This window comes from Idiotropiscis lumnitzeri, chromosome 1 (genome assembly GCF_059441095.1).
Source record: "Idiotropiscis lumnitzeri isolate Australia: NSW breed Sydney's pygmy pipehorse chromosome 1, RoL_Ilum_1.0, whole genome shotgun sequence".
Lineage (NCBI taxonomy): Eukaryota > Metazoa > Chordata > Actinopteri > Syngnathiformes > Syngnathidae > Idiotropiscis > Idiotropiscis lumnitzeri.
Window position 1 is genome coordinate 1,674,693 of NC_142391.1, and position 990,827 is coordinate 2,665,519.

At 42.4% G+C, this 990,827-nt stretch overlaps 47 protein-coding genes, 4 long non-coding RNA genes, 25 other non-coding genes and 1 pseudogene across 138 annotated transcripts in view; 48 read left to right on the top strand and 29 right to left on the bottom strand.

Annotated features, from left to right (window-relative positions):
* Nucleotides 1–4,590: 4,590 nt before the first annotated feature.
* Nucleotides 4,591–77,610, bottom strand: gfra4a (GDNF family receptor alpha 4a). The gene is made up of 8 exons (XM_088309992.1): nt 77,122–77,610; nt 20,618–20,899; nt 18,579–18,659; nt 12,075–12,414; nt 10,317–10,426; nt 9,079–9,213; nt 7,741–7,901; nt 4,591–5,952 (listed from the first exon to the last, which is right to left on the bottom strand). The coding sequence occupies exons 1-8, from the start codon at nt 77,186–77,188 to the stop codon at nt 5,809–5,811; spliced, it is 1,320 nt and encodes a 439-aa protein (XP_088166118.1). The 5' UTR covers nt 77,189–77,610; the 3' UTR covers nt 4,591–5,808.
* Nucleotides 77,611–86,477: 8,867 nt separating this feature from the next.
* LOC148342590 (uncharacterized) lies at nt 86,478–123,737 on the bottom strand. The gene is made up of 3 exons (XR_015845867.1): nt 123,464–123,737; nt 118,972–119,004; nt 86,478–87,355 (listed from the first exon to the last, which is right to left on the bottom strand). It is a non-coding gene; the product is annotated as an uncharacterized LOC148342590 (long non-coding RNA).
* A 544-nt stretch (nt 123,738–124,281) lies between these two features.
* ap5s1 (adaptor related protein complex 5 subunit sigma 1) lies at nt 124,282–126,755 on the bottom strand. The gene is made up of 3 exons (XM_088309998.1): nt 126,441–126,755; nt 125,231–125,522; nt 124,282–124,687 (listed from the first exon to the last, which is right to left on the bottom strand). Exons 1-3 carry the CDS (start codon nt 126,620–126,622, stop codon nt 124,559–124,561), a joined length of 603 nt encoding a protein of 200 aa, XP_088166124.1. The 5' UTR covers nt 126,623–126,755; the 3' UTR covers nt 124,282–124,558.
* A 3,213-nt stretch (nt 126,756–129,968) lies between these two features.
* cdc25b (cell division cycle 25B) lies at nt 129,969–145,238 on the bottom strand. Of its 2 annotated transcripts, XM_088310017.1 has the most exons (16): nt 145,121–145,238; nt 138,938–139,126; nt 138,773–138,855; nt 138,514–138,565; nt 136,013–136,051; nt 135,867–135,900; nt 135,018–135,155; nt 134,827–134,946; nt 134,146–134,274; nt 133,985–134,062; nt 133,158–133,343; nt 132,958–133,062; nt 132,808–132,870; nt 132,337–132,435; nt 131,179–131,424; nt 129,969–130,604 (listed from the first exon to the last, which is right to left on the bottom strand). In XM_088310017.1, exons 2-16 carry the CDS (start codon nt 138,961–138,963, stop codon nt 130,464–130,466), a joined length of 1,539 nt encoding a protein of 512 aa, XP_088166143.1. In that variant the 5' UTR covers nt 138,964–139,126; nt 145,121–145,238; the 3' UTR covers nt 129,969–130,463. The 2 variants fall into 2 exon arrangements, with proteins under 2 accessions (XP_088166143.1, XP_088166134.1); XM_088310008.1 differs by lacking the exon at nt 145,121–145,238 and having other exon boundaries at nt 138,938–139,476.
* Nucleotides 145,239–153,860: 8,622 nt separating this feature from the next.
* Nucleotides 153,861–155,656, top strand: noto (notochord homeobox). Its single transcript, XM_088305740.1, has 3 exons — nt 153,861–154,158; nt 154,240–154,418; nt 155,450–155,656. Exons 1-3 carry the CDS (start codon nt 153,870–153,872, stop codon nt 155,654–155,656), a joined length of 675 nt encoding a protein of 224 aa, XP_088161866.1. The 5' UTR covers nt 153,861–153,869.
* An 8,379-nt stretch (nt 155,657–164,035) lies between these two features.
* On the top strand, nt 164,036–169,014 carry emx1 (empty spiracles homeobox 1). The gene is made up of 3 exons (XM_088310029.1): nt 164,036–164,598; nt 165,816–166,000; nt 168,639–169,014. Exons 1-3 carry the CDS (start codon nt 164,154–164,156, stop codon nt 168,804–168,806), a joined length of 798 nt encoding a protein of 265 aa, XP_088166155.1. The 5' UTR covers nt 164,036–164,153; the 3' UTR covers nt 168,807–169,014.
* A 4,491-nt stretch (nt 169,015–173,505) lies between these two features.
* Nucleotides 173,506–187,281, bottom strand: LOC148342595 (uncharacterized). Of its 2 annotated transcripts, none has more exons than XR_015846758.1 (4): nt 187,165–187,281; nt 185,074–185,144; nt 179,101–179,212; nt 173,506–174,000 (listed from the first exon to the last, which is right to left on the bottom strand). It is a non-coding gene; the product is annotated as an uncharacterized LOC148342595 (long non-coding RNA). The 2 variants fall into 2 exon arrangements; XR_015846757.1 differs by lacking the exon at nt 173,506–174,000 and adding an exon at nt 178,084–178,216.
* A 3,211-nt stretch (nt 187,282–190,492) lies between these two features.
* Nucleotides 190,493–207,469, bottom strand: rab11fip5a (RAB11 family interacting protein 5a (class I)). 14 transcript variants are annotated; one of them, XM_088310065.1, is made up of 10 exons: nt 202,141–202,190; nt 201,991–202,058; nt 201,021–201,070; nt 200,453–200,542; nt 200,181–200,258; nt 198,998–199,518; nt 198,361–198,805; nt 194,292–197,732; nt 192,232–192,343; nt 190,493–191,927 (listed from the first exon to the last, which is right to left on the bottom strand). In XM_088310065.1, the coding sequence occupies exons 6-10, from the start codon at nt 199,419–199,421 to the stop codon at nt 191,670–191,672; spliced, it is 4,680 nt and encodes a 1,559-aa protein (XP_088166191.1). In that variant the 5' UTR covers nt 199,422–199,518; nt 200,181–200,258; nt 200,453–200,542; nt 201,021–201,070; nt 201,991–202,058; nt 202,141–202,190; the 3' UTR covers nt 190,493–191,669. The 14 variants fall into 14 exon arrangements, with proteins under 14 accessions (XP_088166191.1, XP_088166246.1, XP_088166236.1 ...); XM_088310120.1 differs by lacking the exons at nt 201,991–202,058; nt 202,141–202,190 and adding an exon at nt 201,682–201,910 and having other exon boundaries at nt 198,998–199,374; nt 199,461–199,518; nt 200,211–200,258; XM_088310110.1 differs by lacking the exons at nt 201,991–202,058; nt 202,141–202,190 and adding an exon at nt 201,682–201,910 and having other exon boundaries at nt 198,998–199,374; nt 199,461–199,518.
* A 19,027-nt stretch (nt 207,470–226,496) lies between these two features.
* On the top strand, nt 226,497–229,065 carry LOC148342597 (G protein-coupled receptor 151). Its single transcript, XM_088305699.1, has one exon. The coding sequence runs from the start codon at nt 226,597–226,599 to the stop codon at nt 227,737–227,739; it is 1,143 nt and encodes a 380-aa protein (XP_088161825.1). The 5' UTR covers nt 226,497–226,596; the 3' UTR covers nt 227,740–229,065.
* A 6,483-nt stretch (nt 229,066–235,548) lies between these two features.
* mavs (mitochondrial antiviral signaling protein) lies at nt 235,549–243,707 on the top strand. Of its 2 annotated transcripts, XM_088310126.1 has the most exons (7): nt 235,622–235,664; nt 236,238–236,266; nt 236,354–236,413; nt 237,842–237,964; nt 239,463–239,643; nt 241,103–241,668; nt 241,798–243,707. In XM_088310126.1, the coding sequence occupies exons 4-7, from the start codon at nt 237,842–237,844 to the stop codon at nt 242,263–242,265; spliced, it is 1,338 nt and encodes a 445-aa protein (XP_088166252.1). In that variant the 5' UTR covers nt 235,622–235,664; nt 236,238–236,266; nt 236,354–236,413; the 3' UTR covers nt 242,266–243,707. The 2 variants fall into 2 exon arrangements, with proteins under 2 accessions (XP_088166251.1, XP_088166252.1); XM_088310125.1 differs by lacking the exons at nt 236,238–236,266; nt 236,354–236,413 and having other exon boundaries at nt 235,549–235,664.
* Nucleotides 243,708–244,036: 329 nt separating this feature from the next.
* Nucleotides 244,037–251,466, top strand: pank2 (pantothenate kinase 2). 2 transcript variants are annotated; one of them, XM_088310128.1, is made up of 8 exons: nt 244,037–244,170; nt 244,297–244,495; nt 246,245–246,597; nt 247,462–247,715; nt 248,357–248,533; nt 249,297–249,420; nt 250,400–250,525; nt 250,597–251,466. In XM_088310128.1, exons 2-8 carry the CDS (start codon nt 244,366–244,368, stop codon nt 250,645–250,647), a joined length of 1,215 nt encoding a protein of 404 aa, XP_088166254.1. In that variant the 5' UTR covers nt 244,037–244,170; nt 244,297–244,365; the 3' UTR covers nt 250,648–251,466. The 2 variants fall into 2 exon arrangements, with proteins under 2 accessions (XP_088166254.1, XP_088166253.1); XM_088310127.1 differs by having other exon boundaries at nt 244,039–244,495.
* A 518-nt stretch (nt 251,467–251,984) lies between these two features.
* On the top strand, nt 251,985–267,957 carry loxl3b (lysyl oxidase-like 3b). Of its 9 annotated transcripts, none has more exons than XM_088310129.1 (17): nt 251,985–252,525; nt 255,321–255,650; nt 256,452–256,615; nt 257,015–257,232; nt 259,054–259,134; nt 259,780–259,836; nt 260,574–260,784; nt 261,252–261,432; nt 262,421–262,575; nt 263,663–263,833; nt 265,738–265,897; nt 266,033–266,276; nt 266,361–266,476; nt 266,686–266,822; nt 267,074–267,185; nt 267,286–267,316; nt 267,802–267,957. In XM_088310129.1, exons 2-17 carry the CDS (start codon nt 255,323–255,325, stop codon nt 267,953–267,955), a joined length of 2,520 nt encoding a protein of 839 aa, XP_088166255.1. In that variant the 5' UTR covers nt 251,985–252,525; nt 255,321–255,322; the 3' UTR covers nt 267,956–267,957. The 9 variants fall into 9 exon arrangements, with proteins under 9 accessions (XP_088166255.1, XP_088166256.1, XP_088166263.1 ...); XM_088310130.1 differs by lacking the exon at nt 263,663–263,833 and adding an exon at nt 264,709–264,864; XM_088310137.1 differs by lacking the exon at nt 267,802–267,957 and adding an exon at nt 264,709–264,864 and having other exon boundaries at nt 267,286–267,714.
* A 940-nt stretch (nt 267,958–268,897) lies between these two features.
* mrps26 (mitochondrial ribosomal protein S26) lies at nt 268,898–271,694 on the bottom strand. Its single transcript, XM_088310138.1, has 4 exons — nt 271,333–271,694; nt 270,194–270,340; nt 269,287–269,410; nt 268,898–269,206 (listed from the first exon to the last, which is right to left on the bottom strand). Exons 1-4 carry the CDS (start codon nt 271,536–271,538, stop codon nt 269,075–269,077), a joined length of 609 nt encoding a protein of 202 aa, XP_088166264.1. The 5' UTR covers nt 271,539–271,694; the 3' UTR covers nt 268,898–269,074.
* A 1,173-nt stretch (nt 271,695–272,867) lies between these two features.
* neff2 (neuronal intermediate filament family member 2) lies at nt 272,868–275,475 on the bottom strand. Its single transcript, XM_088305822.1, has 4 exons — nt 274,776–275,475; nt 273,498–273,875; nt 273,170–273,294; nt 272,868–272,952 (listed from the first exon to the last, which is right to left on the bottom strand). The coding sequence occupies exons 1-4, from the start codon at nt 275,346–275,348 to the stop codon at nt 272,868–272,870; spliced, it is 1,161 nt and encodes a 386-aa protein (XP_088161948.1). The 5' UTR covers nt 275,349–275,475.
* Nucleotides 275,476–276,532: 1,057 nt separating this feature from the next.
* Nucleotides 276,533–278,782, bottom strand: LOC148342603 (nanos homolog 1 pseudogene; annotated as a pseudogene).
* A 16,549-nt stretch (nt 278,783–295,331) lies between these two features.
* On the top strand, nt 295,332–311,774 carry alms1 (ALMS1 centrosome and basal body associated protein). 4 transcript variants are annotated; one of them, XM_088310140.1, is made up of 20 exons: nt 295,332–295,418; nt 296,399–296,545; nt 296,635–296,755; nt 296,891–297,291; nt 298,856–299,034; nt 299,535–299,697; nt 300,530–301,126; nt 301,272–301,387; nt 302,066–302,328; nt 302,402–303,120; nt 303,739–303,897; nt 303,993–304,228; nt 305,025–305,291; nt 305,612–305,702; nt 306,450–306,605; nt 307,006–307,211; nt 307,611–307,704; nt 308,503–308,566; nt 308,641–308,740; nt 309,513–311,773. In XM_088310140.1, exons 2-20 carry the CDS (start codon nt 296,434–296,436, stop codon nt 309,606–309,608), a joined length of 4,140 nt encoding a protein of 1,379 aa, XP_088166266.1. In that variant the 5' UTR covers nt 295,332–295,418; nt 296,399–296,433; the 3' UTR covers nt 309,609–311,773. The 4 variants fall into 4 exon arrangements, with proteins under 4 accessions (XP_088166266.1, XP_088166268.1, XP_088166265.1 ...); XM_088310142.1 differs by having other exon boundaries at nt 295,340–295,418; nt 296,396–296,545; nt 309,022–311,774; XM_088310139.1 differs by having other exon boundaries at nt 295,340–295,418; nt 296,396–296,545.
* On the bottom strand, nt 309,193–336,676 carry LOC148342605 (dynactin subunit 1-like). Of its 7 annotated transcripts, XR_015846070.1 has the most exons (30): nt 336,482–336,676; nt 330,451–330,705; nt 330,006–330,084; nt 329,831–329,862; nt 328,941–328,961; nt 324,329–324,349; nt 322,971–323,147; nt 321,612–321,809; nt 321,337–321,541; nt 321,189–321,267; nt 320,246–320,405; nt 319,556–319,660; nt 319,032–319,223; nt 318,800–318,919; nt 317,689–317,841; nt 317,414–317,574; nt 316,328–316,496; nt 316,072–316,140; nt 315,780–315,992; nt 315,229–315,390; nt 314,361–314,492; nt 314,150–314,278; nt 313,586–313,728; nt 313,374–313,516; nt 311,283–311,392; nt 311,036–311,216; nt 310,420–310,493; nt 310,252–310,341; nt 309,674–309,868; nt 309,193–309,590 (listed from the first exon to the last, which is right to left on the bottom strand). XR_015846070.1 is itself a non-coding variant. In XM_088310143.1 (29 exons), exons 2-29 carry the CDS (start codon nt 330,685–330,687, stop codon nt 309,728–309,730), a joined length of 3,696 nt encoding a protein of 1,231 aa, XP_088166269.1. In that variant the 5' UTR covers nt 330,688–330,705; nt 336,482–336,676; the 3' UTR covers nt 309,193–309,727. The 7 variants fall into 7 exon arrangements, 6 of the variants coding, with proteins under 6 accessions (XP_088166269.1, XP_088166270.1, XP_088166271.1 ...); XM_088310143.1 differs by having other exon boundaries at nt 309,193–309,868; XM_088310144.1 differs by lacking the exon at nt 328,941–328,961 and having other exon boundaries at nt 309,193–309,868; nt 336,482–336,675.
* An 11,848-nt stretch (nt 336,677–348,524) lies between these two features.
* Nucleotides 348,525–348,606, top strand: trnas-gcu (transfer RNA serine (anticodon GCU)). Its single transcript has one exon. It is a non-coding gene; the product is annotated as a tRNA-Ser (tRNA).
* Nucleotides 348,607–351,036: 2,430 nt separating this feature from the next.
* Nucleotides 351,037–351,118, top strand: trnas-gcu (transfer RNA serine (anticodon GCU)). The gene has a single exon. It is a non-coding gene; the product is annotated as a tRNA-Ser (tRNA).
* A 440-nt stretch (nt 351,119–351,558) lies between these two features.
* On the top strand, nt 351,559–351,640 carry trnas-gcu (transfer RNA serine (anticodon GCU)). The gene has a single exon. It is a non-coding gene; the product is annotated as a tRNA-Ser (tRNA).
* Nucleotides 351,641–351,971: 331 nt separating this feature from the next.
* trnas-gcu (transfer RNA serine (anticodon GCU)) lies at nt 351,972–352,053 on the top strand. Its single transcript has one exon. It is a non-coding gene; the product is annotated as a tRNA-Ser (tRNA).
* A 440-nt stretch (nt 352,054–352,493) lies between these two features.
* On the top strand, nt 352,494–352,575 carry trnas-gcu (transfer RNA serine (anticodon GCU)). The gene has a single exon. It is a non-coding gene; the product is annotated as a tRNA-Ser (tRNA).
* A 774-nt stretch (nt 352,576–353,349) lies between these two features.
* trnas-gcu (transfer RNA serine (anticodon GCU)) lies at nt 353,350–353,431 on the top strand. The gene has a single exon. It is a non-coding gene; the product is annotated as a tRNA-Ser (tRNA).
* Nucleotides 353,432–353,871: 440 nt separating this feature from the next.
* trnas-gcu (transfer RNA serine (anticodon GCU)) lies at nt 353,872–353,953 on the top strand. Its single transcript has one exon. It is a non-coding gene; the product is annotated as a tRNA-Ser (tRNA).
* A 344-nt stretch (nt 353,954–354,297) lies between these two features.
* Nucleotides 354,298–354,380, top strand: trnas-gcu (transfer RNA serine (anticodon GCU)). Its single transcript has one exon. It is a non-coding gene; the product is annotated as a tRNA-Ser (tRNA).
* A 1,175-nt stretch (nt 354,381–355,555) lies between these two features.
* Nucleotides 355,556–355,637, top strand: trnas-gcu (transfer RNA serine (anticodon GCU)). The gene has a single exon. It is a non-coding gene; the product is annotated as a tRNA-Ser (tRNA).
* A 308-nt stretch (nt 355,638–355,945) lies between these two features.
* trnas-gcu (transfer RNA serine (anticodon GCU)) lies at nt 355,946–356,027 on the top strand. The gene has a single exon. It is a non-coding gene; the product is annotated as a tRNA-Ser (tRNA).
* A 440-nt stretch (nt 356,028–356,467) lies between these two features.
* Nucleotides 356,468–356,549, top strand: trnas-gcu (transfer RNA serine (anticodon GCU)). Its single transcript has one exon. It is a non-coding gene; the product is annotated as a tRNA-Ser (tRNA).
* A 272-nt stretch (nt 356,550–356,821) lies between these two features.
* Nucleotides 356,822–356,903, top strand: trnas-gcu (transfer RNA serine (anticodon GCU)). Its single transcript has one exon. It is a non-coding gene; the product is annotated as a tRNA-Ser (tRNA).
* A 334-nt stretch (nt 356,904–357,237) lies between these two features.
* trnas-gcu (transfer RNA serine (anticodon GCU)) lies at nt 357,238–357,319 on the top strand. The gene has a single exon. It is a non-coding gene; the product is annotated as a tRNA-Ser (tRNA).
* Nucleotides 357,320–357,641: 322 nt separating this feature from the next.
* Nucleotides 357,642–357,723, top strand: trnas-gcu (transfer RNA serine (anticodon GCU)). Its single transcript has one exon. It is a non-coding gene; the product is annotated as a tRNA-Ser (tRNA).
* Nucleotides 357,724–358,057: 334 nt separating this feature from the next.
* On the top strand, nt 358,058–358,139 carry trnas-gcu (transfer RNA serine (anticodon GCU)). The gene has a single exon. It is a non-coding gene; the product is annotated as a tRNA-Ser (tRNA).
* Nucleotides 358,140–358,579: 440 nt separating this feature from the next.
* Nucleotides 358,580–358,661, top strand: trnas-gcu (transfer RNA serine (anticodon GCU)). The gene has a single exon. It is a non-coding gene; the product is annotated as a tRNA-Ser (tRNA).
* A 320-nt stretch (nt 358,662–358,981) lies between these two features.
* trnas-gcu (transfer RNA serine (anticodon GCU)) lies at nt 358,982–359,063 on the top strand. Its single transcript has one exon. It is a non-coding gene; the product is annotated as a tRNA-Ser (tRNA).
* A 334-nt stretch (nt 359,064–359,397) lies between these two features.
* On the top strand, nt 359,398–359,479 carry trnas-gcu (transfer RNA serine (anticodon GCU)). The gene has a single exon. It is a non-coding gene; the product is annotated as a tRNA-Ser (tRNA).
* Nucleotides 359,480–359,919: 440 nt separating this feature from the next.
* trnas-gcu (transfer RNA serine (anticodon GCU)) lies at nt 359,920–360,001 on the top strand. Its single transcript has one exon. It is a non-coding gene; the product is annotated as a tRNA-Ser (tRNA).
* A 320-nt stretch (nt 360,002–360,321) lies between these two features.
* Nucleotides 360,322–360,403, top strand: trnas-gcu (transfer RNA serine (anticodon GCU)). The gene has a single exon. It is a non-coding gene; the product is annotated as a tRNA-Ser (tRNA).
* Nucleotides 360,404–360,747: 344 nt separating this feature from the next.
* Nucleotides 360,748–360,829, top strand: trnas-gcu (transfer RNA serine (anticodon GCU)). Its single transcript has one exon. It is a non-coding gene; the product is annotated as a tRNA-Ser (tRNA).
* Nucleotides 360,830–361,160: 331 nt separating this feature from the next.
* trnas-gcu (transfer RNA serine (anticodon GCU)) lies at nt 361,161–361,242 on the top strand. Its single transcript has one exon. It is a non-coding gene; the product is annotated as a tRNA-Ser (tRNA).
* A 318-nt stretch (nt 361,243–361,560) lies between these two features.
* Nucleotides 361,561–361,642, top strand: trnas-gcu (transfer RNA serine (anticodon GCU)). Its single transcript has one exon. It is a non-coding gene; the product is annotated as a tRNA-Ser (tRNA).
* A 327-nt stretch (nt 361,643–361,969) lies between these two features.
* On the top strand, nt 361,970–362,051 carry trnas-gcu (transfer RNA serine (anticodon GCU)). The gene has a single exon. It is a non-coding gene; the product is annotated as a tRNA-Ser (tRNA).
* Nucleotides 362,052–362,609: 558 nt separating this feature from the next.
* LOC148342630 (otoferlin-like) lies at nt 362,610–397,020 on the bottom strand. Its single transcript, XM_088303718.1, has 42 exons — nt 396,998–397,020; nt 394,522–394,592; nt 394,315–394,441; nt 393,087–393,141; nt 392,537–392,668; nt 391,800–391,862; nt 391,505–391,589; nt 391,168–391,327; nt 390,898–391,084; nt 389,550–389,736; nt 388,527–388,750; nt 387,183–387,291; nt 386,549–386,726; nt 385,577–385,697; nt 385,381–385,481; nt 385,199–385,289; nt 383,421–383,537; nt 382,674–382,826; nt 381,883–382,072; nt 381,363–381,487; nt 380,342–380,476; nt 377,822–377,983; nt 376,510–376,629; nt 375,835–375,996; nt 375,251–375,413; nt 374,903–374,976; nt 374,386–374,412; nt 374,154–374,285; nt 373,989–374,064; nt 371,918–372,036; nt 371,704–371,841; nt 370,153–370,278; nt 369,808–369,935; nt 369,570–369,740; nt 368,607–368,767; nt 368,382–368,524; nt 368,228–368,316; nt 366,772–366,870; nt 366,406–366,647; nt 365,282–365,460; nt 364,036–364,136; nt 362,610–362,870 (listed from the first exon to the last, which is right to left on the bottom strand). Exons 2-42 carry the CDS (start codon nt 394,565–394,567, stop codon nt 362,690–362,692), a joined length of 5,379 nt encoding a protein of 1,792 aa, XP_088159844.1. The 5' UTR covers nt 394,568–394,592; nt 396,998–397,020; the 3' UTR covers nt 362,610–362,689.
* On the top strand, nt 363,069–363,156 carry trnas-gcu (transfer RNA serine (anticodon GCU)). The gene has a single exon. It is a non-coding gene; the product is annotated as a tRNA-Ser (tRNA).
* A 3,349-nt stretch (nt 397,021–400,369) lies between the features above and the next one.
* On the top strand, nt 400,370–410,798 carry LOC148342632 (uncharacterized). Of its 3 annotated transcripts, XM_088310151.1 has the most exons (14): nt 400,373–400,743; nt 402,719–402,793; nt 402,892–403,055; nt 404,754–404,853; nt 404,980–405,096; nt 405,297–405,697; nt 405,892–406,016; nt 406,090–406,289; nt 406,575–406,740; nt 406,806–406,974; nt 407,450–407,554; nt 408,516–408,566; nt 408,657–408,867; nt 410,247–410,798. In XM_088310151.1, exons 1-14 carry the CDS (start codon nt 400,659–400,661, stop codon nt 410,255–410,257), a joined length of 1,980 nt encoding a protein of 659 aa, XP_088166277.1. In that variant the 5' UTR covers nt 400,373–400,658; the 3' UTR covers nt 410,258–410,798. The 3 variants fall into 3 exon arrangements, with proteins under 3 accessions (XP_088166278.1, XP_088166276.1, XP_088166277.1); XM_088310152.1 differs by lacking the exon at nt 410,247–410,798 and having other exon boundaries at nt 400,370–400,743; nt 405,321–405,697; nt 408,657–408,881; XM_088310150.1 differs by lacking the exon at nt 410,247–410,798 and having other exon boundaries at nt 400,372–400,743; nt 408,657–408,881.
* Nucleotides 410,799–411,223: 425 nt separating this feature from the next.
* ahi1 (Abelson helper integration site 1) lies at nt 411,224–429,076 on the top strand. Its single transcript, XM_088310149.1, has 24 exons — nt 411,224–411,705; nt 412,380–412,486; nt 412,909–413,309; nt 413,397–413,467; nt 413,902–414,088; nt 414,591–414,783; nt 415,219–415,314; nt 415,935–416,120; nt 416,405–416,563; nt 417,565–417,697; nt 417,786–417,909; nt 419,376–419,605; nt 420,065–420,168; nt 420,873–420,991; nt 422,958–423,229; nt 423,502–423,665; nt 423,752–423,785; nt 424,804–424,832; nt 425,089–425,181; nt 425,859–425,903; nt 425,989–426,151; nt 426,705–426,766; nt 427,343–427,431; nt 428,483–429,076. Exons 1-24 carry the CDS (start codon nt 411,696–411,698, stop codon nt 428,667–428,669), a joined length of 3,258 nt encoding a protein of 1,085 aa, XP_088166275.1. The 5' UTR covers nt 411,224–411,695; the 3' UTR covers nt 428,670–429,076.
* A 310-nt stretch (nt 429,077–429,386) lies between these two features.
* On the bottom strand, nt 429,387–439,152 carry slc18b1 (solute carrier family 18 member B1). Its single transcript, XM_088310153.1, has 13 exons — nt 438,937–439,152; nt 437,805–437,929; nt 435,335–435,430; nt 435,134–435,207; nt 434,292–434,439; nt 433,023–433,179; nt 432,157–432,395; nt 432,000–432,091; nt 430,644–430,739; nt 430,491–430,565; nt 430,071–430,164; nt 429,940–429,989; nt 429,387–429,666 (listed from the first exon to the last, which is right to left on the bottom strand). The coding sequence occupies exons 1-13, from the start codon at nt 438,977–438,979 to the stop codon at nt 429,612–429,614; spliced, it is 1,344 nt and encodes a 447-aa protein (XP_088166279.1). The 5' UTR covers nt 438,980–439,152; the 3' UTR covers nt 429,387–429,611.
* A 354-nt stretch (nt 439,153–439,506) lies between these two features.
* Nucleotides 439,507–458,557, bottom strand: tulp4b (TUB like protein 4b). Its single transcript, XM_088310154.1, has 16 exons — nt 458,459–458,557; nt 457,747–457,951; nt 456,860–457,129; nt 455,827–455,955; nt 454,552–454,713; nt 452,411–452,591; nt 452,142–452,249; nt 451,355–451,512; nt 450,667–450,891; nt 449,707–449,941; nt 447,450–447,573; nt 446,378–446,522; nt 445,399–445,492; nt 444,931–445,074; nt 441,557–444,732; nt 439,507–441,065 (listed from the first exon to the last, which is right to left on the bottom strand). The coding sequence occupies exons 2-16, from the start codon at nt 457,762–457,764 to the stop codon at nt 440,949–440,951; spliced, it is 5,286 nt and encodes a 1,761-aa protein (XP_088166280.1). The 5' UTR covers nt 457,765–457,951; nt 458,459–458,557; the 3' UTR covers nt 439,507–440,948.
* A 1,032-nt stretch (nt 458,558–459,589) lies between these two features.
* myct1b (myc target 1b) lies at nt 459,590–462,226 on the bottom strand. The gene is made up of 2 exons (XM_088306769.1): nt 461,740–462,226; nt 459,590–460,431 (listed from the first exon to the last, which is right to left on the bottom strand). The coding sequence occupies exons 1-2, from the start codon at nt 461,792–461,794 to the stop codon at nt 459,947–459,949; spliced, it is 540 nt and encodes a 179-aa protein (XP_088162895.1). The 5' UTR covers nt 461,795–462,226; the 3' UTR covers nt 459,590–459,946.
* Nucleotides 462,227–464,779: 2,553 nt separating this feature from the next.
* Nucleotides 464,780–468,493, bottom strand: LOC148342637 (uncharacterized). Its single transcript, XM_088306529.1, has 9 exons — nt 468,039–468,493; nt 467,045–467,190; nt 466,864–466,976; nt 466,575–466,722; nt 466,058–466,153; nt 465,889–465,981; nt 465,628–465,719; nt 465,385–465,559; nt 464,780–465,174 (listed from the first exon to the last, which is right to left on the bottom strand). Exons 1-9 carry the CDS (start codon nt 468,094–468,096, stop codon nt 465,019–465,021), a joined length of 1,077 nt encoding a protein of 358 aa, XP_088162655.1. The 5' UTR covers nt 468,097–468,493; the 3' UTR covers nt 464,780–465,018.
* Nucleotides 468,494–469,225: 732 nt separating this feature from the next.
* On the bottom strand, nt 469,226–474,858 carry LOC148342638 (uncharacterized). Its single transcript, XM_088306013.1, has 7 exons — nt 474,820–474,858; nt 473,263–473,436; nt 472,647–472,784; nt 472,477–472,563; nt 472,105–472,196; nt 471,848–472,037; nt 469,226–469,538 (listed from the first exon to the last, which is right to left on the bottom strand). Exons 1-7 carry the CDS (start codon nt 474,856–474,858, stop codon nt 469,386–469,388), a joined length of 873 nt encoding a protein of 290 aa, XP_088162139.1. The 3' UTR covers nt 469,226–469,385.
* A 10,925-nt stretch (nt 474,859–485,783) lies between these two features.
* syne1b (spectrin repeat containing, nuclear envelope 1b) lies at nt 485,784–610,013 on the top strand. 6 transcript variants are annotated; one of them, XM_088310156.1, is made up of 146 exons: nt 485,784–486,130; nt 488,599–488,660; nt 492,199–492,294; nt 492,777–492,860; nt 495,396–495,488; nt 496,004–496,170; nt 497,368–497,564; nt 497,734–497,843; nt 499,270–499,320; nt 499,442–499,474; nt 500,097–500,204; nt 500,273–500,410; nt 501,284–501,448; nt 501,663–501,775; nt 501,854–502,022; nt 502,095–502,191; nt 504,553–504,755; nt 505,567–505,731; nt 507,606–507,758; nt 507,829–507,972; nt 509,863–510,030; nt 510,095–510,253; nt 510,335–510,499; nt 511,189–511,323; nt 511,407–511,565; nt 511,655–511,863; nt 513,249–513,357; nt 513,447–513,611; nt 514,357–514,524; nt 514,605–514,781; nt 514,855–514,995; nt 516,281–516,441; nt 516,529–516,679; nt 517,121–517,348; nt 517,462–517,560; nt 518,342–518,529; nt 519,270–519,393; nt 519,492–519,658; nt 520,547–520,700; nt 521,450–522,075; nt 523,024–523,203; nt 524,069–524,219; nt 524,286–524,444; nt 525,260–525,442; nt 526,191–526,292; nt 526,615–526,818; nt 526,879–527,086; nt 527,147–527,259; nt 527,347–527,552; nt 528,249–528,398; nt 538,357–538,648; nt 539,388–539,560; nt 540,562–540,871; nt 541,795–541,959; nt 542,245–542,601; nt 542,905–543,041; nt 543,836–544,013; nt 544,284–544,466; nt 544,545–544,688; nt 545,577–545,732; nt 546,106–546,270; nt 550,190–550,362; nt 550,494–550,647; nt 551,136–551,279; nt 552,679–552,843; nt 553,094–553,411; nt 553,475–553,630; nt 554,694–554,864; nt 555,858–556,184; nt 557,285–557,437; nt 557,523–557,690; nt 557,999–558,175; nt 558,260–558,406; nt 558,865–558,990; nt 559,081–559,257; nt 560,265–560,530; nt 560,786–562,946; nt 563,498–563,835; nt 564,031–564,175; nt 565,065–565,283; nt 565,356–565,624; nt 566,251–566,416; nt 567,572–567,727; nt 567,814–567,966; nt 568,093–568,275; nt 568,924–569,061; nt 569,330–569,515; nt 570,238–570,360; nt 570,442–570,624; nt 571,251–571,394; nt 571,483–571,629; nt 572,792–572,932; nt 573,176–573,289; nt 573,374–573,535; nt 574,202–574,405; nt 575,101–575,268; nt 576,449–576,640; nt 577,472–577,603; nt 577,676–577,776; nt 578,415–578,568; nt 578,629–578,742; nt 579,076–579,234; nt 579,437–579,646; nt 579,991–580,092; nt 580,153–580,272; nt 580,341–580,541; nt 580,728–580,901; nt 580,969–581,100; nt 581,741–581,937; nt 583,124–583,256; nt 583,343–583,525; nt 583,764–583,913; nt 584,515–584,691; nt 584,774–584,929; nt 585,015–585,170; nt 585,244–585,414; nt 585,483–585,616; nt 585,938–586,142; nt 586,292–586,474; nt 586,838–586,984; nt 587,062–587,216; nt 587,457–587,604; nt 587,692–587,786; nt 588,066–588,300; nt 589,098–589,292; nt 590,137–590,262; nt 590,345–590,500; nt 591,211–591,369; nt 591,739–591,905; nt 592,531–592,693; nt 593,580–593,767; nt 593,868–594,018; nt 594,717–594,899; nt 595,158–595,295; nt 595,437–595,628; nt 596,376–596,721; nt 598,036–598,104; nt 598,664–598,755; nt 599,537–599,663; nt 599,970–600,181; nt 601,005–601,205; nt 601,713–601,841; nt 602,508–602,720; nt 603,860–603,955; nt 605,801–605,859; nt 608,959–610,013. In XM_088310156.1, the coding sequence occupies exons 1-146, from the start codon at nt 486,055–486,057 to the stop codon at nt 609,194–609,196; spliced, it is 26,331 nt and encodes an 8,776-aa protein (XP_088166282.1). In that variant the 5' UTR covers nt 485,784–486,054; the 3' UTR covers nt 609,197–610,013. The 6 variants fall into 6 exon arrangements, with proteins under 6 accessions (XP_088166282.1, XP_088166286.1, XP_088166284.1 ...); XM_088310160.1 differs by lacking the exon at nt 545,577–545,732; XM_088310158.1 differs by lacking the exons at nt 499,270–499,320; nt 499,442–499,474.
* Nucleotides 610,014–611,203: 1,190 nt separating this feature from the next.
* On the top strand, nt 611,204–618,339 carry rmnd1 (required for meiotic nuclear division 1 homolog). 4 transcript variants are annotated; one of them, XM_088310165.1, is made up of 12 exons: nt 611,204–611,476; nt 612,473–612,801; nt 612,883–612,988; nt 614,150–614,225; nt 614,378–614,417; nt 614,575–614,675; nt 614,756–614,862; nt 615,231–615,295; nt 615,418–615,494; nt 616,363–616,483; nt 616,558–616,674; nt 617,529–617,690. In XM_088310165.1, the coding sequence occupies exons 2-12, from the start codon at nt 612,583–612,585 to the stop codon at nt 617,673–617,675; spliced, it is 1,176 nt and encodes a 391-aa protein (XP_088166291.1). In that variant the 5' UTR covers nt 611,204–611,476; nt 612,473–612,582; the 3' UTR covers nt 617,676–617,690. The 4 variants fall into 4 exon arrangements, with proteins under 4 accessions (XP_088166291.1, XP_088166288.1, XP_088166289.1 ...); XM_088310162.1 differs by having other exon boundaries at nt 611,206–611,476; nt 612,343–612,801; XM_088310163.1 differs by lacking the exon at nt 617,529–617,690 and adding an exon at nt 617,787–618,339 and having other exon boundaries at nt 611,210–611,476; nt 612,343–612,801.
* Nucleotides 618,340–619,430: 1,091 nt separating this feature from the next.
* Nucleotides 619,431–638,650, bottom strand: akap12a (A-kinase anchoring protein 12a). Its single transcript, XM_088306090.1, is given in 5 exon segments — nt 619,431–619,480; nt 619,812–630,662; nt 630,758–630,848; nt 632,684–632,847; nt 638,507–638,650. Coding segments are annotated over 4 exon segments (11,088 nt in total). The 5' UTR covers nt 632,780–632,847; nt 638,507–638,650.
* A 375-nt stretch (nt 638,651–639,025) lies between these two features.
* dcaf10 (DDB1 and CUL4 associated factor 10) lies at nt 639,026–650,080 on the top strand. 4 transcript variants are annotated; one of them, XM_088310168.1, is made up of 8 exons: nt 639,026–639,725; nt 641,181–641,294; nt 641,465–641,662; nt 643,411–643,613; nt 643,704–643,781; nt 644,716–644,864; nt 646,077–646,456; nt 647,959–650,080. In XM_088310168.1, exons 1-7 carry the CDS (start codon nt 639,274–639,276, stop codon nt 646,446–646,448), a joined length of 1,566 nt encoding a protein of 521 aa, XP_088166294.1. In that variant the 5' UTR covers nt 639,026–639,273; the 3' UTR covers nt 646,449–646,456; nt 647,959–650,080. The 4 variants fall into 4 exon arrangements, 3 of the variants coding, with proteins under 3 accessions (XP_088166294.1, XP_088166293.1, XP_088166292.1); XR_015846071.1 differs by having other exon boundaries at nt 639,027–639,725; nt 646,077–646,791; XM_088310167.1 differs by having other exon boundaries at nt 639,027–639,725; nt 646,584–650,080.
* Nucleotides 650,081–650,486: 406 nt separating this feature from the next.
* Nucleotides 650,487–662,950, bottom strand: cpxm1a (carboxypeptidase X (M14 family), member 1a). Its single transcript, XM_088310169.1, has 13 exons — nt 662,677–662,950; nt 659,227–659,336; nt 657,308–657,447; nt 657,113–657,197; nt 656,021–656,171; nt 655,834–655,922; nt 655,635–655,758; nt 655,302–655,498; nt 655,059–655,238; nt 654,397–654,691; nt 652,565–652,704; nt 652,353–652,455; nt 650,487–652,273 (listed from the first exon to the last, which is right to left on the bottom strand). Exons 1-13 carry the CDS (start codon nt 662,933–662,935, stop codon nt 651,939–651,941), a joined length of 2,208 nt encoding a protein of 735 aa, XP_088166295.1. The 5' UTR covers nt 662,936–662,950; the 3' UTR covers nt 650,487–651,938.
* A 3,065-nt stretch (nt 662,951–666,015) lies between these two features.
* Nucleotides 666,016–676,737, top strand: LOC148342644 (RING finger protein 145). 2 transcript variants are annotated; one of them, XM_088310170.1, is made up of 11 exons: nt 666,016–666,222; nt 666,376–666,656; nt 667,172–667,280; nt 668,648–668,739; nt 669,594–669,820; nt 670,467–670,645; nt 671,648–671,791; nt 671,963–672,145; nt 673,112–673,259; nt 674,897–675,253; nt 675,979–676,737. In XM_088310170.1, the coding sequence occupies exons 2-11, from the start codon at nt 666,485–666,487 to the stop codon at nt 676,252–676,254; spliced, it is 1,887 nt and encodes a 628-aa protein (XP_088166296.1). In that variant the 5' UTR covers nt 666,016–666,222; nt 666,376–666,484; the 3' UTR covers nt 676,255–676,737. The 2 variants fall into 2 exon arrangements, with proteins under 2 accessions (XP_088166296.1, XP_088166297.1); XM_088310171.1 differs by having other exon boundaries at nt 670,467–670,549.
* Nucleotides 676,738–677,994: 1,257 nt separating this feature from the next.
* LOC148342645 (ubiquitin-conjugating enzyme E2 D3-like) lies at nt 677,995–685,743 on the top strand. Its single transcript, XM_088310172.1, has 7 exons — nt 677,995–678,458; nt 681,398–681,461; nt 681,567–681,598; nt 681,716–681,793; nt 682,087–682,192; nt 682,287–682,380; nt 684,993–685,743. The coding sequence occupies exons 1-7, from the start codon at nt 678,435–678,437 to the stop codon at nt 685,036–685,038; spliced, it is 444 nt and encodes a 147-aa protein (XP_088166298.1). The 5' UTR covers nt 677,995–678,434; the 3' UTR covers nt 685,039–685,743.
* A 1,206-nt stretch (nt 685,744–686,949) lies between these two features.
* Nucleotides 686,950–698,227, top strand: manba (mannosidase, beta A, lysosomal). Of its 2 annotated transcripts, XR_015846073.1 has the most exons (18): nt 686,950–687,340; nt 687,566–687,660; nt 687,930–688,035; nt 688,118–688,291; nt 688,621–688,744; nt 689,546–689,715; nt 689,771–689,884; nt 690,795–690,946; nt 691,972–692,089; nt 692,161–692,247; nt 693,408–693,575; nt 693,775–693,993; nt 694,817–694,981; nt 695,170–695,314; nt 695,389–695,534; nt 695,955–696,215; nt 696,432–696,712; nt 698,087–698,227. XR_015846073.1 is itself a non-coding variant. In XM_088310174.1 (17 exons), the coding sequence occupies exons 1-17, from the start codon at nt 687,143–687,145 to the stop codon at nt 696,660–696,662; spliced, it is 2,673 nt and encodes an 890-aa protein (XP_088166300.1). In that variant the 5' UTR covers nt 686,950–687,142; the 3' UTR covers nt 696,663–697,432. The 2 variants fall into 2 exon arrangements, 1 of the variants encoding a protein (XP_088166300.1); XM_088310174.1 differs by lacking the exon at nt 698,087–698,227 and having other exon boundaries at nt 696,432–697,432.
* On the top strand, nt 696,651–707,147 carry slc39a8 (solute carrier family 39 member 8). The gene is made up of 9 exons (XM_088310188.1): nt 696,651–696,712; nt 698,087–698,345; nt 699,309–699,483; nt 700,538–700,707; nt 700,781–700,903; nt 701,466–701,630; nt 704,625–704,823; nt 704,970–705,154; nt 706,279–707,147. The coding sequence occupies exons 2-9, from the start codon at nt 698,115–698,117 to the stop codon at nt 706,423–706,425; spliced, it is 1,395 nt and encodes a 464-aa protein (XP_088166314.1). The 5' UTR covers nt 696,651–696,712; nt 698,087–698,114; the 3' UTR covers nt 706,426–707,147.
* Nucleotides 707,148–707,386: 239 nt separating this feature from the next.
* On the top strand, nt 707,387–710,452 carry nat8 (N-acetyltransferase 8). Its single transcript, XM_088305367.1, has 3 exons — nt 707,387–707,503; nt 708,604–708,892; nt 709,513–710,452. The coding sequence occupies exons 2-3, from the start codon at nt 708,616–708,618 to the stop codon at nt 709,890–709,892; spliced, it is 657 nt and encodes a 218-aa protein (XP_088161493.1). The 5' UTR covers nt 707,387–707,503; nt 708,604–708,615; the 3' UTR covers nt 709,893–710,452.
* Nucleotides 710,453–711,210: 758 nt separating this feature from the next.
* Nucleotides 711,211–714,658, top strand: LOC148342649 (putative N-acetyltransferase camello). Of its 2 annotated transcripts, none has more exons than XM_088305701.1 (3): nt 711,211–711,295; nt 712,147–712,435; nt 713,304–714,658. In XM_088305701.1, the coding sequence occupies exons 1-3, from the start codon at nt 711,263–711,265 to the stop codon at nt 713,699–713,701; spliced, it is 720 nt and encodes a 239-aa protein (XP_088161827.1). In that variant the 5' UTR covers nt 711,211–711,262; the 3' UTR covers nt 713,702–714,658. The 2 variants fall into 2 exon arrangements, with proteins under 2 accessions (XP_088161827.1, XP_088161828.1); XM_088305702.1 differs by lacking the exon at nt 711,211–711,295 and adding an exon at nt 711,350–711,593.
* LOC148342650 (uncharacterized) lies at nt 714,046–718,137 on the top strand. Its single transcript, XM_088306101.1, has 10 exons — nt 714,046–714,100; nt 714,656–714,717; nt 715,744–715,923; nt 715,992–716,104; nt 716,240–716,387; nt 716,772–716,867; nt 716,944–717,036; nt 717,196–717,287; nt 717,356–717,536; nt 717,776–718,137. Exons 1-10 carry the CDS (start codon nt 714,046–714,048, stop codon nt 717,929–717,931), a joined length of 1,176 nt encoding a protein of 391 aa, XP_088162227.1. The 3' UTR covers nt 717,932–718,137.
* Nucleotides 718,138–718,376: 239 nt separating this feature from the next.
* mapre3a (microtubule-associated protein, RP/EB family, member 3a) lies at nt 718,377–726,533 on the bottom strand. The gene is made up of 7 exons (XM_088310201.1): nt 726,376–726,533; nt 724,672–724,799; nt 722,805–722,950; nt 722,576–722,732; nt 721,161–721,303; nt 720,855–721,007; nt 718,377–719,890 (listed from the first exon to the last, which is right to left on the bottom strand). Exons 1-7 carry the CDS (start codon nt 726,531–726,533, stop codon nt 719,822–719,824), a joined length of 954 nt encoding a protein of 317 aa, XP_088166327.1. The 3' UTR covers nt 718,377–719,821.
* A 1,155-nt stretch (nt 726,534–727,688) lies between these two features.
* On the bottom strand, nt 727,689–740,366 carry dpysl5a (dihydropyrimidinase like 5a). 4 transcript variants are annotated; one of them, XR_015846077.1, is made up of 13 exons: nt 738,571–738,864; nt 736,082–736,240; nt 735,468–735,647; nt 735,283–735,351; nt 734,917–734,961; nt 734,750–734,825; nt 733,754–733,910; nt 732,410–732,551; nt 732,192–732,334; nt 731,904–732,111; nt 730,207–730,375; nt 729,980–730,145; nt 727,689–728,471 (listed from the first exon to the last, which is right to left on the bottom strand). XR_015846077.1 is itself a non-coding variant. In XM_088310252.1 (13 exons), exons 2-13 carry the CDS (start codon nt 738,829–738,831, stop codon nt 730,060–730,062), a joined length of 1,695 nt encoding a protein of 564 aa, XP_088166378.1. In that variant the 5' UTR covers nt 738,832–738,841; nt 740,326–740,366; the 3' UTR covers nt 728,494–730,059. The 4 variants fall into 4 exon arrangements, 3 of the variants coding, with proteins under 3 accessions (XP_088166378.1, XP_088166371.1, XP_088166357.1); XM_088310252.1 differs by lacking the exon at nt 727,689–728,471 and adding an exon at nt 740,326–740,366 and having other exon boundaries at nt 728,494–730,145; nt 738,571–738,841; XM_088310245.1 differs by lacking the exon at nt 727,689–728,471 and adding an exon at nt 740,220–740,362 and having other exon boundaries at nt 728,494–730,145; nt 738,571–738,841.
* A 1,717-nt stretch (nt 740,367–742,083) lies between these two features.
* Nucleotides 742,084–778,322, bottom strand: LOC148342653 (DNA (cytosine-5)-methyltransferase 3A-like). 2 transcript variants are annotated; one of them, XM_088310218.1, is made up of 23 exons: nt 778,144–778,322; nt 776,385–776,554; nt 774,220–774,321; nt 772,299–772,614; nt 768,882–768,928; nt 767,178–767,324; nt 758,493–758,786; nt 756,474–756,632; nt 756,272–756,379; nt 756,029–756,185; nt 755,791–755,943; nt 755,198–755,242; nt 755,055–755,134; nt 754,854–754,966; nt 751,628–751,811; nt 749,995–750,079; nt 749,776–749,921; nt 749,477–749,567; nt 749,241–749,389; nt 748,318–748,403; nt 747,644–747,713; nt 747,449–747,567; nt 742,084–746,239 (listed from the first exon to the last, which is right to left on the bottom strand). In XM_088310218.1, exons 2-23 carry the CDS (start codon nt 776,442–776,444, stop codon nt 746,098–746,100), a joined length of 2,853 nt encoding a protein of 950 aa, XP_088166344.1. In that variant the 5' UTR covers nt 776,445–776,554; nt 778,144–778,322; the 3' UTR covers nt 742,084–746,097. The 2 variants fall into 2 exon arrangements, with proteins under 2 accessions (XP_088166344.1, XP_088166337.1); XM_088310211.1 differs by having other exon boundaries at nt 748,303–748,403; nt 778,144–778,321.
* Nucleotides 778,323–779,399: 1,077 nt separating this feature from the next.
* Nucleotides 779,400–803,125, bottom strand: dtnbb (dystrobrevin, beta b). 2 transcript variants are annotated; one of them, XM_088310341.1, is made up of 19 exons: nt 802,748–803,125; nt 801,518–801,566; nt 800,220–800,287; nt 800,040–800,120; nt 799,734–799,947; nt 798,588–798,673; nt 797,427–797,581; nt 796,787–796,892; nt 796,138–796,304; nt 795,867–795,991; nt 787,020–787,110; nt 786,285–786,373; nt 785,865–785,978; nt 785,512–785,608; nt 785,372–785,392; nt 784,129–784,288; nt 783,546–783,635; nt 783,374–783,427; nt 779,400–782,242 (listed from the first exon to the last, which is right to left on the bottom strand). In XM_088310341.1, exons 3-19 carry the CDS (start codon nt 800,284–800,286, stop codon nt 782,217–782,219), a joined length of 1,743 nt encoding a protein of 580 aa, XP_088166467.1. In that variant the 5' UTR covers nt 800,287; nt 801,518–801,566; nt 802,748–803,125; the 3' UTR covers nt 779,400–782,216. The 2 variants fall into 2 exon arrangements, with proteins under 2 accessions (XP_088166467.1, XP_088166476.1); XM_088310350.1 differs by having other exon boundaries at nt 796,787–796,889; nt 802,748–803,124.
* Nucleotides 797,472–800,308, top strand: LOC148342655 (uncharacterized). Its single transcript, XR_015846087.1, has 4 exons — nt 797,472–797,588; nt 798,580–798,701; nt 798,890–798,935; nt 799,723–800,308. It is a non-coding gene; the product is annotated as an uncharacterized LOC148342655 (long non-coding RNA).
* A 775-nt stretch (nt 803,126–803,900) lies between the features above and the next one.
* asxl2 (ASXL transcriptional regulator 2) lies at nt 803,901–818,850 on the bottom strand. Of its 3 annotated transcripts, none has more exons than XM_088310281.1 (12): nt 818,488–818,850; nt 816,820–816,902; nt 815,398–815,506; nt 815,196–815,328; nt 814,278–814,396; nt 812,448–812,568; nt 812,307–812,366; nt 812,031–812,191; nt 811,868–811,964; nt 811,678–811,783; nt 810,192–810,840; nt 803,901–808,244 (listed from the first exon to the last, which is right to left on the bottom strand). In XM_088310281.1, exons 1-12 carry the CDS (start codon nt 818,545–818,547, stop codon nt 806,703–806,705), a joined length of 3,240 nt encoding a protein of 1,079 aa, XP_088166407.1. In that variant the 5' UTR covers nt 818,548–818,850; the 3' UTR covers nt 803,901–806,702. The 3 variants fall into 3 exon arrangements, with proteins under 3 accessions (XP_088166407.1, XP_088166398.1, XP_088166390.1); XM_088310272.1 differs by having other exon boundaries at nt 815,196–815,331; XM_088310264.1 differs by having other exon boundaries at nt 811,868–812,191; nt 815,196–815,331.
* On the top strand, nt 817,278–820,407 carry LOC148342657 (uncharacterized). Its single transcript, XR_015846085.1, has 3 exons — nt 817,278–817,646; nt 819,308–819,457; nt 820,126–820,407. It is a non-coding gene; the product is annotated as an uncharacterized LOC148342657 (long non-coding RNA).
* kif3cb (kinesin family member 3Cb) lies at nt 818,971–825,792 on the bottom strand. 2 transcript variants are annotated; one of them, XM_088310318.1, is made up of 9 exons: nt 825,125–825,792; nt 823,871–824,700; nt 823,007–823,108; nt 822,810–822,932; nt 822,150–822,268; nt 821,901–822,017; nt 820,601–820,715; nt 820,151–820,329; nt 818,971–819,523 (listed from the first exon to the last, which is right to left on the bottom strand). In XM_088310318.1, exons 1-9 carry the CDS (start codon nt 825,597–825,599, stop codon nt 819,379–819,381), a joined length of 2,205 nt encoding a protein of 734 aa, XP_088166444.1. In that variant the 5' UTR covers nt 825,600–825,792; the 3' UTR covers nt 818,971–819,378. The 2 variants fall into 2 exon arrangements, with proteins under 2 accessions (XP_088166444.1, XP_088166454.1); XM_088310328.1 differs by having other exon boundaries at nt 818,971–819,531.
* An 820-nt stretch (nt 825,793–826,612) lies between these two features.
* Nucleotides 826,613–835,780, bottom strand: hadhab (hydroxyacyl-CoA dehydrogenase trifunctional multienzyme complex subunit alpha b). Its single transcript, XM_088310305.1, has 20 exons — nt 835,616–835,780; nt 835,064–835,105; nt 834,675–834,745; nt 834,229–834,362; nt 833,709–833,847; nt 833,516–833,635; nt 833,306–833,408; nt 832,394–832,516; nt 832,210–832,328; nt 832,069–832,125; nt 830,933–831,042; nt 830,725–830,859; nt 830,246–830,417; nt 829,626–829,712; nt 829,396–829,536; nt 829,257–829,325; nt 828,261–828,456; nt 827,487–827,601; nt 827,255–827,400; nt 826,613–827,049 (listed from the first exon to the last, which is right to left on the bottom strand). Exons 1-20 carry the CDS (start codon nt 835,680–835,682, stop codon nt 826,904–826,906), a joined length of 2,292 nt encoding a protein of 763 aa, XP_088166431.1. The 5' UTR covers nt 835,683–835,780; the 3' UTR covers nt 826,613–826,903.
* Nucleotides 835,781–836,790: 1,010 nt separating this feature from the next.
* rps6ka5 (ribosomal protein S6 kinase A5) lies at nt 836,791–861,689 on the top strand. Its single transcript, XM_088310292.1, has 17 exons — nt 836,791–837,113; nt 841,475–841,546; nt 841,638–841,856; nt 843,203–843,318; nt 843,399–843,500; nt 844,289–844,372; nt 844,477–844,580; nt 844,668–844,818; nt 845,153–845,314; nt 848,723–848,848; nt 850,850–850,983; nt 851,074–851,167; nt 851,844–852,014; nt 852,343–852,534; nt 853,062–853,221; nt 854,204–854,367; nt 855,303–861,689. Exons 1-17 carry the CDS (start codon nt 837,044–837,046, stop codon nt 855,612–855,614), a joined length of 2,433 nt encoding a protein of 810 aa, XP_088166418.1. The 5' UTR covers nt 836,791–837,043; the 3' UTR covers nt 855,615–861,689.
* Nucleotides 861,690–895,674: 33,985 nt separating this feature from the next.
* On the bottom strand, nt 895,675–901,312 carry mbip (MAP3K12 binding inhibitory protein 1). 4 transcript variants are annotated; one of them, XM_088304085.1, is made up of 9 exons: nt 901,083–901,312; nt 900,080–900,196; nt 899,451–899,639; nt 898,858–898,954; nt 898,568–898,633; nt 897,758–897,913; nt 897,235–897,329; nt 896,078–896,116; nt 895,675–895,999 (listed from the first exon to the last, which is right to left on the bottom strand). In XM_088304085.1, exons 1-9 carry the CDS (start codon nt 901,209–901,211, stop codon nt 895,892–895,894), a joined length of 996 nt encoding a protein of 331 aa, XP_088160211.1. In that variant the 5' UTR covers nt 901,212–901,312; the 3' UTR covers nt 895,675–895,891. The 4 variants fall into 4 exon arrangements, with proteins under 4 accessions (XP_088160211.1, XP_088160202.1, XP_088160191.1 ...); XM_088304076.1 differs by having other exon boundaries at nt 897,235–897,332; XM_088304065.1 differs by having other exon boundaries at nt 898,568–898,636.
* A 15,332-nt stretch (nt 901,313–916,644) lies between these two features.
* Nucleotides 916,645–921,362, bottom strand: nkx2-1 (NK2 homeobox 1). The gene is made up of 2 exons (XM_088304743.1): nt 920,724–921,362; nt 916,645–917,748 (listed from the first exon to the last, which is right to left on the bottom strand). Exons 1-2 carry the CDS (start codon nt 921,223–921,225, stop codon nt 916,982–916,984), a joined length of 1,269 nt encoding a protein of 422 aa, XP_088160869.1. The 5' UTR covers nt 921,226–921,362; the 3' UTR covers nt 916,645–916,981.
* A 5,952-nt stretch (nt 921,363–927,314) lies between these two features.
* Nucleotides 927,315–951,538, bottom strand: nkx2-9 (NK2 homeobox 9). The gene is given in 6 exon segments (XM_088306279.1): nt 927,315–927,925; nt 929,197–929,366; nt 950,139–950,188; nt 950,191–950,404; nt 951,061–951,184; nt 951,502–951,538. Coding segments are annotated over 6 exon segments (1,206 nt in total).
* On the top strand, nt 938,544–948,477 carry pax9 (paired box 9). The gene is made up of 3 exons (XM_088303790.1): nt 938,544–938,687; nt 941,280–941,921; nt 947,001–948,477. The coding sequence occupies exons 1-3, from the start codon at nt 938,684–938,686 to the stop codon at nt 947,183–947,185; spliced, it is 831 nt and encodes a 276-aa protein (XP_088159916.1). The 5' UTR covers nt 938,544–938,683; the 3' UTR covers nt 947,186–948,477.
* Nucleotides 951,539–952,416: 878 nt separating the features above from the next.
* Nucleotides 952,417–990,827, bottom strand: part of slc25a21 (solute carrier family 25 member 21) — an 82,932-nt gene continuing 44,521 nt past the window's right edge. For both annotated transcript variants that reach the window (XM_088292334.1, XM_088292376.1), the window contains 9 exons: nt 983,713–983,761; nt 968,664–968,747; nt 964,880–964,946; nt 964,024–964,083; nt 960,705–960,812; nt 960,456–960,620; nt 956,598–956,779; nt 953,401–953,453; nt 952,417–953,326 (listed from right to left, as the gene is read on the bottom strand). In XM_088292334.1, the coding sequence (XP_088148460.1) occupies nt 953,265–953,326; nt 953,401–953,453; nt 956,598–956,779; nt 960,456–960,620; nt 960,705–960,812; nt 964,024–964,083; nt 964,880–964,946; nt 968,664–968,747; nt 983,713–983,761 (830 nt within the window). In that variant the 3' untranslated portion in view covers nt 952,417–953,264. The remainder of the gene's footprint in view (nt 953,327–953,400; nt 953,454–956,597; nt 956,780–960,455; nt 960,621–960,704; nt 960,813–964,023; nt 964,084–964,879; nt 964,947–968,663; nt 968,748–983,712; nt 983,762–990,827) is intronic.

A 990,827-nucleotide genomic window follows, 5' to 3' on the forward strand; every position in this document is an offset into this window, starting at 1 on the left:
AACAAACAATTCTGTCCATTTGCGACTTAAAGTTCTCTTTTTTTTTTTTTTTTTTTTTTTTTTTTTTTTTTAAGTTTTTCAAATTTGCTTAGCTAAGTTTTGCTTTTTTTAAACGTTGACAATATATGTGAGGGAAAAGTCCAAAAATTATTTGGAACAATTATACACAAGTAATCATAACATTAAAAATGTAATTTTCACTTTTTTTTTAAAAATTTTTTTAACGACTGTATTTCACACCCGCTTTCAAAAATTTGATATAAATTTTCCCTGTTGGCGATCCCTTTCTAAGAATGACAATTACCATTTTTACCCGAATGGAAATTGGAGCGCGCTCAAAGTTTTGCGAGTTTTTCCCCTCTGGACTTTCTTTAATTCTCTTTGTTTTACTGTTTTGCATTTGTTATCAAATTTGACGCACACATATTTGTCCGAGGTCCCTTTCCGCAAAAATAAGTGACTGATTTTGTGCTCCAATGAAAAATGGAGCCTTTCTGCTCTCTGCTGAATTATGTGAAGACGTTTTATGTAGTTTTGTTGTTTACATCAAAAGGCATTTTTTTTTATTTCAATCCTAGCTTCTGCATCATGGTTGAATTTCCAAAGTTGTGCAAGGAAATGCGTATGTCAAAGTTGCTAACGTCACGTCCTGTCGGCTCCTGGGTCAGCACGAACATTTCATTTTTTTTTTTTTTTGTAACGCATGATGTCCGTTGTCAAGAAAAGGCCACGTTAGGAGGAGCGCAAATTGAAGATGCTTCCAAAGGAGAGTGGAAAAAAAAGGGACAATTCTTTTTTTTTTTTTTTTTTTTTTTTTGGGTAATTGAACTTTCAAAAGTGTTTTCTTTCCTTGTACAGCAAATACTCAACGACTTGTGATCATGTTGACTTTTTTCGTGGAAAACACTGGCCGCGTTCTTTGCTCTCTGTCGTCTAAAATATAAACGCGTATTTAAACGGTAACACACTGGTTGAAGCGGCTGCACAACGTCGCCCCCTTTTGGTTGGTCGTCATCTAGCGGCATTAAAACGTACTCGTTTGTTCATATGTATAATTAAGAAGTTTTGTACATACTGGGAAAGTATTGTGAATGACATTTTGTTGAATGCTTTTAAACACCAAGAGTAATTTCTGCTCCTTTAAAAAAAAAAAAAATAACGTCATGATTAGTGTTTAGGAATTAATTAGCATTTTTTGTAAATAAAGACGAGCGAGCGAGCTAAACTAAGTTCCGCTGCTTTGCTAATGTTGTAAAAGTGAACTAGAGAGCTTGTAATTTACTGATTGTACATAAAGAAGATGCAAGACGCGATGTTTTGGACCGATTACATGTGAAAATAAAAAGCGAGAAATATGCTTTTTCTTTGTCTTTATTGAATGAAACGCAAATGCCAATTTAACCCTTCGTGTACGAAAGCGTTGAATCTCAGACACCTTGTTCGGTGCTAATCTCAATATTAATTTGAAAAAAAATAAAGGAATAGGACTCATGCATAATTTAGGGTTAAATTACAAATGCTAAAAGTAAACCACTTTTTTGGAAATTCAAAATGTATAAAAAATGAATTCTGAATGAAATTACTGTTACAGGTTATTTCAAATATACTTTAAAAATTAAAGTGTAATTGTAAATACATCCTGAGGTAAACTACGAAATGTTTGAAGTCTGGTTTACAAATATTTATTAGAAAAATATTAAATATAAAAACTATGTTTAAAATAAATTACAAATGTTAAAAAAAAAAACACTGAAATAAATTTGGACTAATTAAGATTGGAGAGGCAACTTTTTTTTCTATGAGTCAAAATCTACATTTTTTTAAATTTTTTTTAACATTTTGTCATAGTTATGGATGGTTTGTTTCCGCAATGTGGATTTTTATTTTTTTTTCCCCCTGAAATGTAATCGCTCTAAATATTAAATCCATTTTGCGCAAGCGTTTACAGGTCAAATGCAAGAACAAAAAAATGGAAATATCTCAGACCTACGGAGCCCGCCAGGGGACATCGGGAAAATATTTAAGATTGCGTTATAATGCATTACTTTGCAATAAATTGCAATAGTTAAGGCAAAAAAAAAAAAAAAAAATAACGCAATACTATTGCATTATAATGTAATACTCATTGCAATATAACGCAATTAGTTTTCCTTTTCTATTGTGTTATATTGCAATGTTGTTTTACGAGGGAAAGACGTACACTTCCGGGTCCTCGACTTGTACAGTGGCGATGTCGGGAGCATGGATGCCGGTGTTGTGCCAAAGTACTTACCCCCCCCCCAAAAAATCTGTTTGGCCAAAGAAGTTTTGCAATCAATGAAGCGACTATAATGAATTTCAGTGATCGAACACAATAAAAAAGGGAGAGGATAAGTGAAGTGGGCGATCATGTTTTCAGATTGATCAAATTGAAGTGGGAAGACACACACAGGTGGTCTCCTGGTAGAGAACATAAAATGATATTCCAATTGACAGCCGCGTCAAGAGGAGCAAAAGAAAAACAAAATAGTCACTTGCGTTATGCGTCGGACTCGAGATGCATTCAAAGACATCCATCTACGTCTTGAAAGCATCAAACATCTACACAACTCAAAACGAAATGGATGTGATGGCAGGCGGTAACCTCACTGGTGATCAAACAGGTGAAGCCCAACAATCGAAGGACTAACTGTGCATTACTGAGATCATTTTGAGGAACTGCAGCATCCCTCTTTCTTAGGCAAAGTTACCAGGGGATGCTGATTCTGGCCTTATTTTCTCCCGAGGGCGCTAACGGTAGTGATCGTCACAGCTGTTTACATCTCACACCAGTCATCATGAAGTGCTTCGAGAGGCTGGTTCTCCAGCACATCAGGGACTGCCTTCCTCCCACTCTGGACTTCTACCAGTTTGCATACCGGGCTAACAGATCCACTGAGGACGCCATCGACGCTGCTCTGCACGTTGTGCTGGGCCACCTGGAACGACAGCAGAGCTATGCAAGAATGCTCTTTGTGGACTACAGCTCGGCATTCAACACGATCATCCCGGACATCCTCGTCGCCAAACTGGACACTCTCGGCCTCCCTGCCCTCACACGCATCTGGATTAAGGACTTTCTGACCAACAGACCCCAGACTGTGTTGCTCGGCCCCTACACGTCCTCCACCCTCATGCTGAGCACCGGTTCCCCCCAAGGATGCGTGCTGAGCCCTCTCCTGTACGCCCTCTACACCTACGACTGCAGCCCGGCCCACGGCAACAACACCATCGTCAAGTTTGCTGACGACACGACAGTGGTCGGTCTGATCTCGGAAGGTGACGAGACAGCCTACAGAGAGGAGGTAAAGAGACTGACAACTTGGTGCAAGGACAACAGACTGCACCTTAACTCTGCTAAAACAAAGGAGATTGTCGTCGACTTCAGGAGGAACAAGACGGTGCCGCCCCCCCTCTGCATCGAAGGCGTGTGTGTGGAGAGGGTCCACACGTTCAAGTTCCTGGGAGTACAGATCTCCGATGACCTTTCTTGGACTCACTACACCACAGGAGTGGTAAAGAAGGTCCGCCAACGTCTGCACTTCCTGAGAGTCCTCAGGAAATTCAACCTGGACAGGAAGCTGCTGCTGGCCTTCTACCACTCGTCCATCGAGAGCCTGCTGACGTACTGTGTCTCCACCTGGTACGGCGGCTGCACTGAGGCGGACAGAGTGAGGCTCCAGAGGACAGTCAAAACAGCGCAAAGGATTATTGGCTGCCCTCTCCCCTCGCTGTCGGACATCCACACCGCCCGGTGCCTCAGAAGGGCTCTCAACATCGTCAAAGACGACACCCACCCAAACTCACACCTGTTCGACCTGATGCCCTCTGGCAGGCGCTACAGGTGCATCAAATCAAGGACCAATAGACTGAGAAAGTTTCTTTCTCCATTCTAAACTCTAACTATTCTCTTATTTATCTAATTGATATATTTATCTGAATTCTTGTTGTATTGCACTGGAGAGGGGAGCCCTCTAATCTCGTTGCACACTTGAGTACAATGACAATAAAGGGATTTCTAATTCTGATTCTGGCAGGTGCTGCCAGAATAAGTACCCCCCCCCCCTCCAATCACACATTCTAGGATCATTTAGAGTAAGTGTAGCAAATTTGAGCAGGATCCCTTGTTTCTAAGCTAAGTTACGAGGGGTAAGCAACCCAGAAGTGGAATCTCTCGTTCCATCACAAATGATTTGCATTATTTTTCAATTAAAAAAAAAAATCATTGCAATATAACGCAAAGCTATTGCGTTATAACGCAATCTTAAATATTTTCCCCATGTCCCCTGGCGGCCTGACCTGATGTGCTAGAAAAAAAAAAAAATTAAGTCAGCATCAAAAATACATGAAAGGACAAAGCCATCGGCGATGAAAATTGACGAGTGTCATAAGTCAATTCAAATTTAAAATCTTCATGAATAAAGAATTTAGAGTAAAATGTTGGATCAATTACAAATATTTTTTATATGTTACAAATAAATCCTGAATTAAATTCCAAAGACTATCATAAAAATAATTTGCATATATGAAGTGCCAAAAAGATTGTTGGACATTTGATTGATTTCTTTTTTTTTATTGAGTGAAAGTGTTGAACAACACAAGAGCGCAAGAGTTCTTTTCTTGGAGCGTCAGTCCCCTGGTTGTCACGGCAACCTCCACTCTCCTCCTCTTCTTTCAAACCGGCAGCAGCAAAGTTTGTCTGAATGTTGCAAAACCAAAAGACAATCAGGTGACAAAAAGTGCGGCCCACTCCCAAAGTCTTTCGTCGCCACTCGCGTGCGGCCATTTTGTGACGCTCGTTGACGAGCTCGTCATCGTCGTCTCGGAAGCTTCCCAGAGTGGCTCCAGTGGCGTTTTATTTATTTTTTGTTTCGTTGTTTCTCGAATGTCCTGGTCAATTTCCATAAAGTTTGCAATAAATGTTTACATTTCCATGTGAATTTCAACTCAGGAATTTTTGAAATCTTCTAAATTGGAAATTTTCCGTGGGAATTAAGTAAGAATTGACGGCAGTTGATGATGTCATTCGGGCATATAGGAACTCGAACGGTACTTTTCCATGCAAAATGGATTCTTCTCCTTGCCCGCATGCGAGGGCGTCGCTGGACCGTAATGGCTCCATTTTCTTTATTTTTTTTAACATAAGTAGCATTGTCGCTTAAGTTCACTGCTCACTCAAAGTGTGATTTGCAACCCAAAGCAAAAAAAAATACAAATAAAAAAAGTCTCAAGCGAGCGCTTGTCACTTGCCTGCATGAAATCTGGTTGCTTTCTCATTTTTGTCAATTCTTGTTCAATTCCCATGGAAAGTTTCCATCGTTGCAAATTTTGCAACACAAAGCGCTGTTGTGCTTCGGTGGTTTAAATCAAGACGTCTTTAGAAAAAAAAATTGTTTTTTTTTTTTTACACGTGAGGAAGAAGGAAGGCTGAATAGCCAAGAACACCCCAAAAAAAAAAAAAAAATCCGTAGCATCCACACAATCACAAACTCTTTTTTTCCATTGTCCGTTAAAAAGTGTCCACAAAAGGTTGCGGTAATTTCATATATTTTTTTTTTTTTCCGCAACACAACAATAACGACGATACAATGTGAGCGGTTAGCGTCGAGTGCTAACCGGCGTCAATTATCTTTCCACGACAACAACAAAAATAATTTCCGATACGAGTTTCTTCCGTTGACCGTCCTCAGCGTGTCACATGGTAAAGCGGGAAATGTTGAGGCGCACTTCCTGGTTGTGCAAAGTTCACCGTGGCAGGCGGCGAGTCGAGGCGAGGCCATGCGCCGCCCCCTAGTGGCAACCGAGGAGACGCGACGTCATCAGCAGCCAGCAGAGGGCGAGCGGGAGCGCCGGCTGACGCGGGAGCGCGGCGCCGTTGCGCTCCGACAGGTCGGGCGACGCCGGCGTGGAGTCGCCCCAAAGTTGACCGTTGACCTTCAAGCGACAGACGCAAGGTCACACTTCAACTCACGTTTTTATTGAACAAATATGGACAGTTTTTCTTTTGATGTATCTTTGCAATTTTATGCTGTGCTTGTGCGCTATTTTTCATATTCTAAAAAACAATTCATTTAATATTGTATTTTTTCTCAAGAGATTTCTATTTTCATCTAAATTTCCCGTTTCTAAATACAAAACACGTGCAATCTTTTTGCATTTTTTTTCCTCTTTTGTTGTTTATTTTATTTTGCGGTTTGCAATCCGACATTGGAAAAATAGAATATTCAATGAAAATAATACTTGAAAGCACAATTAAACAAAAATACATTTCAATAAATGGAAAGGTAATGAAAAGAATGTAAACATACAAAGATATTAATAATCTAATAATATTATTTTTCCTCACTATTCTAGAATGTTTTTCTTCATTTTTGTAGATATTTTTTCACGTTTGTATATTTTCCTTGTAATAATTTCCTATTTTCATTGTATGTCTTTCCACCATTATACTCATCACATATTTTTTGAATTTCTTTCTCAGATATTTCTTATTACAAATGTTTTGATATTTCTAATTTGCCGTTTTCAATTTAATGTAAGACTTTTGTATATATATATAATATTTTTCCATCTAATATTTTGATATATTTTGTGACATTTTTAATGCCTTGCAATCAAGGATTTTTTATTTTTGGAATCCAAATGTTGGCGCAAGACGCCATTTTGTGTGCATGCTGCTCTGTTAAGCGCTGCGAGTCGCAACACTTGCAGTTTGCGAGTTTTTGCTTTTCAAATACGCTACTGCGACTATTGAGCTCGTTTTTTTTTGTGGGTTTGAGGTGACACAAATGTATAAAAAAAAAAAAAAGACAAGACAAATTGTGAGCTGAACGGAGCACAATGAGGCAAACATGCAAATTGAGAGATTTGTTTTTGTGCGGAAGCGAGCCAGTGGCCCATTTGTGCCGCGCAGACACGTTTGTTTATTTTTAGCTCAAGCTGCTCCTGTTTCACATCCAACAACTTGTCGTTTAGGACAACAACAACAAAAAGTCTGCAGTTTTTTTATTTTTTTGGCGTTTGTTTCCGTTGTCGACACTTTCAAATAAAGCCGTTGTCATTGCAAATTGATATCACACGGTTTTCTTTGTATTTTGATTTTTTCCAAATGTATTTTTTCACTCTTCTGCTTTTGTTTGCGTTGTTTCTGTACTATTTTTCAAATACAATTTTGGATTCGTAGTCGTGTTTGTGTATTTGTTTCTAATCTATTTTAAATAATTTCTCAATGTTTTTTTTGTTTAGTCCAATATGATTGCATTTTTAATACATTTTTGGGTCAATTTTTGCTTTTTCTTTTCCTGACATTTTTTGTCCAACATATTATACATATTTTTTACTGTTCTATTTTATTTTGTACAATATTTTGAATTTGTTTTAATTTTTTTTGCATTTATATTTATATATATATATATTTTTTTTAATAATGTTTCTACTTTTTCTCAAATATTTGAGAACATTTTTTTCCTATTCATTTGGTTGTAATATTCTTGTGCACCATTTTGTATTACTTTCAAAAATATTTTTGTTGTTTCATTTTTTTCTTTGCATTTATCTTCTCTTTTGTAAGTATTTTTGAACGTGCACTACTCTGTATTTATGTATGTAATATGTTATGTCTTTCTGCGACTGTTGCTACCGTTTTCCTCGCCGCGCTGAGTCTCACGCAACGCACGCACGGCGACACGCTTTCGGGCGGACAACGGTGCCGTTTTCACCAACCTGAGTGGGAATGGGGGCTCTCAGGATGCTCTGCGCCGTTTCCACGGAAACGTCCGGAGCGCCAGTGGCCCGGGGGGCGTCGGTGCCGTCGGCGGCCGGGCTGGGGACGGCGCCGACCGTTTTCACGTGGGAGCTGTTGCCGAAAGCCAGCATGGCCTTCTCTGAAAACCACAAGACAGGTTTTTGGTTTCAGGAGTCGATTCGTGCGACGTGAAAACGTCTTCCCGTCATGTTCCGGTTTGCAGGTGCATGAATGAGCAACATGTTCCTGTTCTGAAAAAGCACGCAGGCCATTTCGTGCTCAAAAAAATGAATAATGGCGGCAAAATGACGCGATGTTGGAGCGGCATGGTCATCGTTTCCACCTTCATCATCGTCATCGTCATCAAAGAAGCCCACTTGGGGCTCAACTTTAACGTGGAACTTCACAGATGAAAAATGTCCTGAACAAATGGAAACCGCTTCATTTAAGTCAAACTTATTTATAACTTTCATACACTGCGAGATTTAACAACAATGGACAAAAATGCAGGCAAAAAACTAAATCTAATGTGTAGAGGTCAAAAAATAAAAGTCCAGAAGAATGTTCCATGCAGAAAGTTGGATAAAAAAAATAAATGATTTTTTTAATAATTTCTACAATTAATCGAAATTCAATTACGATTTTTACACAACGATTACAAAATTGGCATAAACATAAAAAAATGATAATTATATACAATATCCAAAACATACAAATTTTACAACGTCTAATATTATAATGAGTGTTCTTGTCTCCAAAAATCTGTCCTCCGCCTTTTCCGGGTTGCCATCAAGGCAAACAGCTGACATCGGAAAAAAAAAAAAAAAAAAAAAGAGGACGGCAGAGGGTTGAAGAGCACATGATCAATTAGTGGTGTTGCCGGGGGTAACGAGTTACTTGAAGCTAATTGGCCGCCATCGAAGTCACTTGAATGAAAAGGCGCTCAAGTGGCCCGAGTGGCGCCAACGTTTGCGTCGCGTTCGTCAGGAAGGCGCCATGGAACGTCTCGCGAGGTCACCACAAATTTGCCGCTTCACGTTCATGACGCCTTTAGCGCATCCGAGTGTCGACTAATTATTTTATATTTGCATATTTTTCTGACCTTTGTCTGCTTTATACGTTGTTTTTTTGTTTTTTTTAAATTCCTGTCAGCATTTTTGTATTTCAATTTTTTTCTCAGATTTTTTTTCATGAAGAAATTTTTTCATGCCTCACAGAATGTTTTTTTTTTTTGTCTTTTTAAAGCCAGATCCTTCCCAAATGTTATGCTGAAAAAGGAAACACGTGAAGACGCCGCCATGCGCATCGTTACTTACGGAGGCAGACGTTGTCGTGGAAGAAGGCCAGAAAGTTGGCACACTGCTCCCGCTGGTGGCCGCCGGTACTGCAGGAGCACCACGGTCCCACGTTGGACGTGGAGTTGTCAAGGTAGTTGGGAGTAATCGTGCTGCCTGGCGGGGGGGCGACAAACAACCCATGACGGACGTTTGAAACACGAAAGGACACACTCGATTATTATCGAAACCTCATCAGTCCGCGATCCTCGGCGACGGCTCATTATTCCCGACAAGTTGCGCCGCCTTGCGTGTGTTTTACTGACTCGGCGTTCTTTGATCCGTCTTTTGTTTGACGGATCGATGCGAACGCGCCGGCGCTTCTCTCCCTCTCGCGCGGAAAGCTTCTGCCTCGTCGAGCTCCGATCAGAAAGCTTTGAGAAGTCAAGACGACTCTGCGACACGTCTCGCGTTTCTTCCCCACAAAAAAGTGACGTTTGCCAAATGTTTGGACGCCGTCGACCTTCACCTTTAGAATTTTCCATTGTTCTAGAGAGCTCGACGCCGGCAATTTTTAGGAATAAGGCTGGAGGACCAGGAAGTGACCGGCAAAAAAAGGGTCAAGTGCCCAAACGCTGCCGTCGAAATTTTGGGGCGTTTCAGTCGAGTTTTATCTGAGGAAGAGCAGAAGATTTCGATTTGCGATTTGGTTCAGTGAGCTGATGATCCCTTTTCTTATTTTTCCTTCTCCCCACCAAAGCGAATGTGCGTGCGCTGGCACACATTCCAAAGATTTTGCCGCAATTCCAATTTCCTTCTTTCATCTTCTTCCGATTTGTTTTGACTTTCTAACAGGGGGGGGGGCGTGTTTATCTTGTCTTGTTTTGAATAGAAATGATATTCTCTTTTGATTATTTGACATCTCACCTGGACCCCCCCCCCCCCCCCCCCCCAAAAAAAACCAACTAAATAAATAAATGAAAATTTGTATTTGAGCAGAGAGCGAGAGCCTGGAAAGGTGAAAGGACCACCAAACGTTTGAAGATCCCCCCAAAAAAAACTAAAAATCGCTGCAACACACTGACGGCTTCTTTTTGTTGATACGACAACGCGTTGCTTGAAAAAATGTTTTTTCTTTTTTTTTTTCCAGAGGTTTCAAACTAAGATTCGAATTTGGGGTTATTCGTTCCAAAATGGGTCTTCCGAGTCTGCGTTTGAATCTGCAAAAAAGCCCACGGCTGACTCTGACGTAACGCGTTCGTTTGCGTCGTCGCTCTTACCGATGAGGCCGGTGTACGCCAGCAGACACGCCGCGTGGTTGTCCTGCTTGCACCCGCTGGCGCTCTCACGCCGCGGCTGGCAGTCGTACTGGAACTGAGCCCAGCGGGACCTGAGGCCACAAAAAAAACAAAACCACGTCTTCATCATCATGGCGCCAGACGACGATGCTCCGCGTGACATTTCCGAGCCGATGGCCTCGCTGTCATGTTTTGCGCAAATGAATTTCTGTGTGTGGATGGATTAAACGTTGTCCGCATTGCCGTGCGGAGCAAAAGGCTTGCTTCAAACTTCAATCGCTGTCTTTTCATCGGACAGTTTTTTTTTTTTTTTGGTGGTTCCACTCATGACAGATGTCTACCAATTTTCACGTTGCTCAATCCAACTGACTTTGGGGGCTTGGATTTTTTTTTAAGTTAGCCGTTACTTCTGTGCCAACTAAAATGGTCTTTCCAAGCGTCACTTCTTGAGTTTTTATTTTTTTTTTTTTGTGCGTCTACCAAATTTTTTGTTGCTAATTCATCGCAACCTTTTGGGCGGAATTATTTTTGTTCAATTCTAGACGGCTCTACTTGGCTAAAACGACCACCTGAAACCAAAACGGCGCATTTTATTTTGTTTTGAGGGTCGACTCACGATCGCCACGTCAACCAAATTTCCCGTAATTTTATCAAACGGCCTGCGAGTCGCAAGTGGCAATGTGATGAATTGTAATGTTAGCACGTTGCGATCCGAACTTTTTGTAATTCCGATTTAGCTTTACCGCCGACGTCTGGCTCGCTCGGCACTCTCGAGGCGAAATCTTCGGCGATGACGACCGTCACGCAGGCGACGATGACGTGCGGCTTATTAAGCCGTGTTAATAAGTGCAAATGCGGAACGAATCGCCACGGCTGATGAATTAAATCCGAGCCGACCTTTTCTTCTATTGCGACCGTCTGCGCGAACGCTTTGAACCGGGCCAAAAAAAACCATGGATTAGATTTCTTTCCGACCTTAATATGCAAATTGCAAATCGTCAATCTCATTTCTAGCTTGTAAAAACACAATTAATTACAACGGCGTCATTTGATGCCAGCGACTAACACAAATTTTAGTAAATTACTGCCGAAAAGTGCTTAAGTGATAAAATTGTTAAAAAAGAATGTGAAGAAAACAAAATGGCGGACGTCTAAAACTTTTTTTGGGGCGTCTCCTCATGTGTATCGCTTTTTTTCTTTTTAAAAAAAAAATTGTAGCTTGACGCAAAAAATGGGTATATCGTCTTGGAGACTTTTTTTTGGTGGCTCAACTCATGACAGACAAGCCTACCAAATTTCCAAGCTAGCCAAACTGGCTAGCGGGAGTGAATTTCGTGCATGGTCGAAAAAAGGCAAAATTATGACTTCAAACTAAGATGGCCGACATTCCGAGACTTTTCACGCGTCTGAGACTTTTTTTGTGGGTCTACTCATGACAGATAGGTTGACCAAATTTCATGTGACAGATTTTTCTTGTTTAGTGCAATACAGTTGGAACGAGGCAAAATGGCCGCTTCAAATTAAAACAGTTGACTTGAGCCGTTTTAAAAAAAATATTTTTTGTGGGTCTACTCATGACAGACATGTTGACCAAATTTCAACGACAAAGTTGTGCCTGGAGCAGATTTTTCCTGTTGTTGTTGTGAAACACTTCAGATTAGTAAGGAGGTATCAAATTAAAATGGCTGACGGGAGCCTTTTTTTTTTTTTTGTGGGTCTCCGCATGACCGACACGTTTACCTGCAGACGTAGTCGGCTTTGCAGACCCTGAGCTGGGCCAGGCAGCCGGGCTTGTCCTTGTCCTCGTAGGAGCACGTCGGCACCACCGTCTGGCGGCGGCGCTCGGCGCAGGCCGTGTCGCTGCACGGGCAGAAGAGCAGCTCGTGCGTGTAGTCGGGCGGCACGCGGTCGAAGAACTTGCGCAGCGCCTTGTTGCACTTGGGCCGGTTGCACGGACCCGAGCGGGCCGACGGCTGGATGCAGGACGACACGTACTCGGTGCGCAGCTTCTGGCACGTCTCGTCGATGTTGCAGGCCTTGGCGGCGTCCAGGCAGCGGTTGACCGTCGTCACTTCCGATTCTGGAACGGAGACGCGATCGACGGGTTAGCGACACCGTCTCGCGGCGCACAGGTCGTTGTTTTTGGAATACGTTTGAACCGTTCCGGCCTCGACCCTCCAGCCTTATTCAGAAAAAATGTCGGACCCCGACTCCAAGGTCGCTGGGGTGCGCGAACGATTCAATGAATGATTCTTTGCAACGATTCTTTTTGTTGAACTGATTCGAATGATTCAGTTGCCGAACTTTTTGTCCATCACGAAGACCATCGGGATGCACGCGACCGTCGTGATGTGACGCAAATTGGATTTTGGATGGATGGATGAGTGAAACGGCATTTTCCCCAAATTGTGGTCTAGACAAGTGATAGACCGCTTACGGGCCGGTGCCGATATTTGTCATTTTGCCGATTATCGGCATCTGCTTTTATTTTCTTAACTTTCGAGGCCGATAAATGAAAAGCTGGTTTATTTTGCTTCGATGAGGCCCACTTTCTCGCTCTCTCTGCTGTGCTGGTGGCCCCGCCCGCAGCAGCATCTGATTGGTCCCTTGCGCAGTGGGTAGCAGCCAATCTGCAGTAAGCTGCCTGTTTGCTTTTTCACCCCGAGTCACACGCACCACGACAGACTTTGCCGAAATGTTCAGAAATGTCAGGTCAGTCGACCACAACCGGCAACGAATCGAAAACGATTTGCCTTCGTGAACTTTTCAAGAAAAGTTTGTTTTCATTGAACTGTGAGCTTTAACGTCTCATAAGTCACAAAAGTTGTGAAGTCAACATACGACAAGTTTTGGAGATTTTAGTTTTCTACATTTTGACACCATTTATCCTTTTTATTTTTTCAACCAACTGAATATTGGCTTGAACTAGCGGTGATCGGACTTCGATGACGACTAATCATCGGTATCGGCCTTGAAAAAAAAAAAAATGCGTATGGGTCTATAACGAGCGAGCGTTCAATTTGTCCGCAATGCTTCCCCACAAAAAGACGCAAATTCCCCAAAGCAAACACGAGCTTGGCCGATCTGTCTACAATGTTTCAAATTTGCTTGCGAGCGGCCCAAATGATCGGGCAGAGTCCGCTTCTGAGGGGAGCGAAACCAAAACGACGACAGCGGAGAAGGTTTTTTTTTTGTTTTTTTTTATCCGTCGAGAGTCGTCCGTCAAATCCCAGCCAATGTTTAGCAATGACTTGCTGCAGATGTTGTTGACTCGCCACTCTTCACCTTCTGCATGCAAAAAAAAAAAGGAGCCAACATGTTGATTCGACATAATGGTCGCGGCCGACCATGAATAGAACATGAAAAGTGCGTAAATGTTGCATGCGCGAGCGACTTCTAACGGCTGAAGATTTCATTTTTCATTCTGCCGGGTTAATGCAGAGCGAAAAGCGTCTCTTCCCTCGCTCTCGGTCCGAGCGACATGGAGGCTCACGTGCCGCGTGCTACGATGATGGCGCGCTCATTTTTGAGACCTTTGCACCAAATGGGCCACTCGTGTTCCGCCGGCTGCCGACGTGCGCCTCAAAACGTCGACAAACAGCTCCAGGAATATCGCCGGAGCCGTCACGACCAGCAATGTTAAAAGTTTGCACGCGTTAACGCGTTGAAACGTATCTCGCGGCAACTCGATTTTGATCACGTTTTTCAATTTTGTGACGGCAACACTTTTGAATTTTTTTTTGTTGTTTTTTTGGGATATTGGGGTTGGTTTGGTTAAAAATGACGTTAGCGATGATTAGGCTAAGAAAATGCGAAATAAATCATCTGTACGCATTATAGGCAATCGGCCGCATCGCAATCCTAAAAGGTGAAATTTGAAAATGGATCTTAAAATCAGTCCAAGATGTGCAGCAATAAAAATGAAAAATGCACATTTTTCTTACGTGATATCATTTACATCATTTTTTGAATATACTGAAATTCATCTTTTCTCTCACAATTTATTTTTTATTCTGGTCCCTAATTGGCCTTGAATTCAATCAATATATACAAAATAAAATAATAAATAATAAAATATCATTTTCATATTTGCTTAAATATAAATTATACTCAAGGAATGGAAAACGTAAAAACTTTGAACCAAATCAAAATGGATGTATTCCCAAAAACAAATTGTTAAAAGGTTTTTAGACCGTAGCTTGAATATTTATAAATCGGTACAATTCGTATTTTTAGGACTAAAAGTGAAAATCTTTCAAACTGTCACGTTCAAAGTTGAAAAAAAAATAAAATTCTCCTTGACAAATCACATATTTGTACAGAAAATAAACAATAAAAAAGTGAAAACTCTCTTTTGTATGGTGAAAAAAAAAAGAAAAAAACCCTCCGATTATCGTAATCAGGTGTGCATCTCGCCACCAAAAACGATTTGATACGTGACATGCGAAACGATTCCAGGACGGTTTCGATTCGGTCCAAATCGGTGGCATTCCGATTCCGATTCGCTGTGACTCAATTCCGGAGTTTATTCTGCAACAAATTTTTGGTTGTCATTTTGCATACATTTAAACTTGTGCGGACCAAAACAATTTCCTTCCAAAAAAAGCCGATTGCATACGTATCTCGACAGATTTCCAAGTGCAACGATGCGCTTTTAAATCCAGAAAGGATTTTTTTCCGTTTCAAACCATTTTTTTGTTGACATAATGAAAAACGAAGTCTCCATTTCTGCCCGCTCTCAAAAGGAGTGCGTCTGAGTGACGTGATCTGGTCTCCGCCTGCGTGCCCTGCGCCGCCCCGACGCGGCCGCTAACGAGTCAACGTGGCTAGCCCGCGTTAGGCTGCCCGGCAACGCCATCCCATCATCATTCGCCCCAAGTGACCTACTCGTCGATCCGGCCACGATGGCGGATCGCGCCGCTCATTAGTGTGGAAAGCGCCCGCGGCCGCCTCCACTGCCACGGCGCCGGCCGGCCAAGCGGCGGCGGCGGCAGTCGGGCCTCTCTCCGAGCTGTCGTATAAAATATGGATGGACCCCGGAGAGCGAGCTAACAACCCGTCGCGCGGCATCAGTTATTCCCCCCGACTTGGCAGAGGAGGAGTCGATTGCGATTGACAAAGTGAGGACATGAGACGCTCGTCGCCAACTTCCTTCACTGAGACGACGTTTTTGTGTTTTTTTTTTTTTGGTTTTGTTTGTTTCGGCCTCTTACCGTTTCTTACAGTCGGGAATAACTTTGAAAAGTCAGAGTGAGATGAATTTCATTGTGACGCTCACAATTTTTAGGGGGGGAGCTTTGTCATTCAGGTCTGGCAGCAACACCGGTGTCAAACTCGAGGCCCGGGGGCCAGATCTGGCCCGCCGGGTCTTTTTTTGCGGCCCGCCAAAGCAACTTCCATGATTCTCGTTAAAATCTAAAACTTTTCTTGTCCAAAGTTATGATTTGAGCAAAACTTTTAACCGGGATTTAAAAGCAGGGCTGACTTCACTTCTGTTGGCAGCGTTTGTCAATCAATCGATCCAATTTGAGTTCGATAGCACTTTGAAATGCAACTTCAAGTGCGACGTGCAGCATAACAACGAAATGCAGCTTCACCTTGTTTACTTTGAACTCTGGGCTCCACTAATGGACCCAAGTCGGCACATCTGGCGTTTTTGTCAATCAGCATTTCTTGAAAGTATTCAGGAGCCAAATCGTTCAGCCATTTGTCGACCAGTAGCAGAATTTAGAATTCGGATCTCCAGTTGACTGGGAGCCAACGGGAGTGACGTTTTTAATGTGGTCCGAATCCGAGCTGCCACCTTCTGATTGAGCGGTGAGCAGCTCCGTGATGGGAGTCCAGTCACAAGAGCGCTACAAAAACCAAGAGTCGACTGGAGATAAAAGCATGGATACCTTTTTGACCCGTGAAGAGTGTACCACACACACACAAAAATTTCCTTTCAAAAACCTCGAAATTGATCTCATCAGCCAATTTTCAAAATTGTCATTTTGGAAGAATCAATTTTCAAATTCTTTTCGGGGTGAGCTTTCCATTTTTTATGACATCGGGAAGTGTCCCAACCGGCTCTGCTTCCAACGGGGGTCGTGAAGCCGCATCTTTATTTGAGCAGCAAATTCGTTTTGATTTCTTTTCCAATGGTTGAACAATAAGAGGCCTGCGTAAGGCTAATCATTTCATATCGACGTGCCACGGCTGCCCTTTTGCTCAACATCCCATCGCTCTTTCATAAGCAAGCCGCCTCGCACCGGCTTTGAGTTCCACTCTCACGTTGCGAGCTTACGCAAAAATAATGGCGCGGACTATGAGCTTTCTTGGAAAATGGGGGATTTTGTGCTCAGCATTCCCGCCCGCCCACATCGAGGGACATAAGTAGAGGTCAGACATTTAAAAAAAATATATATATATATCATGATGGCGTGATAAAACTGCGATTTCGTCAAGTTGACGACGGAAACGGCGTAGGCGTGAGTCGTTGGCGCCGTCGCCTTCTCAACATATTTCCACGCAACGTTCCGTCTTGGCTTTACGAGAATTCATCGCTCACGCTAATGTCGCTTAGCGCTGTTCCGCACCAAAGACGCATTTAACGCCCCATTAGGCTAATTAGCAAAAATTGTCATCGGTGAAGTGGCGGCTCTTGACGACACGCTTGTCTTCACTCCACCGAAGGCACGGCACCCCTAAAACGAAACATCTTCGGGCAGCAAAAAGATCCGAGAGCGTTCCTTCCGGTGATGCGTCCTCGCTTGGAATTGAACAGAACGGAACAGAACCTTGAACAACGTTCATCAACAACGAACCGATCCAATGAATTCCTATCTCCGCAAAAGACGATTTGAAACATTTGTCGATAGGATGTAACGATTCGATTCGATAGATGATTCAATTTGATGTTGCGGCTGACAAATCATGTTGATTGATATGCAACAACTTGTAAAAGCTCACGAAACTTTTCAAGTTAATTCGATTTGAGGAAACAGAAAATCGGCAGCAACCTCGATTCACGCCGATTTACAGCTGGTGTGCATCTCTCGTTGAAGACGATTCGATTCGGATCTCCATACATGCGGCGCGACGATTTTTAAGTGTAACGATTCGATTCGATTCGACTCATCAAACCAAACAGACTTTCCGATCATTTTTTTTTGCGCTGCACGCCTACAACCGACTAATTGTTTAAAGCCAACTTCAAATGTTGTAATTGCTCCATTTAAAGCCACTCAGCAGTAAATAATCTCCCATTTCGATCTTTTGTGTTTAATTAAAACGAGGCATTTCAATTTTGATAATGATCAACCTTTTGGGCGATTTTCTAACATGTCATTTTCTGACCAACCAGTCATTGAAACACAAACAATATATGGGGAAACGTAATCATCAATTCAGTCTATTGTGAAAATAATCGTTCTTTGCATCCATAGCGCCGATAACCTGCAAGTGACATCATTGAACCCGAAGCAACCTCCGAACATTAATCAGCACGCAAGAAGAAGCTCTCTCTATCAAAAACCTAAGGAGTACAAAATCACGCCCGCTCGTGATAGAAATAAATATGGAATTTGTGGTTTGGTGAATCATTAAACAGTAGCAAATAAAACACAGGATAATCGGTTAATAAATCGTCATTGCGGAAATTTGTATTTTGCAAAAGATGTTTGAAGCCGATTACACGATTAATTGAGAAAAAAAAAATCGATCGGGCCATCAATTCTAAAAACACACAAGACTGGAAAATGTGTGCACATGAGAAGACTTTTGGCGGCGTTGAAATTTTCCGATTTACTGAGAACGCAAACAGTTCATTAGAAAAGAGACGGTGACTTTTTGGTTGGATTTCAGGATTATTAATTCGTCCAATTACATTTTGGTGCCTTCAAAAGTGTTGTGAATTTCCACAACCGGTTTGGATGTGAACACTCCCAAATGAAAGCGAATCGATTCGATCCGGTCAAATTTGCTGCGAGGTAAAAAGACGAGAATCGTGTCCGTGTCACAATTTTTTTTGCAGCTGGCTGTCTGTGGCCTCGTCATACGCAAACATGTTTTTTTTTTTTTTTTGCTTCTTCCTCGGACTTGGTGAAGAGCTAATTAGTCGGAGCCTGAAAGGGGTGGCAAGTGTGGCCTGCAGCTGCCACACACACACACACACACACACACACACCCCTGCAGAGTGTGTGTGTTTTTTTCTTTGTTAATAAATGATGACACCCGAGGCGTCAGTGTGGCGTGAAAACTCACCGGCGGCGATGGAGGCCAAGCGAACGTAGTCGGAGCCCCTCTCCTCGGGCTCGTACGGGAAGTCCTCCACCAGGCTCAGGCCTGCGAAAAATAAAGAAATAAATCAAAACAAATAATAGAAAAAAATAAAAAGGCCGTCTGTTACGTCGCTATGGCAACACGATGGCAAGCGGCGACTCTTAAGCGCAAACGCGTCCACTAATGAAAAACATGCGGGAGAGCGTGAAGGAATCAAACACTCAAGTTCATTCGGCACAACTCACATCAAGTCCAATTTGAAGCCCTAAATCTTGGTTTCAAACCCGAACCCGGAAACACGAACACTCGACCCTAACCGGAATTTGAAATGTCGAAAGCTAAACTTTCGCTGCAGTCATTCATTTGAATTTCGAAACGTTCACCCTCATTTCAAATCCCAATTCTGTCTTCAACTCCCAATTTGAAACTTCCGGCACTAATTTGAAACCTGAACTCTTGTTTGAAATCCGAAACCAAACTCGTTTGAAATGTCAATTTGAAAGCAAACCCTAATTTGAAACCCCAATCTCATCATTTGAGCTCGTAAAACAGACTTGAAATGCAAAATCATAACCATGGCTCGGAACGGGAACCCTTGTTTGAAAACCCCAACTTGAAAGCCTCACCTTTTCTCCCACCCCGAATTCAAATCAGGATTTGAAAGCCTGGGAGGCTTAACATTCCTCCCCCGCATCGCAAACCAGCCATGAAATGGACGGTAGATTGTTGTCACGTAAAGGACTCAGCCACTACTTGCCATCAAATCCTCCAAGTCCTTAAATGCTGCTATTGGCCTTCGTTTGCTCCACTTGAGGAGTTCACATCTCATCTTTTCAGCAAATTTATGCTAGTCGGATGTGACAAACCTCAAGCGACCTATCTCATCGTTTCGCTCATCAGCTCACCGCAAAAAGCAAAGCGCGGAAATGTGAAACGCTCGTATTGGTGTGGTGGGAAAAAAAAAATGTTCACGCATCCTGTAGAGAGTTGAACGTTTGATAAATGCGAGCGCGCCGTCACTGTGGGTCGGAACATCACGAATAATCGCCTGACTTCCTCCCTCCTCCTCTTTCGGCCATTTTCACCGCGACAATCTTTTCTTTTTTTTTTTTCACTCCCCCCCCCCAAAAAAAAAAACGGCATGCAGCCACCCACCCTCGGCGCCGGCCGTTTGAGGAAATTTCTTTCGGCCGTCAGCAGAAAATGAACAATTATTGATTAATCCCGGCTTCTTAAAAGTGGGCTTTTCCACAATTCACGTTTTATGGCCCAAAAAAATAAAAGAAAGGAAGCAACAAAGCTGGAAACAATTACACATTAATGGAGGGGGCGGCGGTTGAGGGGGGGGGGCGCCCGAGGCTCTCGTGAAAACGTCTTGGAAAATCCACAGCCCTGAGGAAGCCGCCTCGGTTGGCTTCTCACTTTTTGCTACTCGGCGCCCGCCAGATGCGGTGAGCACGTCCCGCTAACGCGCAAACGCCGACATTGAAACGGAAATTGCGACGAACAAATGACTAAACAAGCGCCAAACCAACGTTGCTGAGCAACAGAAACAAGTGACGCAAACTAAGCCAGCGACCCGAACGAAGGACCGAGAAGTGGAGTCAATTGAATTGGAATTAAAGGACGTGCAGTTGAGTTCAATTCAATTCCGGGAAACGTCAGCTCGGAAATGTTTTGGGCAGACTTAAATGAAGCACGGCATTCTGGGAAACGGACGACTGCTCAACCATCAAATCCAATTGAATTTTGCATCTTGAATTTCTTTCAATTTCAATTCCACTTCCTGCAATTGAAATTTCCTTTTCGACTTCAATTCAAACTCAAGACCTGATTTGTGTTCAATTTAGAATTTCGTACGGCGACGTGACAAAAACACGCGACATAAATAAGCGACGTAAAGAGCATGATAATTGAGCGACAAAATCGAGTGACAAAAGTGACAAACATAAACGAAGGACATAAAGCCGAGACAAATGAGCGAGCTGGCCAAACGCGTGACGCACGTCTTTTGGACTGACCGTGCAGGACGGCCTGCTGCAGGCTCCAGTAGATGCTGAGGCAGTTCTTCTCCTTCTTCATGCCTCGCTTGCACTGGCAGCCGTGCAGGGGCGTGGCCATGAGGGCCGTCATGGCGTTCTCGCACTGGTTGCGGGCGCCGGGGCCCAGCTTGACGCTGCCGTCTCCGGCCACGCACTGGCGCAGGGTGCGCAGGCGCGGGCTGCACGCGTCGTCCCCGGAGCAGGCGTCGCCCGCGCTCAGGCAGTCCCGGCCGCCCTCGGCCAGCGACGCGCCCGCCGGTCCTGCAAACAAAGCGCGGCGTGAGTCGTCGATGGCAACGGCGTTCCTCGTTCCACGACGGTTGGCGAATCCCAAGAAGAAAACCTTAGCCTTCCTTGGCTTCGCTCACTCATTTCAAGCCCTACCCCACCCAAGTCTGATACCGTAACCCGAGCTCGGATAGCAAATCTAGAATTTAAAGTCCGAAATTTGAAACCCTAACCGTGGCTTGATATCTTACCACTGGCTTCAAGCACTCGTTTGAAATGCTTTTTCCAAAGCCTAACTTGGCTTCAATTTCTAATTTCATCTTTATATCCAAAATGGGAACTGGACTTCCGTTTGAAAGCCTAATTTGAAACCGAAACCATTCACGATCGCTTTCACGTTAAAGTGGAATATTTCTGAAGATTCCATTCCATATGCTGCGGCTCCTTTCGAGGGGGTACGGCACGGATGGCGATACGTTTTCAAGTGGATGGATCTTTTCAATCCAAAACGATTTTTTTCCGATTCAAATCGAATAATCATCGTTTGATAGCCTAAGCCCGTTTTTGGAATCCGAAATTTGAAACCCTATCCTCCCCGGCTTGCGACCAAAAAGCAAATGTTCCAAATCTCCAAGCTTGCCGGCATGGCCCCACATCAAATCAAATCCCCGTGACGTCATCGGCGTGACAGCAACAACGAGACGAGCCCCCCCCCGAGCTTTCCCGACGGCGGCGAACAAGCGAGCGCGAGCGTCCGTGATGGATGAAGTGAATCAGAAGGCAAACAAAGCCAAAGCGGCCGACGGCGGCCTTCCCGCCGCGGCATCGCCGCTCGTCCCGTCTCGTCTCGTCTCGTCTCGTCACGCGCAACCCGCCCTTTTCGTTTCCACGCGCGGCGCCGCCGCCGCCCAAGGGAAACGCGGCTCTATTATTCATGAATCGCAAGCCTCGTCACGCGCCATCCATCAGGCGCCGCTGACGGGATGACTGGGCTCGGATGCGATGCGACCATTCATCCCGCCCCGCCACGCGTTCCAAACCACTCGCTCGTGTTTGGGCGCCAGTCAAAACAAAGTGTCGGCTTTCCTCGACGGGCCCACGGACGCGATTTGATACACGCACGCGACACTCGCGCAAGGTCGCGATGGAGCTCGATCATCTCGAGAATCACCATCCATCCATCGATCAAAAGATTTCAAACTCGTCATGTCATCGTCCGCAAAAAGCGCCAAGCCTATTTTGACAAAAGTGTGTTTTCAATCGGAAGGAAACAAAAGTACAAAATGGGTACGCCGATTAATCGGATCAACTCATCGATCAAATTACACGCTAATTATTTGGGAAAATGAAATAGTCCAATTACTCCGAATTTCTTTGTCAACAGGAAATCATTTCAGGTTTTTGTAGTCCTGCATTAAAGCAGATTTGAGATTATTTTGGGGTGGAATCAACGTCAAATATTTGCTTTTAAAAAGTAAATTGTCAATTTTAAATGTCCTGTTTTATAGTATATTTATTTACTTTAAGTAGAATAATAAATAAAATGGCTATTACATTTTTTTTTTAAATCTACTAAAATATACAACTATAAATATAACTCATCAATGAATCCACAAAATAATTGACAGATTAATGGATTATTAAAATTATTGTGAGTTGCAGCCTTAGTACAAAGTCAAAAAGAGAAAGCCGGAAAATGTAGCTAATCTCAATATAAAACTATTGCTTTGACGCCATCATGGTGTCAAAAAAAAAATAAATAAATATGATCAGCCTCGTTTTGGACAGGTCATCACACCTTCTCGGAGAAAATTGATGCTTTGCGGCCATCTTGTGATATCACGCTCAGTGACAATCTTGTGTCAGAAAGTCAACGGCAACAAATTCCGCCCGCTCGCAGTGGCGCTCGAAGCTTTCATTGACAAATACGTGAAATCTCCGAGCGGCCGCCTCACAACGCACGTGTCGAGGCTCTCGCGACACTTTGAACAGAAAGAAAGACGTCGCTACGATTGGCCGCGATTGACTGTGACCACTCCCACAGCGGCGCAGCCTCCCGCTCATATTTTTTTTATTTTTTTTTGGACAAAAATAAACACCGCTTGGTCGACGATTGATGACACTGCCCCGTGAAAATGATCTAACCTTCATTTGGGTGCCATTTTTTTTCCCGTCGTGATCACATGATCTGTATTTCTATTAAAGTAGAGAGAGTGAGAACTCTTTCCACGTGTGCGCTTTCATAACACACAAGTTAAATTGGCGTATTGACTCCCCCAAGCGTCTCCGGGCTCGGTTAAGTCGCAAAGGCGCTGCTGCATTCAAAAATCATGAGTTGATTGCAAAACAAACGGAATTCAGTCAACTTGCTGATCTTATTAGTCAAATTAAATAAAAAAAAAAAAAAAGCTCAAGAGTCAGAATGATGTGAATGCTTTTAGTATTCTGTGTGGTCATTGAACGACCTTGAAGCCGACGACGTTTATGATGTTTTTGGTGACAATGATTGAGCTTGAAGGTTTTTTTTTAAATGTCATATTTTTATAATTCATAATATCCAATTCTTCTTTCTTCCGTCGCCATTCATCATTTCTTGGCTTTTAACCTGAGGTTGGAAAACTTTGAGCAAACTTGCAAAAAAAAAAGATGGTTTTGCCTTTGCGGACAAATAACGAAACACAAACCGCGGCCGTGATCCACTGACGCTCGAGTCTTTCATAATTTACCATTGGCCATCTGTCTCGTGTACGTGGTTCCAACTTGCTGGCAATTAGACGGAAAAATCTGGAGGAGTCGTCTGCTCCCTGGAAATGTCCAGAATGACCCTCAAATTGTTGCTTGCAAGCAAAATGTCAGACTTCAGGTGTGGCTTCCCGAGACTTTTTTTTTTTTGGTGGGTCTCGCCATGACAGAAAACTTCCGTGCGGCAAAGCCCAACTCCCTTTGGGGGGTTGAAATCAATTTTGAAGGAGCCCAGAAATGGACCAAATCAAAGCGAACATTGAAAACAAATGGAAGAGCTTTGGGGACTGAATTCAAATTTCTAAACGGCAAAAATGGCCGACTTCTTGTGACATTTGTGCATTACTTTGAGATTTTTTTTTTTTGTAGGTCAACTCATGAGTCGCTAAGTAAAGCTATCTTTGGGGATGGAATTTAAAAACCGTTCGACGGGACACTAATGGAAAGCAAAATGTCAGATTTGCGGTGCCTTTTTGGTCATGACTGACTTCTTGAGACTTTTTTTTTTTGTGGGTCCACTCATGATAGACATTCGAAGCAAATGTTGTTAAGTCAAACTGGCGTCAATGGGCTAAATTGAAAAATAATCGAATGGGACTCAGAGAAAAAAAATGACGGATTGTCTGACTTTTATGAAATGGCTTCTTGAGACTTTTTGGTGGGTCTCCTCGTAATAAACACGCCGACCAAATTTCCTGTTGCTGATTCAAACTGGCGTTGGAGGCAGAATTAAAAGAGAGTTCTAAAGGGTGTCCCCGAGCCAAAATGTCTGCTTTACATCAAAATGGCTGACTTTTCCCAGAGACTTTTTTTGTGGGTCTGCTCATGATGGACATTCCCACCAAATTTCACGTTGCCAAGTCATTACGTTTGGCCTGCAAACAACGCTAAAGAAAAGAGGGCTTCCTTGGGGCCTTCATTAAGCGTCTCTCTTTGAAGCGGCGCGACGTGAAGGTTGCCACTCAAGGTGTTACCGCTCGCAATCGGGCGCCGGGCCGCCGTTTTCGCACCTCGCGCTCTCCGCGGAACCATTAAAAGCCGTTTAGCAAGATTTGCACCCTACACCCAAGGAGCACTTTTTTTTTTTTGCGTCTCCAAGCCCACTCTGGCGGGTCCTTTGAGCGCCACCTTTCACGCCCCCGTCGACCACCCACGTCGTTCCCGCCACCTGCAGCGGAAAAACAATTGCGGCAAAGTACGGGAAGAGGAGAAAAAAAAAAACCGCTGCAGGGTTGCGGTGGCGTGTCGCGTTTGCGATGTAAATGAGTTTGGCCGAGTGAGGAAGACGCGCGCGGTTTTCATTGCGGTAAATTCTCTGCTTTGCATGCGAAACGAGTGACACGATGTCACCTTGCAAATGCTTTGCATGGAATAATCATATTTGTGAAGGTCGGAGTAAACGGCGTGCGGGGGAATTGTTTTGGCACGCCGACCGACCAACTCTCGCTTGACTGGCTCAAGCTTTCTCGCACATCTTCTTTTCTGGTCTGCCTGCATTTTTATTTTTTATTGTCGGCTGAACGGCAGATTAGCAGCCCACTCCATCGCCTTCCCGGCAGGCATCCGGCGACGGACGCTTTTCTTACCGTCGCGCTTTTGTGGGAGACTTGCCCCCCCCCCCCGAAATCATCGCATCACCCGGAACATTTCAGCGAAGACTCGAGAGACGTGAACATGTACAAAAAAACGCCAGCGCATTGTAACGCTTCTTCCACATCAGTGAGGCGCGACATCACAAATTAATCGTGGAGACGATAGAAAACGTTTGTCGTATATCGTTTCTATCGCAATATTCTGGATATTTCTTATTGCAATGTTACTTGAAGCGTTAGTTTTTTTTTTTTTTCCATTTCCTGAAAAGTGCTTGTACCACCAGATATTTTAGATGCTATTTATATGGCCACTGGATATTTGGGTTTTATTTAATTTTTATTGATCTTCAATAAAATATTTGTAAAATATATATTTTATGAATGAATGCAGAAAAGAAAATTGTCTTTCATTTCATGTCATTCTCAGGAAAAATAAGTCGATTCCGATAGCGCTCATCATTTCGATCAGCTGCACTTTCGCAATTTTAGAGCTCCTGATGAACGATTATTTTAATAATCGATTAATTTGTCGATTATTTTCTTTGATTAACTCATGAATCATTCAAAAAAAAAAAAACATTCTATCCAAATTTCCACAGAAAATGAGGGGGTGGGGGGCGGTCCCAAAGTCATCTCGGATAATTACCTGACCTTGATATACGTATATATATATTTTTTATTTTTACATTTTTCAGAAAACATTTTTGTCAATTCATTTTCAGGGTTCATCAGAAATGTTTTGAAATTTCAATTGATTTCGGTGTTGCAGAACGTCGTGCACCAGAAGGAAAGTCAAACATTTGTTTGAGAATTGTACTTTACTTTACGTTATAGCGCAATAGTTTGTGACCCTTTTTTTTTTTCTCTCAACCCTCTCAACAAATGCTTCATATATTTGAAAAAAAGAAAATAAAACAAATGAAAACTAACAAACTTTCTCGAAATGCCAATTAACATTTTGAACTAAACAATGAAAAATGATAACTGGTGAGCACAGCAGGTACTAAAAAACGGACACCAGTACAAGGCTATGCTTTAATTACATCTTAAAAAAAAATTCAATTTTTTTAATAGCTTTGGTAGCAGTAAGTTAACGACTGATGCAATTCTGATGTTCCGATGTTGAGTTTACGCCACAAAGACACGACATTTTCCTGCGTCAGCGTCACGGTCTGATCGGGGGGGGGGCCGATTTTAGGAATTGTGACAAGCCGTTTGGCGAAGGGGGAGGGGCTGCCGCCGCCGTCAGCTTCGCATGCATTTGCATTTCCTTATTAGCGTGCACGCGCCGTGCACTTTTTAAACCAAGATGACTCAGCGGCTCTGCGCTGTGCCGTTGCGTTGCGGTTGCCATGGAGATGCGCGCACATGCACTAATGGAAAAACACTGTTGGGACCCTGAAGACTTCTTTGGACTGGAACAAACACATTCCTCGATGACTTCCAGGTAGTCCTTCGCCAAGCTCTTTTGTTGTTGTTGTTGTTTCCCAGCACTTTTCAGGACGAGTGTGACTCGAGGTGACTTTGCAACAATTCCGTTTCAACACTCACTTGTATCGCAAATGCGGACAAATGGAAATGCAAATGAATCCATTCCAGTCGCAGAAACTCACCCAAAACATTTTTTTTGTTTGCTCATCAAACAGCTGCAGATCATTCAGAAGTCTGCAGCTCGAGTTATGACCAGTCCGAAAGGCATCAACACTGGCTCCCAGTCTGACAAAAAGTGCACGGAGCTCCCAGGCCCGGCGGCATATTTTATAGTTCATTGAAAACAAACATTCTCTTGAGTAAGTTTACGACGGCAAATAGTTTGCGATCAGCGGCGAGTTGTAGTGGACTGAGGTTTCTTCAAATTTCGGCCAAGTCTGTTGCCTTACTTCTACCTCTGCTCACGGGACCTCTCCCGTAGTGCGTGTGACTTGAGGTGAAAAAGCAAACAGGCAGCTTACTGCTGATCGGCTGCTACAAGGAACCAATCAGATCGTACTGTGGGCGGGACAATCAGCTTCTGCAGGCAGGACCACCAGCACAGCAAAGAGAGAGAAGTGCGCTGCAGCGAGACAAAATAAAGTAGCGTTTCATTTATCGGCATTGAAAGTAAAAAAAAAATAAAAGATGGTAGATGCTGATAATCGGTAAAATGACAAATATCGGCCTCGATAATCGGCCCGGCTGATAATCGGTCTATCACTAGTCTGTCAATACTTTTAAATGTAGCGCCGTGCCGTGGTTGAAATGAAATTGCATGATAATGACAGATATTTTTTTTTTTGGGGGGGTGAGGTGGGGGGGGTGAAGGGAGTAAACGTGACCCGGGAGCCATGAAGAAGCGCTTATATGGCGCTGAATAATGCAAGCGCTGATTAAAAAGTGATAAGCGCGCTGTGCATTAATACGTCCTTATTACGAGGAGCTCATTCATTATTCCAACAATGTCATCTCGCTGACGCGTTCACAAGTCGAAGGAGAAGTTGGGGAACTTGAAGTCTTTCATCAGCTTGTATGCGCTTGAAATTGGATTCGCATGCTGACCATATTTTCCATCGGACTGACATAAACACGAACCGACTCGTGATGGCAAACAAACACAATACATTTGGATGAAGAGCCACATGCTGCTTCAGCCAGTTTTTTGACTCGACGTTTGGAGGTGGAGCCAACATAAAAACCAGAGAGGTGTCGATGACGCTTTTGCTCAACAATGAATCAAACAAATATTTCATAAATTTATATGTAGTTGTTTTGTTTTTTTCATTATTATTTCTTCATTGTATGTTATTTTACGATCAATTTACAGATTATTTTTTTAGTTTTTAGGGGAGAACAAAAAATAAAATCATAAATTCTTATTTCTTCATTGATTTAATTATGGCATTAAAATAAATTAAGCCATTATTTAATGCAAAAATTGTTATGGTTGTATGTGAAGTGGTTTCTTTTCATTTTTTTTTTTAAATCATTTCTTCTCATTTTTAATTGCACAGTATCACTCCAAAATATTTTCATGATAATTGTTTCATCAATTACTTCATGAATTACAGTTTAAAAAAAAAGTTTTTACATGCGTGAACTTATTTCATTTGCCCAGTAATTCTTACTTTATAATTTAAATGAAATCAATTAACTGTCATTTAAAGAGCTTTTATTAATGAATCAACAAAGATTTTTTGAATTTTGTTTCGACTTTTACTTTTATTTCATTACATGAACAAAATTCCCAATTCTTGCTTTAATGCTCCGTTCGTTGATTATTCAGTAAGTGTAAAAAATGTTTTTAAAAAAATGAACAAAGGTGAGAAAAGTGAAGGAATTGTTCTTTTTGTTGACTTCATCTTCCCTGCAGCAGTAAAACGTTGAGCGCAATTGCGTTTGCGTGCCTGTTTCAATGCGCTTCTTTGAGCGTTTTTGTTTTTTGGGTTTTTTTTCTCCCGACGGCATCGCGGTGTCAGCGTCTATTTGCGGCACAGCGGTAAGCCCCGCTTCTGACAGACTACAAAACATTTTTGGGATTATTTTGGTAAATAATCGCATTGAGTTGATCTCAGGTTACGCTCTTGCCTTGAGAAAGTGGGAAAATGTTTTTTGAGTTTGGGTATAGGGGTTTTAAATAAATAAATAAATAAATATATATATGTTTGTGTATGTTTATTTATAAGTTTAGATTTTTTTATAACCACGGGTCGAACTGTGGCCATCATAAATATGTTTGCATGTGAGATGTTTTCATCTAATGTGTCCCATTTGATCCAATCCAATTTGAATTATTTGGTGCATTTCACAGCGGCTGAAGTTGTGACAAAGCGCTTTCCATGACGCACAATATATTCTTTCATTGTTATCGTACGCTAAAATCTACGAAAAAGGCAAAAAAACACAAGTTTGTTTTGTTTTGCAAAATGGGTCAAGTTTCTGGCCACTCTGTCAATCGTATTTATTTGGGCTGAACGATTTATCGTTTTGGGACCGAAATTGTGATCTGAGACAAAGCGATTTCGAGATCGTCAAAGTTGCGCGTTTTTTGTTGTTGTTTTTTTTTTTTTAAGGGCTCTTGTGCCCCACACTCACGAAGCAGAGCGAGTCACGCTAACCACCAAAAAAGATTTTCATCATCCAGCTTGATCTCTATTCATAAGCCTTTCCTGAAATTTTGTTCAGAGTTTTTTTGCCATCAAACTGTGTTCCTCCGTTTCATCAACATCGGAGGAGAAAAAGTACACGCTTCATCATTTAGCCTGTCGATGTGCCGTTTAACATTTCCATTTGCCGTCTTTAGCTTGTCACATTTCCCGTGAAAATTGATTTTTTTTTCCCTCAGGTCAACAAAGTCAGCAATTAAAATAGTGACAAGGTGGGCCTTCGAAGCCGGAGGGGGTGCAGCCGACAATTAGCGGGGTTCAAAGTTTTCGATGGGTGCGCACGCTAACCTTGACACAGGCTAACAGATAAAACCTCGGTAACGCCACATCATTAGCGCGTTATCGCGATGCCGCGGCACAGACATCTACACCGCATTAATTAGCGATTAGCAGCTAATTAACGGCGGTGGTTGGCAAGAGATAAAAAAATTGACTTTGATGTCGCAAACACTGCCTCTGGCCAATGTTTGATTGTGACGTGGGCAGACAGATTCCTCGATGCCGCGCCGGTTTTTAGGTTTACCTCGGCTTCGTATGATGACGACGATGATGATGATCCTGCGTTTTTGACAGATTCACTCATGACCAAATTCATCAGACACCAAAGGCTCAAACTTTTTTTTTTTTTTACCTCTGTGAAGCAGTTTTGTGAATCAGTGACTCCATTTGAGGAGCAATTTTGAAATTTTGTGGCGCAAGTTATGATTTATTGACTTTTTTAAAATCAGGATGTGTTCCCCTCCTGTCCTGTAAGTGGCAGTAATGAGCGTTACAAAATGGCTGCCAGCGCTCATGCACATCTTAAGAATAACTAGGACTGCAACTCATCATTATTTTTGATAAATTGATTAATATATATATATATATATATATATATATATTTTTTTTTTTTACATTTCCATCTCTTTATTCAAAAACTGGACAGGATTTGAAATTTTACAAAAATCAGTCTGGCTTCAAGGAGGACTAATAAAATCAAGCAATTATTTTGTTGAGGATGAAATTCCAAGAATTTGGATACTTTTAAGCGAAACAATGTCTCCAAATAGTTTTTGATGAATTTGATAATTGATTGATCAATTAATTATCGCAACTGTCAAAATAACTTCCAATCTCAAGTTGCTGGCCTACTTGGCCCTGATGCAAGCAGACCGTAACAGCCTTACAATTACATTTAAAAAAATTCTTCAATGATGTTTTCCTGGAAGCGGAGCTAATGTACGTTACAAAATGGCTGCCACGCATCATTTTTGGTCTTTTTTTCCAAATATACTACATTTGGGATTTTGGGGGGGTTGGAATCTCTACTCCATGTTTCACCTATTGTTTTTTTGTGCTCTGGTCAAAGCCATGTCTAATATAAACATAATGCTTTAGCGCCGACCATTATTGAAGTGTGGGCAAGAACTCCAACGAGTCATGCCATCGCCTTGTCTAATCGAAAGAAAGTGCTTTGCTGCCATCATGAGGCATTTATAGGCAATTACAAATTCAAATTTGGGCTGGCTACAAACACACACACGTACACACACAGAGAAAAAAAATGCCAAGATGTGAACACAAAACTTTCAAATGAATTGAAACACTTTGTTTCCGGCTGTTCTGTCCATTGTTGGGGTCATTTTGGGCCGGGTTCTGCGTCGCCACATTTTGAATCCGTTTCACTGGCAGGTCTCGCCTTTGCAGCCGGAGGCGTCGTTTTAACGAGCGAGGGGAGGGCGCCGGCGGCGGCGCCGGTGAGGTGGGGGGGCAGCGTTGGGCAAGCTGAGCCAAAACGGCCCCAGCAGAGGAAGATGGACTCGGACACAAACGACCGCGCTCCGTTGTCAGAAGCAATCGGCGGATTCGTCTGCAGATTTGTGGGCTTCGAACACCAAGAGGGGGGTAAAAAAAAAAAAAAAAAAGCTCCTCTGCGTGTCCGAGCATACTGAAGGCGTCTGTGTCTGCCTTTTTGTTGTCCGAATTGAAAAAAATAAATAAATAAATAAAATATTCAAGTAATGTTGGAATAAACACGCACACCCGCCAAAATGGTCTCCAAAAAGCTTCAAATAGACTTGGCGACGTTTGTGCCTGCACGATAGCCGACCAGCGCACTCAAATGGAAATGTAGCCATGGTGCAGCAGCATGTGGCTCATTTTTCCACCACGTGCATCACTCTCAAGAACGAAAATGAATAAATCCCAATTTGGTGTAGCAGCATCCCAATCGTTGTATGTTTGCCACCACCATGTGGCTCAATCTTCGGAAAATTTTTCAACAGCAGCTCCTGCGTTAGTCCTGACAGCCATATTAGCCAATCAGAAGCCCTCCGCCTTTGCCAAGGCCAGACAATCATTCAGTCGCACTCAGTTTGGTTAACATTCTATTTTTTTTTCATTTAAGTCAGGAAACATTCCCCTCCAGTCCTCACGGTGGCGCTAACACGCAACAGAAACTGGGCACAGAGGAGCCAAACCGGTTTCAAATAAAACTTTTCCAGTGGACTTTGATGTTGCATAAAATGTTACAACGTCGCCCTGTAAGCTAAGGCGTGCTCGCACAGTGTGGTGAAAAAGTTAGCAAATCACGAGCTTGAAGGAAGTCATTGATGGAAAAGACACAACGACAAGTAGAAAGCCACTCAGTGAATGCCAGACAATCTGATTGATGCATTTCCTTCAAAAAAAAAAAAAAACTACTGGTAGACAAAATCTTAGCCAATCAGAAGCCAGAAGAAAGCCTTTTCCGGAAAAGCCACACTCACCGAGGCTGACCGCCTGACTTCCTCTCGATGGTGGAAATGCGCATTACATAAATATCTTAAATATCTTCAAACTGCTACACACGACATTTCCCCCCCCCATCTGCTTGGATTGCAGAATCAAAGCAAGTAGAAAATACGAACGCTGGTTTGTTAGCATACGTGTCTTATTGAAAGCAAATGAAATGTTTCCCCTTGAAGGCAAGCACTTTGAATATACTTGAAAACACAGCAAAGAGAGAAGGCGAGGAAGTGTGTGTGTGTGTGTGTGTGTGTGTGTGGAACATAAGCCTGGGGCTGAATCGCTCCCCTTGCAGCTCTTCATAATCATCCAGCCTGTTGCCAGTAAATATTGTATAAGAGTTTTTCACAATTTATTCTCACAGTTTGCCGTAAAGCAAACTTTGCTGCCCACAATGCACCGTTTGTCTTCGTTAGCCACCAGCTAGCCACCTGCACTCCCCACAGCCGCTGTCTGGTTTTTTTTTGTGCTAATTACTTGACTGGATAAAAAAAAAAAAAAAAGTTTTTCTCCCACACATCACCACTCAAGGCACAATCTTAACTCCAGTGGGAAAACTAACTGAATAAATTAATTGAATTTACAGTTTTTACAACTTGTAAACTTGTAAGCCCCGCCCATTCAGTCCGATAGGCTAAATAGTGAGCGCGTATGCGTCTAAAATACATAATATACCTACGGTAAAGGCAACGGTAAACAAAAGTCTTAACAAAAGATTTATACTCATGAGCTTACCGAAAATCAAACTTTGCCGCCCACACGTGGCGCTTGTTTTGCTAGCCACCTGCTAGCGGCACGACCCACATTCTTCCACCTGTTTCGTGCTAATTACTGTGCATAAACTGAACAAAAAAATGCCTTTTTTCACACTCATACATATTTACTCAGGACGCAATCTTGACTAGAGTGAAAAACTAACCGAATAAACGAATTACTGTCCATATCCTTATTTTCGACACACTTTTATTTTTGCGCCATGTACAGCACTTTGTATACGATGATTGTCTTATCATGCTCTAGAAATAAAGTTTCGTTGAGTTGAGTTGCGAAACGCAAACTTGACACAAGACTTATATTCACAAGTTGCGGGCCGTGCATTTCATACGTAGGCTTTCAGCGAAGTCGTACATAGTCCGACTTGAATAAATCCCCCTCATATTGCCATCATTTATGACAACACGGCTGGCCAAATAAAATACAGAAAGACACTTACCCAGTACTGAGTGAGTGTTGTACGACCTAGCTTCTCTTGAAAGGTCCGTCTTAAAAATGGCCTCGCAAGTGTATCTGCAATTAAATCCACACGTTTCCCTCCTTCGGCCATTGTGGATTGAAAAAACAAGAATAGATTTTAGATTTTCAAACGGTCGCCAGTTACGACTTTCGGGCGAGTTGATTCCACGTAGCGAGTGAGCATCCAAACACTAAACACGTTCATTACATTCAACAAAGCTTACTATCAGTAAGTCGCGATCTGATTGGCTATCGCAACTGTTTAGCAACTCTAAAAGCCTCCGTGAGACACAGAACAGACGCCCGCACGATTGTAGGTGAAGGCCTCGGACGAATAGTGCGTGCCGCTGGTATTATGAAATCTGCCTGGCAACACGAGCTCTGTGAATTCTGATTGAATAAAAACTCTCACCTAAAAATACAACACCGGGATATAATATGACATCAATGTGAAGAATATGATCATGATTTCTTGATTATGTTAGGCCAACAGAGAAGGGCTTGACCGCCCACCACTGATATTCACAAGTTTACCGACACAAGTTAGCCAACAGCGAGCCACCTGCTAGCTGCATTACCCACATTCTCTACCGCTTTTGTGCTGATTACCGATCAAAAATTAAATTAAAAAAAAATGTAATTTTTCACTCACACATATTTGCTCAAGCCGCATTCTTAACAAGAGTGGAAAAACTCACCTAATAAACGAATTAACTCGAAGTCTCTATGCTCAAAAAGTCACTTGGGCGCGTTTGAACCTTCACTCGCTCCTTCGCTCCAATTTGTTGACACGTATTCAAACATGACACTGATTCGCCGATAACAGTGATTGACACGTGTTTAGCCAATAAACAAGCAGAACACCGACACGAGCTGTTCAAAGACCACTCGAGCGTGGGAAAGCTTAATGTCCTGTGAAAAAGTTTGTACGTTGCGCCGCAGTCTTGTTTTTATAATAGTCACGGCGTATAGTTTAATAGAAGAGTGTATATTGTACAGAAAGGAATTCCATTAACAAGCGTGATTTATCCAATAAACATAACACTAGCGTGAGGCATTCAGAGTCATTCCAGCGTGGGAAATATGACCACATAAAAAAATAAAAATATGTTTGTTTATAGCGGTGCAAAATGGACCATCATTTAATATAACAGTTTATATTCCCATTTTAACCGAAAGGAAATGTATTTATGTTGTATTTTTTCCAAGCGAAGTCGACGTTTTAAAGGCAACGGTGCAGCAAACTCGCAGCCGCAGTAGACAAATGATGTTTATGCCCTGACAGGACAATTGCTCTTTTGCCGTTTTTTGTACCACAAGAAAAACAAAAAACAAATTCAGTGTATGAACCCGAATTTCAGCAAGAGAAACTTGAACGTGCGATGCATCTGCTGCCGTGGAACCAAATGATGCCACAGAGGTTCGCGGGGGTGACAAATGTTTTCAATTTATGGCGAGAAAGAGGGTCAGAGCAGCCCAGATTCTTCATCAGAGCTTATCTATGAGGTTGGAGGGGGAAAACCCATAGAAATTTATATATTAAAAAACACTATTTAAAGTTTGCAAAGTCAAGGTTGTTGAGGTTTACAAAGCTGAATTTTTTTTCTCCCCCCCCCCTGCATTGCTTTGGTCAAACAAACCTCAAGAGGTCTACTTATGTGGCCTTGCAGTGTCCAAATCAAAGAGCCGCCAGCCCGTGCGTAAGTGAATGTGGTTTGTGTGTCATCACAATTTCTTTTCTTTTTTTTTATTGTGTGACCAGCGCTGATGAAATATTGAGCAGGTGGGGGAATTGTCTCTCTGCTTCCGCTGGAGAGAAGACCGTATGTGTCATCTGTGGGCAAGCGTTAATTTCACGTCGAAGTAGAACGGGAGGTTCTCCACGCAAGTCGTCGTTTGGCCCAATTATGCGCCTCAGAATGACGTCTGCGGGGAATACGAGCTGAGACGGGAAGCCGCAGAGAGGGGCTCTTATGACCACGCCATGTCGCTTTCTACCGAGCAGAATTTGGGCCGCACTGAAAAGACAAAACAAAAAAAAAGAAATTTGGAGAAATAAAATCGGAATTTTACTAAAGTTGTATAAGTTGGACAGTAATTTTTTTTTTTCAAATTAATTTCCCCCTCAATTACGAGATGCCAGTTTTGGTTAATTTTGTATTATTTAATGACTAAACTAAACTAAATAGTTCATTTTGTGATGATTGGAAGTTTTTAATCTGATCAGGTGGCCATGCCATGCGGGATGCCACAAGGGTCCCTCCTTGGACCCCTTTTGTATATTTTACCTTCGGGTCAAATACTTCCCAATGCCAATGTTGGTTATCATGCCTATGCAGATGACACACATCTCGATTGATCTGCGCCCACACATGAGAACGGTTCAACAGACGTGCTGTGTCACCGTCTAAAGCAAATCAATAACGGGATAAACAAAAATGTCCATCAACTAAACCAAAAAAAATATTAAAAGTTGTTTTTTGGCAATGAAGAAACTAGGCCTGCTCTTCGTAAACACTTGGGGTCATTTTCTTTAAAAAAAACAAAAAAACAACATAAAACAAGTCTGCAATTTTGGTGTGCTGACTTTCAGCAGTCCTATCATATCACTGAAAAAGCCTTTTAGCAACTGAAAGGAAAAACGTCACCATGCTTTTATCGTCAGTAGACTTGATTGTTGTAATTGGGACATTTTCCCATTTTTTTGTAAACACGGTATATAAGTAACCTCATCAACAAGTGGCATTTAAACAGGGGTGTGTAGACTTTTCAAATCCACTGTATAGTTGAAGAAAATGCACTTTTTCTCATGTCAGTTTGAGGAAAACCGTCAATACATTTGGGCTCAAAAAATTCGAATGTCATGAGGATTTTTTTTTTTAAATAAATGGATTTGCTTGACAAACAACATTTCTTTCCACAATCACATTCGTGCAAGTTGTTTTGCTCTCGCCTTGCACGACCCGAACCAATCAAACATCGCCTTGTGTTTGTCCCTCCACATGCCAACAACACTTCTTTTTTTTTTTTTTCCCCTTCTCCTCTGCAGCATCGATTATTTCAGCCACTTGTGCAGCCTGTAAAAGACAGCACCGGAATGTTATCACTTGACTGCGGATGAAATATTGATTAGGGGGGAAAAGCTGCGTGCACGTAACACGGCAACAAAACAAGCCCAGCAAGAAAAACAAAGCAAAAAAATAAATAAATAAATAAGAGAAGCGCTTCATGAGGCACGTAACATCCAGTGAAAGCTGAAAGAGCGTCCCGTGAACCATCCTGCCCGCCAGAACAAAAACAAACTTTGCACACTTCAAACGAGGCGACGCAATCGTGCCAGATTGATTTTAGACCGATTCATCGAAAAAAAAAAGGGTTGTAGATTTTTCTCTCTCGTCAATTGAAACAAAAAACGTCAGTTATGTGACATTTAGGTTTCAAATGAGGGTTTCATAGTCCTGTTAGGGTTTCAAATTAGGGTTGTAAACGACAGTTTGGACTTTCAAAGTAGGGTTTCACATTTGAGTGAGTTTCCAATTAGGGTTTCAAATTAGGGTGTTAAACTAGGGATCGAGTTTCAAAGTAGGGTTGGAAACGACAGTTTTAATTTTCAAAGAGGGGTTTCATACTAGGGTTAGGGTTTCAAACTACAGTAACGGTTTCCAATTAGGTTTTCAAATTAGAGTTAGGACTTCAAAGTAGGGTTTTAAACTAGCGTTACAGTGACGGTTTCAAATTAGGGTTAGGGTTTATATTTGACTAAATTTGCAGCTGGTTGGCAAGTCATTTTGTGATTTTTTTTATTTTAAATGTTTACCTTTTTAATTTATTTTGTATTTATTTTCCCATTTTTAATTGTTTAAAAATTGCATACAACCGTAATTGTATTTTTTTTGCATTTGTTTACTTTTGTTTCTTTGATTGAATTGTTTTTTTTTTCATTTTGGTTATCTTTAATCCGTAATGGACATTTGATTTTAAAAAAAAGTTGACAAATTATTTGAATTGACTTTATTTAATCGATGAATGAATTTTTTAATTGAAAATTATTTCAATTAAAAGGAACATTTTTCTTTTTTGTTTTAGTTTATTTTTTTTCACAGAATTTTTTTTCATTTGGGCTACCTTCCTTATTTAAATTCTTCGCACTCGACTGGTTATCATTTTCAAAACGAGCATTTTTTTTTGCCAAGCCAACAGTTTATTTTCAAGGCATGCAAGCAAAAAAAGTGAGGGGGGGGGTAAAAAACAAAAAAAAAGAAGGTAGCCGTGGATGTCAAAGTGTTCTCACAGCAACTTTGATGAATCAAGTCAATTATTCATTAAGCTGCTGCGTCACCTCCACTTGTGGCGGAATACTAATCGGCATCGCGGAGCGTCGCCTGGCATGAACTCTTATCTTATTTTAACCCGCCGCTCGCTGTACGCGCTCTGCCAAGCCTTCCAAGATTTCACGCCACCTTGGACGCAGCAAATTTCTCAGCTGGGGCGGGGGCGGGGGCCGAGGGGGGGGGGGGGGGGGTCGGCGCAGGTCATTTCAAGCCGCCCGGCGTCCCTCGCGTCTTTAATTACAAACACTTATTAGGAGTAAACAAGTTGAAAGGAAAAAAAAAAGAAATGATGACAAACGATAATGTTTTGTCACATTAAAGCTATTAATTATCTTCTTTTTTTCCTTTTTAATGACAGCGCTCTTGGTAATAATTCCCTAAATACTGGAAACCACGGACAGAAAATGAATGAGTTCAAGTCGATATCTCAGCTTTCACGTAAGGGAATTGTCACTTTCACTGTTTTGTTGCTGTGATGGTTTGTATGTCCATTGGCGAGCGGGAGTAGGCGTCCGGTTGTCCACTAGGTGGCGACCACGCGCATCCACCTCGGTGGGGGACATTCCGAGGCGCTCATCCTCGCGGCCACAAAGACATTTTTTTATTTTTATTTTGAGCAACATTTGTCTTTGAGAAGGACGGGTAGCATAACAAACGATGGGACTCGTCATTGCCGCGCCAAACTGAAGTGAACTGTCAAACTAAAAGTACAATGAAGAGAACGGCACGTGCATTTAAAACAACCGCACCGGTTTGGACCAGGAAATGTGCTAGCTTAATGCTGACACGCAACGCAAAACATCCTAGCGATGCTAACCATGTTATAACACCTCAAGCTACGGATATTTGAACACAAACGGTGCAGCAACATGCAACGGAGGGGATTATAAGAATGCACTCAGGCATATATTCTTTATCCGACGGCGCACAGAGGAGCAGCCATCATCTCCAAATATGTTCATGTCTGCTTTATATACCGATAATTCATTTTTAGATATAACGTCAAGCTGCTCTTAGCTTGTTTATGAAAATGTTAAAGCTACGAACATCAATTGCGATTTTTTTTTTTTTTTTTTTGCTTGTGAAGCTCCAAATCTGTGACACGGACGCTCCATGGACTTAGCCTCCTGATTTGTTTCGATTTCCTCGTTGAACGCTAACTTCAGATGTAATCTACAGGGCAGCCTTCAAATATGACCGAATATTTCAGCGTCAATAATTCACAACCTGACTTTTTTTTTTTTTGTTGGGGAAAAACTCATTCCTGAAGCGGCAAAGGTTTGCGCACATTTGTACGATGTTGCATTTTTTCTTGGGGCCATCAAATTTTGAACACGTTAAAAAATTTGACAAAAAAACCCAAAAAGAAACGTCTTTGCGATCTTGAACGAGCACTGACGACGAACAAGATTCGGATGGTGCGCGCCGCTTGCGATACGACCTTCAAAGTGAAGCAAGCAAATTATTGCAAACGCTCTGAAGATAAAATAAAGTTGCAAACGATCCTTTCAGTTTAACCTGAAACTTTGAAACCATTTTTCAAGGTTGCGATGAACTCAGATTTGGGCGCTAACACAAAGAAATACGTACAAATTTTCAGTTGCACTGAAAGAATTATTTCAACGAAAATATTCGGTGCGACGGATGACTTGAAATCTTCCAATGTTTCATTTCTGTTCCGAGTGTACCCAAAAGTTCCAATCTTCATGTGAATCAGCAGCCGTCAGTCTTCACGGCGCACTCCCACAAAGAGCGAGCGGTGCGCCGACGTGCGAGCTAAACGTGTTTGTCAGGCGCTAAGCGCTTTTCACAGCGGCTGCCAATTCTGGAGGTGTTCTCCACTTCACCGAGACGCTCAATCAGGAAGCTCGTCAACGCCGCCGGTCGCCGTTCAGCCGAGGACGACGGCGCCCCCCCGGCCAGCCGCTCGCGTCACGTTTTACGGCCCGACCCGATGATCCGATTATTGAGCCGTGAGTCAGCGCTACGTGACGACGTTATTAAAGGACACGACACGCTCAGTAAAACAGGAAAGCGATGAAGCCGATCAATCGGCTGCCCTCCGTGCAGACGAGCGACAATCCAGAGGAAAATTGCGCCCGGCGGCGCAGAAGGTGGAGCGACCTTTGAACTCTGATTCCCATGGACCCATTTGTGGGAAGGAAAAATCAATAGTTGTGTGGAAACAAGAATGACGCTGGGTTCAAAGATGGATGACAATTGGCAAATTGCACACGGTGATGCGGTTTGAGATTGGTTCTGGAAATGGAGTGGGATCAAATTTCATGGAATGGAAATGCAGCGGAACAGAAATAAACTTCACTTAGGATTTACACACTCTGTCCAAAATACATTAAAAAAAAATCTAATTAAAAAAAAAAAATTTTGATTTTTGCTGCTATCAAACGGACTAATATTAACTCATTCACTTGTAGGCCAGGTGAAAAGAATGCAGTTTTTGACGTCTATATCCGTCAATGGCAGTGAATGAGTTAATTAGCTAGCCGATGATTTGTTCAGGCCCCAAAAATATATCGAGTGAAGACCAGAGGTACTGATAACTTCTTTTTCTTCCGTCCTGATAGCAAAAAGAGCGACCAGTTGCATACACGCTCCTCAAATTGCAAATTTGCTCCAATTATTTGTGGGTAAATCTCACCCTTGTTGCGCAAGCTAGCTTGTCTCGCCACATTTCTGACCTCCAATCATACGGTACTAAATTACAGCTTTAAAAAAAAAAAAAAAAAAACTTTTAAATGTTACACTCCCACAACGAGATCATAAAATCCTCTTTTTGTAAAAACGTCGACTGGGATGACGCCACACCGAAAGTCCCACCCGAGGCCCCGCCCCCTATGATGTCACAACTGATTGACCAATGGGCGGGATTTAGGGGAGGGGCTTAGGGCGGCACCTTTGACGATGTCATGCCAAAAATAACGTCACAGGGAACGGGACTTCCGGTGTGACATCAAGGATAGCGGTGCTCGAGGACCGCAATTACCTCGCCGTGATTTTGACTCACATCTCACCTAATTAGTCGAAGCTAAGCGTAAAACGACTCGGGGGCGACCCTCGGGGGCAAGCCCGTGCCAAAACGTCGCAAATGAAACATCTCGGAACGTTCGTTCCTACCTGGCAGGCTGGAAGCGTCGCAGCTGACATTTTGATGTTCGCGCGTGATCCCGCCGCTCGCCGGCGCTTTAATGCAACAATCGATGAGCGGCTTAATCACTCGCACTCTAATTTGTTTGTCGCCATCGATCGGCGCGGCCGTCCGTCTCGCTTTGCGGCGGCCGTCAATCGCGAGAGGCGAGCGACCCGCTGACGTTATTACACAGCTGTCAAATGTTACTACCGGAGGGATATTAACGACCACTCAAACGGCGACCAATCATCTGGCGTTCAAAGCGAATGGATTTGGCGTGCCAACGTGGCGGGTTAGCGGTCGAGATTCGTCAGAAAAGGGAAACAGCGACGACGACTTCAGTTTTGGTCGTTGTTGGGCTCAGGGAAAGAGTCAAAAATAGTTCGAGAAAACGATTTCAATATGGAATATAATCTTACCCGTGTTTTATGACCTTTGACTTGATTTTTTTTTCTCGATCGTAAATATCGGAAGAAAAAAATATTTAAAAAATTCTCCCCAAAAACATTTTTTTTAATTTAAATTATTTTCACAAGATTACTAGATTTTTCTCCCCCCCAAATTTTTTTTTTTGCCTCAAATAAGTACAGCCTAATTGTGGTATTTTAATTTTATCATTGTTTTCTCGTACAAATTTAACTTCATTCATTGGTAAATATTTTTTTCACCAACAATATTAGTTTGAAATATGGCTTTACTCAGCTACTATATAAAAAAAAAATCATGACTGTTTTTTTGAAAGCATATTCTTCATTAAAATGACATGACTTTATGGTCTTAGCGTCTTAAAAAAACAACTTTAGTAACTTTATTCTTTCAAAACCTATTCATGATTACCAAACATAGTTTGTTTCCTCAAAACATTTTTAGTATAGCAATATCTTTTTTTAAAATTGTATAATCACTTTCTTTCCAAAACATAAAAAAAAGATTCCTCCCCGAAAATGTGTTTATTTCCATCTTTCCGCAAAGAAATACACATTTTAAAAAAATAGCACAAATTCCAATTACTCCCGCCCCCTAAAAGGAGCTTATTAACTTGAAGACGTATGACTCTTTGTCCAACATTTTTTTTTTCTTGAGCTATGACGGCGCCGTGAGGAACAATAATCACACGTGTAATAAGTCCCACAAGAGTCCATTTTTCTCAATGACAGCTCAAGCGGCGTGAAAATGCCGCCTCAGCACTGGGAACCCCCCAGGCCATAATATACGCTCCTTGCCAACAGACGTTTATTTCCTCTCGCACCTCAGTGCATATATTTGCGCTCCACGTGGCCGCCAGCGCGCCAACTTGAAGATAATCGCTCCCAACATCGGCAGCGTTTGAAAAGTCTCACGCGGCTCGTGGAAAGAAACCAACCGAGCGACCGACTGACGAACGCCATCCATCAACTCGCTGAGGCGACAAAGCCCACTTTCATTTCATCCACGTCAAACGTTGGCCTCCTCCAGTGGTGGGCCGTCAAGGCCTTCTTGCTGGCCTAACATCATCAAGAAATCACCATCATATTCTTCACATTGACGTCAGATCATATTCGAGTGTTGAATTTTTAGGTGGGAGTTTTTTATCCAATCAGAATTCAGCGAGCTTGTGTTGCCAGGCAGATTTCACGATACCAGTAGCACGCACTATTTGTCGAATCGTTTGGACATCTGTTCTGTCAGAATTCGGGGGTTTTACCGTTGATAGACAGTTGCGATAGCCAATCAGATCGCGAGTTAGTTCCAGTGAGCCTTCTCGCTGGCCTTACATTGAAGGTGATGAACGCGCTTTGTGATTGGTTACTCACTCAGCACACCCGAAAATCTAAAATCTATTCTTGCTTTTATAAACCACAATGGCCGAAGGAGGGAATTTTATTGCAGATACACTTGCGAGGACATTTTCAAGACGGTTTAACAATTGAGCGGTAACGGAATGCGTTTTTTTTTTCACTTTCTCTTCCTTACGTTCCATTCTGCTCGCTAGCTAATATGTTTCATTCATATTCATTTACCGGAAAAAAAATGTGGAGAAACTCAAAGAGCAAAATCACGGCTAGCCCGATGGAGCTGAATCCGTTTTGTGAGAACGCTACGTTTCAAACGACGATCCCCCAACGTGACGTTTAACGTTCATAACGTTTCATGTCACGATATTTCCTTCTTTCAAACAAGTTTCCTTTCCTTCGTTACCTCCGATACACTATTTTCTTCCCGTGTACGGCTAACTAACGTATCGTCGCTATATTGCGATATCGTCCCAAATCAGACGCCAGAATGATCGTATGGTCAGCAAATTTGTGACTTCGCACTTGTCGTTTTGTCTTCTCATCTTTTTTCCTTTCTCAGTTCCCATCGCTTCGCAGTTTCCCTCCAGTACGTCGACGATTGCGATGTATTGCGATAAGGTGAGCGGCTGAAATCTACGACAAAAATGATAACCCGGTCAGCTCAGCTGCAATTTGGAAGTTCGTGTTCATTATCAACCACATTTTTGCCCCTTCGCTGACAGAAATCATTGAAATCACTTTGTCGTCCTGTTTTGTGAATAACGATGTTCGTCTTTAAATCGGATTCCTCAATGAAATGAAAAAAAAAAAAAATTGAATGGCCAGATTGAAATCATCTTTAATTGCTGCCCAAATGGCGCGACCGTGATCACATATTCGCAAGAAATCTGGCGCACTTGTCCGCTGCCTTTCCAGCAATTTCTCGTCACTTGTTTGTTCTTCCTTTCTGACAGTAAAAATAAGAAAGTGTCAGCGCACGAAAAATGAAAAAAAAAAAAGCTTGTTTTTCTCTGAGCCTCCAGGCAGAATTCTGATGTTGAACTTGCACTGATTGTCCTCCTTCTTCTTTTTTTTTTCAATTATGCAGACTCTAGCAGGGAATTAGAGTGGTAATCTGGTTCTAATCCCCAAACAAACACATCGATGACCTCCATTTCCAGCCCGGCTCTGCGCCGCCGACTCCTTTCAGCGCCGCTGCTTTCCTTCAGAAGCACTTTCATTCTGCTTCAATGTTTTTTTTTTTTTTAATACTTGGAATTTGTTCCACCTGCTGCTGCTGCGAGTGTTTCACTCAAAGACACCTTTCAGAGCAAGTAGGAAATAACACCAAAAAATGCCCTCAATGACTATTTATGAACACAAAATAGCGCCTTGATTTTTGGAGGAGGAGGAAAATGTTTGGAGATGAGATTGTGAAGCGCAAACGCACGGAACGCAGAAGGCCACGTTGAAATTGGGAGCACGCGCAGAATTTTTCAAGAAAAGAAAAAAAAAAAGATGAAATTGCATAACGTACAATTTTTTTGAATCTGTCATAATATAACAAATTCTCTCGATCCGGATACAGAAAATTGTGAGACGAGACGGCGGAGGTCATCCAAGCGGGAATGACGAGTTGCTGACACGGCGAGAAGCGTCCGGACGAGCTAACGCGCTAACGAGGTCCGACACGCGTCGCAATGCTGACGCCGTCGTCCGAGACGTCACGCAGGCAACTTGCCTCGTCATGATCATGTGACACTGCCGAGATTCATGAGTGAGCAAAACCAGCTCGTCACATGACGCGGCCATAAAGACAAACGCTTCCTCCACATTTGGTCTGATTGCGACCAAACTCGCCCCGAGACGGATGACGCCGTTTTGAGTTTTCGCCGTTGCATGCGGACGAAGCTTTGGGGTGAAATTTTGATGGCTCACAATTAGCTCACGAGCAAACTTTGACCCCAAAGCCACTTTTACTTGGCGTCGTGAAATTTGGAAGGTGTAAATGTCATAAGAAGGTCCCACAAAAAAGTCTCAAAAAGGACACAGGAAGTCTGGAATTCATTTTGTTGGCAAGGTTCCTTTAGAATGAAACATTTCTTCAGATTTTTTTTAATCAGCCCACAAACAGAGTTAAATTTAGCAGAAAGAAATTTCGTAGGCGTGTCTATCAGGAGTAGACCCACAAAAAACATTGAAAAATCCAATATTTGGGTTTGATGTGATCATTTTTGATCTGTGAGCCCCCGCCCCCAAGGTTGTTTTAGTTTAGCTCCTGAAGCCATTTTCAATTCGCAAAATCAAATTTGGTCTTTCGTGAGAAGAGCCACAAAAAGTCTGAAAAATGCCTGCCCGAAAAGATTCGGTAAGTCAAACCTTTTGGTTTGTAACGGTCATTTTTGCTCAGTGGGTCCCGACAGATTTTGCAACGTGAAATTTGATGAGTGAACCCACAAAATTTTTTGGGGAAAACTCGTGCTGGTTTATGAACAATCGTCATTTTGGCTCTTTAATGACCTTCCAAATTATTTTGGGGAAATTCAGTCCCTGAATCCAGTTTGACGTCGCAACATGAAATTTGGTCGACAAACCTTTCAAAAGTAACTCCACAAAATATTCTCAAGAACACATTCCCCAAAAGACGCAGGATGTTGGCCATTTCTTTTGGTAGCAGTCATTTTGGATTTGGATTTGAAATTCGGCCCCTGAGGCCACGTTCTTGGACTTTGAAATATGAACTTTGGAGGAGAAATCGTTCATGCGTAGACCCACAAAAAAAAAAAAGTCTCAAACACCCATACCAAAAAAAAAAGAAGACACCATCAGTCTTCCGTTTTTTAGTGATGCAGATGTTTTAGGATGATTTTCCCCAATTGCAGGCGTCCTCTAGATTTCTTCCGACTTCCTTTAACAGCTCTGAAAACTCCCGAGCCCTCGAGTCCGCTTGATGTCCAGTTCGAGTGGATCGCTCGCACAACGCGGCGTCAAACTGCGTGTCAGGGGTCACAGTGTACTCGACAAGCAGCCGGCGGCCTGAAGACTTAACCTTCTTTTTCGAGCACCTTGCAGGAACAAGAACGTGGGTGCGCGAGGTGAGTGGGCGCCCGGCGGCTCGGCTCGCTCCGCTCCAATTAAGACTTCGGGTCCTCTGCAGTCCTGGAAAGTGTTTCTTCTTTTCCAAAGTTGCGTACGTTGAGGGCAGGGATTCCCACTTTGTGGGGTGCACACGAGCCCTCGACGGGGTGCGAAACAACAATTTCGTGTTTACATTATGTTTCTCAAGAGCGTTTTTAAATATCAAAGAATAAAGATTCAAATGAACGCCAGGGATTCTCAAAGGGCGGGATGCACGCGCACCCTCCACGAGAGACGAACTGTGCAATGGCATTTTCGTCGAACCATTAAGACTTTTTCACAGGTTTTTTTTTTTCTGGTAAAACAATGCAATCGAAACTCGGAACTCCCAAATTGGTGTGAGTGCACCCCTGGGGGGGTGCACAAGATTAAAAGTGAAATGGTAGAATGGTATAATTACACATTTACATTCTGTTTTCCCCAAGAAGTTTTTTTTTCCCCCTCAATAAAACAACAACATTCAAACCGGAGACTCCAAAACTGTGATGCGCGCACCCCCAAGGGGGTGTGCAATATTTAAAACAACAGTACAACTGTTCCGTAATTGCAATTTGTTTTTCCACTTTTTATTCATTTATTTTTGCCAATAAAATTAATTTTGATATGCGCACCCTTGGGGGTGCGAAAGATGATAATGACACGTTTATATTATTTAGATTGAGTCGATGCCATACGATAAACAGTCGAACGCTTTCTTTGTAAAGATGTTTAGCAGTTCTCTCGAAAATGTTGGTATTCCTTTTTATTATTTATTTGAAAGGAAAAATTTGCGCCACGTTGGCGATCCAAAAAGTGCAAATCTGCAAAAGTTCAAGCTCATTTACAATCGCGGTCCTTTGGCCGGTGACATAAAACAGACAAGACATATCCCCAAACAAATCTCGGAATTCACTTCACAGCGTTTTTAAACATGACATTTTCAAGCCGGCCTTTTCAAACTTTTTTTTACGGCGCGTAAGGCGGAAAGTGGGTGCGCCTCAGTTGTTAAGCGCGTATCTCTAGGCTGTGTGCTTAACATGAAATAATAAACAAGCTCAATAAAATATCAGTCAAGTCACCCTGGGCTGGGATGGGTGGAGAAAAAAAAAAAAACGCAACATGTGCGAGGTGCTTGGATTTCGAAGTCAGAAATTATTCATCAGTGCCAAGCGACCGCGGAGAAAACTCTCGAAACATCACTTTTTTTGGGAGGGGGGACTTGAAAGTATCCCCCAAACATCTGCGCTTTAATCCTGCATGACCGCGCATATTAGCATTCTACCGTCGGCTTACAAGGTGCGAGTGTGTGTGTACGCGTGAATTTTGGATTTTTTTTTTTTTTTGCAGACGGTGCACCCCGCACGCCCGCCCCGTCGGTGCGCCGCTGAGTGCCTGAGTGCTGACAGCTCGTCCTCCGCAAGGAGCTGCCACCTTCTCAGGCGCTTCAACTCAATGTTCAAGCACGTCCGTCACACCGTGGATACTTGTGGACTGCGCCAAAAATAAAAAAAAACCCAAACAAACAAACAAAAAAAAAAAACAAGTCAGCCTCGTTTTCACTCTTCCCAAATGGAATCCGGAAACGTGGAAAGTAACAGTTTTGACAGAAAAGCTGTCATGTTGCGGCTGTGATGGTGCGTTGACCTGCGTTAAAATCCTTTGAAGCCAACAATCAGCATTCCAACCGATTTCCATTTCCACCTTTTTACTTCTGTTTCAAACAAACTCGTAGTGATGGAGCGACACGCTTTTTTTCAGGGCCGATACCGATACCGATTTTTACACCTCACGGGGGCCGCTAACCGATATTTCAAGCCGATATTCATTGGTTGAGTGTCAAAATTTAAAAACTCCATTTAAATGTCTTTAAGCATGTTATTAAACAACGTTAGCGATTTATATGTTAAAGCTTCGTAAGAATTTTAGCGTTTACTATGGAAAATAGTTTCCGATGAGTTGTGAGTTGGCTGACATTCAAGTTTCATCTGGTAAGTGGGTGTGACTCGGGGTGAAAAAGCAAACAGGCAACTTACTGATGATTGGCTGCTACCCACTGCACAAGGAACCAATCAGATGGTGCTGTGGGCGGGCCAATCTGCTTCTGCAGGCAGGGCCACCAGCACATCAAAGCGAGAGAAGTGCTACAGTGGGCCAAAATAAATTCATTTAGCAGCCTTGAAAGTTATTAAAAAGGCCGATGCCGATTATTGGCAAAATGTCAGATAGCCTGGCCGATAATCGGTCCATCGCTACTTAATAGCTAAACAGATGTGAACCCAAAGACAAAAAAAAAGGCAATGCTCTCGATTTACCAGCCAATCTACGTTCCGACCCTCACCTCTCGTGACCCAAATGAGTTTCCCCCGCCGGGTGTCCGGGCTCTCCCTTTGGGACAAAGTGAGAAGCTCGGCCATCCGGGAGGGACTCAATCGAGCCGCCGCCCGAGCCAGTTGAGGTGGCTCGGGCATCGGCTCAGGACGCCTCCCTGGTGAGGTGTTCCGGGCATGTCGCACCGGCAGGAGGCCCCGAGGACCACTTGCTGTTATTTTTTTGTTAGTATCAGCGCAAAAAGTTTTATTTTATTTTTTTATTAAAGTTACATGTGGCCTAAAAATGTATTTATTTTTTACAGCTAGAAACACGCCGCATAAAAATCAGCGGCTGTCGCGTAGTACAAGTGGTTCCTTCTTTTCCCGAGTTGTTATTGTTGAGCTCATTTTTAACTCATTCAATCCATAAGACATACGTATACCTTTTCAAAAATGTGGTCCTTGCCTCCCAGAGACGTATTTATACGTCTTTTTTTTTCTCCGTCATAGCTGTGTGTTTTTATAACGTTAGAACAGAATATTCTGTTGGCCTCGCAAAATCAGTCCAAATGCAGAAACGCTGGGATTGAGGGGTTTCCTCTAGTGAAAATGGCGGGGATTAATCAATTGCAGCGCCGTCACTAAACCGATTCCAACACAATCAAAAAAAAAAACCATGTGACTCAATCAGGGCAGGTGCGCGATAGCCTTTGGAACAACGTCATTTCAAAATCGGCCACCGTGCGGGCGCTCAGTTTTCGAGACCCGATTTCGCCCCCGCGACTTTTTAAATGCCACGTCTTGACGGACAAGAAGGCACGCCAGCACACAATTGAAGCCTTTCTTCTTCCCGTTATGATGAACATTCCTTAGCCCATTTTGAGCTTCACAGCAACGCCGTCGCTAAACGGATTCCAACGCAATCAAAGATGAAAATGCGCGGCTTAGCCAGGGCGTGCGTTCCATCGCGTTCCAACAGAAATAAAAATCCTTTGATGTAACGATAACGCGAGTATGTTCCGTTGGAGCTCGTTCGATGAACACCGGCTTGCGTTCTTGAATAGCGGCGCCATCACTCAACGGATTCAAACACAATTAAGTTGCAAAATGTGCAGCGTTAGCAGAACGTCCTTTTCATTTTTCTCTGTTCATCTTTTTTTTTTTCCTTTGAAGTTTGCAAAACACAAGTCGCTCATTTTCCCCAAGAGAATACCCAATTTCATTCTCAACAGCGGCAATTTCGGTGCATTCACACAACAAAATGAGTCGCTACATCAAGACACGCGAGTGCGATTGTTTTTCATTTTTATCAGTTCAAATGCACCAAAAAAAAAAAAAAAACATTGATGTTGTGCATGTTCCCCAGAATTGAATATGTCAGATTCCGAGTCGTATGCCACCCTAAAAATGATTTCCCGCCGCAGCTTTTCTTCCCACCAGACACAAATGTAATGACGGCGCATACAAAGCGACTCGGTTGCAGCCGTGCCGTAAATGCGCGTAAAATCCGACGTTTAGCTTTTCCGCCAGGCGGGCAAGGGCACATTGCCGGCGCTTTTATCGGCATGCGCTTGCACACATCTATTACTGTATTAGCGCCTGCGTGCTTGGAAAGCCAGCTCCCGGCCTAGCCGGAGTCCTCCACGGGGGAGAGAAGAGGAAGCCGGCGCGTAGCTGCTCAGCATGCGCCTCAGCAGCGTCGGGATTTATCGACGGCAAAAGATGTGCGAGCGGAGCAGAAGGCCGGGTCGAGTGCACGTCCTCCGACGGGCCGCCGGCTCTCGTGAGGGTTCCGCTTCAATCGCGCCGGTGAATAATGCAGACTGGCTTCAGAGGTGGGCGCACCGGGAAAAGGCCTTGAGCCGGACGCTTTGCATTCAAAGCGCCGCGTCCGTGAGCAGATGTCAGCCGGGAAGACGGCGAGAATGACAAAGAGCGAACCTTGCGATTGCGCTCGGATGGCTAACGACTACTGGGAATAGATCGTTACGTATATCCTCATTAAAGCCGTACCCGCAAACACACTCCAAGGACAAACATATTCTTCTGGTTGTCTTTTTTTTTTTTTTTTTGCTCTTAATAACGGGCACGTAAACAGATTCCAGATGAACTAAGGACAAAAATCTTCTATTTACTTTTCAAAGGCCAAACATTTCAAAGATCTTCTTGGGGTCGTTTTCACTTATTGTGGACAAAAACATGCGAGGACGGCTAAACGTGACAGGCCGTGATTGCCGTGTACGCCCACCCCTTGGTTTGGAAGTGGCGGGCCGTGAATTTCACTTCAGTGAAGTCCGACTTGGATAAAACCCCCTCATATTACAGTCATTTATGACACCGCGGCTGGAGAAATAATAGACAGAAACACTCTGACGACCTCGCTCCTTCTTGAACGTTCCGTCTTGAAAATGGCCTCGCAAGCGCATCTGCAATTAAATCCGCACTTTTCTCTGCTTCGGCCATTGTGGTTTAAAAAAGCAAGAATATATTTTAGATTTTCCAACGGTCGCCAGTGACGACTTCCGGTGTGTTGATTCCGCGTAGCGAGTGAGAATCCAATCACAAAACGCGTTCATCACCAGCGAGAAGGCCTTACTGTCATCAACGCGTGATCTGATTGGCTATCGCAACTGCCTATCAACTCTGAACGCTCTAGGAGTGACGCCCGCTTGATTTTATCTCGAGGCCTCAGACGAATTATGCGTGCTACTGGTATTGTGAAATCTGCCTGGCAACAGGAGCTCGCTGAATTCTGATTGGATAAAAACTCTCAGATAAAAATACAACACGAGGATATAACGTGACATCAATGTGAAGAATATGATCGTGATTTCTTGATTTTGCAGCAGAGAAGGCCTTGGAGGCCTTGACCGCTCACCACTGCTATTGAATGATACGGCGGATTGCTTGCCTACAGATGGAAATTTGTCTTTTCTTCTTCTTTTTCTCTCGCTAGGTGACCCGAATAGGAAAAACAAAACAAAGGTCCACCGGCAGGCAGGCCATGAGTGAAGCGCATCAGTGCCGTCATTCTTCCTCATTCAACGGCACATTATTTTATTTTTTATTAAGCGCTGCAGCGTCGGCTTTGTTTGATACAAAGCAAGCGAAACGGAAAAAGAAAAAAAAAAATTTGCATGGCATCTCAAACAAATAGCTTCCACGAGCTAAAATAAGTTTGCTTTAATAAACAAACAAGTGTAACCAAAACGCTTTAAGCATAGAGAATTTTTGCACTAGGTCAGGCGTGGGCAAACTACGGCCCGGGGGCCAACATGCGGCCCGTTAAACGTTTTAATCCGGCCCACCAAACTTGAAAAAAATAAATAAATAAAAAACGTTGTTCATGTTTTATTTTCTAAATAATTTGGTGTGTCAAAGAGAGATATTTTGTTGTCATGCTTTTGTTCACTTTCATTTAAAATTAAATGTATTTTTCTCTCCGATGATATGAGGTGACCAAAACACTCCTGGTCCGGCCCCTGTGTCAAATTTTAGAACCCATTGTGGCCCACCAATCTAAAAGTTTGCACACCCCTGCTCTGGGTTATAAGGTGCATTACCGAACATTAATTCATTTACTGCCATTGACGGCTAAAGACGTCAAAGATCCATTTTTATTTATTTATCTTTTTACTCTGCTGGACGTGAATGAGTTAAGAGGAGCAAACCACTCCAGTCAACCTCTTCCAATCGACATCCATCCCGATTCTAAGACACAGGATCGATTTTTGAGGATTTTCAGTGCGCCTTATAATCCCAAAAATACGGTAAACATTTTCATTTGACCAAAAAGGGTCAAAATTGAGCATATGAATAAATTTGACGTCCTCGCCAGATTGTATTCAATCCTCATCTCATTATTGGTTTTTAATATCTTTGATTACATATTTCAGAACAGCATATTCACTTAACGGGGTCGAACCCAGCAAAACAATAATGTGCAGCTTGTTTGGGAGCAATTATTATTATTATTATTTATTTTTTTGGTTGCTTCTGAAATATTGCATTCGGCGAGGCATCGCTGTGAGATCAGAACAATTACAAAAAGGTCAACTCCAATCGTTCTGTCATCACACGATTGTTATTAACCGGCATTATTGTCTTTTCAAGCGTTTTCACACACAATTCCAGAGGGAATTCGTGTTTTTCTGATCCTTGTTGGAAGTGGGATGACAATTTCTTTTCACGCGTAACAGCTCAATGGAATCCGACTCATTCAAAGAACAAAATGCGCAGCTCGTTTAGGAACGACGCGCCATCGTTTTTTTACTTGTCCTTTCCAAATTAGTCGACTCGCTCTGCAAGTAGACCAACAAGCAATCATTATTCCGTCGGTTACGTGTACACCGGCCGCTTATTTTTTCCCCGGCAGGAAAATCCCCCCGCATGGATATCGACGGACGTCGAGAGCCCACATGGGGACGGACGTTGATCTAATCTTCACACTCTAATTGAAGCGGCAAGGGCAGTTTTGAGCGGCGACATCGTATTCGGGCGGGTCGGAACGCCGCAGGGGAGCAAGCTGGCGACACCAAAGCGGGGCTTCCTGTGAGTTCACTTGATCCGTAAAGATTAGCGCACAGGCCACCGCGGCGGTCTCGCTTTGATGCTAACTCCCCGGGAAAGGTAATCACCTGGGAAAAGGTTCCAATTATCTCCAGGGAGCACACATGGCTACACACTTCACCAGAGGCTCCAATCTCGCTTTAACGGTCCAACTCTGATCGGGAAGTTCATTGACGAATGCCGAGAGGAAATATTTGAGGATTACGATGATAGGCGGTGATGTAGGCTATTAACCAGTGTTAGCCTAGTCAATTAATCTCCACAGCTCAGCGTTTGCATATAAAATTTGGAGGGACCACTTTTTCTAGCGTTTCTGTTCCTGACAATTCTTAACAATTATTAGTGAATGATGCCAGTCCAGATGAATTGAATGTACTTTTTTTTGGCGTCTATAGCCGTCAATGGCAGTGAGTGAGTAAAGTCATTCACTTCCAGCCGAGTAAAAAAAAAAACAAAAAAAGGATCTTTGACGTCTTTAGTCGTCAATGGCAGTGAGTGAGTTAAGTGGGATCGGTTCCCACTCCATGGCCGTCTCTGTGTGACGGGCTAGCGACCAGTTCAGGGTGAAGTCCGCCTTTCACCCAAAGTCATCTGGGATAGGCTGCCGTGGCTCTGTTGAAGATGACACATGACACTTAGGGACGTGTCATCTGTGCCATTTCTTTTACGAATTATTATTTTTATGATCGACGCACTTAACGACTCACAATACCAAGTCAAGTGATAACACCTCGCTAACTACAAGGTGCGGTGAACAACAACCAAAAAAATAAAAGACGACTAAACTACACAAACATACAGTGAACAATACAGCTAATAACTTCACGCTAAGAGCAAATAAATGCTTATTTGAGCTAACTTCCTGCAGCTAGCATAAAAAAATATATATTTTGCAAACTAACGATTCATTTCGAGCAAACAACAAAGAAATTTGTAGTAACTAACACAGTCTCCATAGCGACTAACATTTAGTTAACAAGGAAAGTATAGCTAAAAAACTAAAATACCTGGCTAACAATTTCACGTTGACAACCAGTCTAGCTAACGACTAATGAATGCCTAACTTGTTGGCAAGATTTACGAATGTCCAGCAGACAGATGGCATCTAAATCGAACATCTCCAAGTCAGCAAAGAACAAAACAAATGGCTGGTTTACAGACGTTTGCGATTACTCGTCCAAGCCCAAATATTGGTCCTTTACGAAATATTCGACTCGGACTGAACAAAATAAAAATCGAAAGTCAAGTGAACAGAGACAATATATTGTGTCACTGTCGTCGTTTCACCTTGACACGCTATGCTAGCAAAACAACCGTTAGCATGTTCGCATTTGATCCGTTCCCACTGCTAGCATGTTAGCATAAATATATCAGTAGGCTCCAGCACTAAGTCACTCACTCCTTGATTAATGTTAAGTGTCCAGGCTAGTTTTTTTTTTTTTTTTTACTTTTTCTGTGTCAGTCAAAGTGGAGACACGTTGGCCAGCTAGAAAAGGGAAATCGATACAAAAGGAAACCCTCTAGAACGCCCATATACAGAAACGCTTTCTGGCCAGTGAACAGGCTTCATTTGCATCGTATGAATGCGATGATCATATGGCGCGCGATTTTTAACGAGCAGGACAGCTGCTGGGACTAACGCGCCGTGTCCGCTGTGTTGTTTTTCTACTCGATTGGATTCAAATCGAAACGTCAGATGACCTCAAGTCAAGCGGAAGGAGCACGGAGCTCCACGTCGGATTAAAATCAAAGACGTCCCTTTTGCGGACCGGAAGATGATGATTTGGCAATCTTCAAACAAGACTTATGGGCAGGAATACAAATGGCGTTCGTATTTCTCCCTGAATTACATTCATCCGAATAAGACTTTGAATCACCATGATTGAGGTCGTTGCTAGACGTCTCGATACGCTGCGAATAACCGATATGATTCACTCCAATCGCTAAAAACAAATCGCTGTCAAGCTAGCAACAAATATCTACCAATACGATTCACTCTAATTCTGTTTCACTCACACATTAAGCGAAGCACAAACACTTAGCAACTAACACGGCGCTACGAACAAACATCTAGCTAACATCGAAGGAATAGCTAACATCATATCGCTGACAACCAACACCGAGCTAACAGCGCACAGCTAGCGATATAATCCACTTTAATTCCAGTTCCCTCCAATCATGATTTACGTCAACTGCAATCGTTTAACAACCGCTGAAAAGGTGCCGTCTCACAACGTAGCACAACTGCTCCAAAATCGGTTTCGTCACGGCTACATTTTACATAAGAGCCTGACGGGAAACGAAGCGGCAGTCGAAGCCGTGTGCTCCCGCGGCTGGGATGATACATGATGATACCCGATGATGCGTGTTATCCGGACAAATCATTACAAGTGCGCACGGCATCGCCCGGTACAGAAGAGGATGGGCAAGCGTCCTTCCTCCTCCATGGAGAAGCGTTAATGGAAAAGAAACAAAAGAAATGTTCCCCCGCGGCGGCACTAAACTAAACTAAACGCTGCGATGAGACTTGAAAGCTGGCCGTGAATCACGTCAACTTCCTTTCACGGCGATCATCATTTTTGAAGAGCCTTCATGATTGGATGACAACCAACGCAGCACAACGATAAACAACAGTACAAACAACAATAAACCTTGGACGTTGTGGAGGAAAGTCTATTCACGTAATCAAAAATGGCTTTAATAACCTAATGCCAAGCTCACAATATATTGCGAACGACTAAAAACGAGCATTGCGCAAACGACTAAACTGAAGCAAACGACAAATATCCCGGTGAAAACTCATATCACAAACTCCTAACTCACAACTAATGTCTAGCTATGAACTAAAAAGTAGCTAACCTTTCATTTCTTGTTAAAAGCTAATTTGTAGCAAACAACTCGCTAACACCTGACATATACATGAGCTAACATTGAGCGCAGCACAAACAATAAAAGTCCAACTAACAACTACCAACCAAGTAATATCTAGCTAATAATTAATTACTAATGTACAGCAAAAGGTAAAACATTTAACAGATGAAATCTATCTGAAAACCACCTTATGGCAAAAACCAACAAGAGTTTAACCAACCAGTAATTTCTGGCTAGTGGCGACCAACAAAACGTCTAACCAATAACAAACAACTAACGTCTCGTTAAGGACAAACGCATACGGCGAACAAGGAACCGTTAACGAACATGTGAAAAGCAATGACAACCTTACAACAAACACCAAGCAAGCAAACCACTAACGACGGGCTAACAATTAGGACCGCAAATGAACCAAAGAGACCAAGCTGTTAATGAATTACTAATATCTAACCAATAATTCATGTTTAGCTAACTATTAATATCTAGCGAACAAATAATATCATGCTGAAAATTAACACCAAATTAATATCTAGCTAACAACGACAATCTAGCTAACAAATAACAACTAAGACCTAGCTAACAACTAACATCACATGCAGCCAACAATTAATGTCAAGCTAAGCACTAACTTGTAGCTAACAAGCTAACATGCGGAGAGCGCTGCCAGGGTAGCCACAACTTTGGGTCCGATGTGGCTCATTAGTGTTGCTCAAGGAAGGAGCCGCAGTCCCGCCTGCTAGCTAAAATGCACTGAACCTTGAGCATCCTCATCAAGGTGATCCCATCCACTGGAATCCACCCAACCCCCCCTCACTGGTAGCACACTTAATAATCCTCCTTTACCATGAGGCCATGTACTGTGAAATGAAAAGGAGGCGCGGTTACGCTAGCAGCCCTCGCTTAGTGTTGGCGTGTAGACTATCCATCATGCTGTCAACACATTTACTACCTGGACCGAGTGGTCTTGACCTGGATAGCAAGATGCGAGTTTACACTGAGAGATATTACTATATTAAGGTTACTTTGCTAACCAAACACTGATTCCTTGTGCTAACTACTTATTAGCAACTGTTAGCCACATGTAAATAATTAGTGCCGCGTTCGTAGTTAGGCCTCGTCTTACCTAATCTTTTGTTGTTAGTTAAACGTATATTTGTTGTTAGCAAATGGTTAGAGGTTAGCCAGATGATGTCTGTTAGTTATGTCACGGAAGCTAGCTGAAACGATAGTGACGTAATCGCGAAATAAATACATTTAAGATCAACCAAAATAGCCAAAGAGGAAAAAAAAAACTCACACCCAAACAATAAGAGCGCACTTGGCATTTGTGGACACGATAACAAGGCCGCAGGTGTTATCTGGACTTTAATTCATTGTTAGCTTGAGCTCAGTTGCTGTTAGCTCGATGTTAGTTTCTTGCGTTTGTTACAATTTGGGAGTCTGTCTCTGAAACTTTAGTGACCAAGTTTAGTTTGTTTAACTTCAGTTTCTGCACGTGTCAGTGCGCCTTTCGATCAAGTCGTCAGTGTTTTTTTGTTTTGTTTTTTCCTTCTTTTTCTCTGTTCTGTGATTGTCTGGCGGACGGGGAGCGACGGGCGACAGCGACCGTTCGGGACGTCGGTGGCCCACTTTCTGTTCGGGAGTGATGAATCTGCTTGGCGCTACGTTGGCATGCTACGCTACGTGAGCCATGAAAAATCTGTGTGAGTGTCATTCCCGTCCGTCCGTCTGTCTGTCGTCTCTCGTCTATCATTTCCCATCTGGTGCTGCCTTCCCGCTTCCCTCATCAACATGCCAGACTGATTATTTTTATTCTCTGCCTTCGGGTGTTTTTGTCTGCAACTCCACAACAAAACAAAAACAAAAAAAAAAGAAACGAAAAGAACAAAAACAAGTGGATATAAACAGGTCACCGGGAGATCCATTTGCCGTTATTTGAAACAAAACTAAAAGTATTCTCGACGGGGCAACGGAAAGTGTCGGCTTTGTCACCAATGTGCTGCGTCTGGAGAGATGATTATTTGCGTTTTTCTACCGGACGGGAAAATCTATTTCAGTCAGGGACAAAGGACGATTATTTTTATGAAAATGGAAGGAGGGACGATGATGTAAGCGTATTCAGGTCGTGGACGGAGGATGGAACAGCAAAGTAAGCTAAAGTGCTCATCACTGCTAGATGTTAGCCTTTAACTGACCTTTCTTATAGAACTGTCCAGGGGTGCAACTACCTACTTTCTGGGGGGTATGCATCTTCATAACAGGCGCCCCCCCCAAAAAAATAATAAATAAATAAATAAAATAATAAGAATAAATAATTCATTTTGAATATTTAGCCTATAAATTAAAAAAATGGGGGCAGGTCACACTTTTCTTCCAAACTTTGATTGAAGGTTTCTTTGAGCCCTATGTTGCTCTTCTACTCCACTGACGTCACAAATGACCAAGTGTCTTTGAAGCACTTTGAAAAGTTGCTTTTCATGCTCGCATCATCTTTCTCCCTCTCCCTGTTTCTTTTTCGCTCTCGTGTCCCTGAGCACTTTGTATTTTGCTTCCCCATCTTGATCATCACCACACATTGGAATTGGAAACACTGGCCGCTCGCGTTCTCCAGGCGGGGGGGCGAGCCTCTCAAAGTGTTCAACAAACAGCTGTTGAATCCATGAAATGATTTCCTTCCCAAATGCCGCATACTGCTGCAACTGTCTCCCAGAACCCGAGCGTCCGAAAATGTGACCATTCTTGAAAAACTAAACCATTTCTTGAAGAAATTGAAAAAAATGTCCAAATGCGTTTTGGTGGAACGACACTTGTTTTTCTGGAGTGGAATCATTGGATATTTGTCTGGAAGAAAAAGATTTTTTTTTTTTTTTTTTACCAAACTCTGAAGTCCAAAACGCTTGTTTTAAAAGATTCAATCTGCAAAGTGCAATTTGAATTCAGTTTGTTCGTCGTCGGACTGGCTGGGCCTTGGCAGACAATTTCATCTTTTTTCAAGACCGATGTTGTGTGTGATTCTTTTCTTTTTGGATCCCACTAAAGCACAGAAGTGAACACAGTGGACACGTTTTGCTGGGCAGAAACCTCTTACCCCCCAAAAGCTCCTTTTTCAGGAGACCCCCGCCCCCCCAATTGCACACCCTTCCGTGACCGTGACTTTGATGAAGAGCCTATTTCTTGTTTTTTTTGTTTGCCCCCCCCTCTCTCTTTTCTGCTGACGTAAGAGGAGCTTTCGTGCTTTCTGACCACCGTCGTCTTTGATGCGCATCACAAAGTCGTTTGGCCAAAGAGGGAGGAGAGGCGAGCGGCGGTCCCAGACACTCAGACGCAAGTCCTCACCGAGAGCAGAAGCGCCCAAGAAGCTCCCGATTCTTTGCCGACTCCCCAAGCGACGAGATGAACGCCAACGTTTGGTTGGGCCTCCTGATGGCCCTCGCCATGTGCGATGCAAGTAAGTAACACGCGTGCACTTTTCCAACGTGATGGCGGCGGTCGCAGCGGAAAGCCACCGCGGGAGCTCGAGCTCGAGCCTATTGACAAGTGGCAGACAAAGAGTCAAAAGGAGCCAGAAAAGAAGCGAGTGCTTCTTGTTGACTTTTATTGTTTTACAATTTATTTATGTTAATTTAAATTATATTATCTCTATGACTCAACAAGAAATATTGGTGGCATTTATGTCATTAATTTAGACATTAATAGTCTGGCGTTGCATTTCACAAACCACGTTGTCGCTCATTGCAAGCTTCCATTTTGACTTTTTTATTTGCCGTTAGCTAGAGGTAAGTTAATACTTGGTGATGAGCTAAACGTTAGCTAGACTTTAGTTGTTTGTTTTTAGCACAATATTAGCTGTTAGCTACATGTTTGTAGGTAGTTAGCTCATAGCTACACATTACGTGTTAGCTAGCCTGACATCGAGATGACAAAAGTTTAAAATGTTTTTTTTTGAGGCGACAATTAAGTCAAACGTGGTCTTTTGTCGCCGTCAAACGTCATTGCGTGTTTGTGCTAGTTAATCATGAAAGATAGGTCCTCAGGTCCTCAAAGAGAACACCTTTGTAGTTTTTAATCAGAAAAGACAAGTCCTCACGGGAAAACGCTTTTGTTGTCTGATTTATTTTTTTTTTCTCCGCCTAAGAGGCCGTCAGACCTCCCAGCTGCGGCGAGGACGCCGAGCAATCTGTCGCCATCATCGTCTTCATCATCATGTTGAAAAAAGACGAGAAAAAAAAGCAATTAAGTGGAGTCAAGTTTGCTTGCGTTACACATTTAACGAGATCCCGTTAAGACCTTTTTTTATTGGCGGAGACATTTTCATTTTTATTTTTACTTTTTTTTTTTTTTTTTTTTTTTACAGTCAGCGGCACACATCATTCATTATCATGGGGCTTTTGTTATCGTTAGTCTCTTAATTAACTTTGTCTATCATCTACCTTACCATTAAATTTAGCTAAAAAAAAACAACTAATGTCAAGCTGATTGATGAATAACTTGCTCGCAATCAATCAAGAACAAATGTTGGGCGTACAAGTAACAAGTCGACCAACGTCAAACAAAAAACTCACAATTTACACAGAACCAACCAAAAATCTCTCACAAACAACGAACATTTCCATTGCCTCTCACTCTCTTTGGAACATCCTCTCGCTTAATATTACGGCCAGAGCTGGACACTTGACCCTTTTTTGACGGTCAGTCCCCCGCAATCAAGGCACCGTTCCGGCCTCGACACTCCAGCCTTATTCATAAAAAAAAAAAAAAAAAAACTGTACAAAATCCAGCTAATCACGAGCCAACAGCTAACATCTAGCTAACTAGGAACATAGAATGCATATAATGGATAATAAACAACTATCTGAATAACAGAAAATGTCTAGCTAGCTAGTTAAAAACTAACCTGTTGCTAATTACTGATATTTACGCTAAAAATCAACACATTTACTAGCGAATGTCGAGCTAACAGACAACAGACATCTGACAAACAGCTAAAGACGAGCTAACAGCGCATGTCTAGCTGTATGTTAATTGTTAATTAATTATTATAGAATAGCTACATGATTTGTCAGACACTTGTTGGTCCGTTAGCCATGAAGCGTTAGTTAGCGAGATGTTACTTGGCAGCTGCTTGGCAGTTATTTGTTAGCGAGACGCTAGTCTGTCCCTTGGTGTTAAAATGTTGTTAAAATAGGGAGGATCACGTTTGCTTTAGCATCTTAAGCTTTTAACGTGCTCGTAGTAAATGATGTGATATTTACAATCTTTGCGACGCTAAGCTAAGGTAGCCTGCTTCAAAGGCCTCAAAGCAGCCTCACAACAAACAGATAAAAACATTTCTGACTCTTTGAACTCTGTGTGTGTATGTGCGCGTGCGTGCGCCCGTGCGTGCGAATAAGCGGCGCCGGGACTTCAAAGGCGCTACTCGGTGGCTAACGCACTTAAGGCGGAGATTTAGTCACGTTACAGCAAAGTGAAAGCGGCAAAGTGTCGACGCGGAGGGTTTCTCGGCGTCGCTGGCATTGGCGTCGTCTGGGGGGTTTGACGCGTGTCATGCTCTGCCAGGTAAATATGCAAATGAGTGCCTTCCATTGGCCGGGATTACTCACGCAAAGCTTTGCGGCTTGATCCCTGTCAACTTCTTTAAAACGTTTCGGAAAATAAATCGCTCACGCAATTGTACAAGCTCAGCTGCATTTCTTATAGTTCAATGAAAACAAACATCTCTTTAAAGTTTACTACGGCAAATATTTTCTATTAGTCGAGAGTTGTAGTCGACTGACATTTATTCAAATTTCAGCAGTCTGTTGTAGCGCGTGTGACTTGAGATGAAAAAGCAAACAGGCAGCTGACTGACTGGCTGCAACCCACTGTAAAAGAAACCAATCAGATGCGGCTGTGGGACGGGACAATCTGCTTCTGCAGGCAGGGCCACCAGCACCCCAGAGAGAGAGAGAGAAGTGTGCTGCAGCAAGCCAAAATAAACCATCTTTTAATTTATCAGCCTTGAAAGTTATTAAAAAGGCCGATGCTGATTATCGGCAAAATGCCAAATATCGGCGCCGATAATCGGCCCGGCCGATAAACGGTCTGTCACTCCTACTGACCGCCCAGAAATGTAAATGTAAAGTCAATTCCAAATATGTTGCTCCGGTACAGCACGAGAGCAATAATCATTCTTGTAATAATGTCAATGATATTTTAATTAAATAATTTACAATATTAGTCAAAACAGACGTGAAGCAGCGTGAAAGTGTGATATGGCCATCTGCTGAGTACAAACATCACAAAACCACACACACACACACACACACAAGCAGAAATTGTTTGTGTGGTGATTATCGCGAAGCGATTGCAACCGGTCTCTTGGGGTCAAAAAGTTGGATTGATGGACTAGTAGGCGGATGGATGAATGGTCGGTAGGTAGATGGATGTGTAGGCCGGCGAATGTGTGACATCGTCGACGAGAATGTGAAAACGACGAGTGACCGATTGAGAGTGAGAAGTGTTTGCCGTTCAAATGTGAAAAGCTCGTCGAGGGAGAGAAAAGCTCTTTGGCTTCCATTCGGAGAACTTCCCGCTGCTTCGGCTCAGCCGCCGCCTCCCCGCTCGCTCACTAACTCACCTCCCTCCATCTCCCCAGAGGAGTCGGAGGTGGAATGTAGCAGGCGAGGATGTGAAGGAGTGAGATCTTTTCACCTTGAAAAGACATCTTGATCAATGTTTCATTGTCATCTCTGCGCCGCCGCAGAATTGCTGCAGAACAAAACCTGCTCAGGAGGCACTGCAGCTGTTCGACACCAAAGGAACGCAGACTTTTTAGTCACACGTCCGCAATAAACCGCAAAGGATGTTGGAGTGGGCGGGTAGGTCGGTACACAGATAGTTGGGTCGATGGGTTGGTAGGTACACTCGCAAAAGATTTGGTCCCCCCAAATACAATTTGAGTAAAAACTGAACCAAGCCACTACTTGGGTCGATTTGAGCTCACTTTCTGGATAATTTGACATAAAAAAACGGGTTTTTGGAGTGATTGAGTCGGTGGATTTTTAAAGTGCCGGTAGATCGGTTGGTCAATCGTTAAATATGGAGTTGTATATATACAGGATTGGTAGGGAAACGTACACAGTAGATAGGCAGGTTGGATAGGTGGGTAGATTGATAGAAGGCTAGGGGGATGAGTAGTTGGGCAAATTTTTTGCAAAGTTGTTGGCAGGCATTTTAGATGTAGTCTTAGTTTTATTTTTTTTATTTAGTTTTAGGCAAAAATGCTTATTAGTTTTTGTCAGATTTAGTCATTCCTATTTGTGATAGTTTCAGTCTAGTTTTAGTCGGCAAAAACTCGAAGAAATTTTAGTCGGTTTTTGGCAAAAAAAAAAAAAATTTTAGTCTAGTTTTTGTAAATTTATTAGACCAAAACTCAAAAAGGTTTGAGACCGTTTTAGTTCAAAATCGGAAAACAAGGTTTCCGATCAATCGCAAAGACTTGATTTGTATTTATTTTTGAAAGTATACAGGGACAGTACATATTGATCAAACAGTTTCTCGCAAATATGACAGATTATAGCCAATCGCTAATTTGCATCTGTTGTCCCTGTGTTGTCCCGGTTCTGATGGACTAGTAAGGATGAAGCATTTCAAACAGATATCGTAATCAATGCTCATTGCTCCAAAATAAGCCGAGAATCAAAACTTTTATTTGGCAACTGTTGTGGCTTTATTTCGCTTAAAGCAACCTCAAATAAAAACGTTTTAACAACTTTGACTTGAAGTAGACTTGTTCCATAGTACAGGAGCAGAAGTACAAACTTATGACTTGTTTACTTGTACCAGCCCGAGGTTATCAGAGATGATGTTCCGTCAATGGAACGAGACGAAAGACCGCAGACATATTGGCGCCAGATCACGACGTGTGACGGTGCGTGCACGGCGCATGCGCCCTGCGTGCTGTCCCGGTGGTGGGCGGGCCCAAACCAAAGACAGGTCGCGTTTCAAAGACAGATGACGTGTACAACAGGAAGGGATGTGGTCCATTTTGAGCGTCTGACGAACCACTCGCTAACAATTTCCTCCCGTCTCATATACGTCACGTCACGTTTTCGCCATCAAATAACTTCGTTTAGCTCGCCATCGTCTCGTTATGATCATGAAGAAAAAGGGGCGTTAAGAAAATATTTCGTCATCGTTGATGAAAAAAAACACTGGTTGGTAGATTAGCAGGGAGTCAGGTAAGAGGATGGATTAAGACATGAGACGGTAGATGGGTCAACGTGGGTAGATGGGAAGGTACGTGGATGGGTTGGTTGAAGGATGAATGGGTCAGAGGTTCGATGGAGGTTAGACTAGGCAGGTCGGGAAGAAGGTCGGTGACATGTTGGATCAAGAGGTCGCTAGATGGTAGCATCTGTAGCGAAATAGACAAATGGGCATGAGCGAGCTACATGGTCACCTGGTTTTCAATAAACGGCGCCGTGTCGCAGTTTTAGGTATCGCACACCTTTTGTAATTGTTCAGCGCATCTCAACCCAGCAGGCCATCGGAATACATCTTGACATGTGCAGAGCATGCACTAAACGCAAATGCATGCTAAAAAAAAACAAAAAAAACAAGCGGGATTCAGACATGAATAATTAAGGTTGTTGATCTTGTGAAGATTTCCCAGCTGGTTCGATACGTCATTTATTTTTGCCGGCGTTTTGTCTGCTCCACGTCAGCAACAACCACAATTCCGCCAGGGCTAATTACGGTGATGGCCGGGAACCGGCCCACACAAGACGGGATATTAAAACCGCAACGGTGGCGCATTATATGGCCGACAAAAAGGTGACGCTTCATTGCTTTTTATGACGCCATATAGACACGGGCCATTACTTAGCCGGAATTAGCGCATGCCGCTGCTTCAAAAGCATCTGCCTCTCGGCGGTTGGATAGATAGGTAGTTGTGGAGATGGGTAGGGCGAGAGACGTGATTCGATGGGTTGGTGGGTAGTTGGATCGACTGATAGGAAGGTAATTGAATAGATGGTAGGTAATTGGTTAGATGGGTAGAGAGGGAAGGAGAGTTGAAAAGGTAGGTAGAAGGGTCGACTGATAGGCAAGTCGGTCGCTGGCTACCGTATCTGGCTAGGTAATTGGATCAAAAGATAGGCATGATAGGTAATCCTTTTTTTTTTTTAACTTGGCTGGCAGTGATTAAGGGACGCAGGTGAATTGATGGGTAGGGCTCTTTGATAGCCGGTAGATGGTTAATGTGACCTCTTCGCGTGCATTGTTGTCTGTTCAAAAGCATCCATCCTTTTGCACGAATCTAATTTCGGACATTTTATCCCCCCTCAAGCTCACAAAGGTTTTTTTTTAAACATTTTTTCCTCCCGCAGGTTTATGGCTCACGGGCTCGCTAACGAGAGACAAACGCGTCAGCCCAGCAAGCGACGGACGAGGCGCGCTAAACTGAGCGTGCCGGCGCCTCGACGGGCCTGACTGGCGGGATTTAGGAGGCAATCTCGGTGGGACGCCGCCCGAAGAGTGCGGGAATTGCGGAGCGTGGTCAGGGTCCACCTTGGACAAGGTGAGCCGCGTACGTCTTGATTTGTGCACGCGCTCGGGGGATAGATCAAAGCGGCTTTGACGGGCTGCGTGAAAGGGGCAACACGGCTGCCGTTCTCTCAGCCCTCTAATTCCACCTCGGATGCTGTCGAATTCCACTTCCAAGCCCCATTCCGTGTCCTTTGACACGATATAGTGACATGGGAACAACAACAACAACGGCAACGGCGGGCCACGGTGATGTTGTCGCATTTATACTTTTATAGCACTCACAGAAATACCGATAAAGGGTTTTAAAAGTTGGAAACTGGCATCTTCGCGCATTGACTGCTGGCCGACTTCAAAGCGGAATTCCAAAGAATTTAGAGTACTCTTTCAGTCATTGGAAATATAGTTTAGGACAGTCATTTCAAACTAAAAGAAGGCGAGGAGGAGAGAGAAGGCTCGCTGTTTTCAATTCATGATCTGATTGGCTATCGCAACTGTCTATCAACTCTGAAAGTCCCTTTGAGACACAGAACAGACGCCTACATGATTTTATCTGAAGGCCTCGGACGAATAGTGCGTGCGACTGGTATTGTGAAATCTGCCTGGCAACACAAGCTTGCTGAATTCTGATTGGATAAAAACTCTCGCCTAAAAATACGACACTCGGATATAACATGACACCAATGTGAAGAATATGATCATGATTTCTTGATTGTGTTAGGGCAGCAGAGAAGGCCTTGAAGGTCTTGACCGCCCACCACCGGTGTGTGCGGCGATGCGGCTCTGCTCCCCTCGCACTAATTTCCGCATGCAACCTTTGTTCTAAAGCAAACAGCAGCTCATGCTAGAACTGTTTTCTTGTGTATTGCCTGACGCGTTGGTCTCCGGCACTACTTTTTTGGGGTTTTTGAAACATCGAAGTGGAGCAGTGCACGCTCAGAGGATATTTCCAAACACATCCATGATTGGGGAATTGGAATTTTTAGTGGCGAGTTTCAGCTCTTCTGTTCTTGGTTTATGCTTTTGTAATATAAAGTCCCCCCAAAAATGAAATTTATACTCCAGAATGACTTTTAGTATGAAAAATACGGTACTAAATATCCCCCCCCCCCCGCCAGAAAAGCTTTTTCTGATCTTTGGTCATCATCCGTAGGACACGTTGAGTTCACCAAAAACACCAGTTTGTGACCAAAAAGCAAACACGAGCAGCCTTGACATTTCTCTGCCTCATAATCTCCTTGACAAATTTTGATCTTCAACTCAAAAACTGTGCTGATCGCAAATCTTTAATGGTGTCCGTTCGTCTTGAGGGTTTTGCAGAAGATTGAATTCCCAAGAGCCTCTTCCACACGTACTTCACCAACATCTTCCTGGGTGGTCGCAAACGATTGGATTGCAGTCGACGAACATAAACGTTGACAACAGTGATGGAAATTTCATTCATTTGAGCAAAGTGAAACTTTGTAAATGTCGCTATCTCGTTGGTGGAGCAGCCTCACCAATTTTATCGTCACCTTCTGCAGGCCCCCCCCGCTTCAACTCAGTGTGAAAGGGTCTGGATGGAGTCTCGGAGGCTTTGATTCAATCTGCTGCTTAAAAGATTGGAGTTTGTTCTGGTTGCTGATCGAGCTAAAAAAATAAAAAATAAATAAATAATTCACAGCTGCTTGAAAAGGCGCGATCGATGCCTGGCGGACCACCCTAAACTTCCTCGTCTCTCTTTCGGGACCGCTGTCGTTTGCTACGGATCACCGGGCGGACCGCAGACGCCATCAAAGCGCCGCGTGAAAAGCTCCTGATAGCGCTCTCGGGGAACGCATACTTCAGAGGAAGCCGGGGAAAGCCAAGGGTCGACTTCGATGCGCATTCCGCGTTCTTTAACTTTGGTGACGAGGGAGGAAAAAACACGGAATTAGGATGCAGAATTCAACGCCTTCTTAAAGAATACTGTCGGGCCACGGGAAGCGTTGACAGGCTGCGTGAAAGGGGATACGATGAATCGTCCCGCCTCTGAAACCACCTCAGTGATCTGGAAATTCACGGCTCAACTTCCATGTCAGTACCTAAAACACAGATGGAAAAAAAAAAAAAGCAGGCTTGACGGGCTGTGTAAAAGGGGCTGCTGAGCTACGTTGTGCCTCTGTTACTACCTCAGAATCCGCAAAATTGGAGTGGTGACTTAATCCCCCAATTCATGTCCCTTCATAAAAAAAAAGGTACACAGAATAATTCTTAAATTAAACAGCCCTTACTGGCGGTGTGAAAGCCAACATGACTACCTTACATGGCAGGATATTTGCGGGTCAACTGAGGACAAGCGGTTCAGATAATGGATGGATGGACTTCACACTTCGAAAATCAGCCTCTGATACTTTGAAAATCAGGACAGGTCGACTTGAAAAGTCATTTCACACATAATGACACAGAGGAGGAAAAATAAAACATCTCTCACAGGCGGTGTGAAAGGGGCTTTTCAGCTACATGTTGCCTCTGTTATTACCTCTAAAACCTGTGACATTTACGTTGATTTCAGGACCTTTCATGAAAAAAATTGTGCTGCAGGACAATTCTTGAAAAAAATAGAGCTTTGACCAACAGCGTGAAAGGGGATACAAATCCACCTTCAGTCCCGTGTTCCAACCTCGAATGCCAGGAAATTCACGGCGATTGTTGAATTCAAACCTTGCGCCTTCTTACTCCTTTCACACTTCAATACATCAGGACATTCGGTCGACTTGAACCCCCATTTTGAGTCCTTTCACACAGAATAATGAGACAAAAGGTCCAAATAAGAGGCGTGAAAAGGGTTCTACAAATACATCACCCCTCTGTTACTACCTCAGAATCAAGGAAATGTGCATGATGAGTCCAACCCCATTCTGTGTCCTTTCACGCAGCAGTGTGGGGGGACAGCTTTTACGGGCTGCGTGAAAGGCTAAATGGATTCCGTTGGACTTGATGTTGTGCTGCGCTTTTAATTTGTCTTACAGAGCAGCATTAATTGGCTGCTCACAAAAGAAACACCGTCACCGTTCTGCGCGTCGGCTCAATGAGGCATCCGAGTCAATATTACCGTCAAGCGTCCGTGCCTCTCTGCGAGAAAGCGTCTGGCCGCAGTCGCTCGACGCATTGACCCGCACGTCAACGGGCGGCCGTTGAAGAAGATCAAGGTGGTGCCCGAGGAGATTTTAATTGGACTTTATGTCTTCTACAATTGTGTTTACATGCATTTTTTTCCCCCCAACTAAGCCTTGTTAGCGAGAAAGGGGATAATCTCTCCGCGTTGTTGAGAACGTTCCGCCTGTTTAATGAATTGAATGTCAGATAAACAGAAGCGGAAAGTTCAGGTGTCACACGCCGCTTGACTGCATAGCCAATGTCGGCGCGCTAATAACGCTTGTCGCACGCCTTTGAATTCAAGCTCAAGAAGAAGCGCGGCGGTGGGACAAAAAAAGAGCTCGGCGCCGAGGATTTAGAGGCTTAGCGAAAAGGGAGATGATCCGACCGGTTCCGGTACGAAGGGGTTGCGTCTCCCCCGTCTTAGCGCTGGCTTAAGTGAAGAGACGCCAAAATCACCGTATCGTATTACATCACGCCGTGTACCGCCGTCCGGGTTTGTGTTATGCGTGCGTTAAAGGCATGGGTGGGGGAAGCCATCGTACCAAAATGAATGGACCTCAGATATTTCCCTGAGGAACGCCATCCCAAGTTGTGCCCGACAAAAGGTACTGATTAGAAAATAAGAGGTTGATGTCGACATTTTGAGATGGGACGGCGGCACCGGAGCCCCTTTCACACAGCCCGTTGGAGACGTTTTTCGCACGCTTTTCCAATGTGTGAAAAAGGATACGTAATGAGGGTTGAAGTCGACCCGCTTACTCCTTGGCGTTGGAGGTATTATCAGAGGCGGGATAGCAGCTGTGAAGCTCGTTTGCTGATCTTCTGTGGAAAAGAACATGGAATGCGGCTTTGAAAAAAAAAAAAAAAAAATTCAAATTGAAGCGTTTTTTTTTTTTTTTTTACCCATGTGTCCTTATTCAACATGAACGGACGCAGAATGTCAACCGTTTACAACAGCCCCATTCGTTGGCGGTGCCTTTCACGCAGAATGGTGACGAAAGCCAGTTAAAAGAAATAAATCAATAAAAAAAAAATTTAAAATTAAAATTGGGAAATTCTTGACTGTACATTACCCCCCCCCCATTCCATGTCCTTTCACACATTTTAGCAACACAGGAAAAAGACAGAGAGAAAATTTTTGGCTTTCCTCATGGAGATTAATGAATTCTCTGTTCCGCAATCTCAGAAATCGGCTAATTCAAGGGTCAAATTAAAAACCGGATTGCGTCGAAAGAGTGGAATAAAATGTGAGTACGATCTCACAAGTCTTCGAGTTTGCTTGTTTTGTGTCGCCCCCCTTTTTGTTTCCCCTCTCTCGATTCGTCTTTTTTCCAATTCTTTTTTTTCCACTCTGTTGAAGTTAAATTCAAAGGGAAAAAAAGTCAAACGATCAAATGTTCTGCCTGAAATTCATATTATTTATTTTCCATCATATTTTTTTTATTAATTCTCTGATTAATTGGTTATTGGAATTTTATTTCTGCCAAATATCGGCCGAAAAAAAGGGGGGGGGTGACATGTCCGATCACGGTCCTGCCTCTTAAATTCAGCTGCATCTCCATTTTTTTTTTTTTTTTGCTACTAGATGCGTCACTCAACTGGTGATCAGCGGCTGAGGCGAGATCAAAGCGAATTATATTTTTTTCACCCCGAGCGCAATTGACAAACACGAGTGAGAAGACGCCAGGCTGCAAGACGACGGCAACGAACGGCGATAACGGAGAGCGTTGACACGCTTGGACTCCCGCCAGCCAGCCAAGTTGCACCGAGGTGACACGCTGATAGCACCCGCTGAATTAATGAGCAACTATCGTGACGGTAACCCATCCTTCCATGGCGCATAGATCGAGAAAAGACCAAGTGAGGGATTTGTTGCGCAAGAATGACGTTTATCCCTGAGAGGGATGCCAGGAAAGGAGCGGGAAAACATCAAAAGGCGGAACGCTGAATAGGATTTGCAGCCAGAACGCAATATGACACAAATGACAAGAAGTGAGGAGTTAAATCCTGCCAATGTGGGAAAGCACATTTCCCTCCAGTCGCTTTGCCGTGTGAAAGGACACAAAATGGGGGTTGAAGTTGACCTCCAAATTTTTATGGCTTTGGAGGTAGTAAGCAAAGGCAGGATGGCAACTTCACACGTCAAGGCCTTTTTTCTCCAGTTTTGCGTAAACGGTTGTGACGCAAAATGGGAGGGTGAAGTTGGCCTGCAAATCTACCAACTACCTTTCACACAGCGTGTCAAAGCAAGTTGATTCCCCCTGTGTCGCTGTTTTATGTGAGAGTTCTGAAACAAAATGGGAGGGCGAGGTTGACCTGCAGATTTACCGGCTTCAGCGGTAATATCCGAGGTATCACAGAAGTGGAATCGTGACTGTTTTAGCCCCTTTCACACAGTTGGGCAATACAAGTTTCTTAGCCCGTGTCGCTGTTTTGTGTGAGCGTTCTGAAACAAAAATGAAGGTTGAAGTTGACCTGCAGATTTACCGGCTTCAGCGGTAGTATCCGAGGTATCACAGAAGTATAATCCTGACTGTAGCCCCTTTCACACAGCCCGTCAAAGCTTTTTTTTTTCATCTTTCGTGTCACTATTCTTCGTGGACAAACATGAGATCGGGAGTTAAGGCCAAACAAATTGACTGGATCTGGAGGTAGTATCAGAAGTGTAATAGGACTTAAATGTAAATGGCAGTTGTGTAGCCCCTTTCACGCAGCCTGCGAGAACTATTTTTGGGTCTTTTCCCTGTTTTGTGTGTGGCCAATTTGAAGCTGTCCTGGGCAGCAGGATGGCTTTTCTGTCACCCCTTTCACTCCGGCACTCGGCCCGCTGAGATCCGCACCTGGAATGAACGAGCACTTGACCTGATTCCAGACTCTTCCTGCGCGCGGAGGTGGAACATGTTCAAGGTCTGAGTAGGACACCTCGCACTGGCCTCGCATCTCAAAGAAAACCCATTTCAACGCGGCCTGGCCTAAATAGAACCAAAATAGATTTGTTCCCACTTCCAACCTCCTTACGTTTAAAGAAGTCATATTGCGGTGGGAGTGGAGGTTAGCGTCGCAATTTAAAACGGCTCCCGAGTGTTTTCGGAAAAACTCAGAAAGTCTTTTTTGAAACTACGCAAAGGATTAAGAATTAAAGCTCACTTTTTTTTTGATGCAATGACAGTATTTGCATACAAATAATTTGGTCTGTGGTCGCCCAGCAAGTGTGAAATTAAAACAACCAAGTTAATCTTTTCTTTTGATCATCTGCCCATTTCTGAAAATGTATCTCGGAAGCGAGCCCTCGTCATTTTCTATCATTCCAATATAAAAAATAATCATGAATTAATTGTCTGAGCATCCGGAGCCACTTTCAAGACATTGCAATTTTGTTTTCAGTTAGGTTTTTTGTTTTTTCCATTTTCTTAGAAAATAAATATTCATTTTAGTCCAGTCCTCCCGCCACATGGTCGCATAATTAATTTTTTTAATAACAACCCAGAAAGCTTATTTATCAAAGTCTTTGAGAGCAAAAGTAACTAAACTAACTCACTAAAAGTAATATAAAAAAAAAAGAACACAAACCTCATTTTAATTTTATTTCGCTCGATTTCGTTCACTATAATAACCATGACGCATTCGTTAGCTTAAGCTAACAGGGTTAGCGTATTCATCCCCCAATTTACTTCATTTGTTGCACTTTTGGGGGGGATGGTGTCGTATTCGAGACAACCGGAAAAAAAAAAACACACATCCTGCATTTGGAATGGGGGGGGGGAAATGAAGTAACGTCAACCAGAGTGCGACAGTTTTGTCTCATGCAAATGAGCCACTGCTCTCCCCGCCTTCTAGAACAAGAACCGTGAGCCTCCTAGAAAAAACAAAAAAAAGCACAGATTGAATTTTCACTTTTGGTGGCAGCACTTCATCACACAAACGACCGATTCATGACACAATTTCGGTCGCACGGCCCGCCCGCCACACATCGAGCGACCCGGCCAAAACCAACTGAGCCGTCTCGGACTGTGCGTGCTTCGGCCAACACCGCCGACGTCACAACCGACCAAATAGGCACATCAACGTCCAATCACGGAGGCGGCACTTCCTCAACAAACGAATTTCGTCAATGAGTGCCACGGAGGCATTTTCTAACGACCGCGACGATTTTTTCCCGCCGACACGACACCAGCTTTTATGGCTCTGCTGAGAAGAATACTTTTTGAGTCTGGTTGCTATGAGACACCGGACGTTGGAAGTCGCAGTCGACCGAGGACCTTGAAGCCTCGCCAGTCACTTTCATTCACACACACAAAGTTCCCGCGCGTGTACTTAATTGCAACCTTTTCGGCATCTCACAATGAGCCGGCAGCCTTTTCACCGCAAAGTTAAATGCGGGGCTCTGCCAGTAAATGCCGTATCCTTTCGCAAGGGCAGCCTCATTCTCGCACCGACGTAATTGTCCTTGGATAAAAGCCGGTGGAAAATGACAGCGTTTTAACATAATAAGCAGTGGGGGAAAAAAAAAAAAACATTTAAAAAGAAAATCCTGCGTCGCCGTCGTCGCCGGTGCGCTTTGATTCACTCACACTGCCGAGCGTGTTTATCTTCATCGTGGGCCGCTACTTTGCATGTCATTGCCGACGTTCTTTTTCGCTTTACCTTAAGAGAGTTGCCTTGACGGAACCAGATAGCGACGCACAGCGCAACTCGCCAGACCGAAATAAGATTTCCATGTCAAAGATTTGACTTTTAAAAAGTGACTCATTATGTAAGAGGTAAAAAAAAAAAAATTGAATACAAAGCGAGACGACAAGGTTGCAAAATTTAGCAAATGTGCTAATTGTTCATGAATGAATGTGCGTGTTTCATTGTCATCTTTTTGAAAAAGCTTGCATGAGTAGACCCACAAAAAAAAAAAAAAATCCTCAAAAGGCGCAGAAAGTCTGCCATTTTGACATCCTAGCTCACTTCGGATGTATTTTTTTATTTTGTTTTTTTAATTCAGGCCTTGACTTAGCGCAGTGCTTCTCAGTTATTTTCCGTTACCTCCCCCCCCTCGCAAGAAGAAAACAATTTGTGCCCCCCCCCCACACCACCCACTCTCCGTCACAACTGTAAATTACAAAACAGCATCGCACCACGCCCCCCCTAGTGAAATATTGGAAGCATGTCTACAATGGGTAGAGCCACAAAAATGTTTTTTCTTTTTTTTTTTTTTAAAAAGCCATGTCTGAAAAGACACAAGAAGTCTGCCATTTTGCTTCAGTAGGACCATTTAATTAAAACAAAAAAAAAATGATCTTGAGGAGACCCATCAATGGTAATAAATGAGTTAATAGTCAGTAAGCCAGTTTGGTTTAAAAGGGCCAAGACAAGCTAGTCTGATGGCGACACAATTTGATAATTGGCTCACACTTTATATAATAAGCACACACTAATAAGCATTAGCTAAGCATTTGCAAATACTGAAGTCATCGTTGATGAAAGCATGATTCTGACATGAATGATTATATTTTGTAATTTAAGTGCATATAGGACGTAAATAGTGCTCACTTTAGATGAGCTCACGCAAAACACTTCATGATTGAATGCTAAGCGCCAAAATGTGTGTTAATAACACATTTACTACGTTGTTATAAAACATCAACGAACACTCTCACCAACATGTCTGATCAGTTGTTGTACGAGTGCATGCGTGCATATCGAAACAGTTTGCGTTCGCGTTCCAAATGAGCTTACAAACTACGAATTGTCCCTAAAGGACTGATTGCTAAATGATGACATAATCTAGTCATGTTGAACCTGCCAATTATAACGAGTGAAAATGCAATCATGAAGCATAATATGGATGATCTTATTCATGAGTCAACTGTTTAGGAATTCTGCTTATTAAAAAGTGTTACCAAAACTTCTTATCGCGTACCAGACAGAACGGTAACTTCAAATTGCAAACAAAAAAAGGTTTCGGGTGTGTGTGTTTTGATTCTTTTTTTTTTTTTTTTTTAAATTCATCCCTCAAAGCCAACGTCACAAAGCTAAGAAGACCCAAGAAGTCATGCTCGGTCTGCCATTTTGCTTTAAAGGAGCAATTTGCGGGTCACTTTGCACGTTTTCAGGTGCCCCTTCCAACTCGTCCTCGACGTTTGGCTCCAGATGTAGCGACGGTGAGATTCCGCAGACACACGAGAGCGATGATTGATGATTGCTAGCTCAGACCAGCTTTTCTCTTTGACCTTTTTCAGACTCTCGACATTTCGACGTCATGATTGCTACACGTCAATGCCGTCGGAGCCGCGAACCTGCTGAGATGAATCGATCGCGAAGGTCCCCAAACGGTTTAACACACCGGCCCTTTCTGCCGCCAATTTGGAAAACTTTTCATTGCCAACAAATCAATGAGTTGTGAACGTCAACCGGGACACTCCTGTTGTCTTCGGAGACCGACATTTTTACTCTCGGCACGTTTTGGATCGCATAAGAGGATAACGAGTCCACTTATGCCCAACAGAACAAGTGCGGATTGATTTATGACCCCCTTTCACCATCGGTGAAAAAAGATCCAAATAATACCACCCCCTGCACAAAAAGTAGTGAAAATGTAAACAGAAAAATCATGAAGACTAGCCGAAGCAGGTGATGATTTGATTTATGACCACCTTGTCAAATCAACTCCTAAATATTCAAGGGTCGATTGTTGCATGACCCCCCCAATAAAATTTCCAAAGATCAAAAATACAGTCTTGGTCTTTGCCCCGCCCCCCCCAAAAAGCAGTAAAACATTCAACTGAAAAAAATGTGGCCAACCTTAATCAGTTATGTTTTGATTGATTTATGACCACTTTGCCAAATCAACTCCCAAAGATTAAAGGATAAATTGTTTTGTGACCGCCCAATAAAACATCCAAAGATTAAAAGGGAGAAGATGATCTATGGCCCTTATATGAAAAACATACATTTGGATATGACATCAATATCATATATCGCTTTCACGTTGGTCATCATTACCTTCGACCAGTGTGCCGTGCTACAAAAGTGTTACTGTGAGAGATCGTTCAGGTGTGATGCCGCCAATTGTCCAATGTCAATTATTTTGATGACATTTTTTTGGTTTTTCTTGTTGCAAAATTTTTTTTTTATTGACCTACGCCGACCACAGATGGGATAAGCTTATTTTTTTCAACTAGATGACATAAGGTACAGAATTAAACGGTGTATTCACTTTTTCATAAATCGTTTTGCTAAGTGGTGTGCCTGCCGTGAACTTTTTCGGACAAGAAATGCGTGTCTTGGTTCAATAAAAGGTTAAGAAATTCTACCTGAGTCAGCATCGTGCAAATCCATTCAGGACTGCTTCCAAAACAACTACCAAAGATCAAAGGACAGATTGGTTTATGACCCCCAAGAATACATTTTTCAAAAAGTTCAATCTCAATTGTTTTACTCTCTACTTTAATGTCAATTACTTTCTGACATAAGAGCACTCATTAGCCAACACGGGAACGTGCCAAGTGATTTAGGACCCCTCCCCAATACAAAGGCCAATGATCACAAGACCGATTGTGGCAATTGAACCTTGAAAATCAAAAGGACAGATGGATCTATGACCCAAACATCAATCCAAAGAGGAAAGGCCTAAATAATACACCACATCTGGATCGTTCTCTTTGACACGTGAAATCCTTACCCTCAAGACGAAGGGGCTGACAGATTTAAGACATCCATCCGAATACAACAGCCGGCGATCAAAGCAAAGAGCGATTTATGACCAAAATAACGGCGTCAAAAATCAAAGCCAGAAAAATAACCGACATCAAGATGTTCCATTTTGACACAAGCGGAAACGGTTGCCAAATCGTGCAACACACGTGCACTTATCCGGCAACGCGTGCGCACGCCTACGTAAACGCGACACTCGGGTGCCAAGGGGCCTGCCAACGTGAACGTGCATGTGCACACGCACATGAGGAGTTGTGTGTCTTCATCGTGCAAACACTCGCGCCTTGTTGCACATGGAACTGGTGTGTTTTCAAAACATGCACACACACACACAAACAAACGCACACACACTTACGACTAATGTCAGCATCTTAGTGACCGTTTTTAAGTCTATAGGTGTTTGTGTTTTCTTCATAGTGCCTTTTACGTGCCTAAAACTCAACACACACACACACACACACACACCCCTATATATATGCATACACGTATACATTATTCAATCATGTGCACGTGTTTTCCGAACTACTGCGTGTCTTTTGATGCAAACAAATGAAGCAAATACAACACACACGCACACAACACACAAGCGTGTATTGTTGTACATGTAAATAGCATTGTATGTTTTATGTGGCATCTTAACGCTGCAAAACTGCACACGCACGCATCACACGTATCATTGTCCCCATACAAACACACACATACAATAAGTGTATGTAACTTGCGTGTCTCTTGGTACGGACACACACACACACTTTGAACTGCAAAAGTGCTTACGTGCACATAGCAAAGAGACACACACGCATACGCCACATCTCAGTCTCTGTTGGATTTGTGCATGGGGGTGTGCGTGTGCGTGTGTTGAAGGGTCAGGCGTGAGCGTGTGTTTCACTGATTGTGAGTGCATGCTTCTCTGTGTGTATTGTATATATATATATATATATATAAATATATAAATGTGCGTGTTTGTGTCTTAGTGTGTGTGTAACCGTAGTAGCGCGTGTCCCGTGTCTTGATGACACACACACGCACACGCACACGCACGCATACCATTTCTCAGCATTCGCGTTGGACGCGAGTGTACGCGCACGTTTTCACGTGTTGGCTGCCAACAAACGGCGCACACACCACGCGTGTACTTCGCGGCAGACGCACGCGCCTCCGCGCTGCAAAGGTGCGAGCGCGCACCAAATCCTCAACTTGTGCGTCAAGTGCGGTCCGCGTGCAACTTTCACCCAGCAAACACTCAACGTGACCTCTCCGCGAATTTTTTTTCCTTTATTCATTTCTTTCTTTATTTGCGTTTTCTTTTCTGTTTTTGTCTCTTTTTCGCAAACTTACCGAGCAGGGCGAGGAGGAGCTGCAGGGGTCCGAGGAAGAGGAGGAGGAGCAGGAGGAGGAGGTCCATGGTGGTCTGCGCGGAGCGGTGTGGAGCTAAAAACCGGCGGCGGAGGTAAATCCACACAAGTGCAACAACAACGGCAGCAGCGGCGGCGGGAGGAGGAGGAGGAGGACAGGAGCCGCGGAGGAAGGGAACATCGTGGGGATTTCAACTAACTTTGGACGAGGGATAAAAACATAACCCCCCCTCAAAAAAAACAAAAATTAAAAATCGCACAAAACAAAACAAACAAAAAGCCACAAGCGTGAAGTGATTTTCTTCAGCATTCGTGGAAATTCCTTCCTCTGCTTTCCCCGCCACCTGCTTGCGCCGCTCCGCGTGGAAAACTGCGGATGATTCAGTGGCGCGCGCGAGCCTGTGCGCGCCCCCGCCGCTCCTCCTCCACGCGCACACGCGGCTTCGCTTTTTGCGGGCTGGATGGACGCACGGACGCTCCGACGGCCCGGTCGCAGAATGCAATCTGAGTGCAATCGATAGTCTATTTGTGTTTGATGGCGTCATAAAAGCAGCCGAGGCGGCGCGAGGGATGGATGAGCGGTCAAGACAAGGAGATTTGGGACAAAACGTTATTTACAAGGAAAAGGGAATTTTTTTTTTTTTTTTTTTTAAATACGACGAGCATGGCAGGTGCATTTGCTTGCCATTTTCCATCGCATTCCCCAAACATGATCTGCCGAAGCAGGCATTTTTTTAGGGGGAGGAATAACTAAGTCATTTTCAAAGGGGTAGGGTTTTGAGATAAGGTTTTGACGACAAGACTTGGCCTGGTTTAGGGTTTCATGTTAGCCTTTGTAGCCAAGGGTAGGGTTTCGAGAAAGGGTAAGGTTTGAGGGGTCTCACATTAGGGTCATAAACCTGGGCTGGGGTTTCAAGCCTGGATTAAGGTTTTAAGTCCTGGTTAGGCTTTAAAAATGACAGTTTCGAGCAACGGTTAGGGTTTCAGACCCAGGTAGGAGTTTCAAAACTGGGTTAATCGTTGCAAGTGATGGTTGTGGCTTCAAATTATGGTTTCAAGAGCAAATCAAAACAAGGTTAAGGTTTCAAATTAGGGTTTTAAGTGATGGTTAGGCTTTGAAATGACAGTTTCAAACCCACTTGAGAAAGTCAAGACCGTGTTAAGCTTTCAAATTCGGGTTTGAATTGATAAGGTTTTAAAAAAAAGAATAGAGTTTCAAGCAATGGTTGGGGTTTCAAGCAAGGGGTGAAAGTTTTAAACCCGGAGTTAAGGTTTCAAATTTGGGTTTCAAGTGACGGTCAGGCTTTGAAAGTTAGAGTTTCAAATCCAGGGGAGTGTTTGAAACCTGGCTTAGGCTTTCAAATGAGGGTTTCAAGTGATGGTTTGGTTTTTCAAAACACAATTTCAAGCACTGGTTGGGTTTCAAATGAGTCTTCCAAGAGCAGAGTCTCAAGTGAGCCAGTTTTGTGTCTGTTGCTCTCCTTCCTTCTTTTTCAAACTTTGTACTGCGCATTAGCGCCACCCGCAGGCCTGGAGCTGATGTGTCGGCTCGCATTCGGGTGCCGTTGTTTGTTTTTTTTTTGTTTTTTTTTATACGAGCCTCGCGGGCGTCGTGTGTCTGATTGCTCACGTTAGCTCTCCCGGCGGGCTCGCAACCACGTCTGCTTTCTTCGGTCATTTTCATGCGGGGAGGGGCGCGGGGGGCACGGGGGGGAAATGTCACGGCATCGAGCGGGAAACAACGATTTGGTGCTGAGATGATGAAGCCTGACGTTGTCCAATGACATTTCCCGGCTGACAGGACGCATCATCATCATTGCGCATCAATCTTGATCCTTGCCACCGGTAATACATTTTTCAAATGTATGCTTTCAACTCAGGGTTAGGGTTGAAATTAGGGCTTCAAGTCAGGTTAAGGTTTCAAGCCATGAATGGGGTTTCAAATTTGAGTTTGAAAACACAAATTGTGTTTCAAAACAGGATTGAGGATTAAAATCAGGGTTTCAAAACGGGATTTTTTTTTCAGGTTAAGGCTTCAAGCCTGGGTTTGGGCTTCTAGTGAGGGTTCCAATTAGCATGAGTGCCACGTTTCGAATGTCAAGTAAGGGTTAAGGTTGGAATCCTTGTTTCAAGGCGGAGTTAGGGTTTCAGGTTGTGGTTTCAAGCCTTGATTTGGGCTTCAAATTAGGGTTTCAAGCCTCAGATTATCTCAGAGTTAGAAAACAAAAAAAATTCAAGTCATGATTAAGTTTCAAATTAGGGTTTCATGCCTCTGTCAGGGTTTCAAGTTTGGCTTTTAAGCCTGGCTTTGGGATTCAAATTGGGTTTCAAGAGAGGGTTCAGGTTTCAAATGTGGGTCTCGAGCCAAGAACCAGTTTTCAAGTCCGACCTGGGTTAGGGTTTTAATTTGGTTTTGAGCCAAGGGCTGGGTTTCAGGTCAGGTTTATGATTTCCAGATTGGTCCTGGGTGTCAAATTAGCTTTTCAAGAAGGAGTTTGCATTTTGAATTGGGATTTGAAGCCGGGGTTGGGTTTGCAGTCAAGGCGAGGTCTTTAAGCCCGGTTCAAGATTCAAAGTGGGCTATGATGACAAGAATTTGGGTTTGGAAGTCAGGGTTTGGCTTTCAGGTCTGGGTAGTAGGGTTTCCAGCGAGCATCCAGGTTTCAAATTAGGGTTTTGAGTGTGGTTTCAGCTTGCAGCACGGATTAAGGTTCCAAGATTGTGTTTGAAGGCGTTGGACTCCCGCCTAGCCGGCCTGTCGTTGAGAAAATGCCCCAATCCCAAGCGCTGAAAGACGACCGGTCCCGAAGCAAAGCGACAAGCGGGGATGGCGTGACTCAGACGCTGAATTATTGATGGCAACAAAAGGAATACAGCGGCGCCACCGCCGCTTTTTTTTGTACAAGCAGCAGTCACAGAGAGAAAAAAAAAAACAAAACAGTCCAACGGAACAAACGGACAGACGTCGTCGGCTCGAAATCAGTGAGACAAGTTTGTTCAGTTTTTGTTTTCGGGCTACGCTACAGAAACACAGCAGAGTAGGGTTTCAAATCACAGTTAGGGTTTCAAATGTGGTTTTCTGATGACGGTTAAGGTTTTAAATTTGGGTTTCACGTCTAAGTTGGGGTTTCAAGTCACACTTTTGGCTTCGAGTCTGGCTTTCAAATTAGGGTTTGAAGTCAGAGTTAGGGCTTTAAGTCTGGTTTGGGGTTTCAAAGTAAGGTTTTAAGTCGCAGTAAGGGCTTCAAGTCTGAGAAGGTTTCACATTCAGGTTTTGAGCAAAGGTTAGGGTTTCAAGAATGGGATAGGGTTTCAAAGTCAGGTTTTCGTATCGGGTTAGGCTTCCAAACTAAGGGTCAGGGATTTAAGTTCGGGTTTCAAGACAATGTTAGGGTTTTAAGGCAGGCTTAGAGTTGGTAAATCATCACTCCACGGTGTGACAACTTGGCAGCAGCTCCATTCAAAGCTCCAAACTGACTTGTCATGTTTTATTTTGCAAACATCTGACAGACTTGGCACATGAGGCGTGCGGTGGGGTTGCAAGGATGGTGGCGGAGTGGCGGGCGCCAGACATGACGCACACACCGGCGGTGTAAATGGAAAGTGTCAGCGCTGGCAAACGCAGCGACAAGCGTCTGAGCGCAAGAAACTGCTGAGCCAGCGACTGCCGTCCGCACTCGCAGGACGGGTACGGTCTTCGGAGGAAGTCGTCTGAATGGCCGAGACGACGCCAGACGAGTTTTGATGCCTTTGTGGAAAATGCGATCACGGCCGGAATGAGACTTTGGTTCGAGTTTGGGTTTCACTTTAATGCAGCCATGACGACACTAACGAAAAAGAGTTTCTTCGCGGAGGATCAAGAAGATATGCTGGTGACTATTCTTGAATTGTCTTTCTACATGTGTGGCTGAATCGCTCATTTTAAAAGCGCCTGACTGATATGCTGATTCCGATATTTCTCCGAATAAAATTCAGGTAATTCATGAACTCATTTACTGCCATTGACGGCTAAAAACGTCAGAGATATGTTCGTGAATGAGTTAATCGGGCAATTCTTTTAAAGAGTAAACAATAAATAATATAACTTCATTTTTGGTGGCCTTAAAACTTAAAAAAAAAGAAAAAAAAAAAGATATACGATAAGGATCCTCTGAAATCGTAATCGTTTTTTTACTTTAAAATGAATATCATCGAGAGAAGCAGCAAATTTATTCATTTTTTTTTTTTAAGTTGCTGATTTGCAAAGAACTACCGACCGATTAATCGGTCAGATCCGAGTTAGCAAACTGCCACCTTTGTTAGCCTATCAATGGAGTTTCCCATTATGTGTTAGCATGATGCTAGCAGAAGTGTAGGCAGCAAACTACTTCGCAGGTGTACCTAATATTTTGATGGCTGCATCCAAACGTATTTCGCATGTGTTGCGGATCATTATTTAAAGCACATCTCCGCGTTAATTCCTCACACGTGACCCTTCGTCGTCTCTTGCCTCGTTCGTTCGTCACGTTGCAAAAAAGAGAGAGAAAAAAAAGTTCCTTGGCAGAAATGAAAAAAAAAAAAAGCAGAATGGCAGCCTAATAAATGGAATAATCAGCGAGCTGACAGCTGTCAAGAGAACATCGCGTGAAGCGGCGGACTCCTGACGCCCCCCCCCAACCCACAGCTATCCGTTTTTTTTTTTTCCTCCTTCCTCATTAGCGCACCGCCGCCGCCTCTGCCGTGCTACGACACATTTATTATTCAGCATCTTTGTGGCCTATTTACAGTGCCCGAGCGGCACACTTTCGCCAAAGTGGCGTCTTTATATGTTAGCTTTGCGCCGGCTTCAAGCGGAATTTGCTCCACGGACAGCTTTTTGGTCTAATTAAAGCTTTCCTTTCCTCGGTCAGGACCTCATTGCGTTTTGCACACGTGCGAGGCTAGCCGTGCATCGCTGGGATGAGTTTGCCTTTGAAAGACTTGGGGGAATTTTCAAATTGCCCCAAAAAAATGGCAGCTTCAAGAAATAAAAAAAAAAAAATTGTGTTTTTTTTGTTTTTTTTCCCAAGTGTGACTTTTCTGCGAGTCGACGAATGATAGACGAGCAAAAGTCAAACTTGCATTGGGGGCTGAATTTTGCAAAAAAATGTGGATGCAAATACATGTTTTAAGAGGAGTTCTTCTCGACGGACAGACAGATTTTATTTTGTGCAATCGCGAAATGAAATTGATTAGATTTTTAAAAAACAATTTTTCTTCAAAATTTCAAGTTTTTGTCTTTAAAAGACCCCCTAAACTGGTCACTTCATATCACAATAGTCGGCTTTCTGCGTCTTTTCGGGCATGGCTTCTTGAGACTTTTTTGTGCGTCAACTCATTATAGGCACGCCCACCAAATTTGGCTGAATTTTTCAAAAATGACGGCAAAAAAAAAAACAAAATGGCCGGCTTTCTGTGTCTTTTAGGACATGCATTCTTGAGACTTTTTTGTGAATCTACTTATCATGGAGATGTCCACCAAATTTTATCTTGCCAATTCAAACTGGTTTTGAGGGCTGAATTTTCTAAAATGAAAACCAAAAGTTGTAACGACATGTTTATGACAATGTCCAATGAGTTGAGTCAACTTTTGTCATAAAACACTTTTTTTTTAATGTAAAAAAATGTGATCATTTCCACCTTCTATGATTAACTGCTCTGTGTGTGTGTGTGTGTGTGTCATTGTGCGTGTGCGTGCACGTGTGTGTTGCCTGGGTAAATAACAAGCAAGGAGATTAGCGCCGCTGCCGTTTGCATGGCATCCAATTCAAAGGGAAATTCGCCTGCTAAGCGGCTGATTTGAAAAATACTAAATTTGTTCAACAAATGAATCCCGAAATTGAATTTTGAGGCAGGTGGGCGGGCGGTCAAAGACGCTCGCGCTGAGCCGCCGGATAAAAGCTTCGCCGAGCACGTGGGAGCAGATTAGCGGCATTGTGTGGAGTCCAAATGAAAAGTTGCCAGTGGCGCAGGTGTGCCAACTCCAATGCACCACTCATAATACTTCTCAATTAAATTTGCAAGCGGCGAGGAACGGGCCTTCGCACCCCCCCCCCCTTCTTTTTTTTTTCCCCAGAGCCAATCCTCAAAATCATCATGAAACTCCGAGGCGGTGTTCCACCCGAATTAAAGCTTGGAAAGCTTGGAAATCTGTCAAGGATAACAAAGTCTGAATGGGGCTAATTTGGGCCAATGGCCTGTTAGAAGTTTTTCAAAGTAAGAGCGCTGAAATATGTGCGGCCACACATGGCATGACGGCGTGTAAATGGAATCTTCCTTTTCAACCATGTCTAGATTTGGGGGCGGAGCTAAGATGAGCTCGTTGGTAGAAGGTATGTTGTCGGGGGGGCCAAAAAGCGATCTTCAGGGCGGGCTCGCCCATTGGGCCATATTTGCAGATGCTGAGAAGCGCCAGGGGACTCCAGGGGGCGCCAAAACGGGATTAGGGGGGAGGGGGGGGGGACAATGAATTATCACTTTGAATACACATGAGAATATATTAACTTTTGAGCATGGAAAAGATGCAAAGCAGATTGTAATCCGAAAAATGAATTCCAAATAAGACGCAGCCGATCCTCGTCCCAACAATCTGCGGCCCTCTTTTGGCTGATTGCGTTCTCTGACAAGACTTGAAGGCGACGGCTAATCAGCAAATCAACGTTTGGATATTGAAATAATTTGTTGCGATTAACGGCGCTAAATATTGACATTTACATCTGACAGGCTGACGTTTTTTTTTCCTGCTATTAATTGTTAAAGGCGAGTTCCCTTTTCACTTTATATGGCAGGTTAAGTTTGTTCAAATCATCAAAAGCATGTTAATAAAATGGATATATTCATTAATATTGCACGTGCATTAAAGACAATATATCAGTTGTGTTTTTCTTTGTGTACCACATAATCATCAACAAAGGGGGTGCGCCATTAAGGAATCTTGCCGAGGGCACCAGATTGGTTTTGTCAACTGCGCTCTTGTGAATCCTCTTTGAGATTTTGGTGATTGAGGGCTATGAAATTAATTGGACTTTTTTTTTTTTTTAATTGGCTCTCGCACCCCATTTTCATGCCGAGTCCCCAAAATGATCAATTAACATCATGTGGGGTTGGCACGATCAAATATTTTTAGAAGCGATTAATCGAATAATTAGATAAGCATTATTTGCCGGTTACTGTTAGGAACTGAGTATTGTCATTTGGTAATGTTTTGTCATTAGTCAAAATACGAGTCGGATCTTTTGCTCCCCCCCAAAAAAAATTTATTAAAAAAAAAAAAAAGAAATGGCACCTCCAACCCAAAATGTCTGACATCTGTCCAGGTTTGGGTTCTTTTGGATTTTTTTTTTTTTTGTGTGTTAATCAGTAAAACGGGTGTTAGCGGCTATTTTTTTTTTTTCAAATATCCCAGGAGCTCTTGCAGCCTTTTTTTTTATTTATTTTTTTTTTTAATTGTTTTTCTTTTTAATGGAAAATCTTCAAACTCATCATTTGAGTCCACCTCCACGCTCGGCTGCTTAGGCGAGAAAGATTGGCAATTCTTTGTCGCTCATAAGAAAGCTGCTTTTGATTGATAATTTTCATGGCATTGGCCCAAAAAAAAAAAAAAAAAAGGACGTCAAGTTCTTCACGTGGAAATGTAATGAAAACAGGAAATTGTTTCCGCTGTCAAAATGTGTTTGGCGGCACAATCGGCCATCATCTCCAAATCACAGCAAATGGATTACACGTTGGAGCGTTTCCTGCAAGTCACGTCAACATCATCGCAAACACCTGCAAAGTCGTCAACATTTTTTTTTTTTCAAGTTTGTATTCGCTAGTTGCTTGGCTGTCTCATTTTTGGTTTCGACTGTGAGCTGAAAGAGATCGTCGGAACTTTTAGCCGCCTCGCGACCAAATTACACGCACAAGGGCCGATTCGTGGGCCGGACCAAAATCCACCTCCGACCTCGCTGAGTCGAGCCCCGCCCCAAAAATGGGCCTTGAGACGGACTGCCCAGCTCTGATGACCTCAAATGATGACGCAATGAAGACCCCCACCAGAAAAATGTCACTGCTTGAAAAATCGACAGCCACCACCACCCTCCGACAAAAAACAAAAAACAAGCGGCATGAAGCAAGGAGTGACGCTGGCAGCCAATCGCCTTTGCACCCGTTTGCCGACGCTTCCGAGGGTCGGGCTGCGTTCTCAAAGGTGATTGAGTTTTCAGTGCTATTCCCGATCTGTCATTTTTAATTTTCCCCCCGTCCGCGCCGGAGCGGAAAGGAGTCCCTGAAGGATGTGACGCCGGCGTAATTATTTCTCTCTCACTAATTAGAAAAGCGTCCGAGTGACAGTTAATTGAATAAACCTGCGTTCTGCCGCAAGAAGCGCAGCTGCTTGGAACGCGACACAAAGTTTGCTTCGACTGTTTTCGTTTGAGCTCCTCCCCCAAAAACAAAACGAAAGTTTGAGAAAACACTTTCAAAAAATTTTGATTTATTTATTTATTTTTTTCTAAAAAAAAAGTCGACTCTTTGATCCATGAACGTGATCGGTTTACCCAGCGAATGATCCCGTTCCCAAATAAAAGCGCAATTGACCGGGTGGTAAAAAAAAAAAAAAATTTTAAAAATCAAGATTTGAAGATTTTTGCTGCCGTCAAAGTTGGCTTTCCCAATTTTCACAACGAAGAAAGAAGAGTTGCACTAAAAACGTGACCGACTTTATTGAAACGAACATTGTTGCCATTTATATCAATAATAATTTCGATTTTAAAGTTATCGACATTTTTAAGAGTGCTTTAGCCTCCCCCAAAACAAAAGTTGTGTTTTTTTTTGTTTTGTTTTTAGGAGGCGGTCCGGTTTGGTGCAAGTTAGCAACTGTTGCTCTTGAGCGGGTCGTCTTCAACCCTGTTCCTCGATTGTCCTGCCTGTTTTTTCAACTCTCGCTGCTGCTACGCGTCGATTAGAATCACGAGATCCAGATGATTTTTAAAAAATTTTTTTTTTGCGCAACCACTCCACGAAATAAAACGGAGTCAATTCAACCATTTTTCACTGCACGTGATTGATCAATCAAGCGAGCGACAACCTGCCGACGGCGATCCTGTGCATCCGACAAAATTCAGTGCAGCTCTGCTTACCCTTTGGCTCGAACACGACGTTCGACTGGCGAGCGCAGCGGTCCCACTCAAAAAAGGGCTCGGGATCAACTCAGCAAATTGGAGAGCGGTTCGCTCGCAGATGCATTTTCCCAAAAAAAAAAACAACAACAAAAAAAATGAAGGCAGCTCACCGAAGATTTACTTGGTTGTTTAATTTCACACTGGTTGGGCAGGCCTTGCACGCCGTTCAAAAATCCAGATCAAAAGTCGACTTTTTTCAGGTTGAACAAAACCAAACAAATGAGGTCAGAGCCTCTTAGGGTCGATTTTTATTTATTTATTTTTCTTGCAGTCCAAAAATTGCCGTCTAAATTGTCCGTCTGATGTGTTGCGAGACGGATTCAAGGAAAAAAAAATTGACGGTCTGCTGATCACTCCAGTCACGTTACGTCACAAGCGCGGTTATGGCGTCTTTTGAAATCATTTTGACGGAGAGAAAATTACAATCTGCGCCATTTGAACTCCACGCAACCTTTTCACGCCCTTGCATCAAAGAGTCCTTATGGATTTTTTTTTTTTTTTTCTCATCCTCGACATGTGACAGCTTCATCTACATAAGCGCGATGCCTGTTGGGGGTGGGGGATGAATTAAAAAAAAAAGTTCTACCCGACCTATAATAGTTGCTTCGAACCAAATATGGGAGACTTGCTGTGGCTTTTCAGGCTCGGCCTTCAGAGGCTTTTTTTTTTTTTTTTTCTACTTGTCATCGACAAATTGACGTGGCTAAAGTGAAGCCCTTCCGTTCCCAGCAGCATTTCAAAACCGTAATCCATGCCGTTGTCCCATCTAGTCCAGATTACTGTAATGCACTTAATTTTGGAGTCAGCCAGCCTTCCCTCAAGCGCCTCCAACTGGTCCAAAATTCTGCCGCTCGGAAGACGGATCACATCACCCCCATCTTGGCCTCGCTTCCCTGACTCCCGGTGCACTTTCGAGTTTGCTTCAAGATACTTCCGTTGGTCTCGAAATCTTGAACTGGCCTCGCCTCGTGGACCTCTCGGAACTCTGCCCGCTGCATCAAGTCTGTGGACCAATGGTGTTGGAGGCGGCTTGGAGGGCTGAATTTAGAAAAAAAAAAAATCAATAAAAATCTGCCAGGTTGAATTTGGCCAATTTTCTTTTTTTTTTTAGGTCATGCCATTTATTTCACAGGAAGGAAGACGCCCTTAGTCGTCATAACCAACAGACAAATGTCAGGTGTTATTTTCCACCTGCTCTATCCTGTGATTATCAAGCCACAGAGCAGATCCCCGACACCGGCGTGACCTCTACGTACGATCGGCGGCCATGTTTAACGCCGCTCCGCTTGCGCGGTTTTATGAGCTCGGTTGTTATTGGCTCCAAAAATAGACGTTTGGCCGTGATGGACGGCAAAGCGTCGGCTTTACTGCACGTAATGGAGCTCGGTTTATTGTCAGCAAAGTGACGCTGCGAATTGGCGCTATCAGCACAACGCTAATGGTGGCCGTCAAAGCCGTCATCTTCCTGCTGAAGGCAAAAATATAGCTTGGCTGAGCAAGGTGAAAGTCGGTCGGCGTATTTATCGGAAGAAGAAACGCAAACAAGTCGACTGTGACACGGGAAGTCGGACATTTTGGTTTGAAGTGACTATTTTGGCACGATTGCGCCCTGGAGAAGCAAAAGCAAAAAAAAAACAAAAAAAAAATGTGTGCGTGCTCGAGTAGACCCACAAAAAAGACTTCAGAAGCCATGTCTGGAAAAAAACCCTTAAAAAAACACAAAGTCGTCCATTTGGCTTTGAAGTGAGCATTTTGGCCAAGTAGCACCCACGAGAATTGAAAAATTCAGCCGCCAAAGCCAATTTTGAATTTTGAATCATAAGCAGACCCACAAAAAAAGTCTCAAGGAGAAAAGTCTGCCATTTTGGTTTCAAGTGGCCATTTTGTCAAAGTCACACTATTTTGCGATTCCTTTAAAAGTTTTGCTGAGCAACATAAAATCGGGCAGAAATGTCTTTCATGACGTGGCCCACAAAAAAAGTCTCAAAGAAGCCATGCCTGAAAAGACGTTTCAGTTTGAAATTTTGTCTTCAGAATGCTTTTTAAAATTCATTGACCCCTGTAAAATGTGCTCGGCATGTCAATCAGGAGAAGACCCACAAAAAAAGTCCCATGGATAAAAGTCTGCCATTTTGGTTTCAAGTGGCCATTTTTGTCAAAGCCGCACTTTTTTACAATTCATTTAAAAGCTACGTCCCCAAAGCCAGTTTTGATTAGCAATGTAAAATTTGGTAAATATGTCTTTCATGACGGGGCCCACAAAAAAAGTCTCAAAGAAGCCATGCCTGAATAGACGTTTCCGTTTGAAATTTTGTCTTCAGAATGCTTTTTAAAATTCATTGACCCCTGTAAAATGTGCTAGGCATGTCAATCAGGAGAAGACCCACAAAAAAAGTCCCATGGATAAAAGTCTGCCATTTTGGTTTCAAGTGGCCATTTTTGTCAAAGCCGCACTTTTTTACAATTCATTTAAAAGCTACGTCCCCAAAGCCAGTTTTGATTAGCAATGTAAAATTTGGTAAATATGTCTTTCATGACGGGGCCCACAAAAAAAAAATAATAATAATCAACAGCTAATCGACCGTTTTCATTTCAAATGGCCATTTTGTCTTCAGAATGCTTTTTAAAATTCAGCCGCCAAAGGCAGTTTCATTGATCCCTGTAAAATGTGCCAGGCATGTCAATCAGGAGAAGATCCACAAAAAAAAAATAAAAATGTCTCAAGAATCCCAACCTGCGGAGCTCAGCCATTTTAGTCTTTAGTTTCTTCGGGAATGCCTGCAATGCATTCTGGGTTGTGTTAGGCTACGCTTTGGAGTATTACATCCTAATATACACTTTTGATGATTTGTTCCCAATATAAAGTGAGCGTGTGTCGTAGAAGAGAAGGAATGACCCAAATGTTCCTGAAAAGCAGACAAGATGAGTTTCCTCCCGGACCTTCTGAAGCAGAGGCTGTAAAGAACGTAAAGAAAGCGCTCGCTCTCCACCCGGAGGACAGCTTCCTCACTCCCGACGTCATTCCGACCGCCATCCATCAGCTCAAGGTTCTCCGGCGCTCGTCTCTTCTTCCTCGTCCTCGTCCTGCGCCGAATTTATCATTCTCAGATAAAGCCCAAGCTGGCTGGCTTTCGCTCGGGGCTCAGGAATTTATGGCCGCAGAGGCCCCCGCCACGACAACGCTGACGACGACAGCGACAACGCCGCAATCTGTCGTGCCGCCGCTATCCGTTCCGATGCCGCCAACGTCGTTCACGTCCGTGACAAATGACTCCCCCCCCCCATGAGAGATGTCCGCCGCATCGCTAAACTGCTCCTCTGCGGACCTTTACTGTCAGCAAGCCTTCCATTGATTTTGAATTGGAAGTCCAGCAAGATGGCGATTGATTTTGAATTTGAATTCATTCATCATCACAAGGCTGAAATTGTCACAAAAGTGAAATGATCCTACAAAATGTTTAAGAGCAGTTTTTTTTTTTTCAACGTCAAGGACTTTTTCATTTGGAAGTATTTTCAAGCAAGATGTCAATCAATTTTGAATTGGACGCGAGAAAGTGTTTGATGTCATTCAGTCAAGAGAAGAAATGAGTCACGTAACGAGACGCGTCAAGTGGTCGCTGGTAAATTTTCTGCGAATGATTTTGGATTTTTACCTTTCGGCGAAAAACATGTTTCATGAGAACAAAGTTGTCATTTTTTGCAATACTCAGGTTTGATTTTTTTTTTTAGAAATATTTTGGAATTTTACAATACAAACGTTTTTTTTTTAATTATCCAAGTTAATTCAAAATAGTTAACTTTTACAAGAAAGAAATACATTAATAAGGGAAATAAAATGCTGTAATTTTACAAGATAAAAAGCATTTTTAAAAAATATCCAAATTTCACAGGAAATAAAGATGAAATTAAGTGACAGAAGATAGTATTTTTTTTCAAAATAAATTTGAGAAAGAAAAAAAAATCCTACATTGATGACAAAAAATATTTTGCAAGACTGAATTCACTAGAAAATTTGTTTTATTTTTATTTTAATTTGTGGGAAAAAATATTTTATGAGTCATCATTTAACAAGACTTAAGTTGTTTACTCAAAAGTTGAATTTAATAAATTGTTAAAGACTTTAACACAAATAAACTTGTATACTAACTAGAAAAAAAAAACAAAAAAAATTTATTTAATGAGAATAAAATGCCAGCTTTACAAGATTGTTTTTTTTTGTGTTTTTTTTGGACGACTAAGAAAAGTAAACTTTACCAAAAATTGAAGTTTTAATTTCGCAAGAAACACACGCACAACTCAAAACACAAAAAAAGTTCTTAGCAAATATTTCAACTTCAAGAGAGCCCAAAAAAATCTTTGCCATTTGCAGGACAGCCAGCCCCCGAAGCCCAAAAAAGGGAAGACCCGTCGGGCCCGCAGACGAGCCGGCGGACAAAATGATGAACGCGGGCGGGAGGAAAACGAGTACGAGGCCAAAAGCCAAGACGGCTTTGCTAAGCTTGTCGGCTAACGAGCGGAAATCTCAAAAGTGAGGAATTTAATTGGATGAGATGAACGCCTCGTTAGCGCCCTAAGTGCTTGCGATTGGATCCTAAAAAGAAAAAGTCGCCCTGCACTTTCCGGACGACGATTCGGGAAGGGCTTCAAAATGAAAATCATCAAACTGAAATTATTATGCAACAAAAATCAAAGTGACGTCATGTCAAAAATAGTTCCAACTTTTACAAAATGCTTTTACACAAATAGTCAACATTTTACAAGAAAAAAATGTTTACCCGGGGGGAAAAATGTCATTTCAGAAGAAATAAATCTTAATATCGCGATAATATTGTTGTAATATATATTTTAAAAAAAAAGACAACTTGATAAGTATCTCGATATTTGCAATATTCAATTGGCTTCGATTCCGATTTGATTCAAAATGGTGCAGGTTTTTTTTATTTTTGTATTTATCAATTTTCTTCCTTTCCGATTTGATTCAAAATGGTGCAGGTTTTTTTTATTTTTGTATTTAACTTAACTTTCCGAGCCCTAATTTTAGTAAAACATTTCTTCCCGTCCCAAAATTTCAGTGACGTCTGCGATGAGAGTTTAACTTTCAAGTGTTGCTGATGATGTCGTTGGGCAAAGTAACGGCGCGCGCGTTTGTCACGGCGCGCCGCCCGTAAATCGCGAGGCAGCGCCCGATCTTTATCATCCAGATGCTCTTGAACGCCTCTCCTTCAATACGACGCCGTCCGTCTAATAGAGCCGCCGGGCTATTACCTGCGCTGCCGCGCTATCGATCCTCTGCGATGCTATAAAACAAAACAAAAAAAAAAAGGACTCGCATAACACGAGAAGCTTTGCGGATTTTTTTTAGTCCCTCCTTCGGCTTTTTAAAAACGTTGTCGGGGGAATAAACCAAATCGGCGGGGACAAAAAGCGCGGAATGTTGCGATAAATCTGAAGGCAACACGGAGGCGACCTTCAGACGATTCGGCTCGTCGTTGGCTTCGAGTCAATTCAGTTTGTCGCATTTTGGTTGGGTTCGTCGTGGCATGTTTCGGTCTTTGCGGTACACTTCGGTTTCTCATAGTGCGGTTCGCTTTGGTTGGTTTAAAAAAGCAAAAATCTATTTTAGATTTTCGAACGGTCGGCAGTTACGACTTTCAGGTGTGTTGAGTATCCAATCACAAGACGCGTTCTTACTGTCTTCAACTCGCGATCTGATTGGCAATCGCAACGGTCTATCAACTGTAAACAGACAGAACAGACGCCCGCTTGATTTTATTGGAAGGCCTCGGACAAATAGTGCGTACTACTGGTAGTGTGAAATCTGCCTGCCAACACGAGCTAGCTGAATTCTGATTGGATAAAAACTCTCACCTAGGATATAATATGACATCAATGTGAAGAATATGATTGCGATTTCTTGATTATGTTAGGCCAGCAGGGAAGACCTTGCAGGCCTTGACCACCCACCAATGTCTTACCAGTACAGTTCAGTTGGTCGTGATGCGGTTTAGTTCCTCATGTTATGTTGGCTTGGGCACATATATGGTTGAGTTTGGCTTTGGAAGGTTCGGTTCTTCATAGTCGGGTTTGATTTGTGGTGGTACAATTCGGTTCATCTTGGTTTGCTCCGGTTTGTCCTGTCCCAGCTGCGTTTGCTGACATGGTACGGTTACGGTTTGGGTCTGTCGTGGTACCGTGCGGTTCATTGGGGTGCAGTTGGGTTGGTCGTGGTACCGTTGCGGTTCAGGTCCTCATGGCATGGTTGGGATGGGCGGAGTACCATTTTGTTTCTTTGTGATATGTTCATGAGGTTTGTCTTGCTCTGTCCTGGTCCGGGTGGGTTCATTTTGGTACGGTTCCGTTTGATCAGAATATATTTGAGTTCGACCAGGTCCGATTGGGGTCGTCGCGTTCTGGTTGGATTTGGCGTCGTGCTGTCGGGTTTGTCGTGTTGTGGTTGAGTTTGTCGTTTTGATTCATTGCTTTCATCATCGTCCAGTTTTTTGTTTTTGTCCCATTGCTGTTGACTTGCCAAGACGCTCAGCTGGCGTGTCACGCTGTTTTTTTTTTTTTTGTGGTCGAGTGAGCGTTTTGAAGGATGCCGGCGTATGAAAGCGGACCCTGGGACCGTGATGACATTCAGCAACGTCGCTCTCTAACATACGCTCCACGAAGACGTCCATGCATCATTCATGAAGCGAGCGGTCGCCTGCTTCCAATCGCACAATTACAACACATTAGCGTCACAATCTGCCGCTTTGCGTCTCCTGATTGGTCGCACGCTCAGCGAATGGACGACGCTTGAAACGCGCACATTGACGCTTAAACTGAGTTTGATTGACTCAAAAGAGTCAAAACGGAAGTGGGATTCTTCCAGAATGAAAGACGGCTCAACTTATGCTGACACCAGAAACGGACGACTTTCCTTGGACCGGTTCAGTTTGTTGTGATTCGGCTCCGTTAATTGTCGTAGCGTTTGCTTTGGTCTGGTTTGTTTTGCGGGATAAGGTTCAGTTCGTCGTGGTTCCGATTGGGTCTGCGCTGATTTTTTGGGGGAGCGGTTTTGATGAGATATTTTGGGCCGCTTTTGCTAAATTGTCTGTTTTTCCAAACTGAATCTGACGGCAACTTTTTGTGGCAAAGGGCCCAATATTGAGTCAGGGTCTACGGGAGTGGAGATTTTGCGACTTTGAGCCACAAACATTCTCAAATTCCAACTCATTTAGTCGCAGAAATTTTGCGAGGCCAACAAAATAATGTGTTAAAATAATAATGCTATAAAAACATGGAGCTAGGACGCAAAAAAAAAAAAAAAAAAAAGGTTAAGACGTATAAATACGTCTTTGGGAGGCAGGGACTACATTTTTTAAAACGTATGTCTTATGGATTGAATGAGTTAAAATGTAGCTAAAAAGACGACAGTTTTAGGTCGAAAGACGTTGATTTTGATGAAGAGGAACGGCTCGGACGCTTGACGGTTTTCCGGCGGGTTCTCTGCACGTTTCTGGCGGAGAATGAGCGGCTGCGAGCGCTCACGTTGCGCGAGTCCGTTGTATAAATGATGAAGCAGAGTTATTGTCTTTGAACAGGCTCTCGTCGCCCGAGGGAACGGCTTCGCTACAGCAGGAATGAAAGGAAACGGGACCGTTGCAAATTATAACGTGTAAACTTTGGCGTGGAAATGTGATTAAAGGCGAGCGGAATTCCTGTCAACCGGAGGTAACAGAATTCCACAAGGGAGCTAAACACGGATGAACATAAGCAACATTCATGCTTAGAACACCGAGAGTCCCGTCAAGGCAAAGGAAACAGGAAGTAGAACCCTACCACAATAAAACCAGTAAACAGCGCAAAAAAAAAAAATGCTGAAATTGACAAAGTCTACCGCTCACAATTTTCACAGGAAATGCAAATCAACATGATTTGCTCCCAAAAAGCGGCTCGATGTCATCAGTGGAACAAAACAGGAAGTAGAACCCGACCGCAATAAGTGATGCAGTCAAAGAAGATCCAAATCACTTTCAACACAAAGTGTGAAAATAATTTGACGGAACAAGAATGAGCCGCATGCTGCTTCACCGCGAGTGTCTGAGGAGCACCGCAGCGCCGGCGTCGCCATGGTGACGCTGCCTGCCGCGCCAAGACAAAACGGCGGCGTCTTGGCGTACTTGCGCTTTCCATCACTTTGACTGCTCCAGCCCGTTTGGCATCAGTCGTCTGTCGTCCTCGCCGCGAGATCCGACAGCTGCGCGGACAACGAGGCGCTCTAAAAATAGCTCCGAATGGGCCGCAGATACGTACGCTGTAAATGTGTGGGAGTGACGCACCATTGATGGCAATTACACAGGAGAGAAGCTCAGCACTACTATGTTGGAACCTACTACATGAGTGCACTACTACACACACTGAACTACTACCTTGCTACACTAATGCACAACTACACTCTTGCAATCCTACATTAGTGTACAGCTACACTACTGCATGACGACGTCATTTCCATACTGCACTACTACACTAATCACGTCCACACTTGTGCCATACATTAATACTGTGTCACTACATACTCCACTGCAACTATATTCCGTCATTACTACACGACTATATTTTTGCGCTACTGTAATATTAAAGTGCAGCATGACTACCTTACTACTCTACCGGATTCCAGAACAGAACTACTAGACTGCACTATTGTGTGACTACATTATTGGTCAAGCTCATGATTGAACGTTTGCATTCTCGCACTACTGCATTACACCGCTGGAGTACTACACAATACTGCAATACGTTTGCAACACTACATGACTAAACGGCTGCACTACTACATTCTTGATCTGCAGCACTACTGCATTGCAAAACAATTAAACTACTTCACTACTACATGACCATATTATTCGACGAGTGTAGGACTGAGCCTTTGCACTACTACACTTCTGGATTACACCTTTGCACTACTACTGTGCTAGAATATTATAGTCTTACGTGACACTACTACTGCACTGCTTCATTGGATTGCTACATGACTGAACTTTTGTATTACATCACTACATTACATATTAGGTTGCACTACTATATGACTCGTGTTGCACTACTACACTACTCCACTAATATACAGCTACATTATTTGAGTGGCCTACTACACGGCTGAAGTTTTGCATTATGGCACTACAAAACGACACGGTTGCACTACTATACCATAGAACTGCAGCACTACTGCACTACTATCTGACTCAACTGCAGCACGACTACATTACTACACGACTGAATGGTGCAATTGCCGATATTCCACCACAGCACTAGTGCACTAAATGGCAATAAAGGACAACTTTAATCCTATTTGGAGTCATTAGTGTTCCCTAAACTTTGGATTGGCGCCAAAGTTATTTAAGTCGCATTAAAAAAACAAAAAGTAGGCCACACGCGCGTTATCATATTCAGCGTGCCTTGATGTCGTTGTTCGGCGCCGCGCGCAAACGAAAAGAGACCCGACGGCAGACGATTGACAGCACACTTTGGACGAACATCACTCGTGTTGACAGACGAGCGGCCAAACGAATGCGCAAAATCACGTAGCGTTCACGTGGCCTGCTGGGTTTCGTTCAATGGAACTACTACACCATCATTATTGATTTTTGCTATTATGGAAGAAATGACACTAGTATGTTACACCGCGACACTAGTACACATCCTTGCTACACTGGATGACTAGACTAGTACACTGGCCCACTAAAATACACGATGACACCATTGCACTATAGTAGATTACTACACTAGTAAACAGCTCCAAGTACACTAGATTACTTCACTAGCGCGTAGATCCAATCTTAAATGACGACAGCACAGTGTTACCACACTACAAGACTCGTGCATCGCTATGCGGCGCTAAAAGACTCCCCCTAATTCATTGCACTACTAGACTAGATGACTTCACTAGCGTATCGCTCCACTAAACTAAATGACGACGCTAGTGAGTTGCTCCACTACAGCAAATGAATACACTAGCGCATCGCTACAAGCGGACTAGACGAGCGCACTAGTGTGCGGCGCCACGACAGGGGGCCCGAGCGTCATCTAATTAGGTTCCGGTCGATATATCGCGCAAGCGACAGACTCCGCTGGGCCTTTCCCGGGATGGAGGAAGAAAGGAAAAGGAAGGATCGTGTCGGCCGGGGAACGCGGCGCTCTGGCTTCTTCTCTTCAAATCTCTCCTGCAGGCGTCTAATTGCCTCCAGCAAACAGACGGAACGAGGCAAGATGACGCAAAAAGGACGAGGGATGAGGAAGAACGTCTTTGAGCCGTCAAGGGTTTCACCGCTGCAGGACAAAACGACAAGAGCAGCAAAACTCTGCACTGCTACATGACTTCAGGGCAATATCACTCAACTAGCGCGCGGCTAAACGATCACATGATTACATTGCAGCACTACTACGGCGCGACAATATTCTTGAAGTGTCGTGCGACGACAACAGCGAACTGCTCCGTTCTTAATTGAAGTCGGTCCCACGCTAATCTCATCAACAACACCGCCCCCCCACCCATCCTTAGGGGGGCGCCACCTCCACTGCCCACGCCGCTTGTGCTCGTTGGTGCCGCTCACCGCAGCTTCGCGCGAGCGTGTTTGCTCCCCCCGAGCCCCCCCCCCCCCTTCGCCCCCCCACAAACGGTCTAATTGTTTGTTTTGCTCCATCATTAATTTCCATCCACTTGATCAAGCCCTCGCCTCCTTACGAGACTTCTTTTCCCAGCGGTGGGGATTTCACAAGCTACACTAGCTATTTATCTATCCATGTCATAAAGTTCTCTTGAAAAAAAAAAATAATAATAAAATTAAAAAAAAAAAAAAGGGGTACAAGAATGAAGTATCTTTTAAGTTTTTGTTTTCCTCGAGAAGAAGGCAGATTTTGATTTTTTTCAAGAATAAAAGCCATTTTCCTTGAAAACAGACGTCTTTTCTTTATCTAATTTGTATTCAAATGAACAACATTCACACAAAGGTGGATGTTGCTCGTGCACAAAAAAAAAAAAAAAAAAAAACAATTTCAGACTAGATTTTAGAAGATTCGCAGTGGCCGTCACTTTCAAACTCAGAATTCCTTCTTGCAGACAAATTGAAATCCTTCCGAGAGATGCCACGAGATCCAGAATTAGTTCTCGTAGTCACTTGCACGGTCGATGCAGATTGGCTTTTACGAGCGACACAAAACTCTTTTTAGGGAAAAAAAAAATAAATAAATTAAAAAAGTTATATAAGCCATGTTGAAAAAAAATGTGTTTACCGCATGTCCAGAATGTTTTTTACTGCGAATGCACATAAAGCTACAGAAACAGAATCTTAAAAACAGTGCCTTTTAACACAGCAACCACTTTGCTCATTAAAACAGAGAAAAAAAAAATGGAGATTCATTTAGCGTATTTTCTCAACTATGGAGGTGAACGAAAAATCCACAGAAAAGCCGCACCGTTGTATTAGCCGCATGGTTCAAAATCCAGGAAAAAAGTAGCGGCTCATAGTCCGGAAAATACGGTACTCCAGAATTCACTTTACACATAATTTCATTTTTTGACGTGCTCACAGGGCCAGAAATCCATTTTCAGTGTCACTTATGGACCAAGATTTTCTGAGTCTGAATTTGTCCTTATGCGAGCTTCCCACCAAAGCGTTGAATTGAGCAAGCAGAGAAAATTCGCCCTTTCGGCGTGGTTAAAAAAAAAATAAAATAAAATACATTCTTCGCGTGTCACGTCGTGGCAGCCAATCACGTTAGCTTTACAACACGGCCAGCTAAAAAAAAAAAAAAGTGACCAGTGAGCGAGGAGCTTGGCGTACCTCGTATGCTTTAACTCTCTTTTTTTTTTTGTTGACAGCGTTTGAACATTACCAAGAAGGTAAGATTGTTTCCATTAGCTTTAGCACAGTGTCGGCCACTTGAACGCGATGTCGAAGCCGTTTCGTTTATTGTTTGCTAGCGTAAACGCTGTGGTCGGCGCAAACCGAAGCCCCTCCCCCTGGTTCCGTGAGCGCGAAAGAGCGGTGAAACGCCAGCGAATTAAGCCAAAGCGCAACGTGCGAACGTCGCATTTGAGTCTCGAGAGCCGCAAAAACTTCATGGACTTGCAGGAACTCGCAAAGCCAGAATCGTTTCTTGCAGACGCTTTGGGTTCCGAGATTTCTTCAGAAAGTCGCTTGTAGAGCCAGAACTCCTACTTGGAGACAATTATAAAAAAAAATTAAAAAAATAAGAATAATAATAAAAGAATTCAGAATTCATTCACGTCGTCACAGAGAAATCCCAAATTCCTTCGTGTAGATGTTAAATAATCGGAATTGTTAAAACAGATCCCGAATTCGTCCTTTGCATCCATTTCAGCTATCAGCCGTCAGCTCCAACCACAGCTTTCGGATGGACATGCATGCGACAAGAGGACACCAAAGTGCCTTTGGACGGGTTCAGAGGTCACCAGGAAAGCAAGCGCTCGGGGGCGACTGGCTAAGCAAAGAGCGTCGAGCGCTTCGCTAACGGCGGGGCCTTTCATCACGGCGGCGGCGGCAGCAGCAGCCATGTCACATAATGCATGCTAATCAAGTCTCCGCGCTAATCCCGCAAGCTCGCTAAAGCGACGCTCGTCAGCATCCCGCGCACGGGGCTCTTGGCGGCGCTAATGACGACCCCCTCGAAGGTACTCGTGTTCCTTGCGTGTGCGCGTCGTGTTCTTGCTCCACTTTTTCATCATGCCAACCTTAGATATTTTAGTAAGTAACCGTTATTTCTTTACTTTTAAATGTTTTTTTAAGTTTTCTCTTAAATGTCTACTTGAGTTTTTTCTGCTTTGCTTTTGTTGTTCACAGTTGTTTGTAAATGCCTGCAGGTGTTGTGTCTTTGCGTGTGTGAAGCACATTGAGTTGTCTAGTGCATGAAATGTGCTACAGAAATAAAACTGCCTTGCCTTACAAAAAAAGAATTCCCGGATCTATACGAGGGCTGCACGATATTGGGAAAAAAATGACATTGCGATCTTTGGGGAGGCTGCGATGTACATTGCGATATCGATACTAGAAAAAAATGTCACCAGATGACAGCAAGATGGTCTGTGTCGTCTCAACAATGTAGATCCTAGTGGAGAGTGCTGCTTTTAGGAAACAAACCAAAAGTTTCCGTGTTCTAAAAAAACAAAACAAAAAAAAAACGCATGTCCTACGATGTGACTGTGGCGCATGCGTACATCGCAATCGTGATGTTCAAACGACATATCGTTCAGGCCTAATCTATACGTAGCTAAGAAGGAATTCTGGAACTTTAAGCGTTGACTAGAATGACTTTTGGATCTGGAATTGTGGATTGAAAAGGGAATTTGAGATTCGTGTTTGAAAGAAATAATTTTGTGATCTCTCTCTGTACAATTCAGGATAAATACTGTAAGTGTGTTAAAAAAAGGGGTTCTGACCCCCCCATTCAGTTCTATTTGAAAAGACATACAGTAAATATTCGCTAGAACGGAATCAGATTTGCGAGGTCCAATTTTTCCGTATAACTTTTTTTTAAATTTTGAGCTTTTTCCTCCACTCAGGCTCTCTCTACCTTTACCTCCCCTCCCTCACCACACAAGACGGCATCGCTCAGCTGACGTCGTGCAACTTTTGAAGGCCGCGGGACGCTTCGAATGCCTCCATGCCCATAGGTGGCGCTATTGAGCTAGCCTTCTCTCTCGTTAGCGGGAGTTTTTTTTTTAGCGTAACAACAGTTAAAGCGTTCCAGGACACGTTCGTTTACGCCGCTGTACTTCGTCCGTCAAGCCGCAAGCAATTTCCTCTGAGCAGGTAAACTGTACTAAAATCGTACTGAGCCACAATCGATTTGTTTTTTTTTACTTTGCTTCGTCGGACGCTTTTCGCTCTCTCTTCCACGGTCATGACCGTTCTTCTTCGTTCGGATGCCATCATCTAGAGACGACAAATCTCATGCCAAAGAAGTCGTTTATATGTCGCCGTTTTGGATCCGATCTTGGTCCAAGTTTGTCCGTTGTATGGAGCGGGAACTTCTTGAGTTTGCGCCACTGCGAGCGTCGCTATGGCTTCCGAGGAATCCATCGATAATGAAATATGGTCGCAGAAATTTTAATGCGTACGTTTTTTTTTTCCGGGTGAGGGAATTCCCGTCGGACAGAGGTCCGTAGGTGGGAATACTTGCTGTATATGTCGTGGACTTCCGTTTGCGATTGGCTGGGAAGGCTTAAGCGACAGAATGGAGAGATGTGAGGTGATTTGTCGTCATGTTTACTGACCACCTCGAAAATGAGATGGATCGAGGAACAAGTTCGGGATCTTTTAGCGTCAGCCAGAAGAAAGTTCTGGATCGCTAAAAGATAACAAAAGACATTCTAGAACCATGAATTCTACTGAATGTGAGCAATGAAGAAATTCAAAGATCTCGAAGGATCTCCGAGAAAGAATTTTGTCTCAAGTGCTGCGAGGCCTTGAAGCAAAGTCGCTGGCTGCAGATGAATGCGGCGCTTTTTTTTTTTTTTTTTCTTTTTCCCTCCCGTTGTTGTAAACGTCCTCATTAGGACTCGACTCAAGATGCTGACAAGTCGGCTGAACTCTCCACCAACCAACTCGGCGGCTTAACTCCTTTTTAGACGCTTCGAACACTGAACAGCGCTTAAAAGGGAAGTAAAACAAACCCAAGTTGAGACGCAGAAATGTTTAATGACGAAGCCGAGCTATCGGATAGGCACCCGAGGCGTCGATCTAACCCCGCCACCTCTCTTCCCTTCACCGTTATCGCACGGCGGCCATGTCGAGCCGAGCGAAAAAAAGCTTTTCCATTAAAACAAAGACCCCGCTGACACCTCGAGGGAGGAGCGACGCCGACGAGCTGGGAGAGTCGCTTCCAAAGCCATTAAATAAGCGCCGAACGCTCCCGTGGGCCGCTATCGATCACCAAGAGGAGTCGCCGTAGTTGACAATGAAAAGTTGGAAAGAAGTGCACCGCGGCCGCTATTTTCATCGGCGGACATCATTTGAATTGGAACGTTCCGGATGATTCTCGATTCGGATTCTTTTCAAGCTGCTCCGTATTTTTTTTCTTTTAAGTGGAGCATAAAGTACATCAGCCGCGCACAGTCAATGACCTTCTACACTTTATTTTACGACTGGGAATCGCCACATTACGGAGACCAGCTGTGAGCATATTTAGCAAGCCAATCAGAAAAAGGTTATCATGATAAAAATGATCATTTATTATCTCGATTCTGACACTTTTCAAGCATTTGAGTCAAATATCTCTGGAGCACATTTCCATGCGTGTTCCAGAAATTTCAACGGAGACCAGTCAAGTAGCAAGGTGCAACGAGGGAGCATCTCCAGAGCGCCTCGTCCGCCGCCGCCGCCTCCTTCCATACTTGAGCCGATGGCCACACACCACTTGGCAACAAGCAAGCTGCTTTTTGGGACGAATCGCAAGGGAATCTGGCGTGTGCGCCAAGAGGTATTTATTGCTCTCGCTGCCTCTTTTTACACCACTCTCCTCGTCTTGTCCAACTGAGCGTGCGAGCACTCCTCCTCCCGCCTCGCGTCTCGCGTCTCCAGAGTGTTCCTCCGCTAATGGAAAACAACTCGGAGGCGGGAGTCGCTCGTCATCGCCTTGCCAAAAAGTTTCCTCCGACGAGCCTCCAGTTGATTTGTTTCCCATTTTAAAATGTTGTAACGGGCTGCGTGAGACATCAACCTTGCATGTTTTGGGTTTTTTTTCACTCTCAATGTGTTCCCGGCGGAAATCATCACTTTCAGACAGCATTTTTTTTCTTTTTTTTTCACATTTAACAAGTCAAACGTTAAACATGCAGAGAGTAGGCAATGTATTATACAGCGGGGCGAAACACAATCCACTCCAGGATGCCGGTTTATCTCCAATTTGTCCTCATGGAAATGGGAACAATCCCTTCCTGGGCAGCCAAGTTGGAAAAAAAGTTAACTACTGATGAAGATCTCTTAATTGTCTACGAGAAGGAATTCTGGCTTTGTAATGAAAAAGGAATTCAGGATGTGACCATAAAACATCATTCTGGTTCGATGAATGTATAAAAGAAGGAATTCCAGATCTCTGAGTGTCTGCAGAAATGAATTCTAAATGTATGCGAGACTAGAAGAAGAAATTCTGTATCTCTAGCAGTCTGATATATAAATGGCAATGAATAAACCACAAAGAAACCTGGGTCAAAACCTGACTGCAAGAACAACATTTTGGATCCAAAGGTATTTAGAAGAAGGAATTCTCCATCGACGATGAGTGACGTCAAGGAGGACTTCTGGACCTGCGAGGGTTCTGGATGTCTCCGGTGATGACTAAAAAGTCATTCCAAATCTCTGATCGTCTACAACGGGGAATTCTACTTCTACAAAAGAGCACAAGAAGAAATTCTGGAACTTTTAGGATCGATACGAAAGGAATTCCGGATCGATCTGTGTCAACAAGAGAGAACTTTGGGTCTCAAAATAATTACAGGAAGGAATTCTAGAATTTGGAGTTTGTTGACAAAGTTTGATTCGGAGTCGACAAGAAGTCAATCCGGATCTCCGAGTGTACTCCAGAAGGGATTCTTGCTGTAGAAGAAGGAATTCTGGCTCCAATAAGTGTCAACATGAGGAAATTCCAAATCTCAAGGTCGACAAGAAGACGTAATTTGTGACTAGCGTTAGCATTAGCAAGTTAGCTCAGGTGAAGCCGCTCTCCAAAGGTCCCCGCATTGATCTCTTTCTGGAATTTGTGTTTGCCACGTTCGTTGCGAGTCGTCCCTTTGGAGCCGCTTGTGAAACCTCAACGGCCCTTCGTGAAGCCATCCCAAAATAACACAAGTCCCGTACACAACTTTGACATCAGCTCACGACACTGAGGACCCTCCTGCTTGCTTACACAAGTGGATTCACATTCCAGCTGCCGATGCGTTTCTACTTCCACTTCCGACACCACGAGCAAATGTGTTCGCGTCTACCCGCACGCTGCTTATATAAGCTTAGACTTTCATCGGGTAGCTGACACAATCGTGCCGAGCTAAATGCATTGCACAGAAGGACGGCACACTCTTGAAGAGAAAAAGAAAAAAAAATCCAGAGGAAAGACGGAACATTGCTTTGTAAATATTCAATAAATCATTCATTTCCCCGCAGAGATTATTAATATGTTCCATCGATCAAAAGGCAATCAAATAAAATGTCGAATGCGAAATAAGAAATGTACGGGATCTTACATCTAAGAAAGCAACAAAAAAAAAAATTGAAAAATAGAAAAATAGATAAAGACATTAAAACACTTTTTTAAAGAAAATAAAAAATATAATTTTTTTCATTCTTAATTTCCCAAAATGAACTATTACAGTCCACGTAAAAAGAAAATAAATTAAAATGAAATTGATAAAACCAACGCAAACCAAATTTTTTGTCAGATGATAAATCGCGTTTTCGATCAGTCGCATTTTGGGGCAATTTAAAAAAAAAATTATTTATTTATTTATTTATTTTTTGTGACAATAACCGAGGCCGAGAACAGTAAAGCTCACATTCGCAGCAAAATCAACGTCGCTCTTCTTTTTCCATTTTTTCTTCTGCTTTCCTGGAGCGCTTGCCAAATATATTTGGTGCGTTCCCGCCGTCGCTAATGAGAGAAGAAATTGAAGTAGTCATCATGGCAACCAACGTGACGTACTTAGCATGCAGCTTCCACCACAACAAGGATTTACTGTATTATTTACAGCACTAAAAGCCTCAAATAAGCGACCAGGATTCTACCGGTGGCCAAAATTGAACGCCGGATTCTAGTTTTGCCATTTTAAAATAAGAACAAAAAACGTTTTTTATGGTTGGAAGCGGACGTGCCGTCAATGTGATGAGGCGTGCGTTGAAAAATACGCTCCAAGCACGCACTGCTTCACTCTGACCGTTCGGAAATTCAGAGCGATGTTGGTTGGTCGGAGTGCCTAAAATAAAAAAAAGAGCGCCAGAGCGCTACCCAGTCACGGAAATAAAATCAATTACTACGACATTTACTTTTGAAATAAAATTCAAGAGGCTCCAGCACGCCTGCGATCCTCGTCCCGCATCGATCCCTAAAAATAAAATGTCAACTAAAAAAAAGGTATAAATCTACTGTAAAAAATAATTAAATTAAATATTTACTTAATTTGCCTTTCGCCATGAATGAAGCAAGTCGAGCTCTCAAAATAAAATGTAGAAAAAAAAAAAAATGAACAAAATTACATGAAGTCATTGATTTATCTCATAGGACTCATTGGGCTTTAATAATGAAACGGAAAAAAAAAACATTTAATTACATTTCAATTAAAATGAATTAATTTGTTGTTACTGAAGCCGGCAAAAATGCTGTGGAAAAAAAAAAAACTTTTTTTTGTTGTTGTTGTTTTACATCATTACGAAGAGAAAAATGACACCCCAAACAGTAAGCATGACTGCCACGTGATCCACGAAGACACCTCAACCACAAACTCAACACAAGTGGCTCTCCGTGTTGCTCTGATTACTAATCCAGCCGGCCGAGGCCTGATAATTACGACATTGCCGTGACAAAGGTCACGTCAATGCGCACCATCAAGTGCCAGCAAACACACGGACGCGCACACACGCGATACACACACACACACACACACACGTGCGATACCTCCCCCGGGCATTCTCGGCTCAACACGGACGCCAAATTAGAGAAGAGCCCACGGCAGCAATTCCCGTAAATATTGACTGGCTTTCAAAGCGTCCCCGGGGAAGCGTTGCATTAAGTCGCCTTCAGCTAACAACGCCAGCCGCGGTCGATACGCGGCGGTCGCTAAGCTAACTGCTAGCCCCCCGCCCCCGGAGGGCTCCTCTGGATGCGAGGTGTCGTTAATCTAATTAGCAGTCGCGGGAAGGTAAACGACGGGGAATTTCTCCGGAGGAACATTTCCCTTTTTATAGGCTGGCGAGTAGCAAATGAATAGCCGTCGCGGGAAATCTGGCGTCGGAATCCACCCGGCACGGTGGCGTCACGCCATCCGGTGCGGCTAATTAAAGAGGGATTTTCTTGTGTCGTTAGCCAATTAGCCGCTAACGCTTCAGGTGAGCAGCAGGTCAATAAAGAGTCGTTTCTGACCCGATTTGCTGAGGGTGTCATTTGATTGGTTCACGCCTTACTGCTTGTTCAGCAATCCAAAATATCACCATCGGCGCAAATTATTAACTGCGATTTGCATTTTCTTTGGCTTTTCTCGCCACTGAAAAGATGGAGCAAGGCTTTTCAACGGGATAACAGAAGTGGCAAACATACAAACTCCCGTAGCAGCTAACACGGTTAGCTGATGCTAAGCTGCCTCACAAAATTCAATGCGGCTCAGTTTACCTTTTGCCTCGACATGATATTTCACAGTGTCGTCTTGCCTTCACTTAAAAATGGAGAGGTTTTTGCTCAATGTCATTGGCTGACAAACTCCAGTGTGGGCGTGGTTATTGTTTGTAAATTTTCTTTCTGGCTGCTAAATTCATTTGACCCACACTTTGCTCTCCACTTGGACAGCGTCCAAGTTGCTCGCCTAGTCACAACACCCTAGCCCCACCCCGGTTGTCATGGTAACAAAAATTGCACTTGCCATTGACCCCGCAGTATATAAATACATGCACTTCTGAGCCATTAATTCAAATTTTGGGCACCTCAACCTTATATACGACATAATTAAAAGTGATGGGAAAGTTTTCCGTGAGCGGTCTCGACTTTTGTGCACTTCGATTGACAGATGAAACCACCGGTCATTCCTTATTTAGGCCTCGCTCTGTGCTTTTGAACTAAACTTGAAGGTGGGAGGTGTTGGTCATTCAACACAAGCTTGGCCCAAGACGTTCATCCGCGTAGCGCGTTCAAAGGCACCAAATTGCTCTATTCATCGGCCGTTTTTCACACTTTGGAGTTGTGTCTATTCACCGTAATTATTCCGCGCTGCCACTTTGCCGCCACTCGTCTCGCCACTCTGTGGGTGTAATGGCTCCGCCAAACAACACGGCGCCCGTCGGCCTGCCAAAGTCGCAATATGCCGTCGTGGTGTTTTGGAACGCGCCGGTGTTTTGCTTGATCAATCCTGGCAAAGCAGGGGAAGCACCAAGAGGCGTCTTTCTGGCTTTGAATCGCAAAAGAGCCTCAAAAGGGCGTCGCTGGCCCACACAGTTCACCGAGATCAACGACATAAGCTGATCGGCACCGCCAAATTGAGCAAGGACCGACTGTCAAAACCCAGTTGGAAGAAAATAAAGAATAAACTTTGAGAAGGAATCGATGCCAAGAGGGCAACATTTATGAGATGATATGATGATGTAAAATAGCGCAGAGTCCTCGCAGCAACAGCCTTTACTTCTCTCACCTAGTGGTGGGAAAATGAAGCTTCAAATCTGCTTCATGAACCAGTTGTCGTATTTTTGGAGTCCTCTAGATGGCACTGTCTGTTCAACATTGGGCTGAATTGCCATTTTTTTTTCAACCCTTTATTTAAAGCAACAGTGCCATCTAGAGGACTCGAAAATACAGCAGCTGGTTCATGAAACAAATTTGAAGCTTCATTTTCCCATCACGACCCTCACAGTGCCCTCTTGGAGGAGAAGCGGCAGGAAAACAGGCCAAAATCCAGACAATAAGTCTCAAGTTCATTTAAGGGAGAGAAGAAGTTGTGTTGGGCGGTGGTCCTTAACCACCAGGTCGCGGACCGGAACCGAGCCATGGCGGGCTGCACATTTGAAAGAAAACTTGCATCGTTCCAGTTTCATATAAATATTCTGTTTGGAAAATTCACCGTCTTCTTTCCATCACCTCCATTTATGATGGACTCTTGACGCACATCAAGATGCTAATTGTCGCATTACGCTAATAGGAAACCCACAAGCTAGCAAGAGGAGTTAAAAAAAACAGACCACGTACGAAGCGCGGAAAAAAAGGGTGAAAAGCAGTTCTTCTGACCAGCACGGCCACCACATGAGTTCAGTTACTTGAGACTGGGAGTGCATCAAAAATCTTGGGCGATGAGCCACATGCTGCTTCACCAACCAACGACAAACGCGCAAACGGCAGGCTGCCGAAAAGGGAGGACGCAATTGTCTTTTCATTCTGGTACGTTCCAATGAGAGGCAATTGACCAATCAACAGGCAGTTGCGTTCCGTGCCAGTGAGGGGCAAAATTTGTTGATCACAATTGTCAAATAACAAAAAACGGACAAATGGTCACAAGCGACGGTGCCAAACGACCTGCCGTCAGGTCGACATTTGACGCCCGCTTGTCGAGGAACATTATCTTGACCGGAACAAAATAGTTCTATTATCAGGATAAAACAGAGCTTGGGGGAGGTCGGTGGCTGGCCAAAGGGGAAGTAATGAGTTCTTTCATGGCAGCGTGAGCTTAAAGAAACATTTAATTAGAACGTTTTATATATTTATTTTTTCTTTTCACCGCGAAAGACGCCTCGAAAGACACGCAATCAATGATCCCGATGAGGCGGGTGGGGGGAAAAAAATAATTAGCCGCCCACGTCGTCAAGCGTCCCCGCCGAGGAAAGACAAGGAGGCGCTAATGATTTGCATATTCCCAACGCGCTGACAGCGGCCCTGCCAAATTTCACTGGATGGTGGCGTGTGGGCGGCAGGTGCTCGCTGCTGTGACAGTCGACTCAATAAATTACTCATAATGATTCACAGATGACATTTTTTTTTTTAAAAGCAAAAGTGGGGGGGACAAAAAAAAAAAAAACATCTTTTAACACATTACAGGTCCTCACGTGTCGAATAAACGAGCGCACGTGTTAGCACGAAATGAGGAAAAACGGCATCCATCTGCAACTTGAATTATCATAATTCTACATTTTTTGTTGCCGTCGTCCTCACGTCTTTTTATCGGCTAGCTTGATGGCGACGAGGCCAACTGTAGTATGTAAATTCAAAGAGTTGTATAAAGCGTCGTTTATAAATGTGGCCACCATCGAGAGAACATATCAAATGAGAACAAAGTCACTTTTTTTTTTCAAAGCCAACACCCTCAAAATAATTTAGCCTCATTAAGCTAAACTCAACCAAAATAATAATTAAAAAAACTTGGGCGAGCTAAACAAAAGACAAAAGTGAGCTAAGATGAACTACAAGGATACGATTTTTACTTTTATAGTTGATAGACCGTTGCGATATCCATTCAGATCACGAGTCGATGACGGTAAGGCCTTCTCGCTGGCCTTGCGTTGAAGGTGATGAACGCGTCTTGTGATTGGATAATCACTCGTGAGCGGAATCAACACACCCGGAAGTCGTAACTGGCAACCGTTCGAAAATCAAAAATATATTCTTGCTTTTTTTAAACCACAACGGCCAAAGGAGGGAATTTAATTGCAGATACACTTGCAAGGACATTTTCAAGACGGACCTTTCAAGACAAGCTACATCGTCCAACACTCACTCAGTACTGTGTAAGTGTCTCTCTGTATTTTATTTCTTCAGTCGTGGTGTCAGAAATGATGGAAATATGTGGCGGATTTATTCAGGTGGGACTAAGTAGGACTTCACTGAAGGCCTACGTATGAAATGCACGGCCCGACACTGGTTAAAGTAAGACCACTAAGAAAAGCCAAGATAAAGTTTGGTGAACTTGCCAACGAGATAGCATAAGAAAAACTTTACGAAAACAAACTGAGTTGAAATCAGGAAAGATAGGCTAACAATTTAATTTTTCTATAAATAATAAACAATAGGCTAAAGTAAGATAATATAGAAACGCAAAGACAAGTAAAGAAAGGTTCAACTTAAAGAACAAGCTAGCTAAGACAGATTTTGTTGAACAAAAGCAAAACGAGGCTAAGCTACCGTCAGATCGTCTCAAACCAGATAGGTTAAGATAAACTAAGGTAATGGTTCACAACCTCTCCTTTTGGACGTAAGAATATTTTAGGCCGTGCATGTCTCAAATGCGCGCACATCTCCGAACAGTTAGGCTAAGGTAGGCGGGAAAAGAGAAAAAAAGCGACAACTCTCGGCGATTCTCAACTAAGTTAAATGAAGATAAACAAGGCTAATCTGTGAGCTACACAAGCGGTGAAGATGAAGTAGCATTAAGGCGAGCCGAATGTTAGCATTGCTCCAGCGGGCCCTAAAGCAGAGTTACACGTGGAGGCAGAGGAACTTCTTTATTTATCGCCTACATAAAAGCCAGAGAGGCGTGAAAGGTAATACGGGTGCGGGATGGATGACGGGGAGCCGGATAAAGCACACATGGCACCACCGCCACCGCCACCGCCGCCGCCGTGCCATTCACGCCAATTTCACACCCCTTCGTTAAGCTACAAAAGCGCCCTCTCGCCTGCCGCTTTCACACTAATGCAATCTGCCTCCACCAATTTTACAGCGCAAAAAAAAAAGAAGCGGGAAAAGAAAAAAAGTCCCTGCTGAGCAGCTGATAGTGAGCATGCTCGTATGATGAGTGAGTTCAAACAAGGTTAGCCAATTTGAGGAGCTGCTGACAACACTTGACTAACAAGATTAAAGTCTAAAGATGAAAGATGGAAGCTAAATAATGACAAAGTAGGATAAACCAAACTAGATGAGAAAAAGCTAAGAAATTAGCATAGCAGGGCTCAAGCCTAGGATAAGCTAGCATAAAATAAAAAAAGCTAAAATAGGCTAAAACTGCTGTTAAGGTACAAACAGCTCGGCTAAAACTAAGCAAAGATAGACATAGCTAAGATGACGAGGACTGGCAAACATATCTCAGATAGGTATCGAAGATATCATTCGCTAAATTAGAAAAGAAAATCGAGGCAAAAATCAGACCAACTCAGGTGGGCTAAAATATGCTAATCTCAAATGGATGCACTGTCGTAAGATTTGAAAAGCTTGACGCACCAGAGTTTAGGAATCCCGGAGTAGAATTGGAATCTTTTGGTTGCCTTATATGGCAAAGCTAAGCTAGTAGTACATCGTGATGTTACCATGGTGAGTAAAAGCGAAGCCGTCTCGCACCAAGGGGCCGTTGCCACCGTGAGACCGATTGAACAAAAGCTGTTGGCTCTCCTGTGGGAGATTTGCAACATGCCCGTCAACAGGCTCGTAGCCGCTAAAGGCGCTAACCTGAAACCTCAGCGCTAAGCGTTTTTCTTATGCCATTGTCAGTGGCGTTCGAGTCTTCCGAGGTGCAGCGTGGGATCGCTCTGTCGTCCTCGCTGGCGGGATTAGCGTCAGCTCCCGTAACACCCTTGGCGAGGAGCGCAGAACCTGCCGTGTCGGAAGCGTCCCCGACGACCATTTGACGTTGAGTGGAAAGGTGCACTGCCAAATTCATCGTTTGTACGGATTAAGAACGGCCCAACAGGCACACGGGGCTAAAAATGCTCATGGCGGCTGGGCCAAATACGGGTTTAAAACCCTCATTTGAAACCCAAAGTCGTGTTGAAAACCAGAGCCCAGTCTTGAAACGCCACTGTGAAGCCAAACCTCACTCACAAATTCGACTTGAAAACCGTACCCCCGTCTTGAAAGCTCGCAGTCCATCAAGTCAATGAAGTCGAATTGAAAACGTAGTCAAAGACAAACTGTCAATTTTGGGTTTCATTTGTTTAAAAAAAATCCAAAACCGGCACACCCGGTATACAAGTCTTGTGTGCGATTGCGCCGCCGCCGCATCTTGTCGGCGATTTGGCGGCGTGCCGAGCGTCAGGAGGAGGCCTGCTGATGTGACGACTGGAGCGCGGCCACCTTTTGCGTCTTCTGTCTGCTGCTGTCCTCCTCCGTACGGTTCCGCTTTGATCAGATGTGCGCGCGCACACGCACACACATGCACGCACATGCACACACATGATGTTCGCACGAACACGTGTGTCGAAAGGGTTGAGAAATCTTTTGACATGATACAAGTTTGGTTTTTTTGGACCGCTTTATCACACACTTAATTCATTCTCATCTTTTTGAAACCACAATCCAGTCTTAAGACCGTACTTGAAACCCAAACCCAAATTTGAAAACCCTAACCATGGATTGCAAGCCTTCGTTGAAACGCTAACTCAGGCTTCAGAATCAACTTTGGTCGAGTCGAAGCCTTAATTTGAAACCCAACCCCGTCTTAAAAAACTAAATTTGAAACCCAAACTTGAAACCAAACTGTGACTTTAAATCCTAATTTGAAACACCAAGAAAAGTTTGAAACCAAAGCACAGACTTGAAACCCTAAAAGTCCCCAACCAAGACTTCAAATCCTACTTTGAAACCCTGACTTAAAACCTTCATTTGAAACCCACATTTTCGTTAGAAATGCAAACATAAGCTTGAAACACTAAATTGGAAGACGTCAAATCCTAATTTAAAAGCCTAACCCTGACTTGAAACCTCAATTTGAAGCCCAAAATTGTACTTTCTTGAAGCCTTAACTTTTAGCCCTAATTTGAAACCCTTTAGACTTTATGCAAATTGTTTATTTTTAGTCTCCATGACTGCAGATTTAAGCCCTACCCATCAAGCTCATCTTCACCTTAAATGTCTTTGCTGCGCACACACACGTCTTAAAGAGGCTAAGCTCCTGCACTTCACACAGCTGCTTATCCTCCTGCCGTGTCTCTTCACACCTGTCTGTCTGTCTGTCTATAAGTCTGTCAGTTTGCACCCAAGTGGGCGGCCATGTTTGTCCACACGTGAGAAAGAAACACACAAACAACCGCGCCAATGCAGCGCTGATCCACTTCCTGCAGTGTGCATGCCAGGCCACTAGTGGGCGGAAGAGGGCGTGACTCCGCCCTAATTCCTCCCATGTGGCACATGAAGGAACAACGGACTTGACATCAAACAGCTGGGTTAGCATGCTAGCCTGCTAGCCTGCTAGCGCGTCAGCATGTGAAATCTTTTGCTTGGACGTGTCAAAGTGTTCGCTATTAAGATTACAAGGAGGAAACACTCATGTGAAACCCAACCATGACTGGAAACCCTACTTTGGAACTCTAAACCTTACTTAAAAGCCTATTTCTAGCTTGAAGTTTTGAAACCCTATCCCTTGTTTGAAACCCTAACTGTGACTTGGAAACCTCATTTGAAAGTGAAAACCTCTAAGCGTGACTTGAACCCCTGACCAATGCCTGTGCTTAGAACCCAACCTTTGAAACCATAACCCTGTCTTGCAAACCTAACCTAAATCTGTCTTGAAACCTTAACCCTGACTTGGAGCACCCATTTAAAGCAGATTTTTTTTTGAAACCCTACCCGGAGTTTGAAAGTCTTCATTCATTCATTTGACTCCCTAACCCTCGGGCCCACGTCTGCTTTGCGTCGCTTTGTGAACGTTGACCTCCTTTTTAGCGATGGCGCTTCTCTACCGTGCGGCGCTCGATTTCCAAGGTGATAAATGTTTAAAAGCTGGTCTTGTTTGCAAAACGTCTTCGTTTACATCAACGACATCATAAACCTCCGCCGGCAGATTATGAATAACGACGCCGCTCCAGCAGCCCGAACGCCGTATTGTTCCCTCGGCCATTCAATCATTCATCAGCGGAAAATAAGCAACGGGGAAGAAAATGTTTGATTGTGCGCGCCTGGCAGCTTAAAAGGAGAACAGGTGGATCAACATCAAACGCTTCCTGTAGCGCGTATTGAAATGTTTGCAGAAAGCGTCTTTAACAAAGTCACTGCTTTCTGCTAAAAAATAAATAAATGCTTCTGTAAGCACTATTTTTGTCCAAATGAGGACGCAAGTGCTTGGATTCTGAAGGCTAACCTTTGATTAGCAATTAGCGGCTAGGTCGGAAATAACATCTTGGCGAGTTTGGCGTTTTTTGAACTTCCTGTGTGTTTTCTGGAATGGCTTCTTTCCGAGGTTTTTTGTGGCTCGACTCATAGATCTGCATACCAAATTTGACGTTGTTCAATAAAACTGGATTTTAGCGTTCCAAAATTTTGGAGGGTGCTACCAACCAAACATGCGCCCTTTCAAGCAAACTTCCTGTTTCTTTTCAGCCAGGAGAATTTTTTTTTTTTTTTTTGTGGCTCTACTCATGATTGACGAGCCTACCAAAATTTCTTGAAACTGGCCTCAGGGGTTGAATTATGCTAAAAGGATTTTTCTCAAGGCAAAATAGCAGCGTTCCTGTCCAACTGTAGAGGCGGAAGAGATGAAATCTAAAATAGCGACGGGAAGAAATCAATGCCATTGAGTCCAAAAGGGAGATTGGGCGAGATTAAGTGGGGATTTTTTTTTTTTTTTTTTTTTAGGCGTAATGTTGCCTCATGCAGAAGCTTCGCCCCAGCAGGGAGGCTCGTTGGTCTCTACCTGCCGAGTGTGACGCAACGCAGCCCCCGAGTGGAGTAAGGCGCTAAAAGTGCCAACTACATAAAGAAATGGAAGTCCAGATGAGGAGACGGCCTCCACACGCGTGTTTCTTGGGCCGCTCAGTTTGCACACGTCAATATTAACATTTCATACGCGCTCCGCATTATCAATTTGGAATCGTTGAGAGGGGAAAAAAAAGAAAAGAAAAAGTGGACGTGGAACGAAAGCAAGCCCGAGTCAACTTTGAAAGCGTAAACCCGCCAAAGTTTGAAAGCTCGGACACGGCAACCCTGACTTGAAACCAAAGATAAAGATGTCCTTTATTAGTCCCACAATGGGGAAATTTGAATTTTTTTTTTTTTTTTTTTTAAAGATAAAGACAAAAAGCAATACCCAAACACTTCCGTAAAAACAACCTTGGCTTAAAACCTGACTTGAGACCAACTTTGAAATCCAAAACCAGACTTGAAACCAAAAAAAAAAAAAATTGCTTGAAACCCAAAGAATGAATTTAAACCCGACTTTTAAAGCACAACAGTGACTTGAAAGGCAAACTTTTGTCGAAGCACACGCTGGCTTGAGAGCCACATTTGAAACCCGAACCTGACTTCAAAACCTTCTCGAGCTTGGCTTGAAGCCCCATTTTGAAACCCCAACCCTCGGTTGAAACCCGAATTTCAAAACCTTAAACCTGAACAAAAACCCTACATTGAAAAGACAACCGTGGCTTGAAACCCGACTTTCAAACCCTACCCGTTGCTTTAAAGCCGACATTCACACCCTAACCCTGGCTTGAAACCAGACTTTACAACCAAATCTTTTGTTCTCAACCTAAACCGGTTTCGAAACCCTACTCTTGAATTCTAACCTTGGCTTAAAACGCTAACCCTACTTCAAAACTTTCTTGAAGCTTTGCTTAAAACCCTATCTCGAAACCCCAACCACGCTTAAAAAAAAAAATAACTTGAAGCGCCGCTAACCCTGGCTGGAAACTTGGCTTTGAAAGTGCAACCCTGGCTTGACACCCTACTTTGCAACCATAACTCCGACTTGAAACAGCCCCAACTCTGCTTGAAACCCTACTCCAAAAACCTGAAAGTCGACTTTGAAACCATAACCCTGGCTTGAAACCTGACGATTAAACCCTCGCCCAGTGTTGAAACCTTACTTTGAAGCCCTAACTTTACCTTAAAACCCACATTTGAAACTCTAGTGACTACTTAAATACCTTTTTTTGGAAAGAATAACTCTGGCTTGAAACCCTACTTAAGCTTTGTCTGAAACCTTCATTCCCCACCCTTCTGCAACAAATATTTGCAGCCGCATTCTATATTTAGGTCCTTGTACGAGTATGCTCAGATTCCTCACTAGTAGGACAACTCTGGAATCCTAGATGGACGACAAAGTGCACTAGTGGACAACTGCATGCTACTAGTGCCATAACTGGCATTGTTAGGATGCCAAAGTCGACTTGGTGAGGCGCAGAAATGGCAGACAGTGGTGGAAGGAAAAAGAACGTTTCTAATAAGACACACTCGTTCTACTAGTGCGCTGAATTGTCTCACTAGTAGCCAAGGTGGCTTTGGCAAAAACTCTCCAACAGCGTAACACAAAGCAAAAAAACGGCAACGAGGAAAAATGACACACTTGAAAGCAAACGACAAGCCCCCGGCGGAGGCGTTCTGCCGCGCGAGGCCCGAAGGCGTTCTCGCACGCGGCGTGCTTTTGCCTCGGCGGGCCAAACAGCAAACATATTTGGCCCGTGGCCACTTTGCGCCGTGATTTACAAAGACCCTCGCGTATGCGCTGTACGCGCTACCTGCTCATTATTTCCGCCTCCCACGTTCGCTCGACATGACAGCTTTCCCACGCCGACAAGACGGCGGCACAATAGGCCGACCGAGGTAACGACTTGCGCTTTTTTGTCGCCGTTGCGCTTTATGCACTTGTTTGTTCTCGTTCACGGCACGCCGTCAATCACACTTACTCGCTGTAAAATCCATTTCTCTCCAGTTTCTTCAGATCTAAGTGGTTGGTTTCCACATTTCTGCAAGTTGAGGTTTCTCTTTTAGAAACTCGGCCGCCATACTCGGGGGCCAAACGGGCAGACTTTTTTTTTTGTGGGTTTAGTCAAGAAAGAAACACTGACCAAATTTTGTATACTCACGATAGTCATGCCTACCAAATTTCGTGCAGCTAATTAAAACTAGTTTGAGGGGCTGAGTTAAAAAAAAAAAAATGGCCGACTTCCTGAGTCTTTTTGGGCAAGACTTCCTGAGAGAGTTTTGTGGCACTTTTCATGATACACATGCCTACCAAATTTCATGTTACTGAGTACAGAGACCAGAGAGTACTCATTTCCAGCCACGAAATCACGAAGGATTTGAGGAGAAATTCTACGAAACAGTTGAACACAATGTGATGCGAAATTTGCCCACTTCAAAGGAAAACGTCGGACTTCCCATGCCTGTTCGGGAACATGTTTTTTGTGCGACTTGCGTAAGAAATTGGTTGACGGACACGATTGAGTTTGCTATCCAATTAGGTTGAGAGGCCATGAAATGGCGAGCGGAGGAGGAGGAGGCGGAGGCTCTTATGTGAAGAGGCCCACAAGGACTTTGCAAAGGCGGACGATGCTTCGCTTTGACGTCCGGCCAATCGAGCGACGACGCGCAGCTGATTCCCGTCCGCACGGGATGGAAGTTCAGCCATGCGCTCTGAGCGACGCGGGCATCCATGCGCGGCGCAACGCTCCACCGTTGCCCTCCCAGAAATGTCAGAGGAGAGATCGATGTTTTCAAGCAAATGTTTCAGCAAGCGGCGTTGAGGGAGATTGCTAAGGCTGATAAAATATTGGGGAAGGAATACTGTAATGGCGCTGCAGAAACTATAAAAAGTACTCCAAAAAAAAAAACACTTCTTAAAAAACAAGAGTACAGTACTGAAACATTCAATACAACACAACCGTACTGAAAACAAGTTTGAAGCCAAAGAAACAAAAGGCACATTTAATTCAGAGATTCTTTCACGCACCACTAGAGGGAGCTCTCGTAGCGTACTTTGAGAAGGACTGCTGTGGCGCTCTCGTGATCACTAACGTTACTCGAGTACATTTGCCATCCCATGACAACAACACACAAAGGCGTGTTTGATTTTTTTTTTTTTTTTATGGTTTTGTCGCTTGGCCTCCCTAAAATACGTCGACGTTTACACAGTACACGCGTGCATTTCAAAATGGCAAAATGAACGGAAGTACGGTTGGTCCTCACGAAACATTTTCAGGTTCGGAACACTCTGCATTGAATTGAAGTCAATATTTTTAAATATTGTTCAAATAATTATTGTTTTGACTTGGAAAACGTACATTTCTTAAGATTTTTGGGGGGGGGACAAAAATCTCGTCAAGGAAAAACTGATTTTTACTTTATGAGCAGCACTGTGGCGGTTTTTTAAAGTGCTCTTTTAATAAATGTAAGCATGTCTCTCTGTTCCAAAAATATTTTGAATTTTGAATTATTTTAATGAAAAAATGTGAAATGTACATTTAATTTTTTTTTATTTAAACATTTTTCAATATAATGAATAATTTTATTGAAAAACATGTTATTAAATTTTTAAGTGATGCGCATTGAACTCATTTTATTTGTTTAACACGCAAAACTTTTTTTTTTTAGTTTTACAATAAAAAGATTTTTACATTTGAATGACGCATTTTTTCCCCTCAACATTTGACTGATTTTTGCTCTTAAATATGAGTTGACTCTCAATGTCACCAGAACTGGACATCCTCGACCTGTTGGCAAGCACGACGATCCGTGCCAGCCACCACCACCAACAAACAACAAAACGATTGCCAGAGACATAATCAGGCAGACTCCACAAGAGCAAAAATCTGCCAATAATCAAAAATAACCCCCCTCAAAAATTGTTGACAAAGCGGGAAATACTGCCACAAAAAAAAGGATTGGCAAAAAAACAAAACAAAACAAAAAAAACAAAGACACGCAGTTTGTATTTTCTGGCCTTAACAAATAATTTTCTTTTCAATAATTTAATTATTTTGTATTATTCTATAAATGTGATTTTTTTAACAAATATAATCTGTCAACACAGCATCTTAAATTCATGAGAAAAAAAATCTTAATTGGTAATTAAATCGTAAATTAATTTGAAATAAAACAAAGGAAACAAAATGTCTCTGCTTTTCATGAAGCAAGAGGAAGGGTTAAAAAAAAATATTTCATCTTCACATATATACATCGAGCAATATAAATAATTTGCATGCGTCTTTTTAATGAGGTAACGAAGAAAATACTATGACTCAAACCGACAAAAAAAAAATATTTACATTGATGAAAACCTCCATGGCATTCATTTAAAAAAAAAAAAAAGTTTCATATTTTGTCCTATGCGAGATTTTCTACATGCTCCGAGGCCACTCAGGTTTATTATGTAAATGGCGTACTAGCATGTTCGCCAAGTGCGCAAACTGAACCTGAAATGCATTTCATTTTATGAGCCGAATAAGTAATTGTTGTGGAGCGTGCTGACATGTAATTAGTGAGGAAGCGTCGTATACGCTCATTTGATGTACGGCCTGCAGGGCCGACCCCCCCCCCCCCCCCCCCCCCCCCAATGCCCATTCACAACCGCCGCTCGCCCCCCTCCCACCCCTCGGCTAGCTCGCCGGGGGGGATTGGGCACCTAAATGAATAAAACATGGCGCCCGTTTCATTTGGAAAGCCGCCGTAATGAGGCACTTTTGCACCCGCATTTCTCTTGCCACTCCGGAGGAAATAGGGGGGGGGGGGGCGTGGCGTGCGGTGAAAAGCGGCGACTTGATGTGCTAAAGGCAGCAGAAAGGCCGCAAATTGAGCGAAAGATCATTGGAAAGTTTGTCTGTTTTTTTTTTGTTTTTTTTTACACAACAAGCAAATGCTTTGCGCTCCACTGAGGCGCGTCGTAATGAAGCGTGCTAATCGCGTCATGGCGCGTTGCCACATTTTGGAGGAGGGGGGGCGGGGGGGGGGGGACCCAAAAGCATTTAACGTAACTAAGCAGCACAATGTCTCAAGTTTACTGACTTTTAGGGATAAGCATCGCGCGAATGAAAGATGATTCAACATGAGTCGATTATTTCATGCGGACGGATTCGATTCAGTTTGATTCAAAGGGATTCCGATCCGATTCGATTCGGCTCCGTTCAAGAGGGTGTGATGCAAATAATTCAGAAACATTACTTCTTATTCACATCCACTTACCGTCATTTCTGGAAAGCCAAAAGAGCAACATAGACTAGCTGTGTTGAAATGCGCGATATAAATAAAGTTGGATTGTAGAAAAACTCATTTGGACTTACCTTAGCCGCTTCGGACGAAGAGCACTTTCATTTCTGCAAGCATCAGAACAGGGTTACGGTTACTTCAAGTCAGACAATGACGAGGTGTGGGGAAGTCATTCGTCAACGCGGCATCACGGATGATGGTGGCACATCCAAACTAAAATGATTACGCAACAGCAAACCGGAGAAGATTGAAGAAACATAATTGACACAAAACATGCCTTTTCAATGCTATTCACGCCTCCTGAGTGCCACCAAGCATGCGGGCAGCATATTATCCTGGAACTTTCCTCAGACTCGTGTCGCCGCACCAGGAAAATTTTACAGATTTATTGCACTTTATTGCTTTGCTCAAATGAAACGCAGCTTAAAATGCTTATTTTGGCTCTCAAATGCTTCTTCACACCTCGAGCGCATGCAAGAGAGCGGGAAAGCAGAGAGCAGATTTCATTCTATACACGCGGTACTGAAAGGGGGAGACAAAAACCCACTTCCAGCTCTGCTTGCTTTTTTAAAATTCTATCCATCCTGCTATCGATCCATCTAGATATATATTTTTTTAATATATAATATGTATTGTACATGTATTTTATATTGTATATGTTCAAAGGAAACATGAAAAATGTGTAACATTTTCTTCTTTTATTAGTTATTGTTTACGTTTTGTATTGTAATTTTGATGGAATCTTTTTTTTTAACATTTTTGTTAAAACTACATAAAGGCTACTCATGTGGTCCTTGGGGGCCACGTCGGTGACCCCTGCGCTCGAACTGCCACAAATTGAGCGGGCTTTTTTTTTTTTTTAAACAAACAAACACTTTGAACTCTACTGATGCGGTTTGTAATGAAGCATGCTAATCGCGTAATAGCTCGTCACGGCATTCAACGTTTTGGAGAGAAGACAACATCAGTTAATTAAGCGGCACAATGTTTCTATTTGCCGCTGCTGTCGTTGGAGACGTTCACAACCTCCAGACGCATTCAGACTGCAAATGTCGAACTATATTCAAGCAAACTCAGTCGACATTCTTTTTAATGAGGTAAAAAAAAATATCACACTTTACTGTAGTTCTCTCTCTCTCTCTCTCTCTCTCTCTCTCTCTCTCTCTCTCTCTCTCTCTCTCTCTCTCTCTCTCTCTCTCTCTCTCTCTCTCTCTCTCTCTCTCTCTCTCTCTCTCTCTCTCTCTCTCTCTCTCTCTCTCTCTCTCTCTCTCTCTCTCTCTCTCTCTCTCTCTCTCTCTCTCTCTCTCTCTCTCTCTCTCTCTCTCTCTCTCTCTCTCTCTCTCTCTCTCTCTCTCTCCCCTCCCTCCCTCTCTCTCTTTCTCTCTCTCCCTCTCTCCCTCTCTCTCTTTCTCTCTCTCCCTCTCTCCCTCTCTCCCTCCCTCCCTCCCTCTCCCTCTCTCTCTCTCTCTCCCTCCCTCCCTCCCTCTCTCTCTCTTTCTCTCTCCCCCTCTCTCTCTCCCTCTCCCTCCCTCCAAATAAAATTGCAAACATTTACTATATTTAAATTACTTTTTTTTAAAAACATCACACCAGGGCTGATGGCTAATTTGCACCTTTTGTGTGTACACAGTGTGCTTTTTACGTGGCGGACTGTAATCATTCCTCAGTTCACAAGCAAAGCAGACAGGGAGGTTAGCGGTCATTAAACTTCACTTTAACCAGCAGCCAACCATAAAGCGGCCATATGCAAATTTACTGGGTGTGGGGGTTTGAGGTTGTAAGAGTTTACAACCAGTACTGAGATTATGACCACGCATTTGACCGTAAAACAGCCATCAGATATATTCGCTGCCTTAGACTGTCCATGTGCAGCCGTAAAGTAAAGGTATTTGTAAAACCTTTACATACTGCTGGCTTGTAACATTTTTAACAAGTAAAATAGCACTCTAAAAGCATATTATGTATGCACAGGAGTTTTATTTGACTTGAAAAGTCAGATAAAGGATAAAAAAAGAAGGTGAATTGGTTGCTTCCTGTCCTCCACATGAGGTGGCGAATCAATTTGAAACGAGTAGGTTGAGGGGAAATTAAAAGTCGTCTTGGTTTTATTGATAAAAAGCAACAGCAGGAAATCTAATTGAAGGGAAGACGAGAAATAAATGGATTTAAATTCTAAATGTAAAACCGTTAGAGACGCTAAACAGACAACTCCAGGTTATTCTCGGAAATCCTGCACCGTGAAATTTGAAGTTTCATTTTTAAAGACACACAACAAAGTCAGTTCAGCGCCACGAAAACATGGTTGATGTCTCGTGTTAGCATTAGCATCGCCGCTTGTGTTGTGATCTGCAATTGGGAAGCAATGTTTGCCTACAAAACAAATCAGAAAAGTTTTGTTGGCATTAGCATTTCAAGGTCATTAGCTTAGCGTCTTTAGATGCTAAAGTGGCTTGTTGCAAGTTGCTTCACGTCTTCGTCATTGTCATGGTAACCGGGATCTAGTTTTACAGTACAGAGTTATCCGCGGCAAATGTTCGAAATAAGTGACATTAACATTTAGCCACTCATTAGCTTAGCTTCTTTTCTTGTGATCACGTCTTTGTCGCTAAAGAAAAGCCACATCATCTAGTATGAAGTAGAAAAGTATCTCTGTCGTTAACCTGCTTTTGACGACCTTAACATTGGACTGCATTTCTGTTAGCTTGGTCAATAATTTAGCGAAGATCTTAGCTTCTTTAGCTTAATTGCTGATTTAGCATTAGCAATCCTGATGTCATTATTTAGTTTCGGGGTGTTTTTATGGCACTTTTAAAACAACATTTATGTCAATCCATAACGTGAGACACAAGTGTCCTGTTGGCATTTTCATTTCGCACGCAATAGCTTGAGTTCCTTTTATCTTTCATTCCTAATCAATTTGTTGTTACCACTGAGGCTTGAAAATAAATTCTGCCCTGGAACAAAAAGAAAGCAAACGAAAGAATTGACACTCAATAGAACAATTTTTTTTTTTTTTTTTAGTTTGTATAGTTTGTTCTGCATCACTACTTCCTGGTTGATGAGGGTTGTTGCTGGTAAATATAGTGTAGCGGTAACCACTGACTCAGTGCTCTTTTATTTAATCCCTCTTATCTTTTGGGGAAATGTGTGAAATTGTAAGCGTTGCATTGAAATTCACACATTGTCCCAGCAGCACTGAGCCTCGGCGCATTTTACAATAGCCGTCTAATGAGGCGGGAGAAGAAGAAATATTATGTTGGAAAAAAGACCTTAAAGTTATTCAATGCGCAGCCTCCGCATTTAAAGATTTTTTGGTGTGTTTAGAACTTCAGGATGATGGGATGGAGATGGGATAATAAGCCATAAACAAGAGCTCAGTTTAGCGCGCGTCCATGGAAGCCGGATGAAATGAAGATCACTTAGCATTAGCATCAGTGCTCATATAATGGTTCAGAGTCGTGGGGCATGCTTGAACAAACAATCAGTTTAGTTTGGTTTGTTTCAGGATAAGATTTGCTCTTTTAGAATTTGTGTTTTTGGTGTTCTACGATACACACTCATTCAGTTAGCGTTAGCATTTAGCACATCATGGTTTAGCTTCTGTATCTCGCGAGTACTGTGTATCTTATGTTGACATTTCAGTGTGGACTACTTAACACAACTAAAAAAAAAAATTCCACCACATGACGCGATATTTTCCAACCATTCCAAGCAAAATATAAAAATACAGGTTAGTTCTGTTAGCATTTCTCACACAATAGTTCAACATTTCATGAGTTTGTATAATGAAGGCTTAATGATGGTCACAGTTTGAAGGATAATTTCTATTTCCAATATCTCCTATGGGGAAAATTGTGTCTAAATGCGCACATCTCAAGCAACTCCTGCCAGGTCGATTTCTCCTTTCCGGGCCGGTTTTGACGGGCGTGTGTGATTTTAATCTCCACTTGACACCCGCTCATCCGTTTAATCCAAACAGCTGTTGGCGAGCAAACAACAACTTCCTGCGCCGCGCGCCATTAATTGGACGTAATTAGAAAACGCGCACGCTGAAAAACAAACCGCGCCGATGTTTGTTTTCCATGTCTGGAAGCCTTTTTTTTAAGCAGCCAGATTTTATTTTATTTTTATCTTGCAATAGCTGTCAACCCTCAAACTGAAATGAATGGCGACATAGTGCCCTCCAGAGGCGAAGGCCTGAACTGTTGTTTCTGAATAGATTCTTTCCAAATCCATGTTTTGTGTGACAAGTCCTTTGATTTCAGATTGTTCCTGAACGCAATATCAACCTAGCAGGCCAGATTGACAGATAACTTTATTTAAATTGACATTCGGAACAATCAAATGCTACGTTGTGAGGTACAATGGAATTGTGGGAAGGAGTCGTCCGTAAGAACCGACTGTCATTTAAATTTATTTTATTTTCATGGCCTGAAAACACCCACTATAATTCACAAGTATTGTTTTGCATGTTTTTCACGACATGAGCATTTCCAGTACAGTACCATTTTTTCTAAATAAATATCAAACCACTTGAGTTGTTTGAAAAGTTTGGTCTCAGCTTACCTCGCTGGTGATAATGACGTTCAGATGATCGGAGGAAAAGCAGCTCGGATAATACATGGATGGGTTGTATGTTTGAGAACATCCAATTGCGAGACGTGTTCAAGTATTTCATGACAAGAAGTTGCTCCAGAAAACAAAGGTAGATAAGAACACATTCGTTTTGAGACGCGTGCCCACGACGATGCTAAGCTAATGCTTTCCATTGCCTTTAGCGGGACTGTCGCCACTACCAACATGGCAACTACGAAGGCGTGTTTGTTAATCTTCCCCGCCCCAAATTTTAATTTTTTTTTTGCAAGAAAATAATTTAAATTTACATACAGACACGAAGAATTTAACTATAGGGTTAGTGTCCAAACTATTGCATGGGGGCTATTAGCGGCCCGTCATCCATTTTTAAAAAAAAATATTTTTAAAAAATGGGCATTGGTGGGGGTTGTAGTTGATTGCATTGGAAGTGTAGCAGACACAAATACATTTCCAACCTCAATGTTAACAGAATTTCGCTTCATAAAATCACGCAGAATAAAGAGAACTAATTTCTGCCACTTTACGATTTGTGAACACTTCAAATGAATGTCAAGGGTCAATGTCAGCTGATTACAGATTGCTCGTTTTGTTTCTGAATGTGAAGATGGGATTCAGCTTCTGCTCGGGAGAGGCGAAGTAAATGTATTCAAATTAAGCTTTTGACCTCATCACCTTTAACCGAAAACTTTGACGTAGCAGTTTTTCAGAACTTAATGAAGCCAGGATAAATGTTAGCTTGATTGGTTTCACCATCTTTGATAAGTTAAAGTCAAAAAGGGATGAAAATGTAATTTTTCATCAAATGTCGATTTTATTTATTTATTAACAATTCTTAATTTAAAAAGGTTGGGTTTTTGAACACACAAAATATATTTTGATGATCACAGTCAAAAGTGAGACCCCACAGGTCTCACAGTTTGTCTTCTATCCTTTAGTGCCCGAGCAAAATTTTTCCTGTTCTCCTGCTCGGCCACTCCACATGGAAGACATTTAGCCACGCGTGGCTAACTGCTAGCTTGGTGGTAGGAATGTCATGGTAACAGTCCAACATTTGTCCATTGGAGGTCACTTGTTCATGTAGACGGCCAAGTCTTTCTCCAGACTCTGAGCAAAGCGGTGGTTGAGGAAGACGAGTTGGCCGTGAGGAAGAAGCCGACTCAATATGACGTCCACACGGCTGCTCTTCAACAGCACCTGGGGAAAATAAATAAATACATATATAAATACATAAATATACATATAAATACATATATATATATATAAATACATATATATATATATATATAAATATATATATATATAAATATACATATATATATATAAATACATATATATATATAAATACATATATATATATATATAAATACATATATATATATAAATATACATATATATATATTAATACACATATATATATATATATAAATACACACATATATATATAAATACACACATATATATATATTAATACACATATATATATATAAATACACACATATATATATAAATACACACATATATATATATATAAATACACACATATATATATATATATATAAATACACACACATATACACACACACATATATATATATATATATATATATATATATATATATATATATATATATATATGCAACGTTTGCTAATTTAAAATTACAATAGCTATACAAGTGATTCATTCATATCCATACACACTTATAATCCACAAAGTAGGCCGCGAGGCTTCCCCCTCACCTCGCTGCCCTGTCCCAGCATGTGCAGGTCCTCCAGGCAGTGCCTGGCGAGGTTCCGGAGCGTTCCCTCGGCAAGCAGCAGGTTCTCGTGGGGCTCGCACAGCATCACGAAAGACAAACAGTTGACAGCCAACCAGAGCGCGCTGACCTCCTGCCAGAAGGGGTCGCCAGAGCGCAGCCTCAACACGCCGCTGTCAGCCTCCTGCAGGGCCAGCGCCTCCTCGCCAGGCAGAGGATCCGCTGGGGGGCGACCCGAGAGCTCCCGACGCAGCGAGACAGCACTTTGGACCTGCCTTTCGGTCCAGACCACACAAAATGACACAATCATCGTAATTAATTAACAGCCGGTTAGTACATTGTAAAATATCACAGGGGGAATAATAATAGTAATAATAATAATCACTGCCAAGAAGGATTTAGTCCATGTCATATTTTTTATCTTTTTTTTTGTTGCCTTTTGTCCTGCTGGTATCGACAGCCCCAAAGAGTACCAGATACCTTAAAGGAAAGCCAGTATAAGCCCAACAAGAATACTTGATACACACCCATTGCTAAAGATAATACTCATAAAAATAATCTAGAAAAATGTGGGGGAAATTACTTCATGAATGAATGCAATACATATATGATTTGTTTTCATATAAATAGACACAAAACATAGTAAACAATGTGTTGATTAAGAATAACATTATTATTATTATACTCATTAATCCAAAATATATTACATTTAAATTATGCCATTGCATTACTAAAACATATACAAAAATATGAGAAATAAAAAATATTTTAACAAATGGAATACATTAGAATAATAATATATAAGGAATAGCATATTGAATATATATTAATTTAAAAGAAAAAATTATAAAATAAAGTACATAAAAACATACATGTATTTACATTTAAATAAAAATGGCTAAAGATAAAAAAATAATAAAAATACATTAATAATATATTGAATTAAAAAAATCTAATAAAATTGGGAAGTGAAAAAATACAATAATTGTATTTAAAAATAAGTCAATAATAATTAGTGATAATAACATGACTAAAAATAATTTTTAAAAGAGCAGCGCTGGAAGGATTCAGGATTTCCAGAAATTTTGACCTGACGTCCACTGCGTAAGAGCCAAGTGATGACGTCACGACTTCTGACGTCCATTTGGTTCTGGTCTGGTTCTGGTGGACCAACTCAAGAAGAACCAACGTACCGGGCCACCACAGCGAGCTTCTCGGCCGACAACAGTCGCCTCTCTTGGGCATTCAGCTGCCGCTGGCCGCCCTTGAAGAGCGCCTCGTCCGGTCCGAAGACGCGGGAGAAGAGCACCCTGCTCTCCCCGGGAGAGAGCGCCGCAATCGGGCACACGGTGTGGATCACAAAGGCGACTACCATGATGACGACAACATTTCAAGCAACACTAAAGAGGACGGAAAGTGCTCTTGTTGTCTAGCGAGGCGGGTTTGATCACATGACCGACTGTCGTATTCTGGCGTTTTCTGTCGTTACAACCACCAGAAGGCCGTCGCGGATCACATGACCAACTGAAGTAGTCTGCAGCTTTGTGTCGTTAAAGACACCAGAGGGCGCTCGCGTATCAAATGACCATTCGACGTTCCGCGCTTAATTTTAAAATAAAATGGAAAACGAAAAAAATTAAATTCAATTATATTCTCCATTCTTCAATAACAAAAATAATAGGCGGGATATGTTGTTAAAATATATAGTTATTTTTTTAAATGATAAAACGAAGAATAACAGTCAAGATATTATCAAAAATCAAGTGAAAAAGTATTAAAATAAACAAGATCAAATATATACACAAATACACTTTACAATTCATGCAAAGAAACACTTCCAGCTTCTCCACGGTTTATTTAATACACATTCATTAATAATCATCATCATAATAATAACAATAATAATGAAATATAAAAAACAGGTATAATAGAATGAATAAAACTAAAGTAAATTGAATGAACAGTTCAAGCATCTTGTCATGGTTTAAACTGGATCCATTTTCCCATGAGACCTGGCCGCAAAAATGTTCATCTTGACAATTTGCTCATACATGTAAAAAATACAAATAAACATTGTGGGATTATTAGATAGCATTGAATTGATTCACTTTTTTGGGAAAAGAATAAAAGTACATTGATTACAATTGCTTGTCGTTTTCAGTTGTCCTGTTGCTTCCACTGTAAATAATCAAAATTCAACATTGACACAAAGAGGAAAAAACAAAAACAAGACATCAATATGGGTTCAGTTCTACAAGTATGAATAAAAGTGCCAGACGTTAATACACATCAGATTATTTAAGTTGCAACATCGTATCAAGAGGAGCTGACTTTTGACCTTCTTGGAGTGCTCGTAGGCCTTGGCAAGAACTTGTGTTGTCAGTTTCTCATTTGCTTCCAGAACGCGTGTGCTTGTGCAGCTGCCGTTCGAGCACACCGAGGGGGTTCTTGTTGCGAGCGTCGGCAAAGAGAAAGCACACGCTGCGACATTCCCTTCGCCGTGTGGTCGACCTCTTGATCCAGCCAACAGAAGTCGATTATGTGCGTTTCCGTCTGTCGATGTCCCTCAGCTTGACGTTTTCTCACAGCTGTCGTCAAACAAAACTAAGTTCAAATGAGCACAATATTAGGACTACATAAAGTGAACCAAGCGACTGTTTTTTTTTTTTTTTTTCAACAAAAAAGAAAAAATACTTGCCAAGGAAGCTAATATAAGTTTCAAGGCTTGAGCTCTATTCTTTTTCCTTTCTGGAACTTTGGCTTGGATTCCCAACGTCGGTGTCATATGTGTCCTGAAGCTCTTTTTCCAAAGTGTCACGAGCACATGACTTTCTATGTGACATCACATTTGAAAGAGTCATGAATGTCATTAAAAAGCTGTGTGACATGGACTGCGTGTCATTTTTTTGCACGCACACGTCATTTTTTCAAAAATTCTTTTAAAAAATAAACTAATGAAATGAACCTGTATAAAAACAATAGCAGATAGATAGAAAATATTCCAAATAATTTGGCAAGAGAGCCATTTTTTTTCATAATCCCCGGCCAAGGTATACCATTTAAATTATTTATTGTATTTGTTTTTTTTTTAATATATTCATTATGTCCCGATGACAACTTTGTGTTCATTGGATTTTATGTCTTTATGAAACTTGTTTTTTTTTTATTCTTTTTTTGATTGTACACTGTTACATACCAAAATCGCCTAGAGGGGAAATAAAGATTTTTTATTTTTTTTCATTTAAATGCTGAAGGTTATCAATTACGTTGGGGTTAAGCAATTTTATCATAATCCTGTCCAAACCTTCAGAAAAGAAATAGATTACATAAATGTGTATTTAAACATACAGTATAAAAACAAGTATACTACAAAAATAAGTCATAAATATTTTTTTCCACAATCCTGCCAACATCCTTGTGGGTTTTGCGCAAGCAACACAATTTCACTTACAGGTTGTGCTATTTTATTGAATTTATTTTTCAAAAGCACTCAGTGTGTTTAAAATTGGCGCCAGAAATCTTCCTCATTCCAAGCGTGGGAAGAGCAAATCTCGTGAGGGGGGAGGGGGGGGGTGGAGTTGTTGTGAACGCTTACAACAAGCATCCCCTTGCTCACATGTTGACTCCACGTGACTTCCTGCTGAACTCTGGCACCCGATGTGGAATGTTTGTGTGTGCGCACGTGCACGTGCCTTGGCAGAGGCCGCGCCCAAGGCCACTTTGAGAGGGAGAATTTGAATGCGAGGCCCGTTTTGAAGCGGGCGCGCCAAAAGCGAGACACAAAAGTGCTGACGGTCACGCTGGTGCGCCTGAGTCATTGGGTGTGTGTGTGTGGGGGGGGGGGGGTGAAGTCCTGCAAACACTCCTTAGAAAAAAGTTTATGCTTCCAAGAAAAAAAGAAGGTGCCTTAATGTTGTACTCGATGGCAGGGTAAATTTTGTTTAACATAAAGGCCCCATGAAAAATGGTTGTTCACCCACCCTAAAAGGACAATCTTAGATGGTTGCATTGAATGTATTATCATTTTTCCCCGCATGAACTTAATTTCCAAGTGTTTTTTTTTTCCTTCCTGTTAGGCTTCTTCACCTTAGCCAAGACAATCGAAATAGACAAGCCATTTTTGTCAAGTCCTCAACTGCCAGTACTTGCCACCAATTCCTGCAGTTCATTTTGTCAGCCACTTGTCAACCTGTCCCCTACCACTTTTCATCCAGTTTGGATGGACGTCCAGTTGTTGGTTGTCGCCACTGCGACATATTTTCTCCACTTGATGACGGCTCTCGTCACTGAGTTTTGTAGTTTATTGAATGCCTTGGAAATTATTTTGCAGCCTTCTCCAGAGATCTTTCAATCATGACATTCCTCGGATGCTGTGGCAACAAAAATGCCAGGAAAAGCCTACTAGAATAGTTGAACTTTGGGGTTAATTCGAGGCACTTGAAATGGCGGCAGGTGCGCGCTGGCACTGCATTTAACATGAGCACGAATGCATTTGGCAAATCAGTAACTAGTGTGCACACTTACACAACCGCATTTTCTTTATTTAAATTGAGCCTTACTAGTTCAGGTCATAATGCTAGATTACTATTTATCATGGTCCTTTTTTTTTTTTTTTTTTTTAACTGTACATCTCACGTGTGTCGACTTTTTATACACCGCCCCACAGAGTTTGGGGTACTCACAATCACAATGAAAAACAAAAGATGCGACACACACAGGAGTTTAAACTCTCACTGATCTTTAATGAGAGATGTGCGCCAAAACTGGCAGCACTCGCTCAACAAAAACGCACATTTGGGCAACAACACGCACGCAAATCGCTCACGCTTTCTTTCACACTCGTTCACAAACGTTTTTGTGGTCCTGCAGGACGTCACCAATCTCACTGCAAGTCTTCTTTGGTGTCTTTGGCACCGTGAGAATAGGAAAATGATCGTTAAAAAAAGAACAATGGCAATGAAGATGTGGTTCACGGGGTCAAAGGGGAAGTCAATTTGTAAAAAAAAAAAAAAAAAAATTATAGGCAGCGTGGAAAGGGGGAGGGGAAAAAAAAAAAAAAAAAGCACCTACTCCCAAATTGTAAGCATTTAAGTACTGAGACATTTTTAAAGTGAACATTGGCAGTGATGGCAGGAACTTGGCCCAGAGAGGTTGGAAAATGTGGCCCTTGAACAAAAAGTGGCCTGATTCAAGGGGCTGTGGGCAGCAGGGGGCGCTCACAGCTTTTTGAGGCGGCTGTACATGCCCCGCTTGCTGCGCTCGCCGGCCCAAGAGCGACTCTTCAGGCGACAGTTCCTCAGGTCCTCGCGGAAGTCCTCGTCCATCATGGTCCGGTATGACTCGGGCTCGCATTGCATCTGCGCCGGACCAAGAAGACACGGGTAATTTTGGGGAACGCACTTGAATTGTCCAAATCCTCGAAATTTAAGTCTTTCAACAGCATAATTTGTTGGTGCATTTGAATAATAATAATTTGAAATAATATCCTCTATTTGAATAAAAAGAATAACACATTTATACCACGTTTCAGGTTCTTACTTTAGGGCTGTGGTCTTAACAAGGTGAACACAGACAGCATTAACTTGTTTTAGGGCAGCAACTAAGAATTGTTGAGTAGTTTTTGAGACACATCAAAAGCCAGCGGGTCCTTTTAGTTACCGTAAGTTGAGTTTTGATGCAATATATTTGTGCACATTTTTTGACGAACAAAACTGTTGGGAAAATGAGCTGGCCCCAGAATTGACCCCTGAGGGACACCTTTTTTAACAGGTAATAGAACAGAACATATGACTGTTTTACAATACTTTGTCCTTTAATATTTGTTGAACTTCACAGTTTTTCTGTTATAAAATAAAAAAATACGGACAATGTATTTTTCGCAATTTTTTTTTTCTTGAGGATGAATGTTTGAATTTCATCAGCTGGGTGTACCTGGAAGAGGGGGAAGAACTCCTTGTAACCTCCCTTGAGCACGTAGAGTTCCGGGTAGTGGAGTTTGGGGTAATCGTTCATGGAGCGATCCCGCTCACGCACGAAGCGGCACATGCGCGGCCCGCGCTCCGACGAGAACTCGCAGTGGAACATCACAATAACACGTTTGTCCGGACACGACGCCACCACCGGTGTCTGCAGCAGGAAGTCCTCAACCTCATCTTCCAGGTAGAGATTCAGGGCACCCTGATGGCACAAAAAAAATATATATTGAAACACAGATATATACTCCACATTAATGAATAAATGTGTTTCGGTTACAAAATCTTTAGGGGGAAAATTAATCAATGCAAAAAATAGCATTTAATTTGGCCATTTATTCAGAAGTACAATGCCTGTTCTTCCAATTTACATGAACAAATGAGAAAAACTATAAAACTGCTAAAAGAATACTTTTTGTCACCTTAATTTAGGTTTTTCAGCTAAAGTGCACTTATTACTAAACAATCTATTTGTTCATTTCTTACATTTTGCGAAAAAAAAAAAAAAATTTGACAAACTTCATGTCAAGTAATTTTTTTTCATTCCTGATTAGTTACCGTATTTTGCCGACAATAAGCCGCTACTTTTTCCCCTGATTTTGAACCATGCGGCTAATACAACGGTGCACATTTTCTGTGGATTTTTCTTTCACAGCTTGGGTGCTCTCTATAGTTCAGAAAATACACTCAATAAATCTTGATTTTTTTTTTTCTCTCTTGGGTCTGTTTTGTTTTAATTAGCAAAGTTGTTGCCGTGTTAAAAGGCACATCTTTAACAATCTGTTGAAGAACTTTGATGTGCATTCACAGTACAAAATTGTTCTGTGCAAGCAATAAACAACTCATTTTTTTCCAACATAGATAAAAAAAAACTGCAGCTTTTAGCCTGGTGTGGCTTGTATATGTCCAAAAAGAGTTGCTGTGGTTTATGTACAGGTGCGTCTTATAGTCCGGAAAATGCGGTAATTGTTTAGTGGAAGTTGTCATTTCCTTAGAGTACTGGTTTAAGTCCAAATCAATAGATCATGGCTTTTATTCATAACTATTAAATCATTTGACATTTTGAATAGCCGATCGACGAATGATGACATTGCCTGCTGGGTCGGCGGTCGCTCACCTTGATGTGTCCGCCGTCATACTCGTAAGGGTAGCGGCAGTCGATGATGATGACTCGCTCCACCAGGTGACTGAACTCGCCCTTCATTGCCGCGACCACCTGCCCAACACGCAACAAAATGCTCACTTGACATTTTAGCACCTTCAGCAATGCGGGAAGGACTCTTAACTTCCCTTCTTAAACTTTTCTTTGTCGCAAGAAGATCATTTGGTCGCAAACGTCCGAAAAGAGGCTACCAAATAAAAGATAAGTAAACATGGTCGGCTGTCTAAACGAAAAAAATTAAACCGTACAAGTGCAAATTGGTGCCATTCCAAAATATTTACTATCACCATCCGAGGTGCCAATAGGAAAATACGTCAACGGTAGAAAGTAACGAGCGCATGACGGAATTGAGCAACGGTGGCACCTCATCTTTTGGTGTTGCTTATTTCCCAAGCCCCTTTGAACTGCGCGGCCACACAAGCGTACCGTTTCTCCTGTGACGTATTTCAGGTCCTGATGCTTTCCGTCCACCGTGGGCAGGGCGTAAGGCTAAAAAGCGTCAAGAAGAATAACTGGAGTTACATTTCTAATTCAGTGGCACGCAATCAGGTTCTGGCTCGGTTGAGTGTTGCTCACTTTGCTAAAGTCGCCAATAAGTTCTGCGGTGCCATCGTTCTTGTCGAGAACTTTGTCAATCTCCATCTGACAGAAGGACTTGGACCTCTGAAGCTGCATGCAAGCCTGAAGACGGCAGCAGAAAAAGAAAAGCGGCAGCATACGGTTAGAGTCAATCAAACAACGGCGGCGCCGTCTTGACCGTCGGCATCTAAACTGACCATCTTAGGGGAGCGGACGTCCTCCGTGCTGACTTCAGATCGCGCCAGACTACGACGCCGCTTGACCTGCACGGGTGTGCTGTCGTCTCTGGAGCAGTCGGGACGTTTGGCGCAGGGGCGAGACACGGGTGGACTGGGCATAGACGGGGAGCGGAAAAGGCTGCGAGGCCGCCAGCGGACCACAGGCTGAAGAACAACAAGATGACAAGCGTCATTCTTATGAGCAACAAGATGAAGTTGTAAAGTCACAAAACATCTGAAGCAAGCTGCTATAGACAATGAAACGAAACCCAATTGTGTCGTGGATGAATGAGTCGAGGAAGTACACTTGGCTGTTTCAGAAAAGAAAACGGTTGCTTCCTAAACGAGCGGTGGTCAAAACTCAAAGTTAACATACAAATGTAGTCTGCCGCCTTGATGGGCCGCCAAAAAAGTACAAGTAAAGCGAGTCGTTTAACGCCAAAACAGGCTATCAAGCAGAATGCGATCAAACCTAAATGGGCTGACACAGAAAATGAAAGTAAAATGAGATTTTTTATTTCTAAACATGCTACCATTGAGAATGATAGCAAACGGGATTCCATTCCGCCAACAGGCTGCCACACAGCGAGTTTTGCAGCCTGCTGAAACGGGTTACCAGAGAAAACTATACTAAAAAGTGGTTTGCTTCCAAAAGGAGGCACTTTAGAAAATTCAAGTAAGAAAGATTTAGTCATGTGACACTTAAACATAGAAAATTCACTTTCATAGGATGCTGCCACCGAAAATCTTAGTTCACGTAGAAACCAATAAATACATGAAAGGACTAGTGTCCATTAGGGACTTACTGAATCTTCTCCAAAGCCGTCAGCCACTAGGGGCGCTGTGAGCAAGTTTGCCATCCCCTGAGGTATGTCATCGGTGTCCTATGAGAAGAAGAAAAGGCGAGTCAGCGCATCGGTGACGGGTTCGGATGCCGTTGGGTTTTATAAAGGAAACACGGCTCCACCTCCATGTTGTCGTCCAGCACGTCCAGGAAGCCGTCGTCCTCATCGTTGAGTGGCGTGAGGGAGGAACATTGAAGGAACAACGGGCTGTCGTCGCTAAACTGCGGCTGCAGCACGGATGGAGGCGACATCTGCGACACCGCAACGTTCAAAAGTGTCAGTGAAGGTAACAAGTTTGCTGCCTCAACGGGCAGCCACAGATGAGAAAATTAAATTGTTACCTCTAAAAATTAAAGCAAACACTTTGCATTTTAAAATTAAACAGTGGTTTCCTGCCCAGAAATTGAAAGTAAACGGTTGGCCTGAAGTAGATGCCACAGAAATTGGATAAAATGTGTGAAGAAACTGTTTGAGGCTGCAAAAAAATTAATTCTTCCTCAATGGGCTGCTACAGAAAATGTAAGTGTGCCATAGTTTTCTCCTCATGACTCAACAGGCCGCCATTAAAAAATAAAATGACAGCTCAGTGGTTTTGCTGCCTTGATGTGATGCCACAGAAAATGAAATTGCTACCTGAAAGGGTTGCACCTGCTAGGCTGCCTCAACGGGCTGCCACAGAAACTAAGAGTATACAGTATCTTTTTGTCTTGATGGCACCACAGAAAATAAAAACCATCTGGTTGTTGAGTGATTTTTGTTTTGAGAGTGTCAGGAACGACAAGTGGTGCTTCCCGCGTACATACCATGAGGGCCGGCGCCGAGTTGGGGCGCTGAGCGAAAGCATCTTTCAGGGGGACACTGTCGATGGAGCGCAATCGGGACCGAGCTACGGGCTGGGTGGGCTTCTTGAACTCAAAGCACTCCTGCGGACAAACCAACGTCAGCATAATCACTTGAAAAGACGAGCAATCGACGTCCATGGGCACAGACCGACCTTGGGGATGTTCTCCTTGTTGTCCCATGGAGATGCGGAGGAGGAGTCGACACAGACAGGCTGCTGGCCAAAGACGCCATAGCGGTTTGCATCCGGTTCCGATCCCTTCAGGGGCGGACTGAAGCAAAGGAGCTGAAGCTAAAAAAAATAAAATAAAAAAAAAGACATAACGACGAGATGCCGCCAGGAAAAATAAAGTAAACCACTTGCTGCCCAAACGGGCTGCCACAGAAAATGAAGTAAACCAGTTTTGGACTAAATTAGATGTGATCGAAAACGAGAGCACACAGTAGCGGCCATACAAAATAGCAGTTCTTAGCCTAAACCAGGTGCTGCATAAAAGTCTAAAAATGTGCCTAAACGGGAGGCCACCCAAAAAAATGCAATAGATGGTGCAAAGCAATTTGAACACATTTACCGACGAGGGAGAATCTAATTAAGGCCCAACTCGTTTCCTGCCTAAATGGGTTGCCATTTACTGTAAAATGAAAGTAAAGTCACAGTTTGCTACGATATAAAATGGAAGAAATTACAGAAGGACCCGGCAGATTTAATTGGACTTTATTAGCTTTTTTTTTTTTATTAGAAAAATTTAATGAAATTCACACACACCCAAAAAAACAGGAAAAATTGGGCTGATTTTGTTAATATTCTCTCATAAAGTTAAATACCAAAAGAAAAAGTCCTGTGAAACTCCCGCCAAAAAAAATTAAATAAAAGTATTGTTAAGTGACCCAAAAAATAAGTTAATTATTTTTGCTCTCTCACTTTTTTTTTTTTTAATTGTCTATTGAATTTTTTTTCAGCAACATATCAGAATCCAATGCTAAAGTATGTGGACCCACTTACCGGTAAGGAGTTGTTTCGCCGGATGGGCATTTTCCTGTGAGGTACGAGGCAAGCAGATGAAGGCGTGAAAATGCGTTTGCAAGCAGGCAGATGTGACGAGGCGAAAGCAAACAAGCTGCGGACTGAAAAGGAAAATGTCGACTTACTCGTGGACTCGACTGGACTGCTGAATGGCCTTTTCGAACCTGGCGACACACAAAAAGTCACTTCAACACAACCATTTGCAAATTTGGTTTTGATCTAATTACGTTTGCATTTAATCTTGGAGATGTGCTCGTTTTTAAACCGAGATTAGTTTTCATTTGAGACACATTTGAATTGAATCATTAAACTCAAGCGTTTTATTGTCCCATATTTAAACCAAGTATTAATGATTGACCTGGGCTGAAAGTTTTTGTTTTTTTTAAAGTTCCATTGCGATAATTCAAAACACTTTATTAGTTTACATTTTGAATCCTCTAGGCCACTCCTCCCAGCTGTCACGAGGCAAATTGTACTAATTAATTTCTTGTCCTTGTTCAGCAACGTGTTCTATTGTTTTGTCACAAGACATTTCTTAAACTGGCTGCTATTTTGTTGTTCAAAGTTGTTCGAGTCAAAGAGAAGATTTTTTTGGGGACAATCTACACAACTCTGGGAAATAGCTGTGATTCCCAAATTTGCTATTCGCCGTGTTTTAATGAGGCGCAAAATGCTAATTTTGACTCCAATGCGAAATGGAAATACACTCCCTTGTAAATTGTGTATCGGAACAGCCGTTCTTTGCATTTTTTTTTTTTTGTGCCGAAAACATTTGGCGTCAAAGGGTGAATGGGTGTCAAAATTTGGAGAACCACTGAATCATAAAACACCCCTGTTATAATTGGGGGGGAGGCGAGACGGGCGACTGATCGGGGGACGAAGGGGGAGTGTGTGTCAGGGAGCACCTGCGTGCTAAAGCATGATGGTGGAAGGGCCTCTTCAGCAGACGTGGGATAATCCACCAGATGCCTGCCACGACCGTGGAGTGAGGGCTTCTTTTGTTTGTCAGTCATGGGGGAGCGTGCCCCATTCAATGTACAAGCCACTGGTTGGGGGGGTGGGGTGCCCTCATTTCTACAACCTCCCGTTTTGTTCCTCCTCCGCCTCCCATCGAAATAACAGTCCTTAGGAAGAGTGCGCTAAGGGCTGGAGGGGGTGTGCTGGGGTATCATTACCCCCACCCCCGTCACGCACACGCTTGCAACCTGCAGAACTCTGAGCAACCCAACAGCTGGAAGGGAGCTCAAAAGCAGACTCGGTGACCAACTGCTGCCGTAAAGGAACTCCCAGGTGGCAGCACATTGGCCACCCAAGGTGATGACCTAGCGCGACATTTTTTCATGGTCAAATCTCAAATTGACCACACTTTGGGATTTGGAACTGAGCATCACTCGCATTTCTAGGACAGCTGCTTTTAATCGGGGGAGGGGGGGGGGCTAACTTGACCAAACCTTCCAGCTAACCTCATACGGCGTTTTTCATTGTGAATCCCCAAAATGATCAAAAATTGCTGTCAAACAATTCAATTAAATACATAAATCCTCGCCCAAATTTTTTTTTATCTAAAATCAAAATTCACCCAACCTGCTTAAAACCTAAAATGTATTTATTTATTTAAATACTGGTAATTAAACAACGACTGCCGTTTATTTGGTTTTGTTTGTGCTAAATAATGGCGACTAGTTCGACTCTTTGCTGCAGCAGCTTCAGGTTCATCGTCAATTACAGATTAGCCATACTACGTCTGCAAAAGGTTACTTTCCTGACAGATTAAACTGATTCATAAAATGGACCGATTCGGTTGCTGGTTTGGTAGATAAAGAGTCTGAAAACAGGCAAAAATCCTGAACACAGTTTCACAAAAAAAGCAGATGTTTGCAAATGTCTTTTTTTGTTGGGGGGGTGCAAAGTTAATCATTCTACTTTTATGTTTGGGGTCTGAAATTCAGAGGATTTGGACAACAATGACTAAATGAGTAATTGCTAGTCAATTAATTCTACAAAAGATTAGTTGTCAATTAATCGCAACATCTCCAGACTCATTAAATCAAATTCCACAGTAGAGGTTTGTCAAAGCTCCGGAATTTAGCCAAAATGTCTACTTTATACCGAACGGCCATATTCCTGATCAATTTCAGGAATGCGTCAGGAGACTTTTTATGTGCGTTCTGTCATGTCCACCAAATGTCCTCAAAATTGGTAAAACTGCTGTCGGGGCACACAATATTTCGCTAAGGGCTTACAGAGTTTTTGGGGTGAGGTTGGGCTTTTAAATGTTAAATTTTGGGGGATTTTTCAGGTATGCTAAAAGGGAAAAAACTCAGCTTCAGCTGTTGTAAAACGTGCTATAGAAATAAAAATGGATTGGATCAGAAAAAAAGATTGCAATTCTACAAGGACCTTAAAACAGAATGGAAGCCAGAAGAACGTCAATTTTAGGGATTTGAAAAACAATTTGTGTTAATGGACAACGGTAGACAATCGAATCGAATCTATTATAAACTAGTGGACTCGGCTGTTGAGGTTGTAGGAAGGGGGCAATGGGGGTCGAAGTTGGAGTGGATGAGCGGTCATGGGAAAGAAGCGGGGGAAAGCTGATTGATTCCAACAGACGGCTTTTACGTACGAGTCCTCCATTTCCAGGACATCGACGGGACTGGGGAAATCCATGCCGAGACCTGCGGAACCAGAGTTAAACCAATAAGCGTAATCAAGATTTTTTTTCCCTTTATTTTCTAACATTTCCACAAGTGATAGTGAGGAAAATATGCCACAAAATTTTAAGAAACACAATTAAATGTTAAAGAGGGCATTTCTCATCCAAAACAAAAACTGTGGGCGCTTCAGACATCATTTGAGCACATCAAAGCCTGTGTGGAACTCACCAGCATCGGAGGAGACATCCGAAGCGATGGAGCACACTTTCTCCAGGCGCGCATGCGTGCTCCTCTTTGGTGTATCACATTGACTGTGGGCGACCAAATAATCGATATCAACAACACGCCTCGGAGTTACTTGTACGTTTCGGAACGAAATTAAAGTCACACTACCTCCCGAGTCCTACTAATTTGTTCATGTCCAGCGCTAGGTTGGTGACAGGCGAGTGAATCGCCGTTGGTACCGGCGAGAAGAGAGTCCTGCTGTGGGTCTTCTTGTGGCTCACGTCCGGCGGAGGTAACGAGGAAACGCCGGGGATGTCGTCGGGCCTGCTCCTCGCACCGGCGCCGACGGGACGAACGCTGCCCAAAAATGCATCCATATTGTTGTTTGTCTCCAATTAAGTCGACTCCTCAAGATAACCGACGGGATGTTGTTTTTTTTTGGAATGTGGTGTCGCTAGTTAGCAAGGTTACCCGCGTTGTAAGCTAACCCACAAGCTAATCATTTAGCCGCGCGCTAAAAGCTACGGAAACATGTCCAAATATGAAATGGAAGCAGATGACTTCTAAAGGGGGTGACTAAGTGGAAAAAGTCTGCCCTGCGATGGTGCTAAAGAGGCATGGTTGTTGCGTGTCAGAGCGCGGCGGCACCGGACGTCTCCAGTCTGACAGCCTCAGCTTTTTGGGAGAGAAAGACTGAACGTATCCTTATTTACGTTCAAAATAGACTCCGCGGAGCGGCATCCCACCAGCCAATCGGCGGCGGCGTTTCGTCTAACAATCCAATCAGAGCGGAGAACGACATCATGACGAAGGTCTTTAAAATTGTATCGTTTTTTTTGTACTTCCTCTTTTTTCTCGCTGCTGTTTTCTTTTGTATTCTACAGTTGTCATTGTATTACTACGCGATGATAAAATGATAAAAAACAACACTTAAGTAATGTTAAATAATGTTTATTATCGGTCTCGAATTCCATTGGAGGAAGTAAAGTAAAAAAATCCCTTAATAATAAAATGCCTTCTTCAAAGCCATTTTTATTGCCATGTAAAATCCCCGAATTACAAAATGGGCTCTCAAAAACAAACAAAAAAAACACTAATGTGACATTTAACTAAAGTTTGGGACACAAATTGGAGCACACTTGTACTCTTAATGTGTGTTTCTTTGATTACAACAAAGAAACGGGCAAAAATTAATTAACATATGATGTATCAGGCCTAGTAAGATAAAAAAAAATAACAATACAGGATCGATCTTCTTTCATATTCATTGACATTGCATATTGACAAAAAAAACCACCACAATTATGTGCTCAGATGACACCTGAGAATAAACTGAGAAAATGCTTTTACACCACAATCACACGTTTCAATGTATCGCCCTCGCTAGGTTAAAAAAGACCTCCATTTTGGATCCAAACATGCTAGTTCACCTTCCACTCGACAGGCTTCGTCCACATATGCGAATGCATTGCGTGGCTGACTGAATGTACCGCGTGCAAATGAGCTTTAATGAACTTCCCCAGGACATGTACGAGCTCCCGAAGGCTCCACACCCCACTTCTGAAAGGACGGGACAAAAGGCGGCAGAGGACACTGGCGCGGCACGCATCCCCCCCTCGAATAAAAGCGCCTCCTGACGCATCCTCCTTCCCACCACGCACTCCCCACAGTTCCTACGGAGGCCGCACAAACACCCTTTTTTTTTTTTTTTATCATTGCAGCTCTTGACTGTTTATTGTAAAGCCTTACGCAAAGAGGAGCAATGAAATCTCCATTTGGGCGGCTTAACATAGTCAGAAATTCCGCAAACTTTGCAAAAGCAATTATCCCACTATACGAACATCACAACTTGTTGTTTTGGCAACAACATGAATGGGGTCCGTTTACGCAGCTTATCTGGAAAAAGTGATTATTTGGGAAAGCCGATTGCGTTATCAGGAAAACTGATCCGTCTCCGTGGAAACCAGGACACTTGTTTTAAACTTGATTTGTTAGCAGTCAGCCTAGCCTTTTGTTCTGCAAAGGTTCCTTTTCGGATTGGTAAAAATAATTGTTAGTAATATATCGAGAATTGCAGTTTGAGTCCCGAGGGCCAAAAATGTGTGCGACCTTTAAAGCTAATTGCTAATCGTATTAGCATTGTCCATTCCACATCCACTGTCGCTTTTTTTTTTGTCATTTCGTGGTCAATAAATAATGAAATCCAAAACTTTATCTAACAGGAAAGAAAAATTATAAACTATTAAAGTAAAATAAATCATTCTTAAACTTCGACATTAAAATTTAGAACAGCTGATAACTCCTTCGCTCCAGCTTTGCGCTATCTTATGCTAATCCCGCATTAGCTATGACATGAACCTCAACTGGTAGCTAATTCGTGTGGTGATCCAAATGTGGAGAAATAATGTAACCGTCAATGAGTTTTGTAACGCGCCGCCTGTGATGTAAATGAGCTAAATTGTGTCGCGGGCGCAGTGGCTGCTCTGTGCTAATGACCTGCCTGACCTCATGTCAATGTAAATGCCACACACACACACACACACACCCACACACACACACACACACACACACAGTTGTTGTGGAAAGATAAGACAAATGCAAAACGCTGGGCCGAGTATGCACTTTACCGCTCATCAAGTGCCTTTCCGCACCCTTGACACGCCTGTCACTTCCCACCATTTCCTTTCCACACAGACACGCATACAGTCGCAAATACAGGACATGAGAAAGAAATATTATATATGGCGATGTGAGTGTGAACCAAAGGCAGCAAGAAAAGCAGCACAGCTACAAACCACACTTATGTGAATAAATAGCACAGATGCACAGTTCAGGTGATCAAAAGAATTGGAACATGGGACTGATGCATATTTCTAGTTGCTCGGGTCTGTTGCTTAAACATTATTATTATTATTATTACATTAAACATGGAGAGAGGAATGATCTGCTTCTCATCTCAACACAAAAGCTCATGTGTGAAGCATTTTGGCGGGAATGTCTACTTCTGGCTACTTCTGGAACAGGCTCACTGGACTTTAATGATGATGAAGCAACAGAATCAATTCTGAAGTCCACAGAATCATCTGGTCTGACAATTTTCTGAAAATTGCATGCAAACCAATCAGGAGAAGCTTCATCATGCAACAAGACAATGACCCAAAACGTACTTTCAACGCAATCCAAGGATTAGACTGGCCAAGTCATTCACCGGATCTGAACCCAATAGAGTATGCATTTCAACTTCTGAATCGAAGACGGAAGGGAAAAACTTCAAGAAACAAACAACACCTGAAAGCAGACACAAAAAAATGGCCCGGAAAAATATTTCACATGAAGAATGCAACTCTCTGGTGAAGTCAATGAGGGGAGGGGGGGGGGATCAAATTGTTGATCTTGTCGTCCCATTACTCTATGGAGATTAAATGTGAAATAAATAGCATCAGGACGAGTAAGCAGCGTTCTAAGTCTTGCTTGCCACAAATGGCACCTTGGGAACCCGTTGCCATGACAACAGATAATGCACCAAGGTAAAGAATGCGTGGTGAACAACATACCCTCCACACCCCACACGCCGCCTCCCCAGCCAGTCGCATGGACCCCCTCCCTGACCACCCCGACCACCGGCCTGGTATCCAGCAGACTATTGTCCTCCTTTGTGCCCCCCGCCCACCCACCATCAAAGTGGCAATGCGGACTCTCCAGTCAAACCTCTAACTGGCCCCGCCCCCAACATACATACTCTTAAACGCACACACGCACTTCCAGGCTGAGAGCGAGGAAGACGCCAACATCTGCTCCCGGCAGATGGACACCGGTCGGGGGAGAGACGACAGAGGGACAGCTTGGAATTGTGGAGGACAAAAGTGAGGAGGAGATGAAGACATGAGGAGGAAGAGACAAAACGGCGGCGTGAAGGGAAGGATCAAGCCGTTTCCTTCAACAAATGGCTACAAAAGTCAAAGTTGAATTGAATGTCACACCTAAGGGAAATTTCAAGTGTCCAATCGACCTGCCGTGCATGTTTTTGGAATGTGGGTGGAAACCGGAGTACCCGGACAAAAGCCACGCATGCACGGGGAGAACATGCAAACTCCACCCTGGAAAGCCGGAGCCGGAATCGAACCCACGACCTCTGCACTGTGAGGCCATCGTGCTAACCCGTCGTCCACCGTGCCACAGATGACAAAACATAAGTCATATTAAAAAAAGAAGTTTGAATATAGAAAGCACATTTCCACGTCTTAATTGTAAAAGCTACTTCAATTATTTTAAATCTTTAAAGAAATTGCAATTTCCAGGGGAGGAAAAAAAATGGATTCCACAACACTATATAGTCGCGACACAAACGTGGAGTACAAGATAGTGATGGGTTTTTCATCTTTTTAAATTTTTTTTTTCTTATAAGGTCAAGTCAATAAGAGATGCAAAAGAAAAAGTAAAAAGAAAAAAAAAATAGGGTAAAAAAAAATATAGTTCGGAGAGTAATTGAAATTCTTCTTGACGTAATATAATAAATTAATTAAATTATTTTAAAATTGGAAAAATATATTACAAATATATAATAAGAATAAAATAATATATAAATATGTTTCAAAATGACATCATATGGACACACACTCAACATCAACTCAACATATGAGGCGTGTCGATTCAAGATCGCTATCGATTTGGCAACACGCGACACTAAAGCACGCATGCAAGAAGGCGCCAACTGACAAACGCGACGTCACCATCAGCTCCGCGTTGGCATTCACTTTAGGACGGAAATTCAGTATCAGCTTGAAAGATTCAGCATTCAAGAATTTGGCCCAAATGTTCCTGGGCCTCCTGGAAGGACTTCCTTCTCTCTATCTGTGTCTTCTTTTGGCTCTGATAAATTACCTTCGACTACATTTGGACAAAAGCTAATCTGGTCGCCACTAAAGTTCCAGGCAGAGTTAGAAGAGTTCTTTCCCGGAATATTTAGCTTTTGCTACACGTACTTCCTGAGACGAAGAAATTCCTCTCAGAAATGTTCAGACTAATGTTCGCCAACGTCTCGGAATTAACATAGGATTGATTTATCTTTTCTTTTTTTTTACAGTGGAGTTTGGGAGTCCCCGTGGTTGAAACAAGCCATAAAACATTTCCATCTAAAGTACCCGACACTTGTAATATTTGGTATGTGTGTCTTTTGTCACTGATGAAAGTCAACTAAACATTACTCCTTGCACTAACAAAACCGCTGGCCTGCTGTGTCTTTGGGTGACTATTAATAAGTGTGTGCGTGTGTGTTGGCACACATGTTAAGTATTGCACGTGGAGCGGCTGGCCGCCCATCTGTCAGTCGTCTCGCTTGCGGGGGATCAGACAGAGGGAGTTATTAATCATAGATGAGGTCAGCGATTAAAAGTTAATATATTCAACAGTTATCAAAGGTAACCTTATTAAAATGAACTCCAGCAGATCTCACACACACACACAGGGCGTGATTTCTTTGTTAATGAGGATTAATTGGGCGTAACGTTGACCTTCCAAACAGCAATGGAAGTGGATACCGGCCCAAATGTGTGACTACAGGAGAACAACTACAAAAATGCGGAATCTTTTGCAACTTGTTTTGTTGGCTAATGAAACGAGACGACAAAAATAACGACAAATATGATGGATGGGGGCGGTACGATGGCCTCACAGTGAGAGACAGCATCGGTCGTGGGTTCAATCCCGGCAATTGGCTGGCAACCAGTTCATGATGCCCCCCCCCTACTGCCCGAAGATAGCTGGGATAGTTTCCAGCACCTCCCCCCCCACCGGGAGGAGAAGCGGTATAGATAATGGATGGATGGCTGATGGATGGATTTGCTTCAGTCGTGACGGCAAGCACAGTCTTTTGTTATATTAGGGTACCACCTGGAGGTCACGTATGGAACTGTATACCAAAGTCTATTTTGTACCACGGGAAGGAAGTACAAAAAAATGTATGCTTTGCAAACCTAGGTTGCTAGCATGTAACAGAAGCTACAGGGACTATAGTGAAAAAAAATGGTGGAATCTCTGCCACTTGTTTTGCTACCTTATTAGAGCGATAAAGACAGAACTACAAAAAATGTCTCTTTTTTTCCTGTGACAAGCAAAGTTCACGGTCTTTGTTCACAATAGAACTACAAATATGTGGGAACAGTGGCCACTTGGTGGGGTTAAGAAGCTGTTTGTAAAGGTACATGGCAAAGTGTGCAAATTACACTGCATACTACACTAAATATGAGACAAAAAAACGACAAAATAATGATCTGACTGCCACTTTCTTCTCTATCTTAAAAAGTTGCTCTTATGTATGACGTCGTCTGCAGGCCAAGTGCCCCCTCGTGTTACCTTCCTCGATCAGACTTGTGCCAGTTTTCTCAGCTCCAAACCATGGCGAGAGCGAACTGACTGGAGTCAGCGTGGTGGATACGACACAGACGAAGAGGCGTCAATTCGCTTGACAAACTGGTTTCTTTTATTGTCATCTATACTTTTTCCTTTTACATGCAACACACATTTCTCTTCCGGGTCTCTCCTCCCGCCACCAACACACGTCACACGCCACATTACTGTCCCAGGCTAAAGACTGTAACACTTGTTATCAGATGTAGAACTACAAAGATGGCTCACAAACCACTTTGTCCCAACCCCAATACGACACCCTTACGGTCCTCATGAAAAGCTTACGAAAATTGCATAATTAGGACAGTATCTTTTGCGTCTTACGCCGCTACGTCATCAAACATGACGGCACCAGTTGTTGTTTTGTGAAGATTATTGTACCGCCATCTACAGGGAAGGCAATAAAACTGCACGTTAATTTATACAGTTCTTTGAACTGCTCAATGAAGAACTACAAATATGGTGGAAAACCTGGCTTAGTTTGTTGCTCAGGTTTGAGTCGTTCGTACTGTGGCGCCCTCCAGTGTACATATTTTAGATGACACGCAACTGAAGGGACATTTACATACATCTAATTAGCCAAAACAATATTATTAGAGTAACATTATTTTACATTAGACTGTAACTAATGTTTTTTTGCTTACATTTAAAAATTAGAACTTTAGAAAGTGTTAAGGGAAACATGATCTTGCTTATGTGAAAATGGTCAAATAAAGGAATTCAACAAAATGTTATTGGTTGCTGTTCCAATCTTGTCCAGAAGATGTCAGCAGAGGCCGGAGATGCTGCTGTCTGCCTGTGTGGTCCTTGTTTGAAGTTCTCGCTCTATTGCAATGCAATCAAGTGCAGTGACGGGTTGCGTGCGTGTCCGTGTGAGAGGGGAAGTGGTCTGCGTGTGTGTGTGCTCATGATGGAGTCCATTATGAGGCGCAAAGTGTCCTCAAGTCTTTGTTTTGATGCTTTGATGTGCTCTTTACAATTTACATGGATGCATACAATGCACATCACTGTAAACCGCTGTTGCCATGGAAACATTAAAGGATTTTATACATTTGACTATAAAGGATTTTATATGATTGACTACAAATTACATGTATTCAGTTTAATGCAAGAAAGATATTTGCTGAACACAAAAAGGAGCATCAACCTTTTTTTAAACACCATTTTGGCCACTAGCATACTTTTGGACATAGTATTTGAAAGATTTATTTATGTTTATTTATTATTTTTGAATTGTAATATATTCACAAAATACTGAAAACTTCCTTTTATTTTAAAATGTTGCATTAGATTTTTTATTGAATACATTATGGAAAATTTTAAGGGACATTATTGGCATCTAATCAATTTTGGAACACATTTGTAATTTATACTTTTTTTGCATGTGATAATACTTACTGCTTTTTTTATTTATAAAGTTATTTTATTTTTTTATTTTTTCATAAACTTTCCCCAAATTCTCAAAACTTGCTTTTACTTTACAATGCAAAAAAGTTATGTAGTATTTTAAGGGCTATTTTAAATCCGAATAAATTTTGGTAATATATCTGAAACGGGTTATACGATTTTCATACTTAAAATTATGGTTTTTATTTAAAAAAAACAAAAAAAACTAAGCTCAAGATGTGCTTTCACTGGGAAATTCTGGGTACTTTTCCAAAGAATTTAAGCGATTTTTAAGTGACGTCATACAATTTATAATACATTACAGAGGGAAATACATTTTTCACGTTAATCTTGATATTTCATTTTAATAATTTAAACAAATTCTCAAAACTTAATTTGAGCTCGGAATTATGCGTCATTTTAAGAGGAATTTTAAGGGAGGATTAAAATTGCATACAATTGTTAATACTGTTGTAAAATAACATAAAGGGGGATTGCATGGGAGCTATTTCATCCTTCTTTTCAATACATTTGCATACATTTTTAAATAAATTGCATTGATTTCTTAATTATGTGGCATTTTGTGAACAATTTTCAGGGATGATTATGAATTTAACCTATATTAGTTTCAGGCCGTAACAATAAAATGTGTTTAATGGTTTTGTCATTATTTTCCCATAAACTGCCTGAGGCAGTGCGTGCCAGACAGAGAGCGAGTGCGTGTGGGGGTGTGCGTGCGCGCTGTGGAGTGGAAGTGTAGAAGTTCAATAAGCAAACAGAGAATGTGAAGAAGTGAGAGGAAATGATGGTGCGACGGTGCGTGGAGTGAGTGACCGTAGGCCATATCCGTCCTGGCCCGGCCCGGCCCGGCCCAACCCGAGGTCCCTGAATGCAACGTGGCCTCATGTGAGCGAGCGAGCAGGCACTTTACGGACAATGACACCCACAGGAAGTGTAAACACGGGTCAAGTGTTAAAGTCCAACCCGCCAATTCTCACCTCCATTAGAGGGGGGTGTCTGCATCGGCACCCGTATCAACACCACCACTTCACAGACCCTCCCTCCCAAAACCTCCACCTGGGACGAAAGGGCCACAAATGATATACTCTTGTTCAATGCAAGGACAAGAACACCATGGATTTAACCCCTCATTGCATGAGTAAATCAGATAAATAATTAGCATTTTGCGGTAAATGAAGTTAAAATGCTCCACTTAAGTAGATACAAATGAATGACGTTAAAGTGCTGAATGAATCAGCCAATCTCATGAGTTACGTGAAAACAGGTCTCGTGATGGAGCTAACATGCTAAATGAAGATAGATCGAAACGGTAATTGATACGAAGCTAATGTTTGGCGTGAAAAGTCGGCGTATTCGCATTACAAGATGCTCATTTAAAAGAAATACAGCGGACAAAGCTAACATGCAAAAGTGAAATATTTTTCTAGGCTAAATTCAAATCGATGCAGTACGGCCAAACGCTAACATCGTTAGGTGGCGATATATAGAATAGTCAAATGAAAACATGTCATACACAAAGTTAACGTGCGGGGGCGGGGAAATGCTGTGGAAGAATTCAAATAGCGTATTATAGCTAACATGCTAAATTGAAGTATACGGTATGTAGTAGATCAAGCTAACATTATAGTAAAACAGACGCGGGGCAGAGCTAACGATGGAGGAGTACTCAAGAAACAGTAGCAATAAAAATTGATTCCGTAGATGATGCTAACATGCTAAATGACTATTCAAAGAGTAGACCAAGCTAAATTGCTAAATTAAAATCCAATTGCATATCAATGAAAACAGATGCTACCGATGAAGCGAAGATGTTAATGAAGTAGGAAATGCTAACGTGCCAAATGATGATGAAGCTAACTGGCTAAATGACAATGGAGAGCGTAGTACGCCGAGCTAACGTTGCGTCTAAATGGAGGCCTATTCACAGTGCGTGACGCTAACTTGTTAAATGAAAAGTGGATACGAATCTGATCAATGTATCGACAAAATATTGATATTGTGATAATGGCCGACGCGATATGCATAGCGCAGGCATTCATTTTTTCTGGAATTTTATATTTTTATCTGAATTTGATGCAAACTTAAATGTGCATTGCCATCCAATAGTCTGATATAATCTCAGAGAATTTGCCAAGAACACATTTTGCCGCATGAAAAAAAAAAAGATTTATTTAATTAGATCTAAAACAAATGGGAATATCGGGTACAGATGGACATTTCCGATCAGAAACCAATCGCCCTTGGCTCCCAAACCTTCGTCACGCCTAACATAGCATAGCTAAAAAAGACAAATTCAAATGCTGTATGCTGCTGTCGATGAAGCGAAACACAAGCGAGCGCGGTTGACGTGTTCTAAATGAAAAACACGTCATCAGACATCCAGAATACACACGCGAGTTCCTGGAACGTTTCCGGAGAAGTTTAATCCCTCATTAAGTGCATAATGAAGCCAGCGCTACTCCGGTGGCCCTGAGGGTCCTCGGAGGGGCCCCTCGATGGGCTCGTACAGTAGCGGGTGTCGATGCTAATGGATTCTGGCTAATGGCTGCCACACGTGCAAATGCAAAGCACGCAACGTCAGCATAGCCGACACGCAACGGACGCATCAACATGCACCATCGTCAGTGCTCTTCGCACGTGACGACTCATATTTTCATTTTGTTAATTTTTATTTTGTTTTTTTTTATCAAACAGCACCTCAATCCAAAGCGGTTGCTAATATATTGGCATCGGCAAAATATTCCAACCGATAACTGCCACGAAGGTTCGCACGATCATTTGGGAAATGAAGTGTTAGTATTGTGAGCGTGCAGCTGTACCTAATGTTGTGTCCATGTTGAGATGTGTATTGCAGGCGAGACGGAGCGTAACTGGCCTGGCCTGGCCTGCCGTTCGCACTCAAAATATCAACGTCAAGTCATCATGAATTCAGAATTGGTTTTGGAAACAAATGCACTGGATTGAAGATAATTACAGATGAGAGACAATATCGTACTGAATTGCGGCGGTATGGCATGAAAGTGTTTTTCACGAATTTGACCGATTTTTTTGTGGCTAAAATGGTGGCTAGTGACGCACCTTGACATTTGGCATGAGTTGCGACTGTATAAGAACTTGAGCATGTTCATTTACATCAGAAGCATGAGAGTGCCTCGTTGTCAGCCACGAGTGCACAAAGATGGAAGAAGTTTCACGAAAAAAAAAGTGGGATTTGACAACCAGAACAGTGGGTTTCGAATAGTATAGTGGCATGGACGCTTTAGAGTGCCTCGTTGTCAGCCATGAGTGCATGCATGTCAGCCAACGGACGACATAAGGCGGAGACGGATGGAAAATATTTTTTTCCCAAAAATCCAAGTTGATAGCGAGCATGCGGGCAGGGGCTTCTTGCTGGCGCGGTCGAGTTAGAGCGCCTCATTGTTAGCTACGAGTGCACACACATCATACGGAGAGAGATGGCTTTCATTGCTCTGAAAATCTTTAAGCAAAAGAACTTCTTCTTCTGTACTTTTGCCACATGCAGTTGCGTGTGGATGTGTGCGAGAGGAACGCAGAGTGCGTGTCAAAAGCGTCAGCGGGGTGACAACAACGGCAGGCTAATAATGGCGATGACGGGGTTTCTCCAGGCTTTTGTTCCCCTCAAGCAAGTGCGGACTCTAATTTCATACGGTCAAAATCGCGCCACACGAGTATCGCTTTAACTTTTTCACATTGTTGAACCCGCACACAGAGAAAATATTCCAAACAAAAAAAGACTCTTCCTGCATCAACAACACGTAGGCTCGTTGGACACTTCATTAGGTACACCGGCACCATCCAGAGCCGGGAACCAGCTGATCTCTACCAGCCAATCAGTGAAGAGATGATGATGTTATGATGGAGGAATTAATGAATAATAAAATAGGACAGTAAATAGAGATAACATGAAACAAAATTATAATAAAGTAAAAATAAATAACTGAAGCTACGATAACTCCAAAAATAAAGTAGATCAAATTAAAAAATATCTCATAACGTTATACCATTGTTAAGAATATAATGTTGAATTATTGAAAATAATAATAATATAAAATAACAGACACAAATCTAATGAAATGAAGACAAACTAAATAAAATATTTAAAAATGAAAGAAAATATACTGGTAGTCATCATTTTTAGTTGGTTGTTGAAAAATAAAAAAAAAGTTGAAAAGAACTGAAAAAAATTGTATTGAAAAAATACAAAGTACATAAATATTTTCATTCAAATGAATAATACATTTCAGTTTTTACAGGACTTTACAAGGTTTAGTCACATAATTAAAATGAACATGAATCATTTTATACTACGGTTATGTAAACTATATTGAATCAACTATTTAAAAAAAAATAGCCTACTCCGATTTGTTTTGAGAGCAAGTTATTATGCAACTCTGACCTCTTAATTGCATCATTGCCTGCCTTGCCTTTGTGGATGCTTTGCACATGATTGACGTGCACGCGACGGCGTCGGAAACGTCGCTGATGACTTTTCAAGCTCATTCGTGTACGATGGCCCATTAGCGTGACGTCATGCTGCCCTCACTCACTCACCCACTCATTCATTCATGCCTTTGAATGGGACGAGTGTATTCCTTGTCTGGCTCCAATACACATCCGACCTTCCGACACCCTTCATCAAATCCTCCGCTGCTTTTGTCATCAACTAAAAAGTGCGCGTATCTTTTTGCAAATCAAACTTGTACTAATGCCCCCCCCATTTTTTTTTTTTTTTTTAATTCGAAGCATTTGGCTGCAAGGGTGGTCCCTGCACAATAGTGTGTTTACCTGCTTAATGAGACGTCGGAGTGTCACCCAGACGAGCAGAGCAAACAGCGCGGGGAGGGTGCATGCGCACATTGCGCACTCGTCCAAAGAGGAGCCGCCATGTTTGCAGAGCTGCACTTGAAAGGGCGAGGCCGCCTCGCCTCGCCTCGCCTCTCCTCGCCTGCAGCTGCAGCAGCAGCACCTCGGTGAGCAAAGCAAAGCAAAGAGATCACAAGGCGCAATTAGGAGCGCAATCGCCCTGAACTGCAAACACGGCTGCACTAAAGGACGCTCAAAACGCAAATACGGTCGTGCAATAATGAGGGGGGGTACCCAAATAAGAGTGAAAGTGCAGAGGATCAAACGGAAAGACTTTGGCGAGTTAACACAAATCAGAGCGGGAATCCTTAGAATAAAGTTGAAAAAAAATAGCGCACCATACTTTGCATTGACTTGAACAAAATGGAAATACTTTTTTTTTTGTGAATGAATGCAGTCATTAAGATGGACATACTACGTTGCAGTGCTCTAAATGACGTTGGGTTTTACAATCCATTGTAAAACTGCAGTGGCTTGACACGAAAGGCAAAAGAACTCCGTGAATAACTGACGCTTTTTATAATTGCCATAAAAACGTTTTTCCTTGAACCTGAAAAAAAAAATAAACATGAGAACGGGTTTAAAAAAAACACGAATGATCAGGGGTTCAAATACAACAAAAAAATGGGAGAGCCCACCCCTAAAAAAATAAATGAATAAATCGGAACCCACCAATGCTTGACCGCTAATATGTGGAGGTCCACTTTGCTGTGAAACATTTAATTAAAATAATATTGACAACAAAGCAAAACTACAATATAGAAAAAAATTAAGTTGTACGACTGCAAAAATTAAATGTATATGTATAAAGTCACCTTTTGCGGAACCTTTACAAACCACAATTCATAAAAAATATATTTTTATATTATATATTTATCATTATCATGAGATGTTCCTAAGTAAAGTTTTAATAATGAAAACCTGTGCCATAGAGAGGGAAAAAAGACGAAGCCAAAAGCAAAAAAATAAATCTAGAAAAATGTACTTGTGTCTCTTAATTTAATTAAAATGTAAAAAAATGTAACTGGATGGGGTAAATTATTGATTGCCAAAACTATACTGTGGAATAATGCAATCAATAGAAACTAAAGTGCTGAGATTTAAATCATAATGTGTTCAAATCCTGCAATTAATTAAAACAAATCCAATAAATAAAAAAGACCGCAGCATTGCAATGCACAAAATTCGAAGAATGGAAATAACACGGCATATATTTTGCGATATTTAATTAAACATTCTAAAATTGCTTCTGTGCAGCGCAATAATTAAAACGACTGAAAATGCAATCAGGAAATAAAAATACGGAGATGAGAGATAAAATGTGTCTCATGTGAAGAGAATAAAACTTTTTTTAATCTCATTTTTGTTTGACTGTAATATAAGTGTTTTGCGGACTCGAGCTGACAATTTAAATGAAATGCAAAGCACAGGTGATCAACTTGACCCAAAAAGACTTACAAATATGTCCTCATAATAATGTGCAAATAAATGCATTGAAGATAAGCCAGTCAAATGAAATACATGACACTTTTTTTTATAGCAGAGAGGGAGGAGGGGTCAGGCTGCAATTTTGCTCCTCTAATGACTTTCGCACTTTTCTCCGTGTAATGCAAAATGGGCACCCCACCGCCCCCCTCCAACTCAATTGCAACAAATACCATATTTCATTGGCTACCCTGTAAACGGTAACACTGTGCATTGAGGTTGAAGCCTCGACTGATTATGTCGGGTGGAGGGAAAAAAAACAACAGAAAAACATCAGTTGGCAAATCTGACGCCTCCATTAAGCGACACCCCGGCTGCAAAACGTCACACTTTTGCTTTGCCGCCCCCCCCCCCCCCCCCCTCCGACATTGTTCTCATGAAAGGCCGTAATGGAGTGTTTGTGCATTACTTCATTGCTCCGATGACGACTCCTTAAACGGCACAAGATGTAATGAGAAAAATAAAAAATAAATAATCAATTCCGTGCTCGCTCGCACGGTCACGCCGGCTGCAGCTGCCCTGCGCGGGCTTCATGATGCTGATTTGCCTCGAATCAGCTCATTTGGCAACATCAAGGCTTTCCCAGCAGTTGTGATTACGCTCACACTCAAGATCCATGCAGGAATTTGTAGGCCGACTAATTCTGGCTGGGAGTCAGCGACCCCCAACCCCCTCGTCTTCAAAAGAATCCCCCCTCCTCAAAGGGTGAGGATGTTTGACAATCGCAGCTTGTACTAGTCCACCAATTAATTGGATACGTTGTCGGCATGCTGGCTCCTCTCATCTTGTGCTTGGGGAGACAAAAGCCCGGCTGGGGGGGAAGTGGTGGGCTTGTTGACACCTCCGCGTCCGGCCGGGTATAAAAGAAGGAGGTGTTCAGGGCCCACCGTTGGCCTCGCACCTTCTTCTTGTGGCAAGGATGCAGATCCCGAGCAGCAGACCCACGGCAGCTTTTGGCGGATATTCGCTGCGCAATTACGCGCCGGCGCAGCCGCCCTCGTCCAAGTCGTTCACCATCGACGCGCTGCTCGCCAAGCCGGACGAGCGCAGTTCGGAGCGGCTCTCCTACCCGGCCGCACTGCCCCTCGCCACCGGGGTGACCTACGCGCCCTGCCCGTATAACGTGCTGCCCGCCGGCTACTCCGCCGTCTACTGCTGCCCGCCGTTTACCTACCAGGCGTCCTGTCGCGGTGCCTTTTACGCGCAAGGTATTTTTTTTTTTTTAGTTTTAACTTTCAAGTGATTTCCATCTCACCTCGTCTGACGTTTTCATACGAATTGTTTTGCAGCGGCGTCGATGCCCAAGGTGCACGCGTTGAAAGCCAAGGGTGGCAAGTCCAAGCGCATGCGCACCAGCTTCACCAGCGAGCAGCTGTCCCGTTTGGAGAAGGAGTTCGCCCGGCAGCAGTACATGGTCGGGTCCGAAAGGTTTCTGCTCGCTTCCGCCCTGCAGCTCACCGAAGCACAGGTCAGCAACTGCACGACACAAATAAATGCGCATAATGTAACGCTAGAGGGCGATACTAAATGGGGGGCGAATAGGGGGGGGGGCACTTTCACCAAGGACTAACTGCAGGTTCAAGCATCACAATTTCTGCTGTAGATACAAATCAATAGGATTCTTTTTGCACCTGTGGTAAAATAATAATTTTGCAAGACAAAAAGTAGAATTGAATAGACGGCGCGTCAAAATGCGTTTCAGTTGATATTACGTGGGAAAAAAAAGATTAAACATAAACAGGTTGAAATATGCATCAAGGTTGCCATTAAAAAGGGGGGGGGTCAAATCAAGTCACTTTCAGTCGGTGCTGACGTCATACAGTGTCTTTGATACTGTAGAAGTTGGAAACAATCTGAGACACTCGGTAAGTAGTTTCATGCAAAACTGAAATTCAAAGTCGAAAGGTTTCGTCTTTGTTTACATATTAAGAGATAAAACATGATGTGTTTATGTCTTTGATATTGAGTGGGTAAAAACAATAAAGTGACTTTCAGTACGTAGCTAAATGAGCAATTATCCAAACTCATTCCGTGAGAAACAAAGTGTTCTTTTGATTTGAAAGAGAAACACTTGATTAGCCTCTTTTCTTCTTTCAGGTGTCTTTGATATTGAAACACTTTGAAAAGGTAGTCGTAGTAAACTGCAATTTCCAGCACTCAAAAATTATTTTTCCCCTTTTTTTTTCATATTTACATATTAGTGTTCAAAACACAAAATGCTTCGATAGCATTTTTGACGTGACAGTTCGTCTTTGATATGAAGAAAAAAACACTTAATACAAAGTGACATTCGGTGAGTTACCCGCTAAATAGCAATTTTAATGACTCAAAATTATTCTTGTACACAAAGGAAAAAAATCTTTAAATGTTAATAAAAAAAATTTTTTTTTTTTTTTTAAATCTAGCTTTGGCAAACTATTGAGAAGAGTAAATAGCTCCAAATGTGGCCGCGGGACGTCGAACGCGCCTCCGACCGTCTTGCGGTGTTTTGTTTTCCAGGTGAAAGTGTGGTTCCAGAACCGTCGCATCAAGTGGCGCAAGCAGAGTCTGGAGCAGCAGCAGGCCAAGTTAGCCAAACTGGGCCTGGCCACCGCCACCCCGCCCAAAAGCCCCGGATCTCAGGGCCACGCCGACGAAGACCAAGAAGAGTTCTCCGATTCGGACGTAGACGTGGACGTGTCCGATGACGCCCCCGAGCCCTCCTGAGAAAGAAGAGAAGAAGCCCCCCCCCCCTCAGGAAAGACTCGTGTACATCCCCACCATGAATAGATGACAGCCTATGAATATTTAATAGATGTATAGTTTTATATTTAATTTTTCTACATGCATTGCTCTTTGACTATTGTTCTTTTTGTATATTTGAATTCAGAACATTCAGAAATATATTTTATGGAATGAACTGCACTGCTTTGTCTGACTTCCTTTACAGAAAGAATCCCGACACAATTTTTTTTCCAACAGTTTCTCACAAAGGCCAATATGGGGACCACGAGGTGGCAGCGCGCTTTTGCTGGACACTTTCTGTAACTTGAAAGAAGCTGAAAGAAAAAAGTGCAGAAAGCATTTCAGCTAGATTTTGCTGAAAGTTCTTAAATGTCACAATCTTCAATTTTGCTTTTGAAGCCTAAAGACAGCAACGGTTGTAGGTTCATTTTATAATTTACTGCTCCTCTCTGGGCATGATTAAATTGTCGTAAGTTTTTGGGGTTTGTTTTCTAACGACAGTGGCAACTTGCTCGTCCTTACGAGTGAGCGTCAAATATGCCGGCCCGAGAGTGGAGTGAAAAATAAAAAGAGTCCCGAGTCATCAATGCACTTTGAGCTGTTTTTTTTTTGAACGGGACTAAGAGAAATGAAAACACTCACAAGGAGCGTGGCGGAGATGCAAACATTCCAGTAATCGGATGGCCAAACGTGGCATTTTCCTTCATTAAAAATTATTTCATGGATTAAAAGCATTTGGCTGACAAAAGAAATAAAAATTCATCCTCATTTGTCTGCGAGCAGTCAAATGTTCGTCTCAAATAAAGTGAACCGGGGCGGACGTAAACGGCAAACTGGTCTCGGGCCTCCCGCGGGCAACCGGAGACACATCAGCCGCATGTGCCGGGATAAGACGCGCGAGGACGGAGTCCATCAGAGCGGCTAATTGGCGACGCTGGAGCACAGACGACGGAGCACAAAGACGACACGCTGGGAAGGTTTCCGTGTCGCTAATCTGCACCGAGGAGCTCTTAAGAGTCCCGAACAGAAGAAAGACTCACCTCAAGGATCAAGAGGGATTGTTTGGGGCTCTGGGCTTAGGCAAACATGACTACAAACACTTTGACCACATCACACCACAATGGGAGCACGCAGGGCACCATCCTCGATACACTCGATTTATTTTAAGCGTGACTTAAACAGGATGATATCATTTGACACAACTTGTGGCAAAATGTCATTTCCGTATGACTGACAAAATGACTTGCACTGCGACTGACAGGCCATCTATTTATGGGCAATTCAACAAAGTTACGCTAATGTGAAAATTGACTTTCCCTCCTTTTCATTGAAGAAATAAGAGATTACGGAACTAATTGTTTCTTGTGTTGTCTGCAACCATCAATAGATATGTCAAAAAATACTCAGCAAATTGTTTTGGAGCAAACAACTTGCTTGCTTTGTTGTGCTAACTCAAATTCTTGCCATAAATGTCAATAATAGAAATTTTCAAGTTGTTCCAATTTAGATGACTTTTAGCCACCTCAAAATAGAAGTCAGTTTTTTTTTAGTCTAAACTAGTGGCAACTATCAAACTATTGCTTTCACTAAAGAAGAGGATGTCAGCGAATCAAGTTGAATGAAAAGTAGCGAAGCAGATCTCTGCGGTGAATGTGATCTGATTTGCGCGTGAACCCGCAAAAGCAGCACGATGAGATGACGCCCGCTATCTCAGCGTCCAGCGTAATCCCATTGAGGGAGGACGAGGGGCGGCGGAGGCCTGGGAAAAACTGGAGGCGATGAAGAGGATTTGGGGAGGGGGTTGGGAAAAGGTTGTCATGATCTCAATTAGCAAAGGGCAACGGCTGGAAAGCAACACCGGGGGGGCTGCCGGCTGCTTCAAATTGAGACTCTCTTGCCATTGCTTGCGTGACTTGTGTCACGAGTCTTCAAAATCTGGTCATGTTGTCAGAATTACGATGTGCGTTTAAAGGTGATAGCAATCGCTCGAAAAATAAGGAGGAACATAGGCTAATTTGACTTGAAAACTGTAAAAATTCTTCTTCCGTTAGACAAATAAAACATCAGTGACAACTGTCAGTATGACGTTGTGGATGCTGCGAAAGAAGCCAAAAAGACAAATGAGATATTCCTTTGTCATGCTCACTGATCTGAGCTCGCATGCACGACGCTAACATTTGGACATCTTGAATGTTTTTACCAGACTTTTTCCCCAGTCGTCTTGTCTTAATCAAAGTATTAGCAACAGCTGTCAGTTTGACGAAAGCACCCTAAAACAGCCAAATGAGTTTCAACGTTGACGTACTTGCTGAGAGGAGCTCTTGGATATCTTGTCTTCACTTTTTCAGCTTGTCAATGATTATTTTAGTGTTGAATCAAAATAAAACTTTTGATTTTACTTTGGAACGATTTGACCTATTTTCTATCATGTTACGGACCAAACTAGTAATTGAAACATGAATATTTATGTCTTAGTTCCGTTGACGAACCTGCTGAGCTGAACTGCTTTGAAAAAGCATATTGGTGGTCCATGTGTACCTAATGAAGTGGCCATTGACAGGGCTTAAATGCAGCAAAATGATTCGATTAAAATGCATTACAAATAATTTAAGTTATTGAATAAGTCTTGAAAACAAAAGTGGAATACAATTTAAGTGTACTTAAGTCAGTCCATTTGTTAAAAGAAAAACGTAATCCACTGTAATATAAAACCCAGTTGAAACATTTAATTTGGTCATCTTTTTTTTACGTACCACTGGAGGGAGCCCTCGTACCACTTTAAGAATTTCCAATAGTTAAGAAGAAGAACAAGACATGCTGTGGGGGCGGGGGGGACCTGTGGGCTCCAAGATGGAGGTCGCGCATCAAGAGTGGAGGCGAGAAGAAGGTGTGAAAGTTCTCATGCGTCGTCAAAATGGCGCTTAGCATATTTTATATGGCGCACTTCATCTAATAGTCATTAGCTTTCATTACCGCGTTTGAAGTGGAAGCAGACTCTTTTGTGAGTCTACACAATGGCCGAACACGTACGGACTAAGCCTCCTATGGGGAGGGGGCGGAGACACGGGGGGCGGGGACACGCCACTTCCTCGCCGCATTCAGACTGCCAGCCAATCAGCGCGCGCAGGGAAACGGTACCAATAAAGTGGCTACAAAGAGTGAGTATATAGTCGAATGACTTCTTTAGGCAGACAAATCAAGTATATTGGCGCAAAATAATAAAATTGACTAAGGAATCATTTCAGGTAGGCACGCAATATAGAACATTTGATTTAAATGTTGTACTTGAATTCTCTAAGCCTGAAACTGCTGTACAAAATAATTTTAACAAATATTTAAGTAGAATTATTTGTCTATATTGGGAGAAATGTCAAAGTTCCTCAAAAATGACATATGGAAGTCGGTGATAGATCAAGACTAGTTATTTTGAAACATCATTTGTAGTCATCTAAAGGATTCAAAATTTAAAGCTTGTAGCAAACCACTGAACACAACACGTTTGTTTTTACTTTAATCATTTTAATGACATTTATGCTAACCATTTTCAAATTGTTTATTATAGTAGAACATTTTTATTTTAATCAAGTAAAATGTAAAAAATGAAGGCACAGCACAAGTCTTCTTTAAATTTGTGAAAAAAAAGCATTGATATAATGATATTTAAGGGCGGCGCAGTGACTGGTTAGCATGTCTGCAGGTGGAGTGTCCGATCCCAGATCAATTTGCACGTTCCCCTCCGGGAACATAGCATGGTAGGTAATTGAACACTCCAACTTGTCACTAGGACGATTGGCTGGCAAGCAGTTCTGGGTGTACCCCGCCCACTGCGCGAAGAGGAATGGGAAGGGATCCAGCACACCCGCGACCCTCGTGAGGAGAAGCCGTACAGATAATGGATGGATATTTAAATTTGCGTACACATTGATACACCAATAAACAGAAAATCCACATTTTCAGAAGGCATTCTGTGACTTTGAGAATTTGAATATTACTATATATTTACAATTGTATTATTAAAAAAAAAGAATATATACATATATATATATATATATTTATATATGAAGTAACGCTAAATCAAGAAAAATCTTGTACATGTTAAACTTGCTATAGATTGATAGATAGTGAGAACTTGTTATAATGGAAATAACTGTTACATTTTGAACAATAGGCTGAAAAACCTTCATATTTTTGCCATTCTCAAATTTACTGTTGAGTGGTTGCACAAGTGATCAATGTTCTGAATTGAATGTATTTCGCAGGAAATTTGTTTAATAAGCCGAGTGGTGGTTGATGGGCGGTGTGTGTGTGTGTGTGTGTGTGTGTGTCGCAGGTTGTCGCGCAGGTGCCACAAACGCAGCGACGTGCTACTTTTGCCATGTGCACGGTTATCGTGACAGGGGTGAATTTGCGCGAGTCGTTAAGTGGCGCACTAAATTAGCATTGGCGCTCACATTAGTGCTGAGCACACAAACATAATGTGCCAATTAGTTTTATTTGAAGGAAGGAGCCATCTCATCCATCCCTTCATCACACATTCCATCACATCAACATAATGCTCTCTTGGGGAACTTTTGCGTCCATTGCAATTATTTCATTGCAGCTCTTCCGAAATAAAAAAATAGTGCTTGATAGTCACGGTATTGAGACAGTTTGTTATTCTTGACTAAACAGTCAATTGGAAGAGATTAAAAACATGTCGCGAGTATCGTGACAAGCTTGTGTGACGTGTGACGTGTGAGTGCGCATGCGTAAAAGAAGAGAGGTTTGGATGTGTTCGAGTGGCGGATGAGGAAAGAGACAAGTGTAAAGGAAAAGTTGGGAGCATTCAAAATAAAGCGAGGCTACAGGTACACCACAGTCTCCCTCCTGGCGTGCTATTCTTGATATATCTTGAGGGCTCCGCCTTACGACGACGTGCGCCGACCGCGATCCCAGGGCAACTCCGGCCTCGGAGACGGATCTCCCTGCCTCCCCCGACTTCGTTCAAGAGAGTCGAAGCAGGAACGGACAACAATGTGATATGTAATTAATCTGGAATACGTGACTGTTAGTCACGTTTTAATAACTTCAGCCATGACAGTTAATTCTACAAAGTACAGAACGGCAAAAAAACAAAGCTGTTGTAACTAAGTTTGACCAACAGATGGCAGCATAAACCCAGAAAACAGATGCGCAATTCCGAATGTCTTGTTTTTTATTCTTATTGGCAGGAATGTTCTTGGAGAGAGCTTTTCAAAGACTTTATATTAAGTGCCAGCTGGGAAAAAAATGAAATAAATACTGATCTCTGCATGTACTACCATCATGACCAACTTTAAATTGGAGTGGCATTGTAAACGAGAAAGAAGTTTCGTTCCCAAAAAGCACACTCAATATTCGTGTAAACCTGAACTTAAATACAGGGAAAGTGTATTTGGAATGTACACAAGTAAAAGTGAAAAATATTCCTAAATAACGATCTTCAAAAGATTCAATGCAAGCGTATTGTAGACTACTTAATTTTTTTAACGCAAGTGCACCACAAGAGGGAGTCCTCGAAGCACAGTTGGAGAATCACTTTTCTAGAAATAGTTGATGCGGCCAGAAGTAATACAATTTTAAATTTAGTTTTGGCACAACATTCATATACACATCATAATTTTATACCACACTCTGTATACGTTTGTATAAATTAATTATTTTTTAACTAGTAGTTTTGTATTTTTTTCTCAATTATCTTTATGTGTTTGTTTTTCTCGTGTTGTTGGAATGGACCTGTGTCTAATAAAGTTTGATAACTTATATTGTGCTTTATGTATTAACATCACTCCACCGTCCCAATCTTCACTCAAATGCATATTGGTACTACAAATACGTAATGTTATGTAACAAATGTAACACAAACAAACCATTTGTGATCTTGACTTTTTTGAGAAACGTCCAAAAGTTTCCTTTGCAAGTTCATTTTCTCACCACAGGAGGGAGTGTTCGCTCTCAGTTATCTCACACACGCGCCAACCGACCCAAAATAAATCACAGTTTAGAAACCCCCTGATTAACTTGTTTTAATTTCTGTATTACTTATGTATTGGTTTAAAACAAGAACATTTTGTTACATATTTGTTGAAATTAAGAGTGCGCAGATTTTAATGGGACAGTTCTTGAATATAAATCATTTTAAGAGCTCCCAACACTTATTTACATATAACAGACAGATGACAGTTAACTATTAAAATTTGATTAAAGCAACTTGATGTCGATCAGTAGCGAAAGAGTAAACGATATATATATATATATATATATTTTTTTTTTTTAAACGCCAAACAGGTAGCAGGTGCGTGGGACACGTTCGTTAACACCTTTGTTCATTTCTTTACCACTATATATTAATAACGTTCACACACGTTATTATATTATGCGTCTGGAAGGTGTCAAATACATTCTTAGCCTTCTCTTTAGTCTGCAAGCTTCAATTGGGATTAATACCGCATTGTGACTATGCATTTATTATTTAAAGACTTCTGTTCGTGTTTAAATGGCGTCAACGTATGTTTGGTTTTGTCTGTTTTGATTCTGAATGTCGTTAATTGTTTTGAAAATGATTATAGGCGTTGGGTCTTTGGGTGTGTGAAGCACACTGAGTTGCCTCGCGTACTTTGAAATGTACGGCATAAATAAAGCTGCTTTGCCATACCTTTACATTCGATTTCATTGTGTAAACCCGTGTTTTGCAAAAGATACACGACTGTAGAGTGCTATTTTTCTTTATAAAACTAGTTTACATTTTTATCCCGTTTTTGTGCGGCAGTAACGGATCAAGGTCAAAGACGAATATGCTGATCCACGCTTCCGAAGTCACTAACATTATGGATTACTGCTCATTTGTGGCCATTAAAAAAATAAAGAAAAGAAAATTCAAAACGCACATTTCCACTGATAAATGAAGCCCCCTCAGCTCGATAAGTTAGTCAGAATATGAGGAACAGCGTTTGACCGTGTCAATCAAGAGTATCTTTGGTTACATTGTTTATAACGCGAGATGTACCTAATAAAGTGACCATCCAGAAGAGGATCTGTGGTGCAGGTTGTTTCCTGTCGCACACGCGCACGCACACACACGCGCGCACAAACATTTTAACTTTAACTTGCAGCGGAGATGCGCATGAGCGCGCGTGCATGCCTGCAGGCTGTTCTGGATCAAAAACGCTTTTCGTTCGAAAAAAAAAGGAAGAAAATGAGGTGAGTTCAATGACAAAAGGCTTCATTCCTGCAAAGTTGCAACTCCTAACGAAGTTTCGCTCGCCTCCTGTTGACGTCACTAGTGGAAATTAAATCTGATGGTGTGGCGCGTTTAGGAGCCTTTCAAGGTCTAAACGCCTCATCAACAACTTGTTTGACGCTAATCATTTTCTATTGCAACTCGCAGCACATTCCCAAGTCAATCATTAATCAGCACTCGTGCATTTTTTTCCTTCATTCCCACTTTTGTTTCCACGACCTGAAACCTCGTGATAGAGGACGAATTGTTTTTCCCCTTAGCTTGCAGAGAACTTTAACATTGTGGTTAAATTTAATAATAGAAACAAATTAAATACACCCAATTATTTTTTTAAACGTTATTTTCAACAGAATTCGAGGGAAAGTCTATTTTTTGAGTAACGTTGACAAAAATGATTACGGGCATTATTTGTATTGCCATTTGGTCTTCATTGGTTGAGGAGGAAAATGACGAAATAAAAATTTTAAAAATGAACGCAATTGAAACAGCTTGAAAAATATTTTACTGTTTATAATTAAAATTGAAAAAGCAACACGAGCCAATATCACAAAAGATAAATGGGACGAAATAAAATTTATTTAAACCAGTCGACTCTAATGCGAGGGAAATTTCACAAGGGGAAAAATACATTGGTTAAAAAAAAGAGCCATACATCCAAATGATAAAATATGTATTGTTGTGGCTGCAGATGAATAAAAACAATCACTCGTTTACTTGCGAAAATCAAAACGCAAGGCTGAGATCAAGTAAAGAAACAAACTGCCCTCTCCGTAAATTTAATGGACTGCATTACGGGACGCTTGTGAAAGAGGAAAATGCGACATTTAAGATCATTTGGAAGCGTCTTTGGAAGCCGATATGAAGTGGAAATTTCACTGTACAAAAAGAGCTTCTGGACTTGGTTGACATGCGCTGCGGTCCAATCAGCGTCCGCGCAGAAGGGTGATGGGGTGGTGGTAACAACCCAACACGCACACACGCGCGCGCACACACACACGCGCGCACGCTCTCACTTGTGCAGCCTTGCGTATAGAAGAAAGCTTTGGCGTCAAGGAGGACTTGCGGCACTGTTGACTTTTCAAGCAACATCTCCAGGCTCCACACCAACAGAAAAGTCGGACATGCAGCCCTAAACATTTAGCAGGGAGAAAAAACCCCCACAAACAAAACAAAACAAACCAAACAAAAAAAAAAAAGAAAAAAGACATTTGTTGTCCGGAGATGTTCGCGCCGGCTGGGAAGCGCTGCTTCACTATCGAGTCTCTGGTGGCCAAGGAGAACCCGCTGGCCGACGAGCCCATCCGCCCCACGGCGCTCAGCTACGCCGTCCCCGCCGCAGACGCCCTGATGGGCGGCTACCAGGCGGCCGCAGCTCCCGGGGGGGCGGCGGCAGCGGCGGCCGCTGCGGCAGTGGCCCGCTCGCTGTACCCGAACCCGGCCGAGCTGGTGTTCCCCGAGTCGGTGAGCCACCCGTCGTTGGCCGTGGGCGCCCATTCGCACTCCCACCCCCACCCCCACCATCACCACCACCACCACCACCACCACCAACATCAGAACCAGCACCTGCAACACCACGCGCATTTCTTCGGCTCCGCGCAACATCGAGACCCGCTCAACTTTTATCCCTGGGTGCTGCGCAACCGCTTCTTTGGACACAGGTTTCAAGGTAATTTCGCTCTTTGTGGATGAATATCACTGAGATCAATATAGATTGTTATTTAAACCAACACAAGAATGAATGAATAACCGATGCTTTTAGTCAATAAATGCAAAAAATAAACATGCAGAACGTTTCATAATCGTTCAGCGACTTTACACCTATTATGCGACTTTGGCTTTAAAAATGCATGATGATATTTTCAATAAATATATATCAACATCAAATAACCCCTGTGATTGAATTTAAATTATATAGTTGTCATCATTGACTGATTGTTGTCATCATAGGATTAAATACACTGCAGATTCCAAATAGAAGAATAAATCTAATACAAATAATACAAACCTAGTGTTAATCATAATGGATTGATATTTTTGAAATTTTAATGCAGGTCTTCAACGTGGGGGTGCATGCTTTTTTTGCTGCAATATCACGAACAACACACACTCAATGAGAATTGCATTCTCTTAATTGTTAAATAAGCACAAAAACGTACTTATTTATTCTTGAATAATAATCATACTCGATGTAAATATTTAAACTATGAGCAGGCACAATTTATTTTTTTAATGAGCAAATAACGCACATACATGACCTCTTGTGTTTAACAATAAAACAAAGAATAAAAACGGTCACATTGAGTTGAAAACAAATTGTACTAATTAAATTTTTAAACAGCGATATAGTGATCGCGTCTGTTTTATTACTCGGCATGCGCTAAGCACTTCTTTAAAAGTAGATTACAGTAAATGTCCATACAGTATTAAATGACATCCACAATACCAACACAAAATGTAAGTCATTATTATTATTAACTAAAAATATGTTTTACAGATAACGTAATTGATTTTGTTTTTGCTTTCGCATCTTCTGTGTGCTTTTTATATTGAATAAAATTTTACTCGGTCCACATCAGAAAACAATAAACGGAGAAAGAGATTTTAGTAAAAAAAGCAGCCTGGTTGTCTGTCATTTAGGCGAGACAATGTTGCTTAAATCGATTATATTTACAACTGTACGGGAAAAAATAGCCCAAAATATATTCGTTTTGATCTTCGGTTCGAAGTATAAAGAGACAGACTGACAGTTGCCGACAACTCACCTGCTCGGCGAGTCGGAACCACAATGGCGGTCCAGTTTCATCCTTGCGACGCTTCATCAGAAAGGCGGAAACGAGCCGTGATGGCGATCCGTGACAGGTGTGTGTCGTCCCTAACCGGCAGGTCACGACGTGTCCCAGGACAGCCTGCTCCTCCATGGCCCGTTCGCACGGAAGCCCAAGAGGATTCGAACCGCCTTCTCGCCGTCCCAGCTGCTGCGCCTGGAGCGGGCCTTCGAGAAGAACCATTACGTGGTGGGCGCCGAACGGAAGCAACTGGCCGGCAGCCTCAGTCTGTCCGAGACGCAGGTGACAAATATGGCCGCTATTCGCACTCTTTTTTTGGGGGACGAACATTCGACAAAGCTTGTGCTTCTGAAATATCGCGACAGTTGGGAAAATCGCGCCGCTTTTACCGGAAATAAGTGCCGTTTAGAGGCATTTTAGGATGGGCTGGCCGATGACAACAATTTAAGGAATAACTTATTTTTAATAACTTTGTGGGTAAAGGATTCTCTTTATTTGGACACATAGATACTTTGCTCATTCTATGAGGCAAATTCTCTTTCAATGAAATTCTATTGTCACAGCTGAAATACAGACGGTGTGACATTAATAATATATGAACAAACCAACAAAGTGCAAATAAATACAAAAGCAAACTGATAATTTAAATGTAAATCTAAGTTAAACATGAAGAATATTGTTTTCCCTCAAAATAAATATTTAATGGTCAACTATTAATTTAACAGTACATTTTCTGTTGTGGTGGTTGTTGTAGCATTTTGACATGGTTAGCCAAAATATGGCTCACGGACTACACGTGGCACGCTATGTCCCGGAATCCGGCCCACCAAGCATTATTGCAATTATCTAATCAAATAATTGTTTTTATTAATTTTAAACACTCAAAACTCTCAGTAAAATAATCACATTTTCATTTCATGCTTTAAATTTTATGAACTAATTGTTTGTTGAAAAAAACAAAATACAAAAAGAGAATGGACTATTCTTTTCTCATTAACGTTTTTCTCATCAATGATTAACTTGGCTCATCAGGCTGTTCAAAATGTTTTTTTTTCTTTTGCCAATCCTTGGTTTGAGAAGTAGCTAAAATATTTATCTCCTTAGATGTGACTCTTCAAATTGGAATTATCTCGTAATTAGAACCACAGCAAGATTCCAGGCACGTCTTAATAAATCACATAATCATTTGCTCAACGTCTGTAAATGAGTCCTTGCCAAAATGTGACTAACCTCCAAAAAGCCGTGCAAATGCTATCACAAAAAAAAAAAACTGGAAATATTGAACAAAACCCAGTAAATTATGTAGCTATCATGTCATGTAATCAAAGCAAAATTTATCGACCGGGCTTTTATTACTAGTCATAATGACGGCGTTTACACTCTCGCTCTTGCCGTTTTGACAAGTCCAAAATAGCGTGTGGCATATTTAACGCTGTTATTGGATGAAGATGTGCGTGTTATTGATGCTGCGTGGGTGTCAATTATGTCTAATGGGCAATAAAAAGACACCTGGTAAGCCAGCGGTATTGTGCGCCTGAAAGGAGACTTGAAGATTAAGCACCGCTTGCTTCACGATGTCAATGTCATATTATTGCCCTCAAGAATAACAACTGGAATAAAGAGTCATGCCATTCAACGGAAAAAGATTCATTGCAGTTATGATTGGAATATAAAGTCTCTCTTTTTTTCCCTTTTTAGAAAAGAGAGTTTTAGCATGTTTTAGTTTTTTAATTAGTCCCGTTTCAAGGTCATGCGTGACTACTCGGGAAGCTTGTTTTCGAACAGCGGGAGAAGATTTTTGACGATACTGGAAAAGGTCTTAATGAATGCAAATGATCTGGCGAGTAGGTGACAAAAAAAGGAACAGATGTAATAATGTTTAAATTGAAACATTAAAAAAGTGCAAGCAGGCCTCCATGTGAATGTTCTGATAGAATCTGATATGTGGTCACTTCACAATGTTGTGTGGAGTCAACCGTGTCATGGTCACTCCACAATCTTGTGTGCATTCATGTTTACGTTCCACAAGACTCTGATTATATGGTCGCTCCAAATTGTTGTGTGGAGTCGACTGAGAGATCTGGTTTCTCCACAATGTTGGGTGAATCAATTGAGACATTAAAGTAGACAGACAGATGTTCGCTCCAGAATGTTCCGGTAGACGCTGACATATGGTCACTCCACAATGTTATGTTGCGGTAGAGTGGCATGGTTGCTCCACAATGTTATGTGGATTAGGTTCTGATATCTGGGCGCTCTACGATGTTGTGTGGAGTAGACTCTGTCATGTGGTCGCCCCACAATATTGTATGCATACAGGATCCAGTAGAGCCTGACTTGTTGTCACTCCAAAATGTTGGAGTAGACTGTGACACGTGGTTGCACCGCAATGTAGTGTGCATTACATTAGAGTCGACAATGTTGTGTGCAGTACTCTCGAATGTAGCCTCTTCACAATGTTGTGTGGAGTATAGTTGACATGGTCGCTCCACAATGTTGTGTGAATCCCTGCACTGTAAGTTCCAGTAGCCCCTGACATGTAGTCACTCCAAAATGTTGTGTGGAAAACATTGCCATGTGGTTACTCCACAATGTTTTAAGCATTTTTGTTTGTTCCTTTAGATGCTGACATACACAATAGTTGCTCCAAGGTGCTGTATGGAGCATGCTGATGTATGTTCACTCCATAATGTTGTTGCTGTCCATGTTGACATCCCAGGAGACTGCGGTGTGTAGGTCATAGTGTTGTGGTTACCGCTCAATGTTGTGTGCCTTCATGTTTTTGTTCCAGTAGACCTCCAACATGTGGTTGCTCCACACTGTTGCGTGGACTAGATTTCCACATTGTGACTCCACAATATTGTTTCCACGGTAACTTTGCACTTTGTCTAACTGAAGTGTGTGGCTCGTGTGTGCACAGGTGAAGGTGTGGTTCCAGAACCGTCGGACCAAGTACAAGCGCCAGAAGTTGGAGGAGGACGGCCCGGATGCCCAGCAGAAGAAGAAGGGCAACCACCACATCAACAGGTGGCGCATGGCCACCAAGCAGACGAGCTCCGAGGACATTGACGTCACCTCAGAGGACTAAAAGTTAACAAAAGAAACCAAAACACTGCTGCCTCATGAGGACCAACAACACTATTTATTATGTAATATGATTAAGTATCCATAGACATACTGGGAGCAAACAAGACTGTGTGTGGACCGGGCCGAGACGGACGCCCCCGGCCCTCCCCCTGACCCCACCCTGTTGTTCTCATGCTGTCCGTTCATTAAACTGCTGTGTCGGTCAACAATCTTGGTTTACTTTTCTCGCCAGGTATAGCATCTAAAGAGTCGGGTGCGTCATCCCATAAAATAAATGCCTCCATCAAATAGATGCCTTACTTTCTCAGTTTGAAGACGTAATTGTGCACATGCGTAGAAAGACTTATTTGCTGAGTCCAATGAAATCATGGCGCTAAGCAAAACAGCAGCACCAATCCAAGCGGTCGCGTTTTGTAGATAAGTCCCGTTACGAAACGTTGACGGCGAAAATGATTTCAGTGGACGCTCCTTGTTGATATATTGAAGTGGACTCTGACATAAGGTTGCTTCTTGTTTGTGAAGTAGATTCTGACGTGGTCGGTGCACAAGCCGGCGTGACTTAGACTGACGTAGTCTTTCTAAAATGCTGTGAGAATTTGGGCTGAACGATTTTCGCAAAAAATTATATTGCGGCACCCGGGGAATTTTGACATTTGCAAACATGACAGAAAATGCCATTATAGAATTAAAAACAAAAAAAGCTATTATTGTCATAATGCAAGGACCGTTTTCCGTTCTACTAAATTGCTAATGTAGCCGTCGTTTTATTTTTCGTCTCGAAACGTATTGATGGAAGTACAACATTTCCGTTCATAGCTTTCGTTAAAAGTCGACCATACATCGAAGCATTTCAAGTATTTTCGTATTTCACTTTAGCGATTCCGCACCTCGTTCGCTTCCTCGTTTAAAACGCTACTTGTTAGTGGGGTCGTTTATTTGTCAGCACGGAGGAGACGATCCGCATCACAGAGCTCGTTGCTGCTGTGCACGGACTTTTTTTCGGACCAATAAAGTCTGCACTGCTGCAGCACAAGATAGCTTGGCACCTAGCATTTGAGCAGCAGCGAAATAAATAACTTCCGCGACGACGGGCGACGTTTTTTTTTTTTTTTTTTTTTCATAAATCAGTACGGCCCTGGTTAGTGGGAGCCATAGATTGTGACATGAAATCGCTTCACAACGTTGTGTGGAATTGAATTTGACATGTGACAGCTCCACAATGTTTTGAGTTATAGACACTAACGTGTGGTCTCCCCGCAGTGTTGTGTAGCGTGGTCACTCCGTAGACAAAATATCGTGTTCATGTTCAAGCAGACTCTGACGCATGGTCGCTCCACAATGTTGTGAGGAGCAAATTTTAACATGTGCTCACTCCGCAAGATACTGCGCGTCCATGTTTGCATTCCGGTTGCCTGCGTGTGATCACTCCGCGTTCACGTTCCAGAAGATTTAGAGCAGGCGTGGGCAAACTACGGCCCGGGGGCCACATGCGGCCCGTTGAATGTTTTAATCCGGCCCGCCAAACTTGAAAAAAAAAATTTAAATGAATAAACCTTGTTAATGTTTTATTTTCTAAATATTGTGCTTTTTCAAAGACATATATATTGTTGTAATGCTTTTGTTCAATTTCATTTCAAATTAAATTCCCAAAACACTGTATCCATCTCCTCCTGGTCCGGCCCCTCTGTCAAATTTTAGAACCCATTGTGGCCTGCCAATCAAAAAGTTTGCCCACCCCTGATCTAGATGCTCCACAATGTTGCCATTTTTTTAACCACATTTTTTCATAATATTTTGATTTAAACTCCATTTTCCCTTGACATAAACTGTAATACGTGATTAACCTTGTTCAATATAAGCCCACATAAAGGTCTCGCTCCCAAGCACAAAACACCCCCGAGCGACGATCATCGCAGTTTGCTCTCCTCCCACACGTCAAGGTACGACGTCTGAGCACTTCTAGGGCCTCTTGAACAAATTGACATGAGAAGACAAAACAGCGCAAACGTGCCAGGAAGTCGGTCGCCTTCTGCGGTTTGTTGTCGGGAAGCGCAGATTTACACAAACGTGTTAGGAATGTGGCCAGGCAGTTGCGCAGGTGTCAGGTGCGCTCGCCGAGTCGCGACGAATACAAATAAAACAGACGGAGAGGGAAAGTAGCCGGCCATTGTGCGGCAGAGGCCTCAGTAATCACCTGTCAAAGGAAACGGAAGGAATCTGTCGCTAATGACCGCGAGGCTTTAGCGATGAGCCGTGATGTCTGACCTTGATGTTTTGTTTTGTAAACCAAGAGGAGCGAGGGCAAGGGGTGGGGGGTTTAAAATCTCTCCGTTTTTGGACAAAGAGCACAAAATGTGTGTTGTGAAGGACTGTTTTGGTTTTCTGGACTTCCAACTTGTTTGTACGCTGGTGCGCGCACACGCACGCGCACACGCACACGCACGAACTGAAGTTTCATCAGCTCGATAAATAACATTGCAGGTGATTTTGTGCACTCACGAGCAACTTGTAGAAGACATGTAAAAGACGGATTGTAACTAGATGCTGGGCTTCTTCACATTTAAAATTGGCCTCATCCGCAAATTGGATCTTGACGACAAGTTGAATTCAGAAAGGTGGATTTAATCCAATGCAGCCCAACTTTCGGGCGGAAACCTCCTCTCTATTATGATCAAGTCCCATTATTTGACAAATCGATACGACTGGTCTGTCCACATGTCGTCTGTTATTTGTACGCATAATTACCAATTCAAGGTGTTGAAAATAGCCTGAGAACAAATCTATTAACACTCTTGAATGCTCCACAGTCTGAGGAGTGTCTGAAAACTTTGCCTCTTCCTTCACTTTGCGGGAGCGCCGTGACAATATGTCAAGTCAAGAAATTTCATGTGTCAACAAGCGCTGCATAATCTGGATGACAATCGTGATCATTTCAATCAGGTGTGTTGGAGCGGGGAGACATAAAACCTCAGGTGGCCCACCTCTGATCTAGAAAATGAATATAATCCTGGAGGGGAATGTCATTTGTAGATGTGGACCTAATCCTGAAAGTGAATCTCATCTAAAGTGTCTTATCTAGATGGGAGATCTCTCCTGAGGTCTGATATCGTATGAGGATCCATACCCGATAGGATCTCTTTCGAAAGATGCGTCTCTTCTAGAAGACATTTCATGAAGTCGGTGGGCGGAGGATCAGATTTATTGTCCGTCTCGATTGTGCTTTGTATTTCAATTAGAAGGTGGTTTAACGAGGAAGAAGGTGTCGCTTCAAAGACCCCATCTTGAAGGTTGATCTCATCTCCAAGATGCTGGTAATCAAAGGAGGGTCTCGTTTAGATGTTAAATTGAATCTTTGGTCTTATTGTTGAGGATCGAGAAGGTTATCAAGAGGACATCCCTCTCGGTCTCGACGACATTTGATCTCAAGGATCGAGAAGGTGGCTCTCATCGAGAGGGGAACCCCCTCATGTACGGCAGTATGAGGACTCAATCTGATCTCATCCCCATCCCATCTTGTCTGCATTGTGGATATTGTCTAAGGTAGAGCTCCAAGTGTCTCATGTAGAAGCTCCAACACGTTTAGGGGGATGGATCGGACCCAGAAGGGGATTTCTTCTCAGGTGAATCTCATCTTTTAAATCACCTTGAGTTTAAAGTCCATTCGAAATGAAGCTCTGGCGACGTGTTGAGACTCAAACAACATGTCTGTCATCAGAGAGGACATTTGGGCATGGGAATCCTCTGTGAAAAACAAGTTTGCGTGTGTCAGCAGATGACAGACACCTTGACGAAAAGGTGGAGAAAGCGAATGGACTGTCTTCTTGCTACATCATTAGCTCAACGCGCTAAAGAGCAGATGTTATTTCCTTCCTCCGCGTCACCAAACACCACCTCGTGCCATAAACGTCACGTCACATCAGTCACACGACAATAAGTGCAATTAACGACAAATCGGATTATTGCCTGTATAAAAATAATGAGAATTACGCGCTAAACATCAAAGTAAAACTCTAAATTGGCGAATTGCTTCTACGACTACATATGAAGTATAAACTTTCCTGATTCAATATGGTTGTACTAATATTTAGAGTCGCCCGGGTAGCTGAATAAGGAAGGTACATTTACATTTTGACACCGCACACCAATGCCGCATGTGGCATCTTGCTTAATATCGCCACGGAAACCGTACAAACACTGCCGTTGACGGTGGAGGATGTCAGGTAGCGTACGTGAAAATGAAGTGCAAGCGCCGTGAAAGCAGCACTCGAATATTTATTGTCACTTGCATCGTGTCATGCTGAGCATTGTTCCTAATATAGTGGCACTGACTTCCAAGTGCCATTTGGCTTTGTGAGGCCGGTCAAAATTGGAATCATGCGCGCAAGTAAAGTGGAACAAAAGCTTGATTTTTTTTTTAATTTGAAGTCAACAGTCGTGAGTCAAAAGCAAATCCTGACAATCAACATGCACGCTTGACTCAAATAATGCTATTCTCAAATTAGCTCGTTCAACAAAATGGTAACATTAAGCTCGTAGTTCAAGCGATGCTCTCTAAGTGAGGTCAAGTTACAAGTGAGAAAGGAAGTGTTTTTGTGTGTGTGCGTCCAAAGTGGCAAATTAAAGCAAATACATTTTTAGATTTGAATGAAGCCAACCAAAATGCTAATGCTATGCTACTAGAACTTTCAATACCCGTCAAATAATATATTGATTGCTACGTAACCAAAAAGCTAACATGATGCTACTAAACAGACTTTATTATTAGCCAGTTATCCATATGGCCATTTAATTCCCACAAACGTCAACAAGGAGACCTATTTCACTGTAAGCAACGGACTTGTATTACCCATAAAAATTTTGTAGTGAGCGCCATAACCAAAATTGGGGGAATTTGTCCAAATTCAAAAGGCACAACTTTGTCTGCTCCAAGGTAAACACTGCACTTGCATTACATGTAAAACATCACCAATTACACGACACGTAAGCCACAGCGCTGAGCAAGCTAAGCTAACGGAGCTCTGACCTCCAGAATAATCGTAAATGTAGAGACAGAATTGTCTCCATCAATGTGCTGTGCTGATCAGCATGCTACCTTTCGCTTCGCATCCGTGATTTCCTTTCCGGAACAGTCACTTACAGGTGTTTGTTGTGCGTCAACCTATCGCCATGGCGATTCAAGTCCAACTGGCACTGACCTGAAAGAAGAAGACAAGGGCAAGACGTGAAAGTGTAACCCAACAAACTGTGAGGATTTTAGACATTTTTCAAAGTGACGCTAATGTGCAAAAAAAAAAAGAAAAGAGCCAATTTGGCACATTAAAAAAATGGGAGTGGAGCTTTGCTAATAGTTGCAGCAGATGGCAGAACCTAAGGTGTGAAGTGGGGAAGTGGGACAATTGTGTAGGTGGGGGATAGGGAGAGCATTCAGGTGCCTTTCAATTTGTTTTTTTTTTCTTTTTTGCGGGGAGTCTGCGACAAAGCGAAAACCAGGCTCCTCCATCGGAACGGAAGGCGTCTATTCGGCACATATGTCTGGACTTGGCCGCCATATGGCAGCGGGAGCTATTTCCAGACATAATTAAAACCTTCGGCAACAAGAGAATCGTCATTTGTGTCATTTGGCGATGGCAAAAGATGGCGGCAGAACACAAGCGACAAAACACGCAATAGCCCTTCACGAATAGGCAACGTAAGCCACAAAGCCAGCAGAGCAATAAAGACGATTCATTTAATTAACGCCGTCGTGCCATCGCGAGAAAATGTGATTTACTAGCGAGTTTGTTTCTGCCTTCACCACCTTTTGTGGTCTTGATGATGTTACAGAAGGTAAACATGCTAGCTTTCGGCAAAAAAAAAAAAAATCAACATTTTAACTTGTTCCAAAAAGGGAAAACCAGAAAAACGTGAAGTTAAAGGAGATTCTGTATTGAAGTGAAAATAAGCGTAAAATGGCCGCCTCAACGCAAAAGGGAAGACTTGCTGTATATTTCCGTGGGGATTCTCGAGACTTTTTCAACGTGTTTTTTAATGAATTCACAAATTAAATCTGGCTAGACGGGCCAGCAAAATTTTATGTTGCTAAGTGACACTCGCATTGGGGGCTGAATTGGAACTGAAGCAAACCTTGTGCGCTCCTGAGCAAAAATATGGCTGCTCGGGACTTTTTTGGGCGATGGGAGGCGACATTGTTCAGTGGTAGAGTGGTCGTCTCCCAACCCAGAGGTTGTGGGTTTGACTAAGTCGACCAAAGTGCCCTTGAGCAAGAATACTGACCCGCAAGTTGTTTGCGGTGCTCTGCGCCATCAGGGCTTTTGATTGCCGACACCTGATAGACGCGCCTCCCAAATTTCATGTTGCTCAGTCAAACTGGCTCTGGGGACTGATTTAAAAAAGAAAAAAAAAAATCCAGTGATTTATGAGAATGGCAAAGCCACAGAAACAGCGACTGAGAGCATGTTATCAGACTAAATATTCACTTTGAGACTAGCACAGCCTTCGAAAAAAAAAAAAATCTCCAAATGTGATTTTTTTTTTACATCTCTAATGATAATACTCCTCCTCTGACATGCGATGACTGCAAACGCAGCAAGAGCTCCCGTGAAGGCGCTCGCTCCGTTGCTCTCGCATTTGTTCGCCTAACGAGGAAGAGCTGCTGCCTAATGAGGAAGCTCATTAACAAGTCGGGCTGCCTTGTCTTAATTAGGCTGCGCAAAAAGAGCTTGAGAGGAGGCGGCGTCACAAAGGGTCAATGGCAGCGAGTGGATGTGGTTGTTCAAAGATGCACGACTTGATTGATTACATTGCCGGTGGCGTGTTTCATTGTAGGATGAACGCATATCGCGTGCTTGCATTGGCAACGTTCAGCACGTTCGTTCGCTAATGCTAGCTACCGTGCTAGCTGGAGTTTAAATTGAGCATGCGCAGGAATTGATTATTGAATTATGTTGGACTACTCATCAAAAGGTGTCGCTGAGTCCACTTTCTGCCTCTTCGTGTTGATTGTTTTCCAATTCATTAAATATAAAGACAAATTGATAACTAGCAACAAAATGTTAGCATGCTTAACAGTGCTTTGGACCAGTGATTTTCAACTCGTGGGTCGCGAGCCAAAAATGGGTCACGGACGGGAAGTAAAATGCTACAGTGGGTCCTCAGTTTACGGTGGTACTGACAAAATAGGAATGTATAATAAAAAATTTAAAAAAAAAACATTCAACATATCGTATTTACAAATTGTCTTTTCGTAATCAATGGACTTTCCGGAACGCCATATAAACGTAGTGTTGTTTCGTTCAGATTTTGCCTAAAAATGCATACCTGGTCAAGGTTTATCGGTTCTAACCAAACTAAGTTCAGCAAAACCGTTGCAATAGTCCGGTCATCTCGAATTGGAAGTTCACGAGCTCGAAATGTATAACTTAAACGTATTAAGTTCAGTTTTGGTCATAATTTGATTCTACCGAAGGTCATATAAACATCTTGATTTGCTGTGTTTAGTTTTTGTTCAAAATGTTGAGTTTTGTTTGATGGACTCACTTTGCAGACTTTGCTCTCAGCAATGTGATCCATCACTGAGGGGGGGGGGCAGGGGGGCTCTCGTACGACCATCTTGTCCTCGCTCTATTGAACACCAGTGAGGGTGAGCTGACATTGAGCCGAGTAGCTGCAAACCTTCCCACCACTGCCCCACCCCCCTTTTTCCCTCGGCAGTCAAGAATCCCAAACACACCTGGGTTAGAGGACTAACACTTGACAGGCCTTCACAAAGATGGCCGCATTCCTGTCCCGACGAGCCAGCTGGAAGCAGGGCCTCGTTTTCCGGCACATGACGGAGCGGAGTACCGCAATCGACATTGAGATCAATCTGGTGCCGATGAACACCAAGCATCAGTTGAAACCACTTTTTGAGGTTCCCGTCGGTTGAGACACCCTCCGTCAGTTTTCAGGAACGCCGGACAGCGCCGGCGTTTGTAAAACTGAGCGCATGCGATCACACTCGGCATATTTGACGATTTCACAAATGAGCGAAGGCTTTATTTCACGTGCCGTCTGAAACCAATCCAAAGCTCGTGGCTCAAACTTTGGCTTGTACGCAACCATTGCCGAGTTATGTTTCATTAAAATGCCGTGCGTACAATTCTTCATATAGCAACTTAGATCGCTGTGATTGCCTGGTAGGTTGATTGAACCGACACACAGATGATATCATAAAAATGGTAAAAAAGTTTGCAAAATAGGAAATTTGTAAGACCAATGGTATGATTAGATTTTTTTGGAGCGTTTTGACAAATTAGCAATACGTCGCTCAGTTAGAATATTGTCGCTTTGAGTCTGATGTGGCATTAAATTCTGTGTTGGCCACTTAATGGACACCGGCAAAGGCGTAACGATGGCACAAATGCCACCAGATAATGAGATGGCATTTGCCGTGGCATAGAAATTAGTTCCCGGAAAACGAAAATTGTTTTCAGCATAACAGGACAGCAGAAGTGACCTTCACGTCACCCTCCTCCAGTTTTTGCGCCTCAAGAACTACCTCAAAAGCCAGCCGACTTTGACCTGTGTCAGTACTTTACACCTTGATTAAAAAAAAAAAAAAAAACTTCTTACCGTATTTTCCGGACTATAAGCCGCTATTTTTTTCCTTGTTTTTTTTAACCATGCGGCTAATACTGCGGTGCGGCTTTTCTGTGGATTTTTTTTTTCACCGGTAGGGGGCGCTCTATAGTTCAGAAAGTACGCTAAATAAATCTTCACTTTTTGTTTCTCTTGGGTCTGTTCTGTTTGAATTAGCCAAGTTGTTGTCGTGTTAAAAGGGACTGTTTTAACAATCTGTTGATGCACCTTTATGTGCATTCACAGTACAAAATCGTTCTGTACAAGTAATAAACAACTCGTTTTTTTCAACATAGAAAACTGCGGTTTATAGCTTGTATATATATATAAAAAAAAAAACTTTTTCAAAAAGAGTTGCTGCGGCGTGCGCCTTATAGTCCGTACGATGCGGTGATTAGTCAGTAGCCCCTTTTACACGTATGGATTTTCCCTGTATTTCTGTATAATACGCACCATAGAAAGTCAAACTGGATTTTTTTACCTTTGGAAGTTGTATAAGAGCTAAAGAATATCCCTCAATGCCGGCACATATTTGCATCGGGTCTGTACTTAAAAGATGTGACTGCATGAACGTGCACACAGTAAGGGTCATTTTCCCCATTTATTGGGTTATCTGGAAGGCAAAAGCGGATATGCCGTTATCAACTGTCGTACCCGGTATTTGGAATCTCGCAGTACCTACGCTGGCACTAATATCTCAATAATGTTCTTCCGTTGTTGTGTTTTTCTTCAAGACACAGGTGGATAAATTCCAGATCGACCATCATCTCTGTAATGCCCAATTTTGCGGAATCTCTGTGTGAAAAAGAACAGAATAACATGCTTGAAGTCCAACCAAGTATTACTAAATTTAGGTGGTCGTATCAGAAGTGGAACAGAGACAGTAAGCGGAAATTTTGCCGGAATATTTGTGCGAAAGACGCTTAATTGTGTGTCTAAGAATCGTAATCCATTCATGTGAACGCTGCAATCATTTGGAATTATTTGTAACCTGTGGCGTATTTTTTTTCTCGATGCTCATTGTCATGCGCACGTTTGAAATGGCGTCAAACAGTCATGTGTGGTATTCACTTCGGAATGGCCGTGGGTCACAATTCCAACAAACGGCAAATTAATCACGCAAAGCTAGCTGGCGCCTCGGCCTGCGGTCGAGCTCTTTATCGTCTAATTGATTGACAGGCCAGCGCTTGATTAGGTTATTACAAATAAATATCGCCCTAAGTAAGCAAACAAACAAAATCCAAACGCCACTTTGCCTGCGCTCCATCCAATTAGCTTTTTTTAATTACCTATTATGCCGAGGCGCACGGCAAAACGACAACAATGCGCAAAGGCAAATCGGCAAAACGAGGCCCTGACATAGACGCCACTTTAGGGGTAATTACCCAATTTGTTTGCGGCAGCAGAGTTCTAACGAGCAGCCAATTACCGCAGAGTAAGGCTGCGCTGCCGTGCAAACCGGTTGATTTAATTAGATCAACCGCATGCTAAGGCGCGGGGAAGCAGGCAAACAATTTAATTACCAGCCGGCGGCCCCGGGGCATCGTGGGACGAGGGCTATGTGTACCCGCGAGGGCCGATGCTGCAGAAACAAATCAAACACAAAGGAGACTCCGTGCGCGTGCGCGTGCGTGTGCGTGTAAGGGGATTGACATGAAATTTGCTGGCTTTTGACGTACCATCGGAAGTCCCTTTTACTCCTGCCAAATGGGCACGTCAAACGTAAAAGCTGATGCCAGGAATCCGGAAACCGATGAGGTTGACTACGACCACCTCATTCTTCATCGGTACCTTACACACAGGGTGAGAAAAAAAAGGATGGTCAGTGTGTAAGGGGTTAACTAAACAAAGCGATGCCTCCCTGTTTCCTCAAAGGAAAATTTGTGCAACACAGAATCCTGTTGCATTCAATGAACGTCTCTGATTTGAATTTTGTGTAAAATGCGTGAAAGAATAACTCAAATCTGTCGGACCTGAATTTTGTGGGTCTTTGTGTGAAGGATAAATTCAAAGTGAATTTGGTCAGGATTTTTGCATGAACGATGTTGGAGTTTTTAACTTTAAATGTACCAAAAGTTTACCAAAATAGTTCAAATTAATTATCTGACTCCATTAATGGTTAACCAAACACAACCTCCATTCTTCCAACAATTATGCGCGCTCGTTTTGAGAGAAAGATGACCAGGATGCCGGCAACTTCACACGGGAGTGGATTTATTCTTAACAGGAGATCTAATACAAAGTCTGAGAGGCCCGGTTACAGCAACCAACAGGAAAAAAACAACGCCCCCCCTAAGTTGCCCAGGATCATTTATACATTACAGCAAACAAAGCCAAGACTTCCTACTCTTCCCCTATTGGCTATGTGTCATCTGCAGTTAACTTTAGCTTTCTCTTAGTGGACGTCTTCTGCCCGCAAGGTGACGTGTCGGCTCATCCCACGGTGCGCGCCATGGCAGTTGTTTGTGCGCTCCACTGCCGATGAACCACTGGTTCTGTTATTCTGCTCTCACGGTCGACCGTGTGACCATCTCACACAACAACAGACGGGTGGCCTTGATCGAAGTCCGGGACCCTTCGCGTCTGCACACTCAGTTCTCCGACGTGCGGCTCATCCTGCACAAAATATCTGCCACCCATGCATTTCACACAGCCTGGCCTGACCTTTTCTCATGCATTGATTTAAAGCCCAATCAGTATATATCTTTATTGCATTAAACTGAATACATGTCACTTGTAGTCAAGCTTATAAAATCCTTTAACGAGAACGAGAACAAGACTAAAATGCTGTGGATCTGTGTGAAAGATGAATTGAAGTCGTTGCTTCTGACTTGAATCTGCGAGGATTTCTGCAAGAAACAGAAATTTAAGTATGAGCCATTGACACCAAATTCGTGTCTGACTTGAATTTTGGGTTTCTCTGTGTGAAACAAAGAAAATTCCAAGTCTGAAGTCAAATCTGTGGGTTTTTTGCACAAAAGAGAACTTCAAGCCACGGACTAAAATTTTGAGACGTGTGTTAACGAGAAATTGAAGTCCATTCCTTTGACTTGAATTTGGTGGGGTCTCTGCGAGGAACAGAAATTGAAATTTAAGCTTCTGACTTGAATTTTGTGGAATCTCCCCATGAAAAGAAATTCCAATGATTCCGGGATCACTTTGTGCACCATAAACTCAAATCTCTGACTTGACATTTGTGGGATTTGTGCAGTAAAGAACTTCTTGTCTCATCAAAAGAAAAAATGAAATATTTGTCCCTGACTTTGATTTTGCGTGATTCTCAGCATGAAAGGCAAATTCAGGTCTATGACTCGAATTTTGTGGCGTTTCTGCGCCAAATAGAAATTCCAACCTATTCCTAACATGAATTTTGTCCTCCGTTGTGATAGAGAAATAAAATTATACGACTCACTCTCAAATTCTTTTCACTTGTCATTTCTTTGTTGAGATCCTACAAAAAGGCGGCAAAAGGTCATTCTGTGTTGACCTCTTGTTCGGTGCTAACGCGCTAATCGGCATCTCAGAGCGCACTCGGCACTGAAACCAAAATACTCCGACTTGGGGCCGGCGCAAGCTTCCGTCACACGGCGGGAGACGGATCTTAATCAGCGACCAGTGGAGCGTGACCTTTTCCTGGTCTGAGACAGCCTGACGTTGCCCCCGCGGGGCGGCGACGCTTCCCGCCCTTTCTGTTGGAGCACATTACCAGCTCTCAGATCCACAATAAGCGCCACAGCAAGACACCGCCAGTGTCACCGAAAGGTGATAAAAAGACAAAGAAATAGCAAAATACGCACACAGAATTCTTCTTTAGACTTGATCGGTTTTGGTGTGTCGGGAGTGAAACTTCACACCGCCGTCATGACATTGAGCTAGCCTTACACACGAGCACCGTCCGGCTTTTGTACTGGCTGAATTCCAAAAGTCAGAAAATTGGGGTGGGGGGGACCTCACGCTTTGCTCTGATTGGGTCGCCGTTCTTCCTTATTTGTTTTGGAAAGCAGCTTTCCTCTGATTGGTTGTGGGCATCTCGAGGCTTTCAAGTCTCTGGATCCGGTGAACTCCAACAGGCAGAATTGTGGAGGACGACGGTGCACTCTGAGGTGGCCAAAGCGGGTCCTCGGTGGATTTTTTCCCCCGACGTCTACCTCCACATGCAACCAAGAAAATCAATCTGCACATTTATTTACCTTGGATGCTGACAGCGTGACACAGTTGCAATTCCCACCAATTTATTTTCACCAAACACAAATGTTGTTACTGTTACCATCAAATATTTTTTAGTACACCCACTATCGAATAATCGAGTATTTGGATAAAATGTATTTTTTGCTCGGTGAAAGAACATTTACAAATACCCAAGAGCAAAGAAAAATGAAAAATGGGATTCTATGACGTCCAAATTTTAGGAGTGCTTTTGCTGGCTAAAACAGCAGCCTGATTTGCTCAACATTGATCCGGTAAGAACTCCAACTTTGTCAGGCTGTCACCATCAAAGTTAAATGTGTAAATTCAGCTTTTGAAAAGTACTTTGACGGCACTTGGAGCTAGCTAGCAAAGCAATTACCGTATTTTCACGACCATCGAGTGCACCGCATCAGAAGGCGCAGTCTATTTCTGTATTGAACACACATACGGCGCAGGCATGGTAAAATATACGCTACCATAAAACATACGCTCGCGCGCATGCACGCTAAAACGTACGAAAGCCTGCATGCTAGCAAATGCGGGAGCAAAGTATTCAACACGCCGGGCAGGTTCCCTCCCGTCGTTGTCAGTCAGTTTCGTCGCCGTGCGGCTGCTCAGTAAGGATGGCAGCTTTTGCGAAAACTCGAGCGACATAACGAGCGGACACGTTAGCCGAAGCAGCCACAATCCATCCACAAATTGTGGCGTAACTCACCCGACGCTGCCTCGCAGTCTTAGCAAAGCCGTGTACGCCGGCTGTCATCCAACGCCCGCAACTTGGCTTTGAATGCCCTCCCCCCCTTTAACATCCGATGATGTCCTCAGTCACGTCCGCCTTTCCTCTCTGTAAGCGGCGTGTTGGCAGGAAATGCTCGAAAATGTCCGACCTTTACGTATGCCTTATGGTCGTGCAAATACGGTACTTGATATTTGTTGATTAATTGGATGATCAATTAGCAGTCGATTAATACATGAATTTTGACACTTGTAATTCCGTTTATTTCTGGCTCAACGAACGCATCATTCTTCAGAGTAGCGCGTTTTGACGAGTGCTGGAACATTTTGTTCCCACGGAATAGGCCGGGTGAAAGAGGATAACGACTCAAGTAAAAATTTCACGCACCCTATAATAGTCTCGCTCTTCTGTAAAAATGGCACCAAATTGGTGGTTCTCCAACTTCATTTTCTGCCTTTGGAGTTTGAGAGCCGTACCAGAGGCGGGATGCAGCCCGTGTGCCAGGTTGTTGAAGTTTAGCACCCAACCCACTCTAACCCATCCAGCCTATCGAGTCACTAAAACCTTTCACACCGCCCGGCTGGTTTGGCTTTTCATTGTTTTCGGACTAACTTGGCAGGTGTCAAGCTCAAAGCCAGCTAATAAGTCGTCCTTTAGCGACTGCCTTCGGGGTTTCACGGCAGCGACAGGAACAATGGCGGGGGCACTGGCAGGGGGCGTAACCGCAAGCCGGGACTCGGGAAGGGGTCAGGAGGGCTCCAATTAAAGGTCTGGTGAGGAACTCCTGCCCGCCTGGCATTGGCATCTTCTCAAAGAAAGCACTTTTTGTGCTTTGTTAAGCAAAAAAAAAAAGCTGACGAGAGCTTTCTCTCGTGTTTTTTTTTTTTTGCACTAAATGGGCTGTCTTGATTTAATTTGAGTCCAGTTGACTTTCCACACAGTGCGAGTGTTGTCCCTTCCGTCATGTTAATGATGCGTGTAGGTCATGTTGGACTCCCGCAGGCGTAACCCAATGAGAGGTGGTGCGTTCGGTGCGCTTCCGGTTTCCCGGCACGCCTCACATTTGCATCGCTTGAATGGTGAAGCAGAGCAGCTTTTGCTCGACACCAATTAACGTGGTCAGAGCGCTTGTTTATCGGAGCTGCTCACCAATTGCTGATGCGGCACATCAATGAGAACGTCAGGTTCATTTAGTCAAGCCTGGATTGAAAACAGACTTTCAAACCCTCAGTTTAAACCACAACCTGTTTGAAACCCAAACCCGCATTTGAAACTCTAACCTTGACTTTTGAAAACCTGATCTTGGAAGCATGGAACCCTGACCCTCGTTTGAAACCCTACTTTGAAAGCCTTACCGTGGCTTAAATCATTGAGTTGGAACCAAAACCTTTTCTTCAATCTTCAATCTTGTTTGCATCCCACAAGTTTGTGGTAACTCAGGTTTAAAAAACTATTTGTAAACTCTAACTTGAATCCCTGACCCCGGTCTGAAACTCTAATTTGAAACGCTTACCAAGACTTGACAAGTTTTAAACCCGAATTTGAAACACTATTGTGAAACGTTAACTTCAAAACAGGAATGCAGGCTTATTCAAAATATTAACCTGAAGCCAAAATCATGGCTGAACCTCTAATTTGAAACCCTAACTCAGCCTTGACACCCTAAACAGAGTTTGAAACACTAAAGCACTTTTTAAATCCTAACTTGAAAACCAACTTATGGCTTTCAATTTTGTCTAAAACCTTAACCTTGGCTTAAAACACTACTTTCAAACCCTAACAGCTCACATACAACACTGACCTTGGCTTCAAGTCATTTTTGAAACCCTAACATGAAACCCGATCCCTTGTTTGAAACCCAAACCCTAATTTGAAACCCGACTTTAAAACCCTGACCACTGACTTCAAACCCTTGCCCCTGCCAATTCACTATTTGAAATCCTACTTTAAAACCCTTAACAATGTTTGAAAACCAAACCAAGCTTCAAACCCTACTTTGAAACCCTAACAAGACATGAAACCCTACTTTCTTAAAACCCTAACCCTGGCTTTGAGTCCTTTTTGAAACCCCAACTCTTAACTCGAAAAGCTACTTTGGAATCCGAACTTAAAAACCTAACCACTGCTTAACAGCAAGACCACTGCGGAATCCTTATTTGAAACCCGTCTTGAAACTTTACTTTTAAACTCTAATGCTGGCTAGAAACCCGAATTTGATATCTTCATTTAAAACCTTAACTGTATTCATAAGAATGATGGCCTCAGGATTATTGAGTACATACAATAAAACAGGAAAAGTGTTTTGTTGTTTTTTTTCCTCAGTGAATTTGTGTTCACTGATGACGTGCAAAGATGTTCTTTTATTTGGATTTGTTCTCTTTGGGACAGCCAAAGAAGCTCCACACACGTCGTTGGGGCGAGCGTGTGCAAGCTTGGCCTGCCGGCCGCTCTGGCGAGGTGACAAATGAGTTTCCTAAAAGGTGATGAGCGCCACTCGACGGCGCCGCTGCGGCAAAAATACGAGCGCCCGCCGTCCAATTTGCACTAATTAGTTTGACATCAGGTTGCGAGAGCGCCGTAGTCCCTGGCCGCCCCAACCCCCTCCCCCCCCCCCGGCCCCTTTCTGCACTCGTCATTAGGAACAAGTCCAGGCGAGACCCGGCCCAGCGGGGTGCACCGGCTCTTTGTGTGTGTGTGTGCGTGTGTGCGTGTATTTGTGTGCCCACACCTCATCATGCCACGATTACTGTCAGTGCAGAGCCCCCGCAGCAGCACTCGGTCGCACCATTCGTCACAGCCCTGAAATGACCACCACACAAACTGGAAAATGAGCAAACCGAATCGGGCCGCAACCAACGATTACTTGAATATTCCATTATATACATTTTTTTTTTTAAGGAATTAGGTCAAAAATAAAAAAAATATTAATTTGCATCCACTTTATTAAAAAAACAGAACATTATTACAAATTGACAGTGAAGAAAATGCATGAACATAAATTGATTATGATTCAGTCACTGGTTTGGTCCGTAACCTAACATGTCAGAAAATAGGCAAAAATGTTGATCACTGTTTAAGTAAAATCAGAGGTTTGCTAATAATCTTATTTTGAAACAAAAACAAAGATGAACACCGTTTTTTTTTTTGTTGTTGTTTTTTTTAATTCAGAGATGCATGTTACGGAGGGTCCCAATAAATATTTTGCACTGGTTCCTGCCCTATTTTTTTTAGAGAAGCTGAAATTTGGAGCATTTGGACGATTTGAAGTAAAAAAAAAAAAAAAAAAAAGCTCTCTCATGATTAAAGGATTACATCAAAATAGATTTGGATTCATTTAATAGTGGATTAGTTCTCAATTAACAGGAGAATAAGGAGTGCTACATACACAATACAACACTCTAATTTTTTGTCAAATGTTTTCTTTATTTTTCATTTTACCCCTTTTATTTCCCAACTATTTTTATCATACATTTTTAAGAGTTTTGGGTTTGAAAAAAATGTGGATTTCAAATTTTTTTTTTTATTGCAATTGCCGTCAATTATATACACATTTAAAAAAAAAAATCAGATCAGGTCAAAAGCATGATCACAAGAACGACATTATGGTTGAGCAGTCAACTGTTATACTGTAATTGTAGTTTGGACTAAAACTTGCTCGGTAGTCATTCACTAAACACGTGGCCAGCGCACATATTAAATAAAATTTCTTTACCTGAGCTCACGATTATCAATGAATTTAATACTTGCAATGAGTAGGTGCGTAGAAAAAACACAAAGTCTAAAGTTGTCTAAACTAGCAGGTCCAAAGGACGCCATATTATATATTTATAAATAATAACTAAATGGATATGTTTCCAAAATATTTTTTGCTGAGCTTGACCACAAACAGGGTGTACTGTAGAGTTCCTTTCATGAGGTATTAAATTAACTGTGCGATACATCTCAAATAAACGTCATCATTTGAGTTCCAGCCGTCAGTCAGTCAGTCATCATATAATATCATCATCATCTTAGTGGCAGCCAGATGTTTCCACACAGCAGGTGGCGCCTGCTCATTAGTGCCTCTGACAAACTGTTTCTTGTCAGGAACCCAAATCAGCTCTCACCATTTGCAATTAAAGTCCATAATGACGGTGCCAGCAACGTCCCTCAAATCATGATTATTATTATTAATAACACAGCATAAGGAATCATTTCGGAGCGCCAAGCCGCCGCCACCCGTCCCTAACTTGAGTTTAATTGCAGCAACTGCTAATTTGGATGGAAATCTGTTCTGTGACATATGGATGTGTTGGGAAAAAAAATATGCTGGGTCATCCCTTTGAGTTTTAAAGGCCCCGATTAGCAGGACAAATCCAATTAATACTTCTAATAATGTATTCATCTTGTTTACCAGATAAAATTATACATATGGTTGGAATAATTCCATGCGGATTCAATTAAAACATAATTCTGTGGCGTCTGGACTTTAATTCCTAGTTTATTCAAGATCTTAAGATTGTAATTATCTTTTCTAATAGTAAGACAGTAAAACTTTTGGTTGTGAGGGGAAAAAAAGAGGAACAGGGACCAGAGAGGGTTTTTTTTAATAACTTACCCCCAAACACTGATCTCAAAACCTACGTCCCTGTTAGGTAATCTGCCCAGTGATTATTTATTTGAGATCAAAGCAAGTAATTTTACACGTTTTGTCAAGCTATAAAAACAGTAACAAAAACAAAAGACGCAACTTGATATGAGAATAGTCCTTCATTAGGCTAAATACGACTGCTATTGTGCTATCTATTATGCTATCGAAAATTTCATTGTCAAATATTACCTGCTCGAAATGGCACGTGTCACAGCAGGAAGGTCGGATATTTCCGCTTCTGTTTTTATCAAATGTTTGTTGAATATGATGAAACATGCATTTTCGGAAGACTTTAGCTTGAACAGATTTTCCTTTTTTTGCTAATGAGTGGCGGGCTCACCTTGAGTTCAGTACCCGATGTGCATTATGGGTATGTAGTTCTTCAAACAAACTGTCATTGCACTCGTTTTGAACAGCGGGGCTTTTGACTAAATTTCCTAGGAAATTGCAATATTAGGCTAGTTCCAATGACACCTATAGTTGAACATTACGGCAAATTGTTGTCATGTTTAATAAGTACGACTTTTACTGCCGAGGTGCTTTGTGGGTATTGTAGTTCTCCAACCAGATTGACCATTGTTCCCAGTGGGTTTGCAGGTTTCCGACGTTTACCAAGAAAGGTGAATACTGTTATTGGTGATTTTCAGTGACAACTGGTTTAATACTATGTCAATCTATTCTATATTTTAAAAAAAACTTTTTTTAAATGACGACCCTGTTTAGAAACACTTTCCCTTAATATTTTTACAGGTTACACTGCCTACAAAATAGCGAGTTGCATTATAGGTATTGTAGTTCTTACATTTGGCAATTCCCAATGCTATGATTTATTAGGGACATATAAATTAGTTTCCTGGGATTAAATGAGGAGTTATGTTTAAAAAAACGGGTAGGAAGAATTATTTAGCCCTTCTGTGATTTTTTTTGTCGTAACTTGTGTGGTTGTGATTTCGCTTGAGAACTAAGCATCCAGTAATAAATAAAGAATGACAAAAGACACAGCACAGAGAAAGATTTCGAGGCCAACATACATTGAAGAAGAAACACTAAATATTCTTTATTAAATATACAAAATTGTGTGAGACAGAATTGCATCATCACGGCTTGTAAACGTTCCTTTTTTGTCATGCCAGGCCTGGAGAGGCCCGCACGTCCGCGACAAAATACATTCGGCTCAATAAAAAGCTTTCAAAATGGAAGACATGGTATAACAGTGCATCTGGAAAGTATTTAAAGCGTGTCACATATTTTTCCACATTTTGTTATGTAATCGCCTTATTCCCAAACAGTGCAAATAAATGTTACCCAACTTGAATTTCGAATCTCGACCTGAATATGGCAGTGAATCGACACTCCCCACAAGTATCACAGAGCTTCAGTTTTTGAATTTAAAATAATAATCATAATTGGGATTCATGATGTAACGAGAGGCTAACAATTAGTAAACAATTTGTCGAACAGAAAAGAGGGTCAGATAATGGATTGATGGATGTTTTTTGTTTTTTTTTGATTAATTGATTCATCTTTTCAAAAATTTCCATGACTTTATTCAAAAACGGAATTATTTCAAATTGACAGCACAGTAAATGCATAAATTGATTAGTATTCACCTATGGGTTTTGGTCCACAACATGTCAGGAAAAAATACTCAATGTAAAAGCAGATGTCAAATTCCCTATTTTGATTGAACACAAAAATTATAAATCTGCTTTCAGGGAGGATGCTAAAAATCTGAGAATATTTACTGCAAAATACCACGGATTTGGACATCTCAAAAGGGTTAGTCAATTATCAAAATAGTCAATTAGTTGTCAATTTCTCAATTAATTGAAAAAAGTAAAGTGCTGCAAAATACCTCCCCGATGCACTGCAAGTATTTGTTTGTCGTTAAGTGCAGAGTCACGTGTACTGTAATTCTACTCGTGGCGATCGCGACGTCAAAGCGCAAGTGCCATGCGGTATACGTCGCCTACTACCGCTGGCAGGAGTCACAATGAGATGATCGGAGTGCGAAAACGCCCCGCGGAAAATGTTCTTACGCTATCGTTGTGCAGTCAGCTAAACCAGTGGTTCTCAAACTCATTAGCGGAAGTGCTCCATTTAAAAACAACAACAACAACAAAAAACATTCATAGAAAACAAAAACTAAGCCGCATTTGGCATTACGCTGTATGCTTAAATGTGTTACGTAGAGATGCTGAGACGCCGCAGTGGGCGTGACCACAGTTAGCGACACTCGCATTAGCCAGTTAGCATTGCGTCTCGCGTGCCCACATAACAAAAATAAAAAAAAACAAGGTTACACAAACGACAAAAAAAAAAAAGAAATTAAAAAGGGACAGAAAGAAGCATTCAATCGCTGGCTAAGAACACTTTTTGAACACTGTGAGCTAGCATATCTTAGCATAGCATCAGCTAACTGAGTAATTACAGTGGCAAGTTCTTGTATTGGTGCGCGACAAGTGAGAACTTGTGGAAAAACAAACAATGAAATCATGAATCCAACCATACTTACAGACTTTTTGGTTACACATTTTTTTTATTTAATACAGAGCCACTTTTCAAGTGCGAAATTGAGATGTATAAACTAAGCTAACAATGCTATTTTTGGAGCCATGTCCTTCTTCAAACAGCCGAGTGGGCGTGCTAATTAGCTTCAATTGGCACATGGGACACTTATGACGGAGCGCCGTGAATTCTGCCTAGCAACAAACCATTAATAACAATTGAACGACTTTAGCGAGCGCCTCTGCTAACAAGCGACTAAGGAACGTTGGGGCCACACCGAAAAGAAAAACAAAAACAAAAATCTCAAATGTTTTGTTGTTTTCAATTTTAATGATGACTTTTTCCAACAATAAAGCTGTACACTGATGAGAAAAAAAAGTCACGGGCGGCCCAAATGTGTAACATTATTTAATAATGTTATTTTTTATTTTACGTCTTCAAACAAATCACATGTAACTTTGATTGCAAATAAAATCGAAAATAAAAAAAATAAAAAAATAATAATTTCTCAAGTATTTAGCCCATTTAAGTCGCCAGTGCCCCTCCAAAAAAAAATGAAGTTTAAGATGTCAATTTTTATTGCCTTCAGTTGTGTCGTCTTCTACACACCGCTGTAAAAAATGTCCTGCAGTTTGTGACATGTTTCTCAACATCGTCAAGGACAATACCCACCCAAACTCACACCTGTTCGACCTGTTGCCCTCTGGCAGGCGCTACAGATGCATCAAATCAAGGACCAATAGACTGAGAAACAGTTTCTTTCCGAGAGCCATCTCCATACTGAACTCTCACACACACACGAGACCACCCTAACCTCGCAAAACAGCATTGTGATGTGTTTCTATATGCCCTATTCAGTACTGAATTCCATTGCACTGTCTTCTTTATTTATCTAATTTATATATTTGTCTGTATTATTGTTGTATTGCACTGGAGAGGGGAGCCCTCTAATCTCGTTGCACACTTGAGTACAATGACAATAAAGGGATTTCTATTTCTATTCTGTGATGAAAGTGACAAAAAAAGGACGGAGATTCTGCATTTGTTCTTATTTGTGTTCATAACAAGCAAGGTGAGGCAAAAGGACGTCGTTCCACGTCAGCATCCAACAACATGGGTGCTCACATTCCCACCATCTTAAAAGCAACCACACTTGGCGGGTGAGCTGAAAGCAACCTGAGGTCTAGCTAGAACATTCGTAACACGTCAGCGTCTCATGTCTGCAGTGGTTCTCAAACCGGCAGGGACGGGGGGGAAAATGATTAGGTTGAGTCATTTCGAAAAGGGCAACAATCAAAACAAACACTGAACCCATCAATCCTCCCACTTAGTTTGGTTCGGAGAGAAAAAAAAACAAAAAAAAACGCATGATGATAGTAAGAGTCAGATTTTTGGGGGAATAAAATGCATATTTTATATTTCCAAGAAGACAGTCCTATTTTTTTAAATAAATGTCATTTCCAGAATAGGAGGTGTACCATGAAGAGGGGAAAAAAAGTTGCAGTTTTGGAATTAAATTAAATAAAAATGTGACGGTCGTGGCTCATTAAATTTTGACTTTAATATCACAATATTAGTTTTCCTGCCCAAAATATGGAATAAATATGATAATATGACACAACTTTTTCCTTGTATATAGATAGGTAACATTCCTATGCGGATTGTGCAGTGTTCCAATAAAAGTCAACTTGAAACATGGGACATGACACCATTCAAGTAACCATACCGCTGGTATTTTTGATATATAAAATTTAATTTCATGCATGGACAAATCATTGTGAACAAAATCTTTTTTTGGATGCAATGATGATTCCACAATGTGTCAGACTGCCGCAGTATCGCGCCAACTTCTTCCGAGGAGGACATACTCAATATCAGGTTTTTTTTTTTTTACACCACCAGAACTCGATACAGAAAAATAAGGCTCGATACCAATACCCGCTATATTTGCCCTTCCCTGCTTATACCATTCGATAAGTATCTCGATACATGGGGTGTGGTTAGGTTCAAGGAAGGTACATTTTCAAGTGTAACGATTCCATTTGTTTCAATCAAATCCGAAAAATGTCTCGATCCCTGGACGCCGAAGGTTTGAGAACCCCTGCAAAACGCTCGTATCAAAAGGGGACAGCATAGCGGTGAAAAGATTAAAAAAGCTTTTTGGGCTATCCAAGCCTCATTTGCCGTCATTTGAGCCTGGATCGCACCTGCAGGAGGGTGGGCTTCTGCTCCATGATGCGCACCAGAAGCGTGTCAATGTAGTCCTCCAGGTCCCGGACCTGCGGCTTCAGCCTGCACAGCTCCACCTCCCGCTTGGCCAGCAGGGCCCGCTGCTGCTGAAACGCCGCCTTCTGGCACTCCAGCTCCGCCTCGCGCCGCACAAGCAGACCAATCAGCTCGCTGTGGGTTAGGTGGTAGTACGAGCCGGCGCCCTCCGTCAGGATCTGGGGTCACAAGGTGGAGAAAACTCATTTCCCCCCCCCTCAAAAGCTCAGCACACAACACCTCATGATGAGCTTGTAAAAAAAACTAAATAAAAATTTTGCTAATTTATAAAAAGCTCTTTTTTGTTTTGGAGTATGTTGACAGATTTTCCTAGATGAAGATAGATTCTTAGATCAATATCGCGTTCTATGATTTACTTTTTACATTTTACAAAACGCAGCCATTTCTCCCGGAAATCTGAGAAAATCAGCTTTCTGCGAAAAAAACGCACAGCATATTTGCAAAAAAGACTTTAAATTTGACCTTCTCGCCGGTCTGGCTGCTCCTGCCAGGGTGGATGCTGGACTTGATTTTCTCCAGGACCGAGCGACTTTCAGCCGGTGGGGCGCTGTTCAGGGGCCGCACCGGGTGGGGACTGCAAGGGAACGCCACAAGGTTAAGTGTTAAAACGAGATGGGATCGTATGTTGTAGTGTGCATGCCAGGCCAGGAGTTGGCGATGTCCTCCATTTTCATGACACAGGAACAATAATCGAATGATCAAAGAAAAGATTTTGTTCATGCATTTGATCCTTTTTTTTTGTTTGTTTTTGTTTTTTTTAGCATTTTGAAGATTTGTTTGTGAATTTTTTTGTAGAAATCTGTAAAGGTTTTGTACATTTTTTTACTTTCAAAAAAATGTTTGGTCAGAATGTAAAAATTGTGAACATTTTGTACGTTTGAGATAAATTGTGGAGATTTCAACCACATTTTTAGAATTTTCTTGAATATTGAGTGGAAACTTAAGTGGATTTTCGAAAAATGTTTTAGAAAATGTACATTTTAAATGATTGAACTTATTACAATGTATACTCATGCAAATCATAATTTAAGACTGATGTCTGAATTTTTGTAATGTTTTTTGTTGGAGTAAAAAAAAAAAAAGTAAAATTTTTCTGAAAATTACATGAAAGCGTTAACAGTGTTTTTCTTTTCCCCAAAAACATTTTATCTATGAATATGTCAATTTAACTCTCTTGAAAGTAACATTAGCGTAGATGTCCATTTTTCAAATCAATCATCTCAAATATCAAACTTGTTATTTTGAGCAACAGAAGTGCATAAACAAAGTTGTCACGATATTACCAACTTTGCATTTGTATTTTTTTTTTTTTTTTTGCTGCAGGTACAATACAGAGGTCCAGGGGGAATACTGACCGCTCCACCAGCTACTCCGTGAACAATTAAATTAGAGTGCATGTCAGCCTCAGACATCGTGGCAAGACATTTGTTTTGCCAGTACGTCAAACTGATTATCAATGCAGCATGAAAAAATATACTAGTGCAATCTAAGCATTAGACCACCAATTATGATTTTTTTTTAATTTTATCATTTCACCCCCCCCCCCCCCAAAAAAAATGTAATTAATTAATTAATTTAAAAAAAGACATTTTGTCTCACTTTTCAATTCAAAAAAGTAAACTTGACCATCTCATTTGGTGCACGGAATGACTGCCAAAACTCTTTGGAAAAATAAGGGACAATATATGTGTGACACTTTTTAGGCTTTATCTAATACTCAGTAGCAAATATGCTGTACGGATGTAAAACAAGACATCGCATGCACTGCGTCGACTCTTTCCAATGACGACCTACATTTCGAATTCTTCCACTTGTGTATTTTGCAGATTTTTTTTCGTTACATATTGTGCAATCAGGATGACACCAGACAGTTTTATCTTCCGCAATCTTAGAACGGTCATCAGGAGAAGGAGGTCAGGCAGGTCCACCTCCTCAAAGCGGTGAAAATGAAAAGTTAAATGAGACCCAAGTCGTTTTAATTGCATGCATTTATGCAAAACAAGTGGAAAGGTGTGAAGAAGTGTGTTATTGCCCCGGGTTGAAAAGGAAACGCTATCGGTGACACAACAACACCTTTTTGGGGGTAGGGGGGGCAGAAAAAAGTGTGAGAACAGGTCCTGTGAGGAGGGGGGATAGTGTGTTTGCATGTGTGTGCGCGTAAGGCACAATGGGAAGGAGTGGAGGTGGGGAGAGGGGTTGTGTTAGGAATCGGAGGGCAAAATAATAACTGCTAATTGGCCCGAGGCAGTGTTTCCCCTCCCATTACCACGGAGACAGGACACACACACACACAAGACACCCACAGAGGAAGTCCCGGCAGGATTAGTGTGTGTGTTAACTGAGAGATAAAAAAACGAGAGGGTCACACCACCACCACCACCACCACCACCAAGAGGATCCCCTTCGGAGTCGACGGCTCAAAGAAAGAAGCAGGTGGAAGCTGCTGAAAGGGCCAGAAAAGTCTGGAAAACTGGAAGGAAGGGGGAAAAATGCGGTACCCCCACCTGAACGAGCAACCTCACCTGAGCTCCTGACGGGTGGCGTGCTGCTGCAAGCATTCCTGTGCCTCCTGTATGGCGGGCGGCGGCGAGGCATCCGAAAGGGAGGAAAGGAAAGAGGGGAAGCAACTACTTTGACGGGTTAGTGGCGGGGCGGAGACTGTCGAAAGGGGGGGAGAGGCAGGGGGTGTGGATAATGCCTGAGGGGTGTAGGATTCGTTCCAAAAGGACAGCGGAGGGGTCTTGTCCAAGTCGAACCCAAACGTGTTCACAGACTGGGTGCGATGCAGTGTCGGGTGTTGTGGTGGCGAGTGCGTCACAATCACGTTATCAAGAAACTCATCGGGCTTCAAGTCTGTTGGAGTTTCAGGGGGAGCTTGAGAACGCTCGTGGTCACCTCCAGTTGAACCTGTATCTAGTCTGTCCTTCATCACTTGAGTCAACCAGTCGGTAATGTGTGTGTTAACGGTTGATCCACTACGGCTCAGTGACGCACCGGTGCCTTCCGGAAACTCTCCAACCTTCCCAAAGAAGGTGGAGTTTTCTGAGCCTCGCCTCTCATTGGGCTTGGATATGCCATAACGATTTTGAGATAAGAGGCATGAAGGAACGCTCCTTGTTCTCTGGAATATTTTAGGAAGTCGTGGTGGAGTGTTTTTCACAAACATGTCATCGAAAGCACTGAGCTGATCGCCACTGACAGGCTTCGTATTTGAGTCTGTTGACGTCGCGGGGAGAACTTGAGAACTCCCATTATCCCCTGCGATGAAACTTGACTCGCACGTTTCTGTGAAAGCTGGTTTAGGAGCATCTGGTCTGTCCTCTGTCACCAGAGACAACCAGTCAGCTTGTTTTTTTGAGTCATTGGGAGAATCGTCTGGAATCATTGACCCGCTGGCGGTATTCAGAATCTCTCCTAGCTCCCCACTGTCGGGCGGGATCTTAGAGACGTCAGGTGGTATGGAAATGCCGTAATGGTACTGCAAGTTGCCGTCAAGGCTTTGGAGAAAGCTCCAAGTGCTCTGGGATATTTTAGGGAGTTCTCGAGAAGATTTGTTCACAAACACGTCATCAAGAACGGTGGACTGATTGCCCTCAACGGCATGAGGATACAAGTCCGGAGGAGTCACTGGGAGGAATTGAGAGCTCCCATGATTACTTGTTATGAAGCCCAAATCACACAGATCTGTGAAATCTGGCTCACTAGTCTGTTGTCTGTTCTCTGTCACCAGAGGAAACGAGTCATCCTGGTTATTTGGTCCACTGGTAGAACCCCCAGGGCTCACTGAAGTACCGGTGGGTACCGGAATCTCTCCTAGCTCTCCATAGAAGCTGGATTTCTCTGACCCAATCCTCTCAGTGGGCTCGGGTACACCGTTATTTTTTGGGGGGTACTGCAAGTTGCTGTCGAGGCTTTGGAGAAAGGTGGTCTGGGATATTTCGGGTAGTTGTGGTGAAGGGTTTTTTGAAAACACATCACTAAGATCAGTGGACTGATCGTCGCCAGCAGGCTTCTGATACGAGTCCATATGAATCTCAGGGAGAACTTGAGAATTACCTTCATTCGCTGCTGCGAAACCTTGCTCAAAACAGTCTGGTATGTCTGCTATTACCAGTGACAACCCGTCATTTTGGTTGTTTGGACCTTCGGTAGAAACATTTCGTCCTACTGAAACACCAGCAAATTCCGAAATCTCTCCTGGATCCGCAAAGAAGTTAGATTTCTCTGAGTCGAGTGTCTCAGATGCCTCATATATGCTGTACTGGTTTTTGGGGGACTGCGAGTTGTCATTGAGGCTTTGGAAAAAACTCGCAGCACTCTGGGATATATTAGGGAGTTGTGGTGTAGGGTTTTTTACCAACTCTGGATCAACAGCTGTGAATTCATTGCCCTCATCAGGATTCAGAAACAAGTCTGCTGCAGGGAGAACTTGAGGACTCCCGTCATCCCTTGCTGTACAACTAGGTTCACCGTTATCTGGTCTGTTTTCCGGCATCAAGGCCAACCGGTCACATTGGTTGTTTGGTCCATCTGTACTCACTGAAGCAACGACAGCTTCCAGAGTCTGTCCTAGCTCCCCGCAGAAGGTTGAGTTTTCGGAGTGGAACATCTCAGTAGGCTTGGAAATCCCAGAACATTCTGAGGGCTGTAGAGAGCAGCAATTGTGGTCGAACTGTGAGTCGGCGGTCACATAGATGCTCTGATGAAAGCTGTGGGTACACTGGTCAAGATCTCCAAAATTCCTGGAGGGTACAGGAGACTCCCAGGCATCCTCCAACACTTCCGGGTCATCAAAAGACAAGTAATCGCCTGTGCCTGGGGAGGAGGTGTGGATGTGCAGGGGTGGTTGTCCACTGAATTCATCTTGATGTACCCCATCAGTGTTGTTGTCAATGTGCTGAGAGAAGTTGGACTCTAGCTGTGGGTTGGGGTTGTCTGGCATCTGTATGTCTGCAGCTTCTAAACATATCATTGTTGCGGTAGACTTGGTCAGTGGTGGTGTGAGGACTGATCCCTCTGAATCCCAGCATTCAGAATTTACCGTCTGAATCATAGTTTGTTGGGTTGCTTCAGTCAAAAGCTCTTCTGTAGGGCTAGAACCCTTCTGATTGATAGCAGTTTTTGACAAGATCTCCAAGGCTGGAACGACTCTCTCAAAATTCTGGGCCTCAGTTTCATCCAAAGAACACGCTGAGAACTTGTCCGATACCGAATATGAAGATAAACAGGAGGGGAAATCATCTTCAACTGAACTACCGATACCCGATGAACCAGCTGCATCTGGGAAACAGGGATGCATTTTAGTGGCGCTGTTAACTTGATGCCATACAGGGTGAGGGTGCGATTCTGAAGAGACAGTGGAAGTGCTAAAGAGTTCGTCGCATTCCTCATAGCTTGGATCCTCCGGGATTGGGTCCAGATAGTGCAGGTGGCTGCAGTTCTCCATGTAGTTGTTCAATGTGACACCTTTGTTATTCAGGGAATCATTCCTTTCAACACTGTCACGCTCCCTCTGATGGGTGATGGCTAAGCTGTCAGATGTTTGGTCTTTCGGCCCTTGCAGCCTGCAAGCGGCAAACTCATCAAACGAATTGTCCCACTCTGTCTCAGGTTGCGGTTCCTCAGCAGATGTAAAGGGGTTTGAAGACTTCTTGCTTAGAGTTATCGTCTTGCCCATAAAAGTTGTAGGTGAAACTCTGGCCAAGTTATTGACATGGTCTTCGGTAGTTTGAGTGTCCCAAGTCTGTGTGACCGGATGGCTCGCCTTTGGAAAGAGTTTCTCTATGGGCGGCCGGGAACTGGAAAGAAAGGGCAAAGGGGGCGGCGAGTCATCATGGAAAGAGTCGCGCAAGAGGAAAGGGTTGCTGGGTGACGTGGGTGGTGAGGGACAGAAGGGGTTAGAATAGTGCAGCGGGTCAAGAGTTGGTTCAGTGGTGGGGTCTACTTTAGGGAGGGCCAGCGGGCTGTGGAAGGAAGCGAACACAGTCCTCTGAATTAGTGCAGGTGGTTCACACTGAACTGTACTGAAGGCCTCGCAAAGGGTTTTGCCCATACACTCAATCGGATCTATCGTAAATACAGTGGAGAATCGTCAGAGCGTAATTTCTACATATTGTTTCAGTGTAATCAGAATTCTATCTCTTTGTGCTGCCGTGTCAATCTAACGTGCCCAGGGTCTTCAGAATCCACAGAGCTTGAAATTTAAAGTATATTAGCAATGGGATTGTTTCAGATCAGATTTCAAATTCATCCTCACAGCGCTGACGTCAGCAGTTTTCTCTCTTCTGGTTGGGCAAAATAAAACCTGTTGCAGTCCACTTAGATCAAAACACATCATGATACAATACAAAATCATAGGCATCCCTCATGAGTGGAATGTATTTTATGTTTCTGTTATGTTATATAAATACTGATTGTTAAGTATTCCAGATGATGCACATGGAACAAGGTGTTGTTATTTGATAGTACTGGGGTGTTCTAAAATTGGGACATGATAGTGGTGGAATTTGGATTTGGATTAAGCCAGATAAATGCCTTTGGCTTAGGTAAAAAAATGCATGGCCCACAACTGGTATAGTCTGAGAAACTCACCTAGGTTTACTGTGCGACTCTTTGGACCCAAACCATCCTTTGTGTTTGCCCTCAGTGCCAGAGTCTTGTTCGACCTCCTCGCCCTTATCTTCTCTGCCCAGCACAGGACAGTTTTTCTCCATGGCCGCTGCGATGGCAGCACTCTCCTCCTCGCCGGCCTTATCAAAAGACCACCGTCGTCCATCGCCCACGGTGCCGTGCAAGAGGTCGGCGGAGGACGGCGGGTGAAGGTTCTGCAACGAGATGGAGAGAGGCAAAGCCTTCTGCAGGTGGCCCAGGCCAAAAGAACTTTCCGGGTCTGTCGAGGCCTGATCCGGGGGCTGCAGTTTGTGCATTCCGTTGACGCCGGCGGGGATCTGAGGCACGGCGATGGTGATTTCATTGATCTCATCACTAAAGTCACAGTGCAGGGGGGACAACTTGGGTGATGTGTCTGCTATGTGCTCTAAAGAGATGACAAGAGACAAACAAGGTCATGAGGAAACACTAGACGCAGTTAGTGGAATACAAAACTTTTTTTTTTTTTACAAATTTTGACTGCATCATTAGCGCCAAGTTAGATAAAGCAAAACTCCACTATTCCTGGGCGTATGTTAGCTCTGCGTTATTGAATGTATATTTTCTGTGTTTATGTCACCTGGGCTGTCGGCGGTCAGGTTGCTGCTGTTGCTGGGCGAGTTGGAGAGGTCGGAAACCACCACGCTAATGCCGGCCGTCGGACTAAGACTGCCCCCGCGCGACGACGATTCGCTGCTCTCGGAGCCCAACGACGTACTGGAACGCGTATCCGATGACTTCCTCAGCTTGCCTCGCAGGAAGAAGGTCCTCATCTTACTGCGCCTCACCTCGCCACCCTCGTCGTCCTCGTAGTCCTCCTCGCCGCCCCCGTCGCTGGGCAGACGTTGGCGCATCAGGCACAGCGGGCCGGTTCCCCCGGGTAAGGTTGCACCAGGTGCCAAGGTGGAGTCGTCCTCACTGGATCGCCTCTTGCCCCTCATGCGCTCCTTCAGCTTACTGAAAGTGGAAGCGCCCCCTTTGTCCTTCATGACCAGGTCGTACATGCTAGCCGTCAGGTTGTTGCGTGTGAACTGGACACTGACTTGAATGTCGCCTCGCTCTTTCTCCTTCTTGCCGGTCTTGGAGTTGAGTCTGTACCACCTGGACACACGCACATACACGCACACACACACACACAAATGGCATTACAGCGACATCAACATTTGAAAATTCGGGTTTTTGCTGATTTTAAGGGGTAATCTACACTTTACGATTGGCTGAAAAAACTTTTTGGGGCTCAGGCAAAAGCAATAAAAAGTATGACTTTGGCGCCATCTTATGGAACAGCTAACATCTGCTCCACGCTCCTTGTGAGTGTTTTCATTTTGTATTGGTGTATTTGAGTGTTGAGCCTGTTCAAGAAACAGCTGAAAGTGTAGCTATGAATGAGGCACTCTTTTTTTTTTTTTTTAAACGACACTTCACTTTAATAGCAGCGGTTCATTTGAAGTTCATGCATGAGGAGAATTTTGGCTCCTAACTCAAAGCAAAAAAAACAACAACGAAGCGACGTCTCGTAAGGTGAAAAACTTGCAAGTCATGCACTGTAAATCACAATTGCCTTTAGCTTCTCTGCTACCGTTCTCAAGGAGCCTAACTTTAAAGTGGGTCACTGGCTGAAAGGAATGAGTGTATTGTTGGTTTGAATGGAGTTAACCCAGCCGAGAAGAGCCCAAGTGTATGTGTGTCGAGCAAGACATCCCATAATAGCAAACCACACGCCTTGTAAGAAATAACAATGAAGCGAAGCAACCATAACTCACAGGATGAAAAGTGTTATCTGGAACACATACACAAATTTGGTGGACTTGCACTCCGTAGTTATTCACAAAGTCGGCCACCTTGTGTAAGAGAAATAAACAGAATGCATCAAAATTATCCACATGGTAAAAAAAAAAAAAAAGTCAAACACAAGTGCGTAATGCAAACGTGTCAAACGTGACTTTTTGCAGGTTATTCATGATAACCACCACAAAACAAATAAACGACTAGAAAAAAGACAGTTTGTAAAAATTGATGCAGAGGAGAAACGTACACGCCAGGAATGAATCCACAAGCCAAGATGTTCAGAGTTTCAACTGGTTCACATATGCGCGCTTGTTCCTTTCCTCGTGCCAGCTGCCACCTTGCACAATAGAAATAAACGCAGTGCGAACAATGCCGTATGATTAGTGTGTGCTTGAGTTTGGTGCGCAAGAACAAGAAATATCGCAGTAGAAGGACCAGAGTGAGATGGCGACTCACAGGAAACACAAAGAAAGGACTGAGTGAAAGTCCCTTCGTCTGTGAGGACAAAAAAAAAAAAAAGAAAAACAAGAAACGAAACCAAGAGCTGGTACTTTTTTTTTTGGTTTAGTTTTCTTTTCTGTTTTTTTTTTTTTCCTCACCTCAACCACAGAAGAAAACAAAGCTCCAAACATGTCCGCAACTCTCTGCCACCATTTACATCTCGATAAAAAGAGCGGTCAGATATTTGTAGTATTACATCAACGAGGAAAAATATGAAAACAAAACTGTGAAAAAAAATATATAAAACATAACAACACGTCAACATAAAAACAACAACACCAAAAAGTAGAAAATAAACGTAAATAAATACATACCGCAGTAAAAGATGACTTTTTTTGTGAAAACCACATCAGAAGATTGCCATCTCCAAAAGAAATCAGCAACAAGCAGACAAGTTACGTTATGCTATAAATTTTGTATTGTGGTTGTATTTGACTTGCTTACTAAAATATTTTCATAATAGACAGAGCTAAAAAGCAAAGAAACAAACAAAAATATAAACACAACAGTCAACTTCTTGATCTAAGATGAGTTCCCTTCTCCTGCTAACATTGAAAAATGCTTTCAAAATGGCCACGAAGATCAAATAAAAGTAGAAAAAAGAGTGAGTGAAATACACTTTGTTGACTTGCTTACAGATTTGGTGATAAAAACGGCGGCAAAAACTGAAAAATGGTTAGCTGTTAGCAAGTTCAGATAGCAAGCTAACACAAGCTAGCAGCTAATATCTAGAACACAGCACACACACACACACACACTTTAGCGTGGATTAAATTGAAATGATCTAGCAAACAATTAGCATATGACATTAAATTTAAAGGGGAAGTCAAGCACAAAACAAGAAAATATTATATGCCGGCCCACAAATCAAAGCATGAAATTCTGATCAATGTGTTTGTGGAATATGAGATAAGCAGTAAAATCCAACCCCGTTTTTGTCCATCGTTCCGACTTCACACAATGAATCAAGCATACCTTGCTAATTATCTCCATGTTTGCAAGTTAACACGCTACAATTCCAAACCCGAGAGAGGCGCAGACGAACAGAAGCTTAACCATTAGCTGGAGCTTCCACGCCAGAGAAAAAGCTAATGTTTTGCACGCTAGCAAATGCCAAACCACGTCGCTTACCAGAGTTGACTAACAGGTTAGCACACTTTGATCGACAGCGCTTGCTATCGCGCGTTTAGTACACACCTACCTACATCCGACTAGTCCGTTTGCATGTGGTATTTGGCTTTAAAGAAGTTAGTGTGCTAACGTTTCGCTTTTAACACAACATACCTCCCACCATATTCTTGCGTGTCTTGATGAAATAAGCGATGTCATAACATTTTCTATTCCGCATTTATCTGTTCACAAGACAAGTTACATTAGTAGCACCTTGAAAGGACTAACGTCAAAGAAAATACTGAAAAAGTACGTAATAAGTACCAGTCGGGGGGAGTTATGCTGTCCTAACGATGACCTCCATTTCAGCACCTTGCACTCACTGACACACACATACACACACACACACACACCCACACACACGCAGTTAAGCACGCCAGAGAAAACAATTATCTGCTCTGAGGTGGAGTCTCGCACGCAAATTGGAATGCAGACACTTTTCGTAGCCGAGCAACAACAACCGACACCTTGTAGCGCAAACTGGAAGACTACAATTTGAACTTTAACACGAACTTAACACATACCCAACTCTGTGTTAACCTTACGGAACAATTTAAAATCGAACCCTAAACAACAATCCCATAACGCCAACCCTAACCTGACCCCCTAAATCAACCCTAAACAGAACCCCCCAGCCCAGTCCATCGAAATTTCTCGCACTAACTCCAACCTTGGGCCTCACCCTACCTGAGACTAGACCCACAATCACCACTAATCCTAATTCCTTAATCCAATGCTTCTCAATTATTTTCTGTTACGCCCCCCCCCCCCTCAGCAAGAAGAAAGCAACTCGCACCTCCACCCCACCACCCACTCACCACCGCAACCATAAAAAATAGCATTTTCTTTGCAAAACAAAGAGAGCTGCGCGCAATGGGCAAGGAGAGCGCCACTGCCAACTACTGGAGTGAATGTGCAATTACACTTTATTGTAGTACGGCAGGGGAAAAAAAACATGTTCCCCAGGATCACACGGGCCCCTCTCAGCATCATCGTTTGTCAGTTTTTAGATTGATTTCAAACATTCAATAAGGTTAAAAAAAAAACTCTCACGAGCAACAGATTTGCGTCATTATTTAAGTCGTTTTTATTTTCCTATATTTAACTGCGGTAGTAATTTGAGTCGTTTCAATAATATTAGATTTAATCTTTGAGAATAAAACCTTGTTTTTTGATCAACCTGCTACAGGTCGTCTTGGTGACTGCGTTTTAATGTCAGTCAGGGAGCTAATCACAACCGAACCCAACCCTAACCTTTACCGTACACTAATTTTTTTTTTTTTTTTGGTACACCCAAGTGAATAAAAATAAAATAGTAAATCAGCGAGCCTCAACGGAGGCATGAAAAGCAGCAGTAGTGTTATATTTTTTTCTTTATATGTGAGAGTTGTTCAAGCTAGAACAGTACTGTGCGAGGCGTGGACTCAAGTTTCCCCTCCAACAATAGAAGCACGGTAACTCCCCTCAGCCAAGGTGGAGTTCACATTCCTAACACAGCGGCCAACTCGGCCGCCTACTTCCTTGTCCTTCCAACAAGCATTCAGAATGACATTACATTTATTTCCAATAGCTGTGTGCTAACTGTACAACGAGCTAACACTTTCACCTTCATGCAAAAGATGTTGCAGGAAACTCATGCATCAGAGCTAACATTAGCATCGAGCATTTTTTTTAAAGGAAAGAAAAAAAATCCCAAAAAATGCCCCAACAATGATGAAGTTACAATGTAGGTCGACTGTTGTCTGCTAACGTTGAATGCTAACAAAATGGCCGGCAAGCTCAAGGCCAAAATTAGTTTGAAATGTTATCTTACAAATGACAACATCAGCTGGTTCAGATGATAGCAAACAAAAACAGGAGTTAGCTGAAGTTTACTGAATTCTCATTTTGTGGCTAAACCTTAAAAACATTCATTTTCAAGGGTAATAGATCTTGGCTGTCCCTCTGTCGATAGCATGTGATGTTTCATTTAAGTACGCATCATTAGCATTGTCAAAAATGGCGTTGTTAGCATTATTTTACTATTAGCATCAACATCCGCCTACAGCAGAATGATGACCCTTTTCATGACTTCTTGTGACGACGGGCAACAGTTTGAACCGCTCACTTCATGATTTAACACACGGTGGGAACGCCAACAACCGCTAGCATTCACTCGAGGCGAGAAGCTAATGTTTACCACGCATCTGATGTCCCATTTTACTGATGAGGGAAAAACTAGTCAAATGGTACGGAGGCCCTCTGGTGCCAGAGTATGAGAAAAAAATATTTTTTACTAATCTATACCCACAGTTTATTAATCTGTTACCACAGTTTACGGTCATATATATGACGGAACCCTCGCGATTTGCTAAACTGTGGGTACGGATTAGTAATCTGAGGGAGCAGATTATCAAAAAATATTTTTTCCTCATACCCTGGCACCAGAGGGGCTCCGTCAAATGGTGAATTAAAAATACTTTCAAATATATTTGATGAAGAAAATGGCGACATAGGATTAGCCATTACCAGGTTTTGATTGTAGTTAACACAATCAGACATTTTGAGCATTATTCAGTTAAATTTTGGTTGCTAGCGCATAATTGAGTTTTTTTCAGGCCTTTCCATCGTTAGCATGTGACGTTTATCTTAAATTAGCACGTTTCTTCTTGGCTTTTTATAAAACGACATTAAAAAGCAAATTACTCTGCTGCTAGATTTGATTTAGCATGAGCATTCCTTAGCACACTGATTGCAGAAATGCTTGCAGAAAAGCACCATTGAGCGTAGCGTCTAAAAAAAAAGAAAAAAAGTGCAGCACATAGAAAAGGTGCAGTTTACTGCACCACTTTGCCCACGTACTAACGCACAAGATAGCTTGCCATGCCGGAGGCGTCTTCTGTGAGCCTTTTGTTGACTTTTTTTTTTTTTTGGGAACAGCAAATCTGCTTCCCCATCTCTCAAAAACAGGAAGTCACAAGCCCCTCCATGTCCCACGATAGATACTTCTAGAAGCTGATAAACTGATAAAGTTCACTAGTGGAATGACCAGAAGTCAGAGTCTCCGCCACACAACATCGTAGAGCCACCATATATCAGAATCAAATCCATACAACATTGTGGAGTCCGAGTTCAAACATTTATGCACACAACATGGTGGAATATCATAAGTCAGAGTCTATACTCTATAGAACATTATGGAGCACATAAAACATTGTAGACGACCACATTTATTTCTTTTTGTGGAGCGACTGCTGCTCAGAGTCTACTGAAATGCTTAAATCGCGGTTGAACAACAGAATACTCCCCATAAAAATGGAAACATAGATGCACACAACATTGTGGAGCAACCACGCGTCAGATTCTGCTGGGAACATGGAGTCAAACAACATTGTGGAGGTGTGAATTCCAACTTCATTGGAACCAAAATGCAATTCTTGCAATAAACAAATTTGCTTACTCACCTTTCGGTGACCTCTAACAAAATGACGCCACCACCCACCAGATTTACCGACCCTAGCAAAATTCGCAGAGCAGGTCTGTCGCGACGGGACGCACAGAAAACCCTCAAGGACCCATGACCTAAACTGAACAGGAAGTCTGACATTTCAGTTTTCGGAAAATTACGGCTTATATAATTAAATTTGAAAACGTGTCAAAAGGCAAAGAGGAAGAAAAATTCATAATTGATCTAAACCAAAAGGGAGCCTCACAAGGCCCCAAAACACATCACAACAAGATGCCCAAAAAGTCTCAAAAACCCACGTCCAAAATTGAAAAGGAAGTCATCCATTTTGTTTTCTAAACTAACTAGGAAGTGGCCAGTAAAATGACCCCTGGGGAGTCCCATTTTGATTTCCTAGGACGTGGTCAGGCTTTAGATTGTCTCGCATAAGCAGCAAAGATTTCACATTTGAATCAAAGTAAAATATAACTTAACGTATGTCACTTTTCTGATGTTTTAACAAAATTAATGCCAAAACAATAACCCGCCCCGACCCTAGCGACTAGTTTCACTGATCAACGTCTAACTAGGCATCAAAAAGACGCGCCTAAAATTGAACAGAAGTTTGTTATTTTGTTTGTGGGACATAAATGAACTGAGCAGGCAGTGGAGCAGCAAATGGGCCCCTGCGCTGTGGAATGTTGCTGTTAAGGTTCCAAAATGTTTTAAACTATGAGAGCAACAATAAATTCCAATTTGACTGAAAACAAAATGTAACATCTAAAGTAAGTGTACCCGTTTAGTTGCTTTTTGGGGAGACAAACCAGATCAGAGACGATCAGAATATTGGAAAACAAATTACCCCTCACTAGTTTCACCGAATGAAGTAAAATTCAGGTCCGTCATGACAGGATGTATAAAAAAAAAAAAAGTCTCATAAATCCATCAAGCAAATTAATCAGAAAGTTGGCCATTTTCTTTCTTGAACATTCTGGCCAACAAGCTCGCAGGCCACAAAATGGCCCCTGGACCTAACTTTGAACACCCCCTGCTATTCGGCGACTTCGGTCAACTTCCTTATTTCAATAAGATGTTCAAGCGATCTTTTCGGAATGATATTTCATGGCTGAGCGCCATGATGGGACATGTAAACAAATACAACGGACTGGACATGGGAGGGACCTCTGCAAAGGCCTCAAGCTTTTTTCTTTTTACTCGGTGTGTGCTAAACACTGTGCTAAAAAAAAAGCTTGTAGTCAAGAGGGACCACCAAACTATTAGATAATCCCTGGAATTGGGACAGGGGACTCAGCCATAATCAAGCTGGGGAAACAGTAAACACAACAGCATACACATCAACAAAAACAAACGAGTATGAGTTCTAGAAAATTCTAGACGGTACAAGAATTAGAATTGTGTGTGCGTGTGCGTGTGAGGATGGGTGGAGGTGGTGAGGGTGTGTCGATGCAGCAGCAATATGTTGACATCCCGAAACGTGGATGAGGAGACCCGTGATGCGTTCACAGAAAGTGGGAGAAAACATCATCACACATACGTACTGATTTTTCACGCCGCGGCTCTCATGGAAGAGCTTCCGCAGCTGGATGAGCGCCTGGCCCAGAAACACGTCGAGCCCGATAACCGCGCGGTGCATGACTGTGAGGACCAGTTCGGGGCCGCTGTCCATCTCCAGGACGCCGGGCTGCAGCTCGAAGCAGCACTCCTCGCGCCACTCGGGCTCGGTGGTCTTCTCCGCCACGCACGTCGAGTACTTCTCCTTGGCCAGCTGGATGACCACGTACACGTCGCTGGTGCCGTGCTTGCCCTTGCCCCGCAGAGCCCTGCCCCGGAGCACCGTCACCTGGACGTGTGTGGGCACCCATGACTGCTCCATGTCCGCCCCTCCCCTCCTCTCCTCGTCCCGGCGTGTGTGGAGCCTGGTGGAGGTGGCTGGCGTGTCCCCCACCTCCACCACCACCGACTCCGACTCCTCCTCCCCTTCTTTCACATCCGCCGTGTACGATGCTGCTCGCGTGGTCCGGCGGTTCTTCTTCTTCCGCGGTTTATGCTGCTTCTCTGCCGCCGGGCCGGCTGAGGAGTGGGCCTCTCTGCGGGCAGCGACGTCACGCCTTCCCCATCCGCCTTCATCATCATCATCATCATCATCCTCCTCCCCAATTCGATGCTCCACTTCCGGGTCCTGCAGCAGCACGTGCACCCTAATCTGGACACTTCATTGGGTACAATGCTAAACAGCTGCAGCAACAACATAAATAATGATAATAAATAAAAACGCATAAATAATCATATTTAATTTATGGGAACCTTTTTGGTTAAAAAATAAACATTTTTGTCTGTCTGTCTCTGTGACTTGACAATACAATATTGTTTTTGATTACGCCATATGGAACGCTTTGTTACGGCTGCAGCAGTTGTGAAATGCTCCGTATAAATAAAGTTGTAATGTAAGATAAAACTTTATTTATATAGTGCATTTCACAACCGCTGGAGCTGTAACAAAGCACTCCATATATGGTGTAATATAAATTAGCATTAAATTAGAACACAAATTAAAACACATAAACACATATACAACAGATACCAGAAAAACAGCAGAATGGCGACAGTCTCATGTTGAGTCAAAAGCTAAAAAATAACAAAAATGTCTTCAAATAAGTTTTAAAAGAAGAGGCTTGCAAACATTCAATGGACGCTCATTCCGGTGAGAGAAGGACCGACAACAGAAATAATAATAATATTAATATTCCCTTTATTAGTCCCACAATGGGGAAATTCGAGATTCGAACCCAGGCCTCCTGGGGAGACTGGGTCCTGAACGCGGCGCCTTAGACCACTCGGCCATCCTGGCGATCCGCAACATTTGGTCCACAGACCTGAGGCAGCGGGCTGGTGCGTTTTTTGTTCCCTCTAATGAAATTTTATATTTCAAATATCTTGGGGGCAGTGTGGCTCAGCGGTAGAGTTTCCCCACCTAGTGGTTGTGGGTTCGATCCCCAGCCATTATGACCATGTTCAATTAGCCTTCTGCAAGATACCAAATCCACATTTTCACCTGTGTCATCAGTACGTAGTCGCAAGATCAGTGTGAAGCACTTTGAGTGCCTTAATAGGTGGAAAAGCGTTATAGAAGTTATTCATGTTTAAAAAAAAAAATAATGCCAGTAATGATTTGGTAATGGGCTAAACAAGTAGGAAAGTGATGAGGGTAACAACCAGTGGTGGGCGGTCAAGGCCTTTAAGGCCTTCTCTACTAGCCTAACAGAATCAAGAAATCATGATTATATTCTTCACAATGATGTCATATTATATCCTCGTGTTCAATTTTTAGGTTAGAGTTTTTATCCTATCAGAATTCAGCTAGCTCCCGTTGCCAGGCAGATTTCATAATACCAGTAGCATTGTGGGAGTCATAAACGTTATCTTATTTTATCTTGTGTTTGTTGCGGTTTTTTTGGGCAATCTTGAAAATTCTGTGATTTTGACAAAGCATCTGTTGATTATTAAACTGATAAAAGATCAAAGTTATTTTAGACCGTGTTTGGTGAAGTCGGGCTGTGCAATTAATCACAATTCAATTACGATTATTATGCTCAACAATTACAAAATTGGTTCTTTGATTGTTCACTTAAGACATGACAAGAAATGTTGAAGGATGTTGCATTAGCTAACATCCTGGCTCATTTCTGGAACTCGTCAGCGGTTTACCAGTTGCGGCTTTTGTCTGAAAGTATTTTACTGCGTCAAAGCGAGAAAATCTTTTGATTTGGACTGGCACTGACATCAGCAGGTGAAGTGTTGAAGACCATATTGTTGACATTTTCCAACCTGTTTGTCCCGTCGCTTCGCTCTGTCGACGCCCACATGTTAGCTCAAGTGTGTCGACAGGAAACGGCATGGTTGGGGGGGGGCAGTGTAGGTGAGAGTGGCGGGGATACACGGTGGGTATTTTGACAGAACCACTTGAGATGTTCCATTTAGGTGACGACAGTCAACTCAACAATTGAAATTCTTCATGTTGAGTATGAATAGAAATAAAAACAATTGATTAGTTTCAGCCCCCCCCCCAAAAAAAAACAAAACAATGTGGTTTTTATGAGGAAAAAATGACACGCAATAATATTGTATTTTATAAAATGTTTTTTTTTTTACTTCAATTTAATGATCATTGTGCCGCTCCGCTGGTGTGAGAAACTTGGCCACTAGGGGGCAGTGTAACACAATAAAGAGTATTAACTATTTTGCGGCCACAAAATAGCATTCTGTTATGTTTATGTATATTGTGGCAGTAATGATAAAAATAATAATTAATTAAATAAAAGTGTCACTTCCAGAACTCGTCATCAATCTGTCCGCAGCGGTCACAAAATGAAAAAATAAACACGTAACAGTGAACTGGCGGGGAGTTAATTGAAGTTAAATGAGATTTGGAAGTAAATGAAATAAAATGAGTTTTGGTGCGAGACGAGAAACCGCAGCAGTGGTGGCAGTTTACGAGAATTAAAAAAAAAAAAAAAAACATCTGACCTTTCCCGGTCTGAAATGAAATCACACAGCAACCTTGTGAGAATAATTGCGGCAATTCTGACTGATGAAATTTGGTTTCAAGTGAAGGGAAATGTGGTGAACTCGTGGATAGCACGTGTGCCTTGCAGTTCTTGTGTTCTGGGTTCAAATCTCAGCTCAGGCCTTCCTGCGCACTCGGATTCCTGTGACGTCATTTATGATGTGCGGCTGAGCTGCAGGCAAAAAACGACGAGCGCGCTCATTTGAAAACGCTGATTAGCAGCATTTTAGCAGCATTGTTTACGTAGGAATGGACGTGAAAAACGGTCAAATGAGCGAGCATGGAAGTAAACAAACTGTCCACGACCAGAAATATTACTTTAAACACTCTAACTAACAGGGATGATATTTACCCATCCCTACGATGGATGATTTAACAGGACTGCCCTGCGTGCGATAGACATTAACACTTACCTAATAGAAAAAGTGAGTGTTTACATGAAAGATAAAGTGAAGACTCATAAATCATTATTAGTCTCTGTAGTCAGAGACTTTTAATGATTTATAAGCCTTCACTGAATCTGCATCGTTACACGCTATCGCCTGGACGCAACTGAAACATACAGTTGACGTTAGCGGTTAGCATTAGCGCATGTATGAATATAAAAAGAACCCCTCCTCCAAATAATGTCTAACTCACTCATTTCAGCCACAACAAAGTCTCGCACATTTCATCTTCCAGTAAATTTCATGATAGTAGACGTTATGTTAAATCCAGTTCAATCCTGTTCCTCGAGGGCCGGTTCTTGAAACTCTCAATCTAGCAGGTAGGTCATTTTATGGCCCTGAGAAATTTCCCTGGATCTCAATTCGGGATAAGAGTTCCTTCGCAACCATCCGTTCTCCAAAAGTTGCAAGTTCTGTCTTAAATTCTCGGAGTGGAAATGAGCCATTAGACACGTCAGTCGGTGTTGACCCGTTGACTTGTCAGGAGAGACTTGAGTGGACTAAAGAGGCCCCGAGACTGGCTAAAGTGTCTCCTTTGACAAACTAATCTGCCTCATTAGCAACTTCATCCCGTCCAATCAGCCGGACGATGCACAGATTCCGACAGCGACGGGCAAGCGCTCAGAGGCCTGGCTTGGCTTCTATTCCGGGAGGCCGGCTGTCAATCATCCCCTCATCGCGACGCCGATCTGCATGGCGCAGCTGTTACGTAACCGCTGGTAATCCCCATGTACACGTACACGCACACACACACACACACAGCGATGAAGACAATGAGAGAGAGCAGCTGCTACACGCACACGCGCGCGCACAGCGCCAAGAGAAACAGACATAGGAGTGCAGAGTGCAAATGGCCTACTTAGAGTTTAAAGTGGCTAATTTGAAAGCTAATCAGGGCTCACTTTCTCACCCCTGACGCTCGTAATGAAACGCTCCTGTCCTCAGTACGTCCTGAGACAGCTGCAAAGGGTGGCCCACCAAAAAATAAATAAATAAATAAATAAACAAAACACACACATTGTTTAGTAAGAGAGAGAGAAAATCTAGAAGAAATGCAAAGAAGAGTTTTTCTCAAGCTTTTTACAGAAAAAAAAATCACGTCATCATGACCAACATTGAATACAAAAGCGTACTTTGTCAAAGTGTTAAAAAAAGAAGTGTTATTCTTGTAGATTATATAAAATATCATTGTAAATCACTGTATTATTTTGTGCCGGTTACACATTAACTCTGCGCTAAGACAATAAAATAAATAAAATTCAAGCCAAATAATGATTGGATAAAAATGAATTGCACATCAAAGTTCACAAATATTGTATCAAAATGTTGGAAATCACACAAAATAAATGCACCTAAAAATTAAATACACATAAACTGTATATAACAATTGTACTGTATTGGATTAAAATATGCATTTAAGTCACTGTAACATTGTGATTGATTTAATTCATTGATTAAAACTTTTTTTAAAAAATCCTCACCTGAAATTCTTTTGAAAGTTCAACTCTTGAAGCCATTTTCATTTAGCAAATTGAAATTTGACAGGTAATTCTATCATGAGTACGTGCACAAAAAAAAGTCTCATGAAGTCATTTTTGAAAAGACGCAGAAAGTCTGCGAGTTTCGTCTGAAGCGGCCATTTTGTCTCATTTCCACCCCGAAGAAGTTAAAACAAAATTCAAAATGAAACCCACGATACCTCAAAAGTTGGCCGTATCGATTGGCAAACCGTTTCCTCGTCTAGATTTTAGGGCAATATTTCAACCTGAAATTTTATAAATCTTTCATTCGTAGACACACAAAAATGTTTTGGGAAGCCATAGTTGTTAAGACACAGGAAATTTGCTAGTTTGTTTTGAAGATGCCATTTTGTCTTCGTCGCGTCGTCTAGAATTTTTAAAATACCGGTACTCCGAAAAACATTTTAACTGAACATGAAATTTTGTAGATATGTCGATCCTGAATAGACCCACAAAAAAGTGTCTCAGGCTTCCTGAGAAACTGGAAGTCTGCTATTTTTTTTTAAGAAGTCAGTACTGAGAACCAGTTTGAAATTTGGTAGACTTGTCAATCATGAGTAACTGACCCACAAAAAAAAAGTCTCAACATCTCATGCCTGACAAAATACAGGAAGTCTGCCATTTTGGTTGAAGTAGCCATTGCAAGGTGATATATATATTTTTTTTTTGCCATTTCCAGATGTCCTTCAAAAGAGTGGTTGTCCTGGAGATTTTGTCCGATTGCTATCAAATTTGAACCTCATATGCTCCACAATTCTACTTTCTAACTCAGGTTTGTCATTGCGGTTGTCGTCATGGCGACATTTCCTGCTTCATTTTAAGATGTCAAGACGCTGATCCTTCTTTGGTGTCATGAAAACATAAATGTATAATATAGCGTCTTCGATGGCTTAGATGGAGCAAGCAGCTGCCTCACTGGTCTTACTGGTCTTATTGGTCTTGCTGGGCGCCACGTGTAAATATTTAGGCTGCGGCGACAAGATCAAGTATCTCGTGGGGTTCATAAAGCACATAAAGAACAGGTGTTTTTTGTTGTTGTTGGGTTTTTTTGTCAATTGAGCCTTTTATATCTATTGAATTTGCACGGGAAATGACAATAAAAAAAAAACATTAACAGTGCATATCAAAAGCGACATTATTGTCGCATGTGATAAAATGGCTCCCACCAGCCAATTAAATGGCAATAATTGGGCCGGTGATCAGGAGGAAAGGCTGGAGGACTTTTATTCCCGCGTGTGCGCCTGTGTGTGTGCGTGTGCGCGCATGTGTGTGCGTGTATGCGCGTGTGTGTACGTGTGCGCGTTATCGAAGTAGAGGAGATTAACTCAGCGCCACAAGCCACAGAGGAGCGGCAGCATAGCAATAATCACCTGCTGCATTCAGGTGCCGGCAGGAAAAATGGAATTTGTGATACCATCGAACGGACTCCATCGACCTTTACGCAAGGGTACAGAGAACGACGTGCGCTCTTGTTTAAAACACACTTAATCACACGCACACACACACACACGCGCACTTGCACACACACCCCCACACACACACACACTATATATATATATATATATATATATATTAGATATAAAAATAGCAAGTTTGGTTGGATTATTAGTTGTACTTGATTCAGTCCAATCAAAACTATAGCCCATGATAAGTCACAATATTTGATTCAGTGTATTGATGCGGCATCTTACATTACGTCATGAAATCGATATTTGATGAAACAGAATACATCCCGAAATTGATATTTTCTCCAGTCATATTATAACTATAGCCTACGATGTGTCACAAAATTGGTTGATATTTATATTGATCCGGTCATATGAATGCTGTAAACTTTGGGTTCAATATATCGGTAATTGATCCAGTTATAATCATACTGTAACTTACAATATCTGATACTGTAGGTGCTGATATAAATATTCAATTCAGGTAGGTATAGGTATCACGATATCCGTAATTTATCAATTTCTGATCTAGTCAGATCAATATTCTAGTCTCTGATATCAATATTTGTACCGATTATACCGCTCACGATGTTGATACTTAATGGAGTCATATTGATACTGCAGCTGCTTATATTGATATTTGATCCGGTCATATCGTTGCCATAACCTCTGGAATTCCGTTCCCGTCTCATCAAAATGACCCGCGATGTGACCCTTGGCAAAAGGCACGTTTCCGAGTGGCACCTGAAGGCAGCAGCGGCGGCCTGTGTAATGGCGCCAGGCCACTGAGGCCAGCTCTGTGCACTGGAACAGCTGTGGCGGCTGGACGTGTTTGTGTTGTCGGAGTCATGCCTCAGTGTCTCATGTGTCTCATGTCTCGTTTGCTTTAGCAGCTGTGCAGAAGACCAAGAAGGAGCTTGGGCCTTTGTCAGGAGTCTTAAACGCGCTTTGTCTGCTTTACTTTTTAATTAGCTGCTAAACGGCGGCCCGGGGACCTCCGGCCAGCTGTCAATCACTCGTCAAGCACCCACCCCCCGAAAAAAAAAGAAAAGAGAAACAACAACAACAACAACAACAAAAAATGATTAGGTGTATTAACTGTGTGTTTGTCGCCACCTGTTGGTGGTAGACTGCATCTTTGTCTGTGTTAGACAGGACCGAATGAAATGCAATGCTTCATAATACATATTATAAATTCATGAACATAAATTAAATGATTGAATGATGGCTCAACTGTAGTAAAGCGCATCATAATTTATTGATAATTTATAGCCAAATGAGTGATCGATGAATGCATCTGATTTAGTGAAATACATTTGATGTCGTTCAACTTCAAATGAAAATGCTTCATTTTGGGGCCTGTGTGTGCATCCATTTATTGCATGTGATAATATTATCTTTATGATATTATATTCTTTGTGTATATTATTATATATATTATATGAAGTGAAAGAATATTATTAAGATGTTAAATCAGTATTGTAAATCTGGATACGGTCACGACAAAACAAAAACGAAATCCAGTACAAATTGCCTATATTCAATTTTAAAAACATTATTTTTTGGGGGGGCTAAATTAAAATCATTAATTGTATTTTTTTTAATTGAATATGTCTTTTTTAAGCTCTCCACAGTTAAAATATAGTTGCACGATGCAGAATTTGAACAGAGAGAAAACACTTTATTCATAAAGTTAAATAATGAATGAATCGATTGTAGTTGCTAATTTTATGGTCTATTTTTTTATTTTAACATATTCCGTTTTTTTATGCATACAAAAACCATTTGTTATTCATTGAAATAATGTATATTTTTGTATTTAGTTTGAAAAAAAGCATTTTTTCTTCAAATAATTACAAAAATAAAGTAATTGCAATTATTCATATTTTTGCAATTGGATTTCAGTTTTATTGGATTTCATTTCCGACGGCTTTGTGCAATTTTGAGTTCTTAGTTCACGTAAGTGAGCGAGGAAGTGGAAAAAGCAAAAGAAATGTCAAAATTGAATGTTAAGCTTGAAGCCGTGTTGAATATGAAATGAAGACCTGCTGCTTTGTCCTCCAGGACACTTCCTCTGTGCCCCCCCCCCTCACACACTCAAGCAGGATCAGCTTTACCTCCTCCCAAAAGCTTATCCTCCTCTATGCCCAAACAACCCCTTCATGCTCCATTTTGGAGGAGGTCGAGAGGTCAAAATATTAGGAACAGCTCCCAGTGTGACGCCGCGATGCATTTGGACACTTACTGTCTGCTTTGCAGTTTTGAGGCCCATTTCGAGATTGTGGACCTCATGGGATGGCCGGTTGAATGGAACGCGTGATCGCTGATGTGCAATGTAGGTGCCAGTGAGTGAGGTCAACACGTTTTCATCTGTGCAACTCTTATCTTAAATATAGACAAATCTCGTGCGTACGTGCACAATACATCCTCGTAACATATTTGGGATTTTCTTTTTCAACACGTTTGAATGATTTACTATTCTAACGCATCAACAAAGGGTTGTCGGCAAACAAATGAAAAAAAACGCATCATGTGATCATCTCCCACCCTTGCCCCCCCCCCGTGAAAAGGAAGGACTCTTTTGCATCAAAATGACCATTCAAGGACAGCACAAAACTTCCGGACGGGAAACCAACATTAAGTGGAAGAATTTGTTTAGATTTTTTTTTCTCCACAGGAATAAACTCACTCAGGAGGCACGGTGGTCGACGGGTTAGCATGATGGCCTCACAGCGCAGAGGTCATGGGTTCAACTCTGGCCTTCCTGTGTGGCGTTTATACAACAACTCACATTGTTGTATAAGCACAACTAAGACATGTCTGCCATCTAGCGGTGATTGGTGATATTACAACTACAGTTTTTTTTTTTCCTCAATATTTTTTCATCATTTGACCCCGCCCATCGACCCTGGGAAATGGTCTCGTGGCTGTTTTATTATTTATTTACTTATTTTAAAAAGGGTTTTTTGGGTTTAAATTAAAAAAAAATTCCCCTCCAAAAATTTCGAGTTCGGTGTATTTATTCTGGATCCTTCTTTCTGTTTGAATTTGTCTCTCACAGCTCTATCTATTCTCCATCTGTCTATAATACCTTGTCGTTTTATTAGGTACACCGAGGGGCCACTCGATTAGGTCCACGTGCGACATGACCAATGAAGACATAAACGGCGTGCACTCCGGGAGGTGATGACAGAGTTAATACAGCGCAACAAAAGCGAGGACCCCCGCCTCCCGATAACCCCCTCAAACCAGCAGCCTCCTTTGGTCCTTTGATGTCCCCCAGGGACACGTGAGGGAGGGGGGCGGGGGGTCGCGGGAGTCCGCCGGTAAGCCCTCCCGTAATTGAGTGTTTGTGGTTGCCCGGGCAGAGATCATTTCCCACGAGAGTTTTCTCTCCTGCTGCTTGAATAAAGTGAGGATTTGCCGGGACCCCCACTTTGTCGTTGACGCCCCGTACAACGGTGAACTCTGTGGCGCTCGGCAAACACGCCGTTACAATTGTTGCGTTTAGAAAAGCGCAACGCACACAAAAGGTTTTTTTGGGCTTTTTAAATAGGCGACGTTATGAATACGGACGCTGAAATTGAGATTCATTCAAATTTTTTTCAAGTCGGAGCTTGCAAATGGAGTGGTTGAGTTATGTATTCTTGTGTTGGCAAAATTTTTTTTCTTTACGTGAAATTTCTTTACATTTATATTTTAGTCTTTTAAAAATTGCATAGAATCTTTTTTCTGGAAAAACAACCCAATTCTCCTTAAGTTACGTTCTATCCAGCAAATTATACAACAAGGAAGAAGGAGTTTATGTTTTTTTGTCATGAACAAAACATTTTTGTTCTCGTACATTTGCAACATTTGTCTCATTATATTCCGGTCAAATCGTGATTTCGTCGCCTCCCCGAAAAAATCTCCGAAGATTACAACTCAGTGAAAATTTTATTCTTGATGATTGTTTTGATGTTGGAAAAAGAAAAAATCCTGTATTGTTATAGATTTCGGTGTCTCAAAAAAATTGTCGTAAGAATCTGACATATTTTGTGAAAAAAATTATTTACAACAATTATGATATTTTTCGGATTTCATGATGTGACTTTTTCTCAAAAAGTAAAAAAAAAAAAACTAAAAAAAACACAGGACTTGATTCGAGAAAGATTGCCTTAAAAATGCCTTTTTATGCACTACGCGTTTTCTCGTAAAATTCCATTTTCTTCCAAATATGTACAACCTTATTCCCTGAGACAATTATCTTTTAGGGTTTCGAAAAGACCACAATAAAGCTATCGCTAACATGCTAACATTAGCTGTCTTTGCTAATTTATGGGCTCATGCTTCGCTGAACATTTGCTTGCTTTGTTTGCATCCCGGCTTCATCCTTTTCGCTTGCACGTCAGGCTAAACCGCTCGACAAACACAAAGCGTCTTAACATTGTTAGCGTTGCTAGCGAGCGACTTTCTTCTTCGAATCCAGACGTGCTGCTAGCCGTCACGGTCAACTGTGGCCCTCCTGGGGATTAGCAGGGCAGCGTTTGCTCTCCGGGGACCCGTACGACCTTCAACCTAAGGCCGCACGGCGACCCGCGGTCAAAGTGACACGCTATCGATACACCAGCGCCAAACTGTAGCGTTTGGTCACGTTCCTCCTCGGCTGTTATTTACACTTGTGGCGAGTCCAAGTATCTCATTTGCATTTTAATGGACCTTTCTTGTTGGGGTAAAAAAAAAAAAATGGACTCGTTGTACACACACAGTCACAATCTTATGGGTCTCGAAAAGCGTGATTTTAAATTGTAAATCTTGCTAGAATAAAATCTGATTAAGATAAATTATCTTAAATATATACTTTTTTTTAAAAACCATCAAACTAAGAGAATGAAGTTGTTGCTTTTTACAATTTTTTTTTTCTCAGTGGTTGTCATCTTGCACAAATAAAATGTAATTTTCTTTTTGCATGAACAAAGCTGCGTTTTATTCCCAAGAAAAATATTGTAATCTTTGCGAACAAAGTCATATTTTTCAAGAAAAATGTCAGAATCTGGAAAATTATTTAAAGTACTTTTTAATGTTAGCGGAATAGTTTTTTTTTTTCATGAAAATCACAACTTTAGGAGAATAATGTACTGTGGGCCGAATAGCACAGTTGTCTATGTTGTATTTAAAGATTTTCAAAAACCAAAAAACACCCCAAAAAAACCCAAAAATTTTTTCGGTAGTAGTTGAACATATTTGAAAAACAAGAATTTTTTTTTTCTTCACTTTTTTGGGGTCACAGTAAGGTAAAAAATAGGCATAGGTAATTATGCTACTAGGATAAGGATTTATTTATTTATTTATTTATTTATTTTTAAAAAACATAATTTTGTAGATTTTTCAAGAAAAACATAATCTAAAATGAGGTTGTACCCTGCACAGGACACTCGCCACAACTTTGCTTTCAGAAGAAATCCAAATGTTTCGAGAAAACGGCCATGTATTTTTCAAGTAACAATGTGTTTTTGTGTGTTTTTGTGTGCGGGTGTGTGTGTGAGTGTAAATTTGAGATACACACACACTCACAAACTGATTAAAGTCTTATTGCACACAATAAGAAGTCAAATGTTTTTGATTTATGGGCTTTCAGCAGCGCAAGAAAAGATGTTTATTCACACACACACCCTCACACACACACACACACACACTGGAATATAATCTACATGTGCATCAAGCCGTGTGCATAATGAAAACGCTATCTTGATGCTGGCCCGAGGCTGACGCTCCCGCCCGGAAAAAAACAGGAGGTAGCAAGCGGCCACTTGACGTCACGTGACCGGCGGGAAAAAATAAAATCGTCCAAAAAATCTCCCGGGAAAGCGGCGGCACGGCCAAAGCCCCAAATGGGAACAATAAGCACAATTGTCAAGCCATTAAAATAAAGGCCAGCTTTGAGCAGATAAGAGGCACGCGGCCTTGCCTCCATCTATTTAACATTCATTGGATTGAATAATCCCGCTTTATTATCGTCAATAGTCTGCATATTTACCCTCAATATGCTAATTTATGCTAGCTGCCAGCGTTGCGCGCTTTAATAAGTTTTTTTTTTCCCCGTACCTGCTCCAACTTTTCCCCCCTTTATTGTTTTTTTTTTGTGAGGCCCCGCGGCCCCGCCAGTTACATTTCAATCAAGAGCGTCATTGGAAAGTCATTACGGCAAACTAGGCGCCGGTAATTGGGGCGGCGTTCTGCATAGTGGCGCCCCCGCAGGCCGGGGGGCCAAATGACGGCGCGAGCTCTTATCTCGCTGGCTTTTTAAAAGGGCAAATAATAGACAATTTATCCTTCATCTGCTCCGGGAAATAAGAACGAGTTCAATGTCGGAAAAAGAGCGAACGGTACGTGAGCGACTTGCGGCGCACGCGCCAGTGACAAATCCCCCTCCGTCCCCCCACCACAATAAAAAAAAAAAAACATCCACCAAGAAATAGCACCTATTTCTTCAAAATATCAAAGGACAAGAAAGTATCATGAGGTGAAAATGTCATCACTATAAAAAAAAAAAAAACGTTTGTAATCGAGTTTTACAAGAATAAAAATCGTAATCTAGTGAGATTGCATCATCTACTTGGGGGAGAAGAAAAAAAACGTTTACCAAATTTTAAAAATACCTTTTTTTTTAAAGTTGTAATCTTTCAATTTTTCAAGAAAAATTTAGGAGGATAAAAAGTAATAATGAGAGATTCTTGTACATTGAAAATAAATAAATAAATAAATAAATGAAACAAAGGCATATAATAATAAAAATAAAAAATATCTTTATAATATAAAGTCAGGTTTTTTTTTGTTATTGGTGAGAAAAAAAGTTGCAAGCTTCAGAGATCACATGATACATTTGAATGGGTACGCGGTAAAGACTTTTATTTAGCAGATTTTCTTTTTTTTTAAATCATAATCTTACGCTCCCAGAGTTTTGTTTTGTTTGTTGTCTTTGTTTGTTTTTTAAGAACAATGTAAATAGTGTTCACACTTTTCAAGAAAGTAGTTGAAACCTTACAAGAGGATGTGATACTTTTAGGTGGTGGAAAAACGTATTTCCTAAATTTTGGTCTTTTTAACTGAAATGCGTAGAAAGTAACGTATACTCAATATTTGTGTCTCGAACGACCACTAGGTGGCGTTGAAGACAACCCTTTCAAGTCTCAGCCAGGTTTTACGTAGCAATATTAGCATATTTCGCTAAAGTGCTCAACAGAACTTTTGTGATCTTTGACGTCATCGTAAAGGTAAGAACGACGTACGCAAATGCCGACGTCGCACGACCGCTGCCGTTGCGGCTAATCTTTCCAATGACGCTGACCGCTCGCCCGGTGGTCGCCGACCTCTCTGAAAGCCGCCAGGTCGAGGCGGCCGCCGGCTCCCATTCGCCGTCGGGATTAAAGGCGCCGCGGAGCCGTCGCCGCCCCGTTTGGCATTCAGAAGGCGAGCCGGCGCTTTTTGTTTGCGTTGGGATCAATCGATGAGGCGCGTTGACAAATAAGCCGGACAACGAATGCGCGCGGACGGATGCCTTTGAGTTTGACACCGTGACATCTTCCATGCCTTTGGCGTTGACTCCCGCTGGCGTTGCCGCCGCCGTGGACGCTACATTACATACGGCGTGTTGACAAATGTCAATTTTATTTCCTCACTACTACAAAACACAACCACAATATCGTCGAGCGGGACTCGAGATAGGGACTGAGTCTAATTGCTTTTAAGTGACTTTTAATCTAAATAAAAAAAAAATAATAATAATAATAGTCAAATATGATATTATGAAAAACATAATACAGGGCTGGAGATGTTTTCTTCACAAATATTTATTTTCTCTGATTTATTCACACTTTGCATAGCTCAATAAATCTTGTGCCAGATGTCACGCGCACCTGTGACGCATATTCTGACCGACAGGAAGGTTAAATTAATGTTCCAAGTCCACCATAATCTTCAAATGACATCACAAAGTCATTTAAGATGTACATTTTATTTCTAAAAGTCATGCAGAGCCACAGGTTGCAGATCCCTGCGCGGATGGTTTAAGACAGAAATAACTAGAGCTGCAATTAACGATTATTCTAATCATCCATTCATCTGTTGATTATGTTGCTGATTAATCAGTGATCTGATTTGAACAAAAAAAGTTTTAATTTCCAGTTTGGTGATCATCAGTCCGCTTTCATGGAGGACGACAGATATCTGAGAATATTTCAACGGTCGCTACTCTGGCCCTAACAAAGTCGCTGAGCGATGAATCGATCATCAAAATAATTCTCCATGAATTCAGTACGAGTTTTCGGGTATCGGATTTATCGTAACGCATTCACCAGCCCAAATTATAAAGAATGTAAAAATAAATGCTGTGTATCATAAATTCAGGCATTGATCGTACTGCGCAAGGGGGAAGCATGACTGCCTAACTAATTTTTCTAACAATGACTAACTACCGAGTACTTTTCACAGAGAATAAGGATGCATGTGAGTATCGTTATATTGTCTGTCTACATGTGTTGTGCTCAAATTTCTGTTTCTAGTTTCATTGGTCTTTCTATTGTGTTAGCTGTATTGTGTTAGCATTAAGCTAGTAGACTTTTGGAAGGCAGAATGGAATAATACGTACTCTAAAGGTTACAAAAAAACTGAAAGAGAGATAAAAAGTATGACTTCATCCTGAACTGAGTGCCAGAGTCATACACTGCCGGTCATGCGTGATGAGAATTCGATTGTGTGTGAAAGTGACAACAAATTTCTTTTTACTTTTATTTTTGAAACTTTGGTCAATTCTGCCCCCTACAGGCGCAAAATGCCTACGACTGTTTTGTGGCCAATCAAATAGAGAAATAATTATCTGCTGCTCTCTAGTGGTTATGTCATGATATCACTGAGCATTTCTCAAACAAACAGCAAAAAACAATAGTTATTGCATGAATGTTTTTTTCAAAAACATTATATAATTGTATAATTCAAAATCCAATTAGAAATTACAACTTTTTGTAAAATCGCATGATCTTTTTAAATAATTTAGTAATCTCTAAAATTATAATATAATGTATTTTTTACATTTATATTTTTCTTTAATTATTTAATAATTAATTAATGTAATTGCTATATTTAACTAAATAATTTGTTATATTGGACTGCAGAGGGGAGCTCTCCAATCTCGTTGTACACTTTGTATGATGACAATGAAGGGCATTCTGATTCTGATCAATTCGTTGTAAACATATTAAACAATAACATTTAAAAACCAAAATACAGACTTACCATTGTAATGATCTATTGTATATTGAATAAATAATAAATAAAATTGAAATGAAAAAATTACATCGTTATAAAGTAAAATCCCCAAAAGATTTAAACAAAGCAAACAACAAAACAAAGAATTGTAGGCACAAAATACAATTGGAATGTTACGTGTTGTTGTGTTAATGTAATTTTATGTTAAATGTTCTGTAAAGTGCCTTCTTACAGCTGCAGCTGTAAAGATGTTGTCTTAATCAAGATTGTCGAATAAAAGAAAAAGAAATATTCATGCTACTTTACAATACATTACAATGAAATATAAAAACTATATTCTAAGGTTATGATAGTAAAACATTTTCAACTAAGCCTAATGTCATGTATTTACTAAATGTGATTTTATCTTCTGAAATTTAACGACACGAAACTCCATCAAAATGTTCCCTCGAAGTGCAAGCTTGTCAATCAACATTACTGACAGTCTACCACACGAGGGCGCTGTTGATTACAATTCAGGTTAGTTTTACTAGCCTGGTTCGCAACCCCACCAAGCCTCGTCAATATTGAACAGGCAATCAATCCATCAAACAATCAATCAATCAATCAATCATCAAAACCTTCCCAAGTAGGCATTCAAAAGTCTCTTTTAGGTGCAACGTCCCTGTTAGTGTTTGGCCATCTTTTCAAAAGTGGCGTAACATTTCATAATGTTCAAATTGCCTGGCAGCAGCTTTTGTCGTTTGTTTAATTTTGATTAAAAAATCAAAAGCAGCACACCCCCTCCGTCGTTCCCCCCACGAGGCTGCCATGAATTATTTGCTGTTTTGCAGGCAGGAGGGGAGTTTGCCCTTTCGTTAAAGGCGCCCGCTCATTTAGCTCTTTGCGTGATGCCTGACAGAAAAAAAAAATAGACAATGATGGAGCTCAGGAATTCGTCACGCATGCATTCATTTTCAAGTATAAATACATATTTTTATAAAAATCCCTTTCATCCATTTCCTCTAGATGTGGTTGTCGTGGTAACCGGCGAGTCTGGAGTAAAACAATTTCGACCCACGCAGCCTCGCGATTCAGCACCTGCGGATTCGCTCATTCGAAGATTTTTTTCACAATATTTTAAAAAGGTTTTTGGGGAGTCATTGCTGAGTTGAGTTCCTCTCCCATTTCTATCCAGTTTAACTGTGAAAAGTTTTTTGGGGAAAAAATTTGGGATTTTAAAAATGTGTGTCGTAAATTCCCCCCAATGCATTTCAATGGGCGTTAATCATACGTGGAAGAAGAGTGTGAGTGTTGATTCCATCAGTGGGAAAAATAGGGGTGCTCATCCCATTCACTGGTGAAAAGTGTGGGTAGTGAACACTTACTTTGGGAATAAAATGAGAATTCACTCTGACACGGTAAAAGTGTGGGTACCAAAGTCAGACATATTTTTTTTTTTACATATATTGAATGTTGCTTTTCATTGTCATAAAGAGCTTTTGTGTTTAAACAAACAAAAAATGCTTGAATGTCCCAAAGGTAACGAAAGTACTGAGTGCACTTCTCCGTCTGGACGTCCAAAGGCTACATTACGACTTTCTTTCATTTATTTATTTATATCTTTATTGTGTGTCCCACATTTATCCTTTTGTTGTTCAGCCCGAGGGCGGCCGTGGGAGAAAGAGGGAGGAGGCGAGGAAATACGGAGGCGAGGCGGCGAAGACGGACAGACAATCCCGCCTCCAGAATAGCTACACGGGCACTTGCTTCCTGTTGCCGGGCAAAATTGGATAATATGAAACCTCATCAAAAGTGTGGGTGTGGAAACTTTAGAAGTATGGGTTGTTCCCAACGCTGGAAAAAATATATTGGTGTTAATTCATTACTATCAAAACTTTTCATGATGGGTGTTCGCATCCTTTAACACAGAAAAGTGTTGAAAGCCTTTCACCAAGAAAAGTGTGGGTGTTCTCCCTTTTGGCTGCCAATGCCATGGGTGTTCATCACAGTACTAGAGAAAACGTGGGAGTTGAACTCTTTGACTGGTAACAGTGTTTGTGTTGAAACTTTTTAAAGTGTGGAAGTTCAACCCTTTCCATGAAAAAAGTGTGGGTAATGTGGGTAGTGTGGTACATGTTTGGTTGTGGAATCCTTTAACAGGGAGAAGTAAAGATGTTGGATGTTTTAAAAATGCGGGTGTTTAACCCTTTCAGCCGGACAAATGTGGGTGTTTAACCTTTTTCTAAGTGTGGGTCTTGAAAGTTCTGGTGTTTAAGTCTTTGACCGGGACAAGTGTGGGTGGTGAATCTGTTCAACTGGAATAATAAGGGTGTTGAAGCCCGCCAATTGGAAAAGTGAGGGTAATGATCCTTTCACCTGTAAAAAAAAATGGATGTTGAACCTTTGTTCCAATTGTGGGTGTTGACCTCTTTGACTGAGAAATGGCTCTTGAACCCTGTCAAGGAAGGTTTTGGGTGTTGAACCTTTTTACCTGGAAAAATACGGGTGTTGAACCTTTTTACCTGGAAAAATACGGGTGTTGAACTTTTTCAATGTTGGTGTTGCACCCTATCAATTGGGGTGTGGGTGTCCATAAACTAGCACTTGTTGCTTCCCTTTGACCAGGAAATATTTGGGTTTTAAACCTTTTCAAAATCTCTGTTTGGAACCCTGTGACAGTGAATAGTGTGTGTGTTCAACCATTTAATCTGGGGAAATGTGTGGGTGTTGCAAGCTTTTTTTTTTTTTTTTTTCTTTTACTTTCTTTTTTCCAATAAGCTTCAAGTATTGGTTACCAATGCGGGTGTGGTGGGTCACCCCTCTCCCCAGGCCCCCCCTCACCTCCGCACTCGCCTCGCCATCCTCCTCTATCACGCCACTTAAGCGCCCGACGTGGTTGCCTAGCAACCAACCCTCTCCGTTGAGGTGACAGCATTTGAGTGGGCGCCCCCTCACCTCTCCGTGCTGTCCCGGCGCACCCGCACGCGCACCCCAGATGCTCTTTGAGTAAACACCTCTCCGTGTGCGGTCGGTAACCGTGGCAACAGTCCTTCCGACAGCTGCTCCATACGCAACCTTGATGCTGACGCTTGGAAGACTGCAAATATCTTCAGCGAAATGTCGCAGTTGAGCGTCTGTGGTTTTGATTTGACCCTTCAACTTAATCAAACTGTTTACTTCAACTCAAATGATCAAATTGAAAACGCAGGAATAGGTAACGCAGCGTCATAGTTTTGAAATGTTGACATTTGTGTTTCGGGATTCATCAAATTCACCCACACGTTTACGGCTTAAACGGTTCAAGGCCCACACTTTTCCCGGAAAAAGGGTTTAACAGAGCATCCACATTTCCTGGTTAAAATGTTTAACACCCACACTTTTGCCAGTAAAAGGGTTTAACCATACACCCACATTTTTCCCAGTTATTGGGTTTAACACCAACACTTTTACGGGTGCACCTTGAAGCCGAAGTGGTTTATTTTACAGGTGAAAGTCTCCAACACCCACACCTTTGCCATCAAACATCCACATTTACCCAGTGAAAGCCACACCTTTACCTGCTTGAAGGGTTCACGACGCGATTTAACCGATGAAAGGGATCAACACCCACACTTTGTTGTTATCCAAACACACACGCTTATGTTGTTGCTGCATGGCATCAACACCCACATATTTCCGGGTGTAAGAGTTTGCCACTTCAATTTTTACCAGTGAAAAAGTTCAACATCCACTCTTTTGCCATTGCTGGCATTCGCTTCTCAGTGAACTGGAGGGACATCCACACTTTTTTCATGACTATGTGTGTTGCGCCACCACATGTGTTTAACTTGATTTTGTTGCTGGATAAAAGGTATGCGCCTAGACGGTCGTCTTGTGTGACGTCAGGACCTGTCCGCCCACCAGTAGTGGCGCATGCGCTCACCAGCATGAAAATGGCGTCACGCTGCGGCGCGCTCCCATTCGGGCTCCAGCGCGCCATGACGTCACGCCGTCATAAAATAGTCCAAGTTGGCCCGCCTCACCTCATACGCGCGCTCGAACCCACTCGGCGTCCTCCTCCGAACCTCCGCAAGAAATGGATTCCGATCCCAACGGGACTTTGGTGGACTTCACGGGAGGCGTCCAGCTCCTCGACGGCGAGGACATCCGGACAGCCGTGCCGGCGTTGCTCGTCGGCGTGTGCGTGTCGGGCGCCGCGGGCAACCTCCTGGTGCTGCTGGTCTTGGCGCGCGACTTCCGCACGGGTCGAGGCTCTGAGGCCAAAGCTCTGCTCGCCTCGGTGGTCGCCACGGACGCGCTCCTCCTGGTCATGTGCGCTCCCGTGCGCGCGCTCGCCGCCTACAAGCAAGCCTGGGTGCTCGGCCACTTCGTGTGCGCCACCGCCGACTGGTTCCAGCACTCGTGCCTGGTGGCCAAGACGCTGCTCCTTGCGGTCAGCACCCGGGCCAAGCACACCCCGGAGCCCGCCGTTCCCGCCGGCGGGGGGGCCACCCCCGCGGCCGCGCATCGCAGCTGGATCCTCTGGGCCGTGGCGTTCGTGTGGCTGGTGTCCATGATGTTCCCCATCCCGCAGATGCTGTTCGCGGCGGTGCAGCCGCGCGGCGCGCATCACGTGTGCGTATCCCAGATGCCGGCGTGCGCGTCCCACTTCATGGCCGTCTTCTACAAGATCTACCCCACGGCCACCTACGTGGTCCCGGTGCTCTTCACCGTGGCCTTCTACACCAAGAGCCTCCACCGGGCGCTCAATTACGCGCCGAGCCCGCGCCGCCAGAGCAAGGTGACGCTGGTGCTGCTGTGTCTGAGCAGCACGCTGGGGCTCATGCTGCTGCCCGAGTGGGGCACCTTCACCTGGGTCCGGCTGGGCTACCACAAGCCACCCGCGGGGGTTCTCCTGTGCGCCCAGGTGCTGGTATACGCGTGCAGCGCGCTCTCGCCACTGCTGCTCGTCACCATGTACGACGACGTGCGCCGCGGCTTGGTGGCTCTCTGCATGGCGGCCGCCTGCCGCGGGGCCAAGGCGCCCGGGGCCCCAAAGACGACCGAAGGCAACGGAGCCGAGCTGGGCGGCGCAGTGGCCAACGAGGAGAAGACCTTCCCCGACGTGGAGCACTTTTGGACAGGGCGCCGGAACACGCAGGTGGAGGAGGAGCAGGACCCCATCCCTTGGGAGAAAGAAGAGAAAATGCTCTCATGTGATTTGAAGATTTCGGCTTGATTTGAATGGAGGAAGTCACGTCCTGCCGCTGCTTTCACATTATGGAAACCTCGGAAAAGGGGGGGGGGCACATCTCGATCATCAACTGCAAAAAAATGATATCTTGTCACGTTCAATATAGAGATACATTTTTGAAAAAGTAGGCTATAACGTTCAGTTTTGTGAAAGTCTTAAACATTTGTTAAATTTGGGGATTTTACAAAAAATATACATTTTTTTTCTTTTATTTTATAATGTTTGCTATTCTTTTGTTTTGGTTTTCAATGAAAATTTGTGATTTTTATTTTTCACCTTGATTTAAAATATTGTGTCATTTTGTAGCATTAAATATACTTCATTAAATTTTTATTTAAGCAAGAAAATAGTGCACGTGATAGTGTGGAACAGTCGTCATCAAAATGATGTCGAGTTTAATTCATTAGAATTGAAAAAAAAAGGCGTTTTCTATGGCCCATAATCACAAGAAAGTCTCAAAGGGATTCGCATGCCCACAGTTGATGATATGAACACGACATCGTCTGATCTGACTGCATTTCGTACAAAGCAGGTGGACAAAAGTCCAAATTCGTGCAACTTGAAGCGACTGAAAGGCTCAACGCGGATGATAAACAAAACATGATCATCTATATGGACTCAGTCATCCCATCTAAATCCGAGGTAACCGAGATTAGCTCACCTTTTAATCGCAGATAAAAACACAATCCAATCTTTTTTTTTTTTTCCGATATGGAAACATATCACATCTCCTCATTGCTTTCGTCGCTAATCTCGCCGGTCAAAATCCTGCAGCCGCGATGACGTAACGAGAACGAGGCAGCTGTTACCCGTTCAATGCGCGCTCCTTTTTTTTTTTTTTTTATTCGAGCGATTTTTACACCATAGTTGTAACCTCACGTCAAGTTTTGTCATATTCTTGCCAATCAAAATGTAACATGCTTTCGGTGTCAAAGTCATTTTTCTTGCGCGCTGCATCGTAGTTTTGGTTATGACAGTGAACCCATATCAATCATCATCTTCAAATTATGACATTTACACAACAAACTGATGGATATCTAGTTTTTCAAATCAGAATCCAAGAAGGTGCTGTTTATTCCACGACAGTTCAATCCATTCTAAACATTCTTGCCATATTTTAATGTTTTTTAAAATTGAAGACAATTTGCAATTTTGGTACTTTAACAAGCAACGTGATGTCGAAAATGATATGGCGGGCCGGATCTGGCCCCCGGGCCTTGCGTTTGACACCCGGTGTATAGAGTGTAAAAAAACCTGTATTCTTATTCTTGTGAAAAAAATTTTCATGCCGCAAAGTGTGCTAGAAATTGTTTGGATTTTAGATAATAATGTATAGAAATAGGTCCAATTTAACGTTGGAAAATGAAAAAAAAAAAAACGTGTTGAATAAAAAGCTGAAAAGATGAAAATGAAAGTCTTTGAGTCGTTATTTGCTTTCACGGAATCAAATTTGCCACTTTTAGTGCGATGCAAAATAATTTGGCTCGCTGACGCATGGTAAAAACTTTCAAAGTATGAAATAAAAATTCCTTTACGTGTCCCGTGACCATATTTGGCACCTTAGATTATATGCAGGATTATTTGGCTAATTAAAATCCATATTAAAAAAAAAAAGGCGAATCCAAGTGTCGAGAAAATCTGGTGATTTGACACTTGATAAACCCTTTAAAAGTACAAAAATACAAGTGTTGGTTTAATGACCAGCCAGGGAACCATATTTACAAATTTCAGTTATAAGAGGGAGTATTGACACATGAAAACTCTCCAAAAAAAATATGAAAAATTGATTTATTACATGGAACGGGTTCAATCGCAGTCAGGGAGTCATGTTTGGAAACTTTTGGACTATTTGGCCAAGTGACACATGGTAGAACAGTTAAACGCAGAAAATAGTGGTGAGCGGTCAAGGCCTTCAAAGCCTTCTCTGCTGCCTAACATAATCAAGAAATCATGATCATATTCTTCACATTGATGTCATATTATATCCCAGAGTTGTATTTTTTGGTGAGATTTTTTATCCAATCAGAATTCCGCTAGCTCGTATTGCCAGGCAGATTTTACAATACCGGTAGCACACACGATTCGTCCGAGGCCTTCAGATAAAATCGTGCGAGCGTCTGTTCTGTGTCTCACGGGGGCTTTTACGTTGCCTATCGCAACTGTCTTTCAATCGTTAAACCGCACGATTGTATCTGAAGGCCTCGGACGAATCGTGTGTGCTACTGGTATTATGAAATCTGCCTGGCAACACAAGCTATCGAAATTCTGATTGGATCAAAACTCTCACCTAAAAATACGACACTAGGATATAAGAAGACATCAATGTGAAGAATATGATCGTGATTTCTGGATTATGTCCGGCCAGCAAGAAGGCCTTGACCGTCCACCAATGGTGAAAAGTCAGCAAAGGTATTAAAAATAATACTAATTGTGTAAATGTGCAGTTTCATGCAAATATTTTTGGGGAAAAATGAATTTGACATGTTCTTGGTGTGATCACGTGCTCGGCTGGAACGTCCTTTTGGTCACTGAAGTTTCGTACGGCAGTATTTGCCTCGTTGACACTTGACACACGGAAAACTGTTTTGAAAATGACAGTTCCATTGATGAAAAAGACATTTTAAGGGTGAACTCGCAGTCATGGATCATTTTAGTATTACGCTAAAGTATTTGACTTCTTGACACTCGGTAAATGGATGCAAAACAATCCAAAGGAGGCTTTTGCAAGTGTTCTTAAAGGGTTAACGTGTAAAAAGTGGGTCAGCATGGCGTCTTCCCACCGCTAACCTTTCTTGGGCTGTGAAAGCGAGAGAACAAAACCAGCTTTTGGTGCTCTTGTGTGTTTGTCAGCCGAGTGTTGAGCCCCGTGGCTGCGACGTGGCGGCTTTGACATTTTCCGAGTCCCGAGTGAAAAGAAAGGTTACAGGTGGAGGAGGAAGACGGAATTAATGACCCAAAAAAAAAATAAAAATCTTCCTGAAAAGCTCATGACCGCGATTGTGTGGCGACACATCATTTATTCATTGACAGTATGGACGGTTGCCGCGAGCGTCGGCCCTCGGGGGCGCTGCCTTGTCGCTTAATTCTTCTCTCTAGTTTCACATCATCAGCCGTTTGTGGTTAAAAAAAAAAAATTCAATAGTTGGAACAAAAGAATGATTTCATAATACATGCTCGGATGTGGTGTGTGGCTACTTGATATATGGTAAGCGGCAAAAGTGAAAAATGTGATTTTACCAGTGGTGAGTGGTCAAGGCCTGCAACAGATTCTCTGTTGACCAAACATCATCAAGAAATCACGATCATATTCTTCGCATTGATGTCTTATTATATTCTAGTGTTGAATTTTTCGGTTAGAGTTTTTATCCAATCAGAAATCAGCTTGCTTGTGTTGCTAGGCAGATTTCACAATACCAGTAGCACGCACGATTCGTCCGAGGCCTTCCAATAAAATCGTGCGGGCGTCTGTTCTGTCTGTTTACAGTTGAGAGACCGTTGCGATAGCCAATCAGATCGCGAGTTGATGACAGTAAGGCCTTCTCGCTGGCCTCACGTTGAAAGTGACGGACGCGTTTTGTGATTGGAGGGGGCAGGGCTAAGCGGAATCAACACACCTGAAGGTCGTCACTGGCGACCGTTCGAAAATCTAAAATATAGTCTTGTTTTTTTTTACCACAATGGCCGAAGGAGGGAATTTAATTGCAGATACACTTGCGAGGCCATTTTCAAGACGGACCTTTCAAGAAAAGCTACGTCGTCCAACACTCACTCATTAGCGGGTAGTGTCTTTCTGTATTTTATCTGTCCAGCCATGATGTCATAAATGTCAGTATTACGGGGGGGGGGGGGGATTGATTTAAGTCGGACTTCACTGAAGGCCGAAAAATGAAATGCACGGCCCGCCACTGGTAAAAGCCAATTTGTAAAATATCCGATTTTACAAATGTTCAAGTCTTTACATATGTTGGGTTAGTGCTTAAAGTTGATGCTTCACAAATGAGAAACTGTTAGAAATGTGAAACGTGATCTTTGAGTGGTTATATTTGCTTGGCAAACCAACCCACAGAGAAGCATAAATGGTACCTGAAGTGTTCGTAGTACGCAAGTTTTTACGCTGGACTATTTGGCCGGTTGACACATGATAAAACAGTTCAAAGTAGAACAAGGACATGCTTTTAGAAATCGAGGGCATCATTAAAATGCAAAATGGCAGCCCCCCGTTTTTTTTTTTTAACCGTTGTTCACGCTGCGCTAATGTGGACATTAGTTCATCTGCTGGGGCAGGTCAAAGGTCACGCTACCTGAGCTAATGTATAGCTCGGGATGCTACTAAGCTACAATGCCGCGTCCCTTCCGCTTCGCGTGCTAACAAAACCACGCTGGCTGGCCGCCATGAATGAAAAACGTGCCTTTGGGGGGGAAAGCTAAGCTAAGCTACCGCGTATGACATCTTTACATTAGCTGATGAGTTGCTATTTTAGTGGCGTCTCTGAGGCGGCGGGTGCGGGGGGGTGGGGATTATTAGCCTTAGCCGCGTGTCGTCTTTTTCGAGCTGAAGGAAGAGTTGAAAAGTTTTTTTAAAAAAAGAACAAAAACGTATGCAAAAAAAATAAAAGTTAGATTTGTTTTCCCCTATTTTCAATTATTTTTTTATTTAAATAATTTATATATAGAATTTATTTATTTTATTAATTTTCAAATTATTTTTAGGAAGTTATGAAAATACATTTTTATTTTTCAAGAAACACGTTGGAATAATATGACAACGATGAAAAAAAAAATTCTTACAGGCATATGAAAAGTTATCATCATTTTCCATGAAAACATTTAACAAGAATAAAATTGTGATTTTAAAGACAAACATCAAGGTCCAAATAAAGAATCATCCTTTTACTCTGACATTTTACTCCCCCCCACCCCATTTTTTCGAGAAAAACATTGACATCTTGCGAGAATAAAGTCGTATTCTTTCTATATGGCGCATCCAACTCTCAAATTGCTTATTTTTTCAGAGACAAACTTATTCCGACAGGAATAATAATAAAAATTTTAAAAAAAATCCCCAGAAAATTTGCGTAATTATCGGAGAAAAGCTTCATCATATTTTTTTGGAGGGCAGGGAGGAAAATGTTGCAACCCAAATAAAACCGAGCAAGCAACCTTCATCCAAATGTTGGAATTTCCATGAAGGCATTTTGAGGCCAAAGTACAGCGAACGACCACCGTCCACTTTTTGTGGCGACATCGCCGCTGCTTTGTGCTTTTTTTTTTTTTGGCTTCCATCTCACTCAAGCGTGACGGACACGTCGTCGCCCCGAGCTTGCAGCGTCTTCACTTATTTTCCTGTTTTTATTTTTTTTTTAAACCAGGACATGACCACAAATGTTTGCTGTTTGTCCTGGAAGCAGCTTTGAAGAATCTGGGTCAAGGTACCTTCCATGTTCCATCAAAACCTCCACTTTTACGGACCACCATTTTTTTTTTTCAGTCCCACGTCTGACGCCACTTCTCTCTGTTGACTTCTGACACCATTTATCTCCGGAATAGCACACTCAACACTTCTGACTTTTGATCTAAGGACACTTTAGAAACACACTAAGAAGAACCCGTAGACTCAAAAGATGTCTTCATGGTTAATATCCCACTTCTGACGTCAATTTTCTTCATAAATTTCATTTCTGACACCGCCAGTCCGAGGAGTAGCATCCTCAACTGGCATTTAAAAGGTTGGAAACACAGACCACAGAGGCCATATCACGTACGCCGCACTCGTGACAATAGTTCAACGCCCCACTTCTGACACCGAGTTTTCTGAGTACACTTCTGACACTCTTTGTCTGAGGAGCAGTACCGTGAACCAGGATTCAAACTGTTAAAAAAAACATGGATACTGACTATGTGTACACTACAGGAATGATAAAAGTTGATCATCCCACTTCTGACACCAACTTTTTCTGAGCACATTTCGGATGCAATTTTTTTAAGAACACTTTTGGTGTTTGTCAATGGACACTCGTGACGATCTGAGGAGTAATACCTTCAAGATCTATGCCTGCATAGTTAACCATCCCACTTCTGACACCGTTTTCCCACAATACACTTCTGACACAATTTGTTTAGCACTTCTGGCCCTTGTCTGAGGTCACTCCAGACAGTCTTTGGTGAAGAAGTGCCTGGAGACTCAAAAGATAAGTTCATGGTTTACCATCCCACTTCTAACACCAATTTACAGAGTACAATTCTGACACCGTTATTCTGAAGTGTACAGGTGGTACCCACAACGACGATTCAAACCAGGCTCCGTTAGGTTGAAGAAGATGGACAATGAGCATGGTATCCAGATAGTGTACACAACTTAGTGACAACGGTTCAACATCCCACTTCTGAAACCAGATTTTCAAAGGATGCTTCTAACAAGGTTTAAGGAGTCGTACCTACAAAGTGGATTTGACTGTGAGTTCATCAGGGTCCAAAAAATGATATGCTCTCCATTGCAGGAAGATCATGTTCACAAGCGTAATGATAATGGTTTACTGTGCCACTTCTGACATCATCCACTTCAGAGTGGAACTGGGAATGTTCACACTTTTGGAAATTCTCAAAATTGATCCCAAGCATCAAATTTAAAAAAAATGACAGCCACTTGGCAAGGAAAAATACACTAATTGGAATCCGCTTCCTAAAGGGCACATGTCATCATCATCATCATCATCATCATCATCATCAGTGATATTTACATTGCACCACTCATCTTTGATCCTGCCGAAAATGTCAATCATGGATCTGATTAAAGGGCTTGAACGCTCACAATGCCTTTGACACACCTAACAAAACGAAAGTACGGAGATAGCCCCCTCCGGTGGTTATAAAGGGAACTGCAGACATTAAGGGTGTACGACTGTACGTACTATATTTCATTTTTGACTGCCATCCTTATTTAGCGTATTTTATTAAAAATGTCAATACATACATGATGCAATGACATTTAATTTATTTGTGCTTATTTTTGTGAGTAAGCAATTCAGATTTTCAAACATGGAACTCATCCATATATTTCTGTAGTTTATTTATTATTTAAATGCATATAAATGTAATGGGTATTATTTTTAAACGTATTTACTTCATTTGTTTCAATTAATTTACTCTAAAAGTCAAGTCATTTTTCAAAATAATGAGGGCATAATATATATTGTATTCATAATTAATACGGTTAATATTTTCACACCAACATATTTAATATTTTTTATATTTCATATTTATCTTGTTTTAATTTGGTCATTATAAAAGGTTGAGATCTTTTTCAACATATTACATGCATAATTGTTTGTGTATTTTATTTAATATTTTGTTTATAATATAATACAATATAATGTAACTAATAGAGCTTATGTTTTAAATGTAGTTGATGTAATATGTTATTTAGTTGTAATATGAGAATGATGGTTAATCTAATCTAACATACCTGGGCCATTGTTGTTATATATATATATATATATATATATATACATATATATATATATATATATATATATATATACATACATATGCACAACATATTAATGTTTAACTGCGTTTTTTATAGTGTGTCTCGTCCTTGGCCGTGTGCGCGGATTATTTTGACGGGATTAGAAACAGATGTAAAGCAAAAATCGAGATCAAATCTAATCCTAAAGGCAGAGCAATGACATCGGATTAGGAGCCTTCAAGCCGCGCCCCCTATACCACCCCCCTCCCCTCGCTGGTTGGTCCTCAAATAGATTGACGGCTGCTTCGTCCAATGAAAAGGAGTAAAGGGTGGCACGGGGGCAGATGTGCGTGGAAAGGAGCAGCGAGTGTGCGGCTCGCTTTCAGTACAGGATTTGGTCTTCAGGTGACACTCGCCGAGCACGAGCAACCCACGCACGCCAAAGGTGAGTTTGGAACACTTTATTGATCGACTTTAAACGTCGTTTGCGGCTCGTTGCGTCGAAGAAGTGACGTTATATTGCCGCGACGGCAGCAGTTGTAGCTATGGCGTCAACGGCTCCATTTTGACCTAAAAACTCGTGAAAAAATCGACAAGTATGATCAAAATTGCTTTTAAGGGTGTTTGCTCACACTTTAGTATCAGTTTGAGTCACTAATGTGCTGTAAAAGAGGAAGAGGTTCTCAGTGCTGGGTTATAAGGATCTACCCTGTCAATACGATTTTTGTATTGTGTTTTTTTTAAAATAAGAATTACAATTAGTAAAGTTTCAGAGTGACATAAAAATGATAATATCGCACGATGCGTCATTGGAATATTACACAGAGGTCAACCGTTGCCCTTGTGTCAAGGAGTTGCCACTTCGTTGCGCGCGTGTACGTGTTTGTGTGTGCGCGCTCGCGTTTGCGCGTGGGTGTGTGTGCGTGTGGGCGTGTGCTTCCTTGTTAATCTGCAAGCTGTCATGCCAGCGCACGCACGCACACAAATCTTTTTACACAATGCTCTTGCCTAATTTTAGTGTGGTGACACCTGAGCACCCGAAGCCAGGTGAGTTGAGGCAATCCAGTCGCGTTCAGGTCCCAAAATGACAGCAAAATTTTGGTGACATTTCCAAATGTTTTGTGCAAACAAAAGGAAGTGGACACACAACAAAGAGGGGGTCAGAAGCGTGTGACTTTCCATACGGAGCTAAAGGTGATTAAATGAGTGACATATTTGATTTTTTTTTTTCCTACTAGTTTGACCTTGTATTGTGCCAAAGTCCTTTTTTTATGTGGGTTTCAGTTTCTTCCTCTACGTGCTCACTTTCACTTTCACTTTCACATTACTCCAAAAGTCAAAAGTGAGGGGGTGAATCCCCAACACCAAGCGTCATTTTCTTGGCGATGTATTCTTTTTTGGGGGTAAATCCGAAGGAAGCGGAAGATGAACGTCAGCGCCTTGGAACAAAATGTCATTATTGTTGTGTGGCAATACTGTTGTAACATTGCAGCAGTTTCTTGAGAGGCTGTTTGGTTTGGACTCAAGTGGGCACACGATAGTCATATAATCCAGAAAAAACTTTCATTTCAATTGTGACCAAATGTCTATCTACCGTTTAATAGTCAAGGTTGCACTTTTCGGGGTTAAAAGATAAAGATAAAGATAAAGTCCTTTATTAGTCCCACAATGGGGAAATTTGAGATGGAGAAAATTGAGAACCCAAATTGGGTGAACTAGCTAACCGATCACTGGGCCCAAAAGGGACTAAATCTTTTTTTTTTTTTTTTGGGGACCCTGAACCTTGGGTGAAGATTTTTGATCCATCAAGAACTACTGACAAGTTAAAGCAACAAAGAAAATGAGCTGTGGTTGAAAATAATTTAGATTTGAATCAGAAGTCATTTGGCCCTGTCAGGGTTGTCCCACGTAACTCTCCGAAATGATGAGCAGCTTCTTCAACCCAATCTTTTGGGTCAAGGTCATTAGCTCATCTTTGGGTGAAAGTAACGCAATCTGCTCCAAATGCAAAACTATCGAGCAAGTGGGTGAGCAAAACAACCCAGCATTTTTTTTTAGCGCGCGCAAATAGATGTGATACAAAACACTGTTTTGAGACCTTCTGTCATTCAGGTATCCAGATATGTTAAACGTTATAAAAACTGAAATAAAAGTCACATATAATGTATGGGGTAAACAAAAAACAATTTAGGACAGAGACCCAATTCCCCGTCTGAAAATAATGTAAATATAAATAATCATTTATATTGATTAGCCAATTGTTTATTCAAATGGATTAAGAACAAACTAATTTATGTAAAATAATTTTAGAGTAAATCTATTCATTCATCTCATACCTTTATGATTATAATAAATGTAATTAGTTATAATAAAATAATTATTTGATGTAAATGTTTACTTTTTTTTACATTTTACAACTATTTGTGTATTTTATTATTTCAATTAAATAAATAAATAGAAAGTTTGCAGTATTACACAAGCGTAAAAAGAAGTTCACCACAGCTAATGGAAAAACGGTTCCTTGAGTTTGAATACTTTCCATGTTTTGTCCATGTTCTTTGAACAATATTGCTGAATCCGGAGGGAAACAATTGTACATTTGTCCCTGTGTTTTCTTTCCAGATGTCGTTTGCTAGCGACAAGCTGTACAACGGCTACCTGCGCACCAACATGCCCACCATCGTCACCAAGGTCAAAGTGCGACAGATTATGGTCCACTTGCCGTGTCTGACCGATTACGACCGGGTGAGAACCTTGTGTGCTGTACCCCGTGCCTTTTCAACAAACATACATTTTTTTTTACACTTGCAGTGACTTGGAAAAGTAAAATAACCTTGGGTAAGACGTAGAGCTGCGCGATATTGGAAAAAACTGACATTGCGATTTTTGGGGAGGCTGCGATGTTCATTGCGATATTGAAACCAGCAAAATTTTCAGCAGATGACTCAAATAGATCTGTTTGGGAAGACTTTATACAGCACTGGGATGGCCACTTGATAGAAATACGTGCACCACGGCATTTTATACCTTTTGTCGAGCGTGCGGATCATTTTTTTAAACCTCCCGTGAAAAGTTCTTGCTTTCGTGATTTGTCGATGCTGTTTGAGCTTCTTATCATAAGGTTTTATTATAAAGGTGTCTGTCATTGTTTTTTGAGTAGATGGTTTTACATCGGGTCCCACGAATGAGTCTGAACTGGTTGTAAAGGGGCTCCTAATAGCGATTCAAATGGTCGGACAGGTTTGTTGTATGACCTCGTGTTGCAGCGACAACGGCGAGGCACTGTCGGCAGAGAGTTTTTTGTGTGTTGTATATTCCTTTTTATGGCCGAAATAATTCCATATTTCGGATAATGACTTTCTTTTGGGGACCAAATCTCCTGCCGCCGTCGTCTCTTCCATGTCGCCTGTTTGTGTTTTCAGAGCGCACAGAATGGAGCGGGTGGGGGCGTGGCCAGTGACTGGCAGGAGGGAAGGGGTGATCGAGACAGGCTTTGTAGAGCATACAGTAGCTTGCTGTTTCTACGAAGCTAAACAAATTTTGCATGCTCTAAGGAGAAAAAAAAAAAAGACAAAACATCGCACGTCCTACGATGTGACAATCGCGATTTTCAAACCGCATATTGTGCAGCCCTTGTAAGAAGCCACATGCTGCTTCACAAAGTCTGAAGACATTCTCAGATTAAATGGCGACAACCGGACTGGAAATTTACCGGAGCAACAAAAAAACTTCAGTGTTTAGTACATTAGCAAGCTGCAACATGACTTGGTGAAGCAGCATGTGGCTCATAACCAAGGCTCTTTCTGTATTCTCTGTTCCGACTGTATCAACAATTTATATATATATATATATATATGTATGTATATGTATATATATATATATATGTGTGTGTGTATATGTATATATATAGTGTGTGTATATGTATATATAGTGTTTGTATATGTGTGTTATAAAAAAATGTTTGATTGCCATTATTTGTCTTATATGGCCGATTAATCCATCAAGCCCCACCCACGGTTATTTTATCAACAATTGTATGTTTATCCTTACTTACATACTTACTCACTAACATAGGTGCCTCGATGTTGCGTCAGCGGGCTGCTCTATGATTCAATGCTGTTTTTAGACTTGGTGTAGCCGCATGTAGCTCATTACCCAAGATTCTTCTCGTACGTTCCGTTCCAAGTCCGTGTGTGGAGAAGCAAACCAATTAGATTTTTTGTCATGTGACATGCGCTGGCAGGAGACCATTGAGGCCAAGCGGGAGATGTGCGGCAACTTCAACGGCATGGTGCTGCTGCTGGACTGCTTGAAGAGGCGGGAGAGCTGGCCCGAGCACTTCATCCGAGCTCTGGAGATGTGCGAGCACGGCACCATCGCCGCCGAGATACGGGTGGAATATGACAAGCTCAAAGGCGCCAGCAGTAAGCGCCGTTTAACTTGCTGGATTTTTTCTCGTCGGTCCGTTGCCGTTGCTCAACGTGGTCGGCATCGATAACTGCCGAGAGGCGCGAGTGCATAATTTATGGAGACACTCACTACATAGCACGTGTTCCTGTCAAGGTTATTATCGTTAACGAAAACTAACAAAATAACAGATGAAAACAGATGTTTGAGAATGTTGTCAACTTTACTTAATTACAAACTACTTAGTGACCTTTTTTTAATCATGCACTTGACATATACTATATAAAAAGGATAACAAAACTAATACTAAAACTACTAAAAACAAAACTTATGCATGGGTAGAGGAATCGCCGCAATTTGTGCGTAGTGAAGATTTGTAGTCGTAGAAACGAGAGTTGTAATCAGTAAACATTTCGTCTTCACAATTTTGTTTCGTACTCACAAAAAAAAAAAAGAATAAATCAAACCCTCTCAACTCTGATTCGCAGTCACAGGGAAATAATTACGGGTACGCGTCTTACATTTGCTGATACGGATCGTTTAATTGCGCATTTGCCTTTTTGACAGCGATCTTACTCCATACTAAGTAAGGTTGTGGTTGTCATCACGTTAAATATAAAATGCGTACGTTGCGCTTAACTTTATTGTTATTTACTTTGTGGATTATGTACAGAATTTATTCCCATTGTCGAGGTGATGGTGATCGTGTAGAACTGTCAAGAGAAGCTTTTGTAATGAGACACAAGTGAACATATTGTCCAGTCACAAATTGATGTCGTTGTTTATAACGCCATTTAAATCGATACGTTTGTGTTGCATTCTGTACATGAGGCGATCTTGTGCAGGAATTGATTAATTTCGTGGATTGCTTCCAGTTTTTTATTTAAATCATGCGAAATGTGTATAATTAATTATTGTCAAGCGGAACAACATTGTATTATTTATGTGACGTATACATCGCACCCACGTGCCCATGCTTGATTTAAAAAAAAAAAAAAAAAAACACAGATTATTTCTCTGTATTTATTTCCACTATGCAAGTTGGTACATAATTGTTAATCACTGTCAAGACCAGGGGTGGGCAAACTTTTGGATTGGCGGGCCACAATGGGTTCTAAAATTTGACAGAAGGGCCGGACCAGGAGCGGAGGGATGGCGTGTTTTGGTGTCCTCACCGAATCGGAGAAAAACAAATACATTTAATTTTAAATGAATTGTCTGTGGAAAAAAACCCACAGTATTTAGAAAATAAAACATGAACAAGGTTTATTCACTACATTTTTTTTCAACTTCGGTGGGCCAGATTAAAACATTTAACGGGCCGCATGTGGCCCACGGGCCGTAGTTTGCCCACCCCTGGTCAAGACTGTTACAAAGAATACTCTGATGTGTAACTTGCGATCATGTGTGACACCCCCCCCCCCCACACACACACTTTATGGATTCATTAGTTTTTGTTTCTCATTGTTTGTGTAGATTCTACCCCCAGCTCTCCTCCAACCACCACGGTGATGGCTCGCATCCATCCAAGTCCGTCCGCCCCTCACCTCCCCGGGCTTGAGACCTGCCACCCCAGCCAGTCTGCCGCTTCTCCGCCCTCCTCTCCTCAAGCCGACCCTCAACCGGAGCACCAAACTCCAGCGCCCGCTCCCCCGCCTGCGTCCGAAGCGCTGACCACCTCCGCCACTGAGACGTCATCCCCGCCCTCGCCTCCGCAAGGAGCGGAGCGACCCGATCGGGAACGCCCAGAACCAGAGGAAAGCTCTCGCTCCGACATTGAGGGTGGTCAACTGATCCCTGAAGAGAATTCGTTCAGTTGTGACGTGCCGCCTGAACCCCCCCAGGCTGCGGAATCGTGCGAGGCAGACGCGTGCGATGCCATTGAAAGCCCGCCGGAAAGCACCGTCGATTTGGATGTGACGGACGCTCCCGCGGCCCTCGAAAAGCCTCCTGTGCAGGAAACTGCCCCGTCTGTGGAGAAACTCACTCCCGCCGATGTTATCCCGCCGCCTGAAGATATTTCGGAAGCTCCGGCTACACAGGTGAGAAGATCAAGGCCCTTTCACACGGCGTTTTTCGGACCAGACGGATACTTAGAATCCTTTTAACATGCAGCAAGTGGTGACCATATTTTAATTCACGTTCTTCATTACGTCTTTTTCAACTTTCAGATCGTCGTGGAGAACTGTACGGTGACAGGGAGTGCACCTGCAAGCCCCGTCTTGCCCGTCTTGCCCGACGCGTCCTCAGTGGTCCTGAGCACCCCCGGCACGCTCACCAGCATCCTGCCGCAAGAGGATCCGAACACCAACGCCGTCGAATCCGGATCGTCGGAAGAGCCGTATTCTGGGGACACCGAGCGTTTGCAAATAAGCAAGGATGAGGAGGATGAGGTGCAGGTGAACGTGATGCATGTCTCCCAGCAAGCGTCCGTGCTGAACCTGGACGGACAGCGCGTGGTCAACGGTGACGCCACCAAAGAAGTCGCTAGCGTCCAGGACCCCGCCTCGATGACTTTGTGCCCCGAGCCCGAGAAGCCGGCCCCTCGCCGCGCACTGGCTGCCAACGCCAAACTCATGGTGACGGCGCTTGGAGTGGGCGCCTGCGCGCTGTTGGTGGCGTGGAAGTTTAAGCATTGAGGAGACGGGTTTTAGCTTGAAGGTTATTTCCCAGCCACTTTCAGAGCCTTTTGAATTTGAAGTCTCACTGCAAGTCACCAGACAAAAAAAAAAATTGTACATCGAAATAATGATGTTTTTTGTCTTAAATTATGCACAGATTTACTCATTCGATGTGAAATTCTGTTCCTGTTTAGTCAAACGCAAACCTTTTGAGCTTTCCGGCATGAGTCGGGCCTTCCCCTCTTGTTAATTCGATCTGTTATGTGGATCGACACGCGACACAAAATCGGGCAAGGCAGTGACTTAGTGGACAACACAGACGCTGAGCCTCGCTAGCTTGCTAGCATGTTAGCCCGTACGCCGGCGTCAGCGTCCTCACTCCATTTTGGGTCGTGTGTGGTTCCACAGAACCGAGACACTTAAGCGAACTTGAACTGGTTATTCAACAGTTATTCAGTGTGTTGCTCACGATGCAGACGACCGAGCGAGCACATTAGTTCGGACACCAACGTATTCGTGACATTTGCGGGGCATGTTTTCAGCTTCATTCCGCGGACGCACGAACATCGTCCGACAACTTCTTAACCATTTATTCATTGAAATTTGAGACGCTTGTTAACACTATTCTCTGTGGTGTGTTAGATTTGTAAGATATTTTATTTTCCCTTGACAGGGACTTGAAGTGAAGTTGCATCATTTGCTGCAGCACACCTGATGAGCTCTCACGGCACAATGGTTGTGAATCGCCACTTTAAGGAGACCGTAGTACAGGTGCCTTATCTGTCTGGAAGGATGTTATGGTTTTTAGGCTAAATGCTAGCAAACATGTCGAGTCAGCACTTTGTAGATACTATTTTTATATTTATTTGAACATACGTTATTGTACTAAGCTGGATACTCTCAATAGGTACCTTAAGAGCATACTGTGTTGTCATTTCGATGCCATGTTTTAATGGAATGATTAGAATTTTTCTTTGTTTTTAATAATGGCAGCATTTTTAAACATCACTGTATGGGGTGGGAAAGCGTGCGATTAAAGGCCGCACTTTGCGAACAATATGAGATTGGGGGGAAAAAAAGTTCATGTTTGTATTTTAAATATTTACAGTTTGTTAATGTGGAAGTAAAAATTCATATATATTTTTTTCATTTTAACGTCTGAAAGAAATGGTCTGTTTCAGGGTAATATTTTTAAAAAAAAAATATTAAGCCTCATTTTTAAAGGGCATTCCTGATTGTCATTGTCACAACTGTTGCTGTCAAGAAAATCTTTTTTTCCTTCCTGGCTGCCGTACAAGTGTAAAAAGAAGCAGCAAAAATGTGAACACTGTGATAGTACCAGTGCTGCTTACTGGTGAATATGTGTATAATAAATAGTGTCCCGTTTTGAAGCAAGTACTTTGTACATAATAATGTGTGTGTATATAGGGCCTAGAATAATAAATTTGTAACCCCAAAACTTCATGTCGATTGTCATGTTTTCATTTGTCAATTGACTATTTTATTCATTAAGTTTTTTTTAATCCATTTTATTTAAGCAGCAAATTACAAAAAAAGCAAATGAAATGTTTTGAATGACGTACCTCTCACTTGCAGTTTCTTTATACAACATGAAAAATTAAAATTGCAAACGTGTGGGTAATATTTAGTTGTATGACCATTTTTCATAATATATAGAATTCAATAAATAAAATCTTTTGACCGCGACCCTCGTGAGGGTGAGCGGATGGACTCTACTATAGTAACGAAAGGCGTGTCTTTGGAAATGTTTCGAGTTGTGATTGGGTTCTGACCCGTCACTCATCTGTTGACCACGCCCACACCACAAAGAACGGCACAAGAAAAACGACAAGTTAATTTAGCTAGTTACGCGAGGAATTAGCCTCTTCATCTTCGGCTTTTTTGTTTTGTCCCCACCTAAACGTCAGTAACCCCCCCCCCTACCCCCCGTTACCAATAACAACCGCATCTATGTCGTAAACTGACCCACTCTCCGTCTCATTTCTTTCTTCCTATTTTTTTTTAATGGCGACCAACGGTTACCACCAGCGCGACGATGACAGCGCGGACGACGAGGACGAAACGCCCACGAAGAAGCAGCCGCGCTCCGACAAAGACATGAGCGGCTCAGGGTGTCATCTCCGGAGCGAAGCCGACAAGGAGGCGGCGGCCGGAGCTCCGTCGCCCCGCCGCGCCTCCAATGCGACGCCGAGGCTTCGCAGCGACTCCGTAAAGAAGAGCAGGCCGCGTAAGTGTGACGCTGTCGTGCCCTTAAAATCGTTTGTGGGTTTATTTTTATTTATAATTTACTGGGAAGAAGACTTTTATAATATTTGTACAAAATGGTAGTCGTTATTGTTTTTTGTTTTTTTAATCTTTGAAGAGTTCGACACATTAATGAATGAAGGGAAAATGTCAGCATACATACGCGGTCTTTGATGCAAGCATTAATGGCTGACATTGGCGTTACAAAGGTAATATTTGCGTTATGAAGTAGTTACTGTTTTGCAACAACATGGCGTTGGTGGTACACAAGGTTCCCCTGATGGTGATGATGAATGATGAGGATCACACTAAGGGGTGTGTGGATGAAGCGGCATGCCATCATGTGGTCCCCATCATCATCATCATCATCATCATCATCATCATCATCATCATCATCATCAAAAGCGGCCGCAGCAGCATCTGATGACATATTTTCCCTCCAAAATGCTGCGGGATACTTCATACGGAACAACCTTTTCAAATTCGAATCAGTTCCAAAAATTAATTGTTTACATGTGGTTGTACGTTTTTGGCACAATAAATGCCGCTTGTAGCGAACCCAGCCAGACAATGGTGAAGCGTACTGATGTTCCACAGAGTCTTTTATTCCTTTTGTTGTCTTGATTTCATTGTGGAAACACCGTAAGAGCTACAGTGTAAAACAAACCATAATAAACATAAATGAGAGCTCTCAACGGCATGCAATCAAATCCATGTAACTACTTTGGCCATACGTGAGAAAATAAAGTTACAACAAAAACCCGCGATACTACAAAATTGACAAATGGACGCTATTGTCAGAGTGACAGCAGTTAATTATGTCATGAAACACCTGTGCATGGGTAAATCACGGCCAACGAAATAACGATGAAACAAAACAACAATTAAATACCTTGTTCCCATTCCAGCCAGGTGCTTGCAGCCTTAGAAAGTTTCCGTTAGATTGCGTAAAACTGATTTCTTGATCGGCAATGTCAAGATCGTTAAACTTTTCCTTCTCCTTTTCCTTCCTTTCCTTTCCTTTCCTTTCCTTTCCTTTGGAAATGCCCCCTTAAATAGCGTAATGTTAATGTATACTTCCTGCTCATACCGGAAGCGCACCAAACTAAAAGCATATAGTGTCCAAATTATAACTTCAAAATAAAGTATCAAACAAATGCACTTGTGAGTTCGTTACACCGCTAATTAATATTGCTGTTTTTTTTCCTCGATCCCATATTAAAATGTACAACTCTGCTGACAATTGTTAGCACTTTTTGTTCATGTCTGCAAACATAGTTAAGCGCAAGGCAGTATTCCTTTGAGATCATGAATTTGAAACTGTTTATATGAAGACTTTGGACTTAACAATAAGTGGCGGTGCTTGACTTTTTTCCTCGGGGAGGGATGGGCTGGCCAAAGCTATCTCGGGAGGTCCGCAAAACAAAAACTCTTCTCAACAATCAACGTGGTTTTTTTTTTTGTCTATTGTATAATACCGAATACAATTGCGTACACACTCACATGCACACACATTCATGCACACACACATACAGCTAAAAAAAACATTGGAAACACGAGTGGCAAATATACAGATAAAACATATTTCAATAGCGACAATGTAAATAATGAATACAAATATTTGTAATAATAATAATAAGATACATTAAAGTGTCATTTGTGTGTTGCGCTTTCACCACAGCTGCAGTGCCATCAGAAACTCACCTTCTGGATGTTTTCATTTGAAACGTAGCATTCCCGTGGTTCGGCATGGACATCGGCGGCACGCTGGTCAAGCTGGTGTACTTCGAGCCGCGCGACATCACAGCAGAGGAGGAGCAGGAGGAGGTGGAGAACCTGAAGAGCATCCGCCGCTACCTGACATCCAACACGGCCTACGGCACCACGGGCATCCGCGACGTGCACCTGGAGCTGCGCGAGCTGACGCTGTGCGGCCGCACGGGCAACCTGCACTTCATCCGCTTCCCCACGCACGACCTGCCCGCGTTCCTGCAGATGGGCCGAAACAAGCACTTCTCTAGCCTGCACACCAGCCTCTGCGCCACTGGCGGCGGCGCCTACAAATTTGAAGCCGACTTCCGCACGGTGCGTTTGCCTTGACAACCTTGCAGCACCATTTAGGTTTCGCGCTAGGCCAACACTGAAAACATTCAATAAAAACAACATTTACATATAGATTGTGTTATTTGTTTTTTAATTCTGCTTAAAATTCTGCTATGAATTACACTGAATTCAATTGCAATTTTTAGTTGAATAATTTTGAACATTTTATTTATAATATCGGCAATGTAAATCTATATATAGGATATAAAATTGTAAGTTGTGACAATTAGCAAAAAATACATTGAGCATGCTTATTTTGCTGCAAGAAAAGTATTTCTTTCATTAGATATTAAAAATCTCAATTCCTTTGCAATAATGTCATTATCGCAATATCCAACACTCATCGTGTAGCCCGTTTTATTTATTAGTTTTACTAAAGATTAATTACTGTATACATAAAAATAGTAAATCGATGCATCAACATCATGTAAATGTTTTAAAATATTGAATTAAGATGAAAAAAATTACATAATGCAAATTAATTTATAGAATGTATATTTTTCTAGATTTCTTTTACTTTTGTCACATTATGTGTTTATTATATATAAACAATTCTTAACAGGAGCATACAATTTGAATGTATATAATAATAAAGATATGAAATTGAGATAAAAAGATTGTTCAGATTATACAAGTAAAGATGTATGTATTTATATTAAAAATACAGTTTTTAATCCTGATTTTTAAGTATTTTGGAACATCAATTCCACAATTTTCTATGAAGAAAATTTTCTTAAAGTTAACTAATAATTGATAACGTAACTATAATAATAATATTCTATTTACTAAAACTCAAATGGCATCTAAGATCTGCTGACGTCACATGATCTCTTTGCACCAATCCAGACAGCCGACCTGCAGCTGCACAAGCTGGACGAGCTGGACTGCCTGATCCGCGGCGTGCTGTACATCGACGCGGTGGTCCCCAGGGGCCCGTCCGAGTGCTACTACTTTGAGAACCCGGCCGAGCCGGAACACTGCGTGCAGCGGCCGTACGCGCTGGAGAACCCCTACCCGCTGCTGCTGGTCAACATTGGCTCCGGCGTCAGCATCCTTGCCGTCTACTCGGAGAACAACTACAAGCGCGTCACCGGAACCAGGTGCTTTGTCCCTTGCCATTAAAAAAAATAAAAATAAAAACATCAAAAGTCATTCAACAGATTTTGCAAAAAATAAGGCCTCAAATGGTGTTAAAAAGCATTAAAGATTATCTTCATCCGCAATCATTCAATTTAAACACCATTTATAGGCCTTCAGTTAGTCACTGCTTAGTTTATCAGTTTGACTTGAAATAACTTCATAAATTACTATGAAAATACCACCCAATCGGTATTAAACGTATTTGTCCACTTTATGTTCCGTCGAATTAGTAGATTGTAGGATTGAAATTGATAGAAAGATTGTACATTTAGAACAGATAAAACGTGTCATTAATTGCGAGTTAACAAAATCATCATGATTCATAATGATTCGAAATTTTAACCGACTGACAGCCATGTATACGCATGTATGTTTGTGTGCGGGGGTCGGTGTATATGAGGTAGGCGTGGACATTATATTTGTTTTAACTCATTCACTGCCAGCCGAGTTAAAAAAAAAAAAAAAAAAGATCTTTGACGTCCATAGCCGTCAATGGTAGTAAATGAGCTAAATGGCATTAAAAACCATTCGATTAGATTTACTGATCCCCGCATGAACCCTGTTTTATGTACAAAGCTGTAACGGCGGTGTGAATTTCCAGCCTGGGCGGCGGGACGTTCCTGGGCCTGTGCTGCCTGCTGACGGGCTGCTCCACCTTCGAGGAGGCTCTGGAAATGGCCTCGCAGGGGGAAAGCACCCGCGTGGACAAACTGGTCCGGGACATCTACGGAGGCGACTACGACCGCTTCGGACTGCCAGGCTGGGCTGTGGCTTCCAGGTGCGCAATTGGTCCTTCATCCAATATTTTATCTGGAAGTTTTGATCACGATAGGATTGCGACACGACGACAAACGATGAGCTTCGAGAGTTGCGTGCGAAAGGAAAAGTGTCTCGAAACACATTAAGCAGAAAAAAATATATATTTTTTTTAATTTCTTTTTTAAAATTATATATGTAATATTATGACTTTTCCTTGAAATATTACAACTTTCAAAAGTACCACGGTTCTGTTGACTTTTATTTGAAAAAGACAACTTAAAGATTCAGAGGTGACAATTTGTAATAGAAAAAAAAAATGTTAACGAAAATTTGGGACTTTAAAAAAATTTTCATTGTTCATATATTTAGATCCCGAAAATTTAAAAATGAGTACTTGCCTTTCCTATTAGCCTCACTTAAATATACAATGAAAAAAAACATTTTATTTCTCCGTAAGACTGTATGTAATGTGACATTTTTCCTTGAGATAATACTTGTCACATGGTAATTTTTTAGTCCCAAAAAATGTTAATAGTTTGACTTTTTGTTGTCACTCAAAGAAAAAAAAATTTCAATCAGAAAAATACTGTCAAATTGTGATGTTATCTTGGAAGTCTGTTGGAAAAGCATCTTTATTCTGCTAGTATGTCATTTTATTGTTACACGTCAACCTTAAAATAAACTGCTTTCTTCTTGTAATATTTTGAGTTTTTATGCTTCCACACAAACAAGTGATTTCCTCTAAAGCATTTCCCCCTTTTTTTTTTGGGTGGCTTCAATAGTTTTGGCAACATGATGTCCAAAGACAAACGTGAGTCGGTGTCCAAGGAAGACCTGGCGAGGGCCACGCTGGTCACCATCACCAACAACATCGGCTCCATCACGCGCATGTGCGCGCTCAACGAGGTGAGTCGAGACGCGAAACGGCACCCGGCGCTGCGGAAAGGTGTCCTGCGTGCCTTCAGCCTCTTTACGGTGCTGCCTTGTGACGTCTTGATCAAGCAGCATTGTACAGGGCTATGAAGGCGCCAGGTTCGACAGCTTCCAACGACTGACCACGTGTTCCGATTCGGAGTCTGATGTCGCCCACTAAATAGGGCCCTAAATTTGGCTTTTGTAGACTTGTATGTTTATCTCTTTTTTTTTTAATCATAAAAACACTCCTACAGAATTTTTTTTGTTGTATCATAAAAATACCACTTTTTTTTCTCATTGTGACTTTTCATCGAGAATTTTTTTTTCCGCACAGAGTAGCAACTTTATTCTCAAATTATTGTCACGTCTTGATTAATTTTTGCCACACTGTGACTTATTTCCTAAAAAAAAAGAAAAAAGAAAATATGATTCCTTTTGAAATGGTTTGGAAGAAAATAGACATTTATTCTTGAAATATGTCTTGGAAAAAAAGAAAACTTTGTTTTCATGATAATGTGACTTTTAAAAAAATGTAATGACATTCTTGCAGTACTGCAACGCTGTATAATTTAATATTGCAACTATATTGTTGTAATATTCCATCATTATTTAATAATATTGTTGCTTAAAAAACTGATTTAACACTTATAATAATGTATTTTTTTTATTAAATAAAATGCACCTTTATTATGTAGATAATGCCACTCCTTTTTGGAAATTATAAGACTAGAAAAAAAATTATTTCATAGAAAAACTACTCATGTCCAAAAGTCATAAGTCAAAGTATTAGTGTTTTTTTCCATCGCCCCCAAAATAATTGAATTTGTTGTAATTACTGTTTGTCTTTGGAAGACACGCATTGCATTTAAAAGGAGCTTTTGAAATTCCTTTGATTTGCTCCTTTGACGACCTCACGACGAGACTAAAAGCCAACAATTGTGCTTTCCCGACCTCTCGCCAACCATCCAAGAACATCGAGCGTGTGGTTTTTGTGGGCAACTTCCTGCGCGTCAACACGCTTTCCATGAAGCTGCTGGCCTACGCCATGGACTACTGGTCCAAAGGTCAACTCAAAGCGCTCTTCTTGCGCCACGAGGTGAACAAAAACAGAAACAAAATACAAATTCTTGAGGTTTGCGCTATCTTGAACCTTTTTGTTCTTTCTAGGGTTACTTTGGAGCCGTCGGCGCTCTGTTGGAACTTCTGCATCCGTCCTGAAGCAGCCAAAAGAAGAAAAAAAACAAAACATGGACAACGTCAAGCTGCTGCAAAGCAAACCAAAATGTTGCACTTTAGAATCTTTACAATTGAGGATCATGACGCTCCATCTCTGCTTTCACGACGACAATCACCACGTTGGCTTAAAATCGCTGCAAAAGTAGCCCCGATTTCGGGTCCGTTGAAAAAATGAATTTGGTTTCAGGTGTTAAGTCTAAAACAACCCCGCCCAACAAGAAAACAAAACGAAACACAAAAGCAATCACTGCAAGGCCACATATGTAAATTAGACTGCCGTAGTTCCTCGATGTCTGAAAGTTGTCACTCGCTACTATTTTTTGCAACAGATAAGATCTGTTGCTAAGCATTCCAGTGATCGCTCCACATTGTTGTGTGACGCCTCCATCAAAGTCGTAACTGTAATTATCTCAGTAATCGCTGCATGGAGTCATCTATATCCATGTTGGTGGTTCCTGTCTTACCGCTTAGTCACTATTGTTGACCCAGTTGACTGCTAAGGCCGTTTTCTGACTGTTGCGAACCGGAACAGCAGCCGATACAACGTTGGACCCCTCTACTTGGATTCGTTTTTGGTGAGGGCAACAACACGTACCATTTTGTGGACATGTGTGGTCCCGTAAAAAAAAAATTATAATAATAAATTGAAGTGCCTGCTATGTGACAATCGCTTTTATTTACTGTGACTTTGGAGAGTTTAAAAAAAAAAAAAAAGCTCGCTTTGGTAGAGAAGGAAGTGTTTTACGTTTCAGGCTTCTCGCTGAATTGTGATCATTCCCTAATAAATAACTTTATTACTTTGCTCGTGTTTTTCTTCAATCTGAAAATAATCTGAGTGTTTAAAAATGTATCCTTTGAGATGTTGTCATCCTATGAGATTTTTTTTTTTTTAAGAAAATCAAAAGAGTCGCTGAAGTTGTCATTTTGTATTTTCTCTTTCCACTCTCAAAAATGAAAAAATATATCAAAAACATACCGCTATCTAAAACTATATTCTTGAAAACAAACTTTTTGTCAAAATAAACAATTTCATTCTTGTAATACTCGAAAATTTGCAACTACATACCTGGGAGAAAAAATTCGACACATGTTTCATCTTTAAAAAAAAAAGTGTTTTGGTAGCATAATGACACTTTGGGAAAAACGCGAAAAATATGATCTGCAAAAGAATTGTGAGATGATGACTTTCGTTCTCTAAAATGTGCTTTTTCTGTCTTTAAAAAAATATATTTTAATGTTGTTGAATATGTATCATCTTTCGGTACTCGAATGAAAGCCTGGCGTCAGGCTCGGAGCTACGTCACAGCATATTTTTTTTAATTCAAGGAAGTCAATTCAAGCATTTACTACGAGCAGCATTTTAGCACGTTATTAAATAACGTCCTAGTCATGTGTCCGCTGAACGGGTGTCACGTGATCAAATTTAGGTAACGTTACCTTTTTTTTTTTTTGGCCATTACGCAAGCGCCAAACAGCCGTGAAAGAGTCCATGTGTGTGCGTCCCAGGAATTAGACCCAGCCCTCCTCGTCGTTTTCCTCCTCTTTGTCTTGCTCCTCTTCGACCTCCGCCAGGCTGTACAGTTGGCAATTTGAAGACACCACCACGAAGACGACGACGTCCTTCCAACACACTTTCGAACTGTTCACCGTTATCCCCCACCACCAACAACAACAACAACAACCGCACCAGCAATTAGACGGATCCAAGTGTGAAGGACTGAAGGGTCACGTGAGGGTCCCCCCTCCGCCCCTTCCCCCCCCCCCCCCCCCCCCACCACCACTTTTTTGGGACTTTTTTTTCCCTGCCAGGAAAACAAAAGCAGTGGAACCGTTAAACGCTCGTCACTCGGCATCAATAAGGTAAGCCCGCACATCCACTACAGATGATGCTACTTTACATGCACAATTTTGCAAACAAAACTGACATGCTGAGTAACTTCTTATCGTAGACTGTACTGTGTGTTGGAATGTGTTGTGTCTTGTTTAGATAAAACACAAGCGATAAAGTGTCACTTTGCGTGTGTGCCACCGGGCATCCCTCGGCAAAATTTTCAGGAAGATGTCAAGTTGAAAAAGTTGGATTCTTATTGAAGGGCTGTCTTGAAAGTAACGCGGCTTCATTTTTGGAGGAATAAATGCTTGAGCACGTGAAAAGAAATATATCCTAATAATCAGACCCTATTTTATATAGAAAAATGCAGCTTTGTTCATTTAAAAAAAAAAAAAGCTAACTTTCATAAAAATAAGGTTGCATCTGAAAAATTCATGGCAAAAAGAAATTGCAAAACTGTTACTCTGGATTGTATGACTCAAATATACAATACATGGAAAACAACTATTCTCATTCTCTCAAAATGACGAAGAAAACAGGACTATTCCATTAAAAAGGTAAAAAAAGAAGTCATCTCTAGAATTTATTCTTGTCGAATTGCCTTTTTATTTTCAAATAGATGGACTTGAGAAGCACGACTCAAATTTGACTTCATGTTTTACTCTGAAAAACTTTATTCTTTTCATATAAGTATAATAAAAATATGTAAGCTGATGACTTTTTTTTTTATTGGGACTGCTGTAACAACCTTGACTAGACTTGGAGAACAATCGTGTGGATTAGAGCGACGATTACCAGTGCCAAATGAAGACCGTGTTCAGAGGACTTCAAAGTGAAAATTCCACCTCCATGGCATCCATTTTCGGAGCCGCTTTTTCCTCACAAGTGTCGCGGGCTTGCTGCAGCCAATCCCAGCTGGCTATGGGGCTTAAGGCGGGGAATACCCTGAACCGCTTGCCTGCCAATCGCCGATCTCTTAAAAATGAAAATATGTCTCGTCGTTTGAACACGCCACAGAAAAGTGTTGTTGACTTTCATTTTTAAGACAAGAAATTCGATCTGCTTCATTTCATTGGGTCGTTGCAGAGCTTTACACCTTGCCACAACGAGGCGCTCTAAAGCGGCCACGCCAATTCGACGCCTCCATCCACACACGAGCTTTCACGTTGAGAGTTGTTGGAAAAAAAAAAAGTTTAATCCTTACTCTTCCACCTTACTCTGCGCACAGTTGCGACTGACAACGAGGCACTCTAACACACATTGGCTGTCACATGCGACTTTATGGACATAGCTAGCTAGTTAACAGCGCATGGCAGTTGTGCAGGATGACCACTGATGCAAACAAAGGCCATTGACGAGTATAGAAGCCAAAAAAAGTACATTCATTTGAACTGGGCTGCCAGCGGGTGAGTTAAGTCCCGCCCGCATAGTGCTCAACCTTTTGTATATTTTTTTAGAAATTCTCTATCATGTCGTTGGAAACCAATCTGAATTGACTTGACCGGATCTTTCTGAATGATGAGCACAGCTCCCATGATGCATTGCTACTTTAGCCACGCTGCAAACCAGTCGGAGAGGTTTCCTTTTGGCTTCTGGAAAGTATTCCCTCCCTCATCCTGACCCAGACGGTCCGCACGCACGCACACTCATACGCGCACACGTGCGAAATGTTCCCACTGTGATGTTGAGTCAGGCTGTTGGTCGGAGCTGCAGAAGACGTGCAGCTGCCGTGCGGTCAATGAGGTCAGCAACCTCTGGCATGAATGCGGGCAAGCGAGCAAACACGCTGCACCAATCGCTTATTTTAGCGCACGAGGTGTGATCAGGGTAGGGGGAAAAAAAAGCTATGTGAGTTTTTTTTAAATGAGGACATTTTTAATTTGTTATAAAGAGAGAAAAGTCATCATTTGAGGTGGAGCTTTGAAATTCACTTATTAAAATGTGACTTGGTTTCATTGTTATAGTTCCACTTTAATTTTTTTTTCATTAAAAAAAATATCTATATACAAAAACTCAAACTTCAAAGTAGTAAAATTTTGTCAATTGTCTAAAAGATAAAAATAGAAAGTTAAGTTTTTATTGAGGAAAAAATCTATTATCATATTTATTATAAATTTATTTATTTATTTATTTTTCACCCAAAAATGTCTCCTAATGGGAAAAAGTCTCCGTCATGTTTTGAAACGAAAGCCTCCCCGTCTGGTGGTCTCTGTACAAACACAACACACTGCTGGATTTGTGCGGCCCCCCTGCCGCGACCCCCCCCACCTTACACACACAGAAAGTCGTCAATAGCACGTTTATGTAGCGTATAACAGGTCTCCAACGACGATCATTCCATTTCCTGTTCCACAAGTTTTTCCAAAGACATACAAGCTACTCTCTTGAAATAGTGTTGCCCAAATAATGTTTTAATATTTGTGGGAAACACAAAAACAAATAATTATATGGAACAAACAAAAAGAGCCCAGTTGCTTTTATTCCACTATTGCGGATTATCATGAAAAGGATGACTGAGAATGTTAAGAAGAAAAGCAAGAACAGACATTTGGTTGTAACTACTGAGACGACATTGTGCTACGTTTGTTAGCCCGTCGATGGCATTTGTCATTATGTGTTAGCATTAAGCTAGCGGACTTTGGTAGAACCAAGTTTTTGGCTTTGGTATGTTTTGTGTCATTATTTTTGACGGGAAACTTCACTTCGCGGCGAGATGGCTCGTAACTTGACAAACTCATAAATTGGGGCCCGCAAAAGTCAAGGTAGCATTGCGTTGGATTGCAACGTGTAAAATTGATTCGAGTCTAATTTGTTGGCTGTGTAGGCATGAGAATGTCGGCGTGGGCTGGCAGGCGTCACGTGTCCTTCCTCTTCTTCCTTGCCCTGTGCTCGCCCCGCTGCCTCGCCCAGACGCCAGCGCCGCCCACCACCCTTCGCCCGTCGCCGTCCCCGTCCTCGGGGAGACTGAAGGTCCGACTGGCGGGATTCCCGCGCAAGCACAACGAGGGCCGCGTGGAGCTCTTTTACAAGGGCGAGTGGGGCACCATATGCGACGACGACTTCTCCATCACCAACGCCAACGTGCTGTGTCGACAGCTGGGATTCGTCGAAGCCACCGGATGGACGCACAGCGCCAAATATGGAAAAGGGCAAGGTAGGATGTGCCCCTCCGGCGCTCCTTCTCCACTAGAAGCAACTGTACGCTAATTGTGTATTTATCTTCTTGTGTATGGCGAAGCTCGAGTCCATACGAGGATTGTCAAGTCTACCTAGCAACAAGTGACAATTGTAATCTGAGCCATTAAACTTGGCTCTCTGAAAAACTATTTAAATTCACAATTATTTCATTCTGAGTCAAGAAGCTGAAATATTGTGATTGAGCCTCATGAATTCTGCCTAGCAACGAGCGGCGACTCTGTGAAGCGGCCAAGAAGATAATTGGCGCAATTGTGCTTGCTAGCTAAAATGTAATTACGCTCACCCGCAAAGTATGTAGCATTTTACTTTGGAAACAACAACAAAAAAAAAACAATATTTCCCTTCCTGACAGCAAGCAGCTGTCCTACTCATTGACATATGAAGTAAAAAATGAACTGAAAATTGAATCTCACTTGAATGTCAAGTTGTTTGATAGTTTTTCATTGACCTGTGGAGCAGTCAAGAATAAGCATCATGACGCCTGCCGACCAACAAGTGGTCATTTAAATTTGGGATTTGGACAGGAAATTGTAGGCGCTAAAATCGTACTTAGAACATTTGTCGCTAACCTACAGAATAAAAAATACAAATAATTCAGGGCAGTTCTCTTGAAGCCCAATTAAATCTGCCTAGCAACAAGGTTCCTGATTTCTTATTTTTTTTTTCCCGAAGAGCCCAAAAGGATATTTTAGGCCAGTTACGCGGGAATCCCTCGAAGTGTGGCTAGCAAGCAACAATTGTTGTAATTCGGTTAAAGGCAAGATCTGGCTGGACAACGTGCAGTGCGGCGGCGGCGAGCAAAGCATCGGCGCGTGCAAATCTCGCGGCTGGGGCAACAGCGACTGCACTCACGACGAGGATGCCGGCGTGGTGTGCAAAGACGAGAGGATTCCGGGATTCGTGGACGCCAACGTCATCGAGGTGGGTCCGCTCGGATGAAGTCTCAAAACTACTATATATTATATATACAATATATATTTTTTATTTATGTATTTTATATATAGTATTTCTATATGTATTTATTTATTTATTTTATAGATACTATATATTTTATTTTTTATCTTTACTTTTTCCCTTTTTTCTTTCACCTTGAGTATTACTTTGATCTTTTCTATTTATTTTTTTATTTTTTTTGTCTCCCTTTATGCTCACTTTAATATCTTCAACTTTTTTACATTTACAATTATCACCTTTTACGTGTTCTTTTCCCATGATCTCTTCTCTCAATTTTACCTTCACCATTAATGACCATGACTTTTCCCTTTACTTTTTGTATTCCTTTGCTGTTATTTATTTCTCAATTGATTGATCTTTGCGCAGGCTCACGTGGACGAGAACAAGCTGGAGGAGGTGCGTCTGCGCGCGGTGGTGGCGGCGGCCAAGAAGCGTCTGCCCATCGCCGAGGGCGTCCTGGAAGTCAAGTACAAGGACGGCTGGGCGCAAGTGTGCGACGCCGGCTGGACGGTGAAGAACACGCGTGTGGTCTGCGGCATGCTGGGATTCCCTCAAGAGAGGAAGTACAACAAGAACTTCTACAGGTCAGTGACGCACCACCAGAATAATCGCTTATTGAAAAATGTGTGATTTTTGTGATGAATGATGAATTTGGGAGTCGTACCATTTTTGAGCGTTTTTGTGTTGTTTGACCGCTGTAGTGAGAACGATTACGACCAGAGTTGTAATGGGAGCACAAAAAAGAAAAACGAAAAACCGGAGCTTAGAATATTTCCTCAAGTTCCTTAATGGGAGTTGCAGCAGACTCAGAGTTGGTCTCCCATGAGGATATTTGTCCTTCACATTCCATGAGGGCTGGAAGGGGAAAAAAAGGCTTTTATTTAAAAACGCGCGTGTGTGTGCGTGTTGTGCAGGCGTCTGGCAGGAGCTCAAGGAGATGTGTGTGTGTGTGTGTGTGTGTTGTCAGGTGTGTGTGAAGCCTTCGCAGGAACCAACCACATCGCGTGCCTCGGCTACTGTACATCCTGTTTAACGAAAGTTTGGTCACCAGGCGCTTCTGGTGACCTCGTTAATGTCGTACTGGACCCATTTGCCGGTTCAGTTTAAAAAAAAAAAAAAAAAATTCAAGAAACGGAATTGAATTTTATTTTTAGTTTTACTTCACCTTGTATGATTACTTTTACATTTTAACTTTTTTTTTTTACTACTTTTCTGTCCTTTTACCATTAACTTATTTGGTCTGTACCGGCACAAGAATGACTTTTACCCTTCAATATTACTTTTACTGTAACATTAACTTCTACCGTTACCATTATATTGTAGATTTTTTAACTATTTTATGCTTTACTGTTATACAAGATTTATTTAGCGTATTTTCCGAACTGTGGAGCGCCCCCTAGCGGTGAAAGAAAAAGTAATAGAAAACCTGCACCGCTGTATTAGCCGCATAGTTCAAAATCGAGCAAAAAAGTAGCGGCTTATCGTCTGGAAAATACGGTACCTTTATCTGGAACATTTATTGTTCGATTTAACGTCACTTTTTTAACCTACATTTTTTTGTTTTGTCATTAGCAATGCCTTCACCTTGATTATTTTTCTTTTTATTTCTTATATCTGTGGCAGCAGCAGCAGCTTTTTCCTTTTTGAACCTCCGATTGTCAACATTGCAAATTTCTCGGACAATTGTTCCATGTCACGGAGAAAATGGATAGGAAAGTAGTAACCGTTTGTGTCGAGGAAGTGATGCACCGTGGCTTAGAGACAAACTCACAAAGTGAAGCGGAGCCAAGTTTAACCAGGGTTGTTAGTGGAAATTACGGAGCGTTTGAGCTTCATTTGCCTGTACATACGCACACCTGATGCTTTTTTTTTTTAATCTATTGTTTTGATTGGCGGGAATTTTAAAAAGCAAAGCTGAATGATGCGTACATCACAAATTGTGTCTTAAAATTGTTAAAAATGGGAAAGCCTGTGTTGCCATGGCAACATTGCGTCACATCAAACGTGAGTTTTGCAGCTGCCAGCTGATGTATTGGTACTTTTGTTGGAATTGTATCAGATGGGAAGTGGACGAAAAACAAAAGTTTGTGACCAAGCCAAAGAAGTTGGGTGCTGAATGCGAAATGTTTGGAATGTCTGCATACTTCCGTTTGACCTCAATTTACGCTGGCGACTTGTGGAATGTCCGCGTCTCTATTCCTCCACGATGACCCCCGTCGTCCCACTGCAAGGAACGTACGCTCTTTGAAACAAAAGCCATGAGAAAAAGCACACTGGACTAAATGCACGCTGTAAGAAATGTAATCCGCTGTAAGAAATGTGAACGTTAACAAAATGTGCTGCAAGACCGTCCGAAGCCGCCGCTGAAATAAATGTGACCGCATGTGGCCGTGTGGTGGTTGCAGACGTTTGAGAAAGCGCGCCGCCGAAAGGGTCGCCAGGTCAAAGGTGAACGTGCCGGCCGGTGCCAGGTACTCCGTCGCCGGGTGAGAAAACATGCCCGCCGCCCCGCCCACATGCGGCCGCGTTATGTTGTTCTTCATAGAGTAGCGATTAACACTTTCCACTAGATTGAGGCGCCATTAACCTTTTTTTTCCACGTTTGTCACGTGCGGCATGTTCATGACGCCTATGATTGGCATTTGAAGTTGACTTTTTTTTTTTTTATGGGATAGAAGAAGTCAACCTCTTGTGTGTGTGTGTGTGTGTGTGTTTGGCGAGTGCTGGAAATACGTTTGCATGCACGAAATGCTTTGTGGCAGCTTCTTCAACAACGTATCGTCTGATTCCAAAACTCGCAAATTTGTCCCTCTCTGCCGACTTTATGGACAATAAGTGGAAAAGATGTGCAAAGTCGCATGAGACTGGAATTCAATTGAAGTTTCATTTTTCTAGTGGGCTTGTTGAAGAACCCTCCAATGTTCTGCTGGTAGTTCGTTGTAGTCGAAAAATATTAAAAAAAAAAAAAAAAAAGTTATTAAAGGTGTGTCACTTTCAACAAACCAAGGCCAGAAACTGAAAAAAAAAAATTATTCTCCAGTCACGTAAGGTTAGCCGACGTGTTTAAAGTGACACATTTGTTTTGAAATGTGGGCTAAAATTGTGGAGTCTAACCCGTGTTTACCTTGCAGGCAGACAGCTAAAGCTAACGCTAACGCTAAGTCTAAACAGAGCAGCCCCGGCACAAGGTAACGTGAGCGCTAACCGTGATGTGGCGGCGACAAATTGTTTGAACATGCATTAGGCGACGATGTGTGGTTTTTTTTTTAAGTCATGGTTAAAACCAGTGGCGGGCCGTGCATTTCACACGTCGCCCTTCAGTGAAGTCCTACTTAGTCCGAATTGGATAATCCCCCCCCCCCCCCACCAAGACCTTACTGTAATCAACTTGCGATCTGATTGGCTATCGCAACTGTCGATCAACGGTAAAAGCCCCCTTGAGACACAGAACAGACGCCGCCTGCACGATTGTAAGTGAAGGCCTCGGACGAATAGTGCGTGCTACTGGGATCGTGAAATCTGCCTGGCAACACGAGCTTGCTGAATTCTGATTGGATAAAAACTCCCACTAAAAATACTACACTTGGATATACGACATCAATGTGAAGAATATGATCAGGATTTCTTGATGATGTTAGGCCGGCAGAGAAGGCCTTGAAGGCCTTGACCGCTCACCACTGGTAAAAACTGACCAATGGGGAAAATACTTTCTAAAAATGAGTAATGGGAAGAACTGACTCATCTTAAAAATAGGCCAATGGTAAAATTTGACTAAACTAAACTTTCTCATTGTAAAATAAAAATAATTTAAAAAACACAAAAGTATTGAATAATAGTAAAAAAAAAAAAAAAAAAAAAAAGATTTATGGTCCGAAATCACTCATAAAATGGACTCAAGTTGACATTGTGTCTTGCGTGCTCGCAGGTTGTTTTTGGAACGCCAGAAAAATGTGTTCCGCGTTCACTCGGTGGCGTGCACGGGCACGGAGGTGCACCTGGGCGCGTGCCCCATGGAGTTCAACGGGCCCAACGGCACAGCGTCGTGCCGCGGCGGCTCCCCTGTCGTGGTCAGCTGCATGCCGGGGCCTCTCTTCGCGCAGCAGCACCCCGGACTCAAGAAGAAACCCAAAACTTCGGTCAGTGCCTCGTTGCTCGTTTACGTTCTAGCAATGTTGTCGTCGCTCCACAGTGTTGCTTGGCTCCATCTTTAAGTTCCGGTAAATTTTGACATGTGGCCACTCCGCAATGTTGTTGTGTGATTTCGTGTGTCCGTCTTTTTGTTCCAGTCGACTCTGGAAATCTGCCCGCTCCACAATCTTGTGTGTGTCCATGGAGTTTCCTTTTTTTGTAAGCAGAGTCTGACATGTGGTTACTCCACAATCTTGTGTGTCCATGTTTTCCATTAGACTCGTGTGTGTGTGTGTGTGTTCGCTCTACAATGTTGCGGCTGCTCCGCAATGTCGCATGCCTCCATGTTTATTTTCCAATAAACATTGACGTGGTCGCTGCAGAATGTTGTTCATGTGATGGTTCCACCACATTGTGGTCGCTCCTTAATGTTGTGGTCCTGCCTGTTTTTTTTTTTTTTTTTTCTCTTTTCCAGAGCACGGTGAGGCTGAAGGGCGGGGCCCGGCTGGGCGAGGGCCGCGTGGAGGTGCTGAAGGGCGGCGAATGGGGCAGCGTGTGCGACGACCGCTGGAACCTCCAGTCGGCCAGCGTGGTGTGCAGGGAGCTCGGCTTCGGCAGCGCCAAGGAGGCCCTGACGGGGGGGCGCATGGGCCAAGGTGGGGCGCCCAAACGCTCGCCTTTGCAGACTTTGGTTGACCCCTGAGATGTCAACTTTGAACTCTGAACTCACGGACCTCATTTCTCTCTGGAAGTTTTTTTTTTTTCGAGCCAGTGAAGGAATGCTGTCTTGCACAAGTTCCATTTGACGATTCTGTGCATGCTGAGAGACGAGGATTCACATGTCGATAATATGAATGAAGGAATTCCGCCAACTCTGTCATTTCCATCATCCCATGAAGAGATTGCTCCCAAACCCCCAATTTCTTTTTTCAGGGAATCTTGGGGGGGAAAAAAAACAGGCATTTTAAACGAGACATCCCTAACCTTTAATCCATCCCACATTTGAAAATGTCTCAAATTTTTGCTTTCCATGGCATCAAAGAAGAACGCGCGCATTCCCAAATTCAAATGGTGAGACTTTTTGGTTACAATTTGAGAAATCTGAGAAACCTGCACTTTTTTTTTTTTTTTTTTTAGCGTTCAATCCTTCTGTCCAAAACCAACAAATCCATATTTTGGAGGCCAATGCTGATATGTCAGAATAAAATCCTGATACCCGATTAATCGTCTAATTAATAAAAAAAAAATCTAATAAATAAAAGAACTTATTTTGGCTCCATTAATTCCCATAACCTCTTGAAACTTGTCCGAAGTTGTAATGTGTCGTTGTTTTTAAAAAGACAAAGCTAATATCGGCCCAGTGATTAATCAGTGTGTGAAAGTGATCCGAATTCCATCATGGGAAGCCTAAATTTTGCAGGATTTCCGCACTGGAAAGTCAATTAAGGGATTTCCCCCCCCCCCCAATTCCACTCTGAGAGTTCTTTTTTGGGTACAATTCGTCATTTTCTTCAAATCATGGAGAACATTTTTTGTTTTCCTCAAAAATATGATGTTTGCTCATACTTTCCCAGAATAGACTTTTTTGCTTAGTGCCTGTGAATGTTCCGTAAACTGCATTTTTTTTGTTTTGTTTTTTCCCAGGGGTGGGTCCCGTCTACATGAACGAGGTGAAGTGCTCGGGCCACGAGCGGTCCATCTGGAACTGCCCGTTCAAGAACATCACGTCGGAGGACTGCCAGCACACGGAGGACGCCGCCGTGCGCTGCAACGTTCCCTACACGGGCCTGGAGAACTCGGTCAGAGCGCCAGCAAGTTTAGTCACATGATGCGTGTGCAGATCTTATGATTGGTCACGCAGGGGAAATTTTTTTTTGCGACTAATATTTGATGATGATGTCATGCTGGGACATCGTCATGCTAATTTAGTGCCTATTTTACTAACGTGATCACAAAAACTAAAAAAATAATTTGAGATGAACTTTTATACTAATGCAGTACATGTGTGGTCACTCCACAGTGTTGTGTTTACACTCCAGTCGACTCTGGAACGCGCCACAATTTTGCGGCTGCTCTATCGCGATGCTTCTTTTCACATTGACTGACCAATCGATTATAAAATGCGGCCGTTCCACAATGTTGTGTGCATTGACGCGCATGCTTCAGTAGACTGGAACATTCACTTAACAATAATAGCCTGGAGTAAACTAACTTGTGGTGGCTCGACAATGTCGTGTCAGGTGTGTGTGTTCGGGTCGATTCCGATGTGGTCACTCCACAGTGTTGCTGCTGTTCAAGTTGATCTTCCGAGATGCATGTGGTGACTCACTCCGCAGTGTTTTATGCGTCCTTGCTTTTAAGCTCCAGTAGTCTTGATATTGTGTCGAATAGCCTCTGGCGCGGTTGCTCCATCATTGTTTGATTTACAGTAGACTCTTGACCTGTGCTCCTTCCACAATGTTGGTGGCCTTGTTTATGTTGCTCTCAATGTTGATGAGAACTCTTCACATGTTGCGCACATCCACGTTTCAGTTTTAGTTCACTTTCACATGTGGACACTCCACAACGTTGTTGGCATCCATGTTTTTGGCGCTGTAGCTGTTAAAGTGATCACGTCACAATGTTGCGGTCGCTCCACAGTGTTGTGCGAGTCCATGTTTTTAAGTTCTTGACACGTGGTTGCTTTACTATGTTGTGCAAATTTAAAATAAGTCTTGATCGCAGTGAGGAGGCTTCAACGTGGACTATTTCCAGCTTGAACCAGCCGATTTTGTCCATGTAAATGCTAACAAAGGTTCCAGTGGGACTAAAAAAAAGGTTAAAGAGGTTTTGGTTCTTATCCCGCCGGACCTTTTGTTCTAACCCTCGCTGGGCGCCGCCACGCAGATCCGACTCGGAGGGGGGCGCACTCGCAACGAGGGGCGCGTGGAGGTCCTGGGCGTGGACGTCAACGGCACGGAAGGATGGGGTCTGATCTGTGGCGAGTCCTGGACCACCAAGGAGGCCATAGTGGCCTGCAGGCAGCTAGGCCTGGGCTATGCTAACCAGGCTAACCAAGTAGGTCGCTAACGGCTGATGTAGCTCGCCTCTAATAATATACTGTCGCCTTCAAAATGAAACTCCTCTCGTGTCCCAAACAAACGGCATCTGCCGTCCGTGGTGATGTCATTGTTTGTTGCAAGGCGACACAAGTAATTGTGACTCCAAGCAATTTTTTTGCATTTTAATTTATGGATGTTTTTTTGTTTTTTTTAATTATTTATTTATTTATTTTTAGTTGTTTTTTTTCTTCTTGAAGTGTGACAGTATATTATAACTAACGACTTTTCTTTGTGGCATGCAAAGAAAAGCATCCTGACTCGGCCACACACAGAGTTCCCGATCCAAGCGCTGACATCATCCCACCTCCGCAAAAAAAAAAAAAAACTGACGCACTAACTGGAACGCCTGGCGCACAGCACACGTTTTCCACCGCCTGAAACCAAAATGTGTCATCTGAGTTTGGATTTGAATTGTAGCGCTAACTCTCCTTTTTTTTTTTTAATCCATTAAAATATTCCAAAAAATCGACAAGTAAAAAAAAATAAAAAATTACCCACTAACAATCAAAGTGAAGCAAACATTCAGCATCTAAAAAAAGTACATGTAAATGTTCAATTTCAAATTCAGTCTCAGATGACCCAAAAGCAATCAAACCTTTGTCAGTCCGCCCAATTTCCAGCCAATCAAGTTCACGTTCCATCGGTCGTGTGGCAATGAAATTATAATCGTGAGTAGACTTGAAAAAACAAAATGCAATGAATTAGATTTTTTTTAACGTGGAGGTTTTCAGGATGCTAACAGTTATTAGAATTAGCAATTAGCATGAGCATGAGTGAGTCAGGGACAGCAAGTGCTTGTGAGTGACTCCCAGCAGGGCTTGTGGTCCGCAGATCCGGCTAGTGGGCGGCCGCAGCGCCTACGAGGGCCGGGTGGAGGTCCGGGTGGCCTCCAGGTGGGGTACGGTGTGCAGCGCAGGCTGGAGCACCGGGGAGGCCATGGTGGCGTGCAGGCAGCTCGGCCTGGGCTACTCCATGCACGCCATCACCGTAAGTGCCGCGGCTCCCTTTCAAAATAAGACCATTGCCCGCCGGCCTTCACCATAAAAGCGTCAATCTTATTTTGGGAGTTTAACCAGCCCAAGTCAAGTCAAGTCGCGCATATTCCTAAAAAAAAAACATTTTTGTGTTTATTGTTTTGTTAATTTGGTGTACTTTTATCTTTCGTATTGATTGTAAATAACACAATGAAAAATATGCGTGACAAATTTATTTGTATATTTGATGTGATTTAAATGGATTCATAGTGAATAATTGGTTTATTTAATAATAAAATATTGACATGACAAATGTTGCGTATACTTGTCAAATTGTCTTAAATTAAAAAAAGATATTGTAAATAATGCAAAATTGGAAGAAAAACATACATTAAACCCATAAATATTTTTTTTTACCATTTTTATTTAGTGGTTAATTTATTTTTCGTCAAATAAAAACTAAAATCCACCTGCATTGAATTGAATCTTATTTTGTTGTTAACTGTAAATAATAAAATAAGAAATATTTGTGAAATAAAATTCTTTACATGATCTCATTTTGGTTTTGTTATTGCAAATAATGTTTATTCTAAATAAGGTTAAAAAACAGTAGAAAAAAATTATTTAGATTTTTAAAGGATTTGTGTTTGTAAATAAAGTAATAAAGGTCCTAAAATTGAAATGTTTTTTTTCAACTAAAAATGGTTTAATTTAGTTATCGTCAACTATATAAAATAGGAATATAAAAATAAATGTTTAACGTACTGCTTATTGACACTTTTGTATACATTTTATAAAATCACTTATTTGTTCATTCTAATGAAGTTAGGCGTGTGTCTTCGATGCTCTGATTGGTTGGCTGCTCTGTGTTTGCCCCGCCCCCAAGGAAACATGGTACTGGGACAGCAGCAACGTGACCGAGATGATTTTGAGCGGCGTCAAGTGCACCGGAAACGAGATGTCGCTGATGCAGTGCCAGCGACACAAGACGCTCAGTTGCCAGAAGGCCGCCGCCAAATTTGCCGCCGGCGTTATCTGCTCGGAGAGTGAGTTGATAGTTTTTTTTGGGGGGGGGAAATTGAAAACAAGATTCCAATCCAAGTGTAATTTTACTGTTCAGAGTGTGGCTTCTGATGCGACTTCTTAGTCTTATTAAAAGATGTTTTCCACTCGCGGCACAGCGGCGTCCGATCTGGTCCTGAACGCGACGCTGGTGCAGCAATCGGTCTACATCGAGGACCGCCCCCTGCACATGCTCTACTGCGCCGCCGAGGAGGACTGCCTGTCCAAGACGGCTGCTAAGGCCAACTGGCCGTACGGTCACCGCCGCCTGCTGCGCTTTTCCTCGCAGATCCACAACATCGGACGCGCCGACTTCAAGCCCAAAGCTGGACGCCACTCGTGGGTGTGGCATGCTTGTCACGGGTAAAAAAACAAAAATCAAAAGTGGATTTTCAGTGCTACCTTGACTTCAATTTTTTCTTGATCGCATAAAACCTCTTTTCTCAGTCATTACCACAGTATGGACATTTTCACGCACTACGATCTTCTGAACGCCAACGGAACCAAAGTAGCCGAAGGACACAAAGCCAGTTTCTGTCTGGAGGACTCAGACTGCCAGGAAGGTGCGCAGAAACTTTTCATGCCAGTAAAACGTTGCGATCAAAGTTCATAAATGTGAAAGCGATTTCAGTGGAATGTGTGCCACAATGGACAACCAAAGCAATCAAGTTCGCACAATAATTGGCATCAAACCTTCCAACAATTTAAAAGAATATTTTTCCCACGAGCGGAGCGGTCGCGAGCATCTTAATGAAGTGTCCGATGCGTGCAGGTGTTTCCAAGCGTTACGAGTGCGCCAACTTTGGCGACCAGGGCATCACGGTAGGCTGCTGGGACATGTACCGCCACGACATCGACTGCCAGTGGATCGACATCACGGACGTCAAACCCGGAAATTACATCATGCAGGTATGAGCGCACACCTGCCTCTGATTGGGGACAATTTGCGACAATGCCCGTGTCAGAGTCTCAAGTGGCTGCTTCAAACCAAAATGGCCGCCGTGCTGTTCAGTTTTGGGCACATCCTTGAGACTTTTTTTGTGCGTCCTGTTATGATTGACGTGCATGCCCGCAGCTGCTTACTTGACGGATCAAAAATCCCATCAGGTGTTGCAAAAATGACAAATGACTTGGGTTTTATTTCCTGGTCCGGCCCACAGGTGGTGATAAACCCAAACTTGGAAGTGGCCGAGAGCGACTTCACCAACAACGCCATGAAGTGCAACTGCAAGTACGACGGCCATCGGATCTGGTTCCACAACTGCCACGTTGGTAAGCCACACCCAAAACAAAACAAAAAATAAATAAAAAAATAACGTGTCAAATGCGATGGTGAAAAAGTCTTCATTTTGTGACTTGCTCAAACCCGCAGGCGACGCCTTCAGCGAGGAAGAGGAGCGAAGGTTCGAGAAGTACCCGGGACAGTTGAACAACCAGATTTCTTAATCCTAAAAAGCGACGGAAGGACGGAGACGTAGCGCCGGACATTTTGTGCCGTGACCGTCATTTTTTTTTTTTTTTGCCGCCCGGTGTGGAAGTTTCCACTTTGAAAATCGGTTTTAGGGCAGAATTTTTACAAATTGTTTTTTCTTCTTGTGAATGTATTTATTACCTGTTAAAAGGTGCTCTAAAGATTCCCAAGATTTTTTTAAGAGGTGCTACGCTGTGTTTTGTTTTTTTAGGATTTTACGACAAAGGATTGGACAAAAATAAATAAATAAATGACATGATGCCGTATGCACTCTGATGTAATCTCACCTGCTGCACTCAATTAAATGAGATCATAATCTCGTGTTTTCAAGGTCCGCGTTCTTAACGTGGAGCTTCTGCTGGTCCGTTTGATGTGACTTGACTGACTTTACTAAAAGTCTCGCCTGCCGTTTTACAGCGTCCGCAACCCGGCAACAGGATCGACATCTCCTGACTCGACTTTACGCGATTGGTCCAAAAATCGCCGCCCAACCTTTTTCATTAAAGGCAAGCTTCTGCTTTTTGGGAGTAACTGCGGGAAAACACACAACTGGAAATGCGTCATAAAATGAAGCAACAGGTAAACAAACAAATTTTACTCTTCAAGAACTTTCTACTTGACATATATTTTCAAGTGTTTTTATTTGTATCTTCCATTTTTATTATTTTCTTTTAAGTGAGTCGGCAGCAGTGAGCTGGTGCCCAAGCGCCCTCGATTGCATAGCGGCAACTCGTGTGCACGTGCGACATGACCTTTGTCTGGGTTTTTGGAGGCTCGTTCACGACGGTCGATCTTGGCTGGCGTGTGTCGCTCACATGCGTGCAGAGTTTATTTCAATCGACTTAAGAAGCGCTTGGCCGTTAACTTGTTACTGCAATCCCATTAAGCCTCATGTTGCAAAGGCGAGGATCGTTGTGTAGCTCACTAGCGCCCTCTTTGTCGGTTGTTTTTTTTTTTTTCCAGTCAGTAAATTTATGTGGAATAATTGATATGACTTACAAAAGCAAGGTAAATGTATAGTTCATATTTTTAATATTTAAATTATTTTTTTCTGAATGCAAATTGTATTTTTTTTAAATGCTCTAATGGAGAAAAAAAAATGTTTTTTATTTAAAAATACCTCAAATTTAGACTACTTCAAAACACCAGAATTAAAGCAAATATAGGAATTAAATTTTATTTCAAATTGTCAAATAAATTTGCCATTTAGTTATTTTTGATTTTTTACATTACAAATAAAAAACAAATGTAAAGTAAAAAATAAACAAGAACACAAATGCATGCAAATGGTAAATTAAGGCAAATATATTTACTCAAATTTATTTGAACAGATAAAAATACATGTATGTAAATTAAGGCAAACACTTTTTTTAAATGTTAATGAATTTTGGAAAATAATATTTTTACAACATAAAATGCCATCCTTCAGCTTTGACTTTGCTGCGCCCCATCTGGCCGAAGACCATAATTGCGTCACTCCTTTTGAACTTCCGAACTAACACACTCGATTCAGTTGCGTGCACGTAAATTTATTGGCGTTACATTGAAAATGACAATCAGAACGTGAAAAATAAAAGCCAGCCATCAAGAAATGACGGGAGAAGATCTTTTCACGGATAGTCCTCGGATTGCTGCAAGTGAGCATCTTGTTTGATGGCCAACGATTTTCTCGGTTATTTGTCCGAAGTTGTCACTGCAACACCGTCTGTTTAACCACTCGGCCCTCCTTGTCCACAGCAAAGTTGTAATTCTTGGGGTTGTCCAGCGCTTCCTCGATGCGTTGGTCCAAGTTGTCTAATGTGATGAAGTTCTTTGCGTCCTCCTACGAACAAAAAAAACAAAACAAATGTTTGACCAATCTCAAAGATGTCCTTTTTTTTTCTTTTAGATGAAAAAGTGTACCTGCAACTGCAAAATTTCCTCCTCTTTCTGCCTGAGAAAATCTTGCTGTTGCTGTTGTCGCTGGAGGGCCTCTTCTAGCTTCTTGCGTTCCGCCTCTTCCATTTCCTTCTGAATCCGCACAATTCTGGAAAAAACACAAATGAGCTCCGGAAATTTGAGAATGGCACGGTTGTCGTGTCTAAACGTCTTTCAACCTCATTTTTGCCTGTTAGATTTTGGAGGATTTTTTCTTTTGAGTGGCACCCAAACTTACTTACAGTGAATATAAAAAGTCTTAATGGGGAAAAAAAAGTCATTTTATCAGCCAATATTACACCTTTTCAAATTAATCACAATTTACTGGATTGTTGCCAATTAAACGCAGATGAAGTCTTACATAAGATCAATAACGATAAAAAAAAATCCTATATTTTACTACAGCAGTAGAAATTTATTTAGTGAAAAACGAACTAGACTGTGACGTACAAAGATGTCTGCAATCAACTCCAAATACTTCAAGTGTCAGCGGTGTTGCACAGTGTAAATGTTCAATAAGAAAAATATTGCAGTATGATTTGCTAATTTGTTCAAGATTTTTTTTGTCGTAGATTTGATTTTTTTTTTTTACAGAAAAGTTAAATATTTGCAAAAATACATTTTTTCAGTCTTATTTTTTCGCCATTTTTCAGAGGTAATTTTCCAAAGACTTTTTTTGGCATGTACGTATTATACGGAAAATGAAATTTTGTGTGTGTTTAATTAATGACAGCAATTGAATGGTTAAAATCTTGGAAAAAAATTCAATGTGACCATTTTGATGAGGGCTGATCAATCAAATAATAAACCAAAAAGAATCACATTGCTGTCTGGTGGTTTTACAGCTAATCAAGATTTTTTTCAATGCGTCTGGTGTTTGCACGTGGCTGACCGAAGTTGCAGCAGGCGCAGGTTTTCTTGGCGGTTCAAGTCCATGAGGTTGCGGTGCTCCTCGGCCTCCTGCCGCGCTCGCTCCTCCGCCATGGAGCCCGTCTCCTTCTCGTATTTCCTCCGCAGCACCTCCTCCTTGAACTCCACACTGAAATGAACACCACAAACATTGGAAGCGGTCGGCTGTGTCAAAGGTACCTTCAGACTTTAACAAATGTCACTGGACAATGTATTTTAAAAAATTATATTTTTAAAAAATGCACGTGGACAATGAGGCCAATATATCCAGCTTTATTTTAACCCGTCCCCCGTTGTGTTTGTTCCTTAACAATATTCATGGGTCTAATGTTTGATAAAATAAAAAAAAACGCAATGCAGTGTTTTAATATCATAAAATGAAAACGTAAAAAAAAATGTGGCCAGCTGCCACTTCAACTTCAATTATTGTTTCACTCTAGATTTTACAAATGGGTCAATTTTATCCACGACATAACACGAGGTTTAAGGAAACATGTAAATGACGGATTTTTTTAACATTTAAAAATAACAAAACCAAAAAAATATTTTACAGTAAATAACGTTAGGCACGTTTTATTTTGTTTTATAAAAACGTAAACAGATTTTTATTTTAAAATGATAAAAAAATTCGTACATTTTAAATTTTAGAATTAAAAATAAGTAAGTTAATACCACCATGAATAGTCACAGTCATTTAAAACTTGTGAATCAAGGCAAATATATTAAATTAAAAAAAACATGTAAATTACGGCTTGAGTAATTTCTTTCGTGTAACATTAAAACGTAATTAAAACTTTCAAAATGTATAATGTACAACTAAAACCAATGTAAATGAAGGCAAGTATACAGTATATTTTGTTAGAAAAATATAAGAAACGTGTCAATTCAGGAGTATCGATTTAAAAAAAAATGCATATATGTTTTTTATTTTCAAATCAAATGGTAAATTGGGCCAGGTGTCATTATACTAAATGATGAATATCATTATACGTGATTCAAATACAACATTAAGGATTAATGTTGTTAATTTAGTTCGCTTAGCATTTAGCATTAGCATTAGCATGACCTCATGCTGTCCAAATAAAAACAAGTGAGTGTGATGTGTCGAGCGTGGAGGAGTACCGCAGCGCCCTCATGATGAGCTTGTAGTCGCCGTATCTCTCCCGCAGCACGACCATCTCCACCGGGTCTACCGGCGGAGGCACTTTGATTCGCCCCAGTTTCGACTTGGCCACTGGGTCGGTGCGCGATTTGCGTCCGCGTTGCGCCTCCACCAGCGCGGAACGCCCGGGCGCCAGCAGTTGGACTGCCCGCGCGCTTCGGAACATTGCCAGGTCGCCTGTCGGGCTTGTCGGTCGCTTGAAGCGGCTGGTTGAAAGTTGAACAACCCCAAATATGTCACATTGGTGAAGATTCAGCGTCCGCAGGTGGCCGCCATCTTTGCGTGTGTCCTCTGACCAGGAAGCGATCCGAAGGCGGAAAGACTTTTCTTGGACACTTCATCGCCATCTAGTGGCTGCGGTGAGTTTTGCATTAGAAGTCAGTGACAACGATTCCCGGCTATGTCTTTCATTTACAGTAGATAGCGCTGGTAATGCAACATCGTGTAATCCTCATGACTCGTGAGGAGAAGAATCGCCCTTGTCGCTAAAGAAGACTGGTTTGAATTTTGCCAAACTAACACGGCTGGCAAATTAAGAAAAGGAAAAACCGCAAATGTCAGCAGAGCCCTCCTTCCAAAGTCTATTTCGCGTTTGTTCTTTATGCGTTTGTTGTGTCTTATTTATCTGAGTGTGTTTTATTGTGTTTTAGCCCCCTCTACTGGTAGAAAGTTCATGCAGCAGCTGAACCGAAAATAACTTCCTTTACGTACCGTGTCAACTGTATATAATATTAGGTTGTATATTGTGCTCTAACGTTGCAACTGAGTTTAGGTTTTATATCACATACTGCAAATCCAATATTGTGTTATTGATTATTGAACTGTGTGGTTGGGACTTTTTAATGTATCAGTATGCATATTTGACATTTTATATTGTACTGCATGCAATGCATCCCTGGCACAGCTCATCATCATCGTCATCGTCATCGTCATCGTCATCATCGTCGTCATCGTCATCTCCAGATCAGAAAGTCTACACAATCAGACTCACGCGATCTTATTTCTTTATTGGACTTGTTGCTCGTGGTTTCATTTAGTTTCCATTCAGTTTCATGTTTGAGCTTAGCTAAACAATTAAGACTTGCTAATGAATAGAAGACGCCAGCGACGATTAGGCTTCCTCTGCATTTACTTATTTTTTTCGTCTCTTGATGTTAATGTGGGCGTAAATGCAGAAGAAGATGTAAATAAATAGTTTAGGGTCACCGGCTCGACGACTACTACATAATTCTTAAAGTCCAAGCAGCATTTGTGGCCTTTTACAAACACTTGCTCAAGTGTTTGTGCAAAGTTTGTTGCTTGCACTTTAACAATAACGATGCTTCATGCAGTTCTGCCATTTTGTATTCTTTTCTTTTTTTGCCTTTGAAGTCAGAATGTGTGGAGAAGAAGGGGGACTTGTGTTGGAACTCTTGCTTGCTTTTTAACGCGAGGGCGCGTCCATCTTGACGTGGATGACAATTTGGTGACGGCTTGTAAACATGACGAGGATGTTTTAATGCTGTGGTTGGGTGTTCAGTGTACGGCGGCGGGCAAGGTAGGGATCCGACAGCCGCAGCTCTTCGCTTTCTAGAAGCTTCCTAAAATAAAAACAACAACATTTCAAGCCTCGGGATAACTTTTTTTCTTTGCGGAACAGGTTCATGACTTCATTTGAGGGACAACTTTCTAATTTTGAGGAGTAATGAGGATGAAGCGCGGATTTAATACTAAAAAAAAAAAAAATCAACATTATAATGGATGAACAATACAATAACATAAAATAGAGAAGCACTGGTTTGGGTGAAAGCGTGTCACCTGTACGCAGAAATTTCGATGTCCAGCGCCATCTTGACATTGAGCAGGTCTTGGTATTCTCTCATGTAGCGCGCCATCTCCTGCTTGGCGTCGTTTATGTCTCGCTCCAGTTGATTGATCCGCATCTGGGAACGGAATGCGAACCATTTGGATCGATTTACTAAGGGAGAATTTGTTACGTTCGAATGCCAATCCAATTTAAATGTGCAGCTCTGGGAATTTACAAGGTTCCCATTTTGACTGTACGGAGCTGGATTCTCTCCAAAAAGTCCCGTGAATCGTACGAGACATTTGTGGGAACTTTGTGTGTAAAGGCTTGAAAGTTCACCTGGTACTTGTCCACCTCGTTGGCCTGCGTCTCCTCCAGCTCTCCCAGCTGCTTGCCGAGCGCTTCAACGATGTTTCTGAGCGCCTCGATGTCAGAGGATCGGGCCAGGAGCATCCTGCGATACTCGGAGGTCTCCTCGCGGATGGCACGTGCCGCCCGGCGGTTCCGGCCGTCCGCGTCCGCCACCACGGCGCACTTGCTCCTGTACCAGTCCTCAGCGACTTGCGTGTTCTCTCCAGCCAGCCGCTCGTACTGCACGCGGATGTCCCGTAGCGCCTCCCCCAGGTGGGGCCGCGCCGCCGCCCTTGGCACCTCCTCCACGCTGATGTTGGCCACCTCCAACTGGGCTTGCAGCTCCACGTGCTCCTCCGCAAAGACCTGACAAATGACACGCTCGCTGTAACTAACCATATTCATATTTTTGGAACAGCAGTAGTGAATTTATTTTCATTTGAAATTTGCATGAATAAGTGCTACTTACGGTTTTAGCTATGGGCTTTTATTTTGAAGGCCAACTTCCTGTTTATGGGAGTTTACACGTAAGGTAACTTAACGAAGAGTACGGCCAAGAGTTTCGTATCGATCCTCAGAAAAACGGACGTTTCTTTTTCTAGCACCCCCACTGAAGAGGCAAAAGGTGTGTAAATGATTCATCTACGTATTTTGTGTTTGTAAATATTGCGAAATATGTTAGCTCATTGTTTGCGTGTGTTTTTAAATGTGTTTAGCTCTTACGGTGATTAAGTTTGAAGGTTACACGGTTATGGATAAATGCTGCTCAAAAAATATATCGCGAAATCATCAGTCTCATCCTTGATGATGAATAAATTTCACGACAACACAGACACGTTTACACATCGGAAACTGATAGGTTGTGAAGCTCGGGAGAAATAACATCGAAGGTCCGGAAAGAGGAAACAGTTCTGACTCTCGTCGTTAAGGTGTCTGATGGTCAGGACCAAATTGACCCTGAGTATGTTCCGTCTTTTGTGATATCAGAGGTGGGATGGAATTTTTAGAGATCAGAATCCGAATCAAAAGTGTGTTAAGACACAAACGGAATTTGTCACTATGAACTCTGCTGACGCTGCCATTTTTCAGGATTTTTGGAATTTTCCGCTTATGGAATTGTAACAGAGATGAGGTGGCTAGCTGAAAACCCGGAAAGACCACCTGACACTTCTCACTGTGTTTTGCAGCATGTTCTGAAGTTCTGTACAAAAATCTTCTGGATCTACAGCCAAAATAAGTAAACAAAAAAAAAAAAAAGCAACAAACATTTTTGAGGAAGACCATCTCGTCGCAAAGGGACGTGACGGTGGTTTGGGCGTCCAGGTAGCAGAGTGCCGCCCGTCCCGCCTCCTCCCGGGCCTGCATCAGCGCCTCCTGGGCGTCCTCCCGCTGCCGGACCGCCTCGTCGCAGCGTTCCGTCACACGCTCATGAACCTTCTTCAGGTAGTCGCGCTCCGCCTCCATCTGCGTTTTCTCTCGGCTTTCCGATTCCATCTCAACCCTCAAAGTGCGCGCCGCCTCCTCGTAAAGCCCGCTCAGGCGCGACGTCTGGCTCTTTCGCCCTCGCAGCGCCTCCAGCTCGGCCAGCAGCGCCCGGTTATGGAGCTCCAGGAGTCGAACCTTCTCGATGTAGCCTGCGAAGCGGTCGTTGAGGTCCACCAGCTGCTCCTTCTCCAGCAGCCGCGAGCTGAGGACGCCAGCCCGGGTCGGAGATACGGACGCCTCCATGAGCCTCCTGTGGGACTCCGGAGCTGCAGGTGAGGAGCAGGATGGGGATGATTTCAAGCGGGAACCTCTGAAGTCGTCCCAAGGTCGACGGCAGAAGACGGAGGAGCTCATGGTGATGTTTTTTTCTTTATGGGAGTGAAATGGATGTTTTCAGAAGAAGTCCCCCTCGTCCTGCACACCATGGGTGAGCATGAGCGAGCGTTTGTGCACTGCACCAGCTCGGGGATGCTGCAGAACACAGACTTTAAATAGACACGCACACACACACACACACACACGAGTGATGTCACCAGCCATTCGACCAATCGCTGACTGTTGCAGTGAAGTACACGCTCTCTCCTCAGTGCAAGCGTGCTAGCAAAGAACAGACAGTACTGTGCAGTATAAAGCCTTTTTTTTTTTTTTTTTTAACAAATGATTGGAATAGCAGCACGGTTGGTGTTGCGATGCTGAGGGGGGCGCGTGTGACCATGGGTAACGTGCTTTTTCCCGTCGTAACGCAAGAAAGTGTAATTGCACATCCACTCCAGTAGTTGGCAGTGGAGCTCTCCTTGCCCATTGTGCACTGTGAGTATGAACTCGATGGTGTCGGTTTGTTTTGCAATGAAAATGATAGTATTTATAGTTGCGACGGTGAGTGGGTGGTGGTGGGGCGTGAATTGTTTACTTCTTGCTCGGGAGTGGGGGGGGGACACGGGGGACATAACGTAAAATAATTGAGAAGCGGTCAATTAGTGCAAAGTGTGACGAAGACTGTTTAATTCAAAGTTGTAACGCAGCAAACATTCCCTTTTTGGGAAGAAAATGCGGAATAATGAAGGACGGCCATTTTTATGCTCTATATAATGATATTTTATAAATGTATTTATTTTAACATATTGATTTAACAGTTATAAAATGGACTAAATTCATACTGTAATGTCAAATTTGTAGCTTTTTTTGCACATATTGTAAGACTTTTTAAAATTTTGGTGATTTTTTTTCTCCTTTTAAATGTCTAAACAATACTTCTGCGCACACTGCCCCTTGATTTTTTTTTAAAGAAACAAACATGGCAGGTATGCTTAAAGTTGAATTACAAATGAATGAAAACACTTAAGCATGTTACGAGTCAACAATTTACTCTTTCTCCTGCCAGTCATCACTCATTTCAATCACTAGGTGGCGCCCTATCACTGCATGTAATGTGAGTATTTGTGACGTCATTGGGCTGCTCTCCCAGTAAAATGCAAACATTTATAATTATTTTTTATTTTTTTTATTCAGAGTTTATGTACAATGAAAGTCCCCCCCTGCCTCCCACTTCGGTAAAAAATAAGTACATCAAAACATTTTCTTTTAACACAGAGAAGCTTTGGAATGTTGCTCTTTGAAACATTTACAAGATCCATTGGAGCAGATTTCGGAAACAATGTGTCAACTGCATTGTCACGTCTACATTCGGCCATTTTTACATTCGATGATGCAAAAGACTGAAAAAGTCAATATGCTGCATATAAGACATCCAAGAGGCTACATACATGAGCAGGTGTTGCTTTGGTACAAAACTCATCCCTAAAAGAAGAATATAGTCGTGGAGATGAAAAGTGTGGGTTGTGAGACGTTCATCTCCCCTACCAGGAGAGCTGCACATGTATCATTATGTCATCATTGATCTATACAGTGCTTTGGTTTGTTATCAAATCTCTGTCCGGAATGTCCGCAGTGAAGAGACCAAAAACGTGACAGACAGAACACGTGTCAGCCTTTCAAGTCAATGAGGCCATCTTAATAGCTATCGCAAAAACAAAAGAAATCAGCACCACCCGACACTGTGCTTTGGATGTCTAAACATGTTGAGTGACATTTTCTATGTCATGTTTACATGTGACATCTGATTCGAATCTGGTTTGACACGATAGCTTCTGTCTCTTGTTGTAAAATTGGACTCAGATATTTTTTTTCTCTTTTAAATCATCTGAACATGTTTTATCCAAATCGAGTCCAAACATGCAATTCATAACATCTCTGGATAAAAATCAGTTTAATGTTGCAACTAATGACCCTGGGTGCGCATCACAAATGTGTTTAAATTGGATTATATATATATATATATATATATTTAATATTTGGTGTAAACATACAAATTGGATCAAATCTGGATTAAATTTGGTTTGATGTCACAATAGAGTTTCCACATTGTACAGTGTTTTTTTTTCAATTCTACAAAATCTGACAATTTTTAACATTAATCTCTTACAAACCTTATACACATTTTACATTTACATTTGTTATGAATCCACAATCTAGATCAAATCTTGATTAAACTTTGTTTGACATTACTGTGAACACCACACACTTTGCTCAAACTGGATGGAACATGTGACAGATATGAGATCATACCCTTGTATAAATATATAAGAGGGTAGATGATTATTTTTGCATCTTGTTTCTCATAAAATAATTAAACATTTAGAATCCGTCTGAATGTGTATTCATCAGATCTGGATTAAATTTAGTTTGACATTTCAGCATACGCCACCTTCAAAGTGGGCATCATCTCATGTATAAAATGAATTTAACATTCTGTCTATCGTCACCAATCTGAAACATTTCATTTACATTCAGTCTAAATGGGCAATCTGGATCAAATCCGAATTAAACGTCATTTTTGGTCAAAATCGAATAACAAATTACAGGCATTATATTTGACCCTATTTTGTGAATTTTTAACCCCCCTGTAAGAAGAAAGAAACAAACAAAAACAAAAACAAACAAAAAACTTGGTTGCATGTTTTCATCCTCGGCGGCGGTCCTCGTCAAATTGAGGAGAAGAGTTTGAGCCTCTTGCCGGGTGCTCTGCTTCCTTTGGCTTGCAGCAGCATCCTGTGGCCCGCGGGCGGCTCCCTGGCGGAGAGCGGACAGTACTTGATGGTGTGCGCGTTGTCCCCGTTGGCGCTGCACAGCGGGCACGTGTACGCCCGCAAGATGGGGCACAGCACCCGGCCGTCCGCCGTCTTCAGAATGTGCGTGCCGTACACCTCCTGCGGGGCGCCGTTATTCCGGCAAAACACGCACACCCTGGGCTCGGCCTTGCCGCCCGGAGCCTGCTTGCGTCCGCGCTCCGCCACCTCCGGACACACCGAGGAGGCGCTCCCCGCGTAGCCGGCCGCTTCGTCTCTGTCACCGGGCGGCCGCTGGCGGAGCAGCGAGAAGCGTTCCCGGAGCTCGAACGGCGAGTCGTCCAAGCCCAGCGTGGCTTTCAGCGACTCCGTTATGGAGTTGGGGCCGCTGCACGCCGGGCTCCGAATCCGGTTCGGGGCCACGAGGGTGGACAAGCCCAGGTAGTCGTTCCAGAAATTGAAGGTGTAGTCGTACGGAGACAAGGAGCGGCGCGCCACCAAATCCATCGCGCGGGCGAAAGTGTCAGCATGGGCGGCTTGAAATGCGGGAGGTTCGCCTCTTCTTCTTTTCCGTTTCTGTGTCTTCTTGCGATTATTTGTGGTTCCTCCTGCTGCAAGAGCTGGTTCCAGTGTGCGGGACAGTCAACGTGCAGGCGCGGTTAAGTGTCTGTCATTCGCGGAGTGAAGGGGGCGTGGTTTTGGAGAAGACGCGCCACAGTCAGCGCCCCCCCCCCAAATGAACATTTACTCTTTTACAGAGTCTTCCGTGCTTATGGTTAATCAATATAATAATTCATCAGGAGATGCTTGCACCAGATAGTCCAAAAACATAAAACATTCGCAAACCCACATTTGAGTGCACAACACAGACTCATAAAGTATTCAAAATAAAATTGCATTGCATTCCAGACCAATGTAAGTGACACACGGTTCAATTTTTTCGGTTCCATTTCTGATTGTAGAAATAATCTTAGCGCGATATGTCGTAATTTTTGAGAGTTGAACTAAATGGACTAAACCGCTCGCATGTACAAAGTGCATGGCCCTCGCACCCTTGGCCTCTCAAACAAAGTTTCCTCTTAGACGGTGAATTTACAGTGAGTGAATGTAAAGTGATGACCCCCCCCTCTCCCCTCCCCCCTTCCATGCACCTGCTGTGCCCCCCCCAAACCGCCCCACCACCTCCCTTTCTACCCCATTGTTTCCACCTCTCCACAGTAGGCCGCTCATTAATATGCATTAAACCCGCGTGCGCGTGATGCTTCCACGTGTGCGCGCGCGCGCGCGCGTGTCATTAGCCAGTAAAACAGTCAGTCACACAAATGACTTGAGCTTGATAAGCAACTTGACTGTGAGCACAAAGACTGTGATGCACATCATTTGCACACGTTTGATGAGACACTGAATTATTCCTCACTGTGAGTGTCAATTGAGGGGGGGGGGCTTTGGGGGGGGGGAGTATATGTAATTAAGCTTTGAAAGAGAAGACCAGAATGATGCCTTTTTCAGTTCATTTAGAAAAGATTCACTCGCCTCACCCAACAACACTTTGAAGGCAACAATATAAATGTGTGACGCATGTGCCAGCTGAACACAAGACCCCCCCCCCCCCCCTCATGCCCCCTCCCCCCCTCCCTGCATCAATTGCATAAAGTGCATAATGTGTCATTTTAGCTTGGACGTCCCCAGACACATGGAGGGTGGGGGGGGGGTTGCTTGAGAGTCAGGGGGGTGTAGTGGTGGTGGTGTGGGTGTGGGTGTGTGTGTGGGGGGGGCGGCTGTGATCCCTCACCTCTGACCACCCCTTGAACGCCCTCCCCACCACCCACAGGGAATATGCAAGTGCGTCTATCAACGGTTGCTCCATCTGCACATCCCAAATTGGGGACCCAGACGGGTGTGGGTGTCCCCAGCGGCAGCATCGGCGAGCCGCCAACAAGCCAAGGTCAACGGGGGGAATTGAGGAGGGGCGGGCGCACATCAAGTGCTTTGTCACCAGCTATTACTTAACCCTCATTTTGCTCTCTCTCAACACCCCCCCTCCCCCTTTTATCTTTTTTAAACACCCGCATCCTCCTGATGACATTGGAGGTAGGCGGGGGGTTGGGGAGGGGGGGGGGGGGCAACAAAGGGAAAATGGGAATCAATTTCTACAGGCCTGCTTTAAAAAAGCAGACTGCATGCTGGAATATTAATAACGTGAAGGTCTTCGTTTGTGCTCAAGAGTCACGTTGGCGATTTGGAAAAAATGAAGATACGGTTAAATAAATGTTAAAATACGTCAATATAATTTATTATTTTTCATAGACAAAATTTTGAGCTTGAGCCCTAAAATGCATTGAGAACGCGAAAAGGATCAAGTTTCATATTTGTGATTCAAACACCTGAAAAATAAGTAGCGAGGTTTGAGACTTTTTTTTTTTTTACTCAACGATTGAGGTCTCACCAATACCGATACCAAGTTATCGATACCACTGCTAATTGTGATTTGTCAAATTTCCGTGAAACCAATGATTTAAACATTTTAAACAAAGACCTTTCGTTTAGTTCCGACAAAAAGCAAAGCATTCACTCTGCAATGGAGAATCCAATCGCAAAAATAAACAACTAACTCTGAATTTGATGCAACCAAAATTGCAGATAAAATTCGTAAAAAATTTGATAAAAATTAGCTTCAGTTCAAAATAAATGAAGAACATTTTTTTTCCCTGAATGCCCCAAAAAAATGCAGGTAGCAACATCTCCATGACTCACGTCAAGTTTGCGTCGTCACCTGTTGCCGGGCAGAGTTCAACAGGCTGTATCGTAACAACCCCGCAGGATAAAGTGTGAAATTTAAAAATTCAGAAGCTCGTCGACCTCCCAAAAAAACGCTTCTGAGATCATAGCGGGAAGTGTCGAGGAGGCTTTAGCAAGTTTTACAGCAACACCCCCCCCCCTGCAGCGAGGCCACCTTTGTTGGGTTAACTAACAGCACTTCCCACCAAAGAACGCCAATCCTTTTTTAATGACATCTTTGGACAAAATCCACCGACGTGCTAAATGCCTTGAAGGGCCGCCGGGGGCCCGCTTTGAAAGCCGGCGACGGGTCGAGTCCACTTTGGGCCGTTTAAGACCACTAACACCAAAAGTGGACGTTGCCCGTTTTGGATGGAGTGTTAAACGAGAAGGAGAACTGCGTGAGGATGTCGGAGACTTTGAGCTTCGCGAGCTGCTTTTTGTGATCCGAACATCGACTGTTAAGATCTGCCGTGTTATTGAGCTGTTTTTTTGCGAGCGAAACAGAGAGGTTCGATTGAATTACGAGAAGCATGTCGTGAGCTGTCTTTTTGAGCTGCCTTTTGTGGACGAATCATAGACCGCAAGCTGAGCTGACTTACGGAGTTGCTTTATGTCAGTGCTTCTCAATTATTTTCTGTCACGCCCCCTCCTAGCGAGAAGAAAACAATTCGCGCCCCCCCCCCACCACCCTGTCTCCGCCGCAACTCTAAATTATAGCATTTTCGTTGCAAAACAAACCTACACCATAAAATTAATACTCGCTGCGCACAATGGACAAGGAGAGCGCCATTGCCAACTACTGGAGTGGAGGTGCAATTACACTTTCTTGTAGTACGGCTGACTGATTTCAAGAAAAAAATGAATTGCAATTTTTCTGGCTGAAATTTAGATTTTTTTTGTAATTTAAAAAAAAAAAAAAGATTCATTCTTGCGGTTTGTTACCTCACAGGGAGCACAGACGGGAGCCCGCTCGGGCAGTCGAGGCGCCAGATTGGCCGGTCTCAGCCTGGCGGCTCGAGTTACTGACGGCCGAGACGACAGTCGGCTGCCGTACGTTGGGGAATACCCGCGATGGCTCGCTCTTACTCGTCATGCTGTGGTGGACTTGCTTTCAATTGCGGTCGCTCGCCAGGGAAAAGGCCACCAATGGGAATGGAGCCCAAAACTCATATTGGTGATTTGAAGAGCTTCGTGTTGTGAGCCAACTTAGCTCTACACTGAAGGCTCCATTTTTTTGTGGAGCACATTCAAACAAGCTGGAGAAACGAGGGCTGTTGAAAACCAAACGTGCCAAATGTCCGACGGCTGCGCCGCCTTCCTTCTGAAGTGGACTTTAAAGAATGCGGACGACCATCTGGACCGCGATCCGCTTTCAGCTCTCGTGGCCGATCGGCTTCTGTGGATGTCGTCAACAATCGGAGAGGTCGCAACGGCATTTTTTATTTGGTCAGCAGCTTTTTGTGACCAAATGACTTTTGGTTGAAATCTTACGTGACTTGTGCGATGTGTTGGATTGCGTCTGTTTGCAAAGTTGGAACCCCAAAGTGACGATGTCGACATTCACCCGCGTTTCCGAGCTGCTTTTTATCAACAAACAATTTTGTTTTTAAATGTTGCGTTACAGTTGTGGTGCATTTCACAGCATCTGTTTGTGATGTTTGACAAGAAGGAGCGCTGAGGGACCAACAAACCAACGTTGGGCAGCTTTTTGTGAGCAAAACATATTTCATGTGGCCTTTTTGTGGACAAATGACTTTTTAAAAAAAAAAAAAAATCGGGAACCAAGTTGAAGCTGAAGAATGCAATCGAGCACGTTTTTGTGGACAAAAAATGAATGATTTTTGTGAACGCTAGACTTTTGCATCCAATCTCGCGTGACTGGTGCAGCGCACTCGCAACGTTTGAGAGTCGACTTGCCGAGTCGCTTTTTGTGAACAGCTCAAAAAATTGCGGCGACGGATGGACAAATCGTGTTGTAATGAAAAAGTCAAAGGCTTGCGATTGGCCGCGCCCTCGGTCACGCTTTTTGCCCCGAAACTGACGGCATATTTGTGACCTCATTTCCCAAGGTCACATTTTAGACTCTTCTGTCATTTCCATCTTCATTTCAAATTCACGACTTTCTCTCTTTTTTTTTTTTAGCATTTTTTTAATATCTACACGGTGGCGAGACCGTGAGGATCACCCGAAGACAAACTTGCACCGATTCTTTCCTCTCTCCTTTTGCGTCCCCTGGCAAGCATTTCCCACTCTTTTGTTGGCCAGGATCCGGGTTGCCACGGCGACCAAACCATTTCTCATCTAAATATTCCCGAGTTATTATCTATGCTAATGAAATGCCGCATGCACACATTGGCCATTATGTGGCTTCATGAAACTATTGTCTGTTATTAGATGCCAGGCGCTTTATTTCCCCTTTCAGCTTGTGCGTTGACTTTGTGACCCACCCACACACACACACACTCACACACACACACACACAAAGAGTGTCCAGTTGCTGAGCGCAGCCGTGCTATGCTGCTCATGTGTTTGATTGCACTAATTGGCCTGCCTCACGACGGCTTTGTGCTGCCTGGCAGAAACCAAAGAGGAGGATTTCCAATACAGTGGAGCCTTGACTAATCGGTTGCAGCTGCCCCCCCAAAAAACACCACCAAAACTTTTTTTTAAAATCATTTTTCATTAGAAAATAACATTCAAGTGTTGTATTTTATGAAATAAATAAATATAAATAGCAGAGCATAATTAGAGACAACAGAGTATAGGCGTTATTATTTTTTTTATTGTGGCTGTGTCAGTAAAATTTGCAATTTTTTTTTGCAGGGCATAAAACGATATGCCTGTGAGTTCTTTTGTTTGTTTTCAACTGTCCGTTGCCTAAAGGGTTTTATCACGACTACGACATTGATGCTATTTGTTACCTTGCGTATATCGTTTTGCATTCTGTGTTAGCATGAAGCTAATGGTCTCTCCAAAAGCAATTTTGTGGTTCATAAAAAAAAAAAAAAAAAAAAAACATGATTTATTTATTTTTTTATTTTTCCATTTTTTTATTTATTGATTTTTTTACTTTGGTATTTATTGTTTTATTTTTTTTACTTCTCAATTTTTTAATTTAATTTTTTTAATTTTTAATTTTTTACAATATTTTATTGCAGACAATGAACGAGAATCTAAATAAATAAATTTAATTTGTGAAGTTTAATGACAAGCCCAAAGTCCCTGTGTGTGTTTCGCTGTTCGAACATATTTAAGATGCCTCCTTTTTTCCTTTATTCCTGGTAATTTACAATTTACTTTCTATTATGACACACTTTCAATTTGACTTAATCTATTTCATGAAAGAAGAATTCCCTCCTCCTTTGATCACATAATCATGACATACACCATCACCGCTAGCTACTAAGTTGCTAGCAGCTAAAGAGCTAGCATCTCGCCACATAAAGTAAAAAAAAAATCGATCAAATGATGGCATGTAACTCGAAAAAACTCACCAGTTTGGCCAGTTGTAACTCAAATGACTTTTATTCTAATATTTCATACCCTAAATATATGCAAGCCCAAAACACTTGATTCCCATTTCTATATCATCTCCAAACATGAAAAATAACAATCCCCAGCATGACATTTGGACGACAACACTACACAACACTAAGCAGCATTGTTCTCTAATAGAATATTTGTGACTTTACAAGGAAGAATAAAAGAAAGCTCCACCAAGCAGATAAACTGAAAAAAAAAAAAAAAGAAAAGCGCATGTGCAGTTAATATGTGCAGATTGGTGGCTTTGAGCCAGTCGACATCGCATGAGGCGCTCATGTCACCGACGCTTATCTCCACGTCCGCCTCCGAACGGCTGAATAAAACATGAAATTATGTCATGCAAATGGAGGCTTCATCATTTCCTCGCCTGCCTGGCGGTTGTGCACCGCGGGGACCGACCAAAGCAGTGGGGGGACTCCCCCCAAGCAGGGATGGAGACAAAACCACAAAGGATCCGTCAAAAAAAAAATATAAAAAAATCTTAAAAAGTGAAGCCCTGTGAATTTTTTTTTACAATGCTTTACTTTATGTAAAAATTTATTACATTTATTTTTTGGAATGTTTTCATTAAAATTTGACACAAAGCTATGAAAGCCGCACCAGAAATAAAACGTCAATATCACACTATGACGTAATCAATTTTGTTTCACATTTTAGCATGATCATTTTCACGGCAGAATTTGACTCATTTGATGTCATAATGTTTTTTTTTAAATATAAGTTAAGCGTTATAATTTGAGAAATTTCACATTTTCATGAGATATTTTTACAAAAGTTTAACATTATAATTTGAGGAATTTCACATTTTGAGCTACATTTTGCATCGTAATGTAATTAATCTTCACAATTTTCACACATTAAATCTCACCTTTTGATGTGGTAAGTTTCACAATTTCACGTGCTCACCCTGATCATTTTGGCATTCGGCAAAGCAAATCACGTGTCCAGTTTTAAGTCCAATTCTAAACCCAAGCGCCAACTACTGGCCTGGCATACACATTACAACGTTTGTCCAAATTTTTACTTGAATCTTTTGGACAAGGGTTTGCGCTTTTGCCGTTTGTTCTGGAGTAGTGGACGTAGACGTTGTTTCAACATCCAATCATTGAAGCACACATCACGTAAAATCGCCACCTACTGGTCTGGCATGCATAAAAATTGCATAAAAGAAAAAAAACGACACACATCCGCAAAACTGAAATGACATTTCTTCTTTTTGGTTGATTAAAAAAAAAAAAACTTTCGTCGGATTTCCATTGGCACTTTAATTTGAGATGACTTTCCGTGTCATTAAAACAGACATCGCCAACTACTGGCCTGGCATGTTCATTACAGCCTTTTGCTACATTTATTCATTTCAATTTCGCTTGTTTTGACAATATATCATCAAAACCTTTAAAAAAAAAAAAAAAAAACACGCACACAAAAAAAGCCCTTTGGCGATGTAAAACTGTTGTCGAGCTTTTGTGAATGCCGTTAATTGCCCCCAAAGATGTCGGCAGATGAAAGCCCCCGGTCTCTTCACGCCACTTCAAAAGCAAATCAATGATCTTTTTTTTTTTTTTCCTTTTTACATCAAGAAACTCCGATCTCTCCGCCTCGCTTTTTTTTGTGCCGCTTAATCTTCAGATAGGCTTGCTTTATTCTCTCCTTTGTCCACTTTGTGTCGGGCTTTTGACACTCAGAGGATTAAAGGGCTGCAGCGGAAATGATTGTTTGTGCTTTTCTTCCGGCCTGCCATTGTAGAGGTTTTCGTCTTCCGCCTTGAGCGAGAGAAGAATATAAAAAGCAACAGAAAGTCGCATTACGGGTAGCTGGCGATGCCATCTTTAGATCTTGAGGAGGATTCAAAATTCATGTCCCAATATTTATGGACCCGATTGTATATAGCCCGCAAACAAACAATTGCAAAATTCAAGTGATGGCAACGTTTTTTTCTTCTTCTTTTTTTTGGAAGGAGTTTCTCAGGCGAACTGCGACATTAAAAAACTCTTTTGCATCAAGAAGATGAACTCCGTGTGAACCTGAACATTGCGGACATGTTGTCCATATTTAATCTGATCTGATTGTTTGGCTTAGCTTGCTCACAAAGAGGGTTTAAAAATAAATAGGCAGATAAGTGGAAACAACTCAAGTACAATAAGCCAGAAAACAAAACAAACGAGCAGCAACATGGATCAGGATTTTTTTTTTTCAAATTCGTGTAGTTTTCCATCTTTTTGCATACTTCCAAATAGATTTGTTTAAATTTTTAAACTTTATTTTCACATTTATTTAATATATATTGGTCTAATATTTTTGTTTTTTTGTATAATTTTCTAATATTTTTCTGCTACTTTTGTCATTGATATATTTTTTCCTAATAAAAATAAACAAAATAAATGTCTTATGATTGTGTATATTTCCATCAGATATGTTTTGTTTCCAAATATTGCAGTATTATATTTTTATTCTTATAATTTTCATTTAATATGAATACTTTTTGTCATAATTGTATTTTTTTTCAAACATTTTTACATAAATTTAAAAAAATCTTCCAACTTGTTTGTTTTTACATTTAGTATTTTTGTACATTCCCTTATTCATACACTAAAGATTTATTAACTTTTTTGTGATGATGGGATTTATGACAATATTTATGTGATATTCTGATATTGATTTCCTCCTGTTGCTGCGCTGCGTGAAAAGGGTGTGAAGTCGAACATTTTTCAGCTTTGGAGGTTAGTAGACTTTCCCACTGCTTGTCCGTGCTGACTTTTTCCCCCATGTCAATTTTCTGCAGAAAAGGTTCGAAGATGAAAAACGTTGAAGTTGACTTTGCAAATTACTGTAAATAGGACGATGACGTCTGTACCAGTGGCGCTTGGCCAATAGAGGGCGCTCGAGTGAGACAAACCGTGGTCACAATATGACTTTCCATGAAACAAAAAAATGCAGTAAAAATATATCTAATATAAAAAAAACTTCCAAGTTCTGTTCCGAGTGTTGATCAAAGAATGTCAAGTTTCTCTGCGTCTTGCTTTTACGGCGTTGTGAAATGAACACGGTAATTGTCACTGTAAGAAATTGACCTTCACCTTCCAACGAGCATGTGGCGATGGCGCAAAACTCAATTAGGGGATTGATTGCTTGGCTTTCAATGTCCTCGATGGCATCAAAAGCGGACGGATGACTGGTCACCTCATCTTTTGTTCAGAAAGCGATCGACTCCGCCAATCAGCTGTGGCCTTTTTTTTTTTTAAATGCGCCCCCCTTTTCTCGCATGATGGCTCTTAACAATGTCTTGAAAATAATGCGATTGAGTGTCTTGTGAAATATTTGTCTGAACGTGTCCTTTTGCGTCGCCAATCAAAACCACGCTAATGCTAATGCTAAAGCTATCGAGTACATTAATTGATTACTAAAAGCAAATAAGCTGCAAATTTCTGGAGGATGTTTTGTTCAAAGGCTTCCACATTTTCCTAATATGTTTTTAATTTTTCACATTTGTACTTTTTACTCAAACCAGTGAATTTTTCATGTAAATTGTTTGTGTTCATGAATTATTTTTGTTTTATTTTCTAATTATTTCAGGGATTTTCTGTCCATTATTTTTGTATCCTTTCTCTAATTTTTAAAGTCTAACATTTGGTATTCTTTTGTCGTGTTTTTGTCCTTTTATTGTAATTTTTTAAATCTATTTTCATTCATTCTTTAAATTGGTGTATTTTTCATTTAATATTTTCTCATACTTTTGAACTTTTTGAACATTTTGAAGTTTAAGGTTTGTGAAAAAGGTTTACATTCCATCCAATTTATTTTAATTTCAATATTATTTTTTTTTCTCATGGAATTTTTTTTAATTAAAAAAAAATATTTTAAAGGGGAAATTTGCTGTTTTTTTGTTGTTGTTTGTTTGTTTGTTGTTTTTTTAAAAGAAATTACAGCACCAGAGGACAAGCAACTGACCAGAAACTGAAAGCTGAAAAATGATCAAAGTAGCCACGATTATCATGATGTGTGAGCGAAACGTATGATTTTGACAAACTCTGTGTTGCCAACACACAGAAGTCTTTCCCATCGTAAATACTGAACGTTAAACATTTTTTTAGGAGACCAAATGCGAAGCAGAACATTGAGGAAAGATTCACACGCCACACACCACAGGATAATCGCTTAGGATCATTTTTCAGGCATACCTAATGATTGGGCCTTTGATCAGAAGTGGGGAAAAATGCCCAAAAGAGGTCCGATAAATCACTCAATTGTAAAGATCAAGGAGGAAAAATCCCTCTTATCACACTGCACACCACACGGTAATTGCTCGGGATGATCAGATGTTTCTAAAAGATAACTGACTGACTTTGAATGCAAGAAAGTGAAAAGGTTCTAATTAGGCTCGATTATAGCATTTTCCTGGATTGTTAAATCTGGATTGTTTCAATTTCCATTCGAGTAATCCCTTGTTTATCATTGGAGTTACGTTTTGTGCCATCCTCGCCATATATGAAATCCGTGAAATAACCACAAAGTATTTATGGTGTCGATTTTAAAGTTTCATGCTTCGCCTTCATGGTCATCAACCAATACAGTTTAAGCATGTGCAGTGCCGTTATTATTTTTCTCCACTCATCTGCATATTCGACAAGGTAACAACTGTGACTTGCGTGTATGCCTTTAAAAGGCGGGGCTACTCTTTTGAGCGACGTGGATGTGAACGTAATTATGTGCCTGATTTCCAAGCTATTGCATTAGCCGCTGTGGTGTAACGTGATAGTGGATCAGATGAGGCTTCCAGACAGCTTTCGATTTATATATATCCTTTACATTTGTTGAATAAAACCATTGAAAGAACACCAGCGGCTGATTTCATCCTCCAAAGTACCTAAGTGGTTTTAGGCTAGTCTATTCAATTAGCGTACGCCGTTTACGTCAACAGGAACATTCAGTTGCACAACTGTGCTGTACACGTAAAAAAAAGGACGTGCATTGTGCTTGCAATAAGTGAAACACAATATCGCGGCGGATGACTGTATTTCCGGTGAGGTGTTGTTTTAGCAGCAATCCGGTATGTTTTGGTGTTAGCTAAAAGATTATTTTCTCCCTTTGCCAGGTTTCCTTCCCGCTAAAATAATTGGACTGCTATCATTTCATTCTCCTGTCAGCTCGTATTTGAAATAATAGCAAAACAGTTGTCCCGACATTGTAAATCTTCTCATTGTTGAAAGAATGGAAGTTGAGGGGAAAAAACTGCCATCAAGACACCAAGGGCTGAAAAAGTGCTGTTGTGGCGGACATTAGGACCATGCCTCTCACCCAGCAGGCATCCCGTTTGGGGGCGTATCCATGTGAATGTTTGTTGGCGCGAATTTGTTATTGTGCGTGATTCTGTTGTTGGCAGTCTTGGAATAAAGACGTGTTCACAGTCAGTCGTGTGTGCTCCTTTTAACTGCCACATTGGTGACCCCGACGCTGAGTATGTTTCAAGTCGTAGATGAAGAGGTGTCTTCCTCGGCCATGCCGCCCCAACTCCCTCATCTTGCAGCCGTCACCGCTACCGTGAGGCTACCGGAGTTCTGGCAGAGCGATCCGGCTTCGTGGTTCCAGCATGTGGAAGCGCTTTTCCACCTTCGTGGAATCACCTCCGATGACCCGAAGTACTACATGGTCGTGGCGTCCCTCGACCAACTGACTACACGTCGTGTTATGCAGCTATTGCGAGCACCTCCACATGGCGGGAAATACGACGCGCTCAAACAGCTTCTGCTGAGGAGGTTCTGTTTGTCGGACTCAGAGAGGGCAGATAGGCTCCTTTCCCTGCCCGGTTTGGGCGATGGCACGGCAGTGGATCTCATGGACAATATGCTGTCGCTCTTGGGTTCGGATGAGGGCGGTTTTATTTTCCCGCACATTTTCCTGCGACAGCTACCATCTCCGGTGCGCGCAGTGTTGGCTAACTCCGCTTGTCTGGCGACCGGCGATCATCGAGGTTTGGCTGAGGAAGCGGATCGAGTTCTGCTGGCTACGAGACGGTTCGCCGTGCAAAGTGTGGCGGCCGATTCCACCCTTGGGACGACACCAGACGTGGATCCGTCAACGGTGGCCGCGGTGGTCGTTCAAAAGCGTCGTGGGAAGGTTCTCTGTTTCTTCCATCAGCGGTTTGGCGCCAGGGCTCGGCGTTGTGTTCCCCCCTGCACCTACGAAGCTCCGGGAAACTCCAACGCCGGCGTTCAGTAGTGGCTGTGGGCGCCGGCAAAGAGAGCGAGCTGCTTTTCCTCACAGACTCGTCCTCTGGACGACGTTTCCTGGTGGACTGCGGGTCGCAAGTCAGCCTGCTTACACCCTCCGCCGTGGACAAGGCGGGCGGCGTTTGCGGACCACCCCTGTGTGCGGCTAACGGCTCGCCCATCATCAGCTTTGGTTCCAGGTCGGTGACTCTGTGCTTCCATGGACGTGATTTCCAGTGGAACTTTCTTGTTGCCGCAATCACGGTTCCCATTATCGGCGCGGATTTTCTGTGTGCACATGGACTGCTCGTTGATGTCGCAAACCGCCGTTTGATTGACGCTGTTTCTTTTGCTACTTTTCCGTGTGAGGCTGGGGGACTCGGGCCATTAACGCATGCGAATTATTTGGCATCGGGTGACATTTATCAGCGCCTGCTGACAGACTTTCCCTCCCTAACGACTCCAGCCTTTTCCACCGCATGCACTAAACACGGGGTGGAGCATTTCATACCCACGGTCGGCCCGCCTGTTTTTGCTCGCGCGCGTCGCCTTGACGCGGCCAAATTGGCGATAGCAAAAGGGGAGTTTGCTACAATGGAGCGTTTGGGGATTGTGAGGCGTTCTAACAGTCCGTGGGCCTCGCCTTTACACATGGTGCCTAAAAGGGATGGTTCCTGGCGGCCTTGTGGTGATTTTCGTCGCCTTAACAATGTGACTACGCATGACCGTTACCCCATTCCACACATTCAAGACTTTTCCACCCGTTTGGCGGGCACCACCATTTTTTCAAAAGTGGACTTGGTCCGTGGTTACCACCAGGTGCCTGTGCAGGCGGAAGATGTGCCCAAAACCGCGGTGATAACCCCGTTCGGTCTTTTTGAATTCTTGCGCATGCCTTTTGGACTGAAGGGGGCAGCACAGACTTTTCAAAGATTGATGGACTCTGTGTTGCGCAACCTCGACTTTGTGTTTGTTTATCTTGACGATATTCTGGTGGCCAGTCCTTCACCAGAGGAACATCTGTCGCACTTAACAGAGGTTTTCAAGCGTCTTGATTCGCATGGTCTGATCGTTAACCCGGCGAAATGTCAATTTGGTCTGGCTGAGATTGATTTCTTAGGCCACCGGATTTCAGCACAGGGCGCGGTCCCCTTGCCCGCCAAGGTGAAGGCAGTGGTGGATTTCCCCCGCCCGGCCTCAATTAAGGCGCTGCAGGAGTTTTTGGGCATGGTTAATTTTTATAACCGGTTTCTCCCGCGTGCGGCCCACCTCCTGCATCCTCTTTACAATGCCTTGAAAAATAAGAAAGCTAATGATACTGTCGAGTGGTCTGCACGGCGGGAACAGGCTTTTCAACAAACTAAGGACGCCCTGGCGAGTGCGACTCTCCTGGTCCACCCGATTGCGACTGCGCAAGTTGCCTTAACTACAGATGCTTCTGATATAGCTGTTGGGGCAGTGGTTGAGCAGCTCGTGGCAAATGTGTGGCAGCCTCTTGCGTTTTTCAGTCGTAAGCTGCGGGATAACGAACGCAAGTATAGTGTTTTCGACCGAGAGTTGTTGGCTTTGTACCTTGCGACGCGCCACTTTCGCTTCCTTCTTGAAGGACGCCGTTTCACGGCTTACGTGGATCATAAGCCACTTACGTTTGCGATGTCAAAGGTTACTGAACCATGGTCGGCCCGTCAGCAGCGGCACTTGGCGGCCGTTTCAGAGTTTACGACGGACGTTCGGCACGTGGCCGGTAAGTGTAACCCTGTGGCTGATTGTTTATCGCGCGCGATCGTGTGTCCAGTCCAGCTCGGGGTTGATTTTTCGGAAATGGCTGCCGACCAGTCCGTTGATCCTGACATCCGCAACCTCAAGGCAGTGAGTACGGCTCTTAAGCTTGAGGAGGTGGTGTTGCGGGGCGGTCGCACTGCTCTCCTCTGCGATGTGTCCACGGGCCGCCCTCGTCCTGTAGTTCCGTTGGAATGGCGTCGCCGGATTTTTGATTCGATCCACTCCCTTTCACACCCTGGCGTCCGTGCATCGGTCAAGCTGGTTGGGGCAAAGTTTGTCTGGCCCGGGCTTCGTAAGGACGTCAGGATGTGGGCAGCGGCCTGTGTAGCATGTCAGCGTGCCAAAGTCCACCGACACACCAGGTCGAGCCTTGAACCTTTTCCGATTCCGGCCAGGAGGTTCGACCATGTGCATGTGGACTTGGTAGGTCCCCTTCCCCCTTCGCAAGGTTTTACTCACCTACTCACTATGGTGGACCGGACGACTAGGTGGCCAGAGGCGGTTCCTCTGTCCTCCACGACCTCGGTGGATATAGCCCGTGCGTTTCTGTCATCCTGGGTCGCGCGTTTCGGCACGCCGTCCGATATCACCTCGGACAGGGGCCCCCAGTTTGTATCTGAGCTCTGGTCAGCCTTGGCAGTATCGTTGGGTGTGCGCGTGCACCGCACTACTGCCTACCATCCGCAGGCTAACGGTTTGTGCAAACGTTTTCACCGGTCACTTAAAGCTGCGCTGCGAGCTGCGTTATCGGACGGTAACTGGGTCGACCGTCTGCCATGGATTTTGCTCGGCTTACGTTCAGCGCCGAAGGAGGATCTTAACGCCGCTCCTGCTGAGTTGGTGCTCGGTCAGCCGCTTCGCGTACCTGGTGAATTTCTGCCAGACGGTTTGGACGCTCCGCCCTTTTCCTTTTTGTCGGGGGGGCCCCTGAGCCCTGCACCGGTTCACCACTGTGTTCCCAAGGTATTCGTGCCGTCCGCGCTTATGTCAGCCCGTTTTGTTTTTGTGCGCCACGATGCCCACCGCTCACCCTTGCAGCCACCGTATGACGGCCCGTTTAGGGTGCTGGAGCACGGCGATAAGAGTTTTGTGCTTGATATGGGTGGGCGAAGGGAGTGCGTCTCCGTAGATAGGCTAAAACCAGCTCATTTGGTTGCAGGCGATGTGCTGTTGCCGGCCCACGTCCCTCGCCGCGGTCGCCCTCCAAAGTCCGCGCCCTCACTTCCGCGCGACGACGTTGTGTGTCGTGCTCCCGCTCCTGTCTCGCCTGACCCCCCTACCCACCGGGTTTCAACTGCACCACTAAAGGATGGCCTGCGTAGTCGTTGTGGCAGGCCGGTGAAGCCCCCTGTGAGGTTTTCATTCTGAGCGACCTTCTGGGTGTTCGAGGGGGGGCTGTGTGGCGGACATTAGGACCATGCCTCTCACCCAGCAGGCATCCCGTTTGGGGGCGTATCCATGTGAATGTTTGTTGGCGCGAATTTGTTATTGTGCGTGATTCTGTTGTTGGCAGTCTTGGAATAAAGACGTGTTCAGTCAGTCGTGTGTGCTCCTTTTAACTGCCACACTGTAATTCTTTTTTTTTAAGGCACAGCAGGGCAAAATAATGTCACCATTAATCACTGATTTACGACAGGAGACACTTGAAATAAAATCTCACAGCTTTCAAAATGGTGTACTTCCTGCACTGAAGTAATGTGCTTCCTCCAATGCAGATAATTGCACAGCAACAGTCACTATTTGAGGCATTCCACCTGTGAAAATTGCTTTTACGTTACATACATTTTGGCATATTCACTGTATGTTTAGGAATTTACCAATTCATAAGAAAACACCCTCTAATTTATAACTAAAAAATGCACAATTCTTAATTGAAATTGTAATGGTCTGGAATAGTAATTAACACGTTCCCAGACCCCCCCCCCAAATAAAAGTGATTAATTTTTAATTTTCAACAAAAAAATAAACCATTAAAAATTGTATTTTAAAATATTTACAGTAATGTTTCTACCCATTTTAAGTTACTTTTCAAAATATTTTCATCAAGTATTATCATCATATTTAAAACATGTAAACGCACGCACACTAAGCCTGTTATTGCTTAGATTATTACTGAAAACCTTTCATTAAAAAAAATTGTCTGTTTGTTTTTTCGTTTGTTTGTTTTTCGGGGCGGGGGGTTCAGTAATTAACTTTTGAACTGAAAAATTCCAAATGAAAAGCGTAATGCTATTAGGACGCTATTACAACAATTACTGTTGTGCCATGCGTCGTATAAATAAAGTTGTATTTTATTGTATTGTATTACAGTACTTTTTTAGTTCTCGACGATTTTCCCCAAATAGTATGCTTTGCTTCTTTACTAGAGAAAAGTGACATATGAGCCTTTTCTCAAAGAAAAGTAATGTTTTATTCTGACATGAATGAGTGGATGAACAATTGAAGACATGAACAACACTTGGGAGAGGCTGCTCCCTGGAGGCGCTTGCTTGACAATTAACTGAAAAGTCAGTCAAACATAAACATTTATATCTTCTGATAATATTCTATTTAAAATTAAAATGCAAACTATTACATTTTATTTTAATCAAATTGTTTTCTTTATTTTATTCGAACACGTTTGAGCAACTGCGCCGAGATACGCATGCGCTTAATTGATTGTTCGCCGTCAGTAGAAAAAAAGAGAGAAGCTCCCTACTGCCATCTGTCGCTGTGGAGTATAATAAACGCACCTTTGAATAACGTTTTGGATCGAAAACAACAACAAAATAGCTTTGATAAATTAGAATTACCGTAGTACAGGAATGGTTTATATTAATTAAATAGAGGTTAGCATTTATTATCTTTTAATCTACTTGCAAATCTCCGTAGCAACGCTGCTTGGATACTGACAAGCGAAGCCAGGAAGCGCGCGCACAGTGGCGGAAATACAAACCACAACAACAACAGAAATAAAAATCAGCGCAAAAGTTGTCTGCTGCTTAAAGGTATTTTTTGATTTGTTTTCAAATTAACTTTAATTTACTTAATTTGGACACTGTCGTCTCCTCTCGCGTTGTTTGCGCTACCGAGCTGCATTTAACCGGGCCACTTTATTTGGCGGGCGAGCAGCGAAGCTTTGTTGCTAGCCTCACCGCGTTAGCTCGATAAGTGACACGTTTCGAGGGCTCCAAAATCACATTTGATGACACAAAGTCATCACTCAAGAGGAGATATTGCCATCGCAGTCATCAGCCGTCTTGGACGCTCGTTCCGCCAGTTAGTCGGCAGAGGCAACTTGTTGCTCTTTTGCCTGAGTTGCGCGTGGCTTATTTTAGAAAAGTGTTTTTAGTCACTTCATGCTTCATTTGGGCGTTTTTGCCTCACTTTTCTGTACTGATGAAAAGCCGCGACGTCAGCTGCAGGTCGTCGTATGCACACGGATCGTATCGTTAGTGAACAAATCCTGGTAGTTGTTTGACATAAAGAAATAGCGAATCACCGTGAAAGACAACAGTCATTCTGGAAGGACGTTCGGAATAATTTCATTCATGCCAATTGTGAGATTCTGGACAAATAAATTGCAGTCATTTGAATAGGAAATCTCTCCGGACGCACCGACAATTGCGTCATTGCTGTCGCATAATATCAACGTCATTTTGGGGGGCACAATTTTTAAAATGAGCTTTTCTCGTATTTGACAGGCCACGATTATTCAATGTTATTACGTAGTACCCATACCTCAACTAAATACAGTACAATATAACTTTATTTATATAGCGTATCTCGCATGTTTACCCTTAAGAATATACTTTTATATTTCAATATATTTGAATCCAAATAACGTTATTCACATTTCCCCAGTTCCTCACACATTTGTTCCTTAATACTCCTTTAATATCACCACGTTATTTCCTCTGTGCAACAATAGTTAATTGTTGTATTTATAAATACACCACCATTTCCGTTTGCGGTTGTTTCCCAGCAGGGTGTGAGTCTGCCGAGTTGTCGGACGATGAGGACATGAGTGTGCCTTTTGGAACAACAGCCAGCAAAGTGGACGGAGTGGGACGTTTCCAGCATGGTTCTCACAAGAATGGCAAAGTGACGACCGGTATTCTGCATTCGCAGCTCCGTAGGAAACCTTTTTATAGTTTTCATGTGTTCCATTATAGTTTGTGGGAATTATATTAAATGAGCTGATGTTTTCCCGACATTGCTCAGAATTCCAGGACAGCGCTTTGTCTCCGGTGTTTGCTCTGTTGTCTGCGAACACCGCCGAAGCAGCCGGTGTGGCAGAATATTCCCTATTCCAAAAGAGCGACACAGAATTTCTGCCTTTAAGGTAAAAAAACAAAACAAAACAAAACAAGCAAGATTCAGCCATGTTGATTAATTACATAATCATGACCATAATCGCTATACTCGAGAATGATAAATCATTATTGTCACTATTTCTGTTTGTGTTTTGTTTTTCTAGAGCAAATCTCGACTTTTCTGCGGGACACGAGTCTGATGAGGGCTCCTTATCTCAACACCCTCTCGCCCAGGAGACCATGGCCTCCGAGGGCGAGAGCACTCTAACGCCGCGGGAAGTGGACGTCAGTCGCATCAACTGCGGTTCTCGCAGCACGCAACCCGACGCCTCCAGCGAGCTGTTGTACCGAGAGCTGCTGTCTGAGAGCAACAAGTCCACTCCGAAAATGTCCGAAGGCAGGACGAGCGTCCCGGAATCCGAGCGTGACGCCACTCAGCAGTCCTACTTGGGTTTCCTGCCACACTCCCAGTCCACGCCGGGAGTTCTGAAGCTCCCGGCCAAGTCAGCCGTTGACTCTGGGAGGCTCTCCGTCATCCCCTCCAGCGACGAGAATTCCCAACAAGGTTAGCTTACGTCTGCATTTAAAACATTTTATTTTTTTATTTGTTTTAGTTTTGACTTCATTTTTCTCGTATTTAGTTTCAGTTTTAGCTTTTGGGATGAAACGATTAAACAAAAAAAAAAAAATCTTTTCCTCAAAGTAAAATAATTTTTGGCCCAAATACTCATTTAAAAGAAAATACTCCATGGCTTCAGCTTTAGTTATTTAATTATTTTAAGGTCTGACTTTATGGAATTTTTTTAAGCAGGTGTCGATTCCAATATTTGGCAGAATAAAATTTCAATAACTGATTTATAATGTGATTCAATGTAAAAGTATTTATAAAAAATCAGATGACTTCTCTTCTCGGTCCGCCGATAATAAACTAAATTAAATAAATAAAATACATTGGCTGTGTTACAATACTTTGTCCTGTCGTAGTCGTCCAACTTTACAACAGAGAGATGAATATCAGATTTCTTTTTTGGGGGGGGGGGTGGCTGAGATATTTGAATGTAATTATTTCTGTCGTATGGTGTAATATGCAAATGTGTAAAAAATGTATACAGTGAAACCCCGCTACTTCGCGGTTCACCTTTCGCGGGTTCAGTGCTTCGCGGGTCTAAAAAAAAAATCTTCAAAAATTAAAAACTTGCCCGGGCACGATCGGGGTTCTCCATTCGCTCCGCTCCGCGGAGGCATTGTAGTTTCGCTGAGCGGCACGACGGGGCGCTGGAGCGGTTAGACGGCCGGCGTGCGCCGAAGAAGAGCGTGGGCGAAGAAGAGAGTGGACGAAGAAGAGCACGTTCCCCCGGGCAAGATCGGGGGCGACGTTTCGCGCGGTTCGGACCGTACCAGAGATCCGGCCGGCGTGCGCAGCAGTTAAGCAGAAGAGGAGCACCTCTTCCGCCCGGGCACGAGCGGAGCGCGAGGCTGTCAGTTATGAATGAATAAATAAATAAATGAGGAATGCCACCTTTCATTTCACAGGGCACACCGGACGGCGTACCAGCAGGTAAAAGTCGAAGTAATTAAATAAATACAAAAAGAAGTAATTGAATAAATACAAAAATAATGGCTGGGGAATAAAAAAATAATAAGTTTTAATAATAATTTGTTTTTTTTGTTATAACATGAATTTCACTCTCTCTCTCTCTACCCGTATTCTATATGGTGTACTGTATACCTGTATAGGTTTTTTTTAAGCATTTTTGAAGGGGCGCCGCTACTTCGCGGATTTTCTAGTTTTCGCGGGTGGTCTCGGTCCCCATTAACCGCGATAACCGGGGTTTCACTGCATCTTTAAAAAAATTGGCCGATTTCAAGAGAAGTAATATTGGCCTTTTAAATCATCCGGCCAATAAATTGGTTTTTAATATGGGGTATTTGTCAGGTGTAAGATTAGAAGAAGGCTCCAATAGGAACATTGAACCTCTCAAATATTCATGGTTCAGCATTCACCTGTTTATTTATTCATTTATTTCTTAACCATCCATCATTCGTCATTTTTCTCCAAAAAAAACAAAAACAAAACCTCACAACTCGGTTTCAGCGAATTATTTGTCCTGTTTGAATTTCCATTTCAGTTCCTGATGCCGACCCCATCGGCGACATGTCGCTGGATTCGGACGCCACGGCCAATTGCAAGTTGGGAGCATCCTCTTCTGTCATCAGTTTGGAGGTTGATGACGACGCCCCCTACTGGAGCTCCCAGCCTACTACGCCGTCCAAACGGGCAGACCTCAATATCGAAGACAGGATTCCAGTACGTGTCAACCAAAAAACGCTGTTCTCGTCTATATTTTTCTGGAGTCAGCAAGCTATCTGGTGGGAGGAAAAGGGGCTGAGCCTGACTGCAAATTGCAAATAGAACACAAAAAGTATTTTGTCAAAACCAATTTCTTAATGCACACTATTGAAGGTTGTTTGAAATGAGATAGACATAATATTGTAAAGTAGCCTCAACCAAACGAAAGACACACTCCGGATTGGCCCAAGAGTAGACGGGAGACGGGCTCATTTGCATATGCGTGCCGTAATTCTTGATCTTTGACAAAAGCATTTCAGTCAGGACGATTTTTAACACGCATGGAAACTGTTTAAAAAAAAAAGTGTTGAAAATTCCACATTTACAAGGACTCAAAGGAAAATCGCAAAACGGAAGGCCATGAGAAGGCGTGACATTATTTTCAAGGCATTAAAGTAAAAAAAACATCAAAGCACCTCGGCAAGTCTTTGACATGTGCTCTGTTTGTCTTTGCTTAGTTGTATCTGCAAAACCTCGGCATTGACCAGTCGCCCGCCGACATCTTGACCCCATTCGCGCCCAGGGGACCAATCAGAGAGCCGGAATTCTCACCCACTGATCTCAGCACGATCAAGGATTCTGTGGAAGGGACTCCGATGAAGAGTGTGTCGTTATCAGAAGGTAAAGAACGTTATTGCCTCCATTTTGTGACGCCAAACCAAAATATACGACGACACGCCTTACAAAACGATGACACACGCCACAAGGACGCCGGTTCCGCCAACCTGTTGTGTTTTGACGTCTGAACTGGAATGGAGGAGTAATTAGGCTAAAATGATTATTGCCAAATGCAATGGAATTCAACGCATAGAGTACTGCCATAAAAAAAGTTTTAACACTATATTTAGTTGAAACCCTGAAATTTGCCGGAACTCAAGTCCAGGCCGGCTCACAAATGGCGAAAATCCACATATAATTGTCGCCCACTGAAATTTATTTTTTGATTAAACGGCTGATTAAAATCACTAATTGCTTTTCTTTCTTTCTTTTTTAAATCGGTGAAAAGATAAAAAAACAAAAAAAAAAAAAATCCCAATCGGTCGGGCCCAGCTAGAAAGTTACATTTGTTTCAAGACAATCCAAAACCCACACCAGTCACATGATTGTTAACAGATTTATTTATTTATTTTTTAAATACAAAAATAAAAATATAACATAGACTGCGGGCCTCGTGATTTTTAGCTTGATATCATTTCTTGAGGTTCAAATTTAAAATGACTCCACACGTGGGATGAAAACGGCAAAATCACTTCGGTCGCGCTTCTGACAGCTTGCTTTTGTCACCATTTTTTTTGTTGTTTGGTCAAATAAGCTTCCATTTATATGGAGAGCGCCCCCCGCTGGACAGGAGGTGAAGCCGAATGGATTTGAAGTTGGGGAAAAGAATATTGTGTTGATGAATCGAAATTTTGTCATTCTTGATCCTTAATAAATTGTCGTGGTTTAATTCCAGCTGGCAGCTCTCCTAAAGTCGACCTTTCGGACTCCAGTGCGTTGTCACCTTTCAGCCAGGACGGTCCTCGGTTAGCCGCGTCGCTGCCGGGACAGACTGCGACATCATCATCGTCGACGTCGTTTATCGACAGCCACCAGCTGGCCCCTGGCTCACATCAAGACCCCCGTCACTCTCGCCGCAATCGCCGCTCGAGTGACGCTTCAGGTCCTCGAGCTCGCTCCTCTCTGTTCGTGGTCCCATCGGCGGAAGAAGGCCCCTCCTGCCCGGGCAGCGTGAGCTCGTCAGCGGCGCCCACCGACGCGCCGCCCGTCGTCCGAATCCGGGACACGCATTCGCCTCGACGGGCCGAGCCCGAAGGCTGCAGCGCCGCCCCTCAGTCGCCGCTCGCCGTCGCACCGTCGGCAGCTCTGGACGACCAGGACGCCGCCGCCTCGCTTCCCGCGGGTGCGCCCGACGTGCCGGATGACCCGGACGATCCATCGGTCATGAGTGACGACAGCTGTCAGAGTTCGCTGACCGTCAGGGTGGCCAAGCTGCTGCGAGACGACTCCCCGGCCGCCAGCGTCTCGGACCAGGAGGACCCGAATCGCAAAAGTGAGACCTTTCATCTGCTGTCGCAACTTTACAAGAGCAGAGTTTGTCAAAATTGTAAACCTTTGCTGCTCTGATTAGAAATGTCAAAATGGAAGACTGAGAGTCTTCTCATGAAAGTCACAACGAAAAGCCGTTTGCCTTGCAGAGCAGTTCATCCTGAAACTGTCGGAAGGCCGTTTTGACACGCTGGAGTTGGACAAGGAGGATCGGCGACGCATCGAAGAGATCAAGGCGGCGATGCTCTCCAACAACTTTGTGACGGTGAGGACTTATATGCGGTTGCCATGGTTACCAAACGCTGCAATTTGACCATCGGGCGTGCACACACATTCAAATGGTGTGGCCCTTAAAAAAAAAAAAAAGTTTTAGTTAAAATAGTGTTAGTGCTCATTTGAAGGAATGGCAACTTCCTGCGCAATTTCAAGCCAAAGTTGTTGAGAATTTTTTTTTTTTTTGAAATACTCACACTTTGTACTTATCAAGTACAAATCCAGTTTTTTTCCTCCAAATATCAAAACAGTTAATTCTCCAGAAAAAGGGTTTGTAATTGCTCTTAGATGGCAGCAGAGAACTAAAAAAAGAACATGCTTCTCGAATACACACAAACCTGAACCCATGTGACATAAAGTTGGAAATTATTCAACACAAAGAAAAAAAAAATGGATTTGATCACATGAGGCTCATTAGTAGTTTTAGCTCGCATACGAAATTCCGCAGGAGCACAAACGTGGCAAACGAAAGCAACGAAGACTCACTTTTGGCATTTACACGTCTCAAATGTTTTCATTTAATGCTCTCGATGAATTGGAATGATTTAACCGGACTTTTGTGTTGATATGCGTTGTAATGTTTGAGAGTGTCGCGTTCTAAACTTTGCAGTGCGCCCCAACGCATCGTTCCTTCGTTCTTCATGACATCATCACCTTGCGGCCCCTTTAGAGCGAGAGCAGCACAGACACGGAGAGCACGGCGGCATCCAGCGTGGCGGCGGCATCGGCGGCGCCGCCCATTTCGGACGTGGCGGCCGCGTGGACGCCTGTCCCTCCGGAAGATGAGCACGTCCGCGTGGAGACTCGCGCGCGGGAGATCGCCGGCGCCGACGTCAAGGCGCACACGTCCATCACCATCGCCGCCCGGAAGCGACCCGCTGCCGCTTCCCCTCTGGGTCCCGAGCCCCTCCCGCAGGCCCAGCTGGACACCGGGTTGGTTCGCAAATGGAATATTTTCATCAAATAATTTTTGATACATCCACTTTGGTTGGAATCCCGTGAACAGGAAGTCATCGTTGGCGGAAGAGTCAAGCGCGATTGTGATTGAAGCCGAGTCAAGCGGCGACTTGGAGGAGCGGGACGGCGCCAAGGAGACGTCCCCCCAGCGCCACGTCGCCGAGGAAACCACCATCCCGTTCGCTCACGTGTCACGCGCCCACCTCACCCTCTCGCCAAGACCCCCCGATCCTGCTTCCCGTGCCGCCTCCTCCTCCTCCTCCTCCTCCTCCTCCTCATTGGCGCCCCCCGGTGGCAAGTTTGTCCCGCTGCGGCGCTCCTCGCCCGCCGTCAGCAGCACGGATGAAGGCGTCGCCCTGTCCGGCCCCCCGCCCAAGTGGGACGAACGCGCCCACGCGACATCTGCTCTGCCTCCTCCACCTCCTCCTCATCTTCATCATCTTCATCATCAGTCCATCACAGGCAACGCGATGAGGAGCTACACACCTGAAACACCAGGTAGGAGCGCCATTGTCGTCCATTTTTTAATTATTTCAGAATATATACCACGACGTGAAATGAATGGATCGTTCCAAAAAAATCCTCTGGACGGCTTGGCTTGTGTTTTTGTTTTCCCAGAGCGGGACGAGTGCGTCCCGCGTGCATCGCCGGCGCCGGCGCCAGCGCTGCGTCCGTACAAGCCTCGCGGCGCCAACGAGCTCTTCTTCATTCCTCACGTGGAAGCCGACGCGTCGTCCTCGTGCACCACCATGGAGAGCTCGCACACGGGTAAGCTGACGCACGCCCGCACGGGGCGTTCCGGTTTGCGGCCAACAAATTGTTCAAGATTCGCTTTGCTCCCTTTGCTTCATGAACATGGAAAATGAATAAACGAAGCTTATCCATCAATTCTAATTAATTAAAAATATCTTTTCATTTGAAATTCATCACTTTTATCTAGTTGACATGAATTTATTTGTTTGGAATCAAATTAATTATAAAATAATTTTCACCTGAAAACAATCCATTGCAATCTTGTAACCATTTTTACTTCGTCATTTTCTGAGCTAATTAGTCAATTGAATTCTTGTAAATTTTTGTAATTTGTTTCCTGGCAAGCTAATTATGAATAACCAATAATTATAATGAAAACATTCAAAACTCAGATGAGTGATTTTAAAACTTTTCATTTAAATTATGGAAGTTTTTTTTTTTTTTTTTTTTTTTTTAAAACCTGATCTGAGTTGGCCCATCTGGCTGCTCAAAAAGGAAAAAAAAAAAAAGATCCAAAGTTTGCGTTTGGCAGCTGCCACTTTGTAACAGACACTGCTTCATAATTGATGTGGGTGGAAGGACGAAGCTCCGCCTCCTCCCCCTCGAGCGTCACCTCTGCATTGTCGCCGGCAGGTTTGGACGACGCCGTGCCGCCGCTGTTTAGCGCCGACGTTCTGGGCCGGCACGACCCGGGCCTGGACCGCGGCGTCACCATCAAGCATACCGAAGGCATCTACAGCAAGAGGCGGGGCCAGGCGCGCTCCACCGCGCAACCGCCGCCGCCGCATTCAGGTCACGCCGTCGACATCTTCCCTTCGCAGCAAAGAAGAACCAATTGCCGACTTTGTGTACGACGCTAATCCGTCAGTGTGTGTTTGCGCTGTCAGGTGGTGCTCTGGCGTCAGAGAAACGATTTCCTGATGAGAGCCACCACAAAGCCGCCACGATAGAGCGCTTCAGAGTAGGAGGCGGAGCTACACGCGCAATGGACCAACTGCCACTCACGGCCACAAACAGGGAGGCGTGGCTACTGGAGCAGCTGCAGCGTCTGTCCGATCTCATCCTCACCACCAGCGGCGCCGACGTGCCGCCCGCTCGCACGTTTTACAACAGCGAGACTCAGGTGACGCCGGCGTTTTAGGTGCCAACGCATCGTTTCAGGAAATGAAATCAGATTCTTGAGAATTGAGTTTTCTTCCTCTTTTTTTTTTTATTTTTTTATAAAAAAATAAATAAGATTGTGTTCAGGTTGATAGAATTTGTTCCGGAGAAGTCAGTCAAGTTTTTTTTTTTTAGACGTGAAAATGAAGTTGATTTTATTTGAGTTGCAGCGTTACAATTATAAACAGTCAGTATTCATTTCTGGAAAAAAATATTGAATGAGAATTTTGCAAAAATAAGATTTTCTCTGCTGAAATGTAATAATAAAAAATAGCATTTTTTAAAATTATTTTTTTATTTTTTGGGGTTTTTGGTTTTGATGAATATATTTTTTCCCCTGAAGAAAAAAAAACGTTACTTTATTTTTTTCTCGTACTATTACAATTTTCTTCTCTATTCACTTTATTCTCTTATTTAATTGAAAATAATAATCATACTTTTCATCTCTGAATATTAATACTTGATTTCCCATAAAAATCAAAATAGGGAAATATTCTCATCACAAGATTACCGTAAAGAATTAATTTTACTCTTTATTGTCATAACAAAAATATTTTTGCATTAGAGTTTTATAATAATTTCAAATTGTTTTCCTTGAAAAAAATGCAACTTTGTCCTTGAACATTTGTGTTTTCCCTGATCTTCTCTTTTTTTTTTCCTACTTTAGAGATTGCAATTCAATTTTTGTTGTCTAAATTGTTGTCGTTTCCCTTGTCGTGCTGACACCTTTTCTTTTTCCTCTCGCTTTTTGTCGGCAGGCGTGGCCGCGGCGGGCGCACGACATGTGCGTTCTTTGTCCGGCCGACCGGGAAGAGTCCAGCACCACCACGTCCACGCTGGACACGGACCGCCTCATCAGAGCCTTCGGCGCCCACCGCATTCAAAGCGCCAAGACCCCCAAAAGCGACAAGACCTCCACCCGCCTCCACAAACTCTACAACCATGTGGCCAAACAGCGGGAGCAGTGGGAGGGGCGTGGCTTCAACACCACGCACTCAGAAACCACCGGCACAGAGGCCTCAAACGTACCTTTACTATTTGCTTGAAATAAAAAAAAAATATATAGAAAGTTTCATCTATCAGAAGTTTGAAAATTTAGAATTTTTTTTTTTAAATAATATTTTTTATTTTTTATTTAATATTTATATTTCTGAGAATGTCACATTGTCATAAAATTGCATTTTTATATACCACTTTTAAAAAAAAAATATATATATATATATTTTTTAAAAATATAACATGACTTAGCATTTTTCCGGTGTCCTACTAATACTCGTTGGTAGCAAAGGTTTGCTGTGACTTGAGTGAAATTGTGTTGGCGTGACGTGTTTCTGCCTTTGGCAAGGTGACCGGCGAGTCGTCGTCGACGGGCTCGTACGCCAAGACGCCGGTGTACAGAACCTCCAAGAAGCCCGTCAGCAGAGTCATCCAAGCAGGCAAGCAAAAAAAAAAAATGCTTTCATCAGTCATACTCATGTTTTTTTTTTTCTTGTCTCAAATTGAGGCACACATGTAAGCCACGCCTCCTCCGGCTCAGGTGAAAGTTTTTGGGGGGTGATTTAGCTACACACGTGGTGTCGTTTTTTTAATGTTCTCTTTTTCTAAAAACACGTATAATCCTGAAATAGAAAGTAAAAATATCTGAGCTGTCAATTGAATTAAAATTAATAATAAAAAAAAAGTTATTTAGGGATGGAATTATTACTGTTTTCAGACAGATTGCATCATTTAAAAAAATATTGATTTTTAACAAGATGTTTTCTACAAAAAAAGTAAATCCATATTCATTTAAAAAAATTTTTTTTAGATGAAAATACATTTGGAAAAAAATGTTGATTTTATTCTTGGAGGATTGCAATTTTTTTTCTCTCTCGCAATATCGCAACTCTTTTCTTTATTTTTTTTTCTTCCTAAATGTGTGCAAATATGTGTTTGTATTTCATTTGTCTTTTCCTCGTCAATCATGGGCACGGCAAGATAAAAAAAAAAAGGTCACACCAGTTCAAGGGTGACTTTTAACTGTGACACAGCGCCACCGTATCATAGTGGTGTAATAACGCAATTGCAAATGAGATCATTCGACCTCCGTGGCCCAGAAAAACGGTGGAAGTCGCTGCCTCCAGATTTTCTGTGCAGCAAACATGCTGGTATGGAACGTTCTCCTTTTCATTTTTTCCTCTTAGGTGATGTTGAGGTGGTGTGCAATGCGACTCGCCTTCGCACACGTGACGTGGGAACCATGTTCCCGCCGCCGGGACGAGCGCGGAGGAGCTCGCAAAAAGCTCACGTGACTTCCCTCAAGCACAAGAAGACTCGAACGCCGCCGAAGCTGCCCAAAGGTACGCTTCGCTCTGCATCTGGAGTCAGGCTTTCATTTTTTTTGCCTTTATCTTGATTCATCATTATCAACCAAAAAAATTTTTTTTGCATAAAACTTTTTTTCACAATTAAGATTTTTTTTTCCCCAGGAAAGAATTTTAATTTTTTTTAAGTCTCAATCTTGATAAATATTTTTTGCAGAAAGACAATTCTAGGACACGGGTTCTTCAATTTTTTTTTTTCTGAACAGCATGAAATTGTGGGGGCGTTTCCTATTCATTTTTGTTAAAAATTAATACATTTAAAGAAAATCTTACTTAAAAAGAATAAAGCAGACAGCATTTTTAAAAAAAAGTTGTGTATGTTTTAAAAACAAAAGTTACTTGTTTGCGATGACATCATCATTGTGGGACGTTTCAGCGGTGTGTTGGTTCATCCCGCTGGACGATTCGTCCAAGGAGAACCGTCCCGAGAAGGAGGACGAGCTGGAGGCGGCGCAACCCGGGCCGAGTACGGTTTGGTACGACGGCGCGGCCAAAACGGCAAGAGAGCCTCTGAGAGCGCGGCAACAACTTGACGATGACGCCGCGTCCTCCAAAAGTTGCCACCAAGTCACTTCTCTGCAGGTTCCACTTCAAATTCACGTGTTCGGAAGCATGGAAGAAAAAAAATTCCTCCGGCCTGACCACCCTTCTGAAAATGGAACATTTTTTTGTCCTCTGCTGTCAAGTTCATGACACTAAAGCACAAAATATTGGAAAACAGTCATGTTCTGCTTTTAATTCATAACTTCGATGTTGAAAGTGTTAAGGCTCGACCCATAAAAATTTTATTCATTACATATTTTGGTAATTAATCAAAAATTTTTATCTAACAAATATCGCCCCAAAAAAAAAAAATCATGGGTCGACGCATACTTGGAACGAATGCGGAAATGTTGAAAGTTGCAAAGTGCTGGATTGCTTTGGGCATGTTGACGGAAAACTTGTTGTTGTTGTGTGTTTTGTTTGTGGCGCCCCCCGCAGGAAGCTTTGGCCAGGCGACGGCCCGATTTCATCTCGGATTCACATGAACGCGTTCAAATCTTGAGGTGGCGAAAGCTAAACGCAGCACGACCAGGTCTCCACATCACGTCACTCATTTGTACCCAAAGAATGTTTCTCTTTATTTCTTTACTTTTTTATGCTTATAAACCTTACTCCCAAAATTGAAACCATAATTTGAAACACTAACCCTAGTTTGAAAATGTAGTTTGGAACGCAACTCAACTTATTTTGAAACGCTAACCCTCATTTGAAACCCTATTTTGAAACCGTAACTCTCTGAAACCCTCGTCCTCGTTCGAAACTCTTCACACTTAATCCGAGATTAAAACCCGAACCCTAGTTTGAAGCCCTGACCGTAGTTCAAAACTCTTCTTTGAAACACTAACCCTGATTTGAAACCCTGACCCTAAATTGAAACCCTAACCTTATTTTTAAAACACATACTTAAAAAATATACAACTTTTTTTTCAAACATTTCCAACTGCACTCATTGTTTTATTTTTTTCCATTTTTTTAACTCATTTTAACGTTTGCATATTTTGCATGATAACTCAAATTCAAGTTTTTAACCGAATTTTCACCTTTTTTGTTTCATGCATTTGAACTATTTTTACAGTTTTAAACTAAATTAAACCATTGTATTTTTCTAGGTTGGGGACTTTTTCAAATGTTTTTTTCCAACTATTTAATTTTTTTTTTTAATTTAATTATCTTTTGATCCAAAGTGACATTTTTATTCAAACAAAACACGCTTTTGTTGCAAACTTCAAATTTACATGGAAAAAAAACGTGCTTTGCTTATTGTTGTGTAACCAAAGAATTTTTGTGTTTTTGGGTGTCAATAAGTGTCATTTTGGTGTTTTGTGTGCAGTTGCAGTCAGCGGGATGCCGAGGCGGGCGGTGCCCAGGAAGGAAATGATGCAACGCACCAAACTGTCCGAAAATTTCCCGACATGCATTTGTTTTGTTGTTTCCTCCTTGATTTTGACAAAAGTGTTTTGTGGTTCAGGTTGTACGAAGGACTTCCGGAAGTTCTCCGCAAGTTGGAGGTGGAGCGAAGGGACACGCAACTACGATTAAACCGACTCAACCTGCAGATCTTCAACAAGGTAGAGAAACAAACATCCAAATTTCTCACCCCCCCCCCAAAAAAAAAAAAATACCCCATTTGTGACTTTTCTTGTATGCAGGAATAACTTTTTTTTTTTTTACTATTGAGAAAAAATGTTTTTCTTATCAGAAACAAATCTTTCTCATACATTTTTTTTAAATGTATTGTCCTCTCACCACCCATTAAAAAAAGTAATCAAAAATATGTATTTCACATGATCAAAATGTGACAAATATTAAGCCCTGAAAAATAAATTCTCATCCAAAAATGTTTTTCTAGAGAATCACCAAACGTCGCCTGGAGAACCGTAAGGCTGTCCAACATGAAAACCTTTGGGGATTTTGACTAGCGGATTTAAAAAAAAAAAAAGAAACCGCATCACTTATGACACAGATGTCATTTTTTAAAAGTTTTCTAATGTTTATAATAAAATATTTCACAAAGAAATGCTGAGGGTTGGCAAGCCACACTTTATTGATCAGTGTCTCGCATGAATGCACTACACGCAGACAAAAAAGGCAACATAGAAAACAAATAAAAGAAAAAAAATACCATTTTATTGGTTACAGCTAAAAACAAAATGTCATTTTGGAGCTGCCACACAAGAAGGCTAAAGTCGAGATCCAAACTCGGACCTGCGAGGCAGAAATTAATTTCATTTTTTTTTTTCCCCCAACAAAGTGCAAAATGCATGAGGACGTCCACTTGGTTGCCTTTCTGTGACTCCTCCAATCTGTCTGTTGTCGACACACTTTGCCTCCGTTATGCAGCTCGCGGGACGTTCTCACGGGGGAGTGGCGGCTGAGCTTTGTCATCGACAAGGTCACAACAGAAGACTCACAGAAAGGCTGTTGGAGAAACAGTAACTGGATGTTTTGTCACTCAGATGTGCAAACGTAAAAAATTATAAAATAAGGTCAAAGCAACGCACACAAAAAGCCAATTGGAGCACATGCCACGAAGCCAAGAAAGATGAAGAGGAGGCTCAGTTGCGCAAGAGAAGGCTGTGGACATGGTGGAGTTGACTTTGCGTCAGAAGCACACGATGGACCTGCTCCTGACCCCGAGGACACGGAACCATCAGCCGGCCCACCAGCACGCACGAGCCCGCGTTCTCCTCCTTGGCCTGAGACACACGCGGCAACATTCAGCGCACGCGGATGCTTTTCTCAATGAGTGAAGTTCACAACTAAAGATTGATTTTGGCTTTTACATTTTTTTTTTTTTTTTAAATACAAACTTTGTGCTTCTGAACAAATTAAAAATATTCTTGCTCAAAATATTTTTTGGGGGGAAAAATATTGACCTCACAATTTTTAAGAAATATTTTCATCTTGGAAATTTTTTTTTTTTCTGGAAACAGATGAAAAAAAAAAAAATCGAACCTTGTTGATGTTAGTTTTTTGTGTTCATCCCGAATTTATGTCCTCTAATAACTGATTTGAGCAATTTTGAAGGTCATTTAATTTCTGCATGTGATGTTGATGAACGACGACAAGGCCGACTGACCTTGACGAAGGAGGCGGAGGGAAAAGTGGCAAAGTCGGACGACACCCGGGCGCCCGGCTGCTGCTTGACCACGTGTTCGGCCACCTCGCCCTGGCACCAAAGCGCAACATGAGTGTGTGTGTGTGTGTGTGTGTGTGTGTGCGCGCACATTTGCTCGCGCGCACTCACCTTGAGTCTGTCGAGCGTATCTCGCAGCGACTGCAGGCGAGCCGTCTGCTCCAGAAGCTGAGCGCTCGGCGTCACTGCAACCGTCAACACTCGGCATTTGACTCGCAGCTCATCCAAAACATTTGTCAGTTGAACGACATTGAAATTAAAATGGAAGCTAGAAGAATTATGTCATAACTGAGCTTCATACAAACAGAAAATTGTGCCACTGGAACTATAACGTAATATGAGACTGGTTGTTCTGACATTTTTTTTTTTTAGTCCAGGAAATGTTTTTGTTTTTGTTACTTCAAAAATGCATTTTTCTGGAATATGGTATAATTTAAAAATCTGTATCTCACAAAAAATAATAAATGAATTAGTAATTTTTTTGTTATTTCCAAAATATTTCGTTTGTTACGTTGAGAGAATTAAGTTTTTGAAAACAAATTGGAATCCTTTTGAGTTTTTGTTTTTAATAAAGTTTCAAACTTAAAGTAAACTACATTTAAAATCATTTTTTCAAGATTTTTATACTCAAAAGTGGCGGAAAAAATTAATTTATATAAAATAAACTAAATCTCGTTCTTTCAAAAATGGCTCATTTCGTTTTAAATACCGTAATCACGTGACTTACCGGGACATTTCCCGGTGATGTCGACCACTTTGACGTTGGCGCTCATCTGCAGCAGCGTCTCCAGCAGCTGGTCCGTCTTCCTGTAGAGGGCGCCGGAGAGCGGCGCATGCCCATCTCTGGACGGCATCTTGGTGACGTGCAGCGGGGGCAGCGCTGCCAGCTGGCTGCGCATCTTCTCCGCCTGCGGGGATTTGGGGCGTCGGAGATCAGATCGATCGCCTTTTTGCGCCACATGACTGCGGCTTACCTTCAGCCAGTTGTTTTGGTTCTTCAGCTGCTTGATGCAAAGTCGCTGAGCTTCCAGCTGACGCGTCAGCAGCGGCGAGTCCACCACCTGGAAGCCTGCGCCCAGGCTTGCTGCGAAGGCACGGCACAGCGTCAACACGCACACGTCAGTAACAATAATTTCCAGTTTATTAAAAAAAAAAAAAAAAAACTAATATTTAGACTTTTCAAATGAATGCATACATCGTAAGAGCTTGGGGAAAAACAACAACCAAGAAGTTATTTTAAATACTTTTTCACATAATTGACAAAATACGAATTTTTCCTGAAGAATTTGGCTCTTCAAACATGATTTTTCAGAATTTTTTTTTTTTTTATTTCTCGTAAAAAATATTTTTTCCGCCACTTTTGAGTAGAAAAATCTTGAAAAAATTATTTCAAATGTATTTTACTTTAAGTTTTAAACTTTCTTAAAAACAAAAAGTCGAAGGATTCCAATTGGTTTTCAAAAACTTCATTCTCTCAATGTAACAAACTAAATCCTCTGGAAATAAAAAAAAATTACTAATTCATTTATTAATTTTTTGTGAGAAAACGCAATGGGGAAAAAGATGACAAAAAAAAGGAATACTGTATGTGATTTGGCAATCAGTCTTTTTTTTCTATATTTTTTTGTTTTATTTTATTTTTTCCTCAAAGTGGTCACTGTGGGTTAGGATCATCAATGCCAACATTAACAAAAGCTCATATGAAGAAAAATAATCTTTGGACGTGCAAAATATATATTTTTCAAACATTTGCATGCAGATTTAGAGGCCGGTACCTTTTTGTTCCTCTGCACATTAAGCATGTCAGTCGAGAGATTAAAAAAAGGGACAAACACTTGATTAAAAACTGAACTCAAAATTCCAATTAGGAAGAAATATTACAAATTTTGCAAAATGACTCATGCGATGTTTCTTAAGACATTTCTTAAAGTGATGTATTTTTTTCATTTTCCAGAAAAGAAACGACTTGAAAAATTGCAACCGTTTTCTGCCAAAATAAAACTTTCAAAATAAAATAATTGGATTCTTTTTCTTTCTGGATAACTTCAAGAAAATGTGAAAAATCTGACCCAAAAATAAAAAAATCTAAAAAATGGTGAAATCAATTTGACTCGACTTATTTAGTTTTAAAAAAACTTGAAAAATTTTTTTTATCGAAAAAGTTTTGCACAGGGGGAAAAACAAATATTTTTCTGTGAAAAATCCATCTTTTCCCCTCAAGAAAGTGTTTTTTTTTCTGAATGTGAGTGGTGATACACAACACGAATAAGATCAATAAAGAGCTCAAATGCCACTAGAAAAAAAATTAAAAAAAAGAAATGAATGAGCGTGCAAAAGCCAAGCAGATGGCATGCACGTGTTTGCATACTGCTACCTTTTTGCTCGTCTGCACGTTTTGCGGGATTGGGGGAAAAAAGGGGACAAACAATTGGCATGAAAAATTGAACGCAACCCTTCAGACAAAGTGAAATATTGGCCATTTGCCAAAATATCATCATCCTCATACAGCAAGAACAAAAACAAACATTTTTGTTTTCTTTAACTCAAGAAAAAAAGCGGACTTAAACCTCGTAAGAGCAACTTTTCTAGATTTTTCTTTTCTGGGGAACAAAACTCAATACGACGGCAAAAATGTTTTCTCAGAACTTAAATTTTTATTTTCATTTTCTGCGTTTAAAAAAAGATTTTGTTCTCATACTATGCATACTTTTTCTTTTCAGATTGCAACTTGATTCGCCCATGGCTTTTTTTCTTCTTAAAGAATTGATTTCTTTCCTAAAAACAACAAAATTATATTTGAGTATTATGATTGAATTGTTTCTTTTCTTCAAATTTTTTCCCTCACCAAAAAAATGCACCTTTACTCTTAAAGTACGCTAATGTTTTCTTGACAAAATAATCGCTTTAATACAAATTTCTTTTGTAGATTTTCTAGATTTCAAAAATGCAGTCTGTTGCTTGTGGATGAGTGTGAGTTTTTTTTTTTTTTTCATTTTTACATGCTCTCCTGACCAATATGATTTGAGTTTTTTTTTTTTTTAATTTGTTGTCCGTTGCGCGGTCACCTGGGATCCCAGGCGGGCCGCCGCCCCTCGGGCCGTCGCCGGCCATCTTGGCCTGTCCGCCGACTCGCTGCTTGAGCTCCGCCTTCTCCGCCTCCAGCTGGTCGATGTCGGCCTGCAGGGCGTCCATCGTCTCCTCAAAGTCCCTGATCAGGGACGGCATGGAGATGGTGCGTGAGCGCGGGCCGAGTTCGCCAGGCGCCAAGTCAACTCACTTCTCTTTCTTCTTGAGGAGGTTGTGAGCTTCGTCCAGCCGAGTTTGGATCTTCTCCACGCGCTCGTCGGCATCTTTGGACGAACTGTCCAGCTTCTTCTCCAGCAGGCTCAGCCGCACGTTGGCCTCGCTTAATTCTTCGCCCTGAAAAAGACGAGACGTTCCTTGAGTGGCAGATGGTAAAACGCTGGATGAGCACAATTAAAAAAAAGTTAGATGAGATGAAAGAAAATTCTTGCCATAAAAAACTATTTTCAAGAACAAAAATGTGATTTTTTTTTTTTTTGTCTAGATTTTTTTTTTAAATGAATGTTTTTTTTTTAATTTCAGGGAAAAAAAAATTTTTTTCCACAGGAAAACATTTTGTGTAAAAGGTTTCATGTCTTGGTCATTTTTTTTGTTTTTGTTTTGTGACATGACTTTTTTTTCCTAGAGAAAAAAGGTTATCAGAAAAGTTTTCTTTCTCAAAAAAATGTTATTTTTCATGAAAAAAAGTTCAATTCTTTTCCACCAAAAAAAAAATATGTAATTTTGTTCATGAAAAAAAAGCCCAAAATTTCAGAACCTTAATCCTGAGCGACTTCTTGAGCTCCTTGATGACCGTCTCCCTGTCCTCCAGCTTCATTCCCAAACCTTCCGCATCCGTCATTTCCGCACGCAGAGCAGCCGCTCGCAGCTCCACGGGAGGCGCAACCTTTTTAACAGAAAAAAAAAAAAAAAGCAATAGAAAAAGTGGCACTGCGCATCAAACGAAGCGTCCGGAGGCGTCAAGTCACCTTGGGGTGAGGCCGTTCGGCGTCGTACTCTCCTTCCTGCATGGCGGTGGCCATCTTGTTCATGGTCGCTATGACGACGCAGCACGACTGGCGCAGACACTCGAACGGGTTCGCGCCCGGATGCCCGTAAATCTGAACAACAACCACATTGCAGTGTTAGCCTCCGATCGGCCGATACCGATTTCGATCACGTGGCTTGGCCGCACATTTTGCAATTTTAGAGCTGCTCACTAGATTTATTTATCTATTTTTTAATGACAAAGTCATTAATCAACAGATTAATGTCAGATTGATCACTACATTATACCATATTTATTTTGAAAATAATATTAATTATGAGGAAAAAGTATCAGAACAAAGAAAAATTCTTTCGGGAGAAAAAGGTTGACAATTGAGGAAAAAGTCAAATGCCGTGTAAAAAAAAAAAGAAAAAGAATAAATCAATTAAATTTTTATTCTTCAATGAGAAGCAATATTTAATAATAATAAACAAGTTGTAAAATTAGAACAAAGTCAATATTTAAACTTTGTTTTGTTTTTTTATTATAATACTAAAAGAAAAAAATAAATCATAAAAACATTCAAAAATTCTTCATACTGAGGGGGAAAAAGTTGTAAATGAGAAAAAAATGGGGGGATTATATTTTTTAAATACAAGATTTCTTAATTTACAAGAAAAATTTTATGATGATGGAAAAGTTAAAAGTTCATGGCAAAAATTCATAATATTTTGAGAATGTTGCGCAGATAAAAGTTGTATCATCCAAAAAAAAATATTTTGATTGAGGAAAAAAAAATGTTATTGTCTTCAATGGCCAATCATTGGAGAAAATTGTTGGCGTGATGAAATTCTGAAACATTTTGTGACCTGCTCTGCGGCCTTGAAGGCCACGTCCTCCAGCTTGACGGCCGCCAGCCCCTCCTGCTCGCCCAGAGGCGACATCATCTGAGCGCCGGCCGCCGCCACCTCCTGCAGCAGCGCCACCGCCCACGTCAGCTGCTTGCGGCACTCGCGCAGCGTTTCCGACACCTGCACACACACACACGTTGCAAATGGTGGCCTGAAAAACACGCCTACACGATTTTATCTGAAGGCCTCGGACGAATAGTGCGTGCTACCGGTATTATGAAATCTGCCTGGCAACACAAGCTTGCTGAATTCTGATTGGATAAAATCTCAGCTAAAAATAAAACACTAGGATATAACATGACATCAATGTGAAGAATATGATCATGATTTCTTGATGATGTGAGGCCAGCAGAGAAGGCCTTAAAGGCCTTGACCGCCCGCCACTGATATTTATTCAATTCATCTTTCAAATGACATTTTTTTCACCCACCCCCCCCCACCTCACCCGAAAAAAACAGCAGTACTTTATTCAAGAAGAATTTTTACAGGTGAAGGTTCTGTCGGCTCACCTGCTGGCCAAAGTCGAGCGCCGACGGGATGCCGGGCGCGTCCGTGCCGGGCATGCGTCGGCGAATCTTCTTGCAGAACTGCCGCACGTCGCCGCAAGACGTTTCCAGGTCCTTGAGCAGCACGGCCAGCTGGGCCTTCTCCTGGCCGGCGTGCATGAAGGCCCGCAGGCGGCCCACCTCCACCCACATGCAGTCCAGCGCGCTCTGCGTGAACTTCGGCACAACAACGCGTTAGCGGCGGTGCAACAAACCTTTTTTTTTTTTTTTTTTTTTTTTTTTCAGGGGGGCTCACTCTGATGTGGTCGGCCAGCTGCATGGTGCAATCTTCGTCCTGTTCTGACAGATGGATGCTGTACAGTTGCTGGAAGGAGACCATTACAAGAAAATAATTATTTTGCATTTGTAAAAGTTTTCCTGCTAATATAGCCCCAAAAAAATAATTTAGAGTCATCATTTTAGGTAAAAGTCATCATATTAGAAAATGTTGAAAACAGTCCCATTTGTAAAATAATTTCAGAAAAGTGCTGCGATGGCTGCGTTTTGGTCACCTGGTAGTACTTGATGGCCTTGGTGAGCGCTTCCACGTTGACCGTCTCGTCCAGCTGGTCCTTGTGCAGCAGCTCGATGAGGAAGTCCAGCGAGCGCTCGTGGACGCTCATCTCCGGGTACAGAGCGCCGATCTTCTTGTACACGTCCACGCCGCACTCGCACAGCGCTCTGGACCACACGCACAAATAGGACATTCGTTTTCAGCTGATAGTGAAGCAGAGAACTGTTGGAAGTCATAAAAAAAAAAAGCTTTCGGATTACAAGGCCCATCGGGTTAGAAAATGCATTTTCGGCACATGAAGGCAAACAAAGCAGTACAGAAAAAAAAGGTCAAGCTTTATTCAATTTTAATTTGACATAAGGCAAACCAGATTTTAAGACACACTGTCAAAAAAAACAAAAAACATTTTATGTGCGCCTTGCAGTGAAAAAAATACGTAGCCCCGCCTCCCAAAAAAGTTATGATTTATAATAATAATATATAATATAAAAAAAAAATAAAAATAAAAAAATCTAAACTAATTTTTGCGTTGAAAAAATAATTCAGAATATCACATTTTTTGATTTGCTCAACACAATTTTGTAATAACAGAACAAAGTAATTTTTTGTTTGTTTTGTAAAGTCAAACTATCATATGGATCCTGTCAGAATTTAAGAATTGTTTTTAAAAAAATCTGTTTCAAGATGAAAAAAAAAAAAAAAAAGAAATTTTTTTTTTAAAAATGTTTACAACGAAAAAAATACTCAAGTGAATTGATAATTTTAGGAAAAAGTTAACAGTGAGAAAAGCATCACAATTAAAAATGTTTTAAGTGTAATGATACCACAGATGAAGTTTTCATTTTTAAGGGAGGGGAATTATCATGTTGCGAGAAAGTCATCATAACATGAAATAAATTGAAAAAAAAGATAAAAGAAAAGAAAACAAAATTCAGATATACTTTTGTCCCAAATGATGATTTGACAAAAAAAACGACACTTTCTCCAAATCTTTCCAGACAGCAGAAAGTGTTTTTTTTTTTTTTCTTGACACTAGCACACATTTCTCAGTTTGAGCGAGCAGGCAGAAAAGCGTGCAACGTACCGTTCATATTTGTGGAGTGTGGCCTGCAGGAGGCTCAGCGAGTACACGAGACCGCCGGCGAAACTCAGCCGCTCGCCCGCCGACCCCCGCAGGCCCGTTCGTTCCGCGCTATTCTCCTTCAGATCAAACTTCTCCTGCGCTTGTTTGCTGATCAGCTCCGCCTACACGCACACACACACACAGACACACAAATCAAGTGGACTGGACTTGACTCTGAACGTCGGCTGGAAAGTTCCGGCAAGGCCCCGCCCCCCCAACAAGTGCGGGCGACGGACCTTGCAGACGAGTCGGGGGATGAGCAGCAGCACCAGGATGCAGTCGTGGTCGCCGCCGTGGCGCAGGAACGACTCGGGCATGAACGCGGTGAGCAGGGAAATGTGCCTGTTGGCCTGAGTCACTTCCGTCTTCCTCAGCTCCATCTCCATGGCCTAAACGCGCACACACACAATTTACGTCAAAGACCGAAAAATTTGGACGGCGTCGCATTGTATCGAAATCATACTAGCTCCTCGTTTTTATATTGCATCGTGTCATGTAGCTTAACGGCATTGAGGACACGATAATGGACTCAAGTATCTTTGATTGTATTTAGGCATGACGTGATGAGGATTTTGCAGGGTGGCAGCCAGTTTAAAAAAAAAAATTTAAAAAAAATCGCAGATCCAAAGAATCAATTTAATTTGTTTATTGGCCGTACAGTTGACCTCCACAATTAGTGAGGGATGGGAGCCGGCGCCAAAATGCGCAAACTGGGGCAAAAAATAATTAGCGTACTTTTCGCAACCTGTATAAAACAAACGAAACAAAATAAATCAATCAATAAATAAAACAATATACAATCCGCATCAGGCTATAAGCCGCCGTTTTCTAAGTTGAAAAAAATCAGTTGTTGACTGCATGTCTAGAATGATTTTGTACCATGAATGCACATAAAGGTACATCAACAGATTGTTAAAACAGTGCCTGTTGCCACGGCAACAACTTTGCTGATTAAAACAGAAAAAAAAAAAAAATCGAGATGTATTTAGCGTATTTTCTGAACTATAGAGCGCCCCCTGCTGGTGAAAGAAAAATCCACAGAAAAGCCACACCGTTGGATTAGCCGCACGGTTCAAAATCGAGGAAAAAAATAGCGGATTATAGTGCAGAAAATACGGTAAACCCTAAGAATGATCCCAAAACCACGAAGAATCCAACGCACGGAAAAGTGTCTCCTGGTGATTGGTGTCAGACTGTCGGAACGTAAATCACAGAAAAAGCGCCTCTGAAGTTTCTGTTGCTAAAAGCCGGCAGGAAATGGTGACGATGTTTCCTTAAAACTCATTTGCTGCCATTTTCAACTTCAGAGGAAATGTCAAAGTTTACTTAGCAGGTTGCGACAGCGACCTTGGCGTGTGCCTTTGTCTCGGCAAACTTGATCTTGAAGTCAAACATCTCGGCGGGCGGCTGCTGCTGCTGAAGCTCGGCCGAGGCTTCCTGCTGGCTGGTCAGCTCTCGGTTGACTTCCTGTCAGCGCCCGCCAAAAGGACCAATCAGGATTCGGCGCCAGAGATGGGTGGAAGCGCGTCACATATTTTGCAAGTCGCGAGCGTGAAAGAGTGGCGGAAGGGGCCGCTACCTGCAGCCGAGCGGTGAGCTGGCGGTACTTGTTGATGGTCTGCTGGTAGTCGGCCACCGTCTCCTGCGCCGCCTCCACACGCTTGTCGGCCTCTCGCACTCGGGTGCCGCTCAGGTCCAGCATCTCCCTCAGCTCCAGCTCCGTCTCGCGGGCGTTCTCCTGCAGCTCGTCGTTCATCTCGTTGATGGCCTCCTGCAAAACGCAATCAAATGAGATGACGAAAAAAAAAAATGGACATTTTTATTGACTTCACACGTTTTGCTTTTTTTTTTAGGTTGATTTGAAATTTATTTAGGCTCTGTTGGTTTTATGACAGCTGGACTTCAGTCGGGTCTTCTTAAGGTCTGCAAATAAACTCAAACGCAATAAAAACTAAACTAAGCATAGTTTAAAAAAGTAATATGAATGAGCAAACTAACACAAAAAGGAGTCCTAAAACTAAATCTAATAAAAAATCCTAACGTGTGAAAGACCAGAAGCGAGCGAAATTAAAAAGCAGATTTGTGGCAAGCGCAAGCACTCACCAGGTCGGTGACGGTCTCCCTCAGCTCCCGGACTTTCTCCTCCAGATCCAAGTTCCTCTCCGTCAGGGTCTCCACCATCTCCTCGGCCCCCAAAGCTGCATCCACCTGATTATCGAAACAAATAAATACATTAAAAAAAATAAAATTCTCATATTTCCCTTGGGAAAAAAAAGACAATATTACCTCAGATTTTTTTTAAAACCATCCCCACCCCCTACAACAAACAAAGTAAGAAAGCAAATAAATAAATAGGACTTTGTTGGCATATTAAATTACAAATGTTTCACAGTGGATGATCAAATAAGCAAGCGCAAAAAATAAATAAATAAAAAAAATAAAAGGAGCAAAAATAAACACAATATTTTGGGATTTCTTCCCCTGAAAATAACAAACAACAATAACACATGAAGATTTTTTCAAAACATTGGGAGGAAAAAATTTTTTAAAAAATCAGAGAATGCAGAGGTCAAAAGGAAAGATTTTCTGAATAGCGCCAGAAAGTCGAGGCCGGAGGACGGGGACTGACCGGCAAAAAAGGGTCAAGTGCCCGGCTGTGGCTAAACATCAATAGAAATGCTGATTTTCTTCATCTCTGTCACCCAGGGATTTTTTTTCCCCCTCACCTGTTTTGCCAAAATGACTTGGCAATTCCGCTATTAGGCTAACGCGTGTCACTTTCACGAGCCGGACCTGCTCTTTCAGCTCGTCGACGGTCTTCTCAGCTGCCGACATTTCTTCTTGCAGCTTCTCCTTGTGCCCCCTCAACGTGTCCAGCTCCACGTTCTTCTTCTCCATTTGCTTCTGCAACTTCACGTGTTCCTGCTTCTCCGACGCCGACAGATCCCGCATCCTGAAGTCCGGGAGAAATTAGTGAGTCGCGCTGAACCAATGTGGATTTGCTGATTAAGAATAATAAATGAATAAATTAAAAAAAAGAAAAAAAAAAAAGGACTAAAATTACTCATTTTTGGACCCCTTAAGATTTGAATTTCATGGAGGCACGGAAAGATTAACGATTTACTGTGGTTTTAAAAAGTTTTTAAAAGAATAAATAAATAAAAAATAGCACCTGCGGGTACTAGTTAGCCCCAAGGACAACACGAGTAGTCAGCAGGTCTGTTCTAAAAATAGCTCACCAGTGATGAGACTCTGTGACTTTAAAAGTGAAAACATTATTCATTTAAATTTTTCATGTTTTTTTATGTACCAAATACTCGATATTCGGTTTAAAAATAAAATAAATTGTGGTCAATTGGGGGGATAAAAAGCAGTTTATATTTACTATAAATATTTCCAAAAATTTCAAGCGAAACATTTGTCTGCTTGACAGGACTTTTTGCTTTCGTATTTGATCAAATTTATTATATGGACAAATAAAATATCGGCTTATCAGTTATTAGCGGTCAAGCTCAGTTTTATGATTGCGGCAATTTCATTTTTTATTTTTTTTTTTAAGCAAAATAGGTAGCCTCTTCGAAGAATACGGTCGTATTATTTGATTTTTTTTTTCACAGATATAAAGAAACTCAAGAATCTTCAAACTATGAAGTCTATTTTTGGAGAAAAGGGAAAGGAGTCTCATTCTTCTTCTTCAAAGAACTTGAGAGCATGAAGGAGGTGGCATCATACGCACCTGACCAGAGCTTCCTTCAATCTGCCGTTTTGCTCCTCCAGCTGTTTGACGTGATAACTGGACGCGGCGCCGTCAGAACCTGACGCACAAAACAAGATTTATTTTTTTTTTTTAATTCCCTTCCACGTCGGAGCGTTCTTCACCACACCTTTCTCCTCGATCTCGTGCTTGAGGATCTCCAAGTCCATGGTGAGCTCCTCCACCTTCTCCTTCATGGAGTCCACCTCCAGCTGCAGCGACTCGGCGCGTTCCTCCGCCATCTCCTTGTCCAGCGTGGCCATCTCGATGGCGTCGGCCGTGTCCGACATCTCCTCCATGTAGTGCTCCTTGGCCTCCAGGGCTTCCTTGGCCTCCTGCCAGCAGACGCGTGGCGTCAACGTCACGTGCATTTGCACGCCCCCCCCCCCCTCTCTCCCCTCATACCCGTTTGGCCTCCTTGAGTTGCTTCTGCAGCTCGGCCTGCTGCTCCTGCATCTTGCTCCGCCACTCCTGCAGCTGCTCCAGCTGGATTTTGTGCTTCTCCAGCTCCTTCAGCTTGGCCTTGTCCTCGGTGCGCTTCACCTTCAGCGTCTCCAGCTTCTCCTCCAGGTCCTTCACCTGAGCGCGCAGAGCCTCCTCCTCCTGGAACACGACGACAGGTGAGAATGGCGCATTTTGCAACACGCTTCACACCAGAGTAAAAAAAAAAAAAAAAGTTCAAGAGGATCATTTTCTCAAGCCGAGTCAAACTCTAATCAACTTCAATTTGACATGCAGACGCACCCAATTAAAAAGCGCACTGTCGATTTTTGAGAACATTGAAAGGATTTTAATAAGTATGCCTTAAAGTCAGAAAAATATGGTCATAAAAATTTGGGGATATTAAAAGTTCAAAAGACATGATAATGTTAAAAGCAAACGCACGCATGATGCTTGAAAGTGAATTGAAAAGCAAGAGTGCATTCTTTTCTTATCTTTTTTTTCATGATCTTTGTCATCTTCTTTCCATTTTGATGATCACATGCACAATTTCATCGACATTAAATATAATAAAGAATTGAATCGAAATGTTCCCGGCACTCAACACTGGAAATAATTTCATATTAAATTATGAATTAGTTGAGTCCATTTTAAAATAGAAAAAAAAAACTTCTGATCAACTTTGCATCATTTCATGTTGACAAAATGTTGAAATCGACGTCCAATGTATGTAAATAAGAGATTGATTTTGAAGATTTAGCTGTAAATCAACCACTTTTATTTATTTTTCTTGCAATATGATCTATTTTCGATGCTGTTTTTTTTCCCACAAAATTTGAACTCATTCGCTGCCCGCCCAATTAAAACGAGTTGAAAAGCGCCTTTTATGGTTTTTAAAGCTTAAACCAAAGTACAGCACATGATGATGTCATTATGAATAAAATCAAATATATTCTTGTTTTTTTAGCATGCATCAGCAGCCATGCTAAGGTACAAAAAAAAAAAAATGGATTCATGTTCAGACAATGAACACAATCATGCGAGTCAATTTGGCCGAATGCGAAAAGACTATTTTTAGCAGTCACACCTTTGATGGGATGTTAAAACTAACAGACAACATGTTCCGGTGCGAACGCACTTGTGTTGCCATGGTGATTTCTTCCTGGAGTGTGGGGGAGGGGAGTTGGGGTGAAATATCAATGAGGCGGAGGGTGACTTAAACTTCGGTCCCGATTCCCCGCCAACGGGAGGACGCGGGCGGTTTACTTTTGTCATACGATCCAAATCTCAGTTTCCGTGAGGTTTCAAGCGTGTCATCCAAACCTTGCTGGGCACGGGCGGCGGAGGATTCCCGGGCGAGTGCAGGGTGGGGATGACCGGGGCGGCCAGCGGCGTCTGGGCGGGCGTGCCGGCCTCGCTGCTGCTCATTTCGCCGGCCGACGCCGAGGCCGAGCCGGACGCCGGAGCCTTCGCCCCGGAGCTCGTGGGACGGCTCGGCTGCTGCAGGAAGAACACGACAAAACCAAAGTTAGCGTTCCGAGGCCAGGATTGAAATGCGTTTCAATGACATCTTAACATTTGCGTGAGAACGACTCACTCCAAAATGGTTTTTACAAACTATGTCGTCATTTTTTTGGAATCAACAAGATGATTGGTATGAATGTTAAAATAATTTAAAAAGATATGACTATTCATTTCCTTAAACAGTAACCTCTGGCAAATTTGCTGTTCACTCTTTACCTATTTGTGTTATTATTATTAACAGTTATTAATAAATATTAATTAATAATATTATATATATGATATGATATATATGAATTAATTATTAACTATTTTATTTACTCAACAACATTTGTGGAAAATTAACGGTTCTCTGCGTATTAACAGAAGATACCACAAGATGGCACCAAAGCCAAGTTTATAGGAAAGTAGTAATTAGTATGACCAAATGGCCAAACTGTTCATGAGCTTTGATTATCTTGGCGACAGAATTTTCTCGACTTTGCTTTCAAATGTTTTCAGCTCGTTAGTAAATGCTTTTACTTTACCTTTGCGTATGAAATGTGGGACGTAAATAAAGCAGCCTTGCCTTCCGGTGAAGGTCATCCACGTCTTTCAAGTGCATCAAATAATCGATAAACCATTTATTTACAACTATTATAAACAATTAGAAACCTTTCGATAGAGGCTTCATTATTTGTGGAATGTCGCCAGATAGCAGAGATGACTGTAAATTAGTTTTTTTAATTGAATTAATTCAATATTGACAATTATTAGGAATTATTATAAATAATAAACACAAGAACAGTATTTCCCTATATGTTAACTTTTTCCCAAATCACATCAACAAATAACATGGATTAGCTTTCTGTTTGAAAAAAATCAAAGTGGGCACTTAAACATATACGTTTTCGAAAACGTAGTCCCCGCCTCCCAAAGACGTATTTATACGTCTTAGCCTTTTTTTTTTTTTTTTTTGCACCGTTATTCCGTGTTTTTATAGCATTAGAACACAATATTCTGTTGGCCGAGCAAAATCAGTTAAAATCCAGAAAAACACTGGAATTGAGTTATTTCCTCTAGTGAAAATTTCTTGAATGAAATGAGTGAAGCACAAACGTTGATAATAAAGCAAAGTCGTTTGGAAATGGGAAGCCCTGACAAGCTGCAAGAGGGCTCACCTTGGGCCTTCTGGCTGTGGTCTGAAGAGGAAGAAGACGCAGGAGGAGGACGAGACGAGACGAGACGAGACAAGGCGGGAAGGGAAGGGAAGGGAAGGGCAAGGAAACAAACAGGCAGGGTTAGTAATCGAAGGCAAGGCATTCAAGCCACTCTCGCGTCCGACAGCTTTGCAAGAACGGAAAACCAAACAACGCCACCCGTCCAGCACCCAACGGCAAGAACACCGGGACCTAAAACGCAAGGTCTTTTTTGGGGCGCTCAAATCACAACCGAACCACGACCCAATTTGTTTGGCACGGCACCACAGTTGGATGACCGTGTCCGTACTGGACCAAAGTGGGGAAAATAAAGAACTTTTTTTTTTTCTCACCAACCCACTCAATATTTTAGCTGAGCCGCAGACTCAGTGATTGTGAGGTCAAACATAAAGTTGACCCAATGTCCGGATGGATCACGAAGCGCATGTTCAGCTTTAAGAAGCAAAAAAAAAAAAAAAAAAAAAGGAAACGTGGTGGCCGTGCTTGCTTGTTGATCGGCTCTGCTAAGGTCACGTCGCATCAATCGGTTCTGCTGGAGCATCTGAAACGACGTGACTGGCGCCGGCACCGCCGCCGCCGGTGAGCTGAATGACTGCATTGTGCGGTCCAGTTGGCCGGGAACACAACAGAACCACAACAGAAGCCTGGCACGACACGGAAAACCTCAACCAGATACTTTCTTTTGATACAAGTTAGTCTCCACTTCACCGCTCTTTGCATTTAGGGCGTATTTTAAATTTTTTGGGGGCCGGAAAACAAAAAGAACACCAGCCAATTAATTTAAACGACATGCATAAAATGTTTCTCCCAAAGAATTTTAATTTAATTTGAAGGATTTTTGCTTTTTGCGGAGCGGTCTTGTCAACTGTAAACTACATTGTTTAAAAATAAATAAATAAATAAATCCCTTTTGGTTCCCAGCATGCATTTAATTAACGACATTGGAACGACAAAATCCTTGTCGTGTGTTTTTCGCGCTCACCACTAGGTGTCACATTTAACACATTTAGGTTTGATTCGTGTCGTGCAATATTTTGAACAAACTGTGACTTTAAATTGTGTGAACCAGTGAGCTGGCATTGCTCGCCTGTAAGCATTGATTGTAGAATTGAACATTTCTTTGAAATCGTAGGTCTTATCGACAAATATTATATTTTAGGAAACAAGGTATACATTTATGTGTAACGTGCGCAACTGCTGTAAATGGTTCCAGCACATTTTGGCCGATGTTTGAAGGACCAGAATCGTGCGAATAATCGGTCGGGGCCCCTCGTATTTGCCGTTTTGTTGGGACAAAGTCACGATGCACGTCCGAAAAGCCTGGCAGGAAACCACCAAACTAAGATGTGCCAAAAGTGTTGTATTCTGAAATTGTATTTTTTTAGCTCAACACGCTCGATTTTTTTGTATTGGTTGGCAACTGGAGCACAAACAGGTTCATTGTACTTTCTGCCATTAACTCATTCACGACCAGCCAAGTAAAAAAAAAAAAAAAAAAAAAATTGACGTCTATAGTCGTCAATGGCAACAGCAATTAAAAGTGCTTCCGGTCACTAAATGTCCCTGGCGTAGATAGATGAGCTTATTTATTTATATATGTCATAAGGTGGGATAATTTTCTGTGGCACAATCGAGCACGATGAGAAAAACTTTTGAATCAAATCAATTCAACTGAGTTAGCGGAAGTCCATTTAGCTGCTCCAAGAACATCTTTTTATTTTATTTTTTTTAATTTTTATTTTATTATGCGGACTAATCTCCAAAACGCATGAAAACTTTCTTCATCTCACCGACGTGCTCTCCTTTCATCCGTCGCGTTGGATGCTTTATTGGATTACAGCGAGACCATTCAGCGGAATTTAGCCCGACCGAACGCCGCTGCCAAATAAGAGCTGACAGCTTCTTAAGCACAAACATTGTGCCCGGCACACAACGACCAACGTGACCCCCGGAAAAAAAAAAGTCAGCATGACAAAGCAGGGGGAATAAAAAAAAGAACGAAAAAAAAAAGGGGGCGATAGCGGCGGAAATAGGAAAACCAGATGAGCGGCGAGCAAGCGTCAAGACGGCGGTCAGTACCTTTCGAGGAGCCGGCGTCTGCCTCATCATATTTGCAAGAGAGAGTGGACGCACACAGAGACGGACAGACGGGAAGAGACGATGCGTTCAGGACGGACAGACAGAAAAAGGCGGGCGGGTCGGCGAGCTGCAGCGGTGCAAATGGCCGCGGCGGTGTTTCCCGACGCCTCCCGTCCTCGTCCTCTCCTAATCCCGCCGCCTCACCAGCATTCTGACATCTCGCCACCTCCCCTCCGATAACCTTACGCCCTCCCACCCCCCGCCCCCTCCGACCAGCGTTCTCATCCAATGCCCTGCTCCCGCATTACATCACCGCGCGTGCCTTCAGCCCTCCCCGCCTTTTCAGCCACTCATCGCCACGGCGACCACACCAGCAGGGGGGGGGGAGTGCTCTGTTAACCGCTCAGGGTGGGATCGCGATGCAAACAGACAATGTATAAAAAAACGCAGGAGTGAGCATAGAGCAGAGAAATGAGCGGCGACATCACAGATGCGAGCCTCCCCTCGTCTCCTAGCAACGCCAATGCACCCCATCAATGGCTGAAGCGACAAGTGATGTTAAGTGCTTGAGGCTGGGAAATGTAGCGAAAAAAAAAAAAAAAAGTCTGATTAATGTGATCTGACAGACATTCTAATAATATTTGCCCACATCAGAAGTCTCTGAGAAAAAGTAAAAATGTTCAGAGATATGACCTGATTTTTTTTTTTGTCACGCCTTATTTTATTGAAATGGTAAAAATACTTGAATATTAAATGCGAGACTACTCTTTGTTTTTTTTGTTTTTTTTTTAACCGTTATAAAATATTGCAGAAAATAAAGAAACTTTGAAGGTTACAAGGTAACTTTTTTGGAGTTGAAAGTCACTTTTCTTTATTTAATAGTTTTTTTTTTTAAATATAAAAAAAAAAAAAAAAACTACGTGCTACAGAGAACTGATGAACAGAATTGTTTCGTTAATTTTGAAAACATTAGGTGAGGACAAGTACTGATATCAGGTATCGGATCCGTAGTTGATACCAGAATTATGTCAATGTATCGATACTCGCGTCAGCGGCCGATACCGGCACCCGCGGCTCCTTGTGGCCGTTTTATGATCAGAAAGTACGAACTGTAATTTATAAGATCAAAACATGTGATACAATTTTCAGGAAAATTCCTAGATTAGGATGAACCGGACTTTCTTTAGAATAATCATTGTTTTTTTTTTGAGAGGGGAGAAATTTTAGGGATTAAGTACCGGTGGTATCGATACTTGGTATTGATATCGGTGACGTATCGTCTGGAAAAAAAATAAGCGGTACAGAGCATCCCTAAAAAACACCATATTGGTGATTTATTTGACAAATGAATACTATAATTGTGGAAGGGAAGTACAAATGGTTCAAATCTGTTCGATATTGACACTAAATAAACGAATAGACGACATCAAATCACGGAGCTTTTTGTCTTCTTTCGTGCGAACGGAATTCGGCAGTCCTGCGTTATTTCTCGCTTGGCTTGACAAAGTCAGCACGCAAGCTTTGCCAAGTGGTCTCGATGACTTCTTGTCATCCTTGCTGTGATTTATCCTGCTCGGGGAAACTTGATATGCTCTGAGTGCAGCGCTCGTCTGCTGGCGGGAAGTTGTTTAATATTTCAACAAAACACATTTTCCCGCAGCTGAGCTGTAATGGAGTCGCATACACAATTGTCGTGACTCGGCATATTTTGTTCCGCCTTGTCACACTTGAGTACAATGACAATAAAGGGATTTCTAATTCTTTGGTCTTGTGTCGCCCCCACTCTACAATCTTCCATTCATTTTAATTGGGGAGGATGATTTGAGATGAGAGCGTGCCACGGAATGAATTCAACTCCTATTTCAAGGCACCTATATATTTTTTGCATTCATTTTGGCTCTTTTTTTTTCTTTAAAATAAGTCATATAATATCATTTTTTAAAATTTATATATATTATGAAATCATGTCAATTGCTGCACTGTAAAAAGATCTAGAAATATTTGCAAAATAAACAATTTCACTGACATTTCATGTTTTTATGACTCGTATGAAATGATTGGCTATTTAGCTCGAATCAAATGAATCATAAAAATGAGCATGAAATATCTTGAAATAAAATCCATATTTTAAGTACGCTCACCCACAATATATTATCAACACTGCTTTACCGACTGATATCATTATATTATCCACGTATCGCGATATCAGCCGATTAAAACCGTATCGTCTGCTCTACGACACAACAAGCTGCGGCCAAAAAGCCCCCAAAAAATAAAAGCAAACAGAAAAGCTAACAAACAAAGTCAACCGCAAGGCAGGCCAGAGCTGAGAGCATGGTCACGTGACAGGAAGCGGCGGGCGCGGCCTCTTTCTGTCATTCGGATGAGAGTGGTGCGGACAAAAGCGGGTGGCGAGCGGCCGTTTTCGGCGCCGCGGTTGCCACAGTTACCGCGGCGGTTAAGACGCAGCCGTGAGGCCGGGGAAACGTCGCACCTTTTTGGCCTTGACTCCTCGCTGCGTAGCGGAAGGAAATAAGAGGAAGCAAGGAAGGAAGGAAGGAAGAAAGGAGTATGAGGGGTTAAAGTCAAGATGATCAGGGGGATGTTGGAGGAAATGGGGAGGGAACAGACAACCTTCACGTCTGCATCTGGCACAAGCGAGCATCTCGCTGCTAGTTGAGAGAAAAATTCATGTGTTGGATTGACATTTTAAAAAAACATGGACATTTGTTGCACACGTTAAAAAGATGTTCCACCAGCATGAATATCGCTAAAGTTAAATGTCCATAGTTTTTCTTTTTATGTAAATCCAGCAGACTTTTCTAAGTACAGTTGCTTGTCTTTTCCATGAATGCAAACATGAGCCTTAAACGTCAAGAAATGTAATCATGTCTGGTTAAAGCTAAAATGTCGCCCTCTGCTGGCGGGATTAACTCCCTACAATGTACCGTCATCATTTGCCAATGAGTCTTCCAAATACAACTTTGTTGTCCATCGACTTCTTTTGGACACAGTTCATGGTGACCAAACATAATGTACCAATAAATGAAAAGTTACATTTTACTCAGCCCAGGCAAGAAAAAAAAATGGTTGATTTAGTTCACTGGGTTTACTTTGGATCGCAAAGTGTGTCAGCAGCAAATTTTATAATACATTTAAGGACTGTACATATTGTGGTCGGTGATACAATTTGAGTATATTTCTCATAAAATATCTTAAAACGGTGGCTTTCTCAATTAGTCATCTCACCTCAAATATACAGATACCATTCACCCACCGAGCCGTCCCAATCACAATTGAAAAAAAAAAAAAGATCCAATTGTCCTCTGGAACATTTTGGTAATGATGAACATGGTTTGAGTCAATATTTTAGATATGACTCACCAGTTTGGTGGACTTGGATGCGTCCAGGATGTCTGTGGGGATAGAAAGAGGAACACGGATGTTGAAGATCCTGGTGCTAACAATAAAGCTATAAAAAAAAAAAAAAAAAGGAGAAGACCAGGTGGCCCGTCGTGTCATAAAAAAGGAGGTCAAAATGGCAGCCGGAAAGTGTTACCTCGCTTGGGCACCTTGGTGGCGTTGGCCTCGGGCGTCTCTGGAGACGTGGTGTCGGCGCCGTCGTCAACTAGTTGGATCTGAAACAAAAAAAAAGGAAACCATCAATCCGTTTTCAAACTTTTTAATGAATGAACGGCTGCGGAAACAACAACAAAAAAAAGAACATTTAATTATATTTATTGAATTCAATGGAGGTTTTTTTCAAATTCAAACTTAGTAAAAAAAAAAAGTAACACTTTTTATTCACTTTTAGAAAACTAAAAAAAAAAGATTTCCTCTAAAATAAAATGTAATTACAAAATCATAAAATATTTAATAAGACAAAAAAAAATGCAATACATTTAATTGCATAAAAAAACAACAAAGTGCAAAATTGTAAATGTTTAAAAAAAATAAAAACTCAAAGGACAATTTGTGATTTTTCATTTAAAAGTCACTCATACCTGCGACTGTCTGACAAAAATGCCGTGTCCGTCCTCGCAGGTGAAGTAGCGCTTGCCCTGCACGGTGCCGTTGTTCTTGCCCTTGGCCTCGTCCAGGATGACACCCACCCACTTGCCAGAGGCGAAGAGGGTGGCGCCGATGTAGGCCACCGTGCCGTGCTGGCCCTTGCCGATGACCTCCACCAAGGAGCCCACCTTGGGGGGCCGCCCGCCGCCGCTGCCGCCGTCCGAGCTCATCCTGGCACTGCCAGCCGTCTGTGTGGGGGTCGTAGCAGACACAATTTGTGGTTAGGTGCTTTGCCAAGAGGCAAGGTTGTCATGGCAGCCATGTTATTTCCAAAGTTGTTTTTTTTTATTCAGAATTTGCTGTGGTAAGAGCAGCATTACAGCTGTATTACTTCAACGCGTTTCATCTTTGAAGGTGAAGCAAACTCTTTGGAACGCGACGCCGTTCTACGCCTATATTATACCGTTTGTATTGGTGATAAACGATATGCCTTTTTTTTCAGGGCCGATACAGATTAGTAGTAGTCATGGGGGCCGATTACCGATATTTGAAGCCGATATTCATCGGTTGAAAAAAAGGAACCAATCAGATGGTGCTGTGGGCGTGCCAATCTGCTTCTGCGGGCAGGGCCACCAGCACAGCAGAGCGAGAGAGAGAGAGAGAGAGAGGGAGAGGTGTGCTGCAGCGAGCCAGAATAAACCAGCTTTTAATTTATGGACCTTGAACGTTAAAAAAAAGAGAGAAAAAAAAAGGCAGACGCCGATAATTGGCAAAATGCCAAATATCGGCCCGATAATCGGCCTGACCAATATTCGGTCCATCTCTAATTTGTATGTGATGTTGATCTTGTTGTGGTCTAGGATTTATTTATTTTTTTTACATTGAGACTAGACATGGTCTGATATTAGATTCTGACGGTTAGAGAACGGAAATAAAAAAAATTAAAGCACTTTTCTTTTCTTTTTTTTACAGAACCGTGCCTTGGGTACGGAAACTAATGTAAAGACGCTACCTATGCGATGCTACGCTATGATGTAAAGTGCCGAGGATGACACATGTGCTCTGAACAGGAGGCTACTCCACCCTCAGCGAGAGAAATGTAGACCACCGGTCGGATCACACGGGACCACATGCAGATGCTCGCGTTACGAACGGTGACGTCGCCCAATCGGGAAATGAGAGCGCTGGTGACTCAGCAGTTTATTCTTACACTCCCGCCTCTGACGCTCCTTCAAATGCAAGCAGGCCCTCTGCTGCTGCACAATAAAAACACAAGGTTGACAACCGAGATATCCGGAAAATAGTCCAACATTAATTTCTTTCATTAATTTACTCAGAATTCTACCAAAGATACAATATGAAAAATGAAGCGGAATGAAATTTTTGCTAATCTATGAATAAAAAAAATAAATAAAAAAATCATTGTCCATAAGAATTCAAAATACGTGCTCGATGCAATTCTCAAGGCTTCACTTGTGCAGACTTTTCACAATACTGCATCGCGAGGACTGTTAAGCGCAACATGCGCCACATCCTTGTTGAGAAAGAGCCATTGCTAAACTTCAGCTTGAGGTTAAATCCACATCACAAAAAAAAAAACATACAAAGCATAATGAACATTTTGTCGGGCGTCAATCCCTCCGGGAATGTTAATGACGATTAAAACCACGGCGGTTAGTAGATGGCTAAGCATAAGCCCGTAGACAAACATGAGGAAAAGTATCGTTTGGTACTTCCCCACCTGAAGCATACGGGCTAGGTCGTACAGACACACGATTTATGTTATGTGCTCCCTCTTACGAGTACCAGTCAAGGGGAAGCAGCAGCGTTGTTTGACGGAGGACTGGCTGACTCCAAAATAAAGCGCATGAAAGTAATCCAGCAGAGATGTGACGTTTCAAAATGCTGTTGCGAAAGTTGAAACTTCACCTTGGCCAGCTGCCAAAGATGAAAAAGGCTGGTCCAATTCAAAATACTGACCAGTTTAAGACTCAAGTTTTGAGACCGTTGGATTGAGTTAAGGAGTCAGGGGGCGCAAGTCAGCAGGATGAGAAATACAAAAGGCCACTGGGACCAAACGCCATTAATCGAAGTTCAAGAATTTCAGTGCCATCCGGGTCTTGATTTTCTCCAGATGAGAAAAGTGGCCGCAGTGAGAAAGCATCAGTGGGACATAGATCTGACAGTCATCCGCAAAGTGGGGAAAGGAAATCCCACGTTACCTTGAGATGGAAGCCAAAGGGAGCCTATACGATGAAAAAAAAGCAGAGGCCACGAAATTGAACCCTGTGGAACGCCATACGGCAATGGAGCAATCAGAGCAACCAAGGCTAACACAAAAGGTCCGGTCAGCCAAATAGGATCCAAATCACTCTCACCCTACCACTGATGCCCACCTGGTGCAGCAAACAAGCCAACAAAATACCGTCATCCGCCGCAGTTCAATCCAACAAAACCAGACCCACAGCCTTGAGTGTCATTTGCCAGGACCATGTCACTAAAACTTGTAAGAGGGCTGGAAACCTGACTGGAAGACCTCCATGAAGTTATGATCATTCAAGAAAGATTTTCACTGAATGTGCAGCACTTCTTCCACCATTTTTTCCCGGTCTAAAATTTGACAGCAGCTCTTGATCAAGACGAGGTTTCTCGAAAAAAAAAAAAAAAAGGAGATGGAAGTTACTGTGTTGTGTTTATACAAAATAAAACACACCTCAGCGTCCGGAGCACCTGAGTTCAAAGCGGAAGAAAGAGTGGGCACCGCTGTCGACAATTGTCACACACTCACCCGGCTCAACGTGCTCCTCCTGGTTTGTGACATGTCCCCCCCCCCCTCACCCGAGTTCACGACTCCTCCGTGAACACAAAAATGGTTACGAGGCGGCGAGCACGCCAGCGGCACTTGTTCACACTTTACGCCTCCGATGTAAATGCAGAGGCTGGAAGCAGACTAAGCGCATCAACGTGCGTGTTGTGTGCTCGATGAAAGAGAGAAAGGGAGGGTCGGAGGCTCTACAAAAAGGCGCTGGGTCCTAAAGCCGACACATTCGCACGGCACGTACAAGTGTTTGGAGTTAAAAGGCGAGTTGACTGACTCTTCATGGGAATTCAGTCATTTATGGAACGTGAGTTCATGATGGCGTACGTGTTCGATGGATGGTACCTGTCGACGTTTTGAGTTCCTCGTCGCCATCCTGTGGCTTCTATTGGCAATTACAAGCTTTTGAACGGTGGGAGTGGCAATTCTTGGAGCGTCAGAATCACTGATTAATCGGAACAGATGAACAAATTATCAAACAATATTTGCCGCCGTAAACCACATACAGTGTTACTTTGACTTTCAATTTCTTTCCCAAGTGGTGTGGCGCTCGCTGCCGCCATCTAGTGTTGATGTATGGGAAGCTCACAGGTGCCTTAAATTTTGGCTTGCAACACGGAAAAAAAATTATGAATCAACAGTGAGGGCTTGTAACTTGTAAAACTCGTAAACGGGTGCACTCGCACGCCAAGGTACCACTATACAGACGTTTCCGGGTTTACGTCACAGAACCTCGTCAGTCCCAACTACTACCCGGTCTCGGACACGTCGACTTGGTCCGCACTTGAAACGACCGTGTAAACAGGAACGACAAATAATTGCACTTGCAGCAGATAAATGTCAGCAAACACGTGTTGGGTACTGCGGCTCGATCCAGTCCGAGGAGAAAATGCTGACGTGATGCGCACCAAACGGTAAACAAAAAGCCAGACAAAACCAGGATTAACTTGACTGCACGCCTCGGCCTTTTTGTTGCTTTTGTGCGGTCATCCCTCTGTTTTCCAGGAAGGGCAAAATGTGCCGTCGCAGGCGGCTGAGTCACGGCTCGATCAATTTAGCACAATCATGTAAAGAGCCGCCATTTTGGATTCAGCGACAACGAAGGGCTCCTGTGCAACTTTCGATTGGTTCCTCGATTAATGGGCCACGCCGCTCTTTAATGCGGCCCGTCGAGCATTTACATGAGCAAGAGTCCTGGAAGAGTTTTTCTTTTCCCTAAAATTGCTCAACTGAAATTAACTCATTGACTACCAGCCGAGTTAAAAAAAAAATGGATCTTTGACGACTTTAGCCGTCAATGGCAATAAATGATTTAATGTATTCATTTCATTTAGTTTTTTTTCTTTTATTATTTTACCTCATTAAATACAAATTTTCTTGAGGGAAAGGGACCACGGATAATTGACGCTAACTATAAATGCATTACAAAATTATAGAATTCTATATTTTTGAGCAGCAGTGATAAAACAACAATAAGCATTTTTGCTAAAAAGGTTCTGCAAAAAAAAAAAGAATTTAAAATGCCAATTAATTTACAATATCTAAACTATTTTAAATTTATTGACTCATCTCGTATTTTTTTATTCCCTTCTTACTCAAGAATTGATTTATTCATTCTTAACAATAAAATAAAAAATACACGTTAGTAAATAACCGCTTGTTGATTACGCGTTTCACTGTCTATACAGCCAATCGATTTCAATTTCTTCCTCAAAAAACTGGGCCCTGCTTCTGCAAATTGAAGCCGCTCGCCTGGTTCGCAACGCCCGAGTTATCATGGCAATGAAATCCACAGTCAGCATTTTGGCCCAGCAGGATATGGGGACGGGACCACAACTGCTTGTTTGCATGAACACAAAAAATGGGGAGTGGAAAGTGTGCTATAATTATTTATTTGTGGGGAATTAAAAAAAAACACATCTGGGAATTTATTTAAATGCATGACATGAGTACCACTGACTTATTTCCACAATTTTTCATTGGGATATTTTTGTGATCACAACATGCAGGTCCATTCCTCCCTCCCTTTCAGAAAAATTAGCAGTGGCTTGTGAAAAAAGTGTTTCCACCGTCTTTTTAGATTTAATGTACAATGGAATCTCCTCGGTGGGATTTTCAATTAGCTGAATTTCAAGCAGTAGTTTGATGTTTATACCACATACGCCAGGATAACTCCTTTTTGGCCGCCCAAAAAGTGTTGATAGCGAGCTGGAATATTTATATCGACCTAATCGACCAATTTTGAGGGTTTTGTGGGACATGCAGATGAATTTATATCCAATTTGTACGTTGCCAAAGAACATAATAAGTGGCTAAAATTTGTGTCACTGAACCTTGAATGGGGGTGTCACCGAGGCCCTCCGGAGATCAGAGATGGCTTTTACGGCACACGTAGTCGTCCCCTATGCTTATCTCGCCTTAAAACGCTTCTCTTTGCTCTTACTAGTCCCTAAAGAGCAGCACAGATAATCGGTCACAAGCCATTTCCTCTCATTGTAACAATGGAGAACATTTTCTGCCTGCTTTTTGAAGCCTTTAAAATGTTATAACTTCCTTAATTCTCAACCTATTGACAACATTTAAGAATCGTTTTGTTCCTTTATTCCATCTGTTCACGGTGACAGTGGTCTTGTTGGAAATAAGATTTAAATTTTGTTACGTCCTTACGTAACATGTCTTCGGTTATGCATAATTCAAGTCATTCCTGACAGTCTGAAAGTGACATTTGGCGCCATCTTGTGGTTGTAAATTGCACATGACACAGAAAAAAGCATCCAATTGGGGATACACTGGTCACAATTAAAGAGTCATTTCATAACGAGAGTACAAAAACGTAAAGAAGTGTCAGTGCATTTAAACATGATTAAAACCAGCCTCACTAATGGAACCTAATATACATTTTTCTTTTGTCAATCGGCAAGACCGGAATCTAACACTTAGTGGCGCTAATACGATAAAAAAAATAACAACTTGTGAGGTTTTTGTGCGTGATTTTTATCATTCTTGAATGCATCGAACGCGTGTTTTGGCATTGACAGAGGCAGACACTCCCTCGGCTAAAGTTAGCCTCTGTTAGCTTGCCCATGAAAACCACGCACACACTTTCGCACACTAACACACACACAACATGAGTCCCAAACGGCTCGCGGTGCGTCTTACGAGGCCACATTTGTCTTCTACACACGGAGACAATTTGCGAAGCCTACCTGCTTTTACCCGAAAATGTCGCGAGCTGCTCGGCTTGGGCCACTCGCGTCCATCCGCGGAGGAGACCGCACCGGTGACGGACCGACACCGACACCGGCTGACTGAGGTGAGGTGTCCGAGCAGGTGCCTGCCTGCCCGGCCGCCTGCCTGACCGCAGCCGCCGCCTGCCACTGCCAGACTCGCAAGATCCAAATGTGGCTTGATGCTTTTTAAATTAAGGAAAGGGGAAAAAAAATCATGTTTGGAAGGATGATTGAAGGGGTGGTATTCAGTAAGGAGACGAGGACAGTGTGAAAGGAGGGAGGAATGTTTGACAAGGGAGGAAGGGGAGAAACTAAATTGGATGAAAGAAAGACGAGCGGAAGAAAAGAGGCAAAGAGGAATAAAAGCAGGAAGGAAGGATGGAAGGGAGGAAACAAAAGGCTTAAAGCGTTTTGTTTGCTGTACTAGAATAATGTGTAATTGCGTGTCCATTACAGTAGGTGGCAGTGGCGCTCTGAAGAAGCAGAGGGGAAAAAAATTACAGTAAAGTTACTCAATTGTAGTTCCTTTTTTTTTCATTTTCAATGTTACAAATTAAGATTGTGTTTTGCAGAGGAGTACTTACTGCAATTTTAGAGACTAAATTCCTGAAACTGTAAATTGAGGAGCACTGCGTTCAAACAATTCTGCAAAGAGCAGGTCCAGATTCCTTCCACGTAATGTGTAACAATCCATCACCGGTTATTCAAGTGTGATTTGATTGTCGCTGACATTTGTTTTTTTTCTGTGAATTTCATTTTTGGGCTAAAAGACGCTTTGGTCACAATAAGCTGCGAACAAGGCATGAAAGACAACATTCTTTTGTAATGTGGTTTTACTAGACTAAAATGGAGAAACAAGTTAAATAGACATTTATAAAATGGAGAAATGAATATTAAATCTCAGTAGCTGCTGTGTTAAATAAATACGGCAATAGTAATTTTATATAAAAGTCATACAGTAGGTGACAGGTGTGATCAGTGTTCATTGGAGTAAAATAAATTGTTAGAATACAGTAGCATTTAGCATTTACATTAACATATAATGCTCAATATCTATGGATTGTATGGTATACGCTAGCGATAGACCGACATGCTTTTTTTTCAAGGCCGATACCAATGCCAATTATTAGAAGTCATGGAGGCCGATAACCGATATTTGAAGCCGATATGTTAAAAGCAGGGATAAAATGGTGTCTAATTTTTGAAAAACAGCAACTCCAAAACTTGATTTAGTTTAATTGACTTTAAGCACATGTTTATTAAACAACTTTAGCGATTTACAACATGTTAAAGCTATTTTAAATGTTAGAAAATAGACAACTATGTTTTAAAAGCCGAACAAAAAGTGCAAGGAGCTCCCAGGCTCAGCTGCATTTATTAGAGTTCAATAAAAACAAACATTTAAAGTTGACTATCGCCAATAGTTTTCAGTTAGTTGTGAGTTGCAGGCGGCATTTATTAAAATTTTGGCAAAGTCAGTTGTAGTGCGTGTGACTCGAGGTGAAAAAGCAAACAGGCAGCTTACTGCTGATTGGTTGCTACCCACTACATCAAGGAACCAATCAGATGCTGCTTTGGGCGGGACAATCTGCTTCTGCACGCAGGGCCACCAGCACAGCAGAGAGAGAGGCTGTAGCAAGCCAAAATAAATCAGCTTTTAATTTATCGGCCTTGAAAGTTAAAAAAAAAAAAAAAAAGCAGATACCGATAATCGGCAAAATTACAAATATCGGCCCCGATAATCGGCCTGGGCGATAATCGGTCTCTCACTAGTATATATGCATAATGATATCCAGACAGGAAATGGCGCGTCTGATGTTGACGTGATTTTGCATTTGCTTGCCATCTGTCAGAGTCCCGTCTTCACCCGCACGCACATGCGTGATCACATCCAAGTCGACTCGGTACTTGTAGTCCAGATGGACGCTCACGTAGAAAGAGTTCGCATCCCACCAGATTATCATCTGAACCACAACAAGACATTTTCAACCAGTAAACGCACATCAACCTGCTCAGCAAGAGTTCTCCGTGCTGCCCCGAAAAGAAACATTCATATTGTTGTCACGGAGGTAATTCATGTACCTCAAAGAACTTCCCAGGTGCAAAGGCGAAGAACTCCAGCTGGCGCTCCTTCTTGACCCAGCAGCCAGACAGGCAGGAGTTGTGCACAAATACGTTGACATCTCCCGAGAAATTGAAGCGGAGGCCCAGACTCAGCACAATGTCGCGGTCGTCGCACAGTCCGACTCGTAAACTGCAGCACGGAAGCAAAAACATGTCATGGGAGCAGAAGCCATGATTTGCGGAGGATGTGGCCTCATCGCATTTTGGGGTTAGACTTGACTCACCCTTTGATAGTGATGCGGCTGCCCACCCTGACAGCTCCAAACAGCTTCGCGACTCGAACGTTGAGAATTGCGGGTGAATGCTGAAGAGCTGCCTCAGAAGAGAAATTCTGTGGAAGTTTAAGAGCAAATGAGGCCAAGACTGTCGGGTGTCCTGATTCATTCCGTGACGCCTCGTTTTGTAATCACTCTATGGACTAGAATATTCATGTACTGTTGGATGTGGGCCTTTAAGAGGTGTGGCCGAGCAAGTGATGTCATGAACTGGTGTCAGATTGGCCTAGAAGGCAATTACCACACAGGTTTGACAGCATTCACACACAAAACATGAGACACAACACGTCAGCGTTCACATTATCAGCAGAACACGACTGGCGACTGGCCACGGTCACACTGTCCTCTGGTGTCTGAGTTAAAAAAAAACAAAACAACTAAATACACAACGTCACATGACTTTTGGTCAGTGTCAGAGGCGACCACTCACAGTCACGACCTTTCCCATGACAGCCATCTTGGTGACTAGCGTAGCCAGTTCTTCAGTCTTGTCCAACACTTTAGTGCGGTTTGGCACCACCACCTGAAACCGAAGTGTGATTAGCTTAGCATCGGCTATCGCTCGTGATTAGCTTAGCATCGGCTATCGCTCGCGATTAGCTTAGCATCGGCTATCGCTCGCGATTAGCTTAGCATCGGCTATCGCTCGCGATTAGTTTAGCATCGGCTATCGCTCGTGATTAGCGTAGCATCGGCTATCGCTCGCGATTAGCTTAGCATCGGCTATCGCTCGCGATAAGCTTAGCATGGGCTATCGCTTGTGGTTAGCCAAGCATCGGCTATCGATTGTGATTAGCTTAGCATCGGCAATAGCGTTTGGTTAGCCAAGCATCAGCTATCGCTAAGTGTGCACATTGTTCAAAGTCATGGGCAGAATTTTTCAAAACATTGTCTGATTTTTTTTTTTAAAACGTGACTCATGACTGGTGGCAACAATCTCGTTCATTTTATTATTTTTCTTGAAGAATGCTACTGACCATGGACTCGCGTTTGCACGTGTCGTACAGCATGGTGGAGTCAAAGTCGTAGTCGAACCAGAGACCCCCCCATCTTTGGTCACCATGGCAACACAGTTTGCACCGTACTTGCCGTTGCCATAGTTGTTCGACTGCTTGTCCCCCCCAGTTCCTGATACACAAAAAAAGCGCTTTTCACTCTTATGATGTCATCTTTTTTGCCCTTTGAAATCTACCTAGTAACAAACAGGAAGAGCAATCTGACCAATTCTGTTCCATTTGCGTGCTTTCGTACTGCCACTTACGCCAACGAATCATTGAAAAGACTTCCATCAGTCCACTTCCACTGTCCCTCCGTCTCCTCGTCCGTCAGGCCCAGCCAGGCCTTGTCCTGTTTCAATGTTGTCTTCAGCCATTCCTACAAGAAATCATACAACACACAACTAAATAGTAGACATGGATGAGATGGAGGTGGGATCATGTGACCTTCTCGTCGTCGTCCACAACGCTGGTCAGGTTGCTGTCGTGTGACAAACAGGAGACATTCGCCTCCTTCCATGTCTTGGCGTCTGCGGAGATGTAGTAACACTTGTCGTCGCGCTCCAGCCAGTCTGTCGGACACTCACACTGGCCTGGAAAGAAAACCAGCAAAAACAACAAACTTGACCAAAACTAGTATGCTAAACCTCTCCAAAACGGCAGAAAAGTCTTGTGGTCATTTGCTCAGTTGTTTATTTATAGCAAATATTCTTTTAATCATTTATTTCAATATTTTTTCGGTATTTAGTTCGTAATTATTTTTTCTGTTGATTGCACTTTGAATGATTTGAATAATCACTAATTTCATTATTTATTCAATTTTGGCCATCTTGTTTCCTTTTGACATTTCATCTGCCATTGTGTTTGATGTGAAAAGGAGTATGAGGGCTGATCCTGGATTAATTTCCTTGGCTTTGCTAATTATGGCCGGGATGGCCCAGTGGTCTAAGGCGCCGCGTTCAGGACCCAGTCTCCCCAGGAGGCCTGGGTTCGAATCTCGAATTTTAATTAATGGCATGCCAGGATGGCCGAGTGGTCTAAGGCGCCGCGTTCAGGACCCAGTCTCCCCAGGAGGCCTGGGTTCGAATCTCGAATTTCCCCATTGTGGGACTAATAAAGGCATTATTATTATTATTATTATTATAAAATTGTGACTTTCGAAGCCCCTGGAGGTGCCTTGGAGCTTCATTTATGATCCGAAAGTGCACATTACCAGACATAAATAAATAAATAAAATACTGAGGGGGCGGGGTTTGGACGTGTAGGCCTTTTTCGATTGTTGAATCAGTCAATTCTGATGTATTGTCACCATGTCAATGATTAAATCTATGAAAGATTTTTCATGCCTTTAACTTTTTACGAGCCTCCTCCCCAATTTTTTTTTTTTCACCAACCACAAAAAAATATTGAAATAAAATTATGCTTTATTGCGAAGCAAAAATTCTGAAAATCTTAATAAATCTCACCACGACTCAGGACGACACCCAGCAAAAGGAGGAGTAACTCTTTGGATTGATTGATCATCTCGGCGGATTTATTGATTTTGCGCAGTTCGACGGGAACGTTCGGCAATGAATGAAATGCTGCAAAACGCCCAAAAACTAGAACGAGGCTGTCACTAAAGACTTCGATCTGGCGTATCATCTTTTTTTTTGACAAAGGGTGCAATAAATGCATCCTGATAACGTCTACACGTTTTCATACTCGACCATTGCCAATATTCCATTCGCAATCATTAAACAATGATTGGGCCGACAGCATCAGAAGAATTTCAATTTCACAATCCCGCGTTTAAGTGAACCGATGTCTACGAATACGCGTTTGAAATTCTAATAAATAAAAATAAACCAAAATAATCAATTAAATAAATAACAGGGACGGCACGACGGTCTCACAGTTCAGAGATTACGGGTTCGAATCCAGCTCCGGCTTTCCTGTGTGGAGTTTGCGTGTAGTCCCCGCGTCTGCGTGGATTTTCTCCTGGTGTTCCGGTTTCCTCTCACATTCCAAAAAACACGCATGGTCGGTTAATGGGACACTCTATAAACTAAATTGTCCCTAGATGTGAGTGTGAGCGTGATTGTTTTTTCGTTGACGTCACCCTACAAGTTCGGGGTTTGCCCCGCCTACTGCCCATGAGAAAAATTCAAATTAAAAAATATATATCTAGCTCAACTGTTTGCTACTGTAGAGCAGGTTGTTGTAAACTAAAGGAAGTGCAAATCAAACAATCAGTGTCAGATCTTCCTTTACGTTTGCAGCTCAAATTGCTGCTACATGACAAAAAGAAAGTGTGACGTATACAACTAAACATATCGGATGTGGTATATACACCAGAGCTGACTAAAAAAACAACCAAAAAACAAACAAGTATGAACCCGCTAAAAAATGTTGGGTTGTTTCACCCAATCTTTCCAAATATACTGCCATTCACACTTTCAACATTGTTGTAATATCATTCATGTCCACGTGGAGGCAGTATTGTCACATAATCACACGTAGTCGCTACAATGTCGAAATGTGGATCTAAATAATAAAAAGAGCGTGTATTTATTCATCCGTCACGATCAAGAATATGATAGTGATTCTGGATATATGTCGTTGTCATTGTTTATCGATGCTAAAATTGCGACTTTAGAAGCTCATATCGATGCCTTGGATCTCCGTCAATGAGACTGAAGCACACGTTAACACGCTTTTTTTTTTAAACTGCTTTGTCGAATTGGTCAGTTATGAAGGATTGGATTTGATTTTTGCAAGCACTTCCAATTCGTATAGTTTTCGCTCGTTTCGTTCTCGCCAGATCGCCTTGACGCTCGCTCCTGTTTGACTTCTGTGTTTTCGTGTTCCTCCTCCAGCCGTCCAGCGCCCGTCCGAGCCCGGGCCCCCGCTGCCCACCTCCGAGTTCCGGATCACCGTCTGCGCCTTGCCCGCTCCGACCCTGCCTGCCTACTGCTTCCCGCTCCTGCCGCCTCGTCTGCGTCTCTTCTCAATAAAACCTCTTCACCTCACCCCGGTTGCTCTTGGGTCCTGTTTTCACTCCACACGGTTCACTGAACCACCACAGAATAATCCGGCCTCAACAATGGACCCAGCGACCCCGGATCCCCTCAAGGAGGCTCTTTCCCTCCAAGGAAGACAGCTAGGGCGCCATGAGAGGATGTTGCAAGAGTTCATGGACTCCGTCCAGGCACTCCACCACCAACTCACGCACCTCTTCAACCAGGTTAGCTCTCTCGCTTCCTCCTCCGACCCCCCCGGGGGCTCTCCCCCGGTCCCCCCTACTCCCGCGACGCTCCCTCCGGGCAGCAGGGAACCTCATGTCCCCACGCCGGAGCCCTTCTCCGGGGACTTAGGCTCGTGCAGCCATTTCCTCCTCAGTACCTCGCTGGTCTTCGACCTGCAACCCCTCAGTTACCCTTCCGACCGAGCCAGGATTGCCTACATGGTAAATCTGCTCCGCGGCCGCGCCGCGAAATGGGCCACGGCCTTGTGGGAAGCTTCGTCGCCGGCGATGTCCTCCTACCCCGAGTTTTGCCGAGAGCTGCGGCGCGTTTTCGATCACCCCGTCAAGGGACGCGAGGCGACCCGGAAGCTGCTCGCTCTCCGGCAAGGCTCCCGATCCGCAGCTGAGTTTTCTATAGAGTTCCGCATCTTGGCTCACGAGAGCGGATGGAACGAGCCCGCTCTCCGCGAAGTTTTTCTCAACGGGTTGACCGACCCCTTAAGGACGAGCTGGCCGTTCGCGACGAGACCTCCACCCTCGAGGAACTAATCGCACTCGCCATCAAGATCGACAACCGGCTACGAGAACGGCAGGCCGACCGGTCGCGGAGGACGGCCAGGCCAGCCGCACGTTCCGCCGTGCCCCTCGCCGAAGCCAGCCCGCCCAGTCCGGCCCAGCTTCCCACCGGTCCGGAGGAGCCCATGCAATTGGGAAGAACACGTCTGGACGCCCAGGAACGTCAGAGACGCCTCGCCAACCAGCTTTGCCTCTACTGTGGCAACTCCGGACATTACCTCGCTACCTGTCCTGTCAAGCCAAAAGACCAGGCTCGTCGTTGACCAAGAGCCCAACGGCGAGCCTTATCGCGTCGGCTACTGGCTCTTCCCCTCGTATGTCGATCCCCGCATGAATCCTGTGGCAACACCAGTCCCACCCAGTCTCCGTACTGGTCGACTCCGGAGCAGATGGAAGTTTCATGGACCTAGCCCTGGCTCGTCGATTAGGGATTTCCTTGGAACCTCTCCCTTCCCCCCGGCGAGTGGTGGCGCTGGATGGCCACCTCATTGCCCAGGTTTTCCAGCAGACCACCCCCCTGACCCTCATCGTCTCAGGCAACCACCGGGAGTCCATCCAGCTGCTTCTCATTAATTCACCCCAAGTTCCCCTGGTGCTGGGGTTTCCGTGGCTCCAGACGCACAATCCTACCATCGACTGGAGGAGATGTTCCGTCTCGGGTTGGAGCGAGCTCTGCCACTCGCAGTGTCTGCGGACCCGGCTCCTTCGTCTCCGTCCCCCGCTCCTACTCCCCCCGACCTTTCCTCGGTGCCCTCCAACTACCATGACCTCGCCCAGGTTTTCAGCAAGGACCTCGCCCGCACCCTTCCTCCCCATCGACCCTACGACTGCGCCATCGACCTTCTCCCTGGGGCTCCCCTTCCCAACAGCCGTTTGTATAACATCTCCCGTCCGGAAAAAGAAGCTATGGAGACGTACATCCGTGACTCTCTTGCCGTTGGTCTCATTCGGCCCTCCTCCTCTCCCCTGGGAGCTGGCTTCTTCTTCGTGAAGAAGGACTCCTCGCTTCGCCCCTGCATCGACTTCAAGGCCCTGAACCAAATAACTGTGAAGAACAAGACCTCACTTCCTCTGATCGACCCCTCCTTCGAGCCCCTATGCGAAGCCCAGATCTTCTCAAAGCTGGACCTAAGAAATGCCTACCACCTGGTCCGAATTCGAGAGGGCGATGAGTGGAAGACGGCGTTCAACACCCCCCTTGGCCACTTCGAGTACCTCGTAATGCCATTCGGTATCACGAACGTACCGGCGGTCTTCCAAGCCCTCATGACCGATATTTTCCTAGACATGCTGAACCGCTTCGTGTTCATCTACCTGGATGACATTCTCATTTTCTCCCGTTCACTCCTAGATCACCGTCGACACGTCCGCTTGGTACTTCAGCGCCTCCTCGAGAACCGCCTGTTTGTCAAGCCCGAGAAGTGCGAATTCCATGTCCCCTCGGTGCATTTCTTGGGATACATCATCGCCCAGGGCCAACTCCAGCCAGACCCCGCCAAGATCCAGGCGGTGGTGGAGTGGCCCATGCCCACTACCCGCAAGGAGCTTCAGCGCTTCCTGGGCTTTGCCAATTTCTACCGCCGCTTTATCCGCAACTATAGCAAAGTAGCTAGCCCTCTCACCGCGCTCACCTCCACCTCCACCCCCTTCCAGTGGACCCCGGCGGCGTCCCGAGCTTTCGATCTTCTCAAGGAGGCCTTCACCAGTGCTCCGGTACTCAAACACCCCGATCCCTCTCAACAATTCATTGTCGAGGTGGACGCTTCTGACACCGGAGCGGGGGCCGTCCTCTCTCAACGGGATTCCGAATCACAGAAGGTTCACCCCGTGCCTTCTTCTCCCGACGCCTGTCTCCAGCTGAGAGGAACTACGACGTTGGAAATCGCGAACTGCTGGCGGTAGTGTGGGCCCTCCAGGAATGGCGTCATTAGCTGGAGGGCACCTCGATTCCCTTTCTGGTTTGGACAGATCACAAGAACCTCGCCTACCTGCAGTCCGCCAAACGGTTGAACCCTCGCCAGGCTCGCTGGTCCCTCTTCCTGAGCCGTTTCAACTTCACCCTCTCCTTTCGACCCGGCTCAAACAACGGCAAGGCTGATGCCCTCTCCCGCATGTTTTCGTCTCCCGCCAGTCCAGACACACCGGAACCCATCTTGCCGCCCTCATGCCTCCTGGGAGCGGCCGCCTGGGAGATCGAGCAGACGGTGAGAGAGGCTCAGCGTAAGCAACCCGACCCTCGGCCGGGTCCCTCCGACCGTCTGTATGTCCCCGACGCCGTCCGGTCCCAGGTTCTCCAGTGGGGGCACTCGTCCTCGCTCACATGCCATCCGGGCGTTACTCGCACCCTCCGGTTCATCCAAGAACATTTCTGGTGGTCCAGCATGGCCAAGGACACCCGCGAGTTCCTGCTGGCATGCTCGTGGGAAGGCTTCCCACACCGCCCCGGCGGGTCACCGCCGTCCTCTGCCTATCCCGAGCCGTCCCTGGTCCCACATCGCCGTGGATTTTGTCACGGGTCTCCCCCCATCCGATGGACATACCGTCATACTCACGATCATCGACCGCTTCTCCAAGTGTGTGCACTACGTTCCCCTTTCCAAGTTACCCACCGCCCTGGATACGGCAACTACTTACTCAGCACGTCTTCCGACTCCATGGCATCCCGTTAGACATAGTATCCGACAGAGGTCCCCAGTTCTCGTCCCAGGTCTGGAGAGAATTTTGCAGGGCGGTGGGCGCCACGGCCAGTCTCTCCTCCGGATACCATCCTCAGACCAACGGGCAGACCGAGCGGGCCAACCAAGACCTGGAAGCGGCGCTGCGGTGCGTGGTGGCCCGTAACCCGGTGTCATGGAGCGAGGCCCTGCCCTGGATCGAGTACGCCCACAACTCCCTCTCCTGCGCCACTACAGGTATGTCCCCCTTCATGGCCTGCCTCGGTTATCAACCCCCCTTATTTGGGGAACAGGAGCATGCCGTGGCGGTTCCCTCCGTCGAGGAGCACCTCCGTCGGGTCAAGGGAGTCTGGGCCGAGGTGGAGGCTTCTCTCACCCGTTCGGCGCAGCGGACCAAGCGCCTGGCCGACCGCCATCGGTCCCCGGCTCCGGACTACAAGCCCGGCCAGATGGTCTGGCTCTCGTCCCGCGACCTTCCGCTTCAAACAGACTCATGTAAGCTGTCTCCCCGATTCATTGGTCCCTTCCCCATCACTAAAGTAATTAACCCGTGCTCCGTCAGACTCAAACTTCCGGACTCGCTAAAGATCCATCCCACGTTTCACGTCTCTCTCCTCAAGCCTGTTTCTACCAGCCCTCTGAGCCCTCCGACCGTCTCCCCTCCACCCCCCCGGATGATAGACGATCACCCTGCCTTCACGGTGTCCAAGGTGTTGGACATGAGGCCCCGGGGTAGAGGCTTCCAATACTTGGTAGACTGGGAGGGTTATGGCCCAGAGGAGAACTCCTGGATCTCTCGCAAGCTCTTCCTTGATGACTCCCCGATCAAAAACTTCTAAGCTGCACACCCGGACAAGCCGGGTAGGACGCCAGGTGGCGTCCGTTGAGGGGGGGGTACTGTGGTGGTTCGGGTTTGGGGGGAGCCTGGCGAGTTATTGTTGTTTTCAGGTCTCCGGCGGTTTCCATCCAGGCACGCCCCCGGCTTGAGAAGGCGTCGGCTTCTGCGCACCTGCTGCCCATCAGCGGCAATCAACACCTGTATAAGACCCAGCGTCGCCAGGAGCCAGACGCCGGATTATCCCGTGACCTAACGTGGTATTGTCTCATGTCTTCGCTCGTTTTGTTCTCGCCAGATCGCCTTGACGCTCGCTCCTGTTTGACTTCTGTGTTTTCGTGTTCCTCCTCCAGCCGTCTAGCGACCGTCCGAGCCCGGGCCCCTGCTGCCCACCTCCGAGTTCCGGATCACCGTCTGCGCCTTGCCCGCTCCGACCCTGCCTGCCTGCCACTTCCCGCTCCTGCCGCCTCGTCTGCGTCTCTTCTCAATAAAACCTCTTCACCTCACCCCGGTTGCTCTTGGGTCCTGTTTTCCCTCCACACGGTTCACTGAACCACCACAGAATACTGTCATTTTCAAGAATTTGCCCATCATGCTGCTCAAAATTGTGGAACGAATCTGAACATTTCAATAGCAGAAACACATTTTCAAGCATGTTTGATTTATTCACAAATTTTAAATATACAATATTATTTGATCTTGTCGCATACAAACAACATGAGAAAAACACTTGTTGAAGTGATAACATCCATTTTGGACCCATGCCAAACAATTGAAAGATGCAAAACATGATGGAAAGAACACCACATTTCAAACCAAATGTCCAAATGTCCAACTAAATCATGTCACAAATGGCATGTGATTTTTGCTCAGAAAAACAAAACGTTCATCAAAAAAAAAAAAAAAAAGCCCAACACCAATTGTCATAATAATGAGGAAGTCAAGCTCCTAACATTTTCTTCACCATGTAACCAGGCATGTTGTAGAGGAAGAGTGCCAAGATGGCCAAAACTAGCAGAACACAGACGATCTTGATGGTGAGCCAGCGGTATTGGTCGCACACGAGATGCTTGGCCGCCTTTAGGGGGATCAAGAACCACAGGAGGGCGATGTCGGGTCGGCTGGGGACACACAGGTAAACATTCTAAACGTTTAATAGAAGACAACCTGAAGACAATGAAGTGTAATCGCATCCCCTAAATACAGTTCACATACCGGAGCGTCACATAGCTTAGCGCCAAGAACCACATCTGATACCGTATCATAAATTGTACTGTCACTGATCATGAGGTCAATGGTTTCCTGCACCCCTGGACGAGGTGACCGAGTGGTTAAGGTGATGGACTGCTAATCCATTGTGCTCTGCACGCTTGGGTTCGAATGCCATCCTTGTCGATATTTAGTTTTAGATTATCATTTAATATGATATACTGTTAATATAGTATCAACATGTTCTGTGTTGGACCATAGACTATGTCATACACCACTTTCGCACCTTATGACCCAATTGTAACATATTTTCTCAAATAAATCGTGTTTTAACCAAGTCCTGTCCTCCTTTCTAGCGTCTTTACAGTTGCGAGCATCCCAAGTGGTGGGACAGTCCTAATATTTCCCAACAATGTCCGAAGCGGAAGCACCGGATGAGGTGACCGAGTATTTTAGGTGATGGATTGCTAAACCATTGTGCTCTGCACTCATGGGTTCGAGTCCCATCTTTGTCGGTGTTTAGCTTTAAATTATCCTCTATTAACAGGTACAGTTAATAATAGTATCAACGTGTACTGTGATGCTTCATAAGGTATGTCATACACCAGTTTTGCAAGTAACCAAGTCCTAACAGTTCCTAACAACAATGAGTTCCTAAAAGTTTCGAACAATGTTCAAACAGTTTCTAACGTCCAAAAAGTTCCTAACAAATGTTCAACCACTCTGGTCCAGTTCCTAACCGAGTCCTAACAGTTCCTAACAATTTCCAAAACAGTCAGTCAGGAGTTAATCTTAAATTATTGCAAAATAACAGGTGTAGTTTATTAAGTATCAACATATATGGATGGCTATGCGATCCATCCATTTTCGGCCGCTTATCCGGGGTCGGGTCACGAAAGCAGAAGTTTCAGCAGGGGCACCCAGACATCTCTCTCCCCAGCCACATCTTCCAGCTGTGTCGGAGGGATCCCCAGGCGAGACGGGAGACAGTCTCTCCCCGATGGCCTAGCTTCTCAACCTATCTCTAAGGCAGAGCCCGGAGACCCTGCAGATAAAACTCACCTCGGCCGCTTCTATCCGAGACCTTGTTCTTTCGGTCACGACCCACAGCTCGTAACCATAGGTTAGAGTAGGAACGTAGATCGAACGGTAAATCGAGAGCTTCGCCTTTTGGCTCAGCTCCCTCTTCATTACGATAGACCGATCACAGGTCCGCATCACAGCGGAGGCTGCCCCGACCCGTCTGTCGATCTTTCACTCCATCCTCCCCTCACTCGTGAACAAGACCCAAGATAACTGAACTCCTCCACTTGGGGAAAGATCTCGTCCCCAACCAGGAGAGGGCACTCCACCCTTTTTCCAACAGAGGACCATGGTCTCAGATTTAGAGGCGCGGATCTTCATTCCAACCACTTCACACTCGGTTGTGAACCGCTCCAGTGAGAGTTGAACACTTGAAGAAGCCAACAGTACCACATCATCTGCAAAAAGTAGAGATGCAAACCGGACCCCCTTATTGCCTCGACTGCGCCTGGAAGTTCTGTCCTTGAAAGTTATATGAACAGAATCAGTGACAAAGGGCAGCCTTGGCGGACTCCAACCCTCACTGGAAACAAATCTGACTTCCGGCAATCCGGAAAAAACTCTGACATGGGGAGTAGTACAAATTCGATAGTCGAACTGCGGCCTAGGGTGTCCTCGTGCCAAGTGCGAAAATGGACACCCTAATGTTTGAACATGGTGTCTGTTATGGACAATCCATGACGAGCACAGAAGTCCAGTAACAGAACACCACTCGGGTTCAGAGCCTCACATACCTAATCAAAAATTGTATTGTAACTGATCATGAGGTCAGTGGTTTCCTATAGGACTGGACGAGGTGACCGAATGGTTAAGGTGATAGACTGCTAAACCATCAAACTCTGCACTCATGGGTTCGCATCCCCTCCTCGTCGGGGTTGAGCTTCTGATTTCTGGCTATTAACAGGTACAATAAATACACTATCAACGTGTACTGTGATCTATTGTTGACTATGGCTTGCACCAATTTTGCAAGTAAGTCCTAACAATTCTAAATTCCTAACAACGTTGAGTTCCTTACGTTATAACAGTTCCTAACAATATTCAGTAGTGCCAAGCGGAGTACTCACACTTCGTAACAACGTCAGTTGAAGTGGGGCAAGATCTGGTGACAGAGTGGTTAAGGTTCTGGGCTGCTAATCCATAGTGCTCTGTATTCATGGGTTCGCGTAACATCTTTGTCAGTGGTTATCTTTAAATTGTCCTCTATATTAACAAGTCAATATAGTTAATATAGTATCAACATCTACTATGATGCATCATAGAGTATGTCATACACCAGTTTAGCAAGTAACCAAGTCCGAACAGTTCCTAATTCTCAACAGTTCCTAAAAACATTGAGTTCATAACAGTTCCTCAAAATGTCGAAGCAGTTTATAGTTCTGTTCCTCACAGAGTCCTAACAGCTCCTAACAACGTCGCGTTCCTAAAAATTTTCTAACAATTTGTAATGTCCAGTTCCTAACCAGTTCCTAAATTCACTCGTTCCAAACCGGTTCCTAACAGTTCCTAACAACGTCCGAAGGAGTAGGACAAGACGAGGTGACCGAGTAGTTAAGGTGATGGACTGCTAATCCATTGTGCTCTGCATGCGTGTGTTCGAATCCCACCCTCGTCGGTGTTAAGCTTTTGATTTCCGTCTAATACCAGGTACAATTAATATAGTATCAATGTGTACTGTGTTGCATCATAGAGTATGTCATACACCTGTATTGCCATGAATCAAGTCCGAACAGTTCCTAACAACATTGACTTCGTAACATTCTAACAGTTTCTAACAATGTTCAACCACTCCTGTCCGGTTCCTAAGCGAGTCCTTACAGATCCGAACAACGTCCAAAGCGGTGGGACAGGACGAGAGTATGTCATGCACCAGTTTCGCAAGTAACCAAGTCCTAACAGTTCCTAACAATGTTCAGTTTGTAACGTCCAACCAGTTCCTAACGTTCACTCCATAGTTCCAAACTGAGTCCAAACAGTTCCTAACTATATTCAGTTTGTAGTCCAGTTTCTAACCGAGCCCTAACAGTTAGCAACAACGTCCGCAACAGAGGGACAGACGAGGTGACCGAGTGGTTAAGGTGATGGACTGCTAATCCATTGTGCTCTGCATGCATGGGTTCGAATCCCATCCTCGTCGGTGTTTAGCTTTAGATTTCCTGCTTCTAAGAGGTTCAAATAATATTATCAACATGTACTATGATGCATTATAGAGTATGTCGTACACCAGTTTAGCAAGTAACCAAGTCCGAACAGTTCAGAATTCTCAACAGTTCCTAAAAACATTGAGTTCCTAACATTTCCTGACAATGTCCAAGCAGTTTGTAGTTCTGTTCCTAACCAAGTCCGAACAGCTAACAACGTCGCGTTCCTAACAATTTACAAACAATTTGTAATGTCGAGTTCCTAACCAGTTCCTAAATTCACTCGTTCCAAACCGGTTCCTAACAACGTCCGACGGAGTAGGACAAGACGAGGTGACCGAGTAGTTAAGGTGATGGACTGCTAATCCATTGTGCTCTGCGCGCGTGGGTTCGAATCCCACCCTCGTCGGTGTTTCGCTTCTGATTTCCGTCTAATGCCAGGTACAATTAATATAGTATCAATGTGTACTGTAATGCATCGTAGAGTATGTCATACACCTGTATTGGCTGGAATCAAGTCCAAACAGTTCCTAACAACATTCATTTCCTCACGTTCTAACAGTTTCTAACAATGTCCAACCACTCCTGTCCGGTTCCGAAGCAAGTCCTAACAGTTCCTAACAACGTCCAAAGCGATGGGACAGGACGAGAGTATGTCATTCACCAGTTTCACAAGTAACCAAGTCCAAACAGTTTCGAACAATGTTCAGTTTGTAACGTCCAACCAGTTCCTAACGTTCACTCCATAGATCCAAACTGAGTCCAAACAGTTCCAAACAATTTTCAGTTTGTAGTCCAGTTCCTAACCGAGCCCTAACAGTTTGCAACAACGTCGACAACAGAGGGACAGACGAGGTGACCGAGTGGTTAAGGTGATGGACTGCTAAGCCATTGTGCTCTCCACGCATGGGTTCGAATCCCATCCGCGTCGGTGTTTAGCTTTAGATTTCCTGCTTCTTAGAGGTTCAAATAATATTATCAACATGTACACACATGTATGTCATACACCAGTTTAGCAAGTAACCAAGTCCGAACAGTTCTTAATTCTCAACAGTTCCTGAAAACATTGAGTTCCTAACAGTTCCTTACAATGTCCAAGCAGTTTGTAGTTCTGTTCCTAACCAAGTCCAAACAGCTCCTAACAACGTCGCGTTCCTAACATTTCCAAACAATTTTCAAACAAATTGTAATGTCCAGTTCCGAAACAGTTCCTAAATTCACTCCGGAGTTCCAAACCGGTTCCTAACAGTTCCTAACAACGTCCGAAGGTGTAGGACAAGATGAGTTGACCGAGTAGTGAAGGTGGTGGACTGCTAATCTATTGTGCTCTGCTCGCATGGGTTCGAATCCTATCCTAGTCTGTGTTTAGCTTTAGATTTCCTGCTTCTAACAGGTACAAATAATATTATCAACATGTACAATGATGCATCAAAGAGTATGTCATACACCGGTTTCGCAAGTAACCAAGTCCGAACAGTTCCTAATTCTCAACAGTTCCTAAAAACATTGAGTTCCAAACAGTTCCTCACAATGTCTAAGCAGTTTATAGTTCTGTTCCTCACCGAGTCCTAACAGCTCCTAACAACGTCGCGTTCCTAAAAATTTTCAAACAATTTGTAATGTCCAGTTCCTAACCAGTTCCTAAATTCACTCGTTCCAAACCGGTTCCTAACAGTTCCTAACAACGTCCGACGGAGTAGGACAAGACGAGGTGACCGAGTGGTTAAGGTGATGGACTGCTAATCCATTGTGCTCTGCACGCATGGGTTCGAGTCCCATCCTCGTCGGTGTTTAGCTTTTGATTTCCGTCTAATACCAGGTACAATTAATATAGTATCAATGTGTACTGTGTTGCATCATAGAGTATGTCATACACCTGTATTGCCATGAATCAAGTCCGAACAGTTCCTAACAACATTGATTTCCTAACGTTCTAACAGTTTCTAACAATGTTCAACAACTCCTGTCCGGTTCCTCAGCGAGTCCTAACAGTTCCTAACAACGTCCTAAGCGGTGGGACAGGACGAGAGTATGTAATGCACCAGTTTCGCAAGTAACCAAGTCCTAACAGTTCCTAACAATGTTCAGTTTGTAACGTCCAACCAGTTCCTAACGTTCACTCCATAGATCCAAACTTAGTCCAAACAGTTCCTAACAATATTCAGTTTGTAGTCCAGTTCCTAACCGAGCCCTAACAGTTTGCAACAACGTCCACAACAGCGGGACAGACGAGGTGACCGAGTGGTTAAGGTGATGGACTGCTAATCCATTGTGCTCTGCACACATGGGTTCGAATCCCATCCTCGTCGGTGTTTAGCTTTAGATTTCCTGCTTCTAAGAGGTTCAAATAATATTATCAACATGTACTATGATGCATTATAGAGTATGTCGTACACCAGTTTAGCAAGTAACCAAGTCCGAACAGTTCCTAATTCTCAACAGTTCCTAAAAACATTGAGTTCCTAACATTTCCTGACAATGTCCAAGCAGTTTGTAGTTCTGTTCCTAACCAAGTCCGAACAGCTCCTAACAACGTCGCGTTCCTAACAATTTTCAAACAATTTGTAATGTCGAGTTCCTAACCAGTTCCTCAATTCACTCGTTCCAAACCGGTTCCTAACAGTTCCTAACAACGTCCGACGGAGTAGGACAAGACGAGGTGACCGAGTGGTTAAGGTGATGGACTGCTAATCCATTGTGCTCTGCACGCATGGGTTTCGAGTCCCATCCTCGTCAGTGTTTAGCTTTAGATTTCCTGCTTCTAACAGGTACAAATAATATTATCAACATGTACTATGATGCATTATAGAGTATGTCATACACCAGTTTAGCAAGTAACCAAGTCCGAACAGTTCCTAATTCTCAACAGTTCCTGAAAACATTGAGTTCCTAACAGTTCCTGACAATGTCCAAGCAGTTTGTAGTTCTGTTCCTAACCAAGTCCGAACAGCTCCTAACAACGTCGCGTTCCTAACAGTTCCAAACAATTTTCAAACAATTTGTAATGTCCAGTTCCTAAATTCACTCCGGAGTTCCAAACCGGTTCCTAACAGTTCCTAAACACGTCCGAAGAAGTAGGACAAGATGAGGTGACCGAGTAGTTAAGGTGATGGACTGCTATTCCATTGTACTCTGCACGCATGGGTTCGAATCCTGTAATAGTCGGTGTTTAGCTTTAGATTTCCTGCTTCTAACAGGTACAAATAATATTATCAACATGTACAATGATGCATCATAGAGTATGTCATACACCGGTTTCGCAAGTAACCAAGTCCGAACAGTTCCTAATTCTCAACAGTTCCTAAAAACATTGAGTTCCTAACAGTTCCTCACAATGTCTAAGCAGTTTATAGTTCTGTTCCTCACCGAGTCCTAACAGCTCCTAACAACGTCGCGTTCCTAACAATTTTCAAACAATTTGTAATGTCCAGTTCCTAACCAGTCCCTAAATTCACTCGTTCCAAACCGGTTCCTAACAGTTCCTAACAACGTCCGAAGGAGAAGGACAAGACGAGGTGACCGAGTAGTTAAGGTCATGGACTGCTAATCCATTGTCCTCTCCACGCATAGGTTCGAATCCTATCCTAGTCTGTGTTTAGCTTTAGATTTCCTGCTTCTAACAGGTACAAATAATATTATCAACATGTACTATGATGCATTATAGAGTATGTCATACACCAGTTTAGCAAGTAACCAAGTCCGAACAGTTCCTAATTCTCAACAGTTCCTAAAAACATTGAGTCCCTAACAGTTCCACACAATGTCTAAGCAGTTTATAGTTCTGTTCCTAACCAAGTCCGAACAGCTCCTCACAACGTCGCGTTCCTAACAGTTCCAAACAATTTTCAGTTTGTAGTCCAGTTCCTAACCGAGCCCTAACAGTTTGCAACAACATCCGCAACAGAGGGACAGACGAGGTGACCGAGTGGTTAAGGTGATGGACTGCTAATCCATTGTGCTCTGCACGCATGGGTTCGAATCCCATCCTCGTCGGTGTTTAGCTTTAGATTTCCTGCTTCTTAGAGGTTCAAATAATATTATCAACATGTACACACATGTATGTCATACACCAGTTTAGCAAGTAACCAAGTCCGAACAGTTCAGAATTCTCAACGGTTCCTAAAAACATTGAGTTCCTAACATTTCCTGACAATGTCCAAGCAGTTTGTAGCTCCTTACAACGTCGCGTTCCTAACAATTTTCAAGCAATTTGTAATGTCGAGTTCCTAACCAGTTCCTAAATTCACTCGTTCCAAACCGGTTCCTAACAGTTCCTAACAACGTCCGACGGAGTGGGACAAGACGAGGTGACCGAGTAGTTAAGGTGATGGACTGCTAATCCGTTGTGCTCTGCACGCGTGGGTTCGAATCCCACCCTCGTCGGTGTTTAGCTTCTGATTTCCGTCTAATGCCAGGTACACTTAATATAGTATCAATGTGTACTGTGATGCATCGTAGAGTATGTCATACACCTGTATTGCCTGGAATCAAGTCCGAACAGTTACTAACAACATTGATTTCCTAACATTCTAACAGTTTCTAACAATGTTTAACAACTCCTGTCCGGTTCCTAAGCGAGTCCTAACATTTCCTAACAACGTCCAAAGCGGTGGGACAGGACGAGAGTATGTAATGCACCAGTTTCGCAAGTAACCAAGTCCTAACAGTTCCTAACAATGTTCAGTTTGTAACGTCTAACCAGTTCCTAACGTTCACTCCATAGATCCAAACTGAGTCCAAACAGTTCCTAACAATATTCAGTTTGTAGTCCAGTTCCTAACCGAGCCCTAACAGTTTGCAACAACGTCCACAACAGAGGTACAGACGAGGTGACCGAGTGGTTAAGGTGATGGACAGCTAATCCATTGTGCTGTGCACACATGGGTTCGAATCCCATCCTCGTCGGTGTTTAGCTTTAGATTTCCTGCTTCTAAGAGGTTCAAATAATATTATCAACATGTACTATGATGCATTATAGAGTATGTCGTACACCAGTTTAGCAAGTAACCAAGTCCGAACAGTTCCTAACAATGTTCAGTTTGTAACGTCCAACCAGTTCCTAACGTTCACTCCATAGTTCCAAACTGAGTCCAAACAGTTCCTAACTATATTCAGTTTGTAGTCCAGTTTCTAACCGAGCCCTAACAGTTAGCAACAACGTCCGCAACAGAGGGACAGACGAGGTGACCGAGTGGTTAAGGTGATGGACTGCTAATCCATTGTGCTCTGCACGCATGGGTTCGAATCCCATCCTCGTCGGTGTTTAGCTATAGATTTCCTGCTTCTAAGAGGTTCAAATAATATTATCAACATGTACTATGATGCATTATAGAGTATGTCGTACACCAGTTTAGCAAGTAACCAAGTCCGAACAGTTCAGAATTCTCAACAGTTCCTAAAAACATTGAGTTCCTAACATTTCCTGACAATGTCCAAGCAGTTTGTAGTTCTGTTCCTAACCAAGTCCGAACAGCTACTAACAACGTCGCGTTCCTAACAATTTACAAACAATTTGTAATGTCGAGTTCCTAACCAGTTCCTAAATTCACTCGTTCCAAACCGGTTCCTAACAACGTCCGACGGAGTAGGACAAGACGAGGTGACCGAGTAGTTAAGGTGATGGACTGCTAATCCATTGTGCTCTGCACGCGTGGGTTCGAATCCCACCCTCGTCGGTGTTTAGCTTCTGATTTCCGTCTAATGCCAGGTACAATTAATATAGTATCAATGTTTACTATGATGCATTATAGAGTATGTCATACACCAGTTTAGCAAGTAACCAAGTCCGAACAGTTCCTAATTCTCAACACTTCCTAAAAACATTGAGTCCCTAACAGTTCCACACAATGTCTATGCAGTTTATAGTTCTGTTCCTAACCAAGTCCGAACAGCTCCTCACAACGTCGCGTTCCTAACAGTTCCAAACAATTTTCAGTTTGTAGTCCAGTTCCTAACCGAGCCCTAACAGTTTGCAACAACATCCGCAACAGAGGGACAGACGAGGTGACCGAGTGGTTAAGGTGATGGACTGCTAATCCATTGTGCTCTGCACGCATGGGTTCGAATCCCATCCTCGTCGGTGTTTAGCTTTAGATTTCCTGCTTCTTAGAGGTTCAAATAATATTATCAACATGTACACACATGTATGTCATACACCAGTTTAGCAAGTAACCAAGTCCGAACAGTTCAGAATTCTCAACGGTTCCTAAAAACATTGAGTTCCTAACATTTCCTGACAATGTCCAAGCAGTTTGTAGTTCTGTTCCGAACCAAGTCCGAACAGCTCCTTACAACGTCGCGTTCCTAACAATTTTCAAGCAATTTGTAATGTCGAGTTCCTAACCAGTTCCTAAATTCACTCGTTCCAAACCGGTTCCTAACAGTTCCTAACAACGTCGGACGGAGTGGGACAAGACGAGGTGACCGAGTAGTTAAGGTGATGGACTGCTAATCCGTTGTGCTCTGCACGCGCGGGTTCGAATCCCACCCTCGTCGGTGTTTAGCTTCTGATTTCCGTCTAATGCCAGGTACAATTAATATAGTATCAATGTGTACTGTGATGCATCGTAGAGTATGTCATACACCTGTATTACCTGGAATCAAGTCCGAACAGTTCCTAACAACATTGATTTCCTAACGTTCTAACAGTTTCTAACAATGTTCAACAACTCCTGTCCGGTTCCTCAGCGAGTCCTAACAGTTCCTAACAACGTCCAAAGCGGTGGGACAGGACGAGAGTATGTCATGCACCAGTTTCGCAAGTAACCAAGTCCTAACAGTTCCTAACAATGTTCAGTTTGTAACGTCTAACCAGTTCCTAACGTTCACTCCATAGATCCAAACTGAGTCCAAACAGTTCCTAACAATATTCAGTTTGTAGTCCAGTTCCTAACCGAGCCCTAACAGTTTGCAACAACGTCCACAACAGAGGTACAGACGAGGTGACCGAGTGGTTAAGGTGATGGACTGCTAATCCATTGTGCTGTGCACACATGGGTTCGAATCCCATCCTCGTCGGTGTTTAGCTTTAGATTTCCTGCTTCTAAGAGGTTCAAATAATATTATCAACATGTACTATGATGCATTATAGAGTATGTCATACACCAGTTTAGCAAGTAACCAAGTCCGAACAGTTCCTAATTCTCAACACTTCCTAAAAACATTGAGTCCCTAACAGTTCCACACAATGTCTATGCAGTTTATAGTTCTGTTCCTAACCAAGTCCGAACAGCTCCTCACAACGTCGCGTTCCTAACAGTTCCAAACAATTTTCAGTTTGTAGTCCAGTTCCTAACCGAGCCCTAACAGTTTGCAACAACATCCGCAACAGAGGGACAGACGAGGTGACCGAGTGGTTAAGGTGATGGACTGCTAATCCATTGTGCTCTGCACGCATGGGTTCGAATCCCATCCTCGTCGGTGTTTAGCTTTAGATTTCCTGCTTCTTAGAGGTTCAAATAATATTATCAACATGTACACACATGTATGTCATACACCAGTTTAGCAAGTAACCAAGTCCGAACAGTTCAGAATTCTCAACGGTTCCTAAAAACATTGAGTTCCTAACATTTCCTGACAATGTCCAAGCAGTTTGTAGTTCTGTTCCGAACCAAGTCCGAACAGCTCCTTACAACGTCGCGTTCCTAACAATTTTCAAGCAATTTGTAATGTCGAGTTCCTAACCAGTTCCTAAATTCACTCGTTCCAAACCGGTTCCTAACAGTTCCTAACAACGTCGGACGGAGTGGGACAAGACGAGGTGACCGAGTAGTTAAGGTGATGGACTGCTAATCCGTTGTGCTCTGCACGCGCGGGTTCGAATCCCACCCTCGTCGGTGTTTAGCTTCTGATTTCCGTCTAATGCCAGGTACAATTAATATAGTATCAATGTGTACTGTGATGCATCGTAGAGTATGTCATACACCTGTATTACCTGGAATCAAGTCCGAACAGTTCCTAACAACATTGATTTCCTAACGTTCTAACAGTTTCTAACAATGTTCAACAACTCCTGTCCGGTTCCTCAGCGAGTCCTAACAGTTCCTAACAACGTCCAAAGCGGTGGGACAGGACGAGAGTATGTCATGCACCAGTTTCGCAAGTAACCAAGTCCTAACAGTTCCTAACAATGTTCAGTTTGTAACGTCTAACCAGTTCCTAACGTTCACTCCATAGATCCAAACTGAGTCCAAACAGTTCCTAACAATATTCAGTTTGTAGTCCAGTTCCTAACCGAGCCCTAACAGTTTGCAACAACGTCCACAACAGAGGTACAGACGAGGTGACCGAGTGGTTAAGGTGATGGACTGCTAATCCATTGTGCTGTGCACACATGGGTTCGAATCCCATCCTCGTCGGTGTTTAGCTTTAGATTTCCTGCTTCTAAGAGGTTCAAATAATATTATCAACATGTACTATGATGCATTATAGAGTATGTCATACACCAGTTTAGCAAGTAACCAAGTCCGAACAGTTCCTAATTCTCAACAGTTCCTAAAAACATTGAGTTCCTAACAGTTCCACACAATGTCTATGCAGTTTATAGTTCTGTTCCTAACCAAGTCCGAACAGCTCCTCACAACGTCGCGTTCCTAACAGTTCCAAACAATTTTCAGTTTGTAGTCCAGTTCCTAACCGAGCCCTAACAGTTTGCAACAACATCCGCAACAGAGGGACAGACGAGGTGACCGAGTGGTTAAGGTGATGGACTGCTAATCCATTGTGCTCTGCACGCATGGGTTCGAATCCCATCCTCGTCGGTGTTTAGCTTTAGATTTCCTGCTTCTTAGAGGTTCAAATAATATTATCAACATGTACTATGATGCATTATAGAGTATGTCGTACACCAGTTTAGCAAGTAACCAAGTCCGAACAGTTCTTAATTCTCAACAGTTCCTAAAAACATTGAGTTCCTAACATTTCCTGACAATGTCCAAGCAGTTTGTAGTTCTGTTCCTAACCAAGTCCGAACAGCTCCTAACAACGTCGCGTTCCTAACAATTTTCAAACAATTTGTAATGTCGAGTTCCTAACCAGTTCCTAAATTCACTCGTTCCAAACCGGTTCCTAACAGTTCCTAACAACGTCCGACGGAGTAGGACAAGACGAGGTGACCGAGTGGTTAAGGTGATGGACTGCTAATCCATTGTGCTCTGCACGCATGGGTTCGAGTCCCATCCTCGTCGGTGTTTAGCTTTAGATTTCCTGCTTCTAACAGGTACAAATAATATTATCAACATGTACTATGATGCATTATAGAGTATGTCATACACCAGTTTAGCAAGTAACCAAGTCCGAACAGTTCCTGAAAACATTGAGTTCCTAACATTTCCTGACAATGTCCAAGCAGTTTGTAGTTCTGTTCCTATCCAAGTCCGAACAGCTCCGAACAACATTGCGTTCCTAAAAATTTTCAAACAATTTGTAATGTCCAGTTCCTAAACAGTTCCTAAATTCACTCCGGAGTTCCAAACCGGTTCCTAACAGTTCCTAAAAACGTCCGAAGCAGTAGGACAAGATGAGGTGACCGAGTGGTTAAGGTGATGGACTGCTAATCCATTGTGCTGTGCACACATGGGTTCGAATCCCATCCTCGTCAGTGTTTAGCTTTAGATTTCCTGCTTCTCAGGTTCAAATAATATTATCAACATGTACTATGATGCATTATAGAGTATGTCATACACCAGTTTAGCAAGTAACCAAGTCCGAACAGTTCCTAATTCTCAACAGTTCCTAAAAACATTGAGCTCCTAACAGTTCCACACAATGTCTAAGCAGTTTATAGTTCTGTTCCTAACCAAGTCCGAACAGCTCCTAACAACGTCGCGTTCCTAACAGTTCCAAACAATTTTCAGTTTGTAGTCCAGTTCCTAACCGAGCCCTAACAGTTTGCAACAACATCCACAACAGAGGGACAGACGAGGTTACCGAGTGGTTAAGGTGCTGGACTGCTAATCCATTGTGCTCTGCACGCATGTGTTCGAATCCCATCCTCGTCGGTGTTTAGCTTTAGATTTCCTGCTTCTTAGAGGTTCAAATAATATTATCAACATGTACTATGATACATCCCAGAGTATGTCATACACCAGTTTAGCAAGTAACCAAGTCCGAACAGTTCCTGAAAACATTGAGTTCCTAACAGTTCCTGACAATGTCCAAGCAGTTTGTAGTTCTGTTCCTAACCAAGTCCGAACAGCTCCTAACAACGTTGCGTTCCTAACAATTTTCAAACAATTTGTAATGTCGAGTTCCTAACCAGTTCCTAAATTCACTCGTTCCAAACCGGTTCCTAACAGTTCCTAACAACGTCCGACGGAGTAGGACAAGACGAGGTGACCGAGTGGTTAAGGTGATGGACTGCTAATCCATTGTGCTCTGCACGCATGGGTTCGAGTCCCATCCTCGTCGGTGTTTAGCTTTAGATTTCCTGCTTCTAACAGGTACAAATAATATTATCAACATGTACTATGATGCATTATAGAGTATGTCATACACCAGTTTAGCAAGTAACCAAGTCCGAACAGTTCCTGAAAACATTGAGTTCCTAACAGTTCCTGACAATGTCCAAGCAGTTTGTAGTTCTGTTCCTAACCAAGTCCGAACAGCTCCGAACAACGTTGCGTTCCTAAAAATTTTCAAACAATTTGTAATGTCCAGTTCCTAAACAGTTCCTAAATTCACTCCGGAGTTCCAAACCGGTTCCTAACAGTTCCTAAAAACGTCCGAAGCAGTAGGACAAGATGAGGTGACCGAGTAGTTAAGGTGATGGACTGCTACTCCATTGTGCTCTGCACGCATGGGTTTGAAACCCATCCCCGGCGGTATTTAGCTTTCGTTTATCATCTAATAAGATATTAAAACACATCGCTTGATATCATACCGTATCGTATCATGTTGTTTTCGAATTCACGGGACATAGTAATAAAGGGGTTAAGAAAGACTGAGAGAGGAAGGGTGGGGTGAAAGAGGCAGCGAGCGGCCAACGGGTTATCGTGAAAACTGCCGGAACCTTCTCTCTCTTTTTTTTTTTTCTTTCCCCGAGGTTGTCAGGCTCCCAGCATTTTCTTGACCATGTAACCCGGCATGCTATAGAGGAAAATGGCCAGCAGGGCCAGCATCAGGAGAGCCGTGACAATCTTGATGGCCAGCCACTTGTACTGCGTGCACACCAAGTGTTTAACGGCTTTGAAGGGAGTGAGGAACCACAGAAGGCTGGTGTCGGGACGGCGGCAGGAACATAAAACACACATCGCATTGTGTCATGTCACATTGTCACCAACTGGATTGCATGTTGTGTCGGATCAAGTTGCGTATAATCAGTCAGCATTGTAATATACATAGGAAGGTTTTTTATTTTTTATTTTGTTCCACCAGTTTTGATTCATACACTACTGCATAGTTTACGACTTCATACATGCATTTTGGGACAAGGTGTCCTTCACCGAGTGGTTAAGGTGATGGACTGCTAATCCATTGTGCTCTGCACGTGTGGGTTCGAATCCCATCCTTGTCGTCTATTTTTTGGCAGTAGATAGAGATATCTTAGATAGGAGGGCTGAGTTCTCAAAGTCAAGGACTGCTTTCGGTGTATTGCTCCTCTCGTAGCATGTTACAAGAAGCTGCACCATAGCAAAACACTATCGTATTTGCATCCATGGTGGGCGGTCAAGGCCTGAGAGGCCTTGTCTGATGGCCTAACATCATCAAGAAATCCTGATCATAGTCTTCACATTGATGTCTTGTTATATCCTAGTGTTGTGTTTTTTGTGAGTTTTTATCCAATCAGAATTCAGCTTGCTTGTGTTGCTAGGCAGATTTCACAATAACAGTAGCCCGCACTATTCGTCCGGGCGTCTGTTCCTTGTCTCAAGGTGCCTTTTACAGTTGGTAGACAGTTGCGATAGCCAATCAGATCACGAATTGAAGACAGTGAGCTTTCACGCTGGCCTTACATTGAAGGTGATGAACGCGTTTTGTGATTGGATGCTCACTCGTGAGGGGGCAGCGCTATGCGGAATCAACACACCCCCCCGTTGTCACTTTGCATTGTGTGGTTCATCGAAGGAAATAAATTGACCATTTTTTTATGCAGCTTTAAAGTTCATCCTGGGAATTTGGACTTCTTATGAACATGTGGATTTGATGGTAGACTGATTATTTTTACTTTTTGCGTTGTTTATTTCACCGTGGACCAGGAGCAGCTTGTGGAAGCTTCATACCGATCCTGATGATTTGAATCAGGAGTCCTGGAGGAGGGGAAACGTCTAAAACCTGCAGGTTAGGAGCCCTCCAAGGACCAGAGTTTGACACATTTGTGCTCTCGACACTTTTGAGTTGCCAGACGAGACCGTGACGGCTTATTCTGGGACAGAAATTAGAAGTTTCTTCATACTTGGGTTTCTCCAGAGGTTCAGGCTCGTTGCGTCCTTCGCCGGCCGGGCATTTCTCCGCCTCTTCACCAGTCAGAAGGTGTAGCTCTGCCTCAACTTTGCCCTGGCACCACAAACACAAAATATGGCGCATGTTAATACGAATTGCAACAAACGGGAAGCAAACACTTGGACGCGCCAATGAATTTAAAACACTGAGCACTCATTGACTCGAGTGAACAGAGTCACCACAAAAAAATTTCAAAGTGAACAGACTCAGTCGACTCAGTTGAATCGGGTGACTTATTCAAATGATTTCGATGGATTCTATCAAAAGACTGGAAACGTCGCAGAATTGGAGGATTTTGGGACACTGCGCTCAGCCGTGTTGTTTTTGGCAGGCATTTTAGATTTTGATTTAGTCTTTTGGACAAAAATGCTTAGTTTTCGCTACATTTACCATATTTTCCAGACTATAAGGCGCACCTGCACATAAGCCGCAGCAACTTTTTGGGGGAGAAACGACAAACAAAAAAAATATATAGGTTGCAGTTTTCCATGTTGAAAATATTAGTTTACTGCTTTTACAGAACGATTTTGTACTGAGAATGCACATAAAAGTACCTAAAGAGATTGTTAAAACCTTGCCTTTTAACACAGCAACAACTTATCAAAACAGAACAGACCCAAGAGCGAAAAAAAAATCCAGATTTATTTAGCGTATTATCTGATCTATAGAGCGCCCCTACTGGTGAAAAAAAAATCCACAGAAAAGCGGCACCATTGTATTAGCCGCATTGTTCAAAATCCAGGAAAAAAGTAGCGGCTTATAGTCCGTAAAATAGGGTAGTCATTCCGATTCGTGATAGTTTTTGTCTAGTTTTACTCGATGAAAACTCAAATAAGTCTTTGTATAGTTTCGAACGTCAACGAAAATTCACGTACGTCACGCCATGTTTTCGTCATCAAAGAACCTCGTTTAGCTCGTCAATGTCTCGTTATCGTCATGAAAAAAAAAAGGGGCGTTAACGAAATATTTTCGCCATCCCCATCGGTTCCGGTGAATCGCCCCAAGACTCCCCAAAAACCGAATCAGAGGATTTGGGGCACTGACTGGAGTCAAGAGGATTTCCTGGTAACAACGACAGAATCGGTCGAGTCGCAAACACAACAAACTCACGTGAATCGAGTGACGGACTCGCATTAACAGATTTAATGAGATGATTTTTGCGGGACACAAGATTGGTGATGTCGCAGCTGTCAACCTACCGTGAGTTCAAACTCGTCGTCCTCGTTGCGAGCCACGAAAGGCCACCATCCTTTGATCCGCTTCTGCTTGAAGATGGACACGGTGGGCATGTCGGCCTCGTTGGTCACCATCTCGATGGTGCACTGCTTGGCCGTCTTTGCGCCGCGCGGGAAACGGTTCAGGTCCAGCTCCATCGCACCTGTTAGCACGTGAACGAGCTGTGGGCTTGACGCCGCAGAAAATATTTTCTTTCTCCCTTCCATCAATTTTTTCCTTTACTTCCTTCCTTATTATCGCATTTACACTTTTCTTGCTTTTTTTTTTTTAATTTCCTTCCTCCGATACCATTTCTGTCTGCTTTTCTTTTGCTCTTTTCTCCAATTGGTTTTTCTTTCTCTTCCCCCCCTCCTGTTTACTTTTTCCCTTCATTCTTTTCTGTCCCCCCTTCTTGCTTTTCTTTGCTATCTCGTTTCATTTCTTCCTGATTTTCTTTTGTGCTTCTTTTGCTTGTTTCATTTCTTCCTTCCTTCCTTTCGCTTCTTCTTTACTTATTAACTCATTTAATCCCAGAAATTTTCACGAGAGGAAACCCCTCAATTCCAGCGTTTTTTGGGATTTTGACGGATTTTGCGAGGCCAACAGAATATTGTGTTCTAATATAAAAACACGGAGCTGTGACGTAAAAAAAAAAAGGCTAAGACGTATAAATACGTCTTTGGGAGGCGGTTCAGTTGCTTTCTTATTTGGTCCTCCCTTTTGCTCCCTTCTTTCCTTTGAATTGCATCTTTCAATTTTTCATTCCTTCTGTCCAACCTGCTGTCACTTGCTTGCTTTCCTCTTCCCTTCTTTCATTTCATCTTTCTTTTCTTCCTTCCTCACTTTCCTAACATATTCAATTTGCCCAACTAAAGTATAAAGCAATATACTTTATGGATTTATTTTTATTTTTACTTTGTCAAAAATATAAAAATTGGCAAACAATAAAATTAGTAATTTAGTGTTTTTTTTCTTACTGTAAATTTCTTTTCAACTGTCAAATTGTAGAATGAATTCAAAATGATATTGAAGTGGGCAATTATAAAAAAAAAAAAAAGTATTTGAGTGGGGAAGCACATTTTTGGTTGACTGACGGTTCTGAAATTACCTAGGAAGTCGTCGGCAGAGAAGTGGTCAGCGTCCCACACTTGCAGGTTGAGGCGGGCCGGGATCTTGTACTCGGTCTCGTCCCAGGCGAACATGGACTCCTTCTTGGAGATGACGATCTTCTCCTCGGCCATCAGGTAGTCGAAGGGGTAGATGAAGCGCCAGTTGAAGTTGCCCTCGCCGGTGATGGAGTGGTAGTGGACGTCCGTGTCCTGCTTGTCCTCCTGTTGCCCCTTGAGCCATCTGGAGCAGGACACAAATTGAAATTCAAAAAATAAATCCAATCCCCCCCCCAAAAAAAAATCCCAAAAAAGAAAAAAAAACAAGGTGATGCATTTGGGGCTAAAAACCAAGGTGTTAGTTTTACCCTCGGACAAATATGTCGCTGGATTTCTCTCCGGTGAAGATGTCATCGTCCTCCAGGACCACTTCATCCGTGTTCCAAATGATGACCCGCAGCTCAAACCTAAAGTGGACGCAAAAAATAATCCTTTCAAAAGCCAAGTCAGGTAATGTCAGAAGTTGTTTTTTTTTAATTGATTTATACTTTTAACTCATTTACTACCATTGACGACTAAAGACGTCAAAGACCAATTTTATTTTTTTTTTTACTCGGCTGGTGTGAGGATATGTCATCAATTTTGTGTATTTATAATCATGTTTTATACACTATTTGTATCAGTAATAATTGTATACACAAAGACACTCATTTTATTGCTTTAGCACACACACGCACAGCTGGAACACATGCACATACTTCCTTTTTCTCTTAGTTTAGTTAAACTGACCTTCGCAGTCATGATTGACGATTTCCTGCCTGCTGGAGTCTCTGATAATTAGGTTAGCCTGGGACAGACCACCATTGCTCACTGGGGCCTGTCTCCTGGTGTTTAGTTTTTATGCTTTACTGCCTCCCTAAGACAGTCGCCCTTTTTTTGTTTGCTTTAAGTTGTTAATAAAAGACCTGAGCGTACGAGCGATAGACAGAGAGAAGTGTGCGAGGCTGAGTGGGCAAGATGCCTGTTCCGGTCTCTCTCTCTCTCTCTCTCTCCCATCCGCGGGTGGTAAAACAAAACTTTGCTTGATTGCTTCTGTTTTTCAGCCATCATTATTTAGTAAATAATTCCCAGTGTAAAAAGGCGTCAGGGCATGTTAAACCTGACAGCTGGTAGTGGATGAGTTAATTATGAGTTTGAGTTAATAAACTAAATAAATCTTAAATGTTCTATACAAATCAATTATATTGTAAATTGTGTAAGTATTTTTTGAATCTATAATTTAGTAGATTCAGAAAAATTAATAGATTATATCTGCAGGATTATTTCCCAAATTATTTTTTTAATTTTGTTTTTATTATTGAAAAGCCCGTTACATATTCAATTGTAAAAGGAAAAAAAGAGTTACAATTTTTTATTGCTTTTCCATTTTGTGCCAAAAAAAATTAATAAAAACAGGCTAACTATCGGAGGAGCAGAGGAACCTCTCACATCGCTATAGTTCTACAAAGAAAAATGTACACGTTTAAATTAAACAAAGTCACTTGGTATAGGCTTGACATATTCGGTCCACTTGGACCATGTGAAGTAGAATACGTCCAATTGTAGCTTAAGAGCAAAAGAAATCTTCTCCATGGTGAAAATCTCCTTATCCACATCAATCCAGTCATCCATTGTCGGTCTCTTTCCCCAAATTAATTAAGGAAGTGAACAAAGATGAATTTTAAGAAAATGTTAAGCTCAAATAATGCACCTCTACTTTTGATCATTTAAATGTTGGGTGGGCATTACAAAATACATGGAAAAAAAAGTATGTTTGTTCCATACTTTTTGGGTTTCCTGGGCGCGATGTCCAAGGCGGGACCAGGTGCTGTCATGTCCTTGGGGAACATGTCCACCCACATCTCAATTCTGCCCTGTGGATGCAAAATTGAGCACAAAATGTATTGATTTTCAAAACGTGAGATGACTCATCGTTTACTTGTTCGATTCCCGGTTTGTCCGGGTGCAGGAGCGGCCTGGTCTCCACGTGCTCCGGCACCAATTTGCAGCCCGCCCGCGGGATTTCCTCCCAGTGCTTGAGCACCGTCAGCGCCAGGTGCTCATTGGTCTGCTTCTTGAGACCTGACCGCAATCATGTTTTTCTTCATTTCCGCAAAATAAACAAGCGCGGCACAAAAAAAAAAAAAAAAAAAAAGCTTTTTACCGTTTTCATCCTCGATCTCGGTGGACGCCATGAAGACGCGGTTCTCCACTTTGACCCGCCCACTCGGCCCGTAGTGAGGTCCCTCCAATTTGCCGTCCTTGCACAACTTAGCCAGGATCTGGGTGGGCTTCATGGGGTCCCTCCAGATGTTGTAACCGTGGCTACGGAGCACAAACACAAAGGGCGGTATTTTCGTGGCCAGCGCAAGTTTGGCGTGAGGCACAGTGTAAATCTTCGCGGGGCGGCTCGTATTTTGGGCAGTGGGATGATTTAAAAAAAAAAAAAAATCAAATAAGACAATAAGAACAATGCGTTGGATGTATCGAATGAACCAAAATCATGTGACACGACTGGTACGAGTGTTGGACGACCTAGCTTCTCATGAAAGGTCCGTTTTGAAAATGGCCTGGCAAGTGTATCTGCAATTAAATTCCCTCCTTCGGCCATTGTAGTTTAAAAAAACAAGAATATATTTTACATTTTCGAACGGTCGCCAGTTTCAACTTCCGGGTGTGTTGATTCCGCATAGCGCCGCCCCCTCACGAGTGAGTAGCCAATCACAAGCAGCGCTGATCACCTTCAACGTAAGGCCAGCGAGAAGGCCTTACTGTCATCAACTCGTGATCTGCTTGGCTATCGCAATGGCTATCAACTGTAAAAGACAGAACAGACACCCGCACGATTTTATGGGAGGGCCTCGGACGAATAATGCGTGCTACTGGTGTTGTGAAATCTGCCCGGCAACACGAGCAAGCTGAGATCTGATTGGATAAAAACTCTCACCTAAAAATTTAACACTAGGATAGAAAATGATCCTGATTTCTTGATGATGTTAGGCCATCAGAGAAGGCCTTGAAGGCCTTTCACCGCCCACCAATGTCGAGTGGCAAGAATGAAGCAAAATGGCAGCGACGTATGCCATCAATGATTTGCGCCACTTGTGCGGGTGGCCACATTGCTTACTTAGCGTAGCTGGCCGTGACGCCGCATGTGGCCCGGTGCTTGCTGTAGAAGCGGTTCTCCAGGTCCAGCTTGGTCTCGCCGATCAGGTCGTCAGTTCCCACCAGGTCCCAGTCGTAGATGGACACGGTGAGGGTGGAGTCCATGGGGAACGTGGCCTCGATGTCGAAGGATCTTGCAGGACGAAAAAGTGAGTGACACAAAAATTATGTTTTCCAAGTGGCGCACTTTTTGTCCTTACTTTCCAAATAGCGGATTGAGCTGCTTGGAGATGTAGTTCTCCTTATCCTTCACTTCATTCTTTCCCAGTTTGATGGCGATGTACGGATCGGCTTTGCCGTTGATGTCTGCCGGATGAAGATCGGTCGCCTGCCACCAGAGAGTGAGAATTTTTTTTATTTGACATCCCATTGGAGTTTATGTGAAATTTATTTTGGCATTACTGTCTGGAAGAAACTGTTTTTTGTTTGAGAATTTAAAAACAAATTAAAACTAATGCTAAAACTAATAGAAAATGAAATAAAACTAACCTCAGGACACATAGACAACATTTTGATTGGCCAAACTCCGGTGGATGTTGCCTTACCCTGATGATGTAAACCCGCACCAGGACGTTGATGGGATCATTGTGCGGAATATTCTGGAACATCCCCATGTTGGAGTCAAAGTCTCGGGGCAGCTCGTCCGACACTTTGTACATGCACAGCGAGCCCTGTTGTGAAATCAAAATGAAAAATCATTTGTAATGCTTTTCAGAATTCTCAAAGCATTCCAACAAACACGCAGTCACAACTTTCGGGACAATTTATTATATCTGCAACAATCCAATTTTGTACTATTGAGACTTTATTCTTGCAATGACAACTTTTTACATTAGTTTCATAAAAGTATGACTTTTTTATTGTATAATTGCCACGTCATTTTAGGACTTGATTCTCAGGTTTTATTTGGCTGATTTCACAGAATGTTACAACCTTTTTACCATGAGATTGCCACTTTTTCTTGAACACTTTTCAAGTACCGTATTTTCCAGACTATAAGCCGCAGCAACTCTTTTTGGGGGGAAAAAAAATTTAAAATTAAAAAAAATAAAATAAATTTAAAAAATAAATATATATATATATATATATATATATATATATATATATATATATATACATATATATCTATATTCATATAATCTATATTCATATATATCAATCAATCAGTGGTAACTTAAATACAGTGTTTCGTTCTAAAACGTGCTAAAGACAACTAATATGGCACAATATTTGCAAAGTATGCAAATTATTTTTTAAGTAAATCAAACTGAGTGAAGTGAGTTAAAATGTTTTGAATTAATCACCTGAGTTAATGCTTTAATTTTGACAGCCCATATATATATATATATATACACACACACACACGCAGTTTTCCATGATAAAAAAATGAGATGTTATACAGAACGATTTTGTACTGTGAATGCACATAAAGCTGCATAAACAGATTCTTAAAAACAGTGCCTTTTAACGCAGCAACAACTTTGCTCATTTAAACCGAACAAACGCAAGAGAAAAAAAAAATCGCGATTCATTTAGCGTATTTTCGGAACATTAGAGCACCCCCTACTGGTGAAAGAAAACTCCACAGAAAAGCCGTACCGTTGTATTAGCCGCATGGTTCAACATCCAGGAAAAAAAGTAGCGGCTTGTAGTCCGGAAAAGACGGTATGTTGACAGTTTCTCGTAATATTTTAAGGCTCTTTTGTCGACTACTGTTGGGTCCTTTCCCCCTTTATTACTTTTTTTTTCAGTTGCAATTTTTTTTCCATAATTACAACCTCATTTATTTGATAAGCAAAGACAACGTTTCTTATAAATATAAAAAGAGACTTTTTAACTTGAATGTACTCTTGCCTCTCCTAACATTGTATTTATTTTCAACATTACAACTTGTTTTTTGTGCGATATTGCATCCTGTCTTTTGCAGCTCAACTCCTGATTTTTTTTTTTTGTTTTTGTTAATTATAATGGAAGAATTTTAATCTTATAAGGGTAATTTGTTGCCTCTCTTATTTGTCAAGTTCAAGGTATTGTCAACCCCCCCCCCCCACACGCACACGCACACACACACAGGAATTATTTCCAAATTGTCTTACTTTGAATTTGCCAACAATCCTGTCTTCATCCGAGCCGTTCTGGTCATCGTCGTCGCCGCCTTTTCCCCTGAAGAGGTTGAAACTGTGCAGCCAGTCCTCAAAGTTGTCAAACTCACTCTCCAGCTCTTTCGGGTACACCTTGTGAGACAATTAAAAGACTTTGGAAAAAAAAAAAAACAATGGTGGGTTCAACGACACGTTGACGGGTGCCTACTTTGAGCTCGTCCAGTTTTGGCTTTTTCTTCTCTGCCGGGTCGACGGTCGCCTTCTTCTTGTCCTTCTTCCCTTTGCCCCTCTTGCTGCCTTTTACGGGGAAGTCATCAGGTTTGATGTCTGAGTTAGCCGTGAAGATGAGGAGAAAGGGATAAGGAGGGTGTCGGGGAGGAGGTAAAAAGGGAGCACAGCACTCGAGACATGAATTCCAACATGAAAGTTGTCGGCGACTGCTCAGTGTGTAGAAACAAGCCGACTAGAGTAGCGCGGGTAAACAATTCATCCCCTCCTGTTTATAAAGCACACAGAGGAACCACCAAAGTCAAGTTTGGGATTATTTTTTTCACGGCAATTTTTTTTTAGGTGGAGTTCATCGAGCCTTGTGATTCACACAAAATGGCCGCCTCTAAACCAAAATGGCCGACTGTTTAATTTCATTGCGACTTTTTTGGGATGATGTGTGCGCTGAGATTACATCTGTTTACAAGGGTGTGCTGCAGGGTTCTGTGCTAGGTCCCCTTTTTTTATTTATGTGAATAATCTTGGTCAAAATGTGGCAAATTTCATCTTCATGCAGCTAACATTGTGTACTGCTGTTGTACATCTCTTGTACAAGTGGTTAAAAATTTGCAAAATACTTTTGTTGTCATTTCAAAACACTGATGTGAAAATTGTTTTAAAAATATACGGGTTTTTTTTGTTGTTTTTTTTTTCCAGATCTATTATCCAGTTCTTTGAATCCCTTCAAATTCAAAGTGCATGAAATGTGACTTGTGAAGTTAAAACTGGGTTTTTCTTTAAGTGTTTTTTTTTTCAGGACTCCTAAATTTTTTCTACCAAATTTTGGAGGTTCAACTATATTTCCCAAAATGAAGCATGACACAATTTTGCTAACGGACAACTTTCATGGCGGCATATGGTTGCGTGCATTTCGGGGGCCACATGCGTGAGATTTGGATTCATGTCAGCGTCCCGACACACGATGCATTGTGGGTGTCTGGCACAGGCTCTTGCTACTGAAACAAGTTAGACAAGGTTAGTGAGACGACATTGACCGACCAGGCAAATCCGACGTTGCCTATAAATTTACGATACAACAAAAATTGTGGTTTCATAAAGTCAACATCAAAGTGACAAAAATGGGTGGATCGTAAAAGTTACAATAAAACAAATTTTCCAAGGCAAACAAGAAGATCAAAAATCTGACTTTATTTTCACAACTACTTTTTTATGTTAATTTTACGGCTTTACTCTTACTTTGTCTCCAAATTTTTTTTTTGCATTAATTTGACTTTTTTTCTTGTAAAATCTTGTGAATCCTTTTTCACATTAATGTGCAATTTTATTCTTATAAAATTGTTGTTTTAATATTTTACCTTTATTGTACTAATATTATGATCACTTTAATATACTTAATATTAGTCTCGTGAGATTTTATATTTTTTAAATATTTTTTTGCAACTTGAGTCTTGAAATTACAACTTTGACTATTGGAATATTAGACCTATTTTTTCTTATACGCTCAAAAATCATCTGCCGTTTAATATTGTTTACTTTATGATGCTAAAAAGTGACCAAAAACAGCTGAAAATGAAAGAGTAGAATTTGACGAAAAAAGTAAATAATGTAGGAAATAATAATAATAATAAAAATAATGACAAAAATATTAAAACACTGTTAAAATCCTTTCCTTGCCATTTTGTCTTTATTCTCGTTTTTTATTTGCTATTTTATACACGTAATATTTTGTATTGTATATCATTTTAAATTTTTTTCTTTGAAATTGTCTTATTTTTTTCTTTTTTTAATTGTATTTTTGTAATGTTACAACTTTTTTCCCTGAATAGAACTGACTTTTTAACTGTAAAATGACGGCTTTTCAAGTGGATTATTTTTAGTTGTAGTACAGTAATTTTGTCAATAGGTGGCGCTGTTACTCCATGCTGTGACTTTATGTAGATCGAAGACGCCTCTTTGTCTTTTGCTCTGCTGTATGCCGCTGGTTGTTGCGCACTTCAATAATAAAAGGCTCACGCTACAAATTCAATATATTTTTTTTTCAAATTCTGTACCTCCACCATCTGCTGCCAAGTCTGCGTCTTCTTTGTCTTCTGAATCCGACAGCGCCCCCTCTTGAACTTTTAGCGCCTTAGAAGAATGAAGACTGACTAAAGGCCTGAAATGGCACTACTGTGTCACAAATAAAATAATAAATATCAAGTGAGACTGCACCGCACCTCTGCCAGGGTCTCAATGGAGGCAAAATATTTGGACCACCAGTCGAGCATGCTCTCATCCAGGCCATCGTCTTCCAATTCGTCGCCCTTCTTCCTCTTCTTCTTCCTCCCTTTTACATCCTTGTCGTCGTCCTTTTGGTGCAGGAAAATGGAACAGTTAGATGCATTTTGCATCCGTGTATTTCCATATTTAACGTGCAAGCCAAAATGTAATGGCAGCAACTTGACTTACCTCAACCTTCACCACGGCGTCAGAGCACTACAAAAAAGACGGAACATTATTCCTGGTCATGATTGAATATTATTTTACAGGGCCTTCACGTGACTGTCTTCATTTTAATTTCATTCTTGGACTCTGACTTTCATCTAAACTATGTCTATGACTTCTTTCTCATAATATTCCAAATGTCGCAATAGTTTAAATATTTTTGGAAAACGGCGACATTCATTCTTTGAACAGTTTATACGCAACTGTCGGAAAAACAAATTTTTCATAATTTGAAATGAATTCTCAGAGAATGATGACGTTTAAATGCTGAATTGAAAAATTTAAGTTTCACCCAAAAATCTTTTACGGATGACTCATCTTGTCATATTTCAACTTCATACTCTGAGTATGATCATTTTCGAATGGCGATTGATTGTTTGTATTGTGTCAACTTTACTATCAGAAATGACCTCTGACCTCTCTTAACATTTCAACTTGATTAATTTTTCTCCCAAAAAAAAAAAAAAGTTTGAATACTTACTGAATCTAATTTGACCACTGTGTCCACCTTCCTAAAATTGGCCTCGGGTTCCATGTTGACCACAATGATTTCCTCTGAAAGACAAAAAAACGGCGCTATTTATTCCATTATATCTGCCGGATTTAGACAAGCAGGATGTCACTGAAAATGTGAACTGTCTGACTTGATCCTGTTCCTGTACGATTGCTGCAAAAAGCCAAGTGGGCGTAGCTATGATTTCATCAGTCTCTGGAGCAATATGAAATCTGCCTAGCAACAAGTGACGGCGCTATATTACTGGTCCAGAAATGGGAGCAATTCCACGTATTTATTTTCCCGCGCCTGCCGGCTGGCTGGCTCCAATTGTACCTGAAGTGGCCCAGTTGTTGGCCTGCTTGTCGGAGGGCCTGTAGATGAACTTCCTGAGACTGGTTACGGCGTTGGAGCCCACCAGGGTGTAGCGGCCAAACGCCCTGCAGTCCACCACGCGAATGTTGAGAGGCGGGTGAAGCAGCTCGTTCTCGGGCAAATCCTGAAAGACACACAAATCAATATTAATTTATGCGTTTATTCAAATTTATACCCGTCAATTGGTACTCATTTGATGAAATGACTTTGAATTTGTAATACTTTGCATGCAGATTATGCAGAGCAACTCTTTAATGTTTTGCACATTAAACATTACATTATTTAATTATTACAGCGCCATCATATGTTTGGCTTGGAGCTTTAATTTTGACTTTATTCTTTTCATATTTCAACCTCCCTTAACATTATTCTCTAATATGACTAATGTAGATTCATGACAATATTTCAATTTATTATTTTTTTTTTTCACGTCGCTTCTTGTTATAAGTGAAATTTATTTCCTGATCTTTCTATAATCCATCCTGACCTAATTTAGGACATCTGAACTTTTGGGACATTTGGAATATTTCAGGACAAGAACGTACGACTTCAAAGCACTTGACGAGCGTGCTGAAGTTGGGGTTCTTCTTGTAGTTGGGAATGAGGGCCGACTGGACGCCCTTGCCGGCGCATTCCACGTCCACGCGGGGTCGGTCCACCTGAGCCAGGTTGACCCTTTTCAGGTCCCTCAAACCCCAGAACAAGACCTGCCGGGGCAAAGGGAAATTCGTTACATTGGTCACTTCGATTCAGTCATGCAGTCAATAAAAGAGAAAGAGACCAAGTCGCCTGCCACTCAAAGGGAAAGAACGCGGACGCCGCTGATTTAAATATTTACAATTGCTTCGAAATTGGGACCTTGATTTGTTGCCCAACTTATATTTTTTCATTTGTGGCTTTTTCGAGTTACCAGCTGTCGCTTCGTGTTGCGAGCATAATTTTGACCTAACGTGCGAACTTCAATGCCCCGCCACTAGTGGGCAGCAACAAACCTAACAACATCCAGCAACATGAAGTTTGCTTTAAATTATGACTTTTCTCTCAACGTCGATCATGTAAAAGGAATTTTTTTTCGTAGTATTACATGTTTATTCACCTTTTCGCTTTTTTTTTTTTTTTTTTTTTAGTAATATTACACCTGTATGCCACTAACATTGTGACTTTCAAGCCTTTTAAGATACTCGTGAAAATGGTCTAATTTAACAAAGCATTGTTATTACCTCAATTCTGTACTTGCTGAGAACAGGTCTGATTCCCATGGGAACGGGCAGCAGTGGGCCACGGTCCAAATCTGCAGGACCGTCGATAGGCGGAAGGTCAGCTTTGCCATTTGGACCAATCTGACCATAATAATAAAAAAAATAAATAAAAAAATAAAGTTAAGACATTCACAGTCTGGGGTGGAGTGCAGTCACAGCTGCCTACAGCCTCTCCAACCACCACCTAACATTCACACGCCAGTGTGAGTGGCACGCAAATTTTTTTTTTGTTCATTTTAACTTTGAAACATGGCAGAAAAGCTGCATATATCTATATATATATATATATATATATATATATATATATATATATATATATTCCTGCAAAATAAAAAAATGCAGTCACAGATAAAAAAAGGGACAAAAAAAGGCACTCCATTTTTTTTTTTTTACACTTAGCATTATTTCAAAAGATGTTTTCATTCTACAGTGAGCAAATGCAGTGGTGAGCGGTCAGGCCTTCAAGGCCTTCTCTGCTGGCCTAACATAATCAAGAAATCAAATTTTTATGATAATTGATAATTTAATTTATATATATATATATATATATATATATATATATAATTCATGTCATTATGTTGTGTTTTTCTGGGTGAGATTTTTTTTGTCCAATCAGAATTCAGCTATCTTGTGTTGCTAGGCAGATTTCATAATATAGCGGCACAGTCGTTTTTGCTGATCTTTCAGATTTTTAGCGGCGCGCGTCTGTGCTGTGTATGTCAACGTTTCTCACAGTTGATTGACAGTTGCGATAGCCAATCAGATCACAAGTTGGTGACAGTAAGGCCTTCTCGCTGGCCTTACGTTCATTTTGTGATCGGGCAGCGCTATGGGGAATCAACACACCAGAAAGTCGGAACTGGCGACCGTTGGAAAATCCAAAATATATTCTTGCTTTTTTTAAACCACCAAAGGTGGGAAAGGTGCGGATTTAATTGCAGATACGCTCGCGAGGCCATTTTCAAGACGGACCTTCCAAGAGACGCTCTTTCGTGAGTCGAAGTGGTGCAACACTCAATGCGTGTCTCTCCCTATATTATTTGTCCAACCACGGTGTCATAAATTCTATTATCAGGGGGGATTCGTTGAAATCGGACGAAGTCGGACTTTACTGAAGGTGGGAAACGCACAACCCGCCACTGAGAAAATGTATGTACAATAGACTTGTGGACAATGCATACTTTTTGAACAAAATGCAACTCAATTCTTACGAGAACACTTTTTGTGATGACATTCAACAGATTTTTGGGGATGCATTCAGTTCCTGACTGACCTGCAGCAGCTCGAAGGCAGCCAGCATCTCTCCAGCCATGCCGTTCCCACGGTAGATCTGGTAGTATTCCAGTTGAGGGGGGAAGCGCGGCGGACCGTAGTGCTCCTCGGCCATCTTCACCACCGGCTTGGCAAAAGTTCTGCCCATGAAGTCCGCTTTACCCTGAGAGAACCAGTCAAAGATTTCAATCATATTATCTTAGGCAAGAAACAAAAAAGTCTCAAGCCCGAAAAGACGCAGGAAGGAATCATTTTGGTCATTTCCAGGGATCCTTCAAAGGTGAACCAATTGTAGAGAATTTGGTCCAATTGCTGCCCAATTTGAAGATGTGGTCCTCAAGCGCAGGTCTGCGGCCTGGTACTGAGCTTTTTTATTTTCTTTTTTTTGCAGTGCATAAATGTCCCGATTTGGTAATGTGCATCAGCAACCATGCAAGCTGTCCCTAGCGGGAAAAAAAGCGACTGAACTAGAGAGACAACTGACACTGTGACTTGTCGTTTGTTCAGTATTGCACAAGAATTATTTAAAAATTGACTGGGCATCATAAAATTTGGTCGACATGTCTGGCCCACCAAAAACAGAAAAGCCATTTTAGGGACAACCCTTTGAATCACCATCGGTTCACTAATGCACGCGACATTTATTTGAAAAGTCAGCCCCCAAAGCCAGTTTGACCGAGCAACAAGAAATGGCGTCGGCATGTCTGTCACGAGTAGACCCACAAAAAAAGTCTCAACAATTCATGACTGAAAATAGACAGAAAGTCTGCCATTTTGGTTCTAACACTGTGACTCGCTATTGCAGGCGTGGGCAAACTACGGCCCGGGGGCCACATGCGGCCCATTAAACATAATAATCCGTCCCGGACTTGAAAAACTTGAAAAAACTTGAAGAAAACTTGAGAAAAACTTGAAAAAATGTAAATGAAATGTATTTACCAAAATTTGCTCCTGGTCCGGCCCCTCTGTCGAATTTTAGAACCCATTGTGGCCCGCCAATCAAAAGGTTTGCCCACCCCTGCCCTATTGGGTCAGTGGGTTTATTACAAAATTCAGTCCCTGAACCCCGTTGAAATTAACAACGTGTCATTTGGCATTTGGCGGGCATGTCCAAAAAGAAATCTCCGGAAGCCATGCCTGAAACGACACAGTGGGCTCTTCCATTTTGGTTTGAAGCAGCCCCATTCGGCTCATTTTAGCCATTTCCAGGTTCAAAATCCCCCTTTGGAGTTTGTGAACCTCAGTTATACGGCAGATGCGCAACACAAATTTGCAAGAATTTAAAGTTGTTATCGCAGGTGGGCGGAAATTCGACTTTGATGACTCGCCACAGCACAAGAAAACTCGTAAGGTCTGACTTTGATGAAAGCAAAGTATTGAAAACATGGCTCGTGAGGCGCATGTTTCCAGGCGGATTGTTCAGAGCAAATCAATAAAAAACATGAAAGAGGGGGGTGGGGGGTTGCAGGTTAAAAAAAAAAAATAACCAGTGTACTGCAAAACAGTTGAAGCGATGCCTCCACTTGTGTGATTATCTCTCTTGCAGTTAGTGGTTATAAGGATTGTCATTGGAAGAAAAACAAAAAAAACCCACAAAATTCCCTCAAAGGAATGCAACAGGCACAAGTGGGTCGAGGACTGTTTTGTCACTTGGTGTGCGCTTCTTATTCCTCTTGCATGCCTTTTGTCAAATTACACATTTAATTCTGTGTCACGACATCCAGACGTCTCACACTCTACTTATCCAACATTGTCGTCCGAAACAATCGGAAAGCAAATGTAAAAAGCAGCAGTCAGCAAAAATGCAAATGCTTGGCTCATGTGACGTCGAGACAACGCAACTGGAAGCATGACATCATCACGACATCATCAACAGCTACAAATGAAAACATGACACTTCATTGAGGTAGACACGTGATCAGAATAACATGATTTTTTTATTACAATTTTAATTGTTTTTTTTTTTGTATTTCTAATTTGAATTTTGCTTTCACTCTAGTTTTTCTTTTTCATTACTTTATTATTTTTTTTTTTTAGTTTTTAATTTTCAACAACAAAAACAACAAAATCATTCAAATAACTTAAATAAAATCAAAACAAACCCCCACACACACAAAGACAAAATACAATTAATCTAATTCCGGACCAATTTTGTTAAAAGACGATTCAAATACAATTCAAAATCAAAATACATATAAAAGAAAATACATGAAAATGAAAACAATAAAACAGAAACTGAAATGCAAATGAAACTGATGTGCTGCCATAATTGAAAGAAAATTATTTTGTAAATTATTCAGCGACAATAGAGGGTTAAAATATTAGAAACGGCGCTTCAAGTGCGGCGCCTCACCCGACAAAATCAACTCAACGTCGTAGCTATTAAGCTTCTCGATATTCCGAGCAGTTGAGGGAGAAAAAAAAAAAGTCCTCTTTGTCAATGAACCCAGATCAAATCTTGCAGGTGTACCTAATGAAGCGTCTGTAAATGTTGTTGGGAAAGAAAAGGAGCAAGTCTCACCACTGTGTCTTGATCGTAGAGCTCGATGACGATAATGGGAGGGTCGTCTCGCAGCTCGCTGGCCTCGCCGAACAACTCCACGTTCTCGAAGAGCAGCAGCTGATCCCACGTCGGGCACAGCGTCTCCGGCAGCACCTGCGCCAAACATCCACAACGAGCGCATAAAAAAAAAAAGAAAAAAGTTACAATGGATTCAACATTTTTGGAATCCAGTAGAGTACGTTCAATTATCCTGGCACATTTTTTATTTTTGCTTCTGTAAAATACATTGTAATTGAATTATTATTTGATTGGAGTACAAAGGACCTCAGTCGACTTTGATCGCAAGGGAGAGAAAATGCAAATCGGAACAGAATTTGTGGTACGCCGCTTTAGTCTCATTTGGACAGTGGTGTGCGGTCAAGGCCTCTGCTGGCCTAACATCATCAAGAAATCATGATCAAATTCTTCACATTGATGTCATATTATATCCTAGTGTTGTATTTGTGGGTTTTTTGTGAGTTTCTATCCAATCAGAATTCAGCTAGCTCCTGTTGCCAGGCAGATTTCATAATATTATTCTGTGTGTGCGTGTGTGTGACGGGTGTTTACAGTTGATAGATAGTTGCAATCGCCAATCAGATCGCAAGTTGATGACAGTAAGGCCTTCTCGCTGGCCTTACGCTGAAGGTGAAGAACGCGACTTGTGATTGGATACTCACTTGTGAAGGGGCAGCGCTAAGCGGAATCAACACACCCGGAAGTCGTCACTGGCGACCGTTCAAATATCTTAAATATATTTTTGCTTTTTTTAAACCACAATGGCCGAAGGAGGGAAAAGTGTGGATTTAATTGCAGATACGCTTGCGAGGCCATTTTCAAGAGGCGAGGACGTCCAACATTCACTCAGTATTGTGTAAGTGTCTTTCTGCATACTATTTGTCCAAGCCGTGGTGTCATAAATGATTGTATTATTTAAGTCCAACTTCACTGAAGGCTGACGTGTGAAATGAACGGCCCGCCACTGCATTGTGGCGCTCACCTCAGTGACTTGGCTTTGTGTGGAGAAGAAGACGCGTGCAAAGGGATCCGACAATCCGGTGCTGTCGGCAGCAAAGAGGCTGCGGGCTTGATACATGTGCACCCTCAGCTGGAAGATTTGCTTCACTGTACACACACACACACACACAAAAAAGAAAATCTTGATATTCTGTAAAATTCATCTTCAAACATTTTTCATTGAAAAATAGTGCGATATTTTGCCACACTGAAAAATCATTCACAAATTTAAGCAAAAACAAAATTTTCATGAAACTTCTTTTGATGTCTTGGCAAAGAATTTTTTTCTAGATATTCTCATTCATCCCGGTCATTTCTTCGTCAGGCTTGATGAAGCCTTCTCAGACGAAAAACGTCTTCGAAGACAGAGCAGTCCAGTTGCGATGGAAATTTCAGGCTTTCAAAATAAGAGACAGTTAACGACCCTATAAAGTCAGACTTCAAAAACGTGAACCATTCCCACGCCTCAACAACGAGGCGCTCTAAATGTGGACGCGTCTTACTCATGTATGTGAGGCTGATGGGCGGCGAGAGGGGCAAGCCGGGCCCTTTGACGAGCCGATTCTCCTCGAATCCGTTAGGAAGTCCGCACAGATAGTCTTTACGTTGACGGTTCAGACCCAGCCACAAATAAATCTCAATCTTAGACTGCACGGTCCAGCCCGCAGGGCCGAAACCTCGCTTACCGGGGATCTTGAAGGAGACAAGCACATATTTTAAAAAAATAAAATAAAATAAAATAGGTCAAATGAAATGCAGCCAGTACACAATACTTAATTAAATGATGCAATAAAAATGATAAGTTTCATAAGCTATTTAGAATTTGAAATACAATTTTTAAAGTAGATTTAAATGAACAATTATTTATTCAAACAATATTTGAAAAAGCGTTCATAAAATACATATTTTGACTTTATTATTAGCAAAAAATCGATCCAGTAGGAATTATTTAATGATTTTCTGAAAAGAAAAAAAAAATACTACGGTTATATTTTGGATGTATAAGAGAAGGCAATTAATAAAAAATTAAATCTCAAATGACTATTTTAATTGAGCAAATAATGAATAATATAAAAAAAATAATGTTGACTGCGTATGTCACATTCTTCATTTTACCAGAATTATTTCATCTTTCTCAAATAAGTCATTCGGTGAAATAAATAAATGCTAAATACAATTTTAATATTCTATTATTTCATTATTTACATTTTTCAACAATCTTAATTAATATTTAATTTTCCTTGAACGTCGGTGTGCGTCGGTCGGTGTGTGTGTGCGTGCGTGTGTCGCGCACCCGCAGGAAGATGGTTTTGACTTTGCCGCAGTCCTTCCCTCGTTCTTCGTCCATGCCGGAGTACAAGATGTCCTTGGAGGGAACGCGGGCGTACGCGATGCGCTTGCCATTGCTGATCATCCAGATGAAAACATCTGGAACGCTGTGTTGCGGCTGCCGGGACGCATCACACCATCAATTGTCAACGACATTCTCTTGACTCCCACGATCAACGTGTGGACACAAATTTGCGTTTGATATGCGGCGGACTACATTTGCCATATACTCGGATAACTATTTGTCATTATTTCAGACGTGGATATTTTATCTGTTAACTCATTTACTGCCATTGACGGCCATTTTTTTCTCTGCTGATAGTGAATGATTCAACGAGATCTGGCACACACCCCCGTCTCATTTAAAGTGCCTCTGAATAACCCAAAAGAAAGTACAAGTGTTCTAGTAGGCTTTTCTTTACATTTTTTTTGTTGTTGCTGGACTGCTGTTTAGAACTGTTCAGCAATCCTTCCACCTTGACTGTGGCCCCAGTTCCAGTTGAAACAAAGTTTCAGTTACTTTTTACTTGCATTCATTGCACTATATAAGTATCAAATATATAATATATAAGTATAAAAAAAAAGGATGAAAAAATCCTGGGTCATAAGTAACAAAATGGTGGAAAAGGTTTTGAACGGATCTCGATCAGAAAAAGCTGTCATTCGAAAAAGAGTGTGTTGTTGTTTTTTGTGTAAGCGACATGCGTCTTACTTCATCTGCCAGGAATCGGAGCTTTTGGAGGAAGAGCTGCGTCAGCTTGACCTTCTCTCGCACCGTGCTCTTCTTCACCTGAGAGCGCATGGCTTTGGCCTGCTGGCCGACGGCCTCCTGCCATGGCAAACGTTGATCGTTAACTCGGCTTCCTCCTTTGCTACACGCCAAATGTGACACACTGTGTGTTTAATCGTTCACAAAGTAACGTATTTTTACGGCCAAAAGACGCGCTGTATCAAAAGGCGCAGCACCAGTTGAGGGTGCTATTTCTGTATTTAATACTTATACTGGGCGCGATACAATTTTAATTGAATGTAATTAAATCGATTTTCAAAATAAAACTATGAACAAAAATATGAACCGAGATTATATTCAACTATCTAAATTTAAATGATACTTACTGCTGCGTTAAACTTAAATGTCAGAACCCAATAATAATGTATTTAATACTTATACTGGGCGCGACGCACTACGAGGCACATGCTAGCTCGCGCATGCTAGCTCGCGCATGCTAGCTCGCGCATGCTAGCTCGCGCATGCTAGCTCGCGCATGCTAGCTCGCGCATGCTAGCTCGCGCATGCTAGCTCGCGCATGCTAGCTCGCGCATGCTAGCTCGCGCATGCTAGCTCGCGCATGCTAGCTCGCGCATGCTAGCTCCCTCATGCTAGCTCGCGCACAAAACATGTATCTCTCATGCCATTCATATCCCCAAACAAAATAAAAAACATATTCACATAATGTTTTTGTCACAGTCAATTTGAAGCATCGATGTATCACACTTTGGCCAGGATGGTGTGCTATCATTCTCTCTGAAATACCCCAAGGGGTTCAGGCCCAACGGTCGAGAGAGTTGCTCAGTCTTATATAATAGGCGTGTCAGGCAAGACAAATGCGCCTCGTTAGTTTTGGTGAAGATTTGGGACTTTAAAGTGCGCCTTATGGTCGTGAAAATACAGTACATGTATTTGTATTTTAGTTTTCCAGATGGCCGCCTCATAGGTCTGAGTTGGAATTTCAGTTTGGGTCTGGGTGGGTTTTTAAATTTCATTTCATTTAGTTCCGTTCCATTCCGTTCAGTTCAGTGGCATGTAACGGAATCTAAATTCAAATAGTTATGACGTTCAATTCAATTGCATTTGAATGTGATTTACTTCTTTTAAATTCAATTTGAATCCAAATTCAAATTACAGTTAGATTGAAATCAATTTCATGATTTAAATATAATTTGCGATCAACATTCATTTTAAATAAAAAAAATCAATCTGAATTGCAGTTAATTACCGTTTCATAAATTATATTTCAATATACCCCGAATAAGTTTTAGAGAACAAATGGATGCATAAAATTGATCCAAATTAAAATTTCAATCAAGCAAGACTTCAGTTCAAATGTGAGTCAATTTCAATTCTCACAATAAAATACAATTTTAATTTAATGTAATTAAATCGATTTTCAATATAAAACTATGAACAAGAATATGAACCGAGATTATATTCAACTAACTAAATTTAAATGATACTTACTGCTGCGTTAAACTTAAACGTCAGAACCCAATATATTTATATATATATATTTCCATTCCAATTCAATTAAATGACTTCAATTCAACTGAAATGATTCCAAAATGAAATTAAAATTGAATACAATGAAATTCTTATTATAATGTGACTTTATAAAGACAGCCCAATTCAGGTCATATTTCAGATGTCAAATTGAAAATGAAAGCAAAATGAAATCAAATTAAATGGAACAGAATGGAATAAAAGTCCAGTACCACTTCAGCCATGCACAGCTTCAGCCGTTCCCTGTCCAGTTTGGTTTTGCCCGACAGGTTCTGGTCCGTGTTCGCCAGCACCAGAAACTGACTAAATGGACAAAAGTCTGCATTGAACTCGGACGTTCTGATTTTATTTTATTTTTTTTTAATAAATGTGCCGATTTTGCGTGTGTCCGGACCTGCATCTCTGGCCGAGCTCTTCCAAGACGCCCCTCAGCCTGCGCTCGGGATAGGCCTTTTCTGTCTTGATGATCTCTTGCACGTCGTTCAGACCTTCCTCCTGCGCGAAAAAAAAAAAAAATCAATAAGAAAATACCAGCGTGTCAAAGCGTCTCTTTTGATCGTTCGCCAAGCGTAGCAAACGGCGCCGCTTGCCAGTTTGTGGGCGATGTTGTCGATGATGTTGGCGTTGTACAGCCGCCGCCTCTGGTCCTGCCACCAACTCTTGATGTAAATGCACGGCTTGCGCTCAAAGTACGGCAGGTGGAAGTAGTTGCTGGAAGGAAAAGGGTAGGGTATCAAAGGAGGGTTTTTCCAGTCAAGGGTAGAAATCGAATTAGGGATTCAAGACAGGGTTACGGTTTCAAATTAGGGAGCTAGGAGTTGGTGTTTCACGCTAATGTTGACGTTTGGAATTGGGGTGTCAAGTGAGTTTCAAACAAAGGTTTTTAGACAAGATTAAGGATTTGAAATTAGGGCTTTGAGCCTGTGGTAGGGTTGCAAGCGTACATTAGAGTGTCAAACAAAGGTTAGGGTTTAAATTTATGGTTAAGGATTTTAATTTCGCCTTTTGGTCGAGGTTTTCAAATGAAGGTTTCAAGTCTTGATTAGGGTTTTAAATTAAGGTTTCAAATAAAGGTAGAGGTTTATGATCATGGTTCTGAGGCTGTGGTAGGGTTTCAAGCCTACAATAGAAATTCAAGCAATGGTTAAGGCTTAGGGTTTCAAGCTTGTGGAAGGATTTCAGGGTTTTAAATAAGGGTTAGGGAGCGAATTAGGGCTTTGAGTCTCTGGTAGGGTTTTCGAGCCGACATTAGTTTCAGAAAGGTTTAGGGTTTCAAACCACGGTTAGGAGTTCAAATTTGGGTTTCAAGTCGATGCTACGGTTCGAAGCTCAGGTTAGGGCTTGAAATTTTTAGGGTTCCAAGAGTTTCAAGCCAGGTTTGCAGTTCCTAATTAGGTCGGGTTAGGGTTTCAAATGAGTTTTTAAGATAAGTTTAGGTTTTTGAGCAAAGGTTGGGATTTCAAATGAGGGTTTCAAGGCAAGATTAGGGTCACAAGCAAAGTTTAGGGTTTTAAACGAGGCTTTTAAGCGCGAGTGTAGTGGAATGGTTCTTTGCTGCCGACCGGTCAGTGACGACGGGTTTCATGGGCGGAGTGGTCGCCACGGACGCCAGGTCGCCGTCGTCGTCCATCTCGTCCTCGCTGGAGTCGCGGATGAGTTCCGTCTCCTCCTCGCCGTCGGCTTTCTTATTCCCTCGCGATTTGGGCTGGTTGGCGCCGTCCAGCTCGTCGCCATAGTAACCTGAGAAGCGGCAATTGAATTGAATCGGCTTTTCTAGCGGAAAGTTGAAAATTTCACGCACTGAACTTTCGATTAGTGAGAATAGGAATCGACTAAAAGATTTTTTAAAAATATTAATTGCATTTTAAAACTCATCGATGCAAATGTAGTGCTTGAAATAAGGACAAAGAATTTCATTTTAAAATTGCACAAATTGTGCAGTGGGACACTTTTGGGTCATCAACAACAACATTTCTCTTTGACTCATTTGGTGCAATCTGGTTTTCGCCAGAAATAGAGGAGGCACTGCAGGAGGTCTATTTATTATATTATCATTATTAGCATTATTTCTAACTTCGGGTTTTGCTGTTTTATGTTCATTTTATGTTTTATGTATGACAAGCACTTTGCTTCAGCTGCAGGTGTTTTTTTTTTTTTAAAGCGCAACATGAAAAATAAAATGGACTGAACCAGTACCTATGGTGACCTCAAAGTTGATGGGTTTGTCGCCAATCTTCCTGTCAATCATGGTGGCCTCCAGGAAGGAACCAAAGAGGAAGAATTCCTCAATCTTGCCCGTCGCATTCTGTCAAACAAACAAAACAAAACAAACAAAACAAAACAAGCGCTTTTCATCAGACTGCAAACCATCTCGCGGTCCTGAATGACATCAGCCCAGTTGGTGAGAAACGGTTCCGCCTATTTTTTTTCCAACCGCTGATTCCTACCGTATTCTTTTTTTCTTGCTGGAAGGCAAATCTATTCGTTCATTTGATAGATTCAATGTTGAACACAATATCCTGTGGGTCTGGAAAAAGTCAAAATTATGGGCTGATATTTGTGCCACTAGAAATGGAATTTGAATATTATCGATTTGAATTGCTACACATGAATATTTGAATGGGAAATATTTGAAAATTGGAAAATGGTTAATTCTTGATTTACATAAATTGTATATTTATTGTTTAATTTGAATCTGAATTTTTCCATCTGAAGTTGTTTTTTTTGTAATTATATCCCAATAAACATGAAAATGAATTTAAGACTGTAAAATGTGTTTTTAATTCCTAAAAAAAAAATTCAAATGCTGCAAATGCTCACATTCATTTCACCGATTAAAAATGAAAACCTCAGTGACATTCATACGGGAACTTTGGGGTGCCTCTAGAATGAGCAATGGATTCCAGGTACGTCGAGCTCCTCGTCGGTCAATCAGCCCCTTCGTTATGACGGGTCTAAACCACGCCATTGATATTGGCAGCCGCCATCCTCAGACGTTACTTTGATTGTGCTTTTGCAGTACCGAAAGAGACCACTGGAGGGCGCCAAAGCGACGGGCACTTGCAAGGCTGGTTGCTCATTTTTTCACCATAAATTTCTCTGGCGTATCTTATATTTTATGTATATCTTATATTCCGTGCGATGGCGGCTGGCAATACTAAGGACGCAAATGCTGTAAAATGGCTGGCAGTGAATGAATTTTAAAAAAGAAAAGCAACAAAAAAAAAGCACATATTTGTACAAAACGTTACAAGATATAATAAAAGAGAATGTAAAGAAATCAATTGATTTTAGAGTATTACTACTGTACATGTGCTAGTAGTTGGGTGTTCGGGTGAGTGTCTTTAAGGGGTGTGGCCAAGTAAGTGATGTCAGGAGCTGGAGCTGCTGCTCCTTGTAAGTGTTCTCATTTTGATTTCGAGTGTTTGACTGCTTGTTCCGTTCAATAAAGAAGTTATATCGGTGTCTGGGGCTCTCCTTGCCCACAAGCGAGGGCATCACCGTGCTTCAATTGCAAAAACAATTTTTTAAAAAACGCACCTCTGAGATGTTGGGGATGCACTCCAGCTGCACCTCGGTGGAGCTGGAGGTGTCGGGCGAGGAGGGGTCCAGGATCTCCACCGACAGGCTGATGAGGAGGCGTGCCCTGAAGGACACTCCCTCGCCCAGACCCTCGTTCAGCTCCTGGTACTCGTCCATCAGCGTGTAGGTGCGCGTGGAGCCGTACATGTTGACCCAGGCGGGGCCCAACGTGGGCAGGAAGCCTGGAAGCAGGTCAAAAATGCAGTGTTAAAGGTTAGAAAGTAGGGTTTCAAGTCAGGGGAAGGGTTTGAAATTTCAAGCAAAGGGTTAGGGTTACAAATGAGGGACTCATGCGGGAGATCGGGTTTCAAACTGGGTTTTCAAATGGGAGGGTAAGGCTTTAAATACTGAGTTAGGCTTTCAAATTAGGGTTCCGAGCAAAGATTAGATCAAACAAAGATTAGGGTTTCCAATGAGGATTTGAAGCGAGAGCGAGGGTTTCAAGTTAGACTTGCAAGCTTGAGTTGGAGCGTCAAGTTAGGGATTCAAGTCTGGGTTAAGGTTTCAAGCAAAGGTTAGGTTTTGAAATTAGGGTTTCAAGGTAAGGGTAGGTTTCCAAAATGAATATTTCAAGACAAAATTAGAAGTTTGGGTTTCAAGTCAGGATCAGGGTATCATATTAAAGTTTCAAATCAAGGTTCCAAGCAAAAGTTAGGGTTCCAAATTATGTTTCTTGACTCCAGGTATGAAGATGAGTTTAGGGTTTTAAATTAAGGTTTCAAGTCAATGTTCCAAAATTAACGTTTGAAGTCAGAGTTAGGAATTCAAGATTGAGTATCAAATTAAGGTTTTTAGAAAAGGTTAGTATTTCAAAGGGTGTCAAATCAATGTTCGGGTTTCAGATTACGGTTTCAAACAAATGTCATGGCTTTAAGCCAGGGTTTAGGTTTCCATCAATCTTTGGGGTTTCAAATGAGGGAAGAAATGATTGACGCCGGTGACACTTTGGAGTTGCCAAAGCGCCTTCTTGGCAGGGCTCACCTTTGTCCCCGTCGTTGGAGATCTTCCTCAAATCCAGGAAGTGCGTCCCCATGGCCACGTCGTTCACTTTGTCCGAATCTCGGATTTGGACTTTCATGCGCTTGCACAGCGGCGGGAACATCTCGGTGAACACGATCTGTTCGTTCCAGATGGGCTCGTAGCAGCTTTTCTGAACCGTCGTCTTACCCTGGGAACACACTTGGCTTTATTTTTTGGCTTTCAGTCAAATGGAAATGTGTCCGGCTGCCTGGTGTGGCATAATGTGTCATGTGATGATGCCATTGTGGTAGGGTTTCAAGTGACGGTTAGGGTTTCAAGCCAGGGGTAGGGTTTTTCTGGTTAAAGTTTGGGTTTTCAAAGAAAGGTTAGGTTAATAGGGTTTCAATTAAGGGGTTTCAGCCTTAAAACAGGTGTGGGCAAAATACGGCCCGGGGGCCACATGCGGCCCATATAATGTTTTAATCCAGCCCGTTTAATCCAGCACTTGAAAAAAATGAAATGAATAAACCTTGTTCATGATTTATTTTCGAAATACTGAGGTGTGTCAAAGACAGATATTTTTTTGTTATGCTTTTGTTCATGATCATTTAAAATTAAATGGGGTTTTTTTCGCCAATAAAAAAATTTGCCCACCCCTACCTGAAGATATAACAAAGTTTTTTTGGGAGTAAAAAATGACAGACTTTTTTTTTCTTAAAAACACACATTTTTAATCCTCAAACATACAATTCCAGAAATAATAATAAATGAAGTGGAGTATTGTTTTAGATAAACAGTTCAAAACTATCGAACTTTTTCTCTTCTAAAACGTTTCTTCAAAATAAACAGGAAAAATGTAAAAACAATTGAGCTGTTTTTTTTTGTGGGTTGGCGGAGGGGCAAAAATATATAACTTTTTTTCCTAAAAAAAAAAAAAATTAAAAAAACTCCATAGCTTTGCTTTTTCCCTCTCAAAAATTGCTTTCTTTAAAAAAAAATCATACATGTTTCTTTTTTTAATTACTATAATTAAAATATAAAAACAAAACTTCTCCAAATTGAAACTTTCCTCTGTGAGCGGAACTTAATGATGACATGAAATTGCATTGGGCTTCCTCTACAATCGATCACAATTTATTTTTGATTTTTTTTTTTGTACTATGAAGCAATAGCTGAAGAGTTTGTATCAATCTATTGTTTGTAAAAAAATATTCTTTTAATCATCTGATTTTGTTGTCTTTGCTTTACGCTTTTATCCAGCTGTTCTGTTGTGAATGCTTTTGATACCGAGCGAAGCACATTGAATTCGAAGTGTGCTGTATCAATAAAACGTTCTTTTAATGACATGGGACAGGAGTTCACTTGGTACCTTCTGCCCGGCAAACTGCACTTGCACGTAAGGGTCCACCAGGTCTTTATTCTCCCCGATGAAGGCCTTCTTGACGTTGGCCATGATGCTGGTGTTCATCCTGGGCAGCCCCTCGGCCCTGTACACCTTCAGGTAGTAGCGGGCCCACTGGCGCTCCGCAGGGACCCCCTCCGGGATCAGCAGGTTGCTGGGGAAAATAAAAACACACACGACATCATCAGTCGGAACGCGGCGTGGAAATTCTGTCCGGAGTTGATTTGATGAGCTTACCCCTCGATGTCGTCCTCGTCCGACTCGCTGGCTTTGTGCGGGGTCTTGATGGTGTCCCCCTTGGCCACCACGGCCACGTCGCACTTGACGTAACCTTTGCACCCAGCCGTGATGTCGTCCGGGTCGGACAACAGGGCCCATTTGTGGTTAAACTGATGGTCTAAAAGAGGAACGAGGAAGACAAAAATAATTGCTGTGGCGCCATCTTGTGGCAGCTTAAGGTCAAGAGACTGCTGGATGTTGAAGTGAGAAAAGGAGCGGAGTCATTTAGTCAACAAAAAATAGGCATAAGAATTGAAATATCAATACGCAAATTATTTTGCCTTCATTGAATCACCTGGTTGGGAGTAAATGGTGCCAACGTCCATTTTAAATGTCCCCACCAGTGTTCCGCTTCGGAGGAGGTTTTTGGAGTGAATGACCTGTTGGAGATGATACAATTAAAACACTTTCATACTTCACCCCCAAAAAAAGCCCCCCAAAAAATAATAAATAAATAATAATAAATAAATTTTATATATATATATATATATATATATATATATATATATATATATATATATATATATATATATATATATATATATATATATATATATATAAATATAAAGAGAGAGAGAGAGAGCACTTACAGACAACTTGACAATCTTGTCAAACATCACATCCGGAGGGACGTGGAAGTCAAAGACAAAATACTAGAAAATGAAAATCAAAATGTTAGCATAGAAAGTTGTGTATTCATTTTGTGACGATATAGTTATTTATTTATCGTGAAGCGATCGCAAGCCATTTTTATGTTCAGATTTGTGTTGTTTTAACACATATTTTATATATTGACTAATTAAAAACTTGTTGACATGCAAACGCCACTCAAGAAGGTTGGAACTCAGAATCGAACCCTGCACCTGCAACTGCGAGGCGGACGTGCTAACCAGTCGTCCACCATTCCGACCGGTATTTATTCATCGTTTTTGTTTTATATAAATATATATATATATAATATTTCAATGAATATATTTAATTTACTAACAAATATAGATAAATATATTTATCTATTGTACTATGTTCTATTTTGTTGTCGTATTCATTTTTATGCCAGGGCAGGACAAATTTTTGACGTTTTTGTTCATTTGGTAGACGAGGCATTCCGGGGACTAACGACGTTTTGTATTACACTCCCCCCTGCGAATCTTCTAATTTGTTTGTAAAAAGTAGATACAATTTTAAACTCACATCTAAAAAAAAGTAAGAAAAATAAATGAAAAGTTATTCCTCCCAAAAAGTTTTTTTTAACATGTGACCAATGTATTTAATTCATATATATATAAAAACAATATAATAAAACAGCTGATCTTGTTAAGGGACTGGCCTCGTTGTAATAGGGACAGTTGGTCGACTCCTTCATGGATGTGTACTTCTTCTCTTCCCCGATCTCCACGCACACCATGGGGTCCATGTTGAGACCCACCAGCTGCCGGGCCTCAATCACCGTCACGCTCACCTGCAATCAAACACAAAGTAAGACGAAACGCATTTGTTAATTATTATTAATTGAAAAAAAAAGAACTGTAATCTAAGGCTGGGCTTTTAATTCATTTAATCAACTCAAACAGTGTTGTCCAAACTACAGCCTGCGGTCCATTTGCGGCCCGCCATCCATTTTTCAGTGGCCTGCAACATTTACTCTTAATGACATTTGACACCACCCACAGGGCTAGTTAAAAAAAATTAAAAAAATAGATGGCGCAATTCTTAATAAATACTGTACAACAGTAAAAATTTTTGCCACAATCAAAAAAACAATATTTCTTCAAATTACTGGTGAATAAAGATAATTGAATTTTTTCTTTGCACAAAAAAAATAAATACAAATATTTTATCACTATACTGTCTAGCCCATAAATGATGCCTCGTCTTACTTGGTAATCCACAGGCCGTCCTGTACTGGGCTCCATCTTGATGTCAGGTTTGGACCTGTGTGTCATTGAGCTCAGTCAATAAAACAATTCATCAAGTCCATTTTACGTTTATTTGCATTTACTTGAGTATATTTGGGTTTCACAGCTAACCCTTTTCCCAAATTTTACCAGAGAGTTGCATTTCATCCCCGGGATGGGACGGATGCCCATTTTTGGGGCGGAGAACAGAGGACGAGAACTTTTTAAAAAAGGATGGACCATGCAAGGCTGGAAGTTTTGCACTCGTAGCAGAATGAAGTCTTGTAACGTTACTGTCTCTCGCTCTTTCTCTCCTTTCTCCCGCTTTCTCCTCCAGCATGCTTCGCGGCACTGAGGAGTGTGAATAGCATTTAACTCATTCAATCCATGAGATACACAGTCCCCGCCTCCCAAAGACGTATTTATACGTCTTAGACCTTTTTTTTTTTTTTTTTTGGCGTCATAGCTCCGTGTTTTTATAGCATTAGAAGACAATATTCTGCTGGCCTCGCAAAATCAGTCAAAATCCAGAAAAACGCTGGAATTGAGGGGTTTCCACTAGTGAACATTTCTGGGATTAAATTAGTTTATGCATGTTTTGTGTCAAATATAGGTCTTCAATTTTCATTTTATTGTTTCATTATTTGCAAGTATGCTATTCAGTTTGCTGTTGTGCAATCCTTTTGGTTTTGATGTGACACCGTGATCGGTACGGCGGCTGCACTGAGGCAGACAGAGTGAGGCTCCAGAGGAGCGCAAAACAGCGCCGAGGATTTTTGGCTGCCCTCTCCCCTCCCTGTCGGACATCGACACCACCCGGTGCTTCAGCAGAGCTCACAAGATCCCAAAGTTGCCCTCTGGTAGGCGCTACAGGTGCATCAAGACAAAGACTAACAGAAAACAGTTTCTTCCGAGAGCCACCTCCATGCTGAACTCTCGCACACAACGAACGTTACCTTGCAGAACTTCTTTATTTAATTTCATATTTATTTTCCATTGAATTATTTCATCTTTAATTCATCAAACTGATATATGTAATGAAATTATTGTTATATTGCAGTGGAGAGGGGAGCTCTCCAATCTCGTTAACAATAAAGGCAAAATAGGCTAAAGTGCTCATCTATAAATTTTATGATTAACTATATTTAAAATGTCCCAATCGTTCAGAAATGGCCAGTATGGACCCAGAAGGTTAAACGTGCGGTCGGACCTCTTGTTGGACACATTGGTGGTGACGGCGGTGACCGAGGCCAGCGAGATGGTGTCCGGGTCGAAGCGTCCACCCATGAATGTGGCCTGGCGCTCCAGGTTCTGTGTCTCCAGGATAGCCGGCTCGTCTAAACAAAAGCAACAACATGGAGTCGGGGCCAACGATTCAGGTTTTACAGCTGTCATTTTCATTGTCATTGGTCCATACCTCCATTCTTGTCCTGCTTGTGTCCACGGTGCTTCCCGCGCTTCATAATTGAAACACTGCACTTTACCTGGCTTTGAGAGGAATAACATTTTTAAAAACCCGAAGTAGACCCCTGGGGTACCCCTTTTCAAACCTGAATATTAGATCAAATAAACGAGATCAGAATACCGCCTTCGAATGAGGCATTGGATTCCACAAGGAATCTTGGACCGTGTAGTACAGGAAGTACTTGTACGCGCGCCATCTCGCGAAACTCACCGAAGCGAGACTCACTTGCGGCGAGTGAAATGATTACCGTATTTTCCGGACAATAAGCCGCTACTATTTTTCTAGATTTTGAACTGTGTGGCTAGTACAAGGGTGCGGCTTTACTGTGGATTTTTCTTTCACCAGTAGGGGGCGCTCTATAGTTTAGAAAATACGCTAAATAAATCTGGATTTATTTTTCTTGGGTCTGTTCTGTTTTAATTCGCAAAGTTGTTGCCGTGTTAAAAGGCACGGTTTTAACAATCTGTTTCTGTATCTTTATGTACATCACAGTACAAAATCGTTCTGTACATGCGGTAAACAACTAATTTTTTTCATCATAGAAAACTGCCTGGTGCGGCTTGTATATCTTTTTTTTTTCAAAAATAGTTGCTGCGGCTTATATGCGGGTGCGTCTTATCGGCCAGAAAATTTGGTGTCTTGTGTTTACCTCATTCACTAGCTGCAGAGTAAATAAAATGAATCTTTGACGTCTTTAACCATTTTTGGAGTTGCCCCAGACCTTGACCTGTCGTGCGTATCTCAAAGACTGCTCTCATTCTCATCATTACTTGCTAGGAGATGTATTTTGTTGAGATGGAAAGACCCTACTCCACCTTCTCAAGGGCACTGGTTAAGGGACATAATGCAATGTATGGACTTGGAAAAAATACGATTCACGGTCCGAGGCACCGAAAATGGATTCCACAAGGCGAGGCGTCCCTTCCTGACGAAACTTACCATGGCTGTTTATGTGTAGACCTGTCATCTTATTTTATTTTATATTATTATTATCATTATTTTTTTCTTCTTTTTTTTTTACTTTTTATATTTTTTTTTATGATTGCATAGTCTATGAGTTATGGCTCACTTGGGGCGTGTGTTATTTTGTTGCATTTTACCTTTACTTTATTTGAGTATTTTATGTAAAATTTACCGTGTGTGCGTGTATGTGTGTGTGTGAGTTTGCTGTCAGTTTTTTTTTTTTTCTTCTTTTTGTTAAAATAGCAGAAATGGATAAGTATACTTGACTGATTGGGTTTTTTGTCATTGCGGTTTAGAAAAGTAATGAAAAAGACATTTGAAATAAGAAAATTGCGTCAAAATGTCCGTGCGTGGCCGTTTAAATCGGGATATTGAAATGCGATATTTAAACGGGTTCTTACGAACGTTTCAGAAACATGAATTCTGACTTGAACCAGAATACTGTTTGCATGTAAACATACTGAGTGATTCTCAACGTGTGATAAGTGCACCACATGTGGTCGTGAGTTATACATGACAAAGGAATGAAACCAGTGGGACGAATAGATGCCACTGACTATTGTCATATTGCCTGTCGACATGTATTGCGTCACCATTTGTGTTTAAATCGATGTTGCTCAAAGCGTTATACCGCTGTGGCTGTTTCGAGAGCCTGCCTCTGCATTAGCATTAAGCTAGCTGACATTCAATGTGATATGCTTGCTTTCACTCCAGAAGGTGTAACTCTCTGTTTTGTGTTTGATTTGGCAGAAAACTCAAACAATAGTCAATTTGAAGACTTGTACAATATCTGATAAACTACCGTCCGTGTCACGCATCCCTGTCAGTGTCTATGTCCGATTTTTGTCTCGCCAAGTTTAGTCAAGTCGTTGTGTTTTGTTGGTCACCGTTGTTTTGCACTTTTTCATATTTTTGTTTTTTCCGAGTTCCTTCTTTGTCTTTTTGATTTTGTCAATTCAGTACCCTTTTAGTTTTCCCCTGCATCGCTTCTCTGCTTTTTTTGGGTTCTCCTCTTCCTCAAACTCCACGCTGGCCCCCCTGAGACCTCAAGATATTACTTGGAAAAAACAAAACAAAAAAAAAAAACATTTAAAAACCTTCGACAGTCAATATAATAGCAATCGGGGATGCCCGCTATTCAAAGTCTCCATTTGGAAACCCGTTCTAGACAAATGCCATTGTCAGGTTGCCGCGCCCTGCTCCGGCCATGAAAAGGCCTTTTAATTATTCAAATGAGTTAATGTGATCATTATAGAGGATACATTTCACATGCATTGTGGAAAAAAAAACCAAAAAAAAAAAAAACAATGACACAATCTAATAATGGACGCTATAAATTTATACACACTTTGCAGACATGTTTACGTTATGAAATGACATGAATAGAAGTAAATTCAGAAATAAAACAGCGTAATCGACCGTCACTCGACATGCGTTATGAGTCAAACGTGTGGACGATACATACCAGCTAATGCAGTGACGCTTTGCCTCCACTGAGATTCCGTTCCAATACTTAAGCGTTCCCCTAGAATGAAGTAAAAAGAAATCAAGTAATAAAATAAAGTCTACATGAAGATTTTGGACGTTTTTGACACAAGGCAATCGGCAATACGAATGAGCTAGGCAAGCGGTCTCGGCGAGATGTGATCCGAGCACGATGAATAGTGCATGAGTGCCGAACTCGACACTTGTAACTATAACTTGGAGCTGCCGAGTGACCAATCGGCACGCACCCCGCACACAAAAGGCGACCTGACAAATAAGAAATAAAATGATGAATATTATGATCATCGATAAATACAAGGAGGGCTCCAGAATTTGTTATTTTTATTTTTTTATACTAGGAGCACAGAGGCCCCTAGCATGAAAGTGTAGGAAATTTAGGAGCGAACATGAATCACAAATTGACACGTCAAGTAAACATTCACATTTCTACTCATTTTCACGACATTCCAGATGAATGCAGCAAAGGATTGTCAGCAACAAAAATATTCAAGAATCAAAAATCAATTAAGTAATTGCTCATACGAGCGAGGAGATGGAAAAAAAAGAATTTTAGGTGCAGTCTGGAGCCCTGGACGAGTAAATAAATGAGTGATTATAGAAATAAGAAATGTTATGTGTGAAATAACATTTTCAAATGAATATTACAAATATTACATCTGACATCGTGTATGTTATTGCTCACAATGCTACATATAAAAATATAACAAAAAGGGAAAAAGGTACGGATTAAATTGTCATAAACACACATACCCATCCATTACAATAAACATTTATTCATATTTATTCAACATTTACATACACTTATGGATGCTCTCAAATTTTAGGGAGGTCAACTAAAGTCACAGCGCTTTTATTTTATTTATTTTATTTATTTTATTTATTTTATTTATTTTATTTATTTTATTTATTTTATTTAATTTATTTAATTTATTTAATTTATTTATTTTTAAATCTTCAACATAGTTTTTAAAAGGGAAAAATACACAATTGCACACAAAAAAAAGAACGTTTGAAAAGTCAGATTAAAGTGTAAAAAGAAAAATGGATGTAACGAGTTACACAAGGGATCCCAAAGTTCAAAACCGGCCTGGGTCCAAGTCATCATCTCATCAATTACACATACACGTCGAGTCTTAAGTTGCTGGTGTCCAGTGAAACATCAGTCAATTATTCACACGTTACACTCACAGCCAGCCAGTCTGTCACTCACTGCCTCACGAAAACATAATTGTTATTATTATTGTCATTTTCACACCGAGCATTTATCAATTGCTCCTGGACATGCAATTATCATATTGAAACGTTGTTATCATCTTCATGTTTATCGACACGCTGCTGGCTTGTGACGCTTCCAGTTGAGCGTCCACACTGTTGAGGGATTGTGCTCTTAATTACTTTGCTCAATGGCGCTCAGCAGTGAAGGCAGCTGTCGACAAAGGCTTCCCTGGAAGCATAGGGCAGGTTACAGGACATTACATGAGCGTGTTTACTGCCATTGACGGCTAAAGACGTCTAAGATCCTTTTTTGTTTTTTTGTTTTTTTTTTCACTCGGCTGGTTGTGAATGAGTTAAGAATAATGCCTGGGTGACAATATGACTTGTCCCAGAATTATAAGGTGTTAAAAGTCGACATTTCACTTGATGGCCGAATTCAATTGTGAAAAAAATACAATTCAATTAAAAATTTAAAAATTAAATGCACTGCTTAAAATGAAGTTGTCTGGTGATCCCCCCGTAAATCAGCTGGAATCGGCTCCAGCTCAACCGCCACCTTCATGACGTTAAAAATAGATGATGAATTACTTAAACTACAATAAATTAAATTACTTAAGTACAAAGATGGAATGTTTTGTTACTTTCCACAATTTTTTTCAACTCATCTCTCATGGTTGGAAGGAAGTCTTCATGACTCAATTCCAAGTGTGCAATCTTACCATAAATCCACGGCTGCCTAATTTGCGATTCGGCGTACGCCACATGACCGCCACGGTGTCAGGTGTCCTCATGACACCATTTCAAAAACAGGACAAGTGCAGCTGACCTGAGGTGAACACAACCCAGGATGGATTTGGACAAATCTGTGTTAGGGAAAAAAAAAAGCCACTTGATTAGGTACGCTTGCACGATCCAATCGAATATTGTGGCCAACTTTAAATACAGAGCAGCACAGTGGAGTAGTGGTTAAGCACATGAAGATGCTCAATTGGTCAGTTTGTTATGTGCCCTGTGATTGGCTGGCGACCGGTCCAGGGTGTTCCTTGCCTCTCGCCAAATGTCAGCTGGGATAGGTTGCAGCTCCACCGCGACCCGAAAGAGGATCAGCGCAATGGAAAATAAGGGATGGCTGAAGTAAAGAATAATTTCCAGGTCAATAATAATAATTTTATGTTGAATTAAAAATAAATAATTAAATGAACTAAACACATGGAAAATAATGTGGGATATTTTTCTAAAGAAAAAGAAACATTGAAATAATATTTATTAATATTATACAATAATAATAAATGTAACAACTCAATTCAAATGAAATTAATTACTACCATTTCTCTTTATATCTTTTATAGCTCTTTTTTTATGTGATTTAGAATGACTGAATAAAATGAATGTAATTATTAGAAACAATTTGAATAATAACAAAGTGTAAGGGTGGCACGGTGCACGACTGGTTAGCATGACGCCCTCACAGTGCAGAGGTCTTGGGTTCGATTCCGGCTCCGGCTTCCCTGTGGGGGAGTTTGCATGTTCTCCCCGTGCGTGCGCGGGTTTTCTCCGGGTACTCCGGTTTGCTCCCACGTTCCAAAATCAAAAAAAAAACATGCATGACAGGTTGATTGGACACTCTAAATTGCCCCTCGGTATGAGTGTGAGCGCGGATGGTTGTTTGTCTCTGTGTGCCCTGCGATTGGCTGGAAACCCGTTCAGGGTGTCCCCCTGCCGACTGCCCGAAGACGGCTGGGATAGGCTCCAGCAACCCCCCCCCCTCTCCCGTGAGGACAAGCAGTACAGATAATGGATAATAAAGGGTGAGCAGGGAAAGGCTGCAACTACTCATAATCCTTAACTTAAATATTTACAATTTTTAAATGAGGAGTTCAACGTATGCTAAAAAGTCAAATAATAAAAAATTATCGATTCTTGTATCGGATCAAATCAGAGGACGAGTATTTAAATCCACCCTCCACGAATCATGGGTCAAAACAACTACAACAACATCTTTCTGCCTCGTCAGCTGAGCAGATGACGTCATTGAATCAAATCTGTGTTGTCATGGTAACGCCCATGAAGATGTAGACGAGGGGAAACACTGCATCCCCGTGGCCACTTCCGCCCTTCTCAGTTATTAAAGTGACACAGCCTCTTTTTTTTTTTTTTTCCACCACCCCACCACCCTCTTTCGTCCTCACTGTGTGAAAGTAAAGCAGAGCAGCACACCGGGGAGGAGGAAGGCCTTTTAATAGCCGCGGTACAACTCGCAAGTGGAAGAAGAGGAGCTCTGTTTGGCCCGCTGATGGCTGAGCAGCTGATACAGCGGGGCAGCGTCGGACCCCCAGGCTTCTTCAAATAGAAATTGAAAGGAGGAGGAAGAAGAGGAGGAGTGCGGATCTGGAGCCAGCGTCGGTATGCGAGACTCCATAGCCAGCATGCCTGCGCAGAAGAGCATCACTTCTGCGTGGCAGGGTCCGCCGAGGAGGACCACGCGAGAAGGTGAGTCCAAACAAGATTCAAACTGGGCTCATTTTTCACTGGCTTCAAATGGATATGATAGCGGTGGTGGCCGGAGTCTTTTTTTTTTTTTTTTTGCACAGGACTATACTTGGATGGATGCATGACGCTCCATCACGGGAGCTACCCTTCGTGATGACAACAGCGCAGTAAATAACACCAGGCGGGTGCTAGACCACCTCAAGCGAGGCGGTCATGTGAATCCATGCCACTTTCAAAAGATGCTGTATTCTGTTCGAATCTCTTTTGGGAAGATTGAACAGTGGAGTTAGGATTAGTCCCCTGACTCGGAGTTAATCCCTCGATTTAGGTTCAGATTTAGGCCGCTGACTGGGTTTAGGTTTGGGTAAATCAGATGATTTAGGTTGAGAACAGAGGTGTCACTCGTGGATGAGTGTCAGGGCTCGAGACTAACTTTTTTCATTTGTTGCGCTGGTGCATCCAACCGTTTTGCACAAAAAGTTAAAAGTGCGCAAATTTTTCACTGCATCACATTCAATACCATAGTTTTATCGGTTCACTTTAGTTTTTTTGGGGGGTAACAAAATTACTCGCTTTTTTAGGCAATGTTAAATGGTAAATGATTAATGATTATGCCAAAACTAATGTACTTTTTGCCTTTTATACTCATCAATGGCAGTGAATGAGTTAACTACCGTATTTTTCGGACGATAAGCTGCTACTATTCTTACTCGAGTTTGAACCATGCGGCTAATACAACGCAGCGGCTTTTCTGTGGATTTTTATTTCACCAGTAGGGGGAGCTCAATAGTTCAGAAAATACGCTAAATAAATCTCGATTTCTCTTGGGTCTGTTCTGTTTTAATTAGAAAAGTTGTTGCCGTGTTAAAAGGCACAGTTTTAACAATCTGTTTATGTACCTTTAAGGACATTTACAGTACAAAATTGTTCTGTAATTGTAGTAAAAAACTTTTTTTTCAACATAGGAAGCTGCGGCTTATAGTCAGGTGGGGCTGGTATGTCACTTTTTTGTGCGGCGGTTTATATCCGCGCGCGCCTTATAGTCCAGAAAATACCGTCGCGGTGCGAAGGTTATTTATTTTAATCGCAATTCTACAAGGCTGCGAACTTACTCAAAAGTGTTTGATTTCCTCTGCGGCAGAGTGTTGTCGATGAATTTTGAAACTTAACATTGAAGATGTTATCTTATCATCAGCAGCGCTTAGGATTCTATTTCGGATGCACATAAGTCACTAACCTTGGCCCATGCCAAGAACGCATTTTATTTTACCGACAACTATAATTACACCTGCTCACATTGAAAGAAAATGTACAGAATTTTTAGTTACAGGCTCGTCTCAGACTGAGATTTTAGAAAGAGCGTGAATTTTACAGGATCACTATTTCCAAGACAACGGGATTCTTTAGCTTCTGATTTTAGGTTTGACTACTGATTTAGTTTTGAGGTTGGACTCCTGGATTAGATGCAGGCTAAGGCTTTAAGGATTTAGTTCCTTGATTTAGTGTTTAGGATAGTCATCCGCATTAGATGTCGGGTTGGACCCCTGACTTTGGCTAAGGACAAGTCCCCTGGTTTCGGGTAAGGCTTGGACACCTGATTTAGGCAGTGGTGGGCGCCTTGAAGGCCTTCAAAGAAAAAAAAAAATCATATTCTTCACAATGATGTCATATTATTAGAGTTGTAGTGTTAGGTGAGAGTTTTTATTCAATCAGAATTCCGCTAGCTCGTGTTGCCAGGCAGGTTTCACAATATCAGTAGCACGCACTATTCGTCCGAGGACTTCAGATTGAATCGTGCGGGCGTCTGTTTTGCGTCTCAAGGAAGCCTTTACAGTTGATAGGCAGTTGCGATAGCCAATCAGATCACAAGTTCGTTACAGTGAGCCTTCTCGCTGACCTTAAGTTGAAGGTGATGGACGCGTCTTGTGATTGGATACTCACTCTCATGAAAATGTCACTTTATCTTTCACTATAGCGACGAGTGGAACAAATGTGGACGAGAGACTTAAAGCCGCTCGGGAAAGGAGAGAGGAGCAGCAGAGGTTACTTGGTACGTGGCTGGTTACTTCAAATGACCCCTTGTATGTACTACGGCGAGAAAATGCGTGACTCCATTTCTTCATTTCATTTTATGGTTCCCAAATGAAGCCTCACGGGTGCACAGCAGGTACGAGCGAGAGCAACGGGCCAAGCTTCACTATGAGCAGCAGCTACACGAGCGCCAGAAGAAGCTTCATGAGCAAAAAGTCAAGGAGGACAGGAGGCGCGCTGCCGTGGAGGAGAAGCGACAGCAGCATCTCAAGGAGGAGAAAGTGAGTTCTTTCAAAGCGAGTGAAGTCACATGTGCAAGTCAGAAGTCTCCATTGACTTTTGTGCTTCAAGCAAGTCCTAAGTTACCGTGGCAATGAGTTAGCGACTTGAGCGGAGTGACGGTCCCAGTCACTCTCAAGGAAGACCAGTCAAGTCATGACTCGAGTTAAACGAGTCTTGAAGTGAAGTCACGCAGACTAGCTTAGCTATGGCATACGATTATTGTCACAGTAGCTGCCTAGCACTTCATAGGGGTACTTGCGTTATTTGCTCACAAAACGATTCCCTGTATTAAGGTATGTCGGTCTTCTCAATGAAAAGTACAGTTCCTGGATTGTGACGTTACCATAGCGTCTCTGTCATTTTCGGTTTTACAGCGCTGTAGCGTCATAGATATCTCTTTGAGTTGTAATGTTGCCATTCTCCAGTTCCCATTTTTGTCATAAACAGAATTCTAGAGTCCAAGAGGTTAGATGTCATTTATCGTAGGATGAGGGTAGTTGTTAGAGTAAAACCCGAATTTTAGGGTTATAGACTCCTGATTAGGGTTGTTTATTGGTCTGGTTTAGGGCAAAGGTTCAGGTTAAACTCATCATTTAGGGTTGGACCCCAGATTAGCGAGGGAGATAAGGTTGAGGGTTAAGTTAAGGCCTCTACACACCAATCCGACGTCGGCCGTTGAGGCCAACTGTCGCGTCAGCCTAGAAGTCGGCGCGTCGGATGGGAAAATGACAGAAGAACACATCGCGAAAGCCGACGGAGACGTCAATTACTCTGGACCTTCTGTGCAGGCGTGAGAAGTAAAACGCCTCCATGCCATCGGCAGCGATAATCACTGGGCAGCCTTTCACGGTGATGTCCAATATCGGCGGCCTTTCTTGAATGACCGTGATTAACTTGTCTTTGTCCTCTTCTGTCCAGCCAGCCATTATGTTCATAGAAGAGATGTGAAAAATGAGTGACGTTGATTCGGTTCTCGAGGAATAGCTTCAAGTATCACCGTTTGTCCGCTTTTGTCACTTCTTGTTCTTGTCCAGTGCACTGATTCGCTGGCTGAGAACCGATCATAGTTATCATTTGTCGCGACAGCCCGTCCCGATTCTACATCAGCCGAACACGCCCCCCCAAATGCCCTAACAACGGCTCTGACTTTATATCTGACGCGCGACAACAAACAGATACCAACTTTCCAACGGTCCACGTCGGATTGGTGTGTGTAGGCCTTCAGGGTTCAAGTCTTGATTTTATGGTTAGAATGGGCCATTAGGAATGAACGCTGGATTTATGTTCAGGGGATCGAGTTAAAGTAAAGACTAAACGCACGATTTTTTATTTAGGGGTAGAGGCTGGTTACAGCAAGTGGACAGCTTTATTAAAACCATATAAGGCATTGTACAGATACAATCAGGCTAATTTACATTCATTATTAATCGTACGTTCCAATTACCCACGTGCACTCCGCACACAATAACTGAAAATCTGTGAGTGGCATTTTTTTCATAGGATTTATGGTACTTTAAACACATCATACATTGTAAGAGAGAGCAAGAGTAATGAAGAACTAAAAAAAATATTCGTTAAACTGCAAAATAAATCGACAGTACAGCGGGCCCACAAAGCGTGAACTCTGATATGGTATGGCAATACTGTACATACGCTTCATACTACATGTTGGTGACCATCTTTTTTTCAAATATAAGGAGCGAAATGAATCTGCTGTGCGCCGGACCCAGGAAAAGAGCCAAAGAGCCCAACAAAACTTCAGCCAAAACGTGAGAGGCAGGAAGCCCGCTAAAAACGGTAACACAGAAATCCAATATTGTGTGTCTGTGTGTTCTTGTGGGTTCAAACTTTCTATTCTGATGTGGCTTAACTTTTCCTGGCACGTCTGATCTTAAACTCCACGCTGCTCCATCTACACATTAGCTCCACGTCACATAGTGCTCAGCACATGGGAGAAGAACCTGGTGAGTCGCCTGCTAACACCCACAAGCTCTTATCTGGCCCGGAGTAAGAGTGCTGTTGGTCAGTCGGGAGAAGAAGGTACTGACCCCGAGCTGGATGCAATGCATCATGCGAATGGCTTTCTAAAAGAAAAAAAAAACTAACTTCTTCTGTGCTTTTTGATGGCTAATGCTTTTCCTCTCTCGCTCTCCTCACGCACATTCCCATTCTGTCCACTCTTTTTCCTTCTAACAATCCCTGCACATTCCCGACGGTAATGCCAATGAACGCCGGCTCAGTTGTTCATATTTGTCGCCGTGCAGTTTCGTTTTACTCCACGACCAGTAGCAGCCCAAGCAGTACTCCGCAGAATCTCCAGGACCACAGATCCCAGATTCAGAGGCCCCAAAAGCAGAGAGCCCAAGACCAGAAACCCCAGATTCATAAAACCCCAAATCAAAGATCCCAGATTCAGAAACCCCAGATCCAGAATCTCCAAAACAAGAGACCACAGGTCCAGAAACCACAGATCCAGAGACCACAAATCCAGAAACTCCAAGTCCAGAGACTCCAGACCCAGAAACCCCAGATCCAGAAACCGCAGATCCAGAGAACCCAGAACCCAAGACCCCAGAGCCAGAGGCCACCACCACATCTGAGTCCCAGCCACACCCAGAGAAGAGGCACCAGCGGTGTACAGGTGACACTTTGATTCAAACTACCACTTTTGATGAAGAGAATTCAGATAGACACATACAGACAGACAGACCGAGAGACAGATAGATGTTGAGTGTCACAAGGACTTAACAGGATTAGAAACAGTATGTTATCCCGTTATTAGTATATGTGTAGGTATATCAGTCTTTTCATATTTTATTCCTGTTTTTGGTTTAGCCCAAAGTGACGACATTACACAACACTGACAAGAGGACTCCAAACATCGGTCCACCAGCTCGTTCGCCTCGAAACAAAAACGCTGCAGCTAAAACGAGCAGAACATCGTCACCCTCTCCAGAACGGTAGGTGAATACAAATCATGCAATGCGACGACAATGTGAAACATCTTTCAATCTCCCTTGGATGGGCTCACAGGAGATCAAGCCGACGGCACTCCATCTCTCTCCAACTGGACCTCGAGTCGGTTCCAGAGGAGGACGTTCCAATTTGTGACTCTGTCCTGTCACCTGGCAACTCGAGGCCTGCCAGGGTCTCCACCGAAGACAAGATGGGGGATTCGCCTGAGACTCCGAGCTCCCAGCTGGAAGTTGAGAGCAGAACTGCGGGAGATGGCAGTGAGTTCCAACAAGCCACTTGGATCTTGAATAGGATGCGATGATGATAGAGTTTGTGTTCCTTCACGAGGTGGCTCTAAGATATTTCCAAATGAATAAATGCAGAATTTTTAATTAAATAGGTTTAGTCATTGGAGTTAAGGTTGATGTTAGTTAATCCCCTGATTTAGCGTTAAAATGCTAACCCTAGAAGGATTGGACCCCTGATTATGCTTGTGAACCTCAGACCAGGACTAGACGTGATGATGATGATGATGATGATGACAGTTTGTTTTTCCTCACTAGGTCCCTCCATGATGCTTTCTCCTCCACCCGAAGCCCTACACAGGCCCTCGAATGGTACAACCGACCCAGAAGAGGCCTCTCGCTCGCTGGCCGAGAGGAGGCGAGAGGCTCGGATACTCAGGGAGCTGGAGGAGCAGGAGAGGTTGGCAGAGGATGAAGCTGAAAGGTAGGCACTGAACTGGAACCACAGCCCAAGACTCAAGATTCATTTCCCCTGGTCTTCACGTGCAGGCGCAGTCACGAGGAGCTGGAGCACCGCAGGGCCAAGAAGCGAGCCCGGCAACAGGCTGAAACCGAGCGTCTAATTGCAGAAAAGCAAAGACACGAGGAAGAGGAGCATAGGCGGGCGGAGGAGGAGAGAGCTCAGGCCATGCGTGAAGCGGCTCTTCTGCACAAGCAGGTGGGCGGCACAAACATAGCCAGAAGCCATCCCAGAAGATAATCGAACTCTAACCGTTAAACCTAAAACAGGCCTAGATCAACAAGCCTATTGTGGGTCCAACAATCACCCTAAAATCAAGGCGTTGGCACAAAATCAGGGTTCTCTTACCTCTAAAGTCCAATGTTAACTTGAACTGTACACCCAAATCCTGAACCAAGGGGCTAACCTTAACCTCCCATATTCCAAAAAACATGCATGGTAGGTTGATTGAACACTCTGAATTGTCCCTAGGTGTGAGTGTAGGGACCTAGGGACAATTTAGAGTGTCCAATCAACCTACCATGCATGTTTTTTGGAATGTGGGAGGTCGCAGCCGTGCTGAAGCCTATTCCAGCTATTTGGGGACTTGCTTGAAACTTTAAGGTTACTTTCCATGACTTGCACATATGTGACAAACTCCCACCTGATTAAAACCAAACTATGACAAATGCAGAGAGAGGAGGAACAAGCCAGAGAACGGGAGAAAGCGGCCCAGGTGCAGAAGGAGCGTGAGCTGCTCACACAGAAAGAGGAAGCAGAACGGCAAGTTAGGAAAAAGGTAATTATTTTTTCAATCTCAAGAACAACTCACAATAACATTCTTACCCGTACCTCGGTACAATTTAGACACTTCAATTTATATAAGGCGCACTTTAAAGTCCCATATATTCTCCAAAGTAGACACAAAACACGGCCCAAAGTACACCACTCACATCTCTCTAACCAACCATCTGATTGGCTGAGTCTGAAGGACTCCCAGAATGCATTGCGGTACTCTTTTTGTGTTGTTTTTATTTCTTTTTGGGATATGAATGGCATGAGAGATGCACGTTTGTGTTAATTGTATTTCTGTGTTCCATGTTTGCTTGTTTGCTGTTCAGTGATTTTGGTTTTGATTTAAAACCCTGACTGTAAGGAGTGTGGTGAAAGGTAAACATCCTTCCCCTGACATTGTTCTTGTGCTGTGTTTTCATGAATACCACTACAGCACCTGTGGGAAAGCCATTGACAAAGCTACCGTTTTCTAAACGAGAGCTAGCATGCGTGAGTTAGCATGCTTGAGCTAACATGAATGAGCTAGCATGCGCGCAGTGTATGTGTTAAGCACAGAAATAGCACAAACGTCTGGCGGCGCCCATTGATAGGTGTGGGCGTGTCTTTTGTCTGTGAAAATATGCTACCCAAGCAACTTGTTTTTGGAATGTAGGCGGATGCCCAAGTACCTGGAGAAAACACAAGCAAGCATGAGGAGAACAGTCATTGTTGCTTTGATTGTTATTAACATTGCTGGTAGTTGTGGTCGTACAAAAAAATGGATCCAAATGCATGTGTCATGTGTCTTGGCAGTTGGAGGTTCAACACCTTTGCACTACCTGAACCTGGCAACCTTTGGTTCCTAAGCAAAGTCCTTACTGTCTGAGCTACACACGTTAATCATGAAAGCCTTCTGTCTTGACAAAGAACTTGAATGTTACTCCAAATGCAACCTTATGATATTTAAAGCTCTTTGGGCCCTGCAGCGACTGGAGGAGATCATGAGGAGAACCAGAAGAACAATTTCTCCTGACACGGTGAGACTTGCTCAGAAGGGTCTTGTGACCCACACAAACATTGCAGCTCGTTGTCTCAAACCGCCTTGTTACTTTTACTTGTAACCGCAGAAATCAGGGACGGTGAGCATCTTACCGAAGGAGAACAATGAGCCTCCTGTGCAGGATGTCGTCAAACTGCCGACGGGTTCCAGGCCCTCGCAAACGGTCATGGATGACAAGGACGCCAATGATGAAATGGTGCCTGTGGTGGCCTTCAAAGAGCGCAGGTCCCTCCGGACTCTCACAGGTCTGGAAGACATACAGACGCATCAACGTGCAGGTGAGACCACGTGAGAAGATCCAAAGATGAAAATGTTTTTTTTTTCTGGCCTTCACTTGTGTGTGTGTGTTTGGGTTTAACCCCTGAGCCAAAATCCAACCCTTTCCCTCTAAACTGAATCTCCTAAACACTTAACCCCAATCCTACACCCAAACCATAGTTCTGAACCTAACCCCTAAACCTTGGTTCCAACCAAAACAGAACTAAATAGTTAATTAACAAAAAACAGTGGCGGGTCGTGCATTTCATCCTTAAGTGAGGTCCTATTTAATCCGGCTTGAATAAATCCCCCTCATGTTACCATCATTTATGACACCACAGCTGGAGAAATAATACACAGAAAGACACTTACGCACTACTGAGCAAGTGTTGGACGGCCAAGCTTCTCTTGAAAAATCCGACTTGAAAATGGCGTCGCAAGTGTATCTGCAATTAAATCCACACTTTTCCCTCCTTCGGCCATTGTGGTTTAAAAAAATCAAGAATATATTTCAGATGTTTGAACGGTCGCCCGTTACAACTTTCTGTTGTGTTAATTCCACATAGTGCTGCCCCTCATGAGTGAGTATCCAATCACAAGACGCGTTCATCACTTTCAACGTGAGGCCAGCGAGAAGGCCTTACTGTCATCAACTCGTGATCTGATTGGCTATCGCAACTGTCTTTCATCAGTTAGAGTGCCCTTGAGACACAGAACAGACGCCCGCACGATTGCATCTGAAGGCCTCGGATGAATAGTGCGTGCTCCCGGTATTGTGACTCCTGCCTGGCAACACGAGCTCGCTGAATTCTGATTAGATAAAAACCCTCACCAAAAAATAAAACACTAGGATATAATATGACATCAATGTGAAGAATATAATCATGATTTCTTCATTATGTTTGGCCAGCAGAGAAGGCCTTGAAGGCCTCGACCACCCGCCACTGACAAAAATTAAGGCCTAACCATCACTCTAACCTCGAAACACAACTCCCTAACCACAAGACTAGCTCCCTAACCCTTAACTTAATCCCACATCCTCTAATCTTTACAAGAAGGCAAAACCTAACCATTGACCTAGACTGTAATTCTTACTCTGAAGCCTAAACCTAACTTCACAGTGTTTAAACATTTCCAAAACACCAAACCTAACAGTTGACCTTGACTCGAAACCTAACTCCTAAACCTAAATTTAACCCCAAAATCTTAACCCATGACTACAACACCAAATTTATCCTGAACACAATTTTAAACCTAATGACTAAAACTAACGCACTGATACATGCAATCCAAGTGAGTTTAAATCCCCAAGAAACATGCGTCTCTGTGAGGTGATTAATTATGGATTTCCTCATTCATTGCTGGTTCTGTTTTTATCTCCCTGGCTGTTTATTCTCAGAGGTCATTTGAGCGGCAACATCTCAGACGAGCACGGGAGCCAGCACTTTTCCTGTGAGAACTGCGATAACGACCATCTTCTTCTATGTGCGGTTTCAAGAAAAAATGTCCTGAAGGCATCAATTCATCACAGCAGGTTTATCAATTAATTGTGTCTGCCCCCCCCCCACCCCCCAAGAATTCACATCAAGTTGTGAACACTCACTGTCGTCTTCTTTGTATTTACAATCACACCACACTTTTTGGAATTTGTTGCTGTAGAAGTGCTTCTTGCGCAGAACATACAATCCTGTCTGTAGTATGCACAAACACATATTTACAAGCTGCTAAAGAACCTAAAGTAGTTCCCAAAGAATTTGCTTTTTTAAGTGTTGTATGATGTATTTTTGCACAAATGGCAGTGGCTTTGCTAAATAATAATAATATATGCAATCTTTATCAAGGTGACCCATGGTATTTTATTCTTGTTACATGAAAGCGTATAAAACAAATCAACATCTAATGGTTACGTTTTTATCATTTGTTAGCAAACAGATTCAAATCAACTGTAAGAGTTATTCTATTTGTTTACGTCTTTGTTGACTGTAAATTATATTAAATTCACTAAATGTCTGCCTCTATTGTTTGTCATGTGAATATTGCCACTTATTTGCTATCTTCAACCTTCAAATAAAAAAAAAATGAAGCTGGTAAATACAGTTACCATCCAAACCTAAATAGTGACTGTAGCCAAAAATTAGGAGTTAAATGGTCAAAAAAGCATTACTAAACACTTTGAAACAGACACCCGTGTGTCTTTTTCAAGTCATTGTTATATAAATACCTGTTCGGTAGCGTTTTAAAACCTCATGATGGTATCCTTCGCTTGTGTCGTTAGACTTGTAGTTACAGTTCTTGTCCTTCTGAGGGCGGTAGCACAGAGAATGAGACGAAGAGGAGTGAAAAAAAACAAGACGAGGAAGAAGAAAACGAACGCGTCGCTCCCGCAGCCAAGTCAACGCTGGAGTGTTTTGTTCTTGATGTCGCGATACTTTTGGCCGAAGAATTCACACGCAGATGAGGCAAAGTAGCGGAAAGTCACGCCGATAAAACAAATACTCAGTGCTGTCGGGGTGCGAAAAGCGGAACGACCCCCTTCGAATGTTGTATTTTGGTGACCGTGGAAGGTGTTGTTAATGCACAGATTGGTTACACTCAACCCAACAACCACTGACGGGCAGTTATACGCGCGCGGGCTTTCCTTCCTTACGTAATTTGCCGTGGTTATATTAATGTTAATATTCATAATTTATTTCTAACCGGCTTTGGACGTCTGCTGGGTCAGTTCACCGGGAGGTCGTTTTGAGCGCCAAAAGGGACAAGCTTTTGACCTTTCGTATGATGTCACTCCCGGCAAAGCTGAGCTAACGTTAGCACGCTAACGTAGCTAGCTAAATGACAGACTTCGGTGATGCCTGCAGGTAAGTTAATTATTTTTATTTTATTTTATTTATTTTTTGGGTGTGGACGGGCTTCCCAAAATGACTTTAATTTCCAAGCGTAAACGCAGCGTCTCTCCACACGCTTCATAACTTTACGTCATAGTGACGTCACGCCCGCTTCCGAGTGGCCAAAGCTTTCGCATTCTCGATGGCGCCACTTGTAAACTCTTCCATGGACGTGACAACTTTTTTTTGGGAACCAATGTTATAGATCGAATAAGGAAACAAAACTTCAAATTTTGTCAATATGTTAAGAATTAAGGTAGTTATCACGTTTGAAAGACTTCGTTTCCAATTCAAAACAATGGCATGACCTATGACCGAGTGTTTTGAAGTGGTATGCGGCTACAAAGAGAAGTATTTTGAGTCTAAATAAGCATAGGAAATTGCTGTGTGTGCCGTAAAAGACATCTCTGCAGTCTTTATGTTTGTTGTACTCTGTCATAAATTTTTTACAGTGTCAGAAATTCAAATTCAGATTTTTGAAAGCATACATTCAAGTGTTATACTCACATTTTAGAGAGCTGAAGCCATATTAACATGGTAGATTGAGTCTGTTGCCTAGTAACCTAATAAAATGTAAAGTGAGCGTAATCTGGAGTCACTCTGCGACTCGGATCATTTAGACGCGGCCTTTTCCTTTCACATTACAGGTGAGAATGCCTGGACAGAGACCCAGGATGGATTGGATGAGACATTTGAAAAGCCAAATAAGAAAAAGTCCAAGAAGAAAAACACAGATAACAATGAGAGCATTGTGGTAAGGCATTTTCCTTGCATATTTGTCTGTTGTTGGCTCGTCAAACGGAACGGTTCGCATTCTATGCAGTGGAAACATACTGGTCGACTTCCAGTAGCGGTCATACAAGAGTTAAAAGAAGTTGACCTTAAAATGGTAAAAACAACAAAACAGTTGAGTGTTGAACTTTGATAATGAGTGACAGTGTTTAGTCTACAAGCATTCGTCATCTTGTAGAATCTATAGGCAATTATATGCATTTTGGGGTCAACTATTCACTATTCCAGGCAGCAAAAGCAAAAAGCAAAACACTTGGATCCCATTAACTGAGATCTAGCAAAATTTAGTGAAGTATTTACTGTCAGCACAAAAGTTTTCTTCCCCGGACTTTTGCTGTGTTTTCCCTTCAAAAATGCTTCTCAAATGATTTTCCTCCTCTCCAGCTTCAGACTTTCAAGAACCTCCGTCTGAAGAAGGGCGGGGAGTCCGATGACGACGCCGGGCCCCAACAACGCAACGGCAATGAGTGTGAAACAGCCCCAAACGTCAGCAATGAAGATGACACGCCGCCATCGAAAGCCAAGCGGAAGACTAAGAGGGAGCTTCCAGGCCGGCCTTTGCCCGACAAAGCCGCCGGCTCGGAAACCGATGGCGTACAGAGGGAAGCGAGCCGCGGGAGTAAGAAGGGCAAACATAAAGATGACGACAAGGATGGCGAGGAGCTTCTGCGGGAGTACCAGCAGCAGATTGTGCCAGAAGGTGAAGAGACTCACGGCAGTGAGGACCTAGTGAAGAAGAAAAAGAAGAAGAAACTGAAATCAGCCGCCCCGGAGTCGAATGTTGGGTGAGTTTCAATTGTCTGACTTTGATACATTTTGCTCTTTTCATATTTCATATGAACACTTTGATTGATTGGACTTCTGTCCATCAGCGATCATGACCAGGACGGTGAAATGGAAAGTGACTCCAAGGAGAGGAAGAAGAAAAAGAAGAAAAAGTCAAGTAAATAATTCATTTTATATTATGCACTGTTTGACATTCCCGCTCCGCAGCCACTTCGTCCAGCTCTTCCTGTTGGAATCCCAAGGCGTTCCCAGGCCGAGCCGGAACAAATCAGCAGGGAGGCGTCTTTAGGAGGCATCCTGGTCAAGTGCACCATTTAAATCTTTATAGGCAAAGACAATATTGATGTCGGGAGCAATATAAGCACCGAACCTACCAAAAGAAAGAGTGTTCTCTCTCTCTCTCGCTCTCTCTCCCTCTCTCTTTCTCTCTCTCGCTCCCGCTCTCGCTCTCTGTCTCTCTCTCTCTCTCTCTCAATTAGAAAAAAAAATGTTTCTTGTTTGGCTTTCCATGAACTATGTCACTTTTTCTCACGATCGCGACGCACACTTTATTTTGGCCACAGCTGACATAGTTTTGACCGATCTTTTCAGCGTCAGAAGAAGGAAACGCCGATGATGTGCCAAAGAAGCCGGGCGGCGATGAAAGTGGCGGCCTGGTGTTGGGTGTGTATGTGCACCGAACAGATGGCCTCAAGACAGACCTGCGCATCTCACATCCCATGGTGAAGGTCCACGTGGTGGATGCCGTGACGGGTCAGTACGTCAAGAAGGAAGACAGGTAAGAAAGGGTCCTATTTAAGGTACACACGGGAAGTATTCACAGAGCTTCTCTTTCTACACATTTCACAGCCTTTTTTCAAAATGGAACACGGTACCATGTGTTCCATTTTTTTTGCCGCCATAAAATTCTACGCACAACACAACATTGTTGATTCACCGCAACAAAATATTGCGCTCTCAAGCGCCATCAGTTTTGGATGGTAAAATAATTAAAAAATAAATAAATAAATAAAAATACAACTAATTAACAAAATAATATAAATGTTTCTTTTAAAAAATGAAAGCGAAATACATGAGCTTGCAAGAATGCCCTTTGTGCAACTGAGCTCAATTTTGCGCTTCATGGCAAAGGCTGTGATTTTTCATTTTTTAATTTTCTAATAAATTGTCCCCAAAAAGAAAATCCAAATTTCACGCCATTTTTACAATTGTGTTGCATGTAATATTCTGACCTGCACTGTATATCAAGACGGATATGTTCCACAATATTTTTCCTTCAGCCATCGTCCCGTTTCATCGTTTTACGAGCAAGACACCGTGGACCACATCCTTCCCATCATGACGCAACCCTTCGACTTCAAGAAGAACAAGTCAGTCGTCCCCGAGTGGAAGGAGCAAATCATCTTCAACGAGCCCTTTGTGCACTTTGTCGGGCGGGACCCAGAGAGCCCTAAAGTTGTCCTCTTCTTTGAGGTGACCCACACACAAAATGCTCCAGCATGTAAAACTCAGAGCCGTGGATAATTGGTTGTCTTCCTTCATTTCTTTCTTCCTTTCTTCTGTCCTTCCTTCCTTCCTTTCTTCTGTCCTTCCTTCCTTTCTTTCTTCTGTCCTTCCTTCCTTTCTTCCTTCCTTCCTTCCTCTCTTCCTTCTTTCCTTCCTTCCTTCCTTTCTTTCTTTCTTCTGTCCTTCCTTCCTTCCTTCCTTCCTTTCTTCTGTCCTTCCTTCATTCCTTCCTTCCTTTCTTCTGTCCTTCCTTCATTCCTTCCTTCCATCCTTCCTTTCTTCTGTCCTTCCTTCCTTTCTTCTTTCCTTCCTTCCTCTATTCCTTCTTTCCTTCTGTCCTTCCTTACCCCCTTCCTTTCTTCTGTCCTTCCTTCCTTCCATCCTCTCTATCTTCCTTCCAAGATCCTGGACTTTCTCAGCATGGAAGAAGCCAAAGCCAACGTTGATGTTGAGATCAATGAGCGAGGGTTCCGAAAGATTGCATGGGCCTTCCTGAAGGTATTTTCTTCAATCCTAGTTGCTCTTTAAAGGAGACTTGTTATGGAATATATCGATAAATCAATTTGAGCTATTTGCACACATTATTTCTTGAGTGATCTCCTGCGCGTGAGTCAGCAGGATTTTAACAGCGCACCATTCAACTGCGGGTATTACGTTTTTGAGCGCTGATCATTGTTAGTGTCTACCGTGCTTCCAATAGGCGCATGACGGCCGTTGTTCATTAATCATCAATTTTCGGCATATGATTGGTCATTTGTTTTGTTTTTTTTTTACGTTGAAGATCTTTGTATCAATGTAGTTAAGCTATTCAAGGGTTATGATTAATTATTTAAAATATTTTTTCGCTTGAGTGCTCATGCCCAGGTGCCAAGCGCTCCAAAATTGAAACAATGGAGCATCACGACGTTCAACAATCTGAATTTATTCATAGCACACTGCACAAAGAATTTGATTTAAGGCGAGTTTTTTTTCCTCACACTCCTGGAACACCCAAATCTGGCCATTAAATAAATAATTTGTGCACACATGAGTTTAATTGTTCCAAAAATTTGCATACGTCTCCTTTTACTTATACATTTAACCCCTTGTTTTTTTTGTTTTATTTTTTTAAACTTCAGCCAGTCGGCGCCAATGATATGCTGAACACCGGCAGCAAAATCCGCCTGCAGCTCTACTGCCCGCCCACTTCGGCCAAGAGGCAGCCTCACACCATAGAGGTGGTGGAGTGGTGGCGCCGTTACCCTCGCGTTAAATACGCATCCACCCTCTACGTCACGGTGAAAGGCATCAGACTACCTCAGCACGTAAGTAAGAAGACAAATAGGTTTGTGTCAGCCATTTATGGAAAAATGAACACATCCCTCAAATGACGGTGGTGCGTTTAAGTAGGTCTCCCGATCACAAACATGCTCAACCCAGACGAAACTAAGGTCCTACCCAACATACAAATTCCCTTTCACCAAAAGTAATGCGCATAGATGATTAAGCAGTCGTATGTGTAATTTATTTTTAGTGTGGCAGTTAGAAATGGATCCAAATTGAAGGTCTAAGCACACCAAATGTGGTCATTGTTTTGAAATCCATTCAGGTGGATCCAAGCGTGCGTTCCATGATGGCGCTGCAGGAGGAGCGAGGGAGCACCTCCTACAGCGAGCTGCAAGATGACGCCACCAAGAGGATGATGTCCCCGCCACACGCCGAAGGGAAGAGCACCCCAGCATTAAAGTGGAGCAGAATTCCCGGCCAGGTCAATGTCAATAATGCAGTGGAGTCTTGCAATTTGTGGGGGGTTAACATGAGTGATAGACCGAAATGCTTTTTTTCAGGGTCGATACAAATTAGTAGTAGTCATGGAGGTCGATAACCGCTACATCAAGCTGATATTCATTGGTTAAAAAAAGGGGTAAACGGTGTCAAAATTTTGAAAAATAGAAACGCCAAAACTTGACGTAGTTTAAATGTCTTTGAGCACATGTTTATTAAGCAACTGATTTACAACATGTGAAAGATTTTTTTTTAGAAAATAGAAAACTCCATTTCAAAAGTCTAACAAAAAGTGCACTATGCTCCCAGGCTGAGCTGCATTTCTCATTGTTCAATGAAAGCAAACATCTCTTTAAAGTTTACTACGGAAAATAGTTTTCTATTAGTTGTGAGTTGTAGTAGACCGTAGTCCGTTGTAGTGCGTGTGACTCGTGGTGAAAAAGCAAACAGGCAACTCACTGCTGATTGGTTGCTACCTATTGCACAAAGAAACAATCAGATGGTGCTGTGGGCTGGCCAATTGGCTTCTGCAGGCAGGGCCACCAGCACAGCAGCGAGAGGGAGAAGGGAGCTGCAGCGAGACAAAATAAACCATCTTTTAATTTATCGCCCTTGAAAGTTAAAAAAAAAAAAGTAGATGCCCTGATAATCTATCACTAGTTAACGTAGAGACCAACTCCCAAAGAAAATATCAAATATTTTCAAATATTAAGGAATTCAATTTTTAAGTCAATTTGCCATCGTACAACTGCATGTTTTCATCGAAAAACCAAAATTTGTCTCTGTGACCCCAAACATTTCATTAGAAATGTTCGCTTTAGATGGAGCAAGACGTTTGGGCGCCACCTTAGGACACTTTACAAAGAGCATACTTTATACTGAGAAATTACAGACTCGAAAATTGCCGTTGATTGTTTCTAAAAAAAAATAATAATAAAAAAAATGTTGGGGTGTCCAGGATTAATTCCAGGCTTTCTTTTGAAGGTGTGTCGGATTCCCAACAAACCCGTACTGGCCTTCCGTGGCGGTCAAATGGGCTGCTTGACGGTGCTCTTCTCTCACGCCGGGACGCTTCTCGCCACTGCGTGTGCCGACAGAGATTTGTTCCCTGTTGTAGGTGAGTGACATGCCGTGCAAAAAAAAATAAATCTCATCTACATTTACGTTAATCTTCACTCATATAATAAATGTCATTTATGTTTCAGTGTTTGAGATTCCCTCTGGGAAGGCCTTGGCTGCCTTCAGCGGCCATCTTAAGATCGTCTACGAACTCTGCTGGTCCGCCGACGACAGACGTCTTTTGTCAATCTCGTCCGACGGAACTGTCAGGTACGATGCTCACGCTTAACTTACTTGTGTGAGCAATAGTTGAGGCGGGCATTCTTTTAATAGGATACATCCTATTAAGACGCACTGTCACCATTTGAGGAAATGATTGATTTATCATTTGAGGTGAGGAGTTTTTATCAATTGGAGAGACGGCTACCATATAAGGAAATTTTATGAATTTGGTTAAGGTTTTTTTTTTTTTTTGTTTTTGTTTTTGTTAAATCAGATGACGCTTTGGGGCATGGCATCTATTGGTACTAGAGAATGAATTCCACTATTTGAGGAACGGTGGTTGACGCCTTTCAAGAAATGAAAGCCCAGCGTCTGTAAGAAGGGTTGTCACTATTTGAGGAAATTAGTTATTTGTGATGAGGTGTTTGTTTTTTTAAATGAGCAGACACACCCGGCTGGCTTAGCGTCCATTAGAAAGGTCACTATTTGAGGAAGATAGTTTTTAAAAGCAAGGTGTTTTGTTTTTTTTTGCGCCAGTGGAGCACGCACCTCTCAATTAATTGAAGCAGTGCTTCCATTGAGGAACGGTGACTATTTCAGAAAATATATTATTGGAGGTGAGGTGTTTTTTCCAACTGGATGAATGATTTGGACTATTTGAGGAATTTTATATACATATTTTTTTTAACGTGAGGGTTTGTTTGTTCAAGTGAAGGGCACACCAGCAATTAATCGAAGCATTACATCTATTTGAGGAATGACTACTGTTTGGGAAAATGTCTTGTTATTTGAGATGAGGTGTCTGGTTTTTTTTTTCAAATGGACGACATCGCCACCAACTATTAAATGAAACCATAGACATGATGACTAGTGATAGATTGATGTGCTTTTTTTCAGGGCTGATACAATACCGATTATTAGTAGTCATGGAGGCCGATAACCGATATTTATTAACCAACTTTAGTGACTTGCAACCTATTAAAGCCTTTTTAGAAATTAGAAAATAGACAACTTAGTTTTAAAAGTCTAACAAAAAGTGCACTGAGCTGCCAGGCTCAGCTGCATGTCTTCTAGTTCAATGTAAACAAACATCTCTTTAAAGTTTACTACGGCAAATAGTTTTTTATTAGTTGTGAATTGTAGTAGACTGACATTTATGAACATTTCGGCAAAGTCTGTTTCCCTTCCTTCCTATGCTTGCGGGACCTCTCCCGTATATGCGTGTGACTCGAGGTGAAAAAGCAAACAGGCAGCTTACTGCCGATTGGCTGCTACAAGGAACAATCTGCTTCTGCTGGCAGGGCCACGAGCACAGTAGAGAGAGAGAGAGAGAGAGATGTGTATGCTGCAGCAAGCCAAAAAAAAACAGCATTTAATTTATCGGCCTTTAAAGTTTAAAACACAAGGCCAATGCCGATAATCGGCAAAATGCCAAATATCGGCACAGCTGATAATCGGTCGATCACTAATGATGATCCAATAATACCGCATGGCTCTGTCACCTGATTTTGCAGGGAGTGGGATGTGGAGCAGTTCCTCCCGACCGCACGGAAGGTTCTTCCGCACCCATCGTTCGTGTACTCGGCCCGGTACCACCCGGCGGCGCAACATCTGGTGATCAGCGGCGGCTACGACTGCGTGGTCCGAGCATGGAGGCTCGATGTTGAAGACGTCAACGGCCAGCTCCTGCGCGAGTTTGAGGCCCACGGCAGTTTCATCAACACCATCTGCTTTGACGCGGAAGGTAGAGAACATTTTACCATAACGTCATTTGTACTTCCGGGTGGCAAAACCTTAGGACAGGGATGTGTGACTTAAATGATGGAGGGGGGCAGTGCTACTTAGGGGCCACGTGGGACTCCTTAATTCCTAGAACCCCCTCGCTCACCCCCCCTCCCCCCAAAAAAAAAGCACATCAGGGGGCGCAGTGTATCTATAAATTGAAAAAAAAATAATTTGTGTGTGCGTTGTGTGTATTCCACTACAGTGTCCACTACATGTTTGTAAAATCTTGGGGGAAAAAATGTGGATATATTCGGGGCGCAACACATTTTTGTCATCTTTCCACTTGAGGTCGTCAGTCACTTTTCTCCCGCCCGGAAGTAACTTGACGTCTTTTGTTTACAAACATTACAAAATGGTCTGTTGGATTCGATGTGATCGGTTTGGATCATGAACGATGTTGGTGTTTGCAAAACGTCAGGACAGAGGATGTTTTCGGCGGACAACACTGGAAGTGTCATCATGTGGAAGACTTCCGTAAGCGACGACGAGCAGCAGCCTTGGCGTCACTGGTGTGTGGAGAAGGTAAGAGACATGCTTTTAGGCCAGCCAGGGCTGGGCGATGAGGCGTTCACCCAAAATCTTATTTCTGATTTTCATTTTTTTTCCCCTCTTTGCATATAGAAACAAACAAACAAAATAATATTGACATTATAAACAAGTTTTGCTTTTTTCTTTCTCTTCTCAGCTTGATTTTCTACTGATACAAAAGAAGCTTTGAAATCTCTTTTTTTTTTTTCAGAATGTGTTTTTTTCTGCATTAATTTCCTTTCCAGAGAAATGATGAATGCATTTTTTTTTTTCGGCTCATGGGAAAAAAAATAAGCGCTTCCTCTTGGAAAAACAATTGTTTTTGTCAAAGCATGTATTTAAAAAAAAAAGATTTCATGAACATAAAATGAGCCATTAAACAGCATAACTCGACTGGTCCATTTATTTATCTCTTGCTGTCTTTTTCTTTTTTCACGTAGCATCGTAGGCAAGGCGACTTTGGCATAATATTCGGAAGCACATACCTTGGGTCAAGATAACAAATAAATGGGCGCAAGGCTTCTCCTATCTTGTCATGCAGAAATTTCATCTGCACTTCATGTAGACTTGTACTTAAAGACGAGTTATGAACTATAGAGCGAGATTAAAAAAGAGAAAAAAAAAGAATCGCCTCGCCCTGACTAGCGCACACGTCAATCCTCGCTACGCTCAAAACGCATCATGTGGTCGTCTTCCAGATTCACACGGAGGCAGACCTCCAGGGGATCCCCATCAACATGCTGCAGGTGCATCCAAACGGGCGCTGCCTCCTCATTCATGCCAAAGACAACACGCTCAGGAACTTGGATCTGAGAATGTAAGACTGAAGTTAACCATTTGGATTTAACACTCTTTGTCACACAACAGTAAAAAGATCATAAACTGCAGTGGGGGGATGGCCGCGCAAACAAATGTGCTTGAATTACAATTCATAATCCTCCAAAACTGATGTTCCCTACCACTTTTTTTAGGCCGAGACCAGTCCGAGTACTCAATGGGGTGCGGATGGCCTGGACTGGCTTTCAAATAGACTGGCCGCTCTGGAAAATACACACTTAAAATTCACGATTCACCCTGGTACTAACAAAGACCTTATGAGTAATCTGTCTCAATTTTAGATGAAGTGATTTCAAATGCATGAAATTCTAAATAACTCGTGGCAGGGTGCTCTTAACTGTAAGAATACTTGATGTGTATTTGGGGAAGCCTTTATTTGTATCAAATTATTTTTATAGTTCATTAATTGGAAATGTCGAGGCTATGGTTATATTATTTTTCAAACGTAATACATACGTAATACTATACATAGAATACTGTATATTATTTAAAAAAAAAAATCCTCCGTACAGAAAAGTTTTTACCACTTTGATTGGTGATTTGGCAAACAAACAAAAAGCAAAGGAAATATTTTTAATTGTACAAAAAAGACACATTTCTCCCCCATGTTAAAATTGTTATTTCGAAAAGAAAATCTGATAATTAGGAATGTTTGATGTAGGGCTGTAACGATAACTCGATATCGATATGTATCGCGATAGTTGTGTGAGTGATATCAATAGAAAATGTTATTGATAAATAATCGATCAAAAAAAAAACATCAGGGCAGATTCTACCGATCACGGCCCAAATCGTCACAAACTCCCTCCCATTTAGGAAATAGAACCTGAGACTTACGCATCCGCCGCTGAGCTAGCGTGACTCAAAACAAACAAACAAACAAAACGGCCGACTTGACGAAACGTCCCTCAGTTCCACCACACGGGAGCTCTGGAGAAGAGAGGCAGGCTTGCTTTATAGTTAAGCCGATAACAAGCACCCTCCTTGGACACGCACGGGGCCAAACGGCCCGTAGCTCCAGCACACAAGAGCTCTGTCGCAAGGGAGGCGGCGTGCGTTATACATTTTAAAATAAAATAAAACTCATCGGAATTCAGCCCTTTTCCCTTTTTGATTTTCAAAAGTTAAAAAAAAATATCAATAATAATAATAATTTGATATATCGATATCAACCGACATGACATACATGCGTCACGATATAGTTTTCAGCCATATCGCCCATCCCTAGTTTGATGCCACTACTCAATTGAGCAGTCACTAATACGACACTAAAAGCTGATATCATTATTACCGTATTTTCCGGACTATAAACTACGCTACTTTTTTCCTCGATTTTGAACCATGCAGCTAATACAACGGTGCGGCTTTTCTGTGGATTTTTCTTTCACCGGTAGGGTGCGCTCTATAGTTCAGAAAATACTCTATATAAATCTTGATTTATTTATTGAGTTTTTTTTTTTTTCTTGGGTCTGTTCTGTTTTGATTTATAAAGTTGTTGCCGTGTTAAAAGGCACTGTTTTAACAATCTGTTGATGTAATTAACCTAATGTAGCTATTTCTTTTCCATATTTTCCATTCTTCTAATTTCTACTTCATGATCATAAAACGGCCACAAGTTGAGTACCGATACCTCGAAGAAAGGCTGGTATCGACAGTGATAACAATACCTGGTATCGGGATTGGCCCATCCCTAATAATCAAACAATAACCACATAACAAATAGGAATCCTTTCGTACAGTATAAACAGAGAATAGAAAAAAAATAGCCTTAGTATTTATTAAACAACATACTCAAGTAAGTCACTCCAGTGTTATCGTCACTGTTGTAGTGTCGATGTTTGCGTATAAATTCCTATGCGGCCTACTTGGGCAGCCATCTTGTCAGGACCCTCTGCGACTCGCTCGAACCCTAACCGTGATACGTTTTTTTTTTTTTCACGTCTTAGTATGACAATGAAAAAGTACACGGGAGCCACCAACCAGCGCGAGAGGATCAACAGCACCTTCACGCCGTGCGGCAGCTTTATCGTCTCCGGCAGCGAGGACGGAATGGCGTACGTTTGGAACGCCGAATCCGGCGACCAGGTGGCGGTGTATTCGCAACTTTGCTACAGCTCGGCCTTGTGCGGGGTGTCTTTCCATCCTCACGAAAACATGGTGGCCTTCTGCGCCTTTGGGGAGAGCCAGCCCGTGCAACTTTACCTGCATGACCGCAAAGGTACAACCGGCTCCTCTGGCCTTCAAAAACTCACGCATTTAAAAAAAACAACAAAAAAAAAACACTGTAATAGAAAGAAATGTTTTTCTCTTTGCGGCTAATGTGAAAGTGGTTCAACGTAAGTACAATAATTCAAGAATTAACATTTTAAAATGTTCAACAATCGATTAGTCGCCCAGCCCAACTCAGGCTGCTACTTTTGTTTCTCCACAATCACAGTCACTCAATTTTTTTTTTTTTTTTTTTTTTTTTTATTTATTTTTTTTTTACAGTGGCCCAATTGGACGTGCTCGGCATGAAGGAGTTTCGGCCGGCGGCAAACAGGCCCGAGCCGCTTCACAGCATGCCGGCCTCCCTCTCCATGGACCAGTTGAATCAGGCTACCAGGCTGGCGTTGAAAATGCAACGAGTCAAAGAGCAAATGGATTCCGTCCTTGTAAATATCCAGAACAACCCCGTTTTAGATTTTGTAATACATAATTTAACTATGCGGGGTTTTTTTCTTTTTTTTTTTTTTTGAAGGATCCACATCGCACATCTTCATCTTTTGAACCAGGTATTGCTTTCTTTGCTGGTTCTCAAAACCAGACCCTTCAATGTCTTAATGCAATTATGTCGCATCATTCGGAAAAGCGTGGACAGCCCAACCAGTCAAGTGAGCCAATTGCCAGAGGCGGCCATTTGCAATCCGTCTGTGAGTTCTCGTCAGTATTTGAGGCCAATCGGTGTCGAGAACGAACTTACCGGTACCACGTGCAGGTGTCGCACTCCTGACACACAAACAAATTAAACAGAAAAAAAAAAATCAGTGTTGTATAATTTTCAGTCCCGCTGCCCTCAATTGTTTTTTCTTCAAAAATCACCACACTCTGCGTGTGTGTGTTTCTTTAATTTTCTTTTCTTTATTTGGCCGCGCGCCTGCGTGTGCCGTACAAAATATGTTGTTGACGCCCATTGGCCGTCGCTGAGAAAGGACGGACTGGGCCCAAGTGGGTCGGCCTGAAATATTGACTGGAACCAAGTGACGGACTGACGATGCCCACCTCTGCCAATTTGTCCTCCCTACCTCAGCTTTGAGACTTTTAAAAAGCGCTTACTGTATATGTTGGCCTAAATCTGCCATGCCCGCATCAATCCAATTCTTTTTTGGAGCAAAGAGTGTACGACATGATTGAAGTCCTGTTTTTGTTTTTTTGGGGGGGGGAGATTATAGTACCGCAGTATTTAAAAAAAACTTTAAAAAATTGGGAGATGAAATAAAATAATAAAAATAGTCATCTTTTCTACAATAAAAGGTTACATGAATAAAGTAGACTTTATTTGTTTAATTGATTTGATAAAATATAACTTTTTGATCATATAACTCTTTGCTTTGATTTGAAAATCTTTAAATGACCATTTAATTTACACGTGAGAATATTACTGAATTCTGACAGGATTAGGACTTTTTACCTCGACAAAATGTTCTTGAAAAGGTTCAACTTTTTTTTTTTTATCATGGTATTATTTTCAATACTCAAATACTTTTGTTTATTCTAACAATTAAAATTTTTCATTTCGTCTCTCTGCGACAGGAAGGAGCCTGTTTTCAGACGTCAGCACGGTACATATTTTCATTTTGACTTCATCACCTCTGCCAGTCCATTCTGAAGGCTACGACATGCCGTCACTCACTGGCCACTTCATTAGGCACACCCAATTTTTATGAGGCTGCACAGTTGTGATTGACACCGTCAATTTTATTCATTTAACAATGTGGTTTTAGTAGCTGGTATGAGATTAAAATCCCTGCTCTCAATGAAGGTCAAGTACGTTATTTACAATTTCCGTGGAACTAACGCCTCCCTTTCACCCTTTAGATCAAATCCAACGCCTCGCTTCCGCCTCTCTTGGGCGGTTTCAGTCCAATCGGGCTCCATCGAAAGGGAACGTCGTCATCCCGACTTCAGACGGTGAGGACGGCATCTCATACATTTGAAAGGAAACAGATTTTGACCAATCGTGGATGTGTCTGGTAGCTAACAGTTAAAACAGTTGCAACATGTCTGCGGTATGCTTCGTTTTCATGCAGTGTTGTTTTTGGCAGGCCTTTTAGATTTGCCGTATTTTCCGGACTATAAGCCGCTACTTGTTTCCTCGATTTTGAACCATGTGGCTAACACAACCGTGCGAATTTTCGGTGGCTTTTTCTTTCACCACTAGGGTCGCTCTATAGTTCGGGAAATACGCGAAATAAATCATCATCAAAGAACCACGTTTAGCTCGTCATCGTCTCGTCATTGTCATGGAAAAAAAGGGGCGTTATCGAAATCGAAATTATGCCCACCACTCGCTCCTCTGTTGTGCGATCAGCAATACTCCTACGCTAATCTGATTTTCCAACAACATGAGGCTTGGAAATGTAGAATCTTTGCCAAGTCATGGGTGCAGAAACTCTGTTTGGGTTGGTTATTATGTAAATTAGCCGGCCTGTTATGTCAAATTTTGGTGAAATTCAGAACGGCTTGCCCATGCATTGAGAAATTGGCAGACCACTGCGGTTATATCTTGTATTTCCATACAACAATTAAAAAATGTATTTTACATAATGTCCTGCATACTTAGCTGCTTAATATTTGTCATTCCACAGTCTCTTCCAAAATATGAGCCCTCGGTGGACTCGTCACAACAGGTGGTAAGCGTCCACTGTGACTTGTGCTAATAGTGCAAAATGACTTTTGTTCAGTGGTGATTCCCTGCCATGAGCGTCTCTCTCGCAGGTGGTGTCGCTGTACGACTACAAAGCCAACCGCTTGGACGAGCTGACGTTGCGGCGCGGCGACGTCATCCGCGTGCTGTATAAGGATAACGACAGCTGGTGGTTCGGGAGCCTGGCGGACGGGCAGCAGGGCTACTTTCTCGTCGCCTACGTCACCGATCCGAGTACGTCGTCAACCGTGAACCCGTTGATTGCGTGTGACGTCTCGCGTACTGACCGCACACCGCGGCCACATTCAAAAAAATCCGTCCGCATCCTTTAAACACATTTAAACTTACTAACGCACACTTTGTCAAGTATTATGAGCATCTATTCTCACTCACTCACTCTTAAAGTTTCAAATAACATGCCACATGTGCTCGCTTCAAGCAGTCTGTCACACCCAGTTGAGGTTTACTGTAAAATTCACGCATAAAACAAGACAAATATTGGATATAAGCACCAAAATGGCAATCAAACCGTTTGATTGTGTCTGATAAAAGCCTGTTAGCCTAGTGCTGGCATATAAAATGAAACACTATTGATGGGCTGTTGGGCGGGGTTAAAGTTGAATTTAAAAATATATTTCCATCAATTGTGGGTGGATGTGGAACATGTCCTCGCAAAAAAAAAAAATAATAATAAATGACGCTATTAGATGGCATTGTAAGAATAAAATGGTCTTGTTCTATGAAATGCGTTTTCATGGTGACGTGCTGAGCTGTTTTGCGCTCGTAGGAGACTCTGGCGAAGAGGCGGCGGTGGCAGACGCGGCCGTGGAGAGGACGACACCAACCAGGGTGAGTTGATTTCACAGTGCGTTTGTCACCATGTTCCATTTATGTTGAATCCTTTCTCAGACAGCCTCTGCGATCTTCGCGGTGTCCTTGTAAAAGTCAAACAGCGGCGTCGCGAAAAGAAAAGCCACAAGATGGCAGCTCTTGATAGCAGATGACAGCAATCATTTAGTGAATGCTCATATTGTATTTTAAAAATAGTTTCTTAGAGGTATGGTGTGATGATTATGACACAGACACAAAGGTAACTTCCGCAGAGTCCGTTTATTGTAGTGGTTGATTAACTTCTTTAGTCGTCAACTCGCCCGGTCAACAACGTAAGGAACATTGACATGATAGGGTGCAGCGACACTCAACGTCCACACGGTGGTAGTGCAACACCACTTGTGGTGTTCTATACTATTTCTAGTTGCGCGAATGAAGTGTAAAATGCTAACGGCTTTTTTTTTGGGGGGGGGGCGCATTTCTGTGTTTAGTTTAAAAGGTCTGACTTTTTCCTCCACAAAATAAAGGTTTTAATTAACCTTTCAAAATGGCACTTAACCATTAATAAATATGTCATCCCGTGCTATTCCCAAGATTTCAACTGCAATTACTCCTTCCGGGGAACTTCGGTTTCTCTCTGAGCCCACCCTAACCGACACCGAGCCAGAGTTGATGGAAGCCAAGTAAGTACCATATTGTTTTTGAAGTGATCCTTCTTTTGTCCTCATGATTCGAAACACCTCTCAGTTGTGATGCAATGCAGTTGGAACACCAACGCAAACCGATATAATAAAAACTCAAGACAGTGAGACCTTACTATTAGGAGCCAAGCAAAAATTTGTGAAGAATGTTCATACCTGACTTATTTTACATATTGCTGAAGTGACTGCCCAACGCCGCCAACCTGAGCACTGCGCAACCGGTTCATTACAATGGCAAAATGTCCGAAAACCATGATGCATTCTCGCCAAAATTCATGTGGGCTTGTATGTGCTAGTCATAGGCTAAAACAAAACTCGCAGTTTTTTTTTTTTTTAATTTTGTCCACGTCGTAAGATTGCCTGTCACTTTCGTGAACATTACGTCACTTATTGTACAAAAAACAAATGTGTCCGGTTGTCACCAAATTTATGTGTACGTGTAAATGTCAATCGTAGTCTGAAAATATTAGAACGCAACTCAGAATACTGTTGATCAGGGGTGTGCAAACTTTTTGATTGGCGGGCCACAATGGGTTCTAAAATTTGACAGAGTGGCCGGACTAGGAGCAGATGGATGGAGTGTTTTGCTAACCTCACGTTATCTGAGAAAAAATATAGTTAATTTTAATAAAGTGAATAAAAGCATTTCAACAAAATATCTGTCTTTGACACGCCACAGTATTTAGAAAATAAAACATAAACAAGGTTTATTCATTTAATTTTTGTTCCAAGTTCGGAGGGCCAGATTAAAACGTTTAACGGACCACATGTGGCCCCCGGGCCGTAGTTTTCCCACGCATGCTTTAGATTATATTCGCGTCCAATGCACTATTAACGCTGAAGACATTAAAAGCAATTGACAGTTAAATGTTCTGCCTGTAATTTGTTTTTGTTTGCTTTTTTTTTTTTTTGCAATTAATCACCCATTTAATCGGTTACCAGAATTTTATTCTGCCAAATGTCAAAATCGGCCTAAAAAAAAAATCCATCCGGGTCGAGCCCTATTCATGAATACATTTTTCTCTTGGTGCAGAAAGAAAAAGAAAGTGAAAAAGAACGTGAAAAGGCTTCCACCACCACCACTCCCTGCGTCATCACAGGCTACGTTTTCCGACCCGGACGTCGGAACCGAGTCGGCCGACACAGTCCGACCCGCTCGTCGGCCACTTCCGAAAAGACCGACCAAGAAGCCCAGCGTTGCTGTGCGACTCGACCCATGACGGTACTTTTTTCTCGTTTTTTTTTTCTCGAGCAGACAATCACTTTTTTTCTATTCTTTTTGTAGAAAATGTCAACTATCTTGACGTTATTTATTATAGCGGCTGAATTTCTGGACTGTGGCACCTCCAAAGTGCAACACAATGCATTGTTCAGATTTCAAAATTATTTTCCCCTCCATATGAAATAATAATTTCACGCAACTTTGAATTTCCAACTTCAGACGTTAACCCAGTGTGTAGTTCAACTAAAATTGGTCTATTCTTACCCTCTGCTAATTAAACGGTCAATGATGTTTACGCTAGCTGTTAGCCACATGCTATCGAGGTTAGCGTATACTTGATAAAAATAATATAAATAAATCAATATGATTGATTAGAAATTCATTATTTTCTACTGAGCGGCTAGAGCATACTTTGCTATGTGGCAGGAAGTTTTATTTCCTGTTCTATGGTTATCAGCGCTTGAGCTACGACAGGAAATCACACGGGATGTTTTTGAAATTTCCTCGCACTACTTTGGATGCTGCACTCTACAAATGTATTACTTATACATTTCACGGCCAAAGAATTCTGACAAAAATGTGTTATATTAGAGTTTTTTTTTATACAATATTAAACTTTTTACCATCATTTGAGTTGCCTTTGTTATCTTTTACAGTGCATCCGATAACCAATACTTTTTTGATGCGCTGTACATTAAAGTACAACGGAGCCGGCTGACTGTTTGGCATTTACATATGTACAATATTCATTTATTCAGAGGAAGGGGAAAAAAAAACTTCCCGGGATGCATAGCCTTGAAATTGGTCATAACAAATGTGTCCCGACAAGTACAGAAGAATTGAAAATGTAGTGTGATGTGACATTCATCTGCTAACAAACAGGTGGTAACCCCATTTCACACATGTTGGGAATACATCTTGTGAAATACTGTTAAGGATTTTATTCGTCCAAGAGTGGAACTCTTTCATCCATTTGTTGCCTTTTGTCGGGAAGCCTAAAAAAAAAAAAAAAACAGAGTTTTAATTGATGTGGGTTAAACGCAATTGACAGTATGTCCTATTTCAAAAATGATTTCTGGAAGGGCGCAAAAGGGAAAAAACGAAGAAATGAAAGGTGGAAGGAAGGAAACATGGTATAAAAGGAGGGAGGAAACCGGGACGAAATAAGGGAGGGAGGAAGGAAAGATGGAACGAAGGCTGGAAGGATGGTCTGAGACGGAGGAGCGGCTTCTGGACAAGTCTTCGTAATGTTGACGCGTGTTGTTTACCTTTGCAACCTTGCCGGATGCGAGGCGTAATAGAGCGCCAACAGGAAAGCCTGAAGACACGTGACAGCACATTTATTTGTTTAAAAAAAAAAAAATGTAAACAAATTAAAGGTTACGCGGATCAAACTTACTCCCAGGAAGGCCAGACCTCCTTGGATGGCGGCTGCCCACTCGAAGTTGAGCTGCTGTGTGATGATGCCGCCCATGGTAGGCCCATAAAACATCCTGGAAACGGGGCATTTTTAAAAAAAAAAAATTTTTTTTACACCAGGACATTTTCGATCAGACCCGACTAGTGAGCTTGCTAAACAGGCATTTATGTACATTAAAGCCGAGCAAATGTTGTGGATTTGAACTAAAGTCAGAATTTGTGTTGTAGTCTGACATCACTTTTTTGTCCAACTAATTTCCTGGCTAAACAGGCTGCTGTATAAAATTGAAACTTTATGAAGTTTGCAATCATTTTTAAAGTCGGACATCAAACTTTGTGTAGTTGCTGCGTCCCCACGACAGATTCCGCCGCACCTCGCATGACTGATTTCCCGACTCACCCTGTCGACCAAACGGCACCGAACAACCCCGACACCATTCCGAGAGTGCTCAGTCCCTCCTCGAAACCGTTGTCGCTGCACGAGAGAAGAAGGAACCAGGCGATAAAACGACAATCCCTCTTGAGCTCTGAAAATGACCCCCCAGGCACTCACTAGGCGCACTTGATGACCTCTGGGAATATGGGGATGGCGGTCATGGCCAGGGAAAAGCCGATTACGCCCAACATAACAACCAGCAGCCAGAGTTGCCTGGGAATGTAGATTGATTGTTCAGTTCACACATTTACGCTTGGGTGAGTAATACAGAAAGCTGCATTGAAGAGGAAATCAAAGTTTGAAAACCAGAAGGTTAAAATGTTGCATGCCAATAAATAATCAAATGAGACTATTGTAAAGTTTGCACAGTGAGTACAAATAAAAGACTAAAAGAAAACTTTAAAGTTTCTAAAGAAAAAAAAAAAAGTGCCGTTATTTTTGTTTAACGCTAACTTGTTTTCATAACCTCCGACCCAAAACAGCTTTTTTTGCATAATCTTTTTTGGCCTCATTTGTGGAGGTTTTTGTTTGGTATGCTAATCAGATGCAGCTTTTCGAGGAGGTCCAATCACAGTTGTCGTCATCAGTGCTAGTAAAGCCTTTTTTTTCTTCTTTTAATATCATATCCAAGACGAGCTCTAAATGTTCTCAATCAAAAGCCATTTATCAGTTGAGGTGACTTAATCAAATTTTTTTTTGTGATCCAATACCTCAACAACACATTGCAATGAAAAAAAAAAAAAAAAGGCTCATCCAAACGGTCTTAATTTTGTCAAAATGTGTCTGAAAATAACATCCCAACATGATAATGTTTTATGTGGCTGGAAGTCAGCAGTGATTCAAATCAAGTCAACAAATAACAAATGATCGGATCGGGACGACTATCGTAATATTTGTACAGTTGGTGCAAACAATTGACTAATAAAGAAAACATGACACGTATTGTATTTTTTTTTTTGTCTAACAATAATTTGTTTTCATAATTTAAGAACCGAAAGCGGTCATGTGGATTTTTGCCTAATCTTGTTTAGCAGCGGCTCTTAAACTCCTTTAACCTCTTTTGTGACGTTTCCCTATTTTGACACCATTCGCTAAGATTCATTGTGCTATTTTTTTTTTAAACAAAAATTTTCAAAGACAAGTTCAATTTTGACATCAAAAGTCAAATTTATCAAATTCTTTTTCATCCCCGCTAGGAAAACGAGCATTTTCATGACTTGGTTGCGGGAATTACACACGCTTGCTCGTGGGATGTTGAAGACAACCGCGGTGCATCTTCGGAGTACGATTACGGTGATGCACTTTATTTTGGAGTCAGCCAGCCCTCCATTAAACGTCTCCAGTAGGCTCAAATTGCCGCTGCTCGCCTCCTAACTGGAGAACATTAAACGGCGCGCATAACTTTGATTCTGGCTACACTTTCTGCGTTTGAATTTTGGAATTAGTTTTTAGTTTCATTTAGTTGTAAAATACCTCGGTATGTTCAGGAAAGGGACGGGCCCCAGCAACAGAAAGCCGGCCGCCGTGGCCGCGCCTCCGATCACCATGAACCAGCTCCTGGACGCCTAAAAAGGGAGTGATGGATGCTTAGAAAGAAGACTCATGAGAAAAGACGGCTTTTAATACTCACGGGGTATTTATCTGTGAAGAAGCCCATCAGTGGGGAGCCCAGCGAGTACGGGAAGGACAGACCCAGCATGATCAGGCCCACGTAGCCGGTGGACAATTGGAACTGTTCCACGGCGTACAGGGACAACGTGGCGTCCAGGAAGCCCAGACCCGAGCTCAGGGTGAAGATGACGTAGCAGAGCAGGACGATTTTCAGGTTTTTGAGAAGTCTCAAGAAGGAGCTTTTCGAGGAAGCGGCGTCTGAGAAGAAGTGGCAAGCAGTTATGAGTCCCTATGGATCAGACCCAACAAGTTTGCTGGCTAAGCAGGTTGCGGTCAGAAGAAATGAATTTGAATCGATCATGTGCATTGCTCACATTTGTTTCATCATCCATGCTTTCCTACCACGGCTTGCCAGCTGATCAGACCTGACTCGTTTGCTGGCTAGATAGGCTGCTGTTTCAATTGAAGCCTTCTAACGTTAATGAGCGTGTGGATTTCTCACACCGTGGCGTCAATCCTTGCTTTTCACCATGGATTCCTTACTAATCAGACCCGACGTGTTTGCTGGCTAAATGGGATGCAATGAAAGCTTTTTCGGGTTTCGCCAATCATATGGATTTTCAACAATCGCAGGTGTGACTTTGTGCATTGTTGTCGCTTCGCTCCCATCATAGATTCCCGATTGATCAGACCCAATTATTTTGCTGGCTAAACAGGCTGCTGGATCAATTGACGCCTTAAGCATTTTGACAATCGGGTGCATTTTCAACTTTCTTAAATCTAACCTTGTCGCCTCGCCGCCCCTGCATCCGTATTGATCAGACCCGACTAGTTTGCCGGCTAAACTCGAGACCAATGTAAATGGGATCAGCTGAAGTGTTATACCGACGGAGGGAAGGATGTAGATGTTGAGCGGCACCATAATCAACAGGAAGCAGCCGAGCACCATGAAGGGAACCTCGTAGCCAAAGGACTGGTAGAACCAGCCTCCCACCGGCGGTCCCAAGATGAGGCCCAGGCCCGTAAACACTTCCAAACTTCCCTGCAAGGAAAAGAGCGACATCCGACATTCGCGCTCTAACGGCAGGAAGACCAAAGAGTTCAAAAGTGTGTCAGGAATAAATTAGACAGAGGAGTTTGTTAAACGCTAATGTAAAGTAGTTTTTTGTTTTGGCAGGATAAGATCAACCATTTAAGTAAAATGTTGTTGTCATGATTATTGTGTTATTGTATGATTCCGTAATTTACAATAAATTCAACATTTAATACTAAATAAAAATGTACAAATAAGAAAATAATTTGCGCCTCCCCCTCCGACCAGCACCCACTCTCCGCCACAACTTTAAATATCATTTCCGTTGCAAAACAAACCTACAGCATAGAAACAATACTCGCTGCGCGCAGTGGGAAAGGAGAGCGCCACTGCCAACTACTGGAGTGGAGGCGCAATTACACTTTGTTGTAGTTCGGTGGAAGAAAGGCTTTTTCCCCCGGGGCACACACAGCATCGCCCCCTCCCACTATTTGAGAAGTACTGTACTAATATCTAATAATTTACAACAATATAACCAATAACGAAAAATTATTTTGTAAATTTATTTTGAAAAATTGTATTTTAAAATGAAGTGTATACATAATTGTTTATTTTATGAACATGCCATTTGTTGACAGTAAACAACATCATTCTTGGCAAAATTAGAGCCTGGTGAATTTTGGTGATAACCAAAACCTTTTTCAACGCTCTAATGTCTAACATTGTTGTGTCGCCGCTGCTTTCACATCATCTATTCCCAAATTAATTACACCTGACGAGCTGACGCTGGACTTTGTTACGTACTTGCTGCGACTGAACAGACCCAACGAGTTTGCCGCCTAACTGGACTGCTGCTGCATTTGAAGCCAGTCGTACAAATTTTTCTGATCGTGTGCCGTTTTAACGCTCCTAAGCTCCAACTTCGCGGCGTAACAGATTCCCTATTGATCAGACCCGAGCGGTGAGCGCCTCACGCAGCAATGCTGACATGCTTCCACTCGCAAGTGTTTCCCGAGGCTGCAGCCGACGGGGAATGCGACGGCAGCTCTGAAACGTTAGCGCTCGTGATCGCGCGGTGTCAACAACATGCCGGACGAAGACAAAGGCTCGTCCACACTCACCAAAACAGTCGCCACATTGTTTGGGAATACTTTAGCCGAGAGGGCAAAAGACGAGGTCATGGCGGCGGCGAAGCCAACCGCGTCCACCGACCGCACGATGATGCACAAGGCGATGAAAACGGGACCGGCGGGAGCTCGGTCCAGCAGCCTGCCGAGACAAATCAATACCAGTTCTTTAGGACAGTGGTTCTCAACCTGAGCTCTGGGGTCCACCAAAGGTCTGCGCGCAGCAATCTGGGTGACGACAAAACTATTTGGACTCAATTGAGTGATATCGTTCAAACAAAAATATACAGTGACATATCTTTAGCAATGCTTTTTAGCAAGCACATTATTTATTTTATTGATTTGGTAACCAATTAAAAAAAAAAGATTTTAGCAATTATGCAACCCGGCTAACGATATTAAAACAAAAGCAAAGGGTTCTCAAACCATTGTAGCACGACTGTCTTGGAAAAATACAAGTCTCGTAATAATACGACTGTGTATCCCAAAATTTTTTTTAAATACAGCTTAACTCATTCACTACAAGCCAAGTAAAAAAAAAATGGATCTTTGACGTCTTTAGCCGTCAATGGTAGTAAATGAGTTCATTCTGAATTTTTTTTTTTTTTTTTTTAACTCACAACTTAATTCTCATAAGATTACGATGATTTTTTGGGGGAGTTTTATTTCTCATGATTCAGATTTTTAAATCCTTGAAAAGAAATACTTAATTTTTGTAAGATTACGACTTTTTATGCCGACAAAATTTTTTGTCTTTTTTTTTTGACCCCCTCCCCGGCACCCACAATTTTGAGAATCCCCGTTTTAAATCAATATGAAATCCTGACGATTGTCACCCGAAGAGAATGGTGCAGCCTGACGACACAAACAATCCCATGATGAGCATCATTTTTGCGCCGATTTGAACGATCTGATGGAGAGAGAAAAAAAAAACAAAACATGAAGATGCATTCAGTACACATGTCCTGAATGTGCATCCAATCCTACACGTTACATGCATGCGAGGGGGAGAAAAAAAAAAAACATGTTGTGCTTACATATCGACCCAGGATCAACGAGCCAATTAAATTGCTCACAGCGTAGCAGCCGAATATGACGCCGACAAGCGTCTGAGATGCGCCTTTCTTTTCTGCCTGGACACAAACAAACATTCATTCCACAGCAGAATTTAATTTCAATCTAAAAATTATGTATAGTGTGAGCGCATTCTCCAATCGTCGTTTTATGAATTTGAATTTAGCAAAGCTACACAGCAAATTAAAGTTGGGATAATTCATCCGATTAAAATCCACATCGCAACGTAGCAAAATGCAAATTTCAGAACGCAAAGAAAAAAACTGCTCAATGTCAGTAGGTGGCTTCATTTGGAATACATATTTTAGTTATTCATTTATTTTATTGTGCCTAGATAGGTGCAGACCACATTGTTTCATGAAATGTTTATTTGCATGACTGTTGTAATCTGATTTAATGATTTTTGCACCACACTTGTTTAATAAAATTTTAATCGAATTTTTAGCTGCATCCAAGCAGATAAATCGTATTAAGTGATTTATTTGCCATTATTTTAACATAAAACTAACGCATAATCTATAATACAGATTTATTTATAGCTCTTAACACGTTAAAAAAAAAAAAGCACATGATAAGTGGGCTTGAAAAAAATAATTGCATGTTAATTCACAATTGCAGTGCTGGGGGGGGCGGAATACATCAAATGAATCGCAATTTGATTATTTTCTGAAATCATTCAACCCGATACCGTATTCTACCAAATTTCTAAATCCGGATCCAGACTCTTGGGCCGCGACTACATGATGCTAATTGTTAGCCAGTCTGTGGCGTTTTCCATTATGTGTTAGCATTAAGCTAGCAGGGGCAAAGTTATTTTCATTGCACAACATAATTCTTTTTGCTTTCATTTTAGAGTATCTTTTTTTTTTTTTCATTTGAATACAAACGCAGGGCGCTGACAGAACTCTGTTAATCAATAATCTTATTACAGGCCCTCGACTGACATGACTGACACACAGACGTATCCATTTCACGGTAGCCCCAAGTGACCCGCCACGCTTTGCTGTCCAGCCAGGAGAATAAAAGAGCGATTCACAGGAGGAGGTTTTATGATGCGTCTCACATGTTTATAAATTGCCCCGCCGAGCACGAGTACACCATTACTTGATTGCAAGGTCATCTTTGGTATCTAATCCACATTTATAGTGTGTGAGTGACGCACGTCCTGCGCATGGTCTTGCCACGGCGGCCAATCACGGCTCTCGGGCTTTATTTTGTGGAATTTTCTCCAGCTGATTAGCTTAGCCCTCGCTTGCTTGGCACCACCGAGCGCAGAAAGAAGCGGACGCTGGGTGTTTTATTCCTTTTGATCACGGGTGTCAAACTCAAGGCCCGGGGGGCCATATCTGGCCCACGACCTCATTTTATGCGGCCCGCGAAGGGCAAATTATGTGCGTCAACTTCTTGTTTCGAGCGCATTTTCTTCACTTTTAACATATTCAACAGATATGAGAGTTTGCCATTTATTTGTTGACAATCCTCCCCATTGAAAACAAATTGAAAAATTGTTGAACAAACAATTACCGACTAGCTTTTGATTTGCAAATAATTTGTTGTGTGTATGTGATAACGTAAGGTGATCATACATTTGTGAGTTTACAGTCATGAAGGACCACTGAGGGAAACCAGAACCACGTTATGGCCACGTCCACAAAAATGAGTTTGACACCCCTGCTTTAGATAATTGCTTTGTTGGACATAATAAATAACAACAACATTTGCAATAATTTCATAAATGCATATATTTGTGATTAAATAATTGGTTAATTAATTATATATAAATCTGAAAATGTCAATACAATAACTTCATTTTAATACAGTATTTGTCTTTTTTTTTTTTTCAAATATGACGGGGTTCAAAACGGCTCTCAATCATGATATGGAAAAGCCGAAGGGTGTCAAATGTTCCCAATTTTATGAATATAAAAATCCTAAATAATGTTTCTTTCGTGTACCTCGTTGCTCTTCTCTCGGGGCTCACACTGCCCCCCCCCCCAAAGATAATTCATTTGAAAACACAACGGTTTGCTTCCTCAGAACACACTTCTATTATCACCAAAAATAATCAGAATTTTAGTAGAATTTTTGGTACACTTGGATATCAAGTCAAGCAAAGCTGTCTTGTAGGAATTAGCTCTCTATGGGGTTGGGGTTTGGGGAATCAAGAGATCCTTTCTGTTGTTAGATTAGGCCTCTTAATAGTTAGATCGGTGCCTCGAGCGAGGCCACTGTCTCGCTGTGACGCTTCCTCCTGGCTCGGCATCCGCTTATCTACGACACCCAGGGTACGCATTATAGTTGATTTCGGTTAAGGCCGCCGATCAAGATTAGAAGATGCCAAGCCAGGAGGACCGCTCGCAGCGACACCACGGCCTAGCTCAAGTCACCGGCCTCATTTCTAAGAGGCCTTAGCTAACAATGTGCAAAATTTACCTCAATTGGGAAAAAGGGTCCCAGTATGGAGTAGCAGATCATGGAGCTGAAGTTGACAGACGCCATTGATATCAAGGTGAGGGTCTGCTGCTTTGTCATCCTTGCCGGAGGCTCCCTCGATTCCTCTTTTTTTTCAAAGAATATTTTCAAAGTTATGCTTGTATACTGTATTAGGGCTGCACAATTATGTTCCTTGAATAAACAATCAGGAAAATCATATTTCAGTATTTCAAATGGACCAAGTGCTAACCCAATAAATATGTCAGTATTTTGTTTAATGCCACTCGCCGTGAATTCCATCCATGTCAAAACAAAGGATGCTGATCCCTTCCGAGGTATAACTCCGCAACTCCGATTTTTGTTCGACTTTCTTCTCTCGCCATGACTCATTAGGGTGCACTTATTTGTTATTTAGACGCCTCAAGCATCCGTTTTCCCCCTGGTGGTTGGCTGACTACTGGCTGAGAAAGTGCTTGATTAGTTATGCTGCAGAGCAAAGCTATGAGAATTTGATCGTTTGTGCAGGACTAGCATATCATGTCATCATAAAATATACAACTTGTAAATATGACTTGTTATTCTTGTAATGTTCCAAATGTTCACAAAAATACCCAACTTATTTCTCAACGACTTTATTCTTGTAATATTGTGACTTTAATCTTGGCCTTTATCGTTGTGTGATGTACAATTTAAAAATCTGTGATACATTCAAACTTGTAAAATGTGATCCGTGATATGGCTTGGAATGACCTGAAATTTCTTGGGCCTGACCACAAAAACAGTGAGTAGGTGAGTTTTTTTTGCTGTTTGGTTTTTTTTTTCAGTGAATACCAGACCATAGGTTTGAAACAAAAATTGGCGAATATGCAAATTTGGAATTGTTATACTGCGTTATTCCTCTAATATAATAACGTTCTTTTATTATTATTATCCCCTTGAAAATAGACTTTTTAGTTCTTGCAATACAACAACTTGAATCTTTTGTCAGAATTCCAAACTGTGGACAATCATTGACACTGATGTTTTTGTACTGAACATGAAAATGCCGAACAGGAAAACCGGATTGGATCTTCAAACTCAAATCGTGTGCGTGTTGCCACTTATTAAATTTTCTTCAGAAAAAGTAGCCAACCTGGTAGTTGAATGTCCGCGTCATCTTCGGGCTGCATTTTCATTCTTTAGTGAGCGATTTCCAGTGGGTTGGTGTCGGGACTGATGCGATATTCAAAGAAGCGAAACAAAAGGAACTTGGTCCGACATTACCGAACACGCACGTAATTTCACACGCCCAAATTCACCTTCGCGTGTTTTACTTCTACTTCCGGAGTTAAGACGGAACAGACACAGCGGCTGCTTCCGGGAGAGTCTTCAAATTAAAAGCGTTGTTGCGATTTGAGATTAAACGTGTCATTTACACGGTGGTTACAATTCACATCTTTTGGGCTGACAGTCGTAAATTGTATTTTATTTTTCTTCTTTTATTAATAATTTAATGACCCAAAAAAATAATGAAGTTAAATTCATTGCAGAAATTACAAAGAAAAACATTTTGTCGAAAATACTTAATTCCTGAACATAAAAGCAAACATATAAGCATTTCCCTTTTGGAATGGAAGGTTTGGAACGCTCCATTTCGATTTGGAAATTAAATAAGACAAAGTGGTACGTGAATTGTTTGGAATAAATCTTTTTACTTTTTTATTTGTAGTTGTCTCATCTATGGGTCCATGTCAAATGTAAATCTATGGTCATGTCTCATATTTGCTTTTTTTTTTTTTTTTTTAACACAAATTAAGAGATGAACAAAAACTTACATTATATCATAAATCAATATTGCAGATCACAGTCACAGAAAACGCTATAGAGCAGTTTGACATTCAACGGAACTGTTTAGAGATGACGAACACATTAGTTTCTTTGTACATTAGCACCCGATCAAACAGTTTAATGATTATCTGATGTTGAATCCTATTGCAATGTTCCCATGCTGACATAATCAATAAACCTTTATCAATGCAAAAGTATAAACGTATGACTCAAAACTGTACAGTGTTCCCCCACGTATTTGTCTATTTGCAGATTAATTATTTGTATTTTTTTTTTGTCTAAAAGAAAAGTGCTTTGCCGCCATTGTGTGCCATCTATAGTCATTATGAACCTTTGGGGGGTGGGGGGGCAAAGGTTACAAGGGGGAACACTGTACTGAAAAAAAAAATACTGCAGCATGTGATCTTATTTTGCGGTTGGTAGCACAAAATTAGCACTGACTGACACATTCAAATTGAATATTTCAAGTAGCGTCACAAACACCCCGCCTAAAATGACAACACAAAGCAGCTTCTTGGTTTTGGACTTTTTTTTTTTTTTTTTTTTACATGAATGGTTAGAAATTATTCAAATTAAAGCGGTGACAATTTTTTTTACATGGAATAATGAAAAAACAATTTAAAAAACCTTGGCAATATAACGCCTCGGATACATGCATTCGGTTGGGGCTTATTTGTGCTAAAAAAAATTTTTTAAATGTGTTGAATTTACTCCGTTTTATTTGGTCAATTGGTTTCACAAAATAAAATCATCAGGGGCCAGATAATTGCTTTTAAGTGGGCTTTACAGCTACTTAATTCCATCAAGATACACACGCTTTAAAAAAAAATATATATATATTTGAGCATGTTCAGGCCCCCCAAAAAACGAATCATTACAATTTCCTCATTCCGCTAATGAGACCATTTCATAGAAGTAATATGGATAAAAAAAAAATATGCAAACTCTTACTCTTGTTAATACATTCGTCATAGTGTGTGTGGACAATGGTTAAACACCAAAAAAAATGTACTTCATATATTTGCAATCTTGATAAATCTTCACAGTCTTTCGAAAGATCCCCAAAACCATGTCATTGCATCTCCGTGAGGAATTTGTAATAACTCTTGATAATTCCACTTTATTCGAATTCCATACAGAAAGTGCGCTTAGTTCAAATGTAGCTTATTCGTGGGAGGCTCTTTTTGAAAGAATATCTCAAACATTCATCCGACTGGGCCAAAGTGCTCATGTCATAAGTGTGAGAATGTGACATGGCGATAAATGGCCCAAAGAGCTTCGTGATCGATACTTTGTGCATGAGAACGCGCAAACGTTTCACTTCAGCCGTTGAGTCACGTTGGCCAAGGCCACGGCAAACGCCTGCACCGCCGAGAAGGGATACTGGAAATCCAGGATGTAGGCGTTCCCGTCAATGCGTCCGAACTGCATCACCTAAATTAATTTTTTTATTTTAAGAACAAGAATTATCAGGATGGAAATAAATAAGCAAATGACACCACCTGTAAACGTTTACAACTTTCAAAATAAATCGGGTCAAGCATGTGGCTCTTCTGTGAAATCTTCCACAAATATACTTTTCAAAACAGCTGACCTAGTTGGCAGCACAATGATTTAGTGGTTAGCGGACTCCCACAAAGTCTGGAGATCCAAGTTTGAATCTCCATTCTCCTTGTACTCCTGCTTTCCTCAAATCGCCAAAATTTGCATGTGAGGTTCGTTGAAGACTCTTCACACTCAGATTCATACCTCTGGTAGAATTCGAGTCTTCAGTTAACCTCACATGGACGTTTGGAATATGGAAGGAAAGCGGAATACCCTCGTACCCGGTCAAGGGAGAATAAAACCTGGATCTCTGGACCATGAGGCGGAGGTGTAAAAAAAATATTCTAGCCGCTATGACTTGCATCCATCCATGAAATTACCTGTCGGCCATCCAGCTCAATCTGAAAGTTTTTAGCCGATTCCTGCGTGACCCGTCCTCCAAAGTCCAGCTGGTAGACCTGCGTGGCTTCGTTCCACAGAGGCTGCTTGTTGGCCATCACATAGACGAATCCCTGACTGCCCAAACTGCGGTCCTCACGTTCATTGGCCTTGCGGCACTTGATCTCCTCCAGCTCATTGGCCATGCGAAGGCTACGCTTGTTCTTCCAGCTCTTCTTGCCGCTCTGGTTCTGGTTCATCAGTTCGTCACCGCTAATAAAAAGCTCCGGCTCACTCTCCGAGCTGTCCTGGAATTCGTTGGCAGCACGGCTCATCTTCTTGGTTCTGTTGAGTTGCTCTCGGGGTCCCTTGGGCTTCTTCTTTTCTCTGCCGCCCAGGCGTGGGCTGGCGATCAGAGAGTTGAAATCCGACAGCGTGCGGCCATCCTTTCGAGTCACCGAGGACATGTTGGCCTCCTCGGCTCGGCTGTCCAGTCTCTTGCGGCTTTTTTTGTTGAACCGATCCGACTCCTGCGTCACAGGGCTTTCGTTGAGAGATGATGGCTCAGGAAAGCTGGTGCCAGACTCTGCCAGATCCTCTGTGGCGCATTTAGAGGCCGGTAGCTCCGAGGGTGGTGGTGGAGGAGGCAGAGGGGGTGGCGGAGGTGGTGCCGTTGGAGGGGGTGGCGAAAGAATGGGCTTCTCTAATATCTGATGAGTTTTGGTTGGAAGAGGTGGTGCGGGAGGGTCCTGCATGGGTGGCGGACAGGGGTATGGGTTCCAGGGATGCAGGTTGACAGCGTGCAGTTGAAGCCCAGCGCAGGAGCTGGCCCCGGGGTACATGGGGGGCAGGGTGCAGCAGGCCAAGTTTGCCAGACTTGTGGCGTACCCTGTTGATAAAACCAAATTGGAGTCCTGCTGAGCAAACGGAACAGGAAGAACCACGTCGCTTGGAGCGCATTGCGGTGGGGGGTTCTGTAAGGTGTGCATGGGCGGTCTACTATGGCCCACAGCAGGAGGGAAGGGAGAGAGTGATATCTGGTAGCCTGATGGCAGCGTGAGGGTGCTCGTGCCGGGATTGGACGGTGTCTTAGCTGTAAGGACGAACGGTAGCCGCGTCACATCCAAGTGCTGGGCCTGGCCGAGGATGAGAGGCGGGGGTTTGTGAGGGGGCGGCGGGGGAGCCAGGATTGTTTGCTCTGGGGCAAGCCAGAATTCTTCCGCGCCAGAGGCGTCCCACTGGTAAGGCGGAGGACGTTTTGCTGTGAGGCCGACGTCACCGAGGGTCATCTGCCGGACGGATTTGTCCAGGTGACAGTGTTGGCTCAGTGTCTCATCCTCTGTGAAAGCGGAATTGACGTACACGGTTCTGTCCCGGCTGGTGTCCATGGAACCAAGGAGACTATAGGATGACTGGGAGGCACTTTTCGAGTGCACAATGATTGTGCTATGGTGTGCTCCTTTGCCTGGGGGGAAGTCTTGCCTGACCACTGTGCCACCCGCAATCCCGCTACTGGATGTCCCACCGCCGCTAACGCTAACACTGGTGCTACTGCTGTTGCTGCTGCACTGCGTGCACGTGTACAATGCTGTGGGCAACCTCTGTTGGTAGCTCAAACCCAACGCGCTATTCATCTTGGCCTTGGTGGGAAGCGTCCTGGAGCTGTCCATCATGGCAGGAACTTTGAGTGTCATATCGCGGCGGTCGCGGCGCAGAGTGGCATGAATCAGACTGTTTTCCAATCTCTGTGGTGGAGGCGCAAGGGTAGCTGGGAGTTGATTGGCCGGATCAGGATAAGGGGGAGGGTCGCCGCTCGGTATAGAGTACCGTGGGACTGACAGACGGCTGAGTGTTGCCGAGCTGTAGGGAAGGTTAATTTTTTTATTCTCCGAGGAGGTTACCTTCAACGTGGCCGAGCCGTGGGCAGTGTATGCATTTTGGTTGCGGATGAGGCGCCTTCGGGGCCGGCAGACTTCCTCCACATTACCGCTGCTGTCGAACGTCGTGATCCTTTCATACCCTAGAGGCGTCGGGTACTGTAGGGTCACGGGCTGAAGCAAAAAGTCGTCTTTCTTCAGGCACGCGTCCGGAGCCAGGATGCTGGGGCTGTCGCAGTTTGTGACCAGTGTTTGGGCTGTCGCTTCCGCTGTGGCCGCCGCAGATGCCACCGTACCCGGGTACGGAGGAGGAGGATTCACCCTCCTCACCTGAATCTCCACAGATCCACCATCTCTGGTACTAAAGGAAGGGGGTAAAGTCCGGGGCAGGCTTGGCTTCAGCATGTGCTCTCGATCCAGTCTGGGCTCGGTGGTGGGCGGTGGAGGAAGTGGAGGCAGGAGGTGTATCTGCTGTAGGGAAATGGTGGGGTAGCCGGTGGGTGCCGGGGGCAGCGTCATTTGCATCTTCAGCTGCTGCTGCATTTGCTGATGCTGCCTCTGCATTTGTTGGTGCTGCTGCTGGATCTGCTGGTGCTGCTGCTGGAGCTGCTGCTGTTGCTGTCTCATCTCCTGAATCTGCTGGCGGATCTGCTGCTGCTGTTGCTGCATCTGCTGCTGCTGCTGTTGCATTTGTTCGTGCTGCATCTGCATTTGTTGCTGCTGCTGCTGGATCTGTTGCTGCTGCTGAAACTGGTGGGCCCCTGCCACCGGCGGGGGGTTCTGTGGCATCTGTTGGTGCTGCTGGACCTGGTGCTGCTGCTGGTGAAGCTGCTGAAGATGATGGCGTTGCTGCTGCTGGATCTGCGGCGGTTGCTGCTGCTGCCTGGATTGCAGCGGCTGTTGCCGAGGTGGCTGCGCCCGAGGCTGGGGCGGGAGATGGTGAGGCGGTGGTGGAGGAGGGAGCGTACCGGGGAGAAGCGGACCCATCTCCAGCCTGTTGAAGATGACCTGTCCGGGGTTTGGGTATCTGGCCGGAACAGGATACGGTGCGGCAACCGGTGGGTCTTGGCTGTGGTCGGAAGCTGGGACGGAGACAGATGCGACTGCCGCTGCGGCCGCCGCCGCTGCTGCATTGGTCGTGGGGTTGGTGAGAACATCAAGCTGAATGTTCTGATTGGCCAGGAGAGACTGAACCAGGCCGATGCTCTGAGTGGGTGACATGGCCTGAGCTGGGCTGTGGATAGGAGCGATGGGAATGTTGACGGTGCAAGGCGGGTTGTCTCCCGACGATGAGCCCATCACTTCACAGGGGGAGAAGACTGTTAGCGTAAGTGACCAAATACAAGAACTTTGCTTCTCTCATGAATTTTTACGAGTTGAATCAATACTTTTTCACACAAGTATCTACTGTACTTCTACTTAAGTTCAGAGTGTGAGTTCTTTTGCCATCTCTGCTCTTAGCACATCGAAGAGATATCAGGTGTTGATACGTGATAAACCTGGCAAGTCATCCTCGTCCTCGCTAAACACGTTGGGGTTGAACACGGGCAGGCTCATGAAGTCATGCGATATCTTGCGCACCTCCGGCAGGTAAATGGTCATCTGTCGCGGTTGCAAATGAAGCAAACTTGTCTTGTAGATGACTGAAACACACAAACGCGTCAACACTTGATCACGTTGGCTAACTCGTTGATTCAGCCATATTGTGCGAAGTCGCTCGATAGCCACGCTATGCGCTAAGTCCCATTTGCTGTTTTTTTTGGGGGGGGGGATGGTCATACAACTGCCGTGTGCTCTCTACTCCGTTAACAAGTATAGCAAAGTTGAACGTCTGGGTACGAATCATAATTTGCACTTTTCCAACTGTCACTGTTGCACTTGCCTGCTCCGCTCAGTTCCTAAAAGAAGACCGACTAAAGTCCTGGTTCGATCAAAGCTTTAAGGAAAAGGTCTTTTGCAATACGTACCTGCACCGAGATTGGCGGGCAAGAACGAAGCCAGTCCCACAATTTTGAACTTGGTCCCCCAGATGTTGGATGTGACCTGAGCCAAGTAATTGTGCTGCAGGGCACAGTGTTAGAAGACAATCTTTAAAAAGAAAATTAAAAAGAAATAACAATAAATAATGCTAAATATCCTGTACAAGGAGACCTCGGTTCACGACAGTCCTGACGGTCTTTGAGGTCACAAATAGTGTGAAATGAATTGTAAAAATATATAGTCACTCTCAATTGTTTTTTTTCCTGAGACTGTTTTATAGTTCTGACCTATGGCACGTACAAATTTGGAAACAAAGACACCGGATCAAAAAACTGTGCCAAAACATCAGAGGGGGTAAGACGTGGACGGTTTCTGGCTGGTCAAGTCAATCTCAGCCATTTTACATGCTTAAGAGGAGACTTGAGCGGAAAGTACCGCCCCTAAAACAGTCCGAACACATAGTGAACCATTTCCTCGGCCGAATACTGGTATTGTGAAATCTGCCTGGCAACGCGAGCTCGGTGAATTCTGATTGGATAAAAACTCTCACTTAAAAATACAAGACTAGGATACAATATGGCATCAATGTGAAGAATATGATTGTGATCTCTTGGTTTTGTTTGGCCAGCAGTGAAGGCCTTGCAGGCCTTGCCCGCCCACCACTGCCTCATAGTGTGTCGCATGTAGCTTCCATACGCCTACAATGGGTGTTGTATGTAGCCTAGTCACTCTCAGACTCAAACCCAATAGAGCATGCATTTTTACCTGTTAAAAAAGACTGATGGGAAAAATAAATCCCCTCAGATACTTTTCTCTATAATTTTGGTTTCCTAAAAATGTGTTGTTTCTTAATAGAGTCGTGCCTATTCAGGACAGAACTCAGTCATGAACTGAAGCCCCCGCCGCCCCCCAAAAATAACGATTTGCCGTGGTGTGCAATGTGCGGCCAGTTAGCGTGTGTGGTACCTCGGTGAGTCCGTCCATGGAAAACTCCCGGCGCGTCAGGCTGGGGGATCGAACCGGAGGCTTCCTGGATGGTAACCGTGGTGACCGCTGGCCCTCGTGGTGGGCGCGGGACAGTTTAGGAGATTTGCGTGTTTCCAAGTTCATTCTAAAGAGCAAAAATTATGCCACTTTGCCATCAAAACTTGTTACTCGCTCTGGGGTTTGCGACGTTGGTGAAGAGCAAGGATTTGCAACTCTTGAAAGAAAATAATAACACTTGAGTATTAAGCCAGATTCATAATAAATGGCTTAGAAATGAGATGATTTGAGGTAGGAAATAACACAAATATACGCAGATAAGTGTGATTTTCAGGTGATTTTTTTTTTTTTTTGGCGCCGTCAACGTTCTCTTTTCTGCTGTTAGTTTAACACAAGGATTTGTTCATTTTGTGCCTTTCGCGTTGCTGCAAGTCCGGTCCTCGTCGGCTACTATCCCGCATGTTTTAGATGTGTCCCTCCTCCAACACGCCTAACTCAAAATGATCAGCTCATCAGAAAGCTCAGCAGAAGCCTGATGACGATCCTGATTAGGCCTGCACGACATGCCGTATGAACATCGCGATTGCGATGTGCGCATGCGCAATAGTCACATCGTAGGACGTGCGATGTTCCTTTTTTTGGGGGCGGGGGGGACACAGAAACTTTTGTTTTGTTTCATAAAAGTAGCACGCTACACGATGCTCTACGAAAATTTTTCTAGTTTCAATATCGCAATGTACATCGCCGCCTCCCCAAAAATCGCAATGTCAGTTTTTTCCAATATCGTGCAGCCCCAATCCTGATCATTTGAATCAAGTCAGTTTTCCTATAAATGTTAGCATTGTCAAACTAGCGGAGCTTACATAAGGTCGAATTGCTGTTTGTCTATTTATTTTTATTTTTTTATAAGAGTAATGTTGCAAGCTGAGTTTGAAATGGCATTCTGATCATTGTTTGAGGTTTCTTTATGGTTCAAACTATTAACATAGGCCATTGTAAATAATTTGGGGGCGGGGTTACAGCGCATGAATGTGTGCTTGGTCGTTAGGCTCACCTGTTTCCCCGCGAGAACTTGGGCGACTTCTTGCCAACCCATTCGTCGCTCAGCTCCACGTCGCTGGAGTCGGAGCAGTTGCAGCTGTCGGCGTACGAGATCATTGGGTTGACGCACACCTCCTCTAAAGGGGGAACACCAGAACACGGGTGAGGTGAGGGTGAGGTGGAGGGGGGGCTAAGGCAGCGCAAGGTCAGTGACAAGAACTGTGAAGAGAAGAACGTGCTTAGCCTTTCAAACGCTGAGCCACACCATTTTTTATTCTTTCGCTTTGGTTGCGCCGAGCTGACAATTCAAAGTGTTCACTCGGCCTTGCTTTGGCATGCTGTACGGTTGCCGGGCAACCAGGCGCGACCGCGTCACATTCCTTATTATTTGTACTTGGCACGAAGTGAGATTTAATCTGAATATTATATTATATATATGTTATTTTATATTATATTCTATGTTCTCGCTCTCTCATTTTTTAACTTATTAATTGCAAAAAAAAACTGTAATTATTGCGATTAATCGCATTTTCTCTATGACTATTTTTTGTGAAGTATTTACTCAAATAATATATTGTAATTACTATAAAATAACCCAATATGAAGTGTATTTTAAATCAAAAACTGTTCTAATAGTTTTCTTTGATCCTTGAATACGATCTAAATGGAGACATCTTTACAGGTATTTTTCTTCGAAACAATTCTCAAAACTGGAGCGCATTTAGTTGTAAGCGGCACACTCCAGCAGTGTGGCTTTGCAAGGCCCAGCAGTAACTTACGCAGGGTGTTTGGTTTTGAGACGATGCGCTAAAAATGGGCAGCTAATATGGTACAATGAATTTGGCTTTGCAAGATATGCAATTGCATTGCATTTTTGAAATCAATAAAACTGAGTTTAAATATTTAATCGTGGGAATTTTAAAAAAATTAATCTTAAGTAAATATTTTAATTTTGACAGCCCTAATATATATATATTTATTAATAATAATAATAAATTTAAAATAATAAAGTTATTAATTGCCCTGCGTGTTAAATCATAAATGAACTGGGTAATCGGTTTTTTTTGGGGGGGGGGACAGCTAAGTTAATTTCCCTTACCACACCCAAGTCTGATTCGCTCCAGGCCTGTTCAATCAAGAAATCACTTCAACAGTCGTCAGTTTGACAAAATGTAGTCGTCCAAAAGATCTCAAAAAGTTGCGACCAAATGTCACGATTCAAGGAAATTCAAGAACAGGGGGAAATCCGAAAAGGGGTGACAAAGCCATTTTCGAAAGCTTTAGTGCTCTCGCACGCCAAAGTGAGAAATATTCTCCTCAAACGGAAAAAAAAAAAACAGTGGTGAACCTTCCCAGGTGTTGCCGGCACAACACAAAACCCCTTTTTTTTTTTTTTTATTTGGACATAGCTTATTTTTTTTATGTACCATCATAATACCAATTTTTGTATTTATTTATTTTAAAAAAATCAAAAAGGTTTGTCTGGTGGATTATTCATTTGTCCTCACTTTTTGGGTTGCATGAATAACCCATAAAGTTGGGTCTGTCCCTTTTTGACCCAATTTGGGTTATTTTATTTTTGACCCAACTTCTTTTAGTGTGAAGCATGTTATGTTAAAAACAAGCCAAATATGACCCTTCACTACTTGGGTCAATATGATCCAATTTTGGGGGATTTCTTGTACAAAACAAACAAAAAAAAAGTCTGGTCAAATTGGCCCAAGTCGCAGTCTGTCCGTTTTTGACCCATAATTGGGTTATTTTTTTATTTTTTTTACCCAAATGGTTTTCAAGTGTCGGAAGTGTGTGTCATGTTACATCTGCACATCGTGCTATGATTATTTCATTCTTCTAAACCAGGCGTGGGCAAACTATGGCCCAGGGGCCACAGGCGGCCCGTTTAAATGTTTTAATCCGGCCCGCCGAACTTGAAAAAATTTAAATGAATAAACCTTGTTAATGTTTTATTTTCGAAATACTGTGGTTTTTCAAAGACATATATTGTTGCCATGCTTTTGTTCACCTTCATTTCAAATTAAATTATTTTATTTTCTCCGATGAGGTGAGGTTACCAAAACACTCCATCCATCTGCTCCTGGTCTGGCCCCTCTGCCAAATTTTAGAACCCATTGTGGCCCGCCAATCCAAAAGTTTGCCCACCCCTGTTCTAAACAAATCCAACACAAGTAGTGAATTTGAAATCATTTCAACTTCTGAAAAAGCAAAGATAGTCACTCCAATGTGCTTTTAGTGACGTGCACCCAACTCACCCGCTTTGCTGTCAGTTTTGGGATCCATGATGACAAACTCGGGCCTCAATTTGCTGATGCGCCGGCCTTTCAGGATGGGCACCAGCCCTCCCAGATACTCCAGGTAGAGCGTGTAGCACGGGCCGCCCGCCTCAGGGGTGTCCTCCGCCCGCTTCATGGTGCAGTGCAGCCGCTCGTTGCCCGTCGTGGGGTAGCTGACAAAATCTCGGATGTTGTTGGGGTCCGGAATCGGGGGCTACGGCAAAAAACACGACATGAGCCGCCAATCAAGAAATCAGGATCATATTCTTCACATATGTCATATTATATCCTAGTGTTTTATTTTTAGTTCGTTTTTATCCAATCAGAATTCAGCGAGGTCGTGTTGCCAGGCAGATTTCATGATTCCGGCCAGTAGCATGCACTATTCGTCCGAGTCCTTCAGATGAAATCGTGCAGGCGTCTGTTCTGTGTCTCAAGGGGGCTTTTACAGTTGACAGACAGTTGCGATAGCCAATCAGATCGCGAGTTGATGACAGTAAGGCCTTCTTGCTGGCCTTACATGGAAGGTGATGAACGCGTCTTGTGATTGGATACTCACTCGTGAGGGGGCAGCGCTATGCGGAATCAACACAACAGAAAGTCGTAACGGGTGACCGTTTGAAAATCTAAAATATAATCTGGATTTTTTATTAAACCACAATGGCCGAAGGAGGGAAAAGTGTGGATTTAATTGCAGATACACTTGCGAGGCCATTTTCAAGAAGGACCTTTCGAGAGAAGCGAGCTCGTCCAACACTCACTCAGTAGTGCATGAGTGTCTTTCTGTATATTATTTCTCATAAATGATGGTAATAAAAGGGCAGTTTATTCAAATCGGACTAAGTAGGACTTCACTGTAAAATGCACGGCCCGCCGCTGTGAGCCACATACATGGCCAAAGTGCAATGTCCTCATTGTGCGGTTGTCAGGCACAGGTACCTTGATGGTGGGGATGAAGGCGGTGGTGACGTAAGAGCAGAGCAGCGAGGGCATGTTGAGCTTGCCCACGTCCTTCTCCTCCCGTAAGGCGCTGGCGATGCCTTGTTGGCACAGCAGCTGTAGGCTGGCCACGCGGTGCTCCACGCGCACCACGTACAGGGCGGGACCGCATGCCAGAAACAGGCGCGAGTCCCGGTGGCCCCAGCAGATGGTGGTGATGGGCCTCTGAAACCAAAGAAGCATTTCAGATCACTGCCAATATCCCCTCATGTCACTTATAGAGTTGAGAGAGGGGGAGGGGAGAGAGAGAGAGAGATAGCTCGAGTCATCTTTTACGATATCGTGCGTGGGCGTGCTTAAAAAGACACATCCAGCCTCATTAAAGTGGTCATGTTATAACTTGCGTCTGTTCAGCACTGTGTTTGAAACCAAAATGTGCCAACCAGTCACTGAATTCTAAACAAATCATGTTAGCCAGTTGAAATCTATCACAAAAATAATTTGCAGTCATAGTTTGAATAAACTGGAAGTCCTACAATTTCCTTTGCGTTCAGCTACAGTTCCGCTCCCGACCAGTAGGTGCTGCTGTTTTGATTAGCCCCACTTTTTAGTGTCGGCGTACAAATCATGTCGTCCGAAAAAAAAGAAACTAGCTAGCTAAAAGGAAGTACTTTCCCAACTTTGGTACCTGCGCAGGCGTTTCCAAAGTGTAGATGTGCTCCCCTTGCACGTTGTAGAACTTAACCAGAGCGTTCCGGGTGGCGCCGGCTTCGGACGGTTGCCCGTGTCTCTCCATCCCGGCCACCGCCAGGAGGTCGCCCTGGGAGCACCACTGCGCCTCCACGTCTAGAAACGACGGAAGAAACAAACTCTTGCAACCAGTCCTATGTGAAATATTGAGTGAAAGTTATCACAGTGCTTCCTTTTTTCCACATTTTATGTTCCAGCCTTACTACAAAATTGATTCAAAATACATTTTTCCTACACGATCACGATTAAACGAATAAAATATGGTGAGATGAACAATGTGGGGGGGAAATGTCTTTCTGCATTCAAAGGAATGAAAGTGCAAAGGAAATTGCGATTGACGACCAAAGACTTCGAAGAGACATTTTCAAAAAAGGAGTGGCAAAGAAGAAAACGTTTAAATTGTTCACATTACATTTATACGAGTTAATCAAACAGAATGTAAGGGATGATTTAATGCTTCAATTCAATTCGTCGTGCTGTTCCCACGTTGGCCACCAGGTGGCAGTACAACACAAATTAAGACAATCAGCACACATGCGTCAAACTGCTGCTTATTGGGAAGTGAGTTGAGGGGGAGTAAAAAAAAAAAAAGAAACGGGCCAAACAACAGCTTGTATTTCAAAGGTCCCACTATATTTTGGAATAAGGTCGGAAAGACACAAGTTGTGGAAAAAGTGAGTTCGCCTCAAATGCTTTGATTCCGTCGAGCTCCAATGTGGTCGCACCTTTCAAACCAGAACGAATGACGGCGGGGGACAGGTCGTCGTAGTTGCTCATCAAGCTGATTTCTCCCGATAAGAAGGTGACCGTCAACAAAGGTTTGACTCGCCGCACTAAACACAACATCAAGCCACACTCAACGTTAATCATTCCGCTAGCAAAACGCGACCGCTGCATGATTACAAATACAATCGCTTTACATAAATACAACTTAGAATGAAGCCACATGCTGCTTCACTAAGTCGACCGACGTCAAGCGCTAAGGGTGGGTTACCTAAAGGCAGGAAGTTGTCGTCGGAATCGGTATCGCTCTCGGTGCTGTCCTCCACCAGGAAGTCGGGGCAGTTCCAGGACATGCCCACGATGCCGTCGGATTCGTGCAGAAGCACGTGCGCCAGCATGCGGCCGTGGCAGTCCATCACGATCACCTGGCCGTCGGCCGTTCCGAACAACACCTGAAACGCGTCTCCGAGGTTGGCAATAGAATATATAATAATTGTTTGATGCAAAAATGTCTGCCATGAAACGTGAGGCAGGTCAAGTTGCCGAGTACAGTGAACCCTCGCTACTTCGCGCTTCACGTTTCGCGGCTTCAGTGCTTCGCGGGTCTAAAAAATATTCGGGGGCATTGTAGTTTCGCCGAGCGGCACGAGGGGCCGCTGGAGCGGTTAGATGGCCGAAGAGGAGAGTGGAAGAAGAAGAGAGTATACGAAGAAGAGCAAGTTCCCCCAGACACGATTGGTGGCGACGTTTCGCGCGGTTCGGACCGTACCAGAGCTCCGGCCGGCGCGCGTGGCAGTTAAGCTGTAGAGGAGCACCTTCCCCGGGCACGGGCGGTGTCAAGCGGCCCCTAAGTTTAACCGAATGGAAGCTCCGCAGGAGGAGGGCGGGCGTGTGTCACAGTAAGCCGAAGAGGAGCACCTTCCCCGGGCACGGGCGGGGCGCGAGGCTGTCAGTTATGAATGAATAAATAAATAAATGAAGAATGCCACCTTTCATTTCACTGTCATGATCCGTGCCTGTCATGCCGCGTGTGTTTTTGTTTTTTCAGCTGTGTGGGTGTTCCTCCAGTGATCGTCTCGCGCCATGCCGTCAGCTGCTGCGAGACGCGCTGATTACACTGACTATATTGTGATTATAATAAATATTTTTGTATCACCACCTTTTTTCCCGTGTCTGCGTTTGGAGAGTCCTGCTCAATCCTCCAGCTCTGCTGGAGGGTCATAACATTCACAGGGCATACCGGACGGCGTACCAGCAGGTAAAAGTCGAAGTAATTAAATAAATACAAAAAGAAGTAATTGAATAAATACGAAAATAATGGCTGGGGAATAAAAAAATAAGTTTTAATAATAATTTTTTTTTTTTGTTATAACATGAATTTCACTCTCTCTCTCTCTACCCATATATATATATATATATATATATATATATATATATATATTTTCGTCCGAAATATATATATATATATATATATATATAATTATTATTATTTTTTTTTTAAGCACTTTTGAAGGTTCGCCGCTACTTCGCGGATTTTCAGTTTTCGCGGGTGGTCTCGGTCCCCATTAACCGCGATAACCGAGGGTTCACGGTATTCGATAGGCTAATTTGAAATAATTTTCAATCAATTTGTTAGCGACGACCTTCGTTATCAATAACATTCATTTACGTGAAGACGCTGATCGTGTTAATTATTTCTCACAATAATTACAAAACCAATAGTATCTAAAACTGTCTATAAAAATAAATACAAATATGCACATTATTTCTATAAATCGCTACCATTCTTTGCACGCACTTTTAATCGATGACTTGTATCACATTTCTAGAAAATCGCAATGTCCCATCACTGGTGAGTTATTTTTAGAAGCGCCCGCAGGCTATTGGTGGTTCTTTGGAGCTACCTGGTGCCCACGGACACCACGTTGGTGAACTTATATATTCAATCAGAGTTCACCCCTCTCACACATAATATATGAGAGCGTTGGAGTAGTACTGTGTGCCTGTGAGAGCATTTCTGTCATATGTGTGGTTTCGGTAGTAGTGTGAGAGGGCATTTTCTGAAGTGGTCTGTGTGAGCGCATTTTGGTAAAATGTGAGAGGGCTTCCAGAAGTAGTGTGAGAGTGTTTCAATAGTAGTGTTTATGTGTGAGAGCATTTTGAGTCGGATGCATGTGAGCGTTTCATTAATAGTGTCAGCTTGACAGCATTTCAGTCGCAGCATGTATGTGTGAGAGCGTTTTAGATGTGTGTGTGAAAAAGCATTTCAGTGTGTGTTTGCCGGAGAGAGAGCTCTTCAATTTTTGTGAGATACTCGCAAAAGTGCACGTGGGACTATTCCAGTCGTTTAGTGAGAGCGCAGTAGAAGTCGTATGTGGGAGAGCATTTCAGTCACGTTTGCGTTGTGTGTACCTGCTGGTCGTCGGGCGTCCAGATGCCACACGTGATCTTGCTCTCCAGGTTGATCTCCGAGGACCAGTGCCGCTGGCCGCTGACCGAGCCCACCAGCACGAAACCGTCGCGATAGGCGATGAGAGCCTGAGTGCCGTCGTGGGACCACGTGAAGTCGCTCACCTGCGGCACACGTCGCAACGGTCGCGAGTGACGTTGCAATGTGAGACAAAAAGTTGACGCTTGGTTCGAAGCGGAATTGACGTTTTGTCAACATTGATGAGGTCAGTCACGGAACAAAATGGTTTTGTCGAATTTGACTTTTGATGGATGTAGTGGAAGTGGAATATTCAACCAAAAAGATTTTGTCAATATTGTTGATGAGGGTGGAAAAATATTAAAAGTGTAAGTGGAATATCGGATAGAAAAGTTGACACACTCTGACCTCTAGTCAACTTTTCTGTTGAAAGTGGACCAGACTAGAAACTTTCCTCATAGCGGTGGAACTTTTGTGTCTGGACCCAAAAGGGGTTGTGTAGGAATCTATATATTTTTTTTGGTATTTGCATTGAAATTTGAATATCGCACCAAAGAATTGACACGTGGTTATGTAGGAATTGACTTTAGTCAACATTCATGGTGGAAGTGGACCAGACTACAAAATTGCCCCATAGCGGTAGAACTTTTGTTTGGAGCAAAAAGTTCAGAAAGGGGTTGGGTAGGAATTGATTTATTTTTATTTATTTTATTTTTTTTGCATTGAAATTAGAGTATCTCACCAAAGAGTTGACACATGGTTATGTAGGAATTGACTTTAGTCAACATTCATGGTGAAAGTGGACCAGAGTAGAAAGTTGGCCCGTAGTGGTGGAACTTTGGTTTGGAGCAAAAAGTTCAGAAAGGGTTGGGCAGGAATTGATTTTTTTTTTTTCAATATTTGCATTGAAATTAGAGTACCGTACCAACGAATTGACTCATGGTTACACAGAAATTGACTATAGTCAACATTCATGGTGGAAGTGGACCAGATGAGAAAGCTGACCCATGGCGGTGGAACTTTTGCTTGAAAAAAGGATTGCGTAGGAACTGATCTTTTGTGTCATTTGCATTGAAATTAGAGTACCGCACCAAACGAGTTGCACGTGCTTACGTAGGAATTGATTTTAGTCAACATTCATGGTGGGAAGTGTCGGCCTGAAGCAAAAATATTGACCTTGTGTCAACAGACTAGAAAGTTGCACGCATTCTCGCTCTCTGGTTCAAGTTGACGCCACGCTCAACGGCAAAAAGACTTACTTGGGCTCCTCTGTCGTTGACCAGCTCCACTGACCATCTTCCCTCGTATTGAATCCACACGAAAATTCCTCCTTCCATGTCACACGTGGCCAACTTCTGGAACGGTTCGTTCCAGCGCACCAGCACAACCTGCGACACAAATGTCGCACACGTCGACTTTTTGCTTGTGAGCTACATGCTATTTAGGTTAGCATCTGCTTGCTCCAATCAGTGGATGAGATGATGTCATTTCCCGGTCCCGGGTTTGGTACCCTTTTCCCGTTCTATGGTTATTGACACGCGTTTCGTCGGTGGCATGACTGGAACCTTTTTGTTCATTTCCTGCGCTATGGTTAGCGTCACACTTTTTCATCATTTGGTACCGCACGAGCTCGCTGAATTCTGATTGGATAAAAACTCCCACCTAAAAATTCGACACTCGGGTATAATATGACATCAATGTGACGAATCTGATCATGATTTCTTGATTCTGTTAGGCCAGCAGAGAAGCTTTTGCAGGCCTTGACCGCCCACCACTGCTGGTTGTTCATTTGGTCGCCTTCTGTTCCTGTTCTATGGTTATCACACTTTTCCATCACTTTTATGGTTATTTTCATTTTCTTTTTCATTCGGTACTAATCTTTTGCATTCATGTTCTATGGTGAGCATCAATTTTGTTCTTTTTGCTGCCGTTTTGTTGCTATGGTACCCACTTGTTCAGTTTTTTGAATTTTTTTTAGCCTTCCTGTTCATTTATAATTTTTGTGTTCCATTTGGTACTCTTTTGCTCATTTGGTGCCCCCTCTTTGGTTTCGTCCATTTGATTTCATTCGCTACCCTTACGTTCTATGTCCTAGTCTATGGTTATCGTCGCACTTTGCCTGTTTTCCATCGCTCGTTCGCTGCGATGCCTTTTTATTCATTTCTTATGATTGTCATGTCACACTCGTCATCGTCGCTGGCGCTAGCCTATTTGGTGCCCTTGTCAAATGGAACACGTCATTCGGTAGCGTTTGGCATTCATGGTAAGGCGTCGAGCGGCCGTCCTTTGTACCTCGCTGTTGTGTCCCCTGAGATTGAAGTTGATCCTCTGCGGCGTGCTCCTGTCCCGACGGCAGTGGCTGGAGGTGAAGGTGACGCCCACCACGCCGCGGCCGTTGCCCGTGGCCAGCCATCCCTCCTCGTAGTAGCGCCGGCGGCACACGGGCTTGTCCTTCTCGCTCTTGGGCACGCGGCCCTTCCACGACAGGCACAGGATGTTGGAGTCGCTGCACAGGATGGGACCGTGTTCCACGGCCGCCAACATCCCTACTGAGTGGCCGGGCTGCACGGAGACACGTCGCCCGAATGCGGGTTAAGGCCAGCCTCACTGGACACTTCATTAGGTACACGCTACAATTGGCTCCAAAATTGAGCGTCCCAGGTAGGGAGTCGAGTTTAGGGTGTGAAATTGGGGTTTGAAGTTACGGTATGCCACTCAAAATAGGGGGTCGGGGTTTCAAACAGTGGTTAGAATTTCAATTTGAGGGGGAAGCCTTGGTCAGGGTTTCAAGTTTGTTTCAAACTGGTGTTAGGGTTTCAAATCACGGCTTCAAGCAATGGGTCGGGTTTGAAGACAATGTCTGTGATGTCAAACTCGGATTAGGTTTTCAAAGGAGGCTTTCGTACAGTGGTTCTGGTTTGGATTTAGTCTTTGAAGCCAAATTTGGGGTTTCTAGACAAGGGTTAAGATTTCAATTGAGCTTTGAAGTCCAGGGTAGGGTTTCAAATGAGGATTTCAAATAAAGCTTAGTTTCAAATGAGGGTGTTAAACAAGGGCCACGGATTCAAATCCTAATTTGAAACCCGATGCGGATTTTAGTTGTTTTCTTTTGGGGGGGGGCTTCAATTTGCCCGACTATGCGGCGACGATGCTCGCAGAATAAGGTGCCAATCACGTACCTCATCGCTTGTGGACATGTTGAGTCAAAAAGCCTCCGCGGAAGGCGTCCATGTTTCCATTCAGATGAAAAGCCCTCGAGGTGGACGCTGACGGGCGATCTGCTGCCTTTCGCGCTTTCTTTCCACTCTTAACTTGGTCACTCACGGGGCTTGGTGACCATTCAGCTCCGAGTTTGACGCCACTGGCCCATCCCCGATCTCGCTCCTGTTGCAATGGATACTTATTTTCAGATCAAGGGGGTTCAAACAAAACCCCAAAAAAAATCAATCCGGCCCTGAGGATAATGAATAATCATCATTCCGCATCATCAACCTTGAGTCGCATTTTTTTTTTTTTTTTTTAACAATGTCTTTATATAAATGTGTCTCTATGCAACCGCAACCCCGCATTGACAGAATTGGCCCGTCTCCATGCCGACTATTCTTTTTATTTTATTTATTTTTTTGTCTCCATGCCGACTAACAGAGCCTGTGCATCCCCATTCTGACATCGTCACACCGCTGAATGAATGCCTCACATGCAGATGATCAGTTTCTCCACCTCATACATGCAGCAACATATATCATGGGATTGCATTCATGTTTTGAGTGAGTGAGGGTGAAAAACAGCGGCATACGCTTACGCAGCAAAAAAAAAAGAAAAGACGAGCGCCTTTTAGGTTCAATAAAGGAAAAATCATTTTAAGGACAAGCTCGATGCATTCGTACGTACCGGTGGTACTGGTGATGCTGGTCCAGGTGCTGGCTGGCTGCAGCGAGCTTGTCGCTTTGCAGTCGCTGCACCCCCCGCCCCCCCCGCCCCGCCCCGCCCCCCCCGCCCCGCCCCGCCCCTTCCGTTTGCGCACTTTCGATGGGAGGGGGCGAGGGTGAGGGGTTTTGGGGTCGTTGTGCCATCAGGCAGGTTGATTCGACGCGTACAGTGCTCGCCGAATTGAAAGTCGGCCTTAGTTGAGTCTAGAGGTGTTGAGAAAATTCGGCTGGGGGGCTTGTAGGGCCGGCTTTACGTGGTTAAATCTAATTTTATCACATTTTTAATGGGAGTTCGGTTTACGGAAGGAGAAAGAGATTCTTTTTTTCCCACCAAACTAGCAACCTCTGATGGATAGAAATTTTAAAGCAAAGACAGCCAAAGTATCCCACTGGACTGGATAAGTTCACTTTTTTTTCATATAGTTTTGGACTATTTCAGTGCTGTTATCCAGAGTCTCAATTTTTTGTTGTTGATCCCGATATTGACTGACTTCACTGTCAACTTGACAAAATGGAGGAACTCAAGTTTTGTCAGTGGTGAGCGATCAAGGCCAAGGTCTCTCCGTCGCTTGCTCGCTCTTTCTCAATTATTCTTCACATTGATGTCATAATATATCCCAGTGTTGTATTTTTAGATGACTTTTTATCCAATCAGACATCAGCTAGCTCCCGTTGCCAGGCAGATTTCATGCTACCAGTAGCACGCACTATTCTTTCCGAGGCCTTCAGAAACAATCGTGCGGGCATCTGTTCTGTCAAAATCATGAGTGTGTAAGTGTGTCTGTATATCGTTTCTCCAGCTGCAGTGCCATAAATATTGGTGTTATGAGGGGGATTTATTCTTGTCGGACTAAGTACGGCTTCACAAGAGGCCTCGGTATGAATGCACTTATCTATCCAGTGTATATTAAACTTAAAAATATGCTTGTGAAATGGTGAAAACTATGCCGGTCATGAATTTGTATTTTTATTTTTTTTTTGTAGGACGGTCCAAATCAAACATAAAGAGGTTAGCGGGTACTAATAAGAATACTCGTCCCCTTCTCTGTGGAACATTTATTAAAGATAACTTGTTGGTGTTAGATCAGCTTTGAATACATTTAAAAAAAAACAACAACAAATTCATCATTTGTTAACAGACAGGATTTTCTTTGCCCCGTTCAAAACCGATCAGCAAAATCCAGTATTTGCGTGCATGAAACGTGGCGGCAAATTTCTTTATTCTGATTGTTGTCTCCGCGGCCACTATTGAGAGGCGAAAACTTAATTTTCCATTAGATGTTAGCATGAAGCTAGCGAAAGCTGTTCTAAAGTCTCTTGAAAAACATTTTGTTCCGTTTAAGTCAGGTCTCCGGTATCTCGCAAAACCACGGTGTTGAGAAGCAAATTCCGGATTTGACCTCTTATGGTCTTGGTAGAATCTGCAAAGTCTGCTTGGCTGTGGCTGGCATCAAGTGCAGGACTCTTGGAACGCGTGGATGATGCTATTGTAGGCGGGCGGCGGCGTCTGCGAGGGCAGGAAACCCTTGAGTCCGTTCCCGCCCAGCCAGAAGGAGTGGCGCTTGTTGGGAACCAGGGCCGCCGAATCGGCCGAGTCCTCGGGCGGGCTCACTCGGGTGTCCTCTCCCATCTCCAGGCTGCCTTTCCTGGGCAGGGGTCGAAACGTGGACGTCTCCGGTCCGGGTTTGCTCCCCAGAGGTCCCACCGGCTCCAGCGAGGGCTGGCGGTAGACGCTGAGGAAAGTGCTCCGGTAGAGGCCCAGCTGGCCGTCCGGCGGGATTTGGGAGCGCAAAGATTTGCCGCGTTTCTTGCGCGAGCGTCGGGTGATGCGGGCGGTGGCTCGGCGGCGGGACGCCCACGTCAGCAGGACGTAGACCAGGGCGCCCAGAAGCAGGCCCACCAACACCGACAAGCAGAAGGCCAGGATCATGTCGCCTGGATAGAACACAATGAGGGGGAATTGATCCAAAATCGGAATAGACGCCGATTTAAAAAAAAAATAATAATAATAATAATAATGCCGAATTCATTCAACTACTTTTGTCTGCAGTCACATGATGAAGAAATGCAAAGAGAAGCAATTCCACTGGTAGACCAACGTCCCAATGTTTAGGAATCTGACACAATCGGTTGACTTGGTCAAAAATACAAATTAAAACAGGAAAATTGCTCAAAGCTTTTTTTTGGGGGGGGGATTTGTAAATGTCATAAACAGCCCACCCACCTTTCAATGCTTGTGGCTCAGTTGCTATAGTTAGCACGTTACGTAAAATCTTCAATCACCTCCACTGCTGTGTGGGTTGGACATGGGCATTGCTCAGTTTTTTTTTTGTCTTTTTTTTTTCGCAAGCCATCTGAGCTGCATTTTAGCTGTCAGGCATTTGAGCATTTATGAAATAGTTGAAGAGGATCCACAACTTTCAGAGGAACAAAAGTCCAAATTAGAGCATGATTTCAAACTGTCCTTTTGTCATTATTTTAATTTCAAAGTATAGGCAGTATTTTAATTCTTCCAATCAGCAGGTCACTCGAAATGAAACAGGATTGCTCACACAAAGCTGAAAAAAGATTTTTTTAATGTTTTTTTTTTCTTTTTTATGTTCCTCTTCTTATCCATTCTTTTTGAAAATGTATTTATTTTTGTGACTAAAATTAGCCAATTTGTCCCATATAACAGAATAGATAGAAATGTGGGGGAAAAAATCTAAAATGTAAGGAAAATTTGACAAAACTGGAGATTTTTTTTTTATTAAATTATTGCAAGAAATGTATTTATTCAAAAAAATGTCCATTGTTTTTCCAAAAGTATTTTTGCTCGCGTTTTCGTGGGCACAGTTCGACTAGTTAATCAGTCTACGATTATATCTATTTTTTAAATGCTGTTAAAAAATAGGTTAGGACTGCTAGCTTGTGCTTGCTTTAATTTTTTTTTTCATTTTTGCGTTACACTGAAAAAAATTGTTTGTTTTTTTTTTATTTGGTTCGACGACGTAACAAAATGAAATGGAGTCAATTGAATAATAAATGTCGAATCATTAAAAAAACATTTAAATTTAACATAAGAGTGGGGCAAAAGGGACAAAGATGTTTTCTTCTAATATATTAAGGTGAAAAAAAACTTTTTTGGGGGGGTGGGGATTGAAACCCTGTGAAGATGTTTGGTGTACCAAACAGAAGACTTTAAAAAAAATATATTTCTATACGACTAGAATAGGTGCTAAAAGAAGACCGAGACGTTCTCACCCGTATTAAAAGATTGGAGTATTTCCAGGAAGGGATGCGTTTCGTTGTGTGCCATCTTTCCAGTGGTTTTGCTTTGCTTTCCAACACGTTCAAGAGCAACTTGTGCTTCTTGCACAAATGCGTCCAGTCGCTCTGGAGGAAACTTTGCAGTCACGCTTCCTTCCTCCCTTTTAAAAATGAGCACATCTTATCGACGTTGCGTTGTTTCCCTTCGGCATCACTTCCTCTGGATCGATACCCGTCTCGATCCAACGATGGCCACCCACTCCACCGGGACTTGTTTGATAGATCTCATGCTTTCCTAGCTAACAGTCCCCGTCTATAAAATAAATGTCCTGAAGAGAAAATGATTGCAGGCGCTTTGTAAATGGAAGCCGGTGACTCTGCTGGCTCTCATGCAAGCGCTCCGTCTCGCTGGGGATTTCCTTCCATTGTTGCTTTGTTTTCCACTTCACTGCGGCTCCAATCAACGCACAAAATATTTGGAGAACGCTCTGTCTGTCCTGCTATGTTGCTTTTCACTTCCTCTCATGATGGAGAATTCAATCTTTTTCTGGAGGGCATGTCCACCCATCCAGTGTGCAATTAGACAAGCCGGTAAATCTGTTTGCGAAAAATTCCAAAATATGACAAGCTGAATCTTCATCATCCTCGAAAATCTCACGGGTCACACATGCATTCGTTAAAAATCTGACATGGACATGGTCCTTTTTATTTCGGTATGTCACTAGTTTTCACTTCAATGTTTACATAATTTAACATTCATTTTAACATATATATAATGTAGTGCTGGCAAGTGATTCATTTTTGATAACAAATTAATCACAAAAAAATCCATGATTAATTGCGATTAATCACACTTTTCAGCGACAATTTTTTGCAAAGCTTGTAACAGATAAACTTGAATTACTTGAATAATCTTGGAATTAGTGCAAAATCCCCAAATATGAAATCGATTTCATCCAAAGACTGTTCTAATAGCTTTCTTGGATTCTTGAATACAATCTAAATCACAGGTGTCAAACTCAAGGCCTGGGGGCCAGATCTGGCCCGCAACCACATTTTATGTGGCCCGCAAAGGCCAAATCATGTGCGCCAACTTCCTGTTTCTAGCACATTTTCTTCACTTTTAACAACATTGAGATCTGAGATATTGACATTTATTGGTTACCAATCCTCCCCTTTTTAAATACAATATTTGAACAAACAATTACTTATTGGCTTCTAATTTAAAAAAATGGCTTTCCATGAATTTTTTGTGTGTATGTGATCACATAAGGTGATCGTATGGGTTCACAGTCCTAACGGCCCTCTGAGGGAAACCATAACTATGATGTGACCCGTTCACAAAAATGAGTTTGACACCCCTGATCTCAATGGAGACATCTTTACAAGCATTTTTCTTCAAAACTGCCCACAAGCGCCGCACTCCAGCAGTGTTGGTTTGCAAGGCCCAGTGGGAACTTCAACACAGTCAAGACAGATAATATGGCACAATATTTACAAAGTATGCAAATTATTTTTGAAGTAAATCAAACTGAGTTAACTGAGTTAAAATATTTAACTGAGTTAAAAAAATGTTGGAATAATCACCTGAGTTAAATGCTTTAATTTTCACAGCCCTAATTTAATTATTTTGTTATTTTGACGTCACGATAAATATGATAAACGTAAAGGTGCCAAAATTAAATACCCTATGAAATGGTCATTGATTAATTAACCGTTTCATTCATTCAACATGGAATTAAATAAATCAAATGAATGCACCATTAAATAATCTCACCAGGTGCATTAATTTTTCGTGAGATGAATTCTCAACCTCAAAGCTGTTATTTTGCTTTTTCTTTTTTTTTTTTTTTTACGAATCTATTTTACATTTAATGACAATTTCGATTCAACATTTCATGGCGTATTATTTTTATTTTTATTTTGGGACTTTCAGTCCTCCATCGGGGTCGGCTAATTGGTTTGAATGAAATTAGCGGCAGGAAAGCACACTTGCCACCAGGGGGCGGTGCTGCTCCTTCCGCTCCAATCAACTCAATGTCTGATGTCGCGCACAAACACAAATGGCAATTTTCAACGGCTGCGACACTGAAAACAGATCTAAAAAGTACAATGACTCAAAAATCTCTCACTTCTTCACAATTCGCTTCGTTCCTGCTTGCGTCATTAAATTTTATTTCATAAAACCAAACAGCGAATGGAATTCTTGGTCATGCTGTTTGCCTGTTATGAGAAAGTATTTTTTTTATGACGTATTATTTTAGATCTTGGTCAAATCAGTTTCATATCCCATATTTTTTTTTTGTGTCTCAGGTCATTTCTACGGAGCCCCTAATGTGACAGGAAAAGAAACACATTTGTTTGATCGTCCTGACGAGAAGGGAGACACTGAAGCTCCATTTGGGTTTGGGTTTGAAAATGAGGCAGGACTTCATTAGGTTAGTTTCACCGAGGGGGGAAACGCACACTTTTTTCACCAGTTTTTCAGTCAGCCCTTTTATTTCCATTTTAGTTCAAATCCATCAATTTAGACATAATTTGTTCCAAATCTGACAAAAAAATGTTTTTAATATACTCGAAATAGTGACTTGTGGAAAGTCCTTAACATTGTGTCACTGACATGCAGGTACCCAGTTGATTATATTTTTTTTCCACTGGTTGCAACATTTTAAGAATTTCAAAACTCGTGCAAATATGTTTGCAAGTTATGAATGAAAAGCGAATGATGTCATTAAAATACGATTCAAGTTCCATTTTGAACTTGTTTTTACATCTTCATGTCATTAAGTTTTCCTTTGAATACATTTATAGCACTAATTTTTTATTTTTTATTGAAAAAAAAAATAATCTTGGTGTGATTCTACGACAAAATATTCTCCCTTCTCCGGTACAGATGAAAAGTTTCCAAATCTGCAAAGTGTGGTTCATCGGTTTGCCTGTTAATGGAATTCATATTGACATCCATTTTTGAAGTAAGAGACACCATATTCTATGCTTTTTAAGACGAAATTGCAGAGCGTGTGAAAGACAAAACTTCCTTTTGTAATGCTTTTATTGGACTAAACGATAGAAACAAATTGAAAAGAGATACATTTAAGAAATAAAACTTAGCAAAACAAGAAACGGCATCTGGTACAATTTCTCGAGCGCCAGTTGTGGTTAATGTTTGTTCGTGTGATTAAATAAGAATAAAGTTAGAATACAGTAAAATATGCTCGTTCATGTTTAGACAGTCCGTTGTCGGCGTTGAATGATATCCAAAGTGGCGAGATGTCACTTGTGCCACGTGTGCCTGACCTCGGTCAGCGTCACGTCGCCTTTCACGATCACGTGGGTGATCTTGTCAAGGGCGACTCGGTACCGGTAGGCAAACTGGACGTTGCCGTTGACGGTCACGTGGAAAGAGTCCGCATCGCACCGGATGATCATCTGAACGACAAGACCGCAAGGGGAACAAAAGAGCGGTCGTTAATAAAGCCACATGAGAACATGATAAACTCCACACAGGTCGGCCGGAGCCGGAATCAAACCCTGAACCCGTGAGGGCCACAAGCTCAAACCAAGTTTCTCATGCTTCCCACCAACAAACATTTACGGTCGGAATGCAGGCGTGTGTAGAATTGAGAGTCATTCATGTACCTCAAACAACTTGCCGGGTGCAAAGGGGAACGAGTCCAGCTGACGCTCCTCCAACTTCCACTTATCAGTCAGATGGGAGTTGCGCACAAAAACATTCACATCACCATTCCAGTTGAAGCGAGGGTTCAGATGTAGCGCGACACGTTTGAAATCCATGTCCAGGTCGACAGCAAACCTGCAACACAAAAGCAAAAATGTGTTGTCATGGTAACATCCTGATTTGCTGGGGATGTGGCCAAGTACCGTTCTGGGTTCTCATGGACCCGGCCTCTGACGATGAGGCTGCTGCCCACCCTGAGTCCTTCAACCAGCTTCCCAATTTGAGCTGCCTGCAACTAGAATGCTGACGATCTTACAACGAGAAATGCTGTGGAATGAGAAATCGTCTGAAAGTGCATCAGTGCCGTCTTCTATGTCACATTACCGCTTTAGTTTGACTGGGTTGAAATGTTTTTAACAATGTTAAGAATGCTTGACAGCATCTGCATTACAATAAAAACACACCCCGACAGCGTTCATAACCAGTAAAGTTGAGCATGTGACGTCGTCTGCCGAACATGACTGGAGATCGGCCACGGTCACATTGTCCTCTGGTGTCTTGATTTATAAAAAGTCAGGACAACAGTTAGCGTCATGTCATTACGTGACGTTTGTGCCAGAGGCGACCACTCACAGTCACGATCTTTCCCGTGGCGGCCATCTTGGTGACCAGCTCCACCGCCAGTTGGTCAGTCTCGTCCAACACTTGAGTGCGGTTTGGCACCACCACCTGAAACCAAAGTTTGATTAGCTTAGCATCGGCAATCGTTTGTGATTAGCTTAGTGATTAGCTTAGCATCAGCTATCGCTCGCGATTAGCTTAGCATCGGCAATCGTTTGTAATTAGCGTAGTGATTAGCTTAGCATCAGCAATCGTTTGTGATTAGCTTAGTGATTAGCTTAGCATCAGCTATCGCTCGCGATTAGCTTAGCATCGGCAATCGTTTGTGATTAGCTTAGTGATTAGCTTAGCATCAGCAATCGTTTGTGATTAGCTTCGCATCGGCTATCGCTAAGTGCGCACTGGCAGAATTTTTCAAAACATGGTCTAATTTTTTTTTTTTTTTAAACCTTACTCATGACGAATGGCAACAATCTTGTTCATTTTATTTTACTGGAAGATTTTTATTATTATTTTACTTGCTACTCACCATGGACTCGCACTTGCAGATGTAGTACGCCACGGTGCTGTTACAGTCGTAGTCGAACCAGAGACCCCCACTTTTGGTCACCATGGCAACACAGTTTGCACCGTACTTGCCGTTGCCATAGTTGTTGGGCTGCTTGTCCCCCCAGTTCCTGATACACAAAAAAAGAAAAACAGCCCCTTTTACGCTTATGTTGTCATCTTTTTTGCCCTTTGAAATCTACCTAGCAACAAACAGGAAGAGCAATCTGACCAATTCTGTTCCATTTGCGTGCTTTCGCACTGCCACTTACGCCAACGAATCATTGAAAAGACTTCCATCAGTCCACTTCCACTGTCCCTCCGTCTCCTCGTCCGTCAGGCCCAGCCAGGCCTTGTCCTGTTCCAATGTTGTCTTCAGCCATTCCTACAAGAAATCATACAACACACAACTAAATAGTAGACGTGGATGAGATGGAGGTGGGATCATGTGACCTTCTCGTCGTCGTCCACAACGCTGGTCAGGTTGCCGTCGTGTGACAAACAGGAGACATTCGCCTCCTTCCATGTCTTGGCGTCTGCGGAGATGTAGTAACACTTGTCGTCGCGCTCCAGCCAGTCTTTCGGACACTCACACTGGCCTGGAAAGAAAACCAGCAAAAACAAGAAACTTGACCAAAACTAGTACGGAGGACCAAAAATTAAGCGAGTCTTTTTCATAATGTGTGACAGGGCGAGGATCAAAATGTAATAAATGTTATAAATAGTGAAATAAATACTCCACGACACGGTATTCAAAGAGCAAAAACTCGACATGTGTTGTAGTTTCATTGTTGTCCACGTGGAGTCGCTGTTCTCACATGGCCCCGCCGATTTCTAAATATGTAAATAAATGTACACATTTCGTAACTTATTCATCCGTCACTATCACGATGGAACGTGAAATGACCCTGGATTTATTTTATTGTCATCGTTTGTGGCTGCTAAAATTGTGACTTTGGTGCCTGGAAGTTCCTTTAATTTCTGTTTTTAATGTTCCAAATCACCTTTGGTATTGCATTCGAAATAAATAAGTGCTTGTGTCGTAGTGTAGTTTTTGTCCTCGTTGAATCAATCACTTCCGAAGGATTGTGGTAATCAAAGGTCACCAAGTCAAATTCAAGAATTTCAAACGCTTTCAATTTAATATACTACACTATAATACTTCACATTAAAGTCACTTGCAAAATATTACACATTACATGACGTACAAGTTAGGGCTATATGACGCAGTAAGGGAATACAAAGATTAAAAGTCCGATTTTGTTCATAAAAATAGTTGTACCTAAAAATAGACAACTATGCCCAAAGTTTTTAGCCCAGTTGGCCACAGACGAACATTCTGAAAGGCTTTGCATATTCATTACATTTTTAATTGCTCATCGAACTTTAGTTTTCAGCAGCCACAATAAAAAGGGAAAACTCGTAAATAAATGTTGTAAAATCTCACCATGACCCAGAAGGAGACCCAACAGGAGAAGGAGTAAGGCTTTGCGTCGACACATCATCTTCAAGTCTCTGGCCAGCGGCCAATGCTTCGTGGACGTCCCGACCAAGTGAGAGGGGTTCTTCTCTTGACTTGTCAAAGAGTCGCAGCGAGGACCAGCTGCACCTTCACTGCAATGTTGGGGCAACGAATGAGCAGCGCACGAAAAGCATCGACGCAAAGGATGACGACGACGACGACGTCGCAAAGGAAGACGAGGGCGTCACTGAAACACCGCGATGGCGTACGCTCGTTTTATTCAAAGCGTTTGGAGAAAAATAAAAACGAATTTTCATACGGCCTTTACGTTTTGTATGTACACAACTGTCATTTTGGTTCATCATTCAAGAATTACAGAATCAAAATCAACTTCGCAATTTGGTTGAGCTGTCACTGATGGCGTCGTCTGACTAGTGCGCGGGCATCATTGCGTGTGCGTACACTGCAACAGACGGGCGACAAGTTGTGTCGTCGTGACGTCACAAGTGTGCGACCGAGTTGAACGTAATTCAGGCGTTTACCAAGTTTAAGAACTATTTAAGTCTGTTACCCTGTTGGGTTTTAACAGAGTGTTGCCTCGTGTGAATAAAGAACAAACTTAAACACAGTTCGGGGTGTAGTGTGCCTTTCGCCGAAATAGATAGCCGGATTGGCTCCTGTAGCAGTTGACATTTCTGCAGCTGCCTCTCGCCACAGTCGACAAAGTGACCAGCCAATATCTCTGAGTTGCTATGAATTTACGGGGAAAAAAATCAGACATCCATCCTCTTTTTGGTCTGTGAACTCACATGCCGCTTTATTTTGCACATTTTCAGAACAACATTCTCGCACACGCAGGCAACATTGCCAGTGTTGAACATGGCTTTTGTATTTATCCTTTAAACATGCACTTACAATAAAAACCTACGGAAATATCCCAAAATTGCGTTTCCCAATTTTCTCTCACCGTAGCTCCGCCCCATGTGGTCGAGACTCACTAATGTAGTTTGTCTAAAATGCAGAAACAAGTCCCGAGACATATCCTGTTTTTTTAAAAAATGCTGTTTATTACACACTTATTGTGTCATTTGACAGTAAACAGCCGCATTCATTGGTGAAAACAAAAACAAAAAAAAAGTTAGGATCAAAAGATAGTATGACATAATAATAATAATAATAATATTGCCTTTATTAGTCCCACAATGGGGAAATTCGAGATTCGAACCCAGGCCTCCTGGGGAGACTGGGTCCTGAACGCGGCGCCTTAGACCACTCGGCCATCCTGGCAGCCTGTATGCATAATAAGCACCAGCTTCCGATGTCGCCGCCGTGTCACTCCTGCCAGATGTCGAGCACGGTCATGTTGCCAAATGTTCTCACATGCGTGACTTCGTCGAACGCCACTCTCGACGTGTAGTACAACGTGGAGTTGCCGGTGATGGTGATGATGATGGTGTAAGGATCATGGTCACGCAAGATGATCATCTGAATGCCAACACAGCAAAGGTGAGGAACTTCAAAGCAAATGGTCGCCTCAACCAGGACGTGCCGAGTCTTGCATGCTAACATGGTGAGCGTCTAAAAGGCCGAACCAAAGTTCATGTGCAAAACTACGCATACTGAGCCAAAAAATGGTGTGGTGAATTTCCTCGCTTTTATTTTGTCAAGTGGATGGATCCAGTTACATATTTTTTTTTTTAAAGTAGTAACTTTTTTTTTTTTCTTTCTTCAGCGCGCTCACAATTGCCACCCTATTTTGGATTTGATGATGATTGGTCGAAGATTTTGAGCGTTAAGCGACCTTTTACTCAACAAAACTTAATCTTATTTTGTCAAGCGGTTGCACGAAATGTAATCAACTGCATCCAGATCAAGGTTACCAAACGAAAATCAACGAAATAACTCAAACTAAAATCGAAAAAACATTTTTGTTTAGGAAATAAAATAAAAACTAAAATGATTCAAAAATATAATAATTTTGTGTTTACAAAACTAATTAAAATTGTAAAGAAAATGTGCTTCGTTATTGTCATGTTAAAATTTATTAATGAATTAAAATAATTTAAAACATGAGCCTTTGGGGTTGATTTTAAAGGCTTTATTTCTATGTTAACGACACGACCGTTTCCCGGACGAAGAGAAGATTCGACAACCATCTGGGAGGGATAGTCCTCTTTATGTTTGTCGCACGGAAATGACATCATCAAGCCGCTGCTGATAAAGTCGCTCCTCGGAGACGAGGTCGCGTGTGGTGTTGGCTTGAATGGCTCGCCTGCTCTTGAAATTTAACTCCGTTCCAAACGCGAGAAAAAGTGCTTTGAATTTTTGTTTCATGCCTGAAAACATTTTGAAAAATGGTACACTGTACACCCAAGTTTGATACTTCTCGACAGGAATTCAAGCCACAAATCAACTTTAGAAGATGGCAACTTTGCAAACAAGGGATCCCAGTGTTATTATAATTAGGGCGCACGGATGCATGCGTCTAACTTTCGGAGCGCTAGGCACGCCACTTTTTGTGATTCAAAGTCTGTGGACTGTTAAAACCATAAACCTGTATTATCAAAATGTTATGAAATAATATTTTTGTTGGAATTTTCCCTGCACAATACTTACATGGTCTTTTTTTAACCTTAAACTAAAACTAATAATAAAACTTAGTGTTTTTGAAAAAAAACTCAAACTTTTTAAAACTAATACTAAAACATTTGAAAAAAATAAAATAAAACCGAACAAACCTGTATATATATTTATATATATATATATTTATATATATATATATTTATATATATATATATTTATATATATATATATTTATATATATATATTTATTTTTCATGACAATTGCTCCTAGTTTTTTTTACATCAGCTTTTTGACATTAAGCGTCCCCGAACAAAACATGCCAACTTGACACAGGAAGGTCCCAGTTCTCCCTGCTGCCCACCCATAAACTGCTATTGCTATCGCATTAACTCTTTCACTGGCATCCCAGGTAAAATGAATTTACATTTTGGCTTCTATATCCGTCAATGGCAGTGAATGAGTTAAGAGCGGAATGTGGAGAGTGACAAGATTCATTTCACCTTGTGTATAAAATTCTCAATGGTTTGGCTCCACCTCCACTAAACAAATATGTGCAGAAGAATATGAAGAGGTCAACCAGAGCAGGGTCTAGAGGTGACTTGTACAGTTCCATTCAGAAAAAGTACCTTTGGCCAGTCAGTGTTCTCATACAGAGCATCTCACACCTGGAACACAATACCAAATGCCGTACGAGACTTACCCACTCTTACTTCCTTTGGTAAACACCTAAAAACCTGGCTTCTAGAGAATCGAGTCTGTAATCATATTTCGTCTCAGTTTACATGATTACCATTGAGTAGGAAACCCTCTGTTTGTGAATATGTCTTTGGAATTGTCTGTCGCGCTGTTATCTGTTTTTGGTTTTTACTACTTGAGACATCATCTGACTTGTAGCATTTTAACAGTCAAGCACTTTTTGCACTATAACACTTTAACAAGCATGAAAGCTAGCACTGCAGCACTTTGCAACTCCTACTCATACTTGGTTGCATTCAATGTATTTATATGTCCATTAGTGTGTTTCTTGAAACTGTACTGTATTTTAAAGTCATATGTTTTCTATTGTATAGTCTAACATCAACCTGCTACAGGGACAACGGATGCAAATTAGCCATTGGCTAGAATCTGGCATATTTACAGGAAACTGTTTGATTAATATGCACTGTCCCTGTATACTTTCAAAAATAAAAACAAATACAAATACAAATACCTCGAAGAATCGGTTTGGTTCAAAGGGGAACGCGTCCTGAGTATCATTCCTCCAGCCCAAGGTCATTTCGTGAGACTGGCGAGATTGACGAACAAACACATTGACATCGTCCCGGAATTTAAAGCGAGGGTTCAAGTATGCTGCGATAGCGTTAATGTGGTACTTGTCAGTGGCCAGGCTGACGGAAAAACTGCAACACAAAAGCACGACACGTTGCCATAGGAACAGCCTTATTTGTGGGGGATGTTGCTCCGTACCATACTGGGTTGTCATGGACTTTCCCTCGGATGACGATGCGCTGACCCGCACTGAGTCTGTGCACCAGCTGCCCCACTTGAGTCTTGACAGGCTGTGACGAGACAATGCAATAATTTGTCTTCAAAAAATGCCACCATTCATTTTTGGTGTTAACTCATTCACGACCAGCCCAGGTAAAATGAATGGACTTTTTGGGCGTCTATATCCGTCAATGGCAGTGAATGAGACTCTCTTACAGATGTCCTATTACCAATGTGGTTTGATGTTTGAAAGCTCTAATAATGGCTTCACCATTCTCTCGCTCACACGCACACACACACACACGCACCCCCCCCCCCCCCCCACACACACACACACAAAATCCAACTCACCCCAACCACCCAGAGAGTCTCCATCAACAGTTTGCTTGAGCATTTCACCTCAGGTTTGGTGAGGAAAATGGATGTGTGCTGCAATTTCTTTAGGAAACAAGACACAAGTAAACATGATCGTGCTGTGACGCGACTTTGGGTCAGTCCCTGCACGGGAGACGAGCGCTCACACTGTCAAACTGGACTCTTCCCGACCGGGCCATAATGTTGATGAGCTCTATTGCCATCAGTTCAGTCAAGTTGAAATCCATCAAATTGCTGCTTGCAACGGTAAGTTGCTTTCCCTGAATTTTACACTGGAGTGGATCCTGGTTGAGATAGATAAGTGTCGGAGGTTAAAAGCGAGGCATATTCACAAAGCTCTTAAATCCAATTTAAGATGGTGGTTGTTATAGTGGTGTCCTTGTCCCCCCCCAAGCAGTTTTTTTAATCAGAAGAGAGGAAAAAAACAATCAAAACGAATTTCCCCCGATATTAATCTATTTCCTAATTATAGTGAGAATCATTCCACTCATTCACTGCCAGCTCAGGAAAAATGGCAGTGAATGAGTCAACAAAGTTATTTTAGTTAACAAAAACTAACTCAAAACGAACAAAAAACTATAAAATTCCCGAACTATTACATTCCTTGCCCTCACACAAAAATATTTAAGACATTTTGAGAAAAGATAACTGGAGCCATTTGTTATTTCAGAAGTGAGGTGGCGATGGAGACATTCAAATAATCTGCATATGTAATTTGAGTTCTAAAACAAATTCCTGAAATATATATAGAAAAATGAATACCACATTTGGAAGGTTTGATGCCTCCTTGAGATTGCCCTTGACACGATCGGTGTCGTTTTTGTAATTGAATGGACTGAGGTCGGTGTCGGACTGGGTGTTGGAACCGTAGATGCTGAGCAGCGGCACCGTAATCGCGATGGTCAACAGGATTAGGACTGCCACCACGATGGCCACCTGACAAAAGTGGGATCATTGATGCTATCAAAACAATTCTCCGCGTTCCAATGTAATTCATTAAAAACAGACACGCGCGCACACGCACACACGAAAAAAACCATCTCACCCTAGTCCAGGACGTTTGAAGTGTGGGGACTGGGCTCCCTCTAGTGGCTCACGGTGGAATGCAACCTGTTAACGTAAACTAGACCCCCGTACACGCGAAATAGGTTTTACGCTTACGGCTTCTCTCGTCTATGTACAGAAAACACCGATTCACGCTTGCGAAGCAGGCGTGACAATTGTGCCACAATTCTTAACCAATCAGGAGTCCTACACTAGGGCTGATTCTGATTGGCTGTTTACTGTCCGATCATACCTCAGAGATGGGGTTAAAAAAAAAAAAGAATATAATCTAATGATGAAGACGCAAATGCACAACCTCGAGAGGTGATTTTTGATTATTAAACTACAGAGAGGGACTGGATTCAAACCTGCGACCTCCGAACTGTGAGGTGAACTATTGATCCGGGGATAAATCAGATATAACAGTAAATTTGTTACGTACAGTATAGACGTATTTAACTTTTCAGTGCAATGCATAAACTGGAGTAGACTCCTGAGACGGGACTGAGAAAAAAGTCAAATTAACTGAGTAAAAAAATATATATAAATAAAAAAAACACTAAAATAGTAAATGAAAAATATATATCCACGATTTTCACACGTGTATTTTAATGTGTGTGCATTCATGACTTTTTTACACAAACGTCACGCAGTTCAAAACACGCGCACACATAATCTCGCGAACACACAAATATGTAACATCAAGCGTGGAAAGGCCCGTCGTCCTCGGCCCGCTGGGGGGGGGGGCGTGTTGCTGCCTCCATCCAATGGGAACGAGTCGTGTTCCGTTTTTTCGTTAAAAAAATGAAAATTGAACAATTAAAATGGAGACCTTATGTGATGTTCCATTGTGTGTTTATTTAACACAGGTTGGGAAACAAAATACTACCGTTCTTTGTTCCCTGCTGCGAGATTGCTTAGCAGCAGTGCAGTCTTTGGTGTGTTACGGGCTGATTTTGCTTCCCAATTTATGTTACATAAACCGAATCAGATAAAGGCGAGTTCAGTTCTCACTTTTAAAGCCGAGTGGGAGATGACTCTTTCCGTTTAATGGAGGCAGCAACACTGCCTTCTGGCGGACGGAAGAGGGATGTCAGCTGACCCACAAATATTTAGCAATTCCCAAGCACAATCGATTAAAAATAAGGGTTAAGTCATGGCGACTCAGAACATAAAAAAATGTGAAAAACCAATGATAAGTTTGTAATGTGAAAAACTCGCAATAATCGCAGATATATTTGTGGATATATGCAAAAACACATGTAAATCGCAGACGTCGTTCTCTGAAGAATGTTGAGACAAAACTCTGCGCATGGTATGACATATCATCTTTGAACTCACTTCAAAATATGTGCATCTGTCTTTTCAAATAAATCACATTGTAACAAGGCAAAAATGAAGCTGTAATTGAAATTAAGACTGGTCAGAATCCAATTGTAATTAAAAGCGCTTAAATTGGAAAAGACGCAAAGAACGGCCGGTGAACTCACCAAACACTTCCAATGACAATATCGCATTGTGAAAGGCGACGCGGCGTGGTCGGAAATGTGCAAAGATGTGCAAAAGCGCGGGGCGATTTGACCGATGCTCAGGTGGCTCACAAGGTCGCCCGCCGCTCTCTTCGTTTTTGTTTTGTTTTGTTTTTTGCTTTGGAATGCGTTTGTGATTTTTTGTTAGTTTTTGTGACGCACTTTGCGTCTGATTTCAAGTTCGACCGTACGACATTTCAAGTATGAAAGCTGATAAAGCCTGCCCAAAAAAGCTTTGGTTTGGTATAGTCGCAAATGGTTACGCAGTGTGTTGCTGTTTTTACATTTTGCTTTGAAAAAAAAAAATCTCCTCATCAAAGTTTATTTCATTACCTTATTTACTTTATTGCAAATACTTAATCGTCTAGCAACATCTCCTTATTTTAATTTATAAAATCATTTATTATCATCAACTATATTTCCTAATTAAAATAATTAAACATGAATTTAATCACGCCTATAGCAAAGTGTCACTGTGTTTGCAGTTTTCTATTTTATTTGAAATGATTTTACTTTTAAAACAAATGGCTTTGACATACTCATTCGAACGCCAATCCCAAACAATAAAATGCTTACGACTTAATCCCATAAAAGTAGCAACCACGCTAAACTAAGAATCGCGACAGAAATGAAGGGGGAAATAAATAAATGTAATAAATGTTCAATGGGATAAATTGTATTCGGGATGAATAAATCAATTTTAATGAAGCATGAACGGCCAAATTAAAGCAATAGAAATGTGCTCCATGTGACCCCGCGGGCCGTAATTTGATTTTGACAAATTTTGAGTTGGTGTAAAATGTGATACATGCTACACAGAAATAAAATAAATGTAATTAATACATTCTGACATCGTTTGCACACAATTAAAATGTGCCAATCTAATATATCATCTGAGGAAAAGAGGGAACATGAATCCCTTCACCACATTTTAGTCGTGTGCAACCGAAAATTACGTTTTTTTTCATGGTTCAATATATTTACAACAGTGTTGTGATTTGAAAATGAAAACATCACAGCATCGCGGTGTGACGATATGACGTGTGTGTGGCGACTTGAGATACAAGTGACTCCACTTAAGTTTTTCGAGATACGAGCCATTGTTCGGATGATTTTTATTTGATTTATTTATTTTTGCTTTGACTGGCCAACGAGCACAAACATGCGATTCGAGCACTGTATGGTGGCAGTGGGACGATATTAGTGCCGTACTGAGGAGCTAAGACCCGTTTCTTGTCCAATACAGTAAAGTGGATCCCTCCTTTTCGCAGATGAAAGGCATCTGGCTGGCCTGAAAATTCTCGTTTAACTGACGGCCATTATATATGCGTTGAAAATGAAGTCGAATCTCAAATTCAGGACGAGCAGTGTGGGCAGTGGAAGAGTTTGTCCTCAAGGGTATCCATTCCAACTTGGTTTTGGTCTTTATTCTGAGATGTAATGGCCACGTCTGGCCACTGGGTGGCGGCACAGATTGTGTTTAATAACACTGAACATTTGAAAGAAGAGAAAACAGGAAATGTTTTTTCAAGCGGAGCCTCATTTTTTTTGGTGAAGTTTATATCGAAAGAGTTTTATTATGAGATACGGTTGCGTGAGATGAGTTTGTTGGTTTGGAAGGACATGGGTTTTGTTTACTGTAAACACATGGGACAGTGCACTGTTAAACTAAGCAACATTTATATGTACTTTTCTTGTGCTTTGTCAATATATTTAATGGTTTTGAACGTGTTTGTATTATTTCAAAGTGTTAAAAGACTAAATAATACAAAAAAAACGCAACATGTATTTTTGGAGGCTAAAGCAAGAAATTGCGTTCGAACAAATTTAAAAGATAAAAAATATTGACATTTATGACAGCGATGTTAGGATAAGGGTTGGATGATGATCGGGTGGATTTTATAGTTTGCACAAACAAAGCAAGCAAGTTGTTTGCTCCCGAACCATTTGCAGTTGTTTTTACCACTATCTTTAAGTTGAGGGACAATGGAGAGAACTATAAGTTTTGTATAAATGATTTCTTTGTTGAAAATGTGGCAAAGACAATTTTCACACATTGAAATGATTTTTATAACATCACATCACACACAAAACGGAGAATACCGCTTCCTCAGACTGCCTACTCATTTCTTCCTCCCCTTTTTTTTAATACCGCGTTACCATGGCAACCGGGCAACATACTCTCACTTCCGGTGAGCAAGTTGATACGAGCAAAGTGGACGAATCCAAACTCAGTAAGAGCTAAACCTTCACGTTTGTGTTCCTTTCTATGGTTTCTTTTTGTCGTCTCACACACGCCAATGTGGAAATTCAGTTGTCCTTTGTTCTGTCGTTGTTTATGTGCGTAAACTTCGTCAACAAAACATCATTCGAGAAGTTTTTTTTTTTTTTTTAATGGATGCTAATAAGTAGAAGCTAGTTCCTCATTAACCAGCAGTAAACTTAATGGTCGATTTAACTCGTTTTGCTGTCCTCTAACATGGTTAAACGTCACCGTTTGTTAGTGCACCTGCAATCTTTATTTATTTTCGTGTACAACAGAAACCGCAAAGTACACGCATTCAAGTAAAAGTACAGAAAGTAAAGACTGCGAAAACAAACTCCAAATCGCCTCTTTTACTTCAGTAAATAATTGTTAGCTGACATTTTAACATGAAATAAAAAACTAGCAAAAAAAATCTAACCATCTCTCTATAGTAATATCCAGCTGTATTTCATTTTCTTAACGTTATTTCATATTTTTAATGAAACTTGAAATCCAACCTGGACAGTTTAATAACTTACATCTTAATAAATATCTGCTTTACTATTTCATTCTGTAGTTTTCCTGTTGAAAAAGTGCCTCATTTAAATGAATAACAAACATTTGTCTGCCGCAGGACATGGACGGAGGAGACGCAGCCATTGGACGATGGAGTTCATGACGTAATCGGAGCATCACAGTCGACACACACTCACACTCAAGACACACACACGCTCACCCCCCCTCGCACACACACTTTCAAAGACGACGTCATGGCCTGTCCGAGGCGTCGTGTCACAGGATGTGCGGACATCGCTAATGTGATGCAAAAGCTGCAGGGTGAGTGTCTGTCTTATTATTGACTTCAACAATGTGTGTGTGTGTGTGTGTGTGTGTGTGTTCTGCTGTGCTACTGCTGCAAAGCGGGGTGCTGCTGATTCAGTGGCTGGGCTGCGGGCCAGTGTGAAGTCGTTCTAATACACACACACTCGCACACACACAATAAAACTCGAACACAAATCTGCACTAGAAGACAAGACGTTAACATTCGAGTCGTGAAAAACTCCTGCTCCCAGTTTATCAAAGTTGTCACGATGCATAGGTATGCATGTTCTAAGTTTGTCACACTGCCGAACCTCAGTCCTGTCATTTTTTTTTTGTTGTCAAAGTGGCTTCGTGAAAGTCCTTCCACTCTGCGAATACTCCCACTTCAACGGTATCAAAGTTGAAGGGATGCACCGGAATTGATGAATGAAATTGAACTTGACCAAGCTGGGGAACGTCCATCTCCTCATGTTTTGCCTTGTGACAATCATTCAAATTTTTCTAAGTTGACCAAGCTAGGGAACCTCACTCCAGTCACGTTTTTGACGAGGCGACCTTATGACAATCAGTCCAGTCAGTAAAAATCTCAAACTTTTCATTTGGCAGCCCTTCTTTTAATTTCAATAAACTTTGTTTTTTTTCGTCTGCATAAATCAAACTGTTTGTAGTCATGTCGTGACAACTGCAACGCGGTTTCGAATGCGGGCCAGCTTTGCACAGGAAATGCAAGTCAAAGCAGAAACTTCGGCACCACAACCACAAATATTTCATAACAGACACTGTGGTGACTTGTCATTTTCTACCAGTCTGAAGCCCTAAAAAATACAAATATATGAATAAATAAATACACACACACCCAATTCCTCGACACAGGGGGCACACCCTGGACCAGTCACCAGCCAATCACGTTGACAAACAAATATTCATATTCACGTTTTGAATTAGCCTCGGCAGGGATGAGCAACCGGTGGCGGCCCACGACCACTCCCTGAGTTGACCCTTATTTTATAGGATTAATTAACAGCCAATTTGGGTTTGAGTCCAACATAGAACTGGATATGATTTCGCCAAAGGCTTTTTTTCCCTTCCCTGTAGTAGCGCAAAAATACCACTAGGTGACACTGTCGCTCTGCAAACATGATCTGTTCCATCTGCAAGCCTCGAACAGTCATTTTGCTTTCAAAATGTAGATTTAAATCCGTTTTGCAGTGTGGATGTAACATAAAATAACAAAAGTTATACGAGGTGAATTATTTCCACATGCACCAAATGTTCACAGGCTTGCTTTTTTCCCTCCCATTTTTTTCTTAAATATATTTGCAAAAATATTCATGTGATCCATATTCCAAAATAAATGTGGCAAAAAGATTTTTAACTTTTAATCAACTTGAAAACAATTCTAAAAAGGATTTCCCTTGTTGTCATTGCGGGGGGCGGTGCTTGAGATTTTTCTGAAACATTACAACTGCATTATTTTATTTTATTCTTGTAGAGTTTTCTACTGACACTGAAACATAACGAAATGTGGAAAAACTAAACCGCTGTGAAGATTTTTCATACTGTCTAAACTGTGTTTAAAAAAAAAAAAGAAAGATGCGTGAACTGCAAAAATTTCAAAGCAACAAACGTACCAAATTGAAGTCCAATTTACAGGATTGTTTTCCTAATCCAAGTTGTGTTTTTGACATGATGGCGTGTGTGACATCATCAGTCTAGTGTCAGCACCATGTGCTGGACTGAGCACCTGATCTGGAACGTGACCTCATCTCATCTCGTTGTCACTGTCGGTCGGTGAGGAGAGCGGCCGAAACGCGGTACGAAAGGACTCAATGGATCAGGACCAGACGCGGTTGAGCCAGCGAGCGAGTAAGCGAGCGCCGCTCTCATCTGTACCGAGATGCCCTAAAACCGTCCATTTCTTTGCGCTCGGGTTTGTTGTGAAATACAATTGCAGATTTGAATTAGGGAAAAAAAAAAAAATCCTAATATTATTATTCTAACCTTTTCCTCAAAATAATATGACTATAATCTCATAACATTCCGAAACTCCGACCTTTTATTCTTGTAGTGTTACAACAAAAATGTATTTTATTCTCAGAACTTTTATATTTCCCTCACAATAATGCCATTTTTTTCCCTCATAATATTGTGGCTTTTTTTTCACATTACACGTGTATTGTCAACTTTTCATGTCAGTTCAGTCAAAAAAATGTTCCTATAATATTCCGACTTTTAAAATTCCGACTCTATTTTCCTGATATTCCGACTTTCTGTGACCTACCCATAAATTTGCAACATTATTGTAGTAATGTCTAAAATATTATGAAAGTTCTGCCTTTTTTTTAATATCAACAACTTTCCCCTAGTATGAGAACAATATCTTTTTTTTCCTTGTAATATTACACTTAATTGTCGTAACATTATGACATTTTCTCAAATATTGTGATTTGTGTTCTCATAGCGTTCCAACTTGACTCTTGGAACATTATTCTCTTTATTGTGAAATGACTTTACTCGAGCAATGTAACAACCATTAACTATAACATAAAATCTTTAAAAAAAAACAAACGTATCATCAAAACATTACAACTAGAGTGATACCAGTACGCGTAGTACGAGTCGTCACCGATACCGATACCAAGTGCACATACCACTTATGATTTAGTTTCCTAAAATTTCCACCAAAAAAGCCACAACTGATCATTCTCGAGTAGGATTTATATGACGCAAAACAGTTCAGGAAATTCCCGTAAAATTTTATGAAATTAATGGGAGGACCGATACTTTAAAATGAGGCACCGATACCTGGTATGGCCCATCCTTATCAGAATCAGAATCAGAAATCCCTTTATTGTCATTGTACTCAAGTGTGCAACGAGATGTGAGAGCTCCCCTCTCCAGTGCAATACAACACTAATTCAGATAAATATATCAATTAGATAAATAAGAGAATAGTTAGTACAATGGAAAATAATACTGAATAGGATATATAAAAACACATCACGTTGCTGTTCTGCAAGGTAAGGGTGGTCGTGTGTGTGTGTGAGAGTTTAGAATGGAGATGGCTCTCGGAAAGAAACTGTTTCTCAGTCTGTTGGTCCTTGATTGGATGCACCTGTAGCGCCTGCTAGAGGGCATCAGGTCGAACAGGTGTGAGTTTGGGTGGGTATTGTCTTTGACGATATCGAGAGCCCTGCTGAGGCACCGGGCGGTGTAGATGTCCGACAGGGAGGGGAGATGGCAGCCAATAATCCTTTGCGCCGTTTTGACCGTCCTCTGGAGCCTCACTCTGTCCGCCTCAGTGCAGCCGCCGTACCAGGTGGAGACACGGTACGTCAGCAGGCTCTCGATGGATGAGTGGTAGAAGGCCAGCAGCAGCTTCCTGTCCAGGTTGAATTTCCTGAGGACTCTCAGGAAGTGCAGACGCTGGTGGACCTTCTTTACCACTGCTGTGGTGTTGTGAGTCCAAGAAAGGTCGTCGGAGATCTGTACTCCCAGGAACTTGAACGTGTGGGACCCTCTCCACACGCACGCCTTCGATGCAGAGGGGGGGCGGCACCGTCTTGTTCCTCCTGAAGTCGATGACGATTTCCTTTGTATTTGCAATGTCTGTTGTGCTCGCACCAAGCCGTCAGTCGTTTTACCTCCTCTCTGTAGGCTGTCTCGTCACCTTCCGAGATCAGACCGACCACTGTCGTGTCGTCGGCAGACTTGACGATGGTGTTGTTATCGTGGGCCGGGCTGCAGTCGTTGGTGTAGAGGGCGTATAGGAGAGGGCTCAGCACGCATCCTTGAGGGGAACCGGTGCTCAGCGTGCGGGTGGAGGACGTGTAGGGGCCGAGCAACACAGTCTGGGGTCTGTTGGTCAGAAAGTCCTTAATCCAGATGCGTGTGAGGGCAGGGAGGCCGAGAATGTCCAGTTTGGCGACGAGGATGTCCGGGATGATCGTGTTGAATGCCGAGCTGTAGTCCACAAAGAGCATTCTTGCATAGCTCTGCTGTTGTTCCAGGTGGCCCAGCACAACGTGCAGAGCAGTGTCGATGGCGTCCTCAGTGGATCTGTTAGCCCGGTATGCAAACTGGTAGAGGTCCAGAGTGGGAGGAAGGCAGTCCCTGTTGTGCTGGAGAACCAGCCTCTCGAAGCACTTCATGATGACTGGCGTGAGAGCAACAGGACGGTAGTCATTCAGGTGGACTGCGGGTGACTTTTTGGGGACAGGAATAATGGTGGAAGTTTTCAAGCAGGAGGGGATGACTGCTTGAGCCCGGGAGCAGTTGAAGACCCTGCAGAAAACATGTGACAGTTGGTGGGCACATGCTCTGAGGACCTTGCCTGGTATTCCGTCGGGTCCAGTAGCTTTCCTGGGGTTAATGGCCAGGAGCGCGCACCTCACATCGTGTTCCTCAACGGTGAGTGGGGGGGAGTTGAGGCATGAAGTGCGGGGGTGTGACGGTTGGGGCGAGTCAAAGCGAGCGAAGAAGCAGTTAAGCTCCTCTGCCAGCGATGCACTCGGGTCTACAGAGGTCGTGCTGCTGCCACGGAAGTTGGTGATGCTCCGTAGACCCAGCCACACCTCCCGTGGTGTGTTGCTGGCAAGGTGGGACTCCAGCCTCCTCTTGTAGTTTGCCTTGGCTAGCTTGATGCCTTTGCTCAGGTCAGCATGAGCCACCCTGTACTGGGCTTTGTCGCCCGACCTGAAGGCAGCGTCACGGGCCTTGAGGAGAGAGCGGACCTGGCCGGACATCCAGGGCTTCGCATTTGGGAAGGTCCGTATGGTCCTGTTTAGGGACACAGTTTCCATGCAGAACTTGATGTAGATCAAGGTCCTGATGATCAAAGAGGTCCCAGTTGGTGTCTTAAAAGCAGTCCTGTAATTCACTCATGGCGTCATCACGCCAGGTTTTCACAGTCTTTGTGGTGGGCCTGAATCTGCGCCTGAGAGGGGCGTACGCAGGTGCGAGCTGCAAGGACAGGTGGTCTGACTGGCCGAGGGGAGCGAGTGGGAGGGCCCTGTATGCGTGCTTGATGTTCGAGTACACATGGTCGAGAGTGTTGTCTCCCCTCGTTGGGCACTTGACATGCTGGTGGAACTCTGGGAGTACGGTCTTTAAGTTGGCCTTATTAAAGTCCCCCGCTACTATGTGGACGCCATCAGGGTGGGCTCGCTGATGTTTATTGATGACGCACGCGAGTAGCGAGAGCGCCGTGCTAGTGTTAGCGTCGGGAGGGATGTAAACAGCTGTGACGATCACTACCGTTAGCTCCCTCGGGAGAAAATAAGGCCGGCATTTAAGGGACATGTACTCGATGTTGGGGGAAGAGTGCTTCTCAACGATCGTGCCATTGCCGCACCAGTTTTCATGCACGTAAACACAGAGCCCCCCGCCCCTTCTCTTACCGGTGTCCCTCGTCCGACCCGCGCGATGTAGCGAGCGCCCAGTTAGCTGGATGCTAGCGTCGGGGACGTTGGCGTGCAGCCAGGATTCCGTGATGACGATCACACTGCTGTCTCGCACATGGCGGTTTCCCAGGATTTGTAATCCCAGATCGTCCATTTTATGGACCACGGTTATGGCGTTGGTGAGGTAGAGACTCTGCAGTGGTTGCCTGTGGGGCTGCCGTCGCAGCCGTAGCAAGACACCGGACCTGCACCCCCGCTTCTGCTTCCGCTCTCTCCGTCGGCTGCGCCGCATCCCGGTCCCGATGACAAGCCACGGTGAGCCGGGCGGCCTCGCCAGTTCGTCAGGAATTTTGCGATCATAGCAAAATTCCTCTGTGATGGTTATTACGCATCGATATCCAATGTCCACGATGACCTGGCGGGTATATCGATGCTGTGCCTCAGTTGGTGCCAATAAGACCAAGCAAACACAAATAAAAAGCAATAAGGAGCACTGGGAGGGAGAGCCGTTAGCCGCTGCGTCTATGCGCGCCGCCAACTGAAGAAACAACCACCATTTAAAACAAAAACCAAAAAAAAAAAAAAATCATCGTCATAATCATCGTAAGGCATTCAATTTAATTAGCGCTTATATAAATTTCAACTTTCTTTTTTCTAACTTTTATCTGTCATTGTACGACTCTATTATCTCAAAGAACTTACGTAGATTATTTATCTATTCTTACCTATAATGATCCAACTTTTTTTTTTTTTAATAACATTCCACTTTTTAACTTAGCAGCTTTTTCTGGTCATGTGATAATTTCACTCTTCTCTTGTATTATCACCGTTTGCCAGATGATGCTTTAATAATCACATGAAGGAATTTGGGGGCGTTTCTTCTTATCTTTGACTTAAATGGTTTTCTTGGGCCAGTTGCAGTCATCTGCGTCCAGAGAACCAATAATAGAACAAGCAGCTCTGATCTATTTTTAGCAGAAAAGCTTTTAGCTCACTGGTGGTGGTTCTTGAAAGAATAAAGGAGTTTTTTTGTATTTTTTCTTTTCTTCCCCAACGCTATCTGCCCCGATTGGATTATATGCACAAGAGTGACGTTAACTAACGAGAGAATAAGCAGAGGATGTAATACAGGGGGCAAATCCCGCGATGGTCTGTCGGGGTTGCTGTCACAATGGCAGAGTGGGAGCAGATGGTCGACTAGCCGCTACCTCAATTCATTATTGAGCTTTTTGTGTGGTTTTCAGTTTCGTTCAATTCAGCTAAAATGAAAAAAAAAAAAAAAAGGACGTCATTCATTCCCTCCAGAAAAAGTATGTCATAAATAAAACGTTTAGATTTCCACATTATGAATTCACCAATAGGGTTGATTATTAATATAGACTACATTAAAAATAATTAGTTTTACCATATTTATACTTCATTAAAATGTGTTAATAGATTTATTGTATATAAAGATTTTAGCAAAAGAGCCAAAATGATTTTGTAATATAAATGACAAATATATTAATATATTTATATATTTTTGCATGAACTCATTTACTACCATTGACGGCTAAAGACGTCCAAGATCCATTATTTATTTTTAATTTTTTTTTTTTTACTCGGCTGGTAGTGAATGAGTTAAGCATGATGGTGATGATTAATTAACTAATCTATAATTAAAATTGTGTATCATTTTGTTAGCCTAATTGTGTAAGTCATATTGATCACAAAACATATTTAGTACTTTTTTTCTTTTCCCAAAACATTTCGACATGATTTAAAAGAATCTGCCGTAATATGCGATCAATTTATATGAATTTTTCAAGTATATGTCTCATTTGAAAATAAAAATACAAATAAATAAATCTAATTTAAATAACCGGATTTTCAATAGCTTTTTATTAATATGAATTCTAAATGAAAATTAAATCTTTCCGTTTTGAAAAAGTAAATGAAAAATCAACATTAATTTGGTTTCAGATCTAAAATTGTATTCAAACAATTTGTATATTGAAGTTTTAATGAATACATTTTTTTGTGTGTTATTTTTATTTTTGGACGACATTCATTTGCTAATGTGAGATGCATCCGTCGAGGACGATTAGCCAAAGCACGTGACATCATCATCATCACCTCCTACCTCCTTGCCTCCTCGCTGCCGATTGGCCGAGCCGCTGATGTGTAGCCAGCCTCTGACTGTGCCGTGATGATGACACCGCGGTGCGGCGGGGGGGCGGAGGGGAGGATGCTGTGCTCATCCACATCCATGGCTCCTCTGGATGGGATCGCCACGGCGACAGAAAGGGAACGATGGGATTGTAAATCAGCCATTCAGGAGTGTGTGAATGTGAATGTGTGAGTGTGAGAGGGCAGGAGAGGGGAGGGGGGTCGTATTCATCTCCGGCCAGCTCATTTCCGCGCAGCTTCCTGCTTTTGAAAGGGAGGGGGAGGACCGGGGGGTAGGCGGGGGGGCGGGGGGCGGCGGAGAACCCACTGTGGATGTTGCTCCTTTGACACATGGGTCTGTCGAATGGCTCACTACAAGGACGTTTGCGCCGGGAAGACCTCCTTGAATCTGGTGACGGGATTCTTTCAGTATCTGCGGGGTAAGTTCTCCTCTCTGCGGTGATGCTATTAGAGAAAAGTGCGTTCTAATTGGCCGATGGATGAGCGCCGCATCTGTTGACGCTTCAGCGGGCGTCCCGTGTGCATCGTCAACCGAGTGCTCGGCACTGGCGTCTTGTGAGCTCGAGACAGAGGAGTTGGTAGGATTGGAGTAGAGGGGGGGAAAAAAAAAAAAAAAACAAGCTGCTGCATAATGCACAAGGGGCCTTGTGGTTGCATTAATAGAACCACAAAGGAGGCTGCCGCTAATCTCCTGGCGTGACCTCTTTTTGAGACCGGCGTATGCACAGCGGCTCGGCACTGCTGCAGGGTTGCTACTGCAATGCTCACTGACAGCTAATTAACCTTTGCGAGGACAAACGACGGACTGACAGACGGAGAGGTTGCGCGTCGGTGCCGTGGCTCGAAGTGGGATACAAAGCTGTGTCATGCTATCCACGATGATGGAAACAGCATCAGCAAACGCGAGAGTCTCGAAGGATACTTGCATGTTTCGGCGGGATGCCGTCAAGTTGACAATGGTTCCAGGCGGGATTTTCTGACACACCGGTTTCAGGTGTCGGAGCAGCGCGCTCAGTTCGTGTTTGAAGCGCGTCTGCCTCACAGAGCTGAGTTTAAAGTCGCAGCTCTGGCCTTCCTGTGCGCCGTTGAAGTGTTGTCCTCATGCTCCATATTTGAAAAAAACACGCAATGGCATGAATGGTTGTTTGTCGAGACTGGGATTGACAGGCCATCAGTCCACGGTGGACCATACCTCTTGCACCAAGTCAGCTGCGATGGACTCCAGCTCATCCGCTACCCTAATGAGGACTGTCAGTAGAGAAATAGGCATGGAAGGGTTGATGACTTTGCTACAAACTATGAGTTGAATAACAGTTCAATTAAAAAAAAAACTGGGTCGTAAAAAGTGCCGCCAAACCGGTATGATAAAACTAAATGAGACCACGGCGCAAGTCCAAAGCAGATAACAAAAAGCAAAGACGAGCAACTAGCATGCCTTATGGCAGGGATCCTCAATCCTGTTCCTGAACAGGATTGAAGACCCCTGCCTTACGGTGATGACAAGGAGCAAGGACGCCTGCAAAGATACCAAAACTCAGAGGAATTCGAGCCGAGGTGTAGTACAACGCATGACTGTAGCAAGACCGCAAACGGCTCCTAACGACCGAACTGTGGAATTGACCAAATCAATTGATCCGTTGAAGTGATCAGGTTTGACCTTTAATGATGACCTACAGCAGGGGTGGGCAAACGTTTGGATTGGCGGGCCACATTGGGTTCTAAAATTTGACAGAGGGGCCGGACCAGGCGCAGATGGATGCAGTGTTTTGGTCACCTCACCTCAGCGGAGAAAAAAAATACATTTAATTTGAAATGAAAGTGAACAAAAGCATGACAACAATATATATGTCCTTGAAAAACCACAGTATTTAGAAAATAAAACATGAACAAGGTTTATTCAGTTACATTTTTTCAAGTTCGGCGGGCCGGATTAAAACATTTAACGGGCCGCCTGTGGCCCCCGGGCCATAGTTTGCCCACACCTGACCTACAGGGTCCTTCAAGATGTGCTACAAAATTACAGATCGGACCATCAATTCACGCTGACCAAACCAACAGTGAACTCATCTTTGACGTCTTTAGGCGTCAATGGCAGTCAACGTGTTAATGCTTCAATTGTGGCCAAAAGAGATCCTATCCTGAACCACTTGAAAAATGGACCAATCTGGTAATGACAAAACGGAATGTTGATTTACCAAACACATCTTCTGTGCGGTCCCACGATTCGTTTTCTAAGCCCAACCGGATCAACTAGTTTGTCGATACGGTTCTGGACAAACTCTGGGATAGTTCGCTTGCGACGATTGCGCTATCCCTTTATCGGTTTGACCGTAAACGACATCACTACGGGTAGTAACGAGATGAGACCCAATTCGGTTCCCCTCTTATGTGTCATAAAAATATCTGACCCGATTAGTTTCCCACCCCTTGATTCGGTTTGTTGGGTCAGGCCTGAACGCGAGAATCAAACGCCGACACGGACTGAACCGACCGTGACAAACAGACGTAAAAGATGAGGTCAGTATAGGTTGTCAACGGACGAGACTTGGCCAAAATATGGCGGTTTTCTCATGGAGGATGCTGTTTGACAAATAACATCTCGTCAAACTCCGATGTGACTGTCGGACGATGGTTTGATCACCGGAAAGTGCACCTCGGCTCGATTGTCTCTTTAATTATTCACAAACTTCCTTCCTGTTGACATTCCTTGGACCCAAAAAAAAAACCAGCCTCCTGTGGTTGGTGGACGGGGGGACCAAGCACCGAGTTCACAAAGATGGATTTTATTTATTTATTTATTTTTTTCATTTTTTTGGGGGGGGCGTGTTGCCCAGACAGAGTTTATTACAACACGTGTGATGAACGTGTCTCGTTCTTCTCTTTGCAGATGAGCAAGAAGCTGTGCAGAAGAGAACCTTCACCAAATGGATCAACTCTCACTTGGCGAAGGTACGAGTCAGACTCATCGACGTTGATTCTTGCGCCTTCTACCCGCTGGCGACAGGCCCACAAAAGCCTTTTTTATGCTGATTGTAGACCACTGCTTCTCAAATAGTGGGGCGGGCCCCCCAGGGGTGGGGCGGGCCCCCCAGGGGTGGGGGGGGCGCTGCGATGCTGAGGGGTGTGCGTGAGACCCTGGGGAACATGCTTTTTTTTTTTTTTTTTTTTTTTTTACAATAAAGTGTAATTGCACATCCAGTCCATGGTGGCGGGCGGGGGTTGGGGGAGGACAGGGCGCAATTTATTTATTTCTTTGCTAGGCGGGGTGTAGACGATGGCTTTTTCCAGGTAGCTAACTTGTGATTTTCAACTGGACTGAAACTTTAAAGAGAGGTTTGTTTTCTACCACAAGACATGCAACTGAGCCTGGTAACTTCATGCCCTTTCTGTTAGACTTTTACAACAAAGTTGTTTATTTTCCAACATCTAAAAAACGTTTTAATATGTTGTAAATCACCAAAGTGCTTAAAGGCGTATAAACTCAAGTTTTTATTTTTCCAATTTTTTTTCGACAAATAAATATCGGCTTCAAATATCGGTTATCGGCCTCTGTGACTGCTAATAATCGGTATCGGCATCGGCCCTGAAAAAAAGCATATCCGTCTATCACTACTCTCCACGCAGAAGACTCCAGAGCGGAACTTTTCCTCCACTGGAATCGGCGCTAATGATGGCGCCATCGTGGCTAACCGATTTTTTTTTTTGTTATGCCAATGTGAGGATCCGCCCCTTTGGACTTAAAGGTCACGACGTGAGACAGAATGAATCGTGACTGGAGTTTATTTTTTTCTTTTTTTAAACAAACTCGGACGACGAGTACCCTCGCGCACATATGCCGGCTGTACCAGACTGTGCTGATTTTTTTTTTGTCTGGTGTATGTTGTGAGCGAGGACGTGCACGGTGATGCAGATGGAGAACAACGGGGCGAGGACATTTCCCCGTAGGCTGTCGTCGATTCACTTCCAAAATAGCGCCTACTGTTTGTGCAGGCTGCCTCACTTTATGTATGACCGTTAAATAACACCAGAGAGAGTGAATAGAATTGTCTGGTTTTGGGCTTGTGGTGCCGACGCTTGTTCAAGTTGAAGAACGTGAAGCCAGAGCTCATTAGAAATGGCTCGCGGTGTCCGGGGTGCGCTGCTGCTTGCATACTTAATCGCAATGAAATGATGCTGCGTCATAGAAAAGCTCATTTACGTTTTATTCCGTCTTTGGTAATGGGAGAAAGTTTCGATATCGCAGTGAGGCGCGTGGTTATCAACTAGTTTTCGTTATGTTCTGCGGGAGAAATTGTGAGTAGGAATTGTACACCCCTGCAATGAAATTAAAACCTTCGGGGGGTGGATGGTTAAAAAATGAAAACTCGTGTTATCCAATTTCCATTTCCTCCGCCGCCTCCATTTTCCGCTTGTCTCTTTGTATCTGTTTCCTCTCACTTTGACTGACTTAGCACCTTTTTTGTCGCTTCCCGCAATTTTTTTTCCATACAGACGTCCTTCCAGTGGTGACTCGATTCTTAATTATTTTTTCCAAGACGGGAGGAAGAGCAGCCGTCGAACTGACGAGGTCTTGGCTTCTTATGGTCTGACCCTCATTATAGTGTGCTTAGATTGCGACTTCCGGAGAAAAATGGAATGAAAATGACCTTGCAAGGATATCTACAATCAAATCCACACATTTTCCTCCTTCAGCTATTGGGAAAAAAAACAAATTTAAAAACATATATATATATATTTTGCTGTCAAAAAGGCTCTTTCTCAGTGTTTTTTTTAAATATAGTTTGAGATGTCACAGAACCTAAAAATATTCCCGTGAAAGTTATTGTTCTGCTTGACATGTTTCTTTTCTCAAGAAGCCTGTTTTTTTTTCTGTTTTTGCCCCCCCCCAAAAAACCCCCCTAAAACTAATCCTTGTTCTTCTTTTGCTGATTACAAAAGAACAGAAAAAGATTCAAAAACAAGATTCAAAGTGCAGAGTCTACGTTTTCTTTCGTTAGATTTGCTGCTTAGATTCCGTGGGTGTTGAAAAATCAGTCAAACTGCTCTTAAAATGAAGATAAAGATGTCCTTTAATAGTCCCACAATGGGGAGATTTGGAATGTCGGGCAAACGACAAATCTGTGTCGAAAACGGTCGTTAATGAGTTTGCCGTGAAATAAGATTTTTTTTTTTTTGTCTTTTCAACTCATTCACTACCATTGACGGATAAATACGTCAAAGATCCTTTTTTTTTTACTTGGGTGGTCGTGTAAGTCAACCGGCAACCCGTCCAGGGTGTATTGCCCTCTCTCTCTCGCCCAAAGTCAGCTAGGATAGGTTCCAGCTCACCAGCGACGATAATGAGGAGAAGCGCTCCAGAAAATGCCACATGCTAATTCCGGATTTGCCGCCCTGAGGCCATTGTGCAGAACTCTCAAGCAGACGTCTTCACACCCTTCGCCCAACATCGCCGGCCAACTGAGTGCTGAGATGTCTGGTGAACGACGCCGATTATTAAAGCTTAGCGCCACTGAATAAATTCTCGCGTCTCTTTTAGCGTGCCCACGTGAAATGTGGAGACAGCGAGCGGGAGGGTTAGACAAACCCAAGAGCGGGCGTCGAGCCATCGCCGAGGGAACGGCACCATCTTTGCGGCCGCGGGGAGGCCTGGGGCGTTCGTTGCTCGCCAGCTTGTTTGTCATGAGCAGCAGTCGGTCGGGCTTCTCCGCGCTGGCGAGGGATTGGCATCGCGATGTCCTTTACATTTTTTTTTTTAATGCTGATTACGGGAACGTCACGTCCGGTGTCACCTGTTCTCTATGGCGTTAGATTTATGCCACAACGACGTCAGCGTCATTTAAAAAACAGTCGATAGGAGGGTCCTCTGCATTCTAATACGCTGTTCTCATTGTTTTAGTCATAATTCACAAATATTTCTTGCAAATATCTTTGGTTGGCTTAACATTATTGTCCCTTTGTGCTTCTACAAATGTTTTTCTGTTTTATTTGTGTGTATTTTTGAATAATAAAAAATCACCTCTCGGAGTTGTGCATTTGCGTCTTCATCATTAGATGGCGCCATGGTCGTTGTTTTTTTGCCATTCTTTTTTTTTTTTTTACCCCACCTCTGAGTTACGATTGGACAGTGAACAGCCAATCAGAATCAACTCCAGTGTCCGACTCCTGATTGGTTAAGAATTGTGGCACAGTACGCGTAGAGGAGAGAGAAGCCGTAAGTGTAAAACCTATTTTGTGCGTACACTCGGAGGGTGTATTTTTGTACGCACACAAAAAAAAATTCGTACGAGGTATTACATTACGCTTACGTAATTGTGGCATAAATCTGTCACCAAGGCCCACTGCGGGACACTGTCGTGTTGGGAACGCCCCCAGTTCTAACTGGGTCCTTGTGATTAGTCGACCAAACGCTGACAAGAACGTCCCGGCTGCAACATTGGGCTCCCATCGAGGATAGTCCGGTTTGTGATCTTGTTGTCTTGTCTTGCAGCATAAGCCGCCGCTAGAAGTCAACGATCTTTTCGAGGACATTAAAGATGGGGTGAAGCTCTTGGCTCTGTTGGAAGTGCTGTCGGGTCAAAGGCTTGTAAGTAGACTTTTGGAATTTTTCAGCAGTTTTTTATTCTATACATGGGTAAAACCTCAGAACTAGCCCCAGTGTCTGTCCCAATAAGAAATGTGGCTAGGTTTAGACAAAAATCAATATATCGATTTGAATTGATTTTCCTTTTCGATTTGTGAAACCATATACCGCTACTTTTAAGTCATTTAATCCCAGAAATGTTCACTCGAGGAAACCCCTCAATTCCAGCGTTTTTCTGGATTTTGACTGATTTTGTGCGGCCCACAGAATATTGTGTTCTAATGCTGTAAAACAACGGAGCTATGAAGCAAAAAAAAAAAAAAAAAGGCTAAGACGTATAAATACGTCTTTGGGAGGCTGGGACTACATTTTTGAAAACATATATGTATGTAATAACGGACCGCCCAGCTCTGCTAATTGTTGTTTGGTGACGTTCAAACTTTTGAGAAGTGTTTCTTGACAATGTACTCTCGGGACTTCACCAGCCCGCTGAGCAAGGCCGCCAACTCAAGAGGATCCACTGGGTTTCCAACATCGGCACTGCGCTCAAATTCCTGGAGGGCAGGAAGGTAAGCATTTGGGGTTCCTTTAACTGGCGATAAATGACCTCTCGCGGCAGACCAAAGCAGTGGCGGCAAAAAAGGGCTGACATCATTTGTCAGCGTCTGCAAGGCGCCTTGAGTGCCGATGCGGTCAACATTCAGAGAGGAGAGCAGCTCGTTGTTACGTAATCTTCATCTCGGAATCCTTTATGGCTGCGCCGAGCGTGCCGTGTCCCACTTTTCCACTCTCCAGCCCGAGGACAGACACATTTTGTTTTGATCTTTCTCCCGTCACGTGTCGGTATCAAGGATCAGCGGTCAGTCGCAATTGCCAACTGTTTGCTTTCTTTTCGATTCATGCACGACGGCATGACATTCGCTAACCCATTTAGCATTCATTCTTTTTTTTTTTTGCTATCTTTCAGCCAAATGCTAAGTCATGTTTGCTGTGCTTTTTCCTCTTCAAAGGGGACAGAATCATGAAAACACAATCTTTTTATTCTCTAGTACGGACTCATATTTGCATTGTCCAATCAGAATTTCCTTATATGGGAAACGACAATGGCAAAACTCAAATTTCCCCATTGTGGGACTCATAAAGGACATCTTATCTTATCTTACATCCTGTATGGGTGTGCAAGTATATTAACAAAATACCAATTTTTTTTTAATAGCTTTTTCATCCAGCTCCCTCACCACACAAGACTGCCTTGCTCAGCTGACGTGCAACTTTTGAAGCCAGCCGCGGGACTCTTGGAAGTCCTCTAGATGGCGCTATTGAGCTAGCCTTCTCTCTAATTAGCGGTCCAGTTAGCGGCAAGTTTTTAGGATGAGAACAGTTTAAGCATTCCACAACACGTTACTTTACGCCGCTGTACTTTGTCTGTCAAGCCGCAAGCAATTTCCTCTGTGCAGGTAAACTGCCGGAATCGTACTGAGCCGCCATCGATTTCTTGTTTTTTTTACTTTGTATCCCCCTTCGCTTCATCGGATGCATTGCACTCTCTCTTCCGCGGTCATGACCGTTCTTCTTCGTTTGGATGCCATGTTCTACAGACGTAAATGTAAATGACTGAATTTGAAATATTTTAAATATTTCGCAATTTCAGTACCAAAGAAGTCGCCGTTTTGGATCCGATCAGGGTCCAAGTTTTTCCGTTGCTTGGAGCGGGAACTGCTTGAGTTTTGCAACTGCGAGCTTGGCTTTGGCTTCCGGGTTCTGGATATCAGAATTTCCCTTGTGAGGAATCGATCGTTAATGGAATATAGTAGTAGAAAATTGAATGTATACGTTTTTTTTCCGGGTGAGGGAATTTCCGTTGACAGAGGTCCGTTAGTGGGAATACTTACTGAATCGCAATATTTGGGTCCCTCGCATGGCTGACCAGCCATCATTGGTGAAATTAAACAACCAAGTAAATGTTAAGTTGAGCATTTCGGTAAGTGTGACGGCGGGTGAGGAGTTCCGAATATTTCCTAATTGTGACATCACAGTGGGGCTAACGTAATAATCACCCACGTAGCAAGTTTCTCGTCTTGCCATGAGTTGGCAGCGAGGCTGGATGAAGTTCCAGAGTCAACTCAACTGAAATTCTATCACGTCAAAGCCAAACTATTTTTTTTGCCCCAATAGAGACTGTCAAGGCATGGATTTTATTTGCTCGAGGGGAGTCGGCACTTGCTGATCCGTATATGTGGAGCATGCAGCAGACACATTGCAATTCAAAATAGCTGAGTCACACGCCAATATTCGGAAATAGACAGCTCACAAAAGAATGATTGGGTTGAATTGCACAATTGATGGGTGGACAGGAACTCAGGAGGTTCAATTATTTGTATACACTCGATTAGAATTTCTCTTTGACCTCAAATGTCCATTTAATATGTTCTCCAATTTACGTTTTGCTGTTCTTACATCTGCTTTTCCTCCTTGAAAAGGAACAATTTGTTAGCGTCCGAACAAACTAGCATCTCTCAGTGCAACAATACTGTAACTCAATGTAGAGCACAGGTTTTCAATCCTGTTCCTTCTGGTGTTCTTCCTGTTTTCATCTCTCCCTGCTGCAACAGACCTGATTCAAATGATCAGCATCGTTATCGAGCTTCTGCAGATCCTGCTGATTTTCTGATCGTTTGAATCGAGTGTGTTGCCGCAGGGAGAGATAGAAAACGGGCAGGACATCGGCCCTCGACGAACACGATTGATGACCCAGGATGTCAGGTGTTAGGTCTAAAATCCCGGGGATGATGTTCTCACTGTCCAAAGTTTACAATCACACACTCTTTGAATGCAAATCGTGTTTTCTCAATGCTAACTAACTTAGCATATGCTAACAGGATCAGCTGAGCTGCTAGCTTGCGTCGATTACATGCAGATTGTTTGTCTTGCCCACCAGACTTTCAACTTTGAAGCTTGGTATTAACTCATTTACTGCCATTGACGGCTAAAGACGTCAAAGATACTTTTTTTTTTTTTTTAACACGCTTGGTCGTGAGTTAAGAGTGAATGCCATCCCGAGTCCCCCTTTGGATGAAATAAGTCATGCCCAACTTTTGTTTCAGATCAAACTGGTGAACATTCACGCGACGGACATCGCAGACGGACGACCATCCATCGTCCTTGGCTTGATATGGACCGTTATCCTCTATTTCCAGGTACAGTGAAGCCCCTACTTGAATTCTTCGAAATATGGCAGGGATTTGCACAACAGATAAAAGAAAAAATACAGATAAATAAATAAAATAATCTGCATTATACTGTAGTCACGTGATATAGCGGGGGAGCGCGGTATTTTAGTCTGATAGCCTTGTTCCAATGCTAGAATGATTGAGTTACCTAATTTAGTCAAGACTTAACATACATCAGAATTTTTCAGATTATAAGGCACAGTCTCAATGAACTATTTTTTGGAAATTTCCACATATGAGGCGTACCGTGTTATAAGGTGAATTAATGCACATTAAGCGAAACAAGCCAGTCCATACATAAGGCGCACCCGAATATAAGACTCACAGTCGATTTTTGAGCTCATGAAAGGATTTTAAGTGTGCCTTATAGTCGGAAAAATACGGTCAACACCAGAATTTTCTGGTCGTGCATGTCAGTGGAATCTACAAACCATTGACTAAATAAATTGCTCAATGCCTGCAACCATCTTTTCCTTCGTCAGATTGAAGAGTTGACCAGCAACCTTCCAGCCCTCCAGGCCTTGTCCACAAGCAACTCCTCGGTGGAGAGTTCCGAAACGGGAAGTCCTCCCATGAAGAGAAAAGTGGTCAAGTTTCAGGGCAACGCCAAGAAGGCGCTGCTCAGATGGGTGCAGTGCACCGCCGCCAAGTATGTGCAGCGACAGATCTTTTCTGAATGTTTGTGATGGGCAATTCTGGGTGGCAAGGAAGCAAGAGATCACCGCTGACTTGCGCCACAAGAAGGTTTACGTCATTTTTGGGATTCTTTTCCAAAAATCGACTTTTGAGTGAGGTGGCTAAAAGGACGTTCAAAATAGTCATTGGGAGAAAATGGCAAGATTGCCTTGAGCAGTGGTGCCCGATCTTTTGTCCGTCGCTGACCGGTTAATACAACTCCATAACTTTTTGCTGGCGGAATAGTGCGATGAGCAGGCCGGGGACTTGTGGCTCTGCGCGACGTGCTACTGTAACTCATTTCGCCAACTTTTGTGTTTAACATTAGCGTAAAGCTGCTAAGATAATTAGCATCTTGACACGCGTCAACTGCAAGTTTTTTTTTGGTTTTTTCCCCCCCCCATCTTTGCCGTCTTGCTCCAAAGAGGCCCGTGGGCCAGTACCGGTCCACGGGCCAGTGGTTGGGGACCACTGGCCTAGAGTAGCCACTCCTAAATGGACCAACTGAGAAACTATCATCAGGTATGTCTCAAATATTTGCTTAGGTTGTCTTTGAGTAATTTTGTAAAACATAATGCCTAGCCTGCTAGCAAACGTCAACTCTCCAGCTCGCTAGCAACAGTTCATGAGTCAGCCCCTCAATGACCACACGTCTATTTTTGAATCAACTTAACGTCTATCTTCCAAGCCATTTCGTCCGTTTTCTCAATGTCTGTCTTGGTCAAATAACTTGTGCGGTTAATTTTTTAATGCTGCAGTCGGAGATGGCTTGAGCTTTTGCCACCCAGAGGTATGAGTGACATCATGCTGAAAATGTCTTGCAACTGCACCGGTCTTCAACCAGTGGCGGACGTGCATTTCACACGTCTATCAACTCTGAAAGACCTTTGATTTTGACAGAAGAGCTGCCCACACGATTGTTTCTGAAGGCCTCGGACGAATAGTGCGTGCGACTGGTATTGCAAAATCTGCCTGGCAACACAGGCTTACTGAATTCTGATTGGATAAAAACTCTCACAAAAAATGGAACTCTAGGATATAATTTATGTCAATGTGAAGAATATGATCGTGATTTTTTGTTGATGTTAGGCCAGCAGAGAAGGCCTTGAAGGCCTTGACCGTCCACCACGGCCTTCAACGTGGTCCTGAATGAGTCTTTATCATTTCCCAGGCATCACGGGATTGAGGTGAAGGATTTCGGCGCGAGCTGGCGCGATGGTGTCGCCTTCCAGTCGGTGGTGCACGCCATCCGTCCCGACCTGGTAGACATGCAGGCGGTGCGCCGTAGGGGCAACAGGGAGAATCTGGAGGAGGCTTTCGCGCTGGCGGAGAATGAGCTGGGCATCCCTCGTCTGCTGGATCCAGAAGGTGCTTAAAAAAAGAAATGGCCCACGGAGAAATTTCCATTTTCCAAGCAAAACAACAATGTGCACCTGTCATTGCCATGGAATGATTTCATTTCAAGGACGATTCTACTCTGACTTTTCATGACTTCATTTCAAGAAGAAGTTTATTGGTTGATTGTGTCGCTCCGCAGATGTTGACGTCGACAAGCCCGACGAGAAGTCCATCATGACGTACGTGGGGCAGTTCCTCAAGCACTACCCCAACCCTCAGCGCTCGGAAAGCGACGGACAGCACGATGAGGTAGCCGCTCTTAAACCCGTGATGGTGCGTCGACGGGTTGAGTTGGGCAGGCGGGTTGCGAACCCGAACCGAATGCTGAAAAGTCATTTCATCGTCGTTCACATTTTATTAATTGCAATTAATCACATTTTTCAACTACTATTTTTTATCTTCTGGTTTAATATTTGTCTTAGTGCTGTCATGCAATTCCTTTTTTTTAAAACTAATTAATCGCAAAAAAATTCCGTAATTAATTGCGATTAATCACATTTTTCAACTAGTATGGTTCTTATGGTTAAAATTTTTTTCTTATGGTTTTGTTAGTGCTGTCATACGATTCATTTTTTAAAAAAGTAATTAATCGAAAAAAAAATCCGTAATTAATTGCGATTAATCCCATTTTTCAACGACTATTCTTTTATCTTATGGTTTAGTGCTGTCATGTGATTACATTTTTTTTTTAAATGACTTAATCGCAAAAAAAATCTGTAATTAATTGCGATTAATCACATTTTTCAACGAGTATTTTTTTATCTTATGGTTTAATGTTTTTGTTAGTGCTGTCATATGATTCATTTTTTTTAAACTAATTAATTGCAAAAAATTCCCTTATTTATTGCGATTAATCACATTTTTCAACTACTTTTTTATCTTATGGTTTAATATTTTTCTACTGCTGTCATGCGATAATTTTTTTTTCGCAAAAAAAATCGGAATTAATTGTGATTAAACACATTTTTCAACGACTATTTTTTTTATCTTATGGTTTAATATATTTTCTTCGTGCTGTCAGACGATTGATTTTTTTTAAAACTAATTAATCGCAAGGAGATTACGTAATTTATTGGGATTAATCACATTTTTCAACCATTTTTTTATCTTATGGTTTAATATTTTTCTTAGTGCTGTCATGAATGAATTTTTTTACAACTAATTCATCGCAAACAATTCCACAATTAATTGCGTTGAATTACATTTTTTAACTGTTATATATTTTGTCATGAACTCATTTACTACCATTGACTGCGAAAGACGTCAAAGATCCCTTTTTTTTTAACTCGGCTGATGGTGAATGAGTTAAAAACACAGAAAAAAACGCGGGGGGGCTGGAACAGAATCGTGGCATTTTAAATCGTTTCAATGAGGAAATTAGATTTGAGATCATAGTAAATTGTCACAAATTCAATTTGCAAGTCAAGGCACCGCATTAGTGAACGTTCGGTTGTATGTTTACTCTCAGTCTTTGCTGTCGGTTTCAAGGTGTATCTCAATATTGTAATGTTTTTGCGACCTTATTTGTGTGCCATCACGCATTTGGCATTTTGCCAAACAAGCATTGCTGAGCTTTGTCGTCGTGCACGTGCATGAACCACGACGGCATTTTGCTTCCCACCATCACCGAGCTTGTCGTTTTGATTTCTCCATCCGCTTTGTGTGCTCATTTAAGCTGCGCCTCGGCTCCATTTCGACCTTTGCGCTGTCAATTCCCGTGCTTCAGGTGAGCGATGTGCTCGCGCGGAAATGCATGCCGTCTTGTCTTCTCCGCCTCGCTTCCTCCAGTGCCTTTTTTCTCTGATGCGTCTCTTTTGTGTGCTTTGCCGCCTTCCCCGGCTGGATAGTTTGCGCCGCAAGACATAGAGCAAATGCTTGAGGTATGTTGGGCTCTCTCACAAGCATTCACTGCCTCTTCGGTCTTTAAGACTCAAACGTGTTCTGTTTTCTCACTCATCATACCTTTTTTTTTTTTTTTTTTTTTTGGTAGGGCGGTATGCAGTTTTGTAAAAAAAAAAAAATATATATATATATATAGAGATTTTTTTTCTCATGAATACTCACCGAAACTGATACCAATCACCGACGCCACTCATATTTTTAATACATGATCATGAATTTCCCCCTAAAAACCAATGACAGATCATTTCAAATAAAGTCCAACATCCCGCAAAATAGCATTTTCCCTTAAAATTGCATGAAATGAATGGCAATTTTCTGTTCTTCAAATTTGTAGTTCCTGACTGTAAAACGGCCTCAAACACTTTCGGTGATACTGGTATCGGCTACCGTCTCCGAGGACCGATACCTCAAATAAGGCTGGGTATCGGCCCGATACCGGTAACTGATATCAGTACACGCCCACCTCTAATAAAAACTAATGAAGACTAAAAAACGAATAGAAACTCACTGAATGAATAAAACAATGTCAGAATAAAAGAAAAAGGAAGTAAATGGCTGCAAAAGTATGCTAATCTTGTGGCGCAATGTGAAACTTGACAGAGGGAGGAGCGCAAGATGCTGAGGGAGCTGAAGGTGTTCCTGGACCAGCTGGAGCGAGACGTGCTGAGGGCCCAGGCGGCCGAGGGCAACCTCACAGACAAGTATCAGGTGGCGGGCGTCGACGCTCAGGTCGCTGTCGTCTCAGCCTGCGAGTCTTAACGGCTCTTTTTGCGCAGGCTTTCAAGAACTTCCGTGTGCAGTATGAGATGAAAAAGAAGCAGACGGATCCGCTGCTGCAGCCGCTCCACAAGGACGGGAAGCTGTCTGTGGACCAGGCTCTGGTCAAGCAGGCGTGGGATCGCGTGTCCATCAGGGTGGGTCGATATTCAAAGAGGCACGATCTCCCCTCCCGGAGGCTCCGCCTCCACAGGCATTTGGTCCGCAGACCTGAAGCAGCGGGCAGTTGCGTAGGGGTGGAGGAGCTCAGAGAGGTACGCGGGGGTGAGGCCATGAAAAGATTTCAAGACGAACAGAAGTATCTTGAAGCGAACTTTACTGGGAACCAGTGAAGAGAGTCTAAGATTGGGGTGATGGGATCCGTCTTCCGAGCGGCAGTTAAAAGGCGAGCGGCTGCATTTTGGACCAGTTGGTGGCGCTTGAGCGACGACTGGCTGACTCCAAAGTAAAATGCATTGCAGTAATCTAGCCGAGATGTGACCAAGGCATGGATTACTGTTTCGAAAGAAAAGGGCTTCAGCGAAGATGTAAGAAGCCGGATCGAGCAACAGCACCGATATGCTGATCTCATTTCAAATCAGTGTCCAGTATAAAACCGTCCAGTTTAGGTTTGAGACTGTTGGCTTTCGATAAAATGTCAGTGGTGCCAGGTCAACAGGCATGATTGTAGTAGGCCCACTGGGACCGAACCCCAGAACCTTTGTCTTCTTTTCATTGAAATTCAGGTAGTGATATGACATCCCGAATTTGATTTCCTCAAGGCTGGACAAAAATGGTCTCATGGAGAAAGCGTCTTTTTTGCATAGCGGGACATTGATCTGACTGTCATCTGCATAGCAACGGAAGAAAATTCCATGTTTTTTTTAGAATGGAAACTCGGGGCAGCAAGTAGACCGAAAACAGCAAGGCCCCCAATAGGGAACCTTGTGGGACACCGTGTGACAAAGTGGCAGAGCGGTTGTTTTGATGGTGAAAATTTTTTGTTGTTTTCTTACGGGGGTCTGTTGCAGCTGCTGGACTGGCACATCCACCTGGACAAGTCATTGCCGGGTCCTCTGGGCGTGATCGGGGCCTGGCTCCACAGAGCCGAGATGGCCCTAAGGGAGGACATTCCCATCCAGCATCCTCACGAGGACACAGCCAACGCTCTCCACAGGAAACTGGAGCAGCACAAGGTCAGCTCCGTTTTCCAAATATTGGAATCAGCATCGGCCTAGAAAAATCTTGGTTGGGACCTGTTAGAAATGCACAAAATGATTTTTTCACGATTTTGCGGATCGGAACGGTTAAATCATTTACAGGCATTGACGGCTAAAGACGTCAAAGATTCAGACATCCCGCACCAACAAGCCTTTCGTAAATCTCCCTCTCTGTGTTTGACTTTTTCAGGAGGTGTTAAAAAACCTCGAATCGCACAGGCAACCCTTCCAGCAGATCCACCGTGACCGATCGGTCAACGGCGTCCCGGTTCCGCCGGAACAGCTCCAAGATATGGCCGAACGGTAGCAAACGGTCGGCGGGCATCCTTTACTATCGAGAGGGGAAACAAGAAATAAATTGAGCACGTTTCCAACCTGCAGGTTCAACTTTGTGTCCACGTCATGGCACGGACACTTGATCAAACTGGAATTCTGGGAGATGAAGTATCGGCTGATGGCCTTTCTGCTGTTGGCAGAGTCCAAACTCAAATCGTGGATCGTTAAATACGGCAGGCGGGACTCGGTGGAGCTCCTGCTGCAGAGTTACCTCGTGAGTTTGACGAATTGTCGTCGTCACGGAGGCACGGTGCAAATGCTTTCATTTGGACTTTTCTTTTTCTAGACGTTCATTGAGGGCCACCGGTTCTTCGAACAGTACGACATTCTCTTTTCGGCGCTCAAGCAAGCAGCGGATGTCTTTGTCAAGTCTGACAGTTCAAGTAAGTCTCGCGTATTACAAATACGGAACCTGGCATACAAGTTTTTTTTCAACATTGCAAACAAGTCCTCAAAAAATGAGACTCCCAGTTGGAGTCAAACACGTAGCTTAGCCTTCAGTTTGGTATCCTGTTTCTAATGCTAACATGTCATGGGACGCGGGTGATCTATGAACAAACTTATACGTTGAATATCGCAGTACTTAGTCATATATTCTATAGCTGAGCTGTCTACACTATATGCACAGTATATCCGTCTGTCTGTTCTGTACTGCCCCCAGTGGTCCAAGGCAGTAGTACAATGTGCTTAGAATTGACGGAATTAATTCCTTTCCCTTTGCTGTTTTTTTTTTTTTTATAAAACACAAGCGATCTGTTTTCTTATTAAAACTCATTCAATCCATAAGACGTATATATACGTATTCAAAATTGTCATCCCTGCCTCCCGAAGACGTATTTATACGTCTTAGCCTTTTTTTTTTTTTTTTTTTTTTGGCGTCGTAGTTCCATGTTTTTAATATTCTCTAGGCCTTGCAAAATCAGTCAAAACCCAGAAAAAAAAACGCTGTGATAGAGGTGTTTCCTCTGGTGAAAACGGCTGAGATTAAATGAGTTAAAAAAAAATAGAAAGGGAAAAAAAACATGACAAAACCTTTTTTTTTTTGTTGGGGGCGCTGAGTGATAAACATATTCTCGAGGCTCTGAATGGTGCTTTCGGGTGAACTCTCAGGATGAAAATCCTGACTGTGTGAAACGTGAGTGTTTGATGACATCAACCTTTTTCGCAGCGGACGTTGCCATGGTAACTGCGTCATTTGCTGTCCAACTCATTTAGATAGCATGTGCTTGCACAATGACGAGGATTTATTAATTGAGTAAAAAAAATGTATCTTTAACGTCTTTAGCCCTCAATGGTAATAAATGAGTTCAACTGTTGTGTAGATCTCGGAACTCAGTACACTGTGGTGCAGATGATGAATTTTTCCTATACGTTTGACATAGAACCTCTTCGTCGTGATGACGTCATCCGTTTCCGTGTTCCGGTCTGAGAGCGTTAGCTAAATTGCTAACGCAGCCGTCGTCTTATTTTATGTTTCGATACGTAATGGTTGCGATACAACATTTCTGCTCAGAGCCGCTGGCTCTCCGCCCAAACGCGGTTCGAGTCAGACTCCTGTTAAAAGTCGAGCGTACATCGAAGCACTTATTTCTCTGTAATTCATTTTAGCAATTAGCACGCTTAGCGCCTCCTTCAATTCGCTAGTTGTCAGCGGGGTCGTTTATTTGTCATCGCGCAGCTTGTTGCTGCTGCCGTGCACGGACTTAGATATAGTAAAAATAAAGCTCATACTGCTGTGACGCAAGATAGCTTGGCGGTTCGTATTCAAGTCGCGGCGAAAGAAAATACTTCTGGGACAACAAACAACAGGGTGACGCTTATTTTATTATTATTATTATCTTTTTTAATCAGTACTGCATGACCTACTGCATAAATTCGGGGCACAAACCACAGCGTTGACTATCTCAAAATTGCGTTGCCTGAGATCGCAATTTCGGTCCCAAAACGATCATTTAGCCGTTCTACGGCGGGAAAAAAAGCATGTACCCCAGGGTCACACGCGCCTCCCTCAGCATTGCACAGCGCCCCACTATTTGAGAATCACTGCTTTAGTGTGACTCGAGGTGAAAAATGCAGCTGACTGCTGATTGGCTGCTGTGGGCGGGACAATCAGCTTATGCAGGCAGGGCCACGAGCACAACAGAAAGAGAGAGAGAGAGATAGAGAGAGATAGAAGTGTGCTGCATCGAGCCAAAATAAACCAGCATTTAATTTATCTGCCTTGAAAGTTAAAAAAAAAAAGCCGACGCCGATAATCGTCAAAATGCCAAATATCGGTCCCGATAATCGGCCCAGCCGATAATCGGTCTATCACTAATAAATGGAAACATGCCCGGCGTGTGAACCGCCGCACTATCGGTGACGTCTATTTTTCTTTCTGTTCCACTTCGCCTGTAAAAGCATAATAATGCATTCTATGCACATCCAAAATAATTAGTTGTGAGTACTGTGTGCTCTGTACTGTTGTTGTCGTAAACAAATGTTTTCGGGTCTAACACCTGTACCAGAGGTAAGTCCAGAAAAGAGACTGACATCTTTGAACTTGCTCCCCTCCCGTTCTCTTTTTATATCACTACACTTAATTCTCTTCATGTTCATACTTGTTGACGAACAACAAGAACAAAAAAAAGGGGAATTGAATTTTGGCATCTTGCGAATGAGGATGGCGGTGCAGAAAATGAATGGCTGGATGTCGAAATGACATTTTGCACATGCTTTGATTCCACCAAACGTGACGTACGTAGTTGACGAAGCGGAGGGCGTGAGCAAATTCCTCGGCGACGCCACGGCTCAGTGGAAGAACCTGGCGCTGGAGGTGCGCAGCGTTCGTAGCATGCTGGAGGAGGTCATCGCCAACTGGGAGAAGTACAGCGGCACCGTGGCGGCTCTGCAGGCCTGGCTGGAGGACGCCGAGCACATGCTCAACCAGTCGGAGGCCACGAAGCGCGTAAGTACGCGGGTGACCTGAGAACGGGTTGCTGAACCCCAAATGAGCTGGACGTAGCATTTTGGTTTTGCTCCGGGACTCGTGGCACAAATGCAGAGGCACCAGCAGAAAGTATGTGCAATAAAATGGAGATCTTGACCGATTAATTGGCTGGCCAATATTAGCTCCTTTTAAATGTGAAAAAAATGGCAATTTAGTCATTTATATATTTTGTTTATTTATTTATTTATGCCAAATTTTGCCGGTAAAAAAAAAAGAACAATTTACTGATTACTGTTTTTTCTCTCTGTTGTACATAGTTCTGTAAAAACAGTCAAATGTTCTGCCCGTGATTGACATCTTGACTGTTTTACACGTTACGGGATATAAAAGATTCTATTCATCGGATTTTATTTAATTTTTTTTATTGATCAGCCAATTAATTATTATCAAAATTTTATTTGGACAAATAAACATCATCCTTAAAAAGACATTAGTCGAACCCAAGTTGCGTTTCTCCGATATTTGGGAATTAAAGGGACCAAACCAAGCCCCACCCAAAAAAAAAAAAAAGTTTTATATTGTAATTGCCTTAAGATGCCACAAGACTGAGGTGAAAATAAAACTCAACTACTTCAACATAGTTCCTTGCCACCAAGATGCCACAATGTGGTGGCAAAGCACTACTTTTATCAAAAGGAAGCACCACATTTTCCTCAACTCTGTGAATTTGTGAATGCTCAAACATGAATATGCGGAAAAAATGTCACCAAATTGTGCCCGTATGTCCAATAGTTCCAATGCCTCAACTCAGAATTGTTTTTTGATTCAGGACTTTTTCCGCAACCTGTCCCATTGGGTGCAGCAACACATGGACATGAACGACGCCGGCAACTTCCTCATCGAGACCTGCGACGACAGCGTGTCGCGAGACCTCAAGCAGCAGCTGCTTCTCCTGAACGGCCGATGGAGGGAGCTCTTCGTCAAAGTCAAATACGTAAATCAAGTCTTGTCGCTCTTGGCCCGATGTGGTTTTCAAGTGGGGGATTCCAATCACTTGACTCGGCTCGAGTCAGACTTAAAGTGCAACTCAAGTCCAATCATTTTATTTGTAAATTGACCGCCAAGAGCAGATGTATGGAGTGTTTTGGTCACCTCACCTCATTGGAGAAAAAAATAAATACATTTCAAATGAAAATGAACAAAAGCATAACAACAAAATATTTGTCACACCAGAGTTTTTAGAAAATAAAACATGAACAACATTTAATTTTTTTCAAGTTTGGCGGGCCGGATTAAAACATATAACGGGCCGCATGTGGCCCCCGGGCCGTAGTTTGCCCACGCCTGCCTCAAATCTTTATCGTTGTCTCCCCCCTTTTCCTTTAACTTGTTTGTGGAGGGGGATAGACACAGGGTGGAAATAGAAATCCCCCCCCCCCCGAGAACATGTTAAGCAACAACTTTTAACTCACGGCGAATGACAATCACCTCCGAATATCCAATGAAATCTCGAGCGTTATTGGTGTCAAAATCAATTTGTCACGCCATTTAAAAGGAACAGAACTTGTAGCATTGTCGTTTGTTCCGACAGGGCGTGTTTTAACTCGCAACTCAAGACACGTCATTGTAGCAAAGTACCGAACATCCGATCAAGCCACGCGCTGTCGCGACCAGAGCCGGGCACTTGACCCTTTTTGGTTGGTCAGTCCCCTGCCTTGCGGCCGCTATCTCGGTGCACCTTCCAGCCTCGACCCTCCGGCGTTATTCATAAAAATTGTCCACCCCGACTCGTTCCGCCCCCCACGTGACACTGCCATGTGAGAGACGCTAGAGATGTTGGACGACCTCGCTTCTCTTGAAAGGTCCGTCTTGAAAATGGCCTCGCAAGTGCATCTGCAATTAAATTCCCTCCTTCGGCCATTGTGGTTTAAAAATGCAAGAATATATTTGACATTTTCGAACAGTCGCCAGTTACGACTCCCGGGTGTGTTGATTCCGCATCTTGCTGCGCCCTCACGAGTGAGTATCCAATCACAGGCCGCGTTCTTCACCTTCAGCGTCAGGCCAGCTTACTGTCATCGCAACTGTCTATCGACTCTCAAAGCTCATTGACTTTGACAGAACTGACGCCCGCACGATTGTAACTGAAGGCCTCGGACAAATAGTGCGCGCTACTCGTTTAGTGAAATCTGCCTAGCGACACGAGCTCGCTGAATTCTGATTGGATAAAAACTCTCACCTAAAAATACAACACTAGGATCAATACGACATCAATGTGAAGAATATGATCGCGATTTCTTGATGATGTTAGGCCACCAGAGAAGGCCTTGAAGGCCTTGACCGCCCACCTCTGCCCAGTAGCAGGCGGGAGGGGCGGGTTTTGTGATGTCACAATAAGGAAATACAGGCACGTTTGAACGCACGCTGCTGTCTCATGTCTCTTCAGACACAAGCGGTTGGCTGTGGCGCTAAAGACGCCTTTGGAGGCCATTTTTGTAGTTTGCCCATTTTGCGAGGAGGTTCATCACACACACGTGGGCCGGACTAAAAGTTTGTCTTTGTAGAAGAGACGAGAAGGGATGGGGTGCTATTGGGATCGGGCCGTACTCGGTCCTCCGCCGTTGACTGGGACTGACGTCAAAAGTAAAACGTACTCGAATTTGTGAACGTCACGTGACCAAATCCAGAAAACGGCAAAGCGTTGTGATGAACGAAAAACGGGTCATCTTCATTCTTATTCCCCAAAATGTAATATGAAATTAAAATATTCGACTCGAGTTCCCATTTAGGACTTTGGAGAAGAGACTTTTTTTTACTCTCGCCTGTGCTTGACCGTTAAGAGTGGCCGTCATCTTTTGTTGTCGTCAGTATGCGAGGGCGGACGAGGTGGACAAGTTGAGGCACGACTATCAGGACGGCATCGCCACGTTGAAAATGTTCATGGACGCCACCGACGAGAAGATGAGCGCCGGCGTGCAAGTGTCTTTCCTCAACGTGCGCACATTTGCTCAGGATGTCGAGGTAAAGCCCCGCGTCGCCTCCCGGCAACATTTGCTGACGTATGTGTGATGACCTTGCCGTGTCCTCGCAGGAAATCAAACACAAAGTGCCGGCCATGGAGGCCGCATGTAAGGCGGCGGGTCGCACCGCTCAGCTGCTCAGCAAAGACACGGCGCCGGAGGAAGTGGCTCAGATGACGGCTGTGATGAGCTCCATCAAGGAGCAGCTTGGCAAGGTGCGGCCCAGCGCTGTCGAATTTCATGCGAGTCAACAAGTTTCCAAGTTTTTGACGCCGATCAAGTCCTCAAAAATGCCTTTTGATGAAAAAGAAACGAAACAATTTCAAGAGGGCGCTCTCACTTCAACCCTTCCTTCCATTTGACCATATTTGGAAGTGGTTGCTTAGCGACCAACCAGGAAGTAGCCTGGGGTTCCCCCACTGGTTTGGACAAAAAGTAGACCGCTGGATATCGGGCTTTTCGGGAACATTTCTGGATTTTCGCAAACGACCGTTGTATTCCCACCATGTGACGGCCGTGTTTGAATTCACGGATATGGGCGGGAACTAACAAAAAGCTGATGAGGGCATTTGCTGCAGTTTGTACAAACAATTCCATTTCTTGTGGCAGTGACATCATCGAAATTGACAAAGTGGAACATGCTGTACTTTAGGGGATCGATTCAAATTTCCAAAATCGATTTAATACGCAATTTGTTTTTCCACTCACAATTCATTTGGATTGATTTTCGATTTCACGCAGTATGAATTTTACTTCGGTACGTAAGGCATTCCCAGAGGAAACAATGCTGCAAATAGTACAAACTTTGTGCTGTAACCAAGTGCATGAGTCAAAATATGAATGTTGACATCCAGAATCGAAGCCAATGCCGTTCCGTTTTATTTAACACGACCTAATCAAAACGAATAAACACATCTGCCTTTTTGCTTGTTGCCGCTGACTTTGCTGCTTCTGCCATTTTGTTTTGATACGCTACTTTTGCATTGTGACAAAATCTCACTGAAGTTAGGTAAATCGATATACGATTTCAAGACAGAAAATCGATTTGTATCGATATATCGATTTTTTATTTTTTTTTTAGTCAAAATTACGGAAGCGTATTGCATTCACTTGAGAAAAAAAACCCAACTTGTTTTTCTGAGTAATTTCTTTGGGCCTTTGTTTTAAAAAAAAAAAAAATAATTCTTCTCTGTTTTATGGAGGATTTTTTTCTGTTTTACGGAGTAATTTTTTTTTCTATTTTTCGGAGTTTTTTTTTTTTTTTTTACCTCTGAACTCCAAGTGACGTGTTTCCGATTCGCTTATGGCGGACTCCTCCCCACTTACCTTAAACTGCCTTCAACTTTATACCTATACCGGTTCAATTAAGTGAAGGCATGTTCAGTGATTAGTAACGCAAACATCCGTTGCGTTTTGTGCTTTTTAACTGTTTACTTTATGTAGTAATAGGTATTTGGGACTACATGTGTTGTGGAAAGAACTTCCGGGTGATGACTAAACGAAGTGTTAACAAGAACACATTCTTGAAATCGTGTCGCTTGACATGCTTCATAAAACGATAAAAACTTATATTATGAGTAAAGTAGACAGTTAAAAAGCACAAAACACAAAGAATGTTTGCGTTACTAATTACTGTACATACCTTACCTTAACCGGTTTGAGAATAAAGGAGAAGACAGTTTGAGATAAACGGGGAGGAGTCCGCCATAAGCGAGTCGGCAACACGTCACTTGGAGTTCAGAGGTAAAAAAAAAAAAAAATACTCAGAAAAACAGAAAAAATGAGTCCGAAAAACAACGAAAAAAAACTCAGAAAAAAAAAAAAAAATGACCCCAAAAAACAGAGAAAAAATTAGTCCGAAAAACAAACAAAACAAAAAAACTCAGAAAAACAGAAAACAATTACTCCAATAAACAGAAAAAAAATCACTCCGAAAAACAGAAAAAAATACTAGAAGAAAAAAAATGGCCCAAAAAAATCACTCAGAAAAACAAGATTTTTTTGTTGTTTTTTTTTTCTCAAGTGAATGCAATACGCTTCCGTACAAAATCTCCATACTCCTAACTTTTTTTTTTTGTGTTAAATTTGCCCACCTGTGCCCTCAGGTTAGAGAGCGATGTCTGCCACTGCTCAAGGAGTCCCAGTCCCTCCTAGCTCCGCTGGAAGAAATGGAGAAGAACATCAGCGGCTTCTACCAGGCTCTGGAGAAGGCCAGCCATGTCACGAGCAGCAGCGACTCCGAGGGGCCCGTGGACTTCAAACACAAGTGCCAGGTAATCCTTAAGCCACGTTGGGTCCATCGGCGGACGCGGACGGCTGACGCCTCGTCTGTTGCAGGAGCTGGCGGCCGCCACGCAAAGCTGCAAGAAATGTCTGATCGTGATTGAGAGGAATCACCAAAGCATCCTCAAGCTCATGGACGGCAGTAAAACAATGCAGCACATGGACATGAGCCTCCTGCAGAAAAGGGTCGCCGACCTCCAAGCCTCCTCGCAGGTAGACGAGTGAATTTGAGGTGGCTCTAGAAATGTCACCCAGAAGAAGAAGAGCCATGTTTTTTTTTCAATGTGTGCGCAGGCCATGTTTAAGGAAGCGACCGAGTGGAGGAAGCGCGTGGAGGCAAACAGCAGCCTCATGAAGAGGTTTGACGAGTCGCGTCTGGAGCTGGAGAAAGTTCTCAAGATGGCGGAAAGCTGTCTGGCGGAAAGAGGCAACCCGGAGGACCTGCTGAGAAAGCACACGGTGAGCCATCGGGAAGGTTTCCACGCACACTCCAGTTTTGCACAAAGTAAATATTATTATTATCTCTTCTAAAAATCGACGTATGCATCTTCCAAGACTGTCTGTCCAATCTGTCAGGAGATTATATATTCGGCCTGACCTCTGATTTGAGGGAGGCATTCATTTTTTTATTTCTTAACTTGATCATTTTAGGGGAGTGTTGTTTTTTTTTTTTTTTGCAAGTTGCTGATGATTTGGAGGTTTTATTCATATATTCATTTATATATATATATATATATATATTTATTATTATTTTTTTCTTTTTTTATTTATTTTTTTTTTTCAGGTGTCCACTTTACTGAGAGCTTCATTATTTGAGGAAGGTGTTTAAGTTGCTTATAATATGAGTCGTTTACTTTTTGCAAGATGGCGATTATTTAAAGATGGTCTTTGTTGATAAAACTGCTGATTATTTGAGGGAGGTTTTTAGTTTTTGCTAGTTGATATTTTGAAGGCGGCGTTCATTCCTTCAGTTTCTGGTCATCGGTGGTGTTTATTTGACTTAAGCAGTTCATTTGTCTTCATGTTGTTAAGATTTTGAAGATATTCCAACAATCAGAAGTATGAAAACGTTCACTTGAACATGTCCCTTAATCTGAGAGGAAAGTTGAAGGCGACAAGTGAAGCAGGCACTTTGTGATTTTTGCCAGGAGTTCTTCGGGCAGCTGGACCAGCGCGTCCTGAACACGTTCCTCAAGGCTTGCGACGAGCTCACCGACATTTTACCCGACCAGGAGCAACATTCGCTGCAGGAAACTGTCCGGGCTCTGCACAAACACTGGAAGGTTTGTTCACGCAATCAAAATGAAAAGCAGCTGAAGTATTTCTCTCACGACCGGTGACCTTTTGCCATGCTCGTTTTTCCCAGGACGTCCAGACGGACGCTCCTTACCACATCCTCCGCCTCAAAGTGGAGGTGGAGGGGAGCAAGCTGGCGCTGCTGCTGCAGGAGTGCCAAGCCGAGGTGACCCGGGAGAACCGGCATCTGGCCAGCACGGGCAGCGAGAGGCTCATCAAGGAGCACCGGGTGAGCGACCGAGTGACCCCTCTGTGGAAAATGTTTCGCCTTCTCAAGCGAGCTCACTAAGGCGGTCGTGTACTCGGGTCCACCGTCAGGCCTTCTTCCGAGAAAAGGGTCCGCAGTCCCTTTGCGAGAAGCGGCTGCAAATGATGGAGGAACTATGTCAGAAGCTCCCCGAGGGCGACTCTGCCCACCAAACTCTTGAGAAGTCCAGGAAGGACTACACTGAGGTCAGCGAGGAGATTGAAAACACCCATCAGAAGCTAACGCAGCACCCGGACAAATGGAAGGACTACAATGCGAGGTATAGTCAGCTCAATTTTCAAAATGTGCGAAGCAGGCTTGTCCTGGTGTGTCTTTCGTGGAGGTGCAGCAGCTTCAGCACAAAAAAAATTAAAAATAAATAAAACGTAAAGTGCATTATAAACTTTAAAATAGGGCTGGGTTTAAAACAATCGATTTTCCTTTTCATATCCCGATATCGATTCATAATTCCCCATAAATTTACGTAACCACGCAAGATCTTGTCACTACGCGAAAGTAACATATCAAAACAAAATGGCGGACGCAACAAGCTTGAGGGCAGATGTATCTATTGTTTTGATCAGTTCATGTTAAATAAAACCTACGCTACCTGATTAATGTTAACTCATTCACTACCCGCCGAGTAAAAAATAAAAATAAAAAAATCGTTGACGTCTTAAGCCGTCAATGGCAGTAAATCAATTAATTGGCTTCAATTCTTAATGTAAATATTCATATTTTTACAAATCTCGTTACAGCAGGAAGTTTGTACTCATTGCAGCATTGATTCTTCTGAGTTTGCCTCCCATACGAAGGTAAAATCGGTACTGCGTGAAATCCTTGATTGAATCGAAAATCAAATCAATTAAAGTGAATCGTGAATTGAAAATTGAATCCAATCGGGCCCTTGTGTATTGAATCGAATCAATTTTGGAAATTTGAATCAAATTGTGAATCAAATTGTGAATCGAATTGCGCCCTTGTGTTTTGAATCGAATCGATTTTCGAAATAGGAATCGAATCGTGAATCAAAAATGTAATCGAATCGGGCCCTTGTTTATTGAATCGAATCCATTTTGGAAATTTGAATCGAATCGTGAATCGAAAATTGAATCAAATTGGGCCCTTGTGTATTGAATCAAATCGATTTTGGAAATTTGAATCGATTTGTGAATCGAAAATTGAGTCGAATTGGGCCCTCGTCTATTGAATCAAATTGATTTTGGAAATTTGAATTGAATCATGACTCAGAAATTGAATCGAATCGGGCCCTTGTGTATCGAGTCGAATCTTTTTGGGAAATTTGAATCGATACGCTTAACTTAATCCCTACAGATTTCTGCCGGTGCCATACACGCAACGAAAGGAAATGATGTTGTACACGCCAAACCTATTTGAAAATCGGGAGCTACTTACGGGACATTTGAGGCCTAAATTAATTACGGCTCAATTACTGGTTGGTCCGTGACATCTCACAAAATAGGTCAAATGTTGAAGTAAAAGCAGAATTTTTTGCGAACACACAAAATCTGCTAACTACAACTCAGACGGTTAAATTTCAACATGGACGAAAAACGATTAATTGGTTATCGAAATAGTTGTGAATTAATTGGATGATCAATAAATTGTTGATTAATCAATGAATTGACTCTCATGTTGAAACAGATACGCTGAGCTTTCCTGCTGGCTGATCTCTAAAGAAAGCCAACTGCGACTACTGAGAAACCGAGCGGGCGATCCGCGGAAATACAGTCAGGTCAAGACGAGCATCACGGTACGTTCACGCCCACGTCAAAGCGGAGCCAACCCGTCGCCGTCGGCATCATTACTTTGGCCACGTTTTCTCGCTTTGCGCCTCTGCAGGAGCTGAGGAACGACGCCGAGCTACAGGAAGGAAGCCTTAGCTGGCTGAAAGCCCGCATGGCCGTTCTGATCGAGATCTGCGCCGACGGCGACGCCCAAAGGCAAGGAAGCGCCCTCAGCAAACTCTCGGCTGACTTCAAGGGGCTTCTCTTGTCTCTCATAGAGGTGGGTGATTAGCTGCCCTGCAACTCATCACGCATCGTTTCAAACATGCCAATTGATTTCTTTTTAGGAAAGGGGCGCAAATTGGAACGGCATTGTGCTCTCGCCACTCGCTTAGTCTGTGAACAAGCTTCTGACTAGAAGACATCATGGCTTCTTTTAAAATCGATTGAATAACTTGCTGCAAATGCAACGTACAACAAACTTGAACTCATTCACTGCCATTGACGGGTATAGACGTCGGTTGTGGTTTCCTGAATAGAAAACATTCAAGATGTTTTAGTTTGGAGTTCAAAAACATTCAGGCTGTCCCCGTTTTACCTTAAGCGTAACAAGTTTGTCGATTTCGTCACACTGATTTGATTGTAGATCAGGGGTGACAAACTCAAATACACCGTGGGCCGAAAAGTAAAACTTGAACAACGCCGCGGGCCAGCATTTAATTTTTTTAAAGACAATATAATTTTTTTATTAGAAGTGGTTTTATTAATCCAATACAATATTTATTTTTTTAAATGAATATTATCATTTTGAATGTAAAATGGTATAGTCGTCATTTGGTAGAGCCTCACAGGCCAAATATAATTACATGGCACCTATGTTGTAGATTTACGTGATTTCACTCTTTTCACTCTCAACAAAAACATCTTTGACATCCCTCCCTTTAGAAAAATAGTTTTGTCCTTTTTACAATTTCAGCCATGCTCACCCACGCTCATCTTCAACATGCGTCTTCCGTGTGTTTCAGGCCGAGAAAATGGTCCTGGCTGTGGGTGACTGCGTTCAGTTTCGGGAGGAAGTGCAGACAACTTTGGACGATCTTCTCCGAGCTCAGAAAGAAGCTCAGGCTGACGTCTCTCGAATCCTGGATTGCCCCACAGTGAGGGAGGCCCAGCAACTGCTGCTCGTTCACCAGGTATTCTGCTCGGAAAAACCCCCGCCCCCGCCCCCCACGCATCCCCCGTTCCCAATGGACGTCGCAACGTCTGTCCGTAGCAACTTCTGAAACGGCTGAAGCTGAAGAGGAAGGATGTTCAGCAGTTGATCAGTCGGGGGCAGCAGCTGCAGGCGGAGGAGGGCCTGGGAGAGACTCTGCAGCAGGACCTGCACAGCCTGGAGAACACGCTCAGCAAAATGGAGCAAAACATGGATTCGCAAGAGCAAAGCCTTCAGGTGGGCCGACACTTTTTACAAAGACCTTATTGTGTGCACTGATTTTTATTTTATTGTATTTTTATCTTCTCAGGTGACTCTGGCAGCCTGGCAAGAGTTTGACAGCCAGCAGGAGGCGGTACGCCAGTTTGTGAGCAAGGCCCGATCCACGACCGAGCGAGACCTGAACTTTAGTAGTCCGGAGAGCCTGGCGGTGGAACTTGACCAAGCCAGAGTGAGTCAAATTTAACTCCTCGGTTTAGCTTCATAAACAGTGCGGATTTTTGAATGGATATTAGTGAGGGGGGGGGGGGGGTGAAAAAAAGAAAAACAAAACGTCTCCTCTTTTTTCCAATGCATTACAATAGACGTTATCAATGAGCAGATTTTGACCGGTCCCATTTTCCACACGATTAGAGGGGCTTGATTCTGATTCATTTAGCAGATGCGATTAGCCATTGTGCACAATTCATGAGTTTGACAATTTTTTTCCACCTTGTTGGAATTAGTTAAGATAAGATGTCCTTTATTAGTCCCACAATGGGGAAGTTGCCAAATAGATACAAATGAAACCCTTAATTAACAAAGTGGACTCAACACAGGTTTGTTTTTATATTCAAGAAAGAAGATGCCAAAGAAAGAAAGTGGTTCAAGTTTTGTTTCCGATAATTTCTCAAATTGTCTGGAGTTCAGGAAGGTCTTTCCGCGAGCATAAGGCGCACTTTAAAGTCGCAAATTTCCCCCAAAACAAACGAGGCGCCTTGTCATACGACGCGACTTTTATATAGACTGAGCAACTCGCTCGATCATCGGTCCTGATCCCCTTGGGGCATTTCAGAGTGCATGTTAGCACACCCCGCTCGCCAAAGTACGATACACCGATGCTTCGAATTGACTGTGGCAAATACATCATCTGGTGATGATGCAGGAGGGCAGCTGTCCACGATGTTGTAGTCTGTCTTATCATTTGTGTTATTGCAAGCAAGAAACATCGCAAGTTTAGACAAAAAAAACCCCCAAAAAAACACACTGCCCAAAGCACACCACTCACATCTCTCTAACCAGCCATGTGATTGGCTGAGACTGATAATCTCCCAGAATGCCTCAGAACTATTTTTGTGTTATTTTTTATTTCTTTTGGGGATATAAAGGACATGAGAGATGCATGTTTTGTGTTAATTTTATTTCTTTGTTTCATGGTTTGCTTGTATGCTGTTCTGAGATATTTATGGTTTTGATTTGAAACCATGACTCGGGTGTGGTGACCAGTAACATCCCTCCCCTGACGTAGTCAATTAGATCTCTGATCGGTCTGAGCTGAAGTGCTGCTTCGAACACAGTTCATCTCGTTTCATTTGATCAATGCTTAACACCTTACGAAAATACGAACCTGCTAATATTAATAATTGACATTCTGTCACGTAAATGCAAAAGCTCATCCTATTAACATAAAATAATCCTTCAATGTATACTCTGAATTTATGCATTTATAAACGCATGCGGAATAATTTGTAATTCAGGTGCTCCTGAAGCAATGTGAAGCTGAAGCCTCGCACATGAACACCTTGCTCAAGAGAGCCACGGAAATCCAGCTGGGCCCGAAGAACAAAACTCTGCTCCTGCAGCAAGCTCGCTCTCTCAGTGATCAAGTGGACAAAGTGGAGGCTGGCCTCAAAAATGAGTACGCTTAGTTTCATTATTTTCTCGAACGCACTCGGGGATGGGGGAAACATTTGAAGCTGTTGTGTAATTGCTTTTTGTGCTGTAGTGTGAAAACGGCAGAGGAGATGAAGATCAAGTGGAATGGATTCGGAGCTGAGTTTGAAGCTTTTTCCTCGTGGATATCGGACAAGGAAAAGCAATTGGACACCTTGAAGGGTTCCGGTTTGGAACTTGAGCAACAGCTCAACACCGTGAAGGTACTCAGACATTTTTACTAATTTTTTTTTTTTTTAGTTGGGCCGGACTAAAATCAAGCTTTGTTAATCGAACTCTTTTTTAAAATTTGTCACACCCCGACCCCCGCCCAAAAAATGGCCGTCCGGCCGGGCCGGAGGGTTAGACCGTTCGACTAGCCCTAGAAATTGTTTTTATGTTTAGTTTGATATTAACTCATTCAATCCATAAGACGTATATATACGTTTTTAAAATTGTAGTCCCTGCCTCCCAAAGACGTATTTATACGTCTTAGCCTTTTTTTTTTGGTATCATAGCTCAATGTTTTTATCCAGAAAAAAAGGCTGTGATTGAGTTGTTTCATCTCGTGAAAACGGCTGGGGTTGAATGAGTTAAACATCCACCACAAGAGGCGATCAGCAGCTTGAAACCCCGTTTGAAGCACCGTGTTACCGTGCGTTCAGGTGGTGGAGACGGAGCTCCGGGAGCGTGCCGAGGTTCTCTCCGGACTGGAGGCGGACTCCCAGGATGTGGCGAAGTTCGTTTCGTCGGGCGAGGCGGCCCGCATCAAGGCCCGCTTGACCCAAATCGGACGCTACTGGGACGAGCTGAGGGAGAGCGTGCAGCAGCTCGACGGGCAGCTGCACGAAAGCTTCTCGCACCAGCAGAAGTTCTCGCAGAGCTTCCAGGAGGTGCTCAAAAGGAAATTCTTCTTCCAAAACGCATGTTCGGTGCATTGAAGACTTGTGCTTCCTCTTTTTCATTCCAATTATTTATTTTTCTGCTTTTTTTACATTTTTCTTAGGTGCAAGCATCACTCTGTGAGCTACAGTCCAAGCTGGAAGATCCAATCAAGTCGTGCAGTTCCTCATCGGATACCTACAGAGCCCTTCAAACCCACATGGTGCTTGATTTATTTATTTTTTTACCTGTAGTGATCAAATTGAAACTTCGCAATCCATATATCAGGTATGGGCAACCTAAATGACAAGATGGGGCTGCAATCTTTTGTCTTTTGTCCGCGCACTTTTGAACCAGCTATATGACAAAAATGCCATTTTAAATAGCAAGAGAAGCAATCAAGAAATAACCGCTTACTGTGGTTTTTTTTTTTTTTCAGTATCAAGGGCTCGTTTCTATAAAAATTGGAAAAAAAAGCAGCAAAGCAAAATTAAGTGCAAGAACTCAAGCCAACATATGCAACACTAATAAGCGTTGACAAAACATCAGTAGCTAACGAACTGTCAACGGTTCTTGCTGTGTGGACTTTTGAGATCGCTGTTATCAAGGCGACTTCGGTTGAAATCTTCACGGCAGGCGCTTGGCGAAAAAAACTCGTCAGGTCGCTTTGGGTTTACAGTCGGTGAACATAAAATCTGCTTGCTATTTTACCTGAAAGACACAAATTCAGCGCTGGCTTCTTAACAGCACCCGCTCTCGCTTGTTCTCTCATGAAGACGAACAATCTTGGTTGTGTTCTTTGGCGATGTCTGCCATCTAGTGGGAAACACTGTTATTACAACTTCCAACTGATCAACTACAGTAAACAATTTTGTTTAAAAAAAAAAAAAAAAGAGTCAAGGGCCACTCCCCTCGCCTGTTAGTTGCCCCTCCTTGTTCTATGTGGACAAAAGTTGCCAACCCGGACCAACTGCTCGCCTCGTCTCGTGTCGTCTCTTTGCCAGGACGTCTCTCAGCAACTGGAGATGCTTAAGGGCACTTTGCTCTCCCTGTCAGCCAGCGCCCGGAGACTCAGCCACAGAGAGAAAGCGGACGCGACTGTGAAGGCGCTACAGAGCAGCTTTGAACAAAACACTCAAGAAGCCAAGATCAAGCAGAGCACTCTGGAGACCCTGCTAACGTTTTGGCAAAGGTGAAAAAAAAAAAAAAAACAACCTTGGGAGTTCAATACCGTCGTGAATTGACTTTTGACTGTCCCATTTTCCGTCATTTATTCATTTATTTTATTATTTATTTATTTTCATTCTGCTTAGTGATGTGAGCCAAAATTGTCCGGTCGGAGTGAGCCTCGCATATGTCACCGTTTGAGTGCAGTGAAAAAAAAAATGTAGCAACTAAGCTTCTATATGTGTGCATCTTGTATGTGTGCAAGGAGCTGCTGTAAGCCACTACTCACACTCACGCGCGGACGAACTCGACCTCACGTACCTTAAAGCAGTGCTTCTCAAATAGTAGGACGGGCCCCCCCTGGGGGGGCGCGATGCAATGCTGAGGGGAACGCGTGTGAACCTGGGGAACATGCCTTTTTTCCACCGTACTATAATAAAGTGCAATTGCACTTCCACTCCACTAGTTGGCAGTGGCGCTCTCATTGCCCATTTTGGCAACGAAAATGCTATTATTTATAGTTGCGGCGGAAAGTGGGTGGTGGGGGGGGGGGAGGAGCGTGAGAAGCACTGCCTTAAAGGGACACGTTCACTTTTACTATGATAATAACACTATAAATCCACTTTGTTTCCATGCATTAGCAACGTTTTCCTAAAATGGCTTCTTCAACCTGCGTACATTGCTCCAACAATTTTTTTGTCATAAGAAAATGAGCTGAAATTTTTTGCCACCTGTTTTCCACTGATGTGGATTGATGGGCTGCAGGTTTGAGAAACAACGTTGCAACTTCATTTCCTGTCTGGAGAGAAGCGAATGCGCCGCCAAATCTGAAAGTCGGTGCCTGTCGGCCGACAAAGCCAAGCTCTGCGGCGAGCTGCGCGACATGGAGGTACGTACATGTCATGCTTTCTTACCTAACCTGAAAAAAAAAAACAGACAAACAAATGTCTGTTTTGGAAACTAAAAATAATGCAAATTCCTCTTCAGGCCTTGCACTCGGAGGTCAAGACGTTGGAGCCGTCTCACGCCGAACTGGTCTCTCTCGCGACGTCGCTTTATCAAAATGCACCGGATGAAACGGCAAGCCATCTGAGGGAAGAACTTGACGTCCTGCAGACGAGACTACGTGCCCAAAATGAAGCTCTTCCTAGAAGGTGTTGAGACATTCCTTAGCTCAGACGACCACCGAGTAAAAACGAGCGCTTTAATGGTGCCAGTAAACTTAAATCATTCTTTTTGGCTTCGATTTCCGTCAATGGCAGTGTATGAGTTATCTAAACTCATTTACTGTCAAGCAAAAAGTAAAGCAAAGAAAATGGCGCCGTGTGTCCGTCAAACAACCACCTAGCTTAGCCTATTCGTTTGCTACTTTAATGCTAATGCTAACGTTGTGGCGCGACAACACTTTAAGTAACAGTTTCAACTAGTGATAGACCCATTATCGGCGTGGCCGATTATCGGGCCCGATATTTGGCATTTTGTCGATTATTGAGATCTGCCCTTTCAAGGCTGATAAATGAAACAATGTTTTATTTTGGCTCGCTGCAGCACACATCTCTCTCTCTCTCTGCTGTGCTGGTGGCCCTGCCTGCAGAAGCAGATTGGCCATCTGAATGGTTCTTTGTGCGGTGGGTGGTAGCCAATCAGTAAGCTGCCTGTTTGCTACAGGAGGCAAATGGCAACAGATTTTGCCGAAATTTGTCGACGCCATTTTACCCCTTTTTTTTTCAACAAATGAATTTCGGTTTCAAATATCGGTTATCGGCCTCATTGACTACTAATAATCGATATTGGTATCGGCCCTTAAAAAAAAAAAGCATATCAGTCTATCACTAGTTTGAACACGAACTTCATCCTTTGCAAACAACCCAAGTATGTTTTATGCTTTTATTTTCATGCTGAGGCCGGCCGGGGGGGCGGGGGGGGGGCAAGGCAAGGCACGCACAAGTGTCAAGGAGGATTTACTTACAAATCATGAAGCATCTAATAATTGCCATGAAGGAAATTCTGTAGTTTTTTGTCTGTTTTTTTTTGTCCTCCAGAATTCAGGAGCTCCAGAAGCACCAGGCCCTCTTGGAGGAATTTGACCGCGACCTTCAGAAATTCTCTCAGTGGAGTGATAGCATGCTTTCCAGTCTCCACACAACTCGCCAAATCAGCGTCAGCGACCTGCCCTCGGCCAACGCGAGAATAAACGTAAGTGACACCACACACGTTAAACCCTCTTGAAGATAAACCGTTTCAATTCTACGCAGCTCGTCGCTATCGGCGGCAGGGATTGGTCTTGATCACTGTGCCAGATTTCTTTCTTCTTGTAAAATTAATTCTCCTTCTTAAATGTCTTTCTCCTCGTAATTTCTGGTTTCCGCCATTGTTTCAATTTAAATAGCGTTTTCTTTTTTCCTTTTCTTTTGACTCATCTGACCTTTGAATGAAGGGCGAATAAATGATTAGAATAATAATAATAAAATATATAATTAGAAAATGTTTGAAACTGTATTTTTTTCCCCCCAAAGCCTTTTCTCTTTTGATTTCCTCCAGTAACATTCAATCAAATTCACCTGTTTTTTAAATAAAATAAAAAAAAATATATATATTTTTATATAATCTTGGAAGAAGAAAGAATGAATGATTTTGCATATTAAATTCAGTCTTGAAGCCCACTTTTCCATTTTGTATTTTTGATGTGAGCCTACGAATTACAATTTAAAAATGTGGTAGTTTTTTGGGGGGAATTTAAAAGAAAAAAATGATAGAAGGATTAAATTCAGCATTTGGGGCCCAATAAAATTTTTATTTATTTATTTATTTATTTTTAAGTTGAATTGTAAAAAAAAAATGGAAATTTTCCACTATTTTTCTTTTTGTCAAATTAAAAAAAAAATCTAAATAATCAAATTTTTAACCTGAAACTTTTTTTTTTTCTTCAAAACTTTCCTCGGTAGGACACCCAGACGGCCTTGCAGAAGCAAGCGAGCGCGAAACAGATGTTAGAAACTCAGGCGGAGACTCTCTGTCAATGGTGCGATCCCGGTGATGCGCAAATCCTCCGTAGCCGAGTGGACAGCTGCGTCCAGCCTTACCTGGAGGCTCGGCACGTCGTCCAGTTGCAGTCGGAGTGCCTGGAAAAGCTCGGCGCCTTCCAGCAGGCGCACGGCGCGGCCGCGGCCGTGTTGCAAGGCTTGCGGCAAACCGTGGAGCGCGGCGGGAGCTGGGACCGCGGCCGGGTGGAGGAGCTGCAGTGGGAGCTTTCCGCGGCGGTGCCGGAAGTGTGCCGGCTGGAAACGTTGGCCGTGGATCTGGACAGCGGCCTCTGTAAAAGCCACCTGCGCATGGGCGCCGAGGAAGGCTCCCGAAAGTCGTGCCGCGCGCTGGCCGATGGGCTCAGCGCCGAGCTGGATGCGGTGAGGAACCTGCTGGGGACCAAGCAGAGCGAAGCCGAGGCTTTGGGGGCTCTGTGGACTTCCTTTCGACAGCGGAAAGAGCAGCTGCTCAAAGCTGTGGAGGACATTGAAGAAAAAGCCGACCACCAGAGCTTGAAAGAGCCCAGCCTTCTTGCTCTCCAGCAGAGGTAACAACATGCTCAGAGCATTTTTTTTTTTTCCAGAACTTCTCGAATTGTACAGCGGTGCCTCGAGGTGTGAGTGACTTGACTTAACGACTTTTTGAGTCGTTCAGACTTTTTATTTTTTTTATTTATTTTTTTTCCTTTTGTTGAGATACGCGTGCTGTGTCGTGATAGTGACTCAACGCTCTTCACTACAAGCAGCACTTTGGCTCATAAAATTGGTCGTTTTTTTTAAAAAGAGGCTGCTAGTTGAAGCTAAGACCAAATCAGGCGTGTGCAAACTACGGCTTGTGGGCCACATGCGGCCCGTTGAATGTTTTTATCCGGCCCGCTGAACTTGAAAAAAAATGAAATGAATAAACCTTGTTCATGTTTTATTTTCTAAATACTGTGGTGTGTCAAAGACATATATTTTGTTGTAATGCGCTTGTTGATTATCATTTAGAATCAAATGTATTTGATTGGCGGGTTCTAAAATTTGACAGAGGGGCCCGGACCAGGAGCAGATGGATGGCGTGTTTTGGTCACCTCACCTCATCGGAGAAAAAAAATACATTTCATTTTAAATGAAAGTGAACAAAAGCATGACAACAAAATATCTGTTTGACACACCACAGTATTTAGAAAATAAAACATGAACAAGATTTTTTTTTTTTTCACGTTTGGCGGGCCGGATTGAAACGTTTAACGGGCCGCATGTGGCCCCCGGGCCGTAGTTTGCCCATACAGTCGTCGGGGCACACCCTGGACTGGTTGCCAGCCAATTGCAGGGCACACAGAGACGAACAACCATACGCGCTCACACTCACACCTCTGGGCAATTTCGAGGCTCCAATCAATCAGCCATGCATGTTTTTGGAATTAATCCTGGACAGAAGATCCTGATGGTCGATGTTTATAAAAAAAAATCATCCCTGATTTCGAGCTGCACCGCGTTCCTGTTTGTGCCAGGTTGCGCTTCTTCAATCAGCTGGAGGACGAGCTGCAGTCGCATCAGCACGAGGAGCGGTGGTTGAGGGACAAGGCGGACCAGCTAGCTCAGCGAGACGCAGAGCTAGCCGGGGAGGCGCTGAAGGAAATCAGCCTGCTGGAGACCACGTGGGAGGACACCAAGAGGCTCATTACAGAGAGGTACTGTGGGAATGTGTTTCTACGTCTGAAACAAGCCAACACGTTACAAACGGCGGGCCCTGCCAGGAATAACGAAAACAAACCCAAAAAATAAGAATTAATGCGACCGCTAATTGGCCCACACAGGGTTCAACAATTCTAAAAAAAAAAAGAGGCTTCAAGCTGTTGAATTCACACTTTTCCCTCCTTTGGCCATTGTGGTTTAAAAAAAATCAAGAATATATTTCAGATTTTTTAATGGTCGCCAGTTCCGACTTTCTGGTGTGTTAGCGCTGCCCCCTCACGAGTGAGTAACCAATCACAAAACACGTTCAACTCCTTCAACGTAAGGACAGCGAGAAGGCCTTACTGTCATCAACTCGTGATCTGATTGGCTATCGCGACTGTCTCGCGACTGTAAAAGCCTCCGTGAGACACAGAACAGACGCCCGCACAATTGTATGTGAAGGCCTCGGCCGCATCGTGCGTGCTAATGGTATTATGAAATCTGCCTGGCAACACGAGCTCTCTGAATTCTGATTGGATAAAAACTTTCACCTAAAAATACAACACTATGACATCAACGTGAAGAATATGATCATGATTTCTTGATTATATTAGGCCAACAGAGAAGCTGTTGCAGGCCTTGACCGCCCACCACTGGCTAAATACAATCTATATTGTGGCGTTACATCCCCTTAAGCAACGGGTTGCACACGTATACGGGCAATATCATAATACTCACCGTCATGTGTTCTTTATCCTCTGCGAAGAACGATTAGTGTTACTGCTGTACTGATGAGCTGAGATGAGTTTGAAAGAGGAGCACAAATGGTCATTCAATGGATGCCGTGTGACAAAAAAAACCGTTTCTTTATTTGAACAGACAGGAGCAGTGCAATGTTCTCGCTCAGCTCACGAGAGAATATCAAACGCTCAAATCCGTCATCGGCAGCATTATGGAGAGCGCCGAACCTCTGTTTGATATCAGCTCTGTTCTGAAGGACCATGAGGAAACCAAGCGATCCCTAAGCAAGGTCAGAACAAAGCCCGAGTTGCTATTCGTTGACCGTCAATTGACACGTCGCGTTTCGTTTATGTAGCACGATGCGCTGAAGACGGCGATGGCCGACAAGCAACAGCAACTGGACCAATTTTCCAGCAAAGGAAAACAGTTGGTGACCGAGCTGAAGAAGGTGCCAGAGTGCGACTCGCAAATGGTCAGAAAGGATATGGAGGCACTCGTGGACCAGTGGCTGGATGTACGTAAGAGAAGTCCGTCGTTGGTAGGAATCGAAAAATCGATTTAAAGTGATTAAAATATACATCAATGTAAAAAAATCAATAAATAAAAGAATAGATCTGGAAATTTTGATCACAAAAGGATAATTAATGATAACAATCAAATCTATTGTGAATTTATTTATTTTCATATTTACTTCTGGCACTAACAAAACAAAAATGAGTCATTTATTCAGTTTTTTTTTTTGCTATGTTACAAAAAGTTGCTCTTTGTAACAAGGACAAAATGCAGATGTTAAAATAAAAGCATATTTTAGTTATAACTCATTCAATCCGTAAGACATAGATATACATTTTCAAACATGTAGTCCCGCTTCCCAAAGACGTATTTCTACGTCTTTGCCTTTTTTTTTTTTGCGTCATGGCTCCCTGTTTTTATAGCATTAGAACACAATATTATAAAAAAAATCAGTCAAAATCCAGAAAAACCCTGGAATTGAGGGGCTTCCTCTCGTGAAAATTTCCAGGATTAAATGAGATAAAATGAGTTATTCATTTAAAAAAAAAATGACTCGAAAAATCGAACCTAATCTAAATCGGCAACTGAAAATCAAATCCACGCTTGAGCGAATCGTTACATCCCTAGTCATTGGTGTACTCTGGAAACAAATAGATCACTGTTTCCAAACCACTCTGCCGTGGGAAATTATCCAATCCGAAATCACCGCATTTTTCAGACTATGAGGCATTTTTAAAAAAATGCTCGGTGGATTCTGAGTGGATCAAACGAAACCCTCAACTCAATGATAACTGACTGACTGACTCCGTCCCACAGGTGTCGGAGCGGGTGGACGAGAACCTCCAGCGCCTGAGGCAGAGTTCACTTCTGTGGGAGGATGTGCGTCAAATTGCAGACGATGTCGCAAGCTGGACCAGCAGCTGCGTGACAGAACTGAACGAGAGTCTCAACAATCTCAATGACAGCCACAAGGTGTCAGCCAGGCTCTCGCTGCTTCAGGTAAAAAAAAAAAAAAAGAAAAAATTCAATGCAATCGTAGCGGATACAACACAATGAAAATGAATAATAATCATCTTCATTGATACAACACAGTCCAGATCATCTTGATTAAAAAGCTTGTATAATAAATAATTAACAAAAAAATCATTTTGGAACCATGCGGCTAATACTGCGGTGCGGCTTTTCTGTGGATTTTTCTTTCACCGGTAGGGGGCGCTCTTTAGTTCAGAAAATACGCTAAATAAATCTCGATTTTTTTTTTTTCTCTTGGGTCTGTTCTGTTTTAGTGAGCAAAGTTGTTGCCGTGTTAAAAGGCACTGTTTTAACAATCTGTTGATGTACCTTTATGTGCATTCACAATACAAAATCGTTCTGTACATGCAGTAAACAACACATTTTGTCAACATAGAAAACTGAGGCTTATATAGAGGTGTGCCTTATAGTCCAGAAAATACGGCAATTAAACACATATAAACATGTTGTTAATGTATTCCAATTTTTTTTTAACACGACTATAGACAAATGTACAATACAGAAGAATTGCACTATAGTGGCATCATGAGTTTGGACTAAGTGCCAAATACAAAAATTAAACGTATGTTTGCGATATGCATGAAATAATGGAGAGTATCAATGTACGTCTGTACGGTCAATAAAAGTATAAAAGAGGTCAAAGGAAAATTGGCATTTTTGCTGGTTGCGATGCGTCCTGGCATTGGTTTGATGCAATTATGCTTCACATCGGCAGGAACAAATGGGCGAGAAGGAGCTGCGACTTGAAAACCTGCAGAGCAAAATGGCAGAGCTGAAGAGGAGCAGTCAAAGTCAGGAAACTCCTCCAAAACTGCAAGTACGTAGACCGATATCGAAGAGAACCTTCCAGATCAGTGCTCGCCATCCCTTTCTAAACTACGTTTGGCTGGATTCGCACGACTGTCTTAAAAAAATAAACAGTTAAGCATGACACTAAATGTAGTTGTTGTAAGATTGAAGACTGAGAGGTGACGCTTAGCTTGGCTGTGATTGAAGTCGACTGTGACCACTCCCACAGCGGCGCTGCTGCCAATCTCTCAGATAAGCTGACCGCGCTTGTCTTCGGATTTGTTCTTAACTGTACCAAAATATTGATCATGAGTAAATCTCCTAAAAAGAAGTGTACTTTGTTTGTCCAGTTGCTGGAGAACGACCTGAAGAAGAAGATGGACTCGGTTCAGAAACTGCTTGGGCAGGCGCGGGGGAATCTGCAGGACTTCACCACCCAGAAGAAACTGCTGGAAGATTACATTGCACAGATGTCCACTTGGCTTAAGAGCATGGAGGATTCCTTGGTGTCCTCTCCCGCCGGTTCGGATCCCGAGGACATCTGCCGAGTAAAAGTGAGGCTCTTATCCTCTTTGACAAGGTCGTCCAATTTATTTATTTATTTATTTTGCTAGGAACTTCAGAAAGAGCTGCAAAATCAACAAGGAAGTATCGACTCCACCAGAGAAAGCCTGAACAACCTGTGTCGCAAATATCCCTCGGAGGAGCTTTCCAGTTTGGGGTCCGCGCTAACCGAGCTCATCAAAACTTACGAGTCTGTAAACCAGGTCTCGGCCAGGACTTTGGCGTCGTTGCAGAACGGTCTCCAGCAGCGGTTTAACGGTAAGAAACGGAATCACACAAGAGGATTCCTAGCATGAAATCTTTTTATTTGATCCGCAGATCTCGTTCAGGAATTCCACAGCTGGCTTGTGGAGCAGAGGGAGATTGTCAAAGAATGTTGCGACCGTTCTGGCGACACCCACATCGTCGAACGCAAGTTACAGAAACTGAAGGTACGGCCAACCGCCGTTGACGTGCCTGAAAGTGAACATTGCAAAAAAGCGATTTGAGACGTTTGAGACTTGCTTTTTGTTTTTCAGGGTGCCACGGAGCGCATGGAGGAAGGCAAGGTGCATCTCACACAGGTCTGCGAGGAAGGAGAGAAGCTGCTGCTCCACCTCCCCAAAGCCAACGCCGGCCAGGTCCAGCAGCACCTGTCCTCCATCCAGCAGGACTGGGACGGCTTTGTGGAGCAGTGCAGACAGAACCAACAAATCCTGGAGGACAGCGCATCCCTCATGAAAGGGTAAAGCCGAGCACAACTTGAACCTTTGCGTGTCTGAACGTCTAAACGCTGCACAAAGTCGTTCTCAGAACATCAAATATTTTTGTCGTCTGCAAAAATCACACATTTGTAATTAATCCGAAACTTTACATGTCCTAAAACGGACCCTTGTGGAACGCCACAAGTAACGTTTAGGCGTTGCGGTTATGAGTCCGCGAAAATTCCCACTGCATATTTTCTATACATCCAGTTATTTCTTCTACTAACTCGATTAATGCCATGGAGGTTGATCTATTTTGTGTAAAACCATACGGACCCTCCAGTAATGAATTGTTTTTCAATTAAATTGTCAAGTCTCTTGAGCAGGGCTCCTCATTCCTGTTCTTTGAGGGCCGGTATCCTGCAGGTTTTCCAATTCTCCCAGCTGCAACACTGCGGATTCAAATGATCAGATAATCAGCAAGGTCTGCAAAAGTTAGATAACGATCAGCAGGGTAAGATTTAAAACGCGCAGGACACCGGCCCTCGAGGAACAGGGTTGAAGACCCCTGCTCTTGAGAGAGAGAGAGAGAGAAAATGGACCACAAATTAGAACTAGAAGACGAGTTAACTTACAAAACATTCTGAATTGCAGTTTTTTCACGATGTCAACAAAAAATATACATCAGAATCGCTCCGATAGAGAAATCCAGAAGGTTTTGAACGTTTTGGTTTCAGGTTTGAGGGTCGCCTGAAGAAGCTCAAGTGGTGGTTAGAGCACATGGAGAAGAGGATGACTTCAGATCTGCTTGAAGCCAAACAACGTGGTCCGGAGAAGGCTTTGCTCCAACAGGTGGAGGAATATCAGCAGGAAGTGCTCAAAGAAAGGTGCGCATTTGAAACGTTTGTGTTGTCGCAAATGTACTCACTCGCTGTTTTTAAGCCATCTGTGCTTTGTTCGAGTACCGTATTTTCCGGACTATAAGCCTGTTGGAATTTATCTTTATATCAATGTTAGAATTTAACTTTAACCCAATGTAAACTCAAATTAGTAATCTGACTCCAATTTGCGACCTTCCCCAACACTCACTCATCCAACAATATGCGCGCTCGTTCTGCAATAGAAAGGTATCAGGAAGCCGGCATTTTCACACACGAAGTGGATTTATTCCCAATACAGATTTCCTACATGGCACCTAGATCTCGGATCCCTCTCAATACAAGTCTACACCTCTCTTGCCACCAGCGAATGTGTTCTACCTCCGAGTTGCCCAGCACTGATTCATACTATACAACATGCAAATGGCACAGACAAAGGCATCCTGGCATGATTCTATTGGCTATGTGTATTGCAGTTAACTTTAGCTCGCTCTCATTGGTCTTTCTCCTCCCGCCGAATCCCGTGGCTCCTCCTGCGTGCGATTCCCCGATGGCCGCTCCTTCCCGGAGTCATCTCGTCTCGCTCAGCGCCTTCTGCTTCTAAAACATTCCATTCTTGCACAACCCCCGCAACCAGTTTCGCGCCACCAGTCACACTCTCAGCATTTTACAATATCACATTTTCATACATTGGATGCACCAACATCTAATGAACTATGTTAAGCTCAAACTCTTATATTCCTTTAATAGTCAAAAGTATGAAATCCTTTAAGTGTAACTGAAGTTTAGACCATGCTAATGACCAGACACTCAGAGGAATGCAGGAAGATTAGATCACAGCTGCACCACAGGAGGTGTGAACGAGACCCCTCTGAAACAATGGACTTCCATGCCAGGATCACAAAAGTGGCTCCGAGCAGTCTAACCTTTGTTCAGTTTTAAATTGACTGCCATTTACATTATCCTTTAATCCCTCTCATGACCTCAGACATCTGAGGTCATCACTTGAACACCTTATTTCATTGCTGCACACGAGCTCGACATCACTTGCCATAAAACTAAAACACATCAAACAATTAGTAAAAGAATAAGAATCAGTAGAAAATTTCCTTCCCTCCTTATGGCCTCAGGTCCCCGAGGCCATCTTTCCATACTCACATCCTGGACTCCCGGAGGGCCACGGCTACCTCCGCCTCCTGGGGGTCCTTTTGAGGGATCATCATGTACTGACCACCCGGAGGGAGTGGCCCCAACGTGCGTTCTATTGTCTTAACAGTTAATGATCTGATACATGGAATACAGCAACATCCGCATAACACCATAATAGCGGCAAACACAGCGATAGAAATCAGTACTGATGCAATCAGGCTTTTATATTTACCAAAGATGTTGAACCAGTCAGAATACCAACTGGTGTCCACACCTGAGTGCTCCTTCATTTTGTTACTTAGCGTGCGCAGACCCTCCAATGCCTTGGTAAGGCGACCGTCAGGAGATGTATTGTTGGGAATCAGAGTACAACACTGATCCCCAAAAATACCACACACCCCTCCTCTTTCGGCTAACACCATATCTAAGCTTATTCTGTTCTGGAATGCCATACGAGACGTGGCAGCCAATTGCTCATGCACTGCCTGGAGTGCTGAGGTGGTAAAATTCGCCAATCGTTGGACATTATAGTGGACATAATTAATCCGGTCCACATTTTTGTTTACTGTAACGAACAGGAAAAGGCTCTCCCATCCTGCCGCAATTTGATCCACCAATTTATACTCGTCAGGGATCCCTCTTGGAACTCCAATTGCATCTATATACGTGGGATCTCCTGCATTCAACCATTCTTGCATGTCCCTTCTCTTCCTGTTAAGGAAGGGGATTCTTCCCCATTGTCCAACACCTTCCCACTCCGTTTTGGCCAGATCTAAGGCTGTCACACTAACTGGCATGATCAGCGTTACCAGGGCGCACTTACCTGAGGCATTGGTGGGAAGCCTATCGTACAGCACTTTCTCTCCACACCACAGCCAAACATCATCACGAGCGAGAGGGATTCCTACTGGCAAAGACACATTTTCATTACACCATGACTCCTGGAGATTTCCAATCCCAGGACCAGTCCCATTTAACTTTTAGGCAGGTGAACTTTTGTTTTGCAACTTGGGTGTCAAAAATAGGCTCTTTCTTTTTTATTCCCACATCATTCCATGGGTGTGTCCAATTAAAATTGTACCCAAGTGTTCACCTGTGTCGGTTGTTTACATTTCAGATTTAGCAGTAGTTGTTGTGTCTGTGTCAGCGTCTTACCATCATCTCGCTCTGCTCCATACCATACCATTCCATTACATGCTCCTTTCGCTCCATCACTTCTGTCATCCCGCATCCTATGTTCAAACGCAAACATCGTCCACACAAAGCACACGCCAGCAGGTAAAATAGTCAATAAGTTAAACATTTGCATCGTCATCGTCTTTGTTCAGACTCGAAAGTGTCTGACTTTGATCCAATTCATGCCATCTACACATTCCCTCTCTTGACCTGCCCGTCCGGGCAGTCAACCTCTAAGCTCAACCATGGCGGGCACAAATACAGGGGCCGGGCGCAACTGTGAGTTATGGTACCACTTCTGTCCCGTAGTTCCCAATTGGATGGCGTGTCAGGTTCTAGCCAGAACTCTAAACTGTCCTTATCAGCGAGATCGAGTCCACCTCCGGGAAAGCACCCGGAGGTTGATGTACGGAGCGATGTCCGACTCCAGTGATGCTGAGTTCACTGAGTTCAAATATCTAACTGTGTTCCGAGATTACAAATTAAGCCTCGAGCTAACGCTCCAATTTTGACTGTTAATTGACAAATTTTAAAGCAACACAAATGAAATAGTAACCATTTATGCTTAAAATAAAAAATCCCAAAACTATAATAACGCAGATACCGAATTAAACCTCTATTTTTAATTTTTATTTATTTATTTATTTTTTTTTATGGGAAGAAAAGGTGCTCTACAAGACATAGACAGCTCCAAGACCGCTGCAGTCTTCACCTCCTATTGTCTCATGATTGGCTCAATCCACCTACAGGCTGTGCCCACACTGATTCTGTCAACTGGGGGAGGGGTAGAGACAGTAAAAACATCGCGGAGCTGTGGAGCCGAGCCCCAACTCAGTCGGGCCCTGGGTCCACAACACCTCTAGCAGAGACACACACAGAACTACCATTTCCGAGCGACCCTTCCCTGGAAATTTTGAAATTTAGTAATGTTCCCAAAACCAAAGAATTTGTAGTCGGTGCTGATATATGATCTCCCGATTGTGCAACAACTATGGGGTCTAGACCTCTAGTATGATGACGCTCATCAATATTCAATGCGATTTGTGGCTCGGCGAAAGTAAACAATTCATACCATTTCCGCTGCTCAGGGACAAGGCACGCGTGCGAGGCAACGCCAGTAGACATAACAAATATATAATTCTAACGCAAGATGCACTCATGACTAAATTTGGATGAGTGCATTTTTGATAAACCAAATCATGTTTGTGATCACATGTACAATGTGATATGTCAATTGGTGAATTGAAAGGGTGGCGGTTGCTAAACCACTCAGACCAGAGCAAGAACAGGGCATACCTACCGCGGGAGGATGGGAACCAGGTTTCAGAGCTGCCCTCAAATGTTTCAGTTCAGTTTAGCCACTGGGAAGGAAGAGAGCACGACATATGCTCCCTCCGACGGATGTGCAGAGTCAAGTTCAGTCCCATCCGGGAATGCCACTCGAATTCCAGTGTTCGTTCAGTCAATGGCAGTGACTCAGGCACTCTTGAGAGTCCACATGGCTCAGTGGGGGTTGCGGAAGGAGCTCATAGCTCGCCCCAATATCCAGCACCATCGAAAACTTGTCCATCCACCGTCCCCGGACTGCTAGGACCTGCTAGTCCTCGAATGCTGAAGCTCCGCTGCCCCCTGTCATGGAATGGGGTACGAGCGGGTTTGTGTCAAGTGCGTTGGGAGTGGGTAACGGTGGCGCCCCCTGCGCTGGTGGAGCTCTTTGTGACAGATATGGCACCGGAGGATGGCACATTCCAGAAAGTGGCTCGGCATGGACAGCTCATCACCCAGTGACCCCACACCCCGCAGCAAGTGCACACCCCACTCACAACCCCCGTCCATAACCACCCGTACCTCTGTTACTGCAATCCCAACCTCGTTGACTGGCCTGCTATGGACAGCAGCCAGTCTGCTGTGGCGCTGCGTCACCCGAACCTTGCCCAGAAGCAGCAGAAGTGGAAGGAGCAGCTGCCTCCTTTTTTCTTATCTCTCTTGGCCTTCTAAACCTGCAAGTACAACAATTTTAGTCACGCTCCTTAATCCAATCCCATATATTCCTTTTCTGATGTCGTGCAAAGTTAGGTACAAAATGTGTTCTACTAGGCCGATTAGCATTTTTTCATTCATGGACTATTTCGCCTGATGTCTGCCACTGGAAGGTGCACGCCCTTGTGGACGGCCAACTGGAACAGCTGTGTAATGTCGACATTATTGGATGGGTCACTGCCGGAAGTCTCACTCCATTCATGTCTCGCCCTGGCCACATAGACCAGGCCTGTCTCCCTTTTCCCCACCTGAAAGACACAGCAACATCGACCCCAACGGGCCAGAAATATCTGATGCACGGCACCGCCAATCTCACCTGAGGTGTTCCCATTTAGCTGGTGACCATCATGCTGGTCAGCAGATCTGGCCTCGGCCTCAAGTGAGGACAGTTCCTCTTAAATAAATTTTGTCCCGCTTGTAACTCTGTATAAACCTCTTAGTCTGGTGTCTCCTTTGTAGGAGATTTCAACCAACGTGACCTCTTTACAACGTGTGACCTCTTTACAACGTGTCGAATAAACCAATGTTGACCTTTCTGCTATCTTTACAGCTGTGAGAGCTGTTACTAACCCCTCCTTCCCCCTTGGGTAATTACGAATGTCTTATCTTCAAACTTCTTACAAGCACCCAGTATCCTGGCTTTACTAGATTACTGCCCCTGCTGGGAGACAGAAAGATCCTTGTCACTCTAAATTTGCGCCTGTCTTTTGTTTTCCTAACACTTTTCACATATGGTCAACTAAAGTTGCTTCAACATCTATTTCCCATTTGTTCTTAAATTTGAGGTATTCTATAAGTTCTTCCAAACAGTGTTTTACAATGTCTTAGTCCTAAATACAATGAACTACGATACAATGGAAAATATCAGAATAACATTCATACATCCAACATGAGACACGTGCTTGAGACCACTTCAGGGTCATTTTCGTCTGAAATATCTCCTCTACAACAACTTACCCTTGCGTTAAGTGAGTAATTTTCCATAAAAACAGTGCCACTAATTCGACATTAACTCCAAGTATCACTGCTGTGGTGCTGTATTATATGGAAAAGTCTAAACAATCCAAGAAAATTTTGCCCTATCCTGGACTGGGTGTGTGTTCTCTAGTCGCGCATCCAATGTGAATAATAATAACTTCTGTGGAGCACATGAGCAGGCTAAAGCAACAACTATATCTTAATCTGTACCGTGGACCCTAAATTAGAATATCTTATTTCTCCCTCCTTGTTGAGGAGAACCTCCGGGATGGGCGTGGTGAGGCGCTATTTGAAGCATTCTCCGGCCTTCTGGTCACACTGGTCACATGTCACCTCAAACCTGTGGACAGAACTGGACGAGTGGCACTTGCCAGTGAGAATGAGAAGGGGTAAATTATCTTCCTTCCAAAACTTTCAGTTTTGCATAAATTTTGTGTAATAACGTCAATCAACCATTCACTTGATGCTTGAATTTAATTACTCCAATCTTTCTCCAAAAACAATTTGAAAATCAATACTCGGGAGTGCAATAGGGATTCAGGTTGATCAGGCCTGTCCACCCATCGCATCCTAAGTACTGTAAGGGCTTGCCGGTGACCTCAAACAATTGTCTGTCCTGAGGCCCGTCCCTTAAACATTCACTCACACCACATATGCATCCAAACACTTTTTCTTTCACACTTTCATTCACCAAACGATACTTTCCAATTCCACACAGAGACCCCTCCCTTGGCGCGTCCGCCTTGATTTCACTGAGATTTGTGCTGGCAGATCCATAATTTTGCCTTAATTTAGCCAGCGTATGCCAAAATTTACAACTGTGGGTCTCTGGATTTTCCCATTCACTCCCCGTGAAGTTGTTTCTCCTCTCCTGGACGCAGCTGACGAAACTGCACCTGTGACATCAAACAGCTCATAGATGCGAATGTTAGCAGTCTGGTATTTATGGAATGATGTCATATCCTCTAAAATTGTCATGTCAGCGTTCGCGTCGTACAGTCAAAAAAACATCTGTCTTCCACCTTTGTCACATTTAATACACATCAGTTAATAAATCATCTACAAAACTATTTAGTCCAACTTTAAATTTGGTAAACCAATCTCCAATGGCTAGATATTCCCCTTTCCAAAGATTTTCTTTCAACATGTTCATAGAATACTTCACTTAAAACTTATCCCAAAACCATAATCCCTTTGCTTAAAATTTAAATTTTAATAAGATTGTCGCCGCCCTGCTGTTCCTCAGGCATCCCCTGCATGTTTCAGTGTTTAACTTGTGTTCTAATTCCCTGCTAATTTGTATTTATTGTTAGGTTGAATACATATATTTTATCCCGTACCATACTACACTAGCACTGTAAAAAAAAACTGCTCCACACCTCAATGAGAGGCAGATGCCTGAAGATTAGATCAACGTCTGCAACATCGAGGGGGGTGCCGCGACACACCTCTGAAACAAAAGGACTGTGACCTTCTTACGAGAGCACCAAAAGGCATATCTTCCTTTTCAATCAGTTAACGACTGCCATTGATGCCTGTTTTTCCTCTTGTGTCTGAAATGTTTACATGTTCCTGCTGGTGCTTCCCCCCCCGGGTCCAGCACGGGCGTCTCCACACTCCCCTGCTGTTCTCCGCGCACCCTCTCTCTCATTATTCACAGCCTGTTCGATCAATTGTATGGTCGCTGGTGCCATCCGTGAATCGTTTTATCTTTTGCATCTCAAACCATTCTGCTCCCCCCCCCATTAATGGCGCCGTCGGATCGGGCGGCGGCTCAAACACATACTGTTGCGAGTCTGGCAACTGTGGATAAATGCCTCTCAGACATTCCGTCTTTTCTTCCACTTTTTCAATCACTTCATCCTCTTTCTCTGACTTCCTCCCCCTACTTTGGAACGAGCATCTAACTTCAAAGAGCTGTTAACTCTTTGTTAGAGCACACTCATGATTTTACGATTACACCTATACTCATTGCCTTCTGTAAAATCTTTCTCACTCTTATTTTTTTTTCCTTTAATTTTCCAAATTCACTGTAGCCTTACCAAAGCCACTCAACCAATCAAGGTATCAAATCACAAACTACAAAGTCAGGAACCACCTATGCTCTTGCAAAGGTTTCTCATGCTCTCAAAGCTTCATTCAATTATGATTTCATAACACCAATCTTTTTTTCTTTGTGTCATTTCCATCTGTGCATTTCATTCCAGTTACTAATTACAGTTACCTTAATAGAAAGACCATCAACTCAAGTATGAAACATGAAATATTTATTTCTTCAATTCCTCCTTACAGCAGACCCTAATTCTTATCCTTTTCATTTGTTCAAGTCACACCTTCTTTAATACTGCCTGTTTCAACATCCTCCTTTCAATGGAACATTAATTGTTCCTTTCTCTTTTCTTATTGAACTTTCAATCTCTACACTGACACAATTTCTTCTCTTTTCTCTAGCTTTCTTTCTTTCTCTTTTCTTATTTCATCCCTACTTCATGTTTTTCTTCTCTTTTTTATGTTTCATTTTTATGAATTTATCCTTAATCTCCGTGCCACACCCGGGACCCGAGACCACTATCATACTTCCTCTCCTTCGCCATCTTGAAATCAAAATCCACTCGTGCGTGTCCCAACCACTTTTACGCAGAACAATTTTAGCCTTCACATTCACACAGCTTCCACACAGACACGTAAATCCCAGATTTTAAACCGTGTCCCGATACGTAAATCCCAGATTTTATACCGTATCTTAACCACGAATAGTTCCAAACTATTCTAGTAGGTAAATCCCAGATTTCAGACCCTTCTAACGTCCACACTGTTACACTTTTTATTTTATTTTTTTTTAACTATACTACTTTACTTTTGCGCCATTCATTATGCTAGAAGGTAAATCCCAGATTTTACACCCTAATAGCGTCCAACACTTTTACGCTTACTACGTTCCGCTCCTCCTTCCTCTTATAATTTAGCGTTGCCAATGTGCAGAATTTGAAAGGGTTCTGCTTACCTTGTTTGACTGTGGGCCCAAGAGGAAAGACGGTCGGATGTGTGGCTCTTTTATCCTTTGTCAGGTCGTCACCTGGTGTGGACGTGGGCCCCAGGCCCGAGTCTCAGACTCTTGTGGTTTTTCCTGAAGCCCCAGGCTTCCTTTGAGCCCCAGGCTCTTGAAGCCCCAGGCTTCTTTTCTTTTCTTAGAGTCCCAGACTCTCTTTGAAGTCCCAGACTTCTATTACCTCTCATGCATCACGTCGGGGTCACCATAAATTGTTGGAATTTATCTTTATATCAATGTTAGAATTTAACTTTAACCCAATGTAAACTCAAATTAGTAATCTGACTCCAATTTGCGACCTTCCCCAACACTCACTCATCCAACAATATGCGCGCTCGTTCTGCAATAGAAAGGTATCAGGAAGCCGGCATTTTCACACACGAAGTGGATTTATTCCCAATACAGATTTCCTACATGGCACCTAGATCTCGGATCCCTCTCAATACAAGTCTACACCTCTCTTGCCACCAGCGAATGTGTTCTACCTCCGAGTTGCCCAGCACTGATTCATACTATACAACATGCAAATGGCACAGACAAAGGCATCCTGGCATGATTCTATTGGCTATGTGTATTGCAGTTAACTTTAGCTCGCTCTCATTGGTCTTTCTCCTCCCGCCGAATCCCGTGGCTCCTCCTGCGTGCGATTCCCCGATGGCCGCTCCTTCCCGGAGTCATCTCGTCTCGCTCAGCGCCTTCTGCTTCTAAAACATTCCATTCTTGCACAACCCCCGCAACCAGTTTCGCGCCACCAGTCACACTCTCAGCATTTTACAATATCACATTTTCATACATTGGATGCACCAACATCTAATGAACTATGTTAAGCTCAAACTCTTATATTCCTTTAATAGTCAAAAGTATGAAATCCTTTAAGTGTAACTGAAGTTTAGACCATGCTAATGACCAGACACTCAGAGGAATGCAGGAAGATTAGATCACAGCTGCACCACAGGAGGTGTGAACGAGACCCCTCTGAAACAATGGACTTCCATGCCAGGATCACAAAAGTGGCTCCGAGCAGTCTAACCTTTGTTCAGTTTTAAATTGACTGCCATTTACATTATCCTTTAAGCCGCTAATTCTTTCCTCAATTTTGAACCATGCGGCTTGTACAAGGGTGTGGCTCTTCTGTGGATTTTTCTTTCACCAGTAGGGGGCACTCTATAGCTCATAAAATAGGCTAAATAAATCTCTTTTTTTTTTCTCTTGGGTCTGTTCTGTTTTAATTAGCCAAGTTGTTGGCGTGTTCAAAGGCACAGTTTTAACAATCTGTTTAACGTACCTTTATGTGCATTCACACAACAAACTCGTTCTTTTTTTTTAACATAGACGACTGCGGTTTATAGCCTGGTGCGGCTTGTATATCTTTTTTAGTTGTTTTTTTTTTTTTTTTTAGAGCTGCTGCGGTTTATATACAGGTGCGCTTTATAGTCCGGAAATTACGATATTTATTTTTCCCACGACTTTTTACTTTGACTCCCTACATTTCAAAACAAATACCTGTTCAACTTTGTCTTCTTCAGTGCTTCTCAATTATTTTCGGTTAACCCGTGATTCATTTTTCTCCTTTAGAGATTCCTTTGAGCGCTTGTGTCAGGAGGCGCAGGCCCTGAACGAGGGCGGGCGGGGCGACGGCAGCGAGACGCGCGTGTCGGCTCAGCTGCAGTCGCAGCACCAGGTCTTGCTGCGACGCGGGCGCGAGAGGCTCCGGAGCTGCCAGTTGACTTTGCAGGAGCAGCAGGCCTTCGAGGAGACGCTGCAGGCCACCTGGACCTGGCTGCACGCGGTCCAGGAGCGTCTGGCCTCGCTCAACAGCACCGTCGGCAACAAGGAGACGCTGGAGAAGAGGCTCCTTCTTGTCCAGGTCAGACTGAATGAGACGCTAAGCGAGAGAAAAATGGTGTGGCTAAAAAGTGGGTGTCATGAAAATAGTTTTGCTTTGATTTGCAAGCTCAAATTTGAGATCTGAATGCTGACAAAAAAAAATAACATTCAAACATCGCCCGCCCCCAAAATAAAATCAACTAAAAAAAAAAAAACCCTGCTGATTTTTTTTCCATTTTTTTTTTCCATTTCTGTTGTAAAGTAAAAAAAAATACTAATGGACAAAAGTATTGTCAAGCTATATTATTATTTATAACAGAGGTCTTCAACCACCGGGCTGTGGCCCAATATCGGTCCGCCGGCCACTTTGGATCGGGCCGCACTGATGAAAGAAAAAAAAATACTTGCAGTACTTCTGGTTTATTTGCGGCTAAAAAATTATAGGCTTCTCTTCTCTCTGTTCCATCCATCTATTATGGACTCATGACTAGTGGTCTAATGGATCATCTTAGACCCGTGATCCGTTCGGACCAAGCACCACGGTTCGCGCAATGGCAGTCGCTAATTTGGGACGCTAGTTAATGACACAAGTCTCCGGCGTTCGTGGCTACTACTTGCTAGCAGCTAGCTGTTAGCATTAGCCACAAGTGACAACCCCCCCCAAACACCAGTTGCCGGTCCGCAAATTCTTGGCGTTACAGGAAAAGAACTTGAAAACAAATATTTTTCAGCAAGTTAGTGAAGTCGGTATTCTTACGTTTGCCTTGATGTTCGGCTAGGATATCTTGCTGATGAAGGGCGAAGGCGAGGTGAAGCTCAACATGACGGTTGGAAAAGGGGAACAAGTCCTCAAACACAACAGGATGGAAGGGCAGGAGGCCATTTGCGCACAGCTTCAGAGTCTGAAAGACGCCTGGGCCAACATGTTGATCACTTCCATGAGCTGCCACAGGTAAAAGGGATGAGACGATACGCGCAAATGTTCCGTCACGGCCAATTCTTACCCGTTGAAGAATATTTATCTCCTAAATTTCCACACTTGAACATTTTCCACTTCAAAAAGTCCTGTTGAAAAGAATGGAGACATTCGAAAGTTTAACTAACGTGTTTGACCAGTTGAAATGGTTCCAGATTTATTCTGGACATATTTTTCATATTCCCCAGATTCACACATTTTTATTCATTTACATTTTTTTTTTTTTTTGTGTTTTTTGGAAATTGATTTTCTCGACCGATTGAAAGGCATTCCAACTTCAAAATGTTCAAATCCAAAGCTCCCAATTGTCACGGAATTATATATTTATTTTTATTTATTTATTTATTTATTTTTTTGCTACATTTGTATTATATATTTTTTGTTGTTCTTATTTCCAGTTTTTTTTCTCTCAATGATATTTATGATATTTGTTTTTATTTTGCAAATTCTTTCCAAGAATCTCCGACTCAAACCAAGCCAACATCGGACAAATTCAATAAATTTCAGACTCGTGTTTGTGACGTGCAGACAGTTCCCAATTATACACATAATTCCACATGAGAACGTTCCTAAAAACAAATAGAAATCCTAAATGAAATAAAATAGTAATAAATTGATATTTAACTGTATTTATATATTTATTTATTTAATTTTTTTGTATTTATTTTTACTTGCATTTATATTATATACTTTTTGTTGGTCTTGTTTCCCCTTTCTTTTCTCTCAATAATGTTTATTGTATTTGTTTTTGTTTTGCTATTTCTTTCCAAGAATCTCCGACTCAAACCAAGCCAACATCGGACAAATTCAACACATTCAGGCTCGTGTTTGTGACGTTCCAACAATTCCCAAATTTACACATAATTCCAATTGAGAACGTTTCTTAATTGATGGCAACGTGCCAATTCACATTTTAACGCATCAAGCGACAGCGTTCGCCAATTTCTGGAGTTACTTAGCCAAATTTCTGTCCGCAGCCGACTGGAGTGGACGGTGGCCCAGTGGAGCAGCTTCCAGGAGAGCAAGAACCACCTGCAGCAGTGGATGGAGTCGGTGGAGCAAGAGCTGGGCATGACTCTACCCCAGCAGCCCGGCCTCAAAGAGAAGTCCACTCTCCTGGAGCGTCTCAGGGCGATCCAGGCGGACGTGGACGCCCACGCCGCCGCGTTGTCACGTCTGACGGACAAGGCCGTGGAGCTGTTAGAAAAGTCAGCAGACCAGACTTTTGGGCCGGAGTCACGGGCGGAGCTCAACGCGCATTTTGCTGATATCTTGGCTGTGGTCAAGGTAATGCATGCTTGAGAAGTCACAGAAATTCACTGCGGCACTTTCAAAAAGTGACGAATTGCAGTATTTGGTTTTGGAGTGGAATTCTGGATGAAAAATGCACTGGAACAAGGAGGAAAAATTTGATCAATGACGTTAAACATAGACATCCATTTCTGCCAAAATAAAAAAAATATAGATAAAATGAAAATTAAAAAAAAAAAAAAAACTAAAATTAAATCAAGTAAAAATAAAATATATTTAACTGCATTTGTATATTTATTTTTATTTTTTTATTTTTTGTATTTATTTTTACTTGCATTTGTATTATATATATTTTTGTTCTTTTTTTCCCTGTTTTTTTCTCTCTATTATATTTTTTATATTTGTTTTTATTTTGACTTTCATTGATTTATTTTTAAATTTGGCAGTATTGCTCTTGCAATGCAGAAGGAAATGTTATTCAAATGAGGGGGCGGTCCTAAGTGTGTTGCACTAATCACCTTTTAGTTGAGCAACAGCCATATTTCGAACCAAAATCCTCCAAAAATAATAATGAAAATAAAAACAAATATAGAACATACTATTGAAAAAATAAATACAAAAAAGGAAATAAAAACAAAAAATAGGATGAAATACAAGTAAAAATAAATACAAACTAAAAAATATTTAATAATTAAAATTAAAGACCAAAATAAATGTGGAAATAAATACTTAAATTTTGTTAAATATCAATTTATTAATATTTTTTTTTTTTTTTATTTTGGCAGTTTTGGTCCTCCATATTCTGTGACTCTTCCAGTCTTTCTCTAGCTTTGTTGCAAGTTTCTGATGACGCGCTAAGCTCTAAGAATTTTCACCCAAAATGAGAAAATCTCAAACTTTTTTGTGAGTCGTATATATATGTGAGATTCCCATTTTAATCCTTTTGTTCTTTCTCAAAGGGTAAAATTCAATCCATGCAAAGCATCGTGTCCGAGCACGAGCAGTACTTGGACGCCGTTAGAGACTTCAACGATTGGCTCATCTCAGCCAAGGAGGAACTCCAGCGCTGGTCTGACCTGTCAGGAGACTCGGCCTCCATTAAAAGAAAGCTGGCCAAGGTCCAGGTGAGCATCAGTCACAACTTATTTGTTTGCGACTTAACGCTCCTGTTATGTTGCGGGTCAAATTGACCCATTGGAAAATTTCGGGCCTTTTAAACCAGTAAGTGTATTGGCATATTTGGGGGTCATTTGTTTTCCTGATTCTGTTTTACAGTGGACATAAAAAAAAATGTTTCCAGATCCCCCTATGACCCTTAAAAGATGTTTCTGTCGGACGATATACAAATGGTGCGGCAACACGGATAGTTCTCAGGACTACTCAAGCACTCTTTTCTGTTTCTTTCTCAGGAGCTGCTGGACTCCAAGCAGCGAGGCCGGGAGAGGCTCAACCGGGTGCAGAGGTGCGGGGCAGCCGCAAGAGATCACACAGGCTCGGGGGGCTACGAGGCCATCGAGCGCGAGGAGGCAGCCTTGCTGTCAAGCTGGGAACAGTGGGAACGCGCGGCACTTCAGACCCGGGCCAGTCTTGAGACGGCCCTCTCTCAGATGACCAGCTCTGAGCAGGAATTCTGCAGTCTGTCAGCGCAGCTGGAGCAGGACATGCACGACTTGGGGCGTCAGATTCACGACTGGCGTCTTCGTCTGGGGCAAGCCGAGGGCAAAACTGACGGAGAGGAGGCGGTTAAAGGCTGGCACATTGCTAAGGTGAGTTGCACGGCCACTTTTTTTTTTTCTTTCCGGGTGGGGTAACGGGGTCGGGGGCCGACAATTTTTATGGATAAGGCCGGTGGGACGATGCCGGAACTGTACCGAGATATTGGCTAGAGGGTGGGGGACTGACCGGCAAAAAAGGGTCAAGTGGCCAGCTCTGCTATCTGCAAGGACAAAGTACGTTCGAACGTCCTTCAAAATATATTGAAAATGTACTTGTAGGCTAAATGAAAGTTTTTAGCATTTAGCCGACAAGCACGTTCGCCGCTCCAGGAATAAAAACTTGGTTTCCCCCAGGACACATTGGAGGAGCTTGTCAAAGCCGAGCCGACGTGCGATGGCCTCAAGACGAAGCTCAACGATCTGTGCCGCTTCTCCAGAGACATGGCCACCCAGTCCGAGCGAGTTTCCGCCCTCATTAAGGAATATAACAGGTACTGACATACTAGGGAACTTTAAAGAAGATGGGGAAGTTTAACAGGCCTGAACCCAAAACATTTCCTTTTATATCGGTTCTAAATACGTACACAATATAAGTATGAGAGGATAAAAATCCTCAATGCGATGAAGCCGCAAAACGCAAATCAGCATACTGAATTTTTCGGGCTATAAGGCGCCCCTCTATATAAGCAGCAGCAGCTCTTTTAAAAAAATTAGTTGTTTATTGCTTGTACAGAACGATTTTGTACTGCAAATGCACATAAAGGTACATAAACAGATTGTTGAAACAGTGCCTTTAACGCGACAACGACTTTGCTAATTAGGGGCCGCAACAGGAGCAGATGGATGGAGTGTTTTGGTCACCTCACCTCATCAGAGAAAAGAAAATACATTTAATTTTAAATGAAAGTGAACAAAAGCATCACAACAATATATGTCTTTGAAAAACCACAGTATTTAGAAAATAAAACATCAACAAGGTTTATTTATTTTTATTCAAGTTCGGCGGGCCAGATTAAAACGTTTAACGGGCCCCATGTGGCCCCCGGGCTGTAGTTTGCCCACACCTGCCCTAGAGAGAAAAAAATAAATAAATCGAGATTTATGTAGCGTATTTTCTGAACTATAGAGCCCCCCCCTGCTGGTGATTAGTAGCGGCTTATAGTCCGGGAAATACGGTATCAAAACAGATGACTTGGCCTCTCATCCAAAGTCGGTGTTCTATGAAATGGATGGATGGAGGAACTACCAAAGGTTCATGACTATTTTTGGGGGGTTTTGCTCCTAGTTTGAGTCTCCGAGCCGCCAGGGAGTGCCAAAGCAAAGAGAAGTTGCAGGAACAGGGATTTCGCTCAGCCTACAGGGAGTTCCAACAATGGCTGGTCAACACCAAGATCAACACGGCCAAATGTTTCGACGCGCCGCAAAATCTCTCTGAGGCCTCTTCGAGCTTGCAAAAGATTCAGGTAATTGGCTACTCTTGAAGGAATCGAAACGTTGGAAATGGACATTGTAGCTAACGGAAGCCGGTTTTGGTGCTAACGTTCGAAGCTAGCGTTGGATTTTTTTTTTTTAAATATGGCTAATGCTAAAGCTAACGTTTAAGCTAACATTTAAAAGTTTAAAGATGGCTAAATTAAGTTCACCTTTAAAATTTCACACAGTAGTCGAAACTTTTTGTTCGTAGTTTAGTTGGATAAATTATTCTCTCATCGTCATCAACTCTTCCTCCTCAGGAGTTTCTAAGCGACAGAGAGCTGGGTCAGTCCAAACTCAACGCCGTGGTCGTCACAAGTGAGCTTCTCTCCATGATCGCGGCCAAAGACATTGTGGAGTCGGTTCGGACAAAGACCAATAACGCGCTTGAAGACTGGAAGAACATCATGTCCAACCTTCACAACCGAGAGCTCAATCTCCAAGTGAGCGTGCATCGGGTTTTGTCAGCGGAGTTTGGAAAAGAAGCAAGCTGATAGAAGAGTTGTGGTTTTTGCTTTCAGAACCTGGCGTCACAGATGAAAGACTTTGAGGCCAGCGCTGAACCGCTCCAGGAGTGCCTGAATGCCACCGAGATCGCCGTGCAGGAGAGCAGCACGCGGCTCCACGATCTGCCGGCCAAGAAGACGGAGCTCCACAAACTCCAGGTAGACACGCTGGAAAATTGCTTCGCTCAGGACAGAATTCCATCCAGATAATGACGCTCATGTTGTAGCAAACTGGAGCTAATATCCAAAGCTAACGTTCAAACGAACTTTCTAAGCTACAGTAACGTTACAAGCTAATGTTGGTCTTTGTTCATGCTAAAGTGAGCGGTAATCTTGGAAGCTAACCTCAAAAGCTAACAATGGAGTTTATGTTGGATGCTAACATGACAAGCTAATACGAGTAATAACTTTGGAGCCTCACATTGGTGGCAACGTTAGAAGCGAATGTTGAAGCTAATGTCAGATGCGAACTTTGTCATTCATCGCCGTGGTTAGCAGTAATATCAGAAGCTAACATTAAAGCTAATGTTGACGATAACACTGGAAGCTAACCTCAAAATCTAACATTGGAGTTTATGTTGGATGCTAACATGACAAGCTAATACGAGTAATAACTTTGGAGCCTCACATTGGTGGCAACGTTAGAAGCGAATGTTGAAGCTAATGTTGAAGCTAATGTCAGATGCGAACTCTAACAGAGGTTAGAGATGACATCAGAAGCTAACATTAGGGGTAAACTTGACAATAGCATTGGAAGCTAACGTTAGCGATGACGTGGAAAGCTAATATAGGAGAAAATATTAACAGGTAATTTTGAAGCTAACGTTGACGTTAAACGCTAAAGCTAATGGAGTTCCAATTCGCCGCTGTCCAGCTTGCGCTAACTGCCCGTGAAATGTTGCCAATTTTCCGCTCTTAATCCTCACATTGGTGTTCTTCGCTTTCCTATTCTGCCATGTTTCAGTCCTCCAACGCTGCTTCGGTGATGCTCGTCCTTGTGTCTGCTTGCATGCTTTCTTCTCCCGTAACCTGCTTGTGCCCTTTCAGTCTGTGCTGGAGGAGCTCGCCTCCCACCAAGTCCAGCTGAGCAGGCTAAAAGAGAAGGCCCAGCGGCTGTTGGACGAACACGCAGCCGGCAAGGGTTTTGTGCACCGTGTCTCGCAGCTCTCTGCTCACTTCCTTGCTTTAACCAACCTGACCAAGGTACGGTAACACCTTGCAAATTGTTTCTGGCTGCTGAGAAACACCAAACAGGAGGAGGCATAGATAGATTTAATTACTTTTAATTTAATTTCCTTGTCTGGCTTTTTTCTTTTTTTATCTCAAATCTGAATTTTTAGGAAAAAATGTTAAGTTGCAGAGAATTAGGTTCCTATTTCATGAGGATTCTAACGCCGAAAATGCATCAGAATAGTATGAGGAAGAAGTTGCTATTTTTAAATGAAAATAAAAAGTTGTAAAATTACAAGAACATGTCGGAATATTGGCGCAAAAAAAGTTGTAACTTTTAGTGAATGTAGTTTTAGTATTATGAGGAAGGTTTTCTCCTTTTTAACCATTCATTTTCGCCCAACAGGAGAAGGTGTCACGGATTGACCGCATCGTGACCGAGCACCAGCTCTTCAACCACGGGCTGAAGGAGCTTCAGAACTGGGTGGCCGACACCAGCCACATGCTTCAGACCTACTGCGCCCCCACGGCTGACAAAAATGTCCTGGATAGCCGGATGATCAAGCTGGAGGTAGAGCCATTCACACTCTGGACAGCTTGATAGTGGTGATGGACCGATTATCGACTGGGCTCATATTTGGCATTTTGCTGATTAGCGAGATCTGCCTTTTTTTTTTTTTTTACTTTCAAGGCCGGTTTTATTTTGGCTTTCTGCAGTACACACTCTCTCTCGCTCTCTCTGTCTCTGTCTGTCTCTCTTTCTCTCTCTCTTTCTGTCCCTCTTTTTCTCCCTCTCTCTTTTTGTCAAGTCAAGTCAATTTTATTTGTATAGCCCTTAATCACAGACAGTCTCAAAGGGCTTTACATAGCCACAATCGACATCCCCGATCTTAACCCCCAGGAGGGCAAGGAAAAATTCAAAAAACCTCATTAGGGGAAAAGTGAGAAACCTTGAGAAGGGACCACAGATGGGGGAATCCCCCTTCCAGGATGACCAGGCTGCAATGGATGCCAACTGGGCAACATTTGACACATACAATGATGCTATGCAACAATAGATGAGATAATGTGAGAGTTAATTGAATGAAGTGCTGCAGGAAGATGACTTCAGTGGAGTGGGTCCTCATCCAGGGCCGTAATATCCATGGCAGCATATCCGAAGATGAGCCTTCGATCTTGTACCGGTCAGTTGGTGTAAATTCAGTACAGCCACTTCCAAGTGAATCACCATCACCTAATTCCCAAGTCGGGGAATTGGGAACAGAAAAGAAAGAACAGAAATAGCAAACAGGCCAACAAGTAGTTCAATGAAGTGCTGAAATATAAGGAAATCAGAAAAGGCGCTGCATGAAGACGACTTCGGCAGAGCAGGTCCCTTCCCGGTTCGTCAGTGCCGTAATCTTCAAAGCATGTCCCCATCACCTAATTCCCAAGCAGGGGAAGGAGGGGGCAGAAAAGAGAAGAAGCGGCAGTAAACAGGCCAACAAATAATTAAATTAGATGCTAAAGTATATAAATAAATTGATCAAATGTCGCGCTGCAGGAAGACGACATCACTGGAACAGGTGCATGCCCAGTTGGTCAATGCCTTAAACTTCCTAGTGGGTCACCGTCACCTAATCCCCCAGCCGGGGGAAAAGGGGGCAGAAAAGAAAAGAAAAGAGGAAAAAAAAAGCGGCAGTTAACAGGCCAACAAATATTTCAGCTAAATGCACAAGAGTATAAATGCGTCTTTAATAGTGTTTTGAACATTTCTACTGAGGTGGCGCCTCTAATATCTGAGGGAAGTGCATTCCAAAGCATTGGTGCCCGAATAGAGAACGCTCTAGAACCTGCGGACTTCTTTTTGGCTCGCGGGATCACTATAAGACCAGCATTTTGTGAGCGAAGGTTTCGGGACGGAACATATGGTACCATGAGGTCAACAAGATAGGAAGGTGCTAAGCCGTGTAATATTTTAAAAGTAAGTAGCAGAACTTTAAAATCACATCTCAAGTGGACCGGAAGCCAATGCAATGCATGGGGAGACCCGAGAGCAAAACGTTACAATAGTCGAGGCGAGACGTAACAAACGCATGGATTAAGATTTCCGCGTCACACGTTGATAGAATTGGGCGAATTTTAGCAATGTTACGCAGATGAAAAAACGCAGTTCGAGTAATATTTTTAATGTGCATTTGAAATGACATAGTTGCATCAAATATAACACCGAGATTTCCTTTTGGGTAATATTACATTTATCGATACTCAGAGTGGTGTCTTTGAAATGTACCGATGACGCGCTGGTCCAATGATGAGCATCTCGGTTTTATCTGAGTTAAGATGCAAAAACTTGAAAGAAATCCATTGTTTAATTTCGGCAAGGCATGCCTCTAATTTATAGCAGTCGCGCGGATTCGTTATATCCAACGGCATGTATAACTGCGTATCATCAGCATAACAGTGAAAACTTTATATTTCCGTATAATATCACCAAGCGGTAGCATATAGATGCTAAACAATAGAGGTCCAAGTACCGATCCCTGCGGAACTCCACATGTGATCTTACAAAGATCCGAAGTCGCATTGCCATGAATTACACGGTGCGTCCTCTCCGACAGACACGAATTAAACCAAGAAAGCGCTGAACCTGAAATGCCAACACACGTTTCAAGGCGTTTTAATAATATGTTATGATCAACGGTATCAAAAGCGGCACTAACATCGAGTAAGAGTAATATTGATGAGGTGTCGGCGTCCATAGCTATGAGAAGATCATTAGTAACCTTAGCAAGGGCCGTCTCAGTAGAGTGGTCGGCTCTAAAACCCGATTGGAAAGGTTCAAATTGATTATTAGCAGTCATATATTCATTAAGTTGTTGCGCTACGACTTTTTCAAGAATTTTTGCAATAAACGGAAGATTTCAAACCGGCCTATAAGTTGTTGAGACTCTCTGGGTCAAGGTTTGGTTGCTTAAGTAACGGTCGGATAACGGCGGTCCTAAAAGCTGCTGGTACTACACCCATGGTAAGTGATAGATTAATTATATTTAAAACAGACGGTCCTAGGGTCGTAAACAGTTCTTTAATTAGTTTGCCAGGAAGCGGATCGAGCACACAAGTTGTCGCTTTTGCCGCACTAACCAATTTTGTTAGGCTCTCAAGAGATATTTTTTTAAATTGACATAAGGTTATCGGACAGTTATCAGCCCTAATGTCCCTATTAACACCATTTATCGCGGAATTCGACGGAATTTTAAGAACAGTGTCTTTAATCTCATCACGAATACATTCAATCTTCTGAGTAAAAAATTGCATAAAATCGTGAGCTGAATAGGAAGAGCTATCCGAGGTTGGTCGCTGTTGCGTTAGCATTGCTACGGTATCAAATAAATATTTAGGGTTGTTTTTATGTAAGACAATTAATCTTGAATAATAATTTGTTTTGGCTAGATCAAGCGCTTCTTTGTATATTAGTAAACTATCGCACCATGCCTGACGGAAGACCTCAAGTTTGGTCGCACGCCATTTGCGCTCAAGCTTCCTACAAGATCGTTTCAGTATGCGCGTTTCCTCTGTAAACCACGGAGTAAGCCTCTGTCCCTCTCCCTTTCTGTCCCGCTCTGTCTTTCTCTCTCTCTCTCTCTTTCTTTCTTTCTTTTTGTCCCTCTCTGCCCCGCTCTATCTCTCACTCTCTCTGTCTCTCTCTCTCTCTGTGTCTCTTTCTCTCCCCCTCTCCTGTGCTGGTGGCCCTGCCTGCAGAAGCAGATTGGCCCGCCCACAGCAGCATCTGAATGGTTCATTGCACAGTGGGTGGCAGCCAATCATTAAGCTGCCTGTTTGCTATTTCGCCTCGAGTCACTACAGGAGGCCACTGGCAACAAAATTTGCTGAAATTTGGATAAATGTCAGTCTCCCACAAATCACAACAAATAGAAAACTATTTGCCATTATAAACTTACTCAAGAGAATGTTTGTTTTCGTTGGGCTCTAAGACATGCAGCTGACCCTGGGAGCTTTTATAAATAAGTTGTCAATTTTCTAAAGTTTAAATCAAATACTTTAACATGTTGTAATCACTAAAGTTATTTAACAAACATGTGCTTATAAGCGTTTAAACTAAGTCAAGTTTTGGAGTTTTTAGTTTTCCAAATTTGGACACCATTTTACCCCCTTTTTTGCAACTCCGAGACACAAATATCTGCAGTGTTGTCTTTTTACAAATATTTTTTTATTCTTCATACTGTGAACAAAATACATCACCGTCTCTCTTCTGCTCAGAGTCTCAAGAGATGTTCGGCTCGAGAGATGTTCAAAGCTTGCCATCCGAAAATAGAAATCAGTGTTACCTTCGAAAAAATCACAAAACTGAAAATCCAACAAAGCGTCAGCAAAATAAATGACATGGAGGTGTTTGTGAATTCCTGGCAAAGCAATAACTCATTTTAACATCATCATACACACAATTTCGAACTGGACTAATCTTCGAAAGGGGCTGTTGATTGTTTCAGGCCTTGCTGACTGCTCGCCAGGAGAAGGAGATCCAGCTCAAGATGCTGATCACCAGAGGGGAGTCGGTTCAGAGAAACACCTCGGGCAACGGTGTGGCTGCGCTCCAGGAGCAAATACAGGAGCTGAAAGATTCCTGGGACGCTCTGCTCTCCGCATCCATTCAGTGCAAAAGGTTGGAAATCAATCATTAATAATGACGCGATGCGTGCCACGGGGTGGAGGAACAAAACAATCAAGTTAAAGTGGAAGTATTGATTGGAGCGCTTGATTCAAGTGACTCTGATTCCTCCTGTGATCCAACAGCCAACTGGAGGCTTCTCTGTCCCAGTGGACCAGTTACCAGGAGGACGTGCGGCAGTTTGTGAGCTGGCTGGAGAACGTGGAGGAGAACCTGGACCCGGCCGATAAACAATGTCCCGAGATGCGAGATAAATCTGCCAATCTCAGCCGGGCCAAGGTGACGCCGTCCTCGTCTCGCTGGAGCATTTTGTCGTGCAAACGGATAGAACCTGACATGGTTACTTTTGGGATCAGTGCCAGTGGTGCCGTTTTGTTTTAGGATCAGATGGAATATCATTTATTTCATTATTTGTGAGCGGTTACTCACAATATTAACAAAAAGACCAATTTGAAATTTTTTTTTTTCACTAACTAATCAAAATTGCTAATTTTTTACACTTTTTATTGTGATTGCGATTATTTTTTTCATGGACTTTTTCTGATGTTTTTTTTTCCACCAACACAAGCAATCGCAGAATCTGTTTTCCAGTGATAGGTTATATATGTTGCCTGCACAAATAATTTTAAAAGAGACAAAAAAAAAAGCTTAGAAATGAAGCAGAAGTTATTTTTCATTTCCCTCAAATTGCAGCGCTTTTGAAAATTGCACTCGGCTCAGCCTGTCTTGCGGCGACAGCAAATAACTGAGCCTTGCTGTGGTTGCAGCTGTTGTACGAGGAAGTGCTCGGGCACGACAGCCTGCTGGCCGCCATCGTGGCAAAGAGCGCAAGCATCGCCGAGAACTACGTGACTCAGCTGGAGCTGCAGGAGCTGGAAGAGCGTTACAACGGCATCAAAGACAACGCTATGGTAACCCTCCACCCCAAAAAAAATAATTATGTGCCAACATGGGAAATAATATTACAGTGGTGCCTTGACTTGCAAGTCCCCAAGTTACAATTTTTTGGGGAGGTCGATTACTTATTTAGTTTTTGCTTTTTGTTGCAAACCAAAATTGGAGGCTATTGTACACAATAGGGCTGCACGATATTGGAAAAAATGACATTGCGATTTTTGGGGAGGCTGCGATGTACATTGCGATATTGAAACTTGAAAACGTAATTAGCAAGGGGTGTGAGCAAGACGGTCTGTATCGTCTCAACAATGTAGAGCCTAGTGAAGCGTGCGGCTTTTATGAAACAAACCAAAAGTTTCCGTGTTCTAAAAAAAAAAATAAAAAAAAAGAGACATCGCACGTCCTACGATGTGACTATTGCGCATGCGCACATCGCAATCGTGATGTTCAAACCGCATATTGTGCAAGCCTCGTACCCAACATGTGATAAGACACTTAACAAGGCAGATTTATCAAAAGCTGTGAAGTCAGTTACATTTAGGAAGCCACACATCTTATTCAGTGGCGGGCCGTGCATTTCACATGGAGGCCTTCAGTGAAGTCGTACTAAGTCCGACTTGAATAAATCCCGCTCATATTAGCATCATTTATGATATAATAATATACAGAAATACACTTACGCACAGCTGAGTGAGTGTTGGACGACTTAGCTTCTCTTGAAAATGGCCTCGCAAGTGTATCTGCAATTAAATTCCCTCCTTCGACCATTGTGGTTTAAGAGAGCAAGACTATATTTAAAATTTTCGAATGGTCGCCAGTTACAACTTCTGGGTGTGTTGATTCCGCATAGCGCTGCCTCCTCACGAGTGAGTATCCAATCACAAGTCGCGTTTGTCTCCTTCAACGTAAGGCCAGCGAGAAGACCTTACCGTCATCAAGTCGTTATCTGATTGGCTATCGCAACTTTCTATCAAATCTGAAAACCCATTGTTTTGACAGAACAGACACCCGCACGATTTTATTGGAGGGCCTCGGACAAATAGTGCGTGCTACTGGTATTGTGAAATCTGCCTGGCAACATGAGCTCGCTGAATTCTGATTGGATAAAAACACCCACCTAAAAATACGACACTAGGATGAAATGTGAAATCATTGTGATGAATATGATGATGATTTCTTGATTATGTTCGGCCAGCAGAGAAGGCCCTGATGGCCCACCACTGATCTTATTATATTACACGCATTTTTTTCATGGGCTGGAACAGATTAATGGCATTTGCATGATTTTGAATGGCGACCATTGATTTGCGATAGAAGTCATTTCTGTTACGAGCATGGTTGAAATGAAACAACATCAAGTTCCCATTGTACTTTGACACACTTCTGGATAGTGAGACTTGTTTTTGACCTCAGGGTGCCGTTGGCAAAGCGGAGGAGCTGGTGAAAGCTCATGAGGAGTATCAACGGGGCCTTCAAGCATTTGTGGATTGGCTGGAAGAGGAACAGGAGAAGCTGGGCTGCTACACTCAACTGGAGGGCGACGTTGATATGCTGGAAGAGACGCTCCAAAAACTGCAGGTCAGAACATCTTCAAGGACTAAAATAGCTGAGCCTCGAAAGAAACATTTTGTGTTTTGTTTTCTTGCGACTGAAATCAGTTCCCCGGAGTTTTAAGAACACGTATATGACATGCTTTTGCCTGTTCTCCAGCCTTTATTTCGTCAAGGCACCAATTGTACTTTTGAGAACTCTCTACTGAAACTGACTAGGGAGAGCGCACTGCATCTCTATTTCCATTCATTTTCTTTTTTTTTTTAAACCACCACAGGAACTCCAGCTGCGCTGCAGCGAGGGCCAGGCCCTTCTCAACACCGTGCTGGTCAGCCGAGAGCTGGTGGCACCGTGGGGGCCGCCGCAGATCGAAGACCGAGCTCTGGAGATGCAGCAGCAGGAGTGGAGGCTGTACCAGGCCCGGCTGGCCGACACCAGGGCTCAGCTCAACAGCGCCTTGGCTAAACTCCGACAAATGGAGCAGAAGTTCCAGCGTCTGGACAGCTGGCTGAAGGGCATGGAGACCAAAGCGCAACTGCGAGACCACCGCCGCTCGGACCGCGCCACCAAAGATGCACAGCTTCACTTGATAAAGGTGTTTGCCATTAGCCCGTGCGGCTTTCTGGTGGTATCGCTGATCTTATCTTTCTTTGAACAGACGTGGCAAGAGGAAGTGCTGGTTTATCAAGAGGAGATGGAAGGCCTCAGTGTTTTGGCTCAGCAAGTTTTGGATGAGACCCATATTAGCAGCCGCATCAGTAGCAGAGCGACCCAGATCACAGCCCGCTACCACGCCTTGCTCCTGCACTTACTGGTAAATTTCTGGTTTGAATTATTCTCGTTGACTCGAGTCTGCTGACCTCAGATGAATATGATATTAGAAACGGCGACTTTTCCTTTAAAAAAAAACTGAATTTTTTTTTCTTTTCATTTCAACTGAGTTTGACATTACATAGCTCTCAATCGTTCCATGTTTTTAGCAATCATTTCCTAACATGTTCAGTTTATTTTGAAACAAATCTCTGAATTTACTTTACAGGAGCAGCGGGCCGTGCATTTCATACGTTGGCCTTCAGTGAGGTCCTACTTAGTCCGACTTGAATCAATCCCCCTCATATTACCATCATTAATGACACCACGGTTGGACAAATAATATACAAAAAGACACTTACGCACGACTAAGGGAGTGTTGGACGACCTCGCTTCTCTTGAAAAGTCAGACTTGAAAATGGCCTCGCAAGTGAATCTGCAATTAAATTCCCTCTTTCGACCATTGTGGTTTAAAAGAGCAAGACTATAGTTTAGATTTTCAAACGGTCACCAGTTACGATGTTCGGCTGTGTTGATTCCGCATGGCGCTGCCCCCTCACGAGTGAGTATCCAATCACAAAACACGTCTGTGACCTTCAACGTGAGGCCTGCGAGAAGGCCTTACTATCATCAACTTGTGATCTGATTGGCTATCGCAAATGTCTTTCAACTGTGAACAGACAGAGGAGACGCCCGCACGATTGTATCTGAAGGCCTCGGACGAATAGTGTGTGTTATTGGTACTGTAAAATCTGCCTGGCAACACGAGCTAGCGGAATTTTGATTGGATTAAAGACTCTCACCTAAAACTACAACACTAGGATATAATATGACATCAATGTGAAGAACATGATCCTGATTTCTTGATTTTGTTAGGCCAGCAGAGAAGCCCTTGAAGCCCTTGACCGCCCACCACTGGCTAAATACAATCTAGTTTGTGGTGTTACATCCCCTTAAGCAACGAGTTGCACACAAACACATGCATAGAGACAATATAATAATACTCACCGTCTTTAAATGTTGAGACTGTCACAAATATTACCTGACGTTATCTTCTTCGGTTGCAGGAGACAATCAAGCAACTGCAAGAGGAGGTCTCCTGCATTGAGGAGGCACAATGTGTCTTCGGCACCTTCTCGGACTGGCTCCTCGCCGCTCAGAACAGCCTCCGCACCCTAGCCGAGGGTGCAGACGTGGTGGATCGCTTCGTCATGGAGAGAAAGATGAAGAAGCTCGAGGTATTAGATCCTATTTGGCTGGCCGGACCTTTTTGTGTTCACCTTGGTTGCTCTGAGTCCCGCTCTGCCCCTGTTTCGTATGGTGTTCCACGTGGTTCTGTTTTAGGGCCCTTGATGTTTTCGTTGTACTTGCTGTCCTGAGGTTCCATCCGACGAAAACACTCTCATTAACACCAGCTTTGTCCTGTCTAGTGGAAATCAAAGCCTGGATGTCACTTAATTTCTTTTTAAGTCCTTAATTTACGGTTTTTGGTCCTAGTGGCCCTTCTACTTTCAACCCTGTTGATCGGCCCCCCTGCCAACAGTCTCAAACTTGGTTGTGCTGTCGTTCCATCCAGCTTCTTTCACCTTGGGCAGCCTTTGTTCCATCTGGACTAGATTACTGTAATGCACTGGACTTTGGAGTCAGCCAGTCCTCCCTCAAGTGTCTCCAACGGGTCCAAAATGCTGCTGCTCGTCTTTTAACTGGCGCTCGGAAGACGGATCACATCACCCCGATCTCGCTTCACTGGCTTCCAGTGCACCTTAGAGTTCATTTTAAGTTCATTTTCTGTTCGTCTTTAAATCTTTCATTGGCCTCGCTCCAGCGTGCCTCTCTGAGCTCCTCCACCCCTTCGCACCTTCTCGCTGCCTCAGGTCTGCGGACCAAATGCTGCTGGAGGTGCCGAAAGACTAAGTGCCTTTCCTGTTTCTGGTCCTTCTCGCTCTTCCATTGAATGTTAGGCAAGCCCCCCCCTGGCCACTTTTAAAACTCATTTGAAGCCACATTTTTATTCGTTGCTTTTGACTCAACATGAGACTGTCGCTGCTCTGCTGTTTTTCTGGTATCTACTGTATATGTGTTTGTGTCTCAATTTCTATTCTAATTTCCTGTTAATTTAGATCGCACCATATGGAAAGTGCTTTGTTACAGCTCCAGCTGTTGTGAAAAGCACGATATAAATGAAGTTGTATTGTTTTGTAGACTTTTAACCACCCCGTGTTTGTGCTCAGGCACTCCAGGCCGACATGGAGCAGGGACACGCCAACCTGAAGACGGTCAGGGAGAAGACGGAGCGAGCCGCCGTCTTCCTGGAGGAAGCCGAAGCGGAGCAGCTGAGGGAGGACGTGGACGGCCAACTGGGCCAACTGGAAGACCTGGTGGCGGCCCTGCGCGCCCGGCAGAACGGTCTGGAGAAGTGCCTCTCGCTCTCCAAAGACTTTGTGGATAAATACAAGGCCCAGGCCCAGTGGGTGCTGGAGACCAAGGGCCTGTTGGCGTCCAACGTGGAGCCCAAAGCCGAACTCTATCAGAAGAAGGCGCAGCTTGCAAAGTACAAGGTAAAGGAAATCGACTCGCTGGCTCCTTACATAGGATCCTTGGTTTATAGACATGCTACTATTATGTTCAGTGGCGTAACACAAGAAGGTATGTCTACTGTCTGTAAGGAGAGAATGCAATTCCCGTAGAAACGAATGCTGAAGAGTTGTAGCGGTGTAATTATTGCTAATTGACTTGAACTGTAGAATTTAAGTGTTGAGGTTGGGATGGTTTGGATTGGTTCAAGCACGCGTTGTGTAAGATAATGTCTTATTTTAGGAATTTTATCGTGAACATTTTTGTCGAATTTAAAATATGAGTGATAAACGATATGCCTTTTTTTCAGGGCCGATACTGATTATTAGTAGTCGTGGAGGCTGATAACCGATATTTGAAGCCGATATTCATTTGTTGAAAAAAAAAAAGGAAAAATGGTGTAAAAATTTGGAAAACTTGACTTAGTGTAAATGCCTTTAAGCACGTTTTTTTTTAAAACAATTCTAGTGATTTACAAAATGTTAAAGCTTTTTTTTTTTTTTTTTTAGATCTTAGAAAATAGACAACTTAGTTTTTAAGTCTAACAAAAAGTCCACTGAGCTCCCAGGCTCAGCTGCATGTCTTATAGTTCAATGTAAACAAACACCTCTTTGAAGTTCACTGCGGGAAATAGTTTTCTTTTAGCTGTGAGTTGTAGTAAACTGGTTATTCAAATTTCGGCAAAATCTGTTGCCTGTTGTTTCCCGTAGTGCGTGTGACACGAGGTGAAAAAGCAAACAAGCAGCGTACCGATTGGTTGCCACCCACTGCACAAGGAGCCAATCACATGCCAATCTGCTTCTGCATGCAGGGCCACCAGCACAGCAGAGAGCGAGAAGTGTGCTGCAACGAGCCAAAAAAACAAACAAAACTTTTAATTTATAAGCCTTGAAAGTTAAAAAAAAAGTCAGATCCCGATAATTGGTCTATCACTATAAAATAGTTCCCAAGAATGAGTCCGAAGGTGGAATGTGGCAGGAGGAAGAAATTTTGATTAAGTTGAACTTTAAAAAAAAAAAAAAAAATTATTTAATACGTCATTTGTATAAATGACCATGTTTATGTATGCATGCGCTATTTGCAGACCATCCAGCAGATGGTACAGTCGCACGAGTCGGCTGTGAAATGTGTGATCGAGAAGGGCGAAGCCCTGCTAGACAACGTCCATGACCCGCTCATTAGTGACAACATGAAAAGCTTGCAAGCAGACTTCCTGGAGCTCTGCTTGTTAGCCAAGGTACCGATCTCTCCATAGCTTCACAATGCACAGTTGTGCCTTAAAGCGCTTGTGACTCTTTGTCACCTACGGCGTTTCTTTTCAGACGCAGGTCCAGAACTTGGTGGAGTGGGTGAAGGAGCACGAGGATTACAACAGTGAACTGCAAGAGGTGGAGAAATGGCTCCTGCAGATGTCCGGTCGGCTCGTCACGTCTGAATCCATCCAGACCAGCAGCATGGAGATGGCCACCCAACAACTGGCCCGGCACAAGGTGACTGCTAAGGTTCAAAGTCTCCGGAAACGCGTGGCGGACGTGGGGTGTGAAAGGGCTGGAAATTGAATGGTAGTCGTTTCGGGTAGATTTGAATGGGAAGTTAAGAAATAGGGAATTTGGGAAATACTACAGTGGTGTCGTCAGATGTGATTGTTTTTTTTTTTTTTCTGAGATACACAGACCTGGGCACTTGACCCTTTTTTGGCGGTCAGTTCCCTGCCCTCCGGCCGCGATCTCTTTACTTTTCCGGCCTTATTCATAAAAATTAATTGCCCCCCGATCCCATTCTGGCTCCATTTCTCTAGGCCATTATGGAGGACATTGCCGGTTTCGAGGAACGGCTCACCTGCTTGAAGCAGAAAGGAGAAGAACTGGTCTCTAGCTGCACCGACCAAGTCCAAGCGAAGATCAGCCAACAAGTACAGGCTTACCAGCAGGGTACCAGGGATAGCTACTCCGCCATATGCAGCACGGCTCAACGGGTGAGTAATGACATACTCCTTTGCTCCCAGTACTTTTTTGGAGGTACTCAAGATTTAGTCTCTCATCCGGAATTTTGCTCGCAGGTCCAGCAAAGTCTGGATCGAGAACTCCAGAAACACGTCAACCACCAGGATACCCTCCAGCAGTGCCAGACGTGGCTGGCGGCCGTACAGGAGGAAATCCGGCAAAACCACCAGGAACCATCCGGTCTGCAGGAAGCACTCAAACAGGTAACGAGGCTTTAACGGCACTTTTTTGCAGTACCTTGAGATACGAGTGACTCAAATTATGAGTTTTTATTACAAGCACTTGGGGGGACTAGGATTTTTTTTTCCCAAGGTGGCTTAAAAATAGCTCAGGCAAAAGCAAAAACATTTTATTTTATTTTATTTTATTTCATTCATTCATTCATTCATTTACTTTTACAAACCTAAAAAATTCTTCAGAAAACACTGAAAAATATTCATTATATATTTCCTAGCGAGGGCGGGTGGAAAAGTGGGAAAAAAATTCCCCCGAAAATACCCAAAAGTCAAATATGTGGCCTGGCTTTGACTTGCGGGTGCTAACTGGATATGCTAGTGTCGTATGGTAGAAGTAACTCCACACAAAAAGAGGCTTCTTTCTGTTAATTGTAGGGGTTGAATTTAATATGATGGTGACGATTTTTGTTTCTTGATGTTTGCAGGTAAAGCACTACAGAGCCCTCCAGGAGCAGGCCAGCACTTACCTTGACCTGGTGTGTTCAGTATGTGACTTGACCGACGACGCCGTTCGCGTGACAGCGGCTGAGGTCCAGAGGGTCAAAATTACTGTAAGAATTTCTTATATTATCTTGTTGTGCTCCCTGTTTCGTTGCTGACATTCTGTTCTTTTTCTTTTTCCTTTTGTTTTTTCTTAATAGATTGAAGAAAGGATGTCAAGTGCTCAGGAGCTCTCAGAGGGCTGGAGAGAAATCAAGGAGCAGAAGCAAGATCTGACCAGCCTGTTTCAAGATATGGAGCAGCAACTCCTCAGCCTGTCCAGAAGACCTGCAGAGTTAGAGACCAAAATAGCCCAAAACATGTTGACCCAAGCCAAGGTAGTTTGAGTTTTTTTTTTGTTTTTTGACAGTACTTTTCTCAACAACATTCATTGCAAATGATCGAAATGGTGCCTTGCCATAATTCCATCATCATGCTCGTAACTTAAATGACTTGTATATCAAAGCAACTTTCCCGATTGAAATAAATGGAAATGTCCATGATCCGTTCCAGCCCAGTCAGACGGTTTTAAATAAGTAAACTATCACTCTACAGTACTGTACCGTTTAAAAACACAGTAATAACATTATAAAATGAAATGTAAAGGAATAAAACTCCTGGGCCATTTTCGTCTATGATAAACATCATATTGTTCTTCTTAGCTCTCATGAAATTTGGCAAAATAACAACACAGACAATGAAAAATGCAAGCACAAAGCACAATAGATACATTTACTTTTTTTTCCTAATTAAAGGAGAAGTCAGGTAAAAAATGTTCTTTACAGTGTCTAAGGCCGGGGTGGGCAAACTTGTTGATTGGTGGGCTACAATGAGTTCTAAAATTTGACAGAGGGGCCGGACCAGCAGCCCATGGATGAAAAAAAAAATACATATCATATATAGAGAAAATATATGCTTTAATTTTAAATGAAAATGAACAAACGTAAAATATCTCTCTTAGAGTGCACCTCCTAGTGGGGACACATCAGAATTACAGAACATGAACAAGCTTTATTGATTGAATTTTTTTTCAAGTTCGGCGGGCCTGATTAAAACGTTTAACGGACGGCAAGTGGCCCCCGGGCCGCAGTTTGCCAATGTCTGGCCTAAGACCCCAGCTTGCAAACGTCACATGGCCAAAACCCACAAAACTGGTGAGCCTTGACTCGTTACCTGTCATTTTCAGTTGACAGAAATGACAAATGAAATTCTTTCAAAATGTCCGCCCCTTGAAATGCATAAAAAATGGTCCATTTTGCTGCTTAATTCATATTCCACAAACACATTAATTAGAATGCCGTGTTTTGACTGGCGAGAACGCCCTTGACCTGTTCACAATACTCAGGAATGCAGCCAGCATCTCCAGTCCAAGCAAAGCATCCTAACCAAGATGACGGAGAAAGTCAGCAGACTGTCTCCAGGCCAAGACTCTCCGGAGCATGCAGAGCTAGACCGCCTGAGTCATTCCTGGCTGGAACTTTGTCACCAGGCCAGCAGGCTGCAAGTCCAGAGGCAGGAAGATCTGCAGAGGTCCAAAGAATACCACGACTGCATTACGGCAGTGGAGGCACTGTTCGAGCAGGTGTCCAAAGAGTGGGACAACCTGGCCAGGTATGTGTAATCTGAAGATATTTTCAGTATGATTTTTTTTTTTTTTTTTTATCCGCTAGCCAGATGATGAGCTGCTTTATTTACAGACAGTGCCTTTTTAGTTTGACAAAGATGGCTTCAGTTGTGCCTTTTTCAAACCAACAGCCTCCCTGTCCAGAATTCTGACATGAAGAGAGGCTGCCCTCCTATCTTGTGCAGTGGTTGCTTGTTCTCTCCAATGTACCCACGATACTTCTTCTTTCTTTTTTGATGCAGAACGGATGCTGAAAGCTCCTCTCAGCATTTGGAGGTGTTACGCAAACTGGCAGTAGTCTTGGAAGATCAAAAGAGTACACTCGAGGAACTAAAGGACCAGAAGCAAAAAGTCATCCGGTGCTTGAACCTGGACGACAAGGAACTGGTGAAAGAGCAGATCAGCCACTTTGAACAGCGATGGTCCCAGATGAAAAATCTCATTGAGAGGAAAATCCAGGACTCCGTGGTGACCCTAGAGGAAATGGGCCAGGTGGAGACCCGTCTGAGGGAGGCTCGCGATTGGGCCGAGGAGCAGCAGCCCGCCTTGTCCGAGGCCATGAAAATGAGTCCTCCGCCGGAGTTGGCCCAGAGTTTCCTGTTCGACCACCTGAGCATTTGCAGCGAGTTGGAGGCCAAGCAACTCCTGCTGGCCCAAGCCATGGCCGACTCCGACAGGGTTCTGGCCCGTTTGGGTCTCAGTGAACGTCAACGTCTGCAGCAGCTGATTTCCGACACCCAGTCTGAGGTTGAGTCTCTGAGCGTCAAAGTGGTGCAGCGCAGGAAACACCTCAGCAAGGCTTTCACCGAGAGGACTCACTTCCTCATGGCCGTCAACCAGTCTATTTCCTGGGTCCAGCAGAATGAGAAAAAGGCCCAGGCTGAAGAGTACATTGCCTTGTTGCCCGAGGATCTCGCCAAGCAAGTCCGAACCTGTCGGAACATCCAATGCAGTTTGAAAGCTTACCAGAGTGAGCTGACGTCCTTGTGGTCTCAGGGAAGAGACCTAATGAGGGATGCCAACGAGGAAGAGAAGAACGAGGTTCTCACAAAGCTACAGGAGTTGCAAAACATCTTTGATAAAACTCTACACAGGTGCGGCCAAAAACTTCAAGAACTGGAGAAGGTCTTTGTCTCTAGAAAGTACTTCAAGAATGACCTGGAGAAAATCTGCCAGTGGATAAAACAAGCTGACATCATCACATTTCCTGAAATCAATCTCATGGTTGGCGACGCCGAATTAGAGGCCCAGCTATTCAAATACCAGCAGATAGTCGAGCAGGCAGTAGAGTACGAGAACCTCCTCCTAATTGTGCAGAGAGCAGGCCAGGAGATTTTGCCTACCCTCAATGAAGTGGACCACTGCTACTTGGACGAAAAACTCAACACCCTCCCGCAGCAATACAACAACATATTAGCGTTAGCCAAAGAAAAACAGGAGAAAATCCAGCAGGCTATTTTCACGCGGAATGAGTACACCTCTTTCATAGACGTCACGCAGAGAGCGCTGGAAGAGCTAGAGGAGCAGTTCAACCACCTGGGCACGCAGCCGGTAGGCTTGCAAACAGAGGAGGTGCTCAGTCTGCAGGGCGATTACAAAGCCATCCAAGCCGATCTGAGCAACTTGGGTCTGGCTGTCAGCGAACTCAACCAGAAGAAGGAAGGATTCCGGAGCACCGGACAACCGTGGTGCCCCGAAGAAATGACCCAGCTCACAAGTCTTTACAATGGCCTGAAGAGGCTGGTGGAGCAGAAAGTGGAGCATCTGGATGAGACCTTGGAGTCATTCGAGGACCAGAAGGCAATGGCCATGCAAGTTGACTCGGAATTAAAAGCAACCAAGGAGCAGCTGGTGAAGGTCAATGCTGAAACTCAATCTGCGGAGGAGAGACTAAAGAACTACCACGCTCTCGCAGGGAGCCTTCAGAGTGCCAACTCACATCTATCCCGACTCATGGAACAGATGGGCACTCGTCCTCCACGTTTGGACCAAACGGTCCACAACGCCTCCAAGGAGCAAGTGGTCCTGTGGCAGGAGGAGCTACGATCCTTGCAGGCCGCGGTTGGCGATCTGATTGAGGAGTGCGAGAACCGCTTTGTTCAGAGTAAAGACTTTGAGACTGAGATGCAAAGGACGCTGGCCTGGTTGCAGCAGGTCCGGGATGAGCTGGGTTCGACCGTCACTGTAGACATGCGGGTGGAAAAGGTGCAGGAAGAGATCAGGAAGCAACAAATCATGCAGGAAGAAGTTCAGTCCCGACTGAGGATTGTGGCGGCTCTGAGTAGCAGGGAGAAGCACAAGTACTCCAGCGCTAACGAACTGGCACCCACGCACGTGGATGCTAGTCTTGGAGAAATGGCAAAGCTGCAAGCGGATGTTCAGAAACAACTGAGTTCCAAACAGGTACAACATCTTAGTATTCGATTCATGTCATACGGTGGAACTACAGATCTTTTTTAATTCATAATTTTTAAAATAATGTTTTCCTATTGGGAGGGGTGGAAAGAGATTGGGTTTATGGTTTGGTTTAGCTTTGAGGGTTGGAGATTAGAGCTAAAATCTGAGCGTTGGGTTCAGATTTGGATTGAGGTTAATTGAATAGGGATAGGATTTAGGATAAGGATTAGGTTTAGGTTCCGGTTTAGCATTAGTACCTAGAGTAGCATGAAGGTTTTGGGTTTGGAGCTAACGTTTTAGGGTTAGGGCAGTGCTTCTCAATTATTTTTTGTTAGTATTAGAGGTTAGCATTAGCATTTAAGGTTAGGCTTGGTGTTTAGGGTTTAAGGTTTTAAGTATAAGGTCTAGCATTTACGGTTGGGGTAGGATTAGGGTTTAGGGTTGGTATTCAGTTTTAAAGTTTTAGGATTAGGGTTTCGATGACAGTGTTGTTTTTTATCACGTGCAAAACCTCAACGATTTTTCATGAGGCCTTTTGCATTGGATTTGTTGTGAAGGTGACCTTGGAGCAGGCCCTTCTATTGTGCCAGAAGTATCACTTCAGGATGCAGGCGGCCTGCGAATGGCTGGAGGACGCCGTGTCCTTCCTCCAGCAGGCCGGCTTGGGCGTGGACGTGGAGAACTACGAGGAGTGTCTGAGACAGCAGGACGGCATCGTAGCCACTGAGCAAGAGTTCCTCAGCCACCTGGAAGAGTTGGAGAGCCTCATGCCCCAGCTGGAGGACCTGGTCAACCCTGTGGCCAAAGGGCAGCTGCGGGTAAGCGTGGAGTCAGCCAAGAAGAGAGGCCTGGAAGTCCGGGATCAGCTCCAATGTCATCAGGATGTTCTTCACAGGTAGTGGAAGTAATATAAAAGTAAATGCAGTATTTACATTTGTCTATTGAAACAAATGTTTCTCAAACTGGGCTCCAGGGCTCCACGGGTGTCTACGAGCCGTAGATTGGGGGTCCGAAAAATATTTTGTGATAAATTATGTGGTAAATTGAAAAGCTCCATTTCAGATGATCCATGATGAATGTTTCCTCTCAGCTGCGTGGCTCAGTGGAATTCGTACCAGGAGGCGCGGCAGACCGTCATTGAGATCATGAACGAAGCTGAAAAGAAGCTCACCCAATTTTCCACCGCTAAGGCAGCAACGAGCGAAGAGGCAGAGGACAAGTTGCACAGTCACCGGGTAGGAAAGCCCAAAACAGGAATTATCGTATTTTCCGGACTATAAGCCGCTACCTTTTTCCTCGATTTTGAACCATGTGGCTAGTGCACAGCTGGGGCTTTTCTATGGATTTTTCTTTCACCAGTATCATCAGTATCAGCTCTATAGTTCAGAAAATACGCTGAATAAATCGTGATTTTTTTCTTTTCCTCTTGGGTCTGTTCTGATTTAATGAGCAAAGTTGTTGCCGCGTTAAAATGCTCTGTTTTAACAGTCTGTCTTTATCTGCATTCACAGGACAAAATCGTACTGTACATGCAGTAAACAACAAATTTTTTTCAACATAGAAAACTGCGGCTTATAGTATGGTGTGGCTTGTACATCTTTTTTTTTAATGGTTGCTGCGGCTTATATGCGGGTGCATCTTATAGTCCAGAAAATGCAGTTATTACCTGGCGTGTGCCGTCATATAGTTTATTTATTTATTTTTATTCTGCTTAGTAATGTCAGCCAGAATTGTCAGGTGAGAGTGAGCTTCACATACGTCACCGTTTGAGTGCAGTAAAAAAAAAAAAAAGGTTAGCAGTGTGCAAGGAGCTGTTGTAAGCCGCTACTCACACAAAGACTAACTAAATTTGCGATTTAAAAAATACGCAGTGAACGACACGGTGGACGAATGACTTCAGTATGTCCTGCAAATAGTTGGGGACCGGTCGAATGTGTCCCACAGTTTTTTCTCTCAGTCAGCTAGGAACGGCTCCAGTACTGGTGACCCTGATCAGGACAAGTGCTGGAGAAAATGAAGGGATCTCCATCTGTGAATGCTTTATTGTAAAAGCGCGGATATGGCAAAATCGATGTAGGACGCGGCAAGAAATTCATCTCTCTTCATGTCTGTTTTTTTTTTTAGTCTCTGGTCTCACTGGTCAACGGCTTCCAAGAGAAGCTGAGTGGTCTGGAGGAGCAAGCGGCTCAGCTGGAACAGGTGGGCAGCGATGCCAGCAAGGCCACCATCAGTCGCTCCATGACCACCGTGTGGCAGCGCTGGACCAGACTCCGCAGCGTTGCCCGCGGCCAGGAGCGAGTTCTGGAGGACACGGCGCAGGAGTGGAGGACTTTCCGAGAGAAGGCAAGTGCACAAATCCGGGATAGACTGAGTGACCCGTACTGAATCCAACGGATAATTGTCTCGTGGCAAAAGATGACAAAGGTGCGAGCGGTCGCGGACGAGCTCCGGGGTCGGGTGCCGGACAGCGCGGTGGAGAAGGCCTCCAAGGCCACACTGCAATCTCTGCTGGAGCAACACGAGGTGCTGAGCCAAGACTTGGAGAGAGAGCTGTCGTCGCTGACTCTGCTGCGCCAATACGCCCTCAGCCTGCTGCATGACGTGGAGGTGCCGTCGCCCACCAGTGAGCAGGAAGAGCTCCCCAGCCTGAAGGAGATCAGGGCTGTGCAGGACCAGATGGACAAGTATGAACCCCACACAACATTTTTTTTTTTTTTAGTTCATTGTCCACAGGTGTTAATACGCATGTGACAGGGTGTATGTCTACCTGGTGACTAGTCTCGAGTTTATGTGGCAGAACTCGACAGTCTGTCCCGGTGGCGGAACGGCCCGGCCGGACGCCCATGTTTGGGGTTGACAAATTTTAAAAAAGGGCTCGACTAAGCAAGGCTGGAGGTGGATTTTAGTCCGGCCCCCGTTTGCGTGATGTGGTCGTGAGACGGGTAAAGGTTTATCTCAACCTACTTGGCGAAATAGGCAAATGACAAAAATTGCCTCAGAACACGTCAAAAGCGCAGTTCGTGGAGAAGAAGAAAGAAGAATGAGATGAAGAAGAAGAAGAAGGAGACGGCGAAGAAGAGGGGGAGGAGGAGAAGGACACAAACCAACAGACAGAGGGGGAGTGGGGCCGACAATTTTTATGAAGGCCGCAGGGTCGATGCCGGAAGGGTGCCCAGATCCCGGGCGGAGGGCGGGAGACTGACTGGCAAAAAAGTGTCAAGTGCCCAGTTCTGGTACTGCGCTTGCCAAAAGCCATCTTAGCTCAGCTGTGTCTTTTTGAGTACGTTTTTTTTTCTGTTTTTGTGTGCAGCCTCCTGACACAGTCCAGGACCAAGCGAGCTCAGGCCTCTCAGGAGCTGAGGGACAGAGAGGAAGTGGAGCGAGAACTCAGCGTGGTGAAAGCCTGGATTCAGGAGACCAGGGAGCTTCTTTTCAACCCCACGCCTGACATCGACTCTCTGCTTCAGGAACTGGAGGTACAAAGAAAAAGAATTTGATTCATCATCCTGAAACATTTATTGAAGAATATCGCTGGCGTCGGGCAAAAACTTCAGAAGTCACATTTTGGTGAATTCCTTATTTTTTTAAAAATTGGTCAGTCCACATACGCCGGTGTTAGTTTTAAGTGTTGATAACGGCTTGCTCTCTTTCACGATGATTTCTGATGGTTGATGAAACTTGCCATTTTTGGGGTCTCCTGAAAAGTGACTATTTTGGAGGTACAAGGTTTTGGCCCGACGCCTGCTTTGTATTTGGAAATGGTACTTTGCCCCAATAAAACTTTTTTAATGACCTTGTTCTGTACTACTTCAGTGGTCTTTCACCATTGCAACCTGAATTTTATTAGATCATCTTGAACAATGACTTGGTTCTCAAACATCTCAGTTCATGAACATATATTCATATATATCAGTGGCGGGCTGTGCATTTCACACGTAGGCCTAGTTAGTTAAATCCCCCTCATATTAGCATCATTTATGACACCACGGCTGGACAAATAATAGACAGAAACACACTTACCCACTACTGATTGAGTGTTGGATGACCTAGCTTCTCGTGAAAGGTCCGTCTTGAAAATGGCCTCGCAAGTGTATCCGCAATTAAATTCCCTCCTTCGGCCATTGTGGTTTAAAAAAGCAAGAATATATTTCGGATTTTCGAACGATTGCCAGTTACAACTTGTGTGTGTGTTGATTCCGCATAGCGTTGCCCCCTCACGAGTGAGTATGCAATCACAAAATGCGTTCATCACCTTCAGCGTAAAGCCTGCGAGAAGGCCTTACTGTCATCAACTCGTGATCTGATTGGCTATCGCAAATGTCTATCAACTGTAAAAGCCCCCTTGAGACACAAAACAGACGCCCGCACGATTGTATCTGAAGAATTCGGACGAGTAGTGCGTGCTACTGATATTATGAAATCTGCCTGGCAACACGAGCTAGCTGAATTCTGATTGGATAAAATCTCTCACTAAAAATAAAACACTAGGATATAATATGACATCAATGTGAAGAATATGATCATGATTTCTTGATGATGTTAGGCCAGCAGAGCAGGCCTTGAAGGCCTTGATCGCTCACCACTGCTGTATGAATAAATATTTTTCACCCCTTACCGTTCGGTTCGTGCAGGTGGTCCACGGAGACGTGATCACGTACCGTCAAAACGTGGACAAATTAGCCGAGCAGCAACAGAGCAAGTACCTGGATCTCTACACCATCCTGCCTTCGGAAATCTCCATGCAGTTGGCTGAGGTCTCGCTGGCTTTGGGGGCCATTGAGGATCAGGTGCTGTTTTGTTTTTGTACAGGCCCACGCTGGACTCTGTGCACTATTTTTATTTTTTTTTTATGTGGAGCCATGTTGCATTTTAGGTTCTTTCCAAAGAGAGAGACATCCAGAAAACCAGAGAAATCAAGGAGGAGTTCAATTCCAGAATCCACGAGGTCTCTGAGAAACTCAAAGCCATCTCGGCCAAATTTCAGGACAAATCTGCTGAGGTCGACCAAGCCAAAGAAGAAGTCAAGGTAGTTGATCGAATCTCTGACTGGGGACTGGTCAGGAAGGTTTTTTTTATGTATTTATTTATTTATTTAATTAATTATTTAATTATTTATTTAATTATTTTTCTTTTTTTTTTTTTACGCTTCCAGAGTCTTGCAGAGGACTTGGACTGCTGCGGTCGCACTCTCACCGAGCTGGACGCGGCCGTGCAGGAGTTTAGCCGGCGTAACCCTCTGCTCGCCAAGCAGCTAAGCGACGCCATCGGGAAGCTTTCAGAGATGCACCATCACACCACCCGACTCGCCGACTGCCGCAACAACTGGCTCAAAAAGGTTGTTTGGAACCCGGACCGCACTTGTACGGGCGTCTACGGAAACATGCAAAATACACGTTCCCGTTCATCTGAAACATTGATTAAGAATTTAGCATCCGTTTAACATGCCGTCAAAATATTTTGAAGTCGTTCACAAATCGAGAGATGATGACAATAAGGAGAGTTGTGACTCAAAACATACGACAGTGAAGCGTTTGTAAGGGTTCATTTTGGGGTGTGTAATTGCACCCCCACCTCCAATTACGTGTAATTGCACCTCCACTCCACTAGTTGGCAGTGGCGCTTTCCTTGCTTATTGAGCGCAGCGAGTATTAACTCATTCACTGCAGCCAAATTTAGAAAAAAAAATAATTTTTGACGTCTATAGCCGTCATTGGCAGTGAATGAGTTAACTCGACGGTGTAGGTTTGTTTGGCAACGTAAATGCGATTATTCAGAGTCGCGGAGGAGAGTGGGTGGCGGGTTGGCGCAAATTGTTTTCTTCTTGCTAGGGTGGGGCGTAACAGAAAATAATTGAGAAGCACTGGGTTAGTGTGACCTGCTTTGCGAGCGTGGGGCACAAGTGCTCTTTAAAAAAAACGATGAAACGAAAAAAATGATCTGGAAATGAAGTTAAGTCAATGTCATGATTTTATTTGCTCTCCAGGCCGTTTGCTATTTAGACGAATACCACGAGATGCTGGACTTCATCGTGAGGTGGTCGGAGAAAGCCAAAAGCCTGGTGAGGGCCAACGTCATCTGGAACTCGTCCGTTCACCTACAAGAACAGATACGCATGAACCAGGTGGGTGGCGGACAGACAAAATATTGCCCGCACCATTCTGGAAAAGTGTTGCTTTATTTTTTTCCAAATTAAAAAGTATCAGAAATGGACTCCTGCTATTGGCCGAAAATCCTGACGCCAAAATTTTTTAAATGTTTACATCAACAATGAAAAAAATCTTGAGCTGGACAGCACCATTTTTGTGTGAACTTTTCTTGCTCGGCCCGACCTGATTCAAGCGGGATTCTCGTCCTTCACCCACAAACTCCGTTTTGGGTCTCCTCGCCAGGCCGTTCTGCGAGAGTCCCGCGATCTCCACGGAGACCTGGAGTCCATGGCGGAGAAAGTGGAACTCCTGTCCGAGGTCCTGCAGGTGGAGTCCATGAGCCAGCAGGTGTGCGAGCTCAGCCGGCACACGGAGGAGCTCCAGCAGAGCATCAAGACGCGGCTGCAGAGCTTGGAGGACGCCGAGAAGGTGCGCAAGACTCACTCATTGCTCTTCATCACGTTGTGTTATTGCACCATCACTTGAAATTGTCCCCCTTCTGGAATTTTGCTTTATTTCTTTTGATAGCAATGTTTTTTTTTTCCACAAATTTACTTGTGTCAAATTCCACAGAAATTAAAATTTGATTCTTGACATAGCGTTTGAAAATAAATGTTACCCGTTGGCAAAAAAACAGTATCTCACAAAAGTGATCACGGAACCCACATTTGATTCATATTTGGAGAAAAAAATATTTTCATTGGACAACGATGAAGAAATGACCCTTATAAGGTCGTCAGTGTCCAATCAGCGTCAGGCATCATATAGCCATTAACTCACTCACTGCCATTGACGGCTAAAGACGTCAAAGATCCATGTTTTTTTATTTTATTTTTTTCTTTACCTGTCAACAAAAGTGACTACACAAAATGTCCACTTTAGGCTCATTTGTCATTTTTGCTCCTCCGTGTCGTGTAACTTGTTAGCGTTGCACGGTCTTATTTGCGAATGGGCAGCAGGTGTGTTAAATTTGATGACATCGCTCTCACACCCCCTCATAGTGGTTACTGGAGGAAACTGAGAAAAATTATTGCTTGTGTCATCATGATGGGAATTAGAATTTTTTTTTTTCAATTGTGACAGATGGGTTAATGTATTTCAACACTGTCTGAAATCATTTAAGCCAATAAAATTGAATTCCATGTCCTCAGAGTATGGAAGCGCTGGAATGCGAGGTGACGGCGTTGCACGTCGCTCTGGAGCAGGTGCAATCCACGCTAACGTCGCCTGAGCTGGCACGCCAGAGTCTCAAAGAACAACTGCTTCAGAGACAGGTAAGCATCAGAAGAGATGTGTCGCGTTCCAAAATGGATGAAACTTGAAATTCCAACATTCAACATTTTTTTTTTTCCCAGCGTTTGATGGCAGACATGGAGAGTTTGAAGCAGCACGTGCAGACAGTGCAGCTGTGCCAGAGTGCTCTGCGGGTGCCCGAAGAGGTGATGCCCAACCTGGCCATTTGTCGGACGGCGCTACGTCTTCAGCAAGACGCCAGCCACCTGCAGCACGTGGCCATCCAGCAGTGCAACATCCTACAGGCAATAGTCAAACTTTTACCCAAAAAATTCAAATATGTTACTCGACAAAGAGCAGCGTTGAGGAAAAATTAAGAGAACATTATCTCTCCTATAAATATAAAAAAGGTCAAAGGTTAATAGACAAAGAAATCACTCTGGTGACTTTTTTTGTCGCTTTATTGTATTTTATATTTTAATTTTTCTGTAGTTCTCTTATGGATCGCTACTGTCCCATGAAGATGTTAAACTTTTTTTTTTTTTTCCCTGCGGACCACATTGTAGTTATGGTTTTCCTCAGAGTCTTTTATGACTATCAAATTTTTATACAGCAAATGTCCACAGTCATCCCGTCATATCACATATACAGAATGGCATTTGCATTTTTATACGTATTGTTGAGCAACACATTGAGTTTGAAAGGGTGCCAAGCAAATATTTAAATATTGCAACTATTGAAAGACGAGGTGAAAATAAATGCTTAAAACAAAAATGATTAAATGAATGAAAAACTGCAAATTTTTGGTGCAGAATTACAGAATTCTTTTTTTTTTTTAAATTACGTGAAAAATAACAGCCAATATGTGCAAATACGGTCAGATAGGAACAGTTTACAGAGATTAAAAAAAAAAAAAAAAAAAACTCTCCAGGAGGCAGTGGTGCAGTACGAGCAGTACGAACAGGAAGTGAGGGAGCTGCAAGGCTTGATCGAGGAAGCGCACCGCGTCATCCAGGACCGGCCCATCACCACCAGCAACATCCAGGAGCTGCAGGCGCAGATCCTTCACCACGAAGTAATTCCGCCGCCACCATCCGACGACGTCTGGCTGACGCCAACAACCGACCGCCTTGTATTCATCTTCCTTCTCTTCTCCTCTTTAGGAGCTGGCCCAAAAGATCAAAGGCTACCAGGAGCAGATCGCCTCGCTGAACTCCAAATGCAAAATGTTGGCGGTGAAGGCCAAGCACGCCACGCTGCTGCTGACCGTCAGCGACGTGGAAGGCGGGTTGCCCGAGATGGCTGTGATGGTAAAATTGAAATGATCCAAAATTCAGGGATAATAATTGCGATACTTGGATAATATTTGTATATATAAGAAAAAAATTCAACAAAACAACAAAATTTGTTTCACCAAAAAATGTTCACCCTTGTCAGGCCAACAAACTTTTATATACTTTCTTTTACAATTGGCACATATATTTAGTCAGTACCGTGTTTTCCGGACGATAAGGCGCTACCTTTTTCCCAGATTTTGAACCATGCGGCTAATACAACGCTGCGGCTTTTCTGTGGATTTTTCTTTCACCGGTAGAGGTTGCTATGGTTCAGGAAATGCACTAAATAAATCTCAATTTTTCTTTTTTTTTTTTCTCTTGGATCTGTTCTGTTTTAATGAGCAAAGTTGTTGCCGTGTTAAAAGGCACTGTTTTAACAATCTGTTTTTGTATCTTTATGGGCTTTCACAGTACAAAATCGTTCTGTACATGCAGTCAACAACTCATTTTTTTTCAACATGGAAAACGGCGGCTCATAGCCTGCTGCGGCTTGCATATCGTTTTTTTTTATTTTAATTTTATTTTTTATTAGTTTTTTTGTTTTTCTTTTGTTTTTTTTCCCCCAAAATTAAGTTGCCGGAAATTACAATTTAAACATTCTTTTAAAAGAAATAATTGATCCACACCTTTTCAGTTCATTTTCATAATTATTCCGCAAATGTACACCCTAAACAGAGTTTTTATTTAAGCTCACCAGTTTCCCTCTAAACACTAAACCCTAACCCTAACCCCAACCCCAACTCCAACCCTAACCCTAACCCAATCCCTAACCCAATACTTCTGATAATTAAAAATAAATAAATGAATAAAACCGATGCTAAAACTAGTGAAGACCACACTAAAACAAAACATTTTTGGACAAAAAAAAAATCACTTAAAACTAAAAAAAAACTGCTCTAAAAACAAATGAAAATGAACTGAAATTTTATAACAAAAGTCCAAACGAAAGAAAATATTCTGGAAAAATCCCAAATTATTCTCAACCTTGGTACAATGCTTAATAATCCGTATCTCGTGATTGACAGCTGAGCAATCCTTCCTCCGAGTAAATGTATGGCAGTAAAAATATGGAACTCCTCACACTCCCTACATGAGCTCTTGACATTTCTCGTACGTTGTGCTTCCGAATGGTCAGGTGACGGCGGGCCGCTGCCACGCCCTCCTGTCTCCCGTCACAGAGGAATCTGGTGAGGAGGGCACCATCAGCTCTGTGTCCTCTCCTCCCACGTGTCGCTCGCCCTCGCCGCTCGCCCACAGCGATGCTGCTACCGCGAAGGTAGTTCCCTCTACAAATGCAAAACATTTCCATAGCAACTTGAAGTTTGGTCATTGTGTCCGTTCGAAAATAAAAATAAAAATCAGCCACAAAAGCTGTTCTCCCCAAACAACATGGAATTTGGTAGGCAAGTTTCTCATGAGTAGAGCCACCAAAAAAGTCTCACAAAGCTATTCATGAAAAGACGCAGAAAGTCAGCCATTTTAGTTTGAAACTGGATTGCACACACACGCTTCTTCCCAGGCTGGAAGGGGAGCACTGAAAAGAGCTCCGGTCCAAGAACTGTACGACCCGACGTTTGAGTCCGTGGCCAACCTGGACGACCTGCAGCGCTCATGGGAGACGTTAAAAAACGTGGTAGGTACGACCGAGAGAACGTGTGGTGTTTTCGAGCCACTTTCACGTGGACTGTGTGTGCGGCGGGGCTCGTCCCGTGGACAGATCAGCGAGAAGCAGAGAAGTCTGTACGAAGCTCTGGAGAAGCAGCAGCACTACCAGGCCTCGCTGCAATCCATCTCGTCCAAAATGGAAGCGCTGGAGGCCAAGCTCAGCGAGCCCCTGGAGCCTGACACAAGTCCAGATAGTCACATGACAACACACCAGGTCAGTACCCTCAGATTAGTCACGACAGTTTCCTCTAAAAGGATGAGAAAAGAAATATCGATGGAGTCACAAATCGTGTTCTTCTTTTCAATAGATGCCATTCCTCAAATTCTGCACACGATGCCGATATTCATTTGTTAAAAAAAAAAAGGGGGGGTAAAATGGTGTCAAAATTTGGAAAAATAAAAACTCCAAAACTTGCCTTATCGTATTTTCACGGCCGAAACACGCGCTGTATGAAAGGTCGCAGCACCAGTTCACTGGCCGCATTGCACTGAGGCGCATGCTAGCTCGCGCATGCTAGCTCGCGCATGCTAGCTCGCGCATGCTAGCTCGCGCATGCTAGCTCGCGCATGCTAGCTCGCGCATGCTAGCTCGCGCATGCTAGCTCGCGCATGCTAGCTCGCGCATGCTAGCTCGCGCATGCTAGCTCGCGCATGCTAGCTCGCGCATGCTAGCTCGCGCATGCTAGCTCGCGCATGCTAGAATATTTGTTTATCTATTTGTCATAAATCAAGATGATATTTATAAAAATTATGCTCAGTTAAATATACATTTTCTTCAGGTAAGTCAAATAATCCTGGTTGCTGTTTTTTTTTATTTTTTTATTTATCTATTTATTTTTTACTAGGCATATTGTGCTTTTTTTTTTTTTTGTCTTTGCAGAGTGTGATCCAAGAGATTGAGAGCGTGCAGGAGGACATCGACGGGCTCCAAACGAGCTTCGCCGACGACTTGAGCACGGCCGCCGCTTCTGCCGTGGACTCGGACATGGCCGACCAGCTGGCCATGCAGTCGTCGCTGGCCGTCCTCGCCGAGAGGATGGCCACCATCCACATGAAGGCTTCGGGGAAGCGGCAGCTGTTGGAGGTACGCTGGCCAAAAACTGTTACACTTTTGATTCTCGTTTCGTAAGAGATTGTCAGTCGTGCTGCGTAGAATGATCCAATTTCACTTGATTTGTTTGAAAATTGTTTGTCTATTTATGCCGTCGGCGAATAGTAACGGAGAACAGAGAAATGCGCTTCCACTAGAAGGCAGAAGGTCCAATTCTTTGCCATTCATACAATGGAATAATATCTTTTTGTTGAACCAAGATTTGTAAACTCGTTTCGCGCTTTTTCTGCAACACCCCAAGATGCCACAAGATGGCACTAAAGTACTGGCTCATAGGAAAATAGAAATTGGTGTCAAGGAAGTACCCAAATGAGAGAGAGAGAGCATCTTTGCAGTCTGGTTTTTGCTTCAAAAGTTTTCTTTCCTTTCCTATTCGAGTAAGATAACGTGGAGATTTGAGGAAAGAGTGTTCAAATTCGAAAAAGACTCAGTGCAACCTTGAGCGCACGTCCTAACCAACGCTGATGATTAAAATGTTTTATTTTTTATTTGTATGTATTTATTATTGTGTATTTATTATTTATTATAGGTTTTATTTTTTTTAATTTATTATTTATTTTTTATGAATTATTATCATTAGTTATTCCACTGAGTTTTACGACAGAAAAACACTAAGCCCCACCATGAATACAAATATGAATGTGAGTACGGATGTAATTCCGCCGCAGGAACGCGTCATCGATCAGCTTGATGGCCAACGGCAGGATGAGGCTGTCCAGCGTTATCAGATGCAAGCGGAGGAGCTGGACCGGTGGTTGGCCCGGACGCGCTGTTCTGCCGCCGCCATCCTTGAGGCGCAGGAGACTGACGCCGAAGGGCAGCTCGCAAAATGTCAGGTGGGCTTTGCGTACTGCGCTTTATTAATCTAATTTTTCTTTGAGAGGACACCATTACGAGAAGCGCTGTATCTTGTAAAAGTAGTTCATTTTACAATATATGAAAACTAGAAATTGTAGTTTGTGTTGAGATTGTGCGTGAATGCTAAATTTATTGAATTGTTGAAATGTATTTCTGTTTTATAATTTCAGAACTTTGGGAACTTGCGGAATGTCATGCTGAATAGCTTGAATTTGGAATATGAAAGATGGGAAAGTCTCATTTACTTGAATTCATTTTTTTATGGGTATGATTTTTATAACGTGGAAAATATTACTCTGGCATTTCTAGCTTTCTCGATGCAGTTCAGTCTGTGTTCCAATACAAAGCCAAAAAATGTTCACTCAAGTTTCCAAATTACAACATACTACTGCTGTACTGTACATGAATGCTTTTTGGGGTAGTAATGCTTGTTAGAGCACACAAGGACGCTGTAAAGTCAAACTGTATTTCATAGGTAAAAAAAAGAATGTTTTGGGAATGACATGCGATGAAGAGGAGTGGATCCAGGATAGAGCCCTGGGGCTCACCTTTGGTGCATCGTGATCTTCAACTATGTACAGTTTAAATGAGTTGAGAAATGTGGAAGGAGGAGCCTGGCAAGAAAAGTTGTTGATGCCTAATAACGTTAAATGCTCTTTAGCCCAATCTCCTTTTCGGCAATTTATAAGTTTCAGAGTCTGAGTCAACCAATTTTAAGGTGGGAGGGGCTTGGCTACCTCTGAGTGATAAACAAGCGTGGACAGGCCAGGGGACGTTGACTTGCCTTGCTTCTTAGCAGCACGAGCGCTGCTCTTAAGAAGATTATGTCAGCGTCTCTCGCGAGGCGTCGTCTGACCACGAATAGATCCCCCTGCCTGGATTGGTGGCAAAGCCGCCGGGATATCCTTGAGAGCCGGGAGCCCGGACAAACGAGAATACAAAGGCAATTTTTCATTTCGCTCAGTGCGTGGCTTTCCTCTTTGATCAATGCGAGGGGGCGGATTAGCGCTCATGTGGAAGGAGAGCCCAGGTCAAAGGGCAGCGGGAAAGCCCTCGCCGTCCCCCGGCCAGGAATAGCCGGCGGTCTCGAAGCCCAAATGGAAATGGACTTGTGGCGACAGCATGTTTGAGCTGGCCTCTCTCTTCCTGCTGCTGCAGAACATGCTGCTGGACATCGAGGAGAAGGTGCAGGCCCTCTCCGAGCTGTCCGTGCGCAGCGAGAACCTGCCGCTGCAGGGCCGCACCGAGACCCGGGCCGAGGCCGAGCGACTGGCCAGGAGGCTGCGGACGCTGAAGGGAGGCCTGCTGGAGCTGCAGAAGATGCTGCAGGATAAGCACGCCAACATGCAGGTGGGTTTGGATTTAGAGCACAACTCGTCACCCCCGAGGCTCGCCTTTTCCAAAGTCGTGAAGAACGTGAAATGTTCAAAAATAGCCTTTTATGTTTGTTTATTTATATATATGTATTTATTTATATATATGTTCACATGTTCAAATTGCCTTTCAGATTACCTTATTAAAGATGAGCAAAATAATTAAAGAAAAATTAACTGTCACGGTTGGATAAAATGCAGCCCAATGAAAAAATTTAAAATTTATTTTTCTTTTTAGGAAAGTCAAATGATGTTAACGTTTCAAATTATCAATATTTCACTAGGCATTGCCCACTGTTCTATTTTTTTTTGCTTGTTTGTGCATTCTAAAAACAGTTAGGTAAAAAATAAACAAGATACAACTTGGGTGATTTTTTTTCCAATCCCAGAAATAGCAAAAAAATGGGCTTGCAAAACACCATTTTTTTTTTTTTTTTGGTGTTGTTTTGTGGCTTATTCATTTGCCCCAATATTCTGGGTCGATCACACTTTTTCTCTCTTCTTTTTTTTCATTTTTTTCACCCAATTTGTCTTATTTTTGTTTGAAAAACACTTGATAAATATCAAATAATCCAAATGAAAAAAAATTAACTGCGAGTGCTTCCTCCTTCTTTTTCTCGTCGCATGACCGCCTATTCGGACCCCCTTGTAAATGTTCAACACCTGTTCGCGACTCACCCACCAGTACGAGACAGAAGGCCAACATTAAATTGAATTTACCAGAGCAATGTTCGGTGACACGCCAGTAAAACCAAGACGTCATCTCAACGTGCTCACTACTTGTGTATGATTTTGACATTGCGTGTAGGGCTCCATGCAAGATCAGGAGGACAGCGAGTCCGACTCCAGTCTCTCCCAGAGCCCCAGCGTTCAGGACTGGGTGGCCCAGGCTCGGACCACGCGTTCCCAACAGCACCAGGACACGCTTCAGAGTCAAAGGGTACATTTCTCAAGCTACCGTGCACCGAGAAAGAGACGCATTATTCATGCGCTGTTCTCCTTGGCTGCGTAGGAACTGGAGGAGCAGCTCGCAGAGCAGAAGAAGCTGCTGCAGTCGGTAGCCAGCAGAGGGGAGGAGATCCTCATCCAGCAGGCGTCACCGGGCGGCACCATGTAATGAACACCCTGTCACAGCTTTCTTAGAGAGAAATACACAAAAGTACGGTGAACCAGCGCTATGAGGACATTTCGCCAGGACGTCGCACGTTTTTCTACGATTGAGGATTTTTATCTTTTGATTTACATTTCAATATTTGTTGGTTAAAAGTAGCAGGGATAGGAATTTCGCAATTCTTAATTGACTTGGATTCATGGCGCAGATGCTAAAGAGTGGTGAGAGTGTCCAGTAGAAGGTCGGCCATTTTGTTTTTCTCTAAAAGACAACACAGCCAAACATTTGCCACTTACCTTTGTCAACATGCCTTCCACAAACCCGATGTTGGAGATTTGGTGCCGACTGACACCTTTAGGAGTAGCTACTACATCGCTACCAAAGCCTTGTTGCGATCTTTACTTTATAACACCAAAATGTGCAAATAGGCACAAATATTTTTTTCTAGCTAACATTTGTTAGTGCTCCATAAAAATTTACGAGAAGCTAAATGAATTGTAAATTTGCGAATCAGCAAGGGTTCACCGTTCACTGTCGTGTAAAGCAGCAACTACAGCATGTTTTGCGGGTTTCTTTTGTCTTTTATCACAAATTGTGAATGGAAATTTGTTTGCATGTCTGCGGGCGGGGGCGGGGGCAGTGCTTCGGAGCCGTTTTCAGCAGCCGCGTTAGCCGGGAGGGAGGCCGACGCCGCCCGCCAGCAGATGAGGCAAAAGTGGGAGAGCCTGCGGCTGGAGCTTAAAACCAAAGTGCAGCTGATGCAAAAGAATCTGGAGCAGGATCACAAGCAGACGGTACGGTCAAATAGTGCGGGAAGAAAAAAAAAGTTTTGAGGTTTGATTTCATTTTGGCAGGTTTATTCCAGTGCTCCGTGTTCGGCACCGCTTTTAAAAGAAGAACTTGAAGCTGACGCAGCATCGCTGAAGAGTCTTTATGACAGTTTCAGGCTAACCATGGAAAATTCTCAGGTGGGAATTTTTGAACATTGTTTTGTAAAAGTCAGAGGTGAGGGACTTGAGTCACATGATTTAACGTGAGTCAGACTGTGTCTTGACTTAAAAAAACTATCTATGACGTCTTTAGCCGTCAATGGCAGTCAATGAGTGAAGTAATAACTTGAAATTTATTGGAGACTACACTTGACTTGCTGGATTTCTTTTTCCCCCCTCAGATACTTGAGACTTACTTGAAACATGAAATTTTAAGACTTGACCTAGACAGGTGGACATTCTCCCACCTCTGGTACAGAAAGCATGACAACAATCTCGGTTCAACCAGCGTCTACTACTATCCTTTTACAGCCCGGCGGCGATGGTGAGGCACGGGCGTCCACGATGGAGCAGCAGCTCTACACAGCCGTGTCGTCCACCTCCTCCTGGCTGGACGGCGTGGAGAACGTGGTCTTGTCCGACTCGCTCCTGCTGACTGACAACATGGAGGCTCGGCTGGAAAAGCAGGAGGTGCGTTCATTTTTCAAGGCAAATTCCTCAATTATCCTGTGGTGGACTTTGTATTGTGGATATTTCAAGGTTCAGGTTGTCCCTCTTACCATTTGTGTGTCACCGAACCTTTGTGGACCTCATTTCTACCCGTTGAAGACGCATAGATGGATGGAATTCACATCAGATCATATCAGAAAGCTGCTCCTGGATTTGTCTGCAGATGTTGCAGAATGATCTTCATCGCGTGGCAGGGGAGGTGACGCTCAGCCAGACCTCGCTTGCCGCGTCATCTGGCTTGAGGCAAGAGGAACGGGCCTTGCTGGAGGACAATCTGGACTGCCTGAAAGAAAGACTGGGAGCTCTGGGCAGTGCTCTGGGTCAAAGTTGCGACCACATGAGGACCAGGACTCACCAACTCACAGCCTACCAGGTTGCTATTGATCTGTTCGTTCAACCTCTCAGCCATCCCTAAGCACCACTGGTGTGCCTCAGGGCTCTGTCTTCAGTCCCTTCCTCTTCATCGCATATATAATTCCCAAAACAAACTGAAAATAAATCTGTTCAGAATGTCATGCTCCCCTTAATTTCTTTTTTATGCTAATGAGTCTCATTTTTTTTTTTACCTATAATTTACTTTCTTATTGTGCAGTGTCCTTGTGTGCTCTAAAAGGCATAAAATCCAAACGAGCATTTTTCCACAGTGCAGTAGTGCGTTATAATTTGTAAAAAAAAAAAACGACGTAAATGTATGTTTCGGCTTTTTGTTGAACACAGACTGAACTTCAGCATCTCCAGAGTGAATTAATGGAGACTAAGTGCCAAGTCTTGCAAGTACTAGCTGAAGCCATGGACAGACCAGCCTCAGAACAGCTCCAGGTAGTGCAACATTTATTGTCCATTTCTCGTTTTTTTTACTCATGACTCGTTTTGATGCAGGTCATTGCCGGCACAGAGGACAACCTGAAAGAATTTGAACCGAAGATAGCAGAACTGAAAAGCAGAGGAGCGGCGCTGCAAGCGGATCAGATATCAGCAGACAAAATACTGAAGCTTCAGGTTGGATGGAAGAAGTTGGGACACTTGTCAATCCAAGTACGTTCATATATGATCTTGTTGATTGTCAGGATTCCTTCGAGGAGCTGGTGATGACCGTGGCCTCTCGGCGCAGCGGGCTGAACCAGAACGTGGCGCTGAAGCTGCAGTACGAGCGCGCCCTGCAGGATCTCACCGACCTGGTGGACACGGCCAAGGGCAAGATGGCCGCCGATCAGAGGATCATCGCCGGCTCAACGGAGGAAGTTCAGAGTCTTCTGGACAAACACAAGGTCAGACTCAGAACAGTGAGGCTCACCGTACAGCAGAAGACGTTTTTTTTCTGATTTGTCATTTTTGGTTTGTATTTGCATGTTTATGTATATATGCATGTAGTAATACCCGTTTGTTTGTTTTTTTATAATCAAATTTCGAGAGAAGTTCTGTTCAAAATCTTTGGTCGTCTTGATGTCTTCTAGGAGTTTTTCCAGGGTCTGGAGTCGCACATGATTTTAACCGAGACATACTATGGGAACATTTGCGGTCTGATGCTTCCTAAAGAGCGACGGGTTCTGGAGGAGACACTCAACCAAACTCGGAGCGTCCTCCAGCAGTCGCACAGTAAAGGTGTGGAGCTGGAGGGCATTCTGGAGGTAAAAGCACCTGAGCTCCTCACCCACAAAAGCCTGTCGACAAACATTTTTGTCTTCTCTTTGTCAGACTTGGCGCCGCTTGGTGCAAGATTATCAAAGCCTGGATGGCCAGTTGGAGGCTGTTGAGGAAAGTATCCCTGCGGCGGGATTAGTGGAAGAGACGGAAGAGAAATTGATGGAGCGGATTTCACTGTATCAGGTACAACGATGGTTACAACTTGCGGGTGTGTTGATTCCGCATCGCGCTGCCCCCTCGCGAGTGAGTATCCAATCACAAAACGCGTTTGTCACCTTCAGCGTTAGGCCAGCGAGAAGGCCTTACTGTCATCAACTCGTGATCTGATTGGCTATCGCAACTGTAAAAGCCCCCTTGAGACACAGAACAGACGCCCACAGCTAAGAATCTGAAAGCTCCGCGAAAAAGATTGTGTCGCTGATTTATGAAATCTGCCTAGCAACACAAGACAGCTGAATTCTGATTGGACAAATTCTCTCCTAAAAAACAGAACATAATGACATTAATGTGAATAATACTTTATATATATATATTAAATTCTATAATTATTATTATATTATTATCCTAAAAATGATCATGATTTCTCGATTATGTTAGGCCAGCAGAGAAGGCCTTGACCGCCCACCACTGGTTGTACCAATGTAGAAATATGTCATTACTTTACTAAGCGTGCTTTGTCAAGTATTTGACCTTAACTTGAGTATTTATCTTTTTTCAGACTTTACTCACAAGTAACTGTTGTTCCACGAAGTACAGGGTGTGAGTACTTTTGCCACCTCTGCAAAAAACTGTGACTTGAATTCCTCTTGCACCGTGTTCAAAGGGTCTGAAGGGGAAGCTTACGGAGCACCAACACAAACTGCACCAGCTGCTGGGAGAAGGCAAACATCTCCTGCTGTCCGTCTGCTGTCCCGCTCTGGAAAATCAGTTGGCAGTTCTGGGCGAACACTGGCTGGACAACACCAGCAAAGTCAACAAGGAACTGCAGCGTTTGGAGGCCATTCTCAAGCACTGGACCAGGTCAGGAACCTCACCAGACACTCTGTGATACAGACAAAGTCCTTCTCAAAGTAGATCATCCCGACCTCCGGATTGTGCGTCAAAACCTTCTCTGCTGGCCTAACATAATCAAGAAAAAATGATCATATTCTTCACATTGATGTTATATTATATCCTAGTGTTGTATGTTTAGGTGAGAGTTTTTATCCAATCAGAATTCCGCTAGTTCGTGTTGCCAGGCAGATTTCACGATACCAGTAGCAGGCACGATTCGTCCGAGGCCTTCCAATAAAATCGTGCGGGTGTCTGTTTTGTGTCTCAAGGGGGCTTTTACCGTTGATCGACAGTTGCGTTAGCCAATCAGATCACAAGTTGATGACAGTAAGGCCTTCTCGCTGGCCTTTATACGTTGAAGTTGACGAACGCGTTTTGTGATTGGATACTCACTCGTGAGGGGGCAGCGCTATGCGGAATCAACCCACCCGGAAGTCGTCACTGGCGACCGTTGGAAAATCAAAAATATATTCTTGCTTTTTTAAACCACAATGGCCGAAGGAGGGGATTTAATTGCAGACACGCTTGCAAGGCCATTTTTAAGACGAACCTTTCAAGAGAAGCGAGGTCATCCAACACTCACTTAGTACTGTGCAAGTGTCTTTCTGAATATTATTTGTCCAGCCGTGGTGTCATAAATGAGGTATTTTTTCAAGTCGGACTTAACTGAAGGCCTGTGTGTGAAATGCTCAGCCCGCCACTGTGCTTTTAATAACAACTGTGACAAGTCCTCCAACAGTCCTGTGTTTGTAGCAAAGCAGCTAACTTCAAAGTTTAAAGTCCGGTCACGTTATGCTCCCTCGTCCATTAATGATGTAGAAATGTGCCAAACAGCCACGGGGACAGGCAAATGTGCCAAGTAGGACAAAACCCGCAGTTGGGTGGGAGAAACTTCATTCCCAAGAGTGAACGATGAAACCGGAAGGTGGACAGAAAGGCAGACAGGAATCTTTTGCATTATTTGTTTGTCGCCGTTTTTTCGCCAGATGCCAGATACCCCCCCCCCCCTCATTCATTTTTATTTTCTTTATTTATTAATTTATTTTCTTACGTGGACGTGGGAACGGTAGTAAGGGGTACCTGAATTCAAAACGTTTGCGAACCCCTCACCCACAGATTCCAAATGTTCAGTCTCATTTTATCGCCCCCCCAGCTATCAGAGACATTGCGGCGAGTTTAGCGGATGGCTCCAATCTGCCATGGAGCGTCTGGAATTCTGGAACACGCAAGCGCTCTTGGTCCCGCAGGAGTTGGAAACAGTCAGAGAGCACCTCTCTGCTTTTCTGGTGAGGCCGCTTGATCACGACATCACCATCGAACCGCCGTCTTCACGTCTCGGATTGGCTTATTGATTGATTCCGCTCCATCGCAGGAATTTTCCAAGGAAGCAGAGAGCAAGTCCGGCCTGAAAAGCTCGGTGGTCTCTGAGGGAAACCAACTCCTGAGGCTGAAGAAGGTGGACACGGTGGCGCTGCGCTCAGACCTGGCCCGCATTGACAATCAGTGGAGTGAACTTTTCACGCGCATCCCGGTGGTCCAGGAAAAGCTCCATCAGGTCCTCGCTCTTCACCACATGTGCAAATACTTCCAGACCACCGTGGAACCTTGACGTCCTCTTTATTGAAAACTTTAAAAGAACTGTTTTTTTGGGTGGGGGAGAGCTGGAACTGTTGCTATTTCAATTTGGGAATCGTGATGAAATCTTGAAATAGCAAACGAAACTTACTAAGTCAAGGTCCCACACTACTTCTGCGATCAACATCCCGGTTCATTGATCTGCTTTTGTTCCTCAGATCCAAATGGAGAAGCTGGCCTCCCGTCACGCCATCACAGAGCTGTTTAACTGGATATCGTTGATGGAGAATGTCATCGAGGAAGATGAGGAAAACCTCAAGAGTGCCGTTGGGTCAAATGTGATTCTGGACTACTTGCAGAAATACAAGGTACCAAATTTTCACAACCATAAGGCGCACCGCATTCAAAGTCACAGGCGCTATTTTGGCATTGAACACATACATAAAGTGCACCATATTACTGGGCGCAGGCGTAACAACTATCAGCCAACATCAACTGGACAGCATACTTTGCAAACAACCAAAACAAGGAACGAAGAAATGCAATTAACACGAAAGATGTATCATGCCATTCATATCCCAAGTGCTGCAAATTCAGCCTCAGCCAATTAGATGGCTGGTTAGAGAGACGCATTTCAGTGAATCGTCTCTTTATAAGCACCCAAATGTGCCGTTGCTAATGGAGCTAAGCTAAGTCTCAAGACTTCATTTCTGTTTCTTTGGTCTGTTAGAAAATATTCCTTTGGTATGACGTGGTCACGGTCCGAAGATTCACAACTTATAGTTCCTTGCTTTGTGTCCTGAAGGTCATCTTTCCAAAATGTGGAAAGTATTCTTTTCTCCGAGAGACCCGCAGAGACAGATTGAGTGTGTTGCGTTGAAAGTGGTTTTGTGATAAAGCGTTCTTGACGTGGAGAACATGGCCATCTTGTCATTTTCCGTGGTTCTGTATCTGTTTTGAATCTCTCAGGGCTTCAGGGTGGATTTAAGTTGCAAGCAGCTGACTGTGGACTTCGTCAACCAGTCCGTGCTGCAACTCAGCGGTCACGACGTGGAGAGCAAGCGCAGCGACAAAACCGACTTTGCCGAGCGTCTCGGCCTCATGAACAGGCGGTGGCAGATCCTGCTGGGCCGTATCAACGAGCGGGTGAGGGAGCGGAACATGAAAGGGATACTCCAGTTGGGGGCGGGGCAAAACCCCCAAAAAAGGTGAATGATTTGTTTTGCAGATCCAGTTCCTGGAGAGTCTGCTGCAGATGTGGCTGGAGTACGAAAGCAGCGTTCAGGCCCTAAAGTCTTGGATGGGGACTCAAGAAGAGCGGCTCAAGAGGAAACACAGGATCGAGGACCTGATGTCGGTACAGAATGCGCTCAAGGACTGCCAGGTAGCCCTCGTATATCTTCTGTCTCGGTAATCAAAACTCCCTCAAGCGCTATTTCTCAGTTACAACTCCCAAACTAATCTTTCAGGAAATGGAGGAGCTGGTGAGAGACAAAGAAAAAGAACTGGAGCGAGTAGAGGAGCAGGGTTGTGCTCTTGTTCAGAACAAAACCGACGAGGCCTGCGCCATCGTCATGGAGACGCTCCAGAGCGTCAATCACACCTGGGCCAACCTGGACCACCTTGTACGTTCCTCCCGTCGTCCTTGTCTTGATTATTTATCTTGTGAATTGGAGTAAACGAGATCAATATGTCCAGATTGGTCAACTTAAGATCAGCCTGACGTCGGTGTTGGATCAGTGGAGTCTTTACAAACGTGCATCCGAAGAGATTAACGGCTACTTGATGGAGGGACGCTATTCCGTGTCACGCTTCCGCCTCCTCACTGGTTCCTTGGAGGCCGTGAGGCAGCAAGTGCAAAGTCTGCAGGTGTGATGAACATTTTCTTCACTCCATTGTGATGAGCGGATCCGTTTATGAGGGTGCCATCTGTGCAGGGTTTGCAAGAGGAGCTGGAGAAGCAGGAAAGCAGTCTGAGGAGGTTCGGTGCCGTGACCCACCAACTGCTGAAAGAGTGTCACCCGTCAGTGTCGGATTCTCTCAATCACGCCTTCCAGGAGGCCAACGCAAGGTGATTTGGATGATTGGGACGATTTGGATTAGAACCGGAAGAGTTCGCCGTCCTTGAGACAGAGTTCACAGAAACTCAAAATTTAACTCTGGGCAATTACCAGAACCTTCTCAGAAAATTTGAAGAGTTTTATTTTTTTTTTTGAGGGGGGGGGGGTTTCATTGGAATTCAAGAAATTTACGGCCATACAGTCCTTGATTTCATCCAGACACCAAACAGACATAATTCAAAACAGCACGGGCCCCAGAATTGAACCCTGTGGAACACCAAATGGAAGTGAGGGACTCGCCTCAGTCCTGAACCGCTCCCTGTCCTCCTCAGGTGGTCCGGCCTCCTGGAGGAGATTTGTGAGCGTCTGAGGAGCAGCAAAGCTCTCCAGCAACTGTGGCAAGGCTACAAAGACCTTCACCAGCAGAGCTCTGCCGGGGTTTTGCTTCAGGAGGAGAAAGCCGAGCAGCTCCTCAAGACAGCGTGCGGCGAGGACATCGCCGACGAGCACGTGTCCGCCTGGATTCAACAGTGCGGCGTGAGTGTGGTTTGGGTTTATAGGCAACCCCCTTGGGGGATACATTCCAAACCCAGCCATGATAAGTGCAAATCAATTATTTTTTTTTCATAGTTTTACCCCTTCCACACGCTTGAACTGAAATCTCCATGCTGTGTTTTTTGTGGCAGGAGGTTCTCCGCTCCCACGTGCCAGTGCAGGCCTCCCTGCAGGTTCTCCGCGAGCTGGGAGATCAGCTGAAGCAGCAGGTGGACACGTCGGCGGCCTCTGCCATTCAGTCGGACCACCTGGCACTTTCTCAGCGGTTGTCGGCGGTGGAGCAAGCGCTCAACAGACAACTCATCGCACTGCAGGTACACGATGTTGGCGCCCCTATTTCCAATGTCTCCAATGTACTCGTCTACTGATCTTACGGGTAAGATCTGATCATCTAAGGACTCCTTGGGAGTCGAGAACTAGCAGCATATCATGCACTGTCAGGATTGTTCTAGCATATCAAAGTGGATCCGGAGCGGTTCAGGACTGAGGCGAGTCCCGCACTTCCATATGGTGTTCCACAGGGTTCAATTCTGGGGCCTGTGCTGTTTTTTATTGTGTCTGCTCCTTTTGGCCACTTTTGTCCTGTCAGGACGAAATCAAGGACTGTGTGGCAGTGAATTTCTTGAATCCCAATGAAAACAAAAAGACCCCCTTACTTGTCTCCTCACCCTTTCCAGACCGGCGTCCACGACTATGAGACCTTTAACCACCAGCTGGACTCATTAGTTGGCTGGGTCGTGGAAGCCGAGGAGGCTCTGAGGGTGCATGACCCCAACGGCTCCACCGACCTGACCCTCATCCAAGAGCGCATGCAGGAGCTGAAGGTCAGCAAAAAAAAAAAAATACAAATGCTTTGAACGAATCCTGCGGCCGTGCGGTCATAACCACTGTTTGTCAACAGCGACTGATGATGAAGTTCAGCAGCATGGCGCCGGAATTGGAGCGACTCAACGAGCTGGGTTACCGGCTCCCGCTCAACGATTCCGAGATCAAACGCATGCAGAACCTGAACAGGAGCTGGTCGGCGGCCTCGGCGCAGACCACCGAGCGATTTAGGTATGAAGTTTACCAGAGGCAGGAGACTTCGGTCACATGACTTGTAGGCCTTGGGACTTGCTTGGCTAAAACTTGTGAAAGACACGAGTAGGGCCGGAATTAATTTGATGAGAATAGATTAATAAATTTAGAGGACACACCCACAACGGTGCAGCCCGCCCACTCTCAGATCCACCAGCCTGCGCTCAAAATAAAAGTCTTAAAATGATGCTTAAAGCTTTTGGATTCCTTTTGTTGCAGCAAACTGCAGTCGTTCCTCCTTCAGCAGCAAACTTTCTTGGAAAAGTGTGAGACGTGGATGGAGTTCTTGGTCCAAACGGAGCACAATCTGGCTGTGGAAATCTCCGGAAACTACCAAAGTTTAACGGAGCAGCAGAAAGCCCACGAGGTTTGAGGACATTCTCTGACTTCCTATAAAAGATCATTGCAGATTTTTTTTTTTTTTTTAATTCCTCTGCGCTTTGTTCTCTTGCAGTTGTTCCAAGCCGAGATGTTCAGTCGGCAGCAGATCCTCCACTCCATCATCAGCGATGGACAAAGGATGCTGGAACAGGGTCAAGTGGATGACAGGTAGGTCGACTTAACCTTGAATCCATTGCAACAATCAATATCCTGTCCCTTTTAAAAATCAAACATGGCACAAAAGTTTGCCCACCGCGAATCTCAATAATAATGAATGAATTAAATAAATTTTAAGCTTTAAAAAAAAAAAAAAGTTATTTTATTTTAAAAAGAAAATATCTTCAAATTGACCCACATTTAAACCTTTTTTTTATTTCTTTGCCTCATCTATAAAAGTGCGTCGTCCGTCTGTCCACTGCTGAATGTTGTTCTGTCTGGATTGTGCAGGAAGGAGTTCAATCTGAAGCTGGCCCTGCTGAGCAACCAGTGGCAGGGCGTGGTGCGGCGCGCCCAGCAAAGACGCGGCATCATCGACGGCCTGGTCCGCCAGTGGCAACGCTACCGAGAGATGGTGGACAAGCTGCGCAAGTGGCTTCTGGACGTCTCCCAACCCACCGAGGGTCTTCGGCCCGGGACCACCGTTCCTCTGCAGCAAGCTCGTTCCATGCTGGACGCCATCCAGGTCGCTAGCGGGGAGATTTGAGACTTATGCTGCAATTTTCCAAGGGCTTGGCGATGAGGGGAAGCCATTAAAATTTGGATCTGTGCGACCCGGTCCAAAGTGGCCCGCAGTCCACTGGTTGGGGACCACTGGTTTTAAACCATAAATGCACCACTAATCTAAACGCTGTTTTGCAGCATTACCCTAACAGCCTTACAGCTGATTTCATTTTGACAATTTGCACCGGAAGGGCATGTGTACATTACACATGTAGCAAAAACTCTCTGACACCTCCACTAACGACCCGGGCTAAACTTAGATTCTCCAAAGCATACCAGATGTTCGCCGCTGCAAGAGGCATCAACGCAACATACTTCCTTGACATCAGTTGCTAATTCATTGTTAGCTAAGACTTTGGCGCCTACTTGTCCCAGAGCGTTACAGAAAGAGCACAAAAATGTGCACAGAATTGAGAAAAGGTCCGTTAATTTTGGGGGCGGATAAGTTCCACAGACAAAACAAATATTTCTTAATAAAGGGGATAGAATACATCCGTAATAGACACACGCCCTAAAAAGTTGAACTATAATTGCCTATAGATGCCACAAAGTGGCGGCAAATGACTAATTTTGTCTAAATGAAGGTCCTCGATTCACTTCAACTGTCCACCGAATGGCCTGAACTTTTTCAGCGAATAACAGAGCAGGAAAGAATGTCATTGTCATATGCTTTTTTTTCTAGTCGCAAAAAAAAAAAAAAAGGAAATTTTTTAACAAAAAAATTCTGAACTCAAAAAAGTGTCTGTTTTCTCCCTCTAGCTGAAGGAGAAGGTACTGCAGCGGCAGCAGGGCAGCTACATCCTGACGGTGGAGGCCGGCAGACAACTGCTGCTGTCGGCCGACAGCCGGGCCGAGGTGGCCTTGCAGGCCGAGCTGACCGACATCCAGCAACGCTGGAAACGGGCCAGCGGATGTCTGGACGAAATGAGGAGGCAGCTCAGCGCCTTGCTGAAGGTACGACACACTCACACACTCAGTCTCTCCAACTATGCTTGGACTTGAAGAGCGCCAAAATCAATTTTGGATCATTTTTTAAGCACGGAAGTGCACAGAAAAGAACTCTCGTGTTTATTAAATAAATATACAATATAATATTGGACGGAATAGAGCTGCATTATATTATTTTATGATTATTCCTAGCTGCTGGCTCTCCTCCCTAATGCGGTTCTTTTGTAAAAGTCGACTGTATACCTAAGCACGTATTTTGAGTCTTTCCCGACTCTGTATTTCACTCTAGCGATTAGCACAGTTAGCGACTGCTCGTTTGCCTCCTCCGTTGAAACGCTGATTGTTAGTGGGGTCGTTTATTTGTCACCACGATGCTACTGTTGTGCAGGAATTTACATGAAGTACAAAAAAAAAAAAGTCTGTGGTAGAGCACGTTAGCTTAGCACCTAGCATTCAAGCAGCCGAGAAAGAAATTACTTCCGGGACGATGGGTGACAGCACGATGCTTTTTTTTTTTGTTTAATCACATAAGAGCCCTTAAAAAAAAACAAAAAAAAACGCAGCTTTGACAATCACGGAATTGCTTTGTCTAAGATGGTGATTTCGGTCCCAAAACGATAATTCATTCAGCCCTAGTGTGGAATAAAAGTGATGATTCTGTTGTGAAGAAAAGTCAGTCAAAAGTTGATTATTGATTTAAAAAAAAAAGGATAAGAATGATGTCAGAATTTTATGTGATCAAGAATTTCAGAGAAAACTTTAGGAACGCGCCAAACCTTATTTGGGCTAAACTTTTTTTGCCCCTGGTTGGAAAATGGAGTTCCAATACAATGAGCTTGTTTCCTTCCAGGACTGGGACCGATGCGACAAAGGCATCGGCGCATCTCTGGAGAAGCTCCGGGTCTTCAAACGACAACTCTCTCAGCCTCTTCCCGATCACCACGACGACCTGCAGGCACAGCAGATGCGCTGCAAGGTACACCGGATCCTGCCCTTTTCCATGTTTGCACTTCCGTCGCACATGTGGGTCCACCTTTCTTTTTAAAAAAAATTTTCAGGATTTGGAGGGCGCCATCGAAGGCTGGACTGGAGATCTGGCCCACCTGACCGTCCTGAGGGAGTCGCTGTCGTGCTACATCAGTGCCGAGGACCTGTGCGTCCTGCGGGAGCGCATCGAGCTTCTGCATCGCATGTGGGAGGAAATCTGCCACCAGGTGACGCCATGCACCCGCGCCACTTTTTGTAATACGCACGAGAGAATCAAAAAAGAATCAATTGGCGATGGTTTGCGTCGATCAAGAAATTTGGAAGGCGGAGGGCACTTGACCCTTTTTTGACAGTCAGTCCCCCGCCTCGACCCTCCGGCCTTATTCATTAAAATTTTCAGCCCCCGACCCCGGGACGGACTGCCCAGCTCTGGGTTTTAAGATGGAGTGTGTGAGCTGAATATTTTAAAGGTGGTTTTGTTTTGTTTTGAATCAGTCAAGGATGGCCAGAGGTAAATGTGTAAACAAACAAAAACAATTCTTTATTTAGGATTTTATTGCAAAATTTTGCAAATGTCATGTTAAGTCAAGTCAATTTTATTTGCATGGCCCTTAATCACAGATAGTCTCAAAGGGCTTTACGTAACCACAAGGAGGACTAGGAAAAACTCAAACCTATATATAATATATATATTTAGTCAAATTACACACACAAAACAAAACAAAAAAAGAATCAAAATCATCATTTATTAAGGAGACGTCGTAGATACCCCGTCTATTTCCTTTCGCAATGTACCGCATTGAAACCTTGTGCACAGCATCCTGTTTGTGCTACACAGCAGCGAGACAGGAAACACACAAAACCACCCAGTCCCATTCTTGCGTCTTGTGTTCTTGATTTTGCTTTTCTATCTTCTCTATTCTTTCCATACTCGCAGCTATCCCTGCGAGGGCAGCAGGTGGCCGACAAGCTGAACGAGTGGAGCGTTTTTAGTGACAAGTACAAGGAGCTGTGCGAGTGGCTCACTGGCATGGAGTCCAAGGTGTCACAAAACGGGGACGTCAGCATCGAGGAGATGATCGAGCGGCTGCGGAAGGTAAGAATGGCACGTTATAATCTTCCTCTTGTTAGCTCTCAGTTCGATTTGGGAGGCAGGTTGCTTTGAGTCCCACGCTCCCCGCCATCGTATGGCGTTCCACAAGGTTCAATTTTGGAGCCCTTGCTGTTTTCATTGAAATCGTCGCCCCTGGATTGCTTCTTAAGTGTTGTCTTCGTTTTTATGTCTGATTATGACTTTACTTTCAGCGCTTTTTATGCAGCTCTGCTTTCTTTTTAATATGCTCTCTAAATAAAGTCGCGCTGAGCATGTTAGGGTGCATTTTATTTGGGCGGTGGGAGGGGTGGGTGAGTCAAACTCGTTTTAGCTCTCGTCTAAAAATCCCAAATTGTGGTGTGTTGTCGTCAGGACTACCAGGAGGAGATCTCGGTGTCCGAGGAGAACAAGCTGCACCTCCACCAGCTGGGAGAGCGCCTGGCCCGGGCCAGCCACCCGAGCAAGGCCGCTGAAATCCAGCACAAGCTCACCAAAGTCAATGACCGCTGGCAGCACCTTCTAGACCTAATTGGTGCCAGGTAAGGACAAACATTTTCATCTCCACCAAGCGCTGGCAGGTTAGCCAAAATTCCATTTGCAATTTGAAGGAAATTTCCCCTTAGCTCGTAAAAACTGCAAATGACAATCGCAGATTTCCCGCAATCCGGTGGCCAGACGGATTCCTGAGCTAATTTGCTAGTTGGTCCATGATCAGGATGAAATACAGTCACGCAGACAACTTTCATTTGATCAAAAAAATCACCTTCGAGATTCAAGACTTTTTCTTTCTGTAGCTTTGGTCCGACCTTGACATTTCTTGCGAGTCAGGACTTGTAGTTCTTTGCTTTAAGTCTCAAAGGTCTTGGGAAAACTCGTCTCTCGTTGATACTGCTCCAGCTTGATTGTCTCGAAAGAGTACATGCAGTCGAAGCTTTGTAGCATGCGTAAAAGTGCATGTCATTAACGTCATGTGCATGTCGAAATCAATTATTTTTCTTTACAGATCATTTCAAAATAAGAGCTTTCGCTTGGAAAAGTGTCCTCTTTAGTAAAAAATCATCTTGAAAGCACATACCTCGGGTCAAAAGTTCCCAGCATTTGGATATTGGGTCTCATTTTTTTCAACCAAGTTCAGCGTGACTGACGCCAATTTGTCGCCCGCAGGGTGAAGAAGCTGAGGGAAACCCTGGTGGCCGTGCAGCAGCTGGACAAGAACATGAGCAGCCTGCGGACCTGGCTGGCCCACATCGAGACCGAGCTGTCCCAGCCCATCGCTTACGACTCCTGCCACTTCCAAGACATTCAACGGAAGCTCGACCAGCAGCAGGTGACGCTCAATTTTAGCAAGACGGGGGGAATCCGTTTGAAGTCTTCACAGCGCAGTGGCGGGAACTTGCAAAGTACAAATATGTTTTTTTTTTTCTCAGTTGCTCTCAACTCACCTTCAGTTTGGTTCTTTGGTACCGAGATGCCACAGGATGGCACCAAAGTTAGTTTTCAGTCAATAACCGAGGATATGTTCCCCAAAAAAAACAAAAAAAAAATCTGTGTGAATTTATCTGTAGCGGCCTGCAAGGCCTTCTCTGCTGGCCAAACATAATCAAGAAATCACGATCATATTCTTCACATTGATGTCATATATCCTAGTGTTAAAATCTTAGGTGAGAGTTTTGATCCAATCAGAATTCAGCTAGCTTGTGTTGCCAGGCAGATTTCAAAATAGCAGTAGCACGCCCGATTTGGCCGAGGCCTTCAGATATATTCGTGTGGGCGTCTGTCCTGTCCGTTCACAGTTGATAGACATTTGCGATAGCCAATCAGATCACGAGTTGACAGTAAGGCCTTCTCGCTGAAGGTGATGAACGCGTTTTGTGATTGGATACTCACTCGTGATTGGGGGCAGCGATACGGGGAATCAACACACCCGAAATTTGGAACTGGCGACCGTTCGAAAATCTAAAATCTATTCTTGCTTTTTTAAACCAAAATGGCCGAAGGAGGGAAAAGCGTGGATTTAATTGCAGATACGCTTGCGACGCCATTTTCAAGACGGACCTTTCAAGAGAAGCGAGCTCGTCCAACACGCTCTCAGTTGTGCATAAGTGTCTTTCTGCATATTATTTCTTAAGCCGTCGTGTCATAAATGCTCTGCCAGAACATGACTGAAGGTGTGTGTGTGATTTATTTCTTTATTTTTATTTGATTTTTTTAAGGAGCTTCAAAGCGACATCGAAAAGCACAGCACCGGCGTGGCGTCGGTGCTGAACCTGTGCGAGGTTCTGCTGCACGACTGCGACGCCTGCGCCACCGACGCCGAGTGCGAGTCCATCCAGCAGGCCACGCGCAGTCTGGACCGCCGATGGAGGAGCATCTGCGCCTCCTCCGTGGAAAGGAGGCTCAAGTAGGACCTTGTCTTTGGCGTGCATGTCGCCCTTCTTCTTTTTTTTTTCTGATCTGCCTCCAGTCAGGTCACGTGACCTGAGATATTTGAACACTTACAGGATTGAGGAGACGTGGCGTTTGTGGCAGAAATTCCTGGAGGACTTCAGCCGCTTTGAGGAGTGGCTGGCCGCTTCAGAGAAAACGGCCGCGCTGCCCAACTCCTCCGGTGTTTTGTACACTGAAGCTAAGGAGGAACTCAAGAAATTTGAGGTACACAATTTATTAGAATGCCCTCATTTATGGGAGGGGGGAGAAAAAGTCCTGGTTTCATAATTCATCATTTTATGCGGAAAAAAAGTCATCGTTTTGCAAGATAAAAAGGTTATTTATTTGAGAAAGCTGGAGTTTTATGAAGTTCAGGGGAATGAAGCTAACATTTGAGAACAAAATGTTTTTTTTTCCTGGAAGAACAAAGTTAACATTTTATGAGAAAAGAGTCATTGGTATTTTCGGAGGGGGCGGGGGGTGATCACAGTTTTACAAGTTGTTAAAAAAGGAAAAATTTAAAACCTTTTCTTTTTTTTTTGAAGGGAGAAATCCTAATTTTAAGAGAAAAAAACCTTTTTTTTTTCCAAAAAAAAAGGTTATTTTATAGGCAAAAAGAAAACCGGTTCTGTTCCAGAAAAATGACAAATAGGATGAGATTGAAAAAGGATAATATAATTCCTGAGTGAAACACTGCGGAGGATCAATTTAAAATATGCGAGTAAAGCAAAAAAAAAAGACAGCAGCTACAAACAAGAATAATTTCATCGTTTTAAAGCTATAAAAGTAAAGCTATAATTTGACAAGGTCAGTGTTTTATTGGGAAGAAAGAATAAGAAAAGTCCTGGTTTTAAGAGAGTCAAGTGAAAAATATCCTCCGATAAAATGTCCCATTTGAGCTTTGTCCTGTTTCGTGTCCGCAGACCTTCCAGCGGCAGGTCCACGAAAGCCTGACGCAGCTGGAATTGCTCAACAAGCAGTACCGGCGCCTGGCCAGAGAAAACCGCACGGACGCTTGCAGCGGCCTCAAGCAGATGGCCCACAGCGCAAACCAGCGCTGGGACAACTTGCAGAAGAGGGTGGCCGCCATCCTGCGCCGGCTCAAGGTCGCCACTGTCACGTGTCTTGTGGACAACTTCAAAGGAAACAAACGCAAACCCTTTGAAATGACGCGGAGGTCTGCATCCATTGGTCATGAAATTGTCATAAAGGCTGGAAGAAGTGACCATCTGGATGGACGTCCAGGTTCCGAGTTAGCAAAGCGGTCTCCTCACTCATTCCAAAGGGTTTACTTGTCCTTTTTTTTTTTGTTGTTTTTTTGCAACTGTGTCTTCTGACATGGTGCATTCCTCCCACCTGTGCAGCACTTCATCAGTCAGAGGGAGGAGTTTGAGACGGCGAGGGACGGCATCCTGGTGTGGCTGACCGAGATGGACCTGCAGCTCACCAACATCGAGCACTTCTCCGAATGCGACATCCAGGCCAAGATCAAACAGCTCAGGGTGAGAGAAGCCTCCCGTGGCTGCATCGCAACCCTAACCGCCATGTTTGTTTTAATAAAAAAAAACACACACATGGAAATCTGAAAAAAAAAAGACTGTGTGTCACGCTTTCCGCTAGCGAGTCTTTTTCTGGTCCGGCAGTCGTTCCAGCAGGAGATCTCGCTGACCACGGCCAAGATCGAGGGCATCTTCCACCAGGGTGAGGCGCTGATCGAGAAGAGCGAGCCGCTGGACGCCGCCGTCATCGAGGAGGAACTGGAGGAGCTGCAGCGCTACTGCCAGGAGGTCTTCGGACGGGTCGAGCGATACTACAAGAAGCTCATTCGGCTACCCGTAAGACCTTTAACACACTGACGGAGGATATCAGAAAATGTCAATATTTAAAATTCAATGTAGTGTGGAATTATGATTTATTAGATAACTAGTTCCATATTTATTTGGGGAATATTTGCAAAATTTCCCGAAATGTGCAGAAAAAAAAGCCTTTTGTAATACTTTTCAGGATGGAATTTGCAAATACAAAAACAAAACAAACTGTTTTTATTTTATTAAATTTTTTCATTTGTCTCTTACAAAATTCAAATGGAAGCAAAGATCATTGATCTTATTTTTTTTAAAGTTTTTAAAAATGCTTTTTAGTGGAAATAATAATAATAATAAACTAATAATATTAATATTGATATTGATATCGATATCGATGTCGGTGTCGGTGTTAGTGTTAGTGTTAGTGTTAGTGTTAGTGTTAGTGTTAATAATTTGGGCAAACGTAAGACAAAAAAATATGAAATGTCTAGAGGGGGCGTTTGCGAATTATATTTAGTAAAAATGTATATTTACAAATATTTTTATTTATTTATCTTTTAAAATGGAAAAAAAAAAAACAGGGCTAGCAGAAAAAGTATCCTGTCTTATTTTTATATTGCTTCGACAATCTGAAGTGAGCTGAGGAGCTTCTGTTAGACAAAAGTAGTACCTTGTCGCCATCTAAAGGCAATTATTGTTCGGTATAACCCATTTTGGGAGCGATTCATGGATTTTTGCTCCTCAATGTGTTGTCCTGACGAGCCCATTGTCCTTCAGCTGGCCGAGGACGACGCCGAAGCGTCTCTCTCGGACCGCGAGCTGGAGCTGGACGAGCCCGCCGACCTTTCGGGCGACCTGTCGGGTCTGCCGCTGTGGAGCGAACGTCTGGGCGACGGTTTCCTGTCACCATTGCCCTCCTCTGGACGCTCGGCGGCCTCGCTGGCGGCGCAGCTGCGGACCGAGCGCTCGGGCCGGGACACGCCGGCCAGCGTGGACTCCATCCCGCTGGAGTGGGACCACGACTACGACCTGAGCCGCGGCCTGGAGAGCGCCAGTCGGGCACTCAGGGAGCAGCAGAGCGAGGAGGGAGACTTCCTGCAGCCGCCTACCTCCGCCTTGTCGGGTCAGTACTTGAAATGATGATGATGTTGCCAACCAGTTTTCTGCTGATGTTCCTTGCAGGTCTGCATATTTGTTGCTAAAAGTTGCTAAATGACTGCAAGTGTGTAAAATGTTACAGTGGACTTACCCAAAATCTCAGAGAAACAATAATTGAAAATTGTTGCTTAAGTTTATCATCAAGTTTTTATTTGTAAGTGTAACGTAAAAGTTTGTTTTATCCATATTTATCTCAACCTCTCTTTTCCTGATTCATTCGTATTAAAAAGTCGAAACCTGAGGAAATGTTTCCCATAAGAAATAATGTAACTCCAATTAATCCTTTCCAGAAAACCAAATCTATTCACAAAAAAAAATACATGCCGAAAGCTATGTAAAACAAATGCACAGTGAATATAAAAAGTCTACACACCCCTGTACAAATTTTTGGGTTTGCAAAAATGAGCCCAAGATAAATCAATTCAACATATTCCAGCATTGTGATCAATAATTAAAAAAAAATATATATATAATTTCTAGTGTTGAATATTGTGTATGCATAAGTATGCACACCCTCTAGTAACTTGGGATGCGGCTGTGTTCAGAATTAACCAATCATGTTAAATGGGAGTCAGCACACAGCCTTGAAAGCACAGGTGTCAATGTCGGTCCTCGAGGGTCGCGATCCGACGTCTCCTCCCTCCAGCAAACCTTATTCAAATGATTCGGATCGTTATCAGGCTTCTCGGCGCTTATTTATGGGCTGATCATTTCGATGAGGTGTGTTGGCGGACGGAGATATCTTAATGCAGGCTGGATCGGGGTTCTCAAGGATGGGACTTGAGCAGCGGATTTTGACGCCGGTGTTTTAAATTGTTTTTGATATAAAGTTTACGTGTTCCGCTCGGCTTGCCCTACCTTTTTTTTTGCTACAATTTCACTCCATATTTTGAGTTCAATGTTTTTAAACCCAAAAGAGCACCATTTATTTCCCATTCATTTATTTATTTATTTTTTCAACCTGTGCCTCATTCCTTCATCACTACAAAGATGTGTGGTGAATTAATTACTGCCCTCTAGTGGATTATTTACACAGCGCATGTAAATACATCGTATCCGTCTGGCACAAACAAATCACACTGATGACGTAGAGGCCTCAAAAAGTCATTTATCACAAATGATACATTTGGCAAAATTGGCTCAGGATTCCGAATTCAAATCTCCTTTACTGAGTCCCCGCAGTCTTGTACTTGCGCACACAACAAAATGGCGGGATGGTCAATGGTGTAAAATGGCATCCGGTGCTGAATGTGTGTGTGCTTCACAATGTGTCTTCCAGATCTAGTGATCCCAGAGAACCCGGAGGCCTTTGTTAAGCTCACCGAGCAAACACTGAGGTGCTCCGCTGGTAGGCAACGTGCGAACCAACCTAGCATGCCTCCGGCAATAACAAATTGAGTGGCACCTGTTAGCGCTTTCACCACTTTTTGAAGTTGTGTTCACTTTTTTTTTTTTTGCTATCCAATAGCGACACTTTCTCTAACATCGGCGGCGCCATTCCATTTCTTTTGGTCCCCTCAATTGAAGCAAAAAAACTCAAACGGTGACCTAACAGAAATGGAGCCGAGCCCCGCCCCCTTCTTTCTCACTTTGCTTTGTGCTGTGTGGCTATAGACCTTTTCACTATTTTCTCTGTAAGACTTTTAGCGACCTTCCACCGGATTTCTCCTCCTTGCCGCCAATTTCAGTTCAAGTCAGCGGTTATTCGATGACATTTCTGCCGCCCGGAAACACTCTGAAAAGGTCTATAAGACTTTGTCTTTGCATGCGGTGTTTTCCTCGAAGGGGGTCACGTGATCTTTGCTGAGGCTTCCGTCCACGCGGAGGCGGGTGACGCTGAAGACTTTTCTGATTGCACCGTCTTTTCATACGGGAATGTGACATGTGTGAACACCGTCTGTCCGCAGAGGAAGCGGCCTCGAGTGACCCGCCGCTCGCCGACAGCAGCCGCAGCCGCACGCACGCCGTCGTCGACCTGGATGCCTCCTACATGGGTTATGTAGGTTTGATCTGATTCCAATTCTTGACTTCATTTTTTATCCGTTTGCCTTCATTTATTGTTTTGGAATTTCTTTTTTTTTATAATGTGTATTATGTTTTTAATCATTTTATTCTGTATTATTTAACGAAACAACAGAGCAAATTGTTTGATATAATGCAAAAATAATAACCTTATTTTTCTATTTCTTTACATAATTGCTATTGCAAACAACAAATGTAAAATAAATATTTTTTGTTTATTTGTTGTTTTTATTTTATTTGATTATTCAGTGAAGTGAAATGTGCATAATAATGTAATCTCCATTGAAGATTTTTATTGTTTATTATATTTAAATTATGTTCGGATTCATTCATAAAATAACTATCAAATAGTTGGATAGAATGAAAAAAATATTCAATAATATTATACTTTTGCGTAATATATAATAATATATATTTACCGTATAATTTGTACTAGATCATGTTTTTATTGTATTGTTTACTGAAAGAACATAATTTATAGAATATATATAATATAGAATATTTGGTTGTATTTATTATAATGTGTTTTTGTTGAATGAAATTATTTTTAAATATCTCAAGTAATTGTACATAAGGTAATAATAATCTGTAGTGACCAATACATAAATATTCTTTACTTCATTAAATAACACCAATAATTATATGTAATATATGATTTTTACTTCATTATAATTTTGTATTTTTTTTTTCTAAACAATCATCATCACTTACCACTTGAGATGTCTCTCAAAGTCGCGGCTCTTTCTTGTGCGCCGCAGATGCGACTCCTGGGCGAGTGTCGCGGCAACATCGACACGGTCAAGAGGATGGGCTACGAGTTAAAAGAGGAAGAGGACACGGCGTCCGGCCTGGCCAACCCCAGCAGCTCCGAGTCCCAAACATCTGGCGAGTCGCTTACTGCATTCTGAAACATTGAAATGTTCTGCTTTTAAATCAGAATTTTTGTTGTTCTAAGTGTTAAAGGACCAAAAAAGATGTTTTTTTTTAGTCATTATGATTTTTTAAAATAATTGGCGGATTAATCTGATTTTTTTTTTTTTTTTTTTTGCCAAAAAAAGTCCATATTTGGATGAGCCCAAGTCAAGTCAAGTTTCTTTCTATAGCCCTTAGTCACCAAAGAGTCTCTTTACAAGGCCGCAATTGACAAATATTAATGACTTCCCCTGATGCCTTTTGGGGGTTTTGTCGCAGGCGTGATCGAGCGCTGGGAGCTCCTGCAGGCTCAGGACCTCAGCAAAGAGATTCGCACCAAGCAGAACCAGCAGCAGTGGCAGCAGCTCAACTCGGACCTCAACAACATCTGGACGTGGCTCCGAGAGGCGGGCGACGAGCTGGAGCAGCAGCGCCGGCTGGACCTCAGCACCGACATCCAGACCATCGAGTTCCGCATCAAGAAGCTCAAGGTGTTGTTATGTCTGTGTGGATTGTGCATGCAACAAAAGTCAAAGTTAAATGAAAAAAAAAATCAGGTTTGAGTTTGTGTCAGCGAAATAAAAAGTTGGGGGTTTTTTTTGCACACTTTGTGCTGTTGACAAAGTGTTTTCTAGCTTCAATAACACTAACATCAAACAAGTAAAATGCTGTTGCGCAGTGTGCACTCAAGCCGAAGGAGAAAGTCCCACCAGATTGTGTGACTGCAGGAGTTCCCAAATTTAAAGGTTATCGCCGCAAACAATGCATATTAATAAATGTTATGTTTTGCCATTGCAGCATTAATGTAACACTGTAGTTATTTACGTCAAGTAATACGACTACCTGAATTTTTATTATAATTGATTTAAAAATCATTAAGTGGAGACAAGAAAGTCTTAAAAATAAATAAATAAGTGTGTGTGTGTGTGTGGGTATATATATATATATATATTTTTTATTTTTTTATTTTTTTTTTTTTTAGTGCTGTCAAGCGATTAAATGTTTTTAACAAATTAACCGCCCAAAATTTCCGTAATTAATTGCATTTTTTCTACTTCTATTTTTTTTGTGAAGCTTTTAAAAGGTATTTACTTGGAAAATAATTTGTAATTAATGTAAAATGATATATAAATCTATATATATATATATATATATATATGAACCAATTCAAAGTAGCCCATTTATGTGAAGTGAAATCCAGAAAAGACTCTGTTTAAAAAATAAAAAATAAAATAAAAGGGCTAACATAAGATACAATAGGGGGTGGACGCCACACCTAAACCTGAACATGAACCTCTTGAGTCATGTGTCCAGGAGCTGCAGAGGGCTTGGGACAAGCGCAAGGGCATCGTGCTGTCCATCAACCTGTGCAGCGCCGACTTTGTACACTCGGACACGGACGAGTCCAAAGAGCTGCAGGCCAAACTCAAGGACATGAACAACCTCTGGGACAAACTAGCCGCCTCTTTGGGCGAGTGGAGGTGCTCGCTCCAGGGAGCGCTCATGCAATGTCAGGTGGGTGCCCGCCAACTGGTCAACAGCTCGTCATCGTGTTCATCATCATGTTCGAAGGTGAAACAGGAACTAAAAGTGCTTGCCTTTATGTTCTTAACTCATTCACTTCCTGCCAATTGAAAAAAAAAATATTTTTGACGTCTTTAGCCGTCAATGGCAGTCAATGAGTTAAGTCGAAGTACTTATAGAAACGTGCTGGTTAAATCTGATTAAATACTAAAGTAATTGTAAAATGCTTTTGCAACCTATTTTCCATTTTTCAATTATATATTTCTCAGTTGGAATGAGTTGAGGAGCTTTATTTCGACAAAAGTAGTCCTTTGGCCCCATCTTGTGGCATATATGTGCAATTACGGCACGGTACAACCTCATTCGGTTCGCATTGACGGTTGCGATTTGTTTTAAGAACAGAAAAAGTCGTGGGAAAAATAAATATTCGAGTAAAGGTGACGTAAAGTAACAATGTATTTGTACTTCATTTCCCACCACTGCCGATCCAACAAACAGGACTTCCACGAAATGAGTCACGGTCTGCTGCTGTGGTTGGAAAATATCGACCGTCGGCGTAACGAAGTGGTGCCCATCGACCCCATCCAGGACAGCGACACTCTCCAAGAGCACCATAAAGCACTCACGGTACGCAAAAGCACTCGTCTTTTCTTCTGACCAATTAAAATGTATCACTGAGTATTTGGGCGTGGCTTCTTGAGTTTTTTTTTGCGGGTCTACTCATGATCGAGAAGACAGGTCTGCCAAATTTTGAGTTTCCAAGTCAAACTGGCCCAAAGGTAAAAAAAAAAAAATATTTAATTCTCAAGAACGCTCCAAGCCAAAATGGCCACTTCACACCAAAGAATTTTTGTTGGTCGACTGCCAAATTTCACGTTGTTATGGGAAAGTGACCTCAAGAGGCTTAAAAAAATAATAATAATTCACACGTGGGGTCTGAGTAAAACCAAAGTGGAAGACTTCTTTCCTGCATGTGTTCTTGAGACTTTTTTGTGGGTCTCACTCATAATAAATATTTGACGATTTTTTTGTTGCTAAGAGCTTTTGGAGTAGATTTTTTTTTTAATTGTAGAATCCACTCCCGAGCCAAAATGTGTGTTTCAAAAGACTTCCCGTATCTTTTGGTCCTTTTTTTTTTTTGTGGGTCTCCTCATGATAAACATGTCTGCCGACTTCTAAAGGAAACAATCTTTGGCGGCTGAATTTTCCTAAATATTCTGGCATTGTGCTGCTGATCCTTCCTTGTCGTGGACCGCACTCAGGTTTGACGTGAGCTCTGATTTGTGTTTGCAGCAAATCCGCAAGGAGCTGTTGGACTCTCAGCGGAAGGTGGCCTCGCTGCAGGACATGGCGCTGCAGTTGCTGGTCAACTCGCAGAGCGGCGACTGCCTGGAAGCCAAGGAGAAGGTCCACGTCATCGGCAACCGTCTCAAGTTGCTGCTGAAGGAGGTGACCCGAGACTTGAGGGAACTGGCCAGGATCCTGGACATGACCAGCAGTCAGCAGGTACCACCAAATCCTCGCCGCAAACGTGCACGTATAACGCACGCTTGCCCTTCGCAACCCGTAAAAATTCAAATAACTCCTTTCCTGTTTGCCATTTGATGACATTTTGGCCTCAGCGATACATAATCTGATTTTTAGAACGCATACATCGCAGATGTCCAAAAAAACTACAAATAAAATAATAAAATAAAATATATATATATATATGTATTTACTTTTTATCTTTTTCTAATATTTTTTTACATTTTAGTTGCGATGTTTGTTGTATTTTAATATTTTTATTCAGACATTTTGTGTTTTATGACTCATGTTTGTGTAAAAAAAAAATGAAAAGGTCATTTTTTTTAAAATGCAGGATATTTTGTTTTAGTATTTGTGTATTTTTTAAGAAATATTTTCTCCTATATTTCAATATTTTTGTCAAATTCTTTCTCATATTCTTGTACTGTTCTTGATGTTCTTATACTTAAGTGTTTTGCATGCGTGGGTAATATCTGAGAATTTTTTATTGAAATTTTTCCCATCTAATAATTTTGTATTTTTATGTATTTTTTGTTACTTCTGACATTTATTGTGTAATCTTTCATCGAAAAAAAATTCACCGTATTATTATTATTTTCCTCATTTTGTGAAATATTTTTCTAGAATTTCAGGCGTTTTGCATCGATTTATTTTTTTTAATATTCTGGTATTTTTAAAAAATATATATATTTTTTTCCAAAATGTAATGAGGATAAGCGGTACAGAAAATTAATGGATGGCATTTGGTATAATTTATTTTAGTAGTATTGTTGGCTTGTGTTTTGCTTTTTTCTATTTCAAATTATTATGGTATGTTTTTTCGTCGAATGTATAGTTCTGGGAAAAAAAGTGATTCACAAAAAATTGGGGTTTATTGACCATTTTTAATTTTCTCAAATGAATAATAATGCTCTAAATGACAGTTGTAGGATATGTTGTCATTCGTATAGCATAAAACAAAAATGTTCATTTTAACAAATTATTAAATAGCAAAATCAGGCAAATTGATCATTTTATTTCTTTTTTTTCAAGTTTGATTTCAATTCTTCACTCGTGCCCCGTCATCCCCGCTTGTGTCCCAACTAAACTTTGACCGTGTCCGTCTTGTGTTTGCGCAGGATTTGTCATCTTGGTCGTCTGCAGATGATTTGGACACGGGATCCGGGTCGCTCAGTCCCGCCTCGGGGCGGAGCACTCCGAGTCGGCGGCGATCGGTAACGTATACGCCGCCCTGCTCCTGTTCCGCTTCATCCCCACCAGAACTTCCGCTGCTAGATTTCAATTAGCCCCTTTCACACAAAGTTTACGGGAAATTTTTGAATCAGAACTGTAGCAGAAAGTAATGAAATAAATAATTAGAATTAAATAATTTATACATTTTATATATATATATATATATATATATATATATATAATTACAAAAATAAAAGAAATATAAAAACTAAAACTAATTACTTTACTAAAGCGATTACTACATCTTAATAAACCTAATTATAATTAAAGCAAAAATGTCTGTCGTCTTTGTCAGTTCCAATAAAATAATTCATGATCTTCCTAGGTTAATTTTAAATGCATTTCTTTTGGTCTTACTTTATGTAAAAACTAACTAGAATGGAGAAAAAAATAAATTCTGGCTTTCCTCAAAATTTTAAAATTCACTCCATAAGTATCCGCAAAGTATTCACACTTTTTCCACATTTTGTTTTGGTGCCTACAGCCTTCTTCCAAATTAGATGTCATTTTTTTTTTCCTGCAAAGAAAACGCTGGACAGTGTGAAAGGGGCTATGAACCTGCATCCCATGAAAGTCTAAAATTCACCTCCCTCCCGTAGCGGGAGAGCTTTCCTCAACTCCTCTTGTGCACCTCCACCTCTCCTCTCCTTTCCTCTCCCAAACTTTTCACGCATTCATTACAACCCAGTGAGAGAGCCATCCAGCTCTTATTTTCTCCTTCCTTTACTTCCAACGTCATACCCTCAAGTGAGTGGAGACTCTTTCCCAGTAAGCCTTCCTTGGAACTTTTGCTCACGCCAGTTTGGAGCCCAGGAAAATGCCGCTCATGTTTGCGGTTTAGTGCAACAGATTTGCACTCATGAGCTGGATAAAACGGACCTTCTCACCATGATGTCACGTGCACTTCCGGGTGGCAAAAGCCATCTGTGATGGCACCATGAGTTTGAAAACATTTTATTTTTTTATTTTTACCAAAGCATAGTGATTGAGAAAAGTGGCAAAATGGCTTGATTTAGATTTTTGTCAGCCAACTCTACTTTGAAGATATTACGTGAAGTATTTTTATTTATTTATTTATTTATTTATTAGTTAGTTAGTTTGTTTGTTTATTTTTATTTATTTTCATTTATTATTTATTATTTTTATTTTTTTTATTTATTACTTTTTTTCATTTATTTATTTATTTATTTTTATTTGCTGTCATAATCTAATTTAAAAAAAATGCAGGTGCTGGCCAAACATAGCATTTATATTTTTTTTCGCTGTCGATTCTCATTTATCCAAGTGCAAACGATGAATTGAAGCAACTTGATTTTTATTTATTTATTTTTTTTCAAAAAATGTTCCAAATTGACTTTAGCGATTATACTATCAGGCTAGCGATACTGTATTCCGGATTATTATGCACTAATCGATTAATTTAGCTTTTATTCAATTAATTAATTTATTTTTTTTAGAAAATCCCGCCAAACATGAAACATTTTGAGTTTTTGTTTTCCATTTAGTTGAGGTCAGTGGTAGCCAATGACTTTATGCCACCCGGAAGTATCCCGGCGCCTCTCGTCGACAAACATAACGAAGAGGTCTGGAAGCATGCTACTGCTGATGTGCTCTTCACGTGAAGGGATGAACTCGTCACCGTGTTGTTGTTTTTTTTTTTGTTTGTTTGTTTTTCTGTGGCCGCTCGCCTCTCATCGTCACTTTAGGAGGTCGTCGGCGTCATGGGTGGCTTCTGTCTTGATTTGCCTGGACTGAAACTTTTCTTTTCTTTTATACCTCCCTTCCATCCCCTCCCCCCCTTCTACCAACCCGTTCATTGCAAACAGCGGCGGGGCAAATGTAATGTGTCACAGCGCGGAGGCCCTGTGAGCGGTCCACAGCACAGGTACATGGTTCTGTTGGTTGCTAGCGCACTCTGAAGATGATGGAAGTCGGCCGCCGCGCGGATTCCAGAACAGAGCTTCCTAACCTTTCTTAAGCCGAGGCCAATCAAAGTTTATCGAGAGCCTCGACTATGCGCGGGGGGGATGAGGACAAAGCCCGGCTGCCAAATAATGAAAATTAGCGACAAATTGACGCCTCCGTCGGAAAGGTCACTGCGATTTGTTGGCCAACAAACTTGACTTGTGATTTTTGACAACTCCATTTTTCTTGTGCGGCAAATTGATTTTTTTTCCCATTGGAATGAATTAAAATGCCATTCCAGATCCCCCACCCCATAAAATAATTGTGTTACATGTTTGTAATACAGAGAAAAAAAAAACACTTTCCAGTGCACCCCCGCATACGCGTAATTTGGCACCCTTGGTGGATTTTTTTTCCTCACCATTGAAGTTTTTTTTTTTTTTTTTAATTTTCTATATTTATATATTTCTTGGCAGTGTTGCTAAATTAAACTTGTAAGTTCCACAATTTAAAATGATCTGCTCTAAATGTACTCGCTCCATTTGAAATTGATTTTATGGCACGTTAATTGAAAGTTATGATTTTTTTTCATTTTTCTTCCTGTCGCTGTCCAGCTGCGGCATGGATAGACGAACAAAGATTTGTCGTCATTAAATAATAATTGTCCACATAAATCATGTGAACTTGGATCATTTCCTGCGTGGTTGGGAATCCCTGTTCAATGACAACTTTTTTTTTTTTCTTTTGCTTTCTTTTAATTGTGTGTTCGGTGGCGCCATGGTGAATTCCATCATCTTCTGCAAGTCTAGACGCTCTTGTGTAGGCCGACTGACCAGCGGCAGCCCTCCCCTTCCTGGTTCTGAAGGAATTTTCCGCTGCTTAATAACCAACCACTGGATTTGACCCCCGCAAGTGTTTCTCTCTAGCTAACAACAACAACGCCCCGCCACTAGGGGGCGCACTTGTCCCTCCCGCCGCCCTTCCTTTTTCTCTCCAACAGCCATCAAAATGTCTGCAATGAACAACACAAAAGGCTGCCGTTTCTCTCTTTGTGACTTTTCTTCTTCTGTTGCTATGCCATCCACTCTGACCCTGCCCTGCCCCGCCCCGCCCCCTTTTTTCGTCATAAAAAAAAAGCACCACTCTACGTCATCGTTGTCTCTTTTAAAGCCTGCTTTGTCTGCGTTGGTTTTACTTGCAAAACTCCAAAGTCTTGCCCCCTTCTCGTTGGATTAGAATAGATAGCAGGCTGGATTTTGAAATTGAAAATATTTGGTACGGAACAAACATGTACCATATTAAGTTTAAATAAATAAATATTAACATTCCTCTTTTGTTTAAATTCTTCTTAGTAAGTCACAGTATCACTAGTGAGCATTTATATATATATATATATATATATATATATATATATATATATATATATATATATATATAATTTTTTTAATTTTTTAAAATTTATTTATATATGGGCAATGCACGTCCATCAGAGCAAAGAAGACATTTTGTTTTTGCAATGTCTCTTTCCACCTCAAATGTTCACCCCTCCCCTCTCCGCTCAAAAACAATGTGGGGGAACTTAACTTAACTCCAAAGCCGCTCCACTCTGCAAGCAAGCCAATCATATTGTGCGCCGCTTGAAAGTCCCTTGACTTTTTGAACCCACCCAAAAGTTCCACAATCAATGATTTTTACCGAGCTCATATTCGACAGATGGTAAGATTTTAGAGTTTTGCTGCATATTCATGAACACTTTGTGGGGGGAAAAAAACAAAAAAACACACCATCCCTGAATGTATCAGCCCCTTCCTGTTGTCGGAATGGCGTCGTCGAAGTCAGCCTTTGTCTAATTCTTCTCTTAATACACACACACACACACACACACACACAGAGTGCCCGTTCACTTTCATTTGTTCGCTCACTCACTCATTGATTCATTGCTCATTGTGTTGCTGTACTGAGACCTTGCAGTTCAGACCCTGTCATGACATTCATAAATTGCATTCAAGACCCTCTTCCACTTTACAGGGACTTGAAATTTTGTGGTAGCGCTTATTAGCATATGAGCACAGCAACCTGTTTGTACTCTTTTAAATTTCGGGCCACAAGTCATTTGAATTTAATTTTAAGCAGGTAGGTCAATTGAGAATTGCTTCTCGTTTACAACTTATTTTGAGAGAGTGTTTTTATTATTTTTTTCAACTGACCTTTTTTTTTTCAATGACAAGTAAATTAGCAACAAGTTTTGGGTTATCAAATAATATGGCATGATTTTCTATTTATTGTGAAATGTTTTTGTTTTTCTTTTTTAGAATAGCTAATAGGTCATTTTATATTTTATTTTTTGTAATAATTTGACATAGAAAAACGTTTTTAATTCTATAATTTATCAAACGTTGTATTTGTTTTTTTTTAGATTGGCAATACAGTGTGTTATGTAATTTTTTTTTTATTATAGATCAGCACCAACAGTGTTTTTGTTTATCTTATTTTCCCCAAATTATTTTGCTTGATTTTCTGTTATTGCATCTTTTCAAAAATAGATTTTTTTTAAAAATATATATATATGAGATCGTTTTTAATGTCATTTTTTCTTATCTATTTTTCATTTGTAAAATAGTCATTGAAATTCAGTTTCAGTCTTAACTCACAAAAACTGTTATTTTTATTTTATTGAATGCATTTGATTAACGGATTATTTTGAACAAATTAAGTCAATCCAAAGTCATCTGTTACTTTAACTTTTTTTTACTTTCGAGGACATCATGAACGCGTTTTCATTTTACTTTTTTCCAAATATGGTATTTTTTAGTTTTTTATTTTTATTTTTTTGTATTTTATGTGCCGAAACATTTTTGTTACATTTTTATAAAATTGAATTTGGCTTTTAATTAATTGGGTTGAAAAAGCAAAAAGTTAATACAGTGAGATTTAGTGTTTAGCTATTTAATTTATGTGACATTATTTTCTTTTTCTATTTTTTATTTTTTTTTTCCAAATCTTACATCAGAACCACTACATTTTGTATGCTGTTTTGCGGCCTTCTGATGATAAATTTGACCTTTTTGATGTCTGTCAGGTGTCGCAGCGCCGCTGGGTCCGCTTCCTGCCCTTCTGACACGGCGCCGCCTTGGGGCACCTCCTTGGCACGCCGCGTCCTACGAGTGGCGCTGCCGCTCCAGCTGGCGCTTCTGCTGCTGGTGCTCGTCGCCTTCCTGCTGCCCTTGTCCGAGGCCGACTACTGCGCCCAGTCCAACAACTTTGCCCACTCCTTCTACCCCATGCTGAGCTACACCAACGGGCCTCCTCCCGTCTAGGAAACGCACTGCAAAAAAAAAAACACGTCCGTAGCCATGAGAAAGAAGCACCCATGAAGCCTTTCGGAATGACTTGGGTTGCTGCGTAAATTAGTTATAAATTGTGATCTAGTCAATCCGTGTGACGAGACTAGAGTTGTTGATTAATGCTGTCTGTCCCGGCGTTCTTAAAGTTAGCGGAAACGAACAAAATGTGCAAGTCCAGGTCATTCCAAAAGGCTCCCATATTTGATTCCTTCCCAACTGACGTTGCAGAAATTGCTGCTTGTTATTCCAGGAACTAAAAGGGAAGATCCCAGAACAGTAAAAGGTTCTTCTTTTACCCTGATGAAGAACTCTGGAACTACATTTAGGCACAAGTTCTCGCGTTCAAATGAATAAGAAATCGTGTGACGAGTGGAGTAATGACAAGAAAAACGATGCACCAAAGTAAATGGCTGCAACGCAGGCTATGATTTTTCTCATGATTCTACTTAGTAATGCTTAACTCATTGCGAAGTGTATTTTTTTCACCCCTCGCATGCAGTTCTACATCCCCATCATCAATTTTTAACCGTACGCACCGAGATTATTTTTAAAGAGAGTCATCGTCCGGACGACCTTGGTCGTTTTATTTTTTTCAACATATCCAATACTATGGAGCCTGATAGAAACTATTGTATTTTTTTGTATGCTTAGCCAATGTCAGATGTGTAACAAAGTGAGGATGAACATGTGTGTGTGTGTGTGTGCGTGTGCGCGCGCGTGTGTGTGCTGTATATAATGTTTATGACAAATGTATACGCGAGCATCAGAAACAATGAATGCCAAATCTCTATTTTGACATCTGTGTTTTTTTCCCCCCTATTTTGAATTCATGACTTCAAGTAGTTCGGAGTGTCTGATTGGGGGAGAGAGGCGGCACTGAGATTTTATTTTTTTTGTTTACTTTTACGTATAATCTTCAGAGAGGGCACTTTTATTCTTTAATGCAAATTTGATGTTTTAATTAAAAACAAATAATAATAATCACTAGAATGTGATTTAGAGTACATTTGATTTATTTTTAATTTTAGTTAAAACAGTAAAACAAATTGACATTTAAAAAAGGTATAGCACTTAACATATATAGAGCGAGAGAAATTAGCTCATAAAATAGTCTTGTTTGTTTTGAATCATTAATATTGTATTATAAATTATTTCAATAATTTATAATTATTTTAAACGTACAACTAAATGGCAATCGTGTATTTTAAAAATATCCAAATGAGTCCATCATAATTATTCATTTTTTGGGACATCTTTAATGGTAGAGCAGCAAATCTCGCTTGCTGTTTCACAATTTATATAGCATGCTTTTAAATGTATTTTTTTTGTACTTTATGCCAAGAAGCGAAAGAAAAGACTTTTTTTTTTACCGCCATGAAGTATTTGTATCACATTAAAATAAAATGCAGTAATTGTAGATAAAATATAAAAGCAACGCCAAACCAAAAAAGAATGTTTATGTGTCTCAAATACCTTTGAGCCCCAAGAAGACAACATATTTGAGTGATTTTTTTCATTATTTTTAATTTTATTATTTTTTTTTACAGTTAATAGAAAATTAAAACTCGAAAAGACATCGACTCAAGGTCAGTGCTTAGCCGAAATTGTGCCCCAAGTGAAGACTGAAAGGCTTCCTTCGCTTCAAAAGTCATCCTGACTTTTCGTTTCATTAGATCCTCCTTCCGAAACATAATTTTTCTGCAAAACTAACATCTGACTCAACACAAACTAGTCAATTAATGAAAGAGAAAATGACAGCGGAAAGAAGAACTCGATATATGACCATGAGAACTTGTCGGTTTAACCCCAAACGCGCTTCAACCATAGTACTGGCAGCGTTGCTTGTCACGTACAAACAAAACATTTCTGAATATTCATTTTATTTCCACGACGTTTTCATTATTCATTTTAAAACATAGTTGACCTAAACATACTTCTCTACTCATCTAATTTGCGTTTTATCCGTGTGTTACACGTGTACCTGCGAGGTACAGACCTGGGTAAAGTGTTTTGTATGGCAACAGGAAGTGACACTCGATAAACTAAAAACTTTATTGGCAATACAACACTTATTTCCCAGGTGGTTTAGTTTGATAACCTTCGTTTTCTTTTTTCTTTTTTTTATTTTGTATATTTTGGAAGCGTTCACATTGAGCGCCGAAATGTTGTTTGATTACGACACTACGTCATGATTTTTCCGTCGAGCGAGCCAATTAGCTCGGCTAGCCATTTGCTGCTAATCGCGGAGTGCAGGTAAGCGAGCCGAGCACCGTTTGTCTACCAAATGTTTCATTTCATGTTTCGTTTCATTTTGCAAAACAATTTACTGCTGCGTCGACCATTCCATCATTGTTTTTTCCTCATATCTCCGTTGACATGTCAAATGATCCACGAATAAAATACAACATGCACTGATATTTATCCTGATACAAAATGTGAATGTGTGGCTGAAGTAAAAGTGCATCCCAAATATTTGAAACGCCAAACAGCTCCTGAACACCAAGATTTTTTTTTCTCCCCTTCATGACACGTTTCTTGTAATTGTTAAAACGTTTTTTAAGAGTGGCCATTACGCTCTAATTGGGTTTCTCAACAAAAGCAAACCTGTTACAATAAAAAAAAATTCTAGCAATCTTGAGGAAGAGGAAAAAATGAAAATTGTGTGTTAGTGATACATGACTCATTAGAAATGACATTGTTGCTGTGAGTAAAAGTAAATTGAGGACCAGACCTCTTCCATTTTACGTTTTTCATTGTGTGTCACTCAAATAAATGCTACCCATTTATTCATCATAAAAGTAAACGGCATTATTATCAATTTTTTTTCTCATTGTATAGCTGCTTCTTGACAAATTGGCATTGCGTCTTGCGTAAAACTTATCATGTGTTTTTAAGCAAAAACTTTCAAAAGTTCTTATTTACTGTACTAACACCATTACTAGTTTAATAACATTTAACTGTCCTTGTGTTAATTGCAAAGATTAACAAAGAAAATTTCAATTATTCAAAAATGTTTCTTACGTTGTCCTCTAATTCCAGAAGGACTCGTGTACTATATTTACAGCATATGTCATTTAAATTCTGTATTGAATTAAGTAAGCATTTGTGTTCCCGTGTAGTGTGTGAGCACCCGACCCTGGAGTGGAGGAAAAAAAAAAAAAAAAACGATGCTTCTACAGACTTTGTGTACTAAACTTGGAGCACCACGGAACTTAGTCACCTCCGCTTGTCTTTTTCATGCTACTCAAGCACACAAGTGTGAGTTGCAATTCCGGACTTTCTCATGCTCCTCTGGTCTCCGGACGAGATGTTCCTTAAACGCACCTCAGCTCGAGCAAGAACATCCGAGACACTTTTTCATGTCATCTGCATTAAGTGGATTCAAAACTCCAGGCTGCGTCTTTTTAATGGACTTTCGGCGCAGGAGCGAACAGAAGCGTTTGTACGCCACAAATCTGGTCAAGTCTGTTTTAAAGCCCACTTTAAAACCAGTGACGGCACCCGGGAAAAGAGTTCCCAAAGGGCCGAGGACCAAACAACCTTCCAGAGCTAATCAGCCTTCCCTGAATCAGGACATGGTGAGCCAGCCTGCTCGTTCTCACGCTGCGCTTTGTTCATTCCACTCGTGTGTTAACATTCTTGTGTGGTTGCTCCCGCAGGACATGATGCAATGTATTGCCTTTGCAACAGCGGACCAGTACAATCTGCCCACACTCAGCGTTGACCTGACACAACACGGTTTCCATGAAGTGGAGTTCCCTCGAGGTAAGACCACACCAGGGGGGGGGCTCAATACGTTTTTAAACAAGACCAAAAAATGGTGTCAATTCACCATACGTCCACTAAAAACTGCACAGGTTAAATATGACTACCATCATATCCCCATAAATCTACCCGCGTTAAAATAAAGCTCACCAAATACTTCAAGTTAAAAAACGACTACCTCAAAAATGAAGTTGCCCATAAAAATTGCATAGAGTAAAATAAAGATACCATAACCCTCCCACAATTGCGCAAGTTAAAATAAGACTCATTAATCTCCCCAAATGTTGCACAGGTTAATCCTCTAAAATGTGGGCAGGTGAAAATAACCCTAAACCCGCAAAAGTTGCACGTTAAACAGAGATGGTGACCTGGCGGTCCGTGACCACACTCTGAGTGTCCCCTAATACGTATTGAGAGAAGGGGAGGTTGCTGGATGAATCAGGGAGTGAATGGGAAAAGAAATCTGGGGGGGGGGGGACAGAAAACAATTTTAAAAAATATTTAAAAATAATCAGTAAATATGGAAATTTGCGGATGCAGAACTGTTTTAAGTTGTAATATTACCATTCACCACTAGATGGCAGACAGTCTTTGTTATGCTTACACCGGGTCGCCTAAAAATGATATCTATAGTTTTTTTGCCCATTTGGAATAATATGCAGGACAAACTTTAGCTTCATATTTCCGTTTTGATTGAATTGATTTTTGTAAGAAAAAAAAATGCACTTGCACTGAATGTTGGTTTGCTGTTCAGCCGTTTTGTGGCGACCTTGAATGATCATTTTTATGCAAAATAGCCCTTTGTACTGGGAAAAAAAAGACCTTAAATGTGGCGCTGGTTCGAATGAAATGGCCATGAATCCCAAATACCGCCCCCCCCCCATAAACAAGATGATGCATGTTGGAATAAGATTAACGTAATCACCTAAAAATTGTGCAGGCCCAAATGAAACTATCGTTAATCTCCCGATGATTGCGCAATTTGAAGATGATCATTGCCCCCAAAAATTACACAAATTTAAATTGACTACCGTAAATCCTCTAAAAGTTGGCCATCAAAATTGAGGAATCATGGACGATGCAATTTTTTTGGTTTCCTCGAACATGAGCTCTGAATTTAAAAAAATAAATAAATAAATATAAATTGTCACCGTATTTCAGATGCCTCCAACGTGCTGGTGATAAGTTCAGACGTGGGCGCCAAAACGGACGACAGCTCTCTCATCTTCTTCTTCAGGTGGACTTGCGCCTTTTTTTATTTATTTATTTTTTTTTGCATCACTGTTCACGTTTTTCCAGCCACTCAAATGTTTGTTCGCAAATGGTTGGTGACACGGGGGCGCTGTATACGTTTTATTTATTTATTTATTTATTTTTTACAATTTTCAGGGAAGGCTCAGTGGTTTTCTGGAATGTGGAAGACAAAGCGGTAATCAAACACCATCTCATAGTTGCTTCAAATGATGCCCAATTTGGAAAAAGAAAATTTGACATTTCCAGTTTAATTTGTCACTTGGAAAAAAAAAAAGGAAAAAGAAAATGAAAAATATGCCTTCCAAACTTTTTTTGTTTTTGATGCTGTCCAGTTGAAGAAAGTGTTGAGGCTTTTGGAGCGTCACGAGAGTCAGCCGTACGAAGTCGCGCTGGTCCACTGGGAAAACGAAGAGATCAACTACACGTACGGCGAGTGAGTGAGTCCGCTTCTTGAACGTCCACCGAAAGGTGTTTTTCACTTTGTAATGCCCGCGGCTTGCTCCGTCCGCGCAGGGGAAACACAAAACTGGAGCACGGCATCTTCATTTTGAGCGAGCACTCGGAGCAGCACGACAAAGTTCTGGAGAAGTTTGCCTTTTCCAACGCTTTGTGTTTGTCAGGTGAGACGTGACGTCAGACGCGACACGACAATTCTTCAAAGAAAACAATGCAACGAACCATTATTTTAATAATCCGTTTTTGTTTTTTTTTAATCGATTAATTGACGACTCAACGGATTCCCCAAAAGGACATTTCAAATTGACCGTGCAAAAACAAATTGATTACGATTGAGTCGCTGGTTTCGTCGGCAACATGTCAGAAAATCGACCGGAATGTTTATTGTTTTCCAAAGTAAAAACTGATTTTTGCAAAAAACATGAAAATGTTGAATAAAAAAAAAACATTACATGTTGAGCGTGCAGGTGTACCTAATGACGTGTCCAACATGTGCTCTCTCTCGACTGTTTGTGTCACTCGTTCGTTCCAGTCAAGTTGGCCATATGGGAGGTGTCGCTGGATAACTTTGTCGAGTCCATCCAGTCAATCCCCGAGGTACGCTCGGCACACATTTTCAATCATTCACTACATCTGCTGTGTGTGTGTGTCAGGTGATGTTGGGATTTAAAGCAGTCAAGCATCTCATTAGTTTTTTTTTTTTTGTTTTGTTTTTTCAGACGCTCAAGTCGGGCACGAGAGTTAAGTTGTCGTCAGCGGGGGTGATGCAAAAGATCGGCGAGCTCTTCACGTTGAGGTCAGTGTCTTCATGAGTCTCACGCCGCCGCGTCTTCCGCTTTCACACACACACAGGCCACAACTTGCAAATGAAACTGGACGGGTGGAATATTTGCAATAGTTAAATCGAAATATGCATTTGAAATTTTGATATTAGTAATGCAAAGTTCAAGCAGGTTCTTCTGGATTTTATTTTATTTTTTTATCATGAATTTGTATTCAATGGAAAATACATGAATACAATAATTATATAATGGTTCTATTTTTCAAAAATCACTGGTGAAATGTGTTGTATGAATGGCAGTCCATCTATATTGAATACATTGATTATAATATTTCTATTTCAGCATACATAATTAAAAATGATTATATTAGTATTTTTATTTTTTTTATCAAAACAATAAAATGACCTACTGGTAATATAAATATATAAATGTGCATTTCTAATACTACTACATATATATTTTTTAATTGCTTTATCATTGTCCCTTTTTTATTTTTTAAATCGTTGAAAAAAAATGAAAATTGTACTTAAAAAGGCAGTAATTGTACATTATTTATATTTTTTAACTCAATACTCATTTCATGGATCTACTTTTTTAAATTACAATACATTTTCAATTGCTCTAAAAAAACATACAAATTGGAAAAAAAAAAACAAATATGATAATATTTCATAATTATCATATAATAATCTTAATTTGTCATTATTCAGCCTGGCTCTCTTGGCTTGTTGTAATTAATAAAAAACACTGCTTGCATAATAACACTTATGTATATTTATTATATACTTTAAATGTATTTATTACCTTTACAAAAAAAAATTGTAACCGAACCGGATCTTAATGATACGTCCAATATATTAAAACTGTCGTTGTCGTCTTCAGACATTGCATCAACCTGAGCTCCGACCTCCTGCTCACGCCCGACTTTTACTGGGACCGAGAGAACCTGGAGAAGATCTACGACAAGACCTGTCAGTTCCTCAGCATCAACCGCAGGGTCAAGGTGACGGCGCCATAAAAATAACCGCCATTGCGCTCACGCTCATCTTGTGCGATGTGGCTGATGATCCCTCGTAGGTTGTGAACGAGAAGCTGGAGCACTGCACTCAGCTGACGGACTTGATGAGGAGTCACCTCAGCGAGAAGCACAGCTTGAGGCTGGAATGGATGATCGTCATCCTCATCACCATTGAAGTGAGCGTCATTGCACCTCACGTTAGCATCATTAGCATCATTAGCATGACGTGATGTAACTTGACCTAGCGTAGCATAATACCGTCCGAGCAGTAAATGCCTCGACATGGACACAAACGTCATCTTTTTGGCTAGCAAGTGAAATGCATGCTCAGTTGGATTAGGGTCACACATTTGTCGCATTACTTGTAACCCCTTCAAAACTGGGAAGCACATCTACAATACAACAAAACTTTATTTATATGGCGCATTTCACAACACTCGGATCTGATTTCAATTCAATCAAGTGGTTTAGATCCTATTTGGCTGACAGAATGTTTTGTTTCATCCTTGGTTGCTCTTAGTCCTGCACTACTCTGTTTTGGTACGGTGTTCCACAGGGTTCAATTCTAGGGCCTCTGCTGTTTTCATTGTAACTGCTGCCCTTAGGTTCCATCTTTAAAAAAAACTTGGTATTTCCTTCCACTGATGTGGATAACTGCTCTATGTCCCGCTGAGCAAAATTCATCATTGAGGCCACTTATGTATTGTCTAGAGGAAATCAAGACCTGGGTAGCAGAGAATTTCTTGAATTGTAGTGAAATAAAAAAAATTAAAAAAAAGAAGTTAAGTGTTTGGCCACAGTGGCCGCTTTGAAACAGTAATCCCTGCCTTCGTCACGTATTGGATGGATTATACAACACAGTACAGTACAGCGTCATTTACACAGCGCTTTCACAACTTCTGCCTTTTTTGTTATAGAACGCAAATTGTTTTACAGAACATCTAACATAAAATAACAAGGATAAAACAGGACACACGACATAAAACACCGTAATACAATCGTAACAACTGTTCTCATCTAATCTCGGCAGGATTACTGTCACTTTATTTTGGGAGTCAGACAGTCCTCCCTCAAGCGTGTCCAGTTGGGCCAAAATGCTGCTACTTGCCTCTGGTGTTCGTCGGAGGGAGTGCATAACTCCAACTCCGGCGTACTCGATTATTCGATGGTAGACTAGTTAGGATAATTGATTGTAAGGTAATTTGATAGTGATAGCCCTCATACTCGTAAGTCAAATTCGGTCCCCCTGATTTGGATTGAAGTCTTGACACGTTTCTTGTTTCTTTAGGTGTTGTTTGAAGTGGTGAGGATGATCTTCTGAGCAGGAGAGTCTTCACATGCGTACTGTGTTCAGGTATGCTCCAAAGTGTTGTGCGCAACCGACAGCTGTCAATCGTGAGCAATTCTGGCTTCACATGACGATTCATGTTGACGGCCATCGCAACGGCTGCCGTGATTGGCTAACGAGTGAAAAAGACGCCTTGTGGTCTTAGCGAGCGAGCGAGATTTCACAGAAGTCTTAGGACAAAGAAGGACCATCAGCAAAGTTCTCCCTGAACAACATCGTATTACGGAGGGAAGCAAATCTTGAAAGCAGTCCAATTTGTTTGGCGAAGAAATGTTTGCGGCGGGAAAATTCAGTTTGTGCTGCATGCGTTTTCACCTGGCTGAGATGTTTCAAGAAGTGCAAAATTCTGCCACCACTTGCGGGGATCATGAAATTTGCTTGCAATATTATTGCCGCTGCCGGCCTAAACATTAATCTTCCATTTTTTAGTATTTACGATGCGTAACTTGTCCATGTTGTGTCATAATGTGCACAAATAAAATGGGAATTCGGACCATTGTTGTGTCTGCATTTCTTTAATACTGTGGAAATGTGAATATTTATTTGCGTAGTGCGTGTTCCTAAAATGTCAAGTTCTGAATTTTTTATTTTTTTTTTTAAGTATAGCGCCCTCATTTTATTTTTATTTGTATTTTATTTTATTTTATTTTTATATTTTATTTTATTTTATTTTTATTTTATTTTTATTTTACTTGTCATTTAATCTAAATTGTTGGTTAATTGAAATATTGTGAATACTGAAAAAAATATATATATATTTTTATATTTGTAAAATGTATCTAGATGTCCACATTTTTACGTGATTGAATATAATCAGTTACACTGAAGTAAAAAATGATACATGGACATTAATTCATTTTCTTTTTTTTTTTATGTCGTCTTCAAATGATGGGCCCGCCCATCTGCCCTTTAACAGAAAACGTTTCGTTTAATTTTTACTTTGTACGGTTGTTACAAAAATCATTCATTTTAACGACATTTAAAAAAAAAAAAATAGCAAATGGTTGAGACGTCATTCAGTCAAAAAAATAAATTTGTGACTTTTTCCTCATCTGCGTATCGTGCAAACACTTCACAACAAACAAAAGCGTTAACGTTACATCTCTATTATGGTGAAGACGTCTGCGCTCCTTTGAAAACAAACCAAAATAAAAATGTCCACCCTTGGAACTGTCAAGAAAGAAACACATTCTCAGATTTTTTTTTTTCCCTCTCTTTTATTCAATCGTTAAAACTGCCACGTTTTGACATCAGCGTCTGTGTCAGAATATGTTGAGATGTAGCCGAGACCAACAAAGAAAGAAAAGTGTGTAGCGAGTGCAAGGCGTGCTTCTATTCAGAATCATAATCGACACATTCTGCGGTGTGCAGCATAAAACAAAAAACAAAAAAAACCACTTGGTCAAGATCCATGCTCTTAATTCTCACTTATTGCTGTTCAAAGGTAATAAAAAGATAATATACATGAGGAAGAAGAATACTCAATAAATCGCCACCGTTTCTATTCATGTTTAAATACCAAACAAAATGTCATAAAATATTCAAAATGGTTGCTGAGTAATCCAAATGAGGCTGCAAATCACATTAGTTCGCTTTTTCCTCCGCAGCGACTTTCCGGCCATTATCTTGAAAGTCTGTAGGGGGAAAAAAAAGAGAACTGTCATTAAGGTGCTTGTACAAGTGACCGTCTTTTCCGGACTATAAGCCGCTACTTTTTTTCCTCGATTTTGAACCATGCGGCTAATATAAGGGTGCAGAGCTTTACTGTGAATTTTTCTTTCACCAGTAGGGGGCGCTAGATGCACTAAACAACATAGAAAACTGCGGCTCATAGTCTGGTGTGGCTTGTATATCGTTTTTTTGTTTTTTTTCCCGAAAAGAGTTGCTGCTGCTTATATATGGGTGTGCCTTATAGTCCAGAAAATGTGGTAAATATTTGAAAGAAGAGACTAACCAGAAACGTACCCGCTTAATCTTGCTCCATGATATCTGCATTTTCCATTCGGGCCTCATCGAGTGCAACGGCGACGTCATCGCCTTCGTTGTCATGTTCAGCCTCGGCGTCGGGAATCGGCACCGTCTTGGACTGGTCTTCAGGCGGCGCTGTTTTTTTGTCCTGGTTGTCGTCGCGTCTTGGACTCGCATCTTGAGCCGACATCGCGTTTGCGTCCTCTTGAATTTCAATCTCTTCCTTTGCGTCCATCCATATGTCCTGCTCGTCTTCCGCTTCTTTGATGGGGACCTCGGTTTCTGGGCTTGGTACTGTTGCCTCTATGTCGGCTGTTTCACTTGCAATTCCTTCGACTGGTTCTGTTGTCTCCGCTGGTTGGATTTCCTCCAGTCCTTTTGCATTTAACGTTGATATGATTTCCTCCTCTGCGTCTCCTGTCTCCATTGCTTGGAGGCCAGAATCCAAAAGGACTGAATCGTTTCTGGTCACTGTGATCTCAGTGGAATCCAATTGTCGTGTCTGTTTGGAGGTCTCTTGAATCCGTACCTCCTGTTTTGGACCGATTTCAGCCTCATTTGGGAATGAGGTCATTTCCCTTTCTGGAGCTGGAACAAACTCGTCAGTTTCCTCACTCTGTTTTTTGGACTCTTCTTGAAGTAGGGGCTCTTGGTTTGCTCTTGCCTGATTATGCTGTTCTGGTAGCTCCATCTGATTCTGGTTCTCCATCGGCTCTTGTTGGGGTGATGGTACTTGGATATCGCTTACCTGCTCAAGCTCTTCTGTTTTGTCCAAATGTTTCTGGGTCTCAGTTGACTCTTTTTGGAGAAGAATCTCGAGTGTTTTACTTGCCTGAACATGTTTCTCTAGTAGCTCCGTCTGTTTCTGGGTCTCATTGGACTCATGTTGCAGGATGCGCTCTTGTGTTTCGCTTGCCTCGAAGTATTTGTCTTGCAGATTTGTTTGTTTTTGGGTTTCGGTGGGCTCTTTTTGGGATGGAGGCTCTTTGTTTTTGTCTGCCTGAACATGTTTTTCTAACAGTTCCATTTGATTCTGGGTCTCGGTCGGTTCTTTTTGGCGTGATGGCGCTTCATTTTCTGTTTCCTGCTCATGCTCTCCTGATAGCACTCTTGTATCTTCTTGGCTTTCAGTTGGATCTTTTGGGGGCGGAAGCTCTTGTGTTTCGCTTGCTTGAACATGTTTCTCTAGTAGCTCCGTCTGTTTCTGGGTCTCATTGGACTCATGTTGCAGGATGCGCTCTTGTGTTTCGCTTGCCTCGAAGTATTTGTCTTGTAGATTTGTTTGTTTTTGGGTTTCGGTGGGCTCTTTTTGGGATGGAGGCTCCTTGTTTTTGTCTGCCTGAACATGTTTTTCTAACAGTTCCATTTGATTCTGGGTCTCGGTCGGTTCTTTTTGGCGTGATGGCGCTTCATTTTCTGTTTCCTGCTCATGCTCTCCTGATAGCACTCTTGTATCTTCTTGGCTTTCAGTTGGATCTTTTGGGGGCGGAAGCTCTTGTGTTTCGCTTGCTTGAACATGTTTCTCTAGTAGCTCCGTCTGTTTCTGGGTCTCAGTGGACTCATGTTGGGGTATGGGCTCTTGTGTTTCGCTTGCCTCAAAGAATTTCTCTTGTAGCTCCATTTGTTTTTGGGTCTCTGTGGGGTCTTTGGTATCGCCTGCCTGAACATGTTTCTCTTGTAGCTCTGTCTGTTTCTGGGTCTCATTCGGCTCCTTTTGGGGTGACGCTGCTTCATTTGCTGCTGCCTGTTCATGTCCCTCTAATAGCTCTGTCTGCTTTTGGGTCTCCATGGGCTCTTTTTTGGACCGGGGCTCATTGTTTCCGGCTGCCTGAACATGTTTCTCTTGTAGCTCTGTCTGTTTCTGGGGCTCAGTTGAGTATTTTGGGGGTTCGGGCTCTTGTGTTTCACTTGCCTGGAAATATTTCTCTTCTAGCTCCGTCTGCTTTTGGGTCTCCATGGGCTCTTTTTTGGATCGGGGCTCATTGTTTTCGCCTGCCTGAACATGTTTCTCTTGTATCTCCGTCTGTTTCTGGGTCTCATTCAGCTCTTTTTGGGGTGATGGCACTTGATTTTCTCTTGCCTGCTCATGCTCTTCTGATAGCTGCATATGTTTCTGGGGTTCGATTGACTCTTTTTGGGGTATCAACTCTTGGTTTTCTCTTGCCTGAACATGTTTCTCGTGTAGCTCAGTCTGTTCCGGGGTCTCTATAGGCTCTTCTTGTGGTGATGGCACTTGATTTTCTATTACGTTTCCATGTTCTTCTGAGAGGTCCATATGTTTCTGGGTCTCAGTTGATTCTTTTTGGAGTATGGGCTCTTGTGTTTCGCTTGCCTGAGCATGTTTCCCAATTAGCTCCGTCTGTTTCTGGATCTTGGTGGACTCTTTTTGGAGTAAGAGCACTTGGTTTTCTCTTACCTGATCATGCTCTTCTGAGAGGTCCCTCTGTTTCTGGGTCTCAGTGGACACATTTTGGAGTACGGGCTCCTTGTTTTCACTTGCCTGAACATGTTGGTCTAGTAGCTCCACTTCTTTCTGAGTCTTGGTGGACTCTTCTTGGGGTGAGGGCTCTTGGTTTTCGCTTGCCTCAACATATTCTTCCAGTAGTTCCATCTTTTTCTGGGTTTCCGTGGACTCTTTTTGGGGTAGGCCTTGGTTTTGTCTTGTCTGAATATGTTCCTCGAACAGCTCCATCTGTTTCTGTGTGTCTGTGGAGTCTTTTGGTGGTTGAATATGTTCATCTGCTTGCACCGTGTCTTTCTGGTCGTTAGTTGACTCCTTTTGGAACATGGACTCCTCTGCCTTTGGTGCCTGACAACTCTCCTTGATTAGTGCTGCCAATTTTTGGTTCTCATCTGGCTCTTTTGGGCATGATGGCTTCTCTGTTTCTTGTTCCTGAACATTTTCCCCAGTTATCCCTGTCTGGTCATGGTTGTCGACTGAATCCAGTGCCACAATGACCTGTACATTGACCTCACTTTGCTCGGGTGTTTTAAGATCAACAAGAGGATCAAACGGCGACAGGGGTTCTTCTGTATCTATTTGGGATCGTGGGTTTTCTCCTTTAGGTGTCAGAAAATCTTCCTCGTGTGACCTTATGTCTTGGTACTCATCCAGATCTGTTTGGGATGAGGATTCTGTTGAGTGTGCTCCTTCCTCATTTGGATCTTTTTGTTTTTGCATATCAACTGGTTCCATTTGGTATATGGAATCTTGCTCTACGAGGGTTTGATGACCTTCCTTGGCTGGATCTGTGTATCTATGACTATTTTTTTGGGTATAGGGTTCCGCTTTTGCTCCAGGTGCCATACAAGCTTTATATAATGGTGCCATTGGCTCTTCTGCTCGCACGGGCCAAGTGCCTTCCTCTTTTTCCCACAAACTCCCTTGACATATGGGGACCTCTAAAGTTTGTGGGGTAGCTTCTTGATGTAATGCCTCAGCCAAATTCTCACCTTTGCAAACTTGCTGCTCTTCTATTAATTCCACATTTCCTTCAACTCTCCCCAGTTGAACTTCATTTGCTTCCTTTAATACCATTTGCTCCGAGGTCTCAGGTTGGTTTTCCTTTACATGTGGAACGATCTCATGACACATCACTGCATAGTCCTCATACATTACGTCCTCAACCCGCAGGAATGCGGAAACAAGTTCAACGCCTTCAATATTTCCTTTACACACATCAATGACTCCTTTTTCTCTTATTCCCACCTCCAGCATCTGATCAATGTTCCTCTCCGCAGTTGCGATGTCCATTTGGAGGACTTGTACTTGAATGCTGTGGTTGTCCTCCATCACTGTTGCTGGCACATTCATCATCGCAGCCTCGTTGCCCATTTGTGCCGTCTCTGTCACGTCATCTGTCATCATCGGCGATTCATTCACGGCGGTTTCTGTGGATTCTGCTATCATAGACCCCTGTAGGGGTTCCTGCATACTAGATGGTTTCATAATCAGATCAGGTGATGAAGTTGAGACTTCTTTAATCTGGCACATGGTCACTTGAGTCACCAGAGCATGCACTCCTGTAGCAGTTGTCAGCTCTAAATCAGGTAGAAGACAGTTTTCCCCCTCAGTACTGTCACTTGGATGTGCCTCAAGTTTGACTTTTTCTGTAAGAGTTCCAGAAACTTCAGGGATTTCTTCATAAATAACGTTTTCGAGGATTTGAGTGCAACATTTTTCCTCCTGGTGTAAGGATACATTTGCTTCTTGTGTGAAGTCTTCCTCCCCCTCCAGAACATGTTGCGGTCGGTCATCAGCTCTGTTCACTGTTTCTGGATCACCCTCCCTATCTAAAGCTTGATCTGTTTGGGGCTTTTCTGTTTTGGGAATTTCCTCGACCAGTGTTTTCTTTGAAAGTCTTCCAATGATACGTTCTTCAGTGATGCCGAGTCCAGACATTGCCACCTCCTCCAATGTTTCTGTCTCATCGGCAGTAACTTCTTCCAGCTCTCGAACTTCATCACTCAGAGTTGGCAATGCTTCTGTTTCAGCAGTGGATTTCATCGCTTCATTCTGAGAATCTTCGTTTTTCTTTGTCACAATAGCCTGTGTCAAATCTGTTACTTGCTCCCTGTTTCCGTTCTCTCGCTGTAGAGTGAATTCGGGCAGTGGCTCTGCTGCCTCTTTGAGTTCAGTTGTAAGGTTTTCCTCGACCAGAATGACTTCAGATTTTTTTCCGTTGTCCATTTCAGTCACCGCGTCCTCATCTTCCTCTGTGTCCACATTTATTTTACTGAGTGGTACCGCCTCCCCTTTAACTTCAACTGAATCTGTCCTCTCTTCAGCAGTATCTTCTATTATAGCCTTTCTCTCTTCTACTACAGCTTGGTCTGGATTTAGTTCGCTTTTGACCACACCCTCTGCTTTCTGCTCATTCTCTGGTTGGACTTCAGTAAAACACAAAGTCTCCAGTTTGAGTTCTTCTCTCATATTTTCTTGTGCCACGATCGTTTCTTCTTCCTCCACCAAGTCTATCTGTATTGATTGTTTCGATTGTGTTCCTTCCATTTCATTTGCAAGTTCAATTTTAGATGTATCCACTGTCACCCCATCATCTTTTGGGGTTAGGTCAATAATGGTTTGAAGCTGAGGCGCCATCGCCTCTTCACATTCTTCCGTCATGGTTTTCTGTGAATGGATACATTTACCTATTTCTTTGTGTTCATCTGATTTTAGACATGATTCTTGTGTGATTTCCTGTTCAGAACTAAGTTCAGCTTTGACCAGCGACTGGTCTTCGCTTGCTAGTTGGTCCTCAGTTAGAGGCGCAGGTCTTTCTTTGACTTCTGCAATCATGGTTTCTTCTCCAAGTGTACTTTCTGGTATTTCTTCCACTTTGATTGGCAGGTCTCCGACTACGATGTCTTTGGCCAATTTTCCGAGTTCAATTTGGGTATCACTTAGAGTATTCTCATCTTTTTCGTCTGGCTCGACATCCGTGTGCAGCAAAGGCATCTTCTTGTCTTTTACTTCTTCCATCAGCGGGTATTCTCCAGGAATATCTTCTTTGAGTTCTACGTGTTGGACGTCAGCTTTATCTGATTCAAACTCTGTATTCTGTGTTGCTGCTAGTGCTTGTTTTTCCTGGATGAATTCAATTTCAGGTGCAGCTGTTGCTTGGCCCTCAACGTCAAGCAGCAGTACTGTCTCGTCTTTCAGTTTTTCCATGATTTCTGCTTCTACTTTGTCTGATGCTGGCGGTCTCGCTTGTACAGCTTGTATTTCCTCAACGAGTTCATCTGTGGATGCAAACACTGGCTCCTTTACTACAGCTTTGTTTTCTGGTTCTGTACTGATATCAGTTCGGATCTCAGTCGTCTCCTTGAGTTCACTCACAACCATCTCAGAAAGGATTTCATCTTTTGCAAATTGAAGACTGCGTTGCTGCACGGCCCGTGCTTCTGCTTGTGCTCCTGAAACATCAATGGAATTCAAGATGGGTTCAGATAAAAGCCCTGTTGTTGAGTGTAGTTCCTCTGTAAAGGCCGCTGGAAGGTTTTCTGCTGTAACTTGGACTTTCTGTTCCTCCAAATGTATTGGGACTGCCTGTAAAGTGTTTTGCTCTTGGTCTGTTTCCTTCAGGTCAATATGATCAATTGTTTCCGGTTCCGGTGCATCAGTTATCGATTCTGCTCTGACATCCTCTTGTAAGTTTGTTGTGCCGTCTTGTAAGTCTCTTGATCTTTGCAACTCAGCCACAACAGGAATGTGATCCTCTACCTGAAGTTGTTCGGCAGGGTCCGACAAATGTCTCCTGCCTCCATCTCTACTTTCATGTTTTGCTATGGATAAAGACTTTTGAGTTTCCACTTCGGAGGCTTCAGTTTCACTTTGACTGGCTTCCAAATCTTCCAAATCATTTTCTGTGGTAATATCTTTACTTTCGGACAACTGCTCTGAAGACACGCCTTGGTGTGCATCAATGAGGCAGTCCACAAATTCGTGGATCTCATCGATTCCGACTAATTCATTGAGGTTGTTTTCTGAATCTAAAAGGTTGGTTTCTCTTGTTTCATCTGTGGTCATTTCCTTTGTGTCAAGCTCCTCCATATCAATTTGTGATGTGATTTCCTTGGAGGGGGTTGGAATTTGAGGTAAAATGATCTCAGTGTTAAACTCCTGGATTGGAATTTGATGCATAAGGTCCACTGTGTCGAGCTCCTCAGTTGGGATTGGCGGTATTATTTCCTCTCTGTCAAGCTCTTTTTCACATGGAATGGGAGGGGAAATCTCCTTGGTGTCGACTACCCTGGTAAGAATGGGAGGTGTCATTTCCTCAGAGTCAAGCTCCTCAGTTGGAATTAAAGGTGTGGATGCCTCAAAGTTGAGCTCCTTGGTCAGATTAGAAGATGTAATTTCCTCGGTTTCCGACTTCTCCGTAGAAATTTGAGGCATCATTTCCTCTGTGTCAGTCTCTTGGGTAGGAATGGGAGGCGTAAATTCCTCTGCATTGAGCCGCTCTGCAGGAATAAGAGTTGTGATTTCATTGGTGGCAAGCTCCTCAGGAAAAAATGGAGTCTGAATTTCTTCAATTTGGAGCCCCTTAGTAGGAACGTGAGGTGTAACATCGTCTGTGTCAATTTCCTCAGAAGGAGTTGTGATTTCTTTGGTGTGGAAATCCTCTGAATGAATAGGGGGGTTTATTTCCTCTGTATCGAACGTCTCTGTAGGTAGGGGAGACGTCGTTTCCGCTGCCTCTTGCACCGTGGTAGGATTGATAAGTCTGATTTCCTCTGTATCAAGGCCCTTGTTAGGACTGGGAGTTGAGATTTCCTTGATGTCAAGTTTCTCTGACGGAATTGGACGTGTAATTTCCTGGGTGTCGAACTCCTCAGTAGGAATGGTAGGCGCCATTTCCAGAGTGTCAAGCTCCTCTTCAAGAACGGGAGGTGTGGATTCCTTTGAGTTCAGCTCATCGGTCTGAATTGGAGTTCTGAGATTCTCTGTAGTAATTGGAGTATCTCTGTCAAGCACCTCTGAAGGAATTAGAGAATTGCTTTCCTCAATCTGGAGTTCCTCTGTTGGAATGGATGGTTTCATTTCCTCAGTGTTAGGCTGCTCAGTACGAGCAGGAGGTTTGATTTCTTTGATGTCGAACTCCTCGGTAGGAATTTGGGTTTTCATTTCCTTGTCAAGCTTCTCTGTAGGAATTGGAGGTGTAAAATCCCGAGTTTCTAGCTCCTTGGCAAGAATGGCAGTTGTGATTTCTTTGGTGTCAAGCTCCTCGGACGGAATTGGACGTGTAATTTCCTGGGTGTCGAACTCCTCAGTAGGAATGGGAGGCTCCATTTCCTGAGTGTCAAGCTCCACTTCAAGAACGGGAGGTGTGGATTCCTTTGAGTTCAGCTCATCGGTCTGAATTGGAGTTCTGAGCTTCTCAGTAGTAATTGGAGTATCTGTGTCAAGCTCTTCTGTAGGAATGGGAGACTTGATTTCCTCAATGTGAAGTTCTTTTGTTGTAATGGATGGTTTCATTTCTTCTTCAGTTCGAGCAGGAGGTCTGTTTTCTTCTTCAGTGGGAATTTGGGCTTTCATTTTCTTAGTATCAAGCTTCTCTATAGTAATTGGAGGTGTAATATCCTGAGTTTCTTGCTCCTTGGCAAAAACGGCCGTTGTGATTTCCTTGGAATTAAGCTCCTCTGTAGGAATTTGAAGTGTAACTTCCTCAGTTTGAATTAGTGTTTTGACTTTCCAGGCAGTCAATGGAGGAATCATTTCGTTTGTGTTGAGCCCTTCAGTCAGAACAGAAGGCTTGATTTCTTCAGTGTTGAGTTCCTTGGTAGGAATGCAAGATGCCATTTCCTCAGCATCAGTGATCTCTTCAATGTCAAGATCCTCGGTAGGAATCGGGGTTTTGATTTCCTTGGTGTCAAGCTCCTTGGTAGGAATTGGAGGTGTAATTTCTTTGGTGTCAAGGTCCTCAGTCGGACTGTGAGGTGTGATTTCTTGGGTGTCGAGCCCCTCTGTAGGAACGAAAGGTGTAATTTCGTCTGTGCCATGTTCGTCTGTAGAAGTAGGAATTTCGATGACCTTGGTGTCAAGCTTCTCGGTAGGAATGAGAGTTTTGATTTCCAAGGTGTCAAGTTTCTTGGTCGAAAATGGAGGTGTAATTTCTTGGGTATCGAGCCCCTCGGTACAAATGGGAGGTGTGATTTCCTTGGTGTCGTGTTCCTCTGTTGAAATGGGGGTTGCAAGTTCTGTGGTTTTGTTACCCTCAGATGATTCTGTTTGATCCGTTTCTGCTTCCATTTCATTTACAACCAGATCTGTTCTGGTGATGGTTGTCTTTGATTTTTGGACTTCAGGTTGTTGTGAATCCTCTCCAAATGTTTCAAGTGTGTCACTCAAGCCAGAACAAACCATTTTGTCTGAACACAACGGATCTGCTTGTGGAAGAGTGGAGATGCTCTCAGCAACCTGCTGCGTAAGCTCATCTGTTTCCTTGACTTGGGATTCTTCCAGAACCGGTGTGGTTGCAACCAATGTTTTTTCTGACAGATGGGAGAGCCCAGAGATCATCTCGGTATCGTCTGCGAGGCTAACATCCACCGGATGTGGTGCGGTGACGTCCTTTGATGTGATCTCGGTCAGATTTTCTCCCGTGGTGCTCTCTGTAAACTCACCTTCCTCAGGAATATCACTCAGTGCTTTTCCAATGAACTCTGTGAGGTTGGCCACGTCTTGGTTTGTGGCCTCATTCTCGGATGCGACAAAATTATGTTGAGTTTCTTGAGTCTGCAGATGATCCGAAGGTTGGGCTACTTCTATAACCTCAGGGACAAAGTCTTGGGTGAGTTCAACATCTGTTTTTATGGATGGTTCACTTTCTGCAACACTTTCTTTTGGTTCTATTTCAACAGTGTCATAATTGGACAAGGGAACAACAATCGTCATCTCAGAATTAAGGTCACCTGCATCAAGCTCCTGAGCCACCTCGCACAAAGGTGCTTCTTGGTCTTTATTTGAGACGGACTTTCTCTTTTTCCAGCCTGGGAAATTTTTAGCTGAAAAGGAGATGTTTTCTTGCATGCCGTCAGTTTCAGGACTACGTTGCCTTTCTTCCACAGGTTTGACTTTCCTTTTGGGACTCATGAGTCTTTTGAAGGTGGTCCAAGCTGACTCAACATCGCCTTCTGGTGGACTTGCGGGCTTCTTTGGTGTCGATGCTAAAACTTCGCCGTTGCTGTCATAATTTTGGACTGCTTTTACATAATCAGTGGCTGTTTTGTGATCATAGTCCAATGCTGTCTCACTTCTTGCACATAAAATGGCGTCCCAGGAAACTGCCGAATCGTTCCACTTTTTTCCCTCATCCATTTTGCACTCTAAGATGTTATCTCCCTCGCTTGGCTTCAGGTCATCTTTGGGCATTGGGATTTGCACATCATCGTTGTTCAAGGCCGACCTGTTCACTCGCTTTTTGGGGGATAACAGTTTCATAAAGGTGGTCCATGGACTCTCCTCATCTTCAGGTGTTTTTGCACTTTGTGGTGGACTTTGTTTTTCATCGTTCTCTACCATGTCCGTTGGCGACAAAAGTTGGTCCGAGTCGTCACTGGATGCTTTACATTCTTCACCCTCAGACGGTTTTGCATCGTTTTGCCTTTTGAACCTCCTCAGACTAGAGCCCAAAAGAAGCCTCTTCAGAGGACTCGATGGAAGATCCTCGATCTCTTCGGGGGCTTCGGCCTCTCTTATCATGTCTGCTGATGGATTTTCTTCCTGGTCGCCATCTGCTCGTGTTATTGCAGTGTTTTTTGTGTCGCCCTGTTGGTCTTGTGTTGTTTCTTTTACCTCCTGAAGAACAAGCTCTCTTGTCATGGTCTCGTCTTCCAAGGACATCCTCTTTTTCACTAATCCGGCAAAGATTCCGGTGGTGAAAAACTTCTTAATGGGTGACATAGCCTCCTCCTCTTTGGCGCTAGAGGGAGACGAAGGATCCTGTTCGGACGGAGTGTCGAGGTGTGTCCATTCTTCTTCGGGGCTGTCCGCCTCATTCAGGAAATCTTCTAGGATTGTTGCTTCTTCCCCGGTCGAATCTATCGAACCCTCGTTTTGACTCTCACGCGCTGTATGGATTTGGTCGGCAAGGTTTTTGACCTCAGTGGACTCGTCAGGGCCCTCTTCTTGGTTTCCACCGCGGTCTCTGGAGCCTTGTTTCAATGTGAACTTCAAACCAACTTTACTGAAGAACGTTTTAAAGCTTTCATTGATGTCGTTGTGTTTTGCTTCGACTTCAGTCACTTGCAAGGATATGTCGTCTTCTTTTTTGGGTCCTTCAATTGATTCTTTCTTGTTCACGACAACTCTTTCGAGCGGTGTCGCCACCTCTTTAGGTGACTTTTCTGGAAGGCCGTCAGTTTAGGAAATGATCGGGGAAGGAAGGCACATTAAACCACATAAGTTATTTGGACTCATTTAAGGTGGGTTACTTGCCTACCTTCAGCATTTGTGTCATCCTCCCAGACAGCTTTGTCTTCCACGAACGGGGTGTCTGATTTGGCCGCAATTTGCACGTTGTTTTTGAGAACCTGCGAATGAAGCACAAAACGCCAAAATGTGAACATTTTACCCGGGTAACTATAGTCCTGGCGGCACGATGGCCTCACAGCGCTGAGGTCGTGGGTTCGATCCCGGCTCCGGCCTTCCTGTGTTTGCACTTTGCCTGTTCTCCCCGTGCTAGCGTGGGTTTCCTACGGGTACTCCGGTTTCCTCCCACATTCCAAAAACATGCCTGGCAGGTTGATTGGACACTCTAAATTGCCCCTAGGTGTGAATGTGAGCTCAGATGGTTGTTCGTCTATGTGTGTCCTGCAATTGGCTGGCAACCCGTTCAGGGTGTCCCCCGCCTACTGCCCGATGATAGCTGAGATGGGCTCCGGCACCCCCCGCGACCCTCGTGAGGAGAAGCGGTACAGATAACGAATGGAACGATAGTCCTCACCATCCGGCATCATGACGTGACTCAATCTCAGCAAGCTCTCAATTTGGAACAAGCATGATGATTTTCAAAGTAGATTGTCCTTTTTATACCCAAGTTTAAGAAACCAGAAAGAAATCCAGCAAAACACCCAAACCCTAAAACTCATTTTCTTGCAAGTAAATAACTATCATTTGACATCTTAATCAAGATGTCATTATGTGATTTCATACTGTTACCATTTTTAGGTTTTTAGGAGGCTAAAACAATTTGGGCTAACAAGGTTAAAAAAAATAAAATAAAAAATACACAATGGCGTATTTAACCACTGCAGGAACAAAATAAGAAGAAAAAAAAGACTGGTTGTTTTATGCCAATGTGAATCGTTCTGTCGTCTGTGATCACATTACACGATAATAATCAATAAATGAATTATAGAGCAAATCAAATCTGTCCCTTGGCAGTCTGCTCTTTATTTACACTGTAAATTTACAAATTAAAGGAAACTAATCTAAAAGATATCGCCTGCAATGCCAATATGAAGGACGCAGACAACACGATTAATTGAATAAACATTGAACTAAAAAAGTAAATCCTGTAAAAAAAAAAATAAATAAAATCATACCTAAAAAATTGTAAATTGTGACACGATCTCACGTGTCAGAAAAAATTTATATATTGGGTGGGAGGCAAATATTTCAGTTTTAGCATACAAAAAAATACATTGACTTTTAAAAAAAAAAAAAAAAAAAACAACGACCTCAAAATTTGCAGTATCGTATCCATGCAATAATTGATAGTATCTGATTGCAGATAACGATACGTCATGATATCAATATTTCATGCGGGTGTGTCACTAACGTAGCAAAGAACACACTGATGATGCGGACGGTACATCGTGATATCAACCCATCAGGCCGCTATTTCAATGGTGTATCAAAGCAGATAATGACATTACATAGTTATTATTATTATTGTCACATTGCATTGCGATATCAATATTTTTAATGCTGCTGTCGCAAAGCTCACAATGATTCGAAACGATACATAATTAATATTTTGCGCTACTGATATTCAGATTTTGTATTGAGCCGATGCAATTTGGGAACAAAATCAGTATTATTAATACATTTTAAAAATGTTTTTTTTTTTTTCAGTTTTTGGATGATCAATTCAAGTTTAAAACTACTATGGAATCTTGGGAACATTTATAGGTATATTTTTTTCCCTATATTGTCATATTTGGACAGAATTATCTCGCAGGAAAGAATGAAAACTATGTGAAGGTAACATTTTCAAGGAATAATTAAAATTGAGGAAACATTTGGATTATTTCCTGGAAGTAATCAATGCCGCACTTTTAGTAAGGATGTATTTTTTACATTTTTTAAATTAATTTTGTTTTTTTTTAGTAAGGATGTATTTTTAACACATTTAAAAGTGTACCTTCTCATCATCACAGTCTAGCACATCCTCCACTCGGCACTCTGCAGCCTCCTGGCCTGGCTTGCCTTCCTTATACGCTGATAGTGTGTTCCCCATTTCTCACACAGCCAGTCGCTTCACCTTTTCCATCCAACAAAAAAAAAAGAACTGCTGCAAATTACTCCCTGCAAAAGAAAAAAAACAAAAAAAAAACCCACTGAGTTGAGCGGAGTGGCGGCGGCGAATGATGCAAGCTGGCCGTGCAAAAGTCTTTTTGGCCGCAATGAGGGGAGGGGAGGGGAGGGAGAGATTGGGGAGGAAGCAGAGTGTGCAAAGTGTGCTGTGGGGTCACATGAAGCAGTGAGCGGTCACGCTGCTCTTTGCTGTCCTAACACATGGATGCTTTGAGAATCTAGCAGAGGGGAAATGCACAATTATTAGCAACGCTAACATGTGCCTGATTGCATGTCATTCACTTGAAATTAGACAATTTTATACGTTGCAATCATTCCCACAATCCCAGTCAGAAATAACCGTCACGCCCGTCATTGGTTAAATCCACATCACATGATTTCTGGATGCCATTTTGTCAACCAAGGGTGCCACGCCTGGCATTTTTGCCCTTATTTCTTTTTTTAAAGTGGACTTTTGACAAATTTTGATGAAATGTTTTCTCGTGTGACAAAAGGCTCTCTGAGTACGGATGAGGACGTGAAGATGCATCGTTCCCCCAAATCTCACAAAGATGACGCCTGTCAGAGGTAAGTAAACATGAGTAACGAAACAAAATCTAACATTGTTACTTTTAACGCATTCTCTGCCAGCCCAGGTAAAATGAATGTACTTTTTGGCGTCTATATCCGTCGATGGCAGCGAATGGGTTAAACAGATGAATAATTGGTTTATCTTGTCAGAAATATTTGTTTGAATTTGGACGCCCTGCCCACACGTTAATTTCATAATGGTAGCCGATTGCTTTTATCGTTCACTGACTTCCAATGATGAAATCAGTTACACATAAAATATAAAACATCAACTGCATATTTGGAGGTTTCTGTCCAAACCACTCCAACTTCGAAATGTTCCGATAATTCACTGAACTACTTATTGCACTTCCCCCAAAAGTCTCAAAATAAAATTCCTGTTTTGTATACAGTGCATGTAAAAGTCTACACACCCCTGTTTTTACGAGCCCAAGAACAATCATTTCAAAGTTTTCTGCACCATTACTGAGCCCTACGACTCAACTGAAAAGAATGGCCTCCTTTCAAGATAGTGAGTAAAAAAATAACCGAGATATTGTGGTTGCACAAGTGTGCACACCCGCTTTTAACCGAACATGTGCCTGTATTCAGAATATAATAATCACATTCAAACTCGTGTAAAGGGAAGTCAGCAGACACCTGCCAAACAAACATTATTGAAATGAAGAGAAACACACGCACACACACATATATATATATATATATATATATATATATATATATATATATATATATATATTAGGGCTGACAAAATTAAAATTAAAACGTTAATTCTGGAGATTAATCTACAATTTTTTAACTTGGTTTACTTCAAAACGAATTATTTGCATACTTTGCGAATATTGTGCCATATCAGCTGTACATCTTTAACACATCATCTCAGAATAAAACACCGTGCTCAGGTACCGCTGGGCCTTGCACACCATCACTGCTGGAGTTTTGAGAAATGTTTGGAAGAAAAATGCCTGTAAAGATGTCTCCATTTAGATCGTATTGAAGAATCAAAGAAATCTATTAGAACAGTCTTTGAATTGGATATACTTCATATTTGGTGATTTTGCATTCTTTACAAGATATTATTCAAGTAAATATCTGTTACAAGCTTCACAAAAAATCTGAGTTGAAAAATGTGATTGTTATTAATCATGGATTTTTTTTGTGATTAATTAGTTAAAAATTGTAATCACTTGACAGCACTAATATATATAAATAAATAAATGAAAAAAACAAATAAATAAATAAAAAAAAATATATATATATATATATATATAAATCGTGGAGTTTTTGAGGTTTTGGAATGGGGCTGTAACAACAAAGTGTGCAAAAGTGAAGCACTGTCAATACTTTTGGAATGTACGGTCAAATCCGTTTGGATCGCTTTGAAGTGCGCAAATGTACTTCATCGTGTTGATTTAAGGTTGATGTTCCAGAAAGAACAACAACAGCGGCGCTTCAAATCCACATTTCATATCAACGCATGAGTCCAACACGAGACTTGTTTTTCATATTTCCAACATGCGGCCGGTGATGGTAACATTGGGCACGGTGTGGCGGCGACATGTGACGTGGGTGGAAAAGTGTCACGGTCGCGCAAACGTGTTTGTCTCGATCTCCTCCTGATCGTTTTTAATCGCATTAGTTGTGTTTTTGCTGCAATCATGCTTGATCGCGCTGGTCAGTTGACTTGCATCAGGGTTTGACATTAAGCCTTTTCGGGACAAGTTTTGGTGTCCCTGTCAGAACCGGCACTCGACTTGTATATTCATGATGCAATACGTTAAGGGTTAGTGATTATTTCCTATTTTGCCTCTTCTGTCTAACGAAGCCTTTCGGAAAATACCGTTTCTGTGTGGTTAGTTGCTTTGCATAGTTTTTGTACCGCATAGGGATGTAACAAGAATTCATCATTAATTTATTTAATCCCAGAAATTTTCACTAGAAGAACCCCTCAATTACAGTATTTTTCTGGATTTTGACTGATTTTGCAAGGTCAACAGAATATTGTTTTATAATGCTATAAAAAAATGAGAGCTATGACAAAAAAAAACAAAAAAAAAGCCAAAGACGTATAAATACGTCTTTGGGAGGCAAGGACAATGTTTTTTGAAAACGTATATGTATGTCTTATTGATTGAATGTTCACGGTTTCTCCACCACATCATGTTTTCATCATAACGATATAATAATCACTAATATAGGTTATATACAGTATTTAGCAATATGGGTAAGGTTCAGCAACGGGTGGATTATTATTATTATTTTTTTTTACTGAAATGTTCACTATAAATGGCAACACATGAAAGATCTAGATTATGCCAGCTTTTATTGATGAAACATAAAAAAAAATTAAATAAAAAAAAAAATTCTCAAAAACCTGATTCAAATCGGCGTCAAAAATGCATTTAAGGAAAAAAAACTGATAAAAATATACTGTAATATAATGTAATGTAACACGCTTATATACCGTATTTTCTGTATATAAGCCTCTTTTTTGGAGCAAAAAAACAAAAACGATGTCCAAGCCACACCAGGCTATGAGCCGCAGTTTTCTATCTTGAAAAAAATGTGTTGTTGACTGCATGTACAGAACAATTTTGTCCTGTGAATGCACATAAAGGAACATCAACAGATTGTTAAAACAGTGCCTTTTAACACGGCAACAACTTTGCTCATTAAAACAGAGCAGACACAAGAAAAAAAAAAATCAAGATTTATTTAGCATATTTTCTGAACTATAGTGCGCCCCCTACCGGTGAAAGAAAAATCCACAGAAAAGCCGCACCGCAGTATTAGCCGCATGGTTTAAAATCGTGGAAAAAAGTAGCGGCTTATACTCTGGAAAATACGGTATATATATATATATATATATATATATATATATATATGTATGTGTATAATTTCAACATCATCATCTCAACATCCTGTTTCAGAGAGACTAAATGTTTTCTTTCAGACATCAAAAATGCACTTTTGAGGCCACCATTCTGGCAGCCCAAATTTTTTTTGTTGACCTCCAAATGACCCCTTAGCGCCAACACGGCGGCATACGACCCCCGTGCTACTGTTAAATTCCGAACGTTGTTTCATTTTGGTCGAGGATGCCGTGAAGGTTGTTCAACGTCCGACCACAAAGACATTTCAGAAAAAAAAAAAAAAGATAAACGAGCTGGAACGTGGGAGGAAGCCGAAGTGCATTCTCTTTCCAATAATAACAACGATAAAAGCTTAACTAATTGAGGTGCCTTTCAAGGAATCCAAAGATGCTTAACAATTCCTCGAGTGAAGTAAAATTGATAATTGCGTGCGAGTGTGTCTGTCTGGGAAATAAAAATAAACAAATGAGACAATATGACTCGAGGAAACAGGAATGTTCAGAATAACCGCCTGCGTTCAAACTTTTCTGGAGTGGGAGTTAGCACACAAATGCCATCATTAAATGTGCCTCCGAACCTTCAATAAAGTTCAGCATTTTTACTTGGCTTTTCTGGACATTTTTCTCGTCACATCCTTGCAGTACAACATGAACATAATTGATTTATTCACGGGGGAAAACATTTTGAAATGATTCATATTTGGGTCCCGGAATCTTGTCTTAGTAGGATTTTTTTTTTTTTTTTTTAAAGAATACCTCGCCGCTGACCCCATGCAGGTTTTCTTCAAAGGTGTCCGACGTGTCACAGCTTGGGAAAATGCAACCCGTGACTTTCGGTTCTCAGTGGCCATAATATGATTTGCTGGCAGAATATACACCTTTTAAAAAAAGAGGTTTTTGTCTATGTGGGTGTGTGTGTGTGTGTGTGTGTTTAAGCTTTAATTGGAGTCACTGCCCAGCTAACAGGAAGCAGCTGATGTTTGCTCCGCCGATTACTGTAAAGTTATGTGATCACATGGAAGGGCGATGGAGGACTGGAGTTGGAATCATTTTCGTTTTGCTATTATTTATCGTTGCAGCTGGGGGGGTAACAGAAAAATAATTAAGAATCACTGGGGTAGTCGTAAAAAGGTTAAGGTGTAAGGGAGGGGCAGGATATCAAATTAAGGTTTCAAAATAGGGAAAGGGTTTAAAGGAAGGGTTAGGGTTTCGATCTTGGATTTAAGTTTCTAGGCAGGATTCGCGTTCCAAATTTAGGTTGACATCCAGGTTAGGGTGTCAAACTGACTGCAGTTTCAAATTGAGGTTTATCGTGGAGTTTCGGGTTTCAATTGAAAGGATTCGGGTTTCAGAGTGGTGTTAGGGTTTCAAGTCCCTTGCTCGGCTTGAGTTGTTTTTTTGTATGTTTACTGGAACTTCTTTCAAAAATTCCCCGGAATGTGTGTGCGTGTCACATGAAAGACTTAAACGAACTAGACATTAATTTGATGCTAAATTGAATCAAATGACACCAATGACACACTCTTCAAGCTGTGCAAATGGAACCAATGACAAACAACACCAAAAGACATTCCACGCCGGCAAAAGTCAGACTGGCAAACATTTGTAGCGTAACGAGCACGACAACTTTGTTGAATATTCAACATCAACATTCATCTGTCGCATTGAATATACTGCAGTTGGATTTGGAAGTTTAGTGCGGTTAAGGTTTACAATTAAGGCTTAAAACTATAGTTGGGGTTTTAAAAGTGGGTTTCAAGACAGGTTTAAGGTTTGAAATCAAGGTTTCAAGTTTGACTTTTGTAGAGTTTCAAATTAAGTTTTGAAGTGTGGATTCGGGTTTGAGAGTTCAGGATCCAACTCCAAGATTTATTTTATAGTTTATCTTCATTATCTCTTTTGTTAGCATAATACCACTGCGTCACTTGAGTAGCTGGGGCCCCAGGTTTAGATGTTACAGTACAATTTTTTTTTTCTGAGTTTTGACAGTCAAACGTGTTATTCACAGATCCAATCCTCTTCTACTTCCATGCAAACTCCCATGTTTGCTTTCTAACGGATTGAACACAGCTTGACCATGTGAGCACATTCCCACACTTTTCGCAGACAAACTTCAAACACTAATGATCGTTCAAAGCCCTAATTCAAATCTTTCACCATCACTTAAAATTTTGTTTACGGCAAAGACGATATGCTTTAACAACGCACCCATATTTTGACAATTTCCTTTGATTCCAGTTTTGTCCAGGAGATGGCGTAATCGGACAGCATTCTGGTCATGATGCAGCTTTTCTTTCATGGTCAAGTCCAAATGTATCTGATTACAGAGTCGGACCGCGTAACATCCCGCCCTCAAACAAATAGTCGACTGGAGTAAAAAAAAAAAAAAAAAGTGATGAGTAGGCAGAGTCTATCCACCAGATGGAAGCAACAAACTTGGATGGCGCCGAAAGAAAACGGAAGCGGATCTACGCAATTCTGTTACGGTGACGAAGTGGAGTATTTTTTTCATTTTATTATTATTTTTTTAACCGGGTGTTGTCAAGCTAATCAATCAAATAAAAAGTTTTTCCGGTATTGTGGTTTGGACTACAAAATAAATGTGTTGCTTGTTATATCAGGCACAAAAAAAGACCAATCGAACATAACGTAAATATTACAGTGGTCCTTTTACGTTTTTATTTTGTGTGTTAAGTCTCATAATTTTCATTTTACAGCGTGGTACGGTCTATTTCGATACTTGCATACATTTATTTTGAAAGCCTCACCGGTACTTGTCCGGTTATGCATCTACTAAGCCCATCCGCGTCGGTTCGGCGCTGGCGAGTGTGACAACAAGCGTCGTTTGTCCCCTTCAAGCGCCTCCCAACCCCTGAACCACCATGGCCCCGCCGCGGTGCTGAAGTGGCCCCGCTTCCACGCTCGGCCGGTGAACCGCGCTCATCTGACGCTTGGATATTTCGCCGGAGGCCACCATGAGCTCGGTGGACGCCGAAGAGCCGCGGGACAGGCCCGACAGCAGGAGCAGCAGCAGCAGCAGTAGCAGCGACGGCGGAGGCGGCGGCGATTCCGACAAAGAACCCGACATGGACGCCTCGGACCACGACGGAGACCTCGTTCGGAGCTGCCCTCCCTCCCCGCCGGCAACTAGCGCCACTTCGGAAGAGCGAGACTCAGCCGCCGCGCTTCGACCCGGAGGGGGCGAGGGTGGCGGCGGGGGTTCGAACTGCGAGATGGGTCGGCCAGCGAGTCTATTCTCGTGGCTTCGGAACCGGTCCATTAGGCGGGGCGTGTTTGTGGACCCGGTGCGGGACAATTTTCGGACTATGACGAGCTTGTACAGCTCCATGAACCCAGCGGCCGACTCAGTCAACCTGAGCACCAAGACCCACGGTGCCGTGTTCAACCTGGAGTACTCCCCGGACGGGTAAGGCCTTAAATGCTTCGGTACACACACGAGAGTTGCATTTTAGCGATTCTTTGAAACCATATTTTCTTATCCAAACCCAGGTTTTTGTCTTGAAATCCTAATCCCAGTTTAAACCTCCAACCTGTTTTAAACCCTCATTTGAAAACCCGACCCACGCTTATTTAACCTGGTGTGGAGCCCGAACCCTTCTTTAAAACCCAATTTGAAACTCAAACCCAGATGCTTGAAATGTAAATTTCGGACTTGAAACCCTAATCTTGGTGTTAAACCCTGATTTGAAACCCAAACCCAGGAACGATATCGTACATCCCAACCCAAGCTTGAAAATAACTTTTCCTTTAAAGTCTGATATGAAAGCCTCATCGTTGCTTGAAATCTGTATTTGAAACCTTAATTAAAACCTGGTTTGGATCCCAAGTCTTTGCGAAACGCCACCCCTGTGTTCTGACCCTCATTTGAAACCCATACCCAGTGTTAACACCCTCCATCGGATATCTGAGACACTTCTCTTCACAAGGGTCGTGTGGGAGCCTATCCCAGCTTTCTTTGGGCAGTCGGCAATCGCAGGGCGCACAAAGACGAACAACCATCCACGTTCTCGAACACACTTGGGGGCAATTCAGGGTGTCCATTCAACCGACCATGCATGTTTTTGGAATGTGGGAGGAAACTGGAGTACCCAGAGAAAACCCACGCAGGTCCGGGGAGGACGTCCAAACTGCACACTTGAAGGCCGGAGCTGGAATCGAACCCTGGACTGATGAAGTGTGAGGCCATCGTGCTAAGCAGTCGTCCACCGTGCCCTGTGTGACACCCTATGTGTAAATTACGATGGATCTCTAAATTGAAATCCAAACCCAGTCCTGAACACTGAATATTTAAAACTGCAATCCTGATTTTAAAACCCTAATTTTTATTCCATTTTTTTGAAGCAGTCAATTGCCTTGCTATTTTTTTTTTTTTTTTTGGATTTATTTATTTTTTTTAGTCTTACGGTCACGATTGTGGGTCTGTACTTGATCAGAGTCGGTGGGTCAGTTGGTAAGCGTGGATCAGTAGCTGGGTCAAAGCGACTAGACGGCTCGTGAAAGCGGGTCAAGCCGAAGCAGCAGGCTAGCTCGCGTTCATGCTCTCACTCGTCGTCCAGTAAATGCGCTTTATCCCGGTAACCACTAATCCAAACCCAGGCATGACGCCCCAATCTGAAGCTTTAAAATCAAAATTGAAACCCTGTCTCTGGCTTTGAAATGCTCATTTGAAAAGATATTGCCGGTACATATCATTTGCCCCAAACCTAGGCTTGAAACGTCAACCCTAAAATGCGTTATTAACATTCACTGCCATTGACGGGTATAGACGCCAAAAAGTACGTTCAGTTTACCTGGGCTGGGAGCGAGTGAGTTAAGTTTAATATTCTTCATTCTAAACTTGATGATAACGTGTGACCTTCAGGTCTGTGCTGACGGTGGCCTGCGAGCAGACCGAGGTTCTCCTCTTTGATCCCGTCTCGTCCCGACACATCAAAACTTTGACGGAGGCCCACGAGGATTGCGTCAACAACATAAGGTGATGTTCCGTTTTTTTCCTAATCGTCTCAACCCATCCAATTAATACCCGTCAGAAAGAGCCCATCAATCTCGCAAAAGCTCTTTGCTCCCACTGACGACCGAAGGTATTCGATATTCGCAACATTTGCTGCAAAATGTTCATGTGGAACTTGCGGACACTCTGGGCAGGTTCCTGGACAACCGTCTATTTGCCACGTGTTCGGATGACACCACCATCGCGCTGTGGGACCTGCGCAAGCTCAACTCCAAGGTGTGCTCGTTGCACGGCCACGCCAGCTGGGTGAAGAACATCGAGTACGACACCAACACGCGCCTGCTCGTCACGTCCGGCTTCGACGGCAACGTCATCACGTGGGACACCAACAGGTCGCCAGACTCTTACTTGAAAATGGAAATCGTTTGTTATGACGTGCCGTGCATTTCTCACGTAGGCCTTCAGTGAAGTCCTACTTGACTCCGACTTGAATAAATCCCGCCTCATATTACCATCACTTATGACACCACGGCTGGACAAATAATATATAGAAAGACACTTCCGCACGACTGAGTGAGTGTTGGACGACCTCGCTTCTCTTGAAAGGTCCGTCTTGAAAATGGCGTCGCTAGCGTATCTGCAATTAAATCCACACTTTTCCCTCCTTCGGCCATTGTGGTTTAAAAAAAGCAAGAATGTATTTTAGATTTTTTAAATGGTCGCCAGTTACAACTTCAGGGTGTGTTGATTCCGCATAGCGCTGCCCCCTCACGAGAGTATCCAATCGCAAAATGCGTTCATCACCTTCAGCTAGCGAGAAGGCTCACTGTAACCAACTCGTGATCTGATTGGCTATCGCAACTGTCTGGCAACTCTGAAAGCACATCATTTTGATTGAACAGACGCCCACACGATTGCACCTGAAGGCCTCGGATGAATAGTGTGTGCTACTGTTATTGTGAAATCTGCCTGGCAACACAAGCTAGCTGAATTCTGATTGGATAAAAACTCTCACTAAAAATGCAACACGAGGATAAAATCTGACATCAATGTGAAGAATATGATCATAATTTCTTGATTTTTGTTAGGCTAGCAGAGAAGGGCTTGACCGCCCACCACTGCCACTTGTTAGCACCTCTTGATAGTGTTGTCACCAAACCAAAAGTATGATGAAAAAAAAGAAATCTCATTATTAATACTGAAATATCATGACAAATAAAATGGAATAATAAGTGACAAAATTGTGTCAATTGACACTCATAACTACTTTCCTATTATCCTGGACTTTGGCGCCATCTTTTGACATGGTACAATTACAGAAAGAGTACCGACTTTTCGCAGGCATGCGCCTCGTAGTGCGGCACACCCACTTTAAGTTATAAATACAGAAATAGCACCCTCAACTGGTGCTGCGGCCTTTGATACAGCGCGTCTTTTGGCCGTAAAAATACGGTACATAAAATTGGTCTTAAAGCCACAAATAGTTGAATTGTTCCGGATAGAGACGGAGCCCTTCGCCCAAGAGCAAAAAAAAAAAAAAAAAAATCTACGAATGAAACTCTTATCGCTGCTCATCGATTCCACAAGATGGCGGCAAATTACAACTTTTGTTTTAATAAAGTTCTTCAACGCAATTCAAGGTAGCTCCTTGACACCAAGATGCCACAATATGGCGGCAAAGCAAAACTTTTGTCTCGGTGAACCTCCTCAACTCAAATCTTCGTACGTCCTTTGCATCCAAATACCTCGAGATGGCGACGATGCTCGACTTTTATCTAGGTGAATCTCCTCAAGCAATGTCAACATGGTTCCTCTGCACCAAAAAGCCACGCGGTGGTGACAAAATTATTTTATTATTGTTTTCAATGAAGCTCGTCAACTCACTTTGACGTAGTTCATTGGCACCGTGATGGCGGCATAGCACTACTTTTATCTCAGTCAAGCTCTTCAACTCACTTCAACAGTTAGCACTAAGATGCCACAGAAGGGTGCCACGGCACTACTTTTTTTTTTGCTTTGGCCTTGACTGGTTTGTGATGTCTCGATAAACTTCCGTTGATAAATGTCATAAATAACTCAGACAATTAAATTGCTAATAGCTTCTACGTTTCCGCCACGGTTTCCGAAATGTGTCGTGCAGATTCACGGAGGACGGCTGCCCGCACAAAAAGTTCTTCCACACGCGCTACCTGATGCGGATGCGCCTGACGCCCGACTGCTCCAAGATGCTCATCTCCACGTCATCGGGCTATCTGCTCATCCTGCACGACCTGGACCTCACACAGTCGCTGGAGGTGGGCAGCTACCGCATGCTGCGAGCCAGGCGAACGCCGCTTACTTCGGGTAGGTGGCGCCAGACCTCGGTCACAACGCTGCTCGGCCTCGCCGTTTTGCCGTCGGGTTCAAATGTCTTCCTTGACGCCGGACATGCAGATGGAGGTGCGTTGGCGTCCCGCTCGGCTGGACCTCGCCATGGAAACGACTCCAGCAAGTTGCACCCTCACAGAGAAGGTGACAGACGCTTTCTTTTCTACTTGGCTTTGTGAAAGTAAAAAAAAAGATTTAGATTAAGTTTGGTCTGTAGCGTGTCGGAAAATAGGCCTTGAGACGTTTTTTTTTTTTTTTCTTCTTCCCCTAAAGTAAAAGCCAATGTTTGCAAATTCCTTATTTTGAAAAAACACAACGATAATTACCGTAGTCTGCTTTCGTGGCGGTCTCCAAAAATTGGAGACTATTTAGAGGTTGAAATTTCGAGGAGTTGGATCATTTTTAATCAAACCAGTTATCTAAATTGTTTATTTGTCGATTCATCAAATAATCGTTGCACCTCCAAGTTTGATAATACATGAATAAAGAGAAATAGTTTACTTGTCATTAAATGTTTCTGAATAGGATGAATGTAATTTATTTTATATTACTATAGAAAAATACAATATTGTAACTTATTCTAAAATATATTTTAAATATAAAAATAATGAATGACAGTGTGTACTATTTAAATATTACAGCAATTGAACATAATTAGCCAATATTTCATGAATAAAATATTGTAATATTCGACAAATATTAAAATATGTATTCTTGCCATATATAAACATCATTAAAATATAATTGCTAGTGTTTTTGTCTTTCTTTCACATTTTGAAGACATAATGAATACCCACGTCCAAATAATCTTGATCATAAATATGTGTGTGATTGAATATTTTTAACATTGCCTTTAAATTCCGGAAATTAATTTCCATAAATTTCCATCCATAAATCGCTTTCTTCTGGCTTCCTATTGGCTAAAATGGGCTTTCCATGATTGTCGTTGCTATATGTTATAGAACATATGAGTTATGTTCCCGAGCACCTTCGCAGTAAATTAATTGAGTCGTACGATGACTGCGAAGCTGCCTCGGATCAACGTGCCTATCAGCGAACCCAAATCCTCTTTTTGCAGGCCTTTCTCCCAGGAACAGCCTGGAGGTTCTGACCCCGGAGATCCCGGGCGAGCGTGACCGAGAGAGCTGCATTACGTCCCTGCAGCTGCACCCCAAAGGCTGGGCCACACTCATACGCTGCTCCAGCAACATAGACGACGACCGCGAGGTGAGCACGTTGCGCCCCTTCGGTCCCTCCGGGCGAGACAGTATTCAAGATGTTAGCATGGGTAGCCCGAAAACCTCTCAGGTCCTGGACTGCCATCTGTTGCCTTGACTGTCCTCAAGCTGTGTCGTTATAACCCACGTCGGTCTTGGATGTTAGGCTACACTATGTTCTTGGTGGCCGCGGCTTAGTGAAGGGTAAATGAAGCTTCAAATCTGCTTCATGAACCAGTTGTAGTATTTTTGGACGCCAGTAGATGGCGCTCTCTGTTCAACATTGGGCTGAAAGCACACTGACTTGCCATTTTTGAAACCCTTTCTTTAACAGTGCCATCTACAGGAATAAAAAATACAACAACTGGTTCAGGAAGCTAATTTGAAGCTTCATTTTCCCATCACTACCAGGGCTGTCCCGTTTCAGGCCCCCGTTGGCAGAATGGGATGAGACATGAAACGGGATGAAATCGACAAGTGTGATGCACTGCGATTGCCGTGGATGCCCGGCTTTATTTTTCACGAATCAAAATTTTTTTTTGGCTCATTTCTTTTCTTTAAAAAAAAAAAAAGATTAGTTTAGTTTGTCGTCGTTGTTCTTTAATAAATAAATACATTTATTTATTATTTTAGGAGCGCAATTCGCCACCACCATGCACTCTCCCTGCATCGATAAGTAATAGAATCTTCGTTGCAAAACAGACCTACACAGTCGAGTTAATACTCGCTGCGCACAATGAGCAAGGAGAGCGCCACTGCCAACTACTGGTGTGGATGTGCAATTACACTTTATTGTAGTACGGCTTAAAAAAAAAAAGCCATGTTGCTCACGGTCACACGCGCCACCTTCCCCCTCGCAGCGCGCCCCCCCCCAGGCTCCACTATTTGAGAAGCACTTGTTTAACCCGAGGATATTCGATGCTAACATGCAGCTAGCCATCTGCTCGTCGTTAAAAACGGGAAGGCATATTAGCCGACTAAGAGTTCTAATTCCTGCAGCTGATTTTGATGAGCCGGCGAACGCTTGAATGAAAAGATGAACGTCGGAACGTCGTGTGTTTTGGCCAAACGGGGCTGCCGAGGCCTTGCGGAACGTGCTGTCAAGTTAATGTAGCATCACCTGGCCTCCATCTTTGCTTCATCTTAGTTTGTAAAGCCCACAACCGTCTTGTGTTTTTAACCGTCCTCCATCTTGGTTGCCTTCCCTTCCCCCTCCCCATAGTGGACGTGTGTGTACGAGTTCCAAGAGGGCGCGCCCACCCGTCCGCTAGTGTCCCCACGCTGCTCCCTGCGCCTGACGCACTACATCGAGGAGGCCAACGTGGGCCGGGGCTACATCAAGGAGCTGTGCTTCAGCCCCGACGGCCGCCTCATCTGCTCGCCGTACGGCTACGGCGTGCGTCTGCTGGCCTTCGACGAAAGCTGCGGCGAGCTGGCCGACTGTGTGCCCGTGCAGACCGGCTGCCTGCGCGAGGTGCGCGCCATCTACTCGCACAGCGACGTGGTGCTCACCACCAAGTTCTCGCCCACGCACTGCCAGCTGGCCTCGGGCTGCCTCAGCGGAAGGGTGGCGCTCTACCAGCCCAAGTTCTAGCGGAACAGGTACGCGCCAGTCTTCTATGCACATCTTTTTCAAAAGTGCTGCGGCCCGCCCTGCGCACCCCCCCCACGGACATTCGTGTCCATCCCGACCGGGAGCGCGAACGCTTCATTCTACCTGAAATTGCAGATTGAAGGTGGAACTTTTGGGGCAGCGCCGTGGACGGGTGGTTAGCGTCCGCCGCACACATCTGAGGGTCGGGATTGGAATCTGTGCTCCGGTCTTGCCGTGTGGACTCTTCTCATGGACTCCCCGTGCTTGCGTGTGTTTTCTCCGGCCTCCTCCTGCATTCCAAAAGCCTGCATGTCTGCTTCATTGAAGAGTCATAGGTGTGAATGTGAGTGTGTTTGCTTTGTTTGTCGATACATGCCCTGTGATTGATTGGCAGTCTGCCCTGGGTGACTTTTTATGAGAGGGAAAGAGAAGAAAAAAAAATGTTTTTTTTCCCTCGATATTTTCTGACTTTGATCAAAATGCGACTTTTTTTTCTGACCAAAAATACTACTTTAAAAAAAAATGCCTTTTTTTTTTTCAGAGAAAAAAAATTCCAACTTTCTGTAAAAGGTGGAAACAAATCTTATGATGTCGAGACATTTTAATGAACAAAAAACGACTTTCCCAAACAGCTGCAACTTTTTTTACTGGGAGAAGAAAAACATTTCCGAAAAATGCAACTTCTTTCAATTGCAGAAAACAGACTAATTTTCCAGCTTTTCATACAGAAAATTTAATAAAAATAAATAAATAAATCCCCTCCATCAGTGCCGAAAACACTGCTTGAGTCTTGAAAAGTTGACTTTTTATTTTACAGAAAAATAATAATCCAAATTACTCAAAACCATATTTTTTTCTAGAAAAAAAACAAAAAAGAAATATTGAAGACTGCAATTTATTCTTGTAATGTTGTTGTCAATAATGATGGCTGCAATTTTCTAACTTTATAAAAAATAAAATGAGACATACGACCTCTAATATGACAATTATCTTGAGGCAATACAACTGTATTTCTATATCGTTATTTTTTTGCCAAACAGTCGTCTTGGGTAAATTTCAAAGTCAAAATTGCTTGGATAAGAGGGCAAATTATCTATGCATGCCTTGCATAAAATTCTTTAAAAAAAAATACTTGGAATACTATGACATTCTTTTGTCAGCCAACACCAACTCTAATCTTTTGAGGCTCGTGATTAAAAAAATCAAATTCACACAACAACAGCGCAAAACGACCAAAGACGACCAGCAGTCTAAAAAAAAAAAATCGAGAGAAAAAAAAAGCGTAGTATATATTTTTTTCTAGATAGAGGAAAAACATGACTCTAATCTTGTCATATTTTGACTTTTTTTCCCCTCAATAAGTAGACCAACTTTTTTCATGAAAAATAGTTTTTCCCTGTAAAAAAAAAAAAAAAAAAAATCCTCTGGGCTTAAGTGAAGACTCCAAATTGGCCTTTGATGTTAATGCGAGTGTGAATGCTTGTTTGTCCCACCCTGCGATTGGCTCTAGCTCACCCGCAGACCTCATGAGGATGAGCCGCATCCAAAATGGATGAATGGAAGGAGGAGAATCCTTTGTGGACTAGCCAGCCGCTGCTTGGATGTTGACTCAAGACGATGGATGTCGATCCCGATCACAAGGTGCTGCCTCACTGTTGGTGCAACTCGCCGCCGCTTTCGCCTCACGTTTTGTTTCCGCCTCGTGGCCTTTCAGCGTTTTTCTGCGTTTGGAGTTCCTCGTAGCACGGCGATGGCGTTGGGTGGCTTTGTTTTTTTCCCCCCTCTTTTTTGGTTCTCGCGTCATGTTCAAATGTCAAGAAGCTCACCTTCCAATTATAACAATTATGTCTCTTTTCACATTGTAAAAAAGCCACAATAACCAAGACGCCCAAAGAAATGTCTACCCATCCATCTGTGTTTTATTTTTCTTTGTAAGGTAACCTGAACTAATATTGCTCATATAAATAATACATAAAAAAAAAAAAAAAAAGATGAAAGCCAAGTGTGAACTACTATGCATACCAGCCGTCGTTGGTTATCAATAAGGGCTGTTAGGACCACACTGGAGCGAAAAAAATATATATTTTAGAGCACAGGTGTCAAACTCAAGGCCCGGGGGCCAGATCTGGCCCGCGACCTGGTTTTATGTGGGCCGCAAAGGGGAAATCACGTGTGTCAACTTCCTGTTTCTAACACATTTATTTCACTTTTAACAACATTGAGATCTGAGATATTGTTTTTCATTTGTTAGCAATACTCCCCCTTTAAAATAAATTATCGAACAAACAATTACTTCCTGGCTTCTGATTTCAAAACTCGCTAACCCATCAGTTTGTTTCGGTACGCGGTAACGTCATAACGGCCCTCTGAGGGAAATTATCTGGCCCATCCACAAAAATGAGTTTGACACCGCTGTTTTAGAGAGTCGTAATTATGCAGATTTTTTATTATACATTTTTATAAATTCTAAAAAAATATATAACTTTATAATATAAAAATATAACGTTTTCTTTTCTACAACCTAATCTCGTTATTTTGTCATTTATTTTCGCGAAACTTGGAATCGTACTCTTAAAAAGCAAAAGCTTCTATTACGTCGTATGACTTTTTGGGAAGTAAAATAATTCAACTTAATCTTGTCAAATTCAAATTTGTCTTCTTGCCAAGAAGTTTTTGGAAAAACTAATTTCTTAGACCAAAGCAAATACAAAAAATGCAACTATTCTCATAATTAGACTGACCTCAGTTTTATAATCAGACTTTCTCAAAACAAATCCCTTTTTTTTAACTGCAGTGATTTTTATTGGCTAAGAGCTATTATTTCAATGTTCTCAACATTCTCAGAAAAATACTACTGTTAACCCTCTGAAACTTGGCGAAAACTATTATAATATTAAGATATTAAAAAGGGCTTTTTGTTTTCGGCAAAAATGCTTTTTCCCCTTCAGAGCATTCAATGCCAATGTTTTTTATTTTTCTTGACAACAGCTTGAATCTCATTTCAAATTTCCTCAAATCTGACTTTTTTTCCCTTCGGAAATAACTTTGTATTATTCTGAACTACTAATGAATTCATCTCAACATACGCAAAAACTAGAAACATTTTTCAGTTTAAAAAGTCTTGGGGAAAAAAAATCAATATTACAACCATCAATTTTTCTCAAAAACATCTTACAACTACTGTTGTGATATTGCAACTTTTTCTTGACGAAATCCAACTTCATTATTCTGTCCCTTACTTTTTTCCCCACTGAAAATCATTGCAAATTGCTACTTTAATCTAATATTACAAATTATAAAATTTGTTGACTTTTCGTATGACTTTTCACTTTTTTCTTGACAAATTTATTTAACAAAAACTCATATTGTTACTTTTTATGAAGGGGGTGGGGAAGCCTTTCTAGAATGACTACAAATATATTCTCGCAATATACATGTTTTCTTTCCAGTGTGGCCCTAATTATTATTACATTTAAACATAGTTTGTTCTTGCACTTATTTCTTGTGAGAATAGGACATTTTCAAAATTGATGTTCAAGGCGGACCTGAAAGACAACGGATGTAAACGCATTTATTGAGTTATTTATTTTGTCATCGTTTTGACTTTGTTCTTCTCTGGAGCTGCTCGTGTGTGTGTGGGGGAGGGGGGGGTGCGCGCGTGTGTGGTGTGTGTGTGTGTGTCTTTCAGGTTTTTCTAGTTTGTCCTGTCAGAATAATCAATAAGTGAAATGAGTATTACGGTCACTCCGTTTGCTCTAACTGTAAGAACGAAATAAGCGCAAAATATGTATTCAGCAGAAAACATTTTTTGTATTATTTCCAGTGCGCGCGTGTGTGTTTGTGTACACGCAGTGCCAAGTTGTATTCATGCATCGCATCATCCTGAGTAATGAAATGTAAAAAAGGTACTTTGTCTTGACAAAAATAAAAACAAAATTGCTTTGTGGTTTGCAATTTGTTGTTCTGCCTCCTCGCCATTAGATGGCAGCATAGCCTAAAAGCTTCACTTTTGTACAAACACAAGCCGGGCCAGTCAAGTACAGTAGAAGTAACTTTTATTCAAATATTTGAGACAGTGTGCTCCTTTTGGACTTGAGTTAAAGTAAAATTGCTCTAAATCAGACCAGCTGATACTTGTTGATTCGTCCTCATGCTGTTTGTCATCATTCAACAGAATCGCCACGACTTGACCAGGTGCGCGTTCACTTTCCGTTTTCACTCATTTGTCACCGTTAAAATAAAAAAAGGGACAATTAGGGCCACACATACAATTTAAGTCAGAGAATAAACGTGTCGACTTGGGGCAAATAAATTTGTCAGGGAGGAAGACATGTCATTTGCAGGTTTTGTTTTAGTAATCCCAGAATCAAGTTACAAAAAAAAAAGAAAGTTGCGATTGAGATTAAAGATCCTAGTATGAAGTGAAAGGCCTACTTTATTAAACTAAAAAGCCAATATATGCAATTTTTTTACATTTAGTTTTGTTAAAAAACTAAAAAGTTTTTGTTAAAAAAAAATAATCTGAATTTAATCGCATTTTCCTGGATTTTATTTAAATTTTTTCTACCCCACCCATTTTTTGTTGCAAAAGATACTGAATGTGTGTCTGATTTATTCCTTTATCTTTTGGGGTGAAGGTTTTAGGGCGTTTTGTTTAAAAAAATAAAATTAATTGGCATTAATCGTATGCGGATTTTCGCTATTCATGTGAAGACCGGCACCTGGTCCCTGCGAATAACTTTTAATTTGCAAGAATTAGGTTAAAGCGTTTTGGTTTTTTTTTTTTTTGTTTGTTTTTTTTTGCAAGTGGGCTGGTGTGGTTGTTAAATTATGCGAGTAGAATCTAAAAAATAAATAAAACCTGCGCTAGAATCGTCAAATCCAAACGTCTTTGCAGAAAAATGTTATACATTAAGAATTTTTGTATTTAGGTTTAGGTTATACCTTGTAAATGGTGACAAAACAAAAAGAATGGTGGGGGGAGCATTAAAGTTGAACAGAATTTTAGCAAGTTTTAGTGAAACAAAAAAAAATGGAGCAGCAATTTTATTTGAACAAAATTTGAGCGAGTTTGGGTTCAAACTAGAGTTTGCGTTATGTGAGTTTTTGCCGTTTACACGTGAGATCTGCTCACAGTTTTTCCGTTTGGTCTTGAAACAAAGCCGCGAGCGCATTCGACACAGAGGGCGATGTTGCCCGACTTGGTGGCACAAAACGCAATATTAATCACAATACCGTGTTTAGAGTAGTGCTGATCCTTCAAACATATAATTGCATTAAAAAAAAAATTTTGTGAATACTAATTAAAATGCTAACAGTGACGTGGCCCTAAGATTCCTTATTCCCCAAAAGTTGTTTTACTTTTGGACAGCACAATCAAGTCCGATCCACTACAAGCTTCCTTTTGGATTGCCAAGTGTACCTAATGTTGTGTCCGACAGTGAGGTGAAGCGACCGTGCGGATCCTGCGTCTTTTTCAATCCCTATTCCTCATAACGTCAAAGAGGAGGATCGCGCCTTGCGGGCCTGCTCTCGCTGCATTCTTTGGCCCTCTCGCCGTTGGTTGATGGCCTTGGTGCTGGCACGCAGCTTGCGCAGACGCAGGGCCCGCAGGCGCAACTGCAGGTCCTGCGGGATCTTGCCGCCCTTGGCGCGGATCTCCTTAAGGCGCTGCACGGGCGTCTGCGTCAGGCTGAAGTCGCAAACGGTGGCGCGGGGTTCCATGCCCACGTGGCAGTGCCGCTCGGCCCGGAAGTAGCCCTCGGCCCATGCCACCACCTTGTAGTCGCCCGGGTTCAGCAGGCGCCAGTAGTCACCATCGGCGGCTGCGGGAGGGAGGGCGGAGACGCCAAAGGTGACTGTGAGGTTACCGCGCATTTGCCGTCTTCCAGTTTGCCGCCTTACCTGTTCGGATGTCGTGCCCGTGGTCTTCCACTCTGATCACGGCGTCCTCGATTCCTTTTTTGCTCTCCTTGTCCCGCACCACCCCTTTAAGGCCTCGATGAACCTGACGGCATCGCATATGCGTGAGTGCACTGAAACATTACAACAGTCGTGTAAAAATACTCAAGACAGTATCGGGAAACCATGAAAAAAAAAGCGTGAAGATAAGCGACCTGCTCCATGAAGATGAGGAGAGACTCCTTGTTGTTCTCCCACTCGACGGGAAGCTCGCCGGCGTGAGGAAACTTGTCGCAAGAAAGCTCCATCGTCAACTCGAAGCAATTGGTGTGCAGGTAGCTGAAATCGTTCATGCCTGAGAAGCACGTAGCAATTAGTAGCTCACATTCAAACGGTCAAAAGAATTTCTAGTGGCAGTGCTGAGAGAGCAGCACTAGGTTTGTAAATAAATAAATAAAAATAATCCAAAGGTAGCGGCCATGACTGAGCCAAAATGTCTGCGACACACTTAAATGTCTGACTTGAATTTTTGTAGGTTTAGTCATGACTGGAACTTGGCTCCAGGGGCGGAATTTTTTTCAACTTTATATAAGGATGCTACCTATCCAAAAATGGCCACGCCATCCCAAAATGGCCGACTTCCTGTGCCTTTTCAGACATGGCTTTTGAGACTTTTTTGCGGGTCTACTCGATAGACTTCATGTAGCTAAGTGAAAGTAGCTTCGGGAAATGAATGTTCAAAGATGTTCTTGAGCCAAAATGGCCACTTCAAACTAAAATGGCTGACTTCTTGTGTCTTTACAGATTTGGCGCCTTGGGATTTTTACAGGCCTCGTTATTGTAAACCGGCTTACCAACTCTCATGTTGGCCTAGGTTACTGGCTTCAGGATCGGATTTTAAAAAAGACTATTTTCAAGGGTGCTACCGAGTCAGAACGTCGGCTTCGAACCACAATGGCCAACTTTCTGTGTCTTTTCAGACATAACTTCTTGAAATTTTTTGTAGGTCAATTCAGGGCGACCAAATTTTCTGTTAAAAATTTGAACTGGTTTTAGAGGGTGATTTATTTATTTATTTTTTTATAAACATTCTTGAGTGCTACCAAAATGCCGTGCCGGGCCGTGCATTTCACATGCAGGCCTTCAGTGAAGTCCGACTTCAATAAATCCCCCTCATATTGGCACCATTTATGACACAACAACTGAGGAAATAAAATTAAGACACTTACACAGTACTGATTGAGTGTTGGACGACCTAACTTCTCTCGAAAGGTCCATCTTGAAAATGGCCTCGCAAGTGTATCTGCAATTAAATTCCCTCCTTCGGCCAATGTGGTTTAAAAAAGCTAGAATATATTTAAAATATTCGAACTGTCGCCAGTTCCGACCTTCGGGTGTGTTGATTCCGCATAGCGCTGCTCCCTTATGTGTGAGTATCCAATCACATAACGCGTTCATCACCTTAAGCGTAAGGCCAGCGAGAAGGCCTTACTGTCATCAACTCGTGATCTGATTGGCTATCGCAACTGTCTGTCAACTGTAAAAGTCCCCTTGAGACACAGAAGCGACGCCCGCACGATTGAATCTCAAGGCCTCGGGAAGAATAGTGCGTGCTTCTGGTTTCGTTAAATCTGCCTGGCAACACGAGCTATCTGAATTCTGATTGGATTAAAAACTCTAACCTACAAATTCAACGCTAGGATATAATATGACAGCCATGTGAAGAATACGATCATGATTTCTTGATTATGTTAGGCCAGCAGAGAAGCCCTTGGCCATCCCCCACTGCCCATATGTCCATTCCATAGCAAAATGGCTGACTTCCTGTTTCCATTCCGACATTGCTTCTTGCGACCTTTTTGTAGATCTACGCATGATAGACATGCCTATCAAATTCCACATTGCCAAGTGAAACTGACTTAAGGGGCAGGGCGGAGTCCAAATGCAAATCTTTTCAGGCATGGCCTCTTGAGACTTTTTTGTAGGTCTCATGATATACCCGCGTACCAAATTTCACAGTGCTAAGTGAACGTGTGTCACAACTCACTTCCGGGAACATGGTGCCAGGCTCCGCCATTTATGATGTTGTTGTAAGCCTGGAAGTCGTCGGTGTGGCACAGGCGGCGCTCGGGATTGGCCATGGCCAGGTTGGTGGAGGCGTAGACGGTGGCCAACCAACGAAAGAAGGCGTTGTCCGGGGTTGGCGTGTTGGCCTGCGGAGCCCAGTTCTCGGTGCCGTCGTACGGGTACGTCACCACCAACTCGCCCCCGTGCAGGTTGCCACCCAGCACGAACGGAATTTCCTGCATCCAGCTGATCACGGCTCGCGTCTCTGAGGCCACCTAATCAAGCGAGGACCTGACCACAATCAGTTTACTGGACTTTTTTGGTCCCCCATTCGCACCCAAGTTTTGGTGTTTTAGCTCCTAGTCCTGGATGATGAATTTTTGCTGTGATATGGATTTGTTCAGCTGTTTTTGGTTGGTACCAAAGATGCATTTCGGTGTTTTTGGTCCCCAGATCCCAGGGTTAGTTTTGTTTTGGAACCGCCTCCTAGGAAACATTTTCCTGTGCAGTGCAAAGACCAAACGGGTTTTTCAGTTCCCCCTTCTGGGATGCATTTTGGTGTTTTTAGTCGGTCCCCCTTCTAGGATGTTTGAGGATTTGTTTTGTTTCTTTATTGGTTGGTGGCTGCGTGTGTGTTCTTACCAAAGCGTCTTCTTTGGTATAGTATTCTGGAATGGGAATGTAGTGGTTGGGCACTTTTGACGGGTCCTCGGCCGCCTCCTGAGCATCCCACAGGATGGTGTTCAGATCCGGAAAGTTGTGATTGAGGTCGATCCCTTCGTAGGTATACCGTCCCTCTCCCCAGCCGGCCAGCTCGGAACCCTGAGGAACGCCGAAAGTTTTAAATCCTCGTCAATTTTCACGCAGCAACCGGTAAGGACGTACCTTGTTGTAAGCCACTTCGTACCCGTCCGGGTTCATCGATGGAAAGAGGTGAATACGAGTCTCTGTAACGAGCCGAACCACTCGCTGGTTGCCCCTCTTGAACTCGCGGCACAGGTACTGCATCAGATTGAGCACCAGCTCGCGACCCAGGACCTCATTTCCGTGCATGTTGGCCACGTAGCGGAACTCCGGCTCGCCTGAACAAAACGAGTCATCGTGTCTGTTTACCTGATGAAGTATCTAGTACGTTTCGATGTGACAGCCCCGTTCGAATGGATCTTTGACGTCAATATCCGTCATTGGCAGTGAATGAGTTAGGATTGTGCTCCTCACCGAGTTCGTGCTTCCCGGGATTATCCGAGATCTCCATGACGTAGAGCTTCAGGCCCATGTAGCTTTTCCCGATGGTGTAGATGCGCGTGATGTCGGGACACTCCTCTGCCACCGACCTCATCAACTTCCAGAGAAGGAGAGAGCGAGGTTTAGAAGTTTTCAACGTATAAAATCCAAGGAACTGGTGGTGAACGTTCACCTTTCTCATCTCCTGGTAGTTGTGATGTCGGAAATCCAGATTGTCCTTTGGTCTGGCCTCTTGTGCTGAGGAAACGCTGTCCTGTGGCTCTGGAAGGTTGAACAAGGCCTCGGTTAAATCACGCAATCCTTTTATAGGGCAGGATCCAAAACACCTGGAGGTTGCGGCGGTGTTTGTGCATGTGTACCGTCAAGCCGACATCCGAGTATCTCGGCACGAAGGCAGATGTCTCCGTCAGGGTACCAGCTCTGCGGGTTGATTCGGATGTAACGTGCAACCATGGGGACCGGGAGCAAGGCCAGCACTGGACTCTCGCCGTCGCTGTTGCCTTCAAAGATCTGCAAGGTGTTGGCCGATACAAGTTGGTCTAAATCAGTGCTTCTCAAATAGTGGGACGGGCCCTCCCTGGGGGGCGCGGTGCGATGCTGAGGGGGCCGCGTATGAACCTGAGGAACATGCTTTTTTCCCACCGTACTACAATAAAGTTTAACTGCTCATCCACTTCAGTAGGTGGCAGTGGCGCTCTCCTTGCGCATTGTGCGCAGCGAGTATTAACTCGACGGCGTAGGTTTGTTTTGCAACAAAAATGATATTATTTATAGTTGCGGCGGAGAGTGGGTGGTGGGGTGAGGGGCTCGCAAATAGTTTTCTTCTTGCTAGGGGGGGGGGGGCGTAACAGAAAATAATTAAGAAGCATTGTGCTAAATAAATTCAACTGGATGGAAATACATGCGCTGGCTTTGCATGTTTTGCAAGAAATGCCGCACAGATCCATGAAATGATTACAGTGTGGCCAGCGTTACACAATCGCCGCAGTGTTGCGTTGGACTCGTTTGAACTGTTTCATGCCGGTTTGGAGCATGCTTGACTTTGCGATTTCCACGAGGGTGAAGGTTTCAATTTAAGGTTTCCAGCACGGGTCGGGGTTTTAAACAAAGTGAAGGATATCAAACCTGGATTGGAATTTCAAATTGGTGTCAAATCAGTGTTCAATTGATGCTTTCGAAGCTTTGTTTGGGCTTTCAAAAAAGGTTACGGTTTTAAGTCAGGGTTGGGGCTTCAATCCTGGCTTGAGGTTTGAATTAGGGATTCAAGAGATAGCTAGCTCTTCAAGCAAGGACTAAGGTTTCAAATTAAGGTTTCAAGACAGGGTTAGGGTTCAATATTCAGGTTTCAAGACTATTTGGGTATCAAGTCATGGATGGGTCAGGGTTTCAAGTTAGCACTAAAGATAGAAGTCAAGTTAAAACCCTGGGTTGGGCTTTTAAATTGGTATTACCGCTTCGTGCGTTGCATTCATGCTGCTCTTCCAGCTGATGGAGTCGTTGCTCAACTGCACTTTGTAGGTCGTGACCCAGTCTCGTCTGCACACACGCCGGCACAAAAAAAAAAAAAAAAGCTTGCTCAGTTTTCCTGATTCGGGGAATTCCGCCTAATTGCTGGCGCGAGGACGCGACTGTGGACACTACCTGACCTCCAGATGGTGTTGCGGCCTTGCAAAATGACTCCGGTGAAGCGGGTCAGGTGCAAAGCGTCCACCTCCAGCCACTGGTGCCGGTCCCTGTAGTCGGCACACCAGGCGCCGTCGTACAGGTCGCCGTCCTCAATGCCCGACTGGAAATATCATCACGCACACGCACACGCACACGCACACGCGGAAATGCTTGGTCAGCAGCGGGAGGAACCGCAAACTTTTTGGCTCGGGAGAGTGACACTTAATTGCTTTCAGACTCCCTGAGCCGTTTCATAAGAAATTGACCCTTTCAGACTTTTATTCTGTCAAAGGCGCTTTGTTTTTTGCGCTTTTCTTTCTTTCTTCTTTTTTTTTTCCTTTCAAAGCCCCTCATTTTGTCCCACTGTGTTTCGAATAAATATCCACCCGACACAAATGCTGTTTGGCGCCTTGAAAACACTCAAATCATCCTTCTTCGTTGAATTGAATGGAAATTCCAATTGTCCGTTTCAGCAAACAATGCAGCAAACTCTTATGTGAGGTGTTTTTGTTGGTTTTGTTTTTTAGACTGATCAGCAAGTCAAAAAACAACAACAACAAAAAAAAACATAATCAATCCGTTCAGAAGATAGACCAACCTATTAGAACAGCGTGTGACGTTACCATAGAGTCGACTCCCGTTATTCAAGAGGAATTGGGACGGGCCCCGTCCACGAATCGCCCAAATTTGCATAGAATTGACACTCACTTAAATGCAGAAAATAGAAAATTTAATAGTTAAACCCTAAAAAAAAAATCTCCCAAAAATACCGATAAACATTCCACCCGTGGAAAATCGGGGAACCGCCTCCCAAAACCGCGTGTGGTGTCTAAAAATTGAATTTTGTCCAAGCCTGTGGTGTGTCAGAGACATATATTTTGTTGCAATGCTTTTGTTCACTTTCATTTCAATGAAAAGTATTTTTTTTGGATGAGGTGAGGTGACCAAAACACTCCATCCATCTGCTCCTGGTCCGGCCCCTCTGTCAGATTTTAGAACCCATTGTGGCCCGCCAATCAAAACGTTTGCCCACCCCTGGTCTAATTTAATGCCATCAACTGCCAGAAACTGCTCTCGTGTTTCTGGGTTGCGCTGCGGCCATGTTGGCAATGTATGGAAATGTGGTGGCCGTGTTAGCGGGGAAGCAAGTCGTTTCAAATGTCGTCAATGTTAGCTTAGCATCACCGGAGGTATGCAGCTCACAAGGGGCACGTCGCATCGAGCTCTTCTCATCTCTGGCATTTGATCGTAATGGAGGTAAAAAAAAAAAAGGAAGGTCATGAATGTCAGCAGATCGACGCCTTCTTCCTCCTTGCCAAGTACTAACAAGGTCATTTCAGATCAGCTTTTTAAAGTTTTTGCTGAATTTTTTTTCAAGCTTTTTTTTTTTTTTTAAAGATATTTGGTCCGATGATTTTATAATAATAATAAGAAGAATATTCCCTTTATTAGTCCCACAATGGGGAAATTCGAGATTCGAACCCAAGCCTCCTGGGGAGACTGGGTCCTGAACGCGGCGCCTTAGACCACTCGGCTATCCTGGCGTGTGAGCATGTGAGAAAACTTCCGACTATATGCGCGTGAGTTTTGTTATGTTGCCTGTCTACATGTGTTGCGCAACCGTTTGCCGTCTGTTAGCCTATCAGTGTGTTAGCATTAGCATTGAACTTGCAGGCCGTAAACGACAAACCTTAACTGCTTAAAGCCTCTTTTTTTAAAAAAAAAAAAAACTTGCTCACTATTTGCCAAACTGCTGCTGATTGCTCAGAGATTGAGACACCGCCGTATCAAAATCTGCTTCAACTTCAAAAGGTCAACCCATCCACCATACGGAATGGCAAAACAGCGGAATAGGACAGATTACAAATGAGAAGAATGAGAAACGGAAAAGAGCTCAAACCTGGATGTTGAGCCTCCCCCTGTGAGGACCGAGACCGAACCTCTGGAAGGAGGACGCCTGGAGTTGGGTGTCGTCCACCTTCAAGGACTCCAGTCCGAGTGGAGGACAGTCTTGAAGGAAGCAGAAGACACGTTTGACATCAGGTGAGTAAATTACAAAATGAAGTTTTCAAAACACGGTTAGGATTTGAAATGAGGCTGTCGTGCCAGTTTGTTGTTTAAGGCGTGAGAAATCGGGACACTGGAAAAGTCAGGGGCCGCTACGACAGCTGCTTAGAAGCAGAAATTGATTTCAAATGATCACTTCTATATCGGTAATCGCAATGTCCCATCAGTGGTGAGCTCGCGCAGGCCACTCATGGAGCAAACTGGTGCCAGCGGGCACCATGTCGGTGACCCGAGATTTTCGAGATAGGCAAAGAAACAAGTTACTCCGAACTGAGTTACATTTGTCATTCCTGGACCTTGCCTTGTTCCATTTTTCTGTTTGCGGCCCGTGGGAAAAAAAAAAAAAAAAAAAAGTTTGGACACCGCTGCACAAATTGCATCCGGAAAGTATTCAGTGGCCTTCACTTGATGTGACTTTTAGAATTTTGAGGGTGGAATTTAAAGAGTGGAGAAGACTATTCCATTTAGGAATAAGAATTGTGACATAAGAAAAATGTGGAAAAAGTGAAGCACTGCAAATACTTTCCGGGTACACATTATGCATGCAAATTTTTGTTGGGCGTGTTGCCTTGCATGGTGGGGGGAAGGTGGATTTTGAAAGCAAGTGACCTGAGAAGATACCGCACATGCCTGTGATGTATTATAACTTGTTCCTGTTACTTTGTGTTCCGTGACAAATGACTCTAGCGCCTGTTTGTTGCAGGATTTATGAATCCTGTTACTGTACGCTATAACACAAAACAACTTTTTGACATGACAAAATAACTCCTGTTACTGTGAACAACTTGACAAGTGGTTACTGTGTGTTATGTGACAAAATGACCCGTTACTGTTCATGGCAAATGACTCCCGTTACTCTTACTGTATTGTTTGCTACACAACAAATGACAAAATGTTACTCTCACTGTATGTTACACGACAATTGACTCTAGTTATTGTGACTCCATTCCTTGTTCCAATGAGTCTGGTTTTCTGTTAATCAAAGTTAAATAACTGTTCCTGTGTGCTATATGGCAAAATGACTCCTGTTACTGTTACAAATTAGTGATTGGTGTAAATTAGATGAAAAGTCACTTCTGTACTTTAGTTGTCCTGCATGTTTAAGAGCAAATGCTTTCTGTTTCTGTATCGTCCTGTTACTGTGTTTCACTTACTGCACATGACAAACGCCTGTAGTTATTGTTACTGTGTGTTACATGACAAGATGACTCCTCTTACTGTTACAAATAACTCTGTTTTTTGTAAAAGGAAGTTAAATGACAACTGACCCCTGTACTGTTTCTTTTACTGTGTACTCCTGTCACTGCTACGTTGTGTTACATAACCCATGTTACTGTTACTGGGAGTTACGTGACCCACGTAACTGTTCCTGTGTTACACAACGACATAACTCTTTTTACTGTTAAAAATGTCTTTAGTTACTGTTCCTGGAAGTTAGGTGACAAGTACTGCCCTGACTGTATCTGTGACTGTTATATGTCAAGTGACCGTGGTTATTGTTACTGTTCGTTAATGACTCCTGTTATTGTGCAACAAGTGACACTGTTACGCTTACTATGTTGCGTGACCAATGTGTCCTGTTACTGTTGCTGTATGTTAGCAGTGCCCGCCGTCCCCATCAAGGGGTTAAAACTGCTCCAGCGTGAGTGCGATGTAATCGGAGCAGCTCAGCTATGCGCGATGTGGGGAGAGGCCCATTTCCCCACTTTCCCACTCGTGCTCTTCGAGGACGCAGAGGAGGAGGGGATGATGAGGACGGCCAGATAAGTCATTTTTGCGCAAAACTGGAGCCAATTAGGCGGGGGCGGGGACGCTGGGAGTACAAAATCCAACGTCCCAACTGCCAGGAATTCTGAGGCAAAAACACTCGCGTTTATCAGAAACGCTGACAGCGTGTTTTCATCCTGCGGGATGGATTTGCGTTCATGAAAGTTCAGCCTGTTCTCACGCTTGGAGACAAATCAGAGCCGATTTGTTTTGGGGGATTTGCAGCACATCTGGCAGCAAAGCATTCAAAATATGACCAATTGACCTCATTTAAGGTCAACCTTTCAGAATAGATTTTGGACTAGATTTAGGGTTTCAAATTTGAGTTTTAAAGATGATGTTACAGATTACAATTTGGGTTTTAAGACAAAAAAAAAAAGGATTGAAATTTGAGTTTTGGGGCCAGATGTTGGATTTCACGGCAATGTTAATGTTTCAAGCAAGGCTTAGGCAGGTTTTGGGATTCAAGCTAGGCTAATGGTTTCGAATTAGTTTTTTTTTTTTTATGAATCCAGATTAGGAAATTAAGAGTTTACAATTTGGGCTATAAAGCCAGGTTTGGGGTTTCAATCGAATCATGGTTCGGGTACAGGTTTAGGACAAATTTCTGGGATTTAAAATTGGATTTTAACACAGGTTGTTGTCCGGACGAGGGTAGTTTCAAATGATTATTTTTTTTTAAATGGGGTTGGGGTTTCAAATAAAGTTTTAAAACCATGTTTGGGGTTTCAAGTTAAGGTTTCAAACTGGGTTTAGGGTTCCATGTTTGGGTTTGAAGTCATGTGAGGCTATCACTCAGAGGTCAAGTTAGGGTTGTAAATTAGTTTTGGGGGTTCAAGACAGAAATTGTTCAAGAAATTGTTCATGATTTTAAAATGAAGGTTTCAAATTTGGGTTTCAAGACTGGTTGAGTGTTTTGATGGGGGTTTGTGTTCCAAATTAGGGTTTCAAGATGATGGTGGTCTTTCAAACAAGGATTGGGGATGGAAATTAGGTTTTCGAATTCGGTTTATGGTTTCAATTGATGCCTCAAAGCAGGGGTGGGCAAACTTTTTGATTGGCGGGCCACAATGGGTTCTAAAATTTGACAGAGGGGCCGGACTAGGAGCAGATGGATGGAGTGTTTGGGTCACCTCACCTCATCGGAGATAAAAAAAAAATATATATATATATATATATATATATATTTGTCTCTTAAAAATAAACAGTATTTAGAAAAAAAAACATTAACAAGGTTTATTCATTTAATTTTTTTCCAAGTTTGGAGGGCCGGATTAAAACGTTTTAACGGGCCGCATGTGGCCCCCGGGCCGCAGTTTGCCCACGCCTGCCTAAGAGCATGGTTTAGGTCTTGAACTCGGGTTAGGGTTTCAAATAAGGATTATCGGTTAACGTTTCAAGACAGGGTTGGAATTTCAAACAAGTCTTTGGGTTTTAAACTGCATCAATTTAGGGTTTAAAGTTAGGCTTAGCTCGGGTTTCAAATTCAGAATCAATGAGGTGTGATTGGTCATACCCATTTCAAGTTTGTCCCTGTGTTTATCTTCAGCCTTCTTGCTGGTGCTGCCGGGACGCAGTGGTGTCCGTCGCACCGTGGACTTCAACCCTGGGGTCTCAGTGGGCGTATTCCCGACCATGCCCCTTATGGTGGTGGTCTCAGAGGTGGTGGTGGTCTCGGTGGCATTGTCGGCGTCGGCGGTCGCCCAAAACGTTCCTGCCAGCAGGACGATGAAGACCAAGGCTGACTTTTCCATCTTGCTCTTTGTGTGTTGCATGTGCAGCAAATGCGCTGGGACATCGCTTATGAGAGGAGACCGCGGGGAGAAGAGGAGGTGGGAGGAGGAGAGGGAGGGGCTTCAGATCTCACAACACAAAACTGCAGAACCCCCAAACTGGAACAATCATCGTGGCAGACTTTCATGTCCGTGCATGTTTCAAATGAGCGCGTTACACTCAAAAGTAGGGTTTCAATTCAGGGTTAAAGCATCAAAGTAAGGTTTCAAGACAGGGTTAGAATTTCAAATTTGCACTTGAAAGTATGGATCACAGTGTTAAGGTTTCAAATCGGTTTTTCAGACAGGGTTCGGGTTTTGAACAGGTCAATGTTTCAAATCAGGATTTCCAGTCTGGGTAGTTGTTTTGACACGGTTAGGGTTTCAAGCCTAGGTTAGGGTATGCAAGTAAGTTTTCTTTCAAGTCAGGGATGTGTGGTTTAAATTTAAAGCCGTAAGAGGGTTTCAAATCAGAGTTTCTGACAGGATTACGGCAGTGTTTCCAACATGTGGTGAAGCAGTTTGGAAAATTAGCTGTTCAAGTTTGGACCACAGTTTCAAAATGAGGGTTTCAAAACACAGTTCAGGTGTCAAATTAGTGTTCAAAAGTTTCAAATTTAAGTTTCAACAGGGCTAGAGTTTAAGAGTAGGTTTTCAGACATTGTTAAGGTTTTAAAGAAAGGTGAATTTATGTTTTCAAAATAAGGTTTCAAATCAGTGTGAGGATTTCAAATGAGCTTTTCAAGAAAGCCTGGGTGAGGAGATCAGAGTAAGGCTTTTAGACAGTGTTGTGTTAAGGATTCAAATTAGAGTTTCAAGACAAAGTCACTGTTTCAAATTTGGAGTTCACACCTGGATCACATTTCCATTCGTAGGGTTCTAAAGCAGCATTTCACTTTGTAATGTTTCAAGGTAAGGTTAGTTTCAAAATAGGGTTTCAAGAAAATGTGGTTTGAAATGAGCAGTTCAACCCACGGTTAAGGTTTAAGTAGGGTTTCAAGACAGTTTTTAGGTTTCAGACTGGTTAAAGTGTTTGAGACAGAGTAAGTGTTTCAAGCAGCGCTTTTAATGTTTCAAATAAGGCACGGTTCAGGTTTCAAAGTAGGGCTTCAAGACAAAGTTGGGGTTTCAAGACAGGTTTCAGATTTCAACTTGGGGTTCATGGGGTTTGTATTCAACAATTCCATTCTGGGTTAGGGTTTCAAATGAATGTTTTAAAGTAGGGTTCCCGAATTCAATTCTGGGTTAGGGTTTCAAATTAAGGTTTGAAGTTACAAATTGGTGTTTCAAACTCACATTCGGGTTTCAAGCCATGATTAGGATTTCAAATGAATGTTTTAAAGTAGGGTTCCAGACATGGTTACTGTTTTAATTTAGAGTTCTGAAATTTTGCTTTAGACATCAAATTCAGGTTCAATATTTTAAACACGGGGTAGGGTTTCAAATTAAGCTTCTAAACAAATACGGGTTAACGTTTCCGATTAGGACATCAAATGAAGGTTTCAGGTTTCGTTGTCGTAGAAGAGAACAAGTGTGAGGGTTTCAAAGTGGGAAGACGGTGACCTCCAGGCGACTTTCCCGCTCTTGTCCGAGTTACACAAGAAGCTTGTTTGTGCCTGATCAGAATTTGAAAGAGGGGACACGCGCTGCTGGGAACGGACCCAGCGCGGATCATCATCTTTCAGTGTTGCTAGCAGGTCGCTTCTCCGAAATTCAGCCCACTTCCCGCAAAACAAAATCCTACCCACCCAGCGCTTGGATGACGCTCACGCAGGAAGTCTACACAACATGTGTGCTTCATGTACGCCAGTGCTGACTCGCCAAAAAGTCAAAAACAAAATTAGCATTGCGCATCATTTTTCAGGTTTACTCACTCTCCTCACTGTTTAATCATTTCCTCTCTTTGTGTATTTTTCATCTCATTTTCAAATTTGTCATATTGGTGTTGTGCAAAGTGGGAAGCCCCCTCAAGCGTCTCCAGTCGCTCCAAAATAATGCTGCTCGTCTCTGGAGCTCGTAAGAAGGAGCACATATCTCCGATTCTGGCTTTCCTGTTCATTTCAAGATTCTTGTATTTGTCTTTAAATGGGCTCGCTCCGGAAAACCTCTGTGAGCTCCTCCGCCCCGCACCTGCCCGGAGCCTCAGGCCAGTGGACCAGACGCTACTGGAGGTACAGAGGAAATCGTGTTATATGGTGTTTGCTTCATGTGTAACACTTTGAATGTTAATTTATATAAAATATTTTGCATTATGTCACACATTTGGTGATAATATTTAGGTCAGGGATGGTGCTACACAAGGGCTAGATGGGGGTATACCTCCATCAGAAATCTGTGTTGGTGCAGTTATGCCCCTCCAGCGTTTTACTTGAAATTATAAAATAAATGTATGAATTATATTTTAGCCATTCTTGTGCACAGAGAGAGAGACAAAAAATGGAGCTGTACCTGTGTATTTTTAAAAGGCTTATTTTTAAAATCCAAGAATCCCACCATCTGATTGGCTACTTTCGCTATGACGAATATATGAAGTGGCTACGCAAATGACAGGGATTGTTTTAATCAAACATATAAAAAAAAAAGTTACGACCCTTTTCAATAACTAGTATTTTAAAGAAAGACTGGGTGAGGAGATCAGAGTAGGGCCAAATATCCCTCGAGTGGGTTGGCTTGTTCCGTTCCGATGTATCCAGGAAGTGGTTACGTAAACGAGCGGAATCATAACATTGGTTCGATGTCTCATATTTCGTTTTATTTTTTTAATCTAATTTAGATATATATTTTTTACTTCCTGACTCTACCTTCGCACTTGAAGTGTTATAAATATGTAAATACATTCCAAAAACGTGTTTAAAATTCCAAGAATTCGTCAATCTGATAATAATTCTACTGTGGCGTTTAAGGAACATATCCACGACCTCGTTCCTCTTTTTTACGTTATACCTTTTTGTTGTTATTGTTTTCCGGTTTGATTTAGCGTCAGATAGCTATTTATACTATTTATATTCATTTTAAATATGTTTTTATTACTATTTTAAATGCCAAGTTTTCCCTCCACGTGATTGGCTTGCTCTACTGTGACGTTTACAGGAAGTGGCCTCGCAAACGACCGGAATCAAAACATTGCTCCGAAGTCCTACTCCTCACCAATATCGTGTCTTATTTCTGCATTTTGATCAAGGCTTTTACTTCCAGAGCGATTATAACTCGACGTTTGATTCCCTTTAGGCATGCAAAATGGTTTGTTGTTCACCCTGCTCACGAGCAGAATGTCGCCTGTACTCTGCAACGTAAGTTGTATTTTATCAAATAACTTTCAATAGACACTATAGTAATGCCGTGTATTATTTTTTAACATATCCATTACTGTAATATATTGAATTTGAACGTATTGTTGTTTTAAGGATAAAGTGCTCAGCGGGTTGTTTTGCTTTCTGTTTCAGATGACGGCAGTTCGAAAGAACGAAATGGTGGTCATGTGACCCTCTAAACACCCTCTTTTCCCTCGCCCCCCCCCCCCATTTTTTTTAAAAATATATATATATTGTGGGCATGCCTCGACTGGAAGAGTTTGCCAACGTGGCCCTAAGGGTGCCCAACATTCTGGCACTGGACCTGCTCTACAAGCATGACATCGTGACTATGACGGAACACCTCAGGGTCCAAAACACCGAAAACATGTTCGGCAAGTACCGATGGCTCGTCTGTGACACGTTCTACCTTGGTGGGTACTTTTTTTTCTCCTCAAACATAGCTCGAAATTGTTTTTTTTTTTTCCACTTCCCAATATTTTTGTATTTTTCTTATTTTTTTGGTCTAATATTTAATAATCTTTACAGATACATTTGTTTTAATATATATAATATTTCATTTGTTTGTTTTTTTCATCAAATATTTATAGATTCTTTATTTTTCATTATTTACTAAAATATTCTGTTGCAATAGTTGTATATTTCTAACATTTGTCATCTAATTAATTTTCAGTATGTCAAGTATTTGTGTTTACTTTTGTAATATTTCCCCGTAAATTCTATTTTATTTTTATCTTAAAATAATTTTTGGGTTTTCATGTCAGAGTGCTTTTTTTGTAATTAAAGACTGTTTTTCTAAAATCATTTATTTAGTATTGATGTATTGTTTTAGGATAATTGTGCATTCTTTATGTAATATTTCTGTGTAATATATAGTGTTATTTACTAATTCTGCGTGTGTGTTTCTATGTGTGTGCGCATGCGTTAGGTCACTTGCTGATCCTGGTTTTGCTGCTGCTGCCACTGAGACATCTTGTGAGCGTCTACCTGCACGTGCTGGCCGCAATGCTGCTCTTCGTGGGGCACCAGATGGCAAAGTCAGTGCAAGCAAAATTGATGTTTTAAATGAGGGTTTCAACACGTTTTTCAGGATTTCCAATCAGGCCTCCAATCAGGGTTAATCTTGGAAATTAAGGTTTGAAATGATGTTTTCAAGGCAGTGTGATGATTTCAAGATTCTTATTAGTATGGGATGGCAGTGTTGTTGTTTCGATTTGGATATTCAGAGATCAAATCGGGGTGTAGGTTTTCAAATTAAGGGTTTGACTGTGAGAATTTCAAAAAGCATTTTGTGTTGCAAATGAGAGGTTCATAAAAGAGTTGGGGGATTTAAATTACGGTTTTAAAAGAAAGTAGGGACTCCAATTAGCTTCAAGGCGGGGTCAGGGTCTTAAACGCGGATTTGGGTTTCAAATGAGGGTTTTAAATCAAGGTTAGGTTTGCAAATGCGGATTTTGTTTTAAGAAAAAAAAGCTTGTGTAGGGTTTCGAACGAGGGTTTGTGTTTCAAATGAGGTTCATACAAGGTTTGTGGTTTCAAATTAGGGCGCCAAACCTAGATTAGGGTTTTAAATGTGTTTAGATTTCAAATTACATTATCAGGGTGTATTTCAAATGAAGGTTTTAAGACTGGGCTAGGGTTTCAGGCAACGATTTGGGTTTCCAATGAGAGTTTGGCTTTCTAGTTGGAGTTGGATTTTAGGGTTTTAAATTTGGGTTTCAAGACTGAGAGTTGCAAATGAATTTTTCAAACTTGGTTGAGGGTTCCTAATTAAGGTTTTAAAACAGGATTACAGTTTCAAGACAGGGTTGGGGTTTTTAATTTAGGGTTCCTAATTCTGGTTAGGGTTCCAAAGTTGAGTTTCAAAACAAAGTTTCAAAGGTGACTTTTAAAACAAGGGTTTTTAGGGTTTCAACCTCAGGTTAGAGTTCAAGACTGGGTTAGGGTTTTGAACAAGTGTTAGGGTTGCAAACACGGGCTTGGGTTTCAACTCAGTGTCACGCCTTCAAATCAATCTGTTCTAAATTGTGGTTGGGTGTGCATTGCATGTCATTGATGTTGACTGAATTGTGTTGCCTCTTATATTATCTCATCTATTGTTGCATAGCATCATTGTATGTGTCAAATGTTGCCCAGTTGGCATCCATTGCAGCCTGGTCATCCTGGAAGGGGGATTCCCCCATCTGTGGTCCCTTCTCAAGGTTTCTCACTTTTCCCCTAATGAGGTTTTTTGAGTTTTTCCTTGCCCTCCTGGGGGTTAAGATCGGGGATGTCGATTGTGGCTATGTAAAGCCCTTTGAGATTGTCTGTGATTAAGGGCTATACAAATAAAATTGACTTGACTTGACTGTTGTATGCGCTGGCCACGCCCCTTTGTGTTGTAACTTCCTGTTGTGGTTTCCAGGGAGTTCGTCATGGAGGAGTTTCGGTCTGACCACCAGGGGGCGCCCTACCTACACGCCGAAGGCTTCAACAGATTGGTTTGGGCGCTGATGTGTGAGTCCTTTGTAGAGACACACTGCCACCTGCTGGATTGTTACATCATCACACTTTGACATTTGTTGGATCAAATGACGTCCTGTGTCTTACTCATAAGTAATAGGAACTTAGTAGTATGACAAGAGCACACAACTAGATGATTTGATTCATGTTTCTTCAGGTTAATGTTACAAAAAATTACAAACTAGGTTTCCGATATGAAATTTAGGTTGGGGTTTCCAACAAGGGTTTACAATTTGGGGTGTCATGCAAGGATAGGTTGACAAACTTGGGTTCGAGGCCATTGCATTTAGCACCTTGGTTGGAGTTTCAAACACGGGGTAAGGTTTCAAGACAGGCTTCAAATTGTTCTTTTAAGACTGAGTTAGGGTTTCAAAATATTACATTAGGGTCTCAGACTATGGGTAGGGTTTTAACACAGTGTTAAGATTTGTGATTAGGTTTTCAAAGCAGGGTTAAGGTTTTAAACTTGCATTTGAAACCAGGATGGGTTTCAAATCGAGTTTTCAATGTAAACTAAGATTAGTGTTTCAAGACTAGGATTAGGGTTTAAAAAATTAGGGTCCTAAATTAGCTGGTCTAACCTGAGTACAAGTATGAAATTGTTGTAGAGTCTCGAATTATGGTAAGGTTTTCAAATTAGGATTTCAAGACCCTGTTAGGGTTTCAACACTGTATGACGTTTTCAAATTTGGCTTTTATGCCTGTTTTGGGTTTCAAAAACGAGTTTTTTTTCCCCCAAACTAGGGTTGAGCTTTCAAATTAGGGTTCCCACCCATTTTATAGCAGTGAATGGACCTACCCTTGCAGGAGAGCGCCATCTTGTGAGTGATATGTGTGTGTGCGTTCAGGTCAGCTCCTGGTGAGCGCGCTGATGGCGTTCCTGGTGAAGACATGCAAAGTGTGGGTCTTTTGGGCCCCCGCGCTCCCCCTGCTGGCCCGCTTGGGCGGCGCCCCCGCATACCTGCTGCCCGCTGTGCACGCCTTCGCCGCCACGCTCAGCGAGGTCGCCTGCGGCCTCTTCCTGCTCTGGGCGCTCTACTGCTTCACCAAGGCGGCGTTGTCACTCAAGATGGAGGTAGGCCAACCCTCGTCGTACCACTGCTTACGAGTGACCCAACTTGCAAGCTTTTAACCAAGCCCCATAGGTTTGTCTGCTAGCTTAATGCTAACAAACAATGCACAACGCCTTAGACAGGCTAACAAAACTAGCATCGTAGTAGTTAACAACTTGAACGCAAATGATGTAGCAACCCGGGTTGCCGCTCAGAGTTCTTTTAATAATCGATTAATCTGATTTTAGGAAAATTGGGAAGAATGTTTTCAATTGTTCATAATTGACAGTGTAGACAATTCAAAAACATAAAGTGATGATGATTCAGTTTTTGGTGTGGTCTGTAACATGTCAGAAAATCTGCAAAAATGTTGAATCAATCTTTTCTAAAGTCAATCAGATGAAAGCTGAAAGCAAAACTTCTAACATAAGTTGTTGCCTGTTGCTTTAAGGGTTAGAATGTGACATTGATGCTAATTATATTAGCCCCTCTATATGTTTTTCATTTAATGTTAGCATTAAGCTAACCATTTTTCCAAAATCCACTGCCTCTTTTTTGACAAATTGTTAACTATATTTTTCACCGAATTTTTGCCGTCAAGACAAAATATTGGCTCATATCTTGAGAAACCTCTTTTTACATTTGACTTGATGTTAAAATCTTGCACAGGTGATGGCGCCGTCCCGACTGCTGGCGGCAGCTCTCTCGCTGTGGACTCAGCTTACCGTGCCGTTTCTCTTTAGCGTCTTCTGGTTGGTCCTCTTTGCTGTCTACCTGTGCTCCAACGTCATGTCGCCTGCCGCCTCGTCCGCCGCCCATCAGGGCCTCTTCTTCTTCCTGCTCACTGGGTGGGGAAGCGCTCACCGCGTCACTATGTTTGTCCGAATGAAAATCCTCAACTCGCTTCAACATAGTTCCTTGATGTCATGATAACAGCATCTCAACAGTTTGTTGAGATGCTGCAAGATGGCGGAAAAGTACTACTTTTGTCTAAATGAAACTTCTCAAATCAGTACCAAGATGCTACAAGATGGCAGCAAAGCACTGCTTTTGTCTAAATGGAGCTCCTTCACTCACTGTCAGCATATAGTTCCTTGACACCAAGAGGCTTTGAGATGATGGCAAAGCTCTTTTATTGTCTAAATTAAACTCCTCAACTTATTTCAACATACTTCCTTGACACCAAAATGGCAGCAAAGCACTACTTTTGTCTAAATAAAACTTTTCAACTCACTTCAACATTGTTCCTTGACACCAAGATGGCGGCATTGTAGCTAAGTCACTGGACTGACAGCCTGCACTTAACTCATTCACTACCAGCCGTGTAAAAAAAAAAAAAGGATCTTTGACGTCTTTATCCGTCAATGGGAGTAAATGAGTTAAGTAGACGTATAGATACTTGTTTTTAAAAAATGGTAAAAGTGGAATTACTGATTGACACTGGTACTTAACTCATTCAATCCATAAGACATACATATATATTTTCAAAAATGTAGTCCCTGCCTCCCAAAGACGTATTTATACGTCTCAGCCTTTTTTTTTTTTTTTTTTTGCGTCATAACTCTGTTTTTTTATAGCATTAGAACACAGTATTCTGTTGGCCTCGCAAAATCAGTCAAAATCCAGAAAAACGCGGGAATTGAGGCGTTTCCTCTTGTGAAAAATTCTGGCATTAAATGAGTTAAGAAAACAAAAAATTAAAGTACTGAGCAAAATTTCAAAGCCAAAAATGTGATCAGGCAAATTATTTCCACATATCTGTAAGAAAAAACATTGACTAATTATTTGTACTGGAGTTCTTAGTATGTTTTTTTTTTTGTGCGTGTGTGTGTATGTCTGTGTGTGCGCAGGGTTTCCGAATGCTGTGCCACTCCGTACTCGTTGTTGGGTTTGACTTTTGTGGTGTCCTACTTGGCGCTGGGTCTGCTCAACTTCTGCAAGTTGTTCCTGGGCGGCTACGAACATGCCCTGCACAACCACAACGTCATGCACAGGTCAGACACTTGACGCCGCCATGCCTGCTTTGACCTGAGTTGTACAAAAAAAAAGTCACGATTTCTAATATAGCACGCACAGGGTTGCAAATTGGGATTTAAAAAAAAAAATCTCTCCCCCTCGCCCTCCCTCTCCCCCTCCCTCTCCCTCTCCTGCATTTTGTTCGTCAGGGGGGTGACGGAGGGCGTGACGCTGCTGCTGCTCGCCCTGCAGACGGGCCTGCTGGCCGCCGCCACGCTCCAGCGCACCTTCCTGCTCAGCATCATCCTCTTCATCGTGCTCACGTCCACCATGCAGGCCATGCTCGACATCACGCACCCGCTCGTCCTCGCCGTGGCCGCCTCGCGCAACAGGTGCTTGCCTTGGCTCGCCCGCAACACTTCAGCACCAAGGGAAACTCCTCAACTCACATGAAAAAAAGAGCAAGGGGCCACAAGGTGGCAGCAAAACACTCCTTTTGGTTGAGGGGAAACTCCTCAACTCAATTGAACAAAGTTCATTAAGAACACGTTGCCACAAGATTGTGGCAAGGCACTATTTTTGTCTGAATAAAACAAAAAACTCCTCTACTCACTTCAAGATAGTTGTTTGGCACAATCATGCCACATAGGGGCTGCAAAATAATGTTTTGGGAATTAATGAAACGCTACAGCTGACTTTTACGTAGTTGACACCAAAATGCCACAATGTAGCGACAAAGCACTATTTCTGTCTAAATACAACTCCTCAGCTCACTTCAGCATCGCTCCTTGACACCCTGATACCGCGGATGCCAGCAAAGCTCTACTTTTGTCTAAATTGAACTCCTCAACCCACTTTGACATAATTCCGTGGCACCAAGATGTCACAAGTTGGCAGCAAAACACTTTTTTTGTCTAAGTCACACTCCTCAACTCACTGCAGTGAAGTTCATTGACACCAATGAGGTGGTAAAGCACTACTTTTGTCTAAATGAGATTCCACAACATGGTTCCTGGACCCCAAAATGCCACATATTGGTCGTGAGGTGTTATCTTTGTCTCAATGAAAAACCTCAACTCACTTAAACATAGCTCCTTAATATGATGATAGCTACCAAACACTGATTTTCTCAAAATGAAACTTTTCAACTCAATTTAATGCTCGTTCCTTAATAACGAGCTACCACACGTTGGAAGCAAGGTGCCAATTTTGTAAAAATGAAACAACTCATGTCAACAGAGTTCCTCAATACCAGGATGCTAAAAGTTGGCGGCAAAGCAATACTTGTGTCCAAATGAAGTGCCACAAAAAAAAACAATCTGTTTTCATCATGCTTTTTTTCTTTTTTCTCCATGCAGGAACGTGTGGAAGCACTTACGTGGGCTCAGCATGTGCCTTTTTCTGCTGGTCTTCCCTGTTTTCATGGCATATGAGATTTTGCAGTTCTTCCAGATGGACTTTTGGCTCCTCGTCTTGGTGGCCGGATGCATGCTCACCTCCCTCCAGGTATGCCCGTTTTAGGCCGGAGTCCTTTGAAGACAAACTCATCCTTGAGATTTTGAATGGTTGCAAAGAAATTAGCACGCAGAGTAGACCTAACGACAAAGGCCAATGGACAACATTGCGTTATTATGTAATAATGCAACCAGCGTTGTTGTTTTTTTGGCAGACATTTTAGATTTAGTCTTAGTCATTTGGACGAAAATGCTTATTAGTTTTCGTCACATTTAGTCATTCCTATTCGTTATAGTTTTAGTCTAGTTTTAGTCAACGAAAACTCAAAAAGGTTTTTGTCAAATTTTAGTCGACGAAAACTCAAAAAGGTTTTAGTCTAGTTTTAGTCAACGGAAATGCAAAAAAAAAAAAAAAAAAACTTTTAGTCTAGTTTTCGTAAATTTATTCGACCAAAACTCAAAAAGGTTTTAGTCCGTTTTAGTTTCCACCCAATAGACTTTTTGATCGACTACAAAGGATTATGCATTACAAACAGATAAAAGTGGCAGCAGTGGAATCAATGCTCTTTTCTCCAAAATAAGCCGAGCACCAAGGATAGGTTGCACCAGCATTGCATTTTTTTTGAACGACAGATGACATGTACAATAAGAAGGGATGTCTTCAATTTTGTGCATCTGACGGACCACGCGCTAACAATTTTGTCCCGTCTCGTCGATGAAAATTCACGTTCGTCACGTCATGATTTCGTCATCAAAGAACCTCGTTTAGATCGTTATCGTCATGATAAAAAGGGGGCGTTAACGAACACTGAAAGCAACCTCAAATTAATTTTGAAATTCAGCTCCAGAAGCCATTGTCACAAAATTAAAATGTTTTATTTAGTACAGGTGTGGGTAAACTACGGCCCGCGGGCCACGTGCAGCCCGTTAAACGTTTTAATCCGGCCCGCCGAACTTGAAAAAAATTAAATGACTAAACCATGTTAATGTTTTATTTTCTAAATATTGTGGTGTGTCCACGAGAGATATTTTTTTGTTATGCTTTTGTTCAGTTTCATTTAAAATTAAATGTTTTTGTGGTGAGGTGACCAAAACACTGCATCCATCTCCTCCTGGTCCGGCCCCTCTGTCAAATTTGAAGAACCCATTGTGGCACGCCAATCAAAAAGTTTGCCCACCCATGATTTAGTCACTCGCTCCATCATGAGGAGATCCACAAAAAAGGACTCAAGAAGCCCCAGCCAAAAAGACACAGGAAGTCCGCCAAGCTACCATTTTGGCTTGATGGCACTCTCTGGAATGCATTTCAAATTTCATCCCCCAAAGCCAATGCCACTTTGCAACATAAAATTTGGTGGCTGTCTAATGTGATTAGAAGCGATGCTTGAAAAGAGACATTTTGCTTTAAATTGGCCATTTTGTCGCAATAGCGTCCTTTGTAATGCTTTTAAAAATTCATCTCGTCTCGCTTAACGTGTAATTTGGCGGGCATGTCAAACGTCAGCAGACACACACAGTCTATGAAATGTACGCCTGACGCCACTTTGTTTTGAAATGGCCATTTTGCCCGTTGCTCAGCCATTTGTTGACTTTGGAGGTGCACGGGACCATTTTTTTGCTTAGGCCTGCCGTGCTCTCGGACCTGGCTTTTGCTCGTCACAAATACGCCGTACGTTCTCGTCGACACAGGTGACAGGCACGTTGTTCATCTACTCCCTCTTCATGGCGGAGCTGTTCCGCAGCGAGCCCATGGAAAACCTGGACGAGGTCATCTACTGGGTGAATGCCGTGAGCCGGGTTCTGGAGTTTGCGGTGGCGCTGTGCGTGGTGGCGTACGGCGCCTGGGAGTCGCTGTTGGGCGAGTGGAGCTGGACGGGCGCCTCGGTCATCGTCATCCACACGTACTGCAACGTGTGGCTGCGGGCGCAGTCGGGCTGGCGTAGTTTCCTGCTGCGGCTGGAGGCGGTCAAGAAGATCAACTCGCTGCCCCGGGCCACGCCGCAGCAGCTCAGACGACACAACGACGTCTGCGCCATCTGCTTCATGGTCGGTACCCGTTCAAGTGGTCCAAAGTGGCCTGAAAAAGACCAATGAGTTGAACTCTCAGCCTTTGTTTGATTTGACTTGCTGTTCAGCTTGTTTGTGAGCATTTTCTCCATGGACGCACGTCGTCTGTGATGTTTGTTGCTTTTTACATTTATTTTGATGTAGTTTTGTTGTCTTGTCATTTCAATGAGAAGCTCCTTCAAGCGAGGCTTTACATTATTAACTCATTCATGCATATTCGTTTTCAAAAAAGTAGTCCCTGCCTCCCAAAGACGTATTTATACGTCGGAGCCTTTTTTTTTTTCTTTTTTCTCCAGCTCCATGTTTTTATAATATTAGAACACAATATTCTGTTGGCCTTGTAAAATCCGTTGAGGGGTTTCCTCTCGTGAAAATTTCTGGGATTAAATGAGTTAATAATCAAAACATAAAATGTAATCGTTTTTATGCTTATTTATTAGTAGTTATTTTATAGAGGAAGAGAGGGAGATTTTTTTTATGCTCCTTTTTTTTTCTCTTGGCTCATTTATTTGCCCATTTCCATGTGCTTTTTCTTCAGTTTTTTCTTTTTGTCATTTTTTCTAGTCATTTAAAAGAGGACTTTTTGTCTTTTTCTTTCTATTTTCATTCCTTATTTTAGTTACAGTTTTTCCTTTTTTTCCTTCCATTTTTAAAATCTCTATCTTTCTGTTAATGATGGTGATGTTGTGCCTGCACGTTAACAGGAGATGACGTCGGCCGTGGTCACGTCGTGCGAGCACTTGTTCCACGCCAACTGCTTGAGCAAGTGGCTCCACGTGCAGGGGACGTGCCCCATGTGCCACCAGACGATCCCGGCCCAACCGCCGACCGTCCGCGCCACGGAACCCGATGGTTCGGCCCCACCGGGGCCCGACACACAGGCCACTCCGGAGGACGGCGTCGACTCTGTGGAGGAAGATGACAATTTTGACTCAGCGGAAGATTCCAACGATGGTCTGGAGGAGGGTGATGTTTCTTGATGATGGTCGCTGGAAAGAACATTTTGTAGGAGGAAGATTTTACCAAATGTGACTTGATTGATTTTTTGGGGGGGCAAAACCACAAGACATATAAGGTACATTTGTGCGTCAAGACGTAATGGTATGGCTCAACGTGTTTTTGATATCTGAAGGAGGGAATATTGTTTTTGTTTAGTTTTTTGTTAGAAGCTAACATGCTAAACCAAAAATGTAATTAAAATGACCAATTAGCGCATCACAGCTGTGGTGTCATTTTTTTTTTCAATGCACACGGACATGAAATCTCGAAACAAGTGGGACGTTAATTCTAATTTGTTCACATTTCCTAATTTTACTTGAGTCTCTGAAAATAACGCAAATGTAAACATTGACATTACGTGTGAGGCTTTTCCACCTGATTTTGTTTATTTCTTTGTTAATGTAAATGCTACCAAATGTGAATTGAATCTTGGTCCTTTAAAATAAAGTCTCTAAAAACAAAAATACGGGATATGATTTCATCTTAAATGCAACTGGATCAAAAATGAATATGAAATCAAAACTGAATGTTCATTCTGAATTGAGTTTGAGTGGGTTCGGTAGGACTATTTTGAACAAAAGGATAGTTTTGATTTTAGTCACATTCTGTGATGTCACTAAGGTGTGGCCTTTTGTTTTTAACCAAGCTTTAATAAGAAACAAACTCTTTTTCTATCCAAGCTAATATAAAATGAAATGAAAATGCCGTTCAGTTTACATGACGATGTTTGTTGAATTCAAACCTGGTTTGAATTTAGAATCTGGTTTGACAGTACAGTAGAGTTTCTTGGCCATTTGTTTTCCAAATTGAATTGTGGATCATTTCGACGACGCCCTCTGGGTGTGACGAGAACAACACGATCCACGTTGCTAATTTCCAAAAAGACGGACGAACCTAAATGACAACACATGATTCCCAGAAAAATACTAATTATTTTATTAAAATAATAATTTACATATCCATTTTACAGTTTGTATTCATTTGTATTAAATGATGTCATAATTGATAACAATTAATTTAAATCAATTAGAAATTACACAAAACTGGAATTAAGATTTGACTGCTATAACATGGTATTTTAATATAAAATATCCAAAACTATATATATAAATAACACTTATATCCCTTGTAAGTGAGTGTAAGTCTATGTGTGTATGTGTCTATCATAGAGGCGGTAAGATTTAGAAAATTACTCTAAATGCAATGTTTTTCCCTCTTGCTATTTAGATTGCAATTTAATATGCGATCATTTTTGCGAACGTTTTCTTCCCGCTTATTTATTTTATTAACAAAACAAGTAAGAAATTATTCTGTATGACAATAATGTCCGATTTATTATACATAAATGTTTAGGTTTTACAGCTTATGCGCTATGAATTAAAAATAAAAAGCAGTTTATTTATCCACTTAAATTATTTGTTAACTTACTAAATACTTTAATTTAGTCTTTAAAATGGTTCACTGTGACAACACAAAATTTAATGAAACAATTGTGGGTTAAACATAAATCAGTAAACCATAAATCTGTAAACATGTGGAGTGCATTTCTTAAGCACTCAATTTATCCAGACACTAAAGAAATAAATGTTTAAAAAAAAAAAAGACTACCGAAATAAATATTTATAATTAAACAAATTGGTGTTCATACATCCGGGCCGCTATGGATCGTGTATCGTCGTCGTCCACTCGCCCCGCCTCCTCCTAGGTGTCGTCATAAAGGCTCGCTCGCATGCAGACGACGGCTAGTTGGCTAACGGCAGCAAATCGACACGGGAAGCTTCGTGGTCCGGGTTTCTTCTCCGCGCCCTCCCCCTTACCTACCACCCCTACCCCGACGACACACAATTGACGGGGACAACTGCTGAGACATTTTGGTGGTTAAGAAGAAATTAAGCTGGTTGAAAATCGCCCGGCTTCACTGCTCTCTCTTGTTCTTTTGTTTTTTTCCTTCCCTCGTCGGAGCATACGTAATTCCTTTTTTTTTTTAGCTTCGTCGGCTAACAGTGCTAGCTTGACTCGACAAGGCCCCGGGCGTCGTGTTGTGTGTGACACTTGCGTCGGTTCCATCGGAGCGAGGCCACAGCATCCTGGCATATCACGGCCGGCCTTCATCGCTCGGATCGAAAACCAGAAGCAGACTCAACAGCAGCCTAACACAAGAATGGCTTTGAAACGGATTAACAAGGTAACATTGACACCCCAACTGCCCGCTAGTTGGCATAGTTAGCACAGGCTAGCGGACGACTATCGTTAGCACCCCCCCCCACCACCACCTACACCCGGTTCTCTTGTTGTCTTGATTATGTCGTGAAACCTGATCGTTTTCTTACCACGTTTAACCGTTTAAGAAAAACACACACCTATGTACCACATGTCAACATCTCCGTTTTGAATATTTCAAATTGGTGCTTGGACGCTAGCTGGAGTTAGCAGCCTAGCTGCCTCCGGAGGGCCCCCGACCCCGCACACTGCTTATATAAACACATGTCGGCGCCTCGATTGCAATCATGGCCAATTTTAGCGTCGTGTGTAAAATATCGGAAGCGTGTTCTGGCCGATTTGTACAACACATTAATTGTACTGACGCACAAGCGGCGTTTCACCAGAAATCATGAGTCATATTTCACGTCAAAAACGTCGTGGGTGAAACATGTTTGTGGTATGCGACTGCCGACTCATCCCCTACGGTCACACATTCTGGGCCGGCTTATGAAACGAGAAACGTGGATTTATATGTTGTTTTATTTTAATAACAGGAAAAAAATGTTTACTTGTGGAGGCCGGGTGGGGCAGTGGAGGGGGGGGGCTACCCCTCGCCCCACTACAACCCTGCTTGCTTTGAAATAGCTGAAGGCCTAAAAATAACATGTTTGATGCTTTAGTCTCATCTCGCTTTAACAGGTTTACATAATCGGTGGTGACAAAACTACTCACGCAGTACTAATCATTGTAGGAGATTCTGATTGAACTTTACCTGAGTAAAACCGAGGTGGGGTGGGGGGGGGGGCTGTTCACGTGTTGGTGTCAATATTGTACGTCTGTACAGTATTCATGCTTGTAAAAATGCTCCAATGCCACTTGGACAGCCTGACATGGACCTTCCAAGTAGGAGACTCTTACAGTCATTTGTTATAATAATATTCCCTTTATTAGTCCCACAATGGGGAAATTCGAGATTCGAACCCAGGCCTCCTGTGGAGACTGGGTCCTGAACGCGGCGCCTTAGACCACTCGGCCATCCTGGCAGCCAAAAGATTCGAACCCAGGCCTCCTGGGGAGACTGGGTCCTGAACGCAGCGCCTTAGACCACTCAGCCATCCTGGCAGCTAAGATTCGAACCCAGGCCTCCTGGGGAGACCGGGTCCTGAACGCGGCGCCTTAGACCACTCGGCCATCCTGGCAGCCAATAATAATATTCCCTTTATTAGTCCCACAATGGGGAAATTCGAGATTCGAACCCAGGCCTCCTGGGGAGACTGGGTCCTGAACGCGGCGCCTTAGACCACTCGGCCATCCTGTTGATACTTTAAGGAGAAAAGAACAAGAAGGACCGCATTTGAATAATCGTCAATTAGTGGAATCTGATTTCTTCATCAACTTTGGACTTTTTTTTATATATATATTTAAAATGACCTCGTCATCAGGATTCTAGCCTCTCAATAGTAGTTTCTGTCGTCTATGAAAGAAAGATTGTTGACTCAAGAGACGTTTGCAAACATCTGCTTTCACTTTGAAAAACAATCGTTTTTTGCCTATTTTCTGACATGTTAGAAACCAAACCAGTAAGTCAATCCTAATTTACTTGCCTCAGCATTTTTTACATTGTTACATTGGAAAAATGTCATGTTTCACAACAAAGGGAAGAAAATGTTTTTTCATCCAGTTAATAAAAAACTGGCAGATTATTTCCTTAAAAAATAATAATTTCTTATGGCACCACCATATGGGATGTCACTACATCATGCTGCTGACAATATTTTTGTTTTAATTTCTTTAAACTTAGAGCAAGGTAGCACTGGCTCAACTTTTTTTGTGCTACTTTTTCCACAGGACGCACCAATGTCGTTGCGAAAGTGCTATTTTGTTGCACGTTTAATGTCACTCAATATTTCATGACTGTACCGACTACACAAAAGAGGAGAAAGTAGAGTGTCGTGCCCGTGTAAAAGTAAAAATTGGTCAGAAAAATACCATCTAAATCCCTGGGAAGTGTTTGTATTTGGTTGCCCCCAACACAGGGTACATCTTCGTCGAAGCTGTATTTAAAACAATTGATTTTCATTGGACGTTTTTAAGCAACGCCAAGCTATTGAAGGGTGGTATATTTTTCGAACCCTCGTCGTTTTAGTCTGGCGCCGACTGTCCGCTATGCCGAATGGCACACGGTTTATCTCCGCATCTGCTAATAGCAATCTGGATCGTTCTGTGTCGTTTTGGGAGGTTTACCGTTTTCTCTTATTGACAAGCTGGCATGGGGCCACGCCTGCCTGTTGGGTTCGACATGCTGCCGTGTGCAGTCGAACTGGCCAATTCCTCCATGGTGTTTTTGAAGTGGCAAGGCATTTTGGGGCGTTACAGAAAGAACACAAAAGCGCATGGAATTATAGGCGCTTTTGCAGCAAGTAGTTGTAGTTGGGATCCACAGGAAAAAAATGGGCGCGTTCCCATATGGGAAAGGCTTGAAGGAGGATTAATCATCAAAAAAAGAGGGCAAAAAAGAGCAAATCCGTTACTGGTCATCCAGTCTATTTATTTTGTATAATGGAAATATTCACTTTCCTCCCTTAGTTGCATGTAAAACACGGCAAAGACGAGCTCCAAGTTAAAGCCGTGTATTGATAGCGGAGAGGCACATGTTTCAAAGTGCAGAACAAAATGAAACTGAACGAGTCACAGTATTTAAAAAGACACGAAAAAGTCGTCTCCCGTTGTACTACGGAGGTAACCCGAGTCATTTGTGACTTTCTCGACTGTCATGCAAATAAACAAAACCCAATACAACTGATGAGCTTTCCGGAGCAGGTGATAAGACGCAAATATGCTTTAGGTTGTGCAGGGGTGCATCATGTTGGGTCACAAAAGTTCCTTCATTTATTGCCCCCCCCCATTCTCTCTCCATTTTAGGAGCTTCACGACCTGGCTCGCGACCCACCAGCACAGTGCTCCGCTGGCCCAGTGGGTGATGACAGTAAGTTTTCACCAACTGCTACCAACATTTCCAAGGTTGCTGTCACGTCATCGTTTGGAAGATGGACGAGCTAACCCTTATCTTTTCTTTTTGTTTTTGTTTTAGTGTTTCACTGGCAAGCCACAATCATGGGCCCTGTAAGTACAAATCCGCTTGAACCCAAATTGAAATTTGAATTTTTAGTTTGCATTTCCAGGCGTGCGGCCAGGATTGTTTGGATGGTTTTCATAGTTTTTGTTTTTGTATCCATTCAGAGTGACAGTCCATATCAGGGAGGAGTTTTCTTCTTGACTATTCATTTTCCGACAGACTATCCCTTCAAACCACCTAAGGTTAGTGCCTTTGCACACCCACGTTTAAAACGGAATGTCTTCGTTTGCTGTACAAACATGGAAAAAAGGGCCAAACTGACATAACCCTGGGCAGATATGCAAATCACGTGTCGCTTTGAACGTTGCGGTTTTTCTGTATTTTTTTTTTTGGGGGGGGGCGCGTGTTGAAATGAAGCGGCGTCATGACGTGACACAAGCAACGTGACGGCAGTCTCGCTTGACGTCATCCCGGACATTCCCGTGTCAAACCTGATCATGACTCAGCTGTATTTCTCCCTCCGCTTGTCTTGCAGGTTGCGTTCACGACGAGAATCTACCACCCAAATATTAACAGTAATGGCAGTATCTGTCTGGACATTCTCAGATCACAGTGGTCTCCAGCACTTACCATTTCGAAAGGTGACTCATTCATGAATACGCTGCTTTTGATTTCCTTGACAAATCTTGCACCATTAAAATCCTTTTTTTTTTTTGTAATCTTTTCTTGTTACAGTTCTTCTCTCCATTTGTTCGCTGCTATGCGACCCCAACCCAGATGACCCGCTAGTGCCAGAGATCGCACGAATCTACAAAACAGATAACTCCAAGTAAGTTAAGCAAGGGGGGTGGGTGTTAAAAAAAAAAATAAATAAAAACAATGTCTGACGCCAACACCCCAGAAATGAAATACATGTCAACTTTCACTCTCAGGTACAATAAGCTAGCTCAGGAGTGGACAGCCAAGTACGCCATGCTTTAGAACAAAAAAAGTTGGTGGGGGGTAAGAAGTTGAAGTTGTATCTTGGCTGGCACTCTGGGTTTTTTTTATGATTGTCATGTGAATAAAGCGTGGTACACACATACTTTGCGTTTTTTGAGCGTGGAAATGTAGTTTTTTTTTGTCACAAATTGGTACAGGAAAGATTCACTGCCTGTTTAACTTTAGGTTGATTGCTTTTCAGTCAATAGCAGTATTTGTTTAGGTGCCATTTTTTTATTTTAATATTCCTTTGGAGTGTAATCTTTTGCAAGTAAAAAAAAAAAAAAAAAATCCGATATTTAAGCTTGGTGCTCATTTTGATGTTCCGGTGCGTACCATGGGTCCACTTTTCGGAATACGGAAAATCCTCGTTTTTCACGGTTAATGGCGACCAAAACAATCGGCTCATAAATTAAATCCACTCATGCTCTCATTGGTCAGGCCAGGAACCAATCACGCAGCTTGTGTATGAACAAAGCCTCCGAGTCAACTCATGTATTCAAATCAACGCTTCTTTCTAATATATGGCTGCTCAAATATCTCGATAGAATCGCTTGAGGTGTGAGATGGCAAGGGATTCCTGTCTTGTTTTTAATAACCACTTAGGCCTTCTACACGACTGTTTTAATGTTGGCCATGATGATGGTACTCGGACAGCTAAGCGTCTTTATTTTTTTGTTAGTGGTGCTTGGTTTAAAAACCACCACGTGTGTTGTTGCACTAAGACTGACCTGTGAGAGGCAGCTAAACTAAAAGTAGAGGAAGATAAAGAAGCTATTAAATCGATTGTTGCCGCTGATGTTTTTGAGGACAAACCCCTCTTTCCAGAACGCATACCACAGGATAATCACAAATTGCTGACCGATCGTAAGGTCGAGAAAGTGCGCAAATTTGAATCCCCAGTTATCGGCGTGTGTGTACACCGCTTTACTGGCGCTGTTAAATTGATGTAAATTTGCGGATGGAATTGACAGTCAATGCGACTTGTACTAATATTTCAGTTTGCTCCAGTTGTGTGTCTCTGTCTCTCTCACACACACGCACACACACCTTTTTATAGGCTGGATTTACACTGATCGGTTCAAGTGACGCAATTCTGGTCATTTATTGTTTCCTCCCAGCTCAAGGTGCTGCTATTAATATATGGCTTTTTCTGTTGGTTATCGTCGTATTTGTGCATTGGTTCATGTGTTCAATGAATGCAAATGCAATTTGTATATTGAAGCTTAAAAAAACAAAAACAAAAACGCATTCAATCAGAATGTGGCCCTTTGACAATGCCGTGTAAATCCAACCTATGTACAGTCAGGTTTTTTTCCAATTACTTTTTTTTTTTTCACCTCTGCGAGCTTGCAGAACTGGTCCGCACGGTCGCCTTAAAGAGCCGAGATATTTTTATCCCGCACCAAAGACAATGATGTGCGCATGAGACAGAAACTAAATCAAAGCAGTCAAAATGCTTCAACATGGAATCTGATCGGGCTTTCTCTTCCTGCCGAGTGTCATTCCCTGTAACCTTCAAAAAGGAATGCCATGAAAAGTTAAAGGGTGGGGGTTAATTTGCGCCAAAATTTGAGTGGCATCGGAGACGTCACGGCCAATCAAAAATGGCTCGTCGTGTCACGTGAGTGGTTGCAACCAAAATACGAGAGCGGCTGTCGCCATTGCTGAGTTCTACCAATGACGTATGACTCAGTATTCATTTGGCGTCATCACATAGATGTAAAATTTTTTTTTTTCCCTGATCATCCTTTGAATTATTTGAGTTATCGAAAACATTTTAAGTTACCTCTTAAAAACTGCATGTGCGGTGCAGATGTTTTTTTTTTTTTTTTTTTTTGTTTTGGCCACTTCGGACGGCCCTCCTGACGTTGTTCACTTTGTGGCTTTAAATGGCGGGGCCTACCCTGGTGAGTGACGTGGGAGCCAATAAATGAATGACAGTTTGCTGACTGGTAACCTTGCATGTTGAGTGGCACAGCGTCGCTTGTGGCCCCGCGGCGAGTGTGTAACTCGTTCCCACACTTGTTTGTTCAAGGTGCATGGTCAATCCGATCGTGTTGTTGAAATTTGAAAAAAAAAAAAAAAAAAAAACTTAGGCAGTTCGCCCCCCGAACATGTCATAAATTATCCACCTCCTGGAACTCACCAAGCCACACCCCTTTTAAGCACACAGATGAATTTCTTTTTCTAATTAAAATTTATTTATTTTTTTTTTTTTAAATGAAGTGTTTCTATTTTTTTCTTTATTAAAAACGGATGCCACTCGGGTGTGTCTTGAACACTTTTCGAGCAAATGTTTCGTTATGGCAAAATAAAGATTCATGTTATGCATGTGCACATAGTCCTCGTCTTCTCCGGCTTTGTTTTGGCAAACATGCATCAGTGCATGCTTGTTTCAAATGAAAGTAGGCCGTTGACCGGATGCTAACATTGCTAATGGACGTCTTCTCCTTGCAGGTACACCAAAATGGCAAAAGAATGGACACAAAAATATGCAATGTGATGGAGACAAAATGGTCCGGTGGCTGGGGGGGATGCATTTCTTTGGTTCAGACTGAAACAAAAAAGTTATTTTTTTTTCTTCACTTATATATATTTTTTGTTGTTTAATCCAGAGCATTTTACAACCCCCTCCTCTTGTTTTTCCTCACCCATGCCCCCATAATCAGAAGATGGTGTTTTTCCTCTCAGGACGCGCGGCGAAAGATTTTCCGGGATTCCCCCTCCCTCCCTGTTTGAGCATGAACGATTCGCCATCTCACACACAGTCAAGCGGATTCATAACTACATAGATTAATTTGGCGAGCAAAAAAAAAAAAAAGGCCTCCGTAGGCCTGTTAGCAAAGGAAGCGGTTAGCCGCGGAAACAAGCGTGTACAGAAAAGGCACTGCAGTCCAGAGATAAAATATTAAGTACATCAATGTTGTATTTTATGCATGTTAATTAAAAAAAATTGTAGGCTGCTATATCCAACACGCGGAAGAATTTGGTCCCCCCCCCCTCCCCCTCGCAGGAACATTTGTTTGAAGCGCCCCCCCCCATTCTCTAGAAGCCAATAGACAAATTTCTGGCTTGCGCCCCACACATGAACTGTCATATTGTAGCCCCCCCACCACCACCTCCCACATGTATGTATAATGCCAAGCTGGCGGTTGATCAACTCACGGCTGTTTTTAGTTTCCCCCTCAATAAAGTTACTTCAACCTTATTTGCAGATGTGGCCTTTTTTTTTTTTTTTTCCCAATGAAATGTGTGTATGATGTCGCTTGTGTAAAATCGTGAAAAATCTTAAGTCGTCAAGTCATTTTATTCAGGTTTTTTTTTTTCCCCCAACTTTTTTTTTTTTTCAAATCTTGCTTTATTTTTATTACTTTATTGCCATTGGACTTTTCAGTGTAAGTTTTTAGTGTTGGACATTTTCTTTAACTTGTATTTTAATTTTATTAAGTCCCTTTTTGTATTTTTTTTAAATTGTTTACTTTGCCAAGTGTCAAGACTTTTCATAGTATATTTATTGAGCCGTGTGTTTTAGCATGTATCAAATACAAAATATACAATTATTAATTTATGTGCATGCAACAAACCCCTTCCCCGCCAGTTTATAATGAAAGAAAAAGATGCATGCTTTTCATGAGTTCAATTTTTACTTTTTGGGTTGTAATGTTGATAGGCAATTAAGGGATAGTTTTTCCTCGAATCTTCTAAAATAAAGATGTCCTTTTATTTGTCCACTGTGTCAAGCAGCGAAGATAATAGATCACACATCGGCAGCGGCGTAATGTAGAAACTGATATATATATATACTATATCTCACACATGCAAATATCCACAATTCCCCATGTGTACACACATACTTACGTCCCACGTCATATACAAGCGGAACAGCCTCTTTCTGTTCCAGACCACTCCATAGAAAATGACCGATGCGACCACCGAGTCATAGAAGTTCCCGCAAAAGGACCTCAGCCTCCTGAGTAGGAAGAGTCTGCTCTGACCCTTCCTATAGAGAGCATCTGTGTTGTCGCTCCAGTCCAGTTTATTGTTCAGATGAACAACCAGGTACTTGTAAGTTGAGACCCTCAACATCTGTTCCCATATAAGGAATAGGTTTTCCTCGAATCCTCAAAATTGATGATAAACTTGCGACAAACACAATATTTTTAGTCCTCTGCTCTATGTAAAATGGCTTATACTTTCGTGTGGGCGTGGCTAGATACGATGTTGCCCATGAATCTGCCAAGTTTGGTAAACTACATATCAGACGTCAATGTGATTGGCTGCAGAACTTGCGCCGATGTAATATGATTGGCTGGTGGATCCACGCAGGAGGGGCTTGTTTTGTCGACGAAACGAAATGACAATTCCAAATGTGTCATATTTATTCCAAATAAAACAGTTCGAGTCGCTGTCAATTAAATAGCTGTTATAAAACATGGTAGACGCTACAATACATAAAAAAAAATACTATGACGACAGATGTCCATTGGCCAATCATACTGCAGGGGGCGCACCCGCCGCCAGAGGGAACACGAAATCAGGTCATATGATCTAAAACTTAACTTGACCCCTGACGACGCCAACAAGGAAGGCGACGGAAAGGAGAAGATATGATTGTTGTACGCGTTTTGGTGTTCTTGCTTTTATCCTTCGGAGTTTTGCACGTTTGGAGCCGTGGGGGTCCTGTGGTTCTTGTCGAAATTCTGGACGGCGAATGGACCTTGTGGAACTCCAACAAGTCTTTGTCTCTCCCCGCTCGGGTGCCAGGCTGCGTCCACACGGCGCTGCAGCAGCGAGGTGTCATCCAGGTCTCGTCAAAAAGAATCTTCTCTATCATAATTGCGATGGGAAGTCAGAAGTGGCTTTTACAGCCCCGTCTTATGTGAAATGCGCTAAAGTTGGATTGTATTTGGAAAACGAACCCAAAGCACGTTCAAAATGTCTCTTTTTTTTTTTTTTTATTTCCCGATATCTCCTAGTTTATGCTGCTTTGAATATTTTGCATAATTTTCAATCATTGGTGCGTCTTCCAGGATCCTTACTTCCGCTTCAATGACCTGCTCTACAAGTGGATCTCTTTGGACAATTGGACGTACGCCACCACGTTTGCCGTGTCCAAAGAGCTGAGGTCAGCAGCGAAATCCGGCATGAGTTCAAAAAAAAAAACTCTTTCTGAGATCAGCTGATAATTAAGGATGTCTTTGGTGTAATTTCACACTTGATTTATAGTTACCAAACTAGTTTTTTACTAGACATAAAAAAAATACTTTTTCCAAAATTTGTTCCATTTACATTTGTATGCTCAGCTCTCTTTTGGAATACGCCACAGGAAATATAAAATAGATTTTTTTGGGGGGCGTTTTCTTTCCGTCTTTGTTAATGTGTTCTCGCCAACAGGTCCAAGCAGCAAATCCTTCTGATGCTGGACGGCGTGGACACGGCGGCGTCCGTTTGGCTCAATGGCGCGTTGGTGGGCCGCACGGACAACATGTTTCGAGCATACGTGCGTTCACCCGAGCGCCTCCCCACCCATGCGTCCGTCCTTTCCGCAACTTGTCCCACGTCTTTTTCTTTTCCCGCTGAAGGTCTTTCCTGTCCGAGAGCTGCTGAAGGCTGAAGAGAACGAGCTGATGGTCCGCTTCGTGTCTCCCGTCGTGTTCGCCGCCCAGAGGAGCAAAGCCCACGCCGCCTACGTGATTCCTCCCGAGTGTCCGCCTGATGTCCAGAAGGGACAATGTCACGTCAATTTCATCAGGAAAGTGAGTCCAAACCACAGTTGGATTAGGATGGGATTTTTCATTTGATTTAGTTTGTCTTTTTTGGGACTTTTGTGTTTTAAGTTCAGTTAGTTTTAATTAGTTTTAAAGAATTTATTTTTTTATTAGCTTTTATCTTTTTGGGGTTCATTTTTTTTTTTAGTTTTAGCATAATTACAGTACAAACAGAGTATTTATTAAGACTAAGATTAAAAAAAAAAAGGCCAATATTTTCTGGGGTGGAAATGGCATATTGAGGTTTATCAGGGTTTGATGAAGAGTTTTTGGGGGTACCAAAAAAAAAAAAAAAACCCTGCATGTGTTTTGCTTAGGCTCAGAGCTCGTTCAGTTGGGACTGGGGTCCGTCCTTCCCTGGCGCCGGGTTGTGGAAAGGCGTCCGCCTGGAGGCCTTTGACATGCTACGCCTCGTTCACTTGGCCGTTCTTCCACTCTACGGTACGCCACCTCACCTGCGTCTCATCGTCATCGTCGGCATCATCGCCACAATAGCCTTTATACATGCTCATGTCTTATGTTATTTAATTTAAAAAAAATTTTAAAAAAATGCAAAAGGTAGACTAAAGTATTGTTAAAAAATACACAGAGCATAAAATGTCAGACAATTTTTAAATAAAAAAAGATTTTAGAAAAATATTGAACCCCCCCAAAAAATAAGCAACAATAATTCCCCTAAACAAAACTTTTTAGAAAAAATACTTTAGTTTAAAAACAATACTGAAATAAAACTTATTAGGCAAAAAATGACCAAAACACATCAAATCTCTTACAATGTTTACAATGAAATATATATAAATATTGTAACAAAGGCATTATGGAAAATATTTAAGAATATGAGAATGGTCCAAGAGCTGTAAATATTAGAAAATGAAATACAATCATAATGGAAAAAAATGTTTTAGAAGAAAATACAGAAAAGAAATATTGAGCAAAAATCTTTACATAATATGTCAAACAATGTTTAAAATGGAAAATTAGTATAATAAGACCAAACACATTTGAGAAAAAAAAAAAGAATTGCCCAAGGGAAAAAAATATTCTGCCTAAAATATTGGAAAGAAATATTTCAAATATGAAAAAGCTTTTCATTGTGCCACATGGGGGCGGCACTGGTTAGCACGATGGCCTCACAGTGGAGCGCTCGTGGGTTCGATTCCGGCTCCGGCCGTCCTGTGTGGGTTTCCTCCGGGTACTCCGCTTTCAGCTTTGCCAAAGTTTTGAATGCTTTTTCCATGGCAGATGCCGAGCGCTCGTCATGGTCGCTGCAGATGGACGCGCTGTTGGACGCTCTTCAGCCCGCGTCGGCCCAAATCACGCTCGACTTGCCCCAGCTGCTCTCCCGCGTCACTTTGCAGACAAACATTCGCCACGGCACCGCCAAATACACCTTCACCCTCAGCGTCAACACGGTATGCGTGCGCTTGTACGTACTTGCGGAAAGAAGTTAGAACGTTTTGTTTGCAGAGCAGCAACGTGAGGCTGTGGTGGCCCAACGGTCTCGGGGGACAAACGTCCTACCGCCTCCTGGTCACGTTGCGATCGCCGAACGGGATGGTGCTGCTCAAAACGCAATCAAAGGTAAGGAGCTCTCTTCCTGTCGTTGCCATGCGGCCAAATTATGAGGAAAAAAAATACACCAAAAAAGAATCACGCTATGGCAAAAAATGTCAATGAAAGTCATAAATATAATAAGAAAATACGTCCATGTTACAGAATATACAAATATTATACATAAAATACACAAATACATAAAGTAACATGCATAAAATATATAAATATTAGAAATATATCTGGCAAACGCAAACAGCGGATTCACCTATTTGCTGTTTTTAATTTTTTTTCCCCAATATTTAAAAAAATATATATATATATTTTTTTTTTGTTTTGTTTTGTTTTTTTGGGGGAATAACCAACCCCCATTTTTGGTGGAAGACACTAATTTGAGTGGCTAAAAATGTACTTTTTTTTTTTTTTCCCTCCAGTGTTTTTTACAGCATAATTGCCGACCGGCCATTTTACATGGATTTTTGCTGATTACCGTAAAAGACGCTCCGTATCAAAGTGCGCAGCATCAGTTGTGGGTGCTATTTCTGTTTTCAACACACACACTAGCCGCATTGCACTATGAGGCGCTTGCTAGCTCGCACTTGCTAGCTCACGCATGCTAGCTCGCGTGAGCTAGTATGGTATTCTGGGAGCCTGTCAGCCTCAGCCAATCAGATGGCTGGTTAGAGAGACGTGAGTGGTGTGCTTTGTATGTGATATGGTATATAAAAAAAAATAATAATTCCCGCTATTTTTGATTAATATCGAAATCACGATTGAAACGATTCTTCATTCAGAACTTAGTATTTATGAAAAAAATGTAATTCATAAGTGTTTTTTTTTTTTTTTTTTTTTTTTTTTTTTTATGGTCCCTGGTTGCCTCTCTGGCAAGAACATTACGGCGACCGAGAGATTCATTTCAAGCTCTCACTGTGTGTTGCAGGTTTACTTCCGTAGCGTGGAGCTCGTCCAGGAGCCCATCGCCGCCTCACCCGGTCTGAGTTTTTACTTCCGCATCAACGGGAAGCCGCTTTTCCTCAAAGGCTCCAACTGGATCCCGGCGCACTCTTTCCAGGACCAAGTCACACCTCAGGTGTAAGTCACATGATTGTAATGACACGCAAAAAAAAATCGGAACGGACTGCAACTGCGTGACGGAGCCACGGGGACGAAACCCGCTCGAGAACCTTCACTGCGACCAGTCTTGCGGCTTGAGAGTCGAGTGCTAGCTGCTAGGCTAAAATGACCGAACTTAACACAGCAGCAAATGCATTTTTAAATATCTTTGATAATAATTGAAAACATATTAGCCAAATTATGATACAAAATAAAATACAATAAAATAAATAAATTGGCTAAATGAAATAAAAAGGCTTAAAGGGATAAACATTTAAAAATTATAGACAAAAAATAACTTGTAAAAAATATTATACATCTTTTTGATGCAAAAAATATTACAAAAATCTTAGAAATTATACAAAAATATGAATATTATAATATTCCAAATATTTGAATATTATCATATTTTTCAGACTACACGGGGCAAAAAATGAGTTGTTAAGTGCATGTACAGAACGATTTTGAACTGTGAATGCACATAAAAGGTACGCAAACAGATTGATAAAACATTGCCTTTTAACACAGCAACAACTTTGCTAATTAAAACGAAAAAAAAAAATCATTTATTTAGTGTATTTTCTGAACTATAGAGCTCCCCTACTGGTAAAAGAAAAATCCGCAGTAAAGCCGCGCCGTTATTATTATTCGCATGGTTCAAAATCGAGGAAAAAAGTAGCGGCATATAATCCGGAAAATTCGGTATATCAAATAGACCTTCACAAACAAATGTGAACTTTTATGAGGCAAAAATACACAAATATTTCACACAAAAATAAGAAAAAAAACCCGCATCAATTCTACACATCCCTTTTCGAAAAAAAAAAAGACAAAAAATACACCAATATTCTGAAAAAATCTGAGCCGTGTCTACTATAGTCGTCCCGTTAGTGTGCTGAATTGTCTTATTTGAGAGCGCAACGCGTATTAGTTGTTGGAGTTTAGCGTAAACTGGCTGTGGAGGATGTGGACTAAATGATCCAGGGGTTTTGCCTCCTTCTCAGCTTGGCCGACTTGTTGCAGTCGGCGGCCGACGCCAACATGAACGTCCTCCGCGTTTGGGGCGGCGGCGTTTATGAGCAAGACGCCTTCTACGACACGTGCGATGAAATGGGTCTCATGGTAAGCGCCGGCAACAATTCGTGCAGCACTTCACACCTTGTTGCGATCATATTTGCAAATTTGTCTTGCAGGTGTGGCAGGATTTCATGTTCGCTTGCGCTATGTACCCCACCGAGGACGACTTCGTAAGCACCGTGAGGGAGGAGGTCTACCAGCAGGTCAGAAATGGGACGTCACATTACCTCATCGCGGGATCATTTCTTGATTTATTTAGTACCGTGATGGTCGTATTCAGAGCTGTTCCTAAATTGAGTAAAAACAAATATTAGACAACACGCAGTAGATAGTTAATTGATCAATTAAACAAAAATGGCGAGATAATCAAACAAGAATATTATGTCAAAAAGATCACTTCTCTAATTGCAGTGTATTGTGTGTACAATACAAATTCCAAAGTACTGGACAAAAAAAATACTAAAAAAATAAAGATAAAGGTTTTTTTGTTATGGAAATAGTCTACAAAATTAAAAATAAAATAGAAAATAAAAAAAAAGATATATTCAGCATTTACGAACAAATAATGAGATGAAAACAAATGTGAAATATATTCAAAAATATCTAAATACTGTATTAGACAAAAAATAGTGCAAAAGAGTAAAAATTAAAAGATGGAAAAAAAATACACAAATATTAGAAAAATAAATATTAGACAAAATAAACAACTACGTATTTGAAACCAATTCTGAAATATTAGGGAAAGAATAGAAAATTCTTAGAAACAAATTCAAAAGCATTGAACAGAAAATAAAGCTATATTTGAAGAACAATACAAAAGTATTAACGGAAAAATAAAACATTATCAGGCAAAATTATTTGGAAAGTATAGAGAGAAAAAAATACTGAAAATACAAAACCAGACAAAAAAAAATACTCTAATATTTGTGCAAAATATGGAAATAAGAGAAAAATTCCAAACTGTTATAAATATGACAAATTTAAAAATATTCACCCGAAAAAAATATAATAAATATAAATAATATAATACGGTGTCAGAGGAACAATCCACAAATATTAGACAAACAAAATACACACAAAAAATGTAAATCTAAAAACACAAAAATACGCATATATTTGTACCAAATCGAGAAATATGGGAAAAATACACAACTTTAAAAATTTAAAAATACTTAAGTATATATAGTATAAAATATATCAAATATCATTTATAATACAATCGGTGTAGAGGAAGCACTTTTGAATTACTCTTACATAAAAACGACCACCTTTTTTTTTTCATTCATTTCTTGAAGCTTTCAGATAGACAGCGATGAATGTCTCGTCTTGCGATAATCTTCTTTCTTTTTTTTTCCTCTCCCAGATCTGGCGACTGAAGTCCCACCCATCTGTCATCATGTGGAGCGGAAACAACGAGAACGAAGCGGCCCTTGCCACCGACTGGTTCCACATCCCCGACTGGCAGCGGCCCGTCTACCTCAAAGACTACGTTGCGCTCTACGTGAACACCATCATGGCCATCGTTAAGCAGGTGGGCTTCATGTTTATTACGTCATACTTTTTCAGGCGGGGCTTCTCAAATCGTCGGCCTCTGACTTTTCTGCTGTTCGGGAGCCGGAGCTTGGCGAGCCGCAAAGAAATAAGCAATAAATTAGCTTAAAAATGCAACACAATGCAAAAGGTTTGCGAAGCAGCGACTTAATAATGACGGAGCACGACGTGTCCCTCAGGAGGATCCCAGTCGGCCGTTCCTGGTCTCCAGTCCCACAAACGGCGCCGAGTCGGAGCGGGAAGGCTACGTGGCGAGCGACCCGTACGACCCGCGCTACGGCGACACGCACTTCTACAGTTACCTGGACGACTGCTGGGACTGGCGCGCCTTCTCGCGGACGCGCTTCGCCTCCGAGTACGGCTTCCAATCGTGGCCGTCCCTCTCCACCCTGCGGCCGGTAAGCGTTGGCTTCCCTTTGCGGAGCCAAGATCCAACACTCGGTGGCTGCGTATCTTCGTCATCGCCAACGTTTGGCAAAAGAAAATACTGCAAAATTAAAATGAGAAAAATACTTTGAGTGCAAAAAGTTAAAGCTACAGTTGTTGAACAAATTGAACTTTGCTAATTGAACACACATTTTTGTGGAAGTATCAAATTGTGTAAAATAATTTAAAGGATGAAAGGAAAAAAACTAAACTTTGAAAATATGTAAACTGTTAAGTATAAAAAAAAAATGAAATGGAAGAAGTAAAAAGAAAGATCATTTGAAGGTTCCAAATATTTTTATAAATATTTATTTCAAATTTTGAGTGTAAAAAAAAAAAAAAGTACTGTGAGTATTTAATACACCAAACTGTGAAAAACTTAAAGATTGATTTCATAAATTTATACACAAATCTATTTAAAATATATAAAATATCATTTTTAATTTCCATGCAAAAAGTCAAACCGTTATAAAACATTTTTTATTTATGTGATAATGAAGATACAATTATTAATATTTTATCTATGCTGGTATGTAAAAAAATTAATTAGTGTTATTATAAAAATATTTTTTTTTTTTGTGATTTAATTTACAATATTAAAAGAAAGAGGGGAAAAAAAGAAAGCAATTGGCAAAGATAAATAAATAAATAAATATTTTTTAATTAGCTAGATTGGCCAATTAATCGTCCGGCCCTGACTTTTTGAAGTACAACCTTTCAAGTAATGTGCAAGGAAAATTCTGATTGTTGAATGTCCCTGAAGTGGACCCAACAAAAGCGCCGGTGACGTTGCAGGTGTCGGTTGCGGAGGATTGGAGCTTGAGCAGCCGCTTTGCTCGGCACCGTCAGCACCATCAAGACGGCAACGAGCAGATGTTGAAGCAGGCGTCCATTCACTTCCACCTGCCCAACTCCAGCGACCCCCTCATCAGATTCACGCGCACGCTCTATCTCACGCAGGTAACAAGTGACCACCACCACCATTGCAATCAAAAGCAGAACGTGAAGGCAAAAAAAAAAAAGCTTGCCTAAAACAATTCCAATTTTTGAGCCTTTTAAATTAACATTAAAATTGTACTTTTCACTCACTGCCTCAGTTGGGCCCCGATGCAAGCAGACTGTAACGGTTTGTGTGCGTTTGCTGTCAGGTGATGCAGGCTCAATGCGTGAAGACTCAGACGGAATTTTACCGGCGTAGCCGTAGCGAGCTGATAGGAGGCCTCGGCAACACCATGGGCGCCCTCTACTGGCAGCTCAACGATATTTGGCAGGCGCCCTCCTGGTCGTCCATCGGTAAGCCTGCCCGCAAAATAGCCCACGGTGGCCACTTCCTGTCGCATCCGCCGTCACTTCCTGTTCCTCGGCAGAGTTCGGCGGCAGGTGGAAGATGTTGCATTATTTGGCCGTCGACTTTTTCGCTGACGTCCTGCCCGTCGCCTTCGAGGACGACGGCGACATGCTGCTGATCTACGCTGTTTCCGACCTGAGCCAAGATCTCAAACTCAGAGCTATGGTAAGGCCTCCCAGCATGAAAATAACATCAACTCAATTAGTAAAATAAGAAATATGTCGTAAATAATCAATAAATATATATTTTTTCCTTTTATTAAAAAAAAAATGCACACTAATATTACAAAATGTAATGGGGGGGTGGCCTGAAATCTTTAATTGGTTAAATTTATATTTCATATCATTTTTTGTGAAAGTAGTGAAGTGTGAAAAATATTTATTAACTAAAGCATTATTAAATACTTAGTGCTCTTTTTTTCCTCTTGCACTTGAAAAGTACTACATATATTAATAAATAAATAAATACATTAAAAAAAAATCAAATTTAAACCAAAATGAAAACAACTCATAATTACGAAGAAAATGTGCTTTAAAAACTCATGAAATCTGAGTTAGAAGTATTTCAATCCTGCCCTTCCACCAGGTGTCAGTGTACACATGGAGCAAGCCTGACCCGCTTTGCACGCTGAAATCTGATCTTGTGGCGGTCCCTGGAGGAAGCGCCGTTCCGCTTTTCAAAGAGCCTGTCGCCGCCCTGCTGGCTGAATGCGGAAGCTGCAGCCGCCTCAGCTGCCTGCTCGCCTTCCACCTGGAGGAAGGCGGCGGCGGCCGACGCGGTCCCGCTAACCACCACTTCCTGTGCTCACCCAAAGACGCCTTGGGGCTACGACCGCCTAACATCACGGTGCGACACTTTTGTTCCAGGATTCTTTCCTTAAGACATTTCCAGATGCCAAATTTCTTCCTGGAGTCACGTAGAAATTCAGAATTCCTGCTTTGAATGACTTGTTGGTCGTCTTGAATTTTTTTTCTTTCACACACTTAGGGATACCGAATTCTGTTAAGTCCTTTTCACACTGCACTTAGCCCCCATTCAACTGACAAATGTCTCCCCCTGCAGGCCAAAGTGCGCGAGGATGAGACGGGATTGGTGGTGGATCTCCAGTCGTCGGCCGTGGCTCCTTTTGTGTGGTTGGACGCGGGCGACCTTCCCGGACGCTTCAGCGCCAACGGATTCTTGATGCTGTCCAGGAACAGGACGGTGGCGTTCCGTGCCGGAAGAAACACGAGCGTGACGGAACTCTCCCGAGCACTCAGCGTCACCTCGTTGAGCGACCTCGACTCGCCTTAAATCGCCTTAAACCTTATCGCCACCCGATCCTGCTGCTTGTGAATTCAGTGGTAGGACACGTGATTTTTTTTCTCACGACATCTAAGATGACACTTTATTTGCATTTTACTGTAAATTTTGATTTGTTGTAAATATTTATTTTCACGACAATTTGACATCACTATTGGTCATAATAATGGCCACCTTTAAGAAGTAAATGTTGGCCATGAGGCTTGGATGGAAAATTTAATGGATGGTTTTTTGTTTAGTTTTTTTGTCTTTTTTTTTATTTATATAGCTCAATTTTAGTTCTGTACAATAGTTGAACGTTTGCTAGCATAACGCTAACACATAATTGGAAACAGCATTGACGGGCTAATAAATGGTTTTAATTGTCACAATGTGACAACAGTTGACGAAACAAATTGAAGCAACACACAGAGAAACAGTATAAGAATGCTCGCGGGCATATATTCCTGATACTCGCCCAAAACAAAAGTATTGCAACTTACTACGAGTAAATGTATTTTTTTCTCAGATGAGGTGAGGTGACCAAAACACTCCATCCATCTGCTCCTGGTCCGGCACTTCTGTCAAATTTTAAAACCCGCTGTGCCCCGCCAATCCAAAAGTTTGCCCACCACTGCTGTAGAGCGTTGCTTTCCTGAGTAATAAACATGTGACGAAAAATGAGGAGGCGGGAACAGATGTATTGCCTTTTCATGGGGGAAAGGCGATTTGACGTGAGAATGGTGACAAAATGTAGTCAACTTGTATCTCAAAGCACCACTGTATCGTTGATCTGAGTTGATATATATATATATATATATATATTTTTTTTTTTTTTTTTTTTTTTTTTTTTAAATTTTCCATTGTATCTTAATGGGTGGATCCGGATTTTGTAATTCAGCCCGGTCCGTATCCCCGTGTGTTGAATTTTGGAGAATTATAATGAAAAAGAGCCATTCTATTGGTTTCCCAGTGTGCGTGCGTCATGTCTCCACCAGGAGGCGCCACCGTGCCCACGCTGTTTTACTTTTTGTTTACCTCCCCACCCCCTCGCCCCAGTCAAACCTTCCAACGTGACTAAATGACCCCCCCTGCACTCCACCTCTTCCCTGCTGCACGTGCATGTTTGTTTGCGCGTGCACGTGTGGGGCATTCCAACTTTGGGGGGGTGCACAAGGGAAAGCGTATTTGGAACTCGTGCGCGCGGTCGATCGCTCTTCTCCGTGTGTGCGTGAGTGTGTGTGCGTGTGCGCGCGCGCGCGCACGCCAGTGAGCTTTGAACCAAGCGCTGATTACCTCCCGCCGGGAAAGCGCCATCCTGTTGCGTTGCGTGCTCGTGCATGTGTACGGTCATGAAGTCGTGCTGGAGGAGTTAAAAACTTTCTTTGGGGGTTGGTGGGGGGGTCTTCTTCTTCTTCTTCTTCTTCTTCTCATAGGAGGACTGCGTGGAAAAGCGAGAGAGACATGGCTGCGCTGCTTGTGCGACTTTTGGGGGGGTTGGTGCTCCTCGTGGTGGTCGCCCACGGCCGGGAGGCTCTCGCGGGAGGGGCCGGCGAGTTCCTGCGGGACATCGTGCACTTCTTCGGCCACAACGAGTCCATCCCTCCGCGGAACTTGGAGGAGCTCCTGCACATTGTAGCTGCCCGCAGGCACCACGCCGTCACCCACGACGGCAACCCGCTCCACGGACGCGAGGTAACACACTGGAGACGCATAGCGGAATATTCATTCGGTCTGCCCTTTTTTTTTTTTTCTTTTCATTCCTAAAGACCAGCATTGTGATGAGGCTGTCCCTAATATATTGATCAGGGTTGAAAACCTTTGGAACATCTGACGTAGTCTTCACATGTTCTGTGGCGTTGTGCCAATCTGTGTGATTGAATGGGTGTACCTAATGAAATGTCCAGTTAGTTTGTGTTGCCCTATTAAAGTGCCATAAAACAATAATATCCTTATATTCATGTGTGTAGTAGACTAATTCACTGTAAATAATATATAAGATCGATATGTAGAGATCTGCTCTATATCTGGGTCTGTAGCTACAATATGTATATGTGCATCATTAGCAACTGATAAATACGTAGAAAATATTCTCTATAATGTCAATTAATTACATGCTTGCATACATCTATTTGTATATCCCGTATACACGTGCACGAACATGTTATGCAAAAGGTGCTGTATGTATATGCTGACACATGGTTTGAATTTTTTTAATTGATGCTGTTCCAAAAATATGAATCTGTTTAGTTACATTAATGATGCAAAATATGAGCACTTCTGCGTATTAAAGTCAGGCTAATATCACCCAAAAATTAAATGAATTTGTTGTGCTATTTTTTTTTAAATATTTACTTCTCAAATACTAAAATATTTTTAAAGATCAACTAAGCATTTAATTACATTTACATGTTAGAATACATTCACCTATTAGAAGAAATTGAACTAAAAAATGGGTTTACAATATGCAAATGTTAACCTAATAAAAAAAATACTTCAAATAAGTCTTAAACATTTTCACTCTGATAACCCAAATGAAAAAAAAACAAAAAAATTGAAAGACAAGTCAGTGATTTTTTTTTTTTGAATTTTTCATTCTGATCCAATCATGTGTCATAAAAGCCCGTCTTCCTCTTTTTTTGTGGCCGCGGCTTTTAGTGCCCGTCGGTCGAGCAGATCTTGTCCCACTTTGGCTTCTCCAACGTCAGCCGGCTGAGCGCCGGACATCTGGAGGCCATTTGTCCCGCCGTGTTGACCCAGGTGCTCGTGCCCTCCTGCCCCTACACCGCCCCCGAGACCACCGCACCGACGCCGCCCACGCTCGACTACTCGGGTTAGTCTCAAATGAAAGGAACCCACAAAATGTGCATTTCATACTCTGAACGAGAAATGGTGGAACTCAAACACATTCTCAAAAGTCAAATCCATAATTGCACAACATTTAAATAAAATAAAAAAATATATATATATATTTTTTTTTATGAAGTCAAAACCAATTTAAAGGAAAAAAAAATAAATTAAAACTCACATTGCCCAACCCGAACACCAAATTTGTATGAATACCAAAATATAGTTTTCAAAGTCATGACGCAGTTACAAAAGTACCATTCCACCCCCCCCCTCAAATTTTTAAAAGCATTTTACTATGTGAAAAATAAATACAAAATTATTTGAAAGAATAACAACTAATTTTCCAAAGTAAAAATCAAAAAACAAATGACGGAATTGAGTTTGCCTTGATTTGACTTTTCCTGCCTAACTTCTTTTTACACTTGAAATGACAGCTCCAAATGTTCACCTTTTGACGTCATGACGACTTGAGTTGTTTAACTCTGTAACTTTGACGATGACCACTAAAGGCTTTTTCCGAGCTGATTCTAACGTTATTGTTTGTTGGGATGGGGCTGTAGGGGGGGGGTTCAACTTTCTCGGCCACAGCTGGTCAAAAAAGCGTGTCTCATGTCAGTTCCTTTTAGTATTTATCAGCAGTGTGTTATCAGCTAATAATTAATAACACACCGCTCTGTCAAATGGACTGCACGGCCGTCACGGCCGTCACGGTGCACGTGGAACTGGATATGCGTCGAGAGCAGATGGATGGAGAGAGAAATAAAAATACATTTCATTTGAAATGAAAGTGAACAAAAGCATGACAACAAAATATGTGTTTGAAAAACCACAATATTTAGAAAATAAAACATGAACAAGGTTTATTCATTTCATTTTTTTGTCAAGTTCGGCGGGCCGGATTAAAACGTTTAATGGGCCGCATGTGGCCCCCGGGCCGTAGTTTGCCCACGCCTGGTCTAGAGTGCAATCAAAACACTTTTTTAAGTGAGTCGTGGCCACGTGGCGGCAACAAAACGTTTTCGTGTGTGTGTGTGCAGTTTGGGGATGGGGCTTCCTGTCGGTGACGGTGATCAACCTGGCGGCGTTGCTGGGCCTGCTGCTCATCCCGTTGACGAGCAAGTCGTACTTCCCCAAAGTGCTCACCTACTTCATCGGCCTGGCCATCGGCACGCTCTTCTCCAACGCCGTGCTGCAGCTCATCCCGGAGGTGAGCCGCCTAAATCCGTCTTGAGATGGTTGCCGTTTTTTTCATCGCAATCGCCGTTGTCGTCGTTGTGGAGGCTTTGGGTTTCGACCCCAAATCGGACAACTACGTGGCAAACGCCATCGGCATCTTTGGCGGATTTTACCTTCTCTTCCTGGTGGAGAGGATCCTCACCATGGCGCTGCGCGTGGAACACCAGGTCAGACTTGTTGCACGCCTCCGAGCGTTCATTTCATCGGCATTCCTTCCTTCCTTCCTTGTTTCCTTGTTTCCTTCTGTTCTTCCTTCCTTCCTCTCTCGTTTCCTTCATTCCTTCCTTATGCTCTTTCTGGTCCTTCCTTTCTCCTCATGTTTTTTCTTTCCTTCCATGTGTCTGTGCTTTTCTATTTTATCTCGGCCCGTTCTTGCTGCCTTTCTTCCTTATTCCGTCTTCTTCCCTTGTTTGCTTGGTTCCGTTTCTTTCCTTTCTTTTTTCCCGACTGTTGAGTTGCGTCTCTTCCATTTCATCCCTTCTTCCTTCCTTTTTTCATCCACTCATCTTTCCTTTCTTCCTTCAGTTCTTTTGCTTTCCGTCTTCTGGGTCCTTCCTTTTTCCTCACTTTCTTTTTTCATCTTCCTTCCTCGCCATCCTTGTTTCCTCTTCCCTTTTCTTTTGGCTTGACTTTTTCCCTCCATTCTTGCTTTCTCACTTTTTTTTGGGTACGAATTGACCCTTTTTTCTCTTTTTTTTGGCGTGTGTGTTTTCTGCGTTTGTTTATCAGCACGACCCGTTGAACTTCGCCCCGGCCAACGAGCCGCTGCCAAACGGCGAGTCCGGCTTGAAGAAGAATTCCAGCCTGGTTTTGACGAGCATCAGCAGCATCAGCACGGCCGAGCGGAGCAGCGTCAGCTCTGAACACACCGACGCCAACATCATTCCCGAGCAGGTCAGAAAGCCGAGAAATGTTGCACAGAGCAGTGACGGACAGCAACCGAGGAAATGTCACGTCAACATACTTCAGATTTGCAAATGAACGAGCCAAACAAAGTGACACATTTGTCATTAAATTAGCAAACGAACATTAAAATCTGGTCATAAAAAAAAATAATAATAAAATACATCCAGCGGGGACCTTGACGTGGCAGTCAACTCAATTCAACTTGACTTCCCAGTAAACAGCACTTTGGCAAATGTTGAACAATTCTTCAACAAAGAGTCTTCGAGGTCTTTAATGCCGCTCCCAGTTGAAGTTGACTTAAAACAAAGAGAAATACACACAGGGTTTTTAAAACAAATGTATAATTTGGCCTCAGGGACGTCAACTGAGCTAAATGCTAACACAGTCCAAAAACACGCAAACGGTTAGCATCGATAGTTGCGAAGTTTTGAACGCAAATGGTGGAACAGGAAGAGATTTTTCATCCTCTACGTAAAGGTCTCATGATACAGCTGTGTCATTTACAGCATTGGTCACCAACCACCGGGTCGCGGGCCACTTGGGACCCGGCTGCGGCGGTCCGCCCAGATGGAAAACAAACAAAAATAAATCAATGCTAATGCTAATTGTCATTGCGCTAATATGAAGCACACAAGCTAGCGAAATGAGTAACGATAGTGCAGACGAAGCCCGCTCATCACACACCAAACACACAAAACATTTTGAATTACGGTACAGTCCAGTGGAATACTCTGTTTGGCATTTGCAGATTTTTTTTCAATATTTTAAAGTATTTTATGTACTCTAGTATATCTATCCATGATCTGTACCGCTTCTCCTCACTTGGGTCGCGGGGGGTGCTGGAGCCTATCCCAGCTGTCTTCAGGCAGTAGGCGGGGGACACCCTGGACTGGTTGCCAGCCAATCACAGGGCACACAGAGACAAACAACCAGTCGCACTCAAACTCATACCTCGGGGCAATTTCAAGTGTCCAATCAACCTATCGCACATGTTTTTGGAATGTGGGAGGAAACCCACGCAGATCATACAAACTCCACACAGGAAGGCCGGAGCCGGAACCAAACCCACGACCTTTGCACTATGAACCCATCGTGCCAACCAGTCGTACACCGCGCCGCCCCTAATCTATTTTTTTTTGTCATGGTTTTTGATGCATTTCAATGGGCGCCAATGATGTGGATTTTCTCTATTCACACAAATAGCGGGGTTTGCCACCTAGTGGCCAATGTTGGCACACCAAAAGGAGTATCAGCAACGAATTGGATTGCAGCATAAAATCAGACAAATTTATTTCTCGACATTCTATTTCCCGTAATTATCTTACTCCTCTTTGTTCTTTAAAGTACAATATTCCGCTTTCTGACACACTTTCACCCAAGTCCTTATTTGATGTCGTAACATGTGACCACGAGGATCAATACTGTGATTGACGTCGTAAAGCTGTGCACTTTGTCCCGCCACTTTGTAGCTAATCACCTTAATGAGTGCTGTTGATCTTATCAAGTATACAGTAAGTCATCATTATTTGCTGGATGTGTTTTTTTTCGACGTCGTTATCGCAGACGCGACCGCCGCTGACCACACTCAGGCGACATCATCAGAAATGTGGCAACGGGGGTTAACGTTTAACGAGCCGGCAAACAAAAGCAGAGCAAACAAAGCGGAAGGTGGAAGGAGGTCCTTCCCCCTCCTGGTCAATGGGGTGAATTGTCCGGCTGTAGCACAAAAGACGCCTTGTGCCCGACTAAAAAGAGAAGCGGGCACGCATTTAGCCACGTCGGGGGCGGAGAAGCTTGCTGACGCGCGTCCGTTCTCACCTTGACATCAACATTCCTCGACAGCGCACTGCGCACGCTTTTTCCTCAGCCGTTTATTTCTACGACGCTCAGTAACATTTTCAAACTTCAACTTGATGAGGAGTTAATGCTGTTCAAAATTCTAAATCTGTATTTTGCAACAGGAGTCACATAAAATGACACATACATATTTTCAAATTATTATTATTATGATAATAATACAAAATAAAGTAACAAACCAATACAGAATAATGCATCAAACATAATATATATTACATAAATAATATCATTTTAATAACTTTGGAATATAAACTACAATGGGATAATAATTGAATAGGTACACTAATAAATTGACAAAATGAGTGTGACAAATACGTTTTTTCAGTGATGGAGCAGAAGAAAGCTGGAAAAAAGGGCAGCTGTCCACAATGGTGTCGTCTGTCTCATCATTCATGTTATTTCAAGCAAGATACTTCGCAGGTTTAGACAAGAGACTACAAAAAAAAAGCTAGCATGCGCGAGCTAGCATGCGCGAGCTAGCATGCGCGAGCTAGCATGCGCGAGCTAGCATGCGCGAGCTAGCATGCGCGAGCTAGCATGCGCGAGCTAGCATGCGCGAGCTAGCATGCGCGAGCTAGCATGCGCGAGCTAGCATGCGCGAGCTAGCATGCGCGAGCTAGCCGTGCGGCGCCGCCCAGTCTAAATATTAAATACAGAAATAGCACCCTCAACTGGTTCTGCGCCCTTTGATACAGGCGTCTTTTGGTCGTAAAAATACGGTAATCTAATATTTGGTAAAATAATGTATCAACAAAATCATTTACCATAAAAAAGAATGAAATAAATAACAATGCGTAGTAATAGTAACATACAATTACAAAATGTATAATAAAACATAAATGCATAAATAATGCATGATAAAAATCTCACACAAATAATTCTAATGAGAAAATAAGAATTTTATAATTCAATGACAGTGTATTTTTTCAAAATCAAAAGTCATATAATGTACAAAATAATAAATAAATACAATTTAAACCCACAAAATAATCCATTTGAGGGAATAAGCAATTGTGCAAAAAATATTCCCATGTAATAATGTAATCAAATAATAAATAGCAGGAATGCCTCAAAATGAATCAAATGCAATAAGAAAGTAATGGCGTGCATGTTGTTTGCTTTCAGGCGTCGAGCGCGACGTGCCGCTGCCTGAGCGGCCAGCGGCTGTCCAGCGTCAAGACGGTGGCGTGGATGATCACGATGAGCGACGCGCTGCACAACTTCATCGACGGCCTGGCCATCGGCGCCTCCTTCACCGTCTCCACGCTGGCCGGCTTCAGCACGTCCACCGCCATTGTCTGCGAGGAGTTCCCTCACGAGCTTGGTACTCGGGAACATTTTTTTTTTTTATGTATCCAAATAATGGCAACAGAACCTGAGGTTACAAGTCGGACTCGTAGCTTGTAGAAAATGCATCAAGTGTGAAGGGAATTCTTGCCATGACGATGATGTGGCTTGTGTGGCGTCCAGGCGACTTTGTGATCCTGCTGAACTCGGGCATGAGCGTGCCCCAGGCCATCTTCTTCAACCTGCTTTCGGCGCTGGCGTGCTATGCGGGCCTGGTATTTGGAATCCTGCTGGGCAGCAACTTCGCCCCCAACGCCATCTTCGCCATCGCCGGCGGCATGTTCCTCTACATCGCCCTGGCTGACATGGTACTTGAGTTCGTCTTATCAAAGGCGCTGTCTAAAAGATTTTTTTTAAAAAAGGGCCAGTAAAAGAAACTATCAAATGATCGCCTTTTTTTTTATTTTTTTTTTATTTTTTTTTTTTTTTATTTTATTTTTTTTTTTTTTGCATTTTAGCACTGCCCCAGGCGATATCCTGATAACTTGAACCCAAACATTTATGGCCTGACCCTACACTCGAAAAACAGTTGGGTCCCAAATAATCCAATTTGGGTCAAAAATGGTCAGTACGACCCAACTTTCTGGGTGCTTTAACACTCGGGACAGTTTGAGCTGACATCTTGGGCAGAAAAAATAACCGCCAAAAATTTGGGCGGAACAAATAACCCAAAAAGTTGGGTGCAATTGACCCTCCAAAATTGGGTCATTCGTTTGACCCAATTTTTGGGGTCAAATCAATGACCCAAAAAGTTGGGCTGCAAAATTGACTCATGTCAAATTGACCCAAGATGCAGTCTGTCCCTTTTTGACCCAAGTAAATGAATTTAATGAGTAAGTCAAATTGGGTTATTTAAAATACCCCAACATTGAAATCATTTTATACTTTGTGAAAACTTTAGCTTTACTCCGCAGGTCATTATTAAAATCGGTCGGGTCTAATTGGGTTGTTTTCAAACTACCGTACAATTGCAGTTGGTCCATTCCACCTCTTTTCAAACGACTTCTATCTTCTCTACACTTGTTTCATTTTCTTTGCAGCAACCGCACGTTGCCCTTATAATGACCAGGCAACTTTTTTGTAGTGGTTCAAATCTCGTGCTTCGTAATGTCTTTGCACGATTATGAGAGTAAGAGCTGATTTATCCCGTTAATGGCGTCCAAAACCCGTTTTGGCTCCCTTTGGGAAACGTTGGCGCCCGTCATTTCAGGCCTTCAAAATAAAAGCATGGCCGTAAAATACCACACCTGAAGCACTTCAGTCCGTTGAGAGGGTGTGTCGGCCTCGGCTCATTGTCCGTCTGCACCGTGAAGCGCTGGCCGTTCTCAAGGATTTGGTTGAATAGAAGCTGATAATGTTGCATGGAATTCTTTTCCACATTTCATGTGCGTAATTTCTCTGAATGAGTAACGCAAGCTTCTCTACGGCTCAGTTTCCCGAGATGGACGCCATCGCCCGGGAACAGAAGCGTACTTCGTCCAAGGTGATCTTCTTCCTGATCCAGAATGCCGGACTGCTGACGGGCTTCACCATCATCTTGCTCATCACCATGTTCGCCCGAGACATCAACCTTGGATGAGCGCCGGGAAGGAAAGCAAAAAAAATTATAATAAATTGCAAATAATAATAATAATTTCTGTTTGCCTTCATCTTGGAACGGGACGCTTCAAATATGTTTTCTACAAACATAACCAAACAAACTTTCCACACAAGGTGAAAGAAATCATTTCATTCATGAAATCTAATTTGAGTTGTCTTAAAGAGACACTGAATTATTGTTTATTTTTTTTTGTTTTTTTTCTTGAAATATTGTAAGATATTGTGTTTGGTGCTGTACTTTACTGTTTGTATTTTTTGCCTGTGATTTTCTTTGTTAAGTGTTGTGGTTTTTTTGTCTTTACTTTGCTGTACGATCAAGCTTCATTTTAGGAATGTTAAGTAAAAGTTGTGTATTTCTATTTTAGGTTTCAGAGGGTTTGTGTTGCTTTGCTCAGGTTTATTCGGATCACACTGAAAGAAAATGTGAATCGGACTTTGATGCAAAAAATATAAATGCTAATATGTCTCTTTGGAATATTGTAAATACAAACTTTATGAAGTGTTGTAGTGCTTTAAAATTGATACGTTTTGGTCTCTTGGTATTCTGACATTGAAAGTGTTTTTATGACATTGGAAATTCAAAGCACGATTAACTTCTTTTGGGAGGAATGGAGATTGTTAGGAAATGTTGGAATTCACGGTGGTGGTAAAAATATATACTATAAATGTAAATAAATAAATGTAAAGTGTAAATCTTGTAAATCAGTGCCCAAGAGGCGTTCTTGTGCCTCCGTTTCTACTGAGCGTCCAAGCTGGGCATCGTAAAAATCAACACTCACCACACACCCAGCAATAAAAAAAACAACGCAAGAATAAAGAATATCGTGTCATGTGAACTTCGACGTGGGAATAAGTTGGCGTATTGTTGCAAAGTGAACACTCTTGTGACAATATAACGGTTTTAATGTCAAGAAATATCGGTGGGATTCTTGTTTTTCCTATTTTTATTCAATCCGGTGAATGCGTCATTCCTTCAGATCAGCAGCCACGCGATGACGTGATTTGATTTTTTCCCCCCTCAACTTTACGGTTTTAGTTGCAATTGATTTGCATTTCAGGTACACCGGCGTCATTTTCCATCTCTCTCTCTCGCTTTTGATACTCCTCCGCAATGTGATCATGTCGGATGCGATGAGATGTTTGCTGTGGTTGCTTAGCATTTTTCCAAGCTAGCTGCTAGCTAGCCAGCTGCCTGCTAATCCGCGAGTGGAACGCGTCATTTAATGTTAAATATTTGCGAGCAATTTCACTACGACTGTTAATGCTCTTGTGGAATATCATGCAGGTTAAATAATATTACTTTTGTGTCCAAACACGTGACCTCGTGTGACTTAACACTAATTTGAGGTCAGAGGAGTGTTTTTGTTTTTGTCGTTGGACAAGCAAAGACGCAGCGTCTTTGTCCTGTGCCTATGGCATTTCGGAGTTGATTCCAAAACGTGTTTTGCAATTATCCCTTCTGGGATTTGCTTTATTAACGCTCCTGGTACCACAAAATCTCTGAAACGATGAAGTGTTACATCTTGCTTGAAACACAATATTTGCTGTCAAGGAGTAACTAAGTTTAGTCTGGTTAATTCGTGGAAATTTTGGAGCGTCTTTACCACATGTGCACTGGCATTGCATCTTTTCAAAATCAAACACTAGAATAGGGTTTGAAAATCATCACTTTAACCATCTTTAAAACGCCTGTTATTAATTATTTGGAATTAAAAGAAAAATAACCAATTTAGGTTAACAGCTATGTATTTATTAGATTTTTTTGCACTAAATCTAGAAGTTACAACGAAAAATATTATCTTATTAAAGTTACAAAATTATTTAAATAAAATTGTAATATAAAATAGAATAAAAAATAAAATTATTAAAATCTGTGTTCAAATATTACAATTAAAAATGGTCATGTAATAATGTGAATAATGAATAATTAGCAATGATGATTATTGAATAAAAGAGCACAAAAAAGTAAAACTAATTTAATGCTCACAGATTTACATATGAATGATTTATTAATTTAAAAAGTTCAGGCTTGAGTACAATACAATACAACTTTATTTATATAGCGCATTTCACCACAGCTGGAGCTGTAACAAAGCGCTTTCCATATGGGCTGTGTCACATTTGCCTCCTCTCCTTTACTTTTGTGTGTCCTCTGCAGCTGAGCGTGGCGATGTCCGGCGTGGAGATCCGTGAGTACCGCAACGGCGACGGCTCTACGGTGCAGGAGATCTTCTCGCTGGGCATGAGCGAGCACGTGCCGACGTCCTTCATGCACTTCCTCAAGCAGCCGCAGAGTCAGATGCTGCTCATGTGCACCTTCTGCGCCCTGCTGGCGAGCTCCAAGTCCTTCCTGCTGCCCATTCTCGCCGTCACGCTGCTGCTGGCCGCCGTCCGCCAGCTGCTGGTCCACTGGGTCAACGGCTACATCGAGAAGTGCTGCAGCACAGGTGCACGCTTGTTCTTTTTAGTTTTATTTTCTTCCACTTTTGACAGAACATGCCATAAAAATGATAATACAGTGAATGGCAAATATTACGGATCGAATGATGATTATTCAAATTTCCAAACTTCAAATTTATTCATCTCCAAAAATGAAACTTTAAATATAACGTGAAAGAACAACCAGAAAAAAGAAAGTAGCAAGTAAAAAAAAAAAATCTGTACACAAAAATTTTAGCGATGTAGAGCATTAAATAAAATAACCGACTCTTCCTGTTATGCACCAATTGGCCTCAGAGGGGCAGTGTGGTGCATGCATAGTAATATACATGGATGTGTTTCCTTTGCCCTCATGCGGGTCACTGTGCTCGGCTCTGGAGCGAGGCCTGGAGGTTTGGCTTGCTGGTGAGCGCCTGGTGGCCTGGAAACTGATAATGTAACATTGCAGGCATACATTCTTTATCCACCGCAAAAAAATGACCATTATTCTTTCACCTTCCTGAGTCACTGAGAGTAGTGGGGACTGACTCCACTTTTTTGACCGTCCTATACTGCCCCTCGTGGCCAAAGTGGACACTACAAGATGGAACCAGCACAATGACTTGACTTGAGCCTCCTTGTCTCACAGACCTCAACAACATCAGCGAGACCTACATGGCCGCCCGGGACTCGTACTTCTGGGTGGCCGAAAGCGAAGGCCGCGTGGTGGGCACGGTGGCCTGCCTGCCCAGGAACGGCGCTCCCGACTGCCTGGAGCTGAAGCGCCTGTCGGTGCGGCGCAGCCACCGCCGCATGGGCGTGGCCAAAAAGTTGTGCCGGGCGGTGGCGGACTTCACGCGCGAGCGAGGCTACGCCGCCGTGGTCCTGATCACTTCGGTGGTCCAGACGGACGCGCAGAAGCTGTACGAGGCCATGGGGTTCCGCAAGGTGCGAGAGTTTGTGGAGCCCGACGTTGCATCCAAGTTCATCAACTTCACGCTTTTTGAGTACAGACTGGATCTGCGCTGAGACCATGCGGAAAAGTGAGGCTCCGGACATTCCATTTTGTGGTACTTAAGCAGATTCTTGAACTTCCGTCATTTCGCGTGTATACTGGGCATCTTTTTGTTCAAAATGTCATTCAATATCAAAGTTCCGAATTATACAAGTGTTTTTTTTGTTTGTTTGTTTTGTTTGTTTTTTTTTTTTTTGCATTTACGCTGTCATACCTTCAAACGTCATTTTAGGAACGTGAACTAAATGTGTGATGTGCATTTTATAGGTTTTATATTGCTTTGCTCAGGTTTATTCAGATCTCACTGAAAGAAGACGTGACTGTACATCGGACTTGAAGGAAAATATCTTAATACAAATGACTGTTTTGAATACTGAAAATATGTCTATATTTGAGTTGTGAAGCTGTGTTAGTGCCCTTTAAACTTTATTGATTTTGTCTGTTTAAATTGTGACATTTATTTAAAAGGATTTTATGACATTTTAAATTTGTAGTGCTCTAAAGAAGTTGTGCATTGTTTCTGGGGTCGATAATTATATTGCTGCTACTTCATTGAAAATGAAATCTGGACTTATAATTTTTTTGCCATTTTTAATGATATTGTTCTCCTCCTGATGGTGACATAAAGCCCAGTGTTTAATGATATGATACACCCTTTAAATCGATTAAATATAAATTAGTCATTGTAAAAATGTCACTTTTAATATTTCCCTTATAACTAATTTTAGAGAATTAAATTGATGACTCTTAAAAATGTATAACTTCGTTACATTTAAAAAATATTAAAACATGAATTAGAAATAATACAATTAATTCATAAAAAAACATAACTGTTTTCAAAAAAGTACACAAGTTAAGAAAAAAGGGTACTTGAAAATGTTTAACCCTTTAAGCGCCAAAGTAGCAATAATGTATGAAACATTATTTCCAGTATGCCCTTATCTCTATTTTCAAGCTACAACCCTTTGAAATTGGGATATCAAAACAAAATATTTAATTTGACGGGGGTGGGGGGACTCTGATGCCTAAAGTGTTAAAATGTAAAAATAAAAATGTGACTTGGAGAGCCAAATTGAAAACTAGCACAATGTATATATTTAAGAAGTTACTCAAAAACACGATTCACATCGTACAATAAGTAGAAAATGATATTTTTATGACATTGATAAAATACTGTTACGACAGTGACAAGAAGACAAGTGTTTGTTGGTTTCCCGTTTTAACGGATTGTAAATATGTAACCGCGTCATTGTGAAAAAAAATGATTTGTAGTCATATGATTTTTGAGAAGATTCTAGCATTTCGCATGTTACCTTCATTTAAACTGCAAACAATTTCTATATTACACTTTTACCAAAAACAGCGCGAGCGAGAGGTTTCCAAGATGCGTTCCGGTTCCCTTCGTTCCGAATTCGAGGTAAGGTAAAAACGTACGCACAGACTGAAATCATTAAATATATCATGTCATATGATCTTAGTCATATCCGCGGGCGGGGTGTCGTTCCAAGCAGTACACTTTTGAGACAAGATTACGCGTTTAATGTCAAGGAATATCTCTGAGATTTTAGTTTTTCCCCATGTTTAATGTGTAACTCTGACTTGCGTCACTCTTTCAAAGAGCAATAGAGGCGACGAGATGAGCTTCTTGTGCCCTCAACTGTACGCTTTTGGTTGCATTTGTGCTGCACCATCACGGGCTTCTTGCTTACGGACAGGTACGACGATGTCGTTTTTCTTCAATTCTTGTATCCTCGATTCAATGAAAATCATCTTGGATTAAATGAAATGTTAGTTGTGGTTTGCTAGCAACTATTTTTAGCTATCTAGCTAGCTAGCTGGCTGCCATAGAATCCGCGAGTGGAACGAGTAATTTTACGTTAATAAAAATAAGTTTTGCGAGCAATTGCTCGACGGATGTTAATATGGTCTTTAAGAATTGTATGCTTTCGAATTGGTGAAATAATATGGCGAATAATTATTATTGCCCGTTTTTTTCTCTGTTTAAACGATGGAATTTGATCCTCACGTGACTTTGCACTGATTTGAGCTCAGAGGATTATTGTCGTTCGAACTACTTCAAACTAATTTAACTTGGTCGCTCCTGATACCAAACATGCTTTGACAGTGTGATTGAAATAAATTAGCCCCCGCATGTCCGCGGTTCAATATTCATAAAGAACGAAGTTGAGCCATGGATGAATTTGAAACTAGTTACAGAAATGATGTCGCTCATGAGCATCTGTTTCTCATTTTTTTCTCCCTTTGCAGCCGAGCGTCACGATGTCCGGCGCGGAGATCCGTGAGTACCGCGACGGTGACTTCTCGACGGTACGGGAGATCTTCACGCTGGGCATCAGCGAGCACGTGCCGGCGTCCTTCATGCACTTCCTCAAGCAGCCGCAAAGTCACGTGCTCCTCGTGTGCACCTTCTGCCCCCTGCTGGTCAGCTCCAAGTCCTTCCTGCTGCCCGTTCTCGCCGTCACGCTGCTGCTGGCCGCCGTCCGCCAGCTGCTGGTCTGCAGGTTCAACAGCTACATCCAGAAGTGCTGCAGCACAGGTGCCAAAATTGTTGCTTTTTCACTTGCTCCAAAACTTTGCCATAAAACTCATAATAGATTATTTTGTGGCATATGCTCCAGGCCAAAAGAAAAATAATAATAATCACAATGATGTCAGGATCAATTAATACCATCACTCATCAATTTCAAAAGTTAGCATTTATTAAAAACTCTACTATAACTATAGTTTGAGAAAACAACCGGAAAATAAATGAGTACCAGGTAAAATAAATAATATTAATTAAAACAATTGAGTATGTTTGAATGTTCTTGCAAAGACGTTTGACCGTACTTGTAAGCTAAATGCCCAAAACTTTTTCCCATAATGCCACAGGGTTCATATTAAATATGTTCAAACATATTTGCAAGTACCTTAGAACATATTTGCCAGGGAAAAATGTTTACTCCACCTTGACAGTTCCACGCTTCCGTATTTGTCTGCACGTGTTATGACAATAATGGGAGTGAATATTCGTTATTCGAATCAATATAACTCGCCGAACTTGATGCTAATTTCTGATTAACCCGTAAATAATATTTCCCTTTGACTGCTAGCGGTAGCTTGGGCAGTGTTTCATGAATATTATTGGACCTTACTGGCACGGCAGGACCACAACTTCTCATCTACACACACAAGCCACAATGCATCATATCAAATGCATTGTAAAATTAATAAAAAATTAAGAAAATAAAGATGACTCACTTCGCCGATTCCACCTATCGCGGCATATTTTTGGAACATATCCCCCGCGATAAACGAGGGTTCACTGTATTATACTGCCCCCCGGTGGCCAAAGCTGAAACTCAAAGGAGGAAGCGACACGGTGACTCGAAGAAATTGACTTGAGTTGACTCTCTGTCCCACAGACCTCAACAACATCAGCGAGACCTACATGGCCGCCCGGGACTCGTGCTTCTTCGTGGCCGAAAGCGAAGGCCGCGTGGTGGGCACGGTGGCCTGCCTGCCCAGGAACGGCGCTCCCGACTGCCTGGAGCTGATGCGCCTGTCGGTGCGGCGCAGCCACCGCGGCAGGGGAGTGGCCAAAAAGTTGTGCCGGGCGGTGGTGGACTTCACGCGCGAGCGAGGCTACGCCGCCGTGGTCCTGATCACTTCGGTGGTCCAGACGGACGCGCAGAAGCTGTACGAGGCCATGGGGTTCCGCAAGGTGCGAGAGTTTGTGGAGCCCGACATTGGATCCAGGTTTACAAGCTTCACGCTCTTTGAGTACAGATTGGTCGTGAGCAAAGAACACGTGGAAAAGTGACTTGATTACGTTTGTTGTCAAAGTGCAGTTTCAGCAGTTGCCAGAAGGTGGTGCTGCAACAGATGTGATCAGCACACAGTGCTTTGATTCTTCAACTGCCATCATTTCTTAACTATGTTGGGCCTCTTTTTCTCTTCGCTAAAAATGTCTTTGAAAATCAAGAATGCATATTATACATGGGTCGAAGAAAAATGACCAAAACATGTTAATCAATGCACGTTCCTTTCTATTACCTCTTTGTGAGATGACTACTTTGTATAGACTTGAGGTGCATTCATTGGCAACTAATTGATGATCAGATTAACTGATAATTATTTTTGAGAACGGATGAATCTTTTCCAATGATGGGTGTCAAACTCAAGGCCCAGGGGCAAGCTCTGGCCCGCCCCACCATTCTATGTGGCCCGCCAAAGCAAATTATGTACCATATATTGATTGCATGCTCCTCGCCTAAAAAAAAAGTGCAACTTTTCTTCACATTAAAAAAAAAGTTATTGCAAGTATTTTTGGTCCCAAACCCCCCTTTAAATTGAATGTTATAAAATTTGAACAGTTTTTCCTGGCCTCTGATTTCAAAACGAGTTGTTCATCTTTTTGATGTATTGTATGTAATATTTTTGAGTTCTCCAACATGCCGGCCTTCTGAAGGAAAGCAAAACTACCATGTGGCCTGCGGCATTATTAATTATCCACCCTTGGCTTTCATATTCTTATTATTTTTTTAACGTTTAAAATTCTCCAAATGCTTGGAATTTTAGCATATCAGTTACGAGCTTCACCAAAAAAATAGTGGTTGAAAAACTTGATTAATTGCAATTGTATGATTAGTTAAAAAATGTAATCACTTCACAGCACTAATATAGCAATCACTTTCTATATACGTATATATACTGCGTGTGCGTGCGTGTGTGATTTTTTTCCCAAACACTTTAAATAAAAGAGCGTGTGTTTCAGTGACGCCCTCGTCTTCCTTTGCGACGTCGTCGTCGTCGTCATCCTTTGCGTCGATGCTTTTCGTGCGCTGCTCATTCGTTGCCCCAACATTGCAGTGAAGGTGCAGCTGGTCCTCGCTGCGACTCTTTGACAAGTCAAGAGAAGACCCACCCTCACTTGGTCAGGACGTCCACGAAGCATTGGCCGCTGGCCTGAGACTTGAAGATGATATGTGGACGCAAAGCCTTCCTCCTCCTCCTCTTGGGTCTCCTTCTGGCTCATGGTTAGATTTTACAACATTTATTTAGAATCTACATCATACACACGAGTTTCCGTTTTTTTTGGTTGCTGAAAATTAAAGTTCGATGAGCAATTAAAAATGTAATGAATATGCGAAGCCTTTCACAATGTTCGTCTGTGGCGAGCTGGGTTAAAAATTTTGCGGATTTGGGTGGCATAGTTGCCTATTTTTAGGTACAACTATTTTGAATAACAATTTAAATCGGACTTTTAATCTTTGTATTCCCTTTATGCGTCATATAGCCCCAACTAACGTGTACGTCATGTGATGTGTAATATTTGGCAAGTTACTTTAATGTTAAGTATTATAGTGTGTAGGATATTAAATTGAAAGAGCTTTAAATTCTTGAATTTGATTTGGTGAGCTTTTCATTTGTACAATCAACGAGGGCAAAAACTACAAGACGACACAAACATTTATTTATTTTAAATGCAAGACCAAAGGTGATTTGGAACATTAAAAACAGAAATGAAAGGAACTTCCAGGCACGGAAGTCACAATTTTAGCAGCCACAAACGATGACAATAAAATAAATCCAGGGTCATTTCACGTTCCATCGTGATAGTGACGGATGAATAAGTTATGAAATGTGTACATTTATTTACATATTTCAAAATCGGAGGGGACATGTGAGAACAGCGACTCCACGTGGACAACAATGAAACTACAACACATGTCGAGTTTTTGCTCTTTGAATACCGTGTCGTGGAGTATTTATTTCACTATTTATAACATTTATTACATTTTGATCCTCGCCCTGTCACACATTATGAAAAAGACTCGCTTAATTTTTGGTCCTCCGTACTAGTTTTGGTCAAGGTTTTTGCTGGTTTTCTTTCCAGGCCAGTGTGAGTGTCCGAAAGACTGGCTGGAGCGCGACGACAAGTGTTACTACATCTCCGAAGACACCAAGACATGGAAGGAGGCGAATGTCTCCTGTTTGTCACACGACGGCAACCTGACCAGCGTTGTGGACGACGACGAGAAGGTCACATGATCCCACCTCCATCTCATCCACGTCGACTATTTAGTTGTGTGTTGTGTGATTTCTTGTAGGAATGGCTGAAGACAACATTGAAACAGGACAAGGCCTGGCTGGGCCTGACGGACGAGGAGACGGAGGGACAGTGGAAGTGGACTGATGGAAGTCTTTTCAATGATTCGTTGGCGTAAGTGGCAGTGCGAAAGCACGCAAATGGAACAGAATTGGTCAGATTGCTCTTCCTCTTTGTTGCTAGGTAGATTTCAAAGGGCAAAAAAGATGACGTCATAAGAGTGAACGGCGCTTTATTTTTGTGTATCAGGAACTGGGGGGACAAGCAGCCCAACAACTATGGCGAGGGCAAGGATGGTGCAAACTGTGTTGCCATGGTGACCAAAAGTGGGGGTCTCTGGTTCGACTACGACTGTGACAGCACCGTGGCGTACTACATCTGCAAGCGTGAGTCCATGGTGAGTAGCAAGTAAAATAATAATAAAAATCTTCCAGTCCAATAAAATGAACAAGATTGTTGCCATTCGTCATGAGTCAGGTTTAAAAAAATTAATTAGACCATGTTTTGAAAAATTCTGCCATTGAGTTGAACAATGTGCGCACTTCGCGATAGCCGATGCTAAGCTAATAACAAACGATAGCCGATAAATTAATCTGATAGTTGATGCTAAGCTAATCACTCCGCTAATCACAAATTATTGTTGATGCTAAGATAATTACAAACGATTGCCGATGCTAAGCGAATCACGAGCGATAGCCGATGCTAAGCTAATCGCGAGCGATAGCCGATGCTAAGCTAAACACTAAGCTAATATGCTAAGCTAATCAAACTTTGGTTTCAGGTGGTGGTGCCAAACCGCACTCAAGTGTTGAACGAGATTGACCAACTGGCGGTGGAGCTGGTCACCAAGATGGCCGCCACGGGAAAGATCGTGACTGTGAGTGGTCGCCTCTGGCACAAACGTCACGTAATGACATGACGCTAACTGTTGTCCTGACTTTTTATTAATCAAGACACTAGTGGACAACGTGACCGTGGCCGGTCTCCAGTCATGTTCGGCAGACGACGTCACTTGCTCAACTTTACTGGTTATGAACGCTGTCGGGGTGTGTTGCATTTTTTTATTGTAATGCAGATGCTGTCAAGCATTCTTAACATTGTTAAAAACATTTCAACCCAGTCAAACTAAAGCGGTAATGTGACATAGAAGACGGCACTCATGCACTTTCAGCCGATTTCTCATTGTAAGATCGTCAGCATTCTAGTTGCAGGCAAATCAAATTGGGAAGCTGGTTGAAGGACTCAGGGTGGGCAGCAGCCTCATCGTCAGAGGCCGGGTCCATGAGAACCCAAAACGGTACTTGGCCACATCCCCAGCAAATCAGGATGTTACCATGACAACACGTTTTTGCTTTTGTGTTGCAGGTTTGATGTCAACCTGGTCATTCGGGATTACAGCCACGTGGCGCTGCATCTGAACCCTCGCTTCAACTGGAATGGCCGTGTGAATGTTTTTGTGCGCAACTCCCGTGTGACTGATAAGTGGAACTGGAAGGAGGAGCGTCAGCTGGACTCGTTCCCTTTTGCACCCGGCAAGTTGTTTGAGGTACATGAACGACTCTCAATTTGACACACACCTGCATTCCGACAATAATCTGACCGTAAATGTTTGTTTGTGGGAAGCGTTTGAATCTTGGCTTCAACCTTCCTGGTTCAAGTTGGCATGTTCTCACTTACCCAAAACACGTTTGCGCTCTTTTCTTGGCTGTCCTAATTGAAGCTTTTAACTGTTTGAAAATCTCTCAGCCGCCATTTTGCTCACCCGCTTGCGGTCTTGTCGTTCAGATGATCATCCGGTGCGATGCGGACTCTTTCCACGTGACCGTCAACGGCAACGTCCAGTTTGCCTACCGGTACCGAGTCGCCCTTGACGAGATCACCCACGTGAATGTTTCGGGCGACGTGACGCTGACCGAGGTCAGGCACACGTGGCACAAGTGACATCTCGCCACTTTGGATATCATTCAACGCCGACAACGGACTGTCTAAACATGAACGAGCATATTTTACTGTATTCTAACTTTATTCTTATTTAATCACACGAACAAACATTAACCACAGCTGGATGACTTGATGTATGTTGCCGTATATACATTTGAAGTTTTATTTCTTCACTTATTTATCCATTGTATGTCTTCTAAATTTATTTCTATAGTATAGTCCAATAAAACAATTGCAAAATGAAGTTTTGTATTTCATTCATGAATGAAATATTTAACAAATTGAAACATTTATGTTTATTTAAATTTGACACTTTAGGTCCTCCACCCTCGTCATGCATGGATGCTTTTTTTGGGGGGGGGGCGGTTTTGGAGGGTGGAATGCCGATCTCTGGTCTTCACACAGCAACTTACAGACGGTCTGTCTACAAAAGCTGTACGGAGGATAAATTCCACAAATATTTATTGAAAACTCAAAAAAAAAGAGCGGTCCACTTCCGAAGCAATTCTGCAAAACGGGAGGCAACAATACGACTTCTCGACATTCGTTGCAAGATTCAGACTCAAGCAGAAGAAAAAGTACCAAAGTACCTGACGTGTGCAGAAATACTCGAAAGTGACAATTGTAGTCCGAAAAGAAAATTGAGATGAAACGAGTGACCCCAAAAAAAAAAAATTGTCCGATGACGCGCCGGTCGAAATCCTTTGAAAGTTCTGCACGGGAGTGCCAGTCTTCGCTGGAGCTGAAGGGCAGCCATCTCACGTTTTTTTTCTGTCCGCCGAACAGTGCATGTGCTCAGATCCCGACAGCCTCTCGAATGTCGAGAAAATGCAGAGCGTAAATTCATTCAAGCTTCTCTCAGACTTGATGGCGCAAGCGTACGCCACAATTGTTTTCGTCGTGGAGACTGGAAATAAAGTGAAAACGTTGCGAGCAAGAAACCCCCCAAAAAATTGGAATTGGGCATGCTTCGACAATGGCAACACAAGATGGCCGCCGATGGCTTCACTTCTCCCGACAGTTTGTAGATAGAAGTCACGTGTATTTTGTACGTCCGTGGTCTCGTCCTGACTTGCTTTACAAAAAAATAAAAATTCTGTCGCTATTTGTGTTGTGATTTGGTCTCTACATGCAATCATATGTGCCACCTGATTGGCCGTGATTTTGATGATCAAAATAAGAACTAATAACCGGCTTTAAAAAAAAAAACAACAAAAAAACTTATTTCATATTTAACAGTGTGACATCAGAATCTCCACATGAAATACTTTTTACAAAATCTCACTCGTTCACAGTCAATGTATAACATTCTCATGCTCAGATATGTGGCTGATCAAAAATAAGAATCAGTCGATGCGCTCCGGATCAGATCCTTCGAAAAATCCCCCCCTCCCTCCTCCTCCCCAACCCCTCGTTCGACGTACTCGAAAAAAGCAAAAAAGCTTGGCCTCAACTTTTCTTGTACAGTAGGTTTCTGCGACAGGAGATTGGTCCAAAAACTTAAATTAAATAAATAAGAAACCGCCATTCAAAAGTCACTTGAGGTTTTTTTTTTTTTTTGAAAAAGTGCTGCAAGACTGCGCACCCAAGGCAAAAAAAAACCCAAAAACGTATCGAGCAAAAATCCAAAATGCGGTCGTTATTGAGAGAACCTCTCGTCTTCTTGGCTCACGCGGAGCGAAAAGCTGCGTAGCCGCACGGTACCGTCGGCCGCGTGTCGGTCGGATGAGGGCGAAAGAAAGATCAGATGGTGCGACCGGGACGGACGATGAGACAGTGAGGGCGGGGCGACGTGGCGAGTGACTTTCGCGGGGAAGCGCGCGCACGACGAGCTGAAACAAAAAAGAAAAAGATGATAAAAAAAAAAAAGGCGGAGCAGGTGGAAGGTGTTCAGTATTCATCCTGGTCCAGGTGGGCTTGTTCGTCTAATTCTTCATCTTCCGGTGGCGCAAAGCCCTCCTGGAGCACACAAAGGAGAGCGGTGATTTAAAAAAAAAAAAAAAAAAAGAAAGATGAGGAAAAAAAAGTTTGTTTCTTCTTTTGTCTCTGTAAAATATGGGTTTGGTTCCAATCAAATCACTTCATTTGAAACCCTAAATGAAAGTCGTGACCCTAGTTTGAAACCCTAATTTGAAACTATCCCTACTTTGAAGCCCTAACCCTCATTTGAAACCCTAACACTATTTTGAAACCCCAATGGGAAGCCCTAACCTTGATTTGAAACCGTACTTTGAACCTCAAACACTATTTTGAAAGCCTAAGATGAGTTTGAGACCCTAATTGGAAACCTTAACCTATTTTGAAACCCTAACCCTAGTTTGAAAGCGTAACCCTAATTTGACACCCTAACACTATTTTGAAACTCTAACCTGAATTTGAAACACTATTTGGAAACACTATCAATAGTTGAAAACCCTAACCATACTTCAAACCCTAACCCTAATTTGAAACCCTAACCTGAATTTGAAACCCTAATTAAAAACCCTAACTCTATTTTGAAACCCAAACCATACTTTGAATCCCTAATGGTGGTTTGAAACCTAACCCTAATTTGAAACCCTAATTGGAAACCTCAACCCTAGTTCGAAACACTATTTAGAAGTTCTAGTTGACAACCCTAACCCTAATTTGAAACCCTAACACTATTTTGAAACCCTAACCTGAATTTGAAACACTATTTAGAAATGCTATCAATAGTTGAAAACCCTAACTCTAGTTTGAAACCCTAACACTATTTTGAAACCCTAATTGGAAACCTCAACCCTAGTTTGAAACACTATTTAGAAACGCTTTCAGTCGTTTAAAAACCCAAACCCTAATTTGAGCCGTGCTGTGTCGCTACACGTTTGGCAGGTAATCGCTTTTAATCCAAATCTATCCGATGGCACAATCGAAGCGGTGACGAATCAGACGGACAGGATACCTCTGTGGCGTAAAGGATATCGATTATCCGGCCGAGCACCGGGTTGTTTTCGCTCTCGTGCTCCTGGCAGATGAGCTCGATGTCGCGTAGTTTACTGAAATAAAAGTCTCTTTCCTTCTCAAGGCCGTCCACCGTCAGCTTCAACTCCATCAACTGTTCCAGAAGAAAGACACACAAGAAGAAAAAAAAAAATGTAACCTCAATTGTGCTACTTGGAAGCATTCATCACCTCATTCGGCCAAATCAAAAAGGACGTTATCGATGGCGACCGGTGCGAAATGCTTGATCAAACTCTCGTTCTTAAACCTGTTGATTGAGCTCCGTGATCTCCGCGTCGCTGCCGCCGTTTCGAGACAGGCTCGAGTTCTTCCTCAAGGCCGAGGTGTTGTGTTGGACCCGCTGCGGCGTCGGCATGTTTTTGGGCACCGTCGGGGACGTCCTCTGCGGTCCTGGTGGCGGTCAGAACATAGTCAAGACGCGGCCAGCGTTTCCAAAGGAGATTAAGGCGCTTCGGAAAACAAAAAAGCGCGCATACGGCGCCGCCTTCGTCGTCGTATCGAGACCGGATCCAAGACAGCGAGACCGATGACCAAAAAATTGCCGGCAAAAAGCATTCAAGTCAGGCAAGATTCAAATACTGCACAGCCTGTCTCTCTCTCTCTCTCTCTCTCTCCGAGTGTCGCACTTTAGCGATTGTGGGAATGCTGTTTTTCTTGTCAGGGTTCGTTCGAGGTCGCAGCAGAGACGCACGGCAACTATTTGAATGCTGGGCACTTGACGCTTTTTTTTTGCCCCGCTCAGTCCCAATCTGGGTAGCCCACCGGGCCTCAGTCCTAATTCTTAAAACTCATTCACTACCAGCCAAATAAAGAAAGAAAAAGATTTTTGATGTCTTCAGCCGTCAATGGCAGTCAATGAGTTAATAATTGTCTGCTAACGGCAGAATATTAGCAGGTTGATTTCACTTTTTCATCTCATTCTTCTTCTCCACGAACGGGCCGAATGTTTCTTGTTTTCTGTTGGCAAAGTCGAGCAAATCTCACGCGCGGCATGCTGCCAACTGTTCTGCTTTATTATTTAACAGTTCACGCACCACGTAACATGAGCCAATCACCTTCGTGTGCACTTCAGGGACCACACGGAAAACATCAATTCAAAGAATGCTACCCAACGCAAGTAAATACGCGCAGTTGGTCGTCGCGCTTTCCCAGGCAATTTTTGTCGTTTGCCCGCAAACGCATCACACGTCCGACTAAAATCAACCTCAATTAATTGAAACCTTTTTTTTTTTTAAATATGTCCCCCCCCCCCCCCCTTCCTCCCCCAAAATGTCCGTCCGGCCGGATGGTTCTGAGACCCGGGACGGACCGCGCATCTCTGGGTCTCACGCGGTTTCTCTCGTCGCAACTCCAATTTAAATGTACGAAGAATTTGCCGACCGTTTGCGACCTTCAACAAACCCTGACGGGAAATCAACATTCGGGCCATGCATTCGGCAACGCTCGGCGCTCGATACGGGCTCTGGTAAAAAGCAGCGTGAAAGTGACTTTCCGTGGTCATTCGCTGCTTGAAATGATCCCTTCAGAAAAAAAAAAAAATTGCCGAGTGCCTTTGCGCCATCCAAAGCTCAGCAGTCACCGTGCAGCAATGCCCCCCCCCCCAAAAAAAAAAACGGTTCTGGTTACCTGTAGTTCTCTTTGGTTTGTGGCTAATGTGATCACCTGGGTTGAGGGCGGGGGGGACATCCTGCCCCTGTCTGGCTAGCATCGGGTCGTACTCTTTCCCGTCGTAGTTGGCGTCAAAGAACTTCTTGAACCACTGCACAAACTCAAAGTTGTCCTGGAACTTGCCCTTGACCAGCTTTTCTACCGGAATGATCTGCACAGACACAAACGAGAGATGAGCAAAAAAAAAAGGGAAAGTGAAGCAGAACAAGGATGCTATTGAGACCTTGTCAACGCTCATCCTTTTGAAGGCTGCTTGGAGAACTTTGAAGTTGTGTATAAATTCGTGCTCCAGTTTGGCTTGAAACTTGACCTTCTTCAGGAGGATGCAACCCGGGAACAACATATCCATGAACTGGCAGTACGCCCCCCCTGCAAAACACGACAAAAAGGAGACGGTTTTCAAGTCTTCCGATTTCAAAGGGAGGGAGTTGTAAGGCAGCAGTGAGAAGTTACAAAGTACTGTATTTTCCGGACTATAAGGCGCACCCGTATATAAGCCGCCGCAACTCTTTGGGAAAAAAACACCCCCAGAAAAAAAAAGGATATACAAGCCGCAGTTTTCTATGTTGAAAATAATTAGTTATTTACTGAATGTACAGAACAATTTTGTACAGTGAATGTCCTTAAAGGTACATAAACAGATTGTTAAAACAGTGCCTTTTAACACGGCAACAATTTTGCTCATTAAAACAGAACAAAAAAAATCAAAATTTATTTAACGTATTTTCTGAACTATAGAGCGCCCCCTACCTGTGGAAGAAAAATCCACAGAAAAGCAGCAGCGTTGTTTTAGTCGCATGGTTCAAAATCGAGGGAAAAAAAATAGCGGCTCATAGTACGGAAAATACGGCTCACATATATTGTTTCTGTACCTAAGAAGATAATTCATGAAAAAGAAAAAATCCTTTCATTCTCCCATAAACCTTTGGAGAATGTTGAAAATGTTTGCGAACGTCTCGTAAACTGACCGTTTTAAAAAATATCAACAATGTGATATGTTCAGAAATCGGGCCTTGACACAAAGCAGAAAGTAGAGGAAGCATTTCTTTTTTTTTTTTTTTAAATTCACCACAGTAATTGGAAGAGAAATTGTGTTGTGATGTTGGTCATAATTAATCTTTTTATCCGCCGCGGACCGGTTCATACAAGTCCATAACTTGTGCGCACAGGCAAGGGGATCTGTCACTTGTTGCTAATGCTAACAGCTAGCTAGCCAGTAGTAGCACGAACGCCGGACGGAGACTTGTGTCGTGTCATACAATGCTAGCGTAATTAACTCTGCCATGGACGGCTAAAGACGTCAAAGATCCAGTTTTTTTTTTTTTTTTTTTTGCTCGGCTGGTAGTGACTGAGTTTAAGTAGCGGTCGGTTAGCGTTCTAAATTAGCGACTGAATATAATTTGGGGATGGCGTTGTGTTGATGTTGGTGGCAACGATGTCACGTCAATTAAAACCGCGATAAAGCAAGCCGTCAAGGACGCCGTTACGCCACCACGAGGGCCAACTTCAAAGTAAAAAGTCTTTATTTGTTCATCTTTATGTTAAAGTTGAATCTCTTTGCATCTTTCCTGATATTTCTGTCTGGAAAAATGAACGGCGTCGGGACAAGAGACAAAATATAAATAAATAAATAAAATCCTCATTCATTTATCGGGCTTATCGTGCGCCGTGCTCGAGCCGTACGGATCTCGGGTCAAAGATGATCCATTGCACCATGAGTCAATCATAGATGGAGGTAACGGAGAGAAGCCTGTCACTTTTCAAAGTCAAATATTTTTTAGCATAGTTTAATAAATAAACCAAAAGGACTGGAAGTTGTTTTGTTTTTTTTCTTCATACGTGCGGCCCGGTCCAAAGTGGCCAACGGACCAGTACCGGGCCACAGCCCAGTGATTGGGGACCTTTGCTCTACAGTTTATAAAGCAATTTATTAGTATTCGTGGCAAGAATTGTTTCGACACGCTCCCTTCTCACTCTGCCCGCTGCCAAAAATGTCAACTGCTATTTTTAGTAGAAGCCGCGAGGCACTGAAAAATGGTTGGCGGGCCGCAGTTTGAACACCCGTGGTGCACCCGCATCGCCGCCCTTACCTGAGCACAGCTGTTCGATCTTGGTGTAGGTGAGCTGCAAGGAATCGTTGACCCACGCCAGCATGTCATGGCGGCTCAGGTTGTCAATGGAAACAGACGTGGCGTACACATTCACTGCCATCCCCGACCTGAAAAAAAAAACACGCAGACGTTCAATGTGTCACGTGGCAGCGTCAAATTCACGAAAATACCACAAAGTTGTTTGTCCTTAGCACGACGTGACGACGTCGCTGATGTCGGGGGAAGGCCGTGGTGATTCTTGAGCGTATGAAGCGACGGCGAGTTTTTAGCTCGGTCGCTAATTCACACGTGTGTGGCACGGAGCGTTCCTAATCCTCTTGCGGCTTACACATAAAACACCTAGCATGTGTGTGTGTGTGAGAGATCACACAACTGGCAGCATCAGCCTTCTTTATGCTCACTTTGCTCGCAACTGCCATTGAGAAAAAATAAAACAAAAAGAAAAAAAAAAAAAAGCAGAATGACCCGGTATTCGTATTTTAGATTGTTTTCCGGACAAAAATGTCTACAGGAAATGTTACTCACTTGTGCTCAAATATTTTTCATGCCTTTTAAAGTAAAGTACTCCCCCCCCGTGGTATTGAAAATGGCACCCAGTATCACTTAATTTCCTGGATATCGATAGAGCGTTTGATATTTTAGTATGGGGACAACCCTAATACCAATATGAGTAGTCCCTCCTTGAGTACTCACTGATACCGAGTACCGATAGCACAAGTACTTTTGATATAACGTTTCATTTGACACTAAGATGAAACATTGTAAATGAAGCCTTTTTTTTCGGGTGCAGGTGATTCACCGATGTGTCCAAATTGCCGCAGTGTGGCGCCAACTACTGTCGAGGAGGACTTACTCCATGTCAGATCTGCCCGCACCTGGTATCGATACTCCCTCATAAAATGGCTCGCAACTTTACAGCAAGGGTGATGATAGTTTTGAACCACTGTTCCATACTTGACATAAATTCATAGATGCTGTACGGTATATGCTAAAGTAAATCCAAACAGCAGCGATAGTCAGCAGCATTAAATGCAGCAAAACTGTCCATGTGTAATAGATAAGAGACAAAGACGACTTCGCTCTCCCTACACGTGTATATCAGTACATATATAAGTAGCAATATAAATGAATATATAATATATAATGAGCCGAACCTGTAAGCTGCAATCAACTGGAAAACGCGTACTCGTGCGTTACATAGTAATCAACGTTACATTTCTATGACTATCATGATATAACAGTGAATTACTGCATGGAAGGTTTTTTTCACTGTGCCTTCCTTTCAGATGAACATACGCATTGAAGAGGGTGTGATTTATTTCATTTGATTTTTCTTCTGGATATTGATGATGGTGTCCGTCCTCCCTCGAGCAGCCGCCGGCGAGGCCTCGTCAGCCGGGGAGGACTGCACCAACATCCGGGGTGTGAAACGCCGAAGGCCCGGCAGACAAAAAAAAAAAAAAAGGGCGGAGGTCTGTTTTCCATTCCTAGCTGGTGGGGGGGTGTTTTTGTCTCGCAGCCTCGACAAAAAGGGATTGACAGCAGCTTTCGGCGAGGCCTCCGTCGCCTGCGCCACCGCCGCCGCGCATACCTCCGCACCGCCGATCGCTCCACGCTAATCATTTTCCTTCCCAAATGAGGGGAAAAAAAGAGCCAAAAGCGAGCGGGTGGGCATTTACTCACGGTGTTCCTGTTGTCGTCGTGGTTGTGGTGCTCTGCAAGCCTCCGCGGTGGACTGCGCCTTCCTGCCTGGGTGCCCTGGTTGCGTTCCGGCCGCCCTCTGCTCTCCTCGCCGCTCGCTCGCTCCGCCCGCCACTGCGCATGCGCGGGGCTCCACGCATGCTTTGAACCGTTTGCTGATTAAAAATAGAACTTTGGCCGCTTTATGCCATGGACACATGATGAGATGCGAGTTTTTTCCCCCACATCTCCTCCGACCCTCCCCCCGTTCCACCTCGGAGGACAAATACATCCATTGTATTCCATGACAAGCAGCTGATAAGCGATTCAATCATCTACAGCGCGGATGTCATCGAGAACCCCCATCCAGCCTGTTTTAGATGTCTCCCTCCTCCAACACACCTCATTTAATCGAGCAGCTCATCATTGAGCTTTGCAGAAAGCGTGATGACGAGCGTGATCCGGAATGAGTTATGTTGGAGGAAAGAGTCCTCTAAAACCTGCTGGATAGGTGCTCGAGGACCGGAGTTGAGCACCTCTGCTGTCCAGTAAATGATGTGTGACAGAAAGGTTCCGGGACTCAAAAGTTACAGTATATCAAGTATTCCTTTGTTTATTGGGTTGAGATGGCGCTCGACCTGGGCCGTTAAACTCATTTTTGGAGACAGGCCACATCGTAGTTATGGTTTCACTCAGAGGGCCGTTATGACTGTGACATAGAAATTGTTCGTTCAACTATTTTTAAATTTGTTTTAAAGGGTAGGATAGGTAACAAATAAATCTCTCATATCAATATGTTGTTAAAGGCGCACTTTTTTAGATGGACATGAAAAATAGGCAAATCAAGTTTTTACAGCTGAAAATGGCTAATAAAAAAGCCTTTCAGGTAAAATATGTATGACGCAAAAATGAATCAAAAGTAAGCTTAAATGCGTGAAAAAAAATCTTAGGGAAAATGAATTTATACATTATATTAAAAAGACAAATCTAGGTACAAAAAATACTTAAGTAAAACCATCAAGATATATTAATTGTGTCAATAAAATTACCAAATTGGTAAAAAGTAAAGTAAAACATTTAAATTACGAAAGAAATGTAAAAGAAAAAAAATATTGTAATCCATTTAATTGAAATGACAAAAAAGGCTGAGAAAGTAAACACAAATAAAAAAAAAAACATCCAAATGACGTCAAACAAAAACATTTTTCTGACTTTTGCTTGAAAAAAGAAAAAAAAAAAACAATGTTGGGACATCACACGTGTTTCTTGCTAGCATAAGTGAGCATGCTAGCTAATGAAGACGCGAGACTCCAAGCTGACATTCCGCTGTCATTTTATTTTCACTTGAATGTGACAGACGCTGCGAGAAGGGAAGACACCAAACCATACAAAGTGACCACAAAGTTCAGCACCAGTGTTTTGTTTTTGGTTTGTTTGGTTGTTTTTTTTTGTTTTTTTTAGGGTCTAAGAGTGGGAAAAAATGCTACCACCTCCACACACAAACATAAAAAAAAATAACTCAAGGACAAAGACAATTATTCACAAAGTAAAATGATAAATAAATAGAAACCAGTAAAAAAAAAAAAAAAAAAGAAAAAAAAAATCAGTGCGTTTGAGTTTGTGAAGCTCCTTAGAAGGAGGAGCATGTCTGCAGTTCGAACGTCACCGTTTTCATTCAGGGGAATTTTCACAGCGCTAAGATGAGGTGTGCAGTCAGGAAGATGTCAGACGCTAAATAATGAGCGAGTGTGAGGAAAAAGGCAGTTGAGGTGAGACTTTTTTTTTTTGCATTCAGTGTAAAAACTCATCAAAGGATGCGGACCAGCGTTGCTTTTTCCAAATAGTGGTCATAAAAAACCTCATCATCAAAAAAAGAAGTCCACAGCGAAATGGATGGCAGAAAAATTGGGACCAAAGTGGACATTTTTCTTCAATTTCATTATTATTTTCCCCCCACACCAAACCCTCCAAATTTTATATGCAGCAAAAACCCTGTGATGATATCTAACCAAAGCGGCATGAAGATCAGTTTGGAAGTCGAATGTACAGCGGTACCTTGATGTATGAGGTCAAGTCATTCCGTAACTCACTTGGATATCCTTAAAAAAAAATAAATAAATAAAATTAAAAAAAAAATCACCCTTTTTTGTGCACACATTTATCACAAGAAAAATAGAGTTATTGAAGAAAAACATAAAAACGAGGGCCCGGCCGATTAATCAGCAGACCGATTTAATTGGCTGATATGTTTTCAAACTGTCAAAAAAAAATGTTGGAATTATTTTCTGTTTTAAAAAAATAAAAGACATCTCAACACATTACAACACAAGACAAAGATAATGACCTTCAAACAATCCTTCACCCCCCCCAAAAAAACAACAAAAAAAAACAGGAAAAAAAAAATTCACTCGATTATTCTGTTGTAAAGTTAAATATTGTTAAAAATTTTAAAAACATTTTTTCTATTGTTGTGAGGATTAAGGGGTCCCCAAAAGTAAATAAAATAAAAATAAATAAAATAAATAATAAAAAAAATATATATATATATGTAAAACAAAATACAAAAAAGCAACAACATAAAAACAACACAAAAGAAAATGTAAAGAAAAAATGGTTTTATAAAACTTAATTACAAACCACACAAAAAAAAAATTTACTACGCGCCAAGTTAAGTGCGAGCGTCTTTTCCATGCGCCTTGCGAGCGTGCTCCTTTTCGAAACAGAAGTATTTGTGTGATGCGTGCCTTTGAAGGGGCGTGGCCTCGTGAGCGACAAGAGTTCTGGATCCAGCCCCGCGTTGGCCATTTATCATGCAGTTCATTACAGAGATGGACATTTCCTCCCTGGGACGGAAAAGAACGGAAATGCAAGGACGGACAGCGCTATAAAAAGACGAAGACGGACGGCGATTATTTTTAGTGTAAGGACGGAAGGGTGTCCACGTCGCAGACGGAAGACGCAAGGACAGACCGGCAAAATACAGTCAAGTGCCTATTGCGTCTTTCGAAATGCTCCTTGTGAGTTTGTTCATTTTATTTCGTGCGTCTGGCTGTCGCGTTCAACGGACGACAGAAAGTGCATCGCCAACTGTCAACTGTCAAGTTGGAGCGCCTGATAGTCAAGGTACCACCGTACACTGATATCGAGTCAAATGGTGTGGGGGTGTGTGTGTATGGGGGGGGGCGCAAATATTGCAATATAAATAAAAACAAATAAGTTTGAAATTGCACCTGGTTTCCTTCGCCACGTTCTCAATTGATATCACATCTCATTCTTCGAGGCTCACAGTACAACGTGAAAAAGCTCAAATCACATCCAGAGTACGCCACACACAAGTCCAAACGGGTTTTGACTGTGACGCAACACTCGCGATCCATCGTGACGATCCATCGTCTTCCTTTTCCGCGTTGTAACATAAGAAGCGAGATTCCCTAACTGACACTTGGTGGAGAATTTGCTTTCCAAAGTTTTGGAGGAAATCAACGGATTTTGCGACCCACGTTAGATTTCGGCAAACATCATAAGCTTCGGTTCTTTCGGGTCAGAACAAACTGGGCTTATTGGGAAACGAAGAAAAAAAAAATTAAACGTGACCTCTTTCACCCACATTGATTCGAAGTAAAACCGTGTCTCGCTCAGGCGGAAACTTCCCGAGAGATCGTCCTTCCCGTAAGGCGTTGTCAGCTTCTACCAGATCCCGCTGGACCTCCCGCCGGGTGGCGCGAGGATCCTGGCCGAGGATCTTTTAGGAATCTTGTCGTCGATCTGGGCGCCTGAGAAAGCCGCTTTTGTCAGTTTAGCATTCAGAGATTTTCGTTTGCCGCCAATCCTCACCGGACAGGCTGAAGCTGGACCCCTGGAGGTCTCTCACGCCGCCGTGACGGGTGCAGGGGCGCGTCGGAGTGTCCAGGTCCGAAGTCACCACATCCCTCTTACCGGCGTTGGGCACGGCGACCACGTCTCCCGTGTACGGTTCACGCTCAACTCGCTTGGCCGCCTGGCACTGGGAGGTCCGCACACAAATTGAAATAGTCGCACTCACTGGAGATTGAAATCTTGTAATGTTCTCTTTCTCTCTCACACACACACACACACTCTCACACATCTCATTCTCACCCACTCATACACCTGCGCACTCTCCCTTTTATACTCTCACCCACACTCTCTCTCTCATGTACTCTCACACAGTCAGACATTCTCACTTTATTTGTCTCTCTCATAAACTCTCATTCACACTCACTCACTCGCTCACTGTCAAACACATTCTCACTCTCTGTCTCTCTCTCATTCGCTCTCACTCACACTCCGTCTCCCTCTTATACAGTCTCACTCACAGGCTCTCTCTCTCATATATTCTCAAGCACTCACACATTCTCACTTGATTTGTCTCGCTTTCAAACACGCACGCTTTCTCACACACACACACACAAAACCACTCTCTTTCGGCCTGTCACACTTTCTCAATCAGACACTCCTGATCCCTCTCATATATACACTCTCACTTGCACTATCTCTCACACATTCACATTCTCACTCTCTCACACAGACTCTCATTGGTGGACTCTCACAAACGAACACACTCTCAGGCACTAATCCTCTCAGTTGCACAGTCACTCATGCATACTCTCATTGAAAGACTCTCACAGTCACACCCGCACTCTCGCGCAAAAACTGTCACACTCACTCTAATCAGACACTCATCCTCTCAATTACACAGTCACTCACACACACTCACACAATCTCGTTCTCTCTCTCTCACACACACTCTCACAGTCGATCGCTCTATTTCCACATGCAGTTGACATTTTCAATACTTTTTTAAGAAGGTGCTTGCACGGAGTTAAAGAATATGCGTGTAATCAAATGCTATTTTCGAACCTTAGGCCTGCAACTAAAGATCAATAATCCTTGAATATTTCAATTAATTGGATGAAAAAAATGGTTAATTTCTATCCCTGTATTAAATATGACATTATTTTGAATTGACAGTGCAAAAAAATCACAAACATCAATGAATTATGATTCCGTCACGTGAGAAAATAGGCAAAAATGTTGATCAATGAGCATCAATGTCATCAATGAGCAAAAATAATTTGCGATTAAAATGAAGTTGATCCATCGTTGCACCTCGAAATCAGGAGTGGGCAAACTTTTTGATTGGCGGGCGACAATGGGTTCTAAAATTTGACAGAGGGGCCGGACCAGGAGCAGATGGAGGAAGTGTTTTGGTCACCTCACCTCATCGGAGAAAAAAAATACATTTCATTTGAAATGAAAGTGAACAAAATGTCTTTGAAAAACCACAATATTTAGAAAATAAAACATGAACAAGGTTTAGTCATTTCAAGTTCGGCGGGCCGGATTAAAACAGGCCGCATGTGGCCCCCGGGCCGTAGTTTGCCCACGCCTGCTCGAAACAATTTTTTTTTTCTTTTTATATTGTTGCTACTTTTTATAAAAGTGAGTTGCAACTTGACGACAATAGAAAAATGAGCTCCCAGGGTCAGGACAAATAATTTCTTCTCTGGTACCTTTTCCCTCTGAACCATCTTCTTGTAAAGAAAATCCGGGAATGTCCTCAGAGGGCAGAACTTCCCGGAGCCCTCGGCACACGTGAACATGCCGTTCTCATAGACCAGCCGCCCTCGGCTGATGGTGACCAAGGGCACGCCGTGACAGCGAAGGCCTTCATAAAGGTTCATGTCGCCGCCCTGCACCTGATTTTCCACCGAGATGATCCTGCAAGACAATTGCAACGAGCGCCCATCAGTCGGAAAAGCGGCGGCAAGGTTCACCGGATGCTGAGCGGTTTTTCGTACTTGGACCCCTCGGGATCCCAAACCACCACGTCGGCATCTGCCCCTGGGATGATCCTGCCTTTTCTGGGATAGAGGTTGTAGATCTTGGCCGCGTTGGAGCTCGTGATGGCGACGAAGCGATTCTCGTCAATCTTGCCGCCGATCTGTAAAACGGTCAAGAGGACGATCGGCCAATAGAGCAGATTTTGGTTCTGGTCCTGCGACGGCAACACACGTACCACCCCTTTCTCCCAGATGACGCTCATGCGGTCCTGAATGCCCGCCACCCCGTGAGGGATCTTGGTGAAATCGTCCTTGCCCATGGCTTTCTGTTTGGTGGTGAAGGGACGGTGGTCGGACCCGACGACATTCAGAGTGTCACTGAGAGGAGGCGAGATCGTGAGAGCGTTATTTCATTCAAATGAAAAAGCTGATTTGGAACATCTGAACCCAGTTTGAAAATCTAAGAGACGCGATATGTTGCTAACGGCCTTTATTGTGTGTCGTGGAAGCCAAAGCGATCATGTCTGCTGTAGTACCAACAATGACCTGAAGAGGCAGCATGGCACCACAAGGCATCCAGACTGATGGAAAATACAAAGAATAAAAGAAGCGAGGGAACTTGAACGTTAAAGGAACAACAACAGCAACTCTTTAAAAAAAAAACTAAAAAATGTTGTACAATTCACACCAGGCTAGAAGCCGCAGTTTTCTTTGTTGAAAAAAAAAACGAGTTGTTGACTGCATGTACAGAATGATTTTGTCCTGTGAATGCACATAAAGGTACATAAACAGATTGCTAAAGAAGTGCTTTTTAACACGGCAACACCTTTGCTCACTAAAACAGAACAGACCTAAGAGAGAAAAAATAAATAAAAAATCGAGATTTATTTAGCGTATTTTCTGAACTATAGAGCGCCCCTAGTGGTGAAAAAGAAATCCACAGAAAAGCCACGCCGTTGTATTAGCCGCATGGTTCAAAATCGATCAAAAAAAGGAGCGGCTTATAGTCCGGACAATACAGTAAACCAAAAGATTCACATCTTGAAAATAAGACCCAGAAAGTCGCAAACGAGAACCTTCAGATTACCGTATATCGAGGTCTTATCAGAAGAACCTGGACGTTTACGCCGGGAAGGAAAGTTGACAAAAGAATCTGAACGTTTGTGCCAACATAGCAATCTGAATTAAGAACATTTAACTCATTCACTGCCAGTCCAGGTACAAAGAATGCACCTTATGACTTCTATACCCGTCAATGGCAATGAACGAGTCAAGAACTTTTACGGCAACGTATTATATGTATCCCCGAACAAGTAAAAAAAAAAAAAACATCTGCCAAGAAAGCCGCTTCTTGCAACAGATGACCACACAAATAACTACTTGTCTGTCTGTTGTAATACCAAGACTAACCTGTGTGTGGCAGCATCGTGCCACAGGACATCCACACTAACACGAATTAGAAGATGCCAGAGAACTTAAATGTTTGCAGCAAGGCATCAAATTGGAAAGCACCTCAAATTGGACCCGACTGTCAGAAACGTGTGAAGCACTTTGGGGAAAACTTTTGGCGAGATTCTTACTTTCCCAGTAAGCTCATGAGATAATTGGGCGTGTTGGGCTCCAGGCGCAGAGGCGGCAGGGTCACGTGCCCGGCGGCGTGGACCCAGTCCTGGTGGTAGTATTGGGCACCGTTGAGCACAGCGTGGGCGGTGGTCGTCTCGCCGTACACCACCCTTCCTGTTGTACACGACGCACACTCTGAAAAGTTTCCTCAAAGAATTTTTCATCAATGCTGCAGTGCAAAATACAGTAAATATTTGTTGCGAGAATTCAATCCATTTTTCAGGGTTGGTCTTTTACTGTTACGAGTCCTAAACAAATGTCGGGCTATCATTTTTTTGTTTCTCCGTTTACTAAAGTAGCAGTCATGGAAATGAGTTTTTGATAGCTAGTGATTGGTGATTTGAGTCGCGGGAAGCTGCAACCACCGGCGCTGATGTGACCGTTCCCAGTGGGTCAGCAGGTAAGTTGATCACCTTTCTTATGCTTTGATTGATCGTAGATCAAATAAAATGCATTAAAAAAAAAAAAATCATAATTAAAAAACATGAAACCGGTCGCATTTCGTTTTTGGCAGTGGTGGCCGGTCAAGGGCTTCTCTGCTGGCCTAACATCATCAAGAAATCTTGATCATATTCTTCACATTGATGTCATATTATATCCTCGTGTTTTTATCCAATCAGAATTCAGCTGTTTTGTGTTGCTAGGCAGATTTCATTAAAGAGCGACACAATCTTTTTCGCGGAGCCTTGAGATTCTTAGCTGTGGGCGTCTGCTCTGTGGCTCAAGGGGGATTTTACCGTTGATCGACAGTTGCGATAGCCAATCAGATCACGAGTTGATGACAGTGAGTCCTTGTCGCTGGCCTTACGCTGAAGGCAAATATGCAAACTCCACGCCGGAATGGAACTCACGACCTTTGCACTCTGAGGCGGACATGCTAACCGGCTGCCCACTTTTTTTTTTTTTTTTAATCATTGAAATTTGGCAGGCCTGGCCACCATTCTGAACGTCACCTTGCATTTTGGCCGTCGCCACCACGTCTCCCGCCGCCATGCTGGAAACGTTAACCAGATAGATCGGGCAGCGGGTCTGACGGGGAAAAAGGCAAGACGCGGGAGTGAATCATTTTTCTTCAGGATTGTCGTCAGCGTATTTTTTTAGGGGGCGTGCTCTCTCCCACCCTGTTGGCGATGGTGATCGCCCTGTGGGTCGCCTCCGCCTCCAACTGTGAAAATCCAAAGATGAGGTCAAGCATTACAATGACTGCGATTTATTCTGTGAATGACGTCGCCTCACGATGGCTCAGCCTTTGTGGCATTTTCCCCACCAAAGACGCATTTCCACCAGGCATTACAGTTGCGTTTGTCACGGTGCAATCGCTCAGTGATCCAGAAGGGGGCGCTTTGGTGTATTTCGATCCCGACGTGCGAGATTTCGAGATTTGAAATCGGCGGGAGTCAACTGTCGATCGGGATTCAGTGACGACGCCGACTGTGTTGCCTGATGGAAAACTGCTGCTTGGAAGGTGGCGATGTGATCTTCATACCTCTTCAGGCCTGCTGATCTCGATGCCCTCCGGGCCGGTGATGCCCAGCTCCAAGGCTTCCTTCGCACCCTGCCGGGAAGGGAAGAAAACGTGTCCGTTAGACTATCTCGTGGCTACGATTTGAAAAATCCATTTGAAAAATCTCGAGGACTCGGTAGAAATAGTGACAAATTTTGATTCCAGACCTCAGCCACCAGTTCCCCGTTCTCCGCGTGGACCCTGGCAACGGCGCCGATGTCCTTGCAGTGCTGCAGGGCTTGGAAGAGCTCGTTGTCCCTCAACATGTACATGTCCTTGTAGGCCATGAACATCTGGAAGGAATTGACGCCCTTCTCCCTCACCAGCTTTTCCATCTCGGCACACACCTGCGGCGAGAAATCCAAAGTGGAGTGTGGACGCTGAACGCCACGTTAGCTCTTTGGGCGGCGCTGACGAATGAAGAGCACCAGCAACGGTTATTGCCGCCAACTTTTTTTTTTTTATGATTGGGAACGGGCATTTTTGGCAGCTCCGACTTCATCATGAACTCACTCACTGCCAGCGCAGGTCAATTGAATGGACTTTTTGGCTTCTCTACCCGTCATTGGCAGGGAATGAGTCAAGCTCGGAAAGTTAAAAAAAAAATAAAATTAATTTTAAAAAAAAAGCGACGGCCATCAAACAGCAACATTGAATCTCATTTGGATGAGCTTCCCTGTCACAAGAACATGTAAACTCCTAAAACATGGACACACACACACACACACACTACTAAATACTACTACTACAAAATAGCTTGAGAAGAGTTTGTGAAGCTTGCCTTGGGACTCCACCACGTGACTCCCACGTGCAGCGCGTAGTCGCAGCAGGTTTTGGCGTCGGCCGAGCTACGGCACTGCTCGTAGGCCTCCAGCAAAGACTCGTTCTTGTCCGGCAGAACATGCGCGATCACCATGGTGGTACCGCCAGCTAAGGCAGCCTGGGAAAAAAAAAAAACAAGCAAACAACAAATACTAGCACTCGCTGCTGGATGTGGCGATTTATTTATTTATTTTTTTATGTGGTGGGGGACCACCGGAGTCGACCAAGACGTTCAACAAGCTCTTGCCAACAAAGATAAAGAGTGAACTATTTCTTTATTTATTCAGAGCACACTGCAGGAAGGTTTGATTTAAAGTATATGAACACATTTTTGACCTGGTTTATTTTTCACAATACTGGATTACACTTTCTGAAAATGGGCCATATATTTTTTTGTTTTCTTTACTAAGGTACAGGAAAATTCATGCCTCGGCTCAGTCAAGGTTGCGAGGGAAGAAAATTTGAATTATTTAATGATACCGATATGTGTAAATTCAGGCAAATGCAAAGTGTTGAACGTATATGTATTCTTACAAACGGGTACATTTTGCAAAGTGAAAGTGAGAGTGTTTTGATGCAACAGCATCCGTCAACTGACTCTCCGGGCTGGAGGAGTGCGTCTTGAGCGTGGATATTTATAGCGGTGGCGGCTGGCGGGTCTGAGAGCCATTGTCTCGGAGCACAATGGCGCATGTGAAAAGCCCTCAGGGCGGAATTCGCAGCCAGCCTCATGGTAGCCATGGAAACGGGTCGGCGTTTGTCTCCGGGTAAGGGGGGGGGGGCGAGGCCGGGGAAGAGAGAGGCAGCGTCTGTTGGCCGACTAAAGCGATGGGAGCGCGTCGCGTCGCGTCACGACTCGCCGGCTTATCATGTCTAGATGGCGCCGGTCCAGTCCATCAGGCAATTGGGCGCTTACTGGAACTGGAATGCGCCAGCCCATTTTAGTAATCTGATGCCTTAAATGCTGACGTCACTTTAAAACGAAGGCCGGACAATGAATACATTTCAAATCCACATTGGAATGCTGGATAGTGATAGACCGATATTCTTTTTTCTGGGCCGATTATTAGAAGTCATGGAGGCCGATAACCGATATTTGAAGCAGATATTCATTGGTTAAAAAAAAAGGGGGTAAAATGGGCTCAAAATTTTGATGAACAAATACTCCAAAGCTTGACTTTAAGCACATATTTGTTAAACAACTTTAGTGATTTACAACATGTTAATGTTTTTTTAGATCTTAGAAAATAGACAAAAACATGCAAGGAGCTCCCAGGCTCGGATTCATTTCTTATACTTCAATGAAAACAAACATCTCTTTAAAGTTTACTACGGCAAATAGTTTTCGATTAGTTGTGAGTTGTAGTGGACTGACATTTATTCAAATGTGTGCAAAGTCTGTTGCCTGTTGCCTCCCGTAGTGTGTGCGCGTGGAGGTGAAAAAGCAAACAGGCTGCTTAGCGCTGATTGGCTGCTATCCAATCAGATGGTGCTGTGGGCGTCAATCTGCTTCTGCAGGCAGGGCCACCAGCACAGCAGAGCGAGAGAGAGAGAGAGAGAGATGCAGCAAGCCAAAATAAACCTAAATAAGCTTTTAACTTAATTTTTTTTTTTTTTAAAAAGGCCGTTACCGATAATTGTCAAAATACCAAATATGGGCCCTGATAATTGGCCCGGCCAATAATCGGTCTATCATCATTGTTGTACAATGTTATTTTCAAATCACAAAGTCTGCAATTTTGGACAAAATTTATATTTACATTTATATATTTCATGAAACATGAAACGTTGAAATGATAAAGCCACGGATTTTTTGCATTATTATTCTTTTTATTTGTCTTGTTTGGTAGTTGTCGTAGTGAACGCTTAAAAAACTGCGAGTGTAAATGTTCAGTCAGGTACTGTAATCAAAGTAGATAAATACTACGACTACTACTAAATAGCATGCAAATAATGAGTTATGTTTGTCAAATAGAAAACTGTTCAACTGGTGAATATATGTAAGCCCATTAGTTTTCCAACAAAAGCACATGTTCATTGCTGGTATTTTTGGAGAGAAAAATTACTGCACGATGTTTGAGGCATCACAAAAGCAAAAAGTAAGAGCATAAAAGTTGCTGTTGTGCATAAAATGTATTTTCACATAAATCTTGTTGCTTGCGTTTTGGGGGTGAAAAATAGGAGATTTGGGAAACAACAGTTGATTAATAAAAAAAATTTAAAAAAAGTGAATAAGTTAGAAAATAACTTTTTTGTACGATGCAAGAATTTTTTATTTGGCAGTTTCTGTGTAGCACTTGAAAGAGTTAAGAACCGGAATGTTTATGCTCAAAACGAGAACAGGAAATTTTAAGCCAAGGTTTCTGCGTCTCTAGTTCCAAAGTCAAGATTTCCATGACCCAAGACAAGAACCAGAAAGCAAAAATTCTACGTCCAGTTGCGGCTTACCTTGGTGCCGCTGTAGAAGTCGTCGGCGGTGGTGGCGTTCATGAAGGTCTCCTCCAGGTGAACGCTGGTGTCGATGCCGCCGGGCATCACCAGTTTGCCCGAGGCGTCCACCACCTTGGCCCCGCCGGGGATCATCAACTCCTTGCCCACCTGCTGGATGACGCCGTTCTCGATGTAGACGTCGGCCTCCTGCGTGCAGTCGTCGTTCACCACTTTGCCGCCCTTGATCAGGATGCGCACCATGGCCGCGCTGGTAGTCATGGCTTTAGCTCTGCGTGGCAAACCCGGAATCATTTTTTTTTTTAGGCGGGAACCTTGTTAAAATTTGAATTGAATTTGCGTGCTCAATATTAATAGTTCATGGCGAGACCGTGATGCTAAGATAGATGAGCGAGCTGCCAGGCTGAAAGTGAAAGAGGTTTGTGGAGCTGGCGGCCGTTCGTGTCAGTCGCCGCTTGCACGCTGACGTGAGCTCAAACACTGACGCAACAAAAAGTCTATTTTTCCCCGTATTGAATGGAACAATGTCGATCCCAGCTATCTTCGAGCAGTAGGCGGGATACACCCTGAACTGGTCGCCAACCAATCGCGGGGCACACAAAGACAAACAACACACTCATGCCAAGGGGCAATCTAGAGTGTCCCAATCAACCTGCCAGGCATGTTTTTGGAATGTGGGAGGAAAGTGGAGTACCCGAAGAAAACCCACGCAGGCACGGGGAGAACATGCAAACTCCACACAGGAAGGCCGGAGCCGGGATCGAACCCACAACCTCTGCACTGTGAGGCCGTCGTGCTAACCAGTCGCCCGAGCTCGCATTCATAAGTAGTTTAAAAGTTGCACCTAAAGTGGGTAATGAAAATCTATCTTCCCTTCTGAAAAAACAGGCGAGCTCATCATCAATTACATTAAAAAAAAATAGTCAGAAATCTAACTTTTTTGTTTTTTTTAAGAGTTCAAAATTTGCATCTAAAATGAACGATATTATGGCTGGCATTCCCCCTCGCGTATAAATGATGACGCCCGTGCGTAATGGCGTGCGTCTTTTTTGCGTAAGCGGGTGCGGCAGGTTGAAGGCATTCCTGCCTTGATGATGACAGCACGATGGTTGTATTATGAAATCAAACAGCACCCCCCGCCCCCCCCCCCCCCCAAAAAAAAAATATCAAACGCATATGCATAATAATAACGTGTCAATTAGATGTCTGATTGGAGAAAATGTTTACATTTTTAAAAGTGCTGTTCCGCACGTGTTCGTGCATTATTTTTGCACGTTCAAGCGTAGCGTATGCTTTAATTGCAATTGGGGTTGAAATGATGACAAAGAAACTGGTGTCCGTCAGACAGCTTTTCATGGGCGACCCAGAAACGCCTTAACCGCCTCCATCCACCCCCCCCCCCCCCCCCCCACCTGCTCCTCCTCCTCCTCCTCTTAACCCGGCCTCTGCACCCCAAGCATTCAAAAAACTCCATCCATTAGAACAAAAACAAGCCTGGGGGTAGTAGTTGAGCTCCCACGGGGCGAAAAGCCGAAGATGTGCAGCCTCACCAGGGATTTTTAAATCAAATCCCACTTGCAGCCCCTCCCCTCCTAGGAGGCTCAGCATCTACCCGGGTGCAGCCAATGAAGGTAGCCGCCCTTGCGTACCTGACGTCCGGGTGTGCAGCTGCAGCAGGTCCGCTCAATTCCTCGGGTTCCTTCCGCCCACACACATACAATGCGACACTGGCCCGGGAGGCAAACACTCACTCACCGCAGATGGAACCCTTTCCCGGCCGGTGCAGGATCACTGGATTTACGCTAAATTAGTGTGGACGCGACGTGATAAAAGTCGTTTCCTGTACAGGCTTTCAAAATATGAAAATAAATAACGCAATTTACTCGACGTAAAGCGCGACAAGAGATGAAATACTTCTATTATTAGGTATACAGTGGTATTACTATATTTACTGTAGTAAAAACGTTCTAAACACAGGTCAAATTTAGAAAAAAGTACCACTCACTTGGCTTTTATTTGATTCATTTTTTACTTTCGGCCACTGCTTCCGGTGATGTTTGTATAGCTTGACAGCGTATCAGCAAAGACGGTCACCTGAGCAACCAATTGGAGGAAGTTAGGGGCGTGGCCAACTGCGGAAATCACCGATTAAAATACTTAATAGATGTCGTGTTGAGTGCTGCATTTTACGTCGAAATCGCCGCCATATTGGATGAACAATAGCTTTTAATTGTGTGGTGATTTGAATTGAGACATCATCTATAACATGATTTCGCGAATAGAATTTGTTAATTGGATACCTCAAAACCCAGTACAACATGTGCAATGTATAGCAATATAGTAAATTAACATAAAAACAAATAAACACACAAACAAGCCTTTGATGTACATGTCAACAATTAAGTTGATACAAAAATAGACGTGGTAGAATGCTGTCATAGTTAACGTTTTAAATGATTAACTGGCTAATTAAAGAAAAGGACACAAAAATAAAGAAAATGCTCAGCACTCGCTCATGTAATGTCGCCTAAATGCTAGCATAGCATCACTTGTAAGTGAGCCGTGCTTACCGTCCTGTTAGGGAACGGTAGACGATCTATTCTCGTTATTTAACTAAGGTGAAATTCTCTGCAGCGTGACTATACTTCCATTAAGGCTCACGTTTCTTTGATGCTGAAACGTATAGTGCGCTGTACAGCTGACATTAGCAAGCAGGCTAGCTGTTATCTTTTTCGTACTCAAAGACAACCAAACTAACATTTTATTCGTACTCCTGAGGAAACGGCTTACACAAACCAGGTGATAGAGGTTTGTCCGTCTGCTTTTAAAATCCAAGAAAAATGTAATGTGTTTTTAATAAGGGGAACTATAATACTGCACTATAAAAAACCCCACTATAATACCAATGAAATATAATGTAAAGAATTAAACAATTTGGGCACAATTAAACCAATTGGCATCCTTTCAATTCTTTGTGCTGCTCCTTCTGGTGGCCCACCTTGGCCACCTGGGGGCAGTATAAACTCAAAAGCTAAAATTAGTTTTTCACAGGGGACAACGATCGTGTGGGTTTATAACTGTATTATACCCATAATTAATAATTCTCTTTGTTTTATATTTAGGAATGGTATTAAAAAGTGTCACGTCTATTTTTTGGGGAAGAATTGAATCTGCCAAACTGTTGCTTATTGTGAAGGGGCAAAAGTCCAAAAATATTGTCTGAACGAACATCTTGAAAAATCTGGGTTCAATCTCAAGGCACCACTGTATTTTATAAAATGTGCTACTGACAATGTGTACTCAGACAAATTCGAATTTTGGGGTTATTTTCTAACCTGTGCACCGTGTAAACAAATTGGAAATTGAAGGTGTGCAAACTTAAATTAGATTTTCATACACATGATAAGAAGTGATGTTAATAAAAGAAGGAAGCTTTTGTGAAATGCACTACAATGTGTGTACAATGAGACAAGAACAAGATGCATTTTTTTTTCCCACAAAAAAACCCAAAACAAAAAAAAAACCCAATAAATTTATTCAAGTGTTCTCCAGCACAAGGACATACGGAGTCTTTATCTTCTTTCTGGACACAAAAGGTAATTTATGCGGTGTGAAGGGTTGAGTGCTACATTTGCTGTCAGAACTGAACTCCAAAAGGAAAAGAAAGCACATTGGCTTCAAACAACAGTGACGCTTTAGAAAGGAAGTCGCATGGACGGTCCAGCGACTCGCCTTTGACCAGTGATGTGAATAAAACAGTTCATAAAAAGACATGGAGAACTTCACCGCGCGGAATGTTGGGAATAAAAAAAAACAAACAAAAAAAAAAAAAACAATTAAAAACCCAACAAGCGTATTGATACATCACGCCAGTTTTTTTTTCTTCCTCACAATTGTCCCACAGATACGCACCGACTACAACAATCCTCTAAAGTCTAAAACAACGTAAGAAAACCTTTTTTGTATATTTTCTTTTCCTCCTGTCAAGTACAAAGTTAAAATGCCTTTAGTTAATAGAGTTATATCAAATAAAAGTTACGACAAGACAAAAAAAAAAAAAAGGGCAGATTTCTAGATGCCGTAAAACGCGCAGAATAAATCTGGACATCAAGTCTTAAAAACACGCCGCCGACGTCGGGCTGTGCAGTGAAGTCGTGGAAGATGGCAACTCGCGATCAGGGATGGGAATTGAACAAAAACCGGTGATTACCAACCAAAACAAATGATCAAATTTCACATACCGTAATTTTTCCCGCAAATAATTATTTATTTATGACCAATTTTTTCCTTCCTCTATCTATGCCAGCGACGTATAGTGACAAGCAGAACAACGAAATGCTCTTCCACCCGATGGCAGAAGCTACGATGAACCTTTTGCGTTTAATTCAACACGCCCGCATTTGGTAATCAGTAAATGATGACCAGAAATTATTTATTATTCTTTATAACATTATTGATTATTTGTGACATTTTTGTTTGAAGTGAGATTTTCCTAATGTGAAATATGTGCCTTGGCTCAATACAGGTTGGGAAACACTGGACTAAAAACGACATCTAGATCGTAATCAAAATTCATCACGTCATTTTTTTTTTTTTTTTTAAACAACAACAAAAAAAACCCCACTTATTTGATTATATATTAGCCAAGAATTACATTTGTACATTTCCATTAAAAAGCGGAGACAAAAAAAAAAAAAGAGGCAACGCTTCTGTACAAAAATGTTCAAACGAGACGACGGAAGTTGGGTGGGCAAGGGAGGAAATGGATGGCGATAAGGTCACTTAAGAACTTAGTTATATGAAAAATGTTTTCTTTTTTATATTTTGTTAATTTTTCGTTTTGACAAGCTCACGCCTAAAGCCACCTTATTTCGCTAAGATTTTGCGCGGTTACAATCAAGAGAATTTACTCGGTTTAATTCCGTCTACGGAGGCAGCGCGGGGAACTCGCGGTTAATATGTCTGTCTCGCAATTCTGTGACGTGTCAAAACACGCTTTTTTCTGATTTTTTGGGGGTGCGCCAAACTTCGGTGTGTGCTTAAAAAAAAAAAAAAAAGTTTGACAACTGCTTGTTTTTAGCAACCTTTTGTCTTGTCAGTTTTTTTCGGTTCTGACAAACCAAAAAACCAAGTTCTCCATGTTGGTGATTTACAATCAAGAGAATTTAGTAGCTAATTTTGTTACCCACGGGGGGTGCGTAAGATTCAAAGTCTACAGTAATAATTACAAATTTACATCGTCACCAAATAAGCATCAAAGCTTTATAGTTAAACGGATTTTGTTTCGATTTTTTTTTTAATGGAAGTCTCGTGGGTTTAGTTGTGGTGTCCAACATAAGGGGGTGCGCCAACTCCGAAGACATCCGCCGTAATTCTTAACCATGAATTCAAATCGAGCATGCCTTGACATTTCATTGCATGGATTCCCAAACCCTCGAATTGTGATTGTGCACACCCCCCGGAAGATGTGTTGGATTAAAAAGCCTGATTGTGGTCCGGTGTTAAAATTCAAAATGAAAATATTGAGTATTTAACTGCAAATTTTAAGTAAACTAACAAACCGCAAAATACATACACAAAATAATCGACCTGTTATGCTGTAGCTCAAGGTTAAACTGACTCGGTTTACGTGTTGGGGGTGCGCCAATTCCACCAGATAATTTCAATAACCGTGCTAATTTTGTTGACCTAAAGGCTTAATGCAATTATTAAAATAGAGGAAAAGAAACTCTACCAAGGACCCAAAAACAGAGGTGCATGACCACCCCCCCCGCAGGGGCGCGTCTGATATATAGAAATATTACAGATTTTTTCATTAATTTTTTTTTTTAAACAAATGCATGTACAATTCTCACAGCTATGTACAAAACGGGCTTTGTTTTGCATTTTTGTTTTGGTTTACAGGATGGGGGTGCACCAACTGTTACAAAGATAAAGATAAAGATGTCCTTTATTAGTCCCACAATGGGGAAATTTGAGGTGTCGCGATAATTTAGTCAGCTCATTTTGTCCACCCGAATGTTTTTTTTTCTTTTGCCAGGGACTTCCAAACTAAAGGTGCGGGAGCACCCTGCCGGAGGTGCACCAGATATAATAATTAGACATTTACATTGAAGTGTGATTCCTTTGTTTTTGGTGTACACTGTGGGCGTGCACCAATTTCACATTTGACTACAATCCAGATAATATATTCACTTAATTTTTTTCCAAGTTAAATATTTTCTACAATGGATTCCCAAATAGAGGTGCGACCAGGGGGTGCGTCAGAAATAATAGATGCACATTTATTTTGTCTTCCCTCCCTTGGCTGATTCATTCTTTTTCTCCTTTCTCTTTCCAAGTCAGATTTCAACCAACGGGTGAACATTATGTCTAATGGCAGTCATCTTGGTTTGGAATTTTTATTAAATTGTGGGGTTCGTGGTGCGAAGGGGGTGTGTTTAAGAAAGACTGTTTTAGACAAATGCACATTACAGTCTTGACAAAACCAGGACGGTTTTACACTCCACTTATTTTTTTCGCCTCTTTACAATAACCAAAAGAACGATTGTGGTCTGACTATACAATGTCTCCTACAATAAAAGCTTTCATATCTTGAAAGAAAAAAAAAAATCCACTTTTTGTCCCTACGAATGGCACAGCCCTATTGTATACAGAAAAAAAAAAATTGCGCCAGGGTAGTTCACATCGTCATAAAACAAATGACATCAACCTAGATTTAAAAATCAAATAGAAAAAGGAAATAAAAGTATAAAAGTGCTTTTATAATGTCGATAAAACAGCACATCAAAAAATTGTTATCAAAAGGTAGAAGAACGTTTTTGAAGCCGCACCATGTTGTCGAGGTTTTTTTTTTTTTGTTAGTTCGTTTTTGCACCTCACACTAAATGTACAGTAAATGTAATCCGTCAATATGGAACGCAACGTTATATTTTTCCAACGGCGGGAAATATCGTCGCTTAGCTTAGTTTGTGCACTTCAAGAAGGCGAGTTGTGAACAAGTGAGCACCAGTAAGAACTTGTAGAAAAGCTGCAAAAAAGCACAAACGTCTTCCACGCTTGTTTGTTTGTTTGTTTTTTTTTCCCCCTCAGTCTTTTTCAAGCAAAGAGCTCAGTGGACGACGTTTCCCGCCATTGCGGAGCACCGCGGCATTGTAGCCATATTACAGTAGTAGTACCTTATTTGAAAAATTGTATTACCTTCAGAAGCTGTAAACGACGAGGTATATGTGATCTTGGTGTATTTTTTTTTTTTGGGGGGGGATTCTTAGAGCTCCTTTTACCGCCGGAAGCGCGGCAAAAAAAAAAAAAGTACAGTACGCTTCCCCCATGTTTAGCTCTTCTCCGAAAGCATTGTCTCAAGTATAGCTCGCACTGAAAACAAATCAAAGTGAAAAGAACACTGATCAAAAAAAAAAAAAAAAAATTAAATAAGAACAACAAATAAAACGTGTGAAGGATGCACCAAAGTGATTTCCGAGCTTGAAACGCCGGAGGCTCAAGGCTCTGACGCCGCAAAAAGGGCGCTCAAACGCAGGCGAAGTAATCTTTGAGCGGCGCAAACAGGTGACGGATGACGGGAACGCTCCACGATCGTCCCAGCAGACGCTGCCGAGCCAGTCGGCTCATGTTGGACACGTCCGTGTAGTGGACCGGGAAGCCAAAGATCCTGGTGGAGATACAGAAAAAAAAAAACATACAAGAACAAATTGTCAAATTGTTTTCTACCACCGATGCATGTATTTTTCATTGTCTCGACGTGGAATCGGGTCTCGTCCATCTTGCAGGTGAAAATCCCAAATGGAAAAAAAAACAAAGTAATGATTTACAGGTCGCTGTAGATGGTGACGTTCCATTGTTTTGGATTTGAGAACAGCACTGTTTTTGAGTTGAAGATTAAGATTACGGGGTGAAGCTCGGTTTATCGCCTCGATTATTTTGTCGAGAAATGTCAACGCGTTGGAAGTCGGGCAGGTTCAAAGGGGAACTCAAATCACAAATGGCCGATGAGCCCACCCGTCTTCATCCATTTACTATTTTGACGTACCGCCTTTTGCAAAGGGCCCTTGGGTTCGCATTGCGGACGTCATGCCTCAACTGTTTCCAGGCACATGAGAGATTTGCTCCGCAAGCCCGAGGGCACTGATGTCAGTCGACAGATTCGGCAGCCATTTTGATCCAAATTGTCGCTAGTAATTACACAGATTTCGTGACCCAATTTTTTTTTAATCGACGCTTCTTATAATAATTAAATGGAATATACGCAATAAATAATAAAATACAAACAAGTGTTTTGTAGTTGTTTCGATGCAAAGTTCTGACAGAACACAAATAATTAATTCTGCACTCAAAGAGAATTTTTTTCCTATTGAAACTTATGTTGTTTTATGCTTTACGTTTTTGCGATTTTGAACTGTGAATGCACATAAAAGATACGCAAACAGATTGATAAAACATTGCCTCTTAACACGGCAACAACTTTGCCAATTAAAACAGAGAGAAAAAAAAATCAAGATTTATTTAGCGCATTTTCTGAACTATAGAGCGCCTCCTACTGGTGAAAGGAAAATCCACCGAAATGACGTGTATTAGCCGCATGGTTCAAAATCTGGGAAAAAAGTAGCGGCTCATAGTCCGAAAAATACGGAAATTCATGAAACCATGATAAAACTAATTTGGGCCAGTCATTTAGGTACATCGTCTTGACAGAACACAAACGGCAGTCATTGTGCTATTGAACGACTTTTCATTGATTTACATAAGCAGGGTCAACGGTACGCCAACGACAAATCTTCACTGTCATCGCTAAATGTTGCGCTTTTGTCGTTTTGATAACGCCGAGTCAAATTCATGCTGTAAGAGACGAGGTGCCGTTTACCTCTCCATCTCGGTGCACCACAGGATGTCCTCCTTCTCGTTCATGAAGACGGGGAAGTGCTGGTCCTTGCCCTGCTTGATGGAGTTGGACCTGGTGGTGATGGTCCTCACCTTGTCAAACTGACACACACAAAGCGAGACCTTTTAGGTGGCGTGCACATCACCGCGCCGAGGTCCGGTGTCATGCGAGGCGCACCTTGGCGGTTCTGCCGTGTTCCAAGCAGTCCTGCAGGTCCAATTTGTCGCTGCACATGGCCGTTAGTGGCCTGGGGAGGAAGGGTTGCGCTTGAGACAAATCAAACAATTTCTCGAACATGACTGTCCTGCATGTCACCTCGGCGTTTTATCAGAATCAGAATCGGAATGCCCATTTTTGTCGTTGTGCTCATTGTACGAGATCGGAGAGCACCCCTCTCCAGTGCAATGTAACAATAATGTCATTAAATATATTAATTCAGTTAAAGATTAAATAAATAGAAAATCAATATGAAATTGAATAAATAAAACACACGCAAATGTTTTTAATTCATTAAAACACATTTACGACCAGCCCGGCTAAAATGAATGCACTTTTTGACGTCTATACTCGTCAATGGCAGTGAATGAGTTCAAGTCTAGTTTTAAAAGTCCCAAAACCTGCAGCGTAAAATAAACCTAAAAAAAACACCGAGCCGTCCTTAATTCAGCCAATTTTTAAACTAGTTTCCGAAAGCCTCGTGACCAATTGAGTGTTCACCGGTTTGCAGGACAAACCGTTCACGTCACAACAAGTGCGTGAAATGATAAAATGACCGAATGAGGCAAGCTAAGCAATTCTGGTTTCATGTTTGAGTCCACGTGGATGCTTTCCCTCACCATTCACCCACCGACCTGTTCATGCCAGGAAGGTTACCCCAGAAGTAGCGGGCGCGATGGGCGGCGGACACTTCCTTGGCGTCGATCATCACCGGGTTGCACTGACGACGAGGGAAAAAAATATCAGTCGATAATATTTTGCTTTGACATTGGGACATTTTTAGAAGCACTTAGATGCAGAACCTCCATCGGAGCATGTGGATACAATACAACTTTATTTACAAAGCGCATTTCACAACCGCTGGAGCCGTAACAAAGCGCTTTCGTATAAATTAGCGGGTGATTAGTACACAAATTAAAACACATCAACACATTTACAAAAGATACCCGCAAAAGCAACAGAGCAGCGACTGTCTCATGTTGAGTCGAAAGCTAAAGAATAAAAATGTGTCTTCAAATATGTCATCAAATTGCGATTTTTTTCAAATGTATTTTTATAGGATGAGGCCAATATTGACAATGCCGCTATTTTCTATAAATTGCAGTTGATGCAGAGTATTCACTTGGCACTCATATTTGTTGCCACTAGGAGGCGTCTGTCTCTTTGTTTGGTTCAGGTGATTATTTGCCAAGGCACCTTAGATGATGTCATAGACCAGGGGTGGGCAAACGTTTTGATTGGCGGGCCACAATGGGTTCGAAAATTTGACAGAGGGGCCGGACCAGGAGCAGATGGACGGAGTATTTTGGTCACCTCAGCTCGTCGGAGAAAAATAATGCATTTAATTTGAAATGAAAGTGAACAAAAGCATGACAACAATATATATGTCTTTGGAAAATAAAACATGAACAAGGTTTATTCATGACATTTTTCTCAAGTTCGGCGGGCCGGATTAAAACGTTTAACGGGGCCGCATGTGGCCCCCGGGCCGTAGTTTGCCCACGCCTGTCATGGATGATTGCGCACTCATGAGTTCCACGTGCTTGTGAGACTGTACCTCCAGAAAGCGAGATATGTCCCTCTTGTCGCTGACGCCCATGGCGACCACGTTCTCAAAGAGCCAAAAGAACGGCCGCTCTTCCCCCGTCTTGGGCCGAGCCTCGTGCAGCAGCCTGTAGAACTCAAAGAACAGGCGGCCCGTGCCCTCTTTTGCGGCGGCACAGTCCACACGGACGTCAACTACGCTTGTGATATCGAGAAAAGCAAAATGTTCACAACCGCTTTTTCACCCACCGTAGAGGCCTTTTCTCGCCGGGTTGACGATGGAGAGGTCGTTGCACGGACTTCCACCGATAACCAGATCAAAAGGACCCCACTCTTGGATCTGCATAAATAAGTCCCACGGACAGCATTTAACTTAAGAGAAAGTCAAAGGTGACACGGCAGAAAATAAATTCAGTCGCGAGAACAGAAAACTGTCAAAGACTTAATTATCCAATGCCATCACCCTTTCTTTTTTTTCAATCGTATCGTTTGACATTTGGCTCGGTCATAAACGATAAATAAAATCCAGCGCAATGGGTTGAACTCACGTGTTTGCGCGTGACGCTCCTGACGTCGCCCACGTACATGATGCGGCCCTGATGCCGGACGAGCCCCACCGTGATGGAGTCCTCGCACACCTCGGAGGCCACGTAGCGCTCCACCTGGATGCCCAGCTCGCGCAGCACCAGCAGCCCTGCGCCGCAACACGGCAACACGGCCCGTCAGTCGTGAAGTGCGTGCAAAGGGCTGGGAAATACGCGTCTTACCCGTTGCTATGCCGTCAAATAGCGACAGGACTCTGATCGGCTTCCTCTTCTCCACCCCGATGGGAGGGTAAAGCTTTGTCGGTTGCTGTGGCACAATGCGAGGAACAAGCCATGACGACATGACAAGCGTGGCGAATATTAAAGTCTGTCAAAATTATTATAAATTATGACTTGAATCCTTCGATGCTGGCTATGGTAAAAAAAAAAAGATGACCTCTTGAATGGCAGCCAATCAAAAGCATTCTGACAGATCTTTCAAGTCGTGATAGACCGATTATCGGGGCCGATATGTGGCATTTTGTCAATTATCGGCATCTGCCCCCTTTTTTTTTTTTTTCAACTTTCAAAGTCCGATAAATTAAAAGCTGGTTTATTTTGGCTCGCTTCTCTCCCTCTCTCTGCCGTGCTGGTGGCCCTGCCGGCAGAAGCAGATTGTCCCGCCCACAGCACTATCTGATTGGTTCCTTGTAGCAGCCAATCAGCAGTACGCTGCCTGTTTGCTTTTTCACCTCGAGTCACACGCACTACAGAAGGCAACAAGGCAACAGACTGCCGACATTTGAATCAATGTGAGTCTTCTACAACTCACAACAAATAGAAAACTATTTGCAGTCGTAATCTTTGAAGAGAAGTTTGTTTTCCATGAACTATAAGAAATGCAGCGGAGTCTGGGAGCTCCTTGCAATTCTAAAAAAGTTTTTAACATGTTGCAAATCAAGTTGTTTCACAAACATGTGCTTAGAGGCAATTAAACAAAGTCAAGTTTAGAAGTTGCTATTTTTAAAAATGTTGACACCATTTTAATAATAATCGGTATCGTTATTGTCCCTGAAAAAAGCATATCGGTCTATCCCTACTTTCAAGCCTAACGAGATATTGTGTTTTGTGCCTACACAAAAACAGACATTACCAAATGAGAGATTAGACCCTTCTTTCATTTGAAAAAAAAAAAAAAAAAATGGCTTCCAACATGTGCCATTTTGGATGGGACTTTTTGTGAAAAGATATTTTTTGGGTTCAAAACATGAACCTAATAGCAACAACAAAAAGGAAAATGTGTTTTTGGAGGCAAAATAATATATTTACAATGATCAGCGTGACAATCTTAAACTATGTGACTGCCATTTTGTAGTCGTATTTAGTCGCGTGTGCGAGCATGCGTGCATGCCATGCTTGTGTGTGTAAATTGAAATCATCTCTATCATCGTTTCTCTCTTTTGACACTCTTTGTATTGTATCTGACGTGAAAAAAACACTTGGATCAATCGCAAGCTGCTTGGAACGGTTGCATTTTCATATTTTAGGAGCTGAGTTGTTGTTGACACGGCTGAGCTCATCGAAAAGAAATTAAATTCTTCAGTCTCCTCGCCATAGTTAATTTTGGTTTTATTTTCACAGCTTAAAAGATCAAATTTGGCCAAGACTTTTGTCCGCCCAGTCCCATTAAAAAAAAAAAAAAGAAAAAATCTAGTTGACGTCAATTGCCGTCAATGGTATTCTGTATTAGAATTTCTGTTGACGGCAATTGACGTCAATGACGCTCAAAGAGTTCCAACCCATTGAGGTATGTGACGGCAAATGCCATATTTATCATCCATCAAGCACGTTGTCTCAAAGGTAAGCCGTCACTTACGAAATCCTGGTCGTGGTTGTTGGCGAAGAAACGCTGCAGGCGGCAGGTCCAATCGGGGCGGCGTTCCAGGAGGCCGTACACCCCCTTCGGATTGCACATGTAGCAGTTCCACGGGTCTTCCTTGATGGCGGCGTGGGCGGCGCCCTGGCCCACCAACAGGTCCACGCACTCCACACAGAAGCACCTGGGCCCACATGCCATTGAATTCAATACTGCCACTTGACACCTGCTGGCGCGAGCATCCAAGAATGCTCTCGACCGCGACTGAGTGTTTTTTTTTTTTTTGGCATGACTAATGCACACAAATAAAATCGGCAACAAATCAGATGATTTTGGCTGATTTTTCACTCTGTTAAATATGAAAGGACAAAGTCTTGTAAAAGGGTCTAATGTTTTGCCTGAAATTCATGTTTGTTGTAGGCTTGAGGGACACCCCTCATTTTTTTTAAATTCATTTTTTAATTACCGTATTTTCCGGCCTATAAGCCGCTACTTTTTTCATCGATTTTGAACCATGCGGCTAATACAACGGTGCGGCTTTTCGGCGGCTTTTTCTTTCACCGATAGGGGGCGCTCTATAGTTCAGAAAATATGCTATATAAATCTCAATTTTCTGTTTTAATGAGCAAAATTGTTGCTGTGTTAAAAGGCATCTTTTTCACAATCTATTAGTGTTCCTTTATGTGCATTCACAGAACGAAATCGTTCTGTACATGCACTAAACAACTCATTTGTTTTCAACATAGAAAACTGCGGCTAATAGTCGCTCTCTCTTTTTTTTTTGCGCTTTATAGTCCAGAAATTACGGTAAACGTCCGATTTAACACTTTTTTCCCTTTCTTTTATTTTTTTTTTGCGCTTTATAGTCGAGAAATTACGGTAATCGTGCGATTAAACTTTTTTTTTCTTCCTTCCTTTTTTTTTGCGCTTTATAGTCCAGAAATTACGGTAATCGTCCGATGAAACTTTTTTTTTCTTTCTTTTTTTTTGCGCTTTATAGTCCGGAAATTATGGTAATCGTCCGATGAAACACTTTTTTTCTTTCTTTTTTTTTGCGCTTTATAGTCCAGAAATTACGGTAATCGTCCGATTAAACACTTTTTTTTCTCCTTTCTTTTTTTTGCGCTTTATAGTCCAGAAATTACGGTAGTCGTCCAATTAAACACTTTTTTCTTTCTTTTTTTTTTTTTTGCGCTTTATAGTCCAGAAATTACGGTAATCGTCCGATTAAACACTTTTTTTTCTTTCTTTTTGCGCTTTATAGTCCGGAAATTACGGTAAACGTCCGATTTAACACTTTTTTCCCTTTCTTTTATTTTTTTTTTGCGCTTTATAGTCGAGAAATTACGGTAATCGTGCGATTAAACTTTTTTTTTCTTCCTTCCTTTTTTTTTGCGCTTTATAGTCCAGAAATTACGGTAATCGTCCGATGAAACTTTTTTTTTCTTTCTTTTTTTTTGCGCTTTATAGTCCGGAAATTATGGTAATCGTCCGATGAAACACTTTTTTTCTTTCTTTTTTTTTGCGCTTTATAGTCCAGAAATTACGGTAATCGTCCGATTAAACACTTTTTTTTCTCCTTTCTTTTTTTTGCGCTTTATAGTCCAGAAATTACGGTAGTCGTCCAATTAAACACTTTTTTCTTTCTTTTTTTTTTTTTTGCGCTTTATAGTCCAGAAATTACGGTAATCGTCCGATTAAACACTTTTTTTTCTTTCTTTTTGCGCTTTATAGTCCGGAAATTACGGTAAACGTCCGATTTAACACTTTTTTCCCTTTCTTTTATTTTTTTTTTGCGCTTTATAGTCGAGAAATTACGGTAATCGTGCGATTAAACTTTTTTTTTCTTCCTTCCTTTTTTTTTGCGCTTTATAGTCCAGAAATTACGGTAATCGTCCGATGAAACTTTTTTTTTTCTTTCTTTTTTTTTGCGCTTTATAGTCCGGAAATTATGGTAATCGTCCGATGAAACACTTTTTTTCTTTCTTTTTTTTTGCGCTTTATAGTCCAGAAATTACGGTAATCGTCCGATTAAACACTTTTTTTTCTCCTTTCTTTTTTTTGCGCTTTATAGTCCAGAAATTACGGTAGTCGTCCAATTAAACACTTTTTTCTTTCTTTTTTTTTTTTTTGCGCTTTATAGTCCAGAAATTACGGTAATCGTCCGATTAAACACTTTTTTTTCTTTCTTTTTGCGCTTTATAGTCCGGAAATTACGGTAATCGTCCAATTAAACACTTTTTTTTTCTTTCTTTCTTTTTTTTTGCGCTTTATAGTCCAGAAATTGCGGTAATCGCCCGATTAAACACTTTTTTTTCTTTCTTTTTTTTTGCGCTTTATAGTCCAGAAATTACGGTAATCGTCCGATAAAACACTTTTTTTGTCTTACTTTTTTTTTTGCGCTTTATAGTCCAGAAATTACGGTAATCGTCCAATTAAACACTTTTTTCTTTCTTCTTTTTTTGCGCTTTATAGTCTAGAAATTACGGTAATCGTCCGATTAAACACTTTTTTTTTCTTTCTTTCCTTTTTTTTGCGCTTTATAGTCCAGAAATTACGGTAATCGTCCGATTAAACACTTTTTTTTCTCCCTTTTTTTTTTGGCGCTTTATAGTCGAGAAATTATGGTAATCGTCTGATTAAACACTTTTTTTTTCTTTCAATTTTTTTGCGCTTTATAGTCCAGAAATTACGGTAATCGTCGGATTAAACACTTTTTTTTTCTTTCTTTTTTTTTGCGCTTTATAGTCCAGAAATGACGGTAATCGTCCAATTAAACACTTTTTTCTTTCTTCTTTTTTTTTTGCACTTTATAGTCCAGAAATTACGGTAATCGTCCGATTAAACACTTTTTTTTCCTTTCTTTTTGCGCTTTATAGTCCGGAAATTACGGTAATCGTCCAATTAAACACTTTTTTTTCTTTCTTTCTTTTTTTTTGCGCTTTAACGTCCAGAAATGACGGTAATCGTCCGATTAAACACTTTTTTTTCTTTCTTTTTTTTTTTGCGCTTTATAGTCCAGAAATTACGGTAATCGTCCAATTAAACTACTATTTTTTTTTTTTAATTCTGCCAAGTGTTATTGGCATTGGCCTAAAATAAAAAACAAAATAAAATCCACATGAGTTGGCCTACAATATAACAACCCCGCATATTCACGGTTTGGCCATCTGGTGGCATGTCGAGGCCATTAAATAAATGGACATGGTCGTAAGCCACAATTTACCGGCAGCAATTGTTGTTCCCGCACATGAGCACCTCCCGTCCGCCACAGCAGATGGTGCAGTACGACTGGTAGCCGTCGTCGTCGTACTGGTAGGCGCACTCCAGGAAGCAGTTCTGAAAATATCACATCAACAACATGGAGGCTGGCTGGTGAAGGCTGCAGGTTCTTGAAACGGCCAGTAGTTGGCGCTGAGCCTCCCACCTTGCAGCCCTGGCACATTCCACCGGCAAACAGCGGGTGCTCCAGGCTAACGTTCAGACTTCCACAGGAGATGCAGATGTCTGCGTGGAGAGTCGATTGAGGATGTCAAAAGGTAAAAAGACGGGACGATTTTCACGACTTACCTTCGATGCTGCGGCACTTTTGTCTCACTTCGTGGATGAGTCGCTCTGAAAAGACAACACGACATCAATCGTGATCAGTTCGAATTCCTGCGCGGGTCTTTGAATGAACACGAAAAGAAAACAAATTTCACCCTTCCTGGGCACCAAGGCTTTTTTGAAATGTAAGAGGTCGTAAAATCGGAGTACGGAAGCAAATTAGGAAAATGCACTGGGGTAAAGAAAAGTCAAATAAACACTTTTATTTTCATAATTTTGTTTTCATTTAACCTTTACCCAAAATCGATACCCCGATCTGAACACCTTTACTTAAAACCAAGTCATAAACCATAATTGGAACCTTAAACTAATCTTAAAACCTTCATTTGAAACTTGAACCTAAATTAAAAATTCTTATCAGGAACTTCTAATCTGCGCCCTTCCAAAAATTGAGGAAAGGCCCTCGAAAAGGCGGTCAGAAAATTGATTTCCGAAAGACTCCTAAAAGTTGTTGTGAGTCAGAAGCAAGGAAGGATCTAGAAGGGAGCCCTGCGGTACGCCACAGGAGTCAGTCTTGTCTGAGATGCGGTTGGATTTGCATGAAACGAGATTCCGACCTCGAGTTCCTTCGTCGATGATGTCCTTGACCCTGGGTTTCTCTTGGGTACTCTTTCGAGGCTTCTTAGCGGGTGGCGGCGGCGGTGTGTAGGAGGCGGCTTCCGGCTCCACCCACATCTCCGGGTAGACCTCCTTGTAAGGGTTGCGCTCCTCTGCGGGTTTCAACACAGAGCACACCGTGATTCATTCATTCATGGACTGAGAAGCTTGACTTTGCCTTCTTGTTGTTGTTCTTACCCTCCGGTGGCTCCAAGCCTTTGGGTCCGGTCGGCTGAAATCCGGCCGAAGCCCACTGGATCATCTCCTTGTTTAGAAGTTCCACCGATTTGGAGGTATCGCTGTGGTCGTTGTCCGGACGGAGCGCGAAGGCTTTGCCTGCCCGGCTGCTGGCCGCCTGGGATCACAGTTCACGGAAGGTGGAGATGAAATGAACTCAAATGCTAATCCTAGCCGTAACTGAAAACAGTTTTGCGCGCTTACCTGTAGCACCTCATAGATTGCTTTTTTGTACATAGGCTGCTTGTTGTAGGTTGGTTGGTGAAAGGCATTGTTAAAGGAACTTAAGGGCAAAAGTTTCTCAACGCAAACCTGAAAAAAACCCCAAACAAACAGAATGCGCTCACTTTTCATCCCTACTCGAAACTGGATTCAATATTTTTGGGACATCAAAGAAAATAGTCACCACAGAGAATTTGCCGTCTCCGAACCACATGACCCATCTGGTCCCCTCGGCGGCTCTGCTTCGTCCCGTCATCCACCAGGACACAATTCGTCCCGGCCACCACGAGAAGCCTCGCAGCTTCCCCCAAACCAGGTCGCCGATGCCAAAACCACGATCGTCCTGCGAACGCCACATGACAGCATTTCGGCGCTCAGAAATGTCACTTCAAGTCTCCAGTTGCTTTGAACTCCATTTTTTTGGTACTTTGGAAAATCGGGACACGGTTTTTGTGTCTGGAAGTGTTAATCTTTGGATGCATCTATTTTTTGGGGGGGCGTATGTATTCCAGAAATTTGCATCTCTGTTCATCCTATGACAGACTTTTCACATCTGCCGTTTCTGGAAATCACTCACGTTGAAACACGTTTTTTTCCTAGCCCATAGAACAGGGACTGTGGTCCCCGGACGACAGTCCAGACTGCGTCCAATCTCGGTACGCCAGAAAACTGGTGTCAAGTCACACTACGACGAGCCATTGCTGAAAAGGACTTGCTTTGAATCCTGGTTTTTGGTACTGGTAAGAGAAGGTGTGTGGTCGTCCTACGGCAGGTGGCAGCCATTTCGCTAATTATTTTCCTTGAAAGCAGCTTTTTAATACCGTAAAAAACAAAAGGTCACATTTTGACAGATTTGACGTTTTCCGTACCCCGTAGGACAGGAATCTCCTGTCCCCCTATGACAAGGTTTTTGTATTGCCGGCTATGGAAATGACTTGCTTTGAATTTTCACTTTTAAAAACACTTCAAAATGTCGGTTCGCACTATGACAGTTTTTGTTTCTGCCATTTCTGAAACGTATTTGCTTCGAATCCAATTTCGTACCCTGGAAAACCAGATGCTTGGTCAGTGGTCCTTTGACAGTGTTTTTGTATTTAGTTTCTGCGAATGAATCAGCACAAATGCAGATTTTTTTCACCCCTTAGGAAAGGGTTGGGCAAACTTTTTGATTGGCTGGCCACAATGGGTTCTAAAATTTGACAGAGGGGCCAGACCAGGAGCAGATGGATGGAGTGTTTTGGTCACCTTTGGCGGACCGGATTAAAACGTTTAAAGGGCCGCATCTGGCTCCCGGGCCGTAGTTTGCCCACCCCTGCCTTAGGATGTCAGTTCACCCTGCGGAACGGTTTTTGCATCTGCCATTTCCGGGGATTAATTGCTCTGAATCGAGGTACTTATACCTTGGGAAACCCGGTGACCTGGTCACCATTTGAAAAATGTTTTGTTTTCGCAGTTTCTGGGAAATCATTCACGTCAAAATCCAGATTTTTGTACCCTAAGGAACACGATGTCTGGTGATCGTGTGGAAGGGTTTTTGGATCTTTTTGAGTCTTACTTTTCAGAGTCTATGGCTGTCTGGTCACCCCAGGACATAAAAAAGAGGAACAACACGAGCTGGGCGATATGGCTTAAAACTAGATCGTGACGCAAGTATGTCATATCGGTCGATATCGATATATATTGAATGATTATTATTATTTATTTATTTTGACTCCTGACAATAAAAAAAGGGAACAGGGCTGAGTTACGATTTGTTTTATTTTCAAATGTAACATTTAACCTTCAAAATGAACTAGAAAAAAAGTCAAACGCACGCCGGCCTCTCTTGGAGGGAACGATGGGCCGTTTCGTCCAGTACGTGTCCGCGGAGGGTGCTTGTTAGCGGCTTAACCGTAAAGCAAGCCTGCCTCTCTCCTCTGGAGTTCCCGTGTGATGTAACGGAGGGATGTTTCCGGTAAGTAGACCTTTCGCCACCCGTTTTTTTTTTTTTGTTTTCCGAAATGGGAAGGAGTTTGTGACCTGTTGGGCCGTGATAGGTCGAATCTGCGGTGTTGTTTTATTAATTAATTTATTTTTTTGATCTATAATTTATCGATACCATTTACTATTGATATCAATCAGCCAGCTATCGCGATACATATCGATATCGAATTATGTTCAGAGCCCTAGTAACAACTGCTGGACAAGGTTGTTGTTTTCTTACCTCATACTCAGGTTCAGTGTCTGCAGCCTTGGGGGAGGTCTTGTCTCCACCCGCAATGGCGGCGGGCTCAGGGGTGGTGGCCACGGTAGGTGAGGCCGGGTCGGTAGGCTGCTGCTGTTGAGGTTGTTGCTGTTGCGGCAAAGACGCTTGCGATTGCGGCGGCGGAGGAGGCGGTTTGGAAGCTGGCAGACACTGACTGGGCGAAATCTCATGTTCCGATCTTTCGGTTTCCTTGCTTGAGTCCGGATCCGTAGTTGTGTTCATAGCTGACGTTTGTTTGGCTTTTTTCTCTGCCTGGAACAAAGAGATGAGCACAGGTAAGAACTACGGCGACATGGAACCCTTAACTTGGCTCGAAATTCTAATATGGAACCAGACAAGTTTTTTTGAAACGTGAACCAATAATTGAAATTGTCATTTGAAACGCTGACCTTAAACCTTGAGCTTGAATCAAAAGTCATTTTAAAGCCTAGCCAAGGCTTGAAAACCGAATCTGAAAGCCTCAGCGCGGCTTGAAATCCAACTTGGACTTTTATCCCAAGCTTGAAAACATCATTCGAAGCCCAAGTCGTGGATTGAAACTCTTAAATGAAACCCCACCCTCATTTTAAAACTTAAGCGAGGCTATAACACTCTTATTCCAAATTCAATACTCAGCATTTATTGAAAACCTTAACCCAGATTTGAAACTCTTATCTGAAACCATAAATCAGGCTTGAAACCCGAATTTGAAACATTAACCCGGGATTGACACCTTCATTTGAAGCCTTAACTGTGATTGGAAGCATGATATCATTTTTTTCAGAGCGATACCAGACGCAATTCTTGAGTCATCACAGACACCGATACCACAAGTACTTTTGATACATAACCACCCCTTAACCATCCCATGATATTTAATATTTAATAAATTTCATGAAATTAATGGCAATTTTCGATTCTTCCGATTTCTAGAGTTTGATCGAAAAACTGCCACAAGAGAGCGGATGTTACTGGTATCGGCTGCCGTCGCGACACACACACGTGGTGCTGCTTACTCTCACTTCCAGTCCTATTCTGTGTGCTGCGCCAGCTTCCACATGCACATCACCAAACAAAGACACCCGCTTCATAATATTCGAAAAACAAGTAGACTCAAGTACAACCAAATACTTGAAAGATGAGAATTGGAAAAAGAAAAAAAAAACATTTATAGCAATCAACTAAAAATTGATATGGACAATTATGCTCACGCTTGGCCTATGAGATGAGCAGACTTGCTTCGGGACGTCCTTCCCGCTTGGAAATGCGGCCCCCTCAAGCCCCCCCCTCCGACTTCCTTTTCGGAGGGCCTCACAGTGTACGTTGGCTCGGCTCTTCTTAAAGACGAACGGGGGTTAAGAAGCAGCGAGGACACAATGAAGGCAAGCTTGATCGTTTACACACTCACTGACACGCTAAAGCGTGGTATACGCTCAGGGCCTCACGACAATAAATAGGCAGGCCACATCTTTTAAAACCCTACCTTGTCATTTTAAAACCCTAACCTTTGTTTGAACTCCTAACTCCGCCTTGAAACCCTAACCTTTGTCATGAAACCCTGACCCGTGACTTAAAACATTCACTTGAAACCCTAACCAAGGCTTGGAAGCATCCTTTAAAACCCTAACTCTTGTTTGAAACCTTAACACAGGCTTTGAAATCCCAACCCTGACATGAAGCTCCAAATAGAAACCCAAAATGTTATTTGAAACTCAAATTCCTTTTTCAAGCCCTAATTTTAAATCCTAACTTTTTCTTGAAACCTTAACCCAGCTTTTGAATCACCTCTTTGAAAGCCTTAACTTGACTTTTCTAAACCCTCTCCCCGTGTTTGAAATCTAATCCGAACCTGATTTGAATCCCTAACCTTTGCTTGAAGCTCCGATATCAAACCTGAAACCATGAAACCCTTATCCTTGTTTCAAACTCAAATTTGAAGGCCCCACCCAAAATTGAAACCATCATTTGACAACATAAACTCATCTTGAGACCCTGCCTTGAAACCCTGACCCTTTGTTTGAACCCCTACTTTGGACTAACCAATGAGTTTTGTCTCTCGTAGAGATCTCAGACCAGTTGATAATCCGACTTGGGTTCACTTCAGTGGGGCCTCAAAAGGTGACAGAGTGCAGCTTAGGCGGGGGGGAAATCCCTCCGACATGACAAAACGCCACCGCGCGTCTTCTCTGAAAACTCAAGCCGCAGCGGCAGGAAGACGAAACGGCTAGCGCGGCTAACACGTTTTTACTTCCTCACGCGAACATGACCTCCCCCGCAAAAGGAAGTCCGACCTTAGCGGGCTCGGCAGCGCATCAGGCAGCTGGAGCAGTTTTGTCTCGTGGACTTTGACGGCGCTGTACAGTTAGCCGCACGTAGCCTTGTGGCTCAACGGATGAAAAATGGCAAAGGATGGAATCAAGATTTTCATTGGTGACAAAAAAACAAAGCAGTCATAATAGCATTGTCATAATTTCCGTAAATATGTTTATGAAAAGCACAGTCATGAATATCGAAAAATATAATAAAATTTTTTTTTCAATGTGGCATTTTATAATTTGCTAACTGGCTAACTTATTAGCTCACCAAGTTGCTAGATCACCTGCTCACTAGCTTACTAATTTGCGAACATACTAGCTTGCTAACCCATTGATAATGCTAAATTAATTTTTAAATGCTACAGAAAAAACATTACGAATTTGTGAAGTATAATTTTAAGGGTAGCATTTTATTTGAACCATTTTGGAGTAAGACTAACAACAAAATGTGAAAAAGCGAAACAAAGAGAATATTTTCTGGCGCTGTACAGTTAGCCTCGCATATAGCTTAGCATTGTCGCTGAATGAATGAAAAATGTCAAAAAATGGATTGATGCTTTTCAATACTGACAAAAAAAAAGTTAAATTCAGGATTGACCAAAAAATGCACAATATTTTTTTTTTTACAGGCAAAGCAAATTAGGCCATCGTCAGAGTTTAAAATGTCCAACTTTTAAATGTTTCAGTAGCTTTTACACAAGTAACTGTTCTCTAACAGGAAGCTGAACAGGAAAGTTCACAACAGACGCTTGAATACAACAACAGAAAAAAGGCAACTGTCTATCACGTTCTCTATTGTACGGCAAAAATATGGCGCGATCGTCAAGGCAGAAGCAGAACGCCCCAAAGCAAAGCAATCATTTTCGACTGACTGTCACATCTGCGATGTTGCCGTGTCCGGTCACTCATAAAAACGTGTTACCCAACAGTCACTTTCACCCTCGCTGTGCAGCAGGCTTTAAGTTGTGACCAGATTTTGATTCCTCTACAATCATTCCCCATTGAAATGAACGGCATTAATCCATTAAATGATTGTACTACTACAGTAAAATACGCACTAAGATGCTATAATCGTCAATGTTCATTACGGATATAAAACATATGCTTGTTATATTATGTCTACATGTGTTGCTTCACTTTTCGTATTCAAATATCTGTCGCTTCAAAAGGTGCTAGCCATTAGCATGCCAATAGCATTTTGCATTGCTTGTTAGCATTAAGCTAAGCGAAGTTTCCCACGACGAAGCTTAGGGCCAATTTTAAATACACAAAGTGTCATTCTCTTTGTTTGCTGTTTAGTTTGACAGCAAACTTCAACTGGGATAGGCAATAAAAAGGTTCAAACCACTCTTCTTGTAAAGAATTGTTTTTGCAATCCGCTGCTTCGTTGTGAAGTGACTGAGTTGAGTAGCGCTGCGATCATTCAGAAACAAATGTACACCAAAACGTTTTCTGGATAATCGTGCGTGCTACTTTGACACTTCAATCATATATTTTTTTTCTCTCCTACCTGTTCTCGACATTGCGAATCTATTGCATGTGACCCACACTACAACTTCTACTATTACTACTACATTACATGGTGCCGCAATGGAACAGGAAATAGTTTCAGCACGTGTGTGTGTGTGTGTGTGTGTGTGTAGGGGGGGATGAAAAAAAAAAAAACTTTCGAACTTTCCCCACCACCCCAAGCAACTCTGCAGAATCTTGCTCGCATGCTCACTCGCATTCTCTCTTTCCCGGGCAGATGGCGCACACAACACAAGAACAACAACAACAAGAAGTCCCCGTTTGGAAAATGGCTACAGTCAGCAAATTCTACGCAAGTGTATCGCCATCCATGCATGCTAACAAATAATGCAAGTGCACATACCCAAACACGAGCCTCATAGTCCAGCCAGTGTGGAGGTTTCTTCTTCTTTTTTTTTTCTCTTTTCTTTTCTTTCCAACCCCCCGCCCCTCTCCCTCACTTCCACTCGCTCACTCACTCACACAAGCATGCACATTTCTTTGTCTGGGAATTCAGGGTCAGGTGGTGGCCCAAACGCATTTGTGGTTGGCTGGAGAAGACTCGGCGAGCATCTGGCGGCCGGCCAGGAGGAGGAGGATTTCTCGCGAGCACAGCGCCGGAGAATTTGCCGCAAAACGCTTCAAAATCTGCACTGCACGGAGTCATGACTGAGAGAATGGGGGAGGGAGAGCCACTGGAACAGCAGGCGCATTTAAAAAAAAAAAAAAAAAAACTGTGTTGTGGTAAAGCCCCTTTAGCGGCCATGTAGGCCATGCAGTGGCATCCCGAAGCCTAAAAACTTGCAAAACACATATTTGCCTTCTTTGTAATTCCAACCAAAATGAATGCAAAAATTTAAAATAAAATCAGGAGGTACACCTAGAAAGTATTCACGGCACTTCACTTTCCTTCACCTAATATTATGGCCTTATTCTCAAACAGAATTTAAAAAAAAATTGCAAATTCAATACAACACTCATTGTCAGGCCGTGAATTTGTTTCTGCAAAATATCACAAGTCGTCCACCCAAATGTCACCAGAGTACAAGTACAGTGAACCAACACGGTTCAGCATTTGCGGGCAGTATGATGCACATGAAAGGGATGAAAATACACAGAGGATAAAGAATATCACGCAAGTATTGTCATATTATTTCTCTACAAGTGTTGCCGCACTGTTTGAGTTCAAATATCCTTTGAAGCAGGTGTGGGCAAACGCCGGCCCGGGGGCCACATGCGGCCCGTTAAACGTTTTAATCCGGCCCGCCGAACTTGAAAAAAAAAAAAATTAATAAACCTTGTTAATGTTTTATATTCTAAATACCGTGGTTTTTCAATGACATATATATTGTTGTCATGCTTTTGTTCACTTTCATTTCAAATTAAATGTATTTCTTTTCTCCGATGAGGTGAGGTTCCCAAAACACTCCATCTATCTGCTCCTGGTCCGACCCTTCTGTCAAATATTAGAACCCTTTGTGGCCCGCCAAATACAAAATTTGCCCACCAATGGCTTGAAGAGTTACAACTACTGCAACGTCATTACTGGTTTCACTCGCCTGTCTATGGCATTTCGCACTGTTAGCATTAAACTAGAAGATGATTGTAATTTATGTGGTTTGGCTAAATAGACTACATGAAACTTTACTTGGGATCTTTTTTTTTTTTTTTTTTTTGAAGAATGATTCGCTATCTGCTGTTTGACGTGAAGTATGTTGTCACGTAACTTAAATTTCTGCTTGAAACTCGTAAATTGAGGCAACACTGCATACTAAAAATCAGATTTTACTCATCAGAGCAGATAACTTTGTCCCGCTTGGTGTGAGAGTTGTTTTGGCGTAAACTCCAGATGGGCTTTCACGTGCCTCTTACTTGAGAGTGGCTTCCATCTGGCGGACTGGTGCGGAGTTGGTTGTCCTCTTTGAAGGTTTTCACTTTCCACCAGGGAACGCTGGAGCGCAGACGGAGTCATTATCGGGTTCTTGGTCATTTTACGACGGCCTTTCTCCGCTGATGGCTCAGTTTAAACGTGTGGGTCGCTCAATAAAGATGGCTCCGGACTTTTTCAGAGTAACAGAAATGTTTCTGGAAACTTTTGTCATCTCCAGGGAATGCTGTCTGGGAAGTCTCCAGACAATTCCTTTGACTTTTTTTTATTTGTTTTGTGCCGTGGGACCTTGAACAACTTTATTTTGCGCGCCTGCCAAAATCAGGTCCAATCGACTAAAATTAGCGAAGGTGGCGCACGCGAGAAGCTGCAGAAACATCTCAAGAATAAGCCTGCATGTACCTGAGATCAATTTGGAGCATCGTGGCAAAGGTTGTGAATACTTGCTCACTAGATTACTCATTTGCTAATTGGCTAACTTGAAAGGTCACAAAGTCACTTGGCCAATTGCTCACAAGATTACTAATTGGCCAACGGACTAATTTGCTGGCTCACTATGTCGCTAGCGCAATAGCCTGCTAATTTGCTAACTGGCTAACTTGCTAGCTCACTTGGACACTAGCTGACTAGACTTACGTGCTCTCTGGTACGAAATACATTTGAAAAAATCTTTAAAAAAACTAAAGAAAAACAAAAAAATATGAATTTTGTAAGTAGAATTTTGAGTGGAAAAAATGACAAAAGAAAAATTGGGAATAAGATTAACAAGTGAAAAAAGTGAAGCCACGTGAAGACAGTAAGTATTCCCACCTACGGACCTCAGTCAAACGGAAATTCTCTCACCCGGAAAAAAAAACCGTATGCATTCAATTTTCTACTACTATATTACATTAACAATCGATTCCTCACAAGGGAAATTCCGATATCCGGAACCCGGAAGCCATAGCGAAGCCCGCAGTAGCGCAAACTCAAGCAGTTCCCGTTCCAGACAATGGGAAAAACTCGGACCCTGATCGGATCGAAAACGGCGACATGTAAAGGACTTCTTTGGCATGACTTTTGTCATCTGTGGATCATGGCATCCAAACAAAGAAGAACGGTCATGACCGTGGAAGAGTGAGTGAAAAGCATTCGATGAAGCGAAGCGGGATACAAAGTAAAAAAAAAACAAGAAATCGCTTGTGGCTCAGGACGATTCCAGCAGTTTACCTGCTCAGAGGAAATTATTTACGGCTTGACGGACGAAGTACAGCGGCGTAAATGAACGTGTCGTGGAATGCTTAAACTGTTGTCGTGCTAAAAATTTGCCGCAAACCGGACCGCTAATTAGCGATAAGGCTAGCTCAATAGCGCCATCTATGGGCATAGATGACTTGGAAGCGTCCCGCGGCCGGCTGAGCAATGCTGTCTTGTGTTGTGAGGGAGGGGAGGTAAGCGAGTGAGTGGAAGAAAAGCTAAAAAAAACTAAACAGGAAATTCTGTTATACGGAAAGATTGGACAATGAAAATATGAGTGCGTACTAGAGAATACTTAATGTACTTTCCAGTAAGATTTCTTTTTATTTTGCTTACCTTTAAAGGTAATTGTTTCATATCAAATTTACCATCCAACAGGTCAAATCGTTTTATGCTCAATGTATTTGCCCGTGGAACTCAAAAAGTTAACAATTGTCAATAAATTCAGATGTGTAGTCCACGGTTATCTTTATGTGTAAAGATCAGTCGTCCTCCTCGAGCCACTTGTTGTGGAAAACTCAACCCAAGTGGACCCGCTTGCCTCGTATTTCACGGCCATTCACTTGCGGCACCCCGGTATGTCCCGCTAATTTGGCAATATTTCCTCACCGAGACATTTTTATGGCCGTTCGCTGAGCTGAGCAGAGTCGGGAGAAGATTGCGAAATGCACAAGAAATGGAAATATGAAGTTACACCAGACGAGACACTTTACAACCGGGATCCGCCCCCAAAAAACCCCCAAAAAAACAAAACAAAGAAAATTACTACCTCAAGGACAAATACACCAAAATGACTAGGAGAAATTTGGAGTCATCCAGGAATCCAACATTCATGCTTTTTGGAGTATGGGAGGAAGCTGTATCACCTGGAGAACAGCGAACCACAGAACTGCGTCGCAAACATGCTCACCACTAATTCACCGCGCTCCATGCCTCAGATTGACGACCGTATTTTCCGGGCTATAAGGCGCACCAATATATAAGCCGCAGCAACTCCTTTTTGAGGAAAAAAACCCAAAACAAAACAAAAAACAAACAAACAAAAAAACGATATTGTAAGATATTGCCGATTTTTAACTGCGAATGTCCTTAAAGGTACATAAACAGATTGCTAAAACAGTGCCTTTTAACACAGCAACAATTTTGCTTATTAAAACAGAACAGACCCAAGAGAAAAAAAAAAACGAGATTTATTTAGCGAATTTTCAGAACTATAGAGCGCCCCTAGTGGTGAAAGAAAAATACACAGAAAAGCTGCACCGTTGTATTCGCCGCATGGTTCAAAATCGAGCAAAAAAAAAAATAGCGGCTTATAGCCCGGAAAATACATGAATTGACCCTGAGAAGCTTGGTGTCAAAGTTTTCAAATGAGCATTTGCATCAAAAGCCAAAATACGTGACAATTTCAACGAAGCGAGGCTTCTCTTCAAAGGCAGTCGAAAAACTACAAGAGGAACGGAGACGCATTCCAACGCAGCGACGTGTGAGTTTTGACCCCCCGCCCCCTCCGCAAAACACAATTGGCAGCACAAAAGCAGGAAATGTGGGAACCATGCGAGACCTCATAGGCCAGGAAATTCAGAGAAATAAATGGTACCTTCATTGAGCCGTCAAATACACTTGGCTGTGAACGTCCCTACATCTTGAGACCCTGGCAGCTGGTTTATGGAAATCCCCCGTGAACCCCCCCCTCGTCAAGATGGCCCCGGTACTCACCTCCATCTTCCACTTGGCCAGCCACTCCTCTCGGGTCCGCTTGCTAATGTAATAAGGGTCGCCAGCTTGGAAGGTTATTCTGGGCACAGGCCTCTGACGAAGGCTGATCTCACCGCCAACTCCCCCTCGGAGCCTCCCGCGATCTCCCTGTTTGTCGGGTGTTAAAAATAACAATTAAAAAAAAAAAAAAAAAGGAAAATTAGCTACTTGTTTCTTTCGTTCTCTCGCAAAAAGAAGCATCGCCACCCCACCAGAGAGTTACGATTCCCAAGTGTATTTGACATCTCATAATTTATACAAAGGTACCATTTCTTTCGTCAAGCCCAAGAGCCAGCATTTCCACTTCACGTCATTTTCAGTTTTAAAAATATTCCTTACAGCGGATACCGTTGCGTTTGAATTTACGGCGGCCAAGGACTGCTTCTTGTCTTTTTGCAAAGTTACGCTAATTGACTAGTGGCCCCGAATTTCTACGGAAAGAGCAAAACGGTGAGCTCCTCAAACGCGTGCCCAAATATCAACCCGCTTCTTTTTTTTATGTTAAGTTGTGATCATTTAATGGTAGTCCAGATGAGCAGATCAGTCAGCATCGCAAAGATGCTTTAAGTCTTGATGCTAAGCTACGCCGACTGTCAGATTTGTACGGCGCGATTTGCTCTTCAGTCATATCCCAAAATCAAATAAAAAATATCAATCTGCTACTTGTCTTCATGCAAAGTGACACTGTCTCGTTAGCTCTGAATTCATACGGCATGAAAAGATCGCTTAGGCTAAGCTATGCTAACGCTCTGTTAGCCTGGGATCCTGATCAAATAAACACATTGGTCAGCTTCTCAATCGCAACCCAAAATAGCAACCATCTTTCAGTGTTTATGCTAAGCGACCTAAATTGAAGTTTTAGCCTGTTTTTCGTTTTGGTGCTAAGCTATGCTATCTGTCAGGTACCCTTAAATTTGGAAGGAAGGAGCAAATCGTTCGTATCAACAATGAAACTGCTTTTAGTTCGTTGTATATATTTTAGCTTTAGATTTTTTCAGATTTGAAAAAAACAAACAAAAAAAAAAAAATATCAACCTGCTTCCGGTCCTTCTACCAAACGACTTTAACGGTCCGGCAGCCTGAGATTCACGTGAAATGAGCAGATTTCTCAGGTCGTCCGTCGCGTTCCAAAATATCAACCATCGTCCAGTCTTTATTGCTAAGCTAAGTGGTTCTCAAATAGTGGGTGCGATGCTGAGTGGGGCACGTGTTACCCTGGGAAACATGATTTTTTTTTTTCCCGCCGGAGTACGGCTGAACGATGTATGGTTTTGGAACCGAAATGACAATGTCAGACAACACAAATTTGAGATCGTCAAAGCTGCGCTTTGTGTCCCTAGTTCACGTAGTAGGTCTGGCAGTTCTGTTAAAAAAAAAAACAAAACAAAAAAAAAAAAACAACAAAAAAGCATTGCCCTGTCGCTCGTTGACCCGGAAGTAATTTCTTTCGCAGCTACTTGAATACTAGCCGTCATTTTCAACGAATGAACATGAATATATAAATTGGTACAAAATGTAAAAAAAAAAAATGGTGGTGGGGGGGGGCCCAATTTCTTTTCTTCTCGGTAGGGTTGACGTGACAGAAAGTAATTGAGAAGCACTGTGCTAAGCTAAGTTAACCGACTCGTATCCCGGGATGGCAGGGCTCACAAAAAACTTCCTTACCTCGCACTTGACCGCTTCGCTGTCATCTTCCTCCGTGGGCTCCACATCTGCAGAAGAAAGAAGAACTGTTAACTTGCACCCTTGTCAACAGCGAGCCACACCTTTGTCTGTAGCGCTCTGCTTTCTCTGCCGTCTTATTATTTCGCATTGATGCTACCCGGACTTTATGAGTAAAGAGGTCCACTTTGGCACTGAGGGTCACGTTTGGACTTGAGACCGGCCGTCTCCATTTAAAAAAAAAAAGATTTGCAAAACTTGTTGTCATATTCAGTTAACTGAAGACACTAAATGACCTCTGACCGCAAAAGTTAGCTGCAGCTTCCATCCTTTCCGTCACCCTGATAAGGACAAGCGCTATAGAAAACGGATGGAAACAAAATGGAGGCGCCGTGCCGGCAACATTGACTTCTGTAATCTCTCAGTGAATATAGGCGAGGCGGACTAACATAACCCACATCTGCACATGTACATTGGTTTATTTTTACCCGGGCGCTTTATTTAAACACCGCCATCTTGAGGATTGATGGAGGTCCCGCTCGGTCTCGAGAGACGGCAGCTGACAAAACACGTCCCACCGCACGTCGTCCGTTTCTGTACTTTGCAGCTCCGCCGTCATTTCTGCAAAAAGCTAAACCAAACACGTCTGGAATCTTCTGGTCTGAAGCACCCAGACGCTTTCAAGTTACGGTTGTAACCTAAGCTCGAGTCGCAAATGACGGCTAGGTTTTCATATTATGGTTTGAAAAAAAAGTTGAGTTTCAAATGCGGGTTTCAAACTCGGGTTGCTGTTTCATATTACGTTTTTAAGCCATGGTTTTACATTTGGCTTTTGAGGGATAACGCTATGGTTATGATTCTTACACTAGCGTTACAAGGAAGAGTTAAGACTAAAAACCTTACAAACACACTATTGAATTGCAAGTTTGGATTTTGAATACTTCACCTTTTTTCCCCCCAAATAAAGGAGCAAAAAGAAATCAGTACATCAACATCACAATTGTTACGCTACTGCTAATCGAACGGTTAAAGTTAGTTTTTTTATATGTCTCAACATAATATATATAACAACTATGCTATGCTAAATGCTATTGTAACACTCGGCAGCTTTGAGTGTGACAAAAACCCAAATAAACTACTGAGTAATACGCTAATAATTGAGCTAGTCATTTGGTGATGTCGCAAGTGAGCAAGAAAGTTAGTGCATTAGTGAGTAGTGAGTTAATGAGCTAGGAAGTTGGTGAGTTAACAAATTAGGATACTCGTGAGCAAGTGCGTTAGTTACTTAGTGAGCTAGTAAATTAGCCAGTTAGCACGTTAGTAAGATGGAGAGCAAGTGAGTTAGCAGCTTAGTGAGTTCGTAAATCAGCAAGTTAGCAAACTGCTAAGGAAGAAGTGCGTTTGTGAGCTACAGAGTAAGTGCGTTAGTGAGTCTGTGAGCTAATAAGTCAATGAGTTGGCAAGTTAACGTGCGCATGTGATTTAGTAAGATAACAAGTTAGCAAATTAGTAGGCAAATGAACAAGAGAGTTACGAACTTAGTGAGCCAGCAAGTAAGCCAGTTGGCAAATTAGTAAGCGACTGAACGAGTGACTTAGCGTGTTAGCGATTTAGTGAGCTCGTCAATTAGCCAGTTAACAAGTTAGTAAGATGGAGAGCAAGTGACTTAGCAGCGTAGTGAGCTAGGTAAGTTAGCCAGTTAGCAAATTAGTAAGATAGTGAGCAAGTGAGTTAGCGTGTTAGCGGCTTAGTGAGCTAGGTAAGTTTCCCAGTTAGCAAATTAGTAAGGTAGTGAACGAATGAGTTAGCGTGTTAGCGACTTAGTGAGCTAGAGAGTACAGGATTTATCCTGCTGTTTGCATTGAAGTCCTTTTTTTGCTTGAGCACTTTTCATCTAGGCATGTTCTCCTTCAGAGGTGTTTCACCTTTCACCTTTCCTGCAAAATTAAAGTTTAATGCCAGAGTTAGGTCTTCTAACGCAGGCTATAGTTTAAAATTAAAGTTCGGGGTTAGGGTTTCAAGACTGAGTTGGAGTTTTTTTTATTAGTATTTCAATGTTGAATTAGGTTTTGAGGTCAAGATTATGATTTTCGAATTTGTTTCAAGTGAGGGTTACGGTTTTATCCCAACTTGGGCGAAAACTCCAGATCTCCACGATCCAGAGATCACATAAAAGACACATCTGGAAAGCAATTCCCAAGTCCCGACGGAGGCTCGCTACCAGGTGGCGCTCTACGCTGTTCCACTCTGCTCTTCTTCCTCTCCTCGCCCCACATGAAGGTTGCGGGTGAGTGAGAGCAAGACATTCTGGGAGAGTGAGGAGGGAGCGGGATCGGTTGTCGGTGGGATAGGCTTCATCTCCATCTCAGCCTGTCATCGCCTCCCTCCCCAGGGAGTTGCCGTGATTTATTGCTTTCTTAGAAAGAACACGACTGCAACCAGCCAGTTTGTAAAATCTTCCGAAGGATGCCAAATGTGTTGTTTTTTTTTATATATATATATAAAATAATAACAACTACAAATGCAATAAGAAAATTACAATGATGCCAATGAAATTTTGGACTATTATGGACAGTTATTGAAAACATATTCCTATTTACTATTAAATAAGAAAATGGAAATAAATGCACTCGGGAAGATTGTGAAAAAGTAACATTTTTATCAATGACTAAAAATATAAATATTTCAAATTAAATAAAAATACTGCACATACATTTACTACAAAAAAAAAAAAAAAAAAATACTGGAAAATGTTTATTGTTAAAAATATTTTAAAAATTATGTTCTCACAATTAAACTATTTAAAAATAAACCACAAATTAAATATAAATATTATAATATCATGTTGCACTATTAAAGATTAGTGATAAATGCACTAATAGAATAATGAAAAAATCTAAATAAAAATGTAAAATATACAGATAGTAATATCTTTCATAATTAAAATTGAATATTTTTAACAGTATTATTAAAAAATATTTTTCCATGATCAAATTGTCAAAAATGACAAATATTAATATTACATGATTACCTAAATAAAACACACTAGTCGTGTATTTGTGTATTATACACTAATAGTGAATAAAAGTATACACTATAAAAGTATTCAAATTGTATAAAAACATATTTGCAAAGTAAAAAAGGCAAAGGAATGCAAATGAACTGATCAAATCTTTTGTTCAACATACAAAATAATAATAATTTTGCTCTAATACAATGACAGTAGTTAAAACGTGTCTTTGAAAGGACAGTAACGCACACTTGTGAAGAACATAAATGGTTGCACACGTTCGCACTTTGTACTTGTAAGCGATGCTCAACCGAGAGCAATTTCTAATGTCGCAGGCGTACTTCATGTCACGTCTGCAAATGTAAACATCCATTCCAAACACGTGCAAGTCACGCAACTCAACAACTCACATTTGGTGGGTCGCTCCAGTTTCCGCCTCCCTCGCTTCTTGTGCGGCGTCGTCCTCTCGTCCCTCTCGTCGGGGCTGGGACCCTGAACGCCGTCCTCTGGCCGACAGGAGGAGGAAGAAGAAGAAGAGGAGGAAGAGGAGGAGGAGGAAAGATCCCTGAGGGTGCCGTTCTCCGCTTCCCTCCTCTCCAGTTTGGGGACGCAGGCGTCGGTCGTCCTGTCTCGGAGGTGAGTGCCCGCGTTGCCGTTGTGCAGGGCCGCCAGGGCCCCGGTGTGGCTGTGGACGCCATCTTGGAAGGAGCCGCCGACGCTTTCCGTCTGGGAAAGGATCATGACGTTAAATGACATTTCTGCAGTGTTGGACTTTTGTGGCTGAGCATCTGCACACTAAATTGTACAATATCAACACTGGTAACTTCTAATTTATTTTCATACATATTCTTTAGATAATGTCATAATATTTTAAAGGTTGTGAAATACTCTCACGCTATTAAAATGATTGAATATATAAAAACTGACCCACAAAAATTGCACCAATCAAAAAATTATTGAATAAATATGCACGATACAATTTTTAAAATGCCCCCCCCCCTAAAAAAAAGAAATCCTACTTAAAATTATTACTGAAATTATTGTTATATCCATGCTTCCAAAAGCAGTTGCAGGGCTTCACTTTTTCCACATTTTGCTGTATATACACAGCCTTATTAAAAATTAAAAAAAAAAAACTCTTTAAATTATTTTTTGGGGGGGAAATGGGAAATTGTTTATTGATAAATAAACGTAAAATAAAAAATATATATTAATAAAAGGACACAAAATTTGAATATTAATTGAAAAAAATAGTAAAAATGTTTTTTAAAGTTTTAAAAAATTATATATTTTTTGGGGCGGGGGGGGGTTCTTGTTGCAAAATGTTGAAACAGAAAAGTAAAGCAGAATTTAACATTTGGCACAAGATTTTGCTGATGTAATATTACAAATATCCAAAAGTACATTGAAATGGTGCAAAAAAACCAACGCAACAATTTAAGTATTGTATGCATGTTTTTTTTTTTATGTAACTGTTTCGAGGGCCGTCGGGTGGAGAATGCCGCTTCTGTTTGGCAACAGAAACGGCACGCTCGTGTCAAACATTTCATTGAAAACGTGCGACCAACAAGTGACAACATGCTACATGGATTCCGTTACATTTACTTAAGCAACGTCATTTTCTTTACTCATTTTTAGCTTTCCGCAAATATGAATGTTGATGCATTGGAATCACACCGAGTGTCACCTCAGCACGTGAGAATGCAAGAATAGAAAAAAAAAAATCGCAATATAAATAATATAATAATGTCACTACTGGGTCATGTCTTGTGAGATGTGAAGCATTGAAAGTTTTGCACTTCGGAAAGACACAACGTTGGAGGCGGTCACGGGCACAAAACACATTTGCAGTTGAACAATGTTGCAATTCGCTCGTCACTGGCAGCGCAACATCGCGACGCAACACAACAACATCGGAGTGACCCACTCAACTCCGCTTGGCCCCTCGCTATGGTCAAAGGTCACTGGCAGAAAAGGCAGCAGCTCGCAGACCAGCGCACACACACACACACACACCCCCACCCACCCCCACGCACCCCCCCCACACACACACACAAGCTGTCACACAGACTTAAACACACCAACTAACACACATACACACTGACAACCAAACACACACACAAAGCCACCCCTACACCCCGTGACACACACACACACACACACACACACACATAGACACGTTAACAAACAAAAGCCGACACAAGCGCACACACGCAATGGCCTCAATCCTAATTTATTTGAGTGCTGCCGTAAAAGCCGATAGCCGGTGACGGTTTTAAACGCAACGTGTCCAAAATGTCCTCAAATGTGAAATGAGGCGTTCATACTCACCGTGAGAGGTTTGCGTTTCCGCGCCGGCTTGACGGCGACATTAACGTTGCGAGCCTCGTCCGTCTTGAGCACCACGCCCGTTGTCGTTGTCGCGGCGTCACCCTGTCGGCGACAACAAGGCCACATTGGACGCGTTGCTGTTTCATCAAGAATTTGGACGTTTGACATTTTTTTTTTTGGTAGTGCTGAATGATTTAAAACAAAATGATGTCATTGCGATTTTTTTTCTTCAATATCGCGATGCCGATTTATTTTATTTTTATTTATTTTTCCCATTCATGATATGCGTCTTGGCTCATTAAAGGTTACTCGTGGGATGCCAGCGGTGCGGCGGCATCATTTACATATGCATGACGTCACGTTTTGTGGGATGACTCAATCGCCCGCCGCACGGCCACCTCATCAGCACAAAAAAACGTCATTTTGACACTCGCCTTCAACCTTGTTTTGAAGGAGGAAGGAGAGGAGGGGTGGTGGAGAAAACAAACAAACACCAAGAAGCTGCGTCGTAGCCCGGGGGTACTACCACCATGCCGACAGTGCGCTATTTCCGTCCGTTAGCCGCTGATTAAAGCTGTTGCCTAGCAACAAGGGCTGTACTGTGTAATGGGAACACGTGAGGAAGAGTCCACGAGCCGCCACACCAACCTTCATCCGTCACGTCCTCTCTCTCTTCAACGCCAGCCAACGCCCTCGTCACAAGGTGCCGTCGCATGTTAGTGATAGAGCATCCGATACAGGAGGTCAAACAAAGGTCAACAAAAGCAGCGCGAGGTGATAGGACTTAAGCTTTGGATGACAACGGACTCTTCAAGCAAGTTCGCTTCAAATGGGCATTTGCACCTCATTAACCAAATTCAATTAAAAAGAAAAACATTCTCGTTTCAGAAAAGTGAAACAAAACCAACACAAAGTGGTCAAATTTGAGCTTCGCCACGTGATAAACTCTCACACCAAGTTATTTCAAAATCAGTCTTTCCCACTACAGATCATGACCAATTTCCTTGCAAAAAATAAATAAAAAAAGAAATAAATTGTAAAAATGTTCAACAAAACCAACCAAAACCGATAGGACTAGATCTTTGGACCACAGTGCCACAATCCTTACACAAGTTAAAAAAATATATAGCTTTTGCTTGTGAAATACATTATTATTAATTAAATTATTTATTATTAATTAAATTCAAACAAATTCCATGCACAAAAAAAAATGCTCAATTTAACAAAGTTCAACAAAGTCAACCGGCCTATTCTTTTAACTCAGTCACCACCAGTCGAGTAAAAAAAAAATCATATAAATTGGATCCTTGACGTCTTTAGCCGTCAATGGCAGTAAATGAGTTAATCAAGCTGAACACTTCCACCAAGCTCTGTGAAGCTTGGCCATGTGTCTTTTGTGGCTGTAACCACCGGCGTAAGCGTGACCGTTGCGGGCGCTTTTTTAAGCAGATGCGAGCGGGGTGGCGATGCATCGTTCAAATCTTGCGAGCGGCTTGAAAATTATATCGTCTGTTTTTGAGGAGGAGGACACCAGCAGCAGAAAAAATGGAATGGTGGATTGCATACTAATAGATCGCATTCTAGAAAAAAAACAACTTGTATTTTTTTTGGGGGGGGGGGTCATTTAAGTTGGACCAACTTTATAAATATAAATTATCACCATTTATGCTCATAATGTTAGTGAACAAAACAAAGCAAACAAGTTGTTTGCTCCAAAACTGTTTTCTGAGTTGTTTTTCAATTTACAGGAAATTTACTATAATCTCTTATTTCTTGGTTGAAAATACCGCAAAGCCATTTTGCACATGTGCAAATTGTAAAATATTTGGTTGAATTTCCCAACTTTAAATTCAAATTCATCAAAGTTTGTCGCCTCGAGATTTTGAGCACATAGGGCTTTTTTTTCTTTTTACTGCGCGGAGGCGCTTTTTCACGTCGCTACTCTCAAAGATTTTTTTTTTTTTTCTATTTGAGACGCAGCTCCGTCTTCGCACTGCATCACGACGCAGCATCCCCGTCGTCCCGCCCCCTCAGCACATACACATTGCATGGTTTCGTCAACAGCGCACTACGCATCACTAAGTGCAGTGTGAAAAGGCCTTTGGACCAAAGAAAACAGGTTGGAAAAAAAAAAAAAGAATACTTGCACGTTTGTGTTTTCTTACCATTCTGCTTCCCGTCGAGTCTGAGCCTTTGAACGCAGCCACGACGGCATTGGACGGCATAGCGAGTGAGGTGGGAGATGGCCAACAGGGGACTCCAAAAATTTGAATTAAAAAGTGAACAAAAAGGGAAAAAATGGGGGGAAATGAGATGAGCCCTCTTCTCTCCTCTCCTGGAAAAAAAAAAACAATACATAAATAAAGCATTTTTAAGAATAGTTTATAATAGGCCAAACATCATTTGACTGATTTACATAAAAATTCATGCAGGTGTTCTCAACGGGTTTACGATGGAATTTCAGGTGGGCTTATAGCATGTCCTACATAGAAGTTCTAGAGTGGATGATACAGGAATGATAGGCTGTCATGTGCAGAAATTATGGGATGGCCTACACAGAATATAGAGATGTGAGTTGTCAAGTGGCACGCGCCCCAAAAAAATACTAGATATAGATACTTTTTCTTTATTTTAGCTCAAGGTTGGTTGAATTATTCTGACCCAACAGATTGGATATCGTTGAAGATTGCTTTTGGGTGGGCTGAAGGACTGAATTTGAAAAAAAATTAATGCACCATTCATATAGAATGTTACGTGGTGGCTGGATGGAACAGTAGGTTAACACTGCTGAATATGCACATAAAGGTCCAAGTTCCTACACCTTGAGAACTGCTGGGTCAAAAAGAAAAAGGCAAAATCAGTTTGGGTCAAAAAATTGGACCAATTCAATATTTGGGCCAACTGAACCCAAGTTTGGGTCGTTTTGAGGGTAGTTTTCATGCAATTTAAAAAGTTGGGTCCAGTTGACCAAAGTAGTGGATTGGTACAATTTTTTTTAACCACCAAAATTGGGGTATTTTTCACAAAGCAGTTTTAAGATTATGATAAGACCATGACAGGGGAAAACTGCTTCTTCTTAGAAAACGACGGTAATATAGATTTTTTAATTTGTAACTATACAGATAACCTGGTAAGCCATTCATCTGTATGTTTAACTCATGAGTATTGGTATTTTTATTTTATTTTTCCCCTTTGTTGGATCATCATCAAATCTTCACCTAATATGCTGGGTCAAATACTCAACCAATTGCACTGGGTGTAAATAACCTCGAGTTGGCTCTGTCCCGTTTGGACCCAGGTCTGGGTTAGCTATTTCACCCAAACCGGATTATTTTTGACCCAGCAGTTTTAAGAGTGTACACAGGAAGGATGTCCGAGACTCTTTTAGGCAGAAGCATTCAAGCACACATTTCTGTACCTTTAAATATGTTGGTCAAAATTCCCGGGGCACTCGAACCTATCGCTCGAGTGCTTTAAAAAAAAAATTGCACAGGTGATGCGTTCAGTTGCTCCGCGTCAGTTTGGAAGCTGACGAGAAGGTGTCATTTTGCAGATAATTCACTGAAAATGATCCATTATAATTATTATTATTAACATATATAATAGGAAGAGAGGAATGGGTGGGGGTATTAAGGGGGGCGGGTCTGGCTGCAATAAGATCCGACATATCGGGAGCTCTTCTTCCAGGCCCTGCTCGTCAGCGTTTCTCGAGGTCATTCGCGGTGCATCTTTTTCCCCTCACTTCAAGCTGTCCAATGTAGGCAAATGTCGCCCACCGGCCAGCCAGTCACCTCCTCCTTCCTTCCGCCTCGTAAATGTGCTCCTTTCCCGCTACCCCGCCACGACGCCCCCCATTCGTCCCCCCTTCCTTCTTCCCTCCCCTCTCCAGGCCGTAAACGGACTTAAGGGAATCGAACACGTTACCCGATGTCCCCCCCACGTCCAGGGAGGGCCTCCGTTTTTTTCTTCCTCCCCTCTCGTCTCGTCCTCCCGGAGCCTCCTTCCTTCCTGCCTTCCTTCCTTCCTCTCTCTCTTTCTCACCCCGTCCTCCGCCTCCCCTCGCCGGTCACAGCTCCTCCAGATGCTCGGATCGCTCTCTGGTTCTCGCTCACTGCAGCGGGGCCGGCGCGTTGCCTCGGTAGAACGCCGCCGGGTCCTAACGCCCGCCCGTTACAACATTTGCAACCACTGTATACAGCGCTCGGTGGTGGGTTCGCTTTAAGTTTCGTTTACTAACATCATTAAAATGTAGTTACACTTTTAAAAAAAATAAGGCGACGTTTTTAATCATTAAGTAATATTGTAATTATGCTTACTTCATAAAATATTTAGTCTATATTGGATTAATGGCATCACGTTATCAGTGGATGGAAGGTTTAAAGAGTTGAGGTGTTTGTCGCCTCCTGGTGGCTGGCTGCGGTATAAGTCGGTCCTGCAAGAAAAGTTTGGTGGTCTCAGAATTACATCTGTGTTTTTTTGCAGATGACGAGGTACAAATGGCTTCTTCAAGCCGTGATCTTCAACTCTCGATCTATGTTCCTACCCTCACCCATGTTCACGAGCTGAAGGTTGTGACAGAAAGAAGACAAGTGGACAATACATGCCCGGATACAAGCGGCTGAAATGAATTTCCTCCGCAGGGTGTCGGGGCTCTCCCTTAGAGATCAGGTGAGAAGCTCGGTCATCCGTGAGGGACTCAGAGTCAAGCCGCTGCTCCTCCGCATTGAAAGGAGCCAGAAGAGGTGGCTCAGGCATCTTGGTGAGGTGGTCCAGGCATGTCCCACTTGGAAGTGGGAGGAGGCCCCGAGGACAACACCGGACACGTCGGAGAGAGGATGTCTCCCAGCTGGCTTGGGAACGTCTCGGGATCTCCCAGGAAGAGCTGGACGAAGTGGCTGGTGAGAGAGAAGTCTGTGCTTCGCCGCGACCCGACCTTGGATAAACTGAAAAGAATGGATGAAGAAACTGTAAAATTTCCACTATGTGTTTTCCCCATTGGGCTCTATTCCAAATAAAATTTGAATACTGGTAATATTTAAAAAAATGAAGCATGCAGATTAGTGACCGCGGTTTACTCTCGTCCACTTTTGCCATGTTGCAACCGAGCAGCCTGGACCGTCACGCGAGATTTGCTTGTGACATCGCGATAAGTGGAAAAACATCGACAACCACCGCCAAGCAATATTTTAAATCTCTTTTTAATATCTCACATTTGATTTATTTACAAAAAGACATGAGGCCTTTTTTTTGTCACATAAAGTGTTTGAAAATGAAACAAAAATGTAAAGCAGAAGCATAAACACGCACACACGTCCACATAGATAGACTTCAATAAATAACGTTATTTATTTTTTTGCAAATTGTTTGCAAAAAAAAAACACCAGCGCTTGTGTTTCCAATGTGTTTTGCTTGAATCGTAAATAACTTTTTTTCTAGCGTCTTCCATTTAAATGCGAGCATGTCCAGGCATTACGTGAATGATTAATGGTGACACTTACTTACTTTGACACGCACACACACACACACACACACACACACGCACACGCACACGCATATTTATTGTGGACATTTTGGCACAAGGCTGACGAGAAGACTGAAAAAAAATACAAATAAAATCAGGACAAAGTCAACCAAGGAAAAGGAGGAGCTTGTTTTGTTCTGTTTTCGTTTCTTTCTGCTGAACACAGTGTATGGCGCTTGTAGAAGGTGCCGAACTTTCTAAATCGCGGATGGGCAAATTTTTGAATTTTAATTTTTGCCACATTTAGTTTTTAAGAAGGACAGACCTGTCAGGACATTCAAAGATGTGGTTACAAAAAAAAAACTACAAATGTATAGTCTTTCATTCCCCCTTTTTATTTCATTTTTTATCATAAGATTTTTGAGGGGAGAAACTAAAATGTGTTGAATGTGTGTGTATTTTTTTTTACAATAAGTCAAAAATAGCATATTATTACAATAATAGAATAATTTAATAAAAAAAATATAAATGCAGCTAAATTCATTCATTTAACATAAATAATTTTATGATATTTAATTAGATGATTGATTTTAAGTTATTTTAATTATAAAAATGTAAATAGAATACTGATGGCATCAAATATATTTGTAATTTTAACTTAATTCAATTTATAGAACATTCCTCTCTATTATCTCCAGAATAAGAAAAAAAAGAAAAGGCGGAAACAAAAAAGGATAAACGCAAGGAAGACAAACGTAAAAAAGAGAAAAATAAATGCAAGCATGTTTAAAATGTATTTGAATGAACAGATTTCAGAAAAAAAAACTAAATGGACAAATTGCAGGACTCTGGATCAAATGCGTTCACGGTGGGCCCGATGAAAGAACGGAGCGGGCCGTATGTGGACCGTGGGCCGTACTTTGACTACCCCTTGCTCGCAACGCTTTGAACTTTGAGCTTCGAAAAGCCTACTCGGAATGCTTTGCGTTTCGTTTTGCCTCTTTCACGCGACAATCCAGCAAAAGAGTCACATCAGAAAAAGACACAAAACACAAACCATTACAAAGACAACATGCTTCACCAAAAACACACAACAAAACACGCCCCCGCACACACACACACACACACACACACACAATTAGACCCCCCCCCCACATAAAAAAACAAACAAACACATTTTTAATCAAGTGATGGATTTCCTACAGAATTTTCCTAGCTCCCATTTTGTAGCTGTGCAGTCCCTGAGCACCGGGCTGAACCTCCATTGCACTTTTTTTGCGTCATTGCGTCATTAAAGAGAGCACACACACCAAACACGAATCACGTGACGCGTCCTCGCTTGTGTCGCCTTGCATTGTGCACAGTAGCAGCAGTGTAGCGCCAAACGTGGCCGGCACGCCGTGTAACACCGTTAGCAGAGGAAACAAATTGATGCAAAATTGTCTTTTTTTCTAAATGGCATCCTGCTCTTGGTTTACTTTTTGTGTCTACTGTTGCATTCACGAAACCGGGAAATATTACGGTTAAAGCTGAAATTAGGATTGGGGGGGGGGGGGTGTTGGGGTTGGGTTATAAAATAAACGACTTGAATCTGTTCATCCTGTAATCGCATCGCGCCGCATTTATCGCAATTGCTATCGAATCATCTTTGTGCGCCAGATATAAATCGGTTTGACGTTGCTGAAGCGTTGTTGTTATTTTGAAATGAATTCACTTGAGCAGTTTGGGCTTTGGAGAACTTTTAGGAGTTGCTGCCCGTTAATAAGCATGAAGCTTTTGTCTCGCCGCGCCGTATCGATTCGGATTGTAATCCCACGGAATCGAATGGTTCTATTTTAAAATCGCCACCTCCTCGAATCGTATCGTTCCTAAACTCCAAATTTCAGGGCAACAAATGTGGATAAAGTGAACTTGGGCAATTCAACTCAATAATTGAAGTTTTGCTGTGGTGAAAATTTCCGTTTCCGCACAACAAGCGAATAAGCGTTCACGGAACGGTCGTCTCTTCCATTCAAAACGTTTTGGTGCAAACAACTTGCTTGCTTTGTTGTGCTAACAAAAACCGGTGCCACGAATTATATTCGAGTTGTTCCGATTTCAATGTTTGTTTTAGTACCCAAAAAATGACAAATTGCGATTTTTACAGTGTAGGCAAAGAGTGAAAAAATGCAAAGAGTTGGATTACTGGCCCAAACTCTTACTGAGCCTCCAAGTGTAACAGACAGCTACGCAATAGCAGACACGAGTGGCGCTTCATGCAAAAAAAAAAAAAAAAAGAAGAAGAAGAAGAAGAATCCAACGCTGACACATATTGGCGTGCGCAATATGTACAGAATGATGTTACAGGACAACACACTAGCTAATTCGACACTTCCTGCTCGCCTTGCAAGGTGTCAAGAAACATTTTTTTTTTTTGTCTCCTGTGTGGATTACAGCATGCAGTAGCCTAACGTGCTAAAGCCTGGCGGGCGTCGTCGTCGTCGTCGTCGTCGCAGTGACTGATTGTTCCCGGTTTGACGATGCGCCGGCTCTTGCTTCACTGCTTCTGTACTCGCATGGTGCCTGCGCACAAAAACACGCAGAACGCATGAAAAGACATGGACACAAAAAGCCACGCTATTATTAGAAGCCGCAATTTATTCCCTAGAGGAATAAAATATTCAGTAGGACCACTTAAATGTGAATATCTGCTGCCTCGGTAGTACTTGATAGTAATTGCAAAGTAGTGATCTCATGCAATGGCATGATAATCTCAGGAACCCCTCGAGTATTTCTTCTTATACAAATCCCAAAAATCTCATATCAGTAACGACTAGTCCTGTCAAGCGATTACATTTTTTTAACTCATTAATCGCAAAAAATTCAGAAATTAATTGCGATTAATGGCATTTTTTTCAACTACTCTATATTTTTGTGAAGCGTTTAACTGGTGTTTTCTTGAATAATATTGTGGAATTAATGAAAAGAAATCACCAAATATGAAGTGTATTTTAAATGAAAGACTGTTCTAATAGTTTTCTTTGGTCGGTGAATATGATCTAAATGGAGACATCTTAACAATAATTTTCCTTTGAAACAATTAGAAACAGCCGAGTTGGTTTGCAAGGCCCAGTGGTAACTTATTTTGTTCTGAGATGATGTGTTAAAGATGTACAACTAATATGGTACAGAGCTTGAATTTGGCTTTGCAAGATGTGCAAATTATTTTTTGAAGTAAAAAAAAAAAAAAAAAAAAAGAGTTAACTGAGTTCAAATATTTAATCGCGTGAATTTAAAAAAAAAAAAAAATCATCTTGATTAAATTTTGACAGCCCAAGTGACTATAAAAAAATATTTGAGAAGCACGGCACTAATCTAATAGCAATCTCTCGGGAAGATCATCGTAATGTCATCGGAATATCAGAAACCTCAAAGTAATCTTACAAAAATCTCTTTAAAAGGATTGCAATCTCACGGCAATTGCAGAAACTTCAGAAACGCAAAGCAATATTTTAGTGATCTCATAGTAATCCCACACTAATCGCAGTAACAAAGGGGAAGACAAAATGTATAGACAGAATCCTGTGATTGATCGGATGTTCAAGGTTCCATCGTCTCTTTTATTTTTGTGATTTAAAAAAAACCCAAAAAATTGACTGGTTCTACATGGCGCATCTTTTAAATTGATTAAATTGAGTTTTGTCTGTGTCTTACCTCTCTCTCCTCCATTTCTCATATTGGTCTCATCCTCATCAGCACCATCGTCCACTTTGAGGATGACAGCAAAAGAAAAAAAGAAAAAAGAAATGATTTTAAAAAAAAAATTACAATTTAAAAAATAAAATCACTTTTATGTTTTTCATAAACATGCTTTGCGTGATTTCACCTGAGTGGAGCTCTTTGACCAGCGACGACATTGTGTTGGTGATGGAGTCGGCAGCCACTAGCAGGTCATTGCGCAGATTCCGAGGTACACCTGTCACCCAAAAATCAAGTCGTGATTTCAGCCAACCATGTAAAAAAAAATAATAATAATAAATAAATAAAAATTCCTGTTGCAAATTGAAAGTTATTAAAACACACACACAAAAAAAAACGTATTCACAAGGATGAAATGTACATATACATTCCTTTAAGAGGCGGGGCTTAGTGGGGTAGCTTGTGACATCATAGAGTCTGCATGTATGTATCTCGGCGTGTGCTGCTGAAAACAGCAGACTCTGCTGGACAATCCCAAATGTATTCTTTATCCTCTGCAAAAAACTACTAATCTTACACTGCCTCTTGTGGCCAAAGTGTGCACAGCAGAATGAACAGCACAATGCCCATTGAATTATCATGATGCACAATCTACTTCATTGGTTATATGATATGAAACTATGACTCGACTACATATTTTTATCAATTATACATTTTCTTAGCTAAAGGTGTTTTTTTTTGTTTGGTTTTTTTTTGTGTCATGGACTCACCCTGAGCAAAGGCCTCCAGCACGTCGCCCCCCAGGCCCGCCATACAGTCCTGGGGCGTGTGCGTTGGCGTGGAGCCAGCCGAGGTGGAGCGGATGGGCATGGGCATGGAGCAGCCTGCCCCGTGGCTTGGCGACGAGTGGGGGGAGCCGCCTGATTGGGACTGCAGACCACAATCTCCCATTAGGCACAACAGAGAAAGATCATAATAATCACGCCGTCCACTTAGTTCATTCAATAACTTCATAATAGTCTGATTGCGATCTATTTTTTTTTTTTATTATTATTTCGGGAACTTCCTCAACTGAGGATTGTTGTCAGAAGACCGATGTGCATTGTTTGAGGCCGATACCGATTTCGATTCCGATGGTTGGATAGGGTAAAATTCTTACAACAGATAAATGATCTAATTAATTTAGAAAATGTGAAATGTATAAAGTATCGTCCCATAACGCTAACAAGAATAAAGACAACAATTACAAGCAGAACATTTAACTGTTTTACATTCATTTGTCATTCGGTATTTATTTAAAAAAAAAAAGAAAACTGTAAAAATGGCGAATTTGTTTGGGGGGGGGGTGAGACAATTTCTCCCCATTTTGAGAGCAAATATCGGCTGATTAAATTGCCCGGAAGATTAATTGGTCAGGCACTGGTTGACACTGGAATTGATTCAGACTTCTAATTTGCAAAAAATGTTTTTTGTTTTTTTTGTTTTGTTTTGTTTTTTTTAAATGCTATTATCATTGTCTTATATCGGAATGTGCTAACATATGTAATAAATGAATAATAAAATAAATACATAAGTAAGTACATAAATAAATAAACCACCAGCAAAAATTGGCAAAAAAATTTTTTCGATTTGAAAGAACATATATAAGCGGATTAATCGTTCGGGTCCAAGTCAATAGCGTGAGAAATGAGTTCATTGAGTGATCTAAGAGGCTAAAATGTCTTATATTGGAATGTGATAACATCCGTAAGTAAATAAATAATCCAATTAAATTAATAAAGAAATAAATATGCAAGTAAGTAAATAAACTACCAGCAAAAATTTGCAAAAATAAATTGGCCAATTTTTGACCATTTTAAAGCGCATATATCAGCGGATTAATCGGTCAGGCCTAGTTGGTAGCGTGAGAAATGACTTCATTGAGGGTTCTAAGTGGCTAAAATGTCAATCAAAATTTCTGGGATTACGGCACCACTAAGCAAGCACGCAAAAAATATATGAAGGTCCACTCACCGCCTGCTTCTGTTCTTCGTCCTGTCAGCCAGCACGTAGCAGACGGATGACAGGATAATTAAAGTCGCGCGCCCAAGAGAGGAAAGGCGTTAGCGCGTCACGTTAACGCATGATCTAAGTGCTTTTAATGTGATCGGAACCTTGAGAAGCCTCATGAGTCCTTCCAACTGCACCATGAGTTCCCGCCGGCTCTCCTGCAAGGCCGACATGCGCCTCTCCAGCTCGTCCTTCCTGTGTCTGACGTGACGTGAACATACAAAGCGCATAAAGTGTCATCAGATATTTTTTAGATTGTATTTTTGGGAATAAAAGAAAATCTATATATTTTTGCCATTTTTTTCTAAATATTTATACATATTTGCATTTTTTTCCTTTTTTCTTTGTTCAATATTTTTGTCCTGTTTTCTTGGATTTTTGGTCGTGCTATTTGTGTATTTCTGTCCGCTTTTGTCAAGCAGGAAGTGACGTTCTCTGAAACAAAAGTGCTTGTTACCTGAGCAGCCTGAGTTCTGTCAAGAGCGTTGGGTTCTGCTGGGCCTTCTCCGGCGTGGGCTGAGACGCCTGCTCGTGCTCCAGACGAAGCCTCTGGATCTCCTGAAGGATCTCCCTGAACAAGACGTCACACACTTGTTGGATGGTAATGCGAAGTCCAATTTAATTTCAAAAAAAAAAAAAAGAGAGAAATCACATGTCCCAAAGTATTCACAGAAACTTTGTTGGCAGCAATTTCATAACATTTCTAAACTTGGCACATCTTTGTTATTGAGCACGTTAGCCAGTGTAGAATTTTGGGGGGAAAAATAAAAAAATATTGGAATGAGTTTTTTATTTATTTTTTTATTTTCTGTTTAACAATCAAACGAGGGCCTTGAGCACATTTTGTCACCTCCAAGTTGGTCAGCATTTTTCTTACCTGTTTTTGTTCTCCAGCTCGGCAATCAGTTGCCTCTGCTGCTTGTTGGCGTCAAAGTTGAACGTTAAATCGGAGGGCGGACATTGTTGCTGTGAAACCCAAAAAAAAAAAGTAAGTCTATACTGTGCTTGTCAATTTTTTTCTGTTACGCCCTCCCTAGCAAGAAGAAAACAATTCACGTCCCCACCCCACCACCCACTCTCCGCCGCAATTATAAATAATGAAACAAACCTGCACCATAGAGCGCATAATTGGCAATGAGAGCGCCACTGCCAACTACTGGAGTACATGTGCAATTACAGTTTGTAGTACAGGAAAAAAAGCATGTTCCCCAGGGTCACACGCACCCCCCTCAGCATCCCACCCCCTCCTAGGGGGTCCGCCCCACTATTTGAGAAGCACTGAGGTAACATAAGAGTGAGGCTGATCAGTTCTAATATTATCTTATGTTGTGGGGAGTATAAGAATAATTCTGACAACTGTATATGTTAAACTTGATCAGAAAAGCATTCTCCCTCTCCTCTGATCAAAGTCAGGAAAGACCCAATTATTGGATGTCTGAAAGATTATCAAGCGTGATCATCCTGTGACGTCTGGTACCAGTAAAAACGCTTACGTTATCCCAATGAATGATTCAAGATGGATCCGGTTTTGGATTGTTTTCTCCGTATTTCGCCATAGCCGACCGACCACGTTTTCTCTTTTAAAAGTGAATATCAAAAGGTGAATTCTAACCGTGGAGTTTCCCGCTTCAGCTGCCAGGCGTGCGGCGTAGCGGGCAATGAGGCGGTGCTCCTCGTCTAGCCGGCTGGGACTCTCCAAGACGCTGCAGGGAAACAGGAACAATCTCATTTGGACTCACTTCATGCGCACATTTAATGCTCATGAAAAAGGATGAGAACAACTAAAACATACCTAGATAGATAGAAAAGCTTTCCTTCTCACTAGCTATAGCTAGTAGCTAGCTAGCTGGACGGGTGGATGGATGGATGATAGAAAAGCGTTCCTTCTTGCTAGCTATAGCTAGCTAGCTAGTTGGACAGATGGATGGATGGATGATGGATTTAAAGGCTTTTCTTCTTGCTAGCTAGAGCTTGCTAGCTAGCTAGCTGGCTGGCTTGCTGGATGATTAAGATGATTAATAGAAAAGCATTTCTTCTTGCTAGCTAGCTATCTAGCTAGCTGGATCGATGGATAAATTAAAAGAAAGATGGATGAAAAATAGATAGATAGATAGACAACAAGGAATTCACACAAAATGTCAGCTTCAAACCAAAATGGCTGACTTCCTCTTTAATTCTGGGCATGAGCCATTTTTTCCTATGTCCTGCTATGACAGCCATGTCCACCCAACTTCACGTTGAACTGGCGTCAGCAGCTGATATTTCTAATTTTCCACGGGGCTGGCCGAATGAGTTATACGGGCATTCATATTGGGGATTCCTTAAAACACGTAAACTCGCGATTGCAGAAATTGCCTTCACTGTGCTGTTCAGGCGGATCTTCAGCAGGCCGCTTTTATTGCACGTCAGATAAATATTCAGCTGCCAAATTGTCCTTCTGGTCCACGCACATCAACCCAAATGCTATTTTTGTGCCTCGAAAAGACTTCTAAAGCACTCCAATCTGATAGAGACAACAAGAGAAGCAACCTCAAGAGAACACCAGGAATGGCAATTAAGAATATTAGCTGTGAAATGTAATGCATCTCGGGCTAAAAGGACTCTATATTTAGCAGGCGATCATTTTGATTTCTTTCTTCCTGCGGCATATCACCACTAGAAAATGCTGCAGTATTTTGGAAGCGTCACGGCGGCTTAATAAACTATTTCTTACCCAAAAAGCTGTGACGCCTCCCGCAGGGAAAATTTTAAACTTTAGACTTTAATCCAGAGGTAGAAGATACTTTATTAAAATATTTTTTTATATATCAGGAGCCATTTAAATCCACCCGTTGATACACTGAAAATTACGGCCTAATGGTCGGTGCTCGTAAAAAATGTTTTTACTAATTATCTATTTCACTTCATTGTTCTGAAAAGTAATATCTACGCCAGCGGCGTATATTGATAGTCAAAACAATGAAATACTCTTACACTTGATGGCAGAAGGTACAAATAAGCATCCACCGGCTGACAACTCTGCGACATAATAAACATTTTTAGTTCTCAACTAAACAGGCCGAGAATCCAGCCGGAGTAAATGCAAAAGAATCATCCCAATTATGTGACGGGACGTAAGATTTTTTTTTCTCTTCCTCACCCAATTCTTCCTAGACAATCACGTCATGTTTTTGTGGCGGTTCAATAACAAAAAAATAAATCCCTTTTCACACTCGCATTGTGTGAAAGGGTCGCATGGCAGCACGGAAAAAAGAACGGCGCCCCGGTTGCCAGCATGCCCATATTTGGAGGCGATGACGTCACAACAAAGCAGGAAGTAAACGCGGAGACTTTTGCCGCTGGTATAGGCGGGCAGTAGAATGCACCTCAATAAGAAGCATCTTTCACTGTTGCTCGTTTTAAGGAGGAGGAGGAGGAGACACGCAGCGGAAAAAAATGGTTTATCCGTTACAAATGGCCCGGCAGGAATTTGGAGAGTTTAATATAATTTCGTGAGCTACTGTTCCAGCAAGCCTGCTTCGAGGTGTATTTCAAGTTACGCAGAGAGCAGCGCCTTCTTAGCTAGCCATGTCACTGCACATCACCGATCGTATGTCTGAAAGCTCCTGACACTGCCCTACCGCATTTAGTAAGGCTTCCGCCATTGTCCTTGTGCAGTTATGTCTAAATAAGCGCCAAATGGCACGAAATCACTTCGCCAGCTGCTTTTCTATTGGAGCTGCATGTTTGACGTCACGGCGTCGGTGCTTTCAAATCCCACACAATTTTCACACACAATCAATGGCCTCATGGACGGCACCTCCTAAGTGCAGTGTGAAAAGGGCTTAATGTTGTACAACATACAGTATATGGTCGGGCTGGGTTTTAAAAAGTGGAGATATCGTTTTATCGCCTGATATCGATTCATAAAATTATATATCGCTACTTTTAATAATGTCTTTTATCCGCATCGTTTTCCTTGACTTCACATGTCACACGAGAGCTTGTCACGACGCGAAAGTAGCGTATCAAAACAAAATGGCGGAAGCAGTGAAGTCACAGCAACAAAAAAGAAGGCTGATGTACCGAGTGGTCTAAGGCGCCGCGTTCAGGACCCAGTCTCCCCAGGAGGCCTGGGTTCGAATCTCGAATTTCCCCATTGTGGGACTAATAAAGGGAATATTATTATTATTATTATTATTTTGTTTTGATCAGGTCGTGTTAAATAAAACGTACATGATTAATGGAACAGCGTAGGCTTCATTTTACAAATGCACCTCGTTACGGCAAGCAGTTTGTACTAATTGCAGCATTGTTTCCTCTGACAATGCCTTCCTAACAAATCTTTAATTGGTTCGAAAAATCAATCAAAGTGAATCGTGAATCGAATCGGGCCCTTGTGTATCGAATCGAATCCATAAGGCAAATTTGAATTTCCCAATGCAGCGCACCTGTAGATGTGCGGGGCTCTCGCACTAATTGTGCTGGCGCGACTTGCCAAATCGAAACCCATCACAGAACAAAATATCCAGCACATTTGGAACAGACCTTTCTTATCTGTCTGAAATTAGAATCACTATTTTTTTGGGGTGAGTGTGAATGGTAGGGCGTTTGAGTTTCCAGGGATAAGAATGCCTTTCTAGAAAATATGAAATGGTTGGCATCCTCATCAGAAGGAGGTGCTTACCTCTCGGTGGGAGCAGCCGCCTCAGAGGACATGAGCATTGTGTCGCTCACGCGGTCGGCCGCTGCTTTGGGCCGACTACAAGACAAGATTGGAGCTGTTTAATGCGACGACGCGATGCAGCACGGCTTCTACGGGGGCCTCTATGCGTGAAGAATCAAACACAAGAGTGAGGCCCAATCCGGCTTGAAGTCGATTCTAAGAAGTCGTGCTGCTGTACGACTCAAAACGGTGCTCGGTTTCGCCACTTAGCTCTGTCGTGACTCACCAAATTCACAATCGATAAGAACAAAATGTGCAGCGCGTTTGGGACAGCTGTGTTATTATTATATTTTTCTCACCCTTCCAGAATATCTTTTTTTTTGCAAAAAAATGTAAAGCAAGTGCAAGGAATTGCGACGATGCCCCGGAATGGCCTAAGAGAGATCCAAAGACACTATCGGGGAATTTTTCAGATTAACTCCTCGTTAAGAATTTGGACCATTCTGTGGAATTGACGTTCGATTACCGTATTTTCTGGAATATAAGGCACACCCGCATATAAGCAGCACCAACTCTTTTTGGGGGAGAGAAAAAAACGACATACAAGCCGCACCAGGCTATAAGCCGCCATTTTCTATGTTGAAAAAATTTTTGTTTTTTACTGCATGTACAGAACGATTTTGTACTGTGAATTCCTTAAAGGTACATAAACAAATTGTTAAAACAGTGCCTTTTAACACTGCAACAATTTTGCTAATTAAAACAGAACAGACCCAAGAGAGATAAAAAAGAGATGTATTTAGCGTATTTTCTGAACTATAGAGCGCCCCCTACTGGTGAAAGAGAAATGCACAGAAAAGCCGCACCGCTGTATTAGCCGCATGGTTCAACATCAAGGAAAAAAAGTAGCGGCTTGTAGTCCGGAAAATACGGTAATCATGTGTTGGAGACTGATAAAAAAAAAACAAGAGTATTCTTATAATTGTCGCATGTTTTTAGCGCCACAAATTTGCAATCGATCAAAGGGATGAAATGTACAGAAACTTTGTCATGCTTTCCAGGCAAGAAGAATTTTGTCGATCGCGTGCAGTTGATGTTTGATTAGTCATGCCTTGCTTGATTTTGCCTCTTAATATTTTTTGTTGATGCTCAATCAATCAAAAGACGAAATGTGGAAAGTGCTTGGAAAAGTGGACGATTATTTTTTTCTCACCCTTTGCAAAAAAAAACGTTCTGCCTTTTCTTCAAATAGTTAGCTCAATTGTTTGCACCTGCGATTGATTAGTCATGTCTTGCAGCGACAAAGGCAAAACAGAACGCTCTGAAAAATGTTGCTATATAATCCATCGCATAAGGGGAGAGGAGATATTATTATCACATCAAAAGCCAGCGAGCCCCCCATAATGATGATTTGTCCCGTTCAGCGTTTTGGACGTGGCGATAAAAAGATATTTCAATCCACTTTGAGGCACTTCTGTGGAGTTTCAGCATTCTGTTTGATTGCCTGCATTTGTTTTACCATGAAACAAATGTAACGAACCACGATACAAACAGTACAGACCACAAACGCTATCCATCTTACCTCCGCCAAGGAGAGAAAGCGCCTGCCCGCTCGGCAAAAAAAAAAAAAAAAAAACACTCCGAATTTGAGCTACCACGCTGATGCTGTGGCTGCTGGCGTCTCCACGGAAACTCTGTGTCGATTCACTCTGTCTCTCTCTCTCACTCGCTCGCTCTCTCACCCTCCCACCTTGCTGTCTTTTTTCCGGCCCACCCATCAGATCCAACAGTCGAATAAAAAGCTAAGATTTTCGTCTCATCTGCGTTCCTCCGTCTGTCACATTTTGCATCATAAACACAACTGATTCCAATTCTTTGGGGGCATGAATAATTCTGCCCCAGAGATTCCGCCTAGCAACAAGGATGTCTCACCAGATCCACCATTCAAAAAAAAAATAAAAATAGCGAGGGTTCGTCTCATCTCTGCTTCTACGTCTGCCCTAAAATGACTAGGAAAGGGCAGAGTTAATATGCCTGCCTTATTAAGTCTTTGGGGCACAAATAATTCTGCCCCATAAAGTCTGCCTAGCAACACGAGTGTTCAACCTGACTCACCAGTAAAAAAAAAACAAAGCCTGAGTTTGCTTTGAGCGTTACTGTTGAGTCACCCTATTTATTCTCTGCTATGTGGGGCAGCTGAAACCTTTGCCCCAACTTCTTGAGAAACAACATGAGGGTACAATTAATTGCGTAAAATTCTGCCTGGCATCACAACCAGTCCAAAAAATATTCTGGCTTCCTGCCAGCCCTCCCAGTCCTCTCTCTAGTTATTGGGGCAGCAGAGCCATCTGCCCCAAATCGATTCAGTTCTGTAATAAGGGCTTGATGCCTGGTGAATTCTGCCTAGCAACAAGAGTGAATGCCAAATTAGGCTTTGGGGCACAAATAATTCTACCCCAAAAAGAGTGACAGGACAATTTGTATTTTCACCGGTCTAAAATGGGACCACAGCAAACTGGCTTTACTTACTCTCCAGAATGTACATTGAAATATTTTGGTAATTTATTCGAAATGAATACGCAAAAATCAAAAAGAAAATGTACTCTAAGTTGTCATATGAGGGGGTAAACATTTAGCGCATTTTGAAATAAGGCTAAAACTTAACAAAATGTGGAAATAATGAAAGCACTGTGAATATTTTCCGGCTGCTCTACACGTAATTGAATCGTCTGAATAATTATGCACAGTAGAGGTGAAGCAGGAGGCAATGCTCTTGATAAATGACAAAGCTTTCCTTGAACTTGTCGTGCGGCAGGTTCGAGCGGGAACGTTAACCTCCCCTCTCTGTCGCCATATTTCACAGTGAGTCGCCTTGGTGATGCTAAAAATAAAAAGAATGTCATGCATAACCAACCACGGCCATTCTCGTCGCAGCCTGCGCTACCGAGGTCATTTCATCCCGAATCATAAAAACCCAATATAGTGCACTCGCCGCTAAGTGAATTACGTCGACCGCGTCTAATCTTAATGGCTCTGTTGGAGAGCAAGGTCAAGGCCTTTATAAAAAGGAAAAAAAAAAAAAAAATCACACACACAGGTGATGAGCAGTGGCGATGTTGTACCAGCAGAGGGTGCTGTAATAAAAAGAGCTTTTTTTCCAATTGAGACATTTTTACTTTGGTCTGACTTCCTGTTGCTGCTACCTCTCTCTCTATATATATCTATCTATCTATCTATATCTATATCTATATCTATCTATATCTATATATATATATATGAGTGTGATGAGGTAAAAAAAAAAAAAGTGTTGCCCAAGTTGTCACATATACAGTATCGTTAACATCCGCATGACCTCTGCCTAGCAACTAGGCCGACACGAAGAAAAAATAAATAAATCCAATCACTTGTGCCCCAAACATTACAGGTGACCAAGACTTAGCTATTGTCGAATGTCCCTGTCCTTTGACGGGTATGTGGGGCAGGGCGGCACTCTGCCCCGAATTGCCTGGAAAACAAAATGCAACTGGCACGTCGTTTTGTTTTCCAAGCTTAAGGGCATCCATGAGTGTGCCCCAAAAGACTGCGCTTCGCTTAACTTTAAGACGAAGGACAGGGAATTGACTGTTTTTGCTTCATTTCTAAAGCTTTAAAGGCAGTTGAGTGGCAAATCTGGCTGGATTTTGTATGCAACCATCTGGAAACACACATTCCCAAAAATGTTGAAGGCAAATCCCAGAGAAATGTGGCTGACAAAAACTCGGCCAGCATGCCTGTCAGGTTCAGGTATAAATGTTAAAAAAAGGCATCTGCTGGATTTTGGGAACTGGAATCAAAGTCAGCGCTCACATAGCGGAGAGAGAGGTTGATCCCGTTTGGAGGTGCGCGGGGTTGTGGGAACAAAAAAAGGGAACGGCTGGCAGAGATGTCCAGGCACAGTCACGGGATTTATAGTTTTTTTTTTTAATTACTTTATAAATACTTGACTTTTACTGTGATTTTATCAATTAGTTGTAAATTTGTTTCTTTCTTTTTTTTTTAAAAATCAATCATTTATCGTAGTTCAAAGTGCGTCCTTTGTACTGACAAAGTGACACCGTGGTGCTGGCTTGGAAAAGCAAAAACAAAATCCGTGTTTGCAATTAAACAATTTGGTCACGACTGCATAATTTGCAACTTTTCTGACCTCTCCTGCGAGTACATTAAAAATAAATAAATAAAATTTAAAAAGTAACCAGCGACTCAAATTACTACTAGAAAAAAAGCAGTAAATTGGGAAGAAAGGAGTACAGTAGAAAGTACGGATTTGATTGCCAAAGACATGGTTTCCATTTATCTGTTGCAAAAGCACACATTCGTGTTTTCCAACAAACAACAGACATATGGACCCACCAAGGAATGCAGATTGATGGCTCATGATGTTAAATTGTTGAAAATTTTAAATATTAATTTATCATCGCTATTTCCATACACGGTCGGAAAAAAAGGACATTTTGCCAAAAAGAGGCACTTCTATTCACATTGGTTGGAAAGGAAAATTATTTATTTCTAATATTTCTGCAAGTTGATGCTTCGGATGAAATAACTCAAATCCCCAAAAGCGAAGAAAATAAAAAACTTAAATCTCTTTAAATGTCACTGTCATTTGTTTTTCTACGAGCGAGGGGGAAAAAAATCGGATTTAAATAACAAATCAACTGTCTGTTTGACACCATGTGAAAAAATTCAACCAATTCCCCATTAATCACAAATAAATTTTAATCAAATAGATGCTAGTGTAGCTAATAACGCTAATAGCTAATGAGAAGCATGGAAATATTATGGATTATATTAATTTGCAAACAAACAAACAACACACAACATGAGTGAGCTCATGGCCAATCAGCTTTACAGCTGAGAAAGAAAATATTGAATGTAAATATTATATGTAATCTGCCCATTGACGGAACCAAAAACAAAATCCCAAGACCCTGGGAAAAGAGTAAGAATGTAATTTCAGATGATTTGAGAATGCTATTCATATGTTTAAATAATATGACATCAGATTGAAGCTGCTCGTAAGAAGTACCGTATTTTCACGGCGTATCAAGCGGCTAAATAGTTGCTATTTCTGTATTTAGCACGCACACTGGCCGGAAGCACTGTGAGGCGCATGCTAGCTCGCGCATGCTAGCTCGCGCATGCTAGCTCGCGCATGCTAGCTCGCGCATGCTAGCTCGCGCATGCTAGCTCGCGCATGCTAGCTCGCGCATGCTAGCTCGCGCATGCTAGCTCGCGCATGCTAGCTCGCGCATGCTAGCTCGCGCATGCTAGCTCGCGCATGCTAGCTCGCGCATGCTAGCTCGCGCATGCTAGCTCGCGCATGCTAGCTCGCGCATGCTAGCTCGCGCATGCTAGCTCGCGCATGCTAGCTCTCAAAGAAAGGCAACTTTGGCCAGAACAGTGCCATAGATACTGTAGGAGCTCACATGGATACACAATATATTATAATGCCAGGGGAGGGATGTCACTCGTCACCACTTTGAGTCACGGTTTTAAATCAAAACCAAAACTATCACTGAACAGTGTACAAGAAAACATTATAACAAAGAAACACAATTAACACAAAACATGCATCTCTCATGCCATTCATATCCCAAAAAGAAATAAAAATAACACAAAGAGAGTATTGCAATGCATTCTGGGAAAACACATGTGCAGAGATATGGGTAATGCGTGTCACATTTCAGGACACCCCGTCTGTTTTGGGGAATTTTGTAGACGTCAAAGTGCGCCTTATGGTTGCGAAAATAAGGTATATGAGATTTGATGACTTACACATTGTGAGGGAGCTCCTGTGGTCTCTCGGCCTGCTCGGGGAACACGGGATGCGGAGGCTCGCCGATGGGAACGCAGCCCAGGGATTTGCTGATGGCGTGGCTCAACTTCTTGGCGGGAGACTTCTATAAAAGACAAGGACGAAGGCGTCAGTGCGTTGCCACGGCAACAAAGCAGATCTCATTCGCGTGAGTTGGTCAAGACAAAGGAATTGTAAATTGTTTGTGGCTAAAAAACAGAACCGGCTAAAAGATGTTTGGTGTCGTGTTACCCAGGACGAGTGCTCCTTCATCTGGTGCTGGTTGCTGTGCGGTCCGTTGGCGTGGCCTCTCCAGAAGCAGCTCTGGCACAGCTGGTAACCGTGGCACTGCTGGCAGCGATAGCGGAAACCCATCATGCTCTCGCTGCGGCAATACGAGCACTCCACCGGATGGAAGACTGAAAACAATCCAGGAGAAGCACGCAAATATTGGAGGGCTTGCGAGGGACAATTTCAGAATGGCCACATTTGCGTTGAGCTTTACACTTTGGGATGGTTCCGGTTCTGGTGATAGTTGGTTCTGGTGATGTTAAAATAACTGAGAAGCACTGGTTTAGGGGCTCAAGTGGTTTTAGATCTATGGTTAGGTTAGGATTCCAGTTAAGGTTTAGGAAAAGTTTAGCCTGTGGCTCAGACTCAGGGAAGGGATTTGGTTCAGTTTCGGGTTCTGGTTTGACTCGTGATTATTCTAGAGGTTAAATTAGGTTTCTGATTCTCGTCTGGGTTTCAACTAAGATTCTGCTTCAAGTTATGTTTAAATGAAGGCTTGATGCAAAATCTACAGATTTTGCGGCGAAATGCTTGCATGGACTTTTCGTCATCTGCTGCCTCGTTCTTGTCAGAACACACACCGCTGATGCGGAAAGTGCAAACAACGTACCGTTTTCGACATTGGCGAGTCTGTGCATGAGCGGCAGCCATACGAGGCATTGAGGAGGAGGGTCCGCCATCAAGACGTCCAAAAACGTGTTCAGCGTGATCTTCTTCTGGATGCAAACACACGCACGCACACACACACACGCATACACACAAACAGATTTTCCAGCAATGTAAATAATGACCAATTGGCTTTTTTTTTTAAAATCTTTTCAAGGGGGGAGTAAAAATAAGAACTGATATCATGGCTTTGCACAAGTGTGCACACCCTCTTATAACAACCACATCCAAACTCATGTTCAATGGGAGTCACCTGTCACCTTTTAGTCGGCTTTTTCTTACATTTCCTTCCTTATTAGCATAAGTCTGAAGGTTTTGAACAAACACTGACTCCAATTTGGAACTGGTCAAAATTCCTTAACTAAGACCACAGCTCCAGTTCAAGAAAAAATGGACCAAATCATTACTTTTGGCAACCTTTGTTTCATTGGAGCACAAGAAAATCTCCCCAAATATGGGAAATCGAATCTTATTTATCAGTAAACTCAATCATTAAAAAAAAAGAGCGGATCTCAATGATTCATTGAGACATGGCTGATAAATCCAACTGGAGTGAAGAATGGGCTGCAATGTGGCCCTCCCACCTGCTGGGGGAAGCACGTCCTGAGCGAGTGCTCGGTGTAGCCGAAGGAGGGCCCCTCAAAAACGGCCGTGGGAAGCTTGAGCACCTCGCGAAGGAACTGGTCGAATTTGGCGAACACCATCACGCCGCTCGAGTCCGACATCTGAGAGAAAATATCTGCCAGGTAATAAAACAAAAACAAAAAGTGCAAACCTGAGCCATGGAAAGATTGGTGACACAACAGCGCACCGTGAGCGCTCAAAGTGAGCAATGACAAAAGCTATTCAGTGAGGGAAAAGGAAAAAGTCGGCATTAATTCATCTCCATTAAAATAATAGATATATCAAAAATGAGTACAATATATGATATGCAACGCACTTTCCAACTCACTAACCGTATTTATAAATATGTATGTTGAAGTATTAGACTATATAACGTACTATTAGAGGCAGTAATAACAGTTAATATATTCATTTCAATAATAATCATAATCCTTTGGATTATGCAATTTTTTGGGGGGGACTTCAGGGGCTCCTCATAATGCTAAAGCCAATTATCATTACAGGAATTATAAAGTTGTTGCATTATTGCAATAACAAATTCAGATTTTTTTTTAGATGCAACACATAATATTATAATAATAATAATATAAGCAGTTTATTGTCATGGGCCGACAATCTTTATGAATAAGGCCGGAACCGTACAGAGATCGGTGCCGTAGGACGCGGGATGGACCGGCAAAAAAAAAATGGGCCAAGTGCCCATCTTGGAATATAAATACAAAATCTTATTAGTAGATAGGCACAAGATGAGAAAATGTATTGAGAAAAAAAAGTCCATTTTAGAAATATAACTTCATTTTAATAATACTACGTTATATATATATATATTATCAAATACAAAAATGACTTTTGTTCCTGAAAAAAAAAATATTTTACTCTTGTAACACATTTTTCTTGTAAAATAAAATAAAAAAATAAAGCAAAAATTTGTTTGGTCAAACAGATTTTTGTGGTGACACGTCACAGTCGTAATCAGAGTTTTAAGGTTGGTTCATTTTGTTTTTGGGATTGATCCCCATGTGTCAGTCTGTACTTTTTTTTTTTAAGTGATACAATCATAATGATTTTTTTTTTTAATGATTCTTTGGTTCTTTGACCCTGCGTGTGCGTCAGCTACTTACAGCGCAGCTTGTCCACTATTTTGCCTCCACACATGGTTGCCAGCATCGCTTTCATGGAGAAAACCGTCAACTTGCCGTGGCTCTCGCTGCACAAAGCAACACAAACGATGATGTGTGAGTTCTGGATTTCCTCTAGTAGACACCCGTGCATGAAATAAAAACAAACCTTACCAAAAAAAAATTCAACAAAAAAAAAAACTTCCATACTATTTTTTGGGGGGTCATTATTAAATTCACACCATTGCAAGTGTGCTTTCGTCTTGAAACTTATTTGTTTTTTTGTCTCCGTTTGTTCTCGTCAGCCCTGTTCCTTGTGTCAACCAATCCGCTCCCTCCACATTTGCCAAGGTGTGCCTCGTTGTTGTCTCGTCAGTTTGTTTCTACTGCGTTTGCTGCTTTTTTTCCAGTCTGTGTGGGTTCGCGTTTTTAGTTGTTTCAGTTAGTACTACCTTTTTTTATTTACTTTTTCAACTCTTGTTTATAAATGCTTTTAAATGTACTTTTAATTTCGTGAACATTGAGTTACTTTGTGTATGAAAAAAAAAACTGTATAAAATGCACAACATGAAGCCGTCTTGCTTTGCCTATACTGCCACCTGGTGGATACAATAAAACATGTTTTTTTTTTTTTTGCTATGGTTGCTTTGCGCTCCCCGTGTGGCTTTTCTCCGGGTGCTCCAGTTTCCTCCCACATTCAAAAAACATGCCTGGGTTAGGGTTAAAGTTCCCTAAACATATTTTTATGCGGATTTCAAAAACATCTTTCCTTTTATTCTCGCACATTTGAGAAACTTTAATTGCTTTTTTTTTTTTTTTTACCACTAAAAGCCTGTGTAATTTTACCATGCGCTGGAATTTATAGCTCTGTTGTTTCAAAAAAAAAATCCACCTGTCGCCGCGAACCTAACCCTTAATCCGTAAATACTAATGACTATGTTACATATTATATTATTGTTATGATATAATGAAAATCGGATGCGCTACATATCAATTAATTATATAATTATATACTTTAAGGGCAGATTTAGAATCAGCGCGAAGACAATCATAGAGATTTTATTTTGTTACATATATATATATATATATATATATTTTATTATTTTTTTTAATGAATTATTTATTTTTTCTTTGTAAGGCAGAGCACACCTGTCGTAAGTGGCCACCATGAAGTTGAGCAGCAGTCCGATGGACTGCTCCACGTTGATCTGGTGCGTGGTTGGCAGCCGCTTGTTGAGCTGGTAGTAGATGGAGGACAGGATGGTCTCCAGCCGCGACACATTAATCTCGGCGTGGTGCTCCAGGGTGTTGAGGCCGTTGTCCCGGAAGGCCTCAATCATGTTCCACACGTCCACGAGGTGAACTGACGCCACACACACACACAAAAGAAAACCGTCAACAGGTTTTTTTAATAAATGGCTTTAGTGTTTCGCGGATGGCCGACAGGGCACTCACGGTTGCATCGCTTCTGCACGAATCGTAGCTTGCACGCCGTCCTGTATGTCGAGAGTCGGATCACGTCGAAGTTTTGAGCTCCTGAGAAAAAAAAAAACATTTAGTTTTAATATTCATGAAAATTGAACAAAGAATAAACCGATTGAAGGGACCGAAGGCCATCAATTGGCGTTGACTCACTCATCTCCATGAAAAGCTGCCTCTTCTCTACGCCGGCCTTGCCTCGCTTGCTGCCCTCCTCAATCATCCTGCGATGGCATAGAGAAAGAAACACATTTATTTTTTACAACTAATAACATTATCAATAATATTCATTATCATGAATATTGTTATTATCACACTGGTCAGCAGCTGATTTTAATAATAGAGTCCCTTAATTGTTTTTGAATCTGATTTAAAAAATGTCTTTATTTCTTTAATTAATTTTATCCAGCACAACAGATTTTTGAGATATTTACATTTGTTATTATTATTATGAAAATGGGATGTGCTACACTGTAGTTATGTTTGCCTCAGAAGGCTACTGCAAAGCCATATAAACGTATAAATGTAAAATGAATTGTTCAACTATTTTTCAGTTGTTCTAATAAAGTCATCATTTTAATTTGAAGGGAGATTGTTAAAAATGCTTGCAATATTTTGACATTATTAAACGTGAAGGAAATTTGCAATTTTAGTATGGTTGTAAGAATCATGAAGTCAATAATACATTATGCGCCATTACGGGCCCATCAAGGGATGTGGTGGGCCGAATCTGGCCCCCAAGCCTTGAGTTTGATTTCGGCCATTGCTCTTGAATTCCCTGTTTGTGGATCATTATTACTTTTTGTTGTTGTTGTATTTTGAATTTTTGATTTTTATTTTTTAAAAATCATTGTCCAATTAATTTTTCACAATTTTGTCGAATTTATGCAAAGCTAATCAGCAAGGTGTGACTGGCTTCCGTAGAATAACATTTTCACGCGGTTATGCTAAAAGCTTACAGATGAGTTGTCAGCGTCCTGTTTTCGGGCTGTCACAGTTTTGGGCACAAAAATTATATTGACGAAATGGATAGCAAAGGAATCTATAGTGATTTTCACACGCTATGCTAAGCTAAGCGGCTAGTCATAGCTAGTGTTTGAAACTTCACGTTTTATGTCATTGTGGTTTAAGCAGTGCTTCCAAATGTGATGACAAAATCGATAGTAAAGGACTTGGTCACTCGTGATTTTGATGAGCTGATGCTAAGCGAAGGAGCTTGTCGTAACTGTTACTTAGCAGCTGCCGCTAATGCTAAAAATGAGACACGCTAGCAAAACAAACAAATGACGCGTGTCTGACCATTAATTGCTCATTGCTCATCTGAATCGTGGGAGGATTATTTTTGGCCTTTTCCATAGCTCCCAACCGGGTTGTTTCTGCACTTGTTGTTTTTCCATTCAGCAAGCTAATGGGTTAGCGGTGGCTAGCACTTGATGGATAAAAAGTACTTGTACCTGTCGGTGGCTCAACGTCACGCAAATTGAAACTTTTTCAATGGCGAACCTGTATAGAAAAAAAAAGTAAATGACACATTCCACCAACAGTAGACAAAGTAATGCATTAAAAAAATGTCAGAAAACAGTTGGCATAATTTAACTAAATACATTAAATCAGATGTTGTATTAGAATACAAAGAATATTTGGTGATGATTATACTGATACAAAATAAAATATTGCTAGTGTTTATATGTCTCATATTAAAATGTGCCATTAATATGAATGATTAAATTATATTAATTTTTTTCATAAAAAAATATTGTTACAATACAATACGATACAATACAATACAGTAATTCGCCGTTTATCGCGGGGGATACGCTCCCAAAAAACCCGCGATAGGGGAAATCCGCAAAGTAGTCAGCTTTATTTTTTACTGTTGTTTTACAATGCAATACTGTACCGCAGAATAAACCCCCCTCAAAAAATAAAATCAAATATTTATACATTTACTGTAAAAAAATTAAGTATTTTTCATTATACTAAAATAAAATATAGATAATCTATTATGAAATCTGTATTAAAAAAAGATTCTACTGTATTAGACTAAAAATATCTAATACTTGTACTGTATTTTTGTATTTAACAATATTCAGACAAAAAAATAAACAAGCAAACCAGATTAAACACTTTCATGTTGACATGCAAAATGATGTTGAGGTAGTATGTGCACAATTTGTGGAAAGCATTTACTGTGATATATAATGAAACTATTATATACTAAAACATTAAATGTAAGCGTTACGTATATCATAGACATATTTGAGCTAATGGTTCGCATACATTAATTTGGATAATATTGATTGTACATCTTGCATATTGCAGCACAGGAAATATTTATCTCAATGGAGAGTTGTTACATAAATGGAAAGCGAGATGAACTAAAACGCTGATTTATGTTGTCAAGAACTGACTGCATTGGGGCAAAAAAAACAGTTTTACGACATAATAAACGACGACTGTGCGAGTGACATCACCGCTGCTGCTGCTTCAAGGTGCGTTCACGTACAAACCGCACCTTCAGCATCCAGTTGACGCTGCTCTGCGGTATCTCGCAAAAAAAAAAAAAATCACCCGTACAGCGGCCATGTCGCACACACAAACGCCCCATCGCTCCACTAGTGACATCATAATCACAATATCGAAAATCCTAATCGTCCGTCCCTAATAACGTGTGGTTCTCTCACCGACCGGCGTCGAAGCCCCACCGAGGAAGCTGGCCTCCAATCCCGCAGTTAAAGCACCGTCAGCATCCTCCGCTGCATCAGCATCAGGCTGGAGGTTCCCCCCCTCAAAAAAAAAAAAGAAAGAAAGATAGGAGGGGAAAAAAATCGAACCACTCTACTGGTCTCACACCAGTCTGCGCGATAACCGGAAGATGCGTCTTGGGCGGCCGTCTGTCAACGTCATCGTCGGCTCGGTTATCTCCGGTAGCCCCCGGAGCACTGCGGTGGTGGTGTCCGCGTTTACGGACGTGGAGCTCGGCATACTCAGCAAACCAGGCAGCGGTGGCGGCAGTGGCGGAGGACGAGATGGCATGCGCGGTCACCTGCTCCTCTGTGCGCATGCGCGTAGACGCTACGCTACAAAGTATTTCAAAATGTATTTTATTTTTTTGAATATCTGGATACTCATTCATATATTTAACTCAATCATGCGTATTCAGGTCACTATTTGATTTTTTAAAAATGTTTATTTCACTATTAACTTATCCCAGCACTTATTTAAATTTGCATGTAATTTGGTAATAAAATACAGAACATATCTGCATATTCTCAGCTCAGAGTGCGCAAATTTGAAGATTTTTTTTTTTTAAATTGATTGAAAAATTTACTTGTCCACGGTTGCGCTCAGGTAAAAGCAAAAGCAATAATTTTTTTAGTGCCCTCTTGTGCTGTTTCAGAATAACACATCTTTAAAAACTGCTAAGTATAAAATTTTTTTGTTTGTCCACCAACCTACACACACACACACACACACATATATATATATATATATATATAATCTGAGCCGTGCTAATCCTCACAAAATACATGTACAAAATTAAAACATGTTAAAAGTACATATGAAGTTCTGAATTTTAATGAACCAAATGTTTTGTTTAAACATGCTAAATTATTTTAATCAAATTAACTCATGCTCCTTCCACTCATCGCTAATTGAATTACAAAAACTAATTCACCAATCATATAATTAAAAAAAAAAAAATAGTGGACTTCATATGTACCTATATTGTCCAACGTGCATGATAGTCATTCAAACGGAAATGTTTCATTGTACTAGTAATAATGACTTCACCCACAGTTCAGTGCAGAGGGGGGGAAAACACATTGATTTTTTAAATGTATTTTTTATTCATAATAGTCTATAGCTTTTGATAAAATACAGTTTTTATTTACTTCTTTTTTTTTTTTTACACAATAGTGCTGATAATTACGTTACATTCACCTGTTTAAAACAGAGGACAAAATGACATTTTGGGTCTGACAAGAGTGGACATTGTTGACCTTTTTCCTTTAAGGGGGGGCAGTTTATTATTTTCATGATTGTTTGTATTTCACACATTTGTGGGTTTAACTTTGTTTGCTGTGTATGACCCACAGGTTCCCTGATTTACATTGATGCTTTGTACCCCAAAGTCCACCCTCCCCAGACAAATGCAGCATATCATCACATGATTCAGATTTTTCATTGTTTTCCAATAGTTCGGGAGGGCGTGTAGTGAATCTAACCACATGAAATGACAAAACGCGCACGCCTCCCAACTTAACAGATACATGGAAAAACTCTCGCCTTTCCGCACAAATGCCGACACATCTAAGAAACATAGTACACAGATTACAATAAATGTAACGTACATATCTGGGTGCTTAAGACCATAAAAACCTCTGTGGTGGCCTGTCAAATCTCCCTCAAAAAGTCCAAAAAAATGACAGGAAAAGCTGAAGGAGAAAAAAAAAAAGTACATACCCTGTTGATTTTCAAACGCAAATATAGATTTTATATTAAAATATATTAATTAAAATATATTACTTCTATTCATTAGTAAGACATTTCAAAATTAGATCTAATTAGCTTCTTTTAAGGTGACTTTGGCATTTTTGCTATTGCACCTCCAGGAAATGATTTTATATATATATATATATATATATATATATATATATATATATATATGACCTTTTTAAAGTGAAGTGTTTTATCACTTTTTTTCATATTGCACCTCTAATAAACGGCGCGATGCCAAATCAGCTGCTTAGCACAGTATGCTCAAGCGTTAGCGTTTTGACTCAGCGTAGTCGATTTGCAATTAACCGCGTTTATTTTGCTGGTTCCTAATAAAACGTGTACGTACAGGCATTGGCCTTAAATATGAACAGAAAAAAAAATTGAACGTTGAAATAATATCTACAGACAGGTGAAGAAAAAGCAGTAGGAAGGTCTCTCTCTATAAATTTCAGTGAATTTAAGCGCCAAACGCTCGTGCTACCATTTTAATTGGGCATTTTGCTCCTGAACGTGCAATTGTTATTGATTTGTACAAGATGTAATGCGGAAGAAAAAAATAAAATCTTCAAAACTAGAAATGATTCTTGGCGAGTCTCTGGTGTCAATATTATAAAATAGTTGCACTTTCCCTGGTGTGTGTGCAAGACAAACACCAAACAGGAGGTATTTCACACACCGTGATTATCATCGACGCCCCCTTTTTTGCCTTTAAACTGACATAGGCCCGATAGTTAAAAAAAAAAAAGTGCCTTAACACGAAAACAGTCTTGAGTTTCTACAAAAATAACAAGTGTTTAATTCCCTCTGTTTTCCCGTTTAAAAAGTAGTTTTCATAAATCTATAGTTTAAAAATATATTTCACGCTCATGCTAAGTTCAGACTTTGTCAGATTGGACCTGACGAGACTACCGATTGGATTAAAAATGGACGTTTGGAAACGGCAAAAGTCGACCTTTCATCCATCCATAAGGAGAAGAGTTGCGGGCGAGCTACAGCCTCTCTGGTGAGAGGCGGGGTCCACCCTGGACTGGTCACCGGCCAATCGCAGGGCACACGGACGACTCACAAAAAGTTGGGGATATTCGGCTTGAGGTGAAAGTTCTCGATCAACCCAAAATGTTACAATTGAGCATTCAAAAGTTTGCCGAAGATCAAATGAAGTCACCTTGGTCCGGTTGTTGGGCATTTTCGGTTCATATTGACATTTCAGCCTTGCCAATTTGCAATTCGCCACTGCTGAATTTGCTTGTTTGTCAATTTATTGTTCCAGCCTTCCTCTGTTATTTACTGAAAAACTCTCCTCGCAAAGCTTAATCTAATAAAAATAATTTTTAAAAAAAATAGCGTACCGGTGCCATCTTGGAGCCAAGGAACGAGGTTGAGGTGACGGGAGGAGCTGTGATTACAAGACAAATCCCGGTCTAATCGAAAAGTCGGGCTTGACTGCCATCACCGGCGGTGGTGCCGACATATAATCCCAATCAGGAATGACTTTTAAAAACTTTTGCTTCCCAACGCTATCTGTGCGGTCCGGTACCATCCGCAGACCGGTGGTTGGGGTTGCCGTTTTGCGCTATTTGCCGCAGAGCTCAGACCCTGCATCCCGAATTTTTTGTGAGTATTGTATTTAGTAGACAGACAGACATTCACACTCCCATTCACAGCTATAAACAATTTAGAGACTGAGAGTCCAACTCCGGTCCTCAAGGGCCACTATCCCGCACATTTGAGATGTTGCTCTCCTCCAACACACCTGATTTAAACGGTCACGATTGTTATCGGGCTCCTTGCTGATGAGCTGATCAGTTTGACTCGAGTGTGTTAGAGGAGGGGAACACCTAAAACATGCAGGATAGTGGCCCTTGAGGACCGGAGTTGGACACGTGTGATTTAGAGTCTTCAATGAACCGAACGGATGTTTTTGGAATGTGGGAGGAAGCCGAAGCAACGGACGAAAAACCCACACAACCACGGGGAAAACAAGCAGACTCCACGCAGGAAAAGGACAGGGCCAAGATTCCCACCCCGACCGAGCCTCCGAAATGTGACGCAGCACCGCGCAGCCCGTAAAAGACCATCCAGTGTAAATGTCGCCGCTAAGTTGCAAACCGGCCAGAAAGCGACCCGATCCGATTGTCATCGAACCACCAGACACGAGACGCACAGCTCTGAAGGTCCGATGCAGTCGTCGTGGCAGAAGGCCCCGCAGCCTTTGCACATGATCATGGCTTTCAGCCGACAGTAGCACTTGGACTGCGCGTCCTCCATGCCGGCGGCCTCCATGAAGGACGGTTCCGGCGGCGGTGCGCTTCGGTCGCCGGAGTCCAAGGGGTTGGCGGCGGCAGGAATGGTGGTGACGGTCACCGAGAAGGACATGACGCTCCCGGCGTCCGGCACGGCCGTGCTGCCACCGCCGGCGGCGTTGCGGTTCAACGTGTGCGGTACGGACACACTGATGGTTCCGCCGTAGCGTGACGAAAGCGATTCCTGATGGATGGACATCCTCGGGGTTGGGAAGGCGGACGGTCGCTGGTGACTGGGGTCCTTCAGTGGAAGATATGGCTCGCATTTTCCTTGATTGCAGAGTTGCTTCTGCCCTGGGGTGTTCTCATCAGTCGCACTTTGCTCAAATCCCGGTTCGGTTTTAATGTCGGTACAAGGCACAAGGCTCTCCGCTTGCTCGCACTTGCCTACGGAAGATCCTTGCGGCTCCAACGTCCCCTCCGGCGCGGGCTCCTGGCCGTCCGCCGTTTCTCTTTTCAGACCGGCCACGTTGGGGATGGCGGCCTGGTGAGACCGCTTGCTCTCTGACCCTCGGCCGTACGTGGACACGTTGAGGAGATAGTGTCCTGACATGGCGGGCCTCGGCGTCCTTTTGCGGCCTAAGAAGCCGACGGATATCCAGGGTCGGTCCTGATGTTCCTCGCCACGCACCGCTTGTTGTCGCTGCTGGATTTTCTTCTCCATCAGAGTCTGGAGGATCTGCTCCTGCGTGTCCTTGTCAAGAGGTTCCTTGTGATACCTGGAGGAGTTAGAGGCCCAGCCCGCGGTATTGCACTGCTCAGGACCGCCGCTGGTGGCCGAATGAGTCGTCTTCCCCTTGCTGGAGTTTACACTTGAGATCTTGGCCTCCATCTTGGCGAGTGGTTTTGGGAGGATCTGCTCCAAGGGGACTTCCTTTCCCTGCAGGAGCCTGGTGACCAGCGGGTTGTTTGCAGGGATAAAGGAGCTGGTCCGGGTCGATCCAGAAGGAGTTTCCTGATACTCGGGTCCCGAGTCTGAACAAGTGCTATAAGGCTGCACGTGGACTGTCCTAGCATCCTGAATGTTTAAGTGACTTGGACTGAGCGATCCAAAGACGTTCTGTGGGCGAGACGGAAGTGCGCCGGTGGTGTTGATTGGTAACCTGCCGGACGCGAGTGGGGATGTCGGATTCGGACTCGGGGAGGGTTTCGCCGGCTCGGCACTGCCTGCACTTGGCCCGGAGGCGGACAGAGCACCCCTGGAGGCTGCGGCCGCTGCTACTCGTTGCGCACGCGCGAGCTGAGCTTTGGCTTTGATGTCCGCTAAAGTGCGAGCGCCGGTACGAGCCGGGCTGCTCGTGGAGGCGGGGAGAGGCGTCCTTGGCGACACTTGGCTGGGCGACACAGGGAGGGGGAGAATTCGAGATACGGGAATCTGAAATGAAACAAGAAAGTGAGCGTAGATCAGATCTGCTCAAAAGGTGTTACGGGGGCACCTTAGGGTGCGGGCGGGGGGGGGGGTGCTTGGTGCAGTGCAATGCCAATGTGGGCGTGGGAGACCCTGGGGAACATCCCTTTTTTTTTTGGACATACTAAAATAAAGTGTAACTGCACATCCACTCCAGTAGGTGGCAGTGGCAGGTTATTTTTTTGTAAAAAAAAAAAATTCAAGAAGATTCACTTCAAATCTTTGCTGTTACAGACTAAAAAAACAATATGAATACAGTTATTCTTGTACGTTGATTTTTATCCATTTCATCGATAAATTATACTATTTATTATACTAATTATACTATTAACAGAAAATATTTACGAAGCACTGGCATAGATCGACAGGCAGAGGGTTGTCCTAAATCTCCACCAAGTGCTTGCACGTAAACAGTGGCCCACTGACGTTGAGAAGACTTTTCAACTTTTTGTAAAATTGATTAGAATTAAGTACAACTGATCTAACCGAATCCCGAACAAAAATTTTGTTTGGTTTTGGCCTTCTGTTTTTTTTTTCTGTACCACATTCTGTTTTCGTAAAGAGCACGCTGATAAAGTAAGTAAAGAGTCCGAAGATTTATGCGCTGTCACGGGATTCCATTGTGGCTGCTTTCAATTCAAGTTTACAACAGTTGCAGTCTACGTTTCAAAGGCGTATATCAAGTGTCTTTATTGAATAGCTGCCGAAAGAAAGATGGATGAGACTAATGGACTCGGAGAGACATTCCAATGAGACTCTGGGTGGCGAGACTTCGATCTAAGTCGTATTTCCACTTACGATGGGTATATACGTTACGACTATTGGGCCAAATTGGAGGATTTTCCCTCCAGGACTGTTGGACGTCTTTGAGAGACGATCCTCTCGTACGACGAAATCGTCCTCCCCCACAACGTGAGGCACCGATAAGTGTCAGGGTTAAATCTGCTCAATATTTCCGATGACAAATTCTAACGTGCAAGGTCAACAGTGAGCTCGGCCGAGCTGCGATGTGAAACGGGCTGCGAGCCAATCTGGAAGTGGCCTGATTCGGGCGCTATTTTTACAGATGCAAATAAGTGGAGCAAAATGTTATGTGTGGTGCTGCACATATTTAAAAAATATATAATAATTATTCAAAGTTTAAAAATAATTATAAAATTGATATAAAAATGAAGCAATACAGATCGTTTTGACAAAACTGTGCTGAACTGGCCTGGCCTGTACCAACTCGTAGAGGTGCCACAAGAATGTTTTTTTTTTTTTCAAAGGGGGAGTCAACCCCCCCCAAAATTCTTCCATGTGCCTTCATTCGTCTAAACATGGCATTATGATTAATATTGCGTTCGTGGAGTATGACTTGAAATCCCCCTGTTTTTAGCCATCTCAGAGGCCATTTTGTGACTTTCCGTCAACTGAAAATGACAGTTTTGACAGGTAACGCCCAATCACGGCTCATCTGCTTTCTGAAGCTGAGCCATGATTGGTGGTTCCCCGAGCAACTTTGATGTCATTTGCACTCAACAGAAGTGGGAAAATGGCAGCTGGACGAGGTGGATTCTACTGCTTAACTCGTATGACGCTAAGTCAGCGCTTCTCAGATAGTGGGCGGGCTCCCCCGGGGGTGGCGCGGTGCGATGCTGAGGGGGGTGCGTGTGACCCTGGGGAACATGTTTTTTTTTTTTTTTTGCCGTACTACAATAAAGTGTAATTGCACATGCACTCCAGTAGTTGGCAGTGGCGCTCTCCTTGCGCATTGTGCACAGAGTGGATCAACTCTATGGTGAAGGTTTGTTTTGTAACGAAAATGATATTTAGAGTTGACGTTCTCATTTCATGGCGATCGGAGCATTCCTGCCGCAAACAGCTCTCGCTTGAAACGTCGTAAAGTCGACTGGAGTGTAAAAGAAATCTTACCTTGAGTGGCGGAACTCTCTGGTTGTTAGGCAAAGTGGGCGTGGCCGGGCTGGGTATGGATGATGCCGGAGGAGACACGGAGGAAGCTGAGGATATCCGCTGTCGTTTTTCCGGTGTGGCCTCATCCTCCGTCATGCCGGTCGGCTTTCTTTTCTGCTGTTCTGAAGCGGCTTCCGGCTCGGCCGTGGTCTCTTCAGGAGGCTTCGACGCAGATGTCGGTGGATCCGCTTTGACCTCCACCCCGGCTTCTGGAAGCGGGCTCGTCTTGACAGGAGACTGCGGGAGTTCCGTTTTATCGTCTTTCTCGCTCGGCTCGGTTTGTGTCTCCGCGGCGACGCGCTCACGCTGCTCCTTGGCTTTGGGTCTCAAGACCGGAACGGGCATCTGACGATCCTCGGCTTGCTGGGACCGCCTGGTCTTCATCAGCTCTGGGCCGGAAAGCGATTCTTTCGCAGGAGGTTGTGTCTTCTCCTGCGACGGCGTGGACTTTGAGTTTTTTACGGCGGCGCCGCTCTCGGTCCGACTGCGGTCCTTGGTGGCCTTCGCGTCCTCCGATAATCGAAGAGTCTGTCTTGGTTGACGGGGCTTCGGTTCCCATTTTAGATCAGCTTTCGTCAAATCTTTGGATTCCTCAAGACTGAGTCCAGAACTGAATAATGGGGAGGCATAAATAATAAGCCCTTGATCGCAAAAGAGTCTCAAAGGTCTTCACAAACTCACAAATAACTAACGATATCCCTTGATCTCAACGCCCCAAAGAGGGCAAGAAACAACTCGAAAAATCAAGACAAGCTATCGGGGGACAAAACTCTAACAAATAACGTAGCTTACAAGTTTTTGTGGGTTTTAAAGTGACAACTTTTATCTGGCCGTCATTCTCGTTTCTGATGTCATCAAAAACATCATCTGAATCCAAGTACAATAACCTTTCAAGTTCCCTCCATGATACTTATTTCATGGACTCTGGAATCCGCATTTTGGCGTTCTGGTGGGTTAAAAAAAATATATCTTCACTTTCAAAATAAAACAAATGACACAGGTAAGAGGATTTTGATGCAGATTCCGATCTTTGGCAGAATAAAATAAATATGTAAGGAATAAAATAACTTCTTTTTCTGTCCCATTATGCTTGCAATAATAAAAATCTGAATTGTTTTAGCATATTCTGTCTTTTCTTATTTAACTTTACAATAGAGAGAAAAATCTCACAAAATAAGGCCAAAACTCGGCCTTTAATTTTGCCACCTTTTTTTTAAGCGCCAATATCGTCCGATTAATCGTACTACATTGAAAATGCCGATATTCAAATGTAAAAAAAAGTCTAAGACAAGTCTCAAGTGGAATCTCTCCTAACTTTTCAGTCCTAAATTTGCCAAATTACTCCAAGTCCGACTCGCGTCAGCTCACGCCACGCGGCTCGTAGCCTTCATTTCTGCAACAGGTAGTAGAGGGGAAAAAAGAAAAAAGAAAAAAGAAAAAAACCTACTTTTCGCCATAGTAGCTCTCAAAGAAGGCCTCTTTCCAGTACTCCACTTTCTTCTCCTTCTCGATTTCCTGGCGCATTCGCAGCTGCAACTCCGGAGTGAATTCACCTGGTGAGAAAAGAATCCTCGGTGACGATCCTTTCAATACGAACGGGATGCTGCAAAATATCGGTCGGGAACGGTTGCGCTGACCCTCAGACAGCCGTTCCTTCCACGACTGCGCCGCCGATGTGAAGAATTCGTTGTTCAAAGCCGAACTCGTCACCTTGAGGAGGCCGTCCGTGCAGGCCTGGTCGAAAAAGAGCCGCGCGTCAGTAATCACAAACGGCCGAGCGAGCGATAACATCCGAGGCACCTGCTGGTCCACTTCGGGCAGAAGTCGCAGCAGCCTCTGCTGGCAGTCCGGCGGCAGGACGGAAAAAGTGTGCTTGTTGATGATGGCCCGCAAGTTGGTGTTGACCAAAATGGAGTCTGGCGTTTCCACGTCGATTTTACACCGGTTACGTTTCAGGTGCCCTGTTGAGCCCCCCCCCCCCAAAAAAAAATAAATTCTTGGCTTACAAGAATTCCTTAACAATGGCGTTGTAACCTAAAATTGTCTGCACGTCCCCGCAAAGTGAGCAAGTGTTACCTGCACTGAGACGACCTGACCGCTGAGAAACCTTCCTGGGTCCAACGGGGAGGCAAAGATCTGTCGGTGACATCCGTTAGCAACAACAGGTTGTTTTCAAACCCACGCTATAAACATGGGCAGTTCTTGGCGTGCACCCACCGGTCTTGGCGGTGATGTTGTCGGCCATGTCTTTGATGGTCTTCAGGAGCAGCCTGGAACTGGAAGTGGTTGGCATCGCCGCTTGCCTGCGTTGGTTCCGCTGTTGCTGCTGTTTCAAGGCCTGCAAAGCAAGAGCAAAGTCAAGAGAAGCAACAACAAAGTGTGATCATGTGTCACGAGCATTGAATCAGCCCCTCTGGCCACTTGAATAAGCGCAAAAATTGACAAGCGGGGTTACGTCACGCACAATGTGAAAATTGCATGAGTTGGAGCTAAAACGTCCTCAACAGTGCAGACGGAGTAAATTACGATCTGCACCGTCGAGTGAAACCTCATCATGAAACACACACAAAAAATAAAAAGAAATTGTAGTAAATTTGCTGATTGGCTGGATTATGAGGACAGACACTTATTTTTATTATATATATATATATTTTTTTTTTTTTTTGTGTTCCCTCACTGATTTGAAGTTTCAATGTTAACATGACGTAAGCACCTTTTACACTGTCTGTAAAAATGGACACAGAAAGAGCAAATATTGACGGATCATCTTTTCCTATCCCACGGCCAATCAATACAAAATCAATGAATCTGTAATCACTCGAAATATCAATAAAATATGTGCAATGTGATGTCTACATTGTAACATTTCGACTCCAATATATGTACGTGTGTAAATATGTTTAGAAGTATTGTCTTTTAACGTACGTGTGTGCTTATAGGGATATTAGGACAGCGCAATATACCGAAAAGTATCATCACCGCAATAACGGCTCATGCAATACGCACGTTGCAAAGACGTGTAATAAGTTATATTAGGAATTTTCACACTTTCGTCTGATTTTCGTCGACTTTGATGCCACCTTAAAGGTGCAACGCCATCAAGTTGGTGAACAACATCTCGGGAGCCTCACATTTAATTAGCTTAGAATACAGTGAGCTCGCTTATTTTGCCACAAAAAATATATATATAATTCTTTCATTAAGGGATAAAAACCTCATTTCTTTAGGTACATGTTCGCGATTGCAATAAAATTTTTATATCAACATATTCAACAACCATCTTGCATATCGCATGTTTGTTCCAAATCGTGCAGCACTATATATATATATATATATATATATATATATATATATATATATATATATTAGTGCTGTCAAGTGATTAATTTTTTAAAACTAATTAATCGCAAAAAATTCCATGATTAATCACATTTTTCAACTACTATTTTTTTGCGAAGCTTATAACGGATATTTACTAGAATAATATCTTGGAATTGATGCAAAATCACCAAATATGAAGTCTATTTAATTCAAAGGCTGTTCTAATAGCTTTCTTTGATTCTTGAATACAATCTAAATGGAGACATCTTTACAGGCATTTTTCTTGGAAACATTTCTCAAAACTGCCCACAAGCGCCACACTCCAGCAGTGTTGGTTTGCAAGGCCCAGCAGTAACTTAAACACAGTATTTTCTTCTGAGACGTGCTAAAGACAACTAATATGGCATAAAATTTGCAAAGTATGCAAATTATAAATCAAACTGAGTTAATTGAGTTAAAATAATTAACTGAGTTAAATATATATATATATAGTCTGACAGAACAATGTAAGTTTGGGGCATATAAACACTGTGCACAACTTTTAATTTGACTTTGGAAGGTAATAAAAATGGCCACAAATGTTTGAAATTGTGATTTTAAACAACAACAACAACAAAGCACTCAAACAGCAATAACATCATCTCAGACAAGAGTCGACACCACCGAAAACACTTCCGAATAGGCTCTTCGGAAAAGAAAACTCACACTCGTCAGTCATCCGCCTACCTGTTTGAGCGCTTTCTTGCTGTGCTTCTGCGAGGGCGAGATGAGCTTGGCGGCGACGGACGGAGAAGAGCAGCGAGGCTGCGGCGACGTCGGCTGCTGCGACGGCAGCTTGGAGGGAACTGTTGAGACACAAAACGCAGATGTTACAAAATAGACTTCCTGAGGGCGGGCGGCGCGCCCACTGTAAAACGCGGCTCGCTTTTTGTTTGGATGAAACTGAAACCACGGCGAGAGCACAAAAGACGCGCCGATGGGATTACCCCGCTGACAATAACGATAAGTAAAATTGCTCAGTGGGTCGATTGTTAGGAACAATCTCTGCAGAGCTATTCTCGAGCAAAATATTTTTTCCAGTGGACCACAGAAATTTTGCCATTTACATTTTAAACGCAATTCAACTTTCAGCATTTTTAGTCGGGAGATTGTAAAATGTTTCAGTTCTTATACCGAATCAAGGGTCAGAAATCGAGATACCAGTCAAAACTTAATTTTGCTCTATCGTTACAACAATAATAATCATGTGTACGCCAACAAAACAGTCACAAGGAGCCGATTTTTGGTATCGACTTGTTAAAAATCCGACGGCCGATAAGGGATCAGTTTAAAAAGCATTTTATTTTATATTGCATTTCTTTTTTTATGTATGCTTGCGCTCGTCAATACTCCATGGCAAGTTTTGAGCATTTAGCCTAAAAGTACTTTCGAACGTACTTACTAATATGTTTGGAAACATTCGCAAGTACGTTCAAACATACTTGAAATTTTTTTTTTGGGGGGGTGGGTGGCGCCTTTTTGCTGCCTTGCTCCTGAACACCCGCGAATCCTCATTCACTGCAGTCGGATCAAAGACACCATCTAAGACACCCTCCGACTCAAAACTTTTGACAACACCAGTGTCTGTCGACTGGTTCCGGTCACCTGGTCGCATCCAGCGTCTCCTCCTGCCATCCCGAGGGCCGCTGTTGTTTTCCGAGCTTCGTGAGTCAGAGAGGTTGTCGCTGCTCTCTTCCGATTCTTCCTCCGACAACTCGGTGGCCATGTCCGAGATGTCCTTCTTCAAAAACACACAAGTTGGTCCCGACCCGCTGTTTTGTTTTTGTCGATGTGTGTTCAAACTGACCTTTAAGGTGTACACGCCCATCCTGCCAGGAACTTTGTAAAAGATGCCCTCGTCGCTGCGGGAGTTTGTGTGCAACATTGCATTCAGGCATGCTAACGGCGATGTCCCGCTGCGTCCGTCGTTGTGGGGAGGGAGAAATTGTTAGCCTTGTTTGTTCGCTCACCAATCATTTTTTAGCACATTGCCACTGTACCAATACATGATAACAACATGCCAAGAAAATTAGAATTAAGGAAAACAAACAAAAAAAAGTACAACTAAAATTGAAGAAACATTCACGTTAATTCGATTAAATAAAAATAAAATGCATTTAAAAACTGAAAACTAACATTTCACGTTTATAAAACTATAAAAAACTAACGAGAATTAGAGCAAAACTGTCATTTGCTATTATGAATTAATATCAAACGTTTGGGGTTAATTTTGAATATATTTATTTCAGTATTGCTGTTCAGCCGTAAGAAGTCAGGTTGAACAGTCATTTGGGAATCGTACACGTAAAAGTACACAACACTTTTTTTTTTAATTGCACTCGACAAATACCCCGTTATTTAAAAGCGGAAAAAAATTATACTAAAAAAAAAAAAAAAAAGAACCCTAAACTAAAAAAAAGCATTTTCAAAAAACAAACCTAAAAAAAAATAAACTAGCTGTAAAAACCAATTAAAACTTCCTGGATTAAAAAAAAAAAAGTCAAATCCAATAAAAACGACAGTGAAAAAACTCTCGTAAACCTGCAACATGATCACTAAAAATGTAGCTTTTTGCTCAAGGGATGGCAACTGGGAATTCTTGCTTGCTGAATTTGTTTTGCTTTTTCTTTTTTTCCAAAAACGTTCAAATGCCTTGGACAATTGTGGAAATAATATAAAAATATTTTACCATGACAGACAAGTTGACAAGTAACTTTATTATGCTATCTGGAGGATTTAGTTCACAAACGTTTTGCTTTTCCTTGATGTGGGTTTTATATGAATGTAGGCTCCCTCTTGTGGCGGTATCCGGAACAGTCACAGAATTAAATGTTCGAGACTATGCCTAAGGAATTATTTTTTTTTTTACCTTTAGATGCAGCGACCTACTGAAAAAAAAACCATATTTGCACATATTGTTTTCTGAGTAACGTCGCGTTCTTCATGCAATATAATATAGGACACATGAATGTTAGTAAAAGTCAACGCAAACAGTGAGTTTGTTAGATATGTGGGGGTGGAGGGTGTGCAATCTAACTTGTTCTTACCTTCTGGATGAAAACAGTGACAATGATACGGGGAAAAAAAAAGAAATGAAAACGATTAGAAGAGTATTTGAGATGACAGGAAATGTAAGCAATAAACTGAGGTGACGATACAGACGACAGTGGTGAAAACAGAAAATAATATAAATAATTAATAATAAATGTTTGTTTTTTGTTTTTCTTACCTTATCTCTTTAAGTCTTTCTCTTTGGATCACCTGCAAGATTTCTTTATGGCTCATGGGCGTGTTTGGGTATTTCTCCAGCACCTGAGATACGGGGAGAAAAAAAAACAAACAAAAAGACAACATGAATTGATCAGGTTCACAAAATAAACCAGATTGAGAAAAAAAAAGGCCCAAAATTTTGCAAAAAAAAAAGAAAAAGTTTTTACTCTTGGGGGGGGGTGGATTTTTCAGTGTCATCGATAGAAAAATAAAATGTCGATTTTGGCTATGAAAACAGAATTTGCAAATAAATGATGAGGCAACCGCATACCGCACATTTTGACTAGATTTTATGTCACATGTTCACATTGTAGTCACAGAATATAGAGGCAGACATTTTTCTTAAATAAGGTATGTTTGGGGGATGTAAACAATTCTAATAATTCTGGAATTAATGAAAGAAGGGAACATAAACGCCGGTGGTCTCCATATGTCTGACAGTAGTCTTAACATAATCTTCTTTGCCATCTCCTTTACATGATGGCTTGGTATGCGGTGAATGCTGGCACAATTGTGACCGGAGCTCTTCCAAATCACAAAAGCTTGATCAACAATCTGTCCATGATCACTTTTGTTGACAGTCAACAGTTTGTTTTTTGACAGTCAGCAGAGTGTCTTGAGGCAAGACTCTCGTCTGACGTCATCTCACGGCGCAGTCTCCTCTCCTCTCAGTATTCGCGAAATAACAACAAATGGAAAGGTGCATAAATCGCTTATTCGTTTGGCACATTTTCACTAGATTGGTTTATAAAAAATTAAACCATTTGGATGGAAACAACATTGCAGGTAGGCGGTCCGAAAATGTTTGAATTGCGCAGGGATTGAACTTGTTGATAAACTTGTCATCGTCTCCTGGCTTTGCCAGTTTCTCTGTAGTTTGTCTGCTTTATAACACTCGTCTTGGGACATCTAACAGTTCGGTATTATGGACAGGTTTGAAGGGTTGGATTTGGACTGCTAATATTTCAGTTTAGCTCATTCATCTTGGGTAGTTTATCTCATATTTGCACCTCCAACATGGCGGACACGCGACTATCGATCACGTGACTGTGAGCTATCAATTCACTGGTAGGCATTTTACTGTTATGGGTGATGTAAATATTGTTGACCATCATGCAAAAATCCGACTAATTGTCTGCAATCGAGCTTCTGGCTTTTCCAAATTAAGTGTCAGCACATGATAAAAACTCGAGCAAAAAAAGTCAGACACTAACTACACTGCTGTTTTGACTTCATTAGCACATCAGGCTAACTGTCAAGAGCAACGCTGCGGAGTTCTAGTGTCACAACTACATTGAAAACAATGACGTTTTCAGCAGTTAACGACACATGAGTGTTTTAATGTGTTTTTGTGACGTGTTCATCGTGTTTTAGTGACAAACCGTCGGAACTTCGAAGTAGCATACTACTAGGCTAGCTGGATTAGCTCTTTGCGCCGTAAATCTACTCAACTCCTCGACAAACGAACGTACTTCGCGTTACGTGCACGTACAACTTTATTGGTCGATTCCATGGTTACACAAGGCCGGTATCACCCACAGATACGCGGCCTGCTGTGCGTGGACGTTGCAACACAAGTGTCACTCAAGTGGGCGCGTTGGAGGGCCACGCATGACATTATTTGTACCGTCTTCGCGGCTTCCGCCCACGTCCTTCCTTTCTTCTTCTTTTTCTGTCGTTCCCTCATTGTCGTCGTCGTCGACGTAGTTGTCGTCGTGCAACGCTCGTCTTCAGTTGAAATGATGTCGCCGCCAACGCCGCGTAGGCCCTGCTATGTCCGCCATATTGGATTTTACTGTATAAAAAAAGGGGGCGGGGAGTGTAATCACGTGACCGCAACCGATGTGGTGACGTCATTCTACTGTACATGTGTCACTCTCGTGACTCAGCAACTTTTTCCACGCTGCTATACTTGGAAATAAACAAAATTTCCCCTTATGTATATATTTTTTTCAGAACTTTTCACATATGGCCTGTTATATAGACATTTATAAAAAACACTACTGATTGACTGTTTATTGTCATTCTTTTTCTAAGGTTATTTATAACATTTTGAGAAATGTTTCCAATATTTATTTATATTTTGTAATTGAAGGCATATTTCAAAAACTGCTGTCCTCCCCCACATCTTTATTTTCACATTGAAGAAAAGGACACTCAATTCACTTGTCACAATGTCACCATATGTAAAAAAATAAGGCAGCTAAATAGCCAGTGCAAGCTTTTCTCATATAGACCATATTTGCCTCACAGTTACCGTAGCAAGCGACACATATCATCACCACCACAAATACTCCCCAAAAATGCAACTGAAATGCTCATACACGGAAGCTTTGGCTGTGCTTTTTTTGGTGACGTCCGCTTTGTTGTCAAATTCTCAAATTTCCCCATTGTGGGACTAATAAAGGACATCTTTATCTTTATCTTTATCTTTTGTTGGAAAGCAGCAGTTACTGTAGTAGGTCCTCATGCTTATTGGCGGCGTCGGTGAATATGGCAATATGGAGCCAAATCCTGCTCATGGGCCGGTTTGAAGCAAGGCATCGGGTGCCAGAAAGGCGGCCGAGGAGGGTCTGGGTCTTTGACACGGACCCCGGGTGAGTGACGTCACGGCGGTGGATGACACGGATGCTGAAACACACGACGGTTTTGGGGCCTGATACCTGAAACGCTCAAAGGAAATATTTTCTGCAATTACACCAGGAAAGTGTTGTGCACAAGGACAACATTTGATTCAAGAAAAATGGTGAAGTCATTCGTATATATGAGATGTTCAAAATAAAAAAAAGGAAACTTCACTTTATATCAGTGACATAATAATATCATAATACATTGTCTTAGTTATAGTTTCTATTGGGTATGTATTTACTATTCACAATGTAGAAATTACTTTAAAATTAGATTCATGAATAAACACATGTAAATATGTAAAAGTTTATTTGAATTGATTAGTAACCCATTCTTTCAATTTTCATGATTTTTATTTTATTATTTTTAATGGAAATTAATCCATATACATTTAATAAATGTTAAATTATATGTCATTGTTTCTTATTGATAATGTTTACAATGATTATTATGCATATATTAATTTATTGGCATTTCTTAGCAATTTCTGTTGGATTTTGGCCATTCCCATTTTGTTCTTATGATTATTATTATTATCATTATTATTATCAGTGGTAGTCGTATTTGATCTATGATGATGATGATGATGATGATTATTTTTCCAATGATTGTTTTTATCATTTTGCTCATTACACAGGAACTGTTGCGCAATCTGGTCTCACCAGGATCGTGATTTCCTGAGCCGTGCCGACGACCGGGTCCTCTCTCGCAGCACGACTTCCGAACGAGGGTCCGGCATCAAGCTGGGGGAGAAGACCCTCTCCAGTCGAGAGCCGTGAAGGTTGAGGGTGAACATGCTGGGCGGAGACACGTCCAGCTCCAGTAGCATGATGTTCTCAGCCTGGGAACATACGCAGCAAGGAGCAGCATAATGTTTTTTTAAAGTGCTAGAATGCAGACGACTAATTTCTCTCATTAAATTTCACATTACAAAAATGTGGGTTGATTTTTTTTTTTGAGGGGGGGGGGACGGGGGGTGTTACAGATTAATTGCAGTTCCCTTCATTCAGATTCAGATGCGAGTGTCGTGGAACAAATGGAACTTGTATCTCAAAGGTCCGTCATTAGATATAATAGTTTATATGTTGTCACTGCCAGCTGCAAGTGCTGACCTGATATCTGGACGGGGCCCTGGTTGCCGTGGCGACAGCGGCTTGGGCATATTGGCTGATTGGACGCTTGTATCCCACGGCGGACAGAGGTCTTCGCTTCACCCGAGTGCCCGTGCTAGCATACACATGGGGGCAAGGAAGTCAGGAAGTGAGTGAGTGATGAGTGAGTATGCAAATATGAGTGAGTGAGTGAGTCAGGCGGTCAGTATATAAGAACTGTAAGTAAGTCACTGAGTGAGTGTGTGAGTTGAGTGAGTGAATGAGTGACTGAGTGCGTGAGTAAGTACTGTATGTAAGTCAGTAAGTGAGTGAGCTAGTTGGGTGGGTGAATGAGTGAATCGGTCAGTGAGTCAATATGTAACTGAGTAAGTACTGTGAGTTAGTTGGGTGCGTGAGTGAGTGAATCAGTCAGCGAGTCTGTATGTAAGTGAGTAAGTACAGTGAGTGAGTGAGTGATTATGCAAATATGAGTGAGTGAGTCAGTCAGTCAGTATATAAGAACTGTAAGTAAGTCAGTGAGTGAGTCTGTGAGTTGAGTGTGTTGGTGAATGAGTGACTGAGTGCGTGAGTAAGTATTGTATGTAAGTCAGTAAGTGAGTGAGCTAGTTGGGTGGGTGAATGAATGAATCAGTTAGTGAGTCAATATGTAAGTGACTAAGTACTGTGAGTGAGTGAGTGAATGTGTGAGTTAGTTGGGTGCGTGAGTGAGTCAGTTTGAGAGTGAGTAAGTACTCTCTGTAGTAAGTCAGAGAGTGAGTGAGTGAGTCAGTCAGTCAGTATATGAGAACTGTAAGTAAGTCAGTGAGTGAGTGTGTATGTTGAGCAAGTGAGTGAATGAATGAGTGACTGAGTGCATGAGTAAGTACCATATGTTAGTCAGTGAGTGAGTCAGTTGGATGGGTGAGTCAGTCAGTGAGTCAGTGTGCGAGTAAGTAATGTTTGTAGTGAGTGAGCTGCACTGGCATATTCACATTTTTTTCACGACATTTACATTTACTGCATACAATTTTTGGAATGAGACGGTCACGTCATTGCTGGTCATAGTTGCATCCGGTACGTCCACCTCCACCAATGTTGCCTTTGTTAATCTTTTATCGTGGCAGACGAATACAAAATGTCTGAAATGTTATCACATTTTTGGGAGGTAGACTGGAAATAAAGCATTTCGTAGAAGTTTAATAGCGACATCCACATACGGCACAGGCACGTTCACTGTAGTTTTTTTCATGACGTGGTCGTTCTAATCATCTGAAATGTTATTGGTGAACTAAATCCTAAATTGTTAGTTCGCAGCTCGTACCTTTCCAACGGGATGACCGACATCAGCCTCCATTGATCCTCCTCGTCATCAAAGTGAAGTCTGTTGATCAGCTTCTTCTTTTCGGCAGGAGGGACGAAATTCTCCATCAGGAGGGATCTGAAAATATGCATGGAAGGCATTTCTATAATACATGCTCGCCAATATCTTAGGTACAGATGAGGTCATGCTCATTGGAGAACATCCCATACTACTAATAATAACGTGACACGTAATAATATCTGTTCTCACTTGTACTTGAGCTCTCGGGTGAGTTCCTCCTGCGTCTGCTCCAGTTCCTGCCTGGTGGCGACGTGCTCGTCCATCACGTCGCGCATCTCGGCCCATACTAGCTGCAGTTTAGTGTATAGCTAAACACGCAAACGCCACATGAGACAACATGAAAGTCAAGTCAAAGACATGAAATTAACCTATGGAATCTTGTATATATTTTCACAGAAATTTGGAGATTTTTAAATTTTTGTGGAAAAAAAAATGTCTCATTTTCAGCTGTATATATAAACTTGAAAAACTAATACAAATTGAAACTTAACAAAAGAAATATTTCAATTAATTACCCTGTATTAAAGAATAAAATTAACACTAAAAATATTAAAAACTAATGTTAAAGAAAAAAAAAACTTTTATAGCTGTAATCTGTAGTAACTTGATTCCATGTGGAAAATGAATTGCCGAGATCACGCGAAAAATCGACAATATTAAATTAGATTTGTCCAAATTAAAAAGCTGGCAATAATTTAAGTTTATTTTATGGACCGTCTGCATTATTTTTGTTGCACGTATATTTCAGCCTGCCCGAAGACAACAGCTTCTTGCGTTGTACGAACTTCAAACGTGTCCCTAATGAAGTGTCCCGCTGAGCCCATTTGCTGGGCGAGTCAGCGTTCTGACCTTCCGCAGCTTCTTGGTCTTCATCTCCACTTCCTGCTGCAGCGAGGAGAACGTCTCCCTCATCTCCAGCGTCTCCTCGTCCTGCAGCATCACCTGCTGCTGCATCTCCCGCTCCCGACGGATCTTCGGGAAAAAAAAAGCTCGCTCCGTCACTCGCGCCGGTCGGCGGATGATGTTTGAATGAGAAGTTTTCTAACCTGCTCGGCGATCTCCTGCCGCTTTTGTTCCAGCAACTTCTGCTGCTCATTGGTGTGATCCATGATGGTCTTGCCCCCCTCGAGCAATTTGCTCTCCATGGCCTGGCCACAAACACATGTGAACATCACGCTTGGGGCAACGCCAGAGTACAGTTATACTTCAAAAAATTAAATATTTGAATATACTAGTACAAAGTATAGTACCAAAGCGTTGACTTGGGGAAAAAAAAACCAACCTTTTTTTCTTAGTATTTTTTTTGGGGGGGGGGTTGTTTTTCGGATATTGTTTTAATTTGTTTTTTTTTTTAATTGAATTTTTTTGGGGAGTTTTACATTTTTTTTCAGTTTAAAAACATATTCCTACGGAGCCCCCCAGGGGACATCGGGAAAAAAATTATGATTGCGTTATAATGCAATAATTTGCAATATATTGCAATTGTTAAGGCAAAAAAAACGCAATACTATCAATCTTATTGCATTATAACGCAATCATAATTTTTTTCCCGATGTCCCCTGGGGGGCTCCGTATATTCCCCCATTCTTTTTAAATTTGGATTTTTTCAGTTTTTAAGGAGTATTTTGTTTCCTATTTTCCTAATTTACTGTTCCAACCCCCCCCCCCAAAAAAAAAAAAATATATATATATATATATATATAAATTGGGGGGGGATTTTAAAAGTTTTTGAGAAAATTACAGAATCTTACGTTTCTATTCGCTATTTCTCAAAAGCACAGAGAAATGTTTTTTATATTTTCAAGGAAAAAATATATATTTTTTAGGGAAGCGATGGGTAATAAATTTTCAAGATTTTTGAAAAAATGTATTTCTATGAAAGTATTTTGGCAATCCCATCCTTGATCTACCTTGTACTTCTCAATGATCTTCTCCACGGCCTCCTGATCCCATTGGCCGTCGACCATTTTCCCGCTGGAGTGGCGCCACTTCATTGGAGGCCCGCCGCCGTCTTCTCCCTCATCATCCTTCCACAGTTGCGCGAGGTCGCTGCTGAGTCTCTTGCTGTCCCGCCGCCGTTGCCGCCGCTCCCTGGCCAGGGCGCCTCGCTCCTCCAGAAGGGCCTTAAGTCTGGCAATCTCCCTCTGGAAGTCCCTGAGGAGAGCGGCCTCAGGGTCTTCGTTGACGCGGGGCTTGTTCTTGATGTTCTTGGCCCGGCCGGCGTACCTCAGGGTGGCCAGCGACTCGTGGCGGTCCCGCTCTGAGGGGCCCACCGTGGCGATCATGACCGTCTTGGCGTTGCCGCCCAGCGAGTCTTGCAGGAGCCGGGTTAGTTTGGAGTCCCTGTAGGGCACGTGGCCCCCCTTGCCGTCCGCCAGCGCTGAGATGACGTTCCCCAAGGCGGACAGCGACAGGTTGATCTTCGCCGCCTCGCGCAGGCGACCACCCTGGGCGCCGGTCCGGCTCTGGCGCTCGCTTCCGGCCAGGTCCACCATGTTGAGACGCCCCACGCGGACCGGGTCCTCGGACTCGGACCCGCATTCCACTGTCACGGCAAAGATGGCGTGCGAACGTGAACTGCGCCGGTTGGCGTCGGTAGAGCCCACTGAGCGGGAACGGTCTCCCAGCGTCAGCAGGTGGTGCATCTCGGCCGAGTCCTTGGTGACTACCCATGACAGGTCCTTGACGTAGACGCCCTCCACAGGACTCTCCTTTAACTGCAGTTTTCTGCCGTTTTCCACTGAAAAAATATATATTTACTTTGATTTGTGACTTCTACATTTATTGATTTGTCTCAGAATTGTGATAAGTGAAGAGGGGATGAGTGAATGATTCAGAAGACAGCGACAACTTTCCGAATCATTCATCATTCACAACTTCCTAATCACTACAAAGATTTTTCAAGTGGACTCTTTAAGGAACAATCAAGGTTCATTATATAATATAAAACATAAAAAATGCAGTCGATATCTTCGTAATCATTTGATTCCCCATCGCAGTAGATAGGAAAAAATACCTTTAAGCATTATTACATTGTCTGGCTACATGTTTTGCTGCGCCATTTTTGATCAATGCTAGTTTATCATTGCTCGTCTTTTTATTCTATATTAATTGCAAAAGGCAGAATGGTATAAGAATTATCCCCCCCTCCCCAGTGTCCTTACTCAGCAGGTCCCGGATCTCCTCCTGGTAGATCTCCAAGTAAGAGGAGCGCACCAGGTACTTTTGTCCCCGGCTGCGCGAGATGTGTGCGAAGATGTGATGGAAGGCATTGGGGATGACGCCCCGCTTCTCCGGGTCACCAGGCACCCCCCTCATGGTCCACGTCTTCCCCGTTCCGGTCTGGCCGTAGGCGAAAACCGTGCCATTGAAGCCCAGCAGAACCGAGTCCACCAGTGGCCTGACAGCGTCGTCGTACACCTCGCACTGCGTGGACCCCCAGCCGAACACCGAGTGGAAGGTGAACTCCTTGGCGGGCTCGCCCGGTGGCGCGCTCGGATTGCGGACGCAGATGCGGCCCAACTCGGCGTCCACTTCCAGGATGGAGCTCCCCTTTTCGGTCGTCGCCTCCTTGTTGCTGGGCGGCCGGCAGCGGACCACCACCCGGACCGACTCGCAAGTCTTCCCCTTGTTGGACATGGCTAGACGTACAGAGGACCGCGCCTTCTCTTTTATTTATTTTTTCAGGCTCGAGTTCACGGCGAACGCGCGCAGTTGTCGCCACAACGTAGGCTCCGCATCCCGGCTGGCAGGTGGACGAGACGCCGGTGTCAACAGGAGCAGCTCCAGCACACGCCCTGATGAGGATGACGACAGACAATGGCAGGCGAGGCACACACGTGACCCGCCCACGACCAATCACGTCACAGCTACACAAGCCGGCCACTTCATTAGGTACACCGTGACGACGATGCCAAATAACGAACGAGAATTTTTAACACTCCTGAAGTACTTTTTGCATATGAACAATTCTCGCCCCGGAATTGATTCCTAAAAAGGAAGAGGTAAAAAAAAAAACATAAAAAAAAACCATTTAGCTCAAGAAAAAAGTCAATGGGTATATTATTGGAATGGTTTATTTGCCTTGTTAAAAGAATTGATTGGAATTATTAAATTAAATTTTGTTTAATTTAAGTGGACAATGAAAGGATTTACATACCAAATAAGGTAACATTTTGTTTTAATTTGAACATTTTAAAAATTAAAAAAAATTACAAAGACTGGTAGAAAAGAATACCCTGACATTTACTTGATAAAATTAGTTGTTTAGATGATTATGATCCCAAATAGAAATAAAAATAAGAACATTTTTTTAAAATAAAAACAGTTTACTAGACTTACTTGAATAACAAATCCAAAGATATTAGATGCTGAACTAATCTAGTTGGATTACCACTTCTGCCAAATACGTAGAGCTCCCTCTCAAGTGTTTTATTCTTGCCAGATTCTTTTTTTTTTCTCAAAAATATGCCCATTCATTTTTTTTTGGGTGGCTACCATCACTCTTCAAAATATAGTATATCATCATGCAAAGAAAAAAAAATTCTCAAAACAAAAGAAAAATGTAAATAAAATCCATTAAATTGTGGTTTTGCTCCATCATATGTAGCCTACGCAAGTATGTCAATGTACATACAAAACACAAAGAAGCATTTGATTCAATAAAAATTTATTTAAGGCCCTACATTTGCATTGTCCAACCATAACACCTTTTAACGTACAAAAAAAAAAAAAAAACACGAGCATACTGGTACATTCCAGCATGAATTAGTATATTCTTTCAGAATATTTTAACGCACGTAGAACATTAAACCATCAGCAACTGCATGTGTGTTGATCTAGTAAAAATCAAAAGCATCCAATAATTGTCATGAGGCACCTTGTTGTTGATGTGGTCAACTGAAGTCATGTTAAGCGCTGACAGGCCAAACGTGACGAGCGGCTCACTTGTGAAACTTCTTTGCGGCGTCGATGGCGTGATCCAGGAGGAGCTGGCACGGCGTGAAGTGATCCCCGTAGACGGCCTCGTACCGTCGCATCTTTTCCACCAGCTTGTCAGCGCCAAAAGTGTCCACAAAGCGGAATGGCCCTGGAAGTCCAGATGGAGACGTGAATGCCTATAAATGTTTTGAGTGCCTCCAACGTAAAATGTCATCAACGGGAATCCTAACCAGGAGCGCCATTGACATCAAATGACGCAAACTAAGTTTTGTAAAAAAAAAGGTCTTGGGCAACTGTTTGATCATTAAGCAAGGAGAGTTAGTGCGTCACAACAGAATAAGCCAAAGTCTGACCTCCAAGGCAGGGGGGGAACCCCAGGCCGAAAACTGCTCCGATATCTCCCTCCAGAGGACTGTTCAAGATGCCTTCTTGTAAACACAGCACCGCCTCATTGACAAAGCGAGAAACAAGTCGGTATTGGATGTCTTGGTCGGACGAACTGAAGAAAGATTTGGAATTAAGGTGAAGACGCTCTCAGACTAGAATCGCAGCTTGGTAATTTCATTGGCAATTGTGTCAACTCACACAGCGGGATTGGGAGCAATTTTGTACTTCTCCAGGATTTCCTCAATATCAGGATTGACTTCTCTGGATTTCAGGCCCGGCTGGTATACGTAGCAGCCCTTTCCTGACTTACGACCTAAAGAAAGCAATAACAATAAAACATAAGACAGGAATAGAGTATTAAATTTGAGAAAAAAACACATCAGCAAAGTTACAAGAATGACGTCAGATATTTCTGGGAAAAAAAAAACTTTTTAAAGAAAATTATTTGAATGTTTTCTAGGAAAAAAAAAAATGTTTTAACATCACATTTGACCATTAAAAAAAGTAAAAAAGAGAAAGTATTTTTGAGAGAAAAAAGTAATATCAAAAGAATGGTCAAATTCTTCGTTTGAAAAAGTGAGAATATTTGGCATAAAAACATTTGAGGAAAAGTCGTATTTTTTGAGGGGGAAAAAAATGTAATCCTACAAGCATAGTCGTATTATTTTTAAACAAAGTATAGTTTTGAAAAAAGTTACAAAAAAGAAAAATAAAGTTGTAAATTTTAGCGGAAAAAAGTTATACTTAGTCATAATTTAATGAAAATATAATTGTAATTATAACAGAATAAAGTTGTAGATTTTAGAAAAAAAAAAAATATTTCAGTGAAAAAAAAAGTCTAAAATTTAAAGAAAGGGTACTTTCAAAAAACAACTATGATAATTAACTTAAGTGTAAGAAACGTCACATTTTCTAATAAAGAAATTTGAAATACCGCAAAAAACGAAATATTTTTATTCCGTTGCGGCTCACCCTTGAATCCCATGTCCACCAGCGTCTTCAAGACCTCCACATTGCCGCCGCCGAAGCGCGATCCGAAAGCCTTGCCCAGGTCCTCGGCCACGTGGGCGGCCACGTCGATGCCGACCTCGTCGATCAGCGTGGCGGCGCCCACAGGAAAGCCGAAGCTTGTGGTGAGCGAGTCCAGCTTCTTGGGGTCCGCCCCTTCCTGTAATGAATAAATTAAATAAATGCACGCACAGTCAGGATAGGACAGGCCATCGCCATACTCAACATTTTGGTATTTGCTCAAGCAAGTGCCTTTTAAAAAAGATCTATTTTCTCCACTGGAAGCTGTATTTTAAAATAAATAAATAGCAATTATTTAAGAATAGTAGAATGGATTGTATGTAGAGCTTTTCTGGACACTCAAAGACGCTTTACAACGGATACATTATTATTCAAGAAAATAAGTTGTCATTCTATGAGAACAAAATCATACTGAAGAAAAAATTGTAATCCAAGAGAATACAGTTGAATTTTCTTTAGAAAACTAATTTGAGGGGGGAAAGTTGTGTGGGTCATAATTCGAAAAGAGGTCTCAATTGAGAAAAAGGTAGCATGAAATAAAAAAAAAAAAAGGGGGGCTTTGAGATTAGTCATGTTTGCAAAACAAAAACTTTTATAAATTGTTATATTTGCAGCGTATTTGGCACTCATGAGCCTCAATTATTTGCTGTTTTTTTTTGCTTTTCGCGTTTGGGTCACATCTCTAAAAAATCCACTGCAACCGATGTGAATAAAGTTCTACATTTGAGGGGAAAAAAAGGTTGTAACTTTTTAATAAGCATAAAAAAAATATCATCCACAAATTTCAAACAGAAAGAAATTCCGTAAAAATAGAATGAGCAAAGAGGTGAATAGTTACAATAAACCAAACAAAAGTCGTACGTGTGGTATGGGAGATAATTGCGACTTTTAAATCTCAATGTGCCCTTGAGCAAGGCGCTATTCTTGAACGCGACAAACCTGAAATACTCGCACAGCTTCGGCCAACATGGGCGCCAAACAGCGAGTGGTGTAGAATCCTGGTCCATCCTGCACACAAACACTTACTTGAATCTAATTGTTCATTTTTTTATTATCCTGAATGATGCCAAAGCCTCACCCCGACCACGATGATGACTTTGCCCTGCTTGAGCCCCACAGCAACCGCTGACGCCGTGGTGTCCTTGGAGGTCTTCTCGGTGGTGATGATCTCCAGGAGCTGCATTTTGTCCACTGGGGAGAAGTAGTGCATGCCGATGACCTGAGGGGTGACCATGAGGTAGATTCATTTAGTTTTTTCACTTCTATTGTTTACCCCACCCCGAAAAAAGTGGAAGGAGTGTAGCAAACCTTGTCAGGCCTCTTGCTGGCGGCGGCAATGCCCTTGATGGGCAGAGCTGATGTGTTGGTGGCGAAGATGCAGTGAGGAGGTACCACCTGTGTGGGCAAGATTAAGCACAGCTCATTTGCAAGCCAAAACAGCAGCACATACTGAACCATGCAAACAAACGACCAAGCTTTTCCACTTCGGGGTAGAAAACTGGACAAACTGTAATCAGGGATGATATTATTTACACGTGGACAAAGAACTAACAGTTGAGCCCATTTGAACAGTTGCTAAGCGCATGCAAACACAAGTCAGTTTTCACCTCCAAATGAACGGAAGGAGAATAGAATTTTTTTTCAACCACAGAAAAAGACTTCATTGATTTAGTATTATTCATATGCATTTATTAAATACATTTACTTACATTATACAATAATGTAATTATTAACCAAATAAATTAAAGTTTAGAATCATTTCTGTTTTTAATTGTGGGGAGAACCTTAATATTAGACTACACAGTCCCATGAAAAAAAAAACGTTTAAATGTATCACAAGAAAAATGCTTCCATGAGTTTATTAACCCTAAAAAACTGATATCTGAACACAAATACAATAAAAGCACAGGTTTATGAGTCGTACTCACCGCTTCCACCTCCTTGAGGACGGCGTGTTTGATCTTGAGGTCTTCAAACACCGCCTCGATCACCATGTCGGCCTTTTCGAAGCCGTTGTAGTCCAGCGTGCCAGACAGGTTGGACAAAATGGAGTCCCTCTCGAAGGACGTGATGCTCCTCTTCTTCGTCTTGTCATTCAGCCTGACAATTAAAACGGAGGCAGCACGGACAAACTTATTAAAATAAATAAATGAATGAATTAAAAAAAAAAAAAAGGTGTTTTGGCCTTCATAAAATGTAATTTTCCATTTGAGGCTTCAAATCTTTTTTGAAGAATAAAATTGGTGAAAGGGTTGGAAAAGTCGCTCATTTTGTTGTAAACTAGCTCCTCTCCCTTTCTCAGCCATGCTGTTAATGTAAGTATGCGCCTAAGTGCGGTTAAGATTTGAAATTAAGCCACAAAAATAATATTAATAATAAAAAAAATAAAATAAAAAAACACACGCACCCCTTGTACACCTGCTGCTCACCGCGGGACAGCCCCGCCTCAGTGGTGTCCTTCAGGATGGTGTGCACGCCTTTGTCCACCATCACCTGGGCGATGCCCGCTCCCATCAGGCCAGCGCCCAAAATTCCCAAAGTTCTGGTAAACACAGAGGAACAATCCGGTCATAACTTCAAAAGAGCACTACAAAGATGGCTGCCGAGGGACATACTTGACTTCCTTTGCAGGGTTGCCAAAGCGGTTCTTCTTGCACGCGACCTGACCGTGATAGAGTCCAATGAGGGCTGCAGACTCGGTGCTTTTGGCCAAGTGTCCAAAGTTCTGTGCAAAGACGGAGAGAAGTTATGATAACGAGTACATCGTTACCTCGGCTTCCGTCGTCATTAGCGTTTGTTGGTGGGCAGCAGGATTTTGCAAAAGCCCGCCCGGAATAATTGATTACGTGATCATTTGTATTAGAGTTCTCAAAGTAATTTCACATGAGGAATTTGACACAAATTCAATTTCCATTTATACCAGGGGTTGGCAAACTTCTCTATTGGCGGGCCACAATGGGTTCTAAAATTTGACAGAGGGGCCGTACCGGGAGCAAATGGATGGAGTGTTTGGGTCACCTCACCTCATCGGAGAAAAAAAAAAGACATTTCATTTGAAATGAAAGTGAACAAAAGCATTACAACAATATATATGTATTTGGAAAATAAAACATGAACAAGGTTTATTCATTCAATTTTTTTCAAGTTCGGCGGGCCGGATTAAAACATTTAAGGGGCCACATGTGGCCCCCGGGCCGTAGTTTGCCCACAGTTGCTTTATACAATAAAATATTTTTCAGACTAAGTCACACTTGTCTTCATAGTTTGGCTGGTCCTGCAACTTCTACTCATGTGCGACTTGCATCCATGACAAAAATAAGCGCTCTGACCTGTTCCTTCATCGTATCGACAGCAGCAAACAAGTTCCAGTTGGATCCAAAACTTCCGCTTCCGACTTCAGAAACGTTTTTCTTTTTAATAAAAATAATAATATAAATAATAAAATGTTTACCTTAACGAGAATCCTGCTACTCACGGTGGCCGAATGTAGAATCCTGGTTGGTTATTTTAAATGATGCTAAACTCGTGTTGTGTCACACATTAGTTGCCATGACAACTACTACGACTACTACGACTAGTACTACTCAGATTTTCTTTTGGCAATTGCCAAATACTTCCGGTTAATTACCGCCAACTTTGTGAGCATGCGGCATTCGCATGACATCCTACTGTATTTGGAAGACTCGTTCAATTGCGACTATTTGGCCGCGATGGAGGTCTAGTGCACTACTTGGAAAAAGACGATGCTCACCTGGGACTCGGCCAGGTATCCAGCAATGGGACCTTGCTCCACGCCGGTCTTCACGCACTGGGAGCAAAAAAAAAAAAAAAAAACAAGAGTTCCGGTAAGTCGAAGGTAATGTCAAATGTAAGAACCAAGACAGAAACTTACCTCAATGATTTTGAGGGGGGCGGGATAAAGCCCCTTGCTCTGCTTCATGACTTTCCCGTGGACCGTCTTGTAAATCTGGTTGCGCACCATCTCAAAGCTCATCACGTAGTCTTGGATCTCTGCGGAGGAGACCATCAAAAGCCTTCAAGTCACGTCATGTGACACATGGAAGGGTCGCACCTACTCTGCATGGTGCCCTTCTCCTTGCGCAGAGGAATTTTCTTTCCCACGATGCCCCTCGCACATTCCACGGCGACCTCCTCCAAGTAGTCGATGGTCCTCTCCTCGGGGCTCTTCACACCGGGGCCTGTTCAGGGGGACATTTTCATACTCCTGTTAATAACATAAAAGTAGACAAATATGTTTCGTTCATTGATAGTCATTTCGAAAGATATTGAAGAAAACATACTATACGCGTGTTAAACGCGTCAGATTGGCGTTGAGGTCATTTTTCTGCCACTAGGCGACATTAGCATTTCATGTTGGACATTGGTGACAGAAACAGAACATTTTTCTTTTCAAATTTACAGCAAATTAATCGGAACATGTAGGAACTTGTGGACTCCTGCCAATTTAGTTTCTTGAAAATTACAACTAGTCCCCACTCCCCACAATATATATATTTATTTATTAGATTAACTCCCGGTATGCGTGTTATAACGACTCCTTTGGACAAAATTGTCTGACTTTATGACGTTAAAGGTCAGAAACGTGTATGTGTGTCATTATTGATGCACCTTTCCTGCAAACGAGCCAGAAAAATCACCAATGATATGACGCGAGCCATCTTCAGTAGTTGCTGACTAAAATGTGCCCCAAGTCTGAAGCGCGAGTGACTACAGGTCACTCCCAAGTGACAAGCCGGGCAGAGACTTGGCTCTCTAAGAGGTCTGGTAGCGCCCAAGCAAAAACGCCTTGAAAGCTGTCGCTCTGCACTAACGGCAAACCGGCAGCCGACCAATTGTGTTTTAATTAACCCTCATGCTTCCGGACATCGTATTAATTGTGCACAAAATCCATTTAATGACTATGCATTATTTTTAAATGACAGACGGAAACCCTGAATAAGCAAGGAATGAGTTTGTTATTTTATTACCGAGGGTGTCTACAAGCTGGTCGACGAGCCCCATCTTCTTGGCTTTATCCGCTCGGATGTTTCGTCCCGTCAGCATCATGTCAAAGGCGCTGGGCAGGCCGAGCTATCAGCAGGAAAACCCAACAACTCATGTTCGCAGCAAACACTTTTTTTGTATAAATCTAAAGGGAAACTTTTGTGAGAAAAAGCACTTCCAAAAGCAGCACCGACCATTTTGGGGAGTCTTTGCGTGCCACCGGCTCCTGGCAAAAGACCCAGCATGACTTCTGGTGTACCCAGCACTGTTTTCTTGCTTTTTGTCGCGATCCTGTACTGGCATGCAATGGCGAACTGGATTGACAAGAAGAAAACAATGAATAAATAATCAAATGAATGAGTGTGACAGCCGAGACGCTTGGCTGACCTCCAGGCCCCCTCCCAAGCATGAGCCGTTGATGGCGGCCACGATGGGCTTTGGAGACTTTTCGATCCTCTCAAACATTTTCTGGCCTTCCTGCGAGAGCGCCGTGACCTCCTCTGTGTTGCTGCACGCCTGGATCATGCTATGGCCAAAACGGGATTATTGATTGAATGCCCCCAAAATACACGCACAAACAGAAACGTAAAAATGGGATGGTTAAAAACAAACAGTTAGGAATGTGCCAAATTGCCACACATCCAACAGTAATGATTTTAACTTGAAATCTATTATCGGCTCAATACTGCCGTACACTGAAATGCTGTTGGACTTGATTGTTTCAGTGTACATCTGTTTACAGTTTATTTTCTACTGAAGCAATTCTAAACTGTCCAAACAAAAACGAGAAACAGACAAGTTTTCACATGGCGCAGGTAAGTTAGTCTGTATTTTTCCCCATATATAACTCATGTTTAAAAAAAAAAAAAAGAAGAAAAATCAATGTTGTGACAGGGACCCGTCTTACTTGATATCTGCTCCCGCGATGAAGCATCCTGGCTTGGAGGAGATGAGAACAGCGCTCTGAACCGCATTGTCTGCCCACACCTCGTTCATTACCTCTGTCAGCTCCTTTTGCATTTGGACCGACAGTGTGTTGACCTGGATGGACCGAGGATTATTGGCAGTTTATTATTTTTCTTTTTTTAAACAAAATCAAAAAGTGAAAGAATATGTAGCCCCTAAAGCGACATGGGGGGTGGGTGGAGGTGGACTTTCAGGTGCGCATGAGACAGTTTAACGAGCACACCAGAATATGAGTTTGTCGATGATGCTATTAGGAAGAAGAAGAAGGAGGAGGGAAAATTCAAACTTTCTTGCATGCACCAGAAAACCTTAATAGTGCTCACAATAAAGATTTCATATTTATTCCCCACCTCTTAAAGGACTGCAAGAAAATCTGTTGTCCTTTACCTTGGAATTGGGCTCGTTGATTCGAACCACGGCAACGTCGTTCTTGACTTCATAGCTGACGTGTGTTCGGGCTTAAAACAGATGGACAAAATTGCACTGTTAGACAATTAGACAGTAAACCGCCACTATTCGCAGGAGTTCGGGACAGAGTTCTGACCGGAACAGTAAAAAAAAAAATCTGCTCGTTATGGATTATAAGGTTTTTATTATGATGTAAATTTTAAGATCATAGCTTGGGACTTTTTTTTGCCGTTTGTGACAGGGCTGGGTCCCATGAAAAACTAGTGTTCACTTTATTTAAAAAGCCCATACTGCACAGGGAAACCGCACTGCATGAAAGGACAGGTTTTAAAAAAAAAGGGAGGGGCGGGGGCCAGTTTAACTCTTACCTAACATGGAGGTGGCCACTGAGAAGGTTCGAAAAGTTGTTCCTGTGTAGGAAAAAAAATAAATAAATACAAATTACAAGAGTCATGTATTAATTTTGACAGGTCTGAGAAGTGACACGAAAAGCATGCTCATGGTCATAGTTTGGAAACATTTGCTTTGATGCATTATACATATTAATGTTATGTATTTAGTCATATGGCCCTTCGAGGACTTGAGTGACCTCAAGAAGCTCCCACTTCAACCCCCTGTTATATTGACCTTTCACCCACATTCGAAACGCCAGACGTCTAATCAGAACCACTACAGCAGCCAGTCGATCATGAGTATTAAGACCAACTTCATCACGAGTATTTTTTGGAAAATAATGTGACTGTTAAACGAGAGTAAATTTGACTGTTCACTGGAGTAAAGGGCTCGCAACGTTACGTTATTTCATACATTAGCAAGCCTTTCGTACAACTAGTTGACGTTTTACAGTCAAACTGAGTAAGACATCCAGCCTTACAGACTTTAGTACATAATGTATTAAAAACAATTCTCCGATGTCTCACCTGGTGCGGCAGCGTATCGCCTTTGTGTCAATTTGGAGAGCACACCGAGGGATCGAACACAAGCCATGTTGCGGGAGCGGCAAGCGGAGGTCAGTCGGCGGCGATAGCTAGCTAGCAAAGTTAGCGCTGAATCGCTCCCCTTTTTCTTCTTCGTTGTGCTTGAGTTGAATGGGAGGTTGCCAAGGGTTCAGGTTCGTTTGCGCCATCTACCGAACTGGAGTGTGGATCAGTAGAAAAGAAGATTCGATACTTATAAAAAAAAAGATAAAAAATGTATGAAGAATATGTAATACACATTAATAAAACCATGAAGTAAAATGTCATTTTTATTTGCTTTATTTTTGTACTTGTATTATTTAGATTTGTTTTAATTATATTCTAAATTGCACAGAATAACCATTTTTGGATACACACATATATAAGATGACTAATGAGTATCCTATTCTTTTTTTTAATATGCCATTATAGGCTTAAGGCCATCCGTTTTCTAACTTCCCCTGACTAATTGTTGAACATGTGAAGTTTTTTTCCTGTGTTTAAAAAAAAACTACACTAAATAATATACAAAACTAAATATATATATATATGTGTGTGTGTGGGGGGGTGTGCGTTTGTGTGTGTGTGTGTGTGTATGCATATAGAGTTTTGTTTATGTGTTCAAATTATGCAATCAATGCTTATAGCAATTAAAAGTAATTAACCAATAATTAGAAAGTTAAATGCATAGTTGAAACGATTTATTTTAGTAATAGGCCCGAGTGTGTGATCAAGTTCTGGTGTGTTGTGAAAAACAAAATATAAAGCAAAGTGTGAGTTTGAATTTTATTACTTAAAATCAAATGAATAATAACCAACCACTCTTCCACCGTTTTTAATTTATCATGTAGTCACAAATGCATTTTATTTTGATTCATTGTCATGAAATTATAATATTTTACTTTCATACTATCAAACGTGATTCATGTGATTTAATTTTTACTGACATTTTATTTTATTTGACTATTTATTTGAAGCAACTTCAGCAGGCAAGCCAGTACAGCAGCAGAAACAGCATTCCTGAAGGAGGCGGGACTTACTTGTCGTTAAGTGTTCAAACAACCAATCCGAGAGCGGGATTTCTCGTAGCAACACCAATGAGCAGCAATGGGCTGCCTGGTTGCGAAGGTAGAGGCAAAGTAGTGTTTGCGCCGACTGACTGACTGGCGGTGCTGGCTTCATATTGGCAACAAGAGTGGCAACATTCAGCCCGCGTATCCGTCAACATACGGGCCCGTAAAATGTCGGTGCCGTATGTGATAAAACCTCTAAATTCGTACCAAGGATTATTTTTTTAATTTATTAGTTTTTTTTTGGGTGCTCCCCCCCCCCGAGCCTCGGAGCTTCGCCGGGAACCGCCGAGCTGAACTGGAGCCCAAAGAAATCATCACAATGCCATCGCCGATGGAGGGACCGTCCAGAGAGGGCGACCTCTTTACGGTGAAACATGAGCTGAAGAACGGTGAGAGCGCTGCAGGTTTTCCGCGGGTTACCGTACATGTGTCGTCCGTCCTGTTGGTTCAAGCTACTTAAACGGGCAAAAAGAGGCGGGGGTTAGCGGAGCGACTGCCTTCCTACTAACCGCACTGCCTCTCGGCGACTAACGTTACCTAACCATTCAACTCACTCCGGACGGAGCTAATGACTAATAATGCTAACTTATTCCGGCCGCGGCAACAACAACTATGTCATCTTTACGAGCTACCTGTCGTGCTACCAGTCGTATCTGCTACCATTTGACTGGAAACAAACCGTCAACCTTCGTCTTAATAAGTCTAACCGTGTTATTAGCATCCCCACCCAGTTGTCTCTGCGAAGTCACGTCAAAACTATTAGCGCTCGATCACACGGCTCAAAAGCTAAGCGAGCTGTCAAAAAAAGCGCTTGCCTGGTGTTATCAATAACAGCCGTTTGTTTACAAAATAATTTACAATTATTAAGAGTCTTGTCATATTTCATGCATTAGCTTATTTGTCTTTGTCACATTAAAAAATCGTCAAATGTATAAAAAAAAAAAACCGAACAAACAGAAAATAAATTAAATGTATGTATGCATTAGACCCTCTGCATACTCGCGGTTCGGCACCCGCAAAGTCACATTACATTACGATACATCCATCCATCCATTATCACAACCATCAACCATCCGCACCCACACTCACACCTAGGGGCAATTTACAGTGTCCAATCAACCTGCCATGCATGTTTTTGGAATGTGGGAGGAAACCGGAGTACCCGGAGAAAACCCACGCTGGTATGGGGAGAACATGCAAACTCCACACAAGAAGGCCAGAGCCGGAATCGAAATCGGCACCTCTGAACTGTGAGATTATCGGCACGCCAGACGTGACGACAAAAAATAGCGAGATTTTTTTTCCGGCAAGACCAATGTCACCAAAAAAAGCTGGAATAAAGGAACTAAACAATGTTTAAATGTTATTAATTAAGATTGTTGACATTTTAAAGTGGTCACGAGCTGCAGAAATGAGTTTCCTCCACCGGGTGTCGGGGCTCTCCCTTAGAGATAAAGTGAGAAGCGCCGTCCTCTGGGAGGGGCTCAGAGTCGAGCCGCTGCTATTCCGCATTGACAGGAGCCAAATGAGTTGGCTCGGGCATCTTGTCCGTATGCCACCTAGACGTCTCCCTGGTGAGGGCGTGTCCACGCTAGAGTGACGATGTCTCCCAGCTGCCTTGGGAACGTCTCGTGATCCTCCTGAAAGAGCTCGACAAAGTGGCTGGGGTGAGAGAAGTTTGGGCTTTGCCGCTTACGCTGCTGCCCCCGCGACCTGACCTTAGACAAAAGGAAGAAAATGGATGGATGGACATTTTAACGGCTTTGAAAAAAAGCCGGCAAAAATGTCTCAAACTTTCCCCATTTTTACAATGGGAAGGAATGGCCTGTGACACTGAGCGTCTGCGTGAAGCGGTGTGACAGCTGTTGAGGGACAAGTAAGACCAAAGCGAAGCATTTTGAGGTGCGATACGCTTCGGGAACGACTACGTGTGCCATAAAAGCCATCTCTGCGGTGCGAACCCAGTCTGCCGATGTTTGATTGGCTGCCGGAGATTTCCACACCATGCTGGTAACAGATGGCTATCTTATTCCAGTTGAGTCTCTCCTATGCCCCCCCCATACCCCATTCAAGTTTAGGCAACACTCATTTTTGTCAAGTTATCATGTTCTTCGGCAACGTATAAATTGGATGTAACTTTGTCTGCACTTCCCCTAAAACCCTAAAAATTGGTCGATATAAATATTCCAGCACGCGGTCAAAGACATGTTATTCCGCCATGCGTGCGATAAACAACCAGATTATTCTTGAAAATTCAAATAAAAATAGGTGATTTTATTTATTTAATTGATTAATTTACTTTTACGCACATGATAAAAAAAAATATGACATTCAACCATCCCCTCGTGCCCCCCAGAAAATCAGCAAAATAAATTGGCCAATTTTTGCAAAATTTGTCTCTCAAATACAAAAGGCAACAGTCAAATGTTCCTCCTGGAAGTCATATCTTTATTGATGTAAACATTAATGGATCAAAAACAGCTTATTTTAGTCATTAAATATATTTTTTAATGAATTGGTTATCAGAATTGCAGTTTTCCAGATATCAAAATCGGCATCAGCCTAAAAGAATCCAACGGGCCGGGCCCTAATATTGAGGAGCAGTCAGCAAGTTGTCGTTCGGTCGTGCACCTCCGCTGTGGGTCTATTAATAAACACGGAGATCAAACTCGGCCTCGGCGGGGCGAGCACCACAACGCCGTTATGCAATGCACACTCCTGACCCGGCAGTCGGCGGGGAGGCTCGGGCTGAAGGGTTGGGGGACGTCGTTTGTCGGCGAATGCCTTCCCAGCCTTGTCACGTCGAGTTGGAGACACTCGAGTTGCTCTCGGGCGCGAGGCGTTCATTTAATGCACGCCGAGCATGATCATCCGGCTATGCGGGAGACATTGTGAAGACCTCAAAGCCGGACGCTAATGACCCTCCTCCTGTTTAATGTGGCGTCCTCCTCCTCCTCCTCCTCCTCCTCCTCTCGTGTATATTTTCAGTGGGTGTGAAGAACAAGCACGCTATTTATGTAACATGTTCTTCTCTTTTTTTTTTTTTTTTCAACGTTGTACACATTTTTGCAGGTCAACAAACTCAGAAGACGCCCAAGGGGGTGCTGTCAGTACGCTGCTGCTTTTCGTTTGCCACTCATTCATTCATTCAGTCAGTTCAAGTCCTCCGACTGTCCGAGCTGGCTCACGATTGCGCAACTTTATGTTCATACGACGTTACTGTTTGACTGTGCTGATTGTTTTCGCATTTATGACACATGAACTTCACTATGTTCTTGAAATTTCCTTTTGTATTTTCAGCCCATTGATTTGGAGACTTTACGCTGATCTGATCGGCTGGATCGGATCAGCGAATATTGAGGATTTTGTGCAAAATCAACGATCGGTTGTGGTGTCGTAATTTACAGAGCAATCAATGACACTTTTGATTGGATCCACGAAATGAGACATTACAGCGGACGCAATCTTCTCCGCTCCGGGGACATTCTGTACTTTCATCGTTAATAATCCAAGGATTCTCTGCGTACACTGTCCGATTTAGGATTTACATTTCCGTGTATTGAACGTTTCTCTGAATTTTTGGGAACATTTTTAGGATTTAATTGCACTTTTCAGGGCGGCATGGTGGCCCGACTGGTTAGCGCGATGGCCCCACAATACGGAGGTCGTGAGTTCAATCCCGGCTTCGGCCTTCCTGTGTGGAGTTTGCATGTTCTCCCCGTACCTACGTGGGTTTTCTCCGGGTACTCCGGTTTCCTCCCGCATTCCAAAAACATGCATGATAGGGTGATTGGACACTCGAAATTGCCCCTAGGTGCGAGTGGTTGTTTGTTTTTGTGTGCCCTGCGATTGGCTGGCAACCAGTTCAGGGTGTCCCCCTCCTACTGCCCGAAGACGGCTAGGATCGGCTCCACCACCTCTGCGACCCTCATGAGGAGAAGCGGTACGAAAAATGGATGGATGGTTGTTATTTTCAATACCAGAGAAGAGATAGTGAGTATTTATTGACAGAAGGATGCCGAGTTTCCAAATGCCAGGCAAGACATCGAGAGAAAGACCAAAGAGGAGGTTTATGGATGTAGTTCAAGAGGACATGGAAGTCGTTGGGGTGAGAGGAGCGGATGCAGAGGACAGGGTTAGATGGAGGCAACTGATTCGCTGTGGCGACACCTGAAGGGAAAAGCAGAAAGGAAAGAAGATCATTCCTGCCGGGAATCCCCAACATACGGGAAGCCGACCATTCCGTTTTGCGAATTTCATACTCTTTCTATAATTCGACATTATTACGGGCTAGTTAATATTAGGCTAGAAATCCGCGGGACAATCCCCTTGAGCTGTAGAATAGCAGCCGTTGCTATGCAAGAGTTCGTGAACCCAAAATACCGGCCTTTGATTGGTCCATTGCTGTTCATTTGAGTGGAAAAATAGAGGGTGAGCTGGTCGTAGCTGTGATAATAATGTCATGAGCAATAATGATGTAACGGCTGACATATCATCGGAAAGCTGAGATCATGCTCTTTTTTGGAGTTTGCCAAAACCTAATTTCTGAAATATGGCTCACTGTGAGTCATTTTGCGATGGGGTCCCATTTTAGCACAAGTCACAAATATGGTTCTGGCGTTTGAAAAACAAGCGCTGTAGAAAATACTTTTTTGCTCTCGTGTTCACATTTCCAAAACATCTCTGTGATACCAATATAATATTTGTCTATCTGTGCGTGTGTGTGTGTGTGTGTTTCTGTGCTTCACAGCCAACCTGACGGGCCACGTGGAGCGGGTGGGAATAGAAAACTTTGAGCTGCTGAAGGTGCTCGGCACTGGAGGTAAGTCCTCGTTTATGGTGAAGCTTTTTGTGTGTGTGTGTTGTTCATGTTTGCGTGCTGTGCTGTCCTTGTGTCTACTCCCCCCTGCCAGCGTACGGCAAGGTGTTCCTGGTGAGGAAGGTGAGCGGCCACGACACGGGCAAACTGTACGCCATGAAGGTCCTGAAGAAGGCCACCATCGTGCAGAAGGCCAAGACGGCGGAGCACACGCGCAGCGAGCGTCAGGTTCTGGAGCACATCCGCCTGTCGCCGTACCTCGTCACGCTCCACTACGCCTTCCAGACCGACACCAAGCTGCACCTAATTCTCGGTGAGCCGACCCACAGTTTTCTCTCATTACGAGCATGATTAGTTGAGCAGTTTTTTGCCGCTGCCTCACCAATAAGGGCCGTACACCGATCAACACGGTCCACCACGACTGACGTGGACCATTGTGGAAAAAATCGGTCATTGACGACTCTTTGCCTCAAGCAAGTTGAGTCCCGCACATCTACTGGCGCGCCGAAAAATGGAAAAACGGCAACCCTCGATTGTTTTGAGGCTCATCATACGATATTGTACTGTATTAGTTTTATTAAACCACAAAAATGTAGTACGATTGACAAACATTTCCAGAAAAACAAGAAACGGGCATTAATAAAGGAGAGAAAGAGGATATTTGATAGCCTTTTTTGGGGGGGCGTGAAAGTTAATGTGCAACATTGCAATGTTAACAAAAAAAACTTTTGAAGCCCAGCAAAACCAGTTGCGGACGTTTGGCTACAAAAGTAGTCGTCTAACAACGCACACTGCACAGAAGTTCAGTCGGTTTCGGGCGCATGGTATTGCAAAATGCAGTGGCGGGCCGTACATTTCACACGCAAGCCTTCAGTGAAGTCCTGCTTAGTCCGACTTGAATAAATCCCCTTCTTATTACCATCATTTATGACACCACGGCAGGACAAATAATATACAGAAAGACACTTATGCACGGCTGAGTAAGTGTTGGACGACCGACCTAGCTTGTCTTGAAAGGTCCGTCTTGAAAATGGCCTTGCAAGCGTATCTGCAATTAAATCCACACTTTTCCCTCCTTTGGCCATTGTGCCGTTTTTGGCCTCATTGCCGCCCTCTGCTTTTAACTAAAATTGACATCACAGCTCACTTGTGACGTCCGTTACGCGAGGCCGAGGGCAGTTTGATGTCAATTTCAATTTTAATGAAATAAGAGTGCCGCCACATTGAAGAAGGCGAGTGTGTGCTATTAACCACACAGACTCACCCTCACGCCAAACTCAACATTTCTAGAAAAAAACTTCTAGCTGACTTCTTTTTTTCTATCTCCTTTTGATGCCGTTAGCCTCGTTTTGTCGGAAACATGAAACCACGTCACTTAGAGGTGCTTAGTAAACCTTAAAGCAACCCTAAAGTGGATTGTGGAATGAACCATTTTCCGTTTTTTCCATTGTGGGTTTAGGTTGTCGTAAAGTTGAAATTAACCTTTAATTTTGAACATTTATGCCTTTTTTTTTTTTAACGGAAATAAATAAATGAATAATAAAAATCTACAAAACTTAACAAAGAGTGGGCCCTGGTCCAACATTTCAACCTCCCTCCCCTCCCCTGCAAGACACTTTTAAAACCCAAGCCATTATTCTAACTTCTTGCCTTCCTCAGATTATGTCAACGGCGGCGAGCTCTTCACACACCTGGTGCAGCGGGTGCGCTTCAAGGAGCAGGAAGTGGCGCTGTACAGCGGCGAGATCGTGCTGGCACTGGAGCATCTCCACAAGGTGACGGCGGCCGCACGGTGCTCGCGTGTTCGTATCGTTCGTCAACATTACTTACAAGTTCCAACCTCGTCCCGTTGCAGCTTGGGATTGTGTACCGCGACCTGAAGCTGGAAAACATTTTGCTGGATTCAAACGGTCACATTGTCCTCACAGACTTTGGCCTCAGTAAAGAATTTGACCAGGTTTGTCTCCACCCGATGATTTATGTTCCACTATGAACCAAAGTGAAGTTTATTTTTTTTAATATCTTTTAGTGGGAAAAAAAAAGAAGAAAAGGGAAAACAAATGATTACATATAATGTGATAAACTGAACAGTTAATTAAAATAAATTCAAACAGAGATTTCCTTAATTTCACTCCAGACACAACATTTTCAAAAAATAAAATGCTGATACTGAGAAAAAAAAAAGCGTTTTATGTATCGTAAATATTCATCATGATGATGTACATCAGCAAAAAAAAAAAATCACAAATTCCCTGATCCCAATCTGTGGTTAGCTTTGCCAAATTGTGTAATATTTAATTAGCATTCTAATAAATGCATTAATTTATAAATGTTTAATATGTTAAAACAGATAATAAATAATCTTACTGCATTGAATAAAAATATTTTCTTTTTTTAAACAGTTAGCTTGTCAATTTAATCCTGATATGACATTGTAAAAAAAATGTTTTGTCCTGTTTATTTCATAATCAGTGTAATACATGTACTTATCAGTCTATAATTTATTTCGCAAAATGTTTTAACATGTAATGGCGTCCGAAGTAAAATAATATACACAAACTAAGATATCCATCTTATCCATATCTATCAGATTTTCCAATGGAAAACAACGCATTTTTAAAAATATTTGTTGTCCTGTATGCAGCCTGAACAAGCTGAGCTCCAGCGGCTGTTTCAAAATATTGCCTTCACAAAGATAACAATGCTGAGTTTAGATTGACGCTGTCGACCGTTCCGATGACACAGGTGGATCGAGCCTTTTCCGTGTGCGGAACTATCGAGTACATGGCGCCCGAGATTGTGGAAGGAGGCGAGTCCGGACACGACAAGGTGACTTTGCTACTTTTACGGCTGTGATTTATGCGAACCGATTCTCACGCGCGCCAAGAGCGGTTGCGTCAAACGTCTGTGCGTGTGCGTGTATTCCCTCGCAGGCGGTGGACTGGTGGAGTCTGGGCGTTTTGATGTACGAGCTTCTGACCGGCGGCTCACCTTTCACCGTCGACGGCGACGAGAACTCACACACAGACATCGCCAGGTGCGAAATCTACTTATTGGCTGACTTTTTCTTCATCGGCCACGTGTATTATACGCTGAAACATCTGTCTGGCTCCGTCTGCCCCAGGAGGATTCTAAAAAAAGATCCTCCTTTCCCCAAAGACATGGCGCCACTGGCCAAAGACGTCATCCAGCGGCTGCTCACCAAAGACCCTGAGAAGAGGCTCGGCTCAGGTCCAAACGGGGTGGAGAATGTCAAAAAGCATCCTTTTTATCAGGTTCGCGCTGCCGCCTGCAGCCAGGGCTGGGCAATTTATCCAAACATAATCGTGATTTTGATTTTTTGTTTCTGCTCCAAGTCATGAAAAAACCTAATTGACGAAAAACGATTCACGTGTTGAGCAGTGCCGTGTGTGCTTGCAAATTCCTGCGTTTCCAAAGTACCCTGAATGCACCGTGTTTCTTGTGCGGCAAGCATGTGACGTTATAGGAATCTTGAGCGTGCTTTAAGCAGTTTAATGAGTTAGCTTTCAAATTAAACCGGCTGAATTTCACTTTATTGCAAGATAATCAGCAAAGACACTGAATTGGCGCATCCCCCCCCCCCTGCAGAAGATCAACTGGGAGGAGCTGGCGGCCAAAAAGGTACCCGCCCCGTTCAAACCGGTCATCCGGGACGAGCTGGATGTCAGCAACTTTGCAGAGGAGTTCACGGAGATGGACCCCACCTACTCGCCCGCCGCTCTGCCGCAGAACTGTGATCGCATCTTCCAGGTGGGACACCAAACATGATGCTTATTTTAAATGACGCAATGTGGGACCCTGCACAACTTGTAACTTTATTTGTTTGATGTTCGGTTTGACACTCAACTTCTATTCTAAACAGATGCCTCTTTTTGGAAGAATTGTATATGGCAAACTGGTGCTTTTTGTGGAATAAGTTGAGTTACATTCTCTCATGTAGCGTTCGTGTTTCCGAGCAAAAGATTGTCAGAGCAACACATTGTAGCGCGGAAACCGTAAGTCAGGTCAGTCGTAAATCAACGTCACACTGTGTTATAGTTTACATTTTTTTGGGGCAGTGTGCCATGATATTTTTCAAATGACATTGGCTTAATACAGCTTTGCAAACAATGGTCTAGAACAGTGATTCTCAACTGGTGGGTCGGGATCAAAGAGTGAGTCGCTGACCAGACGACAGGGACAAACCCAAGTAAAACTTGCGCTCTAGTCACCCGCGACTCCGTAAACAAATCCAATGCAAATCAAGCTTTGGCCAGCAGACGTCATAGCATTAGCAATATTCTTTTGGCCGTATGTCCGACTAATCTGAAAATGTAAATTACTTTTACATGTATTTTCAAAGTCCATTTTTGAAAATACATTTTTGATTTTTTTGTTCTTAATGTCTAATATAATTATGTAACAATAGGAAGATTCGTGTCGCAGGGTGAAAACATTCGAGAAACAACCACTGGTCTGGATGGATGGATGAATGCATGCACGTCATGAAATGACACCAAAAGTCGGTCCTACCTACTTTCTCGGGGGTATGCAGACACATAACAGGCTCCCCCCACTCACCCCCCCCCCCCAAAAAAAAAAAAAAAATAATAATAATGTATTTATTTATATGTAGCCTATAAATATTTTGGGGGGGGAATATAACTCTCTTATTTCAAACTTTTATTGAACATTTCATTGCCTTACTACGCTGACACATCACAACTTACCTACTATCAGGTAACCTCTTTGAAACGCTGGTTTTTATGCCTTTCTCCCTCTTACCGTTTTTTTTTTTGTTTTGTGCCCGTGAGCACTTTGTATTTTGCTTCTCCATCTTTAGCATCTTCAGTCGTTTGAATTGTAAACACTCGCCGCTCGCGTTCTCGAGGGCGCGCGCACTGGACTTTGTCTATGTCTGTGCGCGCGCGCGGAGCGCGGGGGGGTTGGGGGGGGCGCCGGTGTCAGTCACAGAGGAGAGGGGCGTCCCTCTATTGATATTGGTGATTAGATCAAACCATATACGTGAACAAACCGCCGTTTAATACCTAAAATGCCCACTCAAAAATATTTTGCGCCCCCCGCTAGCGTGGCGCCCCGATGCCGCATATATACTTTTAGCGCCACTGGGTCTCCATTAATATTTTTCGATCATGTGGAATGTTTTGCGACTATATTCGACACGCTGCGCCGCAATCCAAGTCATCGAGTGAAGTTGTGAATGTCCTCGAAAGGTTGCTGTAAGTCAACACGCGTCTGTGTTGCGCGCCCGTCGCCATTCACGCCGCCTCAATGAGGCTTTCATCGGCGTAATTGCAGCCGCACGCGGTCTGCCCCATTGAAGTCGCAGATGCGAATGACTATTTTTGATGGTTTGGCTTTGAACCGTAATACGGGCCATAACGCCCCACCGCCAGCTGATGGATGGGCGTTGGAATCTCAGCTCTCGATTGCCTTCTGGATGCTCGAGCCGGGGCGCGATCAATAGCCGCATTAGCTCGGCTTCTCTGGCGGAATAATAGGTGACACTCGTGGAGCGTCGGCGCGTCTGCCGCGGGTACGCCTCCCGTCTTTGATTGCACGTTTTTCGCCAGCAGCCCGCCTGTGGAGGGGAGGGGTCTCACCATGTGCTCCCCCCCTTCGCTCCTCCAACGGTGCCGAACAAAACAGAATTAAAATTGCATTAAGAGCGCCAAGCTGTAATTTTGACAGCAATCACATTTTCAAGCCCGGCAATTTGGGGCATCGCATTCATTCACGCAGCCATCCTTCCGTCCATCCGCGTCTGTCACTCGCGCACGCCACAGCTGCGCGTGTGTACGTGCGTGTAACATTAATGCCAGTGCTTGGGGCGCCGGAATCCCCGCAGTTGGAATTAAGCAGTCGTGTCTTCACAATGAGCGTTGGTACAGCAACAACACACGAAAAAAGAAACAGCTGGACAATTTCCGTGCAGAATTGGTGTCATTATTAGACTGGCGAATATATTTCCAGGGAAAGATGAACCAAAATGTTACCCGCTCGAAGTGTACATTGGACAGTGGAAAACGAACCAAAAAGCTGTAGGATTTGGATAGTGTTTGGAAAAATGCCTAAAAAGTCAAACAAAACTTTGTGTGAGCTCATCAAATCTCTTAACGGTTTGCGCTCGATGACAAGTAACAAAATGTTTGTCAGTTTACATATTGAATTGCGGCAGATAAATCAGCTGTCGTTCGTATTAATTCATTGTTCATTCTTTATTTTCGTGAAAGTCTAACCTGAACACCAAAACGTGTCTGTAAAACATCTGATATTATTTGTTGGAACAGAGCTTGTTTGTTAAAAAATTATATAGCAATAATAATGAAAAAAATATTTACTCATTAAAATCTGAATTGCGTGAGTCATCATTAACGCAGAATAGTTTTGTTGTCTTTGCAGCACAGGGTGCAATGAAATGGAACAGCCAAATCCCACTTGTGAAACCGAGTAACACAATAATCTACGGAGATACAAAATAGGAGTCCGCCCGGTTGCCTCTTACACCGTCCCGTTTTTGACAGATGAAAAGAAAACATAAGCGGAGGACAAAAAAAAAAAAACCCTACAAACTGACCCCGAGTTCCTGTAAGCGGAGCGAAGAATGGACTTGCAAAAGAAAAACGTCAGCAAACACGCATACATTATTTGCACGACACACTGTCTAGCAACATTCCAGTCCAACCTGCAGAGGGCAGTCTTTGCAACCAGCAGTGCGCCACCACATCCGATTCTCCAGGTGCGCCATAATAAATTCAATCGCAATCATAATTCGGAGGGAAAGAAATGCCAATTGATTATTTTTTTAAATTGATTCAGCCCAACTGCAAACGCAATTTGAACTATTCAGCCTTAGTCTATCCCAGGCTAAATTGCTCCAACCTGGACTGATTTCCAGCCAATAGTAGGGCACATTTAACCCGACCATTCACATTCTACACAAGGAGAACTAAAAGTATTCAATCATCTTCATATTCAGATTTGCATGTGAAGCATCTTAACATACTTTGTTTCACAAATTAAGCTTTATTTTATACAGTGGTTATCGTCTCTGTCAGTTAAAAAAAAAAAAATCAAAACGTTACTTAAAACATGGCCATATTATCACGTGCTGTCAGCGCTCTCACAATTGTGCATTATTTTTTTTTTTGCATCTAGGGCTACTCTTTCATGTCCCCCTCCATCCTGTTCAAGAGGAACGTGGTGATGGATGACCCCGTCCAGCTGTGCGGCGGCTCCGAGCGGCCCGGGTCCGCCGCAGTGGCCCGGAGCGCGATGATGAAGGTATGGACGGACGATAGGCGAGCGCGTTTCACGGAGCACACAGTTACACACTCTTGGCTCCCTCTGCATTGCCACCTACTTATCTGCTCATTTAATTTGTGATGTTTATTTTCAGCCACTCAGGTGATCATTTAGTGAGTTAATGCTTTCTCGCCTACGTCCCTGCTGTTATTACAAGCCAGGTGTGGGCAAACTACGGCCCGGGGGCCAAATGCGGCCCGTTAAACGTTTTAATCCGGCCCGCCGAACTTGAAAAAAATTAAATGCATAAATCTTGTTAATGTTTTAGTTTGTAAATCTTGTGGTTTTTCAATGACATATATATTGTTGTAATGCTTTTGTTCACTTTCATTTAAAATTAAATGTATTTTTTGTCTCCGATGAGGTGAGGTGACCAAAACACTCCATCCATCTGCTCCTGTTCCGGCGCCTCTGTCAAATTTTACAACCCATTGTGGCCCACCAATCCAAAAGTTTGCCCACCCCTGTTATAAGCAATAGTCCGATATGCTTTTTCCAGGGCCGATACAGATTATTAAAGTCATGGATGCCGATGACCGATATTTGAAGCCGTTATTCGTTTGTTGAAAAAAAGGGATAAAATGGTGTCAAAATTTTGAAAGAATAAAAACTCCAAAACTTGACTTAGTTTAAATCCCTTTAAGCACATGTGATTTGATGTTATAGTAGGGCTGGGCGATAAACCGAAAATTTACCGTTACCGAAATTTATTACAATGACCGAAATCATTTTGCCCATGTCGGTAAATTCGGTGTTTAAAAAAAAAAGAGAAAAGCCTTTTCTGTCTGCGGCAATGTTCATGCCCCTTTAAGACCGCAACAGCGCCTCTAGTCACGTGACTCCACCGGTCTGATCGAGAAAGGAAACAGACGTCGCTGTCGTAGCTGGCGATTCAAATCCAGAAGCTTTTTCACCACCCACAACACAACCATGCTGTGCTGAAAGTTCAAAGTGAGAAGCAAGGTTCGACAAGTGACAACAGCCCATAACGGAGGCGACACCATACGAGAGAACGTCTCAGAGGTGGACGCGATAGCCTAGCACATGGCTAAAGATTTAGCTCCTCTAGTAACAGTGTCGTGCACAGGATTTATTTATTAAAAATTTTTTTTTAATATATTTATTTCTCGTGCATTTATCGTTATCGAGGTAAAATTCCTCAATTTCTCGCGATATTGATTTGAGGTCATATCGCCCAGCCCTATGTTATAGCCTTTTTAGAGCTTAGAAAATAGACTTATTTATAAACTTTTAAACTCGAACAAAAAAGTACACGGAGCTCCCGGGCTCAGCTGCATGTTTTCTTGTTCAATGAAACGGGCAGCTTTCTGCTGATTGGCTGCTACAAGGAATCCAATCAGATGGTGCTGTGGGCGGGCCAATCTGCTTCTGCAGGCAGGGCCACCAGCACAGCAGAGAGAGAGAGTGAGAAATGTGCTGCAGCAAGTGAGAATAAACCAGCTTTTAATTTAGCGCCCTTGAAAGTTAAAACAATGGCCTCTCGCAGCCATTAATGGCCGCTCAACTGCCAGCAGACCTGAGGACTTATTAAAAATATGATCCAGCAGCGACCGTCACGTTCGCCTGGTCCTTATTCATTTTTTCGAACACATTTATTTTTCCCACAATAATCACATCACCTACCGCTAGTAGTCGAGCTTTGAAGCAAGCTTTCGCCTCATTCGAATGAGCTGCGCTCGTTTATGAGTCTCAGAGGCATTTCATTTGACGACCCTTCATTGAATACCGTACAGTGTTACGTTTGGTCTTCAAACGCCATAGAGTGTGTTGCAACTAGCTATGGTAGGATATTTTACATTATGTAATGAGTAAAAAAAAAAAGAGAAAAAAATGCGTTGTGTGTAGTTTAGGAATATCTGGTAAATTCCGGGCAACACTCAAATGCAAATATATGAAAAATCATTTCTAATGAATGTATTTTACCATAATTAAAAATTCTCTGCTTTGGTTTTTCGGCAGGACTCGCCTTTCTATACGAGCTTCGAGATGGACCTAAAGGACAGCGCTTTGGGCGAGGGGAGCTTCTCCATCTGCCGGCGCTGTACGCACAAAAAAACGGGGCAGAAATACGCCGTCAAGATAGTCAGCAAGCGGTACAATATTGAAGAATGGAAAAAAAAAATGTACTCCTCTGATAAATAAATGTGTTATGACCGCTTCCTTTTTTTGTCTTTTTCTTCTAGGATGGAGGCACAGACTCAGCGGGAGATAGCCGCTCTGAAGCTCTGCGACGGACACCCAAACATTGTCAAGTTGCACGAAATTTACCATGACCAGGTGTGCCCCCCCCACTTTCACTTACTCCCACTGTTGTTCTTGTACTTGTAAATTCTTCTCGTGTTGCTCGTACGCTCATTAATTTGTAGAAGGCCTAATTCATGAGTAGACCGAAAGCCCGAGAGATGCTGCAACAGTCTCCATGCACGCTCCCCTTAAAGCAGACCTAGATACACTCACTAATTGCACTCCAAAGAAAGTCTGCTCGGTCTTTCTCCCTCTCTTGGTCATTGTCGTTTTTATGTTTCTTGGACCAGTTGTGACTGCAGTAATTGCCGTTTTCAGGATCAATAAAGAAATCTGATTCTGTCACCATTCCGTGTACCTCTGATTAACCCCAAATAAAGGTCAGATCTTCTAGTCGGCTTTCCCTGACATTTTTGTCATCACATTTAAAACAAACCAGGCATTTGAACAGGAGTGTGTATACTTTTTATTACTACTACATATTGCAAAAAAAAATACAAATACTGTACTTTGTTTGGAAGCTAGCCATTACCAGCTGATCCTTTGTTGATTTCCACCACTGCCCTTAACAGACCTAACATTTCGCTGCGTCTTCTTGAGAGGTTTGTCACTGGCCAACATTAGCTACTATTAGAGCAAAAGTGTTTGGGTGGCGTCTTAGGGCGGAGATTGACATTTTTTTTGTATGTTTTTTTTGTTTTTGTCGCAGCTCCACACATATCTGGTCCTGGAGCTACTCGGCGGAGGGGAGTTGCTGGAGCGCATCCGTCGGAAGCGGCACTTCAGCGAGACGGAGGCCAGTCGTATCATGCGCAAGCTGGTGTCGGCGGTCAGCCACATGCACGACGTAGGCGTGGTGCACCGCGATCTCAAACCAGAGGTGCTCGCCACACTCGGCAAACACATTTTGTACTTTTTCAGACAATCAAAAGAAAACTAAAATGCGTGTGCGGTTTCTTCCCGTGAGCCATCTCCATGCTGAACTCTCGCACACAACTGGTCTTACCTTGGAGATCTGCAACATAATGTGTTATTTATTTAATTTCATATTTATTCTATTTAATGATTTCATCTTTAATTAATTTAATCGATATATTTAATTAAATTATTGTTGTATTGCACTGGAGAGGGGAGCTCTCCAATCTCGTTGCACACTGAGTACAATGACAATAAAGGGCATTCTGATTCTGATTCCGATTCTGATTCAGAACCTGCTCTTCACCGATGAGAGCGAGAGCTCCGAGATCAAAATCATCGACTTCGGCTTCGCTCGCCTCAAGCCGCCGGACAATCAGCTGCTGAAGACGCCTTGCTTCACCTTGCAGTACGCCGCACCTGAGATACTCAAGTATGACGGCTACGACGAATCGTGCGATCTCTGGAGTTTGGGCGTCATTCTGGTGAGTGGAGAGTCGAGCAAAAATAATGGAGTCAAATATATCCCATCATGTCTCATATATTAAGTCCAATTTTGGCAAATGGTGTAATGTCCATTAATGGCCACTATCATAGCAAGGCAAGGCAGCTTTCATTATATTGCGCATTCATGCACAAGTTTACTGAATGTGCTTCACATAATTACAAAACAACATTTAAAGGCTTAGTAACAAAATAAAAATAAATTGAATACGATTGCTAAAAGAATTTTTAGTACAAGAACACAAATTGGGGAAAATATGATTGTAGAAATGGTCTAAAAGAAAATGTGTATGCTCACTCACCTGGAGGCAAATGGAGGGGAGATCACATCAGGACAGGACATATCCTCCGCTGTCTTTCCTTTACTTTAATGAGAGCGGATGGATGCAGCTATTTTAAGCTCCGCTCACCAAACCGGAGCAACCTTTCAAATCCAATTGTATGTATAGCTCCGACATAAAACAGAAGCGCTCGTGAAAAGTGTTTGTTCTTATGTCTTCGTTCGCAGTACACCATGCTCTCCGGCCAGGTTCCTTTCCAGTGTCAGGAGAAGAGCCTGACCCACACCAGCGCCGAGGAGATCATGAAGAAAATCAAACAGGGAGACTTCTCCTTTGAAGGCGAAGCGTGGAGAAATGTGTCGCAGCAGGCCAAAGATCTCATCCAAGGTGAGACCCGATCAGTGTTTGGAGCCTTGCACGCAGTGGCGGGCCGTGCATTTCACTCCTAGGCCTTCAGTGAAGTCCTACTTAGTCCGACTTGCATAAGTCCCCTCATATTACCATCATTTATGATACCACAGCACGGCAGGCGAAATAATTAGAGAAACAAACTTACACAGTACTGAGTGAGTGTTGGACGACCTAGCTTGTCTTGAACTTTCCGTCTTGAAAATGGCCTCGCAAGCGTATCTGCAATTAAATCCACACTTTTCCCTCCTTCGACCATTGGGGTTTAAAAAAAAACAATAATATATTTGAGATCCTCAAACGGGCGCCAGTTACGACTTTTGGGTGTATTTGATTCCGCACAATGCTGCCCCCTCACAAGTGAGTATCCAATCACAAGACGCGTTCATCACCTTCAACGTAAAGGCCTGCGAGAAGGCCTTACTGTCATCAACTCGTGATCTGATTGCCTATCGCAACTGTCTAACATCGTCAGAAGCCCTCTTGAGACACAGAACAGACGCCGCACAATTGTATCTGAAGACCTCGGACGAATAGTGCGTGCTACTGGTATTGTGAAATCTGCCTGGCAACACGAGCTAGCTCAATTCTGATTGGATAAAAAAACTCTCACCTAAAAATACAACACGAGGATATAATATGACATCAATGTGAAGAATATGATCATGATTTCTTGATTATGTTAGGCCGGCAGAGAAGGCCTTGACCCCCCACCACTGCTTGAACGGCCGTTTAGAAGAAAATTTAGAAGAACGTGTCGTTAAAAATCGAAACTTGAATTCCGTCTTCAGTGAACACCCTCGTTTTGCCACCATGTCCTGACTTGAAACGCTCGCCTTTACTGGTCCACGACATTTCAATGCGGCTTACGACGTCGGCCACGCCTTCAAATTTTCTATGCAGGTTGTGAGACTTTGCGCCCCTGACTGATACTCACAAATAACTGTCTGCGGTCCTGCAGAGCTGCTGACCGTGGACCCGAGCAAGCGAATCAAGATGTGCGGCCTCCGCTACAACGCTTGGCTCCAGGACGACAGCCAGCTGTCTTCCAACCCGCTCATGACGCCCGACATCCTGGGCTCATCCACCGCCTCGGTCCACACTTACGTCAAAGCTACCTTTAACGTAAGATCGCTTGACGCCTCCTGACTAATTAATAGTCACCATTTGCTTTTGGAACCAGTAGTTAATACAAGACGGATTAGAATCACGTTCAGCTGTGCCACCAGGCGGATTCCATTTATATTTTACAACTTGTCGCACTACCATTTGCTGCCGCAGATTTCCATTTGTAAATCGGCCGATTATAGCCCTTCAAACATTGGCGAAAAGTGTTTGCAAGTTGTACTCTCACCGTTTACAGCATTTGCACACAAGTAACACTGGTCTCAGTATTTATTGCACAGAATTGTCTAGGATAACCGAGCATCCTTAAATATATAGAATGAAATGTGGTCTATGTATGGACCTGTCATTAAAAAACAAATTAAATCTTAAATTTTAGAATGTATGCATAAGTGAGCAAAGCACGTTGTGCAAGCTGCTGACCTGGATGGCAACATTTTACACGCAATCTAAAGTCATAAATGTGTTAAATAGAACGCACATTCAACTATATGTAACTCAAACACACACATGACAAGATAAAAAAAAATAATAATTTTGACGGAATATACTTTTTTTTAATTAATCGGTAATCTGTATTTTATTTCTGCCAAACATTGCTTGGCATTGGCCTAAAAAAATCCATATCGTTATTTAAAAAAAAAAAAAAAAAAATTTTGTTAATTTATTAAAAAATTCCAAATGTTAGTTTTTTGGTTTGGACAAATAGCATTATTATTTTACATGCCTCATTCTCATTAAAAAAATTATAATACCCCCGCCAGTTAAAAAAAAAAAAAAAAAAAAGAAGAAACACTTAACCTGCATGGACACCTTGTATTTCAGTGTATAAAAAGAAGAATTAAATTTCTGCGTACATTGTTGCAACATACACATTTTCAAGCATGGCAAAAGGAACTATTTCAGTTTAATTCAAACTCCTCCTGACGTGGCAGGCTTTCAACAAATGCAAGCGGGAAGGTTTCCGCCTGCAGACGGTGGACAAGGCGCCGCTGGCCAAACGGCGGAAAATGAAGAAGACCAGCACCAGCACCGAGACGCGCAGCAGCTCCGGCGAGAGCAGCCACTCCTCGTCCTCGTCGTCGCAGTCACAGGAGAAGAACTTTGCCGACGGCGGCGACGGCAGCCACCGGCCTGCCGAGGGCACGCCGGGCACCACGCCTGCGGGCACGCCCACCGGAACGGACTCGGGGCCGCAGCAGCAACAGGCGGCGCCTCCCACCTTTCACTTTTCCCATGGGAAGTGACGACTCTTTTATCCTTTTTTTTTTTTTTTTGCATGGCAAGCATGCAGCAAGGAGCGGCAACCTCAATATCAAGCAAACCTCCTCTAGCAATCGCTCTTCCCGCTCGTGATCCCGGGCCTTACACACACAGACACACACACGCGCACACACACACGAAAACACACGCGTATAGACACATAAAGAAGACAATCCCATACACACAGAAACATAAACCCACACACACACACTGAAACACACACAGGAATACACATTTGCGAGAACCAACAGGAATGCGTAGACACACACAAACATCAACTCATAGACAGAGACCAACAGCACAAACACAGACACACTCACATTAACATCCACACACACACACTCACACTGTGTCAATAAAGGACTGGACGAGGAAGGAGCTGTCACGGGGGAAAAAAAAAAAACGCAAGGGCTGCCCTCCTGTCCCAGCTCCCAACATTGCCAGCTCGTAATCCCCTCCATCCCCGTCTTGCGTTATGATCACTGCCCACTACTCCCCTCCCCCGCCCCACCCGCCAGGTCCAAAGGGAAAAGTCCGAGCCACGAAAGAGGAAATACAAACGCTCGTCCGCATCGTGGGTCCGCTTCTGCCGTCTTCGGCGAGACGCGTTGGGCACGGTATTTATACACCATTTGTACGCCGCATTATTTATGATGAGATGTCTTGTTAACTTATTTACGGCTCGGAGGAGAGAACGTGTGAATGTGGGGGATCTTTTCAAAGAAAACTATTTTGTGTATAGGATGTGCAGCCAAGCTGGAAAAGACTATTTTCCGAGAAGTAGTTTGGAGTTGATGGTGGATCGCTTTTTTTATCGAGAGACTGGTCAGGTTAGCGTCGTTAACTCCAGTGTCAAAACCGTGTAGCCAGATTTCAAAAACTGCACTTAAAATCAACCGAAATAAACAATAGATTTTGTCCATTCACAATAAAAAAAAACAAAATACAAAGCCCCAGACAAGACTTTTTTTTTTTCGTGATTGTGGCCAAATGAAAATATCCCGAAAGCCTGATGTGCTATAAAGTAAGTAAAGACCTTTTTTTTTTTTTTTTAAATGTCAAAAATACGTCGAGCCATCTCTGATTCTAATTTGCAGTTGACCTGTTTGTATCCAGATTTTGACCACAGGGGGGAAAAAAAAACTCGTCGTGTCTGGGGCTCCGTACAAAAATTTGCCACGCGATCTGATTGCAGCCAACGTGTGCTAAAGTCACCAAACAGACGGCTCAAAGCGTCCGTTAACTTCCTTTTGTGCTCATTTACAAAAGATGTGTGCCAAATGACGCTTTCAAACTGCAAATCAGGAGGTGCTGGTGCTGGTTTTCTTTCATTTGTGTCAATTTTGTCCAAAATTAAAAAAAAAAAAAAAAAAAAGTATTTGCGCCACCCGATTCTTGGAAATGTAGCATGTCACCTGAGCATGAGTGCGGTCCCTCCCCGAGGCAGCAGTCACCAACTGAAAAAAGACATTTTAAATGTGAATTTTAATGCGCGATATAATACCCGCTAGTTCACGTCAGTTTGATAGCGCGCGAACCTTTTCTGCCTCATGCAAGCTTCAGCTCGTTAGCTTGTCATCATGACTGACAAGGGGGGGAAAGAATTATCTCCCTGCTTCAAAGTTTTTAGTGGTCCGAAAAAGTGAATGGGTTTGTCGGTTTTTCTCACCCGGGTCCCGTTTGGATATGGTGGTGCTAACGTGCTACGCTAACCATTGCGTAAATTCTAAATGGAAGACGCGTTCCAAATGCTGCATTGATGACCATTGCGGCGAAAGGACTCGATTGATTGGTCAGATTCAGGCTTGTGAAAATGTTTTCTTTTTTTTCTTTGCTCGGTATCGTTCTTGGGCCATCAATTACAAGCCCGGTTTGGGGATTTAAATGGACCCACAAATTCGGATCCAGTGTGTAACAGTGCACAAGGCACCGCTACCAGACTATTTTCCACCCGAGACCCCCCCCCCCCCGGCCGGGTAACATTCTGCTGGAGGCATGTGAATGCGTAAAGCCGCAGCGGCTAGAAAGGCAACATGAAAGAAGCCGTTTGAACCACCCCCACTACGGCGGAGGCGGATGTTTACGCTGCCACTTTCGAAAGCGATACACGCCGGCCCCGCTCCGGCTTGTCCGTCTTCTGGCCGCTTGTGTTCCGTGGGGGTTTTCTTTTAGTGGGAGTGGCTTCTCCCCGTCTTCCGTTCGGATGCACTCAGTCGGAAAACCAAAGCGCGATACTACCGCTGACAATAACCTCGAGGTAGCTGCTCCTCAATCTCTCCACTCTTTCATGCGATTTATGCAAAACCAGTGTTTGTTTTGTCCCACTACGCCGATCGTTTCACTTTTTGCTTTGAACTATGCATCCCCCTCCTTTTTTGATGTTGTTTTGTTTGTTGTTGTTGTTGGGCATCCTCACCAATATTTTGAGCGGGGACTGCAACCAAAGTGCGCAGTGTGTCCGTTGCAAAAAGTGGGATCTGTGGAGCAGCAGCACTACAAAGCTCTCCTTGAACTTAGAGCCCCCCCCCTCCCCCTCCCCCCTTCCATCTATTAAGCCTTCTTCTTTTGTTTGGGAGTATTAATAGCTGAAGTGGAGCAAAGAGGAAGAGTGTCCTACATTGAAACTCGCCCCCTCTGGGAGCACGGGCGCTATTAGCTGATGTGCGCCACTTGTGTTTCGTTCCAAAGAAAAGACAAGCCTCCTTCCATCTTTCCGTCCATCCAACTTCGCGTCCCCGGAAAGAGCTGGTCCACAAGCTCGTTTAACAATTTGCCCCTCACCCCTCCCGACCCCCATCCATCTTTCAAACCCGCTTCTTTGAGTTCGACCTTGAAGTGGCCTAAATGAGCTACATTTCACGACATTTTTCAACTCATCCTCATCATTTCAAAAATATTTTCTCCGACTCGATGCCAAGCAGGCTAATTGCGTGTGCGGGAAGTCATACCGTAACGCGGACGCATTTCAAGTTCCCGTTTTTTTCGACAGTATCCTCGTTGAACAATGCACCAAAGTTGTACTTTATTACCAATTTTTTTTCCAATGCCGTTTCTTCAGTGGGCGTCTGCAAATCGCGGGTTTCCGCTATTTGTGAGCCGGCCCAATCCTTATGTCAAATATGAAATTATCTTTTTTTTTTTTTTTTATTGGCCATATCAGGGCTCCCCCATCTTTTTGGAAACTGAAAGCTACTTCTTGGTCCTGATTAATGTGAAGGGCTACCAGTTGGATACACACTTCTGAAATGACGTATTTGCTCAAATGACCTTTAATAATATTATTATATGCTATTATTAATAATATTTATTTACATGAAGACACCGCTCATCTTATTTTTCTTAATAATTAAGAAACAGATACTTATCAATATGCAACACTTTATTTCTAGTCTTCACGTTTTCAAATAATCACTTCTGCTAGGAAATCACAATGTCCCATCACTTGTGAGATATTCTTGAGGTGCTTGTTGGGGTTGGATATTTACCCCACATTGGTGACCCCTGACGTTTATTAATTGTTGAGAGCCCAACTACAGCCCAAACTACGATCGATTTTACCAGTTAGAGATGTCCCAATAAATTAGTGGTATCGATACTTGGTATCGGTATTGATGAGTACTCAAGCGTGAATACTCACTCGCACTCGTCCTCTAGAGAAAGTGGCATTGAAAATCTCGACAACTAACTACCGTATTTTCAGGGCTATAAGGTGCACCCGCATATAAGCCGCAGTTTTCTATATTGATAAAAATGAGTTGTTTAGCGACCAGATTACAGAACGATTTTGTATTGTGAATGCACAAAAAGGTACATAAACAGATTGTTAAAGCAGTGTCTTTTAACTCGGCAACAACTTTGCTCATTAAAACAGAACAGACCCAAGAGGGAAAAAAAATGTAGATTTATTCCGCGTATTTTCTGAACCATAGAGCGCCCCCTACCGGTGAAAGAAAAATCCACAGAAAAGTTGCGCCGGTGTATTAGCCGCATGGTTCAAAAGCTCGGAAAAAAGTAGCGGCTTATAGTCCAGAAAATACAATGTTTAACTAATTGACATTGCATATTATAATTTTGCAAATACAATGGATCCAAAAAGTTTACACTCGAACCGTTTAAATGCCAGAATTTTGTTTTTTGGAAATGAGATCAAGGCTAAATGAGTTCAAAACTCTTTATTGTGTCCCTTAACCTGCACAACCCAATTTGGGGGGAAAAAATTTTTTTTCGAGAGGGGAAGTAAAAATAAACAACTGAGAAAATGTTGTTGCGCAAGTGTGCACACCTTCCTGCAAGTCGAGCTGTGACGATGCACCTCTTTAGATTCGTTTTTGTTAACAAGCAGGCTACTTCCGTTTTCCAAGAGACTCTTTCACCAACAATCAAGTGGACAGACTTCGATCTTTGGCTCAGTCAAGGCACAATGTTGTTCTAAAGCCACTGTGTACAGTTGAGATTTTTTTTAAAACAGTTCAGAAGCTGTGAAAGTCGCAAACATTTCAGTCGCCCGCCGCAAGTAGGGCACCCGCCAGCATGTGGCGGCTTTGCTTTGCACCAGCGCTCGTCCCCTGGTGGGGGAGAGGGGCGGTGTTACGTCTATAAATAACACCTGGAATTGTCCTTATGTGAGAAAATTGGGCAGAAAACTGTGCACTGCGCACCGGAACCTCTAAAGTGGATCAACATCTTTACCCATAGTTATTCTTTTTTTTCTATGATTTTTTTTTTCATAATTCAGTTGACATTATTTCGTAAATGTGCGGGACGTGTCAAAGTAGCATTTTTTTGCTCTGTCCAGAATCAAATGGGTCCACGGCACAGGAAAGTAAAACTAAAGCGCTCACCCTTTGAAGGCAGCTGACGCACTCGTCGTCTTGGATTTTATTTTTTTTACCCCGTGTTGTGTGGTTACCATCACATGTTGAAGTTTTCAATTTAATTTTGAAAATAATTTTGTCAAGATGACATAGATAGATATAGATATTATATTATATGTTCGAAAACAAATACTACAAAATATGACTAAGAAAAAAAGTTTAATATATATATATATATATATATATATATATATATATATATATATATATATATATATATATATATATAATACAAAATATATCTTTTAAAACTATAAATAAATAAAACAATATGAGAAAATATGAAGTTTCCCATTCTATGGTTAGCATCATTTTTCTATGTTCCTTTTAATTTGATCAAAACATGTGTTTGATATGTTGAATGGTTTACATGAAAACTTGTGGAATACATGCAAAAATATTTGCCCCCTCTAAAAAATATCAAAATATTACGGTAACTTACTTAAGGAGGTTTCAATGTACTTTATTTCTTCTGGAAATTGACATTTTCGTCACTTTAAGCAAACAAAACTGAAAAAGGCTTTTGCAAGTATATTCCTGAAAAAAAACGACAACTTTTTGTACAAAATCTTACCAAATTCCCTCGCAGCTGCTCCTTTTTCCTTTTCAGGTTTTCCCTCCTCACGTGTTCTGTACTGTAGCAGTAAATCCCTTTGAGATGCGACATTTTGCACTCTGGTGTTGTTTTGTTTTTGTTCGTTTATCTGTCACGTTCGACTTCATTTGCATCAACAAGAACCTCCGCAAACAATTTTTGCTTCTTTCTTTATTGAACTTATGGCCCACTGTGAATCGTTTGAGGCCTTTAGCCTAGTGGGAGGAAGTACATCAGATGTATTTTTCTTCTCAAGAGCGTAAGTGTTTATTTGTTCTAATTTCTTTGTCGTTATTCAAAACTGCTTAAAAAACAGGTACCGCGTTAGCGTGTTGTTTCAGTGAGTGGCCACCAGATGGCAGCAACGCACATGTGAAAAGATGTCAAGCTACTTTGTTCTTTGTTTAAAAAAAAGAGATAAGAAAATGACAAAACTACTGTAATAATTGTTGACTGATCAGTTCGTTGTCTGCAGTTGTTTTATGCCCGCCGTGGCCATTGTTTGATGTGCAAATATATATTTATTTTTAGACCTTTAATGTCCCCGGGAACTATTTGTCACGTCACAATAAAATGTTCCTTGAACTCTGCGACGTTTTGTGGTTAAGTAATTTTCATGAGGACTAAATTGTTGCACAGTACAAAAAAAAAATCTGAAGAAGCTTGGACTGATCAATTTGTACAATTCAATGAACAATTGAACTGCTGCCCTAAATGGGTGATTTAAAAAAATCTATTGAAGTAAAACTAAAATAAACAAAGTATTATTTACGTTTATTATTTTATTGGACATTTAGTTTCGCAAATACAGTTACAAAGAAAAATAAAAAAACAATGTCCCCATACCACAGAAAGACATCGTAGAGTAACTTGGAAACAATATAACAACGCATAAATAAGGAGCTGGAACTTTTTTATTTTTTATTTAGAAATGACATTTTTCTAATAATTATATAACATATTTAAAGGCAGGATATCAAATGCATTTTTTGGGGTCACTTATGTAGAACTTAAAATGGACAGAAGAGGGCGTACTTCATCCAAAATAATTTCATTCAGAACGCGGATATATGATATGGAATATAAAATAACGTCATAAACCCAGAAATATATTATGGGTTGTGCATTATAATACGTTTTTTATGTGATAAAAGTATTTTTAATAATGGTATACAAATATGCATCTATTTCCTCTCATTATATTATATTTAACTTTATCCAGTATAATAATTTCACTAAATGATATTGCGTCCATTTTGTCCTAAATCGGAGTTACATGTTTGTTTATAATAATGGTATACAAGTATTAAATGATTTTCTTTCCATATATAAATTGTTATCCATTATAATAATCATTCTTTATGCTCATCTGCCGGTAGAAATCACGTTTTAACCTGCCCGACATCCATTTTGGCTCAAGTTATTACACTGTTCACAATGATTTTTTTTTCATTATTCTACTAGTATAATGTAATTGTCTTACTTTTTATTTCACTTTATCCTGTATAACCACAGAAAAGTAGAAAGTGCGAACTCATTATTTGTCCCATTTGTGAATCCTCCGCTAAACTAAGGTGTAGTTCCACTTTTGACATCTAGGGGGTAGTCCATTTTTGCATTCAGCACATTTCGTAACAGTGCCAACTTTGCTTTCCAAGATGGCGGCGCCCGTGAAACTGCTTCACCTTCCTGGAGAACGTTCCAGAAAATTAACCAACAGATAAAAACCCAGATAGTAAATTGTGTTTAGGTTGGATCTCCGTGCATCTGCATGTTCATAAAAGTCGATATTATTGATAAACCTTTATTAAATAGTGCTGGATTTAGCATAGTTTGCGACAGAGAAGTTTATCATAGCAGTACAGCTGGCAGCATGATTTGTGTGAGATTGGCTGACTTTATCAACATGAAACAAGACACATTGGCCACGTACGTGGAGAAGAAGAAGAATAATATGCAGAAGAAGTAGACAAAGAAGACCATAATAAGGTAAGCGCATTTGAATAGTAAAGCCGGCAAATGATCTTTAAATAAACCTGTGCCGTTAGCATCTCTCCCGCTGCGGCGTCATGCACGGACGTTTTTTTGGGGGGGGTTGCGAGGCGGGGTTGCTGTTTTTTGGCTGGCATTTTTTTATGAGTAAGGCTGGAAGGCTAGCCAGATCGCGGCCGAAGGGCGGGGGACTGACCGCAAAGAAGGGTCAAGCGCCCAGCTCTGGACGTCATATCCAAAACAACTCTGGACTTTTACTGAATAAATGTAACGCTGTGTTTGACTGACAAGCCAAATTTACAACTGTTGTAATCCGAATTTTGTCACGACTGAGGGAATCCTGTCTGTCCTTTCCCTCCGCTTTGTAATACTTTAACTAGATGAATGGTTGGCATACTTGAATGGTGCTTGAAGCACCGTGTTGTATTGGAATTCTTTGCCCTTTATTGCATTCCTTGAAAAGCGGTTGTACTACCAGATATTTACTGTTGTATTTATTTGTCATTTTGTCATATTGCAATGAACCTTTTATTCATTCAATTGTGTGCGCTATAAAAAAAAAATACATACTTGGAGAAAAGTTCACATCAAATTGACATAAATTTCATGTCATTTTGAGGAAGACTCATGATCAGGATTTCAAATTGTTTCCTTGGCTTTCTCTTATGATTTTGGCCAGCGGCACTTCCAGAAGCGTCCGTGCTAATTGAGTCGTGAGCAACTCATTATACACTCCGCGTGTGTGGCTTCCATTACTGTGGTCAAGTATCCAGATGGAGGCCGGCCACTCCAAACGCTATCAGCTAATCCGCCCAGTGCACACGCACACGCCGACGCCGGTGTGCTCTTTCAAACGTTTTTTTTTTTTTTTTTTGCTTGCCAGCACAAAGCATGATGACTTGGCTTAACGACTGCACCTCTTGATGCGGAAAAGGTGAAATAATTCTGCCTCGAAATCCCCTCGCTCTCATTCATGTCAGCAATTTTGTCGTCAGACTTTTTAATGGCCTGAATTGACATCGATCGAGTTTCATTCAAGTCTAACTTTTTGGATGAGCCTGGTGCGAAGGTGTTTTTTTTGGGTGGAATGATGGAAGTGCTGAAAGCATTTGTTTATGTGACGTGGGCTCACGCTTGTGTTCATGCTGCAAGCACAGTGTTGCTCTATCCCAATTCCAATTCCCATTTGGTGGGCGTCAATTAATCATGCATTTCGTTATTCATTCAGTAGTTGTGTGTGTTTTTTTGTCTAAAATTTTTACTTATTTTTTTATATTTTTTGACGGAGGTTTTGTATTTTGGCTCGTGCATCCTGCTTTTTCCGATTTTTTTTTTTTTTCCCCCTCTTTTAATTGATATCTTTCACATTTTTCATCTATTTTTTCAGACTGTCTGTTCTTTTCTCAATTTTTGTTTTTGCTTTGTTAGTCTTTGTGTATTTTGTGTAATACTTGTTTGCCCGTGTGTCTGTTTAGCTAGCCTCTTGTGCCTGCGGTTCTTTTGATTGTGTTGAATGATTCACCATCTGTTTATGTAACACGTGCAAGAAGCATGGCGTTGATGCTTTATGATCTTCAAAGTTCTTGTCATATTTCAGTGTTTTTTTTTGACATTGTGTGCGTTCAGTGGTGTCAGTGCTGTGATGAGTTGGGGTGGGGTGGCGGGGGCGTCTCCCAAAGACGGCGCTGAAGTGCTTACTGCTCCTCGGGAGTTAAGCGTTTCCCTTTGTTGCCCCCCCCCTCACTCCGGTCAATTTTAGACTGGCCTTGCCCCCCCCAGCACCAAACCGGCCCACCATGCACGCACACCGTCCCACCCGCTAACCCCTCCCCAAAAGCGATTGACATTCCTGGGGGCCACCGGCTTTAGAGAAAGAGGAGGAGGAGGAGGGCGGGCCGTGGCGTTGGGCTCCTGGGTGGCCCCTTATACGCCGTCCCGGAGGGGGCGGCGACGATGTCTTCTTAATTGACTGGGCATCCTCAGCAAAGTGAGTGCAGGAATTTGGGCAAGGGGGCAAGCAGGAGGGGTGAAAAGTGAAGGATGAGCTCGCAGGAAGAGTCAGCGTTCATCATTCGGCTACCGTTTGTTGCCAGTCGTTGGCAAGGCAACAGACCACTAGCCTAATGCTAACGCTAACGCATAGCATCGACGTGGCAGTGTTGTGACGAGCGTTTGAAACAGAATCCAATTCCGTTTTATTTTCCCATCCTATGCTACAGCACGAAATCAATTTTATTTGGAATTTTATTTCATCTTTGTTTCACTTTGTGTTTTTATTGACATTTTGAAATGTCCCCACATGCCAAAAGTGTGTATTTATGCTTAAGATTGATGGCGAGGGACAAGGGTGGGAAGTTTTGGGTGTGGCATCTTCCTATGTGGTCCCCACCCCACGCCACCCCTCACCCCGACCCACCCTTCACGCACCCCCCCCAGGTGTCCTCACCCTAATCTTGTTACATGTGTACCCCATCAGCACTAATGGAACGCCCATTGTTCCCCCACCGCCGTCACCTTGAGTCAGTCAAGTCAGCAGCGTTTGGACTGCTTCCCACGCACACCACCGTTGCCCCGGTGATAACAACACGACAGACAACAACACACAGTTCTGACATCATCAGTTGTTGTTGTTGCCAGCTTTGGCCAATCAGGGCTCAAGTAAAAACTGTATGAAATTGGAAAGTATTCTCGTATTATCACGTGATTTTGAAAAACAATATATCCAAAAGGACGACAATAATTCCAAACTTTAGAAGTGCTTCAATTGAGAAAGTATATATAAATAATAAATACACGTGCATTGGGGGTCCTCTTGCGTGCCTGCCATCCGTCATAGGTTGACCTTCGGGACCCTCGCGCTTCCTCTTCTTTACGGGGGCCTCACAATGCCGCCGCCAAGAGAAAGGGGTCTGAGAACCGAGTAGGCTGGCTAAGGACCACGAACCTCCCTTGAACCTTGCACCCGCCCCGACACACTCAAATTTTTTTTTTTTTTTTTTTGGGCTGTCCGCTGCAATCTCCCCAGATGAAGAGACCTCTTCCTGCTTTCTGGAGTGAGCTTTCATTGTGGACCAGTCGACTGCTCGCATGTTCGCATTTGAGGCCACGCTCTCTGGAAATCCTCCCCGACGTTTTTTTTTTTAATTATCTTTCCGTTTGCATTTAATCCATTGTCATTAGAGCCTATCAGGAAAATGTCTAATTGCCTTTAAATATGCTTCAGCATTTTTTTTTTATTCTTATGTTGCAATGTGGCAATGTGTGTTAGCATACAAACAGCTAGCAGGTTATGATTTGATCCGAATGAGTTCAACTTAACCCAATTACCATTCCGTAGCGTTTTAGTACTCTGGTTGCTATCTCACAGTGTGTTAGCCTAGCAACCGTTAGCATGTTAGCCTTTGAACACTTGCCTTGGGAAATGGCGGCCAACATTGCTCGTGTCCTCAGGTTAGCATAGCATCTGTTAGCATGGGAAGCCTCTTTCGACCTTGAATTCATTTCGTGCCTTTTAGCTCATTCACTGCCATTGACGGGTATAGTAGCCCAAAAAGTACATTCATTTTATCTAGGCTGGTAGTGAATGAGTTTTAACAAAACTATTTGTTCGGTAAGATTTGTGGATTTTTTTTTTTTTTCTTCAAATACAGCGGTTGAATTTGAACGCATGCACGGCAAAGTGGACGACATTTTCACCATAGTCGCACGCAGCTTTGTGTAAAGAGCTGGTTACCATGACAGTACGTCTTTAGGAGGGCGGCGGGGGTCGCAGGGATTCGCAGCCATCCAAGTGTATTGCTTGGCATCCCAAGTGATATGGATCTGCAAAGACCTTGGGCGGCAGCACGCGTGGCGTGACGAGGCCTTAATGCATTCGGTTAATCGAGTCTTTATTCAGCAGCCTACTTTGCCACCATCCAAAGATATATATATATATATATATTTAGTGCTGTCAAGTGATTTTTTTTAACTAATTAAACAAAGAATTCCATGATTAATCGTGATTAATCACATTTTTCAACTGCTATTTTTTGCGAAGCTTATAACGGATATTTACTTGAATAATATCTTGGAATTGATGCAAAATCACCAAATGTGAAGTCTATTTAATTCAAAGGCTGTTCTAATAGTTTTCTTGAATTCTTGAATACGATCTAAATGGAGACATCTTTGCAGACATTTATTTTCGAAACATTTCTCAAAACCGCCCACAAGCGCCACACTCCAGCAGTGTTGGTTTGCAAGGCCCAGTGGGAACTTAAACACAGTGTTTTCTTCTGAGACATGTACAGCTAATATGGCACAATATTTGCAAAGTATGCATATATATATATATATATATATATTTTATTTTTTTTCTCCGTGACGTATCGATCTATTTATGTTTTTTTATTATTTTTCTTTCATAGAAGATAAAGGGGGAAAAAGGCAACGCTGGCAGAGCTAAAAGTGAAGCTTGTTACTTGAAATCCCAAACCTGATTTGAAATGAAAAATTTCAAACCATAGCCTTATCTTGAAACCCTACTCTCTGCTTGAAACCCAAACTTCAATCTTTTTCTAACCATTAACCAGGCTTTGAAAACCTCATTTGAAATCCAAAACTTGTAACTGTAATTTGTAAATCTGCTCTGAAACATTATGCATACTTTAAAACCCCAACACAGTCTTGAATTCCTAATTTAAAAGCCAGACCCTGTCTTGAAACCGTCACCACTGCTAGAAACCTGACTTTGAAACCATAATCCTGTATTAGAACCCTAACTCACAACCATCACCTTGACATCGACCCTTCATTTGAAAGCCAGATCCTAAACTTTGCTTAATAACCTAATTTAAATCCTTAACCCTGATTTGAAATCATTTGAAACCCTAACCTGGTTTGAAACCTGACTTTGTAACCCTGATTTTGGATTAAAACTCTAGCCCCTGACTTTGAACCATAATTTGAAACTCAGACCCTGACTTGAAACCCTAATCTTTGCTTCAAAACCTTAACTCTGTCTTAAAACCCTGATCTTTGTTTAAAATCCGAACTTGAATCCCAGACCCTGGCATGAAAACACAATTTGAAACCCTAACCATGGCTTTGAACCATAATTTGAAACCCAAACCTTGCCTTTTGCTCAAAACCTTACCCCTGTCTTGGAAACCCTACTTTTGTGCCTCGACCTAGAGCTTCAAATGCCTCTTTTTCCCCCGCCGTCATTTGCACACCTAATAATAGCAATACTAATTTATATTATTTTTATTGTTATAAATTACAGTAAGCCATCGAGAGAATGAAAAGAGCGAGTGTATGAAAAGCTAACTAGATGCAAAGCTAAATTAACAAAAACAAATAATGAGCGTGGGTCGGGGCGAAATAGGTCGCCTGTTGACCTGAGCGAGCGAGCGAGCGAGCCGGCCTTGAGAGCCGCCGATGCCGACGCCGCTTGCGTGAAAAGAGCGCCGGGCAAGACGCAATCGACAAGCGTGGAAAAAGACGGCGGCCTATTCAGAGCGCAACAAAAACAAGTTTTGTTTTCCAGCCGAACGGGAAAAAAGACAATGAAGGACGTTTGCGTACGAGTGCTCTCCATTTAGCGCGCATGGAATGCCGTGCGCGTGCGTCGGAACGTCGCGGACGCACGGCGGCCTTCAGCCTGGTTTACACCGAGCCAATTAAGTGGAGGCTTGTTTTTGTAACAAGGCTGACGACTTCAAAGGGGATAGCACGAAAGCCATGACCCAAAAAAAGTCGCTGGTGAAAAAGTTGGAGTATTTCGCCGTTCATTCGGCAAAAGGCAAATGGATTTTGGTTCTGTTGAAAAGGGCGAATTTCGGCTCGTCTAATCAATCCACCGGTTGGGGTCTGGTTTCAGAAAAGGGTTAGGGTCTCAAATTCAGGTTGCAAGATAAAATTTGGGTTTTAAACTCGGGTTAGGGTTTGAAATTCTGCTTTTTGGGTTATAGGGTTTCAGACAGGGTGTGAAAGTAGGGATTTTAACGAGAGTTATGACAGAGGTGGTGAGTTTTTTTGTTTTTTTCTCTCTTTCTCCTGGCTAGCATCTACGGCAAATTAGATGGTGAGGAGGGTTCTCTCTCTCTCTCTCGCTCGCTCTCCCTCTCTCTCTCTCTCTCTCTCTCTCTCTCGCTCGCTCGCTCGCCTTCGAAGGTTAGGATTTCAAATGAGGGTTTTGAACTAGGGTTCTGGTTGGAAAGTACGGTTTCAAACTCGCGTTACGGTTTCAAATTGAAGTTTTAAACAACGATCGAGAGTTTCAAAGTAGGGTTTGAAATTGGGTTAGGATTTCAAATCAAGTTTTCAAACAAGGTTTTGGGTTTCAAATTAGGGTTTCAAAGAAGACTTGAGGTTTGAAAGTAGGGTTTCAAACTAGTGTTACGCTTTCAAATGAGGGTTTTAAGCAAGGGTTAGAGTTTGAAAGTAGGGTTTCAAATTCAAAATGAGGGTTTTAATCCTGTAAAGATCTATGTGCACTGTATATTTATATACAATGTATGAAAAAAATGTTTTTTCAAAGGAATGGACTAACAAGGACTAATGTCTTGCCTTCTCTGTGTTCGGCTGTGGAACTGAAATGAAAAGAATGTGCTCAACATTTCTGGGAATGGGAGAAGAAAAAAAAGAAAGAAAAGAAATAGAAAAAGCAAAGCATTCTTTGCAGTGCCACTTGAAGTTCGCATCGACTCGGCCTTGACGGAGATGGTCCCATTTATTCCAGAAGGTGGCACAATTGTGTCGGCGCTGGTCCGCACGGCGCCGGCCTTTCATTGCAAACAAGACGGGGGAGGCGAAAGGGAGGGGGTGGGGTGAGATGTGGGGGGGTCGAGGTGAGCTCTGGTTCCACAGACGCCTCCATCTTTGTTGCGCGCCGCTTGACCCCGCTGGCCCCGAGACACGTTTGACAAGTTGCCAAAATGTCACGGCCTCAATCATTTGAATGAAAAAAAAAATGTAGCGAGAGGGAGAATGTGGATATTGAACGTTAGCAAGGGCGCAAGGCTTTTGTCCGCCGAGTGCACTCTTACCTTCTTTTTTTTTTTTTCTCTCGCTCTCTTTGACGCTCTCAGCCTTCATTTGGAGTCTGGCGTCAACACGCGTTCGTGCGTACGTGCTGTTTTTCTCGCTGGTCGCCATGTTGAAAAGTTTGCAACGCTCATAACGGCCCGAGCAGACCTTCCGAGTCACAAGTGAGTCATTCGCACCAGCTCACATTTGATTCGGATTCCATTCATGTTCCGTTCATATCGCGCAGTAAATTCATGTTTGATTCAAGCAGACTCCGACTCAAATTCGCGCCTGACTCCAATTTGAGTCCTATTTTGACACGTTTTAAAGAATATTTTATTCCTACTTGAGTCACATTTGTATTCTTAACAAGATACTTGTTTGTGTCATCAATAAACATTGGATTCTCAATATTTGATTCACTGATATTAATTTGATTCATGTTGATTGTTAATTTCAATGATTTTACTCAGTTTTAATTCCAACATCTTTGATTCGCAGCAGCTCACATTTGATTCAGATTCGAGTCTCATTGATTCATATTACGATCCTGTTTGATTCACATTTAATTTCTTTTTGGTTCACATCTAGTTCATATTTGAGTCTCGCCACTTCCAATTTAAATGACCATTTGGCTCACATTTGAATCCCAATAATACATATTTGACACATTTCAATTCATATTTTATTCCTATTTGATTCCATATTTAATTCACATTTGTGTTATGAACGAGATACTGAAATATTCAATAAACATTTGTATTCTTATGTTTAATTATTTTATTCACTATATTTATTTGATTCATTTTGATTTTTCATATAATTCCTATTTGATTCACTTTTATTCCATCGTTGATTTAAATTCCATCCCAATTTATTCAGATTTGATTCCTTTGTATTATTTAATTCCATTCGACTCATATTTGATTCCCATTTACGTAATGTTTGATTCAAGGTGACTTTGATTTATATTGGACTCAGACTGGTTCATATTTAATTCCCATTTCAGTCACCTTGATGCTAATTTGATTAGCATTTCATATTCCCATTTGATCCTAACTTAATTTCAATTTAATTCCTAATTGATTCTAATTTGGTTCCCATTTAATTCCAGTGTGTTCATATTTTGTTTATGTTCCATTTACATTGTCAATCAAGATTTGAGACCTATTTAATTAACATTTGATTCACATACATTCACATTTCATTCAAACTCTGTTGTATTCTGCTTACATTGCTTCTCATTGAATTCCTATTTGATTGCAGTTTGTGATCATATTTGGCCTGCTTTGAGTCCCCATTTCGTGACGTTTGACGTTTGATTCCGGTTTGTTGTACGTTTGCTCCCTGTTGGCTTTACATTTATTTCTGAAATTCCCATTTGTTTTCTTCATTTGATGTCTTTGTCGAATTTGACCACCGGCTGCGTGTGTGAAAGGACAGACCACCTTTTACCCCATTTGTGTATCCGACTGCTACGTTGTGCGTATGTGAAAGGATTGACGGATGTTTACACCATGTGTGTTTATTATTATTATTACATTAAGTAAAGTGGGAATCATTTTGGGGTAGCGACCCTCTTCATTCTGAGATGCTGCTGCATGGCGGTGAATGTGTGTGTAGTGTGTGCGCACGCGCATGTGTCGAAGGAGGCACTTGACCTCCCTCTCAACGGCGGAGACGATGGAGAGCTTCTCAAGGTTGTCACTCAAGACTGCCCCCGCTCTCTGCATGCTACACCTTCGTTTCAAACACCATCCACGTTTAGCGTCTCTTGACTCAATCAAACTGAACAAATATGCTCGTCGAATTAGGTTTCACCTTCAGAAGCTAACCTGGTGAAACTCATAAAATAATCTGAATTAAAGCATCTTAAAAAAATGTGGGTTCACTTTCATGATCTAACCAGCTACCACTGTCCAACAATATTCCAAACTTTAAAAGTCATCTTAATACTCTACTACTTAACCTAGAGAAACCCAAAAGTCTGTGGAGACTATCTTGAAGAATTTGGTTCCACCTTCATGAGCTAATCAAGTTCATTTGGTACTTAAAGGATTATGGAGACCATCTTTCAGTTTTTTGGTTCCTTTTTTACGAGCTAACCAGTTCAACTAGCTTTTTTAATCATCTCCAAACTAATATTCCTGAATGACTTCTAGATTATCTTCAAGAATTTGGTTCCAACTTTATGAGCAAACCAAGAATAGGGCTCCACTTTTCTGAGCTCACTCGCAAGCGTTCACAAACCTGAACAATTATGGTGACCATGTTACAAGAATTAGGTACCACCTTTAAGGCCTAACCGCGTAAACCAAGTCTCGTCGGAAAACGTGTTGACTTGTACTAAGTTCAAAGTCTGGGTGGGTGGTGACGGCTTCGCTCGGTGATGTGTGTGTTTTAGCGCGTCACTAAGACAATACAATTAAATGATTAATGCGCGGCGCGGGGCGCCGACAATTAAAAGCATTCTAGGAATGAAAACGGCATTATGGTGCCGCTGATGATACCCGCCACGTTCCCTTTTTTCAAAAGCTATTTTCATAATTCCAAATAATTGGAATGATGGCATATTCTTCCATTTAGCGGGGGCTGAGGGCGGACGCTAATGAAACGCAATCATTAGCATCCAAACAAAGTAATTGGCTAGTCTTTTATTCCAGCAGATAGGTGATAAGGCACAATCACCAGCCGTGCAACCCCCCCCACTCACCCCCTCCCCACCGCCGCCACCTCCAACATCAAGTAATTAAAGCAGAGACGGAGATGAGACCAATGCGGCGGTGGCGCTTTGCTACACCTCTGAAAACAGCTCTGATTGCTTTGATTAGGAGCCTTACTGTACACCCTGATTTTGTTTATGGGTACGCTAAGCAAGGGGGTGAGTGGGGTGTGGGGGGCAGGGGGGGGGCATGTGTGCCAGGGTCTTAGTGTGAAAAGTATCTTCATGAACTCAGTGCATCCAGAAAGTAGCAAATTACTCGTGACAATTTTTGTAAAATGAGCATGAATGTTAGTTTATTTATTCGAAATAAACAATTGTACAATTAGAAAATTTGTCACATTTTTTTATTCGTATTTATACCATTTTTTTCGTGTACTTTACGCAAAATAATTGCTTCATTGATTAGTGGAGTCAAATGTATGTATTTTTATAGGCCTTAATCAGAGGCAGCTCAAAGGGGTTCACGTGTCCACCATTGACTACTATTAACGACTTTCTCTCATCTTCCAGAAAAAAAAAGACAAACCTTGAGAAGGGGGCGCAGATGGGGGCATCTCGCTTTGCCGAGTAGACATTTACCACAATATGTTGCTATACGATGTTTTACTCATTCACTACCAGCCGAATAAAAAATAAAAAAGATCTTGACGTCTTTATCCGTCAATGGTAGTAAATGAGTTAATGGAATGCAACAACAAGATGAAGCACTCCAGGAAGACGTCTTCTGAGAAGTGGGTCCTCCTCAAAACCCGGCCCATGTGGTCAATGTAGAAATGTTGAAAAATATCTTGTCCAGATTAGTCGTTGCCGACGTCCAATTGCGTCAGTGGAGGGGGCAGAAGAAAGAAGATCGGGCCAGTCCAACATGTCAACGTCTAGTTCAACTAAATGCAAGAGTGTCCATGAATCTTAAGAAGAGATTTAAACATTTCGACTGAGGTCGCGGCTCTAATTTCTATTACTCAGACAAAAAATTTGACACATTTGATGTACGCGTTGTATTTTTCTATTTAAAAAAAAAATACTCAAATGCAACCATTATCTCACAAACACGTTTGGCAGAGTTTTCTCACTTTTTCATTTTATTTTATTTATTTTTTTTAAATCAGCAGTGGCGGAGGTTGCTAAAAAAATAAAATAATAATTTGACACAAATGGGCCTTCCTTGGGGCAGAATACGTGCGCCTGCCCGGTCCCAGCATCGCCCCCTGCAGGCTAGGAGGCCACGTGGCCGCCTTTCCTTGTGCGCAACGGACAGATGAGAGCGCCACAAAAGGACGGAGAGAAAACGAAAGAACTGGGAGGTCGACCTTGCCCCCCCCCCCACCTTCCACCTTCCACCCTGCCCCCACAACACCCACCATACCATGCAGCTTTTCATCTCAACACATTTTCGTCTATTTTCTGCCCCTCCGCCATCTCAGGAAAAACTGTCCTTGGTGGGAATTTTTCTTTTTTTTTTTTTTTTCCAAAGGAATCAATTCTTCTTTGTACACATGTGAGTTGACCCTGTGGCAGACATTAAAGATGTGCTGATGGACACGGACCATTGTCTCACACACAAACGCGTACACGCACACGCACACACGCACACACGTCTCAAGCGTACCTATGAGGTGCCCGTGTAGCCTCTCTTCTGCGCTCCTGACAAAGGGTTCAATCCTTGATGCAAAAGAGTACCAAGACGGGGAAAAAAAGGGGGAGCTCTGCAGCAAAGGGAGACTGTGGACTATTCTGGAACGCGGTCAGAAAAGAGGAGCCCTTGGAAAAGTGGACCTTGTTGAGGAGAATATTACGAGAAAAAAAAAGCTGCACCAAAGTGGCACATAAACCCGCGGCAGGAAAACGGAGCGCTGCAGCAATGTGGAGATCGAGGTCCTACGAGAAAATGGGAGTCACAGCCAAGAGGAGAGTAATAATGCAGCAAGAAAACAGAGTCCTGCATCAAAGTAGATTCTGTGGAGGATAATTCGGCAGTGAAAAAAGTGCTGCAGCAAAGTGGAGACTAAGGAGCATAATACTGCAGCAAGAAAACACAATGTTGAGGGAAAGGTAGAGACTGTGGAGGATCATAATACTGCAGCGGACTGGAGAATCAACAAGAATTTTTTTTTTAGAATTGCAGCAAAGTGGAGACTTAGGGCAGCAAGTGTGAGTGTTTTATTTTTCTGTTGCGTGGTGCTAATGGTATGTCTAGTAAGATACAAAAAAGTACATACCAAAATGGAAAACAAGAAGAAAAAGATCAAATAATGTTCAAAAAAATAATGTTAAAAGAAAATTGAGTACAAATAATGCTCTTTTATTGTCACGTATGATTTTAGCCCTTGAAAAAAAAAAGGGCTGCGTAAAACAAGTTTGCGGTGTATGTGTATGTGCTTGTGTCGGGGGTTGGGGGGGGGGGCACAACGACTCCTACAGAAGAAGAATGAGTTTGATTAGTGCAAGTTTCACATCATTGGCAGCCATTGTGTGCCTGGCACGAGCTACGGCGAGGCTAACGAAATATATATTTATATCCCCAAAACCGCAACATGCTCTGTGACATTTCTTAATCAAATATGGCAATCAGGCGGCCGCCATTTGCCGTCCCTTTTTAATTCCTAATCAAAAAGCGGCAAGGAGCAAATGAGGGCGAAACGGAGAAAGACGGCGGCGGCGGCGGCGGCGGAGACGTGTGCGGGTCATTACACGGCTTTCTCCCGGCCGACGAGAGCCGAGCGCAATTCATCAGAGGCCATTAGGCGCGTATTTACTTAGCGCTGCGGGGGGCGCCCCATTTTGCCGTCCTTTCTGACTGATCCTATTCTTGGACTGCCACAAGAAGGGCGCAAAGTGCTAGCGTGCCTTTTTCCTGTCTTTTGGGATGTGAACCAAGACATGTTTGGAAGAACCAATCAACAAATAGGGATGCCAAGGCCAATCGCAGGACTGGGGACAGTGGACAGTGCCTTCCCATGACGAAAGAGAATCTTGGGTCTCGGAAACAGGTTGAGGTCACCAAAGTGGTTAAAATACTCCTTTGTGGCAAGACTCCGGCAGTTGATGACATCCTCTCGGAGTTTCTGAGGCACTGGATGTTCTGGGGCGATTCTGGTTGTCACACGTCTGCAACTGCCGGAAGAGTTTCTCTGGATTAGCAGAGTCAGGTGGTGGTCCCAGAGGGTGTGTTTCAACTATAGGGGTATCACACTCCTCGGCCTCCAATTCAGGGGTGCTGGAGACGAGAGTCCGTCAGGGAATCGAATCGCAGAGTCAGGAGAAGTCGTGCGGTTTTCCCACCGGTCGTGGAGCAGCGGACTGGCTCTACACCATTGGCCAGGTCCCCGAGAGTGCATTGGTGTTCGCCCAACCAGCCGACGTGTTTTGTGGACTTGGAGAAGGCACTTGACAGTGTCCCCTGGTAGTTCTGAGGGTTTTGGCAGTATGCGGTACCAAACTGAACCTTGAAACCGAACTGGTGGATCCCAGTACGACCGGTGAGAGTTGGACACCGCCAAGGCTAAACACTTTGTCACCGATTGTGTTCATAACCTTTCTGGATAGAATTTGTAGGCAGAGTCGAGGTGTCGAGGCAGTCCGGTTGGGTGGCCTTCGTACTGCATCTCTGCTTTTTTGCCGAAGATGGCGCCCCGTTGGCGTCATCCAGCCGTGATCGCCAGCTCTGCCTGGAGTGTGCAGCGGTTGGCATGAGAATGAGCTCCTCCAAATCCGGGACCACGGTCCTCAGTCGGAAAATGGCTGGAGTGCCCTCTCCAGGTCGGGGAAGAGATCGATCCCGCCCCATGTGGAGGAGTTCAAATATCGTGGCGTCTTGCTCATGAGTGAGGGTAGGATGGAGCGGGAGTTCAACAGGCGGATCGCTGCGGCGTCTGCAGACTTTGTATTGGTCCGTCATTGTGAAACCTTTTTTTTGGCTCGGCTCTCAATTTACCCGCTGATCTACCCTTGCTTACGGTCACAAGGAGTGGGTCGTGACCAAAAGATCAAGATCCGTGTTGCAAGCAGCCGGAATGAGTTTCTTCCAAGCTCTTCCTTAGATAGAAGATGAAAAGCTTGGTCATCCGGGTCATCAGAATCGACTCATCCGCATTGAGAGCAACCAGATGAGGTGGTGGCTCGGGCATCGGATTAGGATGCCTCCTGAACGCCTCCTTGGTAAGGTGTTCCACGCACCTCCCCTCTGGGAGACCCAGAACACCCTGGAGAGACTCCCAGTCGGCCCGGGAACATCTGTGGATGCCCCCGGAAGAGCTTGTTGAAGTGGCTCGGGAGACGGAAATCCGGGCAACCTCGCTAGATTTGCTGCAAATTGCAAGCGTAGGTGAAAAATCTTGATGATCATACTGCATTTTGGGTGGCGGTTCCCCCATGTGGGCGAGTCCCGTGCACTTCAAACGCAAAAACAACTGATAGCATCACAAAGGAGGCACAGAGAGCGATTGGCGGCCGCTTTGCGTGGGCAAATAGTCAACACCAGATTGACACAAGATGGAGTCACTCCACCTTGTTTGTCTGTTTGTCGGGTGTGGCCCACAACTGCAGGAATGCGTGTGTGTGTGTGTGTGTGGGGGGGGGGGTGTGTGTGTGTGTGTGTGTGGGTGTTTACACGTCAATCATTCACCCGCTTTGCTGCGTATGCACGTTGCTAGGTATCAAACATGACATCATCACTTTTCCCACAATACTCCAGAGAAAGCGTGAGGAGGATTGCTGTTAATTTCCACTTGAATACCAGCGGCAATTGCGATTTACTAAGATTCGCCAGAAAGCTTTCAAATTGTTTTAAACTCATTTTATTTTTTCATTTTAGCCTTAAAAACTACGTCATCAAGATCATTTCATTTGGGGAAAATGCAGCAGAGGCACGAAGACACGGCTGGATGTGTTGCCAGAAAACACACATGACAAAGTTCTTCGTCACATTATTTGCGTATTTTCTGCTTCCATACTTTTGGAATTTTTGGGGGGTTGCCTAATATTACCCCCCCTCCCCTTCTGTATTTTAGCCACTGGGAACTTGAGTGGGATAACTCCATCCAAATGGTCTAAAACAGGCGTGGGCAAACTGCGGCCCGGGGGCCACATGCGGCCCGTTAAACGTTTTAACCCGGCCCGCCGAACTTGAAAAAAAATTAAATGAATAAACCTTGAGGTTTTATTTTCTAAATACTGTTTTTTTTTTTTCAAAAACATATATATTGTTGTAATGCTTTTCTTCACATTCATTTCGTGTTTTTCACACTCCATTTTGAAATATACAAAAACGGGTTACGTTACATTTACTCAATGTTGAGTTCTTTTTTTTTTTTCCTTTTCGGACCCAGCAGCAACTTTCCCTTTAACTTTCCAATGCGTATGAACATTCAAACAAACTCCCTGAGCAAACCTTGGACAACAGTGAGCAACACCAAACATGCAAACGGCGGCCAAACCAGCATCACAGCTGTCCAAAGTGTGAGCTCATAAGTGACATTCGGCAGGTTTTTAAATAAATAAATAAATAAAAGTGAGCTATTGGTCAAGAAAAAAAATGTGAATAGATATTTGTGACGCAAATAAAATCAGCCTTGGTTTGTAACTTTTGATTCAGCACACAAAACTAATGATTAAATATCAACACAATCTTGGTAAATATAGTCTCACATTGTCCACTCATAAATCCTGGAACACGTCATTTATTTCTCGTCGCCTGACCTCTATGTCAACTACGCCCACGTTTGGCTTTCCTGAAAGGAGCGTTCCGCGGGCGGAAAGGAAAGGAAAGTGTGGGCGGAGTATGTCCCGTTTGGAGATTGTACTGGGTTGGAAAGGAAGGAAGGAGTGTCGAAATGTCGTGTGTGTGTGCGTGTGCGCGCCGGCGGCGGCAACGTGTGCGTTGAGAGGGTACGAGAGAGAAGTGCGCCATTGCGCCAGCGCGCATCTTAACGCGACGTTCGCACCAAATCCGGCAGAGCGCTTCGCTTTGCTGGCGTTTCACCGCGGAGGTGCTCGTTCGCGCTCACGGCGACGACGGCAGCAAGCAAAGATTAAAAAAAAAAATTCGCATTCAAGTGGCCGATGCGGTGCTAAAGCTATTGTCAACTATGACGCTGTCTTGGTAAAGTTCAAAATAGCTGTAAAAAATCATTAAATAAATGAAAAAATAAATAAAATGAGTAAAAAATATGCCAAGATACCTAAAATAAAATAACATAAAAAAATACTTGATACGCCAAGCTCCTTGCTCACTTGTCTTCAAGCCTGTTTTTTTTTTTTTAATTTATTTATTTTTTTGCCGGCCATGTTGTAAAGCTCTGGATGTCTGCAAAGGCTCGTTTTCTCCTCCATTCTTAATTTTCTCTTTCCAAACAACCTCCCCAACATGACGCTAAGTGTGACGCAATACGTCTCGGAGCTGATTGGCTGACGCTACGCTAAGAAAATTCAAATTTTTTATTTATTTATTTTTAACTGAGCCGCAAGGGCGAATGTGCAAATTTTTGGTACTTGGCTCCGATTCCGCATCAATCGTACGGATTTGCTGTCAAGCGAGCATTAGAGGGCACATTGCCCCGCAGATTGAGTTCAAGATTGGATTTGGGTTAAGGTTGTGGTTTTCTAAAGAGCTGAAGCTGAAGCTGTTTTTTTTTTTTTTTTTTTTGCGTTTCTTCTCTGTCCCAACTCCCAAAAACTTTGGTCTTGTCACTGTCTTGGCTCGTCTCCTCTCAGTTTTGTCTCCATCTCGACTCCCAAAAGTCTCGCTCTCGCTGAGTTCCGGTCTTGGATCTTGTCACGGTCTCGGCTAGCGTGGTCTTGAGCGCTGGGAAATGCGGTCACACTGGGAGAGGTCGCCGCGGATGGAGTGCGCACCCTTGAGAAGTCGCCGTTCCCCTCCCTCTTTTGGACGGATGGACGACAAGTGTGAGAGCGCGCCATTTTCCTCGTTAAGCTAGCGAGCGTTTTGGCCCGCCCCCAATTAGCAGCGGGCTCTGACCTCAGACGCACGGGACGCACCGTCCCAATTTGTCACCTTCATCAGCCCGCCTGCACCTAATCATCGCCAGATCATAAATAATTCATACGCCGCCGAGGCGGAATATGCGAGCACCTCTGAGGGGAAGATTGTGTCAGTTTGACATATTTGCTGCTTGTTAGCATTTTTTTTTCATTAAAAAAAAAATGTCTTCGTTCTAATATTTTTGTATTTCTTTCTCCCTCGTATTTGCGTATTTTATTTTTCCCATCTAATATTTTATAATACGCAGCATATATTTGAGCACCCGGGAAGGCCGGAGCCCGTAAATGAAGCCGCGACCTTTGAACTGGAAGTTTTTTCAGAAACGTCGTCGCTATAAATGAGAACGCATGGTCCAATCCTTATTGTGATCCAACTTAAAAAAAAAAAAATTTAAATATCTCAATATCTTCTTGCTAGTAAAAAAAAAAGTTGATATTTTTTAAAACAGCGTCCAAAAAACATCAGATTAAAAACATTTGTTGACGAGTGCTATTTTTTGTATATTTTGAATTCTTTTGGAACGTTTGTGTATTTTTGCATACACATTTCTTATTTTTTTTTTTCGAGTATTGCATCTGTGGATTTTCCATCCAAATTTCTTTTCAATTTGTGTTTTTTAAAATGGACAGCAACAACTTTACAATTTTTTTTAAGCCAAGAAATTCAATTTGCTGTCAAATATTGTTTTACAGCCTCCAAACAATGGGATCAAAAAAATGTTTTTCTACACATGAAAATCTGAAAATTTTGTTATTAAGGCGATAAAATCTTATTGGACGGAAACAATTCGCTAAAACGCCGATTTTCTGCGCAGGAAAATCGCATTTGCTTTGAAGTCCAAATTCACCGTTTGTTAACATTGTGAGAAAATTGATTAGTCTCACATGCAACATAGTCAGAAAATAATTTAACCGCTTTAACAACGCAATCACATTTTTATGCTTTGAAGTCAGAAAACTTTTATTTGTTTTTTTACAGACTATATAAGAAAATACAACGGCTTGATTTAAATGCATGAAAGTCATACAATTTTGTTTTATCGTTAAGGAATAAAATTAAAATAATAAAGTTATGGAATAAAATTATTAAAATAATACGACTTATAGTCAGGAAAATACAGTAATTCATCTTTCACGCATGAGTCAAAATGTTGATTTTTACCGTTTTTTTGCTTGTTATACGAATTTTATTTTAACATTTCCCCACCATGCGATAAAAATCAATTGAGCTTTTTACACGCCTGAGGTGAAAATCTTGTTCTTAATGTTTGTCAACAATACAAAAAAATAAAAAATGTCATCCTCACGAATGTGACGTTGCATAATCGCCGCGCCCGCCGACAAGCGACGCATCGTTTTTTCCACAACGAGCGCCGTGTTTCTACGCGTTAGTCGTAAAACGTTGTCGCGGAAGCCTCTTCGAGCAACGTCCGCCATCCAAACTGCTCTCGTCTTCGATTGTTCAAGTGTACCTAATAAAGTGTCAAGATGGCCCTTTTTTGCCGCTTATCTCCTTTAAGTTCATCTTGTTGTAAAACTCCACGTGACAATTCATTAGCATTTATCCTCAATGTTTGCACTCTTTTCCGACGTATGTTCAAGTGGGGGGGGGGGGGCACGCCCTCCCCACCCCCCCTGCCCCTTTCGCACGTGCAACCCCCTCCCTCCTTCCTCCTTTCATGGCGAAGAAACGTTCCATTCTGTGGCCGTAATCAGAACTGCGCCCGCCTCCAAGCAGGCAGGAGCCCCAACCCCAGCCAAGCCTCTCATCCTCAGGACCCCCCCCCCCCCCCCCCCCTCAAGAGCTGCTTTAATTAACCATCATACCACAGATGGGATCGATTTCCCTCCCCCTCTCCTTCTCGCTGCTTTCTCCTCCATCTCTGCTTCTTCTTCTTCTTCTCTCTCGACTCGTAATTGCACTGGATTTGTGCCAGCGTAACCCCCCGCCCCCCTCCAAACCCAAAACCACCCGTGCGCCCCCCCCCCCCCCCCGCACCTCCCCACCCTCTCCATAGCTGGCAGGCCTCCCCTCTTCTCAGCCCAATGGCCTCACCTGCGCAATACCTTATTAGTGTCAGGATCTGCGGCGAGCCGTCGCGGATTAACTAAAGAGACGGGAGATTGATTTGTGCGCCCGCGACGGATCAAACTGGGACTTTTTTTTTTTTTGTGTGTGTGATTCGTGTATGCGTGGACGCGTGTGTGCGCCAGTGTCAGCCCATACATTCAGTTCCTGGCCTTCAGTGAGGATTTACCCGACTTAATCCATCTTGTAGCTGAGCCATGTGCCAACTGGAGGCCAATCGCTATCTAATAATAATTTATTTATTTTTTTTAAATGAGGATAAAATATATCATCCAGAATTTCCACTGCTTGCTACCGCTGTGATCTGCTTGTGGAAGTCTGATCAACCAATCAGGGGATTCCCGCTGACCCTGTGAGGACGAATTTGAAATCTGATTGGTCAAAAAAAAAAAACATCCATTCCTGTTGCTAAAATAGCTTCTGTTCTGATTGATTCGCGCTACTGATTGTGAATGCCCTTGGTAGATGAGATTGACAATGCGACGAAGGAGAAAACCTGAATGGACAAAAAAAAACAAAACAAAAAAAAGAGATAATTTGATTCCAAATTGTAGCAACACCAAAAGATCTGCTTCAACCCAAAATGGCGAACTTTGTGTGACTTTTCCAGAACAGCTCCTTTTGTGGGTCTACTCTCGATAAACATGCCCAACCAAATTTCATGTTACAAAGTGAAAATGGATTTTTGTTTTTCCCCCAAATAATATTTAGTGACCTTTGAGGGACCTTTTCAAAAATGCAAACTTGTGAGGCTTTTTTGTGGGTCTACTCTTGAGAAACATACCAACCAAATTCACGTTAAGGAAAACTAACTTTCGGGGCTGTTTTTTTTTTTTTTGTTTGTCTGGTTTTTTTTTTTTTTTTTTTTTTAAGAGGGCCCTACAGAGCCAAAATGACGGCTTTAAACAAACTGGCACACTTCCTGTTTCTTTTCATTCATGGCTTCTTGAGACTTTTTTGTGGCTCTCCTTTTGATAAACATCCCAACCAAATTTCACGTTAAGGAAAACTAACTTTAGGGGCTAATTAGTTTTTTTTTTTTTTTTTTTTTTTGTGGGACTTACAGCACCAAAATGGCTGCTTTAAACCAAACCGGCACACTTCCGGTTCATTTTCATTCATGGCTTCTTGAGACTTCTTTGTGGCACTACTCATGATAGACATGCTTAGCAAATCTTCTCTTGCTAAGGACAACTTTCTTCGGGGGCTGCATTTTCCGCGCACACATAAAAAAGATGGTGTTTTCAAAGCTGGGAAAGCCCTCAAAATGTCGATTTATCTGGCTCTGGTTATAATAACGACGTGCAATTTGGGGCTCAACTGTACATACACGCGTCCACTCCCACACACTGCCGGCACAAAGCTGAAATTCCAGTCAGGGGTTGTAATCTGCGAGAGTAGTACTCTTGAGAAATGACCTGTTGTGTGGAAGAAAATGGCGGCCTATTGATTATTCATGGCCATCGCGGACGAGTCGGGGTGGGAGATTAACATCTATTTCAGAGATAGGTGTGTGAGGTGTGTGTTTGCTCTTGTGTGTGTGTGTGTGTGTGTAAGTGAGGCGGGGTTCTCCTCAGGATTGCTCTGTAATCACAGCCCTCCGTCTGCACGGCACATCTTGAGAGTGGTGTCAGCTGGGCTCTTGTCTGTTTGCTAATAGCGGAGGTGGGGTGGGGTGTATTGCGAGGAGGGGGGCGGGGGGGGGTCAGGTCGCTTTGCTTTTCATGTCTTTGATCCCCAGGTACGGGACGCGAAATAGGTGACGCTGTTGAATACTAAGACGGGGTGGCTGAGTTTGACATTCTAATGGCGTTTGTTTTGCCAGCACGCCGCTTAAGAGGACTGCTTATCAACACACGTTTTATATCGTGGGGGGGGGTATCCTCAATTTGAAAGTTTGCGGTCACCTAGACAACAACACATCTTTCTATATCAGTGGCATTTTCAAATCAATTCAACATTGAAGTAGCGACCATTTTCAATTTCGCTAAACGCATTCTACGTGAACTCATACAAAGTATGCACGCCAGGTGGCGGAGGTATTATTTTTGCCATCCTCATGTTCTACACCGAATTGAAATGTGTGCCACTTGAGCGAACACGACTGTAGAGGTGGCGGCCATGTTGACTCAGAAGCAAACTGTTAAGCGGCTAACTGTTAGCCACTCGCGATGCGTTTGGCCCGCGACGCCAAAGAGTGCGCATTAACTTAGTCCATGGAGAAAAAAAATCCTCAGAAATCGCAAAATATACACGTTATGAAAATAAATGTGTACAATTTAGAAATCTATGATAAAAAAATTATGGTTTTTATATATATATATATATATACATATATATATATATAATATTATTATTATTATTATTATTATTATATGGTGAGAAATGACTGCACCTGCAGAAAATCTCTTTGGTTTGGTCAAGGTTATGCATAAAAAAATTTGAAAAATAAAAATCACCGCTCAACCCCCCAATAAGAGTTTTTCACAAAGAAAATGCCCCCAAAAAAAGAGTTCCGATCTTGGTTATACAGTACTGCTAAGCAAAATCATCCATCGTGGCGCTTTGAAATGAGACGGCCGAAAGAAACTTTCACCGCCTCCGAATAACGCTTCTTGTTGAACATCGGCAGGTGCAGCACTCGGGTCTTTTGTGCGCTCCAGCTGCTGATTTTCTTAGCGTTTGTGTCGAAAGCCAGGCAGCCGCCGCCGTCGTCGCCGCCACCGCGGCTGCCGGGGCCGCCGGGGCCCAGCTGCCACAGGCAGGCGCGGGCGAGTCGGCCATCATTGTGGTGTGATTTCCTCCTCTCCTCGCAGATGGAGTGTTTTTGTCAGGAGCCGTGGCCACTGTGATTGCCTCTTCGCCACCGGTGTCAGCCTGGGATAATACCACCCCCCCCCGACAACTGTGAATCCCCCCCGCCCCCCGCCACCCTCCTCAGGAACAAAACAGGATCAGTGCAATCCATTTTCTTTTTCTTGGGCAAAATGGAATAATTTCTAAGAGACAATCCCTGGCGCTCCCGAAGGCCCCGGCAGGAGAATCAAAAGACAAGCATTATGGCACCGAAACTGCGGGAGAGGCACTCCGCTGACCTCCCCTTTGGGTGGCAGCAAACGCATTCGGCTTGGTATCCCGCTAACATGCTAAGCTAACTCCAGCGAGGGCCACCAGATTAACGCCGCATTCTTGAAAACGGGCACAAGTAGTGTTTCGTCAACGCCGCCGAAAATATTTGACCTTTTTTTTGTGTTTCCGTCCACTCAAACTCGACTAAAACTATCACAAATAGGAATGACTAAATGTGATGTAATAAGTGTGTAATAAGCATTTTCATCCAAATGACTCAGACTAAGACAATCTAAAATGCCTGACAAAAACAACTCAAGATAGTAGAGCCTCGCCATTTTCATAATTGCCTCGTTTACTACCATATTTTCCGGACTATAAGCTGCAAATTTTTTTCCTAAATTTTGAACCATGCAACTAATACAACGGTGCGGCTTTTCTGCTGATTTTTCTTTCACCAGTAGAGGCGCCCTCTAGTTAGAAAATACGCTACATAAATCACAATTTTTTTTTTCTTCTCTTGGGTCTGTTTGAATTAGCAAAGTTTTTGCCGTGTTAAAAGTCACTGTTTTGACAGTCTGTTTATGTGCATTCACACGACAAAATCGTTCAGTACATGCCGTATACAACTCATTTTTTCAACATAGAAAACTGCGGTTTATAGCCTGCGGCTTGTATATCATTTTTTTTTTTTTTTTTTTTTTTTCCCAAAAAAAGAGTTGCTGCTTGCTTGTATGATGGTGCGCCTTATAGTCCGGAAAATACGGCAGATAACGGCGAATAAAGTGTAAGCATTTTCAAAAAATCAAAACTACACAAAAAAAATAAATCTAAAAAACAACCCAAAAAATATGGCAGTTTAAATTTGAGATCTGACACGGATGTACGTTGACCTTGCAGTTCACCGTTCATTTCTTTGGAGGTTGTTTTGGGCTCTTTTGTTGCCATTTGCCTTTTCACTTTGTCATCAATGATTTCCTATTTTTCGGATTATGAGGGGCGGTCTCAATGAACAAGTCTATTTTTTGGGTGAAATTTCCACATGAAAGGCAGACCGGGTTATCGTGTGCATTTCTGCACATTAAGGGGAACCAACTAGTCCAACAAAAGGGTCAAACTTCCTTCCGCTTTCATTCGGCATCCGTGGATTAGGCGCACCACTTTAAAGGCTCACTGGCAACTTTTGAAGAAATTGAAGGATTTTTAGTGCGTCGTAAAGTCCGACAAATATGCTACTGATGCCGGCACTTCCAACCAGGTTGACTCCAGTCCAGTGGGTCTTAAATTTCTGAGTCACCCTTTAAATAAGTTTGAAGACACCCGTGATGCTAATAAAAGGTCACAATTCAAACAAATGCAAAGTCTGATATGATGATTTTTATTTATTTTGACTTTAGTCAGATTCTAATTATTTTTATGACCACTGTGAGTTTTTTTTTTCCATTAACAGAACATGCACTATATGTTCCCAACTGCGATTTTTCTTTTTTCTTTTTTTTTTTTTACTGTCATTCGGATTTCCTGGCGTCCTCGAACACATCACGAGAACCATCGGAGCCCACTGGCTTCTTTACATTGAAAAAGGCGTGAGTTTGCGCCGCTTCTATAGCGAGCGGCTCCCTTCATGACCTCGATGGTGCTTGAGCCGAGTGCGGCGGCTAAGAGAGAAGGCGGGCGCCCCCATCTCACTTCCACCTCTTCTCCCGGAAAAGATCCAAGAACAGGAATGGAGAAAAAAAAGGTGGAGCGGCGGGCGCGGGGCTAGAAGAGCCTAAGAGTGCCGTGGTGGGTGATGCCTCCCTCCATGTTCTCGGAGTCGTCGATATTCCGCATAGGAAGCGTGTAGCACGTAATGAATCGCCAAGAGGCTCGTAGCGCAAATAACTTTTTCTGGGCAATGTCCGGAACGTTTCGGGGATGCTTGACCAATGAGAGTCAATTACAGCCGCTGGAGGGCGATTGACTCCACACCACCCGTGTCAAAGCAGAGGTGCTGAAGCACATGTCGTGTCACTATCAGTGAGGGCTCCCTTTTTTTTCCCTCCGTGGTACAACTTTTTCTTATGTAATCTACAGGGCTCGCAATTGAACCCCAAGGTACAAATAAATTCCCGTCTATAGTTGGAAAAGGTACTTCAACGGTCCAAACTAGCACTGACAGCATGTAAGGGCACAAACAAGTGGCTAGCCGATGTGAGCGCCTCTCAAAAGAGCCCACCGTTGTACGGAACGCTCTTTAAAGAAATAATATACATCGACGACGGGCAACTTAATGCACTTTCAACGAACTGTCAACGGTTCCAGGCATCCACGATGCACTGTGGCAGGCAATGCTGAACTTTTTCCCATGAGAAGGTTGCTAATCATTCGCGTTCAAGGGTGTTTGTTAGCTGCAGTTTGTGGGATGTTTGTTTTCATTACCTGTCGCGTTAAAATTAAGTTGCACGTCATCAACATGAAACGGCGATTCTGACTCTGTACTGTACCGTGAAGTTCCAGTTTGTTCTCCGTGTTGGAAGCGTCTCCATAAACTCGAACGACTCTTAAATGCTTTTATGTTCTTTTTTTTTTCCTCTTATGGAGACAAACAGGTGGAAGCGCTACTAAATGTCTGCCATCTAGTGGCAATTACAATTTATAACTGACGACACGTAGTAGGGGAAGCAATTTTATTAGACGTTTGCAGCAAAATATGTACCCTAAAATATAAATGTATAAAATCCATGCCGAGAGCGTATCCCAGCTGACGACGGGCGGAAGGCAAACTTGACCCCGAATTTGTCGACAGCCAGTCGCAGGGCACACACAGACGCCGTCATTGAGTGGGAACCGATCCCACGCCGCCCGCCAACAAGTCCGGAGAGCGAACCACACACAAAAAATTGACGGAAAGTCGCTTTTGAAATCAGAAGCCAGTAATTGTTTGTTCGACAATTCTTTAAGTAATTTTAAAAGGCAAGGATTGGCAATATCTGACAAAGGTGAAGAAAATGTGCCAGAAACGGGAAGTTGATGCACATGATTTGCTCTTTGCGGGCCACAGGAAATGAGGTTGCGGGCCAGATCTGGCCCCCGGGCCTTGAGTTTGACACCAGTGAGCTACACGTCTGATGTGCGCACGGTCGCCCCTTGGGGGCAGTAGACTTTTTTTTTCTTTTATGAATATTTATGTCGGCATACCTGCCACACGACTATTTTAATGTTGATTATGATGCTGGTTGTGTTAAGAAGAGCAGAGGAGGAGTATAGTAAGAAAGTATTTGTACTTAGTTACTTTGCACCCCTGGTGGACGGCAGGAGGGGAGCTTGGGGTTGTCAGTGGGGGGCTAAGGGTCTCATCAGCATCCAGCTCGCTACAGAACAACTTTTGCTCTGACCTACCAATCAGAGGATGGAAATGCGCTTGCTTCATTAGAAATCGCTAAGATCAAATATTTTCAATGACATCGGTCCGCGCGATCGACTCTGAAGGTCCTGAGCGGATGACATTGACATGGCAGCTCACAAAAAAATAAAGAAATCAATTTGATGTCCGCACACTGGCCGCAGCGCAGCCAAGTCAAACGCTACGAAATGAAGTACAGTTAGCAAGCATTTGCACTCCAACCGGTGGAGGGGCTGCTTGTCGGTGGGGGCTATAAGTGTCTCATCAGCATCCAGCTCAGGTGCTGCCGGGGTCTGCGCTCTAACTATACCCCGACTTGATTGTAATTGCCTGAATTCAACTCCCGCTGCTTCCCTGCTGCCACATTTAACTCCACACAGCCCGGCGGTGGCGTGGAGCAGCTGACTTGTCGAGGGCTGCGGGCTCCCGGGGGGGGGGGGGGTGCTCACCTTCACTCGATCCCTCGTAAGGGGGGGGGCGCAGGTGCATCACAACAACTTCACCGCCTCCCTCCTTGTATGTGTTCCCACAGTGATGGCATGACGGGCGCAATTGGTTTGGAGGTTACAATGTGAAAAGCGACCCCCTCACCGAGCCCCCCCCCCAAACGACACTTGACGGGAAGTGTGTGCAAAAAGTGGGACTTGTGCCCTCAAAGTGATTGAGGAAAATCGGAAAGTTTTGTGCACTCATTTTGTTTGGAATGCCACCATTTCATTTTTTTTTTACGTTTAAGAATGTGGCAAAATATATCAAATTAGGATCAAAATTTTTTTTTTCAATGAAGAAAATCCTTCATAGCAAATGATAGAAAATACAGCAAGTTAAAATTGACATTTTAAATGCTGCAAAATATTTTTGGGCATCTTGTCTATTTTTCCGCTGATAATTTATGAAAGACACAAATAATTTCAGTTACGATGACAAATGAATGGCAAACTATTAAAATTCATCTAATTTCCGAATAAACTCAAACTTAGCCAAGTGACGAGTGAAATCATTTGACAACATTTTACGAAATATAAACACAATCATTGAACACCCTTTAGAAACCATCTTCGTTTTCACGTATGTAAATGTTCATAACCAACTGCACAGTGAGCATTCACAATCGGATTCATTTTTTTTATTTTATTTTTTATTTTTTTACACCCAACTTAAATCACATTATTCCAACCTGTCAATGTGCTCGTTGACGGATACGACCTCAATTAAACTACGCGGCGCTTGCGAGCATTCCGACTTTTTTTTTTTTGTTTTCTGTCATTTTAAAACAAACAAGAGCACAAAATGAATCACTTCCTCTCACGGCAACAAAAACCCAGAAAATTACCGACAAACAAAGAAAAGAAGAAAAAAAAAAAAAAAAAAAAAGCAACAGAAAGAAACCTCTGCAGGGTTAAGCTAAAAAAGTTAGCCTGTGGCGCTCCTCACCCTGCGATAATGGCTCTGCCTGTAATGAAGAACGGGCTTGTTGCCAACAGGTGGTCTCTTTAAAAAGACCCGAGCCGCAGCACTCAGGATGATGGGGACGGAAAAAAAAAGGGGGCTGGTGCTGCCGGCTGAAAAACTGCCACGGCAAAAAATGTGTCAGAATCTAATGTTCTGCCGAGTGAAAAGCCTGTTTTCTGTCCTTTGTCCCCCCCCCCGCTCGAGATTCAGCCTTGTTCCTCATTGTTCGTGGGCTCAAACGAGCAACAGTCTTTTTTGACACCGAGCCACCGGCTGAATAAAGACTGGAGCTGACTAGTCACAGGAAAGAGCTTTCTTTCTGGAGGGCTTGGAGCCCATTAAGACTTGCCGAGATATGAATAGATATGAATCCTCTCTGGCGACCTCACCGGAGGGAGGGGGAAAAAAAAAAAAAAAAAATCAAATCCAAAAGACAGGCGGAAAAGAGAGGGAGGGGGAGGGGGGGGGGGATGTTGACAAGGAACACCTCTGTGTCTTTTGAGCGAGGCTCCCAAAAGATTTGGTGAGACACGGGGCTGATTGACAGGCGGGAATTAGTCCCGAGTCAATGCGGAAGCGGACGCTTTGTTAGCGTGAAAGGGCAAACGACGCCCGTGTGACCTCGGAGCCAAGCTCACGTTCCGCGCTTACAGGAACAGAAAAATGTTATTTGGGAAGACAAGCAAGCTCTTCTCCAATGAAACGCGCCGGGCATTTTCCATTTGGACGACTTCCAAGTCATGTGACTCGCTTCTTATTGTTTTGTTTTTTTTTTCTTCCATTTTTCCTAGAACATTGCCATCCATGTTATTCCGGGGTCGAGCCCGGTGTTCCCTCTTCCTCGCCACTTTGTTCCGAAGGTACACCAGAGCAGCCGAGCGACGTCGCGGCTATTTCTCAATTTGAAGAACGCAGAGTACGATCTTCCTAAGAACCAAGGCGAGGACGTTCTATTTTGTAAATTGGAACAGCTGTCTACCTGTTAGTTCTTCCAAACACCCCCCCCCGCCTCAGGTCTCACTGTCATTGCCCCCCTGAACATTAAAGGACTCAAACGCCCACCCAAAGGCCCTGAGAGGTAACCCTTAGATCCACCGGTGTGAACCCCACCGTACAGGCACCAGGGGGCGGGGCAAGAAGTATGCGCACAAACGGCTTGGCACCTCGCAACGTGAGCAACCCCAGAGTGGAATGGAGTCCAACACTTCTTAAGAGGACTGGTTCCGGAACACGAGCTTTGAGTCAATATTTCTCGTCGGAACCTCTCAACCTCACACACACAAAGCTGACATTGAACATCCCCAAAAGCAGCTTCTGTAGCTGGTAGGGATGTAACCATTCACCCGAGCCCCGATTCGATTTTTGATTTTTAGTTCCCCATTTCGATTTGATTCCATATTTAATTTTTTTTTTTTTTTTATTGCTGCCACGTTTGTCTCTGTGCGCTCAAAGAAATACTTGGAGACATAATTCACTTTTCTTGAGCGCCAATCCATTTTTAATGTAGAAGTGATCCAAATCCTGTGAATAAAATTGGGGAAATGCTCTGTGCTAAAGACAACTAAAGTCATCACTTGAATTGATTTTTAAATTTGTCTATTTTAACCTGAATCCAAAACGTTTTGTTTTGCTTTTCTATTATGCGTAATATCATCTGCACATTCAAATTGTGGGATGTCTAAAGAATAAGAGTGAGGCAGAGTGAGAGTGAGTGACCAGCGAGAGAGAGAGAGATCTCGAGCGTGATGCATATGAGATAACTCGGAAATACCAACGCTCAACACTGTTACAATTGTTGCCAAATCAACACGCACAACCCATTTTTTCAGTATTTTGTTTTTTTAGCACTGTAAATTAGTCCATTTTAACGACCTAGATGTGTTACGCTTTATTGTTGGGTGTTGCCGCTAATGGCTCGTGGCAAATGCATCATGTTGTACTTTGGGTGGCCAAATTTCCGACTCCATGAACGCAACACGCGGTGCGTGGTCGCAAGTTAGCATTTGTGCTCTTGCTGTGTCGATGTCAATCACGCGTAAATAAAAACTATGTTTTGGTTTTTAAATACACTTGAGTTCGCTGACTAACGTCGCCACAATCCACAGTAGACGCCACATTAAGTGACCACAACAGGACATCGCGTGCGACGTTTCATCAGACGCACACGATAGCCTGTGAGTGCTAACGGCAGCTGGCGATGTCAGGAATAACAGTCGCTGTTGTACATTAAATCGAGCGTCAGCCGCAACATTTGCAAATTTTGAGGAGATTATATCGATATTAATCGATTTTAAATGAATCTTTACATCCCTAGGAGCTGGCGATCGAAGACTCTTGGTACCTTCGGCAAGTGGGGGAGCCCTTGTGCCCAACAGGTACCTTTCGTTTCCTAATATTTTCACGTCATTCTCGTGTGACGTCACCACTTTATTCTCCTCATCAAACAAACTTATTCTCGCAACATTACGACTGTGTTCGAAAATGACGACTTTTTACCTCGGCATTTTCCAACTTTTCTCTCGTGATATTCCAGAAAATTGACTTTGCTCCCATGACGTTACAATAATAAAGTTGACTTTAAAGACAAACATTGACCTTTCAAATGAAACATGTTGGCATTTTGGAGTTTGGTGATTTCTAAATGATTCAGTCACACAAAAATTTGAAAAATAAATAAAATAAAATCGCATGACTTTTCCCTGTTGCTATTACAACTTGTCTTTCCTCCTCATATTCAGACTTCATTTTGGTAACATCAGCACTTTCTTTTTTTATCCGAATATTACCTGTTTCTCCCAACATATTGACTTTTTTCCTCGTGGAATTTTGACATGAATTTTGACTTTTTCCTCTGATCACAAAATTCTGACTTTTTCCTGTCAACTCACAATTTTACTTCATCTTAGTAATGTTGCTCCTTTTTCAGTGGACCATTTTTTTTTCATTTTCTACGACATATTCGGTCAATTCTATAAATGAATAATTTCTGCACATTTCAATTATTTTTTTTTTTTTGGCTCACGCATGTCACGGCTCTTCGTCGCTAGCTTTGACTTTTACATGGCAGGCCATTTTTCCACCATTTGTACAACGGTGCAGTTTCCTGCCTGGTTAGACCGAGGTTCCCCGCAGGGGGCCGCAACCCTCGACATGGACTAAAAACAGGCAGGATGAAGATAATGAGATATTTGGCGAGCCACTTGAGGAGGACGCCGGGCTCAATGGGCGCATGATGGGCGGATCCCGGCCGTCGCATACAACCTTTTGTCCCGCCGCATAATCCATTTGTTACCCTCGGAGCAATTTGTCCTCATTAACCCACAGAGGGGACTGCGTCGGAGACAAAAAGCTCCCGGGGAACAATAAAAACCTCCAGAGAACAGACCCCCAAATCTATTTGTCAACGTTGCAGCAGCTCAAGTGGTCCCTGCACATTTCGGCCCCCTTGTCTATCGTCCACAGAAGGACCCGAGCAAAAAAAAAAAAAAAAGGTACACCTGAAAGAAATCGGATTTAAAAAAAAAAAATCCCCATTTCCGCGTTAACAATCAAATATCTTGACAAAAAGACTCCCGAATGCAAGTTGTATTGTGCCGAGGTCACTCCATCAATCAAGCAGAAAAAAGTAGTGACGTGAAGGACAAAGAACGTCTCCGAGAACTTAAACAGCTTACAGTAAATGCCAAGAGGGAAGGAAGCGGTTCACACCTGTTAACCGCAGATATTTTAGGATTTAGCGGTCTTCGCAACATTACGTGGTGATGATTTTGTTTTTTTTTCATTTCCCGTATTTAGCATGTCTATGCAAAGTCGTGAGTCGCTTTATGTTTCTTCTTTTTAAATCGAGGCTTTTCCCGTTTGGCGTGGCAAAATCTTTCAACGTGACTTTGTGAGAAAGCAAATATTGATGAGAAGGGACGAAAAAAAAATACATATAATATCAATATTCATGAAGCTATTCTGGGCTTGGTACTTTTAACTAGCGTTTTTTTTTTTTTTTTTTTTTAAACCTGCTTTCCAACATTATTCCAAAAAAAAACTACTTTTTTTTTTAACACTCAAGGCATATCAAAATCAGACTTTTGCTTACTTTTTAAATTAAATTAAGAAAGGGATTTTATGGCTTGGTGTTTGAATATACCGCGTTTTATTATTTACAGTGAACTTGAGAGATAAAAAAAAAGAGCTTGAAGCAAGCACGCTCGACGTCTTATGTGTAGAGAATGAGTGAGAAAGTGAAAACTGACACTAAGAAACGCTTTCACTCAATACCAGGGGTGGGCACATTTTTTTTTATTGGCGGGCCACAATGGGTTCTAAAATTTGACAGAGGGGCCGGACCAGGCGCAGATGGAGTGTTTTGGTCACCGCACCTCATCAGAGAAAAAAAATTACATTTAATTTTAAATGAAAGTCAACAAATGCGTTACAACAAAATATGTCTTTGACACACCAGAGTGTTTAGAAAATAAAACATTAACAAGGTTTAATCATTTAATTTTTTACAAGTTCAGCGGGCCGGATTAAAACGTTTAATGGGCCGCATGTGGCCCCCGGGCCATAGTTTGCTCACGCCTGCTCTATATGAAGAAGAAAATATTTTTTATATGGTGGCGCTATATCGCAGAATTCCATTGCTGGCGGCCGGTTCTGGAACGCATCGGTTTAATGTATCTTTTTTTTTTTTTTGGGCCATCAGCAAAATGAAATTGAATAGCACTAATGCAAAACAAGCCCGCTTGACTGAAAATGCGATAAAGAACAACGTAATTGTCGCTTCAGTCATGAAGACGGCGGCGGCGCCAAACGCAGCGGCGGCCCGTTTAAGCGGCGGCGGCGCTGCTTTGTTGGGTCTGCGAGATGTTTCGCAAACAAGAGTTGCCATAATCAGGTCATTTGTCATAATGACAACCATTAGCGCAGATCATCAGCAACGCAGCAGTCAGGCAAAGAAATCAGGTGGCCTCGCTCAGCTTCCTCCCAATTACCCGCCGCGGCGCACGCACGCACACATACACCCGTGCGCGCGCACCCTCGCCGTTAGCAGCTTGTTTGATTTGTCTGCTCGTCTCTGCGACAATTCACTGACAGCCACTAACAGGCAGTTGTTTTTTTTTCTTTTTTTTGTACATCAAAATAGAAGTTAGAGACGAGAAAACTTCAGGTTGCGCAGTATAATTAATTTACGCACACTAAAAAGTTCATTTGACCAAGCAGATGCTAACGTAAATAGCATGGAGCATAAAGACTCGCGAGGAAATGACCAAAAATACCAAGAATGAATTTTGACTCGAAGTGCAACATAAAAGTTCGCCTGCTCACGTTTGGCGAGATGGATTTGATGCTCACGTATATAGCATGTATGCTAATTCCAAGCAAGGAAATGAAATCTACAGGGAATCAGAACTGGAAATGGAACTCGCAACAAAATGCTAATGTATTTAGCGAGTACAATATGCTAAGTTAAAGGCACAAAAATTCCACAAATTATTTTTGACATTTGGAAATGGAACTCACATCGACATAAGCAGCAATGATGCTAATGAAATGAATATACAAAAAAAAACAATGCCAAAAATGAATTCCAACTGGACAGGCACTTACCTCAACCGAGGAACTTGCCTCGCGGCTCACTTCATCCCAACGTACGTTAGTCAACATTTAGCACATGCTAAGCTAATGAATAGAATGGAAATAAAACTAACAAAAACAAAAAACTGCGCCAGCAATCGGCTGTGGAAGCTAGGCTGCGTCGATGCTAAAGTTGTTAGCATGTAGCATGGCTAACAAAGACGATGGAAAAGATCATAGAAGCTCAATTAAATTAAATTAGAATGAACCACAAGTCCAAGGTTTTAAGAGCTAAATCTGCTTTTATTTACACAGGGAGCATTACAGCCAACTGGGGATGCGCCAAAAATTCGGCAAATCAACATTTTCTTCCGAAAATGGCCCAAAAGAGCCTTTTCAGTTTCAGTCCGAAAGAAATTTGTCATTGAAACAAAAGTACTCAGTTTCCACGTTATCAGTTTTCGGTGCCGGCAGAGAAGTGTCATTGCGCCAAATGAGGTCAGAGAGGGTACTCGGGTCCGTATGCGTGCCCAAATTGGTTGGCCTTCTTCAACAGGGCCGCTTTGACGACGCTAATCTTCTCATCCAGCTCGGTCAGACTGCAGGCCTGGTTGGCAACGTCAAGAGCAAAGTCAGAGCCAGAAACATCCCGAAAAACACGATCCAATTAAATCCACGTTTGTACCTGAGCGGGTGACGTCTTGGGTCTCTTGTGTGCGAGGTTCTACAAAGAAGCACACACCTTCATGATGAGCAAATTTGTCTGTTCTTAACCTCAAAGTTCAATGTTGGGATGGTCTGAAATAGGTTTGCAGTGTTTTAGGGGAGTTTCCTCGTAAACGGGTAAAATGCACGCTCAATCGGGTTTAAGTCTGGAGAATGACATTTTCCAACTTTGGTGCCGTCGTACAAAAAAGGACGCCCTCTCTTTTTTTTTTCAGCAATAACTCCGCTTTGGTGTCAGCTTCGACATTCTGTGGGGCAAGTGCATTTAGCAGCCACCTATCACCCCCCCCCTCTCTCCCCCAAAAAAAGTGGTACTTGGGAGTAGAAAAGACCCCGTCGGTTTATTCAGAAACACTCGACGTGCGCTCGCACAAACATGCAGCAAGTCAAAAGTGGCTGAAGAGCGCGGCATGCTGTGCAGTGCTGAGCGATGGCGGCATCGAGAGATGGAGGAGACATGATGCGGCTCATCTCGAGCACACTTTGAAAACGCCGTCGCCACACACACACACACACAAACGACGGACCCACTTCTTCCGGCGAGCCACATCGCACTCTGAAATCATATTAGATGTATAACTGACTATTCCTCCGTTTTGGCCATTTAAACAAAAAAACGTTACAGAAAGAAATAATAATTGATCATTGAAATCACGATCAGTAAAAAGGATTATTCATTTCTTTGAAAACTTTGAACTTACTCCTCAAAACCGAAAAACAAAATTGCTCTCAAGATTGCGAGAAGCCAAACGGTAATCGCGATTACGTTTCGATTCATTGCCCTACCTGGTAACTTTCCCAAGTTTTAGCCTGGCGTGTCACAAGACCTAAAACTGACGAGTGCAGTCTGCATTGAGTCATGTGACCCAAGTCCCGCACGTCTGTGATCACCCGAAGTGCGGGTCCACGCAGTGGCCGGTGACATGACACCTCACACACTTCGCCATATGAGCAACCAGCTGGCCATTTTTTTTTGTTCACACTCATCCCGGCTTCATTTTTACCAGTGGTGGCAAATGTCGCCTCAGGAGTGACTTTGTCACTGTGGAACAAGCTCGCGACTTCAATTAGCCGCGTTCGGCTAGTTGTGGTCAAATCGAGCTTGCGTCTCCTTACCGTGGACTGGAAGTACTCCGGCGAGAGTCCCTCCAACTGCAGGATGCGGTCCTCCAGCTTCTTCAGTCTGTGGTAGACACTCACTGGAACTGGGCCTGCTACCGAAAAATGTCCAAAATTACACATCCGTTTAAGTAAATTCCCTGATTTGCAGATTTCTTTTCCAAGACCTCGTTTTCCATTGGAAATGCACATTGATTGTTTCCACCCGACAATGTAGAATTTTTGTGTTGACATTCCCCCCCCCGACACAATGCTTTTCAATGGTCAGTTTTTAAGTTGTAATATAACCATTCGCCACTAGATGGCAGACATGGCTTGGCTGTGCTTGCACCGTGTGTTGTTCTGTCCGTGGTACTTTGTGCCCCGCCCCCCAGTAGCACTGATGAAAACTTACTTAACTCGCCAACATTTAAATTGTCCATCCCTGTTTTAAACATTTAATATAGGCCGTTATAAAAAGAAAAAGGTCCAATTGTCTACTCTTTGAAGATTCCGAAGAAAAGGTGTTCCTTCCGCTTACCCGTCGGGAGTCTGAGATGAGTCTCGATGTTGTTGAGGCGCTCCTCAATGGCCGAGTTGCCGCAGTCTTGTGTGGGCAGCCCTCGCGCCTGATCACCAGCGCCTCCTTGGCCTCCAGTGCGAGTCTGAGGCCCGTGTGTGTTCACCACTCGCGTGACTGCGACAAACATTTGCGCAAAAAATAAAACGGCAAATTTTAGACGGCGTAGTCAATGTCACGCTCGTTTAACGAGCAACAATGTTTAAAATCAACCAACTGTGTGTTGAGCTCTCTCAATGTATGTTGAAAATTCATTTGGGTGAGTGACAAAGAGAACGAAGCGCCTTTAGGACAGCTCCGTGGTGTATTCTACTTTTTTACAGATTGCTCATAAAAGTGGTTCACTTCTTTTTTCACTTGTATCACAAAGAATGTTCTTCAAAAATGAGCGACAACACGATCGGTCCTGGTTTGCCTTCATTATAGTTGAAGTTTTATTTATTATTAAATTTTTTTTTTTTTTACAAATTATTTTTTATAGGTGTTCACTTTTTTTCACAGTGATAACAAGAATGTCCAAAAAATTTATTTCAAAACAAAGACCCACGTTACACATCCAAGTCTTTGATATATTCTTTAGTGATTTGTTTAAAAGTGCCTCATTGTTTTCTTTTTTTTACTCTAAAACACCGGACGCCAAGTTAAGTTTTTGGACAGTGAAAAAGGATTCCTGTGTTAACAAATCCCAACAAACGGCACCAGTGAGTGTGTGCGACCTTTCACTGTGTGGTCAATGCACGGCTGATTGATATTTCATGTTGCCAGTCCCACCTTTCACGTGGCTTTTAAATCCGGGGTACGGCGTGAACACGGCATCTGTTCTGGCGCAGCTGTCCTCTACTGAACGAGAACAAAAATCACATGAATAAAAACACAATAACACGAGCGCTGCTGCCGCCGTGCTTTTGGAGGCCGTTAGCTACTCCGGCTCAGTTCAGCCTGACCTCTCGCCCGGTGGAAATCAGCTCTCTCCCAAACATTGGCAATCTGTGCGCGGGCTCCCACTCCACACCCCGACACATTCAATCCCCCGCCCCCGCCCCCACGGCCGCCTCGCTCACCCTGATTGCAGTCGATCACGTTGCAGAACTCGCGCACGTTGTTTTCATTGATCTCCATCTGCTTGCGCTCCATAAATGCAGATATCCTGCGCTCGATCTGGAGGGACGACACGCGGGATGACAAGCGATGGATTGATCGGCCATTAAAGGGCATCCGCCAAGCAAAATTGTGTTGCTGCTGTGATGAGAATGTAACGAGGAGGGAGGGGCGGTGGTGGGGTCCCTCGCTTGGTTTGGGGGCGTTGCAATTTACATGATGCGGAATGACAATTGCAATTCCAGGTAGGCCCAGAACACGGGCCAGCCCGAGTGGCGTGATGGAATATGAATACTGTTTGCTTGGCTACCAAAATAAATGCACAACAGAATGGGGCCTCTTGTCCTCCATCCACATCCAATCTGAGAGTAATGAGCATCCACTTCATAATCCATCAAGGACCAGGCCCCGCTCTCAAAGCCCTCCAAGCCACGCGGTCTCTCGCAGCCGACCACGGCGCTAAAGGACCGCCGCCCCGCCCAGCTCCGCTCTCCCGATTCTCGGGCTTGCGACGGGCGCTTTAATGACGTGATGAATATTCATAAGCCGAACCCACCTCAGACTTGCCGGCGCGGATTTGCACCAAGACGTCATCGGCCGCCTCCGAGGCGTTGGGGAGCGGAGGCGTTGACGTGGCGCGGCGGAGGGCAGACAAGGACGCGGTGTCACGTGGCATTTCCTTCTCGGTCTCGGGTGGCGTGTGACTTGGAGCCTCCGCCAGCGTTTTGAGGCTCTCGGACATGGCCTGGAAGTAACGACAACAATACAAATTTGGATTGTATTGTATGTTCTTTTCTTTTTTACCTCACGGCACACCATCACACAAAAATCGCATACATTGATTAGTCGCCATCAAGAGGAAGTGAATTTAATTTTTCTGCTTGTCGCTGTAGTTCATGGTCAATATTCAGGCCAAAATCAGAGAACGTTTTGTAATAATAATTTTCCCACAAATTTGGCATAATTTAATCATTTCCTGTTGCAATTTAAGCGAAATTAAATCATCAGAATCAGAAATCCCTTTATTGCTCCACTGCAGTGATTCCCTAGCGTAGCAAGCCACACCCACTAAGGAAGTTAGTCTGGCAAGCCTGTCCTCCACCGCATCCAAGTTTCACCACCAAAATACAAGAAAATTGTACAAAAATTCCAAGATTTGATACGATTTAACAGCTTGCAGTGTACCTGTAGCTTAGTAATGTGCCGCTGTAGACAGTCAAAAGCGTGAACGGCATCTGAAGACTGAGGACTCACGGCATCCATGTTGATGTCCATCCTCAAAACGCTGTCACCTAATTTGAGCTGAGACACAAAACTATGTAACTAAAAACTAGCAATGCATCATATAATATTTCTGCAAACACTGACCTTGCTTCAAAGAACTTTTTTTTCTAATATTTTTATTCTAATGTTTATTTTTTTTCCTCAAACATTTTTTCTTTAAGTTTCCAAATAAATATTTTTCCCCTAATATTCTTGGGTGGGAAAACACTTTTTATTGTCTTCTAACAGTTTTTATTTTGAATATATTTTTCTCATTTAATATTTGTTCAATTTCAACATTTTGTCTCATATTTTTTTTTTAAAAAACATTAAAAGAATTCGATAAATATACCATTTGGCAACACTGCTTGCTCTTTCATAAACTAGTGCCACTCAAAAAAAAATCCACCTGACAAAATCAAATTAATCAAGAAAACCAGTTAGTTGGCTTGTTATGAAAACATTAAAAACAATAATACGATGGTTAGGTGCTTGCCTGTTCATAAAAAAATATATATATGGGGTGAAACACTTTGCAGGTTGTCACTTTTTGGACCCCAGTCCATGTACTTGCATGAGTTTATGGTGATCGCTGCCCCATCCAATATGGCGGACAGGATGATGAACCAGTTCAATGACGCATCTACGTGAGTCTATGGTAAACACATGCTCGTTGTAAATAAGCCGTCTACCTTAGGATGTTGGGTGAACTCGTTTACTGGGAGACGTTGTGGAAACAAACGGCCACTATTTGAGGGCAACCATTTAAAGTGGTTATCTTTCTACTAATTTTAACCCCTCTTGAACGCTTTGTTTCAACGGATGCCGAGCAGCAGCTAAAACGTTAGCATTAGAGCTAGCAAACAACGTCGACTTGGCTGGTTTCTGCGCTTAAAACGCCACGAAAAAAAAACACCGAACCAACCTCTGTCACGAAATCCGCCAGGAGCTTGAACAGGGCACTCATGCACCCTGAATAGCTGAACAATTTGGTACTGGAGGACTCTTTAGCGGCAGAAAAAGTCTCCCCGGTCAGCTTCATTGTTTCCGCCATTGTGGCTCAACGTTGAGCGGAGACGTGCACGCTGATTGGTTGGAAGAGAGGAAGTGAAGGAGGAAGTGGTCGCGTCACTGCTTGTGCTGAGGCAAGCGCACGCACAGATTCACGTATCCTGTCAAATGTTCATCTTAATAATGCTATATTATTGACTACGTTTAGTACATTTAAAGTCTTTATAAATCAAAACCAGCGTCCAAACATTTTTCCATAAAACATGAGAATTACAAGCTGAGCACACGAACACAGAACTGTGTATTTATTATAACAAAAAAATAAAACATACTATCAATATGTATGTTGTATGTATATATAATATATACGGTCTGTTTTTTATTTCAAGTGTCTTCAAAATATCCTTATATAATTTGAAGAAAAAAACGCATTTTATAAATCTGATTCGATGAAAAAACTTCTGCAATTATTATCAAAGTGTTGTAAATATCCTGTTTTGCTTTACCGTCCCATATTTCATGTCTCTAAAATCAAATTGGGGTGACTAATGATCCTTTCTAGCCATAAATATGTATGGGCGGTACACTGTGGGCGGAGCCAACGAGTAGACATATACGTTATGAGTGTTTATATCCTAATTTGCATTCATAATGCTGATTAAATTTTTTTAATGAGTACGTTTGGTGTCTAAACACTTTAGAGCTGTTTTGTAATTCATAATTAGTCACCGTTCATTTTCATTTTCGGATTTTAAATCATGATTTGAATACCAATAATTTGTAACAAATTTAAATAATAACGCTTTGACTTGCAATAAAAAAACAAACACATTTAATAAATACGACGTGTTGAAATTGCATTAGTGTAACCAAAGCCAAATGGGGAAAAATATACTTTGTACATTATAACGTGCTTATGGGTAATAAAACCCGTTGAAAAACGACATGCTTAACAGTTAACGTTGCACTTGATTACTCGCAATAAAATAAAGTCGTCCTCTAATGAGAATATTATTGTTGAGTGCAGAGCAGCCCGTGCAGCAGGGGCATTGCAGGCCACAATGGTGATTTTTGTGTGTGCGTGTGTGTGAGTGTGAGTGTGCATGCTCACGCTGAGTGACTGTGGGAAAATCTCCCTGCTCTATTCATTTTGCCGTCTTTTCACATAATGGCGAGAGAGACTGATGAGGACAACAACAGGAAAATGACAGTTGCTGGCAAACGAGAAAGCGCCGCGCCACTCACGCGCCTCATATGAGCTCTCTCGATGGGTTAATCATTTTAGGAAAAAGGGGTCTGAAGACAAGTCCCTTGGTTTTATTTGTCTGTATTCGACCCCCACTCTGAAACGGGAGCGGAACCGTTACACTTGACGTGGTTTGACACACGGAGCCGATATACTCCCAATGTTCCCACGCAGCGAAAAGTTGTCAAATACGAACAAAAAAAAAATGCTCATTTGATTTGTCTAACTGTGATCTGGTTTTATTGACGCCCGAATTAAACACAAATTGAATGAAACAATAAATTAAAATTAGTTCCAAACCAGTGGCAGAGTTGGAATTTTATCCTTTGGGGTGGTGTGGCCAAGGCTATCTCGAGGATTATTTATTTATTTTTTTATTATTTTTATTTTATTTTTTTTAACGAACCCCCAAAATTTTTCATCAAACGCTGATAAATACTCACTATGGTCTCTATAGCGATCCTGAGGAAATGTGAAAAAGAAATTCCTGGAAAATTTGGAAAATACCCAAAAGTCCATTTCCGGCCTAGTCATTGGGGTGTCCAAACATATTTCGGGGGCGGGGGTGCCCCCGTAGTCCCCACTCTAGAGCCGCCAGTGTTACGAATGATTTATTATTAGCGTCGTAGATCCTTGCAAGGGTTGAATAATGGATGGATGGATAGATCACACTAGTACATTGTTTGAAAAGAAAGAAAAAAAATCATATACATTTTGAGATGCCCATTTTGTTGTTGAATTGCAATTCCAATCAGCTGTCTAAAAAAATCAAGTACTTTATCCCCAAATTTTGTGATTTATATATTAAAAAAAAAAAATGTCGTCTAATTTCAGACGAAAATGTACAAATATTTGGATCTATTTGGAGATGCTTTTTGCTGGACAGAAAAAAACAACTCAAGTCTCCCCAAATTTTGCGATTTGAGGCATTGTTTTCACCCCATGCAACCTTTTTTTGTTTGTGTCTTTTGAAAAAAAAAAATCATTTTTTTTAAATATATGAATTAAAAATTTGGTAATTTTGTAATTCATATATTAAAAAAAATAAACGAAAACGTCATTGCGGGAATGATAATTCCCACATTTGTAGCGACTTTTTTTTTTTTAAGAAAAAAAACTCCAAATGTTGTAAATCTACATATTATTTCATTTTATTTTATTTAACAAATACAAGTCATTTTTTGTTCCTTTTTTTGTATCGTTCAAACTACAAGTAGAATTTGACGCCAATTGTTAAATGTTTACTTTCCTTTGCATTTGAGACTTTTCTCACAGATCACATTTAGTTCCAATTTCCTTCCTGATTTGGTGAAACACACATCCTGCCCCCCCCCCCCACACACACTTTTTTTTTTTAATCTATATTTTTTTTTAAAGCGCCTGCACCTGTCACCTGGGGTCCCGCTGCCTCTATTCAGCCTCATTTACATAACCTCGTTTAGCAGTTCACAAATCAGAGCCATTAGGCGCCGCTCACGGGAGCCGAGGCTTCTAATTTGCCGCCGCCTTTTCACAGTCAGCCGGGAAATTGTTGCGCTCGGGAGGCCCCCCAAAAGAAAGGTGAGGGTCCTGGCTTTGATTGTTGATTGTGATGGTAAATGTACAGATGATTAGGACAACCTCAATTATTGATTTCTTGCCAGAACGCAGCAGGCGACCAATCCCGGGTGGTGCTGGGAGCCCGCAGAAGCAGGAAGACACGGATCTGTAGGCTACACGTACTAAGGTGCCAAGCTGTCCCTCACTTACGTGAACAGCCGAAACAATTTTTAGATGCGCATTGGCACTTTCAGTTTTTTTTAAAAACATATATATATATATATATATATATTTTTTTTTTTAAATTCAGTTAGATTTGATTCGATTTTAGATTGGATTTGTTATTTATATTTTTTCTTTAAAAAATGCTCAGGTTTAGTTAGTGAAGTTTTAGTGTTAGTTTTAGTTTTTTTCGCGAAAGAATGTATTTGTTGACGGCAACAAAAAAAAGGTCAGAGTAAGTCTGGGATTTTTTTTTTGAGTTATTTTTTATTTACTTTTGACTCTTTTTTATTTGCGTTAGTTTTTGGTTGTTTTTCTAGCCTTTTTTTTGTGTAGTTTTTATTTTTCTGAAAATTCTTACATTTTATTTGTCGTTATTTAGTTTTTTTTGTTTTTTTTTGACTACCAGTCCAGAACGATTTTGTACAGTGAATGCACATAAAGGTCCATAAACAGATTTTTAAAACTGAGCCTTTTAACACGGCAACAACTTAGCTCATTAAAACAAAACAGACCGAAGAGAGAAAAAAAAAAAAAGATTTATTGAGCGTATTTTCTCAACTATAGAGCGCCCCCTACCGGTGAAGAAAAATCCACAGAAAAGCCACAGCGTTGTTTAAGCCGCACGGTTCAAAATCAAGCAAAAAAGTAGCGGCTCATAGCTCGCAAAATACGGTAATTCGTTTTCGAAGATAAAAGACAATAAATTATTCCAATTAGGGCCCGAGCGATTTTGCTCTTTATAATCGCTGTTTCATATCAAATTCAATCGTAATCCCACTGCCTCTAATCCTTACCCCAAATTAAACAAAGGACAAAGTCATGTCAAACTGTCAAATGTTCGGACTGCAATCATTATCTTGATTGTTGCAAGTGTGAAGAGATCAAATAAGTTATTTTAATCATTTTATATATATTTATTATTAAATCGGTCGATTACCCGCCAATCGGAAGTTTATTCTGCTAAATAAAGAATGGGATGAGCCTCAAAAAGTCCATATTAATCCCTTTGTTTTTTTCTCCGTTTCACTTGCATTGCAAATGTCGGTCCGCGCTTCTGCTTAGCCATTCCACTGTATTCATTTTCAATCCAGCACTTTCAATGCCCCAAAATTTTCATCAAGTGTACATTAATACACATTTGATGGCTGCCAAAATGTTTCCTCACCACCATTGAAACCCCAAATAGGAAAAGCCTCGCGTGAAATGATTTGAAAGTTGTGCGCTCGCTGCTTCGATTATTTATAACAGCATTCGTCAAAAGTGCACGCGTGCAATCACTCCAAGCTCCCGAACGGGGGGGACTCTTTTATTGACGCGCCGTCGATTCAACAGGCTGTGAATAGGCCCAGTCAAGAGCCGAAAATATATTTTTCAATCTGCATTCAATTTGGCAAAGATGACAGCAATGAGGAGTGCGATTCACACTGCCTGCCGCAAACTTACCGCGAGTGCATTGTGAGGTGGGGGGGGGGCTATCTTTTGGAGGAGCCATGTTTAATTAATCAACAAATCGCCCCCCCCAGACCCCTCCTCCTCCATCTCGCATGTGTTTGCACTTCACGCACGGCATGAGGCGCATCCTAAAGATTGCACCAAACATTGCATAACAGCACACAACACAATGGGATGGCTGGAAAAAAACGATCCAGCAGACTGTCAAAGGGGTGTCACGTTGCGCAAAAAAATGTTGACGAGGTTGTGATTCTCTAAAGTGCGCCGGGCCAGTGCCTTTTTTTTTTTGTTTTTTAACCAATATATTTTTTTCTTTCACTTCACTTGAGGATAATTTATTACAAGTGTGCAGAGCAGGTCGGTGTGGGGGTGGGGATTTAGCAGAGTGGTGCTTGAGAATGCTATAGCAACCAACAAGGGGACCTTTGGTAAAAGCAACTGTGCTGCTAGCGTTACAGAGAGAAAAAAAAAAAAAAAGACATCATACATGCAGATCATGGTGGTGTGGAAAAGCTTTACAACAGCACAATTTAGCTCCTTTCCCACAGAGTGGCAATGAATTTCTTTCATTGCAGAGTAAAATATTCTTGTAGTGGCATCTCAAAAGTCTACACACCCCTGTCCGTTTTTGTGAGATGAAAACAAACGAGACCGAGATCAATGATTTCCAAAACTTCTTTTTCCGCTACTAATTTGACCGATCGGCGGGGGACTTATCGAGAAGGAGAAGAAGTAAATAAAGTGATAGAGATATTGAAGTTGCACAAGTGTGCACACCCTCTTGAGTTCAGAATGAAGTCGTCACATTCGAATTTATTTTTGCACGGGAATCATTTTCTTTTCAAGCGCACGTCTGAAGGCTTTGTGCTCACACTGACTGCTTCTTGGAACTGTTCGTGATTTCCTCTGCCTTGACCTTAGTCAAGGTCAGCTTGCAGCAGAAGCAAAACAGGCCCCGATCATGATAGTGCCACATGCTTCACTGTTCTTGGCTGATCATCGCAATTATATTTGCGCCCGCCCCCAAAAAAGAGACTCTTCATGGCTTGTAGATGTGATGACAAAAATTGCCGGGAAAAGCCTAGTAAAACACCAGATCTTTATTTGGACCAAAATGGGGGGGGGGGGGGGGGGGGGGGGATTGTGAAAAACGATTTATAGTGACAGCCTATAGCTTCCCTCTAATCCAGTAATCTTCCGTCCTAACGGGACAGGTCTTCTTCGTGTTGTCTCCACAAATTACTTTTAATGAACACGTAATTAATGGAAATAGACTGTCATAGCAAACAAGCATTCTAATTGATTTGTGGGAGAGGAGGGGGCCCAGAGAGCAACCCCAGCCTACCCCGAACCGCCTCCCTCTTTGTTCGGGGGGGCCCTCTATTGATTAGCGCCTGTGTGGATCGCCGCGCATGTGTTTGGCTTCATTAAGAGATAACGGCTTCCTGATTACTTCCATCCCCGGCTTTAATGTCGCTTAATGTCTACTTTGTTCCCGTGTCATGTCGGAGGCCAGCGGGAATAATGACAGCGTGTGGGTGGGCCCGGGGGGGGGTGGGGGTGGGGGGGTGCGCCGCTGGCCCCCAATGGGTTGCGAGGGGGATCAGTGGAAGGGGTTAGAAAAGCAGAACCTCAAGACACAGCATGTGGTCCGCCAAAGTGTTTGTCGCGATGTCGTCGGCGCCGAGATGCTTGCAAATTAAGGATTTTGTATTTTTTGTTTTGCCATGAAATTCCGGGAAAAAAAAAAATGTCTTCAAATCTGCAGGCCGGCGAGAAAAAAAAATGGTATCACCAAATGTTGTTTTGTTTTTAAATGTGGAAATTTGACAGCGAAGAAATCTGACAATAGCCACGAGGTTTTGCAAGTCGACATTTTTAAATTCCCAGAATTTTGGGGAAACTGTCTCTAAAAGAACTCCCCAATTTTTAAAATAAAAAATCCACAAAATCTGGAGATGCACGATTTTTACGAGACTGCAACACAACTTTCCAAACTCTCATTCGTTGTGTCCCTAGCTCTAAAAAAAAATAAATGCAACCTTAGGAAAAATCATGTATCAGGAAGTGCTTCTCATTGCACATTATCAATTTTCACAACAATGAAATGAAATTTACAAATCGTAAATTCAAGTGCGTTCAACATAAGACTTTCCACTTGAACTAATTTTTCTGTCCGTTGAAAAGCATGTACACATATCTCCACATTTTGTGTCTTTTTTCTTTTTCAGAACACAGGTCTCCAACTCCGGTACTCGAGGGCCACTATCCAGCATGTTTTCGATGTCTCTCTCCTCCAACACACCTGATTCAAACAATCAGCCCATCAGCAAGCTCTGCGGAAGCCTGATGACGATCTTAATCATTTGAATCAGGTATGTTACAGGAAGGAAACATCAAAAACGTGCAGGATTGTGGCCCTCGAGGACACCTGCGGTTTAGAGATTTAATTTTCCCCCAAATTATGAAATTCAAGGTTGTTCAACTTGAGAGATTCCACGTGAACAAATATTTCTGTCCACTGCAAAGCATGTACACGCATCTCTACATTTTGTCATTTTTATTTGTCAAACTCCGGTACTCGAGGGCCACGAGCCCGCATGTTTCTGATGTCTCCCTTCTCTAGCACACCTGATTCAATTGATCATGTTTGTTATCAGGTTTGTGCAGATTTTGATGGGCTGATCATTTGAATCAGGTGTGTCGGAGGAGGCGAAACATCTAAAACCTGCAGGAATGTGGCCCTCGAGGACCGGTGTTTTTTTTTTTTTTTTTAAAGTTTCGAGGTTTCATCCATTGGACTGTGCTGTTCTAATGCCATTTTTGGTCGTTCAAAGTTAACTTCATCCCGGAAAACACTTGAAAACAAAAAGTTGTTCTTTGTGAAAGGATGTGTTGGCTTCGCCCGCCGAGCCCCTTGTGGTCGACTTCCGTTCACTGAGCCTGTAAATTGACCACATTAAGAAAAGCGCGTCTCCTACTGAGCAATTGAAAAATACACGGTGACAATCGAGGCTAAAAGGAGACGGCGGGGGCGTCGCGCGGCAGAATTGCATGTTAGCTAATTGTTAATTGAGGCGGCTGCCAGAGGCTAATTGCGCCGGCGCAGCCATTTGCATGATGGACCAGCCACCTGCCTGCAGCCTCTGCCAGGGCAAACTATATAATTAGTCAACCTTTATTTTTTTTTTTTGACTGTCGCCCCTTTTGTGTCACATGAATTCCTCCTAATGACATATTTCATTAAGAAAGAAGCAGGGTGGTGGAGTGGGGGGGGGAGCAAATATCACCAGCACCCTCCCGGCTAATCCCCTGCAGGCTGTACAAGAAAATATGTTAAGTCTCAACAGGTCCTAATGTGCGCGACCCAATTTAGCTGGAGCCTTGGGGGTGGTCCTGGCTGGGGGTTAAATGGCCGTTTGTGCCTTTTCTCAGCTCGGGATCGAGACGACGGCCAAGCCGGGCTCGATTAAGCTGTCACATTTTGGGCCATCTTGATTGCGTATTGTCTTGCAACATTCAAGGCCTTTTTTTTTTCAGGGTGGGGCTGCAACCTATCATTCAATTTACGTGTGCGCAAACTGTGGCCCGTGGGCCACTTTCCGGCCCCTGGGAGGATCATGAATCGTAGGACAACTGAGGAGGATTCATTTCTTTTTGAACCTTTGGGAAGTTTTGAACTGATTTTTCCTTTTTTTAAATTTGATTTTTTTTTAAAGAGTAATACATTTGGATAAAATAAAATGGAATTGATTGCATTTAAGGAATTAGGATTTAACATTAAATGAATACAATTTCTTAGACTGAAACGGCATGAAATTGCATTATTATTATAAAACCCACACTGAAAAAAAATTGTTTTAAGTTTACTCAATTTGATGTCGTGGTTGCACAAAATAAAATCATCTGAATTTAGATACATTTTATGTGACTGTATCGTGTATTTGATAAATAAATCTGGAGCCAGATGTTTTTTGGTTTTTTTTCGTGCAACCATTTGACGTCGTGAACAAATTTGGGCTGTGTCATATTTTCGTGTCAACTGATCCAATACTTAGTTTATATTATTTGATTTAAAGTATTTTTGCGTAAATATGGAGTTGAGAAAAATATGTGAACATTAATAAAACATCAAGTCAGCATTAATATCATGTTAAGCTCGTCAAATTTTTTGGGCTGTTTAAATATATTGAATGTAAAATTTTGTTACAAAAAACAGTAGAGAAAAAAAATATCAAATGCACCCAAAATTCAAATTTTTTTAATTAAAAAAGAAATAGAAAAATCATTAGATAAAAAAAAAAGGAAAAATACTTCAAGTTATTACAAATAATAATTTTAATTAATATAATGAAGTCATTGCTTCACCCTAATTATTTTGGGGTGAAATAAAGGATGGAATTTCATGTAATATTTTGCATTTTGAAATAAAAATGAAGAAAACTATACATAGAATTTTTTTTCAGCTTACAAATGAAAGATTTTTTTTAAAATATAATAAATAAACAAACTGCCTTTCAAGTTGAAATTGATTGTTGGTTACACGGCAGCATCGTTGGACATTTTTGGCGTGAAATCTCAACTGTGTTTTGTGTTTGGGTCCCCCCCCCCCAACATTTCCCTTCACTTCCACCTTCCATTTGTTTCTTTGGCAATTCACTCGACTCGTGTTTCTCTCGCCTTTTCACGTTGACCCGTTGTCTGACGCTTTCGCAAGGCTCATTCAGTGCCCAGTTATCTCGACGGGACGCTGACAGAGAAAGTGTGGCCTTAACCCGGTTAGTCATGCCTCGTTGGCCCCCAATGGACCCCCGACGGCTACTGTACACAGAGCCAGCTTCGGGATGGTGCGGGGGGGCGGGGGCGGGGCCAAGGCTTGCCTGCACGTTTCAGCACACTTGTGGCATCTGCTTGGGAAACGAGAATGTCGTTTTGCAAACACGTCACGTCAAAGTCATTCGGTTCGGGTTTGGAGTCAGGCTTTGCAATCGTGCTTTCAAGTCAGGCTGAGGTGTGAGTGTGTGTGTGTGTGTGTGTGTGAGAGTGTGTGTTGACCTGGTGGGGGGACCAAAAAGCGACCATGAGCGCCTTCCTTCCTTCCTTCCTTGCTTTCTTTCTTTTTTCCCTCTCATCTTCTTAATTTCCTCCAATCATCTTTGATTGCCACATTTATTTCTTCCTTTTCTTTCTCTCATCCTCGTTTCCTTCTTTCCTCCCTTCATTGCTTCCTTTGATTATCTTTCATTCCTTCCTTCCTTTCTTCCTTTTCCTTCTCTCATCTTTGTCTTCTTCTTTCCCTTCTTTCTTTCGCTCCACCTTTCTTTTTCTTTCTTTCAATCTTTTTCATTCCCTCCTTCTTTATTTCATTATTTTCTTCCTTTCTTCCCTCTTTCCTCCTTTCTTTCTTTCCTTCAATCATCTTTCATTCCCTATTTCTTTCTTTCTTTCCTTTCTTGCGCTCATCCTTGTCTGCTTTCCTTCATTCTTTCGTTTCTCCAATCATCTTTCTTTCTTTCTTTGCTTACTCCCTTCAATCATCCACTCTGCATACCTTCCTTCAATCCATCCTTAATCCATTTCCCGCCTTCATTCGTACCTCTCTTCCTTCCTATGCGTTTTACTTTCATTTTTCCTCCCATTCTCCCTTCCATCCTTCCTTCCTTCCTTTCTTGATCCTCCTGTTCCTTCATTTTTTTTCCTCCCGTCCTACATTCATTTCAAACATCCTTCATCCTTTGCTACCTTCCTTGATCCTTTCTTAATCCCTCCCTTGTTTCCTTTCTTCCTGCCTTCCTTCCTTTCACCCCCTCCCCCTCCTCCTTCATTCCGTCCTTCCTCCCAGAAAATTGGCATCCACCTCCTTTTTGGCCCAGCCTGTGTTTCTCCCAATAAAAGCGGCGCACACTGGTTGAAGGCATTCCAGATGAAAAGCAGGCGGCATTGAGCTGAATGAGGTTGTAGGCTGATGGGATGCAAATGCGCGGCGAGCCCTCGCGGAATTTGGAGGGCGCACTTGTGCGTTTGGACGAGAGGGCGGCAATCTGTACGGCTCGGTTTGACAATGAAACCAATAATGGAACAGAATACAGTCAACACTCGCGATTGTCGGGTTTAGGGACGGAGCCCTGAAGCGCACAGCCTCAATTCAACAGAAATAAACAAGCCCCCCCCACCCCCCGACACACACACACACCTAATTTCATAAACAATTGCCTATTTTTTTTGTTGTTGTTGAAACCTTGAATACAGCGCAAACAATGAACTCCACATGTCAAGCCATTTCGAGTGACGAGCTATAAATAGCACGCAGCATATGCTAAGCTAACGGCTAGCGAGGAAATGACGAGCAAACCTTGGCCAGCAAAATAAAAGCGTGAGTAGTTTTAATATTGAGTTGAATTCTGATTAGGGCCTTAATGATATAGATTTTTAGATATTGAGGCGGCTGCTAATTTCAATATTTGGCAGACAAAAAAAATTGGATATCCGATGAATCAGCCAATTAATTAAAAAAATATATATATAATGAGTAAAATAACTTTTTCTGGTCACTTCCTACTTAAAACATTAAAGAGGTGAATTACAGACATAATATTTGACAGTTTCAAAGTACTTGCTGTTTTAGCATTTATTTAACTTTGCAACAAAGCAAAATCAGCAAAAATTGGCCGATTTCTTTTGCCATTTTCGTGGGGGGGGTGAACGTCCTTATCTTTATCTTATGTTGTAATATATTAACGTGTAAAAATAAAAGGCAGATTTTTACAGTTTTAAAAAGAGCTTATATCAACCAATGAAACCGATTAATCGGTCAAGAGCTAGTTACGCTAACAGGGTTCACTACGTGTGATAATTCCACAAAATAAAAAATAAAAAAGGCACTTTGTTGCGACACAGCACATCCGCTTGGTCCTTGCGTGCAACTCACTTCATTACATAAAGATTATATCCGTTCCCTTTTCTGCTAATGTACTTTAAATAGCATGTAGCATATCCTTGGAAGCTAATACATTATTTCCTATGGGACGGATAGTTAAAATGTCTCATGAGCAACGATTTATGAAACATAAACCAAAAGACGTATGTAAGCATTGCAACAAAATTCTCACGTGGACTCGAATAGAATGAGAAGAAATGGAGACATGATCCCGTAATCGAGCACTTTAATGTTAAAGATATACTTTAATTCAAGACGCTTTCATTCTTTGGCTTTCGACCCAGCATGACACTCAGCATTGTTTAGCTATTTTTCTGTGTTTACTCTTTTTATGTTATTAATTGAGAGTTTTAACTGATTTGTGCTTCCTGTACGCCACTTGGTATGCAGCTGTGATTGTTTTTAACTTGCTCTATAAATGAAGTTGAGTTAAAAATTGAAAATGGATTGCAGCTCCATGTCCTGACTCTTGAGCCAGGCTCATGCTGTGTGTGTGTGTGCATATTGTCAAGGTTCTGTATTAAATATAAACTTATGAGGTTTGTTTATTGTGAGTTTGTACTCCGAGGGATGCTAAAAATGTTCACGTATCATTAGCATTCTAGAATCGTCAACGATTGGGATGAAAGAACATTTGGCATGTTAGCCTGCTAGCTCAGTCTAGTGGGGCATAGAATTTTGTAGTATTTTATTCTCAGCTGCGTGTAAAATGTTTAAATGTGTTTGTTGTTACAGTTTGAATCCTTTGAGAGTCATTTCCACGATGATTGATATGTACTTACAATTAGCATTTAGGACAGCTAGCGATTAGCATTTGCGCTAGCGATTAGCATTTTAGCTCAGTCTGTGGTTTCTCATAAAGCATGTTTGTTGTATTTTGTTGACAACGGCATTTCAAGGGTTTTCATGCGTTTGTTGTCACCGTTTTACATCTTTGAGTCATCTCCACAATGTTACAAGAATCATCAACTGGTGTTAGCACCGGATGAGTTTTATATATATATGGCTAGCTATAGAAGCGACGCAGCAAGAGCAGAGTACTTTATTTTCCAAAACATAACCTCTAAACCGTGACACGAAAAAGCAGTTCACAATCGATATTCATCAACATTAAAATTTGAACTCAAATGTGTGGTACTCACCAGAGATACTGATGTAGACCTCCTTTCTTTGCTCCAAGCTAGCTGTAGCGCTCAAACGTTCTGCTCGGAAAGTGCCCCCCCTCCCCCAAAAAAAAACTACAACAAAAAACTTGGCTGAATTTTCCTCAAAAGTAAATTTTTTCTTGAAAACTGTGCTTAGAAAATTAATTTTTAATCACGCACGAAATTGTCATTTAGCTGAACCAATCAGAAGACGGAAAAATGTCAACGTTGCTCTAAGCTTTGTGAACGCGTAGCGGTAAAATCGAAAATCTGATTGGTTAAAAAAAAAAGAAAGAGGTCTGCAGACTCGCTTCAATCGAGTCCTGCCTTCGAAGCAAACATGGTGAAGCAACATTTAGCCGCGATGCCGCATGCGCGTGGAAATGGCAAAATGCAGCACCGTAATCATCAACACGCTACATTTGTCCTTTAAACGCACGCGCCAAGGCACAAAAAGACACGAGTTTACTCACTTTTATTCACGTTAAAGACGCAAAGGACCAAACGAAAGCGCCCTTGGAGGTTTTAGTGTTCGCAAAGCCGATATTTTTCTGCAGACAAACCTTGACGACCTGCGCTTTCCAACTACTTCACTTGAAAATTTACATATTTGCCGGCGTTGAGGGGGAAAAAAATCGGCAGTACCAAGTGGCCACAGCAACTGAATGCCGACCCAAGAAGGAGAAAAAGAAAAAGCTTTGTGATTTTTGTCATCTTTTTTTTTGCTTTTCTCATTACTGCCGTGCCTGCAAAGATTCTGTTTCTTTGGAACGGAATAAAGCATAAAGTGAAATATAAAGAGCAAGTTGTGGCTACAATTTGGGAACATTTACAATTTTGCAATAAAATGATTAGAAGGACAAATTATTTTAGAGCAAATTAGCAATTCAATTTGATAAATATGCCAAATCCAACACACTGAAAGAGTCAATCATAACATAATGTTTTTTTTCTCGCATTTTTTCAGGCAACAAAATTGAAATCAAAAGAGACCTTCTTGATGAAAAATGCATTTTGGGCTTTTTTTTTGTTGTTTTTTGTTTTTGTTTTTATTTTAGTTGCTTTTAAAGTTTTTTTGTTGCTTTGTTTTTGTTTTTTTCCTGGTGTGTTTATTTTTTGTTTCGTTTATCTCTTTGTTTTTGTGTTTTTTTGTGTTTTTGTTGCTGTTGTGTTGTGTATTTTTTTGCATTATTTATTAGTTTTTTTTTCACTTGGTGGGTTCAAATATATAAAATAATGTGAAAAATACAAATAAAATGTTAAATGTTGTTTTATTGTTGTTGTTTTTTTGGGGGGGTGTTGCTGTTTTCTTTCTTAGATCTTGTGCGTTTTTTTTAATTTCTTATTTTTTCATATTTAGACTTTGCGGTTGTGTTCACTTTTTTGTCCTTTTGTTTATTTCTTACATTTTGTGTTTTTGTTTTTTTTTGTTGTCCTTATACGTTTTTTTCGGGGTTTTTTTTTTTGCTGTTGTGTTTTGTTTTTTGTTGCATTTTTTAGCTTTGCTTTTTATGTTTTGTTTTTTTTAGTACTTCAGTGCCACTGAATGGGATGCTGTCCAAAATCGTACATTGAAAATCTACATATGATCAAATTTAATTCTAATGCAAATTTTAAATATCACACGAGGTAATAAAGCATTATGTGATGAAAAATAAAACCGACAAGTGGGCAAAAATCAGGCAAGATTCCAAAATTTACGCTGCTACTATTGTAAAAATGACCCTATATTCTGCATTCGGTCAATGGGCAATGCGTAAAAGGAGAATGAGTCAACCTCGTGTAGAGTTGACTTATATGTCTCATATCATATCACGCGTCGACGTTTGACATCACGCGCGCTTGTTCCGCGGATCATTTTGCAACGATTGTATGTGTCAACACGGAATTGAAAAGCTATTTCCACCCTGAAATTAGACGACCCGCAGCTAGCCGCGTTGCCTAGCAACCACATTGTTAGGTGGCGGGAGAATGACTGACCCCCCAACGCCCCCCCATCCCTCCAAACCACCTAATCTCCTTCCCCTTAATGATTAGTACAGCTCTTTACACTTTTTTTTTTTTGGTCAAACGCCTTGAAATGAAAATTAAAAAAAGAGAGAGAGAGATTTTAAACGCGGACAGACTGAAAGTTTGTTTAAAAAAAAAAAAAAAAAAACTATTTGCTATTGCCCCTCCTAATGATGTGTCCCTGCACTGATTGATCGGTGTGAAGTGATAAGATGGCGTTTGGCCGCGATAAGCTGCTGTTTGATGTGCGCTGACTCACGAAAAGACAAAAGCAACAAAAAAACACACACAAAAAAAAACTTGAGTCGGCTGCGCAAACGAAGCCGCCCGAAGACGCCCGCCGAAGAATGCGCGTGCTCGCTCGCTCGTGCATGTTTGCCGTCAACACGGAAATCACAACCTTCGATCCGGCAATGAAAAAAAATCTTTAAAAAAAGTGACGGAGCCCTTGGATTTGAAAAAAAACTAATAGTTCAAAATTGATTAATGGGAGATATTATTTTTTACGTTAAGTTAAGCCATTATGTTTTTCAGGCTCAATTAGTCACGTGTTAAATAGGAGGAAAAAACAAAAGCTGAAAGTAATCAACGAAATAAGAATATTATACATGGTTGATAGAAAATTCGATTTTTTTCCGGTAGTGCTTACAAAGACAAAACTATATATTTTTACTATATATGAATAGAAAACACGTTCTTAAATACAAAATGTAAGAATACTGATACGCGATTAAAGTGAATGACTTTTGAATGAATTACAAATAAATCAACGTGAGTATTTTTAATTGTAACACTAAAGATGTTCCTTTTTATTTGTAAGTTTCATTTCCTTTATGAATACGTCATCGTGTTTTTTATCGCAATACCATTTGTATAACTTTGGGAGCACATTCCACAAATGGGGGCGAAGAGGGGAGGCGGGGCAGTTTTCCATAATTTATTAATAGGACTTTTTTGTGTGTGTGCGTTGTAAGTCAAATATCTATGATAAGTTACATATAAACGTACAAATACCAAACCAAACGACAACAACAACAAAAAAACTGTACAACAATAGACCTGATTTTTTACATGTGATGGGGGGGGCAAAAAAACAGTTAATGGAACTCTATGTCGGAGTTAATATAATTTACATAAATAAATTCCACAAGTTGCGGTAGAAAAAAAGCGAGTCCGAAAAAGAATCCTTCCCAAGAAAAAAAAGAAAAAAAACCATTTTTTTTTTCTTTTTGCAAATCTCTCCGAGACGTCGCATTTGGTCACCACGTCCTGCCGTACAAGAGCGCCGAGCACTGCAGCGCGCTCCCGTACTCGGCAGCGGGCGAGTTGAGGTGCGACAGTCCGCCCACTTGGCCGCCGTGCAGCGCGGGGGGGCTCGCCGACAGCGGCGGGGGCGGCGGCGGTGGCCCCCCGGCACTCGCCAGCTCCGGAGAGTGGCCGGCGCTGCCCACCTGCTGCTGGCCGGACATCAGCATCACGTTGGCGGCTTGCTGCTGCTGCGGATGCCCGTGCGAGTGCTGGCTGTGGTGGTGGTGGTGGTGATGATGCTGCTGCTGCTGCTGCTGCGCCGCCGGTCCGCTCCCTTGGCACGGCTTGCCGTCCTTGACCAGAACCGGAACCGCCACCCTGCGGGGCGATTGCTGCTGCTGCTGCTGCTGCTGCTGCTGGCAGGCGGACGCCGAGCTCGCCTCCTGCTGGTGCATCTGCTGCTGCGACACCTTGTCCTTGGCTTGCCTCTTCATCTTGTAGCGGTGGTTCTGGAACCAGATTTTGACCTGGGTGGGCGTCAGGTGGATCATGCTGGACAGGTGCTCGCGCTCGGGGGCCGACAGGTACTTCTGCTGCTTGAAGCGGCGCTCCAGCTCGTACACTTGCGCCTGCGAGAAAAGCACGCGGCGCTTGCGGCGAGGCACCGCCGCGCTCAGCGAGCCGTGCATGCCTTTGGCGTGGGCCTCCGCCAGGGAGCCCAGGCCGCCCATGGCGCCCATGTTCATGGCAGAAGACGAGCCGTGCATGAAGCGGGAGACTGTCGGGAGAGAGGAGATGGGAGGGGATATGCACACGCAAGTTGAAACAAACAAACATGTCAAGTCATCCAAAACGTGCACACAATTGGAAAAAAATTCAAAGCTAGATTTACATTTTTTTTAGAGTTTACGTTGGCCTTTATATTAATGTTGGTCAAACATGATTTTAAGGCACTCAACCAATATATGGACTTTTTTTTTATGTAAACTCAACAAACTATTTTAAATTAGCAAAGTTTTTTTTCTTTAATTTTTGGAGAGGCAATTTTAGACCAATGAAAACACAATTGCTCTAAAAAGATCGACCTTTGGTTGCAAAAGTGCATTTTCGTGTTCGTTGACACAAAATATGTTGAACAGTCCTTTTTTTAATGAAAAAGAAAACAAGCTCGAGCACAAAGTTGCATTTCCTTGGTCCTACCTTAAAATAAACAAACTATATCAAGCGCACGATGACGTCACATTGCCGCTTTTTGATCACGTGCAAACGAAAATGAAGTCCCTTTTCCCCCCAGCTGCACTCACTTATTCTCCATTTTTTTGTGCCTCGCTGCGCTATCCGATCGGGATGGCTCAATATGTTGCAAGAAAATCACTCGGTAGTAAAAAAAAACAAAACAACAACAACAAAAAAATCAATTCCTTTTGCAGCTACAAAATTGCATCACGTGGTCCACTCAAAAAAGTCCTTAAATGAAAAATGTACATCGCTCGCACTTGATTCCATTGCGATTGATGAACGTGTTTTTTTTTCTTTTCCACGGAGGGAGCGATGGAAAATGACGTCATCTCACCGCAAGTTTATCATGTGCAATGGCGTTCATGATTCAATTCAAAATGTTTTCTTTAAGCACACCAACTCCACTGTTAGCGCCCAAATTGTATTTGTTTTGTTACATATATTATATAACAAGATATTTGTTGCTCCCCCAAAATACAAACACCTCAAATTATAATAACGATAATGATAATCAGAAATGTTGCTTTTTATTTGGTGTCATAAAACAACAGAGCGGCACTAAATTGTAACCCAAAAGTAGTTCTCTGTAATATACAGACAGGGGCGTACATCTGGGCGGAAAAAATGGGAAGCCTTTCAGTGGGCCCCGAAAATGTTGAGGGCCCCTGTTGTGAAGCTCCTCCTCCCCGGTCAACACATTAGTTGTAAAAGAAAAGCAAAAAAATGTCAATTCACTCTCACTTGTGACAAAAAGTGTCACCGGAAAATACTGCTCAGGTAGAGGAAATGGAAGAAAACAGTTTTGTTCCAAAACAAAATCCCAACTCTCGGGACCCAAAAAAATCTGACAAAATAAAACTAAAATAAATGAATTTATATATTTCTATTTTCATATATATATATATATATATCTTTGATATAATGTATATTTTCTAGACTAGCATTTTTAAAAACATTGTTTTCTTTTTGTAAATAGAAAAAAAAGGTTTTCTGCAAGTAAATAGTACAAAAGTCCAATTAAAGGCAAATTTGCTTGTTTCTATTTTGTGTAACATCACATTTATTCATTTCTCTTTTGAAATATAATAAAATAAAAACATCATAAAAATACATTTAAAAAATGTATGATTTGTTTCCTTTTCCCCTCTCCTATTCATTTTTTTTCCTTTCTAGTTGGAAATTATAAAAAGTAATTATTTTCTTTTTCTACTTTTTGAAAACACAAATGTATTGTTTGCATGTTCAAAATCAATACTGTGAATATTTGAAAGGTGATATCTTCTTTTCACAGTGAAAAGCAAATCTCGACTATTTTGAAATGGTAAAAACTTCTGCATTTTTTTTATTGCATGTTTAAAAATTATGTGAATAGTAACAATTAGTCATTTGAAAATAACACAAAAAAGTATTATTTGTACCTTTTCTTGCATATGGAGTTGCTTGAAATATTGACCATCAATAATCATGAAAGGATATGCTAAAAAAAAAAGAGCTCACCCAAAAGATTGTTACGATTTTTAAAGATGCAAAATGTGTTCGTGTCAAAGTTATAACATGTATTGATTGGATTGGTGCAGCAATTATCAATAAGAACATATTTTTAGTATAAAAATAAAAATGACTATTTTGTTTCTTTTGTTAAATAATGAGATTTATGACTTTGCTATTTTTAAATGACAACATTCTATTTTAAATAGTTTTAAGTGGAAAACGCATTTTCTAATTTGCAACAGAACTATTTGCTATTTGAAAATAAAAATAATTTTCACCTCTCTCTTCAATTTTCGTCAATATTCATTAATGTTATTTAATTTAAAAAACAACTTGTGTGTAAAAACGTGTGCATTATAAAATAGTAAAAGATGCTGTTTTATTGTTCTATCTGAAGATAATAACAATGGTATTATTTTCTTGTTGTTAATAGTAAACATTAGATTGATTTTAAAATATAGTCAAAGTTTTTTCTCTGTTAGATTTGGCACGCATGATTCTCTAATTGAAAAAAATCGTCCCGCATAAAACCTGATACGACTTTTTTACAATGTGAATATTATTTTTTTTTTTTCAACTTAACTAACTCGTAAATGTATTTTTATTTTTTTGTTTTACGTTAAAGCGGAAAAAAATGCAACACATTTTATTTTCACATATTAAAAGTTCGGAATACTTCATTTCTGTTGTTGTTTTTCTACGTAACAAAAATTTAATATTCCACTCTTGCATGAGGAGAAATAGAATTTTCTTCAACATAGTCAAAATATAGATTTTAATTTTTACTATGACAAAAAAATATATTTTATATTAATATTTAGTTTCGAATTAGGGAAAACAAGCCTAACATATTCAAATTTTATATTTTAAATGATGGAAATTTTGTTTTTGAATGTACATTATTTTCTCACTTTGTGCATGAAAAATTATATATTTTTTTAATTTATGAAGTTTTCCGTTTTCAGTTTATCTTTAAAATGTTTACATCTAAAAATGTCCATGCGTGCGCGTGCGCGAACTCACTGGTGGAGAAGCGTGGGTCAGCAGCGGGGTTGGCCGGGTACCACCCGGTGGCGGCGGCCGCCCTGACGCCGTCCTGGTAGGGCGCCAGGTCACCGGCCACGTTGCCGTTGCAGTAGCCGCCCACCGCGCTCACCGCGGCGGCGTGGGACAGCTGCGGCACCCCGGCGGCGCTCATGTGGTACGACACCGCCCCGCCGCCGCCGCCGCCGCCGGCACCGACACCGACACCCGCACCCCCACCACCTGCGTTGGGCCCCATGTGGTGGTGATGGTGGTGATGGTGGTGGTGTGGCTGCTGCTGTTGTTGCTGCTGCTGCTGCTGCTGCTGCATGGCCGCTTGGGAGCCGTGCAGCTGCCGGTACCCCCCCAAGTTGTTAGCCGCCGCCGCTCCGCCGCCGGCGGCTTCCATGGCGGCGGCGGCCGCCTTCTTGTAGCTCTCCTCCAGCGGACTCAGGATGTCGGACACGGAAAAGGGGGTCGTATGCTTGGGGCTCATCGACATTATTTGTCCTTGGGGGGGGGGTCTCCTCTTCCTCTTCTACTTGTTCTTCTTCTTCTTTTTTTTTTTTTAATAATAAATGCCCCTCTTGTTGTTGTAGTAGTTGTTGCAAGTCCTTCTGGTTGTTGTTAATTGGCTGGAGTGGGAGCTGGCCGCGGCTGGCTCGGGGGGTCCACGCAGCACACGTTTAAGGCGGAGGTGGGGGGGGAGAGGGGGCGGGGTTCTCCGCTGACGTCATCGCGCACTTGATTAACCGCACGGACTTCTGAGGGCCTCTTGATGAGCGTCACGAGAGCAGCCAGTGGGCTGCCTGTCTTGCCTTGGACGTTCCAAGGAGGAGGAGGAGAGGAGGAGGACCCACTCGCTCCTCTCACTCGCTCGTTCCTCTCATTCGCTCCTCTCATATACGTTTTGTTTTTAGTTCATGCACTTGTTTGCGGGCGCGTGCTCGTGTGCCAGTGAAGTCCAGCGAAGCAAGTTGGACAGTGGCATAAAAAAAAAAAAGTTTTCCTCACTGAATAGAAAAACGGGTCAAGTAAATTGAAAATGTCAATTTGACCCAGATGATTTGATTTCGACCAAAATCAAATGGAGTCGATTCAATATAAGTTTTTTTTCAGTGGAATTTTACATGTTTTTGGAGAATGTTTTCTATTTACATTTTTTATTAAATAAAGTTTGATTGTCACATTCGAAGTCATTAAGATATTTTTTTCTATTTTTTTAATAGTATCATATTTTTATGTTTCTTAAATATTTGTATTCAGAAATGCATCATTTTTTATATCTTTAGATTGTTTTATTTTATTTTTTATATAAGAGATTTTTTTTCATGTCGAAGATGTGTCACTTTTTATATATTTTTATACGTCGACGCATCATTTTCTAGTTTTTAACCAAGCATTTAACTTACTGTCTTTTTGGAAATTATAAAAAATATTTTGTATTTTTCATTTTCTAATCATATGTTGTTTAAAAACATGTATTTTCTGGAGTTTAAAACAATTAGCTTAATTTTGATGCCTTAAATCAGTTGCTTTTTTTATATGTTAAAAATATATATTTTTTTATGTTTTATGTATTTTATTAGACAACATTTTGAATCATAAAATATTTTAAATTATATTTCTATGAAAATGCAGTCGTTTGTATTTCCAAGCATTTTTTAAATGTCTGAAATAGTTTGAATGATTAATAAAGGTATCATCTCGTTTTGAATGGCAAAACTTATTTTGTAGATATTTTGGGGTCATTTTTAACTCTGAAGTCATTTTTGGGCGAGTCGAGCAAAACAAACTTTTCATTTTTAAAAATGATTTTATATTTTTTTATTATGAAATATAATTCATATTTACATAAATTTATGTTTTATTCTAGTTTATAAAAAATATTATTTGATAATATATTTTTTTCTATTTTAAATGACTAAAATGTATTTTGTCCTCTCATAAATAAAAACGTTTTATTTCATCTTTCAACTAAAATATTACTTTCTGTAGCTTTAAGTGTTTTAATTTTTTTATTTTAATTGTTGTTTATATTTATTCCTGTTTTATTTGCCTATCGTTAAAGGCAACAAACGTTTCTTTGGAGATGATGCTCATGTTCGCCAACATGATTTGAGCAGCCTGGGCTTTTTGCACCCACACACCAAGAAAATAAGAACGAAATAATATTAATAATAAAAAAACGACACTGAAGAAACATCTTTGTTGAATTGATTTCGCCAAATGGCCGCACGAAAAAAAAAGTCATCCAGATTCAGATATTTTTTCAGAGGTTGAATTTAGTCGACCTAAAAATAAATAGAAAATGTGTCTTGATGAATTTTATTTTGTGTCGCCACTTGACGAAATCAAATTAAACAAACGTTGATTTCAGTGTATCATAAAAATGTATTTTCTCGATCATTAAAAAGTCTTTAAGTTCAAATATAGAAAGTGACACATGATTTGTTATTTAAAATATAATATATTATTATGTTATAAAACACATTTTATTTTAAATTTTAAAATGTATTTTCAACATGAAAAAAAGATTAAAATTCATTTGAAAACACTTTTTTTTCCACATTTCTGATATGCGAATGTGTTCTAAACACTATTTTGTATTTGTAAATAAAAATGTTTTTGCTTTTTGCATGGTCAAAATGTTGCCGATTGTATATTAGTTAAATAATGATAAAAAAGTTTTGATTTCACTTTGAAGAGGTCCAAATCGTCTCGCTTTTCACTTTTCTCATTTCAAAACTGAAAAACAAAACAGCAAAGCGCTAATTTCAATTAATTCATTTTAATGCAACAATATTTGCAATGGATCTTTTTTTCTATAAAAATGATGGTGAGTGTTATTTGGTTTACTCAATTAGGAGGGCGAAAAAAAAAAAAACAGTTGAAGAATACGTGTGACGTCACAGCAACCAGCTGGACGTCACACGAGGATCGTTGAGCAAAAAAAAAAAAAAAGCGGAAGGAAAAACAACAACTTGTGATCAGCTTCCGCCCCCTGGTGGAAAAAAACACCTCTACATGATTTAGCAGTTTCACGCTCGCAAAATAAGTGCTAGGGCGACATCTGGTGGACAAAATATTAAAGCATGACAAATTAGCACCTTTTCAATGCTTTTTTTCTTCTTCTTCACAGCAGTTTGAACTTGGACGGCATCTTAGTCGTTCTGCTTCACTTCGGCTTTCGAGTTAGCCAGCCTGAACATAATAAATGATAAATGATTTTGATATCTTGTAAAAAAAAATCAAATCTCCACGAGATGTTTTGATTGGAGGAACTTTTCATTATTGCTTGTTCTCTTCGGCTCGCGACTATTTTTATTTTTGTGACACAGCTTGAAGGAAGCCAAACTCGACAGAACAAATGAACCCTTTCGACATCTTTTATTTTATTTTATTTATTTTTGAAAAACTTTCTCACATGTAGATTTAAATGTACCAAATTTCTCTTCTGCTCTTAAGGAACAATTTTTGTGACACAGTTTGAAGCAAGTCAGTGTGGAAATAAACGTTTGCTTTTTATCGACTTTTTTTTTTATTTTTGAATAAAAATTTCACAATATTTTTTTTTTTACTGCAACAGTGTTTCATTAACTATCCCTGCTTCTCATTGGCTCTTTGGTCACATTTTTGGCGTTTTTACAAGTGTAACCTGTTGACATTTTTTTTTTTAACTTTTACATTTTCAGTTTCAGCAGTAACAAAACTCCAATTTCCTGCTTCTCATCGCCTCCCAAGTAATGTTTTTACGAAACAACCTCAAGATATCAAATCAACCCTTTGATTTGATGAAATTCTGCAAAAAGTCATTTTAACCGCAACAAAATTGGTCTCTCTCGCTCTCTCGACTGACATGACGCCCGCCAACTGCTCCCGTTTCCTCGCGTCTTGCTAGTGAACTGGTGTGAAACGAGCAGGTCAAAAGCGAGACGGGATGAGCCGGCCGTCGACAATTCTTGGGGGCGACTTGAAGACACCAATGGCAACCCCTCAAAGCTGCTCTTTGTCCGCCCCCAAAAGGCCTCATCGTGCTCACACCCACAACGGCATTGTGGCCGCCACGCTCATAAATCGCTCGCAGGGCCTGATTAAACATCACGCAAATTGAAACACTAAACATTTTGTCTCGCTGCCTTGCGGACCCCCACCTCAGTGACACAGAGGAAGGAGGGGGGTGGGGACAATGGACCATTCAGTGGTTGGGGGGGGGGGGGGGACAAAAGCTCCCCCCCCTCCCTTCCATATGTGATGCAAGGTGGCCCCGGCGAGGCCCACAAAGGAACAGGTGACAAGGACGATGGGCTGCGGGGTCACAGGACGAGCAAACAACATTACTGGGGGGCGGGAAAACACGAGACCACCCGACTCCCCCCGTGTGCCCCCAGAAGCACCGCCACCCACCATTGACACCCACATGACTTTAAAGAGTCATTACGCCGGCTTACAAAGGACTTTCCAGTCTCCTGGTGATGAAAAATACTCTCGTTTTACTCGTCTTCGCTTCTCGTCGGCTCTCGGCTGGCGTTCTCGTGTCGTGGATTTAAAAGGCTGCTCTCACTAAAATACTTTTGAAAAGACCGTATAGTCTACGATGGATGAAAAAGATTTTAAATAGAGACATGTTTTCTACTTCCTCCTGGTTCTCTTCAAATCTCGGGGCACATTTTAGCATAAAGGCAAAGGCATCGTGGAAAAAGTTTCGAAAGTTTTTTTTTTTTTGTGTGTCTTCCAATGGTAACAAAAACACGATTATAAATTTTCTACTTTTGTTGCGTTCCCTTCAACTCTCGGGTAACAGTTTAGCACAGTGCTTCTCAAAAAGTGGGGTGGGGCCCCCTGTGTGTGGGGGCGGGGCGCGTATGATCCGAGGGAACATGCTTTTTTTTTTTTAAAGTGTAATTGCACATCCTCTCCAGTAGTAGGCAGTGGCGCTCTCCTTGCCCGTTTTTAGAGTTGTAGTGGAGAGTGGGTGATGGGGGGGGGGGGGGCGAATTGTTTTCTTCTTGCTGGGGGGGCGTAACAGAAAATAATTGAGAAGCACTGGTTTAGCATGATAGATTAAGAGAAGGGGATCATGAAATTTTAAAATGAGGTGTTGTGACTAAATTCCCCCCTCAAAAAAAATAAAAAAATAATTAAAATGAAAGAAAAACACGTGACCGTAAACGTAAGTCAGCCTCTCTTCATCTCTCGCTTCATATTTGTGAGGAGAACACGATCAGATTTTCATCCCAAAACGTGTTTTCTTCAGCACTCGAGTGACACGTGTCCAAACTTTGGGACCTTTAAAAGTCTTCATTTTGAAATGACACTTTTTAAAAAAGTGATGGATAAAATAACGATCTCAGTATCGATGGCTCTCTTTTTTTTTTTTTGTTCCTCTTCACCGTTCTCGCAAAAATGTTCGTAACGGTGCTTCATTCAAAAGTCTTTGTTTTACTTTCCACATAATCAGCGCTTGGGGGAGGTTCTGAGCATTCTCATGCTGAAGCTGAACCAAGGCTCGCCTTTTTTTTTTGTTACATTTAAAAAAAAAAAAAGGTGTTTGCACAGCTTTTAAGCTGCATAATGAGTTTTTTAACATCAGAAAAGCTTCTCGGGCACTGTGACAGTAGACCACATTGAAGGCTCTCAAACCAGTTGATGATGGGGGGGCAAGGGGATGGGGGGGGGCAATGGTGATATACTTTAATTTCAATAATGCTACTTGATGACATGTTTGGGATGTTTTGCAAAACAAAATTATTGGAGGGAGTTTTGACACCAATTTGGATCATAACAAGTTGTGTAAATCAAATTTAGTTTTTGCAGTTTTTAGGTTAGAAAAATAAGCAAACTGCTAGATCAAAAAAAAAAAAAAACAAGAAAAAAATAATTTATAAAAAATTGGGCCGACCCACTTTGGTCTGTAAGAGCCAACAGAGAAAGTTGATTCTTTTTTTTTTTTTTTTTTTAAATCAAACGATCCAAGCAGGCCGGTCCAATTTTTGTCCAAATTGTTTTTTTTTTTTTAAATCCAGTATTTTTAAGGATTTCGCAAGTATTATATTGTTTGCAAAAGTATCACATTGAAAACAAAAAATAAAAAAGAACTCAAAATGTCATGGTAGCAAACTTTGTAAAGTTATAACTTGGGAAATTCTACAAAAATATTGTAAGTGTTGCGAGTTTACAGAACTAATTGGCCAACTTTAATCATCGGGGCAGTTTCAGCCCCAGTAAACAAAAGTTGCTTTTTTTTAAACAATGTTGTATAAAATGGTTTATTTGTGTATATTCTTTTACAAAAGAAAATGGAACAATTTAAAGAACATTTTCCTTAAAGACACGTTTTGCCTTCAAACATTCATTCTTATATTGCTCATTTGCATACCGCAATACTGCACCTCATTCAGCAAACTCAACAACAAACAAAAGCACCGGATAAAAAAAATTAAAATAAAAAAATCAACCTGCTACCACAATCCAAAGATATTAACAGCATTTACATAAAAAATGGAACAGAAAAATGCCAAAACAAAAATGTGCAAAGCGATCTTTCAGAATCTGTAAGTTGCGTGCGGGGAAGTTCCAAGTTCGTGCGTGTCACTTGAACGACGCAAAGTGGACCGGGTCGCCCCACAAGTCCGCCCAGGCGAGTCTGGAGGCCGCCTGGCTTTCAAAGTGCTGCAGGTGCCCCTGCGCGGCTGCAGGCGCCTGGAGGCCAGGGAGTCCCTGGAGGCCCGGGTACGCCGCCAGGGGCAAGCGGAGCGTCCTCGGCTGCGTGGGGGGGCCCCAACTGTCCAGCACGCAGGCGGCGTGAAACGGCTTCCTGTCGCCGAGCAGCACCGGCACCACCAGGCGGCGCAGCAGCGGCGGCGGGCGCAACCGCAGCCGCAGCAGGTCGTGCGGGTCTTCCGCCGCCCCCCGGCCCCTCTTCATCTTATAGCGGTGGTTCTGGAACCAGATCTTGACTTGGGTGGGGGTCAGGCTGAGCAGGCGGGCCAGCTGCTCTCGCTCGGGGCCCGACAGGTATCGTTGCTGGCGGAAGCGGCGCTCCAGCGCGAGCGTTTGCGTCTTGGAGAACAACACGCGACGCTTTTTGCTTTTCTGCTTGGCCGCCGCCTCCTCCTCCGCCGCCGGGTCGGCGTCCGCCGACGGCTCGTCTGGCTTGGTGGAGTCCGGAGACGCTTCGAGGCTGCTGCCCTCGTCCCAGGCTGCAAGGAACCGCAAGGGGGACACACGCACGTCAGCTTTTCAGAAACAAATTGAAAGGCTGACTGAAAGTTGGGATTTTTCTTTCAAGCAACAATCCCACTAAGTGGCGAACAATCGCGAGCGTTTACGAAGCCAGTGATTGTTGCGTTAAAATAATTATTCCTTGAAATGTTCAGCAAATGGTTGCAAGATTTTCGAGTTTAAAATGACTTCGAGAAAACACTAAAACTGTTGGCGAATTTCTGGCGAAGGTTTACGACCTACGACGTAAAAGTGCATTTTTCTATATGTTCGTGTTCGCCAAGAGTCGCAATTGTTCGCCCCTCAGTGAGGTCGGGGCTTAAATGCCATGCCATTGATGCAAATACATCAATGTGGTACGCCATCTACTTTTAAAGAAATCATTTATGCAAATAATTTAATATTATTTGAAACAATAAAAAAATTGTTTTAATAAAATGATTGTCTTGTAGTGGTAACATATTTTTAAAAAATACGGATTATGTAGAGTGTCCTATAAAGGCCCCCAAGAAATTCAACAATTGCCCCAAATTAATGACTCAAATAAATTATGTGATGAAGTGTTATGAAAAAATGTAAAAAATATGGTGTATGAATTAAAAATAAAATATTGTACGGAAATATATACATAATTGACATAAAAACATAAATAGAAACACTAAAAATGATCAACATTATTTTTGCAAATGCATAAATCAGAGTTATAAATATTAACATGACAAATAAATGAAAAACAAATACATTATGGACAATTTACATTATGGGAAATAATGACAATTAAAAATAAATGTTAAAAAAAAGATCGAAAGATTGTCAACTTTCGAACCTAACATTTTTTAAAACACAAAAAAATAAAATCCGTATTTTTGATCAATTTCATGATCCTTGCAGATGCACCCAAAATATGCAGAAGCATCCTCGAGTCATGCATTCTATACAGCTCATTAAAACACTCTCAAAAGAGTTGGGTCAATAATAAAGAACCCAATTTGGTCAGTTCGACCCAAAGTAGGCAAAATTTTTACCCAAATCTTTTTAGAGTTGACCATAATCATAAAACAAATTCGAACAATGATGACGTTTGCGTAATGCGATGCCCTTTGGTGATATCGAAAATCCGACATGACTTGAATCATAAATTTGGATTGGAAGACAACAAACCTTACTGAGGTTGCATTCAAAAATATATTTGATACTTTCAGTGACGAGGAAGTGTGCGATGACCAAACTTTTGTGAAGATGCACTCACACATGCACGAGCTTGGGTCCGAGTCGAGCATCCACGAGGAGGAGGAGGAGATGGCGGAGATGGAGGCGAGGGGGGCCAAGAGCGAGCGCGCGGCCGAGAAAGGTGACGTGGACGCGGGCAAAACCTTCGGGTGACTCTCGGGCAGGTCCAGGATGCTCCGGACGGAAAAGCTGAACTTGCTGGGCACCGCCATTTGCGCGCACACCCAAAAAAAAAAAAAGAAAGAAAGGGAAGTGAAAGAAAAAAAAAGAAAGAGAGAAAAATCCACTTCCACAGTGTGTTTGCTCGGCGCAAATAAATAATTTGGAGAGAACGAAAAAAAACAAGAAGAAGCAAGCAAGCACTTGAGGGGATTCTAACAAGTCCACTTGACGGGTTGGTCCAACAGTGTTTACACAAACACATCGGCGCTTTTATATAACGGCCCCCTGCCTCGATAGCCCCCCCCCCCGCTTTTTTTTTGGGGGGGGGTGTCACTTGATGCGGGAGGTGTTGACGAATGGGGGTCCAATGCGCGCCGGCAGGGAAGCCACAAGTCATCATTAGACGCGTCGCTCGCCCAAACACGTCACGCTAATTGCCGCCCCCATCAATCACCGTCTTGGGTGGCGAAGTGACAACAAGAGCCCCCCCCCCCACACACACACACACACACACTTCCCCCTCTTGCAGCCCAAACAAAGTGTCAAGCATTTGCATGCAAAGTGAGCAATTAGCGAGTTGCTCCAATATGGCAGTGTGTACTACCTGCACGCCATGACGCAGGTGGGCGTGGCGAGGGTGACGTCACGCAATTTAGGTTTTGGTTGGCTTCAGGATGATTTTCGATGGGGCGGTGAGAACAGTTTTTGGAATATTTGATGACATTTTTGCTTGAGTTGAAAATGTGATGTGACGTCATGATGCATGAGTTTGATTTTCGTTTTTTTTTTTTTTTTTTTTTTTAATTGGACTGACACACTGACCAAAGTTTGGGTTGTTTAGATAAAAAAATGTGGGTGGTTGTCATTTCAGTCAAATTGACCCAAGTTGGTGCAAATTTTCTTTTATTATTTTAATCAAAATTGGGTTATTTTATAGCCAGCTGTTTCTTGGGTGTATGATTGATAACATTTGTTGCATCCAAATTATTACAAAAACGGAGACAGTGATGACATAATAGACCAAAACAGAAATGATTGGATCTGATCAAGGTTAACGCTCAATTTATCTGTGTGGTTACGCTAAAAAAAAAAGTGTGAAAGAATCCATATTATCTGTCGAAATCAGAATCATTTAGCAGGATTTGTCATAATTGTGTATCAAAATTTGCAAAAAAAATTGTGTGGCTGACATTTTATCTTTTTTTGTTGAAGAATTTCAGAGGATTTGAAAAGTTGACACATTTTGTGGCTCCGTTCAATGAATTGTAAAAATGTTTGCAGGCGTGTCGTATGAATTTTGTCGGATTGCACCAAAATCTGTTTTGCATCCTTCCAATTAATTGATTTATGAAAATTCTATCTATCCATCGCAAGAATTTTGCAGAATTTGCGACACATTTGCATCACGGTTAGTCGGGATAACTTTTAAACAAGCAAGTCATGCAAAGATTTTTTTTAGGATTTGATGCAAATTTCGCATCGGAATAAGGAGAAAAACGGACATTGTTTTAGAACGACAGACAATTATTTTGAAAAATCTGGAATTTTTTTTAACTTATTGAATTCATGACACGTATGGAATTTTATGAATTTCTAAAGAATTTGTGGTGATTGTAATATGTTCTTACTTCTTAATTCAATAAAGTCTATCACAAATTGGGGTTCAATTTGGGACAAAGTAAGTGGATTTGTCATGGAGGGGAGCAAAAAAGGCAGGCAGATCAAAAGGGAGAACCTCGTTTATTGTGAATTACGAGGCATTGGAATGAAAACGACATAATGTGACTGATTACAAAGTCCGTTAATTGGCATGACATCATTGAACTGACTGCTGATGACGTCATTCACGTCCGCCAATTTAAAAATGAAACATTTTTGGTTTATTAACTTTTTATTTATTAAAAAAAAAAATCATGATTCATGTGCGTTTACAATTTTTCTTTTTTTTTAACCATGACTCGTTAATTGTTTTTTTGTAAATAATAATATACTAAAGCTATGCATTGAGCATTTTCATTTTTTTTTAAGTTTATTATTTTGTTCTAATAATTCAAATACACATGTTAGTAATATAAATAATTTTCCTCATGCATAGGACATTAAAAAAATGAAAACAAATTGTTAATTTAGTAGAAATCACAAAATAAAAAGAGTATTATTAAAATAAACAAATTAACCGTTGTTTTTATTGCATGGTAATTTTTTCAAATAGTAATTTTTATATACACATTTAGTGTGCATTATTTTTTATTTTTATTTTATTTATTGTATTTATTTATTTTTTTTAATGATGGTTGATTGATTTTTTTTGTAACATATGTTCGTGAAATCTAATCAGATCACCTGGCCTTTGTGTCAGTGCTAAAAACCAAATGTGGCCTTTGCGCACAAAAGTTTGCACACCCTCTTCACTACTGAAATGAGAAGAATGAGCATCATTTGAAGGCGTGTTTAACACTAATCCGCATCATACGTGCAAAAATATCGCTTTAGGGACGGAGGGTGTGCGATGGCGTGGCGTGGGGGTGGGGGGCTTCTTTTTTGGGGGTCTCCCCCGTTGCAGTGCGGGTCTCCCATTGAGAGCCATGACAACACCGAACAAGCCGGGACTTATCCTGCCAACGTGACGCACATTGTGGCGCTCATTGGGCGTCAATCAAACGCAAAATGGCGACTACGTGGAACAAATGCTCGACATCTTCCTCTTTTGTAAGCCCCCACCACCTCCCAGTCTCCAGCGCCCCCCCCCACCCGACCACCCAAGAGGATTCGGCAGGCGCAGCCAACCTACGCGCGCGCGCCTCCTATCGATATCAAATACGGCACGCACGCGCACGCGCACACAACCTGCACAAGGCTTTGCATTTAGTGTGTTGAGGATGAGTCGAGGGATCAAGCAACATGGAAGACGCCCCCCCCCCTCCCCCCGCCCCCCAAGCATATTTCTACCAAGTGGGGGGCCGACATCAGGGGTGGGCAAACTTCATTTTTCAAACAAACAAAATAGAGATGAAGCCAAATAATGGCATTCAATAAACGCACAGCACTGTACAAAATTATTGATTATTGCATCTGAAGGCTAAAATGTTGACTGTAAAAATATCATATAAGATTGAAAGACATCAAATGAGGTAAAATGATTATGAATATAATGGATGCTTTTTTTTTTTAGTCATTGGTAATGAATGAGATTTTTTGTGGTCTGAAAATTTTGGCACAATTAATAAGCTTGATTTAATGTGACAGTGGGGGAAAAAAAAGGAATATTTTGTGGGAATTTATGTGGCGAATATGTTCTTTTCTTTTTCTTTTTTGTTTGTGTTTCAGACATTTTGTAAAGGTAGAAAATCCGTCCCCAATATTAATTGAATAATCATTTACATTTGGAAGGGGAACAACTAATATATATATTTTGTGGCACTTTAAGTGGTCAAATTGTTAATTTTTTTTTTTTTTTACCAATTTGTTTGGTTGAAAATTGTTCCACATATGAATTGATTGAGCTGAACATTTTGAATTTGGAACGATGAAATGATGTCAATCTGTTTTGTTGAATGTGTCTCTTAGAATTATTTTTTCTTACTTTTTTGGTGGGATTTTTAGAGGAGAAAATGTTGAATTCTGGCAAATCTGAATAGTTGCCATGTGAATTGAAGGTGCTTGAATGTTTTGAATTTCAAATGGGAACGATGTAAATCTGTTTTGTTCCATGTGTCACCTAGAATATTTTGCGGTATTTTAATCGTGATAACGTTACATTTCTTTGTGTCTGGGAATCTGCCTTCACCTTTCTCACAATAAATCTAAAAACATTTTTAAACTGAAAAGTTTGAAAAAAAAAACTTAGCACGTGAAGCTTCTTGCATTCATGAGCCACAATGTTAGCTTGCTTACTTTTTCCATCTTCGTTTCCATTGGATGGCGTTGAAAAAGAATTTAAATGGTAAAAAAAAAAGTATACTGTGACATGATCAATAATGTCAAGCATGTTCAAGAGAAGTGATTTAATGGACCTGGGAAAAAACATGCGGATACAGATTTAAAAAAATTAGCTTTTTAGCCTACTCTAAAAAATGGATATGGATCCAGACAATTTCATTGCGTAAAACCACTGAACAAAATGGAGAAAATAAAAAAAAAAACGTTTTTTTTCTGTGTAACAGCCATAAATATGATTACGTAGAAACGACACGCCCCTATTGAGTTGAAACGCGAAACTCACGTTGTGTCTTCCAGGACCTTCCCTGGAATGTCGCCCCCGCCAACATGGCCGCCACGTAGGCTCGTTTGTTAGCCTGCTCGAGTATACTGCACATCTGGCACAACCGCTGCGCAACCGGGAAACACGTGGCCTATTGCGCAACAGCGCCACTTGTTGGTCCATTTTGGAACTCTCAAAATTTGAGCAAATCTGAAAAATAACAAACGTCATTTTCTTTTTAATTCAGCCGCATCGAAAATTTTGAAAACAATTGAAACTTTGTAGGCACCAAAATGTGTTTTGAACAATGTAAATACAAAAATTAAAGAATTAAACCCGAAAAATTCTCCCCCAAACACTGAAAAAAATGGAGCAATAAACAAACGTCCTGACCCCCCCAAAAAAACAAAAAAAATAAAACTATTGGAATATAATTGAAAAAAAAGTCTGATTATATTAAATTGTGAAATCTTCGACGATTAACAACAACAGCGCAGAAACGTCTCTTGAGTGAAGGAGGTTGTGTTTGCTGGGATTCATTTAAATTCATGCCCGACAAAGCCGATCAATTACTTCAGTTTCCGACCGGTAAATTACGACATTACAAGTATATTGGAGAAAAAAAAATCACTGTAAAATCTTGACAAAACAAGGATAAAATTCCAATATGTTTCTACGGGAAATATCTAGTTTGCCCACAACATAGAGAAAAAAAAATAAAAATAATAACAGCACAAATATTAATCAACTTTTTCGGAAAAATGTTTGTCGGTATGGTCCACTTGGAATACACGAGTGAGGGATTATTAATTAATTGTCCAAGATGCTCCAGTGGAGAGCATCAACACTCGAATCAGCCATTTTGGCTCCACAAGGAGCACTTTCATTTATTTATTTTTAATCCTCATCACAATCAAATATTTGCCCACCTCTCCAGCCAGACTCTCTGGCTCTCGTGATGGTTAGACCGAATGCCTGAAGAATGGGGAGGGGGTGGGGTGATTCCCCCCCTGATACCCCGAAAACAGCACAAATTTGCCTTGCAATCATCAATGGTTGGCGAACTCTTTCTCTAAAAAATGAAGAGCTAAAAATACTTTCGTATAACTGGAATTTAATTAAAAAAAAAAAACAGTTTTAAAAGATTACATTCAAACGTACATAGTACATTTCACAACAGCTCGTGAACTTCAATAAAAAAAAAAAAACGGACTGGACTTGAAACGTAAAATTTGTTTTGCGGCAATTCCTACGTTTCCTAATGGGAATATTTGTTCGTTTTTATTTTTAATTGTTGTTTTATACTTTATTCCCTAATCATCCGACAATGTTCCAAGATGGGTAACATTTGAAGAAGCGCGTGTTGCTTCCAATATGTGCGCGTTTGCTGCCCTCTACAGGACATTTTGGTGCACTGAGCTCAGCAACTGTCACTCAAACTTTGTCGCCTTTCACTTACCACTGGGTGGCGCCACAGCACCTTAGAGCAGCCTAGCCTGGAAACACACACGCACGCACGCACACGAGCGCGTACACAAAACATTTCACTTAATTATTATAATATTTGTTTTTTCGTGGGTCTGTGGGGTACTACTTCTACTACTACAACTACTAAATAATAATAAGAAGAAGAAGAAGAAGAATAACAATGCTCTCATTCAAGCTTAATATGAAACTTTTTTTTGGTCTTTTGGTCTTTAATCGCTTATTTCTTCTGCATTGTGATATGCCAGTGCCTGAAATAGGGGATGGAAATGAACGAATGAATGAAATAAAATTGATGAATGACTGTTTTTAGGGAAATGAATAACAATAGAAACACAAATAAAGGTAAAGAAATAGAAAAATTGAATACTTAATAACGAAAAATACTAAATACAGACCGCAATATCATACTACCGAAATAATTACTAATATAGATTTAACTCCCCCCCCCAAAAAATACACAATTAAATGAAATAAAAACATATAACTAAAAAAATAAAATAAAATAAAAAGTAGTCATGTATGGTGATTGCAGATTGTTTTCAATCAGCAGGTCACATGGTACAAAGCCACACCCCTCCCCAAAACAAATAAAAGGTAGTGAGGTCATCGTCACATTTTCTGATTCACTTTTGCGTTCAAAAGTAATTAACTTTTAATGGAGGAACAAATAAAAAAAAATAAAACTTTGGCTGGAAAAATTGTACTTTGTGTCAAAATGTGACACGTGGAACGGAGGCCGAGTGTCAAAATGTGTGTGCGTGTGTCTGCGTGCGTGCGCGCGCGCGCGCGCGTTTGTGTGAGTGTGTGTGTGTGTGTGCGCGCCTGTAAGTCCATCCATACATTGTAAGGAGATGAAATGGCGCTGGTGATTAAATCGCCCACGTCACGTGTTCGACGTGCACGCCAGCATATCAGGTGAGTTTTTTTTTTTAAATATTTAACGAAATATGCAGATAACAACGCTTGAACATGTTGTTGCTTTAAAAGTGACTTTCAAGGGTTTTGTCTCTCGTAATACAGCACTGAAACTTTATACATATATATATATATATATATATACATACATATATATATATATACATATATATATATATATATGAATATTATATCATCTTCTGAAATATTTATGTTGATGAAACATGCTTTTAATGTGGGCAACGGATGCCCATACTTTAAAAAAATAATTCAATAGACTTTTTTTTAGTTGAATGATGAAATAATTCAAATTTTATGGATATTATTTTATGATGGCACAAACTGTGATCACGATACTGCAATTTGTCATATTCATAACGCAGCTATTTGAACACCAAGGACAAAACAGCAAAACATACTCGAGTACAATTCTGGGTTATCAAAGAATATTGAAAGATTATTACAACATTATTTTGAACACTTTAGTAATCAAATGATAATTATACCGTTATGAGCCGTAACACGATGCAACAACATAACTCCTTCAAATAAAAAAAATATAAATTATTAAATAATACTGATAATAACGACATGACCTTTGACACTGTTCTTAATGAATGCAGAGTTCATGACATGCAGGCTTTTAGTTGACATTTTTCACACCAAAGCTTTCAAGGTTCACAGATGCAAGTCGTCAAAACGCATTTCCTTCAAATTTTTGGTTTTAATTCCCAGTATGGTGGCAACAGGATATTGCAGAGTGATTCACATGAACACATTTGGACTCTTTTGACATGGATGGCGACGAACGCGGACGCAAATATATTTTAGTTAAAAAGTACCATTTCAATGCACAGCGCATAACTTCATCAAAAAAAAAAAAAAACGAGCGTCGTGCACGTTTCGAAACCAATCGGCGCCAATAAAAACTCAATTCAAATCAAAATAAATTGCGTGGGCCCGTGGGGGCCTCCACGCACGCACGTATCCGAAGCGCGTGACGGCTGTGCAACAGGCGGGAAATCACGCGTGTTACAAGCACAACCACTGCCCCCGTGCGCGCGCACGCGTGAGACTAAAAGTGCAAAAGGAAAAGGACGCATTTTCACGTCATTAGAATACATTCAAAAGTACAAAATGGACGCAATCATATATATATTTTTTAATATATAGTTTATTGTATTGCATTTGCACGACTTACTCGAGATTTTTTTTATATTTGATGAAGATAAGATGGATGTTTGTTTCAAATTGCTCATTTGAACACGAATTGTACACTAATCTTTTACACACACACGCACACGCACACGCACACGCATATACATAAATGTCCCTTCTAATGGTGCTGAGAGATTTGCACACAGAAAACGGCGGATGACTTCACTTTATGTACTTCGCCCAAAAAATGAACATAATTATGTAATATTCTATAGAAGAATTGAAATATATTCCCAAATGTGCATTAACGAGGGAAATATGGTCATCGTTCGACACCAAAACGTTTGCCTCTTACAACAAATAAGACGCGTTGATGATGATGCATTCAATCGTAACTATAATTGCGTTCGCATTTTGAGCGCCCCAAATAAACCGCACGCATTTTGAGTTACTTTTTGGAAAAATAATCATTCAAGTCATTTATCATTTATCACGTTCTTGATCAGAAGTGACCACGTGCTATTCCAGAACACGATAATGAGAGCCTGTTTCACGGTTGGTTCTACTTCACTTTTTATTTTTTTTTTGCCATAGGCACGTGGGCCACTCTCCCACGCGAAAAACGACTTTGTGATAAAACGATAACAGAAAACGAAGAATCGTTTTGGGGTTGCTATATTATGTTCACCTGTTTAGCAACCCCCCCCAAAAAAAAACGTGCATAGAAATGCGTGCGTGGCAGAAAGGCCTGCGTGTGAAAAACTCATGCACCAGAGCGAAAAGTAAAATCCCATTTGTGAAGATATGCAAATATGCGAGCAAACTGCGTGCACGTGACGTGTCCAAATCACGAAAAGTGCCACGAGAGATTTTTTTTTTTTTTACCGCTAAAATTGCTCGTAACTTTTGCGTAAACATATAAATTCGGATTTTTTAAGTGGGATTTTTTTTCCCTGGGTGGTGGTGGGGGGGTGTAATCCTATTGCACACCCACGCAGCGTGGATGTGGCCACGAGTGGACTATCAGTCTCAATAACAAACACATTGGCGGTGACATGCAGTCAGAGTGATGGCTGAGGATGGTAGTGGGTGGGAAGAGGGGGGGGGGCGCGTGGGTCAAGTGTCAAGTCAAACACCGTGAACCAATAGCAGCGTGCCCTCGTCGCTCTCAGCCAATCACAGACCGAGGACGCATGCGCACGTCCAGCCTCCGAGCTGTGCAGAGCAGATTGAAACGTAAAAAAAAGCAGCTCGGGAGCGTCGCGTCTTCATTCGCTCGCCAAAACGCATCCGAGCTTCGCGTCCGAGCTTCGCGTCCGAGCATGCACGCAGCCTCGCTTCGCCTCGCCTCGCCGCTTTTGTGAAGGCTTCGCTCCCGGTGCTCGGTGCCGCACCGGAGAGCAGGCTGCCGGTGGTCGGGTGGGGGACGAGGAGGGATTCGCTTGTGTTGGACACGCTGGACGCGGAACGGGCGCCACGAAGTAGTTGCAGCAGCAGAAAAAGAAGCAGAAGAAGAAGCGACAGTTTGGCTCTGCAGCAGCGAGCGGACGCCGCCGTGTTTCTGCTTTGCGGCTTCAACGCCATGGGTGAGTCGCAGCCACGCACGACACGTTTTGCTTCGTGGACGAAAGAGGGGATTTGGTGCGCTATAGTGTTGTGAGCGTGCAGCGCGCGCGTGCGTGCGAGCGCGTGTGTGTAAAAGTGGGAATGCTGTTTTGCTGCATGGAAAGTTGCAAAAACGTCGCTCGGGTTTCAGCGCGATGCGTAAAAAAATGGGCCGTTCGATTCCGAGGGTTTCGGATCGTGGCGTGATTCCTCTTTGCATGTGCGAGGGAATTGCGACTTTGACGTCCACGTGGATGTCGGCAAAATGACAAATAATATATAAATGTTTTTTTTTTCTTTTTAGAAAAGACGCCCCCCCTCAAAAAAAAATAAGAAGCGTTAAAAAAAATTAGAAGACTTGATGCGCTTAACTTAAACTTAAAAAAAAAACATCGGATCAACTCTACTCATTTTTGACCTTTTTAACTTCATTTTATTTCTATTTTACTACACTCGAATCTCAGCATTAGAATCATCAAACACAGACCACCTCGACCAACGAAAGAATATTCTCAGCATGAGACATTTACCAAATACGCTGCATGGACTTTATCGTCCACTCGAATCTCCACGTGATATTTCAAAACGTGCAAACGTTCAAGCCCGTCCATAGAACTACAAAAAAAAGAGCAAGTCTTAGCATGCATGATGCCTGCACCAAAATTAATGTTTGGAACTTTTCACACGCTTGATTTTCAGCATTAAGTGTCAAGATGCATCTGTCGCTAAGAATGAGTTGCAGCATGCCTCTTGCATATCTGTCGAAATGAATTCAAGAGGCATGCGTGAATTCTGTCTACGGAGCAAAAAAAAACCCACACACAAATCAGAATATATGTACGACTTTCCTTGCACTTGAGTCTCAGCATTATCTGCGGCAAAACAATTTATGGCAGACTTGCCTTTGAAACATGTTTCAGCATGCTAAATCAAAATGCATTCAAGTGAGATTATTCAATACAAGAATATTTTACCTCTCTGCACTCAAGTGTCAGAATTGTGCAGCCATTTAAAAAAACAAAAACATATCCTGCTTCGGGCACACCCAAATGTCAGCATTGAACGTGAACACAGCGTCAATAAACTTAATGTACACTCGAGTCTCAGCATTGTGCAAAGCACAGCGATCAAAATTCACCAGAAATGCGTCGACGAGGTGTTCAGTTGCGTGTGTGTGTTTAAACTACAAAGAGATCATTAAATTGGATTTTTGTTTTCTGCAGACAAAAAAAATAGAATGCTTGTGATGATTTGCCTTTTAACGCTCAAGTCATGTGCACACAGATGCATGAATATGAATTTACATATACAGTACATATTAAATTGCATCATTATACACACACACACACACACACACACATATACATATACATTTTTAAAAATTTTTATTTTATCTATACACACACATATACACATACAATGCCATAGTCTCAGCATTGAGTAAAATTTCAAAATCAAGTACTTACACGTAATTAATCAAAAATGTCTTGCAGTTGCCTTTGATACATGATGCAAGTTTCAGCATTGCACATGAAAATACTTGCATGTACTTTTTGCATTGACATGAACTTTGATGCGTTTGATTGAAATGCATTTCGGTCACACATTTGGTACGCCTGAGTTTCAGCATTAATTGTTACACAAGGACCAATATTTAAGTCACATACAAGTGAGTCTCAGCATGCATTCAAGTGTTGTTTGGGGATTTTTTTTTTATCCGCATGAGTTTCAGCATGATTGCAGAATCTCGATGTCACAATTATTTGAGACATATTTTTATTATTTGATACACTTGAGATGCAGCAAGACACTTCTAAGTGAAGCGGAATGATATTTTCATGATTGATTTTGTTTGATTCGCTTGAGTTTCAGCATGCATGACGCACATGAACGCTTTAGAGCAGATTTAATCAACCATATTTGGACTCACCTTTAACTGACTCTCAGCATGATGGCCAAAGATCTCCGCAGCCCCAATCTTTGATATGATGCTGCAAAGTGCATCATAACTGAAAGTATTATTTTACATTTGATTATGCTTGTGTTTCAGCATGATGAGTCCTCAGCACCAAGATGCATGAGTTTCCATCTGTGGGACAAAGACGTAATTTATTTTTTTTCGACTTTGAGACACTTGAGTCGAAGCGTGATGCATGCAAGTGAAGCATAACAAATGAAAACAACAAATTGATTATTTTTGTATATGCTTGACATTCAGCATGCATTCGTGTTTCACGTTGGCTGCACACGTCTCAGCGTGTGACGTGAGGCCTAACTACCTATACTTGGATTTCGTGACAAAAAAAATAAAATTGATCTTTGACTTACCCTTGATTGGCTCGAGTCTCAGCACCAAGATGCACACCATCTATAGAATAAAAGAGATTTATATTCATGGACAGAACACCAGACAATATTGGCTGTCGTTTGATGCACTCGAGTGTCAGCTTTGGCAGGGCCCAACAACAAAAGTCGCTTTGGAAATGCGTTAAAAGAGCGCGCGCTTCCACCGCAAAGCCTCGGCGAGGTCGGCTCGGGCCCCGCGACTAACCGCTCTCGCCCTGGGTTTGCAGAACCGGCCTTCGGCGAGGTCAACCAGCTGGGCGGCGTGTTCGTCAACGGCCGGCCGCTGCCCAACGCCATCCGGCTGCGCATCGTGGAGCTGGCGCAGCTGGGCATCCGGCCTTGCGACATCAGCCGGCAGCTGCGCGTCTCGCACGGCTGCGTCAGCAAGATCCTGGCGCGCTACAACGAAACCGGCTCCATCCTACCCGGCGCCATCGGCGGCAGCAAGCCGCGCGTCACCACGCCCACCGTGGTCAAGCACATACGGACGTACAAGCAGCGCGACCCGGGCATTTTCGCCTGGGAGATCCGCGACCGGCTGCTCGCCGACGGCGTGTGCGACAAGTTCAACCTGCCGTCCGTCAGCTCCATCAGCCGCATCCTGCGCAACAAGATCGGCAACCTGGCGCAGCAGGGCCACTACGAGTCGGCCAAGCAGCCGCCACAGACGCACGCGCACCCACACGCGCACCCGCCGCCGCAGCCCGCCGCGCTGCCCTACAACCACTTGTACTCGTACCCAAGCTCCAAAGTGGCCACGCCGCCGGGCATGCCCGCGCTCCCCGGACACCTGGCCATGCACCGGATTTGGCCCTCGTCGCACTCGGTCACGGACATTCTGGGGATCCGATCCATTACCGAGCAGCAAAGTAAGCTGGGCGCTGTGCTGTGGCCTTCTCTCTAGAATTGTGTGTTTGTGTGCGCGTGTTTCTCTGCAATTCCCTAATCACCGCATTGCCGACATTTTTTTATTCATTTATTTTTTTAAGCGTGGTTCTGTTCTCATTTTGAGGGTGCGTCATGCGTGTGTGAAAGCGCAGGAATCCAAATCGAAAAAGCAGACGTTGATTTTTTTTTCTTCCCCGGGAAGATGTGTAACACGACCCGGTGTTAAATCAATATTAATTCTCAAAGTCAACACGAGATTTTGTTTGCACTTTTTCGTGTGTGGTTCTCCTGCCAGGAGGCGGGAGAGGGGAGTGATTGTCAGCCCGCTGCCAGGCTCCCTTTCCCGGCTTCGAACGCACCGCGGCGGAAGCTCACGGAGGAATTTGTTGCTCAAGATTAATTTGCGCGTGCAAATTATATTGGCGATAATATTTTAAACTCAATTTTAAAACCCGAGAGGTCGACTTTCGAAAATAGTACAAAAAAGAAAAACTAAGGGCCTCGCTTTGTATAAAATAAATCGTGAACATTTTTACGGTCACAAATTTTATGTCAGTGGAGAAAAAAAAGGGCGAGCTGCTGACGTCACACACTTCCTCTTGTGACCCCCCCCCCACTCAGTTAGTAACAATTCAATTGAGTTATTTCCCATTTAGAATACTTAAAAAAATACACAAATGCAAACATCGATGAAAATTAAAAATCAAGAATTCAAAATTTCCCCATGAATAAAAGTGTAATAATTACAATGCAAGATATAAGATAAAATTATCTTTCATTCATATTGGCTAGCCCGCAAAATACTGTATTTCTAAAATGTGTGACTCTTTACCAAAATGTATTTTTAAAAATTGAATAATTTCCATATATAACGCATGTTTCTCAAAATCTGAGGATTTCAAAAATGTTTTTTGAAAACATTTTGTAGCTAAAAAAAAAACCTAATGAAATAGCCCACATCTAACAAACAAAATCATGACAAATGCAAACAGGCACGTGCAAAATGCAATTCTACATGCAGCGAGTACAGATTAGACGTTGGAGTATGAAATACATTTTGTAGACAACTGAGTATTAGTAAAAATTAAAAAAAATAAAATCACACACATAAGTTTCAAGAGGCTCGCCATGCACGTCACGTGGGCTTTGGGTCAGCATTTTGCTTGAAAATCATTTCTCGATTTTGCTCGGCTTGAAGTGACGTTCACTTGGGCTTCAAAATGAGCTCATGCGAATTGTAATTTCCAAAAACACCTTTGATTGACTTCTCGTGACTTCGCATGTACGAGGATACACACACATTAAATCAAGGCGCGCGCGTACACGCAAGTACTATAGTACGATTATATGAGCTAGTTTTAATATAAAATGCACATTTTTTATTACATATAAATGATGTACAATGTTGACCATTTTATGAAATATTGACCAAAGCTTTAATAATGACGATAGTTCGAATATACGCGGAGAAGTGTGTGTGTTTAGTTGTAATTGCTTGAATTTTAATATAACATAAAAATTGGAGACCAAAATGAGTAACCTCAAATAAAAGCAATGCAGGAAAAAAATAAAAGTGGAAATTCGAGTAAAAATAAGTAAATGTGATGCCCCCAAACGACTAAAAGACATTTCAAATGCGACGAATGGAATGCATGAGGAAAAAATACTATCAGTCGACAAAAGCCGGAATTGTAAATTGCAACAAACAATAATAAAGAAGTATATATTCAAAATTTGTTGAACGTAAAAACAAATATGACCACAGATTGTACAAAGAATACATTTGAAATTGTGATCTTGTCAATGAAATACGAAAAATAATATATCAAGAATGATTTAAATTAAGTGCGACAAAAACAAAAAACAAAATAAAAAAAAAAGACATTTGGAACGATGAAATAAAATATGACTAAAAACGTGTGAAAACCAAGAGACAACATGCAAATTTGGATGCTCATATTAATTAACATCACAATCAAAAACGATTTTTCTTCAAACATCACATGACGCCATTGTGGTAGCGTGACGTGACTTAAACCCATAAAAGTGTCAGGCAATTAAACGAAAAGCTATTTTCATGTTTTTTTTTTTGTTTTTTTACAATATTCGGTTGACTTGCGTGCACCCTGATTTCATTTGAATGAAAAACGTCATCATTCAAAATTGTGACACCGAGCAGCCACAGGCGCAAAACATGGAGTCAAGCCATCATTTCGTGGAGACATTTTTTAAATCAAATAATACATTGTCAGGAGGGGAGGGAGAAGGGGGGGGGGGGATTCCATTCAAGAAATAAATGACGCTGGGCCTCTTTGAGGCATACCCCCCTCCCGCCCCCCCACCACCACCACAGTGGGCCTCCTGCTCTAAACTCAACAAGTCTGCTCCTGCCTCGATGCCACACAGCTCATTCATTATCATATCCCCCTCCCCGCCCTCCCCCCCTCCACTATCCAAAACATTCCACAAAGTCAATAAGCAATTTTTGGTGCACTTAATGCGTCCCAGGACACAACAAATTGATTGCATGTGTTTCTTTGTTGTTTTTTTTTTACAGAGAGCGCCATTTCCAATTCAAATTTCATAACCGGACACAACATTAGGGACACCTGCAAGCCTTTAATGAGATTCGAAACGAGAGCCGCATAAAAATGTGGCGCTTTTTACACTTGCCAGCGGTTATCATTCGACTTGTAAGTTGCAGCGATCTACAAGTGGGCCAGGTGACCCAACATTTCGGCTTCGTCCAACGGGCAAATGAGGTCAACAAAATATTACAAACAAGTCTGATTCAACTTTATTACTAAGTACAAACACCTGCACGCGAATAACGAGAGTCGTATAAAAAGACGACGATTTTTACACTTGCCAGCGGATATCGTTTGGTTTGTAGATTGCAACGATGTACAAAGGCACCAGGTGACACCAGGAGGCTGTTCCTAATAATTCGGAGTGAGGTAGATGTCAAGGAATCTTTTTTCCTCTAGGCCACATGAGGCGGCATTTTAAGCCATGTGAGAACTTCTGATGCAAAGATTAGACACATGAAGATTTTTATTGATTTACTTATTTGAATGTATCATGAATATTTGTGGACTTTTCTGTTTTGTTTTTGTTCATACGCGCACAAGGTGACAAAAGTGTAAAAACTGCACTTGTTTAGAAAACAAATTTGCAGAAACAGAAAAAAACCTAGAAAAGTACTCCTTAAGTTAACATCCAGACTGTGGAATGTACGCAAGCACAAAAATAGAGTAAATAAACAGATACGTGAAAAATCTACTCAAGTTTCGTTACTTCTCACAACTGCAAACATGACGTAAAGAGTAAAGAAAAAAAAAATAATTGGATTTTGGACATTTTAAATTGAATTTGTTTGAAATTGCTAAACGTTTTCTTAAAGGACAGATACTTTGTTACTGTACATGACAAGTAAACCACGATCAGTTTATTGACTGAATGATTAATTGATTGATTTAGATTTTGGGTACTTAAAAGGTGGGGAAAAAAACATGGAGAGCAACAATAAGGATTAAAATGAACCATGGAAAGGAACTTAACTCGTATGAGGCAAGCCAAAAGTCTTCATAGAAGAGAATTGCTTCATGCTCTGTTGAAAAGAATTTGTGGCACATGTTACGACGTGGGCCAGCCTAAAAAGCAGCAGCTTCTGTCATTCAAAATTCTGTCTAATCTGAAAAAAGAAGAAGAGCTATTATGTCTGAAAGGTTTCATGACTTGTCAAAAAAAGAGATAGATATCAAATCCAAACGACAGGTTTGCACCTTGGAAGGAATCGCCCTGGAGTGTAATGCACTTTATCAGTCTTCAAGCAATCCCGGATGGATTCTTGAACGAGCCCACTTGATCTTGGGAAAGAAAAAAAAAATTCTCAGGGAAGTGTCAGATGCTCAGGGCATTGTGAGCAGGTGCGCGGTTATGGTTGTCGCGCCACAACTCTCGCCTTTTCTCGAGCACTGAACGAATCAAACGGCGCAAGATCTCTTTGTGGACGTGCATGGTTGTCATTTGGGTTTGAAGTCTGTTTTTTAACACCAGTCCAGAAAATTTTATGACACATTTCATACAGAAAGATGGAAATTATTACAGACGTTATCATTAGTCAAGAGTGCGTTTAAAATGTTGGCAAATGAATGGCGACATGTTTTGATTGCGTTAAAGTGGAGTCAACAATTCCTAGCTCTGAAAAAAACATGAGACATGATTTTCATGCTTTCTCATTACACTACTATGCGAGTTAAAAGAGAAAATTAATTTTCCTCTTTTAGACTGGCGGTATATAACTGATAGTGAAAACTCATTTTTAATTTTACGCTTAAAACATTTCAGTCTATGCTTTACTTCTTTTACGGAATTAAAGGAGTTTATGCAGAGCTTCTTTTAAAAAAGTATTTTTTTAACAGCATAATACACCTCCTCTTTTGTAAGTACTTTTGATGTCAAGTAATTCGACACAAATACAACCTAAAAAGTCGACTAATATTCAAAATTTCAAAGAAATAAATTGATTTGATCTTTGCATCTTTTGTTGTCAAAACTTCAGCTTAGCCCCGAAATGGCGCCGAAAGCGTGCGAAGGCTCCCACAGTCCCACTTGACAGGTACATCACACTCAAAGCGCGTTTAATCATATTTGAGTGATTTATACCTCATGCCGAATTATTAGGAACAGCCCCTCCATATGACTTGGCGAGGTTGTACGTCGCTGGGACGCCCAAGCGCAAAAATAACCGCTGGCAAATATCAAAATGGATCCATTTTTCATACGGATGTCATTATACGCGAGCAGGTGTTTCCAATGACTGGGGCCAATTGGAACAAACGTTGAATCTGGACTTTTATTTTATTTTTTTCCCTCTCTCAAGTATCTGTACTTCTAAAGCACAGCGAGTGAGTCCTTTTGCTGAGAATTGATCTAAGATGAATCGAACGTTAACGCAACTCTAGCATAGCCGCCATTTTGTGTCTGTTGGAGCATTTCATTCGTTTTCTTGATGTTTTTTTGTTTTTTGTTTTTGTTGTTGTCACCCACCCGAACAGACGCAGAGTGGCTTGCGCACAGCGAGCAGCTGTGCCACAGCAGCCAGCATCCCGGCCTCTCGGCGGCCCACCACCCGAGCGTCAGCCTCCACGGGGTACAGCGGCACCACGTCGGCCTCTGTGACCGCACACACATGGCGGCCGCCGCTGCCGCCGCCGCCGCCGCCGGCCAGTGGCAGCTGTGACGGCGGCTCGCCAGACTCCCCAAGCCGCTAGGCCATCCACCCAGCGGCCAAGACATACGCCATTACCGTTTTTGTCTTAAATGAAGGACTACAGGATATTATTTTTGCTATTTTCTGACGTAATTGTTGAACTTCCGACGTGGCAGCGAATGCATCATGGAATACGCCGCGACAGGTGGACCAAAAGCTGCATTCCGCGCGCATGCGCACGACTCCAATCGACGTTCCAGATACAAGAGGGGGAAATGTTGCATTCAGGGTGCTTCTTAAGAATTGCATTTTCTACTTTTGTATGATTTTTCTGTATTACGGCAGTGATTCAGAACCTTTGAGCTATGGCACATATTTTACTGTACAACAAACAACCCAAAAAAGAATCTTAACACCTTCAAGCAAATATCCTTTACTAGATAATTGACTTATGAAAGTGATTACAATCGCAGAATGCAAATTTGTCATACATTGTAAAAACAATTATGAAAAAAACAAAGGTAAAATGTCACAGATTTTCAAAACCACAACGTAGAAGAAAAAAAGGAATGCAAGAATTTAACTGCTGCCACTGCTCCTACTCTCCATAGTACAATAGATAATCAGGGGCCCCAGCAGGGAAATTCCCCAATCCTGTTGTGTCACGACGGCGTCTAAGCCTTAGACACATAACATAATCAGTAAAATCATAGCTTACCAAATATCATCTAAAAAAAACCCCAAATCATAGTTTGAATCCAAAGCGTTATTAGAACATTTAGAATATCCTTACATTTCAAATCTTTTTTTTGGATTATGATTTTTAAAAACAACCGCAATAAAAAAAATCATCTCGTGACAAAGATCTTGTTTCAAGACAACACGATAAGTCACATGTATTTGGAACTGAAAAATACAGCTCAGCACTTCAAGAGAAGCTCAAGTCCAAAATGTCTTTTGCAACAAACAATATGTTCTATGTGCTGCCACTAGTCCAAAGGATTATTATTGCGTTGGTGGAATAATATCACGGCTCACCTGTTTTCCACGTTTAGTCACGTGATGCTCGCAATGCGAACCCGAGGGTACTTTGACGTCAATTTCCGTCGACAGCAGAGCGCAGTAGAATATCCAAATGGCGGTCCTTAGAGAGATGAAAAACTTTGTTCTTATTACACCAATGCAATTATTAATCAGACGTCTGTGTTTGGACTAGCACATACAAATTTTACTTGTTCTCCCCTTTAAAACCTATTAAAAGGAGTTATTTTCTCCCTCAGCATGATCATTTATAAAATTATCTCCAATGTAAAATGTATTTTCAAATTCATCACGTGGACCGAATTAAGCCCTCTCGCCAACCGTTTTTTTTTTTTTTGCCCGCAGGCCGTATGTTTGACACACCCAGTCGACGGTTTTCCAGTTGTGTTACGCTTGTAACAAATATATCATTTTTGAAGCAATTCACTTATGTGCCACAGCACACTGGTTTGTAATCACTGCATTACGGCGCATTGTCCCGCCCCCCCCACACCCCCCACTTCTTGGGAAAAGTAAAAAAAAAAACAAACAAACAGACAAATCTAGTGCCCCCCCCCCTATTCTGTTTATTATTATTTATTAGAATCAAAGGTACATAGAATGAAGTGCAATTAGCCGTAAAGACTTCCAATTGGCGTATGTACGTAGAATGTCGCCGGACTTCTCTCTCAGCAGTGACAATCGACAAATGATGTTGCACAATGAAATTGAATGTATCTTATTAAATCGTTTGGCTGTTATGGATCTTTGGAATTTGGCACTTTATTGTGAAGGCAAGAAGATAAAAAAAAAATAATTAAATTTTTTTTAACCATACTCAAATTCTTTTAGAGTTGTGTATGGTTTTAAACAATTAAAAAAAATGGAAATTGGTGAGTATGAGCATTCTGCCTTATTATGAAATATTTTATAGTTTAGTTTGTTGTCATTTAATTTGGAAATGATAATTTACTGCACATGAATCCCTTACAGCTTTTGGATTCATAACGCAAGGTTACATTTAGTTTATTTAATGTACTTTAACTTATGTATTTCTGTAGTTTGCACAATGTTCTCTTTTATTTTGAAGGCAGAGGAAATAGCAATGCTACAGCGGCTCCTCGAATATATTTTATTTTGAAGTGAGAAAGTGGTTGCAAATGTTCATTTTGAGGGAAGAAGCTAGAACGTCTGCAGCGGTTCTTTGAATAATTCCTTAATTTTTTATTTTGAAAAGGAAGAGATGGAAGACAAGTGTTTGCCCAAATTAAATTTCTCTTTTTTTTCTTTTCATTTTGAAGAACAGAAGATAAAATTGTCCCCTTAGCTCCTAGTTGCAATTGAAAGTGGGGGTGGCCATTTAAAAGACTTTGTAATAGTTTTATTTTGAAGGGCAGAAGACAAAAATGCCTGTGTTTTCATAGAATTTATTTATTTTTTTACATTTTATTTTTAAAACCAGGAAATAAGAAATAATAAGAAAAATCTACAGCGGTCCCTCACATTGGTTTATTTTATTCTGAAAGGCAGAATCTATTTTTGACATTTTATTTTGAATATCATCAGTAATCATTCTAAATATTTCTAAATCTTTTTTTTTGAAGGGGAGGAAATTGAAATGCTACATTATATTTAATATTTTCTGCATTAAAAGATGAGATGTCACCCCCCCCCCCCCCAAAAAAAAAATTCCATCCATTTTGATCGTCTTCTAACCAAACGTTGCATTCAGGGCCGCTCAAAATGCAGTAAACTGGAACACCAGAAGGTTCAGAAACCGTGAGCTGCATGCAAACTCTAAAAAAACAAAAAAAACAAACCAACAAACAGAAAACACCTTGCATAACACTTCGAGATCATCTTGTGTCATAAACAATCACACAAGACACGTTAAAAGAAGAAGTGAGGTGAGAGAGGGTGATGGATATTTGAGAAAAGCCCCAAAACACAACACCACGCTCACCTGCTGCTGACTTGACCTGCCGAGGCCGGTGGCGACATTTGTGTTGCGGCATCAACAGACGGCTGGCGGCTGCCACAGTGTCAACATTCGCATTTGACTTGGAAAGTGCTCTTCCCCGCATGCAGTGGTCATGGACTGTTGCTCGGGGTCTGGGAGAAAGGAAGCGGGGGGGGGGGTCTTGTTGGGGGTGGAGGTCCTCACCAGGTTTCTTTTGACCATATGTGAAGCGCATCACAGGCGGACGTGACCGCGACACATGTGACAGCCTGGACCGGTGTGAAAAAGTGCTCACATGGTTTGTCGTGTCGCCTTTCAAAGGTTTTATGACACCACGGCTGGACAAATAATCTACAGAAAGACACTTACGCACTACTGAGTGAGTGTTAGATGACCTAGCTTCTTGGAAAGGTCCATCTCGAAAATGGACTCGCAAGTGTATCTGCAATTAAATTTCCTCCATCGGCCATTGTGGTTTAAAAAAGCAAGAATAGATTTGAGATTTTTTGAGAAAAGTCGCCAGTGACGACTTTCGGGTGTGCTGATTCCGCATCGCGCTTCCCCCTCACGAGTGAGTATCCAATCACAAAACGCGTTCGTCAACTTCAACGTAAAGGCCAGCGAGAAGGCCTTACTGTCATCAACTCGTGATCTGATTGGCTATCGCAAATGTCTGTCAACTGTAAAAGCCCCCTTGAGACACAGAAGCGACGCCCGCAGAATTTTATCTGAAGGCCTCGGACGAATAATGCATTCTCCTGGTATTGTGAAATCTGCCCGGCAACATGAGCTAACTGAATTCTGATTGGATTAAAAACTCTAACCTACAAATTCAACGCTAGGATGTAATATGACATCAAAGTGAAGAATATGATCGTGATTTCTTGATGATGTTAGGCCAGCAGAGAAGGCCTTGACCGCCCACCACTGGTCGGGAGGTCCTGTAGATGGGTAGTTAGGTTGCAGTCGTAAAATCTGTCCATCGATCAGTAGTTTGGTGGTCAGATCGGTCAGAGTCAGCTCAAATTTTCCTTTGCGCTGCCTCGACTCTGGAAAAGGAGAACGTTCCAACGACGGCGGACAATTTTGGGTTAACCCCGTTCAATGCAACAAGTGGTGTGGTCTCCGGGGCGCAAAATCTCAGCCCATCACAACGAAACGTCCGCCCACTAGCCGCCAGGTGTTTGCCTAAATACGCTGCGCACATTAATAATATTAATGGTTAAACGCGCACGTGTCAAAGCCTGTCAAGGCGCGCGAGTGAAATATTACGCAGGCAGCGGATGAGGCGTGGAGAAAGAACGGTGCGAGATTTACGACGCGGCGAAGGCGCGCGGGGAATTTGGGCGAAAAGGAACAAACGAACGGCGGCCAATCGCCGTGACGACGGCTTGCGATGTCATCAGTCACCCCGAGGGACGCGGCCAAATGTCAGGAGGCGTTCAAATTGTTGGCGGCGTGAACACACAAGTAGTCATTAGAAATGTGCTGCGAAACTTCCGGCAAGATGACTCAATTAGTCAGCGACTTTTTTTCGCGACGGGTGAAAAATGTGGCCGACTGCCGATTTGCAATTTTTTTTTTTCTATTGTTTATCAATACTTTTCCTTTAGTATTTGCTTAACTTGACAATAGAGAGAGGGGAAAAAAATGCCAATTTTTTTCTTGTCTTTGTCTTGTCTTGAAATCTGTTTTTGCTTGATTTTAAAAGCGCTAATAACGGCCAATCAAATTGTCTGGCCTAAGTGGTTGGATGCTAGTCATGATGCTTTAGATGAAAAAAAGTGGATGGAAGGAAAACAGTTGAAAAAGATGGAATTCCATCTTTTGTTCCCATAAAAAAATAAAATAAAATAAAAAAATCGAATACAATTTACGCGGCTTTGCGATGACGAGGTGAATCAGCTGATTTTAAAGTAGTCATCAAGTTCAATCATGAGTTAAATGTTTTTTGTTTTTTTTTAAATAATAAAAAGATCAAATTCAAGGTGGTTAACACTGCCCAAAAAAGTTTGACTTTTGCTGTAAACAAACCAGTTTTTTTTCAATTTAGAATTCTTTTTGAAATGATTAATTCACTTTGATGTCGTCTCTGATGCGGAGATTTTTTTTTTTTAATGCTGCTTTTCTTCGTCTACCACCACCAACAGCGCCAAAATGGACGATGCTTGAAATTGAAATCAAGAAAAAAAATGCAACAAAAAAAGCCAGGAAAAAAAAGGTGCTCCAAACACACTCAAGTGAGGGAAACAAGTGATCAAAAGTGGTTTTATTAATTTTTTTTTTTGCTGGCTGTAGAGTTTTCTTCATTTAAAAAAAAAAGGATGTTACAAATGATCCAATTCACATTTGGCACATAAAAAAAAAAGAAAAAAAGAAAAGACGTATCAGGAAAGGTGAATTACTGAAATGTTTTCTCTGCTTGACACGACCATCTCCAACACTAAAAATGATGCGCGTGACAACAAACAACATCAAAAGCAACAGTGTGAAAAAGTGCTCCCAAAAACACCCAAATGAGTGACACAAGTCATCAAAAGTGTTTTTTTTTTTTGGTACTTTGGAAATTACGAGCAACACGTCCATTTTATTAAAAGGAAAAAAAGGACAATTAATACAAATCTTCCAATTCACATTTGGAACGTTAAAAAAAAAAAGTAATAAAAAAATCAGCCAGCTCGCTAAACAGTTTGTGTGTCGCGATCCACGTTGACATCGTTAGAACGACGCGTACAGAATTTGGCAATTTACTTCAAAAGGCACCGAAACATTTTTTTTTTTTTTTATGGGTCCCAAGTCCTGCCATTTCAATCATTCACAGTGCAAATATCGATATTGGCATACCGTTTACAAAAAATGGCTCTTTCCAGATGATTCATTGACTCAGTGAACTCTAAAGCTTATCTCCTGAGTATTTGAAAGAAAGCATGAAAGGACGATCATTTAAAAAATAAAAATAAAAAATACTGCATGACGCGTTTAGCACGTATTGATTGAGTGGACCTTAAAAACGGCTTGTGTGTTACTGCATTTGGATGAGACTTCATAAAAGAAAGATACCTTTTCCATTCGAGGTATTCCGGGAATACGTCCCAAAAGGCACTGGGGGTTTTTGACCTCGGCGTGTCTTTACCAGTTCCTCTGGAGCCAGCCGGAGACGTACTCGTAGACCAGCAGCATCACGGCGCCACCTGTGGTCAAAATTAAATAGACAATGACTGTGGCTTGCATAGTCAATTGAAAAAAAAAAAAAAAAAAATGTTACCTGGCCCAAGTCGCATGATCTTTGGCACCAAGCCCTTGTAGAGTGCCAAGTACCTACGGAAAAAAAAACGGAAACAGGAACAGTCACGAGTTGCCCAACAGCCGCAGTTCCTCCGGCAACAGCAGCAGCAAACGCACCACCAGGAAGCGTGTGTGCGTGTATAAAAGCGTTTTTTTATGAAGTACAAGATATTTTTTGGGTGCTGTCTGGAACGGATTAACAGCATCACCATTTATTTGAATGGGGAGATATGATTTGGGATCGTGTTTTGAGTTACAAATGTGATCACTAAACAAATGAAAGTCTTATTTCAAGGTAACAAATTACTGATAAAGCTATGAGTGCTTGAATTTGAGTAGCAAATTTTTAAAGAATAAAAAAAATATTTTGGGGAATTCCCCCCCCCCCAAATTTCTTCTTTCGATGTTTTTTTTCCCTTGCAAGTGCGAGAAGGAGAGGCTGGTGTGAAGTTCGCAAATTCAAAATGAGGGTTGAAAACTTTTAGTACATTTGGGAAATATCTGAGGGAGTGGGTGGGAAATAGAATGTGTGCCATCGCTGGCTGGAATTGAAAGGGGTGTGCAAATAAAAGTTTTGAGAAACGCAGCTCTAGATGGGGGTGCAGCATTAAATTGGATGCTGCAGAAGAGGAGCGTGGCTTTTCATATTTTTGGGGAAAACACTGATCTCGCTGAAGGACTGTTGCGGGCGGGGGGGTGCGCGGCTTTCCAATAGTTTCAGGATGTTTGGAGAAAAACTGAATCTGCTGGGGGTGCGCCAACTCCATCTATATGTTGAATGACAAAAATGTGGGAAAGGCTGACTCTGTTTGGGTGTTGAAGGGGGTGCGTGGCTTAATATTTGTCGGAAAGGGGGTGCGCTACCCCTACCAGGATGTTAAAGGGGGTGATTGGCTTAAAAATTTGGAATGTTGAAGGAAAAAGAGGGGGTGTTGGTGGGGAGAGGGGGTGCGCCAACACTGTCGCGATGTAGAAGGGGGTGCGTGTGTTTTTAAAAAAAGACTGATCTTGAGACGAGGCGTGCCATCTCCGTCGGGACGTTAAAGGGGCGCATCTCTCATCGTGCCAGCTGCTCGGCGGGGACGACTTTGCGGTCGTGATGTTCCGACCGCTTAATACGTTCAAGGTGACCCGCGGCCCGGCGCACCCCTTCCTTGCCCTGCCGCCGCCTCCCCCCCTGATGGCGTTAATAAGGCTGGAGCCACTTCCTCCCTTGCCCCCGTGTCTGATTAAATTGACCCGAGGAGCGCGGCGCGCCTCGTTAGGGTGCGCTTAACGACGTCCCCCACGGGGACCACCAATTAGCAGGGACTGTGTTGTGTTACTGGATTGGGGCATGATTCTGCAACCATGTGTCAACTTTTTCATCCGCTACGCCAACTGTCATCGCCAAGGTTGGCAAAAGGACTGTCACTATGAAACCGCTGGTGAACTTTTTGGTACAGTAATCCCAACTAAAAGTACTTGAACAAAAGTTGACACATGCTTACATACTTAATTACACTTTGTTGACATTGTTGACAACAGCGCAGTCCCGGAACCAAAAAGTTTATGTTGAAAAACAACTGCGATGTAGCCCTGCCCATTTTTTTGGGGGTCAAATTTGATAGTTTCATCATCAGAGCTGGCAAAAGGCAAAAAAAAAAAATTGTAACCATCTGTCAACTTTTCGGTCCACTGTCATCAATGTTCACAAAAGGTCCAGCACTCGAAGAACATGTGACGACTTTTGGGTCTGACCCATTGTTTTTGTCAACGTTAACGTCACCAAGTGTCAACTTTTCAGTACAGTATAGTGATAGACCGATTATCGGCCAGGCTGATTATCGGGGCCGATATTTGGCATTTTGCCGATAATCGGCATCTGCCTTTTTTTTTTTTTTTTTTTAACTTTCAAGCCGATAAATTAAAAGTTGGTTTATTTTGGCTCTCTGTAGCACACTCTTCTCTCTCTCTCTCTGCTGTGCTGGTGACCCTACCTGCAGAAGCAGATTAGGTCGAGGTACTATCTGATTGTTTCCTTGTGCAGTGAGTTGCAGCCAATGAGCAGTAAGCTGCCCGTTTGCTTTTTCACCTCGAGTCACACGCACGACAACAGACTTTGCCGAAATTTCTGCTACAACTCACAGCAAATAGAAAACGATTTGTCGCAGTAAACTTTAAAGAAATGTTTGTTTTCATTGCACAAAAGCCTGGGAGCTCCGTGCACTTTTTGTTCTACTTTTAAAATTAAGCTGTCTATTTTCTAAAATCTAAAAAAGCTGTGGTAAATAAATAATATAATAAATAAACAAATGACTCAAATTTTTCAATAAACAGGTGCTAAACTAAGTCAAGTTTTGGAGTTGTAATTTTTCAAAATATAATACCCCCTTTATTTTCAACCAATGAATATTGGCTTGACATATCCGTTATCGGCCTCCATGGATACGAATAATCGGTATCAGCCCTGAAAAAAAAAAAAAAAAAAAAGCATATCGGTCTACTCGTGTACAGTACTCGGCAATGTGGACAAAAGGTCCCTCGCTACTTTATTCAACTTTCTGGGTCTGGTATGACCCCGCCCTTAATGCTCATAAAAAGTTGACGACCACGTGATCAAATTTTGTGATTATCTGGCAACATTTTGGTCTGACATTGACACTGACACACAAAAAAAAATAAACATCGCTGTCATCGTCAACGACGTCACCATGTGTCAATCTTTTGTTCCGGGACGACATTGTCATCGTCATCGTTGACAAAACATTTGCGATTCATTCGATAACATGACCTGAATGTGAAATGAGAAGAATCTCAAGCTTGACAAAAAAGATCAATCACTCTCGAAGCGTGCGTCAAAGCTTCGGTCCAGAATCAATGTTGACAAAAAAAAAGTCCATCACGATGAACCGACGGCGTCGTCAACCCAAAAGCAAAATTTGGCCACACGTCAGTCATCATGTGTCAACTTTTTCAGTTTGGCCGATATTGACGGATTCCATCGTAACGTAACGGCGACGTCTTCTCAGCGCAGCAGGTCCTCGTCATCGTGAGTGTTGGCGACATTACCGCAAACGCCCAAAAATGCGCACCACATTTTTTTGGGGGGACCTAATCAAAAATATTGAGCTAAGACGCCGAGATAACCCGAAGCAAACGGGTAGAGCGCCGATATCGATGTTCGCTCGTCCCTACCCTTCCTCGCGGTAGACCAGCGCCATGGTCTGGAAGCAGGTGCGGTACTTGATCTCGCCGGGGACCGGCTGCGGGCCTTGGATGCGACTCTTGGCCACGTCCCAGGGGATGTTGACGCAGGAGGAGATGGTTCCGGACACCAGGCCGATGGTAAACTTCCTCATGAATTCCAAGGTGGGGTCCTGGCCAACACACAATTGATGACATCAATCACGGACTGGTTTGGGTCCTAAATACATGAAATCAACGCAGATTGAATAGAAACCAAGTCGGGTTCTGAGATCTTGGGAAACAAGTAAACATGGTGAAGCCGTATTCAGCTGTTATGCTGCAAACAAATAAAAGAAGATGCCGACAGAAGGGAAGTCAGGTCCGATACACTTTTCAATCCCCGTTAAAAACTTTGCTCCCCCGACACCTTGGATTAAGGTCCTCGAAAATATTATATTTCATCCCAGAAATTTTCACTGGAGGAAATCCCTAAATTCGTTTTTCTGGATTTGAACAGAATATTGTGTTCTAATGTTATGGAAACACGAAAAAAAAAAAAAAGGCCAAGACGTATAAATACGTCTTTGGGAGGCGGGGACTACGTTTTTGAAAACGTTTACGAATGTCTTATTTAATGGTTAATTTTGGAAGCAATTTTCGTTTTCTCCGCTTTGCTTCCGTTTGTAAATGCGTGAAGGTGTTTTGATTTTGGTTGTGTGAAGCACGTTGAGTGAAATAAAAAACGCCTTTGCCTTGCTAATGCTAAATTAGTTGCTAAATGTCGCTAATAACGTTACTTGTCATCTAATTTAGCAACTGTACAAAGCAATAAATCAGTAGTTACTTTTTAGAATCCAACTACTTCCTTGAGGTAATTTTTTTTTTTTTTTGGCAAACGCCCCCCCCCCCCCCCAGTATTCCTCAGTCCGGACTTTAGACGCCTCTCATGTACAGAGATTGTACGTAAGATGGTAGCGGCGAGAGGGCATATGATTGCAAAGCTGGCATGAAAGCCGCCATCATTTTATGGTAGCGGGGGGTGTGGGGGTGGGGGCGCGCGCTAGATGAGTGCTTCCTGATTGGCTGAGCAGAAGCACATGTTCTTCGGGGGAGCCGTGAGGATTTATAAACACGACTCATGTAGACAGACTTGGGGAGGCATATGGGGACAATTTGGCTAATTTGGCTGCGACTCGGCACACAGGCGTATTACTGTACCCCCCCCCTTCCCCACCCTCCCCCGCCTTCAAGAAAAAGGGGCCAGACTCAAGAGAGCTCTGACAGCTAATTGGCCAGGAGATTTTTTTTTATTTTACAAATGACAGCAGCACACCCCAAGAGGCAGCCTAAATCAACAGATAATCCCCAACATCTTTCCACTGGACTTTGGCGATGGAGGTACACGCGTCCCCTAAAGACAGCCTTGAAGAAAATTATTATGACGCGCACCCCCTTTGGCACCCCCCAAAAATTAGATCACAAATGTCCCAAAACTTTTGACAGAGTTGGTGTGTGCCCCGCACACATTCTGGAACTCTTTCCAAAACATCCCAGATTCTGAAGTTGGCGCACCCCCTCAGCTCGATCAATTTTTCATTTTTCACACTGTACTTTGTGTTCTTGTTGTTCACAGCGGGGCATGGTGCAGGGATGACGGCGCCCAACATAACACGGTGTGCCACCACGGCACATCCGCAATGAAGAGATATGTCGACGGTGTGGCTCGACTAAGTGCAGTGTGAAAAAGGTATTTAAGCAACATCCCGGCCTCTGAAACACCATCATATGAGGTTTGACCAAACTTATCAAAACATTCCGCAACAAATTTCTTTTTATTTATAGACAAAATCAAAAGAACTTCTCAAATGTTTTCAGCCTTGCACTCTGTTCAACAATCCCACAGAGCCGGCGCACCCCCAGAACCTGAGATAGATCGATTTCTTTGAAAAGGGACAAAATATTTGAAGACACCCACATTCTTCGTGATTCCAACACAGCTGGTGCACCCCTTCTCTTCTGCACATAACACACCGCTCGTTCAATATCATGACAGAGTTAGCGCACCCCCCCTGACCAGTGTGCGCTCTTAAAAAAAAAAAAAAAAAAAAAAAAAAAAAAAAAAAAAAACACCAAATCAAATGTGCCGTTTACGCAAAGAAATGCAACCATGATGACCAAAAAAGTTTTCATCTCATGTCACTCCCTCAGGGGTGCGCACGCCACAGCTGATGAATCCGCGCCTTAAGTATCGCCATCAAGCGATGTCCTAAGAACCCTGAGCCAACAAATTTCGTTTTAGCGCTCAAGTGGCAATATGACACCACGGAGCACGCTCGGCTGACTTTGAGTCTGCTTTTTTTTTTTTTTTTTGTACCAAGAGATCATCGGGTCACGTTGTTGATTGACTTTGGAGCGGCGCCACCATCAAACGGGCCGGGCAACTTGTCAGAGACAACGACATGAATTCCTCGGATGGCCAGTTCTTACTGTCAAGCGAAAATCAAGCGCAGTTGTCCGCTTCCAATCAGTCCTTCCGAGTTAATCCGACCAGTTTGCGTTCCACAAAAAACAACGTTTATGGACAAAAAGAAAGTACGTGTTCCGTGCTCGTACGCTGGAGTTCTAAAAGTCCGTACGGGCGAGCGTCAGTTAGCCACATTAGCCCGCTAGCACTTATTATCGTTTTTTTTTTTTTATTTGCTTACTGTAGAGACACCGAATGTAACGAATGTGGATGGTTTTAACTTTGCATATAAATGGGCTTTTTATAACGTGATTAAGTGTAATTATTTATTTATTTATTTTTTTTCTACAGCCACTCCATAGTGTCCTTAAACTGATCTGACATGTTCGGCTCCAGATTAAATTTTCTTACGCGGCGCACAGAAAATTTTGATGCAAATAAAATGAAAAGTGTGGAGCAGAAGTTTGTCAGCAACAAAAAAATATTAATAGAATTTAAATAAATAAATAAATCAATAAATCTGCAAATTTAGTGGTTGCATTGGCATGAGTAGATGAAAATTTCAATCGCACCGTCTCAAATTTTAGCGGCAAAAATGCCACCATTTAGCGGCAGCCCGGTGCTGTGGGTAGCGCGTAGGTGTCAAACTCTGGCCCGCGGGCTAAATTTGTCCCGCAGTGTCATTATATTTGGCCCACGAGGCTACACCAAATGACGACGATGACATTTTACATTCTATAAGACAATAGTAACATTTTTTCTTGCTACTCCGAGATATGGGCTTGAATGGTTGATTGATTTAATATTGTTTTTTTTAATTTAAAAATAATCATTTATTATTATTCAAATTGTATTCAATAAATGAATGTCATTGATTTTTTTAAGTTTGATTTTGCACATCTGAACTATTACGTTATATACTGCATAGTAAAACGTGTTGCTTGTTCCATATTAAATGTTAAAGCAAATCTCGTTCGGGTCCTTTTTAAAAGATTCATTTGTCCATTGCTGGCCCGCGGCTTTGTTCAAGTTTGACTTTTCAAGTTTGACACCCCGGATTTAGCGCATTTCAAGTGTGTCACCTAAAAAAAACAAAAAAAAAACGAACAATAATTAAAAGTGGTTACAAGCAAAATATTTCAAGAGACTTAAAAGCAAAGCAAAAAAAAAAAAGTTCACTTAAATAGCGATGAAATATCTGGCACACTTTCAGATGCATTTTGATCCTGGTTTGTGACAGATAGCGGCTAGGAATTGAAGTATCGCGGAAAGGATGTTTTACAGAAATGGCTTATTATCCTTGGATCATTTTTGAAACGGCAGCTACGGACACCTACAGGACTCAACTGGAAAAAGCTCAAATCCGCAAAACACGCAAGGCGAGTCTGGACTTGGCACATTACCGGGTTCGCGGGAATCGCATCCTTGACGTTGAAGTAGAAACCAAAGTAGATCATGTTGAAGACGCCATGGCGGCCCAGGGTGGACGTCAGGCCTTTGTTCAGACCCTTCAGGCCGAAGCCATTCGTCTTGATGATGTGTCTCGCCTGAGCGAACGAGGACGGTTGCTGCGGACCCACAATTCAAAAGTTGTCAAAATGGAAAAGCGTCTCTCATGGAATTAAAAAATTTGCGAATTTTATTTCACGCACCTGTTTGAAGGCGTCTCTGTTGGCTTGGAGACTGACTTTGACCACCTCGAACGGGTTGACCACCACCGCCTCGGTCAAACCTGCGCCGAGTCCTGCCGCCGACAGTGCCTGGAAGATGCCGGGTGGGGTTTTAGAGCGTTGGCAAAAATAAATTAAAATAAATAAATTAAAAAAAATAAAATGAAATTAAAAAAATAAATAAAATAAAATAAAATTAAAAATAGAAAATAAATAAAATAAAACTAATAAAAATAAAAATAAATAAAATAAAACAAATAAAAATAAAATAAAATAAAAACAAATAAAAATAAAATAAAATAAAAATAAAACAAAAATAAAATAAAATAAAAACTAAAAATAAAATAAAAATAAATATTCTAGGCGAACAGTAATCCAGTTTGGGTGAAATAGCTAACCTAGTTCTGGATCCAAAAGGGACTGCGCCAATGCTGGGTTCTTCATACCCAGTGAATTGGGTTGCGGATTTGACCCAGTATCAAGATTTTAATCCAACAAGGGGTGACAAACGACCCACACTGGTGAGCCAAAGCTACCAATAAACGGGTTACCAGGTAATCAGAAAAGTTGTGTTTCAAAATAAAACCCGTTTTATTGCTGACACTTTCTAGGAAGAACAACTTTTTCACGGTCAGTGAGTCACGCGTACACCTGCAAGCCCTTCCTGACGCAACCGATTCATTTTCATCCCGGCAGTGGCTTGGAATCAGCGTATGGCGTAAAGAGTTAAGAGATGGGCGAGTACTGATACCAGGTATCGGTATCGGGCTGCTACCGGTTTATTTGGTTTTGTGTCGATAGCAGACACCCATACTTGAGGCCCCAAATATTTGACATTGATTAAGTATTTGAAAGTGGATGCCGCTATACTCCGGGAGTTTGAGATATCGGCAAATCATCCTTTTTTTTTTTTTTTTGGTCTGTATTATTCCCCAAAATGTTACCCAAGAGTCACCTTCAAGCCCCCCTCCCCGCAAGTTGAGTAATTTCCACAAATATGCAAAGACAAAATAAATCACGTTGGACGTCTAAATCATATCTCGACGATTAAAAGCCATCATTATCGCTGGTTACACAACATCCAAACTGCAAACGTTCACCTCAGACCTGAAATTAAGCGATGTCGCAACACTGCATGTATTTGCACGAAGACGGCGCGTGCACGCGCTGGCGTAATGGGAGCATGTCAAGAACGTGTCGAGAGCTCATTACTCTTCCTGCCCTCTTCATCCCGCTGTCAGAGGCCCGGCCGGGAGCCATCCTCCTCAGACATGCCCTCGGCCGCCATATTTACACAGGCCGCCGCCGCCGCTGCCGTTTGCATTTCTGCAATGGTCTTATTGCCCCGCCGCGTCGTCCTTAATCACGCTGAAGGCATTCAGCTGCAGCCGCCACACAACGACAGGCAGGCAAGGTTCCAACACATTTGACAGAACAAAATGACAAACTTCTTCCCCAGAACCTTATGACCAATTAGAACATTGAGATCATTTTGGGTTAAAAAAAATAAATTAATAGAAGAAAAAAATAGAAGTTATATGATGTCAATAAAACAATCATGCAATTAATCTTTGGTGCACTTTATTATATTATTTTTTCATAAAACAAAAAATACTTTCAAAGCACAGAATTTTATTCAGATTTTTATTTTTAAATTTAAATTTTATGCAATTTAAAATCTTTGAACTCATTCACTACCAGCCGAGTAAAAAAAAAAAAAACGTATTTTCCGTCAACGGTACTAAATGAGTTTGAAAATGTAATCTTTAATTTAAAAATATAAACACAAGTTCAATGAATGCCTCTTTAACACTCATGTTCAAAGTTTTTTAAAATTTTTTTTTTTTAGATAAAAAAATAATTTCAAATAAAATAAATAAGTTCAACCAGAGAACTGCCGTGGTACGTTTGAGGACAAAATTTCTCTCGTGGAATCAAGAGAGAGCGTACGTCATCTCTGGAACCTTTTTCAAGACTCGAGTCCAGTTCATTTCGAGCGGATTTTAAATGTTTGCTCTATTTTAGGACATTCTCATTTTTAGGTTCCAATTCCGGACTTTTCCAGACTTGTAACTTTCTTAACTCAAATTCCGTACTTTCACAAATTTGCAAAAGAAAGACGCCGTATTTGTTCTGATCTGGCTTCTGGAGTTAAAGGAGGCGGAGATGGACGCGCCAAGTAAACATCCCTCCACCAATGGCTGTAAAAACACACGCGAGCGCGTGGAGGATGTGCGACGCGCCGGGGCGGACGTCGACGGTGCCGGAACGCCATTCGTCACGGCTGACACCCGAGTAGCCGCGCACCCGCCCATACTTGCAAAACGGCGACGGCGGACACGGGTGAGACGCTCAGACGCAAATATGCCCGATCTTGCTTTGCGTTTTTGAGCCCACGCCAAAAATTTGGGATAGTAAACGGGAAATGGGGAAATCCAGCGATAAATTGCTTTGTTTTTGACGGTGCACAAAATGAGATTAAAGTCCGCATGAGGACTTGTCGTTTAAAGATTTTAACGGCAACTAAATCCCCTTTTTGTGCCCGTTAATTCTTGTTGCAGTATATCAAAAAGTGGCGAATTTCTGTTTGAAAAAAAAATAAAGAAAATTGTTAAAAAAAAATGCTTATTTTTTTGCAATGAAAAAACAAAATTGAATGAACTGAATAAACCTGTAAAATTTGTGAGTGCCATTTTTTTACACATGAAAAAATTAATAAAAAAAATATGTCATTATTACATGCATTATATTAATACACACACACACACACAGTTTTGCCTCACCACTTTGCAATTTTTGCAGTTTTGCGAGTTTTTCCAAAATATACCCCCTGCCCCGAAAACAAACAAACAAAAAAAAATAATAAAAAATTCAGCCACATCGGCAGGCATAAAGGGGAAACATTCTGTCAATTAAACAACACACCAGGTTTGTGTCTGTAATAAATTTGTGCAAAATTGTCGCGCACTCGAATAAGCCCCGAAAACAAAACAAAAAAAAAGTAAAAAAAAAAAAAAAGTAAAAAAAAAAAAAATAATTCAGCCACATTGGCAGGCATGTCGGTCATAAATTTGTGCAAAATTGTCTCGCACTCGAATAAGAAACCACATCGAAAACATGAAGGCCAACCACTTCTGCGTTGGACATGGTGCAAATTATTCTTGGCATCCGTCAGCAGGTGAGACGAAACACTGACACTGTGTACAATGTTCTTCCTGTTCCGTGTGTGTGTGTGTGTGTGTGTTTATCTTTCCAGCGAAAGTGTACTCAGGTGCTTGTGCGTGTGTATGTTAAGACTCACAAGGCCCGGAGACAAAGGGGTCAAATTCAGCAGCTTCTTGTACTGCTCGAAGGTGAAAAACTGCAGAAGGGAGAGAGAGAGAGAGAGAGAGCGAGAAAGTCAGAAAGAGAGCGAGGGCGAGCGAAATTGAGACAAATGAGTGTTGACGACTTGACACAGATGCAACGCCCACACCTGTTGCGCACGTCGCCACTTGGGAGGTGGACGTGTAATCATTCTCAAACTCAGAGATGGGTAGGCGAGGGTTCACTGAGCAGCACATATTTCAAAAATGAGGGTAGGCCTTTGCATCGCTGAGTCCAAAAAACTACAAAAGTCAAACGGCGAATAGGGAAGCAGTCGTCGGGATATTTACGGATGGGATGTGAGGGGACACATTTCAGCAGCTTTGCATTTTTTTTTAAATCATGTAAAATAGCTATCTTGCTAGCAAGCAGACTAGCTAGCTAGCTAGCTAGCAAGCTAGCTAATGTATAGATAAGCTACATAAATGTTTGTAAAAATGTGTTGGGGGGAATTTAAATCCATTTTAATTAAGATGAAGTTGTCGGTGTATCCTAAGTAACTATGCAACATTTGTACTTTTAATTCGACGAATATAATATTCACAGTATCGTTTCATGACTCAATTCTAATTGACTATTGAGAGCAAAGTAAGTGAAGGTTCCCTGTATTGGAAACGCTCGCCGTTGTCACAAGACGGGGCTTGGGCGCGACGCAGCGCTAACGACTTGTAAGTCAATATTTGCGCTGGCCCAACAGAACAAACAGGAGCGGGCGCTCCAGGTGGCGCTAATGACTTTGACGGCCACGACAGGGGCGGTTAGCAATGTGGCGCTGCGCCAACTCCACTCACCTTGACCGCCCTCTTGGGCGTCTCAGCAACGATGGGAGGCAAAATTCCCTTGTAGAAGCCGAAGATTCTGTGGGGAGACAAGCTATCATTATAGGCTCAAACGCAACCCCCCCGTAACTTTGCCCCCCCCCGCCTTTTAAAGCCATACACACTCAAAAACACAAATTACAAGTTCACTAAAATAATTGCAGTACTTCACATGTATGTTATTGATCCGATTACTTGATTAACTAACATACAACAGACGCATTCTTTATATTCTATTAAATCTCAATATTAAGTATCCATCACTGGTGGGGGGGGGGGGGTCAAGGCCTTTAAGGCCCTCTCGGCTGGCCTAACATAATCAAGAAAAAAATGATCATATTCTTCCCATTGATGTCTTATTATATCCTAGTGTTGGATTTTTAGGTGAGAGTTTTTATCCAATCAGAATTCAGCTAGCTCGTGTTGCCAGGCAGATTTCATAACACCAGGAGCACGCACAATTGGCATGAAGTCAGACCTTAGACCTTCATGGTTCCACTGCAGTTGACCGGCATGTGGACAGCGCGCCGTGTTATGGCAACACTCGCCACAACCAACACAGAAGATGCCGGACGATTGGCCAAAAGCGTCAACAGTGTCGTTCCACCACAAATAAGTGGAACGCGTCGCAGGGGTCACCGACATCAGCCCGACAATATTGACACGTGAAGTAACAAATGATCAAACGCGGCGCCATAAGTGCCACGTTAGTTTAAAAGTATTAGACAAGGCGGTATAAACGCCGGCGGGCGGCCACGCAAATGGCGGCCGCTGATTTCCCGGGTGTGGTCAGGCCTCCAGGTGAGTGAAAATTTGCTCAAAGACAAACATGGCCGCCACCATTTGAATGCTGGTTTGCATTCCAATGTCAAGTGCACACTTTTTGGCTTTCCTTACGCAAACGACACAAAGTGAAAGAGGGGGGGGGGGCAGGGGGGTCACCTCTGCTTTGAATGAAACTTTCCTTAATAGTAACAGTCCGTGTCGCTCACAATCATAACAAACGGAGCTGGTTCTGTCCCAAAGATGCTCAGCGACTCACCCTGCTCTCAAGGGAACCTTTTCACATGCCGGCGTGCTACATCGGCAAATATTTTCACGTTCCCTCTGCCTCGGCGCGAACTTTGACTTGAGTGGCCTGAATTAGCAGCACACACGCACACGCCGATGCATGGATGTGCAGCATGTTCAGTCATTTCAAATTTGTCCGTGAAGATGAACGTTTTGTGGGTAAAAATCAGCAGGAACATTTGTGTGGACGAGTCTTTCATTTTCTTTTTTTTTTTTTTAAATTTTTGCCAATTGAATAATAAAACAAAAAAAGATACAGATGGCATTCGTAGTGTCTCAAGCAGAATGCAGAAAACGATACCGATGGGAAAAGCTACAAAAGTAATACAGATAAAAAAAAATGTGTATGTATATCTATATATTTATATATATATATATATAAATATTTTTTGTCAATTTTTTATTGGCACATTTTTTAAAATTTATTATTTTTTTTTTTTACATGTTTTCATTTTTTATTTTGAAGTTGGAACTATAAAAGCTTACGCCACACATATTTTACCATGCACGCTCATTTATAGGGATGACATTTTAGTTTCAGAACTCCACCTGTTGCTTAACTTAACCATTCAAAAAATATAACTAAAAAAGTGCTGTCAAGCGTTTCATTTTTTAACAAATTAATCGCAAAAAAAATTCCGTAATTAATTGCCCTTAATCATATTTTTCAACGACTATTTTTTTTTTTTTAATGAAACTTGTAACAGGCATTTACTTGAATAATATCTTGTAATTAATGTAAAATCAACAAATATGAAGTGGATTTTAAATCAAAGACTTTGCAAAATATGCTTTGCAAATTATTTTTTTATGATGAGTTAAAATATTTGAAAATCAAAATCTGATGCGCTAGAGAAAAGAACGAGAGCAGCAAGAAATGGTAAAAAAAATGTTGACCTGTGTAATGAAATACAAAATGCTGAAAAAACATCTTTTACATTACATGATGAAAGAAAATCATGAATGTAGACTGATGGGAAAAGTATTCCTTAATATTACACTTATAATAAAAAATAATTTTCGCACCCCCCCCAAAATAACGAGTAAGCTACGTCCTCTCCTTTTTAGCTCCCGCCGGTGGTTCTCCGTGGGGTTGAGGTCTGGGGACTCAGCGGACCACGAGAGGAGCTTGATTCCGTGTTCAGTGAACCATGTTTACAATTTTCAGTCTGCAATAAAAACTTAATTCACTCGAAGGAATTTAACACATCTTAACCACGGGTGCCAATAAGTGCGGAGATCGCTGCATTTCGCTCGCCAAATAAAAGCGTATTTCGCTGGAGACTTTCAGGAAATGAGCAGTGGGAGGTAAACATGACCATGTGTCTGCCCCCCAAAAAACGGGCCCACTCGCTTTAACGGCGTGAGGAGAGACCAGTGCTGCCGAATAGACTTTTCGTTTGGTCTCCAGACGGAAACACTGAACCCGCACGGCTGCTGCCGCCGCCGCACCCGCGTCCCAAAAATCGCCAATGAAACATGGGCGTTTGATGTGTGCCGATTTGAACAAACCAGAACTCAGATTGACACTGGAGTGCCTCGGGGATATGTTTCGTTTCGGGAATAATTCTGCAACATTATTTGTACAAATCACAGCTAAGCGGTTTTGGCCCGCAGCGTGCTGTCGCAAAGTACAAAAGAGATCATTGAAGTGGATCTTCAGTGTGTCACCACGGATTCCAACACTCTCAAGTCGGAATGGGGTTGCGGGATTGCCGAGCTGTCACCGCGCGGCCTCTCGCCACCTGATGCACTTTTTTATATCTGCTGTAAAGCTGTCGTCTCGCCGTAAACACAACGAGTGGCCGACACTTTCTCCGACGTCTGCGCTGTCTCAGCGAGCTGTCACCGCGACAGGAGGAGGAAGGAGAGGAAGAGGGGCGGGCAAGGCTGCCGTCAGTTAGCCGGGAAGACTTTTTAGGAAAGGGAAGATCACCGTCAAATGTCTTCAGTTGGAAAGGTACTGGAGAAAATTAAAAACTATACTCGATTAAATGGAACAAATTCTCAGAATTGAACTTGAAAAATACAAATGTACAGAATTCAAAACAAATTTACAAAATAAAAAAAAAAGATCAAATAAAAAAATTAAATTAAATTAAAAAAATATATAAACACAAAAAGCAAAACAAAAGCTGAAATCTGTACCATACATTGACAAAAAGAATTACAGAAAATTTAATTTTTACATTGCACAAAAAGTTTTACAAAATTAAAAAAAAAATCTAAATGTACAAAGTAAAAAAACAAAAAAAAGTTAAAAAAAAAATGAAATATTTGAAGGCACAAGATTGCATACAAGAGTAAAAAAAAACAAAATCGGTAAAATATAAATTCAGAAAATCAAAAAGAAACAATTCAGAAAATCAAAAATAGGACCGTACAAATGCACAAATATTGAAAATGCTAAATTAAAAATTATTTTATTGTAACAAGTAATTTACAAATTTACATAATACATAAAAATTACTCGTCTTAACAAATTTCCCAAATTGAAAATTGTGTAATTTTGTGAAAATTGTGCTGATTTGTCGTAATTCTTCGGCTTGCATTTTGAACTGCGCTCCTGCTTTGAATTTTCATTGTTTTGCGCTATCGTGACACAGCATCTTTTCCTTTCGGACCAATTCAAGACAAACGTTTACATTTCTTTCCGGCACGTAAGAGCAAAGATACGCCGACTTACCCTTCGTTGCGGAAAATGGTGCGGAAGCAGTCGCCCAAGCTCTTGTAGCTGGTGGGGTCGCTGGTGCCCCTCTGGATCTGGAACCTGCATGCACACAATTCTGCCTGTCAATTCAATTCTGAGGAAAAAGTCCATCGTTATGTTTAATGTTATTTTGATTTTATTTTATTATTTTTTTTACACCTGCGGTATTCAGGCATGTCCAAATGCAGTTTCACGACTTCAGTGTAGTAGGACATGTAGCCACAAAAAAAAAAAAATATGGAAAACATCATAACAACATGTATACAAAATGAAAAAAAAAATAATAAAATGAATGGAAAAAAAGTGCCCGTACAAAAACATTTAAATTACACTAAAGAGAATTCTCCCGCACAAAAAAAAAATCAAAGAATTTTGCGAGCGATGTTATCGAAATCTAAAAAGAAGGTAAAATTTTTTTTATAATCTAAAAAAAAACAACTTTAAACTGAATATGAAATTTTTTTTAAAAACCTGAATGTTCAAATTATGGGAAGAAAGGTAAGAATTACATTTACGCTAGAGGCCGAAAAATATTCACTCTTTTTTTTTTCAAAATTATAATTTTCTCTTCAGTTTTGTCTTTGTATTAATTACTTTATATATGATTTAATATAATATAATATAAATGTGAGAAATGAGTTAAAAAACAGCAACGTAGTGAATTTAGTTTTTATATTTGAATATTATAAGAATTAAGTTTCTTCTATATAAAAAAAAATACTTGCGAAAATTTTTTTTTTTTAATGCCTTCGGAGGGCTTTCTCTCAAACGGAAAAAGCTAAGAAATAAGAGCGTGCTATTCCGCCTCCCTAAAAATAAATAAATAAATAATTAAATAGAAGCTCATTCCAATTAGTTTTGAAGTCAGTATGTCAAAACGACTGCATCACGCGAAACCGTTCCGTGGCGAAAACAAACGTTTTCCCAGCCCTCTCGCTTTCATTCATCTCCCCTGAGCCTGAACGAGAGTCTGGTTGGTACCAACGGACCCCCCCCCCCTTCAGGGCAGGCAGGCGTGGGGGGAGGGTACGAACTCAAACATTTATTTAACCCAAGCCATCCAATTAGCCAGCCGACTTCCCAGTGACCGGTCCCATTTGCAGCAAAAGCTTCCAAAAAAAAAAAGTAAGCGCGCAGCAACAGCTCTTCAAGAGACGCGGAAATGTTTCATGTGACGCACTCGGGTCTCCCCAGCCCGCCCCCCCCCCTTTTTTTTCATTTTTTTTTTTAGTGTTATTGTGTGGCAAAGGCACACTTTCGCAGCCTCGCCAATAAAGGCCGGAGAGCGGTGTTTAAATCTTTTTACGCGAGGAACCAGCCGGGGGCCACGGAATGAATTAAAGGCGCCCGTTAAGAGATGAAGGCTTGAGCGTATTGAGGCGATAAGACGTCGTTAAACGTAGCTGTGCCGCTTTGACCCAAGAACCAGGACCGTAAACCTTAAGAAAAAAAAAACCAACAACAACAAACAAACAAACAAACAAACAAAAAAAAACATTCTGGACCATTAACGAGCACAATTAAAAGCCGAGCTAAACAAAATTGACGCAAGTGTCGATTAATTTAAAGGTCGGAAAAAAAGGCAAGATGACAAGAAAAGAATCCCCGCCTGATACGTCTTCAACTGCAAGGTCAATGAGGTGAGCAGTAAGTCGTCCACGCGGGTGCCTGATGGGCCCATAAAGAGCCCCGAGGTTCCACTAAAGAGGGGGGGGGGGGTTTCATATCGCCGAGATCAGAGGTGTGCAAACTTTTTCTTCTGAGGGCTACCTAAAGAAATTTCAAAGGTCACGGACATTCTTCGTCTTTCATTTATTTATCACGCAAGAAAGCAAAGATCTGGACAAGAAATCCAGATTCGCTTGTTGGCGTTTGCTCAGAAAATATCGTTTTCATGTATGCCGTGGAACCGAGGGCTTTGAACATTTGTGAAAATTTGAATAAAACAATTTCTCAGATTTTTTTGCCTTTCAGGAATTCTAAGTTGCCGTAAAGACTTATGAAACACCCTTGATAGAATATATGATGGAGAGGGTCGGTATATTTGCAGTCAAATTGTATTAAAACTAGCTTCGAACAAAAAAAAAAAAAAATTAAATGAGCCTCTTAAAGTTTACGTGAGAGTCCATTCTTTGCAAGTAAAAATGTATCTATTGTCGAAATGTGGCATCAAAATATTTTTTATTTTTCATCTCCTTTAATAAATATGATCAAGATACATTTTCTCATGTTTATTACAGTTTAGTTACACATTTGTATCACGTTAACAAAGCTAACAACTATTTGTCATCAAACAACTTGGTCACGTCCCCGGACTTTTTTTTTTTTTTTTTTTTAACGATTGCAAAGTTTTACTTGTCACAAATTTTTGGGGAGCATGTTCATGATGCGACCTTTAACAAACCCCCAAAATAACATTCAGGCCATGCGCCAATCACGGGCAAACCGTTGCCGTTCAGTGAGATATGAACTTAATGAGGCCGGAAAGAGTCACCATCTCGCAGAACGACGTGATTGGTGGAAAACAAGGAAGTAAGAGACCAGAACAAATTGCAAATTTTTACATATATGGCTGGTCGCTAAAACAAAAACAAAACAACGACAGCAGGCCGCAAATGGCCCACGGGCCGTTGTTTGGACACCCCGGCATATATTAACATCTTAGAGGGGTGGCGTCTCCACGTCTATTTTGGTCGCTGTCCCCGTAGCTCCAATTACAGATGTCTGACACCGTATTAAAGAGGACTCAGGGTCCAAGGGAGGGGACAGCAGAATGAGGGGCGAGGGGGACCCCGGGGCAAAGAACTGAAGGATTTAAGACTACAGGGAGCTTGTAAAGAAATTCAAATCGGGCTTAATTAAAGGCACATGATGCCGAGGGGTCAATCTCCCGGCGTGGCCTTCGCCCGGCCCGAAACCGGCCATGAGCCCGCGGTCCGGGTTGCAGTCCTCCGACTCCGCAGGTGACCCCGGGGTCACCTCATTTCCTCGTGGCCCTCCGCTACCCCGCCATAAAAAGCCAGGGAGCAAACGGCGAGGCGCAGGCCAGGGAAGATAATAGGGGGGCACCAAAAGAACTTGCGGCCGAGAGGGCGGTGGGGGCCGGTGGAGGCGTCAAGCCCCCGGCAAGGAAGCAACTCATGTCGATTTTCACAGCGACCAAGTGTGGAAGCCACAACTTGAAACGTTTGGTGTTAAAAGGTTGGAAGGAGGGACGCGGTAATCTCTCGTCGGGGGCTAATAAGGTCTTCGAGGTTGAGGAAATGGAAAATATTTATGCTTTTACTGAAAACAAAAATGACCGTACTTTGCATATTTGTCAAATGGATAGAGGGTTGACACGGTCGTTTTGCGAAAGGAAGTCCAAACTGAGACATTCCTGAGAATAACACCCTTTCAGAAATATTTCAATCTTGACTTAGGACTTATTTCTATACTTTTGCATTTGGTTAAACCAAGTGGCGGGTCGTGCCTTCCACACGGAGGCCTTCAGCAAAGTCCGACTTGAATAAATCTCTCTCATATTAGCATCATTGATGACACCACGGCTGGACAAATAATGAAGAGAAAGACACTTACGAACGACTGAGTAAGTGTTGGACGACCTAGCCTCTTTGAAAAGTCCGTCTTGAAAATGGCCTCGCAAGCGTATCTGCAATTAGTTCCACACTTTTACCTCCTTTGGCCATTGTGGTTAAAAAAAAGCAAGAATATATTTTTGATTTTCAAACAGTCGCCAGTTACGACTTTCAGGTGTGTTGATTCGGCATAGCGAGTGAGTATCCAATCGCGACGCGTTCATCACCTTCAACGGAAGGCCGCACTGTCACCAACTCGTGATCTGATTGGCTGTCGCTACGGTCTGTAAACTCTGAAAACCCATAGTGTTTGATAGAACAGACGCCTTCACGATTGTATCTGAAGGCCTCAGACGAATAGTGCGTGCTTCTGGTATTGTGAAATCTGCCCGGCAACACGAGCTGGCGGAATTCTGATTGGATAAAAACGCTCACCTACAAATTCACGACATCAATGTGAAGAATCTGATCATGATTTCTTGATTATGTTCGGCCGGCAGAGAAGGCCTTGAAGGCTCTGACTGCCCACCACTGGTTAAACCACACCTAGAAAGCACCCCCATGACATACATTTTGGCCTGTTTTACTGCCACTTCTCCATTTTTGTTTGTGGGTGTACTCTGAATGTTTTATTTTGTAAAATATGTGCCTTGGTCCAGTAAAGGTTGGAAAACAACGGACAAGACCACCGATTTTACTGATTGCTTAATTAATGACACTTAGCCAATCACCGCGCAACATCTTGTTAGCCTTTTCAAAATAAAGAGGCTAACGAGATAGCATTAGCGTGTCTTGGCGGCTCTCACCAGTGAGCTTTTTTCCCCCGACACACATTTACAGACACCAAAAATCATGATTCGACTACCGTTTCTCGAATTTGAGATCTTTACTTGGTCACACTCCTCTTGCCGAATTGGGTTCTTTTATTGCGTCATCGTTTCCAACACGAGTGTAATGTCGCGTTCCCAACCAAGGCAAAGCAAACCTTTCCCTCCCGTCACTTGCGCGTGGGAGTTGTCTAAAAACCGAACGTGAATTTGCTTCATACAAAGACGACCGTGGTAGACGCAACACGAGCGAGTCTCAAGGCTGACAGAACGGGGCGGTCTCGAGGTCCGACTTGTTCCTGAACAGTGTCGTCTGTGAACCGAGCGTAGCCCGTCTGTGTCTTGGCTCAATAAAGGCTGCGAAACGGTGGACGAGGTAGGAACACTAAACAGCCTCACTGCTTCTGGCAGATTCATTTGGCTTCCGAGTCAGCCATGCCGATCGTAAAACTCAGCAGAAAGAAGACCCCAGAAACACCCCCCCCCTTCCCCCCGGGGGGCTACTTTGGAAGCTCCGAGCGACTCATTCAATCATCATCTGGCTAAGCGAGCACACGCGGAGGTGATGATATCGGAGAGTTCATCAGGAGCACCCCCCCCCCGACACACCTTTCCTCACCCACATCCTACTTTCCACGCTCGCTTGTTTGTCTTTTACAGGCCCGGAGCTGCCCGGGTGAGGGTGAAGACAAGGACAGTTCGACGACTGAAAAGACCTCGTCCGCCAAATGGGTCGAGGGATCCGCAAAGATGTCCAAAGCAAGGTAGAGCTAAAAGGTCGGCGCAAGGTCACGTCCATTTCCAAGACCAGGAGGTAACGACTTGTTCTTAAAGAGCGGTGATAAAAACGATCCTTGGGAGGCTGGAGGCGTCTGGACTGACCATTGACTCGGCGGATTGATAGGACCGACTTTGGGATGGATCCCGGGAGGAGATTGTGAAAAGTTGGTCGTTTTTAGAGAAGATCGGAGAGGAGGTTGCCAAAACGACAGCGACGCAAGATAAATTGGAGAAGTCCATGACGGATCAGGAGAGGCAAGACAACTTCAATTGCAATCTTTCTTGCTGGAGTAGCGGACCAAAAGTGCGAGCAACTGGTGTTATGAAATCTGCCCGGCAACACGAGCTAGCTGAAATCTGATTGGACAAAAACTCTTAATGTAAAAACGTTCCCAAATAATCTGATTTATATCACGCCCAATCATTTGCGAGACACGTCTTACAAACACGATTTACGATTGACAGTTTTTCGAGCACATACGTGAGCAGAAAACAAAAACAAAAAACAAATAAATCACTCAACACACACCAGATTAGTCGCTCAGGATAATCTTTCAGAGACGTCAAACAATAGGGCCTGTCCCATTTTTGATCAACACTTAGGCTACCAAATTGGATAACGGCGATGCTACTAGGAGAGCTGGAAGTATTTATTTTTTTAAAGGAGGTAGATTGATGTTAAAATAAATAAAGAACCAATCTTAGACAATCGCGCCTTTGCCCGACTTTGATGAGCAGAGACGAAATCGACTCAAACTAGGCTGGATTTTGGAGGCTTGGCTCAGCTCAACGGACTGAAAAGTGACCGTCAGAGGTAAATTTCTCAGACTGAAGCGATCTGCCACGGCGTTGTAACGGGAAAGTCTATTTTTTTTGGGGTTTTTTTTACAGCCAGACCGTTAATTTTAACAGGCATGATCATAAAAGATGGTAAAAAAAAGCCCAATGCGCCGTTCTGCCAAGTTTAAGGAGGGGGGGGGGGACTTGTTGGAGATGAATGATCGGAGCCATCCACATGGAGACTGCGGGCACTCCATCATGCTAACAGGGAAAGACCGTCGACGCCGCTTTGAGGATGAACGACGGACCGAATGTTCAGGCCAGTCTCGCTTTGGGGGACATCAACTGAAAACTGGCCGTACGATTGGATCGTTCCAAAACTCCTGAAACGGATTCAGTCGGAGCAGAAGTTCGTCAAGTTTATATATTTTTTTTTCGCATTATTCTCAAAAGCCATTCGGTTTCATTTCAATCAAAAGTCATACCTGGGAGGGGTTAGCGGTCCAGATGTTCCGACCGTGACCCCCCCCCCCGTTTCACCACGGCAGACCGGGAAAAGATGTGCTTGGAAAAACTGCAGACGGGAAGAGGCCAAAACTGACACCCAAAGGTTTTTCTGCCGCCTGATGTATCGCTCTTTACGTCGTCTATAAAAAAAAAACCCTCAGCTGCTCGTCTGGAGCGGCTCTGCGGAAAAATTGAGCACTTTTACTCGCGTTTCCAGGAACGGCTTGCATCAGAGAACAAATATTTCTGAGGTGTTTAAAATGAGATCTTTTAGAGCTCGGCCAAACGCTGTTAAGTCAAATGACGGTGCTAATGTTCGAGCAATAACTTGAAATAGTAGCGCGGCACACACACACAAAAAGGAACACGAGCAGACGACTGGCTCGTTTTCTCAGCACAGGAAGTAGATTTCATTTCACGGCCGGGTGAAAATGGTGAAAAAACCCGAACCAAAGACTCGGTTAAAATAATACGTTGACGCCGCAGACGTCCTCTCGTTCTCAAGATGTCAACTTGAAGATGAAATATTGTGGCTAAAGGGCACAATGCACACTTTTCTCAAAGGATCTCATGCAAAGAATTTAATTTGACACCAGATTTCCGCATGGTGTGGTTGAAAAACATTTTTTTTTTTTTTTTTGGGTGGTGAGGAATTACGTTCAATTTTTCTTGCAGAAGGCTGAATGACACCGTCGCTGTAAATGATCCATTTGACCACCTCCGTTACGCCCAATTAGCATTAGCATTAGCGCAGTGGTTCGCAAACTTTTTACCACCTCAAAGAATACTTTGACTCTTTGACTAAATTAACTCATTCACTACCAGCTGAGTTAAAATAAAAAAATAAATCGATTTTTGACATCTATAACCGTCAATGGCAGTCAAACAGTCAAAAGATGAAAAAAATCTCGAGAAACGTAACGAAACTCTGAAAACCGGTATACTTGTTCGGGATTTCCACCGTGACCCCCGAAAAAAAAAAGGTCTAATGAAAGGTGAGCAAATCTCGAGCAGCCCGCTGCGAGAAACCAAATTGTTGCATCACAGTCTGGCTGCTCGAGCCGAATCAAAGCGCAGCAGTCTGTAATTAGCCGGGAGGAATGTGAACTTGACTGATAATGATTATAGGTGGCGCGGTAGCGAGCAAACACCCACATGCACATCTGCTGTTTGCAAGGAAATGGCCAGCGCCACATTTGTCAAAACATGAAAAGGAAACTTCACAGATCATGTTTTTGGGCTTTTTCCACTTCAAGACTTACATGGTTGGGTGCTGCGTGCTGCTGCGAAAGCCATCAGACTCGAAATCCTCATCTTGAGGCCTCATTGGAATATTACGCGAGGATGGCGTAGTAATATGTAAAAGCTGTTTTGGAGTTTGGCACCGACATGCATCCAAAAAAAAAAATGAAGAGCGGATGCGGTATGGTCGGAGATCACAGAAGATGAATCAAACGTATTTTCAGCAGTCAACGTTGATAAAGTAGGACTTTTCAGATTGGATTATTTATTTTTGGGGGGACGAAATTCAACTACGCAAAGTGTTAAAACATTATTTACCCATTGAGTTTTATTTTTTTTTTAATTTCTGAAAAACATGTTCAGGCTTTTATTTTCAGTAGACCAGATGACTTTAATGGTGTCTGGACATGTCTTCATTGAAATAAAAAAAAATTAAAAAAAATAAATATAAAAAAAAACAAACAAACAAATAAATAAATAAATAAAATCATGCAACTGCAGCTGATCCAAAGTGCTGCTGCCCGAGTCCTTCCAAACACCGGGAAACTGAACCACATCCCACGTGTCCTCAAATCACGGCACTGGTTTCGTGTGAGTCATAGAATAGATTTAAAAAAAAAAAAATCTTGCTGCTGCGCAATAAATCTCTAATTGGGCTTGGACCAAAACACATGCAAGATGGTTGTCTGGGACAAGGTCCGTTTTGTCTTTCTAGAAGGAGAGCCAAACAAGGTGAAGCAGCTCCTCGAATAATTCTCGTGAATCGATCCTTTGGTCTTTCATCACCATGAAAGACGCCAACTTTTATTTTCTCGAGACCAGCGGTGGGCAAACTTTGTGATTGGCGGGCCACAATGGGTTCTAAAGTTTTTGACAAAGGGGCCGGACAAGGAGCAGATGGACGGAGTGTTTTGGTCACCTCACCTCATCGGAGAAAATAAAATACATTTAATTTCAAATGAAAGTGAACAAAAGAATTACAACAAAATATCTGTCTTTGACATGCCACAATATTTAGAAAATAAAACATGAACAAGGTTTATTCATTTCATTTTTTTCAAATTCGGCGGGCCGGATTAAAACGTTTGACGGGCCGCATGTGGCCCCCGGGCCGCAGTTTGCCCACGCCTGCTCTGGACTGATGCTTGTTTTCAAATCAACCATCCATTATCCAAGCCGTTTCTCCTCACGAGAGTCGCGGGGGGCGCTGGAGCCTATCCCATCCGGGCAGTAGGCGGGGGGGGGGGGACACCCTGAACTGGTCGCCACAGCCAATCGCAGGGCACACAAAGACAAAACCACTCACGCTCACAATGACAACTAAGGGCAATTTGGAGTGTCCAATCAACCCATCATGCATGTTTTTGGAATGTGGGAGGAAACCGGAGTACCCGGAGAAAACCCACGAAGGCACGGGGAGAATATGACAACTCTGCACAGGAAGGCGGGAATCGAACCCACGACCTCCGTATTGCGAGGCCATCGTGCCGCCCTGTTTTCAAATCATTTCAGATGATTTGATTCAGATCTTTGCAACCTCTGAATAATTTGTTGCTCTCATAGTTAGACTGTGTGTTTGTGGGGGTGAGGAGGGTGAGGAGGAGGAGGGGGGGTGTTGCAGGCTTGCTGACCGCTGACCTGCCTGCTACTTTACAAGCAAAGCTCAGCTATCAGGCTGCGGCTGCCGCTTTGTGACCTGCTGGGTTGGGGTGGTGTCAGGGATTCTTCCAGGAGTGACTCGGGGTTCACCAAGCAGTCGGGGGGCAAAAAGGATGCTGAGGAAGAGAAGGGTTGGAGAGGGGACGGTGGGGTTGGGGTGAGGCGGGGGGGGGGGGGTTAACAGTTTTAAGAAGAGTGCCCTCCTCCCCTCCCGCCCTGAGAGAGGCAGGACGTCATCCGTCAAAGCCCTCGTGAAAGATCACTTTCAAGAACGCACTTTAAAGCGTGCTGTGAGCAAACGGAGGTCAGGTTGCCGTGGTTACCAACGGTCGGGAGAGGAGCGCGGAGCAGCTTTTTCTAATCATCTTGAAAACATGCTACCGGGGCGCGGCGGACGGGTGTGTTTTCTCATTTTGTCGTCAGGGTCTTCAACCCATGGTGCGTGGACCCGAAATGAAGACCTCGGATTAAGGTGCGGCGGCGGCAATTGATCAAAACTCGCCGAAAGCGAAGACGGATGGATCGACTTCAGCATTTTTGACTGCTTTAATTATGTTTATTATTTATTTATTTTTAGGGTAAAATTAAGCACTTTTATGAGCTGGAGAATAATGCACGGACAACGGCTGAGCGCTAATGAGAATTTTATTTATTTGTTTTATTTATTACTATTATTTCTTTGTTTTTTTTAATGTTCTGGGTAGACTAGAGTGACACATCAACAAGTTTGCAAACTCAAGCAGGACATTACCGCTACAAGCTAACTAGCTAGCGACATAACGATATGTTGCCTACTCGCTTGCGATATTAAAAGTACTTTCACATGACTTCAAGGTCTCCTTGCATAAATAAAAGCACAAACTGTCCTCTCTGGAACGTCCATTGGTGACAGCTTAACACGTTTTTTTCTTCTTCACTTCAACACAAAATATTACTGCAATAAAAACTAGCGCTTCTTGCCCCAAAATTGTTGTTGTTGCCACAACGAAGCGCCGGCAATGACAGCTTGAGTTGACGAGTTTAGCCTAAGGTTAGTAAAAATAAAGGAATAAATAAATAAAAAAATAAATAAAAAAATAAAAAAACGGGATACAAGGATTTCGTAACATGTCACGTAACTTTGCCAGAGTTCTGACTGGCATATCTTTAACGTGTATATACGGTAAAACGTAACAACTTAGCTTTGAGCTTCTCTTTGTCAGCTGAGATGCTTTCATTTTTGTGGCGAGATTAAAAAATAAATAAAAAATAAAAGTGATAATAAATAAATGAGAATAATAAAAAAAATATATATATAAAATAATAGTTTTTTACGATTTTGCCGATTTTGCAATCCTTGAGTGTTACAAATGTAATCAGAATTGAATTTAGAATATTTGCGCAGCCCTAATCAACAGTAAAAATAATGAATTGGCACGACACAATCCCCCAAAACAATAGCGACAATACAAAAGTGCCACATTTCATCATTTCATTCATCATTTGTTCGACTCCTCATGAAAAAGCACAGGCCAAATTTTCAGTTTTCGGGTTGCGTTGAACACGAGGGAGGCGGAAGTGGAGTGCACCACGGCAAAGTCGCTGGCAGCGCTCGCGTGGTGTGGGCGGCGCTCCGTGAAACCGGATCTCCACACTCGGTTAAAGGGGTTGCTCTCTAATGAGCGTGGGCCACCTGATCAGAGTCAGATGGCGGCGCCCCCAGCGCACGGCCCCCTGCGGAAAGTGCCGCCCGACACCCTTTGTTACCTCCAAGTGAGCTGAGACCAGCCCATGAACCATGTAACTAGGTGCTTTCCAGGTTAATGAAAAGCTGGAACTGGGCTCGCTGTCTCTCGGGTGAACTGCCCCCCCCCCCCCTTTCAGAGTACCCCAACATTTCTGCAGGGCCAGAGCCAATTAAGGGTTTAACTCGTGTGAAGTATGCTACATTGACATTTGAGGCTGATTATTATCCAGAGTAAGCCTCAAAGAGAATTGTGCGCGGAAGTGAAAGCGCACATGGCAAGTCGACAAGCAAAGAAAACATCAATGACCTCATCGATCAATCGACACTGCGTCAAGCGTCAACTCCCAAAAAAGGGAAAAAAAATAAATAAAATTTCCTTCACTCCGATCACAGAGCAAAGGTGTGCCTGTTGACGTTTATTTATTAATTTGAAAAATTCAAATTGAGAAGCAACGATTAATCGACAACCAATTGATGATCAAATTACGCTTTTAATATGTTTTATCATTGTTTAGAGACCGCCTTGAGTTCAAAACTATCCAAGTTTAAGTAATTCAAGAGGAAATACTGTCAGATTTCGGCGGTCCTCTGTGAAAGCAGATTGATTCTCGGGGCGTTTTTTTGTCATCAAATTAATTGTCAACATTTTTGCCAATTTTATTTCCAGTAAATGAATCAAATGATCAGTTGATGCATTTTCTGTTCCTGGATAAAAGGACGGAAATCAGACTTTTTTTTTTTTAAAAACAGTTCATAGACAAAATACGTTGACCGATTAATCGATTTTTAAAATAATTGATACTTGTAGCCCTGGACACAAATGAGTATGTGGATGACCGCTTTGCTTTTGATTTTCCACAGCCAAGCTTGAACTTTGAAATGTGAGATTTTTTTTATTTTTTTTTCACGTTTGTCGCGGGAACAGCGCCAAAATCAAATTCGGGCTTGTTTTTAAAGCAGATGCTTTGCCGCTTGTTGTGTTTCTGCATTTTCCATTTTTAAAATAATGATCATACTTCTCACGGCAATTCACCGCGCTCGTATTTATGTTGGAAGTTGCGTGTAGCCGGCCACAAAAAAAAATAAAAAGAAACAATGCTGGAACAAGATGACTTGTTTACCTGCCAAGTGTGTCTGTCATCCTGGAGGGTGAAGCAGTATTTGTTTAAGGCTGCGAGCTGCCAAAGTGCCTCGTCGTTTTTTTTTTTTTGTTCGTTATTCACAGCAGCAGATTTTGGCAAGCGTCGCAACAATTTGCAATGTGCAAAGACTGACAAAGACTTTTTTTTTTTCTGGCTTGTTGCCGTATCAGAGGCCGACCGGTATCGGCAGCCTCCACGAGGGCTCGATACCTTAAAATTGGGCCGGTATTGGCCTGATATCGATACCTGGTATCGGTACTCGACCATCCTTAAAAGATAGTAACACCACAAGAACAATGTTAAGTGAATAAAGTTGAAATATTAAAGGGGGGTAAAAAAGTTGTCAGAATGAAGAAAAAAGATGATTACAAAATTATTTGCAATTTTGAGAATCAAATTGTATTTGCCTCAATTACAAATAAAAAGGTGTGAAGTCATCATTATAAAAATAAGAAAAAAATCCAAACGTATCATTAATAATAATAATTAAAAAAAAAAAAAAAATAATAATCATAAAATATTGCACAAATCATCTGACTATCAAAACAAAGTTGCAACATTGCGAGTGTGAAGTTGAACCATGAGAAATGAACGAACACAATTGGTAAACCAGAAGTCAAAATACGACAACAACAAAAAACGACAACTAATATCGAGAGAATAAATTGTGGCGTTCCGAGGAAAAAGTTGTCATATTTGAAGGAAAGTCACAATCATACTCGAAGAAGAAGAAAGTAAAAACCATCAAACGGAAGCTGCCGGCTGAGAACATAATTTGTCACATTTGCCTTGGCGAGGGATGGGGCGGGGGTGGAGGTGAAGTTACCCCCCCCAACCCCCCCTGCTAAAATCCTTTGATTTTGTGTTTTTGGAGGGGTTTAAATTCACTCCAGTTGGCGATCAATTTGGCCCACTGGACATTAAAGCGGGAGACGGAGGAGCCTAATAGGAGGAGGTGGCGACTCGCCGCTTTTTCAAGAGGCCTGCTAATGGACTTCAGCCTCCTCGCGTCCCAATTAGCTACTACCAAGACTTTTCTGCCTCCTGTGTGGAAAGATACACGCATGTGTGTGTGTGTGTGTGTTAAGTTGCACCAGTACAAAAATGAAGCTGTAGCTCTCCCATTCCCAAAACCAAAGTTGAAATATCACCAGAAAAAGTTGACAGTCAGATATTACTTGGATAAATTCAAAATGATGAGTTGGGCAATATTCTTTGACAAACACTCCCCCCCATTTAAAAAAAAGCAATTATGGCGGACAATTGTGTGAACAAATTAAAGTTGAGAGAAAAAGCTTACTTTTTTTGTTGATGAATGAATTCAATTGTCAAGGGACAAGAAAAAAATGTGTAAAAGAACAAAAAGCAAAATAAAAAAAAAAAAAAAAAGTCAAAATGTGAGAAAAAGTTACACTCAAAAAACAAAATGTTTTGGAATGATCAAAATAAAACTTATCAGAATAAAGCGATAACGTTACATCCATGCGTATTGTTTACTTGATAAAAAGTTCCAATATTGCAAAATGAATGAAGTTGACTTGGCACTATGTTTAAAAAAAAAATAAAGATGAAAAGTTACATTTTTAAATTTTGTGTGTTTTTTTTATTTATGTGAAAATATCGTGAATAGAACTTTCATGTTATGACATAAAAGGTGACATTTTTTTTCATAAAAGTCTCAACCCGAGGAAAGACAAAATAATTTTTAAAAATTAAAATAAGTAATCAAAATATTGAATGGAAATGTACGTTATGAGAAAAATGTAAAATGTTACAAGTTGATTTTTTTCACAATAATTTCAAGTAAAAAAAATAAAATGAATAAAAGAAAAAGTTGCAAGAGAGAAAGTTATATTTTTTTTTTCGAAGCCATAAAAAATAAGGACAAAAAAGGGCTTTAATATCCGAAAATGAAGTCGCTCATTTTACTAAAGCTAAGTCAAAAAATGTGAGTAGCACATGTAAAAAGTTGGAACGTTACAAAATCAAACAAGATTACAAGTTGAATTCAATTTTTTTTTTTTGGTGGAATTTTTTGTTGCATTTTAGATGGCCAGGATGGCCGAGTGGTCTAAGGCGCCGCGTTCAGGACCCAGTCTCCCCAGAAGGCCTGGGTTCGAATCTCGAATTTCCCCATTGTGGGACTAATAAAGGCCAAATTAAAAAAAAAAAACTCAACGTAATTTTATTTTCTCCAACGTTGCATGTGCGTGTAACTCAAGCAGGCGGCGCGGCATAAAAGCGTGGTGACGCAAACAGATAAATCCGTTGCCCCCCCCTGAACTGGCGCAAGTACGAATGGGCCTTGCGACCTCGAGAAAAAAAAAAAGAAAAAAAAAACAACAACTCACCCATTACACTTACCTATAATAAAGCCTCATACCTTCCCAGCGGGTCACCGTAAATCACGAGCCTCCCTTCAGAGGATCAAGTATCGGCCGTTAGCTTTTATTCCCACTGTGGCGCTGCCTTTAAAGTGCAAGCGTCTTCGCTTATTTTTTTATTATTATTATTATTTTTTTTAAAAGGCGCGCCGAGCAATTTATCCATGAGAGAAAGTGCGGCTGTAAATGACAGAATGCGGCGCTAGGATTTACTGAGTGGCAGTGAAGGGGGCAGGGGGCCTAAGATGTGAAGCCAGAGGTCTCGGCGAGGCCTGTGAAAGACTATAAAGCTTTAGGAGTGGCCCACGACCTGTTTATGGCACCGGGGTGTGAGGCTGGCCTCGGCGCACTTCGGGCGACAACGTGCGCTGTTTAAAAAAAAAAAATCATGACCTCTTACCTCGTCTTCACCACGTCTAGAGGATGCATCAAGCAGATCTCCACCAGACCTAAAACGAGACATTTTGGTGACTTTTTCAGCTTTAAAACTTGCTGAGAATTTTCTGGGATTTTGCAGAATTATTATTATTTTTTTTTTTTTTTATTGGGGGGGTTTATGCGAGTTCTGAGGACGATTTAACAATTTTTTTCAATGATCACTTAAGAAGGAGCAAGTCGCGCTGGACCTTCATCAATTGCACTGAGAATTTTGTCGGTTTTTGCAAAAACAATTGTTCAGTTTTTTTCAAAGAAAACTGACATTGGAGTGAGTTTTTAGGACAGTCAACAATTTTTTACCCCCCCGCCATCTTCAATGATCACTCAAGACACGAGAGACCTGGTGCTGGAGCTTGATCAGAATTTTGTGGGATTTTTTTTTTTTTTTTACAAAAAGTCATTCTTTTTTAGAAGGAAATTGACATTGAAGCAAGTTTTCAGGACAATTAAACATTATTTGTTCCTCAAATAAATCACTCAAGAAGCTACAGCTCGTTCTGCACCTTGATCAGTTTCAGAGAATTTTTTTTTTTTTTTTGTGAAAAATTGACATTCAAGCAAGTTTTCAGGAGAATTTCTTTTTTCCTTTCAAGTAATTAACAATAGCTCAAGAAAGACTTTTTTGCAGCCTCTCCATCATTACACTGACAATTTTTTTTTTTTTTTTGCACAAAATTTCAGTTTTTCCTTTCAAGTTTTCAGGCCATTCAACATAAAAAAAAAAAGGTTTCAAACAAAGCTGCTAGGAATGTGGCATTTTGGACAAAAAGTGAATCAGGTTTTACTCCAAAATTGAAATTGAAGTAAGTTCTCAGGGCAGGCATCCATTTTTGCTCCGACAAAATCAACAACCTTGATTGGTTATACTGACAAATTAGTCCCCAAAAGCGGTTTCCTCCATGAAAATTTGAATTGACCAAAGAAAACGTTAATTTTTATTGCGCAATATTGACATTGAAGTAAGTTTTGAAGCTAATGCAACATTGTTTCACTACACAAAAAAATTTGGGGGATTTTTTTGGTAGAAAATTTACTTTTTTCGTGAAAGTTTTCAAGACGGTCAACATTTTTTTTTTGCCGCCGCCATCATCAGTAATCACTCAAAAAGCTACACCTGGTGCTATACAACAACAAGTTACATAAAAAAAAAAATTTAGTGGGACTTTGTATCAACAGTTCAGTTTTTTTTTTTTTCGTAAAAAATGACAAAGTGAGTTTACCTCAAAAAGCGACACTTTTAATCAGTAATACTGAAAATTTGGTGAGATATTTGCACAAAACTCCAAAGCAAGTTTTTGGGTGATTCAACAATCCTCCCCACTCAAACTCCACATTTAAATTGAAATTTCAAGTTTTTGTTGCTGCTCTCCATTCCAGAAGGTCACGGAAGGTAAGACGAAGCCATTTGTTGTTTTAAACTCTTTCAACTTTCCAAAGAACCTTATCTCGCTCATCATCGTTGCGGCTGTTTGAAATGCCAACCGTCGCGCTCACTGTTGCTGTTTGGAGGCTTTTGTCATCTTTGCAAGGAGCAAGCGCCTCCGTTCCAAAAAATGCGTAAGTCACAAGCTGCGTCCTGCATGCAAATATGGAACTCACATTCAGGCAAAACGACAGCTGGAGATTTAGAAAAGCAGCGCCGGCGTCACACGCATATACAAACGAGCAGAAACCAACCAAAAAAAAATAAATAAATGTTTTCTTTCTTTGCAGAAACAATAAAGTCGGAATGTGTGTGACGCTTTGCTTAATTTGTATCATTACTGGAAATAAGTTAGACGGTCAGAGAAAATTTGAGAAATAGGCTACATTTTACGTGAATAAAAAGATTTTTCCGAGAAATATTTACACAAAGAAAATTCCCAATTTTTATGAGATTTTTTTTTTGGAGGGGGGGGCATTTTATGGAAAAAAAAAAATCAAATTTTAGAACAAAAACAGATTAGAAAAAAAAGTTTAAAAAAGGAAAATCAGCATTCAGAGAATACATTTGTCATGGACAGGGGAAAAAAAACAAGAAAAAAAGTAAAAAATAAAAATACAAATAAAAAATACAAAACCAATATCATATTATTATTATAAGTTGCAATTCTGCAAGGAAAAACAGTAGGAAAACTCATAAAGTAAAGTTGCGATAATAAAGTTTGAGTTCTTGAAAAGGTAGTAAAATTACAAAAATAGCTGTTTTTTTTTTTTTAAGAAAAAAGCCAAGCGAGGACTTTTATTTTAAAACAAAAATTTTTTTGCTCAATGAGAATGTCACAATATTCAGAAAGAATTCTAAGAATAAAGTTGGTTTTAGAAAAAAAAGAAAATCAAAGAGTGAAGTCGGAACAAAGTAATAAAGTTATAATAAAGATGTAAAAATTTTTTTAATTTATTTTCTGAGAAAACGATATAACATTATGGAAATAAAGTCATTTGCGGAAAAAAAAAGTGACTAAAGTCAAAATACGCCTACCGTGAGAAGAACGTTTGATTAGATTTTTTTTCTTATAAAAGGTCAATATTTAGACAATAAAATTGCCTTGTACGAGAAAAAAAAGTCACAATATTAAAACAAAAGAAACGGCTCGAGTAAAAGAGTCAAAATTCAAAAGATGATACGCACTAAAGTGCGTGAAGTCAAAAAGCAGGAAGCGTTCGGCAAAAATCCAAAGTGACCTTGGAACGACACGTTAGCGCACGCACGTAGCGCACGCAGGCGCTTGCACGTAGGCGAGACGGCATTTGGACGCGCTACAACTTACTGTCAACAGTCCAAACTTTATTTGGTGACGTTAGCTCACTCTCGCTCAAATATCCGACAGCTGCAAAAGCGCTCGATTATTTTTCGGCGTGGGGTTGCTTTTAGCCGCGCGCTGTTTATTTGAATGACAAAGCCGCTGTTTTTTCAGGCTGCAAATAAGCAAAAGCGCAACGCAAACAAGCTCGCGCTGAACCTTGTTGTCTAAATAACGCAAAGACAACCGCAGAGAAGGGCGCTGTCCTCCATGACGGATCGTCCAAAGATGCGCTCGGCCACCTTGCCAAGAAAGTCAGTGTTACAAGAAGAAAAAAAAAAAAAAAACGTTACGCAACTCTCTGAAGTGTATTTAGACGTTACCTGAATAAAGTTGCATCTTTGTAAAGTCGGCAGAAATAAGTTTTTTTGAGAAAAAAAAAAGCATTTTATGAAAAATAAATATTTTGAAGAAATCGGAAAATCAAGCTAAATTTCCGAAGATTTATTTTTTATTTATCAAGAATAAAGGACATTTTAACAAAAAAAAAAAACGTAATGTTAAAATGAAAAAAAAATAAATTGGAGGAGAGATGAGAAAATTTTGATTTCACGGAAAAAAAAAAGAATTTTACAGGGAAGCATTTGTAATTAAATGCAAAATTATTTTGGGGTGAAAAATTGTCATTCTGTGAGGGGAAAACAGAGAAGATGCTTTTATGTGAAAATAGAAAACAAAATTGCCTCATCGCATGATCACAAAAGTTATTTAACGTACTGTTGTAATATCAATTTAAAAAAAAAAAAAGTTCTAGCAAATTTTTTTTTTTTGTCGATTCTTAGTGATCCTGGACATGGTAATCGGCAGAGGAACTGAACTATTATGGTTGATTTTTTTTTCTTGATTCAAAAATGACATAAGCAATTATGCTACTCGTCTGACAATGTCACTTCTTTGTGAAAAAAAATGACATTGTATGAGAAAATATTAAAAGTTTGTGGAAAAGAAATTGGAACCAATATATAATTTTACCAGAAATTTTTTTTTATGAGAACAATTTAATTCTAAGAAAAATATTGTAAGTTTTTATTAGGAAAAAAAAGTTTTATAAGACAAGTAATTTTCTACGTGCACATTTAAGAAAAATATATTTTGAAAAAAAAAATCATGAAAAGGATGCAATAAGTCAATGAGGAAAAAAAGGGTTACGAGATTAAAGTTGCATTATAACAAGAATAAAGTTGCAATGTGAGAAAAGTGAACGAGAAAATTTTTTTTAAAGTCACTCGAAATGTGCAAATGAGCTGAAAAAGGTTAAAAACAACAAAAGTCCTCTGATGAGGAAAAACTCCAAAAGTTCCGAAAATGTGGGGAATTTAATGGAGTTAATGTGAAAACGTTACAATTCCAACTATTGTCGAAAAAAACATTTCTTGTGGTGGGTCAGCCGCCACCTGCGTCTCGTCACGGCTCCGTAGTGAGTGACATCGCGGCGGGGGGATTCCGCCATTTCAAGCGTCTTTTGTTTGCCCGCCACAATAGCAGTGACAGGGCTTGTCATCCGGCGTCTCGCAAACGCACACACGCCGAGACAAAAGGTGCTAAGAGCTCACCGAAACGGAACGTCGAGAAGCTAAATTTACTTGAAGGTCATTTTCGTTTGGGGTTGGAAATAAAGACGGCTTGTGGATTAATTTCGTTTGCCGAAGTTATTCTTAATTTACTGTCACCGAATCAATAGAAATATCAACGTACGAACAAAAGGACTTTTCTTATTTTCCGAAAATTTTCAAAAGGTGCTAACTAAGCAAACTGCTATTATGCTAACATTTTTTTCCCGTAAATTACATTTCTAGAACATTGATTATTTATAGCAAATTCGGGGGGGCCTCGTCGCACAAAACAATTTTTATTAATTTAATGGGAAATGTCATTTGCTTTTACGACAGGATACACGCAGTACTAGCTAGCTAGCTAGCTTGAGAAGACGCCATGACTAGCGTAGGTCTTATAAAACACAAATGGCAACTGGTGGAAAAATCTTTGAAAACCTTTTTTTTTGCTGAACGAATCATCTTTTAGGGGCTTCAACACGCCTTTCTGGTCGCTTCCTTTGACAAACAGCTTTTAGGGGACACGTCCAAATGCGCCAGTTTTGGAAAAATGGATGATATGAAATTGAGACACGTTTGACATGGGCATATAATGTGGGCGGAGCTTGGTGATGTTTGACAATCATTGAGGATGTATTGACCAATTTGGTCATAAAAGGACCAAAGCTCAAAACTGAGCTGGAAGTCGGCCATTTTGTTTTGAAGCAGCCATTTTGCTGAACTATGACGAGAGAATTACTCCGAATGAACCCCAACCGGAAGCAGTTCATTGCTTAGTGATTTTTTTTTTCTTTATCATCACACATTTCTCCAGGTGTCTCATCTTACACAGAAGAGGACTTTGCCGTGTGTGGGTGGGGGTGTGTGTGTGTGTGTGTGTGTGTGTTTGTGCAAGAGCAGCCACTAGTAGCTTCGCCGGTAGCTCTGCCACTTAGCCGAGGAAACTGATAAGTCACCTTTCAGAGAAGAGCTCATACATCACGACAGATGATTATCTGAGCTGGTTGTTGGCTTGGGAATGTGCACGCACACACACACACATCCCCACACACACACCCCCACACACAATTTGCTCCCACGCAAAAAAAAAAGAAAAAAAAAGTGAAAACAAAACAATGGCGCGCTCACTCGAGGGAGCGTTTGCACATCTGCAGGTGTCATCCATCATTTTTCTCGCACACACACACACACACGCCCACACCCCCCCACGCACACACATTCTAAATGACTGTACTTCCCAGCAGTTGGTCACCAAGTAGTACAAGAAGCCAATCGTCGTTGACGGTTCACAGCTGAACTCTGGCGATGGGACAAGACCTGAACGATTTTGGAAAATAATCCAAATGCGATTTTTTTTTGTCACGTCAATTTTGTCATTTTATATCCGAGTATTTTTTTCAAGGTCTTCTGCCCGTGACGAACGAGCAAGAAATGAATCTGATCGAATCTTAAGAAACAATGTGAGTCAGAACGAAAGCGTTAACTCTGGAGATTAATTTTTAAATTTTTAACGCAGTTAAAAATTTACACCCAGTTAAGTCCGTTTTGCGTACTTTATATGGTTCCTTGTGTAAAGAAACAGAATTGTTGTAACATTTAAACAATTTGCTTCGAATGCTCAAATTGTTAACTCAGGTGAATGCCCATAAAGATACATAAACAGATTTTTAAAACAGTGCCTTTTAACATGGCAACAACTTTGCGAATTAAAACAAAACAGACCCAAGAGAGAAAAAAAAAAAAGAGATTTATTTAGCATATTTTACGAACTATAGAGCGCCCCTAGTGGTGAAAAAAAAATCCACAGAAAAGCCGCAGCGTTGTATTAGCCGCACGGTTCAAAATCTTATAGTCCGGAAAATACGTAATATTATTAGACATCGTAAAATGAGTGAATCTATGTCACCGATATTTCGAATCTGCATTAGCAAACGCAAAATTTTACTGTCGTCAAATGAATCAATGAACTCTTTTCAGTCCCATAAATTACACATTGAGCTGCAAATTCCATATTCAGCTAAAACATAACTTCGGCGGCATCAGGTCAAAAAGCTAACGAGGCCGAAACATCCGATCCCAGCCAATCATGCGACGGCACAGATATACACTTCTTCCGTCCCCGAAGCGCAAAAAAAGAGTGGAGGCAATTCAAAATGGCGGCGCGCTTGGCGTCTCTGCGAATAGCCGCGGTTGAATGTAAAGTATTCCTCAAAATACAGGTGGAAGTCCAAATTGTACTTTTCCACTGCCAAAGATGAATCGAGTCGTCTTGATTGGGTGGGTGTTTGTCTCGACTGTCGTGATTTATCGTCACGCGTCACGGTCCGTTTGTGCCCGCCGGCTACGTGCTGAGACAGCTTGGGTATGCTGCCCCCCCCCCCGTCTGTCAAACTACAGATGAACCCTGATTACTGACAAAATAGGTGTGTGTGTGTGTGTGTGCGCACACGCGCAAAGTAGGCGTGTGCGAGGCGCTCCCGACCGACCGGGTCAGCCTGACACGCCAACGACACGCCAACGACAGATTGACAGGCAGCCTTCCCGTCACTGTTTTCTTAACACCTGTGGTCACATTTTTGGACACAGCATGCAAACGACTGCAATGCGGCGGCGGTGCGGGCCGCGCGGCGGTGGGGCGCTTGCGGAAGCGGCGGCGGAGGCGGGAGGCCAAAGAGACAAAATGGATGCAAAACAAGGCGCAACTGATGTTTGGGAGGAAGTGTGGCGCGACGCCTCGGCCC

Coding starts and splice junctions, on each gene's coding strand:
- LOC148342650 (XM_088306101.1), top strand. CDS start 714,046: ATGGGTGTCAAACTCAAGGCCCAGGGGCAAGCTCTGGCCCGCCCCACC. Junction 715,924..715,991: donor TTGTGGACGACGACGAGAAG/GTCACATGATCC, acceptor GATTTCTTGTAG/GAATGGCTGAAGACAACATT. Junction 717,288..717,355: donor GTCCATGAGAACCCAAAACG/GTACTTGGCCAC, acceptor TTTGTGTTGCAG/GTTTGATGTCAACCTGGTCA.
- LOC148342630 (XM_088303718.1), bottom strand. CDS start 394,567: ATGAAGCGCGGGAAGCACCGTGGACACAAGCAGGACAAGAATGGAG. Junction 391,590..391,799: donor ACAAGATTGTCAAGTTGTCT/GTAAGTGCTCTC, acceptor CATCTCCAACAG/GTCATTCACTCCAAAAACCT. Junction 383,538..385,198: donor AGCTGTGCATGGCTGAAGTG/GTACTGGACTTT, acceptor TTGCCATGGCAG/GAGGCCGTCGGCCAGCAGGC.
- LOC148342597 (XM_088305699.1), top strand. CDS start 226,597: ATGGATTCCGATCCCAACGGGACTTTGGTGGACTTCACGGGAGGCGTC.
- mapre3a (XM_088310201.1), bottom strand. CDS start 726,533: ATGCGTGGAGCCCCGCGCATGCGCAGTGGCGGGCGGAGCGAGCGAGCG. Junction 724,800..726,375: donor ACGACGACAACAGGAACACC/GTGAGTAAATGC, acceptor TTTTTTTTTCAG/GTCGGGGATGGCAGTGAATG. Junction 721,008..721,160: donor TCACGGAGCTCAATCAACAG/GTTTAAGAACGA, acceptor CTTCTGGAACAG/TTGATGGAGTTGAAGCTGAC.
- cpxm1a (XM_088310169.1), bottom strand. CDS start 662,935: ATGCAACACACAAAGAGCAAGATGGAAAAGTCAGCCTTGGTCTTCATC. Junction 659,337..662,676: donor CAGGGACAAACTTGAAATGG/GTATGACCAATC, acceptor GCTTCCTTCAAG/ACTGTCCTCCACTCGGACTG. Junction 652,705..654,396: donor CTGGCACCATGTTCCCGGAA/GTGAGTTGTGAC, acceptor CGTGCTTCTCAG/GCATGAACGATTTCAGCTAC.
- slc18b1 (XM_088310153.1), bottom strand. CDS start 438,979: ATGAAAATGCAGCCCGAAGATGACGCGGACATTCAACTACCAG. Junction 437,930..438,936: donor CGCGGACATTCAACTACCAG/GTTGGCTACTTT, acceptor TTGAAAAAAAAG/AGGAATCGAGGGAGCCTCCG. Junction 435,208..435,334: donor CGTTGATCCTGGGTCGATAT/GTAAGCACAACA, acceptor TCTCTCCATCAG/ATCGTTCAAATCGGCGCAAA.
- LOC148342645 (XM_088310172.1), top strand. CDS start 678,435: ATGGCTTTGAAACGGATTAACAAG. Junction 678,459..681,397: donor CTTTGAAACGGATTAACAAG/GTAACATTGACA, acceptor TCTCCATTTTAG/GAGCTTCACGACCTGGCTCG. Junction 681,599..681,715: donor AAGCCACAATCATGGGCCCT/GTAAGTACAAAT, acceptor GTATCCATTCAG/AGTGACAGTCCATATCAGGG.
- nat8 (XM_088305367.1), top strand. CDS start 708,616: ATGTCCGGCGTGGAGATCCGTGAGTACCGCAACGGCGACGGCTCTACG. Junction 708,893..709,512: donor CGAGAAGTGCTGCAGCACAG/GTGCACGCTTGT, acceptor CTTGTCTCACAG/ACCTCAACAACATCAGCGAG.
- LOC148342653 (XM_088310211.1), bottom strand. CDS start 776,444: ATGCCGTCCAATGCCGTCGTGGCTGCGTTCAAAGGCTCAGACTCGACG. Junction 774,322..776,384: donor ACTCGACGGGAAGCAGAATG/GTAAGAAAACAC, acceptor TGTCGCCGACAG/GGTGACGCCGCGACAACGAC. Junction 746,240..747,448: donor TGGTGCACCGAGATGGAGAG/GTAAACGGCACC, acceptor TATCTCCACCAG/GATCTTTGGCTTCCCGGTCC.
- slc39a8 (XM_088310188.1), top strand. CDS start 698,115: ATGGCTGCGCTGCTTGTGCGACTTTTGGGGGGGTTGGTGCTCCTCGTG. Junction 698,346..699,308: donor ACCCGCTCCACGGACGCGAG/GTAACACACTGG, acceptor CGCGGCTTTTAG/TGCCCGTCGGTCGAGCAGAT. Junction 700,904..701,465: donor CGCTGCGCGTGGAACACCAG/GTCAGACTTGTT, acceptor TTTGTTTATCAG/CACGACCCGTTGAACTTCGC.
- LOC148342605 (XM_088310143.1), bottom strand. CDS start 330,687: ATGAGCTCGGACGGCGGCAGCGGCGGCGGGCGGCCCCCCAAGGTGGGC. Junction 320,406..321,188: donor TTGAAGGAAGCTCTGGTCAG/GTGCGTATGATG, acceptor CCCGGACTTCAG/GATGCGGGATCTGTCGGCGT. Junction 314,279..314,360: donor CCGAACGGCCTCACCCCAAG/GTGACTTGACGC, acceptor TCTGTTAAAAAG/GTTGCGCCTCCCGTGGAGCT.
- nkx2-1 (XM_088304743.1), bottom strand. CDS start 921,225: ATGTCGATGAGCCCCAAGCATACGACCCCCTTTTCCGTGTCCGACATC. Junction 917,749..920,723: donor TGACCCACGCTTCTCCACCA/GTGAGTTCGCGC, acceptor CTCTCCCGACAG/TCTCCCGCTTCATGCACGGC.
- loxl3b (XM_088310137.1), top strand. CDS start 255,323: ATGAGAATGTCGGCGTGGGCTGGCAGGCGTCACGTGTCCTTCCTCTTC. Junction 259,837..260,573: donor CAGAGCAGCCCCGGCACAAG/GTAACGTGAGCG, acceptor GCGTGCTCGCAG/GTTGTTTTTGGAACGCCAGA. Junction 263,834..264,708: donor ATGCTAACCAGGCTAACCAA/GTAGGTCGCTAA, acceptor TGTGGTCCGCAG/ATCCGGCTAGTGGGCGGCCG.
- cdc25b (XM_088310008.1), bottom strand. CDS start 139,146: ATGGATGCATTTTTGGGCAGCGTTCGTCCCGTCGGCGCCGGTGCGAGG. Junction 138,566..138,772: donor GGATGTCTCCTCCGATGCTG/GTGAGTTCCACA, acceptor CTGGTTCCGCAG/GTCTCGGCATGGATTTCCCC. Junction 131,425..132,336: donor ATGACGGCGGACACATCAAG/GTGAGCGACCGC, acceptor TTGTGCCATCAG/GGTGCCCTGAATCTCTACCT.
- manba (XM_088310174.1), top strand. CDS start 687,143: ATGATTGTTGTACGCGTTTTGGTGTTCTTGCTTTTATCCTTCGGAGTT. Junction 688,745..689,545: donor GGCCGTTCTTCCACTCTACG/GTACGCCACCTC, acceptor TTTCCATGGCAG/ATGCCGAGCGCTCGTCATGG. Junction 689,716..689,770: donor TCACCCTCAGCGTCAACACG/GTATGCGTGCGC, acceptor TTTTGTTTGCAG/AGCAGCAACGTGAGGCTGTG.
- rab11fip5a (XM_088310039.1), bottom strand. CDS start 207,194: ATGGAGCAGTCATGGGTGCCCACACACGTCCAGGTGACGGTGCTCCGG. Junction 198,806..198,997: donor CCTGACCGCCGACAGCCCAG/GTGACATAAACA, acceptor TCATCTCTTTAG/AGCACATAGCAGACACATCA. Junction 197,733..198,360: donor GAGTCGCACAGTAAACCTAG/GTGAGTTTCTCA, acceptor TTCCTTCCACAG/CCCGCTGGCCCTCCCTAAAG.
- pax9 (XM_088303790.1), top strand. Junction 941,922..947,000: donor ATCCATTACCGAGCAGCAAA/GTAAGCTGGGCG, acceptor CCACCCGAACAG/ACGCAGAGTGGCTTGCGCAC.
- dpysl5a (XM_088310231.1), bottom strand. CDS start 738,864: ATGATTCCGGGTTTGCCACGCAGAGCTAAAGCCATGACTACCAGCGCG. Junction 734,962..735,282: donor AGATCAGCAGGCCTGAAGAG/GTATGAAGATCA, acceptor GGATTTTCACAG/TTGGAGGCGGAGGCGACCCA. Junction 732,335..732,409: donor TCATCTGGGAGAAAGGGGTG/GTACGTGTGTTG, acceptor ACCGTTTTACAG/ATCGGCGGCAAGATTGACGA.
- mavs (XM_088310125.1), top strand. CDS start 237,842: ATGTCGTTTGCTAGCGACAAGCTGTACAACGGCTACCTGCGCACCAAC. Junction 239,644..241,102: donor CAAGCTCAAAGGCGCCAGCA/GTAAGCGCCGTT, acceptor TTGTTTGTGTAG/ATTCTACCCCCAGCTCTCCT. Junction 241,669..241,797: donor CGGAAGCTCCGGCTACACAG/GTGAGAAGATCA, acceptor TTCAACTTTCAG/ATCGTCGTGGAGAACTGTAC.
- gfra4a (XM_088309992.1), bottom strand. CDS start 77,188: ATGGACCTCCTCCTCCTGCTCCTCCTCCTCTTCCTCGGACCCCTGCAG. Junction 20,900..77,121: donor GCTCCTCCTCGCCCTGCTCG/GTAAGTTTGCGA, acceptor CTTTGTTTGCAG/GACCGGCGGGCGCGTCGCTG. Junction 9,214..10,316: donor GGCGTACACCGGCCTCATCG/GTAAGAGCGACG, acceptor CCCCCCCGCCAG/GCAGCACGATTACTCCCAAC.
- LOC148342644 (XM_088310170.1), top strand. CDS start 666,485: ATGCCTCGACTGGAAGAGTTTGCCAACGTGGCCCTAAGGGTGCCCAAC. Junction 669,821..670,466: donor CGTTGTCACTCAAGATGGAG/GTAGGCCAACCC, acceptor AATCTTGCACAG/GTGATGGCGCCGTCCCGACT. Junction 671,792..671,962: donor AACCACAACGTCATGCACAG/GTCAGACACTTG, acceptor TTTGTTCGTCAG/GGGGGTGACGGAGGGCGTGA.
- myct1b (XM_088306769.1), bottom strand. CDS start 461,794: ATGGCACACAACGAAACGCATCCCTTCCTGGAAATACTCCAATCTTTT. Junction 460,432..461,739: donor ACTCCAATCTTTTAATACGG/GTGAGAACGTCT, acceptor TGTTCTATCCAG/GCGACATGATCCTGGCCTTC.
- mrps26 (XM_088310138.1), bottom strand. CDS start 271,538: ATGTTCCGAAGCGCGCGGGCAGTCCAACTGCTGGCGCCCGGGCGTTCC. Junction 269,411..270,193: donor CTGCGCCTGCTGCAACTTCG/GTCAGCCACGTG, acceptor TGTTTTTTCCAG/AATTGTGCGGATTCAGAAGG. Junction 269,207..269,286: donor AGGAAATTTTGCAGTTGCAG/GTACACTTTTTC, acceptor TTTTGTTCGTAG/GAGGACGCAAAGAACTTCAT.
- pank2 (XM_088310127.1), top strand. CDS start 244,273: ATGGCGACCAACGGTTACCACCAGCGCGACGATGACAGCGCGGACGAC. Junction 244,496..246,244: donor CGTAAAGAAGAGCAGGCCGC/GTAAGTGTGACG, acceptor TTTGAAACGTAG/CATTCCCGTGGTTCGGCATG. Junction 248,534..249,296: donor GGCTGGGCTGTGGCTTCCAG/GTGCGCAATTGG, acceptor TGGCTTCAATAG/TTTTGGCAACATGATGTCCA.
- alms1 (XM_088310140.1), top strand. CDS start 296,434: ATGAGTGTGCCTTTTGGAACAACAGCCAGCAAAGTGGACGGAGTGGGA. Junction 299,035..299,534: donor ATATCGAAGACAGGATTCCA/GTACGTGTCAAC, acceptor GTCTTTGCTTAG/TTGTATCTGCAAAACCTCGG. Junction 299,698..300,529: donor GAGTGTGTCGTTATCAGAAG/GTAAAGAACGTT, acceptor GTTTAATTCCAG/CTGGCAGCTCTCCTAAAGTC.
- neff2 (XM_088305822.1), bottom strand. CDS start 275,348: ATGAGCTCCTCCGTCTTCTGCCGTCGACCTTGGGACGACTTCAGAGGT. Junction 273,295..273,497: donor ACGAGGTGGACAAGTACCAG/GTGAACTTTCAA, acceptor TTCCGTTCCCAG/ATGCGGATCAATCAACTGGA. Junction 272,953..273,169: donor ATCGAAATTTCTGCGTACAG/GTGACACGCTTT, acceptor TTTTTATTTTAG/GAAGCTTCTAGAAAGCGAAG.
- LOC148342649 (XM_088305701.1), top strand. CDS start 711,263: ATGCGTTCCGGTTCCCTTCGTTCCGAATTCGAG. Junction 711,296..712,146: donor CCCTTCGTTCCGAATTCGAG/GTAAGGTAAAAA, acceptor CTCCCTTTGCAG/CCGAGCGTCACGATGTCCGG. Junction 712,436..713,303: donor CCAGAAGTGCTGCAGCACAG/GTGCCAAAATTG, acceptor TCTGTCCCACAG/ACCTCAACAACATCAGCGAG.
- LOC148342637 (XM_088306529.1), bottom strand. CDS start 468,096: ATGATGTGTCGACGCAAAGCCTTACTCCTTCTCCTGTTGGGTCTCCTT. Junction 467,191..468,038: donor GGGTCTCCTTCTGGGTCATG/GTGAGATTTTAC, acceptor TTTTCTTTCCAG/GCCAGTGTGAGTGTCCGAAA. Junction 465,720..465,888: donor TGGTTATGAACGCTGTCGGG/GTGTGTTTTTAT, acceptor TCAGCATTCTAG/TTGCAGGCAGCTCAAATTGG.
- ahi1 (XM_088310149.1), top strand. Junction 416,564..417,564: donor GGAGCAGAATTCCCGGCCAG/GTCAATGTCAAT, acceptor TTTCTTTTGAAG/GTGTGTCGGATTCCCAACAA. Junction 417,910..419,375: donor TCGTCCGACGGAACTGTCAG/GTACGATGCTCA, acceptor CTGATTTTGCAG/GGAGTGGGATGTGGAGCAGT.
- LOC148342632 (XM_088310150.1), top strand. CDS start 400,659: ATGCGAGACTCCATAGCCAGCATGCCTGCGCAGAAGAGCATCACTTCT. Junction 403,056..404,753: donor AGCATCTCAAGGAGGAGAAA/GTGAGTTCTTTC, acceptor TTCAAATATAAG/GAGCGAAATGAATCTGCTGT. Junction 405,097..405,296: donor TGGTCAGTCGGGAGAAGAAG/GTACTGACCCCG, acceptor ACGCCGGCTCAG/TTGTTCATATTTGTCGCCGT.
- syne1b (XM_088310156.1), top strand. CDS start 486,055: ATGGCTCACTACAAGGACGTTTGCGCCGGGAAGACCTCCTTGAATCTG. Junction 496,171..497,367: donor GTGCAGTGCACCGCCGCCAA/GTATGTGCAGCG, acceptor ATCATTTCCCAG/GCATCACGGGATTGAGGTGA. Junction 557,691..557,998: donor AACAACTGGCCCGGCACAAG/GTGACTGCTAAG, acceptor CCATTTCTCTAG/GCCATTATGGAGGACATTGC.
- emx1 (XM_088310029.1), top strand. CDS start 164,154: ATGTTCGCGCCGGCTGGGAAGCGCTGCTTCACTATCGAGTCTCTGGTG. Junction 164,599..165,815: donor CTTTGGACACAGGTTTCAAG/GTAATTTCGCTC, acceptor CCTAACCGGCAG/GTCACGACGTGTCCCAGGAC. Junction 166,001..168,638: donor TCAGTCTGTCCGAGACGCAG/GTGACAAATATG, acceptor GTGTGTGCACAG/GTGAAGGTGTGGTTCCAGAA.
- tulp4b (XM_088310154.1), bottom strand. Junction 455,956..456,859: donor TCAGGGGACACAACAGCGAG/GTACAAAGGACG, acceptor TTTGTGTCGCAG/GTTGTGCTGGTGCGCTGGAA. Junction 454,714..455,826: donor TCAACGACAGAGGAGCCCAA/GTAAGTCTTTTT, acceptor CGTGTGCCGCAG/GTGAGCGACTTCACGTGGTC.
- mbip (XM_088304057.1), bottom strand. CDS start 901,211: ATGGCGGAAACAATGAAGCTGACCGGGGAGACTTTTTCTGCCGCTAAA. Junction 899,640..900,079: donor GGCACATTACTAAGCTACAG/GTACACTGCAAG, acceptor CGTTACTTCCAG/GCCATGTCCGAGAGCCTCAA. Junction 896,117..897,234: donor CGGAGTACTTCCAGTCCACG/GTAAGGAGACGC, acceptor GCTTCTTTGTAG/AACCTCGCACACAAGAGACC.
- rps6ka5 (XM_088310292.1), top strand. CDS start 837,044: ATGCCATCGCCGATGGAGGGACCGTCCAGAGAGGGCGACCTCTTTACG. Junction 837,114..841,474: donor GAAACATGAGCTGAAGAACG/GTGAGAGCGCTG, acceptor TGTGCTTCACAG/CCAACCTGACGGGCCACGTG. Junction 848,849..850,849: donor CCCGGAGCGCGATGATGAAG/GTATGGACGGAC, acceptor GTTTTTCGGCAG/GACTCGCCTTTCTATACGAG.
- LOC148342638 (XM_088306013.1), bottom strand. CDS start 474,858: ATGCGCAGAGTTTTGTCTCAACATTCTTCAGAGAACGAC. Junction 473,437..474,819: donor AACATTCTTCAGAGAACGAC/GTCTGCGATTTA, acceptor CACTTTTGTCAG/GTGGCCATCGTGGTGGCAGT. Junction 472,197..472,476: donor AGACTCTCTGGGTGGTTGGG/GTGAGTTGGATT, acceptor GTCTCGTCACAG/CCTGTCAAGACTCAAGTGGG.
- dcaf10 (XM_088310168.1), top strand. CDS start 639,274: ATGAGCTCGGTGGACGCCGAAGAGCCGCGGGACAGGCCCGACAGCAGG. Junction 639,726..641,180: donor CTGGAGTACTCCCCGGACGG/GTAAGGCCTTAA, acceptor TGTGACCTTCAG/GTCTGTGCTGACGGTGGCCT. Junction 643,614..643,703: donor GCGAACGCCGCTTACTTCGG/GTAGGTGGCGCC, acceptor CCGGACATGCAG/ATGGAGGTGCGTTGGCGTCC.
- noto (XM_088305740.1), top strand. CDS start 153,870: ATGCAGATCCCGAGCAGCAGACCCACGGCAGCTTTTGGCGGATATTCG. Junction 154,159..154,239: donor CGGTGCCTTTTACGCGCAAG/GTATTTTTTTTT, acceptor ATTGTTTTGCAG/CGGCGTCGATGCCCAAGGTG. Junction 154,419..155,449: donor TGCAGCTCACCGAAGCACAG/GTCAGCAACTGC, acceptor TTTGTTTTCCAG/GTGAAAGTGTGGTTCCAGAA.
- dtnbb (XM_088310341.1), bottom strand. CDS start 800,286: ATGATTGAGGAGGGCAGCAAGCGAGGCAAGGCCGGCGTAGAGAAGAGG. Junction 796,305..796,786: donor ACTCGCCAATGTCGAAAACG/GTACGTTGTTTG, acceptor GATTGTTTTCAG/TCTTCCATCCGGTGGAGTGC. Junction 785,979..786,284: donor GAGCTGGAGAACAAAAACAG/GTAAGAAAAATG, acceptor CGTCTTGTTCAG/GGAGATCCTTCAGGAGATCC.
- hadhab (XM_088310305.1), bottom strand. CDS start 835,682: ATGGCTTGTGTTCGATCCCTCGGTGTGCTCTCCAAATTGACACAAAGG. Junction 833,848..834,228: donor ATCGCGGGAGCAGATATCAA/GTAAGACGGGTC, acceptor TTTTGGCCATAG/CATGATCCAGGCGTGCAGCA. Junction 827,401..827,486: donor ATTGCTCCCAATCCCGCTGT/GTGAGTTGACAC, acceptor ATCTTTCTTCAG/TTCGTCCGACCAAGACATCC.
- asxl2 (XM_088310264.1), bottom strand. CDS start 818,547: ATGAGGGAACGACAGAAAAAGAAGAAGAAAGGAAGGACGTGGGCGGAA. Junction 814,397..815,195: donor GAGACGCTGGATGCGACCAG/GTGACCGGAACC, acceptor GTGTCTCAACAG/TTCCCTCCAAGCTGCCGTCG. Junction 812,569..814,277: donor GCAAGAAAGCGCTCAAACAG/GTAGGCGGATGA, acceptor CTTGCTTTGCAG/GCCTTGAAACAGCAGCAACA.
- rmnd1 (XM_088310162.1), top strand. CDS start 612,391: ATGCTTCTACAGACTTTGTGTACTAAACTTGGAGCACCACGGAACTTA. Junction 614,418..614,574: donor GGAATGTGGAAGACAAAGCG/GTAATCAAACAC, acceptor GATGCTGTCCAG/TTGAAGAAAGTGTTGAGGCT. Junction 615,296..615,417: donor CCATCCAGTCAATCCCCGAG/GTACGCTCGGCA, acceptor TTGTTTTTTCAG/ACGCTCAAGTCGGGCACGAG.
- kif3cb (XM_088310318.1), bottom strand. CDS start 825,599: ATGTCCAACAAGGGGAAGACTTGCGAGTCGGTCCGGGTGGTGGTCCGC. Junction 822,269..822,809: donor AGACCAAGAAGCTGCGGAAG/GTCAGAACGCTG, acceptor TTGCGTGTTTAG/CTATACACTAAACTGCAGCT. Junction 819,524..820,150: donor CTCAGGAAATCACGATCCTG/GTGAGACCAGAT, acceptor TGAGCGTTTCAG/GTATCAGGCCCCAAAACCGT.
- ap5s1 (XM_088309998.1), bottom strand. CDS start 126,622: ATGGTAGTCGCCTTTGTGATCCACACCGTGTGCCCGATTGCGGCGCTC. Junction 125,523..126,440: donor AAGCTCGCTGTGGTGGCCCG/GTACGTTGGTTC, acceptor CTGGACCGAAAG/GCAGGTCCAAAGTGCTGTCT. Junction 124,688..125,230: donor TGCTGGGACAGGGCAGCGAG/GTGAGGGGGAAG, acceptor TATTTTCCCCAG/GTGCTGTTGAAGAGCAGCCG.